Source organism: Aythya fuligula, chromosome Z, assembly GCF_009819795.1.
Source record: "Aythya fuligula isolate bAytFul2 chromosome Z, bAytFul2.pri, whole genome shotgun sequence".
Taxonomy (NCBI): Eukaryota; Metazoa; Chordata; class Aves; order Anseriformes; family Anatidae; genus Aythya; species Aythya fuligula.
In genome coordinates this window covers 32,109,716-33,263,148 of record NC_045593.1, presented here as the reverse complement: position 1 = coordinate 33,263,148, position 1,153,433 = coordinate 32,109,716, and the positions used below count along the sequence as shown (strand labels likewise).

The 1,153,433-nt window shown below is 36.9% G+C and overlaps 1 protein-coding gene and 1 long non-coding RNA gene across 45 annotated transcripts in view; both read left to right on the top strand.

Moving 5' to 3' along the window:
• The first annotated feature begins 208,850 nt into the window (after positions 1-208,850).
• LOC116501055 lies at positions 208,851-858,516 on the top strand. Of its 2 annotated transcripts, XR_004254363.1 has the most exons (9): positions 208,851-208,918; positions 209,235-209,342; positions 483,849-483,921; positions 539,493-539,600; positions 609,181-609,224; positions 711,825-711,873; positions 755,616-755,697; positions 760,194-760,229; positions 858,466-858,516. It is a non-coding gene; the product is annotated as an uncharacterized LOC116501055 (long non-coding RNA). The 2 variants fall into 2 exon arrangements; XR_004254362.1 differs by lacking the exon at positions 755,616-755,697.
• Positions 858,517-1,109,524: 251,008 nt separating this feature from the next.
• The window catches only part of PTPRD (protein tyrosine phosphatase receptor type D), a 408,570-nt gene continuing 364,661 nt past the window's right edge, over positions 1,109,525-1,153,433 (top strand). For all 43 annotated transcript variants that reach the window (XM_032206666.1, XM_032206669.1, XM_032206656.1 and 40 more), the window contains exon 1: positions 1,109,525-1,109,544. The gene's annotated coding sequence lies outside the window, so the exon portion shown is untranslated. The remainder of the gene's footprint in view (positions 1,109,545-1,153,433) is intronic.

Here is a 1,153,433-nt window from a genome sequence, read left to right as displayed (position 1 = left end):
GATCAAGTCCTTCAACCTTCAAGTCCCATCAAGTCCTTGGTAGCATTCAAGGTATTTGTGCACAAGGCAAATTCTCCTAGATGCTGGGTAACACTCACACCCTGCTGTGAGAGGCAAGCTGTATGGTCACCTATAGCTGTAGAGAGTAGTGGGAACCCTGACATTGCTATCACACAAAGAAGGGAACAGCAAAGAGAGAGACTTACAGGCCTCATTTCCCCAGACAGTCTTTTCTTGGTACAGTGCAATCATACATCGCATCCCCTGGGAATCTTTGGTCCACCCCAATGGGAAAGGCACTATTTGGGCCATCGGTTCTCCCAAGGCACAAGCATAGCCATTGCTATGGTTGAGACTCTGGACAGTATATTTGACCCACTCTATCCAGGCATTCACATCTCCATACCCTGTTTCAATCTCAAATGTTTGAACTGCCTCATTTCAAAGAGGGCCTCCTGTTTTCTGTCCTGTTTTCTCATTGAGTTTCTCCCTTTCTCTGATGGCAGTAGAGGATTGTTTCCATACAGCTATTCTCAATCTAGCTGTTGGGTTTCTCCCAGTTATTTGTTCTCTCTGCTTAATTGTTGGGCATTTAAATCTCCACAAGCTAACACCTCACAAGCATCAAACATGATGGATTGTGGTACATAACCCTCTGTCACAGTCACACATATTTTAGACGGGGTATCCTGTCTTCCTATTATCTGGTCATGCTTTTTCCAAGTTGCCAACTGACCCAGGCCTTCTCTAAGGCCTACGATTACTAGAAACAAAATTAACAGTTGAATTTACCCTGTCATTATTTTTAATCTGTAGGTTTCCAAATAATTATTAATACACAGAATAAGAAATATATACTACTAGAAAACAAAACAAAAAAAAAAAAAAAAAAAAAAAATGGGAGCACTTCAATTTGCTATAGGCCAGTCCTTTCTCTCACTTGCAAGTCACACTCATTAGTTACCTGTGAAAATAAAAGGTTAGTTTACAACAATAAGCTTTTATCCCTCTCAGAGTCCACTATATGATTTTTCTATTCGTTTTCAACTTCCAACAAGTCTTCTGTAGGAACAGCTTCCCAGATACTAGGGTTGACAGATGCCTTCACTCAAGTATAGTGAGTCCAACCTTTTTCCACAGTTCTTACATCTGTTTCAGTGGTTACTAATGGTCCTTCCCATTCAGGCCGGAGTTGATTCTTTCCTGGTATGAATCAGGACCCAATTTCCTGGGTGATGGCGGTGAATGGGGAATTCCCAAGGTAGGGTTTGAACCAACAGCCCACAGATCCTGAGAGATGACAAAGAGGACAACCTCAGAATACAGTTCTTAAGAAAACTCTCTTGTTTTGAATTGTGGTATCTCATCTTTTCTGCCCAGATAGCAGAAGCATCTTGGTGCTGTTTGAACCTGTAGGAGTAAGCATTTTACCCAAAGAAACTGGGTTTCTAACACTAATTTAGTTAATTACTTCTTTAATGTCTGGTTCATTCACTCCACCTTACCAGAAGAGGAAGGGTGCCAGGAGGTGTGAAAATCCCTCTCAATCTCTAAGGTCTGCTTTAACCCTTGTAAAGCTTACACCCATCTAGTCACATGGTCAATTAGGACGACTCAGTAAAGTCTACCTGTATACTTTGAAAAAGTCAAATCCCTGGATCCTGTCCCCCTCTAGGTGGATTACAGATGACCTTTTTACATATAGTACATCCTCGTCATATTTGCTTCACTAAAGTGTATATTCCTACACAGACATACTTTCTTAGCACAACATCACACATTGCTTGCACCTCCCAATGACTCTTGATGTAAAACAACTAATATTTGCCTCTTTTCCTGTTTTCCAACTTGAATTGTATGAAATAAAATTCCTTTAAGAGTCAACATTTAAAATCCTCCTGGAAAATTTATATAATTATGTAAGAGGTACGAGTATTCTGAAAAGTTGCAATTCTTTTATTGGGGAAAGAATTAAAAATAATGAACAAATTTAATTCCTATTATGACATTTCATCTACTAGATGTCATCTGTTAATTTTCCTTGACAGCAGCAAGTTCTGCCTGTACTTAGAGTTACTGTTGTTCTTTTACTCACTGATCATTATTTTTGTATGATCTGCCATTTATTTCCCTTGATATTTTTTTTCTGTATATATTTTTATATATCTTAAATATATTTTTCTTTATATATATATGTATATATAGCTATATATATATATAGCTTTCTTCAGAATAAATATAGCATGATAACACTGTTGCTTCATTAGAGGTGCATAAGGGTTCTAATATTCCCTGCATTTTTATGTTCTTGGGCTGTACATAAAAAACAATTCTATTACAAGCAGATTGTGTAGACCCAGAACCTTATTTTGTCTACAGTCCATTGTTGAACAAGATGCTATGTTGTAATATATGCAAATATTTGATGGAAACATGATTTTTAAAATATTGTTTCTTTCAATTTTGATAACTATGAGTGATACCTGATGCCTGATTATTGAAAGATTTATAACAAAACATGCAAAAAATGTTGATATTAACTGTGTCTGGCATAACATCCCAATGAGTCTCTAAAGTAATTTTTAAAAGTGTAATCTAATTAAAAAACTCAGTACGTACAGAGTAATGCAGGAGGTTGTCCACGATATTTTGGCATTCCTCTCCTCTGAGAACATTACCAGTATGAACATTACCATTACAGTAGGGAGATATAATTATGAGAAACATTTTATCATATTTTTGAAGGCTTTTGTCTAACATATGATTTTTTTGGTTTGTTTGTTTAAGGAAATCTTATAAGTATTCAGTAAATATGGTAACTTTACTATGTTTGTAAAGAATAAAAATTCACAGACCATAAGAACAGCAAGAATTATCTAGTTTTGCTAATGTATATATATGTCTAAAGAGATAAAAATAAAAATCAGCAGAAAAAGAAAAAAAAAAGCAATTCCTTCCTTTCTTCCTTCCTTCCTTCCTTCCTTCCTTCCTTCCTTCCTTCCTTCCTTCCTTCCTTCCTTCCTTCCTCCCTCCCTCCCTCCCTCCCTCTTTCTCTCTTTCTTTCTCTCTCTCTCTCTCTCTCTCTTTTCCCCTCTTTCTCTCTTTCTCTCTTTCCTTCTTAATACTGCAAGATATAGTTATTCAGGATTCAAGTTTATGTTGCATCAGGGGACCCTGAGCATGGCCACAGTTCATTTTGCACTGCAAAAATTTCAGATCTAAATTCAAATATATATCTAAGCATTCTCATGCACCTTTGGATTTTCATTTAACGTACTGTGTTTGTAGGACAATAGATGTTAGATTGCCACCTTTTCTAAGTTTCTCTTATATGTAGTATATTAGCAACACCCTTAGTAAGACTCAAGGGAGAATTTTCTTCCAATAACTTTAAACATACTGGTTTTCATCAAGTTTTGGCTAAATTTTTAGTACAGTCTTAATACAGGTTTGCAATCACTAGATATCACTGGATAATCACTAGATATCACTAGATAATCACTAAAGGTATTGCAGTTGATCGTGTTTATGAGTACTTAGGGGCTTTTAAGTATGCTTATTATTAAGAGATTATTTAGCTGACATGTATGCACACTGATGAAATTTTACTAAATATAGGGTAAAATTTTTATGCAGAATATTTTGCACAATAATTTTAGTATTCACATCCTTACTGAGAATGTTATGTATGCTACTGTTATATTGATTATGCCATAATTAATTTGTTTTATATAAAGAAAGACTTTTAAAGAGATTTTTTTTTCCTGTATTTCTTGAAAATATAAAAGATATTTGTTATAAATCACATCGTTTCAACTTTTAAGTTACAGATTTTCCACATATTTGAATAAAATCTTTTACAGTCATTTGTGTCATTTTACTATGGTTATATATTCAGAAACACTCATTAGTCAGAAGAGCCAGACCAAGCTTTACAAACTCACTTAAAGCATATCTGTAAAGCAACCACACCATTCAAGTTACAATCTCAAGCTAATTGGGACTTGAAAGGAGAATCTGACCTGAATGGAACTAGCAATAGTGTGGAATATTTATAAAATAAATTATAAAGTAGGCTTTTAAATTTACCAACATGCTGACTAAATCAGAAAAAGGAAATTGGAACACAAAACTGATCATTAATATTCATGAACTGAAACTAGATTTTACTACTTAAAAAGGGAAACAATCAAGGAACTGAAAAGAGAGACAACTGTAGAATTTCTTTAACTTTCCCTATTGGAGTTCAGACTATAATGACTGAGTTGGAAAAGGACTTAATAACAGAATGCAAGAGCTAGCATTTTGAATGTAACAAATTCAACGTGCAAATATAATTACGGAATACCTTATACATCTTTCTTTCTCTCTTTTTTTTTTTTTTTTTCTTCCTTTTTTTCTTTTTCTTTTTTTCTTTTTTTCTTTGTTTCTTTCTTGATTAATATTAGTTGAAAAGTTGTATGGACAATGACGTTTTGAAAATAATATTTTCTAATATATTTGATTAAATAGTAAAAAAACTTTTAACATCTAACATTAATACATGATTAAGGCTACTAAATACAACCTCAAAATGATAAAATTTTGTAATAATTTGCTTTTTAATATATTTTCAGGAGTTAATTCTTAAAGTGAACACTATGCATCACTTGATGGAATTCTGTTCCAGATAAAACTGTCCAGCTGTAAGAAGTTCAAGAAATTTGAAATATCTTGTCTGATTTTTATTTTGTTTTGTTTTGTTTTGCTTGCTCCCCATGCTGGATCTGTAACACTCTCTGGTCACACTCACAATTGCAGTATTACGTTGTCATTAACAGGGGCCAAAGGCCCCTCTGTTTGTTAGGAGAGAGAGCCTTTTCTTAAAGCTCAGTGCAACTACGAACCTGTCCTACCAGCTGCAGCAATCTCAGTTCCACCATTCCACTCCCCTTTCCCTCTGGCAGGCACCCCCTTCCCCTCTGTGGAGTTTGATTATATGTAGGCAAATGTACTACAATGTTCTCTAAATAAGAGTGGCAAAGCAAGTGCAGCTGAATTGTCTAGAGAAAGGACAGTATTCTCCTGTAGAAGCTGACAGCCCGTGGCTTGGACAGCAGCACTCCTTGCTAGGTAAAAAAATGTCTGGACAGCTGGGCCAAGAGAATGGTGGTGACTGGAGTGAAGTCTAGCTGGTGACCTGTCAGCAGTGGTGTACCCCAGGGGCCAGATACCAGGAGTCCTGCTCCTGGGAGCACAAGAGCCCTTTATTCTCATATGTAATAAATCAAGCAGGGAAGGTAGGAAAACATCATGGTTGAATAAGGATCTACTGGTCAAACTTAGGCAAAAGAAGTAACTCCACAGACAGTGGAAATGGGGCCATTTGTCCTGGGAAGGATACAGAATATTGTCTGGATGTTCAGGGATGGGATGAGGAAAGCCAAGGCACTGATGGAACTAAAATTGGTGAGGGATGCAAAGAATAACAGGAAGGGGTTCTACAGGTACATTGGCCAGAAAAGAAATACTAGGGAGAGTACAGCACCTCTGACAAATGAAGACGGAGAACAAATGACAGATGTGGAGAAAGCAGAGGTATTCAACAACTTCTTTGCCTCAATCTTCACTAGCAGTCAGGCTTCCCACATATCTCATGACTCCAAACCTTCAGGTGGGGGCTGTGGGAGCAGAGTCCCTCCCACTGTAAACAAAAAGCAACTGTTGAAACTTAACAACTACAAGTCTCTGGTCCCTAACCACATGCATACCAGTGTCCTGATGAAATTGGCTGATGTAGTCACCAAAATGTTCTCCGTGATATTTGAAAAATAATGGCAGTCATGCAGTGTCCCCAGTGACTGGAAAAAGGGAAACATCAATCCCATTTTTAAAAAGGGTAAAAAAAAAAAGAAGATATGGGGAACTACAGACTGATAAACCTCACCTTTTTGCCTGGCAAGATCCTGGAATGGATCCTCCTGGAGGCAATGCTAATGCATACACAGGACAAGGATGTGATCCAGGACAGCCAGCATGGCTTGACCAAGGGTAAATCATGCCTAACCAATCTGGTGGCCTTTATGATGGAGAGTCAAAAAGGGAAGACTGATTGATGTCATCTACTTGGACTTTGACACAGTCCCACATGACATCCTAATCTCTAAATTATATAATAAGATGTAATATTTAAGAAAGTATCTAAGAAAGATATGGATTTGAAGGGTGGACTAATCATTCATGGATAAGGAATTGGCTTGATGGCCACAGAAAGAGAGTAGTGTTCAAGGTGGAGGCCAGCGACAAGTGGTGTACCTCTTGGGACTGTCTTGGGACTGGTGTTTTTCAATATCTTCATCAATTACTTAGGTGATAGGATTGATTGCACTCTCAGCACGTTTACAGATAACAACAAGCTGAGTGGTACAGGGTTGATACCGAAGAAGGAAGAGATGTCATTCAAAGAGAGCTGGGCAGGCTGGAAAAGTGGGCCAACATGAACCTCATGAGGTTCAACAAGTCCAGGTGCAAGGTACTGCAGCTTGGACACAAGATTAATATACAGGAGTGCAGACTGGGAGAAGAACTCATTGAGAGCAGCTCTGCAGAGAAGGACTTGGGGGTTCAGGTGGATGAAAGGCTCAACGTTAGAGAGCAGTGCAGGCTTGCAGCCCAGAAGGCCAACTGCATTCTGGGCTGCATCAACAGAGGTGTGACTAGCAGTTTGAGGGAGGTGATTGTCCCCCTCTACTCTGTCCTTGTGAGGCCCCAGTTGTAGTACTGCATCCAGGTTTGGGGCCCAGAGAAAGTCTAAAGGAGGGCTACAAAGATGATCAGAGGGCTGGAGCTCCTATGAAGAAAGTCTGAGAGAGCTGGGGCTGTTCAGCCTGGAGAAGAGAAGGCTCCAGGGAGACCTCATTGCAGCCTTTCAGTACTTAAAGGAGTCTTAAAAAAAGATGGAGAAGGACTCTTTTTTCAGGTATATAATGACAGAACAAGGGGGAATAGTCTTGAATTAAAAGAGGAAACACTTATACTAGATATTAGGAAGAAATTCTTCACTGTAAGGTTAGTGAGACAATGGAACTGGTTGCCTAGAGAAGCTGTGAATGCCCCATCCCTGGATGTGTTCAAGGCTAGGCTGGATGGAGCCTTTGCCAACCTGATCTAGTGGGTGGCATCCCTTTCTCTATGGCAGGGGTGTTGGAAATAAAAAATTTTTAAGGTCTCTTCCAACCTGAGCCATTCTATGATTCTATGAAATCCAAAAGTCTGGGCAGAAAGAGAACAACTATGAAAGTACTTCTGTGTTTAGTTCCACTGTATAGACTGTTGAATATATAATGACCGACAGGCAGAAAAGTTATTAAAAAAAAAAAAAAAAAGATACACCTTATGAAATCAGAATTTTAAATTGTCAGAACCAAAACAAGCACACAATAATGGAAATAAGTACATGATACCAGTGATCTAACTAGAAAATAAATTTTTTCAGTACTGAGTGTGACATCAAGAACAGCTGGCATAATGAGTGATCTGATCTCCAGCCTTCTGACATGTTTTGCTAACCACATGGCAAATGTGAATGACCACAGATATTCAACATGAACAGATCTGTGCAGTACCGGAAGCTGTTAACTGCAATCCAGAACACTTGATACCTTGGTTAAAGGATAAGGAAATCTAAGGAACGATGGAATCTGTGACCATGAAATAAAGCTGAAATATATATATATATATATGTATATATATATACATATATACATGTATATATATATATATATAAAAGGACATGAGCTACTGAAATAGTATATTCCTACTGACTGCATATAACAGCAAATGGTTGAAACCGATGTTTTTGATGTAAAATAAAATTATAACCCATTAAAACCCACAAATGCTAGGAATAATCTTCTAAAAGACATGGGTGTGGCTTTGTGATGGAAGTCTATTCACCTCTTACATATAAAGTTAGTGACAGGCTATTTAGAAAGTTGTTAAGCAAAATGAGGTACTATAAAACAACACTTCTGCAATGGCTGGATTGCAAGGAAGTTATTCCTCTCTGTTAGATGAGATGTTAGTTCAGAGAGCAAAGAAGGATTTTGTTTCAAAGAGAACCGAAAATAATCACTATAGATTATCGTACCATAGAATCATAGAAAATCAAAGTTGGAAGTTACCCACTAGGATAATCAAGTCCAACTCTTGGCTCCACACAGAAGCACCTAAAATCAAACCACATGTCTAAGAGAATTGTCCAAATGCTTCTTAAACTTGGTACCATGACCAGCTCCCCAGGGAGCCTGTTTCAGTGCCCAAATACCCTCTCAGTGAGAATATTTCCCTAATATACAATCTGAAACTCCTCTGGTACAGCTTCATGCCATTCCTTCAGGTCCTACCAGTGGTCACCAGAGAGAAGACACAGGCTTCCCACAGGCAGCAGCTCTTCAAGAACTACTCTAATTATGGGTCTGTACCATGGAGTCCATCCATCAGGAGCAAACTTCTGCAACCTGGGTTCCCCGCGGGCAGCAATTCCCACCAGATCCTATGTGGGCTCCTCTAAAATGGGCTGCAGCTCCTGTTCCTGGGTGGCTCTCCACAGGCTGCAGCCTCCTCCAGGCCACATCCACCTGCTCCACCTTGAGCTCCTCCATGAACTACACAGCACTGAGATCTTCTCTGCTGTGGGACCCATGGGCTGCAGGGGGACAGCCTGCTCCACCAGGGGCCTCTCCACAGACCTCAGGGGAACATCAGGTCTGGTGCTTGGAGCACCTCCTCCCCCTCCTTTTTCACTGACCTTGGTGTCTGCAAGGCTGTTTCCAACTCCTTACTCTCCCAGGTGATGTGATACAGCAGTTATTTTCCCTTTCTTAGGTATGCTTTCACTGAGTTGCAAACAAAATCACTTATAGGTTGCAGCCCCTCTGCTACCAAAACCTTGCCACGTAAACCCAATACAAACAGTCTAAGTTACAATGGAAGATCCATCAAACTTAACCGATCAAATTTATTTATCATGGCCTAAGGGTCATAATAGAAATGAAGCAGACAAAAGAGGCACAATGACAGAGAGAGAGACAAAAGAGTGAGAATACATCCAAACAGATAGGAGCAAGGCCAGGACCAAAAGCCACCTTGGGCTACAGTCATTAACAGTCCTTATACAGATAAATCAGGATAAATAAAAGCAGAACAAGACAGAGGGCATAGACAATGTTGCCCAAGAAAATAAAGTAAGGGAAAAAAAAAAAAAAAAAAAAAAAAAAAAAAAAAGAGGTTTCTTCTTTGCACCAGCAACAACATAAACAATAAAGATCTTAGCAGTTAAAAAAAAAATAGTTTCCAGAACAAAGTATTTATTTTTATTATTTCCAACTATGTTGGTCTGTAAAATGATAAAATCATGGATGATTTAGGTTGGAAAAGACCTCTTAAGATCATTAAGTCCAGCAGTTTACCTAGCACTGCCAAGTCTACCATTAAACCGTGTCCCTAAACACCACATCTACATGTCTTTTAAACACTTTCATGTATGGTTACTTAACCACTTCCCTGGGAAGTCTGTTCCAATCCTCCACAACACTTTCAGTGAAGAAACTTTTGCTAATATCCAACTTACACCTCCCCTGGTGCAACTTGAGGACATTGTCCTATCACATATTGCTTCAGAGAAGAGACTGACTCCCACCTCACCACAGCCTCCTCTGAGGTAGTTCTAGAGAGCTATAAGGTCTCCCCGGAGAGACTAGCTTTTCTATAGGCTAAACAACCCCAGTTCCCTCAACTGCTCCTGTTAAAACCTGTTCTCTGGACCCTTCACCAGCTTCATTGTTCTTCTTTGGACATGTTCCAGCACCTTGATGTCTTGTAGGGAGGAGCTGTACTTTTCACATCTCTGATATTGGAAAGATCTATCATAAATTACTACAGGATTCCAGCTGAACTTTGGCTTTAAAGGGAAACAAAGATGTCCAAGATAACTACAGGGTGGTGAACCTCACCTTGATCCCTGGGTGAGTGAAGGAACAACCAATACTGGAAAGTATTTCTAGGCTCAAGAAGGGAAAACAAAACAAAACAAAACAAACAAACAAAAAGTAATCGAATCAAAAATAATCAAATCAAAGAGTAGTCAGCATAGATTCACTAAGAGGAAGTTCCAACCTGATAACCTTCTATGATGAAATGACTGGCTGAAGGAAGAGTAGAGAATATTGTTTACTACGTCTTCATTAAGGCTTTGATGCTGTCTCCCATAACATCCTCATAGAGAAGATAACGAAGTATGGGCTAAATGAGCAGACTTGCAGTCTTAAATGGGGGAAAACAAGGAAACCCTGAAGAAAATGGGGAGACTGATAACCTTGTGTAGTCTTAAACTCAGAAAATAAGGGAACCTAAAAGAAAACAGGGAGACTGGTAGCCTTGAGCTAGCAGAAGCAAAGGAAAGAAGGAGAAAAATTAAAATAAACAAACAAACAAATAAATAAATAAATAAAAAGGAGAAAAACAGCTGTAGGAAGATTCCAGACTGACTTATAGTAACCTCTTGCTCATTAAGGGTCATTAACATATCTAAAACCTCACACATAAAAGTGCTAATGTATGCTAATGTGGGATTTGATGGACACAAATTGAAACATGGGAGGATATGTCTTAACATAAGGAAAAGATTTTTCGGAGTGTGGGGGTTTAACACTGATAGACAGCTATGCTCCACCATGCCACTGTCTCAGTCCCCCTTCTCAAAAGAACAGGGGGAGAAAATACGTACTCTTAGAGATTACTCAGGAATACATGAGGTCCTATGTGTGCATAATTTTCCATTGTCTTTGTCAATGATCTTTTTCTTAGGAAGGTGTCCCATCTGCTGGGCTTCCTTGCCCTCCAGTTACTGAGTGTTGGACCCAGTACCCCAGCATCAGAACAAACAGGTGAGAATGTGCTCAACTTGTTGATGGCTGATTTTTTTCTCATACTTTCCAGCTCACTCAGGGATAGCTATTGAGGTTTTTATGACTCATTATGATTTCTGTCTCTTCGCCTTGTTCCTCTGATGGCTCTACTGCAGAGCAACCTGTCTCTTCTAATTATTCCTTCTGGTACCTCCCAGGAGAAGCTTCTTTTTCCCTCACTAAGCACACTGACTTCTGTTTCTTGTTTGCTCTTGACTATAGTGGTAACCAATACTATCAAGGGTTAGATTTCTGGTTTAGACACAGTGTCTATTGAAGTAATTGAATTAGCCACACTCTCTGTTATTTTGTTGCCAGATCCGGAGACCTCTTGTCATTGAGGGTGCTGAATATTGTTGACTCCCTTTCAGTAGGTACAGACCAGGCCCAGGACAATACAGCAAGCTGTAACGCTGTAACTCTATGGCATTCCTGCATCCAGGGCATCCAGGGTATACTTCTTTCAATCATTCTATCTTTTTTTTTTTTTTTTTTTTTTTTTTTTTTTTTTTAAGATTCTGCGCTTGTTCAGGGTTGAAGTTCAAAACCAACATAGCAGACAGCCATGACAGGTACCTGTTCATATCTTCCTATACACCTTGCTACCCATCACCAAGCTACCTTTGGTTGCACTCCTGGGTGATACCCTTAACTAACAGCTTAACCTAAGAAAAAGCTAGAAACGCATTCTGCAGACCTAACAATAGGAGTGTATTGGTTACCAAAGGATGTTCAAGATACTCAAAAGCTATTGTAACTAGAACACAGGGAAAGGAGGAAGAAGTACCATTCCTTATATTATCCACCAATTGGCTTCCAGAGGAGGAAGGGAGAAAGTCAACAGTCATCAGGAGATGGCTCCCAAAGTAAAGAAATGATAGCAATGTGGGATCTGAGTATCACATTAGGCTCAAGACCAGTGCTTTACAGCACATCGAACTGAAAGAGTCAAGCATAGGTATTAACAAACTCTCAAATTTGAAATAAAAGAACATAATATAGATCACATAAATCAGGATCACATAAAACAGGATCACATAGAGCAATATTATGACCAAATCAGTCAACATTGCAACAAGCAAGTTAAATAAATATAATAATTGAAAGTTTCCTTCAAATTTTTGTGGTGGTTTTACCTTGCTAGGCAACTGAAGTCCACCACAATCTCTCTCTCACTCCTGTGTGTATCCAGGAGGTGGACTCAAACCTTGTGGGTCCCTTTCAGTTCAGTATATTACATGACTCTATGATTCTGTGAATATTCTTTCTGTTAGTTTAGGTCAGCTACCTTGGCAATGTCCCCTCCCCTCACAGCTTATTGGTCTCTGAGGGAATAGCAGGTCTGGAGAGATATTTTTATGCTGTGCCAGCAATAGCCAAAACATTGGTGTGATATCAGCACCATTCTAGTGACAAGTACAAAGTAAAGCACTGCATGGGATGCTGTGGGCAAAGTGAACTCCGTAACAGCTGGACCTTGTGCAGAGGATGACTGAACTTGCCACAGAGGTTGTAGAATCTCCATTCTTGGAGATATTCAAATGCTGTTTAAACAAGGCCCTGGACAACTAGCTCCAGATGGCCCTACTTAAGGTGGAGGCTTGGATAGGACTTCAGAGTTGCTTTCCAACCTTGACCATTCTGGGATTAATCCCAAGGTTCAAAGAAGGTGTATTAAACTTGATTAGCTTGTAGTATCTAATAAAGAATTTCACTGGAAAAAAAATATAAATATATTATTAGACTCAATAACAGGCCAGAGTAGGCTGACAGTAGAGGTCATGCCCCATCTCTCAGGATACATATTTTGAAGTTCTATTATCACAAATTAACACAAAATTGAAATATATATATATATAAGAAGTACTTTTAAAAGAAAAGAGAAGGTGGAAAAACAAACAACCACAATAAAAACTTGTTACAGAGAAAGTGTGACAATTTACATTGGAGTTGAAGAGACAGAAAGAGAATTCAGAGGAGATGTCTTTGGAGATGGCCTTGAAAAATGACTCCATAATCTGAATGCTAGCTTCAATTACATTTCTAGAAGATTTGACTTTATTAAAGAGCTTTGGTTTGGAAACATGAAGTCACTTCCTTTTTATTACTCAGGCAAGGTACTATAAACAAGCTGGGCTGTAGACAGTTGTAGCACAGTGGGAAGTCATTAAATGTGGCAAGTCCAATATATGACACCTGGCAGTCCTGAGATTGCCCACTGCCTTTTTCATACAGAATAAGAGATAAGAGAAAATCCACACAAGTGCCTAACATACAGTCTTCAGGAAAAACACAGCAAAAAGGATACTAAGCTATCTATTTGTGTTAATCAGAAGAGTATTTGTCACTACAATTGCTCTTAATAATAACAAATTATTATAATCATGTTTGTATAAATAGTTATTAATTTGGGGAAAACCATTTGAAAGTTAGTAGTCAGTTAACAGTCAGTAGTCTATATGGTTGTTTTACTTAACAGTTCAGAAGGGTGTGCAAAATGTTTTTTTTGTTTGTTTGTTTGTTTGTTTGTTTTTGTTTTTGTTTTTTCCAAATGTAAACAGCTCTGGGAGGTGGGGGGGTGGGGAGAGATGTGGGGCGGAGGGGGGTGTGTCAGTCTTTACATACATTGAAATATCTTGGTTCATAACTACTTTTTTTTTTTTTCCCAAATTAATGAAGTAACATAATTTAAATTTCACATTAGAAATAACCAAAAGACATAAATTAAAATCAGTAATACACTTATTTGATCTGTTGTCTAAATGTAAACAATGGCAAGAAAGAGCTCCTGATGGAGAGAGTACTCCTCTCTACTCAAAAGATAGACAACTAATTTTCTTATAGAAAATTGCTTTCAAACTTATCAATTTGAACCAAAAACTCACAAAACATTAACATTACCAGATTTGTCAATAATCTGACTATTCTTTTAATACTGACTGGATGTTTTTTTTTACATTTTACAAGCACTTTGTAGTACCAGTACTGCTGAGGTTAAACAGAATCACACAGAGTCACAGAATTTCTAGGTTGGAAGAGACCTCAAGATCATCGAGTCCAACCTCTGACCTAACGCTTGAAGTCCTCACTAAACCATATCCCTAAGCTCTCTCACAACTTCAGCCGATTCCCCCTCGTCCTGTCACTAGGCACATGGGAGAACAGACCAACCCCCACCTCGCTACAGCCTCCTTTAAGGTATCTGTAGAGAGCAATAAGGTTGCCCCTGAGCCTCCTTTTCTCCAGGCTGAACAAGCCCAGCTCCCTCAGCTGCTCCTCGTAGGACTTGTTCTCCAGGCCCCTCACCAGCTTCGTTGCCCTTCTCTGGACTCATTCGAGCACCTCGATGTCCTTCTTGTAGCAAGGGGCCCAAAACTGAACACAGTACTCGAGGTGCGGCCTCACCAGAGCTGAGTACAGGGGGATGATCACCTCCCTAGCCCTGCTGGCCACATTGCTTCTTATGCAAGCCAGGATGCTGTTGGCCTTCCTGGCCACCTGAGCACACTGCTGGCTCATATTCAGCCGACTGTCAACCATCACTCCCAGGTCCTTCTCTGCCTGGCAGCTTTCCAACCACTCATCTCCCAGCCTGTAGCTCTGCTTGGGGTTATTGCGCCCCAGGTGCAGGACCCGGCACTTGGCAGAGGTGTTTTGATTTATAGGAATCTTAGGACTCTGCTTAACTACAATTGTTTCAGTCACGTAAGAAAGGAAGAGGTCTTAAATGTACATCAGTTTCATCATTTTTTTTGAAATAGCCTCCTGGGCAGAATACAGAGACACGAGATATTCTCTCTAAATAAGGAAGTGTTATTTATTTATTTATTTATTTATTTATTTATTTTTATTGGTCTCAGATGCATTATTAAACACCCTATGAATTGTCTTGGTAGATGGACATTGCTCATTAAAATTCCAGAATGCTGATATGTTCTTCTGTTCACAGAACTGCTTGCTCTATTTTATTTTATTTTATTTTATTTTATTTTATTTTATTTTATTTTATTTTATTTTATTTTATTTTATTTTATTTTATTTTATTTTATTTTATTTTATTTTATTTTATTTTATTTTTAGTTACTCTTTCATATGAACACAGGCTTCCCTTGAGATTTCTACAATGATATTTTTTTTCTTTTTTTTTCAGAAAACTCAAATTTAATTCAAAAAATCATTGTTATGCCTTTGCAGTTCATACCATGTTGCATATGTTATTATTAAATTGCATTGGTTAGCAAGGTAGCTGTTAACAGAGTCATATTTTTTTTTTCCTGAACTTTTTTGTATATTTTTCAAGTACTCATTAAATTATATCTGTGTGTTTTATAATACCATTTTGCTCTTGATTGAGGGTGATTGCTAAAAGCTACTATCACAAATTCTAACATGAGTTACTCCTAACAGGAGTTGGACTCAATTATCCTTATGGGTCCCTTCCAAATCAGGATATTCTATGAGTTCTCATGTGTATTACATACAAAACATTTTTACCGTTGATTGACTATATTTCTAACTTATTCACTACTTTCTGTCTGTGAGCAGTGTCTAACTTATTACTGAACTTCACCTTCTGACTGTTTGGTTTCATCAGTATTGTTTAGAAAGTGTTTTTATATACCATTTCTTTGAAATAAAACAAATTGTCATCCAGTTCTTTTTATCCACTATTGATTTGACATGTACAAAAACTTTTGATGTATCATACCTGAGAAAGACCAGGAAAAACAGCTTTGGGTTTCCCAGATGCCAAGAGTAAGAAGATGATTTTGGGAAGGAAGCTAGTCACCAACGAGGAACAATGAATATGATTCTACCAAATAAGCCGGAGGTTACCAAATTTTAAGAGGCTGAAGGGATTCATCTGAGAGGGCTGACAGAGTGGTAATGTGATTTCAAGACTGCTATGGCTTACAGGTTATAATGATTGTAAGAGGTATCTGACAGCTGGAAAAAAACTAATACAACAAGTATTCTCATCTGACCATGAGAGCAAAAGGACAGTCTGCTTCACTTTTCTCCTAAAAAATATATATGGATAATGATATTTTTCTAAATACATCGGATACATGAAGTTAAAAAGGAACGTTAGCACTATTAATTGAATTAAACTATTTAATTAAACCGAAATAAACTGAATTATTGAATTACAATCATACTAATTAACATGGCTGCCTTCTGTTCTTAAACAATCAAGTTTGTTAGCAAAACTTAGGATATAATATACATTTATCAATGCTCAGGCATTGGAACAGGTTGCCAAGGGAGATAGTGGAGTCAATGTTCATAGAGGTGTTTAAGGAAAGGTTCAAAGTGGTGCTTAGGGACACAATTTAGTAGGTGATATTGGTAGTGTGAGAAACAAAGTTGTGTTTTTGCAATAGAAGACGTTTTTGCAGTGGAAAATTCCATTAACCTTGCATATTCAATAGTGATTGTGCAGGCGTGACAGTAGCATAGCACTGGGGAGTATGTCAAGAGGAAGGTGTTACTGTCCCAAAATGGGGATAGCTAAGAAAATCAGGATGAATAGTGCAAGATTAGTAAAAACAAAAATCATGGGCCTTCTAGTAATGAGAGAAGAAGAAAAAAAAAAATAAAAAAGAGAGAGAGAGAAATTAACTATTGGTCAAATAAAATTGTATAATATGGTAAAGTAATAAGCATTGAGTAGTTTGTGAACCTGTAGTACTCTGCCAATGAGGAAACAGGAGGAATTAAATGTAAGGTAAAAGGGAATATAAGGTTATGATATACTTTTGTTGGGCACTTCTGCTAACAGGATGCCTGCCATTGCAATTGTGAATAAAATAGCTTCACAGAAGATCCTGTCTGAAAAAAAAAAAAAAAAAATTGCTGAGATTTTTCTCACAGCAGTAGTATGGTTGGACCAGATGACCTTGGAGGTCTTTTCCAAGTTTAAGGATTCTACAATACTCTTTCCCACAGCATTCAATTTTGGAAGTGAAAGAGGTATGGCCTAGCTTGAGGCACTCTCAGTTGAACTGAAATCTGTGTGGACCCCTGAACTGAAAGAGAAGTAATCAGTGGCTTCAAAGTTAATAAAGCATAAAGTAGACTGACTATCACTAGGAGGATTGCAGTCAAAAAATTTCAGGAAGTTATATTCTTCCTGTATGCAGCATGGTCTCACATGGAATACTTTACCCAGTTGCATACCCCACACAATGCTAAAGGAGAACTTTAAATAAAAAAGAGGATTCAGTAGAAGCTACTAAGGTCATTTGACTTCAAAAGAAATTTTCAATAAGGTGGACTAGTTTAACCTGTTGAAGAAAATAATGAGATGCTCCATCTCATGCATGAGATGCTCCATCAAGGCATCTGCAGCCCCAAAACTTCCAAGTAATTGAGAGAATGTTATAAAGATAATGTATCAGAACTGGTTTTTGTTAGTGGCAGGTGGTACAAAAAGTAATCACACCCCCCCCCCTCAAAAAAAAAAAAAAAATCATGAAGAGAATAATGCAGCACTGGAAGTTATTACCAAAAACGGTGTGCAAACCCTGTCCTTGGCAGCTTTCAGGGCAAAGACATGAACTGAGGTTGTCAATAGGCCTTCCCCACATCCTTAGTTGGACTAGACAATTTCAAAAGATCCTTTGCATCACAAATGCCTATGGTTCTTCTTGTAAAAGGTGTATGCCTGACACCTCAATAACATTAACACTCCTAAGCAAAGAGCTGGGACTAGCACAAAGATTCTCCAGTAAAATTTTGTGACTACTTTGTCCAAATCTTTAGTTCTGTAACATTTTTCTGTAATATATTATGCCATTCAGCATAATAACATGAGTAGTCATAGATGAATGCACTGCTTGTTCATTATATTAAGTAAGAATACAGCTGCCTGCTGCTAGACTGATTTCTTTCTTTGTTTTCCATGACTGATTAACTGGAGTTATATATGGATAAAAATATTATATTCCTCTATTTTAATTTCCTCTTCTGTCAAAGACTCATCCAATGAAAAATATTTACCACATGCAAATAGATAAATTAATGAGTAATAATAATAATAATTGATTGACAGTATTATGCAAAGATATTTGTATAGGCAGCAAGGAATGAAAGGGTCTTTAAATAGAGCTCTCCTTCATTGGCTTCTTGGTATTTGTTCAATAGATCAGTGAATCTATAAAAATACCATCCACTATATCAGGTTTAACTCAGCCTAAGACTGAATAGAAGAACATATTTTAGAATATAATAGAAGAAGTATATTTTGCTGTTGAGGTAAACATTACTAAAAGAGACCAGAACTAGGGTGCCTGGTTCTCTGCTGTCCTTTGTCTTCCTAGAAAAGCTAACTTGTAACATTGATCCTTCAAGACTTCATTTTCTTTGAAATTACCAGAATTACTGGTTAATGTAAATAGTCTATAAATTCTTATTTTTAAGTAAATGTATAGCAAATGAACTGCAAAGAATGGAGTATGGGAATTGTGGCTTAGCAATTTCAATTCACTTACTGGGGTCCTGCTGTCCACAAGAGTCCTGGACCACCTTAACTTGTTTCTATAATAAATATACTGACATCTTTTCATTATTAGATCAAAAGAGTAGGGCATTACATTTTTGTTCTGATTTAACCCAGCTGGCAGCTAAGCACCACACAGCCATTCACTCACCCTCCCCCCTCCCTCTCTGCGATGAGGGAGAGAATCAGAAAAAAAGAATAATACACAATGCAACTGCCCGCTGACCGATTCCCAGCTTATCCTCAAGCAGCTAGTCCCCACAACCCAGCCAGCCACCCCATATTAATTGTTCAGCATGATGTCAGATGGTATGGAATACCCCTTTGGCCAGTTTGGGTCAGCTGTCCTGGGTCTGTCTCAAACAGACTCCAGGTCTGACAAAGCGAGAAGCCATGGTCTCTGCATCTGTTAAGGCCTCTTCAGTCATGGTTACTGATGTGGCTACACAGACAGAGGTCTTGGGGTAACACACAACCCTGGAAGTCCTGGGCTGTAGAGTGTGCCCAAGTTTTCTGTCAGTGTCTGCAGCAGCAGTGGGTATGCCTGTGAGATGTGTGCCCGGGTTGTACTCAACGTGGTGGCAGAGCTTTGGGAGGAAGTGAGTAGGCTGAGGAGCATCAGGAAGTCAGAGAGGGAAATTGACTGGTGGAAGTATACTCTATCATCTCTGAGATAGACTTACAAGCTAGCCACTGCACAAGAAACAAAGGCTCTCCTATCCCACCAGGCAGTAGGAGGGGACCTAGGACAAGGGGGAGAATGGAAGCAGGTTTCTGCTTGGGGTGGTAGGCAAGCCCTCTCCCTGCCTACCTCACTGTTCCTGATACCCTTACACAATAGGTATGCATCTCTAGGACTTGACAGTCAAGCAAATGACAATGTAGATAAAAGCCCATCCCAGCTGGAAGGGGCGCCTATGGCAAGGCAACCTACCCCCTGCATCACTACATCTTCTATCAAGAAAGAAAGAAGGGTTATCACCATAGGGGACAATCTTCTGAAATTAGCCCAATTTGCCATCCATACCCAACCCACAGGGAAGTCTGTTGCCTCCTTGGGGCTCAGGTAACAGACATTGCCAGAAAAGTCACTCGCCTAGTATGTCCCTCTGACTACTACCTATTACAGTTTTTTCAAGCTGATAATGACTAAGTAGCAAGGAGAAGTCCAAGAGCAATCAAAAGAGAAATTAGGGCTTTGATGTGACTGGTTAAAGTATCAGGAGCACAGGTCATGTGTCTGTGTCAGAAGAACATGTCTGTTCTTCTAGTAGGAGGGATCAATAGTAAAAGGCAGACTCAGTTCATCAATATATTGCTCTGAGACTGGTGTCACTAACAAAACTTTGGGTATGTTGATCACATGAAGGTCTATGTGACACCAGGCCTGCTGGCACCAGATGGGATGCACCTGTCTCAGAGGGGTGAAAGAATTTTTGCCCAGGATTTAGCAGGGCTGATCAATAGGGCTTTAAAAAAAACAGACCTGCCAGTTATAAGCTATGGGATGGCCTGCCAGAAACAGAGGCAGTGGTTGCTACTGAGATCCTTCGGTCTGCTCCATGAGGTGCTGCATACAATGAAGTACCTTTAAAGTACTTCTATACCAGTGCATGCAGAATGAGAAATAAACCAGAGGAGCTAGAAATCTTGGCCAAGTCCCAGAGATACAACATCATCAGCGTAACAAAACCTGGTAAGATGAGTCCTGTGACGGGTGTGTTGCAATAGATGGTTACAGGTTCTTCAAGAGGGACAAGCAGGGCAGGTAAGGTGGTCAGATGGTGCTGTATGTAAAGGAGGGGCTGGAGGGCTGGACTGTGTTGAGCTTGCAGTTGGCAATGGCAAAGTTGAGAGCCTCTGGGTAAGGATTTAGGGAGAAACAAAAAAGGGGATGTCATTGTGGGAATCTATTAAAGACCACCTGAACAGGATGATGACTCCAATGAATTATTCTTTGAGGAACAAAGAGCTACCTCAAGATCAACTGCCCTTGTCCTCATGGGGGACTTCAACTTGCCAGACATTAACCGGGAATATCACACAGCTGATACAAGAAGGTCCAGGAGGACCTAGATGATAATTTCTTGGTGCAGGTGCTAAGGAAGACAACTAGGAAAGCTCCTCCTTTGATCTTTTGCTGGAGAACAAAGAGGGTCTTGTGAGGAATGTGGCAATTGGTGGTCTTGGTCATAGTGACCATAAAGTGGTTGAGTTTAAAATTTCTGGTGACAGGAAGAAAACTGCCACCAAAACTTCAACCCTGGATATAGGAACAGACTACCGGTTGCTCAGAGAACAATAAGTAAGTAAGGTCCTCTGGGAAACTGCTTTTGAAGGCATCAGCATTCATCAGTGCTGGTCAGTCTTTACACACTGCCTCCTGAAAGCACAGGATCGGGCAATTCCAAAATATTGGAAGTCAAGCAAGTGGGGCAGAAGGTTGGCTTTACTGACCATGGATCTTCTTCTGGAGCTTAGGCACAAAAAGAAAGTGTATGGTTGTTGTATGTATGTTGTTGTTTGTTTTGTTTTGTTTTGTTTTGTTTTTTAATATGTGAATAGAAAAAGGAGGACTAGAGAAAACATAGGTCCACTACTTGATGGGGGTGGTCACCTCACAAAAGAAGGAGATAGGCAAAGCAGAGATGTTTAATGCCTTATCTGCTACAGTCTTCAACACTGATGATGGGCTTCAAGAGCCCAGGTGCCCTGAGCTGGAGGACGATAATGGTAGGAATTATAAACTCCCAGCCAAACCTGAATGTGTGTAGGATTTGCTGCTCCACCTAGATTCATACAAGCCCATGGATCTGGGTGGGATTCAACCTAGGGTGCTCTGAGAGCTGGCTGAAGTCATTGAGGGATCTCTCTCAATTATTTTTCAACAGTCTTGGAGACTGTCAACAATCTGGAGAGGTCCCAGTAGACTGGAAGCTGGGAAATGTTGAGTCAATTTTCAAGAAGGGTAAGGAAGAAGACCCTGGTAACTATAGGTCTGTCAGTCTCACATCAGTGCCTGGAAAAAGATGGAGAAGATGATCTTTGAAGTTGCTGAAGTGCACCTGGGGGACAATGCTGTCAATGGTCCCAGCCAACATGGGTTCACAAGGGGTAGTTCCTGTTTAATAAATTTAATTTTCTTTTATGTTAAGATCACCCATCTAGTCAATCAAGGGAAACAAGTTGATGGAATCTTTTTGGATCTTAGTAAAGATTTCAACACAGTTTCTCATAGGACCCTACTGGACAAAATGTTCAGCATACAGCTAGACAAAAACACCATACAAGGGGTGAATTGGCTGACTGGTAGAGCTTAAAGGTTTATCGCAAATGGTGTTACATCAAGCTTTCATATGGTCATTAGCTGGGTCCTCCAGGGCTTCATTTTAGGGCCAGATCTCTTCAGCGTTTTCATAAGTGATTTGGATGTAGGACTAGAAGGTGTTTTGAGCAAATTTGCTGATGACACCAAACTTGGGGGAGTTGTGGACTCGCATGAGGGTGGAAAGGCTTTGCAGAGACATCTGTACAGATTGGAGAGCTAGGCAATCACCAGTCACATGAAGTTTAACAAGAGCAAACGCCAGGTCCTGCATCTGGAATGGGGCAACCCTGACTATACTTACAGACTGGGGGACAAGATGCTGGAGAGAAGCTCCACAGAGATGGATCTGGGGGTTGTGGTTGATAGCAAGTTGAATATGAGCCAGCAGTGTGCCTGGCAACCAGGAGGGCCAACCATATCCTGGGGTGCATCAAGCATGGCATTGCTAGTTGGTCAAGGGAAGTGATTGTCCTGGTCTAATCTGCCCTGATGAGGCCTCACCTCGACTTGAGTACTGTGTGCAGTTTTGGGCACCAGAGTACAAAAATGATGTGGAACTATTTGAAAGTGTCCATAGGAGGGCTATGAAGATAGTGAAGAGCCTAGAGGGGAAAACAAATAAGGAGTGGCTGAGGTCTCTTGGCCTATTTAGCCTGGAAAAAAAGGTGGTTGAGGGGAGACCTCATTGCAGTCTACAGCTTCCTCATGAGGGGAAGTGGAGGGGCAGGCACCGATCTATTCTCTTTAGTAACTAGTGATAGGACCCAAGGGAATAGAGTCCAGCTGTGACAGTGGAGGAATCAGTCTGAATGTCAGGAAAAATTTCTTCACCAAGAATGTGGTCGCACACTGGAACAGGCTCCCTAGGGAAAGTTATGGCACCAAGCCTGTCTGAATTTAAGAAGCATTTGGACTATGGTCATATGGTCTGTATTTTTGGATAGACTTCTTTGGAGGGGTGAGTTGTACTCTATGTTCCTTGTGGGTCCCTTTCAACTCATAATATCATATGATTTTATGATTCTACTAGAAGGAAAATTAACTCTATCCTAGCTGAAAGCAGGACAATTTTTAGATTAAAGGAGGAGGGAACTACATGTAGTTGTGTATGCAATATCAAAATTGATTGGAGTATACATATTCATTCCAATCAAATATCATTCTCTTTTTCAGAAATTGAGACAAGAAGTGGAAAACAACAACAAAAACACTAAATAAAAAAGAAAGTAGACAGAGGACCCAGTATTAATACAGCTTGTGAAATGTGGCTTAAAGTATAGCCTTTATAGCTAGTTGATTGGAATAAGTGAAATATAAATTTTATAACTAGAATGACTTTTGGAAATGTGCATTTAATATTAGGAACACTTTTCAAGAGAAAAAAAAATGTTTTACTCATATTACATTGTAAAACAACTGCATGATTATATTATTTCATGTTGAAATATATATGATTCATCCTTATGAAATTCCACTTACTGTTAAAAAAATAATAAGATCCTAGTTTTTACTTCTTAAGGCTGATGGAACAGTTTTTTGAACAGATTGAGTCTATGAATTGCTTTCTTTTGCGTAACATGATACAAAGTCAGTTGAAGGCAGATAACCTTACTCATGCTCATTACTATTATCACAGGCTCATCACATCACATAAACTCTTCATTAGTAATCAACAAGAAACAAATCTCTGTGATCAGTCAGTGTTGATAGAAGTTAATCAGTTTTTGTATATTCAAAAGCTATACTTTCTCAGCCTTTAGGGCATGATCTCAAAGTAATCACTTACATGAGATCATACTGAGGGAAGCAAAGACATTGTAAAATGTCTGTCTTGATTTTCGTTGGCTACTGTAGATCACAGTTAAAATGAGATTGCTATATTAGTCCCTAGAAGGAATACTCACGTAATCACATAACTCCAAGAAGAGATGTTATTTGTAGAGTGTTTTTTATTAAAAAACAAACAAACAAACAAACAAAAACAACAAAAACTTACTTTGGAGATCTACCTGACAAACCTGTAAAATCAGAGGTGGTGGGAGGAAGAAAGAATTTATGATTCTATGATTTTATTCTATGATTCTATGATCTGTAAATTCTGACATGAGTTTTTATTAAAGTTTCCTTCCTTCTTCCCTTTCCCTTTCCCTTTCCCTTTCCCTTTCCCTTTCCCTTTCCCTTTCCCTTTCCCTTTCCCTTTCCCTTTCCCTTTCCCTTTCCCTTTCCCTTTCCCTTTCCCTTTCCCTTTCCCTTTCCCTTTCCCTTTCCCTTCCCTTTCCCTTCCCTTTCCCTTTCCTTTTCCCTTTCCATTTCACTTCCTTTTATTTTTTTAAGAAACAATTAACAAAATAACAACCAATAGGAGCATTTTGTTACACAACATTTTGGTCTGTAGTGTTCCAACCAAAAGAGATAACAGTAAAATGCTGCATTCCACGGGGGAGGGAGGAGAGGGAATGTGGAGGGCAGGAACAAGATATGCATGTGGGCAGGTCTGTGATGGCACCCACCTTTATATAAAGATAAGGCAGTTGCTAATGAATATAATTTGCCCATAGAAGAATGAAAGAAAAAACAGAATCCACACAAAATTAATAACTTTACTGGATTTCTGGGTATAACTTGGCAGACTTCAAAACCAAAATTTAAAATTTCTGTGACAAAGTGACACACTTGGTGGATGAGGGAAAGGCTGTGGAAGTGGTCTACCTTGACTTCAGCAAGGCTTTTGACTCCGTTTCCCACAGCATTCTCCTCAAGAAACTGGATGCTCTTGGCTTGGACTGGCGCACGTTTCGTTGGGTTAGAAACTGGCTGGATAGCTGGACCCAAAGAGTTGTGGTAAATGGAGCCAAATCCAGTTGGAGGCCGGTTACTAGTGGCGTTCCCCAGGGCTCGGTGCTGGGGCCGGTCCTCTTTAATATCTTCATCAATGATCTGGATGAGGGCATTGAGTGCACCCTCAGTAAATTTGCAGATGACATCAAGCTAGGTGCGTGTGTCGATCTGCTTGAGGGTAGGAAAGCTCTGCAGGAGGATCTGGATAGGCTGTACCGATGGGCTGAGGTCAACTGCATGAAGTTCAACAAGGCCAAGTGCCGGATCCTCCACCTGGGGTGCAATAACCCCAAGCAGAGCTACAGGCTGGGAGAGGAGTGGTTGGAAAGCTGCCAGGCAGAGAAGGACCTGGGAGTGATGGTTGACAGTTGGCTGAACATGAGCCAGCAGTGTGCTCAGGTGGCCAAGAAGGCCAACGGCATCCTGGCTTGCATAAGAAACAGTGTGGCCAGCAGGGCTAGAGAAGTGATCATCCCCCTGTACTCGGCTCTGGTGAGGCCGCACCTCGAGTACTGTGTTCAGTTTTGGGCCCCTTGCTACAAGAAAGACATTGAGGTACTTGAATGAGTCCAGAGAAGGGCAACAAAGCTGGTGAGGGGCCTGGAGAAGTCCTATGAGGAGCGGCTGAGGGAGCTGGGCTTGTTCAGCCTGGAGAAAAGGAGGCTCAGGGGCGACCTTATCTCTCTCTACAGGTACCTTAAAGGAGGCTGTAGCGAGGTGGGGGTTGGTCTGTTCTCCCACGTGCCTGGTGACAGAACAAGGGAGAATGGGCTAAAGTTGCACTAGGGGAGTTTTAGGTTGGATGTTAGGAAGAACTTCTTTACCGAAAGTGTTGTTAGACATTGGAACACGCTGCCCAGGGAAGTGGTGGAGTCACCATCCCTGGAAGTCTTTAAAAGACGTTTAGATGTAGAGCTTAGGGATATGGTTTAGTGGGGACTGTTAGTGTTAGGTCAGAGGTTGGACTCGATGATCTTGAGGTCTCTTCCAACCTAGAAATTCTGTGATTCTGTGATTCTGTGATTCTGTGAAGCAAAACAAAACTAATAAATTATAGTTCTAAGTTTCTTTGAAGGCTTATACTGTCATTTTGCATATGACTAACTATCTAGAACAACCTTGAAAGACATGTAAAGCAGAGACAGGAAGGAATCTCTTTTCTCAAGAAAGAGAGAAATATTCCCTCTATGGACAAACTTGGAACATTTCAGGGAAAAAAAAAAAAAAAAAAAAAAAAGCAGAGCATAAATTACAGAACCCCAGGGGCAGGTCCAACTTGCAGCCAAAACCAAGTTTTGCTGCTTTACGCTGTTGTCTAGTTTCTAATTGTACAGTGAAAATCATTTATAACTAGAAAGCTCCCACAACAACATGGCAAAGGCACGGGGGCTGCAACGTAATATTAGAGAACATTTACCCTGCAGGCGATCACTAGTAACTCAGGAAGATAATAACTGCTCAGCTACTATGAAATAATTTACTCATAAAAGAATCTTCATTAAAATAACATTAAGGAGTATTTTCAATGTGGCATGCAGGGACTTATCTGTGTGATTCCTTTTAACATTAATGGGAATTGTGTGGCTAAACCCACACACACTGCAATGAAAATCTGCATTTATGGTTTTAACCAAAATCCATAAAAGGAAGCAAATTCATGTGAAGGTTTCATTTTGTTGTGTCCTGTTGGTGCTAATAATACAGTATATAAGATTAGCACATAACAATTATAACATCTGTAATAAACATGTTGCTGTACCTAAGCTCCTAATAAAGGAAGATAAGAAAAGAAGGAAAGGGTTACCTCTGTGGTAAAACAGTGACTAAAATACATATGAAGAACAAATGTGAGTCAAAAATTATAATTTTGCAGTCTGAATTGTTCATATGCAACATGAATCTTTTGGTGAACTATGAAATAATTATATTGTGCATTCTGGGGACATTGAAAATATCAGTAGCAGGAGAAACTGGGACATTTATTGGAAAAGTCCTCCTGATGAAACAGATATTAGAAATGCCATACTTTAATTAGAATTTTCATGTAAGCCTTGGAGACAATCTAGAAGCTGACTCAAAAACAATGGGATCCAGGGCAAGGCCAGTTTGTTTTTATTCTTTTCAGTTATGCTACCCTAGACTGGTATAAAAGACCACTAATTGGGCCTTTGTGATATTGACTTCTCATCATGAACCTAGAAAATAATTTGGTTAAAGAAAAAAACATATTTGCAGTGACAACAAAGAAAAAGCTATATCTGAAGTTCATTCGGACCAATAATGTATGGATTGGCAAACAGAGTCTTAAAGGAAGTCTTAAAATCTGTCCTATAAAGACAGATTTTAATCCATTTTAGTTGGTAACTGTTACTTTTGTCTTTATTTATTTATTTATTTTACTTCTATGCGATAAATTTATTATCTATTTATATTTTACCTTATATTTTTCCTTTTTTTTTTTTTTTAATTTTGTTTTTCTTAACAGAAGTATGCTGTTTTTGGTGGTTTGTGATTTTATGTTTGTTTTTGAGTTGAGTTGATATGGGAAAGATTGTGTTGAAGTTTAAAATTTTCAATAGATGGCAAGTATTTTAAACAAGAACGTCCTAAGACAGTATTTGAATGCCAGTATTCATATCATATGAAGAATATCCTCAATTAGAGTTACTGGAATTAGAAAACATGAAAAAGATAAAGCAAAAGATTTTCAATTATATAGACATTTGCAAGAACCTCTCTATTACCAAACGCAATAAAATGAAAAGGAAGCTTTTGCATATAAAGCTTTTACTGTAACTTTTATTTTTTGAAAGAGTGTTACGAGAGCTTAACTTTTAAATGATTGACACAATGAGCATTCCATTTTAATTGGCACTTCTGTGATTTATGGTTTGTCATGTCAGGAACAGCCCACTAGGCCATTTGTAAGTGAATAGCAGGCTACTGTACATCTGACAATACTTGAGACTTCTATTGAAGGCCCCTATTAAGAAGAGACACCTTCTAAAAGAGTTCATATCACCATTTGATCTCACTACTGAATTAGACTAAATTGTATCCTTCCCTCCTAAGAAGAAATATAATACCTGACATCCCAGTAGTCTTTGCCTCTGTCACAGTGACATGTTTTCCTGTTCTGCAAGTTCATGAACAATAAGATGTCTGTTTCTAAACAAAGAAGACCAGGAAGCTTCATCCCATTGAGCTATTGTCTTGATCATCTCATCATCTCGTCTCATCTCGTCTCGTCTCGTCTCGTCTCGTCTCGTCTCGTCTCATCTCATCTCATCTCATCTCATATCTCATCATCACTTCCATTCTAATCAGAACAGTCTCCTCAGTCTTTACCAGTACAATAGCACCTGAGGCAAATAAGGATCCATATTAAACCCTGGATTTAGTGTTTCTTGGTATCAAGGTTTAAAAATGCATTAAGTGTCCCTACTGACACCACCATGGCTCTCCTACAGAATTGTTTCCTTCTAAAAACTGTTTGGTCAGACCCTGAGGAGGCAATAACTAAGCCGCATAAACCATTGTTCCAACCCCAAACACCTTTTTGCAAATAGTGCTCAGTTTACTGTCCTGCATTCAGGTGCTAAAGACTAGTGATTGAATAGAAACTGAATGACACAATTTTAAAGAACTGCTTTGTTCAAAATCTTTTTGATCTTCGTCAGGTTGCACTAATTCAGGATTTTTTTTTTTCTTTCTAATTTTATAAAAGTTATTAATCTTGAAACATTGTGATATGTGTTGTCTTACCTTAATATATATATACCTTAATATATATACACCTTAATCAACTTATATATATATATATATGTCTGTGTGTGTATATATATAGAGAGAGAGATCTGGCCCAAATGATATTTTTCAATTCCTTTATTGCATGTTGCATGTTTTATTTACATCAACTGCTGTTAGTCTGTGTGCCATATGTCTTTCTCAACAGCTAGATACGCAGATGTGCTGTTGCTGCATAAGTGTTAGAAAATAGCTTAACCCCTCCTATTTTCTAAGAATCCTAATAATAATAATAATAATACCTTGAAATGTATCAATATCTAATATTTATTTTAATTTGTTTCAAGTTTATTTTAGGTTTTTCATTTTCTGAAAGCTGTTTATATTTATTTTATTTTATTTTATTTTATTTTATTTTATTTTATTTTATTTTATTTTATTTTATTTTATTTTATTTTATAGTACAAAACAGCTAAGGATAAAATTCTCACAAAAAAAAATGAAAAAATAAATATCACATACTTAGAAATTACATAAACTGCAAACTGATTGAATACCAGGAAGAAAACCTAAAACTACCTAAATAGAGCTGAGGTTATTGGCTATGATGTGGGGAATTTCAGGGTTATTTTCTTTATGCTAGCTTCATTTTAGTACCAGTAAACTATTCTGTCAAGAACCAGAGTTTTAAGCAAAAGTAAACACCACAAGGGGATACTTGCCAAAGAAGTTAGTATAACCATGTTTTAGAATAGATGAAGTCTACTGTGGTTCTTTCCAAAATGATTTCTTATCTCTGTGTATAGATGTGTATATATACATGTATCATATTTACACAGATTAAATTAATGTAGATTTATCACAAATAACTGGTCAATAATTATATAAGAGGATCAGGGAAAACTCTTGCATCTCTAACTGTACATGTGTACACTTTAGTAGAAGCATATGCATGGCTATATAGGTGCTATATAAAGTCTCTGTCATTCCCAGTTTCCAAACCTAATTGCAGCAAAGCAGACATAAACCTCCTAAATCAAAAGGTATATATTTAAATTAAATGTTTAAAATTGTAAATAACTACAAAATATTTACAATCCTAGAGAGTCTGACATTTACTATTTGCATTGTGTAAGTGAACAAGATGGAAATTGACACTTGCTTAATAAATATTTCTAACCTACCTTGTCAAAAGTAATATTAGTATTTCTTTCATGACAATTATTTTAACTATATTTGTATTTGTGAAAAAAAAAATGAAATTGTTTACAGGTGTTTTCATCTTTAGTCATGAGCTTAAGATTGGGGGGGAGGGGGAAGAGGGGATTTAGATACATACAAAGGCACACTTGTATACAACTACATATAATATGTATGCAAATGTACCACTTGAAGTTTCACATTGATTGGGTTAGATAATCTTAAAACTAAGTTTATGGTCCAGTGATTATTGTTTGGTATTTGACAATGTATTGGTATTTGTCAAAGCAATATCATAATATAGGCATTCTGATCTGTATGTACCACTGTCAGCTGTAATTGTGGTGTATTGTTCCCCTCCTTTCATTTAGAAAATTGAGATGAAACAAGTAGTGCTGAGAAGGTGACGAATAGACACCTAGTATCTTAAGCCTGAATTAAGTGTTATATTTATTATTTTAGAAAATTTGATTGCATATTGCCTCAGTTCCTGAAGTCTGTACAGTGGACAAAATATACATATATACATATATATATATATATATATATATTTTATAATGTGTTCATCTGCTCAATTCCTTGTTGACTTTCAGCTCAACATGATTTCCTTTCCATTCTCGCAACAATTTGATTTGCCAGCTTTCTCTTTTTCTTATCTTTCTCAGCAAATTAATATGAACCTGACAAAAGAACACATTAAAAAAAAAATAAAATAAAATAAAAAAAAAAGCTCAGGACAACTAACTTTTATTTATTTATTTATTTATGTTTTTTGTCTGTTTATTTGTTTTCCAGGAAATATAAACAAATCTCAGGAAACCTCCATACTCTAAAAAATTGTAATTCCCAAGCAGTTACACTGGTAAGCTCTCATACGTAAGCCAGTGATTTCACAGTGAAAAACTGTATATATTAATATTATTCTTGCTTATTTTCATTAATACAATGTATATATAATATAAATTCCTTCAAATATCTCTTTCTTTGTAAACTTTCAGTTTCTTACTTAAATGAAAGCATAATTTGCCACTGTAAGAATTTCTGATATACATCACTTGGATCTCAAGGACCAAATCTTGTCTCTGTTGTTCTGTACAAAGATGAGATATCAAATATTCTAATGAGCACAGACAGAGGAGAAGGTTAGAAAGAGTGGGAAATATTTTGAAGAAATTATATGGACATGAACAGAAATACATGTACATGTAAGGTGAAGATTAGAAGAGTAAAGTAAAAGCTATACTGAAGAAATAAGTTTCTAATAAGCAGATGCCCATTAAGAAATCTGAGGGAATTGATGAGAAATGCACAGGAAGAAGAGAAAAATAAAATACATGGGAAAGCACAATGTAACAATAATAAGAAGTGAATTACTTGACAGGTAAAAAGCAAGACTATCTGCAGTTGAAGGTGACACAGCTAATTCTAGCAGATAACAATTTATCACATTTTCATATCTTTTGAAGGTTTGCTCCTTATGCATGTTCTAAATTATGATTGCAAGAAGCTATAAACTTAGTATTGAAGGCAATAGAGCATGGAAATACCATGGCACTATTTGGGAAGAAACACAGGATAATGTATATCTACTTTTTCCTATTATTCTGTGTTATATATTGAGAGCATGCATCTCTTGTGATATTAACTCTCTCTTTTTTTTTTTCTCCTTTTTTTTTTTTCTTTTATCATTATTTATTAATTTGTTCATTTATTCCTGAAAAAGTATGAATCAGTTTCAGTACGCAGTTACTGAAAACAATGAAAGCACCCTAGTCATCATTAATATCATTGAAAGTACAGAACAACCTAAGGATTATTAACACTGCACCTGATGAGATATATAGATTCAAAAACATAATCACAACAACAAAGCTTGTACATTAGTAACTTCAGACTGTGACTTTGAAAGCTTACCTTACTCTTAAGCATTGTCTGCTTACCTTTATGCACAATTTCTAAAATATTTGGAAAACAAATAGAACAACAACTGTATGGCGGTAGAGAGAAAATGGGATAGCAATCATATTGGCAATCACATAGTCAAGGCTTGGTTTCTTTAGAAACTGGGACAGCTTTCTGTTGCAAAATTGCATCTTGGAATTTGGGATTTTTTTTGAGTAGACCTTGAACTTCATAGTCTCTGAAGTTGAAGGGTTATGTTTCTAGGGACATTTCTACATTATAATTTAAGGAAAATGCACACCTATAATATAACTCTAAAGAAGAGATAGAACAAATTTGTCACATGTAATTTGCTAGAAATACCTTTATGTGCATACCTATGCTGCTAGATGCATTTTATCTTAGTATTTCAGAATAGTATTTTACAGAGAGATGACTTCATTGCTACTGTGGAAGACATGTATTTGGAAAGAAAATGGATAGAAAATTACAGCTCAGCAGTTGCTGCAAATCAACAGTGCACTGATACTGTCTGCAATAATGGATATTCCAGGAGTACTTTATGTACCTCTAAAAATGAAGTTGTGTGATAAGTAAATGGACATAGATTATTATGGCCTTTGTCACTATTTAATACTACTCAAGATTTCAATTTTACCTCAATAAATAAATAAAAAAATGATGAAGGAAATGGAATCCTCAAACTTCAGCATGTGAATTCAGAGAATCAAAGAATTGTAGGGTTTGGAAGGGACCTTGAGAGATCATTGGGTCCAATCCCCCGGTCAAAGCAGATTCCTCAGAGCAGGCTGCCCAGGTAGGCATCCAGACGGGCCTTAAAAATCTCCAGAGGAGGAAACTCCACAACATCCTTGAGCAGCTTGTTCTAGTGCTCCGTCACCCTCACTGTGAAGAAGATCTTTCGCATGTTGGTGTGGAACTTCCTGCGATCCATTTTGTGGCCATTGCCCCTTGTCCCATCCCCACAAACCACTGAAAAGAGCTTGGCAAAATCCCTCTGTCTCCCACACTTTGTGTATATTTGTAAACATTAGATTAAGATAAATATATATCATATTATTTTATTATATAATGAAGATATTATATTATTATTAAAATAAGATATAATAATATATTATTAATTAATTATATTAATTTATTATATATATAATAATATAATATTATTATATATATATAATAATATAATATTATTATTAATTATATTAATTTATTAATATTATTTTATTGTTATTAAGATAAAGATATTTGTAAACATTAATAAGATCCCCTCTCAGTCTTCTTTTCTCCAGGCTGAACAGACCCAGGTCTTTCAGCCTTTCCTCATAAGGAGGATGCTCCAGGCACCATGTCATCTTTGTGGCCCTCTTCTGGACTCTTTCCACAAAAGCCCTGTCTTTTTTTGTACCAGGGAGCCCAGAACTGGACACAGTATTCCAGGTGAGGCCTGACCAGGGCAGAGTAGAGGGGCAGGATCACCTCCCTTAATCTGCTGGCCATGCTCCTTTTAATGCACCCCAGGATCCCATTAGCCCTCTTGACCACCAGGGCATACTGCTGGCTCATGGTCAACCTGTCATCAACCAGGACCCCCAGGTCCTTCTCCTCAGAGCTCCTCTCCAGCAGGTCATCTCCCAGCCTGTACTGATACATGCTTTTGTTCCTTCCCAGGTGCAGGACTCTACACTTGCTCTTATTAAACCTCATCTGATTTCTTGTCGCCCATCTCTCCAACCTGTCCAGGTCTCGCTGAATGGCAGCACAGCCTTCTGGCATGTCAGCCACTCCTCCTGGCTTTGTGTCATTATTGTATTTACTGAGGGTGGACACTATTCCCTCATCAAGGTCGTTGATGAAGATGTTGAACAAGACTGGACCCAGCACAAACTCCTGAGGAACACCGCTAGTCACAGGTCTCCAGACAGACTCTGCACTGCCAATCACCACCCTCTGAGCTTGGCCAGTCAGCCAGTTCTCAACCCACCTTACTGTCCACTCCTCTATCCCACACTTTCTCAGCTTTGCTAGTAGGATGTCATAGGAGACAGTATTGAAAGCCTTGCTAAAGTCAAGGTAGATGACATCCACTGCTCTCCCCACCATCCACCCAGCTGGTGATGCCATCATAGAACGCAACAAGGTTGGTTGAACACGACTTGCCCTTGGTGAATCCATGCTGACTACTCCTCATAACATTCTTCTCTTCCAATTGCTTGGAGATGGCATCCAGAACAAGGTGTTCCAACACTTTTCCAGGGACAGAGGTGAGACTGACTGGCCTGTGGTTCCCCAGATTCTCCTTGCCCTTCTTGAAGACCGAAGTGACATTGGCTGTCCTCCTATCTTCAGGCACCTCTCCTGTTCTCCAGGACCTTTCAAAGATGATAGATATCTGTTCGGTGATCACCTTTGTGAACTCCCTTAGCACACATGGATGCATCCCATTGGGACCCATGGATTTGTGTATGTTGAGCCCTCTCAGACACTCCCGAACCACTCCCTTGTCAACAAGGGGGGAGATCTCCATTTCCAAGATTCTTTCTCCTCCTTCCAGGGGTGAGGAGTCCTGGGAGGTACTGAAGAATGAAGCAAAGAAAGCATTCAGTATCTCTGCCCTCTCAGCATCTTCTGCTATCAGGACACCCCCCTCGTTCAGGAAGGGACCCACATTATCCCTACTCTTCCTTTTACTGTTTACATACTTAAAAAACAAAACAAAACAAAAACTTCTTATTATCTTTTATCTCTTTTGCAAGCCTCATCAATAGGTGGGCTTTAGCCTTCCTTGCCGCATCCCTGCAGGCCCTTACAATACTTCTATACTCTTCCCAACAGGACAAGCCCTTTTTCCACATTTCATAAAACTTCCTCTTTGTTTTGATCTTATTGATCTTCTTATCTTCTTATCAATTCTGCCTGCTTGGTGATACTGCTATGAAGTAAATTTGAAAATCAAAAAATAAATTAAAAAGAAAAAAAGAAAGAAGAAGGAAATATATAGGTATATCAGATATGTTAATGGATGAATATACCATTTATTTATTTTTTTTTACATGTTGCCTTGTCCCTTTGGAACCTCAGAAATGAGGTAAAAATCTCCAACCTCTTAAAAGAGATCTATTTATTTTCTTTTCCTTATCCAGATAAAGCACAAATTCCATAAAATCTGAAGTAAATACCCATTTTGACCCATAAGAACAAAACAGAAAATAATGATCAGCACATTTATGTACTGTTTATTATTATTATTATTTTATTTTATTTTATTTTATTTTATTTTATTTTATTTTATTTTATTTTATTTTATTTTATTTTATTTTTAACACTGAATAAATTCTGCTTTTAATCACAAAAGCATGCTATTGCCCTTTGATCAAACTAAGCAGATTAATTCAAGTACTCACGTGTGATGGCACAGAAGCTATTACTGAATTACCATTCTGAAATTATGGGATCTAGAAATATAACAAAATAAATTTCTGCCGGCTTACATTTATAATAGAAACAAAATTGGTCTTGAGATAAATAACAAATAGTGCCAATATATTTTTTCTGAAACCAACAGACAAACAAATAATAATAATAAAAATGATATTTTCCTCAGAAACATACACTTAAGAGAAACCAAGAGAAAATAAATTTATTTTTAAACTATTATTATTATTATCATTCTGTGCCATAACTATCAATTTAGGAGACCAAAATAATGTAAAATCATCATATGCAAAGCGATACAGTTATTGGATTGTAGAAAAAACATGGAAAAACAAAATTATTTATTAATTTTCCTACCATAATTGTCTCCCTGAAGCAAAAGAATATCACAAGAAACCACTATTATAATCACATTTACAAAAGTAAATCCAAATCAAAATAATATTTAATTTGTTCAGGATTGAATACAAAGTCAAAAAAAAAAAATGTCTCCCCTGGGAATTCTCTGTTGCCACTATTAATTAAAAAATATGGTATGTGCAACCACTGGAGAAGTAAAGAAGAAAAACATGTTTCTGTTGTCCACTTGAAAGAAAAAATATATAAATATAAATATATATATATTTTATATATATATATATTTATATATTTTTTTGGAACAGGTATACATATGAAAGTTTATTTAAAAAACACTTCAGAGGTGGTCAAGAATTAGAAAACATTTTTATTGTGGTCAACAGCTCTATGTGGAGGTGGAGGATACTGTGTAGTAGCGTCCTTCTGTGGTCTGTCCTGGGACTGGCACTGTTTCATTATTTTATCATTCACATTGACAGTGGGATCAAGTGCAACCTCAGCAAGTTTGCAAAGGACATCAAGCTGAGTGGTGCAGTTGATACAACAGTAGTAAGGGATGTCATCCAAAGGGACCTGGACGAGCTAGAAATTTTGGCCCATGTGAACCTCATGAGGTTCAACAAGGCCAAGTGCAAGGTGCTGCACTTGGGTTAAAGCAATCCCAGACACGAGTACAGACTGGGAAAAGAACTCATTGAGAGCAGCCCTGTGGAGAAAGACTTGGGGGTTCTGGTAGACAAAAAGTTTGACAGGGTCCAGAAGTGCATGCTTGCAGCCCAGAAGGCCAACTGCATCCTGAGCTGCATGAAGAGAGGAGTGTCCAGCAGTTGGAGGGAGGTGATTGTCCCTCTCTACTGTGCTCTTGTGAGGCTCCGCTGTATGGAGTGTTGTATCCAGGTCTGAAGCCCCCAGCACAAGGGAGATGTGGCCCTATTAGAGGGCCACAAAGATAATCAAAGAACTGGAGCACCTCTCCTATGGGGAAAGGCTGAGACAGCTGAGGATGTTCAGCCTGGAGAAGAGAAGGCTCTGGGGAGACCTTATTGTGGTCTTTTAAAAGGGTTTTATAAAAAAAAGATGCTAAACAACTTTTTACATGGGCAGATAGTGACAGGCCAAGGAAATGGTTTTAAACTAAAATAGGGGAGATTTTGATTAGATGTTAGCAGGAAATTCTTCACTCAGAGGGTAATGAGGCCCTGTAATGTGTTGCCCAGAGAAGTTGTGGATGCCTGTGGATGCCCCGGAAGGGTTTAATGACAGGTTAGATGGGGCCCTGAGCAACCTGATCTAGTGGGTGGCATCCCTGCCTATGGCAGTGGGATGGGAACTAGATGATTTTTAAGGTCCCTTCCAATTCAAGACTTTTAATGTTTCTGATGATATTCCTGACATAAAACCTTGTTATTTCTTAATGTATTTGCATAGTATCTGGTAGGAAAAAATACTACAGAGTGTAGCATTTTATAAAAAACAGGACAATCATAAAACACACTTTTTCTGATTTGACAGCAACCCTATCCTTTAGTATCTGAGTAGAAATGATGAAGCCTTTTAAACATATTTGTCAATTAGAACCTCTATTGCTTTGTTTAGGTTCCAGCTATGTACAAGGCACACTGGATGTTAATAATCAGTGGTTCCTTCACAACCTAGAAAATATTTGAAACATAGTACATTACCCAGTCTATTTATTTATTTAGTTAGTTAGTTATTCTTTTTTTCCATAGGTGTAGAACCACACTCTTGGTGAAAAACCTTTTCCTGATATCCACCCCAAACCTTCCCTGTCACAGCTTCATACTGTCCCCTTGGGTCCTATTGCTAGTCACCAGAGATAAAAGATCAGCTCCTGCCCCTCTGCTCCACCTTGTGAGGAAGCTGTATGCCACCATGAGGTCTGCCTTCAGTCTCTTCTTCTCTAGGATGAACAAACCAAGTGACTTCAGATGCTCCTCATACATCTTACCTTCTAGACCCTTCACCATCTTTTTAGTCTTCCTTTGGATAGTCTAATATTTTTATGTCCTTTTATGTCCTGCAGTGCCTCAAGATGCACAGGATACTTGAGGTAAGACCCATGAGGGCACCATGAGTAGAGCAGGAGTAGAGCAGGACAGTCACTTCCCTCAACTGGCCAGCAATGTTGTGTTTGATGCTCCCCAGAATGACTGTCCCTTTTGGCTGCTAGGGCACACTGTTGATTCATATTCAATTGCCTTCAATCAGATCCTTATCCGTGGTGCTGCTCTCCAGCTTCTTGTCTCCCAGTCCGTATGTACACCGACGGTTGCCCTTTGCCAGTTGTGGAATCCAACACTTGCTCTTGTTAAATTGCACATTCTTGGTGATTGCCCATCTGTCTAATTTGTCAAGATCTCTCTGCAAGTCCTCTCTATCTCAACAGAGTAAACCACTACTCCAAAGTTATTGTCACACACATACTCAGAACACCTTCTAGTCTTACATTCAAGTTACTTATGAAAACACTGAGGAGAACTGGCCCTAAAATGGAGTCTTGTAGTATCCCACCACTGACTGGCTGCCAGCCTGATGTAATCTATTTACTACAACCCTTTGAGCCCAAGTTATCATCCAGTGGTTCACCGATCATATTTTGTATTCATCTACTGATGTGCTGTCCATTTTGTCCAGAAAGGTACTGCAGGACAGTATTGAAAGCTTGATGTAAATCTAGAAAGATATCATCAACTTGTTTACCTTGGTCAACTAGGTGGGTGACCTTGTCATAAAAGTAAATTAATTTTTTCAGGCAGGACTTCCCCTCTTGAGCCCATGTTGGCTGTGACCAATGACAGTATTGTCTTTCAGGTGTTTTTCAATAACTCCCAGAATAATCTTCTACCATAAACTAATGAAAGACTGACAGGCCTGCAAATACTGGGGTCTTCTTTCTTGTCTTTCTTGAAAACTGGGGCATAAGGACTATGGGGTTTCCATAGCCCATCATCATTGTTGAAGACAGGTGCAAGGAAGGAATTAAATGTCTTTGCTTTTTCTGTGTTCCTGTTTGTGAAGAGGTCCCTCATCAAATAATGGACCAGTGTTTGTTCTGGTCCTCTTTTTGCTGTTATTGTGTTAAAAACAAACAAACAAACAAACAAAAACAACAACAAAAAAAAAAACACACCACCACCATCAACAAAATGTTTTTTATTGTCCTCAACAGTAATGGCCAGATCTAACTTTTACTGAACCTTTGCCACATGAATTTTCTCCCCACAATGGTGAACAGCATACTTTACCCATCATGACTGACCTCACTTCCAGTGGCCATAAATTTTATTTTCCTACTGAAGCTCTAGATGAAGATCCCTACACAGTGGAGCTGACTTTCTGACATTGACTCCTGACATTTTGGAATTGCCTGTTGCTGTGCTCTTAAGAGGTGGTACTTAAAAAATCACCAACATGGATGGACCTCAATGCCTTCAAAAGTAGTTGCCCAAGGTGCTTTACTATCTTGTACTATCCTGAGCAGCCTGAAGTCTCCTTTCCCCAAGTCCTTGTTGAAGTTTTATGTTAGCTTTCCTCTTATTACCAAAAATTTTAAACACAACTACTTCATGGTCAATATGGTCATGGCAGCCACTAAGTGCCACTCCCCCTGTGAAACATTCTCTGTTCACAAGCAACAAGCCTATGAGAGCACCTTTCGAAGTCATCTCCCTTAGTACCTGAACCAAGAAGTTAACATCAAGGCAGTTTAGCAATATTCTGTACCTATTTATATCTGCTGTGTAGTATTCTCATTTTCTATCTGGCAAGTTGAAGTCACCTACAAGAACAAAGGCAGCTGATCTGGAGGTATTTCTCAGTTCCTTAACAAATAATTCATTCATGTTATCATCCTGGCTGGGTGGTCTATAGTAGATTACCACAATGACATCTGCTTTATTTTCTTGTCCCTTGATCCTTATCCAGAGGCTCTCAACCATGTAACCACCAACTGCAAGCTCTGTACAGCCCAGCCCTTCCATCACATACAGTGTCACGCCCCTACTCTCCCTCTCCTGCCCTGCCTGCCCCTTCTGAAGAGCCTGTAACCATCCACCATAACACACTAGCCACAGACTCTTCCCATCAGGTTTCACTTATGCCAATGATTCCAGAGCTCTGGGACTGAGCTAAAGCTTTTAGTTCCTGTTGCTTGTTTCTCATGCTGAATGTGATGGTGTAGAAACATTTCAGATGTGTTTAATTGCATCCCTAGTACCTCATACATAAGGCTAAAGAATTTTACTAGCATGCATTCTTTCAGATTTTGGTTTGCCGTGCCATAGCTTACCACCACTGGACCTGTTTTCATCCCTTTCCCCTTTCAAATCTAATTTAAAACTCTGTTAATCAACACTGCTATCCCCTGTGCAAAAATCCTTTCCCCACCTCTGAGAAAGGTACAACCCATAAGGCATCAGTAGTCCTGATGTTGTGTAGACTGTCCCATGATTGAGAAAACACAAATTGTGCTGGTTTTCTGTCACTTCTACCATTTTGTAAAGGATTTTTCAATAAATGTGATAGTTTGATGACATTTTTAGTTTATTTTTCTACCAGTTTCAACAGCAAAAACATGGCATATCTCTTCTATCATTTTGAAAACCTGTTCTGTTAAAAGTGTTGTAGGTTAATGAGCTTTTTATATTTACATTTAAATTCCTTCCATATAAGTTAGATACAACATCTCCATCAAGAAATAAATGTGAGGTATATGGTAGGTTGTATCCATTTTTAATTGTTATAAACTGCAATTTTCTTCTGCTTTGTACAGCAAGATTGCTTCTCTTGAGTCTCATTTGGAAAAATTCTCTTACTCTCTCTTTTCTATGGACCTACAGAGGCATCTGTCTCTTTTGGAAGGCTGTAATACTTGTTTATGAGCAAGCAAAACTTTTGTTTCTTCTCCTAGATGGAAGCAATATCACCAAGGTAGTATGTATGTCAGCTAGTTATCTTCTGAAGAAACTTTAAAATGTTTTATTGTGCTGTGTACACTGGTTCCAGAAACATAATTTGATTTACATAAACATTGTCAGTTACAGTAATTGAAATATTTTTATGACAGCGTCAAGAATTCATAGCATTAGAACTTCTCTGTTTTACAGAATCATAGAATCTATGATCAACCACAGAAACTGGGTTGGAAGAGACCTTAAAGGTCATCTAATTCCAAGCCCTCTGCCATGGGCAGTGATGCCACCCACTAGGTCAGGTTGGCCAGGGCCTCATTCAGCCTGGTCTTTAACACCTCCAGGGATGGAACAGGGATGGAGCTTCTCTGGGAAACCTGCTCTAATTCCTCATCACCCTCTGAGTGAAAAAATAAATAAATAAATAAAGTCTTCTGAATATCTAAAAAAGCTACCATCTTTTACTTTGCAGCCATCACTCTTGTCCTTTCACCATACTCCCTGAAAAAGAGACCCTCTCCAACTTTTGGTAGTGGTAAGCTGCTGTAGGGTCTCTACAAAGCCCTCTCTTCTGCAGCCTGAGCAACCCTAACTCTCTCAGCCTATCTTCACAGAAGAACTTTATAATGTTACAAACAGTACTTTCAAACTTAATGTATGTGAGCATGAAAAAGTCTTCACTTTAATTAGCTGCAGAGTCACATAATTTGCAAAAGAACTAGAGCTGCCTTTTTCTTTAATTTTCATATATCTGTACACTTTATCTACAAATCATGTTTCCATTGAAAACTGAGATGAGCTGATGTTCAGTTCTGTGATGGTTATGCAGATTAACTAAAATTTTCAGTTGATTGGATTTATTGGTCAACACTGTGATCCTATGATCAAATAAAATATCATTATTAAAACTAACAAGTGACAGAGACAAGTTTCCTGAGAAGGCTGCACAGCAAGTAAATGAAGATTCTCTAGTGACTCCTAAAAGAAATCCATCAGAGTCTTTTTAGCCCAAATTATTTGTTGATTATACATGAGACCCCTAATAATATTCTCCTTGCCTTGAGAAAAAGCTTTTTTATTACCATTCATGGAAATTCTTTTGCTAAGTAAATACATCTTCAATTGCATTACTAAATTAAAGATATTAATGAACTCCCATCTATTTATCTCATCCTTGTGCCACTGCTGTACACCCTATGAATAAATATTTGAAAACCAACAAACAAAAAAATCTCCAGCCCTACCCTCCACCCCCAAAGACCTAATATAGCTACAAGCGAAGTACTCACTTTTATACATTGTTTTTATACTCTAAAATCAGGAATAAGATAAATAAGATAAACACACGGATAAATAACTGTTGTATATCAGTGCAAATCTAAAACAAGTATATGTATTTATATATGTATATATATATATTTAATATATGTATTTAACTTATCTTTTCAAACTTATGTAAATCTTTTAAATGTTTTGTTCCCTTTCCCCAGCAGGGCACTTGGAGAGATCTGTTGTTGTTTTTTTTTGTTTATTTGTTTGTTTGTTTGTTTTTCATATAACCATCATCTCCTTTGAAAACATGATTTTATTATTAGTGTCATTATTTAAACAATTCATTCATTCGTTTAAGAAGTGAAAACAGTATCAGTTATGAGTGTTTCGTAACAATAAAGGATAGAGGAAAAACATCTTTCTGGACATTTTGTTCTCAGTCTTTCCAAAAGTTCACACAGAAAAATGAAAATTTTAGCCAGACTAATGAAGCATAAGATGAGACTTACTGCCCTCCATAGATGTATCTATTTGGGTGATATGGTGAGGGAAAGAAAGTAATGCAAGTGGTTTCAGACACTTCCCTGGCAATAAGGCTATCTAGCTGATTCAGGCTAAGCAGACTAGGAGATATGCTGCTGAGCTGGGATCCTGCTCTTTTATGAATTGTCAGGACACTGATTCCTTTACAATCTTTGCTATGGTACCATCTTTGTTGCCTGGTCCAATTATATAGCAGATGGTAGAGACTGGTGGTCTCTTTGTTTTCCTAATAATTCTCACAAAGAGAGTAAGAATGTTCAAATACACAAAACAAATCCATTAACAAAGTGACAAGAAACAGCGTAGACTGGGTTAACAGAAAGAATGAAAGAATTTCACCAGGTTTCTTCTACGGGACATCAACTACTTATTTAGTACAAAGAAGTGGATTTATGTGACAACTTGACTAGCCTGAAGATAATAAGAATATTTTTAGAATGCACATGTGATGAGAAAATTCGGTACATGCAGAACTAATGTTAACAAAAGTACTGAAAGTGCATAACAATGTTGCTCTTACAGTAGGAATAAAAATAATTTGATTAAGATTGAGAAATAAGGTACAAGAAGAGCATGATTCATTTTGATAGAGATTGATTTCACTTAGATTTGCTAAGTATGGGTAATTGGGTGGGTGTTGTGAATAATATTAGAAGATGTGAATAATAAGGGCATGGGTTAAAGATGTAATTTTAATGAATAGAAGAAGATTGAATTTTAATGACTAGAAGAAACTGAATAGAATTCAGGAGGAAAAATATACTCTTGTAGCTTTCTCTTTTATTCTCTCTTTTAAACTTAGTATCCTGGATATGAAGGTGAAATTTAAAATAAATACATGTATATTCTCAGTAACTTGATTGAGTAAGTCTGAGATAAATTTTGATCATTACTTGATTGAGTAAATTTTGAGTAAATGGAGATAAAAAGGAAATCTATGCTTCAGCATCTGCATCATACTAGATGTCAGCTAAAAGATCGGAAAAACAAATGCCTACTTTTGATAAGAGCTACTACTAAAATAAATTTTCGTGACTCGTATTCTGTTCAAATATAAAGATTTAACATGTATGACATATCAGAGAATGACCTACCCTGCAATTGTCAAGATTTCACAGAAGAGAAGTTCAATCTAGCAAAATATTCTCATATGATTTTGATTCAGTAACTGTAATGTAGAAGAAAAGAAACTGTTAAAAACAAAAACAAGAAACAACCACCACTACCACTAACAACAACAACAAATACCAACAAATATATACATTTTGCATGGTCTTAACGTTCCTTTCTCATTTTCAATATCACTAATATTTGCCTTTGTATATATTCATACATTTGAGGATAAAAATGGAATAGTTTGTGGAAAAAAAAAAAAAAAAAAAAAAAAAAAGGACAATCACCAGCAACAATCTAACTTTTTCTGCAGGTAACATGTCATTTAATAACTTCATAAATCATCAGTGACATATGTATTTATCTAGATGTAACACACAGACATGCAGTGATACATGTTATCTTCATTAGTGCCACATGCTAAATTTCACCAGTCAGTGATAATTAAATGCCATTGTTTCTGCAATACACTCACACCTGACCACAGGTCATCTATGAAGCTGAAAAATAAATAATGTCAAAACATCTATTTAGAGAAATTGTTTGCAAGTACAACACATATTTTTTTAATTGCCACCAGACTTAATAAAAAAATAATTATGAAGTTGATACACAGAAATTAAATACAGTGTGTAAATCTTTTCTAACTGTAAAATTCTATTTTTATTTTTCAAAATTATGTCTAACAATTCTTTTGCAATGGACATTAATTTCTTACAGAGGTATCTTTTACTTGGTCTGCATGTCCATCTCTTGTCAAAAATGCAGATACCTATAAAAGGCGGGATCATATCCATGCTGTATAGCTAACACAGGTTTTGAGAAAACATTATTATGATCCTGCACATTTTATGGGAATTGCTGTTTAACCATTTGAATTTAGTAATTTAAACATTCACCAACTAGTTGGAACAGATCAGATTAATTTTTGTCTTAAATTTGTTTCTTAGAAGGTGAAAATAATTTTGTTTGACTTCTCACGTATTGTAATGTAGCATTAACTCTTTCTCATGTGTTCACCAGACTCAAGAAATGATATGCAGGCACCTTTGAACTAATATAGGTTGCTGGAGCTCCTTCACATAAAAATGACATTAGAACTCCTCTTACGGTATTATCAATATGGTTAAAGCTGAAGCTGGTAAGCATCTTCAGCATAAGGGGATTTGTCACCATGATTGGAGTAAATTACATTTCACAGAATCACAGAGTTGTCTAGGGTGGAAGAGACCTCAAGATCATCTAGTCCAGCCTCTGACCTAACACTAACAAGTCCTCCACTAAACCATATCACTAAGTTCAACATCTAAGAGTCTTTTAAAGATCTGCAGGGATGGTGACTCCACCACTTCCCTGAGCAGCCCATTCCAATGCCTCACAACCCTCTCAGTAAAGAAATTCTTCCTAATATCCAAATTAAAACACCCCTGGTGCAACTTTAGCCCATTCCCCCTCATAGTGTCACCAGGCACATGGGAGAACAGATCAACTTCCACCTCGCTACAGCCTCCTTTAATGTGCTTATAGAGAACGATAAGGTCACCCTTTTCTCCAGGCTGAACAATCCCAGCTCTCTCAGCCACTCCTCATAAGACCCCTCACCAGCTTTGTTGCCCTTCTCTGGACTCACTTGAGCACCTCGATGTCCTTCTTGTAGTGAGGGCCCCCCTTGTTAGTGCCCCCCCACCCCTTTTTAAAAAAAAAATCATATGTATTTGAGATATTAAAATGTATGAGCAGATTTTCATATGCTGTGCCTCACTGAAAAGGAGTTACCTTTCCATTTTGCGTTAAAAAATCCTGATTCAATTTCTCATATTGTGGTATATAAAATTACTAGCCTACATGTAAACATGCAAATGTAAATATCTGTAGTATAGGATTAATATTTCAAAAATCGTTCAATGTAAAAATCTTAATCATAATTTTTTAAAGAGATTCAGACTTTCTAGGGAGAAAAAAAAAAAAAAAGCACAAAACACACACACACACACACACACACACTTATAAAATATTTCCATAGTTAGAACTCTATTATATAAAAAGAACAAAGTGAATCGAAGGATCTCTTTTCTTTGCTTATCTAGATGATGAAATATTTCATGTTGCCCAAATATTAAGAGTTATGCAAGACGTGACTCCACAGCAATAATGTATTAAGTATGTCTGGTAAGGTTTTGGTAGTGGGGATTTGCAGGGGTGGTCTTTGTGAGAAGAGTCCAGAAGCTTACCTATTTCAGACAAAAGCCATCTACAACAGAGACCTACTGCTGGCCAGAGTTGAGCCAATGAATGAGACTGAGAGTACTCTTACAGAGGCACTCTCAGTCTCATTCTTAAGAAAGGGAAAAAACTGCTGTACAACACCAGCTGGGAGAAGGGAATGAGAAACAACCCTGCAGACAGTGAAGAAGGAGTGGGAGTCAGACACTGGAGCAGAAATTCTCCTGTGGCCTCTGGAAAAGCCCATAGTGGAGCAGGCTGTCCTTCTGTGTATCATAGTGGAACAGATTTCCATACTTCAGCCTGTGGAGGAGCCCAAAGTGAAGCAGGTGGATGTGACCTGAAGTAGGATGCAGCCTGTGGAGAGACTCCCCTGGAGCAGGCTTTGGGCCGGAGCTTCAGCCTGTGGAGAGGAGCCCACACAGGAGCAGCCCCCATTCACTGTTCCCCTGCACCTCTCAGAGGGAGGACATAGAAGAAGGTGGTTTGGGGGGAGGGGAAGGAAGGTGTTTTTAGTTTGCTTTTGGTTTCTCACTGTTCTAATCTGCTAGTGATATGTAATAAATTATATTAATCAACACATGCTGAGTCTGTTTTGCCAGTGATGATAATTGCTGAGCAACCTCTCTGTCATTATCTAACTCTTGAGCTCTTTCCATTGTATTTTCTCCCTCTTTAGGGAGAGGAAAAAGGGGAGTGAGAAAGCAGTTGTGGTGGAGCTGAGCTGCATAGCAGGGTAAAAACACCATAAAGCTACATTTAAATACTCCGAAAATTCTGATGTTCAAATATAATGATACTATCTTGACTTTTACAGTCTACTTTCTTCCTTTTGAAGAATGACTTTTCCTGGTACTTCGTGAATTTTAGGCTAGGCTCTACAATTCATTCCTTCTGGACAAAGGAAGTTGCCAATGAAGGATCAATTGCATCCTAATACAGAAGCCTGACTCTTTAGAATGACAGCAAATACTTTAAGTTCATATTCCACGACAGCAATAGGTCTTTTGTGCCCTACCAAATACATTGGTAAATTCCAGTGCATTTTAGTTCAAAATTTTAATTTGAAAATGAGTACTTTACTTGCATCCATATTATTCTTGGTATTTGTGTTGGGTCTGTTTGGGATGGAGTCACCTTTCCCTGCAGCAGTCCACACAGTGTTGTGTAGACTCTGCACTCGTAGCTGGAACAGCATTGATATCACTCAAGTGTTGTGTCTATTGCTGCATAGTGCTGGCACAGCATCAGGACTCCTTCCAAGCCCCCAGGAGCCAGCAGGCTAGGGGTGCGCAAGTGATGGGGAGGGGACATCACCTGGCCAGCTGACCTAAACCAACCAAAGGAATATTCCATAACACCTAATGTCACACTCAGCAATAAAAAGGGGGGCTCTCGTGGGGGAGGGTGTTGTCCTCCTGAATAACCATTACACATTTTGAGGCCCTGCTTCCCAGGATGTGGCCAAACATCGCTCGTTGATGGGAAGTAGAGAATATTTTTTTTTCCCTTCTCTCTGTGGTTCTACGCAACCTTATTGTTTCTTTTGTTTCTTTTTTTTTTTTTTTTTTTTTTTTTTTTTTTTTTTTTTTTTTATCCCCATTCTCTTTTCCTTTAATTAAACCTTTCTCATCTCAAACCTCAAGCTCTTTGTGTTCCATTTTCTCCCCCTTCCTCTTTTAGGAGAGGGGGAGTGAGAGAGTGGTTGTGGTGGAGCTCAGCTGCCCACCCGAGTAAAACCACCACGGTATTATAAAATTTCATTACTATGGATCATAATAGAATATTTATGGTTGGCAAAGACCTCCAAGATTGTCCAGTCATCCCTCTACCACAAATATCGCCCACTAAACAATGTTCCTAAGTACCACATCCAACCTTTCCTTAAACACCTTCAGTGATGGTGACTCTATCACTTACCTGGGCAAATCATTCCAATACCTAACTGTTCTTACTGAGATGAAGTTTCTCCTAATTTCCAAACTGAACCTCCATTTGTGAAACTTGAGACCATTCCCTCTAGTCCTATTGCTAGTTATCTGTGAGACTGACCCCCAGTTCTCCAAATCTTTGTTCAAAGTAGTCGTAGAGAGCAATAAGGTCTCCCCTGAGCCTCCTCTTCTTCAGACTACACAAACCCATTTCTCTAAGCTGCTTCTCATAAGACTTGTATTCCAGGCCCTTCACCGGCTTTGTAGCCCATCACTGGACATGTTCCAGGACGTCAATGCCCTTCTTGCAGTGAAGAGTCCAAAATTGAACAAAGTACTCACCTGAGCTGAGTAAAGGGAGACAATCACCTCCATGGTACTGCTGGCTAAACTATTCCTGATACAGGACAGGATATCAATACCCTTCTTCGCCAGCAAGGCACACTGCCACCTCATGTTCAGGCAACCATTGACTAAAATCCCCCAGGTAATTTTAGTCTGCACAGCTTCCCAGCCACTCTACCCTGAGCCTCTAGTGTTGCATGGAGTCCCTTTTGATCACTCTTGGACTTCTCCTTGCTACCTCATCATTATCAGCCTGAAAGACCAGTAGCAGGTAGTAGTCAGGGGGCTGTACCAGGCGCTTAACTGTCTTAGCAAAGTCTCTCACCCAAGCACTGGGGAGGCAACAGACTTCCGGATGGGGTGGGTCTGGTCAGCATATTGGGCCCTCTCTCCCTTTCAAAAGGGAGTCCTCCATGAAAATAACCCTTCTTTCTTTTTTTGACAGAAGATGTAGTGATGTGGGGGGTTGATTGCCTTGCCTTAGGCACCCTCTCCAACTGGGACAGGCTTTTGTCTACATCGTTGTTCTGACTGTCATGTTCTAGACCCTCATACCTGTTATATAAAGGTAGATGTGAAGGTGAGGTGGGTAGGAACAGGGCTTGCCTACCACCCCAAACAGGAACCTGCTTCCACTCCCCCCCTTGGCCTAGGTCTCCTCCTACTGCCTGGTGGGATGAGGGAACTTTTATTTTCTGCATAGCAGGAGACACTTGTCCTGTGGCAGGCTCACGAGTCTGTCTCAGAGAGGGTAGAGTACACCTCCACCAGTCAATTTCCTTCACTGACTCCTTGATACTCCTCAGCTTACTCTCTTCCACACAAAGGTCCACCACCAGGATGAGCAATTATTCAAGCTGGGCACACCTTCCACAGGCATACCCCTCACTCCTGCTGTCGGATACCACCAGAAGACTCAGGTACACCCTGCAGCCCAACATCGGAATGGTGGTGTGTTTCCCCAACCACTCCGTCTCAGTAGCCACATCAGTGACCGTGGCTGAAGACACTGCAAGATATGTAGAGCCTGTGGTTTTCTGCCTGGTTGTTACAACAGCCATGTTCCTCACAAGCAGGTTACAAGTACTGATGGGAAAGACCGCTGCAAAAGAAGGTCGAGGGGCCCTCCCTGCTCTCCCTGCCTGCACAAACTGCTGTACAAGCTGCCGCGTCCCACCCTTCTGATGCACCATGCCTTGTTTGCCTGTACTGTTCACCATGCTCCTAGTCCCTTGTGCTCTCTAGGGGCTACTTTTGAACAGCTGGGTAGGAGGCACTGCTGGTTCTGCCTGTGCCTTGTCAGCCCCACTCTGGAGGGCTGACGGGTCCTGGCAGCTCCCTCAGCTGCTTCAAGTTGCCTTGATGCCGAAAAAAAAGCCCTGCCTGTCTCGATCTCCTGCTCCATTGCAGAAGCATCTGCCCTGGAGCCAATCGCCTCGGCAAGTGGCTGCAAAATGGTCGTGGCACCTGGTTTCAGTGGCTTGCTGCTCACATTGCTGGCTTTGCCTGCGCCTCGTCAGCCTCTCTCACGAGGGCTGCCGGGTCCTGGCAGTTTCTTCGGCTGCTTTGAGTGCCACAAAAAGAAACAACCCTGCCTGCCTCAATCCCCCGCTCTGCTGTAGAATGCGTCTGCCCTGGAGATGCTCACCTTGGCAGAGCTGAGTAAAGGGAGACAATCTCCTCCCTGGTCCTGCTGGCTACACTATTCCTGACACAGGACAGGATACCATTGGCCTTCTTGGCCAGCAAGTCATACTGCCAGCTGATGTTCGGAGAAGCATTGACCAACATAAAATCATAGAATCATAGAATACCCTGAGTTGGAAAGGACCCATAAGGGTCATTGAGTCCAACTCCTGGCACCACAAAGGTCTACCCCAAAATTCAGTTAGACCATATGTCTAAGCACATAGTCCAAACACTTCTTAAACTCTGACAGGGTTGGTGCCATGACTACTTCCCTGGGTAGCCTGTTGCAGTGCATGACAACACTCTCAGTGAATAATCTCTTCCTGATATCCAGCCTGACTCTCCCCAGTCACAGCTTAACTCCATTCCCTTGGGTCCTATCACTGGTGACTAAAGAGAATAGATTGGCGCCTGCCTCTCCACTCCTCCTTGTGAGGAAATTGTAGACTGCAGTGAGGTCTCCCCTCAGACTTATATCCTTTTCCTCTGCACAACATTCCAGTCACTCTGCCCCAAGCCTATAACACTGAATGGGGTTACATGTAAAAAATGTAAATTAAACAGTGATAGTGTATTGCAGTAGTAAAACAGTTTTACATTTTCAGTTATTTTTACTGCTTTCCAGTAAAGTCTAGATTCTTCCATCAGGAAGAAAAACGTCAGTTAGAAGGAAGGTATGAATGGTATCAACTGTACTTGAGAAACGAAAATCTGGGTGAAAAATGCATTTTTTTCTTGAGCATCTCGTGTCATTTAGAGTGGTCATACAAACCTTCTTTATTTTATTTTTTTTCTTTTCCTTCTCTTTTTCTTTTATTTTCTCTTTCCTCTACCCATCTTCTCCCCACCCTTCCCTACATTATAAATAAATAAATAAACTAAAATATCTCCCTTCTAAATCTTTAATTAATAATATCTAAACATATATATATATCCCACTTGCCTCCATTTGCAACTTTAAAATGCTGATTTGGTATCTAGAGTTCTGCTTCTCTTCTTGTCCAAATGCATCTTTCTAGAGCTGAACAAGTCAGTGTTTCTTTCCTATGTAAACTACATAAAAAGGATCATAAAATGGGAGGTAATTTTCACCAAGGCAAACCACATCTACAGTTAAAAGAAAGATTCCTGGGTTTAAGTCTTTCCTATACTTAATATTTAAATATTTCATGTGTCCTAATCATTGCAAAAATGCTAGAAGTGTTGGAAGTAAAAATTGCAAGAAAAATCCTATGGATGTCTAGTTAATTTTGTGGTATTATTCTTTCTGTGAAGTGGAAGTGATCATTCTCTACTACAAAGCATAATTAAAAAGTCTGAATCCAGTAATTATTGTAAGAGAATCAGATATTATGAAAAAAGATTAAAAAGGAAATTACATTTTTTTTCTAGAAAATTTCTATTGCATTTAATCTTTATTTATATATGTATTTATTTATTTATGGAATTTTTATTTCCTTTAAACACAAAACCTCCTTCTCTTGTGGGAGAATAACCTAAGTAAATGTGTTCCCAAGGAAAGTTAGTGCTACTAATATGTTGTAGATAATTTACATTAATTGATTGCTTGGAGGTGCAGGGCAAATCATTTCATTTAAAATATGATGCATGGTCCTAAAAGATAGTTCTGTCAGATCAATAGTTCCCTAGGTAGGGTAATTATCTTCCACTGCTAATTGTCTTTAAGTTTTTCACTGACCCCAACAAAAGGCAAACTGTCAGTCTGAATATGCCTAACTCACTGGAAAGCCTTATTGCTGTTTACAAAGCTTCTGTGAAGTGACATCTGCTGCAGATCAGATAAATATCTGCACTGACTGATAAAATATTTTAAACCAAAAATTTGATATTATATCAGTGTATGTTACACTTGAGTCCTACACTATGTGTAGCACTTTACACTAGAAAATGTACAAATATAAATTTGAGTGCTTTCAAGGAAAGATAAACTAAATTACGGGCTGAAAGAATACTCCACTACAAAGAAAAAAAAGTAGCAAATGTTCAGGTCACTGTGTGCATGTCTTGGTTTTGTTGGTTATTGTTTATGTCCAGGTGGCAGCTGTTAACCTTGGTCACCTGGGCACACTGCCACCTCATGTTCAGGCAAGCGTTGACCAGATATTTTTGGTCTGCACAGCTTCCCAGCCACTCTACCCTGAGCCTCTAGTGTTGCATGGGTTTGTTGTGGCCAAAGTGCAGGACCCAGAAGTTAGCCATGTTGAACCTCATCCTGTTGGCCTCTGCCCATCAACCTAAGCTGTCCAGGTCCCTCTGTAGGGCCTTCCTACCCTACAACAGACCAACACTTCTCCCCAGCTTGGTATCGTCTGCAAACTTACTGCATGTGCACTCAATTCCCTCATCCAAGTCATCGATAAAGATATTTCAGAGAATATTTCAGAACACCAACCCCTGGGGAACACCACCGGTGACTGGTCACCAGCTGGATTTCAATCCATTCAGCAACGCTCTTTGGGTCCAGCCATCCAGGTTATTTTTAACCCAGCAAAGACTGTACCTGTCCAAGCAATGGGCTGCCAGCTTCTTCCAGAAGAATACTGTGGGAGACGGTGTCACAGGTTTTGTTGAAGTCTAGGTAGACTACGTCAACAACCTTTCCCTCATCTACCAGGCAGTTTACCCAGTCATGGAAGGAGATGAGGTTGAACAGGCAGGACTTGCCTTTCATGAGCCCTTTCTGTCTGGGCTTGATCTCCTGGTGGCCTAGCACATGTTGTGTCGTTGCACTGAAGATAATATAGAAGATCTGTTCTATACTCTTTCCTAGCACTGAAGTCAGGCTAACAGGCCTGTAGTTCCCCAGATCCTCCTTAAGACCCTTCTTATAGAAGGGCATCACACCAGCAAGTCTCCGGTCATCCAGGACCTCTCCAGATGACCATGACCACTGATAGGTAATGGAAAGTGGCTTGGGAATCACATCTGCCAACTATTTCTATGCCCTCAGGTGGATCCCATCTGACCCCATGGACTTCAGAGAAACACAGAATCACAGAATTGTAGGGGTTGGAAGGGACCTCGAGAGATCATTGGGTCCAATACCCTGCCAAAGAAGGTTCCATAGAGCAGGCTGCCCAGGTAGGCATCAAGATGGGCCTTGAATATCTCCAGAGAAGAAGACTCCACTATCTCCTTGGGCAGGCTGTTCCAGTGCTCCATTACCCTCACTGTGAAGTTCTTTCTCATGTTGATGCGGAACGTCCTGTGGTCCGTTTTGTGGCCATTACCGCTTGTCCTGTCCCCACAAACAACTGAAAAATCCCTTTGTCTCCGACACTTAAGACACTTGTAAACATTAATAAGATCCCCTCTCAGTCTTCTTTTCTCCAGGCTGAACAGACCCAGGTCTCTTTCTTCAGAGGGAAGATACTCCAGGCCCCATATCATCTTTGTGGCCCTCTTCTGGACTCTTTCCACAAAAGCCCTGTCTTTTTTTGTACCAGGGAGCCCAGAACTGGACACTGTATTCCAGGCGAGGCCTGACCAGGGCAGAGTAGAGGGGCAGGATCACCTCCCTTAATCTGCTGGCCATGCTCCTTTTAATGCACCCCAGGATCCCATTAGCCCTCTTGGCCACCAGGGCACATTGCTGGCTCATGGTCAACCTGTCATCAACCAGGACCCCCAGGTCCTTCTCCTCAGAGCTCCTCTCCAGCAGGTCATCTCCCAGCCTGTACTGATACATGCTTTTGTTCCTTCCCAGGTGCAGGACTCTACACTTGCTCTTATTAAACCTCATCTGATTTCTTGTCGCCCATCTCTCCAGCCTGTCCAGGTCTTGCTGAATGGCAGCACAGCCTTCTGGCGTGTCAGCCACTCCTCCTGGCTTTGTGTCATTATTGTATTTACTGAGGGTGGACACTATTCCCTCATCAAGGTCGTCGATGAAGATGTTGAACAAGACCGGACCCAGCACAAACCCCTGGGGAACACCGCTAGTCACAGGTCTCCAGCCAGACTGCACTCCCAATCACCACCCTCTGAGCTCGGCCAGTCAGCCAGTTCTCAACATACCTAATGTTCACTCCTCTATCCCACACTTTCTCAGCTTTGCTAGTAGGATGTCATGGGAGACAGTATCGAAAGCTTTGCTAAAGTCAAGGTAGATGACATCCACTGCTCTCCCCACCATCTATGCAGATGGTGATGCTGGCATAGAACGCTGAGTACCCCAAAGATATCTGGTCTGACTATTAAGACAGATGTAAAGAAGGTATTGAGAATCTCAGCCTTTTCCTTATTCACAAGAGTCATTTACCCTCCTGTGTCTGGTAAAGGATGGAGATTCTCCTTGGCAGCCCTCCTCTTACTGTTAATATGTTTGTAACAACAATTTTTTTTTATCCTTTACCATAGTGGCCAGGTTGAACTCATGTTGGGCTTTAGCCTTTCTGTCTTTTTCCCTGCTTATGCTAGCAATTTCATTGTACTCTCTCCAAGTTGTCTGCCCCTTCTTCCACTGGACACAAACTGTTTCTCTCCCAGAGACTCAACAGAAGTGTCCTATTCAGCTACTCAGGTCCTCTTCCCCACTGGCTTATCTTATGGCACACGTGGACAGCCTGCTCCTGCACCTTTAAGAATTCCTTACTGAGGTGTGTCCAGCCTTTCTGGACCCCTCTGCCCTTCAGGACTGACTCCCAAGGGACCCTCCCTATTAGTGTCCTGAACAATTCAAAATCTGCCCTCTGGAATTCCAAGGCAGTAGTTTTCCTGACCCCATCTCCTGAATTCACCAAGAACAGAGAATTCTACCTTTTAGTAGTCACTCTGCTCAAGATAGATTCTGACCACCACACTCCTCCCACTGCTTCTTCTCTGTTCACAAACATCAAGTCTAGTGGAGCAAATCCTTGGAAGGCTCACTAACCAGCTAGGTTAGTAAGCTGTCTTCCACACACTCCATTAACCTCTTAGTCTGCTTCCTCATGGCTGTGTTGTATTTCCAACATATATCCGGGAAGTTGAAGTCCCCCATGAGAGCAAGCACTGGTGATTGAGCAGCTTCTGGCAGCTGCTTATAGAATGCCTTATTAGTCTCTTTGTCCTGGTTTAGCAGTCTACTGGGATGTCTGCATTGTTGGCCACCTGACACTTCTGCACAGGGATTCTACTTTATCATTCCCAGCCATGAACTCAACAACACTGAAATACTCTCTAATATAGAGAGCCACACCACCACCTTTCTTATAGACATCCATTTATGCATAAGCAAAGACTTAAGGTTGAGGAGATTATTATTTATTTTATTTTATTTTATTTTATTTTATTTTATTTTATTTTATTTTATTTTATTTTATTTTATTTTATTTTAATTTTATTTTATTTTATTTTATTTTATTTTGTCTCATGAAAACAATTAAGAATAAGGGCAAATTCCTAAGAAATTGATGAAACTGTAAACCATGATATTTTCCATTCTTTAAAAAGAAATTACTTTCCCCACATAAGAATGTCTAATTTTGGTGGATAGAGTTAAATTACTGAAGGATTCTGATATCATAAGTCATCTCATAAGACCTATAGCAGTTAATGAAAATAACTGCCTAGGTAAAAGAATTTGTTAAAATCTCTTGTACTAATGTAGGATTTGATGTAAATAGTAATCCCAAAATCTCCATATACAATTAGACATTCATTTGATTCTGTGCAGTGTTTGAGGCAATAATTATAAGAGAATCATAACATAGAACATGGAATTATAGAATGGTTTGGGCTGGAAGGAACCTTAAAGATCATCTAGTTCCAACCCCCTTGCAAAAGGCACGCATGCCACCTGCTAGATCAAGTTGGCCAAGGCCCCATACAGCCTGGCCTTGAACACCTCCATGAATGGAGCATTCACAGCTTCTCTTGGCAACCTGTTCCAGTGCCTCACTTAACTTACAGTGAAGAATTTCTTCCTAATATCTAGTATAAGTTTATCCTCTTTTTATTCAAGACTATTCCCCCTTGTCCTGTAATTATCTACCTGAGAAAAGTATCCTTCTCTATCTTTTTTATAAAGTATTTAAGTATTGAAATGCTGCAATGAGGTTTTCCTGGAGCCTTCTCTTCAGGCTGAACATCCCCAGCTCTCTCAGTCTTTCTTCATAGGGAAGGTGCTCCAGCCCTCTGATGATCTTTGTGACCCAATAGGTCAGGTTGCTCGGGGCCCCATCTAACCTGTCATTAAACCCTTCCGGGGCATCCACAGGCATCCACAACTTCTCTGGGCAACACATTACAGGGCCTCATTACCCTCTGAGTGAAGAATTTCCTGCTAATATCTAATCAAAATCTCCCCTATTTTAGTTTAAAACCATTTCCTTGGCCTGTCACTATCTGCCCATGTAAAAAGTTGTTTAGCATCTTTTTTTATAAAACCCTTTCAAAAGACCACAATGAGGTCTCCCCAGAGCCTTCTCTTCTCCAGGCTGAACATCCTCAGCTGTCTCAGCCTTTCCCCATAGGAGAGGTGCTCCAGTTCTTTGATTATCTTTGTGGCCCTCTAATAGGGCCACATCTCCCTTGTGCTGGGGGCTTCAGACCTGGATACAACACTCCATACAGCGGAGCCTCACAAGAGCACAGTAGAGAGGGACAATCACCTCCCTCCAACTGCTGGACACTCCTCTCTTCATGCAGCTCAGGATGCAGTTGGCCTTCTGGGCTGCAAGCATGCACTTCTGGACCCTGTCAAACTTTTTGTCTACCAGAACCCCCAAGTCTTTCTCCACAGGGCTGCTCTCAATGAGTTCTTTTCCCAGTCTGTACTCGTGTCTGGGATTGCTTTAACCCAAGTGCAGCACCTTGCACTTGGCCTTGTTGAACCTCATGAGGTTCACATGGGCCAAAATTTCTAGCTCGTCCAGGTCCCTTTGGATGACATCCCTTACTACTGTTGTATCAACTGCACCACTCAGCTTGATGTCCTTTGCAAACTTGCTGAGGTTGCACTTGATCCCACTGTCAATGTGAATGATAAAATAATGAAACAGTGCCAGTCCCAGGACAGACCACAGAAGGACGCTACTACACAGTATCCTCCACCTCCACATAGAGCTGTTGACCACAATAAAAATGTTTTCTAATTCTTGACCACCTCTGAAGTGTTTTTTAAATAAACTTTCATATGTATACCTGTTCCAAAATAAATAAATAAATAAATATACATATATATATAATATATATATAATAATATAATATAATATAATATAGTATAGTATAGTATAGTATAGTATATTATTATATAATATTATATACTCATATATAATATATATATATATAATATATATATATTTTTTTTCTTTCAAGTGGACAACAGAAACATGTTTTTCTTCTTTACTTCTCCAGTGGTTGCACATACCATATTTTTTAATTAATAGTGGCAACAGAGAATTCCCAGGGGAGACTTTTTTTTTTTTTTTTTTGTATTCAATCCTGAATAAATTAAATATTATTTTGATTTGGATTTACTTTGGTAAATGTGAATATAATGGAATATAATGTGAATATAATGTCAATATAAATTTGCCCTTGTACTCTTCCCAGGCCACAGGACCCTGCTTCCTCTGCCTGTTCATTTCCTTCTTATACCTCAGTTTCACCATCAGGTACCCTGTCAGCTATGCTGGTTTCCTGCCCTCTCTGCTTGACTTCTTACACATGGGTAAGGATGTAAGAATTAAATAAAAATCCAATTCTGTTGAAATGGGCTTATTTTCAGAATGTTCTAGTGATCTGAAGGACCATCTGTAAGATGCTGCAAAGCTAAGCTTCTTTACTCTTACCTGCGGTGGTCTGTCACACCAAAAGTGTCAGTTTAGGTTATAATTATATGTCTTTTTATATATCTTCTTTCTCTACTCATATTTTCTGTGTTAACTATAGGATATTCAGTCTTTGTAAAGTGTGAAATTTGAACATATGATGGTGTGTAGTGGGTTTACGTGGCAAGGTTTTGGTAGCAGGGAGCCATAGGGGTGGTTTCTGTGAGAAAGATCTAGAAGCTGCCCCATGTTTGGGAAGGGCCCCATTGTTTTCCAGATCCGAGCCAATAAGCGATGTTGTTTTGCGCCTCTGTGAGAGCATATTTAAGACAGGGAAAAAACGCTGCACCACACAGCAGCCGGGAGAGTCAAGGGAGTGGGAGAACAGCCTTGCACCAAGGTCAGTGTAGAAGGAGGGGGAGAGGTGCTCCAGGCGCCGGAGCAGAAGTCCCCTGCGGCCTGTGGTGAGGACCATGGTGAAGCAGGATGTCCCCCTGCAGCCCATGGAGTACCACGGTGGAGCAGGGTTCCACGCTGCAGCCCGTGGAGGAGACCACGGTGGAGCAGGTGGCCCTGCACCGACGGAGGCTGCCGCCTGTGGAAGACCCCTGCCGGAGCAGATTCCGGGCCGGACCTGTAGCCCGTGGAGAGGAGCCCACGCAGGAGCAGGTGATCTGGCAGGAGCTGCTGCCCGTAGGGGAGCCAGGTTGGAGCAGTTTTCTCCTGAGGGATGGACCCCGTGGTACGGACCCATATCTGGAGCAGTTCTGGAAGAGCTGCTGCCTGTGGGAAGCCCACGCCGGATCAGTTCATCAAGGACTGCATCCCGTGGGTGGGACCCCACAGCACAGGGGACGAGAGTGACCGAGAAGGAGCGGCAGAGAAGAAGTGCTGTAGACTGACCATAACCCCCATTCCCCGTTCCCCTGCGCCGCTCGGGGGGAGGAGGTGGAAAAGGGTGGATGGGGGGGGAAGGTGCTTTTGGTTTTTTTTTTTTTTTCCTTTGTTTTCTCACTTCTCTCGCTTGTTAGTTGTAGGCAATAAATCTTACTATCTCCTTATGCCGAGTCTGTTTTGCCCGTTACAATAATTATTGCGTGTTTTTCTCGTCCTTATCTCAATCCTTGAGCCCTTTTCACATATTTTCTCCCCATTCCTCTTTGAGGAGGGGGAGTGAGAGAGCGGCTGTGGTGGAGCTCGGCTGCCCACTCGAGCAGAACCACGACAGTCCTTTTTGGCGCCCAACGTGGGGCTCAAGGAATTTGAGATAAGATGATAGTTAGTAGAAGTAACGGGCAAAAATATGTGCAGGATGATTGTTAGGAATGTACAAGTTGTGAAGAATTAAGAAAGCAGTAACTGTGATATGTTAGTGTGGTGAAGGGACGAGGGGTGGTGTGTGTGTAAAATGTCCACCTTGTCGGTGCTGTGATGATGTTATGTTTATTTTGGTGTGGTGAATTCTTTTTCGTTTTGATTTAAGTGAATTTCGTGAAGGTTGTTGTGATAATTGTAAAGTAAGAGTATGTTGTGAGTAGTCTTAAATATGCTTTTAACAGAGGCGAGGGGTGGAATGTAGTGGGTTTACGTGGCAAGGTTTTGGTAGCAGGGAGCCATAGGGGTGGTTTCTGTGAGAAAGATCTAGAAGCTGCCCCATGTTTGGGAAGGGCCCCATTGTTTTCCAGATCCGAGCCAATAAGCGATGTTGTTTTGCGCCTCTGTGAGAGCATATTTAAGACAGGGAAAAAACGCTGCACCACACAGCAGCCGGGAGAGTCAAGGGAGTGGGAGAACAGCCTTGCACCAAGGTCAGTGTAGAAGGAGGGGGAGAGGTGCTCCAGGCGCCGGAGCAGAAGTCCCCTGCGGCCTGTGGTGAGGACCATGGTGAAGCAGGATGTCCCCCTGCAGCCCATGGAGTACCACGGTGGAGCAGGGTTCCACGCTGCAGCCCGTGGAGGAGACCACGGTGGAGCAGGTGGCCCTGCACCGACGGAGGCTGCCGCCTGTGGAAGACCCCTGCCGGAGCAGATTCCGGGCCGGACCTGTAGCCCGTGGAGAGGAGCCCACGCAGGAGCAGGTGATCTGGCAGGAGCTGCTGCCCGTAGGGGAGCCAGGTTGGAGCAGTTTTCTCCTGAGGGATGGACCCCGTGGTACGGACCCATATCTGGAGCAGTTCTGGAAGAGCTGCTGCCTGTGGGAAGCCCACGCCGGATCAGTTCATCAAGGACTGCATCCCGTGGGTGGGACCCCACAGCACAGGGGACGAGAGTGACCGAGAAGGAGCGGCAGAGAAGAAGTGCTGTAGACTGACCATAACCCCCATTCCCCGTTCCCCTGCGCCGCTCGGGGGGAGGAGGTGGAAAAGGGTGGATGGGGGGGGAAGGTGCTTTTGGTTTTTTTTTTTTTTCCTTTGTTTTCTCACTTCTCTCGCTTGTTAGTTGTAGGCAATAAATCTTACTATCTCCTTATGCCGAGTCTGTTTTGCCCGTTACAATAATTATTGCGTGTTTTTCTCGTCCTTATCTCAATCCTTGAGCCCTTTTCACATATTTTCTCCCCATTCCTCTTTGAGGAGGGGGAGTGAGAGAGCGGCTGTGGTGGAGCTCGGCTGCCCACTCGAGCAGAACCACGACATGGTGATAGAGTTTTTGTGGAAATATTCAAAACTTACAGAGCAAGCTCATCAATAACAATCTTTTTGGCTATTTCACTGTGACCTTATCACCTCTTGTCTGTGAGTAGTGTATGTTTAGATGTTTTGTATGAAGACATTCATTTTCTTTTTTTGTGTGTGTAAAAGATGACATTAAACTATTTCTACACATTCCTACACATTTGTTTCCAAAAGGTTGGAGGGAGTATTTGCTACTTTTTGAAACTCTCCAGGAAAATTAAAAATTGATTATAAACCTCCGATTATAAACTTCATTCCCCTGCACCACTCGGGGGGAGGAGGTGGAAGAGGGTGGATGGGGGGGGAGAAGGTGCTTTTGGTTTCTTTCCTTTGTTTCTCATTTTTCTAGCTTGTTAGTAATAACCAATAAATCTTACTGTCTCCTTATGCCGAGTCTGTTTTTCCCATTACAATAATTACTATGTGCTTTTCTCGTCCTTATCTCAACCTTTGAGACCTTTTCACATATTTTCTCCCCATTCCTCTTCGAGGAGGGGGAGTGAGAGAGCGGCTGTGGTGGAGCTCGGCTGCCCACTTGAGCGGAACCATGACAAATATACTTTAGTCAAAAGTTGAAACAATATTACTGTCTTTTCAACCCAGTACCATACTGAGCTCAACAATATGTAAATAGCATCTTTTAGAATTTCTGTGAGGCTGCACAGATATTCAATTACAGATGAATACAGATGCATAGTGTCTCCTTTTTTTTTTTTTTTTTTTTTTTTTCTTCAAGCAGGAAAACATTTTATAGGTATACTGCTTTTATGATTATTTAGATGCTCAAGTATTAGTTGCTACGGATGCACATATAGTTTTAATCTAAGGGAGAACTTGCTTAAACAGGATCTGTTCAGTGAAAAATTTAGCTGTCTTGTACTTGCAGAAAGTTTTGTTAGTTTCCAGAGCTAATGATCAGAAAAAGGTTTGGTAGATTGGTATTGTATTTAAGAAGGACCTTCAAGGTCTTTGTCCATTGCATTCCATTAGATAGCCCTTGTGTCACTTTTTGACATGTTTCTCTGAACAGCTGCTACATCACAGGCTCATTCTGTGGCTGGACTCTTTCTGTTTTTAAGGAGCTTTTTCCTACATCCCATCACAACTGTTCTGATTAGCCTAAAATGAGTCCATTAACAACCAGAGGTAGTGGATGAATATGAATTTGGTTTCATTGCACAGATGTTTGTGATGCCATCATTTCTAAACTGATCAAATAAACTGGTAAATGATCAATTTACTCCAGGATGCTAGAATTACAACAGGAATGTTATCTGTGAAGCACTATTTTTTGGAATCTTTATTACAGTATATGTGATGGACATTATCTCTTTTTGTTTCCGGAAATCATTGCCTTAAAAATAAAGTGCCTTAAATTTTTATGTCTGAACCAGCTATAAGAACTCCTAAAACTCACTACTACTCCTAAGGTGTTTTCAAAGGTGGTATTTAGAAAGACATGAATGGAACATGTAAACATAACCTTCTGAAATATTAGATGTTCAGATTATTTTAAGATAGCTATTAAGATAGCTTATTTAAGTGTATTTTTTTTCTGCAGAAAAATAGAAAGAAAAAAAAAGTCTTAGGAAAAAAAAATCTGCAGATGAAATATATATATATATATATATATATATATATTGCATTCTTTGTGTCCTGTATCCTGTTTGTAGTGGACAGTGCACAGAAGAGATGATCAGCTGAACCTCTTACAGGTTTGCCATATAGCTCCATTTAAGCCTCCCACTGAAAGAAAAAAAAAAAAAAAATCTAAAATGATTGGACCTATGTTACATTTCCCTGGCCAGGCTGATTGAGAGGGGTTTAAACTAGGATCGATCAGCAAGGGAGAATACAATTAGGAAGACTAAGGTTATGTCAAGGGATATTGCAGCACTGCCTGAAGGAGACAAGGTTAACGAGAGCATCTATGCTGCTCCAGGGAGTGCCTGAGGAATGAAGAGCACATCTGAAATGCTTGTATACTAATGCACACAGAATAGAGAACAAAGGGAACAAACTGGAAGCTCTGATCCTTCCCCAGAATTATGAGATCATTGGTATTAGTGAGACTTGGTGAGACTAGTTTCACAAGTGGAATGCTGGGATGGAGGGCTATCAGATGTTCAGAAGGGATAGGTAGCTCGACACAAGGCAAAGATTAAATAATACAGCCATCGCTGTTGTGGATGATGTGGTAGAGAGCCTCTGGATGAGGATTAAGGGGATGGATAAAAATGCAGATGTTGTTGTGGGTGTTTATTAATGATTGCACACCTAAGACAATGGCACAGATAAACTATTCTATAGGCAATTGGTGGAAATCTCTGGATTACTGATGTGATGCGTAAGGCTGTGAAATTCCTAAAGCAAGCTAAAGATAACTTCCGGTCACAGATACTAAGTGAGCCAATGAGGAAAACAGCCCTCCTCAATGTGTCGTTTGAGAACAGGAAGACCTTGTGGAAGAGGTGATGGTAGTTAGATATCTTGGTCACACTGATGATGTAGACAAAACTGAGTGATGATGTACAAAAAAATGAGAGATGAAGTACAAAAAAGTTGAGTACAAAATTTTTGATGTAAGGATGAGAAGGTCAGCAGAGTTGTCACCATGGACTTTAAGTGAGCAAACTTTAAGCTTTTCAGGAAGTTAGTTAGCAGTGTACCCTGCTTTAAAGGAGTTGTCTTGGGTTTACATGTCAAGAGTGTGGTAGTAGGGGGACTGCAGGGGTGGCCTCTGTGAAAAGAATCCAGAAGCTGCCCCAGAGTGGACAGTAGACTGAGTGGCCAGATAGCTGCTTAGCAGAAAGGGATTTGGGGGTTCTGGTTGACAGCAGATGACATGATTCAGCTGCGTGCCCTGGAAGACAAACAGGCAAACTGCATTCAGTGATGCATTAATCACAGCATAGCCAATCAATAAAAAGAGATGACTCTCCTGCTATATTTAGCACTGTTTTAGCCTCACCTTGAATATTGGGTACAGCTCTGGCCTCCACATTATAAAAAGGATGTTAAGACTTTTGAAAGCATTCAGAATAGGGCACAAAGCATAAAAAGGCTGGAAGGCATGTCTTATGAGGAGAGGCTGAAGGCACTGGGGTTGTCTGGTCTGGAGAAAAGAAGGCTCAGAAGCAACCTCATTGGTCTCTACAACTTTATGAAGAAGGAAGTGGAGAGGGAGGTGCTGTTTTTTCTCCCTGATAACCGATGACAGGATGCATGGGAATGGTATAAAGTTTGGCCAGAGGGTGTTCAGACAAGATATTAAAAAAATAAAATAAAATAAAAAATGCCACTCATAATGCATTAGAAGGTGAATCTGTTAAGATGGATGCACCCACCAAAAAGAAAGTAATTAATCAATGTAAAGTCTGAGTCAAAGAAAATCTAACACTAATTGATAAAAAGCTTCTGGAAAGTCTATTTTTACCCTGTTGGTATTTGTGGAAGGTAGAGAGAAGACTGAACTTACAAGGAATTTAGGTAAACAAAAAGGGCCTTGAGTGTTCAGTAGCACCAACTTTGAAAGCATGAGATCATTTTCAATCATTTTGGCTTCAACATTTCTAGAGATATTGGCTTACCGTATGTGCACAGATCTATTTTAATATAGGTAGCTATTATTTGTAGAAATAGACCTTAAACAAGAAACATAAGTGTTATGTTGTCTGAATTGCCTATTGCAATAAAAATATGTTGGGTCTTTTTTGGATGAAAAAAATAAAAATAAATAAATAAATGTTATAAGTATGTATTTGCAGAATGATGTGAAGTAGACTAAGCATTTATAAGGCTAAGCTATGCATGAGTTTCAGAAGTCACCTGTTTCTGACAGTATTTTCTCTCTCCAGATAGTTTTTTGTCACTTTTTCTTCTATAATATGCCTGCAGTAGCTATTATTCAGTGAATTCGTATAGTCATAAGACTCATAATTATATGTGAGGCAACTTTATACCTCATAGTTGGTCATTTTGGAAATTAAGCCCTTTATAAATTGCTACTATGAAAAGCAGATCTTTTTAAGTTGTTAAACCTTAGTACTGCATTTATTTATTTACTTGCTTTCTTAGAGGAAGTGGATGAGGCCTTCCTTCTACAGGCAGCTGCGAGTTGCCTCATGTTCACAGGCCCTGGTACTTATGGGGGACTTTAAGCACTCTCGTATTTTCTGGGAAGACAACACAGCTCAGAACAAACAGAACAGGAGGTTACTGCAGAACATTGCAGATAACTTATTGACACAGGTGGTAGATGAGCCAACAGGGAGAGGGGTACTGCAGGACCTGGTGCTAATAAACAGAGATGGTCTAATTGGATATGTGAAGGTGGAGGGCAGTCTCAGCCGCAGTGATCACAAGATGTTGGAATTCAAGATCCCAAGAGGAGGAAGCAGGGCAAAAAGCAGGACCGCAACCCTGAATTTCAAGACAGCTATCTTTGACCTCTTCAGGGACCTAACTGGAGGAATCCCCTGGGCCAGGACCTTGGAGGGAAAGGGGGCCGAGGAGAGTTGACACCACTTCCACATTCAAGCACCACTTCCTCCAAGCTCACAATCGGTGCATCCCTACAAGAAAAAAGTCAAGCAAGGGGGGGGCAAGAAACCTGCATGGATAGGCAAGGAGCTCTTGGGAAAATTTAAACAGAAGAGGAAAGCATACATGATGTGGAAGAAGGGACAGATCACTTGGGTGGAATATAGTGGCATTGACAGAGAATGCAGGTATGCAATGAGGAAGGGCAAGACCCGGCTAGAAATAAATTGACCCCCTGCTCAAGCAGGATCTCCTAGAGCATGTTACACAGGATTGCATCTAGGCAATATTTTTTTAATATCTCTAAAGAAGGAGACTCCACAACCTCTCTGGGCAGCCTGTTCCAGTGCTCTGTCACCCAAACCATAAAGAAGGTCTTCCTCATACGGTGATGAAACCTCCTGTGGTTCAACTTATACCTATTACCCCTTGTTCTATCACTGGCCACCACTGAGAAGAGTTTGGCACCATCCTCTTTACATTGTCCTCTAGGGTGTCTGTAGAGGTTGATAAGATCTCAATCTCAATATCTCAGTTTCCTCTTCTCTAGGCTAAACAGGCCCAGCTCTCTTAGTCTTTCCTCATAGGACAGATGCTCCAATCCCTGAATCATCTTTGTGGCTCTACGTTGGACCCTCTCTAGGAGTTCTGTGTCCCTTTTGTACTGGGGAGCCCAGAACTGGACACAATATTCTGGGTGTGGCCTCCCCAGTGCTGAGTAGGGGGGGAGAATCACCTTTCTCAACCTGCTAGCTACCCTCCTCCTGATGCAGGCTAGGATCCCATTGGTCTTCTTGGCCACACAGACACACTGTGGGCTCATGGCTAAATTGTTGCCCACCACAATCCCCAGGTTCTTCTCCACAGGGCTTCTCTCCAGCAGGTCAGCCCACAGCCTGTACTGGTGCCTGTGGTTGTTCCTCCCCAGGTGCAGGACCCTGCACTTGCCCTCGTTGAACCTCATGACGTTCCTCTCTGCCCATGTCTCCAGCCTGTCTAGGTCCCTCTGAATGGCCACCCAGGCCTCTGGTATATCAGACACCCCACCAATCTTTGTGTCATTCGCTAACTTGCTGAGGGTGAATTCTGTCCCTTCTTCCAGGTCATTGACAAATAGGTTGGATAACCCTGGAACCAGTATTGGCCCTTGGGAGACACCAATATCCACAGCCTTCCAACTAGCATCAGCGCCATTGAGCACAACTCTCTTTGCTTTTCCACCCAGAGTGTTCTTGATCCACTGTGGTGGTTTTACCATGCTACGCAGCTAAACACCACAACCGCTCTCTCACTCCCCCTCTTTAGATGAGGAAGGGGAGAAGTAAAGCAAAGAACAACTCACGGGTTGAGATAAGGATAATTTAATTAAAGGGAAATAATAATAATAATTAAATAAAGATTATTATGAACTAAACAATTTAACTAAAGGGAAATAAAAAGGGAAAGGGGAAAAGGGAGGGGGAAAGGGAAAATAAAAAGAAGGGAGGAAAACAAACAAAATAAATGAAGGCTATGTGGAAGTGCAGAGGAAAGAAATTACTCTCTACTTACCACAAATGAGCGATGATTGACCACGTCCTTGAAGCGGGGCCTCAATGCATGTAGCCGGTGTTCGGGAGGAGGACCGACGTTTTCACAATGAGAGCCCACCCCTCATCTCTTCTTCCTGTTTCCACCTTTTATTGCGAGTGTGACATCACATGGTATGGAATATCCCTTTGGTTCGTTTAGGTCAGCTGCCCTAGTGATGTTTCTCTTCTCACTTTTTTGCCCACCTCCTAGCAGGGTTAGAGAGAGGCCCGATGCTGTGCCAGCACTACTCAGCAGTAGAAAAAACACTGGTGTGATAACACTGTTGTTCCAGCTACAAGTGCAGAGTACAGCACTGTATGGGCTGCTGCCGGGAAAGTTAACATTCCAGACAGACCCAGTACATCCATGCCACTCTCCACTCATATATCCCATTCTTGTGGAGCTTGCCTAGGAGGATGTTATGGGAGGCAGTGTCAAAAGCCTTGCTGAAGTCAAGTTAGACAACATCCACGACTCTCTCCTCATCCATCCAGACAGTCATCTCATCATAGAAGGCTATCAGGTTGGTTAAACACAATTTCCCCTTGAATCTGTGTTGTATGCTCCCACTCACCTTCTTTTCCTCTGTGTTCTTAGAGATGGCCTCAGAGATGGCTCTTTAAGATTTCAGATGCTATTGAGAAACGTTGCAGTTCACCTGGTATGTGTATATATACAAATATAGTAAATATATATGTGTATATATATATAATATATACATTTATATTAATTATATATGTGTGTATATAGACCCAAATGTTTTAAAACTACACTGGAAGGAGAAGAGAGTATGAAGAAATGTTTTATAGACATCCTAATTTTGAAATAATTGATTTTTAATGCAGCTACAGGTAATAGAGAATCCAGGTCATCATAATTTACAGTAAAAAGTGTAATTGGCAAATATTAACAGTAAAGCACTATTACATCAAATTTCTCTAATCAGAACTTATCTATTTCTGAATTAGTGTTTAAGTAATCACTTTAAGAAAAGTCATTGTATTCTTTGAGGAAGTGCTTTAATTTCTAATTATATTTCATAATCTAAGTAAATAAAAAACTGCTGCCAAGTCTTCCGATATAAATCCTGAACAGTCTCATGTGTTTTCATTATTGGTACTAAAGACAGTAGGGGAAGATATTTTAAAAAATTATTTATTTATTTATTTATTTATTTTTACACAGCAAAGGCATGTAGATGAAGTCAACATAAAACGACTTTCAGAAAAAGTAATATTTTAGAGGATTGTTACAGCTTAATTATTCTTGACAATTCACAGCTGATCCTTATAAAAATTAAAATAAAAATATTTTAAGGAAAAAATTCAGATTCAAGAACTTAACATTTCTATCTAAACAGCCCTACAAGCTGATGGTGTTTATTTCTTTGGTCCAAAAGGTCATTATTTATTCATTATTTGTTTGAAAGAACTATAACACCTGAGAGCAAATCTAGAAAGAAAATACAAATAAATGAATTAATTAAAGGATACAAACAATATATAATCATAAAGAGAAAGACAACCTTAATAAGTTTTGAAGACTTTTTTTTACAGGTTAATTTTTAGATGTATATCTTTTGACTGGTTGTTTTAAATTCTTCTTAGTGTAAACAAGCAGAACACAGATTATGTCTGTAAGGAACTAGTTGCGAACATCTGCACTGGGTTTTAGTGGCAAGGGCTTGGTAGTGCAGGGGCTGCAGGTTTGACGTCTGTGAGAAGAGTCCATATTAGATAAGGGCCAATTTCAGCCGGCTCCTAAATGGACACACTACTGCTCAGAGACAAGCTAAAAAGTGATGCTATTTGCACCTCTGTGAGAGCAGATTTAAGAAATGAACAAACAAACAACAAAAAAATGCTACACAACAACTAGAAGAGTGAGGAGTGTGAAAGAGCCTTGCAGACACCAAGGTCAGTAAAAATGGCAAAGAGGACAAGGTGCTCCAGGCACCAGAGCTGAAGTTTCCTTATGTCTTGTGGTAAGGCATGTGGTGGAGTAGCTTGTCCCTGTGCATCCCATGGTGTACCACAGTGGAGCAGGTTTCAACACTGCAGCCTGTGGAGGAATCCACAGTGCAACAGGTAGATGTGGCCTAAAGGAGGTTGCAGCCCATAGAGAGATCCCACAGGAGCAAACACCAGGCTAGAGCTGCAGCTTGTGCACCCATGAAGGAATAGGTAACTTGGCAGGAGATGCTGCCTGTGGGGGACCCAGGTTGGAGCAGTTTTCTCGTGACAGGTGGACCCTGTGGTACAGACCTAAAATTGGAGCAGTTCTTGAAGAGCTATTGCCTGTGGGAAGCCTACACAGGATCAGTTTGGGAAGGACAGCACTCTGTGGGAGGGACCCCACATGGAGCAGGGACAGAGAATGATCATGAATGAGCAGTGGAGACGAAGCATTAGGGACTGACCACAGCCCCTGTTCCCCATTCCCTAGTTCCACTCAGTTCCCCTATGCCCCATTCCCCTTTGCCACTTGGTACCACTGTGGTTGTGGGGGAGCTTGGCTGCCCAAATGTGTAAAACTACCACAATAAGACGCATCCAAGGGTCTTGAGGGAAATGGAAGATGAATTTGCTAAGCCACTATCCATCATATTTGTGATATTGTACCAGTTTGGTGAAGTTCCTTTTAACTAGAAAATGGAAATCTAACCTTCATGTTTAAAAAAAAAAGATCCAGGGAAATATAGGCCAGTGAGTTTCACCTCTGTCCCCAGCAAGATCATGGAGCAGGCACACAGAAAACAATCAGTGACAACTTACATGGCTTCAGTATGGGAAAATCTTGGAACATATTTGCCCCCTATAATGGGGTTGCAGCACTGGTGGTTAAGGAAAGAGAAATTGTTGTCATCTATCTGGACTTATGTAAAGTATTTGACACTATCCCACATGTCATCCTTGTCAATATTTTAGAAGGGAGGGATGCTATCCAAAAGGACCTTGACAGTCTTGAGAGGCCCATGTGAACCTCGTGAAGCTCAAGCCGGTCCTGTATCTGGAGCAGGGCAATCCCAAGCACAAATACAGGCTGGCTTGAGAGCAGACCTGAGGAGGTTTCGACTGATAAGAAATTCAGAATGTTCTGGCAACGTGCGCTTGCATCCCAGAAGGTCAAATATATCCTCAACTGTATCAAAAGAAGGGTGACCATCAGGATAGGGCAAGTGATTCTTCTCTTCTACTTCACTCTTATGAAAATCCACCTAGAGTACTGCATTCAGCTCTGGGGTCCCCAGCATAAGAACAACACTGACCTATTAGAATGAGTCTAGAGGAGGTCCATGAGGATGATCAGAGGGTTAGAACACTTCCCCTATGAAAAAAGGCTGAGGAAGTTGGGGTTGTTCAGCCTGGAGAAGAGAAGGCTCCATGAAGACATTATAGGAGCCTTCCAATACCTAAAGGAGGCCTACAGGAATGCTGGGGAGGGACCCTTTATCAGAGTGTGTAGTGATAGAACGAGGGGTAATTTCTTTAAACTAAGAGATATTAGATTTAGATTAGGAAGAAATTGTTTACTCAGAGGGTGGTGAAGCACTGGAACAGGTTGCCCAGAGAAGTTATGGATGCCCCATTCCTGAAGTGTTTAAGGCCAGATTGAATGGGTCTTTGAGCAACCTGATCTAGTGGAATGTGCCCCTGCACATGTCAGGGGGGATGGTTGTTAGCTTGCTCTGCACCCTCTTCTCTGCCCTAAGAATATTGAACACCACCAATTCATGGCCACTGCAGAATTAGCAAAAATTAATTTTGTTAATTATTATTGGGTTATATCCATTCACTTGTATCCTAACATTTATTCAAAAACAATGAGTTCACAGCACATCAATGTCAGAAATTGGCATCTACATATTGTTGAAGTACATCTATAAATATATTGATTTTACCCTTAAAGTTTGGTTCACCAGATCAGAGAAAATAACAGAAATAATTTCATAACTTCTCTACATTTTCCTCACTAATATTGAATGACAAAAAAAAAAAAAAAAAAAAAAAAAAAAAAAAAAAAAAGATAAGGTTTTTAACACACACATACACACAAAACAAAACAAAAACAAACAAACAAAAAACACACTATGTTCCCCTAACCCCTCATAAATTCTCTGTGACTTGGTAGTGCTGAAAGAAATGTGAATTGAAACATAATTCTTTGGGTTCCTTCTCTGGTTTTGGGTCTCAGCTAGATTCAATAGATCTTTGATACAAGGAAAGACTACAATTAGTACTTCAAGTAACAAAAGAATAGGCAAAATATTTGATAGCTTTCTTATTTCCTGGGTTGGTTTGCTTTGATTTTTTGCTATAGGCATGAATTATATCTCACTACTGAGAAAGTGCTGTCTTACTGTCACTCCAAGTCTGTATAGCTACTGCATTATTCCTCAGAGTTTTCTTACAAGACATTTAAATGATGTATGTAAAGGAAATTACTGATGTGGCTTCAAATCTAAGACAGATAGAACACAAGGAATAAGTCACAAAGGTTATAATGCAAGAAGATGGAGCAATTGGCCATATTGGACTTGTCTTCCAGACAAATAAGCTGATTCATAGTCCTTTGGAAGTCTATGGAAAGTAAATTAACTTTCCATAGTCTTAGCAGTTATATTTTTTGATGAACAAACTGAAAAATTTTTGATGTTCTTGTTAGACTCAGTAGAAGTGTCATCAGTTTTTCAGGGATGAAGCATATGAAATTTAGGAAGGTAAAATGACTTATCTACTACCTTTATCTTTGTCTATGATATACTGTTAGGGAGTGGTAGAGTCTCTGTTGGATGACATCTTCTCTGACCTTCATCTAACTGCAATACTGCTGAAGTCAGTGTTCATGGGGCAAAAGGTTCTTCTAAACTTAAATGCTACAATAAATCACATAGAAATAGACATAGTAAACCATATCTGCGGTTCATTAAATCCATTATCTTGTCTCAGTGGCCTGCAATAGTGGTTTCAGAGGAGTAGCAGCAATGTATACCATTTATTTCTCTGAAGCGCAGGCTGTAAAAGCTGGCTTTTATTCTGTCTTCCCAAAAGTATTCTCCCTGGCATTTCAAGAGGCTGAATAAAATGCTTGGCACAAGGACAAGATCTGTAAAATTTCATTGGATTTTATTCTTACTTTGCAATTAAGGTATAATTAAGATGCTTTGGGTCAAATGCTTTTCAGAGCTGACGATACATAATGTTCTTTCTTTCTTTAATTTTTATTATTACTAGAATTTTGGAACAGATGAGAAAATTAAATCTTATGACTCAAGTAGAATACTGAGAGATAAACTCCCGCTTTTGGATGCACCAAAGATTTTTAAGACAACTTTAAGCACAGTATCGTTTCAGTTGTGTCTGAAGGGTAGTTTAAGTCAAATTCCCATTCCTTTTAGAAAATATATTTAAAAAAAAATCAGAAATATGTCTTTTAATCTGTGAAAGAAATGTTCTTGAGAAAAATATTCTCTCTTGAGAAGAGACTTTTTTTTTTTTTTTTTTTTTTCTGAAAAAGACTATGAAAAGAATTACTATTCAAGTTTCGGCTGACTTTGAGCTGCTCAGGACACTGGTTGGTAGAGTCACTTGGGAGGCGTTTCTGAAGGGCAGAGGAGTCCAGGAAGGCTGGGCGCTCTTCAAGAGGGAAATCTTAATGGCGCAGGAACGGTCTGTCCCCACGTGCCCAAAGACGAGCCGGTGGGGAAGAAGACCGGCCTGGCTCAACAGAGAGTTGCAGCTTGAGCTTAGGAGAAAAAATAGGGTTTATAATCTTTGGAAAAGTGGGCAGGCCTCTAGGGAGGACTATAAGGATGTTGCGAGGCTGTGCAGGGAGAAAATTAGAAAGGCCAAAGCTCATCTGGAGCTCAATCTGGCTACTGCTGTTAAAGATAACAAAAAATGTTTTTATACATACATCAACACAAAAAGGAAGACTAAGGAGAATCTCCATCCTTTACTGGATGCGGGGGGAAACTTAGTTACAAAAGATGAGGAAAAGGCAGAGGTGCTTAATGCCTTCTTCGCCTCAGTCTTTAGCGGCAATAACAGTTGTTCTCTGGATACCCAGTACCCTGAGCTGGTGGAAGGCAATGGAGAGCAGGATGTGGCTCTCACTATCCATGAAGAACTGGTTGGTGACCGGGTACGGCACTTGGATGTGCACAAGTCGATGGGGCCAGATGGGATCCACCCAAGGGTACTGAGAGAACTGGCAGAGTAGCTGGCCAAGCCGCTTTTCATCATTTATCAACAGTCCTGGCTATCGGGGGAGGTCCCAGTTGACTGGTGGCTAGCAAACGTGACGCCCATCTACAAGAAGGGCCGGAGGGCAGACCCGGGAGACTACAGGCCTGTCAGTTTGACCTCAGTGCCAGGGAAGCTCATGGAGCAGATTATCTTGAGAGTCATCATGCGGCACTTGCAGGAGAAGCAGGCGATCAGGCACAGTCAGCATGGGTTTATGAAAGGCAGGTCCTGCTTGACAAACCTGATCTCCTTCTATGACAAAGTGGCGCACTTGGCGGATGAGGGCAAGGCTGTGGATGTGGTCTACCTTGACTTCAGCAAGGCTTTTGACACTGTCTCCCACAGCATTCTCCTCAAGAAACTGGATGCTCATGGCTTGGACTGGTGCACGCTTCGTTGGGTTAGAAACTGGCTGGATAGCTGGGCCCAAAGAGTCATGGTAACTGGAGTGAAGTCCAGTTGGAGGCCAGTCACTAGTGGCGTTCCCCAGGGCTCGGTGCTGGAGTCAGTCCTCTTTAATATCTTCATCGATGACTTGGATGACGGCATCGAGTGCACCCTCAGTAAGTTTGCAGATGACATCAAGCTAGGTGTGTGTGTCGATCTGCTTGAGGGTAGGAAGGCTCTGCAGGAGGATCTGGATAGGCTGCACCGATGGGCTGAGGTCAACTGTATGAAGTTCAACAAGGCCAAGTGCTGGGTCCTGCACCTGGGGCGCAATAACCCCAAGCAGAGCTACAGGCTGGGAGATGAGTGGTTGGAGAGCTGCCTGGTGGAGAAGGACCTGGGAGTGATGGTGGATAGTCAGCTGAATATGAGCCAGCAGTGTGCTCAGGTGGCCAAGAAGGCCAAAAGCATCCTGGCTTGTATCAGGAACAGTGTGACCAGCAGGGCTAGGGAGGTGATCGTCCCCCTGTACTCGGCTCTGGTGAGGCCGCACCTTGAGTACTGTGTTCAGTTTTGGGCCCCTTGCTACAGGAAGGGCATCGAGGTACTTGAGCAGGTCCAGAGAAGAGCAACAAAGCTGGTGAGGGGCCTGGAGAACAAGTCCTACGAGGAGCAGCTGACGGAGCTGGGCTTGTTCAGCCTGGAGAAGAGGAGGCTCAGGGGCGACCTTATCGCTCTCTACAGGTACCTCAAAGAAGGCTGTATCGAGGTGGGGGTTGGTCTGTTCTCCCATGTGCCTGGTGACAGGATGAGGGGGAATGGGCTTAAGTTGCGCCAGGGGAGTTTTAGGTTGGATGTTAGGAAGAACTTCTTTTCCGAAAGGGTTGTTAGACATTGGAACAGGCTGCCCAGGGAAGTGGTGGAGTCACCATCCCTGGAAGTCTTTAAAAGATGTTTAGATGTAAAGCTCAGGGATATGGTTTAGTGGGGACTGTTAGTGTTAGGTCAGAGGTTGGACTCGATGATCTTGAGGTCTCTTCCAACCTAGAAATTCTGTGATTCTGTGATTATTTTGATAATGAAAGTGAGCCTGTGTGGATAGCCAGACCCAAAAGAGTCATAGTGAATGGAATTCAGTGTATTTGGTAGCATGTCACCAGTGGAATTCCCCAGGGCTCAGTATTGGGACCAGTTATGCTTAAAATTTATAAGTCATCTGGATGAAGGGGTACAGTGCACCTTCAGTAAGACTTCACTATGTAACAAGTCGGGCAGGACTCTTGATGTGTTTGTGGGTAGGAAGGCTTTTCAGAGGCACCTGGATAGGCTATGTTGATGTCTAACCTCATGGCATTCATCAAGGGTAAGTTCTGGGTCCTGAACTTGGGTCATTAAAACTCAGCATGGCCATATAAGCTTGTGGCCTATGGGTGCTGATTGACAGCCAACTGAATATAAGCCAGCAGTATGACCAGGTGACCAAGAAGGCCATTGCCATCCTGGCCTGCATCAGAAATGGCATAGCCAGCAGGACAAGGGAAGTGATTGTCCCTTTGTTCATGGCACTGGTGAGATGGTGCCTCATATACAGTGTTCAGTTTTGGTGGTCCTCACTACAAGAAATATACTGAGTTGCTAGAATATATTCAGAGAAAAAAAAAAGCGTTTAGTCTGGTGAAGGGACTAGAAAACAAGACATGACAAGTGGCTGAGGGAACTCTGGTTGCTTAATCTGTAGTAGAGGAGGATAAAGAAAGACCTGTTTGGTCTCTAGAACTACTCAGAAGTGGATTGCAATGAGGAGGGTATCAGTGTCCTTTCTCAGGTGACAAGTGATAGAAATGATAGCAAGGAAACAGTCTGAAGTTGTGCCAGGGGAGGATTTGATTGGACATTATGAAAAATTTCTTCACGGAGACGGTGGTTAAACATTGTAACAGGCTGCCCAGGGAAATGGTGGAGTTCTTGGAGGTATTTAAGAGATGTGAGGATGTGGCACAAAAGGACCTTATTTAATGATGGGATTTGGTAGGTCAGGGTGATAGTTGGACTTAGTGATCTTGAAGGGCTTTTCCAACCTTGATTATTCTGATTCTATTTAATAACAATGGAGTTCAGGAAGCCAGAAATAGATTTTGGATGTGAAAGCATTCAAAAGGCTGAAAGTAGCTAGGGAATGGAAGAAAAATAAATAAGTTTTGTTCTGACGTTTCAAGTTGGCCTGTCATTCTCACTTCTTATACTTCTATTATTCAGAGTATAACAGAACTGAAGTTTTTCTGTTCAATAACACAGTACGATATTGTGACAACAGAGAGTGAACTACTTTGCTAGCAATTGCACAAAGAATGATCTGGAACCTAAATCATGAGGTTTTACAGCGTTTATTGATATTTATTTATTTATTTATTTATTTATTTGTTGAATTGAATATGTATTTTCTATTTCCACTGCAGCTTTATTGGTAAATTGGAGAGAACTAACTAAAGGCTGGGTAGTGCATTTGTTGGACTCATGGTCTAATTTTTGTAGAAAACTAATACTCATGTATTTGTCCCTTCTGTTTCTTTCAGAAGGGACAACTCTGAATGTGAGGAACTGGAACACTGGTTGTAAGCATCTTACTTCCATGTAATGTGTTGCTGTCAGCAACTTGCCTAAGTGTCTTCATTTTATTCTGTACAGATCACTACTGACTGCTTTTAAGACTCATTGTCTAGTTCCAGCTATTATCAGTTTTCTTTATCTCTAGTATCCCATATTGCTTTCACTGGTAAAATGCAGTCATTTAGAATGATGATAGATAATTCATACTTTAACAACAAACAGTGACAAATATTTACTGGAGTTGTTTTGTCTGTTTGCTTTTGTTAGGTTTTGTGATTTTCTAATTCTTTCTGCAAAAGAAACAGACAATTGAACTGTGAGCCATGCATGTAAGTAAGAGTCATTCAGGCAGTGGGTTTCATCCCTGTTCACTGCACTGTCCTGGTTTCAGTTAGAACAGAATTAATTTTCTTCCTAGTAGCTGGTGGAATGCTGTGTTTTGGCTTAGGATGAGAAGAGTGCTGATAACACCTCGATGTTTTAATTGTTGCAGAGCAGTGCTTATACTAAACCAAGGACATCTCAGCTTCTTGCTCTGTCCTGCCAACAGGCAGGCTGGGGGTGCAGTAAGAGCTGGGAGGGGACAGACCCAGGACAGTTGACCCAAACTAGCCAAAGGGGTATTCCATACCATCTGACGTCATGCTAAACAATATATAGGGGTGGCTAGCCGGGGGAGGGGGCCGGACTGCTCGGGGTTAGGCTGGGCATCGGTCAGCGGGTGGCGAGCAATTGCATTGTGCATCACTTGTTTGTTAGTAGTATTATCATCATTGTATTATTATTATTAATATTATTATTATTGTTATTATTATTTTCCTGTCTTATTAAACTGTCTTTATCTCAACTCACGGGCTTCACTTTCCATTTCTCTCCCCTGTCCCAGAGAGGGAGGGGGGAGGGTGAGCGAACGGCTGCGTGGTGTTTAGCTGCTGGCCGGGTTAAACCACAACATGCACCAATACTCTATTTTTTTTTCCTTTTTTTTTTTTTTTTTTTGATGGGCATTAAACTGGAAAAATTATCCAATGCTAATTCCATTTTAGGTAACAAAATATTTGGTCACCCTTGGACCCACCAGCATTTTTATAGTATCATCAAGTCTTCTTAAGGTGACCAAATAAGTTCTGTTTACATGGGAAGACTGAGATAATTTTTTTCCATTATTTTTTGTTTTGTTTCATTTTTCCACATGCAAAAATAAATTAGACAGATGAGATTATTTTTACTTGAATTGTTCTACAATTCTTGATTGATTTTAAGAGATAGATTTAAACTCTGGTGTCCTATTATGTCTTGGAGAAATGATATGTTGGAGTACATATTCCTCAAAAGAAGGAATAGGAAAGAAGAAGTCAAACCATCAATTGTACAAATTATTGGTAATTTTTTTAAAGCGATCAGTAAATTGTTAAAGATACAGTGATAGATACTTTATAGAAACTGAGTTGTCTTGTTAAAGGTGCGTGTTAAAAAGCTGAACTCTTTCACATTGCTTTTAAGAGACATAACCAAAGAGCCTCCATGCTAACAACGCATTTCAGCTGTTAAACTAAACTACATAAGACCTACACATAAAGAGTTCACTCTACACTATGACATACGTTCAAGTGGCCAGGTCCCTCAGTCATAAAAAATCAATGTATGAATAGGTGTTTGCCTTAAATAATATTCTCAATCTCTGCTTAAAATAGAGCAGTGGTATTTTCAAATAAGTAAATAAATAAATATTTACTTAAAAACTCAGCAAAAGCTGTCATCTAAAAAGGCAGTTCTTAGTTTTTCTAGATGTTGCATCTAGACAAGGACAGCAGAAATGGCAATGGTGAACTTGGAAAATAAATAAATAAATAAATAAATAAATAAATAAATAAATAAATAAATTGAAATAGCTAAATAAATAGCTAATAAATAAATTGAATAGCTAGAACAGCAGTGTTATCACACCAGTGTTTTTTCTACTGCTGAGTAGTGCTGGCACAGCATCGGGCCTCTCTCTAACCCTGCTAGGAGGTGGGCAAAAAAGTGAGAAGAGAAACATCACTAGGGCAGCTGACCTAAACGAACCAAAGGGATATTCCATACCATGTGATGTCACACTCGCAATAAAAGGTGGAAACAGGAAGAAGAGATGAGGGGTGGGCTCTCATTGTGAAAACGTCGGTCCTCCTCCCGAACACCGGCTACATGCATTGAGGCCCCGCTTCAAGGACGTGGTCAATCATCGCTCATTTGTGGTAAGTAGAGAGTAATTTCTTTCCTCTGCACTTCCACATAGCCTTCATTTATTTTGTTTGTTTTCCTCCCTTCTTTTTATTTTCCCTTTCCCCCTCCCTTTTCCCCTTTCCCTTTTTATTTCCCTTTAGTTAAATTGTTTAGTTCATAATAATCTTTATTTAATTATTATTATTATTTCCCTTTAATTAAATTATCCTTATCTCAACCCGTGAGTTGTTCTTTGCTTTACTTCTCCCCTTCCTCATCTAAAGAGGGGGAGTGAGAGAGCGGTTGTGGTGTTTAGCTGCGTAGCATGGTAAAACCACCACAGTGGATCAAGAACACTCTGGGTGGAAAAGCAAAGAGAGTTGTGCTCAATGGCGCTGATGCTAGTTGGAAGGCTGTGGATATTGGTGTCTCCCAAGGGCCAATACTGGTTCCAGGGTTATCCAACCTATTTGTCAATGACCTGGAAGAAGGGACAGAATTCACCCTCAGCAAGTTAGCGAATGACACAAAGATTGGTGGGGTGTCTGATATACCAGAGGCCTGGGTGGCCATTCAGAGGGACCTAGACAGGCTGGAGACATGGGCAGAGAGGAACGTCATGAGGTTCAACGAGGGCAAGTGCAGGGTCCTGCACCTGGGGAGGAACAACCACAGGCACCAGTACAGGCTGTGGGCTGACCTGCTGGAGAGAAGCCCTGTGGAGAAGAACCTGGGGATTGTGGTGGGCAACAATTTAGCCATGAGCCCACAGTGTGTCTGTGTGGCCAAGAAGACCAATGGGATCCTAGCCTGCATCAGGAGGAGGGTAGCTAGCAGGTTGAGAAAGGTGATTCTCCCCCCCTACTCAGCACTGGGGAGGCCACACCCAGAATATTGTGTCCAGTTCTGGGCTCCCCAGTACAAAAGGGACACAGAACTCCTAGAGAGGGTCCAACGTAGAGCCACAAAGATGATTCAGGGATTGGAGCATCTGTCCTATGAGGAAAGACTAAGAGAGCTGGGCCTGTTTAGCCTAGAGAAGAGGAAACTGAGATATTGAGATTGAGATCTTATCAACCTCTACAGACACCCTAGAGGACAATGTAAAGAGGATGGTGCCAAACTCTTCTCAGTGGTGGCCAGTGATAGAACAAGGGGTAATAGGTATAAGTTGAACCACAGGAGGTTTCATCACCGTATGAGGAAGACCTTCTTTATGGTTTGGGTGACAGAGCACTGGAACAGGCTGCCCAGAGAGGTTGTGGAGTCTCCTTCTTTAGAGATATTAAAAAAATATTGCCTAGATGCAATCCTGTGTAACATGCTCTAGGAGATCCTGCTTGAGCAGGGGGTCAATTTATTTCTAGCCGGGTCTTGCCCTTCCTCATTGCATACCTGCATTCTCTGTCAATGCCACTATATTCCACCCAAGTGATCTGTCCCTTCTTCCACATCATGTATGCTTTCCTCTTCTGTTTAAATTTTCCCAAGAGCTCCTTGCCTATCCATGCAGGTTTCTTGCCCCCCCCTTGCTTGACTTTTTTCTTGTAGGGATGCACCGATTGTGAGCTTGGAGGAAGTGGTGCTTGAATGTGGAAGTGGTGTCAACTCTCCTCGGCCCCCTTTCCCTCCAAGGTCCTGGCCCAGGGGATTCCTCCAGTTAGGTCCCTGAAGAGGTCAAAGATAGCTGTCTTGAAATTCAGGGTTGCGGTCCTGCTTTTTGCCCTGCTTCCTCCTCTTGGGATCTTGAATTCCAACATCTTGTGATCACTGCGGCTGAGACTGCCCTCCACCTTCACATATCCAATTAGACCATCTCTGTTTATTAGCACCAGGTCCTGCAGTACCCCTCTCCCTGTTGGCTTATGGGAGGGGAACCAAGTCGAGGCGAGGCGAGGCAAGGTTATATTCCTTTCTTAGAATAGTTAACTATTCAAAGTCTCATGAGTTCTGCAGTTACTTAAAAATATTACTACATATAGACTCAGGAATGGAATGAGAATCTTTCAATCTTCACAATGTGCTGGAAGAGTACATTGAATCCACAAATTCCATTAAACTAATGTTTCAATCTCTTTAATTTAATGAATTCTTATCTATATTTTAAATTGCAATTTCTGGCACAAACTAAATTGTAAATATCTGTCAAGTATAAAAGTGATTGACCTAAATTCTCAATTCTTGTGTCATTTGCTGTTTCTTCACAACCTTGAAAACTAAAATATAAGATGAAATAGAATATTCAAAGGGTTAGTAAAAATACTCCTGAGAATTTAATGTCTTTAATTTACAGACTGGAAGTAAAGAAGTGTTTGATGCTTATTAGTTTGCATAAAAGAAGACAGAAATGACTGTGTAGGCAAAGCAAAAGGCAGCACTCTACAGTATTTAGTATGTAATAAGATTTAAGAAGGAGTTAAATGAAGTGTCTACAGAAACACAATTTTGAAATAAAAACAAAACAAAAGAACAGAAGAACAAAATAACAAAACAAAACAAAAGAAGACAACATCTAGACTCTTCAGTACTCTGCTTTTTACAAATATATCCCTGCAATAAGCAGACACAATTTTTCAAGACTTGCAGAAATTAACAAAACTTCTAAACCCTGTCTATAAATACTTTTGAACTTAATTTACTTTTGTGAGAAACGAATATTTTTTCTCAAATATTTTTGAGATCAGTCAAATTCATCACATTTAATCTACATATATACAACTAGCATTACAGTGCACGCTCCTTCTTGCGAGGTTATTAATAAATTTAATACCATTCGATACTGTAATACTATTTTTGCAAACTTATCTCCTTTTTCTTGCATACAGAGTGTTATTTTCTAGTTCTTCAGTCATAGCTGAGATATTTACAATACTTTTTTTTTTTTTTTTTTTTTTTTTAATTCACTCACGCCTTACCAAGGTAAAAACCACCTTGCAAAACTGTGAAGTTCTAGAGGATTTTACTAGGGGATTATCTGGAGTCTACTTAATTCTGCATGTGATCTCAAGGGGGCTTTGGCTTTGTGGGTCTTTGATAATAGTTACATTTAGAATTATTGCCCCCAGGGCGTAAACTCCCTTCCATCCTATGGGCAACACCTTCCTGGTTTTATTGCTACATAGCCAGTATTGAGGACAGGCCATCTGATTACAGGATTTTCATGTTGTATTTGGTATGCATTTTTTATATTAACATTCCTGTAGCTACCACATTTGGTACAGTATGGATTATTCCCTACTTCATGAATAATATTTCCACACCCAGGGTCAGTACTATTGCCCCCTGAGTTTCTATCAACATTGTTTAAAAGGCACCTTTGATAGCACAGTACCGTGGTGTTAGATGTTTGAAATCTGGGTTATAGATATATCTCTTTATACATAGTGACTAATCATGCATCACCAGTTAGTAAGAAGTTTTCCAGGTTTCAGAATAACACTCTTAAGCATAAGACATTTTTTGTATTTAAGCAAGCCACTCCTCTTCAATCTGCTGAAGCTGTTTAATCTTATTCCAAGAAGAGAAATTAAGAGTCTCAGCTTTATACATGATATTATTGATTCTAGTACAGTAATCCTTTTTAATGTTCTGGTCTTTGTTACTACTATACAGAAAGTAAGCGACATCTAGTTACAGAATTATCTGAAGTATTCTAATAGTGTATACTACTTGTGGGCTCAATTTTTAACTTCTATTACATTCACTGTGTGTAAGTTAAAGCACTCACGAAGGGTTTAAGGGAAAGTATTTTATCTTAATAGTTTGATGCAAATAACGTTTTGAAGATAAATGTAATTTTTTGAAGGCCTACTACTCATAGCTTTTTCTTTTACATACTTTCTACAAACTCAGATCAGTTTTTTTGTGACTATTAAGAGCAAGGCTGACTTAAATGTTTATAGACTTGTAGTTATACAAGCAATCAAGTTTCTAAAAGACAAGAGAAATTGGTATATTCCTAGTAAAAAAAAAAAAAAAAAAAAAAGTAAAAAGATGGGACAGATGAGAAATAAGTTGATTCAACATCTCATGAATATTATTTCCACTGTCAGGACACTGCTATTCTGCTAAAAAAGTCCCCAAACAATCTTCAGGAACAAATTTCATTCTCATTCTGTACAACATCCTTGGGATTGTGCTTGCCAAGGCAGCAGTGAGTCCAAACTCCATGTTTCACAAACAAACAAACCACACACAAAACAAACAAACAAACAAATGACATATATAATAAGAACAAACATACTGTAATTAATGGTGGCATTATGATACTTTTATGGATCAACTGTGTGATAAGAGATCTTTGTCTGGTAGGCTGTAGAGAACAGCTGCACAACTTTCTTTCCAAGGACTTCTACCTCTGCTTTAAACTATTCTTTGCTAAAGAATATGTAAAATAAACAAATAAATAAATAAATAAATAAATAAAATTATAATTAAAAAAAAAAAAGAAAAGAAAAGCAAAACACACACACACACAAAAAACAACTCTGGTGATAAATATTGTAGTAAATAGGAAGTAAAAGACATTGAAATTAGTGGTGGACTTCGTGGTTTAGTAGTGGATTTGGCAGTGCTAGGTTCATAATTGGACTAAATAATCTTATAGGTGTTTTCCAACCTAAATGATTCTATGATAATTTGATTATATACAAGATTTTGTTTGTTTCCAAATGAAGTTCTTGGTGAAATATTTACTGAAAGTATTAGATCAGTATCTTGAAAGGGACAAAGCTGAAAAATTGTGTTCTTTATATTAATTATCCTTCTTTTCAACAGGGAAAAACAGACTTAATTTTTTATCTAATAGACAAAATAGAAGGGAATCTACGTTAGGGGGCTGACATTAAGGTTAGTGAAAACACCAATTAGAAGAATATGCTTGTTAAGATAGATTAGCTATGTTTGCTAATTATTTAAAAAAAGGGGGGGGGGGGGGGGGGGAGGTGCAGGGAGGGAGAATATAAGCATGTACAGTCTGACTTCCTTTAAACTAACGCTCAATAATCAGTATATCTAGTTTTTCAATCTATGTGCATGGTGCTAAAGATATATAAACATATATATATATCTTTTATATATATATATATCTTTATATATATATATATATAAAGATATATAAGATATAAAGATATATAAAGATATAAAAGATATATAAGATATAAAGATATATATCTTTATATATATACATATATATATATATAAAGATATATAAGGGTAGGTAGAAGGAGAGTGTCTTTCTTTAGCAGTGTCAAGTCAAAGACCTTTCCCAGTGCAGCAAAGGGTGTAAGAAAGGCAGGAAGTGATAGTAACCAAGTCTGGACTGTAGTCATTTAAAGGGCGGGGTGGGGGGCATGTGGGAATGTGTTAATATTTGCTCAATCAGATGTTTGACTGATTGTAGCTGATATGCCACTTCCAGGAAGATCAACATGGACTTTGTAGCTGATGATACATGCCCAGCTTTGCTAGCAGTTGCATAGGCAAAGGAGAAAGTAGCAGACATTCCCTAGCCTAGGCAGAAACGCCTGATCCCCAGGAACTGGGCTGGGCCCCAGTGTCTAGGCAGGAGTGGTCCTGGGCAGGGGCAGCTGAAGAAGGTGGCTTCACTCTGTGCTCTTTACCTCACTTAAAAATATAGCTACTATTGATGATTTCTGCCAGATATTACACTCGAACTTTTTTTTTTTTAAAGAAGTAAAACAGAAATGGGAGATATTTTCCAAAGAGGTCAAATACTGTCTAGTTGTCTTACAAGTACAAAAAATGATTGTTCGGGTGTTGTGTCTCATTCAGTTTTCACTCAATGTTGTAGGGATGGTCTGCTATAGGCCCTGTATGCTGTGTAGTCCTATGATAACAGAACTGTTCATACTGTGTTTGCACTATTGAAATTGCTTTCCTGTTTATTGCTATAGTTTACTTTTGATACCTAATGAAAGAGGCACATTTATTATTCTCTTGTGATAGAGACATTGAACTGAAACATTCTGCTTTAATTGCACAGACATGAGTAGTTACTGTTCATGCTGGAACTAAAATGACTCTCCTCATCAAGGCCAAATGCTTTGTGGGGAAGTTTTTCATAAATAATTGAAATGCAAACAACTGTAATAGTAACTAATGGGAATTAAGGGATATAGGCTTGCAAACACAACAGTATGTTTTGCAGTGCTAGCAATACCCACAGTAAGGTATCCACAGTAAGGTTATGGAATAATAATAATATTGTACAATGTTTTTCTTTTTGTTCCCCCCCCCCATCCCCCCCCCCCGTGCCTCCTTTTTTGATGTCTTCTCTCAAAGTATAAGCCTGGTTTTGTTAGTCCTAAAAGATCCAAAAGGATATTTTATATCTTCGACTTCCAGGAGAGACAGAAGTAATTAAAAAATAGAGATTTAAAAAGCAAGAGTTAAGTAAGCAGACTTTGCTACAGACATTTTGAGAGCTATTATAACAGACCACTCTCTTGGGATTTAATAAAAGCTAGAAATGTACCTCTTCATTTCTGTGAGATTACTTCAGAAGTTCGAGACTTGCTATTTCCAAAAAAAGGCTTATGAAATAGTATATCCATCTTTTCTGAGTTCTACAATCAGCTTATTGATAGGTCATCACTGAAGTAGTAGAATAATAATAATTAAAATAATAAAAACAAAATAGATGTATGTTATAAGCTACCTTATATTATACAACTATATCTCATGATACCAAAGACAAGAAAGGATATGATACATAAGCTGAAACAAAAGAAACAAATAGGGAAAGAAAAAAAAAATAAAATCTTCTTTCTTCTGTTCTTATACAGTACTGAGAATAATTTAGATAGTCAGAAGTAGAAGAAGCATCTGTTTCCCTAAAAGAAGGAAGTTCTCATGTATGAATTAAATATACACTTTGTATCTAATTACTTTTCAGACAGTGGATGCATGCAAATACCTTTAAAAAATACAAAATTGCATTGAAGTACTTTATGTAGTAAAATAAGCTTATTCTAGTTTTTGTTTTCATTGTAAGCTCAGACAAAGAGTTAATTTCATTTTAAATGTAGGCTTGAGGGTTTTGTTTGTTTGTTTTCTTAATTTTGTAAACAGTTTTTGTTTTGTTTTGTTTTGTTTTATTTCTGGAGTAGTAAGCTTGTATAAGCATGTTTTGCTTGGATCATTTTTGTATCCTAGTCTTTTTTAGAGAGAATCTCTTTCCTGTGTCTAGTTTTGAATTTAATATTTGGCCAACCGTTTTTCAAATGGTGGTCTGCCATTCTGAACGCCTCACATACAACTATCGGTATTACAGGTCCTGATCTATGTTTTGTGTTGCATTTAAGGACAGGATAACTGCATTTACTGTTTCACTCAGAACCTTCTTTGGTCAACAGGAAATAAAATACATACACAGAACCAAGGGCATACTGTTAAGCATATTAATGTTTCGACAGCACAATAGTGCAAAATATCTAAGTAAAGCAGAAAAATATTATTAATAGCACAGTTAAAATTGTCACTCTGAAATTTCACACTTTCTGCTTTTTCTCTCTAGTGCTGGTGTCACCTTTCCAACAACTCTCCAAGTCCTGAGACTGAATATTTAGCTTTACTCAAGAAGGACAGGAGAATCAGGATAGAGGGAAAATAAGTTTCCAGCCTCCTGAGATCTTCACTGCGAGAATTATGATGTGCATTCTTATGTGGTTACTCTCAGTCTCAGCCTGAAAAATGTTTATTTTCATTTCCATGGCACAGTCTGCTTCTTTCTCATTGCTTCCCATCTGAAGCCTGAAAACTGCACAATCACCTCCTGCACATTTGTCCAGATATAGGACTCATAGAGCTGTAGCTCTAACATGTTCAGCAACACTAATGTGGCCAGAAGATACCAAACAAGACAAAAGCCAAGACCCAGTCAGATCCTGAGACCCTGCACTGCCTGGTCAATACATAACCTGTTGTCTTTTACTAGTTACATTAAAATCATATATATTGTGGTACACTATATTGCCATTAACTGATTACACTCTGTGACTATCACAGACATTGTGTCAATCTCACAGCTGTCATATAGTCCAGGCAGTATAGCAGTAAGCAGAGGCAGAACTACTAGATCTGAAAGGGATCTGTAAGATATTGAATTTGTCATGTTTATTTTAACATTTTATACTTAAAATTTCATGTGTAAATGTAATACAGATGCTCTTTCCATTTACTGTTGTATGCCACTTGTTTGACACTGGAGGCCAAGTGAAGGAAAAGATAGAGTAACCAAATCCATAGTGCTTATTTCTTTTACAGTTGAAGCTAGGAAAACCTAGAATAATCAAAACAAATCTCACTGCTTTCTTCCAGCTAACAGCTAGAAGTATATATCTGAATTAGTATAAATCTGCATTTAAGTAAATATATATATATATATATTATCCATATTGAATTTCTTTAAGTTCATGTATCTTTTATCTCTGGAAGAGTACTTTGTACAAGAGTACATTTTCTATATTTTCTACATGCATCAAGCAGAAATCTTTGGCTTTACTGTGAAATGGAAGCTAAGAAGTCATCTATGTCTATCTCTATTGTACACTTATAGCGTATATTCAAACTTCCATATCAGCTTTGCTGCCTGTGGTTATGTGTGTGTGTTGTTGAGAAAAGGACAGTGCTCCATCAAAGCAAGATTGCTTAATTGTTGAGGATCATGTTCTCTAAAAAACAGAGCTTGAAAAAGAACCCTAGGGAAACATTAAAGCTTAATGTTTCATTGACTAAAATTTGAGTAGACTACATGCTGTTACTTAACTGTAATAAATAAATAAATAAATAAATAAATAAACTATGAATTCAGATGCCCCAAACATGTGTCTTATTTCCCCTCAGTAACAGGGAAATTCAATTCTACCACATGTGAAATTAATGCAGACACACACATCAACGTTGGGGTGTGGGGTCCAAAACTATGCAGTATCCAAATGTGGTCTAATGACCCTATAACCTTAATCACACCTCCCCAGGTTAACAACCAGATGTAAGTCTGACCACAGCTAAGTTCATTGCCCTGAGGTCCCAGGGCAATTCCCCAGAGCTGCTTCCCAGCCCTACCAGTGCCAGCATGCATCCATCAATACAGGGCTCTTGACCTTGTCCCTGCAAAATTTCATGGTGTCTCATGGCCTCTTCCTCCTGTCCAGTTCTTGCACTTAGTGCACATCTCAGTCAAGAGGTTGTTTTTATCTATCTTCTATACTTTCTTGAGCTGGCGTCTGTTATTTTTGCTTCCCTAAAATAAGTTGATGGTTTCCTTTGGGTCTAATAATTCATTGTAAATCTATTAATGGGATGAACAATTTGACACCACTAAAGATAAAAGGCTGATGCAACATGTTTCCTTATTCATTTACTGCAGGTAAATAATGGTACTTCTCCATTGCAGAGGTCCTATCAGTACTTTTATGGGTGTAATAACATCACCAAATTAGATAGATATTTTTCAGATACTTCTGTAGATTAGGGTTGAAAAGGGTTGTCCTTTTTCTCTTGTTCATCTATCTGGAACAAAAAATCACCTGAATCCTGTGGTTACCTAGAATATTTCCTCCCTCCGTGAGCATGTTCTTGTGTGCTGCTGCCAGGAGAGAAAATATGAGGCTAATAAAGCTATCAATACTTTCTAACAAAAGATATTCAAGACACAGACTTTCCAAAGGGCAGATAAAAACTAGACCACAGTAATAATCATAGCACTTAAGGCCTGCTCAATTTTTTATTATTGCTTTTACTTTGTACCCGCTGTGTTCATACTGTGCAGCTTTGAGAACACATTAGCTCCAAGCATTGGAATAACCAACAGCCAGGTTAACACATTCCAGTTTCCAGCAACCAGTGCTCAGTAGACAGTAGTAATAATCTACAGCTGCCAAGAAGGAGTAAGAGAAGAAAACTTTTTCTCTGTGACTGGGAAATCAACAAACATCTCTATTATATGCTTAATGGAAATTATCACTGTCCAATCTTAACCGTCTTTGTAAAGATTTTTTCCTCTGATCTACAAAATTATTATTATTATTATTTTTTTTTGGTATGTTTATCCAACTCACCTGCAAATGATTGCCCTGCTCAAGGTGTGTTGTATATTCTGTAGTTGTTCTTATAAGCCTGTTTGTGACTCTAACATGTCACCTAATTATGTATTATAAATTAGTTTGCTCTTCTATCAGTAAGTCAAGGTGCAGCAGCAGCAGTTCTGTGGAGTCAGACTCTCTCCACATGGAGCTGAAAAGGGCTTCTCTCTCTTTTTCCACTTCTGTAATTGCAGACACAGAGGACAATGGATGTCAATGTTTTTTGTTGTGTATTTGTTTGTTTTCTGTTATTCTGCTGTTCAGTACATGATTCCAGAGAGGGGGATTTGGGGGGGGGGGGGGGGGGGGGGGGGAGAGGGGAGGGGGGATGGCAGCACTGGGGGAAGTTTAACATTTTATTACTATATTTTGAGTTAAGTATTATCACTATTTAATGCACTGCTGCAAAGGGAAACAGAAATATTGCAAAGTCCATAAACTCATAGCTTTCTGGTAGAGGATTATAAATAATTTTTAAATTAACTCATGAGATGATTAATTAGACAGAGATGGACATAAATTCATGTGCATTATTATAGCAAGGAGAAATATGACTCACTAATACAGATGATCAATTTAATCACTGTAATTTTTTTATTATTATTATTTTCCACCTTATGGTAGAAAAAGATATAATATACAACTCATATTCCTATACCCAGTGTCATCAGGTTCAGCAGCAGTCACTTGGCCTCTAGGCACTTGTTAAAGCAAGCCAAATGAAGACAGAGGTCAAGGCCAACACACCCATGTGAGAGTTTTGTGTGTTTTTTGTTGTTGCAGGTATTTTTTTCTTTGTTCTTTAATGTTCTGCTTTTAAAATGCATGCCAATGATCCCAATCCTGTACATAGATAAATGTATAATAACATCTAAATTATTTTCACCTGCCTTTTCCACATACAGAATGTTGTTAATATTTCCTATAAATAAATAAATAAAATAATAAATAAAATTCTGGGATATAGCAGAAAATCAGCTTTCAGTGTATTTGTCAACAGGTTTGGAATTCTTTTATTAAAGCAAGGTCTAATGAGTATTCTTTTAATGTAGCTTTCAATGAGCTTGAGGTAGAGGTGTTACAAATTAGACAGATTTTTCTTCAAATTCTAAACAATTAACTCGATGAAATTACAAGGACAAGAGAGAAACAATTATTTACATGTCTGTGTTCAGGAAAACAATGTGAGAAAGCCCATTTTAAGTTAACAGATTCTCTGATATTACTGAGGGTAATTATTTCTAATCAATGCAGATTCAGTGTGGTTATGGTAAAGTAGCAAATATTCTGGTCTATGTCTGAGAGCTGTTGCTGGAATTTTTACCTCAATTGTAAAAGAGATATCCTTGTACTTCTTCAGTTCAAGTCACGGTTGCTTTCAGCTGCTGCACTGAACTTTGATGGAAAAAAAAAATAATCTTTTTACTTGTACACTGAAGAAATTTAAGTTAAAGTGCACAACAAACAATGACTGTTAAACTCCACAATGTCTCTAAAAATACATTTAATTATGAATCAAGTTTCTGATTTTCTCAGCTAGATTTGTCTCATCTTAAATCTTGGTAATTTTTTTTTTTTGAGCAAGTCTTGCAGTGGATGAATACCCTATGCATGTTGCAATTGTTGGCAACATTAGACAATCATTGTCTAAAATTTTTTTGTACTGTAGAAATATGTCTATTTTTTCCCATTTCATAGCTCTTTCAGTATAAACCAAAGTGATTTCAGATACTTATTCAAGCTTACCCAGTGCTCCTATTAGTACAAGTTATAATTTACAGTATTATCTTTTTACTTTGTGATAGTTGTCTACAAAATAAATAAATAAAAAGGACACAAACATACCAAAATACCTCAGGTGCCTAGATCATTTATCAGCTAAATATTTTCATCTGTATTTGCCAGTGGGTATGGTTGAAATTTGCTGTAAGCTGTAGAGCAGTAATAAGCTGTAGTTGTGGCATACTGTGCCAACACTTGAGATATAAGAGAGATGTTGCTGATAACCACACTAGCCAAAAGGAATTTATGATGCTTAAACCTACCAGGATCTTATGACCTGATCCTAATGTTATTCAAATTACTACACACATGATTATTTCTTTGTGGTTTTGGTCAAACAATCTCAAAACACTTTAAAATTAAATAATGTAAATAGATGATCTTGCTGTACTTGTATGTACAAAGGTTGCCTAAGAAAAACAAAACATTGGTTGTAAGACAAGTGGGAATAAGAGGTTAAAACTGCAACATGAAACTTTCAGATAATACATCACCGAAGTATAGAGAGGAAAAAAAAAATATATATATATATATATATATATATATATATATATATATATATAAAAATACATATATATTGTATAATATATATATTATATATATGTACATATATATATAATTCAAGACCACTTCTGAAGCAGGGTAAGCAGTAACTTTCATCTTGTAAAATCTGCCTCTCCTAACCCTTGAAGTTGTTAAGTTCTCATAATGACTGAAGGTCAATCACAATTTAGTGTACCTTAGCTTGCTTGCATTTCCGTTTTCCCTTTCCTTTCCCTTTCTCTCCCCCTCTGCCCTCCCCTTTTCTCACCCCCCCAGCTTCAGGCTATCCTGTATTTCAAACTCACTCTCTTTCAATTTCTCCCAATAAGTGGTTTATAACCACTGAAGATGAAATATAAAATGTTGGAAAAGGAAAAAAATTGAGAAAACTGTCATTGAAATGAGCTCTTGTTTCTTCTTTCTAGAATAATGAGCTACTCTGTTCTTTCTTGTAAGATCATGTATTTTAATAAAGTAGACTGTACTTTAATGATATTGTTAAAATCACTTACATGCTTTGCATCATAAAATGAAAACAACTAGTGCATGAAGAGTGCTAGACCTGCTTTAGTGCCCATATATGTCTGTATATATCTGTCAAAAATGAATTTCAAATCATATCTGCTAATCAGCCAGCTGTGCACAGTTAGAAAGGGGGCATTTAAACTGGTTGAAAGAGAGAAAATGTCACTATGCCTTCCTGCTTGCTTCACTGATAATTTTTCTGTTGTCAGTTTTCTAAGAGCGAGATGTATCCAACACATTTGAGAAATATGTGTAACTTCTTCCTTATCTTTGAATGAGGAGCACAGAGCTCATTGAGGATAAGTGTCAATATTTCAGCAGGAGGCTTTGGGAATAACACAAAAACTTTTAGTACCAGAGTCATTGCCTTCCAATATTTAATTTTATTGCCCTGAACTTTGCTAACCTAGTTCATGCAGTTCTCCCTTTTTCTGCATTATATTTACTTCCTGTTTTCAATATTTTTGTGCGTAAATGTTAAACAATCTCCAACCCACCAGTAGTTATAATGTTAAGCCATTAGGTCATGCAAATATTAATCATACTCTTCCAAAAAAAAGACCCAAATCTCACAGTAACTGAAGATCTCTTATTAAGAGTCTGTGGTCTTTACATTGCTTAATACAATACGTATTCTAGAGGGTAAAATATGTTAGTTGTCTTAGCTTACCAAGAGCAAGGCTGACTGGAGCAACGTCTATCTTCTCTGACAATATTACGTTTGCCCTGTTAACCTAACTTTCATGATGTTCTGATGGTATCATCTGGTCTGAATTTTAATTTCGCTGTGTTAAACTTTAAACTTGCCTTTGCCTTTCAAGACTCTAGTTTGGCTCGCAGTCTTAGGACTGTGATCTGTTATGAAATTTCCCCTTTTGTGTTCTATTAGTTCTCATTGCTTAGCCATCCTTCTCAGCCAATTCTTAGTATACTCACTGGCCAAGGATGTATCATTAGTAGTCAAAAATGGAGATGGAATAACTTCTGAATTTGAGGACAACTCACCTATTTCACTCACAGAATCACAGAGTTGTAGGAGTTGGAAGGAACCTCAAAAGATCATTGGGTCCAATGCCTACGCCAAAGCATGGGGGGTTGTTCCCTAGACGTGCTCCCTAGAGCACTTTGCACAGGTAGGCGTCCAGATGGGCCTTGAATATCTCCAGAAAAGGAAACTCCACAACCTCCCTGGACAACCTGTTCCAGTGCTCCATCACCCTCACTGTGAAGAAGTTCTCTGACATTGGTGCAAAACTTCCTGTGATCCATTTTATGGGCAGTGCCCCTGCTCCATCACCCTCACTGTGAAGAAGTTCTCTGACATTGGTGCAAAACTTCCTGTGATCCATTTTATGGGCAGTGCCCCTTGTCCTGTCCCCACAAACCGATGAAAAGAGCTTGAACATATCCCCTTGTCTCCCACACTTCAGATATTTATAAACATTGATAAGATTCCCTCTCAGTCTTCTTTCTCAAGGCTGAACAGACCCAGGTCTTTCAGCCTTTCGTCAGAGGGAAGATGCTCCAGGCCCCATATCATCTTTGTTGCCCTCCACTGGACTCTTTCCAGGAGATCCCTGTCTTTTTTGTACCGGGGAGCCCAGAGCTGAACACAGTACTCCAGGTGAGGCCTGACCAGGGCAGAGTAGAGGGGGAAGATCACCTCCCTTGACCTGCTGGCCATGTTCCTTTTGATGCATCCCAGGATCCCATTGATCTTCTTGGCCACCAGGGCACACTGTTGGCTCATGGCCAACCTGTTGTCCACCAAAACTCCCAGGTCCTTCTCCGCAGAGCTCCTCTACAGGAGGTCACACCCCAGCCTGTTACATGCAGTTATTCTTTCCCAGGTGCAAGACTATTCAATTCCACCAAAAATAAATAAATAAATAAATAAATAAATAATGCAGCTCCTGTTATGCATATCAATTGTAAGATGTTAATAAATGCAGCAAATTAATTTGCTTACTCTAGATGGTAAGAATGTTTGCTATAAGATAGAATATGTCATATGCATTATAAAAGGACACATTGTGTCTGAATTAGGAGTACTAGCTAGCAATGACTCATGAAGTTAAAATAGAGACCCATTGCACCCATAAAAGTAAAAATTCCATGAAGCAGATTTTACTGTTGCCATGCTTTTAACACAATTTTAAGCACACTAATGTAGCATGACAGTATAAGCATTATGGTACCCAAAGGCCCTATAAAAATTGCATTTCCACTGCTATTAACAGGCTATAGGCATTATATTAACTGTATACTATGTTAATTGTACAGGCAGTGAGTCATGCCCTTTCAGGCTTGTTATCGTCTTATTCTGAGAAATTTCTAGGTGCAGAAGCTTGATATGACTGACATACAATTGATTAAGGTGGGAAATTTATTGGCAAAGGCCTTGAAATTATGGGTAGGTGTTGAAAATAGATGACCACAGACAATTTATTCTTGCACAAAAAGAATAGTTACAGAAACTGGAAAAAGACTTCTTTTTTATTATTTATTAATTTATTTATTTTCTTCAAAGAAAACAACCAGCAGCAAACCCTGGAAGAAAACAAAACAAAACAAAACAACAACAACAAAAACAAACAAACAAAGAAAAACAACAACAACAACAGCAAGAGAGTAAGACACCTGCTGCAGTCTTTGAAAATAACACTGCCTAGGCAGTGCTGCCTAGGCATATCTTGCAGCATATGGTCACCTCAGTCAGTTTTGACATCTAAGACCATAAATGACTATACTTATAAGCAGACTAGACAGCCTCAGTAATGTGATACTGCGTACCAGTCAGTGGATGTAGAATACAATCATTAAAGAGTAATTGCTACAGTGATACTGATAATGTGTAAATACTCTTGGTATCAAATATGTTTTTAATGTGTTAGTTCAGTAAAGTTCACTTTTAGAGCTTAAAGCTAACCTGTTTTATCAGTCTTCTAAATGCTTCAACCAAAGTAATGTCTAATTTCCTCACTTTTATACATATGTGTATAGGTAGTTATACAGACATATCAGTAAAAACATGCCTTTTGACACTGTATTTTGGACTCCTCCTAACCTCTGGGACTCTTTGTCATGCAATACAAACATTCCCCCATTGCATGGAAACATTTTGTTTTATTTATTTATTTATTTTTCTCTTAGAAGTAAATGTGTCTGATGTGTAGTACGTAAAAGACAGAGATGAAGAACAGTCGATTCTAGGAAAATATGAGGATCGTGAAAAATAAATTGATAAAGGAATCAATTTTCAAATAATATAACTAATACTAGCTTCTAAACCCCAAAACTTAAGTTGTACAGTATTACCATGTTTCTTCGTTCACAGTTATTCTACACTTCAGTGAAGGACTGAAGTTTAGAAAAAGAAATATATATATATATATAAAAAAAAAAGACAACTTTTTTGTGTGGCACATGATTATTGTTATCCACTAAGAACATGAAGTCAGAGAACATGGATAGGTAGGAAAAATCACTGGTTGATTCATGGACATTTATTCATTGTTCAAGGTTAGATCAAACATCACCCATATCTATAGGGAAGATATTTGTTTAGATATATGAGCGCAGTGATAAAATTTTTACTGATTTTAAATTAATAAGTCCACATGTATACCGCAGAAGAAAAGCAATACTCAATAGTGATTTTTTTTTTTTTTTTTCAGAATTCGTTTTGCTGAGACTCTGATCTGTTACATACATGACAGCCCTTTTATTGCAGGACAATAGAATTTACAGCTACATATACTATTGGTATAGAATTGGCTTATGAGGAGGTGTTGATCTCTTCATAGAATCACAGAATGTTAGGAATTGGAAGGGACCTTGAAAGATCATCTAGTCCAATTCCACAAAATCACTTTTCTCTGGTATCCAGGGATAGGACCTGAGGGAAAAGCATGAAAATTCATCAGGGGAAGTTCAGGTTGGGTATTAGGAAAAGGTTCTTCACTAAGAGGGTTGTTGGGAGCCAGAGAAGGCTCTCCTGGGAATGTCACCATGTCATGAAGTTCAAAAAGCATTTGGACAATGCTCTCAAATATATGGATTGATTTATGTGTGGTCCTGTGTGAAGCCAGAAGTTGGACATGATGATCCTTGTAGGAATATCCCTTTCAATGCAGGATATACTATTATTTTCTGAAAATAGTAATGTGACTTCAACAATGATGTAAGACATTTTCAGTGCCTACCTCCACAGCTTAATAACCTAAGAATTTACTATCAACTTCTCTAGATAATAGCCCATAATATTATTGTTGAAGTCAGGAGGGGTGTCAGTAAAACTGCCAGAGGGCAGACTTTGAATTGTTCAAAGTCTGAATTTAATTTGAATTGTCCACTGGTAGGGAGGGTCCTTTGGGATTCAGTCCGGAAGGGCAGAAGGGTCCAGGAAGGCTGGGTGCTCCTCCAGACGCGAGTCTTAAAGGTGCAGGAGCAGGCTATCCCTATGTGCCATAAAATGAATGGATGGGGAAGAGGACCAATGTAGCTGAACAGGGGACTTTTGCTGAGTGTCTAGGAGAAAAAAGAGAGTTTATGTCCAGTGGAAGAAGGAGCAGACAGCTCGGGAGAGTGCATGGAAGTTGCCAGAATATGCAGATGAGAGAACTTCTCTTATGCTGATATCTATTCCCAATTAGAATTAGAAGTCTGTTATTCTCTTGTGACTATAAACCATTGAGCATTTAAGAATGTAGAGACATTCAAAGACATATTTATCTCTCTTAGGATTTATGTGATTATCTTTGAATATCCTAACACACATAAGGTATATTTTATCCTATGACTTCATAATTCAAAGCTAGCAAGAGCATGAGAAATAAATAAATAAATAAATAAAGTCCAGTAATTGCTGTAAGAAAAATGTCCAGTTTTCAAATTATGTGTTGAAACTAAATGCCAAACATAAAGTCAGAGGAAATTAATTTTCTCAAAACAATGAACCACCTGTCTTTTCCAAATCATTAACACATATCTGTCTGATTTTTCTGGTTATGGCATTTTAAAACAAGGAAGCTATAACAATGTTTGTCACAGAGTAGAACATAATTTTCAATAGTATGAACATATTTGAATGATCCTGGTTTGTTTTGTTGGATTTAAAACCAAAAATTAACCGCTCAGGAAACAAACAAACAAGCAAAACACTTTAACACACTTTTCAAATAATATATCAATGTCACATTTTAAAATCAATATAATTAGGTATCTAAATAATTTTGCATTATTTTTATTTGTAGATTTTTTGGGTGTATTTTTCATAAAGATATTTTAAAAATAGATCTGTGAAAGGATCCCTCACGCACACAACCAAGTCCTTTTACTTTGTGTTCATACACAATTGGAACCATAGTGATGAAAAAAAGAGAAAGATAAGCAGGAAAAAACATTACCACAATGTGAGGATTTTCGTGGGATCAGAGCTGAAATGTATAGAGCATATATCTATTTAATCTATGTTAATTAATGTTATTTACGGTCTATACTTTCCAAGCCCAAATTCAGTTTTTGAATGAATTCACTTTTGTGTAAGTTTCCTTTATAGAATAGAGAGCCAAGTTTTGCAAGTCCTCTTCTACTTCCTTTTCTATATAGCTGTCAATATAGTAAACTGGTATTTTAAATAACTATTGCTATTAGGTATTTTTAAAATAGGATCATATTCAAAAAGTAGTAAAAGAAGTTAGTACAAAGGAAATAGTAAAAAGAAAATAAGATTTATCTCTTGATCTGCAAAATGGTTGACCAGCAGAATTTGTTAAAGCTTCATCATTCAGGACTTCAGGAATTTTAAAGCTGGTCTAGGGAAAATTGCAGAGTAAATATGTTTGGGAATATTCCTTCTCTATCAGACAGATTAAATGGTTAATTAAAATTGTTCTATAATGTTTATTATTATTATTATTATTATTATTTTAATTAAAACTCTCTCCTTTTGGTTATTTTTTACAGCTGTTAACAACTAATTCAAAGTGATTGCAAATCCTTAACATTACATTGTTAAGGATTAACACACCACAACTACACTACATCATATGATGGGTGAATAATTAGCTTAGGGCTCAAAGGGTTGTGATAAATGGAGTTACATCAGGCTTTCAGAGGGTATCCAGTGGGGTCCCCCAGGGCTCTATTTTAGGGTCAGTTCTTTTCAATGTTTTCATTTTTGCTGCAAAGTCTTACAATTTCTTATGATTTGGTAAAAGATCAAAATCAATCTTGAAGTCACTATTTCTGTGTCCATTGCATGTATTAGGATTTTCTCAACTTCAGATTTCTTCTGGAAGACGTGGACATGCTGGGTTTGGGTGCAAGTGAATAGCAGTTCTGAGATCAATCCCTTGAATTTTGCAATAAAACAGCTATAAAACAATGTAAAGGAAATATGGATTCATATTTCCTCTATAATGAATATCAAGGTTTAATTTTGTACGGATTTTGATTAGCTGCCTGGTGTTTGCATGTAAATGGAATTTGGTACAGTAGAGTTAATAAATTTTACTGCTATGTAAGAATAAATCTAGAAAAATATATTTCACTTCAGTTGGTCCTATATGGAGGGAAGAAAGCATTGATGTTATCACAGGATTCAACATACTATGGTCTGTATATCCATATAAGTTTGGAAAAAAAAAAAAAAAAAAAAAAGAAAAGTGTATCTGCCTCTTGAACTGTGTGAATGATCATGGAGTTGGTCTCTACATTTTTTATGCCCTTCTTCTATCTCCCCTCTATACCCAATTTCTGTCTACTTGATACTCAATCCAGTGGATCAACTAGGATTTTCAATTGTCTCTCTCTGAGGCGATTGGCTCTGGGGCAGACATGTTCTGCAGCAGATCGGGGGATCAAGGTGGGCAGGGCTTTATTTCCTGCATCAAAGCCACTTGAAGCAGCTGAGGGAGCTGCCAGGACCCAGCAGCCCCCACAAGGGAGGCTGAGGAGGCATGTGCAGATCCAGCAGCACCCCCTCTCCAGCCGTATAAAGGCAGCTCTTAGGGAGCATGAGCAACCAGGAGCACAGTGAACAGGATGGGCAAACAGCATGTGGTGCATCAGTCAGGGTGTGGTGTGACAGTGAGGGCATGGTGCAGCAGTTCAAGCTAGCAGGGCAAGCAGGGAGGGAGCCCTCACCACTCTTTTCCAACAGTCTTTACCTACAGTGGTTGTAACCTGCTCGTGAAGAGCACAGCCATGGTATCCACTAGGCAGGAAAACATGGCCTCTGCATCTCTTGCAGACTCTCCAGCCACAATTACTGATGTGGCTACCCAGACATAGGTCTCAGGGAAACATGGTTGCACAGGTCTTGAGCTGCAGGGTGTGCCCAAGTCTTCTGTCAGTGTCTGACGGCATCAGCAGTGGGTATGCCTGTGGGATGTGTCCCCAAGGTGAAGAATTGCTCAGCCTGGTGGTGGACCTTCGTGAGGTAGGCTGAGGAGTATCAGGGAGTCAGAGAGGGAAATTCACAGATGGAAGCATACCCTCTCTACCCACCCTGAGGCACACTCATGAGCCAACCACAACACAAGAAACAAAGGTTCCCCTATACCACCAGGCAGCCGCTACACAAGAGACAAAAGCTCCCCCATCCCACAAGGCAGTAGGAGGGAACCTAGGACAAGGGCAGGAATGGAAGCAGGTTTCTGATTGGGGTGGTAGGCAAGCCACCTGCCACCCTGCCAATCTCACCTTCCTATGTACCCTTATATAACAGGTATGAGGCTCTAGAACATTACAGTCAAAACAATGATGTAGACAAAAGCCCATCCCAGTTGGAAGGTGTGCCTATGGAAAGGCAACCTACCCCTCACACCACTAAATCTTCTACCAAGAAAGAAAGAAGGGTTATCGTTATGGTGGACTCCCTTCTGAAAGGGAAAGAGTCTGCTGCTTCCCTGGGGCTCAGGTAAAAGACATTGCCAGGAAAGTCACTTGTCTGGTACAGCCTTCTGACTACTGTCCATTACTGTTATTTTCAAATTGGTAATGATGAAGAAGCAAGGAGAAGTCCAAGGGCAATCAAAAGGAACTTTAGATCTTTGAGGCAAACAGTTAAAGTATCAGGGGCACAGACTGTGTTTGCCTCTGTCCTTCCAGTAGGAGGGACGAACAGTGACAGGCAGACTTGGCTATCAATATGTGGCTTTGAGACTGGTACCACTGACAGAACTTTGGGTTTGTTGATCACGGGAAGGTTTATGTGACACCAGACCTGCTGGCACCAGATGGGATGCACCTGTCTCAGAGGGGTGAAAGGATTTTTGCCCAGGATTTAGCAGGGCTGATAGATAGGGCTTTAAACTAAAGTTGAAGGAGCAAAGGGATAAAACCAGCCCACCAGTGATAAGCTAAGGGATGGTGCACTGGAATCAGAGGGATTGTGTGTTAGTGAGGTCCTTCGGTCTGCTCCACAAGGTGTTGCATATAATGAGGTGCATTTGAAGTACTTCTATACCAATACACACAGCATGAGAAATAAACTAGAGGAGCTAGAAATCTTGACCCAGTCCTAGAGCTACGACATCATTGGCATAAGCAAAACCTAGTAGGATGAGTCCTATGACTGGTGTGTTGCAATAGATGGTTACAGGCTCCTTAAGAGGGATAGGCAGGGCAGGCGAGCAGTGGGGTGGCGATGTATGTGAAGGAGGGGCTGGACTGGATGGACCTTGCAGTTGGTTATGACAAAGTTGAGAGCCTCTGGGTAAGGATTAAGGGATGAACAAATAAAGGGGTTGTCATTGTGGCAGTCTGTTACAGACCACCTGGCCAGGATGATGACACTGATGAATTATTCTTTGAGGAATGAAGAGATATCTCAAAATCAACTGCCCCTGTCCTTATGGGGGACTTCAACTTGCCAGATGTCAGCTGGGATTACCACGCAACTGACACGAGCAGGTCTGAGAGGTTCCAAACCATCTTGATGATAACTTCTTGGTGCAGGTGCTAAGGAAGACAACTAGGTAAGGTGCCCTCGTAAAACTGTTTCTGGAGAACAAAGAGGGTCTTGTGGGGGATGTGGCAATTGGTGGCCATCTTGGTCATAGTGACCATGAAGCAGTTGAGTTTAAAATTTTTGGTGACAGTAAGAAATTTGCTACCAAAACTTCAGCCCTGGATATGGGGAGAACAGACTTCAGGCTGCCCAGAGAACTTGTTAGTAAGATCCCCTGGGAAACTGCTTTTGAAGGCATCGGCATTCATCAGTGCTGGTCAGTCTTTAAGCACTGCCTTCTAAAAGCACAGGATCAGGAAATTTCAAAATATCAGAAGTAAAGCAGGCAGGGTAGAAGTCCAGTTTGACTGATGAGGGATCTTCTTCTGGGCCTTAGGCATAAAAAGAAAGTGTATGCTTGCTAGGAGCAAGGTCAGGCAACGTAGAAGGAGCACAGGGATGCTGTTCACATTTGTAGGGAGAAAATTCACATGGTCAAAGCCAAATAGAGTTGAAGCTAGCCAGGTCTGTGGAAGACAATAAAAAATATTTTTATTTTTATTTTTAAAAGAGATGAATAGAAAAATGAGTATCAGAGAAAATATAGGTCCACTACTTGATAGGGACGGTCACCTCACAAACAAGGACATAGGCAAAGCAGAGACGTTTAATGCCATCTTTGCCTCTGTCTTCAATGCCGATGATGAGCTTCAGGACTCAGGGTGCCCTGGGATGGATGACCATGACAATGGAAATGATAAACTCCCAGCTGACCCTGAATGTGTGTAGGATTTGCTGCTCCACCTAGATGCATGCAAGTCCATAGGTCCCGATGGGATTCATCCCAGGGTGCTTAGAGAGCCAGCTGATGTCATTGCAGGATCTCTCTCAATTATTTTTCAAAGGTCTTGGAAATCTGGAGCGGCCTCAGTAGACTGGAAGCTGGCAAATGGTGTGCCAATTTTCAAGAAAGGCAAGAAAGGATACCCTGGTAACTACAGGCCTGTCAGTCTCACGTCAGTGCCTGGTAAAATCTTGGAGAAGATTATCCTTGAAGTTACTGAAACACAGCTAGAAAACAATGCAGTCTTTGGTCCCAGCCAACATGGGTTCACAAGGGGTAGGTTCTGTTTAACTAACATGATTTATTTTTATGATAAGATCACCCGAGAGGGTGGTCGCACACCAGAACAGACTCCCCAGGGCCGTAGTCATGGCATCAAGCCTGTCAGAGTTCAAGAAGCGTTTGGACTGTGCTCTCAGTCATATGGTCTGAATTTTTGGGTAGACCTGTGTGGTGCCAGGAGTTGGACTTGATGATCCTTGGGGGTCCCTTCTAACTCAGGATATTCTACAATTCTATGATTCTATGATTATTTCACTGACCAGTAAGAACGCATGTGTATTCATCACTAAGAAGATGCAATTAAGAATGTAATGCAATCTTAAGAGACAGAGTCCTTGTTTTCTAAATGAAACTGTTATATTTTCACCTGTTTCTTAATAGTTACAATGACATTTCTCATCAAGGAACTTCCAAGAAAATATTTCTATGCAACTTAACTTTAGTGCACTTCAGACTATTCAGCATTTTCTATGGAGCAAGAGGAGAGGTATTTTCTGGGAATTGGATGATTACCCTGGATCTCCTAAGCACTATTTTAGCACAGGAGGTGGTTGTGAATAAACGTGTTTGAGGAGGAAGAGGAGTAATTAAGTCCTAGTAGCATAAATGGCATTTTATTCTCTACCATATATTTTAACAACTGATACAACAAACTGCATAATTAATCTTTACTAACACCTACAGATATAGAGTACAGAACCAATGTATCTATTGGCCAGATATCTATGAACCAATGTATCTATTGGCCAGGGCACCTTTCCTATCTATTTCCTCATAAGGGGAAAACAATTCTATTTAAACCCAAGAGCTACCTGGGGTTTTCAATGGCAGACTCCTTACTTTGTGCTTCTGGCAAAGCCTTGAGTTACTGTTTGGAGAGGGAGGAAAGTAGTCAGTATTGGCTCTATTGGCAAACAACAGATTGCCAGAGAAGTCATTCTTCATCAGTATATAGGATTCTGTGGATGTCCTGGTTTCAGCTAGGATAGAGTTAATTTTCCTCCTAGTAGCTCGTAGACATGCAAGTTCTTCCTTGTAGGGATACCTTTCCTTCACAGCTGACAGGAGACACCTCCAGAGGCTATAAGGTGATGCTCCATCTCCAATTGCTTTGTCAATGCTTGCATCTCTAGCAAGGGATCCTAGCCATCTGGCTTCCCTGCCCTCTAATTCCAGACAATTGGCTCCAGGTGACAAGCTGCTCACCTATACAGCGACCAAAATCTTTTCACACATCTTGTAGCCCACGCTGGTATAGGTTTCAGGTAGTTAGTGTTGTTTTTTCACTATCTTCATTTTCATCATCCTGTTTCTCTGATAGCCCAGTCTCATCTTCTCCACACCTAGCAGGATTTTCTCTGCGTTCTAAACAACCTGACTCTCTGTACCATCTTTTCACCTTGTATACAGGGGCAACTTGCACTGCTACAGATCATTTCTCTGACCCAGACACAGGGCCTGCCACAGGAGTTGAAACAACTGCTGGGACTGTCACAGGAGCTAGGATGACTGCTGGGTCCATCATAGGGATTGGAACAACCTCAGGGCCTGTCACAGGAGATGGAACCATCACTGGGCCTGCCACAGGAGCTGGAATGACCACTGGGCCCGTTACAGGGGTTGGAGTAGCTGCAGGAGCTGGAGTGGTTGCAGGGTTTGGAGTGGCCATCGGTCCTATCACAGGACTTGGAGTGGCCGCAGGGTTTGTCACAAGGTTTATAGCAACATCGATTGCAGCTCGATAGGCATAGGCGAGACCCCAGCATGCTGCAGTGATTTGTGTCTCTTTGGAATTGTCAGAGAAATTATGCCCCTTTTTCAAGCATTCTACCAGTTTTTTAGGATTTTGCAGTTGTTCAAGGGTGAATTTCCAAAACACTGGAGGTGCCCACTGCTCTAGAAACCACCTATATTCTCCAACACTGTGAACAAGTAGGAAAAAATATCTCCCCCTGTCCCCTCCACAAATTGGCTCCCTGAAGAAAAAAGGCAATAGGTGTAACTGCTAATAGTTTCTGAGATACAGTTTCCAAAGTATAGAGTCACCAACAGTGCTGAATACAAATACCAGGTTAGTCTCATGACCAGCAATTTCATCATATCATAAGCCAGTGTTAAACAGCACAGTACCATAATGATCTTAAACCAGGGTCCAGAAATGATAAACAGCATGACAGGGAGCACATACAGTAAGTAATGTGCTATATAACTTAATTTAGGAAACAGGCACTGCAGACCTGAGATTAAAGCAATCAACATTGTGACTAGCAATTATTAAGCAGGTCTAATATACCGATTTTAGTTTAACACACTCTGGTCAGATCTGTCATTATCTCAACCCTTCAAGCCCCATGTTGGGCACCAATAGGACTATTGCGGTTTAACCCAGCTGGCAGCTAAGCACCACATAGCCATTTGTTCACCCTTCCCCCTCCCTCTCTGGGATGGGGGAGAGAAACAGGAAAGTGAAGCCTGTGAGCTGAGATAGAGACAGTTTATTAAGACAGAAAAATAACAATAACAATAACAATAACAATAACAATAACAATAACAATAACAATAATAATGTGTATGAAACAAGTGATGCACAATGTAATTGCTCACCACCAGCTGACCGATGCCCAGCCTATCCCCAAGCAGCCAATCCCCCCCCCCCCCCCCCGTCCAACTAGCCATCCCATTTTTAACATGATGTCAGATGGTATGGAATGCACCTTTGGCCAGTTTGGGTCAGCTGTCCTAGGTCTGTCCCCTCCCAGCTCCTGCTGCACTCTAGCCTGCCCTCTGGCAGGACAGAGTGAGAAGCTGAAAAGTCCCTGGTTTAGTGTAAGCACTACTCTGCAACAATTAGATCAGCATGTTATCAACACTATTCTCATCCTAATCCAAAACGTAGCACCCTACCAGCTACTGGGAAGAAAATTAACTCTATCCTATCTGAAACCAGGACAGTGGGTCATGCATCTGACTGCCTCTAGAGTAGGATCTGTTAGGTTATCAGCAATGCATATTTTTCTAACAGTGTCTCCCCTACATGCCTTTTTAACATTCTGGAGGCCACAGTAATTTATTCTCTAATACTTATAAAAGAAATAAGGCAAAGTCAAACATGCCAGCTGGATCTGCCGGGATTAAGTATGTCTGCAGTGCTTTGTCTTGCTGACCCAAGAAATAACTGGAGGGCAAAAGAAAGAAAACGTCCTTTCTCGTTCTTTGTAGATCTACAGTAAGGTTACTGTGGACTGTGAAGAGGAAATGAAAAAAAGTATAAAGTCTGACTTTGTCATTTAGGTGTGGATGTGACTAGAGGGCATGAAGCTGCAAATACCATCCCTGTCTATAGCTGAAAGAGAAGTACAAAATACTTACATCACAAAATCCCAAAGGAAGAAAATTTTAGGCCCTTGATGTTGTAAAAAACTGCCTTAGCTTTTATTTTAATAGAGACCTAGTTCATTTGCTTTTCTTTTATTTATGAAATGACATTTGTCTACCCCTCTCTATATAGTGGCTACTTTGCAAGAAAGTATGCTGCTCCACTGTATGTTTATTAGAAATGCTTCCACTTTTTCTGTCTTAATGGTCACAATTCATTTTTTACTGGTGAAATTCCAGTCCACAGTATGCCTGCATGGCTGTTCTTCAGTTGTCTTTTCAAGAAAGGAGAAACGACGATTGAGGCCAAAAAAAAAACAAACAAACAAACAAAAAAAAAAAAACAACAAACAAACAAACAAACAAAAAGCAGAAAAAGGTAAAACAGTCTAGATGTAATTATGAGTAACCTTGCAATACTGAATGAAGTGGCATGCTATACAGAATAAATATCCAGATATCCAGACATATTTCGGTTACTGATACAATAAAGGGAAAAAATACTTGTAAGGGGGAGAAAGCTAAGTAAAATACAATAAAGAGGTGATGGTACTAGTATCACTATGTAACTGCCAATGCTCTGATACAAGTATTGAGGCAGAAATTTGATTCACACATGAACGGACATTGTGTTTTAGGCCAATTAAATGACAAAAAATTGAATAAATGTATGTTCTGTGTGCTATAAAACCAAATACTTGAGCACCAGGCAGCTAGGTGAAAATAATGAGGAGTACAAAATTGTTAATGGGCATACATGATTCCTTTTCCTTCCTTCCTTCCTTCCTTCCACCCTTTCACCCTTCCACCCTTCAACCCTTCCACCCTTCCACCCTTCTACCCTTCCACCCTTCCTTCCCCTTTTCTTTTCTTTTCTTTTCTTTTCTTTTCTTTTCTTTTCTTTTCTTTTCTTTTCTTTTCTTTTCTTTTCTTTTCTTTTCTTTTCTTTTCTTTTCTTTTCTTTTCTTTTCTTTTCTTTTCTTTTCTTTTCTCTTCTCTTCTCTTCTCTTCTCTTCTCTTCTCTTCTCTTCTCTTCTCTTCTCTTCTCTTCTCTTCTCTTCTCTTCTCTTCTCTTCTCTTCTCTTCTCTTCTCTTCTCTTCTCTTCTCTTCTCTTCTCTTCCCTTCCCTTCCCTTCCCTTCCCTTCCCTTCCCTTCCCTTCCCTTCCCTTCCCTTCCCTTCCCTTCCCTTCCCTTCCCTTCCCTTCCCTTCCCTTCCCTTCCCTTCCCTTCCCTTCCCTTCCCTTCCCTTCCCTTCCCTTCCCTTCCCTTCCCTTCCCTTCCCTTCCCTTCCCTTCCCTTCCCTTCCCTTCCCTTCCCTTCCCTTCCCTTCCCTTCCCTTCCCTTCCCTTCCCTTCCCTTCCCTTCCCTTCCCTTCCCTTCCCTTCCTTTCCCTTCCTTTCCTTTCCTTTCCTTTCCTTTCCTTTCCTTTCCTTTCCTCCCTTCCCTTCCCTTCCCTTCCCTTCCCTTCCCTTCCCTTCCCTTCCCTTCCCTTCCCTTCCCTTCCCTTCCCTTCCCTTCCCTTCCCTTCCCTTCCCTTCCCTTCCCTTCCCTTCCCTTCCCTTCCCTTCCCTTCCCTTCCCTTCCCTTCCCTTCCCTTCCCTTCCCAATTCAAAGCAAATAATAGTAGAATGTTGTGACAGATCAATCTAATGATACTTATTTCTATTAGAAATAGCTTGAAAATCTGGGATCTCAGGCCTGGTTGTTCTTTTTTATTCATTTGAAAGAAATGCATATTAATCATGCCTAAATTAAATTAAGTATCTCAGAACCTAGTTAGTGTTATCAAATGATAGTTAGGTCATTTACAAATTCCGAAAGACAGTTTTTGAAAAATTCTTTACTTACAGCCTTTGTCTCTGTGAAATAGAAAAGCAGTGAATTTTGTTTTTACTATCCCACTATATCTCCTCTAACAAAGGAAAATAACTGAGAATCAAAATCTTTCTGAAGAACTGAGATTCTTCATCTTTCACCCTGAAGGTGTCCTTAGTTTCTTTAAGTTCTTTATTGTTAAGATGCATGCAATTATGTATATTTTTGATCATGTCTATGCTGCTTGGGATTCTTACTACATTCACTGAGCCTTCTATTGTTTCTATCCATAAATTTTTCTGTTAGTCTTTATTAAATCCAAAGTAAAACCTGAGAGGCATTCTTTCTGAGGGCTATGTTTGTTGCACATTCCTGGAAACTGACTCTGTGTATAATGGTGATAGAAATTATCTATTTTTAGGACAGTATACTTATTCACAGAATCACAGAATCACAGAATCACAGAATTTCTAGGTGGGAAGAGACCTCAAGGTCATCGAGTCCAACCTCTGACCTAATGCTAACAGTCCCCACTAAATCATTTCCCTAAGCTCTACATCTAAACGTCTTTTAAAGACCTCCAGGGATGGTGACTCCACCACTTCCCTGGGCAGCCTGTTCCAGTGCCTCACAACCCTTTCAGTGAAGAAGTTCTTCCTAACATCTAACCTAAAACTCCCCTGGCTCAACTTAAGCCCATTCCCCCTCGTCCTGTCACCAAGCACGTGGGAGAACAGGCCAACCCCCACCTCGCTACAGCTCAAAAAATTCAAAAAAATTCAAAAAAATTCAAAATCTATCATAAATGATATTAATTTTACAAAGGACTTTTCAGATATGTCACATCAGTTTCATCCTTTCTTCTCTGAGCTATACAACAGAGGAATCAACAAGCTAAATTGCTCTACAAGAGCAGCTAAAACTGTACCCCACATTTTATGCTGACTACCCAGAGTCTGGTGCAATGTTCTGGAGGCAATAACCCATTCCTAAGAATACATCTAGCTAATGGTAATTAGCAGTTTACCAATGTCATGGAATGTTCTGTTTTGTATGCTTTATATTCATATATATAACCATATCTATCCAGTGGAAAACTAAAATATCCACTATACATTTTCCCAGTCTTGCAAAGATTTTGCCTGTCACGCAAAGATTTTCCCTGTCACTCTCTATAGCAGATCTTTTCCTTCTAAATTGTTCTGTATTCTCCCATAAAGTTAGTACCTAGGGAGCAAGACTTTGCTCTGAATACCATCTTAATACAAACAAAGTTCCTAAAAAAATAAAATTACAGTCTCAATTTGAGACATGATGCAAAAGACATTTATGACAAGATAACTGGGGAAACTGCACCTGGTGTCTTCCCTGCTTCTGTACTGGTTGTTTCAAAGTGCTTGGAGCAAAAGTTCAGGTTAGCCCTATGAAAAGATATAGCTGTGACAGCCACATGTTGAAGTAGACTACCTGGGAGTTCATGGAAGCACTTATTAGGATTGTACTGGTGAATTGAATAGGGCTCAAGAGTGCTGCCTCGCACTGTTCAACCTCTCTCTGGTAAGAGCTTAATTATCCCAGCCAGAGATGATTTGTCTCTGAGGCACATAAATATAAGCTTTGAAGATCAAAAAATGATTGTATTTATTTATTTATTTATTTATTATTTTTTACTATTCCCCAACTTGTCTGGATTGCAGCGAACTACATCAGCTGTCAGTTTATTTTCAAATCTGTTTTGTAGGGTACACTTCCAATGTCTTTTTCATTTTAGACTCTTGCATGCTGTCTGAAACTATTGCTCTACATTGCTCTACTTCCAATATATACATATAAATTTAAGACATAATGTTTACAGTAAATTTACTTTTTTTTTTTTTATATATTTTTTCTGCTTTCTTTAGTTCCTATTATCCAACTTGTTTAAGTATGTAAACAAAATTATAAATAACTCCCTACAAGAACATGCTTCTTGATCTTTGACATGTATCATAACTATTTTCTGTCAATGAAAAGGAAACATCGGTCAGTTTTTCTGTTGTTTTGTTGGATTACCCACATTTATGAAGAAAATAGGAACTCCTAATAGCATAGCACTCCACAATTGAATTGTACTTGCCATTAGAGCAACAGGAAAAAGCATCAGGCTTTTTTTCCAGTTGAATGAATATAAACTCTTGCATTTCTTTTAGTTTTTAATATTCTCCTTTAATATATTCTCCATTTTGAAATTTAAACACAATTTGAAATTGCTTAACGTTTTGGCATTTAACAGAAATAGAGAGAATGATATATCAAGTGTTCTAATTCTGACCTTGTAGGTTACACAATAAAACTTTTTATTGTGTATTCATATCTCACTAATTAAAACAAAACAAAACAAAACAGAACAGAACAGAACAACACAATACAATACAATACAATATAATACAATAGTGTTTCTTCTACCTACCTACCTAATTACCTACCTACTTGCCTACATATTTATATCTAGGGTTCATATATAGCTGCTGGAATAGAGAGAATGGGGGATGGAAGGTAACATTGTTGCTTCTGAAAATTCAAGAACTTGAGCGTAAGAGGTGAGGGAGAAAAAGAAAGAATATTGGTTAACTTGTATTATAATTTACTTTCCTCAATTGACTTAGAAAATCTGAGGAATTATCTGTAATTGATTTATCTTAATTCTTATTCATTTCATTGGAAAAAGGAAAATAAAATATTGCTTGGTGTAATTTTGGTTTCAAATAATATTATTTATTTTGCACAATCTTCTTAAATCTGAAATGAAAGATTACTCAAGCATTTAATACAATTATTTTAAGAAAATAATTATATTGTGGTGATGATTATCATGAGATCAGGAGGCTGATCCATTCAGGACAAATAAATGTAGACCCTCTTCTGCCCTGTAAAAGAGGACTTCATTATGCAGCCTGAGGTTAGGATCAGAGACCTATGACCCTGGTATATACAACTGAACTCATAGAGTTCACAGATCCATATCCATAATTTAATACGTGGTTGAAAGCAGAAAATATATCCTCACATTCTCTCCAGAGTTGAAGGCTACAGTCTTTACTCCATGCAGAACATGGAGTCTGAAGAGTGAATTCTGCTGTGTCTTCAGAAATTCATAGAACACGTTGCTAGGCAAAATAAACAAACAAACAAACAAACAAACAACAACAAAAAGTAATTTTTTTTTTTTTTTTTTTTGAGAGAGAGAGAGAGATAAAGTTTTATCTATGTTTCTAATTTTATTAATAGCACACTGCCTAAGACGACATGCTAATTTTTGGCCTGAATTCACATATTGAGTTTTTGCAACTGAAGTTATACTATTACACTCTGTGCAAAAATTAAGATTTCTATGCAATTATAAGTTCAGAAATGAGGGAACAGATAGCTGGCTTGTATATAATTTTAATATCAAATACTTATCAAAATGACTTGTTAGATGAACAGAAGACTGTTCTGTAATCTCCAACAGCAGTTTTGAATTTCTTCTGTTATTAAGCATTATCTAAGACCATTATTTTCAAACCTGAAGAAACAGTAAAGCTGTCTCAGTTTCAAAAATGTTGATACACTTAAAGCAGTATACAGATATTTGAAATATACAAACTAACAAAAAGAGACAAATAAACTAAAAAAAAAAAAAAAAAAAAAAACATAAAGAGAAAGTTTGCTAGAGCAAAAGAGACAGAGAATGTGCATTTCACACTAAGGTAGCAGAAGATGTCAGAAAGAATGTAATGTATCTTATCAGTGTAACATCACTTACTCTGTGTAACATCAAAGCAGAAGGCTAACTTTATTGAAAAACTTTCCTATTTTAACCATTAGGTTAGTGAAATAGGTTAATGAAATATAATCTCCAAAATGGCTTTAATCTCATATGAAACCACAATGCCAAACTGTTTACATTCAAATAACTGGTAATAACAAAGGTTACAAAGGTTTTCTAGTATTTCTGACTACTCTTCTAAATGGAAATATGTGAAAATTAATGGGAGGAAGAACAAAACAAAACAAAACAAAAAACAAAACAAAACAAAACATAAAATTAATGTTTATAACATGTGGGCTGATTTTTCAAAAGCTCTTAGAGAAGCACTATAAAAGTAGATGTGAAAAACTGATGTTCTCAGCTTTAACAGAAATACTAATATAAGAAAGAGTCTTATTGAAATATTGACAGGTCTTATTTATTTTTTATTTATTTGACCAAAACACAGCCTTGGCATTCCATACTATATTAAAGATTCTACTAAATCTGTTCTCCTATCAGTTCAAATCTGTTTGATGAATGTACTTCTCTATCTTAAGTACTTTTGAAAACTGCATTCAAATATGGTGATACATAAATATTACATGTAAAAAGAAACTCAAAATTTTTGTAGACCTTCTCTTAACTTGTGTGACCAAAAACGCCATTCTTCTGATATCTGATTATGGTCAAGTTCAAATGCAAGGTAGCCCAGGCATTTAGTTTCTTTGGAAATCTTAAAAACACTGTATTTTTAAAGCAAGAAATTATCCCTAGATGTTGAGGATTTTTTTTTTTTTTTTGAGAGATGTTGAGGGTTTTTTTTTTTGAGAAAAACAGCCCTGCAGGCACCAAGGTCAGTGAAGAAGGAGGGGGAGAGGTGCTCCAGGCACCGGAACAGGAGTCCCCTGTGGCCTGTGGTGAGGACCATGGTGAAGCAGGTTGTCCCCCCTGCAGCTCATGGTGGAGCAGGGTTCCTCGCTGCAGCTTGTGGAGGTGACCACAGTGGAGCAGGTTGACCTGCACTGATGAAGGCTGCCGCTTGTGGAAGACCCCTGATGGAGCAGATTCTGGGCCGGATCTGTAGGCGGACCTGGGGAGGATGCCATGGAGGAGCAGGTGACCTAGCAGGAGCTGCTGCCCATGAGGGACCCAGGTTGAAGCAGTTTGCTCCAGAGGGATGGACCCTGTGGTATGGACCTATATCTGGAGCAGTTCTTGAAGAGCTGCTGCCTGTGGGAAGCCCACACTGGATCAGTTCAGCAAGAACTGCATCCCATGGGAGAGACCCCATAGCAAAGGGGACAAGAGTGACCGAAAAGGAAAGGCAGAAAAGCGCTATATACTGACCATAACCTCCATTCCCCTGTTCCCGTGTGCCGCTCGGGGGAAGGAGGTGGAAGAGAGCGGATGGGGGGGAAGGTGCTTTTGGTTTCTTTCCTTTGTTTCTTACTTCTCTAGCTTGTTAGTAATAACCAATAAGTCTTACTGTCTCCCCATGCTGAGTCTGTTTTGCTTGTCATGATAATTATGGCGCGATCTCCCTGTCCTTATCTCAAACCTTGAGCCCTTTTCATCATATTTTTTGCTCATTCCTCTTTGAGGAGGTGAAGTGAGAGAGTGTTTGTGCTGGAGCTTGGCTGCCCTCCCAAGTAAAACCAGCAAATTTTTACACTAGAACAGTCACCATGTTGAGCAGCATGATTAGCTCTGCTGTAATGCTACACCACAGATAAAGCAACTAGGTACTCTGCTTTGTACCACTGTTGACTGAAAGGATGAAGACACTGGATATTCTGGAAAATGTTGTAGATTGGTGACTAAGGTGTTCTCCAAAGTGAGAGAAAAGTACTGACTCTAAATCTCTTACATGTAGTATCAATTATCTTTACCAATGACTAATTGTGGTCAATGGTTTATGTCTGGGTGGAGGCTGGTCACAAGTGGTGTCTCCCAGGGTTCAGTCTTGGGACCAGCCTGGGGCCCCAGCCTGCAGGCCCCCAGCACAAGAAGGATGTGGAGCTGTTGGTTGGAACATGTCCAGAGGAGGACCACTAAGATGATCAGAGGGATGGAGAACCTCTCTTATCTTCATCGAAGGTTGAGGGAAGTGGGCTTGTTTAGCCTGGAGAAGAAAAGGCTCCGGGGATACCTTATTGTGGCCTTCCAATACTTGAAGGGACAGTAAAAACAGGAGGGAGAACACCTGTTTACATGTGTTGATAGAGATAGGACAAGGGGGAATGGTTTTAAACTAAGACAGGGGAGATTTAGGTTAGATATTAGAAGGAAGTTTTTTACTCAGAGGGTGGTGAGGCAATGGAACAAGTTGTCCTGAGAGGCTGTGGATATTCCATCCCTGGAGGCATTCAAGGCCTGTCCTGGATTTCTCTTTTCTATGAGTGTAAAAATATATATATAAAAAAAATCATCTGGATTCTCTTGAACATGGTTCTTACACTCTTCCATCAAGTGTTGAAAAAGACCTTGGTTGTTCACATTGTCTTTTTATCAGCTTCATCAGTCAGAGTATTTTGAAAGCACTCATACGTGTTGTCTTTAACATAGATAGCCTGATGGGTATGATTTGATCCAGTTACACCACATATCCATTTCTTTCTTGATTTGTTGTTCATGTCTGGTCTATAATAAGTTTTGTAGTCTGTCTCTTTGCCATCCCTGTTTTTTTTTTGTGTGTGTTTTTTGTTTGTTTGTTTGTTTGTTTGTTTTGTTTGTTTGTTTGTTTTTGTTTGTTTTTAAGTGGTGTGTGTGGTTTTGTACTTCTCATTCTGCTCACATATATTTTTTCCCCTTTGGTAAAGACTTCCTCTCTTTCCACTGGATCTCTCTGAAGAGAGATTAAACACAGTTATCATGCTAGATGGCTACATAGTTAATTGTTTCTTTGCTGCTGTCCACCAACAATTCTGTCCACAAGCAATTCAAGATGTTTCTTATAACAAATTTTCAGTTAATAGAGGTTACACATATTTCACAAGACGTATTTCTCAGTGGTTTATAAATACTCTTCCAGAATATAGTAGTTCACCTAAAGAGACCTAGAAAACTCTGTACAATATGTATCTCATATGAGAAATATGCAAAATTAAAAAAAAATATATATATATGTATATATAAGTAGATCCTATTGAATGCTTGAATACCTGTTTCTTCCTTCTCCTGTACATGTACAAAGCTATATTCTGGTTTGATTTAAGTGTTTCCTGAATGGTGATTTGGGCATGAATTTTAAATGCAGTAATGCTAGCACTTATTTAATAGCTGTATCTGGCACCTAATCCTTTATCAACAATAAATTACATTCTGATAAACTTGCTGCTAAACAAGCAGTTACTGTGCTGTTAAAATCCAATTAAACATACATCACATTTGATGAATATAATTAGAACAACTGTACAGCTGGGGTAAATGAGGGTAAATGGATTTTGACACTGCAATTAGAAAAAAAATGTCAGTGGAATGCTAAAATAAGAAAAAATATATAATATTAATGGAACACATCTGTTTATGTAAAGAGTTGTTCTTTATCATACTTTTTATACATTTTTTTCATAACTGTCCAACAGAACTAAATATATATTCCACCACATGTTATGCTGAGGTTACACTTTTCATCCATATCAGTAAAAGGAAGAGGTATAAAAAAGAGAAAAAAAAAAAAAAAAAAAAAAAAGAGAGAGAGAAATTTAAAAAAAAAAAAAAAAGGAAAAAAAGGAAAAAAAATGAAAGAAGGAAATAAAACAAAATTAAAGAAATAAAGTGGAAAAAAATAAGAAAGAACAACAACAACAACAAAAATGAACAGGAAAAAAAAATGTCTTGTTTCAGGACAGATTTAGCAAGCACAAAAAAGAATTGGCTGAATTCATTTGTACAGGACAGAAATATCCCTTGTTCACTTAACCTAAAATAAAGCCATAGACACCAAGATTTATGATTGTATTGTATTGTATTGTATTGTATTTATTTTTATTTATTTTTATTTTTTTTCGCATGAAGGGATGAGATATGATCTGAGGAACTTTTGCACTAAGACTTGTCAGTTGTGCTATTCCCTTTCCTGGAACTTGAATATTTTTGGAAAAGAAGAGAAAATTTTACCACAAAATAGAATACGTCCCTTGAAAAAGCATCACGGAGATGTCCAATTGAATTGAAACCTACCTTCGTCTAACCTATGTTTTAGAAGCTCATAGTCTTATGGTTAAATGGACCGTAACCATGAAATCATAGAATATCCCAAACTGGAAGGAACCAACAAGGATCATCAAGTCCAAATCTTGAGTCCCCAAAGGACCACACAAAAAAAACAGGCCATGTATCCAAACCCTTCCAGAAATCCATCAGGCTTGGTACCAGGACCACTGCCAGGAGCCTGTTCCAGTGTCCGACCACCCTTTTGATGAAGAACCTTTTCCTGATATCCATCCTGAACTGCCTCTGTTGCAGCTTCAAGACATTCCCTCAAGTCCTATTACTGGTTACCAAAGAGAAGGGATCAGTGCCTGCCCCTCTGCTCCCCCTCATGAGGAAGCTGCAATGAGGTCTCTTTTCAGTCTCCTCTTTTCCAGGCTGAACAGTCCAAATGACTTCAGCTTCTCCTCTTCCCCTCTAGACCCTTTAGCATCACCATTACCCTTCTTTGGACACTCTAACTCTCCTTATACTATGGTGCTCAAAACTGCACACAGTACTCAAGGTGAGGCCACAACAGTGAAGAGTAGCACAGGACAATCACTTCCCCTGACTGGCTAGCAATGCCAGTCTTGACAGTCTGGCCGTACCCCATAATACGGTTGCCATTCCTGGACATCCCAACCATTGCTGGTTTATGTTCAGCTTGTTAATGATCAAAAACCCCCAGATCCCCTTCTGTAGGGCTGATCTCCAGCTTCTCTTTCCCCAGGCTGTATGTATGACCAGGGTTGCCCCTTCATAGGTGCAGAATCTGATATTTTTTCTTGTTAAAACTCATAATGTTGGTGATTGCCTAACTCTCTAATTTCTCCAGATCTCCCTGCAAGGCATCACCACCCTTGAATCACAAAACACAGAATGGCTGAAATTGGAAGGAACCTCTGAAGATCACAAAGTCCAACCCCCTGCCAAGCAAGATCGCCTAGAGCACATTTCACAGGATAGCATCCAGGCCATGTCTCCAGATAAGGAGATCCACAGCCTCTCTGGGCAACCTGTTCCAGTACACTGTCATCCTCACAGTAAAGAAATGCTGTCTCATATTCTGCTGGAACTCCCTGTGTTTGAGCTTGTGCCTGTGTAGTGGGTTTAAGTGGCAAGATTTTGGTAGCAGGGGGCCATAGGGGTGGTTTCTGTGAGAAAGATCTAGAAGCTGCCCCATGTTTGGGAAGGGCCCCATTGTTTTCCAGAGCTGAGCCAATAAGCGATGTTGTTTTGCGCCCCTGTGAGAGCATATTTAAGACAGGGAAAAAATGCTGCACCACACAGCAGCTGGGAGAGTGAGAGGAGTGAGAAAAACAACCTTGCAGGTGCCAAGGTCAGTGAAGAAGGAGGGGGAGAGGTGCTCCAGGCGCCGGAGCAGAAGTCCCCTGAGGCCTGTGGTGAGGACCATGGTGAAGCAAGATGTCCCCCTGCAGCCCATGGAATACCACGGTGGAGCAGGTGGCCCTGCACCAATGGAGGCTGCCGCCTGTGGAAGACCCCTGCCGGAGCAGATTCCAGGCCGGACCTGTAGCCCGTGGAGAGGAGACCACGCAGGAGCAGGTGACCTGGCAGGAGCTGCTGCCCGTGGGGGAGCCAGGTTGGAGTAGTTTGCTCCTGAGGGATGGACCCCGTGGTACAGACCCATATCTGGAGCAGTTCTGGAAGAGCTGCTGCCTGTGGGAAGCCCACATCAGATCAGTTCATCAAGGACTGTATCCCATGGGTGGGACCGCACAGCACAGGGAACGAGAGTGACTGAGAAGGAGCAGCAGAGAAGAAGTGCTGTATACTGACCATAACCCCACTTCCCCAGTTCCCCTGCGCCGCTCGGAGGGAGGAGGTGGAAGAGGGTGGATGGGGGGGGGGGAGGTGCTTTTGGTTTCTTTCCTTTGTTTCTCACTTCTCTAGCTTGTTAGTAATGAGCAACAAATCTTACTATCTCCTTATGCTGAGTCTGTTTTGCCCGTTACAATAATTATTGCCTGCTTTTCTCGTCCTTATCTCAACCTTTGAGCCCTTTTCACATATTTTCTCCCCATTCCTCTTTGAGGAGGGGGAGTGAGAGAGCGGCTGTGGTGGAGCTCGGCTGCCCACTCAAGCAGAACCACGACAGCCTGTTGCCTCTCATCCTGTAGCTGGGCACAACTGAAAAGAGATTGGCTCTGTTCTCTTGACGCTCTCCCTTCAGATACTTATATGTATTGATGAGTTCTCCCCTCAGTCTTCTCTTTTCCAAGCTAAACAGGATCAGTTCTCTCAGCATCTCACAGTTGCTCCACTCTTCTTATCATCTTCATAGCTCTCCTCTGGACTCACTCCAGTAGCTCTATGCAGTGGTAGCTCTATGAATAGAGGGGGAGAATCACCTCCCATGACCATATAGCAACACTCTTCCTAATGCTCTCCAGGATACCATTGGCCTTCTTGGCCACGAGGGCACATTGATGACTCATAGTCAGCCTGCTGTCCACCAGGACTCTATCTCCACAGAGCTGCTCTCCAGCAGGTCATCCCCCAGTCTGTTCTGGTGCTTGGGGTTATTCCTCCCTAGCAGCAGGACTCTTCACTTGACATTGCTGAACTTCATGAGATTTCTCTCAGCCCAAACTTCTAGCCTCTAGAGGTCCCTCTGAATGGCAGCACAGCCCTCTGGGAGGGGTATCAACCACTCTTCTGAGCTTTGTGTAATCAGCAAACTTGCTGAGGATACATTCTGATCCTTTGTCCAGGTCACTTGTAAATAAAAGTTGAACACTGGAGCCAGTACTGACCCCTGGGAAACACTGCCACTTACAGGCCTGCAACTACACCCTACATCACTAAGCACAACCTTCGGAGTTCTACCCATCCAGCCAATTATCAATCCACTTCACTGTCTGCTCAGAGGAGTCAACTCCACCCAATTTAGTATCATCCAAAAACTTGCTCAAAAAACCTTCAAGTCCTTCTTCCAGATTTTTTATGAAAACATTGAAGAGGACTGGCCCTAAAATGGAGCCCTGGGGAACCCTACTACTGAGAAGTTGCCAGCCTGGTGTAAACCCATTTAAAATAACATTCTGAGCCCATCCTGTCAGACAATTGTTCACCCTTATTATTATGCTTTCATCCAACTGTACTCCATGTGTTTTGTCTAGAAGGATGTTGTGAGAGACAGTATTGAAAGCTTTACTGAAATCCAGAAAGATTACATCAATTGGCTTTCTTTTGTCTTTTCTTTTTAGCTGGGTGACCTTACTGTAGAAGGAAATTAGGTTTGTTAGACATTGCCTTCCCATAATGAAGCCATGTTGGCTTTAACCAATGTCATTGTCCTTCAGGTATTCAGGCACTGAAGTAGGACAAATAGGTCTGCAATTCCCATCAGGCCCCATTGACTTGTATGCATCCAGGTGGAACAGAAAATTCCACACAAGTTCAGGATTAACTGGGATTTTACTGTTCCTTCAGTCACAGTCCTCCAGCTCAGGGCAGATAGGGTCCCAGAGACAGTCATTGGTGTTGAAGACAGAGGTGAAAAATGCATTAAACTTCTCTGCTTTGTCTATGTCCCTTTTTTAGGTGACCATGCTCATCAAATTTCAGACCAATGTTTACTCTCCTCCTTTTCCTGTTAACATACTTAAAATAGCTTTTTTTTACTGTTGTACAGCTTTAACTCTTATTGAGCCTCATCCACATGAATTGTCTCCCTAAAAATGCAAGCATTTGTAGCAAATGCAAGTCTGTAGTCTTCCCATGACATCTGACCTTGTTTCCAACAGTTAAACACTTAATTTTTCTACCTAAACTCTTGAAGATTCCTGCTCAGACAAGAGGGCCTTCTCCCCCATCCTGTCTAAATTCCAACAATTTGGAATTGTTGGAATTGGGAAAGAGATTCTCAATATTTATGAATGAATTTAACATGATTTGATTGTAATAGTGTGTGTATATATACATTTCTTTATTTATTTTTGTCCAATATGACACAAATACAAACGGTATGTTAAGCATCAATGTGATTGAGAAGTCATGTTCTATTAAGTAAGAATTCACTGCCCTTCAACCAGGAAAGTGATCATCCCCCAGTACTCTGCTCTGGTGTTCAGTTTTGGGCCCCTCACTTCAAGGAAAATATCAAGGCCCTGGAGCATGTCCAGAGAAGGGCTACAAAACTGGTGAGGGGTCTGGAATACAAGTCTTATCAGGAGTGCCTGAGGGAATTGTGGTTGTCTAGTCTGCAGAAGAGGAGGCTCCAGGGAGACATTATTACTCTTTACGGCTACTTGAAAGGAAGTTGTTGGGAGCTAGTGGTCAGCCTCTTCTCACAGGTAAGTAGTGAAAGGTATAGAGGGAATGGCCTCAAGTTGCGCCAGGGGAGGTTTAGGTTGGAAATTAGGAGAAGTATCTTCTCAGAAGGAGTAGTCAGGCACTGGAACAGGTTTCCCAGGGAAGTGATGGAGTCACTGGCCCTGGGGGTGTTTAAGGAAAGGTTGGATATGATGCTTAGGGACATGGTTTAGTGGGTGATATTGGTGGGTAGGGGAATGGTTGGACTGGATGATCTTGGAGATCTTTTCCAACTGTAGTAATTCTATGATTCTATAATTCTATGTATTTCATATTCATATATATAAAGACATAAAATTATTATAGTGTCCAAAGGAAGGTTATGAAGATGATGAAGGGTCTGAAGTACAAGACATATGAGAAGTGGCCGAAGTCACTTGGATTGTTCAGAAGAGTAGATTGAGGGGAGACCTCATGGTGGCTTCATAGATTAAGTTTACTTATGTAGATTTGCTTTCTGCTTTTGCATCTACTACTTCAAACTTGCTGATGTACCTTATATATGAAACCTAACAATGCTTAGAGACTTTTTGTTTGGCTTGAAAACATTGATTCATTTATTTGCCCTTATAGAAAATAGCTTTCTGGCCTTCTTTGCAAAATGTAGTTGTAAAAGGAGATAACCATACTCATGGTTTACTGGAAAGAAATATATTTAAGCCAGCCTTTTCCTATTGAGATTTACATAAACTGTCCATGCCGTCTGCTCTGAAGTCCATTTAGATATACACTTATTAATTAAGAACTAATACAAAAGTGGGGAGAGGGAGAGAGAGGAGAGAGGGAGAAAAAGAGAAAGAGAGGGAGAGAAAGAGAGAACCTGTTTGGATGGACCATGCTATTAAATGTATAAGTATTTGTGTACCCAGGATGATGAATTTTTAAGCTTTTATTGGCAAATCCATCATAAATTAATGAAACACAATTATATTAAATGTAGAATATTAATCAAACTTTCACTGTCAAGAGAAGGTACAAACTCTCACCTTTCAAACAGAGGGGTATTCTCTTCATAGAGAGTGAGAAATAAGACAAAAAATACAACAGATAAAGGGGTTAAGTTTCAGGGTTCAAGTTCATTACCTAACTTTGAGGACCTTGGAAGAGGAAAGACAAGCTCCAAGCCAGGTGATTCAGCCTTTCTGGTTGATTACTGGCATCAAAATAGGACCCAGCTTTTCCAGCTGCCTTTCTGAATGCTAGGAGATGATTTTGTCTCACTGTTAGTTCACAGGCTGGGTAGTGATTCAAAGATCAAAGCCGAAATTCCTTTAAATGGTATATTCTTTATTGCAGTGCTGGATGCACGGGGGATCTCTCCACCTATCATGCATACCCAAAGCGGAAAGCAGTCTTGAATTTATACAATCAATCTGTCAATATTCTACAAGCGCCTATACATATTCATCACCTATCCCCGCCTTCCCTCGCTTCTCATGCTAATCAGCTCTTTAGCGCCTTGCGCCTGTGTAAAGCCTCCCAAGAATTGTGGGCAAGGGTCTTCGGGACATGGGCAGTGGTCTTTGGGAGGAAGACCCTGAGTCTTCCTCACAGTGTACTTTTCACCTTTGGTCAGGATTCTGCTAAGTTGGCACATTTCTTAATTGCAAGTGCTGGCTGTTGCTAATTCTTCCGTTTATTGTATCTTTATCATGAATTCCAATGTCCAGTTTCGAGATTTATAGTCCTTACATTTGTTTCTCTGTCCATCTGCCTCTTCCCTATCATGAGTTCCAGAGTCTTGTTTTGAGATATACAGTCCTTGTCTGGGGATTGTCCTTGCCTCCCAAATGTCTATTACCCTTGCCTCCCCAACGTCTCCTTAATCAGTAGGGTTCAAAGTATTAGTTATTATCCAGTGATAGGTATCCAGCTATCCACTACTGACACTGAGTTGTTGGCAGAACTCTGTCCATTTCCCTAAATAACGGTCTTGGAGGGAAATAAACCCTTAACTATGCATATGTATGTTTGTTGGGGGGGAGGGAGGGGGGGAAGGGGAGAGAGAGAGAGAGGACTAAATCTGTCTCTGTACATTTAACCTTTGTAAAATTAGACAGCAGTGGGGTCTTAAAAAACCTGACAGCATCTTTCAGCATCTCTCAAACAGATTATTAAGGGTGAAATAACTATCTAGGCAGTATGATTTATTGATGTGCAATAAACCATATGAGTTAATAAAATTTTGTCCTAATTAAACAATCTTACTCATGTCCTGTCTTCCTTTTTGCATGGCCATTATGATTCACACCTCTTCAATTTCTCACTTTAAATAAATATAATATAATATAATATAATATAATATAATATAATATAATATAATATAATATAATATAATATATATATTTGCATGATACATTTTGTTTGAAAACTTTCCAAGAACTATGAATCCACGAGGAATGAGGAACTTCCTATGTAGAATAGGATTATAACTATTTAAACACATTTTTGGAACACTGGTACATAAGCCAGTCTTAAATAAATAAATTTAAACCTGAGTGTGCAGGAGCAACTTATATGAACAGGATGCAATTTGGGCCTGCTTAACTCAGAAAAGAGAAAACTTAGGGGAGACCTCATTAAAGCATATAAATATCTGAGGGGAGGGTATCAAGAAGATGGAGCCAGTCTCTTTTCAGTTGTACCTAGCGACAGGATGAGAAGCAAAGGGAACATAGTGAATCACAGGATGTTCTGGAAAAATATGAGAAAGCACTTCTTTACTGTGGGGGTGACAGGGCACTGGAACAGATAGCTCGGAGAGGCAGTGGAGTCTCCTTCCGTGTAAATATTCAAAACATGCCTGGATGCTACCCTGCGCAACATGCCTTAGGTGATCCTGTTTAGCAGATGGTTTGGGCTAGATGATCTTTAGAGGTCCCTTCCAATCCTGGCCATTTTATGATTCTGTCAACTAAATTGGATTTTTTAAAGATCTAGCCTTTCTTAGTCTTCTGAGAAAACCCAGTGGATTTTTAATGATCACAAGGCCTGTAGGCCTTTGTTTGTTTAGCTTTTCAGAGGATTACAGGAATATTTTTATACCTTTCACATCTGATACAAGTGGTGGGCAGGAAATGCCTATTCTATTTCTCCTCCAACCTATATTATGGCACTTACATGGTTCTCAGATTTATGTTTATATGTAGACTAGGAAATTTAATGTATTTTTCAATAAACATTCCAGATTTAACAGTTTTCTTTCCAACTTTATTCAGAATTTTCAAATCAAGATAAATGTAAATATATAAAACAAATGTAATATAAATGTAAATATGTTAAAAAAAAAAAATCATTTTTCTTTCCTAAAATAGTTAAGAGTGGTTGTGAAGATACTGCAGAATTAATATGTAATAACATATGTAATATATGTAGCATATAGCTACAATAGCTATAATAGCATATAATAATAAATAGCTATATAATATAATAACAAATAGCATATAATAGCATATAATAACAATTAGCAAATAGCTATAATAGCATATGTAAAATATGTAATATGTAATTCATACAGAATTGAAAAATACTTGGAATAATTTTTATGGATATCACAGAAACAATGTGGCACTGAAAATGTATAAACCCACAGCCAGAGAACACTGATTGTATTAAACATTGCTAAAAGAAATGTATTTTATTTCAGGCTCAGGAAGTGCTGTTTATAAAGCTGTGAGAGATGAACGTTCTCCATAGACTGCTTTTTCATGTGGAATATGGGAGAATCTTTCTCTTCCTGACTGGCTTGGGCAAACTGAACTCCAGCCTTTCCAGCATTTTCTAAATTCTCTAGCTTACCAGTGTTTTTTTTCATACTTTTTTCCATTCTTTTCACCTCAACAATAGTGTATGATTTGTACAGAGGAATGGATTATTTACTAAGAAATTTTGCACTGAGTTTTGACTTACATGCCTTAAAAATGATGTTTGTTTTAAGAGTTTGTGTAGCAGCTGAGGGAAAAAGAAGAAAAAGAAAACAACAACAACAAATAACATTAGTCATCAAAATCTTTTGAATTCACCTGAGGTGATTCAGAAAGAAAATATAATAGTTTGGGCTGTCAAAGGGAGAGTATTCTGTTGACCTCACTGATCTTTGTTCTGGTTAGTTTGGATATCATATCTCATGCAGGTATGCTACTACTGCCAGTGAAGTTTAGGAAAATATGACTAGTACTATGAGTATACTTAGATCTTTGTTTCAAAGCCATATCAATAATTATTTTTAAATATCTATCCTCCACTTTTTTATCCTCAGTTTACTGGCTTGGTAGTTACATTTTCATTAATCAAAATGCCATTTTAGAGTATCTTGAAGTTTTTCTTTACCTTCTTCATTTGATAGGAACTTAGACTCTGCAACATTAGAACAGAGCAGCAGTGTACCTGGCCTATTTTGTCTCAAAAAGCAGTTCTGTCTGGTTACATATAAGTTGTACATTATGAAAATGCAGAAGGTAAAAATTGAAGAAAATGTGATCTGCAGAGTTTCTTATTTCCTCACATTCATTAAAAGCAGGTACATGTCTCAGAGGGTGCTTTTTTACAAATGCAATTTCTTTTCCAAGTCTTAAAATAGGTAATCATTTTTTTATGCCATTCATTCTAGACTAACTGCTATCTAACTTCACATCCACTTCAAAACAAACAAATGGTAAGTAGATTTAAATCTACCTGAACATAATTCTAATGAAAATGTTTTTATTGTTACAATATTAAAATATTATATATTATTCTGTTAGAGAAAAAGTATGTGCATTGCATCTATAAATATTTATCTTTTAACAACTATTACATTTATCAGAAGTCATAGGTCACAAGTCAGAAGTGTTTAGTCAACTTCACAACACTACATAAGGAAGGTAGAATATCTATAGATGAGTGAATTCAAATATTTTAAGTCTCTGTGGCCTAGATACTGTAGTATATCTACAGGCAAATTGTGAGTTGGTATTTCAACATCAATATAGACTTAAAAATTTCATGCACAAACACACACACACATGAATACCATACATACATTTGAAATTAATATATTTTTATGTATTATTATATTTCTAAATAAAGTTACCTTTTAAGCTCAAAAGAAATTTGAAAATATATTTCCTTAAATCATATCTTAATAAAATATTGGTGGTATTTATGTCAGCATAAATACTCTTGCCTTCAGCTCTTCTTGATGAAATTGTGTAGCCGACATAAATCCTGTCCAAGAGATGTTGGCACACTATTGAATATATTTCATAGAAATGCCGAACATATTCACTAGGGTTCTTTGAAATAAGGTATTGGAACTAACTGGGGGACTTGTAGAAAGCATAGTAACTTTTTGGCATTACTTAGACCATTTGTTATACTTTAAAAACAATAAATGATTGAGTTGCTCTTGTCATAGTTTGGACTAGAATACAGTTAACTTTATTTGTAGAGGCTAATGAAGTCCAGAAGTCCCTGAACACCTACATGCCAATGGGAAGTTGTAATTGAATTCCTTGGTTTACTTTGTGTGAGTGGCTTTTTCCTTGTGTAGTAAACTTCATCTCAACCCATGAATTCTTACACTTTTTTTTTTTTCTGATTCTCTTCCCCATCCCACTGGGGGAGAACGAGTGAGTGGCTGTGTGGGGCTGAGCTGCTTTCTGGGTTAAACTGCAATTATAGTTGGTGTTGCATAGACCACTTGTTTTGTTGTTTTTTTGTGTTTTTTTTTTTTTTTTTTTTTTTTTTTTTACAGAACACATACGAATGTTTTTTTCTCTAACAAAATAGTTTAATACACACTTTTAAAATGATCTGGTCTTTACACAATTGGAAAGAAGCCTAAAAGCCTGGGACACACACTTTTTTAAACCCTTTCCCCTTCTTTATCAGTTCATTCAGATCTTTATTTCATTTGTTGTAGTTCTCTGACAGAGAGACCAATTGATCAGTCTGTATTTTCTTGCTTTAGTTATTCACCGGCATGTCTATAACTAGTAAATGGGATGGAAAATATATTAATTTGTTACTTAATTACAACGTATATCTAATGTAATTGTAAACGTGTAAAATCACAGGTGTGTGAGCATGCCATATACATGATTTATGTATTCATATATACACATTCAGGAAGCAGTGATTTAAAGTACTAAAATTCTTAGTAAAAGTACTAAATGAAATGTAGATAGTCTTACACTATTTAGAACATATGGAAAAAAGTGGAAAAACATCCAATATTTTATTCATATATTAAAATTGTTATAATATTTCAAAATCTTATTAGAAACATATGCACCTGGACACCCTCATCAATAACTGAAAGAGACATGTCAGACATATCACATGTTCAAAAACATAACTTAATATTTAAAAATAAGAATTATAAAATATAATAAAAATTATTATTATATTATTATATATTATATATTATATATATAAAATAAAATAAAATTTGATTTAAAAAAAGGAAGAATGAAAAATAAAATAATAAGATTTTCCCCTAGTATTACAAGCCAATGCAGAGCTCATTACAATCAATATCAAGCAATCGCATCTCATTTTCTGTCAGTCAGCATGTTAAATCCTTTGATGGATAACTAAGAAAATAATCAATACCTGAATGTGAGTGATTTCATACGCTTTTCTCTTGTTGCTGCCATTGTCTAGTAACACAAAATGTAACAAATAAAAGCAAAACAAAACAAAACAAAACAAAACAAAACAAAAGATTATGAAAATGTGAGGACTGATATTATTAAAATATTGGGCAAATAACAGCAATTTCTCTATGTTCACTAAACAAAAAGTTGCAGTACAATTGGCATCTACTTTTCCATACTTCATAGTGAATTATTTCTATGAATATTACTGTTGGTAATTAAATTACATTTCAATTGGAGACAAACTGCAGATAAGTGTATCGATAGGTTTCCCTGCCCCATCTCAGTAGGGTTCAAACATTTAATTCTTTTCTGAGATCCATTTTTTCACAATATTTAGTATTTTAATTTTCAATTGCCTTCTGACTCAAGCATCTTTATTGCTTCACTGTAGTAATGATGTTCCAGTCTGGAGATGAAGGCACAACACTGGTCCAGAGTGGGTTATTAACAGTCTTGTCATCTCTATAAATCCTCTCATTTGCTAGAATTTCACCTAAGCTTTAAAGGTTACATTCTGTCAGTGACTGAGGTGTAGGATCTGTGGATAATAACATTTTCTAAGCATAATTATTGTATCCAAATAGAGAAATAAAATGTTTGATATGATCAGAAATAAATTTAACAAAGGAGATTATTTTCCAATTACTGAACAATATAAATTCAGTATTCTTTGTGGTCATTGGATCGCGTGTGGGTAATATCTAAACAATAATGCTCTGAAAAAGATCCAGGCAGAAGCTAAGAATTGCAGAGATCAAAATCTGTTTTAGCTATGTTTTTTTGTTTGTTTGTTTTATTTTTGTGAATCTAGTGAAGAAGTGTATTTAAGCACAAAATAAACAGCAGGCAAATTCTGCTCAGATCTATTACCACTCCTAGAATCTTGTGTATGCCTAGATAACAATAACCTTTGCTGTATCCCTACATGTGTTCCTTCTGCCTGGTGGCTACAAAAATGCCAACAATCTGTCTGTGAATTGTTGGCTGTAAAACCTACACTGAGCCTCCTGTGTTTCACAGGAGTATATGAAAGAATAGGCAGCTGGGCCAGCAGCAACAGCTGTGTTCTCAAATTCTCATCCAACAGCATACTAACAAAATAAGTTTCCAGAAATCTGTCTCATGATATCTGGAAATGACTTATATCTGTGGATGTAGTGGCACCTGTACTCCTAGAAGACCAATGTGATCTCTGGGGAAGTTTATCACAAATTTATTTAATACAGAAAAATTGTTCATAAATTAACCTAAATCTGAGACTGAGGACAAAGTGAGGTCTCACAATAAGAAAATATGTTTACCATTTTCTATGTCTCTGATTGGTGTCCTAACCCATGATGGCATTTAAGAGTCTAAGTAGTATTTAAGTAGTTTTGCAAGCTACTCATTATCTTAGACTCATCTGATGTCACTAGGCAACTGGAGAAGATTTTTGGTGCCCCAAAATATATTATGGATACAAGTCCATTATGCATATATATACAATATATACGTTATATATTATGGATACAAGTCCAATAACTGAGTCCCTGTTTCTGCTGTCTTCATCTATTATCTGTGAGGAGCCCTTACTGATATTCAAGCAAAATACTTTTCTTCATCTTTGTGAAGTCTTCAGAATAAATAACATTACTTCATGATTTCTTTCATGGCCAGCTTACTCTTAAGAAGACCTTTGGATGACTGTACCGTATTCTGCCAGTGGAAGTCTGGTTGAATCAGGTCTAAGCTGTTCTGTGGTATTATAAAATTAGAAACGGTTATAAGAAAAAAAAATTGCTTACTTGTTTACATTTCCTTCATAGTCAATACTATTTTTTCATTTGTTCTTGTCCTTTGGTATATTTTCAAACTCTTCCAAATGCAGGAGACTAGAATACTGATTAATAAAAAGAAACATAGAGAAAATGAGGTGTATCCAAGTAGAAATTATTGTTTCCATTCTTTATTCTTTATTCAGATTAAAAAATCTTTAGTGTAACATAACTTTCCTTTTCCCTTGCCTAACTTTCAATATTTAAAGACCTAAAGCTAATCTAAGCAATATCATAACCTACACACTTGTAAGTGGCCAAATGTACAAAATAAGTAAGAACTTGAACAAAATTGGATCTGCAGCTTTTAACCCCATGTTTTGCTATTTTTAAGCACTGTTTTTGCAGCTCTTTTTGTAGATGAGAGTTTTCAAACTTTCAAATTTTAATTTGCAGTATATAGTTTATGTATGCCATCATTTTTTCCCCACTTTCTTACTCTGTCAGGAAGCCTGTAAATGCCACCCTCTTCATCTACATACTTTTATTTATTTCAAAACAAACTCCTGGAATAAATTAGAACTTCCAAACAAGAAAGTTGCTGAAGTGTCTCTGACATTGTCATTCCAGAGCAAATAGTTTAGCCATAATGCAGTATGCAAGGGAATAACAGTGGTTTTGAGACTCAAATCTAGACCGCCTTGTAGACATTATTTCATTCTGGGTCAGAATCCTCCAAGTTGCGATGTAAATTTAGTCTTGAAAAATCTCTTTCGGAGCTTATGGTTCAAGCCTCCCTCAGGTAGCACTGAACCCAGTCAGCTTCCTTCTTTTATTTATTTATTTGTTTGTTTATTTTTTGCTTGTTTGTTTTCATGTTGGAATTTTAAAGACTATGTGGGAGGGAGCTTTTGCCATTTTTATTAACATGATGTGTCTTGGAGTTGACAAGGAAGTATTTTGTTTGATTCTTTTCCAGGACTGCCTTCCTTGAAAGCAGAGTCAAGATGAAAAAAAATGTAAAAATGAAAACAATGGGGACACTGAATCTCAGAGAGAGATTGAAGATAGCTTATTCTTTTTGTTTCCATACATGTTTAAAACTTTATTCCTAAAGATAGGAATGACAGAATATCTGTGTTGATCTGGAGTCAGGCTAAGTTCTTAAGAAATACAGAATGCAATTTTTTGTCTTTTGATTTAGGAGTTACAAGAACTCCATTGTTTTAAGAATGGCATACTAACAGATGATGTTACGACATCTAACAATATCAGGGATCTCACCACCTGAAAGAAAAAGAGAAATAAAGCTTTGTTCAAGGTGGCATAAAGTTTATATGGTCTTTTCTACTTGTCTATGGTTTCTTTATTATTGTTGTTATTGTTGTTGTTATTATTATTATGCTTTTAAGGAAAGTTTTCACTTCTGCTGTTTAACCTCTGGCTCAGCTAAGAAGGAGAATGATCTGTAGGTGTCAGGTACTGACAACATTGAGACACACTGGGACAAGGGAAAGTCTGCATAAAGGGAGCAAACAGTGCTTAAGCAGTCATGGAAATATTGTGTAACTTCTCAATGGAAGGATTTCCAATTTTTTGCTCATAAAGTTAGTTTGCTGTAGAAATACGTATGCTATGAAACTTTCCTCTCCCCTATAACTTAAGGCAATCTTTCAATGAAAAATGGTTTGTATTTATTGGTAATCCTTGTTTTCAGTGGTAACTTTGATGATCTTTTAATCAATTAACAAGTTTTCAGGCTAAACCACACAAAACCAGACATTGCTTTGATGCCTGTTTCTAAATGAGCTGTTGAATGTGATGTAGTATGTGGTGATGTAGTATGGGACTGAGAAAAGTCTCAGACTGCAACAATATGCAAATATACTTTGCATTGTACAAGAATTCTTAAGTAATATTTTAAACATGATAGAGTAAATTTGTATTATTTCATCTAGCAGTAGCAAGTTGAGAAGTTTATGAACACATATTAATAACATTTTTTTTTTCAAGTTAATTTTCACATCACATCTTTTTCTTCCTGTTCATCCTGTTTATCACTTGTCACATGACTTCCTTGATCATGCTAACTTTAATCAAGGAGGGAGTTGGACTAGATCTGAAAGATTTTTCGGTATATTTTAAGAACACCTTATTTTCAGGAGATTTTTATCTCCTGGTCTTGGTGTATTATGAATAAACATTTTAATTACAAAACTGAGTAGAGTAAGTACTAAGAGTACTCACTAGAGTGAGTACTAAGATATTACTGAAAGAATATCTTAGCTTGCTCTCTTTCTTACTAAATCAAAATCACATCCATCAAGATTGCAAGGCATCACATTTTATAAGTTAACCCCATGTAGTAGGGGTCAGCAGACTTTCATTTTGCCAACGATTCTGACCCTATTCTTTTTATAACCTCTTGTGAATTACTTAGTACCTGTTGTATTATGTCTGTTTCCACGTTTTTTTGTTGTTGTTGTTGTTTTTGTTTGCTTTTTTTTTTTGTGCTAAGTAGTCCACTTAGAATAAAATTATTGTGAGTTGTTCTATTATAAATGCAATAACATACACAAGCAAAGCAGAGTGAATTTTCAGTTCAATTACAGTGAGCTGGAGGCATAACTTATATTATTTATTGAGACTGTGCATCACATGATCATGAGTCAACCAATGTTGACAAAAATGCTTGACAAATAAATCCATAATAGAAATTGTTTTTAAAATGCTTTTATTTACAAAACAGTTAACATAAGAAGGGTACTACAGTATGTAAAGGAGAATGAACTGTTAAATTCCTTTTTCTGCACAAGAATGTTAATAGGAAGCTTGGATGTCTAGAATAAAGAGCTTGATTATATACAGACAGAGCTTTGAATATATTCTCTAGAGTATATTTTCTTGATGGCATATTTTTGTTGCATTCTGTAAAGCTTATTTTTAAACCTTTTTCTTATTTAATAGTAGAAGTATAGAAAGCAAGGGTTATAGATAATAATACTTGACTCTACATTTTATGATAGCAGAACAAAATGCAAAACAAAACTGTGTGCTTGCAGAAGTATAGCATGTTCCATAATATACTTCTCCTCATTGATGGGAGGTCATATTACCATTTGGATCAATACTCCACGATCGATTAGTGTGAAATGTCTATACAACTCTTTTAACAAAAGGAGGAAGTACAGTGTATAAAAAGCACATCAATATGCTTTCTCAGAAGCTGAAGCCATTTTTTTATTATTATTATTTTTCAACATGTTTATTTCATCCACCCTTTTTAAATGGAATATATGACTGATTTTTTTTTTCTTTCTTCTCCTTCTCCCAGTAATATCACAAATAAACGAAATAGAACTTGAATGCCAAACGCATTTATAATTACTCAGGGGAGGAAAATGTGCATGTGAATGCACAATAAAAAACTGGTTTGAGATTAAGAGGTTTACTGCTATCTGTGTTTAAATATTTTCTCCAAAAACATGATTATTTTTCAATAAAATATTCCTCATAATTCTGATTTTTTTTTATTAATCGTGAATATTTCAAAATAATTTCAAAATATTTCCAGTGATTATTAGATACTTTTTTTTTAATTTATTTATTCTGGTTTTTCATAGAGTTACATTTTACATGGTAGTCATTTATTTGAGAAATTTTATTTTAACAGTTAAATAATATTCAATTATATATCAACTTCTGAGCAGTTTCTTTATGCTGTAAAATCTGGTCTAGATTCCCTCTAAAAAAATAACATAGTAAAGAATATAAAAAATGAATATAATCATTAGGGAGACTCTACAGCCCTGTATTCCTGCTTGGTATATTTATAATTTTCTAGGAAGGAAGAAAATCCTGAAAAGATATGTGTTTTTCATTCAAGAAATAAGGGTGACAGTCTCATGGAGCATGTGGACTTGTCTGCTGATGACAAATCTGTCTCTGTACCAAACAGCATTTGGAGCTTCCAGTTGATTTAGACCTTCCAGGCTGACTGACAATATAGCAATGTACTTTTCTGTGGGCAAGCAATTTGCAGTTGGATTCCTGAGTGTAAATACCTTCATACTCCATAACTTTGTATTCATAGACAGATGCTGTAAGTAAATTCTCATCATGGTTTGCTTGCTTGGAGCTAGTTTCATGAGCAATGGTGCACTAAACATGTTCCAGACAGCTAGGTTTTCTTTCATGTGAACAATATTTTGCATAAACTGTAAATTTCTTTGACTTCAGTAACAACAGAGAACGGTTGGTCAAAATTCACTAATGGTAATTATTTGTAATTCAAACATAATTAATTTTCATATTGACCATGAAACAGTCAAGTTTAAAAATTTGCATGATAGCATGAAAATTGCCATCAAAACTTCAACCCTGGTTTTGGGGAAGACGGAATACAGCCAGCTGAGGTAACTAGCTAGTGAGGTCCCCAGTTAAACTGCTTTTACAGGCTTTGGAGTCCATCAGTGCTGGTCGGTTTTCAATTACTGCCTCGTAAAAGCACAGATACAAGCAAATGCAAAATGTCAGAAGTCAAGCAGGCGGACCAGAAGGCTGGCTTGCCTGACCAGGGATCTAATTCAATAACCTAGGCAGAAAAAATTAAAAAAAAGAATTATTTAACTTCGGTAAAAACAGAGAACTGTTGGTCAAAGTTCACTAATGGTTATTATTAATGGTTATTTGTAATTCCATAATTAATTTATATTTGCATAAATTTTCATTGACACAAATATTTTTATTTGAAATTAATAAAGTACAGTTGCTACAAGAGGCTACCATTCAAAATCTAACTAGAATCTGAGAAAAAATATAAAGGGTTTTATATTTGATTACAATTATTCACATTGAAATATCAAAGAATTGTAGAATATCCTGAGTTGGAAAGGACCCGCGAGGAACATCAGGTCCAGCTCCTGGCTCCACATAGGACCTCACAATAATCAGACCGTATAACAGACAGCATTGCTGAAATATTTATTGAACTCTGACAAGCTTGCTGCCATGATCACTTCCCTGGGGAGCCTGTTCCGATGCCTGATTAACTGAATGTTCTCTCAATGAAATACTGTTTTATAATAACCAGTCTGAACCTCCCATCACAATTCCATACCGTTCCCTCAGTTCCTGTAGATGTCACCAGACAGAATAGATCAGCACCTGCCCTTTCGCTCTGCTGGCAAGGAAGCTGCAGGTTGCCATGAGGTCTTCCCCTCAATCTCACAGAATCACAGAGAATTTCTAGGTTGGAAGAGACATCAAGATCATCGAGTCCAACCTCTGACCTAACGCTAACAGTCCCCACTAAACCATATCCCTAAGCTTTACATCTAAACGTCTTTTAAAGACTTCCAGGGATGGTGACTCCACCACTTCCCTGGGCAGCCTGTTCCAATGTCTAACAACCCTTTCGGTAAAGAAGTTCTTCCTAACATCTAACCTAAAACTCCCCTGGCGCAACTTAAGCCCATTTCCCCTCATCCTGTCACCAGGAATGTGGAAGAATAGAACAACCCCCACCTCGCTACGGCCTCCTTTAAGGTATCTGTAAAGAGCAATAAGGTCACCCATGAGCCTCCTTTTCTCCAGGCTGAACAAGCCCAGCTCCCTCAGCTGCTTCTCGTAGGACTTGTTCTCCAGGCCCCTCACCAGCTTTGTCACCCTTCTCTGGACTCGCTCAAGCACCTCGATGTCCTTCTTGTAGCGAGAGGCCCAAAACTGAACACAGTACTCGAGGTGCAGCCTCACCAGAGCCGAGTACAGGGGGACGATCACCTCCCTAGCCCTGCTGGTCACACTATTTCTTATGCAAGCCAGGATGCTGTTGGCCTTCTTGGCCACCTGAGCACACTGCTGGCTCATATTCAGCCGACTATCAACCATCACTCCCAGGTCCTTCTCTGCCTGGCAGCTCTCCAACCACTCATCTCCCAGCCTGTAGCTCTGCTTGGGGTTATTGCACCCCAGGTGGAGGACCCGGCACTTGGCCTTGTTGAACTTCATGCAGTTGACTTCAGCCCATCGGTACAGCCTATCCAGATCCTCCTGCAGAGCTTTCCTACCCTCAAGCAGATCGACACACGCACCTAGCTTGGTGTCATCTGTAAACTTACTGAGGGTGCACTCAATGCCCTCATCCAGATCATTGATGAAGATATTAAAGAGGACCGGCCCCAGCACCGAGCCCTGGGGAACGCCACTAGTGACTGGCCTCCAACTGGACTTGGCTGCATTCACCACGGCTCTTTGGGCCCAGCTATCCAGCCAGTTTGTAACCCAGCGAAGCGTGAGCCAGTCCAAGTCAAGAGCAGCCAGTTTCTTGAGGAGAATGCTGTGGGAGACGGTGTCAAAAGCCTTGCTGAAGTCAAGGTAGACCACATCCACAGCCTTTCCCTCATCCACCCAGCACGTCACTTTGTCATAGAAGGAGATCAGGTTCGTCAAGCAGGATCTGCATTTCATAAACCCGTGCTGACTACTCTTCTATAAACCAAACAACTCAAGTGACTTCAGCCACTTCTCATATGCCTTGCACTTCAGACCCTTCATCATCTTCATAACCTTCCTTTAGACACTCTCTAATAGTTATATGTCTTTTTATATTAATATAAAATACACAGAATTATAGAATCATAGAATTACTACAGTTGGAAAAGACCTCCAAGATCATCCAGTCCAACCCACCAATATCACCCACTAAACCATGTCCCTAAGCATCATATCCAACCTTTCCTTAAACACCCCCAGGGCCAGTGACTCCATCACTTCCCTGGGAAACCTGTTCCAGTGCCTGACTACTCCTTCTGAGAAGATACTTCTCCTAATTTCCAACCTAAACCTCCCCTGGCGCAACTTGAGGCCATTCCCTCTATACCTTTCACTACTTACCTGTGAGAAGAGGCTGACCACTAGCTCCCAACAACTTCCTTTCAAGTAGCCGTAAAGAGTAATAATGTCTCCCTGGAGCCTCCTCTTCTGCAGACTAGACAACCACAATTCCCTCAGGCACTCCTGATAAGACTTGTATTCCAGACCCCTCACCAGTTTTGTAGCCCTTCTCTGGACATGCTCCAGGGCCTTGATGTTTTCCTTGAAGCGAGGGGCCCAGAACTCAACACGGTACTCGAGGTGTGGCCTCACCAGAGCAGAGTACAGGGAGCTGATCACCTCCCTGGTCCTGCTGGTTATATTATTCCTGATACAAGCCAGGATGCCGTTGGCCTTCTTGGCCACCTGTGCACACTGCCGGCTCATGTTCAGGCAAGCATCGACCAACATCCAAAAATCCTGAAAAGAACAAAAAGGAAATGATCATTTTTCTAGAAAGTTTCTATTGCACTTTATTTATTTATTTATTTATCCCTTTAAACACAAAACCTCCTTCTCTTGTGGGAGAATAAACTAAGTAAATGTGTTCCCAAGGAAAGTTGTGCTACTAATATATTGCAGATAGTTTACATTAATTGATTGCTTGGAGGTGCAGGGCAAAACATTTCATTTTAAATATGATGCATGGTCCTAAAAGATAGGACTGTCAGATCAATAATTCCCTAGGTAAGGTAATTATCTTTCACTGCTAATTGCCTTTAAGTTTCTCATTGACCCATACAAAAGGCAAACTGTCAGTCTGAATATGTTGCCTAACTCACTACAACACCTTATTGCTGCTTACAAAGCTTCTATAAAGTGATACCTGTTGTAGAGCAAATAAATATTTGCATGGACTTCTAAAATATTTTAAACCAAAAATTTGATATTATATCAGTGTATGATACACTTGAGGCCATATGTGTGTAGGACTTTACTAGAAAATGTACAGATATAAATTTCAGTGCTTTGAAGGCACTGGCAAGATAAACTAAATTACGGGCTGAAAGATACTCCACTCCAAAGAAAAAAAGTAGCACATGGTCAGGTCACTGGGTGCATGTCACCAATCATAACTAAGATATGCTTGACTAGAGTCACTCAACTTCCACCTAAAAGGTAGAAAATAACATAAATTGGCCTAAGAGAGAGGAGATGCTGGGGAAGATACCATAGTTAGGGAAGATACCACTGTCAGGGGAGATACAATCCCCAGGGAATACACCATCCCAAGGACCTCCTGACCCCTGGGATCAGTGGATGGGCTGAGCCTCTTTTCCTCCCCTCCCGCCATTGGGATGCCTTTGGGTGAGATTTGACCACTTGATTATACCGTGTGTCTCTGTGGAAACTTAAAAATCTCTATAGAGACTTTGTGCCTTTTAACATGTTAATTCTCAGGCTGCACACCTGTGTCACCTGTGTATTTCATGCATGCTAGCTTGCTTTTGCAGACAATAAGTATCGCCGGCAATCCAAAGAACCTGTGTACCTGTTGCTGTAATAAATTGCACTTGAATGCATTATTCCTAGCCGTGATAGTTCTCATTAAACGCGACTAGAGTAAGGGTGGTTATATGTTATTGGTTAATCCATGACTGTGGTAGTTCAGTGCTCTGAATCCAACCAGACCCCTAACGGTTAATGCGTTATTGGTGAATCCCACTTGACCCATAACGGTTAATCGGCTACACCCCTTAACATGACACCTTAAAATAAACAAGCAAAGTTCAAAATATCTGGTGCCACAGATATTAAAAAATAAAATAATAAAATAAAATAAAATAAAATAAAATAAAATAAAATAAAATAAAATAAAATAAAATAAAATAAAATAAAATAAAATAAAATAAAATAAAATCACAGAATCACAGAATTTCTAGGTGGGAAGAGACCTCAAGATCCAACCTCTGACCTAACGCTAACAGTCCCCACTAAACCATATCCCTAAGCTTTACATCTAAACGTCTTTTAAAGACTTCCAGGGATGGTGACTCCACCACTTCCCTGGGCAGCCTGTTCCAATGTCTAACAACCCTTTCGGTAAAGAAGTTCTTCCTAACATCCAGCCTAAAACTCCCCTGGCGCAACTTAAGCCCATTCCCCCTCATCCTGTCACCAGGCACGTGGGAGAACAGATCAACCCCCACTTCACTACAGCCTCCTTTAAGGTACCTATAGAGAGCGATAAGGTTGTCCCTGAGCCTCCTTTTCTCCAGGCTGAACAAGCCCAGCTCCCTCAGCCGCTCCTCGTAGGACTTGTTCTCCAGGCCCCTCACCAGCTTCGTCACCCTTCTCTGGACCCGGATATAATAATAATAATAATAATAATAATAATAATTATTATTATTATTATTATTATTATTATTATTATTATTATTATTATTATTATTATTATTGTTGTTGTTGTTGTTGTTATAATAATATATTAATATAATATAATATAATATAATGTAATATAATATAATAATATATAATAATATAATATAATAATAATAATATATAATATATAAAATATATAAAATATATATAATATATTTATATATATATAAATATAAAAATATTATAACAAAATATGTTAACAATAACAATAACAATAATAATTTCTAATCTGCAGATACAAGTATTAATTTTATTGTACAAAATATTATATCTCAAGCTAATTTGAAACACCATTTAAGAAAGCAAAAACAAGCAAGTATTTGTTATCTTCTACCTGTAAATTAAATACACTAGTCTACAAAGCCTATGTTAACCTTTGAAGGTACTAGCATATTTTTTCACAAATTTATGAATATTTAAAGAATATTTAAGAATTTTAATTTTTCTCATTTGTGTGGTTCAGAATATGTAATAGGAGCATTTTTCTCTCTATTTTTTTCTCTTTACCCATTTTTTCTTACTGATTTTATTATAAATCTTTGGGTAATTATAGTATTATTCATTTGTATGAACACTAAAATTTTACTGAAGTTAAACATAACCATGAAGAAATCCTGTACACTGGGGGAAACATTGGGGAAGATATAATTATGTTATATGTTAGCCAGCGTAAGTATAATTACGCTGGCTAAGTCAAAGTCACTAGTGCAAAATTTGTAAGAATTGCTTTGTTTTAGAATGTTTGTTTGTTTTTAGTAGATCTTTCCAGAAAACTCTAGTTTAGCACTAATGTATATTTCTAATACAATGTCTATGAAGTGTAAGATATGAGATTTAGGTTCTGTATTTTACAGTTTTATTTTGATGAAATTAGTAATCAGATTACTTGGTCTCATTGCTGTGACTCTCACCATCCTATAAGCACATAACATGGTACAAAGCTTTTTAAACTTAACATTAAGTAGCCACAGAACAAGCAATTATATCACTGGGTACCAGGTTCTACTAATGCAGAAATATTTTAACTCTTTGTTCTTTGTTGTTTCTACCAAGTACATAGGAAAGAAGAAAACATATTTTCAAATTGGAAAATAGTTTTCAAATTAGTCTGGAAGATAATTAGTTTATTATCATTAGGTACAATGTATTTTAACTTTGTAAAATTTAAAACAATAATACCAAAACACAGAATTCTAAATAAATGAGGGTATAAATAGGGTTTCTCAAATAAAAACACAGCTTGTCGTCAGCTTTTCTTCTTTATTTCAAACACGATCACATATTTATAGTGATTTTAATCCATTTCTGCTGTCCAAAAGTTTATTTTGTCATTATATTTATACCTTCAGTACAATTAACAATACAATGTATGGATAAAACCAGAAATGTCAACATAGAAAATGAGATATCTGTGATTAATCTTAATAATAAGAATGTATTCTACAAATATTTTCATAGGAAAGAAAAAAAGATCTTGGAAGGTTTTAATACATTAATCAATAAAGAAGGACCATATGAACATATACATGTTACCTACATTGCTGGTCTTTGATTATCATAGTCTAATGCTCAGAAAATATTTTCACAAAACTCTGTACAAAAAGAACAACAGTTTACAAATATTCACTTTCTCAACAATCCCAAAATAAAGCTGGTTACCTACATTCATTATGTATTTGTTGGACTGCATCTTTTTCAGTTTGAAGGACTAAAAAACCCACTTTCAACACAAAGCCAAAAGCTGGTTGTTACCCAAAAAGGAATTGTAACAGATTTATAATTTAAGAATTATCATTTTCCCAGATGTGCTACTTAAAGAAGATAAACATGATTCTACAACAACAACAACAACAAGCTATAGCTGCTAAACATAAACTTGCTAGTTATTATAACATTATCTACATTCACTCTGTTACTCTCCATGTGATCCTGTTGTTTGTTAGTGGCATTGTTTTGAGGGAAGGGGTGTTAGAATGACTTTGAAAATAAGGGGTTGCTCCAAGTCACACAAGGCTCTTCTTGTGGTATTTTTAACATGATCACAACCCAATTTTTCTATACATATCAAGGTTTACTTATACTGGCTAGTAAAATATATACGATGTCACACAATTATGTACGTAGCTTGGATATAAAATAGTTTTCTTAACAGTTGAAAAAGTTAAAACAGAGTTCAAGTTCAAATAACATCTCATGAGTCATGAGGCCTGTATGTTAAAAAGGCTCAAATCTTGTGGCTTGTTATTACTAATGATGACACAAATATTTAGAGGCTAAAACATTAAAATATAATCAGGAGGTTTATGCTAGGTGCTACCAGTAGTGGTGGTTTCTAAAGTAGTGAACAGGAGGAAGAAATTTTCCTATGGAGTGAGATTTGGAACTTCAATCAATTTCCTAAAAAATTAACTGAAACAATCTCAATATTGCTAACTGTCTACCTTCTTGCAAAACACCATAGAAACATTACAGTCCATTCTGCCTAACTCTTGTTTATGGGGAGGGGAGGGAAGGGGAGGGAGAAGAAGAAAAAAAAGAAAAAAATAGAAAAGAGGAAAATTTTGAACTATCAGCAAGTAATTGTAAGACAATTGGAAATGCATAACAGACACCAAGAATTACTTAAAAGCAATCACTCAGATACTGCATCACAAGGTTCATAGGCAAGAAAGAGAAATATGAACTCAATAAAATAACTCTGAAATGTTTTTCTATAATAAGGTTTTGAAGAAGAACTGTAATTAATGGTTTTATATCAAAGGAAATTTTATCTGCCATGTGTGTAAAAATAGATATTTTCAAGAGCAGCCTGAAAAGAGAAAAATACAATTCCAAAATGTGCAGATAGCATTAAGCAGTAAAAGATTTCAAGTATGTTAAAATTTGAAATGATGGTGGAAAATGAGTAAGTTACAAAATACTGAATGAAATTCAGCAAGAATTAAAGGGATTTGAAATACACAGGCATAATCAACTCCATAAATAGAGGGTGGGAAACAATCCCTGTACTGATATTTCATGAAAAAAGGATTTGTAATCTGTAGTTTAACTTTGGTTCATTCAGTAACTGGACTAGTGCACTCCTACATGGTTGTACTTGATCTGTATGTGGCTTGTATCAAAGTCTCAGAGATGTCGCTTGTAGCGGTGTTACCAATACTTTGGCATGGAAAATAACATAGGAAAACAGGATTAAGTAGTTTGATGTTTTTCACTGGAGTATTTCAGCTTCCACCATTCTTATATTGAATTATCTGCACTATTCCGGTATCCCATCAAGATAATAAGATAATCTAGCACACCTAAGTGTGCTAGATTCCAGGAATATAAGGAAAATCAGACCAGTAGCTCTAGAAAAGAAGAGATAAAACATTTGTGTTAGTGTAAAGAAATACTGTGAAAAGCTTTTCAGAAAACTACACTGTAGAATAATATCAGAGGTATGTTATCTTTAAATATGTTATATTTACTGTGTTCAGTTTTGGGCCTCTCGCTACAAGAAGGACATCGAGGTGCTTGAGCGGGTCCAGAGAAGGGTGACGAAGCTGGTGAGGGGCCTGGAGAACAAGTCCTACGAGGAGCAGCTGAGGGAGCTGGGCTTGTTCAGCCTGGAGAAGAGGAGGCTCAGGGGCGACCTTATTGCTCTTTTTTGAAATCCTAGATAAGGAGGCAAGAGGTAATATTCTGAATTAGTTTTTCTGAAATATTCTGAATTAGTTCTTCTCTTTAAGTTTCAGTCTTAGAATTCTGCATGGAAAAAAAATTAGTAGCATCCTCACTCTTGTGTGGATTTTGACTTCAAAAATAAAACTTTTTTGTTGTTGTTGTTGTTTTTGGCCATAATTTCAATAATTTTGATAAACATTACAATTTTTTTAAAAAAAAATTTAATCTTACTGAAATTTCCAGATAGCAGTTTTGGTAATTACAAACTGCATATATCAATAGATTGTTCTCTCATATCTGTGGAGGAGCAGAGGAGCTTTAATAAGAATAAAAGTACTTTGGACAGAAAATCACAGGGGTACTTGACTTTTGTCAGTATTAGTAGAAACTTCTTTTTTTGTGAACCTAATTCATCCACAGATATTCTGAAGAAATGTCTAAAAGAAAAACAAGCAACAAAATATATATAATAATTCAAAAAAAAAAAATTCTTGATTTGAAAAATTACAAGCAAAGTTAACAGAAAGAATGAATTAACAGATCTATTTTTTTAACAGTGTATCATAGACAAATCCTTATTTAATCTGTTATGTTTTTGATGTCACTGTCCTCATAAATCAAAGGACTTGTGTGTAATGTCTATTGTACCAGGAAATGTGTCCTCCCATTGTTTCAGACAGGCTAAAATGTAACTACAATACTTAATATTATTTCAGAGTTCCTGGGAGCACTTTCTTTCTGTAATAATAAATAAATAAATAAATAGATAGATAAAACAGACAAAATGAATGAAAATTACCTTGTTTCTTTGAATAAGTGAGGAATGTTGTGTGCAAACATTAACTTAATGGTTGGCATAAGTCTTTCTTAGCTGTAGTAAGGCCTATAGTAGTCTGCTCATAATCTGAGTATCTGTCTTTTACAGAATCTAGTGCTCAGTACCCACTATGCTAACACCTGTGTCAGCTAAGACTTCTTTTGGAAGGTGATTTAAAGATCTGGTTGTAGTGGTGCTGTGGTGGTTTTACCGTGCTGGGCAGCTAAACCCCACAACCGCTCTCTCACTCCCCCTCCTTTAGATGAGGAGGGGGAGAAGTAAAGCAAAGAACAACTCACGGGTTGAGATAAGGATAATTTAATTAAAGGGAAATAATTATAATAATTAAATAAAGGCTACCATGAACTAAACAATTTAACTAAGGGGAAGTAAAAGGGAAAAGGGGAAAAAGGGACGAAAACAAACAAACAAAATAAATGAAAGCTATATGGAAGTGCAGAGGAAAGAAATTACTCTCTACTTCCCACAAATGAGCGATGATTGACCACGTCCTTGAAGCAAGGCCTCAACGCACGCAGCCGGTGTTCGAGAGGAGGACCGACGCCTTCTCAACGAGAGCCCACCCCTCCCCTCTTCTTCCTGTTTCCACCTTTTATTGCTGAGTGTGACACCACATGGTATGGAATATCCCTTTGATTGGTTTAGGTCAGCTGCCCTAGTGATGTTTCTCTTCTCACTTTTTTGCCCACCCCCTAGGAGGGTTAGAGAAAGGCCCAATGCTGTGCCACTGCTGCTCAGCAGTAGACACAACACTGGTGTGATAACACTGCTGTTCCAGCTACAAGTACAGAGTATGGCACTGAATGGGCTGCTGCCGGGAAAGTTAACATTCCAGCCAGACCCAGTACAGGTGCATAGTTCTAAGTTGTACACATAAATTTCTGCAAATGTCTTGTGTGGACTGGTAATGAAAGTAGGTAATACAATGTGATTTATTTTTTAATTTGGATCAGGCTAGTTTTTTGTTTTTTGTTTTTAGCATTTCCATAAATCTGTTTTTGTTTATTTGTTTGTTTGTTGGTTTGAAAAAGTTTTCAGCTACTACATACAACATGTAAAAATATATATATATTTAAGTCTTTATTTAATAAACAGAGAACCTTTCCTCTGCATCACTGGTTTAAAGTTTTAGTTCCATTTCTTTTTCAGGAAATCATATTTTATCGTTTTTGTTGTTTTGTTTTGTTTTGTTTTATATCTTCAAAATTTTAATTTCATATATAATTTTCACATTATAGAACCTGAACTCACAAGTCTGTAAGAACAGCATTATTATCTCTCCTGTGTCTTGTCACAGGATTAAATATCATAAATAAATAAATAATTATTTACTGTTTTTGTTGTTGTTGTTGTTTTACTTGTTTTTACTTATTTTTACTTGTTTCCTGGGAAAAGGACGATGGAAAAAATTGACTGCTCTGTATAGTCAGCATGAAATGGGTACAAATAATTCAGGTGACCACCACCACCATATGTGTCATACGTTTACTTCGTAGATGTCATTCACTAGAAGTTGGACTGACAAAAGAGATACTTAGATGAGCTTATGTGCTCATCTTTAGTATTCATTAAGCATTCTTAAGTGCTTTATACCCAGAAGAGTCTGAAATTTTTTCCCAAGTAACTGTAAATTCTTTTATTTTTTCAGCCTCGCTATTATTTTCTTCATATTTTGTCTTTCCAACATATCTACGTAGATAAGCATTTCTATTTAGATTTTATCACTTTAGTACATCAGGTGTATATATGTGTATGTCAAATCCAAAACTCTAATTGTATCCTCAGGTCTTGTAACACATTTTCTTCTTTATCCCAGCTGCCGGTTATTCCTCTCAATTAATGCAGTATATCTCTATTACTTTCCATTTCTCTTCTCTCTTGTTTTCTTCCAAAACTGTTTCTTACTTTTGGAACAAGTTTCTACCTTGCAAACTAGGAAATTAACAGTTCATTTAAACTGTCCTTCTACTTCTCATCTTTACAGTCTTTCCATTAATATGTCAGTTAAAGCTCCACAGTAGTTACCTTGTAGTTGTAAAAGTGTTGCTTTACTATTTGAGAATCTCATTGCAGAAGCATGTCCTTTTTAGATGGAAACACTCAGAATGCCTACTATATGCTGGGAAGTAGAAACCAGTTCACTTTTCTGGCAAAGGAAGCCAAAACAATGATCAAGTTATACACTATTTCTCTGTATTGACATTGTAAAATCTTTTAGAAAAAGTGAAGAAGAAAACAATAACTATTTTTTCTACAAAAAAAATAAAATGAGTTATTTAAAATTTTTATGCCTATTTGCTTGTTGTTCTAAACTCTTTCACAATTTTTATTTTTATTTTATTTTTAAATTCTGATTTTAAGATGAAAATATTTAAGGCAGTTTCTTCTCCTTCACCCTTCTCTTTAATCATAAAATAGCAAGGAAGTTTCTGGATGAGTTGATAGAATATAAATGATTTATTAAAAATCAGAAACATGCACGACATCATTCAAGAAGCACTGTTTGAGAATCTATATAATTTAGTGCAATGTGATCACCTGCATATAAATTATTCCTTAAAGATCAAGTGGAGACAGAACGAAGGGGGATAGCTACTTTGAACAGCATTTAATATGAGAAATTAATTAGAAAGACACAACAAAATCTATTTTGTCTATGGTCCATGAAACCATGATTATAGAAATTATCTGTAGATGTATGATACCTTTTTACCAGCTTCTGTCTATGTTGCCTTTGAGAACATTTTGAATAAATAAATAAATAAATAAATAAATAAATAAATAAATATTCCTTTTTAACAGCTGATGAAACACAATTAAGTGATTCTACTTGGATTTTGAATCAATAAAGTCATTTAAATCCTGGATTTCTCTGAGACAGAAAATAACAGTCAACTTGAAGTCATTGGGAATACTTCAACCCTTAAAGATACGCTGAGGTGTCTTCCTATCTAATGATCTTGAATTGTGGTCTTTCAATGTTAGAGGACAAATCTTTGAATTTCTGCTACAGAAAGTCTAACTTTCTATCAGACCCTTGGCTGATATTGTATTTATATAAAAACCTAACTGTGATAGTCATGTAATATAAGTATTGTTACATTTGAAAATCATTTAAATAATATAGAGATTAAATAATAATAATAATAAAATAAAGCTCATTTATAAAATATTTCTTATGTTTAAAGAAATGGTATGTTCATTTCCTATGTTTTCTTATGTTTTCATTTCTTAAAATGTTACATATCTTATTTATAACTAAATCATGCATGTTAAGGTTGCAAAAAAAATTGCTCAAAAATTTACATTTTCATTACAAAAATAGAGTTGATAAACTTGTGGAAGCTCTAAATGCAACGTCTAAACTATTTGAATTTATACTACTTTAGCTTTAAAGAAGCATAAAACTTCTAAATGTTCATGTTAAAATCAATCAATCAATCTGATTTAGTTTCACTTCATACTAAATATTCCATTTGATTATAATCATTTTGACCAGTGAAGCAGTTTTTGTAATAGTTTTGTGTAGAAGAAAATCTTATGAACTCTTGTATTTAAGACTTTGACACTTTCTTCTGCATCTTGCATAATTTGATTTTAGATTGGCAACATTATTTTAAACAGAGCCCAACATAACACAATGACTTTAAGCTAAAATTACCATTGCAGAGTTAATTACTGCTCATCCTGGCTAGTGTGTTACTTGTACTTAGGACATATATAGCCAACAGATTTAAATGCTAAATTTTAAGTTAAAAGTTAAAATCTTGAAACAGTCTCTAGGCTGGGGAGTTTTATGCTATGACTGGGTGAAGTCCTGAACAGCCTGCTTTGAGACCATGCTGAGCCACTATACCTGCTCTGTGCAGAGGTTGGAACCAGAGACTTCCCCAGGCCCCACCAGCCTGCATCATGTAATCTCATTATATTTGCATTATTTTTGCATCTATATAGTACTGATGGAGTATATACATATGTATATGTATATATGTGTGTGTGTGTGGTATATGAAATATATATGTATATATATTCCATCAGATGTTAAATATATATATATATATGTATACACATACAAACACACACACACATATATTTAAATTACATTTTGTGTAATCTATTGTTGTGGATTTATCTGGCAGGGCAGCTGAACTCCACCACAACTGCTCTCTGAATGCCCTCCCCTGAAGGAAACGGGAAGAAAATACTATGAAAAGGACTTAAGGGTTGAGATAAGGACAGGGATATCACTCAACAGTTATCATCATGGGCAAAACAGACTCAGCATAGGAAGATTAATATAATTTATTGTATATTACTAGAATAGTGAGAAATGAATGCCATGAGGTTAGACATCAACATAGCCTATCCAGGTGCCTCTGAAAAGCCTTCCTACCCACAAACACATCAAGAGTCCTGCCCGACTTGTTATATAGTGAAGTCTTACTGAAGGTGGACTGTATCCCTTCATCCAGATGACTTATAAATTTTAAGCATAACTGGTCCCAATACTGAGCCCTGGGGAATTCCACTGGTGACATGCTACCAGATACACTGAATTCCATTCACTATGACTCTTTTGGGTCTGGCTATCCACACAGGCTCACTTTCATTATCAAAATAATCACAGAATCACAGAATTTCTAGGTGGGAAGAGACATCAAGATCATCGAGTCCAACCTCTGACCTAATGCTAACAGTCCCCACTAAACCATATCCCTAAGCTCTACATCTAAACGTCTTTTAAAGACTTCCAGGGATGGTGACTCCACCACTTCCCTGGGCAGCCTATTCCAATGTCTAACAACCCTTTCGGAAAAGAAGTTCTTCCTAACATCTAACCTAAAACTCCCCTGGCGCAACTTAAGCCCATTCCCCCTCATCCTGTCACCAGGCATGTGGGAGAACAGACCAACCCCCACCTCGCTACAGCCTCCTTTGAGATACCTGTAGAGAGCAATAAGGTCGTCCCTGAGCCTCCTTTTCTCCAGGCTGAACAAGCCCGGCTCCCTCAGCTGCTCTTCGTAGGACTAGTTCTCCAGGCCCCTCACCAGCTTCGTTGCCCTTCTCTGGACTCGTTCGAGTACCTCGATGTCCTTCTTGTAGCGAGAGGCCCAAAACTGAACACAGTACTCGAGGTGCGGCCTCACCAGAGCCGAGTACAGGGGGACGATCACCTCCCTAGCCCTGCTGGTCACACTATTTCTTATGCAAGCCAGGATGCTTTTGGCCTTCTTGGCCACCTGAGCACACTGCTGGCTCATATTCAGCCGACTATCAACCATCACTCCCAGGTCCTTCTCTGCCTGGCAGCTCTCCAACCACTCATCTCCCAGCCTGTAGCTCTGCTTGGGATTATTGCACCCCAGGTGGAGGACCCGGCACTTGGCCTTGTTGAACTTCATGCAGTTGACCTCAGCCCATCGGTACAGCCTATCCAGATCCTCCTGCAGAGCTTTCCTACCCTCAAGCAGATCGACACACGCACCTAGCTTGGTGTCATCTGCAAACTTACTGAGGGTGCACTCAATGCCCTCATCCAGATCATCGATGAAGATATTAAAGAGGACCGGCCCCAGCACCGAGCCCTGGGGGACGCCACTAGTGACTGGCCTCCAACTGGACTTCACTCCAGTTACCACGACTCTGGCCTCCAACTGGACTTCACTCCATTTACCATGACTCTTTGGGCCCAGCTATCCAGCCAGTTTCTAACCCAACAAAGCGTGCGCCAGTCCAAGTCAAGAGCAGCCAGTTTCTTGAGGAGAATGCTGTGGGAGACGGTGTCAAAAGCCTTGCTGAAGTCAAGGTAGACCACATCCACAGTCTTTCCCTCATCCGCCAAGTGCGCCACTTTGTCATAGAAGGAGATCAGGTTTGTCAAGCAGGACCTGCCTTTCATAAACCCATGCTGACTGTGCCTGATCGCCTGCTTGCCCTGCAAGTGCCGCATGATGACTCTCAAGATAATCTGCTCCATGAGCTTCCCTGGCACTGAGGTCAAACTGACAGGCCTGTAGTCTCCCGGGTCAGTCCTCCAGCCTTTCTTGTAGATGGGCGTCATGTTTGCTAGCCGCCAGTCAACTGGGACCTCCCCCGATAGGCAGGACTGTTGATAAATGATGGTAAGCGGCTTGGCCAGCTCCTCTGCCAGTTCTCTCAATACCCTTGGGGTCCATCCATCAGGAGCAAACTGCTCCAACATGGGACCCTCACAGGTGGCAGCTCCCACCAGATCACCTTGTCCTGCCTGGGCTTAGGCTTAGGCTCCTGCCTGGGGCCTGCTCAGGGGAGGCCTGTCCATGGGCTACAGCCTCCTTCAAACCACATTCACCATGGGCTCCTGTGGTGGTTTTACTGTGCTGGGCAGCTAAACCCCACAACCGCTCTCTCACTCCCCCTCCTTTAGATGAGGAGGGGGAGAAGTAAAGCAAAGAACAACTCACGGGTTGAGATAAGGATAATTTAATTAAAGGGAAATAATTATAATAATTAAATAAAGATTACCATGAACTAAACAATTTAACTAAGGGGAAATAAAAAGGGAAAGGGGAAAAGAGAGGGGAAAAGGAAAAATAAAAAAGAAGGGAGGAAAACAAACAAACAAAATAAATGAAAGCTATATGGAAGTGCAGAGGAAAGAAATTACTCTCTACTTCCCACAAATGAGCGATGATTGACCACGTCCTTGAAGCAAGGCCTCAATGCATGTAGCCGGTGTTCAAGAGGAGGACCGACGTTTCCCAATGAGAGCCCACCCCTCCCCTCTTCTTCCTGTTTCCACCTTTTATTGCTGAGTGTGACATCACATGGTATGGAATATCCCTTTGATTGGTTTAGGTCAGCTGCCCTAGTGATGTTTCTCTTCTCACTTTTTTGCCCACCCCCTAGGAGGGTTAGAGAAAGGCCCAATGCTGTGCCACTGCTGCTCAGCAGTAGACACAACACTGGTGTGATAACACTGCTGTTCCAGCTACAAGTACAGAGTACGGCACTGAATGGGCTGCTGCCGGGAAAGTTAACATTCCAGCCAGACCCAGTACAGCTCCTCCATGGGCTGCAGTAGGGAAATCTGCTCCACTGTGGTACCCATGAGCTGTAGGGAGATGGCCTGCTCCACCAGGGGCCTCTCCACAGGCCACAGTGGAACTTCTGTTCTGGCACCTGGAGTATATCCTGTCCTCTTTCTGTACTAACTTTGGTGTCTGCAGGGCTGCTTCTCACTCCTTTGTCTCCCAGCTGCTGTTCTGAAACAGTTTTTTCCATTTCTTAAATTTGCTCTCACAAAGGCACAACCAGTATCATTCATGGTTGCAGCTCTGGTCAGCAGTGGGTCCCTTTTGGAGGTGGCTAGAGCTGTTTCTGATCTGACATGGGGCAGCTTCAGGACTCACAGACTGCAGCCCCCCTGCTTTGAAAACTTGCCATAGAAACCCAATACATCCATACTCCAGTATATAAATAATTTATATAAAACATACAAACAAAGAAACAGAAAAAATATTATGTAAAAATAACTGCATTTAGGCAAATAGGTAAAAAGTAGGCTTGTCTGGAGAAAGGCTTCTTTCCAGGCAGAATTTAAAAGTTTAAGGAGTAGGCAGTGGTCTTTTTTCACTTGAATAAAATCAGCTACCAGTAAGTATAATAAAGAGAATGAAATACAAATACAGCTTTCTTTGGTTTTGTTTTGATTTGATTTGTTGTCATTGCTTTGTTTTGTTTTTCATTCTGTGTTCATTTTTCCTTTCTGCTGCCATCATTAGTGAAAAAAAGTGAAAAAAATAATCAACTTTCAATGTACTTTGTGTATCCTCTGACTGCAGTAAAATGCAAGTGCCTAAAAGTGTTCTTTTCTTTCAATACAAGCTTCTGACTCGGGTCATCTTTCCATTCTTGAAAGCGTCTGCTGCCCTTTCACAATTATTTCCCAGCTTCATCAGCCTCTACATTGCTGTATGCATATTATTTTGTCAATCCTTCATTTGCTTTAAGCTTAGCTTTAAGATCAATGAACTTATTTGCCAGTTTGACAGGACCATCAGTTGTCTGAGTAATTAATTAATCCTTTTTTTTTTTTTTTTTTTAGCTCAAGCCCAACAGATCTTATTGAATTTAATTGCCAATCGATCAAAGAGCAAATTCCTCCTGAAATTAAAATCTTGTTCTGCTAAGAGAATCAAGGCTTTAGCTGTTTATTTAGGTTGCTTTTGTGTCTGACTGACAATTTTTAAACTTGAAATCTAGGTATTCATTTTTTGCAATCTTAATTTTTTTATTTTTTTAAACACTTTTCAAATTGAAACATTCCAGTCTAGCACTAACAAATTAAATTGTATGTAACAGAGAAAACATCTTAGAGACTGCTCTGCTGCTGGACTTAGAAACCATTCTGTAGGGAAAAAAAAAAAAAAAAAAAAGTACTGATATAAAGTAGGAAAGGAAAAGGACACAAATCTTAACACTAGTGTTAATTCACTGGTTGCAGTCATCAATATTACAATCAAGAAATAAAAGGTTAGTATACATACATTATAATACTTTAAGTAATACTGAAGAAACTAGATGTTACTAATTTATCATGAGGTTTACAGATGAAATTAACAATTTGGTCATCTGTAAAACTTTCTGAACACTTCTAAGCTGGCAGCCATTCTCTCTATCATTTTCTTACTTTCATGTGTGCTATGGTGCTAGGCCCACCTGAAAATGACATTGTGGAAGCATTGTTGTGGAGAGGATTCAATCATTTGGAGACAAATATCCGGAAAAAAAAAAAAAAAAAAAAAAAGAAAAAAGAAGAAAAAAAAGTGTAGTTACTGGAGATGTTAGGGAAAATCCAACTCTAGATTCATAGTCCGTACCAAATAAGGTTGCATTGATTTCAGTGTTCACGCCACTCCTGTTAACTCATTGACTTCAGTTGGAGTTTTGCTTCAGTAGGGATTTTATGATCAGATACTTCATTTGGACAAAATGGATCCATTTTTCAAATTGTCGCTGTGTGCTTGGGAAGGTCAAAGCTGTGTTTTATGTAGGCCAAAGTAAAGACTTAGGATGTGAGAAGGAAAGTGAAGATGAAAACAGTGAGGCAAGGCAAGGCAGATTTAGAGGAAAATTTCTAATGGGTATTTGCAAACAGAATTGTGTCTTATAATTTATAAATGTCATCTTTGGTTTCAGAGAGGAGAGTTATTCAAAGGTAACTTCTTTTCCAAATATCAAATTTAAGTCTTAATCCTGATAATATTTAAGTTTATGTTAAATATATAAATATGTAATTCAATATTTGCAATATTAAGGAGCAAGTAATTTCCATTAATTCTGTTTTTACAAATGTCAAAATTTTATTAGCTGAAAATAATTTTCTATAAGTTTGCAAATGAAAATTTTAATTTTAATAATTTAAGTATAGCACAGTTCTTGGCTTGTAAGAACAGCTTTTAAACAAAGAAAAATTAGATGTCCATCTGCTGTGCTGGTCACTTATGAGAAATAAAATACGATGAAAATAAATAAATAAATAAATAAATAAAAAGAAGAGATTCAGACTTTTTTTTTTTTTTTTTTTCAGTAAGATTTTGAACCACTCATCTAACTGTTTTAAACAGCGGGTTATGTTTAATGTCATAAAAAGTTTTTATTAATTTAAAGCATCTAAAAATTAAAATGATGAAATACTTTTCTGAAGTAGATTTTGATTGGACAATTCAGAAAACCGTAAATGCAATGTCTTTCTGAACACTTCAAACCAAAATTTCAACGAGTGACCCTTGAGCCTAACTGAAGCCAACCTGACAAGCAAACAAGCTGTCTGATCTGTTTTAGCAAGTTTGAGAACAAAAGTATCAAATGTCATAATTCAATATGTCAACATGTCATACATTTAAATTTTTATATTGCAACAAGTATATTTCAATTCTCTAGTATTTTTAAGTCCTCTATGAGAAAAAAAAAAAAAAAAAAAAAAAAAAAAAAGATATATATATATAAGTACAGAAAAAAAATAATAATAAAAAAATACAAAAAGCCCTCTATGTTTGGTCCATTTACAAGTTTCAATATTCTAATTTAACATGTATTAAAAATAATTAAATGAGTAAGAATACTGTTGGATAGGTTTATTACAATGTTCAGCTTGACTGGTTCATTTGAATGAGCTCTCTGGTATTAACATGCCCTTGACATCGGTAAAGAGCTAAAACAAGTCATATCTGTATGCTGGTCAATCAACTACAATTAGTTGTCAGGTCTGTGAATTAAAAAAAAATAAAAAAACCTCACACAAAAGAGTTATTGTTATTGTTTCATACATTTTGTTTCATACATATTGTTTCATGTGTTATTGTTTCATACATTTATTGTTTGCATTATTTTAGTTTATTATCTCATCTGCTGTGTTGGGTCTGTCTGAGCTGGAGTCATCTTTTCCCTGCAGCAGCCCACACAGTGCTGTGCTCTGCACTCGTAGTTGGAACAGCACTGATATCACTCAAGTGTTGTGTCTATTGCTGCATAGTGCTGGCACAGCATCAGGACTCCTTCCAAGCCCCCAGGAGCCAGCAGGCTGGGGGTGGGCAAGTGATGGGGAGGGGACATTGCCAGGGCAGCTGACCTAAACCAACCAAAGGGCTATTTCATAACACCTGATGTCACACTCAGCAATAAAAAGGGGGGCTCTCGTGGGGGAGGGAGCTGTTCCTCCTGAACAATCACTACACGTTTTGAGGCCCTGCTTCCCAGGATGTGTAAACCTGAGTAAAAGCACCACATCTGCCTATTGCATTATTTATTTATGTATTTATTTATTTATTTATTTATTTATTTTTACAGAATGTGAAGTAGTCCTACTTCACATTATGAGTATGGAGAGAATATACCCAATGAAAGCCTCATTTTTTTAATAACATGCTTCTTTCATTTCCTTGACTTTAATATGATTTTAATGAATCCTTATCAGCTTTGAACATTTAACAATAATCTGCTTTGTGATAACTCTGTAAAACAAAACAAAACAAAAATCTTATAAAGCTCAAACCCCACAAACCTATATGTTTCTTAATAATATTTTGTCCATTAAAAATGATATATTTTACTATTTTTATCCTCTGCTTAATCACTGTGATGAAATTAAAATTTTGTGTTTACTAGCTGTGATTTACTTAGTGTGGTTTGACTTATGACATTGTAAATTTGTTTAGTTAATGGAATATTTTAATTTACTGTGCATGATAGAAGACAGTGTAAAATTACTCTGAATAACTGTATTATATTATAGTACTTTTCAGCACTAGCCAAACGATGAAATCAGAAGAAAATTAGTTGTGTAAGCATTTTTTTCAGGTACCTGTATCTTAGCAGACTGAAGATCTTATATCACATACACTAGTAATTATGTTTTATGTTGTAAGTTAACACATTCTTCTTCTTATCCTCCTATAATCTTCCAATGCACAGTCTCAGTTACACAGATTTCTATGAACTATTCATAATAATTCACAGTATTTAGATTTAGTAAATATATGTGTCTTTACAGGACTGATGTCCTTAGTACACTAACTTTGAAAGTCTGATTCAGACAAACTAGGTGATATAAAGTGGTTTAAACAAAATATGTTGTGAAATAAAAATCTGGGTTTGTTGCCTGAAAAGCAGCAAGTATACAGCAGAGCAAGTATACTAACAGACTGGGTATTAGAAAGGTGGGGGCACCTTGTTCTGTTGGCTATTATTTGCTGTATTTATATAGCATCATGCTAAAGAAATCAGAGAACGGGTATTCTCACAATAATAGTAACAGTAACTTCTTTAAAATACTGAAACAATGAGTCCTCCAAATCAAACTGTCCTTTAAAACCCTGTCTGTTTCAAAGTCAGTTCTGTTCCAGTTAATTCAAGTGAAAAGAAAATACCATATTACAAATCAGTGTGAATATTAAATTTCAGTTTGTCAGGTTCTTTTATTATTCAATATTTCAAAATATTTAATCAAATATTTTATTTTACATGTATATATATACATGTAATATATTATATATAATATTCATTTATAAACATTAAATTCAAATAGATGATACATAAATATTTGTACTATATTAATATTTCATCTCCTGGAAATTAATAGTATATCATATCCATAATATTAGTATTTGTTCTGAGAGGCAGTTTTTAATAATTTCTTTGAGTAAAATAGAATTTAGAAAAGTAAAAGTAATTCACACCATATACCAGAAGAAATTAACTAAAATATTCTGAATTAATAGTAATACAATACACTTCTATAGTGACTGCCAAAGAAACTTTAATTCCCACCTTAGATTCTTGAGATCATAGCTAACAAACTTGATACAGTAACTGTTGTAAATAGACTTCCTTAAAGTTTGATATTTTTTCACTATTGGTTTGGAGTTATTTCTCTACAGATTTGGATATACCCAGAATAATATGCATTCCTCTCTCGAAAATTAAGTTCATATTTTGCCTTCTCATTATGAATATTTTTAGGTCTTATGTACTTCCCATTAGTATGCAGTGAACAGGAGAATACAGAATTGCTGCCCTAAACTTTTATGATAAAACCCTCTTCTGTTTTTTTGTTTGTTTGTTTTAATTCCTACTGGTAGACTTGCATAATATATTGGCATTGTTAATTTATTAATATTGACTAGTTAGCAGAGCTGTTCCTAGGCAAGCTGCACTGAAAAATTCCATAAGTTATTTGTTGTTTAAAATAATTTAGTTATATAATTATATATGTTGGTTTTCTAGTTAGAAACAGCAGAAAATATCTCAACTATGTAACAACTAAATTATTGTGGAATCATTAAATTTGAATGATAACAACAACAACAACAACAACAACAATAATAATAATAAAATTCTTATTCTTAGTAGCCCATCCATCTATTGTTTCTGTGAGCTGTGATTGTGAAAAAGGCATATAAACCTCTTGGTACTTACTAAGGTGAGGTTTAATTCTGATTTAAGAGAGGAAGTGAATGGAAGCTATACATTGTTGTCATTTTGTCCCCACAATTTATTTATTTTGCTGATTGATTTGGAAACAAAAGTGTATTAAGAAGTCCTAAGTTTAACTCTTGGAATTCTGAAAAAGGATATGAAAATTAACTTATATTTTCTGGGAAGGGTACTGCAAAGGTAATTTAAAGTAATCAGTTTGGAATGGTGGATAAACTGGCAAAGGCTAGAACTCTCTTTAGTCTTTCCACACTTAATTACCAGGAATGGCAGGAACATATAGTAGCCAAGTGTATTTTGTTGCTTAAATACAGGATCAAGAAAATAGAGATCTTAAATGATCTTTTCTTGCTTTGTTATTGTGACTGTAATGGCAATGTAAAGGTCACTGAAGTAATTAGAAAAGGTTGTTCTCAGTGAAAAGTGTTTTCTGTCAGTTTGATTGTGTATTTACCTACTTCCTTTTTTTTTTTTTTTTTTTTTCTTCCTCTTTTGCCCAGACAGGCAATCAAATCACTCTCTTTACTTCTTTACTTCAATAAAATCTAGTGTAGTTTTTCTTTTCCTTTTATTATTTTGCATAGCACATGTAGAATATTTCCAGCTTTAGAATTTTCCAAGTTCTTTGTGCTTCTAAAGAAGTACAAAATAGCCAGTACCTCTCCTTTACACAGTAGCTAACCTCATCTCAAAAGCACAATTTCTAAGGCAGTTCAGAAAATAAAATAAATTTAGCTTTTTTTTTTTTTTTTTTTTTTTCCCAACACATTTTTATTTTGCTTCTCTGTGAAAGTGGATAGTCACAGTCATATTCTGATTACCTCATCTACCCAATTTTAATCCAACTCATGGTGACTGTCAAATATCATGTCATCCTTCATATTCTTTCTCTTTTCCAAGAAATAAAATTCTCTAACTATGAGGTGGTCTGCTAAAATTTTTTCAAACATCCTATCTGGAGACCTCCAGGTGAGAATGCATACACTTCCCACATAAGGGAAAAATTTAAAGTTAGCAGCTGGGTAAGAATACATTGCTTAAGACTTTTTTTTTAATGGTTTAAGTGTTTCAAGACTAACACTAAATATATGTAGCATATTAGAATATCATGGAGTGATGTTAATAGTGAAGAAAAGTAATTTTATTGCAGACTAAAAAGCAACTTAGCCTTTGCCATTCTATTCAATGTCTTACAAAAGATTTATAGAGTACTGGTTAAACTTTCTGTTAAAACTTTGTCAAAAAAAAAAAAAAAAAAAAAAAATCATTCCTAAACAGAGAATTGTTCTTTAGTTTTAGATAGTGATTTCACATCTGTAATGGTGATATTCCATATGCAGTGGTAGACACCAGGGATGTGCATAGAAATGAATAACAGACTTCAGAAAGTGCCTTGATAGATGAGTTCAAAATGTCACTTGAATAACATTTATTATCCTAGTGGCACAGAACTGAATATATCTGAATACAGGGGATACTGTAGCTTCAGCTACTTTCTAGCAATGGACATATTCCTGCTTGTTACTGAGCAATTTCTGAGGGGAGGGGAGAGGAGGGCAGGGCAGGGCAGGCAAGGCAAGGCAAGGCAAGGGACTTTTACAATAATGCCAGCTGACATGTGGTGCCTGCATCAATGCCGCTATTGATATCTATGGATTTAGGATCAGGACTTTTATTACGGTGAGTGTCAGTGTAATTCAGTATCAGTTCATATTTCACAGATGGAAGAAGGCTTATGTTTTATAAATTTGCTTGTTCCTAAGAAACAAATCATAATTACTTGTTTCTGGATCTAGAGACTAAACTCAGTCTTGTCTTTGTGGTTCCCAGAGAATACTGACATTTCTTACTTTTCCCAGGGTTAGGCTAACACTAATTAAAGTGTCTCACTGTACTTTTATCTCCCAGTCTTGTTCTTTTGTGGATATTATGCCTGTTTTAATATAATGAAAATTAATAAATTTGAAATGTCAGAACACAGAAAGTAACAATGTGCCAGTATCCTTGGACATGTACAGAAGATTCTAAAACACAGGAAAGAGATTTAATTTGTGAAGATTTTTTGATTATTTACATTTTACAGCATCTTCACCATGACATGGTATCAGAGAACTAATAATATCCTTTCTTAACAGCTGAGTGGTTACTAATCATCTACATAGATTACACAATACCACTTTTGGTAATATGAACAATCATGAATTTAGTTACTTTAATCAGATGCTTCGTCTCTTTGTAACATGTAAAATGAAAGAGAGAGAGGGAAAAAAATAAATAGTATGAGAGAGAAGCAGAGAAAAAAGAAAAAAGAAAAAAAAAAAAAAAAAAAGCTCATTAGCACCGCCTTGAAGGTGAAGGGAATGCAAACAACCGGGGTAAATCTGTTTGGCCACATCCTTTTTCTTCCCTTCTTCCCTTCTTCCCTGATGATGGATGATGATGGATGTGAGACAGTTTGGGTCAATGTGAGATTCAAAGTGCTATGATATGCATTACTTCAAAGCACAAACGTGGAAAGCAGAAGTGTGAAGGGTGCAATCTTTAGCATATCAGTTTTAGAAGTGTGTTTTACAAGTGTATGAATGCATTGTGATACCAGTTCAATTGCTCAAACTTCCATAAAGGCTCAAAGACTAGCAGGGTCTGTGCTTATGCCAAGTGTACAAATATTGTTAGGCTTTCTACTCCTATCAAAGTATTCTTTCTCTAACTATATATGGAGACTAGTGCATAAAACTTTAAGCTTTTAAAGTACTTTAGCTGGTTCAAGAAATAAGTATGTCTTGATTCTTTATTCAAAGTGGCAGAAAATGGGGAATGGCTTTTTCGTATCTGATTCTGCAGCAACTAATTTTGTAAGAAATCCAGTATCACATTTTCAGATTAAATGGAAGTGTACAGCTGCATCTGTTTCCTTTGAATAATATGATTAATGGTGAGTGATATATTTTTTTCCTAGTTCAAACCATATATTATATTTGTAACAGCAAATAAGCTAAAACTTCTTATTTTTTTTTCCTCTCTTTGCCCTATCATATCCCAGATAAACTATTTTCCGTTTCCCTTCTCTTTATTTTTTGTCTCTGTAGATTTTCTCTTTCTTCAACTTGTCAGCAATCAGAGTCTTTGATCAAAGTACTCATTTTATAATGAACACCCTACCCCATCACTAAGATGTATCTAAAAGAAAGCTATAGCTAGAACATAACAGTGAAATCACGCCACAAGGAAAAGTTAATAGTAGAGTTTATGAGAGATAAACTGCATAATTTTTTGATCTTTAGTTAAATAATCTTTTGATCCAAGACAATAAATCTATCATTAAAATAAATAAATAAATAAATAGATAGATAGATAGATAGATAGATAGATAGATAGATAGAGAAATTGTGTTTTGTTAGGTATTTAAGAGAGAATCAATGAAGTAGAATGTTGTAATTGGTTAATGGTTTCATAGTCCTAGATAAATATCAGAGGAATGCAAAAGAGTTATTTTGTAAAAGATGAAAAAAATGAGTTAATTCAGGAAAAGATAGAAATATTAAAAAAAAAAAAAAAAAAAAAAAAGATTATTTAACTCAATATTAAACTAAAAATACTATTTGTGTTAATATGAAGCAATCCAAATTTAAAACTGATGCTTGGTTCCCTGCTCTTCGTTCTCTGGCATGATTAAAACATATGCATGTTTTTAGAGTTGTTTTCCATGGCCTAGTAAATGTCATGTAAAATGTCATGTAAATATCATACACAAAAATTTACGTGTAATAGAAAAAGACTACGTCTTAACTAGTTTTGGTATGGTATGTTTTAAGTGAACATAAAAGGAAGGCGATATTGCTTATAAATTTATAACATAAGCATATAACATACATTCTTATACATGTAGGTAATTCATATAATTTTTAAATAGGCTGTGATATACTTGTACATTAATTTTGGGCAGACCCGGGAAACTACAGGCCTGTCAGTTTGACCTCAGTGCCAGGGAAGCTCATGGAGCAGATCCTCCTGAGAGTCATCACGCAACACTTGCAGGGCAAGCAGGCGATCAGGCCCAGTCAGCATGGGTTTATGAAAGGCAGGTCCTGCTTGACGAACCTGATCTCCTTCTATGACAAAGTGACGTGCTGGGTGGATGAGGGAAAGGCTGTGGATGTGGTCTACCTTGACTTCAGCAAGGCTTTTGACACCGTCTCCCACAGCATTCTCCTCAAGAAACTGGCTGCTCTTGACTTGGACTGGCGCACGCTTCGTTGGGTTAGAAACTGGCTGGATAGACGGGCCCAAAGAGTTGTGGTGAATGGAGCCAAGTCCAGTTGGAGGCCAGTCACTAGTGGCGTCCCCCAGGGCTCGGTGCTGGGGCCGATCCTCTTTAATATCTTCATCGAAGATCTGGACGAGGGCATTGAGTGCACCCTCAGTAAGTTTGCAGATGACACCAAGTTAGGTGCGTGTGTTGATCTGCTTGAGGGTAGGAAAGCTCTGCAGGAGGATCTGGATAGGCTGTACCGATGGGCTGAGGTCAACTGCATGAAGTTCAACAAGGCCAAGTGCCGGGTCCTCCACCTGGGGTGCAATAACCCCAAGCAGAGCTACAGGCTGGGAGAGGAGTGGTTGGAGAGCTGCCAGGAAGAGAAGGACCTGAGAGTGATGGTGGATAGTCGGCTGAATATGAGCCAGCAGTGTGCTCAGGTGGCCAAGAAGGCCAACAGCATCCTGGCTTGTATCAGGAACAGTGTGACCAGCAGGACTAGGGAGGTGATCGTCCCCCTGTACTCAGCTCTGGTGAGGCCGCACCTCGAGTACTGTGTTCAGTTTTGGGCCCCTTGCTATAAGAAGGACATTGATTTGCTTGAGCGAGTCCAGAGAAGGGCGACGAAGCTGGTGAGGGGCCTGGAGAACAAGTCCTACGAGGAGCGGCTGAGGGAGCTGGGCTTGTTCAGCCTGGAGAAGAGGAGGCTCAGGGTCGACCTTATCGCTCTCTATAGGTACCTCAAGGGAGGCTGTAGCGAGGTGGGGGTTGGTTTGTTCTCCCACATGCCTGGTGACAGGACGAGGGGGAATGGGCTTAAGTTGAGCCAGGGGAGTTTTAGGTTAGATGTTGGGAAGAACTTCTTTTCCGAAAGGGTTGTGAGGCATTGGAACAGGCTGCCCAGGGAAGAGGTGGAGTCACCATCCCTGGAAGTCTTCAAAAGACGTTTAGATGTAGAGCTTAGGGATATGGTTTAGTGGGGACTGCTAGTGTTAGGTCAGAGGTTGGACTCGATGATCTTGTCTCTTCCCACCTAGAAATTCTGTGATTCTGTGATTCTGTGATTCTGTTAGTTGTACATATTTACTGAACAAAACAGTGTCTGAAACTTTGTAAATACAGCTGATCTCCTAAACCTTTGAGTTTATGGGGATGATGAACTATTTTCTTCTTTCTCAACAGTGGTAGTTTTATGTCTTTTTCAAGTAGAACCAACAAGCTGTCATGGCATATTTTCATCTTCAAGTCACATACTTACCAGGAACAAACTACAAGACCCTCAAATTGCATTTATTTTGAAGAAGCAAGACAAACATAATCTGCCTATCAAAGTAATTGTACAATCAAGTGTTCCAACTACTGAAAATTCAACTCAAGCACAATTTGTGTTGACTACATTTAAACAGGAAGAGCAGTGATAAAAACAGAAATAACAATTACCCACAGATTTAAATACACCTGACTCCGAACTACATGCTGTAATGTAGATTTTGCTACAGTGACAAAAATGCCTGAACTGTGAACATGTGCTTCCAATTTTTTTATTCACCTGAAAGTTTTTATATTAGCACAACAAATTGCATTTATATGTTGTGTATATGCAGCAAGTACAGTTCAGAAATAATGTATAACTTCTGAGGACATGTTATGCAAAGAATTTTTTCTAGCTTTTACTTTTAGTGAATTCTGTTTCCATTCTTTAGGTTTATGACTCTAAGACAATAATTTCTGAATTGTTTCAGTGAGAATGTTTTTCAAATATTACAATTAAATATTTCCCTCTTATCCCTTCGTTATTCTTTTTCACTTAAATTTATGCAATTAAGTTTGATTATTTATAATTCCATCAATATGATTACAGTGAATGTAATTTAAAAATAAGAAATTATTGAGGAACAACAGGATTATGATTTTTTGTTGTTGTTGTTGTTAAAGTAAATTCAAATATAAACAGAATTTTTTGCTAAGATGCAGCTGATTTTTTTTATTTTTTTTTAGGATTCTTTCTTGTTTTGTACCAGTCAATTTTATGGCTACTTGCAGAAGAAAATAAAGAACAAATCCTTTCATTGTTAATATTTAACTTAACATGAACTGGAATTCTGCACTTCATGAAGAAGACTTCAAATAAGGAGATACATGTATATAGGGAGGGGAATATCTTTCATGAAACATCTCTGCAACTACATGAAATTTTGGGTCCAGTTATCTCTCCACTAACCTATTTACACAGCTCAGTAACTTTTGTTAGTTACTGTTTAAAAGAAGTTGCTGTCAGCACTCAGCAGAAGCCCCACGGCCCTGAGAAGAACGAAGGGGATGCAGATTGAGTCCATGCCCTGAAATAAAGAGCAAGGATGTAACCAGAAAGAACACCTTCTTTCTGCTTGAGTAAGCACTCTGACAGTTACCTCTTAAAAGACTGCCCTGAAATAATTTTGTAAAAATTATTGACGTTAAAATTTTATTTTTATAACTCTAGCACTATTTGCTAAATTGTAAATAATTTCTAGTGTGTGGATTAATAAGTAACATGAAGTAAAACATCCAGTAGAAAACATAATTACTTGATTGTCAAATGGAGTAAGAGTTTTCCCTGCAGTGAAATCTCTACCACTGTAATTAGGTTATGTCATAATTTATCCTGAAGGGAATATTAAAAACATGAGACCAGACAGTTCCATCCACTGTATTTTTCTATTTATAGTTTAGTGCTAAATTGCTGCCTTCGTGATGCAGCAAAGACATCAATAACAGAATAACAGCTCTTCTGTTGCTCAATTAAGTTTGCTACATGGATATTAATGTAAATATGGATCTTGTAAGAGAATTCTGTTGACTAATCATTTGTACTAAAATAGAAATTATATGAATGATGATTTCATAAATAAATAAATAAATAAATAAATAAATACAACATACAAATGGGGGGAAAAATAGCAATAACCATATCTGCATAGGATATGCATATGCCTGAATGTATTGATTTTTTTTTATTATTATTATTATTTTTTTTTAGTTCACTATGTAGCGCTAAAAAACGAACCTTAAAACAAACACATACTAACTGCTGGTTTATAGTTTGACGTGATATAAAGAATTACCTACCACCTATCAGCCCAATTTTCAAAATGAGACATAAAATTATTCATTTCGATCTTACCACATATTTGTGTTCATGTTTATATATCAAAAAATGTTATTCACCTATGTGAATACTGTTTGGTTTTCCATGTGTATTTGATAAATAGGGAAACTGAATGCTTTTATGCCTTGTGTAAAATTGTGCTGCATTTCTTTTTCCCTAGAAAACCAGATTGTATTGCTAAGTGAATCACTTAATGGAGAAAAAGCAACAGAAGGAAATGGATTTGCAAAGTCTTCAGTGAGCTGGATGAATCTTAAAATGCTTGACATGTATAAAATGGGAAACATCACTAGCTTCATTTTCTCCCTGAAGTAAAGGTAAAAATTAGAGAGGCATCTGGTTCAAGATCTGATCTTTCCTTTAGAAATGAGTTTACTTTGTAAAGCAAATTATAAAATCCTTTAGGCATAAGATGAAGTCTTGTGATTTGTGCTATAACTGCAAAAATTGAATGAAATTTCTGATTAATGGATTGACATCAAGCAACCTGTCATGCTAAAAATATGTATCACACTATTATTAATTATGTTTCTCCTATCATTAACTTGCTTCTCAATTCTGTTCCTGCTGAAAAATAAATAATAAAATAAAATAAAATAAAATAAAATAAAATAAAATAAAATAAAATAAAATAAAATAAAATAAAATAAATAAATAAAATAAAATAAAATAAAATAAAATAAAATAAAATAAAAAGCTGGCTTTGCATGATTGTCAAATTCATCAAGTGAGAAGATTTCAGTTGCATTATATCCCAGTTAATAGAATTTGTTTCACTGAAGTGCAACTTCTATAAATACCTAACATCTACTATAAAACTGATGATTTTTTTATTAATTTATTACAAAGAAAGACTAATACAGACAGTTGCTTATTTTTAATTATCTACCAAAGTGTGAACTGATTGTAAGATACTGTATGAAACAGCAACTTTTTAATTGTGTCTAACAAAATAATGCTATTCATTACAAAAAAAAAAAAAAAAAAAGAGGGGGGCTGGAATTTCCATTTTTTATTTAGTTAAGACAACATGATTGATGTCATCTTTTTGGTGAAGAGCTCCAAGGAATTTTTCCTTGTCATGGATAAGCAAAAAGTCAGTTTTATACGTTGTTCAACAAGACAGCCTCTTTGCTACCACAATGCCCTGTAAAACATCAGTTCACTTCTGACTCAGTGGAATGTCAACAGCAATGCTCTTAGACATTTTGATGGAAGCTTCATATTTGAAGCTCTAACGTATTTCAAGTCTACTCAGTGTAGACTTGAGGGGTTTGCTGACTTGAGTTGACACAACGATAAGACAAAATTTATGAAAGGTCATACAGGTTTTGATACTTCAGGCAATATTGCTTTGCAGAACTTTGGAGGAAATCATTTTTGCGAATCTAGAGTATGAAAACACCAAAGAAAGACAATATTTAATGATGCCATTGACTGTGTTATCAAGAACGCTACAGCCATCACATTCATCCTGAAGGTCTTGTTGGCATGGAACAGTAATTCTAAATCAGAATTGTTTCCTGAGGCAGAAGACCCAGGCATAGGCACTGTCAGTATCTTGAACAGATGTAACAGTGCTACTCTTAAAGCTATCCTGAGACTTTACTAAATGCTGTTGCTATTGAAAGTTACAGACATATTTTTGGTTTCTGTCATCAGAAATAAGAAGCAAAGTTTCTTCTGCATCTTAAATGTTAGTGTATGTCTAATAACTGTTTCCAGAAACTCAGCATCTGGCATACATGGAATTATGCATACATGCCTCTGTGTGTACAAGTGCACTTGTTTATTGATGGATTCTATTATAAAAAGTGCTAAAATTTTCTATAATCTGTCTCCAGGTGCTGGGGTCATATGGACATGGTTTAGTGATGGAACTTGGTAATCCAGGTTGAAGGATAGACTTAAGATCTTAGAGGTCTTTCCCAACCTAAATGATTCTAAGAGTCACTATAGCTCAATTAAGTGAGTGAAAAATATACACCTGAAAATATGTTTGTTAATTAGTGATCTTTTCCCTTCTTCCCTTTCTTAAAAGAGCATCAGTGCTTTGCACTAGCTACTATGTTGACCATTTGATGGATTAATCTCTGTTTCTCCCTTACTAATGTGTACCAGCCAGCATCCAAAGATGTCAAGACTGTTCTGGGACTATGAGAACAGAGACTCAGTCTCTGTGTCCTACCAGGACTCTGTTTCACTTCTACTAACAAGGATGACAATTAAGAATAATTGTGAAAGTGGCTTTTCTTTAACATATATTTCTAACTTCAACCAGCAGGAGTATTGGCTTTATTATTATTTTATTATTGTTATTATTATTATCATTACTATTATTATTATTATTTTAAGGTTTCATTTATTTTTATTTATTTGTTTATTTATTCTATATGTCACTATGTGTGGCACCTTTACTAAAATACTTTCAGTCATAATCTGTTAAAGCAAGATAAGAGACATTAACCTAGTAGTGATAGAAGACTGCATTGTGTTTCTGTGTTTGTGTGTTGTGTCAGTTTACCATACGTTTTTCACCCATTAGTGAATTAAATGTGATGAAAGCAACTGAATGTGATGAAATCCTCCAAGTTACTGTTACAATAAAAAAAAAAAAAAATAAAATAAAATAAAATAAAATAAAATAAAATAAAATAAAATAAAATAAAATAAAATAAAATAAAATAAAATAAAATAAAATAAAATAAAATAAAATAAAATAAAATAAATAATATTTCAGGTTTACCATCTTGTGAGAGATCCTGTGTTTACACTGGTTAATGGTCATCTCTTATGTTTCAAATATATGTTTAATTTGATATTTTTTTCCCTTGATGAGCAAAATCTTTTGGTGCATTTGCATGTTAGAGAAAAATCTGGCCAGATGATATAAAACATTAATTTTCCTTAGTTTATTCTTCTCCAGATTAGTGTGCTGACAACTACAGTTATCAGCTAAATTGCTAAAATTGTCTATAAAGATTCCATAGGGCTATGGATAAGTGGAATAATATTCTTAATTCCTTTCTATTAATTCTGAATGAAATAAGATGGAACCTTATAAATATGACACTTTTTTTTTTTTTTTTATCACTAAATTTGCAAGATCATATTTGTATTGACTGAACTTTCAAAATAATTTATTTTCCAAGGTTTTACACTGCCATTTGCTTTTCCATATTCATACTGCAGTAAGAATGTGTTCATTTGGCTTATTCTCTGCAGTCTCTGAGTAGATAAGTGCATACTGGTTGTTTCTTCTGCTGTGGTACGTGGTCTGCCATCCAAACTGTGTTGTTAAAGAGTGTTTTTCTCTGTTATAACATTTTTCCTTTATTCCTTGATTGATACAGATATTATCATGTTTTCATTTGAAATATTTTCTGAACAAATATTTAAAATTATCACATTAGCTGAAGATATTTAATAAGTGAAAATAACATCAAAAATATTTTTTTCTGTATGAATATACAAATATGCTAAAAAGGTATGCTGAGCAGAACTTGATTTAGATACCCAAGTTAAATATGAAACATACCAAGCTAATAAAAGTAAATGTAGAAGACAAGACTAATGAGACAAAGATAAAGGACAAAATGTTTTGCAGCATTCAAGGAATGAGAGGAATTAATTATAAGTGCCAAATCACAGTAAGATTCTTTTTGCTCAGTGGCAGGGAAAAAAAAATAAATAAATCTGAGCTGCTGAAATGTGACTTCAGGTCCTCTTTTGACTTCGCTTTCCCGAAAAGAAGTATTTTTCTCTTAGCTGAGCGGATCTCAGAAGAAGTTGCAAAATAAATCATCTCTAAGAAACCAATTTTCTTTGACTTGTATTCACATACTTGTGTCTACAATTCTGTGATTCTCACTCTTCAGAAATATGTTGTACTTTCAGGAATCATAAAATGTAGTCACAGAATTGTTTGGGTTGGCAGAGACATTAAAGATCGTCTAGTTCTAACCTCCTTGGTATGGGCAGGAATTCCTTCCATTACAACAGTTTACTAAAAGCCATACCAGGTTTGCACAGTTCCAGGAATAGGGTATCCACAATTTCTCTGAGCAACCTGTTCCAATGTCTCACTACCCTCATAGCAAAGAACTTCTCATAATATTTAATTTAAATCTACCCTCTTTCAGTTTAAAGATGTTACACCTTGTCATATCACCACAAGCCCTGATAAAGAGTCCCTCCCCATCTATCCTGTAGGCCCCCCGCTAGGTAATGGAATGTCACTATAAGGTTTCCCCAGAACCTTCTCTTCTCTAGGCTGAACAACCCCAACTCTCCCAGCTTGTCTTCATATGAGAGGTGCTGCAGCATTCTGATCATCTCTGTGACCATCCTCTGGACCATAACATGCTTACGTCTTTCTTAGGCTGCAGGCCCTAGAGTTGAAGTCAGTACTCTTGGTGGGATCTCTTGGGGAATGGAGTAGATCTGACTTTCTAGTTATACTTGGTTATACTTATACTAAGGTTACACACCTTAGTATAGTTGCCGGGATGATCTGCTCCATGATCTTGATGGGCACAGAGGTGATATTAACTGGCCTGTAGTTCCCTGGATATTCTTCTTTTCCCTTTTTTTCAGTCAGTGGGAAGTGCACCAGACTGCCACGACTTTTCAAATGTCATAGTGTATTAGTAATTTCATCTGCCAGTTCTCTCAGGACCATCAGGTGCATCTTCTCAGATCCCATTGATTTGTGCACTTAGGTTGGCCTTAGATGGCCAATGACCACCATGGGTGATCAGTTTTTCCCTTTCTTGCTTTCTAAAAATCTAACTTGATATGTGAACAGTGCAATAGAAATAATAGATTCCCAGCTTCACCAGATGTTGGGATCAGAAAGTTTTGTATCTGCTAGAGTTTATGCTTGCTTATCAACATGTGTGCTTCAGTGCAGTGAAGGTGAAAGTGAAGAAAATAGTTGTCAAGAACAATAAAAATATTTTCACTCTTGGGAGACATAAATCAACACCACAAGCCAGCATACAATTATATTGCAGCTGCTGATGACCTCCCTGACATGCTATGCCATAAAAATCCCATCAGTGTTTGTCTGTACTATTTGTGCCTTGCTTCACCCTTGACCTTTGAAGAAGATCTGTAGTCCCAGACAGAGTCTCACTGAAGGGTCTCAGGTAGGCAGAGCAGCACATTGTAATGCTTTACATTGCTGTGTCTGCAGATGAGAAATCCCTGCAGGAAAGGAATTTTATAAAAGTGTACTTCCTGGGGAAATAAAAAGTATTTTATCCCAGGAAAACTTGACTGTGTAATACATTTTCTATAACAGTGTTGTGCTTTAATGATGTCTGTGTGCTAAAAAAAAAAAAAAAAAAAAAAAAAAGTGTCCCAAATTACTATTCAACAGACTAAGTACAGCCACTATACTCATTTGTGGTATATTTCATTTATACATGTACACTATTGTACTGGTCATAAATACATGCAATAATAGTAGTAACAGTACTTTTGTCTGCACAGTTTAGAAAGAGTAAAAGCATCATGTAAAGATTCAGAAAACTACTAGATTCAGAAGATTCAGTAGGACTACTAGAGTAATTCAAGATCTAGAAAGATAATGAGAAATATCAGTTCAGACAATGAAGAGATCAGTACACTAAGATAATATTAAGAGAAACTAAGGCAGCCTGCTACTATTTGTGCACAGATTTGAAGTAGTTTTCTGAAAGTAGATGACACTTTCACCTTTAAGAAAGCAGTCTGACCAGACTATATACTGATTTTCTTATCATATATAACATTTGGACTCCTTTTAGGTCTCCCACTGTTGAGATGACAGGGCATTTTGCCATACCACTTTGATCCTTTCCTACTCATTATTCTCTTAGATCATGGATCAGACCTTGAAATACAGAGGCTCTGTACTACTGCTACTAGTCTTTTCAATACCTGACAGCTGGTGTTTCCAACTTACAGCCTTTTGCCTTGAACTTCCTACTTTTCAGAAGTCTCTCTCAGAGAAGAGATCTTCCTCGATCTACTTCTTGATGTCCATGCCTGTGCATATGTATACTTTCCAATGCTATACAGAATCTTACGTATTTAAACCTATGTAGCAGTAAGGGTCATTCCATTTGCTAATATTCATTCTACCTTTACCTTACAACTCTGTAGCTTCTGTATCAAGCTGCTGTGACAGTTTTTTCCAGAGTTTCTGCACATTTCTTTTCCTGAGTTATTCGCATGCAGTTTTTCTCATGCCTTGCATCTGCAAACCCCAATTCTCTTATTGTGTTGGATTCTCATGCAAAGTAAGTGTCAGTCTTGTGAGAATCACCCCTTTTTTCTTACCGGTTCCAACCCATTATTTTGTAGGATTTAGTTTATATTAGAGAGATATTTAGTGAATAACAAGATCACAGTCATTTAGATATGCTAGAAGCAGTACACAATAATAAGTACACAAGAGAGCTTAGCAAACAATCAGAACATAATGTTCATAAATGATTAAGCATACTCTAGTCCACATTAATATAATCACAGCAGGAACAACCCAATTGAGTGAGCCTCAGTGAAAATCATATATTTCTAGGAAAAGTGTAGTAAAAGCCAATATCATCCTAACCTTCATCTTCACCATCAGCTGTGCTGGACAGAATACACAGGGAACATCAATTATTTTCCTGATGGTCATTGGAAACTATTCCTTTCCTTTATTTTTCTATCTTTTTATTTTCCCTAAAAGTAGCTTTCAGACTCTATATTAATGTATGCCATCAATCACAAGGCTTCAGAACTCATTCGGTGTCTGAGGACACTCCTTCTAGAAACAGTAGATGTAGAAACTATGGATGTAATCAGCAATTTGTGAGAGAGAAGAGTAAGAGAAAACATGAGAGAAAGAACCATGAAAACACCGAGGTCAGTGAAGGAAGGGAAAGACATGCTCCAGGCAATGGAGCTTCATTTTGCAGTCTGCGGAGAGGGCCATGGTCAGGTACTACTGGAGTACCATATTGGAGGAAGTATCCAGCAGGTGGGTATGCCCTAAAGGAAGCTGCAGCCCATGAAAAGCCCATGTAGGATGAGGACACCCACACTGGAACAGTTCATGAAGAACTGTTGATCATCAAAAAGACCCATCTGACTGAATCACAGTATCAGAGAATGGTTGAGGTTAGAAGGGACCTCTAGAGATCATCTAGTCCAACCCTGCTGGTCAAAAAGGGTCACCTATAACATGTTACACAGGATTGCATCTAAGTAGGTTTTGAATATCTCCAATGAAAGAAGACTCTACAGGCTCTTTGGCAACCTGTTTCAGTGTTCTGTCACGCAAACCATGAAGTTCTTCCTTATATGGCGATGAAACCTTCTGTCATTTAATTTATATCCATTACCACTTGTCCTATCACTGGCCACCACTGAGAAGAGTTTTGCCCCATCCTCCTTATGTTGTCCTCTCAGGCATCTGTAAAGGTTGATAAGATCCCTTCTCAATCTCCTCTTCTCTAGGCTAAACAGACCCAGCCCACTTAGTCTTTCATCATAGGACAGATGCTCCAATCCCTGAATCATCTTCGTGGTTCTAAGCTGGACCCTCTCTAGGAGTTCTATGTCCCTTTTGTACTGTGGAGTCCAGAACAGGACACAATATTCTAGGTGTGGTGTCGTGGTTTAACCCGGCCGGCAGCTAAACACGACGCAGCCGTTCGCTCACCCTCCCCCCTCCCTCTCTGGGACGGGGGAGAGAAATGGAAAGTGAAGCCCGTGAGTTGAGATAAAGACAGTTTAATAAGACATGAAAATAATAATAACAAAATAATAATAACAGTAATAATAATAATAATAATAATAATAATAATACAATGGTGATAATAGGAAAGTAATAATAATATGTACAAACAAGTGATGCACAATGCAATTGCTCACCACCCGCTGACCGATGCCCAGCCTAACCCTGAGCAGTCCGGCCCCCTCCCCCCGGCTAGCCACCCCTATATATTGTTTAGCCTGACGTCAGATGGTATGGAATACCCCTTTGGCTAGTTTGGGTCACCTGTCCTGGGTCTGTCCCCTCCCAGCTCTTACTGCACCCCCAGCCTGCCTATTGGCAGGACAGAGCGAAAGGCTGAGATGTCCTTGGCTTGGTATAAGCACTGCTCTGCAACAATTAAAACATCGGGGTGTTATCAGCACTCTTCTCATCCTAAGCCAAAACACAGCATTCCACCAGCTACTAGGAAGAGAATTAATTCTGTTCTAACTGAAACCAGGACATGTGGCCTCCCCAGAGCTGAGTAGAGGAGGATCACCTTTCTCAACCTGCTGTCCACACGCCTCCTGCTGCAGGCTAAGATCCCATTAGCCTTCTTGGCCACGCGGATACACTGCAGGCTTATGGTTAACTTGTTGCCCACCATGGCCCCCAAGTCCCTCTCTGCAGAGCTGCTCTCCATCAGGTCAGCCCCCAGCCTGTACTGGTGCCTGGGATTGTTCCTCCCCTGGTGCAGGACCCTGCACTTGCCCTTGTTGAACCTCATGACGTTCCTCTCTGCCCACCTCTCCAGCCCGTCCAGCTCCCTCTAAATGGCTGCACAGGCCTCTGGTGTGTCAGCCACTCTGTCAATCTTTGCATCATACACAAACTTCTTGAGTGTGCATTCTGTCCCTTCCTCCAGGTTGTTGATGAATAAGCTGGACCCAGTTCTGACCCCAGGGGTACACCACTAGCCACAGGCTTTCAGCTAGACTTGGCACTGTTGAGCAAAACTCTCTGAGCTCTGCCATCCAGCTAGTTCTCATTCCACCCCACTGTCCACTCATGTATCTCATTCTTCTGGAGCTCGCCCAGGAAGATGTTATGGGAAACAGTGTCAAAAGTCTTGCTGAAGTCAAGTTAGACAACATCCACTGCTCTCCTCTCATTCAGCCAGCCAGTTATCTCATCACAGAAAGCCATCAGGTTGGTTAAATGTGACTTCCCCTTAATGAATCTGTGCTGACTGCTCCTGCTCACCTTCTTTTCCTCCACGTGCTTAGAGGTGGCCTCAAGGATGAGCTGTTCACCTTCTCTTAGATGGTGGTGAGTCTGACTGGCCTGCAGTTCCCTGGATCTTCCTTCTTGCCCTTTTTGAAGACTGGAGCAGTATTGTGTTTCTTCCAGTCCTCGGGCAGCTCTTCTGTTCTCCAAGACCTTGCAAAAATGATAGAGAAGCTTAGCAATAACGCATGCCAGTTCCCTCAGGACTCTTGGTTGCATCCCATCAGGGCCCATAGATTTGTGAGTGTCTAGCTTGCCTAAATAGCCTCTAAATCAATCCTCTTCAGCCAATGGAAAGTCTTTCTCTCTCCAGGATTTCTCTCATTTCTGGGCTTGGCAGTGCATGGGGGCTAGCCTTAGCAGTGAAGACTGAAGCAAAGGAGGCATTCAGTAATTCTGCCTTCTCTGTATCCACTATCACCAAAACACCCACTTCAGTTAGCAGCACACCCACATATTCCTTAGTATTAATTTTGCTTCTGATGGATCTGAAGAATCCCTTCTAGTTATCCTTAAAGTACCTTGCCAAATTTAATTCTAACCATGGCCTTGTCCTTCCTCATTGCATCCCTGCATTCTCTGACTCTTTCTATATTCCACCCAAGTGGTCTGTTCCTTCTTCCACATCATGTACGTTTTCTTCTTCTGTTTAAGTTTTCCCAAGAGCTGCTTGCCCATACACGCAGGTCTCCTGCCCCCGTTGTTTTTCTTCTTTCTTGTAGGGATGCATTGATTGTGAGCTTGGAGATAGTATTGCTTGAATATTAGCCAGCTCTCCTGGGCCTCCTTTCCCTCTAGGGTCTTGGCCCAGGGTATTCCTCCAATTAGGTTCCTGAAGAGATCAAAGTTAGCTGTCTTGAAAATCCAGGGTTGTGGTCCTACTTTTTGCCCTGCTTCCTCCTTGCAGGATCTTGAACTCCAACATCTTATAATTACTGCAGTGAAGACTGCCTTCAACCTTCATGTTGACCATCTCTGTTAGTATCAGGTCCAGCAGCACCCCTCTCCTTGTTAGCTCCTCTACCTACCACCTGTGTCAAGAAGTTATCCACAAAGTTCTGCAGTAACATCCTGTTCTATTTCACAGAATCACAGAATTGTCTAGGTTGGAAGAGACCTCAAGATCATCAAGTCCAACCTCTGACCTAACACTAACAAGTCCTCCACTAAACCATATCACTAAACTCTATATCTAAACGTCATTTAAAGACCTCCAGGGATGGTGACTCCACCACTTCCCTAGGAAGCCCATTCCAATGCCTAACAACCAATTAGAACCAATTATTACAACCCAGAACCTATTTGTTCTGAGCTGTGTTGTCTTTCCAGAAAATATTGGAGTGCTTAAAGTTCCCTATAAGAAACAGAGCCTGTGAATGTGAGGCAACTTGCAGCTGCCTGTAGAAGGCCTCATCTACTTACTCTTCCAGATCCAGTGTCCTGTAGTAAACAACCACCACAATGTTACCCCTGTTGGCCTGCCCTTTAATTCTCACTCATAGGCTTTTGACTTGCACTTCATCTTTTCCTAGACAGATCTCCATACATTCAAGTTGCTCACCCATGTAAAGGGTAACTCTACCACCTCACCCTTCTGGCCTGTTCTTCTTAAAAAGCTCAAAGCCATCCATGACCCCATTCCAGTCATGAGAGTTGTCCCACCATGTTTCAGTAATTGCAATGAGATCATAGCCCTGTAATTGCATGCACAACTCCAGTTCCTCTTGTTTATTTCCCATGCTGCTTGTGTTTACATAAAGTTGGGCATTTGAGTTGGGCTCCCAGTGCCTCTGCCCTTCTAGATGGGGCAACTGTAACTTGTCCATGTGGGCATACAGTATGTCTCCTGTTGAGCTCTGTTCCCTCTCTAGGCTCTGGACATCCTTTGCCAGCTCTATTGTTCTAATGTCAGCTGGGGTGAGTGGGATGACATGTCATCCCATACGTTATTGCTAGCATCCCTGATCATATATATATCCCTCCCTGATCAAATCTAGTTTAAAGACCAATCAATGAACCCTGCCAGCTCATGACCAAGGACCCCATATTCCTGTCTTGGGAAAGAAGAATCCCATCAGGTGCCAGCAAGCCTGGTGCCATGTAAGGGTTCCTGTCACCAAAGAACCCAACATTTTGGCAACGACACCAGCCATGGAGTCACATGTTAATGGACCTCGTTCTTCTGTTCCTGTTGCTGTCAATACTAGGGAGAATAGAGAAGATGACTTGAGCACCCAAGTTCCTGATCATCCAATCCAATTTTCTGAAGTCTCTTTTGATAGCTCTTGGGCTACGAGTTGCCACTTCTACTCCTCCCAGATGTAGTATCAACAATGGATAATAGTCTGAGGGTTGAACCAAGCTGGGATGTCTTCTGTTGATGTGCTTAACCTAGGCCCCAGGAAAGCAGCAGACTTCCCTTTGAGGAGCGTCCCTTCTACATATTGGACCCTTTGTTCCCCCTACTGTGGAATCAGCCACAACTAAAACCTACCTTTTCTTACTCTTGCTCGTGGTCATGATACAGGGGGATGACTTTTCCAACCTTGGCACTAACTCATATGGAGAGGGATAGTTGCCTTCTCCATCCATCAATTGCCTTTCAGTCTACAGGGCTGCATACTTGTTGCTCAGGGCTACCTGATAGGGTGAGATGGGTGAAAGCAGATTTCACCTGCAACCTCAAGCCTGGACTTGTTTCCATTTTTTCACATCCTTGCATCTTCTGCCTTGTGTCTTCTGGGGGATGGATACTGCATCCCCTTCTCATTGGGGAATTTCTGGTGCCTGTTCTTGTTTCAGACAGACCAGAGCTTGGCACCACAAGTCCAACTCCCTCTCTGAATTCCAGATGTTCCTCAGTTTTACACCTCTTCTCGTAGCTCAGCCACCATGCTGAGCAAATGGAAGCAGGTGAAAGCTCCTGCTCATATCTCATGCAGTTGCTCTCTCTGCAGCTGCCCAAAGGTTGTGTGAAGCTTTGGCACTCCGTGCAGCCTGACCACAGTCCCCATTTCCCATTCTACTGAATAATTTGGAGGGATGATGTAGAAGAGTTGGGAGCAAAATAGTAGATACAGAGAAAAAAAAAAAAAAAAGTGTTGTGGGGAAGGTGTTTTTAGTTTTCTCCTTCTCATAGTTTTCTCTTTTCACTGTTCTACTCTATTTTTAATTGGCAAAAATTCCTTTGATGTTCCCCAATTTAAGTCTTTTTTGCTTGTGATGGTAATAGGTAGGTGATTTTCCTGCCTTTATTTCAACACTTCAATAAACTTTTTCCCATTATTTTTTCTCCTGTCCTGTTGAGAGAGTGGGGAAAAATAAAAATAATAATAAAAAAAGTAATAATGGGTGTCCGTCTGCCAGCCAGCTAAGTTAATGTCCCTAAGTAATATATTTGAAAAATATATTTACCTTGTCAACAGTAGCAGTAATACCCATGCAAGCAAACCTCAATGACCAGCTATTCAGCATGAGAACTTTATGCATGCTGCATATTTATTCTTAAATCTTTCAGAAGTCACATTTTTAATCCCAGAAGTAGTAATGTTGGAAAGGTCGGTAACAGGGTTTCAACTTGCAAATTTCAAAGGCAGTCTTCTGCTTTGTACTTGGTGAATATCTCATGTTAATCATCTGATATAAGATGACTGTATGAAGAGCTCTGCATGGGTTTATTAGAATTTTTCCTTTCCAGTGTTAAAACTCTCAGCTCATGTTCATCTTCCCAACAAGTACAACACAGTGTTATGCTATCAGTTCCCATTCTTTTTTTGTGAACAAAGAGACAGTCAGTAATAGCATGTATGTGGTAAAGCACTTAAAAATCTTGTTCTGGACTGTTTCCGTACATACTGCCTATGTGTATGTTTCAGACAAACCAAACATGGCCCAGTGTGAGTACAAAGTACCTTCACATGGATGGAGCATCTAGGATCTCCGATGTAGGAAAGATGCATCTTCCTACCAACAGCCTGCAATCAAAAAGACTGACGCCCTCTAGTTTGTAATATGTTGATTGTTCTGTTTGAGAGGATGGCTTGGCAGCAGGACGTATGTTATACACCACCGCCTTATACTAGCACAAAATTATTGTTGTGTGATTAGAGAATTTATATCTTGAAGTGGATCACATACAATTTACTGGATCTGAACATTCAGAAAGTCTACTGCATTGGCATTACTAATCCTTAGATCAAGGTTTAAAGTTTCAGGTTCTGAAGGTTCCTCAAATCAAGATTCTGTACTCATTTCCAGATCAAATTATAGCTCTTCTTCCTAAACTAAGAAAATGAATACCATTTCTAAATATATAGAACATTATTCTTTAAATATATTATCCACTACGCTAATTATGTGTCAGATTATCTATGATTAGATAAACTATGATTTATCTATGATTAGATAAACCTGTTTATCCAGGTTTTAAACATCTTTACAATAAGGAATAATCAGAGGATAAATAAATATATCTAGGCAATAACAACTAAGCATACTGTGTACATTATCAGTTAAATAGCTAGGAAACTAGTTAGTAGGACCTGAATAAGGTAGTTAAGTAGTATAGAAAGATTCTGTGTGTGTGCGCATTAAAGGGAAGAAAACTACATCTCCATTACCACTTCCTGAAATAACTGAATGTACAGAATTAAAAACCAGACTGACATAGAAAAGAAAAGGTGGCATTTATATGCAAAATTATGTCCCTATAAAAATGCAGTATAGGCAACTAAGTAGAAGAAATGCCATTTTCCAGAGAAAAAGAATTGATCAGTAGTATTTTTTTAAAGAAAAAGGAAAAAATAAAGTGAAATATTTATTCAATATTACAGTTATTTTATCAAAAGAAGATGACAGTTTATTTGAAAACATTCTATGCTGACATTTGAATTAAAAAAGATTTATATGTGAAAACTTAGACATTCATTCCCTAAATCTTAGGAAGTAGTAATTTTATTTTATATAGAAAAACCTCCTTACATTCCACTTATTTCACAAGCCATTTTTTTTTCAATCCATGTAGAGTTGTAACAATTTCTGTACTTATAAGATTTCTTTCTCTCCTCAATTTTAAAGCTCAGTACACCAGAAAGCATTCCTTCTTCCATCATTATCCTCTACCTCTCTTGACTATTCCAATTTCTTCACAACATCTTTGTTGCTTTGGTGAATCCTATCAGTAATTCACACTTTTTAATTTTTATCAGATCTTTATCAGATCTCAAAATGTACTGCTTCCAGTCATTTATTTGCAAATTTATTATCTATTGAAATGAAATTGAGTGATTTTTTTTTATTTATTTATTTTTTCTGAGGGTGGTGAAAACTTGTGTTTTTGTTGTGGGTGGTTGGTTTTCTTGTTCTTGTTCTTGTTCTTGTTCTTGTTCTTGTTCTTGTTCTTGTTCTTGTTCTTGTTCTTGTTCTTGTTCTTGTTCTTGTTCTTGTTCTTGTTCTTGTTCTTGTTCTCCTTGTTCTCCTTGTTCTCCTTGTTGTTGTTGTTGTTGTTGTTGTTGTTGTTGTTGTTGTTGTTGTTGTTGTTGTTGTTGTTCTTCTTCTTCTTCTTCTTCTTCTTCTTCTTCTTCTTCTTCTTCTTCTTCTTCTTCTTCTTCTTCTCCTTCTCCTTCTTCTCCTTCTTCTTTTGTATGTGTACATGTGTGTTTTGTTATTGTTTGGTTGGTTTTTCTTTTCTATGCCATTCAAGCAGTTTTACATCCTTAATTTTCCTTGTTAGGATATGAGTGGGATATACATGTACATGTACATTTTATCATCAGTCCTATTCTATGTTCAAAAGAACTAACACTTTTTAAGCATTAGCTATCAATGGCACAAATAACCCTTTAAAATCCATAGCAGTACTTGACAAGTGATCCCATTTGATAAAATGTTATATATTTAAAGTAATCATAATTATTAATAATAATAATAATAATAATAATAATCAATATTACTCTACCTTTCTTTATATGAATCCCCAAAAATAGAGAGTAATTAGATATGTCCGATATCCAATTGGGCAGATAAGGATTTGATGTGTGGATCATTCAGTGGACAAGGAAATGCCTTGAATGTCACACCCACAGAGTGGTGGTCAATGGCTCTGTGTCCAGGTGGAGGTTGGTGACAAGTGGCAAGACCCAAACAGGTCTGTCCCAAACAAGTCTGTCCCAGGACGGGTGCTGTTTAATATTGCATCCAGGTGGGTTTTGAATATCTACACAGAAGGAGACTTCACAACCTTTCTGGGCAACCTGTTCCAGTGCTCTGTCACCCTCACAATAAAGAAGTGCACCATCATACTGAGATGGAACCTCCTGTGCTTCAGTTTCTGCCCATTGCCTCTTGTCCTGTCACTAGGCACAATTGAAAAGAGACTGGCTCAATCCTCTCAACACCCTCCCCTCATATATGTATATACATTAATGAGGCCTTCTCTTTTCCTGAATCTGGCCCAGTTGTTTCAGCCTGTCTTCATACGACAGGTGCTCCAGTACTCTAATCATCTCCATAGTCCTCTTAACTTGCTCCAGTAGTTCAATGTCCTTCTTGTACCAAATTATCATACTACATACTGAATATTACGAGGGACATATTGGTCACTTTACTGTAAATTGTCGTCCTCCAAACCTTATTTGCTATTCAATCTCCACCTTCAGAATAGTTGCTAAAAGTTGCAAATAATGCATTAGGGAATGCATTAGGGAATACACCAAAGTCTGTTTGTCACCTTACATATTCAAGGTCTCCTCTTTGTTCCTCTAAAAAAACAGCTTATATCTTGAAAACTTTCCTACAATTTATTACTAAGTATCTGCAAGCTTCCTAAAAACAAAACAAAACACATTAAAACAACAACAACAACAACAACAACAAAACACAACCCTGTTTGTCCTAGAGTTTAATTGAAAGGCAGGATCAAAACCAAAGCATCATATATCAGCTTTATGTTTCTGTATATTTCCAATATTTTATTATATCAAAGGCAGGGGAAACAAACAAACAAACAACACTCTAGCATGTGCTCATGACTCTTAAAACTTAAGGTGATGAGATATTACTGGATGGAGATGTTGAGAGGGTGTTGACAAATCTCTGAAATTTTACTTTTTACGTTTAACTTTTCTTCTTTCTGGAGCGGAATGTCTAGAATGATGGGGAGAAGTATGGTGATTTCACGCTTGTGAAGAACATTAGCAAAAATGGTATTTCCACTCTGTTCTTCTATCAGTGTCAGTAACACAACCCCTTGACTCCCTGGTTTGTTCAGAAAAGCAGTCTAAATTGTTTATATATAAAATTGTACCTTTACAGGAGCATGTATGGGCATGTATGGGGATGAAGGGGCATCTATGCCCATAACATAGATTCTCCCTTCTCCAAACTTCTGTTCTAAAATAAACAGCACACAGTGTCAAATTGACAGGGTTTTAAGGAGCTCAGACTTTATTGGTTTTTAGCTCCACTGGTTGAAATTCATGGATCCTGACTTAACATGTGTAGGCAAGTCTAGAAGGATAATTATCTGTTTCTGTCTTCTGTTACTCAGATTTGTATGAGCTAATAACAATCTGCCCTTATAACAAATACAGATGTTAAATGAATATTGCCGTAAATGAGTGCTATTTTTAAAAATATCATCCAGATAGAAGAAAAAACAATACAACTAAAACCAATGATATTCACAAGAACATTCACTCCTTACTCACTGATCATTTAAGCTTAAATATAAATAATTTGATTTAATACTTCTTGTCATGTTGGATGCATAGAAAAATGGAATGAGGTAGTTTCCTCTTGCCTTACAAGAACATAAAATTCACAGACAAGTTATGTGATTAATCAGGGATTGTATTTCCTGTAGTTGTTTGAAACTCACACAAATGTCTTACTGCATATATGAGTGAAATACGGATGGTATTTACCTATTATTAAGCCTTGTCAATGGTATGTTTTTATCAGCTTATGTCTAAACATACCTCTATGCAAAATCTACTACTGATCATTTTCTTGTATATTCTTATTTTATTTCATGTACATTTCATTGCTGAAAGTCAAATAAAACCAGTGACTTACTATGGTGTTCATTTTTGAAAACTGGTGGCCTCATGTCTCTAATAATTGCCTGGAAGTTCCTTGTTTTTCTGCCTCCCAGGAAACAGCTTTTTGGAACTGCTGTGCTGAGTTCTATTACAAGAGAATCTGAAGTCAGTAATTAATTGTTTTCCACTTATAGATAAAGATTTTTTTTTCCTTATGTTAAAATGCAAAACAGATTAAAAAATCAGATTTGATGATTCCAGTTCCATAGGCAATATCACACATTATGTAAAGTGTCTTCTTCATCCAATATATAAACACATATGTAATTTTTTATACATGTATGAACATGCAGAGATTTCAGTGTTATAGCAAAGCGTTGCAGATATTTTATATTCCTTACTTCATATTTCTGTTTTTCTTGATTTAAATACAAAACCAAGAAACCATTTTATTATAATCAAGAACTATTTTAAAAGAAAATACAGCTCAAGATTATTAAAGGAACAGCCCTGATGCAGCAAAACAACTAAGGAAGAGTTTCACTTTGAACTGGTGGTTACATTTTGCTTAGTACAGATTCTTAACTCAAGTGCTTATTGAATATGTACCAAAGACAAAGGTCATCCTACTATTTACATCCATCTGTAAATAAAATTTGGGTACATATTTTCTTTTACTTATGACTATTTATTGAAGTCAGGTATTGCAGAGTGTGGCAACACTACTTTGCAAAGTTCGTTTTTGATAACTTCTTGAGAGTTACAGGAAGAGACATAGCATGATCATTGTAATTTAAATTCAAGGGCTCACCTGGAATGGTGGATAGAAAGAAAAAAAAAAAAAAAAAAAAAAAAAAAAAGGGGGGGGGGGGGGGCTAGAAATTAGATAGAAGGCAGAAGAAAGCAGAAGTATGGAACAATATCCTCAAAATGGATAAGAGAAACATCATTAAGTTAATTGAAGTGGATGACATTAAATAGATTTTTTTAAACATATACCTATAAAGAAATTGAAAACAAACAAGCAAACAAACAACAAAACAAACAAAGAAACACACAAAACAAAAAACTCCTGAATAGCATAAGAAATCTAGCTTCCTGAGTAAACAAGTCAAGCACACAATCAAGCTTCACTTTCCTGAAAATTAGTTTGTTAATTCTTTTGAATGCACCACTTGGACTTGTCCTATAAACAGCCTGCCAGAAAAAGATATTGCACCTCTGGTACCAACAGTAACACAAAAGCAGAAGAGAAAGAGTAGTGTGAAGTAGTAAACACAACAAGCCTCTGACCTCCATTAAATTTATTCAAGGTATTGGGAGCAGGCACAATTCACTAACAGATTATTAATTTGATTGTCTTTTAGTTGTGATCATAAGAACTAACATAGCATAAGTTTATAGGCTCAAATGACTTATTTGACTAAAACCAGATATAACCTCATGACAGCCGTATTCCTCTGGCAAATCTGGTGTGTATTCACTTTAATTAATAAATCCAATTAAAACACTGTATGGTGCTCTGTTTAAGGACCAAATGTTGACAGTCAGATTGAAGAACACATTTCAACACATTGGGGATAACTCCTTATCCCTAATCTAAATTCCATCTCTTTTAGTTTAAAACCACTTCCCTTTGTCCCATCATTATCTGCTTGTGTCAAGATTTTCATTTACCAGAACCTGCAAGTCTGCTGGGCTGCTCTCAATGAGTACTTCTCCCAGTCTGGACTCATGTCCAGGATTGCTCCATCACAGCTGCAACACCTTGCACTTAGGCTTGTCAAACCTCATGAGGCTCTCATGGGCCCAGTTCTCAAGCTTGTCCAGGTCATTTTGGGTAACATCCCTTCCTTCCATTTTATTAACTGAACCACACATCTTGGTGTCATATGCTAACTGGCTAAGGGTGCATTCAATCCCATGTTATCTACGTTATTAATAAAGATATTAAACAGTACCGGTCCCAGGACAGACCCCTAAGGTCTTGTCACCACTTGTCACCAGCCTGCACCTGGACATAATCATTGACCACCACTCTGTGGGTGTGACATTCAAGGCATTTCCTTTTCCACTGAATGATCCACCCATCAAATCCTTATCTGTCCAAGTTGGAGACCAGAATGTCATGTGCAACTGTGTCAAAGGCCTTACAGAAACCCAAGGATATGGCGTTGTACAGCCATCCCTTGTCAACTGATGTAGTTCCTAAGACACACCTGTCTTCTGGAATAAAATATTCTTTGCAGTAGTTGATTATCATAACTCTTTATGAAAGAACAGCAAACCAAAAAGCTTCAAAGCTTCAGAGGAAGATCTATGCTATCAAATGCATTTTAAGGTATAGAAAAGAAGAAATAGGAAATAAAAAGCAATTTAAAAAAAAAAAAAAAAAAAAGGAGATTGAGAGAAGGAAGGCTATTGCAAAGGAGGTGGTTTAGCTGTAGGCAACTGTCTGAAAATGAGCTTGGCAGCCTTTGTTCTATGGTAATGTTCTGATCTGGTGTCTTTCAAAAACATACTACCAGGAGTTTTTTAACTAGGGGAAGCAACATAGGGGACAGTGAATAATTTTTTACTTACAGAAAAAAAAAAAAAAAAAAAACTTTTTCTCTGCAATGTTACATAATTATTTGTTTATTTTTATTACATTATAATGAAATTATATTTCATTATAATATCAATATACAAGACATAGGATTTTGTTTTTGTTGTTGTTTTGTTGTCTTCTCTTTTTTGTTTTGTTTGTTTGTATAATTTGCTCTTCATTTCTAGTTACTATCCTATTTTTCCAATTATTATTATTATTATTATTATTATTATTATTATTAATTTGTTATTGTTATTATTATAGCATACTGGTTTGTGTTTAAACATTTTTTTCTTTTAATCACTTTCAATATTTCTGATGGAGTTGAAGCTTAAAAGTTGTAAATTAGGAACAGGAAAGTTGCAAAAAATGGAAGAAAACTGTTTGAACTTCTGATATATTTATTTTATTCAGTGATAAAAAATAAAAGTTTGTTGTTTGTTTGTTTGTTTTTTTAATGAGAATGGATTTTTTAGGTTTTGTTATTTTAATTAAAAAAAAAATAAAAGATTAGGAGATTTTTAACAGAACTTCTTCAAAAATATGCAAAAAAAAAAAAATCTTCAAAAATATGTTACTACATTCCATTTTTATATTTGTAATTTGGTATAATGACAGTATTATACTTCCAGTTCATTTTTCTGCCCATAATATTATTTAAAAATTCTTATTTTTCTTACCTGAAAATAAACATAAGTTCTGATATTGTTAAGCTCTCCCAAAGGAGAAGACAACAGAATGATAGAGTTTATTTGTTTTTCTATAGTCTTTTCTCCTTGTTTTTGTTTAAATATTTTTATTTTTATTTTATTTTATTTTATTTTGTTTTGTTTTGTTTTGTTTTGTTATTTTATTTTATTTTATTAATTTTACTTAATTTTACTTTATAATTGTGGTGAAACTTCTAAACACTTAGTCCTTTTTAATTGGAAATTTAATTATCTGTCTGGTTGTGTTTTCTGTTTTTTTTTTGTTTGTTTGTTTGTTTCAATCTTAGTGGAAATGTTATGCAATACTTTGTCTACTCTTAGAATTATAGCTGAAATGACATTTTACATAGTCTTTTGTTTTAATGGAAAAGGACATGAAGATTATCAAAACACACACAAGTGGTTTCATTCAACTCCTCCTGAGATATAGAATATTATAATACATCATTTAATCTGTTAATGCTGCATTTAACGAAACCTTTCTATGGAGGGGAAGTTAATATAAATATTATTAAATAATAATGATGATGATGATGATGATGATGATCATAATAATAATAATAATAACAACAACAACAACAACAACAACAACAATAGTTTTTGTCCTTTTATATTAATTACCTTCACTTATGGAAGCATAAAAAAGAAACAAGGTAATGGAAGAATGGCTTTGCTCTGACTAAAGTAATTATGTGAGCAGTAAAGATACACATGAATTGCTGCAAAATTCTGAGCAGACCTTCTCAACTATTTCTGGAAAGACTGATTTCCCTAGTTTCTGGGAAATGTTGATCAGGACAAATTGTACCTGAGAACTTCAGGACACTTCCAAAATTAAAACTGGAAAATATATCCATAAAATTAAATTACTCTGAACTAGAAGAAAAAGAGGATCTACAAAGAAATGTGTTAGCATTGGCCAAACTAAAATCATTAATCAATTCACTTAGTTATCTTTATTTATGTTTTATTATTTTATGTGTGTATATTATAAACATTATTAAAGAATGCAAAGTGAATACTTTGAGAGACAATACTGCAGAAGTCCATTTCAAACAAATAAGAAATAAATGGCAACATGACATGGCTGATAGCAATCTTTACCAATGAACATATTTAATGCTTATCAGGTTACAGATGTTTAAGTGCATTCTGCTATCATAAAAATCAATCGTATCAATAATGAGTTATCATAAAATATTTTACTAGTTTATATTTCTTTATTGTGCTTTATTAAAATAACTTGTTAATTGTAGTAGTTCTTGGTTAAGAATTGTGTATCTGGTGACCTGGTGTTGGGATTTGGGTTTTGTTTGTTAGTTTGTATATAATTTGATATACCAAAGCATCACAATTTGTATACCATTTAAAGCTTCTAGATGCATTATGGTAATCCCTGTCAGCACTTTTCAATAATGTCCTGTAAATATACCACATGTAGAAAATTCAGTAATTACATCCTCTTATCCATGTAACCCCTAATGTGGCTGTACTGATAAGAGATAATCTCACATTGGAATAGCTAATTGTAAAATCATTATGATCAAAAAAGACATTTAGGTGTCTTGCATTATAGTGTTGAATCCCACAATTTTCAAATGATGAACATAAGTTTTTTATTTTAATGAAGGTCGTCCTGTGTCAGAACTCCTACTGAACACCACACTTCTTTTTTTTCTTCTTTTTTTTTTTTTCTTCCATTTTCCAAGCTGTTACACTGAACCTTTCTTGAACAGGTATTTTCCTAATATTGAAGTCTATTCTTATTACTAAAGTGTTTCATTAGCTATTATATTTGCATAAATGATGCTCTGTTGTGTTTCTTTACCTTTTCCTGACACTATGAGAGCTGTTCATAATGTTTTAAAGCCTATTAAACATAAGGACCTGTATGTACTGCAAAAACTAACATAGTAAGGGGTTGTTTTACAAGAATACTAGAATTTATAATCTCTTTTATTTTTCCCCAACAGAGGTTGTTTTGAATCACATATTGTATGAAATATTTTGTTAATTTTAGAATAATGTAATTTTATTGGTCACTAATAACAAGTTTTTATGGCTTTATTCAGCTTCTTTTACCATCATGGCTTCCAGCAAAGTAACTATATGATTATTTTATTTAAACTCAAAATTTTGCTCCTGAAGAGACAGCACAGATGGTTGTTACTGGTTTTGGTATCTTCTGTTACATCAGTTTGGAAATATCTAGATCAGAGGACAAAGAGAACTTGGAAATCTAAAGTATCTTTTGCATTTACTCAGCTTTAACTACTTTTATCTATTTTTATCTACTTTTTTCTATCTTTTGTATCTACTTTTATTATTAAGGAAGACTACAGCTCCTCTGAAGTTTTGGAACTCTTTTAGGGAACCCTTATAGCTAGTGTTACTTATGTAATGGCATTTTCCAATTTGCCCATTTCTTGTCAAATGATGTTCTGGCATCATGATGGTCTGGCCTGTGGTCCTCTAATAAAGATAAAATATTTCAGCTGTATTTATTATTTGTGGATATTGAAAAAGGCTATGTGCACCTTTGGGTACAGTTGAAGGCAGGCAAAAACACTTCTTACTTGGTTCACAGTGGCATTACCTTTGTTTATTATTTGTTTGGGCCTGCAGTGTCTCAGGGATCAACACAAGTGCTATGTACACAATATGTTTCTTAATATTCCCAAGGAAACAAATGAACTATGAAAGTCTCAGTCTTAAAATAGCAAAGTAAACAAGCAAAAAGACAATACCCAGGAGCAACTAAAAGAAGATAGCATCTGAATTGAAAAGGCTGTAATGTTATACTGTATGATAAAAAATATATACATACATATATACATATATATATGTGCCTCATATTGATGATATTGATGTCTGCAAGACACTGATGAATTTCAGTGCATTGTCAACATTATTTCAGATGGCTTCCACAACTTTAATACTTTAAGAGTAGTAGTGCTTTAACTAAGGTATGGCTAGCAAAGCAACTACATGCTAGTTGCTATGTTAGTTGTATTCAGTATTTTTTGTAGTTCTTAATTGTTTTTATTTTATTTTAATTACAAAATTATTTTAATTATTTTTAATAAAAAAGAGTATTTATTCATTTAAATAAATAGAATAGACGATTGGCATAATTAACTGCAAAAACATCTGAAAGAGGCTTTGGAAATGGCTAAGAAAAGAGTAAGCAGGGGAAATCTACACACAGTTACCTAATTTTAATGGCTTATCCATAGCAATATTTTTTTACTCTGAAATAGTAATTTCCTTTTTATCTTTAGAAAAAAAAGAAAAAAAAAAAAGACAATAATCTAAGTAGGCTGTACATTTTATATAAAATTTGTTCACTTTCTTAGCATTTAAGACAGAAAATAGAGGTGTGTTAACATAACAGTTCAGTCCTTAATACTGCTGGTCGTCAGGTGATTTCTATTGGGGCAAGGAGGGTAGATGACCAAGCTGTTCTGTAGTTAGATATCTTATATCTTCTGTGACAGATGGCACTAACTATTCTTGGAAACAAGATGCTAAACTAAAAAGAATTTGGATCAGTTCCAGGAAAAGTGGTTCATACATATTGTAATTTCATATTGATAATAATAGGCCCAGGTTAACATGAAAATTTTATGCAGTTAGCTCAGTTAGCTATGTTTTAAGGCAATAGCCTTAAAACATTTATAATGTTCTTTCATCTAGCACAAGCTTGACCGAAACTAAATGAAAAAAACATCTGTATATATACATTATGGGTGACCTGTTCGGTGATAAACTGGAGCTGATTGATACAGTGGTGCACTAAGGGTTAAGAAAGAAGGTTACTCAAGGGCATAGAGTGGTAAGCAGGCGGAATAAGCGGCAGTGGGAACCAATACAAAGAAGTTGCTAGGCTGTAACGGGCCTATAGAGGGCTACGCGTGATCCAAAAGGAATGCACCAGTCAGAAGTCTGTAAGCACGGATTCTAGCCACGTGCAGCCAGGTGTAGCTGGGTTAGAAGCTATGTAATATCTGGATTGGAACAACGAAAGGTCTCCAGTTCTCGACTATCCTGAGTCCATGTCCTCATTCCCTTCAATGTTTTTAAGATTTGAGTACTAAGGCTATAATCTCTTTCTGTTTGTCAACAATGAAGAATTAAGAACTCATCTTACATACTGCAATCAGAAAATGTAATGGCATTAATTATTACAATATTATTATAGAATTTCAAAAATCATGATATCATGATCAGAGTACCTAGCAAGGTTTTTTTTTTTGTTTGTTTGTTTGTTTTTGTTGTTGTTGTTGTTTTTAAAAAACTTTCAAGGAAGATAGCATTTGATTGATGAAGTAAACATTCAAGTATACAGCTACTGAGAAGGTGAGGTGATGGCATGTGAAAATGATGGTCAAGGAGGATCTGTTCTTTGTCAGTCAGTACCTGTATTGGTTCAGTTTTTCCATGGCTGTTTCCACCACAGATATAATCAGATATTTACTTCAGTGGAACAAAGCACAAAACAAAATACACCTATCTGTTCCAAAAAGATTATAAGGGCATTAAAAGAGTCCCTGATGATTGAGGACATCCTTTACTATGGGACCATGTGGTCACATTTGTTACAACTAAAACTGTGATGTCATTAAGATAATTTGCATCCTATCACTAGGAAAAGACAAAGCTAATAGAAATGTGTACAAAAATTGTGATTTTATTCTTTCCCATGTTGTAACCCAGTCATGCTCAAGCTCACTAGGGAAGGATGTAAAGATGCCTATTTTGAATGCAAAATTTACCAGACTTGGTATCTCTCATTTATTATATTCTCTCCAAATCAAGTTACAGTGATAAATATGGCTATTTAGGGTGTCTCTTTGGCAGGCTGTACTTTGATTAGGCAATTCATATTTAATATGCCCCAAAAGATATTCTCCATGAACAGTTAGCAGTTAGGTTCACAAGTGTACTATGAATACTATATGGTATTGAGTAGAAACAGAGAGTGAGATCAGCTATCATTAATGCCCCTTAATAAATGACCATACCCTCTACCAACAATATATAGCCATCAGTATACAGGGGAAAGGATGTTGTAGACTCAGGAAAGAATGGAGTCATTTTACTTCACAAAAATAAGATTTATCAAGATCTTCATTAAAATGTAGTTTGCATAAAACAACATCCACTGGAAGTCTATGGAATAGACAAAGTAAGATGGATGCTGATTGTACTGGAAACCATGTGAGACAAGTGGTCTGAAGTTATGCATGAATGCACACATCTCTAATTGAATGGCCTGTGTTAGTTACATTTTTTTTTTTCTAACTGCCTCAGAACGAACAATGCAACTTACAAAACTTTATACACTACCTATTTTTTTCTGGATTTCATCCAAAATTTCAGCTTTTAATGGTAAATATTTGATTTCTAACTTATTTTGTTGGCTTTTATTATAAGCTAGAAGTTTTCCTTCAGGATGCTTTATTATCTGTGCCCACACCATATACAGTCAGAATGGAACATATAGGCCACAAAATAAATAAATAAATAAATAAATAAATAAATAAATAAATAAATAAATAAAATAAAATCTGAAATTGCCAATATTGATATTTGTCCTTGAAATTTTAGTAACTCAAAAACATTATTTTATCAAAACTAATAGAATCAAAGAGTGCATTTTATACAATTTTATTTGGAAAATATCAGTTGCCTTTGAATGTTATAGGACAAATAAAAATGTGGGGAATAAAATTTACCAAAACGAATGTACAGGGATTCGTTTTATGGATGAATCAGGCTTTTCCTTATGCATTAAATCCCTATGAATATATAACCAGTTATTGAAATGTATTAAATGTATTATACAAGCTGTACTGCCAGACTGCACTGAGGACACAGGAAGTAGATTTAAGGTTTTACAACACTGTACATCCTAAACCAACTCCACCTGGTGTAAACATTTAGAACACTCTCTCAGATAATAGAAAATTACTATACTGTATCTCCTTTATTTTTTGCAGAACATTTTTGGTACTTATGTAATACTGTTAGTATTATTAGTAGTAGTATTTAGTATTATTATTAGTAGTATTAGTATGATCAAGGATTATTACTATTATCACAAACTAACCAGTGAGCTGGTCATTTTCATTATGTGTACACCAGCTGCAACCAGTTCCTATCATTCATACACTGTTTCTACTCACATTTCACAGTCACTTGCATATCATATTATCTACAATGAAAAGAAAGATCAGTTGAAATTACTAAGGCCCTCATGACCTGATTTTACATTATCCTAATTGTCTCATTCATGAATGGGACTTGTGATATCCACAAAGCATTTTTGGCAACAAGCAGATTTTCATATCAAACAGTAGAACTATTACAAACAGTAGTTTTCAGCAGCATCTTTTCTGCATAGAATCATAGGGTCATTGAATAGTTTGGGTTGGAAGCAACCTCACAGAGCATCTAGTTCCAACCCTTCTGCTATAGGCAGGGATAACACCCACTAGAACAGGCTGCTCAGAGCCTCATCCATCATGGTCTTGAACACCTCCAGGGATGGGTCATTTCAAGTAACATCCCTTTCTTCTGTTGTATCAACTGAACCACTCAGCTTGGTGTCATATGCTAACTGGCTGGGGGTGCACTCGATCCTACTGTCTATATTATTGATAAAGATATTAAACAGTACTGGTCCCAGGACAGACCCCTGAGGTACACCACTCATCAACAGAAACATCTTTGGAAATATAAAGCTGACATATGATGCTTTGGTTTTGATCCTGCCTTTCCATTAAATACTAGGACAAACAGGGTTGTGTTTTGTTGTTGTTGTTGTTTTAATTTGTTTTGTTTTGATTTTAGGAAGCTTGCAGATATTTAGGAATAAATTGTGGGAAAGTTTTCAAGCTATAAGCTGGTTTATTAGAGGAACAAAGAGGAGACCTTGAATATGTAAGGTGACAAACAGACTTTGGTGTATTCCCTAATGCATTATTTGCAACTTTTAGCAACTTTTTCGCCCTAGCCATGTGTATTGTTTGCTATTATCACAACATATTCTGAAGGTGGAGATTGAATAGCAAATAAGACTTGGAGGATGATAATTTACAGTAAGGTCCCTCATAATATGTCTCTCGTAGTATGATAATTCAGTACATAATATGATAATTTAGTACAAGAAGAACATAGAACTGCTGGAGCAAGTTCAGAGGAGGACTATGGAGATGATTAGAGGGCTGGAGTACCTGTCGTATGAGGACAGGCTGAAACAACTGGGCCTGTTTAACTTGGAAAAGAGACCAACCTGATCCATGGCAGGGAGTTTGGGGTTGGTTCTTTTCAACCCAAACCATTCTATGATTCTGTGATTTTGCTGCCACCAAAACTTGAGCTGTGTCTGTGAATTTAGCATTATCTCTTCAAGACCCAATTCCTGGAGTAATGAGTATAAGGAGCAGTTGAGGGAGCTGGGTTTGTTTGGTCTGGAGGAAAGAAGACTCAGAGGAGACTTTATTGTACTTTACAGTTACCTTAACGGAGGATGTAGCAAGGTGGGAATTAGGCTCTTCTCCCAGGCACCAAGGGTAAGACAACAGAAAATGGCCTCAAGTTGCACCAGGGGAGGTTTAGGTTGGATATTAAGAGAAATTTCTTTACTGAAAGGTTTGTGCAGCACTGGAATAGGCTACTCAGGGAAGTGGTTAAGTCACCATCCTGGAAGTCTTCAAGAAACCTGTAGATGTAGAACTTAGTAACACGGTTTAGTGGTGCACTGGTAGTACTAGGTTAAAGATTGGACTAGATTATCTTGGAGGTCTTTTCTAACTTGAATGATTCTAAGACTGAGGGGAGACCTCATTAATGTATATAAATATTTGAGGGGAGGGTGTTGAGAGGATTGAGCCAGTCTCTTTTCAGTTGCGCCTAGCGATAGGACAAGAGGCAGTGGGCACAAACTGAAGCACAGGAGGTTCCATCTCAATATGGAACAATTGGGGCAATTCTTTACTGTGAGGGTGACAGAGCACTGGAACAGGTTACCCAGAAAGGTAGTGGAGTCTCCTTCTGTGAAGATATTCAAAACCCACTTGGATGCCATTCTGCACAATGTGCTCTAGGTGATCCTGCTCGGCCAGGAATTTGGACTAGATGATCTTCAAAGGTCCCTTCCTACCTAGTCCATTTCATGATTCAGTGATTCTGTGATAATAAAAACGTTCATTTCCAAATAAGAGTATGTCATATATTAGTTTTTTGTTACTTAGAAAAAATGGTGTTGCATTTGTCTTCCACAAATTGCTGAAACATCAAACTATCTCATTCAGAATACTATGATATCTCATGATTATAATATGTTGTGATTATGAATTTATGGTTAAGTATTGTCTGCAATTCTGGCACAGCATGACAGATAGTAGTGTGATTAATGATTATTCTACAGGAATTAGTTTTGAAGAGATAGTAAGGTGTTTATTGTCTAACAGCAAAATGGCAGAAACAAGCAACTGAGCACCGGTCTTTGGATCTCCTTTGTATCCACCTCCTGTTTTCTTAATGTGTATCTGGCTCTGGTTCGTCAAAGGAAAAAGGAAAGCTGTTAAATAAAGTTGACAGGAGATAAGAAAAAACAAAAAAAGGAAAGGAAAGGAAAGGAAAGGAAAGGAAAGGAAAGGAAAGGAAAGGAAAGGAAAGGAAAGGAAAGGAAAGGAAAGGAAAGGAAAGGAAAGGAAAGGAAAGGAAAGGAAAGGAAAGGAAAGGAAAGGAAAGGAAAGGAAAGGAAAGGAAAGGAAAGGAAAGGAAAGGAAAGGAAAGGAAAGGAAAGGAAAGGAAAGGAAAGGAAAGGAAAGGAAAGGAAAGGAAAGGAAAGGAAATATTCCAGAGAGAATGACCTCCTTGGAAAAACTTGGTTCATTTTCTCTTCTAATAATGTGTGTCTCAGTTAGCCTGTTGGAGACCTCTCAATGGTATTGTAAATTGGCATAGCTTTAGAGTCAGAAATTAGTCCTTTATCCATAGCCAGTGAACAGTCTGTGTATTAATGCATTTTTCATAATATTCACCAAGCTCTATGGTCCCAGTGTTCATTTTCCAATATTTCAAAATCAAGTGAAAAAAAAAAAAAAAAAAAATCTTGTGAAATTTCCATCTGATTCACAACAAGAAAGACAGACACCTTCTTAGCAGTAAATAGCATAATAACTACCACCACGTAGTCTTATTTCTCGGTATTTTTTCCATATGGAATACTCAAACTTTTTACCCTAAAATTCAGACTACACCATGACATTTTTTATTAGGTCCCAGAATAATCATATATTTCACTCCCACTTTGGCCTTTGATGCAGGTGTCTTCCAACAGAATCATGCCATCGTTGATCAATTTGGGAAGACTCGTGAGTGAAGAAGACAGAAATTTCACAGGATCAGGACCTAGCCTGTAGCACTCACTCCCACAGATACTGAAAATCCCCACATGCTTGGCATTTTTCAGAACTAAATATAAAACATGTTTTATGTATTTTTTCCTTTATTTTATCTTTTCACTGAGAGATATTTTCAGAAGATATGCATAGAGCCTTTCTCTCTACCATAAAAATGTGGTAGATGCATACCAACATCTTCTTCTCTGCACCAACATATGTAAATAAATAAATATATAAATAAAAATAAAAAGCTGTATCTGTTACAACATAAGGATAGAAGAAAAGAACAAGGCTGTCTGCTCTTTCTTCTAGTTTTAAATACTCCAGGGGCACTTTTATTTGATGTTGATAAACCTGTATGTGTATATAGATAGTTAATTCATTAGTCCTATGAGGGAGTCACAGGAAAATAAAAGTTAATATACAATTGACTAATAGGCTTATTGCCTCTGGTGATAAGCTATGGAAATTGTATCATGAGATCTATGGAAACAGATCACAGATTCTAGTAACTGACACTTCATATTTTGTAAGTTTATCCCTATATATTTCAAATGTTAATCAGAATTATAAATCTCTCTACATTTGGGTGAGGTTGGGCTTCATCTCTTTTACAGTAACCTAGTATTATATTTTAAACTTACAGAATTAAAGTGACTAATATCAGCATGAGTTGAAATAGTAAAATTACATGTTAATTGTAAATTCATTAAAACTGACACTTGCTCTGATGTGTGACTGCATGAACACTGTGGTGGTGAAGTACTAGCAGTGCTTTTTTGACGCTGCATATATAATTAGAAAAAAATTGCTACCTCCTGTCAGGGTTTTGTATCTAACTGTAGGGTATGTTTTCCAAGTCATTTGTTAATCTGACGGTGCTTTATTGATCAAACCAATAACAAGTAGTATGCCGAAATTCAGGAAAATTATATTGGTTGTTATATTTATTGTTAAATGTATAACATAGAAAATCAAATGGGAAATACTGTACTTTAAATGCACAGATTTGGGATAAATTCAGAGGACTGACTTGGTGAACATGTCTAGATGCTTATATTTTTAGGTTTGACTTCTGGAGGGTTATGGTACCTATCAAGTAAATCTTTCTGAAAAGAGATCATTTGCCTCAGATGGAAATAGACAATACGTAATGAGCTTTTATATATATATATATATATATATATATATATATATATATATATATATAATATAATATAATATATATATATATAATATAATATATATATATATTTATATATATAAACTAACATTCAGAGGAATGCATAACAGTTTAAATATATCTGGGTTATAATGCATGCCAGGGAGATTTCTACAATTTTAGAACCTTAAGAGACCATATGTGGGGGCAGGCAGTGGGAGGAATGCAAAATTTGTGGGTTTAAAAAAATAACAACAGAAAACCTGTGGTGAAGTTCTAAAAAAAAGATTATGTCAATTTGTGATTCATTGCCAAATGCAACTAGAGATTCATAGCACTGATTAAATCAAACATTTTAATTAAAATATGTTTTTGTTTTAGTCCATGTAAGTTGTGGGAAGCCAGACAAATGTGTTTGTCTAAACTGCCTAATAATTTTAATATTTGAGGAATGAGGATATGTGCTGAGAAAAGAAGAAGGAAAGTTTTGTAAAATTGTCACAGAACCAGAAATAATGAAAGCAGAGTTGTCTTTCTCTGTCATGCACTCAGCTTTGACTTTGAATGACTAAGTGAAATATTTTAGATGCACTTGGTTGATCTCAGTGTTTTTAAAATCGAACTTTAGGATCCTATCATTCTCCCTGTATCAAGTCTGTACCCAACAATTTTGCAGCCAGAGTGGTAGGAAGAATGGATATATCAGGCTACCCAGTTTTTAGCTCATACAAGGTTTACTGTGGGCTGTGTTCAATAGAAATTCCAGAGTCAAAGGGAATGCAGTTAGAGAAGCGCCTTTAATGGGAAAACCAGGAGCAAACATGTGCAATAACTTTCTGTAAGATTGAGTGCACTCTCAGCAAGTTTGCAGGTAACATCAAACTGGTGCAGTTGATAAAACAGAAGGAAGGAATGCCATCCAAAGGGACCTGGACAATCTAGAAAAGTGGGCCAACATGAACATCATGAGGTTCAACAAGCCTAAGTGCAAGGTGCTGCTACCAGGTTGGGGCAATTCCAGACAGGAGTCCAGGCTGGGAGAAGAACTCACTGAGACCGGCCTGCAGAGAAGGACTTGGGGGTGCAGGTGGATGAAAAGCTTTGCGTGAGCCAGCAGTGCATGCCTGCAGCCCAGATGGCCAACTGCATCCTAGGATGCATGAGGAGAGGAGTGGCCAGCAGTTGGAGGGAGGTGATTGTCCCCCTCTGCTGTGCCCTTGTGAGGCCCCAGTTGGGGTGCTGGAGTGCTCCATCCAGTCCCCAGCACGGGAAAGATGTGAACCTGTTAGAGTGGATTCAGAAGAGGGCCAAAATGTTGATGGGAGGATTAGAGTAACTCTCCTATGAAGAAAGGCTGAGAGAGCTGAGGATGTTCAGCCAGGAGAAGAGAAAGCTCTGGGTAAATCTCATTTCAGACTTTCAGTACTTGAAGTACCTAAAAACAATGCAGAGTGACTTTTTACACAAGCGGATAATGGTGGGACAAGGGGAAATGGTTTTAAACTGAAGAGATTTAGGGAAGCTTTAGCTTAGAGATAAGGATGAAATTCTCCACTCAGAGGGTGGTGAGGCCCTGGAACAGGTAGTTCAGAGAAGTTGTGGATGCCCCATCCCTGGAGGTGTTCAAGACCAGGTTAGAGGAGACCCTGGGCAACCTGATCTAGTGGGTGGCATCCCTGCCCACAGCAAGGGGTCGGCACTAGATGATCTTTAAGGTCCCTTCCAACCAGGGTAGGATAGGATAGGACAGGACAGGACAGGACAGGACAGGACAGGACAGGACAGGACAGGACAGGACAGGACAGGATAGGATAGGATAGGATAGGATAGGATAGGATAGGATAGGATAGGATAGGATAGGATAGGATAGGATGCAGTCACGAAAGCAAGCCTGTTGGAGTTTAAGAAACATATGAACTACGCTGTCAGCCATATGGTCTGAATTTTTGGGTAGCTCTGTGTGGAGTCAGGAGTTGGACTTGTGGGTCCTTGTTGGTCCCTTCCAACTCAGGATATTCTATGAATATATGATATAGTACAGTATGATATTGCAGCCAAAACCTTAATTCCTTCTCTCAACATAACTGACTGCAGTCCCCATTCCCTGTACCCCTGCGCCACTCAGGGGAAAGATGTAGAACAGAGTGGAGGGTGGGTAAAGTGTTTTTAGTTTGATTTTAGTTTCTCACTGTTCTAGTCTGCTAGTGATAGGTCACTACATTCAGTGTTCTGCCTGTGACGGTAACTGCTGAGTGATCTCATTATTATCTCAGCCCCTGAGCCCTTTTCACTCTGAGCCCTTTTCACTGTATTTTCTCCCTATTTTCTTTGAGAAGGGGGAGTGAGCGAATGGTTGCGATGGCATTCAGCTGCCCAGATAGATAAAACACCATGACGTTGTACTCAAAATGGTCATTTACCAACTACCATAAACTACAATCTTTTGACATGTGGAGACCTAGTATATTGACAAAATGAAAAACATATATATATTTCTCAGAACTTCCTTGATTACTCAGGACACTTAATTTAATTAAATAAACAAGTAAAACATTGGCATATATATTATTATATCCCATAGATAACATGGAAATAAGATAGTAACATCAATAACATAAGTAACAGAGAAAGCTCTAAGTCTGTTCTAAATATAGCAAAAAGTAAAAGCATGCTTGTTGTAGTCCAGTATTGTAATAGCCTTTTAAACAGATTAATAGTATATAAAGCTTTTTATATTAATATTGAAATTTTCTTACCACAATTTAAACAAAAATGAAAATGAATGGTTGAAGTTTGAATTACTCTTTGATAATTTTGTTTTGCTTTCTTTTTGCCTTTCTTTCTCATTATTAAAATATAACAAACTGTATTTATTTATTTATTTAAAGTAGAAAACAAAGTCTCTGAAACACCTGTTCAGACATTCAAAAGAATAATCATGCAAAGAGGTTAGAGTAGAAGAGACAAAAAGATGATCAGATTAGTAAATGATACTTTTGTTTTTTAATAAAGATTCCATTATGCTTTCTACCCAAGTCTGTGTTGGACAATCTACAGAGCTTGACATCATAATTAGAAAATTGAAGAAACAAACAAAAATATTTGCACAAGGAATGACTACTACTTCACATATGTTGTTATTCCAGGGGTGTAGACGGTGGCAGCTGTTGTAGCGAAATATCAGATCTGCATTGCTCGTTCACATTCACCGAAGAAAATACTCACTTCTTTGTGTCTGTGGGACCTTCAAAGACCTAGAAGGGTGACTACCTACATTCTTGTTTGTAAGAATCAAATCAAATCAAATCAAATCAAATCAAATCAAGTAATAAAATAAAATAAAATAAAATAAAATAAAATAAAATAAAATAAAATAAAATAAAATAAAATAAAATAAAATAAAATAAAATAAAGCAAACCAGAGTGCAATCATCTTGAAGCACCTAAGGGCAGAATTTAAAAGGCTTGCAGCCTAAAAGGAAGGAGAGTGTTAGGAGTGTTCTGATGAAGAACATTTCTGATGGAGGTAGATCTCAGCAGAGGCAGGAACAGAGGTAAGCAGGCCCCAAGCAAAATGAAATGTTCTTCATATGAGACAAACTGTTGATGTCCCTGCTGTAAATAAGAGTTTTATTTCCATTGTTGATAAAGTAGAACTGTTTTGTCATTGTTGTTTTGGTTGTTTGCTTGCTTGCTCACTTTTGGATGTTTATTTGCTTGGTTTGGTTTGGCTAGAAATAAGAGGGTATGTAGGATGTTTGGGGGCAGAAGGTATATGGCACTCATTTTGATTGGTAGGAACACAATAAGCCTACAGGGATTTATGTTGTATTTGAAAAATGTGAAGCAGATGAATATAGGTACTTCATAAAGTCTGAACTCTATGTAGTCTAGGTTTTCAGACAAGAGTACAATAAGACTGATCTGCCACTTCTGAAACAAGTGGAAAATTCCATGGGCCTCTGAAATGTGACCATGCTTTTAAAAGAAACTGCATATGAAAGGCTCTTGTTCATTACATGTTTACTTAATGTATGTTTAGATTAACTGCTTTATTGTTTCTGAGACATTTCTGTACACTTGTTCTTAGCTTCTAAGTAGCACAACAAGACTCCAGCTGTTTCGGTTACCAGTATCACAAAATCACAGAATCATCTAGGTTGGAAGAGACCTCCAAGATCACTGAGTCTAACCTCTGACCTAATACTAACAAGTCCTCCACTAAACCATATCACTAAGCTCTACATCTAAATGTCTTTTAAAGACCTCCAGGGATGGTGACTCAACCGTTTCCCTGGGCAGCCTATTCTAATGCCTAACAACCCTTTCAGTAAAGAAGTTCTCCCTAATATCCAACCTTGACACAACGTTAGCCCATTCCCCTTCATCCTGTCACCAGGCACTTAAGGTCACCCCTGGGCCTCCTTTTCTCCAGGCTGAACAAGCCCAGCTCCCTCAACTGCTCCTCGTAAGACTTGTTCTCCAGACCCCTCATCAGCTTCATTTCCCTTCTCTGGACTCGCTCAAGCACCTTCATGTTCTTCTTGTAGCGAGGGGCCCAAAACTGAACACAGTACTCAAGGTGTGGACTCATCAGAGCTGAGTACAGGGAGACAATCACTTCCCTAGACCTGCTGACCACATTGTTTCTTATGCATGCCAGGATGCTGTTGGCCTTCTTGGCCACCTGAGCACACTACTGGCTCATATTCAGCCCATTGGTCCAGCCTATCCAGATCCTCCTGCAGAGCCTCGAGCAGATCGACACATGTACCTAACTTGGTGTCATCTGCAAACTTACTGAGGGTGCACTCGATCCCCTCATCCAGATGATCGATAAAGATATTAAAGAGGACTGGCCCCAGCACCGAGCCCTGGAGGACACCACTAGTGACCAGTCGGCAGCTGGATTTGACTCCATTCACCACGACTCTTTGGGCCCAGCTATCCAGACAGTTTTTAACCCAACAAAGCGTACTCCAATCCAGGCCATGAGCAGCCAGTTTCTTGCAGACAATGTTGTGGGGAATAATGTCAAAAGCCTTGCTGAAGTTAAGGTAGACCATATCCACAGCCTTTCCCATGTCCACCCAGCGTGTCACTTTCTCATAGAAAGAGATCAGGTTCATCAAGAAGGACCTGCCTTTCATAAACCCATGCTGACTGGACCTGATCACTTGGTGGCCCTGCAAGTGCTTCATGATGACACTCAAAATAATCTACTCCATGAGCTTCCCTGGCACTGAGGTCAAACTAAAAGGCCTATAGTTTCCCGGTTCAACCTTCTGGCCCTTCTTGTAAACATGTAAACATATACAGGAGGTCTTTGACTTATGAGAATATGGCTTTGTGACAAATGTCCCTTTGAAAAGGGGGAGAGAGTTTTCTCTTTTTCATACCAATCTGAGATGGAGGTTTTCAATTCATTCTACACAACAGAAGTGAATATTAAGAAACAGGAAATTCTTATTGGTGGGTAGTTTGAGTGAAGATTCCTGTCTGAATAGAGATTGGAAGGCAATGATATTCTCCATTTGAAAGATCCCAAGAAACTTTTTTATATGGTAGTAACATTAAAAGAGCAGCGTGAACGTTGAGACTCTTGAGACACTCAAAAGTTCTCAAATTCTATTAAGATGAAAGCACCCTTAGAAATCGAAAAGCTAGACATGGGAGTGGTGCAGGGAATAACATTTCTGTTAACCGTAAGAGGACATATTAGAAAATGTCCAAACCCTGTGAATAAAATGTGGCCATATCAGACAAGTTGTGCAGTAGCATCTTTATCTGTTAAGTTTTTTCCTTTCTGAAAGTTCAAATACAACTGATGTGTCGTAAATAAAACTTGGATTTTTAAGAATAGAAACTTTAAAAAGTTGACCTACTGATTTTGATTTTGCAATTCCCTTGGCTTTAAGTCAAATTAATTTCTCAGAATTAAGTCAAAATTAAATGCATTTCCATGCACCCAAGTTCTTTCTTTCCTCTTTTTCTTCTGTTTGACATAACATTTTTGGTTAAAGTGAAGTCCATAAAAATCATAGAAATGCAAGCTGGCAGGGTCGTAGAGAGATCCCCAGTCCCTTCCTCTGTCCAGAGCATGCTTAGGCAATGGGTCACACCAGGTCCACCCAGTCATGTGCCCACTGTCACTTCCTCTAGGAAGTGTAGATGCTGTCAATACTTCAGGTTCCAGGAAATAACCCTGAAATACATATCCTGTTACAAGCCTGCAGCTTCCTCTGAGGCCAAGAGGACTCCATCATTTCCCTGATGACAAAAGTCATGCTTTGGCTGTACTTCCCCAGACTGTTTTTTTGTCCTTTTAAGAAGATGGGTATAAATCATGCCTTTCTCCAGTTCTGCTTCCATTTTCTGTATCGTCCTTTTCTACATTGAAGCTCTGGCATGAATTTCCTGTTTAGGAAACCAATTAATCCATCTATTTATTTTATTTTTATTTTTTTTTTCCTGAGATGGACCAGAACAATGAGCTTTCCTGACCTCTTTTGACTTTCAGAGTCTTCCCTGCTACCTCTTATGCCAGTTCCCTGAATAAGTTGAAGTTTGATCTAAAAGCATATTGGGCCGCTCCAGAACTGGATTCTGTATATCTCTGTTTTGTGTCCAGTACATTTAAGACTACCATTAGTTGTCATATATCCAACCAGTTCTTCTGTGGTAGTAAATCTACCTGTGAGCAGATCCAGCTGTGTGTCACCCTTGGTTGCCCCATCCAGCACTTGTATCACCATCCAGAAATCTTCTTAATTGCTTGTGTTTCTAATATATGGTTGTGCTTATTATATTTTTCTGACAAGAAAACTTCCAGTCAGTACAAAGAACATCCAAAAAAGGAGACACAGTCATACTCATTGGATTTTTAATTATTTGTTATTTGTGAACATACTAAAAACAAACAAACAAACAAAACAAAACAAACAAACCTTACCTTTTTTTTTTTTTTTTTTTTTTTTTTTTTTTTTAATGGGCTTAATCTACCCTTAGCCCTTTACTAGGGCTTAATCTACCTCATAAATTTCATTTACTGCATCTAAAGAACAAAGCTTCTAGCACCTAATTATGATGTGTTTTAAGGACCAGTGGTACTATTTTTAAGTCCTGGTTAAATGCTTCACAGAATCGAAGCAAGATTTTTAGTATCAATTTTGAAATTAAGGTTATGGAATGGAATATCAGTTGGTATTCCTGTGTAGTCATCCTTCTGTTCTGTTCACCTGTTTGCTTTCCACTGTGAGAACAGATTTTGGAACTTAAACTAAATCTGATAGCAAAGACAGATGTTCTTAATTAAGGTTAGACAGTTCTCAAGAAGCAGTTGCAAGCATAAATAAGGGAACAGAAGATATATGTAATGTGATTTTCCAAACTAATTGGAAAGCCAAAAGTTAGAATATATATTATCAACGCAAGATACCATGCGGACTTTATTGATATATGAAGCTAAATCCTTTCAATGAGAAATGTATAGGAAGGTGAATGTGACAAAGGTGAATGAAATTACTGGCATTCCAAAAGGTCTGGAGTTCAGTGCTATCAAATTGCTTGAAATTATTAGAGAAACAACTCCTTGCAAATATTTTGTATCACATCATACATTCTTTAGTCAAACTCACCTAACAGCCCCAGTGAGAAGTGAATGCAGGAAAATACATTTACTCTCGTTGCTCTATAAGACTTTAAGTTAATTGGTTAATTGTCAATTGAGAGATATCAAACAAACAAACAAAAAGAAACAAAATAATACAAAACAAATGAAAACAAAAACAAACAAAACAAAATAAAAAACAACAATGAAAAAAACACAAACCTAACCAAACAAAAAAATACACACACGAAAAAAAAAAACAACCAAACCAACCAACCAAAACAAAACAATAAAAAAATGCAAAGCAAATAAACCAAGAAATAAATAAAAGAATAAATAAAATAATTAAAAAACCACACACACACACACAAAAAAAAAAAAAAAAAAAACAGGAACAGCCTGAAAGAAGAGAACACACAAGTCCAAAATACATGGACTTGATTCCTGAATTAGACTGGCATAATTGGTAAAAAAAATTAAGAAGATTCACAGATTTGTGAGGTTTTTGTTATCTACAGAACAACTGCCTGCAAGACACAACCATGGTAACTACTTAATTTCCATTTGTCATTATTCAGGGGAACTAACAGCTTGTCTGTGAACTGCAGTTGAAAATTCACCTTCTCTGAAAGGTAAATCCACTGATTTTCTATGTACTTCAGCAAAGTGCAAAACACTTCTAATTTGTAATAGAATATTTTATTTAACTGGATGATCTGCCTAACCAGATGACCTTTAAGGTCCCTTCCGACCCAAACCTTGCTATGATTATTTCTCTAGTTTGAGCTACAGAAATAAATTGTTATGTTTACATATTTCACAAATGCCGGTGGACAGTATCTGAGGTAATCTTTTTCTTTTCACTTTAGTTGAGTTGGAATGTACAGATGTCATGGGCCTAGGTAGTCCCAGTGCCAGCCTGAGAGGGGTAAAGAGTCTTGTTTTGGCCAAACCAGATGGGCATAATTCTTCTGGGGCTGTGCCAAGTGTCCTGTTACTTATCTGAGGCACTAGAAAGAACCTGAGCTGAATTTTTTAATGGTAAACTAAATAATGGATCATAACGGGAAAAGGTATTACCCTGTGAAGATAGTTTACATAACCAATTAAAGGAAACAGCTCCTTGGTTACCACATATTTAGCAGTTTATTAAGGGTGCTTAAGACTCAACTCCTAGGACTCTATGATTAACAGTGCTAAAAATAAATAAATAAATAAATAAATAAATAAATAAATAAATAAATAAGAAAATAAATAAATTTCACAGAATCACAGAATTGAAGGGGTTGGACCTTGAAAGATCATTGGGTCCAACCCCCTTGCCAAAGCATGTTCCTTAGAGCAGGCTGCCCAGGTAGGCGTCCAGATGGGCCTTAAATATCTCCAGAGAAGGAGACTCCACAACCTTCCTGGGCAGCCTGTTCCAGTGCTCCATCACAATTTGATTTATTTTAATAACGTTAGTTATCTAGAGTTAGAGTGGTTTTATTTGTTGCTGGTTCCTTGTAATTCAAACATGCTAGTCATTATTTTTTAAGCAGCCATTTTACTGTACTTCACTCATGATACAGTTTAAGGAAAAAAAATCTTACTTCAGTACCTGGTGTGCTGAAGTTTAGACTACAATACAAAGGGAGTTTCATGTGGTAGTACTCTGATTCTAAGCAGAAGAACATAAAATTGTGCTAAATCTGGTTTAGGACCAGAAGGTATGAAGATAGCATAGAAGAAATCATAATTAGGTACTTAAAACACAAAAGCAAACATTGCTTTTATTATATTTTAAAAATTAGGCCTTCAAGCTTAGAATCTGGTGTTTTATTTGCAGTCTAGCGGTCTCATTGCATGTGTGAATTTTGCCGTGTGATGGTGTGGAGCTGGTTATTCTCAATTATATGTTGAACAGTACTAGAACATACACTTATTAGACACTTAATCTTCTTTCTCAAGAGATTTACTAAGATATGTTCAAGTGTTTTAACCTGAGAAAACATGGAAAGCATTAAATACTTCCACAATTTATAGTTCTAATCACATTTTCTAGTTCAAGGGGGGCTTTTATCCCTAGCAGTCATGTATGGAAGTCTCACTGTGCTAGGCATTATGCATAGGCTAACATTCACAAATGATGCTCTACCTAGATAAGACCATCTGAAAGACTCTATCCAGGGAAGGATTTTCCAGTGTCAAATGCAAGCACAACTTTAGTGAGAATGAGAGCAGAAAACGGATTTTACCCTTTGTGCTTAATGTTTCCACTAAACCCCTATTATTTTCAGCTTCAGTTTGCTCTTACAGTTCAAATACTTTGCCACAGAGGAATCAAATTTATGTATGATTCATTTGGAGACTGAAAGACATTCTGGAATTTCTGGATAGTACTATATTCTAAATCCAACAATGGAAAGATGAAAACAAAATATTACATCTTGGTTTATCAAAGTTACTTGAAATACATGTAATATGGAATCCATCCTGTAATAATATATTTTCTTACGATGTATCAGATGAATAATAAATTCTGTCGAGCTCCTGTGTATGGTTTTAGATGATATGGACTAATCAGTGTGTCTTGTCAATGACATGTAATGTCAATAAGCTTTCTGGGATGTTGACATGGCTTATGCATCAGATTCTTGTTCATGCATCCACGGTTGCACACTGGAAGTGGGAAGAGTTCTTTCTTTACAGCTGTACAGATTCCAGCTTTTTCTATTTTGGCAGTTAAGTTTTATCAGTCTATAGTATTAAAAATGCATAATATTTCATTTTGACCAATCAAGTAAAATATTGCCATGGGTAAGTGAACTATTTCCAGATTTTGAATTTTACCTTTTGGAAGCGTATTCATATTTGAGATTATACTTACAGAGATAATTGTTGATAGGGAAATTTAGTGGGGAACATTGCACAAAATAAATAATTAAATAAATAATTCTTCTGAAATGCTTAATGAGTTTTAAATTTAAAGTGTTTTAAAAATATTTTTTTCTTTGGCAGATCATTATTGTATTTTTCCTATAAAACTTTGAAGCCACTCTATTGAGTATTCAAAGGCTGCACCACATCTTAAAATATTGCTTTCACAGGCAATATTTTCCCAACAGCAGTGTCACTTTAGATTTAATTTTGTTCATCCATAGGCTTTAATGTTGCTTCACTGTCATTATACTTGCCAACACCAGTACTGGCACTATATAGCTGTGCAAAACTGTATCACTTACCTAGTGTCATAGCAAATTGCTGGAAATACTGATCATTCAGATCCAGGCTGTGTAATTCATCTCATCTATCCTCTCTAAAATAAAGTTTCACTTTGACCCAAATTTCCCTTCATTGCTGATAGATCTGGTATTGCAAATCATAGACTTCTAGACTGCTGAATCATTAAAATGGGTTTGTAGGAAGGTGATTTCCATAAACAAGAAGTGGCTGTTACTTTCGTCTGAGGGTACATGCACTATTTTTTCTTCTCTTTTCCTTCTTTCTTCATCTTTCTTTTTCTTTCCCCTGTCCGTTCCCCTCCCCCCACCTCCCACCGCTATCTCTTTTTGTCTCTCGATTTTTCTTGGTCATGTGCATAAATATGTATTCTACACGTCATATTGTTATAGTTACAATTACTTATTTTATTGATAGATCCAGTTTTAGAATAAATGTGAGATAATTCCTATTCATAGTTAGTTGTGTATATATTCATTAAAGATTTCATAGAGGATTTTATACATTTTGTATGGAAATGTTGTAAGTTTCTTTTAATCTATGAGTTATTTAAGGGAAGAATAGACTTTGATCAACTCCTGCTCAGCACCACAGAAAATTTTCTTCTCCACAAATTAAGTTGTGACTCCAAGAGCATTGTAACTTTTGCATTACTTTTCATGTTAAGTACTCCATTATGTAAATAATTTAATAGATATTCTATTGTATTAAATGGAAGAGATACTGAGAATACTATTAGATATACTGGGGTAGAGTACATACTGGGTAGGCTGGGGTAGAGTTTTCAGTGCAAGTTGAAACTCCAATTTTAAGCGTTATATACAGCTTGTACCTGAAATCTGCTACAATTTCAGAGTAGTGTCCTATCTGGAGATATCTAAATATTTCTGTAATGAAAAGTATAATGAAAGTTAGAGCATAATAAACAGTTCTGCCTCCAATTATAGTTGCAAAGGACTATAAAAAGCACTAAAGTGAAGATAAATCTTAATTTAAATAGGCTATTGAAACCTAATTGAATCTTCGGAAAAAAATAAATAAATAAATAAAATTTGCTTTTCCCTTTCATTCTATCATGTTTTTTAAAAAAGAAATGTATAGAATGTATTATCAGTGATTCAGTGAAAGATAACTTTCTTTCTTTCTTTCTTTTTCTCTTTCTTTCTTTCTTTCTTTCTTTCTTTCTTTCTTTCTTTCTTTCTTTCTTTCTTTCTTTCTTTCTTTCTTTCTCTCTTTCTCTCTTTCTCTCTTTCTCTCTTTCTCTCTTTCTCTCTTTCTCTCTTTCTCTTTTCTCTCTCTTTCTCTTTCTTTCTCTCTTTCTCTCTCTCTTTCCTTTCTCTTTTTTCCTCCTTAGCTGAAATTAAGCAAGTGGTTAGCTGGAGCTAAGTATACTCAGTGAAATTACACTGAAGTGTTTTGTTCTTTAGCTAATGTTTGTTGCTCTAGTGAGATAAACAAGGAACATCAGTTCTATGAATTAAAAGAAGTGCATAAATAGTGGTTTAGGGACAGGGACACAAGGAGAAACAGCTTTTAGACTCTGAACTAGGCTCTACAGTTTAAATGCTCCAGATTTCCAGCTGATGTTGTTAAAAGTAAGTGCAATTCTTCCATATAGCATGAGACTGTTAACACATAAAAGGTCAGAATATTTAAAAAAAAAAAAGAGTATTCAGTCATATTCAGTCATAGAGGGAAAAATATTTTCTGAATAATGGGGACCCAAAGACCCATTTAGCATCTTGATTAAAAGGAAAAAAAAAAAAAAAAAAAAAAAAAAGAGACAGTAAAGAACAGCTTGTACATCTTATAGTGTACTATTTTTATAAACTCTTTTTATTTAACAGAAACACTACCAAATGCAAGTAGCATTATTAACATTTGTAAAGTACATACACTTGGAGACATGGTTGTATATTTATAATAGAGTGTAGTTATTATAATAAATATGAACCTCAAAAAAATGGTATTTTTTTTTCTTATCACAATATCCAATCATATTCTCTGATCTATAGTCCTTCGCCTAAGAAAATGCCATTATGACTTGTGGGACTTCCAACTCTTGCATGTGTGTCTACTCCTTTTTATACAAGGGAACTCACAATCAAAATGAAAGGGTATTTCAACAAGGGTATTTAGGGATCTTGGAATCCAAAGACAGGAAACACCTCAATGAAATTTCTCTTATTTTCTAGGGAAACAAATTAAGGCATATGCTTGCAATTCTGTCTTAACTTTTCCCATTCCATGAGGATTTCATATATGTGTAGGGTACAGACACAAGCTTCTATTGAAAAATGGTCAGTTGTGTTTTGAATACAGGGAGAAGAAAAATACATATAGGCTTTTCTCTAGTATCTTTAACCTGTCTGCCTTAAAATATGGTCATTGGGGAAGAATATTATTAATACTGGTACTGTGTAATTGTGCATTTGAATGTTTTCCATCCTCTTTTATAATAAAGAGTTTAGCTCTGACAAGTATGAATAAGGAAGGTACAGCTACAGGGAGCTGTACCTGATAGAGCTGCATCACATAGATTAATGATGCTAAGATATCACAGTTTCAGAGCTGCATGTAGGCACTTTTTTTTTTTTTTTTTTTTTTTTTTTTTTTTTTTTTTTTAACTGGAGTTGCAGGAATTGTCCTTTTTAAATTCCATCTGTTTGCAGATTTCTGGGTCATCTTCTCAGTTCCTTGCAGGATGGTATACTCTGTCCTAGAAAAACTACTTAAGAGTAGTTTCACAAAAGATACCTTTGAGTGTTATTCCACATGTATCTTCTGTTCTTCTTTCATGAGCTTTATTTTGGGATTGGATGCTTTGACCTCTGTATGTTCACTGTGGTTATTTATATGCCTCATACTAAAGGAGAGATGTCTACATCTCTCCTTTGGAGATGTTCCACAAAAAAAAAAAAAAAAAAAAAAAAAAAAAAAAAAAAAAAGAGAGAAATGAAGTTGGTTAAAAAAAAAAAAAAAGTCTATGAGCCCACAAAGACCTAAAGATGTAAGTAAAATAAGATGTCATTTTGCATGCAAAAATTGTCTTTTGCAATTTTCTTATTTTTTTCTTTTCCTTTGTACTACCTTCATTGTCACTATTTTTAAAATATCCAACCTCAGTGTCACTCTTCACTATTACCTTAGGAAAAAGAAATAGATTATGTCCAAAAACAAGTGCTGGTGGTGTATAAAACAGAATATTTACTACTTTACCTAAAAAAAGTTGACAGAGAAATCACCTTTCAGTAGGTCCAAACAGAAGGTCTATTGGTTGTGTATAGGTACAGTACTGGTTCTAAGTTTAGCTCATTATTTTTTTCACATGACAGGTCTTTCTGATAAGATCTATCACACATTGAAGCTTGGAGATTGATTGACTGATTGATTATGTACTGAAAGGATATATTTTTTATTTTAAAGTTATTGTTTAGAACATTTTATTTTTCTCATTTACTTTGTGATTTTTCATCCCCATGGATTTTTTCAGAGTTCCTCTCACACAAACACATTGATAACAATTTATAACGTTGAATATAATCCAGTTTTCACAAAGTTAGAACAGCACAGTGTAATGCTGGGGATACAGGATAGGTGCTTCATTCAGTCTGCACATAAATAATGGTGAAGTGATCTCTGAATTTACTTATTGCATTAAATTTTGGTATTTGTGAAAGGTAATATATATATATCAATATATAAACTGCAGAATTTATTCCTGTGAAGAAATTTGCAATGAAATGTAGGAATAAGACATGAATTAATGTCCTGAAAAATCTAAGTAAAAAAAAAAAAAAAAAAAGAGAGAGAGAGACTGAAGATCAAAGGAACATAGGAATGAAAGATATGTAATTTCAATTTGATGTGAAGTGTTAAATGTTGGAAAACAGTTGAATATTCTACTGCGTTTGACGTTGTTTTACTATAAAGATAAAATCAGAAATTTTACATTAATAAAGAAGACATTAGTGATGCTATATTTAGTTATAAATTAAAGCAACACACAAGCTATCTGTCAAAGGGGAAAACACCCTTGGGATAAAATATTTCTCTCTCACTGTGTTGCATTGTGTCTTAATAAAGGTGTGTTCTACAATAGATACAATCTTCACTCACGCCCTTTTTTATTTTATATCTTCTCTCCTTTCTTTTTTTTTTTTTAGATTTTTTTTTCTTGGGGGTGGGGAGGGAAATTTTCCTTTTGTATTATTCAGTTTGTTTTTCTGAATACTTAATCTCCAAATTCAAAACAGGTCAAATTTAGCTGTGCCAAATCTTAAAGACAAACCGGCAATGCTCAATGCCGGGTGTATCAGGAGCTCTCCACCGCCTATATTTAAGGGTAATGCTTTAGTTAGTAGGCTAAATCCCGGAGCTAAAACTACGTGCGAGCTGACCACGCTGTCTCGTTTACTAGGGGCAGTTCCTACGTAGCCTCTTTTCGGGGCGGAGGCAGGGTGCTCCCCCTGACCTGCTGCCGTGCGGCGCCGGCGGGGCGAGCCCGGACAGCTGCGGCCGAGGCTGTGGAGACCCCCGGCCGCCCCGCGTCGTCCACCGCGCTGTGGGGGCTGCGCTCTCTGCTGCGGGCGGGCGGAGCCCTCCGCTGAACACCCGGGAGGGAGATTTCTTCTGGCAGCCGCAGGGGCCTCTGGCTGCGCTGAGCGTCTGCAGAGCCTTAGGCCCGTGAGGTGCCTCTCTGGGTTCTGGTGCTGGAACCTTGGCATGAGGAGGAGGTTACGGCTCAGTGGTGGCAGAGGAGCAGGGTGCCAGCAAGCTGGAACTGTGCAGCTAACGGCTAGGAAACGCTTATCACAGGAAGAATCACCTTGATTCAAAACATCCCACTGGGAAAGGAAAAAAATAGCGTCTCTTAAAAAATAGAAATCAATAGGAGGTAACCGGCAAAGTTGTATTTTAATGCAGATGAAGTAAAAAGTAAAAAGAAAACAAAGAGGAAAAAAATGCAACCAGCTCCCTTCCTCCACACCCCCACCCTCTCCCCCGCTCAAAAAAAAAACCAAAAAAAGACCCTTTTCTAGTCTTTCATAAACGGTTTAAGGTCTGTGAAGAACATTTGCGCATCGTTGTGGGGAGGCAAATGATTGCAAATGTTCCTCTTGGAAGACAGTATTGACCAGCGTTAGAAATACCTTCGTAAATTAAATCTCGATGGGATCTATTTCTGGAAAAAAAATCTTAATTATAAATAGCGCACACAAAAATTGTATTTTAAACAGAAAGAAAATCCCCACCCCCACCGCTCCAAGACAGTACTGTTATCAGTGGAACTGAAATCTTACATCGAACACCCCAGCATTTTGCTGTAGCGAAGGGGGTTGGGGGATTCAGACGCTTCTCATTGCTGGCAGATACTTTGAGGGCAAAGTAAAAGTGCCCCCCGGGAGCAGTGCTGTGCTGCTGCTGCCGCCGCCGACGTCTCTGAGATGCTACAGTATCAGGCAGAGAAGGAAAGAAATGAGTTTGGAGTAGATGTACACGCCGGAGCAGCAGTAAAAAGATATAAGATATCGACACGCTCAGCTGCATCTTGTTAAAAGCTTCCTGCGGGTTGGCAGAATGAAATCTTTATTTAAAATACACAAAACTATCGTCAAGGGAAGAACGGAACGGAAAACACTAAAAGGGCCAAACGCAATGCTTAACCCACCGATATAGGCAAGAGGAGGAGAAGCGATGAGATTGGTTTGGTGTGAAAGGGTGTGTGTGTGCGTCTGTGTGTTTGTGTGTGTCTGTCTCTGTGTGTACACTCCTTGCAGTCCAGCCACAGAAGCCACCCGGGGATTCAGTGTCTCCACTCAGCTTTAGAGAGAGACTCTCTTTGATGAGGATGATGATAGTTGCTCTGGCAGGGGAAAGGGACTTATGAATACCAGAAGGGTAATTTGTGCTCACACTTGCGTGTGATAGGAAAACGTGCTTCACCACCACATCCACAGCAGGGATCTCTTAAGTGGTGGTAATATTATTATTTTATTATTGTCAGCCAGTGGCTTTAAAGGTGCATTATTTTAATGCATTATTAATTGTTTTCCCTGGGAGAGGGGGAAGGTGGGGATAGGGTTTATTATTATTAATAGCGAGGAGCTCGCTCCTTTCGCACACGCCGGGGAGCGCGGTGGGAGGAGGCGGCGCCGGGAGGAGGCGGTGGCGGAGCGCACACAGCGCCCGGGCTCTCTCCGTGGCCGCGGCGCGTACATGCGGGGCCCGGCACAGCCCCTACTGCTCACTCCCCGTACCTTCCGCTCGTTCCCCTACCCGGACTCGTGCCCGTGCCGCCGGGCGGAAAGTTCCGCGGGCAGCCGCCCGGCGCAGCACCGCGACACCTCCCCAGCCCCATCTCCGCGCGGGCGGTGGGGTTCCGCGGCCGCCAAAGTTGCGGCAGGGCCGGGGGCGGCCGTGGCCGCCAGCCATCAAGTGGCTCGTTAAGGAAATGCAGGTGAGCGGGCGGAGCGGCAGGGGGCTGCGCAAGGCGCGGCGCGGCGCGCGCCTCCCGGCCCGGCCCGGCCCGGCCCAGCCCTCTCAGTCCCCCCCGCACCGCTGCAGCCGGCGGCGCCGGGCGCGGATCTGGGGCCGCTGCCGCGCCCCCGGAGGTAGCCGCTCCACCGTCCCCCGCCCCGCCCGCACCCTCCTCCTCCTTCCTCCCCACCCCTCCTCGCTCCCTCTCTCCTCCCTCTTTCCTCTTTTTCTCTCTCTCGCCCTCTCTCTTTGCCGGCCTCATCGGAGAGAGTTGCAGGTATCTTCCCTATCCCCCCTTCGCCAGCCCCCCAAGCAAATTTTAGGGCGCGGAACCCTCGGGAGGTCTTAAAACAACAACAATAACAACAACAAACAAACAAACAAAACAACCTAGCAACAACAAAAACAACAAAAATCAACCAAATCAAAACACCACTGGTAGGAAAAACAAACAAAAATTTTTTTGGAAGTATGACTCTTTTGCAGGAGTCTGCTCGGAAAGCAGGGATATCCCCAAGAAACGAGCGGCACCGGCGCTGGACCCCACCAAAACAGAAGTGCCTGATGTGGCATGTGCTTCTCTTTCTTTGCAGTTCCTTCTGGGCCCGTGTGGACTAAGGGCACAATCCATCGTCTGACTGTCAGGAGGGGAAAGCGGAGACTCCTTCAGGTTTCCAAAGAGGTCCGAGTGGACAGCATTAGTAAGTAAATGCTCCATGCTTGGTTTCTGTCCCTCTGTTCTCCCACTCTTCAACCCTTTTCTTAGCTTATACACATGGAAGCATGCACACACACACACACTTACATGTGTGTGTATATATATGTGTGTTTTATGCTTTTAAATATTTCTGTTCTGGTCAGAGAGGAACTTGTCTACAACTTGAACTGTTTCCAGTAGGAAACGTGCATAAAGTGGTTTGGTCATCTTTTATGAAGAAAAAATTAAAATAAAAAATTAAAATAAAAATAAATTGAAGGTGATGGGTTGTGTCAAGAAACTGAGTATGTTGTATATTGTGCTACCTTAGTCTGAGTGTAGGGATGTGGTAGGTTATAGACAAAACCTAAACAAAGGGATACATCCTCAGGAGGTGTCTAAAGCACTGTGTGACCTGCTAAGTAATGCCAGGTGACAGGGCATTTGGTATAAGATAAAATGTGAGAAGACTATAAATACTGTGTTCTTTCAGGTGTAAGCATTATTTTATTTTTTAGCCCAGATATCTGAAGTTAGCTTGTTTTGTGAAGTTTTATATACATAGAATGTATCTTTCTTTTCCTTCTTTTCCGTCTTTTCCTTCTTTTCCTTCTTTTCCTTCTTTTCCTTCTTTTCCTTCTTTTCCTTCTTTTCCTTCTTTTCCTTCTTTTCCTTCTTTTCCTTCTTTTCCTTCTTCTAATGAGGATTACAGTTCCAGGAAACAGAACTGCTTTCTAGGTGCTTTTACGGGACATATCTGCAAGTACTGATGGTGCTTTTTTGATGTATGACCAAAAAGAAAAAAAAAAAAAGAAAAAAAGAAAAAAAAACAACAAAGGGTAAACTCATTTGAAAGGGACTCGAGAATGGTAGGACTGAGCTGAGCAGTAGAGCTGACAGAAGGTACAAAGATCAAATAGAGGTATGTCATGAAATGTCTACTGTTAGGTGTTATTTAGCACTAAATATATCTTCATCTGGGGAGCAGAACTTTTCTAGGTATTATTTCTCTTGGGACAGTGGTCCCATTATTGATATTTGTGGCATCTCTTGCAGGAAACAGCAAGTATTTGTAGTTGGGTGTTAACTGTTTCCTAGGTAAAGAAAATAAGGAAGAGAAGTATGTCAATGAAAATATTTGTTCATGTTTGCTAGTACCTACATAAAACCTTTGTGTTATGTCAGTAAAAATATAGTTGAGTCAGTTTTTACTTTATTTTTTTTTTGAATGTACCAGAAGGAATCAATAACATTTCAGCATTTTTTTTCCCTCTATTTCTGCCAAATGGACTTAGATTTGAATTCTTCATGTGTTATTGTATCTATTGTAGGGACAATATGAATTTCAATAAAAGAAACTTATCTCTTTACAAATTCTTGGCAAATTTGTGTTATTTTACAGTACAGTTGAATAATATATGGGGTACTTTAATTACAAATCTAATATCTAATGCATTATAATTTTACTTTTAACCTAGTCTGTCATTAGAAGAAGTTAAACATGTGTTTAAAAACACATTTTATTAAACATCTCAAAGTGAAATTAATGCTGCATTTTCAGGTATAAATCAAAATCAATCACAGATAGTTTATTAGAGTCAAATTAAATGCCTTTCTTTGTGAAATAAAGAAATTTGTTTATGTTACAGTAGTGAAACTAACTGGACAAATTTTATGTAGGAAATTAAAGTGACATAAGCAGTTATAACTAAAACCAGCAGCAGCAGCAGGATAGCATTCAGAGTTGCTTTAAGGTTGTTTTTATAACTTAAAGCTAGGAATAATTACCAAGCGTAGGCTACAAGTTCTAAGGTGGTGAATCAGGATGACTTTTGTATTGCATCACAGTACTCTTTGGGTAATTTATAGTAACATTTATGAAAAAAAAAAAACAACCTCATGACATTAGCTTAGTAAGGAATTCTATCATTATTATTTTAGAGCTATGAATTTATCATTCAGCTAAAAGCATTTTTTTTAAAATTATTATTATTATTTTTTTAAGGTAACAATTTGGCACGGCTCATTGCTGTGTTGTACTCCTTGTGGGCAAAGCATTAAAATAATATATCCAGATAAATTGCATGAACTGTTTTGAGACAGTATACAGAGAAGTTTATCAGCTTGCTTTGTGTTCCACTAGCTGGTCTTCATATGCAGCATGTGATGCTGAGTGCCTAATAAAGTGTCTATTTTTACAATATTGTTGAAAAAAATATATTTGTCTAATTGGATATGGACTACATTTTTTATTTATGTTGAATCAGAACATGGCTTTATTATTTTGGAGCACACTCTATTATTTGTTTTCTGAATTTTCTGTAAATTTAGGATATCACCTGGCAGTACTTCAGTATCTGTACAAAAAAATGATTTGACGTATATTCCGCTTTTGCTGTAATTATTCCTTGCTATGGTGGGAAATGATCTGAGTCAAATCCTGGCAGTTAAGTTTGATACACATTATATTTGATCATATATTTATGTAGGATCTTGATCATAATTGCTGGTATAGAAAAGTGTCAAATCAGGTCAGTCTGATTTAGAAGAAATGACAGAAGACTTCAGGAAAGACCTCTTGCTGTGAGGACAGTTATATCTTATAGCTGATAGAATAAAGTTGCATATGCAGCAGTAGTGTGTTTTTGCAATAGTTCTTGTTATTCACATCAGACTGAATGATGAAATGTATAAGCAATCTGCAGGGAATGTATGATTAATTCTTCTCATATGTGCTTATTGTAGGAATTCATACAAGGAAACTTCAACATATCTGCATTACTTTACAGCTGATAAAGTCATTGTCTGTTTTTAGTATTAATCACATAGTGTACAAGTGTGCTACTAAATTTTATGATGTTAAACTGTGATGGAAAAAAGTAGTAAATTCTTAATTTCTTGTCATATATAGCCTTATTGAAGAAACTGACCAATACACAAGAAAGCATGATGCTTGACAGCAAAAAAAAAAAAAAAATATTTTGAAGTGATGGATATGGTTCAAATCATACATAGACATCTTAATTAGCTTGGTTTGTATGTCTTTATTTTATGAAGTTATGAAGCATTAATAGCTTTTATGTGTATGGATGCTAGTACTTGAAACTACAGGTTTAAAATACTGTAACAAGTTGGGGATACTAAGATGTCATTGGCTTAACTGGAAAACAGGTTAGTTCAACATTTAGGAAAAGCTATTGATACTTTTCATCGGTACAAATTTTTCTTAGAGTCCAATTGGTTTAGTATCATTTTGAAGACATAAGCAACACAATCTTATTGACAACAAATATAAATTTAACAGTGGCATTTATGCAGAGGATCTCTAATTTAGGACTGAGTTGTGGTATCTGTATTCAATAAAAGCAGACTTTTTTTTTTTTTTTTTCACCTCATTGATAGACACAAGTATTTTCGGTAAACCAGCTGCAGAGAAGGAAACAAGCAGGGCACTTAAAATAAAAAATAAATAATAATAATAATAATAAAAGTCTATGGTAATATTTTCAATTCAAAATATGAAAATACTTGTTGTATATAAGTTCTGATATTTTTACCACACTTACTTTAGAAGTTCATTAGTACTAGAAGTTTCTTAAGGAGTTTTTATGTGTTTTACCTTCTTCTAGAATTTACACCTCACTGATTTGTGTATGTAGTCTTAATAGAAAACAATAAAATGTATAACTGGTTTTATACTATCGTGATAACAGAATGATGACCCTGTTGGTCACAAGGGGTGCACGTTACCCACATTTTTTTTTTTTTGCATCATATTTGATTGCTGTGAAAAATACTTAATAGCAAACAGATGGATTTAAAATTTTGATAGGAAATTATCAATGGACATGGATAAATTATTTTTTAAACAGAAATTAAATGATCATCCTAATAATAAAGATTAAGAGAAGGAAGTGTGCATGTTAGATTAGGCAAAATGAATGCATAATAGAAAGGCTTTCTTAGCAGTCTTAGATGCCTCGTTTTCAGTTTTTCTCTTTTAGTAGCTTCTCTAATAAGTTTCAGTATAAAACAGTAACAGAAAAACTAGCAATAAATAGAAACTTGCTGAGAAATTAAGACTTGTACGGTCAGTATGAGGATTGAATTCTACATCTTTTTTCATCTGTTGTCAATATTTGCAGATATAGTCTTATTTCGCATGTTTCTATTGTACTACATAATATTAACTGAAAACAATTGTGCAAGAAATCTTATTTTGTGCATTCTTTTCCTTTACTGTCCACTTTGTTACTCCTTTTGAAAACTAGATTTTTTGTCAATGCATAAGCTTACACTGTAATCGAATAAGATTTTAACTGAGTGGAAACTACAGAATCTGGCTTATAAAATTGGTTTTACAAAATTTCTGTCAACAGACAGAAAAGATGTGTAAAATTTATCAAAATAATAATATGTTTGAATTTTTTTCTGAATACAGGCATGCATTTAAATACTTTTAAAATTGTTTAAAAGACTTGCTGGATTATGCACTTACATTGTGCTGAAATGTAAAATTAATGTTTAAGAAATATATTTGGAATATGTGTATAAGAAATGTACAAGGATTTTGTCATGTTTGTTTGCAATATGAAAAGGCCCATTTTATAAGAATACTGTGTGAGATTTATTCCAGCTGTAAGTGGCATGAGCTCATGTACTTTTGAGTTGAAAGAAAGATTCATATTATAGTTCTTTTTTCTCTAAGCACTGAGTCTAGAAAAGCGTTCTCTACAGCAGTTACTCCAATACTTAATTCTCCTCTTGATGTGAAAATCTGGATGCATGTTTTATCTGTATTCTGTATGTTTCATGAAGGCCTTTCATAAAGTAAAGTGGACATTTTGGTGCATACAGTACATTGTACTCTGTTCCTGATTTTAAAAAATGGTTACTATATATGATGGCCATCCAGAAATTACTATTCCTCCAAGATGAGGCTCCTTATTTGGTTTTAGATTAGCTTTCTCATTTACAAAACATTTCAAACACTTCCCAGCAGTATAATGTTAAATGCTTATGCTTTTTGTTCACAGCGTAAAGATGTGTTGGAGAGGAAACTGTTTCAGCAATGGTTATTGCCTAGTCTGTAAATATGATGACTTGTGGTTTAATGGGACGTGGGATTATTTAGCTGTCCTGGTTATTACTGAAACTGTGTGAGTAAGGTAAACTCATATTTCCAAAGTGCCCAAGAAACCTCCTGGCTGGTGAGCTTCTTAAGGTGACAGAACAATTGCTTTATGATGATTGATTTAAGGTGAGCAAACTGAATAAAGGTCCTCTGGTGGCAGCAAGTTGGAAGTGTACACCAGTCTTTTGGGAGCTGTAATTCTGGTTACTGCAGCAGAAGTAACAGCATAAGAACAATTGCATATACTCTAGCCTGGAAGGTAAGTAATTTTTAGACTCATGCAGTAGTTTAACAGTCAGTGTGGGAGTGTGTCAGCCAAAGTAACTTTGCTTTAGCTTTGATGCATTCTCTTTCTCATACACTCTTAAAATGTATCCTTCCTTGTGTTACAAGACATACAGTCTCTGCAGGTCCTGTACTACATAGGACATCTTCTAAAGTAGTAAAGAAAATCATGTTCTCCCCTGTATTCTCTACTCTCATCTCCTTTAGCCCACAGTGGTTTTCTTCTGTCTTCAGCAAAGAAGAAGCTCTCCACATTATAGCTGGATCTAACATACCATAATAATTTCAAATCTAAAAATTTATAATGTTCAAAAAAGAGTTATATAAGGACATTTATACATTTTTTAAAATCCACTCTAAAACATTACTTCATACTAACCTTAAATTCTGTTTCTGTATTCAACTTCTGATGAAGTACAACATACTATCAATACTTGCACATAAGTGTAAGGGAGAGCAACAATGAGTGGCCATAAAATTTCTGGCAATAACAAAACAATGTATCTGAATTGCTGTCCATTTGGGTAGAAGGACATAAAGCTATCTGTCATACCAAGTTTCACCTTTCTTAAAAATGACAGAAGAAGTCATGTGTTGACTCAGTCTTAAAAGATTTTCTTTACCACTGAAAGGAAGGTGCTGTGATATGGTGTTAGGAAAAGCTAAATGATAACTTCTGTTCTCAATGGAAGGGGTTCAAAGAAGAGAATCCACAGGAACTGTCCATGTCTACATGAGTTGCTTTCCTTTTCTTACTGTAACTGTGAGGTTGCCAGAGGGCATCCTCAGGCCTCTTAAGAGAGACAGAAAACAATAAGGAACACCGTCTTCATAGAAATCATTATAGTATAATGAAATTACAGTTGATATTTTTCTTCATCTAGATTTTCCCATGAAGGAAAGTAAGGAAGTATTTTTATTTTTATTTTTATTTTTATTTTTATTTTTATTTTTATTTTTATTTTTATTTTTATTTTTATTTTTATTTTTATTTTTATTTTTATTTTTATTTTTATTTTTATTTTTATTTTTATTTTTATTTTTATTTTTCTGCTAGTTATTGTGGATTTTGACCATAACAGGAAAATGTTACCATGCATTTGAAAAAGTACAAACCAACTCTTTAAATGTCAGTGTAGATAGGATGTTAGAGTTCATACTAAAGAATTCAAACTAGAAGCATGATTTGAGATCTGTAAAATTCCTGTAGTAGGAACAATGTGCTGGGAGGGGCTTAATCAACATTAAACCATTATTAATGAAGTGTTCTACAAGTGCTAGTAGAAATAATTGATGAATATACACGTATTTATATAGACATCAAATTCCTTTAGAGGAAATTTAATTAGCTTTTTTATTATTTTTTTTAACAGATAAATAATGTAAGTTAATTTCTAATAATATACTACACTCAGCCTGTAACATGATTTGTATTCCCATTGTATATACTCATCATGAAAAGTTGTTTAATTGCAAGTATTCCTTCACAAAAGGAAGTCTGCCCAGCAAAACATACCAGTTAGTTCAAATTTAACTTTGGTAGAATTGGGCCAACGTTATTAATATACCAATTGGAGTACTTTTGGACAAATCAAAACAACATAAAATGTGCTCTTTGGATAATTTATTGACCTCTGCAATTTTAAGCACAATTGTTCTTTGAACTTGGTCATTCTTCATATAAATAAAAATACATAATAATGGCTCTTTCACACAAATTACAATTTTCCATTTTTTTATGAATGCTAGGCTTGAAAAGCTGCACAAATACCACAAATACATTGGCCTTTTTTAAGATTTAGAAGTTTTGAAGTGGGCCATATTTGACTCTTTCTCTTGGTGAAAAGGTGTCCTGTGAAACTAAGATCATCTCAAAAGGCTGGAGATTGTTTTGTCAAATACCTCAGCTAGGAAACATACAATTGACTGCAGAGCTTCAACAAAAGGCACATAGGTCACCAAGCATGGGTAATCAAATACTGTTAGTCATTCTCCTTTTAGTCATGCTGTGGTCTTCTGCAAATTTTATATATTTATTGAGATTTTTGTCAGCAGTATATAATAGGTGTTATTTGGAAGAAAAGAGAAATAATTTGGAAGTAGGGCCAAATTGTTTTCTTCTAATAGACCTTTATAGTATGTTTTCAATTAGTTATTTTAATGAAATTGCAAGAAATGCAAAGATCATGTTACCTACACGATGCCATTGAATGGAATGAAGTGGTAATTAAGTGTTTTTTTTCTTTTTTTTTTTTTTTCTTTTTTTTTTTTTCTGTGCAATTTATATTAAAAACAAGTATAGAATAAGATCATTCAACATGGATCAGATTTCAAATTTTATGGTATTCTGCCAACTGAATAAGAATGCAATACTTCCCTTATTTCACATTCTCTTTGCTTTGAACTGTAAATTCTGTTTTCTGTTCTAGGTTTGTTATAGAACTGTGAAATTTACATCAGGCACAACAGTAGCAACTTGCACTGTGTGCTGCACCCATTTTTCCATGTCAGCTGTAGATTTTCACAGGTTTCTATGGGTGTGGAAAGGAAGTCTCTAGATAAATTGATTGAATTATAAACTCATTGTTATTGACTGTAAATTAGGAAGTATCCAAATTTGTGCTCAGGATCACCTTTGTTCCTTATCATGGAAGCCAGCCCTTCTCATCTCCGCTAGGTTCCTCATGTTCCCTGCTTTCATAGCCTTTTTTTTTTTTTCAGAAGTCTGGAATATAGATTAAGTATTTTGAAATCAGCATATATCTGGGCTTTCTGTTCCTTCTCACATTTTATGAGGATATTTTTTCCGTAGATAAGTACCTGTGGGACTTTTAAGTAGGGTGTGATAGACTTCTTACCCTTTTTCTAGAACTGCTGATATTGAGATAGTTTTCCAGGTTATGCAAATAGCAGATGTTTCCTAATGTGGGGTGAGGCATGAAGAATTAACTGATACCTACATAGGTGTTTCATAAAACCAAGAACGGACAAAATCACACATGAATTGTTCATATCCATATTTCAATGTTTTATCTAGAACTTTGTCATTCCTATTTTCCCTTTCTGAAGAAAAGGATTATTTTTTTTTATGTGTCTTGATAATAATACTTGAATTTAATAGAGCTGCTCACTTTATCAACATATTTGTTTAACTATCAGCATAATCTGATTAATTATATATTGGAGACTTTCTGGTAATCTTATCACAGTGTGCTCATGCATAAATGCACCTGTATGTGCATCTGAAGTGACATTATCCTTGCTTTCATATTCCAAAAATAGCTTGTTTTTGGTTTTTTTTTTTTTTTTGCTTGTTTTATTCCATTTTTCATAGGTTATACAGAGATTAATGGAGCCCAAAAGCTTATGCTACTAACTCAAGCCACAGAATCAACTTGTGTGTTTTCCTGGTGGTGCCCCTGAGCCAAGGTACCACAACACTGCAAAACTTAAAAACAGTTGAGTAATGCTTTTTATTATTATTGTTATTTGCTGCTTTAATAGGTCATCTTTTTCTATTTCTTGGAAAGGAAAGATGGAATTAGGGATCTGTATAATATAGTTATGCTGAGGTGAAGTGTGTTTTCTGTTTCTGTATTATTGACATCTTGACCATTATGCAACCAATAAAGATTACTGGCAATAATGTTTTCTTCTGAGGTCAGGGATATTGATTTTGGACTGTAAGCAGAGTTGATGTGATAAATCTTATGGTAAAGGTACTGTTTGGATATAATTTTTGACATAATTAGCTTTAGACAAAAAGTTTACATACATGAATATGCACTTGCTGTAGTTATTTGGATATAATGTTTATTAAAAGATCATTGCAAAAGACTTTGTAAGTGTTCTGCTTCATAAAGGGTATTGGGATAGGATAGATGAGAGACTACTCTTACAGATGGATCACAGAATTTCTAGGTTGGAAGAGACCTCAAGATCATTGAGTCCAACCTCTGACCTAACACTAACAGTCCCCACTAAACCATATCCCTAAGCTCTACATCTAAACGTCTTTTAAAGACTTCCAGGGATGGTGACTCCACCTCTTCCCTGGGCAGCCTGTTCCAGTGTCTAACAACCCTTTCGGTAAAGAAGTTCTTCCTAAGATCCAACCTAAAACCTGGTGCAACTTAAGCCCATTCCCCCTCGTCCTGTCACCAGGCACATGGGAGAACAGACCAACCCCCACCTCTCTACAGCCTCCTTTAAGGTATCTGTAGAGAGCGATAAGGTCACCCCTGAGCCTCCTTTTCTCCAGGCTGAACAAGCCCAGCTCCCTCAGCCGCTCCTCGTAGGACTTGTTCTCCAGGCCCCTCACCAGCTTCGTGCCCTTCTCTGGACCCACTCAAGCACCTCGATGTCCTTCTTGTAGCGAGGGGCCCAAAACTGAACACAGTACTCAAGGTGCGGCCTCACGAGATCCGAGTACAGGGGGACGATCACCTCCCTAGTCCTGCTGGTCACACTGTTTCTTATGCAAGCCAGGATGCTGTTGGCCTTCTTGGCCACCTGAGCACACTGCTGGCTCATATTCAGCTGACTATCAACCATCACTCCCAGGTCCTTCTCTGCCTGGCAGCTCTCCAACCACTCCTCTCCCAGCCTGTAGCTCTGCTTGGGGTTATTGCATCCCAGGTGGAGGACCCGGCACTTGGCCTTGTCCAACTTCATGCAGTTGACCTCAGCCCATAAGTGCAGCCTATCCAGATCCTCCAGATGGAGATCTCTATTAGTATTCTTGGTAACATAGCTACCAAGGTTTTAGCGTGGAGGGGGAATAGATCCAGTTTATGAGCCAGAAACAATGTCCATAAACAGAAGATGAAATGGTCTTCAAAAGTTATTGTAATAACTACAAAGAATAGAGCAATTTAATAAGCAGAAAAAAAAAAGAAAAAGAAAAAAAAAAAAGGATCCAAGAAAACCTTAATCTATATATTTTTATCTGATTTTATTATATATAATATATAATATATATATATAGAGAGAGAGAGGTCATATACGTATATAACCTCAAGCAATATTCTATCCCAGTAGGATATCCTAGCTCATGCAAACTTTAACATCTGTTATGGTGTTTCTCTGGCTTTCCACATTTTCTTAGCTTATGGAAAAATAAATAAATAAATAAATAAATAAATAAATAAAGCAAAGTTGTGATTTTTAATACATGTCTAAAAGTTGTACAGTAACATAATATATTGTCATTTATGCCTGCATCATATGAAAACTGTGATTCAGATGAAAGTTGAGAGATAGTAAAGAGGATGTCTAATAATTATGATAATAATAATGATAGTGATGTCTTGTGATGTCTTGAGAGCAAAACCAGATTGTTAACTTGAAAGAACATTGATTTTCTCTTGCCCTGTACATCAAGAGTCATTGTAGGAACAGGATGAACAATTCAATGCTTTATTATTATTATTATTATTATTATTATTATTATTATTATTATTATTATTATTATTATTATTATTATTATTATTATTATTATTATTATTATTATTATTATTATTAAGGTGTGTTTTAGTGGTGTTTAGAATGAACCAAGTTGAGAAAGCTACTTCTCAGAAGAATGTTCACAGTGATTTCCAGTGGCAGTAACTTTTCTCCTTATCTGTTTTCTCCTATCTGCTAAATCTCACTATCAACTAAAAATACATTTTTCACCATCAGTTCTCACATAAGCAGATATGGTAATTTCCAAAGAGTTACTATGTGGTCATTGTTAAAATAATGTTAACAATGAACTGAGAATATTTAATCTTCTAAGTGTCTGAGCAGGAGGTGCTGGATACAGCATGAGTTCTGCTTCTTATTTCATGGTGCAATGTGAGCTTTTATTGGTTTTATTTGTTAGTACGTATGAGAACATCTAGTGATTATCATGTCTGCTGTATTTATATTGAATATTCATATTGGACATTTTAAGTTACTGTACTGGGTCCAGCTGAGATGGAGTTAACTTACCCTGCAACAGCCCATATGCACTTGTAGCTAGAACAGCACTGGTATCACACCGGTGTTATGTCTGCTTCTAAGCAATATTGGCACCACATCAGGACTCTCTCTAACTCTCCCAGAGTCAGCAGGCTGGGGGTGGGCAAAAAGTGAACATCACCAGGGCAGCTGACCTAAACCAAACAAATTCTATAAATTCTATACCATATAATGTCACACTCAGCAATAAAAGGTGGAAAAAGGAAAAAGAGAGAGGGGTGAGCTCTTGTGAAAATGTCTGTCCTGCTGAACAACAGCTACATGAGTTTAGACCCTGCTTCAAGGACGTGGTTGAGCATCGCTCATTAGTGGGAAGCAGAGAGTAATTTCTTTCCTCTGCACTTCCACACATCCTTTTCTTTTTTTTTTTTTTTTTTTTTTTTTCCCCAACTTTCCCCTTTCCCTTTTTTCCCTTTATTTAAATTGTGTAATTAATAATAACTTTTTATTAATAACTATTTTTCCATTTAATTAAATTATCCTTATCTCAACCTGTGAGTTATTTCTTCCCCTCCTCTTCTGAGCAGGGGGAGTGAGAGTGAATGTGGTGGAGTTCAGCTGCCTAGCAAGGTAAAACCATCACAGTTATTGCAAAGTATAGTAACACCTTAATTTTCTTCTACAATACTGTATTTCTTAGTACCTTTTGAATGTCTTTGTCAGTTACAGATAGCAATAATTCCTGTTGGCATTTATTTATATGCTTTCTTAAGGTAGAAAACAGTGCAGTTGTGAATTCAATGATATTGTATTAAGAAATCAGTCTTAATAATGCTAGCTAGCATACAACAATATTTTGCTGGTTTAAAAAAAGGTGAATATCTGAGTTAGTTCTGTAACAGAAGGTATTATAACTTTTTCTTATATGAGCAGCAAATGCGTTGAGGACAGAAAGAAGTACAGCTGTACTGCTTGCATACTACTTGGCTTAAAATGAGAAAGGAGGGCTAAATGCCCTCTACACTTTGCAAGAAATTTATGTGTAAATAGTTGGTCCATCACACAGGTCCATCCCTTTTTGCAACCCATCTTTATAAGACAAAAACTCTGTAAGTTTCCCTTGTGAGAAAGTAGGAAGAGAAACTATATCTGATTTAAAAATCTGTATCCATTTCCTCTTCAAGAGATCACTGTCTGGTCATGTGTCAAGTTTGTGCCCTCTTCCAAGGTGACATTTCCGGTGGAATCATTTTCTGAATGAAATGAGTCTGAGATCTGTCTGAGAATATTGGTCTTTTCCCTCTGGAAGGTTTGAAATATGATGACCATTTTATGAAATCAGTCTCTAGTCACTAAGTTAGGCTTTGTTTTTCTAAGAACTTGTACCTATCCTGGTCAGTTTGTTTATCTTTCTATTGATTGCAGTTGGTAATGAGAAGTTCATAGAGTTTTCTTCTCTTGAACTTTGTCCTTTGATTCACAGTTTGAGAAGAGTCAACAAGTTAAAGAACTAGGTGCTGGGAGTCAAGGGCATTATTTTTCTATAGCCTGTGTTTAAAATGAACATAACTCTCTTTCCCTCAATATCCTTATTCAGAGTTTTTTTTTTTACATTTTTTTTCCCCATTTGTAAAACTAATTTCTGTTTACACATCTGCCTATTAATATGCCTAAATAGAAGATAGTATATAAGTGTAAGTTTGATTTTTATGCAAATGAAGGAGTGAGAAGTAGTAAAATCAGAAAACAAGGTGTTTAAACAGTTCTATAGGTGTATATTCCTTTTATATTAAATTCCTTTACAGGCAAGGAAAAAATCCCATCTTTCAAATGTGACAGATGTGTTCACACATTAATGGAACAGGAGCTGAAGTGTTAATTGGATTATATTTCCCCAAACTCCAAAATGCATCTCTTTTAAGCCCACAGTGCTTTACTTGTTCACAAAGGAATGACTATGCATTTTCAGTTCTAAATGAAAAAAAATAGGTATGGTGGTAGTGATTGGGCATCTTTATGAAGCAAACATACCTGCTGTAGAATGGTGTGGAACTGCTAAGCTGTTAAACTACATCTGACAAGCATCATTTTGTGCTTCCCATCAGTAAAGATTTCACAGTGAAAGCAGTGGAGAGGAACCTGGAGAAAAGGACATTCTCTCCATCTGCTCTGGATGAAGCATCCAGTTTTTGTCTCACAGTATTTCCAGGAGTGCTTGCCCCCTAATCTTGCAGATTTTGTGATGCATAGTAAACTCATAAACTTACAAACATGAATGTTGATGTGGTATTCCAGTAGTTACAAGCAATTTTTATCCACAAAACTTAATTGAAAAAGAAAGTTAGTCTCATACACACCATGAGTAACTTAATGGAAAAGTAACAGAATACTTTTCCCCAAGATATTATATTGGAGTGTTACTTCAACTATGTGTCAATTTCAGATAAACCCTTGTACAGTGAAATATAAGTGTCCTTGCTGCCCACTCTCAGGGCAGTGTTTGAAAACTATGGTGTCATCGCTAGAGTGTTAGAACAGAGGAAATTTCTGTAATTCCAGTGATGCGTGTTCTAAACTGGACAATTATTTTAACTATTCTAAATTATTTTAAGTACTAATCATTTTAATTTTATGTTCTTGTTGTGTTTCTTAGTTATCTTTTGCTTGGAGAAGAATAACTTTTTTTTTTTTTTTTAATATATATGCTTTCTAGAAAAGAGTGACACATAGTACATTTGTTTTGTTGTTGTTGTTTTCTTTTTTTTTTTCTTTTCTACGTAATAATTGGAACGATTTCAATAAGTGTTGTGAACTAGCAGTATTGACTAATTTCTTTGTGTTATATTAACCATGTGGTTGCTGATGATATATAAAATAAGTAAAAGCACTATGCAGGTCATAAGTCACTATTGCGCATGCAAATATGAAAATTACAAAATACTAACACCCATGTTAATCATAAGAAGTCTGGGATGAGATAGCATTGTTAATGCATTTCTAGCAAGAATGTGTTTTTTTCATGGGCTTGTTTTACACAAGTTCATCATCAGCTAGAAAATATAAACTGTCTGTCAAAGTTAACACAGTTTGAGTGAGTGGTTTTCTCTTTATCACAAAAGTGTATGATGCATGTTTCAAAGCAAGTTAGAAAAAAAATTAATAGAAAAATATATTACCTATTGCAAGAAATAGAAATTCAAAATATATTAAAAGTAGTATTTATTTATTTATTTTTAGTGATGGTGATAGATATGTTGTAAATTGCAGACTCTTTTGTTTGTTAGCAACAGCTTGGATTACTCTAAATCCTGTTGCTTGGCTCACTAATACAGACTTAGTTATTTAACTAAGTTGTATCAGGAAGAAGGGCTTTTCATGTTGTGGAATTAAGCAAAAATAAGCAAAAATACGCAAAAGCTTTCTGTAGATATGTACTCTTACATATCGAATTAATAATAAGAATTATGAATGTTTATTCATAATTATGTGGAGTTCTATCTTTGACTTGTAGTGCTGTAGGACATATGATAGTCCATACCTGCAGTACAGTGCAATAATATGGTATCTTTATGTGATGTCTTGAATATTGAAAATTTAATATTTTTTATGTATTGATATATTTTTGGTTTATGATGGAAAATCATAATCAAATCATAATCATAAAACTGACGTACTTTTATAAACATTTATAAAACATTTATAAAATGTTTATAAACATAATGTTTTATAAACATAACTTACATTTAAAGTTATCTGAAAAATAAGAAAAATATTTTAATGTAAAATATTTTGATCCGTAAATACTTGTTTCAGCTACCAGAGTTCCATATGGGTATCTTAAGACATATCCTTTGTTCTCAAAGGTTTGCATGTGTATTCAGCAGCAAAATTGAATTAGCGCAAGATTTACTGTAGCTCAAAAACCAAAGATCCCATTTTTCTTGTTTAGGAACTATGTTATCCATGCACCTGGAAATTTGTAACTATTATGAAACTGCGATAAAATATTTTATTTATTTATTTATTTTAGTTATGTATATTGTCTGAAATTTTTCAGAAGTACAGAGCAAGGAAACTGTGAACTGGACAAAAATGGAAACAGGATCTATAAAGAAGCTTTCACATATTCTGTCCAGACTGCATTCAAGTATTTTTGTTTTGGTACTAAATACAGTGCTGCATTAAAATAATCCGAACTCTTAAATACCATACTAGGGGAGAATCAAAAAACTAATGAAGCAATGAGTAATAGTGAATAATAATGAATACCTACATGGATACTTTTAGGTTTGGATCTTTATCTAATCCATTCATTGCTTTCAGGGAAGAGCAGGAGAAAATACAGAAATGGGAAAAATCTATTCTTTTAAAATAAGAAAATAAGAATGTAAAGGCATAAAAACTTAGTGTAAGTATTAGTGGAATATGCATCTGAAGTGGCTTATTGGCAAAGGAACTGGATTTTAAATGTGCTAATATATGTGTTAAATCATTCCCTTCTGCTTGCAAAGTCACCAAGGAGGATTAACAGCAAATTATAGAAACTACTACTGAAAGGGAATAAAGTCTTCCTTAGGCAGACTGTTTCATCAGCTCAGTTTTAGGATGGCCATAAAAAGAGGATAACCTTAATTTTGGAAATTGCTACCAGAGCCTCTTACAGTATTTGAACAAGTTCCTCTTACAAACTTAATTTCTGTGACACGTAACTGACTTAAAAACTGGTTTTCTAGTCCCAGTTTCCTGCCCAGAAATATGACTTGTGGAGAAAAGTAACATTTTTTTCAGGTATACTGGTAGGTAGGAATATTTTTTGTCAGTTTTTGTAGTTCCTGAATATCTGTCATAAAGCACTCCAGCCATTCTTCAAATGGAGAGACAGCATGAAAGCAGCATGATCTGAGAAGACTCGGTTTTTTACTCTGGAGAAATGAGAACCAAGTCCCTGAAGCTGCTGATGAAAAGCCTTGAATGTTTCTGTTAGATTACAGAAAATACACTAGCAACGGTTTCAGAGACTAAGATATTACTTAGGTTAACATAGATTAAATGTCTTTAAACGCCACTTTTTTTTTTTTTAACACAACATTTTAATGGAAACATTTATTCATTATTTATTGGTGAATAATTGTTGCATGGTCATGGGCCACTGTCAGAGCAAATCAGTTGATTTGCAATTCTGTTTAAAATACAAACCCTTTTTAGATTGCTAGTCCATCCTGTAGGACACCAAAGTACTGGTAAGAATATTGCAGATGTGGAAGTCAAGCATCATTCAAGATACATTATTTATTTAGTAAGATTCTAAACAGGAGTTTTAGCTCTTCTGTGTCTCAGGTTATTATGACTATGAAACCTTCAAATGCAAGACCATCTTATAATAAAACTCCAAGTTCAAGCTCCAATCACATGCAGTTTCTGAGGAAAAGTACCTGAAACTCAAGAACTGCAGAACTCAAAAACTAAAAAAAAAAAAACCTGCAGAACTCAAAACAACAGCTTTAAAGATAAATATTGTACTTTTTCTTTTATTTATTTATTTTTCCCCTCTGTGAATAAGGTAGTATTTAGCTTTTGTTGTTGCTGATACTTTGTTCCATTACCTCTCTTTCTGTGATGGGTATTTATGTACATGTGAGTTGCCTGTTTTCAACATCTGTCAAAATGCCTTGTTTAAGAAAAAGGTTTTATTGATCTTGGAAGAATCTTTGACATATTCAAAGTATTAAACTTTTACCTATTAATTTATCGTTAGCAGTGTAAGTTAGGTTTGCTCCTAGTATAAGAGAGATTCTGTACTGTAATTAAAGTGTTAAGATTTTAGTTTCAGATGAAGTTCCTATGCTAATTTTCAAGTATACATTTTGAATATATGACGAGAACTGTAGAACATGATTAGATCAGTATTTTTTTCCTCCGAAGAGGCTGACATATGGTGCATTATAAATGATGAAAAACAGTATTATTTAAGTAATTAAGCCAAGCTGTTCTGAGACATTGAAAGAGAAATCTATGTTTTTTGTTTTTTTTTTTTTTTTTCTTGACAATGTAGAAGTAAAATATATTTTTACTATAAATATATTTACCTCTTGAAGTGCAAATGGGAAAGTAAGCAAGCAGGTTGCTTCTGTGTTGGTGATGCCAAAAGTGTTCTTCAAAATAGTGTTTATCTTTCAGTATATGGTCACTAAACTATTTAATTCCAAACCTACTGGTACTTGCCAAGACTTGAGTTGGTGGAGCATTTCTGATGCTTTGTTAAATGAAAAAATGTGTCAGCGGTGTGATTTTCTAGTGTCTTCTTGGTGGAATAATTTGAATGGTCAGGCTCAGAGCTATTTACTCAACTTATACTGTTAATGAACTTCAACTGGGCATCAAATGGATTGAGAAAAATTTATATATAATTTAATATATATATATATTTAATATATATAATATAAATAGTTTATAATAATTATTCATTAAGTTTTAAAATATTCTCTGATTTTGCTTATATTTAAAGCTGTCGATACAGCCAAAAAAGAGAAAAAAAAATAAATATAAAGGAAGTAACGCAATGCACAGTATTACTGATAACAATTGTTTGTAAAATAATTTATTTTATTTTATTTTTTTGAAGTGGGGGGGGAAGAGGGAAGTAGGTAACACAAACTCACTGGAAGAAAATAGTGCTTTGTTTTGTGTTGTGTTTCATTTTGTTTGAAGAGAGTGAGTCTGGTTTTCAGGAGCAGAATTTAACTACTAAAATAAGAGCCAAAAAATAATGTTGTTAATGCACTTCAGTTGAAAATGACATCTGAGATCACTTTTGACTTAATGACCCTCAGCTATGGTATTGATTTTTGGTCAAAGTGCTGAGAATAAAAGACTTGCAACTTTAGAGTTCCTTATGGTATGTTCGTGCTACTCCTTTCATCAAAAGGAATACCATCATATGTAACAAACTATGTTTTGTTATTTTCAGTTATAAAGTATTCTTCTAAAGTGAAGACTTAAATGGAATGTCTCTATGTGCCATGGATATGGATTATTCTTGAAGAGCATTTTGGGATTTATTTTATGCATTTACTCAGGTGTATGTAGAAATCTAGAAAAAAAAATAAAAATGTGTTTGCTAGCAGAAGATAAATTGTTAAACTAAGTTAAAAAGAGTAAGAGGGGAAAAAAAAAAAAAAAAAAAAAGCAAAACACATATCTGCACTATAAAGAAGTAGTTATCTGCACTATAAAAAAAGAATGAATCAAAAGAATGAGATTTACCAAAAAGAGAAGTGAATCCTGAAGTTGTGCACTTGTATACATGTATATGGGAGAGCAGTTACACATATGCAAACAGGCTACTGCCACTGCTTTCAGCTGCTTATAGTGACAGACCCCTTCAGGTATGTAATCAGTTCATATTCTTGTTGGTTTACAAAGAGAATCAGTGAAATACATTTTGATGATGTACAAAGTACATTTTATTATGTAAATATTTTCTCATCTATATTGCTATCTCCCATGCTTTTCACCTGGCACAGAAGAATTCAGGTCCTTAGGAACTAAGAAAGGATTCTGTGATCTGTATGATGACAACTCTTTATGAGTAGTGGAACAGAAGATCAAAGATTTACAAACACTATATATAAAGTATATATGAAACCTCTTGTTGCCTGTAACTTCTGTTGCTTGAATACTATACTTTATATCCCAAAATACAGATTTCCAAAAAAGTAAACAGTTCGATTATGCAAACAAGGTATGAATGACTTGGTAAGCAAACCCATATGTGCCTGAGGTAGAGCCCACTGCCTTAAATTCTGGAGGTTTGTAAGAGGAAGCTTGGTAATATGAAGATACATGTAAAGATGTACCACTAACAGGCTTCATTTTTTATCTGTTCCTCCTGACATGAAAAAGAACATACTCAGAGTGAAGCAAAATGTCATCAAATCTTCATATAAAGTTAATTATTGGGTAAGAAAGGCAGCAAGCAAGTGGCCACTTGTGTTGGCCAGTGAAGAAGAAACTGCCCAAGACTTTTAGTTTTTCCATTCTTTATAGGTAAAAATTTTAATTTAAATTGACTATTTTGCTCTTATTCATAGTACTCATTTTTTGTAGTATTTGTTTTTTGTTTGTTTGTTTGTTTTATTTTTTCCTCATTAAAAATATTTCTTAAGCTGTTAAATTTGGTGTGCTAAATATCATTCTTATTCTTACACAAAGATATAAGGATTTTCATTTGTTTACTTTTCATATTTATTCCAAGCTCTCACCTATAAAATCAGACTAATTACTTTTTCTGGAATGATTAAGTGTGATATTTTATTTTATTTTATTTTATTTTATTTTATTTTATTTTATTTTATTTTATTTTATTTTATTTTTTACTTTTGTGATTAAAAGTTCATACAATATTCAAAGAAGAGCATAACAGATGAATTTGCAACACAACTTATCTGTAGCCTGGAATTCTGAGGGTTTTTAAATTATTTTTTGATCTGTCTCTGACATATTTAATGTCAGATATTCAGCATCTCCCTCCCTCTTATCTTGTTACCTTGCTTATTTTGTTACAAATCTGTTCATAAAGTGATCATGTTTATGATTTTTTTCTTTTCAGTTTTTATTGCTTAACATTAGTTAGCATTAAAAGTTTCTACTTGTCAACCTAGATACAGAGAAAATCATAATTCATTTAAACTTGACTTATTTCTTGTTAAGTATGCAGTTGTCCCTGAATTTTATATTACAAAATATATATATGCACATATATATATATATCTACATGTATATATATACACACACACATATGTATAAATCCAGGTTATTTACAATAATAATAATGATAATAAAAACAGTGGAATACAGATGACCCTAGTAAAAGTCCATTAGATATTTCTGTTTTCAGCATTTTTATGTGTGATTACAGCAATTATTTATTGTCTTAAACATTTTAAAGCACTTAAAGAAATAGTATTACACTTCTGTATATGAATATAGCAGAATTCTAATTCTGATTTTTGAATGATAGACACATCCAATACAATCAGCTTTTCTTTTAAGACACTGATTTTATTGTCTCTGAAATTAGTTAACTTAATTAAAGGTGTATTTTAAAAAATATTTTATTGACTTAAAATTTAAGGTCAGTTTGCATAGATAGAATCACCTTTAAAATTTTCAGTGCTTTTTGTTTTTCTTTTGAATATTCCTTCATATGGTGTAGCTATCAGATGGTTGTCAGATGGCTTCAGAGGATAGATTGAATGTATATATCCTTTTGTGTACATAGCTTTATTAGCTGCTTTGCAATTCTTCTATACTGCAGTATACTTTAACACAAATATTTATATAGTATTAGTATTATTAATGCTTATAATACTATTAATACTTATAATTCATAAATAGTACTTTAATACACATAATACTCTACTATAGTATAATAGTACTATAATAAAAATAGTACTTTGATAACTATTATTGTTTGTCCACTACAATGCACATACAATGGGCGCATTGTATGTCCATAATAGTTTCTATTACTTAGTAGTGATTACTTAGTAATAGTTGCTATTACATAGTAGTGATACGTATCTCTCCATGTCCTGAACTGTAAATTAGACTAGGTTTATCTGAACATTTGAAATTCTATAGCATCAGATTAGATATTTACCATATAAACATCCTGTGCTCTTCAAACTATAATTCTCTCTTGCAACAGAACATTTTGTAAAAACTGTTAAGATTACATGATGTAATCATGTAATGTTTACATGATGTTTATAGCTATTAGAATGTTTTGCTGTATAAGGCAGATTCATGTTGTATGTTTTGCTCTGTAGCATTTGTCTTTACAGGCACGTAAGAATAACCTTTCAATAAATGCATTCTTTACTTCCGTATTTTAATTCAGTTCCGTGGCAGCTAATCTTTTCTTTTTTTTTTTTTTTTTTGCTTTTTTTTTTTTCTTTTGTTCCCTCAACTTCTTATTTTGAAAAGAAATGTTGTACGTAACCACCTTGTGCATCCCAGAAACGTGTTTACTAGCGCAATTTCTTGATCAGACTGTATCATGCCTGCCCTTAACTGTGCTATATGCACAGAATGAGGTTGATCTCTCTCCTGAAGTTTAAGGATTGTACTCTGCCATGTGATCTCCACTGAGATGAACATATTTAAACAATGTCAAATCTCAAACTCGTTTCTTATTGCCAGCATTATGACAAAACTGAGAGACCCCAGACTGATTATTTATTTGTATTCTTACCCCAGACTATCTATTTATATTTATTTATTTACATTGGTATTGACAGGTTTCAAAAGAACAGAAAATACTGAAAATTAAAGGGTCTGACTGACCACCTCAGTCTGGCCTTTGGTTACAGCGAGTGTGGATGTTCTGAGATAATCTCTCATGTGAGAAGAGCTAACTTCCTGGATACTGATGGGAGAATTGAGGAAGCAAGAGTGTTGCTCTGTAACTGCTTTGTTTTAGTGTTACTGCTAGTGGTGAGACTGTGTTGACAGGTATTCTTCCCTTGTGTTAGGAGTTAATGCTCTGATTTGCTTATGTCTTACAAGCCAGATTCAGGAGGAGGCGAGAAGATTGACATTCCCTACTATCTCAGGATGCCTGTTATTATCATAAAGTCTGTTCTACACCTAAATCTCATCGGGGCAGAAATATAAAAAATGATTTGAGCTGAATTTAAAGTGCTGTTTTATAGATAGAGGGTTGATTTATACATCTGAAAAGATACTAATAAGCAAAGGTTGATTATACACTTCACCCCACCCCTATCCCCAGTCATGTAGTGGGTTGCCTACTATTTAGAAAGAGACTAATGGTCCAGTAGCTTTAGAAATAAAGAGTCTGGAATGTCAGCATCAGCTTCTCTGGTAGAGCAGGTGTATTGATGTACAGTTCTACCTTGCAGCAGAGATAATGCTGGCTAAAGAAAAAGAATCCACAGATCATGGAAGCATGCAAAATCCATCTTCTGAATTATTGTACCAGACATATTTCCATAGTATTTGAACCCTAAAGAACCTAATCTTGATGAATATTTTCTATAATAAAGTCGTACTCATATCTATCTCTCTCTTACAAACAAAACTTGTCAGTCCAATGAAGTATAAGGAAATTGTATTATGCCTATTCTTAATATGTTCACTATCCTATGTTCGGTCTAATTTTGATATCACATTTACCGTAACTGTATGATAACTACTTGTGTTTAAAATCATAGTCACAAAGTACAGAATTTAAAATGTTATATGAAACTCTTATTTAGGCTCACCTTATTTATAATCTTAATTAGGTTCTTCTATTTTTATGGCAGGAAAAAGTGGGTAGTACCAACAAGTACAGAAGTTCAGTTAAGATTCAGTTTATTACAAAAGTGTTTTAGCTCACTTGATGGAATTTTTATTCCAGATGCAACATATTTCAGGCATTGGAATAGGCTGCTAAGGGTAGTGCTGGAGCCCTCATTCCTAGAAGCATTTAAGAGATGCGTGGAGATGGCACCAATGGACGTGGTCTAGTGAATGGACTCAGGAGGTCAGGTTGATGTTTAGACTTGAAGATCTTAAAGGTCTTTTTCAACCTAGATGAACTGATGATTCATCAGTATAATCAATTTATGATTACATATAATTAATGTTGGTCAAGAATTTATGATGAAAACTGTGTATTCTTAGAAAAGCATGTTTGTGCTATGAAAAAAACAAAACAAAACAAAACAAAAAAAAAACCTGCTTTCTATATGAAAATGATTTAGAAAAACTTCTCAAGGGGAAAGAAAAAAATAAAACCAGTAACAGACTGAGTTTGTAATGTTGCTTAGGTGCTTTGTGGGAATTTTAGTGGGTTCCTATTTTTCTGTAATGTCTATGTTCTTCAGCATAGTTTACTGTCCAGGATTCAGAAAAAGTCAGATGTGCCTCTGTAGAACCTAAATGACATGACTGGATGTGCGATCTCCCTGCTTTTCCAGCCTACTATGAGTTTGTAGAAAAGATGGAGGAAGATACCGATCAAACTACTGTTTCCTAAGAAAAACAGACATTAGTTTTTAAATTTGTTTAACCTAATAATGTAATGTAAATTGGTACTTTTATTTATTTTATTTTTTTTTAAAAAGGTACTTTTTTATTTTTATTTTTTCCTCTATATGTATGTTTAACTATATATTTCATCCTTGACAAAGTGAAATAAGTAAGTTAATTTCTTGTAGCCATGGATGACAGGGACTCTTTCAAAACCTCTGCTGTACTGGCTCCAGTACTGCCTTTATGTTGCCTAGTCTATCATATTATGAATTTTCAGACATGATTTCTATAGCTTTGGTGATGATGCAGTTGTTTTGAAAGAAAGAGTCAACCTACAAATTTTCCTTTCCCAGGGAACGTGTCGTATTCTTTTGATGTATTCTTTGCCCACAATAAGGAAAAAACATGACAAACTTGAAGTATTTGGGGTAATGAGGATAAGATGTCAGCCTTCAGTGAATGTAATGTAGCCTGTAAGACAGAAACTGTTAGGCTTTTTTTTTTTTTTCTTTCAGTTACATTGTTTTTATGTGGTTCATTAATTTTTAAGCACAATATTCATCTCCAGATTTAGAAAGCATATTTTGATTTTTAGAAATTAACAGTAGGGAAGAGCTTTGGAGAAAACTGAATCGTGTATTGCCATTAAGAAACTGACTACAGAAACTGTCTTCAGGCCGTCAGATGGATGGTGATATGACATAGACTTTTTCAACAACTGTCCATCAGAAAGACAGATGGAAGATTCTTAAAAAAAATAAGAATAAATCCTCTAGAACTCAGAGTTACTATTGCTAAATCATTCACATCCCTTTTTCTAAACACTAAAAATTCTTATGAGATATCATTAGACTGTTACAACTTATAACAGAAAAATCAATGCAGTAAGAAAATTAAATTTTACTGAGAGCCTTTGGGCAAAATGCAATGTGAAAATGCATTTTAGCTTCCCTTGTGGTTCAGAGGAAAAGGGAGAAATGGAATCTAGGTTAGCTGTCAGTGCACAACAGTTTTTAGAAGCAAGCAAAACAGCCTGTGAACTAAACTCTTTCTTAATGTATTTTTTTTCCCTGATTACTTAATAATGTGCAAATAACCACCTTAATCTGATAATTTGAAAGGTCAGAAGTCTCTTCTACCCATTTTAAAAAACAGTCTTTGGTCAATATCGATGAGTAGATTCATCTTCCCAGGAAAAGGGTTTAACAGAAGGAAAACTGATTCATCTGCTAAGGTATACAGCAATGACATCTGAACCCCTGGAGAGACAGTGAGAGTGAGAGTAGCTAAAGTGGAATAAGGCGATTGTGGTGTAATCAAAAAGAAGTCGATCAAAGCTGCCAACAAGCTCTTGTGGAGAAGTGACATATATACTACATTTGGTGTACTTTGTAATCACTGTAAGTGGTCACTGTCTCTTGCTGGCAGACAGATATGGAAGGCACAAACTGACACACGTGGCAATTACAGATTAAAAAAATATTTAAAAAAAATCCTCAAAGTTTGTGCTTTGAGTTTTTGTTTGTTTGTTTGTTTGTTTTTAAAGTAAGAGAAACATCTTAATTATTTTCTGTTTCATGAAATAAGTGATTTATAGAGAATTCATAGATTGAAAAAATCTGTAGCAATCAGATTCAGAACTGGAATACAGTGGTGGTCTTCTCTGTCAACTTCATTCAAATTCAAAGTATGATATAAATATATATATATATATAATATTTAGAATTGATAAATCATCATTCATAACTTACGCACATGATTAAGATTAACCTATTGTAGGAAGATCCTTGCAAGCTAGGACTAAGTATTGTTCAACAGCTAGTTTACATTTCCTCTACTTCTCTTGCCTACTAGATTGTAACTAAATGGTCTGTAAGATAATTTACACACACTTGCACGTACCTATTATTTGTATATGAAATAAATGTGTGCATGTATTTATATAACATGTGAGCACATGTATTTGCAAAATATATATCTCACATACATATGCACACAAATCATAGAATACTTTTATCTCCTTTGCATAGATTTCTGATGGTTAAATAGAGACGAGTTGTTTTACTTTGGCAAACCCTAATATAAACTTACATAAATCTATTTTTGAACAGATATTTGACAAATTTGGAAAGAAAAAAAAATATTACTTGTAGCTTAAAACAATGCATTTCTTTGAAATACAAAAATTAGAAAGCTCATGATTGGACTTTTGTAGACTTAAAAGAATTCTTTCTAATTCTGATAGTTGATAGGATCTCTTGTTTTTAACTTTTAAGGAGTCATTTTGTTGACTTTCTACTTTAAATTTAATATTTGGAGCTGTTACTTTTCAGTCTGGAAGTAGAGATCCAAATGTGTTTTTGCGTGTCTGTGATAGCTAAGATCTTTTGTCATTTTCAGCATGTATTGGGGTAGTCTCCCTAATTCATTTTGCGTAGTTCATCAAAGAAAACTAATAGTTAGCAACGTTGAAACTGTAGCTGAGTCATCTTTTATACTGCATATTAAAGTCCAAATCTGCCAAAAAAAATCAAGGCTCCAAGGAATAGATCTATTTGTAAAGCAATACGCCATCTACACAGATATCTCAATTCCTTGTAAGGGAAATATTTTGCGTTGGTGGTCCACAGATTCAGTGCAAGCCCGGGTATGACAGGAAAACTGGGCAGATAACCTCATCAGAAAGAGGAAATTGTGTAATGGAAATAAAAGGGAATGGTACTGAATGGTCACTTTTGACAAATGTGATGGGAGTTTAATTTGTGCTTGCTTTGTATCAATGCATGCAGAATAGATTTTAATTTTTATTTTTCTCACAGGCAGAGATGTTACTTTTATTATCAATAAGAAATTATCTATCTAAATCACCTTCCTTCAGAAGAAGAAATATGCATTTGAGAAACTTTCTTTGTGAATTTCTTTCACATAGAAAGATGGATAATTTTCTTCCAAATATTAATTTTATGTCCCACTCCAGTTATTTTCTCATGGTGAATCTTGTGACATATGTGTTGATGAAGGAGACAAATAGTTAAGGGAAATAGATAAGGGAAATAGATGAGAGAAACATATACCAGCCTTCATCTACTGCACAGATTTTATCTGGCTAACATATGTCTTTTATTAAAAAGAAAACCAAAACCTCTTTGTAAACAATACTCTTTTTGTTGTTATTATTTTTATTTATTTATTTATTTTTTTACCTCATAAACAACGTAATGGAAATGTCTATTCACAAGCATATTCCACACATTTACAATTTTCTGTTTCTTCTCATTTAAGCGAAGGTGAGAAAGGGTATGCAGCTGAAGGTTGGCTGGTTCTGCACTCCCACAGAAGCTGATGTGCTCTTGAGCTCTGGAGCAGATTTGTGAGGAGCAAAGGCAAAGTCCATTATGGGTTTCTTCTATTTGCTACTCAGACTGATTTACTAAACCAGTGACCTCATTTTTGCATGGGTGGCAATAGCTTTGAACCTGAACTTACTATTGTAATGCTAATCACTATTAATAATTGTGATAGCTGTACAAATAGACAAAGGTGAACGTTAGGCAATGATAGTTACTTGCTATTCCCTCCCCAGTCGTCTATCAGTTAATGTACTTATTTAGAATATTCATATAGTACATAATTTAGATGTTGTTATTATATTTATTACAATAATAGTGGAAATATTATTAGGTAAAAACTGAGTACTTTGCTTGACAATGTGAAGTTCTTTGACTTCAGTGTGAGTTGAGTATGCTTTAGAGAAACGTAAATTTGAGAATTTGGGATGATTGAATGTCACTACTGAACTACAATTTATATGGGAAAAAAAGACAGTAATTCAAGCATTCAGCTGTTGATGTGATATCAAACATTTGGATATACTAATTTCAGTAGGGACCCTCTTAGATGCAACATCAAGATAGTGGTCAAAGAGGTGTCAGTTTAGGACCACGCTCTGAGACGAAGCATCTGAATTCTATATGCAAGCCAAGAGGTCAGCCAGAGGTTACCTAAATACCTGTTTTGATATTCTTGATACAGAGCATTGTGTTTGAATGTAAATACCTAAAAATGTTAAGAAGAGTATCTGTTGAGCTCTCACTAGTAAGAAGCAAACAAATAATTACTGCAAAAAGTAACTATGCTGGGACAGATTCGTTAACCATGGGTAATTAGTATTTTCTTTTGAAGGTTCTACATTGTTGAATCTAGATTTTTATACTGACATAATGCTGTATCTCAGATATGTAATATTAGCTGAAATATCTAGTGAGACAGTGAAATATCAGTGAAAAAATCAGTACAAAACACATAGTTAATGTGTGTTATATATTTATTGTAGATCTTCAGATTTGTAGTGTGTTGTACTTTCATATTACTAGGTTGTTGCTTTTGGGGTTTGCATGTGTTTGCAGCAAAACAGTGAGATGCATTTTAGCATCTGCATTTAGTATCTCAGAACAGCAGTCATTGGCATACATCAGTTATGTTCACAATATGTGCCCTGAGTCTTTTTACTTCTGTGCCATACTTCAGCATTAATTTGACAATGAGCATTGCAAAGCTGTTGGGATATAATGGTAAAATTCCATACCTGAAACTTTTACATAGATGAGACAAAAATCGAGTCCTTATTTGTCTTTTACATCTCTTGTCAGTAAAATGACAATTGACCTAATGAACACCGTGGACTAAATCTTTTAAAACCGTAAAGAAATTTACATTGTTTCCAGTGACAAAATTATTAGGTCTTGGATCATTAGTGGAAATGGCTATGTACAAAAGAAGAGTATTAGCACAAATAAAAATGTGTGACTTTAAAATGTGAAAAAGCATGGTGTAGGTAATGCAACTGAAATAGTTCAATAACATGCATGAACTAGTTGCTTCGTTCTGAAAATATGCTTTAATTTGTAGATATTAAGACTTTTCGTGTATGTAATATTGCTTTACTTTTCTTGATTTTTAGTTGTTTTTTTTTCCTTGCGTGTACACAACACACTATTAAGACCTAAGTGCATTTATTTTCATCAAGGATTAACTGTCTTAGGTCTATATCTAATGTGTTATAATTTTTAATTTTCATTTAATTCATATTTATAAAATGTGTGCTAAAAATAACTCATAGTTCTGCTTCAAAATGAAATACAGACAACAAGGATTCTTTGATCTTGAAACATCAATTTATGCCACTTTTCTGTCAGTTTATTACTAGTTGATTAGATATTTAAAAATATTATATGTATTTTGGTAAATTATTTCTTAATTGCTTCAGTAATGCATTAAATATTGCTTCTATGTAAATGTAAGCAACAAAGTGCTGGTACTCTTTCTTCCTAGAATACTTACTTGAAGCAGAGGAGTTTAAGAAGAAATTAGATGGCAACCATGAAGTCCAAGCTTTACCTACTTATAAGCTGTTCATAGGAGATAACTTTATAAATACAATCTGATTGTATGGATTTTGATGGAATTCTCAGTCTGTTGTCCCTGGATTTGTGCACTTTGCAGGCACAATGTATGTAGAAATATGTCAGAATGTAAACCTAGTTTTTGAAAACAAACAAAAAACATTCTAAATTGTGACCAGAATGCATACAGTATAACAGAATCTCAGTGCATGCTATGCATTAGGTATAATAACTATTATACCTAATATTAATAACTATATAATAATATAATAATAACTATTATACCTAACTATATGCATTAGGCATAATGTCTGTCTATCCCATGTGTCAAAATGGTTGATGTGACTTTAGGGAATCTAGGATAATAGGAAATGGCCTCAAGTTATGCTGGGAGAGTGTTTAAGTTGGATATTAGGAGAAATTTCTTCATTGAAAGGGTTGTGAGGCATAGGAACAGGCTGATCGGAGAAGCAGTCAAATCACCATCCCGAGAGGTGTCCAAAAGACATGTAGATGCAGTGCTTAGGAACTTAGTAGTGCTTGGTTAGTGGTTGGACTTGATGATCTTAGTGTTCTTTTCTAATCTAAACATTCCTATGATTCTATTAATCCAACATCTGTTGTAAGCGAATATTGAGATGTAGATTTTGAATGCTTGCTGATATCACTAAATACTGGCTTGTCCTAGAGTAAGCTTAAATACCTAATTTATTATTATCATTTTTTTCTTTGATCTACAGATCTGACTAGGGAAAATCAGATGTCCTGTCCTGTCTACTAAATTCTCATTACACCATCCCTCTGATCCTTCTCCACCCCTATCCTCTTCCCCCCCTCCCAAAAAAAAAAAAAAAAAATCGAGTAATTTTCAAACTTTATATGGTATAAATAGTGCTGTCCAGTGGCAGCACATAACTTTCAGTTATCTTTGTTTTTATCTTATGTCACCAGTTTTCAGTTGAGTTTCCAGGTTTTCTTTAGACTTACAGGGAGGAAAAGAAAGTGCGCGCGTGTGTGTGTGGGAGGGGGAGGGAGGAATACAAGCTTAAATTTTGAGAGAAAAGTGGAAGCTTAGAAAGTTTTCATTCAGTGACTTGTCATGAGAACAGGGTATTTCACTATGACTATTGGTTGTAATGTCCAAAAGTTTTCAGTAAAGTGGTAGCTTCTACAGCATAGGTCAAAAATAAAGGTAGTCTGATGGTGTAGTGATATTTCTTCAAATATTTCCTTAGGTTTATAATGTAGTTTTCTATTTGTCAATGTAAAGCAAACAAAATCTTCTCCACTTGTCATACCATTTTTTTTCTCCTTAAAGCTCCTAAAAATCTGGGCTTTTTGAGCAGCTATCAAATATGAATGCAAAAGGTTCATTATCATACAGATGAGAAGGATGATACATCCATGAAACAAGTGCTTCATACATCAGTCAATTCTCTAAGACATAAAAATGTCTGGGTAGAATATCAGCAATTCTGTGAAAGAACCAGAAAGAGAAACTGGGCTCTTTTCTGCATTTCCTTCCCCAGATCCACAAAATAACTATATTATATGTGAAAATAAGAACCACTAGCACCATGAAACTATGTAAAGCTATATGAAAGACATATTTTGAGTGAACAGTGTGTGTAGCAATTTTACAGGCCAGAGTGTTACTGCAGAAGATTTTGGAAGTTTGGTTAAGCTCTTGGAGAAGGTTGGTCTCATGAGATCAATTTGTTTTTATTTTTTATTTTTACATTTGAAATTATTTAGCTTTGAAGATCATGGAATCAGAATGGCTTGTGTTGGAGGGAATCTTAAAGATCATCTAATTCTTCCCCTCCCCCCATCAGGGCAGGGACACCTTTCACTGGATCAGGTTGCTCAAAGCTCCATCAATCCAACCTGGCCTTGAACACTTCCAGGAATGATGTGTCCACAATTTCTCTGGGCAATCTGTTCCAGTGCTTCCCAACCCTCTGACTGAAGAATTTATTTGTGGCCTTTCTCTGGACTCATTCTAATACATCTGTGTTCTTCTTGTGCTGGGGACCCCAGAGCTGAACACAGTATTCCAGGTGGGGTCTCAGGAGAGCGGAATACAGACAAAGAATCACCTCCCTTGAGCTGCTGGCTCTTTTTCTGCAGCCGACATATGGTTGGCTTTCTTGGCTGCAAGTGTACACTGCCAGATCGTATTGGGCTTCTTGCCAACCAACACCCCCTGGTTCTTTTAATCAGGGCTGCTTTCAATCCATTCTCTGCCTAGCCTGTTTGTGTGCTTGGGATTGCCCCAGACCAGATCTGTGAGCTTTCACTTGGCCTTGTTGAACTTCTTGAGGTTTGCACAGTCTCTCCTCTGAAGCCTGCCAAGGTCCCTCTAAATGTCACCAGGTAAATTCTTCCTCAAAGAGTTTTGAAATCAGTACCATTACAATCCTTAAAGTGATCGGGAATTAGAGCAAATTTTATAATAGTTACAATATTTTATATGATTTAAGATTTTTTTTTCCAATCTAATTTCCATCTTTCTTTCTCTCTTCAAAAAATCTCCCTATTAACACATTCAAAACAAACAAACAAACAACTCAGGCACAGAAAATTGATTTTATGTCTCTTTTTATTTGTATTTATACAAATAAAGGAATCTCTGCTGTGTAGACATAGAAAAAATAATCATATTAAAACATCTTTTTTTTTTTTTTGTGCAATTAATTCATTGTGAGACTCAGTAAAATTAAGTTTCTTACTTATACAGATCTTACAAATGTTTTTAATGTCTTTGCTCTTTATTTGTAATTGGTGGGCATTTTGTATTCCAAAAAAAAATAGTAATCAAGATTATGCGTTTCTGACAAACATAAGCTTTAATTAATATTACTGATAAAGTTTTATTAAAGTCATACTTCTCAAAGTCAAACACATTGTAAAGATCATTAGAATACATAATTTTCCATAGCTGGATGGTCCTACAGTGCAACAGTCTTTGATGGTTTTTGATGAAGTAGTTTACAAATTATTATTTTTTTTTTCCACCCAGTAATAAAAATACAATGTGCTTTGTGTACTTTATTGAATTGTTGTTTTGTTTTGTTGTTTTGTTTTGTGTGTGTTTCTCACTGAGAAATGAACATCTGCCAAGATCTTCTATTTGAATATTAAGTTGAAAGTGAAATTGAAAGACTTGTGAGCTTATTGCAAAAGATTTCTATACTCAGATATTCAGTCACTTTATATAGAATAAAAATCAGCAGTGTATACCTTGTTTGGATTTCTATTACAAAGGGTAAGTGCATATATAAGCTAACATAATATTTTTTTAAGACAATTAGAATTTTGTAATGATCAAACTAACATCAGAATGAGGACTTAGTAAATAAATCAATATCTTAAAGTTATCAACCTACCAAATTAATAAACAAAATAATCTAATGAAGCTATGAGGTTAACTCTAAAACAGATTGTTTCTTGTTAGTCTTGTCTTCAATAAAGGTAGAAAGTCGACTCCCTTTAGAGCTAAATCTGTAGCTTATGCTGTAAAGCAAATAACCTAGTGAAGAACAAATTGCCAAAGCCTCCATTGGATACAACAGATTGCTAAATTGCTGCCTTTAGTATACATTCTTTATTCTGGAGAGAAATACCATCTTCTAGATAATGATTTGTATCTGATTTATCTGCAGAAATTTTTGAAACCGGTCAGATAAATTACACTTTTGAAACATACATGTATGTGTTTCCAACTAAAACAAGGCTACATAGACTAGTTATAATTATAGTTCTATAGACTATTGTTAGATGATATGAATCCTATTCTTCAGTGTGCATTTTGATCTTGATTCTTTTACCAAGACTCTTTTTTTTTTTTTTTTTTTTTTCCAATTTTTAACATGAAGGGATTAACCAAAGATGATGTTGTAAGAGAACAAACAGGAAGTGAAACTGTGGAAAGATGAGACAGCTGGGACAACAAATTATAGAATCATAGAATCATTAAGGTTGGAAAAGACCTCCAAGATCATCTGGTCCAACCATCACCCTACTACTCTCACCCACTAAACCATGTTCTTAAGTACCACGTCTAACTTTTCCTTAAACACCACCAGGGATGGTGACACCACCTCTTCCCTGGGCAACCTGTTCCAATATCTGACTACTGTTTCTGAGAAGAAATGTCTTCTATTTCCAACCTGAACCTCCCCTGGAGCAATTTGAGGCCATTCCCTCTAGTTCTATCATTATTTACCCGTGAGAAGAGGCCAACTCCCAGATCCCCATACCTTCCTTCCAGGTAGTTGTAGAGAGCAATAAGGTCTCCTCTGAGCCTCTTCTCCAGACTAAACAACCGCAGTTCCCTCAGCCGCTCCTCATAGGACTTGTGTTCCAGGCCCTTCACAAGCTTTGTAGCCCTTCTCTGGACAGCCCCTTCCAGGGCTTCAATGCCCTTCTTGTAATGAGCTGCCCAAAACTGAACACAGTATTCAAGGTGCGACCTCACCTGAGCAGAGCAGAGGGGAACAATCACTTCCCTGATCCTGCTGGCTGCACTATTCCTGATATGAGCCAGCACGCTCTTGACCTTTTTGGCCAGTTTTGGGCATACTGCAAGCTCTTGTTCAGGTGAGCATCAATCAGCAGCCTCAGATCCTTTTCTTCTGCACAGCTTTCAAGCCACATTGCCCCAGACCTGTAGTGCTGCATGGGGTTGTTGTGGCCAAAGTGCAGGACCTGGCACTTAGCCATGTGGAACCTCATCCCATTGGCCTCTGCCCATTGACCCATCCTGTCCAGGTCTCTTTGCCAGGCCTTCCCACCCTCCGGCAGATCAACACTTCTCTCCAGCTTGGTGTTGTCCGCAAACTTACTGAAGGTGTACTCAATTCCCTCATCCAAATCACCAATAAAGACAGTAAAGAGGATGGGACTTAACACAGACCCCTGAGGAACACCACTGATGATCAGTCACCAGCTGGATTTCACTTCATTCACCACCACTCTCTGAGCTCAACTGTGTAGCTAATTTTTAACCCAACAAAGAGTGTCCCTGTCCAAGTCATGGGCTGCCAGCTTCTCCAGGAGAATTCTGTGTGAGATCATGTCAAAAGGCCTTGCTGAAATCTAGGCAGACTAGGTCAACAGTCTTTCCCTAATCCACCACGTAGGTCACCTGGTCATGGAAGATGAGATTGGTCAGGCAGGACTTGCCTTTCATGAACCCATGCTGACTGGGCCTGATTCCGTATATGTTGTGTGATTTCATTCAGGATGATCTTTTCCATCACCTTTCCTGACACAGAGGTCAGGCTGACAGATCTGTAGTTCCCCAAGTCTTCCTAATGACCCTTCTCATAGAAGGGCGTCACAGTAACCAGTTGTCTGGGACCTCCCTGGCTAACTGTGGCTGCTGATAGATGATGGAAAGCAGCCCAGCAATCACATCTACTATCTCCCTCGGCACCCTCGGGTGGATCCCATTTGGCCCCAGGGACTTGTGACAGTCCAGGTGGAGCAGCAGGTCTCTGTTTCCACATGAACTGGGGGTGCGGTTCTTCTGCTTCCCATCCCAGACTTCCAGGTCGGGAGGCTGAGTACTCTGAGGGTAAGTGGTCTGACTAGTAAAGACAGATGTAAAGAAGGCATTAAGAACCTCAGCCTTTTCCTTATCCTTTTTAATCACAAGAAAGTACCTACAGGCTTGCTCTTCCCAAAGTCAGAGCCTTGAAATCTTAATAAATAAATAAATAAATAAAATGCTTCAAGAGAGTAGCAAAGACTGCTTTGTCAGCACACAGACAAGAGTTTACAAACTTAGATAAGGACCTCTAAAACCAAATGAAAGATTATTCAACAAGACATGATTTTTCTAAACAAAGATTATGTTTTCTGGGCTAAGATATGTTTCCATAATTTCTTAAAAAATATTGAGATGCAGGTAAAGAATAACATGTTGAGAGTTCTCTTGGTTAGTTCCCACTTGGCTATGGCTTCCTTAGGGCACGGGGTGGGATAACAGGTGTTGGTCCATGGTGCTTTTATTCACAGCCTTGTTAAACCTCCTTATGAAGACTGCTTTTCTTTTGATGATTTATGGGTCTTGGACACTCTCAAGAAAGATTTCAGAGGCAGTAGTGTAGGACATTCAAGAATGTTGTGACCTAAAGCTGGGAACTTGTAGCTTGGAGATGAAGACTGAGAGAACACTGTAGGGGAGCACTGTAGGGGAGTCTTGCAGGTGACAGAATTAACATCGTAGGACAGAAAGTGACTGTGTCTGTGTGCTCCTTAGCAAGGGAAACTTACCCATAAGGACCTAAGGGGCATGAGTAAATTACACATGGACCTTTCATTTCTTTGTTCTCTTAGCCAATCACTTTAAGATTTTGTTGTTGTTTGCTTTTGTTTTTAATATGAATAGATAAGTATTCTACTTTACATTCTAAATAAAATCTATTTTAGTTTAAGATTCTTTTTATTTCTCATTTGGCTCATTTTAGGGGAATTATAAGGCTATCTGCTTCAAAATTCTGGCCAGCTTGCAGTCCTGCTACTCATTGGAATGTTGCCACTTCAGAACAGGAAAAACATAGGAAAAATAAACTTCCATTGGTGTAAAGGAATCATGCATCAAAAAGAGCTGTGATTCATATGAAATTAATTTATCTTTATACATGACATGTTTGCATTCAGATACCATGCCTAAACAGGATCATATCTGTTTACAAGTTGTCCAATAGGACAGTGGCACTTATTTCAATAAGAGAAAAACAGTATGAACTGGACATGCAGTTGTATTGGGCAACTTGTTACCGAGTGGACTGGGCAAATTTTATACAAGGACATAAAACACAGGAGAAAAAAAAAAAAAAAAAAAAAAAGCATATTCTCAATGATGGTATCTTGGAGCAAATGCCTGCAAAGGCCCCACAGGAAACAACACAACCTTCACAACCTTTGACTTTGACTCAATAATTGTGTGGAATTCAGAATCTCATAATAGAAATATTTCTCTAAGTAAAAACAGCAATAGGAAGTTGATGTGTCCAAAATAGCAAGGTAAAAGAAATATATTGAAACTAATATTGCAAACATTAATAAAATAAATCAGATTAAACAATAAAGGTATCTGAGGAGCTACTAAATACAAGAATCAAAGCTTGTAGTTCATATTGTAAGACTGTGGTATGGATTTTAAAGTAGTAGTTAGGAAGAATATTGCGAATAAAATGATTTTTCATTGTACTAGTATTCATTGTTAGAGAAATTATGAAAACTTCCAGACTGGAATACTTTTTCAGGGTCTGGAGTGGGAAAATATTCAGTACAAGCCTGGTAATAGTGATGAGGTTGTCATGGTACAAACATACCTAACACATATGTTGTGTTATGATAGCAATAATGATGTTTTAGCATAAATATAGTATAAACATAGGTTTATTCTACTAGGATAGGATAGTATTCACCTAAGAATTCTAACTCAATGTTGAAACAACTGATTTACTAACAATGGCATGTAAAACATCCCTGGTACTTAAGAAACATGAGACAGGAAGTGTGTTGACAGAAGGATGTTCCAGATGTTCCAGACATACGGATCTGTAGGTCTGATGTCTCTCCTGGGCAAAGGACTGAAAGTTATTGTGAAAGATCCAATTAGTGGACGTGGGATAAATGTAATCTGTCTGAAAAGAGACAGTAAGCTCGCTTTAAAGTGAAGTCTCACTTTAAATTTCTTTTGAGTGCTTCGAAGGAGTTAAAGAATATATAAATAAATTGGTGTAGACTACCTGGATTCCCAAAAGGACTTTTTAAGGAATCTCAACATACATGGAGTAAAAAAGAAAGTCCTGGTATGGATAAATAATTGATGGCATAAAAGACAATTTCTTGCAATGTGAGAAATTACCACAGCAGTTCTGCAGATTCTGGTATCTTTTATCATATTCATTCATGAAGTCTCCAGGAGATTCACCTAGTGAGGTGAGAAAGTTCACTGACAGTACAAAGCTGTTGCATGTAAAAAGGTAAGGGGTGACTGAAGAATAATAGAAGAACCTTACAAAACTGAGTGACTGAGCAATATTAGGGCAGGTGAAATTGAGTGCCGTCAAATATGTACTGGTGCATAACACCAATGATACAATTTCACAAATTAAATGGTGGGTTCAGTGCTCATCATTATTATACAGAAAGAGTTGACATAGATACTTCATGGAGAAAACATGACAGCAGTCAAAGAAGAAAGTGACATATTAGAAAGGATTAGAAAAGTAACAAAGAGCACAACAGAAAATATAATTATACTACTGCAATAAATCCAAGTTTTTTCACAGCTTGAAAATTATGCGAGGAGTTCCAGTTGTCTGTATCCCCTGCTCAACTCCCCCCACCACCTCTAAGAAATAAGTAAAGAAAGAAAGATTCCATGAAAAAAACACAACATGGATAATCAAAATGTATGGACTACAGCTAGTATTTTAGGTACATCTGAAGGTACAAAGACTAATTAGCTTAGAAAATACATAACTAAAAGAGATGCAATGAAGTGTGCAGTGTTATGGATTGTTCACTGTTTCTTCAATTACAAGTAGTGTTTATCACATGCAAAGTGTGTGTAAAATGGTGTAAATCAAAAGGCTGTAATTTTTCATGCAAAGGGTAATAAATTTCAGGAGGTCTGCACATTGTGCAAATCTGATGTGCACTTTGATACTGCGAGTAGCAAATTTTAGATATATTCAAAGGCACACACTGAAGAATTTAGAGAAGAGATTAAACAGATTTTACTGCATAATTCACATTCCACTCAGCAAATCCTATGAACTAAAAGTATTTGGAAACTGGAAGAGCATTATGAGATACCATCAGAAATATCCTATTGTACTGTGTCTGGCTGGGATGTTAACTTTCCTTGCAGCAGCCCATACTGTGCACTGCACTTGTAGCTAGAACAACACTGGTATCACACCAGTGTTGTGTCTGCTGCTGAGCAATACTGGCACTGCATCACGACTCTCTCTAACCCTCCCAGAGTCAGCAGGCTGGGGGTGGACAAAAAGTGAGAAAGGAACATCACCAGGGCAGCCGACTTAAACCAACCAAAGGGATATTCCATACCATGTGATGTCACACTCAGCAATATAAGGTGGAAGAAGGAAGAAGAGGGGAGGGGTGGGCTCTCGTTGTGAAAAAGTCTGTCCTCCCAAACAATGGCTACGTATCTTGAGGCCTTGCTTCAAGAACATGGTCAAGCATCATTCATCTGTGGGAAGTAATTTCTTTCCTCTGCACTTCCATACATCCTTTTTTTTTTTTTGTTTTGTTTTGTTTTGTTTTGTTTCTTTTCTTCTTCCTCTCCTTTTCCCCTTTCTTTTTTCTCCCTTTATTTAAATTATTTAATTAATAATATTTTTTCCTTATTAATTATTTTTCCCTTTAATTAAATTATCCTTATCTCAATCCATGAGTTGTTCTTTCCTTTACTTCTTCCCCTCCTCTTCTGAGGAGGCGGAGTGAGAGAGAGAGTGGTTGCGGTAGAGTTCAGCTGCCTAGCAAGGTAAAACCACCACAGCTATTCTTATTCTTTATGAGGGAGGAGATTTATGTCCATTGCTGGAATATGGGTACTGTGTTAACTGCATGCTTCCAACTCAGTCTGATTGAATATTGCTGTTCTTGCAAACTGAACGGAGTGCTGTATTCTGAAGAAGCTACTCTGATACTCTGATACTCTGAATGATCTTGAATTTATAATCCCATTACAGTTTTCAAGATGAAACAACTATGCATTACAAATGTTTGGAACTTTAACTAAAAACAAATGTGGAATTGCAGGCTACATTCCTAAGATCCTGTCTGAGTGAATGGAGATCAGAACTGTTCACAGTTTTTGATGCAAAAAAATCTTACTAGTTACCTGAAGATTTTACAGAAGCAAAACAATTATTTATTTATTTATTTATTTATTTATTTATTTTCTTTTACCTGGCACTGTAGTAGAGAAGTTGGTTTTCCTCTACTTTTTCTCATAGTTACATCTGCTATCCTGGAGACCAGAGACAGAAGGCATGGGTGAAAATGTGGCTTTATGCCATATTAGGATTCTTGCCACAGAGGCTGCTTTAGGATTAGCTTTGCATCTTTCTGACTGTTATATGCTAGAAATAGATATCTGTCTTTAATTGCTGATAGTTATGATACAATACAGTTGCCAGTTAAGTTGCAGCTTATATACAAAGAAAACAAATAATGCTATGACTGACAGTGATTTTAAGAATTCATACATCTTATTCACTTTTTTGCTTCTTCATCTCTGTGAATTATTTTCTAGCTCATATTCTGATGAGATTCTATATAATGGATTTATCTTTGAATTTTCCAGAAATATCTCATTAACCATTTAATTGAATTCTTGACCTTCCAATTGACATTCTAATTGATGTTTCCTTTCACTGCACCTGTTCAACAATTCATTTTCATGTGCCTATTATATTGTAACAGGTTGTCTTATCTATGGCTATATATATTTTATTAGTACATATGGTACTTGGCATTTTAAATCAACTGTGTGTTCATTTCTGAATCACTTTTTCTCCTTATTCAGTCTACTATTCTGAACTGGAAGGAGAAAGATTAAAAAGTTAAAGCATGATTCTTTCTTTCTTTCTCTGTCTCTTCCTTCCTTTCTCTTCCTTCCTTCCTTTCTCTTCCTTCCTTCCTTCCTTCCTTCCTTCCTTCCTTCCTTCCTTCCTTCCTTCCTTCCTTCCTTCCTTCCTTCCTTCCTTCCTTCCTTCCTTCCTTCCTTCCTTCCTTCCTTCCTTCCTTCCTTCCTTTGCCAATGACTAGCATTGCTTGAATGCTTTAATAATTCTGAATGCAAGTTTTACAAGCCTTATTTATATAGATTGTTATGTTTACTATAACAATCTTGTATCATACGGTATGCTGACCAGACATGTGTACATTTGAAGTTTTTTTTTTGTTGTTTGTTTGTTTGTTTGTTTGTTTTGTTTTGTTTTGTTTTCCTCATATCCTTAAAGTGTGTCAGATATGCCTGCACAGGAAAGAGAGTAAAACTGGAAATTAGAGATCAACAAGAGCAGATACTACTCTGTGACAGAAGAGCATGATATTTCCTTGAGGATCATACTGAATTACTCTTTTCATTTAAACTCTTTTGAAAATTTTCACCAACAATTTAGGCTGTCTTCTACTTCAACACTGCAAGCTAACAATAATGTTCATAAATAAATCCTGCTTTCTTTTTAATTGTTGGGTATAAATGACCAGGTAATATTCTTATGAAGAAACAGGAATAACACTAAAACCAACACATGGATGATTCTTAATTTTTAGTTTGTGATTATAGAAAAGTTTTGATAACTTGATCAGAGATGATGAGGAAAAATGTTTCCTAGTGAAAAAGTAAGGCAGAGTGGTAGCATTTTCCCTTTCTTCTCTGGTTACATTTTTTTCCTTCTATTACTGCATATAATTTTATTCAAAATCTGACTGATGTGTATGATTGTTACCAAGGGAAAGTATCTTGATTAACAGGAGCTCATGGTAAATTTGAAAATATATTTCCCCCATAGATAGAAGCATCTTAATAGCTTCAAGAATATAAAATAGCTTGATTCAGGTCGTAGGAAAGAAAGAGATCTTAACCAGTAGGAATTATTCCAGATGACTGGAAGAAATGAGAGAATTTATTTCATTTTGCCTTCCTTTGTTCTTGATACTTAGTAGTTAAAAGTCAGTCTTCAGAAGTAACAGGTACAACTTCATTTCATTTTATTCTTTTCCGACTGATGTAAAAGTTGTGAATTCACAGTTGGGGGTCATCTGAGCAACACTGACAGTGAGTTTTGAGACTCATTGTGATAAATATCATTTGCATCATTCCATCGTGCTGTTTTGCCTTCTTCCACCATGCAGATATCAATAATAATAATAATAATAATAATAATAATAATAATAATAATAATAATAATATAAAAATTAATGCAGGCTGCCAATAGGTACTGGAAGGCCACTCTAAGGTCTTCCCAGAGCCTTCTCTTCTTCAGACTGAATATCCTCAAATCCCTAAGCCTGTCTTCATATGAGAGGTGCTCCAGCCCTCCATCTTTGTGGCTCTCTTCTGGACTCACTCTAAGAGGTTGGGGACCCCAGAGCTGAATGTAGTACTCCAGGTGGATTGCTGCAATCTGCAGAATAATCTTCCACACATTCTTAGAAGAATTTCTTTGCGTTAATTCTGGCTCCTGTAGTGGATTTAGTGAATAGTAATTCACTAGTGAATAGAACAATCTTCTTTTTTTTTTTTTTTTTTTTGCTTTCTGTCTAGAAGAATCTAATACAATTCTTCACCTCCATTAACACTCATTGAAATGTACCTACAAGGAGATGGAGGGTGTTTGTAATAATTTCCAGATTTTTTTATTATTTTTTTTTCTACTCTCTGTTTAGTATATGACATAAGTGAGCTTTTTTGTCTTTCAATATAGTCTTTGTAGGGAAATGTCTTTCTGGTTTCAAGATAATCTGCCCTCTTTTAATTGTACAACTAGAAAAATACCTTCCATTAAGGCATAATATGAGATCTTCTATCTGAAATTGGGAAATTCAACATCATAGTCTTGTATGGTGAATTTCTGGGAGTAAAAAGTGCTCATAGTTCACTTTTTAATGTGGTATTCTGCTGGCAGAATAATGTTATATCTACATATATGTATGTATATATGTTCAATAAATCTCTTTATCTCAGTATATTTTCCCTTCAGCTGTATTACAATTCTCAGATGGTGAAATGCTTTTTACCTTTTGATCGGAAGAGATATAAGTTATGGCATCATCAACCAAAATGTGCTTTTTAAGTAGGATATTCCAGAAAAACTTAACTGACTTTAAATTACAAGTGAGAAATTTATAAAATGCCTCGTGGTATATTTTTGCAATTATGTATTTTTCTATTTTGCTTTTGGAAAGATTTTCATTTCTCTTGTCTCATTCATATCAGTGTCATTTTGCTTTGTTTTTGTTTTTGTTCTTAGGCAGTTAGAAACGTATGGCAAAAATATAAAAGTACATTTCTTTTGCAGACCCTACAGTGAGACATTTACAGAGTCTGCTTGTGGTTGCTAAATAGCACAGAAACCATATGGCAGGCAGATATACACTATGGACAATGTGAAATAAATTCTTCCACCAATTACACTACAGTAAATCCATAGAAACTGATGTTCCTCTTTGATTTCATCGACATCCTTTCTGCAGACAGGTATGCTACAGATAGTTTTTTGTTTACTATAAGGATTACATACAATCAGAAAGGATGCATATATAATTTCCACCCTATATTATTTTATTTTGTTCCGCTGTGGAAAGTTAGAGGGGGCAGAACTGTTATGACTGCAGTTACTAGGGCAGTTTACATTGACTTCAGTGAGCTCATAGTTGGAAATTTTACCCTTCAGAAAGTCAATGTTTTTATATTGTACTCCTGTCTATTCTAGTGACAGTCACTGTCTAGCAAAACAGCATTTTAATATACAGTAAACTTCTTTTTACTGAAAAAACAAACCCCAAACCTTGAGATTTATGTGGTTTCCTTTCCTTTAAATCATTACATAGCAATTAAAGTGAAGCAATGACTGGGGAGTAAGTAGAAAAGTGTATTTCATATCCTTTCAGTAAACTAATAAAAAATTTATGCCATTTTATAATACAGTATAAGCTGATGCAGGGTTACAAAGGGACTGGAAGTAAGATGTTATTCTTAGTACAAAGCATCTGTGTTTGTAAAGCAAATTTTGTCATTATATCAGCAAATATATTTTACACTACTTTATGTATATCAGAAGTATTATATGCTAGTTATTCAATATTAAAAAGCATCAGAGCAGACTTGAGTTTTGACTTGGTATTATGAAGAGGATAATTTATGAATTAATAACTCCTTAAAAAAAATAAAATAAATCACAGACACAAGGATCTTCTAGAAAAAGATATATCTTTCCATTTTTGAAAGTTAATAGTATTTTAGATCTCTTTAGCACATACAACTGATAATGACCTCAAAAATATTTTTAAAATGTAATTCTTTCTTAATGCTGTTTTTGTTTATTTGTTTGTTTGTTTGTTTAGGATAGATGTTCTTCTAAAATTTCTATAAAATATTTTTTATCCTTTAACATGACACTGTATTACATTCCACCAAAACATTATTTATTTGTTTGTTTGTTTGTTTATTTATTTAAAGCTTCTGGTCATATTTCAAATAAGTTTAGTGAGTTTTGAATCTAACATTATTTGGATTAATTAGAGAGGCTGTGGACAACCTAATCTAGTGGGTGGCATCTCTGCCATGCCAGGGGGATTAGAATAAAATGATCTTTAAGGTCCCTTCCAACTCAAGACATTCTGCGATTCTTTAAAACAATACTTCTGGTGTTTAAGGTTCTCTTAGCTCAATTTTCACTCTAAAATTTTGTGCCTGTTTCTGCAAATTGTAGTGGTATATACTGCTTCCTACAACTCTACCAACAGTATACAAATTGTTTCATATCTTGTTTGCATTCTTCACCAACTAATAGATTTGTTGAATGTGTGCGGGCCAAGGAAATTCAAGAATTTGTAATTAAACTAGTTAAAATATTAATAGCCTAATGAAAAACAGAACAATAACAACAACAACAACATTATTTTTTCTCCAGGCACATTCATATTGATACATTCTTTTCAGACTATCTAGTTACTACAGTTAAGTCACATTAATGGTATAAGTGCAAGTAATATCAACAATCAAACAAATAAAAACTTTGTAGTATCTCACCATGTCCTGGGCATCATGCTCATTTCTTCACTGTTCCTAGGTCCTAAGGTCAATGATTTCAATTTTGGGATACAAAGAGTATACTCAGAACTGGCAGCATGACACGTCCTTGACTGGAATAAGTGTGATACAACTTAGTTAGGGGTTTCTTCCTACTATTAGGTCCTCTTGGGATCATTTTTTACATGTTTGGTAGTGTAGTCTATTAACTTACTCTTTATTCATTGGTTTGCCATTCTGTATTACATCTTGCATTTGCAATACATGAATGATTGTTGTGTTGTATGTTTTTGTTAAGTTCAATAATTTCTTTTGTGGTCTTTGTTACCTGTAAAACTTCTATTCAGCTGCCAAGGTTGCAATCATTTTACACGTGTTAATAGACCTTTTTTTGAGTCACTTATAGCATGGTTCCTCCAGTACCATTATCAAAGCCTCTGCTATCAGCCCATGCCTGCACTCTTCTGTATTGCATTTTTATTTCAGGGTGATATATAGTTCATCATACACATAACACTGCTTGTTATTACTATCTATTACTTAGAGATATAAAAACAATGAGTTGCACAGTACAGCTGTACAAAACTCCCCAAAATCTAAACCAATTTATTTAATAGTTATTTAGTCATTAGACAATTGCTGTTAAATATAAATCAAGGCTCAGACCAGTCCAAAACACCAAAATAAATTCACACAAAGCCTTATAAATCCTGAGGCTTGTGTTTTTATAAAGCCTGTGGACTTTGTGGCAGCAAAGGCAAGAACAATCTTAACTGGATTCTACGTCTACACATATCTGATGCACATGAATCACACATAAAAATATCCTATAATACTAACTGCTAAAATAGAGGGAAAAAATATATGCAATATATAAAAATGTATATATACTCACCTATCATTCACATTACTGTAATAGTGCTGCCTTCTGTCTACAGGCATACATAGAAGTATCGTTATAGACAGACAAATAGTGAAAATAGCAGGTCAGTGTCAGAAATAGAGAACCAAGATATCACTGAATCTCTCAGCTTCCAAATACATGTATATATCAAGTTTACAAAATCTTAATAGTCTATATCACTGTTTATTTGTATTTTATTTTTTTTTAAACTAGTATCACTAATTGTCCTTTCAGAGTTTGACATTTTATTATCAGGGCATTTCCACACTCACTGCTAATTTAATGGTGCAATAGTACCAGTGTCTATGGTTCTGCTTGCACATCTGTTGATTCAATTCTCTGTAATTTTATTTCATGATAAACAGATTAGCAAATTATGCAGCCAACATATTCACATTTTTTCAATGGCAGTATTTTCCCCATTGTGAAGCTTTCAAAACTGAGTTATACTTTGGAGGAAGGAGAATAACAATAACAATAACAATAACAATAACAATAACAATAATAATAATAATACTTCTCTTTCCTTCTGCCATCAACTTTAGTCAATGAGTATCTTGTTACATTCTTATTATTACTATCATTTTCACAGAATTTCACAGAATTTTCTAGGTTGGAAGAGACCTCAAGGTCATCGAGTCCAACCTCCAACCTAACGCTAACAGCCCTCCACTAAACCATATCCCTAAGCTCTACATCTAAGCGTCTTTTGAAGATTTCCAGGGATAAATAATAAATAATTTTCAGTGATTGTTAGCTTTCTAGATTTGGTTGCACTTTATTTTTCATGAGTATAAACAATTTACAGCAGTTCCATAGAACAAAACAAGCTTTCCCATATAGTTCTGCCAAAGCAGTGACCTGCAAAACCCTTGCTCTTTCATTCATTGGCCTCTCTGAAGTAGAAGCTGCCAATCAGCCAAACTGTGCAGTGTTTTTGTGGTGTGAAAAAGGATCTATTAAATGCTGGTGGGAGACTACCCAATTGATTACATTTCAATTGCAAACAAAGTAAATGAACTAAATATAAATCTAGGTTTTCAAGAATAGAAATCTAACTCAGTGACATTTTGCTTACATTTAATGAATTAACTATTCTTGTTAACTGTTTTGATTTAAAAAAAAAAAAAAAAGTATATGTATATGTATTATGATCAATGGAAATTGAAGGAGAAAGAAAAATGGTAAGAGATCCTTTCTGCCCCCCCCCCCCAAAAAAAAAAAAAAAAAAAAAAAAAAAACAACAAACAACAACAGGGAAGGGAAGGGAAGGGAAGGGAAGGGAAGGGAAGGGAAGGGAAGGGAAGGGAAGGGAAGGGAAGGGAAGGGAAGGGAAGGGAAGGGAAGGGAAGGGAAGGGAAGGGAAGGGAAGGGAAGGGAAGGGAAGGGAAGGGAAGGGAAGGGAAGGGGCAAGTAGAGCGTAGGACTTCCCAAGTCATTAATATTTGTATGGAAACTCTTTTGTTACTGTTCCCTGTACTCCTTTTTGTGTAATACTCCTTCATGGATGTTTATTCTGTATATGTGAATTTTCACATTGAACTACAATAACAAGTATATATGGTGCCTGGTGGGTTGCAAAGGAAAATGGTTGGGATGGATATGCAGTGTTTTTCTGTTGATTTTTCCTAGATTTTGTGAAGTCTTCTCATGTTTTGAGGGACAGAAAATATGGATTTAGTCTGTACTTTACAGTTACGTATGCATCACTTGCAGAAAAAACAACATTTGTATCTGTATCAAGGTAGTGTTCTGTCTAGAGTTTTCTTTTTTCTTTTTTTCTTTTTTTTTTTTTCCTCTGTCTCTCTTTATTTTTTTATTTTTATTTATTTTTTTTACTTTCTTACCGCTTTGTTGTCAAGAGATTCATGCCTACTTTTTTTTCTCAGGAACTAGACTCATATTGGTTTCAAGGTAAATTACTTCCCTATCCTATTTTCCCATACTGCCTCTGAATAATCATATGTTTCCAAGAAAGTTGTCTTGCAAATTAAGCATTTTATTTAATCCCTATCCCCCTCACCTCCCATATGTTCAGAGAACAGCAGCTGGTGCCAGGCCAGACTGTCCTCAGTCACAGCCAGGACATCCTCTCCTTCCACTGAATTGCAAACAGCAATGAAAAACATGCTTTGTGAGTCATTATCGATTGTGTGAGGTGGCTGGTCAGCAGAAAAACAACTGGCCAGGTTGCATCATTTTTCACAGCTTCTAATTTTTGAAGACATTTTTGCTTTAATGATGAGAAGCTGCACAGCATAAAAAAAGCAAATAGGAGACTCCAGCACTTCTGTATATGCCTCAGACTGAGGAACGACTTCCAAGTGGTATTTGCCCTTGAAGTTGAATCATTAACACCTTTTTTTAATCTAATATTTTTAGATATTTTAGGAGCCACTGACCAATGGAAAGAGAAACACCTGAGTTTTAGGTTTTCTTTCTGGAAAGGGTACAGGATAGTGACAGATTATGAAAATGGAGAATATATTGCTTCAAGAAATGCAGAAAAGCCTATATTCTGCTATACCTGCAGTATATGTTGCTGCAGACATTGTCTGGTGTGGATGCATTACTTGGCATTAAATCAAAGTGTTGCTTTGTTAGCAGTAATTTGTACAAGTCCATCTGTGTTCCTGTTGCCAATGGGGCTGATTCTTGTTCTTATTTTAGCCTTCTTCTGCTGAAGAGTTCTATCCAGATCTGTGGGCATTACTGCTACGTCAACTTTGAAGACTGTTTACTGATATTGAGGTCAACACTGACCAAGCAGAAAATGAGAGAGCTGAATGTCTTGTTATTACTAGGAAAACCTTTTCTAGGATATCATTCAACTTTTCTCATTAGATTTAGACTTACTTAGGCAGAAAGGTAAAACAAAAAACAAAACCAAACACTCAAGTGTGGCTGTGCCATTAAGTGATTGTTAATTAAAAATATAGAATTAATGTGAATACAGGGGATATACATGTAATATGATCAGGGGAAAATATTCCTTGTTTTTAAATGAATGAAAGCTGTGACTTGATTTATGGTGCAGTTCTCTAAAATGTGGATTTTGTCACATAGTGTATTCCTCAGTGTTAGTGTTAATAAGAATGCATATGTCTAATAAGGAAGATAGACTCGCTCATAATTTAAAGATCATACTAACTTTGTGTTTTATGTTGGCCAGGGCCACATACTGCAATCATCCTTTTTTTTTTTTTTTTTTTTTTTTTCCATTTATTTATATTTATATTAAAATTTAATTTCAGCTATATGCTTGGCTGGTAAAACTACCAAAACTACCAATGAAAATAATATGGAATGAAAATTTGCTTTATTTGGGGGCTTAATTTATATTTCTTACTTTATTTCTTACTTTTTTCATTTGGGAGCTTTTTTTTAATTATTATTATTATTTATTTATTTTATTTTATTTTTTAATCCATGAAATACTTTTGGAATATCTCATAAAATTTATGAGATCATTTTTGTGTGCATTATCCTCACATGAAAGGTGGATTGATTGATTCATTGATTTTCCTTAGCTTTTAAGTGTCCTTAGCTTTTTAAGTATTTTAATAGTCATACACCTTGTTGCATTTTATACTATATTTTACCTCATTATCTTTGTTGTCAGCATTAAATCGAGGAAGACTTTATTCTTCCTGGACAGTCAGCACAAGTTCATTCAATATGATCAATATATAAAGTTTTCTTTCTGATGTTATTGAATAGTTAAAGCTCCTGTTCAGCCTCAGTGAGATTTGAAGTTACACATTGTTTGCAAGGAGTCATTCATATCAAAAGCTACCTACAAGTAAATCCCTTCAAAGATGTCATTTTATGCTTGATAATATGAAAAAAAAAAAAAAAAAAGACCATGTGGTTAGCTTGTAAAAGCTGATCTCATGTTCTCTGGTGAAAACAAACAAAAAAAACAAACAAACAACAACAACAAAAAAACATAAACGATCCATCCAATCCAAGTTTGTGTAGAACCCTTTCCAAGTTCATACTGAAGATGAGAACATCATTTGCTCTTATTCAGAAAGGCCAATGTTTCAGACTCAGAGAGGCAAAGATTTCAGAAATAGGCACAAACGTGAGAAGTTTGGGGCAAATATGTGGAAATATTAAGACTACAAATGTTTTTTCAGCCTAATCCCTCACTAAAAAATCATATTCCCTTGGAAGCAAAGCTCAAATAAACCCTTAGCTACAGCTTTGAAAGGATGCAAACAGCTTTTCCAACAAAGTATGTAGTAAGAAGGAAGTAATATTATTGAAAAATATTGTAAAATATTTAAACAGAGGCTTTCCAGAAGAAAGCTGGAGTGACTGTCTACCTAGGAGTCAAGGTTTAAAGTTTCAATGTAGTCATGAAAGAAACATTATACAGATTTGAATCTTACCTTACATTCTTTTGAATATATTGCTTTGGAAGCCAGACTTAAGTTTAACCGTAGTCTTAGATCTCTGTTCTTATCTCATATTTTCTCTTCGTATAAAATCAAGACAATAAAAAAAAAAAAATCTACCCTTTATCCTTTTCAGCTCTTGAAAAACTTTTTTTTTTTTTTTTTTTTTTGTTATGGTAGTACAGATACATTTTTGTTTGCCTATTAGTAACACAAATTATGTTACTATTATTAAATTGAACACATGCAGTTTGAACAACAAGATATAAATAAATGGGAAATACTAGAATAGGATATTACAATAGCTAGATTTGATTTTTTCTAATAAACTAGCCATATTGTATATTTTCTTTGTACAAATGTGAAAATTAGCATTTAATATAGATTTTTCTGTGAAGAAATTCAAGAATTATCAAGGTGAAATGAAGAGAAACTAATATACTACTTGATTCCTCTTCATTCTTTGCTCTTGCTGATGTGTAGACTGAAATCCAACATTAAAGCAGCAATCTGCAGTAGAGTGGATGAATTTGTGATAAATTGCCCCTGGAGGTTTATAAAACATGTTCTCCATAAAATCAGCCACAGTATGTTTCTCCACATTAGTCAGTTTCTGACATTCAGGCTGCTGATGCTTCTAGGCCAGTACTGGTATCTGCCATCCCAGAGCTGTAAACAACTCTTTGTTTATAGCAGCAGCACTCATACATCCATTTCAAGGTTTTACAGCAATAAAAGGCTGACTGCCTACATAAACTGGAGTGGGCTGCAATGTTGTTATTTTGTTTATTGCTTTTTTACTGCAGTGGTCAAATAGTCCCTCTGAGGCTAGACACTGGTACTCTGCCATCTGTATAGTCAGTGTTAGACAACTTGTGTCAATTAAACCACTATGACAAATATTTATAATGAGCATGCTAATTAAATAAAATGTTGCTGTATTAAATTGTTGAGGAAATGTGGAAGATTAATAGCAAATTAAGAAGAACTTGTCAATTGTCTTTTAATGGGTAATGACAGCAGCCCCTAGAGAGGTTTTCATTATAATAATGATTCTTCATTTCTTTAATCTACACTGTACTCACATTATTTTATTATATCAAGAAAATAAAAGTTTTTTAGGAAGGACAGATTTTTGATTTGTCTACATGATATTAAGAGGTGTCAATTTAGAACAGAACTGTACAATTTTAATATTTTTTCCACCAATGCATTTTCACACAATTCAGTATTGCATTCTCAGCTCTTCCTCCTCTCTTGATAAGCTCTTAAATTTGTTTGGTTAAAAAATTCACACTGGATTATTTTATTTTTCTTGAAGTTGACCTCTGAAACATCCTAATTTTATTTCATGTAAAACCAAATAATCAAGGCACAAAATCTACAATTTAAACAATGGTGATGCAGATATACCCCAAATCTAAAAACCCGTTGTGATTTCTTATCCATAAACTCTAACCAGTTCAGTATGCTTTACATTCTTGCCTTATTATGTCAAAATTTTGAATGAATTTTCCAAAATTAATATTTCTTATTTTGCTGATGATGTTTCAAGTCACTTAGCATTGTTCAATTAAAACAAAACAAAACAAAACAAACCTCTGTGCTTAATTTAATTTAAATTGTGCCAGGTTCGTGCTGACAAAACAGTGAATCACATAGGAAACAGTGAATCACCTGGAAATATATGCATTTTTCATTGATCAGTTCAGAATTTTTATTTAACTTCAGTAGGAAGTGTCTAGCAACATACGTATCACTGTTAAAGGTAAAAGTGGAGAAAATGGAGAATGGTATTATCTTTTGCCCATTACTTAAGTAGCTGCATTAAAAAAAAAATAATAAAATATATATATATTATATATATATTATATTATATATATATATAATATTATATATATATATTTATATATATAAGTAGGATTGCTTTCTATTGTCTAGCTCTACGTGTATATATATATATATATATATATATATATCAAAGCTTGACATAGGCTGTTTTTCCAATAACCGTAGTTTTATTTTAGGCAAAGTAATGATTGGGACATCGCATGGATTAATCCTGACTGTTTTTGATAACATGGTGTTAAACTCAAAGCTCCTTTACAAGCGCTTTCTGGTAAAAAGGCAAAAGACTTACTGCTTTGAACTTAACTTTAATGAAAAGCTCTCACAAAACCTGAACTTTTGTCAAGTACATGAAAGGTGTTGCTTAATAAAAATCTTTAGGGAGCACACCCAAGAATTTTAATCTGCTATGAAAACAGTGTAGACTGAAGAAATGTGTTCTTCTTTTCCAAGAGAAGAATTCTGATTTTTTAATTATTTTTTTTTAAGTGTAGATAAAAGTAATGGAGTAAAGTAATTGTACTTTTTGGTAGTTAGAATTAAATGGGTTATCCTTTTTGTTTGTTTGTTTAATGAAATTGTATAAGAGGCATAAAAAAGTGATAAATATTTCCTATTAACAGTATTAGCTAACGTCTACAAATAAAAGATAATTAAGCATTAAACTTTTTTTTATGAAAACAAAACAAAACAAAACAAAACAAAACAAAAAGATTTGTCTCTTTACAGATGGTACTGTATCTCCCCCTAGATAACCTGAGATAAAATTAAATAACATAAAATGATAAAATCCAGTGATAAAGTCCTCCCAGAACACACCTAAAAAACGGAAGAGGGGCATGATATTTGTAATGAAGTAGATGTTGATTATTTAGATTAATGAAGATGGCTTGAACACCTCCTAAAGAGGTGTTTTTTCATTTCATTTTGCTGTCAGTGATATTAGGCATATATAGGCAATTGACAAGGAAAACTATGGTCATGTAGTGGAGGCACTGGATGGGAAAATATATTTCATAAAAATGTCTGAGTAATGTGATGTAAGTTATTTACCTCAGGTATGCAAACATTACCTCCCACTAAAATCAGACACTTGAATCTGTGGTGTTAGATTGTTTGTGCTGCTAGACTTTGGGGATGGTGAAGAAAGCTTCAGTCTAGCATACCATACATGTATGTTATATGTCTTACTATAAGACATCATTCTTAATTTTTACACAATACAAATATATACTCAAATGTTTTTTGAGCTTCAGACAAAAAAAAAAAAAAAAAAAATGAAGTAGGATTGCTTTCTATTGTCTAGCTCTACCAATAACTTTCTCAAATCAACACATTTTGCAACTGTTTCTTTATCTACTCATTGGTGATAATTTGGATTTATCAACATCTGTGTACTTACTCCCCCCAAAGCCTGTCATAACATATACCCTAGAGGGAAAGTAGGAGCTGACTGTGTTGTCTCCGCTGTCAGCTCATAGAATGTCTATGGTAATGGAAAACAAAACCCAAAACAAGAACAAAAATATATATTACATTTATACATCCTAGTCATGTAAGACATAGTCATGTAGTCATGTAAGTTATTGTACTTGGAACAACTGAAGCACCTGTCCTTGATGATTGAAAAATGGTATTTCATTTTAAATTCTAGCATTTTGCTATCTTATTTTCCTGTCAATATTTAGTATGTATTTAGAAGCATGATAGAAAGGTCTTGCAAGAGCCCTTTTATGATGACATTCAGAAGTCAGTCAAAGTTCTGCCCCAGTACAGTCATCCCCAACTTATGTTTAAAAACAGACAAAAACAGAAAAGAAATTAACAAAACAAAACAGAACTTTTTAAAATAGTGTCATCAGATGATCTTTCTACATACAGATTATAATAGATATGGATAAAAAATGTGTGTATATGGGTGCATGAAAAATTGTGTGCATGAACAAAAATCTGTTTACCTGAGAGAAAAAATAAATAAATAAATAAATAAAAAATTAAAAAGCCTTCTATATCATTAAATATGTTTCTTAGTAATTCTGTCTTTCCTGGGTTTAAAGATTCTGTAGTTATTCTGATATAACCCTTATATCAAAGAGTTAAGGTCTTTTTTGTCAGGAGGATGGATGACTTCATTATGACTGCAGTGCATGACTGAGAAAAAGAAGGGTTGAAGTGGGAACAGTCACAGAATTGCTGAGCTAGGAGGCTAAGTGTTGCTTGGGACAGCTGATTTGTCACTGATAACTAATATATCATAGCAAACAGTAAATAAATACACTTTCTGAAAATTCCAGGCAGAAGAGGTCTTAATGAAGTAAGTCCAGTTATTAGCATACAGTGGTAAATTGTTTCATGATCCCTGAGAAACTGCAGGATTAGTTTAATGCTTGGTTGTAATGCCCATCAGTTCAGTGGGGAGTACAAGCCTACAGTATAGTGTGTAATGCTAACGATACTGATTCTACCTAGTCAGTAGTCATACTGATTCTACCATTCGGTAACAATTTTTTTTGTTGTTGTTGTTTTTTACCTTTCAGCAAGATTTTAATGAACTTTCTTCGTTAGATTTCATTATTTATTTATGATACATAAAGCAGGTGTTTGTCACTAGGGGGGGCTAGTGACAAACTATATGGACTATATATATATATATGGACTTAATGCATCAAAACTATTTTTAAAGTGCAGTTTCAGTTTTTGTCCACAGAAACTACTAGACTGTAGATGTGTGACATTTTAGTCAGTTGCTTTTTTATCATGTATTTTTTATTTACAACTGTTAACTCTCTATTTAAATAGTCTGTCTTGGCCTACAATATGCAGCTTTTTGTTTTCCCAAATGATTCTTCTATACCTCTTCTATTGTCTGCAATCTTTCCATCCTGAGTGAAGCAAATATAAAACACTACTATTCTGATTTGGCAGGGCATTAATTTATTCAGCAGGTATTCAGCTCATCACAATGGAAAATTAGATTATGTTATCACCTAAGATTCTCTTTAACTTGAACTCAGATGACGTTGTATATTTCTTCTGAATACTGGCAGAACTAGCTGATCTTCTGTAGCTTATAAACTCTTTGAATTCTTTGAATTTGAATCTCTTTGAGTCTCTTTGAATTTAAATAGCATCAGGCTGAAAGGTGGAAAATTTCTTTATCAATTCTTTATAAAGTTTTTTGTTTTTCCATTATTGTGTTTAAACATGCAAAAATACTGGCTCTCATAGAAAGCCATTAAATCATCCATTTTGAAGATACATGATAATAAATAATTTAATTTAATTATTTCATTTATTCATGCATAATCATTCATACACGCATTGTGACATGCGTAATGTCATTGAATGATTCAATTAGCTGCAATGCAGTATAAATTATGCAGTATATGTATGTGCAAATAATTTTATTGGTATTTATAGGTAAATGTATGTATCTTTAAAATGGAATTGAAACAATAGGATTAAATATATATAGGATCACAGGTGTATTTGATCATGACCTATAGTTAGAACTATAGTTAGATTGATGTAGATGTTAGAACTTATATACAATAATAATATACAGTGCTTTATTCTGAATTTTTTCTTTGACTGTAATCTTCATGGTATGGTTTATAGCAAAAATAGTAGATGATCACAGATGATGTAGGGACTAGCTACCTTAACATATCCATCATAGCAACTATTTCTAAGTTGATTGAGTAGTAAGTTCCTACTATTATACGCTTCTTTTTGACTCAAAAAGTATAATCTCTTATATTATTGAAATTTTATTTTTAATAATGTAATAGAAGTTTTGAAAGCTTGACCTTTTTCCAATTAACAAAAGCAAACATACAAACAAAAAGTCTCTTCTGTCATCTATGTGTGTAAACAGGTACCATAACTAACTCTCTTTTCCTTTAGCAGGTAGGAAGGTTGTCCACTGGATGTTTTGTTAGAACTGAGCTGGTACCAAAGGTCTATGAGATGGCCTGTCAGGGACCAGAGTTCTCCTGGTTTTTCATTTAGCAATTTGCAATCTATTTTCATACAATACCTTACACAGTAAATAAAATGCTTAAAAGTGTACACATAGAAAATAACATGGAAGACAATCATATAATAATCTAAGATGGAAGGAACCTCAACAAGTCATCTAGCCCAAAGCAGCTCTTCCAGTTAGGCTGGGTTGTTTGGTAAACTTTTGAGTATTTCCAAGCATGGGAACCTCACAATCTCTTTGGGCAGCCTGTCACAGTCTTCACCATTATCACAATGAAAAATATACGTCTCTAATCTGTTCTGTTGTTGTTGTTGCTGCTGTTCATAGTGGTGATTCTGTTTGTTTATTTAATTTCAGTCTGTGATTGTTTCCTGTCACCCTCTGTGAACCTCAGAGAAGGGGCTGCCTCCATGTTTTCTTTTCTGTCAGATAACTCTAGACAACATTAAGGTCCCTGACAGACATCCTTTCCTAGACTGAACATACACAGCTAGTGCAGTGACTCCTCACAATCTGGGCTCCAACTCCTTACCTTACTGGTGTGACTTGCATGGGAGTCCATACTGGTGTGAGTTCCATGGAGGCCATTAAAGTAACTGGTTATTAAAGTAACAGTGTCTGTCCCATTCAGAACAGTCCCAGGGTTGGCTTAGTACTCAGGTGCATCTCATGGATCCCACACCTGGACCTACTGCCTGCATCCTTGCTCGTGTAGTCTAGGATATGGCAGGTGCTGCTTTGCTCCTTGGTGACACTGCTGCCTCATGACCAATCTGATATCCCCAGGGTCCCTTTTCTATAGAGCTTATCTTTGTTGCTGCCCAGGCTGTATTGTTTCATTGATAGTGTTTCAGCTCTTAAAATATATATATATATATAAAACAAACAAACAAACAAACAAACAAACAAAAAAACATATTTCAGAATAGTTTGTACAAAGGTTGGAGTCAAAGGAAGGTGTTTTTTATTATTATTGTTCTTTTTTTATTATTTTTTTATTTTATTCTTACATGCTGCACTTATGGAAAAATGGAAACACTATCCAGTTTTGTGTGAATTATCAATAACTTTGGTCAGTGAATAAACATTTGAATTGCTAAGGAAAAAATATTTTAGAATGCACATTATATACTGGCTTCAACACTTTCATAAGCAAAAGAAAAAAAAAAGAAACAAACAGAAACAGTGCAGACTATTCAAAAATAAGATATCGTTTGGAATTTCACATCAATTAATTGCATATTATTATTCCCTCTGTACATTCTGTTACTATTTCTTTTCTTTCTCTGTTGCAGTACAAACAAAAAGAAAAACCACCACCTGTATCATCAAAACAACAACCCCTCCCTCCCCCCGTACAGACAAAAAAAAAAAAAAAAAAAATAAAAAGATAACCAAACCTTTCTGGTATCTAGTTTAGAAGAGTCTACAGCAGATTTCTGTTCACTTTAAGAGAACTAGATAGAGATCACATGACAGCAGATCCATTTTTTTGTTTTGTTTTGTTTTGTTTTCCTTCCCTACAGGTGATATGTGAGTCTCGGCATGCAAATAGAGAACAAGGAATTAAAGCTGGCCAGTGACAGGGAATCAATTTATTTTTTTTCATAAATGCACAAAATTCTGAGCAAGCTCATGGAGATTTATGTTTATTTGGTTGTTGTTGTTGTTTTTTTTTTTAATCTAAACATTTAATTTAGATACTGCATTTTGAACATGGAAGCCTTTTGTGTGTACCCCAAAAAGCAATAAACATGTTATTTTAAGAGTGGAAAGGACCTGTATCTGGAAAATATGGCTTTTCAACTTGTCAGGCCTTCTTTTAATAAATTATTAATAAACTTTAGTTTTTATATAATATATATAAAACTAAAAATATATAATATATATAAAATAATATATATATATATAATAAACTTTTATATAATATATATAATAAACTTTTAGTTTTGCTAGACTTCAGCAAATGGCTGGGAAAATTACTTAATTATAGAAGAAATGTTCTACTGTCTCTCCAGAGTGCCAGAAAAGATCTGTGCACTATGTGCAATATGTATCATTTAATAAAATATCTGTGCCTATTGCCTATTCACAAGCACGTAGCAGAGGGATACACACTGGTTTTCTAATGGCACCTTGATTTGGCGTCATTCTCTGTCACAAACCAGAGGAAAATGTAAAGTCAATTAAATTTTAAGTCATTTTTGTCATGTGACAGTTGGCTGCCTGGTTAAGGATTTTTTTATTTTATTTTTTTATTATTATTTTTGGTGTACTTTGAAGAACAGATTTTTACAAGTGATTTTTTTTTTTCATTTTTCCCCTTATAAAAATAGTTGTTACAAATATAATCATTATTTATATTTCACTCATTTTGTTCCCTGCTAAACACTTGCAGATATGATCATAACTACATGTGAGACATACTTTTTAGTTTATGTTTTACAAGTTTCAATGGTTATGTTATTATAGGAACTGAGCAGTCCAGTATGTGGTATCTCAAATATCTTGTTTCAATAGGATGTATTATCAGAATGTCTGAATAATACCATGCTGGCTTAGCTAATTTTCAGGTACCCCATTTCTACCTTTTTTTTTTTTCCATTTTTTTGTTTGTTTGTTTTGTGTTGACACTGTTTACAGAGTAAAATAATTTTATCTTTGATCCTTGCTTGTGTAGCAAATTATGTGAAATTTGAACACACCATTGAAAGCCATTACATGTATTAGTTTGAATCTTTGTACAGTCAGCGTTGTCTGAAAAAAAAAAAAAACAACATATTTTGTAGATTTATTGAATGGACTATTCTTGTATTCTTAAGTAGTCAACCAGTCTTACATGCCTACAAAAATTCAAAACAATTTTTTGTAAGTAATCTAAAGTTGCATATGGATAAAGAAATGCATAGCTAAAGAAATGCTTCTTTATTATTACACAATAATAATAATAACAATAACAATAAAAAGATACAAAAAAAAAAAAAAAACACAACTTGCTAACCTCTAAAAACACCAAATATTTGCTATTACAAATTGTGTAGACACTCCAAAAGTGTATGTTTTTGTATGCAGCCAGGCAAGTGATTTTCTTCCGTTCCATCAGAAGCTTTTCTTTGTATCAGCCTTTTTTTTTTCTTTTCTTTTTTTTCTTTTCTTTTTTTTTTTTTCTTTTACTCGTTCAGTTATTCAATGCTTTTATTACCCAGCTGTCATATCTTAGCTGGCTGTCATATCTTTAATGTGAAAATTGAAAACTCTAGTGAACTGTGTAAGTTCTGTATTTGGGCATCTGTGTTTGTGTATTATTGTGTGCATTTGCACTGTACATGGTGATTTCATGATAGCTAGATTTTTAGGGTTTGTTAGATATTTAAAATTTCAGTTACAGGCATCTTCATGAGCAAAAAAACAATCACTTTTTTATAACTGAGAAAAAATAAAATAAAAAAAAATAATAAATAAACAGATGAATGATAATAAGCATAAAGAAAATGCAAGATTTTTATTTTTATTGTTTTTATTTTTAATTCTTGTTTCCTCCTGGTTTACAATGTTCTGCCGTGAAAAAGTAATATGCCTTCTTGCTTCACCAGTCATGTAGCTGCACTTTGTCAGAAGTAAATTCAAAGCTAATTCTTCTTGTGTATTATTTTTTATTTAAACTCTACATCAATGATGAATAATCATTGAATAATTTTGCTAGCTGAGCAGACTTCTGAATAAGCAATGTTGACTTTTATACTTTAATAGAATAGATCGCATATTGGATTATACTACATAACTTTTTTTTTTCTGCATAAAAAATAGAAAAGGAAAAAAAATAGATTTCCATGCTTATATGCATTTTAGCTTTGTTTTTGTTTTATTTGTAATGGTATAGTTTTTCATATTAGAAAGATCAGACATGGAGAAATGTTATATTAATCAGCACCAAAGAAGATGAAATTAAACTCCTATAGGTTTATAGGAAACACCTATAGGTTAATTACAGCAGTGCAATGAAACTCACATGGGTAGCCTAAATTATGAATTATACGTGCAGTAAGGGAACACACTTACTACATTTCCAATAACTGAGGTCATGCGAATGTTATAAATAATTCTTTAATGTGCAGCTATTATTAAAATAAATTTTATTAGTAATAAAAGAATATTAACTAATGGATATAGGAAATTATCTGGGCTATAGAGTGTTTGCTGATTTTAGTATATGTTAATGCTGTGTTACTTTGTGCAGACTTCAGTGTTAAGTCAGGGAAAATAGGGAGTGAACCACCAGACAGTATAGATTATGAGCAAACTCAGAAAAGATATTTGGTGAAACTTCTTTTAACTTCTATGACTTTCATATCATATCAGTCGGGAAAAAAAAAAATGTGTAAGCAACTGTAGGTAATTTTAATTGTCAGAGGTGGAAGGTGCTGGAGCTTAAAGACAACAAGCACAGCAGGGAAGTTGAACCCTGAAAGTTTCATATTCGTGTTCTCTTTCTGTACTCTGTGGATTTATATCTCAAGCTGTCACATGGAAATCCCCACCTTGCTCGGACTCCTCTCTTGGAGGGTAGGTTTGCAGGGTGTCAGTATGTCAGTGGCCTTCCCCCTGACAGTGCACCTCCTGTCTTTCTCTCACTTATAAGTTTCTTATATTTCAATTGTCCAGGTGGACAGCATGCTGTGACTCTGTAACTGATTTCATAGTATCTCTATTCTTGGTGGTGACTATGAGCAGGTCCTGATCTGCCACAAGGTTTTTCTAAAGAGCTTGTAACAGGGCACTGCCTTTGACTTTTAATGAATAAAAATGTATATTAATATCTGAGCTGCGTCCTTCTTAAACATATTACATTTTAATGCTAGCAAATGCTCCTTAATTTCCCCAGTAAAAACAGCATGTTTTCACCTTAATTTTCTTTTTCTTTACGGTATCAGTGAGAATAATCCTAGTGAATTAAAGTTAGCCAGGAATAGATGTTTGTTTTGTAGTTCACCTGTGATTATATTGGGATAGTGATCTGGTATTACAAATACAAATATATATTGATCTCTGATGTTACAAAAAGAGGAAAATATCTTTTCAATTTCATGTCTACTCAGGGACTGGGTACTTGTTTGAGTACATTTCATGTAGACATGTGTACGTGAAATGTATACAATTAATATGTATGTGTTTTATGATTTAATTTGCTAATGCACTTTTCTAGATACAAAGTTAGAAACACGTGAGATAGGAAGATTTATTTTATTTATTTATTTATTATTATTATTTTTTATTAATTCTCTGCACAGCTTCTCTAGAAAAATTAAAGACAAGTACTTGCATTAATGGTTTGTTTTTCACAGAGTAAATAATGCTCAGAGTTAAATATTCCATCAGGCAGACGGTACATTGAAAATATACATTGAAAAGAAATATTAGAGGGTGATTATACAGCATTGTTCAGATGTTCAGAATTAAAACCACTCTTGTTGCTTCAGTTATCTTGCATAACTGACTCAATTACAGAATCACAGAATCATCTAGGTTAGAAAAGACATCCAAGATCACCTAGTCCAACCTCTAACCTAACACAAACAAGTCCTCACTATACCATATCACTAAGCTCTACACCTAAACGTCTTTTAAAGACCTCCATGGATGGTGACTCTACCACTTCCCTGGGCAGCCCATTCCGATGCCTAACAACCCTTTCGGTAAAGAAGTTCTTCCTAGTATCCAGCCTAAACCTCCCCTTGTGCAACTTTAGCCCGTTCCCCCTCATCCTGTCACCAGGCACATGGGAGAATAGACCAATCCCCACCTAACTGCAGCCTCCTTTAAGGTATCTGTAGAGAGCGATAAAGTCGCCCCTGAGCCTCCTCTTCTCCAGGCTGAACAACCCCAGTTCCCTCAGCTTCTCCTCAAAAGATTTGTTCTCCAGACCTCATTACCAACTTCGTTGCCCTTCTCTGAACTTGCTTGAGCACCTCGATGTCCTTGTAGTGAGGGGCCCAAAACTGAACACAGTACTCAAGGTGTTGCCTCACCAGAGCCGAGTACAGGGGGACGATCACTTTCCTAGTCCTTCTGGCCACACTGCTTCTGATACAAGCCAGAATGCAGTTGGAAATCTCGGCCACATGAGCACACTGCTGGCTCATATTCAGCCGACTATCAACCAATAGTCCTAGGTCCTTTTCTGCCAGTCAGCTTTCCAATCACTCATCTCCCAGCCTGTAGCTCTGCTTGGGGTTGTTGTGTCCCACATGCAGGACCTGGCACTTGGCCTTGTTGAACTTCATAAAATTGACCTCAGCCCATCTGCTCTGCCTATCCAGATCCTACCGCAGAGCCTTCCTACCCTCGAGCAGATCGGCACACGCACCTAACTTGGTGTCATCTGCAAACTTATTGACAGTGCACTCGATCCCTTCATTCAGATCATCGATGAAGATATTAAAGAGGACAGGCCCCAGTGCTGAGCCGTGGGGAACACCACTAGTGACCGGCCTCTAGGTGGATTTGACTTCATTCACCACAACTCACCACAACCCCACAAAGTGTATGCCAGTCCAGTTTCTTGAGGAGAATGTTGTGGGGAACAGAATCAAAGGCCTTACTGAAGTCAAGGTAGACCACATCCACAGCCTTTCCCTCATCCACCCAGCATGTCACTTTCTCATAGAAGAAGATCAGGTTCATCACGCAGGAACTGCCTTTCATAAACCCACGCTGAGTGGGCCTGATTGCCTGGTTGCCCTGCAAGTGCCGTGTGATGACATTCAAGATAATCTGCTCCATGAATTTCCCTGGCACTGAGGTCAAACTGACAGGCCTATAGTTCCCTGGCCCTTCTTGTAGATGGGCATCACATTTGCTAGCCGCCAGTCAACTGGGACCTCCCCCGATAGCCAGGATAAATGATGGTAAGTGGCTTGGCCAGCTCCTCTGCCAGTTCTCTCAGTACCCTCAGGTAGATCCCTTCCAGCCCCATCGACTTGCGTACATCTAAGTGCTGTAGCAGGTCGCCAAGCATTTCCTCGTGGATTATGAGGGCCACATTCTGCTCCCCATCCCCTTCCACCAGCTCAGGGTGCTGTGTATCCAGAGAGCAACTGGTTTTGCTGCTAATGACTGAGGCAAAGAAGGCATTAAGCACCTCAGCCTTTTCCTCATCTCTTGTAATTACGTTTCCCCCCGCATACAGTAAAGAATGGAGATTCTCCTTAGTCCTCCTTTTTGTGCTGATGTATTTATAAAAACATTTTTTGTTGTCTTTGGCGGCAGTAGCCAGTTCGAACTCCAGATGAGCTTTGGCCTTTCTAATTTTGTGTCTGCACTGCCTCACAATATCCTTATAGTCCTCCTGTGTAGCCCACCCTCTTTTCCAAAGAAAACATTCTTTTTTTTTTCTCCTAAGCTCAAGCCACAATTCTCTGTTCAGCCAGGCTGGTCTTCTTCCCTGCTGGCTTGTCTTTGGGCATGTGGGGACAGACCACTCCTGCACCATTAAGATTTCCTTCTTGAAGAGTGCCCAGCATTCCTGGGCTCTTCTGCCCTTCAGAACCACCTCCCAAGGAACTCTACCAGCCAGTGTCCTGAGCAGCTCAAGGTCAGCCCTACAGAAGTCCAAGACTGGGGTATTAATGATCCCCCTCCTGACTTCACCAAGAATGGAGAACTCTACCATTTCATGGTCACTCTGCCTAAGACAGTTTCCAACCACCTCCCCTGGTAGGCTCATTAACTAGCTCTATCAGGAAGCTATCTTCCATGCTCTCCAGAAACCTCCTAGACTGTTTCCTCTGGGCTGTGTTGTGCTTCCAGGATATATCTGGGCAGTTGAAGTCCCCCACAAGAACAAGTGCTGATGATTTCACAACTTTTGTCAGCTGCCTGTAGAACTCCTCATCAGTCTTCTCATCCTGGTTCAGCGGCCTATAACAGACCCCCACCAGGATGGTTGCCTTGTTGGCCTTCCTGCTGATCCTAACCCATAGGGACTCAATCTTATCATTCCCAGCCTCAAGTTCCATGACATCAAAACTCTCTCTGATATAGAGAGCCACACCACCACCCCTTCTGTGCTGCCTGACCCTTCTGAAGAGCCTATAGCCAGACATTGCAGCACTCCAGTCATGAGAGTGGTCCCACCATGTTTCCGTGATGGTAACCAAGTCATAGCCTGCCTGCTGCACGATGGCTTCCAGCTCCCCTTGTTTGTTACCCATGCTGTGTGCATTAGGGTAGATGCACTTCAGCTGAGCTGTTGCCTGCTCCTCTGGCCTAGCCATAGTTCCCCCTGGCACAGCTCTAACAAGCCTTTTTTCAACCCTGTCCCCCTTCTTACTTAGTTTAAAGCCCTCTCAGTGAGCCCTGCCAGCTCCTAGGCTAGAGTCCATTAACTCCTTAACTTCGTAACTGAACTTCTGTCTTTTTTTATTGAATTACTTGGCTTGGAACAGAAGTTAAAACTATCTTCAACATTTTTTTTTTTTTTAATTAAAGGCAGCTTTCTCATCGTTGTGAAAATATTAATTTACAATACTATTTGATAGCCAGGTATGTGCACTTTAAATAATAATATTTCATTATTTTTTTCTTACATTGCCTTGGACAATTTTAGTTTTTAATTATCCACAATCCCCTGTGACATAACCATTTTTTCTGCATATTTGATTATAAAATATTTAGAGACAATTTCTAAGGTATTTCTTATAATTTTGAGTGTAAATTGTAAAGGTATTATCCACTTGGGGTTCAACCTTCAAGGAAATGTTCGCAGAATAAAATTAATCCTAATATCATAATACATATTTTAAAGTACTTAAGTGTTCTGTCTGTTTAGAAGGATTTAGTCAGTTGATTCTAGGGCAGAAAGTGGAGTGATGATACATTATCAATGATTCAGTGAATACAAGAAGATAACTTTCTTTCTTCCTTTCTTCCTTTCTTCCTTCCTTTCTTCCTTTCTTCCTTTCTTTCTTTCTTTCTTTCTTTCTTTCTTTCTTTCTTTCTTTCTTTCTTTCTTTCTTTCTTTCTTTCTTTCTTTTCTTTCTTCCTTTCTTCCTTTCTTCCTTTCTTTCTTCCTTTCTTCCTTCCTTCCTTTCTTTCTTTCTTTCTTTCTCTCTTTCTTTCTTTCTTTCTTTCTTTCTTTCTTTCTTTCTTTCTTTCTTTCTTTCTTTCTTTCTTTCTTTCTTTCTTTCTTTCTTTCTTTCTTTCTTTCTTTCTTTCTTTTCTTTCTTTCCCTCTTTCCCTCTGTCTTTCTCTCTTTCTCTCTTTCTCTCTTTCTCTCCATCTTCCTTCCTTCCTTCCTTCCTTCCTTCCTTCCTTCCTTCCTTCCTTCCTTCCTTCCTTCCTTCCTTCCTTCCTTCCTTCCTTCCTTCCTTCCTTCCTTCCTTCCTTCCATCCTCTCTCTCTTTCTTTCTCTACCCACCTACCCACCTATCCATCTATCCATCTACCCTTCATCTATCCATCTACCCATCTATCCATCTATCTGTCTATCTATTTTTTGAGATGGAATCCACTATGGAATGCAGGAAGAGCAGGTAAGAAAGAAGGGGAAGGAGAATTTTTTAGAATCATAGAATGGCTTGGGCTGAAAGGGACCTCAAAAATCATCTAGTTCTAACCTCCTGCCATAGGCATGGATGCCATCTGCACTTGAACACCTCCAGGGATGGGGCATCCACAACCTTTCTGGGCAATCTATTGCAGTTCCACACCACCCTCTGATTGAAAAGGGGAAGATCCTAAGCAATTTCTGGCATCTTCTCTCAGAATAGACCCTTCTGTGCACCAGACAATTTTTTCCTTTGATATGATCAGTTTGATTTACTGGATGGCCCTGACAGGTGTTCTAAAGGAATGCTGCTTGTGTCCTCCAGAGATAAGAGACTGAAACTGCACTTTTTCAAATAGCAGATGTGAGGGCTAGAAGAAAGCACCCTGGCACTGAGGTCAGTATGGGGCTCATTGCTTGCAGATCCACACACAGCTATGCTGTGCCTTACTGGTCTTTTTAAAATAGCCTGAAGTTTTCTGAAATGCTTATAACAAAAAAAAGGGAAATACAAAGTAACTAACAACTGTTAGTTACTTACAGTAACTCTGTTCAGAAGACAGAGAAAGGTCATATATATATATATACATATATTTAATTTCTGAACCTTCTTTTTTATGTACTTTATTTTTTTATTTTTATTTTTTCTCCTTCTCCCTTGGGAAGAAAGGAAAATTATTTTTGTTTTGCAAAGTTTTGATTATAGGTGTTTTAAATAACTATCTCTGTAAAAGCAAAACTTAAGTCATACCTTGATTTGGTTTTAACACTCCTTGTGGAATATATTTCTAAATATGTAAGAAGAGTTTATGATCTCTCATTATATCGAACAGATTATGTAAATATATTGAAAGCAAGTTGGAAGCATAAATCACAGATGTCGGTTTGATGGAAAGTTTGTAACCAGAAAAATCTACAGCTCCCAAATCCCAATGTGTTAATTATAAGGCAGCATCTGGTGTACAAATTTATGCCTAGCTAAGAAATGTTCAGACTAAAATAGAGTATGCTTGAGTGGGCTTAGTGTCTAAAGCCTGCAGTCATCATACGGAAACTTAAAATCATGTGACCACTCAGTGTCTGTGATTTAAACTGTCTGCAGCTAGAAAAGTGATGCAAGCTGAAAGAGAAGGTGGATAAAGACATCTGAGAAAGCTAGCTGAGCTACACATACACCAGGAACAAGTTTTATTTCCCCTTCAAATAGGATATTCACATGAAGGCTGGATAGAAAAATTCAGAAACTCATTGCCTTAATAGCATGTCATCTCTATGACCTTTAATTCTAACATAGTACACGTTTTTCATGGTTTTTGCATTAGAAGGATAAACAGCAGATCCAGTCACATCTACTAGATGCCATGTGGTTACAGAAGACTATAGGGAATGAAAGAGAAACACTATAACACATTTTATGAACAATGCATTAGTACTGGAAAATGAATTAATACAGAGTTAACTAATTTCTTTGTCAAAATTTAAGGAGGGATCCTGTGCATAAAAACAAACAAACAAAACAACCGAGCTTGGTTAAATCTTAGTCATTTACACATTTGAAACTGAAATATCCTCAGTTGAAATTGTGTCCAGTACTAAGTTCTGTCTAGAGTGAATGAGGATTCCCATGACGTAATGAAGTCCCATCTTTAACCCATCAGAAAAACTGTTTGGAAGATGCTAGTAACTACGGAGAAAGAGATTACTGGAATTCCTTTCCCTGGACCCAAATTTTACAACCTCAGACTATCTGTATCACCTATATGACAGAAATCACCATAAGTAAAAGGCCTTGCTTTGAAATTCTGGCATATCATTTATCCTGTACATTTTCAGATGTATATAAACTCAGTTTCCTCGTATAAACTCAAAATTTCTTGCTGGTTGACAATCAAGAAAAAATAATACCCTGTAATATTGACATCAAGTGACTATAAAGTATCACAGAATTACAGAATGTTAGGGACTGGAAAGGACCTTAAAATATCACCTAGTCCAATCCCCCTGCCAGAGCAAGAACACCTAGATCAGGTCACACAGGAATTCATCCAGGCAGGTTTTGAATGTCTCCAGAGAAGGAGACTCCACAACTTCCCTGAGCAGCCTGTTCCAGTGTTCTGTTGCCCTCACTGTGAGAAAGTCTCATATTTAAGCAGAACCTCCAATGTTCCAGCTTGCACCCATTGCCCCTTACCCTATTTAGATGTCATTAGATGTCACTGAGGAGAGCCTGGCTCCATAAATATATACAATATTATATAAAGAGAGTGTTGGTCCTTATAACTTCCTATTTTGGGTACTTGATTTTGTCCTTGGATTGAAAATTATAAGTGTCGGTGCAAATCTTTACCCTTGAAATCATGTAACGTAACAGTTAAACAAAACAAAAACAAAACAACAAAAACAAAAACAAAATAAAACAAATAAACAACAACAACAACAAAGAAGCAACAACACTGCAGAACAGAATCAGAGGGTCAAATTAACTTGAATTTGCTTAACCAAACAAGCTTATTTTGATTTTATAGTTTTCTCATCACTAAGATTGTGACACATGTTCAAATACATCCATGTGTAGAAACCACTGGAATGCTATATAAACTGTGTATATGTATATCTAGTGATGCAGAGCTACCAGTCTTTCAAAGAAGTATTTGCTAATCTTTTTCATGCAGCTTGGGAAACTGAAGTATCTCAGTTATAAGGAAGGAGTCCAGTTTCTGTTCTCAGCACTGCCTTTGACAGAAAGTCTCTGATGCCTGCATTCCTGTACTTTGACTGTTTGGAAGCACAGCTAGTTTACTGGTGATTATGGAAAAAAAAATAATTTTGGTCTCAAGTTAGAAGTATTCTGCATTCCTGAGAGATTGAGCATGGATATTCAAAGGAGAATGGAGAACATTACATGCTCTAACATGTCTTCTTCTCCAGGATATTACAGTGCAAAAGTTTCAGAATGCTTCTATAATACTGATATAAGTTAAGTTCCCTGAAGAAATATGAATCAAGAATTTTGGCTTTTCAGCTGCAGCTCTGGGTAAGAATGGTTACCTTTACAGACTTAGTTTATAGTAAGTTTGGAGTAGGCTGTATATCTATAATATATCTACTGAATACAGAAGTGGAAAAATATCCAAGACGTTATTTAGAAAAATATAAAAATTGATTTCCTTGAATACTAATAACTTTTTTTTTTTTTTTTTTTTTTTCACCAATGCTAGTGGCAATTCTCAAGGTATTCTAAAAGTATTCTAAAAGCAGATGAATATCCTGCCAGCTCTTTCCTTAAATGCTTGGCTCTACTTACAGATGTTGAGGTGTTAGCTATTATTCTAAGAGAACCAAGTATCCAGAGAGGGTATTTCCAGTATATGATTTTCTGAAAATGAATTTTAGGTGAAATCTTTAGCTGAAAATTAAATTTTCAAAATCATAAATAAATGGGTTTATTTCCACTTGACAGCTGGTTTACTTTTCTTTGCCTGTGGTGATTTTATCAGGTTTTATGAGAGTGTTATGTTATTCAACAAACAGTAAGTGTTGTCCCTTTCCACAACAGTGCTTGAAGAAATACACAGAAGAATGAAGGAGGGGCTGTTGTATCTGAGTTTAGCGTAAAGAAAGACAAACATCAGTAGACTAAACAAGTGATCATTGTGTGTACTGTCTGACATAGTACATTCCTAATGCACTTCGTTTAACCAGGAAGATGTATACATGGATTTAGCTTTGCACAGGCAGTTATTTTTTGTTGCTTAAACATAAGTAAATAAGTCATTGCAGATGACCTGATGACCCAGGATTGTTCTCAGATCTGTAGCATCTAGCATGGGAATACATAACTACTCGTACAACTCAGTCCCACCCACATGATCAGATGGTTGGTGGTTAGAGCTCCAACTAATACAAGACATACTTAGTTACTTAAGGCAAATGTGTCATTTTGATGTATTTTTCCTTAGTGTTATGGAGCTAATTTTTATGTGCTGGTTAATGGAAAATGGTGCAAAGATTATGATATGCTGATGAGAACAATCATGTTTGTCTTTAGACAACACTGTTAGTCCTGAAACATTAAACAGGCAGTTCAGAAAATAATTAAATAAATTTAAACAAGTCTGCTTGCAATATCTTAATTTGGCCTGCTTATTTGTGTACACTATGCTGTCATTAAATTGTCTAATGATATATATATTTATTTATTTATTTATTTACTTATGTATTTATTTATTTATTTACAGTAAGATCCTGCCTCATTTGAGCCATGGAATTGCCAGTGTTTGATTAATAAGCAGTTATTTGATTATTATTTTTTTTTCTCTCTTTGAAAGAGTGCACCCCCTGCTGTATTTTTTGTGTGACTGTATCATCCTGTTCTGAAGACAGATTTTTTTTTCCGTTACTTAATAGATGGTCATTGGTGTTCTTGTGTAAAGGAAGTAGAACCTGGAAATCTTTTTAATGAGGTTATGGGCTTTTTTTTTTTTTTTTATTACAAAATATTGAATCAAAAGGTACTTGCCAGAACATTTTAGAACTGATGAAAGGTTTTGATGAGAAAGTTAGAGCACTAACACAATGTTACAGCATGACCATGTAGCAGAGATGGAGGTAACAAGCTGGACATTTGAGAAGTGTTCTGCATATAATCAGATAATACTAATATGAAGCACATCTTCAGGAAATCACTAAATATATATCACTAAATATTAAAAACACTAAATAAAATGAAAGAAGAAGAATTGTGTCATGAGCTAAATAAAGACATATGTTAATGACCTGAATTAACTGAGTGCTGTTCCCCTGTTGAGAAAGGTATTTTCAATGAGTAACAGGAACGTTGTTGAACGTTTATGAAAAACAAGAACAGTTACATAATGAGATTTTTTTTTTTTTCTTTCCTTTGAAAATGAAATCACTCTTTTGTCCCTCTTACTGGGAACCTAACTCTTCTAAAAATTACTTCAGGAATTTCAAGTTTACAGCTTTACTGTTTGTTTTGAACCATTACACTTTTTATTTTTCTATTCTTTTTTGTTGTTGTTTGTTTGTTTTTTAATTTTTCAACTAATATCCTGCCTTTCATTTTGGACAATAGAATTGTGTTAATATGTTTCTTTTATTCTGAATACTTCACATTTTTTACAGAAGCTATTTCAATTGTACTTTGAGCTGTGCATACTACTTGATTGGGTAGTTCTGACCCTGATGAAGCTATTCGCCCCTCAGTTATAACAAATACATGAAACAAACATGAATTCATATTCTGCAAAACTGAGATGTCCTGAAGTATGTTACAAATGAGATGATTCTAACTTCACTAACAAAACATTAAAAAGTGTTTTATTATTTATTATTATTATTATTATTATTATTATTATTATTATTATTATTATTATTATTATCATCATCATCATCATCATCATTATTATTATTATTACTTTTGTGTGTGTGTGTGTGTGTGGTTGCTGTTAGTGGTAGTAATTTTATTATCCAAATTCAAAAGGATCTTGAAAGATACTTGCCTTTATAAATTACAAGATGTTTGGGTTTTGGTCATACAGAAAGGACAACATTCAAACTTCCATACCTGGTCAACCCAATGAAAGCCCTCAAACTGTCAGTCTTGTTTCTTTACCCTCTTATGCTTCCATCATCATTTTTTGTTGTGAATCCCAGAGTATTACTATTGTTTTTATCATGCATTGTTTTATCTTAACATCCTAATTCCTTCTCACTGAGGACTGAGATATTTTGGTATCTGACTTTCAGTTAAAACAGAATCCAACCTGAGAAAGACCAAAAGGAAAATCCAGGCCTTTACTGGCATTTCTAAGGAACATCTTTTCTTTACACCCAGCTTTTCACCATCTGTAGCTCTTTCCTGACCTAAATGGTAATACTATAAGAAGTCTTCTGATAGAGAACATTTTTTTCCTTTTAATTTTCTATGTTACATGTAACTTTTAATCTGCAGAATATCCCTGCTTGGCAGTCTCAGTTTTGAAGCCCAGTTCTACTTATTTGTTTCCTGTACAGAAACATTTCACTTCATGATGTACCTTTGTCACCACTTTCACCTTTTAGATATCAATCGCGCTCTCTTTGAGAAGAATGTGATGTAGATAGAGCATAGTTTCAGAAGTATGTATAACATAACTTCTGTAGGGTATATATTTTGTTAGTCTTCATTCCCTAATAGCTCTTACCACATCTTGTTTGATTTGTGTTGTTGATCACTACTGAGCAATGAGCTGATACTTTTACTGAAACCCTACAGAGACTCAGAAGTTTACAAATGTCTATGTGTGTAATTCTGCATTTATGTTTTTATGTTTGTTGAATTTCATTTCCTGTTTTTTGTTTGTTTGTTTGTTTTTTGTTTGTTTGTTTGTTTGTTTTTTATCTGATGGTAATTTAAGACTCTTCTGCAACTTGCCTCATCTTCAGTACTCTATCTACAACTATTACTTCCTCAGTGAACTATTCACTCCTTTTCATGAATAATTTGCAAAATTAATAAAGAGAACAGTACCAACACAGTCATTAATGGCAACAGTTTAAAATTATATTTTTTTCCTAATTTACGTCTCCTGGTCCTTAACTGGTAATTATGTAAGGCACTTCCACTTTATTCTGTGACAACTTACTTTCTCCAAGACTTCCTACTTATACACTTAATTAAATACTTCTCACAAAGCCAAATAGGAAATGCTGACTGGATATCTCTCTTGTTTACATGTTTACTGACCCTTTAAGAGAAGTTTATTAAAGTTGTAAGGCATGCATCTCTTGTACAGAAAGAGTAGTAGTTTATTCCTCTTTTTATCATATATAACTTCAACAGAGTGTTCAAAACTGTAACTTTCAGTAAAACTGGATTATTTATTTATTTTTTTCAGTCTGTTGAGAATACATTTGTAGTTGTCATTTTTATATTCAAAACACTGTTTTCTGGAGAGATATCTGATACGTTATTTAATTATAGTAACAGCTTTCCAAAGGTGTTCATTTTACACTCAATGGTAAATTGGATTCCTGATAACAATTAAGAATTCATCTTCTTCACACACATCAGAAAATCATTTAAATGTTCTGCATCATTTTACAATAATGGTGTAATTGACTTATAAGAAATAGAAAACCTACCTCATTTATTTTAAACATAACTTCTTGTAGACTGATTTGTGTTATTTCTGTATTATTTGTTTTCCTTTTTATAATTTATTGTGGAAATGTACAATAATGATTATATTATACTTATGCTAAATATGATTTGTGTAAAGCTTCAATTGTAACTTCTTTTATTATTGTTATTGTTATTGTTATTGTTATTATGAATTGACAGGTTGAATAGGGCAACCCTTCTTTTAGTCTGCCTGAAAGACACTCTTCAAATTTATGCTTTCTTTCTCATTACAGAATCCTAATATAAACATTTCACAGCTCAAAGTGTGGAAAAAATCATTAAACTAGCTGTCTAATAAGAAATGTGTAAAAAATATAATTAAACTAATAGAAGTCTGGCTTAATTATTCACGAATATATTAAAGCACATGTAGTACAAGTGCTTGCAATCTGTTCTTCCACAGAATATATTTTGCATTTCTTTAAGATAAGATTTCTTTTTTTTTTTTTCTTTTTTCTTTTTTTTTTTCTTTTCTTTTCTTTTTTTTTTTTTGTTTTTTTTTGTTTTTTTTTTTTTTTTTTTTTTAAGATTTCTTTAAGATTTGATACACAGCCATATGAATATGCTCATAGAAATAGCGACATTAAGCATTATAATTTGCACATGGCATGTTCAGATGAAAACTTCAACTGCATGAATGCACTGATGTTGCACTGTGGGTAACACTTGTTTTCCTGACATTATATGTGGAAATCTTTTGTGTCTCTTGCTAAAATCAATGCTTTTCAAAGCAAGACAGAACTGTTCAGGACTCATGATGTGATACAGGAACTCTCATTCACTGGTGGAAAATCTAAGTTTAGTTTATATTAAGAATAGCTCATTTTGAACCAACAAATTGTGCCATTCAACCATTCTACTGAATTATCTGTCAGCAAGATACGACTTATGTGTTCTGTTATCAAGAAGTTGTGTATTAAAAATAATATAATTTATTTCCTAGAATCATTAATCATTAAAGTTGGAAAAGACCTAGAAGATCATCTGGTCCAACCATCCACCTACCACCAATATCACCCACAAAACCAAGTCCCTAAGTACCACATCCAAACTTTCCTTAAACACCCCTAGGGACTCCACCACTTTTCTGGGTGACCCGTTCCAACTCCTAACTACTCTTTCTGACAATAAATTAGGAAATTTCCAACTGGAACTACCCCTGGAACAATTTGAGGCCATACCCTCCTGTCCTAAATCTGGATCCCTCATTTTTCTTTTTGCTATTGAAGTACAAAAATTATTTGGGAACCTGTTGTTCTTTTTGGTATCAAAATACCAAAGAGAACAGATCATATGCTCCTATTCCCAATTAAACTACAGTTGAAGAACATTAATGAGTTGTTATTCAGAAATTTCTACTGCAAATGCCAATGTGATTTTTTAAAAATATTATTTTTTTACATTTATATTGTATTAAATAATATATATATATTAAATAATATATATATATATATTATATATATATAAAATATATATATGTATATATATACATATATATATTACATATATATATATACATATATACATATTTATATATACATATATATTATATATTATATATATTATTATATATATTATATATATATTATATACATATATAATATAATACATATATATAATGAAGTATATATATAATATTTATATAAAATTATAACATAACATTTATATTAAAAAATATTTAAATTATTTACAGTTGGTATATTTTCTTCCACCTCTGACTGAAATCTGAAGTGGTCCATCCAAAAAAAAAAAAAAATCATTGTTTCAGAAAACACTTGCCTTTTAGGAAAAATATGAAAGATTACTTATTAATGTAAGAGCTTCATGGAGTAGTCCAGGTTATAGTTTATGAGGAGCAAAAGTGAGCTGCTCTGTCTCTCTAGTGGTAGAATATTGCCTTTTTGTTAATTCTTGTCAGGTGAAAGGTTGACTCGTAGGGTTTTTGCCACTCTTACTGAAATTGAGCCTATGAAGGAAGCAGTCTGAGAAGCTGCTTTTCAGAAAGGCTTTTCTGTATGTTCTGTTTGTTTGCTTTTGCAGTAAGTGAGAGTATTCTGGCAGAAGAATCAGTGTTTTTCTGTGTTGTTGCTGGTTTTGTGTGTGTGTGTGTTTGTTTTTTTTAAATACCATTTGCGAGATTTGAAACAAAGTAGAACAAAACCAATTACAAATAATTTATTCTCCTGTTTATGAAAATTTATTTCCATGCAATAAGTGCTAAATCATAGAACATAAGTCCACAACAATAAAAAAGTTGTATTTTTAAATTATATTTTATAACTGAGATGTCTTACAGTAATCATTAATACTACGAATTAGTATGCATTACATATGATCTCAAGTATACTTCATAAATGCCAGGGAAAGAACAGATTAAAATCATTAACTACATCATGTAGATTATAAAAATAGGATCACAGTTATGGGAGAGGGTAAATCTTTCTTAAATTTCATATTTTTAATTGACTGCTTCTGTAGTTAATTAAACATTTAGTGTGGGTTTTGGTTACAGTCTTAGTGGAAAATATTTTGAGCATATTTCTTTCATATGAACATTTTTAGCCTTAGAATGAGATCAGTCCTGGCAGTAGATTGTATTGGAGTTGACCATTTAATATTCAAGACATAAATTTCTATTAAACATCTTACAATTATTTACTGAAATTTTTATTCTCTTGAACATCAGATGACATAATCAATTCAAGTCATCATCTGTTACCTCCTGCTTACTCCAATATTTCATTTTAGAACAAGATTTATTTTTTATTATATTTATTTATTTATTTATTTTTCACAGATCATACTATCTTGGTTGAAGGCTACATTTCCAAAAGAACATAAATATTGTAAGGATATCTTGAGGCTAAACCATACATTTCTTTCTCAACTTTATCTTGAAGATGTACCTATATATACATATATATATAGTATACAATATATACAATATGCAACTGTAACCTGGAGAGATTTCTACTTTGCAGATTGGTGAATATGTTAGCTAGTTTTCACATATTACTTCTTCAAATGCAGGAAAATATTGAGGTTCTCGCATTTCCATAGGCCTGAAAATGTTCCGCTTCTCATTTTAAAATTGATAATAATTTTTCTTATAAAACACTGACAGCATCATAAGGAATATTATATCAATAATACCTCTTATGAAATTTTCCTTTATCCAACATTTCTTACAAAACAAAAACAAAAACAAAAACTTTCTTCTGGAATCATAATCTTTTCATTTGGAGAATAAATGTTATGTTATTCCATTTTTTCATTGTAGGTAGGAAAATTAGATTAACAGACTAAGATTTGCTACTTCAGATTACAAACAGCATTGTGACTACAACAGTGACCAAATTATTATATTGTCACTATAGTTCAGAGAACTTAGAAAGCTTCTTGCATTAGTTCGAAGTGCCTAGTTTGTTTCAAAAGACTTAATGCTACCACACGTGAGAATTCATGCTTTTATTATTATTATTATTATTATTATTATTATTATTATTATTATTATTATTATTATTATTATTATTATTATTATTATTATTATTATTATTATTATTATTATTATTTATTCACAGAAATCAAGTTATATGTATACTTTTTTTTTGAGAAACATAACCAAATTAAAAGTCACTGGATGATGAAATATATGTATATTAAAAACAAAACAAACCAAAAACTTAATAATATATATATATATATTATTTATTTAATTGCCTAATGCGTGGCATCAATAAGTTCCATTAACTGCAGATGAAATGAAATAGTTGATCCCTATTCAAAGGGACCACACATTGCAAGAGTGAAGATCTTATAAATAATTAAAATCTACTTGAACTTTCTCTGCCTGTGACTGTACTTAATTCATAAGCTGTTTGCAGAAGTGCTGGTTTAATACTACAATATAAAAAGTTCACTGTTGACAACATTTTGACAACAAAAGTTGTCAAATACATTTTTGACAAGTGTACATTTTCTTGCATAATGTAAGCTTCTGTAAGCTTCCGTAAGCTTCAAAGTGAGAACTAAGTTCAGAACTTTGATTTTTCCAAGTTTTGTGAGTTCCCAAGAAGCTTGTCTTTTCATTAGAAGGTTTTGTTTGTTTGTTTGTTTTTCCTGAGCAAATGCAACTGTTTAAATTGGATGATATTATTCCATTGGCTAAACAAGTGAGTTAATCATTCTTGTCTTTTGTGATGTCAAAAAAAACTTTATTTAGTAGTATATAGCCCTTCTTTCACTGCTTAAATGGAACTTTGAAACCATCACTTTTCACTGTTTTTTTTTTTTTTTTTTTTTTTTTTAATTATTATTAATTTAAACGTGTCCATATTAGAGTGTTGAAAATCATCATAAATTGATTGGTCTTTCCAGACCTTTAAGTTTCCAGGGTAGTGGTATAATATCGCTAAGAGCAATTTTTTTAAATAGTCTGCTATCCAAAGTTTGAGCCATACATTGCATCTTTAAGGTATAAGACAGCTATTACTGTAGACAGCTTTGGAAATTTATGGGCTTCTTGTGAAAGAAAAATACAGTAGCTGCAGACCTTAGACAGGTAGTATTACAGGCTTGTATATATTCTACCCTTTATTTCTCAGGCACTCATCTTGTTTGGGAAGAAAATAGTCCTGTCATTGCTTGAAATTAGATATACTCATCTAAGAAAAGTGTTTCCTCTCTCAGTGATGGCATTCCTGTATTCTTGTCCTCTGGCATCATCCGTGATATATGTACAGCTTTGTGGCTTCAAAAGTTATCTTCATCTACTGTGAATAAATCCTACTAAAATGATATAGTTTTCCAATGATCATTTCTGCATTGATGGTTTGATTTTAAAACAGCTGACTTCTTTTAAAAAGAGAATGTTCCCACTAGGAGAAGTGGCATTCTGGGTAGATTAATTAGTTTTTGAAATCTGAAATTTCTAAGACGTTACAACTCAGTAAATCACTAACATAACCTCTGTGAGATTTAGATTAACTAAAGCCTAAAACATGTCTCCAAGTCATACATTTTTTGAAATATAGTGAGGTTGGACTTAGAGATCACAAAACCAAATGGGACCCCAGAAGAACCACTAGTCTATGCATAAGCAAAGCATAATTGATTGTTTTAGTTTAAGGTGCACTTTGCAAATCGTTCTGGTAGTTATTCGTAACTGGGGAAGCTTATCCAATGTTTCCCATTCTCAAAACTTAAGGTGAAAAGGAACCTGAGAAATATATAAAGTGATCCTTTCCTCTTTGCTTTATTCTGGAGTGAAAGAAACCATAAGGGTTATTCGCCTTTGGTACTCCAAGAGAAGCAGAGACAGATACGCTGTTTTCCCTTTCTGGCTTCCCCTAATCATGTTTAAAAGACACGATTAAGGGTAACTTTGCCATTGGTTTCTCTCACCCATATGGAGAAGGCATGATACTGCTTTTTCTAAACGTGGAGATGAATCATAGGAAAAAGAGGAAAAAAAAAAAAAAAAAGCATCTATTTTCTATCTGATGATGGAGCGGTTTGTATGTATTCTAGAAATGAGTAGTTTGCAGCCTAGAGAAGGCGATATGTGAAAATTTAACTGAACATTCCTTCATGTAAGGAAGGAAGGAGAATTTATTTGAAAGATCTTGAAGTCTAGCAATATTCTCTGAAGACAGAGATAACTGGAGCATGGAACCAGTAGAAAAAGAGTATTATGCACAATGATTAAGCTTATTCTGAATAATAACTACTTGTAAATCTCACATAACTGATTAATACTTCTTTTCCATATTAGCAGTGTTGTGAGAAGAATGTTCCTGCTTGCATGTAATCTCTATAAGAGATCATTCTCATCTCTGAGACTGATTTATTTATCAGGCTGTTATTTACGGGGAGGGAGTTTGTGTGCATACTTGGATCTGCATTATGTTTTAATATTGCTGCTTTGGTTAGTGGATACTGCAGAATGTTAGGGAAAAACAAAACAAAACAAAACAAAACAAACAAACAAACAACAACAACAACAAAAGTGCCATGAACACTGAAGTTTTAGCCAAACACTCTTATTTTGAGTTTTTAAGCCTACAAACTACAATAAAAGTACGGTATTTCTTCTTATTTTATGACAGAGGAATGAGGATATTCAGTAGTTGTCAGTGTCTGAATTAATAACAATCTAAATATTCCAGATAGACAAAGTGTTAGCATCTACAGGCAGAATTTGCTTACAGATAGGTTTACTTTTCTTATCAAGGTAAAACGTGATATAAACAGGAATTGAACTTATGATCCATGCATCTCAGTTTAACTCTTCAGGCACAAGACCATCCATCAGTATCATTTAATTTATGATTTCAGAAAACTAATATTGGTCTTGATATTCTATGACTTCTGTACTCAATGCAACCTAAAGGTTCTGAAAAGGGGAGCTCCTTTCCGTGCTTTGATACCTTTGATACATTTGGTATACACTCTCAGTATCTTTATTTATGCTTTTAAATATCATATGACAGTCTCAGTACTTTATATGTTGTGTTTTAGTAGGAAAACTAAACAGTAGGAAGATTATGTGAAAGTCTGAAGAAATATTATTATTTAGGGAGTCATAAGCAAGGGAGGGAGGATAGCAAATATTTTACAGATATATAAAACAGATTTTCATTCTTAATAACAGTTGAACTTCTGCTTTTTAGAAATTAATCTCATACTACAAATAATAGACTAGTACAAGAAGAGTACTTTAGCAACCGATATAGCAGATTTCTTGAAATAAGCATTATATAATATCCATAGAAAAATTTTTCTGCATACTGTACTTATCTGAACAGTCAAAAACCTGTACAATACTAGACAGTTGTTTTCTGCTGGTGAGAAGTTTGCAGGCAGGGAGGGAGAGTAGAAAATAACCTTGGTTTGAATGTTGTTTAAGATTAAATTATTCTCAATAAACTGCACCTTCATTTTCATGCTTTATTCTTAGGAGATAGAAAATTGCTAAGCATATTAAGCGTGGTTCAGACACAACATCATTTGCAAAATGATGTTCGGTGCAGATATCTCATTTATCTGTTTTGTGAAACACTATATGTAACGACAGGGCTCTGGTTTTAAGTGTACTAAAACAGAGATAACAGACTTATGTAATGTGAAAACTGTATATGGCAAAAGTATTTTTCCTACTGAGTAAAATGATGGGTTCATATAATGGCTTTTGGTAGTCTGTAGTGCTGGTAGCTTCTATTGTCCACTTAGAATTATGACCTATTAAAAGCCTTATGGTTTTAGTTTATCAAATGATATATAAATGTTTTGCAAATATAGTACAATAGTCTTAGTTGTGATATTGCCATTTTGATCATTAGGGAATATTTATACAATTTATACAAGGGAATACCTACATACAATTTTGTGTGTGTATGTTCTTTCTTCTTGGGTTGATTGACTTACACATTAGACTTTACTGCAGAAGTCCATTTGAAAGTTGAAAGATTTAAGGAAAATATGAGAGTAATCAACCGTGTTTTATATTGAAGAACACGGACTGAACTTGTTGCTTAATGACAGGTAGTCTGGGGTGAGACTTTTATAAAAGTACCCAAATTCCATTGAAAATCAGTGATGTTTTAATGCCTAACTGTTTAAGGCTTCTTTAAAAATCAGAGCTATTTTACACATCAACAATCCACCATAAAAGTTTATTATATCCTACTCCTACTTGACATAAATTTCATTAAGTACATGTTATTGATCAGCATTTTTCTGATGGATCATATTTTCTTACAATGTTACTCATTAACAAAATTACTGTAACAGTTTAGTTTTGATGCATTTTTATGGACCTGAAATGTTTTTTGACATTTGAAATTGTTTAAATGAAGTGAGAATGCTATGAATGAATGTTAACTTTTTAATTCAGTACTGGAGTTTGAAAACTCAGTTTAAGATACTGAAATCAAAATGAAAAGTTTTTATTAATCATTAAAACAAAACATTATTTTTGCCTGAATATTTATTTTAATTTGTATCAGTTTATATCTTTAGCCTTTGACAAGTTTGTAGATGTGATTCTTCTTTATCAATATACATAAATTTAGAAATCACTTTGCTTACTCAATAGCCTTCCTGTTTCTGCCTTACATCTGTTACAGCTCTATTAGAGAAGATTTAAAGAGACTAAAACATACAACCAAACAAAACACCTAGAATAGATTAGTACTTTGGAACACTAATGAGGTGTTCACTGGTGTTCATGAAAAATTATTGAATATTAATTCCTGCTATCGAGTTGAACAGTGAAGAACTTGTTATATACAGCAACATAGTTGTCTCTCAAAAATATACAACATTTACTAGCAGTGGACATACAAAAAACTCCATGTTTAACAGGTGAATTAATAATTTTAAGAAAAGCAAATTTAACATGCATTTTAACAAAATGGTTTTCAAATGTTGTAAGAACAAACAAGCAACCTGTAGTTATTTTTTAAAATACAAATAATTATCTAAGTGAATTATGTTTCAAGACCTATTGTGAATTCTGAAATCTCAGTGTGGGCTTGTAGGGAGTTAGCAGATTAAATTTTCCTATGGTACTACATGACTGGATCCTGGCTTAATTGAAAGCTGTTTCTGAATTTTCCTTATTTTCTATGAGAATGAAAGGAAACAGATTGGATAATTTGTTAGGAGCACCATGTGAGATTGAAACAAATTGCAGACACTTAGAATAACATGAGAGTTTCAAAGCCTGTTTGGGTTCAATGTAGGGCCAGAAAGATGATGAAGGGACTGGAACAGCTCTTCTATAAGGAAAGACTGTGACTGTTCAGCTTAGAGAAGAAGAGGTTCAGGGGGATCTCATCATACTCACCCTGAGAGAGTGCAAAGAAAAAAAGACAGGCATTTTTCAGTGATTCCCAATGCAAGAAGCAAATGCAAAGTGGAACACAGAAGGTTCCCTCTGAATGTCAGCTAGCACTTACCAAGCAGATGACACTTACTGGCACAGATTTCCAACAGAGGTTGTGGAGTCTCCCTCCTCATTGATCTTCAGAAGACATCAGAAGCCAGAAGACATCAGAAGCTGGTCCTGGCCTACCAGCTCTAGGTGGCCTTGCTTGAGCAGGGGGATTGGACCAGATGACACCTAGAGGTCCCACCAGCCTCAGCTGTTCGGTGATTCTCTGAGTTTTACTTATGGGCTTACGTGTAATACTTTCTCATTTTTCTTTATAATACAAACATGCCTTTGAATTAATGCAACTAGGAAATAAAGTTGCTGTATTAGGCAAGAACTTACCAGGTGAAACTGCTTTAGGATGCTGTTTTTGACTTTTATAAGAGTTATATATGCTCATGTAGGTAATAAAGTGAGTTCGTAGTGAAATGTTCATGTTGAAGTGATGTATTGTTAGAATCGAGTTACATACGCCAAAGAATTAATGAAACCTTCCACTTATTTTTTCTACCATGTGGAACTATCTGATAAGGTAATGTCTGATGATAAATTGAGTTTATGGTGAACTGCTAGATTCAATCTTTGGCTGTAAATCTTCAAAGCTTGCTTTTTTCAGCAGAGAAGCTAAAGTCACTGCAGTGTACACAAACTGTCAGTTGAATCAAATTCATCCTGACAAGGATAGTATCTCTTGTAAAATCTTCCTGAAGTGGGGTCACAAACAGTTCATAATAAAAAAGCTGAATGGAAAATTTTCTCCTGCAAAACATAAATTTTGTTTCAAATATGTGTCACAAACTCTTGCTATTCTTAATTTTTTTTTTTAATTTTCTCCTGTAAGACCATTTGTAACAATATTACTAAATAAAATACAATATTAACTATTTTCTGAGGGAGAAATTGTCTGGTGTCCTTTCACTCTCATTCCTTCAGTAGTCTTTAGTGTTTAACCTCTCTTGCAGCCTCATGAGTTCTTGATAAGGATATAAATTAAAACAGCAACCAATAATTTGAACTTCCACAATTATGGGTTTATAGTCTTACAACATATACCCATGTATGTATTGTAAGCAAGTATCCGTCAAATTTACTTCTCTTATTGTTGTCCCATTCACATTCTGATTTAGGGATTGAGTGTTGTTCCACACTGAAACCTAGTGCTGAATCTGTAGGCAAGCTTCTTAATAAAGGAGTGACAACTACAGAATTTAGCTATAAATGGGTAGTTACTGCACAGAATCACAGAATGTGAGAGATTGGAGGGGACCTTGGAAGATCATCTAGCCCAATCCCCCTGCCAGAGCAGGAACACTTAAGTCAGATCACACAGGAATGCATTCAGGCAGGTTTTGAATGTCTCCAGAGAAAGAGACTCCACAACTTCCCTGAGCAGCCTGTTCCAGTGTTCCATCACCCTTACCATAAATATATATATATATATATATATATATATATATAAATTTATTCTCACATTTAAGTAGAACTTCATATGTTCCAGCTTACACCCATTGCCCCTTGTCCAATCACTAAATGTCACTGAGAAGAGCCTGGCTCTGTCCTGACACTCACCTTTTACATGTCTATAAATATTAATAGGGTCACCCCTCAGTCTCCTCTTCTTCAAGCTAAGGAGGTCCAGCTCCCTCAACCTTTCCTCATAAAGAGGAAACCACTCACAGTCTTCCTCTTAACTCTTCTTAACTCTGTGCTGGACTCTCTCAAGCAGTTCCCTGTCTTTCTTGAACTGGGGGACTAAGAACTGGACATAATAGATGTGGTCTCACCACAGCAGAGTTGACGAGGAGGAGAACATCTCTCAACCTACTAACCACACCCCTTCTGGTACACCCCAGGATGCCATTGGCCCTCCTGGCCAGAAGATCACAGTGCTGGTTCATGGTCATCCTGCTGCCCACCACGACCCCGAGGTCCCTTTCCCTTACATTGATCTCCAGCAGGGCAGTCCCCAACTTATACTGGTGTCTGGAGCTGTGCTTGCCCAGAAGCTGGACTCTACACTTGCCCTCATTATATTTTATTAAATATATCCCTTCCCAACTTTCCAGCCTGTCTAGGTCTCACTGGATGTCAACACAGCCTTCTGGCATGTGAGCCATTCCTCCCAGTTTTGTGTACTCAGCAAATTTGCTAACAGTGCACTTTATTCCCTCATCCAAATCATTGATGAATATGTTGAACAATATGGTTGTCATACCCATCCATTACAATTTTCTTTACTAAAGAACTAAAATATGACACTTTTTTTTTTTTTTTTTTTTTTTTTCAGGTGATTATACAGATTCATTTTTGTTATAGTTACTTATAGTTTGTTTTGGTTTTGTTTTTAATGAGTCAAGTTACATGTACATGCACGTGTATATGTACAGCAAGGTATATTTTGCCTAAAGTTTTTATGTTTGTTTGTGTGTTTGGTTTTCATTACTGACATGCTTCATTCCTTACTATATACAGATGCATAATAAAGAACGCACAATTAATATCAGCAAAGTAATATCTCCTTCATAAATGCATTAGTAAATTAATGTTTTGTATTTTTAATTTAAAGGGGATTTTTTTTTTTTTAATTTAGAAATGTTTGAAAATAAAGAAGAAACAATCTCTTCTGTGACTTGCATTTCAGAAGTGTAAAAACAAAACAAAACAAAAAATAATAGTATGTGAAGTATATGTTCAATATAATTGGATATATTCTTAAGTATTTTTGCAGTCGTAGAATACTACAGTTTTCTTAGAACTTTAGTTGCCTGAAACTTATAATTTCAGTGTAAGGCAGAATACTTTATAATAACTGTGGAGACAGTAAATGCATAAGGTACAGCATAGGATTGATTGTACTCTCAGACATAGAGATCAACCATAATCTAGAATTTATTTATTTATTTACTTTATGCTTAGCAAACACTGAGAGTCCTATTTGCTCAAGTAGTCCAATTTAACAGAAATCTGTGGTGAACTTTGTAGAGAGGCTCAGGCAAAGGAGCCTGCTTCTGTGGTGCTGGTGTTGTATTCATTTATACAAATTTTACTTTCTATCCTTAAAAAAGTATTCTCAGTTTTGCTAGTTAATATGACATAAGAAAAATATTATGAAGTTAATTCCTTGCAATTATTCCAAGGACACATATTGTTAACAAATTAAGAACTCCTTATTTTTTCATTTACACTTTCAAGCATTAAAATTTCTCTGGATTTATACACGTTTGGAAGATGGAATAATACAATAATGTCCATACGAAATAAAGCTGCCACTAAATGTGGCTTATATTCTGTCAGTGGAATGCATTTTATCATCTGTGACTCAGAAATTCTTGTAGCAGGAAAAAAAGTATTTTTGCTTATTTGTTCCTGTTTTTGTATATAGTTGCAAAACTTGGTGTTATTTGTTATCACCAGAAGTGAATCAGATGATACACTTTATATGTTCATTGGTATATTGATATAACTTCTGCAGTCCAGAAACCAAATAACAGGCATTAATTCTTACTAACACATACAATATGAATGGCTTTTTGGAGCTTTCTTTCAGAGGTTGGAAGAACAAGAAGAAAGCCAACTGATTTGTTTAAGGTACTGATACTCAGGCTTCTTCATGGACATCCTGTCTAGTTCTATCTCAGTTAAGACAGAGTCTAAGAACAAGCAACAACAACAAAAACAACAACAAAGCAACAACAACAACAGTAATAATAAATAAAAAGACATAACTGTAACTCACTGAGGAAAGATTCATGAGTTCAGAAGTTCAGTGTTAAATAACTTCTTCCTTTATTATCAGCTCCATAAGCCTGTTGTAAGTGTTTATGCACCTAAAGGAAATGATAAGTTAGGTACTTGTCGAGGTACCAGTAAGATTATTTAGGAATTGGATATTTTCTTCTTGTTAGAACAGGTTAGGAATGCCACTTAAAAATGCTAATGTAGGTATGTAGGTTTTGTTTCATTTTTGTTTTCTCAGAGTGCCTAGCTGTGACAACACTGAACATGTCTGTGCTTAACTTCCTTTCTTGGATGTGTTTCTTGGATGTGGGCAGCTCCACAGTGCTAATAAAATAAAGGAGCTCTGTCAAGGTCTGATAGGGTTATAACGTCTATGTGACTCAGTACAAAACCATACAGCAATACATGCCTGGGTCCCAAATGCAGTATAGCTGCAGTTGAGAAGTAATAGCCATGACTAATTCAATCAAGCTTAGAGCTGCACTGAGCCAGTTCACAGCTTCCAGTACAAAAGCTAGGTTGGACAAAGCAAGCTTGAATGTAGCTGCACCACAGTTGTGACAATGGTCATATCAGTGTTGCTTTATCTCAAAGGAGTGCATCAAAATTAATTTGTTCAGGATTGGAAAGTGCCAACCACCATCGAAACCAACAGTATAAAAATGATTTACATGAGCACAGGTGAGTACTCTGGAGAGTTAACAGTTCAGTACCTGAGAAATGTAGAGGTTTGATGGATGCCAACAGAAAGTAAATGAGCACTTATTCTATATTTGTATTGACCATGATAGAATTGTACCTTGTGTTAATAGGCACTGTCTCATAGCAAGGTGTATTAATCTCAGCATGGTGTCATCGTAACAGTCATATTACTTCTAGAGAAATAAGTTATGCTAAGCAAATTCTGTATGCAAGCAGAACAAGTTTGTGTATATATGAAAATACTGTGTAGACATATAATTTGCAGCAAAAAATCCAGTATTTTATAGAATTGATATTACTGTATGTGAAGACCTTGGCCCAGACAAAAGACCAAAAGGTTTATATGTAAATTATAAACCTATTTTGTAACAATTTTTACTAGCATATCTGTTTTTGAGTGGGCAAAGACACCAAAGCCTACATTCTGCTGATTCCTCCAGTCTTACTTTTCATTCTTATAGCAAAATTACTTACAGAATATTTTCTCGTAGTAAATACACCATATTTCTATTTTTCCTTAGATGTGTAAATATAAATTATCAGGTGTATCTTGTACTGTATTTGAAGTTTGAAATTTGAAATTTTGAGTAAGAACCCTAGATAACTGATGTTCTGATTTAAAAATAAAGTGGTTTTCCCTTCCTTAGTGCACATCTAAAATAGTGATAAAAACAAAGTGCCCAACACAGTCTATTTTAAAAATGAAGTTAACCTTTTAAGAATATTTTTTTTGTGTGTGTGTTACCTTTTCTCAGTTGCTCAACTGTTGCTCTATTTCTAGTCCACTCTTTTCAGATAAAACTGTATTTCTCTTGCTTTTTTTGGTGGGAAAAATTGCTCAAGATAATGTAACACTCTTGAAGCAGGGACACCGTTGTGGCTAAAGCTTAGTGATACTACCAGTCTAGGTAGTTTTATTAAGTCTGTAATCTATCATAGTTTTGGAACTAGAATTAATATTTTCTACACTCATCTTTAGTGTATATTAGAATCACAAAACAAATAAAAATAAAAATAATCAAGTAATCTCTGGGTAAGGATCAAGGGACGAACGAATAAAGGGGATGTCGTTGTGGGAGTCTATTACAGACCGCCTGGCCAGGATGATAGCGCCGATAAATTATTCTTTACAGAACTAAGAGAGGCCTCGAGATTAACTCCCCTTGTCCTTATGGGGGACTTCAACTTGCCGGACATTAACTGGGAGTGCCATACGGCTGACACGAGCAAGTCCAGGAGGTTCATGAAGCACCTAGATGATAACTTCTTGGTGCAGGTGCTAACGGAGCCAACTAGGAAAGGTGCCCTCCTAGACCTGTTGCTAGAAAACAGAGAGGGTCTGGTGGGAGATGGGGTGATTGGTGGCCGCCTCGGTCAGAGCGACCATGAAGTGGTTGAGTTCAAAATCTATGGTGACAGAAGGAAAAGTGCCACCAAAACCTTATCCCTAGATATGGGGAAAGCGGACTTCAGGCTGCTCAGGGAACTAGTCAGTAAGGTCCCCTGGGAAACTGCTCTTGAAGGCCTCGATGTCCACCAGTGCTGGTCACTCTTTAAGCGATGCCTCCTAGAAGCACAAGATCAGGCAATTCCAAAATATCGCAAGTCAGGCAGGCGGGGCAGGAGGCCGGCGTGGCTGACCAGGAATGTTCTAATGGAGATTAGGCGGAAACAGAGAGTGTTTCGCTACTGGAAGGAGGGCCAGGCGTCATGGAAAGAATACAGGGATGCTGTTCGTGTTTGTAGGGAGAAAGTTCGAGTGGCCAAAGCACAGCTAGAGTTGAAGCTGGCTGTGTCTGTGAGAGAAAATAAAAAGGGTTTTTTTAGATATGTAAATGGAAAAAGGAGAACTAAAGAATACATAGGGCCGCTCCTTGATAGGGAAGGTCTCCTCACAGACGATGACGTAGGCAAAGCAGAGACGCTTAACGCCTTCTTTGCCTCTGTCTTCAATGCCGATGATGGGCTTCGGGACCCAGGGTGCCCTGAGCAGGAGGACCGGGACGGTGGGGATGACAAACTCCCAACTGACCCTGAACGTGTGCGGGATTTGCTACTCCACCTGGATCCCTACAAGTCCATGGGTCCGGATGGGATTCATCCCTGGGTGCTGAAAGAGCTGGCGGATGTCATCGCGGAACCTCTCTCAATTATTTTTCAACGATCCTGGGAATTTGGAGAGGTCCCGGTAGACTGGAAGCTGGCAAATGTTGTGCCAATTTTCAAGAAGGGTCAGAAAGAAGACCCTAGCAATTACAGGCCTGTCAGTCTCACGTCAGTGCCTGGTAAAATCATGGAGAAGTTGGTTCTCGAACTTATTGAGGCGCACCTGGGGGACAAAGCAGTCATGGGTCCCAGCCAGCATGGGTTTGTGAAGGGTAGGTCCTGCCTAACTAACCTGATTTCCTTTTATGATAAGATCACCCGTATGGTGGACCAAGGGAAACCAGCTGATGTGATTTTTTTGGACTTCAGCAAGGCTTTTGACACGGTTTCCCATAGGATCCTACTGGACAAAATGTCCACCATACAGCTAAATAAAAACATCATACGATGGGTGAGCAATTGGCTAACGGGCAGGGCCCAAAGGGTTATGGTAAATGGAGCTGCGTCAGGCTGGCGGGCGGTCACCAGTGGGGTCCCTCAAGGCTCCATTTTAGGGCCGGTACTTTTCAATATTTTTATTAACGATCTGGATGTAGGAATAGAGGGTATTTTGAGCAAGTTTGCTGATGACACCAAACTTGGAGGAGTTGTGGACTCGAATGAGGGTGGAAAGGCCTTGCAGAGGGATCTGGACAGGTTGGAGAGCTGGGCGATCACCAACCGCATGAAGTTCAATAAGAGCAAGTGCCGGGTCCTGCACCTGGGACGGGGAAACCCTGGCTGCACGTACAGACTGGGCGATGAGACGCTGGAGAGCAGCCTAGAAGAGAGGGATCTGGGGGTCGTGGTAGACAACAAGTTGAATATGAGCCAGCAGTGTGCCCTGGCAGCCAGGAGGGCCAATCGTATCCTGGGGTGCATCAAGCACGGCATCGCTAGTAGGTCAAGGGAGGTGATTGTCCCGCTCTACTCTGCGCTGGTGCGGCCTCACCTCGAGTACTGTGTGCAGTTCTGGGCACCACAGTATAAAAAGGACATGAAACTGTTGGAAAGTGTCCAGAGGAGGGCTACGAAGATGGTGAAAGGCCTTGAGGGGAAGATGTACAAGGAACGGCTGAGATCACTGGGCCTGTTCAGCCTGGAGAAGAGGAGGCTGAGGGGAGACCTCATCACAGTCTACAACTTCCTCGTAAGGGGTTGTCAAGAGGCAGGAGACCTTTTCTCCATTAACACTAGTGACAGGACCCGCGGGAACGGGGTTAAGCTGAGGCAGGGGAAATTTAGGCTGGACGTCAGGAGGGGGTTCTTCACAGAGAGGGTGGTTGCACACTGGAACAGGCTCCCCAGGGAAGTGGTCACTGCACCGAGCCTGTCTGAATTAAAGAAGAGATTGGACTGTGAACTTAGGCACATGGTCTGAACTTTTGGGTAGACCTGTGCGGTGTCAAGAGTTGGACTTGATGATCCTTAAGGGTCCCTTCCAACTCAGGATATTCTATGATTCTATGAAGTAAGCTTAACTAGTCATAAATACATTGGAAAATATATTCCAGTTCTGATTAATATATATTTAAAATATAAAATATTAAAAAAAGTCTTTCTTACTTCTTCTTAAGATATTAAATGAATGTCTGAATATAAACAAATTTGCATGCTCTTTAATACTCACTTACTGGAATGGTTCAGAAATACTTCAATTTATTTGGAAAAAAAAAAAAAAAAAAAAAAAACCACTTTACTACTTCTTTGTCTTACTTTAATTTTTAGAGAATTCCTATGAAAATAAGATGATAAAAATATCTCCAATATATACATTAAAAACAAACAAACAAACAAACACACAACCATTATTTATTCTAATAACAGTTATTTAGATATTATTAAATAGTTTTGAAAATTTTGAAATTTTCAATAATTATGTACATAAAATTGTATAAACCAAAAAATATTAAACACTGTTCTAAATTACAAATAAAAGAACAAATGTATCTAGTAGCATTTAATCTCCCTGGAATGTGAGTAAATCTCACATTCCCACAGCATCAGTTTCTAAGAAGGTTTTTGTCCTCTAGTCACTTCCTTTGCAGGACAATCAAATAAGATGCCAAAGGAAAGAGGAAGTGTTTAAAATTCAAGAAAACATATTTCATTATATCTACCAGTTGTATGAGATCAGAATATGCCTCAAATGCTTGCGTTATGTATAAGAAGTATGGGCTGATACAAATTTTATAAAAATTGTGTTATTATTCCCATTTCACACTCATCTGCAGTTTTTATTAAGTTGAAATGTATCCTAAATTTAGGTATTTCCTGATGATGGAAGTAGCAAAGTAAAATCTTTTTCTGAAGCTCTGTGGGTAATGCTTGGTTAAGAAGCATACGTAGAAATGTTTTCCCTCAATTTCTTTCTCCTCTGATGTTAAGGATTTTGTGCAATCTTTTTAAAATCATATGTAATTAACCTAGATCGAGTTTTGTTTTGTTTTGTTTTGTTTTTCCCCAAATAAAAATAAAGATTCCCTGTTCCCAAGCCCCACCCCTGCAGTGTATTACCTCTACACAAATAGAGCTACTGTTTCTCTTGTAAGTAAACATAGGGGTGCGTGGTTATTAATGGGAAGAACCTGCAACAGAAAGCAAAAGAATTTTCCCGTTTACCTTCTTTGTAAGTAGCCCACTGAGACAAGATGCTGAAGCAAAGGGTAACAAAAAAAGGTCTGTGTTTGTACTGCAGAAGGCATATAACCACTTGGAAGCTACACCAGTTGACATAAATTAGGAAATCTATCAAACTACTGTATCATGGCTGAGACAGCTTCATATTAAATGGCTTGGCTTCATCCTGTTCTGCTCGTTTTGACAAAATGTAGATGTTGCCAAGAGTCATTTTGTTCATTAACATTCTTTTTAGTTTACATACAGTAGTTTAGATGAAGCTACCTACACACTGTCTTCAGTACTTGAAAATAAATAAATATAAAATGTAAGAAAGAAAATATAATACTGAAGATTTTTTATTGAAAACAAGGTAAAATTCTTCAGGGACAATTGTAGTGATAAGAAATAATTCAGACTATCTTCAGGGAAATTAGTCAAAGTAGCAGTTAGCCATATCCTATTCATAAGCATTTCAAAGAAGATAATCATGAGGACAGGAAATTAATTTTTAGATGGAACATTTAAAGATCAATTGTAACAATCACAGAAAATCATCTAAAGCTCTAGAGAGAACATTCATTCCTCGTTATTTTTAATTAGAGATAATCAACTAATATAGTATTTAATTAGTCTAGAGATCCTTTGTATTTTCTGTCCATAAACGAGACACAAATGAGAAAGTATAAAATATTTTTTGCATATTATATAAAATGCAGCATATCTGCAATCTAGCTGGATATGTTTAGCTGTGAACATGTTACTATTAGACTTTATTTTAGTCTGTGATATGAATATCCTTTGGCCAGAATTATGATAGGTATAAATAAATAAACAAACTTTTTTTTTTTTTTTTGGGGGGGGGGGGGTGAGGGTGGGGCTTGAACAAAAGCTCTTAAATGGAATATGAAGGCCACTTTTTTTTAATTGTCCAAAACATATTTTGGGAGAAGCAAAATTCAGATCTACAGTAAGTGCGGTCCTTAGACAAAATTTACCCATGTGTACATGTATGTTTGTAGGGCAATAAAAAGTGGTCAGTGTTTGTACTGCAGAAGGCATATGATTACTTAGAAGCTACACCAATTAATACACCAGTTATGACATATATCAGATACTTATAGATGTTATAGTTATAACTGTGATTTCTGAAGTCTCGTCCGTCTGAAGACGTTGAACTGCCAGGATTCGCAAGCACATCCTGAACAAGAAAATTAAGTACTCAAAGGGCTTTGCAGTGAATCCCTATGTTTTAATGAACTGGAGCTATAAATAATTGTAATGCTCAAAAATATGGTCTTGTGCTTGATAATTCCAAATGGTGTTATCAGTGAGTCATTATCATTGCCTTGCTTGGGATTGACTGTGCAAGGTCTTCAGCATAGTGTCACATAACAAAACTTTAAAGCAGCTGCTCAGCCACATAACAACTTAAAAGAATAAAGTCTTAAGTTACGTTTTCCCTTTCTATTTTAAAAGATCAGCAACAACTGTGGTTTGTTTCTGTTTTGGCAAAAAATGTAGCATGCAAAATGTAGCATGCAAAATGTACTTACCTTTCTTGAACATTCAACATTTTTATTATTTCCAGCCTAAGACTAAAGGGACGAAGGAACATGGAAAAAATGAAATCACTGTGAAGAATGTATTTGTTTCTGCTTTAAAAAAAAAAAATAATATTTTTTTAAAAAAATGAAGAGTTAGAAAAAAATATATTTCTTGAGTTGCAGGAAATTAGGAAATTGACTTGGTTCTCTTTGATATTTATCTCTTTCTTTGAATAGACTTTACTGTTACTAAGAACTTAAAAAAAATACTTATTTTTTCATAGTCTTTTATTCCCATTGACTATACACATTAAATTAAGATTTTATTCAGAGAAAGAACAGTATTGATGAATGGACATAAAGCACGGCTTTTCAAATGGCTCAAAAATTCTGATTTTTTTCTCTGACCTTGAGTACGTCCCTTATTAGGTCTCCATTTTCCAATCAGTAATAGGGATATATATGTATACATACAGGCTTAGAAGCAGCAAAAGGAAGAATAGAGGAGAAGCCTAGAGAAAAATGTCATGGAAAATACCTCCACCTCTGTCTTCTCCATTGAGAACTGTTTTTAGTGATTCCAGATGCCTAAGACCAATGGAAATCGTGGAAAAAAGGCTTACCCTTTGTGCAGGAACATCCAGACTGTGAACATTTGTATAAACTGGACAAATAAAAGTTGCTGGTGCTGGACAGGATGAACCCACAAGGACTGAGAGAGCTGAGCAGTGTCATTGCAGACACTCTCTGTTATCTTTGAAAGGATGTGATGGTTGCAGGGTCATGAAGACTGGAAGAAGGGAAAATGCTATTTTGAAGAAGGAAAGGAGTGAGAATCTGGAGAACCAAAGACCCATCAATTTCACTTCAATTCCTGGGAAGGCCGTGCGGCAAATTCTCCTGGAAAGCATCCTGAGGCCAACATACTGAGGGCAAGTAGGCACCTGACAGTCTTCTGTGATGAGATGACTGACTGTTTCAGTAGATGAAAGAGTAGTGGATGTTTATCTTGACTTTAGCAAGACTTTTAACAATGTCTTTCATAACGTTCTCATTGACAAGCTGATGAAGTACAGGCTTTACAAGTGAGTTGGACAGTAAACTGGCTGAATGGCCAATTCCAGAGGGTTGTCATGAGTAGAACAAGGTCCAGCTGGAGGACAGTCACTACTGGTGTACCCCAAAGGTCAGTAGCAGGTTCAATACTATTGAGCATCTTCATTATTGACCAGGACTGTAGGTCAGAGTGCACCTTCAGGAAATCTGCAGGACATACCAACCTGAGTTAATATAACAAATGTGTATGTTGCCATTCAGTGTGACCTCGATGATCTGGAGAAAAGGGCTGACAGTAACCTCATGATGTTCAAGAACAATAAGTGCCACATCCACCGTGTGAGAGTGAGAAACCCTACAAGCCACCATAGGCTGAATGTAAAGGCAGCTTTACAGAAGAAAAAAAAAACAAACAAAAACAAACAAACAAACAAACAAAAACTCTGGATCCTGGTAGGCATGAGGTTAACTGTGAGTCAACAGTATATTCTTTCAACAAAGCAAGCAAACAGCCTTCTGAGTTTCATTAGGTAGAACATCACTGCAAGAGGTTTGAACAGGTGATATTTCCCCTCGGATCAGGCCTGATGAGACACAGTGAAGTGCTGGGTCAGCACCGGACTCTCCAGTAGATGAGAGACATTGACATCTTGGAATGAGTTTAGGGACAGGACACAAAAATGATTAATGGTCTGGAGCATCTGTGGTATGGATAGAGGCTGAGAAAGCTGGGACTGTTTTGCCCGGAGGACAGAAGGCTCAGAGAGATCTTGTCTATGTGCATAAATACCTGATAAGGTGCTGTAAAGAAGATAGAGCCAAACACTTCTAGTGGTACCCAGTAACAAGGCTGGAGGCAAAGGGCACAAAATGAAATACAGGCAGTTCTGCTTGTAAGGACAAGGGGGAGGAGGAAGGGGATGGGTGAGGGGAGATGCTGGGAGGGGAACACACCTTCTTTGCAGTAAGGGTGGTCAAATACAGGAACATCTTCCACAGAAAGGTTAAGAAATATTGATCACTGGAGTTATTCTAACCCACCTGGCCAACTTGTTTTATCTAACCCTGCTTTGCACCAAGGTGGGACTATGTGATCTCTAGAGCTGCAGGCCAGCCACAGACAAACAGAATCATAGAATCATAGAATGCTTCAAATTGGAAGGGATCTTAAAGATCATCTAACTCCAACACCCCAGCCATAAACAGGGATGCCACCAAGAAGATCAGATTGGCCAAGGCCTCATCCAGCCTAGCCTGGAACACTTCCAGGGATAGGGAATCCACAGCTTCTCTCAAGAACCTGTTCCTGTGCCTCCTAATGTCTAATATAAACCTATCCTCTCTTAGTTTAAGACCATTCCCCATTGTTCTATCGTTATCTATTGAAGTAAAGAGTCCTTCTCCATCCTTTTTTTAAGACCCTTTTAAGTACTGAAAGATCGCAATGAGGTCTCCCCAGAGCCTTCTTTTAAAGCTGAACATCCCCAGCTTTCTCAGCCTTTCCTAATACAAGAGATGTTCCAGCCCTCTGATCATCTTTATGGCCCTCCTCTGGACTCACTCTATCAGGTCCACATATTTCTTGTGCTGGAGGCCCCAGACCTGGATTCAGTACTCCAGGTGAGGCCTCACAAGGGCATAGTAGAGGAGGACAATCATCTCCTCTGACCTGCTGATCATACTTCTGTTGATGCAGCCCAGGATGTGTTTGGCCTTCTGAGCCACAATTGCACACTGCTGGCTCATGTTGAGTGTTTTGTCCACCAGGACCCTCAAGCCTCTCTCCTCAGGACTGCTTTCAATGAGTTTTTCTCCCAGTACTCTGTACTCATGTAGTTTTTCTGTACTCATGTGTGGGATTACCCTGACCGAGGTGCAGCACCTTGCACTTGAACTTCATGTGGACCCACTTCTCCAGACTGTCCAGATCCTTTTGAATGACATCTCTTCCTTCTTTGGTATCAATTACACTACTCAGCTTGTTGTCATCTGTAAATTTGCTGAGGGTGCACTCAATCCCACCATCCATGTCATTGATGAAGATAATGAAAAGCACCTGTCCCAGAACAGGTCCCTAAAACACCACACGTCACTGGCCTGCACCTGGACATAGAACCATTGACCACTACTCACTGGGTCCATCCATCAAGCCAATTTCTTATCCACTGGATGGTCCACCCTTCAAATCCCTATGTGTCCAATTTAGATATTAGAATGTCATGGAATCATAGCATCATAGAAACACAAGTTTGGAAAGGACCTAAAAGATCATCTAGTCTTACCACCCTCCTATCACTAATACTATTAAATCATATCTTGTAGCACCTCCTCCAGGCTCTTCTTGAACAATGCCAGGGACAGTGGCACCACCACCTCCCTGGGCAGGCCATTCCAGTGCCTGACCACTCTTAGAGAGAAAAAGTTTTTCCTGATCTCTAATTTAAATATCCCCAGGTGCAACTTGTGGCCATTTTCTTGAGTCCTATCATTAGTTATCTGGGAGAAGAGGCTGACCCCCTCCTCATCACAGCCTCCCTCCAGGAAGTTGTAGAGTGCAATGAAGTCTCACTGGAGCCTCTTCTTCTCTAGACTAGACAATCACAGCTCCCTCGGCCACTCCTCATAAGACTTGTGCTCCAGACTCCTCACCCATTTTGTTGTCCTTCTCTGGATACCTTCCAGGGCCTCGGTGCCCTTCTTGTAGTGAGGTGTCCAAAACTGAACACAGTATTCAAGGTGCAGCCTCACCAGAGCTCACCGGAGAACAGGGGAATGATCACCTCCCTGCTCCTTCTGGCTACACTATTTATAACACAGGCCAGTATGTCATTGGCCTTCTTGGCCACCTGGGCACATTGTTGGCTTGTGTTCAGACAAGGATCCATCAACACTCCCAGGTCCTGTTTCTCTTAACAGGTTTCCATTGCATGGGGTTATTGTGGCCAAAGTTCAGGACCTAGTACCTGGCCTTGTTGAACCTCATCCCATTCACCTCAGCCCAGTAATCCAGCCTATCCAGATCCACCTGAAGGGCACCCTACCCTCAAGTAGATCGACAGTATCTCCCAATTTGGTGTCATCTGCAAACTTACAGATGGTACACTCAATTCCCTTATCCAAATCAACAATAAAGATATTAAACAAGATAGGCCCCAGTACTGACCACTTGTAATGGGACAACGCTTGTAACGGGACACCAGCTGGACTTAACTCCATTAATCACTATCAACTGGGCACAGCCCTCCAGCCAGTTCTTTACCCAGAGAAGAGCATACTTGTCCAGGCCACAGGCGTGTCATGTGGGACCATGCTAAAAGCCTTACAGAAGTCCAAGTAGATGACATCAGCTGGTCTTCCATTATCAACTGATGCAGTCACTCTATCACAGAAGGCCACCAAATTGGTTAGGCATGATTTGCACTTGGTGAAGCCATGATGGCTGTCTCAGATCACTTGTTCTGCCTTAGCCTTGCCTACAGGAGAATTTGTTCCATGATCTTGCCAGGCAGAGAGGTGAGGCCCATCAGACTGTAGTTCCCTGTGTCTTTCTTTCTACCCTTTTTTAAAAATGAGAATGATGTTTCCCTTTTTCCAGTCACCAGGGTCTATGCCTGACAGCCACGTTTTTTCAAATATGATGGAAAGTTGACTTGGTTACTACATTAGTCAATTCCCTTAGGGTTGTGGGATGCATGTCATCAGGCCCCATAGACTTGTAGTTGTTAAATTGTGTCAAGAGGTCCCAGACGTGCTCTTCACTTACAATGGGAGGGACTCCGCTCCCCCAGCCCCTGCCTAGAGTTCTGGGGTCTCAAGAGATATGGGAAGCCTGACCACCAGCGAAGACCGAGGCAAAGTATTTGTTAAGTACCTCTGACTTCTCCACATCTTCTGTTATCAGTTTTCTGTCTTTATTTGTCAGAGGCAATATGCTCTCCTTAGTCTTTCCTTTGCAGCTAATGTACCTGATGAACCCCCTTTTGTTATCCTTTGCATCCCTCATCAAGCTTAGTTCTGTTAGTTCTTTGGCTTTCCTGATCCCATCCCTGCAGCATTTCTGTACTCTTCTGAGGGCACATGGCCCTGTTTCCACTCTCCTGCATTTCCTTCTTTTGCCCAAGTTTGACCAGCAGGTCCTTGTTCAGCCATTCCTGTTTTCTACCTCCCCTGATTGATTGTGGTTAGGTAATTTATCTCCATAAAATGTGAAATGCCTATCATAGAGAAGGCAAACACAAGATGTAAAAATTCCTAAACCTAGAAGGACTGGTTTTCCAGTGAAACACATTAGGCCTAAATTAGAAGAGAGATTTGATGACATATGTTTTAGGTTTTCATTATTTAATGATTATACAGGATTCTGAAAATACAAATTCTAATTATATACTGTCTGTTTCTGAATATAAGTTTGTACTCTTGTCATAATGCTTCATCAGGTTAACGACTTGAAGGCTTGCAAGCATACCATTATGCTCTTTTCACATACGGTATAATAAAAGCTGCATAAAATGGATAGATAATGCACTATATTCTACTTTGTTTCATAATGTAAGAAAAAAAGCAACTCTATTACTTAATCATCCCTCTTTCTCCTCTCATGATATCATTGATGAATGCCTTAAACTACATGAATAAGTAAAATTATATATTCAGAGTGTAAATGTTTTAAAACTCAAAAAAAAAAAAAAAAAAAAAAATGTATCTAGGATAACTTAATTGAGTCCTGAAGATATGTGGAAAATGAAAGCTGCTCCTGGCAAATTAATAGTAACTCTGAATAATGAAATACCAAAAAGAGGAAAGTGTTGTTATAATTGGAAATAAATGAATGTAAGCTACATTAAAACAGTTATTCTTAGTTTTGTGTAATATTTCTTTTTCAGAACACTGTGCCATGATGCTGTGTTTTTATTGTATTTTTCTAATGAAAGAGTGATTTTGTGCCTATTAATTCAAAGAATATATATATGTATATTTTAACATTAAGACAGCAACTATACAAAAATAATACTTTAAAGATCTAGTTAAAATTACACATTGTCTACCACCAGCCTCCATCTTTTCTCTTACTGAGCTTTTGCTTATGTTTTGATATTGAGCACAGAACTATGTGTATACTATATGTGTGTAGACACAGAACTATATGAACTAATAATAAAGGTCTTTTAAAACTATGATTTTTTTCTTAAATACATTAACAGTGTATACTATACACTATACAGAAAATAAAACTAGCAAATTTTGTTTTGCCAACACTATTAAATAATTTATTAAGATAGTATAAATTATGTTCATCCAGGACAATAAATCATTCACAGGACTTTTAATAGTCAAATGAGAAAAATACAATTTTGAATGGCCTAAACTGCTGATTACGAAGATTTAAAAAAATAACAGGCATGACTAATATTCTGAAAGAAAATGTAATAGAATGTTCTCTTTACTGATTTCAGTGAAGTTAATACTATAATATGTATGGGTGCATTTACTAATATTTTTTTTGTAAATAAGTCTGTCCAGTATTTCTGAAAATATAATTATACATTAATAATTATACATGTATATCTATTACACATTCTGAAAGAATTAATCATAGATCAAGTGGCTATGCTAAAAACATTTTTACAATGCAGAAAGGGCCAAGCTGAAATGTCTTTTTCTTTCTGTAATAGTGATTGGCATAGTACACATTTAAAATGTTTAATGTTTAATTCATGATTTGTTTTTGAATTGAGTTAATTAATTGAGGCATTTCAAAGAGTGATCTGCCAAAAATATTTACAAATACGAATCTCTACTTCAAGCAGATCTTTTGTCATCTTTGCTTGCCTTGCCTTGCCTTGCCTTGCCTTGCCTTGCCTTGCCTTGCCTTGCCTTGCCTTCCCTTCCCTTCCCTTTTTAATTTTTTCTTGTTTCATTTTGTTTCGTTTCATTTCATTTTCTTTCCGTTTCTTTTTCATTTTCTTTTTAATATTTCTTTTTCTGGCAAGAAAGCTGACTGTTATTCAAAAATGGAGGATTTATCCATATTGTACTGTTAGCACTAGGCTCCTTCCTCCCATAGCGGCATTACCGTTTTTGAAATTCTGCTTTCTCTTCAACTTTCTAAAGATTTACATTAAAAGAGGATTAGGAAAAAAAAAAAAAAAAAAAAAAAAAAAGCTTGTAATGTCTACTGATGTCACCTTAAAATCTCTGTCCAGAGTATATAACAGATATATATAACAGAGAGCAGTAAAAGAGAAAGGAGAAGGTTTTCTTCTCTTTCATAGATCCAGAGAACCACAGAATGTAACTCTGAAGGTCATCTCAGTCAACCCTCCTGATCAAGTAAGGCTACCAAGGTCACATTGCTCAGGACCACATATATGAGGTGGGCTTGATCTCTCTGGGCAAGCTGTTCCAGTGTTCTGTCACCCTTACCGTAAAAAAAAAAAAAAAAAAAAAAAAAAAAATGTTTCCTGATACATTGGCCATCAATGAAAATGGGCTGCAGCCCATGGAGATAACCCACATACCCCACAGGAGCAGATTCCAGGCCAGATCTACAGTCAGTGGAGAGCAGCCCATGGTGGAGCAGTTGATCTGGTGGAAGCTGCCATCCATGGGGATGTAGTACATGCTGGAGTAGTCTATTCTTGAAGGATGGACCTGGTAATACAGTTTTTGAAGAACTTTAGCCCATGGGAAGTCCACATAGGATCAGTGTGGGAAGGGGATTCCATTCCATTACATTCCATGGGAGGAATGCCAGGCTAGAGTGAAGGAAGAGAGAGAGGATGAAGGAGTGACAAAAGGTGAGGGCTGCAACCTCCTGTTTCCTGTTTCCTTGCACCTCCAGGGAGGGAGGATTGGGGGGAGAGGGAAGAAGGTATTTTTGGTTTGCATTTAGTTTCTCCCTACAATAGTCTGCTAGTAATAGGCAAAAAAAAAAATATTTATCTCCCTAGACGGAGTCGACTTTGCCCATGGTGGTAACTGGTGAGCCATCTTCCTGGCTTTATGTCAACCCCTGAGCCCTTTTCCATTGTATTTTCTGCCCCCTCTTCCTTTGACGAGTAGGAGTGAGAGATAAGTTGTGATGGAGTTTAGCTGTCCGTGAAGGTAGAAACACTTCTGTTTTTAATTGAAAAATTTCCATTGATTAGAAGATTCATGGGATTAATAGGACTTTTAATAAGGTAATAGAGAAATGTGATAATTACATCATGAATGTTTAAACATTTTTTGTCTATGCTTACACATCTGTTCACATAGGAAAAAAATACTCTCTACCACCCCCCCCCCAAAAACAACAACAACAACAACAACAAAAACTTAAAACAATATAGAATGATAGAAAAAGTGCAATAGTGACAACAAAAGAATTGCACTTCCCACAAACCACCACCCGTTAGGCAAAGTCTGTTTCTTCATCATCTTCTTTATCATCATACTCTGAAAGTAAACAGATCTGCATCATTATATAGTAAAGGTGACAAGAAAGACTTAAAAAAAAAAAAAAAAAAAGAACCCTGTGACAGGACAAAGCTATCACTTGTAACTGGGAAAGTTCATTTGGGATCACACCATCATGTGACGTAAGAAAATGGGAACATTTGACTACATGAAGTAATTAAGCAGCTATGAGAGACAATTCCCATATTTTGAGACCAAAATATTTTGAATTATGTTGTTTTGTTATATTCACTTTTAACTGTACTGATTATGAACAACCTAGCAAAAAAAATAATATATATATATATGCAGAAAAAAAGGTGAAAAACACCATCTGCTCTTTTTTTTTCTATTATAACATTTTAATAACATTTCTGCAGACTATTTTCATTTATTATTATTATTATTATTGCTTAATTTTAGCCAAATAACAGCAAGCTTTCAGTTCGTTCACTAACATATTTATTTCATCTCTATGTGCACAATACGCAAAGTACAGTTGTAATGAAATCTCTGAAATTAAATGGAAAATTAATTTCTTTTTATTATAATGTGCTTGCTAACTATGACATATTAGTAATTGCTAATCCTTATTTACTTTACTCATATTGTATTTGGCTTCATCTTTCTAGAATTTGAATTTCAGCAACATCTATCTCTCAACGAATGTTTTGAACATGAAAAGAAAATGTTGTTTGACTCACTGAGGAACATCTTCACAGAAATATTGTCCATTCCACTACAGTTACAGTTTTCTGTTGTATTTCAGGAAATATATCAGGAAATGATCTGACTTGAGCATACTAGATATTATATTATTATATTAAAGCATGATGTGAAGCCCCTTTGAAATGTCTAGCTAGTGCATCTGAGAACTCTGGTATCTGTTACACAATTACAGCAAGAGAAAAATAAGGTAGTAAATTCATAAATAAAAGAAACAGAAAATAGACTATAAAGTGAGATAAAACAGCTATTCATCTGGTCTAAATATCAATAAGCACCATATTGAAAACTCCATTAGGGGTAGTGCAGAGCTTTCACTGAAGAAAGAACTGTCTTCACAGAGGTGGAAAGGTGTTAACACAAGAGCTGAAGATAAATTGGACACTCTTTTCATTACTTTATGCTAATGAGAAACATTTCTCACATCCAATAATGAAAATCTCATAAAGCTTTCAATCTAGATGGTAAAGAAAGTAATGGCAAGAAGGCACAGTTGTGGGGAGAAAAATAAATTAAATTGATAGATAAATAAATAAATAAATATTAGTCTGTTACTTCCTTTATGCTAGAATTAGGTTTTTGTCTGTTTTCTGAGAGACAAGGATGAAAGGCTACTACACAGTCTCTTTTACCCCAAGATTTTAGTGGCATTTCCCAGGGCTCCATTTTAGGGACAGTTTTCTTCATTGAGAATACAAATTTTCTGGATGCATGACTAAAATGTACACTAAGTTTGTAGATGTTACTTAACTAGGAGGAGCTGTTAACAACCTCGAGGGTAGAGAGGGCTTGCAGAGGGATGCTGACAGACTAGAGGGTTGGGCAATCATCAATTATATGAAGACCAAAAACATCAAGTGCTGGATTCTGTGCCTACAATGAAATAATCCTGGATGTATATACTGACTGACAAGAATCTGAATGACAAGATTAAAAGCAGATCCACAGAAAGATATCTGTGGATTCTGCTCAATGGCAAGCTAAATATGGGTCAATGGAGTGCCCTGGTTGTCAAAGAGTCCAACTGTATCCTGCTGTTCATTAAGCAGAATATACAAGGTCCTTTTTGTAAGGAGGACAAAGGAACTAAAGGCCTGCCATCTTGACCTTGGTGCCTGGAAAGGTGATGGAACAAGTCATCTTGAATGCAACCTCATAACATATGCAGGACAACAGGAGGATCAGGCCCAGTCTTCCTGGGTTCATGAAAGACAAGTCCTGCCTGACCAACCTCATCTCCTTCCATGACTGGGTGACCTGCATGGTGGATGAGGGAAAGGCTGATGACATAGTCTACCTAGACTTTAATAAGGCCTTTTGGCATGACCTCCCACAGTATTCTCCTGGAAGAACTGGCAGCCCACAACTTGGACAGGTACACTCTTGGCTTGGTTAAAACCTGTCTGGACAGCCAGGGCCAGAGAGTAGTGGTGAACAGAATGAAATCCATCTGGCAACTTGTCAGGAGTGGTGTTCCCCAGGAGTCAGTGTTGGGGTCCATCCTCTTTAATAGCTTTATTGATGATTTAGATGAGGGAACTGAGTGCTGCCTTAGTAAGTTTGCAGATGACACTAAACTGGGGGGAAGTGTCGATCTGCTGAATGGTAGAACGGTCCTGCAGAGTGACCTGGACAGGATGGGTCAATGTACAGAGGCCTAAGTTCAACAAGGCTAAGTGCTGGGTTCTGTACTTTTACCATAACAACCCCATGCAATGCTACAGGCTAGGGACAGAGAGGCTTGAAAGCTGTGCAGAGGAAAAAGATCTGGGGGTGCTGATTAATGATCTGAACATGAGCCAGCAGTGTGCCCAGGTGGCAAAGAAAGCCAATGGCTTGTATCAGGAATAGCATAGCCAGCAGGAGCAGGGAGGTGATTGTCCCCATGTACTCTTCTCTGTTGAGGCTGCACCTCAAGTACTGTGTTCAGTTTTGGATTCCTCAGTGCAAGAAGGACATAGAGGCCCTGGAACACGTCCAGAGAAGGGCTACAAAGCTGGTGAAGGGTCTGGAACACAGGTCCTATAAGGAGCAGTTGAGGTTGTTTTTTCTGGAGAAGAGGAGGCTCAAGGGAGACCTTATTGCTCTCTAGAACCACCTGAAAGGAAGTTGTGAGGAGCTGGGGGTCAGCCCCTTGCAGACAACTAGCAATAGGACTAGAGGGAATGACCTCAAGTTTGGCCAGGGGAAGTTTAGGTTAGAAATAGGAGACATTTCTTCTCAGAAAGAGTAGTCAGGCTTTGGAACGGGTCGTCCATGGAGGTGGTGGGGTCACTGTCCCTGTTCAAGGAAAGATTGGACCTAGTGCTTGGGGACATGATTTAGTGGGTGATATTGATGCTAGGGGAATGGTTGGACCAGATGATCATGGAGGTCTTTTCCAACTTTAATGATTCTATGATCCTTTAGCTAGCTGGTCAAGGAAAATGATTGTCCCTCCCTACTCCGTGTTGGTGTGGCTTCACCTCAAGTACTGTGTACAGTTTTGTTTGCCACAGTATAAGAAGGATGCAAAACTATTAGAGTGTCTGAAGAAGAGCCACAAACATGATGCAAGTCTTAGAGGGCACAACATATAAGGAGCATCTGAGTCCAGTTGATTTGCTCAGCTTAGAGAAGTCTGAGGGTTGACCTCATCTTGGTCTACAGCTTCATCATGAGAGGAAAGGGGATGGGCACTGGTGATCTTTTCTCTCTGGTGACGAGTGATAGAATTCAAGGAAATGGCATGATGCTGTAACAGAGGAGGTTCAGACTGAATATTAGGAAAAGATTTTTCACCATCAGATACTAGAACAGGGTCCCTAGGGAAGTGGTCAGGTCACCAAGCCAGCCAGAGTTCAATAAATGGAAAACGTTCTCAGAGATATGGTTTAATTTTTAGGTAGTCTGGTGTGGACCCAAAAGTTGGACTCAATGATCTTTTGGGTCCCTTCCATCTGGGGATATTCTATGATTTTCTTATGAAATTGCATAGTAAATATCTGAGGAAAACAAGTTTCTGAAGTGGTTAATTGACATGGTAATAAAGCAATGCACAAATAACTCCTTTTAGAAGCATCTTGACTATTAATATGCTATTTCTTTTAACAAAAACTGTAGTCTTTGTTACAATTACAAATCCACTGGTATATTGTGCTCTTCTACTGACATTTTTAAAACTGCTGAAAAATAATGTGTGGATGCCAATAACTGGTCCAGTGAGGTCATATTGAGAGTTAAAACAGTATATAAGAATGTGGTTTGATTAAAGACATTTGTCCTTCTATTTTGCCTTAGAGTAAGGAACGTACTGTCTGAAGCAGAGGAAAACTTGAGTGTAAATATTCAGATAGGACTGCCTAGGTAGGATGAACAGTCGTAAATTGTTCTGATTACTGAATGATGACCAAATGTTTATATGGATGAAATTGTTGGAAAGTAGATTTCTAATTGCAGTTAAGTTTTAATATCCAGTATTCTATTACTTTATTTATTATTTTTATTTTTTATTTTATTTTATTTTATTTTATTTTATTTTATTTTATTTTATTTTATTTTATTTTATTTTATTTTATTTTATTTTATTTTATTTTGTTTTGTTTTGTTTTGTTTTGTTTTGTTTTATTTTATTTTATTTTATTTTATTTTATTTTATTTTATTTTATGGATGAGCTTGTGGTGGTTCCTGATAACTGCAAGAACATTAATGTGATAGCTACCTTCAGGAACAAGAAGATCGATCCATGGAACTACAGACCATTCAGTCTCACCTTAGGCACTGAGAATAGTATGAGGCACATCCTCCTGAAAAACATTTCTAAACACATCAAGAACAAGCAGGTGAATTGGAAACTGCTTAGAGGACTTTACCAAGGGCTAGTCATGCCTAACAAAATTAATTGTCTTCTGGACGATGTGACTGGTTTAGCTGTTAAAGGGAAAGGAGCTGGATGCCGTTTACATACAAAGCCTTTGGCATGGTTTCTCATAGTCCTCTTGTAGGTAAATTCATTAATTCTAGAAAGGATAGTGGAGTATAAATATTTTTCAACACTTTAATTAACCACTGGAATGACAGAAGGTAGTGTAATGCTCTGCAGATTTGTGTTTAACCTCAAATTTGTTATCAACACCAGACTGGGATGTCCTTCAAAATGCTGGAAGGTAACAATACATACACATTTAGAGGGACTTGGACAAGCTGGAAGAACAGTCCAACAGTATCCTTATGAAGTTTAACAAAGAGAAATGCCAAGCATTTCAGACTGCATTTCAGACAGCATTTTAGACAGCATTTCAGACCACTACAGTCTGGAGGCTTGGTCTTGTGGTTTAACCCAGCCAGCAGCTAAGCACCAAACAGCTGTTTTCTCACCTCCACCCTTTTCTCTTTAGGATGGGGAGGAGAATCAGAAAAAAATGAAGCCTGTCGGTTGAGATAACCTGTAGGTTAAGATAAGCTGTGGGTTAAGACAGTTTATTAGGACAGAAAACAAAGGAAATTATTATTATTATTATTATTGCCGATTATAATAATAATTATAATTATTATTGTTAATTATAATAATAATAATAAAACAAGTGATGCACAGTGCAATTGCTCACCACCCGCTGACCAGTGCCCAGCCTATCCCCAAGCAGCCGGTCTCCCTACCCCGGCCAACCACCCCATATTAATTGTTCAGTATAACATCAAATGCTATGGAATACCTCTTTGGCCATTTTGTGTCAGCTGTCTCAGTTTTGTCCCCTCCCAGCTCCTGCTGCACCCTCAGCTTGTCCTGTTAGCAGGACAGAGAGAAGCTGAAAAGTCCTTGGCTTAGAGTTAGCACTACTCTGCAATAACTAAAACATCAGTAACATACTAGATACTAGGAGGAAAACTAACTCTGTTCTAGCTGAAACCAGAACACTTGGAAAGCAGCTTAGTAGAAAAGATACTATGGGTCCTGGTGAACAACTAGTTGAGTATGAGACATCATTGTATTCTTGCAGCAAAGAAGTCTGTTACCTCCTGGCCTGCTTTAGCAATGGTGAAGCCAGCAGGCTCAAAAAAGTGATCTTGCCCTTTTATACATCCCCTTGGTATGTGTAAGACTGTAACATGGTGTGGTGTCCATTACTAGGCTCCCCAATACAAAAAACATATGGATATACTTAAATAGCTACAGTGAAGTGTTATGAACATAATCAAGGAGCTGAGGCAAGTGGTACAAAGGCCGAAGAAACTGAGTTTCTGGGGAAGAAAGGATTTTAGGAAGATCCTACTGTGGTTTTCAGATGAACCATGGGAAGGTTTAGATAAGATGCAGCCAGATTCTTACATGTATTCAGCAAAAGGCCAAGTACAATGGTCACAACCAGGAAATATAACCAGGAAAGTTCATAGAATACTTTGAGTGGGAAGGGACCTTAAAGATCATCTAGTTCCAAACCTCTTTCCAGGGGCAGGGACAGCTTCCACTAGACCAGCTTGATTAAAGCCCTGTCCAACCTGGCTTTAAATACTTCCAGGGAAGGGGCACCTACAGCTTCTCTGGGAAACCTGTTCTGGTGCCTTACCACCCCCTGAGTAAAGAATTTCTTCTTCCTTACTTCTAATCTAAATCTACTACCATATATATCTATTTAATAGATAACTCTCTATATATCATATATCTAATCTAAATTTATCAGTTTACAGACAATACTCCATGTCCTACCCCTACACTCTTTGATGAAGAATGTCACCACATCTTTCTTGTAGTCCCCCTGTGTGTACTGGAAGACTGTTATAAGGTCTCCCAGGAACCTTTTCTCCTCCAGTCTGTACAACCCCAACTCTCTTAGCCCGTTTTCATAGGAGAGCTGTTCCAGACCTCTGATTATCCTCATGGTCCTCCTCTAGACTCATTCTAATTGGTCCATGTCCTTCTTATGCTGGAGGAACCAAAGCTGAATGCAGGACTCAAGTACTCACAAGAGGAGGATAGAGAGGGAGAATCACCTATCTCAACCTGCTGATCATGCTTCTTTTGATACAGCCCAGGGTACAGTTGGCTTCCTGGGCTGCAAGCACACTTTGCCAGCTCATGTCAAATTTTTCATCAAGCAACACCCACAAATCCTTCTCCTGAGAGCTGCTCTCAATCCATTCTCCACCCAGTCTGTATTTGTGTTCGCGACTGTCCTGACCCAGATGCAAGACCTTGTACTTGGCCTTGTTGAACTTCATGAGCTCTGCACAGATCTACCTCTCAAACCTGTCTAGAGCCCTCTGGATGGCATCCCTTCCATCTAGTATGTCAACCACATCACACAAGTCGGTGTTATTGGCAAACTTGCTGAGGGTGCACTCAATCCCAATGTCCATGTCACCAACCATGTTAAACAGTGCCAGTCTTGATACTGATCCCTCAGAAATGCTACTCATCACTTATTTCCACTTGGACAATGAGTCATTGACCACAACACTTTGAGTGCAACTATCCACCCAATTCCTTACCCACTGAGTAGTCCATCCATCAAATCCTTGTATCTCCAATCTAGTGACAAGGATATAATGGAGGACAGTGTCGAATGCTTTAGATGATGTCATTCACTCTTCTCCTATCCACCAATGCTGTAACTCCAAAGCGGAATGCCACCAGATAGATCAAGCACAACCTGCCCTTAGTGTAGACGTGTTGGTTGTCACCAATCACCTCCTTATTTTCCATGTGCCTTGGCAAAGTTTCCAGGAGGTTCTGTTTCATAATCTTGATGAGCACAGAGGTGAGACTGACTGGTCTGTAGTTCCCAAGGTCTTCTTTTTTTCCCTTTTTAAAAATGAGGACTATGTTTCCCAGTAAGTGGGAATTTCATCACACTGCCATGACTTCTCAAATATGATGGACAGTGGTTTAGTAACTTAATCCAGTGGTTTCCTCAGGACCCATGGATGTATCTCATCAAGTCCCATGGATTTGTGCACCTTTAAGTTCCTTAGCTGGTCTGAAACCTGATCTTCTCCTGTACTGCATGGTTCATTGTTCTTCCAGGCCCTGCATTTGCCTTCTGTGACTTGGGCTATGTGGCTAGATTTCTTGTCAGTGAAGAGGCAAAAAAGTCGTTGAGTACCTCAGCCTTCTCCGTATCCCAGGCTATCAAGTCTCCTGCTTCCTCCCAGAGAGGGTCCACAATTTCCTTAGACTTCCTTTTTATCATTGATGAAGCCTTTCTTGTTGTCCTTGATGTCAGATTTACTGGCCAGATTTACTTCTAACAGAGCTTTAGCTTGCCTGATTTGATTCCTGGCTGCTTGGATAATGTTTCTGTATTCCTTCAAGGTTATCTGTCATTTCTTCCATCCTCTGTAGGCCTACTTTTTGTGTTTGAGTTTGGCCAGAAACTCCTTGCTCATTCATGCAGGCCTCCTTGTGTTTTTGCCTGACTTCCTCTTTGTTGGGATGTATCACTCCTGATCATGGATAAGGTGATCCTTGAATATTCACGATTTTCTTGTGCCCCTCTTCCCTCCTGGGCTTATCCTACAGTGCAAGCAGATCCCAGAAAAGGCCGAAGACTATTCTCTTAAAGTTCAGGGTAGTAAGCTTGCTGTGCTCCCTCCTCATTTCCTTAAGGATCCTAATCTGGACCATTTCACGGTCACCGCAGCCAAGGCTGCCCTTAAGTTTCACATTAGGCCCTCCAACGCTTCCTTGTTGGTGAGAATAAGGCCCAGCATAGCACTTCTCTTCACTGACTTATCTATTACTTGGAGAAGGAGGTTATCATCAATGCATTCCAAGAACCTCCTGGATTGCCTATGTCTTGCTGTTCTGTCCTTCCAACAGATAGTTGTTGAAGTCTCCCATGAGGACCAGGAGTTGTGAACATGAGGTTACTTCTATCTGTCTATAGAAGGCCTCATCTGCTTGGTCTTCCTGGTTAGGTGGCCTGTAGCATACTCCCTGCTATAATGTCACCTACCTCAATCCTCTCTTTAACCCTGACTCATAAACACCCTGTCAGCTTCTTACCCATCCCTAAGCCCTCCAGCTACTCACTGACATAGAGGATGACATCCCCTCCTTCTATCCCCTGCTTGTCTTCTTAAAGAGCCTGTATCCTTCTATTCCAACAACCCAGTTATGGGAGCTATTCCACCACACCTACATAATGCCAGTGAGAGCATTATTTAGTAGGAGTTCTGACTAGGAAAAGGGGGAATAAGTAAATAAGTAAATAAATAAATAAATAAATTGTACTGGCCAAACACAGGAACTGAGAGAGGTTGTATAATATTAATCTTTGTGGGAGATACAGGAATATCTACTTACTATTTAGCTGGACAGAATCTGAGCTACCTGGTCTTCCTTCCTGGACTGTCTTACAGTTCTTTGAATTTATCACTTAAAGACTATAGGAAAAAAAATATGTATAGGAAAAAAAGTGTATAGAAAAAAAAAATCGTCAAGATTTCATTCCTTAATACAGATCTGTAAGTTTTAGAAATCTACTGTTTTCCTTTAGTTATGGACAAGAAAAAATAAGATTTTTTTATGTTTCAAGAGTCTCACAAAGTATTTTCTAGTGAATGACTTATATGTCATTTTTATTTTCTGATTCGAAATCCCCCATCACTTATTTAACTGTGTTAATTTAGTCAACTGTATTAACTATAACAAGGAAAGTAAAAATGAACTACATAGAATATTTTCAAGAAGATATACTGGATCCCAATCTTAGTCAACTATCTTATATTTAATATGTTAAAAAAAGATGGAGCGATTGATCTTAACTAGATTGATTAATATAGTTTTGGGGATCCCAGAATAATCAAGTTAAATACAGTTCAAATATAATTATGGAACTGGAAACAAGGATATTTATGTTATTCTACCAGTGCTTTCAAAATCTCTGAACTGTCTCTAAAAAATTATAATACTGTTTAATAATTATGGCCACAGCTAAGTGGCCATATTTTTTTTTCATAAAAATGAAAAAAAATATAATTTTGTATCCACTGATACCCAGGAAGAAACACACTCTTATGCTCTTAGGCAAACTGGTATTGTGGTTCTTGCAAAAATAAGGAACAATCACTTCTTTTTATTTTACTTTTATTTTACTTTATATATATATATGTATATATGTTAATTAATGAGTAAACAGAAATATTTGATTTATAAAATTGAACTTTTTATTCAGAATTTTTGGTAAAAACTACTTTTGTCATGTCAGCTATCGTTGACCTAATATGATATAGATACTATTTTCTTTTCAAATAAGTAAAGTGCCCATGATATTTGGTCATGTAGAGCTTTAAACAAAAAGCTTTTATACCACAGAGAATACTGAAAATACAGAAGTTGATTAAAAAAAAAAAAAAATTTTTAATGATGTACATCTCATTGTTATAATTTAAATGTTCCAATTAATATAAAATTAACTAATCCAATTTTTTTTTAACCCTCTGAGAACGTATATTTTTGCAAGACTATTGTATCTCTTTCTTAATATAACTCACTTTAAAAATAAGAAAACAAGTATTCACAAAGAAATATTAGGAAATAGCATCTAAGACATATACATATATATACAGCAAAGTGTGGAGAACTGGTGATGAATATGTCTCATTTCATGGACCTAACTTGTTGTATTATTCTATATTTAAAATACTAGTAAAATATTCTGCACAAGCTTTTTTTTTTTTTTTTTTTTCTTTTTCTTTTTTTTTCCTTTTTCTTTTTCTCTTCTGTTCATGATTTTTCAAAGGATCTGTTCATCACATGTTGAACTCCAATATCAATATTCAGGACTCACGCTTTGACCCTTGCATTTTACATGTAGACTTTTAAAAAGAATTCTTAGCATTTTATTGTCGTTGTTTAAGCAGTCTCAAAACAGTTGTCAGGAATTATCTTAGATAATGGACTATGTGTTTTATATTTCAACAGATTTTTTAGGAAAAACAATCATATATGCTTTTGTATATAAACTTAGGCTTTGCAAATGAGGACTTGAACCCTTTAAAGAAGATCCAGTTCATTTTATGCAATGTTTCACAGCAGTAATTTTCAGTAAACCTTCTGATTTCATGAATGGGATTTACGGTCTCAGAGGAGGATCATGAAGCTGACTTTAAGTTCTTGAATATGCTCAATGTGCTCAACTGTAATTATCAAGTCTGCATGGATGACCAACCAAGTTTCTCTACTCGTTGTTAGGGAAGTTCTCACTCGAGTTATGTGTTGGAAAGAAAGAAGACAAAAAAGATGACAGACTGTCAGCAGCCCTAGTGCTGAGCCCAGGGGAGTTATTTCTATCTAGCATTCTCAGAGATTAGTCTAAGAAGAACTAAAAATGTATGTCCAAGCATGTAGAAATCAATTGCATATGATTTATTTGGCATTTTATTGAGAAGATTGCTACCAAGCAGCTCTAGGTAGAAGGGTGAAGGAGTAACCTTGTAACTCAGAGTGAAACATGACCTTGAGAAATTATGAGGTACAGTACTTGTCTGGGATTTCTTGGGGGCCAGGAAAGAAGCTGGGAAATTTGATGCATATCTTAATGATGTGACTCTTTATAGTGATGTTTACAAATCATGGAAGAAGAGAAACAACTGCTAAAACTGGAGTTTTTTAGTGAGGTACCAGCTAAGGATGAAAGTGAGATGTCATGATGCCAGCTCATGAGATGTTGGCGAGATACCCCTGACTTATCCATTCACAAGGTATAACACTGTAGTTTCTAGGGGGGGAAAAAAAAAAAAAAAAAAAAAAGTACATTTTTATATTTACAAACTGTTTTGTGAAATTCTAATATTTTATGTTCTGTGGAATTATTTATTTAGTAAAACAGTAAAATTATATATATATATGTATAATTAGGATGTTTAATGTCTCTGGCTCTCTTTTTGCTTCTTTTTTCATAAATTGTTTTAACAGAAACTTTATGTGGTGCAGAGAGAGTCTGTAAGTTTTCCAAAGGATTTCATGTATATCTTCAAAATGCTAAGCTCACTGAATTCATTTTCTGCCTGCTGGATGAAAAAACATTCTTTTTATGGATTCCCATTTGTCTAATAATCCTGTGCTACAATCTGCTGCATTTTTATACAGAAGAATAGGATCTGGTCAAAGATTAGTTTTGAGAAGAAAAAAAAAACACACACACACACACATATGCATATATGTTTATATATATACATACATATAAATATATATATATATATATACACACACATACACCAAAGAAGTTTTCTAATTTACAAGTGTAAGTAAAGGTCCTTGTCTCTACCAAAACAACATCAAACCAAGCTGCCTTCATCTGAACTCACTAATTTACCTTAAGTAGTAAACAGACAACAAGTCCATTCAGTTTGGAAGAAGATTGCACATTCATGTATTTCCCAGTCTGCTTATTCTTTGTAGCCGATTCAGACAGATGATTAATGACACTGTACCAAGTTTTAGACAGTAACTACATTGGCCTTTAATAACATTATTTTGCTTATGAATCTTACAAAAGTGGTTCTTTTTCAAAGTTCTCAATATCAGATTTTTAATTTCATCAGACAGGTGTCTTCTGCTGTCACCGAAATTCACCTGAATGTGATAAAATGTCTTGGTGCAATTAGCATTAAGGTAGCTGATACTTACTTCAGGAAGTCTTAAATACTCTTATAGAGCAAGTTTTATCAGTAAAATGTTGTCCTAACAATTGTCTCTGTGAGCTCTTTTATAGAAGACATGGGAGTGTGTGATCTAAAACATTTATATTGTTTAAATATTTGTCTTATTTCTTCATTCAAAGTTGCACAGTAATTATTAAACAAATGTCTCTTCCTAAAATTAAATAAATAAATAAATAAATGAAATCAAAATCAAGATCAAGCCACACTGCCAGCCAAACTGTTGCATATTAAATGAAGGGTCTTCTAGTATTGTTATTTACAATAATAGCATCAAAAGGTAATATTGTCAACTGCCCAGTTCAAAAGTGCCTAAAAAACACATCCATTTTATAAGGTGCCATATCTTTCACCTGAATTTCTTTTTACAATATGGCATTGAATTTTCATGACAAAGCACTTGAATTTCTTTCCAGTCAGTAATCAAGAACCATTTATGAAAAAATACTTTCTTGCTGCCATACCTTGGACTACCTTTTTTGAAAAAGATATGGGCTGTGAGCAAGGGAACAGTGCATGACTTCTTCTTTACTGTATTGGACAAAGTATACAATATAACTTCAGAACTAATAAGAAGTCATTAAATTTATAAAACTATAGATGGAAGAAACAAGGGTGAGGAAAACATTCTTGGTTATTTTTATGATCACATATACCCAATGAACTCTTTACTTGACATGACTCTTGGACATGAACTCTTTACTTATTCCAGGTGCAAATTGAAAGCACTAAATGTCATGTGCAGTTTTGATCAAAGTACGTGTAAGATTCTTGTTCACTTCTAAATGTGACATAAGGCTTTCTATATACAGTTAATTTTTTTATTTATTTTATTTTTATTTTTTTTTTCTAGTAGTTTGTAAGCAATAATACTTAATTTTGAATTTTATTTCCAAAACCACATTTTTATTTTTGTTTTTATTTTTTTATTTTAGTTATTTTTTTTTCTCAGCAATGTTATGTAAAATGGCCTAAATGAAGAACAGCTTTTTAAAATTACTAGAACTGGTGTGAATTTGTTACCACATCAAAATAATTTCTCTGACAGCCTATGAAATTATGTTTATAGAAAAATGTACTGCAATTACTGTTCACTCTTTTGGCACAAAGCACATCTGCAGAAAGCTTAGTTAGGGGATAATCAAGGAAAAAAATAATAAATGCAACCAGTCAAAATCAATTGCAAGTAATGTACACAGTGGTTTAACTTGAGTTTATAAGCTTATGTTGTCATTTGAAATTTGTTAATATTTGAGTATAGCCTAAACTGGCTTGACAGAAAAGTTGTAACTGCCACCTTTAGGCACACTTGAGATAGGCATTTTGAGACAAATCTACTTTGTTTAATACAACAAACTACACTGGAATGTAATACATATTGTCAATATCTTTCAATTACCAAAACAGATGCTATACAGAAAATACTGTGTGTTATCTGCCCCAAAGGACAAAATAATTTCTTAAACACTCTTTTCCCTTAGTGACATTGCAGTTCAATCCATGTTGTCATGTGATTATTTTATTTATTTATTTATTTTTATTTTTGAAGTTGTACTCTTCAACTTTCTCCAAGACATCTCTTAGGTGATATGTAAATGTCTCTTTGAAGATCAGCTAATGATGATAATCCTAATACAGAAGTTGAATAAATTTACTGTTCGATACATGCCTCTAAATAGAAAAGGCCACATCTGAGCCGTTGGAGGAGGATATAGCAAAATCGTGTACTGTTGTGCATTTCCTATATTTATTTGTAGACGTGAAGAAAGGTAATAACTGTAGATCAAAGTCTGCAGTTGTATGAAGCATGCCAGTATAAATATTTTCATTTCAAAAAAAAATAAAATACTTTCAGTAAGGAAAACAATGCTTATTTATTTATTTATTTATTTTTTTCAACGAACAAAACCATTTAAATGATTTTAAATGACAAAAGTCATTTAAAGAGGAAGAGATACAAATACATCAAATCAGAAGCCACTGAAATGACTTGTATAATCTACTTCTATTTATCATACTAATCTCTTTATATAATATACAAATTATACATATATTAATATAATTTTTATATTTTTAATATATGATAGTATATAAATCTCATAATATGACTGGAACATCCCTTTCAATTTCTCCTCTTCAAGCAGTTGTACAGAGCCTGAAGTTGCCTTTTCTCCAAACTAGACAACCCGAGAGTCTTCAGCCTCTCAGATTTTGCTCAGATTATTTGGATTTGACTTTGAAGAATGGGTTTTGAAATAAATTTTATAGAAGGCAAGGCAAGGCAAGGCAAGGCAAGGCAAGGCAAGGCAAGGCAAGGCAAGGCAAGGCAAGGCAAGGCAAGGCAAGGAAAGGAAAGGAAAGGAAAGGAAAGGAAAGGAAAGGAAAGGAAAGGAAAGGAAAGGAAAGGAAAGGAAAGGAAAGGAAAGGAAAGGAAAGGAAAGGAAAGGAAAGGAAAGGAAAGGAAAGGAAAAAAAATGAGAGGAGAGGAGAGGAGAGGAGAGGAGAGGAGAGGAGAGGAGAGGAGAGGAGAGGAGAGGAGAGGAGAGGAGAGGAGAGGAGAGGAGAGGAGAGGAGAGTAGAGGAGAGGAGAGGAGAGGAGAGGAGAGGAGAGGAGAGGAGAGGAGAGGAGAGGAGAGGAGAGGAGAGGAGAGGAGAGGAGAGGAGAGAAGAGAAGAGAAGAGAAGAGAAGAGAAGAGAAGAGAAGAGAAGAGAAGAGAAGAGAAGAGAAGAGAAGAGAAGAGAAGAGAAGAGAAGAGAAGAGAAGAGAAGAGAAGAGAAGAGAAGAGAAGAGAAGAGAAGAGAAGAGAAGAGAAGAGAAGAGAAGAGAAGAGAAGAGAAGAGAAGAGAAGAGAAGAGAAGAGAAGAGAAGAGAAGAGAAGAGAGAAGAGAAGAGAAGAGAAGAGAAGAGAAGAGAAGAGAAGAGAAGAGAAGAGAAGAGAAGAGAAGAGAAGAGAAGAGAAGAGAAGAGAAGAGAAGAGAAGAGAAGAGAAGAGAAGAGAAGAGAAGAGAAAAGTTGATTTTATGAGAAAATCCTCATATTCAATTTAGTGTGTTACATTAATAGTAAAAATTACCTTACAACTTAGTTCCAGTAGAAAGTCTTTTTTAGTTATACTAGGAGCAAACCCAGTCATTACCCATAGATCAAATACTTTTTTCTAAAAAGTCTTTTAATACATTAAGAAACCAGATTAAGTTCCACTGCTTATGCACTTCTTAGTTCTCTCATTACGACAGAATTGATCAAACAATGCACAATTATAAATAACTGCAAATTTGTCCCTGTTTAATGCAACTAAAAAAAAATATATTTAAACTTCATGAGATCAAGATCTTCATCTGACCTTTTGAGATGTCACAATAACATTTTTGTAGTATATTACTGTAATTTTTTATATTATTATATTATATACTATAATATATATTGTAATATAGTGTAACATATATTTAATATATTTTATAATATATATATATATTATACTGTAAAAGTATATTTTATTTTGAAGATGTTCTAGATTATTTCAGAGAATGCACTATGTAGAAAGGCAGGATTACATTTTCTCCTCTCCTCGCCCCTCACTACAAGAAGGACATCAAGGTGCTTGAGCAAGTCCAGAGAAGGACAATAAAGCTGGTGAGGGGTCTGGAGAACAAGTCCAATGAGGAGCGGCTGAGGGAGCTGGGCTTGTTTAGTCCAGAGGAGGCTCAGGGGTGATCTTATCGCTCTCTAAAGGTACCTTAAAGGAAGCTTAAAAGTGGGGGTTGGTCTATTCTCCCACGTGCCTGGTGACAGGATGAGGGGGAATGGGCTAAAGTTGCGCCAGGGGAGGATTAGGTTGGATATTAGTGTGGTGGTTCCGCACGAGTAGGCAGCTGAGCTCCACCACAGCTGCTCTCTCACTCCCCCTCCTCAAAGAGGAATGAAATGATGAAAAGGACCTAAAGGTTGAGACAAGGACAACAAGTTCATGCAGTAATTATTGTAATGGGCAAAACAGACTTGGCATAAGGAGATAGTAAGATTTATTGCTTATTACTAACAAGCTAGAAAAGTGAGAAACAAAGGAAAGAAACCAAAAGCACCTTCCCCCCCATCCACCCTCTTCCACCTCCTCACCCAGAGCGGCACAGGGGAACGGGAGAATGGGGTTATGGTCTACAGTGCTTCTTCTCTGCCACTCCTTCTCGGTCACTCTCATCCCCTGTGCTGTGGGGTCCCTCCCACGGGATGCAGTCCTTGATGAACTGATCCAGCGTGGGCTTCCCACAGGCAGCAGCTCTTCCAGAACTGCTCCAGATATGGGTCTGTACCACGGGGTCCATCCCTCAGGAGCAAACTGCTCCAACCTGGCTCCCCTATGGGCAGCAGCTCCTGCCAGGTCACCTGCTCCTGCGTGGTCTCCTCTCCACGGGCTACAGGTCTGGCTTGGAATCTGCTCCGGCAGGGTCTTCCACAGGCAGCAGCCTCCATCGGTGCAGGTCCACCTGCTCCAGCATGGTCTCCTCCACAGGCTGCAGCATGAAACCCTGCTCCACCGTGGTACTCCATGGGCTGCAAGGGGACAGCCTGCTTCACCATGGTCCTCACCACAGGCCGCAGGGGACTTCTTCTCCGGTGCCTGGAGCACCTCTCCCCCTCCTTCTTCACTGACCTTGGTGCCTGCAAGGCTGTTCCTCACTCCTCTCACTCTCCCAGCTGCTGTGTGGTGCAGCATTTTTTTCCCTGTCTTAAATATGCTCTCACAGAGGCACAAAACAACATTGCTTGTTGGCTTGGCTCTGATCAGCAGTGGGGCCCTTACCAAACATTGGGCAGCTTCTAGATCCTTCTCACAGAAACCACCCTTATGGCCCCTTGCTACCAAAACCTTGCCACATAAACCCACTACAATTAGAAAAAAAAATCTTTACTGAAAGTTTTGTTAAGCATTGGAATGGGCTGCCCAGGGAAGTGGTGAAGTCATCATCCATAGAGGTCTTTAAAAAACAGTTAGATGTAGCGCTAAGGGGTATGATTTAGAGGGGGACTTGTTAGTGTTAGGTCAGAGGCTGGACTTGGTGATCTTGGAGGTCTCTTCCAACGTGAATGATTCTGTGTTCCTTTATTTAATGTAGGAGGAAAAACAAAACAAAACAAAACAAAACATATTTGATTCTCTCTTGAACTGCACTGTGAGATATATGTGAACTTTTTCATTAGATGTTGTTTAGAATGTTTCAGGTAGTCTTTATACCAACTGCCAGATAAAAAAGAAAGAGAGAATAATGAATGAACTCCAACCATGTGCCAGTGTTGCAATATTTTGATAACAAATCCTACTAAAACATATTTTTCTTTATTTGTGAAATATTCCTATGGGTTTGCTTTGACCAAACAAATTTCTTCTAGTGCATTTCTGGATAACATATTTTCACACAATTAAATGATTTTATTTATTTGCAACAAAAAAAACAGTTGTATAACTAAAAGCTTAATTTTAAACTACATATCTTAGATATGTATAAAAGATAGCTATATATATATGACATGTATATGATATGTACATATATGATATGTACATATATTATATGTACATATATATGTATAAAAGATATATGATATTTGTATAAGTGAAATGTAAGATACATACTTATCTTCAGTCTTCACTTCTAAGACCAGCCCGCAACAATCCCAGATCCGAGAGACAAGAGGAGAAGTCTAGAGAAAGACAGGCTTTCTCTTTGTCAGAGGATGAGGTTAGAGATTATTTAGGGGAGGCTGACACAAATCCATGGACCCTGATGGGATACACCCAGGAGTGCTGAGGGAGTTGGTGGATGTTATTGATTGTTCACTCTCCATCATATCTGAAATGTTGTGGAGAACTAGAGAAGTGCCTGAGGTCTGGAAGAAAGACCATGTCCCCCCAAACTTCAAAAAGGGCAAGAAGGAGGACCTAGAAAACTACAGGCCAGTCACCTTCACCTCCATCCCTGAAGAGGTGATTGAATCAATCATCCTGGAGGTTATCTCCAAGCACATGGAGGAAAATAAGGGGATCAAGAGAGTCAGATTCACCAAGGGAAAATCATTCTTGACCAAGCTGATAGCCTTCTACGACTTCTACACTGGGTGGAGTTGAAAAAATGTATTTGTCTTTTCTTAGATGGGCAAAACCATATTTCAATGACTGCATTAGGTTTAGTGCTTTGTTAAATAGTGTTTTAGTGTCTCTGCAAATATGTGCCAAGAAAATACATCAGAAAAATTTTACCAGAGTGATTATCAGTGGATTTTTCATGTCTTGCTCACAAACTTTTATCAAATAAAAAGTTAAAACTAAAAGAAGTAAAAAAATAAATAGAAGTTAAAACTAGTAAAAACTAAAACTTTTTCCTTATAAATCAAATATTCATTAATTACTTTATTAATTGAGAATTTTGTGTAGAAAGTATGGAAACCATAATCTCACAATAAAATTCTGTAATGCCTTTTAACTGCAGCAAAATTCTGGTGGAGGGAAGATGAAAACACTATTTATTACTAAAACATTCTGATTTATTGGAGTATAAATGGAAATAACATATATTCTATAAATAACATAGATATTCTATAACACGAAGATAGAAGAGTAATGCTTTTAAGAAAGAATCTTCTGGAATCCACAGTTAGCAAAGTTAGTAAGGTTAGTAATGTAATTGTACTAGGATTCCAGATTGAAGATGTATTTCCTTCTTTTTTAAATTTGTTTACCATCATTTGAAAGTCTATTTAGATTTCATTGCCTTTAGGAAATAACATTCCTAGTTCTAATACAGGGTAACAATTGTAAAAATTTTGTTGAAAATGTAAGCCAATTTCATTTTATTTGTTCTTGCAGGAATAGAACTGGCTAGGGGTTTTGAAGGACGATGAAGTACTTAGCAATTTGTGGTCTTTTTTCTTCTATAATACACAAAATCCGTTCCTTCAGGCTTTCCTAAGAGACTAAGTATTCTGAACCTCTTGTCACTCAACTCTGCTCCATTAACTTATAAATGCTGTTTAAAAAAAAAAAATAATAATAATAATGATAATCTTATATTTATTTATTTATTTATTTATTTTCATTTCTTCTTGCTACGTATCGTGATTCGTATTCTTGTTTTTATTTACTGTGGGATTTTAGTGGGATTAAGACCTTTCCTTCAGTATATTAAGGTCCTGTACTCAAACCTCCATGCTCAGTGTCTTCTGAATTTTTGATTAAAATTACGAACTTGGTAGAAGTGAACAAAATATTGCATGTTACATTCCAGTTAGTCTTTCAGCTTTCATGGGGAATCATCCTATCTGTTTGTAAAATAATTGGCATGTGGAACCATGCTTAAAGCCTTCCTGAAGTTGAACTATATGACTTGAAGTGTAGATTTTTTATGTGTTTATTTTCTGGTTATGTGATTGGCCAGGTAACCTATCAAGAAGATAAATCTGATGCCATCAGTTCTTGTATATCACATTGTTATCCTTGAAATATTAATAGTAATCCTGTTTTTTTAATAGTTGGATTTAATATCTTTCTGAATATTAAAGTCATCCTTTTAGGCCTAAAATTCTTAGTTGCTAAGATTTTTTTTTTTTTTTTAATTTAAAAAATAAGATTTTTTTATTTTTTTTTTTTATTTAATGTTTATTAAAAATAAATAAATAGAGATTGCTTTATTCTTCTATTTTCTTTGCCCTGGTTAATATTCAGTTTTGTACCTGGTCATAGGCAAGATTTACTTGTACATCACAGACAATACCCCATATAAAACCAGGAGAGACTAATTAAACAGGCAGAATATTTGTCAAACAAAGAAGAGGAATATGCATATACACTTTGAGCACTTTCTTTTCTACAAGTCCTGGAAATTGTATAATTTACTGCTCTCTTCAGAGGAACAGACCTCAGGTCATTACAGGTTCCATAAAAATGTATATGAATTGGGATGCCCCTTCAGACTTTCAAAAGGACATGACATTAGCTATAGCTAATCTCTCAGTTATTTAACACCTTTATGTGTTAAACAGGATAACTGTTTAATAGGATGAGGTAGTCAGGAAAATCTGTCCATGACACTTGACCTGAATTGCACCACATTTCTCTGAAAGTCTTTGTTGCTGTTTTCTATATGTTGACATTAAACCCTGAGGAAAGAGCACACTGAGGGAACAAAGATGCCAGGAGAATTTTTGAAGAATTTGCATGTACAGGCAGACCCAGAATTCAATATGATCTTCATACCAAGGAAGGGCAAAATTATCCCATATGAAATAAAACACAGGAGTATTTTATTATTATTATTATTTTCTTCAAAAAGCAGAGAATGAAGGAAACAATGAAATCCGAAGGATGGAATTGTTTAGATTGCATTATAGTTTACTGGATGTCCTGGAGAGACTGAACTTTAAGCCTATGGGCTTCAGAGAAGTGTTTTTATTTTATTTTATTTTATTTTATTTTATTTTATTTTATTTTATTTTATTTTATTTTATTTTATTTTATTTTATTTTATTTTATTTTATTTTATTTATTGTATTGGTTTGTATTGGTTTGTTTTTGTTTTGTTTTGTAAGTTGGTTTTATCAGTGTCTGCGATATGCCAAACATTGTTAACATATTTATATGCATGACGTTGCATGTTTAAAAGACTATCCTACTAATGGTAGTAAGCTGCCAGTGAAGTAACCATTCTAGCATGCTAATGAATTTTGAAAAAGATAGTGTCTGTAAATTTATCAGGTGCATAGCTCACATGAAACAGCTGTTAACATTCTAAAATACTTAGTTTCATGTTTCTCTAAGGTATACCCATTAGATACCCCATAGGTATACCCCATAGATACCCATTCAAAAACTACTAATTTTTAGAACAGATTTTTTTTCCTTCATACAAATTTTTGGGTAGCAAATAACTGTATGTATGTAAATAATGTGGTATGGGACAGTTCTTGCTTGCCTGTCCCTACCACTGAAGAAAACATAGTAAATCAAATTTACTATGGATTTTCCATCTTCAAAACAAAAATTAGGAATTACTTTCATCATATTTTTCTCATCTTTGCATCTGTCAACTTGCTGATGAAAGAAACATGGTAATTAGAGTAACCTAATAACTAATAACTAGGTAACTAATTATTAGCATTGTTGATTTCCAGGTACTAAAGAAAAAACATCATCAAATTGTTTTGGATTAAGCTTATATTCAAACCTGAAAATAAAATAAAATAAAATAAAATAAAATAAAATAAAATAAAATAAAATAAAATAAAATAAAATAAAATAAAATAAAATAAAATAAAATAATAAAATAAAATAAAATAAAATAAAATAAAATAAAATAAAATAAAATAAAATAAAATAAAATAAAATAAAATAAAATAAAATAAAAATAATCTGTTACTAAAAAAAAAAAAAAGTAATGCAGTGGGAAACTGGCATCATCCAGACATATCTCTGAATAGACATAGAGCAGTAGCAAACCAAAACTTCAAATTAATGGAGCAATTACTTAAAGGTCCTATTACTTACAAGGTCCTATTTGTATGGCTTCAGGTAGACTCTCCACTATTAAGTCCAATGTTGATATAAATCTTTTGAAGCATTTCTCTAATGTGAAAAGGAAAAAGTGTGAAAACAGAAAGGAAGAAAGCAAAATTGTTCAAAATTTCTTTGAATTTCCTAAGCAAGATTAAAACAGACTTATGATCATATATCAATTAAACAGTTCTGCTAGCTGTTTAATTCAGCTGTGTAAACCTTTCATTTCAACCAATGCTTTAGGTTTATTTTTATTAATGAATATTACACTACCATATTTACTTATTGCTTGTAGAAAGACAAATCTTTTTTGAGCTGGACTGAAGATATGTTAGATTAACGAAGGTCTGTCTGACAGGTTAATGAAGATGTCAGAAAGTCTGACTATGTTGAATTTCATACAATAAAGAGCATACACAGATGATGAATTAAACAAAGTAAATGTAAAGCACATGCAAAATGTTGTTTTCAAATAAAACAAGTATATGGCCTGATATATAAAAAATGGAAACAAAAACAGAATAGCTATTTGAAACTTCTTGAAAAAAGAGAAATGTCCAAGATCTTAATATCTTGAGTTCAATAAACAGCATTTTCCTGTTCCTGAACACAGGCTGCATAAATTACTAGGGTTTCTCTGGCATTCATATCTTGCCCCTTCTCTGCGTATTCAACACGGGACTGGTAATTTGCAAATTATTTTTCTGTATTTCCTCACGGTATCTCTATAGTGAGTTACAATATATTAAATAGTGGATTAACTGTGTGGTTATCCAATTATAATAATTAAAGGCTTAAATAACACTTAGAAAGAATAAATAGAATGAATAGCTGAAAATAGCAGTTCCTGTTCACATTATTATTTTATTTTGTTTTGTTAAGCATCCAGCATATATCAGTATTTTTCCTATCCTGATATTTTCTTACTTTCTATATCCCGATGTTAATTGTTTAAACAATAATTTTAAAAAACATCTTGTTGTATAATTGGATGAAGATTTTTATTTATGTACTTTATATGTACTATATCTATTAGGTACTGTATCTTACTATTTATGTAAGATATATATAAATTATTTAATTAAATTTTTAAATTATAAGAATTAAGTACTAGGAAGATCAAATACATGTCTAGGTCATTCAAATAAACCATCCAGAATCCCAACAAAAATGTTAATTCTTCATTCCCTGCTGAACCAATAGAGATTTTACTTTCTTGGAATGAGCAAAACAGCAGGCTGCAACCATGTCTGTTGATACATGAAAAACGGAGAAGCTACAAAATGTGGGAACAGATTTTTAAATTTTAATAGGTGGCTAAACAAAGTATAGAGAATTATAATTTGACTAATGCATTGACTAATGGGCATTAAATATCTGTCCTTTGGCTAATGCAGTATAAGGTACTAAGTAGTAGTAGAAAAAGAACTTTTACAACTGCGTTCTCTCTTGGTAGAGAGACCATCAGGATGTACCCAGCAAGCAGGAAATGAACTAGATATTCTGGGTGTTTGTATTGTTCCACATGGTCCAACATCCTGTTCTGCAAATTGGAGAGAGATGGATTTAAGATGGATGAATAAGGAGTTGGCTTGAAGACTGCACCCAGACAGTGGTGGCCAATGGCTCTATGTCCAGATGGAGGATGTTGATGAGCAGTGTCCCTCAGGGGTCCATCTTGGAATTGGTACTGTATTTATCTTCATCAATGACAGACAGTAGGTTTGAGTGCTCCCTCAGAAAGTTTGCAGAGCTCTATGCTGATTCATGCAGTTGATACAACAGAAGGAAGGGAGGTTCCAATGGAAACTGGACAATCTAGAAAAGCAGGCCCATATGAACCACATGAGATTCAACAAGCCTAAGTGCAAGGTGTTGCACATAGGTCAGGACAACCCCTGACATGAGTCCAGACTGGGAGTAGAACTACTCACTGAAAGCAGCCCTGCAGAGGACTTCTGGGTTCTGGTGGATGAAGAGCTTGTCACGAACAAGCAGTATATGCTTGCAGCCCAGAATCACAGAATCACAGAATCACAGAATTGTCTAGGTTGAAAGAGACCTCACGATCATCGAGTCCAACCTCTGACCTAACACTAACAAGTCTTCCACTAAACCATATCGCTAAGTTTAACATCTAATTGTCTTTTAAAGATCTCCAGGGGTGGTGACTCCACCACTTCCCTGGGCAGCCCATTCCAATGCCTAAAAACCCTCTCAGTAAAGAAGCTCTTACTTATATCCAACCTAAAACTGGAAGGCCAAGGGTATCCTTTGCTTCAACAGAGGAGCATCCAGCAGGTTGAGGGAGGTGAACGTCCTGCTTTACTCTGCCCTTATGAGACCCCTCTTGGAGTACTACATCCAGGTTTGAGGCCACCAGCACAAGAAGGATGTGGATCTGTTAGAACAGGTCCAGAGGAGCAAAGATGATCAGAGATGATCAGAGGACTGGAGAACCTCTCCTAGGAAGACAGGCTGAGAAAGCTGGGAGTGTTTAGCCTAGAGACAAGAAGGCTCTGGACATAACAGATTTGCAATAACTCATAACAGCTTTTCAATACTTAAAGGATTTTTTATTATTATTATTTTTTTTTTGTTTTTAGGATGGAGTGCAACTTTTTTCTCAGGTAGATAATGATAATTATCCAACTACAATAATGACAAGGGGGAAAGGTTTTAAACTGAAAGAAGGGAAATATCAACTAGATATTACTAGGCAATTCTTTACTCAGAGGGTGGTGATGCTCTGGAACAGGTTGCCCAAAGAAACTGTGGATGCCTCATCCCTGGATGTGTTCAAGAACAGATTGTATGAGGCCTGGGGCAACCTTAGCCCCAGGGAGGCACCCCTGCCCATGGCAGATGTTTGGTGATCTTGAAAGTCCCTTCCAATACAAGCCATTCTATGGAATGTGTCGTTCTTCAGAAATAGTTTTATGGTTTTAAGACAGTACACGCTAGCTAGAAGACAACAATATCTATATATTCTTCTGCATGCCCAGTATGCAGTAGTAAAATTCTATCTTCTCTTACCCTAATGACCTATATTTTTATTGTTGTTATCCTATTTTATTGTTGTTATCTTAGTTCCAGTAATAATTTCAAGAGTTTTTGTTTGTTTTTAAAATAATAAACCTGATTTAAAATTTTACCAATATTGTGATGCATAGAAATAACATAATTTCAGTTCTGACAATTGAAATGACTAGATATACAAGAACTCCACTGCAAATCTTGTTTTCTCATCATAATTATATTTTTTCTTAAATTCATTCATTTAGTTTTATTAGTTTCATTAGTTATGTATGTCCTAGTGTTTTTTTTTTTATTTATTTTTTTATTTTTTTTAATAGTCTTTCTAATCCTACAAGCACAAAGATAAATATAGAGTAAATTTAATTGTAATATTTTCTGAGATTTCAGAAACTAATCTTATTATAATCTGAATCAGAGTTGGAAAGTACAAACTGAAGGCATCTTGAACGAGGTATTTATGTAGGTAAATAAAGAAAGGTAAAAATCTGCATGAGTGAAATTTGACAAAGGATACCGTATGAGAATAAACTGATGATTGAACAGCCTTTTTTTTTTTTTTTTCCCTTGCTTTTTTGTTTTTTTGAAATGGTAAAAGGAATAACACTTTGTGCAAGTTAATGAGAAATTCCTACTATTTCCAAAAGCCATGGAAGAAACTATTGTGAGACCATGTCCATGAAAAAGCCTGTGCCTCAATAAGAATTTTGCTATTAAACAATAATTGATTAAAGTAGAATCAACTATTGAAATAATTGTTAGGAAAAGGTTCTTCACTGAGAGAGTGGTCAAGTGGTGGGGTGGTTGGTTGTTGGCCACTGGAACAGGCTCCCCAGGGAAGTGTTCATGGCACCAAGCCTGGTGGAGTTCAAGAAGCGTTAGTATATGTTTTAAATTTCAGGTCATCCTGTGAAGAACTAGGAATTCATAGAAGCACAGAACAATAGAATGGCTCAGGTTGGAAGGGACTTTAAAGATCATCTAGTTCCAACCCTCCTGACATGAGTAAGGATGCCCAGGACCTCATCCAACCTGGTCTTGAAAACCTCCAGTTTGGATGAGTTGGATGTGGTGATCCTTGTGGGTCGCTTCCAACTTGGGATATTCAATGATTATATTATTATATAACATAATATTAATTATCCATATTTCTACTTATGTCATTGATTTGTTGAAAATTTTAGGTGTTTGAAAACACGCCTAGTTCCAAGTACATCCCCAAAAAAACAAAAATTGATCATTTTTAGTCAAATGTTGTTTACATTTTTAGTCAATGTACTGAGAATATTGTTTATTATTTAACAGCACTTACTCTACCACTTAACCTGGAAGATGATAAGGCAATACCAGAAGCTTAGTACTGTTTATTTGTTGTTGTTGTTCTGTTTGTTTATTTGTTTGTTTGTTTGTTTTTGAGCATGTAGTTGGGGTAAAATGAAGAGAAAACATGTTCTGAGTAAAAATTAAGCTAACTGTGGAGTAGGAGGTGAAAGAGTTGCCATGTTTTAAGAGAGCTAAAGAGAAAATTCGATTGAATTGGGCTCAGTTATATCACAGTCTAGGGCATGATAACAATATTGACATTATAAGCTTTATAAGTGTACTGAGCACACTAAGTTTTGATGAAATGCCAGTATCTCCCTTGTGTGCACTGAACTTGCTAAACAGCAGCATTTATGCAAGTAAATTACACAATTAATTTATGTTAAAAAATGTTTAATTGCTCTAAAAAAATCGACTTCAGTATAGTATACCCAAGTATTTTAAATTATAAAACAGAGATTTGAGAGATTTCTTTGACTCCAGATAGGATGAAATATAATATTTTATTTTTATTTTATTTTGGCAACAAGATTTTTAAAAATAACTTGGTTAATAAAACAGAAAAATTTTCAGTGCCAGTATTCTGAGGTTATGACAGATGAAAAACATTAAATACTTTTATAATTATGTGTATTTTTTTGAAAAACAAAACAAAACAAAACATAGTTCAGCAAGTTTTGTTTAACTGTGTAAATTTAAGGTGTTATAAGGACCACTTAATGTTATTGGAAGCTTCAACTCTATGTTCCAGGCATATACTTTAGTATTTTCAGTAATTTGTAATCTATTTCATTCTTTGGAATTTAAAATCTGATAAAATTCATAGCTATGCTGATGTTAAATGAATCAGCCAACTACAGTTACCTCTCCTTCTCCCTTTTTGTTGCTCTTAGTTTACAATAACTAACAATTATAGTGATTTTATATATTTTTTTATCTTAAGACTATAAATTTGAACTTTATTCTCATTGTTATTGTAGAAATATATGACAAAAAATAGAACTAATTTATCGATATTTAAATTCTCATAGTCTATATACACTTATGCCATATGTGTCCTTATTATTTAATAATAAGACTAAGATTACAGGTCTGTAGTTCGTATTTGACAACATACCAGAATAGGAAAGGTGAATTTAATGACATCAATGGAGTTGGGTAATCCATGAGAAAGAGGTCTGAAAAATAAAGGTTTTTTAGTTTTGATGTTGAGCTCCACAATGACACGTGTGATCAATTGAAAAAAAAGACTGCAGTCTCTTGAGCAGATGACCTGTGCTTTTCCCAACTTTAGCACATTTCATGAGCTAGGCGAACTGTGGGTGTTTTGTTGTCATTGTTGCTGCTTTGTATTTGTGAGTGTGTTTTTTCAGAGTGTGAGAGAAATATATAAATGGAGGACATATAATCTATTGTAAATTTGTTATACATTTCTTATACATTTGTCAGCAAAGAAGCATGTATACTGACTGGCTACTCATGCAGTGCCCTGCCTTCATTATATACAGATGCTCATAGTAAGAGTGCAGTAAAGAGTCACAGTCTGTATTGTAAAGGACAGGACGTAAAAATCACTTAATATATATTTATCTCATAATGCATTTAGTATTTAGGTCTTTGCCATTCTCAACATATTATTAATGTTCACATAAGTTTTTTGGCCTTATTTAAAATGATTAATACAAAATGTAAAACTCACTAAGCCTTGGATCACATATTTGATGAGCTTCTCTGCCTGTTGGATTATATATGAGAAAATCAAATATCACGTGCATAAAACATCGAAGACATTAAAAATGATAGATTTAGATTATATATTTGGTAAAAAGTCATTTACTCAGAGAGTGGTTAGTCACTGGCACAGGTTGCCCAGAGAAGCTGTGGGTTCCTTCCCAGGAAGTGTTTAAGGCCAGTTTGGATGGGACTTTCAGCAGTCTGGAGTTTTTTGTATGATATCTGTGTGTTCGAAATTTACATACTGTGAGTTTATCCACATTTTAACCCTGGGTTTTATTTACATTTAAATGTAATTATCTTGCTAACATGGTAATATGATTTCAAAGTTAAGTGATTCTCCTTTATATATATATTAATTTTTTTTTTTAGAAAGTATTAAGCTTTTATCAGGGATTTTTCAAAAGATGGTTTTCAGGTCATTTCTCCTTCCTTTTTTTTCAAATGATGCTCCAAGATGTCCAGTTTGTGCAGCTTTCTGTCCTATTTTTCGCTGCTCATGTCATCCTCTACCTTTGGAGACTTGTGTTATCTCCTATTATATCCAAAGCTATCCTAAATTTTTGGAAATGTTCCTGGCCTTTTGTGGATCATGGCTTTTGTTCAGGATTCTTTTTCTACATACAGAGCCAAGAATGTTCAAATACAGAAAATGATGTAGAAATGTGCAATGGAGTAGACTGAATATACATTTGACAGCAACATGTTTCTAATACAAAATATAAGGGATACAAATATTTTTATAAGCTCCAAATACAAGAAAACTTACATCATATTATTATTATTTTTTTTTATGTGTGTATTTTAGCCTGCTCATATAGTCTACCTAGACTTCAATAAGGCTTTTGACACAGTCTCCTACACTATTCTCCTGGAGAAGCTTGCAGCCCATGGCTTGGACAGGTACACTCTTTGATGGATTAAAAAGAGGCTGGATGACTGGGCCCAGAGAGTAGTGGTGAATGGAGTGAAATCCCACTAAAGACCAGTCAACAGTGATGTTCCCCAGGGGTCAGTGCTGGGTCCCACCCTCTTTAATATCTTTCTTGATGATTTGGATAAAGGCACCTTCAGGAAGTTTGCAGACAACACCAGGTTGGGGAGGAAGCATCAATCTGCTGCAGGGCAGAAAAGCCCTGCAGAGGGAGCTGGACAGGACGGGTCGATGGGCAGAGGCCAATGGGATGAGGTTCAACATGGCTAAGTGCTGGGTCTTGTACTTTGGCCACAACAACCCCATGCAGCGCTACAGGCTTGGGACAGAGTGGCTTGAAAGCTGTGCAGAGGAAAAGGATCTGGGGATGCTGTCTGATGCTCACCTGAACATGAGCCAGCAGTGTGCCCAGGTGGCCAAGAAGGCCAGTTGCATCCTGGCTTGTATCAGGAATAGTGTAGCCAGTGGGAGGTGACCACCCTCTTTTACCTCAATGTCCTTTTTGTAGTGAGGGACCCAAAACTTAAGAGTACTTGAGCTGTAGCCTCACAAGAGCTGAGTACAGATGGACAATCACTTCCCTAGTCCAGCTGGCCATACTTTTCTGATTTAAGCCAGGATGCTCCTTGCCTTCTTGGCCACCTGAGCACCCTGCTGGCTCATGTTCAACCAGCTAACTACCAATACCCCCATGTCCCTTTTCGATGAGCAATTTTCCAGCCACTTTTTCCCCAGCCTGTAGGGTTACATGGGTTTGTTGTGCCTTAACAGCCACTTTTCCCCCTGTACTCGGCTCTGGTGAGGCCGCATCTCGAGTACTGTGTTCAGTTTTGGGCCCCTCACTACAAAAAGGACATCGAGGTGCTCAAGCGAGTCCAAAGAAGGGCAACGAAGCTGGTGAGGGGTCTGGAGACCCCTCCTACAAGGGGTCCTATGAGGAGTAGCTGTGGGAGCTGGGCTTGTTCAGCCTGTAGAAAAGGAGGCTCAGGGGCGACCTTATTGCTCTCTACAGGTACTTTAAAAGAGGCTGTAGCGATGTGGGGGTTGGTCTGTTCTCCCACGTGCCTGGTGACAGGACGAGGGGGAATGGGCTAAAGTTGCACCAGGGGAGTTTTAGGTTGGATGTTAGGAAGAACTTCTTTACCAAAAGGGTTGTTAGACGTTGGAACAGGCTGCCCAGGGAAGTGGGGGAGTCACTATCCCTGGAAGTCTTTAAAAGACATTTAGATGTAGAGCTAAGGGATATGGTTTAGTGGGGACTGTTAGTGTTAGGTCAGAGGTTGGACTCAATGATCTTGAGGTCTCTTCCAACCTAGAAATTCTGTGATTCTGTGATTCTGTGATTAAGGGCAGAACCTCACACTTAGCCATGTTGAACCTTCTACCTACTTCAGTGCCATAGAAAGAACTATCTGCTTGGAAACCTCTGCTATGAAGCCAATATTCCTTCTTGCCTGTAAGCACTCTTCTGTTCAGGGCATTCTTTGGCCACAGAATAAGGATGTACACTGAGGAAAATTGATCCAAATAAGATGGATCAAGAAGAGAGAACTAATAAGAGTCAAAATAAATAAATAAATAATAAAAAAATAAGCTCACCTTGAAGGAACTGAAATATGCAAATAAATAGGCTGCCTCGATTTCTCTAAAATGGACTTTCTTTCTCTTCTGGGACAGAAAAAATGTTTTTAGTTATTCTGTGGAAATCCTTCTATGAATCATATTATTTACACTGTTTATACAATATCAGAGCTATTAAGCTTGTGTCACTGCCTCCACTAGACCTTATTCAGTAGATTTTTTTGTTTGATTGTTTCATTTTTGTCTCCAGCTTCTATTGCTCTACAAATGAATCGTTTCTGGATGCAACATACTTGACTGCATAGCAAACCATATGTATGAGATAATTACATGATCCACTATTACAGGAACTCACATCATTCCTTGATTCCCATGTTCCTTGTACAGGCATATGGAACCCAAATGGTTAATATTCTGTATAAGATATTAATTTAATTTGGTCCAGAAACTTTCCTTAAGCAAACTCCAAATATCATTGAAAAAGACACTTAAATAATAATAATGGCCTTGGATATATTTCAAGGTAAAGATGACCATGGCAGAGAATGAATAATGTTTCCTGACACCAATAATTCTACCTTTTAAGAACTTATTCATACTTACTGTGAAAGTAAATGATTTACAGTCAGACTGTCACAACATTTGCAGATTTCATTTTTATCTCCATTCCTTTTGAATATTGCATAGGTATCTTTGGACCTAACAGAACATTTAATCATTTTGTTCAATAAACATTTTGTGATAGCTTTATGAAGCTGCATGTAGATATGACTGAATTTTTATATAACTTGACAGTAAATGTATTGAAATAAAATTTATCTGTAATGCAAACACCAGGTTAAACAGCAAGTGCCTCAAACAACCAGTTGAGGAAGTTCATATTCTGCTGTAACATTTCATGTAACTACCAAAGCTGTGAAGATTTTATTTATCAATAATAAATAAACTCATATTTCATATTTGATAAAATTTAGTACTCTCTTAATCCACAGCAGCACAAATCCTTAACTTAAGTAGTATACCAAATAACAGTGTAAACCACCAAATTTTGTTTTGATCATTGTTTAGCAGATGAAGTCTCCTTTCAGCTCTAAAAGGAGATAATATGTAGTAACATATGTACTACACTGAAATAAAGTAGTTAAATTTTCTTTCATATAGAAAAGCCGTCTTAGGGATACAGATCAAATATACCCCTTTGATAGGAAAAATATATATATTCAGTAAATTAAAATAAATAAATAAATAAATAAATAAATTTTAATTGTGTTTTTCTCCTTCTCCTGATTAAAATACTCCATCAATACTTACTTTAACTCTTTTACTCTTTGAACATATTATTTGTGAGCACTAAAAAAAGTGTACACTAATGTATGGAAAAGCTCAAGTCTCAACCTGCTTTTCTACAGGAATCCATGTATTGTCATTCAAATATTTTGAGAAGAAAGAAATCCACATCCAATGCATTTGTTTTTCAGGTCAAGATGTAAAATAGATTTATATTCTCATCTGTAATCAGTGACTATTCAAGAAGGCTGGTTACAAAAGCATTTTAGTTTCTTATGAGACTTAGCATACAAAACATAACAGCAGTTATATTCACGATATTATAATTCCACTGGTTAATTATATTTCTAAAAAAATAGTTGAAAAAGACCAGTATTAAAAATACCATTCTTGGGCTCAGTGTGTCTGATGCTGTTGTAATAGTTTAATTATAAACAAACAAACAAACAAACAACAACAACAACAAAAAAAAACCACTGCACTTACAATTTTAGTTAAGCAAATATAGAATTTCATTTATCATGTCAGAAAACATGTTTGCCAAAGCAATGAATTAGTTATCTGGGAGAATACAGAACAAGAGCATTAAGTTCTTATAAGTTTAATCAGTGAGATAAAATTCAGAAAAATGGGTAAGTAAGCTACAGTGAAGCATTATTACACAATTGCCTTTTTATTTATCTATCTATCTATTTATTTATTTATTTTAAGTATTAAAAAAGAATGGTTGCATTCAAACATTTATTGCTTTCTTTGCTTCTGTCTGTGGTGGATCCTGGGATTCCTGAGTTAGAGGTACTGTAACTGTAGTAATGATAAACTCCCAACCAACTGAAGCTGTGGGGGGTTTGCTGCTCAAGATGGATAAATATACATCTATGGAGTTCAATGGAATTCATCCCAGACTACTCAGGGAGAACTGTTTGATGTCATTGTGATGCTTCTCTCAATTATTTTTCAACAGTCTTGGGAATCTGGAGGTGTCACAGCTGACTAGAAGCTGGTAAATGTTGTCCCAGTTGTCAAGAAGGGAAAGAAAAGACCATGGCAATTACAGGTCTGTCAGTCTCACTTCAGTGCCTGGTAAAATTAAGGAGAAGATTATTCTGGAAGTTACTGAAATATACCTGACGAACAGTGTGGTCATTGGCCACAGCCAACATGAGTTCACAAGGGGAATATTCCCTTAACAGAAATTAACAAACTTAATTTACTTTTATGACAAGGTTAGCTGGTTGACAAAGGGAAGACAGTTGTTGTAATCTGTTCAACACTATTTGTCACAGCATCCTTCTGGAAAAAAAGTCCAGCATACAGCTAGATAAATACATACTACAATTGGCTGATGGCTTGGGCTCAAACAGTTGTAGTAAAAAGGATTAAGTCAGGATGGTGGCCAGGTGCTAGTGGGATTTTGCAAGGCTCTATTTTAGGGATAGTTCACTTTAATATTTTCACAAATGACTTGGATGCAGGACCTGAATGTGTACTGTTTGAGGATGACAATAAAGTGGAAGGAGCTGTTGATTCCCTAGAGTGTGACTTTGCAGAGATATCTTGACAAATTAGAGAGCTGGAAAATCATCAACAGTATGAAGTTTAGCAAGAGCAAGTGCCAGATTCTGCACCTGGGATGGAACAGCCCTGCATATAGGTACAGACCTGGGGACAAACAGCTGAAGAGCAACTCCACAGAAAGAGATTTTTAGGGTTTGCTCAATGTCACATTGAATAGGAGTCAACAGTGTGCACTGGCAGCCAGGACAGATAGCTGCCCTTGGTGCATCAATCACAGAATTGTTAGTTGATTGAGGGAAGTGATTGTCCCACTCCACTCTGCTGGTGTAGCCTTATTTCAAGTGCTATATGCTGTTTTAGAAACCACAATATGAGAAAGATATAAAACTATTAAAGAGTAACCAAATAAAGCTATAAAGATGGGGAAGCGCCTAGATGGAAAGATGTATGAGAAGCAGTTGAGGTCACTTGGTTTGCTCAGCCTAGAGAAGAGGAGACTGAGGGTAAAGCTCATTGTGGCCTACAGCTTCCTCACGCAGAGGAGCATTGGGTCAGAGATTGATCTTTTCTTTCTGGTGAACAATGATAGGACCCAAAGGAATGTCATGAAAATACAACAGGGAAGGTTCAGACTGGATGGCAAGAAAAGGTTCTTCACTGAGAGAGTGTTTGGGTACTGGAACAGGTTCCCCTGGGATGTGGTCACAGCACCAAGCCTGCCTGGAGTTCAAGAAGCATTTGGACAATGCTCTCAGTGGTCTAATTTTTGGGTGGTCCTGCATGGAATCAGGGAGTAGGCTGCCCAGGGAAGTGGTTGAGTCACCATCCCTGGAGGTCTTTAAAAGATGTTTAGATTTAGAACTTAGTGGTATGGTTTAGTGGAGGACCTGCTAGTGTTAAGTCAGAGGTTGGACAAGGTGATCTTGGAGGTCTCTTCCAACCTAGATGATTCTGTGATTCTGTGATTTTTTGTGTGCCTTCCAACTCAAGTTATTCTATGATTCCATGATTCTATGATTCATAAAATAGGATATCACTCTTGCCAATCAGATAGTATATTGAACCCATAGCTGTAGAAGTCCCTTATGTTCTTCTATCAGCTCCATGTTCTGATCTTCTTAAATCCATACTCTCCTTGTCTTCCATTTCTGAAAACTTTTTCCTTCCCCAAGTCCTCAGCCCTCTCCATGATAAAGCTGTTTTTGCCTTTTCCCTCATTAGCTGGTGAAATTAAAAGGGTAACAGCTTATTCTTACAACTTTTACTGAAAATTTTGCCTTGGTTCAGGTGGCCAAGGATCATCATAGTATACAAAGGATATTAGGCTGGAGGTTTCAGGTATGTAGCAATTTCACTGACTTTTGGTTTCATTTCATAGCAAAAAAAATAAAATAAAATAAAATAAATACACACTGATAGAATTATATTGCCTTTAAAGTATGAAAGCAGTATGCGTTCAGTGGAATATCTATTTGAACGTGATACTATCAGAGAAAGCCTAAATTATTGAAGAGGGAAGGTTGAGAAGGTTTATTTCAAATCAGTAACAATTTTGGAAGGCAGCAGGGGAAACAATGAATTTCCAACTTCACTGATGATATATAACAAAGTCCATAATACAAACACAGACAGGAAACCTTACCAGACTTACATGCTTGCTAAGGCAGAAATATAGCCTGGAAATAATTTCCTTGTAAGTTTACAGAGTCTGACAAAACTGCCAATAGAGTAAGGAAAGGGAGGTTTATAAGAGAATGTTTGGTAAAATGGATATGTATTTGTACAAGTAAAAAGAGATAGCCTTGCTGAAGAGATCATTTATTTTAAAGTAGAAACAGTTCTGAATTGTCAATTTACCTGGCTTGTCCAGCTAACTGGCAATGAGAAAGCTGCTGCATATACATGTAAGTATCAATAAGGAGAAAAGTGCTTCTGATCACACACCTTCCTCTCTGGATCATACAGTTTTCCAACTCTTATACAGCCATTACAGGGCAGGTAATTTCTGTCACATTTATTATCTTTTTCATGTGTTTTAATGGCTCTCCTGAAACAGGAATAGCGGTGTCTGGAGGACACTGGGGGACTTAAGTCATTAGTAGCTGAAAAGTACTATCACATCTGCTAATGGAAAATTAGCATGGAAATACGAAGTGTTGTTATAATGGGAAACGCATTACTGTCATCACACTTAAGAGCCTTTTTGCATGTGTACAATTTTGAAAACTGGTCCATTGTGTCTACTAGTGAACTGCTGTTTAAGATTCAACAAAAAAGGCAGAGCAAAATCTATGTAAGGTTTATAAGTCATAAAATGTAGTTATAAAACTGAAGACAAATATTCAGTAGAACTTTATCACAGCTTCTAAGTATTTTATTTAATTTCATACTGCATTACAATTTTCTAATTGAACTTAAGTGTCATATACACAATCACTTATTTTTACAGCCACACAAAATAATAATTTACTGCCACTCCTGTGGCAGTAAATATTTGCATTTTTATGAGTCAACATTTCAGGGAGGAGGACAGTCAATTTCACAGCCAAGTTTTAGGAGTTTTATTTTGACAGCAACAACAACTAAATTCATTTCCTCAGTAAGGGAGAAAAACTAAAAAGAAGAAGGAAAAAAAAAAAATTGCTTGAAAAAAGAATCATAATACACATGTGGCACTTACACAGGGAAGGGAAAGGTAACACAAAGGTTACACAAATAAGGGAAAGGTCTAAAAAAAAAAAAGTTATTTTGTTTGTTTGTTTGTTTGTTTGTTTGTTTGTTTGTTTTAAAGAGTCTTCAAGAAAGAAAGTTACCCAAAAAGTCAAGACGCACAGTGATCACCATGGTGTAATTTGGACCCAAATGCAACATTTTAATTAACTTGAAACTGAAGTTGTAATTAAAAGTTTAAATATTTTTTCTTCTACTCAGAACCAGTGCTTTGTACTCAAAATGTGCTGGAAATTAGTTACTGAAATTTTCTTTTTATAAAAATACAACAATCTGAAAACCCCAAATAATTTTCAACTCAGTTTATTATTTGTTTTAATTAACACATTGGAATGATTTATGTTCACACAGTACTTAAGCTAATACATAGTTAATATCTGTGGACACTTAACTGTATCTTACATTTATCACTAGCACAGATGGTTTATAGCTGAAGATCTAAAAATCATTTTGCTTAAATGTTATTTCCTAGGCAGTTCAGACTAACCCAGTGTATCAATTCTTCTCAAAATATTTCTCAGTGCACTGTGTATTGCTCATCCCATTATGTGCATGTTTCTTCTGAAGATTCAGATTCTTTCTGAAGCAGTTTGAAATTCACTATTCTAACCATCACCGAGTGCACTGAAGTAAGCTGCAGAAGAATTATGAATGACCACTATTGGTATTTCCATATGTTGCAAATAATTGCTTTTCTGGACAAAAGTATCTATGTTCATTTACTGAAGGATTACTCAGTGATTTACCAACTATTTTACATTAAACAGGACTTATATGAAACTCTTGCATTTTTGTTTGACTTAGCAACAGAAGAAGACATTAATTAAAAACGTTCATTGCAAATGTATTTTAAATTTGCTACTCGTCTCAAAAAAAGGAAACAACAACAAAAGAACAACAAGTGACAACAAAAATAACTGGCAAAAAAACAGTCCACTGGCAAGTACTTACAAGGAAAACAAAGCAACAGAAAAAGAGGAAAATGTTAGAAAACTTCTCTCTGGCATCTTTCATGGAAAAATCCTGGTATATTTTATTGTCAGAATCTGTTTTCCTCCAGGATATATATTTATGCAAGATTTTATTCTCACGTTTTATTTTCAGCTCTTTAATTGTTTCACTCTGACAATTCAGAAACTAATTAATCTTTAAACTTTTTTTTTTTTTTTTTTTTTTTTTTTTTTTTTTTTTCCAGTCAAGTGGTTATCTTAATCCTTTTGTTATGATTGTTCAAGGAAACATTGTATGTTGTGCTTAGGGACATGGTTTAGTGGGTGACATTGGTAGTAGGCTGATGGTTGGTCCAGATGATCTTGGAGGTCTTTTCCAACCTTAACAATTCTATGATTCTATAATGTAGTGGTTGCAAGACATCTTATTCTTTCTTTTTTTTTTTTTTTTTTCTTTTTTTTTTTTTTTTTTGAAAGCATAGAAAACAATTTGTCATAACCATACAACATTTATGTCAAATGTATTTGAGTGCTTCACATTTTCTTATGTTATGTACTGATTTAGTGTGTAAACTTCTTTGATAAAACAATGCCAACAAAAATGCACATAAAGTACTACCTAAAGTAGCTACCTAAAGTAGCATAGGGCAGCATGTGAACAGAATTATTTTTAAGACAGATAAACAGCTCATACTCAGCATGAGCTACTGTCATATTAAGCAATAGGCACTCCAGGCAGATCAGAGGACTATATTATCCTGTACACATGGCTTAGCCTTGTTAATTTATTAATCAGCCACCTCTAAAACATGTATTCTTTATTTAAAGTATTATGCTTAAACATTAAATCTTTCTATACTATTAGAATCTGGAAAAATAGTTGTATACTTCTCACCAATTTCTCAGGTCCACAGAATCTCTCCATAAGGATTGGCATTGAAAATCTGGAACACCAGAAAGATTAATTTACACTGCATATGATTCTGGGGTTAAAAAGACAAACAAGATTTCAATAAACCTACCATGAAAAGACAAGGCCTTTTAACTAACTGAGGTGGAATGCACAGCTCATTTGCACAGGACAGTCAGCAGCTTCCAGTGAAGCTGCATATGAAGGCAAAGCATGGCTAAGTAACTGTATCTCTATAAACTACATGTTTGGAGTAAGTTTATTTCCACCTATAATGTCGTGAAAACGAGTTGCATTTAAAACCCAGCCTTCAATGCAACACTAGAATCCGTCTTAAAGTGTCAAGCACAATAGCTAGAAATAAGAATTTTAACTTCCAGATTCTCAGGTAAAATTATAAAATGAAAACCTCTTCTTTAAAAAGTCATTACATTTCTATAAAGAGTATACTTTCAGACAGTACAAGAACTTCAGTTTAAAAACATTAAGAGAAAAAATCAAAGGTGAGTGAAGCCCCTGTTGTTAAATTACTATACTGCATATAATTCCACTGTTTAAATAGTCTGTTTTGTTGCTGTTGTTGTTTGTTTGTTTGTTTGTTTGTTTTATATATATATATATAAATCATATTACCACTTATTTGAATACATTCTGGTTTTAGCTATGCTTGAAGACACTGACCAGCACCAGGTGAATGTCTATTTAAAACATATTAACAAAAGCAATTTATTAGGACTGAAACTGAGAATAAAAACCAGTGTGTTTAGATTGTTTGGACAGACAGAAAAATAATACATATTTCTCTGAGTACATCAAGTAAATCTTAGAACAGAAATCACAGAGGAATGCTGTAGAGAAAGGATTGTGTACTGAACTGGCCTGCTAATAATAGCCATTTCAATTCAGACATAATAGTCAAAAGCAGACATTGTAAATGAAAGGAAATTATTTGGAGAAGAGCCATTAAGCTAAAAATAATAATAATTAAAGTTCCGCACTTTAAATATAATATTTTGCTGATCACCACACGAAAGCTGCCAGACCTCTGTGGAATTACAAGCAGGCTCAAAATTCATTTGTCTAGACGTTCAGATTGAACAGATTGGTAAGAATGCTCTGAGTGAGTAGATACAGGATTTCTGGGGGCTATAAATCTCTCATTATCTTTCAGAGAACTGTGCTATTCTAAAGAATATAAATGTCATCTATCCATTAATTTCATCTTTTGGTTATTATTATTATTATTATTATTTTCAGAAAGCAATTGTCTGCAACCACACCTGTTTCTAATACCTCTGTTGGAGTCTTGCTCTTTTAGAGAAGGGCAGGTATGATGACTCATTTTGAAAATATATATATTTTTTCCAGCCCTTCTACTAAGATAGTGAAATATTAATCTACTTACAATATTGAATAGCCAAAAAGAAAATTTTGAAAGACTGCAAATTAAGTTCAGGTATATTTATATTCTGGAATACATGCAAGCAAACTAAACAGTGACCAGCTGTGACTCCACTAAAAATGAAGAATTGATAAAGATGCTCTCAGACATCCTTTTCCACTTTTTGCACAATGAAGCTAACATAGCCTTGGAATGATTCAGTATGAGTGGCGATATGATTTGTAAAAGTAAACTGTATTTTAAAAATTTGAATTCTTAATTATTTTTTTTTTTGTCCACATATATATATATATTTGGACATATATATATATATGGACAAATATATATAAATATTTGAACAAAAATATATATAACATATATATATATATAACATTTATATACATGTTATATCTATATATAATATATATATATATATATATGTTACTTTAATCACACTTGCACTGCTATGTTCTGAACACAACGGAATAACAGCAGGTATTACTGCACATGAACCACATTCTGAAATTCTATTTCTTTGGTATCTAAGTAAACGTGTATCTATTTGACAGTACTTTTAAAATTAATATCAGAGTCTGCAGATTTTATAGACCTAATAATTATTTCTGTTAGATCAGAAATAGTGGTCTCAGGAAGTAACCAACCAAAACAAAAAACCTTCAAAGTAGTTGAAATCAAGCATAAACATAATGCACATTCATGGAAAACTGCCAGTGATGGACATCACTGAATAGAATTCTCTTGGAAAATTAAAAATACTAATAATAGTTGAATCTAGACAAAGTTCAAAGTTTTTCCAAGATTTTCATTCCAAAGGGAACTTTTCCTGAAAATAGGACTTTACCTGATATGTTGTACTACTATCTATGTGCTTATGAGCAAATGACCCTAATGAGAAACGTTTTGAAACCATGTTTCTACCCAAGGAAGTCTGAAAGTATATCAATGATCCAGAAACTGGACTGGAAAGACCCCTAAAGGGAGCTGAAAAGAACATGCACACCTATGTTTTCTGTTAGTTCCATCAACCTAAATGTAGGCCTGATTAGCCCATTTTAAGAGTATGTGTGTGTGTGTGTAAGTGCAAGAATAGTCTTGTGGTTAATTCTAAAATTTTCAGTCTGCAACTTTACATTTCAGAGTGGTGATTTATACTACTTGTCATGTATCACACTACTTAAAAAAAAAAAAAAAAAAAATTGTTAGCTTTTAACAAAACGTTATGTGTTACTGAAAGTACAACTGAAATGTATACTATATATTTCTCATTATATAAGGATAATAACTCAGGAATGTTTGCTTATCATAGTGGCCTTATATATGATATAAATTTCATATATTTGAACAGAAGAATGTCTTAGCAAAGGCAGATAAATATTTTCTGATTCAGAATTTAATGCTCAGACAATTAATCTATATCCTAAATATGAAAGTACTGTTCTTTTTCCTGTTTACAAACTGACATTTAACATGAATGTTGACACAGAAGTGCTTTCCATCTCCATAAATTTATCAAAATTGCTAGTTTTTGGCTGTCTGGTCACAGCAAATGGTTGTACAATTAAGTAAGGTACCATCAGTGCAACTTAATTTCTGAAGTCTCTTGGCTCCCATCTACTACCTCCCTGGAAAGAACATATCTTAATGAGTCTCCCATCCTTCTCTGACTTTTATTTATTTATTTATTCATTCATTTGTTTGTTTGTTTGTTTATTTATGTACAACTCTTAACTCTTCAACAAGTCTGTTGACTTACCCTGATCATGACTTGTGGAGATAGATTCTTATAACAATTAAGCATTTTAGTAGTCAGTGTTCTACATTGCTGAAATTATGTTATTTATGACTTGAAACTGGAGGACTAGGTTATAACTTTACACCTGAAGAACACAAATTAAAAGCACATATAATTAAGATATGAACCATAGATAATGGTTCATACGTAGTGCATACGCAAAAGCATATACATGTATAATTAAGATACGAATGAAATGATAATACAAGACAGGTAGAGTTTTAATGTTTGCCTACTAAATGACCCTTTTACCTCTGTGCCTGCCTTTCTTACATGTTTAAACAATTGTACCTTATTTACACTAACCCAATCAACCCAGCTTTCCCACTGGGATTTAAATAGGATTTTTTATTTTTATTTTTTCTGAATTCATGGTTAGCAAAGTTGTCATAATTCCAGCACTTTTTGCCTCAAACATATTTCCACCTTCTGGAATATTGCATATTTAGCTTTATGTTTTCAGAAATATAATGGGAACATGTTAATAGAAGAAACTGTTCTCCTGATAGATTCAGTGGATCTATTTCATTGTAATTTTATTCAGAATCTATGAGGGATTAATTAAAGTATAAAGCACAGGGGCAGCAGGCTCTTTGTTGCATTACAGATAACATTTCATTTTCTAAATGCTGCCTTATACAGTGTTACATGCAGTTGCAAAAATCCATCCCCAGAATATTTATGAAAATACATGTGCATTTCACTTGGACCAAGTCAGTGTTTTACATCAGTTTCCTGACATAATAGTGTCTCAGCTATTCAGCTAGAGTGAGGTATATATTATTCTATGACAGCACTAAAAGGTTTTTCTATATATTCTTCAGTTATAGCGTAATCTGTTGGTGTCCCAAAAGTGTAGGAATTGTCTGTAATATGATCTGTGCAGGTGTGCATATGTTATATCAAAGTCAGCATTTTGTGGGGACTGTGGGTGTGGACTGGGTCAGTTTCAGAAAAGGGATATTACCCACAGAAAGGTTTTTGTTTTGTTTTGTTTTGTTTTGTTTTGTTTTGTTTTGTTTTTGACTGTGACTTAACTTGTACTGTGGTATTCTTAAAGGATTTGGAAATGGAGGGGTGGAAAGAAAGGAGAGGAAATGGAAGAGGGGAGAGAAACTATTCAGGCATGCTGGTAACACAAACAAATAGTAAGCAAAATTGAAACCATTAGGAAGATTAACAAAATCATATAATCACAGAACAGCTTGGGTTGGAAGGGACATCAAAGATCACATAGTTCCAACCCCTCTGCCATGGGTAGGGACTGCTACTAGACCCCATTGCTCAAAGGCCCATCCAACCTGGTCTTGAACACCTCCAGAGATGGGGCATCCACAATCTCTCTGGACAACGTGTTCCAGTGTCTCTAAGTGAAGAATTTCCTCCTAACTTCTAATTTAAATCTCCCCTCTTTCAGTTTAAAACCATTCCCCTCATCCTATCATTACCTACCCAGGTAATGAGTCCTTCTCCATTACTTTTACAAGACCCCTTTAAGTACTGAAACGCTGCAATAAGGTCTCTCCAGAGCCTTCTCTTCTCCAGGCTGAACACTGAACATGCCCAGCTCTCTCAACCTTTCTTCACACAATAGGTGCTCCAGCCCCTTGATCATCTTTGTGGTCCTCCTCTGGACCCAGCTGAATGGATCCACATCCTTCTTGTGCTGGGGGTTCCAGACCTGGACACAGCACTCCAAGTAGGGCCTCATGATTGCAGAGTAGAGGGGGACAATCACTTCCCTTGACCTGCTGGTCACTCCTCTTTCGATGCAACCCAGGATACAGTTAGCCTTCTGGGCTGCAGTTGCACATTGCTGGCTCATGTCAAGCTTTTGATCCTTCAGAACCTGCAAGTCTTTCTCCACAGTAATGTTGTCAATGAATTCTTCAGCCAGTCTGTACTCATGTCCAGGATTTCCCCAGCCCAGGTGCAGTACCTTGCACTTAGACTTGTAGAACATCATGAGGTTCACATGGGCCCATTTCTCAAGCTTGTCCCTTTGGATGGCATTCCTTCCTTCTATTGTATCAACTGCACCACTCAGCTTGGTGACATTTCAGACATTGTACAAGTAATGGAATGATAAAATCGTAAGTGAAATTCAGCCAGTACGCACACATGAGAAATGTGTATTGAGAAAAGACAATGCAAGTATACACACAGACATGGATTTTATATATATAATAACACAATGATGATTTAAATAATAGTTTCTGAAAGTGTATACAGGATTTGGTGATGGCATAACAAATGGAAAGCAATTTTGTAGCATTCTGAATATTTTGTATAGTTATGTTACTCCCCACTATTGAACAAAATACAACAGGATAGAAAAGGTCACAACTGTAATCAGAGATACAAAACAAATTCTAAGCAGAGATTCTTTGTCACAGCAGTCATACAAAATTCCATTAGAGGTTTCTGCTACTGTTGAAAAAAAAAAAAAAAAAAAAAAAAAAAAAAAGTACTGGGAAATACAAAAGTGTGAGTAACAAAGGGAAAGTAAAAAGAGACTAATCATGGAATATTCTTTGTTACCAAGAACTGAATGGTACTCAATACAATTATGAAACATTAAATCAGGATAGCAACAAAGAGAATGAAGTATCTATTCTGTACTATGTGTAATGCAACTATCTTTGCCTTAAGATACTGAAAAAGTGTTAAAGAATTTAGGTAAAGACTAGGTAGGTGTAGGCAGTGCAACAGCTATTAAATATGATTATGTGGATGGAACTGATGGAGTCCTTACATTCCTGGAACAGTACCGTTCTGTACTCACATCATTTCTTGTGCCTTTTTAAGTAAACATCTTATATTTGAACCAGTGAAAGACAGGTTCTTAGGCAAAATGTACCTGAGACCTATTGAGGAATGTCCATTTTCATGTTCACTATTATTTGACCCTACATGGAACAAACAAGTAAATGCAGTTGACTTGAAATAGGAAGAGGGAAGAATCTGATGCAAGCCTTAGACAAACCTGTGTGCTCCTATTACCTAGACAATGTGAAAGGTGAGGTATTAATCTAATCAAAATGAGGATTCTTGGACTTTTACATTACCTTATGTTTGCCAGGAGAAAAGAAGAAAAAAAAAAATCTTACTGTCATGTGTTTAAAAACTCCTAACAGAGACAACTCCTGCTGTGCTCGTCATCTAGAAATAGAACAGAATAACTGCTGTGGTTTTTTTTTTTTTTTGATTTTATACTATTCATAAGTTTCCCCAAGGCAACTTACAAGGGTCTAATTTTATTTTTAGAAATATTTAAACAAACCAATTGAGTAGCAGTAAGCAGGTAGCATTGTCATTTTTTACTTAAATTATCTTCAATTTCTTCCTTGAAGCACAAAATAAAATAATAATAATTAAAAAATAAAAATAAAAATAAAAATAAAAATGCTGTCCAAGATACAGCACACTAAGGACAAAAAAAAAAAAAAAAAAAAAAAAAAAAAAAAACCATAATGATTCTATGCTGTATAATTTTTTTGCTTGCAGCTATTGTTCTATTTCCTGCTGACACTGCATTTTAAATGCTGTAATGATACAATTGTTCTTGAAAACTGCAGAGAAACAGACACCACAAACACTTAATTGGTACCTCTGATGAAGCTGAATACACATCTTGAACTTTATTAGTTGTTGAAAAATGAGTTAGATGGATTTGCTGCTATTAGGTTGTATCAAATATTCAGTAGCTGGCAGGATCTCATTCGTGATTGCTTAATTAATGTTTGTAATGTACCAGTCTCTTATCAAGTATCCTTCATACTTATTGTACTAGTAACTGTATCTCCCAATTTTGTATGCATTGATGAATACCCACTTTAGGGATTCTGCACAATTTTATGTCAAGTTTACTTGCAGGTTCACTACCTTTCAAAATTTATCACAGCAAAATATGCCTTTGTTTTCAAAGTCCTTTTCTTCTCTCAGCCAGTTTTGTATTTTCTTGGCTGTTTCGTACCTCATGAAAATGGATATATAATCACCTATTGCAACTGTGCAACATCTATGCTTGTTGCCACTTTTCCAAGTTGTTTTTTTTTTTTTTTTAATAAATTCAATGAAAATAATTCCATTTGCATTATCGCATGATGTTATCATCCCAGTCATCTGCTGTATAGTATAGATTTATACGTAACCAAAAAAGTGTACTCCTTTGCATTCCCCTAGAAGCTTTACTGAAAAGTAAAGTTTAAGAACTTCTTCACTGAAAGGGTTGTGAGACACTGGAACAGGCTGCCCAGGGAAGTGGTGGAGTCACCATCCCTGGAAGTCTTCAAAAGACGTTTAGATGTAGAGCTTAGGGAAATGGTTTAGTGGGGACTGTTAGCGTTGGGTCAGAGTTTGGACTCGATGATCTTGAGATCTCTTCCAACCTAGAAAATTCTGTGATTCTGTGATTCTGTGTAAAATAAATGCATGTAGTTACTTAATACTTTTCAGCTTAGTCTGTAAAATCAAAGATACTCTTCCCTTTATTTCCACTCTGTGTCCTCTGTTACACGTATATTATGCATCTTTTCTACAACATTTAATCAATTCTTCCTCTCATCTTTCTGTACTCCCACCACTTCCAACCCATTTCTCCCACACCTGATAAGCTTCCCAATCATAAAACACTGACCTTTTCTTTATTTTTTTCTTTTTTTTTTTTTTTTTAGACAAGTATTGGAAGTTTCCATACGTTGGTTAAAGAGTTGCCAGTATAAAAATAAATAAATAAATAAATTTCCATTAGGAGATAACAGAGAAATGAAGCTGTGCAAATGTCGTACTTCTACCTTGAAAGGGTCTTTCTTCATATAAAGCATAAAGGAATATATAACATGCAGATGAATTTTGTAATATTTCAGAAAGACAGAGTGACATTCCTGCAGTGACATTCCCCCATTAGAAAACTGCCTAAAGAGGCAAGTAGGATTGTTATATCACCCAAAAAATAGCTGTTTTACATAGTTTGAAAATGTATACTTTTGAATACCTTCTAATCTTTCTATCACCAGCAAAAGATGACAGAAGAATCTTTTCTTCTGAGACTTTATTCAAATGAAACATTTGAATTTGAACATTATATTTGGCAAATATAATTGCAAAAATTGTGTATGTAAGAAAGCACAAATCTAAATCTGACATATTAAATGGAATCATGGAATTTGGATATTCACATTTTCTGCCAAGGGGTGCATTTTTAAGGAATCATTGTTTGTGAGTTTTGGGTTGAAAATATATCTATTTTCAAAAGCAAAGATCTCCTTTCTCCACTGTATAAATCAAAATTTCCTAGCAGAATCAGGCAAAACGAGAAGACAGATTCCCTATATTAATATAAAGAAATTAGGAAAAAATATATCCAAAGACATATCAGAATTCATGTTTTTTTCATGTATTACTTCAGTGGAGTTTATTTTGTTTCTGACTTGATTAATAGATTTATTTTGGAAAGGGCATTTATAATGTTAGAAAGAGTACCTGATTTTAAAAATAGGTTTTGGTATTTCACTAATGTAATCTTCAACATCAAAGAGAAGGCCCTTATTTAAATAAAATTATGTATCTCATAAATATAGAGCTGTTTATATACACAAACATTTATACATATATGTACATATGGACATTTATATATATATATGTACATAAATACAAAAAAAATCTCACAAGAGATAAACCTATCTAGTTACTGAAAGAAGAAAAAAAATAATATTTTATGAAGACTTGAAGTGTTAGCAGTGTGAAAACTCAACACAGAAGTAAAAAAAAATGGGTGTTTTAACTGGTTAGAAAATTTGATGCTGAGTTTGCTAACACTAACACCAGATAATATTAAATCTTATTACCTAACCTACAATAGAACACAGACAGTGCTTTAATTATCATTTTCAGTACTGAAAAAATAGTCTAGTTCATCAGATCAACATCATTCTCCTTATTGAAATTATCTTGTGTGTTTAAATCTCATGCAATACACTAGAACAATACAATATTGTGATACAGACGCAAAAGAAATCTTATATAACACCGAATATATTTTTTCATTCTTCTGAGGAGCTATATTTCATTTGTCTCCTAATAAGTTTATACAACATCTTTCAAAGAAAGTTCAAATTTTACATCACCTGTAGAGACACAACAGCTAAAAATATGTATGTAAAACAAATATATTTTGCAATGAAAATTAAATACTGAAATATACAACATCTAACACTATGAAAATGCTGCAGTAATTGACTTCTACCTTAACTATGTTTAAATATGAAATTTCAGATATATATTATTGATCTGGGAAAGAGTATTTGGAAAGCTTCCTGGTGGAAAGGGCCCAGGGAGTATCGGTTGGTAGCTGGCTGAATATGAACCAGCAGGGTGTTCAGATGTCCAAGAAGGCCAACAGCATCCTGGTTTGTGTCAGTAATATTATAACTAGCAGAATTAGGGAGATGATTGTCGGTACTCCAATTGTCATTTACCCCAAATGGGGGTGGACCTCCTGCTCTGTTGCTGTTGGGCAGAGGGAGGGGACCTAGGAGTTGAGGAGGAATGGAAGCAGGTCCCTGCTCAACATCACAAGCGATGCCCTCCCCCACCGGTCCCACCTTCCCAGGTGCCTTTACGCAACAGGTTTGAGGCCCTGGAGATTGAGAGACCAGTAGCTGAGGATGATGTAGAAAGTCTACCCAGGAGGATGCCTAGGGCGAGGAAGCTGACTCCATGCCTCAGGACTGCCTCCACCAAGACAGAAAGAAGGTTGATTGTTGTGGGCCACTCCTTTCTTACGGGAATAGAGAGACAGATTTGTCAGCCTGACCCTATGCGTAGGGAAGTCTGCTGCTTCCCTGGGGCCAGGGTCAGGGACATTGCCAGAAAGCTTCCCAACCTGGTTCGTCCCTCTGACTATTATCCTCTTTTAATAGTGCAGGCTGGCAGTTATGACATTGAAGAGAGAAGCCTGAAGACAATCAAACAAGACTTTAGGGAACTGGGACAGTTAGTGGATGAGGCAGGTGGTGTTTTCATCCATCCCTACAGTGGCAGGGAAGGGTAAAGAGAGGACACGGAGAGCCCACCTGATAAACATGTGGCTCAGAGGCTGGTTGCAACACAGAAATTTTGTGTTTTTTTTGACCACGGGGCACTTTACTCAACACATGGCCTAATGGCTGCACACGGGTCCCTAACTCTAAGGGGAAAATAAGGAGCTGGCGGGGCTCATTGAGAGGGCTTTAAACTAGGTAAGAAGGGGGACAGGGCTGAAACAAGGCTTGTTAGAGCTGGAAGCCATCATGCGGCAGGCAGGCTACGACTTGGTTGCCATCACGGAAATGTGGTGGGACCACTCTCATGACTGGCGTGCTGCAATGACTGGCTACAAGCTCTTCAGAAGGGACAGGCAGCACAGAAGGGGTGGTGGTGTGGCTCTCTATATCAGAGAGAGTTTTGATGTCGTGGAACTTGAGGCTGGGAATGATAAGATTGAGTCCCTATGGGTTAGGATCAGTGGGAAGGCCAACAGGGGAAGCATCCTGGTGGGGGTCTGTTATAGGCCACTGAACCAGGATGAGGAGACTGATGAGGAGTTCTACAGGCAGCTGACAAAAGTTGCGAAATCATCAGCACTTGTTCTTTGGAGGACTTCAACTTCCCAGATATATCCTGGAAGCACAACACAGCCCAGAGAAAGCAGTCTAGGAGGTTTCTGGAAAGCGTGAAAGATAGTTTCCTGACATAGCTGGTTAGTGAGCCTACCAGGGGAGGTGCCCCGCTAGACCTTCTGCTCGCACACAGAGAAAGACTGGTTGGAGATGAGGCGGTTGGAAACTGTCTTGGGCAGAGCAACCATGAATTGGTAGATTTCTCTGTTCTTGGAGAAGCCAGGAAGGTGACCAGTAAAACCACTGTATTGGACTTCCAGAGGGTGACTTTGAACTGTTCAGGACACTGGTTGGTAGAGTCCCTTGGGAGGTGGTTCTGAAGGGCAGAGGAGTCCAGGAAGGCTGGGCGCTCTTCAAGAAGGAAATCTTAATGGTGCAGGAGAAGTCTGTCCCCACGTGCCCAAAGACGAGCTGGCAGGGAAGAAGACCAGCCTGGCTAAACACAGAATTGAGCTTAGGAGAAAAAAGAGGGTGTATACTCTTTGGAAAAGAGGGCGGTCCACTCGGGAGTACTATAAGGATATTGTGAGGCAGTGCAGGGACAAAATTAGAAAGGCCAAAGCTCATCTGGAGCTCAATCTGGCTACTGCTGTTAAAGACAACAAAAAATGTTTTTACAAATACATCAGTGCAAAATGGAGGACTAAGGAGAATCTCCATCCTTTAGTGGATGCGGGGGGGAACTTAGTTACAAAAGATGAGGAAAAGGTGGAGGTGCTTAATGCCTTCTTTGCCTCAGTTGTTAGCGGCAAAACCAGTTGCTCTCTGGATACTCATTACCCTGAACTGGTGGAAGGGGATGAAGAGCAGAATGTGGCCCTCACTATCCATGGTTGGCAACCTGCTACAGCACTTGGATGTATGCAAGTCGATGGGGCCAGATGGGATCCACCCAAGGGTACTGAGAGAACTGGCACAGGAGCTGGCTAAAATGCTTATCATCATTTATCAACAGTCCTGGCTATCGGGGGAGGTCCCAGTTGACTGGCAGCTAGCAAACGTGACGCCCACCTACAAGAAGGGCTGGAGAGTAGACCTGGGAAACTATAGGCCTATCAGTTTGACCTCAGTGCCAGGGAAACTCATGGAGCAAACTGTCTTGAGTGTTATCACGTGGCACTTACAGGGCAAGCAGGTGATCAGGCCCAGTCAGCACGAGTTTATGAAAGGCAGGTCCTGCTTGACAAACCTGATCTCCTTCTATGACAAAGTGACACGCTTGGTGGATGAGGGAAAGGCTGTGGATGTGGTCTACCTTGACTTCAGCAAGGCTTTTGACACCGTGTACCACAGCATTCTCCTCAAGAAACTGGCTGCTTGTGGCTTGGACTGGCGCACGCTTCGTTGGGTTAAAAACTGGCTGGATAGAAGGGCCCAAAGAGTTTTGGTGAATGGAGTCAAATCCAGTTGGAGGCTGGTCGCTAGTGGCATTCCTCAGGGCTAGGTACTGGGGCTGTTCCTCTTTAATATCTTTATCGATGACGTGGACGGGGATTGAGTGCACCCTCAGTAAGTTCGCAGATGACACCAAGTTAGGTGCATGTGTCGATCTGCTTGAGGGTAGGAAGGCTCTGCAGGAGGATCTGGATAGGCTGGACCGATGGGCTAAATATGAGCCAGTAGTGTGCTCAGGCGGCCAAGAAGGCCAACAGTATCCTGGCTTGTATCAGAAGGCATGTGGCCAGCAGGACTAGGGAAGTGATTGTCCCCCTGAACTGGGTTCTGGTGAGGCCGCACCTTGAGTACTGTGTTCAGTTTTGGGCCCCTCGCTACAAGAAGGACATCGAGGTCCTCAAGCGAGTCCAGAGAAGGGTGATAAAGATGGTGAGGGGTCTGGAGAACAAGTCCAACGAGGAGCGGCTGAGGGAGCTGGGCTTGTTCAGCCTGGAGAAAAGGAGGCTCAGGGGCTACCTTATCGCTCTTTATAAGTACATTAAAGGAGTCTGTAGTGAGGTGGGGGTTGATCTATTCTCCCACGTGCCTGGTGACAGGACGAGGGGGAATGGGCTAAAGTTGCACCAGGGGAGTTTTAGGTTGAATATTAGGAATAACTTCTTTACTGAGAGGGTTGTGAGACATTAGAATGGGCTGCCCAGGGAAGTGGTGGAGTCACCATCCCTGGAAGTCTTTAAAAGACGTTTAGATGTAGAGCTTAGGGATATGGTTTAGTGGGGACTGCTAGCGTTAGGTCAGAGGTTGGACTTGATGATCTTGAGGTCTCTTCCAACCTAGATAATTCTGTGATTCTGTGATACTCAGCTCTGTTGAGGCTGCACCTCAATCATTGTGTTCAGTTTTGGGACCCTCACTACAAGAAGGACGTTCAGGTGCTGGAGTATACCCAAAGAAGGGGAAGAAAGCTGGTGAAGGGTTTAGGGAACAAGTCTTATGAGGATTAGCTGATTTTTTTACATTTCCACTAAAAATTATATAAAGAATAAAAGAATATATAAGACAATCAATGAAACACTGAACAATTTTTATTTTAATATATTTTCCCAGATGAGGAAAAAATCTGTTTTCTTAAATATTTCCAATTGTATTTCCCGTATTCATGGCATATCTAGTCATAAGGATAGGAGATTCTCTAAATCCTAAGAAGCATTTAAAAGATAATGAATCCATTTAAGCTGCAGTATGAGGAACAGGAGAGGATTTATAGCCTTCCAGAAATTAGAACAACATACCTAGAGAAGGCTGAGGTATTCAACAAGTTGTTTTTCTCACTTTTCACTGACAGTCAAGCTTCCCATGTATATCTAGTCCCTGAAATTACAGGCAAGAGTAGGGGGAACAAAATTCCTCCCACTGAAAGCGAAGAGCAGGTTTGTAGGCCACATGATGAAACTGAACGCAAGGTACAATAAGTGTATGGGGCCTAGTGACATGAAACCCAGTGTCCAGAGGGAACTGACTAATGCGGCTGCCAAGCCACTTTCTATCGTATCCGAAAAGTCACAGAAGTCAGGCAAAGTCCCTGGTGACTGCAAAAAGGGAACCATAACTCTCACTTTTAGAAAATGTGGAAAGGAAGACCAGGGGAACTACAGGCCAATGAGATTCACCTCTGGGAAGATCATGGAACTGGTCCTCCTGGATGTCGTGTTAAGACACATGCAAGACAGGGAGGTGATCTAAGTCACAGCAGATCTTCACCAAGGCCATAGTATGCCAGACCAACCGGGTGACTTTCTATGACAGAATAACTTCTAGAGTGAACAAGGGAAGACTGACCAATGTCATCTACCTGGATTTCTGTAAGGTCTTTGACATGGTTCCACACAACATTCTGATCTCTGAATTAGAGAGATATGGATTAGAAGGAAGGCATATATGGTGGATTAGGAATTGTCTGGAAAGATGCAGCCAGAGATTTGTGGTCAAGAACTCTATGTCCTGGTGGAGGATGTTGACAAGCAGTGTCCCTCACGGGTCCATCTTGGAACTGGTACTGTTTAATTTCTTTATCAATGACATAGAAGTGCGATCGAGTGCACCCTCAGAATGTTTGCAGGTGATACCAAACTGAGTCGTGCAGTTGATACAACAGAAGGAAGGGATGCCATCCAAAGGGACCTGAACAAGATAGAAAAGTGGGACGATGTGAATCTCATGAGATTCAACAAGTGCTCTTTCTGGGTCATGGCAATCCCACACATGAGTCCAGGCTGGGAGAAGAACTCGCTGAGAGCAGCCCTGCAGAGAAGGTCTCGGGTCTTCTGGTGGACAAAAAGCTCAACGTGAGCCAGCAGTGTGTGATTGCAGCCCAGAAGGCCAACTGCATCCTGGGCTGCTTCAACAGAGTAGCGACCAGCAGGTGGAGGGAGCTGATTGTCCGCCTCTGCTCTATCCTTCTGAGGCCCCACTTGGAGTACTGCATCCAGGTCTAGGGACCACAGTACAAGAAAGATGTGGGCTATGATGATGATCAGAGGGCTGGAGCACCTCTCCTATGAAGAAAAGGCTGAGAGAGCTGGCAATATTCAGCTTGGCAGAGTGAAGGTCCTGGGGAGATGTTGCTGCAACCTTCCCGTATTTAACGGGGGCTTATAAAGAAGGTGGAGAGTGACTTTTTACACAGGCAGACAATGATAGGACAAGGGGGAACTGAAAGAGGAGAGATTTAGATTAGATGTTAGGAGCAAATTCTTTACTCAGAGGGTGGTGAGGCACTGGAACAGGTTGCACAGAGAAGCCCCATCTCTGAAGGTGTTGAAGGTCAGTTTGGATGGGACGCTGGGCAACCTGGTCAAGTGGGTGGCATCTGTGCCCATGGCAGGGGAGTTGGAATTACATGATCTTTTAAAGTTCCTTCCAACCAAAATCTTTCTATGATTCTGCGATTATGTCTTTTGAAATGGTTTACTAAATTAGTTCATTATTAACATTACAAAAAATTACAAATTACGTAAAATTACAATTTGGCATTCTTATATTTTTAGGTCCCATTATTGTTAGATTTGTATTGTTGGTGAAAAAGAGAGGGGAGAGAAGACTACTGCAAAAATGAGATCATTGTCCCATAGTCCATCTTACATTTTGCTTTAGGAAATCTAGTAAATAAAAGGTAATTATCTTTAAGGAAAAGGAGAATGTAACAACATGTCACTTTGCTTTAGATTGAAAATCCTGGATGCTTGCCTAAACATCAGTTTTTCTGTATGCAGGTTGTTTTGCGTGTTTACTTTTGCATGAAAAGAGACTTTTCAGTAAAATTTAGGGGAAGGATAATGCCTTTAATTTTATTCATATGTATATACATGTATTATTCAGACTAATGTCTTTCCTTTACAGTTTGCTACTAGATTTTATAGAACAGATTTGTTTTCGGTATTTGACAACAACAGATTTAGTTTTTTTGGTTATGTTATGTTTTGTTGTGCTTTGCTTTGTTGTGTTTTATCATTAATCCAGACTGGGCGATGAGTAGATAGAGAGAAGCCTTGTGGAGAAGGACCTGGGGATGTATTTAGATGAGAAACTAAACATGAGTCAGCAATGTGCTTTTGCAGTGCAGAAAGACAAACATACCCTGGGTGGCACCAAAAGAAATGTAGCTAAAAGGTCCAGGTAGAGAGGTGATTCTCATCTACTACTCTCTTGAGACACCACCTGGAGTACTGTGTTGAGTTCTGTGGCCCCCAACATAAGGAAGACATGGAGCTGTTAAAGTAGGTCTGTAAGAGGGTCATGGAGTAGGTCAGAGGGCTGGAGCACTTTCCCTGTGGAGACAGTCTGAGGGAATTGGTTATTTAGCCTGAAGAAGAAAAGGCTCCAGGGAGATCTTAGAGCAGCCGTACAGTACTTAAAGTAGGCCTACAGGACCTACACGGGGAATGGACTTATAAGTGAATAAGTGTGGACTTATTAGTGAATAAGGGAATTGTGGTGAGACAAGGGATAATGTTTTAAGCTAAAAGAAGGTAGATTTAGATGAGATATTTGGAAAAAAAATCTTTATTCCTATGGGAGGCACTAGAACAGGTTGCGTAGAGAAGCTGTGGATGCCCCATCCCTGGAAGTTTTCAAGGCCAGGTCCTTGAGTAAGCTGGGTTGTCCCTGCCAATGGTGGTGTGTGTGTGTATGTGGGGGGAATCAGGTGATCTTTAAGGTCCCTTCCAACCCAAAACATTTATGATTCTATGATTCCCTAACCAAGAAAAGTTATACAGTCATTTTTCATTTTTACATTCTTTCACTTTTTTTTTTTTTCTCCTTTTAACCAAATTTTAATTGAAGACCATGGCAAATTGACATGAAATAGCAAATAAATATCATATGATCATATACTATTGAAATAAAATTGATGTCAGAAAGAAAGTAAAGTAAGAATGAGAAAACACACTTGTATATTTCTGGATTTTTTTTTTCCAAGTGTTGATCTTATAACTAGTAAAATGTATGTCAAACTACCACAGAAGTCAAAGTTGTCTTAGGCGAGTCTAGGGTGCAGACACATATGTGGCTGGTTCAAGACAGATTATCACACTTTTAATATCACATTACCACACTAAGTAGGGAAGAACATAAAAGGAAGAACATAAAAAGGAAAAGAAAATAAATGCTTAATACAATATAAAGAGTTCTTTCTCGCTTTGAGAGGCTCTTGCAGACAGAGAGGGCCCTACTATCAATGTTATTAGAATTTTTGCCTAAAAGACTTTAAATGACTTTTTTTTTTTTTTTTTTTTTTTTTTTTTGTCTGAAGCAAGCTTGAATGATATCAAAGAAGAAGATCAAATTAATATAATGGCCAAATATGGGGAAAAGGACAAAGAATTCTTCTGATAAGGTTAAAAATATATGGAATTTAGCTGCAATGTTAATTATTTTCAATATTTTCCTGTTGGCAAAATCTATTTTAAAGTCTCATCACTGATGGTGTGGGAATCCTGTCATTTTATTCATTTGACACTTGACAAAATGTTTAGATAGAAAATATAGGGAAAAAATGTTTAGAAGAAAGGGGATATAGAAATCTAATAAGTCTTTCTATTTTTATTCTGTGATAGACCACAGTCATCTTATGAAAATCCAGGCCAAGATATTTAAATACTATATTTCTTTACTGTAAAATTTAGTTCATTAATCATATTAAGAGGTAAAAAAATAAAAAAAATAAAAGGACACTGTTTTTCTATCTGAATTGTCTTGAAATTATCACTGTGGTTTTCATCTATTGCTGAACATTGTCATTAAGATTTAAGGGAGTTTGGTTTTCCTCTGACAGCTGCAGTCATTTCAACACACAATGTCATGAAAGAACAGCCCAAAGAAAATATAAAAAGCCAAGCTTGTTGCATACGTATGGCTTATGAATAGCTGAATCTAAATTTTGTCAATTTGTGAAGTCTTAAAATACAATTGAGATTACATCAGAGTTTCTCTTCAACCATTTTATGTAAAGAGAAATATATGATAAATTAAACACTCTTTAAGAAACTTAATCTCTCTACTCCCCCTTTAAAGCTATTTTTTTCATAGTGTCTTACATTTTAGCTGCAGTTTATAGTAACTGAGCCATGATACCTAATTCCTGTAAAATGTGTCAAATAATAATGCTGTTCACTAACTTGCTCTGACAAAGATCCTGGTATTGATATGAACCAGTGGATACATCTGTGTCTGTTTGAATGCAGTAGTTTGGATCAGCATCTATTAGATGCTGAGATAATTAAACATACATTTTTTTGACCATGTAATAAATAAATAAATAAAATTATTTTTTATGATTTGTAAGGAAGAAAGCTCCTTCCTAGATTAAAAATTTTCAGCAAATAAAAATCAATCACTGTTTCCTTTTTAACTTTTGATATTTGAATTTTGCTGTAGCTAAGCACTATTATTTAGAATGTAGTTGTATTTTTCTAATTTTTCTCAAATGCTGTTATATATAAAATTATTTTCTGCACTCTGTGTTGAAGTATTTGCATTGGTCTTATAAATGTGAAAAGTCTTGCAGGTTATTGAGTTGTAATACTGTCCAATCCACATAGACTGTAATAATAAATAACAAAAAAAAACGTATCTCTCTATTTTGTTTGTGCCAATTCAGTTAGGAGACAAATGAAAAAATACAAATTAAAAAGAAATATGAAAAGTCACCAGACAAAAATAGCATATGGAAATCATCTGCAACTCAAGAATATTTCTCTGTTAAATATCAGTGCCTAGAGCTTACATCCCACAGTAAGACCTGGACATATGTGGAAGTTAAATATGTTGGTTTCTAGCCCAAAGACTTCATATTGATTTTCAGTGAGAGGCAGAAATTTCACTTAAGGAAGTCAGCATTCATTTATAGGGCTTTTGAACTTGATCCAGTCATGGTTAAAAAGGCTTGCATTTTCAAGCCAAAGTTTTTGGCTTGGTCCCTCACCCTTGACTCTTTCTTTACCTCTATGAATTGATGAATGAAATGGTAAAGACTAATAGGGCTTTATTTCCAGAATTTTTTCTCTCCCTTTCTACATAAAATCAGTGGAGGCCGTATCTCGCTGGAACCTGATTTTATTCTTTAATTTGCACTTAACTCTAGCTATAACCTGCGACGTCACTGTAATCTTATAAGACAGTGCTAAACTTAGCATTATAGAAATAACTTTGCTTAGCTGAAACTGTAATGGAAATGAGACATCCATAAACTCATTTAATCCAAAAGCAACTTTCCAATGCCTTACATGCAGCTGGTCAAATCCAGATTGTTGTATCCCTTAATTACAATAGAAGGTAGAGAAGTCAGGAAAACTGAAAATGAAAATGCACAGTCACAAAAAATATGCAAGGTGGGGACACTGAAGACAGAGCTAATCAACTTGTTCGGTCTCTCTCAGCACAAATAAATAAATAAATAAATAAATAAATAAATAAAATAAAAAGAGCATGTCTCCTCTGTTGCAATTGGACTTTTATACACTTCCCTCTCTCAGATCCTCGGTCCCTAATTTATTCTTTCCATGTAGAAAAGGGGACTCTGATGTTACTTGCCATCTATCATTGCAGTATCATTGCAATTAATATCACTGCAATAAGAACTTAGTTTGACATCTGGAGATGTCAAACCTTCCCTTCCCTTCCCTTCCCTTCCCTTCCCTTCCCTTCCCTTCCCTTCCCTTCCCTTCCCTTCCCTTCCCTTCCCTTCCCTTCCCTTCCCTTCCCTTCCCTTCCCTTCCCTTCCCTTCCCTTCCCTTCCCTTCCCTTCCCTTCCCTTCCCTTCCCTTCCCTTCCCTTCCCTTCCCTTCCCTTCCCTTCCCTTCCCTTCCCTTCCCTTCCCTTCCCTTCCCACCCAGCCTTTCCTCTCCTTTTTTTCTTTCATTTTTTTTTCTTTTCTTTCTTTCTTTCTTTCTTTCTTTCTTTCTTTCTTTCTTTCTTTCTTTCTTTCTTTCTTTCTTTCTTTCTTTCTTTCTTTCTTTCTTTCTTTCTTTCTTTCTTTCTTTCTTTCTTTCTTTCTTTCTTTCTTTCTTTCTTTCTTTCTTTCTTTCTTTCTTTCTTTCTTTCTTTCTTTCTTTCTTTCTTTCATTTTTTTTTCCCCAGATCTGTAAAATTAACCATTACTTCCAATGGCTGCTCTGTTTACACTTGAGAAAATTGGTTTTCTCTAGTTTTGTGTCTTTATAATCCAGACAAATGTTTTTCCTATTCAGGGTCTAAAGAACTGGAACAGCCAAGGCAATAAATATGAAAAGTAAAGATTTCTGCTGAGGAATTGCTGTAGAACAGCTACCCTGTAATATTTCAGTTCCTAAGTTTACATAAAGAGTTTTATTTTTAGCTTACAGATAACATTTCATATGTAAACAGCAATCATAATAATTTGTAGCCTGATTGCCTTTGGTCAACTTTATGCAGATTTTAGGTATCTTTTGTATGCAATATTTACAGATGTAATCTTTCCTCTATCAAATCAATGACTCAGCACTGGCGGATTTCCATAAAATCTTTATAGCATGTCAATATTTCTCTCTCAAAAAATGTATACAGTTGTTAAATAATATATATGTATATATATTTTTTTTTTTTTTGAGTATCATCTTGAGTAGGAAGCTTTGTCTGTGCTCCCTTGAAGAAGTACGGGCATAGAGTTCCTTTCTAGAATAAAATACAGTTTGCATCCTGCACTGATCTCTGTTTCTGAATTCAGTTATGATTGACATATAAACAATAAAAATTCTAGTTAAAACTTTCTGAGCATTATTCCTGAACAGTTATTGCAGACTTTTAGAACAGCCTTTTTCCTCATCATTTTTTATTTTTGATTTTTTTTCTTTTTATTATTTTTTTACTTCACTTAGTCATCAAACTTGTGTCAACACATGAATTTTACTTTTTTGGGGGGGAAAAATAAGTGTTGTTCCCTCCCCCCCCCAAAAAAAAACAACAGTAAAATCACAGAATTTTCACAGAATTTCTAAGTTGGAAGAGACCTCAAGATCATCAAGTCCAAACTCTGACCTAACACTAACAGTCCCCACTAAACCATATCCCTAAGCTCTACATCTAAACATCTTTTAAAGACTTCCAGAGATGGTGACTCCACCACTTCCCTGGGCAGCATGTTCCAATGTCTCACAACCCTTTCGGTAAAGAAGTTCTTCCTAACATCCAACCTAAAACTCCCCTGGTGCAACTTTAGCCCATTCCCCCTCGTCCTGTCACCAGGCACATGGGAGAATAGATCAACCCCCGCCTCGCTACAGCCTCCTTTAAGGTATCTGTAGAGAGCAATAAGGTCGCCCCTGAGCCTCCTTTTCTCCAGGCTGAACAAGCCCAGCTCCCTCAGCTGCTCCTGGTTGGACTCCATTAACCACGACTCTTTGGGCCTGGCTATCCAGCCAGTTTTTAACCCAACAAAGTGTGCGCCAGTCCAAGACACGAGCAGCCAGTTTCTTGAGGAGAATGCTGTGGTACACGGTGTCAAAAGCCTTGCTGAAGTCAAGGTAGACCACAACCACAGCCTTTCCCTCATCTACCAAGCGTGTCACTTGGTCATAGAAGGAGATCAGGTTTGTCAAGCAGGACCTGCCTTTCACAAACTCATGCTGACTGGGCCCGATCGCCTGCTTGCCCTGTAAGTGCCACGTGATGACTCTCAAGATAATCTCCATGAGTTTCTCTGGCACTGAGGTCAAACTGATAGGCCTATAGTTCCCTGGGTCAGTCCTCCATCCCTTCTTGTAGATGGGCGTCACGTTTGCTAGCCACCAGTCAACTGGGACCTCCCCCAATAGCCAGGACTGTTGATAAATGATGATAAGCATTTTAGCCAGCTCCTGTGCCAGTTCTCTCAGTATCCTCGGGTGGATTCCATCTGGCCCCGTCAACTAGCATACATCCAAGTACCGTAGCAGGTCACCAACCATTTCTTCGTGGATAGTGAGGGCCACATTCTGCTCCTCATCCCCTTCCACCAGTTCAGGGTACTGGCTTTACAGCTCAGGCTGTACATAAACAAATAAACAAATACTTATTTCCACAGAACAGAAATATATCTGATTTGAGTATACTTATATAATTTGTTGTTTAGACAATGTAGAGAAGTTATATTTCACACAGATGAGTATGCAGAAGTAGAAGAATTCATGTTTATATTTACATGATTTAATGCTATCCTAGCTGTCAAATGTAAACTGCTTTCTGTTTTCTAAAGATACAGCTTATTTCTAAAGATGTTTATACTCTAAAGAGTATATTTAGGTAACAAGTGTTGAGAATTACTCTTTTTTCTCCTGTTCTTGTAAAATTACTTGCTAAATAGTACCTGTTAGTTGAAACACTCTTGGTAGTTTTAATATGCCAGCAGATAAGAAAAGTATCATCAGCGATTAATTCCTGCAAATGTTACAGGAATTAAGTATATAAACTTGAAGGGGAAGAAAAAAACACAGATTTTTAGTTGTTGAAATTGGAATAACTTGAAGGAGATGCTGAGAGGGCAAAAGCAGATTCCCAAAGACAACTGTCTATAAATAGAAGATGACCTTATTTTTACTTATTTTGTAGTTAGTTTATCAGGTACATAGAAATCGCTAAAAAATTCACTTCCTATATTGCACATTAAGAATATTCTTCCTAAAACTATGTTTGCTGGGTTGGGAGGTGTGGGGGTTTTGGGGCAAGAATCCTGTTTGAATGCATAGAACCCAGCCTGTTAGCTTGTTCCTTTTGACTTCGGTATTGTGAATTTTTTATTTTTTTATTTTTTTTTTAATAAAAATACACCAAAAAAAAAACCTAACCAACTGAACAACAACAATAATAAAAACTTGCTTTCATTTATTTGTTTGAAAGTGTATATATGAAAAAAAAAAAAAAAAAGATAAAAAAAAAAAGTTATTTTATCTTTATCTGAAAATATACTAACATTATCCAGTCAATTTAAAGTGTATGATAGATTTTTCCCAATGAATTTAAGGCAAAGTAATGGACCATGTCTCATGTAAGTGAATTTAATTCTTCAATTTTCATACGTTACATCAGAAGAAAAAATAGTTAACCCAACTGCACTACACAGTCTACTACATTCACTGCCAAAAATAACAGCAAACTAAATACGCGTATTGAGATTGATTGCATTCTTTTTAAAAATCTGTTTTAAAATACAACCTCAGGAATTGTATTTGCCTCAATTTACAATTTTAACTCAGCTAAATATATTCAGAACTAAAAGTACATCATATTGTTCCCATTCTGTATTTAATTGAAATGTAGTGGAGTGCATTCTATTTCAACTTTACAAATATGTTATCTCAGACTATTTTTTTGTTTGTTTGTTTTAGATGAATATGTTCATATTTCCAAGAACAATAGAACCAATACTATGAAAAAGGCAAACGATTAATTTATCTGAGTAATTAAATGCAAACCCATTAAATTTAGTCATATTTGTAGGATATAAAATTTAGATAGATTTTTTTATTATTATTGTTTATGTCAGATAGCTATGGTGATGACAGGAAGAAAAGATTTGTAAATGTTATGTGTTTCAATAATGAACTAGCTTAATTCATTATTCTTTATATACACCAGGTCTTCTCTGTAAGGTGTGAAATTGACTCTGCTCAAGGGGCAGTTGTCTCACATGTTCAGCACTTAATTACCATAAAGGTACTATTAAAGTAGTTTAATGGATGTATCTGACCTTACAGAGTGAGACATATTTCACCTGAGAGAGCTATTACTATGTTAGACTTAAGGAGCTTTTTATCATTCCTTGAGACTCTTTTATGCAATTTTTTTTGTAGAAAGAAATCTAACACATTCAGGCTGCTCTTCCATTCTCCATTATCCCTGGTAAATCTCAAGGTATTCCCATTTCAATCACATGCAACAGCAAAAATTTAGATTTATACAGTGTTAATTTACTACAGGTTCATGAGCTGTGGTGGAATGAGAAGTGAAGAGACTTATAGCACCATCTCCACAGATGATCTTTGCAGTGGTCTGTTTAGTGAACACCAGCACAATAACACATGTGACCAAGATAAATTTGGGTCAATCCTTAGAGGTCTTTTCCAACCTAAATGATTCTGTGATTCCTCCAAGCTGCCTATAGCCTCCTGCAATCCTCTACCACCTTGTATGATCTCAGAAATGTGAAAGGTTACTTCAGTTATGGCTGATGTAAGATTGGGAACCAGAAAATATTACAGTATGTTTCTGAGGTGGCGGTAACAACGAGTGTGTGCTTGTTGGGAAATCAGGTTTCATTAATTCCTCTATTCAGAGAAATAATGCATGTCTAGGCACTGCTGATTATTCTTTTGTTTTAGGTATTTTCTAACAATTTATTCAAAAAATACGTACTTTTATTGATCTTTATCCAAATTGATTATTCAAAATTTACTAGGAAAAAAAAATCAGAACCCCAAATTAGCCAATGAATGGGGATGCAATGAACAGTATGCCATGGCATATCTCTTTTACAGTCATGTATGCAGGCATTCTCATAACTGGAGTAATAACCTGAGATTAAAGCCTTTATTTACTGGTTTTAGACAGGGCTTTTCTACTAAATCTTTACATGTGTTTGCAATTATGACAACAACTTTTTTTCTCTTTCTTTTGAAATTAATTCTTTGCAATTAACTGAAATATGGATAATAAAATTACCAAACTGTTAAATACATTATGGTAAGCAATAAGTATTAAATTATTTATGTTAAGAGACAGAACATCTCATCTGAAGCAAAGGAAACTGTGTTAGTAATTTATTTGTGTTTGTTTCACCTATCATAGCTGATTTAGGTTTAACTAAGGCAACCAGAGATTGCCTTATCTGAACAAATTTTAATACCAATTTTGTGTTTGTTTATTAATTCTAAGATTCTGCACATGCAGACAAACAAGGACTTATGGCTTTCATTTATGTTGATTATTTTCAACAGTTTAAACTATCCTCTACATTACCTGTTGTTTCTGACTCCTCATTTTTTAAAATAACCCTGGGATATGCTTACCTATTTGAAATACATATGGATGAATAATATCCATGTAGCTTGTACACAAAGGCTTTTACAATCTCATGTGAACATATATTAGAAAGTGATACAATACTTACTATTCTTTTCCTACAGAAAGACTTTGAGTAATTTGGTATACAGTGATTACAGATTTTTTATTTTATTTTATTTTATTTTATTTTATTTTATTTTATTTTATTTTATTTATTTATTTTTTTTCTTGGCTAGTCTTTATATATAATTTTGAATAGCGAGAGTATGTTCAGATAAATATTAATATGCTGGGAAATTTTCTACACTTAAGGTACATATTTGGGGCAAAATATTGAAAAAGGGAATTGTTTTGTTAGCTCATTTGGGACTGAAAAATCTCTTTAACACTTCTTGTAACACAAGTTAACACATCTGAAACCTTGTCAACTGGTTGCACTGCAACCAAGTGAGAACTAACACAACGGAGCTAAGTCCTTTGGAAAACAGTGCTTATTTTTCTCCTGAAGAAGATACTGAACAGCCCGTTTCTAAAAGAACCTGCATAATGGCTGGGCATTTAATAAGATTCAGATCTCTGAGTTTCTTTCCTTATTATTCTGATGGAGAAGGAGAGGCAGAAAACAAATAAACAAGCAAACAATAAAAAATAAAAAGCAAACAAACGAAGAAACAAAAAACATACACTTCATTGCAGAAGCCTTGACATGCAAGCAGATACCTGGGGACATAGTATATAATACCTGGGGACATAGTAATAATGCTTACCTGTAGTCAGCTAAGTGCATGCCTGAATTTGAAATCTGTAAAAGGGAGGATAATATTACCATATGAGCTATAACACAAATAGCTATGAGATTTCAGCTGTCATCAGAAGACAAACAAATGTTTTGCTCTGATTTATGCTGCTTTCTCTTTTGATTGATTTAGTGTCATCAGATGTGTTGTACTTTGTCTGATAAAACATATTTTTCTATACTGTAAAATGAAGGCATTCATTGTCTTTACCTACCCTAGACAACAAAATTTAACCAATTAAGGTTAACTAATAACAGAGCAATGAGTCTATCTCATTGTGCAGTCATGGAATAATGCAGTCATTGCATGATGATATGTATATTATGTACTTTCAACAGATAACTTTTCTCCACGTTTTAAAGAAAAACGTACATATAACAATAGAATAGCCATTTAAGTCCTTTCCCTGGAAGTCACTAGAAGTGTATATTTTCTTTGCCCAAAGCAAGAGCAACCACAGACCTGTAAGGATACATGACAAGACTCAGTGACAATTGTTTTGCTTGTTTGTTTTGAATTTTTACTTGTTTGTCTAAGAGTAAAAATGTAATACTTAGCCATATAATTTTTATCTACTGCTTTTCAATCAAAGTTTGTATTCCTCTGGAGTCAATCACTATTTAATTTATTTCTGTGTCTTTCAGCAGGTGCATTTGCTAAGCATAGTTCAAATTCTTTATTCTTACTCTCCAAACTTATGCAGAAATATTCAGAAATATTCTATTCCTACTGGCTTATCTTATGAACTGCATATATCTTAAGAGTCAAAGAAAAGGAATTATAGGTTAGATATTTCATATGCTCATTTTCTTCAGTAGATGGTAAAATAAAGTATTTTTCACTAAAATTGTGAATTGTGGGTAGTATAGAATACAAGGGACACTGCTATGTTATACTATGTTATAAACATTTATATTTTATGTATTTTACTTAGTTTTAGCATTTTGTGAGGTTTACTTTTTTTTTTTTCTTTTTTTTTTTTTTTTTTTAACTCTAGAATTACTACTTCTTTAAGCTGGAAAAGCAACATTACTCTTGCACTTAACAGATGGTTTACAAATGTCTTAGCAATATAAAAAGCAATTAGCCTTAAGGATTCTTTCTGTGAGAAGTATTTGAACATATTTTATCCCTCTACCACCTTCTACTACTTATGTTGGAATTAAGATTTATATTTAAAAGTTTCTCAAGAGATTTTTTTCATACTAGCATGTTCTAAAATTACAGATATGGTATGATTTTTACAATGAATGACTTTTATTTATTTTTGTCTAAAGAGAGTAACAGTCAGAAAAACAGTATAAAATGAGAAGATATGAGTAAATAAATAGTCTGGTTATACTTACTGTACAATTTCTATCTTTAATCTGAATTATTACAGAAGGTTTCACAGGAAGAAAAATCTTGACCTGTCTTTTCTATGAGTTTTCTTTCACTGTGAAGATAATTTTTTTAGTCTTCAAAATATCCCTGGGATTAGAGTCATTATCTGTGTATTTCTGTCTCATTCAAATCTTTTCTACATTTTCTGTTATTTTAACTCACTTGGAATATGTCTATCCTTGTGTTTATTATTATTATTATTATTATTATTATTATTATTATTATTATTATTATTATATGCAAACTTTTGTCTGCCATCTTTGTTTCATTGAGCAGTTCTAGTTTACATTGGTAAGATTGTATGATCCTTCCTATTTCTTATAGATAGGCTAAAGGTTTGTGAGATTTAAATATTATGGAAAGTCATCCCTGTCAAGTGTTTGAATCACTTTTTCACTTGTAATAAAAAAAAAAAAAAAAAAAAAAAAAAAAAGTTCACACTAAAAACTCAATTATCTTGCCATTATTATCTTAGAAAACAGATTTCCAGGAGTGTTTTTACAGTGTTTTACTACATCTTTCTGTGAAAATAAATAAATAAATAAAATCTTATTTGAAATAAAACTAAATATATTATACATATATATAACTTTATTGCTTTTTAGCAACTAATTTATGAACAACCAATCCAGAACAAGTGTAATTCAACCTAGTGATTCAGTGGCAGAAACACCAGTCTTGTTCTGTTGAACCTTTCTTTCATTTATTAAGCAGAAAAAGAAGCAGGGAAGACTGAATGTCGGGGCTATGTGTGTGCATGAAAGGACATGGAGTTCATAATAATCTAGTAAGTAAAAAATAATAATGTTGGAGACAAACTTAAGTTTGTCACTTGAATGGATTGGGGATTAGAATTCCCTATAATCCAAATTATCTCAGCATCAACAAATGAGATGTTCTAGAGCTTAAAAGTGACTGAGACTATCGTTTTAATCTCTGTGCTCTTGATGAATTTCCCTTGTTATTTTAGGAGAGCTATAGTTTGTTTGTTTGTTTGTTTTGTTTGTTTGTTTGTTTGGCATCAAAATCATTGAGAAATCATCATTAAAGCTCAAATAGCAGCAGCGAGCCATTTCATAATACAACATTATTTTCAAAGTGCTCAACACTGCAATCTCAGCATTCTTTCAGGAAATTTATTATGTAACATGTACAACATATATAACAATTTATCCTGGCTACAACTTTTTTGTTCTTTGTTGTTGTTCATTTTTGTGCAATTGAAACTAAGGAAAATATAGATGCATTTAGTTTTCTTTCACAGAAATATTGGTCAGTGGAGTAAGTAGCTACAGATATACTGATTTTGCCTTCTAGATAATTGCACATCTGATCAGTGTTTACTAATGAACTAATGGTTATGGGAGAAGAATTTTAATAACTATCATTTTAAGACTCTTAATTTTTTTTCTCTTACCAAGAAAGAGAGCTTGCTTGTCTTCATCCCTCTTACTGTTCTGTATATTTATATATTGCTGATTATTTAACATTCATCCATGGTTGTTAAGGTTCAGAAGAAAACACAAATTCCAGTCTATCACTTCTGTTTTCTTAATTTTTGTTCTAGAATTTCCACTTACACTCAAAGCCTACATATCTTTGTGATCTCAGATGTAGATGGACTATATATTAACTTAACTACATTTTGAAATAAAATCTGGTCAGAGTATATGTATGTGTATTTTTCTATTAATTCATACTGTTTCCTGCTTGTCCTTCAAAGCCTTTTAAAACAGGTGTTCATTTTATTGCTTCCTGAAAACAATTATGATGGGATATAGTTGTGAGCAAATATCATCATATGTGTATTTATTATTTAATAATTTGTTATTTTTGATGCTATAAGGTTCATGTCTGAACACAGATGAGACCTAGGAAAAGGATATAGATATTTTTCCACTTTGTCAAATGTTCTTCATTTCCGAAATTGCTTGACTAAAAGGGAGAAAACATTAAAAAAAAACAAAACAAAAAAAAAAAACACAAACAAACAAATAAAATAATAGTTAAGATTTAACTAAGAAAGGCAGACAAAGGTCCTAAGCATTTTTAATTTCCAAGGCCTTAGTAGTTACAAAATTATATATTTATTTAATTTCAATGTTTTAATTTTCATATTTCAAGGACATTTAATTCTGATGTTGAACATAAAATCATATATAAGTTATATATTTTCTCTGGGGATATTCAAGGCCTGCTTGGATACTTATCTAGGCAATCTGCTCTAGGAAACTTGCTTTTCAGGCAAGGGACCCAAAGAGCTCTTTAGGTCCCTTCCAACCTTTACAAACCTTCCTTCCTTTCTTCCTGCCTTCCTTTCTTCCTGCCTTCCTTCCTTCCCCCCCTTCTTCTTTTTTCCTCCTTCCCTTCTTCCTTCTTCCCCAAACAAAAAGGTTCTTATTTGTTTGTTTGATATTTATTTTAGCAGGAAAAACAGAAAAGAAGACAGAGGAGAGAAACATCAACTATGAGCTATTCCCTCATAGCTCATAGCTCATAGCTCATTTCCTGTACTTTTTTATGACAGTTTTGACACAAGATTGAGGCAAACTGAATCGCCTTGCACAGTTTCTTAACAGGAAGAAAACAATTAGTAAAAAATATTCATGAGATATGTAAGAGGTGAAACCAATAACAGTGAAACAGATAAACAGATTGATCATCAGAAATATAGAATTATGGCCAACAGGGTCCAAAATGAGTATTCCCTTCTGTATGTGAAGTTGGTTGAAAGACTGTCTCAGTGAAAAGATCCTATTGGGTAATAATTCCCATTCAAAATATTTCTTCTTGAAATTAAAGTTAGACTCTATTTTTATTTTTATTTTTATTTTTATTTTTATTTTTATTTTTATTTTTATTTTTATTTTTATTTTTATTTTTATTTTTATTTTTATTTTTATTTTTATTTTTATTTTTATTTATTTTATTTTATTTTTTTCATGTATTAATTTTAAGAATTACCCTGTGTTAACTCAGTGGAGAGAAGGAGATGAAAAGCACATAACCTGGGTTACTCAGTTATCACAGGAGTAGAGGAGTAGACAAGGAATGAAAGGTTTCTCAGGCTTAGAGATGTTACTCGTGCTTTCTCCTGGATGCTGAGATGCAAATTCAACTTTATTTTTATCTTATCTTATCTTATCTTATCTTATCTTATCTTATCTTATCTTATCTTATCTATTTTTTTAACAGAAAATTGACCATATGAAACTTTGACCATATGAAAATTAAGGAAAAACATTTTCTGATGCTCTGACCTAGTTATTTATGTTGTAAAATTCTTATCTGTCTGCAAACCTTCACAAGGTTGGGATCGGGCCAACTTTACATAAAATAAAGTATCACAGGAAAACAAGAAATGTTAAAGATCAATACAATGAGAACTTCACAAACACTTTTAAATTACAATACTGTTATCTGTTGAATGTTCTATACTTGCATTTTTTTTCCCAAAATAAAAGATGTGGCACGTAATATGATATTTGCATTTACTATTAAAATACATCTTTATAGTAACCTACATAACATAATAAAAAGAGAGCAAATTGTATTAAAAAGTAGATTAAAAATAATACATCTTTCTGTTTTATCTTGCCTTCTACCTTAACTGTAACTTCTTATAGTGATTCAAATTTGTGGTTAAATGGGAAAGATCATTTTAAAAGTTAAAAGGATATCAGAATTGTGAACAATTAAATACAAGTAATTAACACTAATTAACCCACTGAATGCATATAACTAATTTTGCAGTCATGTTTTCATAAAATCATTACAAAGCTACTTTGAAATTCTCAGGAAGAATTATCCTCTTAGTCTTGAGGATTATCTGAAGCAACAACTCTATTGATGAACATAGTATCTTCACATGAAGGAAAGTGTATGCAATTCATGAACTTTTTGTATATCACAATAGCATAAGGGTATTCCTACATAGATTGTGTCAAAATGATTTATATGTTCTTTTTAGAAGGATTCCATATTAGAATTTAAATTAATGTCTCCTTGATTGTGGTCTCTATCAAGTCTATCTGGAATAGATATAAAGAGGAAACTCTATACTAAAGAGAGTGAGTCTTTTGACCACATCTTTATTTGTTACCACATGTTACTGCCAAGAAGAAGTAATTGTGAATTACTTATCTAGTGTTTCTATTTTATCCCCAAACTTTATCTAAGGACATGATTTTTTGCTATGCTCATCCTTCATACATTGCCTATCAATACAGAACAGGCAGGGCAAAGTTAACAAATGGGAGCCAGTTCAGAACACTTCGGGATACCTGTCATAGCTGTATGGGGAGGTGCATAAGTATTTACACAGTTCTCCTTTCCTCTGATGATAGTTTGGGGGGGTGGGGGGGGGGGTGGGGGGGAGACATTAGATTACGGAAGAAGCAAGTTGAAATGGTGAGTTCAGAGGCAAGGGATTTATGTGTGGAGCATTATGCAGCTACTTCTTTCTCCGGTTGTGGATAGAAATCTTCTGTTTCAATGGGAAGATAAACAATAACATAATTTGAAGAAGAGACCAGAGTAATTTGTGTTGCTCTATATAATCTGGATCAATTGAACCTTGTATTTTGGTTGTTTTATTGTGTGTTTTCGTTTGGTTTATTGTTAACAGATTTGCAGATTTATTTATTTATTTATTTAATTTTTTGGGAGGGAGAGGGAGGAAATAAAGAAAGAGTGAAGAAATGTTGGTTCTCAGAGTACTGTAGGAAATATAGAAAAGTGAATGTGTAATGAAATAAGGAAGACAGAAATGTCTAAGGCAAAACTCAACTACAGCATCATCCTTACTGTCATTGTTAAGAAAAGATAAACAAAGTTTCTTCTTTGGTTTACATGTCTGCTTTTGGTAAATATAGTTGGAGGATCCTAGCTGAACTTTTTAAACTAAACTATGTAACACAGAAGAAGGGAAAGGACGTAACTTCACAGAAACATTGCAGAAAAGTAAAAGAAACAGGATCTAATGAGAGTTCTAGAATGCCTTTTTGTCTCCTGAAATAACAAGTCGAGGAAAAGAATGGTTTTAATAATGATAATAATGATTAAAAAAAAAAAAAAAAAAAGACAACCAACAAACAAAACAATCAAAACAAAAAAATAAACAAACCAACAAATCATCCACACCAAAGCAAATGATCTAGAGTTAAGGGACCTATGTGAAAATTAGAATCCTTGTTCTTTTCAATGTGAAAGAATATTAGACCATCACTTAAAAAAAAAAAAAAAAAAAAAAAAAAAAAAAGTGATAATCTTTTATAATCTGTATCCTGTCTAGTACAAATATTGCTGCTGTTCTGAGTTTACTTCTAGTCTGGAAAACCAATTAAAAACAGCTGCTCTGTAATTTCTAATCTGTAATGAGGAGTTCTCCTAATATTATTAGAGGGGATTTCCTTCTTCTCCCCTCATATGTAAACATTTTGTTATGTGCAACATAGGGTCTCCTCTCACTCTGACCTTTGAGTGCAGCTCCAATAAAGCTAAAAGCAATTCCCATAATAGAGTAGAAGAAAATATACCACATCTCTGATCCATCTACTAAGTTGATAGACTAACTCTTCCCAAAATATTTAAAACCTGTAGATTTAAAATGATGAAATATGTTGATATCTTTGATTTTAAGGTTATTTTTTTAATGTAGGTCAGTTACACTCAGTTTTGCTGTTGTTGTTGTTGTTTCAGTACTCTTTCCAGTTTTGAAAAGTTCTTCAAAAGCTTTTCTCAAATGTGTCTTGCAATCTAGACAATAGTAAATTCTCACCATATCCTATCCTGTTTTTTTTTCTATTTGTTGGGAAGACCAAACTCACAAGATGGGAGGCAGTGGGTAATGAAATTTTAAGGTGTGGCAGCTTAATGTATAATAAGCATTTTTTTCTTTGCATTTGATTTTGGAATGAGACAAAAGGTGTCTTCATTTGTTTGTTTAATCTGTAAACTCATAAATATTCCGTGGAAAATAAATTTTGTTTAGTAACCCAGAAATTGTGTGACAAAATGAAAACATGAAATACTTTCTTAAAAATCTTAATCTTCAGAGAATCATAGAATGGCTTAAGTTAAGGGTAAAGACCATCTAGTTCCAACCCCCCTACAATTGTCAGGGTTGCCACCCCCTAGATGAGGTTTTCCAGATCCTTGTCCAACATGGTCTTCAACATATCTTTAATCTTGTGTCTCTTTAATATCTATATTTTTCACTTAGAAAGCAAAAAATACTCTACAAACTCTCTTTGTAGAGTGAACTCTACAAACACTGTGAACTCTACAAACTCTCTTCCTGAATTTTGCCTGTCTTTCAGCAGAAGTACTGTGTAAATGAACTGACAAGTTTGATGCAGATCCACAGGTTAGCATATTAAATAAATAAATAAATATATTGAATGAAGGGAGAATATTAACCACTGGGAACTGTTTGCCTAGTTTGTGTGCTGCTAATCCTGTCACCCTTTCTCTGAAACAGATTGCCTGTACAATAAGTCCTTTCAATACTGACATAAAACAAGACCCAAATAAATAAACTGAGATAATTTCATGCAAAATTTATGCTAATAAATCATTCATGTCCTTTTGTTGTCCTGTATAAATAAAGTAGACACCATGGGAAGAAAATTTCAGCCATTTTGTAGAAAAAGTTCTAGTGAAAATAGAAAATATTTTTTTCTGCCTTACATTTCTCTTGTTTCTGACTGACCAGGTTTTAATTTTGTTAAAGGGGAAAAAAATATGAATATGGTTAATTGAAAATACTAATGAGCCCATTGCTCAGAATTAAAGGCATTTAAGTGATTTTCATGTTTTGATTCCTTAATGTTTCCTTACTTCCTCCTTCTGCTCCAATAAGATCTGTGTATTTACATAGAAACACAGAATCATAGAAACACATGTTTGGAAAGGATCGAAAAGATCATCTAGTCCAACCATCCTCCTATCACCAATAAGCTACTAAAGCTACTAAATCATATCTCATAGCACTTTGTCCAGGAGCTTCCTGAACATGGCGAGGGATGGTGACTCCACCACCTCCTTGGGTAGGCTGTTCCAGTGCCTGACCACACTTTGAGAGAAGGAGTTTTTTCCTGTTGTACAGTCTAAATCTCCCCAGGCACAACTTTTGGCCATTTGCTTGAGTCCTATCATTAGTTATCTGAGAGGAGAGGCCATTCAGGAAGTTATAGAGTGCAATGAGGTCTTCCCTGAGCCTCCTCTTCTCCAGACTATTACCTAGAGTAATATGTAATGTTCCAACCTTTCTTTATCAAATCAGAATAATAATAGCAATTACTGCAAATTTTGTATTTCTACTGAGTTACCTCATTAATATATATCTTTTTTTCTTTCATGAATATTGGCAGTAGGCAATATGATCAGTTGGAGCTTAAGTATTTAAGATTCCACATTGATTATTTTATTGCTTGCTAGTAATGATGTTTGTACATTCAAAACTTCAAAAATAAGCATTTAAACTCAGTTAATGGAGTGAGCTAAAACAATGGTTGTAGATAAAGTGACATGGTGCAGCAACTTGTTGTCCCAAACACTGAAATGTGTAAATCATACATTTGTGAGTAAATGTTTATGGGATTTTCTATGTTATTAGTTCTAAAGAACATCATTAAACAGTAATGAACTACTTCTGACTGAAAGACAAACTTTGGAGTATTGCTACAAGACCATTTCTTCCATTGCAATAGAAATACTTATTTTATATTACTTTATTTATATTGATAATATTTACTTTTTATTGCAAATATAATTATCCAAATAAACATGCACTACAAGTCAGCTATTCATTTTTCCCGGCTACATTCAGCTTTAGAAGAATATGAGAATATGAAAAAAGTTCAACCAAAAAACCAACCAACCAACCACCAATAACAACAACAAAAACAGCTAACCAACTAAACAAAAAATGATCTGATCCATTGCTTGTTAAATAGAATTAGACACACTCCATGAATAATGCTTCATGGAAAGACAGGAAAGACTACCTTTAATCAAAAAGTAATATAATATAAATTTGTAATATAATCACTATTACAGCATATGGAGAGTTCTTTACTCAAGGTTCTGTGACCTCCGTATTGAAAAAACAAGACTTTTACAGATAAAATTATCATTACATTCCTAAAATGAGTACAGGGACAAAGAAATAATGAAAGTTAGAGCATCCATGACCTTTTTTGGTACTGTCTTTGTTATGGTTTCCTAAATACAAATTTTGTAGCAGGCGATAATTACATCTGATTATAAATCCAATGATAAATACCTTCAGAGGCTGTTAAAATATATTTTGGTTTTATTGCTGTAATTGCTGAGAGATAAGCAATTCCATTCTCGCTAGACCCAATCTTGATTCAAATAATAAATTGAAAATAATTTGTTCTACTGGTTACCCAGATAAAAGGTAAACAAATTTTAGAACATTTATAAATATTTATAATATGTTTAGAAATGCTTTAGATGATTCCTAAGAAGTTAGACAAATTCAAATAATGTCTATGCTGCAGACTTCCACTGTACTTCTATATAAATGCATATTTAAAATGATGGGGTCCACGTTTTAAGACATGGTTACTGAGTAGTTCTCTTCCAAAAGGCATTCTCAGTTACAGTGCCCGGAAAACAAAGAATTTGTCCTCGCTTGACTAGAATCTTTATCTTATGTATCAATTCTACTGTCCAAAACCTAAAGAAACCTTCTCTATTACTAATATTGCCAGAAAATCTTTTACAGAACATCATGTTATACTTTTTCTGTGAACAATTTGTGGGTTAGATACATATGTTAACACAAATATTCAAGGGATTCAAGGACTTCAAGGGATTTTTAGAACAGATTACCAAGAATCTTTAGTAAAAAATCATGATAAAGTTTGAACACATCCTTCCCTTCCCTTCCCTTCCCTTCCCTTCCCTTCCCTTCCCTTCCCTTCCCTTCCCTTCCCTTCCCTTCCCTTCCCTTCCCTTCCCTTCCCTTCCCTTCCCTTCCCTTCCCTTCCCTTCCCTTCCCTTCCCTTCCCTTCCCTTCCCTTCCCTTCCCTTCCCTTCCCTTCCCTTCCCTTCCCTTCCCTTCCCTTCCCTTCCCTTCCCTTCCCTTCCCTTCCCTTCCCTGATTTGTCTGAAGTAACTTTCATAAATACAAAGTGTCTAATTTGCTCTATTGTTTTCCCACTGATCTAACTTAAGTTATAGGATACTGGACTTCTTAACACTAGGGAAAAAAAAAAAAAAAAAAAAAAAAAAGTGTACAAATCAAGATCCATAGCTCTTCCCTCAAAATGCCTACCTAATATCTATTCCACCACATTTTACATAGTCTGTAATAGCATAATACTGAAATATCAAGCTGCTTTTGCATAGTTATATGCCCTGTCTTGAAAATGTTTTTGTCACCCCATTAATATCATTCAGTTTTTGCATCCTGAAACAACTGTAGTCCATAAAGAAGCCTCAGGAAACAATTTGTTAATTAAACAAATAGTTTAATTATTTTCCACTTACAGATTTTAAAAATAAAACATATTCTTGTGAAGGAATCTGTGCTCAGATACTATGGGTCCCAAACTGAACAAGATAGGCAAAAAGTATACTTTGTCTTAGTCTAAAACACCTTTCATAGTAGTCCTGAGACTAATGAAGAAAACTCATTGGTCCAAAGCAACTATTATTTGTAATAGCATTTTTTTTCATCAATTTCAAAATGAATATTCTTTTAGAAAAAGAGAAGCAAAACAGTGATTTTAAAGATAATATTTTTTTTTTTAGAATCTCCCTACAAAATCTATGATTTTAACCTAAAAAGTGCAAACTTTTAAAATGTTTTTATTGACTTGAATCTGTTGTGATTAATTGAATTTATCATCTCAAGATTTCTTTCACTTCTGTCAAAGGCAACATTAGATTTACAAAATTAATAAATTTTATCCTACCCTATATTCTTTCCTGCACCTGTTCATCCTATGTCTTACTCATTTTTTTCCCCAAAAAGCCTCTTTATTTTTTGTTTAAAATAACTTTTTCTCCAGAATGAGCAATGTCTTCTTTTGAGTGTCAATTTCACAATTGCCTTGACATTGTAGGAGTGTCTTTCCATGGTATCAAGTGGCAGATTTTTTTTTTTTTTAATGTGTTCTATGTTAGAAACAAAATCTTTTGAAGACTGACATGGAGTCAGGGTATGGAAAACAGATCCAGAAGTTGGCAGCAATGAGATTTGAAATATGATAGGCAATAAACACTTAATTTGCAAGTTAGAAAGTTGTATTCCTTCTTTTCCATGATTCTTATCAGTAAGAATTTATTTACTTGACTATTTCTTATTTTAATATTGAATTATTTTATGGGCCTTTCAATACTTAAAGGGCTCTTATAAAAGTGATGGAGATGGACTCTTTACTTGGGTAGATAATGATGGTCTTAAACTAAAAGAAATTTAAGATCTAAGATGTAGACATGAAATTAGGAAGAAACCCTTCACTGTACACATAGTGATGCACTGGAATAGGTTGCCCAGAGAAGTTGTGGGTATCCGATCACTGGAAGTGTTCAAGGCCAGGCTGAATAGGGCCTTGGCCAACCTGATCTAGTGGATGGTATCCCTGCCTATGGCAAAGGGGAGGGGGAGGGAGGCGGGAGGGCAGGAAGGTGGGGAGGTAGATGATATTTAAGATCCCTTCCAACTGAGTCGTTCTATGATTCTATAATTATCTCTCACCTCCTTTTTATGTTCAAATAAGTGTTCTGGTGAAAAAAAAAAAAACAATAAAAAAAAAAAACAATAAAAATATATTTAAAACATATTTAACTCATTATCAGAAACTTCTGACTTCCAAAGTCACTATAAATAATTTATTTCAACAGTTAGCAATGCACGCTACACAAATATTTAAAAGTAAATTGAAATAACCATAGCATTGCATATTGCTAAATAGACTTTCTTAACTGCTATTATTTTATGGAAGTAACAATATCAGTTATGTTTTCCAAATGAAACTCTCAGGTAATATTTTATTTACTTACTTACTTTTTTTTTTTTTCTTCTTTCTTTATTGTTCAATGTTGATTGCAGATGGTAAACTGATATAGCAGGGAAAATAAGCATCTATCTTCCTTTTTATTTAGTTTTATTTATTTTTATTTTTATTTTTATTTTTATTTTTATTTTTGTTTTTGTTTTTATTTTTATTTTATATACAACCCTTCTAACTACAGTAAGATGATTTGGTTCTTAGATTCTATATTCAGAGTGACTAGGAAAACTGAAATGAGATGTGCTTCACTGCTGAAACACGTTATTTGTCTGCTTGGTGTTAGCCACTTAACGATATAGTCAATATAGTCAGCTTAAATATAGGAAAGATGGTCAAGGCCCACATGGTATAAGTATCTTGTTGATGACCAATCTGTTGTAACTATTACAATCACAGTATTTTACAGAATCACAGTATGGTTCAGGTTGGAAGGGACCTCCAATGTTAAAATGACTGCAGCTGTCAGAGGAAAACCAAGCTCCCTTAAATCTTAATGACAATGTTCAGCAATAGATGAAAACCACAGTGATAATTTCAAGACAATTCAGATAGAAAAACAGTGTCCTTTTATTTTTTTTATTTTTTTACCTCTTAATATGATTAATGAACTAAATTTTACAGTAAAGAAATATAGTATTTAAATATCTTGGCCTGGATTTTCATAAGATGACTGTGGTCTATCACAGAATAAAAATAGAAAGACTTATTAGATTTCTATATCCCCTTTCTTCTAAACATTTTTTCCCTATATTTTCTATCTAAACATTTTGTCAAGTGTCAAATGAATAAAATGACAGGATTCCCACACCATCAGTGATGAGACTTTAAAATAGATTTTGCCAACAGGAAAATATTGAAAATAATTAACATTGCAGCTAAATTCCATATATTTTTAACCTTATCAGAAGAATTCTTTGTCCTTTTCCCCATATTTGGCCATTATATTAATTTGATCTTCTTCTTTGATATCATTCAAGCTTGCTTCAGACAAAAAAAAAAAAAAAAAAAAAAAAAAAATTAATTTAAAGTCTTTTAGGCAAAAATTCTAATAACATTGATAGTAGGGCCCTCTCTGTCTGCAAGAGCCTCTCAAAGCGAGAAAGAACTCTTTATATTGTATTAAGCATTTATTTTCTTTTCCTTTTTATGTTCTTCCTTTTATGTTCTTCCCTACTTAGTGTGGTAATGTGATATTAAAAGTGTGATAATCTGTCTTGAACCAGCCACATATGTGTCTGCACCCTAGACTCGCCTAAGACAACTTTGACTTCTGTGGTAGTTTGACATACATTTTACTAGTTATAAGATCAACACTTGGAAAAAAAAAATCCAGAAATATACAAGTGTGTTTTCTCATTCTTACTTTACTTTCTTTCTGACATCAATTTTATTTCAATAGTATATGATCATATGATATTTATTTGCTATTTCATGTCAATTTGCCATGGTCTTCAATTAAAATTTGGTTAAAAGGAGAAAAAAAAAAAAAAGTGAAAGAATGTAAAAATGAAAAATGACTGTATAACTTTTCTTGGTTAGGGAATCATAGAATCATAAATGTTTTGGGTTGGAAGGGACCTTAAAGATCACCTGATTCCCCCCACATACACACACACACCACCATTGGCAGGGACAACCCAGCTTACTCAAGGACCTGGCCTTGAAACTTCCAGGGATGGGGCATCCACAGCTTCTCTACGCAACCTGTTCTAGTGCCTCCCATAGGAATAAAGATTTTTTTTCCAAATATCTCATCTAAATCTACCTTCTTTTAGCTTAAAACATTATCCCTTGTCTCACCACAATTCCCTTATTCACTAATAAGTCCACACTTATTCACTTATAAGTCCATTCCCCGTGTAGGTCCTGTAGGCCTACTTTAAGTACTGTACGGCTGCTCTAAGATCTCCCTGGAGCCTTTTCTTCTTCAGGCTAAATAACCAATTCCCTCAGACTGTCTCCACAGGGAAAGTGCTCCAGCCCTCTGACCTACTCCATGACCCTCTTACAGACCTACTTTAACAGCTCCATGTCTTCCTTATGTTGGGGGCCACAGAACTCAACACAGTACTCCAGGTGGTGTCTCAAGAGAGTAGTAGATGAGAATCACCTCTCTACCTGGACCTTTTAGCTACATTTCTTTTGGTGCCACCCAGGGTATGTTTGTCTTTCTGCACTGCAAAAGCACATTGCTGACTCATGTTTAGTTTCTCATCTAAATACATCCCCAGGTCCTTCTCCACAAGGCTTCTCTCTATCTACTCATCGCCCAGTCTGGATTAATGATAAAACACAACAAAGCAAAGCACAACAAAACATAACATAACCAAAAAAACTAAATCTGTTGTTGTCAAATACCGAAAACAAATCTGTTCTATAAAATCTAGTAGCAAACTGTAAAGGAAAGACATTAGTCTGAATAATACATGTATATACATATGAATAAAATTAAAGGCATTATCCTTCCCTAAATTTTACTGAAAGTCTCTTTTCATGCAAAAGTAAACACGCAAAACAACCTGCATACAGAAAAACTGATGTTTAGGCAAGCATCCAGGATTTTCAATCTAAAGCAAAGTGACATGTTGTTACATTCTCCTTTTCCTTAAAGATAATTACCTTTTATTTACTAGATTTCCTAAAGCAAAATGTAAGATGGACTATGGGACAATGATCTCATTTTTGCAGTAGTCTTCTCTCCCCTCTCTTTTTCACCAACAATACAAATCTAACAATAATGGGACCTAAAAATATAAGAATGCCAAATTGTAATTTTACGTAATTTGTAATTTTTTGTAATGTTAATAATGAACTAATTTAGTAAACCATTTCAAAAGACATAATCGCAGAATCATAGAAAGATTTTGGTTGGAAGGAACTTTAAAAGATCATGTAATTCCAACTCCCCTGCCATGGGCACAGATGCACCCACTTGACCAGGTTGCCCAGCGTCCCATCCAAACTGACCTTCAACACCTTCAGAGATGGGGCTTCTCTGTGCAACCTGTTCCAGTGCCTCACCACCCTCTGAGTAAAGAATTTGCTCCTAACATCTAATCTAAATCTCTCCTCTTTCAGTTCCCCCTTGTCCTATCATTGTCTGCCTGTGTAAAAAGTCACTCTCCACCTTCTTTATAAGCCCCCGTTAAATACGGGAAGGTTGCAGCAACATCTCCCAGGACCTTCACTCTGCCAAGCTGAATATTGCCAGCTCTCTCAGCCTTTTCTTCATAGGAGAGGTGCTCCAGCCCTCTGATCATCATCATAGCCCACATCTTTCTTGTACTGTGGTCCCTAGACCTGGATGCAGTACTCCAAGTGGGGCCTCAGAAGGATAGAGCAGAGGCGGACAATCAGCTCCCTCCACCTGCTGGTCGCTACTCTGTTGAAGCAGCCCAGGATGCAGTTGGCCTTCTGGGCTGCAATCACACACTGCTGGCTCACGTTGAGCTTTTTGTCCACCAGAAGACCCGAGGACCTTCTCTGCAGGGCTGCTCTCAGCGAGTTCTTCTCCCAGCCTGGACTCATGTGTGGGATTGCCATGACCCAGAAAGAGCACTTGTTGAATCTCATGAGATTCACATCGTCCCACTTTTCTATCTTGTTCATGGTCCCTTTGGATGGCATCCCTTCCTTCTGTTGTATCAACTGCACGACTCAGTTTGGTATCACCTGCAAACATTCTGAGGGTGCACTCGATCGCACTTCTATGTCATTGATAAAGAAATTAAACAGTACCAGTTCCAAGATGGACCCGTGAGGGACACTGCTTGTCAACATCCTCCACCAGGACATAGAGTTCTTGACCACAAATCTCTGGCTGCATCTTTCCAGACAATTCCTAATCCACCATATATGCCTTCCTTCTAATCATATCTCTCTAATTCAGAGATCAGAATGTTGTGTGGAACCATGTCAAAGACCTTACAGAAATCCAGGTAGATGACATTGGTCAGTCTTCCCTTGTTCACTCTAGAAGTTATTCTGTCATAGAAAGTCACCCGGTTGGTCTGGCATACTATGGCCTTGGTGAAGATCTGCTGTGACTTAGATCACCTCCCTGTCTTGCATGTGTCTTAACACGACATCCAGGAGGACCAGTTCCATGATCTTCCCAGAGGTGAATCTCATTGGCCTGTAGTTCCCCTGGTCTTCCTTTCCACATTTTCTAAAAGTGAGAGTTATGGTTCCCTTTTTGCAGTCACCAGGGACTTTGCCTGACTTCTGTGACTTTTCGGATACGATAGAAAGTGGCTTGGCAGCCGCATTAGTCAGTTCCCTCTGGACACTGGGTTTCATGTCACTAGGCCCCATACACTTATTGTACCTTGCGTTCAGTTTCATCATGTGGCCTACAAACCTGCTCTTCGCTTTCAGTGGGAGGAATTTTGTTCCCCCTACTCTTGCCTGTAATTTCAGGGACTAGATATACATGGGAAGCTTGACTGTCAGTGAAAAGTGAGAAAAACAACTTGTTGAATACCTCAGCCTTCTCTAGGTATGTTGTTCTAATTTCTGGAAGGCTATAAATCCTCTCCTGTTCCTCATACTGCAGCTTAAATGGATTCATTATCTTTTAAATGCTTCTTAGGATTTAGAGAATCTCCTATCCTTATGACTAGATATGCCATGAATACGGGAAATACAATTGGAAATATTTAAGAAAACAGATTTTTTCCTCATCTGGGAAAATATATTAAAATAAAAATTGTTCAGTGTTTCATTGATTGTCTTATATATTCTTTTATTCTTTATATAATTTTTAGTGGAAATGTAAAAAAATCAGCTAATCCTCATAAGACTTGTTCCCTAAACCCTTCACCAGCTTTCTTCCCCTTCTTTGGGTATACTCCAGCACCTGAACGTCCTTCTTGTAGTGAGGGTCCCAAAACTGAACACAATGATTGAGGTGCAGCCTCAACAGAGCTGAGTATCACAGAATCACAGAATTATCTAGGTTGGAAGAGACCTCAAGATCATCAAGTCCAACCTCTGACCTAACGCTAGCAGTCCCCACTAAACCATATCCCTAAGCTCTACATCTAAACGTCTTTTAAAGACTTCAGGGATGGTGACTCACCACTTCCCTGGGCAGCCATTCTAATGTCTCACAACCCTCTCAGTAAAGAAGTTATTCCTAATATTCAACCTAAAACTCCCCTGGTGCAACTTTAGCCCATTCCCCCTCGTCCTGTCACCAGGCACGTGGGAGAATAGATCAACCCCCACCTCACTACAGACTCCTTTAATGTACTTATAAAGAGCGATAAGGTAGCCCCTGAGCCTCCTTTTCTCCAGGCTGAACAAGCCCAGCTCCCTCAGCCGCTCCTCGTTGGACTTGTTCTCCAGAACCCCTCACCATCTTTATCACCCTTCTCTGGACTCGCTTGAGGACCTCGATGTCCTTCTTGTAGCGAGGGGCCCAAAACTGAACACAGTACTCAAGGTGCGGCCTCACCAGAACCCAGTTCAGGGGGACAATCACTTCCCTAGTCCTGCTGGCCACATGCCTTCTGATACAAGCCAGGATACTGTTGGCCTTCTTGGCCGCCCTGAGCACACTACTGGCTCATATTTAGCCCATCGGTCCAGCCTATCCAGATCCTCCTGCAGAGCCTTCCTACCCTCAAGCAGATCGACACATGCACCTAACTTGGTGTCATCTGCGAACTTACTGAGGGTGCACTCAATCCCCGTCCACGTCATCGATAAAGATATTAAAGAGGAACAGCCCCAGTACCTAGCCCTGAGGAATGCCACTAGCGACCAGCCTCCAACTGGATTTGACTCCATTCACCAAAACTCTTTGGGCCCTTCTATCCAGCCAGTTTTTAACCCAACGAAGCGGTGCGCCAGTCCAAGCCACAAGCAGCCAGTTTCTTGAGGAGAATGCTGTGGTACACGGTGTCAAAAGCCTTGCTGAAGTCAAGGTAGACCACATCCACAGCCTTTCCCTCATCCACCAAGCGTGTCACTTTGTCATAGAAGGAGATCAGGTTTGTCAAGCAGGACCTGCCTTTCATAAACTCGTGCTGACTGGGCCTGATCACCTGCTTGCCCTGTAAGTGCCACGTGATAACACTCAAGACAGTTTGCTCCATGAGTTTCCCTGGCACTGAGGTCAACTGATAGGCCTATAGTTTCCCAGGTCTACTCTCCAGCCCTTCTTGTAGGTGGGCGTCACGTTTGCTAGCTGCCAGTCAACTGGGACCTCCCCCGATAGCCAGGACTGTTGATAAATGATGATAAGCATTTTAGCCAGCTCCTGTGCCAGTTCTCTCAGTACCCTTGGGTGGATCCCATCTGGCACCATCGACTTGCATACATCCAAGTGCTGTAGCAGGTTGCCAACCATGGATAGTGAGGGCCACATTCTGCTCTTCATCCCTTCCACCAGTTCAGGGTAATGAGTATCCAGAGAGCAACTGGTTTTGCCGCTAACAACTGAGGCAAAGAAGGCATTAAGCACCTCCACCTTTTCCTCATCTTTTGTAACTAAGTTCCCCCCCGCATCCACTAAAGGATGGAGATTCTCCTTAGTCCTCCATTTTGCACTGATGTATTTGTAAAAACATTTTTTGTTGTCTTTAACAGCAGTAGCCAGATTGAGCTCCAGATGAGCTTTGGCCTTTCTAATTTTGTCCCTGCACTGCCTCACAATATCCTTATAGTACTCCCGAGTGGACGCCCTCTTTTCCAAAGAGTATACACCCTCTTTTTTCTCCTAAGCTCAATTCTGTGTTTAGCCAGGCTGGTCTTCTTCCCTGCCAGCTCGTCTTTGGGCACGTGGGGACAGACTTCTCCTGCACCATTAAGATTTCCTTCTTGAAGAGCGCCCAGGCCTTCCTGGACTCCTCTGCCCTTCAGAACCACCTCCCAAGGGACTCTACCAACCAGTGTCCTGAACAGTTCAAAGTCACCCTCTGGAAGTCCAATACAGTGGTTTTACTGGTCACCTTCCTGGCTTCTCCAAGAACAGAGAAATCTACCAATTCATGGTTGCTCTGCCCAAGACAGTTTCCAACCGCCTCATCTCCAACCAGTCTTTCTCTGTGTGCGAGCAGAAGGTCTAGCGGGGCACCTCCCTGGTAGGCTCACTAACCAGCTATGTCAGGAAACTATCTTTCACGCTTTCCAGAAACCTCCTAGACTGCTTTCTCTGGGCTGTGTTGTGCTTCCAGGATATATCTGGGAAGTTGAAGTCCTCCAAAGAACAAGTGCTGATGATTTCGCAACTTTTGTCAGCTGCCTGTAGAACTCCTCATCAGTCTCCTCATCCTGGTTCAGTGGCCTATAACAGACCCCCACCAGGATGCTTCCCCTGTTGGCCTTCCCACTGATCCTAACCCATAGGGACTCAATCTTATCATTCCCAGCCTCAAGTTCCACGACATCAAAACTCTCTCTGATATAGAGAGCCACACCACCACCCCTTCTGTGCTGCCTGTCCCTTCTGAAGAGCTTGTAGCCAGTCATTGCAGCACGCCAGTCATGAGAGTGGTCCCACCACATTTCCGTGATGGCAACCAAGTCGTAGCCTGCCTGCCGCATGATGGCTTCCAGCTCTAACAAGCCTTGTTTCAGCCCTGTCCCCCTTCTTACCTAGTTTAAAGCCCTCTCAATGAGCCCTGCCAGCTCCTGGCCTAGGATCCATTTTCCCCTTAGAGTTAGGGACCTGTGTGCAGCCATTAGGCCATGTGCTGAGTAAAGTGCCCCATGGTCAAAAAAAAAAAAAACAAAATTTCTGTGTTGCAACCAGCCTCTTAGCCACATGTTTATCAGGTGAGCTTTCCATGTCTGCGTTCAGTTTCATCATGTGGCTTACAAACCTGGTCTTCGCTTTCAGTGGGAGGAATTTTTTTCCCCCCACTCCTGCCTGTAATTTCAGGGACTAGACATATATTGGAAGCCTGATTCTCAGTGAAAACTGAGGAAAACGACATGTTGATTACCTCAGACTTCTCTAGGGCTGTTTTTACCTGTTCTACCTTCTCTTTTATCAGAGGGAATACACTGTTCTTGGCCTTTTGTTTCTGAGCAATGTATTTATAGAATCCCTCCTTGTTATTCTTTACATCCCTTACCATCCTCAGTTCTATCCATGCCTTGTTTTTCCTGATCCAAACTCTGCACATCAAGACAGCAAATATGTTCTTTTCCTAGGCCACACATGCTTTGATCACTGGGATGCATCACTAATTACCTACCTAAACTTTGTTCCACTAGTCACCACCCTCAGAGCCTTTCTGTTCAGCCAGTTTTTGGTCCATCTCATGGTCTGCTCACCCAGCCTATAGCACAACAGCTTCTCTATAAGGACATTATGGAAGACAGGATCAAAAGCCTTACTAAAGTCATGATATATGACATCAACTTCTCTGCCCTCATCTACCAGCCCTTTTGTTTCATCATAGAATTTTATCACATTGGTCAAGCATTCCTTTTGTTAAATCTATGGTAACAACTCTTATCAGTTTTCTAGTCCATTATAAGCCTGTAAATGATTTCCAGGATTAGTTGTTCTAACACCTTCCCAGGTTCAAGATGAGCTCTTAGTTTCCTGTGTTCTTCCTTTGGAAGATAGGAGTGTCATTTGGTTTTCTCCAGTCTTGAGGTATCTCTCACAATCACCATGATTAGAGTGGTCTCGCAGTTATATGTTTGTATCCCATCTATGCCCATGGACTTATGAATATCTATTATGCTCAAGAATTCCTAACATGACCCTTTTCTGCTTATACAAACCTTCCTTGCTCCAGGCTTTCACCTAGTGTCCAAGGTGTGATAAAGACTGAGGCAAAGAATTCATTCAGTACATCTGCCTTTTTCATATCCCATGCCAGTAGCAAAACTACGTTTTCTATAGTTGACCTTTTCTGCAGACATACTTATAGAAATCTTGCCCTTGACATCCTTTCCCAGATTCAAGTCCATGGGAACTTTGGATTTTCTAACAGTGTCTACATTTTCCTGGATGGTGTCACTATATTCCTCTTGTGTTACCTGTACCCTTTTTACACCTTCTGTATATTCCCTTTATATGTCTTAGTTTTGCTAAAAACTCTCTGCTCAATCAGGTGTGCCTGCCCCTTGCCCTTTCCCCCACCCCCCACCCCAAAGGTATCTTTCCTAAGATCACAGGAGGTGATCCTTGAACATCTTCCTTTTTTCCTGGACCCATCTTCCATCCAAGCCCTTATCCCACAGGACTGTTTCAAGCAGTTTCCCAAGGGAGGTCAAGCTATTCTTTCTGAAGTCCAGGGCTGCAATCTTGTTATGATTACATGTATTCTTTCAAAAGGTTAATTGGCAAAATAGTATTTGTAAACAAACTGCATAGAGGTAATCCAGCAAGATCCAAAACCAATTATGTAACTCTAGGTATGGCTTCTTGAGGTGTTTTAGTAGTGGACATGGAATAGTGAACTGGAAGGCTTATTTTTGCAACACTCGCTCCTTTGAAAAGAATACTCACTTGTGAAAAGAATCTTTCTATAGATATGAAGGAAAATATTTGAAAATTCTGTGATAATAAATCAAGTTATGTGCAACTTGAGTTCATTGTTTCCTTATGAAAACTTTTCCTTTGATTTAATGGATGTTCTATTTAAACTGTGCCTGATTTGATGATGGAATTTCAACTATTCAACTATTTCAAAATCTGGAAAATATGGAGATATAGATAGTTCTTTGGCAAAGGAGAAAACAAACAAACAAACAAACAAACAAAAAAAAAAAAACACTAAAGTGTTTGATTCTATTCACTTGCTCAGAATAGGAACTCTTTCTTTTTTTTTTATTCTTTTTTTTTCCTCACAAAAAGACATGTTTTCTTTCTATTTCAGTGACAAACATTGGTCAAGCATTGCATCAAGTTGCAGAGAGTCTCGCATTATTCTTGTTAGTGTAAAGTCACAAAGAAAATAAATCTTGACAAAGTAAGCATAAGTTTTATAACAATTTCTGTCACTATCATCAATAAAGTGTTTTTGTTTTGTTTGTTTGATTGTTTATTTACTAAGAATAATACTGCCTTCGAGAAAAGTCAGCCATATTGCATGAAGGAAGAATCTTAATGTAATGAATATGTTCTTTTGGAGACAAGACACATGGACAGATTTTCTGGGTTTTGTCTTAAAGAGTAAGAGGATCAAGTAAACTGATTTGGATTTATAAACAAAATTTTCAGTTCAGTCCAATTCACCAAATGATTAAATGACCTCATACAATTCTTTACATTTTATTTGCAGTTTTCTTGTACTAAGACTGTGACTATAACATTATAAATGTTTGGGTATGAAGAAAAAAAAATGATAACAGTGTGGACAGCAATTATCATAACAAATAGTATATTATTTTGTTGTACTGCTAGAGAGCTGGTTACTTTAGTTTAGGCCCAATTGTAATATTAGTCATCTAGGCTGACTTACATGATACCTCTCAAATCAAAGAACAGCTGTTTAGGGTCGTTTGTGTGCTTTCGTTGCAAATATGTTAAGTTCTGTTTTATATTTTTTTTCATGCTGAAAGTTGATGCTCATATCTACCTCTACTACTACAATTAATTTCAACTATTTCTTGATATTATATATTTTCCAGTTATAGAATGCAGACATTTTATTAGAGCTGAGGTTTTCCATGCTGGAAATGGATGGAATTTTTCAGAGTTGAAGTTTCTCATTTTCTCACATTTTCTAAATCAAAAGAATTGGAAAAGAACTTAGCTGCCCTACTAATGTTTTTCTAAATTCTTAGTTATTCAGATCTTAGTTAACCTAAATTCTTAGGTTATCCAACAAAATCTTGAACACCATCTTGAACACTGCTGCAGATAGATATGCCACAAATTTATATTTTACTTGAATTGCCCACATTCAACATTTGCCCATAACCTCATCCTATCTTTGTGCACCTTGAAGAATCTCTCTTTTATCTGCATACCTCATCAGGCAAACAATTAATTGTTGTAGACACCATTAAAACCCTATAAAACCAGTGTTGTTCCTTCCCAGGGCTTTGCTGCCACTGTAACCAGCCTGGTTTCCCCAGGACAATTTCCATAGAGATGCTCCTGTCCAGTGCCCCAGAGTTTGCAATTGAACTTCCTGAGCTCCAGGAATTTTCTATTGGTTCTTATGTCCAAACAGTCTGGATCTCTCTGACTAACAGCCTTGCCCTCTAACATATGGATTTCCAAATTTCATATTGTTGACATGCTTGCTGACAGTGCATCATATCCCATTATCCAGGTCATCAATAAGTAGTATTGGTGCCGGTACAGAATCATGAGGGATTCCTCAGAACCCTGAGAGACCAGCCAATTTTCTTCCTGCTTTATGGTCCACTTTGCTCCACCCCTTATCTCATCAATTTGTTGAAATGGAGGCTGTAGGAGAGGGAAATCAAGGAATACAACATCCACTGCCCTCTCATAGTGCCACTCACATCACCAGTCACAATCAAATTGGTCAGTAAGGTTTTGTCCTTGATAAACCCCACCTAGCTTCTACCAGTCAACTTCTTGTCTTTCATGTGCTCAGAAAGGACTTGAAGAATTATTTGATCCATCTCACTTCCAAGCACCAAGATGGGACTAACATGTTTTTCTTTCTCTGTATCCTCCTTCCCACTCTTTTTGGAGATGAGTGAAGCTTCCTTTTTCCCAGTCATATGGAATTTACCTGATTGTTGTGACCTTTCAGAGATGATATAGGGTTATACATCTCCTTCAACATCCTTGGATGTATCCTCTCATTTCATTCCTCTCATTCTGCAGGTACTGCTTCACCCCCAAATAGAGGCTCAGGTAGCTGTCAGGTCTGAGGGTCGTTGACCTTACTAACAAAAAACAAAGAAGAAGAAAAAAAAAGGCCAAGTTTTTTGCCATGCTGAGCAGTAAATCAGAGCTTCCTGTAGACTTCTGCTTAGTACAAATGTAATAACAGAAACTGTCCTTGTTGCCCTTCACCTTCTGTGCTTCTTTTGGTTCCAGCTGAGCCTTGGCTCTATTTAACTTCATTCCTACAAGCAAAGGCAATATACTCCATCCAAAGAGCCTGTAATGAGGGATCTCTTTGTGAATTTATGTAGGCTTTTTGTCACATTTTTTTTGGCTTTTGGCATATCGGAAAGAACTATTCTTGCATTCTGATGAGTCATAAGAAGGTAAACCAGATCTTCCCAGGTTCTTTAGCAGTCTTCTGATTGATTCCTGGCCAGGGCAAAAATCTTCTCTTTGTAAGGGCTGTAATGATATAGTTTTTTCTTGCTCACTCCCTTCAGAATCCTACACTCTGCATTGCGGTGGTCACTGTGGTCCAGACTCACCTTGCTTGTGAACAACAGGCCCAGCCAGAACCTCGTTGTCTGTTCATGGATCCTATACATCAATCAGTTGCTTCCAGTATGTTCCAAAAATCTCTTGGACTGCTTGTTCTTTGGTGTATTGCCCTTTGAACGGGTATCAACATTCATACATATTTTTCATATACAGAAAAGTCTGTCTGATGTAGGACTAGCCTGTAAACATATAAAAATATAAAACATATAAATATATAAAATTAAAACTCTTATATTTTTACTGTTGTTGTTTTTGCTTTATTTTATTGTATTTTATTGTTTTATTTTATTTTATTTTATTTTATTTTATTTTATTTTATTTTATTTTATTTTATTTTATTTTATTTTATTTTATTTTATTTTATTTTATAATTCATTTAGTGCTAGGGTAAGAAATTTACAACTTTATAACCTGAAAATCATGAGCCATTTCAGTCATGAGCCATTTCTCATACTATCAATCTTAGCTGTAAATGACAAGTTTGATTTTGTGAATAACAGTTTAAATTTATGACCTCTCTACTTTGGTAGTTTTTCATTCCAAACTGACTAACCTCCAGTTAAAGTAAAACAAACAAACAAACAAACAAATTGTGTTTTAAAATAATATTTAATATTTTATAATTTCTAATATTAAAAGTTATTAGCATCATAACAGTAAAAATATCCACAAAAACTGTATGGAAACAACATAGTTAATATGCAGTAAAATGTGTTTAGCAATTTAGACAGCTAGGCCAGACTTCTAAAAAATTCATTGAACTTTTCAAATACATAAAATAAAGTACAAACTACTATTAATTCACAACCTTCATTAAGAAAAACACAATTCAAGCTAGAAAAGAAATCTAATAGAAAAAAATGTAATTGCAGAATGTGAAAATATGTGAAGAATAAGTATACTAAATTATTATTTTTTATCATACAGGGATAACACAACACTATTCTAAGAAAAAAAATAAATTCTACTTTTAAATATAATTATATATATATATATATATAACACAGTATTTACATACTGTCTAAGTTTATTATTAATATATGTATCTTAGAGGTAAAATTTCACAGAATATTTGAGGTAGTAGTAGGGAACAAAGAGTGCAGCATTTTCAAATATATCTGTTTCTGAAAATCAATCTTTTTGTGCCTATATGCTGTATTGAAAAACATCTTCAGTTCCTTAAGCACTTAAGACTTAGAAAAATCAATTCAGTTTTTAGTTCATAATTTATTAACGCAAGCTATTGGCTTTTGTCTTCTTAGAATCTCAAAACTAGGCATACAGAAAATCTTTTAGCACTTGTGCCTAAGTACAAGTGAAACTGTGCTAAACTTGATACTCCAGTTACAGATTTCATAGCCGTTCTTTGTCTCAAAATGTCGGCTTGAATAATACAGAGTAGAAGTGAAATAAACCGTACTATGTTTGAATCATTTATATACCTGAACTTTATATACTTGACTTGAAGTCACTAATTTAAGAATCTGAAAAATGCTAAAGGTCCAAGTGAACTGTAAAGATCTGGAAAGATCCATGTTTAACCAAATTATGACATTTGTTATGTCCTTCTCTCCTTCAGAAGTTTATTCCCATGCTGAGTAACATGCTGAGTAGCATTTGTTCTTAAACCTTAAGAACAAATCAATAATGTTTTTTCTTCTTATAAAAGTGAATTATGAATATTATGCAACAGTTTTATCTTAAAATAGTTGTAATTATCTTGTCAAGATTTATTTATTTATTTGTGAGTGTTGATAACGAAACCTTTGCATTTTGTTATTATTTATGTAGTTTAACAGTTTTCTTTCTGAAATTTTTAAATAATGACACAATATGCTGGACTATAATAGTTGCCACTAGATATAGCAGATGATCACATGAAAGACTGATTAATTTTCAAATTAGGAAAAAATAAAGTAAATAACAGGGGATATTGTCCTGGTTTTCTGAGGGGTACAGGTGAGGTGAGAGAGAGTTAATGGCTTTTTTTGTTGAGGTGAGTTAATGGCTTTTTCTGCACCTCAATGAGAAAGGGAACAAATCATTTGTAAAATAGCTGTTTCATTAAGACATTATACTAGGAGGAATATAGACATCATGTAAGTCATAAATGTCTTCAGATGTTGAGTGCTCCCTTTTCTTGTAAACAGAATAAGTGAATATCTCAAAGATAGTAAATATAGCTGCATATATTTTACATAAAATGATTATCAGACTGAAGTAAAAATAGTAGTGTTTAAAGAGGGTATACACTCCTAAATTAATATCACTGATATATAGCCATGTGGATCAACTTTATCCCATCTTTGAATAATATGCAAATAAAAGACTAAATGTTTCTAATATTTTATCCGTACTAATTTCACATATTGTTTTTATTTTCTAGTATAAAGCACATTCTTTACTCTAGTGGTTACAGAACATCACGATGGAATACTCACTATAGTAGTGCACATGAACAGTTTTGAATCTATTTTCTGGGATTTCACAGTTTACCAGTCTGTCTTACACAGAATCACAGAATCACAGAATTTCTAGGTTGGAAGAGACCTCAAGATCATCGAGTCCAACCTCTGACCTAACGCTAGCAGTCCCCACTAAACCATATCCCTAAGCTCTACATCTAAACATCTTTTAAAGACTTCCAGGGATGGTGACTCCACCACTTCCCTGGGCAGCCTGTTCCAATGCCTCACAATCCTTTCAGTAAAGAAGTTCTTCCTAACATCTAACCTAAAACTCCCCTGGCTCAACTTAAGCCCATTCCCCCTCGTCCTGTCACCAGGCACGTGGGAGAACAGACCAACCCCCACCTCGCTACAGCCTCCCTTGAGGCACCTATAGAGTGTGATAAGGTCGCCCCTGAGCCTCCTTTTCTCCAGGCTGAACAAGCCCAGCTCCCTCAGCCGCTCCTCGTAGGACTTGTTCTCCAGGCCCCTCACCAGCTTTGTCGCCCTTCTCTGCACCCGCTCAAGCACCTCGATGTCCTTCTTGTAGCGAGGGGCCCAAAACTGAACACAGTACTCGTAGGTTACCAACCAATTCTTTCTCATAGAATGTGGGGCACAGAATGACACTAGTTATTTGTATGACTGGTTCTTAAACTTTCCTATAGTGCATCAGAGGAAGGTTTGAAAGCAGAAGGTTTATATTGGTTTGTGAGCAGAATCTCAAATTCTAGCAGTCTCAATCTACAACAAGAATGAAAATAGGACAAATATCATATAAAAATAGTAATCAAAACATAATAGGAATAAATGATCTTTCATAGGTTTTGTCAGAAGTTTATTTTGTTTTAGTTCTGTAGTCTTGGATATGACCCATTGAGTGATATTAATCTCTTTGCTTCATTTCTATCATCAGTAAGATGTTTCAGATAATAATTGAAAATCTATCTATATTAGTTAGCGAAGCATTGCTATTCACATTGAAATAATACATTAAAAGATGTAATATCTGTGCTAAATATTGTTTCTTTTTTATCATGTTTGTCTTCATGGTCAGTTCAGTCATATTTTCCAATCTAATAAATCATCAAGTCATTGGCTACCTCTTCTACCAGTAACTAGAAAGAGGGACAAGAGGGAATGGCCTCAGGTTGTAGGAGGGGAGCTGGATATTAGGAAATATCCTAATTAGGGAGTTGGATATTAGGAAAAAGTTCTCAGCAAGAGTAGTCACTCATTGAAATGGGTTTTCCAGGTGGAGTCACTATCCCTGGGGGTGTTTAAGGAAAGGTTAGTTGTGGTACTTAGGGACATGGTTTAGGGCGATATTAGTGGTAGCTGGACAGTTGGACTAGATTATTTTAGAGCTTTTTCTTTTTTTTTTCCAACCTTAATGATTCTATGATTCTGTGATTCAGTTCCAGCCATCAGTCTAATGCTACCAATTCCACCACTAAACCATGTCCCTAAACCCACATCCACACAACTCTTAAATACCTCTAGGAATAGGGACTGCATCACCTGCCTGGACAGCCTATTCCAATGAACCACTGTTTAGAAATTCTTCCATATGTCTATTCTAAATGTCTCTTTGTAAAACGAGTCCATTTCCTTACATATCATTTAACCTGACACCTGAGAAAACACCCACTTTGTTACAGTCTACTTTCAAGGAGTTGTAGAGAGAAATGAGGTCTCCCTTCAGCCTCATTTTCTTCAGACTAAACAACTCCAGTTTCCTCAGCCACTTCTCATGTGTCTTGTTTTCTAGTGCTTTCACCAGCTCTTCTCTTTATGTATTCCAGCAACTCAATAACTTTCTTGTAGCAAGGGGCCCAAAGCAGAATAATATTTGAAGTATAATTTCAACAGTGCCAAGTATAAAGGGATATAAATAATGACAATATGAAAACTAAATATGAAATTAATAAATACAAAAGACTCTGGTATTATAAAATATTTTTCCTCAGAATTCAACTTTTTTTTTTTTTTTCTATTAATTTAAATCAGTTTCAGAGAAACTAACACTTTTGTAACTTTTTTTTTTTTTTTTTTTTTTTTTTTTAGGGCAAAATATATTTTTTTCAGATTGTATTTCAGATTGTTTTTCAGTCCTGCATTTCTGAAGTATTCAACCAAGCTTATTTGTGGATCATCTGATTAAAACTGATTAAAACTTGCCAGATCAGTAATGGATCCATCAGTAATGGATCAATGAAAAACAATAAAAGTTGACAATCTGCAAAGGGGTCTTGTACTTTATGTTTATTTTATTTTATTATTTTATTTTATTTTTAGGTATGTACATATGAGAACTACTCTTTTTTTTTTTTTTTTTTTTAATGTTACTGTTAACTTCTAGACTAACTGACCTCTTAAACACATATGGTAGGGCATACACAAGATAATTGTTATGGATTACATAATTACATAATTTTACATATAAAAGAACTTTAAAGATTGGTCCTCTTTGTTATCTCTGTGTTTCTTTGTGAATATAATTCTTAAGTCCTTCACATTTTTCATACTCCATGTCATTAATAAATAAATATATATATATATTCATCTTTTTATGAGTACGGATAGTTCTATCATCATCCTTCTGCACTTTACTGATCAGGTGCTGTCCATCATTTTCCAGTAGAGGGATGAAAAGCAGAATATGAACATACAATTTATTTTAACTAATTAACTGAAGCAGGTCTTGAATAAATACCCAAAGCTGGGGAAAAATAAATAAATACATTTAAAAGAGCCTAACTCACTGTACAAAAAAGTTTCTCAAAAATGCAATAGTGAGTACAAACACTTCTTTGTGTATTTGACCAGGTAATATTAAATTTATTAAATTACATATAATTATATACATATAATTATATGAATTAACGTATAATTACATAAATTAAATATTAATTACAGAAGGCTATGGGTTGAAAAAATAAAACTTTTGTGATATTATTCTTAGCTCACACAAAAATTTCTGAATGTGTTTTGTATCCACAAAATCCATATGAGCAGAGAGATTATATACTGGTGTGTGCTAAAATGTGGAGACATCAAAACAATCTATTTTTTTGTTCTTGTTTACTAACAAATGATATGTATTTTTTTTCTTGTTTCTTCTGGAATTCTTCAACCACAAAAGTAACAGTTAGTACATAGAATTAAAATAATAATAGTAATAATAATAAAATACAGGGTTGAAAGGCTTGAAATTGTGTTAGAACATTCAGATCTTGCATTAGATCTCACAAATGAGAATCCTAGTCCACCTTTGTTTTACTGCAGTTATTAATGTAACATATTCCATATTTTGCCATGAACATCTTTATCATACCATTTTTAGCTATTTAATCAATTTATTTCACCACTTCAAATAACAGTACTTGTTATTACCTCCATACCTGACCTAGAAATCAGTGTTGTATGAAAGAAGTATGAAGGAAGTTCAATGTAGCTAGAGAGAATATTTAATCAGGTTCTGTTTAGAAATAGCTATTTAAAATATTCATTGCTGAAATGTAAAGCTCAGCTGATTTTTTTATTCTTTTAATTAAACAAAAACTAATAGACACACCATAGCATAAGTGCTTGCTACAGACAGTGTCTGAAATAAAACCTATTATTTAAGTTACAATGAGCACAAGCAAGTATTCTAAAATGGCACACCTCAAATATTATGCCATTACTTTTTTTTTTTTTTCATTAAGGATTAAGTATCACATCATATTACTGCCTGTAATATATTTATGTAACTATATAAAATTAAAATTTTAGAAGAAAATATTAATTACAACAACATGCTACAAAAAATATAGCAATGTATTTTGTTATCCTTAGCAAACAAAGTAAATACGTGATGACTTTCAAATGCTTATCCAAATAGTGAGCATGTCTCTTGAATATCCCTGGGGATGGGAGCTTCACCATTTCCTCAGGGCAGCTTCTTCCAATGTTTGGCCACACTTTCCATGAAGAAAATCTTCCTAAAATCTGATCCAAACCTCCCCTGGTGGTTTGAGACTGTTTCCTCATGGAGTCATAGAGACCAGTTTTAGCTGTGTGAGATTAATCTTTCTAGGTCTTTTCTGCTCTACATAGAGATGCAGAACTCGGCTCCAGGTCATCCTAGTAGCTGGGGTACCTGCTTTGTCAACCTCTAGAAAACCTTGTCTCTCATCTGTCTACCAACAGTAGCAGAGAATAGCCTTACAGTTCTTTTCAAACAGATAACCTTTCTGAATATCCTCAGTGGGAGCACAAGTTAAGACAAGCTCTCTTTGAACATGGGTAATGAACTCTTCCTGTCTCCGGTGTAAATTAGAATGACTGAAGTCTTTGCTGAAATGATCAAGCTAATGAACTGTCAGGGAAACCACTATTCCTGTCCTTCATCCCTTCTCATGTGAACACACATTTCTCATAATAAATAAATAAATAAGACATAGTTTACAGTTTTATGTAAATGTAGGCCAATACAATCTGAAACAGTTGGGGGAATGGGCTAAAGTTGTGCCAGGGGAGTTTTAGGTTGTATATTAGGAAGAACTTCTTTACCGAAAGGGTTGTGAGACATTGGAATGGGCTGCCCAGGGAAGTGGTGGAGTCACCATCCCTGGAGGTCTTTAAAAGACGTTTAGATGTAGAGCTTAGTGATATGGTTTAGTGGAGGACTTGTTAGTATTAGGTCAGAGGTTGGACTCGATGATCTTGAGGTCTCTTCCAACCTAGAAATTCTGTGATTCTGTGATAAAGATAGCTACCAAAATTTTATATTGACAATCTAACAGATAAACTTCCATAAACTAGATAACTGTATTTCATTTCATAACAGTAGAACTTCAGAATACTTAACCAAGATATTAGTTAGTACTTCTTTACATTGGAGTGGTCTTACTGGTAAATACTTACTCATTTTCATAACAATTAATTTACTCTTTCCCTTTATCTCTTTTGAGAAATGTGATGTATTTCCTTTCAAATGTTGACCTCCCCAGGACTGAAGAAGTATAAAGTAATTCAGCTTTTTTGTTAGGATTAGAAAGAAGAAAATAATTTTATAATTCTTGTATTTTACATTATTAAGTTGGCCACTGACATTAGGATCCCTGAAAGAGTTATGTTGCCAAGTTACTCAGAACCATTAATTTTCTTTCAGTTTTTTGTTGAGTGGAAAATGTGTAGAACAGAAGACTGAGACACCAAATTTTTAATGAGATTTTAACGTCCACATCCTCAAATTTTCATCATTACCATAAAAACAACAAAAGCCAAATAGGTGCAGATGGAAGAAAATGAAGAAATGCACATTACGTTGACAGAATCAAGTTCTATCATACAAAAATACATATGTGTATGTATGTGTATATGTAAATGTGTGTGTACACATCTGTATATGCTTTTGTGTATATATATCTATATACGTATATCAGTTATTAGATTAGAAGTTGTTGTGAAGAAAGTGGTTAAAAGACAGTCTGGTTTCAAATCAGTTTCAATCATTATCAATACACATAGAAAGCAATTAACAGGGTTATTTTAAACTAGTTGTGCTTATATAATTCCACAGAGGCAATGTAGTTCAGCTTATAGAGAAGGCTATGGTCTTTGAGGGTTCTTAGCCATAAATAGTAATGGAGAGGAGGCTTGAGAGCTATTCACAATAAATAAATAAATAAATAATAATAACAAAAAAATAAAGAAAATGAAAATGAAAATGAAAATGAAAATAAGAATAAGAATAAGAATAAAAAATAAAAATAAGAATAAAAAAATAAAAATAAGAATAAAAAATAAAAATAAAAATGAAAAATAAAAAAATAAAAATAAAAATAAAAATTTAAAAATAAAATCTTACTTATCTCTTTGTGGATGTTTTATGCCACCCCACTCCTGAGTTTGTATCCAGAGTTAGGAAGAACATCTTACTGGATATTCTTAGAGACCATACTCTTAAACTTACAAATTGATATTTTTTCCTGTTTTACTTATATATATATTTTATACAAAATTGAGATTACTGAACTGCAAAGATTAAAACTGTGCCATCTCAGAATATGCAAAAACTTAATGGCAAGGAGATGGCAAAACCAGATTTCACTTCAGTGTGACATCATCCTGAAAATTTTGAACCCAGTTTCACTCCACATATCTATTGAAGATATATGTACTAACTGAGGACTTATTTTCTTTCAAGATTTTCTATGATTCATTAATATGGTTAATAAAATATGTTTAATAAAACATGGAAATAAAATCATTTACCTGTTTTCTATTTAACTTAGAAAACTTCAGTCTCAGTTTCCATACAATAAAATATTAGGCAAAATACTGGGATTGATTCAGAGCAGTCAGCCTCAAAGATGGTGGACTTTAAAGGAATAGGTTATAATAGTGAAGGAAGATAACTAAATCTAGGTCTGTTATATACAAAATGGATGTATATCAAGTAATAAGCTAGAAAATGGACTACCCCCATACTTCTTACCAAGTGTACTCCTATACTTAATGAAACTTGTTCAACCCATTTGGTCTGAATTCACAAATATAATTTCAGAATAAGTGAAAATGCATGTTTCAAGGTCTGTTAATTGACTTTTTACTTAGAAAATATTAGTCATTTCTACTTAATATGCACTATACTTAGTTTTAAGGATTAAATAATAATTACTGACCAAAAGTCTATGCACATTTTGAAGCCTCTACTAATCAAAATGATTACTTAATTGGAATTTTTAGTTTCTTTCAAGAGTGGTAGTTAAGCAAATTCCATTGTGCATGTAAAATGGAATTCAAGCTCATCTAGTTAAATGACCAAACCCAATAACATTACACAAAGCAAGCTTAATGAGCCATTTAGAATTTCAGAAAAAAAAAAAAAAAATAAGAAGAAGAAGAAGAAGAAAACTAAGCAACTGAGCTAAGTAGGTAATTAGGTAAATTAGGTAATTCTCCATTGTATTATGATATTTATGTACTTCTATTAAAAGTTTTCTTATTTAATAAAGTATTTTGTGTTACTACTAATTGCAGAAATAATTTTTAGAAGTAATTCAATCTAGTTTTACCCTTCTCTACAGTTTTAATTGCAATTAATGGAAATATTTACATACAATAAACCAACTTGATGAAGAATATTTAGTGTCTGAAACACTTTAGTAAAAAGTGTCAATGGATATCTTATAGCATACTGACTTTACTGAAATAACCAGATTATTATAGGAATAGTATTTAAAAATATTCTATATGCACTTTGTGCACCTGCTTGTGACAATACATAACATCTTTTCCTGTAATGGTGAAGTATTCTTGAGTTGTTGTTGTTGTTGTTTCTTTGATGTTGTTTCTCCTCTCCTCTCCTCTCCTCTCCTCTCCTCTCCTCTCCTCTCCTCTCCTCTCCTCTCCTCTCCTCTCCTCTCCTCTCCTCTCCTCTCCTCTCCTCTCCTCTCCTCTCCTCTCCTCTCCTCTCCTCTCCTCTCCTCTCCTCTCCTCTCCTCTCCTCTCCTCTCCTCTCCTCTCCTCTCCTCTCCTCTCCTCTCCTCTCCTCTCCTCTCCTCTCCTCTCCTCTCCTCTCCTCTCCTCTTTTTCCCCTTCCCCTTCCCCTTCCCCTTCCCCTTCCCCTTCCCCTTCCCCTTCCCCTTCCCCTTCCCCTTCCCCTTCCCCTACCCCTTCCCCTTTACCTGTCCCTTTCCCTTTACCTGTCCCTTTCCCTTCTCCTCTCCTCAAGTCTCCTCAAGTCTCCACTCTTCGAGTCTCCTCTCAAGTCTCCTTGAGTCTCCTAGAGTCTCCTCCTTCCTGCCCTGCCCTTGCCCTTGCCCTTGCCCTTGCCCTTGCCCTTGCCCTTGCCCTTCCTTTCTGTAGTCCCTTATGTTCTGTCTTCACTTCCTTTAAATCTCAGTATGCTTCACCAAAGTGCAGATTCATTTCATGGTGGAGGAAAATAGAAAATGAACCAACTGAAGCTGATGAAGATGTTTTCTTTTTTTTTCATAATTTTTGTTTTCACCTCATCTAAATTGTAAAATGCCCACCTCTACTGTGGTCATTTTGTGAAGACAGGGAGCTCAAGTGTCCTTCAAACTTAAGACTGTGTTGGTGATCATGTTGTCATATTGTGTGAATGCAAGTTCATAAATTTCTTAGTTATTCAGTGCCTGCAAAATAACAATTGACATAATGTACCTGGAATGTCTATAAATCCTTTAATTTTTCTTTTTTCTTCTCTCACCTGGATGTGTGATTGAAATGTGAAAGACATAAAACTTTGTCAAGCTTTAGCAATAATGAATTCTTAGTTCTCACTATCATTTTCATTTGACACCTTTTCTGACACTTGGAGTATTTGCTCAATAATATGAAAATGGATGGGTGGGGGAAAAAAGCTGTCTCTAGTCTCCACAGCTGATGCAATGTGCCACTGAGCCTCGCCATCACCTGCCTACTCTTAATTAAAAAGCATCTGTTTCATTCTTGTATTTACACAAGGTACAAAATAAAATGGCTTAGTTTTTTTTTTTTTTTTTTTTTTTTTTTTTTTCCATTTATGACATGGTATTTCCCATACTTCAAAAAATACTATTGCAAATATGAAAAATACAAATATGTTGAAATCTAGAGCTCTGTTGGTTGAAGATATTAAATAACTGGTTTCATGTTTGGAATATAAAGATATATTGCCCTTGTACATGGACAGTTCTAGTGTTATGGAGAGTATTTCATGATATTGTACCAGAACAATATATATATATATTGTGCATATATATATATATATACGTATATACATGTATATACGTATATATATATATATATGCATTTGATACCTTGCCACGTAAACCCACTACATACCTGAAAAATTATTCTGTCATAAATTATAACATTTTAAAAGCTAACTTATTTATCTTCCAAAACAAGGAATAGGGATATCTGGTTATTGACGTATATAATGGCTAGTTACTACTGAGGCTCTATTTATGCATATATCTATGTCTACATTTGTGGATACAAGCAAAGGTTATTAATAGTATGACATTTTTCAGGGAAAATAGTGAGTAACTAGTTCCTCACCCTATAATTTTGGTGATTATACAGATACATGAGGAGGCCTTTATTTCTTTCTTATCAGTATGTTCTAGCTTTATTCCATGGTTGCCTGTTTTATACCCTATAGGTTTTGTACACGCATATAATGTTTTTCAGCACAAGTTCAATCTTGACAGATCTCTGTCTTTATTTTATGTTAGTGTTGCCAAGAATAATGCTGTTAACAAAAAATTTGTACAGCATTTCTATTGATTTAGGTTCTATTTTCATTTTTGTTTCACACACACACATCTGGAAGTACAAAATTTGTGATTTTATGATTTTTCTAGTAATAGACTGGGTTATTACCTGACCATTAATCCTTAACTAATTAAAGATGTAACATATACTTCTAAAATATTTTTTAATATTGTTGAAGGCTTATGAAGGGTTATTATTAGTTTCCCACAGAACTCTGTTTTCTGATCTTTCATATTTCATACTTTAATCACCAGATAAATTGTATAATATTACTTCTCTAGGAGTATGCTTTGTGTCATTTCTAGGGTTATTTTTCAGCAATTCACATTGATTCGCTAAGTATCAAATGCAGTCCTATGACCACATCACATATATGAGAATAATGATTTGCATGGTATACATTACAAGAAGTGTGGTTGGGGAACACTGAGTTGGGAAGCAAAAAGTTCATTTTTGTCTTACTTCAAAAAAATAAATTGAGTTTGCATGTAGGTTTTAAATTTGGATACTGTGGTGTAGGAAATAAAATATGGGGAAGGAAAGAGGAGAAGTATGTCTTGGGAAATGGGTCCACATGAAACTCATGAGGTTCAACAACGTCAAATGCAGTGTGATGTATTTGGGTCAGGGCAATCCCAGGCATAAATCCATACTGGGAGAAGAATTCATTGAGACAAATCCTGTGGGGAGGGTTCTGGTCTATAAAAAGCTTGACGTGAGCCAGCAGTGTACCACTGTAGTCCAGAAGTCCAACTGTATCATGGGTTATGTTGACAGAAGTGTGGCCAGAAGGTCAATGGAGGTTATAATGGGTCCAGAAGCCACAAAGATTAGCAGAGAGCTGGAGTATCTCTCCTGTGAAGAAAGACTGAGACAGCTGGGGATGTTAAGCCTGGAGAAGAGAAGGCACTGGGGAGTCTGTATTGTAGCCTTTCAGTACTTAAAGGGTGCTCATAAAAAAAGAGGTAGAGTGACCTTTTACTTTGGCAGATAGGACAAAAGGGAATAATTTTAAACTAAAAGAGGGGAGATTTAGATTAGAGATTAGGAGGAAAATATTTACTCAGAGGGTGATGAAGCATTGGAACAGGTTGCCCAGAGGAACCTGTGGATGTCCCATTTCTGGAAGTATTTGAGGACAGGTTGGATGGAGACCTGATCTAATGGAAAGCATCCCTGTCCATGAAAAGGGGGCTGGTACTACATAATCTTGAAGGTCCTTTCCAGCCCAAGACATTCTATGATTCTATGATGCTGTGGTTTAATTTCTTCTTCTTCTTCTTCTTCTTCTTCTTCTTCTTCTTCTTCTTCTTCTTCTTCTTCTTCTTCTTCTTCTTCTTCTTCTTTCTTCTTCTTCTTAAAAAAAAAAAAAAAAAAAGGCAACATTGTATCTGTGTTTAAGAATGTCCGTCACGTAAATGAGTTTTTGAGCACTGTATGATTTCTCAGTAGAATGATGGTGGAATGTAACAATTTTTCCTTTTACATTTCCTGTATAATTATTTTGCAGATCTGTTACTAGTTTAAAATAGCTGTTGTGCACAGGCTTCTTGCCAACTTCCATGCAACAAGCTGAGGATTTTTGGCATTAGCCAACTGCATCATTGCTATGGGAAAAATAAATAAATAAATAAACAAACAAGCAAACAAATAAATAAATAATCCATAGGGGAAAGAGTGGTAAACCAAACCAAAACAAAACAAAATACTTCTACAAGGACCGCCTCTCCATTCTATAAGAACAAGAACTAAACAACTAAACTAGTCAGTTACAATGATTGTTCTTGCTACATTTATAAAGGAATATTTTGGAATACTATATTTGATGTAAATAGGCTTTTTGTTCTGTCTGAAATGAAAAGATAGTAAAAAGCTTCTATAGACGTTAACAATTCCCTAAATTTTGTAACAATGTGAGAGAAGAAAATTAAGTTCTTAATTTACATCCCTTCTGATACCTGAGCATGTCTTACAAAATATCCAGCAAACTGCAACAACCACACTGAGTTTCCAAGATGTAAAATTCAATACTGCTATGTATGTACTCTTAGGAAACATTGTAAATCGTAAGTTCACAGAAAGTTCAAAATAATTTATAGTGGGACAACTCTAAGTACCAAAGTATATGATATGACTATGAAAACCCATATCGAATTGTATTCAAGAAAACTCTCAGACTGATGCTATCCTGATCAAACACATACTGACTGGCATTGCCTGAGTAGTAATGATCCAAGATAGGAATTGTCATAAAGATGCTAGAGGGAGAAAAAAAAATAACACTTTTTTACCTGTTTTTGTTTTCATCAGGGGCTGCTGTTGAGATGAAACAGTTGTTGCTAATTACAATGGAGCCCAATTTATATTATCTTTGAGTACATAAAGCAGGTGCTGTATGTCATGCTTGGAAAGGAGGTCAAGATTTCACTAACATGTTTTTCTGAAATGCTGGAAACTGATTCTGATTTGTTTTTATGTTAACCACAATTTCCTTATAAATAAAATGAAAAAAAAAAAAAAAAAAAAAAAAAAAAAAAAAAAGAGCGGCTATTTTCCCTATTAGGGCCTTTGCACAACTATGAAAAACTCCATAGTAAGTTAAATATATATAATAAAAAGAAATGCTAAAGTACATAGGTGGAGAGGCCTTGCAGAGAGATCTGGACAGATTGGAGAGCTGGGCAATCACCAACAGCATGAAGTTTAACAAGAGCAAGTGCTGGGTCCAACACCTGGGAAGGGGCAACCCTGGTCCCTTGTACACACTGGGGGATGAGATATGTACACACTGGGGGATGAGACACTGGAGAGCAGTCCTGCACAGAAGCATCTTGGGGTTTTGTTTTATAACAAGCTGAATATGAGCCAACAGTGTGCCCTGCCAGCAAGGAGGGTCATGCCTCATTTATCCTGAGGTACATGAAGCATTGCTAGTCGGTCGAGGGAAGTGATTGTCCTGCTCTACTCTGCCACGTCAAGGTGCAGCCTCACCTTGAGTACTGTATGCAGTTCTGGGTACTACAGTACAAAAAAGACGTGAAACAAGAGTGTCCAGAGAAGGGCTACAGAGAGGGTGAAGGGTGCAGAGGGGAAGACATACGTGGAGCAGCTGAGGTCACTTGGTCTGTTCAGCTGGGAAAAGAAGAGGCTGAGGGGAGACCACATCGTGGTCTACAGCTTCCTCACGAGGCGGAGCAGAGGGGCATGCACTGACCTGGTCACTGTTTAGTGACCAGTGAGGGACCCACTGGAATGGTGTCAAGCTGTGACAGGGGAGGTTCAGGCTGGATATCATGAAAATGTCCTTCACCAAGAGGGGTGGTTGCACACTGAAAAGGACTCCTCGGGGGTGTAGCCATGACACCAAGCCTGTTGGAGTTTAAGCATTCTTAGTTTAAGGCTGTGTTCTTAGTCATATGGTCTGAATTTTTGGGTAGACCTGTGTGGAGCTGGGAGTTGAAATCAATGATCCTTGTGGGTCTCTTACAACTTGGGTTATTCTATGATTCTATGATCCTATAACTTTCTGTCAAATTAGTAACTTACGTTAAAAAAGCATCAGTTGCAGGAATCCATTTCTTAATATTAAACAAAGTTTCCATGTCCTAATAAGTAAGCCAGATATAAAATTAACTGAGCCACAAGTTATGTTTATGTTGCTATGTAAGCATACTTTTTGAGTGGTATGGATTTTACTTTTAATTTGGAAGCTAAGATGACATAATGAGGAAACAAATTTTATCAAGGTTTTGAAATTATATTTTTCTGACACCTAACTCTTTTTGTCATCACTGTTCTAAAGTAACAGTTTGTGGTATACAGACTTATTTCAAGTGATTTTAATGATTAAAAGAACAGACATTTATTGATATTTCAGAGAGAGTGCCAGATATACCAATATCTGTTGGTTAAGATTACAAAAAGAAGGACTTTAAAAATCATGCTTGCATACAAATACTCTGTCTGTTGGTATGTACCATATGACCTAAATTTTTTAATGTAATCATGTAGCAATCATGTAGCATGTTAGCTATTGAACTGTACTACATCAACCAATTTTCATTGTCCCATGTAGCTCAAGTCTCTCAGGATTGTTTGCTTGTTTGTTTTTATTCTTCTGCCTCTGTTTTTCAATCAGACTTCATTTACACATCTTAGAAAATACAAATATATATTACATTCTGCTACCAACTTGTCTTCCTTGATACACAGCAGTGTCTCCCCCTTTTACAATCATATTTATTTATTTATTTATTTATTCCAAATCATAATTACTTGAAAGTAGGAAAACTTCACTAACCAGATTAATCAGCTTTATATTTTATTCCATATCTCGGCTAGCAAGAATGGTCAACTATAAGGGAGTGGACTTATAGTGATTCTTTTACTGATTCTTTTAAAAAATATATTTAATGTTTTGGTTTGTTTGTTTGTTTTTGTTTTGTTTTTTGTTTGTTTGTCTTTTTAAATTTGAATTGAGACCATAGACATGAGGATGAATCAGTTTGCTAAAGGATGGTTAGTGGTTTATTGGGAAAAAGAAAAACAAAACAAACAAACAAACAAAAAACACACAACAAACAAACAAACAAACAAAACATAGTGTCCAGAGTGTATAAAGTTTGATTGATTACTTCAGGATCCCCATTACTTATGGGGGATAATGATATTATTTTAAGATAACTATTTCAGAATAGGGACTTTAAAATGATTGTTGACGTTTTTGTTTTTCACAACTAAAGGTTTTTTAGTAATGGAATAGTGCTCATTTTGCCTGACTATAAGTTAAAGAATTTTTATGTTAGAATCTTATCTAGATTCCAGTATCTGCAAAGCTACTTCTTGATAGATTTTTTGAGATACTAGAGTTATCTAGTATCTCAGATACTAGAGGCATCAGCTACTCTCGGCTTTCAAATTATCTTATTTTTATTTATTTATTTTTTAATGAATGATCTTCATTTAACATCTTGCTATGAAGAAGTTGTGTGGCAAGTGAATGAAAGGGGTTGAAGTAGAGAAAAGCATTAAGTGTGACTAGCTGAAGATATTTGTATACATAAATAAATATACATATATAGAAATATATGTATTATATATGTATTGTTATTATAATGATTACAAAAGTGCAATGCAATGTAATATAATGATATGCCTCTCAATATTAACTTAGCCTAAGAATCATAGTGGTTTGAAAAGACCTCCAAGATCATCTGGTCCAACCATCGCCCTACCACCAATTTCTCCTAATAAACCATGTCCCTAAAAACTACGTTCAACCTTTCCTTAAGCATCCCCAGGGATGGTGGCTCCACCACTTCCCTGAGCAACCCATTCCAATGTCTGACTACTCTTTCTGAGAAGAAACATCTCCTAATTTCCAAGCTAAACCTCCCCTGGCACAGGCCTCTAGTCCTATCACTAGTTACCTGTGAGAAGAAGCTGAACCCAAGCTCCTCACAATTTCCTTTAGGTAGTTGTAGAGAGAGCCTCCTCTTCTCCAGACTAAAGAATCCCAGTTCTCTCAGCTGCTTCTCATAAGAATTGTGTTCCAGGCAACTCCATCAACTTTATATCCCTTCTCTAGACATGTCCCAGGGTTTCAATGTCTTTCTTACAATGAGCTGCCCAAAACTGAAGACAGTACTCAAGGTGTGGCCTCACCAGAGCAGAGTACAGGGGAATGATCACCTTCTTGATCCTGATGGCTACACTATTCCTGATGTCAAGCCAGGATGTCAAGAAAGCAACCTGGACACACTGGTGGCTCATGCTCAGGTGAGCATCAGTCAGGACCCCCAGATCCTTTTCCTCTGCACAGCTTTCAAGCCACTCTGTCCCAAGCCTGCAGTGCTGAATGGGGTTGTTGTGGCCAAAGTACAGGACCCAGCACTTAGCCAAGCTGAACCTCATCCCACTGGCCTCTACCCTTTCACCCATCCTATCCAGGTCCCTCTACAGGGCCTTCCTATCCTCTGGCAGATTAACATTTTTCTCCAGCTTGTTGACATCTGCAAACTTACTGACAGTGTACTCAATTTGCTCATCCTAATAATCAAAAAAGATATTAAAGAGGATCGTCTCAAGCACTGACCCCTGTGAAACACCACTTATGATCTGTCACCAGCTGGATTTCATTCCATTCACCACTACTCTCTAGGCCAGCTGTCCAGTCAGTTTTTAATACAGCAGAATGTACCTGTATAAGACATAGGCTATCAGCTCCTCCAGGAGAATACTGTGGGAGACCCTGTGAAAAGCCTTGCTGAAGTCTAGTAGTCAGTAGCTGAAGTCTAGAAGTCAGTAGCTGAAGTCTAGAAGTCAGTAGCCTTTCCTTCATCCACAAGGTGGGTCACCCAGCCAGAGGAAATGAGGTTGATTGGGTCTGAACCCATGGTTGTCCTGTATATGTTGCATGACTCTACTCAAGATGACTTGTTCCATCACCTTTCCTAGCACTGAGGTCAGGCTGACAGTCCTGTAGTTCCCCGGCTCCTCCTTATGACTGTTCTTATAGATGGGCATCACATTAGAATATCTCCAGTCGTCTGGGACCTCCACAGATGACTGTGAGTACTGATAGGTGATGGAAAGCAGCCCAGCAATCTAATTTGCCAAATCCGTCAGCACTCTTGTGGGGATCCCATCTGGCCCCATGGACTTCTGACAGTCCAGGTGGATCAGCAGGTCTCTAACTGTTTCCACCTAAACTGTGAGGGGTTTCTTCTACTTCCTGTCCCAGACCCCAGACTTCCAGGTTGTTAGGCTGAGTACTCCGAGGATAAGTAGTCTGGCTAGTAAAGACAGATGCAAAGAAGGCATTAAGAACCTCAGCCTTTTCCTTGTCCTCAGGAGTCATCTTCCTCCCTTCATCCAGTAAATTATGGAGATTCTCCTTGGCCCTCCTCTTGCAAATAGTATATTTATTAAACATTTCTTGTTATCCTTAACCATAGTGGCCAGGTTGAGCTCATACTGGGCTTTGGCCTTCCTATTTTTTTTCTCTGCATATGCTATTAACTGCCTTGTACTCTCCCTTAGTTGTCTGCCCCTTTCATAAACTCTCTTCTTCTCCTGGACACTCAGCAAAAGTTCCCTGTTCAGCCATGCCGGCCTACTTCCCCACCAGCTCATCTTACGGCACACAGGGACAGCCTGCTCCTGTGCCTTTAAGACTTCCTTCTTAAGGAGCGTCCCACCTTCCTGGACCCCTCTGCACTTCTGGACTGACTCCCAAGGTATTTTCCCCATAAGTGTCCTGAAACATTCAAAGTTTGCCCTCAAGAGGTCCAAGGTTTTACTGACCCCTCTTGTGACCAAGTATATAGAACTCTACCATGAAATGGTGACTCCGCCCAAGACAACTCCCCACCACCACATCTCCCACCAGTCCTCTGTTTGTGAGCTCTGTTAGGCTCAATAACCAGCTGAGTCAGGAAGCTGTCTTCCACACACTCCAGGAACCTTCTAGACTGGTTCCTCAGGGCTGTATTGTAAAGCATATTCAATACAGGGCTGTATTGAAAGCATATTGATATATGCTTTCCAGCATATATCCAGGAAGTTAAAGTACCCCATGAGGACAAGCACTGGCAATTGTGTGACTTCCTCCAGCTGCTTATAGAATGCTTCATCCACCTCTTCATCCTGGTTTGGTGGTCTGTAACAGACCCCTACCAAGATAACCACCTTGTTGGACAACTCCTTGATCCTTATCTACAGGAACTCTACTTCATCATTCCCGGCCCCAAGCTCAACAATGTCAAAACACTCTCTAATACAGAGAGACACCCCACCCCCCACCCCCATTTAGTTGCCTGCCCCTTCTGAAGAGCTTGTAGACAGCCATTGCATCATTCCAGCTACTTCAATGACAGCAACTAGGTCATGGTTTGCCTGCCTCACAATGGCTTCCAGCTCCTCCTCTTTGTTGACCATCCTGTGTGCACTGGTGAAGATGCTCTTCAGTTGCACCACTGTCATCTCCCTCACCCCTGACATTTCTCCCCCAGGCTCATCTCTATCGAACTTCATTTCATCCCTGTCCCCCTTCATACCTAGTTTAAAGTCCTCTCAGTGAGCCCTTCCTTGATTATTTGCCTCAGAAATGCAACAGCTTCACAAACCTAGTTCTTCTTCCTCTGCAAATACAGCTCAATAATTTTCTCTCTGAGATGTTTTCCATTTGCTTGGTAGAGAACAGTCTACACTCAGGTCAGTGGCTTACTCTGGTATGAGGAATCCTGTGGTATGCAAGAAAAGCAGAAAATCATCAGTGTGCTTGCTGTGTCTTTCACATTTCACAGGTTGCTAAAGAATACTCCCTGATATTTTTCTTAGCGGAACAGTTGAGAGTTGGTGTTTACGTCCTTAAGTTATAACACAAGACAAGAGTCTGAGAAGCTTTCTATGAAGCAGTTCACGTTATTTAGAGAATTCAATATTCACTCTCTTTATCAGTGCCCAGTTGGAGAGAAATGTTATGTAGCTCTTCAGTTTGCACTAATTACTAATTTGTATTAATAGCTGTTGTCATTGCAGCTAGGGTTTGATTTGTATGTGGCTCCAAGTTAGTCTTTACTAGTCATCATTTCCAAGTTCCCAATGCAACAGCACTTAAAGATGTTGCTCGAACAAGTGAGTAAAAGCAGATCAGGTGTAACTATTACATTCCAGTCCTTATAATTAAGGAATAAAATAATGAATATCTCTTCACAGACCTGTAAAAACTTGTTTTTTAGGAGTTGCCAAAATTGGCAGCCCAATAGAGGAGAAAGGCTGCTCCAGTGGTCCCAGACCTAAGGAGTATCCAGGCTAAACATGTAGGCCATAGACAGATGAAGAACCACACAGTGTATGTACATGTACATGTATATATGCAAACATACAGCCAGTCTCTCAGATCAACACTGATGAAAACAGCATGCAAAACAAAACAAAACAAAACAAAACAAAAAAAAACAGGCAACACCAGCAACACCAGCAGTTATTTTGTTCCTCTCTCAGACTGGTCACTATGAGAAACCATTAGTGGAAAATATATAGACACAAAAATAAATATACAAAAGTATATATAGGTTGATCCCTATCCATGGCAAAAGCCTGGCACTCAGGCCAGAGAGGTCAATAAATAAATAAATAAATAATCCCCAAAGCTGATTTAAGGTGAAGTTTTGTTTGTTCTGCAGCCTGTTTGTCTGAATTTCCTGTGTCCCATTTTACATGTTTTTTTTTTTGTTGTTTTGTTTTGTTTTGTTTTTGTTTTGTTTTGTTTTTGTTTTTGTTTTTGTTTTTGTTTTTGTTTTTATTCATCTTTCTAATCTCTCTAGTGGTATCCTGCCACCACTCTCAACTCACCACAATGCTTATAAAGCTAACAACTTGCGCATCAGTTGTTGTTTGGATTCCTTCTAAACCAAGTTTTCAGACAACCATTGCACTTCAATCTGCTGAAGTTCTGTTGCTGCAACTCTGTCTCTGAGGTACCATCAACCTGAAATACCTACAAATATCATTTTTAACCAGTCACTATAGTTTTGTTTGTTTGTCTGTTTGTTCGTTTCTTACAATTACAATCCTCTTCTCTTCTCTTCTCTTCTCTTCTCTTCTCTTCTCTTCTCTTCTCTTCTCTTCTCTTCTCTTCTCTTCTCTTCTCTTCTCTTCTCTTCTCTTCTCTTCTCTTCTCTTCTCTTCTCTTCTCTTCTCTTCTCTTCTCTTCTCTTCTCTTCTCTTCTCTTCTCTTCTCTTCTCTTCTCTTCTCTTCTCTTCTCTTCTCTTCTCTTCTCTTCTCTTCTCTTCTCTTCTCTTCTCTTCTCTTCTCTTCCCCAAGAATTAAAAACCCTCTGACAAAATTTTCTAGCCTTCTGAATTTTAAATCACCATCCTCTTCAGGTTTAAAATTAATAGAGAGAAAAGGAATAAATATCTCGCTGACAGCAGTCAAATAAACAGGAATTGTTGGACCTTAAAGATACATGTATATTTAAATAATATATCAGAATCACCATAGAATTAATATGTTCTTATTCAATTTGATAAAAACAGCCATGAATTTACATTTCATAGTAATTTAACCTAATTTAAATATTGTTCCTATTCATTCCATTACAAAATGTACATTTGTCACCTTCTTAAAGAAATAAATTTGTGTAACTCTTTTAGATAGCATATTGAAAATACAGTGTTTGTAGAAAAACCTTAGATAATTTTGAATTCCCGTTATAAGAGACTCTTAGTTTCCTTCATTTTGTTTAATAATTCAGAACTAAGAGTACATGTGATTTGTTAAAAAAATAAATTACATTTAAAAAATAATGTTCCAAATAGTATAATATTCCTTAATTTGATGTTATACACTAGCTGATAGCTGTAACTGAAATCCTAGACACAATTACAATTAAATACTCTGTTCTATTTTATTGACAGTGTGCTTTTTTCGTCTTTTTTTTTTTTTTTTTTTTTTAATTAATTATATACACACACACACACACATAAACACACAATGGTGTTATTTCTCTTGATCATCTGTAACATTATGTGCCCATGACCTGGAAATTCAATTGTCATTGTCAAACATGAACAAACTCGCACATATTCAAGTTGAATCCTGCTAATTGATTTAAGAGATTGCAGCTTGCTAACCTCTGACTTTGATATATAGTCATCTGATTTTTTGTGTTAGATACACAGAACTTCAGCTTCAATGACCATAACAGAAACCCAAATGAAAAATTGCAATCCTCAAAGGTCATACTCAGCTTCAAATGAGATTTGCCTTTTTCTAAAGGCCAAAGTACCTGAGACTGCATGGAGTCCATTAATTTCCTAGATGTTTCATGCTAAGCATTGCGTAAATGTTCCTGAACAACATTAAATCTATATTTGCATGGACATTTTCTCTGTATGCAAAATCCCATCAAGACTGTCAAAGTAAGTATTTCCTTGTCTGTTCCACTCCTAGAGTTTACTCTGCCACCTGCTTTCAGGTAGTGTAATTTAAACCTGCATAGAATTTGTGTGTGAACAGTACTATTGCAAGATCCAGTATTTTCACGATTGATGTATTGACCTGGAAGAAGTAGAGTCAGGCTATTTATTTATTTATTTATTTATTTATTTATTTATTTATTTATTTATTTATTTTGCTCTAGGGAGTTTGACATTGTACTAGAAAAGTGTTCAGTTTGACATTGTACTAGAAAAGCGTTCTAGTTGCAATAGGTGGATCAATTGCATGGATATTCAAAAGACTACTGAAACCCATGTCATTTAGTTGCAGCTGGTGCTATGACAATTTTCAAATGGCTAACCTAGCCTCATATAAAGACTTATAAGAAAGACATTTGTGATGTATCCTGGAAAAAGTCTTTAAAAAGCTTATGTCCACTGCAATATCTGTTCAGTAGTTCTGGGAATCTATTGCATGTGAGAGAAAAACCCAGTAGCCTCATGTCATCCGAATGTGAAAGAAGAGCATCCCTTTTGGAAGAGTCATATAAACTTCACCCCATCACCTATTATGAAATTTATTACTATTTCTCATTTCCCTTGTCCTGTCTTGTTTTCTTGCTTTTAGAATAATACCAATATGTGTGAATTTTAGTTTACATGGCTAATGTAAACTAAAGGGATAACTATTTAATTAAGGGATAACTAAGGGATAATTATTTAATTACATTAATTAAAGTCTTCATAAAATCTCATCCCATATGAAACCTACCACTTTTCCAGAAAACAAATTTGTCTGATAAATAAGTCCTTAATATATTATAGCAAAGTTTATTTTCTGAAAGACAAATGATCTCATATTTAAAGACATCACATTTCTACAGTATAATTAATGACCTAGCAGTTCAGTAGTTCTTGTAAGTGTTTTTATAGCACTTGGTGATTTTGAAAAAAATGTTATTTATGGACTAAAAATCTGCTTTTCTGGAGCAATAATAATATCACAAAATAAATAAATAAAAACTGGTACGTGTTAGTATTAACTTGGTTTACCAGCATAATCTGTTAGATGATAGATGTTCTGTATAGTGATAACTTTGAATTTCATATATCATAGAGTTTACTTCCTGTTAAACCAAATTACAAGTGTTATCAGATATTTTATGTGCTTCCTTAGATGTTTTTTTTGACATTTTATTAAAATTTTATGAAGAATCAAAAGAGGATAAAACAATTGGAGCTCAGGAACAACCTTAAACAAGAGCTGCAATCTTTATTGCAGCATTCTTTATCTTGTTTATTTTCTTTATTCTGTAAGAATAGCTGACGATCACTGCTAAGTTTCACTACAAGTGTCAAAATCTCTATGTGTATGAAAACTAAAATAAAATATTTTTTGTTGTTGTTATTTCAAATAAATAAAAATATTCATTAAAATGCTATAATTGTGCAGTGTACAATGAAGCACAAATACAGTAACCAGCTGATTTTAACACAGATGATTTTTTCCTGAAGTTCAGTTATAAAGCAGAGAAACAAGGAAAAAGAATTTTGTGATAACCTCATTACTCCTCATGAAAAATGTTCCTCTTTCAAGAAACAACCTAGCTAAATTCCTTAGATGATGAGAGCTTTCAGATGACAAATTTTCTAACTGTATATATCTTGTAGTATAAAATCTAACTTAAATCTCTTCAGAAATGTTATCTCTGCTTATTTTTATCTCAAATTCTCAGTTTGTTTGTTTGTTTGCTTATATATTTATTTATTTTACACCAATCAGATTCTGCAATTTTCTTTTTAATATTTTACCTATGTAATCACACAAGTTCTTATTACACAAGTATTCATTCTTTTTTTTTTTCTCAAAGAATTTAAAATTAAAAATGTCACTACAGAATGCAGTTTAATTTAAATTTTATTTCAAAGTAATTATTAATATTTTTATATGATTATAGATTAAAAAAAAAAAAAAGTTTTGCAATCACATTGGTAAATAACCATAAAAACATTTACATATATATATATGTGCACACAAGTGCACATACATGTACGTAAACCTGGTTAAACTTTGTTTTTATGGAAAATATCATAGAATCATTCAGTTTAGAAAAGACCTCTTAAGATCATCCAGTCTATACTCTAACTTAGTACTGACAAAGCGTGATACTAAGCATGCTACTAAGTACTATTTACATGTTTCTTGAAGACCTCCAGGGACTCAACCATTTCCCTGGGCAGCCTATTCCAATGTTGCACAATGCTTTCAGCAACATTTCTCCTAAAAAGGAACATAAACTTCCCCTGGTACAACCTGAAGCCATTTCCCTTCAAGTGGGAAAATATTTTTGGAAATATTTGGAATATTCTTTTGAAAAAGAGCCAAGCCCCACCTCACTACAACTTCCGTTAAGGTCTGTCCTGAAACTTCTTTTTTCAAGCCAAATAACCCCAGCTGCCTCAGCCACTCGCATAAGTGTTGTACTCCAGAACTTTCAAACTTACTATCTTTTTAAAAGTTAGTCTTTCCTAACTTTTAAAATTCTGATATGAGATTGAATTTTTCTTATTGACACCAATGTCTTCTGCTAAGAAGTTCACAGACTTTTAGGCAATGCATGGACAATGTAAATTGCATTTAGTATTTAAGCCTATGGAAAAAAAAATATATATATTTACTTAATATATAACATATTATATAAAAATATATTATTATATAAAAATTATATTTATTATAATTTTTATATATAAAATATATATTTTTATGTATATATATATATATATATTCAACTTGCTTTATTAAGCTGTTTTATCAGAAGAGGTCAGGAGAAAATTCTGTAAAGTATTCCTGAAATTTTCTATACATAAAGGTAGTTTATTTTACCATTTGAACCAGTGATGTGATTAGTTAGGCTAATAGTCATTCTATTAATTAAGCCCGTGCTCTACAGCTCAGATGGGTTCCACCCATGCTCTTTAAACAAAAGCAAGCAAACAAAATCCCAAAGAAAACACCCTAATATTTATCTGAGTTATTATTAACTGAATGTGTAGACTTGTATTATTTTTTTCCAAGATTAATATTATTGATGCATCCATAGAAAAGACAGTAATTTTCTCAACGGTAGACAGCAAAATTTCAATGTAAACATGCTCATTTTTATTTCTATGTATTTATAAAGTGTTATATAAACAAAATTTTCCTGATTATCTTGTTTTATACCTAAGGCATAAAAAATAATAAAATAAAATAAAATAAAATAAAATAAAATAAAATAAAATAAAATAAAATAAAATAAAATAAAATAAAATAAAATAAAATAAAATAAAATAAAATAAAATAAAAATGCTATGCAATCCAGATTGATTTTTTTCCTTGATAGACTTTCCATCATGTTATGATAGCTATAGTTTGTGGAATTACGAATGGCCAAGAAACAGGAATTTACAGCAGACATCAAAGAAACGACTTAAAATTTAAAAAAAAATAATAATAATAATAATAATAAAAAAAAACTGTACAATGAGCTGAAAAGCTTAGATGTTTTCCTATGCATGGGTTAAAAACAAACAAACAAACAAACAAAACTATCCTATCTCATCTAACTCTTTTCTCAGAGATTAATATTCTAATATTACATTTCAGAAATGTAGTCTCAATAGTTGAAGTTCTCTCTAGTCTCCTCAATTACATTGAATCTTTTGTATCTCAGTAACACTACATACATTTTTAATTGTGACTTCATGCTGCTTCTGAAATACACAAAAAAAAGACTCGAAATACCAAAGCAGTCAAGACTTTTGACTATTGTAGCACTCTTGTAAAGATGAGAAGGTAGCTAAAGTTACGTGAAGAAGTGTGATTAAAATCATATGAGTTCTCTAATGTGATAAACTGGAAAAACAAACAAAAAAAAATCTACAAAGCAAGTGAAGAGTTGTGTGTGTGTGTGTGTGATCTAAGATTGTGAACAGTGAAATAGTATATTCTCCATGCCTTTAATTTTACTTAATAATATTCCAGAAGTATGTTCAGTCATTTAGTATCCCACCTAATCACATTTAATATCCCAGAATATAAGTTAAGTAGAAAAATTAAAAGAGGTACATTTTAGGAAAAAGAAAGAAAATTAGAAAACTCCTATTAAGTACATCACCTAACTTGATATTAATTATAGTGTTGCTCCCCAATTAGTTGGCTACAGCTTCCTTAATTCACTGATCATGCATTCTGATCACTACAGGATTTATAGGATTTGTGTCAACGTGTAAGAACATTGCACTAAACTTTATTAAACACTTCTAAAGATTTGAACCCTTTAAACTTTTTTTATATTTTCAAACTTTTTTATCTTTTCAAACAATTGTTAGCTTGATGGATTTTTTTGCTTGTCTGAGTTACACACCAACTTATTGTTAATAATCCGTTCCTTTAGAATTTTTTTTTTTTTTCATTAACTTTTGATGTTTAATTTAGAAGGTTAAAAGGCTACTTTTGCCATAAAATTTATAAATATATAAAGCAAATCTCAAATCTTGCTCCACTGTATAGGAGCATATATTTAAACATATATATATGTTTGCAGAATGTATATTTGTATTTTTTGCATCTCTATAGGTATAAATATAATGCAAATATTCAGTATTTAGCCTCAGCTGTTCTAGACTGGAAAATGTCACAAGAAACAGTTGAAGCTACTGCTGTAGATTTCCTCTAGCTACTTCTCCCCTACATTCCCAGTACTTGCCTGCTGTTGCTAATAGCATTAACAACAAAACAAGGTTTACATATGAAAAACTTGCTGCACTGAAACTGGGGCAGCAATGGGATCAAATAAGAAAACATGTGTGAAGACCACTTCTTTCAGTGGGGTCTTGGGCTTTCCAAAAGGGGTTTAAACTAACTGTGAAACCACAAGACTTGGAAGAGAACAACAAAAAAAAATTTCTTACTGGAAGACATGTCATTAAACTAATATTTCTCTCACTTATTTTCTTCAAAGAATAATCAAAGTTTAATGTTAATGTTTTCATCAATAAGAGAAAATATTCAATATAACTGCAGTTAGCAAGAAGTTTATTTTGCTAGAAATAATTGGAAAAATAACTGTGTGTAGTTTAGTCTTATGAGTACTTTTGGCAGATTTTGTAGTCAGCATAAAACAACATTATAAAGTTGTCTTAAAAATAATATACTTTTATGCTTTCCATTACTGTGTGGATTTTTTTTTTATTTTTTAATTTTTTTTTAATTCATGCATTTATTTACATTTCAACTCTGAATGAAGTTCCTTGCAGAGACTTATCTGTCCATGGTTCTATAACTCTGCTAGGCTTCACTACCTCCTGCCATTGCAGGTATCAACAAGTATTTTATTCAGCTGTGCTCAAATGAAAACAGAAAATGTACAGCAAATTAACACTAAACATGTTAATTAATTAAGGCAGGGAAAGCATTTCTTTCAGTATCAGCACCAAATTAAACACCTTAACTTTCCCTGCATTCTTTTGCTCTTAATCTGAAAGAATTATGATTTGTTGTTTGATTCAACATGCAGTTCAACAAAGAGCACACCAGAGAGGTTACTACTACAGTAACAAAGTTGTTAACATGCAGAGAAATGTAGTAAAGGCAAAAGACAAGAAAACAATATATTTATTGGTAAATATGTAGTAAATAATAAATCTGTGTCATGTGAAAGAATATTATGCCTAAAACTAGTAGTCTGTTTCATTTTGGTATAAACGTTATTTTATAGAAGTTATAGTCAAGTGTTTGATGAAAAGCTTGCAATAAATATATCTCTGTACTGCTTCAGTGTGTGTACGATCTTAAGTATAGTTTAGAACTTTTAGTGAAAAGAGAACAAATATCAAAGATCAAGTCTTTTATTTTCTCTTTTTCAAGTATCTCTCCTTCTTAGAATGTATCGTAGTTAAAGCAGAGACATCCTGGAAGCTAACATGGTGATCATTACATCTTATATTTAAAATATATTAAAACAAGAACATTGTTCAATGATAGTATTGTTATCTTCCTGTATAATCAGTGTTATAAAAGAACCCAGTCATATAATTAAGCTTGTGTAATGCATTACCTTGCTCATGTAATGAACACTGGATTTGCTGTATGGGCATCTTCTATTACATATGTTATGGATGAAGACTGGTGAATCTATATAAAGTTTACCCTCCAAAGTTTAAGTCAGAACATGAATACTTAATTGAAAGCGGATACTTTTATTTTTGTTATAAAAGTATTTTTTTTTTGTTATAAAAGTTTTTTTGTTTGTTTGTTATAAAAGTATTCATCAGAGAGACATTCAGTAGTAATTATTATTTAGCTCTAGCTTTTCCAGCATTAAGGCTTTATATGCTTCTGCTTATAAAGCAGAACACAACATTAGGATGGACATTCATGTTTTCATCTACAGTAAATGGAAAAAAAAATAGTAATCAAATGCACTGCAGGTAAAATGCAAATAGAATAACTGGTGGGTAGGCCACAATAGTCTTTTACTATTGTGGTCAACTAGATGTAAATTGAAGAGCATGTGATAGTACCAATAACAATCATAATATACATAGAGTACTTTATTCTGCCATCTTTTCCAAACACTACATTAAACCTGACACTGGGTAGTGAGAAAAATCTTCCCAAATCTAAACATTTATTTAAAATCAAATTTTGTTTTGATGTTAAGATTTTTGGAACAAACAAATGATACCATATATTCCCTCTGGGCAGGGTGGGAGGAAGTTTCTCCATCTAAATATAATAAATATCCTAATGAAATTTTCTTTGACAAGTCAAATTTTCTTTCTCTGAGTTTTGTACATAAACTGCATTTCACAGCCAGGATTAAAAAGCAATCCACCTGCTTAAAAATATCTCTTCTTGCAGAGGTTGCACTTGGAAATTTTCCTGTCAGTGTCTGTAGTAAACATCTGGTTCTCTTAACTCTTTCAGCATCTTTTTCCAATTTGCTTTCTTTATGTGTATGCCAAAGTAACAGTATTCTCTTGGCTCTTTAAAGGAGACAAAGGTTTTGTAGAAATGGGAATAAGAGACTAAGCAGCTGAGTATACAACAGAAAGGAACTTTAATCTGCACCCACTTTCTACACCAAGAGGAACCTCCTTGCTCAGAGAAAATGAATGACAGTGTTTATTATCTGGACTACGCATACTCAGAGCAAGCAGTTCTAGATCAGAAAAGTCCATCCTTTACCTGTCTTCAGGTATTCTATCTGTTGGTAGCATATTTCCTCTGTCTAATGGAAACATGTAGAATACTTATCTTTTCACTTTTTCCTTTTTTTTTTTTTATTTATTTTTTTTTTTATTTTTTCCAAAAGAGTAAGTCTTGTGAATTTCTATTAAGAAGTTCATAAACTTTTGCTTAAAGTATTTACGCAATTTTACATTTTTCGCAAGATTTTGATATCACTGGAGCAAAACCCAATAAGGTTTCATTTAGCATTCTTTGTGAATTCTTATACATAGAAGCAGCAAACACATGGATAAAAACAGAACAATTGTAGCAAGACAGATTTTTATTTTGTTATTTTTAATTGTAATTTTTAAAGCTCTCTCAAACATGCATTTCTTAATGAATTCTTCATTTTTATCTATCTGTTACTAAAGATGGTTGAACTCCACATTTCTATTTCGGGTTATTTCTGCTTTACAATATATAATTTTGGGGATATGATGTAATGGAGTATTAAGTTTGACATAATTGGTGTATATATCTTAAGAATATTGGATTTGAGGAATCTCATCTATTAAAGTGTGGTGTATTTATAAAATCCAAAAACATAAATGTAACGATTTTCCCTTACGTAGATTGAAATTGAAGAGAGGACAGAATTGCTTGTTCAATTAGATATATTCTGTGTAGGTCAGAAGTTCTCTGAACCCATATCTTTACATATAAATAGATATATTTAAAGGAAAAATAAACTGGACTCAAATAAGAGTTGGTTTTTTTTTTTTTTTTTTTTTTTTTTTGCATGAAATAATAAAGAAGGAGCATGAAGGATGGATTAAAAATATTTGGAAGGCCAAAATTTTTAGGCCATGTGAACCACTTGGAAAGAAAAAGAAAATCAAATGGATATTTAATATCCATAAGAAGTATGCTCAGAAGATATCCCGGTACCCCATCCATCAATTACAGTACTTATCAAAAAAAAGATATATGGAGGAGATAACGGGAGCTAACCTGCATAAAGAAATTACTTGTAAAATTTAGAAAAGCTGTCATCATTTGATCAAATCAAGATAATTTTCAGGCTTAAATGTTCATATGGGAGTACATCATGGTAAGACAAGTATTATAGACAACATGAGAAGTCTGTTAACAGTCTCCTTGAAAAGTCTTCTTCCAGTCTTCTATCCCCTTCTACTAGGATAAACCATACTTTCTGGTGAAGTGCCACACCTCTTAGTAAATGTTATTGAGAAAATGGTACTTTATTGCCTCTTGTTTTTCCTTCTCAGCAGCAACTGAGAAAGCAACTGAGCAGAAAATAGCTGATGGATGATACAATGACTCTGCAGTTTGGCATTCAGTGGGAAGAAGGGTGTTGATAATGATGATGTCTAGTAAATCTACTTTAAAATACTAAATGCACACATGACCATAGCTTCAGTAATTCAGGAAAAAGCTAAGTATTTTAGTGTTGACTTAATTGGTATCAGTGTCAGATCTATTTTAGTGTTGACTTAATTGGTATCAGTGTCAGATCTAGCCTCAGAAGCAGCAGTCCTAATTTTTAATTTTTTATTATTATTATTATTATTTACTCTGAGGAAAACCTAGACAATATGTACATATAATCTTCATGTTTTTTGTTTTTTTTTTTTTTAAATTATTTTTTTAAATATTTTTAAAGTTTTTTTTTTCTTTTTTTCCAAAATTTCTGAATTTGTAAGTTATCTGTCATAAAGAATTGGCTTCTTTTAAGATCATTAGTGAGATAATTTACAGAGCTTAATAAGTATTTAAAATTTTATTTAAATTTGTCATAAAAAACACTCAAGTAAATAACCAAAATAAATTATGCAGCATAAATTAAATGTCAAAAATTCATCCAAGCTTAGCCATTAAAATGACACTGATGCATCTATATACATACACATGCAGACATTATTGATGTCATGCATACTTATGTTTCTTGATGTTGATAAACTTGTGTAAATCTTTTCCAAAGTTCTTGCTGTTACCCAACTGGTACCACTTAATAAAAGTGGTGTGATTCTTTTCCAAAGTTATTTCTATTTACCTAACAAGAAGAACTAAATAAATATTATTGTGTCATTTGGTGCCACTTTTTAATTATTATTATTAGTAGTAGTAGTAAAATATATCTGTCTAGCTTACTACAATTCCCTGTGTAACTTAAAATAAACATCATTCACTGCGGTATTTCAGAAAAATCTTTGATTATGGTAGACCTTGAACAACCACTAGGATACAGAAAATCAAATGTCGGGCTGCTCTCACATGAAGTGGAAGCAGGAACCTATCTCAGTGATGACTAGGTCATTAGTGACTAAACTACCTCACATTCTTAATGTGAGTTGGTTCTCTTTCTTTGGCTACACTAGTACCATTAAAATTTGCTTCAACATTGATGATGGGCTCTAGGATTCCAGGTGCCCTGTGTCGAAGGAGTGTCTTTGCAGGAGCAATAATCTCCCAGGTAACTCCAAGCTTCTGGAGGATTTGCTGCTTCCAGTAGATGCATCTATAGGGCACAATGGGATTTATCCCCTGGCTGATGTCATTGTGAGACTTCTTTAAGGTATTTTTCAGCAGTTTGGGGAATCTGGAGAGGTCCCAGCTGATTGGAAGCTAGCAAAAGCAATAAAGTTGTCCTGGTTTTCAAGAAGGGCCAGAGAGACCTGTCAGTCTCACTTCAGAGCTTGGTAGAAATTTGGAGATTATTGTGGGAGTCATTGAAAAACACACAAAAGACAACACAGTCACTGGTCATAGCCAACACAGGTTTAAAGGGGAAAAGTCCTGTTTAACAAACTTAATTCTCTTTTATGACAAAGGTACCATCTGACTGACAAAAGGAGCCAGTTGATGTAATCTTTTTTAATTTCAGCAAAGCATTCAATGCGGTTTCTCACAGTATCCTTCTGGAGAAAATGTCCAGCATACAGCTAGACAAATACATAATACGATGGGTGAACAATCGACTGATGTGTCAGGCTTAAGTTTTATAGTAAATGGGGTTAAGTCAGACTGGTGGTCACTAGAGGGGTTCCTTAAGGCTCCATTTCAGGGCTCTTTAGTGTTTTCATAAATGACTTGGATACAGGACTTGAAGGTGTACTAAGTTTTCAGATGACAATCAGTTGGGAACAGCTGTTGACTCCCTTGACTCCCTTAAGTGTAGAGACACCTTGCAGAGATATATTGAAAAAGTATGTCAATACTGAGGGCAGGGCAGTCACCAACATTATGAAATTTAACAAAAGCGAGTGCTGGATTTTTCAGTTTGGACAGGGCAACCCTGGATATATGTACTGACTGAGGAATGAGAGACCTCATGGAAAGGGCTCTGGAGTTTCCAGTTGATGACAAATTAAATATGAGTCAATAGTGTGCCCTGGCAGCCAAATAGCCAATTGTATCTTGGGGTGATGAAGTACAGAATTGCTAGCATTTGAGTGAGGTGATATTGCCACTCCACTCCAAAGTAAAGTCATGAAAATGGGTCAGAGAAGTTTTGGGTTGGATATCAGGAAAAGGTTCTTCACCAAGAGGGTTTGGACACTGGAACTTTCTCCCCAAGGCAGTGGTCATGGCACCAAACCAGCTGGATTTCAAGAAATGTTTGCATAACACTCTCAGATATATGGTTTGATTGTTGTGTGGTCTTTTGTGAAGCTAGGAGTTGGACTTGATGATCCTTGTATGTCAATTCCAACTCAGGATATTCTATGATTTTACGATTTCTTAGTTCATATTTTGCTGTACTATGTAGTGTATAATTAAAGAGCACAACTGCACAGCAAAGAAGAAAGGTATTTTACAGTTTTATTTTACAGTTTTAACTGTAACTCTGACCCACACAGTCTTTTGGATGAAGGTGGAAATCACATGACAACTTGGCCATGTAAGAATGAGAATGGTCACATAGGAGAATCTCCTGAAATTCTTTAATTTCCAGAGACAGTTCATGTGTCAGCAACTTGGATGAAGGCCTTTAGTTGCCACCCACTGCCTATAGGACAACATATTTTGTGCATCAATTCTTTACAACAGTTGAAATGGGAATGATTTTCACTGCACAAGTGTTCCCTCAAAATGCCACAAAGAAATCTCAATAATAACTACCATACTTTATCCAAAAATACATTATTATTAAGTTAATAATCTACAATCTGGGTAAATTTACTATAAGGGAGAGGCAAGAATGCCTGCTATAGAAAGGAAGGCAAGCCATGAAGGAAGACAGCTGGTGACTTCAGGACAATACCTGTAGGGATAAGGGTAGAATCCCACTACATTCACACAAGTAAAACAGAGCAGGACTGGTGGCAGTTGTAAAGATATCAGTGGTTGCCAGTCAAGTCTATAATGATGGACCAAGTCCAAAGTCAAGTTTTGAAGGCAAGTCAGTATACAGATCCACAGGGCTTATGGTCAGGCATATCTGTAATGTAGTTCAGGCAAAGCCCAAGGATGTGGGGATGAGCTTCAAGGTAAGCCCCAAGTGATGAAAAAGTGTGAAAGCACTTCACAGCTTTCACACATAGCAGTTTCCCAGCAGACAGTTCACAGTACTGTGCTGTATCAGAAGTGGCATTGAGCATAGGCAGATAAACTCCAGAAAAAGGGTATGACAGTTGGCTGTCATGCTCCAAGAGTCCTTAAAATCAAGAAGTATAAACCTCTTTCTGGGACTTTAAAGTGAATTATCCTGTTAGAATTAAACAGGACTCAGGCAAAAAGAAGTATTTAATTTAGCTAGCTAAATAAATGTTATTTTAAAATGTATATTTCTTACCCAAGGCCTCACATTTCATTGGGTGTTTTCAACAATTTTAAATGTATCCTCTTTCTAATGGAAAATTTATGAAGAGGGCTTGTAAATGTACAGTAAATATAAAGCACATAAGATCAAGAAGATGTTGAAAAATAGGCAAGCAAAAGTAAAAATATCATCTAAAATTTGCTTGCAATGAATATTTGATTAATACAGTCACTAGTAAAATGTCTATTTATAACTTCCAAATAAGATTTTACTGCTTTTTGTTGTTGTTGTTGTTATTCTTTCTAATCATAGATAAAAATATTAAATTTAAAATGCACCCAAGGTGCTTCTTTCTAATCACTAAATCATTTTAGCAAAATCTGTTGGTAGAAACAGAGGTATCAGAATCTTGAGCTCCTTAGATGTGCTTGTTATTTTTATCCACAGTTGACGTGTTTGGGAAGAAGAGCAATTTTGTTTACTCCCAGGTGGTTTAAATTTGATTTAAACTCACAGCTAAGTTTAAGCTGATGAATAGCTTTTTATTGAACATGAATAAATTGAGAAATTCAGATTAGTCAGCCACTTTTTCTTCATAATTTAAATTCCAGAGAAAATGCATTTAGCAAAAATAGAACACAAAGTTATTCTACAGAACACATAAACTCAAAAGTTGATTAATTGTACCTGGTGCATACCTGAATTAATAACATCATTAATGAATTTAATGCTGTTTTAGGTCTTTTCAATATTAGTATTTATATGAAAAAGAATTTATGAAAAACAAAGGGAGAACAATGGCCATTAAAGATAAAAAGAAGTGAATGTATGATCCGACCAACATACAGACCAATACAGAGAGACATTCATGCTAGTAAAAACATAAGGCAGCTTTTGTACATAGGCTGAATATACTGTAACAAAACTTTTATCTATATATAAAAGCAGAGAAATATCAACTAGCTGGTCTTTTGAGAATAATATAATGTTGAGCATCTTGCCAGCATTCAATACAGAATTCAACACAAATTCAGAATTTGAAACCTTTTCTCACATGAGAGAAGGTAATCCTAACCATCCCTTCTGAAGTCAAGTGGCATTATATGAATATAAGAAAATCAGAATCTGTCTTTTCACTGATAAGACAAAAGCATGATTGAAGAGTTTCAGTTATGTCTTTTTTTTCCCTGTTAAAATATTAATTATTTTTCTATTTATGCAGGAAAAAAAAAAAAAAAAAAAAAGTTTTAATATGAATTTTATGCATGTTTATTTTTATATAAATATGTTTGTGCTTTTGTGGAAAATGCTTTTAGAACAAATAATATGTGTTACATATTTTACATACTTTTTTTTTTTTTTTTTTTCCTGTTGAAGCACCTAGATAGCAGATAGCAGTGGCAGTTTCTTATAAGAATGACAAAATGTGTGAGTACTGTTGAAACAAGGAAAAGGGGAAACTGGAAACATTTTAGCTTAATGATATAGAAATTTCAGATAATATCAACAGCTTAGTGGACAGTCTTTCATAAGAAGAATTCCCTAAATAATTGTTTAAATAAACTTTTAAACATTGAGTAACTTATCTATAGTTTTCTATTATTGATTATTGTTATAGTTATTTAGTTTTATTTATATTTTATTTTTTATTTTATTTATAGTTTATTTTCTATTATATGTTATTATTACAGTTATCTATTATTATTATAGTTAACTATTATTATTATTATGTATTAATAAATAGTTATACATTTTGTGCTATCATAAACGTTTTTGTCATATCTTCATTTTACATGTATTTCCCACAACTTAGATCTTTAAAAGAGATGAAAAACATCCGAAAAAAAAATATATACATGTATAAAAAATCATAGGAGTTTTTTAAACCCTGGAAATAACTGCAGCCTTCTAACAAATAACACCATGTGTTGTCTGTTTATTTAATATATATATATAAATTCAAGTGGTTTCTTATTATTTGGTAAAATATTATTTAAAAATAACACTTGGGTTTATACATATATTTAGGAAACATCTTTCAATATCCGAGTGTAGATCTAAGCAGTATAATAGGCAAAATTTCATTTACAAGGATTACATTCAAATTAACTTTTTAAAATCTTTAGTACAATAGTCTGAATTTAAAGTAATTCACACATCAGATTGAAAGAGGGGAAGTTTTCATACCTTCAGACTGGTTCTAAACTTGAAGGTGAGTTACTTACCTCAAAAAACCTCTAAGAGCACTTGCTTTACCTTCTCTGTTTTCTTATAAACAGAGTGGGACTTTTATTTGGAAAGAACTCACAGAATCATGGAATCATAGAATCATAGGATGGTTTGGATTGGAAAGGACCTTAAAAATCATCTAGTTCCAAACCCCATGCCATGCACAGGGATAGTTTCTATTAGACCTTGTTGCCCAAAGTTGTGTCCAACCTGGCACTGAACACTTCCAGGCAGTTGACATCCCCAGCTTCTGTGGTCAACCTGTTCCCTGTTCTAGTACCACACTTGTCTAAAAATCTTGTAAAGATTTTTTTTTTTCTTTCTTTCCAAATGTAAATCTAAATCCACCATCTTTTAGCTTAAAAGAGTTACTCCTTGTCCTGTCAGTACTCTCCCTGATGAAGAAACCCTCCCCATCTGTATCTGTAGGCCCCCTTTATCGGGGGAGGTCCCAGATGACTGGCGGCTAGCAAACGTGATGCCCATCTACAAGAAGGGCCGGAGGGCAGACCTGGGAAACTACAGGCCTGTCAGTTTGACCTCAGTACCAGGGAAGCTCATGGAGCAGATACTCTTGAGAGTCATCATGGAGCACTTGCAGGGCAAGCAGGCAATCAGGCCCAGTCAGCATGGGTTTATGAAAGGCAGATCCTGCTTGATGAACCTGATCTCCTTCTCTGACAAAGTGACGTGCTGGGTGGATGAGGGTAAGGCTGTGGATGTGTGACTTCAGCAAGGCTTTTGACACCGTGTACCACAGCATTCTCCTCAAGAAACTGGCTGCTCTTGACTTGGACTGGCGCACGCTTTGTTGGGTTAGAAACTGGCTGGATAGCCAGGCCCAAAGAGTCATGGTAAATGGAGTCAAATCCAGTTGGAGGCCAGTCACTAGTGGCGTTCCCCAGGGCTCGGTGCTGGGGCCGGTCCTCTTTAATATCTTCATCGATGATCTGGACGAGGGCATTGAGTGCACCCTCAGTAAGTTCGCAGATGACACCAAGCTAGGTGCGTGTGTTGATCTGCTTGAGGGTAGGAAGGCTCTGCAGGAGGATCTGGATAGGCCACACCGATGGGCTGAGGTCAACTGCATGAAGTTTAACAAGACCAAGTGCCGGGTCCTGCACCTGGGGTGCAATAACCCCAAGCAGAGCTACAGGCTGGGAGAGGAGTGGTTGGAAAGCTGCCAGGCAGAGAAGGACCTGGGAGTGATGGTGGATAGTCGGCTGAATATGAGCCAGCAGTGTGCTCAGGTGGCCAAGAAGGCCAACAGCATCCTATCTTGCATAAGAAGCAGTGTGACCAGCAGGGCTAGGGAAGTGATTGTCCCCCTGTACTCAGCTCTCGTGAGGCCGCACCTTGAGTACTGTGTTCAGTTTTGGGCCCCTTGCTATAAGAAGGACATTGAGGTGCTTGAGCGGGTGCAGAGAAGGGCGACGAATCTGGTGAGGGGCCTGGAGAACAAGTCCTACGAGGAGCGGCTGAGGGAGCTGGGCTTGTTCAGCCTGGAGAAAAGGAGGCTCAGGGGCTACCTTATCACTCTTTATAAGTACATTAAAGGAGTCTGTAGTGAGGTGGGGGTTGATCTATTCTCCCACGTTCCTGGTGACAGGACGAGGGGGAATGGGCTAAAGTTGAGCCAGGGGAGTTCTAGGTTGGATGTTAGAAAGAACTTCTTTACCGAAAGGGTTGTTAGACATTGGAACAGGCTGCCCAGGGAAGTGGTGGAGTCACCATCTCTGGAAGTCTTTAAAAGACATTTAGATATAGAGCTTAGGGATATGGTTAGTGGGGACTGTTAGTGTTAGGTCAGAGGTTGGACTCGATGATCTTGAGGTCTCTTCCAACCTAGAAATTCTGTGTGATTTAGATACTGGAAAGCCACTATAAGGTCTCCCTGGAACCATGTCTTTTCTAGGCTATGTAAACCCAACTTTCTCAGTCTTTCTTTGTAGGAGAGGTGCTCCAGCCCTCTGATGAAGTCTGTCACCTTCCTCTGTCTCTGTCTTTCTTATGCTGGGTGCCCCAGAACTGAACACAGTACTCCAGGTAGGGTCTCACAAGAACAGAGTTGAGGGGAAGAATCACCTCCATTTACCTGCTAGCTACACTTATTTTGAGGTAGCTCAGAGCATGGTTGTCTTTCTGAGATGCAAGCACAGAATATCAGGTCATGCTGAGCTTTTTGTCCACTGGTGATCCCAAGTCCTTTTTTGCATAGCTGCTCTTTATCCTATTCTAGCTTGGGATTGTCCTAGCCCAGGTGAAAGACGTTGCACTTGGACATGTTGAGCCACATGCTACTTTCTTGAGAACAATAAGCCTTCTCAACATGCATGAAATATATGTGTGGGGCATTATTTGATGGATGATAGTATGGTAATGTTCTTTAGAAATTACCCTTCTCAATTAAAATACAAAATTGACAAGAGGTATGATTATTCTAGAGTTTTACAAACGTTTTGAAACAAGTTTAGTTTAATTTATTGTTTACCAATAAATATAAGCAAATTGGTGCAGTAATATTGTTTACTAGGTGTCTAATTAAGGTTTCAGTTCAAAAAAGTGGCTAAAATTTAAATAAACAGGTAGACCAAACACTTCTTAATATTTATGTGTTCCTAGATACACAAAATTGACATTTCAATTTGCTTACCTTAGAATCATAGAATTATTTAGGTTGGAAAAGACCTCTTAAGATCATCTAGTCCAACTTTTGTCCTCGCACTGTCAAGTCCACCATTAAACCATGTCACTAAGCTCCACATCTAATATGTTTTTTGAAGACCTCAAAGGATGGTGACTTGGAACTTCCCTGGGCAGCCTGTTCCTATACTTCACTGTCCTTTCAGTGAAGAATTTTTTTATTTTATTATTTTTTTCCCAATATCCATCCTAAACCTCCCCTCGCCCAACTTAAGGCCATATTCTCTTGTCTTAGTGCTTGGGAGAAAAGGCTGATCTCCACCTTGCTATAGTATCCTTTAATGAAATTGTAGAGCATGATATGGCATCCGTTAAGCCTCCTTTTCTCAGATAGGAAAAAGAATCACAAATACATGATAAGTAAAATTTTGTACTGAGAAATAAAATAGTGCCGTATTTGAACCTCTGCCCATCTCCAAGCAAGGGTAAATAGTAAGTAGAATATATTATACAACTGTATATACATCTACTACTAAAAATGAATGATAGAAACCCTGAGAGTAGTGAGCATAGTTTTATGCCAAATACATTTTAAGAGCAGATCATTATGATGACAAAGATATCTAAAACTGTAGTGTATACAGCAATAATGTTGCATTAAAATAGAAAGAAATTATCGATACGCTATAAATATGGCATAATGAACACATACCAAGTGGAGATGATGCAGAAACTTCTTTTCATAGAGACAGTATAGCAGTGTAGTATCTTGTAGCATTAGAAAGAGGTTTTATGTAAGCTGATATTTCTGAAAAATTTATTCAATTTCAAATGTTTTTAAATTTCTGTTGGTAGATATTTGAGACAATGAAATATAAATGCATGTGATATAATAAGTAAAGGTACACATATGATTTATACTCAAAGTAAATTAGTTAATTATAGTAAGTTACATTAATTAAATGTACACCTGAGTGATATATTAAATAGTTCAATTATACCCACATTTTTAATTTTTTCTTATTCTTTAGTTTATGAAATAAAGAATTATTCTGTGCTGATTTATTTTCCAGCACACCACTAGCATAATTCCCAATTTACTTAATATCTATCTTCTTTAGTACCATTAAAATTTTTCTATTATTATTTTTAATTTGTGGTTATGAATCACAGTCACAGATTGTTTTGGCTTAAGTCAATATTTCAGTATGTTAAAATTATTTAAATCCTTGGTGTGGGAATAGAGATATAGGAGGAGATATAGAAAAGAGTAATTTTCTGGTCACACCACTTAAACAAGATATCTGTGCAAGAATGTTTTGTGATTCTGTGTCTTAAAGGAAATTTATTCCATAGATTCCATATAATTGGAGACAAAATGGCATTCTTGGTCAACTGGCATGATTACTATAAATGGTTACAACCAGTAACCATGTACCAAACAGTACATGAATAATAACAACACATACACAAAGCAGTATATCCTGCTTATAAAGGACAGATGGTAGTAGTGACGTAAACATATTATTTCACTTTATTAATTCACATTTCTAGGTCTGTCTGCTGTGGTCCTTTGTCACAGATTATACTTCAGTCATATGAGAGAAGCATCAGTATATTTACTGATATAATGGAGTGATATAACAAAGCTTAATTGTAAATAAAACAGCAAATTAACAAGATTTGAGATAGCAAATACACTCTATGATTTCCTGCATAGAAGCCAGGGTAAGTCAGACATGTCAGAGAAACCCTCCTGTTGAGTCATTAGATTCAAAGTGGATTCCCTTGCTTTATGAACTCCTTGAACCAAAGATGTAAGAAGCCTAAGTGTGCCTGAATCCACTCCTAGTGCCAGACTTGGTATATGGTTTATGTTAGTTAAGACAGTATATTGTATGTGCACAATCAATCTAAGATATAATCTCAGTAAAGCTTACAAAATTTAGGAAGCTATTAATCACTTACCAAGGATCTGTTGTGGCAAGGAATCTCTCACAAGTAGTGTGAGATCTCTGCAGCAGGAATGACCTTGAGAAGCATCCCTACTCAAGGGTAGATCCTGTCATGCATCTAGCTGTCATAAAGAAGATTTCAAAGGGCTCGAACTGCTCATTAATTATGTGGCAAGATGATTCACTAATACTCATATCTTTGTCTTTTTTGTTGTCGGTGGTGGTGGTTGTGTTATTTTTTAGTTGTTTTTTTTTTTTTTTTTTTGTGTTTTTGGTTTATTTGTTTGTTTTGCTTGTTTTTGTGTATGCTGTATTGTTCCTCAGCTTGTGCTGATATTTGGTTGTTATCTACATTAACAAGGCCTTGAGTGTAGCCATTACACTGATCTTACTGACCTTAGTTACACTACATTACACTACACTAATCTTAAGTGCAATGGCCAGTGTTCAAGAAAGACAACCAGACGAAAGGTGAAATGGAGGGGGAACATACTATCACATCCTAACAGCCTTGGATTTTGAAGGTATTCTCCATTGTATAAGCTAATAGCAATGATTCAATTGTAGCTTTGTATTGCCGCTGTTAAGCAGTTTCCTTCTGTAAAATATGCTAACAAAGTACACACATTTTTAGTACTTCTGAATATAAATTAGTTGTATCATTCGAGATTTTTCACACAATCTGAGTAAGATTCTCAGAAATAATAAATGAGGTAGATACATTTGAACAATGCATATAAGTACCTTAAGCTTTGACTGAGGTGGACAACAGATTTTTTTATTTTTTTATTTTTTTTTACTTTTTTGTTCTCAAGGAATAATTTTTCATAAGTCCATCAGCAATTTGCCTTCAATAGCTGTTGTCCCTAAGGACACATTCATCTTCTTCCCTTTCCATTTGTCTCTAGATTTCCTAATAACTTTAACAAATTTTTCACTAGTACTTAAACCTGCAAAGCATTCTGGAATGATACCTCAGCTATTTGGGGAAAGTTGAGTGTGGAAATAATGAGGCTTGTACAGTATTAGGATCATTCTTTGTTTGAATAAGATTTCACAAAATGAACAGATGTTAACAGAATTGAATGACTGTTTCCAATTGTATTAATGTTGGTATTGTTAGTTTCATCATGAAAATTAAGACATTTTAGGTTTATTTTCAGTCTTCTAAGACTTCTGATATTCTCCTCTGATTTCAGAGAAACATTTATTTTTCCCTGTACTTAGATTCTATCTCCCATATCTCATCCCACATATAAGAAGGACATCTGCTGAAAAAGCTTGATTTAGGCGAATACTGTCTTCCTGATACAAAACTTTTCCTCTAATATTTAGAGTCTTTTTCTGTTGCAGGAAGAATGGCCGAAAACGCAACAGACACTAGTACGTTCAAATCATGCTCCATTTTATTACCCGAATAGCCTGACTTTTATAGTGAACTTAACAGGGGCAGATAGCGTCTCAGACAAGATTATTGGTCAAAAGCAAACAACTGCATGAAAACAACCCCACCTGCAAGAAAACAACCCCCTTGTGATTAGAAGTCACGAAGACCTTATCCTTGAAGCCAGCTGCTAGCAACAATATTTTTCTAAATTTCTCAATTGGGCAATGTGGGAACACTGTCATGGGAACTTCTCATAGTTGTCCTGGTAGCTTGGTTTGCTCAGCTGCAGCAAGCCATGGGATCTTTGCTGTTTCAAAAATCCCTCAACATTTTTTCTTTATTCTCCAGATGGTTTTAGCAGTTCTTCCCTGCTGCCTAGGGAATCCAGGTCTGCTATGTTGATTACCAGGTTAAAATAATAACTAGATAAGGTCTGGTTATATAGGATCAAAATATTGTCTTGATTTTTATGTATTGGGTGAGGACAAAATTGTTAAAAGGTGGCTTTGATCTGTTGACCTTGACCATAAATACCATTACTACTAACTTGACTGATATTCATAAAGAAAAAAAATATTTGATGGAAAATATGATAAAGATTAAAAAACACATCAAAGAGTGGCTAAGCACTGGAATGGGTTGCCCAGGGAGATGGTAGAGGCACCATCCCTGGAAGTGTTTAAAAAAAGTACTTAAGGACATGATTTAACAGGTAATATTAGTAGGACTACATGATCCAGGAGGTCTTTTCTAACCTTAATGATTCTATGATTCTATGATTTAATCTATTGAGATCTAAGAATCTGGCATTGGTTGCTTGGTTCACATAAAACTGCTATTCAAAGCTGTCTTTTTTCTGATCTGTGTTTCTGAACTCTATACTTTTTTTTTTTTTTTTTTTTTTTTTTTCCTGTGTTTTGCTTTATGATAAACCTACTGAATTTTACAACAATGCATGGCATGAAAATTTCTCCACAAAACACAGGTAATATAAATAATTTTATTGGTATCGTGATCAAATAGTACACAACCATACTTCCTTTAAGATGAGTGTATTTAGAGTGTATTTATCATCTTGTTTATTTCCATGTCTACTTTTAAAACCATATACTCTATTTCATAAAGCAGACATCAACAGTCTCCCACTCCTGCTGAAATTAGTTGTATGGGAGTTGATACGTTTGTACAAGGAAGACAGTTTATCCCCATTTTACATAAAAGATAAAAAGAAAGTAAAGTAAGGTATTTTTCTCATTAGGAAAACAGGAAAGTCAGGAAAAGCAAAGGGCAAGATTTTTAAAGATGCTTACTAAGGTTCAATACATATCTTCTACTAAAATTTCACAGAAAATTTTGAAAATTTTAGCCTAGGTATTTATTTTTCAACTTACAGATGGTTTTAGTTATTTATAAAAGACCTGTCATATTATCCATTCCTTAATAATCTGTTTTTAGTGGCTCACAAACCAAACAACAGCTTTTCAGTTGCATTGGTGTTCTTTTGGCACATGCCAAAATCATTGCATAGTCATTTATTTATGTGAGCCACTCTATTTTTTTTATTTTTATTTTTTTCTGACTGCCCAAGTTAGGCCAATAAACAGTTTTGCTAGCAAATTGCATTGATAAACTGGACTGACAGGAATTTAAGAATCAAAAGAATAGAGAGGTATGTTGCCTAATTCTATACGTTGATTCACTCTTCAGCTGGATTTCTACTAACCTAGTTCCTTACATAAAGTAGAGGCTGTATATATAATTTTTAGTAGTTTGTGGTGTTCCAGGATCACTCTAATCTATTAGTGTTTGCATGTGTGTGGTGGTTTTAGTCAGCTGGTCAGCTGAGCTCCACCACAACCACTCTCTCGCTCTCCCTCCTCAAAGGAAAAAGAGGAGAAAATGCAATGAAAATGGTTCAAGGGTTGAGATAAGGGCAGGGAGATCACTCAACAATTATTGTCACAGGCAAAACAGATTAATCATAGGAAGATTAATAAAATTTACTACCTATTACTAACAAGCTAAAGTCAGAAGTAAATAAATAAATAATTAATAATGACTGGGGAGTGGGGGGAGAGGGAACACTTTCCCTGCCATCCAACCTCTTCCACCTCCTTCCCCCAAGCAGTGCAGGGGAATGGAGGAATAGAGGAATAGTGGCTGTGGTCAGTACCTAACACTTTGTCTCCTCCGCTCCTTCTCAATCACCCTCTTCCCCTGCTCCAGCGTGGGGTCCCTCCCACAGGATTCTATCCTTCCTGAACTGATCCTGCATGGGCTTCCTACAAGCAGAAGCCCTTCAAGAACTACTCCAGTTTGGCTCCATACCATAGGGTCTATCCATCAGAAGCAAACTGCTCCAACATGGGACCCCCATGGGAAGCATGCTTCTGCATGGGTTCTTCTCTAGGGGCCACAGGTCCAGCACTGAGTCTGCTCCGGCAGGAGCTCTTCACAGGCCACAGCCTTCTTCAGGGCAGGTCCACCTGCTCCACCGTGGGCTCCTCCACAGGCTGCAGCATGGAGATCTGCTCTGCTGTGGCACCCATGGGCTGCACGGAGACAGTCTTCTCCACCAGGGGCCTCTCCATAGGCCAAAGAGGAACTTCAGCGCGAGCACCTGGAGCACCTCCTCCCTCTCTTTCTTCACTGACCTTGCTGTCTGCAAGGCTTTTTCTCACTCCTCACTCTCCCAGCTGCTGTTGCCCTGCAGGTGTTTTGTTGTTGTTGTTGTTGTTGTTATTTTTTTCCAACTCTTATATATGCTCTCACAGAGGTGCAAAAAATAAGTTTTATTGGCTTGGCTCTGGCCAGTGACATGTCCCTTTGGAGCTGGCTAAAACTGGCTCTTATCTAACACAGAGCAGCTTCTGGATCCTTCTCTCAGAGGCCAGTCCTGTAGCCCCCAGCTACCAAAACCTTGCCATGTAAACTCAATATTCCAGAACCTTCAGCACCCACTCTTTTCCTCTACAGAACAGAGCTTTTTAGCCTTCACTACTCAGTAATGTAGATGCTGTCTCAGCATCTGCTGTTAGTATCTAATTAAGCTACAGTTACACTCGTGGAATCACAGAATCATTCAGGTTGCAAATGACCTCTAAGGTCTTCTACTCTAATGTTTAACCTAGTAATGACAAGTCCACCACTAAAGCTTGCTACCAAGTTTCACATCTACATCTTTCTTGAAGACCTCCAGGAATGATGACTCAAGCACTTACCTGAGCAGCCTTTTCCAATGCCAATCAACTCTTTCAGTAAAGAAGTTTATCTTAATATCCAACCTAAACCTCCCCTGATACAACTTGAAGACATTTTCCTTTAACTTATCACTTAGTGCTTGGGAGAAAAGCCTAGTCCTCACCTTGCACATTCTCCTTTGACCATGTTGAACAACAGAGGTCATTCAAAACTTTGTTTTCTCAGTTTATTTTTAGAAAGTAAGGGAAAATATACAAGGTTAGGAGTGTTAGCTCATTTAATTGTTGTACTTACAGTAATTTGCTAATTTTTAATACCTGATTTCTTTGAAGATTTTTCTGCAAAGGGTAGAGAAAGAAAACTTATGGAAAGGATAAGTGAAAAAGAAGCAAAGAAAGCTATCACGGGGTAAAGAACAAAGAAAGAATAATAAAAGGAATTAAGTTTGTTTGTTTGTTTGTTTGTTTTCCTAAAAGCATCTATAGTTGTTTGCATCCTATTTCATTGCCCATAAAGTGCATTTCACATTTAAACAAAACAAACAAACAAACAAAAAACCAAAAGTTTTCCTGATAGAATTTGAATTTTCCTGATAGAAGTTGAATTTGAATTGTGAGAGATATCTGGTGTAAGTCTGGAATATTACTTTCTTATTCTGGTTCATTCAGACAAAGAAAGGTAAAGGTATAACACAATGAAGGACATGCATAAATCTCACAAATGAACTGCTTAAGTTCATCTTGCAAGGAACGTACTCGAAGGTTCATTTTCTTCTTCAATATATCAGTCTGACTTTAAAACAGTTTTACAGAAGCGCAGTCCTATTCATTAATATTTTAAGTAGAATGATATTCCATTGTTTTATTTCAGACTTGTTTTTCACATTTGCCCACTTAGGGTGTTTTTTGTTTGTTTGTTTTGGTTTTGGTTTTGTTGTCATTGTCATTGTTGTTTTATTTCTAGTTAAAATATATTATTACAGTACTAATTCTGATACACTGTCTTCCAAAGTTCTTGCATCCTTATTCTGCTTCCGTTTCTTATACTTTATGAAGTTTAATACTGCACTGAAGATCTGACTTACCCTCTTTGCTGGAGCAGTGTGCTGCTGACTCATGTTCAGCAGTCCACCAGGAACCTTAGGTCTTTTTCAGCAAGATGGCTTCCTAGACACACAGACCCTAGCCAATTCTATCTCTTTAGTTGTGTCATCCCAAATGCAGGACCTTTCTCTTCTCTTTGTTAAAGTTTAATAAGTCTTTTTTTGCCCACTCTTCCAGTCTGTGAGGTCTGTTTGTAGGACGGCTCTCTGTATTAACCACTCAGTTTGCTGAAAACCATCTGAAAACTCGGTAAGTGTGCTTTCAGTCCCATTGTTCTGTCCATCTTATGAAGATGCATGATTTTTTTTTTACCATCAAGCTTTGAGCCAACAGGCTACCCTCCCTATTTAGGAGGGACTCTTTGTCAGGGAGTGTAGTAATAGGACAAGGAGTAATGGCTTTCAACTAGAAGAGCATGGTTGTAGATAAGATATTCAGAAGAAATTCTTTACAATGAGGGTAGTAGAGTGCTGAAAGAGATTTCTCAGAGAAGTTGTGGATGACCCATCTCTGGAAATGTTTAAGGCCAGTTTGGATAGGGCTTTGAGCAACATGATCTAGGGGAAGGTGTCCCTGTCAATGAGGTTGGAATTGTACAATCTTTGAGGTCTCTTCCAATCCAAACCATTCAAAGATTCTTGGACCTTGCAGACCATATGTCCAATCTCTATCTTTCCATTTTGTCTAGGAAAAGGATGTAGGGAACAGCAGGGAACAATATCCACTTTATTCCTATGTAGACAGAGAGTTATTTTATAGTGAGTCAGGTGTTTTAAAGTGATCGGGTGAGTCAGCATGATTTGTCTTCAGTAATACTGTATGGCCTAATCAGCTACTTCATTTGGTTTCTAATAGTTTTCAGGAAAACTCATTCTATTACTTTCTTGGAGAATGAAGTAAAACTAATGGTCCTGAAGTTTCCTGGATTCTCTTTTGGGTCCTCCTTGTGGATGGGTGTATCTCAACACCTGGGGTAGATTGCATCTGAGCCCATAGAGTTGTTAAATGCTACTTACATCTAAGTTTTGCATTAATTTCTGAGAAATTCTTCAACACCTGAATTGAAGGTTGTCACCTAGTTTTGAGATACTTTTGATGACCTCTTCTTCCATTCCATAACCATTTGTGTGTGGACTATCCTTAACCGCAGTTGCATTACTCTGATTACAGTGATTAGAATACTAGATTGTAACCCACACATACTGCTATTTAAAAAGCTTTATTCACTTTATTCAATAGCTTGACTGTACAGGTTAGACTTGGGAATACTATTTCCAGGAAGACCTCAATAATGTTAAGTTGTTTAATGTATGATTGAAACTATCACTGAAAGATTAGCATGCTCATGTCATATTAAGGGATGTAACCATTATGGGTCCAGTCGGATTCAGGTTACTAAACAATCACAGTAACAGATTCACCAACAACATAGCACACCCTTACTCTAGTTGAGTTCGATGAGAACTATCATGGCTAGGAACAGTTCAATTAAGTGCAATTTATTACAGCAACAGGTACACAGGTTCTTTGGATTGCTGGCGATAAATTCACTGTCTGCAAAAGCAAGCTAGCTTGCATGAAATACACAGGTACACAGCCTGGCTATTGAAGCATTAAAAGGCACAAAGACTCTAGAGTTTTCTAAGTTTCCACAGAGACACCTCGTGTAAGCAAGTGTTCAAATCTTACCCCATGGCATCCCAATGGGTGGGGAAGAAAGGCTCAGCCCATTAACTAATCCCAGAAGTCAGAAGGTATCATTTGTGATGGTATCTTCCCTGACATCCCCTCTCTCTTAAACCAATTTATATTATTTTCTATCTTTTAGGTGGACCTTGAGTGACTCTAGTCAAGCATGTCCTAGTTATGATTGGTAAAAGTTTTCTCATTTTTGTTTAAAGGTATAGACTTTAAGAAATTCAGAGTATGTGCTCAGTGAGGGGTAGTTGCATTTTGGAGGCAGGTAACTTTTGGGATGGAGGTGCGTTTTAGTATTATAATGATATTATAATGAGCAAAAGTTCACTAGAGTGCAGCATTTTGTCAAAAACATGATAGGTCGTTGGCATGTAGGGTAGCATGTGTGAAGCTTGTTGGTCTCGGTGTGCACAAGAACAATTGAGTCCCCATCTTGCCACAGACCCTAGCCATGGTGTCTCTACCCCACTCTACACTCCATACTGTTCCTTAGAGTCAGCACACCAAGTTCCCTAGTGCAATAGCATCTAAGGCTGGAAGCCTAGGGAACATTCAGGTAATGCAGCTACGCTTCACCCTGAAAGCTTCTTCAGTACTGTACATTTTCTTTAAAATGTGAACATTAGTTTGATTTTCCTAGTTACTTTAGGCAATTACTACTGCTTGATGAAGATATATACATATCTTCATAAATAATACAGCTTGATGAAGATATACTCCTCAGTACAGTATTTTGCCATAACAAATAATGTGTATGTGTGCAACGTCTCAGAAAGCACATCTTAATGTTATAACACAGAGAAACATCACCATGTTTCTTTTATTTATCATGTATTCTTAACTAACTGACACATACATGTATATAAAGCCTTTCTGAGGAGCCCATTTGAAAAGCTCATTCCTGAGATTTACAAGAGGATAAACTGCTTCTAACCTTAATTTTTATACAATATGCTCTTGAGACTGCTATATAAAAAAAAAAAAAAAAAAAAAAAAAGCAAGGAAAAAAAAGCACTGATAACATAGTTTGACCTAAGCCATGTCCTTGCCACAAGCCAAAAGACAGTCTGTGAATGATCAGACTTTGAAGTTTTATCCAGTGAACCATGCTTCTAGACAGATGGAAACAAAAGTCAGCTCCTATTTTTTATAAAGCAATGTGGATAAAAGTTTCTTTCTTGCTTTAAAATAAAATGTAAGCAGAAGGTGTTTAAAATAGACTGAGAAAAGTGCAGATAGTAGGTCAGTACTTGTTTCTTTGAATATATATATACATTTTTTTCCTTCATTATCGAGCAGCTTAAGCCAGTTCTAGTTTTAAAAAATAAATACTCAGCACTTATATATGGAAATTGCAGTCCTGTTCATTTTATTTCTCTAAGTAATGTCATTAAATCAATGGTTGTAGTCATATAAGGTAAGCACAGTGTGCTCCTTTGTGTCTCTTTTAAAACAGATGCACATTTATCAGAGAAAGTCATTATTAAAATGTGATGCTTGAGAGATAAATCAGCACTGTTTTTAAAGGTTAGATCAGTTATACAGGTCTTCAAAGCTTGTGCATTTTTGTCATAGTTAATAGTTATTCTCAATAAGATTTTTTTTTCTGCTTTTAATGCATATTTTAATGTTGGGTCTGATTTTATAGTTCCTGGTATCACTTCCCCCCCGCAAAAAAAAAAAAAAAAGAAAAAAAAAAAGAAGAGTTCACAAGAATAGCAGTGGAGTGTCCTGGAAAATTTTTAGGTTTCCCGGATTTCTTCTACATGAGAATTTGTTTTTTGGGGGGGAAACCAAATTGGGAAGAGAACATGACTCACTCTTACATTGCTTAACAGAGCTAATGCTACCCCTAAAAGCCAGCCAGAATATTTTTAAATTATTTTTTATTGAAACTCATTTAAATTACACAGAAGAAAAAAAAAAAAAAAAAAGGCAATGAAGTCAAGTCTCTGATAATGCCTAATGATTAGCAAAATCTAAAGGTAGATCCTTATTCTGCCTGATGCAGTGTGACTACCTATAAAGCACTCATTTCTAATCAGTCAAAGCAGGAACTTATGGTTTCTATTATAAAGATAGTGACCCCATTTTTAAAATGTAAGATGTGTTTTTTTTTTATTTATATGTTTATATATAATTACCTCTTGTACATATGAACAAAGATGTAGCATTTTCATCAAACTGTTCTACTGAATTTTACCTTCTGTCCCTTCACATCTCTCCAAGTGGACTAGAGAGACATTTAACAATAATTCCTTTCTGAATATGCTTTTTAAAATGGTACCAAATACCGAGATTAAAAAAATATATATTTTCTGCAAACCAATGGCTACTATGATTGAAATCATTCAATTTTTGACCTGTTTGAAATAAACAAATAAATTATGAAAGAAAGATGCAACAAAATCATATGGCTTTGACACCAAAAAAACACCAGCCAGCCAGCCAGGCTGGCAGCAAGGTTTGTTGGTTTGTTTGCTTTGTTTTGGTTTGGTTTTGATATTAGTCCACAGATGTTATGCAACTTGATTACTAAAATGTATATTTGAACTGAAGTTTTATTTTTGAAACAGATATAGATTAGATTATTACCAACATATATAATTATAGCACCAAACAAAAATTTTATTATGACTTTGTTCTATATGTTTAAGGATACAGTAATGGAATCAATAGAATCTGGCTATTATGAGAGTAAGTCAAATCATGTTTCCCTGTAATAGATGTCTAAATGTTTACATACAAAAGTAACTGGAACAAAACAGGTTAGGCCTGCAATGAAACTTTTGGGTTGTAGATCTAGTTCCTTAGAATCAAAAATAACCTCAAAATATCATCACTCAGAAAATGATTGTGTCATCCTAACACAAAGCTGAATTTTGGATTATGCTTCTTTCTACCAGAAAGTTGCTCCAGACTTTTTGTTTTCTTTTAGATGGTTTTTATTTCTAGGCAAAATGTATTAATGTAAATATTCTTGTTCTTATGCTAACAAGTTGTTAATGCTATTGTTTAAATGGCTTTTTTTTTAATCAGTTTAATATTTACTTCCACTTCACCCATTCTCTCTAGTCCTCCGTAATCCCTCCCCTATACTTAGAGAAAAATGAGGTAAGATTTTATATATATTTTTTAAAATGATCAAAGTTAAAAGACTTTTCATCATTCTCTTTTGATTTCTTAATTTTTAAAATCATGTGCATTTAAATTTTGTAGTTTTTTTTCTCCTAGATTTATTATCTAGGTAGGGAAATTAGTGGCTAACATCCCTGTCCAACTGTGTCCAGTTCTGGGATCCCCAGTACAAGAGGGACAGAGCTACTGGAGCAAGTCCAGAAGAGGGTGTTTTAGTTTAATCTAGCCGGCAGCTAAGCACCACACAGCCATTCACTCACCCTCCCCCTTCCCTCTCTGGGATGAGGGAAATAAATGGGAAAATGAAGCCTGTGGGTTGAGAAAAAGACAGTTTATTAAGACAGGAAAATTAGTAATAGTAATAGTAATAGTAATATAGTAATAGTAATAGTAATAGTAATAGTAATAGTAATAGTAATAATGTGTACAAAAAAGTGATGCACAATGCATCACTCACCACCCGCTGACCGATGCCCAGCCTATCCCTGAGCATCTGGTCTCCCCACCCCAGCTAGCCACCCCTGTATATTGTTTAACAGGCCCCCATATGGTATGAAATACCCCTTTGGCCAGTTTGGGTCAACTGTCTCCCAACTCCTGCTGCACCCCCAGCCTGCCCCCTGGCAGGACAGAGAGAGAAGCTGAAAAGTCCTTGGCTTAGTGTAAACACTGCTCTGTGACAATTAAAACGTCAGTGTGTTATCAACACTCTTTTGGTCCTAATCCAAAACATAGCACCCTACCAGCTACTAAGAGGAAAATTAACTCTATCCTAGCTGAAACGAGGACAGAGGGCTATGAAGATGATGAGAGGACTGGAGCACCTGTCATAAAAGGACAGACTGTGCCTGTTCAGCCTAGAAAAGAGAAGACTGAGGGGAGACCTCATCAGTGTGTATAAATGTCTGAGGGGAGGGTGTCAAGAAGATGGAGACAGTCTCTTTTCAGTTGTGCCAGCAAGAGGACGAGAGGAAACAGGCACAAACTGAAGCACAGCTGGTTCTGGCTCAATATGAGGGGGCACTTTTTTACAATAAGGGTGACAAAACACTGGAACAGGTTGCCCAGAGAGGTTGTGGAATCTCCTTCTGTGGTGGTATTCAAAACCCTCCTGGATGCTGTCCTGTGCAACATGATGTAGGTGATCTTGTTCAGCAGGGAGGTTGGACACAATGATCTTTTGAGGTCCCTTCCAAACTCGGCCATTCTGTGTGTCTGTCTGTGTATGTGGATGCCTGTTTACATGCTAAATAAAGCAGGTAACAATGTGCTCAGAAATGTTATTAGCACTTTCTGTTATGAAGTGTGGCAGTATCTGAATATAAACCTTTCACTGCATTTAGCACTGAAGTGAATATAGAACTAAAGCACAGAATCTTAACAGCCTGACAGTTCTTTGTAATGAAAAATAAATCAGAAATGCTAATTCCCCTTCAAGTGAAGAAATTGATGATTATGAATTCATATTAAAAAAAAATAATAATAATAATAAAAAATGTGACACTTTTCATGGAAGTGTAACTGGCTTGAAAGCTTTCACTGCTGCTTGTCAAAACATTTTTTAAATTCTCAAGCCTTGGAAATTATCTTGCTGTCATCACAGCAGTCTGCTTCTCTAAGACCCATTATTTTAAATTTTTACTGCAGCACCTGTTGAGAAATCAAGCTATGCAAAGTCTTGCTTTACATACACCAAACATGATTAGAGATTTTTGTTATAATGACAAGAATGACAAATATCAGAAACTGAAAATTAGATTCAGGTATCCTGGAAAATTCAAAGTAGACAAAAGTCAGATTTTCTCTGAGTAGATTTGCTTCTGATTTTATATAGTAAACTTTTATGGCTGAAATGAAGCAGAATCTGATGTTCTAATAAACAATAATAATAATTTAAAAACTACAACAACAAAAACCAAAAAGAACAAAATAACATTAAGGAGGATACTTATTAAGTCACATGCTCTAGTTTGTGGTGCAAGTATCAATTCAGGGGTTATTGTCGCAGTTCAATGATAGGTCTGACATATTTTTCTAGCTTTTTCAGAGCTGTGTGGATATCTTCCTGCCTGCAAGGTTCTGAGATGCAGAGGATTATTAGCTTGGACTCCACATTGGGATGTGCAGGCTCTCAGTGTTTGCATTGCACTATACATGAAATACTAAGTTGTAGCTGAACTAATAAACCTCATCAGTCCAGAAGTTTTCATGAACTGAATCAGTTACACAGCACAGTTACTCTACAGTACATATAACTTGACAGCAGATATCTGGAATTAAATAGTCCTTCTTCATTTTATATGCCATTTATTGTGTCATATACCATATGTTATGTAATAAATGGCTCAGTCTTCAAAATAGGACTATAATCAAAGTTTACAATGTATTAAAGGAATAGAGGTAAGCAAACAGCTCTGGGTGTGCCGGGAGTCTCTGCTCCACCAAGACGCACACCAGTTACATCAAGCATCTAATTTTTATGCTCCTAGGCTGATACATATTCATTACTACTTCTAAAAAAAAAAAAACAGGGTTATTATAATTAGTTTCTGGAATCCAAACCCTCCTACTGGAGCATGCGTATCAGTCTCCGGTGGTCCCTCCGGGGGTCTCTGGGGGTCTCTTGTGCTGAAGGCTCATAGTCTTCCTCCCTCTTGTCCTTCTCCTTTGTCCAACTTGGCTGTATGTCAGAGACTTGTGCAACGTCCCCTGCAAGCTTTGTCTTTTAGTTGTTCTTCAGCTCTCCCCGTCTCTTTAATCTCCTGGCCAGACATCAGAGACTTGCATAGTGTCCCATGCAATAGTTAGCAGTTATTCTGAAACTCCACAGGTATCAGAGACTTCAAGGAAAAGTCTACAAATACATTTCCCTTCAAGCTCTCTATTGACATGAAATGATAAAACATTCCTTTGCAAGATACAAGAATTATATACATTAACCACTCTGGTTTTTTTAGACTTGTGGTTATACAAGGGTATGTAAGACGGAAGGTCACATTCATCATACCATGCAGCCCTAGCATTGTTCCATACTGACATAAATCAGATGAACATATCTCACAGTTACATAGCAAACTTTAATTTGTAAATGGTAACTTAGGCTGGGAAAGTTCTATTCTTTAGAAGGGAAGGTTTGTTCCCTGACAAGTGAAAAATCTCATCATCTAGCATAAGCTAGTTTTTACATAATTCTAATTTTAAATAAATTTGTTTTTCAGTCTTTCTGCTACTCACTTGTTTAAATTCTAGAAAGATTCTGAACTAGTTACTGCAGCAATATAGCAGTAAAACACAAATATTGAACTGTGGTATAGGTCTCTTCCTTGGAGATCAAGTACTCTTTTTGCTAAAGATGATAAATAAATAAATAAATGAATGAATAAAAATATATGGCACAACATAGCCTGCTTCATGTGAAATTAACTACTGTGAAAAAAAAAAAAAAAGACTTTTTTATAACAGCTCCTTTTCATATGAAATACTTAAATTTGACAAAAGTATGTTTGAGATAAGTTTTATTCCACTTCATCTGTCCCTCTAATTCAGCCTACATAATATTAGACAGTCATGTTTTAACAATTTCAGTCCACAATCACAGCTTACTTTGCAAAAAAAAATGAGAAATGTTGGCAGGTAAAAATACTACTTTTGTGATGCAAGCAGATAACAATCTTTCTTTCTGCAGTTTAGAAGACTCTGACCTATACCTCATAAACAAAACTTAATCTGCCTAAGTGGAAGTTTTGCTGATGTAAGGACTGTAGGTCACTTGTAGCTTCTATCCAGAGCCTAGCCTTCAGTGCTGGTGTATAAGAAAAACTAATGCATGTTTTCCACAGAAACTCTTCATGAGACAAAAGTAATTAGGAATAAAATGTTTATTACTCAAAAAAAAACATTGTTCTCTGACTCATGGGAATCAGATAAAAGTTAATGTTAAGAAACAAAACAAAACAAAACAAAGAACTTTCTTAGTAACAAGGAAAATCCACTGGAACATAAACTGGAACTATTACATATTGACTTTGCTTGGTAAATATTTGAACCACTGTTGCAGTAAAAAAGTAGATCTTTAAGATTTACATTGGGGTTAAATCCTTTATAGAATTTCCATTCTTTCTGAACGTGAAATATGAACAGAATGAGAAATTTTAAAGTGATTTGGAATTAATGATAAACAAATTACTTTTATAATGCAAAATCCAAGTTAAATTTTGTTTATTTCAAAAGAATTTTACTTGACCAAATTGATGAACTTCTACAATAAATTAAAAAGTTTTGGCAGATGAGGAGAAAGCAGTAAATATTGTCTACTTGCACTTCAGTATGGATTTTGACACTCTCACATTAGATCTTTATAGGAAAGCTGTTGATATATGGGCTGAATGGGCAGTCAGTGAGGTTGATTAAAACTGGCTTAACAGGGTGCACAGGATAGTGATGAGTGGCACAAAGTTTAGTTGGAGTCCAGTAACTAGAGGTGTACTCCACAGTCCAATTTTGAGTCCAGTCCTGTTTAATATCTTCATTAATGATCAGGATCACAGCACAGAGTGTACTCTCAGCAAGTTTGCAGATGGCTCAAAACTGTGGGGAGTGGCTGACATTCCAGAGTGTTATGCTACCACCCAGAGGGACCTCAGTAGGCTGAAGAAATGGACTGACAGCAACCTTATCTAGTTTATGGTGTGCAAGGTCCAGCATATAGTCAGAAACAACCCCAGTGACAAATACATGCCAGGAGTCTCCCAGAAGGAGAACAGGTTTGAAGGAAAGAGTCGAGTGAATGAGCATGAAGGTGGTGAAGGCATTGGAGCTTCTCTCATGTGCGAAAAAGCTGAGAGAGCTGGGACTGCTTATCCTAGAGAAGAGAAGGTGTGTCCTATCGATATATAGAGATACTAGAAGGGAGGGTGCAAAGAAGATGGAGCCATGCTCTTTTCAGTGGCACCCAGTGACAGTACAAGAGGCAATGGGCACAAACTGAAACACTGGAGGTTCTATCTGAACATCAAGAAACACTTTTTCACTGTGAGAATGATAGAGTACTTTCACAGGCTGGCCAAAAGACTTGTGGAATCTCCCTTCTTGAACGTCTTTGAAAGCTTGCATGGCTAGAGTGCTTAAGTGGGGACTTACGGTCTCTTAAGGAAAGACAGTACAGGAAGACAAGGAGGTGGAGTTGCCATTTATGTGAGAGAGCAACTGAAGGGCATCACCCTTCTTTGGGAAGGATAATGAGCCATCTGAGATCTTGTGGGTAAGAATAAAAGAACTATGGTTAAAACTGTAGAGGGTGTCTAGACTATCTGATCAGCAGGAACAAGTAGATGAGGTCTTCCAAAGACAAATAACAGGAGCTTCATGTTTGGATACTCCAGTCCTCATGGGGCACTTCAGCTACTCCGGTACTGGAGAGACAGCACAACAGTCTAGGAGGTTCCTGGAAATATTCAATGGCAACATCCTGACCCATCTGATAGAGAAGCACTGGCTGCAGTGTCCATGAGATGACGATGTTTGGGATCCCGAGAGCCAGAAGCAGCGCAAAAAGAAAGGTCACAACTCTGGACTTCAAGAGAGAAATCTGTGGCCTCTTCAAGGCTTTGCCTGAAAAAAAAAATAATTCCATGGGATAAGATCGTGGAGGAAAGAATAGTCCAAGAAAGATGTTTGATATTCAAGGATCACATCCTCAAAGCTCAAGAACAGTCTATACCAACAGAAAGTTAGGAAAATATGCCAGAATACTTGCATGGATGAACAGGGGCAAATTCTTGGCAAAACTCAGACCTTAAAAGGGAGTATACAGAAGGTGGAAATAGGTAACAACAAGGTTGTCTTTCAACAACACCAGATGCTGCACATCGGTGGAAATATCCGAAGTAAGGAATGCATAAAACTGGTAGAACTTATTCATATGGCCTGAATTTTTGAGTAGACCTGTGTGGTGACAGAAGTTGGACTCAATGATTGATCCCTATGGGTCCATTCTAACCCAGAATATTCTATGATTCTATGAAAACTTCACCAAAATAGATATTCATGTCCATTAGCCCTTATGAGATGCATCCACAAGTGCTGATGGAAATGCATAATGTCTAATGTCATTGCAAAACTACTCCCAATAGTCCTTGAACATTTATGGTTACTGTGAAAAATACCACAAGACTGAAAGAAGGAAAATCTTCAAAAGGGGCAGGGAGGAGGACCCAGGGAACTACAGGATAGTCAGTCACCACATTAAATCTCAGGGAATTGAAGGAGCAGCAAATTCTGGAAACCATTTCTAAGCACATGAAGGACAAGAAAATAATCAGGATCAGTCAGCATGAATTCACCAAGAGGAAGCTGTGCATGATCAGCTTGAAAAATGTCCACGATGAAATAATAGCCTTGGTAGATGAGAGGAAAGTATATTGTCTGCCTATAGTAAGCACTGTAGTAAGTGCTTTGAAGCTGTCTCCCTTGGCATCCTCGTAGAGAAGTGGTCGCAGTAGGAGCTGGATGAGCAGATAGTGATTTGGATTGAAAACTAGCTGATCAGACAGGCTCAGAGGGTGATGGTGAGTAGAACAATCTACATGGAGGATAGTAATTTGTAGACATAACACAATATGATATATATATATGTATTTCATAATGTGATCAAGGGAAATTTCTAGTGACACTTCAATGAAGTCAGAATTTCAAATGAAAACCTAGCCATCATGTGAACCTGTAAAACTGTATACCATAATGTTGTTTCCATCTCTTTATTTAGATTAATTGTTCTTGAGAAATTTTGCTCACTTGTTGAACATAAAAAAAACATAGTTTGAACATACTTATTGTTTTCTACCTGTACATATTTTGCTGGAAGAATTTAAGAGACTAATCTTTTGTGCAAATGATGAAGGATCAAATTGTATTAAGTGATATGGAGTCATAGCACATTCTACAGTTAACAGTGCATCTGAGTTTTTATGTTATCTAATTTCTACATAAATTCCTCTTATGCAGCTAAAAACATAGACTAATTATAGTGGGGATTATTATTATAAAAATTATAGAAATACTCTAAGAGAAAAGTTGTTTAAGTATTAAATGAATATTGGGTGAATATAAATAGAATATATTTTGCATATCTGTTACAGTTTCTGTAGGAACCATAGGAATAGCGAGTGCTGTGGTTTAAACTAACATGCCACCTGTATTAACTACAGTGTGTGTAGTCTGAATTATAAATTGTAGCAGTAGATTATTCTCTTGTGTAATCACAAAAAACTTTGGGGGTGGAAGGGAGGGAAAGGGAAGAAAGGGGAAGTGTGGACACAGACATCCACTCAAAACCCAGAAAATTAAGCAAATATATCTTCACCTGGTGAAAATGTGTTTAGGCTTTTTAAGCAATGAATTGGTCAGCAGGATCTTTGTATTAGTTCAGCAGCAAAGCAAGGTTTTCAACACTTACAGACTTGAATCTCTTCCTTTGCTTGCTAAGGAGGAGTGAACAGTTTGGGTTGTTTAAGCTCAGGAAACATTTGATGTTCAGATAACATAAGAATAGGAAATAAACAGCAATAAAATTTTCAAAAGCAACCACATTCCATTGATGCCCTTAAAAGAGTAATTATCTCATTTGAAAATTCTTCTATGGGAATATGTAACTATGGATGTACAGAGGCTTTACTGAAGCTTTCTGGCCCACATGTTCCTACTTCCACTACAAAAATAGTAGTGGGGTATGAACAATATAGGTGTAATTCATGACTAGTTGCACAAGTGAGCAAAAGCAAAAAAGGTCTGTTTGCTCAAATGAATATAGTCAAGCCGAGAGAATGTATAATTCTATCTACTTTTAATAATCAAAATGGTGTCCAAAATCTTTGAAAATAATGGATAAGAATCACTTTATGATCTCAAACTAAACCGTCAAATGATCTCAGAAAATTGATGAAAATGTTGGAAATTGGTCTCATATCCCTTTTTAACAAACTGTGTAGTGAAGGCACTAATATTTCCACAATAACTGTAGGAATAAAATAATGGTTCAATGATATATGAATAATTAATGTTTTGACATTAATTATTGGGAAAAATTCAGCAAAAATCCAAGCAGATCTTAAAAACCTTAGGAAGGGCAATGAAGTTTTAGGTTGTCAGGATAATATCCTAATAGTATCACAAAAGCAGATACAGAATATCTGACATACCTGTCAAATGCAAATATTTGGGCATTTTAGTCGCTGTTGTAGTAAATTTGATGTAACGGTAAATTTATTTTTATGTCATCCTTTAGATATTTATCTAAAAACTGCTGACAGTATTAAAATGCTAAAAAGTTTTCAGAATAAATGAAAAGAGTCCATTATAAGTCTGTATGGCTGGAAATATTTACCATTTTCTGTTGGGGCCTGCTAACATCATCCAGTGTTCTGGAAATTCTGAAAACATTAGGATTTAACAAACACTAAATTCTGGTGTATTGTCTATTTGAAAGAGATCTTATAATTTATTTGGCAGCCCAGGGGTTAAAATTTCACACAGATGATACAGCTTCCAATTTCCAGTCCTTGAATTTATTTGTAAACTCTGGCATAAACCTTGACAAGACACCGTGGAAATATAAAATAGGGTCTCTTTTCTTGTTATACTTTTAAACTTTCTCTAGACCCACAGATGGGATTTATTTATTTATTTCATGTGATACTTTTATTTTATTTTATTTTATTTTATTTTATTTTATTTTATTTTATTTTATTTTATTTTATTTTATTTTATTTTATTTTATTATTTTATTTTATTTTATTTTATTTTATTTTATTTTATTTTATTTTATTTATTTCATTTATTTAATTTCATTTTAATGGAGTGAAGTATAAAAAGATAAAGAAATAATGATCCAGATTTATAAACTGTTAACCCTTTTATAGGTTGCAAAATGTGACCAAAAAAAAAAAAAAAAGCAAATCAATCAACACTTCTGTATATACTCTGGAAGACAAGAATCATTTAAGTCATGTACATTGCCCTTGTGTGCTAAAGATGTGCAAAAAATATCACACAAGTGTAGATTCTCAATGTTGTTAATTTGGTCTTGTTGTTTTAGTCTCCTGTGAAGTTCTGTACACCAATTTAAGAACATTCAACAACATCCTAAGAACAGCAACTAGTTCTGCCTGTAAAATCTTCTCTCAGCTGTCCATGATATTTCAAGAACATTGCATGTTTCATTAATAATTTCTTGTTTTAAACTGTGTTTAAAATGTGTTCAAATGTGTTTATTTTGCATTGAAAAGAATCATAAATCTTGAATGAAGAAGAATCTTGATCTCCTTTCTCTGATATTCATGATATTTTGCAATATCATGTAAGTTTTGATTGCTTTTCCTCTAAGTGGACCTATCTTTAGGATGAATCCCAATTGTCTTTCTAAAACAAACAAACAAACAAACAAACAAACAAACAAACAAAAACTTGAATAAATAATTGTTATAACACTAAATCCTTATATGCACATCTTCCAGTCAGTTTCAGTGAGGGTTTTGCTTGAAGGAAGGCTTAATTACTCTTTGGTTAGTAGAAACTTCACAGGGATAAATGCTAGATCCTAAATAATCAAAGATTTTGGCTTCAATTTTGATGTAATCTCACATATATATATATATGTATATATATATGTACATGTATATATGTGTGTATATATGAATTATATATATATGTGAGTTATATATTTAAGTTACATGATAATTCTGCCTCAGTATATCTTATATGTCACCAAATCACAGGGTTGTAGGGCTTGCAAGGAACCTCAAAAGATCATCAGGTCCACCCCCTCCTGCCAAAGCAGGTTCCTTAGAGCAGGCTGCCAAGGTAGGCATCCAGACGGGCCCTGAATATCTCCAGGGAAAGAGATTCCAAAACCTCCCTGGGCAGCCTGTTCCAGTGCTCCATCACCCTCACAGTGAAGAAGTTCTTTCACATGTTGGTGTGGAACTTCCTGTGATCTATCTTGTGACCATTACTCCTTGTCCTGTCCCCTCAAACTGCTGAAAAGAGGTTGGCAAAATCCCTCTGTCTCCCACACCTCAGGTATTTATACACATTGATGAGATCCCCTCTCAGTCGTCTTTTCTCCAGGCTGAACAGACCCAGGTCTCTCAGCCTTTCTTCATAGGGAAGATGTTCCAGGCCCCATATCATCTTTGTTGCCCTCTGCTGGACTCTTTCCAGGAGATCCCTGTCTTTTTTGTATCAGGGAGCCCAGAACTGGACACAGTACTCCAGGTGAGGCCTGACCAGGGCAGAGTAGAGGGGGAAGATCACCTCCCTTGACCTGCTGGCCTCACTCCTTTTAATGCACACCAGGATCCCATTGGCCCTCTTGCTGGCTCATGGTCATATTTTTCACTCTATTATTTAGAACTTATAAAGCAGAGGACTTATTCTTTAGATTGAATGTTTGAATTTATAAAACACTGTATTCCTGTTATTTTTATTTTCTATTTTATTTTATTTATTTAGCTTGCATTCTGTTCTCATCAGAGTTTTAATGGATATTATTGATTTTGTTAACTCTATTGAATGGAAAATGACCATAACATGACAAGATTAGTGTTTTTGTTTGTTTGTTTGTTTGTTGTTTTTCTTCATTTTTTATACAGATAATCACTACTGATATTAAAAATAACAAATCAAGTAAAGTAATTATCATGGCTTGAATTTGTATTTGAAGTTGTGTTTGAATTTACTGGAAAAATATTTCAGGATGTTCCCATATGGGACAAAGGAGTGATTTTGTAAAAGTGAAGTACAGGTAGTAGACAGTATAACTGATATAGGAAAATAAAGATAACTATAAGTTAATATTTAGATAAGAATTATGGAGTTTGTGATGTAGAAGTAATACGGTGTTCCCTGATGTATGGGAAACAGACCATCACTGACAGTAAAGAAAAGTGATTAAGTTCTCTCATTATAACACAAGGATTGATTTACATTCTTTACATTCTTTCCGGGGGAAAAAAAAAAAAAAAAAAAAAAAAAAAAAAAAAAAAAAGTAATAGTAAAGTTTGATTAAGATATCCACAGTAAGACTTTGATATCATGTCTGTAATATAAACCATTCAGTACACCCTGACAGTAAAGCTCAGTATAATGAGCTTTATGAATAAGGGTAGAGCCACTACAAGTGGAAGTACTGTACTTTTCTATTCTGTATTCAACAGACCACATCTGGATATTGCATTCAGATATGTTCCTCAAATATAGTAAAAACAAAGACAAACAAGTGGGTCCAGGGTAAGCTACTGAAGTGGTTGGACTGGAGCCCTTGCCCTGAGGAGAGGTTTCAGGACTGAGACCAGTTCAGTCACAAGAAAAACACCCAACAGCAGCCCCAGCACAGACAGAGCCAGGCTCTGCACACAGGTGTGTGGTGGGAGGCAGCAAACAAGCTGAGACATGAGAGGTGAATTAGAGATGAAAAGAAGCCTTTTCCCCACATGGGCAAGCTAGCTGTGCAAGAGGGTGCTCAGAGATGTGCCTTTTCCATCCTTGGAACTTTTAATAACCTATCTGGACAAATCCCTGAACAACCTAGTCTGAATTCAGTGACAACCCTGTTATGAAGAGGAGATAGGGCTAGAGACCTCCCTGGGTCCCTTCCAATCAAAACTCTTTTATCATTCTTCAGCTGCTGACTAGTAGAATAAATGATCATGGCTGTTTGCTTTATTTCATTATCCACCCTCCCCCCACTCCCTCTTTCAAGCAAATGTAGCAAATGATTTTATATTAGGCACTCTTTGGCTACGATATACACACTGGACATCCTCTCTATTGACAAAGTAATCTTTACAGATATGTTTCCAGGTCTTGTGTATTCTGAGGAAATCAAATATATTAGTAAGAAAAAGTGATCATTTTTCACTACATCCTGATTAAAAGAAAGAAAGAAAGAAAGAAAAAAAAAAAGAAAAAAGAAAAAAGAAAAAAAAAAAAAAGCCTGAACAAATGGATAAAAATCAAACAAGAAGTGGAAAACTAATTTGTATTACAGGAGATTTAGAATTTATAAGCCACCAGACTCTAATTCTCTAATTCTGTTAATGCTACCAAGTCATCAACATTCAATGCTGTATCAGGTCTACAATGTGCACACAGCTATACTAGAAAAGCACACTAATGATAAAGGAAGAAATTAATCTTGATCTGGCCTGTAGGGACACAATCCTCAGCAGAGTTAAAATGCCAGAAATGCAAGGTCATGTCCTGTCTGCTGAGGACCTAACTTAGTTGATTTTTTATTTAAGCTCTGCAGAAAAATGAAAACAATGATTCTCTGATTAAAAACAAACAAACAAACAAATAGAAATCTACAGCACGGAACACTGTAAAATTGTAATGTAACATAATTTATTATGCAGCATAGAGATGAAATAATAAACAAGATGTAGGCATTGTACTACTGCCAATTGCACAACTGCTGGTTTGCACCTGTTCCAGGCTGGATGGGTAGTGGTTTCACTACAAACACACAGACACAGTTTGAAGGATGCATTTTCTACATCTATCTATCTACCTATCTTTTTTTTTTTTTTTTTTTCCATTTGCTGAACGACTGCAATGTTTTTCTATACAGTACTGCTGAGACTGATCCAAGAGTACTGTATGCTGTGCTCATTTGCTCATTTTTGTAATCCTCGGTAAAAGATGACTATGGATTTGCTGAAGCATGGTCAAATGTGCAGAGACAAGGAACAAATAATATAATAATATTATATAATATGCAAAAAAATACATTTTCTAAAAATAAAATAAAATATAGAATGTCATAAAAAATGTAGCTTTGTTGAAAATAATTTAAATGAACAGAAAAAGAGCAGGTAGAATTCTGAGGAAAATATTCTATAATAGTAGAGTGTTTTGTGCGTTGTAATTTCACATTGGGTTTCATATTGTCCTGATATACATACCTCTCCACTTGGCAGTGGTGAGACAGCACCTCAAATATTATTTTTTGGCACCTCACTAAATATATTTATATATATATGTTATAAAAATATTAGTTTTGTTGAAGCTGATTTAAATGAATAGGAAAAGAACACATAGAATTCTGAGTAAAAATATGCTAAAATAGCAGAGGGTTTTGCATTTTGTAATTTCATATTTGGTTTTCATATTCTTATTATTTATATCCCCCTGGATATAAACTTGGCACTAGTGAGACTACACCTCAAATATTATGCTCAGTTTTGGGTCCCTCACTACAAGAAATTTATTGAGTTTCAATAATGCACTCAGAGAAGAATAACAAAGCTGGTAAATGAAGAAGAAAAAAAGACATAAGGAGCTGATGAGTGAACTGTAGCTGCTTTGGTCTTGAGAAAAGTAGGCTGATGGGGAGACCTCATTGCTCTTTACAACTACTGGAATGCCGGTTTTAGTGAGGAGGGTTTTGGTCTCTTTTCTCAGGTGACATGTAACAGAACACAATGAAATAACCTCAAGTTGTGCCAGGGAATATTTAGATTGGACATTAGAAAGAATTTCTTCATGTAGAGGATAGTCAAAGAATGAGCTGTTCAGGGAAGTGATCTATCTATCTCTGGAGATATGGACATGGCATAATGGCACATGGTTTAGTGATGGGATCGTTGATGATCTTGTTGACTTGATGTTCTTGAAGGTCTTTTCCAACCTGGATGACTCTATGATTTTATGACACAAAAGTCTCTAAGCTCTAAATCTCCAATGAAGCTCTTCAATCTCCAAAGACTGGTCTTTCTAGCTCCTGACAACAGAATTACACCAATCCCCCCATATCCCAGTGCCTTTGGGAAACCTTCCTAACAACAAGGTCCAGAAGTCAAAGGCTGGAATCTTGGTTTTAGCTAAATGCATAGGAGTTTTGCTTCTTGACTTGTAGGCACATGTTCTGTCTCCATTTCTGGAGATCACCAATTGGACTTAACTGGAATTTTCCATCAATTTTCTCTTACTGTGGTTCTTCCTGTAGATTTTATCTTTCCTTAATTTAATTGTAGTTGCTATTTTAAACAGATTATGTTTTATGTTATGTTACATTAAAATGTATGTGGTATAATATTTGTTTGAGAAATCTTGTAAAATCTGCTAATTTATAGAGATATATGCCTCTCACACTGCTCTAGTTCTAGTTCTAGTTCTAGTAACTAGAAGTCTATATTCTACCTTAATTATGGTAACAACACAAGGAAAGGGAGTTTCTTTTCCTGGAAAGGGAGTTTCAGTGGGGACTGAGTAAGGAATACCATAACTAGTGACACAAGTTCATTCCTGTGCCCCCAGATATTTGTTTTTATTTATTTTTTAATTATTTTTTTCTCCTGTTCCTTGCTCTTGACATATTGGGAAGGACATGCAACTAATTTTGAATATACTAAGAAAAAAAAAAAAATAAAAATAAAAAAAAAATAAAAATAAAAATAAAAATTAAAATTAAAAATTAAAAAAAAAAAGCAAAAAAAAAAAAAAAAACCACTTCACTTACTTCACTTTAACAATTAGCTATTAAGAACTAGAATTTAGGAGCAGGACATTTCCAGGCAAGGCATACCTATGATAAATTTGATCTAGAAAGAACAGTTTAGTAGTGACAAAAGGTCACTACTAAAAGGTCTAGATACCTAGAGAAAAAAACAAACAAACAAACAAACAAACAACAACAAAAAAAAAACAGGTTAATAATAAAGAGGTTAATAATAAACAGGTCAGTGTTGGAGTTAAAAAAAAAAAAAAAAAAAAGTAATACACAAAAGCATCAACTACTTACATAGCATGGTACCTGATAATAGAAAAACCTGGATAGTATCAGGTCACCTGCTTACTTTACTGTATTATGGATTTAATTATTCATCATTGCACTGTCATGAGCATTGGAGGTCAAAAACCATAATGTGTTTAAAGTGCTTTTACTATTATTGTCTTTTCTGATAAAATACAATGTAAATTCCTTAAGTCCCTGCCTCTGTCTATGCACTGGCAGAACAGCCCTAGACAGGTGAGACCTGACCAGAGTCATGCAGCACAGCTTACTGGCTGGTTTACTGGCCCTCTTAATATGCTTTTTGTTTTAAAATGTTTTGATAGCTGAAAAGTGCAATGGAAATGTAACATACTTTATCTTCATTCAAGGAATATTAGCAAATGCCTGTCAGTCTCTTTTTTACAGATACATAATTCAGGAAACTCATTTGTTACACTGGAGAAAAAAAAAAATATAAATAAAATAAAATAAAATAAAATAAAATAAAATAAAATAAAATAAAATAAAATAAAATAAAATAAAATAAAATAAAATAAAATAAAATAAAATAAAATAATAAAATGTTGCACTATGTATATATCCATATCTCTATCTTACAATTCATATAATTATTACCACAGACAATGTTCAAGCTGACTTTACGTAAATTTTAACCTTCTTCACAGACATATATCATAAAATGAAGAGTATTTTCTTAAATTAATGAATTTAATTCTACTACCTCAGATGACACACATAATTGTCAGATGACTTAGAATGTGAACAGCATATAGCAAACCTGAAACTAGTAAAATCTTCAGTAAAATCTGCCTGTTTTTTTATATTTAGTATGCAATAGTTTATTTTTTGTAAAATAAATGACTTAGGAGTATCGTTCTGTAATTTTGTTTTAGTGAGGATTACACAGACAGTCAAGACAGGCAAAACTGGTGTTCTTATAACCAGTACTTACTTTGTTCCAATACAATGTTGTAGGTCCTGATCTCATACAGAATTAGAAGCCTTATGCACTCATTTACTTCAGAGGAAATTGAGAGGTCCAAGACCTCAGTGTACTGAGCCCATGGAAATCTAGTAACTTCATATCTTACAAGTTTCCCAGTCAATTAAAGGTTTCTTTAAACTAGTGTTTAAGCCTTTTAAAAAGGGTGGCTGTTTCTATAACTTACAAATTTGACAAAATCAAATTAAACAGATTCCTTTGTGAATAAGAATTCAGTTCCTGGACTTCTTACCACCACTTTTTTTTTTCAGAATCCCAAAGTATACATATTTCTATAAGCCAATCAACATGTACACATGAAAATGAAGGTAATAAGCCTTTTTCTTCAGGACAAACTTCACTTATGTAAATCTATTTCTATTTTTAACTCCCATAGAATGCAGGCACCTGGCCTCCTCTCTATATAGCTAAAAAGTTTTTCTGCTAACTTTTTACCCTGTTTTATGTCTGTTCCAGTGGTGGAGCTACAACATGTTTATTTCTTGTCACACATGCCTATAAGCTTTGAAAAAAATAGAAATTACACTAACTAAATTATAGCAAAATGTATTCAAAACAGTGCCATATCCATCAACAAATATTTAATATTTAATATTTTTATTTAGTAAATAAATATGCTCCAAGCTTGTAATACCACATTTGTGTTTAGATTAATATGTTGGGATTTAGGTTCAGAAATACAATTTATTTCAGTAGAATTTGGAGGGAGAAAGAACTGTGAATGCTGCTTTGCAAACTTGGGAGCTGAGCCCTCCACAAGGGTATGACTGGAGTATGTATGACTTCAAAGTAGGTAGAGAAGATTTCCAGCATGACACATCTAAAGTTAATGGAAGCCATGTAGCTAAATCTCCTTATACATTAACATTTCTCCTTGATGTCATGGATTGGAAATGGAATATACTTAGACAGTGGGAAGACCTGCCATAAAATTGATAGAGGGCAACAGATAGATTGGGTGTTGTGCTTTTGACTGCATGAATATCAATCAAAATCTCAATACTTTGAACTTTTTTTTTTTTTTTTTTTTTAATAAATAAACTTGAAATTCACTTCTGTGAATGGCAACCATTATTATGATATCATGTAGAATTAAGTACATAGTAGTAATATTGCAAAATCCATAGATCAATCAATTTTAGATTTTTCTTTGAATTGAAATGTGCTTCCTATACATGTAGCATGTAAATAGAGCTCCTAAACAGTTGACAGTATCCGAGTCATACACAAGATCAGATTGCACAGACATACTCAAAATCACATTGCTACTATACAATGATTAGCCACTTCTCTGGCTACATTCAGCAACATATGGATAATAAAACTTCAATGGAATCAAATTGTCCATAGACATTTAAAACTGAATTACCTGCCTTCATAAATATTTCATCTGTTCATTATCTGCAAAATGTTTCAGATTGGTTGCCTGTATTTTGAGTACTAGAAACAAGACTCCAAGCAGTATTTTGGGAAAAAAATAAATAAATACATAAATATGAGAACTCTACAGTGTATAAATTTTAACTATATAGTCTAGGTTTATAGACTTACATAATATCTTTCTACGACACGTTAATCAAAATGTTAACATAATAGAAAAATCTAATTGACCTGCTGAGTTAGCATGAATCTGATCAGTACTTGTATTTCTTGGGATTACTGTCTTAAAGGTTATATTTACTTTTGATTCTTTTAAAAATAAAATTAAAGCATAAATAAAATATTTCTTTAACTATTGATAGTTATATTCTCCATAGGATAAGGTAGTTTACAGAGGAAATGGAAATGGTTATAGAGTATTGTGGACATAAAATCCATTTATCAAGAAATGATTATCTCCTGACTGAGTAGGGGAGATAGTAACAGGAAACAACTGCAATCTATCTCTTCTGTGAAGTGACTCACTAGTAACCATAAGTAAGTAAGGATTTTGTAAGTAAGGATTTACATGGTAGAATTTAAAAGTCATGTTTTTAAATAGGAAGATATTTACTCCAGTTTTATGACTTTTTAATGTTGCCTTATTTGTAACAGAAATTATGAAAATTCCTATGGCAAAAATAATAGTAATAATAAGATGAAATGAAATGAAATGAAATGAAAGAGAAGAGAAGAGAAGAGAAGAGAAGAGAAGAGAAGAGAAGAGAAGAGAAGAGAAGAGAAGAGAAGAGAAGAGAAGAGAAGAGAAAAGAAAAGAAAAGAAAAGAAAAGAAAAGAAAAGAAAAGAAAAGAAAAGAAAAGAAAAGAAAAGAAAAGAAAAGAAAAGAAAAAAAGAAAAAAAGAAAAGAAAAAGAAAAAAAGAAAGATCAGAGACAAAAGTTAAATTAACATCTCCTCAGATATTTCTATAGTCTTCACTATAGTCCCCGTTTTATACCTGTTTTTAAATTGTGACAAGAAAAAATCTGAAGTTTTTGAAAAGGTAATAAGAAAATTTCTCTTAGCTATAAATCACCTCTATATGGGTATCGGTTGTGTTTTTACCTCCTTGATGAGATTGCTCCTCTCTCAGAGAGGTAAAAGAATTTTTGCTCGGGAGTTAGTGGGGCTGATTCATAGGGATTTAAACTAGAGTTGAAGGGGTAAAGGGATAAAACCAGGCATGCTGGTGATAAGCTAAGGGATGGTTTGCTAGAATCAAAGGGACTGTGTGCCCTTGGTCTGCTCCAGAAGGTGCTGCGTGCAGGCAGGCGCATTTGAAGTGCTTCTACACAAACGCACGCAATATAAGGAATAAAATGGATGAGCTAGAAGCTTTGTCCCAGTCCCAGAGTTATGACATCATCAGCATAAGTGAAACCTGGTGGGATGAGTCTTGTGGCTGTTGTGTTGCAATAGATGGTTACAGGCTCTTCAGGACGGACAGGCAGGATAGGTGAGGTGGGGAGCGGGAGAGGCTGTGACAGTGTAAGTGAAGCAGGGGCTGGACTGTGTGGAACTTCAAGTTGGCGATGGCAACATTGAGAGCCTCTGGGTAAACAAGGGACAAACAAATAAAGGGGATGTTGTTGGGGGACTCTACATGTATTACAGACCACCCAGCCAGGACGACAATGACAATGAATTATTCTTTGCAGAACTAAGAGATGTATCGAGAACAACTGCCCTCGTCCTTATGGGGGACTTCAACTTGCCAGAAGTCAACTACGATCACCACACAGCTGATATGAGCAAGTCCTGGAGGTTCATGAAGCACCTAGATGATAACTTCTTGGTGCAGGTGCTAAGACTGCCAACTAGGAAAGTTGCCCTCCTAGATCTGTTGCTGGAGAACAGAGAGGGCCTTGTGGGGTACATGGGAATTGGTGGCCATCTTGGCCATAGTGACCATAAAGTGGTTGAGTTTTTTATGGTTACAGAAGGAAAACTGCCACCAAAACTTCAGCCCTGAATATAGGAAAAGCAGACTTCAGGCTGCTCAGGGAACTAGTCAGCAAGGTCCCCTGGGAAATGGTTTTGGAGGCATCAGTGCTGGTCAGTCTTTAAGCATTGCCTCCTAAAAGCATAGTATCAGGCAGTTCCAAAATATCGGAAGTCAAGCAGGTGGGGCAGAAGCCCAGCTTGGCTTACCAGGGATCTTCTACTAGATCTTAGGTGAAAAAAGAAAATGTACATCTGCTGGAAGCAGGGTCAGGCAACATGGAAGGAATACAGGGACACTGTTTGTGTTTGTAGGGAGAAATTTGTAGGGAGACAATGTTGGGAGAAAATTTGTAGGCCAAAGGCCAAGTAGGGTTGAAGCTGGCCAAGTCTGTGGGAGACAATAAAATGTTTTTTTTTTTTTTTTTTTTTTTTTTTTTTTTTTCAGATATGTGAACAGAAAAAGGAGGATCAAAGAAAACATAGGTCCGCTGTGGCCTAATGACCACATGAACACTAGGGTTCGTTTAGGATTAGTAACTGCTACTTCTTTATTGAAGAAGCATGGAAGAGAGGAGGCTGAGGGGAGACCTCATAGCAGTCTACAGCTTCCTCAGAGTGGTTGGCACCAACCTATTATCTTTAATCGCCAGTGACACGACCCACAGGAATGGTGTCAAGCTGAGGCAGGGAAGGTTTAGGCTAGACTTCAGGAAGAGGTTCTTCACCAAGAGGGTGGTTGCACACTGGAACAGGCTCCCCAGGGAAGTAGTCACTGCACCAAGCCTGTCAGAATTCAAGAAGCATTTGGACTGTGCACTGAGTCACAGGGTCTAAAACTTTTGATAAACCTGTGTGGTGCCAGGAGTTGGACTCAATCATCCTTATGTGTCCCTTCCAGCTCGGGATGTTCTATGATTCAATGAGACTGATCCTATTAAAATGTCATAGGCATATCCTTTATGAACATTTTTCTTTTCTCTGTCCCTGAAAATATCTGTTTTATTGTGAATATTTACTTACAAATAGCATTAACATCCTTTTTAAGCTTTAGCATAATCCTTAACCATAATCATTAAATAAAGAGAAAGGCAACTTAAATGTGGATTACACATAATGTTCAGAAACAAATTAGTAGTTCCATTAATGTCTGAACAGTATCTCTCTCTCTCTCTTTTTTTTTTTTTTTCCTACATTGACTTCTATAGTTAATGTAATATTCCCGTTGCATATTTTAATTTTTAGAGACCAACTCCTAAAAGCTTAAATATTTCATACTTCAGTTAGACTAATCTATTTTTTATTTCTGGTAAAAAGATAAAAGCAGAACTAAAACATAATCACTTTGACTATGGTACCGTTGCTAATTCAAGATTGTCACGATATACCAGATCCAGGAAAAAGCTAAAAATTAATTCAGAATATATATTCAAAATATATAGCAGGTATTATTCCATACTGCAGAACATCCTTATAAAAATGCACTATATTTTTGATTGTCTACAATATAGATTTCTTATACAACAGCACAGACTAGTGGCTTCAGCAAGTTAGAAACTTTTGTTCCATTAGTAATGAAAGACAGCTAAAAACAAACTGTAGAGAAAATCAGATTGTAAGCAGAAAGAAAGTACTTGCAGTGGCCCATTTTATAAAATACTGCTTCCATAATGTTAAGAAGGAAGGTACTCTAAATGTGTTGTATAGAAGTGTATCTCACAGGGAAACAGGTCATGAGAGTAAAAACTCTCATGAGTTTAGGAGGGTTATTTATTCACAGAAAAACACATCCAGCTTATTAACAGGTAGTATTGTTATTTAATCATATTTTTATGAATTCATGCATAACTTCTGAGAAGTCTGAGCACTTTTCAGAATAGAATTGACACAGTAACTAATTAAAACATGTTATATTACAACGTAGGATCAGGTGACAATGCTATAGTAGACTGAATCTGTCTAGTTTATATATATTTTTTTAAAAGCCACTTAAACAGAACAGCTTTACCCAGATTAATTCTGTGAGTTTCTTGATCTTGAAAAAGTCTGTCACAGATTCATTACAGTGTAAAATAAAATTGTAGAAAATCTGTTAATCACTTGACATTTCTAGACAAAAAGTTTGTATAAGATTTTTCTATGACATCTGACATTTAATCTCTTCTTACATCTTCTAGAATTCAGAAAAATATATTTATAAATAAAGTTAACAGCATATCCTGAAGGTAGGACTTTTAAACATAAACATTACACACCAATTTACCTCAAACAAACAAACAAACAAAACAAAACTGTAAATGCTGGACTTTCTGGAAACTAGGTCATGAAGAGAGAAAACATATTGCTCTCACTCAACAGAATAAATTAAGTAAAAGGAAGTGGGGGGATGTCTCTTTTAGTGTACATATAAAAAGAAATCTCCCAGCACATCTCATATGTGTCACTCAGTATAAAACTGTTGGTAGCAGGGTGAGGAATGCTGAACTTGAAGACAAAGTTAGTGCTCCATAAATAAGCAGTGAGATATTGACATTTCAGCATGATTAATTTAAAAACTGCTTTAAAAACTGCAGTTTAGAAACAGTCAGCACAATGAGATTGAAAAGACATGAAATTTAAATCCCCAGTCCTGTGGAAAATAAATGTTTTACCATATACATTGAATTATGATATAATGGGAAGAAAGTTTTCTTGGTATAGCAAATATTCCAGGCATGATAGCCTTAAATCAATCTATCATTTTCCTATGTAGTCACCACACCCCTCTCAACACATTTCTTAACTGCATATTCTATTTTTCCTTCTTTATGTATCCAGCCCTCAGACCACCTGTTTAGCCTGTCTCAGTATTTCCAAGTGGTACAACTGGCTTGATGAACTGGTTCAAGGGACTTCATCTTAGATGATCCCGTTTGCACTCTATCCTTCATTGCAATTTCTTTCCCAGTTCATTAATTTCTAAGCAAATTAAAATGGGTTAATAACATAATGAATATAATAAATGAGGTATAACAATAGGTCATAATGAATGACATAATGAATATAATGATTATGACAAGATCTGCTGGACTCAAGACATCAGAGGACTAACCACAACATTTTCTTTTTCTTGATAGAATATATTTGCCTATATGTATTCCATTGTACACTTGCAAACGCATAACAATGAGTACGGATATACACATCATGGTCCAATCTGAACTATTCAGCAGCTTATTTCATAGAATGGCTTATATAGGAAGGGACCTTTAAGATCATCCCTCTGCCATGGGCAGGGATGTCACCCACTGTATCAGGTTGCCCAGGGCCTCATCCAACCTGGTCCTGAACACCTCTAGGGGTGGAGGGATGGATAAGTTGTCTGTCCTAAGATCTTCAGCACGTTGATATAAAATTGACATTTAAAATCCATGAGCTGGGAAAGTGTAATGGAAACTATAATGAAAGCTGTTGCCTGGATTTGGGACGATACATAGCTGAAACAGAACAGAGAATGAAGACAGAAAAGATCTTGAAAAATATCCAACACAAAATTAGTTACATTATCACTGACTCTACATTCAGAGTCAACATGACTTCCCTGAGCTAACTACAAAATTGTACTTTATGACCTAAACAGGTCTCCCAGTAGTGAAGTATGATTTTTGAAGTATGACGGTTTAAACTGTCAACTATTACATAAAAAAATGGGTATTTTCTGAGGTCTATCCACTATCTATCTATAATATTTATCAGAGAGTTACAGCTAGTATTCGTTTTCTCTCTCTCTCTCTATATATATATATATATATACATTTTTTTCCCCCTAAAATAACGTTCTTACATCTTTTCATGAATGAAACTACTATTGAAATTTATACTACCAATTGAAGAGGTCTTTAGTTTCTCCTTTTTATTGTATCATCAGTTTAATTACCCATTCCTCATTCAAACATTCTACTGTAAGGAGATTTAGGCTTATATTGTCATAGATTTTGTACTCTTTATAGAGTACATTTATATTAGAATAATGACCATTTAGATACTTAAAGAGATGTAATGCACCTAAATTTCAGCAATGGAAAGAATCTTAATCTTTTATTATTATTACTATTATTATTATTATTATTGTTGTTGTTGTTGTTGTTGTTGTTGTTGTTGTTGTTGTTGTTGTTGTTATATAATGACAATATATTTAACTCATAGAACACTTATTTGCAGTTGAATCGGGAAAGAGATTCCTATCCAGCAGATGGCAGTAACTCTCCACCTGCCCAATTATGACTACAATTTCTAACCACCCTAAACAGAAACTCTTGTCATCTATCTGTCTGTCTATTTATCTACCTATCTATCTATCTAGATATCTATCTAGATATCTGTTTATTTAGATATTCTATCTATCTATCTAGATATCTGTTTATTTAGATATCTAGATAGATAGATGATCTGTATATATTTTTTATTTTTTTATTTTCTTTTTTTTTTTTTTTTTTTTTACTAATAATTCAGACGAAGAAAAATGGAGTTCCACTTTTTGATCTGACTGCACTTTCCTGCTGAAGTTACCTGTAATTGCATCATTCTTGCGGTAAATTTGTCAGTCCTAGCTATCCTCTTTACTTTACACATTTGTAGTATGAGTGGTATTACACAGGATACATGCAGTCGCTGTAGAGTACAATGTTGCTCAGACATTCTTCCCTGGTCAAAATAAATAAAGAAATAAATAAAATATTAAAAAAAAAAAACAAAAACAAAAACAAAAACAAAAACAAAAACAAAAACAAAACAAACAGTATCTTTTGTTTAATGGACATGGATAATTTGAGTATTTAGAGAGAATCCAATTAAGTTAAAGGTATGCTACAGTTTTCTATTAATAAAGGACTGAATTTATTTTAAAACTAGCATATAGTGACTTCTTTTTCTCTCCTGCAGAGAAACTAGTGCAACTACTGAGATAGCAATTGCCTGTGGCTCTATCCTACAGCTTATTCAGCTATGCAATGGCTTAACTTCATCAAGCAAATAATCCCTCTGCAGTAGAACTTGTTTAACTATACTTTAATACATGAATAAACCTTTTTAGGATCCAGACTGCAATTAAATTATTGTTGTACATAGTAAGCATGATTGATTGAAAATACTGTTGTGGTTTAACCCAGCCAGCAGCTAAACATCACACAGCTGTTCACTCACCCTTCCCCCTCCCTCTCTGGGATGGGGGAGAGAAATGGGAAAGTGAAGCCTGTGAGTTGAGATAAAGACAGTTTATTAAGACAATACGAACAAGAACAAGAACAAGAACAAGAACAAGAACAAGAACAAGAACAAGAACAAGAACAAGAACAAGAACGTGTATGAAACAAGTGATGCACAATGCAATTGCTCACCACCCGCTGACCAATGCCCAGCCTAACCCTGAGCAGTCCAGCCCTCCTCCCCCCGACTAGCCACACCCTTTGTTTATTGTGATGTCAGATCATGGAATACCCTCTTTGGCTAGTTTGGGTCAGCTGTTCTGGGTCTGTCTCCTCCCAGCTCTTGTTGCACCCACCAGCCTGCCCATTGCCAGGACAGAGTGAGAAGCTGAGATGTCCTTGGCTTGGTGTAAGCACTGCTCTGCAACAATTAAAACATCAGGGTGTTATCAGCACTCTTCTCATCTTAAGCCAAAACATAGCATTCTACCAGCTACTAGGAAGAAAATTAACTCTGTCCTAACTGAAACCAGGACAAAATACATATATAAGAAACGGGATTAAAACTGCCACTGCCACTATTTTTTGTCTCATTTGATATTTGTTATAAAAGAAGTCTCAACTCAATCTGAATTTAGTAATATTTATAAAATAAAAGTAAACAGCACTGGCTGTGCGGGAAGTCTGTGCTCTACCAATACGCACACAAGAACATCAAACATTCTAAATATACAGAACATTGCTTTTTTATACTAAACATGAGTATGCCTATACATGTGTACAATCAGAAAAGGTAACAAACAATCCTTTAAGTTCCATGAATTAACAGTCTCCATTTTTCTTGATTACAAACACCAGAGAATTCCAGGGCTAGTTGTGGGAACAATATGTCTTGCTTTAAGTTGTTAAGCAACTCGGTCTTCGGGCTTTATGTATTCTAATCTTCCTGGATCGAAGAAAAACATAAAGAAACAAAAAAGAATCAGTAAGTCCACACAGAAGCACAGAGAGAAGGAAAAAAAAAAATATTCTCTACTTCCCATCAATGAGCGATGTTTGGCCATGTCCTGGGAAGCAGGGCCTCAAAACATGTAGCGGTTGTTCAGGAGGAACAGCCCCCTCCCCCACGAGAGCCCCCCTTTTTATTGCTGAGTGTGACATCAGGTGTTATAGAATATTCCTTTGGCTGGTTTAGGTCAGCTGCACTGGCGATGTCCCCTCCCGATCACTTGCCCACCCCCAGCCTGCTGGCTCCTGGGGGCTTGGAAGGAGTCCTGATGCTGTGCCAGCACTATGCAGAAATAGACACAACACTGGAATAGTATCAGTGCTGTTCCAGCATTGAGTGCAGAGTACAGCACTGTGTGGGCTGCTGCAGGGAAAGGTGACTCCACTCCAGACAGACCCAACACATCTTCCTACAGCCTGGGGCTCAGGAGGCTGCCTTGAGAGAGGGGCCACACCTCTCACAGATGTCCCATGCAGGTCAGGCCCCACCCTGTGATGCACAGCCCCCAGCAGGACCAGCTGCATGGGGCAGTGGTGGCTAGGCCCCGTCTCACAGCAGCAGCAGCAGCCGAAGGTGAAAAGTTCTGCAGCCAGGCCCAGGTAGACCAGGGTGGTTCTGGGTCAGGGGCTTAGGGGCCTTGACACCTTGGGTGGATCCTGGCTACTACTGCTTTCCTCTTAGGCCCTGACTCTTGCAGCCAGACAGAGGTGAGTATTTCCAGGTCCAGCTTCCTCTGTTAATCAAACACAATCAGCTTTACACACTCAGAGGTATGCAGGAGCAAATCTGGCCATGGGGAGGACAGTCATGTTTGTGGTTCCATTCTACTCTAATAAAACTGCTTCAGGATCAAGGTTTTAAACATTTTGCTCTTATTCTGATTAAAAGCAGATACTGGTGCACCAAACTAGCTCTGTCATGCTAAAGATACTATTTTGTTCATACTCTATCAAAAGGCTGTTCAGGAAGGTAGATCATTTATTTATTTATTTTAACCGGATATGTCCATGAGGAACTACTGTTTCCAGAAGAAGAACAATTTTTATATTCATTTAGGAGTTCTGCTGTCAGTTTTACTGTTTAGGTTTGATACAGCATAGAATAATAGAAAATCAGCAAACTTTGTCAAATACAAGGTAAAAATGTTCTGATGTCATTCTAATAGGTGAAAAAGGGTTAAATACATTTTCACTTTATCTGTCTACAGGGGCTTGTTTACTAGAGCTTAAATCGCTACAAAACAGTTGCCTGAAACACCTCTATTTTGCTTCCTGTGCTACTACATTCCCACAGGGGCAATGCCATGTTTCTTAATATTATTCTTTGTCGTACTGCCTCTAAATAGGAATACTACTGAGAGTGACTTTACTGGAAGAGAAACACTGGTTTGCTTGATTGTAAAGTCATTCCTGGAAAGCTTGTGCCATAAGAGAGATACTGTGTGCAGTCTGTTGGTGAAAATGAGAACAAGCAAGTGCCAATTCTTAGTAGGCTGTCCCCACATTTGAAGTGAAACTACAATTCTTACCTTCAGGATTTGCTAGCTGTTTTGTGGATTGATACAGAGGTGATTTTGTATCACCTGGAATAGTGGGTTGAAAGTGGGATCAAGAGAATATTCAGAAAAACATTTAAATACAAAATATCATTTACACTTATAAAACACGTTATATATAATAAATAAACAAATAAATAGATAAAGCTAAACCAAACTGTTTTTGTATCCTTCTTGCGTATCTACATTATGATCTCTTTTCTCACCATCTGTAGAAAGGGTGAGAGGTTACTGCTATGAACTTGTCTGCTTAGACCATTTTTTTTTCCCATGGTTTATCAAACATTTTTGCAGAGCTTTGCATTCTTCTTCTCTTGAGGAGAGAGAATGAACTAAATTAGGCCTCAGACTAAATTTTTGTTAAAATTCCTGATTTTGATACAATTATCCATATTTTCATAATATTATTAGTGGGATAGATAACTTTCCCTCCTCTTGGAGGTTACTCTTTAGAGGCAAAGCAATTGGTTAGATAAGGAATATTGCACTAAAAACTTGTTTGAGCAATAGTCTTTTTTTTTTTTTTTTTTTTTTTTTTTTTTAACATAGTCTTTATATTGCAGCTTACTTTGGAATTCATCTTCCTATACCGATATGTCTTGAGAATGATAATCAGATGTTGTTGATGGTGAACATAGTGTCATATTATTACATGACATATTATAAAGTTGTTATAGTGTCATATTATTACATGACATATTATAAAGTTGTTATTATCTTTTAACCTTTTTTAGAAAAATGACAGATGTTTTGAGCATCAAATGTTCCCTGCCTTCTGAGCCCTCTCTTCTTTCTTGCTGCATTGTGCAAATGTACTAAATAGGGAACAAAATCAAACCAAACCAAAAAAGTATATCCTAGTGTTTCAGGTTAACCTGGTAGGCAGCTAAACACCACACAGCTGTTCACTCACTCCACTCACTCACCCTCAATGGGATTGGTATAGAATCAAAAAAAAAAAAAAAAAGCAAGAATTCATGGTTAATGTATTAAGATGAGGATATTATTAATAATAATAATATTTTAAACAGTTAAGTGATATACAATTCAATCGCTTATCGCCAACTGACCAATGCCCATCCTACCCTCAAGCAATGGCAGCTCCCCTAACCAACTCCATTTTTATTGCTCAGCATAATGTTATGTGTTATGGATTATTTCATTGCTCAGTTTACCCTAGTTCTGTTCCTTCCTTCTTGTTCACCCCCAGCTTACTCACAGGCAGGGAAGTATAAGAAGTCAAAAGTTCTTGGCTTAGTGTAAGCAGTGCTCAGCTGTTCAACAATTAATACATTAGTGTTATCAACATTATTTTCATCCTAAATGCAAAGCACAACACCATTCTATCTACTGTGGAGAAAATTAACACTATCCCAGCCAAAAAGAGGATATCTAGTCACATAAATAAATAAATAAATAAATAAATAATAAAAATAAATATGAAGTGCTTCTTTTGCTTTTCTTGTTCTAGTGAAAGGGAAAGGGACATCAGGCTTTTATTAGAACCTGAAGAAAATTAGAGCTTTCTTTTTTAAGTATCAGTACTGAGGTCTCTAGACTCATTCACGGCCTGTCAGAGTAGTGACAGTGAAAGGACAAAGCACATGGAAGGAGGACATACTATTTTTCTCTCTGATAACTTCTAATTTAGGCATAACATCATACCTAAGGCATGAAACCTTAAAATAAGTGTTATTTCTCATTATTGCTATATGATAGTTATTATGAAGACAAAGGGACAACCACAGGAAAATTAACCTTAGTGAAGTCAAGTGAAATGAATAATGTTCAAATATTCATACTGATTCACAAAGTTTCACAATATTCTTCAATGAATATAAAATGTGGCATTCCAGTGACATAGCATAAGACTGTCATCTTCATTTGTCAGTGACAAGCCAAAGAAAGGTTGTGCCTGTAGTCACAAAAAAAGTCTAGCAGAAAGGTAGCACACAGTCTGTCTCCAAAATCCACTGGCAGCCATTAGTCATGGTCCATGTCTTCTCTCTCTAGTGTTCTAGTGTGTAACACTGTGTGATGCTGACTTAAAAACAAGCCTGTGAGATTTGTCAGTTTGACCTCAGTGCCAGGGAAGCTCATGGAGCAGATCCTTCTGAGAGTCATCAGGCAGCACTTGCAGGGCAAGCAGGCGATCAGGCCCAGTCAGCATGGGTTTATGAAAGGCAGGTCCTGCTTGACGAACCTGATCTCCTTCTATGACAAAGTGACGCGCTGGGTGGATGAGGGAAAGGCTGTGGATGTGGTCGACCTTGACTTCAGCAAGGCTTCTGACACCGTCTCCCACAGCATTCTACTCAAGAAACTGGCTGCCCTAGGCTTGGACTGGCGCACGCTTCCTTGGGTTAGAAACTGGCTGGATAGCCGGGCCCAAAGAGTTGTGGTAAATGGAGTCAAGTCCAGTTGGAGGCCAGTCACTAGTGGCATCCCCCAGGGCTCGGTGCTGGGGCTGGTCCTCTTTAATATCTTCATCGATGATCTGGACGAGGGCATTGAGTGCACCCTCAGTAAGTTTGCAGATGACACCAAGCTATGCGCATGTGTCGATCTGCTTGAGGGTAGGAAAGCTCTGCAGGAGGATCTGGATAGGCTGCACTGATGGGCTGAGGTCAACTGCATGAAGTTTAACAAGACCAAGTGCCGGGTCCTGCACCTGGGGCGCAATAACCCCAAGCAGAGCTATAGGCTGGGAGAGGAATGGTTGGAGATCTGCCAGGCAGAGAAGGACCTGGGAGTGATGGTGGATAGTCGGCTGAATATGAGCCAGCAGTGTGCTCAGGTGGCCAAGAAGGCCAACGGCATCCTGGCTTGTATTAGGAACAGTGTGACCAGCAGGGCTAGGGAGGTGATCGTCCCCCTGTACTCAGCTCTGGTGAGGCCGCACCTCGAGTACTGTGTTCAGTTTTGGGCCCCTCGCTACAAGAAGGACATCGAGGTGCTTGAGCGGGTGCAGAGAAGGGCGACGAATCTGGTGAGGGGCCTGGAGAACAAGTCCTACGAGGAGCGGCTGAGGGAGCTGGGCTTGTTCAGCCTGGAGAAGAGGAGGCTCAGGGGCAACCTTATCGCTCTCTATAGGTACCTCAAGGGAGGCTGTAGCGAGGTGGGGGTTGGTCTGTTCACCCACGTGCCTGGTGACAGGACGAGGGGGAATGGGCTTAAGTTGAGCCAGGGGAGTTTTAGGTTGGATGTTAGGAAGAACTTCTTTACTGAAAGGGTTGTGAGGCACTGGAACAGGCTGCCCAGGGAAGTGGTGGAGTCACCATCCCTGGAAGTCTTCAAAAGACGTTTAGATGTAGAACTTAGGGATATGGTTTAGTGGGGACTGCTAGCGTTAGGTCAGAGGTTGGACTCAATGATCTTGAGGTCTCTTCCAACCTGGAAATTCTGTGATTTGCTTTCATATATTGTAAACTTAGATGCAGTAAAAAGAAATATTGTAGAGGCACAAGAGCTTTTTGGGGAGAAGGAGCATTTAAAAATAAAACTTTTTTTTTTTTTCCCCATGAAGCATGGACTGCCAATCATCTTTTTTGGGGGGGGGGGATGTTGCAATATTATCTTCTTGGTATTTATAGCTTTTCAGTCCAACATTCTTTTTCTTGTAAGTTTGGTTATTTTTTTTTTGTCTGTTTTTTTTTTTTTTTTTTTTTTTTTTTTAATGAACAATGGTCATGTATTAAATAATGGAGTTTTCTTCTATTTCTGCAAGTTTGGAAAACAAAATAGACTTTCCAGAGCTCCCTTACAATGTTCAGATGTGCTGTTGGTCTTTATGTTGATATTTTTTTGCTTTTGTTGACTCATGATTTAGACTCATAGGTAGGCCAATATACTTTGATAGTACTGGAATGACAACTGAATGAGGTTTAACACTGAAAATATTAAAGGAAATCAAGTAATAATGGAAGAAAGCCATACAAGGATAGGTAAAAAAAAAATAGTACCTGAGAAAAATAAATAAATAAATAAATAAATAAATAAATTATACCCAAGACAATAGGGAATATTTCCCTAAATAAGGAATAAAGTTAGTCTTGTAAAAGTTAGTAAAAACGTTAATCTTAGTAAAGTTAGTCTTGTAAAAGAAAAAAGAGGAAGGAAGGAAGGAAGGAAGGAAGGAAGGAAGGAAGGAAGGAAGGAAGGAAGGAAGGAAGGAAGGAAGGAAGGAAGGGAGGGAGGGAGGGAGGGAGGGAGGGAGGGAGGGAGGGAGGGAGAACAAAAAGGGAAATTATTTGAACATGAAAATTTTTCAGTAGTGGTGAACTGAGCAAGTTGATAATTTTCAAATGATCATGATGCAAACCTGTGTACTTGGAGTAATCAAGTTTAGTATGAATACTTAACACAAATACTTTGTTTAAAGTAACAAGAGGTACTGATATAAGAATGATTTATTTTATATCTCTGTGTGTTTATGAAAAGGGGCAATAAGGTGTTTTCTGAGTCCATATTGCATTGTTAGGACTATTATGTGACTATCAACTAAACAACCTAGGCAAAAAAAAAAAAAAAAAAAAAAAGTATAAAAGAAACGTTTATAGTCACCTTAATAAATCTCTGTCATATGCACAGCAATGCTATATTATGAAGAACTACACATTCAAAGTAGTAATTTCTACGCTGTCATTCAGCCTCCAGCACTGACAAGATATATCCTTCATTATTTGCATATTTTTATTCATTCCATTTCAAATGTGACTGGAAAACATAGCTGACATTGAAATATTCCTACCTTCAAAATGACTGACTCATTCCATTGTCATATACAACTGCGTTTCACCAAATCTGAAGTCATTGCAAAATCACCTTAAATAAATGCTCCAGATACAGTGATAAATTCTCTTGCAGTTCATAATTCTTTACAGTTCTTTACCTACAGAAAAAAAATATATATATAAAAATAAATAAAAAGTAAAATAAATAAAAAATAAGTCTACAAACACAGACATTAATTCAGAATAATGAGATCTTCCTCAATAAGTGAGAGAGAGTAACACACAGGATCAACACTTCTGTACATTTTGGCATCTTTTGAGATGAAGTTCACACCTTTCCAGTTTACTTATTCCACCTCCAATAGTAAAGAAGACTATAAGAGTTTTGAGTGGTTTATTAAAATATTATAACAAGAAAGTAGGAGAAGGAATCTTTCAAAAATGAAATATCTGTAACATTCAAGACAGACATTGATTTTTTTTTTTTTTTTTTTTTTTTCAAATTTGGTTTCAGTTTTGGCTTTTGGTGTACTGTGTTCTGGTCACCTAAGGTCAGGAAGGTATCTTTACTGATTCAATGCGGCACTTGGCACCACTCTGGAATTGTGAGATATATTTAGAACCATAGGGTAAGACTGAAGTAAGCTTTAGAATATGCATTTTTTTTTTGATATCATCATTCATATTCCTAAATATAATCATACTACAAATACATTGAAAGTCTTTGTCACTTTGTCACTTAGTGCTTTGCCCTTAAACTTTCTAGTAACAAACAAACAGGCAAACAAACAAAATGAAAGGAATTAAAAGAGAAAAAGAAAGGGAATAAAAGAAGAAAAAAAAATGCTATTAGAAAAGTAGCTACTTTTAACTCAGTTCATCCTATCCTGAAGAACATTTCAGAACTTCATTCCTCTTGGAAATACTTAATTTTTTACTAGTAAAATTAAAATTAATTGCAATGTTAGTAATTAACAGCCTAATTTCTGGTAACTGCAAATTTATAAATCAGAATTATTGAGAATTATGAACAATGTTGTTAGACGGTGATTCAATAAAATACACTTTGACAAAAAAAAAAAAAGTCTTCAGAGATAAAATGCAGATATTCTTACCTCAACATACTAAAAGCAAAATTGAATTTTTTTAATTTAAAATGAAAAATTATGTATATTTCAAAGTGTATAATGGAAATTAATGATTTGTTTAACAGAATTTTTATTTATTTTTTTTTATTTAATTGAATTTTGTAAATGAACCTGTTATTCCTGTGCAAAATAAAAATGGTATAAACATAAATTTATTATCAGGAACTTTTATATGAATAGATGCATGTTGCCAAGGTGATTTGTTGTTTTTTGTTTGTTTGTTTGTTTTATACCAAAACATTTTTACAATTATAATTCCAGGAAGGGAATATTTTTATTTAAGATATAGAAAAAAAAAAAGTTTTAATTTTTCTTACTTTTAGATAAAATTAGTGTAACTAAGCATGGGTCTTGGATTTATATATATATATATATTATTTTCTTTTTTTCCAAATTATGGTTCACTAGGAAAAAAAAAAAAAAGTAGCCAACTTTTAAGAAAAAATGCATAATAAATATGATTAATACACAAACACACACAAAAATCTTTTAATTGTTAAATAAGAAAAAGAAAGAGAAATTAAATTTTAAGTGATAATTTTGAAGGAAATTACAATTATTCAATTGCCTGAGTATGTTATAGTTTTAACCTGCGGTTTGACATTCAAATGATTAGATCACATTTTGAAGTAATTATGTTACCTCTTTAATAACATTTAAAAGTTGCTAAAAGGTTTCAGATTTCAAGAAGATGAAACTGTTTCTGTTTATCTGGTGATACCGGATTGAAAAATCAATGAATTAATCAAGTTAGACTTAAGACTGTGAAGAAGGGGGACCTCAGATGTCAGTGTGGAGGCAACAGACACAAGGAGACCATACTGTCAGCTTTATTAAATCCTGGATCTTGTTATAGAAATTAATATATTTTTTTTCTGCTTTCAAACTATCTTGTACTTCAAACCATCTTGAACATCATAGAATGTTTCAAAACCAGGTTAAATGAGACCCTGGCCAACTTGATCTAGTGGGTGACATCCCTGCCTATGGCAGGGGGTTTGGAACTAGATGGTCTTTAAAGTCCTTTCCAACCCTATGATTCCATGATTCTATGATTCTGTGATTCTATGATTCTACTTGCACAGAAAGATTGTATGATTCTGTCTGCATAGAATGTATGTAATGTGAAAGAGAAGCGGGGTGGGATGGGGGATTGTAAGTTTTGTTTGACTTTCTCTTTGATTTGTTCCCTGACATAGAAATGTGATGTGCCTTGTGTAGATTTCTTAAAACCTGCAAATTATTTCTTTACTAGCCCTAGTACTTTTGATTCCAGTGACACAGTCATGAGAGCAAACACATAACACAGTATCTATAATATCTAGTTATTTTGTCTTTATTATTATCTTATTGCAATTCTATATACACGTCTAAAATCATAATCTAAAGAAAAAAATATATTTGAATTTAGATTTGTTTTGGTGTATTCTGAGGATACATGAGAGCAAGAAATTCTTGTTTGCTAGCAATTATTTTGGAGCAGTAGCTGGAAATACAACTCTTGCAGGCATCTCCAAGTTTCTACTTTCACCTCCTTACACTCTATATAGTGGAAAATAGACCTTATTATTGTGTTATCAAGATCACTTAACAAAAGAGGCTTTGCACTGTCAGAAGCTTCCCAGTCCATATTCCTTTTCAGTGTTCTTATATTTCAATTGGATCAATTGGTATCACTACAGATATGCAAATTATACTTTATATATATATATATATATATATATATTTTTTTTTTTCCCAGGGAAAACTTGAAGAGTCTTACACTTTTCATCCTCCAGTCATTGATTTTTCTGTGTGGACACTGTGGTGAGGTGGTAAGTTGATTTAGATATTTTTTTTATCAGTTAAAATGTCATTTCAGATTTAATTGGTAAAATACTATCCTTTTAGAGTTTACTGTGTCTGTGTAACAAAACTTGAGAATTGTCTTCCTTGTTTTCTTGGAAAACCCCAAAATTTTAAGGCTACAATTAACTTGTTGTGTAGGAACTCTGAGTTGTATCAGATTTAATCTATATTTACAATTTCACCTTTATATCATATAAACAGCACACGTTCAAATGTACTCAGTGCCTACTTTCCAGAAATCCTAAGCCTCTGTATGTCTGGAAATCGGGTGATAACTGTAATTATTTACATAGAGCTTGCATCCCTCAGCAATCTTTGATACTGACTTTTATCTTCATAGGTTTCACCCCACCCCATCCCCTACCCCTCACTACCACCACTATAGTATAACAACTGGATAAAGGCTTTTCTTTTCCTGAATACAAGAAAAACAAATAGATCTAAGAGGTGACTGTGTTCCCTGACTGAGTAAATGTTATGTTTATATATAAACATATATATGTATAAATATATGTTTATAAATATTTCATATTTATTAAAATTATTTTATTATGTTTATATAATTTATGAATTTATGAGCTCAGCTGATCTTGGCAACAAACTAATAACATGTACAACAGTCTAATTTATATAAATTTTTTAGGGGCAAGTGTGCTTTCTAAAAGAGATTTTTAAATTTTTTTTACTTTTAGACTCTTAGCAAAAATAACAGGAGCGATTGTGGTGGCCACGTTTCTATATGTTAGAACAATTCTGAGTAATGAGCAGCCCAGTAGTCACTGGACTAGTCATTGTTTAACTCACAATTCAGATAATCAAGACTGTTGTTTTCTGGTTTTATGTATTATAATTATTTTTTCCTGTTCTCCAGATGTTTAACCATCCTTAATATTTCATACTCATTTTATTTTGCTACAGACTCAGAGCTAATGTTACTACTGGAGCTTGAGTACTAAAAAAATACATATCTTGATCTTTCAGTGAGATGTCATATGGCTTTTGTTGAGACAAACACTTTTTTTTTTTTTTTTTAACGTGTATATATCCATTCATTAATAAAACCAGAATGAGAGTTTTACAACTTCAGTTGTACATCCTTATTATGTGAAAACAAAAATTGGCATTATATGGAGTGCATCAGTTACAGAGCTAAGATGCTAAAATGTAGCATGAATTCTTATTCTTTACTTCTTTTATGTTCTCATTATTTTATGTTCTCATAATTTAAAAAAATAAACACACTAAATCATATGTGATATTAAAATATAAAGATCACCCAGTCCTGAGTATGTTATTGTGTTAGTCTTCTGAATGGCTTCTGATTGTGATACCGATTGAGATATAATGTCATCTACTACATTTTTATCTGAAAACAAAAGTGATTTCCCACAAGCAGTGTCTATTTATTTGAGTGATTATTAACAATAAAATTCCATTTAAATATTGAAAGATAAAATTGAAAGATTTTTTTCTTCCCTTGGAAAAATCAGTAGCAGATTAAAGTATGATATAATCATGCCATCTGGTCATCCTCTAATTTACTTAGATAAAATATAAATTACTTTAATTGAAAGTAATAGGATTATCCCCTCTTTACTCCTACTATAAAATTCTAAATAATTTCCATGCAGTAATGTATTTTGCCCAAATTAAAAAAGCATGTTCTTAAATCCTGTTCACATTCTTAAACTAAAATATAAACTTGGCCTTTTCAACAAGTGTTTATTTGATTAAATGTGAAGTTAAAATTATTATTTACATTTCACACTTATCCCTGTTATTTCACACTTATCCCCAAGAGACAGCTGCTATTTTCTTTTGAGACAGTAAATCTTGAATAAAGGTATTTTCTTATAATTTCCTGTCTCTTTATCATTCACAAGAAATTTATTTGAATTAATCAATTATAATAAAAAGAGAATGGGAAGAAAATACTACAAATAAATAAATGCATGACTCCAACTTATACCAAAGTTTTTATTATTTTAGCTTTGTTTTATAATTCACTTTTATAATTCCTAATTTAATGTTAGATATACAGTGAAATACAATTTTCAATATCCATATATTGTCTATTTCAAATGTTATGGAAAAAAATCATTCTGAATTAAGCAAACTTCATATCCTGCAGATCTCCTGCATGTGTAAACTTAAATGAACATAAATTTTAATGATAATTGAGGTACTTCTAAAGGGAGAAAATATATCGTCATGATTTAAAATAAATGTCTTGTAGTTTATTAAAAATTTGGAAAGTGTACATATAAGCAAATAAGATGCAATATTTTATCTTTGTTGATCATAGGGTTAAAGAATAATATTTGTAAGGTTATTTTGATAAAAATTATATTATTAGTAATAATACGTGAGTATTAAATTAATGTATTAAAATTCTAGCACTGGCAGTTTTATAGCATAGCAATCCAAAATTACAGCTTTAACCTCTATGCCATATTTCTGAAGCCAGTCTAGATTGGTTGAGTTTGAACATTAACTTGACAGCTATTTAGTTCTCTGAAATGTGTTGGTGGAGTGAGTTCAAATGCTGAAGATAAAGAACCAGATTACAAAACAATTATGTCTTATGACAATGATTCACATCTTGCACATTGACCCTTCACAGGGTCAATGCCCAGATGTCTGTAGAGTCAACTGTACCTCAAATTAAAAATAGGTCTTGTGGATCAAAATTGTACATTGTGGAAAAAAATAATCATCATTCCCCACACAGCTGGCAGTACTTTAATTGTGGTTAAAAAAATCCATTTCATTTAGCCTTTATATCAGCACAAATGTCACTTTACCACTTAATTAAGTGGAGAAATTATGGAGAAAAAGAACTAAGGGGTAAGGGAAGATCAACTGACACCATCTACTTGGACTTGTGAAAAGCATTTGACACTGTCCTGCATGATATCCTTGCCTCTAGATTGGAGAGACATGGATTTGATGGATGGACCACTTAGTGGGTAAGGAACTTGCTGGATTCCTTTTGCACTGAAAGTGTTGCAGTCATCGGCTCCGTGTCCAGTAATAAGTGGTGTTCCTCAGGGGTCAGTACTGGGACTGGCTCTGTTTAAAGTCTATGTTGGTGACATGGAAAATGTGCATCCTCAGCAAATTTACCAATGATTTGTCTGTTTTTCATGCTTCTGTCATGAAGCTCTGCCTAAGGAAATAACACAATATAGAGTATTTATGTTATGTTTTTTGTTATATTTATAGGCAACATACATTATTTGATGTAAAATTTCTGATGTTTTCTCTAAATGACATAAAACTTGCTGCAATTTCTGCTAATTCAGAGGTGTATTTCAAAGAAACAGTGTGTATTACTACTTTTCCACTGACTTTTCCTTTGAATTATTTTGAGTACTTTTCCCTTTGAGTTATTGTAGGTGAATTTGTTCTACTCCCTCTCTTTCTTCACTTGCTTAAATATTTATCTGAGATAGTAATAATAATTATAAAATGTAAGTAAGCAGCTGATAGCATACATATTTTTGTTGCTGACAAATTCAATTAAAGACATTACTAGCTAAACCAATTAAATAACAGGTAGCTCAGAAAAGGTCAGATCTGAATTATTGTTTCCCATAATAATTTCCCAAGTCATTAAGTTCATAAAAATCTTTTGAAACTGAAGCTCATAAAAATAAATTATGCCTTGGTAGTTTGTGGGTATTCTAGAGTGTAAAGCTGTGTGACTCCCATGCATAATGTTCCTGCTAATATTGTCCAGGCTGAAACAAAACTATAAATAGTATCTAGGTATTTTCATTATAAATGACTATTTTCAGGACTAGATCTAGTATGGAAGGTTTCCCTAATCTCCCTGTCACTTCCCCCCCAAACATAACATTTTCCCTTCTGTTTTTATTTTGAACTCTTTTGGAGTGTTTATGAATGAAACAACAGCAGTCTTAATATACAATAACAAATAAAATCACTGAAATAAAGCCAGTAGCTTTTGAAACTCAGTAATTCAAAAGAGAGTCTAGAGAGTTCTATTTCCACAATTGTATTGTGAGTTCAAATTTTATCATTAAGAAAAATGCAAATGCTTGGGGGGAAGGGGGAGGTCTTGAGATTAAGATAGGATGAAACTGTAATTTAAACATTTAGTTACTCTTTGATCAAACCTATTAAAAGCAACTAACCTAAGCCTAAACTAACCAGCCACAGAATTCCACAACTATGTAAGTGGGAAATTTCATAGAATCATAGAATCATAGAATATCCTGAGTTGGAAGGGACCTTTAAGGATCATCAAGTCCAACTCTTGACACCGCACAGGTCTACCCAAAAGTTCAGACCATGTGACTAAGTGCACAGTCCAATCTCTTCTTAAATTCAGACAGGCTCGGTGCAGTGACCACTTCCCTGGGGAGCCTGTTCCAGTGTGCAACCACCCTCTCTGTGAAGAACCCCCTCCTGATGTCAAGCCTAAATTTCCCCTGCCTCAGCTTAACCCCGTTCCTGCGGGTCCTGTCACTGGTGTTAATGGAGAAAAGGTCTCCTGCCTCTCGACACCCCCTTACGAGGAAGTTGTAGACTGTGATGAGGTCTCCCCTCAGCCTCCTCTTCTCCAGGCTGAACAGGCCCAGTGACCTCAGCCGTTCTTCGTACGTCTTCCCCTCCAGGCCTTTCACCATCTTCGTAGCCCTCCTCTGGACACTCTCCAACAGTTTCATGTCCTTTTTATACTGTGGTGCCCAGACCTGCACACAGTACTCGAGGTGAGGCCGCACCAGCGCAGAGTAGAGCGGGACAATCACCTCCCTTGACCTACTAGCGATGCCGTGCTTGATGCACCCCAGGACACGGTTGGCCCTCCTGGCTGCCAGGGCACACTGCTGGCTCATATTCAACTTGCTGTCTACCACGACCCCCAGATCCCTCTCTTCTAGGCTGCTCTCCAGCATCTCATAGCCCAGTCTGTACGTGCAGCCAGGGTTTCCCCATCCCAGGTGCAGGACCCGGCACTTGCTCTTATTGAACTTCATGCGGTTGGTGATCGCCCAGCTCTCCAACCTATCCAGATCCCTCTGCAAGGCCTTTCCACCCTCATTTGAGTCCACAACTCCTCCAAGTTTGGTGTCATCAGCAAACTTGCTCAAAATACCTTCTATTCCTACATCCAGATCGTTAATAAAAATATTGAAAAGTACCGGCCCTAAAATGGAGCCTTGAGGGACCCCACTGGTGACCGCCTGCCAGCCTGACGCAGCCCCATTTACCCTAACCCTTTGAGCCCTGCCTGTTAGCCAATTGCCAATTTAATGTAAACACTTTGTTGTTGTTTTTTTTTGTTTGTTTGTTTGTTTTAAAAAGTATTTTAATGCACAATGCTGATTCAGAGAGAGTAAAGCTTTTCTTCATGAAAATTAAGAAAATCATTTTCTTCTGAAGAAAAGCAAGCACAAGAAAAATAAATAGTGTAAACTAGGAGAAACAGATGCGCATCCAGGGATTATAAGACAGAACGACTGGGAACCAGGTGGTCATTCCTCTGCAGTTAAAATGTCTTCCGTTACCTCACTGTCTTGCACATGGAGAAATTAAACATTTGTCTGTTAAAATATCTGAAGGAAAATTTATATCCACTGAAGCTTAAAAAAATTACTTCACATTATTTTTTTTCCCCCCAAGTCTTTTCTACAAGAAAAGAAAGAAAAAGAGAATGCTTTGTAACCACCAGGTGTTGACAAAACAATTTTCACCTCCCCTGCTTCCACACAAATGTGGAAATATCTGATGTATAATTACTCCAGAACAGTAATTAAGCTCACATTAACCAAAACAACTTCACAGTCCACTACAAATGCTCATTAAGGTGAAGAAAGGTGTAACTCTGCCTTTTTCAATTCAAGCTGTTTTAAAAGAGACATGGGATACTATTTTGCTTATCCTATGGGATAAGCACAGCTTCCTTTATAAAAGCTAAATTTTAGTAGAAGAAAAATGCTGCCTACTACATCTTTCATTATTCATATTTTTTTGTTGTTGTTGTTGTTTAACTGTAACATATTTGATGAATAGGTTTCTGAGAGGGACTAAAAGTTCCTGACACATTCAAAGTATGATATAATTAAATAATATATTTAATTTAATTGTATTTAATAAATCTCTCTGAGAGAGATCTCAGAACTTGATTTGGAATATGTGATATTCTTTCCTTCATGTTAATCTTTATTGCTGGGTAGATCTTCAAGGCTGAAAATATCAGTCACTGTTGTCACAGACACTTATGATTTTTGTCTGACGTTACGTTCATTAATATAGGTATGTTTTTTTTGAATTACATTATTGAATGTATTTAAAGGTTAAGTAAACAGTAGAGTGTTAAAACATATGAGTTTATTTGGTATATACAAGTTTATTAGTTGAAGTATATCCTTTTGAAGATTGATTTTACTTAAACTGATAAGCAAATTTATTTTTTCTTCCTGAAATTTGTTCAATACAACTTTAAAGAAAACTTCATCTGGTTTCAGTGGAAATGGATGGTGACATCTGTCAATAAAGTATTAAATAAATATTTTCTCCAGTCCTCAATGTGGAAAAAAAATGTGGTTGATATGAATGTAATTTATTACAACACAAAAATTAAAGAATAACTAATGATAGTTATTATATATGTTGACATTTTCAAGGAAAAGAGACTTGAAATCATTAACTAGCAAAGAAATAAATATAAGTGGTAAAGACTAAAAGTGACTAAGACTAAGTATCGTTCTTATATATGTTGGTGACCACAGTTTGAAATTGCCTTTCAGCTTTAAATAAAGGAATAAATAAATTGAAAGCAAGAAAACTAATTAACAGTTATAAATCTTTATGCTACACACCTTCATACTGTCCAAGGAAACAGAACTTCGGGATTAAGTTTATAGTTATAGAAAATATTTAGATATTTAGAGTGACAGTGATTAAAACTATTGCTTTTCTGGGTTCCTTGAACTAATTTTTTTGCCAGGGTTAAGATCTGAGTACCTGGATTATTTACACATTTCTCAGCATCTAGCAATACACCAGCAACTCATTAAGAATGATAGTTTCATTAAGAATGATGTTAGTTTCAGCTAATCTGCATAGGTTGGGAGACAGTGAACAAATGTCAAGTATGCATTTGCAGAACTACTGTCACCTTCAAAGGAAATATAGCTACTGGTGAAAAGGAAAAAGGTATGAAAATGGTGCTTTTATTTGTTTAAAACAGAAACATCCTTGTAAGAGTGTTGCATATGATTAGTTCAGGCAGATGTTGTACCTCATAAATGTAGCTGAGTGCTCTAAAATTCAGAAATAACCCAGGGACTTCACCATTGATAGAATTAACTGTGCCTCAAATACAAAGAGATAGCTACTAAAATGGATGTTTTTCAGTATGAACCATGCATTTGTAGAGGAATACAATGAATGATGAAGTTCTTAGAATATCTTTTAGCTTGCTAGTGAGCATGTTCATGAACTGATGCATCCTTCAGTGTTTTACAAATTAAGTTGTAACATGCTAGAATTGTTTCAAGACAGAAATAATGCTAGAACAACCACAAAGAAATTAGTTACACTGCCATGAGATAATTCATTGACACAAAATGGAGACAAGGAATTTCAAGTCTTTCTAGATGAACTGAGATTGTAAGGATGTGAATTATGTGCATCTTTCAAAATCTGTGATTTATTTTTCCTGCTAAGAACACACTGGAAATTTAAAACAATTGCATTAATATTGTATCTTCCTCTTAAGTGCCTATCCACTAACTGAAATGAAATAATTCATTTTGCTTCCTTTCTTAATTCACATTTCTGCAGATCTCTCTTTACATATAACAGTTTTTAATGTATGCAAGTGATCGTTGTGTTTTTCTACTGGTAAGATGCTTTGATACTGCTTTGAAAGTGTTTGAACAGTTTGTTAAGAGTGTTGTGCTGAGCTAGTGAAATCAATAGTCTTCACTGGTTGAAATTAGTGTTTGTACTGGTAATGTATTACTTTGATAGGAAAAAATCTGAGGGCAATGGAATTATTTTCTGTAGTTTGTAGTTTGTCGCTCATAGAGGAATATGTTGTTCACCACGGTCTTTCTTGGACCATTCTTTCTTTCGTGATTTTATCCTATGGGATTTTTTTAAGGAAAGCCTTGAAGAGGCCAAAGCTTGCTCTCTTGAAGTTCAGATTTGTTACCTTTATTTCTTCTCTGCTCCTTCCTCTCAGGATCCTGAACTCTGTCATCTGAAGGTCATTGCAGCCAGAACTGCCTTTGGCTATCATATCCCCCCCAAATCCTTTGTGAGTACAAGGTCCAGCAGAGCATTCTCCTCAATGATTTCTTATCACTTGGGTCAAGACATTGTTACTGATGCTTTCCAGGAAGCTTCTGGATTGTTTACGCTTTGTTGTGTTGTCTCTCCAGCATTGCAATAGCTGAAGTGCCCTGAAGTGCCTAGTAGGTCATAGAAACATGAAGCTCTTAGCTGTCTGTAGAAGACCTCATATACTTGTTCCTCCTGATCAGGTGGTCTAGAGTGGACACACACCATTATCTTACCCATAGTGATCTGTTCTTTATTTCTTACCTGTTTTGTTGATTATATTTTATATTTTATTTGTATGACTCCAGGCTCTTTGTTTTTCAACCCTGATCAGCCCTTGTAGGGCTGCTGGTAACTCCCTCACATATTGCTCCTAGTATAAATCTCTTTTTATCAGATCAGTAACCCTCCTGGCAGAGATACCTTTGCCGCAATAAGGAGGTGGATCCCATCTCTCTAAAGCAGATGTTGACCCTCAGACAGAGTCCCATGGTTAGAGAAACCAAAACCCATTTGCTGACACCAGCTATGCAAGCAGTTGCCAACATGTAGTATCACTACCCATCCTCTTAGAAAATTTCCCTTTACTAGGAGACTGAAGATTATAGCAGTCCAATGTCCCTGACTATCATGCTCAGAGCTCTGTAGTCACTTTTGATACCACTTCTGACAACATTATTGTTGTCCACATGGAAGAACATAAAGGGATCTTAGAGAATAAAACAAGATTAGGCAGTTTCTCCTCAAGAAAATTCCAGATCTGAGATCCCATCAAACATCTAAATTCCCTGGAAAACAGGTCAGTTAAGTGTCTCCACCCTCTACAGCAGGAAGCTACCAACTGCTATTCTCCTTAATGCTCCTCCTTAATAGGTCACATCAGTCTGTTCACATGCTTCACTTGAAACCACACCCAGCTCCTATTTAGCTTTCACAACTGTGAAGATTACTGAGTAAATTCACTGTGTGAAATATCTTGAGAAGACTTTTAGGTCTTTCATAGTCAATATCAGATAAGAGTTTTTGAAAGATTGATAATGATCACAACAGAATTTTCTAATAATTTAGGGAGAGAAACTGGGACACCTTACAAATTAAGATTAAAAATTAAGAAAAAAAAAACAAACAAACAAAAAAACCTGCTCAAAAATAAATCTCTTTACCAGGAAGATCCCAAATGATAAGATGGCATGAGAGAAGCTAATATACAGGGAAGGGGGAAGAGAGAGGCAGATGTCATATTTACATTAGTAGTGAAAAGAAATTGAATGATACTGACTCACGGAAAGCTGACTCCACAATCAGTAAGATTGTAAAATAGGTATGTTTATTCAGTGCTGGGCAGCACGGGGTAATTCCACCAAAGTCGTGCGCCTCTAACACGGCAACTTGCTTTGGTTACATGCAGTAAAGAGTTACATATGCATGAAGTTTCCCAATACACCTATACATATGCATAACCTGTCCCCACTTAGTATTAAAATTAGCTACAAGAAGTCATTTCCATAAATTCCTCTTGGCTGTGCTTGCGCGGTGCTTTGTGGTGGTGGGCGCTGAGGTTTGTGGGGATGAAGTAAGATGTCTTCATCAGGGTTGAACTTTTCACCTCATCTCTTTGCCATGCTCTCTGAGGCCTTGGTCACAACCTGGGCCATAAAGTTGTTTTGATCTGGATCTTGGGGTCTAAGGGGCTCCTGTTATCTTGAGGCCTTGCATGTTTGACATTCTTTATCTTTTCACTTTGTGAACTGTCCTCCTTATCTCAGACCCCTTGGTTAAAGTCTGAACCATGAGGTTGTTTTGATCTGGTTCTCGGGGTCCAAGAGGCTCCTGTTATCTGGAGGTCTAAGCGCAGCACAAGCATAGTACATTGCAAATGTAGCACATATTCATTCTTAATCAATCTCTTTCTAATTTCTAATTCCATGTTTCAATACTTTTGCATTTCTCAACATGTAAAGTTTCATGAACATTCCTAGTATCTTATTCCCTTCTGCTGCTTATCAGTGTTATAAATGAAGATACAAGTCAATCTGAATTTAGTAATATTCATAAAAGGCAAGTAAACAACGTTGGGTGTGCGGGAAGTCTACGCTCTACCAACACGCACACACGAACATCAAACTTTCTAAATATACAGAACATTACTTTTACATATTAAACCCAAGTATGCCTATACATGTGTACAATCAGAAAAGGTGTAAATTGAAACAGAAACATGGCAAAATTTTCCGAATTCTGGCAAGTGTTTAACAAACCACCCTTTAAGTCTATTACTATTAATGTCCATGACTGAGGGAGCATAGTTGGAGATGGTAATCCTGGTTGAAGTGATCCCATATCTTCCATGACTTCATTAATTTTTCTCAGATCATATAACAGTCTCCATTTTCCATTCTTTTTCTTGATTACAAACACCAGAGAGTTCCAGGGCTAGTCATGGGAACAATATGTCTTGCTTTAAGTTGTTAAGCAAGTCAGCCTTCGGGCCTTATGTATCCTATTCTTCCCGGATCGAAGGGAAACATTTCCATCCCCTTTTAGGCCCCCAATAGGGCCTGGGTCAAAAGGAACATTCGGGTCACCAGGGGGCATAACAGCCAGCAATGGCAGTAGTGGCAGGGGAGACAATGGTGTAGCAGAAGGATCGGGAGACAACCCCGCAGCTCCCTCACTGTCTGGCAAACCACATGTTTCTGACTGTGGTCCCACACAGCTCTTTAAGGCCTCAGAGATTGCTCACCAGGTGCTGAGCAATCCCACTGCCACCTTGTTGTTTTTAGTTGCAGAGTCCCACACCTTGACCTCAATTTGGTCCCATATTGAAGGATCATAAACTGACTGTTAATAAAGAGAATAAGCTGTAAGGTTACCAGAACAGTCTTTGTTTCTAAGGACATTTCTAAGGTCCCCATAACGCGCAATTGCTTAGCAGTGCGGGGCAGTTGTGTGTGCTGGTCTGCTCTCAGATTGAGCTTCTTTCCAGCTCCACTGTGCCATTTCCAGCAACTTTCTATATGAACTTCTGTGAGTGGTTTGCTGAGTTTGGCTGAACCTGTCTTCATGAGACAATCAATGTGCCTGTTCCTGTCCTGGTCTCTGTTCTGCTAGCCTGTCCCTATTCATTCCTTTTTTGTACTTCTTTATTGATGACATAACTTCATTGTATCATGTTGCCTTTTCATCTTGAGGACAGGCGCCCCTCTTTCACCTTTCGCCCCACAGCAGTCCTTTTCAAAACAACTTTTCATTGGTCAAACAACTTTACCCGGCAACAGCAAACAGCCAGCAACTTCCATGCCTTAACGTCTGGAGAAAAAGCAGTCCAAGATGGCATGGAGTCTCCTGACTCACCCTTCTTTGTTCCCTCTAAACTCCTTACATTCTTGATGGCCTCATGGTTAAGAGTGTGATGTTATCTCCAACCATGGGACTTGTCGACCCCTATGGCCACACTCCCACATCTCCCCCTTCTTTATTAATATCAACCATCTTCTTAACATGAATTATTACTACATATATCACAAATCTTCCCATAGAGTCCCCTTCACTTCTGCAACTTTTAATTGTTACATCCTAAGAACCATCTCCATTGTGGCATCTGGACAAATCCATTCATCTGAATGGGTTTATTGTGATATAAAACTGATTAAATAGGATGCCAAAGGAGAATGAAGTCAGAAAAAATATATATATATTGTATTGATATTTACCTAATGTCATGCCATTAAAGTTACCAATAAACACCATTAAGAAAAGGTAGACTTTTTAGTAGCTGACTAGTTGAGCTTTTATGTATGCTTTAGCTAATATATAAAAATCTAACTAATGTATAAAAATCAACATAATAATCAATATCAAACTCAAAGTTCCCCGTAAGAAGGCTATTTTATTTTATTTGTTTTATAATGAAAATTTGTAAGGAAAATGCCTCAAAATCCTTCTGATTAAAAGTATCCAGTGTAATATAAATATGACTCTGTATAACTGGAGAAAAATATTTGTTTTACAAAACCAAATTCAAAGTTGTCATTTTGTCCAATTAGTTTCATTATTAATGTTTTCAGATACTAGACAAGAAAATAGTAAGGTCCTGAATGACCCTCATCATTCACAGACCATGAATTGTCTCTGGAAGTAGAGGATACTAGAGACGATTGTTTATTGAGAATTAAAAGTGACAGCAGGAGGACAGTTGATGTCAATAAGTCAACTATGCCAAGTTAGTTGTCTTCAGCATACTGTGAAATTATTCCTTTGAATTACACAGTGATGCAGACTATGCATATTACTATCAGGAATGAGCAGAAGGCATTGTTTAAATTTCTCTTGGCTAATCTGCATTTTAAAAAATGGATTATGATGCTACTATGGTTCTAAATACCATCCTACTTCTTTACTGAATCTTATTTTTGCACATCTCTTTAACAGTTACCATGATTTCATTTCATATACACAAAAACCGATAACAACTAATTTCTTTTTTTCATGTAATTAGGAGAGGAGACATAAAAGAGGAAGCAAAAATTATCAAACATTAGGGATGGTAAGAACTAATGGATCTGCAGTTTCATAAATCCAGGAGCACTCACTTCAGAACATGTACCAACAATTTTTATAGCTCAAGTATAGAGATGCAGCTTGCATTATAGAAGATGGAGTTCTTCATATTAACATTCCAAAATTTTGATTGGTAAAGATTATTTGATGCCTATAACTATTCTGTCTGAAATGGCTGCAGGTTTTGTTGACACTATAATAAAAGATAAGGGAGATATTTTTTCTTCTTCTCCAACTCCCTAAACATCTTGATGCTATGTACCAGCTAGTGTCATAGCCTTCTGCAACATTAGTTTCTTTAAAATAAAATAAAATAAAATAAAATAAAATAAAATAAAATAAAATAAAATAAAATAAAATAAAATAAAATAAAATAAAATAAAATAAAATAAAATAAACAATACATTTGGGCAAAAGCTTACCTTGAGAAACACCATGTTGCTGCAAGCACAGTGAAACATAGTGTTGCAGCAAGCAAGGCTAAGAAGTAGCTGTATTAAAACAACTAAAAACTTATTCTGAACTTTTTATTCTTATGTTTTAATTTCCTACAGGAAAGGAAGATATCTGAATGAGAGAACACGTGTTCCGTTCTGTGCAGGATAAAAAACGTAGTTGTTCCTCTTGTATCTCCAATCAGACTAGGTTCTCACACAAATCAGTTTTACAGTATAAATAGGAATCAGAGAAAACTCATATATCACCAGTCTTTGTATATCATTTACAATTGTAATTATATTTGTAAATATTTGAGTTGCAGTAAAATTAATAGATAAAATAGATAAAAGTTTCCTCTGCTCAAATCAATAAAATCAATAAAACTGTCTTTAAATTCCTGTACATGAAAAATTACCCTACAACATCATGGGTAAGAGTACACTGGATTAATATTTTAATATTTTCTTAAGAGTGAAACATCTCATTCACATATGAGATGTTGACCACAACAATGGCCCAGTGTTCCTAAGGAGTATTAGTTTTAATATTAAATTGTATGAAACAAGAATACCAGAAAACAACATACAAATACGTGTTTCCCTGCCCATGACAAGGGGATCAGAATTACATTGTCTTCAGGATTCCTTCCAACCCAAACCATTTTATGATTCTATAATTCTATGAAAACATTTTATATTATTTTTGAGATACAATCTACATACAAAGGGATAAAACACAGCAGCTGAACTCATTGTGTACATCCTAGTCTAGTAAGTAACATCATGTAAAAGATTGGAAAGTGGATTTTCATAACATCTCAGAATAAGTAATACAAGAGATTGTGAAATCTTGTAATTTTATATTTTATAGGTTATTTTCATTTAATACAGTTGAACATCACCTAGAATGCTGTTTATAGTTTCCTTTCTATCATATTATATTATATTATATTATATTATATTATATTATATTATATTATATTATATTATATTATATATTTTATTATTCTATTAATCATTTATTAGATTTCTTAAATTATTGCTTGTGAGGATATTTTTCAAGGCTATCAGTAAGCTACTTCAAAAATATATACTGATCTTTTTCAAGTGCTTCATAGAAGTGTATATTTTATTACATTAGTTGGTGTCTATTTTTGAGAAACGTGTATTTGGCTGCAGATGCTTAAATTGCAATGAATTAAGAAAGATTATTCAAGTGAACAATAGTGTTATCAATATCATTAAATTTTACTGTACAGAAAAACATTTTTACAGAAATGTTGTAAGTAAGAAAAGAAAAAAAAAGTGTATGATAACTTTAAAGATTACATATAACAGGTTTTAACTATCTTGTTCTATGACTACCATTTGTACATAATGAAGTCACTGTTTTAAGTAGATAGCATGCCTACCTCAAGGACAAGTACTCAAACATATATGGAATACTTGCGCTTAATCAGAAAGACTTTCAAGACAGCTATAAACTAACTTCATCATTTCTATGGAAAATTGAAAATAAATTAGTCTTCTGTAGCTTGGACCTTCCTGTGAAGGTGGGGATTCTTTATACTTAAACCCACACTCAGGTAAAATATCCCTGAGATATTCAACACTTTCTATTAAAGTGAGAAAACCCACATTCCTCCTAAAGCTCTGTGTATTTCTTTTTTTCCCACCTTTTTCCTTTTTCTCTTTTTACTTAAGAAATACAGAAAATAAGCTCAAAATACAAAAGCTAATTTGCCAAAATGTCAGATACTGGCATGTAGCCATTTGTATATCAACAACAGTGGCTAGACTTGATAAAAAAAAAGAATGTATCTGCTGCTTTCTATCTTAGTCAAATTATATGCTTTTGGGAGATAAATTAATGTTTTGAATTCTTAACTACTTGGTAGAAGTGACCTGTTTTATTAAATATTTTGATGATTAATATTATAATAATTAAAAATATTATAATTAAAAATATATATTATATTATTATATAACATATTATATATGTTGTATAATATATACAATACATATTATATTAATATAATACTCTATATGACATATAATATAATATATTTTATTATATTAGTATGATATGATATGATATGATATGATATGATATGATATGATATGATATGATATATGTATATATATGTGTGTGTGTGTGTGTGTGTGTGTATGTATAAAGAACAAGTGATGCACAACGCAATTGCCAGACAGTCCCTGAGCTGTGGTTGTCCCCCCTAAGCCAACCTTCACAGTTGGTTTTCTGCATGATATCATATGTAATGGCCAGTTTAGGTCAGCTGTCCTTGCTGTGTCCCTTCCTAGCTTCTTGCTAGCTTCTTCTTCCTAGCCGTCTTCCCAGTCTCTTCACTGGCATGGCAGAAGCTGAAATGTCCTTCTCTTAATGTAAACACAGTTCTGCAACAACTAAAACATCAGTGTATTATCAGCATTATTTTTCTCCTAAATCGAAAACACAGTACACTATGTTATGAGTACACAGTACACAGTACACTATGAAGAACTACCCAGATGAAACCTGGACAAAAGATAACACTGAAGGTATCAGTATGTGAAATTCCTTTGTGATTAACAAAGAACATGATTTTAAACTTCAAATGTTTAAAATCTTTAAAACCATTTTGACTTGCTTTCATGATAAATATTTACCAGTCAAATCATATGAGATTGGAAACTGAAGAGAAAAAAGTCTTCCTTTGTATTAGTGAATTCTTCTTACCTCAACATCTGTTGAATGCAACCTGTGAAAATTTGCAGAAACTTTGTACTTTTTTTTTTTTTTTTTTTTTTTTAAATTATTGGATGGTGTCAGCTGCAGATTATACTTGTTCATAAGTTACATGGATATTTTACAGTGTCTCTGGTTGTGTCTTCTGATAGTGATCAAAGAGATGAAATGTGATCAGGAAAAAAAAAAAAAAAAGGGAATTTGTGTTGTCTCATTTGCCTGAGAGTTATGGATCCTCACAAAGATTTTGGAGAATAAGTATCTTAACATCTTTTGGAAACTCAGGTGTTGGTAATTAAAGGTCAATTTTCAGTGACACAGAAGACAAACATCAAACTCTGAATGTAAATATATCTAATGAAAATCGTTCTTGTAATAGAATTATTAACATTGCAGAATTGGCATGCAACGGTTATAAAACATTCTGTACAGATCTCAGGCATCTACTCATGACTCTTGTAAAAAGAAGAGATCACTTTCATGTCTAAACTACAAATGACAAAAACGTACTACATTTAATTTAAACCTAAACTCGATTTTCCTAATTTTAAGTGATATAATTCTGAAAAAAAAAAAAAAAAAAAAAAAAAAAAAAAACACTTCTTTTTGTGGAACTAAGAGATGCCTTGAGACCAACTGCCCTTGTCCTTATGGGGGACTTCAACTTGCCAGAAGTCAACTAGGATCACCACACGGCTGATACGAGCAAGTCCAGGAGGTTCATAAAGCACCTCGATGTCCTTTATGTGTGCACATGGTGCACATGCTAAGGGTGCCAACTGGGAAAGGTGCCCTCCTAGATCTGTTGCTGGAAAACAGAGAGGGTCTTGTGGGGGACATGGCAATTGGTGGCCGTCTTGGCCATGGTGACCATGAAGTGGCTGAATTTAAAATTTTAGGTGACAGAAGGAAAACTGCCACCAAAACTTCATCCTTGAATACAGGGAAAGCAGACTTCAGGCTGCTCAGGGAACTAGTCAGCAAGGTCCTCTGGGAAACTGCTTTTGAAGGCATTGGTGTCCATCAGTGCTGGTCAGTCTTTAAGCACTGCCTCCTAAAAGCACAGGATCAGACAATTCCAAAATATCGGAAGTCAAGCAGGCAGGGTAGAAGGCTAGCCTGGCTGGCCAGGGATCTTCTACTAGATCTTAGGTGAAAAAAGAAAATGTACATCTGCTGGAAGCAGGGTCAGGCAACATGGAAGGAATACAGGGACACTGTTCATGTTTGTAGGGAGAAAATTTGTGTGGCCAAAGCTGAACTAGAGTTGAAGCTGGCCAAGTCTGTGGGAGACAATAAAAAAGTTTTTTTTAGGTACATGAATAAAAAATGGAGAACCAAAGAAAACATAGGTCTGCTACTTGATGGGGAAGGTTACCTCACAGACAAGGATATAGGCAAAGTAGAGACGTTTAATGTCACCTTTGCCTCTGTGTTCAACACTGATGATGGGCTTTGGGACCCAGGGTGCCCTGAGCTGGAGGACCATGACTGTGGGAATGATAAAGTCCCAACTGACCCTGAACGTTTGTGGAATTTGCCACTCCACCTGGATCCATAGAAGTCCATGGGTCTGGATGGGATTCATCCCAGGGTGCTTAAACAGCTTGCTAATGTCATCGCGGGACCTCTCTCAATTATTTTTCAATGATCTTGGGAATCTGGAGAGGCCCCAGTAGACTGTAAGCTGGCAAATGTACCAATTTTCAAGAAGGGCAAGAAAGAAGACCCTAGCAATTAGAGACCTGTCAGTCTCACGTCAGAGCCTGGTAAAATTATGGAGAAAAGAAAATGGAGAGTCCTTCAAGTTACTGAAGTGCACCTAGGGCACAATGTAGTCATTGGTCCCAGCCAACATGCATTCACGAGGGGTAGGTCCTGCCTAACAAATTTGATTTCCTTTTATGACAAGATCACCCATCTAGTCGACCAAGTGAAACCAGCTGATGTGATTTTTTTGGGCTTCAGCAAGGCTTTTGACACGGTTTCCCATAGGATCCTACTGGACAAAATGTCCAGCATACAGCTAAGCAAAAACATCACACAATGCATGAGCAATTGGTTGATGGGCAGGGCTCAAAGGATTGTGGTAAATGGGGCCACATTTGGCTGGCAGATCATCACTAGTGGGGACCCCCAAGACTCCATTTTAGGGCCAGTCCTCTTCAATGTTTTTATAAATGGTTTGGATGTAGGACTAGAAGGTGTTTTGAGTAAATTTGCCAATGACACCAAACTTGGAGGAGTTGTAGACTCTGCTGAGGGTAGAAAGGCCTTGCAGAGAGATCTGGACAGACTGGAGACCTGGGCAATCACCAACTGCATGAAGTTTAACAAGAGCAAGTGCTGGGTCCTGCACCTGGGACGGGGCAACCCTGGCTATACATACAGATTGGGCAATGAGATGCTGGAGATCATCGCTGCAGAGAGAGTTCTGGGGGTTGTGGTTTACAGCAAGTTGAATATGAGCCAGCAATGTGCCCTGGCAGCCAGGAGGGCCAACCATATTCTGGGATGCATCAAGCATTGCATAGCTAGTAGGTCAAGGGAAGAGATTGTCCCGCACTACTCTGCACTAGTGCAGCCTCTTCTCGAGTGCTGTGTGCAGTTCTGGGCACCACAGTACAAAAAGGACATTAAACTGTTGGAGAGTGTCCAGAGGAGGGTGACGAAGATGGTGAAGGGACTAGAGGGGAAGATGTACAAGGAGTGGCTGAGGTCACTGGGCCTGTTCAGCCTGGAAGAGAGGAGGCCTCATCACGGTCTACAGCTTCCTCACGGGGGGGAATGAAGGGGCAGGTGCCGACCTCTTCTCCTTAATCACCAGGGATAGGACTTGCGGGAATGATGTCAAGCTGAGGCAGGGGAGATTTAGGCTAGACATCAGGAAGAAGTTCTTCACCGAGAGAGTGGTTGCACACTGGAACAGGCTTCCCAGGGAAGTAGTCACTGCACCAAGCCTGTCGGACTTCAAGAAGCATTTGGACTATGCACTTAGTCACATGGTCTAAAATTTTGGGTAGACCTGTGTGGTGCCAGGAGTTGGACTCAGTGATCCTTATGGATCCCTTCCAACTTGGGGTATTCTATGATTCTATGAATATTGAGCTCTATGATTGCCTTAAAGAATTTTGTAGCATGTTGAGGGTCAGTGTTTTCTCTCAAGCAACAGGTAATAGGAAAAGAGGGTGGGGAGGTTTGCACCAGGGGAGGTTTAGACTGGATATTAGAAAAAATTCTTCACTGAAAGGGTTGTGAGACAGGCTGTCCAGGGAAGCAACTGAGTCACCATTCCTGGAGATATTCAAAAGATATGAATTTATGGTGATTAGAGACATGGTTTAGTGGTAGGCTCAGCAGTGCTAGGTTAACAGTTGGACTTGGTGATCTTAACAGTCTTTTCCAAACAAAAGGATACTCTGAAAAAAAAAAAAAAAAAAGTAAATGAAAAATATTTTTTATCTCAGGACCTGGACATGTCCAGTAGAGTTAAAGTTAGCTGGGTTAAACTTTACATTTTGGCTACACAAGTTTTGGTCCATACTATCTCTTTCTCATACTAGATTACCGTTATATGTTGAGGGATGTGAAACGTGCAAAGGATACTGTATTATCTTCTCCTGTATGTGTCTATGAAAAGTTCAGGTGGGACCTGAAGCTTATAAGTGAGTAACAAAAATGACATAGTAGTTTCCCTAGCTTCTCCGGCCACATTGCTACTGCATTTCTCTGTTTTACAGCGGTGAATGACAAAGCAACTACAACACATTCTATTTCCTCTGTACCAGAGAACATCCCAGATGAGGTATTTGGTAACGTTGGACTTTTTGTAAAGGAAAATATCTTCTGAAAGCGCATAAGTAAAGTTGATAGAGAGTGAAAGAGGAAAATATTAACTGAAGGGAAGAAATCTTAATGACTGAGTTTTCTTTCACAAAATGTCAGCTGAATGATAGATGTTGTTTTGACTCAGGATTATAACATTATGTCTCTTACTGATGAGAAAAATGTCTTATTATTTGAAATACAAGTGAAACCAGTCTTCACACTTTAGCACACATTTCAATTTATACTTTAGCAACTGTTACTTACTATTTTAGGCTTTCTTCAACTACCTTCTCTTGTTTGTGTGCCAGTAAAACATCTAAACCTTTGTAGATTTTTCTTTGCTGTTAAATTGCTGATCACAGCACTAATAGTACCTTTTTGATTCTAATATGACTGTCTTCAAAGTCACTGTACTACTGAAAAATTGGGGGGGGGGGGGGTCGGAAGGAGAGTGGAGGAGATCTTTTTATATTCTACACAGAATTTTCCCTTTAACTTTCTTTTTTTCAAAACAATTACAAGACTAGACTGAAGAAAACTATACAGTAATACCTAGGTAAAATACCGAAGTTCTGGTGTATGGCAGATGAAAGGGTTTGTTTTAGACAATTGTGCTTTTGTCATTTTAAAAAGGAACGCCTACATTCAATTCACTACAAGAAATATGCATATCAAAATTCTTTGTAAAAAGCAAGGCATTATAAAAAAATCTTATCAGGAAGATCTCACTCCTTATGTTACATTCAAAATAACAATGAGACATTAATCCATATTCTCCATTATATACAGCTTCTGTAAAAATCTGAGTTTTGGGAGTTTCACCAAAATACAAACATGAATTCACCAGTCCTTCCATGTCTCTATTTGTACACTGAGAGTATTATTTAGAACACAGTGAGTGGATTTGTCCCAGGACTCCTGTGAAGACTTTATTGGCTTGCCCCCTCTTCCCACCCCCCAACCCCCCACCCCCCGCAGATAAATAAATAAATAAATAAATGAATAATAATCATGTATGAAAAGCCAATGATTTGTTGGCTCTGCTCCCATTTATCAGTTTCAGACTTTTGGCTAAACTCCCTGACTAACATGAAGCTTAGGCATTGTGCTTTCCCCATCTGGAACACAGGCCACACAGATGATCAAAGACAGAACAGCTTAACATAATTACAGGAAACACTGAAAAATAACATAGCTGTCTCCAAGGACTCTTTAACAAGGGAAGCATACAGATAAGTGTTTTTTTTTGTTTTTTTTTTTTTGTTTGTTTGTTTGTTTGTTTGTTTGTTTTTGTATAGTCTGTACTCTGCATCTTCCTTGCTAATCTAATATTTTGGCATGATGACAAATAATTTCAGAGATTATTATTATTATTATTATTACTACTATTACTATTACTATTACTGTTACTGTTACTGTTATTATTATTTAACAGACTGGCTTGAAAAATAAATAAATAAATAAATAAATAAAAATAAAATAAAAAATAAAAATAAAAATAAAAATAAAAATAAATAAAAATGGCTTGAAGCTGTGACGGGGTGGTTCAGGCTGGACATCAGGAAAAAGTTGTTCACAGAGACATTGGTCAGGCACTTGAACAGAATCCCCAGAGAAGTGGACACAAGACTGAGCCTGCCAGAGTTCAAGAAGTGTTTAGACAATGTTCTCAGACACATGCTCAGATTTTTTGAGTGGTCCTTTGGGGATCCAGGAGTTGGACTTTATGTTCTTTGTGGGTCTCTTCCAATTCAGGATATTCTATGATTTTGTGATTCTTTGATTCTATGATTCACTTCCTTTTTGTCTCATAGCTCTTTCTTAGTCACTCCTCAATTGCTCAGTTTTTATTTCTGTTGGATTCATATCCCAGTCCCTTCTGAAAACTTTCTTCTTCTAACAGCTTTACTGGTATGTGGTGGTTTTACTCAAGTGGGCAGCCGAGCTCCACCGCAATCGCTCTCTCACTCCAACTCTCCTCAAAGAGGAAGGGGGAGAAAATACAACACAGAGAACTCGAGGTTTGAGATGAGAAAGGTTTAATTAAAGGGAAAGGGAATGGGGAGGAAAAAAAGAAACAAAAGAAACAATAAGTCCGTGTGGAAGCACAGAGAGAGGGAAAAAAAAAATTATTCTCTATTTCCCATCAATGAGCAATGTTCAGCCACATCCTGGGAAGCAGGGCCTCAAAACACGTAGTGGTTGTTCAGGAGGAACAGCCCCCTCCCCCACGAGAGCCCCCCTTTTTATTGCTGAGTGTGACATCAGGTGTTAAGGAATATCCCTTTGGTTGGTTTAGGTCAGCTGCCCCGGCAATGTCCCCTTCCGATCACTTGCGCACCCCCAGCCTGCTGGCTCTTGGGGGCTCAGAAGGAGTCCTGATGCTGTTCCAGCACTACACAGCAATAGACCCAACACTGGAGTGATATCAGTACTGTTCCAGCTACGAGTGCAGAGCACAGCACTGTGTAGGCTGCTGCAGGGAAAGGTGACTCCATTCCAGACAGACCCAACACAGAGAGGCCTGAAGGTAATGCCACTGAACTGTGTGGCAGCTGTATCCAAGTTTTACATTTTCCTATAAAGTTCTAAGGGCTTATAATCTGAAAAGTCTGGGTTATAGTAGACAGATTTCACTATAATGTGAAATATGTTCTGTGTGCCCATTGTGTTAGGGGAAAAAAAATAATGTTGAGAGTGAGAAATAAGATTTTTTTTTAATCAACTGGAGAATTTTATTTTTACTATTTAGTTCCCTTGCAGACCACAGAAGAGAAGCAATATATTAAAACCTTATTACATATGAAACTGACTCATTTAAAAAATCAATCTAAACTGATTTGAAACAGTAAAGCACATCATAATTCTAAGAAAATACTCTTAATGTGAGTAGCAATAATTTTTCATAGATTACAATAGCTCTCCATGAAGATGAGATATCACAGTTCAAGTAATAGATAATCATGGTTTGAGTATGTAAAGTGGAATGATAACTGTGAAATGAAGTACCACACAAGATCTATAAATGCATGAATGTGAGGAAATTTGTACCCAGAGGAAAACTCCTTACTTTGAAACCATGTATTTTATTACAGTGAGCCCCAAATCCAAATCACTAGTGCAGTTTTGATCTAAATTTGTCCTTTATAACTCAAGAGAGCCCACCTAGATAAAGCTATTCATCTTACCAGTCCATGCTGCATAATGTCAATGGCCTTCTCAGGTATACAGCAAGCTTATGGTAACTACAGGTAAAATATGAGTCTTCTAAACTGTTCTGTATTTACAAAATAAATAAATAAATAAAACAATCTTCTTCCAGGATTAGAATTCATCATTTACTAAGATGGTTTTCATCCACAGCTAACTGATTTAGGGGCCAAGATAAATTTATTTCCATACAGAGGTCTATTGTCATATTTGTTATAATACATTAATATAATAATAAATATATGTATATAATAATCAATATATTATAATACTGTCTCGTTGAATTTTCTCAGCTGCTTCTGTTTTTCCTTCTGGCTTATTAATCACGTACCTATTTGAAATAAAAATATCATTTCACTAACACAGAAAGTATTCTTTCCTCAATGACTTATAGCTTACGAACTCATATAATGGTAGCATTCCCCAAAAGGTTTAGGAATAAATACCAGCTGTGCCTCCTAAGAGAGTCGTGGATATACTTGAGGCTAAAAAATTTAGCAAAATCTATTTGTGTTGCTTTTGTATTATTTTTATTTTTGGAAGAACAAGTGTTAACAGCCATTATTACTAAATCTTATACTTGTTCATGCATCAGTTTTGTATATCACTAGCAGTGATAAATTCTTCTTACATGTTTTCTAAAGTATCAGCCTCTTCAGGCTTCTAAGACATTTTATCTTTGACTGCCCTTTAATAATTGTTAAAAATGTTGCTTGTGGAAAAATAATAATCTCATAATGCAAGTGTTTCATTACATCTGTCTTGCTGTCATTTACATTTTTCTGCAGTTGCACAAAGCAACTACTCAGTTACTAACTTATTCCAAGGCTGTAATGCTTTAGACTTACACTTATCTATGGTCAGTCTTTTCCAAACTGTAGCATTGTTTTCCAGAATGTAAGATGACCTTTGATTTCTGATCCTTTACATCATAAAATCAAAGAGTGGTTTGGGTTGTAAGGTATCATTAAGGATCACCTAGTTCCAATGCCCCTGCCATGGGCAGGGATACCTTCCAGTAGACCAGGTTGCTCAAAGCCCCATCCAGCTTGGCCATGAACACTTCCAGGGATGGGGCATCCACAGCTTCTCTGGACAGCCTGTCCCAGTGCCTCACCAACCTCATTGTAAAGAATTTCTTCCTTATATCTATTTTAAGTCTTCCCTCTTTCATTTTAAAGCTATTATACTGTCACCATGGTTCCTAATAAAGTGTCCCTCTAGAGCTGTCCTGTAGGCCTCCTATAGGTATGGAAGGTTGCTATAAGGTCTCTCTGGAGTCTTCTCTTCTACAAGGCTGAACAATACCAACTCTCTCAGCCAATTTATGTAGGTGAGGTGTTCCAGCCCTTTGATGGACTCATGGCCCTTTCATGGCCCTCCTCTGGACTCACTCCAAAAGGCCAATGACCTTCTTATGTTGGGGAAGTCAGAGCTGAACACAGGATTCTGGGTGGGATCTCAAGAGAGTGGAGTAGAGGGGGAGTATCACTTCCCTTAGCTTGCTGACCATGCTTCTTTTGATGCAGCCCAGGATACCATTGGCTTTCCAGGCTTCAAGTTCACATTGTGAGCTCATGTTGAGTTTCTCATCAATCAACACACCCAAGCCCTTCTTCTCAGGGTGGCTCTCAATTCATTCTCTATCCAGAAATGATGTATTTATTCTTGGAATTGTCCCAGCCCAGATGCAGGACCTTGTACTTGGACTTGTTGAACCTCATGAGGTTTGCACAGGCCCACCACTCAAGTCTGTCCTGGTCCCTCTGGGGACCATCCTTTCCCTCCAGCATGTTGACCTCATTACACAGCTTGGTGAGATTGACTGGCCTGTACTTCCTCAGGTCTTTTTTTCCAGCTTTTAAAAATGGGGGTTATGTTTCCCTTTATCGAGTCAGTGAAGACTTCACTGGACTGCCACAATGTCTCAAATATTCTGGATATTGGCATAAAATCTTCATCCACCAGTTCTCTCAGGACCCTCTGATATACCTCACCCAGTCCTATAGACCTTTGCACCTTCACATTCCTTACATGGTCTCAAAACTGACCTTTTTCTACAGTATTTGGTTCATCATTCTCATTCCTGCTTTTTGATTCTGTAACTTGAGTGGTATGTCTAGAGCATCTGCAAATGAACACCAAAGCAGAAAATCAGTTGAGTACCTATGTTTCATTCATTGGGAAGGTACGGTTCTTTTTATCTTCCTTTTTTTTGGAATATATTTGAAGAAAACCTTCTTGTTATTTTTCATGTCTCTAGCCAATCCCAGCTGTGCCTTGGTTTTCCTGATCCCTTCCCTGCACTTCCAGGACATATTCCTATGGTATTCCCGGGAAGCTTATCCGTACCTCTACTGTCTATTCATTTTGACTTTGTTCTGTATTTTGGCTATGTCTTGACTTAGCCAAGCTTGTCTCCTGCCTCCCCAGCATGACTTGTGCATTGGGATTGAGAGCTCTTGTACCCTAAGGAAAATGTCTTTAAATGTCTCCCAGTTCTCATTTGCTCCTTTATCTATGAGGGCAGTTTTTCAAGGAATTCCATGCACTAGTGCCCTAAGTGGCCATAAAATGTTTTTTTTTGTTTTGTCTTGTTTTGTTTTTCCTGTGGTTTAGGGTCTTGATTTTACTTTTTACCTGTCCTATATCCCTCAAGATTGACAATTCTACCAGAGAATGATCACTGCAGCCCAGGCTACCTCCAATTTGACCTCTCCAATAATATCTTCAGAATTAACAATTAACATGCCTAGCAACAAATCTCCTCTTGTTGAGGTCTGTACCACATGTACTAGGAAGCTATCCTCAAAAAATCCAGTAGTTTGCTGGACTATTTATTTTTTGCTGTTGCATTTTTCTGGGTAGTTGACATCTGGGTAGTTGAAGCCCTTAGCATGATCAGGGTGTGTGAGCATGATGCTTCCTGTGGTTGAAGAAAGAAATCATCAACATACTCTCCTTGATTGGGTGGCCTCTCAGAGACACCACCAACAAAGTTTCCTTTACTGTGTTATTGGCTTGGTCTCTAATTTTTATGCATAATCTCTCAACCTGCTCATTGCAGTTCTTCAAAGATAAGTCTGTAAAATCGATTTATTATTATTATTATTATTATTATTATTATTATTATTATTATTATTATTATTTGCTTTCCCAAGGATTGAGAACTCCATTTTCTCATGATTATTGGGCCCAAGAAAACTCTCTTGGGCCCAATAATCATGAGAAAAATGTGATGGTTGGAGAACCATCACATCACCCACAAGACCTTTCCTGTTAACAAACAACTGGGACACCTTCCCTAGTCCATTCCTTCACCTCCTGTATCAGAACATTATTCTCCACATATTCCATGAATATCCTACCGTTTCTTCTCCACCGTATTGTATTTCCAGCAGACATCTGGAAAGTTGAAGTCTCCCATGTGAATGAGCACTAACAATTGCAACACTTTTCCTAGCTGCTTATAGTATATTTCATCTGCTTCTTCATGTTGATTGAGTACTCTACATAATATACTCCTATAATAATATCTCCCTTTTTGCCATTTCCTTGGACTCAGAGGCATTCATCACCATAATTAAGCATGTAGTCAAGACCTTCCCAAACATAGGTGGCAATCTTACATCTTTTTCTCCCCTGCCTCTCTCTTCTGAAGAGACAAAGTCATGAGGCTTCATGAACCCATGTAGGCTATGTATGACTACTGTTTTGTTCCTTAGCTGCATTTCAATATCCTCAGTTATCTCCCTAACTTTAACTCCATGACTAAAAATTATCTTCATAACCTTTTCAGGGAATGAGTTAAACTAAGAGATCTGCAGTTTCCAGGGTCTTCTCTCATGCCCATTTTTGTAGATGGGTATAACATTTGTTATCTTCCAGTTGGTAGGAGTCTTCCCAAACACTCTACACCTTTGGTAAATTGTAGATAGTTGGTCTACAACCGTAACATCCTCTTAAATCCCACAGTTCTTTGAGATGAATCCCATCAGGCTTCAGAGATTTATGAACGTTCAGTTGATACAACTGGTCCTTTACAATTTCAGTGATCATGAATTGAAAGCCACTGCTTTCCCAGTCATAGCCCTGCAAATCTGCCCACCAGTTCTGAGGACTGCAGCCCAAAATCTGTCATTACTGTTATAGACTGGAGCAAAACTCAGGCAGGTAATGAAGAGAATGGTTTTTAACTAAAAGAGGAGAGAACTGGTTTAGATGATTTGAGAAAATTCTTCACTCAGAGGACTGTAAGGCACTGGAACAGGTTGTCCAAAGAAATTATGGATGCCCCAGCTCTGGAGGTGTTCTAGACCAGTTTGGATGAGGCCCCAGGCAACCTGATCCAGGGGATCCATGGCAGGGGGATTGGAACTAGAAGATCTTTATGGTCCCTTCCAACCCAAGCCAATCTATGATTCTATGAAAAAAAAAAAAAAAAAAATTAAAAAAATAAATGAAATGCCTCTGCTTGTTCCTCATCCTTGCTTTTTAAGTGACCTGATTACTGCTGGGATAAAGCTAGTTTTCTTCCTAGAAGCTAGTATATTTGGATGTAGGATGATAATAATGCTGACAACATGCTGACCTTTTAGTTGTTGCAGAGAATTGCTAACACTAAGCCAAGAACTTTTCATCTTCTCATGCTACCCTGCAAAGTGAGAAGGCTGGGGGTGCACAAAAAGCTGGGAGGGACCAGGACAGCTGAGACAAACTGGCCAAAGAGATATTTCATACCACAGGGCATCATGCTGAAGAGTAAAACAGAGGGACTGCTGCTTGGGGTCTAGCTAGGCATCAGTCAATGAGTGGTGAGCAATTGTATTGTGCATCCCTTGCTTTGTATATTTATTATTGTTGTCGTTGTTGTTGTTATCATTATTATCATTATTATTACCTTCCTTTTCTGTCCTATCTCAATACATGATTTTTTACCATTTTCTTCCAATTCTCTCCTACATCCCACTGGCAGGGGCAAGGAGGATGTGGGGAAAAAACATCTGTGTGGTTTGCCTGCTGGGTTAAACCACAACATTGAAAGTGGAAATGAAAGTACTGAAAGTACGGATATACAAGCTATGTTAGTTGGTAGTGTTGTTTGTTTGTATTTTTTTTTTCTTCATTTAATACTTTTGTTTATTTGATTGATTGTTTGTTTGTTTTCTAGATCAATCATTTTAGTGCCAGGATTCTGGAAAGTCTAAGTGAGATTCCGAAAATATAACCAGTGTGATTAGGTTTAGGAAGTCCTGGCTAAGCCTGTTTTACATTTCAATGGTACTAGCCTGTAGGTACATTGTAGGGTTGTGACAACTGTTTTATAATAGTGAGAAGAAGGAAAATGTATGGTAATCCTGGTTTATGATGAAAATTTAAGCAAATCTTTTATTTGTCAAGTATAAAGTGCTTTGAGACTAAAATGCCAAGGAATATTTGATTCTACATAGTTTTATGTAGTGAAGAAGATTTGAAGTGTAGTTAACAAGCAGAATTGCATTTGAATTGCTTTAGGAAAATCAGTTTTTATCTCTTTATTGCTTGTAATTTAATGTGTTCAGAAGTAAAACAATTTAAACCATAATGTTCAACACAGAAGACTGAGTTTTTATTGTGTAAGATATAGGTTTTACACATTGTATGAAAGCGTAGGGTAAGCGCATTCTAAAATCTGATTTGCTGCAATATAGTGCAGGTTCCTTTGCTGAAAATCTAAGTTTAGTCATAATACTGAACTTTTTGCTTTATGAAGAACTATCTACAAGACCTAAGTGTCACCTTCAAGGACATTACAACTTCATACTGTATGTATGCTCAAAATCTGTATTAAGGAAATAGGGGAAAGAAAATTACACGTTATTGATATATGTGCTACCTAAATTGCTGAGCATATAATTTTATAAGAGAGATATGTTTATATTAATATAAGGAAGCCAATCTCAATATTTCTCCATGCATATGGGGAGTTAGAGAATGCCTGAAGCATGTGGATATAGTTCACTAGCTCATTACAGAAACACAGTTTGTGAACTGAAGAGAACAGTAAATTCACTGAACCAAATTGGCTAGATGAATAGTGAGTGGTTGACAAAGCGTTCAGCAGTACTAGTAACATTTTTAAATGAATATTATTCTTGCATAATCACTTTACTCTGACATTCAGTAAGGTTTGTCTTTAAGATTATCTCAGCATTTCATAGAATCATAAAGTCATTAAGGTTGAAGAGACCTCCAAGATCATCTGGTCTAACCATCACCCTACTAACAATAACATCTCCTAATTTCTAATCTAAACCTCTCCTGGCACAACTTGAAGCCATTCCCTCTAGTCCTATCACTAGTTACCTGTAAGAAGAGGCTGACCCCCAGCTCCCTATGACTTTCTTTCAGATAGTTGTAGAGAGCAATAAGGTCTTCCCTGAGCCTCATCTAATCCAGACTAAACACCACCAGTTCCCTCAATTGCTCCTCACAGGATTTGTGTTCTAGACCATTCACCAGCTTCGTAGCCTTTCTCTGGACATGTTCCAGGACCTCATTGTCTTTCTTGTATTGAGGGGCCCAAAGCTGATCACAATACTCAATGTTCAGCCTCACCAGAGCTGAGTATAGAGGAAAAGTCATCTCCATGGTTCTGCTGGTTACACTGTTCCTGACACAAGCCAGGATCCCGTTGGCCTTCTTGACCACCTGAGCATAGTGCCAGCTCATGTTCAGGCGAGCATCAATTAGCACCCCTAGATCTTTCTCCTCTACACAGCTTTCAAGGCACTCTGTCCCAAGCCTGTAGTTCTGCATGGTGTTGTTGTGGCCAAAGTGCAGGACCCAGCACTTAGCCATGTTGAACCTCATCCCATTGGCTTCTGCCTATCAACCTGTCCTGTCCAGATCCCTCTGCAGGGCCGTCCTACCCTTTGGCAGATTGACACTTCCCCCCAGTTTGGTGTCATCTGCAAACTTACTGAGGGTACACTCAATTCCCTCATCCAAATTATCAATAAAGACAGTAAAGAGGATGGGCCCCAGCACTGACCCCTGGGGAGCACCACTGGTGACCTTTCACCCTGTTCACTACCACTCTCTGGGCCCAGCTGTCCAGCCAGTATGTTTTCAAAAGTACTGTAGCTGAATTTCACTTAAAATTTGCAGATCAATCCATAGTGCCAAGTAGTGCAGAAACTTAGTCGAGCTTCAGTTAAAAAGGTATTTTAGCACACTTGACAGAATTTTCATTCCAGATAAGACATATTTCAAGCACAGGAAAGGGCTGCTGAGGGAAGTGGAGGAGTCCCCATCCCTGCAGGTATTTAAGATGTGTATATGGTGATAAGGGACATGGTTTAATGATGGAGCTTGGTAGGTCAGATTGATTGTTAGACAAGGTGATCTTGAAGGCCTTTTCCAACCTAGATGAACTGATGATTCCATGATTCTGTATCATTAACATTGGTCAAACATTTACAATGAAAAGCTCACAAAATTCAAACACATTATTTGCATGGTAACAAAGAAACCAAAATGCATATATTAAAATAGTTAAGAAATTTTAAAGCCTAATGAATGCTTTCGTCAGATCCCAAAGCCCAGTAAATATTATTTTCACTGTCATTGGTTGCCAGAAAGTTTTACATCAACATGACAGAGCAGAATCTTAGCACCTGTCTGGACTTTCCTTGACCCAGGCTGATTTTATCTTTCCTTAACAAATATCTAGAGATCAAGTGATAATTTCCAAATGTTAGAGCTGCAGCTTTCCATTTCAGTTGGAAAATATCCAGAATTCTGGTTATCTAAAGTGTTAATGTTAAACTGATCTACCAAATTTGAGATAATATTGTCTATAGACTGTTTGGGTGTGAGTATCACATGCATGTTTTTTGAAACTAAACAGGAGCATTCTTACATAGAAAAAAAAAATAAAAAAAAATACGAGAATTCAAAAGGCAGTTTTCCTGAGAAGATGTATGAGGAGTGTCTGAGGTCTCTTGGTTTGTTAAGTCTACAGAACAGGAGACTGAGGCATCATGGCAATATATAGCTTCCTGTCGTGGTTTAACCCGGCCGGCAGCTAAACACCACGCAGCCGTTCGCTCACCCTCCCCCCTCCCTCTCTGGGACAGGGGAGAGAGATGGAAAGTGAAGCCCGTGAATTAAGATAAAGACAGTTTAATAAGACAAAATAATAATAATAATAATAATAATAATAATAATAATAATAATAATAATAATAATAATAATACAATGATGATAATAGTACTACTAATAATAATGTGTACAAACAAGTGATGCACAATGCAGTTGCTCACCACCCGCTGACCGATGCCCAGCCTAACCCCGAGCAGCCTGGCACATGGCATCAGATGGTATGGAATACCCCTTTGGCTAGTTTAGGTCACCTGTCCTGGGTCTGTCCCCTCCCAGCTCTTACTGCACCCCCAGCCTGCCTGTTGGCAGGACAGAGCAAGAAGCTGAGATGTCCTTGGCTTGGTATAAGCACTGCTCTGCAACAATTAAAACATTGAGGTGTTATCAGCACTCTTCTCATCTTAAGCCAAAACACAGCATTCTACCAGCTACTAGGAAGAAAATTAACTCTGTTCTAACTGAAACCAGGACACTTCCTCATGAGTTAGGGGGAGGTTTCTGCTCTCTGGTGATAGTGATAGGCCCTGTGTAAGCATCATGAAGCTTTGTCAGGGAAGATTCAGGCTGAATATTAGGAAAAAGGTGTGAGGGCATTGTGAGGTCATTTGGGCCCCAGAATAGGCTCCCCAGGGAAGTGATCTTAGCAACAAACCTGTCAAGAACAAGTTTGATGAGTTCAAGAACAGTTTGGACAATGTTCTTGGATTTTTCTCTAGTTTTTCGGTGGTCCTGTATGAAGCCAGGAGCTGGATTCCATAATCCTTGTGGGTCTCTTCCAGCTCAGAATCTTCTAGGTTTCTAGTATGCTATAATTTGATTCTTTGAATACTTTGATTCATGTACATAAGTACATATAGGGAAATTCGTAATATATCTGTATTTATTGTCATATTCAGTAGCAGAAAAGGTAGAAAACATTGAGACTCTTTTAAACAGAAAACCTGTGTTGCACAGGAAATTTGGAGGGGTGATTGAATAATTCAATTTTTAAATCCAATCTGAAGTTGTATACATTCCGTATCTTTCAAGAGAGGGAAAATTTGCTTTCAAAATTTGAAATCAAAATGGAGGTTGGCAGTACCTTAGTCTTCTCCTTCAGCTGGGTTTGCAAGCTTCTAGGAAAATCTAAGAAACCTCACTATATCCAAGGCTTTTCTGGTAATCAGGCCCTGTAAACTGGAATACCCAGAGTTCCTTGTTCTAATTGCCTCCATCCAAAAGTGACTAGGCAAACTATGTGTCACCCAATGCAAGTAATTTCTGCAAAGTGGAATAGTGGACTGTAAGACACAGGGTTCTCTTTCAACCTAAATTATTTGTGACTCTGTGATAGAAAAACATTAAAAGCAACATTCTATTTTGTCTGGGAATTCCTTGCCAGCTTTCCTTGCCTTATGTCAACTGATAATACATACCGATGTATCTGAGGACAATTTGTTCAGCTACTGCATACATTTTTATATTTCTTATCTTTTTTGTCTGTCCTCTCACTTTCAAAGATCCATTATTTCTGTAGCTACCTTACCTACTGTTTCCTTTGTAGATGTCACTGCTTTTAAACTGAAGCTGGCCTTAGATTTAAGGGCTATGATTACTGAAGAAATTGCTGTATTTGCTTTTTTTTTTTTTTTTTTTTTTTTTTTTACACCCTCAAAAGTAATTATGAGCTATTTAATTACTGATATGGTTATAATAAAAAGTAGTACTATAATGAAGTAAAATGATGTGTTATTATATTAGCTACACAAATAGTTTGCAATATTTTCAGTGATTTTCTTGCCATGTACATTAATTTTCATATGTCTCCATGTTTAAAATAGGAGTGATTTAAGATCTGCAGCATACATGAATGCTGATTATTCATTCGGGCATGAGGTTTAAGGATGAAAGACAGATTTTATTCTGAAAATAGAATCAAGACAGCCTTAAAGTGCAAGATCGCTAAAGATTAGGTTCTCTATCTTAAAAATAGAAGTGACAAAGATGTATTCTAGATGAGTATATTTCTCATATGTATAAGCACACAACAAAAAGGAGATGGTAGCTGTTTAACTTTGAAGGCAAAATGGCAATAGCAGTCCAGTTATTGAGCACCTATTTTTAGACAACTATCACATTAGAATTAGAAATAACTGTTCTAGCCAGGAAATAGTTACATATTGCCAGAGTATTGCAACTTAGTATCAGATGATAACACAACTCTTTCAAAGATACCATTCACTCTAGAAAATTTTAGAAATTCTATATATGCTTTTAGTAGATATAGCACTGTCTTGGTTCACTTGGACTTTGAAATCTTCTCATTTCTGTGGTGGTTTTACTCGGGTGGGCAGCCAAGCTCCACTGCAACCACTCTCTCACTCCTCATCCTCAAAGGGAAAGAGGGAGAAAATATGATGCAAATGGCTCAAGATTTGAGACAAGGACAGGGAGATTGCTCAACAATTATCATGACAGGCAAAACAGACCGAGGGTAGGGAGATAGTAACATTTGTTGCCTATTGCTAACAAGGTAGAGAAGTGAGAAGCAAAGGAATGAAACCAAAAACACCTTTCCTCCATCCACCCTCTTCAACCTCCTCTCCCCGAGCAGCACAGGGGAATGGGGAAATGGGGATTGCAGTCAGTCTATAGCATTTTTTCTCTGCCACTCCTTCAAAGTCACTCTCTTCCCCTGCTCCAATGTGGGGTCCCTCCCATGGGATTCAGTCCTTCCCAAACTGATCCAGCATGGGCTTCCCACAGGCAGCAGCTCTTCAAGAACTGCTCCAAATATGGGTCTTTAACACAGGGTCCATCCATCAGGAGCAAACTGCTCCAACCTGAGTCCCCCATGGGTAGCAGGTCCTGCCAGGTTTCTTGCTCCTGTGTGGGTTCCTCTCCACAACCTACAGATCCAGTCCAGAGTCTGCTCCAGCAGGTCTTCTTCACAAGCTACAGCTTCCTTGAGGCCACATCCACCTGCTGCACTGTTGTCTCCTCCACGGGCTACAGCATGGAAACCTTTTAGCCATGGTACACCATGAGCTGCAGAGGGACTACCTGCTTCACTGTGGTCCTCTTCACAGGCCACAGGGGAACCTGACCTCCAGTGCCTGGAGCACCTTCTCCCCCTCCTTCTTCACGGACCTTGGAGTCTGCAGCACTGTTTCTCTCTCCTAGTTCCCCCAGCTGCTATAGAGCAGCAGGTTTTGTTTGTTTGTTTGTTTTTCCTTCCTTAAACATGCTTTCACAGAGGTGCAAATGACATGCGCAGGCCATGGAGGCGATGCCTCATTTTTTGCCCATGATGGGGATCACTTATTGGCTCAACTCTGGCCAGCAGCAGGCCCCTTATCTAACATGGGGCAGCTTCTGGATTTTTCTCTCTGAATCTGTCCCTATGGCTCCCTGTTACCAAAACTTTGCCATGTAAACCCACCCACTACAATCTCTGATTCTCCATTTTCATCATCACCTTTCAAGACTAGTGGGGAAAACAAAATTTAATGCATTGACATTTTTATGTTCTTAGCGCTTGCATCTATATATTAAACTAGTACTAGTAACAAAATCAAATTTCATGCTTCAGAGCTTTAGTTAGTCATCAGCAAAATGAAGGAATACATTGTATTCATGAGCAATAAATTATAAATATTTTCTCTCTTCTTCCTCAGAAGAATCTGAGGCTAGCTGCAACTATAGACTGGAAGGAATTATACAAAGATATTTCCTAAATACTTCTTTAATATACATGCTGACATGTTCGAGGTCAATCTGATCACCAGATTTCTATTCAAATAGAAAATTTTCCCTGTTTAATCTGCTGGGGTGTTTGGAAGGTTTTTGCTAACTTCTTAGTTTCTTAAGTGCCATAAAAGAACAATGATTTTTTTAGCTCTCCATTTTAAGGTGAGAATAAATATGAAACTTCCTATTTTTTGACAAGAAGTATCAGAACTTCTTAGTTTGAATTCTCTGAGTGTATTTCACATAAAAAAAAAAAAAAAAAAAAAAATACTACTACAATTAAAAATGTGGAGTGTAAGAGTCTTTGCAAACCTAATTTGATGTTGCAACCTAGTCAAGGAGAAATGTCATTACCTAATGGGCTGAAAGAAAGGAAAGCCATCAACTTTTATACAACATACTCCAAAAGGCTGGCAGTTACAATTGATCAGCCTTGGCAAGCTATCAGACTCCCTCCCAGCTGCTTCTTCATTCCTTCTCAACAGGACAGGGAGAGAAAATAAGACAAAAAAAAGGTTGCAGATCAAGAGAAAGACAGGGAGTTCACTTACCAATTAGTGTCATGGGGGGGGGAAAAAAAAAAAAAAAAAAATTGACTTGGTTGACTTGGGACAACTAATTTAATTTATAGATAGTAAAAATAGATTTGAAAAGTGAGAAACAGAGATGAAAATTAAGACAGCTTCCTCCACCTCACCCCTTTTTCCCAGGCTCAACTTTACTCTTTCACTCACAGTTTTTCTAATTCCTCCCCACCCTAAGTGGCTCAGGGACCATGGGGAATGTGGTCACTCCATAACTTTCTTCCTCTCCCTCCTTACATTCTCACCTTGCTCAAGGGGTGATCCTCTCCACAGGCTGCAATCAAACAAAAACTGCTCCAGCAGGCCCTCTACATGAGCTGCGGCTTACTTCAGGATATATCCACCTGCTCTGGTGTGGGGTCCTTCACAGGTTGCAAAGTAGATATATGCTCTGATGCAGTCCCCCGTGAACTACAGGGGGAAATACCTGCTCCCATGACTGGAGAGACTCCTTCTGCTCCCTCTCTGACCATGGTGTTTCTTCATTGTTTTCACTCTTTTTGTCCTTCCTTCTCTGCCTATCTGACATTTTTTTCCTTTGTCTTAATACTTTCTCACAGAGTTGTCACCAACTCGGCTGAAAGGTTCAGCTGTGTCCTCAGTGGCTGATCTGAGCCTGTGGAAACTTGACTTCTGCTGAGCACTGTAGATATTGTGGTGGATCATGTGTCAGTGTGTATATGCACTTGTATTATTTGTATTGTATTGTATTTGTATTATATGCACTTGTATTATTTGTTGTTATTGTAATTTAAAGAGCATTTGTGAGAGGTTGTTTATTATTTTTATTTATTATTGACTTTTTATTTTCAGTTAACTACATGAGAGTTTGAATTAACAAGGGCTCACATAATGCTTTGCTGTAAGCATCATTATGGTAATTAGCCAAGTATTACATCACAGCATAGCAAAATTACCATACACAATGTGTGTAGAACTCATCAAAAGTATTGGAAGCTGCAAACTGATCCTTGTGTTCCAGCTCTAAGAATAATGGCTGCAAATTGTTTGATAATGTGGAAAGATAAAGCTAGCCCTTGCAGCAGGCTGGGTTATAGGTTTTCCTGGTCTCTTCATGTGACACAATTAGGATCCCCTCATGCAAGAATCATGGGCACATGAGCAATGACAGACACATGTTTCTGGTATGGTAAATGAGAGCTGGAGAACACAGTGACTAATTCACCCTAATAAAAACAATGCTAAATCATGAATGACAAAGCAAAGCCTTAATTTTATTTTCAGTTTTTAATATTGAAACACATTTATGGTAAACTCCACCCTCCAGACCTCAAAATTATTTTATTATTAAAGCCTCTGAAAATCCTATTGGAGTTAAGAGTTATGCAATGGCTCAAAACTTAAGTTTTGTTAGACTAATGGTGTAACTGATCTAAAATTCAGAGGGCATGAAAACTAGTTTAAGTCTCTCATATATTTATGAGTTTGTGTTTGAATTTGGTCTCTAACTTAAATTTAGCCCCAGGAGTTCCACACTTCACCTTACAAATTTCCATTTGGTTTGAGTCTTTTAACTTTATTTCTTTTAGAGTAAATGTAAGGAGTTATTTAATGGTTGTTTATAAGTATTCAGCAATTAATGGAAATCTTTAGTTCAATATAAAATGACCAAAATAAAGCCTATGGAATCATTTCATATGTATAGACAATTTCCCTAGGAACCTCCTGCAATCATGGTGAGTGAAGGATTTAATGATGTGGTTTCACAATGATGGCTAGCAAAACTCCACCATTCCAGTTTCTTACTCCCCCTTCTCTAAGGAACAGAAGGAGAAAATAAGATGAGAATGTTCTCAGGGGCTGAGATAAGGATGGGGAGATGACTCACCAATTACCATCACAGGAAAACCAGACTTAATGAAGGGAGATTAATGCAATTTATTGCTTATTACTAACAGACTAGATTAGTGGGTGCACTATGTTTGTCTGGGATGCAGCTTATGTAGTGTTGTGCTCTCCACTTGCAACTAGAACAGCCTCAATATTACTCCAATGTTTTGCCTGTGCCTATGAAATGTTGGTACAGTCTTAAGACTCAAAACCACCACCAAGCCATTAGGCTGGGGGTGGGCTGGAGGTGCGGAGGGGACATCCCTAGGACAGCTGACCTAAACCAACCAAAGTTGTTCATTGACTCATCTTTGGCCAGAGTTGTGTCCCTTTTTAAGCTGTCTGGAACTAGCTCCTACCTAACAAGTCGACTTCTGGGCTCTTCTCACAGAGGCTACTTGTGCAGCACCTCCCATACCAAAACCTTGCCATGGTGGAGTCTAGTCTAGAGAAAAAGAAGGCTGAGACCCCTTACGTTATTGCTCTCTGCAGCTTCCCAAGAAGGGGAAATGTATATTTACCCTGGTCCTGATGGCAACACATGTAGGAATGGCACAAAGATATACCATAGGAGGTTCAGACTGGAATCCATTCTGTTCTGTTCTGTTCTGTTCTGTTCTGTTCTGTTCTGTTCTGTTCTGTTCTGTTCTGTTCTACTCTATTCTATCCTATTTTACCCTATTCTACCCTATTCTACCCTATTCTACTCTATTCTACCCTATTCTGCCCTATTCTACCCTATTCTACCCTATTCTACTCTATTCTACCCTATTCTACCCTATTCTACCCTATTCTACTCTATTCTACTCTATTCTATTCTAAATCACTCCTGACTTCTACCTACTCCTCCCCATGTAGCAGAAAGGCATGGAAAATGGAGGTTGCACTCAGGTCACAATTCTTCATTTCTACTATTCCTTCCTCCACACAATTTTCCCGCTACAACACATGGTGGTTTCACTTTGCAGGGCAGCTGAACTCCACCATATATGTTCTCTCACTCACCCTCCTCAAATAAGATGGAGAGAAGAAAATACGCTAGAAAGAGAGAAAAATAATAAAATAAAATAAAATAAAATAAAATAAAATAAAATAAAATAAAATAAAATAAAATAAAATAAAATAAAATAAAATAAAATAAAATAAAATAAGGCTCATGGTCTGAGATAAGGATGAATTAATTAAAGGAAAAAGGAAGTGGGAGAAAAAAAAAAAAAGAAATAAGAAAGAATAAAAAAAAAATAAACAAACAAAAAAAGCAAAGGCCACACAGAAGCACAGAGAGAGAAAAATAAATCTATACATCCCACTAACAAGCGATGTTTGGCTGTGTCCTAGGAAGTAGGGTCAAAATATGTGTAGTGGTTGTTTAGGAGGACAGATGTCTTCACAACAAGAGCGCCCGCCTCCTTCCCTTTCCCACCTTTGTTTACTGAGTGTGGCATCTCATGATACGGAATATCCCTTTGGTCGGTTTAGGTCAGCTGCCCTGGTGACATCCCCTACCCACCTCTTGCCTACCCCCAGCCTACTGGCCCTTGGTGGGAGGAGAGAGAGGTTGTATGGAGTCTTGATACTGTGTCAGTATTGCTCAGCAATAGACGAAACATTGGTGTGGTACTAGTGCTGTTCTAGCTACACGTGCAAAGCATGGGACACTGCAGGGAAAGTTAACTCCATCCCAGACAGACCCAGTACACCTTCCCATGGGATATAATCCTTCTTGAACTGCTTCAATATGAGTCCTTCCAACAGCCCGCTGTTCTTCAAGAACCCAGTGTGGGTCCTTTCCAGTGTGGGCTCTCCATAGGCTGCAGCTTTCTTCACGGTGCATCCACCTGCTGTGGTGTGGGCTCAAACATGAACTTCCATGTGGATACCTCTTCTACGTAGTTGCTCTATGGGCTGAAGGGGGACAACTTCCTTCACCATAATCTTTGTCACAGCCTGCAGGGGAATCTCTGCTTGGTACTTAGAGCACCTTCTTCACCTCCTTTGCTGATCTGGGCATCTGCAGGGCAGTTTCTTTCACAATTTTCTCAATTACTTCTCTTACAACCCCTGTGCAGCATTTTCTACCCTTTCTTAAATATGTCATCATAGAGCTGCCACCCACTTGCCTGATGGGATTAGCTGTGCCCTGTGGTGGGTCTGTTTTGTGTACAGCTGTAACTGTCTCTGTCCAATGTGGGGACAGCCACTATTCTCACAAACTCCTGAAGCCCACCTGCTAGCAACAATTTGCCACATAAACACAATATAATTCATGTTACAGATTTTTTATTTTTAATTAATTTATTTTTTTTACCAGTTTATGGATGGAAGAGAGTTTCTTCAGTGCAAATTTTTGACCACATTTATATTGTAAAATTGAATACATCTACCACCCACTAAAATAAAAATAAACAAACAAAGCAAAATAAACAAGCAATCACACTGAAGTCAAATTTAAATTATATGTGTTATATCCAAATTAAAGTTATTCTAACAAGTTTTAAAGAAATCAAATGTATTATGCCAATGGGACTTTATACTATAAAGCAGGATGACAAAATGTTGTAGGTATAACCATTTTTGAATTATTGTGAGAAAAATATTGAAAAACATAATTATTGTCTTTCTAAAGTACTAGTTAATTAGAATTTTGATCAGTAAACAAGCTACTAAAATTTGGGAAGGGACAGAGAAGGATGAAGTTGTGCTTGGAATCATTTTTACAGTTCCTACAAGTGCCTTAGAAGAGAGTTTTACTTTTATTTTTACATAAGAAAGCTATTTTTCATGCAGAATGTGGGTTTCCTAGTCACTTTAAGCTCTGAAGAAAAGGATTGATGCATTTATTAACTTCTTGCAGCTTGTGAAGATGTGTGAGATTTACTCTGTCCATATTGTTTGGTGGCAAAATCATCTTTTTGTCAAGTTTCTTCCTATCTCAAGCATGACATTTCTTGTGGTTTGAAATCTTGATTAAAAGCTATTGCAGTTCATGGAAACCTTCCAGTTATATCAAGAAAAGTTGGAGAACTTGCTTTGAGAGGTCAGTAAAACAGGCAGCAAGACACACAGCTTAGATCTTTCAGGGCAGGGGGAGACTTACAATGTCATACTCTGTTGAGGACCTGATACAGGAAATTGCTTATGATCTTTGATCACTCCAGGAACTTTGTTATTCCTTCCAGAAATACAAAAGAGGAAATAATATGTGACTTTCTGCTGATAAATATAAACCTTTATAAACTGACAATGACTGGTAATAAAAAAAGTAACAGAAATGGCTGGCATGGATTTCCCAAATTTTGTAATGCAAATAGCTTATGCTGGTGCAACCAGTAAAAATTCTGAAATACATATTATATATAAAGATAGAAGATAAGTGAAGTTTATGTCTGTGAAGCTTTTTTTTTTTTTTTTTTAATATTTTTCTTACTTCTGTAATTTTTCAGTGCCATGCGTTTGGTGTAGTTGTGACATTATTGATTATAACTTGAAAACTTAATCTAGACAAGCTTCAAGAAATAAAAAAGTTTTGTTTAAGAATAAATATATATGTCTAGAAATATATATATATCTGTCTATAGGAAATATATATATGTATAAATATATTTGTCTATAGGAAATAAGTCAAAGACAAATATTTTGATACTTTAATTAAAGAGAGAAATTACATTCTTATCTACATTTAAAGTGTAAGATGCATTGCTATTGAGAAAGAAGAAAGTCTTTAAGAATGATGCTTTCAGGTAACTTAATCCATGACGTATTCACATTATTTTATTAACTTGAGATTTTTTGCCTATCTGTAATAAAAGAGGACACAAACAAGAGCTGTGATCAGATAAATATATCTGGAGATCACAATCACAGATAAAAGATGCAGAATAAATGAAGTCTTAGAGAAGCTATATAATAGTAAATAGAGATGAGTCTTACAGGCTAGATGGATGAAGTGACATGGGTAAAAAAAATGGTTAAACATCTGGGCCCAAAAGGTAGTAGCCAGCAGTGCAAAGTCTGGTTGGAGGCCAGTAATTAGTGTTGTATCTCAACGGTCTATACTGGATTTACTGGAGTTCTATTTAAAATCTTCATTAATGATTGGGATGAATGGGCTGAGTGAACCCACAACAAGCTTGTAAAACAAAATTGACACAAAATTAAAATATGTGGTGGATAAAGCAGAGGGTTGTCCTGCTACCTAGAAGGGCCTTCATGAGCTAGAAAAATGTCCTGAAAGAAATCTTTTGAAGTTCAACAAAGGAAAATGCAAAGTCCTGAATCCTGGAAGGTGGGACAACTCCCATTAATACATGTTGGGAGCTACCAGCTGGAAAGCTGCTTCGCAGAAAAGTACCTCCAAGTCCTGCTGGATATCAAGTTAAACATGAGTCAGCAGCCCTTGCAGAAAGGAAGAATGGTATGCTGGTCTGCATTAGGAATAGCACTGGAGCAAATCTAGGGAGGTGATCCTTTACCTCTGCTCAGCATTGGTGACGCCATGCCCAGAGTGCTGTGTCCTGTTCTGGTCCCCCAGTGCAAGACAGACATGGCTAATTAAGATAGTCTAACAAAGGCCACTAAAATGATTAAGGGACTGGAGCTTCTCTCTTGTGAGGAAAGGCTGTGAGAGCTGGGATTGTTCAGCCTGGAAAAGAAAAGGGTCAGAGGGGATATCTCTGATAAATACCTGAAGGGAAGATACAAAAAGGATGGAGCCAGGCTCTTTATAGTGGTGCCCAGGACAGGGCTGGAACACAGAACACAGAAGATTCCTTATGAATATCAGGAAACACTTTTGTACTGTGTGAGTAATGGAACCAGTTGCTCAGAGAGATTGTGGGGTCTTGCTCCTTGGAGATCTTCAAAAGCTGCCTGAACACGGTCCTGGGAAAACAGCTGCATGTGGTCTTGCTTGAGCAGGGGTGTTGGACCAGGTCTCTTCTAACCTCAGAAAGTTTTCTGAACTTAGTATTATTAACAGCATTTACAGAATCTGAAAAAGAAACATATATATTTATATATTATGTCATATAAAATATCATGTCATATCCTTACTTTTTTTTTTTTTTTAATTTAATTTATACTTTTGAAATTCATCCACTACTGGTGAACAAAAACAAATAAAAAAATACTGGGCATGAGTCAGAAACATGCTCTTACAGCCCAGAAAGTAAACTGAATCCTTGGCTGCATCAAAAGTAGCGTGGCCAGCACGTTCAAGGTGGTGATTCTCCTCCTCCACTCCACTCTTGTGGGATGCCATCTGGAGCACTGCATTCAGCTCTGGGGCCTCCGACATAAGAAAGACATGGATCTGTTAGAGTGGATCCAGAGGAGGGCCAGAAAGATCAGAGGGCTAGAGCATCTCTCCAGTGAAGATAGTCTGAGGGAGCTGGGGTTGTTTAGCCTAGAGAAAAGAAAGCTCCAGGGAGACCTTAAAGAACAGGTAGACCTTCCAGTATTTAATGGGGGCTTACAAGGGAGCAACACTTTATCAGTGAGTGTTAACAATTTTAAATCAAAAGAATTTATGTTTAGATTAGACATTCAGAAGAAATTATTTACTCAGAGGATGGTAAGGCACTGGAACAGGTTGTCCAGAGAAGTTGTGGATGCCCTGGAAGTGTTCAAGGCCAGGTTGGATGGGGCCTTGAGCAAGTTGGTCTAGTGCATCGTGTCCCTGTCCATGGCATGAGGATAGGAACTAAATGATGAATGTCCCTTCCAACCCCAAACCAGTATAAGACCAGTAGTTAAGATTTTATGATTATAAGAACTTGGGCAGTATTTTCCCATTTTTCCATTTTCAAAAATCACAAATGTCATGCAAACATTCATTAGTTGGAAATGATCACTAATGTATTATTTCTGTGATTACTCATGCAGGATTTAAGGTACTCTCTTTTTATTTTAATTTTTCAAACAAGCTGTAATATCAGTGTCTCATGTGATATCTAGCATAACTGAATGTTTCCTTCCATTCTTTTGACATGAACAAGGACTTTTGTGCTAGGACCTCTTCATTATTTTTCTTTTCCACTTTTATTAGCAGATATAATGACAAATATTTATTCTTCTTGAAAGTGCTTCTTTTAGTATCTAATTTCTCTCTTTGTGCAGCAGCATCATAAGTCTAAACTTAATACATTTAAATTAGTAGTGGCCAGAAGCATGTATGTAAATGTCAATGCTGAATCTTAACTGTTTTCTGCTATAGAGTGGTGTGGTGGTTTTACTGTGCTGGGCAGCTAAACCCCACAACCGCTCTCTCACTCCCCCTCCTTTAGATGAGGAGGGGGAGAAGTAAAGCAAAGAACAACTCACGGGTTGAGATAAGGATAATTTAATTAAAGGGAAATAATAATAATAATTAAATAAAGACTACCATGAACTAAACAATTTAACTCAGGGGAAATAAAAAGGGAAAGGGGAAAAGGGAAAAATAAAAAGAAGGGAGGAAAACAAACAAACAAAAGAAATGAAGGCTATATGGAAGTGCAGAGGAAAGAAATTACTCTCTACTTCCCACAAATGAGCGATGATTGACCACGTCCTTGAAGCAAGGCCTCAACGCACGCAGCCGGTGTTCGAGAGGAGGACCGACGTTTCCCAATGAGAGCCCACCCCTCCCCTCTTCTTCCTGTTTCCACCTTTTATTGCTGAGTGTGACATCACATGGTATGGAATATCCCTTTGATTGGTTTAGGTCAGCTGCCCTAGTGATGTTTCTCTCCTCACTTTTTTGCCCACCCCCTAGGAGGGTTAGAGAAAGGCCCAATGCTGTGCCACTGCTGCTCAGCAGTAGACACAACACTGGTGTGATAACACTGCTGTTCCAGCTACAAGCACTGTATGGGCTGCTGCCGGGAAAGATAACATTCCAGCCAGACCCAGTACAAGTGGCACCTGGCTATCTGGACACTTCACTAAGAAAATATAAATACATTAGCTCTCCTGGCAGGGAATCTTAGCATATGTAACAACATAGAGAAACAATAGTACACTGTGTTCCTGTAGTGGTTAACAGACGTAGTAGGTAGACCAAAGCTTCCTACTTATGTGCTGCTTTCATTTAGGAGCAGAAGTGATGTTACCTTTTATTCCCAACTGATAAAAAATAAAAAGTATGGGCAAAAATAACTTCAGACAAAATGTATCCCTGTCAGAAAACAGAAAAACAAGTTGCTGGTCTGATTGGCAAGATGGTGCTGAGAGTATTCATACTTGCTGAAGTTGAAATGTTACTTGCTTCATTGGAATAGAAAATGTGCACCTATATTTATTTAGTTATTTATTTAATGTTTGCTTATTTATTTATTCATGCAGAAAAGTCTAAGAATGTAAGAACATCTTAGGGTGTTGTTGCCACAAAAGTTTGTTTTTCAATTTAATTTAGGAGTAATAAAAAAATAAAATTAAAAAAAATAATAATAAAAAGATATTTCTGCCCATTAGCATCAGATGATGATTCAGTACTCACATTCTCACACTACTCACAATACTTACAGGTCATTGTCACAGTTATGGAAATGTCACATGTACTCTTCTGCCATGGGAAATTCCAGGCTAGAGCTGTTGCAAAACACAACATTATTTTTTGTTTGTTTGTTTGTTTTTTGAGTTGATTTCTACTATGTTTCTTTCATGTTTGCTTTTTCATGTTTGTTTGTTTGTTTTCCTATCCTGTTACGTTCAAAGAGTTTATGGTTTTGAAGCTGTTCAGAGAGATTCAATTTTATCCTCCACTTTCCACCTACTTGCCTTTCCCATCTAAAAGTATCAGGGTGACATCATTAGATCAGACTACTCTCCTACTTGTAAAGATGTCAGGTTACTGAAGAAGTCTTCATTTTTTTATTTATTTATTTTTTATTTTTTTTAATACTATCTGTCAAAATTAATGAAATACTATATCAACTAGAAACAAGTTCCAGTTCAGTTCTGTTCCATGTTCGAGGCTATCTATGTTCAAAACATTAGCCCTATTGCATTAAATTTACTTGCCTTTTAAGGGTATTTCTACATGTGCATAACTTTCATTAAAGATTATGCTGATGGAAAGAGTAGAAAAAAAGTGTCTGAGGGAGTGAATTTACTGATCATATCAGTATGTATTTGCAAAGTGTCCAAGTAATGCTGTAGACTTTGCATTGAATTGCCTTATGTCTAAGGTGAAGAGACTGGTTTTTTGATGGCTGAATTAGAACAGAGTAGAAGAAGCTTTCAACTGTCAGAAGATAACTTCATATTAGTTTTATAGGCTTATTTTGGCTTTTTATAATGTATTAACAAATTCATTGACCAGCTATAGAATGGAACAAGTGTTATTGAAATTTTATGGGTTTGATTTTGCTTTTTAATTACTCATGGAATATTTAGTTTTTCTCTATATTCACATTATATTCAAATTTGGACTGCAAAAATTGAACTCATATATAAACTTGATATATTATCAATCTCAAATTCTTTTCTTTAGTATACCAGTACCTATTTGCTTATTCCCAAGGAGAAAATTACCATTTGGGTAAACAGTTACATGTATTTATTTTAGTAACATGACTTCAACAGATACACACTCTGTGGTAAGATCAAGTTAAATTTTGAACTTGAAATAGGAATTCAGGCTTTGTTATTTTGCTTAATAATTCATGCATAGAATGTTTTCTCTGAATTGTAATAATTATTCTTCATACAAAACTATTTTGCTAAGTGTTCATGCTGCAGCTTTATGAGAAGAAAGAACACAGTGATGAAAATTACAATGCCAGTTAAAAATAACATATATAGAGAGAGAGAAAATTGGTTTAATCCAATAATCCATGGGCTACAGGTCTGGCCCAAGGCCTGCTCTGATGGGGGTCCTCCACAGCCTCCTTCAGGTCATATCCACTTGATCCACCATGGTCTCCTCCATGGGCTGCAGAGTGGAACCCTGCTCTACCATGGTACTCCATAGGCTGTGGGGAGACAGCCTGCTTCACCACGGTCCTCTCCACAGGTCACAGGAGACTTCTGCTCCCACATCTGGAGCGCCCCTCCCCCTCCTTCTTCACTGACCTTGGCACCTGCAGGGCTGTTTCTCACTCCTCTGTTTTTCACTCTCTCTCTCTCCCAGCTGCTGTTCCTCAGCATTTTTTTTTTTTTTTTCTCTGTCTTAAATATTCTCTCACAGACGCACAAACAACAGCACTTATTGTATTGGCCTGGCTCTGGCCAGTGGTGTGGCCCTTATCTAACATGGGGGAACTTCTGGATTCTTCTCACAGAAGCCACCCCTATGCTCCCACAACCCCTATGCCTCCCCCCACTAACAAATCCTTGTCACATAAACCCACTACACCTGTACAGCAAGGAATGTTGGTGTACAAAGATCTGTGTCGTGGTTTAACCCGGCTGGCAGCTAAACACCACGCAGCCGTTCGCTCACCCTCCCCCCTCCCTCTCTGGGACGGGGGAGAGAAATGGAAAGTGAAGCCCGTGAGTTGAGATAAAGACAGTTTAATAAGACAGGAAAATAATAATAATAATAATAAAAATAATAATAATAATAATAATAATAATAATAATAATAATAATAATAATACAATGATGATAATAGTACTACTAATAATAATATGTACAAACAAGTGATGCACAATGCAATTGCTCACCACCCGCTGACCGATGCCCAGCTTAACCCCGAGCAGTCTGGCCCCCTCCCCCCGGCAAGCCACCCCTATATATTGTTTAGCATGACGTCAGATGGTATGGAATACCCCTTTGGCTAGTTCGGGTCACCTGTCCTGGGTCTGTCCCCTCCCAGCTCTTACTGCACCCCCAGCCTGCCTGTTGGCAGGACAGAGCGAAAGTCTGAGGTGTCCTTGGCTTGGTATAAGCACTGCTCTGCAACAATTAAAACATCGGGGTGTTATCAGCACTCTTCTCATCCTAAGCCAAAACACAGCATTCCACCAGCTACTAGGAAGAAAATTAATTCTGTTCTAACTGAAACCAGGACATCTATCCACCCCTTATTCCATACCATTTATGTCATGCTCAGGTTACACTCTTTTCCATACATTCTAATTAGTCACCTATAGTAGTCATGGTAGTGGTAACATACAGTATTATATAGCAATTAACATGGTACAATTCAGTTCATGGGCTATTCTCACCCAGTATTAAATCTCCTTGAGGTACACACCGGACCTCTCCGTTCTTTTGCATCACCCACCAAGTGTATCCAGGTCCCTGAGCGAAAACAATTCCACGAATGGGTTTGCCTTTTCCTGAGGCAGGAGTAGCCCAGACTGTTTTACCCAGCATATTTTTTACATGCACTACAGGAACTTTATCCCCATCTACAGTACGTAACAGGTTTGATTGGGCAGGTCCAGCTCGGTTGGCAGATCCCCTAGTATTGACTAGCCAGGTGGCCTTTGCCAAATGCGTATCCCAGTTTTTGAATGTCCCAGCGCCCATTGCTTTCAATGTAGTCTTTAACAGTCCATTGTATCGTTCAACTTTCCCGGAGGCTGGTGCATGATAGGGGATGTGATACACCCACTCAATACCATGTTCTTTGGCCCAAGCGTCTATAAGGTTGTTTCGGAAATGAGTTCCATTGTCTGACTCTATTCTTTCTGGGGTACCATGTCGCCATAGGACTTGCTTTTCAAGGCCCAGGATAGTGTTCCGGGCGGTGGCATGAGGCACAGGGTATGTTTCCAGCCATCCGGTGGTTGCTTCCACCATTGTAAGTACGTGGCGCTTGCCATTGCGAGTTTGAGGGAGTGTGATGTAATCAATCTGCCAGGCCTCTCCATATTTATATTTCAGCCATCGTCCTCCATACCAAAGAGGCTTTGACCGTTTGGCTTGCTTGATTGCAGCACATGTTTCACAGTCATGAATAACCTGTGCTATAGCGTCCATGGTCAGGTCCACCCCTCGATCACGAGCCCATCTGTATGTTGCATCTCTACCTTGATGGCCTGAGGTGTCATGGGCCCATCGGGCTATAAATAATTCACCTTTATGCTGCCAATCCAGATCCACCTGAGCTACTTCAATCTTAGCAGCCTGATCCACCTGCTGGTTGTTCTGATGTTCTTCAGTAGCCCGATTCTTGGGCACATGAGCATCTACGTGACGTACTTTCACAGCCAGGTTCTCTACCTGAGCAGCAATATTTTGCCACAATGCAGCAGCCCAGATGGGTTTGCCCCTACGCTGCCAGTTGTTTTGCTTCCATTGCTGTAACCATCCCCACAGGGCATTTGCTACCATCCATGAATCGGTGTAGAGATAGAGAACTGGCCATTTTTCTCGTTCAGCAATGTCTAAAGCCAGCTGAATGGCCTTCACTTCTGCAAACTGACTCGATTCACCTTCTCCCTCAGCAGCTTCTGCAACTCGTCGTGTAGGACTCCATACAGCAGCCTTCCATCTTCGATGCTTCCCCACAATACGACAGGACCCATCAGTGAACAGGGCATATTTCTTTTCATTTTCTGGTAACTGGTTGTACAGTGGGGCTTCTTCAGCACGACCCACCTCCTCCTCTGATGATATCCCAAAGTATTTACCTTCTGGCCAGTCCATAATCACTTCCAATATTCCTGGGCGACTGGGGTTTCCTATTCGAGCCCGCTGAGTAATTAGTGCAATCCACTTGCTCCATGTAGCATCAGTTGCATGATGCGTAGAAGAGACCCTTCCCTTGAACATCCAGCCTAGTACCGGCAATCGGGGTGCTAGGAGGAGCTGCGCTTCAGTACCGACCACCTCTGAAGCAGATCGAACTCCTTCATATGCTGCCAGTATCTCCTTTTCAGTTGGAGTATAGCGGGCCTCAGATCCTCTGTATCCCCGGCTCCAAAACCCCAGGGGCCGACCTCGAGTTTCCCCAGGTTCTTTCTGCCAGAGGCTCCAGGTGGGGCCATTCTCCCCGGCTGCAGTGTAGAGCACATTCTTTACATCTGGTCCTGTTCGAACTGGCCCAAGGGCTACTGCATGGACTATTTCCTGCTTAATTTGTTCAAAGGCTTGTCGTTGTTCAGGGCCCCATTCAAATTCATTCTTCTTACGGGTTACTTGGTAGAGCGGGTTTACAATCAGACTGTAATTTGGGATGTGCATTCTCCAAAACCCCACAACACCTAGGAAAGTCTGTGTTTCTTTTTTGTTAGTTGGTGGAGACATAGCTGTTATTTTGTTGATCACATCCATTGGGATTTGACGACGTCCATCTTGCCATTTTATTCCTAAAAACTGGATCTCTCGTGCAGGTCCTTTGACTTTATTTTGTTTTATGGCAAAACCGGCCTTCAGAAGGATTTGGACTATTTTCTTCCCTTTCTCGAAAACTTCCTCTGCTGTGTCACCCCACACAATAATGTCATCGATGTACTGCAGGTGTTCAGGAGCTTCCCCCTGCTCCAGTGCAGACTGGATCAGCCCATGGCAAATGGTAGGGCTGTGTTTCCACCCCTGGGGCAGTCGATTCCAAGTATATTGGACTCCCCTCCAAGTGAAAGCAAACTGTGGCCTGCACTCTGCTGCTAGAGGGATGGAGAAAAATGCATTAGCGATATCAATTGTGGCGTACCACTTGGCTGCCTTCGATTCAAGTTCGTACTGAAGTTCCAGCATGTCCGGCACTGCAGCACTCAGTGGTGGCGTCACTTCGTTCAGGCCACGATAGTCCACTGTTAGTCTCCACTCGCCATTAGACTTTCGCACTGGCCATATGGGACTATTGAAAGGTGAATGAGTCTTGCTGATCACTCCTTGGCTCTCCAATTGACGAATTAGCTTATGGATGCGAATCAGGGAGTCCCGGTTAGTGCGATATTGCCGCCGGTGCACAGTTGTGGTAGCGATTGGCACTTGCTGTTCTTCGATCCTCAGCAACCCCACAACAGAGGGGTCCTCTGAGAGACCAGGCAAGGTAGATAATTGTTTAATGCCCTCTGTCTCTAAGGCAGCTATACCAAAAGCCCACCGGAACCCTTTTGGGTCCTTGCAATATCCTCTTCTGAGATAGTCTATGCCAAGGATACATGGAGCATCCGGGCCAGTCACAATACGGTGCTTTTCCCACTCATTCCCAGTCAGACTCACTTCAGCCTCCAATACAGTCAACTGCTGAGATCCCCCTGTCACTCCACAAATATAGATGGGCTCTGGTCCTTTATAGCTCGATGGCATTATAGTGCATTGTGCACCGGTGTCTACTAAAGCCTTATACTTCTGTGCGTCTGATGTGCCAGGCCATCGAATCCACACAGTCCAATAAACTCGATTATCCCTTTCCTCCCCCTGGCTGGAGGCAGGGCCTCCCTAATCCTGGTCGGAATCTTCTTCGTTTCTGTGTTTGAAGGACTGTCTGCTGGAAGTTGGAGCAGCAAACTTTTCAGAGAATCCCTTCTTCCTGATTGTTTTCTTTTGCAACTCACGTACCCGTGCCTCTAGGGTCGCAGTAGATTTTCCATCCCATTTTCTCATGTCCTCTCCATGGTCTCGTAAGTAAAACCACAGGGTAGCACGGGGTGAGTACCCACCATATCGTCTTCCTTGTGTGGATGAACGACTACCCCTGATAGCTGAGACACTGCTCTGTACAGGTACGGAGGAGAATAATCTCTCTTCAAGTTGGTGAACCTTTTCAGAAAGTTTCTCCACAGTGTTCTCTTTTGGTCGGTGGACACTGGTTGGTTCAGGTGGGGATGAAGATAGATTCTCTTTAAGTTGGTGGAACTCTTCAGAAAGTTTCTCCACAGCTGAGACGCAGGCCTGTAAGGAAGAGGAGAGACTTTCTTCGTACTGCCGGAGTTGTTTAGCCACTTCATCCACTGTGGGTTCCTCATCCTCTTTCCAGGCCATTATTGCCAATGAGCTGGCATATGATGATGGTGCACTCCGTACAAACTTCCGCCACATGGGTCGCGTACACCTGACTTCATCTGGATCTTTGGATGTTTGTCTGAGGTCTGGATCCTCATAAATCACTTCCCGTACGGCTAATTCCCTCAGATACTGGATTCCCTTCTCCATAGTGGTCCACTTGCCTGGTAGACATAAAAGTTCTTCCTTGAAGGGATACCTTTCCCTCACAGCTGAGAGGAGACGCCTCCAGAGGCTGTGAGATTGTGCTCCATCTGCAATTGCTTTGTCAATGCCTGCATCTCTAGCAAGGGATCCCAGTCGCTTGGCTTCCCTGCCATCTAATTCCACACAATTGGCTCCAGTGTCCCAGCATCGGAGAAGCCAGGTGACAAGCTGCTCACCTATACAGCGACCAAAATCTTTTCGCACATCTCGTAACTCACGCTCGTTTAGGCTTCGGGTAGTTACTGTTGATTTTTCGGCATCCTCATCTTCCTCCTCCTGAACCCTTGATGGCCCAGCGTCGTCGTCGTCTCCGTCGTCTCTATACCTAGATTTGGCAGAAGATTCTCTGCGTTCTAAACGACCTGAATCTCTATACCATTTTTTCACCTTCTCTACAGGGGCAGCTTGCACTGCTACTGCTCGTTTCTCTGACCTTGTTACAGGGTCTGCCACAGAGGTTGGAATACCCTCCGCAGGGTCAACTTGCACTGCTACAGCTCGTTTCTCTGACCTTGTTATAGGGTCTGCCACAGAGGTTGGAATACCCTCTGCAGGGTCAACTTGCACTGCTACAGCTCGTTTCTCTGACCCAGCTACAGGAGCTGGAGCGGCTGCAGGAGCTGAAGCAGCTGCAGGAACCGGAGCTGGAGCAGCTGCAGGAGCTAGAACTGGTGCGGGTGCAGGAGTTTGAACTGGAGCAGCTGCAGGAACCGGAGCTGGAGCAGCTGCAGGAGCTGGAACTGGAGCGGCTGCAGGAGCTTGAACTGGAGCGGCTGCAGGAACCGGAGCTGGAGCGGCTGCAGGAGCTGGAACTGGAGTGGCTGCAGGAACTGGAGCTGGAGCGGCTGCAGGAACCGGAGCTGGAGCGGCTGCAGGAGCTGGAACTGGAGCAGCTGCAGGAGCTGGGACTGGAGCAGCTGCAGGAACCAGAGCTGGAGCGGCTGCAGGAACTGGAGCTGGAGCGGCTGCAGGAACTGGGACTGGGGCGGCTTCAGGAGCTGGGACTGGGGCGGCTTCAGGAGCTGGGACTGGGGCGGCTGCAGGAGCTGGGACTGGAGCGGCTGCAGGAGCTGGGACTGGAGCGGCTGCAGAGTCCACCGTAGGGGTCACAGTGGCCGTTGGATCTGTCATGGGACTTGGAGTGGCCGCAGGGTCTGTCACTAAGTTGATAGCAGTATCCATGGCAGCTCGATAGGCATGAGCCAGGCCCCAGCATGTTACAATGATTTGTGTTACTTTGGAACTTCCCGAATCGCGACACCTTTTATTCAAGCATTCTGCCAGTTTTTGAGGATTTTGCACTTGTTCAGGGGTGAATTTCCAAAACACTGGGGGTGCCAACTGCTCTAGATGCCTGCCCATATCCTCCCATACTCCCTGCCACCCACAACTATACTGCCTCCGGGCAGATCTCCGGATGAGCTTCCTAAGTAGTTGTTTAACTTTAAGCAGAACCTGAAGCGCATTCAGGAGGCAGAACAACAGGACTATGCTGGTCTGAGTATCCCAAGGATATTCAATATCTTGGAGAGCTATTGTAATAAACTCGGAGGATAAGAGGGTGGTGAAGGAGGAAGGGAGAGTGATCAAGGAGGATACAGGGGTGGTGAAGGAGAAAGGGAGAGTGATCAAGTAAGAAAAATTATCTTCCCCTTTCCCCTCCACAGATTGACTCCCTAATGAAAAAAGGCAACAGATACAATTGCTAATAGTTTCCAAAATACAGTTTCCAAAGTATAGAATCGAAGATGTTACTGAGTACAAATACCAGGTTAGAGTCATGGCTAGATATTTCATCATCTCATAAGCCACTGATACAACACACAGTACCATAATGGTCTGAAACCAGGGCCCGGAGAGGATAAACAACATGACAGAGAGCACATACGGAAAATAACGTGCTATAATACTCAATTTGGAAAACAGGCGCAGCACAGTTGAGATTAAAGCAATCAGCATTATGACAAGTGACTATTAAGCAGGTCTTATACTTATACCAATTTTAGTTTAACACACTCTGGTCAGATCTGTCGTTATCTCAACCTTTCGTGCCCCACGTTGGGCGCCAAAAAGACTGTCGTGGTTTAACCCGGCTGGCAGCTAAACACCACGCAGCCGTTCGCTCACCCTCCCCCCTCCCTCTCTGGGACGGGGGAGAGAAATGGAAAGTGAAGCCCGTGAGTTGAGATAAAGACAGTTTAATAAGACAGGAAAATAATAATAATAATAATAATAATAATAATAATAATAATAATAATAATAATAATAATAATAATAATAATAATAATAATAATAATAATACAATGATGATAATAGTACTACTAATAATAATATGTACAAACAAGTGATGCACAATGCAATTGCTCACCACCCGCTGACCGATGCCCAGCTTAACCCCGAGCAGTCTGGCCCCCTCCCCCCGGCAAGCCACCCCTATATATTGTTTAGCATGACGTCAGATGGTATGGAATACCCCTTTGGCTAGTTCGGGTCACCTGTCCTGGGTCTGTCCCCTCCCAGCTCTTACTGCACCCCCAGCCTGCCTGTTGGCAGGACAGAGCGAAAGTCTGAGGTGTCCTTGGCTTGGTATAAGCACTGCTCTGCAACAATTAAAACATCGGGGTGTTATCAGCACTCTTCTCATCCTAAGCCAAAACACAGCATTCCACCAGCTACTAGGAAGAAAATTAATTCTGTTCTAACTGAAACCAGGACAATCTGAAACTTTTATAAACTATCTGTGATTTTTGGAACATTGCTACCCTGTTCCTGGTGATAGCATAGCATACAATCTCAATATAAAGTTGTTTTAAGGTAGAGAGTTTGTGAAAATTTATGCTCTACATAGAAAACTGCAAACTGTGTTGTTAAACCCCTGAGAGCTGTAATATGATGATGTTTTCAGTTTGTTTGGCTTTTTTTTTTTTTTTTTTTAATTTGAGCTATAGCTATATCACATCACCTAGATAGGATTGTATATATACAATAATATATACTATTATAATATATACTATTATATACTATTGTTTATAAATATGTATTTGTATTGAAGATATAATGAAAGACAGTTATTTTCCATCGGTGTTTTTCCACACGTTTGTCTACATATATCTCTCTGTCTTTTCTAATATGCATAAGAAACTGTGTAGAAGCTGTAAAATTTTCTATATGTAACTGGAATAAATATTTAATAAATATTTTTATTTTGTCTTTCATTGTAAATTGTTTGTCTTTCATTGGTAATTGTACTAACTTTTATTAGGATGCCTGAGAAATTGTGTGGCTTTCGCAGCTCTTATGTAACCCACTGGCCATTTACTCAGTTTACACTCAGTAAATGAGTTGGCTTTTTCTTCTTGTCCTTGTGCTTGCAAATAGCTTGCACAAGGACCTGTTCCTATATTTTTCCTGTAGACTAGAGTGATACTGACTAGTCTGTTACTTTTTGAATCTTCCTTTTCCCCCTTTTCTGTAGATGGATATATACATAAATATATTTTCAGTTATCTGTGACTTTCCTTTTATGCCTTTTTAGAGGTGACAGCAGCTGAGAAGTGGGACATTTTATCATTACCCTTCTGTTTTAAAAATAGTTTCTCAAAATTTTGAAGACCATATTCCAATGTAAGGTGAAGAAAATGGAAACGATTGTATTCATCTAAATAAATGTTAAACTTTGTTGTTTGTGTACACTTAAATAACTGTTCTCTGAAACACTTATTTTTTCTACTGCTTGATATTCTTAGTTGACTGTCTTCAGTACCAGCACTTATAAATGTATACCTTATGTAAATAAATATTTTATTTAAATTTAACAGTTACAAATGAATGAAACAGAAAAATATATATATATAAGAAGTTCAAAATAACATATTCTTTGCAACATTTGTTTATATACATATTACATTACACATTCAAGGAGAAAATAAGAATGTAATTCTGTGATGCACCTCTAATAAGACAGGCAAAGTAATGTCTTACTGCACTTGGAAGACTATAAAAATACACAACCTAACTGACCCAATATTTTGTTCCAGGTGTGACAAAAGGCACTTGCTTTCCTGCCCATTTAAAGTGTAGACATTGAATTTGATGGACAGAATGTTGGCACCCACTGCGGAAGAGCTGAACAGCCTCAACACCAAGTAAGTGAGGTCTTACAAATTTGGAGGTTCATTTCAGATGAGTTTTATGAAGCTTGCTAATTTCTGACAACAAACAAAAAATTTAAATGCAGTTTATAAGGCACTGTATAACAATTTGGTTTCTGATGCTGGGAAATTCAATTTCTCATTTAAACATGTCTTAAAATCAGAATGTAATTGCGTCTTTTTAGAATATAGTTTTCCAAACTTAGTGACATTACATTCTAAGGTGTCATCCTTTCTACACAAATAAAAGCATCCACTGAAAACAATGTCTTTATATTATAAAAAACAAACAAACAACAAAAAAAAAACACCAGCTTTTATATTATAAAATTATCTCCTTTTATATTATAAAAATTAATGTAGAAAAAAATGTAACATGAGCATACATACATATATTCAGTGATTAAGAAAATAAACAGTAATCTGTTTAATGTGGAAAACAAACTGGTAGGGGAAAAAAAAAAAAAAAAAAAAAAAAGGAACATTATTTGTGCACTAATTAAGTGGTTATTCCTTTCTATTGCATTTTTGATGGAATAAAACATAGGAGACAACTATGTTTCTTTCATAGGAGACAACAAGATTCTTTGGACAAAGAATTGATTGTCCAAAGACGGTTTATGAGGGAGTCCCACAAATTTTCCTTTACATGGTAGGAGCTAAGGTGATCAGTGTTAAACTGCAAAGTAAAAGAACTATGCCCACACAGAAATGATTTATGATAAGAAATTCTTAGTATAAATATATCATAACATATATGGAGGGAACCATGTTAAAACATACTTCTTATCCTTGTAATGTCAGGGTTTTATTATTTTATTATTGATTAATTCTAGTATCTCAGTTAAACTTGGAATATTTTTATTTCCCCTGGTATTCTTCCCTGGCAAATGTCAACAAATAATACTTTTCTATAACAAGTGTGAGCTCACAGAGAAGATAAAGGCAAGATGGTTTTCAGTTTGCCAGATCTGCTTTTTAACAGACAGTATAACACAGTATACTTTCTCCGTGAGTCTATTGTCCTCTTTGAACAACAATTAAGAAACCTGGATTATATTACCCTGGGAAAAACAGAAATGGGAGAGAGTGTGTTGTGGTTTAACCCGGATGGCAGCTAAACACCACACAGCTGTTTGCTCACCCTCCCCTCTCCCTCTCTGGGATGGGGGAGAGAAATGGGAAAGTGAAGCCTGTGAGTTGAGATAAAGACAGTTTATTAAGACAGAAAAATAATAATAACAATAATAATAATAACAATAATTATGATAATAATACAAAGAAGAATAATGTGTATGAAACAAGTGATGCACAATGCAATTGCTCACCACCTGCTGACCAATGCCCAGCCTAACCCTGAGCAGTCTGGCCCTCCCACCCTGGCTAGCCACTCCTATATATTGTTTAGCATGATGTCAGATAGCGTGGAATACCCTTTGGCTAGTTTGGGTCAGCTATTTTGTGTCTGTACCCTCCCAGCTCTTGCTGCACCCCCAGCCTGCCCGCTGGCAGGACAGAGTGAGAAGCTGAAAAGTTCTTGGTTTGGTGTAAGCACTGCTCTGCAACAATTAAAACATCAGGGTGTTATCAGCACTCTTCTCATCCTAATCCAAAACATAGCATTCTACCAGCTACTAGGAAGAAAATTAACTCTTTCCTAACTGAAACCAGGACAGAGTGGGAGAGGATGAAAGAGAGAGAGGTTGTGAGTATATCAATAAAAGTTAATAGGGAGAAGTAATATATGATACTGAAAAAAAAAAAAAAAAAAAAAAAAAAAATCTCTGAAAACATTCTAGTGTGACAGCAAAATAAATTCTTATCTCGAATTATTACAGTATTTGCAAAATATTTGCAAGAGACTTTAAAATAAATAAATAAATAAAGGCATAGAAGGAAAAGAAACTTAATGTATTATATTTTTTATTCAAACTATGTATAAAATTTATGTGAGCAGTTCTTTTTCATTTGAGGATGTGAAACTATTGGAGAGTGTCCAGGGAAGGGCTACAAAGATGGTAAAGGGCTTAGAGGGGAAGACATAAAAGGATCAGCTGAGGTCACTTGGTCTCTTCAGCCTGGAAAAAGAGAAGGCTGAGGGGAGACCTCACTGCGGTCTACAGTATCCTCATGAAGGGGAGCAGAGGGGCAGGCACCCATCTATTCTGTCTGGTGACCAACAATAGGACCCAAGGGAATGGAGTCAAGCTGTGACGGGGGATATCAGGAAAAAGTTCTTCACTGAGAGGGTTGTTGTGCACTGGAACAAGCTCCCCAGGGATGTAGTCACTGCACCAATCCTGTTGGAGATCAAGAAGTATTTGGACATATACAGTCTATACAGTCTCTATACAGTCTGTATTTTTGGGTAGACCTGTATAGTGCCAGGAGTTGGACTCGATGATCCTTTTTGGTCCTTTCCAACTTGTGATATTCTATTATTCTATGATTCTATGAAACCTTGAACTAGGAAGTTTACTTTATATGAGTGCTTGACATCTGATTTACAAAGTGTTTTAGAAGAGTAAGAGCATTCCTTTAGCAATTTGGTGATTGACAGTCGTATTTAGGAAACCTCTAAAAATTATAAGTAGCTTATTCGCTCCACATCTCTTCTATTCTTTGAAAGCCATAAGTAGACGTTAGTCTAGAGGAAGTTTATTGCTGATTACAGATAGTGATGAAGTCCATGTATGCTTTAAACTCATGTTACTAAAAACAAACAAATTAAAATAAATAAATAAATAAATAAACACCACCCTCTCAGTCTAATAATGAAGGGGAGTTCTTTGTTATTATCAAATAGCTGGTGAGAAGAAACAACTAATATACAAGATTTCATTTACCTTAGACAAACTGTGGCATTTTAAATACAGCATGAGTAACTATAAAGTTTCTGTGTAATGATGAGAATATACCTTAAGCCTTACCAAATTTTGTCAAATTATGGAGACCTAGACTATCATCTAGGTCTCTTCAGGACTGACAGACTTGCTTAATATGTAGATTTTCTAATTGCCTATGCGTTAGTTTTGTTTCCACAGTTGCTGTTGAATAGAATAGATTTTAATGTTAGAAGTGAAATGAAGGATGCAATCATTTTCTTCAGTTTTCTGGCAGTCTGAAGATTTTTGGAGGGTAATCATAAATTGCTAACCCTGGAAATGCTTGCTACTAGCAAGGGTTAATGGAGAAATACTTATTTTTCTAAATCATGTTCTTATTGACTATTTAATGTAGAATCATGGAGATATTTTATAGTCGTTTAATAAATATTTTCCTGTTATGAGGTCAGACAAAGAAATCAAGAGTTGTAAATGTCATGGCAAAAATAATAAAAAAATAAAAAAATAAAAAAATAAAAAAATAAATCTGTCTGATGATGTGCAAGGTGAAATTAGCACCAGTAGTTCTGTACCAGCATATTCAATTTTGCTGGATGTTTCTGCAATTCTGTTTACAGCATCATGTTAAAATTCTTTGTCTTAGAAGCTCATCTCAGTATCAAAGAAGCTGGTTAAGATAGCAGCAATTTTAAGGTTTCTCTCAACAGTGCTGAATTTTATATAATGTGATAAGCTAAAGAAATATTCCAGTAAAATGAAATGATCAGAAATTTAGACTAGAATGTGGACATATTACACGTTATTCCAGACTGCAGCTAAGTGCACACTAGATTCATCTTCAGATTGGTACATATTCAGCATATACTTTTCAAATAGTTTCACAAACTTCCCTGTCACGTCATGAAAGATTTTTATGGAAACCAAACATATAAAAACAACAAAACAAACAAATAAACAACAGCAAAAACAAAATCGTCAAGCTGTCTTACAAAATTTCTAAGGACTTGAGACTCAATTTTGCAATACAAAAAAACACCAGATGAACATTGAGCAAACTAGGTTACATATTTCACAAGTATTTCCAAATGCAAAAGTGAAAGCAGAAGATTATTTTAGATCTAAAATAAATACTTGCAATCTTAACAACTACAAACAAATCCCAGTAAAATAAATGGTATGATTCCATTTCTCATTGCATTAACAGACATGACTTTTACTGTTTATTTTACAGCAGTTAAAAATACCCTGGCACAAGGATGCTTTTGTGAAGGTGTCTTTCTAGGCCATATTCTAGGCCAGAGTTGTATAGATAAAATGCAAAGGAAAGGATTTGTTATGTATTCATTTTCCATTTGAGAACCAAGCCACAGAAAAGTGAGCATTTGACACCAGAACTCTGTCGTTAAACCAAAAATTGAACCTATTCATCTTGACATCTGTGGTAATCAGGTTTAATTTCTAAGCAAGGTTAAGGATTTGAGTCTGGATGAGATTCTCACTAGGTTTTAGAAGACCCGTTGGATGAGAACTTCTATTCTTTCCCAGGAAAGCATCATGATTATCAACTGATTATCCCTGATTTTAATACATCCTGAAGGTCAAGGTTAGCATTTTGCAGCTTTCCTGAAGTCCTCTATGAGGTCAAAATTTGTCAGAGTAGAATTAGTTATGATTTGTCTTTTAATTTTATGATATCTCATAATGTTTCCATTTGTGTGTGTAAAGAGCAGTGACTGACTTTGGAGACGGTCTGAACCTACAGTTGTCTTAGACACAGGAAGCAAGAAAAAATTTTTCACTGATAACTTTTATTTTGATTGATTAAACTTGTAAACCAGGGCACAAAGGAAGCTTGACCTGTCTGCCTCCTGGTTCTGTAGCCCTTGAATAGGCAAGCAGTGAGTATAACTCCAATAGGAGTTATTGCCAATATTTGGAGTTGTGATTTGGAGTTGTTATTTACATGATATTTTCTCCAGGGTCAGAAGTTTTGTTTCCTGAATGATGAAAATCCTGTCTGAATCTCTTAAATTAAGGTCTTTTAATATATTAAAATGGAGGCTTGACAGCATTTTACATTTTAAGAATCTTCTAAATAATAATGTGCTTATGTAAATAACATTCTTAAAAGTATTTTAAACCAGAACACCTAAAAAGGTAGAATTTTAAGTAGTTTTGCATGTGAACTTTAAGTAACTTTGCAAGTGAAGACTTTGCTGTTGTTTAATATGTGTATTAATATAACTATAATGTAACTATATATAATGTAACTATATATAACTATACTGTAAGTGTGCTAAACATACAAACTACTTAATAAATTAAATAATCTAAAAGCAGAATAAATTGCAATAATATGTGAATATAATATTCTTTTCTAATATATCAGTACTACTACCAAACATGTAGGAGCCTGAGAACACCTATTTTCTTAAGTTCTGTGGACTGGAACTCTCCCCTTATGAAACTGTAAAACTGAGATGCAGAAAGTGCGATCACCCAAATTCCCAAATCCCAGGTTAGGGTCCTGATAACAAGATTAAGATGGCCTTCCTTTGTGAAGGTACTACAGAAAAAAAAAAAAAAAAAAAAAAAAATAGGCCAAGATTTTTACTTTCAATTTCATATACATGATTTTCTGTTAAATAGAATGTAAAATATATTTTTAAAACTTTGGAAATAATTTATTGAAATTGCAACCTTTTCTCTTTTTTTTGTTTTGTTTGTTTTTTTTGTCCTATGGTATAGACATCAGAATGTTAACATGTATCTGTATTTTATGTGATACACCTTACAACAGGATTATTTGAGGAATTTGTCATTTATTTTGTCAGGCAATAATATCCCTGATTGATTTCTACTTTTCTATGAATTTGGGCAAAACTCTTTATGTGTTCACAGCTATGTCAATCTCAGAAGAATGTTGTGTATTTTTTCCTTGCATGAAAAACTATCTAAACTAACTGTAATGGAACACCCTATCTTGAAATTGTCTGCTCAATTTAAAAGTGGTGATATTATGAGCATAACTCCTAATTTGAAACAATACGCAGTACATAGACAACAACAATATAATTTGTTATTTAACTATTTAATATGATTTAATATATTTAACTAGGAAAGTAGGCAGCTAAGAACCACACAGCTGCTAGCTCACTACCACCACCCTTAGTGGGATGAGAAAAACAGTTGAAGAAAAAAAGTACATGCAAAATCCTGTGTGTTGAGATAACAACAGGACATAGGATAGGACATAGATTTATTATTATTTTTATTATTATTATTATTATTATTATTATTATTATTATTATTATTATTATTATTATTATTATTATTATTCAAAACAAGTGATGCAGAATGCAATTTCTCACCAGTTGAGACTTATGCCTATCCTGTTCCCAAGCAGCAGCTATGTCCTCCTACCCTGCCCCCACCAATCCCCCTGCCCAGCTCCTCCCAGTTTTACTCTTAAGCATGATGCCCTATGGTATGGAATATCCCTTTGGACAGTTTGACTCAGCTGTTATGAGAGGCTAAAATGTCCTTGGTTCTGTAAGCTTGGTTCTGTCAGCTGGAACATGAAGCAAGTGCTAATGTAATCTTATTCTGGTTTTAGGATTGTGGCCTAGAATTTATTTTCTACATGTAATTATATATATAAATAAATATATAAATATATATATATATATGTATATATATATTTCTCTATGTATGTGCTGTTTCGGTTTCCGTTTTCTAAAATACTGATTTCAGCTGAATTTTACCTACCAAACTTGAGCTGTTATTCAGGTTGGCACTTATTAACACAAAGCGTTTGTCTAGAGTTAAAATTAAAGTTTCAGTTAAAACAATTCAGTCATTGCCCACCTGGGCAAATGGTTGTAAAAAAAACGTATTGTTTTGCCCATGATTTTCATTTATTCATTTATTTATTTATTTTTAAATTACATTTTTCCTAAAGATAAGCTATTGCTTTTCCTGCTGGAAAATGGAGTGGTGTTTTACAAGGCCATGGTTTGGTGTTGCTCCATTCCTATCAAAAGCTGCCAGATTTAACAAAATGTTTAGCCTGTGAAAATTTCTGTTTATATGCTGTCAGTAAGAAACTTCTTAGAGTTGCCATCTGCATGGAGAATACACCAGTATCTAACTTCAACTACATCATCTGGCTATGCAGTCTTTATGGCAGTGTGCTAATGTGACTGATTGTACAGTTAAAATCTTGCTATGGGTGAAAAAGTCACACATCTTATTTGTAAAGACAATAAATTATTGTTAGTATAATTAGCATTTAAAAATAATTTATTTAATGTTAAAATTAATGTAGCTTAATGTAATGAGATTTAAAAATATTTACAGTCTAAACAAAATATTATTATTAATCCAGACTTATTTATTTCACAAAAGTAAATAATAAAAAATAGTGTTAGAGGTTTTCATAATAATAATACAGATAAAACTGTTACACATGTTCTCCTAGTACTTACCCCTGAACTCTTTCATTGCTCTTGTAGGTTCTATGATTGGTGACTTTGGTTTGGGGTTGGGAGAAGGTAGTGATATCAATTAGCATCCTGACTGTTTTGCTGGGATGAATCTGTTGAGGTAGAAGGTTTCTTCCCACTCACTCTAGAATTTATATGACAGCAATTTTCCTTTTGCTAAAACTCTTTAAACATTGCAATTTCTTCATTGGCATTACATCTAAATTAACTGTACAGTGTGTTATTCATATGTCAAGTATGTGTCTTTTATGCTTTTTTTTTTTTTTTTTTTTTTTTTTTTTTTAATGCTCTCTGTTTTTGCCCAGCTCATAAGTCTGTATTTATTTAGCAGAATTTTGGTGGTTTGTTTGTAATTGTAGGTCTCCAGTATCAGGCTAAGCCTCTTTTCTTATGTCCTGCCTGTGCTTCTTTATACTCCATCATTTGCCCACATTTCCAAGACCTCTGCTTTTTTATCTGTCCTGTAGTTGCCTTCACTAAATCATTATATTAGAGCCACAGTCAATTTGATACAGAATAACTTTGTTCTACTAATTATATGAAGTTAAATGCATATGCTATTTATATACACAATACACAAAAGGTGAGGAGGGGAGGGAGTTAAAAAAAAAAAAAAAAAAAAAAAACGAAAACAGGAATAGGCATATGGACATTTGCAGAAATGATGTTACATCTGTGCAGGTTAAATGTAGTCTCAGGCAGGTTAATGGTTGCATGGTTGCTCGTGCTCACCTGCAGCTGCCTTTGTACAGCAGGGAGATGGCTCCTGGTTCCACCCACACCTCATCAGCTGCCCTCGAGAGCTGCTGGGTCCTGACAGTTCCCTCAGCTGCCTGCAGTGTCCCCTGCCCGCCATCATCCTCCTCTGCACTGGAGCTGATCATCTCAGCAAACAACTGTAAAACAGTGGCTATTCCTGACTTAAATAGCCCACCACTTCTGGCTCCACCCACACCTAGTCAGCTGCCCTCCTGGGGGCTGCCGGGTCCAAATGGCTCTTTCGGCTGCCTCGAGTGGCCCTGATGCAGGATAAAAACCCTGCCTGCTCCACAGCGGAACAGATTTCCAAGCTGCAGCCCATGGACTAGCCCATGCTGCAGCAGGTGGGTGTGACCCGAAGGAGGCTGTGGCCCATGGAAAACCCCTGCCAGAGCAGACTCCAGGCCAGACCTGTAGGCCATGGAGAGAAGCCCATGCAGAAGCAGGTGACCTGGAAGGAGCTGTTGTTCATGGGGGACTCAGTTTGGAGCAGTGTGCACCTGATGGATGGAGCCCGTGGTACGGACCCATATTTGGAGCAGTTCTTGAAGAGCTGCTGCCTGTGGAAAGCCCACTCAGGATCAGTTTGGGAAAGATGGCATTTGAGTTTCTCAATGCTCTAGCTTGTTAGTAATAGGTAATAAATGACATTAATCCTTTCTGAGAGTTGAGTCTGTTTTGCCCATGATGACAATTGTCAAGTGATCTCCCTGTCCTGAGCCTTTGAGCCCTTTTCATTGTATTTTCTCCCCCTTTCCCTTGGAAGAGGGGAAGTGAGAGAGTGGTTGTGGTAGAGCTCAGCTGCCCAGCTGACTAAAACCGCTACACGCAGTTAACATAAATCAAACATTGGACCAGAACTCTCTCTCTGTTTTAGATCAGTCTTAAAAAGTCCCAAGCCATTGTAGTTTGATTTGTACGTATTTTTAAAAAGCAATTTAAATTGACTTACTGTTCTCTAATATATCATTAGCATTCAAATATTGCCAGTCAGAGTGGCAAGCAGCCTACATACACACAAACACATCATTGCTTACTGTGGCAAAAACCACATTTAAACATTCACTGCTTCAAAGCATATTAGCAGCAGATATAACACCTGATCTCTATTCTTAAAACATTTGCAATGGTTGTGAAAAGCTCAGCAATTTTACAAGAGGGCAAATAATGTGCCTGTTTTGTTTTGTTTGTGTTTTAAGGTCTTTTCTGATGATCCTGGCCTAATGAGTTTCAGGCCTCCGCAATGAAACTCAGTATTTTAGGACAGACTGTCTCAGTGTTAACCTATTCCTATTTGATGCAAATTAAACTTTTAGTTTGTGGTGGATATGGTTATGTTTTTTATACTGATATACAGGTATTTTTTTCAAATTCCAGGTGTTGGGACTCAGGTTGTCCAGTAAAGGGGAGACTGAGAGATGATGTAATAGATGCATGGCAGTGTTCAAAGTTTGGTTACAAAGACAGTGGAACCAAAATCTGTGAATGACTACAGTTTTCTCTCTTCACTTCAGCTGCTGTGTTCTGCTTCTCAGGGGTGCAAACAACACGTGGTCTGGACCTTCTGTGCTTGGATGTTCAGTGTAGACTGTATGTGCTAAGTAGGTCTAATCAGATGGCAAAAATATTTCTCTCCTGTCTGACTAGAAAGGTTATCCACTGTTAGCTAGAAAGAGAGCATCGGTTGACACAAAATGAGTCATGAATTAATTAAGATTCAATGATTCTCTGGAAACTTGAAAATCATTACTTTAAATGTGAAGTTCCTTTTTTATTTATTTTTATTTTTATTTCTTTATTAGATTTTTTTAGTTGAGAACAGCCAGTAAAAGTTATTCTTCCTTTAGAAAAGGATTGAACTTAGAATTGGAGAAGTAACCAACTGCAAATAATATATGGGAATGTTCCCAGTTTATTTGTCTTCTTTTTACAGTGGTTAGTATAACTCTTTGTAAAAAGCTGAATAATCAGCAAATCCAGAAAACTGGTGATTTTCCTGTGATAATGGGCAACAAGGTCATGATGGATGGGTATTATGATGCAGTGTTATGACATTTCTGGAGGACTTATTTAGACAAATGGGATACCACTTGGTGAGAAATCATGGCTGCTATATTAATATTACCGAATGTACTGTGAAGGTGTGCTCTTCCCTCACACCAACCTGGCCTTTCACCTAAACCCCTGCTCAAACATAAGTCAGGATCATGCTCAAGAGATAACTGCAGGTGGCAGTTGTGATAAATGCGTCCAGTTGTGATGGCTGCAATCATCTCAATGTGGATTCAGATGGAAACAGATAATACACAATAGCGAAAGGTCTAGCTGATCAATTTGCTCACCTGACCACAGAGCTGGTCAATGTCCAACTCAAGACAAATTTGGAAGAAACTAACAGTGGTTGGTATGTAAATATGACTATGAGACAATAGATTATCTTACACCATAAATAAGGAGTAGCCCAAGAGCCCACTAAGCTCATACAGCAGGCTTTATGACAGGATATCCTACTGAGTAGGTATGCACCTCAAGGGTACACCCGCTGCACAGATTCCTTACTCTTTGTGAGAGATTCTTTGCCACGGCAGATTCTTAGTAAGTGATTAATAGAGTACTAAGCTTTGTAAGTTTAAACTTCACTAAGTTTAGATTTCACTAAGAGTGTATCTTAGATTGATTATGCACATTTCCCTCCCCCTCCCAAACTCTTAGCTAAGTAATCTAAATCATTTTGTGCACATACAATGCTATAGACATAAACCATTGACCAAGTCTGGAACTAGGTGTGGATTCTGCTGCACCACAGGAGATCTTTACCTCTTTGATTCAAGGAGTTTAGAAAGCAGTCAACAGTTTAACACAAAACTTGTGAAGAAGAAAAAAAAAAAAAAAAAAAAGGAAATGCTGTAGCTGGTACAACCAGTAGCAGAGAGCACCAAGTATGGAAGATACAAAAAATATATATTCTTCTTGTTTTACTTTAGGACTTAGTCCTGTGCAATGAGAAAGTACTCTGGAAGCTGTGTGGAAGTGTGGCCATGGGGGTCAACAAGCCCCATGGTTGGCGATAACATCAGACTCTTAACGATGAGGCCAGCAGGAATGTAAAGTGTTTAGAAGGAACAAACAAGAGTGATTCAGGAGATGCCTTGCCACCTCAGACTGCATGTTCTCCAGTCATTAAGACATGGAAGTCGCTGGGTGTTTGAGGTTGCTGGGCAAAGTTGTTTGACCAATGAATAGTTAGTGGAAAAGTACTGCTGTAGAGCGAATGGTATAAGAAGGGAGCCTGTCCTCAATACAAAAAAGTTGAAGTTATGCCCTCTGCCTCTGCCTGGCAGAGAAGGACCTGGGAGTATTGGTGGATAGTCGGCTGAATATGAGCCAGCAGTGAGCTCAGGTGGCCAAGAAGGCCAACAGCATTCTGGCTTGTATAAGAAGCAGTGTGGCCAGCAGGACTAGGGAAGTGATTGTCCCCCTGTACTGGGCTCCGGTGAGGCTGCAGCTCGTGTACTGTGTTCAGTTTTGGGCCCCTCACTACAAGAAGGACATTGAGGTGCTCAAGCGAGTGCAGAGAAGGGTGATGAAGCTGGTGAGGGGTCTGGAGAACAGGTCTTATGAGGAGTGGCTGAGGGAGCTGGGCTTGTTCAGCCTGGAGAAAAAGAGGCTCAGGGATGACCTTATTTTTCTTTATAAGTACATTAAAGGAGTCTGTAGCGAGGTGGAGGTTGGTCTATTCTCCCATGTGCCTGGTGACAGGATGATGGGGAATGGGCTAAAGTTGTGCCAGGGGTGTTTTAGGTTGTATATTAGGAAGAACTTCTTTACTGAGAGAGTTGTTGGACACTGGAACAGGCTGCCCAGGGAAGTGGTGGAGTCACCATCCCTGGAGGTCATTAAAAGACGTTTAGATGTTGAACTTAGCGATATGGTTTACTGGAGGACTCATTAGTGTCAGGTCAGAGGTTGGACTCAATGATCTTGAGGTCTCTTCCAACCAAGACAATTCTGTGATTCTGTGAAATTATAGATTCTTAAAGAAACCTGGTGTCCATGTGGTCATTACGCCACAGATATGTATTATACCAAGGAAATAGCCAGTTTGCAATTGAAAATTACTGTTTTCTAGAAGGATGTTCTAAAATATGTCTAAGCTTCCAGAACCAGATGTCCAGCTACCTCTTATTCTTGGTTTTCAGCATTCAAAAGGCAAAATTTTTTTTATCACTATTTTTTTTACCTCTATTTTTTTAACCTCTATTACTCACAGTAAATGCAGCTCTCCAGTAAGAATTTTTATGAGAGTTGATGAGAACCTTTGTAGAAGGAGGCACTTATCAGTATGAGAAAGGATAGGCAGGTTCTGTTCTTTAATGTTCAGAAGCATGTGATTTTTTGTTTATTTATTTATTTATTTCTAAGCTTCCTTGCCCATGGGTAGTGGGGCAAGTAGCCACCCCATTAAACAGCAAAGAAAGGTCTTTTATTTAAGAACTAAAGTTCTGTCTATTGAACAATTTTAGGCCTCTTACGTACCTCATGAGGAGTCTTTTTCTCACATTGCTCAAATTGCTAGGTTTTTTTTTTTTTTTGCCCTTTCCTTCCCTTTGTTCTAACTTATTTTTACAGGTAACTTTGTATTAAAAATGTAAGTTAGTTTCAGAAGACATTCAAGGTGAGTAATGTCACTTCAACATCATAGTGCAAAGATCAGAAGTGATCTTTATAGGATTTACTTATTTATCTGTTGATCTGAATAATTAAAATGAGTGAAAAATATACCCACAAATGCAATAGTTCATAAACTAGTGACTAATTTATTGATTACTGCTGCTTTGAAATATTACTACAATTTGTGCTGACACTGACAAGTAACATGATTTAGGGACAACACTTTTCTAATTAATATTGTAATGCATAGCTTTATTTAAAAATCATATTATTATGTAAAACTTATTAAATAGGCAATAGAGTTCCTATCACTAGTGTCCAGATATTTATGTTATAGAAATTCACAGTTATTAAAATATTTATAAAATGAGGGTTGAGAAAAACACTTTTGAAAAGCAGTTAATAATGAACAGGCATCAAGGGAGTCATTATAATGGCAAAGTGCTTTGCAACTCCAATAACTTCACTGGTGCAGAAGCAGACCATCAAATTTAATTAAAAGCAGTCAAAAATAAACTGAAAAATTGAACTGTAAAAGCCTATCAGCAGCTGAAGGCAAAGAGAAAGAGAGAAGGGAAAACCTTGAAAGTAGTAATGAATTGATATGATTTACTGACTACAACTTGTGATTCACTCTGTCAGACTTTAGTATCAGTTAAATTAGATTAATAGAACAATCACTGATTTCCTACCTTAAATCTTTATGCACAGTCCCTCTATTATGGGTTTGTGTGATAAATGAAAATCTGACTTCAAATTTTAATTAATTTCCTTATTTGCTTATTTCTTTTAAATAACACTGATGTACACTTACTGGACACAAGCAGAGAATTAAATACAATTTAGAGACAGAAATAAACATTTTTAATAACCTTTTTTTTTTTTTTTTCTTTATATTTGATTTTTTTTCCTATCTCTTGCAGAAAGGTTTAATATTTTACCCAACAAGGGTGGATATCACCTGAAATGTGAAATATTGATTTCTCCATCTGCCACTAGAGGTTCCTATTGTGAAATAAAAGATAAGGAGGCTAATTTGTAATGCAGTAAGGCTGGCAAATTTATTGCTGCTTTATATACTCAGATTAATGTGGATATATGCAAACTGTACCACAAGGACAAAACCAATTTACCCTAGATCATTTTATTTTTTTTTATAATAATGTGTTTTAATGAAGCTAAAGCTTCCCTGCTGTGACCTTATTATGTTTTCCAGCATCAGTGGGAAACAGATTATGTTGAATCATAACAAAGTTCATGAAACAGCAGGAATTTTGAGGCAGAAGATCAATTATATTTCAGTGGTCAACACTATAATAGAAAAGGCAAAATCTGAAGAAGAATCTGTGCACATTCTGGAAAATAAAGCACTCAGAAAAACAAACAAACAAACAAACAAACAATATTTGGGTCAATCATCATCACAATGTATCCTTTGTATAGCACTTACTAGAAAGACAAGTTTCCGAAGGTGGAAATTCCCATTCTAACACAAGTTTTAGGAGGATCAGTTGAACAAGATTGAACACTCTAATACACATTTTAGAAAGACTGATAAAACAAAGTGATGTAAATAACAACCATGATGTTGAGGCATTGAAAACAATTACAATTCATTTAATTTCAAATCGATAAAGTGAATCTGAATGGTCAAATCCTGGTGCAAATAGTTTCCATTGCTAAAAGATTTTCAAAATCAAGTAGGTACTTTTTTAAAAAAGAAAAATGTTAGCAAATGTATAAACTTGTACTTACAAATGTATAAACGTATAAAAACAAGTTTAAAATAATGGAGTTCTGCTTTCTAATGACAAAACTGTTGAAACATTTATAATTCACAAAACTTTCCCCTCCCCTCCCCTCCCCTCCCCTCCCCTCCCCTCCCCTCCCCTCCCCTCCCCTCCCCTCCCCTCCCCTCCCCTCCCCTCCCCTTTCTCATGCTCTCCTCTCCCATCCCCCCTTCACCCTCCTGTCCTCCTTCTCCTTCTCCTTCTCCTTCTCCTTCTCCTTCTCTTTCTTCTCCTTCTCTTTCTTCTCCTTCTCTTTCTTCTCCTTCTCCTTCTCCTTCTCCTTCTCCTTCTCCTTCTCCTTCTCCTTCTCCTTCTCCTTCTCCTTCTCCTTCTCCTTCTCCTTCTCCTTCTCCTTCTCCTTCTCCTTCTCCTTCTCCTTCTCCTTCTCCTTCTCCTTCTCCTTCTCCCTTTTTAATTTTCTTTGAATAAAAGTTTCTTTTTCTGCATAAATTTAAAATTATGGTTAGATCTATTTTTTTTCCCTTGATTCTCTGTAGTGTAAACCTGTGTCCAAAACTGCATATAATCAATCAAATGTAGATACAACTTGTAAAGGACATACTAACTATATCTGCCAGCTTTATTACCAGTGGGGTGCTGCCTCTAACACAATTAAATTCAATATTAGCTAACATTCTTTAATCAAAACAGTTTTTAAGTAACTTACCAGCCACTGCAGTTCAATTCTTTCTTTGATCTTCTGCTTAATCAATGGAACTTCCACTGTGCTACCTCAACGTTAACTAAGTTCGGATCTGCTTTTTCAAAGTTATTTAATTAAAAGATATGACCATGTCTAAGATGTATCATTTTAATGGGATTTTTTTTTGACATTTTCCCACTGAGATATCATTTTTCACTTTAACTTACTGAAGTATCATCAGGCAAAAAAAAAAAAAAAATGTATATATATATATATATATATATATATATACACTTATATATGCATATATACGTGTTCCAGCACTTCCAAATGAGTTTTAAAGTGTCTGGGGAAGAAATGGTCCTTTAATGCCACCTATATGCATATTTTAGGACATTTAAACCTAGTTCAGTATTGCAATAATAAGAATATGGACTGTATAGGAAATGCAACATTAGAACTGTTCATTGGTTTGGAAACCAAATCTGCTGTGTCTGTAATGAAACAGAAAAATCCCAAGTGAAATATTTGGATAATAAATTTCAGGTAGAAAATCTGAATTTGTTACAAACTGAGAAGTTCCACAACCTGTACATTGTCTGGCAAACAAATATAAATACTACGTGAATCTTAACTCCTCTTTTCTCTTTTTGAAAGACTGCTACTCTACAGTCTCTTAACCTCTTTGTATACCATGGCTGTCAATTCTGTCCCAAGGAAAGTCATGAAACTTCTATTCTCAATTTCAATAGTAGTCAGGCATTAGAGTGGGTTGCCCAGGAAGTTCACCATCTCTGGGGGTGTTTAAGGAAAGGTTGGACCTGGTGTTTAGGGACATGGTTTAGTGGGTGATAATGGTGGTAGGGAGATGGTTAGAGCAGATGATCTTGAAGGTCTTTTCCAACCTTAATGATTCCATTATTCTATATGTGCAAGAGAAAGAAAGGCTTCCAGATATAAGTTATGGTTGCTGTGGTTTGTGCTTGTTTGTTTGTTTGTTTTTGTTTTGTTTTATTTTGTTTTTTTCCTTCTTCTTTAAAAAATATCTGCAGTGGGAAACAAATATTTATATCATATGAAAATATTTATTTTAAAATAAAGTTTTAAAACAAAAAGCCACATAAGACCATTCAAAACTCATTCTCTCTTCAGATCTACTTGTTTACATATAGAGTATTTATTTTTAGTCATTTCCTTACAAATAGTGGAATATTTTGAAAATAACACACTTTTCCCTTGGGCTGCCTTCAATCTTCTGTGTTACTAAGAGTCCTGATTGAATATATAAGCCCCAGAATATTTGGGACAATTCTTTATTCCTATCTGCAAGAGACAGCTGATTTCCTGAGATTTTTATTTTTTTTTTTCCTCTTAAAAATGTAAATAATAACAATAAGTCGATATCCCTCATAGTTGCATGGCATGGAATGAAACTAAGTCCAAAGGCAGAACAGTCAAAATCTCTCTCTGCCCCCCTTGCCCCACTCCCCCATTTTTTTATATGGTATTATCTATTTATGCTATATTATCACTGAAGATCTGATTTATGACATCATAGCAGATTATATTTGAAATTATTATCACTGTGATTTTGGAGTTCCTCTTCAGTTTGTGGTACAGTTCTGGTAATCTGCAATCACACCTTTAATTTTTCCTTTCTAGAATCTGTTTTCCTTGTACTGATCAATACATTGTGTGTGCTTTCTGTCTGCTCTGCTGCTGCTGAATCCTCTAACAAAGAAATACGTCATGATCTGTAAGCTTATAACTATGTGACAAAGACTTTTTTTTATTAAAACTGAAAAAAAAAAAAAAAAAGAAACTGTAAATTATTAAAATTCGATCCCTGGCATAGAATTTTTGAACCTGATGATAACCAAGTTGATTCTAAGCAGTTCTGACTTTACAGCCACTGTCTAATCCATGCTCCTTCTTGATAAGATATGCATGACACATAAATTAACAAATAAATACAAAATCATGTCCATGATTTTTCCATTGAAGTGTCTTTTGTTCTGTAAAAGTTATATTACTGTAAATACTGTTAAATACATTTTCACTTAAATATGAAGTATCAGATTTTCAAATGAAGAATCATTCTGTTTATATCGAGGTAGTTGGACTGTCAAACAACATATAGCTTTGAATTCTAATTCAAAGCCTACATATATCACAATTAATTTCCTTTATCATATTGTTTCATTAGTTTTGTTTGCCACATCAAAGATGCATACCTGAAGTCTCAGGTCATTTGTCTAGACCCCTCCCTCTCTTTATTAACACTATTCTAAAACTTAAAAAGCATCATGTGATTTTATTTTATGTGTTGAAATAATCAGTGTATGCTAGCTCAATAAAGTTGACTATGTATCACCAAATGTACAGATGCAGAGAACAGGGTGTATTATAATTTTTATCCAGAATATTAAAAATCATTCAATTTTAATTTTATTAGGATTATTAGATGTTAATTCCATAGGAAATAATGAATCTGACAAAAGGTTTATATAGGAAAAAAATATTTTTTTCTTTATACAAAATATTATAAAAATAAATTACAACATTTTTTAATGTATTTTCATTTAGCTGGAATTGAATTGCTTCACTTTCTTCAAAGATACTGAATATGACTTAGAAGTTTCAGAAAGGATGTAAAAGCAAACCCTTGAATTTCTGGGAAAAACAACAACAACCACAACAAAAATGTATTTAATAAAATCATTAGAATGGAAATTATTAGAATTATTTTGATACATGTGCACACAGCATGGAAATTAAAAAGCTTCTCATTTACACTTTTAAAATGCCTGTTTTAAATGCCTAAAGTCTATTTAAATTTTTATAACATTTCTTGTTTTATAGAAAAGTATAAAATATACCTAAGAATTATTTATGCTTAAAAATTATTTATCCTTTTCCAGGGAGGAATAATAATTTCCTATGTGTATGTTCTTACTCTGTTCCGGGTCCAAAATTGCGCAAGGTACTAGCCTCAGTGTGAACAAGAGGTGACTTCAAGTTTATGAAGACTGGGATTGGAGAAAGTCATCTCCAAGTCTGAGGCAGTAAATTCTTAAAAATACTTCTAAGAATAATTGTGGTATGTTTGCTCAGTAGACTTATTTTCAGTTCCTGATGCAGAAGTCCTTGATTTTTATGTATATATCTATATAAATACCATGTATTTTATATACTCAATTATATATATTATATATACATGTATATATATAAAATATGTCGTATTTATTAATATAACTATATTAATATAATATAATATATAATACATAATACATTATATAATATAATATAATATGATAAAATTTAATATAGTAATACATTAATATTATTTAATATTATATTAACATTTATTAATATGTTAATATATACAATTATATAATGACTAACTAACTAACTAATTAAATATTATATGTATGCACATTGTCTCCCCACTCTTGAAATGTCCTTTTAACAAGCACATATTTGTTATTTGAATGGTTGGAATACTTGCTATTGGTGAAGTTATTCAAAGTTTTGAATAACTTGTAGTATTTGTTAAAACAAAACCAGGTATCAGATTAATTAGGCTTAATTTTATATCAATATTTTTATGACAATTAGATACACTATGTAAAGTATATTAGAGAAAGAATACACAGATATTGAGACATTATGATGAGAATGCAGAATTGTTTTTTTTGTTGTTGTTGTTGTGTTTTTTTTTTTTTTTACTTCCTAGAAGGTAACTGTGGGTGTAGTTACATAGGTAAGGGTGAAGGGTAATATGGAAGTGTAGGAGAGTAGGAGAATATGGAATAGTAGGAGACTATTTGGAAAAAAAAAAAAAAGAAAAAATGTTCTTTTCAGGTATCTCACATGTTCCCACATTCAGTAACATTTGTCTTTGAGAAAATATACAGAGGAAATGAGGTTCAAGACTGAAAAATGAAACTACTTTCAGGCTTTTAAAAAGAGTAGCAAAAGAACTATAGGCTTGCAACTCTAACTTCAGGTTTCAGAAAAACAATGGGACAGATAACAAAATAAATTGTACTTATGCACCTGGGGGAATACAAGTAGAAGGAAAACAGTGAACTTGAATTTATTCTAAACATATAATGTCAAACCAATTCAATTTCCTCCTAGAGCACACTAACCTTTTAGAAAAAAAAAAAAAAAAATCATAACTGTACTGTAGTAAGACATTTTTCCTGCATGAGGACAAATTAGGAACAGCTGTTATCTAGGTGAACGATTCATAACAATGTTAAATTTTTGGGGGGTAACCTTGCTGAAAAAATAGCTATTATAGATGTATTGTCAAAACAGACATCAAGTATTCACTGTGAGGTGGGCATAGATCAAATAATCCTCTAAATTCCTTATGCAGAAAAAAAAAAAAAAAAAAAAAAGCAGAAAAGTTATGCAGAAAAAAAAAAAATAAATCACCATGCTAGAAGAGTTTCAGGAGGATTGAATTAGGGATTAAAGTAATGTTGGAAATATTGGGCTTAGTCTATATAATGTACTTCAACATAAACACATTTTAAAAAAATACACTTAGGAATAAAAAAGTTCCATCAGTACACAATAAGGAAGAACTATCTTGATAGATGAAGTAAGACAAGCTCTGGAAACAGAATTCCAGGGAAAAGGTGAGCCATAGAAAGATCTAGAGAGACATAGGAAAATATTTTGAAAGTCCAGAAAGCAGTCAGTGAGAACAGATTGAAAAAAAAAAAAAAAAAATACACTAATTTTTCTTGCCAGTGGAGGCTAGGAGAAGTACCATAATTTAATGTGGAATTTAGGCAAGAGTTTTTCAACAGTGAATATAGACTGTGTAGGTTGTAGAATCTCCATAACATAAGACTGTAAGAAATTATTTTAATAGCATGGATTATATCATTATTAGTGTTCTAGAGCAAAGAATATCTTAAGGACTTCATTCCATACTTGTTTTTTATTTTTGGTCATATAACACGTGTCAAAATGTCCTAATTATTATTTGTTATTTTTCTGATGGAGAACCAAGCACCTTTTTTTTTTTTTTTTTCATTCCTTTTGAAAGAAAAACACTTTGAAGTGCTAAAGCAATTATACAAAATAGTAATATTATCAAATAATATACTTCTTATAAATAATTCAAGTTTTTTTTTTTTTTTTAACTCATCAGACAAACAGGTTTTGATTTTTGCACAGGACTTTACGATTGTCATTTAAGTAGTGTCACTATATGATATTTGCATGCATAATATATTAAAAGATAATGCATTTTGAGCGAGCAGGTCATGAAATGTATTTAATTTAATGCTAGACTACTTTCTGCAGCAGTTGTCATTTATTAATATACCATCCCTAAATAAATGTGCATACATTTGCAGGAGTAAAAAAAAAATCTTTACAATTTTTTGGTTGCTAAATTAGAAAGAATACTTATCTTTCAAAACTACACATTCCTCCTTAAAATCCATTAATCAGCATGTTAGCCATCCGTAGCAGAATTTTATGAAAAACACCATGCTAACCACACATTTGACAGACATGCTTCTTCAGGTAGAAATCTGTCTCCCTTGTTTAATTTATGATGGGCAAAGTACATGCATCAGCAATCAAAAACTATTAAAGTCTGTAAAAGCAGAAGCTGAACTTTGCATCTGGATCTGCTGTTTATTTCTGAAAGAAGGCTGAAGAGTAAAATTATCATTCTCAGGGGGCAGGCTGTAGAAAATGTCAGAACAACCTTTTCTTAATAGTTCAATACTGTGTTGACTGTGTAGCTTACAGGATAGTAATTTGCCTGAGACTGGTTTTAGTTCCTGTCATGGAGATTGACCATTGATATAGGCAAGTTTCTCTATCTGTTAAATAGGGTTAACAATGTTATTATGTATTTATTTATTTATTTTTACAGATGCAATGAATCCATGCTTTCATTTTAACATTTAGTAGTCTAGAAGTAAATATAATACCGATCACTGGAATTGTATTGTCAATTATGTTATATTACCAGTTCAGGATTAATGATATCTGTTTAATTTTTTGGGCTGTCAGAGAAGCTACGCTGTATCTTCGGAAATGATATGACATTTTAAAAGTGTTTTATCTTATCATGAAAAAGTTTGCAGTAATTTCTATATTCAATTTACTATTGGTCCACTTGCATGTATAATATGATTTGTATATATCAATATGCCCAAAATTCAGTGTCTTCTGCTTTCACTGCTATTCATCTCAAAGCTCTTCCTAGAACTAATATTTTGTATCAGAATTGGAGAATGGTTGGATTTTTAAAACCAAGCTGTATGTGAAATGTCTTTCATCAGATAGCACAGTGCCTAGAACACTGGAATAACAATCTATCTAATGTAAAATGATCATGTGATTCGTCCATATTATTAGACAAAAACATGGGGCAACGTGCCAGGAAACAAAAGTCTTGAGATGTTCATAATTTATATTAAGAAAGCAAGAAGAATGGTATGATTCTATGGGCAACTGAAAGATTTAGAATTTTACTTTTCTTTATTTTTGCATTATTTTCCTGTACTACAGGAAAGAAATCATTCTCAGTGTAAAATTTTTGCTTTCACTATTTTGCTGTGTCAAACCACATTACTGACTTTAGTTACTTTTACTTTTTTTTTTTTTACTTTTACTTACATTTCTTTTCTGACTACAATGCAATAGTTAATTCACACACAAAAAAATAGAATCATAGAATGGTTTGGGTTAGAAGGGGCCTTAAAGGTCATGTAATTCCATCCCCTCTGCCATGGGCAGACATAGGTAGACATACTTTCCACTAAACCAGGCTGCTCAAAGCCCCATCCAAGCTGACCCTGAACAATTTTGAACACTTCCAGGGATGGGGCATCTCCAACTTATCTAAGCACCCTGTTCCATTGTTTTTGTTTGTTTGGTTGGTTTCGTTTGTTGGTTGGCTGGTTTGGTTTTCAGGAGTGTTAAAGAAGTAAAATTACAGGAAATTAAGCTTAAAACAGGCATTCTGCAGTAGACTAAGGAGTGACAAGCTGAACATTCAATATCTTGCAAGCTTAGAATAGCTTAATTCTTCTTTAGCAACTTCATGTGGACCATATGAGTAATTGACTGCTTATTTTAACAGAAATATTGGGAGGCATCAGTCCTGAATTTAAATGTTATCTCAGGTAGCTTGGGCAGCTTGGTGAGAAAGGTAGGATGCAAATGATCTTTCCTTTGACCCTATTCAAAGAAAAGCTGTCTAGGACAGCAAATATCCTTTGCTGTCGTGGGTGGAAAAGTGAGTCACTCAATGTGCTCTAGGCTCTATTCGAAAACAGTCTACCAAAATTAAAATGTCTTCAGTCTTCTGTTTGACTGCTGTGTATGTGGTTAGTAAGGAAATCTCTGTGGTAAGGTATGTATATCAGGCAGAGACAGACTGGTGGAATGTATCTGAAAGGCATGAAAATGGAATTGTGGAAACCCAGAACTAAGATGATCCAAGTTAAACACCAGTTTCCTGTACTAATACAATACTTCATTTTCTTGTGCTAACTTCATAAAGAATAAATAGTAGAAATGTCAACAAACAAATTAAAATTAGAATTTTAGTATAGAAACTATTTTATGAGATATTTTAAAGATATTTTCATACAGATCATCGATTCTGTAATTGCAAATAATACATTGAACTTGAAGAATGGGGCTTATTAGGCTGTGTAGAAATTATCCAATATTTTATTTTATTTTATTTTATTTTATTTTATTTTATTTTATTTTATTTTATTTTATTTTATTTTATTTTCCTGTTAATTCATGGCTAACTCATAATGTTCCTATAATACAGGGAATGCAGAACCACTCAGAGATGTCATGAGATAAAGTGATGTGTAAACCTTCAAAATAAGAAACTTCTGTGGTCCTTAGAATTTTCTGAATTTTGGCTGTCCACAATTGCAGATGGTCTGTTGAGAAAAATAACCAGATGGTGGCCTTTAAGATAATGGTGTAATACTCAAAACTTTGCAAGCACTGGTGCTAAACTGCTCTCTGAGTCTTTTCTTGTCCTACATCCAGAGAGAAAGAGTGAACATTTATTCCTTAAACTATAAAATAGTTTCCTCAAAGGAAAAATATCTGCTAGGTAATAATGCCTCAATGTTCAATGCTTGTTAGTAAAGAATTTCTTCTGAATATCTACTCTAAATCTCCCCTTTTTTAGATTATAACCATTATTCCCTTTGCTACAGTCCCTGATAAAATCACAGAATCACAGAATCACAGATTTTCTAGGTTGGAAGAGACCTCAAGATCATCGAGTCCAACCTCTGACCTAACACTAACAGTCCCCACTAAACCATATCCCTAAGTTCTACATCTAAACGTCTTTTAAAGACTTCCAGGGATGGTGACTCCACCACTTCCCTGGGCAGCCTGTTCCAGTGTCTAACAACCATTTCAGTAAAGAAGTTCTTCCTAAGATCCAGCCTAAAACTCCCCTGGTGCAACTTTAGCCCATTCCCCATCATCCTGTCACCAGGCACGTGGGAGAACAGACCAACCCCCACCTCGCTACAGCCTCCTTTGAGGTACCTGTAGAGAGCGATAAGGTCGCCCCTGAGCCTCCTTTTCTCCAGGCTGAACAAGCCCAGCTCCCTCAGCCGCTCCTTGTAGGATTTGTTCTCCAGGCCCCTCACCAGCTTCGTCACCCTTCTCTGCACCCGCTCAAGCACCTCGATGTCCTTCTTGTAGCGAGGGGCCCAAAACTGAACACAGTACTCACCAGAGCTGAGTACAGGGGGACGATCACCTCCCTAACCCTGCTGGTCACACTGTTTCTTATGCAAGCCAGGATGCCGTTGGCCTTCTTGGCCACCTGAGCACACTGCTGGCTCATATTCAGCCGACTATCCACCATCACTCCCAGGTCCTTCTCTGCTTGGCAGCTCTCCAACCACTCATCTCCCAGCCTGTAGGTCTGCTTGGTGTTATTGCGCCCCAGGTGCAGGACCCGGCACTTGGCCTTGTTGAACTTCATGCAGTTGACCTCAGCCCATCGGTGCAACCTATCCAGATCCTCCTGCAGAGCCTTCCTACCCTCAAGCAGATCGACACACGCACCTAGCTTGGTGTCATCTACAAACTTACTGAGGGTGCACTCAATGCCCTCGTCTAGATCATCGTTAAAGATAAAGGAACGCCACTAGTGACTGGCCTCCAACTGGACTAGACTCCATTTACCACAACTCTTTGGGCCCAGCTATCCAGCCAGTTTCTAACCCAACGAAGTATGCACCAGTCCAAGCCAAGTGCAGCCAGTTTCTTGAGGAGAATGCTGTGGGAAATGGTGTCAAAAGCCTTTCTGAAGTCAAGGTAGACCACATCCACAGCCTTTCCCTCATCCACCCAGCGCTTCACTTTGTCATAGAAGGAGATCAGGTTTGTCAAGCAGGACCTGCCTTTCATAAACCCATGTTGACTGGGCCTGATCATCTGCTTGCCCTGCAAGTGCTGCGTGATGACTCTCAAGAGGATCTGCTCCATGAGCTTCCCTGGCAGTGAGGTCAAACTGACAGGCCTGTAGTTTCCCGGGTCAGTCCTCCAGCCCTTCTTATAGATGGGCGTCACATTTGCTAGCCGCCAGTCAACTGGGACCTCCCCCAATAGCCAGGACTGTTGATAAATGATGGTAAATGGCTTGGCCAGCTCCTCTGCAGGTTCTCTCAGTACCCTTGGGTGGATCCCATCCAGCCCCATCGACTTGTGCACATCCAAGTGCCATAGCAGGTCACCAACCAGTTCTTCATGGATAGTGAGGGCCACATCCTACTCCCCATCCCCTTCCACCAGCTCAGGGTACTGGGTATCCAGAGAACAACCGGTATTGCCGCTGAAGACTGAGGCGAAGAAGGCATTAAGCACCTCCACCTTTTCCTCATCTCTTGTAACCAAGTTTCCCCCTACATCCAGTAAAGGATGGAGATTCTCCTTAGTCTTCCTTTTTGTGTTGATGTATTTATAAAAACATTTTTTGTTATCTTTAACAACAGTAGCCAGATTGAGCTCCAGATGAGCTTTGGCCTTTCTAATTTTGTCCCTGCACAGCCTCACAACATCCTTATAGTCCTCCCAAGTGGCCTGCCCACTTTTCCAAAGATTATAAACCCTCTTTTTTCTCCTAAGCTCAAGCCACAATTCTGTGTTCAGCCAGGCTGGTCTTCTTCCCCTCCTGTCTGAACAACCCCAACTCTCACAGCCTGTCTTCATAGAGAAAGTGCGAATCTGTTTAAGTGTATAGTTTAATTTTGTGAAAGGAAGAGAGAAAACAATCTGAAAGAAAACAAAAGATTGGCCAAACTTAAACATTAGGAAGCACCTCTTCTGAAAGAATAAAAAATAAAATTAAATGAATAAATAAATAAATAAATAAATAAACACTTACTGTGAGGGTGGTCAAGCACTGCAACAGGCTTCCTAGTGAGGTGGTGGATGCCCCACGCCTGTCAGCGCTCAAGAGGAATTTGGATAATGTCCTCAATAATATACTTTAACTTTTGATTAGCCCTAAAGTGGTCAGACAGTTCAATGATGATATTTATAAGCCCCTTCCAACTGAATTATTCTAATTCTAATTCTAACTCTAATTCTAATTCTAATTGTTAGATTTTTAACACATTAAAGTTCTGGATTAGTGTCTTAATCATGACAGATGTAGAGCTAATGGAAAACACCAGATTTGGCAGATGTGTGGGGATATTTAGTTTTTACATCAGCACTGATAAAGAAGCTAGAATTAATCAATGTATTGTCTGCTTGTCTGCTTAACTGCCCTTATTTTCTACAATATGAGAAAAAGATTGTCTTTTGTCTTAAAATTCTTTTTTTTTTTCTTTTCTATGTTCTAATATGTTTGTTATTGAATGTTTTTGAAGAATATTCATATATACAGTTACAAAATAACATTTTTCATTATTTATTTCCAGGGAGATGACCACAATTTGCTCACAATTGTTACTACAACTTGTTTTGCTGCAATTTTAAAACATAGGGAATATCAATGTACAAAGCAGCACCATAATGAATACAGTACATATGTCATTCTGTAATAGAAAACAGAAGAACAAGCATGACCAAATACCATCTCTGTTTTTGGATAATGTTTTTTTTCACTGATTACATAAAATATCATAAGGCATCAGACAGTGCTATGAAGTTTGATATGGACCATTGGGGTCTGCATTTTTATTTCTGCCAGTGAAAATCAAGGGGTAACACTAATTCTGTTTTTAACTGTTCAAAGTTGTGACTGCTCACAATTAAATTTGGAAATCAGATACTAGTTAGATGTGAATGTGTTATTAGTGATTAAATTCAGATACTAGAAATAAACCACATCATGAAAACTGTATAAATAAATAAATAAATAAAAATATATTTCCAATCACTACTTAATTTTGCCAGTTTTTAGGGCTTTATTTATAATAAATAAATAAATAAATAAATAAATAAAAATAATAATAAAAAAATCCTGTCATAGTAGAATGGATCAGAAATTAATTTCCAACTGACCTTAGCTGCTCTGCGTCTTCCCCTCTAGGGAAGTTTTCCCTTCAGTCTTCCCCTCTAGTCCCTTCACCCTTTTTGTAGCCCTTCTGTGGATACTCTCCAATGTTTCACATCCATTTTGTACTGTCTTTTTCACTGTCTCTGAAATTAAAACAAATATTCAAGACAATAATAATGAATTTTAATTTTTTGATAGCTAGATTGTAGTATTCTTGGATTTTTTTTTTTTTCTGGGATGCTGTCTTTATTCTAGTCAGATTCTACAGAGTCAAACACCACTATTTTATCAATTATTTATATTACACTTTCCCATTACACTTTCCCTCCTTCTTCCCTTCCCCTTTCCCCTCCCCTTCCTTCTCCCCCTTTATGTGTAAATATCTCACACAGTATTTAAAATATAATGGACTGAGACAAGGCTTCCTCACTAGTACTTGAATTATTCCACTTAATTTTATGTTACAACTTCTGCTAGATTTTCTTCAATTCCAGCCAACTTTAATCACTTACTGTCCAGAGAGCTCTGTATTGAAAGATGCAAAATATTAAAAAAGAAGATCTATGCCATGTCATGTTATGTCATGTTTCTCGTGTTCATTGAGGACTGATCTAGCAGGCATTTAGGGTAACAATGTGTATTTCTAGCTTCTTGTAACTAGTATTCACAAAGGATTCTTTGCTAAACTAGGATTCTCTATTCCTCATGTATCACCTGTGATTTCATTGGTAATGCTACATATGCAAAGGAAAAGATGTTTAAATTCCCATTGCACAAGCCAGTCCAGCACTAGGTTTCTTTAGCACAGGCAAGAAGGAAGACAAATTCAGAGTACAAAATCAAAGTTTAAGTTATACATTGTCTCAATATATAAATGACTGATCTTTATATTTTAAAAACAGCATCTTTTCAACACACAGGATATTTTTTGTAGGTGGACTTGTTTTATAAAAGAAAAAGCCAACATGATCTGTGTCTTTCCTGGAACTTTTAAATTTTATCATTTTATCATTTTGAGCATTTTATCATTTTGATTGATATATTTACACAATTTTCACAAGAAAAAAATGAATCCATATTACTGTTCTTCTGTAACTGATAAAATGGTATCATGCCACTGTAAAAATCCAACAACTCTTTACTGAAGTTACAGCACTTTAAATGTTATAAAATGTTATTAGGCATTATATATATATTTTGAAAACCCTAAAGAAACAGACATGATAATTATTAAATCCACAATGTGTTCATCCAAACATTATTTGCAAAAATAGATTTTGTCTACAACAGTAGAAATTCTGTGTTTAGATGACAGTAGAATAGGATTAAAACACACTGTAGGTTTCTAAATGTTTCTGGAGACACAGCTGTGTACTGGAACCAGTAAAACAACAGAAGATGAGATTCCACAGATCAAGTTCAAATAATTGGTGGTTTCTAGAATCTTTCAACAAAATCAGATAAGTAGCCCAAATACTAGTATGACATGCCAAAGAGAAAAAATGTTCATATCAAAGGTCATAGAGTCATCAGTATAGTGAGCTGTCTTGCTTAATTGATTCACAGAAACACTTACATGCATGGCTGCTTTTAATAGCTGTTTAAGCACTAAATAGCAGCTGATTAAAATGATACCCAGCCACAGAAATGGATTGCAGTAATAGCCCCTGTTCATATGTGGATGAAATAATGTCTGTCATAAGAGCATACCCCTAAGAGTTGTGTAAATGACACCTTTCTGTTAGGGATTTAAAATGAGGAAATACCTACAAACACTTAGCAATGCAAATTTATTGTTTTATTTATTATTATACTATTTTGGAAGATATTGATGAAGCACTGCAGTTGAAAGAGAGGGGTTTTATGCCAGTCATGGCATTGTTTCTACCTGCAGTATACCTTTTCTTTATAACTCTAGTTTTTGTTTGTTTGTTTGTTTTGTTTTGTTCTTGCTGTTTGGTTGTTTGGTTATTTTTTTATTGCATAACCTTGGTACCTTAGACATCTTAGTCAGGAGGACACTGAAATGTGCAGTCCACAATGACTGAAGAAGCTTAGTATATTTACGTATTGGTGCCCACCAGTGAGCTTGACAGTACATTTTGCACTCATCTTTTCCATTTCAAAACTGACATCTTTTCATTTGGAAAAGACTGCAGAAGAGAGGAAAGCACTGTGAAGTTTATTTTTACCTTTGTAGGCTAACTTATTACTGTGAAAAGTAGATAACCTGTTTATAAATATGTATGAAAATTCATGAATGTTTTATATGGTTTCCATACTTCAAAAAGCATTGAAGAGAATCACTGATACTCACTGCTTGCAGGTACTTGCCATGTGTTAACAGTGATCAGAGGTTTCCCACAACTTTCGGAACAATATAAGTTTTACATACTGAAGGTAACATCCTCCATTTGCTTGGTTACACGGTTGTTTGACTGCTTCTTTATGGAGACGTTTGTCCCTGATATCTAGCACACTCACTTCCACTAGGGACATTTGTGGATACTCTCAGAGAATTTCTGAGTTTCTGCTTTAAAGTACCTTCTGATGAGGTAGTTTGTCATACATGTTAAAATTATTTTCAGGTGAAATAAAGTCACTTCTGTGAGTACATTAATTTTACATTTATGTGTTTATTTTAGAGATCAGAGAGAATTTTTCATATTTGCAAGCAGGCATTACACATTTAAAACATTAAGTCAAATGAGCTTTTTTTTTTTTTTTTTTTTCTTTTTTTTTTTTTTTTTCTCCTGAGGAATAAAAATATAAAACAAAACAAAGCAAAACAATGGAAACATTATTAAATGCCATGAACGTCAGCCTCTTTGTTGATATTTCTTGTCTCCTGAATTATGCACTGAAATATAAACAGTGATTACCTGAACATTATGAAATGCCTTTATGAGTATTTGTGCCTTAAGTTTTTTTTTTATCAAGGTAAACATGGCTTATACTTTATGGAGCTAAACATCAGTCCTTGTTACACTGTACATTCACAGAAACCTTGTGTAAACTCTACAGTTGATGGTGAGAGGAAAGAGTCTGTTCTTTCAGCCAATTGGTAAATTTAAGCTTGAAGTTTCTTTCTTTCTTTCTTTCTTTCTTTCTTTCTTTCTTTCTTTCTTTCTTTCTTTCTTTCTTTCTTTCTTTCTTTCTTTCTTTCTTTCTCTCTTTCTTTCTCTCTTTCTTTCTCTCTTTCTCTCTTTCTCTCTTTCTCTCTTTCTCTCTTTCTCTCTTTCTCTCTTTCTCTCTTTCTTTCTCTCTTTCTTTCTTTCTTTCTCTCTCTCTCTCTTTCTCTCTTTCTCTCTTTTCTTTCTCTCTTTCTTTCTCTCTTTTCTTTCTCTCTTTCTTTCTCTCTTTTCTTTCTCTCTTTCTTTCTCTCTTTCTTTCTCTCTTTCTTTTCCTTCCTTCCTTCCTTCCTTCCTTCCTTCCTTCCTTCCTTCCTTCCTTCCTTCCTTCCTTCCTTCCTTCCTTCCTTCCTTCCTTCCTTCCTTCCTTCCTTCCTTCCTTCATTTTCTCTTCCATTTATCTTCCTTTTCTCTTCCTTTTCTTTCCTGTTAATATTCCTATCAAAGAGTTCTGGGAAAAAAAGAAAAAAAAAAAAAGGAAAATAAAACAAAACAAAGAAAGAAACAACAAAAAAATCAAAACAACTAAATTTGCCTTTGTTTCTCATTATTTAATTTTAGAAATCTGTGAATAGTAACTCCAGAGATTCTTGTATTTGATTATTTTCTGTAATATACTTATCTTCTATTTTCACATCTCTTTTCTTTTAAATACATAATGCTTATGGGAGAAATATATTAGGCGTGGCAATAAATTTAAAATCTTTAAAGATATTTATATATTTATTTTCCCCCTAAAACTTGTTTTGAAAGTACAATATTCACTCTAATGTCAAATGAAATGCAACAATCCCATATCTATCTCCCTGGTGAAGATGTGTTGTTGGTTTAAAAAGTATTTTCACATCAGGTGTGCATTGTTATATGATCACATTTACTTCAATAATTGTTGAAAGCTTAAAATAGAATTTTAGAGATCCTATTGGGAATTTCATTAATGTGCCTCAGCACATGCTAAATCTTATTGATATCAATCATATTTTCCAAGATCAACTATGATCTTGAAGTTTCGGTTTTAGCACTCCACAAAATTATTGTTCCATATTTATTTATTTATTTATTTTTGTAAGGTGGTAAGCCTTGCTTTACTTTTATGAACTGAGAATTCAATAAGCACTTTCAAGTGCATAGCACTCACAGTAAAATACCTGTAATAAACAAACAAACAAACAAACAAACAAACAAATAAATGGGAGTGTTTTCCATACTATTAGTGGGAGAATTAGGATGAAATAAGGTGCCAGAAGGTAGTTCAGTAATGTTGAACTACCAGTGGTAAAAAATGTAACTATTTACTCTTTTTCTTTCACCTGGTCAGTTTCTATAAACTTAAATGGTTTGCTTGGCCTCAGCTATTTCAAATAACATCTCTATCCCTTGTTTTCACCTGGTGGGAAGGTTAGAATGGCAGAAAAAATAAAGAAAACACTAAGAATATGCATAAATGAAGTTCTTCATTTTCTTTGATTGAAATTATTTTCTTTTAAAACTGTGATGGTTTTACTTGGGTGGGTGACTGAGCTCCACCACAACCACTCTCTCATTCCCCTTTCTCAATGAGAAATGGGGAGAAAATATGATGAAAAGAGCTTAAGGGTTAAGATAAGGAAGGGTAAATCACTCAACAATTATCATGACGGGCAAAAGAGACTCAGCAAAGGGAGATAGTGAGATTTATTGCCTTTTACTAACAAGCTAGAGTGAGAAACAAAGGAAAGAAACCAAATGCACCTTTCCCCCTTCTGCCCTCTTCCACCTCCTCACCCCATGTGGTGCAGGGGAATGGGGTAACAGTGGTTATGGTCAGTCTATAGCGCTTCTTCTCCACTGCTCCTTCTCGGTCACTCATTCCCTGTGCTGTGGGGTCCCTCCCATGGGATACAGACCTTGCCAAACTGACCTGGTGTGGGCTTTCCACAGGCAGCATCTTTTTAAGAACTGATCCAGATATGGGTCCGTACCACAGGGTCCATCCCTCAGGAGCAAACTGCTCCAATCTGGGTCCCCATGGGCAGTTTGCACCTGCCAGGTCAACTGTTCCTGCGTGGTGTCCTCTCCAAAGGCTACAGGTCCAGCCCAGAATCTGCTTCAGCAGGAGTCTTCCACAAGCCGCAGCCTCCATCAGTGCACCACCACTACCTGCTCCACCGTGGTCTCCTCCATGGGCTGCAGCATGGAAATCTACTCCACTGTGGTACACTATGGGCTGCAGGGGGACAGCTTGCTTCACCATGGTCCTCACCAAAGGCCGCAGGGGACTTCTGCTCCAGTGCCTGGTGCACCCCTCTCCCTCCATCTTCACTGACCTTGACACCTGCAGGGCTGTTTCTCACTCCTCTCACTCTTCCAGCTGCTGGGTGGTGCAGCTTTTTTTTTTTTTTCCCTGTCTTAAATATACTCTCACCAAGGTGCAAACATCACTTGGCTTCACTTGGCTCTGGTCAGCAGTGGGGCCCTTACCTAACACGGGGCAGCTTCTAGATTCTTCTCGCAGAAGCCACCCCTATGGCCCCCTGCTACCAAAACCTTACCACATAATACCACTGCACCCCCCAAAACTTCAATTTGTGGCCATTTCTTTACAATGATTTGGATGTAGGACTATAAGGTGTTTTGAGTAAATTTACTGATGATACTAAACTGGGAGGAGTTATTGACTCTGTTCAGGGTGGAAAGGCCTTACAAATAGATCCAGACAGATCTAGATAGATTGGAGAGATAAACAATCACCAACCACATGAAGTTTAGCAGCAAATACTGGGTTCTGTACTTGGGAAGGGTCAACCATGGCTATACATACAGACTGGGGGACAAGACGCTGGAGAGCAGCCCTGCAGAGAGGGATTTTGGGATTTTGATTGATATCGAGTTGAATATGAGCCAGCAGTGTGCCCTGGCAGCCAGGACGTCCAACCATATCAAGCATCAGGCATTGCTAGTTGGTCGAGGGAAGTAACTGTCCTGATCTACTCTGCACTGATGCAGCCTGACCTCAAGTAATGTACCTAGTTTTGGGCACCATAGTACAATAAGGACATGAAACTATTGGAGAGTGTCTAAAGAAGGGCTACAAAGAGGGTGAAGGGACTAGAGGACAGACATAGCGGCTGAGGTCAGTTGGCCTGTTCAGCCTGGAAAAGAGGAGGCTGAGGGGAGACCTCATTGCAGTCTACAGCTTCCTCACGAGGGGAAGCAGAGGGGCAGGCACCAACCTATTCTCTTTAGTGACCAGTGATAGGACCCAAGGGTCAAGAGTCAAGCTGCAACAGAGGAGGTTCAAGTTGGGTATCAGGAAAAGGTTCTTCACCGAGAAGGTGCTCGCACACTGGAACCGGCTCCCCATGGATGTAGTCATGGCACCAAGCCTCCTGGAGTTTAAGAAGTGTTTGGACTATGCTCTTAGTCATATGGTCTGAATTTTTGGGTAGACCTGTGTGGAGCCAGGAGCTGGATTTGATGATCTTTACTGGTCCCTTCCAACTCAGGATATTCTGTGATTCTATAACTTCATACTTATAAAATAATGGGCTAGGAAGCTTGCTCAGAATGTTTCAGTTCTACCTTTGTGTCAATTAGACTGTTCAGCAGGAAAGAAACTGTAGGAATTAGTGAAAACAACATCTAATTTGCATACAAATATACTAAAATTATCTTTTTTCTTTATCAGGTAGAAGTATTGTCACTTCTCAAGTTATTTATTTCTGTATAGTGTGTTCTTCATGAAAACCATTTTCTAATTGTTAAAAGAAAGCTATATTACAAGAAACAAAGAGATGATATTCAGATGGTATTCCATCTGCCAACTGGTCTTTGCACATTTATTCACTATCTGTAATGGCATTTCTTAACACATTTTCACAGAGGGGAACAGATTTATAATTTTCTTTGATTTTGGTATCATGTGAAATGAAAGTGAAATACAATAAAATATATTTACTTGCAGATATAAGAAGCAACATTTGCTGTCACTAGGTATACTGAATTCTACATTGAGAGAGAAAATAAATTGACTTGAGAAACTAGGTAATGCGCTTTACCAGGAATAGTCCCAGTGACCAGGAACAGTCAGAGTATTTAGTATATGGAAGGTGATAAAGCATTTGTGGTTATAAACTCCCACAAGGTAAGCAAGCTAGTAATTTTTCCTCTATTTTTTGTCCTCTTGATTTCATATCACTGGAAACAGTTAAGTATCTTCCAGGCAAAGGCATTAGATCCTGAGGGGGTAATTCTTCCACATAGTAAAAAATTCAGTAGTTGTGCCTCTGCTCCTTAGGATCTATCCTAAATTTTTGCATCCATCACTTATTGCCAGCTATGCCAGGAGCGCTGAGTATCTTCAACAGCAGAGAAATGGCTGTTGGGCAGTAAGGTGAGTTGAGAACTTGCTGACTGGCTGAGCTCAGAGGGTGGCGATTGGCAGTGCAGAGTCCATCTGGAGATCTGTGACTAACTGTGTTCCCCAGGGGTTGGTGCTGGGTCCGGTCTTGTTCAACGTGTTCATTGATGAACTTGATGATGCAATAGTGTCCGCCCTCAGCAAGTACAGTGATGATACAAAGCTGGGAGGAGTGGCTGACATGCCAGAAGGCTGTGCTGCCATTCAGCGAGACCTGGACGGGCTGGAGAGACGGGCAGGAAGAAACCAAATGAGATTTAATGAGAGCAAGTGTAGAGTCCTGCACCTGGGAAGGAACAACCGCATATGTCAGTACAGGCTGGAGACGAGCTCTGTGAAGAAGGACTTGAGGGTCCTGGTGGATGACAGGTTGTCCATGAGCCAGCAGTGTGCCATTGTGGCCAAGGCCAATGGGATCCTTGTATGCATAACAAGAAGTGTGGCCAGCAGGTCAAGGGAGGTGATCCTCCCCCTCTACTCTGCTCTGGTCATGCCTCACCTGGAGTACTGTGTCCAGTTTTGGGCTCCCTGGTACAAAAAAAAAGACAGGCATCTCTTGGAAAGAGTCCAGCAGAGGGCCACAAAGATGATATGGAGCCTGGAGCATCTTCTTTATGAGGATAAGCTGAGAGACCTGGGTCTGTTCAGCCTTGAGAAAAGAAAGCGGAGAGGGGACCTTATTAATGTTTGCAAATATCTTAAGTGTTGGAGGCAGAGGGATTCAGCCAACCTCTTTTCAGTGGTCTGTGGGGACAGGATTAGGGGCAATGGCCACAAAATGGATCACAGGAAGTTCCACACCAACATGTGAAAGAAATTCTTCAGGGTGAGCGTGATGGAGCACTAGAACAGGCTGCCCAAGGTTGTTGTGGAGTCTCCTTCTCTGGAGTTATTCAAGGCCCATCTGGATGCCTACCTGTGCAACCTGCTCTAGGGAATGTGTTTTGGCAGGGGGGTTGGACCTGATGATCTCTTGAGGTCCTTTCCAACCCCTACAATTCTGTGATTCTGTGGCACTGTGATGGCCATAGGGAAAAGTTTGTGTGAAAAGGCAAAAGTGAAGACCTGAAGACCTACAAGACTGCTTTTGAGCACCACCAAGACAACCAAAGGTCTTTCCCTTGTGCAGAATAGAGAAACATTCAGTAACAAGTACCTTAAAGCCAGGAAGATATTTAATCCCTCATTCACAGATGTCTCAGTTAAAAAGAGACTTTCAGTATCCTGGATTACAGACATTCCTGACCATAATCCTTAATCTGAAACTATGACTGAAGCAGTCAGGGTTTCTATATAGTGTGGTAGCATCTTTGGTCCTCAGGAGTGATATATTCCTATTTTGGAAGTCAGAGTTCATAAACTTTTCCACAAAAAAAACTTTATCTTAAAGTTTTAAATCTTTCCAATCTGCTAGAATGTATCCCAATTAGAGCAATGATCTCTACACACTAGTCCTGGGGCTGATCTTTTTGTCTGACATCTCAAAGCCTGACTGGAGAAGGGCTGCACAAAATTTAGATAAACCTTTGTCCAAGGAGGTGGGCTTGAAAGGACATCTCTCTAAGACTGATCATTACTTCTCAGTCCATTTTTATCATGTCAGATGAGACAAGCTAGTAATTATGCTTGATTAACATCAAGGCTATGATTGTTATAGATAAGAATGGCTTATAAATTCACCTTGCAAAATAAATGTCATAGAAAAACTTTATTTAAAAATAATTATATACATATATATATATACATATTTTTATTATTTTTTTTCTATTTAAGAAATAACATGTTACAAAAATACCACACTTGGTAAAGAAGTATTAAAAGATATTTTTTTTAACTACATCTGCTGTTGATACCTTATTTATGATAGTTTCTTTTGTTCTTACTATAACGTTAAGTTGATTTTTCACAGAAGTTGGAATAACTATATGTAGTATGTCAGCAAGAAATATTCATTTCATATGATCACTTACTCCCTGTGGCTTCCTTTATTTCTTAGTAATTGCAATGATTGTTTGAAAAGATAGTACAGCAGTACTGAAAGAACATCATGTGTAATCCATATCAAATGGTGATTAAAAATGTTTTGCCCTCACTGCTGCAACAGATTAGTTTTGAAGAGATGCATCAATTCATAGAAACTGATAATGCGATTCAACACTCTATTATGTCGAATCTCTGAAAAATGCTGAACTCATCTGCTGAAAAATGCTGAATTTGCACTTCCTATTGACTTTAATTTGTCTGAGAATATGTTCTGGAATCTCAAGTTTTAAATAATTTATTAGTTCATCATTTCATATGTTAGTCTAGTACCCAACTGTGCTTGACCAGATATATCAGATGTCATTTATACTTAGTATAATTTATATTTTTGCTAACCTCTGCATAGTTAGTTTTCTAACTCCTATAGTTATATTACGTATAGTTGCAACAATTTCTCATGCCATGCAATGTTTACACAATTTTTTGTATTTAGAACACTTATAGCATAAAGTACATTGGTGCTTAAAGATGATATAAACATTTATCAGGTCATCTGCATTTCACAGCTTCATAGATACACAAGGTTGGAAAGGACCTACTAGATCATCTAGTCCAACCGTCTACTATCACCAATACTACCTATTAAGCTATTAAATCATATCTCAATTTAAGTAGCATAAGCTATACAAGCAGAAGAATTATGGTTATTCCTACTAATGTGACATTATTTCAATTGTCTGGGTGAGAATTCACTGTCTTGGTGGAAAGACAATATTCCAGTCATTTGCAAGGTTTGAGTTAAAGTATTATATGGTAAGAGGGATCTCACATACCCTAAGTCATTAACAGATATTTAAGAATATAATATTTTTCTCCCCATTCCCTAGATTTAAAATGAAGTCATTTAGCCAGCTGGTCTGCAGGTCAGCAGTTTTGTCCTTTATGCATCTGGTCAATCATTACTTGCATTTAGTCTTGAACACTTCTAACAGCAGACCTGATGTAGCAAAGTGATTGGCATTGCCTCTATAATTAATATTTTCTGAATTTCTGAGGTTTCTAAGCCCATGATGAGTTCTAAAGTGATACACCTATGTTTCACTTTATGTACAACCCTTTTGTTGTCTGGTCTCTCTTTGATTTATTCAGATAGTAAATGCCATAGTTAATGACTGTAAAATGATGTTGATGTCTAAAATAGTGGCAGCAATTGTATTTGAAGGTGTTTGTAATTGGCACTCAATAAAACTAAAAATAAGTGAAAGAAAAAGATAAACTCATTAAAGAACTTCGGTTTAATCAAAACTTAATAAACTTTGTAAATAATTACACCATTTCTTGCTCCAAAGATTGTACAAGTTGACTTTGCTACTTCTATATACAACTATTCTTATAGAAAATTCTGAACTTAAAAATTTTCAGTAGTTCTACAGTATCTATTAGTTTCTATAGTTTCTAAGAGTGGAGTGGAGTGGAGTGCAGTGGAGTGGAGTGGAGTGGAGTGGAGTGGAGTGGCGAGGCAAGAAGGCAAGGCAAGGCAAGGCAAGGCAAGGCAAGGCAAGGCAAGGCAAGGCAAGGCAAGGCAAGGCAAGGCAAGGCAAGGCAAGGCAAGGCAAGGCAAGGCAAGGAAAGGAAAGGAAAGGAAAGGAAAGGAAAGGAAAGGAAAGGAAAGGAAAGGAAAGGAAAGGAAAGGAAAGGAAAGGAAAGGAAAGGAAAGGAAAGAAAACCTAAGAGATGTAAAAGGGAAAATTTATGCTCAGCTGGAGGGGAGTAAGAATTAAGACATACCTCTTATACTTTCCATGAAGCTGGTCAATATTGGACATGATATTAATGATTTTGATAAAATTCCTCAGATTGTTATGTATGTGTTTGCTGGTTTTTGATCAAAGACTATTTTACGGACTATTTTCTGACCTTTCTGTTACAGACTTTTTAGACGTCTTTCCGTAATATTTATCTAAAATGTTATAAATAGGACCATTTCACATTCCTTGTTCAAAAGGTCTTTTTCCTCAACTGGTGTTACAGTCTGTACTAAGATGATGAAGGGTCTAGAGAGCAAGACAAATGAAGAGCAGCTGAGGTCCCTTGGGTTTGCTCAGTCTGGAGCTGAGGAGGCTGAGGGGAGGCCTCATGGCAGCCTACAGCTTCCTCACGGAGGGAACAGAGGGGCAGCTGCTGATCTGTGCTCTCGTGTGATGGCGAAAGGACCTGAGGGAACAGCATGGAGCTCCAACTGAGGAGATTCAGGCTGGATGTTAGGAAAATATTCTTCACTGAAAGGGTGACTGGGCACTGAAACAGGCTCTCCAGGGAAATGGTCATGGCACCAAGCCTTCTGGAGTTCAAGAAGCATTTGGAAAATGCTCTCAGATATGCGGTCTGATTTTTGGGTGATCCTTTGTGGAGCCAGAAGTTAGACTGAATGTTCCTTGTGGATGCTTGTGAAGTGGGCCATTAGCTGGATGAAGGGAAGCCACAGAGTTGTGATCAATGGGATGGAGTCTATTTGGATGTCTGTATCTACTGGAGTCACTCAAGGGTCAGTACTGGGACCAATATTATTTAAGATATACATTAAAGACTTGGTTGAGGGAATAGAGTGCACTGACAGCAAGTTTGCTGATGACACTGAACTGGGAGGAGAGGCAGATGCACCGAAAGGCTATGCTAACATCCAGTGAGACCTAGATAGGCTGAAGAGTTGTGCAGGGAGAAATTTAATGAAATACAATAAGGGCAAGTGTAGAGTCCTGCATCTGGGCAAGAACAACTCCAGGTACCAATATAAGTTGGGGACTGGCTTACTCGAGAGCAATGCAGGGGAAAGGAACCTGAGGGTTCCTGGTGGACAGCAGGATGACCATTATCCAGAACTGTGCCCTTGTGGCCAAGAAGGCCAATGGCATCTTGGGGTGTATCAAAAGGGGTGTAGTTAGTAGGTCAAGAGAAGTTCTCCTCCTCCTCTACTCTGCCCTGGTGAGACTGCATCTGGAATATTGCATCCAGTTCTGGCCCCCTCACTTCAAGAAGGACTGGGAACTGCTTGAGAGAGTCCAGTGCAGAGCCAAGAGGATGATTAAGGGAGTGGATGAGGGAGCTGAGTCTCTTTAGCTTGGAGAAGACTGAGGGGTGACCTTATTAATGTTTATAAATATGTAAAGGGCAACTTTTAGGAGGATGGAACCAGGCTCTTCTCAGTGACATCTAATGATTGGACAAGAGGCAATGGGTGCAAGCCGGAGCATAGGAGTTGCCAATTAAATTTGAGAAGAAACTTTTTCATGGTGAGGGTGACAGAACACTGGAACAGGCTGCCCAGGGGGGTTGTGGAGTCTCCTTCTCTGGAGACACTCAAAACCCACCTGGATGCATTCCTGAATGAGCTGATCTAGGTGTTCCTTCTCCAGCAGGAGGATTGGACTATATGATCTTTCAAGATCCCTTCCAATCCCTAACATTCGGTGATTCTGATATTCTGTGTAGCAAGCAAGCCACCTATTAAAAAAGTAAAACTTGTTAATTAATCTGATTGTTTCTGATGCAGAACTTTAGCATAACCATTAAAGGTTTTTTTTTTTGCTACAGGATCCCTTTTGTTTTTGTGAGTCACATCATACTAATGACTCAGTTTTACCACAGGATATCTAAAAATATTTTTGATTATTTTTATGTTTAAAATTATATTTTTCATTTTATGAATATTTTTAATATTCTAAATATTTTATATTTTCTATATATTTAAGAATATTTCATATTCTTGCCATTTGCAAAATAATTCCATGGTGAACAAGACATGTCTGAGGACAAATTTAGGTGTTTTGGTTGGTTGGTTGTGTTTTTTGTTTGTTTGTTTTTTGTTTTTTTAGGTTTTTGATAGAAATATTAATTCAAATGTATTTATTTATTTATTTATTTTTATTGTAATTTAGTCCAAACTAGACATTAGAGACTTCGTCTCTACTCTTAGGAGATAGTAACAGTTAACTTGATCAAATGTGTCATAATAAACCATTTGTAGTACTCTCAGAAAAACTCAAAGCAAATTATGTAAGTTCCCCTATGGCACTAAAGAGCATTTTGCATGGTTGAAATACTGCAGATGGTGCTCAAGAAGGGGAAAAATATCAAATACACTGTATAATTTTGCAAATTAAAAAGAATGCATGTTGATTATGTTTGTTTGGTTGGCTGATCTTTTCTTTTCGCATGTTTGGACCAACAGCAACAAAGCTGTATTAAATGCTCCCCTTTCTGTAAAATCTTTAAAAATGTGATTTATTAAGTGAGTACAAAAAAAGGAAAATGAGATTACTCACCATCTTTACAGATCAAAAAATATTTGAAACAAAATGGTGCAAATTCCAATATAAATTCTAATAAAAATTCTGATGTATTTTTATACTGTCATAGAATCCAAATAAACTGAATAGAATTCAGCTCAACTCTATTACGGTGAATTAATCTTGGTCAGGAGCAAGTACTGATCTATCTTTACTAAGGCTGTCCTGTATAACTGTACTTTATGGTAGTATAACACAGTATAAATTTCCAGTATACTGTTACAGACACAAACCTCTGGACTCTCTATGTATTGGCCAAAAATATTAGAATCTTATTTATCTCATTAATAGTAAGTTACCTTCTCTACCAGGATCAAGAAGTCTCCTACAAACAGAAATTGCTATTTAGTTTGTAAGATACCCAATGTGCGATGTTTAATTAACATGAGCATTACAAAGTGTCACCTTTGTAATGAAGAAAAGGTGAAGAAAACAAATGAAGAAAACAAAAATGAAGAAAACAAAAATGTCCTCATAAAATTAATAGTGGAATATTACACTGTGGAATTTGTGAAGCAGTGCTATTGATGTAACAAATACTTGCAATAATATGGTACTAGCTGATTAACACAACCAATGTATAAATTACTGATTCTTACAAAAAAAATAATAAATCTTTAAAAAGACTTGTTTTCTAAGTACCTATACGATGACTGCTACTCTGAGAGCCCTTTAGGAATTTCATATAACTAATAGATTAAGGGTTAAAAACACCTGCGTAATTTAGTAGAGTATTAACTATGAGACAGAGTTACAGTTAATGGGAAACACTATTCCTTTATCCTTCTGCAGAAAATGTAAAACTATATATTTTTTAAGATATGGTCTACAAAAAGGCTTTGAGTTTACCCCTCCGAGAACATCACATGATTCTGCATTAGACACAGTGGAGAGAGCTACATTTCACATTAGTCTCAGATAAGCCTGTGGCTTTGTAAATTTTTCATATAGTTTATTATAAATGCTTAATAGCCTCTAGATAAGCCTTGACTTAACTTATTTGGCTGTTTTTGTTTTTGTTTTGTTTTGTTTTGTTTTGTTTTAAATTATTTACCATGTTTTTATATAACACCAGTAATTTTATTTTATTTTTTCTAGTATATAGAAACATTATCAGCTAAAATCACCAGAAACAAAATATTACTAATGTTTGTTTTATTGGAAGATATGTTGTAGAAAATGGGAACTGTGCCTAAAACTCTTTTTTGTAGTGCTGTTTTTGTTTCTCTATTATCCTTTGTCTGTTAAAAATAGGGGTATATGCCCTTTTTATAAACTTAAGCAATTTATTTTTAAGAGACTCTCCAGACAGAGAGAATATTTCCAAATATTCTTTGAAGGAGAACAAGTGTGAAAATTAACAGAAAGGACAGATAAATATTGGATTAAATAATGAGGTAAATATATTTATCCTAATATGACAGAGTACTACAAACTTCCTGTAGCAGAAAAAACAAGTAATTTTATTTCACATAGCAATTTTTATGTAAAGTGCAAATTTGTTTGGGGGAGATTGTGCCACTGCAAACTACTTATGTACTCAACCTCAAAAAAGGATTCATGTATGAATTCAGAGTACAAATCCACGTTTGTCCCTTTGCACTACTTCTCTAAAGTAGCAAGAAAATAGAGTACAAGTCCAGTAAGCAATATCAACAAGTCCTCCTAGAAAATGTTATTCTAGTAAAGCCACAGCTGAAAAAAAAAAAAATTGGTTGAAACTATAAAAGTGCAGATTGTTCCCAGCAGCTAGTCCTGTCAGCAGTTGTTTTTGGACAAATAAATTATGGTGACCCTTTAAAGTAGGTAACTATCACAGTCTGTCAAACATTGTCTGTCTTGCTGCATTCTTTCCAACTTGTTTTTTTCTTCAAGATGTCAGCTTGAAATTAACTCTTCATTTTCAAAGCTATAATATTCAATATACCTGCAACTCAGCCGAACATCCTTTCCACACTTGAAGGTAGTTGGGCTTTAGGTAAAGAAGGATCAATTTTTTACTAGCTGCCTGGAGGCTGAACAATGACTGAGGATTCCAGTTGACTTTGCAAGTCTTGAAGCATTTAGTATATCCTCATTAGCACAGTAACCATTATATTGCTAACTCCTTGTTGTCCAGTCCTGGGATATTTATGCCCGTATGAGGAACCAAATAGATAAATTACATGTTTTTCGTATTTGCTTGTTTGTTTGTTTTCTGGAAAATATAAACATACATTGTCATGTAACTCACAGATGTAAAAGGTTGTTATATTTAAATACCTCAAATTTATGAAAGTAAAGATGAAAATCTGGTGCAGCATTAATTGAAACTTCTTCTTTTGGAATACTATAATTTTTTCTTATGTATATTCTGTGTTTATCTTTTAAAGTATGGAAGTATGGCAGTGTCTAGTTGATTAGAATTATAGATAATGTTATAACCTTATGGAATTTCTGATCACACAAAACTTATTCTGTTTATATACATTTATTTATTTTTATTTTTCCCAAATAGTTCATGAGATGATGCAAATGGGAAAAAATAACAGATTATGAAATCAATCTTTGTGTTATTGTATAAATTTTGTGTTATTGTATATATTGCATAAAGACCCGTTGTCATAATATTGTACTTAGTGAAAATATGAGATTTTTTTTCTGCTAGAGGTTATCTGTATTGTGGACAAATAATGACAGTAGTGTGATTAACATTGCAAAGAATCCTGTTTTTTGTTGTTGTTGTTGCTGTTATTGTTTGTTTGTTTTTTGTTTGTTTCTTTTATCACCTGCCTTAGATCTCATAAAACACAGCATTTTTCTGCATAGGAGCTTAACAGTTGCTAACAGAGGTGTCTCATTTCAGCTGTCCTTTGCATTATGTAGACATACGCAAGAGCTCAGGATGTAAGCAGGTGCATTTATAGTGTGTTTCTTTTCTAGGAAGTATGAGGTAAAACAGGTCTAGCAGAACCCTTTATGAGTTACAGAGGACAAGTTTTGGTTTCAGCCAATGAGGGCATCTCTGAGTCAGTTTTGTTTGAGGCCCTGACCAAGGTTACTTTTCATAGTTGACACCTTGTACAGTGTACAAACAAATCATAGAGTAACAGTTACCTACCTCAGATTCAGAAGGAAGAAAAACAAACAAGCAAACAAATCAACCAACCAACCAACCAAACAACAACAACAACAACAACAAAAAACACACAACAACAACAACAACAAAAAACTTTACAGTTTGACCTTCACAAGGCACAAATGTTCTAACCAAATTTTAGAATGCAAAACTTAACTGTGAAGAAAGAAAGGGAACAAACAGTGTGACAAGTATCTGTTTAGCTGTGCTTTAAAAAGGGAGGCTCTTTCATAATCTACTTTCTTACAGAAACGGTGATTTGGTTATAAAATTTTATTTTCATACTAACACTAACACAGTGAATGAACTTTGAAATAAATTAATTGCTTACTTATGCATTTTTCTATTATTTTTCATTGTAGAACTAGCCTGAAGGATAACAAAATTTTAGTTTACCTAAAGGGCATTCATTAAATTTAATAGTATACATTTTTTCTGACAGCTGGTAATTTTCTTATGTGCAGCTTCCATATTAAGTCTTTAAACATAATAGATACAAACTAAGAACCTTTGGTACAAGGGTCTTTTTTTCCTTTTTGGTTGTCTGAGTTGCAGAAAAATGATTCAAGGAAGAGATTGCTGTATCTAGTGACACTTCATTTTCAGTGCTATTTTTGCTTGCACTTCTGAGATTTGGTTTACACAAATGTGCTCATCCATGCAGATACCATGACTTTTTTCCAATATGGAGATGTACTTTTAGTGAACCACTATTGACTCTTATATCGAATATATCAACATTCAATATTTTATATTGAAAATATCAATTGAATATATTCAATAAATGTATAATTCATTGAATTGAACACACCATCATTTAACTTACCTCATTTGCATACATGAAGCTTCACTTATTTGTCTAGCAAGGAATTCAGAGAAGTGACTTTTACTGATATCTGTTTCATGGAAGAAGCAAATACAGTAAAATAAAAGTAACCTACATGAGTCCAATAAATGGAGTTACAGAAACCTACAACACTGGTTAATGCAACCAAACTGAAAAGGGCAGGATTGTTCCAACAAACAGAAGTGAACAAAACTTTTCAGTATTTAAGATTGTGCAAGCTACTTTCATATAACGCATGTAATTTCTTCTATACATATGTATACATATTTGGTCTAGATAATGTTACTAAAAATGTGGGGTTTATTTATTTGTTTGTTCATTTCTTTCTTCCTTTTTCAGAGGTCCAATTGAAATTGAGCTGTTGGAAAAATTGAAACTGGGAAAGTACATGTATATCTAAATATTTAATAGTCTAATCATGAAATCAATTGTTACTGTTTTAATAGGTTACTACTCAGAATAGAATGCCACCTTGAAACTATACTTTTGATGTTAAAATCAGAAAGGTTGGGAAACACTTTTGTGGCAAGTGATTCTTTTCCCCCCAGTGTTTCAATGCACTGAAGGGAAGCCAGACCAAAATTTTCACAGGTTTTGTGTGGGTCACCTGCCCTCTTTCCGTTCTTGATTATACCCTAACTTCCGTGTTGATGCACTAAGGACCTGGAGGTGTTTTACTGTAAGGGAAATTATGAATGCATTTCTACATACCTTAATAAAATCCTGCTCTGCCTTTTACATCGAATATTCCAATATAGTAAATAGTTTTTGTCTTTAAATCTCTGTGCATTTGTTCTCCATTTATAAAATATGAAGGGCAGCAATAGTTAAACGTATTGCAATTTTGAGAAAAATGAATTAATTCTTGATGAAGAGTTAATGTGATATGAAAGCATTACTGAAAAGCACAGCAAAATATTAATCATTTTCACCTTGCTCCTGAATTTGAGTGTGACACAGAGATTAAAGAGGTCTGTATACTGAGCACTAAATACAAAATAAATTGTTAATATCCTCTTGCTCAACGTACACAAATGTTTTGACTCTTGAAATAAGCACATTCCATAAGAAACAATAAACTATTATGTGCAACCACAGCGCAACATATATTTTGTGTCATGGAGAACAACTGCAAATAGCAATTATAGTAATTTGAGGCAAGTTTGCATAGTCCATTAAAAATGAGCTGAGTTTACTTGGAGCACATGTAAAACAAGTTTATTTTCATCACAGAATGCTTTCTACCAGTTCTTATTTATAGTTTTAGTTCATCTACTGATTTTTCTTCCAGTGTATGCAATCGGGTGCCTCATACGAACATGAAAGTTGAACACTGAAATTACCACTTCGGTGGAATTCAACACAAAAAGACAGTCTGATTAATTTCATTGCTTCCTCTTTAGAAGGAAATAGTTGTGCTACAACTGTGTTTCTAATATTATGCAAACAAAGCAGTAATAGTAGTTATCTGCAAAATAAAAACACAGTAGATTATTCAGTGCTACTAAAGGGTTATGCTTTGCACATATTTTAGACAATTCTGTGGTAGAAAATAGGTTAACATTCACTTTTAGAAAAACCATTTGATTTAAGCATTCCAGACTTAATCCATGTGAATGAATTTTCCAACTCCATGCAATTTAACATGCAATTTAAATTTAAATTTAAACAATTTAAATTCTCTTAGATGGGTTCCATCTATTGTATCAATCAGATTGAGGAGGGACATAAGAATTATCTTGTTGCCAGGGCAATTTTCTCTCAGAGAGACTGTTTTGTCTGGTACAGACTTGCTTGCAGGCTGTTTTTTCCTTGTTTTCTTGCTTAGTAGTATTATTGAATTGACTGTTTCATAAACAATGACATCTCTTATTTTATTACTATAATCAACTGCTGTTTAATCCTTGTTTGTTTGTTTATTGTTTTTAATAGCCACGAGGAGAAAAGCCTTTTTACTACTGGTATTTTTTTCTGCATCCTCATATACTTTGGACTACATCTGGATGAATACTGAAAGGAAAAAAAATATACCACAAGTCAATAGTCAATTCAAAATATTTTATCCTTTCTAATTCACTTGTACACTATTACAGCAAAGACACTTGCTGGAATGGATGCCTCCATAAGAGTATAAGTTAGGTAAATATTGGAGAACATTGACTGCCAGTAGATTTCAAATGGTTGTGAAAAATCTCATATGATGCCTGATACAAAGGTGTGCATCAACATAAACAGTAAGATGAAGTCACTAAGTTCAATTATCAAACAGCTTTGATTCTCTGAGAATATGGATTCTGATTGTTATGATATTTTTAATTATATTGCTGTAGCACATGAAGGGCATTTCAATGTTCTTGAATTATATTTTCAAAGCCTGTTATCAACATTTTTTTTCCAAATGATAATAATAACAGCTACACAATAATTGAAATGAATAAACAATGATTAAGTACATTTTTAAATCAAAACTGTCAAATACTATACTTTTTTTTTTTTTTAATTATTATTATTATTTACGTATTTGTTTTAAAAATAATCACCTTGTTCAGTCCCTGCTACTGCCATTGTTCAGTTCTTGCTCTTCCAGAAAGGACCTTCTTTTCCCCACGGAACTTGTCTGACAGAATTTACTCAGATTTAAAGAACAAAAATATTGGATAACTAGGCTGATGATTTTTTTTACTGAGGGATAACCTGATATGAATATTCGTGTATATTATAAAAGTAACTTGTTAAAGCATGTATAATGGTTTGACTTTGGTAAAATATGTTAAACCATGGTTTCACTTTGGTAAACATGTTAAACTATGTATAATGGTTTGACTTTGACAGGCATGTGCTTTTGTATCGGGTTTACATGGCAATGTTTTGGCAGCAGAGGGCTGCAGGGGTGGCTTCTGTGAGAAAACTCCAGAAGCTGACCCAGGTTAGATAAGAGCCAGTTTCAGCTGGCTCCAAAGGGACCCGCAGCAGTCCAGAACTGACTCAGTGAAGGCTGGTGGTTGGGTCTCTGTGAGAGCTGATTTAAGAAAGGGAAAAAAACTGTTGTGCATCAGCAGCACCTGGGAGAGCAAGGAGTGAGAAACTGCCTTGCAGACACCAAGGTCAGTGCAGGAGGGGGAGGAAGTTCTCCAGGCACCAGAACTCAAGTTAACTTGTGGCTGGTGGGGAAGCCGATGGTGGAGCAGGTTGACCCACTACAGGCCGTGGTGTGCCATGGTGGAGCAGATGGATCTCCATGGGCAGTGTGGACTGCAGCTTGTGGAGAAGAACACACAGGAGCAGGTGGATGTGGCCTGAAGCCCATGGCCTGAAGCCCATGGACAGCCCCTGCAGAAGCAGGCCCCAGACCAAAGCTGCAGCCCATGAAGAGGAGCCTACACAGGAACATGGAATCTGGAGTGAACTGCTGCCCCTGGAGGTCCCATGTGGGAGCAGTTTGCTCCTGATGGATGGACCCATATTGGATCAGTTGTTGAAGAGCTGCTACTTGTAGGAAGCCCACATAGGATCGGTTTTGGAAGGATGGCATCCTGTGGAACAGACGCCACGTGGAGCAGGGGAAGAGAGTGACCATGAGGGAGCAATGGAGATGAAGCATTAGGGACTAAATGCTGCTGCCCAGTTCCCATTCCCCTGAGCTGCCCGTGGGCAGGAGGTAGAAGAGAGTGGATGGAGGGAAGGCGTTTTTAGTGTGTTTTGTTATTACTGTTTCTCAGTGTTGTACTTTGTTAGTAACAGGTAATATATTTAATTAATCTCCCTATGCTGAGTCTATTTGCCCATGACAGTAATTATGCAGTGATCTCCTTGTCCTTAACCCTTGAGCCCTTTTCATCATATTTGCTCCCTCTTTCCCTTAGAGGAAGGGGAGTGAGAGAGTGATTATGGTGGAGCTCAGCTACCCAGAACATCAAAACCACCACAGCTTCAGATCTAATTGTTTAAGTAAGTAGTGATAATCTTATGTCAAGACACTTTGCACACAGTTGGGAAAACTACATATTACTACAGAGTACATTGGATGACCTTTATCTTTGCATTTAACTTCACTACAATATTTTTCTGTTTCACACATGCACGTGTTAAGTGCATGCCACAATTTCATTTCTCTCTGCTACACAGATGCACCAGGAAGAAAACAAAACAAAACAAAACAAAACAAAACAAAAACATATGCATATATATATATATATTAATCTATTTTTAATAGATTTGGCCTTTATTATTTTTGTGACTTAAACAACATCAGGAAAGCAGATGTTGATTAAAGACTTTCATATCTTCACATCGTTGTAAAAATTGTAAAAATTAGATTATCTGTTGAATGCTCACCCAATGTTAATTATCCTGTGTGTACTGCCTTGTACTCTGTTTTTTACAATTTGAGTGACAAAGTCAGACAGGGAACAATATTTCAGTTATTAAATTGAAGGCTAGTGTGTTTCTTGGGGTAAAAGGGGGGAAGTATGGAGGGGAAGGGTTAAAGTTAAATTCTTCACTTACACACTGGAAAACATATGCATAAGCCGCAAGACACAAGCTCGGTCTGTTTCTACTTTTAAAATATAGATTGGCCATAAGGTGGCAGTGTGGCAATTATTTTAAAATAAAGTGGTGGTGGTGGTGGTGGTGCTTGGGGGAATGAACTCCTATGTTGATTTCCAAGGTGTAAGAACAGCAACGCAGCAACAGATTCAGCTTTTAGTAGTTAGGGTCGTGGTTTTTTGTTTGTTTGTGTTTTGTTTTGTTTTGTTTTGTTTGTGTGTGTGTGTGTGTTTCTGTTTTTGGAGGTGGTGGTTGGTTGGTTGGGTTTGAGTATATATCTAAAATAAGTTATAAATTCACAAACCCCCTCCATCTGCTCCACTTCTCCTGTATCCATAGGAACATAGAACCATGAAGATCATATATTTCCTTAAAGATCATATAGTTTCAACCCCACTGCTATGGGCAGGGACACCTTCCACTAGACCAGCTTGCTCAAAAGCCCCATACAATCTGGCCATAAACACTTAAAGGGATGGGGCATCCACAGCTTTTCTGGGCAATGTCTTCCAGAGCCCTAAGAGTGACAAATTTCCACCTAGCATCTAACCAAAATCCCCCCTCTTTCAGTTTAAAATTATTCCCCCTTGTCCTGTCATTGTCTGTCCAACCAAAATTCACTTCCTTTTTGTAAGTCCCCTTAAGTATTGAAAGGCCACAATGAGGTCGCCCCAGAGCCTTCTCTCCTTCAGGCTGACCCCAGCTCTCTGATAGTCACTGGCTTTTCTATTTTAAGTAAAACTGTTATGTTTAAAACCTAGTTTCAGTCCCAGATTTGCGGTGAATTTTTTTGCTTTTAAATCAGTTTTTTGCCCAACTGATTTTAACACAAAGCTACAAAAATAAAATATAAATAAATAAATAAATAAAAAAAAATAAAAATAAAAATAAAAATAAAAATAAAAATAAAAATAAAAATAAAAATAAAAATAAAAATAAAAATAAAAATAAAAATAAAAATAAAAATAAAAATAAAAATAAAAATAAAAACAACCTACATTCATGCTGGCATTAGTATTAAGTACTTAAGGACGTTTCTATGCATTTATGGGAGCTTGCAGATTAGCATTTGTATTTCACAAAAGTGCTAAAGTTAATATACTTTTTTGCAATAATTTATTTTCATTGACATCTAAAAGTACGTATATAGTAATATATCCATTTGCAAAAAACAGTAATTTCACAGTTCCCTTAAAAAAAAAGAGCAAGCAAGCAAACAAATGATTATGTATGTGCAAGAGCAAAAGTTGCTAAAAGTGCATTTTGCCAAGGCTTTACAGATATTGCCTAAAACTCCAACTCTTAGATGTATCAATGACAATTTTAAATCTTTCTGACAATTATTAGATTATGTCTGACAATATTTCTTTGTTCTACTCTTAAAATGCTAAGCTCAGCATATCATGAAATATTTAGTTATCAGTAAAACACCCAGCAAACAAAAAGAACTGAAAAAAATCCACTAAAATCAGATTAAAACATATAACATACAAGCATGAAAGCTGCCCTTTTGGTCACATAGGATTAGAACTGATCAGAAATAAATTCCACTGAAAGTGAAGAGGAATATAATCCACTAGCATTAGTGTTGCATAAACTAATCAATCCTTTAGTCATCCAAATTAAATTCTTAAAAGCAGATGAGTGTTAGGTTTGCATTAGCTTTTTGTCACTTCATAAAATCAATTCCCTCTTGAATCCTACAAACTACAAGTGAAAACTTGTGGCACCTTAGCAGGCTACTCTCCCTGAAGACATAGGTTCTGGAAGTACAAGTCCCCAGCCATAACTATCCTACATCCCGTTCGCTTCTGACAGCTTTGGAGATCTTTTGGGCTTAATCTCTTGGGAATTCAACTTTAAATGCTCAGTTCTCTATTTGTGCACTTCTGTGCACTTTCTTGATGTTCTCTTCACCAAAGTCAGTGAAGTCTAAAAGGAAACAGTGTTGAGAAATATATTCTTTCCTTCCCCGTACTTACACACAAGCACAACAGCAAACAGTACAGGACTTATTTTCTAGCACTGTATCTTTTGGCAGCAGACATTCTGGGAAAAGGGGAATGATAATAGATAGCAGCCTTTCAAACACTTTGTTGTCCTTCCTTTGTACTTCTATAGTAAAGAAGAAAGATGAAAACCCGTACTGAATAATTTAGTTATCTGTTAACAAACCTAGTTTGTGTTCATCTACCAAAATGCAGTATTTATTATTTATTTTTATAAGCTTCTTATATTACCCATGTTCTTCAGTCCTTAGTGCCTCACTGTACTTCATGGCATGGCAAAGTTAAAACTTTTGCAGGCTATTCAGTTCTCAGTTGTTAATCTATTTGCTATTTGTTGTGTCTCCTCATTGCTCCTAAGTCCTAGTTCTGCAACACACATTTTTCAGGAACTATCAGCAACCCTTCACTTTCAAATATATATGAGTTATAAATTTCTATTGCCCACTTAAATTCTTCATGACACCACCAGACATGAAACAATTTTTGAAATGTCAGCAATAGATGCCTCCCTACTCCCCAAAATTATCATACCATTCCCAGTACTGTGAGAATAATATTTTACTAGGAGTCTCCTCATTTTAAACCCAAGGGCATTCAAGAAAAGAGTCTTAAAGTATACACATTTTTGTCTAAGTCAACCTTTAAGCAGCCTTCTGAGTTGCTGATTCATAATTGTATTTACTGGGCCCTAGTTTCTGCAGCATTGCTGAGGATGGGGTACCTCTCCCATGAAAGAGATTGTCATGATTTCTTGTGACAGAACTGTAAGTTCTTTATTTATGGTCCAAAGAGTGGGGAAAAAAAAAAAAAAAAAAAAGCTGCAAGGAAAAAAAAGAAAAAAAAAGAAAGCTGCCTTAATAGCAGATACAGAGGCTGTTGTGCAGTACTTACTGAAACTGTATCATGTTTATGCAAAATATGTTAAATATCCTTCCTGTCAAAAATCTGAAGATTATATGAATCTTATTAGCACAGCATTCATCTAGCTCTTCACATTACTAACGTGCTAGTGAGAGTTCTCAGCCTCAATAAATTTGCTGCAACAGATATTCCAAAGCTTTAGATTTTTAAAATTGTTTTGATACTTTTTTTTTTTTTTTTTTTAATGTGCTGAAAGGGTGTGTATGTATAAAACACTAGAAAACACATTCTCTTGTTTTGTTTAAATGTGCTCTGTTTGAAACACTTGTTTTTTAATAGAAAATACCTTTTTGGCATCTCAGTAATTCCCAAGTCCACCAGGGAGTTTGGGGTAGATAGGAAGCAAGAGAATGCTGAAGGAAAAAAAAAAATAAAAATGAATGGCTGTTTTCAGTAGACTTTTTACACCACATATTAAGTGCTTTTTCTTTTCTTTTCTTTTCTTTTCTTTTCTTTTCTTTTCTTTTCTTTTCTTTTCTTTTCTTTTCTTTTCTTTTCTTTTCTTTTCTTTTCTTTTCTTTTCTTTTCTTTTCTTTTCTCTTCTTTTCTTTTCTCTTCTTTTCTTTTCTTGTCCTCTCCTCTCCTCTCCTCTCCTCTCCTCTCCTCTCCTCTCCTCTCCTCTCCTCTCCTCTCCTCTCCTCTCCTCTCCTCTCCTCTCCTCTCCTCTCCTCTCCTCTCCTCTCCTCTCCTCTCCTCTCCTCTCCTCTCCTCTCCTCTCCTCTCCTCTCCTCTCCTCTCCTCTCCTCTCCTCTCCTCTCCTCTCCTCTCCTCTCCTCTCCTCTCCTCTCCTCTCCTCTCCTCTCCTCTCCTCTCCTCTCCTCTCCTCTCCTCTCCTCTCCTCTCCTCTCCTCTCCTCTCCTCTCCTCTCCTCTCCTCTCCTCTCCTCTCCTCTCCTCTCCTCTCCTCTCCTCTCCTCTCCTCTCCTCTCCTCTCCTCTCCTCTCCTCTCCTCTCCTCTCCTCTCCTCTCCTCTCCTCTCCTCTCCTCTCCTCTCCTCTCCTCTCCTCTCCTCTCCTCTCCTCTCCTCTCCTCTCCTCTCCTCTCCTCTCCTCTCCTCTCTTCTCTTCTCTTCTCTTCTCTTCTCTTCTCTTCTCTTCTCTTCTCTTCTCTTCTCTTCTCTTCTCTTCTCTTCTCTTCTCTTCTCTTCTCTTCTCTTCTCTTCTCTTCTCTTCTCTTCTCTTCTCTTCTCTTCTCTTCTCTTCTCTTCTCTTCTCTTCTCTTCTCTTCTCTTCTCTTCTCTTCTCTTCTCTTCTCTTCTCTTCTCTTCTCTTCTCTTCTCTTCTCTTCTCTTCTCTTTCTGAGCCTAGTGTGGGTACAATTACATAGCTACATCAAATACAACAAGCCTTCTATATTTTAGGTATAATTTTTATGTGCCAAGGTTCTGGATTGTGATGTTATGAATTACATGTATTCTCCATGATCTGCTCCTAGAAGAAACATGAGTTAATAAACACTGTAAATAGTAAATTTATTTGTGGTTCTGTTAGAAAAACTTATCTATACTTTTCAGCCCCAAACTCATACTGCATACAGTCTCTACACTTGTCTATCTTTCTATTTTATGTTATTTTTTCATTTGTTAATTTTTCATCATTATGTTAATTTTTCATTTAACACTATGGGACATTTTCTGTCATCTATACTGCATGTAGAGCCTTGGCATGAATTTAAATATTACAGATGGGAAGCTAAAAAGTTATATTAGGAAAATACTTAATGCTCAGGTTTTTATATTCTAATCTTTGTCTCTAATTGCCAATTGTTGGCATCAGACTATTTAGCTAGATGTGCTGCTGGTCTGACAAGATATGGCTTGTCTCATTTTGGCTGAAGGCCAAAGAATATACAGTTTCTTTGAATAATAGTAAGAAAAAAAACTTTTCTGGATATGTCCTGTTTCTGCTTTACTACAGTTTAATAGGTAGTACAGTAAACAACACTTTCTTAGCTCTGCCCAGGTTTGTACATTTGTGGTACTATTGTTTCCATCACTGAGAGATTAATTTAAAATAAATTATGATATGATATGATATATGATATGATATGATATATGATATGATTAACATAATATAATATAATATAATATAATATAATATAATATAATATAATATAATATAATATAATATAATATAATATAATATAATCCCACCTTGAGATTCTATAGAAAGATCCTTTTTTTTTATAAGATTAAAATGAAATTAAATGAAATTAATTGAAATTAAATTCACACAGCTTACTTAGCTGTGTGAATCCACATATTTATGAACGTCTACAGACCACAACCAACCTACAAGGGAAATAAAGAAGACTTGTTTATAGGCAGTGTTTATTTAGAAATAATTATATTTATTTATAATAATATTTATGTATAAATATTATATATCTAATTATACAGAAAGATAAGATAGCATCTATTATTAAATCCATTGAATTTTAAATCTGAACTCCCAAGCACTGGTGTGTGAGAAGAAGAATTATGTTCACATGTGTCGGTGTTCAAACGCTATTTGGGTATTTCCAGCAGTTAAGAAGGCAGAGTGCTATCTGAAAATGGAAACTACAGATTGATTTTGGACTTGCACTAGTTGAACTGAGGTCTGTAACTATCCCAAATGAAATGATATCAGCAACAACAACAAAAAGACTGTTTTACACTGAGATAAGATAGAAGAGTGTTTGGAAGTTTTAATTTCATAAAGCTATCTTGTTTTCTCTAAGTATGTAAAATATACCCACAGAACATTTAAAAGTTGTGTTTTAAAAACAGAAACAGCATCCTCCAGTCAACTGCCTTCTCTCAGGACTTCATTTCTACAGCAAACAGAACCACCTATGATAGATTACTATATCCTTGTCAGCAGAAACTGTTGATTTTCAGGAGAAAACAAACAAATAAACAAAAAGTTTTACACTGAGATAAGATAGAATGTAGACAGTTGACTGGAGGGTGCTGCTTGTGTTCCTTGAAAATGGATAGTTACAGTTTCTGTGTAAGGAGTCTTACTACTGCTATCAGTTAAAACTTGTGTTGCTGTTTTCTTAAAGGTCAGCTTCGGCATTTCTAATGTCACTGTGTAGGTCTGCTCTGATGGCAGTAGAACTATCAGTTTTTGCTGTTACTCCTTGCTGACTCTAAACATCTTCAAATTCAGGCTTTCTCAGAAAAGTCTCTTCTGATGGAGACTCATTTTCCTTTTTGTTTATCTGTGTTTTGCCTGGCCAAGTAATGCTACTGTTACATTCATTACTTTCTAGCTCCTTGTCACTATGAACATCAATTGTAATCAGAACTGGAGTACTGATTTACTTATGTTATGTTTCTGGTGTTTCTCCTTATGTTTTTTTTGTTTTGTGATGCCTTGTTATGTCCATCATTTTTCATTCGTAGAATGTCTCTACACTTAGATTCCTAGCCTTTTTTTTTTTTTTTTTTTCCCTCTTATTCTTTTTCTTACTAATTGTCTGAAAGGCTATCTTCATTTTTGTAGCAGTTACTGAATTTTGCTTGTTTTCTTGAAATCTCTCCTTTCTCTAGAACAGTGGTCGCCTTGGTTGCGTTCTCCAAACTGGGAGCTTTGTAATTCCTTTTTCCACCAGGCTTTTTGCTTTCTCTTGTATCAGTCACTCCGTGACATATTGTTTGGTCACCTATTTGATCTGCACCTTTCATAACAGCAATAGGGTCTTTCATGGAGTCACCTGCACCTATGCAGATCTAGCATTTCAGATTGTATGGACTAATTAGTCATTCTGGACTAATGGCTTGCCTTGAATAGTGACCACGAGTCCTCCTCCTCATGAGTATTCATAGACATCTTTGACCATGTTTTGACTATAAAAAGCAGAACATTCCAGATATCTACAATTGTTTCTCATATAATAATGATCATTGTATCTTCTTCTTGTTCTTGTTTTGCCGTGGACCTTGCTACATGGTTATGATCTGCTTACATCTCTGCAGATAGTACTGTCATGACTGAGGAAGCTTTTCTGGCTTTCTTTGAGACATGCCAGAGTCATGAGTTCTTGACTTTCTCTTGTTTCCTTTGCTCCTATGTTTGCTACTATCTATGTTTCTTGATTGTGTCCTCAAAAGTTGGCCTTTACCAACCTTACTGCTCTGTCAGGGTCTGATGGACATTACTGATACGACTTTGCTATAAATAGGATTGTAGACTCCTGGACAACATTTCATTAAAAGGGGAGCCCATTATGTCCCTTCCTGAAGAGGTGTCCAGATCCTGTGGACATGTATCTTTCACTTTACATTTGTTCTTCTTATTATCTCTCTTCAGAGCTGCGGGAAACAAGTGATTTGTATAACTATCTATATTTTCCCATGAGGGACTGTAACAAGCCATTCCTGCTTGGTTTGCTGTCACTACAACTGTGAAACTGGATTGGCTGCTGTTTCTTCACATCTTCCCTTTTCTCCTCCCTGACTGACTCCTCAGTGTCCAAAGACTGCTTCACTGGTTCTCATGTCCATTCAAATAATGGCTTAACATACACCATAATAATATATTTGTTCAAAGAATCACTGATTTTTGAATCGGAATTAGTTTGTGAGAGTTTGCTGTTCAGTTCTCTTTGCAGCAGAGTTCTTATAGGAATTTCTGAAACCTCTTCAGAAGAAGCTGTGCCTGCACGGACTCTTCTAAAAGGAACATGATGGACCTGTAATCATACAAGAGGGCCTGATCAGTACTGGTTACAGATGAACTGTGATTTGGTCCTTGAGAATTGTCCTCAAATGGAGATGTTGTACTAACTGATGAGTCTGAAAATCTCAATTTGTCATGCAAAGTTGCAGGAGAATCATATTTAACATACTGATCATATGCCTTTGAGTTAAAAGGAGATTGGGTAGGACTGATAAATTCAGCTGAAGTGTGTTGTTCTTTTGTTAAGGTGGTATGGTAACTAAATATCCAGTCATTAGATCTGGCAGTAGAGACATTTTCTGAAGGGCTGGGCATGTACTCCTTACAGTTAAATACAGCACAGATTCAATGGAAAATAGAACAGAAAGGACTTCCACTTCCAGGACATGCATTCTGCTTTTGTTTTTTACTCCTGGACACAACAGAACAGAAGCTATGAAAGTAGCTTCTATATGTCCCATATAGATGGGGCATTCAGAGTCAGGAAATACATTTGTTAGCACTGTCTGTTGCAGCTTCCTTATGGTAGCTTTGGGTTATTGTTATCCACTGCAAAGTCATTAGGTGCTAAATCATGTTCTACAAACGAAGCAGCAAGCCCAGCAGAAGATTGTAATTATCCACAGAAGCATGGGCAAAAAATGTGCCATTCAGACACAGAAATGGATTCACAGGCACAGATACATGTAGATAGATTGTAGACAGATACACTGGCACATACGCAAGCATGCATAAAAGTACACAAGTGTGAAAAAAAAAAAAAGTACAGGCTTGTGCAATAGCTCAACAAGTGCATCCAAAAGAGTATATTCTGTACAGTGTGCAATCCATCCTGAAAACAATTTTGTGTGAAGACTACTGTAAATGCAGAGGGATGGAAGGATTCATATGAGGAGTAACTTTCTCAGAAAAAGTCAGGCTGATGCAGATCAGCCTTCAGAGTTGAATGTTTTAGAACTAGGTAATAATAACACAAAAAAAAAAAAACACAATAACAGCAATTTTTATAAAAGCAAAGGCTGAGCAACAACCATTTAAACTTTAAAATAGATATTTGAAAATATGTGGGAAGTGTAAAGATATCCCCACACATAAATAGAGGAACAGAAAACAGCAACTAAGCTAAGATTTGAATTGAAATGTTGTGCATACAACACTTTGACAACCAAAGGTTGATATTCCTGATTCCTATTTTTCTAAACAGTCATAGAAATCCAATTCTCTCATTCCTTCATACACGAAGAAGATAATACATTGTAGAAAAATGGTTTGTCAAGCCTTTATCCTAGTATCTTATTAACTTTTTTTTTTACTATACACTGTTTTTTTTTTTTACTATACACTGTTTCTATCTATCTGTGACATGATTTTTCTAGTTTTATCTAGTTGTTGTTTGTTATTATTATTTTATTTTTTAAATAACATAATAACTATATTTTATTATACCAACTCTAAATTAACTTGTTAATTTACTTTATAAAGCCAATATTTACACCATTACTACAATTTGGAAATGTTATTTTGGACAGTAGCTTTTATATGAACAAGGGTTTATCATCTTTCAGGAATTTACCATAGGTCCTGCAATGAAGTCATAAGAAAGCTTAAGCTTTCATTCCTAGTAAAACTGCTTGTATTGTTGTTAGGATATAATGATTTGAGAACATTTTCTTCTGATAAAATGAAGACAATAAACCCCACAAACATTAATTTATTTAAATAAATAAAAATATTTTTTTTAAAAGTAAGTCTTTATTTATGTATACATTACTAATTAAAGTATGTAATTTAATTAATAATATTTATTAATTCTAGATATAAAGACCAACTGGAAACACAGTTAAATAGGTGAATATTTTCAAATTTAATTACCACTCACTTTTTTTTTATTTTTTATTTTTTACCAAATGAGGGAGTTTGTCAAATTTTTTAAAAAACATTTAATTTGTAACAAAACATTGTTTTTTAAATATACATTATTTTAAAATTAAAGCTCTACTTGTTCTTGTTCTTTTTCTTCTTCTTCTTCTTCTTCTTCTTCTTCTTCTTCTTCTTCTTCTTCTTCTTCTTCTTCTTCTTCTTCTTCTTCTTTTTCTTCTTCTCCTTGTACTTTAATAATCTTTCCTGTCAAAATCATTTTTTTTATTATTAAAAAGTAGTGTGGTTTTTTTTGTTTGTTTGTTTTTGTTTTGTTTTCAAACTGAATGTAAATGAATTCTTTAAAATTTCAATTCTTTTTTTCAGACCATTTTTGGATAACTCTTCACCTCTATTAGTTGGCTTTTTGACAGTCTTTCTGATCCAATATTCATGCAAATTATATTGTCATTTTTGGGGCTTTCCTACAGTTATCACTCAGCTCTAGCCTAGATTTGCAGGTTTTATTATTATTATTATTGTTGTTGTTGTTATTATTACCACTAATGGATTTGCAGCTAACCTATGGTTCCAGTCATGGTCAGTTGCCTTCGGTATCACCGATGTATGCATTGTGCTGATAAGTACTGTGGTTCATTTTCCTCTCGGGTAAGCACGGTTAAAAAACTGAGAGAAGGAAAGAGAAAGAGAGAATGAGAAAGAGAGAAGCCCTCAGATTAATAATTACCATAGCCTGAGACAGGAATGGCAAAACACACTTGGTTGCTTTCTAACCTTAGTACGGTGTAATGAAATATGGCTGCTTCAGGACAAAAAATATGATAGCTTTTGTAGTTTTAATATTACTTCACTGAAATCCGCAAAATGGCATTTCATTCAGCATTGCCAGTGTGATAATGTTTTAATTAAAGGGCAAATCTTTCTCAAGTTATGGATTCTTTACCACATCAAAAGGATTGTCCCTAATATTTGCAGTGTCATCATTTCATATTACATTTTAATTTGTTAATTCATCTGTGTGAACTGAGTACCCTAATATGTAAAGAATCATTTGTCATGATTCAGGGGTCTAACAAAGCATGTTTAAAGGTAAAGAGATTAGTAAAAAGAAATAGAATATTTCAACCTTATGGAACATATTATGAAATAAAATTTGTATGCAAGAATACCCATATCACATAGGATACAGAAGAGACTGGTGTTTTTTTTTGTTTTGTTTTGTATGCATTTTTCTGTATCACATACACTTTTGTATTTTTCTTGGTAAGAAAAGAAAAAAAAAATACAAAATTTAATTCATCTATAAAGATATTTTAATTCAGAGATAGTGGTTAGCATTGTATGACAAGTAAAGCTTTTGTGATTTTATTACATGGTGATCCTGAAGATCCAAGGTAGTCATGGTGAAAAGGATAAACTCAGAAATTCTGTATATTCAGCTACTCCACAAAATATCTGCAGGTTTATATAGTTTCTATCATTAGTATCCCATAATTCCTTTCTCTAGAGCTAAGAAGGAAAATAAACAAAGTAGAAAGAGTGGCACCTTGATATGTAGCTAATTAAAATTAAAAATAGGTGTGAATATAGATAGTCACGCTTCTATTTGAAAAATAATCACACCTGTTCTTCCCTTATATTGCTACAAAACTTGCATAGGTACCTCAAAATCCGTCTTGTTAGGATTTTCTGTATTATAACAATTTGCTACATCATGACATTGGTAGTAGGGTGACAGTTGGACCAGATCTTTTGAAGGTTTTTTCCAACCTTAACGATTCTATGATCCTATATCATAGATATAGATAGCATATATCTCTATTTGCTGACATCTTAAATAACTCATGGTTACTTTTATGGCTTGTTCCTCTGCAGATACTTTTAGAGTGTATACTGAGTGCTTGAGAAACAACAGTATTCTAGAAATATTCTTTCCATGGTTGTCCAAGCACAGAAATCTTGGAATGAATATTGATCATTAGTGTTTGATTTTTATTGCAAGAACTGGAGTCTTGCTCAATCTTTTACCACTTGGCATTTAATATCCCCACATTGTATGAGTTTTCAGTGGTAGAATATGAAAGTTGAATACTGAAATCTGAGTCTCTGAGTTCTTGCCTTAGTTTCCCCATATATCAGTTTGGAGAGCTAAGCAAAAAAATTCAAAATCAAACAAGAAAACAAAACCACCACTCTACTAAGAAAATACAAGTAGCTGGACTGTAAGTAATGATAAGTATAAAGGTACTTTTTATATAGAGAAATATTTTTATATCTTTTATATATCTTCCCAGCTCATACAGACCAGTATCTTCTTCAGCCTTGAACTCTGAACTCTCATTAAAATTCTTGAGGCCTTTCACCTGATCATTCTTTCATACCAACATGACACACTTCCCTCCCACTCCACCTACAAATATATAGACAATATTCAAATATTCACTCATATGATAATGTTGTCCTTTTCTTCTTTATTTTATTTTATTTTATTTTATTTTATTTTATTTTATTTTATTTTATTTTATTTTATTTTATTTTATTTTATTTTATTTTATTTTATTTTATTTTATTTTTTATTTGTTATAGGGGCTCTTTCAGTACCTGGGCAAAAGTAGAAGATGTTGATGGCTGTGGACTGAGGGTACTCTCAGCCTTCCCTACACAAAATGTTTTATTTTGCATAGAATACTAAATAAATAAATAAATTATAGGAACAAGAAAAAGAATGGTGAAGTGATTATCATCATCTGGTCTACGGGTTATTTTGTTAGAAACAAATCATGATTTTCAGGACTTCTCTGTATTCTTATACAGGATGCTTGACTTTTTATTCTTAACTCTATCTGAACTTTTTCCGAGCAATCCTACCTTCACACGGCATCTAATTTTTCCTGTTGCAGATTGCAGCTTAAAAGTCACAATGCAGCTAATTGAAGGCTCATCTCATTAAATACTGAAATACAAGCATCTCCCAAGTGAAATGTGGCAGCTGTTAAACAGTGAACAGCAATACTGCACGAGAGCTCAGGACAGTGAAAAAGAACACTGTATCTAATCATAATTGCAGGAGAAGTGTTGGTAGACAGAATGCAATTACCCAAACTGGAAAAAGTCCAAAATACTAGGGTTGACATACATGCTCTTTCCTCTACTATTAGTGCTGGAAGAGGGGAAAAATGAGACTGGTATTGCACTACATTAATGTGTAAATCATCAGATTTTGTTAATATGCAAAACATTTAACTCCCCTTTTTTTTTTTTTAAAAAAAAAAAAAAAAAAAAAAAAAGAAGTCCTTTTTGGAAGACATTATAGGATTAGGAAAAATAGTGAACTAATCAGGAAGTATCAACAACTTTCTTCCTTCAGCAGAGTTGTTCTTTTGTATCTTGTGTTCTGCAAAAGCCTTGAAGAAATGGGCCCTTCGAACTCAAAGCCAATGTTCTAAGTCAGAAATAAAACATCTCTTAAAAAGTGGTTTTACTGCCTGAGGTTGTAACTTGAAAAGCAAGTAGCAGTAGGAAAGCATTCTTCTCCTTGCAGCATCATGCTGCTACATGGTGGTACTGGGTGTTTTCATATATACCATTTTTACCCTCATTGATATCCATACTGCCACTTACAAGTTTGCTAAAGCAAGCATTTTTTTTGGTCTGTTCTTTACTGCATGCTTTTTCAAGTAAAAAGTTTATTAACAGGTTTTCTTTCATAATTCAGTAACATGAAAAAATATTTATTTCTTCTACAAAGGGTCCCACCCTGTCCTTCATATATGCTGTGCCAAACAATCTGAACTTTCTAACCCATAAATATTAATGCTTTTCCAGACAAATTCAGGTTCAGAAAAAGCATCCTTTGAAAGTCATCACCATCCATCTACAATTCTGAAGGAAGAATAGCATTTGTAGTCAAGAGATGGGTGTACTGGGTCTGGCTGGAATGTTAACTTTCTGGGCAGCAGCCCATACAGTGCTGTACTCTGCACTTGTAGCTGGAACAGCAGTGTTATCACACCAGTGTTGTGTCTACTGCTGAGCAGCAGTGGCACAGCATTGGGCCTTTCTCTAACCCTCCTAGGGGGTGGGCAAAAAAGTGAGGAGAGAAACATCACTAGGGCAGCTGACCTAAACCAATCAAAGGGATATTCCATACCATGTGATGTCACACTCAGCAATAAAAGGTGGAAACAGGAAGAAGAGGGGAGGGGTGGGCTCTTGTTGAGAAGACGTGGGTCCTCCTCTCGAACACCGGCTGCGTGCGTTGAGGCCTTGCTTCAAGGACGTGGTCAGTCATCGCTCATTTGTGGGAAGTAGAGAGTAATTTCTTTCCTCTGCACTTCCATATAGCTTTCATTTATTTTGTTTGTTTGTTTTCCTCCCTTTTTTCCCCTTTCTCTTTTATTTCCCCTTAGTTAAATTGTTTAGTTCATGGTAGTCTTTATTTAATTATTATAATTATTTCCCTTTAATTAAATTATCCTTATCTCAACCCGTGAGTTGTTCTTTGCTTTACTTCTCCCCCTCCTCATCTAAAGGAGGGGGAGTGAGAGAGCGGTTGTGGGGTTTAGCTGCCCAGCACGGTAAAACCACCACAATGGGGCAGAAAATTCCATTTCTTTTCGACAGCTGAGACATGCTGCTTTTCAGATACTTCCTTAGAAGGAAATTACACTAAAACTAGAAACATAAAAGTGCATAGGGGAAAGCTTTTTAATGTGCTGTACATTGTGAAGAGTGTTACAAATAAAGTGTATGAACTAGTTAATATCAAGTTATTTGGGGTTATTGATGGAACAGTAGATTTAGATAAGCTACATTATACACACACACACTCAAAAAAAAACCACACTTTTACAAAAAAAAAAAGTGTTTACAGTTATGAAGATTTTTGACAGCTGATTTGATAGCTATTTCAATAAAGCTGATAGGCTGCAGAGAGACAGAAAACCTAAACACTTAAGACTGTCTGGAAAAAGGGACAGATGAGAGGACGATGAAAGTAAAGGCTTTTTTTTCTGAGAGAACACAATGGTGTGCCTAATGGAAACATATGACATACTTGTGGTATTTCTAAATAATTTCTAGATGTTAGGTACGGTCCAGTATTCACTGGGGTCAGTTTCCAGAAAAACTGAAACAGAGGCAGACACGAGGCAGAAATATGAGGCAGAAACAGAGGCTCAACACCTGGGGTATCTTAACAGTATTCCTATACTGAAATTTAGGATGTTGTGTGGTTCTTCTCTGAGACAGGTGGTGATATGAAATCAAGTCTTGAAAACAGGTGTGCCTGAGGTGATCTTGGGAAGGTGGCTGAGTCACTGTAACACAAGTCATCAATAAGTTTACCATGGTGAAGGACACAGGACAAATCACACAATCACACAGTTTGGATTTGTTTAGTGGATGTACAATTCTCTCTGGGTGTGTTGTGTGTGTCTTTGATGGGAAGACTAGAGCTCTTAAGACTACAGGTTCATGTAAAGGATAAACAAAATAAAGCTACTGCAGAAGAAAAACAAACAAACAAACAAACCCCAAACAACAAATGCATAGATACGATACCTATACAAATGTGTCTGTATTAGTTTTCTGTTTTATAAGTCTTGCACAGACATTTATCTGGTTAAAATTAAACAGGAATAAAAGACAAATGTTCCATCCATGTAACGGTACTGTGGTGTAATATGTTAATATCAGTGTTTCAGGCTGATACTATGGTACAATTACTGTTTTATCACTCACAGGTCCAATCCAGCTGCCAAACTAATACAGGCCAGTTACACAGATTCTGACCCCCTACTTCAGTCACAGGTTCTGATGCTCTTTTATGAACTAATATGAATCATCTAAGCATAATTCTGACACCACTGCCAGTGCACATTAATATAATTACTTTCTTTGGTGGTAACACAGTCATGATTTTGAGAGACTAATATTAAGATATGTTTTTAATATAATGATGTGTATATGGTGAAGAACTACCATATTCATTATAAGTATAACGGTAATGAATTATTGCATGTTATATATAGGAGCAAAATGGTACATTTTGCTTTAAAGTAACTGTTCTGGATTTAAACTAATTGCTGTTGCTTAAATTGTATGCCTTTTTATAGTTAAGAAAGTCTTCATAATCTGTACCACGAGTAAACAAACTCAGTGATTTGTGTCCAGTCCTCATGCCTCAGTGGGCTGTTTCTCCTCTGGACCACTTAACTTTGAGGCTTACATGAGGCTGAAATAACAAAACAGTATTACATTTCTGAAAAATTATACTAACAAAAGTAGTGAATGAAAACACTAGTAACATTCTTATGGACCCGACAAAAATGTGAAATGTTAGAATTAGACGATGAACAACTGTTAAGTATTTCTGAGGCAGAAGACAAAGAAGTAAAACATTCCTTCAAGTTAAAAGAGTTATAGCTCTTACTAATTTCAAGACTATTAGAAAACATGAAACTGAATGCAGGATACTGAATGCAGCTTATGTTGCTTTGTTTATTTTCTCCTAGAGAATATTCACTTGTGGCTAAGTGAGTCTTAGGCTTTTTCTTATTCTTTTAGGTAAGATATGATACTGACAAGCCTTCTCAATGTTTTGATCTTTTTATGGGAGTAAAAATGGAAAACACACAGTATTTTATAAACTTATAATAAAACTTTATTACGTTTGTTTTGTGCTGAACTTCTGATAGAAAACTGAAGATAAAAAAAAAAAAAAGACTGAATTTTAAATATTTATATTAAAAAAATAAGTACTTAGGAGAGAAAGACAATGCAACTCTTTTTTTTTTTTTTTTTTTTTTTTTTTTTTTTTTTTTTTTAATATATATTACCAGAGATCTACTAATTGAAAATTATTATTTAGTATGAATAGGATTTTGGAGATACGTTGATATGTTGTGACTACAAGAGACTCATTCGTCAATCTGATTCAAAGCCCAGCTCGACAGTATTTAAGTAATCAAATTCTGATGGCCTGTGTATTGGGTTACACAAGAAAAGTCACTTAGACAGATTCGAGATTAAGTGAGGATTTCAGGATGAAATTCAGCATTTCAGTAGAGCATTTTGCATGCATCTTTCTCTCTTTCTCTTTTTTTTTTTTTTTTTTTTTTTGTTTTTTTGTTTTGTTTTTGTTTTTCTTATCCTTTTTCTTATTCCTTTTTTTTTTTTTTTTCCTAGTGTGAATTAATAATGTATTTATGCACCCATGCTTTGCAAAAAGGTTTTCTGATTTTCTTTTAACGCTTTTCTATTTATTTTCATTATGTAGGTGTTTATAACCTGTGTGTATAAGCTGTGTATTTATGTCTTTTTACCATTTTTTTTTTTGTCTCATTCCCTGCTAGTAGAATGATTTTGGTACACAAAATAATTTTACTTCAGTTTACTGACCCTACTTTGAATCTTGTTGTTTTTCCTTTTTGTGCATTTGACTGTAATTGACAAGCTTTTTGCAATGGTATTCCCTAGTTAACTGGCCTTTGTGAATAAGATCCTTGAAGGCAATCAAAAAACTAAAATACCATATTTTCTTAGCTTGTAATTCCTAATAAATCAGTATTGGACAAATATGCTTATGTTAAAGTCTAAACACTTTAAGCCTTTTGACAGTAATCGAGTCTATTTTCAAGAGTGGTTTAATTTTGATAGAGATTCTTTCCATGTCATTACCATTTGCCTCAGACAGTGAATATTTCATAATACTGACTGCTACTGCACAGTTGGCACAAGTAAATATGCAACAGTCAAATCTAGTTTAAAGGCCTCCAGCTGCAACTTTATTAAGAAATACCATTCCATAAATGAAGTTAATGTTTAGTCAATGGCTTTACATCCATGGTGTCAACATTCATACACTCATCATCAGAACTGCAATAGCATAAGTATCCCATTAGTGCAAGTCCCTAAAGAAGGATCAGATGCTCTTGATTAAGATGTCTCCATAATAAATCTGAGAATATCTGCTGATGTCCTTAACATATCTGCTTAACATATCTGCTGATGTCCTTATCTAGGCATGGAATCACATTTTTAATTTTGAAGTATGAGATAAAATGCACCAAATACAAAGTAGGTCTCTCAGTTGTTGTCAATAAAGAATTGTTTTTCTTAAATGATCAACAGAACCTCAAATCATAGCTTTGACTTCTGTTTATTTTTGTTTGTTTGTTTGTTCTGTTTTGTTTCAGTTCGTGACACTAACTGAAATAACTGGTTAGTTCCTGAAACTATTTATTTCTGTAATTCTTGTAAACTTTAACCCCTTGAGTAATCCATTATTTGTTTACAAGTCTAGGAAAATGGACAGAAAGACAGTGGAGGTAGGACTATTATTGAAAGCCAATTACTAACTTATTTGAAAGGACTGTTTTCCAATATTTCTGATCGTAAATGATAAATGAACATAATAAAAAAATTGGTATTCAAGACTGCATGCTTGGTGTATATTTAAAATCCTACCAAAGGTAAAGCTCCTAATAGAACTGACCTCCCTGCTTCTGAGATGTTATGACTGGTCTGAGACTTCACGTCCCACTGCCCTGCTGTGACACCTGCACTCTTCTGCAACACAGTTGGAGGAGTCATGGGGTACACTGTTGCCGTTCACAATAAGTCTCCCTCCAGCCCTGATGGAGTATTAGTATTAAAAAACAGCCAGCCAGCCAGGCTGGCAACAGTCTTGTGGCGTTTATTTGTTTGTTTGTTTTGTTTTTCTTTGGTTGATTTTTGTTTGGATGGTTCTGTGTATGTTCCTATTTTTCATTTGTTTGCCTTTTTTTTTTTTTTTTGTGGCAAAGGGACTAAAATTTTCAATAACTGTTTATGTCAACAGGCCCACGTATATAGTAGTAATAAGCAGTGTCGTCATCCGTATCATGAATTGGCTATATGTTATTTCTGATGGAACTCTTGACTGAAATTTTTACTCTTATTCAACTTTTATTTGCTTTCTGAACACTTGCCAGTATTTCCAATAATACATTTGAAAAATCTTGATCCCAGATCAGTACCAAATATTCATTATTTACATGGCCAAATTGCTTAAATTTCTTCCTCTCCTCCTCCCTCTCCCCCCTTCCCCCCTCCCCCCCCCCCAATAAATAAATAAATAAATACATAAAGAAATAAATCCTTCCTGGAATCAATCAATTTTCCCCTGTTTGGACATTTAAGATTAAACATTTCTAACAACCGCACAGTTAAAATGAAATCTTTATGCTACTGGTATGGTAGATTTCAGCTTCCAAATAATATTTCTAATTTATTTTATGCCTTGCAGACCCATAATTTCAAACTTAAGATTTTATGAGTAGAAGCATTTAGAACATTTAAGTGAATATTGCATATAGATAGGTTTCACGTTAGTTGTGCTTAAACACCTGTACCAACAGGAAGGAGTCTCAGGAAGTTCCCAAGCTTTTGAACATTTATACCTCCTGAATTCATGAAGATCTTAAGATGTGTAAATTAGTGATCATAATATAAATATAATATGTGGCCAAACCACTTGTGAATAAAGTGCCCATTCTCAAGTCTGGTTAAAATTTCATCCTTCTGAACTATTGCGGTCCTGAAATGGAATGTTAAAATTATACACAAAAAATACGTGTTATTGCAATACCATTAAGAACTCAGATGTAGGAACACTGATGTTGATGTTAATAGACTACCTTCTAATTCTTATTACTTGAGTCCAACTTAAAACTAAGATAAATAAAATAAAATAAAATAAAATAAAATAAAATAAAATAAAATAAAATAAAATAAAATAAAATAAAATAAAGAGGCAACATATAATTTCATAGAATGTCTTATGCAAACACTGCATTTTAATGTTTAAAATGTTTTAAGTGTTTAAAATGTTTTAAGTGTTTAAAGGTTACATTATATTCTTTTTATTTGAGTTAGTCTTTAAATGTTATTAAAATCTGTAAATCAATGCATACATACATAATGATTAAAGAATTACAAAGATATACATTTTGAAAGGGAGACCAATAGTACACTGAATTGTGAATCATTTTAAACTTTCACATATGACCACATAAACATTAAATTAATGCAAATTATAATTAAAATATTAAAAATAAAAAGAAAATTTAGTTACATCAGCTTCAGATACAATTAGGAAATAAAGACTTACAAAGGTGAATTTCCACATTTTTTTCACTATTTTTTCCTTTCTGTTTTTTATAGATACTGCAATGTTTGAGTATTAATTCTGACTATTCCTTGTTATAAGTTGCCCCCTTAATTAATTTTCAGAGAGCATTGCATTAATAATAGAAAGGAATTTATTGAGTAAGCAACAGCAAGCAAAACAGTGCTGGGCGGCCGGGGAGTCTCGGCTCCGCCAACGGCACGCACCTCACCCCCGCCAGGGTCCCTTTTTATATCTTGGTAATTCTGGGATTACGCAGCACATCCTGGTGTATTCTGCGACTGCACGCACTGTTGCTAGGGGGTCATCTCTGTCCCTCTGGTGGTCGTGAAGATGAAGGCCGTAGTCTTCCTCCGCATTGTGGCTCAACTTCTTTCTTTATTTGGTCATGTTGGCCCAGCGTGAGACAGGAAGGCAAGATGTTGATACACTAGTTTAACAACTTATCAGAAGATGGTTACATGAACTTTGCAGCAGTGGTTTTTTAACAAAAGAGGCAACTGAGATGCAGAAGGAGAGAAGGGGAGGGGGTTCTCTATTTTGTTACATTAAGCAAAAGAATTTTCATAGTGTCTAGCAAAGCATTATACAGCTCCTTACTTCAGCAGGGAGTTTTCACAACTCCCGTTCCTCAAACAGAACTCCTTGTTTTTATAATACAAAAGACAATGAACAAACATTTATTGTGTATTACATTCCTAACAACAAATAGAAACCTCTGTATGCATAAAAACCTAGTGTTTGACAATTCCTCTAACTGCCACTAATATCAAACAATATTTTTTCTTATTTTAGATCTCTGTCCTGAGATACAGCAACAGGATGTGCCTTGGAGAAGAGTAAGGGTTTTTTTATTACTATTATTACTATAATGATACTTTGTATGTATTTTCTTGTTTTTTTTTTTTTTTTTTTTAAATGTCTCCATTATCCATGAATTTTAAAAATAGTAAACCTCTGCCAATGAGTGCTATTTACTATGTCCCACAATGTTTATTCAGGCTTCACATTGATTTCAGCAGGAGCTTTGCCTAATTAAAATCATTTTCAGTGTGTATAAATATCAATACTAATTTTTTAGTAAGTTAATATCAAATATTTAAGCATCTATATTTTTCATGACCTCCTAAAATTGTATAAAGGGGAAAATATCCTGGGTGGTTTTGTTGAAAAGTAACTTTCCTCTAGAAAAATATCCCCAAAGGAGATGAACTCCTCTCACAAACAAACAAACAAACAAAGTGGCTTTTTCTTGATGTATATCTTTCATATTTAAAGGTCATATGGAAAAGTGTTTGTATTTTTAGCTTACTTGTTAATCGCTTATTACTATTATTATTTTCCACAAGAAGTGTCTCCCTTCTCTATTATTTGGAAATGTTTTGTTTGTTTGTTTACTTGCTTGCTCGCTTTAACTGTAGAAAAGGACATAAAGATAATACACAATTCATGTCACTCTTTCAAATATCATAATTAATGATCTTTGAAACTGAAGTATTTTTCTTGTTTACCTTTTGTATGGTTTTCCCAATATTGGGAAAAATCTCAGTAAAAAGCATGGTCAGAATCAAATCACCCAATGTCATAGCCTGGGCAGATATGAACATGCTAGTATCTGTTAAATAGACGCAGGCTAGAAGCAAAGTGATATGTCAGGTAGGTCAGGTATGTTAAGAAGTTGTCATGGCATTGGTAGGGAAATACATCATTACTGTAATGTATATAATACTGATTTCCAAGAGTTATGTTATGTTTTATGTTATGTTATGTTATGTTATGTTATGTTATGTTATGTTATGTTATGTTATGTTAAAATGCTGGCTGCTAATCCTTATTTTTGTGTGTTAAAGATACCACAAAATGTGTTTTTATAGGAAAAGTAAAGTTACTATAACCCTCCAGTTGTAAAATGAGCATGAGCATGCTTGGAATTTTACTGTTGGTGTTATGAATTTAGGACTTGGATTTTAGACCAAAGACTAACTCCAGTACTAAAAGAAACAAGTTCTCCAGCTAGGAGAATGAATTTTGTTTTACTATACAGCAAAGGATGCAATGGGTCAAAGGTATGAGCAATACTGGGAGTAGATCATCTGTGTCTGGCTCCTGAGAGAATCTTTAATTTTTCCTTTCCGCAAACATAAAAGCAATCTCCTACAGACACTGAAATCACTTGAGGTATATCTTCAATTTCATTTCAGTTGTCACAGTTCCTTTCCATTCGACAGAGTGGTATTAATTTTTGCCACCTCACTGCTTGAACATAAAACTTTATTACCTCAATTAATGAGTTTCATTTTCCCTTTCCTTTGATGTGTTTTGTGAGAATACACTATCCTTCCAGTCAAATTTGCAGTGCACTCTAAGAATCATTTGACATAAACCCTTAAGCTTTGAAGCTATGCTGCCTTCAGACCTAGTGAGAAATTGGTATTTTACTTGTTTCACAAATGTATTTTTGTTCTGAAGATATTTACTATTCACAATCATATCCTGATAATGCCTCAAGATATTTTCAGTAGACAAGAAGAGATTAAGTTCTAATGGGAGGAAGGAAGCCAAAAAGGGAAAATGAAGTTTTCTTTCTTTTAAGTTATTACATTGCAGACATGAGATCATTCATAAAAAAATCTGAACAAAACATTTAGAAATCAGAAAGATAAACCTAAATGAAGACCTGTTCAGACACAAGACTCTATGGATGCAGTTTACTTTAAACTGTTGCAAGTAACAACTAAAAGACATTTCTGGCAATGTAAGCGGAAAAAGGGAAAGTGAACAGGAAAATGTGTTATTTTGATTCAAATATCAAAGTACAGTAGTATGCTTATGCATACATAAATTGCAGTAAATTGTACTAAAATTGTACTAATTTGCATTCTTTTAACAATGACAAGTTATAAAGATATAAGCTTTAATCCCAATGGCAGTGCAAATCAGAAAACAAAAGATGAATAATAGAATCATAGAATATCCCGAGTTGGAGGGGACCCCTAAGGATAATCAAGTCCAACTCCTGAAATAATTCTGAATACACACATCATACTAATGATAATGAAAAACTCTAACATAGTAGCCTATAAATTATTATTATTTTTTTCTTAGCTTCTCTCATTTTGCAATAGGTTGTGAGTTGTGAAATGTGTTGGTTGGACTTTGACGGGAGTGTGACAGGGACTGCAAATGTACACCCATAACAGCGCTTCCAGTAACAGTCTTATTTCGTCAAAATGTTCCACTGTGCCCAGAGCACTGGATACAAATATCTCCAGAAGTAGTGATCACAAAAATAGTATCTGTGTTTATATTTGAACAAAACCTGCTGCTACTGCTACAGTCTCATACTCCATACAATAAAAATAAATAAATAAATAAATAAATAATAAAATAAAATAAAAAGTCCAGTATTTTGCAGATTATTATTTCTAACCAGCTGAGATGTCATTAGAATAAACATGCTGTTATACAAAATTCAGATTACAAAGTAAAGCTATTATGTCAACAATAGACATCTGATAATGTTTCTGACATTGTCGTTCACTTGGTTAATCCTAGACTGCACTTATGGAGTGAAAAAAAAAATTAACAAAATAAATGTTTTTTAAGTAAACTCTTAAAAAAGGTTTAACTTTGACAAAATGCCTAAAAGAACAGGTTTAGATTATCAGAAAATAAAACACCAAACTTTCTTTCAAAATAAAAACTCTGTATTTTTCCAGATAAATTAAAACTGAGATACCAAAATTTAATCGATAAAATAATTCTGTTCTGTCCTGCCAAATGGCTGACATTTAACACCTGCTTTGAATATTTACTTTATCAATCAGAAAAATATGAAACTCCATGAAATCTCCATTAATATATAATAAATTTCATTAACATATTTTATATACCTTTGAAAATTTTCTAAGAAATGGAGTCTGGAAACAGCTACTTTCTTCATTTAAAAAGGATTTTATCTATAAAGTACTTTATATATAATATATTATATATATATATTATATATATATAGTATATATAAAGTATTTTAAAATATTTCAGTCCTGTAGACTGTAGACACTGAACAGTTTCCAATAATTGCTCTATTCAAAGGCCCTTGTTATAATGATAAAATAGGTTCCTTCTTATAACCCAGTCCTATAAAATATTGGGGTTAAAAATGCCTTTAAAATGTTGTGTATTTAAAAGGATATAAAATGGTTTTCAGTTCTACTTTGTTTTGATATAATCACGTATGTTACCATTGCTCAAAGTCAACTAGACATCTGAAAAATATTAGACTAGAAAAAAATCTTCACCTTTCTATTTCTTTCCCTCTGAGGAGCCATCAGAAGTGTTCTGGTGCAAGGTAGAATAATTACATCTATTATTGCAAATAAAGGATTATTATGGAATAGCCTAGTTAAAGAAATAAAATGAATATTTAATATATATATATTATATACAATATATATATATGTATGAGTATATATATAAACTACATTATATAATGTAAAACGTATTGTGAAGATGGTTGCTCTTTCTTTATGAACACTGCCTGTTACAAAGAAACAGAATAAAAAATGTTCTGTGTGGTTAAACTTCAGATCAGTGCATTAAATAGACCATATATTTAAAAATAAAGTTTTAGGAAATCTTGGAAAGTAAATGAGAGGAGAAAATGAGTGAAGGAATGGATGAAAGTAATACACTTGAAGGGAATCTATTACATAAAGGATTTTTGTTTGTTTTATTTTAAAATTGTTTATACAGAAACAAAACCAAAATTTTTACAAGTCCCTAAATGTTCACACTTTTATTTTGACATAAAAAAAAAAATTTTTTTTTTTTTGAATGAACCATTGTAAACAAATCTGCATGGCTTTTTAGTTTTGAAAAGAATCTATTTTAATTAACTAAACAATACAACATCAGTTACGTCATCACGCATCAGCATCTGTATCTCAAAATGAACTAAAAAAAAAATAAAAATGCTTTTTATGCTTTGAAGTGTTTTTATATATTACCTACATCTTGTCAGTGATACGCATGTATTGACATCATCATATTCATATTATATCCAGAAAAAAATCATTCAGTCTCTACTTCAACTGTTCAGTTCTTAACTGAGGTCCAGATAGTGTGCTTTTTGAGCAAATGGCTTCTTTGGGGCTCTTGAGTTAAAGATATTTTTTAGTTTTGTCTCTCTGCACACAGCAGAAAGCTTTCTATTATTTTGGTAAGATGATTAAAAATACATATATATTATATTTGAATGCTCCTTAAATAAACAGACTTTTTATTTACTACAGTGGAAGGGAAGGGAAGGGAAGGGAAGGGAAGGGAAGGGAAGGGAAGGGAAGGGAAGGGAAGGGAAGGGAAGGGAAGGGAAGGGAAGGGAAGGGAAGGGAAGGGAAGGGAAGGGAAGGGAAGGGAAGGGAAGGGAAGGGAAGGGAAGGGAAGGGAAGGGAAGGGAAGGGAAGGGAAGGGAAGGGAAGGGAAGGGAAGGGTAATATGAAATTAAGTAACAACTAAAATGGGAAAAAAATGTAAATGTCAATAACAGAATTCAGGTTGACACGATATCTGATGTTTTTGGAACCAGGATGTTATATTGCTTATTTTCAGAACTGAAAAACCTATATTTTCTTAGTATTTAAAATGAAAGTTTTGAGATGATTTTTCCCCCATCCCATACAGTTTGATATAACAATTACAGGGGAAGACCAAAGAGAAGATCTTCACAAAATCAAAAATCTGGACAGAAATGTGTCCAATTTTGTTGTTGTTGTTAACTTTTTAATTTAGGCATGCTTGGTAAATGAAACTCACGTGGTTTCAGCAAGGCTTTTGTATGTTTTCCTCTGAATCATAGGTTAGAAGTTTAGTCCCATAAATCTACACTCTACTAAAGTTCCCACCTGTATCTTTTTTCCCCTGGAGCCCTGTGGGTGTTTGTGGTTCATGGATTGCCAGTCAAGTCCTGACTGTTTCTGCTAAAACCATAGTTTTCTCAATTTCAAGAGTTGCTGACAAAGAAACTCTGTGGTGCAGCTCAGATAAAAAATAAACAGGTTATGTGCAGTTGCATAATTCCCCATTGCAGGGGGGAAGGGGAAGGAGGCAGGGAGGCAGAGGAATTTTCACCTTTTTTCACCTCTGAAAAAAGGTGAAAAATGAGATTGGAAAACATCAGAAATATGAGAAGGACTCCAAATATATGTCAAAATCTGGACTGTTAGGTATTCAATCACAGGCTGGCAAAATTCCATAAATGCCTATTGCATTCACAAATTTTGGTTACCTGGGAACTTTTCCATCAAAATTTGTGGAAAACTAATTTTCGAGAAAATTAACACAGTGTCTTAAGGTAGTTTATATAGCTTTTTGGCTTACAATTAAATTCTTTCTTATACATATATGTTTTCAGAGTGAATAAGAGATGTTTAATCAACACTTAGATACATTTTTCATATATTGCTCATTGTGAAATGTGCAATCTAGCTATACTTTCTTTATTGTTGTGTCAAAAATATAGTATGACCAAGACTTCTAAAAACTCATGAATGCACTGCCAGTTAGAAAGTGGACAGCTTCCCTAAGTGGCACCTTTAAACAAAACAAAACTTGTTTGTTTTTTTTTTTTTTTGTCAGGAGACAAAACAAAAGCTGATCAGCTTGTTGAGGTGATAGGCTCCGGGGCAGATGCGTTCTGCAGTGGAGCGAAGGATCCTAAAGGTAGGGCTAATTTTTCCAGCATCGAGCCCACTCGAGGGAGCCGCCAGGACCTGACAGCCCTCGCGAGGGTGTTGAACGAGGCGTGAATGAGGCATAGGTGTAGCCAGCAGCTCCCCTCCCCGGCAAAAAAAAAAAAAAAAAAAAAAAAAAAAAAAAAAAAAAAAATAAAATAAAATAAAATAAAATAAAATAAAGTAAAATAAAGTAAAATAAAATAAAATAAAGTAAAATAAAATAAAATAAAATAAAATAAAATAAAATAAAATAAAATAAAATAGCTGCCACTAGGGAGCGCGGTGATCAGGATGGGCAAACAGGGCTTGGCGCATCAGAATGGAGTGGCATGACAGTTCACACAGGCAGGGCAAGCAGGAAGGGCAGAGTATTCCCTCCCACCCATACAAACACCTCCTCTAGTGGTGGTCTCTAGCACTAGCTCAGCTGCAATTGTCTCCACCATGTGCAGTGCTCTCTCTAGGAAGTCTGTACACACACACAGACTGACTGCCCGCTTAAAACTACAGCAGTTCAGGTCTCCAGATGCAGGGAGTGTCTGAGCCTGTTGCTACCACCTGTGGGGGGCAAAGAGACAAATTGCATGAGGTGAGAGCAGTTGGACGACCTGGTCTGCCTCATGGCAGAACTCAAGGAAGAGGTCGAGAGGTTGAGGGATATCAGGGAGTGTGAGCGGGAGATAGACTTGTAGAGCAACTCCCTGTGCGGCCTGAAGCACAGGTACCAGGGTGAGAAACCCCAAATGGAGGTGGACCCCCTGCCCTGTTGCTGTCAGGCAGAGGGAGGGGACCTAGGAGTTGAGGAGGAATGGAAACAGGTCCCTGCTCGACATTGCAGGTGATGCCCCCCCCACTGGCCCCACCTTCCCAGGTGCTCTTACGCAACAGGTTTGAGGCCCTGGAGATTGAGAGATGGGTAGCTGAGGAAGAGGTAGAAAGTCTATCCAGAAGGATGCCTAGGGCGAGGAAGCTGACTCCACGCCTCAGGACTGCCTCCATCAAGAAAGAAAGAAGGGTTATTGTTGTGAGCGACTCCCTTCTCAGGGGAACAGAGGGCCCTATTTGTCGGCCTGACCCTACCCCTAGGGAAGTCTGCTGCCTCCCTGGGGCCAGGGTCAGGGACGTTGCCAGGAGACTTCCCAACCTCGTTCGCCCCTCTGACTATTATCCTCTTTTGATAGTCCAGGCAGGTAGTGATGACATTGAAGAGAGAAGCATGAAGATGATCAAAAGGAACTTTAGGGAACTGGGACGGTTAGTGGATGAGGCAGGAGTACAGGTGGTGTTTTTGTCCATCCCTACGGTGGCAGGGAGGGGTACAGAGAGGACATGAAAAGCTCACCTGATAAACCTGTGGCTCAGAGGCTGGTTGCAACACAGAATTTATTTTTTTTTTTGACCATGGGGCGCTTTACTCAACACCTGGATTGATGGTTGCAGACAGGTCCCTATCTCTAAGGGGAAAATGGATCCTAGCCCAGGAGCTGGTGGGGAGCTCCTGAGAGGGCTTTAAACTAGGTAAGAAGGGGAACGGAGCTGAAAGAATGTTTGTTAGGGCTGTGCCAGGGGAAACAATGGCAAGGCTGGGAGAGAAGGCAATGGCCCAACTGAAGTGCATCTACACTAATACACACAGCATGGGCAACAAACAGGAGGAGCTGGAAGCCATCATGCAGCAGGCAGGCTACGACTTGGTTGCCATCACGGAAACGTAGTGGGACCACTTTCATGAATGGAGTGATGCAATGACTGGCTATAGGCTCTTCAGAAGGGACAGGCAGCATGGAAGGGGTGGTGGTGTGGCTCCCTATATCAGAGAGAGTTTTGATGTCATGGAACTTGAGGCTGGGAATGATAAGATTGAGTCCCTTTGGGTTAGGATCAGTGGGAAGGCCAACAAGGCTAGTGATCTGGTCGGGGTCTGTTATAGGCCACTAAACCAGGATGAGGAGACTGATGAGGAGTTCTACAGGCAGCTGACAGAAGTTGCGAAATCTTCAGCGCTTGTTCTTGTGAGGGACTTCAACTTCCCAGATATATCCTGGAAGCACAACACAGCCCAGAGAAAGCAGTCTAGGAGGTTTCTGGAGAGCGTGGAAGATAGCTTCCAGATGCAGCTGGTTAGTGAACCTACCAGGGGAGGTGTCCCGCTAGGCCTTCTGTTCACAAACAGAGAAGGACTGGTGGGAGATGTGGTGGCTGGAAACTGTTTTGGGCAGAGTGACCATGAAATGGTATATTTCTCTATTCTTGGAGAAGCCAGGAAGGGGACCAGTAAAACCACTGTATTGGACTTCTGGAGGGCTGACTTTGAACTGTTCAGGACACTGGTTGGTAGAGTCCCTTGGCAGGCAGTTCTGAAGGGCAAAGGAAGGCTGGGCACTCTTAAAGAAGGAAATCTTAATGGTTGAGGAGCGGTCTGTCACCATGTGCCCCAAGACGAGCCAGTGTGGGAAAAGACCAGCCTGGCTGAACAGAGAATTGTGGCTTGAGCTTAGGAGAAAAAAGAGGGTTTATAATCTTTGGAAAAGAAGGTAAGCCACTTGGGAGGACTATAAGGATATTACGAGGCAGTGCAGGGACAAAATTAGAAAGGCCAAAGGTCATCTGGAGCTCAATCTGGCTACCGCTGTTAAAGACAACAAAAAATGTTTTTACACATACATCAGTGCAAAATGGAGGACTAAGGAGAATCTCCATCCTTTAATGGATGCGGGGGGGAACTTAGTTAAAAAAGATGAGGAAAAGGCGGAGGTGCTTAATGCCTTCTTTGCCTCAGTCTTTAGCAGCAAAACTGGTTGCTCTCTGGATACACAGTACCCTGAACTGGTGTAAGGAGAAGGGGAGCAGAATGTGGCCCTCACAATCTATGAGGAAATGGCTGCTACAGCACTTGGATGTATGCAAGTCGATGGGGCCGGATGGGATCCACCCGAGGATACTGAGAGAACTGGCAGAGGAGCTGGCCAAGTCACTATCCATCATTTATCAGCAGTCCTGGCTATTGGGGGAGGTTCCAGTCAACTGGCGCCTTGCAAACATGACGCCTATCTACAACAAGTGTGGGAGGGTAGACCCAGAAAACTATAGATCTGTCAGTTTGACGTCAGTGCCAGGGAAACTCATGGAGAAGATTATCTTGAGAGTCATCACGCGACACTTGCAGGGCAACCACGTGATCAGGCCCAGTTAGCACAGGTTTATGAAAGGCAGGTCCTGCTTGACAAACCCGATCTCCTTCTATGACAAAGTGACACGCTTGGTGGACGAGGGACAGGCTGTGGATGTGGTCGACCTTGACTTCAGCAAGGCTTTTGACACCGTCTCCCACAGCATTCTCCTCAAGAAACTGGCTGCTCTTGGCTTGGACCAGCGTACGCTTCGTTGGATTAGAAACTGGCTGGATAGCCGGGCCCAAAGAGTCGTAGTGAATGGAGTCAAATCTAGTTGAAGGCCGGTCACTAGCACCACAGAGCTCGGTACTGCGGCCAGTCCTCTTTAATATCTTTATCGATGATCTGGATGAGGGGATCGAGTGCACCCTCAGTATGTTTGCAGATGACACCAAGTTATGTGTGTGTGTCAATCTGCTCGAGGGCAGAAAGGCTCTGCAGGAGGATCTGGATAGGCTGCACCAATTGGCTGAGGCCAACTGTATGAAGTTCAACAAGGCCAAGTGCCGGGTCCTGCACCTGAGGCACAACAACCTCAAGCAGAGCTGGGAGAGGAGTGGTTGGAAAGCTGCCTGGTGGAGAAGGGGCTGGGAGTATCGGTGGATACTCGGCTGAATATGAGCCAGCAGTGTGCTCAGGTGGCCAAGAAGGCCAACAGCATCCTGGCTTGCATAAGAAGTAGTGTAGCCAGCAGGACTAAGAAAGTGATTTTGCCCCTTTATTCAGCTTTGGAGAGGCCATACCTTGAGTACTGTATTCAGTTTTGGGCCCCTCACTACAAGAAGGAAATCAATGTGCTCAAGTGAGTCCAGAGAAGTGCGATGAAGCTGGTGACGGGTCTGGGAAGCAAGTCTTATGAGGAGCAGCTGAGGGAGCTGGGTTTGTTCAGCCTGGAGAAAAAGAAGCTCAGGGATGACCTTATTGTTCTTCATAAGTACATTAAAGGAGTCTGTAGTGAGGTGGGGGTTGGTCTATTCTCCCATGTGCCTGGTGACAGGATGAGGGGGAATGGGCTAAAGTTGCTCCAGGGGTATTTTAGGTTGTATATTAGGAAGAACATCTTTACTGAGAGGGTAGTTAGGTATTGGAATGGGCTGCCCAGGGAAGTGGCTGAGTCACCATCCCTGGAGGTCTTTAGAAGAAGTTTAGATGTAGAGCTTAGTGATATGGTTTAGTGGAGGACTTGTTAGTGTTAGGTCAGAGGTCGGACTCGATGATCTTGAGGTCTCTTCCAACCTAGACAATTCTGTGTTATTTTTTTGTGTGTGATTCTATGTGAAAACAAAACAAAGCAAAACAAAACAGCAACAACAACAATGAAAAGGTTACTAGAAAGAAAGATAACTTACTATTTAAGAATTTTATATGTAGTCCAGATTTTTTTTTTTAATCCTTCATAAATGTAATATTACATTTCAAAGACTTCCTTGGAGTTAATTTTTTGTCAGTGAAGACTGTAGTCTCCTTTGCCTCCGACTCCCCCAGAAAAACTGTCTTCTTAGGGACCTGTGCTTTGAAAGAAATGAAGAGTTAATAATAATGCCAAACTGAACAACAAAAAACTTATTCATTGGCTTGCTAGTACATGAATTTATAAAAACAAATGAATGCATTTTTAAAGCAAATACATTTTTCACCTCACATGTGCAATACTTTGTACTTAATGTCAAATTTCTACTCAGCGTGTTTGAAACATGGTTTGTCAATCAGGCTATGCTAGCATAATGATGCATCATGACTTTCCTGCATTTTAGAGGGTTATACAAATACCCAGCTCCCCCAGAAGAAATTGAAATTTTCTTAAGACATAAAAGTCTTGTCTTTTATGACAAGGTGGAGATCTTTGTGGAGAGAAAGAGTGAACAAAGGAGAGAAATAGTGAACAAAAAAAACATGAAAAGGTAAATATTTTAACTTTTCTTTTATTATAAACTATCATTTTTATCCCTAGGATTTACTTTAGAAAAGCAGGAACTCCTAATTGGAATTGTTTATGCTCTGAAATCGAATTTTAAGGACTAATTTAAGAAAACTTTATAAAACCCTAATTCTGAAGTTCCCTCCATACTACCAAAGCCATAAAATGAAAGCAGGTACCGTGCCATTTTACTATTTTTATGTTCCACATAATCTTACCAAACTTTGAAGAAATAAATGTAGGAGAGAGCCTCAGAGCTCACTAGGAAATATAGATATAAGAGATGAGGCAATGGTATGTGCACAGTCAAATCTCTTCCTTACAGATACTGATAATGAAATGGGCATTCTGCTTTAACTTGGGTCTATGTTTTTCTTTAACTCAAACAGAAAAAAATGACTATTTCTGATGCAAATAGAAAATGTAAATTTCTCCTGGGATATTTTCATCCTATTTTATCTGTTCAACATTGGACAGGAGCAAAAGTGACTTGAATAGAATTTAATCCATATTATGTTTCTTCCTTATTCCTGTGGTGCTTGATAAGGGAATTCAGAGAGGAGGAGAATGTGTAACACTTACTAGAAAATGAACTCTTTCTGGTCATTTTCCTACATGCGGTATTATTTATGTTAACCACTCATCTTCTACATGAAAATTTTCCACATGCATTTTGAAAGGGTAATTTTACAGGATCTGGAACATTTCTCTTATCTGTCATAACAGAAATATTTTCAAAGGATACTGTGTAATTAAGCATAAACTCCTCTGCCTGAGAAGCAATCCTAAATCACACTGTGCCTACTGTGCTTTTTCAGGTGTTTCTCTGACTGCTTTAGAATGTTTCTGGGCACTTAGAACAAAGATTTCACTGATTGGTCTGCATTTGCCTTATTTTCATTTTTCTTTCTCTTTCTCTTTCTCTTTCTCTTTCTCTTTCTCTTTCTCTTTCTCTTTCTCTTTCTCTTTCTCTTTCTCTTTCTCTTTCTCTTTCTCTTTCTCCTTTCCTCTTCCTCTTCCTCTTCCTCTTCCTCTTCCTCTTCCTCTTCCTCTTCCTCTTCCTCTTCCTCTTCCTCTTCCTCTTCCTCTTCCTCTTCCTCTCTTTTATTTTATTAGTGTTTCTAGGCCACAGTCCTTTTTTTCTGCTTCTTTCAACTGGATGTATTTCCAAGTGAAATTTAAAGAAATCTGAAGAACAGCAATTTATTTGATAAGTGGGCTAAAGAAAGTATAATTTAGAGCAGACTAGATTAATTTATGATTTTCTCTTATGGCTACATATAGAAAGGCCTGCTGAATGACGCTATTTTTTGTCATTCGATACAAAACTGATCAGTGAAATAATACCATCAGAGAACAGTACTAGATTTAATGTTTGTTTTTTTTTGTTTTGACATATTTTATTTGTTTTAGTTCTGAAGAATCCTTAATTCCTTTTTTTTTTTTTTTTAATTTATTTTTTATTTATTTTGATTGGGTATCCCTGTCCCCCTCCATAAATAAATAAATAATGTTAATACTTCTTAGGTGTACTAACCTATTCTTAGTGTAGTGCTATATTTTCATTTCCTGCTTTGACCAACCTAGGTATTTCATACTTTTCTTCCCCTTTGGATGCCTTTTTAGGATTTTTTTTTTTTTTCCCTTACTACTCAGGCTACAGTTTTTGTTATTACTTTTTCACAATAGTTCCAAATTTGCAATTCTTCAGGACTGTATTCATTCTATAATCATAGACAGGATCCAAAGTATTCCAGTCTGGCTGCAAAGACTCCCCCACTTGCTTTTTTTTTTTTTTTTTTTTTTGAGAATTAAAATATTGGGCAGAAGTATGGATGTAAAGTATTTACAAAAAAGTGTGGTAGATAAATTCAACTTTTCAGAAGTTTTAAAATTATAACAATCTGTCATTGTTATCACCTGATCATTATTCATTGTGATAATCAGCTGAAGTTACTTTACCCTTTACTATTAATTGAAGAAAAAAAAATGAAAAAATGGTCAAATAAATAAATCAACAGCAAAGAAGGGACAGAATGGATAAGAAAAACAAACACTCCTGCATGGACCATTTACTGTAAGTGGTGTGAAGTTGTTTTGAATTATGCAAGGCTGAATCTGTTGCAGGGTACTGAACATGAAAATTTCCTTAATGACTCAAAAGCCCAAGAGCTAAAACATTAGATATCCCAGAGCAGTGAAGAAAATCTTTTGGTTGACATAAAATATATTTCTTCAAACAGCCAGAATATAAAAAAAAAGAAAAAATCATAGAATAACAATGTACAAGATATGTGAATATTTCTGGAGATTAAGAGTGTTAGAAGTAACATTACATTACATAGCATTTTGTCCCTTGTTTGATAATGGATCTAATGATAACCATACAGAAGAATTAAATGTCAGAGAATATAACACACTGAACATTTTCCACAGAAGACACATATTTGCATTAAATGTGAAATATCAGAAAAAGGGCTCATCATGCAGAGTTAATTTTTTACTGTTGAGTTTTTCGATGGATAGAACATTGGATAAAAAATATTTATCTGAGCTATTTGCAATTATCCAAGCCAATACACAGTTTTTTAGGGGAAAAAAAAAAAAATAATAAAAAAATCTTTTGATAGTTTCACAATAAAACATTTTGAATTATAAATATTTTTCAAAGGAAATAGGTGACAAATTGTATCTGTATTTGCATAGTTTATACGACAAAGATTAAGATCTAAAAAATATTTTCTTTTATTTAAATGAACATTTAGACTGTTCGGTGTTTGTATGTGATTATCAGAAGTTAATGAAGATTTTTTTTGCTATAAAAGTTAAAAACATGTTCAGAGAAGTAGCCCAGGCATCTTTTGGAATATCTAGGATAGACAGTAAGATCTGTATGCAAGTTTGGCCTTAAAAGGTATATGTGTAATTCTTAAAAATCATGTTAATCTACAATATTTTCTCTACTTTCTTTCTAAGCTTTCTGATTTTTTGTTCATACATAGAATGTCTTAGGTTGAGAGGGACCTTAAAAACCACCTAGTTTCAACCCCGCTGCCATGGGCAGGGATGCCATATACTGATCAGATTGCTAGGGCCCCAGTCAGCCAAGGCCTTGAACACTTCCAGGGATGGGGCATCCATAGCTTCTCTGGGCAACCTGTTCTAGTGCCTTACCACACTCTGAGTAAGAATTTCCTCCTAATATCTATTGAAATCTTCCCTCTTTTAGTTTAAAAACTCTTTTTTCCATGTCCTATCAGTATCTGCCCATGTCTCTCTCCGTCTTTTGTTATAAACCCAATTTAAATATTGAAAATCTGCAATGAGGTTACCCTAGAGCTAAACATCCCCAACTCTTAGCTTTTGTCTGGGATTGCTCCAACCCAGCTGCAGGATCTCCCACATGGATTTATTGAACCTCACTAGGTTCACATGGGCCCACTTCTCAAGCTTGTCCGGGTCCCTTTGGATGGCTTCTCTTCCTTCTGTTGTATCAATTGCATGACTCAGCTTGGTGTCATCTGCAAACATTCTGAGGGAGCACTCAATCCCACTGTTTATGTCACTGATGAAGATATTAAACAGTACTGGTCCCAAGACAGAATACTGAGGAACACCGCTCATCATTGGCCTACATCTCAACATAGAATTCTTGACCAGAACTCTCAGGGTGTGGCCATCTAGCCAATTCCTTATACACCAAAGAGTCCACCCTTCAAATCCATATCTATCCAATTCAGAAATCAGGATGTTATATGGGACCATGTCAAAAGCCTTATAGAATTTCAGGTAAACAACGTTGTTCAGTCTTCCCTTGTCAACTGCCGCAGTTACTACATCATAGAAGGTCTCCAGATTGGTCAGGCATAATTTCCCCTTGAAGCCTGGCTGGATGTCTCAGATCGCCTCCCTGCCTTGTATGTGCCTTGTCGTTGTTTCCAGGAGAACCTGTTCCATGATCTTCCCAGGCACAGAGGTGAGGCTCACCGGTTTATAGTTCTCCGGGTCCTCCTTTATACCCTTTTTTAAAATGGCTGTGATGTTTCCCTTTTCCAGTTACCAAAGACTTTGTCTGACTGCCATGACTTTTCAAATATGGTGGAGAGAGGCTTGACAACTACATCAGCCAGTTCCTCAGGAACCTGCGATACATATCATTGGGTCTCATAGACTTGTACCTGACTTGTACCTGTTCAGTTTCAGCAGGTGGTCTTGGATTCATCATCTTAATTTCACCAAATTTAGTGTTTTGTCAATATGCTGATGTACCTACTGCTTAATGATGTTCCTTAAATTATATGCTGTGAACACTAAAACAATCAGAATCAGTTGTTCTCACAGCAAATATATAATACATATGGAGTTTTGTTAATATTTCAAACAATACTCAGTAGTTTGGAGATGACACACTGGATTTCACTCCACACTAATCCATTTAGAATCTCTATTTCTCTTAGGCTGTATAGATATTACAATGTTTATATCCTGCTAAATAATGTCACATTTTTCCCTTAATTTTTGAACTCATGTTTTGAAGCAGAAATCACTCTTTTTTATTCACCAGTGCTTTTATTGTTTTGTGCTCATATAGAACGAGCTACTGTAGTGCAGCTATACCCATTCTAGATCTAAAGGTTGTAGTGTGGCTACCAGAACAAGATAAAGGAAACATAATCTCCCTGTGTGTATGATTGTCAGATGTACTTTCAATGTTCACCTTGATTTAGAATCATAGAACCACAGAATCATTAGGGTTGGAAAAAACCTCCAAGATCATCTGGTCCAACCATCACTCTGTTACTATTGTCACCCATTAAACTACCTCCCTAAGCACAACATCCAACCTATCCTTAAACACCCCCAGGGATGGTGGCTCCATCACAACCCTGTGCAACCCGTTCCAATGTCTGACTACAATTTCAGAGAAGAAATGTCTCCTAATTTTCAACCTGAGCCTCCCCTGGCACAACTTGAGCCCATTCCCTCTAGTTCTATCACTAGTTATCTGTGAGAAGAGGCCAATCTCTAGCTCCTCACAACTTCCTTTCAGGTAGTTGTAGAGAGCAATAAGGTCTCCCCTGAGCCTCCTCTTCAGACTTAAACAACCACTGTGCCCTCAGCCGCTCCTCGTAGGACTTGTGCTCAAGGCCCTTCACCAGCTTTGTAGCCTTTCTCTGGATGTGTTCCAGGACATCGATGTCCTTCTTGTAATGAGGGGCCCAAAACTGAATATAATACTCAAGGTGCGGCCTCACCAGAGCAGAATACAAGAGGACAATCACCTCCCTGGTCTTGCTGTCTACACTATTCCCGATACAAGCCAGGATGCCTTTGGCCTTCTTAGCCACCTGGGCACACTGCTGGCTCATGGTCAGGTGAGTATCGATCAGCACCCCCAGATCCTTTTCCTCTTCACAGCTTTCCAAGCACTCTGCCCCAAGCCTGTAGCACTGCATGGGGTTGTTGTGGCCAAAGAGGAGGACGCAGCACTTAGCCATATTGAACCTCATCTTATTGGCCTCTGCCAATCAACCCATTCTGTCCAGGTGCCTCTGCAGATCAGCACTTCCCCCCAGTCTGGTGTCATCCACGAACTTACTGAGGATGCACTCAATTCCCTCATCCAAATCATAAGTAAAGATATTAAAGAAGATGGGCCCCAACACCGACCCCTGGCGAACACCACTGGTGATGTAGGATAATAAATAACAACTATCTGCTGTGCTTGTACCTTCAAAACTGTGATTCACCGATTCTTAGACTCTTTGATATACTTTTCCTTTTTGGATTAGAGTGTTATATGATGATATTCTATGCTAGGAATGATAGCGAAAAAGTCATTGTGATACTCAGATTCAAGACATAACCTCCCCAGTTTTCCACTTCACTCTTACCATCAACACCAGTGATCCAGTTGCTTTTTTGCAGTCTGTAATGATCTGTCTTTAAAGAATCATAGAATATCTTGAGTTGGAAGGGACACACAAGGATCAATGAGTCCTAGTCCTGACAGAATTGTCCAAATGTTTCTTGAACTTCAGCAGGCTTGGTGTCATAACCACTTCCCTGGGGAGTCTGCTTCAGTGCCCAGCCACCCCTCTTGGTGAAGAACCTTTCCTTTCTATCCTGAGCCTCCCCTGTCACAGCTTCAAGCCATTTTCTAGGGTCCCAAAACTCAAACCATGCCTTCCAAAAGAAATCTTGCAGTTTTGGTTTTGTTGTTTTGTTGTTGTTTGTTTTTTCCTTTGGTGGGTTTCTTGTGCCTGGGGCCCAGAGATGAACACAATGCTCTAGGTGGGGTCTCACAAGAGAAGAGTAGAGAGGGAAAACCACCTCCCTTGACCTGCTGGTCATGCTTCTTTTGATGAAAATACTCCTACAGTTCACACGTAACACCTGCTGTTCAGGGCAGGGGAAGATCTGAAAGTGAGAAAATTCACTTTTTCTGAATAGTATCATTTGTGTGATCCTGTTTCCCAGATTGTTCAACAACAGTTGCATCAACACAGTAGAGGGGCCATTTACCATGCCATAGAGGCAAGAACATTTAAAACATTTTTATGTCCAGCAAGAGTGCTGGTGTAACCATGTCCTAGGAGAGCATAACCTAATGCATTAACTCAATAGATTACAATCAGTTGCAAGCAGTCCAGACACCAAATACATAACTCTGTTCACACTAATAACTGAAGATGGTATGATTAGAGGAATAATACAGTAGAATGCTAGTGAAAAGGTCAAGAATGTGTGGATTAAATGAAGATGAAATGTATCACTGTCACTCAAGGGTTGGGCTAATTTTATTTTTTCATCATTATCAAGATCTTAGTCAAAGTCATACATATTCCCTCACTTCAGAGCTTCAATCTCTGCCACCTGCTACTTCTGTGCTTCAAAACCCTCTGAATTTTCTCTTTACAGAAATATGGAATGTTCTTCTTTTGTTCTATTCTGAAAAGAAGTGTAGATCTATAACACAATACTTAATCACATACTGAGGATCCCAATTCTGTCCTTGGAGTAAAAAAATTCTTTTAGATTTCCAGTGGAGTGAAATAGAATTTTTGTTGCATTTTGACCCGTTTCACACATCCCTATTTACAGGTCTAGCTGGAGAGAGGATTTGAGATTCAGTTCTGTCACAACAGGATTATAGTGATATTTCTGTACTGTCAATTCTTAACTTACAGTACATATAGTTCAGAATAACAGCTATTGTGTTTGTGTTGCGATTTAACTGTCAATGTTTATTTCTGATATTCTGCATTGGTGGATTCTAAACTAACAAATTGAAATAAACACACTTAATTTGGGAGGGTCCAGATATGAAATCTAAATTCATCAAGAATGGATGTAACACTCCATGGGACACATCTACATAGCATAAAGCAGGGCAAAGACCTAAAAGATTGCATAGTTTGGCATTTCTTACTTATTATCATGCAAATTTTAACTAGATTAATGAAATAAATACCAACATTCACTAGTAACATTTTTGATACTTTTCACAACCTGATTTTTTTTGTGTATTGATTTATAGTATCATAAAATAGTTTGTCTCTTTTGTGTCTGCTGTGATTTAACTTCCATGTCAAACATAGGAATATTCTACAGCTCACATCAAGAAGGAATTAATAAGTTGAGGTTTGAGATTTTTAACAATTTTTGCTGAATTCATTTTACATGGAATCTAGATTGTAACATCTGTTGCTGTTATAGTGAGGCCATCCTTTTGTCTCAGAATATTTTTCTAAGTATAATTAATTAATTTTCATAGCTATCTGCTCCTTATCACTATCTAACTTTTGCACAAAGCTTAAAATTAATATGTTTGTTGAAGACATTATTTTCATAGAAGTACACAGTGACAGGGGTATAAAAATTCAGAATGAATGAGAGTAGTTTTTTGTTTTTTTTTTCCATTCTGTCCTCATAAAGCTGTGATTTGTGACCTCTATGACAACTGAAGATTTATCTGCATAACAATAAAATAATAATAATAATAATAATAATAATAATAATGAAAAAACAACAGAACTTTTATTTTAACAGATTGTTGCCCTTATCATTAGTATTAGTTTATTATTATTTTATTTTATTTTATTTTATTTTATTTTATTTTATTTTATTTTATTTTATTTTATTTTATTTTATTTTATTTGTTTGATTTGTTGGTTTTGGGGGTGGAGGGGTATGTGTGTGTGTGTGTGTGTCTCCCAGAATATATATGCTCTCCTGTGGGAGTGTTACAGATGACAACACCAAACAGTTCATATGTTCTTATCACTTTTTTATAAATGAAATGTCTGATAATCCAAAATGAATGGTTTATCTTTATAAGAGTAATTGTTTACCTCCACTGCAAGGTAAACAGGCTTGTTCTTCCAGTCATCCACTAGATTTTCTGTTACCTGTGAAGCCAAAAGCTTGTTTAATAATTGTCCTTATTTTCTGTGCAACTAAAAGTGAAATTTTGCCACTGCATCTGATTGTTGTTCTGACACTTATATTGAACATATAACAATAATGTATAGAGCAATATAAAATGCATTGTTATCTTGATTTTTATGTAAATACACAGATGTTTAAATATTACTTTGTAAGTACTTGTGTATGAGTAAAATAACAATATAGATTAATAACAATATAGAATAAAATTAAAATTTCCCTCTATATAGAAAAATAAATCTATTCTATATAAACAATATAAATAACAATTTCTATATATTTATATTAATGTCTTTCTATATAGATATAATTATATATTTGTATACACATACAATCAACAAAATAGGTATCTACTTTTTTCAATCCCCAATAAAGATTTTACTAATGTAGATAGCTCTAAAATTATACCATGTTCTGTCAAATATATTTGAAATATCATTCCATTTTGCTATAATTTATTAATTAAACTTAACAATATTATCATTATTAGGTTGTTGGCACAGATTATCTGCACTCTGCCCTGGTTACCAGGTGGCACTGAAGTGCAGCCTTCCAGAAATAAGATCGAGGAAACTCTTTTCATGGACTCATAAAATCAGAGAATCATTTATATTGGAAAAGGCTCTTAAGATAATCATGGCCAACCACTGGCCTAACACTACCAAATACACCACTAAACCATGTCCTTAAGCATTACTTCTACATGTATCTTAAACACCTCCAGGGATGGCATCTCTACCACTTCCCAAGGCCAACAGCATCCTGGCTTGCATAAGAAACAGTGTGGCCAGCAGGACTAGGGAAGTGATTTTTCATTTTTCCCCTGTACTTGGCTCTGGTGAGTCTGTACCTCAAGTGCTGCGTTCGGTTTTGGGCCCCTTGCTACAAGAAGGACATCGAGGTGCTCGAGCGAGTCCAGAGAATGGCAACAAAGCTAGTGACGGGTCTGGAGAACAAGTTGTATGAGGAGCGGCTGAGGAAGCTGGGATTGTTCAGCCTGGAGAAGAGGAAGCTCAGGGACAACTTTATCACACTCTATAGATACCTTAAAGGAAGCTGTAGCATGGTGGGGTTGGTCTATTCTCCCATGTGCCTGGTGACAGGATGAGGGGGAATGGGCTAAAGTTGGAAAGAACCTACAAAAACCACCAGTCTTACTGCCTTCGGGGATAACCAAGTCAAAGCATGATACCCATTAAGGGTATTATCCAAATGTCTATCGAACACTGACAAGCATGGGGAATCAAACACAAATCTGGGAAGCCTGTTCAAGTGTTTGACCACCCTCATGGTTAAGAAATCTTGTTTTAATCTCACCTGGAGCAACTTTGTGCAATTCCTGTGTGTCCTGTTATGGTTACTAAGGCTATTTATTCCATTCTTCTAACGTAGTATCTATTTTTATAAGATTACCTTTTCTAGATCATTAAAATATATTTTTTGACATTTAGTTAGTGTTTTTAGTGTTTGATAAAGAGTTGACATAGAGCACATGGCTTTATTTTTCTTTTTATTTTAATAAAGTTGTTCCACAATTGTTACCCAAGTTGGGTATAAGACATTTCAAGGAATCTCATCACCTTGCTATTTAGATTTGTGCTGATGATATTTGTTACGTATATACATGAAAAGTGTGTATGTACATTTTGTGATAAATTCCAGTGATATGTAGCTAGGCTAAAAGCTGCCATGTTTTGGGCTTCTGAATATTGGCAAAACTATGAGATCTTGGAGCATTAGTAATAAACACTGTCATTATACCTCCTTATGAACTATTTTTTCCTATTTGCTACTGAAAGTGCAATTTATTTTACTTCAGTATAAGAAGAAACTGCAAAATAAAATCCAAATTCTAAAGCATACTTTAATATGAGAAAACATTCACTTTATGTCCTAAATGGAAGAACATAGTCACAGAAGTAGTTTGTTAGAACATTATCCACTTTCTGAGAAATAGTCATAATGAATTGTAAACATTTGATCTATTAATTAGAGAGGAAACAAAAATTCACCCATTGTTTTTAGTATTATGCAGACTTTCTTGTATTCTCTGTAAGTTGTACCACAACTGAAACTTTTTATGTCTTCTACTCCAATATAAGAATAGAATGTTTTTATTTTGATATTATTGTTTTTACTCATGTTTTTTTTTTTTTTTTTTTTTTTTTCAGTTATTAGTCATGTTTATCTAGCAAATGGAGAAAAAAATAGTCTTTTAAAATTGTTTTACTCAAATTTATAGTTGGTTACTTCAGCAGAGCAAAACAGTACTGTGAAAAACATTAAAATTGTCAGTATTATGAACTAAAATTGTCAACTAGAAGGTCTCAGTGTAGACTTCTGACTTCTTAGCATTGCCACTGAAACCAAAAGGAATGTGTCAATTTGTCAATTTCAGTGAAAAAAAAAAATAAAAAAAAAAAGTATACTTTAAGATTTTGTATTTTTTTAACAGTTTTTATAAACTTTTTTTTTTCATAGTTAAAGAACTGATTTAGTGTTTTGTTTTGTTGTTTTGTTGTTGTTGTTGTTGTTTGTTTGTTTTAAAGTTGTCTTCAGGTTTGTTTTTCTTTTTTAAGAATTAGGAATTTTATTACTTTATCCCTTTGTCACTTTGAAGTTCCTTTCCTTTTTACTGTTTACTTAGAAAATAAAAAATGGAAACACTCTCAGCCTGTAAAAGACAACTTTTTCCAACATTTAGAAATTGTGAATGAGAAGAAAATTCTAAAACTACCCTCTCAATCCATGTTTATTAATTTTCATAAAATCTCTCTAATTTCTCCCATTTCTAGGGTAATTATTTATTTTATACTGCTTTATTTTTATTTTTATTTTTTATTTTTTTAACTAGGTTATTTCATTTCTGAGTTTTTTTACCAGCTTTAGGCCAGCACCAGACCTAAAGGAAGTGCACTCAATACTCATTGTGTTTAATTCCTTCAAGAAACTTTGATCACATGTGCCACCACCAATTTCATAAAGAACAAGAAGCATTTCTAAATTTATTGTCCTCATACTCAGCACTAATTGATTCCACACTAAATCCTCTGATAGTGTTTAAATAACACATGGTTATACAGCATTTGTCACAAATAACAATTTGAGTTATTTATTGTATTTAATTACTGATCACACAAAATTTCCTGGCTAGAAGTGTGCATACAATTTTATACAACTTCTTTATACAGAGAGGTCTTCTGCTTTGCTTTCTTCATTTTAAAAACACAACAGCAAGTCTATTTTTTATTTTATTTTATTTTATAAAATTATTCTTACAAACTTTAAAAGAAAATTTTTTGCTGGAATAGAGAATTTGGTTTATGTTAGTGAATTTTCAGCCATTCTATTTTACTGGAAAGACTATTTTAAGCATGTAAATTTTGCAAATCAAATGAAAATTTAAGTCTTGAAGGAATAATTGATCTGTTATGTACATAGCAAAATGACATGACCATAGTCAATGCAAAATCTCATGAATTTATTCTAAGAAAATCTATTTGAAATTGTCATTTTGACTATCTAAAGGTCGGAAATTAATAGTTGTATTATGGCATATTTATAATAATACTCACTAGAGCTCTCTCTTCAAATTTTTCAATATCAGTACTAACAGTTAAGCCAAAGTCAAACAGTGGAAAAGCAATAGTAATACCTTTACTTCTTTGAAAGTTATTTAAATTTCACCTTGTGCGAAGCCGAAACAAATGATTTGCTATATAACCCAAATACTCTTATTTTTCCCTATTTTTAAAGCCATGAAATGTTAAATGTGTTACTTAATAAAACAGAAGCAAGGATTTGTATTTGTATTAAGATAAATTACCTACGTGAAATGAAAATGAATATCATAAATCAAAATAGCTCATTACAACTTCCTTGTTTTACAGTACTTTATCAAGTTTTCTTTATATTTTTTTGCTGTTCCGTATCAAGCTTATATCAAGCTTATATCACTTATTCTTTTATTTAATCACTAAATTTTTGGTGTATGTTGCTCAATTTTGCATAAGTTAAAGAACTACTTCTAAATTCATTTGTTTTCTTGTCTCAGACAAAGGCATTCTCTATAACCTCTAGTTAGCATGTTGTCCCCAGATAAATAAATAATTAAAATATCTGCTTGTAATAAATGACTGAGTCCCAAATAGGATTGCAATTAACGTTTACAATTTATTAAAAGAATAGAGGCAAGGAAATAGCGCTGGGTGCGCCGGGAGTCTCAGCTCCACCAAGACACACACCTGTTACATCAGGCAACTGTTTTTTATGCTCCTAGGCTAACATATATTCATCACTACTTCTAGAAAAGGCAGGGTTGTTATAATTAGTTTCCCGGGATCTGAACCCTCACACTGGCACATGTGTATAAGTCTCCGGTGATCCCTCAGAGATTGCTCATGCTGAAGGTTTGTAGTCTTCCTCCCAGGCTTTGTCCCTCAGTTGTCCTTCAGCTTCCCCTCTCTCCTCATGTGGTAGTCTCTAGGCTGGATGTCAGAGACTTGCACAGCGTCCTGTACAATAGTCAGCAGTTGTTTTGACACCCTTTTGTTCTCTTATCTCTTAGACGGGAGTCTCAAGGTTTGTCCTTCAAATCCTCTATTGACACAAATTGCTGGACCGTTCCTTTGCAAGATACAAGAAATATATACATTAACCACTCTGTTTTTCTTAGATTTGTTGTTATACAAGCAGAGTAAGACAGAAGGTCACATTTCATCATGTGGCCCTAGAATTGCTTCATATTGACATGAATCAGATGAACATATTTCACATGCTTAATTTTATAACCATTCTTAAATAAGAAAAACAAACAAATACACAAGCAAACAAACATAGGTGACATTTTTTTTTTTTTTTTTAATTTCCCAGGAAAAGATAGGTGGAAGAGGCTTGATAAACTCTGGGAAAATATTAATATTGCTACTGGTTGCAGAGATATTCCATGATGGACTATTATGGCCTTGTTTTAGGATCTTTTAGTACATTACTTTGCCTGGCAAGATATTAGCTCTAGATTCTTAGTTTTACTTCTTTACATAATTTTGCTCAGGCAACTGTCTAAACACTTGCAGGATTCTTTAAGGAAGAATAGGAGATTCTAACTCACTAAGTCAGTGTAAATATTTCTCCTTCTGTTCCTGCTCATTGGTTTCTATATTCACACCTGTTTGCTTCTCCCTTAGTTGTTCTAGCAGAGGCTTGTGTAGGATTGTGCTGTAAACAAGCAATCAAAGAATGCAGTTCTTCCTTTTTTTAAACCTCTCTTACCTTTATGTTATGGGGTCAGCTGTGAAGCCTTGTACTTCAAATAGTACAATAGTACAATATAGTACAATAGTACTAATAGTACAATAGTACTGTACTTTCAGTGCTATTCAGAAGGTTAGCGCCATTTCAGAGGAGCAAGAGTCTGTTAAACTGGCTTATCATTTGAAGAAAAATTATCTTTCGTATCTACACCCCTAGTAACTCTTAATCTCTGACAATGCTAACCTTTAAAGAGAAGTAATCATGGACTTGATTATCCACAATTGCATCTGAGGCAGTCATTTATGTTAAAAAGTAGGTGCAAAAAGCTACACTTATGGTCTGATAGCATTATATACCTCAGTTTTCTCAGGGTTAAGTGGCTGTGTGAGGTGTAGTTGTAATAGAGAATCAAACATATTGTGCTACTATGTGTTATACAAACCACAACACTCAGGTTGCATTGCCTTCCATCTTTCTGTTTTCTGTATTAAATTTTGTCACCTTGTTCTTCTGATTGTTTTCTAAAGAAAGCTATTATTAGTATGGTATAAGTAAGCAATCAGTTACTGAACAACATTACATGTATTGATGACACTATCTCTAAATTATTAATACTAAAATAAATTCTAGTATTGAGAATTAATATGCAAGAATATGTTTCTTTTTCTAAACTAACCCCAATATTTTTGTCTTCAGTTTAAAGCATGAACATTCAAATCTTGGCTCCTCTGATCAGTTCCCCTCATAATTAAATTAATTTTGATAAAAAATAGGCAATTATATATTTTCAAATTCAGCTGAATATTAATTAATTGATGACTGTTCAGCACTAAAGAGTGGGCAACTTACACTGAAGAAGCTGTTATAAAATATTACCTGTCACATGCAATTCTATGAATGTTTACTGAGCAGTACTTGAGTACAGCTGAGTACATAAGATGGATTTCCAGCTCTTTACAACTGCTCTCTGTAGCATAAAAATAAATGTTTAAGGTGATTCATGTGAGAAAAAGAAAGAGTAGTGATAGAACACTGCTATTTAGAAATCTCTCTCTGCCCTGCCCCCCTTTGCCATCATGGCTCTTATTTACAGATCCCATCTAATGACTATGATTTTGAAGTGCCTCCATTGAAAAGCTTTTGATCAACATACATGTAAAGCAAGTGACATGGAATGAATTTCTAGTAAATGAAATATTAATGCAGCAAACCTAAAACAATATATATGCTGGTGCAATTTTGCTGTTGGCTTGACTGTATTGACTGTTTTTATATCTGTGGTTTATTGCTGAAACATGGATCAGTACTTGCCATCCTTTGATAAAAGATAGGTTCTGCTCATGTAGGGTGAGAAACTAATCTCATTAGAGGCAATAATTTGGCATTATGCAGCTTTTGAATGAGTAACTGAAAGAAACAGCTGATCCTGTGAATCTAAAATAGAGGACTATTTAGACTAACACTTTGAAGACTGGAATGCAATTGTAGAGTATGAGTATTTTTGCTGCAGTCATATCCCACTTCTTGGGGAGGGCAAAGAAGCTAAAGGTTATTAAAAATTTTGTCAGTGGTTTACTTACTTTTTTTTTTTTTTTTTTTCTCCCAAGAATACTGAAGTTTTCATGTATTTAAATCTTTGTTGAGCTTAAATAATATAAGAAGATTATTAAAACTGTTTAATCATCATCAAGAATTTTCTGAATTTCTTTCACTTCTTTCAGGAACAGGTCCTAGTCACCCTGGCTAATAATCTCATAGCAGTGTGCTGGTCAATGACTATTATAAAATAATGTTGCCATACACTCTTGCTGAGTGAAAATATATATGCACATATTTACTGAATATTACATTTTCAGTGTTTTATTTCAGAGAACTTCTAAAGGATAGTGATTCATAGTATCCTGCCAGTTTTCTTATATGTAACAGAAGTTTTCAGTTCTATCATTCTTAGAAAGGATAAGAGAGAAGATAAATCATTAATGAGAGATGTAACAGCAGTGGTCTGTGGGCTGGCATATCCTCTCTCTTTCTCTGAACTGCTGTAAAACACTTAGATATCAATGAGACTGGAACACAAAAATTAGGCATGATAATAATTATGAAAATACTATCCAATTATGACTATCTTATCTTCTCTACCCTCGAAAGAATAAATGTGCCACTAAAAGGCCCCCAGGACCAAGTCATTTTCAGCTTTTATTTTATATATATATATATATATAAATATATATATAGTATATATATATAAGTATATAAATATATATATAGTATATAGTGTATATCATAGAATCATAGAGTATCCTGAGTTGGAAGGGACCCTTAAGGATCATCAAGTCCAACTCTTGACACCGCACAGGTCTACCCAAAAGTTCAGACCATGTGACTAAGTGCACAGTCCAATCTCTTCTTAAATTCAGACAGGCTCGGTGCAGTGACCACTTCCCTGGGGAGCCTGTTCCAGTGTGCAACCACCCTCTCTGTGAAGAACCCCCTCCTGATGTCAAGCCTAAATTTCCCCTGCCTCAGCTTAACCCCGTTCCCGCGGGTCCTGTCACTGGTGTTAATGGAGAAAAGGTCTCCTGCCTCTCGACACCCCCTTACGAGGAAGTTGTAGACTGTGATGAGGTCTCCCCTCAGCCTCCTCTTCTCCAGGCTGAACAGGCCCAGTGACCTCAGCCGTTCTTCGTACGTCTTCCCCTCCAGGCCTTTCACCATCTTCGTAGCCCTCCTCTGGACACTCTCCAACAGTTTCATGTCCTTTTTATACTGTGGTGCCCAGACCTGCACACAGTACTCGAGGTGAGGCCGCACCAGCGCAGAGTAGAGCGGGACAATCACCTCCCTTGACCTACTAGCGATGCCGTGCTTGATGCACCCCAGGACACGGTTGGCCCTCCTGGCTGCCAGGGCACACTGCTGGCTCATATTCAACTTGCCGTCTACCACGACCCCCAGATCCCTCTCTTCTGGGCTGCTCTCCAGCGTCTCATCGCCCAGTCTGTACATGCAGCCAGGGTTTCCCCGTCCCAGGTGCAGGACCCGGCACTTGCTCTTATTGAACTTCATGCGGTTGGTGATCGCCCAGCTCTCCAACCTATCCAGATCTCTCTGCAAGGCCTTTCCACCCTCATTCGAGTCCACAACTCCTCCAAGTTTGGTGTCATCAGCAAACTTGCTCAAAATACCTTCTATTCCTACAACCAGATCGTTAATAAAAATATTGAAAAGTACCGGCCCTAAAATGGAGCCTTGAGGGACCCCACTCATGACCGCCTGCCAGCCTGACGCAGCCCCATTTACCATAACCCTTTGGGCTCTGCCCGTTAGCCAATTGCTCACCCATCGTATGATGTTTTTATTTAGCTGTATGGTGGACATTTTGTCCAGTAGGATCCTATGGGAAACCGTGTCAAAAGCCTTGCTGAAGCCCAAAAAAATCACATCAGCTGGTTTCCCTTGGTCCACCATATGGGTGATCTTATCATAAAAGGAAATCAGGTTAGTTAGGCAGGACCTACCCTTCACAAACCCATGCTGGCTGGGACCAATGACTGCTTTGTCCCCCAGGTGCGCCTCAATAAGTTCGAGAACCATCTTCTCCATGATTTTACCAGGCACTGACATGAGACTGACAGGCCTGTAATTGCTAGGGTCTTCTTTCTGACCCTTCTTGAAAATGGGCACAACATTTGCCAGCTTCCAGTCTACCAGGACCTCTCCAAATTCCCAGGATCATTGAAAAATAATTGAGTATATAAGTATATATACTATACATATTTATATATATAGTATATATATATATATATAGTGTGTATATATATATATATATGTATATATTGCTAGGGAATATAGAGATATTTGAGAAATTCCTTCAATATATTGTTTAAGTAAAATATCTGACAAAAATAATTATTATTTTAACATAATGGTGAACTGATGTTTAATAAATAAGAGATTCTGAGTCACATCACTAATTGTTCTTCCATGATAGGAATAACATTTAGGTTAAAGAGATAGACAACATGTTTGTTCCTCTGTCTCTCTAGCTTTGTCCTTTTCTATGTTTCTCTCCATGTCACTGTAGGATTCTTGAAGCTATATAAAAGGTCAGAAAAGGTCTCTTTTTTTCCTCTTTTGTGTTAATGTGGTAGTATTTGTAGCTTCCTCTTCTGATTCTTTCTTAAGATTATTTTATATTTTATCATAGCATTGAGTATTGATATTTGTTGAAACTATTTTGGAAAGTGGACTGCATCAATTTATTTCACTCAAATTTACATATATAGGTCTTAATTTTATTAATGTAATATGCTTCTTTGAAACTATTGGAAGTTTTAGAGATTATTATATGCAAAAATCTTTGCAGGAGTGGGAACTCAGGCTGTACTTTTTTGAAGGAATAACCTTGAGGGATGCATAGCTGTTAAATTTCAACATCATCCAATGCCGTTTGTCTCCTCAGAACAGAAAACTGCAACCTAAGATTAAATGAGCAGCTGGTAGAGAGTTTCTGATTTTATCATGTTCCTTTTTTTTTGGACAGACTAATTGTTCTGATTTATGGTTATCACCTGTATTTCATGGGTGCTTGCTTCCAGCTCTAATTAATGGATAATTTGTAAGTGCTGCACCTTTAATTGTTCCCTGGATTTAAAAGAGTAGAGAAAACATAGCTGTTAGCAAATAGGGGCCTTTGCTTAGCTGACTTCTTCTTCTTCTTCTTCTTCTTCTTCTTCTTCTTCTTCTTCTTCTTCTTCTTCTTCTTCTTCTTCTTCTTCTTCTTCTTCTTCTTCCTCTTCTTCTTCTTCTTCCTCTTCTTCTTCTTCTTCCTCTTCTTCTTCCTCTTCTTCTTCTTCTTCCATTTCTGTGTGTTAGAAATGGTAAATTATAATTGTAAATTATAATTGTTATATTGTTTTATTTTTTATTTATTTATTTTTCTTTTTCTATAATATGGAACTTTACACCATCTATCAAATAGGAATACTATGCAGTAATGATGGCTAGGATTAAAATTATAGAAAAGTCATCTTTAATGTAAAAAAAAAAAAGTTACTTCAAAACTTTCTAGTATAAGGTTGTTTGACATTTATAACATTTAATTGACAGACATAATAGATATTTTACATCATTTGATTTTTTGCTCTTGGTTGCCATATAACAACAGCACAGTATTAATAATCCCTTAGTAACTCTCTTTGACTAATAAATTCTTGTCAGAGATGCATAAAATTTTGGTCTGAAGTTTTAAAAAAGCAGAAAATGTATCACTTTATTTTTTATGCTATATGAGTGACTGTGGACAATAAAATAGCTATGTTATTTTTATAGAAGCTCTTCTGGTGTTGTGTTTTTTTTTCTAGCTGGGCAGCTGGAATCCACAACAGCTCTCACTCCCCTCCTCAAAGGGAAAGGTGGAGAAAATATGATGAAAAGGGCTCGTGTGTTGAGATAAGGACAGGGAGGTCACTTGACAATTATTATCATGGGCAAAACAGATCCAACACAGGGAGATTAATGTGATTTATTACCTGTTACTAAGAAGCTAGAACAGTGAGAACCTCAAACTAAAACCAAATTCTGCCCCATCCACCCTCTTCTACGTCCTCCCCCCTCAGTGGCACAGGGGAACAGGGAACGGGGGTTGTGGTGAGTTCATAACACTTTGTTTCCACCACTCCTTCATGGTCACTCTCTTCTGCTCCAATGTGGGGTCCTTCCCATGTGATAAAGTTCTTCCTGAACTGATGCTGTGTGGGTTTCCCACAGGCAGCACCTCTTCAAGAACTGCTCCAACTATGAGCCTGTACCACAGAGTCCATCTGTCAGGACCAAACAACTGCAACATGGGACCTACATGGGCAGCAGCTCCAACAGCTCCTGGAGTCTGTTCTAGCAAGGGCTCTTCACAGGCTGCAGCCTCTCCACCTGCTCTACCTTGAGCTCCTCCACAAACTGCAGTGTGGAGATCTGTTCAGCCATGAGCCACATGGGCTACAATGAAACAGCCTGCTCCACCATGGGCCCATGGGCTGCAGGGTGACAGTCTGCTCCACCATGAACCACTCCACAGGCAGCAGGAGAACTCCAGGTGCTGGAGCAACTTCTCCCCTTCTTTCTTCACTGACCTTGACACCCGCAGGACTGTTTCTCACTCCACATTCTCCCAGCTGCTGTTGTACAGTGTTTTTGTTTGTTTGTTTGTTTTTGATTTGTTTGTTTTTCCCCTTTCTTAAATCTGCAGTCACAGAGGTGCAAACAACCTCTCATTATCTCAGCTCTGCCCAGCAGCAGGTCTCTTTTGTAGCTGGATGAAACTGGCCCTTATCTTACATGGGCAACTTCTGGACTCCTCCCAGAGGCCACCCCATTATCCCCCTGCTACCAAAACCTTGCCATGTAAACATCTAGTCGTGTTACAGATATTGAAGATAGAATGGATAAAAACAGAATATAGATTATAAAAATCAATGTTTTTACAAGAGTAACCATAATGCACAAATATGAGGTAACGAAATGATTGTTTGTTTGTTTGTTTTTAATATAAAATTAAATTTTATAGTACATAAAAGAGAATGTATAAGATGTAAGAGGTTACAGGTTGTGTTGAAATGACAGAGAGAAAAATTGAACGGATACTGAAGTGTTTATTAATAGAAGTCACCCAAACTTCATTTACATTTACAAGAGAAATCAAGGAAAATTGAATTCAGTCAAAGTAGCATTCATGTAGATAATGTGTTATTGAAACTGTTGTTAGAACTGCAACTAGAAAAGTTTTGAAGACTTGCTGATATGTTTTGTATTATTTGAATTTAGAGAATAATATTAATGAATCAATTTAAAAATAAATAAATATATGTATACATACATTCTACCTTTGGCCATTCATAAGCCATTCCTGTCAGAATACTCCCTTCTTCTTCACTTTACCCATTCCCTTCTCCCTTTCCCTTTTCTATTCACCTTTCTTTTTGTCCTGATTTTGGCTAGGATAGAGTTAATTTTCCTCCTAGTAGCTGGTAGGGTGCTGTATTTGGGATTTAGAATGAGAATAATGTTGACACCATGATGATGTTTTAATTGTCACAGAGCATTGCTTATACTAAGCCAAGGACTTTTCAGCTGCTCATACTGTCCTGCCAGCGGGCAGGCTAGGGGTGCAGCAGGAGCTGGGAGGGGACAGAACTAGGACAACTGAACCAAACTGGTCAAAGGGATATTCGATACCATATGATGTCATGCTGAACAATTAATATGGGGTGGCTGGCTGGGGTGGGGGGAAACCAGCTGTTTGGGGATAGGCTGGTCAGCAGGTGGGGAGTGATGCATTGTGCATCACTTGTTTTGTACACACTACTATTATTAGCAGTACTATTATCATTATTATTATTGATTTCCTTTCTTGTCTGTCCTGAAATAATTTGTCTTAATCTCAACCCACAAGCTTAATTTTTTTCTGATTCTCTTCCCCAGAGAGGGAGGGTGGAGGGTGAGAGAATGGCTGTGTGGTGCTTAGCTGCCATCCAGGTTAAACCACAACACCTTTTTGCTTCCCTCTACATGCCAGGTATCATTTTTCAGGGGAGCAAATTCTGAACTCTACTAGAACTGTTCACGTAACAGTTAAAATGATCATTAAGGTCTCAGATTGTTAAATCCTCACTTCTAATCTGTCTACATTTTTATAGGGCTGTTCATATTTTTACTCTGAGACAAATTAAGTGCAACAAATGGCAATCAATCCATCACATGACCATGTACATGTTGCTCCATTATCAGTGGAATAATAGTAATTAAGGAAGACTTACATCTTCCTTAATACATCTCTTGAATACCTCCAGGGATGGGAATCCAGCACTTCTTATAGTAGCCAGTTCCAATGCTTAAACACATTTTTCATGAAGAAATTCTTCCTAATATACAATATGAACCTCACCTGACACAACTTGAAGCTGTTTCCTCTTGTGCTAAAGAAAGTTTTCCTAAATACTTGAGCAAGTCAAGCATTTAAGAAAAAATAAATAAATAGATAAATACATAGTCTCCAATACACACACACATACCAAAACAGACCTTATTTAAGTCAAGTTCCTACTAAATTGTATACACTCAGTTCATGTGCTGCATTAGTGAGTTTGGCCTTTGCTAATGGAAATGAGTGAAAAACAGGTTTATAGAGGTCTGTTATGTTCCCATTAACCTAAAAAGCATAGACACTTTCTGTCACTTAAACGTTCACATTCTGGACATGGCTGCATTAAAAAGTCAACCACTTCTGCCCTTTCTAACACATATCATTAGAATCAAAGGAAATGACTAAAAAGCTGTGCATCTTGCTGACCAGGCTTAGCTTGTATCCATGGGAAACATGTCTTTATGGTTATGAATATTCATGCTTTAAAATGGTAGTCTTTGTGTACAGTTGTTCTTCTTTACCCCCTGGTTCCTTTTTGTTTTTCAACATGTTTGATATTTCATAATTGTATCCTGTCAGTAAACAAACATGGACTCAGCCCTCTGATCAAGTCTGCATTAAGGTTCTCCAACCTATAACTCTTGCAAGCAAAAAAGTTGTGACCTCAAATTAATTAGACGGTGCCTTAAAAAGAATAGTAATCAAAGGCATACATGAAGAGGATCCCTAGAAACACTTAGAGATGCTGAAGGATGTTTTTACTTTGTGTCTCTGTATGGTTTCAATAATAATAATAATTATTTTTTTAAAACCTAATTTTTCCAAGTATGTGTATAAGGTTAGCTAGCAAATACACTATTAAGACAACAGATTTCATGTTTGTGAATATAACAAAGTCTGAAAGTTGAGGGTATAAAATTCTACTCTACTTTTAATGGTTTTCTTTTTCAGTTGCTTTGTTTGTTTTTTCATTCAAACCAGACCAAATAGTCTCTCACACCAGATAGTCTCTTTTACTGTTTGGTGTATAAGTTCTAGAGACAACACCTGCATGTCAATCACATACTTGCAAATTTTTTGGTGGAAAGGATACAATTGCATGACACTGATCAGGCCAATATGTTGATCCTGGAGTTCCAAGCATTACCTCAAGCTTACCCAAGCTTTCCTTTTTGAAAATCAAAAAATCTTAGGATCATCATTATATCAAAAGATACAATGCAGCATTTTGAAATACTATACTAGAGAAAATAGCACATGAAGAAACTAATTCATCAATATGGTCTGTTTTCTCTTTGGACTATGGGTGATCTTTCCCTCCAGTTTTGAATCTTCACAGCACTGCTACATTCGAGAAGAGTATATTGTAGAAACTTCACAGTATGGACTTGCAGGACTGTAGAACTGCTGAAATAAGTTATAGAATTAAGTAATAGTATTAAATACTGTATGGCATTAAAAACAGAGTACAATTGTTTTCTATAAAAATGATAAAGAAAATGCTGAAAAAAAAGATCAGATTAATTGATGTGTAAAATTTAAATTAATTTGGACTTTATTGAAACCACATGTGTGAAACATTAAGTAATAAATACTCTGTACTACGTACAGAGAAGGAGATGAGAGGTCAACATTTAGTCTGAAGGTTTTATTTAGCCTCTTTTGAATAGCATAAATTGAGAATAAACCAACCAGTTAAAAGGAGATAAAAGTTTTTAAAGAGATGGGAATCATGACCTAAGTGCTCCGTGTACCTTGTTAGTTTCTTTTTCTAGATGATTGTTGAAATACTCTTGCTCTGCCAGCAGTTGGCTTCAGATGACAGTTGCATTAAAATGCATGCTAAATTCATATTATAACACTTTGCTGTTATGCAGGTGCTATTGAGAAAGGTCTGCAAATTACAAATTTGGCAGTTTAAAGAGACTGTCAAGCTTGTCATTTGTGAGGAAAAGAAAATGTGCAATTATCAGGAACAAAGTTCAAGGTGATGTCTTTTCTAAAGTGCAGAATGATAATAATAGCAAATAAGCAAGAATATCAGCAACCTTCACCTGAAAATTATAAACCTTGTTGCAATATCTTACAGTACTGCTAACCACCCCTGACTGTCCCTCTGCTGACTGTCCTGTGTTGATTATTTTCAATGCTAATGTCAATACTGCTAAAAGAAGCCAACACTCATTGTAATTAACTGTTGACTCAAACATGACATTCAGCCTCCTGTTTTTAAGGTTACTTTCTTTTGAAAAAGGGTAACATGGAAAATAACTGTTTCTTTGAGGAAGTTACAAATATAAAGGGAAGAAGAATTAAAGGCTCACTACTTCATAAGGTGATTTCCTCTCAGATGAAGCTATTAAAAATTGTGGTGGTTTTACTATGCTGGGCAGCTAAACCCCACAACCGCTCTCTCACTCCCCCTCCTTTAGATGAGGAGGACGAGAAGTAAAGCAAAGAACAACTCACAGGTTGAGGTAAGGATAATTTAATTAAAGGGAAATAATAATAACAATTAAATAAAGACTACCATGAACTAAACAATTTAACTAAGGGGAAATAAAAAAGGGAAAGGGGAAAAGGGAGGGGAAAAGGGAAGAATAAAAAGAAGGGAGGAAAACAAAAAAACAAAATAAATGAAGGTTATATGGAAGTGCAGAGGAAAGAAATTACTCTCTACTTCCCACAAATGAGCGATGATTGACCACGTCCTTGAAGCAAGACCTCAACGCACGCAGCCGGTGTTCGAGAGGAGGACCGACGTTTTCCCAACAAGAGCCCACCCCTCCCCTCTTCTTCCTGTTTCCACCTTTTATTGCTGAGTGTGACATCACATGGTATGGAATATCCCTTTGATTGGTTTAGGTCAGCTGCCCTAGTGATGTTTCTCTCCTCACTTTTTTGCCCACCCCCTAGGAGGGTTAGAGAAAGGCCCAATGCTGTGCCACTGCTGCTCAGCAGTAGACACAACACTGGTGTGATAACACTGCTGTTCCAGCTACAAGTACAGAGTACGGCACTGTATGGGCTGCTGCCCAGAAAGTTAACATTCCAGCCAGACCCAGTACAAAAATACAACAGAGGAGCACTGTTTTCTAGGTAGCCATTGTTAGAGTTTCCTGATATGTGCTGAACAGAGTTTATCAGTGGAGTTTTTGCTGTCTTGTAATTTCAATTTTGAGGATCTTGTTTACATTTTTTTCCTTTTTTTTTTTTTTTTTTTTTTTTTTAATTTATCAACAGTGTTTAAATAGAATGAACAGAAAATGCAAAACAAACCAAAACTTCTTTCTTTATCCAACATAACAGCAATATTTTCACCTGCTAACTGGTTTAACTTTACTTTGTAACTACAAAAAAGAAGTGATAAGCTCATATATAGAATCACACAGAAGCCCAGACTGGAAGAGATCTTTAAAGATACTAAAGAAAAGAAATACTAGATTATCTAGCACACTGTACAGCTGTATCTTCAAAACTTCCACAGATGATGATTCTACCACTTCTGTGGGAAGTTGGTGCTTATCTTGCTGTTAAAACTTTATTTCTCAAATAAAGTGGAAACCTCTCCTGGAGCACAAAAGTTCAGATACTCAAAAAGAAGACTATGCAGAAGCGTATTTTTGATTTCATACAAAATTCAGTCAGATATCAGTTTCTCTCTCTTTTATTTATTTATTTATTTATTTTTAACCTAAACTTTAATGTAGAACAAAGACATTTCAATTCTCACCAGATAACAGTACACAAATTAAGAACTTTTTTTTTTTTCTTTTTTTTCTTTTTTTTTTTTTTTTTCTGGTAAAATATAAAAGCTCCTCTGCTTAATTAAAACTGATAAAACAGGTAGAAGCTATACTTTAAAGCAGCAGAATTTTACAGACATCTACTTTGATTCTGAATTTTTCATAAGATTAAAGGCTGAATTCACATAATTAAATTGAGCTTGTACTCCTTTCCACTGCTGCCTCCATTTCATTCTCACTAAAAGTATACACACAGTATATTAACATATATATTAGATTCTTCTGTTTGAAAATACAACCATATACAACCATTATATTTGTCTGCCTTCTGAGAAACTGAACAGTTCCCATACAAGTCAATAGATTTTGCAGGAGCTCATAATTAACAAGGATTTGGTAGTTTGATGTTTGTTAGTACACATGGATGCATACATATTTCCATACATATTTTTATGTTTGTAAGTATGTACGTTTGTGCATACAAGTATATATGTACATATATGTATGTGTGTATATATGTATATACGTATGTGTGCAGCACACACAGAATAGGTTGATCTGATAAAGTCATTGAACCTCATGAGTAATTAGAAGTCTAGTTCAGGTTTCAGGCATAGTGTCTCAAAATTACATGGAATTTTTGACTAAAGACATCTGGGCTTTAGAGCTTGCTGAAAGTATAAAAAATAAATCACAGCTGCATGTGTCCCTTGCTTCTTCTCGAGCAACTCCTTCCACATTTTTATTACTATTATTATCATTGTTGATGTTATTATTACCGTTATCATTATTCATTAATAATTACATACCGTGACAATTTGTGGGTAGCACAGCAATGAACAAGATGTGCTCACAGGCTACAGTTTCCTTAGTAAATTATTCATTTGTATGGAAACTTTCTGCAAAGATAAGGAGCTCTGATTTTTGATCCTAATGTTAGGAATCTTTGTCTTGCTTTACAAAGAAAAAACAATACTTCTGACTCAAAGAGGTCTTAATCTGAGAATTTCAACTTCATGATTAGTAATTTTTGTTATAATTCAACTCAAGTAAGCTCAACTAATAGTCAAGGTAATATCAGTTCTGATGACTGTAATGAAATAAATTTCAAAACAGAAATTTCTTAAATTTCTGCAGTGAAACCTGACTTATTTCTGAACTGATTTTTGCAACTGATATTTAAAAGATTACAAAAGTCATGTGATGCCAATAGATGTTTGAGAAGTTAAATCTTAAAAAAAAAAAAAAAAAGTAAACTGAAAAAAAGCCCTTATATGTAATACAACATAGTTTAAGGCAAAGAAAGATTTATATTCTTTTTGTAGTACACAATTCAGTTAAAGTAAATTGTATGACTATAAACAAAAGTTAATGCACAAGCTAAAGAAGAATGGAATTTTTTAAACTGTGCCTCTTCAATTTGTATTTTTCACAAGAAGAAAAATGCTCGTCAAGTTTTGAAAGAAACTATCGCATACAACTATAACTGTCAACAAAACATTTGGGAAAAATGCTTGTAATAAAAGCCTCAATTCATCAGAATCATTCACTTTAAGAGGTAGATATTGCATGTAATAAAGACATAGGAAATTGAAGAACAGATCTCATGGAGATCTACAATATTTCTTAAATATTGCTTAATAATATATTATCCTTGTACTGAAAAGAAAGGCACTACAGAGAAGGAAAATTTGCATGAAGGAATACAAACATAGCTTGACAATGTAAAAAAAAAAAAAAAAAAAAAAAAAAAAGTTTGATATAAAGATCTTAAATTTAATCTAGTTCTAATACTCAAAATTATTTTAACTGCAGTATCTTGAAATAATTTATTAATTAATGTTATTTACTGTAGTCTAACACATGAAGATATAAGGATAGAGAAGAAAATACAATTAATTTCTAGAAACTTGGTGAAGTGATATAATGACATGATATAATGCCAGGTTAAACCTGGTAGGAAGTTAAGCACCATGTAACCACTCACTCACCCACCCCCCCTCCAGCAGGATGTGGGAGAGAATTGGAAAGACAAAATGTCAGAAAACATGCATTGAGAAAAGACAGTTTACTAGGTAAATTAAAAGCTGCTTGTGCAAGCAAAGCAAAACAAGAAATTGATTCAATACTTCCCTTAACCCATACTTCCAACATTTGTCCGCTTCCAGGAAAGCAGGGCTCATCAAGTGTAATGGTTTCTTGGGAAAACAAATGCTATCATTTCAAAAGACTCCCCTTCCTCCTTCTTTCCCCCAGAAAGAATCGTAGTATATTCCAAGCCCAAAGGGTCCCACAAGCATTATCAAGTCCAATTCCTGGCTCCACACTGGACTCACTAAAAATTAAACTATATGTCTGAGAGTGTTTTCCAAATACTCATTGAAATCTGTAGGTCATGGCAGGTTTGGCGCAGTGATCATTTCCCTGGGGAGCCTCTCAGTGAAGAACCTTTTCCTAACATCCAGCATGAATCTTGTTCATGTTTTTATGATAATGAATAAAATGCCGTATTGGAATTGTTGAAAGTCCATGGATTTCATTAGTTAAAACCACGGATTTCATTATCTAACACCAATGAATCTTTTGGATCAGATCTTTAGTATTGCTTGGGAGAAAAAAAGATGATATATAAATATGAATTTATCTATCTATATATATGTATATATATCCATGTAGTGCTTTTACTAGAGTGGGCAGCCGAGCTTCATCACAGCCGCTCTCTCACTCCCCCTCCTCAAAGGGAAAGCGAGAGAAGATATGAGGCAAAGGGGTCATGGGTTTAGATAAGGGCTGGAGATCACTCAGTAATTATCATAATGGGCAAAACAGACTCAGAGTAGGGAGGTTACTAAAAAGTATTGACTTTTACTAACAAGCTAGAGAAGTGAGAAACAAAAGAAAGAAACCAAAAACACCTTCTCGCCATCCACCCTCTTCCACCTCCTCTACCTGAGTGGTGCAGGGGAATGGAAGAGTGGGTGTCAGTCTATAGCACATTGTCTCTGCCGCTCCTTCACAGTCATTCTCTTCCCTGCTGCAATGCGGGCCCCTCCCATGGGATGCCATCCTTCCTGAATTGAACCTGTGTGGGCTTCCCACAGGCAGCAGCTCTTCAAGAACTACTCCAAATATGAGTCCTTACAATGGGCTCCATCCATTAGGAGCACACTGCTCCAGCCTGGGTCACCCATAGGCATCAGCTTCTGCCAGTTTACTACTGGCTTCTGCGTGGTGCCCTCTCCATGGGCGACAACTCTGACCTACAATCTGCTCTGGTGGATGTTCCCCATAGGCCACAGCATTCTTCAGGGCAGATCTATCTGCTCCACTTTGGGGTCCTCCATGGGTTGCAGCATGGCAACCTGCTCCACTGTGGTACACCATGGGCTGCAAGGGAACAACCTACTTCAACCTACTCCTCAGGTCGCAGGGGAACACAGGCGTCATGGCCCTCTCCAGAGGCTACCTCCTTCCCCTGCTTCTTCACTGACCTTCATGTCTGCAGGACTGTTTCTCACTCCTCACTCTTCCAGCTGCTGTTATGCCATAGTTGCTGTTGTTGTTGTTGTTTGTTTGTTTGTTTGTTTTAAAAATTTATTTATTTATTTATTTATTTATTTAATTTTAAATCTGCTCTCACAGAGGTACAAACATCACTTATTGGCTTGGCTCCAGCCAGCGGCAGGCCCATTATCTTACACAGGGCAGCTTCTGGATTCTTCTGACTGAGGCCATTACTACGGCCCACTGCTACCATAACCTTGTGATGTAAACCCACAACAGTCCATGAAGAATATATATCGCAAGCTGATTTATTTAATTTTGTAGAATGCCAAGATAACAGACTTTCCAGCATTTTTACTTAAAAAGTAATTCTATTGAAGGACTAGCTGTATGCATAAAATTGAAGATTTTCTCAAAATAAAATAAAAATAAAAATCCCTGTCTTTATATGAGACAAGGGTCTGTCAGTGTCTGTTAATTCCCATTATTTTACTAGCTTCCCTGGCTTAAAATCTATCCAAAGACTGGACAGAGTTTGTATTGTATATAACTAAATATTGTATTGTATGTAAATATTGTGCTAAGTGTATTGACTTTTACCAAACAATAACTTCAGATTCAAGAACCAAATTTGAAGTTAACATGTTGTATTTCAGAAATGACCATATGACTTGCAAATTCTGTACACCATATTATTGAGAAATCTATGTCTGCATTAATGGTTTCATCTCTGTTGCTTTATTGATTGCCTAAATGACTATTCATTTCTGCTTTAGTAGATTTTGTGCTAGAAGAAAATTCAGTTTCAAACTGAAACAAATTTGCAAACAAGCTAGCATTTTTCATGACTTACGAAATATATTGCTACATCATGTTAAAGTACATTCTGCAGGAAATGCCTTTTGTACATGTTCAGGAACACTGAGAGAATACATATTTCTCAATGAATTCTAGAACACAGAGTTACTAGAATTTGCATTCAGGTATCTGTGAAATACAGATGATATTTATAGGTGACAGAACAAAAAGGACAGCGAACCTATATGCAGTAAAATTGCATATAGTAAATATAATAAACAATTGCCTAAAGAACAGCCTACATGCTAGCTTCCCTGTGTGTAAAAAAGATAATTCTGCTTAGTTTTGTTGTTGTTGTTGTTGTTTGTTATGTTTATTGTTTTAGTCTGGTTGTTTTCTGTTCATTTGGATATATATATATATATATATATATTCCTGCTAAAAAAAAATGTATCAAGTATATCCAGTTTTATTTCTGAGGGTGGAGGGAGTGGTCATAATTAAATAAATGCACAAAAGAAAAAAAAAAAAAAAAAAAGGATGAGATGTAGCTCAAATTGATAAGTTAATGTGTGTGTAAATTGATGTTTTTGTTGTTTATTAGTTTTTGTTTTGTTTTTTAAGTTTTCTTCAGGTAGTGGTTATGCTTTTTAAAATGTGGTACTTCATGATACCGGGCTGATCACTGATCAGATTTATTATCATTTCTGAGAGAGATATAATGGCAGACCTTAAAATTTAAGTTACTAGTATACTTGCAGGATACTCAAGGATCCAGGATACTCTCTCTATATATCTCTTGGTATCTATATAGATACCAAGTACTTTTTGGCTATTTAGTAAAACTTTCTTTGAGAACCTCAGTTATTTCATATAACTTGCTGAACAAATTATTCTTGACTTACACTTTCCATTTTGAGATATTAGCTCTTCAAAAACTTCAGTTATACGTAGGTTTTAGTAGTTTTCTACTTGACCTTATTAAATACATTCGGGATATCCTTGGTTTCTGTCAAACTGAGTGAGAATAGATCAGATTTATCATCTAATCAGATTTGAAATATTGTTAGTTTCTTTTAGAGGAAATAAGTCTTAGGCAAATGGCCTCAGAAATTATAGATTTATTTTACTGACAGCTACAACAGATTCTGCGTATTTCCTTCACACTGAAGGTCTTTGTAACAAATATTCCTGTTCACATATTAGAGATATTTAAGAAATCAGATTCTTCTATGGCATAGAAAATATGTTAGTGCCATAAACACCTTGGAATAAGATCACCATGATTTTTTCCTGAATGAATGTGTATTTTATCTGTATGGGAAAGTGTGTTTTTGTCTGCTAGAATGTTATAAAAAAAAAAAATCATAAATATGCTACTTGTGAAACCACAAAATTTGAACTTTCTACGTTGATTTTTATTCTATGATCCACAATTTTTCATAACATATTCACATAAATAGTCTTTCACAGAATTCCAGCCTCATCTATAACAATGAACAGACAACAGAAAATAATAAAAAAAAAAATGTATTCTGTTTCATTTGTACTGAATGACTTGGAACAAGGCTAATGGGCTGTAGTCTTCACTCTACTGCATATTTTGCATTTAATACTATGCACAACTATGTGTTTGTATTCAAGGTCCACTGCTGCATACTTTTTCCAAAGGAGAGATGTTAACTCTCTGCTGCTGTTGTACCAGTGATATGTAACAATGGTCAACTCAGAACAACTTCTGAGTGAAAAGTGTGGACCCGCTATTGTCACTGATGTAGAAAAATACTGCTTTGCAGTTGTTAACTGTTTGATTTTTTTTTTTTAATAAAATAAAATAAAATATGAATTTACTTTAATGATGAATGTTAAAAATTCAACTAGACATTACAGAAATTCTCCATTAAATAATAAACTGTTACTAAAATTTTATATTTTTGAAGTTACAACTATATAGCTTAGGTTTTCACTAAATTCCCAAACATCTAGATAAAGTCAGTAGTAGTGAAACTGTTAATTTCTTTCAATATGTTACTTTTAGAAGAGTAGTAATAGTTGAGATATAGAAATCCAGAGGACTAAGTAATTATTTATATTAGAATAATAAACTAGTCCTAGTAATAATCACGTAGACAATGATAATAATTAGAGTGTGGACCAAAAAAAAATCTATTTCTTTTCTGATTTTTAATCTGTTAAGACTACAAGATCCTTTCAAAGGGAAAGATCCTTTCTGCTTTATCCATAACACTGTGTGTAATCCTAGCTATGCCTTATGAATACATTTTTTCTTTTACTGATCATTCTGTTTCCCGTAAAATAAATTGCCTGAAGTTTAATGAAAATATTCAATAAAGTGAATATTTCTGAATTTCTGAAGTGAAATGCCAGAGAGAAAGCTCTGTTTGGTTTAAATGGATGTCATAAATCCTTTTTTCTTTGTAGGAACTTTTTTTTTTTTTTTTTTCAAATAAACATGTAGTTTTCTCCTGAAATGTACTTTGAATTTCAGAGCAGTTCAGTGGGGCATCTTGTATGTATAAATTCCTCAGTCAGTTAAGACATGACAGATTTCTATTAATTTTATGACAATTGTTGTGTAGGAAAATGCACACTATTTTTTTGTTTGCTTGACTTTTTTTTTTTTCTTTTTGATTTTGTTGTTGCTGTTGTTTGGTTGGCTCGTTTGGTTTGTCTGTTTGGTTGATTGGTTGGTTTTGTTTAAAATAATAATAATATAAAAATACATTGAATTATATTTAAGTGCTAAGGTATTATGACTGATTGATAACCATTAACACTAGGGTTTGCCAGTGATAATCAGTGAATCACAAAATTACAGCTTTGCCTCTAATATTTTGCTTTCAAGGAACCTATAACACTGTTTTACAAAAGATAAATAAATAGATAATAAATAGGTAATTAAAGACAAATAAAAGAAATAGTGTAAATTAATCCACTTCAATTTCTATCACTTAATTATTATTCAACAATGACCAATGATTTTTTTTTTTTTTATCAGAAAGCATATATTTCCTTAAATAACTCTTTTTTTTTTTTTTTTTTTTTTTTTTTTTGAGAGTAGAATCATAATTTTCTAGTTAATCTTATTTTATTTTGTGGGGGAATTGTTTCAAATCAAATTGTTTCCATAAGAAAACATCTGCTAAAATTACAAATATGCCAGTGATCAGGTCTGCCTATCATCAAGGAAAATATAGAAGGAAGAGCATAAATGTCTTTACCACAAATAAAGACAGCATCCCACTGCCTTTAGTGAATTGCTTTGAAATTTACGTTTCATTCCAATTTGGATTTATTTATTAAATTCAAATCAAAACATATATATTTGTTTTTGAAATGGATTTTCAAATCCTTGACTTTCCCTCAGTTTCTATATTTTTAGACTGCACCAAAATTTTTAGAGTTATTTTATTAATGTGTTGATGCTAAGAAGTAAATCATTGTACTGAGGTGTAATTGCAGACTAGTTAATTAAAAAATGAATAAATAAAATAAAATAAAATAAATATTATTCTTATTCATTTATTATTCAATTATTATTATTATTATTATTATTATTATTATTAATAATAATAATAATAATAATAATAAAACACATATTTCAATCTACACTTCCCATTTTTGTTTAAGTTTTATACAGAGGCAAGAAGGCATGCCTGAACTATTGCTGTTGGTTCACAGTTCTAATTTAATATAGAGTAATGAACAAACACCATGATGAATTTTGCTTATCAGGATGAAACACCGTGGATACAGGTTTAATTTTCAGATGCAAGCAGATGTAAAGGAACAAAAACTGTGAAAATTGTTTTCATATTAAAGTACGTAACTATTCTTACTTTAAAAACTATCTAATTATCAATTGCATATTTAAGTTAAGGTTTTTGTTAGCTGAAAAAAATAATTCTAATCAAAAAATAAGAATGGAAAGAGTCATTTCAAAATGATCTACCCACCTATGTACATAACAGTATACATAAAAGTAATCAGTTATAGCGTAGCCTGCAGTTGCATAACATCTGTTCCTTTGTGTCAGTGAAATATTGGGACACCAGTACGTCCAGTACGTTATTTTCTAGTGAAATGTTTTATACAAGACAATGACCTTGAGAGATTTAAATTTAGTGTATCTAATGTGTTTTCATCATATTCTAAGTGAAGACTCTAGCTGATTAAAAAAAAAAAAAAAAAGTTTGTATATATCAATTAACACCAGTCAAATAACCCTCCTATTCAAAATGCCAATAGATTTCATGGCAATTAAAAAGATTGTAAAATGCAGTATAATTTTTATCTCTTTAACAGTTAATAAGTAATGTCCCATCAAAACTAACACAGACAGTAGTCTAAAGGAAGGAAACAATAGAAGAATAAAATCACTACCAAGGTAAAAATAACAGATTTTGAAGTGCAGGCACCAGTGAGGAAACTTTGATTTGGTAAGGATGAGGTAATAATCTAGCAGAATATAAAGACTGTTTTGCTATTTTTTAAATGAAACTTCTAGGGATTTATTTTAGCAATTATATTATTCAATATTAATAATATTAAATATAACATCGCTTTCTGGAATTCTTATATATCATTCTTATAGGTATTTTTTCCTCTTCTTGGATACCAAAATTATGTAGTATTATTTAATAGAACACTTTATACAGTAGCAAAATAAACAGTCATGTGCTTTTGTAACTTTTGTTATGCAATATCTGAATAACTTACTGAATTCAAGGTACTGTGAACATTGATAGGTGATCTGTAATCTCCTTAAAAGCTTGCAGTGAGATCACTGACTCAGAGATTCCTTCTGGGAAACATGATTTGCTTGTGTTCACTGCTGAACTTCTATGAAGTTAAAAAGAATTCCTTATCCCAAAGGGCAGACAATTTTCTTGTACGGGTGGCAAGGGATGGGAAAGCCCAAAATAATTTCTAAGAGACATACAATGAAAGGAGAACAGATCTCATATAGCTGTCACCATGGGTAAGTCACCCTGATTTTTCATGCTCTCTTTTTGTCCATTTTAAACAAGCCACAGGTGGAAAAAAAAATAAAAGGAAGATAGAATTTGGTAAAATATGCTGCCATAGTCATGTATCATTAGATTGGATTAATACAGATCATTTTTATTATTATTGTATTCTTTTTTTCTTGTTATGCTACCTCCTACTTACATGTATTTGGATTACTTTCACTAGAGTTACATGTGCAGTTGTTTTGCTCCATTGTCCCTGAGATGTACAATTAAAAGTGTCTTTAAAGTAGGTTACGGTTAATTTCTAAGTGTAATCTGGTATCTTAGCTTCTTATTATTTTTATTAAAAATAATTAAATGCCCAATTAATCTCCCAAGTATTATCACTTCCAGAAACCAGTGGGAGAAGAGAGAGAGAAAAAACAAACACTATTCTATATGTACATACATAGAACTGAGAAAAATGTGGGAAAACATACAAACAAACAAACAAACAAAACAGTTACTGAAAAAAAAAAAAAAGTTACTACTTTTGAAATGCATGTTTTGAAGAAAAAAATGAAGATTTTGAACAACAACAACAACAACAAAAACTGTTTCTAAACAGCAACGGTGAAGATAAGAATATATTTTTTCTTATGAGTTATAATTCCATATCTTGCACTGGGAAATATCATAGAATAATAGAATGCTTGGGGTTGGAAGGGACCTTAAAGATCATCTAATTCCAACCCCACTGTCATGTGCAGGAATACATTCCACCAGACCAGATCAAAGCAATCCAACCTGGCCTTGAACAGCTCCAGGGATAGGGCATCCACAACTTCTCTGGGTACCATGTTCCAGTGCATCACCACCCTCACAGTAAATAATTTCTTCTATTACAAAAAAATGTATGATGAAATAAATTGGGAAACCAAAAGTGTAATGACTTTTATTCTGAAGGTGATAGCTGTTGCAGGTCTTCCAGCTCAAAGTTGGAAACTCTCAAACATCAAAATTAACATGGTTATAATGTACTAAATTTCTATCCGATAGGCATTTTCTATATTGTGCCCGTGTTAATTAAAATAATGTGGTGTTTTCCAGATTTGGATGATATATTTTGAGAGGAATTTCCAGGGATTACTCTGAAAAATTACAGGATACAGAAACAAAGTAAAAAAATAATATATGGAATAATTGTGATTAATATACATATATATATGTATATATATATAATTACTTTATAGAGAATAGGGATAAAAATGTGATTGTTATATTTAGCTGGGCAGCTGAGCACCACCACAATCTCTCTCTCACTCCCCTCCTTAAAGGGAAAGAAGGAGAAAATATGATGAAAAGAGCTCAAAGGTTGAGATAAGGACAAGGAGCTCACTCAACAATTATCATCATGGTGAAAACAGACTTGGCACAGGGACATTAATGAAATTTATTACAAACTGTAATTTATTGAAAGTTATTGAAATTTATTCAATTTTATTAATTTGTAATCCTGCTGATTTCATTGGAATTTTACAAGACTAAAATCCAAGGTAGGTAATCAAAAGTGAAATAAGAATTTATTTCCTCAAAGGATGTGAGCAGTAAAAAAGAAAAATAAAATTTTAATAAAAATAATAACAGGAAGTCATTCATACTCCTCAGCTATGAAGAAAGAACTAACCTGTAGTAGCTTTGGACATCAAATTAAGTTTATTTGCATGATGTCTCTTCATTTCTTTTTAAACTAAGTATGCTCTGAGTTCTCTTAAAACATTCAGCTGAATTGATAACACTGATAATAACAAAGTATCTTTTAAAGACTGCATAGGTTTTGCAGCTGGAGTCCTCTGTGAATAGGTTAGAATACTACAACCACATCAAACTGTGAAAAACCTCTTTCCCCATTCTCTTTTCACTTCTTCATGCAGTTGTGGTCAATGGAAGTTTTAAATATTGTGATCATTGATCCTCTGTAATAACAAATGAACAAACCAATGGAAGTATTCAAGATAAAGGGAAAAAAATATGAGATGATAAGAGCTCAAATCAAAATATCTGCATATGGATAGAAAGGACAGCATATATCTTGAATCATAGTCATGGTCTGAATATGTAGAACACGTAAAAAACAACAGGCATAATACAAAGGCATAATGCTGGTAGTCACAACGACTGAGAAAACGAGATATGTTCAGAGCTTAAATATAGAAAAGAAGTCAAAATGCTTTCGTTAACTATGCTGAACCTGGTGTGAAGATAATTATCTTTGCCTAGGAGATTTAATGAGGACCCAGCTAGGCTTGCAATAGAGTAATAAAGTCATTAAAATTGTGTGTCGAAAATATCTGGATTGTAGTTATAATGGAGAAAAAGATAATCTTACTAAGTTTGGAGCGCACTTTGGGACTGCTGTAGATAGAAAAAATGAAGAGAATTCTCTGAGGAAAGAAAGATTTACAAAGTAGAAATTAGTCAAGAGTTATGGAAGAAAAGTAAAAGTACTGGCTACTTTGATGGTGTTAGTCAAAGATCATAGAATTATAGAATGGTTGGAAGGGCCCTTAAAAATCATTTAACTCCAACCACCATGCATTCTGTCTCTGAGATTTGCATGCAAAACTGTTAAAAGAAATTATCAGTGATTATTGGAAAATGTTATCACATGATGCCAGTGATTGGAAAAGGAAACATAATGGAAAAAGAGGTAGTAGATGGAAAAGGAAATGGTGTTCAAGGATGGACATTTTTTAGTATGAATGCCTCAGAAAGTCTGGCTTCATATTCTCTTAAACTTCTTTCGTTAGGTTACTGAGATCCCCCAGAAACTATTTCTGGCAGACAAACTCAAACAGCATGTACCCAGACACTCATCTTCAGATGTACAGTCCAGTATGTCAACACCTGTTCCATACAGGGAAGCCCCAGCTTGGACATTGCAGTCAGGTGCATCTCACAGGTCCTTAGACAATGGGACAGCAGGACCAGACCTGTTGGTGACACCCTTGCTTGTGTAGCCATGAAAACATGGAGTTTTCTTTGCTGCCTGTGGTCACTGCTGCCTCATGGCCAAGCTGGTGTCCTGGAACCCAAGGACTTTTTTTCAGAGCTGCTCTCAGCCAGTCTGTCCCAACTTGTCTTATTGCAGAACTTCAGCCGCCTAGGAGCCAGACATTGTGTTTGCTTTTGGTGAACTTCCTGGGGTTCCCGTTTGGCTGCTTTCCCAGCCTGTACACTTATATGCCTCTGAATACCTTGTCCTCCAGTGTAATTACTATTCCTTTCAGTATGGTGTCTTCTTTACACTTGCCGAGAGTGCCCTGTGTTCCTTTGGGTTACATCATTCATAAAGATGTTTGACTCCAGTATTGACTTCTGAAGTCACTAGTAATCATATTTTGTATGGCTCTTCATACCATCATGAACTTAGTGGTTTAGCAGATTTTCTACCAACATTGTAATCCACTTATCCAGCACATAACTCACCTATCTGACTATAAGAATTCTTTGGAAGTCCATATCAAAGACATTTCTAAAGTCAAGGCAAACAATATCCAGCATTTTACATTGCCCCCGAGACAGTCACCTTATTATAGATGGCAGACAGGTTTCTCAGACATGGTTTGCTACAAGTTACTTACCAGCAACAATCCATTTTAGCCAAACAGTATTGAGTTTATTGCATTTTGGCACTGATATAGAAAGAAAGTATATGAACTATATGATCACCAGGAAATCAGGAAGAGCTTGAGAAAATAAACTTATCAGCAGGATTTATATATATCTCTGAGTAGGTCAAGTGATGTTTTGGAAAACTGAAAAGTATAAATACACAGGAGAAAAATACAGATTAAACACTCATTCAGATTAGACTGTGGTCTTAAGAAAAGGTATTTGAGCCTTTTTTTTTTTTTTTTCTGAAAGAATGCTTTCTTCTGAAGAATGTTTTCTTCAATCAGGACTTCATAAAAGAAATAAGTTATGTTAGTCTTTTTCCCTGTTTAGGTAATTTACACCATTACTAAATGCAATAATAAATATTACAGCTATTATAGATAGCATTTTTGTGTAGGTGTTTAAGGTGATTCATCAGCTCAATGGCTGAACTGTTACTCTTCTCTAATTATATGAATGTAATGTTCATAAAGACTGTTATATTTAACAGTAGCAGAGGATCTAGATGTAGATATCCATCTCATGTCAAAGAAAAACATATTTAAATATAATCTTTTATCCTAATCTGTTACCCTTTTGTAATTTTACATGGAAGAAAATGAATAATCATTAGCAATAATAAGCATCCTTCATAACTGTGAGTTTGAAAATGCATAAATACTCCATTGCATTATGAAATCTCAGCTGTGATTATGAAGTATAACAAAGACAGATGTGCAGAATTAGTTCATCATAAAATTTAATTAATTGTAGTTGAGATAGTAATTCAATAAGTATTCTGGTTTTGTGTTTTTCCTTTGCTTGAGGAAAATGAAAAGCTGCACACATAAGTACAGAGCTATTTTTATATACTTAAGTAGTTTTCAAATCTGACCTCAATAATGACTCTTATAAACAACATAAAACCAAGACTGATATTATGATTTTTTTTTTATTATTATTATTTTTATGGTAATATTATATGCATCATGAAGAAATGTAGAATATCCCTGCAAAGATTACACAAACTATTTTTAAAAATTGTTTAGAACCAAAGGACAGATCAGAATAAATTAACTATATTCTTAGTTTTAGGCTTTAGAAACCTTCTGTAACCCAGAACTTGGAAGTGAGTTACCTAACTTTCCTTCCTGCATGATGTATGACGAAAGGTCAAAATCTCCCACAAACAGCTTCCATTTGGTACATTGTTCAGGAAGACAGTGATATTCAGAATTTCATCAGAAGATTCCTAGAACTAGAGAAAAGAATCACAGAAGTACAGAACCACATAATGGTTGAGGTTAGAAGGGGCATCTGGAGGTCATCTGGTCCAACCTCAAGCAGAAACACCTAGAGCCATTTGCCCAGGCAGCTTTTGAAGATCTCAAAGAAGGGAGACTATACAACCTCTCTAGTCAACATGTTCCAGTACTCCAATACTCACACAGTAGTCTTTCCTGTTTAGGGGGAAGCTCTTGTGTTCTAGTTTGTGCCCATTGTCTCTTGCCCTGGTACTTGACACCACTGAAAATAATATGGCTCCACCCTCTTTGCATCCTCCTTTAGGGTATTCATACACATTTAGAAGATCCTCCCTGAGCCTCCTATTCTCCAAGAGGAACAATTCCAGGTCTCTCAGCCTCTCCTCATAAAAGAGGTGCTGTAGTGGCCCTCCACTGGACTCTTTTCAGTATGTCCATGTCTTTCTTGTACTGGGGGTTCAGAACTAGGCACAGTACTACAGGTGAAGCTTCACCCATGCTGAGTAGAGAGAAAGAATCACCTGTTTTGATGTGTTCATGATACTTGGACTTATGCAGCCAAGAATACCATTAGCCTTCTTAGCAGAAAGGACACATTGCTGACTCATGTTCAGCTTGGTGTCAACAAGGACTCCTAGGTATTTTTCTGAAAATTGACCTGCTTTCTAGTTGCTCACAGTATCTACCAGTGCTTGGGGCTGTTCCTACCCAGGTCCAGGACTCTGCACTTCTCATTTTTGAGCTACATGACATTTTTGTAAGCCCACATCTTCAGCCTGTCAACGTCCCTCTGGATGACTGCAGCGCCCTCTGGTGAGTCACTGTAGTGGGTTTACATGGCAAGGATTTGGTAGCAGGGGGCCATAGTAGTGGATCTACTCTGAGTCTGTTTTGCCCGTTACGGTAATTGTTGAGTGATCTCCCTACCCTTATCTCAACCCTTGAGCACTCTGCATTGTATTTTCTCCCCATTTTCCTTTGAGGAGAGGGAGTGAGACAGTGGTTGTGGTGGAGCTCAGCTACCCACATGAATGGAACCACCACAGTCATTCATTCCCCCCAGTTTTGTGTCATCTGCAAATTTACTAAGGGTGAGTCCCATCACCCAGTTCGTTAAGATGTTAAACAGGATTGACCCTTGTGGTACTCCACTTGTTACTGGCCTCAAACTAGACATTGCACCACTGACCACTACCCTCTGAGTCCATCTGTCCATCTTTTCAGCTAGATTTTGCTCCACCTCAACGTCTGCCCATTCAGCTCATACCTCAACAGCCTCTCTGTGAGGGTCTTTCAGTGGAGAAAGGATTCCAAACATTTAACACTAAGGCTTGAAATTGAAACAGATACTTATCTTTTCAAATGTTACTTGTCTATAGCAAGAGATCTGAAGCTTCGTTTGTCATCTCATATCCCCAGAGTCCACTAAAATGAGAGCAGCTTGAACTTGCCTGCCAAAGAATCATGACACTACAGAAATCTATGAAGTTGTCACTTCAAACTTTCAACAGTTATTATTGTCCCTTTCTCTGGATCAGATCTATGCTTGAATTATAAATTGATTACAACACAGGAGAGATGAGAATTAATTTGGTTGATCATAAATATTTATTGCTCCTTTAGAATTTTTGTTTTATACAAAATTTCATAATGGATGTTGCAGATATGACTTAAAATCAAATTGACATATGGAGGTGAGCTTGCTGGTCTACGTGTAGAAATGAGAAGGAGGCACTCAGAGACAAAATGAAGAGAAATACTTGGCATTTCTTGTTTAAATTCTTAGTGGAAAAAAATAAGAAAGTTGGACCACATATTTCATGGATTTTTTTTAATCCTTCTAATAAAACAGAGGAGGAGAAAAATGAATTAAAAACTAACAAACAAACAAAACTATTTGCAGCTGTAATTCTTTCACCTTTCCAGTCCAAAACACACTGAGTGAGAAATGGACTTACATGAGAAATGGACTTTTATTTTGGTACAGGAACAGAAAAATAATTAGTAGAATCATAGAATATCCAAAGTTGGAAGGAGTTGGATACTCACAAGGATCAGCGAGTTCAACTCCTCGCTCCACACAGGTCTCCCTAAAAATTCAGACCATATGACTAAGAGCATAGTCCAAACACTTCTTAAACTCCAACAATCTTGGTGCCATGACTACATCCCTGGGGAGCCAGTTCCAGTGTGTGATCACCTTCGGTGAAGAACCTTTTCCTGATACCCAACTTGAACCTCCTCTGTTGCAGCTTGACTTCATTCCCTTGGGTCCTATCAGTGGTTACCAAAGAGAATACATGGGCACCTGCCCCTCTGCTCCCCCTTGTGAGGAAGCTGTAGATGACAATGAGGTCAGCCTCATTGTCTCAGCCTCAGCCTCCTCTTTTCCAGGCTGAACAGAGCAAGTGACCGCAGCCACTCCTCATACGTCTTCCCCTCTATGCCCTTCACCATCTTTGTAGCCCTTCTCTGGACACTCTCCAGTAGTTCCATGTCCTTTTTGTACCGTGGTGCCTAGAACTGCACACAGAACAGAGGTGAGGCTGCACCAGTGCAGAGTAGAGCAGGACAATCATTTCCCTTGACCAACCAGCAATGCCATACTTGATGCACAGGATCACTGTTGGCTCATATTCAACTTGCTATCAACCAAAACCCCCAGCTCCCTCTCTGTGGGGCTGCTCCCCAGTTTCTGGTCCTCCAGTCAGCTAGGGTTGCCCTGTCCAGGTGCAGGATCTGGCACCTGGTGTCAAACTTTATGCAGTTGGCTCTCCAATCTGTCCAGATCTCTCTGCAAGGCCTTTTCACCCCGAACAGGTTCAACAACTCCTCCCAGTTTACTGTCATCCGCAATCTTACTCAAAATACCTTCTAATCCTACATCTCAATCATTTATCAAAACATTGAAAAGAACTGGCCCTAAATTGGAGTGTTGAGGGACTCCACTGGTGACTGTCTGCCAGCCTGATACAACCCCATTTACCATAACCCTTTGAGCTCTACCCATCAGCCAATTTTTCACCCATTGTATTATGCTTTTTTTTTTTTTTTTTTTTTCTAGTGGTATACTGGACATTTTGTCCAGTAGAATTCTGTGAGAATCTGTATTGAAAGCTTTACTGAAATCCAAAAAGTTTACATCAGCTGGCTTCCCTTGATCAAGCAGATGGGTGATCTTATAACAGGAAATTAATTTATTAAACAGGACCTATCCCTTGTGAACACATGTTGGCTATCACCTATGACTGCACCTATGAATCTCACCCAGGTGAGCTTCAATAACTCCCAGGATAATCTTCTCCATAATCTTACCAGGCACTGACATGGGATTGACAGGCCTGTAGTTACCAGGGTCTTCTTTCTTGCCCTTCTTGAAAATTGGCACAACATTTGCCATATTTCAGTTAACTGGGACCACTCCAGATTCCTGAGACCATTGAAAAGTAATTGAGAGAGGTCCCGCAATGACGTCAGCCAGCTCTCTGAGCACTGTGGGAAGAATCCCATCTGGACCCATGAACTTGTATGAATGTGGAGCAGCAAATCACACACATATTCAGAGTTGGCTGGTAGTTTATCATTCTCACCATTGCGGTTCTAGTAAAGAAGAACAACAAAAAATTAAAATCACCTCCAAAATCAAAATCACCTACATGATTCTATGATTTGTTTTGTTATTTTTATTTGACAGGTCTCACATTCCCTGTCGCTGGGTTTGCTGAGCTTTTGACAACCTCAGATTCTCGGTCCTTCAAAATATTTAAAACCCAGCAGTGAGTATACCTGCTGTAGTTGGTCTTGACTGAGGAGGGGTGTCCCCAGACATAACTACCAGCATCAGCTCTTCTATTCTAATTAAGTTTCTCTTGTAGGAAATATTTAATTAACTATATATTTTCAGATTAAAAAATTTAAAAAATTTAAAAATGAGACTGATCTGACACACTTCAAATCATTTTTTTTTTATTTAGTTTTATTTTTGTTTAAAACTGTGGCAATGACCTGACATGAAGTAAACTTTAAAGATTTCAGTTAAAATGAAGTTAGCATCTTTCTCTAAATCATTTAAATCAGAAATCTTTTTTTTTTTGTGACAAATAATTCACAAACATATTACATGATGCAATTTTTTTTTTTTTTTTTCTGAAAATCGATAAGTTAGGACAAAACTTTCACAGAACAGATTATTTTAGCTTTTTGAGAGTTAACATTGATTTCCCTATCTAATGGTTGGCAAGGGGGCATATTCTAGACATATTCTTCATTTTAATTCAATTGTTAATTTATCTTTGTTTTATCGCAGGTGAGAAATTCATTTTGTCTGCTGTCATGTAACCTCATGACTTTAGTCATACTCAAATCTGTACATTCTGAGTATCCCTGAGATTACTGAAGTATTAATTTTCTCAGTTAATAAGACTATAACATAGCTAAATGCTATTTTCATATTGCGATATGTAGTAAATAGAGTAAATAAAGCTGGCTTGCTGTATTAAAAGCTACAATCTGGGGTAACTTGATATTGACAACTGATATTCAATATGTATTCAAAGTTGAATTGTAACTGTATCTTTTTACAAGGTTACTATACGTCATTAATAAAACAAAATATTTAACTTTATTACTATGAACCTATCCATTTTCTTTGGAGAAATGAAGCTGGAAGACAAAAATCAGACTGCTACAAAAAGTATTTATGTTAAAGTGTTTTTTTAAGGAGACTCGTATATTTCTTTCTCTGGGTTAACTGTCAAACAAGTTGTTCTAAGATTTTAACTTGTTTTGAAAGAGACAATTGAGATATTACCGAAACAAGATATATGGATCATGTATACGTAATATTTTTAAAGTATGAATAAATGTTCTTAACAATCATTGTGTCATCACTTCCAATCTGCCTGACCCCAATTACCATTACCTCTGTCAGCTATTTATATCATGAAATCTCAATGGACCACTTTTTTTTCCTAAGTGGACCACAGTTTTCCCAAGTAATTGTATAATGCAAAAGTAGTAAAAACTCTGTGCAATCACACTTCATATAAGAGGTAATGGACATAATAACTTTTTTTTTTTTTCATTAATTACTTTTGAAATATCTTTGTCTTCATCTTGAAAGATGACACACAAATTTGTTAATGGTTGTTTTGCCACCAGTGGAGCTGCAGCTTTGAGAGATTTGATCAGTTAAACTGAATGCTGTGACAAGAGGATATTCAAAAAATAGCTTATCAGAAAAGTTTGCCATTCCTGTGATTCAAATAATCCAAAATAAATAAATAAATAAATAAATAAATAAATAAATAAATAAATAAATAAAATTCTTTATCATGAGTTCTTTTAGAGTTAAGGAATAGGCAAGGGTTTGATAAAACAAGGAACCAGAGTACTGGGTGCTTGTGCATGATGTCACGTTGGTAGATGTAGCTTTCATAGGGGCTGTCCTCAGGGTCATATTCTCTCTGTGCTGCTGAAGGGAGGAGAAAAAGACTTCTAGGGGTGAATAAGGACAGAAGTCTCCTTTAGTCCCTTGACTGCAGGAGTGTACCTTGGGGTGAATTATGCCTGTCAGTATTCTGCACCTCCATTTTTTTTTTAAACAAGAGTATTGTTAGTTGTTAGCTATGAGGCAGAGAGGGAAAGCAACTTTCCAGATAATGTGCAATAATTTCAGTTTTGGGGGTGGGATTCACTCTTACCCTGTTTTACCAGTATTGGCTTGTATAGGTATACCTTTATTGAAAAGGTACCTTTTCAACACAGAAATTGTCTAATCTTCCTTAAACCCTTTTAAATTTTTTGTCACACTGATATTTTCATGAATGAGTTGTGAAACACAGTATTTTATAGAAATATAACGTGAAATCCTTATTTGTGTACTCTCATATAGTAATTAAAAAATTAGTCCTTAACTAGTGAGGTGAAAGTTTCCAAATATTACAGGAAATCTTTTGAAACAGAGTTTGTAACACGTAATAACAGGTAATTTTCCCTAATTATATTCAATAACTAAAGTAGTACCTTTAAAATAAATATTGAATACTGAGACCAGAGAATTAGGAAGAGGTGAAAGAATGAAAGGAATCATTTGAAAATCAAGTCTTTGTAATATACAAATATGCTGGTAAAATTAATGACTTTTGACACAATTAAAAAAGAACACTTCTAGCACTGTTTACACAAAGATAACAGTAATTTTTGGAATACTGAAGAATATGATTATTAAGCAACTAGAAAACATACTAGCTTAAAATGTTTATTAAAAATATGAATAATAGGAGTATTTCATGCTTCATTTTGAATCTTAACAGGACATCATAGAAAACAATTGAAATGTAGAGTGAATCACATACTTGGGTAAAGCTACTGTGAAATAATTAAAAATGGTTTACCAAGACTTCTGTGCTCTTCACGGTGGAAGAAGTACTTTATTTTTTTTCCAAAGATTTTTTTTTTTGAAATTAGTAACTGCATTTGAGGAAATAGACTGTTTTTCTACTTGTACAATGAGACAGCAGGTTAGAGGGAGAAGCTGTGTTCTGAATTTAATATTACTTGGAAACCATACACTTTGTTTACTCATGAGGTTAATATATATGCATATATACATAAACATTTACATATATATATATATATAAAACCTATGCTATACCTTATAACACCAAATAAAGTATTATCTCTGAGAATTTTTGCACTGAATGTGAACACAACAATAAAGCTACCAATCTAATTCAGGGATTAAAATTCTGTTTTTAATTTAGCATGTAGTAAATTCAGACTAAGCAAATGTTCTACTTAAATAATTTTCTAAGGTACAGTCCGCATATGTTAAACTGTGTTCAGCAATGTAATTATAGGAACTTGACACCAGGAGTTTTAATTCTCTGCAGAGTAATAATTTTGAACTGTAAATATTAATAACCTGTATTTATTGAAGTGTCATCACAATCTCTGCTCCAAAGCTCATTATTTCAATGTGAGTGATTTCAGTGATAGCTCTTTTTTGCCCATCAGGGTACATTCCTCCAGAGGTTTCCTGAAATGGCCACCAGGCAGTAGTAACAACAAATTATAGAGATTTTACCTTTGCAGGGATCAGAGTTGTGGTTTGCTCCCTCTTTCTCTTCACTAGTTCCTCCCAGAGGCCATCTGAAAGAGGACAGTGGAGTTTTGGAGGAATGAGGAAGTGGAAACGCTCAGGATTGACCCACCTGGACAGCTTATTATTTAATGTAACAGAGAACTAGTGAATACAAAGTAAATCCTTGTTTGGAAGAGACTAGTGCCCATCACAGAAGAATCCTAAATTTAAATTCACAGAATCACAGAATGGTTGAGGTTGGAAGGGACCACCAGAGATCATCTAGTCCAACCCCCCAGCAGGGTCATCTAGTGCATGTTATGCAGGATCTAATCAAGGTGGATTTTGAATATCTCCAAAGAAGGATATCCTACAACCTCTGTGGGCACTGTTCCAGTGCTCTGTCACCTGAACTGTAAAGAAGTTCTTCCTCTTATTGCGATGAAACCTCCTGTGGTTCAATTTATACCCATCGTTGTTCCATCACTGGCCACCACTGAGAAGAGTTTTGCACCATCCTCCATACATTATTCCCTCAGGTATTAGTAGAGATTGATAAGATCCCCTCTCAATCTCCTCTTCTCAAGGCTAAACAGGCCCAGCTTGCTTAGTCTTTCCTCATAGGACAGATGCTCCAATCCCTTACTCATCTTTGTAGCTATACGCTGGACCTTCTCTAGAAGTTCTACCTCCCTCTTGTACTGGGGAGTCCAGAACAGGACACTATATTCTGGGTGTGGCCTCACCAGAGCTGAGTAGAGGGGGAGGATCACCTCTCCTGAACTGCTGTCCACACTCCTCCTGATACAGTCTAGGTGGCCTCACCTCAAGTACTGTGTGCAGTTCTGGGCACCACAGTACAAAAAGGACATGAAACTACTGGAGAGTGTCCAGAGAAGGGCTACAAAGATGGTGAAGGGCATAGAGGGGAAGACGTATGAGGAGCGGCTGTGGTCACTTGCTCTGTTCAGCCTGGAAAAGAGGAGGCTGAGGCTGAGACAATGAGGCTGACCTCATTGTCATCTACAGCTTCCTCACAAGGGGGAGCAGAGGGGCAGGTGCCCATGTATTCTCTTTGGTAACCACTGATAAGACCCAAGAGAATGGAGTCAAGCTGCAACAGAGGAGGTTCAAGTTGGGTATCAGGAAAAGGTTCTTCACTGAGAGGGTGATTACGCACTTGAACAGGCTCCCCAAGGATGTAGTCCTGGCACCAAGCCTGTTGGAGTTTAAGAAGCATTGGTCTTCTTGGTCACAAGGGCACACTGCAAGCCCATGGTTAACTTATTGCCCACCATGACCCTCAGGTTCCTCTCCTCAGAGCTGCTCTCCAGCAGGTCAGCCCCCAGCCTGTACTGGTGCCTGGGGTTGTTCCTCCCTCTGTGCAGGACCCTGCACAGAGGTTCCTCTCTGCCCAACTTTCAGGCCTGTCAAGGTCCTTTTGAATGGCATCACAGGCCTCTGGTATGTCAGCCACTCCTCCAAGCTTTGTATTGTAAATTCAAGAGGCAGGAAAATAGTTCTTATCATACAGTAAACTGAGACTGCGTGGCCCACCACAAAATTTTACTCTAAAGTGTTTTAATGAAGTTCAACTCTTTCTTTAGAACGGAAAACAAAAAGAAAACAAAACAGTCTCATTCGCCTGTTCTGTTTTGATTTTATTTGTGAACTTGTTCATGACTGTCAAGACTGATTAGTCTCAGAATGCTTTCTAAACACCTCTTCTTTGCAATTTCCTGTTCAAATCCTTGCATACTCCTTTTCTAGCTTGCTCATCTTAAATCAAATGAATGTTGCTCAAAAAGTACTGAGAAAGATTTTGGTAACCAAGTATCTCCACATAATTCACTGTGTCTTCACAGGACTTTTCTGGAAATTCAATAAGACAATGTCTCTCTTATACACTTAAGGGTTAAAAGATCTTCAATCCTTCCTTGCCTAGTGTAAAGGAAGGTTTCTGGGAACTAAATGGTCCTTTTGCAAAGAAGGAAAGATTCAAGCCTACCCTGTCACTTAGAAAACTAATTACACCATTACATGCTGCAATTACAATTAAAGATTTTCAGCTGATGAAAGGTATGTTCAGTGCATTCTCATTATCTTATATTTCCTTGCCAACACTCAGGAGTACCATGATTTTGATATAACAAAAACAACTCAAAAAAATTTACTTTCTCAGTAACATCATCAGACTAACTTAGGGATCTCACTGGAACTCTTTTCTTTTTTTATATAATAACCATGTTACCTGAAGGAGTAATATCCATCCCTTCCACTGAAGGTATTTTGTTTATATTCATTAAAACAAACAAACAAACAAACAACAACAACAACAACAAAACATGTTGTCAAGCATTCTTTATAATGTTACCTTTATTATTCTAGTTATCAACTTTTAGGATTCAGCTTAGTTTGCTTTCTTGGATTCAATCCAATTGGTTTCTCTAAGTTTTACTTAGTTCCAAGAAATTGACAGAAGCCCTTTTGTTCTGAGAGCTAAATCATGAAAAATAAGGGTAGTAATTTCATATGTGATAAATACAAATATTTTCCATGACCCACTATAAATAAATAAATAAATAAATAGAAATTAATACCAACCTAGTAAAAAGAAACAACAACAAACAAGCAACAACAACAAAGACCCTCCATACCACCCCGGGTGTGTATCTGTCAATTTTACAATTAACCATGGACAAGCATCTGAAGTCAGAGAATAAGTAAAAATATAACTACAACAACAACAAAAATAATCATGAAATAAGTGTTTGTGGAGACCATTTATTTCTATTTAGAAGTTGGTTCTATTTCTATAGTAATATTTACTATTTTTTTTTATTTACAAGTAATTTTAAGAAAACAATATATTTATCATACCACATGTTGAATATTCCAGATCTTATCATATGATTAAATGGCACAGAAGAAAAAAGTGTTCTACAAAAAAAAAATAATAATAATAATAATAATAAAAAAGATATATTTCATGGTGTAATATTGTTAGTCATAAAAATTAAAAATAGTTTCTGAAAGGAAGAAACTGCCTGCTTGAATACCTGATATTTAATTTTGTTTTTACTATTGTTAGGAAACGAACTCAGCTTTAATAAATATTAAATCTAGTTTCTATTCACATTTTAAATTTTATAATATTCCATCCAATTCCTGCTCCAGATAGCAAACATGCATATGCAAAAGAAGTTTCTCTGATATTATCATTCTTAATTTGTGGTTTCACAATCATTTCCATAGCAACAGAATGATGATATAAAAACTGCATTGTTGCTTCTGGCTTAAGTAGGAGCAGCTGAGATATGAATCAAGACCTGATTTTCAAAGACAACACAGAGAAAAAAAAGATGTAAAATTTTAATATTCAGATTATGATTAAACCCACCTGGTTTCCTTTTACCCCAATGTCAAAATTTCTTAAGTTGGTAATTAAAATATTATAACTCAGTCAAGGAAATATTTGTTGAATTGATGGCAGGTGAAATAAACCTTTTTTACATCATATGAATATGAAAATGAAACTAAATTTCACTTATTAATAAAGATGCAAAATCCCAGTATCGGATATATCAGTGCAGCCAAATATTGCATTTACCACTCAACTGGATGGAAGCATGGCTGCTGCAGAAACGTTATCCAGGATACTTTTCTGAGCAGAAGCTTTCAGTAGGTTTGTTAAAGTCCAAGGTAATTATGCTACAAAATGAAAATGTAACAAGGACAATTTTTTGGGGGGTAGCTTACCTGCTTACCTTTTTTTTTTTTTTTTTTTTTTTTTTTTAACGTTCAGTTATCTCTCACTGGCTTAGACTCTTTTCTGGTCATATATTTTCCACTCATGTGCCTGTGAAGGGACTATGCCACCTTCTCACTAATCCTGAACTATATACTATACATGAACTGTGTTAACACATTTACAAAATGAATTTTCCTCTCCTTAATATGTGTTTACCAGGATAGGATAGTATGGGATAGGATAGTTCAGTTGGAAGGGACCTACAAAGATCATCTAGTCCATAGGCTTAACCAAAAGTCAAAGCATATTAAGGGTATTATCCAAATGCCTCTCAAACATTGACAGGCAGAGAATTAATCACCTCCCTAGGAACTTTGTTCCGGTGTTTGACCACCCTCAGAGTAAAAATCAAAAATCTCAGTATCCAACCTGAACTTCCCCTGGCACAGCTTTCCCTCTCTTTCCCTCCTGTTCCCTCCCATTCTATCATTATTTGCCAGGGAGAAGAGATCAGTGCCTCCCTCTCCACTTCCTCTCCACAGGAAGTTGTAGACAGCCAGGAGGCCACCTCTTAGCCTTCTCTTCTCCAGACTAGACAAACCAAGTGTACTTAGCCTCTCCTCATAAGACTAAGCCCTTTAATAAGACTTCCAGCCCTTTTATCTTCCCTGTTACACTTTCAAGTACCTTAATATGCTTTTTATATGGTGAGTCTCAGAACTGCACACAATGTTCAACGTGAGTCTGCACCAGCAATAAATATAGCAGGAGAATCACCTCTTTTGACTGGCTGGTTTAATGCTCAAAATGTGTTTTGCCATCTTGTCTGCCAGGGCACACTGCTGGCTTGTGTTGAGCCTGCTCTCAACCAGCACCTGCAGATCCCTTTTGCTGAGCTGCTCTCCAGCCACTCATCTCCCAGACTGTACCGATGTCCAATATTAGTCCATCCCAGGTGTAGAAAACAGCATTTCCCTTTGTTGAATTTCATGTTATTGATGATTGGCCCATTGGGGCAGTCCATCCAATTGCTCCATCCAATCTATCTAGATCCCTCTGCAAGGCATCTCATCCATTTAGTGTCAACAGTAGCTTGCAGTTCAGTGTCATCAGCATACTTGCTAAGAATGCAATCTACTCCTGCATCCACATCACTAATAACATGTTGAACAGAACTGACTCTGGAATTGAAGCCTGGGGAACACTACTAGTGACCAGCCACCAGCCAGATATAGTTCCATTCACTGTTGTCCTGGTTTCAGTTAGGACAGAGTTAATTTTATTCCTAGTAGCTGATAGAATGCTATGTTTTGGATTAGGATGAGAAGAGTGCTGATAACATGCTGATGTTTTAATTGTTGCAGAGCAGTGCTTTCACCAAGACAAGGACATATCAGCTTCTCACTCTGTCCTGCCAATGGGCAGGCTGGGGGTGCAGCAAGAGCTGGGAGGGGACAGACCCAGGACAGCTGACCCAAACTAGCCAAAGGGGTATTCCATGCAATTTGACATCATGCTAAACAATATATAGGGGTGGCTAGCTGAGGTGGGAGGGCTGGACTACTCGCGGTTAGGCTGGGCATCGGTCAGTGGGTGGTGAGCAATTGCATTGTGCATCACTTGTTTCGTACACATTATTATTCTTAGTACTATTGTCATCATTATTGTTATTATTATTATTGTTATTATTATTTTTCTGTCTTAATAAACTCTCTCTATCTCAACTCACAGGCTTCACTTTCCCGTTTCTCTCCCCCATCCCAGAGAGGGAGAGGGGAGGGTGAGCAAACAGCTGTGTGGCGTTTAGCTGCCATCTGAGTTAAACCACAACAACTATTACTGTTCACTTAAACTGAGGAAATTAAGGAAACTGAAGAAAACAGGGAGACTGGTAGCCTTGAGCTAGCAGAAGAAAGGGAGATAAGGAATTAAATGTAAAAAAAAAAAGAAGGAGAAAAACATCTTAAGAAAATTCCAGGCTGAACTTTGGTAACCGTTTGCTCATTAAGGAAGAAGAATAGACTGCCAAATCTTGCCCCAAAGTTCTAACTACTGCAGCACTTTAATGAAATATAATCCATTCCATTTTCCCAGCCAAATTTTCAGAAATTTGATCCTCTCATTGAGCAAGATGTGGTAGAGATGGTTGTTAGTAAGAGAAAGTGCCAGATAAGAGATTTCCTCTGAAACCATGAATAATGTATCTAATGAAAAAAAAAAAAAAAAAAAAAAAAAAAAAAGACAGCTACCCTTATTTCAATTATTTTCCTGTGCTTGAGATGATTTCCTCATCTTAATCCTCAGTATGCTTTCATTTCCCAGACAGTTTGTCTTTGTTGTTGTTGTTGTTACACTGAGACAGGGTCAAACCACATGGAAGGCAGGGGGATAAAGTGGCATCTTGTACATAAATGTCAAGAAGATATTATCTAGGATAAGACAGAAAAAGAGGGAGGAATGTAATGTGTGACAGAAAAGTTGTGTGATAAGAGGCAAACAGTGCTTGAAAAAAAGGCAAGAAGTGGAGAACATTAACACCAGATTATTAATTTTGTTTTGTTAATTTCATTGCTCTGTGCAACACTGAGATTACTTCAGTATATGTCATATGCAATCACAAACTTGATGCGCACTGAGTATCAGAACCATATTTCTTCTGCATTAACAAGAACGGATGATAAAGAACATCTAGATCAAAGAATGTAAAGTTTATACTATCTGCAGATGAACATAATATATTGTATAAAATTAAAGATGTGCAAAACAATATTAATATAAATGCAAATTGTAATTTGGTTCTTTTTATAGCGATTGTGAACTGGCATAATAATTCACCAAAATTATAATTTGTATCACATGGCATTTTCGAGATCACACTAGGAGACCTAAAACCATAATGACTGTACTGCTGAACTAATTCAATAGGAATGCTGAAGATAAACCAAGTGTTATGAGATATGGTAATTATTTCCTTATACTTCCTTAAATGCTGATATTCAAGATAGTATATGCATTCATCAATCACTACAAAAATAATGTTTCAGGTATATGGGATATACAAAATGGCACTACAATCATCATTGTGAAAGCCAACAAACAAACAAACAAAAAAGATATCCTTTTTATTTTCTGAGTGCTAGCAACAAGGCCAAACAGGGTGTGGTACATCAGTCAGGGTGTGGCAGTTCACCTGGGAGGCCATACAGGGTGGCCACCTCTTTGAAGGAGGTCCATTCCACTGGTTGAGTGGGATATTAAAGTACACATAACCCAGCAATGAGGTTCTGTGACCAGATGGCACTGTTCTGAGATCAGATGACACTGTCATCTGATCTGGCAGAGAAGGACCTGGGAGTGATGGTTGACAGTCGGCTGAATATGAGCCAGCAGTGTGCTCAGGTGGCCAAGAAGGCCAACGGCATCCTGGCTTGTATTAGGAACAGCGTGACCAGCAGGGCTAGGGAGGTGATCATCCCCCTGTACTCAGCTCTGGTGAGGCCGCACCTCGAGTACTGTGTTCAGTTTTGGGCCCCTCGCTACAAGAAGGACATCGAGGTGCTTGAGTGGGTGCAGAGAAGGGCGACGAAGCTGGTGAGGGGCCTGGAGAACAAGTCCTACGAGGAGCGGCTGAGGGAGCTGGGCTTGTTCAGCCTGGAGAAGAGGAGGCTCAGGGGTGACCTTATCGCTCTTTTTAGGTACCTCAAGGGAGGCTGTAGCGAGGTGGGGGTTGGCCTGTTCTCCCACGTGCCTGGTGACAGGACGAGGGGGAATGGGTTTAAGTTGAGCCAGGGGAGTTTTAGGTTAGATGTTAGGAAGAACTTCTTCACTGAAAGGGTTGTGAGGCACTGGAACAGGCTGCCCAGGGAAGTGGTGGAGTCACCATCCCTGGAAGTCTTCAAAAGACGTTTAGATGTAGAGCTTAGGGATATGGTTTAGTGGAGGGCTGTTAGCGTTAGGTTGGAGGTTGGACTCGATGACCTTGAGGTCTCTTCCAACCTAGGAAATTCTGTGATTCTGTGATTCTGTTCTTCACAGGTCAAGGGCACTCATTCAAGCCAGCCCTCAAGACAGAATGGTGGGTACTCATTTGAAAGCAAAGCCGAAAGGTCTGTCTGGGGTGTCTCCACCATCTACCCCAGCAGAGGACAATGCCTCCACCCAGATGGAGCTGCTGAAAGGAGAGACTGTAATGCAGACCTCAGACTTCAGGAACTGCTTATATCTTCCTTCTGGGGCACATGGCATGTAAAAGCTGTGCCCAGGTGGAGGACTTCCTGAAACCACTGGCTGAGCTACAGGAGGCAAAGAGGAGGCTACGTAATATCAGGGAGACTGAGGCTGAGTTAGATAGCTGGTTCCACGTGCTGTCTGCAGGAAACCCACAGCCCATGGCCAAGCAGTCAAAAATTCCCTCACTGGCACATGCAGAGGGAGGGAGGACAATAACACAGAAGAATAGAAACTTTTGACAGCAAGGACCGTCAGAAAGAGACTTCCCCTGAAGCCTGAGGTGCCCTTGCAGAACCTCTTCATCTCTCTACAGACTGAAGAGGAAGGACCTGTTGCACACGGAGTGACACTGGAGCTGAGTAAGGCAGTCTGATCTGTTCCCCATATAACATCAAGCGCCACTAAGAAATGGTGATGGGTGATAGCAGTAAGCAATTGTCATGAATTAAATTTTTACACGGATATGATGTATCAGCAATTTAATATTTACTACTTCCTTTATGGTAAATCACGAAATAGATTGTATGATTTTTTTTTTTCTTTATTATCAGTTAACCTTGTTAAGCTTGTTTAACACAACAGTTCAGTAGTGTTTACTAGAATCAAAAAAGTGACTTGTTGAAGATTTGTAAATTGCAAGGTTCACGCACAAGACTTATGTCAAGGTATTAGTGGTTTCTATATAGCAAGGGATGAGGGATTTCTGGACAGCAAGGGATGAGGAATTTCTGTACAACAAGGTATTGAGAATTTGTAAACTGAGTTGTGCACTCAAGAACTTTTCCTCTTTTTGTGAATTACTCATCCTCCTAAGCTTCAGCGTATTCAGTGGACAATCAGTGAACCTTTAGAAGTTGGGCCTCTAGTGAATTACTCAATTTTCTCTACATTAGCATATGTAGTGGATGATTGTTGAACCTCACGGAGTCTTACCCTGAGAGGCAACCCACCTCAGGGGGACATCCTGGGCTACAGTCCTCTGTGGTCCTGGAGAGCTCAAAGGGGCTCTTTGCTTAGGACCAGTATTTATAGAATTACAAGATGATTGGCTTTAGTCAGTATTTCTCCATCCTAGTCACAACTCAGGTTGGATAATTCTTGTACTACCCACCAGCTGTACAATTGCAGTACCTTCCAGGTTATACAGTTCTGGTATCCAGGTATCAGGAGTTCCAGATACAGTTAGAGAGTGCCTAATCATCCCAACTCACTGCACTTGCAACAATGGCAAGAATATAATGTTACTTTATCCTGAGATCGCAGAGTAGCCTGGTGAGGGGGTGCTAGTTCAGCTCACTATTATCTACTGTTGTTTTATTTTTATTTTTTGTGGGCACAAGTGATATAGCCAGGAGCAGCCTGAGGAGTATCAAGAAGGATTACAGAGCCCTTGAAGCAATGGTAAGGGAATCTGGAGAGAAGGTTGCTTTTTCATCAGTCATCTCAGACGAAGGGATAGGTTTTGAAAGGGTCAATTGAATCTGTGAAATCAACAAATGGTTACAGAACTGGTGCCATATCCAGGGGTTCAGCTTCTTAGACCATGGGACTCACTTTGAGAAACCTAGACTGATGGGGGCTGTTGGGGTCCATCTGTCAGTGGAGGGGAAGGGCATCTTCTGTAACAGGCTTGCCAAGAAGGTGAAGAGGGCTTCATACTAAGAAAGGTTTGGGAAGAGAAGAGGTACAGAGACCATCCAGGCAGCAAAATAAGGTTGAAGTGGGGATACCTCCATCAAGTGCATGCAGTTGATGAAGTGACTACAGAACATGAGTAAGGAGTGTCTTGCACTCCTCCTGGGTTATTGACAAGCGTGAACACCTCTCTGAAGTGCCTGAACAGCAATGCACATAGCATGGAAAACAGACAGGAAGAATTAGAGATCTGTGTGCAATTGCAGGGCTTTGATCTTATTGCAATTACAGAAACATAGTGGGATAGCTTGCATGACTGGAATGTTGTCACAGGCGGATACATGCTCTTTAGGGAAGACAGGCCAGAAAGATGAGGTGGTGGCATTGCTTTTTGTGTGAAAGAGCAACTGGTATATATGGAGCTCTGTCTTGAGGTGGATGATGACCAAGTTAAGAATTTATGGGTAAGACCAAAAGGTCTGGCTAATGTGCATGACTCTGTTGTGGGTGTTTACTGTGGGCCACCTGACCAGGAAGAAGAAGATGATGATATTTTCTACAGCTGAAAGTAGCCTCACAATCACAGACCCTGTTTGTCATGGGGGTACTTCAACCATGCTGACTTCTGTTGCAAAAAATACACAGCTAGGCACAAACAGTCCAGAAGGTTCATGCAGAGCATTGATGGAAACTTTTTGATGTAGGTAGTGCTGCTGGATCTTGTACTAAAAACAAGTACTGATTGCAGATTTGAAGGTTGGGGATGTCATCTCTAAGCATGTGGGGGATTTCACCAAAGTGAAATCTTGCTTAACCAATCTGATAGAATTCTCCACCTAGGAGGCAATAACCCCATGCACCAGTACAGACTGGGGGTTGACCTCCTGGAAAGCAGCTCTGTGGAGAAGGACCTGGAGGACAACATGCTAACCATGAGCCTGTAATGTGCCCTTATGGCTAAGAAGGCCAATAGTAAGGATTATCCTCCTACTCTATCAAGCCCTGGTGAGGCCACATCTGGAGTACTGTGTACAGCTCTAGGCTTCCCAGTACAGGAGAAACATGGAGAAAAATTATTTACTGTGAGGGTGATAGAGCATTGGAACAGGTTGCCCAGAGAGGTTGTGGAGTCTCCTTCTCTAGAGATATTCAAAACTTGCCTGGATGTGATCCTGTGCAACCTTCTCTAGGTGACCTTGCTTGGCAGGGGTGCTGGACTGGATGATCTCCAGAGGTCTTTCTCAACCTCAACTATTCCATGACTCTGTGATTCTGTGAAATCCTTTCATATATCCTTTCATATATTACCATGCTTGTATTAATTCAGCCACACACAGAAGAAAACCATATTAAAGTACTTCAGGTGCTTCACAATGCAAAATTAGACCCAATCTGTCAGTTCCTGTTGAGTGTTTATTGCAGCACCTATTGTTCATGAAATTAGCCACAGTTAAATTGACTGAGGGTATGATAGTGAGTTTCATTCTGGATGGGGATGGGGAAGAAAGATGTGGAAAGCCAATATCTTTTTACATAGAAGGTAATTGATCTGTGGAGGGAAATAAAGAATATAACTTTTTTTTTTTTTTTCTTTCTCCTAAGACCTAGACCTAAGACAGAGAACAAAGGATGGTGTTGCAATGAGTTGGTGGTATTGCTGCTGAATAACAGATATATATGTAAGAGGCTAATGCAGAAAAAAATATTTTTCAGGTATTCCTACAGTCCAAGAATGGACTGTAAAGGGTACTTTATTCATGTGGAGTTTGATAAGATACTTATGGCAATGAACTCATTGTATGATGTATGGACAACTGAAGCATATGTCTATAAATTGTCTCATTGGACTATTCCAAGAAAATATTTTACCTTGCATATATTTCTAGTATCCCATTTTAACTTCAGCCCAACTTCTTGTTTTGTGCCTATTTATTTTCATAGGTTTTTCATTCTTCATGGTAAGACTATATATGCTTTAAAGTTTCTATTATAAAATGTACTTTATAGCTGTTCAAAACCCTATAATACATCCCCAGCTGGTGCTATGCATTTCCTGTTTTGGATTTTAAGAGGCTTGAAAGTATATTATGTATACAAATTAACAAGACTGAAAACAACAATTCTGTATCTTGGATCAGGTTTCTTTGTAGCTGTCCTAAATTATCTGAAACTGTTGTGAATGGCTTCATTACATAATCCTAATTTATGCAGAATGGTGTTGTTCTCAATAATTCCCCACATTGAGAATCATATTGAATGTAAAGATTTAGAAGGTGAGGACTACTGTCCATATAGGAGGCAATAATAAGCTGAAAAACTATCAATGTGTATTTTTTATGTTTTAATCAACCTACATTTAAAAATACTAGAAGCAGTTCACTGGATGATGGAATATTTTTAATTATAGCTCTACCAATAGATAGTTTTACATCGCAAGTCATGAATAATTAATCTTTTTAACAGATTATGCCAAGAACAAGGACCAAAATATGTTGATAGACACAACATTTTTTTATGTTGTTCTCACTAATGTAACAGATATTAATGTGTTCCTGTAGTCAAACCCTTTTTAATAGGAACTGATTTATAACAACTTCAGTACTCCCTTTCATCAACAGACAAACTGTTCAGATACATTTGTAAAATTTCTGGATTTTAATTTTTTAAGTTTCTTTGGAGTAACTCTAATGTAGTATTGCTAAAATGACAAAAACATGAAGCCTGCCACAGTGCAGCTGTGTCTTGGTTATTAAGGTACAGGTTGAATTACTTTTGTCCGGAAAGCTCAAGTAATTCAGATGTTTACATTCCACTGAACTGAAAGCAATTGGGTGTTACCACTTTTTATTCACTTTGATAAGTTTCAAATTTTTTGAAATAATTTATTTCAAAATTTCAAAAAAATATGAATTCATTTCTGCTTATACTCTCGTGTCCAAGAAATCTCTCATTTCTGTCATGCTTGCTGAGGTCACTATATTTCTAATTTTTGTCTGAGAAAGCAGAGTTTGGAGTTTAAACATTGGTTCAATATCTTTAATGTGTTCTGTATGTTTTTTCAGCATAATTTTAATATGACAGAATCAAGTTGACATTACTTCATTCCTTATATACAGGGATGTTGTTTGAGTTAATTAATTGAACAATATATTATACAAATAGTTGAAGCACAGTCAGTTTTCTGTAGGAGAAGCTTGATTAAAGAAATAGCAATGAAAGAGAAACCTTATGGTGACACTCTGTGAGATACAAAGCCAGAGCCTTAATTCTTCTATTACCCATAGTGACATGTTCTTTCCCCCTATTTTCACTATTTTATAGGAGGTGGGACAGGTATAGGGATAGAGAATTAAAAGATTAAGAGACCATGTGACTGTTGTTGCTAATGAGCTGTGAATGATACCAAGCTGTTAATGTACATTTTGCCAGGAAAGGGTCCTCAAGGGACAAGACGAATGAATTTTGGAGCCACCCCAGATCAGACCTGTGTTGCTGTGAAGTCAGAATTTTTGCTTGAGTACTAAGTCATCCCTTGGTCCAAATACTTATATCCTCTTGCACTAAAAGGACTGCTGCCCTTCCTGAATACTATGTTCATGCATGAGTATCTAAGGGTATTGTCATATTGGTCTTTACTGAGACTACTGAAAACTCTGGATATTCCATGCTCCACCTATGCCTCCTTCAGCCCCTTGTTGAAGACCTCCACAGATATTGACTCAATCACTTCCCTGGGTAGCATATTCCAATGCCTCACAGCCCTTTCACTAAAGGAATTTCTCCTAATATCCAACCTAAACCTTCCCTGGTGCAACTTGAGGCCATTTCCCCTCGTCTTATCACTTGCTGCTTCAGAGAAAAACCTGAACCCCATCTCACTACAACTTCCTTTAAGGTAATTGTAAAGTACAATAAGGTCTCCCCTGAGCCGTCTTTTCTCCAAGTTCTCCAAAATTTTTCATTAGAGTTGTCTTCATAAAACATGAAATCTGTGTAAGATTTTTGTTGGTGGTGGTGGTGATGTTTTTTCATTGAGAACTTTGATTATTATTTTACTTGGTTTATTTCTCTGAGCTGTTTTTACCAGGGAAGTTCAGCATCACTTCATAAATATGAACAAATGAACTAAGAGTTATGTTAGTTATATTTTTTCTAGCTGAGAAGATTTATCAAGTAAGTTATAATGCAAGTTTTTTCCTTGTATTAAAATAGCTAGCGTTGGTTGTGTTTGTATTGACATGTTTAAGTATCTTGTAATTAAGCCATATTTAATCTATTTTAAATATTTTTAGCTCTGGTTGACATACAAAATATTTCTCTCCCAACTACTGACATGTTTTTTATATGTCAAAGATCATATCATATCAAAAAGCAACTTAGCATGAATTTTATTCTTTTTTATTGATTCCCGTATAAGAGGAGAACAACATATATTAATCCATAGACACATCAGTAACAACTGGTGGAGTGGTGATGCACTGGAACAGGTTGCCCAAAGTTGTGAATGCCTTATCCCTGGAAGTAAATATTTAAGGCTAGGTTAGATGGGGCTTTGAGCAGGCAGGTGTCCTTATGGATGGTGTCCTTAACCATGGAATTAGGGGTGGAATTACATGATCTTTAAGGTCCCTTCCAACCCAACTCATTCCATGATTCCACAATTCTTTGATTTTCTGAAGTTGTTTTAGCAAGTTGGAGAGAAGGAAGCATTCAACAGAGAGGCAAGACAAAGAAAAGGACAGATGAGTGGACAGAAGATAGAATCATAGAATTATTAAGGTTGGAAAAGACCTCCAGGATCATTTGGTCTAACCATCCCCCTACCTCCAATGTCACCCACTAAACCATGTTCCGGAGTACCGCATCCATCCTTTCCTAAACATTCCTAGGGACAGTGACTCCACCAACACCTTGGGCAACCTGTTCCAATGCCTGACTACTCTTCCTGAGGGAAAAAAGAAAAAAAAATAAATCCTAATTTCCAAACGGAACCTCTCCTGGCACAACTTGACACCAATCCCTCTTGTCCTGTCGCTAGTTATCTGCAAGAAGAGGCTACACTCAGCTCCCCACAATTTCCTTTCAGGTAGCTGTAGAGAGCAATAACATCTCCCTGGAGCCTACTCTTCTCCATACTAAACAGTTCTAGTTCCCTCAGCTGTTCCCCATAGGACTTGTGTTCCAGGCCCTTCACCAGCTTTGTAGCCTTTCTCTGGACAAACTCCAGGCACTCAGTGTCTTTCTTGTAGTGAGCAGACTGAAACTGAACACAGCACTCAGGGTACAGCCTCAACAGAGCAGAGTACAGGGACACAATCACTTCCCTAGTCCTGCTGGCCACCTCTAGTTGGCATTCTTGGCCACCTGAGCACGCTGCCAGCTCATGTTCAGGCAAGCATTGACCAACAATGCTAGATTCTTTCCTTCTGCACAGCTTTCTAGCCACCCTCCCCCAAGCTTGTAGGGGTCAAAGAGCTGGACCCAGCACTTAGCCATGTTGAACCTCATCCCATTGGACTCTGACCATGGGATTCAACCTGTCCAGGTCCTTCTGCAGATCCTGATGTTGAGTTTCTCCCTCAAACTTTCAACACCTAAAACAGCAGTTCTACTATAAATAAATAAATAAAAAGTATACTAAAAAATAAATTTACATATGTATATAGCATAATGAATGTATAATGTCTCTTCATAGGAGCTCCCTGCTGCTGAGACATTTTGACTGGTAATGCATTTGAGCTTTCATGTCTCAGTGCCCTTCTGTGATGCCTGCACAGTTTTGCAGCACAGCTGGAGTCACAGTGCAAACTGCTGCTATTCATAATACATGTCCTTTCAACCCTGATGGAGTAGTAATATTAAACACCAGCCAGCCAGGGAGGGTGGCAAAAAATGTTGTAACTTTTTTTATTTGGTTGAACATAGAAGTGCTGCAATACTAACAGGCCAACTCCCAGTCTTATCCCTGCTCTGAGCATGGTTCCAAAGAGTGTTTATCAATATAGGTGCTTTTATAAATATATAAATGAAATAGAAACTTCAGTCAACTACACAGAGATGAAATCATAACATTTAATCTAATCCATGATACTAATTGCAGCTGTAATCATTATGAAGGAAAATGTGTATCCTTCTTAGATTACATAGTATGGGAGATGCAAGACAAAGCAAGGCAAGGTAAGAAATGGAAAAAGGAGAAAGGAAAAGGAGAAAAATGGGAAAAAGGGAAAAAAATAAGAAAAAAAAAAAAAAAGGAAAATTGGGAAAAAAATAAAAAAGGAAAAAAAATCTGCTTTCTCCTAGAGACATTTAATTAGATTATCTGACAACATACTGTTCAAGCTACACCTTTAGTATGATTTCATAAATGTTATTTTATTCACAACAATGAATGTGAAAGCAAAAATTTAAACTCTGAAACTTTTCTTTAGGTTTTAGATTGCAGATCATCTCTGACAGCATGTTCTTTGCAAACTATGCTGTTTTATTATAACATATTATCTTTTCTTATCCATTGTTTTGCAGAGTTAGGGAAGTATTTCCACTTATACATGTTTTGTAGATATTAGCATTGGAAAAGTTAAGGCCTGATCACCTTATTTCAGAAACCCGAACCTCAGAATATGAGAAGCTGACTTTTCAGAACAGTGCAAGTGCAAGAGCACTTTAATATCTCAACCAATGAAGTATTCATCTGCAAAATTTATTATAAAAATGATTACAGCAAGCAGTTTCTCTAAAACTTACGTCTAACTAATATGTTTCTTGATAATCAAACCAAATTTCCTTGATAAAGACAAACAAACAAAAAGAAGTCTGTGTCATCTATCTACTTCAGTCCTTCTAAAAACTGATCTAGATTAGGCTTGTGACTTTTTTTCCTTATATTGTTTGGAAACAGAAGTACTGAGGCACTAACAAACAAATTCCTTTTTTACCCCTGATATCAGAGTAGTTTCAGAGTTCTAAAGATTATTGTTTATCAGTAACACCGTACACATAAAGTGCCAAATATGCACTTTATATAAAAATATATATGAGATATGTATGAGATATATACAGGTCTAAATCTTCAACACACAAAGACATACTCTGAAATTTCTATTTCATTTCATGGTATACATAACTTCTTGTGACAAATGTCTTCTCTCCCTGAGGCCACACCTTCAGTACTGTGTTCAGTTTTGGGTCCCTCACTACACGAAAGACATTGAGGCCCTGAAGCATACCCAGAGATCACAGAATCATTGAGTCATCTAGGTTGGAAGAAACCTCCAAGATTACCTAGTCCAACCCCTGACCTAACACTGACAAGTCCTCCACTAAACCATATCACTAAACTCTACATCAAAACATCCTTTAAAGACCTCTACGAATAGTGATTCAGCCACTTCCCTGGGCAGCCCATTCCAATACCTAACAACCCTCTCAGTAAAGAAGTTCTTCCTAATACACAACCTAAAATACCCCTGGTGCAACTTTAGCCCATTCCCCCTCGTCCTGTCACCAGGCACATGGGAGAATAGACCAACCCCCACCTCACTACAGACTCCTTTAATGTACTTATGAAGAACAATAAGGTCATCCCTGAGCCTCTTTTTCTCCAGGCTGAACAAACTCAGCTCCCTCAGCCGCTCCTCCTAAGACCTGTTCCCCAGACCCGTCACCAGCTTCATCACCCTTCTCTGGACTCACTTGAGCACATTGATGTCCTTCTTGTAGCAAGAGGCCCAAAACTGAACACAGTACTCGAGGTATGGCCTCACCAGAGCCAAGTACAGGGGGACAATCACTTTCCTAGTCCTGTCCATAGAGTTTCCTAGTCCATACAGGTGGCTTTAACCCATTGGTGCAGCCTATCCAGATCCTCCTGCAGAGCCTTCCTGCCCTCGAGCAGATTGACACATGCACATAACTTGGTGTTATCTGCGAACTTACTGAGCGTGCACTCGATCCCTTCATCCAGATCATCGATAAAGATATTAAAGAGGACTGGCCCCACTACCGAGCCCTGGGGAGCTAGTGACTGGCCTTGAGACACTTGTCTAAAAGGCTTTTGAAGTCTCATTTTAATGATGCCCTCAAGAGAAAAAAAGTGTTCAAAAAATAACTAACTAAAATAAAAATTGCTATTGAGAAAACTCTTGGCAATACACACAGAATTTTCATCATGTCATGACAAGCTACTCTGACCTGTCAATAGTGTCTACAGTATGAAAAATTACATCACTTCTAAGACACTCTTCACTTTACACTTAAATTCTGTTAAAACTACAGAACTACAGTATATCATGCACTTTACTCTTGCCTGTCCATATTTTGACAAGTATCTTGCTATAGAATTCTGTATTTTTTACATTTCTTGTTCACCAGTGATGTCATAGCCGATATTCTTCGATTTCCACACATAGAACTATGAACTTCCATATTATTCTACCTGAATTTTTAAGAATAATCAAGATAAAGATCAGAAGCCTTGTTTTGTCAATATTGGCATATTTTTATGCTGTGGTTCCATTTATCTGTGTTAGTCAAGCTTACTGATCAACGAAATCAGGTGACAATCCCAGTCATCCCCTAAATATCTTCAATAATTATCTACCTTGTTGGGGACCATATGAGAATATTGACTCAGTTTTATAAAATGTAACATCTTGTTACAAAAATAAAATTATATATAATATATGTATATATTAGTATTAGCATATATATGTATATATTAGTAATAAGAATTTGTATGCTCATAGCTTGCAACATTTAGCCATAGACTAGGAATTCATTGCATTCAGGACAAAAGAAAATGAGCATCTCTGCCCCCAAAATGTTTAATTCTAGTTGGCTAAAAGACTTTTGAATATCTGAAAACGAGCCTGTTGGTATATCTTAGGCAAAGAAGGATACATTTACAATATTACAGCAAGCTGACATGTAGATTATCAGTTGTCTTTAGTGGGAGGATCTATGGAAAAAAAACTTTCAAAATAGTCAACCTTTGGTTAAACTATTTGGTTACATTAATAATGTCCAGACTGCCAGCTGACAGTCATTTTACAAAATAAAATGTATTTTTTTATAGTCTTGAAACTCCTTGCTGACTTGACTTCCTGGCGACTAATGCATTCCACATCACTCAGTGACTTTCATCAAGTGTTAATTTTCAGTTATATTTGTCCTAGAGTATATTTGAACCACTGATCCACTAACATCTGCATACTATTATCAATCCCTTAAGCTCTCTAGTCCTTTGGCACTATTTAGCTCTAAAAAGAAAATTAAAAAGTTATTAAAATGTAGCTAGTATCAGCACAGACTCTTAGTCTTTTTGAAATGTTTTTCAAAAGAAATAATTGCACAATAGCCATTAAATATGATGTATAAGAAGTATTTATTATCAACCAAAACCAAAACCAAAACTGGTATTTTTAAGAAGCAAGAAATATATTACTTGTTTAGCTCTACATTTTAACGGGCAGAAAAAAATACTTTTTTCCCAATGTATGGACTATCATCACCACATTTGGAGGGCACATAAAAAAAAAAAAAAAAAAAAAAAAAAAAGTCTACTCTACTCAGGTCATTTGTAGAAAATGATTGACTCAAATAGTTATTTATTTTAATTTTATATCTTATTACTTATAATATTACCGTACTCTTTAGGATTTAATTTTCTGCCCTGCCACTCCCCACATTGACTGTGGATTAGCCAAGGAACAGCGCTGTTTGGAATACCTGCAGATAAATTAAAGGTTACAAGATATTCTGTAAATTAAACATTTAGGCTTAGCTCAAAGACAATGAGTACTTAAGGGAAGGAAATAACAGATCTTCCATATCCTTTTCAGAAATTGTCCTAAAATTGTCACCTAAAAATTATCAACTAGTCTTCTCTTTCTTTACAATCTGTAGGTGGTGAATCATCACCTGGTGATAACTGTGTTTCTCTGCTAGCACAATTAGGAGAAAACTATGGCTGTAGTGATCACATTATCTGTAATGTAATTCCATTCTCTGTCATGTTTGAGTCAAGGAGGCTGGGGAAGATCTCCAAACCCTACAAGGATGCAAATGAGAGCAAAATGCAAGCTCAAAAGGAACAAACACAGAAACCACAATGAGGGGTCTGCTTCACTTCAATGCCAAGGAAAATCACACAGTCCTCTGGAAGAACATGTCTGGATTCAAGAGAAGTACCATGATCACTTCCCTGGGCAGCCTGTGCCACAGTCCAACCACCCTTTCAGTGAAGAACCTCTTCCAAATATCCAACGTGAACCTCCCCTGATGCAGCTTCATGCTGTTCCTTCAAGTCCTATCACTGTTCATCAGAGAGATGTACCTCCCCATTCACTCGTCCTCATGAGGAAGTTGTTGACCATGATGAGGTCACCACTCAACCTTATCTTCTCTAAGATGAATAAAATTACTTCAGCTTCTCCTCATAAATCTTGCCCTCTAGACCCTTGACCATCTTGTTGCCCTCCTTTGGACACTCTTTAGTATTTTCATAACCTTATTATATTGTGGTGCCCAAAACTGCAAACAGTACTAGAAGTGAGGCCACACACAGTATGTAGTGAAGGACACTCACTTTCTTTGACTCCTTAACATTGCTGTGCTTGATGCACCCCAGGATACAATTATCTATTTTGGCTGTCAGAGCACACTGTTTTCTCATATTCATCTTGCTGTTGATGATGGCAAAACTCCTAAATCCCTTTCTGCAGGGCTGATCTCAATCCTCTAATATCCAAGTCAGTTTGTGTATGACTACCCCATCCCAGGTGCAGAATCCAGCACTTGCTCTTGGTAAACTTCATATGGTTGGTGGCCAACCCTCTTATTTGTCAAGATATCTCTGAAAGGCTGCTCTACACTCAAGGGAGTCAACAGCTCCTCCTAATTTAGTATTATCCACAAACTTACTTATTGTGCATTCAAGTCCTGTGCCCAGATCATTTATAAAAACACTGAAGATAACCAGCCATAAAATTGAGTCCTGGGAGACCCCATTAGTGATTGGCTGTCTGCCTGATGTATCCGCATTCATTATAACTCTTTAAGCCCAACCCTATCTATCAAGTCACACTACCTTGTGTACAAACTATATCCCTTCTCTTTTTATCCTTCCTTGTACACCTCTGAGAACAATTTGGCCTTCAGGTATCCACAGATATCAATAGGTCAAAGGGATTAAGGCTGTCTCTTCCCAGGCTGAATAGACCCATCAGCTTCTCTGATATTTTGTGCCTCAGCCACCAATAATCCTTGTGGTCTTCACTGGGATTTGCTCCAATATGAGTGTCTGTCATGTATGTAGAAGCTGGCTGGGCACAGCACTCCAGGTACAACTCTCGGGCCCTGGATAGTGGGCAAGTGTTCTCTAGAGCTGCTGGATGCCCATTTGCTTGAGGAACCCAAGATATAGGGGCTTCTTTGTTTGTCCAGCACAGTGCTGTTTTGTATCCAAGCTAGTGTCCCCTGGGCAATGACTTTTTTTTTTTTTTTTTGGAGGGGGAGGAGTTGGAGGGAAGGAAGGGAGGGTGCAGCATGGAGGACTGTTCTCAGGCTGTCAGCCCCAACCTGTCCCGCTACATCCCAGAGGCTGGATTTTCTGCTCACTTGATGAACTTCTTGAGATTTCTCTCTGCCCAATTCTCCAGCCTGTTTAGGTCCCTCTGAATAGGTGAATCAATGAAAATCTCCCGTGCATTTACAGTTCCTCTCAGTCTGCATTCAAAAATTTACTGATAGTGCATTATGTCTCCTCATCCAAGTAACTGATGGAGATGTAATAAATGGCTCAGTCTTCAAAATAGGACTATAATCAAAGTTTACAATTTATTAAAGGAATAGAGGTAAGCAAACAGCACTGGGTGCGCCAGGAGTCTGCTCCACCAAGACACACACCAGTTAAATCAAGTAGTTGATTTTTACGCTCCTAGGCTAATACATATTCATTACTACTTCTAAAAAAAACAGGGTTATTATAATTAGTTTCCAGAATCCAAACCCTCCTACTGGAGCATGCGTATCAGTCTCTGGTGGTCCCTCCGGGGGATTCTGGGGGTCTCTCGTGCTGAAGGCTCATAGTCTTCCTCCCTCTTGTCCTTCTCCTTTGTCCAACTTGGCTGTATGTCAGAGACTTGTGTAAGCTTTGTCTTTTAGTTGTTCTTCAGCTCTCCCCGTCTCCTTAATCTCCTGGCCAGATATCAGAGACTTGCATAGTGTCCCATGCAATAGTCATAATAGTTAGCAGTTATTCTGAACCCCCCCCAGATATCAGAGACTTAAAGGAAAAGTCTACAAATACATTTCCCTTCAAGCTCTCTATTGACACGAAATGCTAAAACATTCCTTTGCAAAACACAAGAATTATATACATTAACCACTCTGTTTTTCTTGGACTTGTGGCTATACAAGGGTATGTAAGACAGAAGGTCACATTCATCATACCATGCGGCCCTAGCATTGTTCCATACTGACACAAATCAGATGAACATATCTCACAAAGACATGGTGCCAGGAGTTGGACTCGATGATCCTTGTGGGTCCCTTCCAACTTGGGATATTCTATGATTCTATGATTCTATGATATTAATCAGTATTTGTTCTGATCAATCAATCAAACCCTGAGATACAACACTTCTAACTGGCCCCCTGCTGGACTCATCACAATTCTTTTGGCCTGGCTATCCAGCCAATTTTCCAAACATCTTATTGTCCACTTATGTAGTCTATATTTCACCTATATGATTATCACCTATAATATTCATATTATCATATCACCTATATGATTATATATGAATATCATGGGAATCTTGACAAATTTAGTATCTAGAATATCCACTGGTTTCCCCTTAACCACAGATCAAGTCATTTTATTATAAAAGGAATTTTTGCATGATAAATCTAAATTGCTTTTTCCTCAGTCATCTTGTTGTCCTCTGAGTGGCCGGAAATAGCTTCTACAAAGATATGTTCCATAACCTTTCATACCCTATGGTGAATTGGACTGGCTTGTTCCCTAATTTAAGCTTAATGGAACATCAACATAGATGCACTTAATTTATACCCCTGTATTACCTGACCAGTGAGACTAAATGAAGAAAAGCATTCAATTTATGTACTTCTTAAGTGAAGCTTAGGCATCTTATTTTCAAATTGTCTGATCTTGCTCCTACTAGGCAAAATCCCCAAGGTTTAATTCAGTAAGACAGCAAACATGAGAAAGCTATGACACTGAGCAGAAAGATTTGAATAAACTTTAATTAAGCAGTCAAGCTTTCAGAAAAGTTGATAGTATTTAGTAAGGGGAAAAAAAAAAAAAAAGAATTTTTGTAATCTCCATCTATCTGTTTGTACTATTGCTGATAGTATGTATTATTCTTAAATGTTTTTTCCTTGATAATGTTTACAGTCAAAACAAGAAAATCTGAGATTTCTATGCCAGAAATCATTCCCTTTCACATTAGTAGTTTCAGTTCCCAGAGTATACCCTGTGCCCTCTGCTTATTCCAGACTAGCATCTGCATGCAATTCAAGAATTTTGTTTTAATCTCTAAAGTCACCCATATGTTTATAGCAATCTTTTAGAGAGATCATTTGTCTCTTTTCAACCTCATGCAAAAGCCATTCACTTCAGGAACACTAAAACTATCAGTCCTCAGAATGAAATATAGCATAGAGAACAAAAAAGCATTCTTTGACATTTTTTTCAGGATTGTCAAATGCCTGAGAAAGAGATACCATATTTAGTCTAATCATCTGCTTTGTGCTCCTTGTGCAGAAACTTGAATGAAATAACCCAAAGTGTTAATTCTCTAGGCATCAGAGGAGAAATCATAAAATATGAAAATAATAATAGTAATCAATAATAATAATAATAATAATAATAATAATAATAATAATAATAATAATAATAATAATAATAATAATAATAATAATAATAAGTTAGCTTATTCGTCCCCCAAAATATTGTAATTGTTTCTTAGCAATTGTAGACTTTTTTTTTTTTTCTTTTAAACACTAAGATAATACATATGCATAAAGAAAACCATCAAGGAAGTCTATGATTCATGAATCAATAAGGCTATTATATTGTTTGAGCATTTATTAAAAGCTACCAAAAGTTTTGGGCTAAACTGTGCAACACAAAGCTTGAAAATAACAAAAATGGAAGGAGAAAATGCTTCTTAAAACAACCAAACAACAACAACAACAAACTAATCAAACAAACAAAAAAATACAAATGTCTGGGTCAGTTGCTTAACAGTATACATTTTGCAATCCCTTTACCTTTCTGATTTTTAGGTTGTGAGCTGCTGATGAGAGACCTGTAGCCAAGGACTAGAGGAAACTGATTCTCACAGCAGACATGTGCTGGGAAAGCTAAAAAAGAATTATGGAGGTATTTCAGTTGTCCTAGTCTGCTGTTTTGCAGCATGAGGAAGTCTATTAAACAAATGTTTTTCTTTACAGGTTCAACATGGTTCTAAACACTAAAAAGAAATTAACGTACTTAAAATATTTGTCACTATCTTATGAGAGTTGTTTACTTGAAAAATATTTTCCTACTTTCGTCCAGTTGCCTTGCCAACAGATTCAAGTGTAAGAAAGGCTTAAATCCCAAAATACTTATTCCCTTCCCCTGTTAACAGTCATTTTAGATCAATACAATTATCATATAGAGTTCAGAGCTAGAGCTGTGAAATGACAGGCAAGTTATCAGAGTGAAATATTTCTGAGGAGTGAAATATTTCTTATTTATAATGAGGTGTAATTTTCTCAAAGCATGGTGTCCATCCTCAAATCAAAACAAAAATATAAGGACACTCCAACATATATATACAAGAAATAAAGTAAAACCTGGAGACCCAAAGAAGACCTAAACAAGATGTTTCTAGAGTTCTTAATTTCCATATATATCATCTAGGAGTAGCACATTAAACATTAATATTGGGCTACCTTTGTTTTAGTATCACTACCAAGCTGATGGTGAGAGATATTTTTCTCTTGCTGAACTATTGTGAGGGAGATAAACTTTCAAGATTACAGCATCCAGCTCTCTAAGAAATGTTCCATTCCTGTCCCGTTCTTTCAGGATTACTTAAATAAACAGCATAGGCTTTGCCAGGTTCTCAAGAGGCTGATTTCAGTTTCTGACAATGCTACTGTGGAAAACATAATTTCAGTTTCTCTGTATTACAACTGCCTTTGCATGTTAAAAACACATATACTTCATAGAGCAGCATCATAAAATTTTTTGTTTGTTTGTATGTTTTTAATATATTTAGATAATGAGAACTTTTTTAATCAATTAATCTCTCAAATAAAGATAATAAATTAAAAAACAAACAAACAAAAAAAATATGCAAGATTCACAACACTTCTGCTATTTGTTTGGATTTGTTCCCAGAACAAATATGTACTCTTTTGGATAATTCTGCTCCCTTCTGGCCCCAGAAATATGGAGATAAAAAATGTGTTCATGCATTTAATTTTGCTTTACAGGATGGAGTATTATAAATTCAAAGATTGTTAAATTAATGAGGTTGGCAAATTCTGCTTACAAAAGGTCATATTTTTATTTATTTCTTGTTTTATGTTAAAATACTCTTACATGTTACTGACTATACAACAGAAGTTTCAGCAAACCTAAAAGGTGCTATTACTGGAGTATAATTGCTTTATCTATCTGTTTTAATTATAGAATGCTGTAAAATCCAAGACTGGATTTTCATACTTTTCTACTAAGACAACCACTTACGTGAAAACAAATTTGTATTCGAGTCTCTCTTTTAGTAGTGTATTCACTTATAAAACTTATACTTTTCATACCCGATAACTAAGATATTTATTAATCTATTAGCCTGTCCTGGGTCTGTCTTCTCAGCTCTTGCTGCACCCCCAGCCTGCCCGTTGGCAGGACAGAGCAAGAAGCTGAGATGTCCTTGGCTTAGCATAAGCACTGCTCTGCAACAATTAAAACATCGGGGTGTTACCAACACTCTTTTCATCCTAAGCCAAAAAATAGCATTCTACCAGCTACTAGGAAGAAAATTAACTCTGTTCTAACTGAAACCAGGACATAGCCATTAGAACAGAATAGTACAGTTTGAGATATGACAGAAATTTTACATATACACCATCAGGTATTTAGCCTTCCTGAATTTACACTAATGTTATTGTCCCAGATGTGCAGTCTAAAATCTAAACCAAATAGAGTGCATAATAAACTCACAAATCTGAAATGCCATATCCAAATAGACTTCCACACCTTCTGTTTTGAGATGTTCCCTATCTTTTCTTAAAACTTGAGATCTTTACTGTCTGCATGACCTGGACTATGGGACAGAGTACATATTCAGCAAGTTTGCAGAGGATGGGGTTATGGTATGAATGATGAGTGAATAACCCAGATGTGTGTTTTGGAATTCAGAGGGACTTGGACAGGCTGTAGAAATGGGCCAAGAGCAAATTAACAGAAGTTAAACAACAGACAATGCCAAGTTCTGCCCCAGGAAAAAATTAAGCCCATGTACCAGCACAGCCTGGAAACTAAGCAGCTGAGAAGCAGCTTTACAGAGGACCTTTGTAAAGACTTCCCACACTTCTGCCCATCTTCGAGTCATCTGCAAACTTACTGAGGGTGCCCTTGATCCCCTTGTCCAGGCTATTGCTAAAGATATTAAGGAGAACTGGCCCCAGTACTGAGCCCTGGAGGACAACACTAGTCGCCAGCCTAAAACTCAGTTCTATTCACCACACCTCTTTGCGTCCTGCCACCCATCCATTTTTTTTTTTAACCAAGCAAAGTGCATGCCTGTCCAATGCAAGAGCAGTCAATTTATCCAAAAGAATGCTGTAGGAAGCGGTGTCAAAACCTTTAATGAAGCCTAGGTAGACAACATCCACAGTCTTTCTGTCAGCCACTAAGGGAATCACCTTGACATAGACACAGATCAAGCACAACGTTCCTTTTTTATAGCTGCAGAGTCAGTTAAGAAGAGTGGACCAGTGTCTATTAAGTGGTGTCCTGTCACAGGAAAATGTACAATGGTCACAAGTTAAAACACATTGAAATTCTGTCTAAACACAAGAAAACAGCAATTTTTCAATGAGGATGATTTTACAATAATGCTATTGTCCTAAATATCTGATAAAATATCTAAATCAAATTGAGTAAATAATAATCATATGAATCTCAAATACAATATCTAAACAGATTTTCATCTCTTTCATCTTTAAATGGTCAATAACTTTGCCCAAAATTTAAGAAAACGAGGGGAGAGAATAAAACATAAAAAAAAAAAAAGTAGAGATTTTCTGCACAAAGCAATGAGAATTGATAATTGGATCATATGGATTACATATGAGGAAAAGGATAAGTGAGAAAAATAAGAATATTAATAATATTAATAAGAATATTTGGACAACAAATCACAGAGCAAATTGATTAGTATGCTACAAAATGTGCCACAATGGTCACTTGGGAACAGTCTCATTTCTGCACCACAGACAACAGAAAAAAAAAAAAAAAATGTATAAAGTAGGAAACTTCACCAAGACCACTGACAAGCCTAAAACATTTTCTGAGCAAGACTACTGACCTAGAGCTGAGAAGCTCTGCTTACCTCTTCTTTAGTACGTCTATCTTCTTAATAACCGTGAAATAGCTATGTTTTTCTTGAAATTGTCAAGAACTAGGTCAGAAGCAACACAATATCCATGAACTGCATTTTTTTGTTTGTTTGTTTGTTTGTTTGTTTGTTTTTTGTCATATCATTAACAGCGGATGATGCTCCATGCCTGAAACACACATGGACATATTACTACACATATTTACCTGTATATTTTCATGATGTCACAGAATAAATCAGAAAAGGTTTACAATCTTTTTATGGGCTTATTATATCTAGGTGATCATCTGAGTTAACCACAGATAGTAAGCCTTGATATTATATTAGACAGTATAATATTATAAAATGTATCAGTCTTTTCATAGTGGAAGACTTGATTGCATAAAAATGAGACTAACTCAGAGTTGTAAAGGAAAGGCATAATGATTATAAATTGTTCCAACTAAAAACGTTATTAATTATTCACATTTACTAATAATATTATGGGCAGAGGGGCTGCATTCAAATATTGGATGCATTCTTTTCTATCTGACTTCTTTCTTGATAGAAAACATATCGAATATTTTTATTCTATTTTAATTGTGAGGTAGTATTGCTGATATTGGAAAATGATATAAAACACTGTGAAAACAGAGCATTTAATAGAGTTGCTCACTAACACCCTTCAGAATTCTTATTCAGAAAATGGTTAACACACACAACGGAATAGCTGCCTAAAAGGGAAATACATAGCTGACAACATTGACATTTGTCTGGGTAGAAGCATCTACTTTAATAGTTCCATCCATTATGTCATTTATTATGCACGACTGCAATGCAAGAGTATTTTCTGGACTGTTAAGCAATTTATTGTATTGTATTGTATTGTATTCTTTCTCTTAGAATGAATCTTTCACACAGAATGATAACTGGCCATCAGTAATGGACATCATTCTATAATGCATCATTTAAACACGTTTTGTCAGTTAGAAACATACACTGCAAGAAAATCAAAATATCCATTTTGATATAATTTTGTCATCTCCCACAATGCAGCTGCTTGACTATGCTTCCTTTTGACATTTCTATAAAGAGAAGAAGGAAGAATTTAAAATAAAATAAAATAAAATAAAATAAAATAAAATAAAATAAAATAAAATAAAATAAAATAAAATAAAATAAAATAAAATAAAATAAAATGATTTATCTATATCTGTTTAAGAACACGTTGGTCTCCTTTTAGCAAACATATATATTTTTTAATATTTAAATAATACTAATAATATGATTATTAAAAAAAAAAAAAAAAAACAACACACACACTCACACCTCATAATGTTTGATTTTAAATGATAACAAGTAGATAATCTGTTGATAATCTCTAATCTTTCACAGATGTGTATTTGCATGCAAATATTGTTGCTCTAAATTTTTACAAGTAAACCTCAAGTGACAAGTATTGGCCATTTGCCGAGGCAATCGGCTCCAGGGCAGACGTGTTCTGCAGCAGAGCAGAGGATTGGGCCAGGCAGGACTAATTTTTCCGGCATCGAGCCTACTTGAGGGAGCCGCCAGGACCCAGGAGCCCTTGTGAGGGAGGCTGACAAGGTGTAGGCGGAGCCAGCAGCGTCCCTCCCCGGCCGTTCAAAAGCTGCCCCTAGGGAGCACAAGCAACCAGGAGCAAGGCGAACAGGGCGGACAAACAGGGCGTGGCACGTCAGAAGGGAGTGGCACGGCAGTTAGCGCGGCAGTTCACGCAGGCAGGGGGAGCAGGAAGGGCAGAGCGCTCTCCCCCACCCACAGAAACACTTCCTGTAATGACAGCCTCCCGTTAGCTAGGCTGCAATGGTCTCCACCAGGTACAGTGTGCTCTCCAGAAAGACGGTACACACCCAGACCGACTGCCCGTTCAAAAATGCAGCAGTTCAGGTCACCAGATGCGGGGAGTGTCTGAGCCTGTTGCTGCCATCGGCGGGAGGCAGAGAAACTGCGTGCGTGAGGTGCGAGCAGGTGGATGACCTGGTCTGCATGGTGGCGGAGCTCAAGGAGGAGGTGGAGAGGTTGAGGTGAGTGTGAGCAGGAGATAGACTGGTGGAGCAACTCCCTGGAGGGCCTCAAGGAGAGGTATCGAGGTGAAACACCCCAAATGGGGGTGAAACCCCTGCCCTGTCGCCGTCGGGCAGAGGGAGGGGATCTGGGAGTTGAGGAGGAATGGAGACAGGTCCTTGCTCGACATCGCAGGCAATGCCCTCCCCTTCTGGCCCTGCCTTCCCAGGTGCCCTTATGCAACAGGTTTGAGGCCCTGCAGATTGAGAGGCCGATGGGTGAGGAAGAGGTAGCAAGTGTACCCAGGAGGATGCCTAGGGCAAGAAAGTCAACTCCATGCCTCAGGACTGACTCCACCAAGAAAGAAAGAAGGGTTATTGTTGTGGGAGACTCTCTTCTCAGGGAAACAGAGGGCCCTATTTGTCGGCGTGACCCTACGCGTAGGGAAGTCTGCTGCCTCCCTGGGGCCAGGGTCAGAGACATTGCCAGAAAGCTTCCCAACCTCGTTCGCCCCTCTGACTATTATCCCCTTTTGATAGTCCAGGCTGGCAGTGATGACATTGAAGAGAGAAGCCTGAAGGCTATCAAATGGGACTTTAGGGGGCTGGGGCAATTAGTGGAGGGAGCGGGAGTACAGGTGGCGTTTTCGTCTATCCCTACGGTGGCAGGGAGAGGTACTGACAGGACATGAAAAGCCCACCTGATAAACACATGGCTCAGAGGCTGGTGCCAGCACAGAAATCTTTTTTTTTTTGACCATGGGGTGCTTTACTTGGCACCCAGCCTGATGGCCGCAGACGGGTCTCTATCTCTAAGGGGAAAATGGATCCTGGGCCAGGAGCTGGTGGGGAGCTCCTGAGAGGGCTTTAAACTAGGTAAGATGGGGGATGGGGCTGAAACAAGGCTTGTTAGAGCTGTGCCGGGGGAACAATGGCAAGGCAGGGGATAAGGCAATGGCCCACCTGAAGAGCATCTACACTAATGCGTGCAGCATAGGTAACAAACAGGAGGAACTGGAAGCCATCATGCAGCAGGCAGGTTATGAATTGGTTGCCATCACAGAGACGTGGTGGGACCACTCTCATGACTGGAGTGCTGCAATGACTGGCTATAAGCTCTTCAGAAGGGACAGGCAGCATGTAAGGGGTGGTGGTGTGTCTCTCTATATTAGAGAATCTTTCGATGTTGTGGAACTCAAGGCTGGGAATGACAAGGTTGAGTCCCTAAGGGTTAGGATCAGCGGGAAGGCCAACAAAGCAAGCATCCTGGTCGGGGTCTGTTATAGACCACCAAACCAGGACAAGGAGACAGATGAGGATTTCCACAGGCAGCTGACAGAAGCTACGAAATCATCGGCACTTGTTCTCATGGGGGACTTCAACTTCCCTGACATATCCTGGAAGCACAACACAGCCCTGAGAAAGCAGTCTAGGAGGTTTCTGGAGAGCGTGGAAGATAGCTTCCAGATGCAGCTGTTTAGTGAACCTACCAGGGGAGGTGCCCTACTAGACGTTCTGTTCACAAACAGAGAAGGATTGGTGGGAGATGTAGTTGTCGGAAGCTGTCTTGGGCAGAGTGACCATGAAATGGTAGAGTTCTCTATTCTTGGCGAGGTCAGGAAGGGGACCAGTAAAACCGCTGTATTGGAATTCCGAGGGTTGACTTTGAGCTGCTCAGGACACTGGTTGGCAGAGTCGCTTGGGAGGCAGTTCTGAAGGGCAGAGGGGTCCAGGAAGGCTGGGCGCTCTTCAAGAGGGAAATCTTAATGGCGCAGGAACGGTCTGTCCCCACGTGCCCAAAGACGAGCCAGCGTGGAAGAAGACCGGCCTGGCTGAACAGAGAGTTGCAGATTGAGTTTAGGAGAAAAAAGAGGGTTTATAATCTTTGGAAAAAAAGGGTGGGCCACTGAGGAGGACTATGAGGATATTACGAGGCTGTGCAGGGACAAAATTAGAAATGCCAAAGCTCATCTGGAGCTCAATCTGGCTACTGCCGTTAAAGACAACAAAAAATCTTTTTACAAATACATCAATGCAAAACGGAGGACTAAGGAGAATCTCCATCCTTTACTGGATGCGGGGGGAAACCTTGTTACAAAAGAAGAGGAAAAGGCGGAGGTGCTTAATTCCTTCTTTGCCTCAGTCTTTAGCAGCAAAACTGGTTGTTCTCTGGATACCCAGTACCCTGAGCTGGTGGAAGGGGATGGGGAGCAGAATGTGGCCCTCACAATCTATGAGGAAATGGTTGGTGACCTGGTACGGCACTTGGATGTGCACAAGTCGATGGGGCCAGATGGGATCCACCCAAGGGTACTGAGAGAACTGGCAGAAGTGCTGGCGAAACTGCTTACCATCATTTATCAGCAGTCCTGGCTATCGAGGGAGGTCCCAGTTGACTAGTGGCTAGCAAACGTGACGCCCATCTACAAGAAGGGCCATAGGGCAGACCCGGGGAACTATAGGCCTGTCAGTTTGACCTCACTGCCAGGGAAGCTCATGGAGCAGATTATCTTGAGAGTCATCACGCGACACTTGCAGGGCAACCACGTGATCAGGCCCAGTCAGTACGGGTTTATGAAAGGCAGGTCCTGCTTGACGAACCCGATCTCCTTCTATGACAAAGTGACACGCTTGGACGATGAGGGAAAGGCTGTGGATGTGGTCTACCTTGACTTCAGAAAGGCTTTTGACACCATTTCCCACAGCATTCTCCTCAAGAAACTGGCTGCTCACAGCTTGGACTGGTGTACACTTTGTTGGGTTAGAAACTGGCTGGATAGCCAGGCCCAAAGAGTCATTGTGAATGGAATCAAATCCATTTGGAGGCCAGTCACTAGTGGCGTTCCCCAGGGCTCAGCACTGGGGCCGGTCCTCTTTAATATCTTCATCGATGATCTGGATGAGGGGCATCGAGTGCACGCTCAGTAAGTTCACAGATGACACCAAGTTAGGTGTGTGTGTTGATCTGCTTGAGGGTAGGAAGGCTCTGCAGGAGGATCTGGATAGGCTGCACCGATGGGCTGAGGTCAACTGCATGAAGTTCAACAAGGCCAAGTGCCAGGTCCTCCACCTGGGGTGCAATAACCCCAAGCTGAGCTACAGACTGGGATAGGAGTGGTTGGAAAGCTGCCTGGTGGAGAAGGGCCTGGGAGTATTGGTTGATAGTCGGCTGAATATGAGGCAGCAGTATGCTCAGGTGGCCAAGAAGGCCAACGGCATCCTGGCTTGTATCAGAAGTAGTGTCGCCAGCAGGATTAGGAAAGTGATCGTCCCCCTGTACTCAGCTCTGGTGAGGCCACACCTCGAGTACTGTGTTCAGTTTTGGGCCCCTCACTACAAAAAGGACATCGAGGTGCTCAAGAGAGTCCAGAGAAGGGCAACAAAGCTGGTGAGTGGTCTGGAGAACAAGTCTTATGAGGAGCGGCTGAGGGAGCTGAGTTTGTTCAGCCTGGAGAAAAAGAGGCTCAGGGATGACCTTATTGCTCTTTATAAGTACATTAAAGGAGGCTGTAGTGAGGTGGGGTTTGATCTGTTCTCCCACGTGCCTGGTGACAGGACGAGGGGGAATGGGCTAAAGTTGCACCAGGGGAATTTTAGGTTGTATATTAGGAAGAACTTCTTTACCGAAAGGGTTGTTAGGCATTGGAACAGGCTGCCCGGGGAAGTGGTGGAGTCACCATCCCTGGAGGTCTTTAAAAGACGTTTAGATGTAGAGTTTAGGGATATAGTTTAGTGGAGGACTGTTAGTGTTGGGTCGGAGGTTGGACTCGATAATCTTGAGGTCTCTTCCAACCTAGACAATTCTGTGATTCTGTGATATGATATAATCCATTGACTTCCTGGGATTTTATTGTTGTTGTTGTTTTAATGATTGATTGACTGATTGATTTCAGTTTTGTTTTTGTTCTTATATCTGAAGAAGCTGACAAAATGGAAACTAACAGTAATGCTAGAGTGTTATGTGATTAGCTATTTGGATTAGCCTATTTCTATGTTTCTTTTATGTGTGTATAGACTATGCAAAGAGTAAAGACATAATCTCTTTTACCACCTGATTCTTTCCATAGCAGAAAAACTACATAAACTTAATATTAGTTTATAATGTGTTTTCCCACTTCTGCATGTAATGTTTTGATAATTAAAAGCACAGTTATATGGAAATAGTTGAGTATGATACATAGTACTACATACTGTGTTTATGTGAATTTATCTTTATAAAGACCCTCAGAGAGATCAGCACATTTGCATGTGATGAATTTGTAATGCATATCAGTTCTGAAGAAGAGTTAAAGTGTTAATTCATCATGTGTTTCAAAAATAGCTGTGCAGGCTGTAAAGGGGAATATGCCACATCTTCTTCTATTTCCTTTCATCTCAACTGAAAGCATAGAGTGATCATAAGACTGCAGGGACCTTACTTCTCTTGGAAACAATTGAAAGGGCATACACATGTGGCAGACTGCCATTATTACTGCACAGCTGTATTTACAGGTTTCTATTTGCTGGAAGACAAAGAATCAGAGGGACAGCTGAACCACTGGTGGTGAAGTACATCCCCTATTGTGGATGGTAAACTAGTAAATTCATTCATGTCCTAATCACACATCATTTGATCAACGAAGCTTAAATGGTAGCTTACTGGATGGTTGCATGTCTAACTTCAAAGCTATTCTTCACCTGTAGCTATATAAATCATCAAGGAGCACTTGATGGTTTATGATGGAGCTCTTCATGTCTGCTCTCAATGTATTCAGTAAATCCTAATGAATTTATATTCCCATAAGAAAAATAGCTTTAAAGAACTCATGAGTGGAGCCTAACATTTCCTAAACATTTTTGACATGTAAATAATTTCACTGCACCTGGTTGTATTTATTTATATATTTTTTAAATTTGAATGTGTTTTTTAACGTGCTGGATTATTTTTTCCCAAAGTCTTACTCACACGATCTTTCTAAGAGTTTGACATGTGGAAAAATGAAAATAATAGGTTAAGACATTTGACATTCATTATCTTTATACGCATATGATATTACTAAGAAATATTTGGGAATATTTAAGCCTAAACTGAAAACTTTTACTTCTCTTACTAAAAATGCTAAAATGGATACCCATTTCAGTTAGCTGTAGTTATCACAGACAAAATATCTGTTACCAGAGAAAATGTACTATAATTATGAAAGTGAGAGTTCTGCATATAAGTTCTTTAACTCTCCATAATTGAAGCTCAATGAACAATGAATTCATAACTTCAGCATTTAAGGTTTGATTGTGGACCTTAAGCCTAGTTTGCAGCATTTAAATTTACATTTATGAAGTTCGAAATGATTTTTTTTTTTAAGGCTATTATATATACATTCAAAATATTCCCAGATTTCATTGCTTGGGTCCACAGTGGATGAATTTAGAAGAATTTCAGAAAATTCTTTTTTTTTCAAAGTATCGAAGAAAATAACTGTCAGAAGCAAATGCAAATGATAGAATCATTAAGGTCGGTCCAACCATTCCCCTACCGCCAATATTATCCACTAAACCATGTCCATACATCCAACCTTTCCTTAAACATCTCCAGGGATGATAACTCCACTACCTTCCTACGCAACCCAGGAAAAACCCTGGGCAAAGCCCTGGGTTTCCCCCTGAAACGGACAAAGCCCTGCAGCAGGACAGGTCAGGAATGACTGGCTGGAAGCAGCACAAAAGACCTCAGGGCCCCAGGGACAACAGGCTGACCACAAGGCATCAGTGTCCCTGGGCAGTAAAAAAGCCCCCACTACATCCTTAGCTTACAAGCAAGGAAGCAGACAGAATTTCCACTGAGGCAACCTGCCCAGGCACTATCAACCTGTATGCTGTTCCCAGCCTAAGTGTCTCATGTACAGGACAGACACTGTACTGAAGCAAGCAAGTCCCATGGAGGCCACTGAGGTGATCGGGAGCTGTAACCTGGTCTGTTCAGCCTCGGGAAGAACAGCATTGATCGGAGAGACTTATTGATGTACACAGATACCTGGTGGGTTGATAAAGGGAAGACAGAGCCAGATGCTGCTCAACATTTCACAGTGAAAGTATATTAATAATCATATCAAATCAAATAAATAAAAGTGTAATATAAGAAATATCAGCCAGATATTAGGGAAAACAAAATAAATCAACAACAACAAAACAAACAAACACAATGTGGAAAAAGGGCCTGTCCTCTTTGGATGAGTATAGGAGTGTTATCAGGGCCTGCAGGGATGTGGTGAGGAAGGCTAAAGCCCACCTGGAGGTGAAGCTTGCGAAAGAGATAACGGATAATAAGTTTGTTTGTTTGTTTGTTAAAGTATGTAAACAGTAAAAGAAAGACTAGGGATAATGTGGGTCCTTGCTGAATAAGGGAGGTGTTCTGATAAAGGGAGATGCTGGGAAAGTGGAAATACTGAATTCCTTCTTTGCTTCAGTCTTTACTTCAAAGACTCCCCCCACCTCCCCCTCTGTGAAGTTTTAAATTTGCTTAAAATAAATAAATATATAAATACACTGAAGTTGTGATAACTAATCTGTTTTACGTGCTTTATGTATCTGGCTATTCCGTCAGATGTTTGGCTTTTAAGATTATTGAATTTATGTGGTAGAATGTCTTAAAAAAAAAAAAAAAGCATCATATAAACTGAAAGCTTAGATCAAATGTTCAAATGTTTAAATTGTCCATTTTTATTTTTGAGAATTTAATTGATTTTATGGCTCAGTGGATAGAGACATACTGATGCATAAATAACTTGTGCTATATGATGATGGTGCTGATAACAGTTTGATCTTTTATCTGAAATAGACTATTCTGTAGTTTCAAAGCTGCCTTTCCTCTAATAACCTACCATTAGGTGCTAGCATGATAATAACCTCTAGTAACCTTCAGATGATGTTTTGTGGCATTCATCTACAAGTACCAATAACTAGCTTCCTTCTGGTTCATAAAACACTTGGATTCAGTTCTTCCATTAGGAAGTCTCAGCAGTTTTTCTCAAATACAATTTTAAAAATTGCACTACTGGTGATTTGTTCACCAATAAAATTATGTTCTACACTTTTTTATCAGAGAAAACTCCCCTCAGTGGTTTCATTTAAAGTTTTTATGAATTGTTTAATCACAATTTATGTCCAGTCCTTGTAAACATAATTATCTTTTTATACAGACTGTTTATTATTAAATGAGTAATTTCAATATCTGTATGTTACCTTGCTGGTAATATAACTGAATATCCAGCACTTGCAAACAAAACAAATACTGTCTAAATACAGTTCGACTTCAGCCCTTTCATGTGCAAAACCTGTCTCTTATGATTTCAAATTGTTAGGAAGAATTTCTCATTTTAATAAATCTTGAATCAAACATGGAAGATGCTATACTAAACCAACATAAACCACTCTGACTTGAAAATGATGTAACATACTTGCAGAAGGTTTCACAGTACATTAGCTTAAATTTGTTCTTTTTTTTTTTTAAATATATATATATATCAATATCATGAGCATAAATTTATAAAGAAAATAACATTAAGATATAATTGTATGTTTAAATTATAACCTGTACTCCAATACCGATGAGTTTATTCTTAACCTATGGTAAATTTTTTTAGAGATAACCATTTATGAGGGTGTGTGTAATTGAAGTGGCAAGCTGTCTGCAACTTTTATTTTAAAAATAAAAATATTGTGCTGAAAGCAAATATTAACATTGATGTAGCTTGAGGAAAATTAAAAGTGTTTATAAGTTTATAACTGGTGTCAATTAGGGGAGAAGAATTTATTTTACTGAAAAGTTTCATACCTTTTTCTCTTGAAGTGATTCTTTTAATGTATTGCTAAAGCATTATTATTTACACACACACACACAAAAAACATAAATATGATGTAATTACATTTGTATTGGGAGGGGGCAGGGTTGCCATTACATCCCTTTAAATGCATCAGTAAAATGTGAATTTGATGTAGCCTTTAGCTGAATTATTAATTTCAGTTAGCAATAAATCATTATTAATAATTTCAGTTGGAGGTCCTACAGGGGTATGTTTTGGTCTTGTTATTTTGCCGTGCTTACAAAAAAAAACAAACAAAAAAAAAACAAGCAAACAAACAAAAAAATACACATTTTAATGACAAAGAAACCAAAAGCTAGGCAGAATTCTAAATGCCTCAAAAGACAGGATTAAGCTAATAAGAATTTATAAATTAATAATTTTTAAAAGTCTTTGCAAACTATAGAGCTCACCCAAAATCAATAGTGTTTAATAGAAATGCAAGAAGACCACAAAATGCATGGGCACAAAACAAAAACTTCTGCGTAGACTGCAAAAACACAAAAATTGAACACAGCCTAATAACAGTTCCAGTACAGTAGAAAAAAAAAAAAAAAAAAAAAGCAAACAAACAAAAACCACCCCATAATAAACTGCACAGTACTGCCTCTATCTATCCATATTTCACCTCTTTTAAGGACCTCTTTAAGCATACAATAATTTCTTTCCATACCATGCTCTGTGTACCTCAGCTTGCTCCTAGTAGCCATTTATAACATACCTGAGAGGAAAGTGAGGTTTTGTGCTAATAAATTATCAGTACACAGCCTAGGGTGTGTATGTAGGTATTAAAACTACTAGAGAGAAGGTAGAGAGCATTTGTTCTCAAGTCCATATGCAGCCTTCCAGTCCACATACAGACAAGAAAATATGAAAGGAATGCTGCAAACAAAAGACACCTTTTAATAGAAATAATTTGGTAATAGCATTCTATAAAATATAGAGTCTATGGGAAGTCCAGAGGGAAGACTAAACTGCAGTGTTTTGGCAACAAAACTGGATATTCTGCTAAAGTTAATACTCAGAAGACCAGGAAAAAGAGGTATTGTATACAAGAGTAGATTACCTGCCAAGGAGTTTATGTACATTATTATGAAGATAATCTCCATAAAATAAATGAATTGGATAACCTTTTGAATTTGTGGGATTTGAAATACATATATAAAGCTGCATTTTCAGTAGAGCAGAATATTCCCTCATGAGATTAAGAAAATGAGATTATGAAATTTACATTTTTTCTTATTCCTTCAGAGGGCATTTTGCATTTCAAGAAAATTGAACAGATTTATAAAATTTTTCATTCAGCAGTATTTTTGTTGTTGGAAAAGTAGTGCAATATTCTAAGTCTGTGGATCTAAAATACATTTGGAAATGAACAGGAACTGTGTTTTTCAAGTGAAGGCAACACAGTTAATAGGTAAAATGATGGAGAAGTCCTAAACAAAAGGTACTGTTACTGTAGGCTGTACTTAAATTTGTTTCTAGTTATAGAAGAACAATGTGTCATCCTTCCATCATATTCTTTCTCCAAAATATGATTTTTTTAAAGGGAACAGAGAGTGAGATGGATTTTGTCTTACCCATACATATTTTTGAATAAACAAAAATTTAATAAAATTGTGTTAAAAAATTAATTCTACTGGGATGAAATATCAAAAAAAAAAAAAATCCTATCTCAGTTATAGCCTGTTTGCTTAAATTACACTCTCATTTTGTTGTGGATATTTCAGGATACTATTTGATCATTCATACTTTGCATGAGAATGAAGGAAGGTTTTGGACATTTTTTCCTGGAACTGAATTCAACTGTCAATGAGTAAACAAACATCTGTTCATGGATGCAACCTTTTCACAAATAAATGGCAATGAAAGGAAGGTAAAACGATAACAAACAATGTTAGAAAACTGTGCTCCTAATGGATTTTGTTTCTCTGGATGATGGTCATAAGAATAGTAAGGCTTGTTCTCAATGCCTTGCAAAATATTACAAGTATTTTAAAGTCAAAGTCTAAAAAAGCATTAACAGAATCCTAGTATCTCTCACTTGTCTTTTCTACCCTCTTGAAAGAAAGGCGCTGTAGTCCAATACTGAGTCACCACATAGTAGTTTTTACCTCTTGTAAGTTTATATTGTGCCTTTAAATAACAGCTGTTATAAAGGAGTTTGAAAAAACAATAGTCTGCTTAGCTAATGATTATTCTTATCAATGATTTTTGATTAAGTGATAAAATCAACAAAATAAAGGATTGTTACTTGAAAACACATTCCTGCTTGTTTTGTAAAATTGTGACGACTACAGGTAATGGAAGTCTTGCAAAAGATTTAAAGAAATTCAGGGAAAAGAATCCTTTAAAAAAATTGCTAAGACAAAATTAGTAATTAGCTAAAAATGTAACTGTTGCTGAGTTGTCACACCCTGACATCTGTGAGTATAATCTTAGAGAATAAATCACTTTTTACTTAAATGAAAACCAAATTATTTTCAGGAAATACAGTTCCTGTTCTCTCTAAAGTATTTATAATTTGCTTCCAACACAATAAGTGAACTGGTTTATCAACATTTTATTTTTATACACATAGAAATAATCCTTAGTAAAAAATAAAATAAAATAGAAAATCTTTTGCTATTTACCTCTTAATGCATATGAGAAATATTAATTGAAACTACCAAAACTTGAGTTAAAAAAGCTGAAATATCTTAAGACCCTTTTATGAAGCAGGAATGTTTATGAAAAGAAAAAAAGATTGGGACGTTCCCTTATCAATATTTCAGTTCACAATGCAGGATGTGATGTTCATGTTTGATGTTTGTTATTTACTACTTTCAATTTACTGATTTACTTAGATGTTTTCTAGGCAAGGATTAGAGTGGTGTCCACTCTCCACAGACCTGTAGATTAAGAAACTTGGGTTTATTTGTAGCACCATTCAAAGATCATTCACTGGCTAATTTTGGAACATCTTTTAAGAGCCATGATAAGAAGACATAAAAAAGAAGACATAAAAGGCATGCAGATGAAGTTCAGACTGTGGAGTTACTTAATGTGGTATGTTACAAATAGAGAGTATTTGGGGATTCAGGTTTAATGACTGTTTTGAGATTTTTGATATTTAACTGGTATATCTGACAATCTGTAAATGCACCATTCAGCATATATAACTGTGCATATATAACTATAACTAAATTAGGTTAAAATAGAAAAATAACAAGAAAAATTATAGTAAGGTTCACCATATGAGATTTACTAGGTCCACTTAGCTTCACATTTACAGTTTCATTATCTGTTTAATTTTTATTTTTTTTCTTACATGTCAAAATATGACGGTTTGCCTGAAGAGATACCAGGCATGATATGTTTTCTAATCCCAAATGATTTCTTTTGCTTCAGTGCTTTCAGTTCAGTACCGATAAGCAAAACATTCTACTTTACAACTGGAGTATTTTTCAAAATTTTAGATTTTTGTTGTTGTTGTTGTTTTATTTTCCTTTTCAAACATATTTTGCTGCTTATAGAAATGTAAATTAGTAATTAATTTAAAAATAATTAAAAAAAAAATCCAGCATTCAAAACAGATGTTGCAAAAGTACTTTTTAATGCCATCAGCAATTAAAAGAAAAAAAAAAAAAGAACACAGACACTGAAAAATAAGATTTACATTTGAAGATATGCATGTCACGTGCTATGATGCCCAATTGAAGCAGTTTGCATAGCTACAATATCTACAGTATTTATAATCTTCCATTCATCCTAGTTGTGCTTTCAGACTGTGTCTTATTAAAACAAACCATCTTTAATCATTTGTTAATTTATTAATCCTAATAAAAAATGACAAGAACTGGGAAAAGATCCTACAAATGTGAACATAAGAATTAGTTAGCCAGAATATATAAATTGTTCATTCTATTTGACACTCTGTTTCTAAAAGCAACAATAACACACGGAATGGGAAGAAGGAACTTATTTTAACCTAGATACAGAATCATAGAATCATAGAATATCCTGAGTTGGAAGGGACCTTCAAGGATCATCAAGTCCAACTCTTGACACCGCACAGGTCTACCCAAAAGTTCAGACCATGTGACTAAGTGCACAGTCCAATCTCTTCTTAAATTCAGACAGGCTCGGTGCAGTGACCACTTCCCTGGGGAGCCTGTTCCAGTGTGCAACCACCCTCTCTGTGAAGAACCCCCTCCTGATGTCAAGCCTAAATTTCCCCTGCCTCAGCTTAACCCCGTTCCCGCGGGTCCTGTCACTGGTGTTAATGGAGAAAAGGTCTCCTGCCTCTCGACACCCCCTTACGAGGAAGTTGTAGACTGTGATGAGGTCTCCCCTCAGCCTCCTAATCTCCAGGCTGAACAGGCCCAGTGACCTCAGCCGTTCTTCGTACGTCTTCCCCTCCAGGCCTTTCACCATCTTCGTAGCCCTCCTCTGGACACTCTCCAACAGTTTCATGTCCTTTTTATACTGTGGTGCCCAGACCTGCACACAGTACTCGAGGTGAGGCCGCACCAGCGCAGAGTAGAGCGGGACAATCACCTCCCTTGACCTACTAGCGATGCCTACTAGCAATACCGGGTTAAGTATTTTACTTTATTATTATTATTCTTGTTTCTAAATAGAATTCCATCATAGAAGCAAAAAGAAAGCATCATTTGAAAATCTGGTTTGCTTTTTGTTATACAATGGAGTACTTTGTTTCTGAGAGACAATCGTGCAGTTATCGAACTGTCGTGCTTCCTTATCTGATAACCTTTATTGGTGTATTGTTGCATGGTAGTTTCATCTGCATTCACATATATAGCTTACTAAGCAGAACTTCCTTTTCCTATTAGTCATGAATTTCATAATGTTTAATATATTATTTTTACTTCCATTTGCTATGTTTCATTACAATTTGTAATTAAACTCTTCAACTATTTCAGTGGAAACTTAGCTACTTTTATTTCATTACTTGTTTTAAAAAAATATATATAAATTTCATCTGTCATGCAAATCACACTTTCTACTGAGATAAAATTGTCTTGGTATCATAATTCAAATTAAACATCTTTTTGTAAAATATCAAAATGATGTTTTTGTTAGTTTTTATTTATATGGTTAGTTTTTATTTATATTTTATATTTTTATTTATTTATATTTATTTTAGGGTTAAAATTGCACCAAAATATTTAGTATTTTTTCTCCATATATTCTTATTAGTGGTCATTATTTGTGTCCTCACTGCTTGTGAGGACAGTCTCAATATAATAGGATGTCTTAAACAATCTTAAAGATTACAGAGATATACATACTTCCTCCAAAACATTCAGATTATCAATATAGCATTTAATCTTCTTTTCTGTATTAATTACTTAAAAATAGCTTAAAAGTAGTATTATATTCCTGCAGATTTTTTTAATATATACACATCCTGTTCTATTACTCAATCAGACATATTTAGATTTTGTGTATCTTCTAGTATTTCTTTGCAAGATCTTAAATTTTAATCATTAATCTTCATTAATGTTGTACTGGAAAGAGGAAAAATGTGTATAGAGATAAAGGTGCTAATTTGCTGCAGGAAAATCAATTTTTGATTTTTTTTCTTATTAAGCTAATGGAGCCTCAAGCCTTATTAATGGAATAACCATGGTTATAGTATTGATAAATTTTAAAAATCTTAGCAATTACAAAGAAATGCATCCAGTTTCATGAAATGAAATTTAATTCAATGATGAATTATTTGTATTTGATGTTTATAAAGGAGACATGTTGTAGTAATCTGTTTTATTACTCTATATAGAATAAATTACATTTTTGCATCCCCAGATTTTCAAACTTCCACCTCAGATTCTCTTTTGCTTTTACTCCAATGCACTTTCATCAATTGTCATAGACCACTGACTCCGTTCAGACATTAAATTTATATTTCTTATTACTTTGATTATTTTGATTTCTTTCTTAGAACTATTATGAGTTGCCCCCTTAATTAATTTTCAGAGAGCATTGTATTAATCATAGAAAGGAATTTACTGAGTAAGCAAACAGCAAGCAAAACAGTGCTGGGTGGCCGGGGAGTCTCAGCTCCGCCAACGGCATGCACCTCACCCCTGCCAGGGTCCCTTTTTATATCTTGGTAATTCCGGGATTATGCAGCACATCCTGGTATATTCTGCGACTGCGCGCACTGTTGCTAGGGGGTCGTCTCTGTCCCTCTGGTGGTCATGAAGATGAAGGCCGTAGTCTTCCTCGGTGTTGTGGTTCAACTTCTTTTTTTATTTGGTCATGATGGCCCAGCGTGAGACAGGAAGGCAGTATGTTGATACACTAGTTTAGCAACTAATCAGGAGATGTTTACATGAGCTTTGCAGCAGTGTCTTTGAACAAAAGAGGCAACTGAGATGCAGAAGGAGAGAAGGGGAGGGGGGGGTCTCTTTTTTGTTACATTAAACAAAAGAATTTTCATAATGTCTAGCCAAGCATTATACAGCTCCTTACTTCAGCAGGGAGCTTTCGCAACTCCCGCTCCTCAAACAGGACTCCTTGTTTTTATAATACAAAAGACAATGAACAAACATTTATGGTGTATTACAAGAACCACATTCTTATAATGCAGTCTAAAATTCTCTCTCTGTTTATCATCTGAGCACTGAAGTAATTTATTTTTTAAAGGAGCTATTTGTGTTCAAATAAACTTATCAAATGATAGTTTAAACTGCTCTGGTTTACCGTCTGAACCCATTGTATCCAGATCCATGGAGCTCATTGGTTTCCACAGAAATTCACAAATTCTCAGCTGTTAGAGAGCGTTTAAATTTTTCTCAGTGTGTGTGGGGAGAAGGGGTAGAAAGTGGTCCGGGAGAAGGGCTGTGCACAATATACCCTTGAAAGTTTAGCCTTTTGTTGTGCTGCTTTCTAATGTTTAACATGCTTCATCAAATAATCTGTGGTGGCTTTACTCAGGTGGGCAGCTGAGTTCCACAACAACCACTCTCTCACTCCCCTCTTCAAAGGGAAAGGGGGAGAAAACACAGTGAAAAGGGCTCAAAGACAGGGAGATCATGCAACAATTACTGTCACAGGCAAAACAGAGTCAGCATAGGGAGATTAGAGAAATATATTACCTATTACTAACAAGCTAGAGCAGTGAGAGACAAAGAACTACAAAAACACCTTCCACAATCCACCCTCTTCCACCTCCTACCCTTGAGCAGCGTAGGGAAACCTCTGCTCCAACAGGTGTTCTCCACATGCTGCAGCCTCCTTCAGCCTAGATCTACCTACTCCACTGTGGGCTCCTCCACAGGCTGTAGCACGGAGATCTGCTCCACTGTGGGACCAATGGGCCGCAAGGTCACAGCCTCCTCCACAGGCTGCAGGGGAACTTCAGATTTGGCACCTGGAGCACCTCCTTCCCCTCTGTCTTAATTCACCATGGTGCATACAGGGCTCTTGTTACAGGTCATCACTCTCCCAGATGCTGTTGTGCAATAGTTTTTGTTTGTTTGTTTGTTTGTTTTCCCCTTTCTTAAATCTGCTCTCACAGAGACTCAAACAACATTGCTTGTTTGCTCAGCTTTGGACAGTGGAGGGTCCCTTTAAGCTGGCTTGAACTGGCCCTTATCTAACGTGGGGCAGCTTCTGGATTCTTCACACAGAGGCCACCCCTACAGTACCCTACTACCAAAACCTTGCCATGTAAACCCAATACACATCCAAAGTGTACCATGTAATGTTTTAACTCATTGATTTCTCTGTAGTATATGTGTATGTTAATTAGCATTGAATTATAATTTCCCGTTTTGCTGTATATCTATTGTCCAACCATTCATTGCCAGTGATGATAGATAGCTTTTGTTTTGTATTTCTTAGATCTCAGGATAGAATATTTTTGATCCAGTTCCAAATCCGCAAGCTCAGGGTGAGTAATTCTTTTTGATATTTCCTTTTGCTGAATTTGGATATTTATGTGAAGAACTGCATTCTAGAACGTTTCCTGGATCATGAAATATATAAATATACACATATACAGGCAGATGTATGATAATGTCAGCTGGTAATATCAGCCATTAATTCATGTCTCACTACCACCACCATGAGAATGTGAGGATTTATTTATTTTTTTTTCCATTCTGAGTAACTAGAAAAGAAATTTGTTCTTTTTGTTGTTGTTGTCATTGTTGATATGGTTTTTGTTTGTTTGTTTGCTTGTTTTTAGTGTAGTTTAACTGAAGATATTGTGATATAACTGAACATCAGTGCTGTGTTTGTGTAACTTAACTACATTGTATTTTGGGAGTATTAATAATATAGTCATCAAAGACAAGAGCTGACATAATTTCAGAGTGAAAGAGATAGCATGAGCCAAAAGGTAACGACTTTTAAAAAGGACAGAATTTCTCCAGATATAAATGGCATTTTTTATATTAAATCTGTTGAAAGAAACCATACTTTTGGAATGAATAGGGGATGGAAATGGTAAGAAGTAAAACTTTATTTATAATCACATGTTGTGTTTTATCAAAATGGTTTTCCCATAGCAAAAGTTTAATGTGACTATGTTGAGAAATGCAATGAAAGATGGATGACTGTTAGAAGGAAAGCTAGAATTATTGGAAAGATGTGCTTGTTGTAGTTAAATTATTTCTCTTTTCCATACACAAAGACTTTTGGGAAAATGTATGTTTAATGTGATGTCATTTGAATGAAGTATGTTGACTTTTAATATGTTGCTAAAATGAGTTTAAAAGTAATGTCATGAGGCTATTAAGATCAACAAGCTTGAACCAAAACTTTCTCATGTGTTTTAATCTTTTTTCATAATATTAAACAGAATAAATTGAGCGCTTGCTCTGTAACAAGCGACAATAATGTTAACATGTACTTGAGATCAAACTCATGAGGAAAACTGATTTGTATAATGTATAGCTGTCATGCTCTACATACATGCGCAGCAAACAACACTCCTAGACAGTGGAAACTTAAACCTAGGAGAACAGATCTCTCAGCTTTGTTTTATGATTCCACTGACTGTGTGAATGTAGTAGTTCAAAAAACAACATAGCAGAAATAATTATATGTTTCACTGTGTCGTTATTTTTTTGATTAGTTATAAACTTTAAGCTTTAAGGCAGGTTTTCATTTCAGAAGCTTATTGTGCAAGCCTAAAATTTAAAATTTGGTAATATCAATTTTAAAGATTCCCAGAAAATATTTTTGTCCTCAATATTTGGGCAGGTCCAGTGGGCTTTGATTCCATCCAATCTCTTCCATTTTTTCCTTAAGATTATTTCTTGCTTTTTTAATTGTTTTCTTTGAGGAGTGGAGTTGAGTATTGCCAACTCACAGCCTGTACATCACATCTGTCTTCCTGCAGTCTTCCCTGCCAGATCTGGAGATGATACTGAGGTGTCTATTGTAGTCTATAATCTAGTTTTAAATTTCAAATCCCTGAAATCTAGTCTTTTTCTAGATGCTCGAGTCTACAGGCACTCAGCACTTTACGGATTCCTGTAAAGGTCCTCTATTCAGAGAAATTCTGTAGGAGTATGCAAACTAATATTGTCAAAAGTCCTATCTGTACAAATATCTGCCTCTTTAAGTTTCTTAATGTCTAGTGGTCGAGGAAGCATTAACAATGTTTAAAAACATCACACATTAGGGAAATCTCACTACAATATTATGTTACTTAACATAGACTTCCTGGCAATCTACCTCTGCCTTATTTTTTTTAACAACTGCTATATGAAATATATATATAAGTATGTATGTATCATGTATAATAAAACTTTGCTTTTGAAGAAAGATGTATGCAAGACCAATAATAGTTCATAGTCTGAGAAGTTAGTATTTCAAAGGTAGCTTAAACCATACTTTGTGCTTGCGAATATGAGACATAAACATAACATGGATAACCATATTAGCTAATTAATAATTATCATAAAACTATGGTAAAATATGTTTTTGTGTAAGGAGAAAAAATACAAATTAAACATAACAAAAATAAACACCAATTATGGGGAAAATCCAGCTGAAAATTAGTTCTAACCAATTTTTATGTTGGCTCACTTAAGTTTAGTATACTTGGAGCAATTAAAAGATACAGCTGCTAAGACTCTGCTATGGAAAGGTACTCATTTCCAATAACAAAATCTTTCCAAGCTGTTCAAAGTAGAAAGATAAATACTTCCTTGCATAAACTGACCATGTTCAAATTATATAAATTAGACATGGGATTCTCCCTGGTGGTCTTTTTAAACTGTAGTTATTGCTTTTCTTTTTTTTTTTTTTTTTTTTTTGTTATTTTTTCCTCATACTGTTTTATTGTTTTATTGTTTTATTTGCCTGCATCTTTTTTCTTTTATTCTTTTTTTTCTTTACATATATGTGATGAAGATAACCAGACCAGACCTAGAATAGCCTGTTACTCAAGTTTTGAAGAATTCTTGTGAAACTTGGATCAGGGATGAAGTCCAGTCCTGTAGAGAAAGCAGTATTTTCTCCAGATAGAATTTTAAGCAGACTTGTGACATATTTGATTTAGTTATTTATATAATACTTGAAAATAAAACAAACAAACAAATAATATGGAGAAATGTAAGTATCAGTGTCACCATTAAAATACCAGTACAGACTTTGCACACCTTGCTATGTTAAAAAAAAAAAAAAAAAAAAAAGCAACAAACAAGAAATTAAATTGTGTGTTTAAAATAAAACATACAAAGACAAACAAAAACAAGCAAAAACAATAAATTGGAACCAGCAGGTGAAAATAAATCTATAAGACTGAATTTACCTAGCTTTATGTCATTCATGTCTGCGCCTCCCTCGATATTCAATATTTATTTATTTCCGTAGAAAATAAATTGCCATTCCCATTTCTTCTTCTCCCTCTCTCTCTCTCTTTTTTTTTCTAATAATCTCTTTCTAATTCAGATCTAGATTTATTTTTAACTTTATTCAGACTTTTATGTATGTAAAGTCACCATGTTCCTTGACCAAATTCCTCAAGAAATATCAGTCAGCCAGTCAAACAAGCAATGTTACAGATAATTGTTAAATGTGCAAGGGGAGGAAACTAAAAAATCTGTTTCTTGCTCATATTGAGGATGAATAGAGATGAGTCTGCCAAAGGCAGTGGATAACCATAGCAGTTTTGAAGAATTTGTCTTTATGCTAAGAAAATTAAAGTATTTTGGTCCAGAGTTGTCTTTCTCAAGTTTTCAATAATCTTATGTCAGTGAAAGGAATATCAAGGAAAATATTTGTCATACCATGTAAGTTTTTCATTTTCAACTTGTGAGCCTTTTGACTATTAGCTTGACACTTAAGAAATTAATTTTTCCTTGTTATTGATCAGTAGAGTGGTCAAGAATTTATTGTCTCAGAAATTTAATAAGCTATACTTTTGTTATAGAATAAAATCATCTAATCTAGAAACAGATAAAAAAAAAAAAAAAAAAAAAAAAAAAAAATAATTCTAGAGATTGAATTTTCAGGAAATTCCTTTAGATGCTGTTCCACAAACAACCATGTGTAAGATTATAAATAATGGCTATATGTTCAATGACAAAACCTTACCACATACAACACTGTATTTGGAAATCTTTACTGCTGATCATTAATTTATATATGAATAGATAGACAAAACCACAAACTTATATGGTACACATTTTAAAAAATACATTAAGCCTTGTGAATTCTCTCTATATTTGATCCTGTTCAGTCCTTAAGTGTGAGCATTATTTTCTTAGATAGACATACTTATCCTATATATTTACATATTTCCAATGAGACAGGCAATATTTTCTTAAAAGCCCTGTGAAAGTGCATAGCTAGTGAAAGTCCTTGAAAAGTGAATTTCACGCATGGTATTTGTAACAATATAGAAAAAACAAACACAGCAATTTAATACTCTTACAGCAAGTTAATACTCTTAGTAGTGATTTACCAGTAAGTGAAACAATATGACTAAAAACTTTGCAGCTTATGCCACAATACAAATAAAAGGTTGGATGTAGGACAAGAATGAGGTGTGTTATTTTTCTAAGGTTGTTTTGCTTTTCTGATATTGACAAAAAAATAAAAGTTATTTATACTGAAACATATTCTATCTTTCTGAACAATTAAGAAGTATCAACTAAAAAATATTACATTTGAAGCACAGTATATTCCATAAACATTTTTTGATCAAGGAATAAAAGTAATAAAATAATAATCGAATAACCGACTTGCATAAAATTTCAAATGAAAAAAAAAAAAAAAAAAAAAAAGCTTTTATGCTGAAGACTAGTTTTCTAGTGTATGTTCTCTGAAAATATTGATTAAAAATCTCTATGATGGTAACAGATCAATATAAGAACAATATTACAAAATCCTGATAATATTTTGCCTTTTGTACCTCTAAGAATGTCATTCTATCTCTTGTTAGTAAGATTATTTCCGAATTTAAAATGAGATTTAAAAGAAAAGGCAGCTTGGATCTAATTTTCAGGTGGATAGTGCTAAACTTACAGTGGGATTTACGTTTAAATCTCTTTTTATAGAAGTTAGAGACCCATATTAAGATTTTCAGGATTTAACAGGAAGGTTATATTTTGCTACATAAAAGGTATTTCGATAGTTCTCAGCAACCAGTAATTGCACCTTAAAATTTGCTCTCAGATCTTGTGTGGAACAAGAGACTATATTGTAGTGCTGTAAATTCAGAGAAGATATGTATTTATTATAAACTAAATGAAGTCAATCAAGAAATAATTATGATGTAATACTGCCACATATGCAACTGGATAAATTGATTCAAAATGTAATGCTGTTTAAACTACTAAATGGGTGACATGCATGTCTTTTCTGACACACAAAAATCAGGCACACTGGAGGCTACATTACCAAAGGATTAGCAATTGCTCTTAGACTGATTTCCTTACCTATCTTTGATCTTCTTTGAATAACCCTGTCCATCCCACCAAACACAATTATTATTGGTTACTGTCAGGCTACAAGAAAAGAGGGGAAATTATTTGAATCTATTATCTTACACTCAAAGACTATGTCAGTATCTGCTTATCATAAGTTCAATTATTCACATTGACAAAGGATGTGGAATTGGAAATGTAAATTATAAGTTATAGGTAAAATTATTTCTTTCATCCAATCTCAAATATTACTGAATATCTGAAACATAGATGATTTAAAATGCAACATAGCAATTTTTTTTTTTCCATTTGCTTATGCAGAGATCTGCTAACCCTCTGAATAGAAAAAAATTTCCCCAGGACAAAAATATATTGTACTACCATATTGGAATGCTGCAAGAAAACAATAACTCATATAGTTTCACTTTACTCATGATAAGATTGATAAATCAGGGATAAATTTGAGGACTTTTTAATTGGTCTTTTCTATATATTATGTATATTTATATATATAATGTAATGATAGATGTAAACTCTTTCAGTTTTTAAAGATCTGAGAATTATTCTTCAGGTATCTTTTCCCAAAAGCTAGTAGAAAATACTGCGATTGATGTCAGTGACCTGTAAATGAACTCCTATTTATATGTATGTGTATGTATCTATGCAGTTCTAGTGGGCTTGATGCTACACAGAAGTCCTTGTCAGACAGCTCCATGTACTATACCTTCTTACATACCTTCTTACCTATTACATACCTTACATACCTTATACCTATTGTTTAATGTAAATTATTTTCAGTGGACTTATAAGGACATAAAAACAAATGAGTGAGACATTATTCTGTACAACTCACCTGCAAAAAGGGAGGGGAAGTAAGAATTTGCCTAATAAAATCTAAAAAGCTTTATAAATCATATAGAATCATTGACTATCCTCAGTTGGAAGGGACACACAAGGATCATTGAGTCCAACTCCTGGCTCCACACAGGTCCACCTGTTCAGGCCGTATGACTGAACACAGCCCAAACACTTCTTAAACTCTGACAGGCTTGGTGTGGTGCTGTGACTACATCCCTGGGGAGCCTGTTCCAGTGTGCACCCTATTGACGAAGAACCTCTTCCTGATATCCAACCTGAACCTCCCCTGTCACAGCTTGACTCTATTCCCGCGGGTCCTATTACTTGTCATTAAGGATCAGGATGTGCTCCTCCACTCCCCTTCATGAGGAAGCTGTAGACTATGATGAGGTGTCCCTCAGCCTCCTTTTTTCCAGGCTGAACAGAGAAAGTGACCTCAGCTGCTCCTCATATATCTTCTCCTCTAGGCCCTTCACCCTCTTTGTAGCCCTTCTCTGGTTACTCTCCAATAGTTTCACATCCTTTTTGTACTGTGGTGCCCAGAACTGCACACAGTACTCAAGGTGAGGCTGCACCAGTGCAGAGTAGATTAGGACAATCACTTCCTCGACCGACTAGCAATGCTGTGTTTGATGTACCCCAGCATACGGTTGGCCATCCTGGCTGCCAGGGCACACTGTTGGCTCATATTCAACTTGCTATCAACAACAACTCCCAGATCCCTCTCTGCAACACTGCTCTCCAGCATCTCATTGCCCAGTCTGTACGTATAGCCAGGGTTGCTGCGTCGCAGGTGCAGGACCTGGCACTTACTCATGTTCAACTTCATGCAGTTGGTGATTGCCCAGCTCTCCAATCTGTCCAGATCTTTTTGCAGTACCTTTCCACCCTAGCAGAGTCAACAACTCCTACAAGTTTAGTGTCATCAGCAAATTTGCTCAAAACACTTTCTACTCCTACATCCGAATTGTTTATAATAACATTGAACAGAACTGGCCCTAAAATGGAGCCTTGCGGGACTCCACTAGTCAGCCTGACATGGCCCCATTTACCACAACCTTTTGAGCCCTACCCATCAGCCAATTGTTTACCCATCATGTGATGTTTTTGTTTAGCTGTATGCTGTGTCCATTAGGATTGTATGGGAAACTGAAAAATAAATACCTACACAGCATGAAATTTATTGCTGAAGACATTGGAAATGAGAATTAAACAGCTTCTTGATTTCTCATTAAAAAAAGTTGTCATTATTTCACATTCAGCTTGGATGAAGATCAAATAGTTACCTTAATCATTAGTGAAAGTGTTGTTAAAGCACAAGTTTGTCAGAGATTTGTTGATTTAAAATTAATGTAGAAAACATAAAATAAAAAATACACTTGTATTTAGACTGTTAATGGTTATTGGACATATGCTTCATGGGGTAAAATCTTCATCCAGCTTCTGCTCATGAAAGAAGCAAACTTTGAAAAACAGCATTCATGTTAAAAAGTATCACCTGAGTAGGCAACGCGCTGACCTGTGAAGAGACCAGCTTAAATTTGTGATACTATGAGTTTGGTGAAATAGCAGAAAAAACACCACCGCCACCATATGCCCGCTCCTCCCCTTCCTTTCTCCATTTTATATGCAGTTATGGTTGCTTTTCAAAATTTGTTTTGAGAGGTATAAGAAAATATGTCACTAACATTCTCTTGGGAATTCATGGAATTAATTCTAGTCCATTAACAAGATAAAATATTCCCATCTTCCTTCATGGAAATTTTTTGTGTGTGTATATGTGTGTGCTATGTGGAAGAGGTTTTTTTGTTTGTTTGTTTTTTCTTTTTTTTTGTTTCTCCCTGTGTTTTTGTGCATAGCAAAAAGCTGCATAGAAATTAAACAGAAAAATTACATAGGCTAAAACAAAATTCTGTCCAGTCTATTTAGGACTGAGTGCAAAAATATACGATTCACTTCATAAACAAAGACAAGGAAAAAGATGTAGACTTTCAAAGAGGTGTAAACACATTCATTTATATAACTTGCCAATGAGTCCAGTAAACTCTGATATTCCAGTAAACTCTGATAGAATTTTTATTGGGGAGAAAATCACTTATATGTATTGTGTAAATAAATATACAACTAAATGCAATGCAAGTCTAATTCTATAAGCATCTGAGGGATGTCTCACAATTGATAGCCCTTGTTCTTGTGGGGGACTTTACCTTACTAGATTGTCTGCTGGAAATACAGCAGAAAATAAACAGTCTAGGAACTTTCTGGAATGTGTGGAAGATAAGTTTCTGACACAGCTGGAGAGTGACACAACTAGGGAAGGCACCCCACTGAACCTTTTGTTGTGAACAGGGAAGGATTTGTTGATTGTGTGAAGGTTGCAGGCTGTCTGTGATCGTAGTGATCATGAATTAATAGAGCTTTTGATTCTTGGAAATGTAAAGAGGGGGTTAGCAGAACTGCCACCTTGGACTTCTGGAGGGCAGACTTTGGCCTATTTAGGAGACTAGTTGACAGAGTCCCTTGGGAGGCAGTCCTGAAAGGCAAAGGAGTCCTGGAAGGCTGGATATTCTTCAAGAAAGCAATCCTAATGGCACAGGAGCAGGCTGTCCCCATGTGTCTAAAGTTGAACTGTCAGGAAAGAAGATCAGCTTGGCTGGACAAAAAGCTTTGGCTAGAGCTCAGGAAGAAAAAGAATGTTTACAGCCTATGGAATAAGGTGCAGGCCACTCAGGAGGACTACAGAGATATCATGAAGCTGTGCAGGGAGATAATTAGAAGGGCCAAAGCACAACTAGAACTCAATTTGGCTACTGCTGCTAAGGACAATAATATATATATATATATATATATATATATATATATATTATTGTTGTATATATATATATATATTATTGTTGTATATATATATATATATATATACATAAATAAGAAAAGGACGATTAAGGAGAATCTACAGGCTTTATAAGATGTGGGGGAAAACACAATCACAAGGGATGAGGAAAAGGCTGAGATACTTAATGCCTATTACCTAATTTTTTAGTAGTAAGCCTAGTTGTTCTCTGAGTACTAAGCCACCTGAGCTGTTAGATAGGGACGAAGAGCAGAATGAAGCCCTCATAATCCAAGATGAAATGATTAGTGACCTGCTACACCACTTAGATGTACACATGTATATATGGCCAAATGGAATCTACCAAAGGGTAACAAAGGAGCTGGCAGAAGTGCTTACAAAGCTGCTTTCTGCCATTTATCAGCCATCAAAACTATTAGGGAAAGTCCCAGTTGACTGGCAACTAGCAAGTGTGATGCCCATCTACAAAAAAAGACCAGAAGAAGGATCCAGGAAACCACAGGCCAGCCAGTCAGACTTTGGTACTCCTAAGAGCTATGGAGCAGATTGTCTATAGTGCAATTAGACAGTATGTACAGGACAACCAAGTGATCTGGCCCGTGCGGCATGAGTTTACAAAAGGTATATCATGCTTGACTAACTTGATCTGTGTCTATGTCAAGGTGATTCCCTTAGTGGCTGACAGAAAGACTGTGGATGTTGTCTACCTAGGCTTCAGTAAAGATTGTGACACCGCTTCCTACAGCATTCTTTTGGATAAATTGACATGCCTTGGACAGGCATGCACTTTGCTTGGTAAAAAAAAACAGATGGGTGGCAGGACCCAAAGAGGTGTGGTGAATAGAACTGAGTTTTAGGCTGGTGACTAGTGTTGTCCTCCAGGGCTCAGTACTGGGGCCAGTTCTCCTTAATATCTTTAGCAATAGCCTGGACAAGGGGATCAAGGGCACCCTCAGTAAGTTTGCAGATGACTCGAAGATGGGCAGGAGTGTTAATCTGCTTGACAGTGGGAAGTCTTTGCAAAGGGATCTGGATAAACTGGAGCAATAGGCCAAGGCCAACTGCATGAAGTTCAGCAAGGCTAAGTGCCAGGTCCTACACTTGGGGCACAACAACTCCAAGCAGCACCACAGGATGGGGGAAGAGTGTCTGGAAAGCTGCCCAGTGGAAAGAGACCTGGGAATATGGGTTGATAGCTGGCTGAACATGAGCCAGCAGGGTGCTCAGGTAGCCAAGACGGCCAAAAGCATCCTGGCTAATATCAGAAATAGTGTGGCCAACAGGACTAGGGAAGTGATTGTCTCCTTATACTCAACTCTGGTGAGGTTGCACCTCAAATATGCTGTGTTTGGTTTTGGGTCCCTCACTACAAGAGAGACATTGAGGTGCTGGAGCATGTCCAAAGAAGGGCAACAAAGTTGGTGAAGAGTCTGGAGACAAGTCTTAATGAGGAGTGTCTGAGGGAACTGAGGTTATTTAGCCTTCAGAAAAAAAGGCTGAGGGGAAACCTTATTACTCTCTACAACTACCTTGGAAGAGGTTGTAGCAGGGTAGGGGTCAGTTTCTTCTCTCAAGCAACAAATGAAAGGACAAGAGGACATGACCTCAAGCTGCACCAGGGAAGTTTTAGATTGGATATTAGGAAAGACTTCTTCACTGAAAAGGTTGTGAGGCATTGGAAGAGGCTGCCCTGGGAAGCAGTTGAGTCACCATCCCTGAAGGTATTCAAAAGACGTATAGAAGTGGTGCTTACAGACATGGTTTCATTGTGGATTTGGCAGTGCTAAGTTGATGATCGGACTAGATGATCTTAGAGGTCTTCTCTAACCTAAAGGATTCTATGATTCTCTGAGATCCCCCTGAGGTTTCTCTTCTTTAGGTTCTCTCAGCTCTCTGAGTCTCTCCTCATATGACAGATGCTAAAGTCTCTTTGTCCCTTCACTGGGCTAACTCCAGTACGTCCATCTCTTGAAGTGGGTTGCTCAACAGATGTGCTGTGTTTTTGTGACCATTGCCTATTTTCCTGTGACAGGGCACCACTGAACACAGCCTGTTCCACTCTTCTTAACTGACTTTCTTCACTCTTTCCTCTCTGACTTGAGGATGGACATGGTTTTGTTGTAGGTCTGGCAGAGCTAACTTAATAATTGGACTTTATCATCCTAGAGGTCTTTTCCAAGCTATCCATTCTATGATTCTAATAATAGTAATAATAATAATAGTAATAATAATAATAAATTCCACTTAAAAATAATCAGTTATTTTAATAAACAAGTTAAAAGCACCATGTAACAATGTAAAATCTAGAACTCTTAGGTCAAAAATCCATGCGGCTAAGCATGAATTTTTTGCTGGTGGTTTAAGTAAGTTTTCTTCTAAAATAGCCTCCAGCTTCAGTCTGTCAGACTGTCAGTTCCATCGAGCTCACTGTGCTACATTGAAGTAGAAAAGTGAAAAAAGAGAAAAGAGAAATCTGGAACCATTGAAACTGTTATAGTTTTAGACGTTATTATATAAAATGAGTAACTAAAATATTATTTACTAAATTAATAAAATAAGCTGAATACTAAAAAGACTGAGTAAAAATTCTTATGTTTTGTTATGTATCAACTTCTTTATATTCAACATATTTTAGGGAATTCTAAAACAACATTGTAGCTCTAAACCAAATTCATTTTTTTTTTTTTACATGTAATTTCAAAATTGAACTAAACTGAAAGGAAAATATATCACATGCTAGAACAGGTAGACATGTGAAATGGAAGTTATATTATTACCATAGTCTTAGCAATTTCATCAAGTACAAACTGTTTTTTTGTTGTTGTTGTTTGTTTGTTTGTTTGTTTCCATCTCCTTCCAGTTCAGGTATGTTCATATATTGGTAAATTACGTAGGGTTTGCCTTACAAGATATCTGAATGCACAGACTCCATAGGAGTATGCAACTTCTAAGATAATTTTATCTTTGTCTTAATTTTTCTTCCCTCTACAATATCAAATTCATGTACTTTATGTACTATTACTTATCCTTTTGACTGATGATAAACCTATTGATCTTTATCAAGGTTTGTATCTGAACTAAAACTTGTTATTTTTTAGACTATAGGTGTACTTGGAGGTCAAGATTAGTCTTCTGTTAAATCATTTAATTGATAATGAGGAATTAGGTGGGGGGGGGGGGAAAGTAACTTGTAATGGTAGAAAAAATCTTTAAAGCATATTTAGGTCTGCAAAAGTCTTTCAATAGAATATAGGTAATTCTTTAGGTGATAAAAGAGATTTCATTACGTAGCTGAGCAGAATTCAAGCCTTTTCCCTTCCCTTCCCTTCCCTTCCCTTCCCTTCCCTTCCCTTCCCTTCCCTTCCCTTCCCTTCCCTTCCCTTCCCTTCCCTTCCCTTCCCTTCCCTTCCCTTCCCTTCCCTTCCCTTCCCTTCCCTTCCCTTCCCTTCCCTTCCCTTCCCTTCCCTTCCCTTCCCTTCCCTTCCCTTCCCTTCCCTTCCCTTCCCTTCCCTTTCTTTTCCTTTCTCCTTCTTATCCTTCCCCTTCCCCTTCCCCCTCCCCTTCCCCTTCTGAGTACAATCTGTATTGCTGTTTTGATGTAATGATACTCTAGTTTTTACTGTTGACAAGGAAATAATGCCATAGAAGTGCCCAAATACTTGGATATGGAAAATGAATTTAAACATGCATATTTAATGTGTACAGAAGACCATAAAATATCCATGGAATAGATTTGATGTGGATCTTCTCTAGCCTTTGTGACCTATGTTATCAGTCAGGTAAATTGAAAAAAAAAAAAATGTAATGAAAAAAGTTGTTTTTCCTTCTTCCCATTTCCCTTGTATTTGCACTCTGAAAGTGGGGCATTTTAAACCTGAGGAAACATTCACTGGTATGATGCATTCCAACACAAGGTGCTTGTTTCTGAAAGGATTTTGGAGCCTGCAGCTTGACTCTTGCTCACCCACAACATCAATGAAGTTGATCCACATCAGTGTGTACACATCTCAAAATCTTCTTTTTAGTGAGTTCCTTTACCTCCAGCAGAATTGTCCACTTCTTGTTATATTTAAATAGACACAAGGCTCATTTTCCTTTCTAATTTCCTTTTGCTACTACCAAATAGTGGTAAACAAGGAAATAAACAAGCAAGCAAAGAAACAAAAGAAAAAATGTAGATAATGTTTGTGAAAAATATAGTTTGAAGTGTTTCTCTGGCACTTTCAGGTGATCATGTGACAAACAACCAACAACCACTCTTGTCCACATTGTAACCCTAAAACTATGTTATGTTCCTATTTCTGTTACAGCAACTTTTTACTGTCCTCCTTTGGGGCAGGTGAACCTGTTCTCTCAAATGCAAAACAAAGCCCAAGAAATTCTTTATGTAAAAATATATCAGACCATTATGAACATGTGCCATGCAACCTCTATGTTCCTTTCTAACCAAAGCAATCCTTTACTAATTAGTAAAGGAAATAGAGCAAATACTGGTAATGAATAACACTGAATTATGTTCTTGCTTCAGTGGTTGAGTCTGTTATGATTGATTATTATTGCTCTCAGGAAGCTCTCTTTCACTATGGAAGGTGTTACAGTGATGGGTCCCAAGAAGTACCTTACTAGATGGAGTAGAAACTACTCCCCCACTTTGTTTTATCTCAGCAAACCTATTAAAATAGAAAATAAATGCTCAAAATGCAACATAGGAGCACAAGACTCAGAATCGTAGAATCATTCTGGCCAGAAAAGATCTCTAAGATTACCTAGTCCAACCTTTACCCTAATACTAAAGTCTACCACTAAACCATGCTGCTAAGTTCTAAATCTACATGTTTCTTGAAGACCTCCTGTTATGGTGACTTAACTACTTCCCTGGACAACCTACTCCAATGCCATGCAACCCTTTCAGTAAAGGAGTTTCTCCTACATTAAATCACTAAAGGAATGACACTACAACTTTGTATGGACCAAACTTGGTAATACATTAAATACATATTTAAGACACAATTCACTCTTGAGGCAACACGGTGACCTACATCTCATTAAGTACAGATCTAATTCTGTCATAACTGATGTTCCACAGGACTGTAGTTATTAATCTGTGCAGAAGGATGACAAGGTTTGTCATGCTGCCTTGTGCACAAAGCATGTTGGGTAAAAATGGCTATGCACAGGTTAAAAGACAGTAAAACAACCTATTCAGCCCGATAACAAACGGGAAATTCAGAAATTGCTTTTTTCAGAGACCATGAGGACTCTGCTGATGGCTTCAGTTGTGAGGGACCTTAAAGATCATCTCGTACCAACCCCCCTGCCATTTCAGGGATGCCACCCACCAGCTCAGGTTGCCCAGGGCCTCATCCACCCTGGTGTTGAACACCTTCAGGGATGGGGCATCCACAACCTCTCTGAGCAACCTCTTCCAGTGCCTCACCACCCTTTGAATAAAGAATTTCCTCCTAACATCTAATCTAAATCTCCTTTCTTGTAGTTTAAAACCATTCCTTCTTGTCGCTTCACTACTTGCCTGTGTACAAATTGCACTCTATCTTTTTCATAAGCCCCCTTTAGGTTGAAATGAGATGTCTCCAGAACATTCTTGTCTCCAGACTGAACATCCCCAACTCTCTCAGCCTTTCTTCGTAGTAGAGGTGCTCCAGCTCTCTGATCATCCTTTGCCCCTCCTCTGGCCCTTCTCTAACAGGTCTATGTCCTTGTTCTTGGGGCCCCAGATCTGGAGCAAGTACTCTAAGTGGGACCTATCAAGGGCAGAGTAGAAGGGGACAATAGCCTTCTTCGACCTGCTGGCCATGCCCCTATTGTTGCAGCCCAGGATGCCATTTGGTCTTCGAGACTGCAAGCACACATTGCTGGCTCATTCTGAGCTTTTCATCTACTGGAACCCCCAAGTCCTTCTCTGCAGGGCTGCTCTCAATGAGTTCTTCTTCCAGTCTGTACTCATGTCTGGGATTGCCATGATCCAGGTGCAACACCTTGTGCATGGACTTGTTGATACTTGTGAGGTTCATGTGGGCTTGCCTCTCAAGTTTGTCCAGGTCCCTTTGGATGGCATCCCTTCCTTCTGTTGTATCAACTGCACAGCCTGGTGTCACCTGCAAACTTACCAAGGCTGCACTTGATCCCCTTGTCTATGCCACTGATAAAGTTATTAAACAGCACCGGTACCAAGACAGTCCCCTAAGGGACACCACTCATCACTGGCCTGCACCTGGACAAGAGACATTGACCACAACTCTCTGGGTGCAGCCATCAAGTCATCCATTGGATGGTCCACCCTTCAAATCTGTATGTCTCCAATTTGGAGATCAGGATATCATGTGAGACTGTGTCAAAGGCTTTACAGAAGTCCAGGTAGATTACATTACTCAGTCTTCTCTAGATGTAGCTTTCCATGATGCAGCCACCATTGTAGAAAGCCAACAGATTGGTCAGGCACAATTTGCCCTTGGTGAAGCCATTCTGGCTGTCTTGGATCACCATTTTGTCCTGCATGTGCCTTGACATTGCTTCCAGGAGGATCTGTTCCATGATCTTGTCAGGCACAGAGGTAAGGCTTACCAGTCCGTAGTTCCCAGGGTCCCCCTTTGTACCTTTTTTAATAATGGGAGTGATGTTTCCCTTTTTCCAGTCACCAGGGTCTTTGCCTGACTGCCATGACTTTTCAAATATAGTGGAGAGTAGCTTGATGACTACATCATCCAATTCCCTCAGGGTCCTGGGATACACGTCATTGAGCCCCATAGACTTGTACCTTCTTCAATTTCATCAGGTGGTCTTGAACATCTTCTTCACTTACAGTGGGAAGGTGTTTACTCTCCCAGGCCTCAACTAGAGGTTCAGTGTTTCAAGAGATGTAGGAAGCCTGACTGCCAGTGAAGACTGAAGTAAAATAGTCCTCTCAGTAGTCCCAGTTCATTCAATAATCTGCTGTTCCTTGTATATATTTAATCCTGAAAAGCAAATATTTAAGTAGGGTTCTATTTCCCTGTATTCCTGTTATTTATTCTAAATATGCAGTGAAATAACACCATTAACAAAAGGACTGTGCCTCATTTGTTCATATATTTCAAGTTACGTGTGTGTGTCCCTGCTGACTCATGGCACTGGACAGGTACTATGATGCATGTACCAGATTCTGAGGGATTCCATTAAATAGAAAATTCCTAATGCAGTTAGGCAGCATTATTTATATGTCTGTGTTTTTTGTTTGTTTGTTTGTTTTTCTTTCCTCCTCCCTTGTGTTTTTCAGTGGCTTTTCTACTCAGTGCTGCTGTATATTAGTGTTAATTTCCATAGGTATTTTTTACAAGTCATTTCTTCTCAACAGACATTTTTTTCCCTTGTAATTCATGTTCTTGCAGTACTTTACCAAAGACTGCAAGTTTGTTTATGTAAGTAAAGATTAAGTAAAGACACTAAGTGTATGTAATTGCTAGTCTACAGTCAAGATTGCTCCGAATTCTCAGCTGCCAGATAAACTAATGCATTGGAGACTGGAACACTGTGATAGCTATAGAAGAATCACAGAATTGTGGTGGTTGTAAGGGGCCTCACGAGATTATCGGGTCCAAACCCCCTGCCAAAGCAGGTTCCCTAGAGCAGGTTGCACAGGGAGGCATCCAGACGGGCCTTGAATATCTCTAGAGTAGGAGACTCCACAACAACCCTGGGCAGCCTGTTCTAGTGCTCCATCACACTCACACTGAAGAATTTCTTTCACATGTTGGTGTGGAACTTGCTGTGCTCCATTTTGTGGCCATGGCCCCTTGTCCTATCCCCACAAACTGAAAAGAGGTTGGCCAAATCCCTCTGTCTCCCACAGTTAAGATACTTGTAAACATTAATAAGATCCCCTCTCAATCTTCTCTTCTCAATGCTGAACAGACCCAAGTCTCTCAATCTTTTCTGATAGGGAAGATGCTCCAGGCCCCATATCATCTTTGTGGCCCTCCGCCGGACTCTTTCCAAGAGCTGCCTGTCTTTTTTTTTTTTTTGTACCGGGGAGCCCAGAACCAGACACAATACTCCAGGTGAGTCCTGACCAGGGCAGAGTAGAGGGGGAGGATCACCTCCCTTGACCTGCTGGCCACACTCCTTTTTATGCATGCCAAGATCCCATTGGCCTTCTTGGCCACAACGGCACACTGCTGGCTCATGGTCAACCTGTTGTCCACCAGGACCCCCAGGTCCTTCTTCACAGAACTCGTCTCCAGCAGCTCATCCCCAAGGCTGTACTGATATTTGCAGTTGTTCCTTCCCAGGTGCAGGACTCTACACTTGCTCTTGTTAAACCTCATTTGGTTACTTCCCACATAGCTGTCCAGCCTGTCCAGGTCTTGCTGACAGGCAGCACAGCCTTCTGGTGTGTAGGCCACTCCTCCCAGCTTTGTATCATCAGCGTACTTACTGAGGGCAGACACTATTGTCTCATCAAAGTGGTTGATAAAGATGTTGAACAAAACCTGACCCAGCACTGACCCCTGGGGAACACCGCTTGTCACAGGTCTCCAGCTGGACACTGTGCTGCTGATCGCCACCCTCTGAGCTCGCCCAGTCAGCCAGTTCTCTACCCACCTTACTGTCCACTCATGTATCCCAAACTTTGTCAGCTTTGCTAGCAGGATTTCGAGAGAGACAGTTTCAAAAGCCTTGCTAAAGTCAAGGTAAATGACATCCACTGCTCTCCCCCCCATCTACCCAGCTGGTGATGCCATCATGAAAAGCAATGGTTAAACATGATTTCTCCTTGGTGAATCCATGCTGACTACTCCTCATAACCTTCTTCTCTTCCAATTGCTTGGAAATGGCATCCAGAATAAGACAAATATGGCTAGAATCTGAGACTAACTCGCCACAGCCAGACTTAGCTTTGCAGATCTGGAGCAAAGGTGAAGCAAGAGAGGTATAAAATAATGGTAAGTATGTTGAAGAGCTGACAACTGGTGCCACCAAGAGGATGGTACTATTTTAACTCCATACCAACAGAGTGAATGAGAGTTTGTACCAAGTGGAAATAGATTGCTCCTGCAGAAGTAGGAAGAGGAAGGCAGGCACAGAGTATTCAGAAAAACTTGCTGTAATTTGAAATCTGATAAAGACTATGTATGACAGGGGTGAGGGCATATTTCAGCCACTATAATTGATTTGTTGAATAAAAACAAATAAACAAAAGTGAAAGATTTTGTACACTCTTATGTGAGGCAAAAACTAGTCATATGTGCATACATTGATGTGAGAAGTGCTGAGAAGTGAGAAGTGCATAGTCCTGGACCTAGGAAAGAACAAGTCCGGTACCTATAGATGCTGGCACCAACCAGCTGAAATGCAGCTCTAAAGAAGAGGACTTAGGAGTCCAAGTAGGAACCAAGTTGAACATGAGTCAGCAATGTGCCCTTGCTGCTAAGTAGACTAATGGTATTCTTCGTTGCATTAGGCCAAATATAGCCAGAAAGTTAAAAGGTGATCCTTTCCCTTTACTCAGCACTGGTGAAGCCACACATGGAGTATACTGTGCCCAGATAACCTAGATAAGCAGAGGTCCCTTCCAACCTTAACCATTCTGTGAATTTGTAAATCTGTATGTGTATAGTGGTTTTGAACTGGGGAAAGCCTAGTCTTATTAAAATAAGGATGATTAAAGGCATATTATGTTAAAAAATGCAACCATTTGTTTTAAGTATCTATCTCTTTTTTTTTTTTTTCAGTGTGATCTAATATTTAATTATATTTAATTTGCTTCTTGTGAAGAAAAACAACAGATACCCAAAGGTATTCAGATCTGATCACTTTAGTCACTGTTTTGATGAAAGACAGTTCCAGCCTTCATAAAAACAATAGTTCATAGAATTACCTTCACTATGATATAAACTATACAGTTTAAAATGCATACTACTATCTATCTATCTGTCTATCTATCTATCTATCTATCTATCTATCTATCTATTTTGTTCTGCATTTCTGAACAGCAATCTTGCAAAGTATTTCTGAATACTGTAGGAGGGTAAATACATGTTTTAACGTAGTGATGCTTTATTGGCCAGTTATTACTGCATATATATATATTAGTTAGATATATATTATTATATATCTATAATCTATATAATAATATCTATATCTATATAATAATATAGATATTATATATTATTAGTTAGATATATATTAGATTTTTCACAGAAGGTTTAGTGAGTTATTCTTGTGCTAATATGAACAATGCAAAATAATACTATCTGTCCTTTATCCTGTGAAATGAGAATAGACAGACCATCTGAATTAGCTCTTTAAATCTGATCAAATGTTCCAGATGTTCTACTGTGAACACTACAGTTTGCCTGTGATCCATGTCAAAAATGCAGCTGTCAACACCAAAGCACACCTGCCACCAGTTTGCTCTCAGAAAATTATTTTTCAATTTTATTTGGAAATGTAATAAATTGCAAGAACAAAGCTTTGGTCTCATGTTGAAACCTATGTCACATTCCAAATTCACAATGGGTAAATAAACAGGTTTAAGGAAGTTTATATCAAAATAACCTTAAGCCTGGTAAGTCATATTCTAAAAAGTTCTGCTTCTAAATAATATTGTAGATATCTTTAGAGTGTTGTTCAGTGAAACAACACAAGCTATTAAAAACCATACAGTTCACCTATGGGCTTTTGAGACCATGTGTGTAGAGTGTGTACTTGAGAAAGGAATATGAGTTTAAACACCTTCAGGCAAATAATTTTCCACTTTGCTACAAGAAAGAGAAAAGCACAGGACATTATCATTTAATTTAGGATGGGTATGTGTGTTGGATTTGGAATAAAGGTAGACCGACATTCTAAAGGAAGTTGCATTTATATATGCCAAAATACATTCAACAACTAGTCTGTATACTTTCTAGATATTCTTTCACTATCTGTCTCAAATAGAAACCATGGCTTCTGATGCAAGGCTTTCATCTAATCCCCTCTATAGGGGGATTATATGATCTCTAAACCATGCAACTTTTTAATCTAATATTATTTTATTTTTTAACTGAGAAAGAGCTGAGGTGTTGCACATTTCATGCAGAATCACAAGTTATAAGACTTGAACTGTATTCTTCCAAATGAATGATTAGACCTTTATCTGCTGTGCCACCTTGCTGGAGGCTTAATGGTTTTGAACCGCAGTTGTCAGTTATATAAGGCTGCACAATCAACCACTACCAAATGCTTTTATCACCTCAAGTAAAAAAAAAAAAAATAAAAAAAAAAATTGATATTATCATTCTTTTTTGCCTTCTAATTTTTGCAACATTTTTTTTCATATATGAAGTGGCTTTTAAACATATGTAATAAATGTGCATTTCAGATTGTTTTTCTAAAACACTTCTTTGTAATTAGATGAGATCTCAAAAGGCCTTAGTCCATTTCAAGGCTTCTTTTGATTAGGTGTTTATTATTTCACCCATCAGATTTTCTCCTTCCTGCTTTCTACTGACTTACCACAGAGATTTTGAACTCTGTAAATGAGATTCCCTATGCTTGCATGTGAACAGTACACACTGAAATTGTACTAGCTGGCAGAACTCTGTAAATAATTTTTGAATTCCAAAATTTACAGACAGTTTACTGATGTTCCCTTTAATATATTAAACAATCCTGTGTTTTTACTATACACAGAACACCTGTTAATTGGTTGACCTTTTTTACTGGAGAATGTAATCAAAGTTTGGAATTTTACAAGAAGCAGAATTTTTATTTTCACATTAATGAAATTTGATCATTTACAGAATCACACAAAATCACAGAATCACCTAATGGCACCTAATGGTTGGCTATTAGAGGAAAGGCAGCTTTGAAACCACAGAGTGGTCTGTTTTCAGATAAAAATCAAACTGTTATCAGCACCATCATCATATAGTACAAGTTATTTATGCATCAGTATGTCTCTATCCACTGAGCCATAAAATCAATTAAATTCTCAAAAAATAAAAATGTTTTAAACGTTTGATCTAAGCTTCAGTTTATATGCTGATTTTTTATTTTTTTTAGACTTTTTTAAGACATTCTACCACTTAATTTCAATAATCTTTAAAGCCAAACATCAGCTGGAATAACAAGATAAATAATAATAATAATAGTAATAATAATAATAATAAAATCCCACACTTTCTCAGCTTTGCTAGCAGGATGTCGTGGGAGACAGTTTCATTCAAAAGCCTTGCTAAAGTCAAGGTAGATGACATCCACTGCTCTCCCCCCCACCTACCCAGCTGGTGATGCCATCATACGAGGCTACGAGGTTGGTTGAGCATGATTTCCCTTTGGTGAATCCATGCTGACTACTCCTCATAACATTCTTCTCTTCCAATTGCTTGGAAATGGCATCCAGAACAAGCTGTTCTAACACCTTTCCAGGGACAGAAGTGAAAAAGTTCTCACAATAATAAATTTATACCTTAATACACTGTTTCTAAATCTGGGTAAGACATTGGAATGATTAATAAAGAAGTAAAATAAATGATAAATCAATGGTTAATTGCAAAAATCTATTCACAAGATATCGTTCCTTAAGTCTTCAGCTATTATTAGAATCTTCTCTTTTCTCTTTCATTAATTGCACATGATGTTACATACCAATATAATAAGAAATTGAATGGCAAAGAGAATTGTGTAGAAAAAGGAAGGAAGGAAGGAAGGAAGGAAGGAAGGAAGGAAGGAAGGAAGGAAGGAAGGAAGGAAGGAAGGAAGGAAGGAAGGAAGGAAGGGAGGAAGGAAGGAAGGAAGGAAGGAAGGAAGGCAGGAAGGAAGGAAGGAAGGAAGGAAGGAAGGAAGGAAGGAAGGAAGGAAGGAAGGAAGGAAGGAAAGAAGGAAGGAAGGAAGGAAGGAAGGAAGGAAGGAAGGAAGGAAGGAAGGAAAGAAGGGAGGGAGGGAGGGAGGGAGGAAGGAAGGAAGGAAGGAAGGAAGGAAGGAAGGAAGGAAGGAAGGAAGGAGGGAAGAAAGAAAGGAAGGAAGGAAGGAAGGAAGGAAGGAAGGAAGGAAGGAAGGAGGGAAGGAAGGAAGGAAGGAAGGAAGGAAGGAAGGAAGGAAGGAAGGAAGGAAGGAAGGAAGGAAGGAAGGAAGGGAGGGAGGGAGGGAGATAAAGAGAGAGAGAAAGAGAGACGGAGAGAGAGAGAGAGAAAATAAGAAAGAAAGAAAGAAAGAAAGAAAGAAAGAAAGAAAGAAAGAAAGAAAGAAAGAAAGAAAGAAAGAAAGAAAGAAAGAAAGAAAGAAAGAAAGAAAGAAAAAGAAAGAAAGAAAAAGAAAGAAAGAAAGAAAGAAAAAAAGAAAGAAAGAAAGAAAGAAAGAAAGAAAGAAAGAAAGAAAGAAAGAAAGAAAGAAAGAAAGAAAGAGAGAGAGAGAAAGAGAGAGAAAGAGAGAAAGGAAGAAAGAAACTGAGATTTTGTTTTCATACCAGTTTGAAGGATCACTCATTTATACATTTAGACCATTAAGGCCTTGCTGTTATGTTTAAAAATGACACTTCCCTCCCTCCCTCCCTCCCTCCCTCTCTCGCTCTTCCTCCTTCCTTCCTTCCTTCCTTCCTTCCTTCCTTCCTTCCTTCCTTCCTTCCTTCCTTCCTTCCTTCCTTCCTTCCTTCCTTCCTTCCTTCCTTCCTTCCTTCCTTCCTTCAAGTCTAATAAAGTCTAATTTCAAATGACATTTGTACATTCTCTCCTTCTCCCAATATACTGTGCAGATAAGGATAGCTTATAAGCTAAAATACCTTTTCTTATGTCCTATTTCATCTCCTATAAAATTATCAGACAGATATAACTGAATTATCTATTGTTAATCCAATGGTTTAAAAATATTTTTTCCTTAGTTTATTCTGTTACTTATGCATGGATATGTGTTTAAATACATTATAGTTCATAAATATATAATAAACACCTCAGCCACCCTTAAATAGTGCTGAATAAAGATCTACTATTTTTCTGAGGGAATTGAGGAATAATAATTTATAGCTTGGAAAATAAAATAAAATAAAATAAAATAAAATAAAATAAAATAAAATAAAATAAAATAAAATAAAATAAAATAAAATAAAATAAAATAAAATAAAATAAAATAAAATAAAATAAAATAAAATAAAAAAGAGAAAGAGTAGAATCAAGGAGAAATAACTCTATAAAACACATTCTGTGAAGGTTTTACATATGTCCATGGTTCCTCTCTGACATAATCCTAAGCAAAGAACATTATATTATGTCATATAACTAAGATAAATTCATTTCCAGAGAAGAGATTAAAACTGATTTAACAAAACTGGAACAGTTTATAATGCTGTTGTGGTTTAACCTGGTCGGCAGCTAAACACCACACAGCTGTTTGCTCACCCTCCCCTTTCCCTCTCTGGGATGGGGGAGAGAAATGGGAAAGTGAAGCCTGTGAGTTGAGATAAAGACAGTTTATTAAGACAGAAGAAGAATAGTAACAATAATAGTAATAACAATAATGATGATAACAGTACTACCAATAATGTGTACGGAACAAGTGATGCACAATGCAATTGCTCACCACCCACTGACCGATGCTCAGCCTAACCTCGAGCAGTCCAGCCCTCCCACCCCAGCTAGCCACACCTATATATTGTTTAGCATGATGTCAAATTGCATGGAATACCCCTTTGGCTAGTTTGGGTCAGCTGTCCTGGGTCTGTCCCCTCCCAGCTCTTGCTGCAACCCCAGCCTGCCCATTGGCAGGACAGAGTGAGAGGCTGATATGTCCTTGTCTTGGTGTAAGCACTGCTCTGCAACAATTGAAGAAGAGATTGGACTGTGCACTTAGTCACATGGTCTGAGCTTTTGGGTAGACCTGTGCAGTGTCAAGAGTTGGACTTGATGATCCTTAAGGGTCCCTTCCAACTCAGGATGTTCTATGATTCTATGATTCTATGATAATTAAAACAGCAGCATGTTATCAGCACTCTTCTCATCCTAATCCAAAACACAACATTCTACCAGCTAGTAGGAAGAAAATTAATGCTGTCCTAACTGAAACCAGGACATCTATCCACCCTATTCCATACCATTAAGTCATGCTAAGGTTACACTCTTTCCCATACATTCTAATTAATCACCATTTTCGTCTAGGGTATATAGTAATCATGGTAGTGATGACATGCAGTATTATATAATAATTAACATGACACAATTCAACTCATGGGCTATTCTCACCCAGTATAAAACCCCTTGAGGTACACACTGGACCTCTCCTTTCTTTTACATTACCCACAAAGCGCATCCAGGTCTCTGAGCAAAAGCAATTCCATGAATGGGTTTGCCTTTTCCTGAGGCAGGAGTAGCCCAGACTGTTTTACCCAGCATATTTCCTAAATGCAATACAGGAACTTTATCCCCATCTACAGTACGTAACAGGTTTGATTGGGCAGGTCCAGCTCGGTTGGCAGATCCCCTAGTATAGACTAACCAGGTGGCCTTTGCCAAATACATATCCCAATTTTTGAATGTCCCAGCGCCCATTGCTTTTAATGTAGTCTTTAACAGTCCATTGCATCGTTCAACTTTCCCAGAGGCTGGTGCATGATAGGGGACACCCATTCAATACCATACTCTTTGGCCCAAGTGTCTATAAGGTTGTTTCAGAAATGAGTCCCGTTGTCTGACTCAATTCTTTCTGGGGTGTCATGTCGCCATAGGACTTACTTTTCAAGGCCCAGGGTAGTGTTCCGGGCGGTGGCATGAGGCACAGGATATGTTTCCAGCCATCCAGTGGTTGCTTCCACCATTGTAAGTACGTGGCGCTTGCCATTGCGAGTTTGAGGGAGTGTGATGTAATCAATCTGCCAGGCCTCTCCGTATTTATATTTTAGCTATTGTCCTCCATACCAAAGAGGCTTTGACTGTTTGGCTTGCTTGATTGCAGCACACGTTTCACAGTCATGTATAACCTGTGCTATAGCATCCATGGTCAGGTCCACCCCTTGATCACGAGCCCATCTGTATGTTGCATCTCTACCTTGATGGCCTGAGGTGTCTTGGGCCCATTGGGCTATAAATAATTCACCTTTATGCTGCCAATCCAGGTCTACCTGAGCTACTTCAACCTTAGCAGCCTGATCCACCTGCTGGTTGTTTTGATGTTCTTCAGTAGCCCGATTCTTGGGCACATGAGCATCTACTTGGCATACCTTTACAACCAGGTTCTCTACCGGAGAACCTGGTTGCCACAATGTAACAGCCCAGATGGGTTTGCCCCTACGCTGCCAGTTGTTTTGCTTCCATTGCTGTAACCATCCCCACAGGGCATTTGCTACCATCCATGAATCAGTGTAGAGATAGAGAACTGGCCACTTTTCTCATTCAGCCAGCTGAATGGCCTTCATTTCTGCAAACTGACTCGATTCACCTTCTCCATCAGCAGCTTCTGCAACTCATCACGTAGGACTCCATACAGTATCACAGAATCACACAGAATCACAGAATTTCTAGGTTGGAAGAGACCTCAAGATCATTGAGTCCAACCTCTGACCTAACGCTAGCAGTCCCCACTAAACCATATCCCTAAGCTCCACATCTAAACGTCTTTTGAAGACTTCCAGGGATAGTGACTCCACCACTTCCCTGGGCAGCCTGTTCCAATGCCTCACAACCCTTTCAGTAAAGAAGTTCTTCCTAACATCTAACCTAAAACTCCCCTGGCTCAACTTAAGCCCATTCCCCCTCGTCCTGTCACCAGGCACATGGTAGAACAGACCAACCCCCACCTCGCTACAGCCTCCCTTGAGGTACCTATAGAGAGCAATAAGGTCGCCCCTGAGCCTCCTCTTCTCCAGGCTGAACAAGCCCAGCTCCTTCAGCCGCTCCTCGTAGGACTTGTTCTCCAGGCCCCTCACCAGCTTTGTCGCCCTTCTCTGCACCCGCTCAAGCACCTCAATGTCCTTCTTGTAGCGAGGGGCCCAAAACTGAACACAGTACTCGAGGTGCGGCCTCACCAGAGCTGAGTACAGGGGGACGATCACCTCCCTAGCCCTGCTGGTCACACTGTTCCTGATACAAGCCAGGATGCTGTTGGCCTTCTTGGCCACCTGAGCACACTGCTGGCTCATATTCAGCCGACTATCCACCATCACTCCCAGGTCCTTCTCTGCCTGGCAGCTCTCCAACCATTCCTCTCCCAGCCTGTAGCTCTGCTTGGGGTTATTGCGCCCCAGGTGCAGGACCCGGCACTTGGCCTTGTTGAACTTCATGCAGTTGACCTCAGCCCATCGGTGCAGCCTATCCAGATCCTCCTGCAGAGCTTTCCTACCCTCAAGCAGATTGACACACGCACCTAACTTGGTGTCATCTGCAAACTTACTGAGGGTGCACTCGATGCCCTCATCCAGATCATCGATGAAGATATTAAAGAGGACCGGCCCCAGCACCGAGCCCTGGGGGACGCCACTAGTGACTGGCCTCCAACTGGACTTGACTCCATTCACCACGACTCTTTGGGCCCGGCTATCCAGCCTTCCATCTCCAATGCTTCCCCACAATACGACAGGACCCATCAGTGAACAGGGCATATTTCTTCTCATTCTCTGGTAACTGGTTGTACAGTGGGGCTTCTTCAGCATGGACCACCTCCTCTTCTGATGATATCCCAAAGTATTTGCCTTCTGGCCAGTCCATAATCACTTCCAAGTTTCCTGGGCGACTGGGGTTTCCTATTGAAGCCCGCTGAGTAATCAGTGCAACCCACTTTCTCCATGTAGCATCAGTTGCATGATGTGTAGAGGGGACCCTTCCTTTGAACATCCAGCCTAGTACCGGCAGTTGGGGTGCTAGGAGGATCTGCGCTTCAGTACCGACCACGTCTGAAGCAGATTAAACTCCTTCATATGCTGCCAATATCTCCTTTTCAGTTGGAGTGTAGTGGGCTTCAGATCTCTGTATCCCCAACTCTAAAACCCCAGGGGTCAACCTCGAGTTTCCCCAGGTTCTTTCTGCCAGAGGCTCCAGGTTGGACCATTCTCCCCAGCTGCAGTGTAGAGTACATTCTTTACATCTGGTCCATTTCGGACTGGCCCAAGGGCTACTGCATGAACTATTTCCTGCTTAATTTGTTCAAAGGCTTTGTTGTCGTTGCTCAGGGCCCCATTCAAACTCATTCTTCTTACAGAATTAACTCTGTCCTAACTGACACCAGGACAACCTCTTTTCAGGTTGCTCTTCTTCTTCTTACGGGTTACTTGGTAGAGCGGGTTTACAATCAGACTGTAATTTGGAATGTGCATTCTCCAAAACCCCATGACATCTGGGAAAGTTTGTGTTTCTTTTTTGCTAGTTGGTAGAGACATAGCTGTTATTTTGTTGATCACATCCATTGGGATTTGACGGCATCCATCTTGCCATTTTATTCCTAAAAACTGGATCTCTTGTGCATGTCCTTTGATTTTGTTTTGTTTTATGGCAAAACTGGCCTTCAGAAGGATTTGGACTATTTTCTTCCCTTTCTCAAAAACTTCCTCTGCTGTGTCACCCCACACAATAATGTCATCGATGTACTGCAGGTGTTCAGGAGCTTCCCCCTGCTCCAGAGCAGACTGGATCAGCCCATGGCAAATGGTAGGGCTGTGTTTCCACCCCTGGGGCAGCTGATTCCGAGTATGTTGGACTCACCTCCAAGTGAAAGCAAACTGTGGCCTGCACTCTGCTGCTAGAGGGATGGAGAAAAATGCATTAGCGATATCAATTGTGGCATATCACTTGGCTGCCTTCGGTTCCAGGTAGTACTGGAGTTCCAACATGTCTGGCACTGCAGCACTCAGTGCTGGCCATGATAGTCCACTGTTATTCAGGCCATGATAGTCCACTGTCACTCTCCACTCACCATTAGACTTTAGAACCCTTTTGAGTCCTTGAAATATCCTCTTCTAAGATAGTCTATGCCAAGGATACATGGAGCATCTGGGCCAGTCACAATACAGTGCTTTTACCACTCGTTCCCAGTCAGACTCACTTCAGCCTCCAAAACAGTTAGCTGCTGAGATCCCCCTGCCAAGTAAGTATTCTGCTTCGGAGGATAAGAGGGTGGTGAAGGAGAAAGGGAGAGTGAACAAGCAAGAAAAAATATCTTCCCCTTTCCCTTCCACAGATTGCCCCCCCCCCCCCCATTCTACCGGCTACTAGGAAGAAAATTTACTCTGTCCTAACTGAAACCAGGACAAATGCTAACCACAGAATGTGACATTTGCCCCAAAGAGTCATTTGCCCCAGATAAAATTTGCCCCAAGACTATAGCTAAATGAAAATACTGTTCAGAAAGTGGCAGTCTCTACCCAGTTCTATATATAAAAAATATATGTCTGAAAAGTTGGGTCAAAGTAATTCATTAATTAAACTTGTATTGTGTCACTAAGGCTGATGACTTCACATATCCAAACAGAATTTTAAGAAAGGAGAAAATATAATATTTGGATTAGCATTAAATATTAGAAAAATAGTTCTAAATAATTCATGAATTACTAATTACTGTAATTTTATTTCTGTATTTTATTTAACTAAGAATGTTTTCACATGGAAAGTATGTCCAGTGTGTTCAATATGTTATTATAATTTCGTGAGCTTGAGATATTTAGCATTAGGTAAACATCTATTAAGAACATATATATATCTTTCACCAGATTCTTTTTATGTTCTTCTAAATAATAAATACTGTAAGAATTGTTTTGTTAAGTAGGAAATACTGATACTAAATAACAATGCGTAACCATAAACTTCAAACTTTTTTTTTTTTTCTGCTTTATAAACATTTCAAAATTACCCTCTGGTCTTAGCCACTGTTAATTTTAAACTTATATTTATCTACACAATTTTGTTAAGATATAAGCCATATGTTTTATTTTTAATTGGTCCAAGTCTTGATTAGGCAAGTAGTGACAGGCTGATTGCTTACTCATGTGATTACATAGAAGACAGTATTTTGATATTTACCCAATCCACTGAAAAATGTGTTGAAGGAAACCAAGGGAAGCAGAAGGTGCTTAGAAGAAGAAGAAGAAGAAGAAGAAGGAGGAGAAGGAGAAGAAGAAGAAGAAGAAGAAGAAGAAGAAGAAGAAGAAGAAGAAGAAGAAGAAGAAGAAGAAGAAGAAGAAGAAGAAGAACAACAACAACAACAACAACAACAACAACAACAACAACAACAACAACAACAACAAGAAGTCAGTCTTCATCCTTTCTAGCTGTCCAAGAGATAAATTGCCAGAAATCTTGCTGTCTGCCTAAAGCAAAATGTTTTTTCCAAAAACATTAACAGGTTTAAGTGGATATTACTGTGAATGTTCTCTAAAGCAACAATATCATCTTTTTATCCTCTGTTATACTTCTTTTCCAAATAACAAACTAAAAATGCTGTAGGTTAATTTATTGGGATACCAGTAGAAGTGAAAGAAATATTTAGAAGCATTAATTGATTATTTGCCACTGTGTCCTTACAAACCTACTGAAATTGTTGTTATTACTGATTTGTCCTAAACTTTTCAGTTCTTCAGTTAATAATTGTAGATCTGAATATTAATTTAACATAAAATAAAGGATTTTTTTGCCATTATAAGCATATTAATTACTATGTACCTTACTTCATAGAATTCCCATTTTATTAGCAAACCAGTCAGTTTCCTACAGCTTCCAGAAAGTGCTAGTATATCCTGTACAATTTCTACTTGACAAACACCTGACACTTAACAGTGTGAAAAATACTCTCCTCTGTTCCCTAGCTCTTCATCTCCTTCCTGCCTTGACTGCTACCAAAAAAAGGCAATGTCATACACTGTGTTGTTGTTGTTGTTTTTTCCAGATACAAGTTTTAATAGAAAACAAGAGTATTTGGTGTGAACATAGCTTCAGCAGATTAGCAGTTAAATTAGAAAAGGCTTTTCATTTAAGTTCCAGTGTTGGTATGTCACTGTGCCCTGTCACTTTGAAAAGTGGTAGTACTTTGTTATCAGCATGGAGTGCAGGCAGCCTCCTGATGTAGGGGTAGATTAAAATAAACTGCCAGGGTGATGAAGGCACCATGCACATTTCATCTCCCTGAACAAGGAGATGTGGAGGGGCAGTGCTGACAGACCACTCTGTTCAGACAAACATGTTGATCACCTCCAAGCCCTGTTTTTTCTTTTTTTTTTTTATTATTATTATTTTTTATCACAGTTCATCACAGTTCAGCTCTAAGAATATAAAGGGATTCAGAGTAGCATTTCTCATTAATAAACAATTCATTGTATGTTTGCTTCATCCCTTTGCTATCATCCCTTTTGGCAGGAAAAAGCTTTGTGGGATTAGTCATTGTTGGGAGTTCAGAATGCATAGGAGTTACAAGATTTGAGGGATGTTCATATCATATATCCAGGTTTTAGATGCAAAGTGGGTATGAGAAAGTAATTCTCAGCTTCCACAATTAAGAATTAGTATAATTCTTTAATATTTGAAGTCATGTTATATATAGTTCCCTCCTGTACTGCTGTGGATTTGATTACTTTTTATCTTCTGTTGCTCCCCATCATGAATGTCTTTTTGGACCTGCCACAGCAATCTTAATATCACCTATTTCCTATATTTTCTGTCTAATCTTCTCAGGCCCTGACTTTTTTTTTTTTTTTTTAAACAAAAATTAAAATAATAATGATAATAAAAAATAATGTGTTCTCTACTCAGTATGATATAGGGAAGACATCCTGTCATTTTCTAGTTTTCTTGACAGCCAAAACTGAGGCATATGGGAAGTAACTAATTTTATAGCCACACAGCAATTTGATTGCTGACATGGGTGCTGCCTCCATAGTCATTTGCTGTAGCTTACTGGCCTATGCTGACTCTCTTTGCATAAAATAGTTTTCATTCTATTTTTATAGGTTTCAAATAAGTGCATATTTACTTGGGACGTAATAAGCAGGATGGATCCATTTTTCTCTTGTCTTTATAGACATTTTTAAAATCAAGCAAAAACATCAATTAAGGTTTAAATGATTAAAATATTTTATTGAATCTATTCAATTTATTTCATACGCTTTGCCGTTGCAACCTAATATTAATTAAAAAACTGACTAATCCAGCAAATCTGGGATAAAATAATGTGGAATACCAATTAATTTATTCTAGACAACATGTCTACAATTATTAGTAATCATACATATAACTGCCACAAATCTTATACCAATAACAAACATTTGTGTTTACTTTACATGGCACTGAGGTTGATTTCTCATTCTCTGATAAAATCTTTGAGGTTCCCTGTCATACAAAAATAGCATTAGGTTGAAATAAATCCTCAGATGGACAGGCTGTCTTTCAAGATGTCGTGGTTTAACCCGGCTGGCAGCTAAACACCACGCAGCCGTTCGCTCACCCTCCCCCCTCCCTCTCTGGGACGGGGGAGAGAAATGGAAAGTGAAGCCCGTGAGTTGAGATAAAGACAGTTTAATAAGACAGGAAAATAATAATAACAAAATAATAATAACAATAATAACAATAATGTTACAATGGTGATAATAGGAAAGTAATAATAATATGTACAAACAAGTGATGCACAATGCAATTGCTCACCACCCGCTGACCGATGCCCAGCTTAACCCCGAGCAGTCCGGCCCCCTTCCCCCGGCTAGCCACCCCTATATATTGTTTAGCATGACGTCAGATGGTATGGAATACCCCTTTGGCTAGTTTGGGTCACCTGTCCTGGGTCCGTCCCCTCCCAGCTCTTACTGCACCCCCAGCCTGCCTGTTGGCAGGACAGAGCAAAAGGCTGAGATGTCCTTGGCTTGGTATAAGCACTGCTCTGCAACAATTAAAACATCGGGGTGTTATCAGCACTCTTCTCATCCTAAGCCAAAACACAGCATTCCACCAGCTACTAGGAAGAAAATTAATTCTGTTCTAACTGAAACCAGGACACAAGAAGAAAGAGATCCTAAGAAATCCTAGGACTGGGAAAGCTCACTTTTGAATTTACATTAGAGTTAATGGATTATTGGATAGGCCTGAACTCACAGTATTTGGACTACAGAGGTTTTGTTTCTATGTCAATGTAAACATGCAAGTTTTAATATATTTATTATTTTATATGTTATCTATTTCCTTTGATGGTGGTGTATTATTGAGAAGCAATTTCTGTTAGAAAATCTAATTTTCTAGATAGTGATTAAATAATCCTAACACTGCTTTAAGTATAAATGCAAAAATGTATTTTGCATTTTGCTTGATGAAAGACTTTACAGAAAAGTTGAGGTTGGAAGGGGCCTCTGGTGGTCATCTGGTCCAACAGCCTGTTTAAACATGGACACCTAGAATCACTTGATTTGACCATGTCCAGATCGCTTTTGAATATCTCAAAGAAGGGAGACTCCACAACCTCTCTGGACAACCTCTTCCAATGATCCATCCATTACAGAGTAAAAAAGTGTTTCCTGATACTCTTAGGGAACCTCAAGTGTTTCAGTTTGTGCCCATTTCCTCTTGTCCTGGAACTAAGCGTCACTGAAAACGGCCTGGTTCCATATCGTCTTTGCACACTTCCTTCATGATTTACATATGTTGATGAGATTCTTCTCATCAGCAGAGAGTCTTCTTTTCTCTAGGCTGAACACTCCCATCTTTCTCAGCCTTTCCTCACAGGAGAGATGCTTCAGTCCCCTTACTCTTTTAATGGCTCTTCACAGGACTTTTTTTAGTGTGTTTATTTTTTTTTTGTACAAGAGAGCCCAGAACTGCACACAGTATTTAGGTGCAGACTTAACCAAACTGAACAGATGGGAAGGATCACCTCCTTCATGTGGCTTGCAGTGTTTTGGCTAATGCAGCCAAAACCATTACCCTTCTTTGATGCTAGGGCACACTGTTGATTCATGTTCAACTCGATGTTCACCAGCACCTCCATGTCCTTTTCTACCAGGTTGCTTTCCAGCTGTGTGGTCCCCTGCATGTACTGGTGCTTGGGGTTGTTCCTCCACAGATGCAGTACCTTGCAGTTCTTGTTGAACCTCATGAAGTTCCTGTCAGCCCATTTATTCACTCGGGATGGCAGCATGACCCTTTCATGGATCAACCTTTCTGTCATCCAACCAAAATTTCATTCATCCCACCTGGACTTTTTCAAAGCAGATAGACAAAAACATAAAACAGCTCATATTGTCAATGAATGCACTAAGATAATGGCATTAACACTACAAAAGGTTTACAAGTAAATAAAAGCTAAAATGAATTGAGTTGGATGTGACAAGTTGCATTGAATTAAATCTTGTTTTAAAAAATATATATATATATTTTCTATCTGAAGGTCATTGAATACACTGTTAGTCACTCAGAACACTCAAAGTAGCTATTAGATGAAAAGTGAAATGCTAATACTGCAGTGTTACAATACACTGAAAAATAGAATAAAGCAGCGTGGGAAGATTAGCAGGAAATATACATCTGCAGCAGAACAGAAGTAATTGGAATCCTTGTTTGTTTGCATTCTTACTAATTGAATAGGGGATTATAAATGGATGCAGGGGCTGTAATTGAAATGTTCTTGCATGCTTGGAGCTAGTGGAAGAAGGAATAGACAAAAAACCAATAGTTTGTTTCTATGGGTGATATGAATTTTTTGCCATTTTCCTTACATTTTAAATGCCTTTTCTTATGCTAAACATTTCTGTACAATCTGTTTTGCAACATTTTCAGAATTAGAGTTGAAGTAGTTTCCGCCTTTGACATGAACAACATATAAAATATTAAATGTTTATCTAACAGAATTTCTGAGTTATCCATCTGTTTCTGGTTAAAATTATTATTATTATTGCTATTATTAATCTCATTAATGTTAATGCTAATAATAATAATACTAAAATTGTGTGTTTATGTAGTTTACCTCAGTTTCCTGAGTGTGTATGGGCATTATACAGTTTAGTAAAAGAGAATTAATTAGGTGTCAGGGGGGAAGACTACATAATTGCCTTGTTCTTGTTATTTACTCTGGGTATATGAAGCTACCTAGAAAAAACATAGAGCGGTTGAGGTTGGTTGGGATGTCTGGACATTGCCTAGTCCAACCTCTTGCAGAGTCAGCTACAGCAGATTGCTCCTAGCTGTGTCCAGACAGATTCAAATGTTTCCAAGGATGGAAGATTCACGGTCTCACTGGACATATCATATAATGGCCTGGGTTGAAAAGGACCATCTAGTTTCAACGCCCCTGCTCTGGACAGGGTTGCCAACCACTAGAGCAGGCTGACCAGAGCTGCATCTAGCCTGGTGTTGAATGCCTCCAGGAATGGGACATCCACAGCCTCCTTGGGCAACCTGTTCCAGTGCCTTAGCACCCTCTGAGTGAAAAGCTTTCTCCTAATTTCCAACCTAAATCTCTCTTGTCCTAGTTTAAAATAATTCTCCCTTGTCCTATCACTACCAACTTACATAAACAGGTGTTCCCCCTCCTGTTTATACTATCCCTTCAAGTAATGGAAGGTCACAATGAGGTCTCCCTGGAGCCTTCTCTTCTCCAAGCCAAACAAGCCCAGTTCCCTTAACCTTTCTGCATAGAAGAGGTGCTCTAGCTTTCTGATCATCCTAGTGGCCCTCCTCTGGACCTGTTCCAAGAGCTCCACATCCTTCTTGTGCTGGAGGCCCCAGGCCTACACATGCAGTATTCCAGGTGGGGTCTCACAAGAGCAGAGTAGAGGGGGACAATCACCTCCCTCTCCGGCCGGTCAACTCTTTTTTAATGCAGAGTAGGATATAATTGGCCTTCCAGGCTGAAAGTACACACTGCCAGCTCATGTCTAGCTTCTCGTCTATCAGGACCCTCAAGTCCTTCTCCACAGGGCTGCTCTCAAGTTCTTCTTCTCCCAGTCTATATAAATACCTGGGATTGCACCAGCCCAAATGCGACACCTTGCACTCGGCCTTGTTGAACTTCATTAGGTTCTCATGGACCCACTTCTCCAGCCTGTCCAGGTTCCTCTGGATGGTATCTCTTCCCTCTACTGTTTCGACTGCACTGTCCAGCTTGGTGTCATTACATTAAAATAAATAAATAAATAAATAAATACATTCTCTCTTATACTTAACCAGAATCATAGAATGGTTTAGGTTGGAAGGGACCATAAAGTTCACCAGGATCCAACTCCTCTGTTATGGGCAAGGACACCTTCCCCTAGACCGACTTGCTCAAAGCCCCATCCAACCTCCAGGGATGGGGCATTCACAATTTCTCTGGGCAACTTGTTCCAGTGCCTCACCACCCTCTGAGTAAATAATTTCTTCCGAATACTTAATCTAAATCTACCCTCTTTTAGCTTAAAGACGTTTCTCCTTGTCCCATCACTACATTTTTTTTTAACAAACAGTTCCTTCTCATCTTTCCTGTAGGCCACCTTTATGTACTGGAAGTCTGCTATAAGGTCTACCTGGAGCTTTCCCTTCTCTGATATGAACAACCCCTTCAGAAGACAGCAACTAAATTTCTTCTGTTTCAACCCCTCTATTTCACTTCCCGTCCATTGCCTCTTGACCTGTCACTGGACACCATTAGAAGTGGCTCCATTTTTTTTAATACCGCTATCAAATCTTTATGAACATGAGTAAGTTGCCCCATTAGACTTCTGTAGGCTAAACACTGCCAACTCTAAGCCTCTTCTCACATAACAGATAGCTCAGTCCTTTCATCATATTTGTGTGCCTTAACTGGATTTGCTCTAGTATGTTCATGGTTCTCTTTTCCTGGGGAGCCCAGAATTGAACCCAACACCCAGATGTGTCTCACCAGGACTAAGCAGAGAGGAAGGATAACTTCCATCTACTGATCTAGTGACAGTGCTCTTTGTAATTCAGTCCAGGACACTGTTGTTCTCCTTTTTCCAAAGGGTGTATTGTTGACTCATTAATAGGTGTGGAACAGGGCCCCCAGGGCCTTTTTCGTTAAGCTGCTTTCCAGCCATCTGGACAGCAGGTGCATGCATTTATTCCTTCCAAAAGGCAGGGTTTAACATTTTCTTTTGTTGAACATAATGAGGTTCCTGCAGTGCAGAGAAACAGGGAGTAGGTGTTTTGGTCAGTCCATAATACTCTGTCTCTTCTAATCCTTCATCCTCACTTTCTTCCCCTGCTCCAGGGTGGCATCCAAGAGATGCAGTCCTTTCCAAGGGATGCAGTCCCAAGGGATGCAGTCCTTCCCAAACTGATCCAACATGGGCTTCCCACAGGTTACAGTTCTTCAAGAACTGCTGCAATATAGGTCTGTACTACAGAGTCAAACTTTCAGGAATGAACCCCACAGGCAGTAGCTCCTGCCAGACCACCTGCTATACCATGGACACCTCTCCATGAGTTGCAGTTCTGGCCTCAAGTCTGTTCCTGCATGAGCTCTCCATGAGCTAAAGCTTTCTTTTGGCCACATCCACCTGCTCAACCATGGGTTCCTCCACAGACTCCAGTGTGGATATCTGTTCTGCCATGGTACAGCATGGGCTGCAGGGGACGGCCTGCTGTGCGATGGTCCTCTCCATGGACCACATGGAAATTTCTGCTCAGGTGCCTGCAGCGCCTCCTTCCCCTCCTTCTTCATTGACCTTGGTATCTGCAGAGTCATTTTCTCTATATATTTTCTTATTTCTTCCTTTAAGCTACTGTGCAGCAGGTTTTCCCTTTCTGAAATCTGCTCCCACAGAAGCACAACCAGCATCACTCATTGACTCAGTTTCAACAAGCAGCAGGTCCCTTTTTGAGCTGACTGGATGTCGTGGTTTAACCTGGCCGGCAGCTAAACACCACGCAACCGTTCGCTCACCCTCCCTCCTCCTTCTCTGGGACGGGGGAGAGAAATGGAAAGTGAAGCCCGTGAGTTGAGATAAAGACAGTTTAATAAGACAGGAAAATAATAATAACAAAATAATAATAACAATAATAACAATAATAATAATACAATTATGATAATAGTACTACCACTAATATTGTGTACAAACAAGTGATGCACAATGCAATTGCTCACCTCCCGCTGACTGATGCTCAGCCTAACCCCGAGCAGTCCGGCGCCCCTCCCCCAGCTAGCCACCCCTATATATTGTTTAGCATGATGTCAGATGGTATGGAATACCCCTTTGGCTAGTTTGGGTCACCTGTCCTGGGTCTGTCCCCTCCCAGCTCTTACTGCACCCCCAGCCTGCCTGTTGGCAGGACACAGCAAGAAGCTGAGATGTCCTTGGCTTGGTATAAGCACTGCTCTGCAACAATTAAAACATCGAGGTATTATCAGCACTCTTCTCATCCTAAGCCAAAACATAGCATTCTACCACCTAGTAGGAAGAAAATTAACTCTGTTCTAACTGAAACCACGACACTGGAACTGGCTCTTATCTAACTTGGGGCAGCTTCTGGACTCCTCTCACACAGTCCACTCCTGTACCCCAACCCCCCGCTACCAAAACCTTGCCAATACACCTTCACACAGGGTGCTGAAAACAGAGTCAGATTCCATTAATCTGAATGTCGTAATATAAATGAAAAATACATTGAATCCACTTGTTCTATTTTCTAAAATAAAATAAAATAAATAAATAAATAAATAATTATGTTGACTAGAACTATTCTCCTCTCAAAAGGTCCTAAGGCAAATTCATGAAATGAAAAACTGTTTATAACAATTTCTTCATCCTTCTTGTAAAATTGCAGGCAACTATTTATATGATTTGTAATGAGGAATCCTTTATAACAATAAAAATACTTTACACTGTCAGTAGAAGACCTGATATTTAAAGTCATTCAATATCAGTTGGGCTACCTGCAGAGAAAGAAATTGTTCTCTCTGAGCTCATATGGCAAACCCAGCTCATTAAGGTCACATAAATCATTTGACTAATCTTAAGAAGAAAAATTCTAATAAAATTATAGAATCCTAAAAACCTATAGATTGGAAGAGACATCTGGAGTTCATTTAAACCAACTGTCTCTTGAAATTAGAGCCTTAGATTAAGTTAAACCAATCTATCAAAACACATTGTGAAAATTTCCAGTGAAGGGATTTTTCTTCTCTGTGCAACCTATTCCAATACTTAATTGCTTTTCCAATAAAGTTTGATTATTATTGATTATTATTGTTATTATTATTATTATTATTATTATTATTATATTTTATTTTATTCTCAATTAACTCGTTTCCTCTATTTTGTGAAGAAAGTGTCTTAGATTCACACAATGGCTTGGGTTGGAAGAGACCTTAAAGATCATTTAAGATCATCTGACTCCAACGCCCCTGCCATAAGCAGGGTTGCCACCCACTAGATCAGGTTGGCCAAGGTTCCATCCAGCTTGGGTGGAACACCTCTTAACAACCTGTTCCAGAGCCTCACTACCCTTACAGTGAAGAATTTCCTCATAATGTCCGATCTAAATCTATCCTTTTTTAGTTTAAGACCATTCTGCCTTGTGCAATCATTATATACCAGAGTAAAGAGTCCTTTTCCTTTTTATGAGACCCTTCTCAGTATCAATAGGCCACAATGAGGTCTTCTTGGAGCCTTCTCTTTTCCAGGCTGAACATTGCCAGCTCTCTCACCCTTTCTTCATAAGTGAGGTGTTCCAGCCCTCTGATCATCTTTGTAGCTGTCCTCTGGACTCACTCTAATAGGTCCATATCTTTCCTTTGCTGCAGGCGCCAAACATAAATGCAGTACTCCCTAAGGAAGAGCAGAGGGGGACCATCACCTCCCTCAGCCTGCTGGTCACACCTCTTTTGATGCAGCCCAGGACCCAGGCCTTCTGGGTTGCAAGTGCATACTGCTGACTCATGCTGAGCCTTTCGTCCACCAGAACTCCTAAGTGTCTCTCCACAAGGCTGCTCTCAATGAATTCTTCTCCCAGTCTGTACTCACATTTGGAATTGCCCCGGCCCAGGTGCAGCACCTTGCACTTTTTGAACCTCATTAGTTTTACATGGACCCAATTCTCCAGCCTGTCCAGGTCCCTTTGAATGACATCTCTTCCTGCTTTGGTATCAACCTCACCACTCAGCTTGGTGTCATCAGCAAACTAGCTGAGATTGTAGTCAATCCCACTGTCTATGTCATTGATAAAGATATTTAAAAGCACCAGTCCCAAGACAGGACTGGGGTACACTGCTCATCACTGGCCTGCACCTGAACATAGAACCACTGACCACTACTCACTAGGTGTAGCCATCGAGCCAATTCCTTATCCAGTGGATGATTCACCTTTCAAATCCATATCTTTCCAATTTAGAGATTAGGATGTCTTATGGGATTGTTTCAAAAGCCTTACAGAAATACAAGTAGGTGACGTCAGTTAGTCTTCCCTTGTTAACTAATGCAGTCACTCCACCACAGAAGGTCACCAGATTGGTCAGATGTGATTTGCCCTTGCTGAAACCATGTTGGCTGTCTTGGATCACTTCTTTGTCCTGCATGTACCTTAGCCTTGCCTCCAGTAGAATTTGTTCCATGACCTTGCCAGGCACAGAGGTGAGGCCCACCAGGCTGTAGTTTCCTGGGTCTTTCTTTCTTTCCTTTTAAAAAATTTGAGTGATGTTTCCCTTTTTCCAGTCACTGGGGTCTTTGCCTGACTGTCATGATTTTTCAAATATGACAGAGTTGACTTGGTGACTATATTAACCAATTCCCTCAGGGTTCTGGGAGGCATGTCATCAGGCCCCATAGACATGTAGTTGTTAAACTGCATCAGGAGGTCCTGAACTTGCTCTTTGTACCTTCATTTCTTCTGTAACTACTTTCTAGGTACTAGATAATTTCAGTTAGTCTTACATCAAGGCATTTTATTCTCCAGTCTGAACAAACCATATGTCTTCAGATGTGAAGTTCTCCAACTCTTTAAGCACCTTGGTGGATGCTGGACTCAGATATTTCAATGTCTCAGCCGAACTATAGGACCAAAACTGGGTACAATATTGCAGCTGTGCTCTAATCAATAATTAATTGACTGGAGTATTGGTCATACTAGGGCCTGTAGTGACAGGACAAGGGGCAACAATTTTAAACAGAAAGCAGTAAATTTAGTCTGGATAAAAAGAAATCATTTCTTCTTTTTTTTTTTTTTTTTTTTTTTTTTTTCTACATTGATTGTAATGAGACACTGATCCAGTGTCCATAGAAGCTGTGGATGCAACATCAGTGGAAGTGTTCAAAGTCAGGTTCGACTGGGCCTTTTTCACCTATTGAAAAAATGACCCTGCCCATGGAAGTGATTTTAAGGGACCCTTCCAATGCAATGCATTCAATTATTCTTTATTAAAAGGCTGAGAGAGTGGAAGTATTCAGCCTGGATGAGAGAAATCACTGGGGAGATCATATCTATATGTATAAAAACCTGATGGGAGTGTATGAAGAAGATGGAGCCAGACTCCATTTCTGTAAAAAATAATAAACTTAAAATTCCATCTGAACATAAGAAATATATATATATACACATCATATATTATATAAATATACATATAATATATATATTATATTACATTATATTACATTACATTACATTATATTATATTATAATATTATAATTATAATTTATTAATTATATATAAAATATATATTATTAAATATACTATATATTATATTATATGTATATATGTTACAAATAAATTGTATACATTTTATTTATATAATATATATTTAATAATATAATATAATATATAAGTATAAATTACATATATAAATATATATAATGTATACAATACATTATATATATACACATATATATATAATATATTTTTATATATATACATATTTTTTTTTCGTGCAAAGATTGTCAAAAACTGGAAGAGAGGTTGTGGAATTTCCATTCTTAGAAATATTCAAACCTGTCTGGACATAGTCATGAAAAAACTGTTATAGCTAATCTTCTATGCAGAGAGTTAGACTAGATCTCCAGACATGCCATCCAACTCTATCCATTCTTTGATTCTTTGAATTGTTTAACAAAGTGGCATAATTATGTTCCTTATTCTGCCCTCTGCAATCTTGTTAATGCAGCCCAGGAAACAGTTTCCTTTTCTGACTATAGTACTGCACTGTGGATTCATACTCAGATCATTTTACACAAGAGCACCTAGAAATGGTATGAGCAGCCTACGGTAAAATATTTAATGTTACCTTTAACATACATTTTGAACATTAGTTGTTAATACAGATTTAGTGAGTCCAGAAGTGTACTGGAAACTTGTCACTAGCAATAGAAAGCAGTCTTCCAAGTCCTCTGAGATAATGACGATAAGCTTTCTCTAAACATGATTTTTCTCCAAACCATTTTTTGGCTTCTTTCACATGGAATTTGCTGTTTTATTATTGTAAACATTCATCCTAGTCCTGCAGTTACCTGCTGAATCCTGTACACAGTAAAAAAGATGTTGCCCTGCAACTAGGAATAAATTTCTGGGGTTTGACATTCCCTGCTCATAGTCATGAAATCATAGAATGGTTTGAGTTTGAAGAGATGATAAAGATCACCAGGATTCCCCTGTCATGGGCAGGGACACCTTCCCCTAGACGGACTTGCTCAAAGCCCCATCCAGCCTTGTCTTAAACACTTGCAGGGATGGGGCATTCACAATTTCTCTGGGCAACCTGTTCCATTGCCTCACCACCCTCTGAGTAAATAATTTCTTCACAGTATTTAATCTAAAGTTTAAAGCCATTTATTGTCCTACTTAAAACCAACCTTGTCCTATCATTACACTCCCTGATAAAGAGTCTATCCCCAGCTTTCCTGTAGGCCACTTTAGGTACTGGAAGGCTGTAATAAATTCTCCTCAGAGTCTTTTCTTCTCCAGGCTGAACAACCCCAACTCCTTCAGCCTATCTTCATAGGAGAGGTGTTCCAGCCCTTTCACAGTGCTGTTAACCAAGCAAACAATTGGAGTACTAAGGAATAATAGTATCAAACCAGTTTCCCTAGAAGTCCAAAGGGCTATGTATATTTAAAAACAATAATCGACTGTCTGTCATGACCATACACAAATTAATGGAATGCGTTTGGCATGCACAGAAAGTTAAGTTGTTTGCTTCAAAACTTATTCTCTTTAAAAGAATATTCATGACATAAATAGGTCCTAGAATAGCTGTCTCATTTTATGGACATATACACAATATTGTTCGCTACAGGATCCTAAGGCATAATGATTTATAATTTACATTATCACAGACTGAATAAGCAACTAAGATCTGTCAAATTATACTGTTGTATTTAATATGGATGCACAGCCAATTCTCTCTGCAAGAAATGAATTGTAATTTCATGCTGTAAGATTTCACAATACAGAGAAGTGATCATTAAATTTCCATTTTTAAAAGCAACAATGTAAGAAGAATACAATCGAATCTACAGTTATTTATCATCTCAAATATCCTAGACTGTGTCGACAACCTTAAAAAGCATGTTTTTAAGGGGTGTATAGCAATTCTACAAAATACTTAGTAGAATTACTACAAAAAAAAAAAAAAAAAAAAAAAAAAAAAAAAAAAAAAAAAAAAAAGAGTCCTAAAGTGATAATCATCTATTAAAATTTCACTTGTACATCATAGTACATAGTATATTGTCCTATATACTTTTCTAAGCTCCAGTTTTTGTTCTAAAATTCACTATGCTTTGAAATATATTGTCTTCAGAATCCAATTATTTTAATTTTTAGGTAAGTAAATCTGAAAATTTGCACTTGACTCTATTCAATAAACAGTTCAAAAACTTATAGTGCCCTGAACAATCAAATTCATTGAACACTATGATATCATTTTTAAATTTAGCAGAATTGTTTCCTAGATGAGTAATTGTAGAGGTTCTTCTTTTACAGAAAGTTGCTGTGTATGTAAGCTAATATGGGTATTGGGCAAGCATTCATTATTCTTTTTTTATTTGGATTTCTGCTTTGGTGTGACTGGATTTTGTCGTATTTTCTCATTTTTTTCTGTTAAGAAATGTATTTCTTTAAATTTGCCATTAAATTTCTCATTTACTTCTACAGTACTCAACACCTATATAACAATTTTTTTTTAATGATTAAGATCACTAAGAAAGAAAAAACACTAGTAAGACTACTTTTACTGCTGAAAACAAAGCAGAAGATTATCAGTGCTTTAGACAGAAACCAGTACTGACTTGTGAAATAGATTACCTAAAAGCAAATGTATTAGAAACTGTATCTTGTACAGTAAACCTGTAATACTCCTTGTGTATGTAAGCAGCTTTATTAGAGGATTATAGCATTCCTATCATAAAATACTTGATATTACTGTCAATATGTTATTCAAAATCAAGCACAAATAAAGGATGATTCATCTCAGGTTTTTGTTTGTTTGTTTGTTTTGTTTTTAATATAGATTTCATTAGTAAACAGTACTTTGGTCTACAGAACTTAAACAAATATGTTTTTGTTTCCTTTTTTGTTTTTAAATGAAAGCTTTTTTTCTTATTCCCTGAGTTGAAGGCCTCTAAATACTTAGCAACCAAATCACTCAGTGTAATTACACAGGCCATTTATACTTATTTGTGAATAGTGAACATATATATATATATGTGTGTGTGTGTATATATATATATATAATGTAGTTGTGTATACATTAAAATTTAGATCAATCATAAAGTAATATAAAGTAATTATAAAGATCAATATAAAGTAATATATATATATATAAAAAAATAATAACATTAGATATCAGTTTATTTTTATTTTTCTCCAAACTTGCCAACAAAAACAAGTCTATCTTCTTTATAAAACAACACTAGTCAACATCTTGGGAGTCATCTAGCAGTAAAAGTTTCAAAAGCGGCTATTTAATTAGTTACTAAAATTATTGCAAATATATTTTTGATTAATGAAGTTTAAAGTCTTCTCTATGTTAAAATTACATTGCTGATGTGATGAACTGTTAGGTTTATCCATTCATAATTTTCCTGAATAAAATACTTATATTGTTCCTAATCAGATATCCACTCATTTAACAATGAAATACACTTTAAACATGTTTGAAAGAATTCAGCATGAGGGTGCATTGTTTTCTTTTTATAGCAGGTGAAATTGAGAGAGAGATTTATGCATATTCCCCACCCAGTCCAATGTACTGCTTAAATGAAAATTAGCCTGAACTTTTGTGAGTATCCAAGGATTCTGAAGGTAAAAATGCTATTGTGTAAATCAACAAGGTTGCCTTGATTACTTTGAAAATCCAAATATTTTTTGTGCTGTATTGGTACTGTCAATTTTAGGATGTTTATGTGATTTTATAAAAATAAATGTAGAATCATAGAATCATAGCATCATAGAATCATTAAGGTTGGAAAAGACTTCCCAGGTCATCTGGTCCAACCATCCCCCTACCACCAGTACCTAAGCACCAGGTCCAACCTTTCTTTAAACACCTTCAGGGACAATGACACAATCACCTCCCTGGGCAACCCGTTCCAATGACTGACAACTCTTTCTGAAAAGAAATGTCTCCTAATTTCCAACCTGAACCTCCCCTGGAGCAACTTGAGGTCATTCCTTCTAGTCCTGTCACTAGTTATCTGCGAGAAGAGGCTTACACCCAGCTTCCCACAACTTCTAGTTATAGAGAGCAATAAGGTCTCCCCAGAGCCTCCTCTTCTGTAGACAAAACAAAACTAGTTCCCTCAGCCGCTCCTCATAAGACTTGTGTTTCAGACCCTTCACCAGCTTTGTAGCCCATCTCTGAACACAGTCCAAGGCCTCTCATAGTGAGGGGCCCAAAGCTCATTACTTGAGCACCACATTACTTGAGGTGCAGACTCACCAGAGCCAAGTACAGGAGGTCGATTACCACCCTAGTCCTGCTGTCTACACTATTCCTGACACAAGCCAGGATGCCGTTGGCCTTCTTGGCCACCTGGGCACATTGCTGGCTCATGTTCAGGTGAGCATCAACTAACACTCCCAGATCTTTTTCCTCTGAACAACTTTCCAGCCACTCTGCCTGTAGTGTTGCATATGAGGTTGTTGTGCCCCAAGTGCATGATCAGGCACTATTGTTCTGCAGTATTTTCTGATATTTCTTTTAGTCTTATTTGTTAGTTTGATTTTATTTTTACTTTTTATTTTTACTTTTTTTTTTTGGTTTTATCCTTATTTATTTATTTATTTAACAAATAAAAATATTATTTATTTAACAAAGGCCTCACAAGGGCAGAGCAAAGGGGAAAAATCACCTCTGTCACCCTGATGGCCACTCCTCTTTTGATACAGCCAAAGATGCAACTGGCCTTTTGGGGTGCAAGCACAGACTAACCTGATCCCTGACTGTACAATTTCTCTGTATTCCTCCTAAGTTACCTGTCCTTGATGCATATCATACAGTCAAATTTTTTTGAATGTTGTTTGCATGACATCTTTGTTCTTTATCACTATTGAAAATCCACTTTAATTTATTTCTACTCAGCATGTTTTCTGATTGCAATTATCTCTTTATTCTTATCTTTCACTACAAATCTTAATGGCCGTTGTGATTAGGATTCTGTTGCTTATTGATTATGTTGATATGTGCATTGTAAATTATTTACGTACTTAAATTAATTTTATTTGAAGGGTTGAATCAGATGTTGTGGAGTTGTGATTTCCTACAGGCTGTTCAATGAAGTGTCACTTACTTAAGGCTTTTTCTTTCCAGAAGCCTTCTTTTTTCTTTGCCAGTATGTTCCTGTACAGTTCTGCATGAGAAAATCACTTTCATAACTAATACAAACATACATTGTGAGATTTACGGTTCATTCTCTCCCTGTTGGATATGTACTGTACTTTGTTACCAAAGTCATTGAAAATCTTTTTGGCTTTGGCTGTATGCATACATTTTACATGCATTCAGATACTTATTCAGAGTAGTACATCACAATTGTCTGTGATGTATGTGTGCGCACATGAAAGTGACATATATCAACTAACAATTTATAAGTATTCTTGAAATCTTTCCACAAAGTAGCATTTAAGACAAGCATCATCTATGAAGACCTGTAAAGGTCACTGATAAGTCAGGTTGATGGCTAACCTTGATGTTCTTTAAAGTATTTTCCAACCTAAATGATTCTGTGATTTTATATAGAGCTTTTCATTTCTCCTTGTATAGTCACACTTTATTTTTTGTCCTGTTTTCTAAAGGACAGAGAAACTCTCTGTTTAGTCAAAGCAATCCAACACCATACAAAGGTGTGCAAGGACAGTAAATCTTTCAAGATCTTTGTGTTTGCATTGATGGTAGTCCTTTGTCCTGCCTCAGATAAGTGTCTTTTCATAGGTGAGGAATAAGACATTGAAATAGTCTATTGAAAAATCATAATTATATCATAATCATAACTCCGCAAACCCTGTTTTTATTTTGACTCCTGGTACTGTGGTAAGATTTATTTCTTGCATTCTCTCCTTGTGTTTTTGTCCTCTTACTTAAAACTGGCCATTCTAATAATTATGCTAATGGTATTGTTAAACTGAAATTGAAATTGCCTGGAAAGGAGACAATGACTACATCTTTATTTATTTATATAATGTCATTTACTAAATATGAAGCACTTTTGATTTGTATTTTCCAGTGAACATTCTAGAGAATAGTATTCTTTACTTGGCATTGCTAGCTGGTCAAGGGAAATGATTGTCCAGCTCTACTCTGCGCTGGTGTTGCCTTACCTCAAGTACTGTGTGCAGTTCTGAGCACCACAGTATAAAAAGGACATAAAACTGTTGGAGAGTGACCAGAGAAGGGCTACAAAGAGGGTGAAGGGCCCAGAGTGGCCCTTACGTATGAGGAGCAGCTGAGGTCACTTGGCCTGTTCAGCCTGGAAAAGAGGAGGCTGAGGGGAGACCTTATCTCAATCTACAGCTTCCTTACAAGGGGGAGCGGAGGGGAAGGTGCCAGTCTATTCTCTTTTTTTATCCAGTGATAGGACCCACGGGAATGGTGTCATACTGAGGCAGGGGAGGTTTAGGCTAGCCATCAGGAAGAGGTTCTTCCTGAGAGGGTTGTCTCACACTGGAACAGGCTCCCCAGGGAAGTAGTCACTGCACCAAGCCTATTGGAGTTAAAGAAGCATTTGGACTGTGCACTTAGTCACATGGTCTGAATATTTGGGTATACCTGTGTGGTTCCAGGAGTTGGACTTGAACCCTTATGGATCCCTTCCAAGTCGGAATATTCTATGATTTTATGATTCTATTTCCATAGTCTAACTCGTTAACCTGCAAAATTTCTAGTATTTTCTTTGCACATCAGTAGTATATTCTGCAAACCACAATATCTTTTAGGAGATATTTCCTTTGGTCTCATGCAGGGAGGTGAAAGTACAAATGCAGGATCACATATATTAATTTTATTGTACTAAGACAGATCCTTGCACTTTTATACTTATAAGTAGTCGTCATACACTTTGTTTTATGAGTGTGAGTTCCTTGCTGTTTTTATACATTTTACTCTTGAAAAGGCTTTAGCCATTCTCTGTATTGCTACTTAATGGGAAATAAATAAGGAATATAGTGCCTTGTTGTTTTAGATTATGGTTATGGTATAGATTATTTAGATTATGGGTTATAACCATATAGGTTAATGTCCTGCATAGGAAATACACGATCACTGATTTGAGCTCATAATTTGTCTTGCTGTAGGCAATTCAATTTCCTTCAGTAAAGAGAAGCATTTTATCACTGATGCTACAATTTCAGGTTCAAGAAAGTTTTTTTGTGTGTGTGTGTGTATTTTTTGTTTGTTTATTTTTGTTTTTGGTGGTGGTGGTGGTAGTTGTTTTGTTTTCATAATACAGGTATTTGTCTTTGTCTTTGTTAAATTAGAAAGGGGAAATTAAACAGTGTAGCCCTCTGAAAAGTACTGACATGAAAACATAGTTTTGAATGCTATATTTACTAGTCTTGTCTTCATATTTGCTCAAAGTTTGGAAAGTTTAATTTCTTACACATAGAATGAACTTGCATATCATTTGATCCAGAAAAAAAATAATAATCTGGAAACATTACAATAAGCCCACTTTATGAAAGATGAAAGCAGAATGTGAGGTTTTTGTGGTAGGGAAATTGTTTTTTCCTTATTTTTTGAGATCTTCATTTCTGTTTTCCTGCTGTTCCCCCCGAATCCAGTGCGAAGAGGTTTTCAGTTTGTAATTAAGAATGGAAGAATGGTCTAGGTGAAAGAAATAATGAAAAAATATAATAATCTCTATAGATATGAAACCTTGTTGTCACTTATGTTTTTTTGGGAAATTATTATTATTTTTTTTTTTCCATTTAAGATAGGGAATACTCAAGACATTGACTTCATACAGTAGTCATTTCAAAGGTATCACAAAACAAAAAACAAAGCAGTCAGACTGCTAAAACATTCACCAACTCCCAGAGAGAGAGGCTGTTGACTGCCAAATTAAAAATCTTGGATAACTGGCTGACTTTGACAATATGCATGTAACATCAACGTATTATTTACTATATATACTTTGTGAATGTTTTTTATTTTATTTTTTTCAAAACATGAATGTATTTTTACACTGTCAGAAAACAGATAAAGTCTAAAAAATATATTTTGCATATATATATGTACTCAATAACTAATTTTGCAGATTTTTTTATTTTCTTACATTGCAGGTTCTGTTGGTCTGCAAGTAAGCTGGGGCATACAAGGTATTTTTATTTTATTTTTTTATTTTTTGCTATGACAGCAGTATTGATTATAAATGTTAAATGAAACTTTTTTTTTTTTTTTAGTTTGTTTGGTTGTTTGTTTTCATTATAATATCCAAGGTTTTGTAAAATTATATCACAGAATCACATCTTCATAAGCTTGATTGTGACAGGATATATTTGTTTTAGAGGCTGATCTCTGAATGAAAAAATAGTAGCATTTAAGATTAATCTTGTATTATTTATAGTCTGTGATTTAACTGTATTCAGTCCAGCTCTTCCACAAGGGTGATCTCTAGGAAGTTTTAAATGTAAGGAAAAGAGAATATGTGCCTATGTGTTTTTTTTGGTCACACATTGTGTGCTGCACTAGACTAGCAGGTCCTGGTAATGATGAAATGTTGGAGCTGAGAATGGGTAGGATATCACAGATTTGCTAATAATAATAATAATAATAATAATAATAATAATAATAATAATAATAATAATATAGAGATAGCAACCCTCTAATAGCCAAGCAGCTGAATTTCATCAGCAGAATCTTTTTTCTGTAAGTATGGAAGAGCAATTTTTTTGCTTGTGTATTGTTTCTTATCTCCTTACCCCTGCCTGTGCCTCAGAGATATTAGCAAACTCATATAACTCCAATCAGCCACAAAACATGCAACTATTATATTTGGAATTAAAAAGAGTTTGAAAGATGATCTTTTGCTACTTGCATATTGGAATCTCAGAGACAGTCTTAAAGGGCTTACACAAAGATATGCACAGCAGTTTGTACTGCCATAGGATTCTTAAGTCATGTACTAATGTTCCATTTTATTTTGAGACTGTAATGGACATGTCATGTTCCAATTTATTTTGAGACTGTAATTACTGTAGAATATGGATCAGCTATAGCATTCATATGTCTGAAAAGCATGTTTCAACAGCTCTTACAAAGGCATTCAGTCTACAGAGGGTCTACCCTTTACAGCTGCCCAAAACCATATGTAGCTTCTAGTACCAATATCACCAGAATTACCTAACTGAAATGGAAAAAGCAATAAATGGAGGAAGCCTCTGAGAGCAATAAATATGAAGGAAAAAATACAAAGATTGTCTGTGTTGACATGATACTTAATTCAAATGGCATTCAAAATAAAATTTTAAATTTTTATAATGATATATTTAGTTTTAACATTTAGTCTTTTGCCTTTATTTATCAGTCTAGGTGATTTATATTGACAAATTGGAAATCTCTGAACTTGAGGTATGGCAGAAGACTTGGTGACAGGCTGACTTGTTTCAACCTGTTGAAGAAATATTTTCCCATTGTTTTCCACCCAAAAGCAACAAAAGAAGAAACTAATATCCAAAGAGCCAGAATAATAATTGTTATTAACATACAGTACTCTCCTAGATATTTATTTCTGAAGTACAACTTCTGGTTTGGATGAATCCATTTTCATTGTAGTTTATTAGCAAAAAATAATTATTCATTGGGTCTAGTGTTTACAAAATGTAATTCATCATCCTTTTATCTTTTAATATGAGACAATAATGCCAAATTAAAGAAACAAAATGTCCATTGTTTTTAGTTGGAAAATGTCTACATTTTACATCATATTAACTTTTCCATGAAACAACAGTGTTCAATGTTCTGCTCTGACTACCACGTACATCCGATCTGCCTTCATCTCATATCAGAGAACTGGTGTCTCACACTCTGGCAGCTGTGTTTTTAAACACAATTTTAGAAATATGATGGCCCACTAAAGTCAATAGGAGATTTGCCTTTTACTTCAGAGAAGCCAAGATTTTATACCTTCTGTTTGCTGTGTTGGTACTTTGGTTGCACCTGTGCTAAGCAAATAGAAAGCTGAAGAGAGTAGATTCCTTCTATTCATCCTTCTTTCACAGGAAATAATTTTCAGAACATCAAAAATATTTAGTCTGAAATTGAACTGTTCAAGTCCTAATGTTTTCATAACTGTCAAATTAAAGTGAATTATTTTAAGACAGGAAAAATTATACTAGTATGCCATCTTTCATTATCACTACATCTGCTACTGAGGACGGCATGTAACGACAAGGAAGGCTAGTTATTCTAGTCATCTTCCTTCCAGTTTTCTCAAATTACTACAATGGTACTTAGATTTAATAATCAGATTCATACTATGCTAGTGTGAAGGTGTCATTTACAACAAAAAGCAAAAAAAATAAAAAATAGTGGTGAACACATACAGTTTAGTAACATGCATCAGGACGCCTTTTACCTGTAGAAGTTATATTGATGCAGTTCTGGTTTTTAGTTTAATGATACATCCCTACATCATATGAGCTTTTTAGCCTTATAGGTGTCATGCTCCTACTGAATGATGTTCTGCTTCTTTGCTATCCCATCTTCACTCAAAATTCACTGTTTCTTTGCAAGAACATTGTAAAAGTTTGTGTGTACATTCATTATGTAAGCCACACTTTGCATAAAATGCAAGGACGTCATGGAGAGGCTGAGTGACCTCTGAGGAGGACCTCATGAGAAGCTGAGTATAGTAGAAAAACAGACTTTCTCAAGTTGTGATTTGACAATAGAGAGGGTGGCTTTCAAGTCATCTAGCATTATTAATAACTCTATATTGTAATTGTAATGTCACAAGGGCACTATGCTTTTCATAAGAAATTATTAGTAACAGCTAATGAGAAACCTAAAGTAGTGAAATGATTAAAAACACCTGTGATCATAAATTAAAACAAAAAAATCATTTTTAATTAATAAAAAAAATAAAATAATATATAAAATATAATATATACAATGTATATAATACATATATAAAAAGATAAAATATATAAAAATATATAATAAAAATAAATTAAAAAAATAGTAAGAATTAAAATGGCCTGCCTCAACTGACTTTCTATGCTGTCATGTAGCGTGCACAATTTCCATTGTAATGAAGTATTTATGCCATTTGTGTTAGCCTTAGATAATGTGTTCCCCTAAGGTGTATTTTTTTTTATCATCATCTATTTTACTGTATGAATGTTGACATTGTGGGTGATTGGAGATGTGCAATAATCCTTGGTTCCTGCAAACAGTTGCTCTCTTCCCCCTTGGTACATAGGTATTTTACGTATTTATAGCTCTGCCACAAAGTCACAAATTGAATACGTTAGATGTCAGTATATTCAAGCTTTTTTTTTTTTTTTTTTTTTTAAAAAAAAAAAAAAAAAGACTTAGTAGATGAATTGATAGCAAAAAGGGATAATATGAAAGTTTTATCTCATGCAATACATTCACTCATAAACCTCAATTCTATTTACCAAATATATTTTTCAACTGCAAATAAATGTTGTGGGTTCTCTTTCAGTAAAAAAAAAAAAAGAATATTTTCAAAAGCTAATGTTTTTACGATGCATATATATATATATAAAGATGTTATTAAAATCGTACTTCCTTTTCTTTTATTCAACACTTTGTTCCTTAGCCTTGAGCCTTCAAACCAGTTAAAGTTGTCATGTTGTTCAATGCTGAAGAGGTAACCAAAGGAAAAAACCCTCCACAAAGACACATTGTCTTCTAGTACAGTTGAATGAAATACATGGAATTCACGTAATAAGGAATTCTCACATAACTTTCAGAATCACAGAATCACAGAATCACAGAATTGTATAGATTAGAAGAGACCTCACAATCATCGAGTCCAACCTCTGACCTGACACTAACAAGTCCTCCACTAAACCATATCACTAAGTTCAACATCTAAACATCTTTTAAAGACCTGCAAGGATGGTGACTCAACTACTTCCCTGGGCAGCCAATTCCAATGCCTCACAACCCTTTCAGTAAAGAAGTTCTTCCTAATATCCAACCTAAAACTCCCCTAGCACAACTTTAGCCCATTCCCCCTCATCCTGTCACCAGGCACATGGCAGAATAGACCAATCCCTACCTTGTTACAGCCTCCTTTAATGTACTTATAAAGAGCGATAAAGTCACCCCTGAGCCTCCTCTTCTCCAGGTTGAACTAACCCAGCTTCCTCAGCCACCCCTTGTAAGACTTGTTCTCCAGACTCCTCACCAGCCTGGTCGCCCTTCTCTGGACTCGTTTGAGCACCTCGATGTGCTTGTAGTGAGGGGCCCAAAACTGAACACAGTACTCGAGGTGCGGCCTCACCAGAGCTGAGTATAGGGGCAAAATCACTTTCCTAGTCCTGCTGGCCACACTGCTTCTGATACAAGCCAGGATGCTCTTGGCCTTCTTGGCCACCTGAGCACACTGCTGGCTCATATTCAGTCAACTATCCACCAATACTCCCAGGTTCTTCTCTGCCTGGCAGCTTTCTAACCATTCCTCTCCCAGCCTGTAGCTCTGCTTGGGGTTGTTGTGCCCCAGGCGCAGGACCCGGCACTTGGCCTTGTTGAACTTCATACAGTTGGCTTTAACCCATCAGTCCAGCCTATCCAGATCCTCCTGCAGAGCCTTCCTACCCTTGAGAAGATCAACACATGCACCTAACTTGGTGTCATCTGCAAACTTACTGAGGGTGCACTTGATCCCCTCATCTGGATCATCGATAAAGATATTAAAGAGGACTGGCCCCAGTGCCGAGCCCTGGGGAACGCCACTAGTGACCGGCCTCCAACTGGATTTGACTCCTTTCACCACAACTCTTTGGGCCCGGCTATCCAGCTGGGCCCATTCCAATTGCCTCACAACCCTTTCAGTAAAGAAGTTCTTCCTAACATCCAACCTAAATCTCCCCTTGCGCAACTTAAGCCCATTCCCCCTCATCCTGTCACCAGGCACATGGGAGAACAGACCAACCCCCACCTCGCTACAGCCTCCTTTAAGATACCTGTAGAGAGTGATAAGGCCTGAGCCTCCTCTTCTCCAGGCTGAATAAGCCCAGCTCCCTCAGCCGCTCCTCGTAGGACTTGTTCTCCAAACTCCTCACCAGCTTGGTTGCCCTTCTCTGGACTTGAACTGTCTGTAGATGTGTTGAGACATTTGGGGGAAGTGTCAAATGAAAAAGTCTACATTTTAATAGTTCATTTCTCAGCATTGTGTCGGTCTGCTCAGCTTGTAGTAACTTTTTAGTAACTTTAAAGTTTTGCTTAGAGATTTCTATTTCACTTTTTCTTCCTTTTTTTGTTAAATAAAGATGAAGATGTACAAGTGATAATATTTTATAAGAAGGATTTCTGACCAAAATATGTTTCACTTTATGCTATGTTTTCTTTTAAAAATCATTTTCCATTAACCTTTCTTCTTCTTTTTACAAATGTCAAGTAGCTCTATAAGAAAATGTTACAACTTCCAAATACCATACTTTTATAAGTCTGCAAACTCCATCTTACTGCAAAAGAACCTTATTTAATTAGTAATCTCTTTCTGAGATGGAAATCATTTATTTGAAATTGGTATTTAATACAGTAAAATATGATGATAAATGGGAGTTAACAGAACATTGACTTCTAAAAGTTGAATTGCATCTAAAAACGATACACGATACATAATCACAAAAGAAAAGGCACAACTGATGACCAATCCTTTGTCTTCTTCAATTAAAAAAATAAATAAATAATAAAAGAATACAGAGAATAAAGAATACTTTATAAATTGATTCAGAAAAGTCGAAATAACACACACCTCTCTTACCATTATTAAAAATTTTCAAAATAATGTAATGATGATAGCACAGATGAATTATACTGATTCTTAATAATGCCGTTTAAGAGGCACTTTATCTTTGATGAGAATATTTGTATCACTCAAATTCAGAACTTTTTGTCTAAAGCGTGGTGCTAAATCTCAAGATTAGATAAATGCCAAACGTCGGTTTTTGTTCATATCTGGAAAAGTCACAAAAGGGCAACAACTGAGACCTAGCAAGAGCAAAATGAAGAATCTAAATGTGTAAAAAGAAAGAGAAAGTGTGACTAATGGCTACAAAACAAATCAGAACTTGATATTACCTAATTCCATAGTAAACAAGTTTTCATTAAGTTTCTAAGTCATGTGGCAAAAAATAGGAACATAATGAAGGAAAGTTTTGATGACTAATTAGAATGGGTGAAAATGTCTGTATATTAGAGGATTATACACTAGAGAAAAAAAAAAAAAAAAAAGAAAAAGTAAAATAGAAGACAATCTGGTTTCATCAGAAAAATGGTGCATCTTTTTCAGACATAAATGTTAGACATCTAGTGTAATTTGGATTTTAGACTTTTATTTAAAGAGATCCAAGTTTCTACTTCCTTCAAATTGTTATTTCCCTAATTTCTCAAAGTGTGCCCTTTTGAAATCAGTCTACCTACTTCTTGTTTTTTTCCATCATTTTAATAAATCTGATCCAAGATTATTTCCTATTTCCAGCTCTCCTATGATTTCCTTTCATTGCTTAATAAACCAAGGTTAAAATATGTTTATACTTACTGAAATCTCTCTTGTATTTATCCATAACCTAGCAAAATATTTAAGCATATTCAAATCTTCAAACATGAGTGATCTCATTGACCTTAATGAACCAAAAGTGCTTGATGCATTTGCTAATGCTTTCTGAATACACATATGCTTACTGTTTCACTTAATCTGGACAGTAATTTGGTTTGGCTTCATGTGACGGAGAGGATCAAACAAATGCCACAGACATCTATTTTAAAAGTTTTTCAGAACATTAAAAAATAAATGTTTTTGTTGTTCTTTCATGTCTTACTAGTGTTCAAAAAAGTAAAAATAAACTTTCTATCTTATATACTAATGACTATTGAGAAATTGTCCGTTTACTTTCATAAATAAGTAGCATTTTCATAAAAAATCTCCCTCATTTCTTCAACTGATTTCACTGCAGTTAGGTTCTGCTAATTTCATTGTAGCTGAGGTCCCTCAAAAGGTAAGATTTAGTACTTTGCATTAGTTAATACTTAAAGTTTATGAATATGACATGCATTGAGATATGTTTTTGGCCACCTGTCAACTTTAACATCAGAAAAACAAGTATTATCCATGCCTTTAAAAGATTTCCTTACCTTGATCAATTCATCTCAACAGGATTGACTTGTAGACTTTTGGGCAAAATTTCTCTGGAAAATATGATAAATTCTACAGAAAACTTGTCTAAAAGATGCTCACATAGAATAAACCATCCAAAATAATTTCTTAAGTGTTGCTCCTGTCATTAATCCTTACAACTTAGATTGTTACTTTATTTTGCACTACTGTAAAAGAAGCTGGATGCATTCATGAATCCCATGTGAGCAACCTGATAATTTGGATTTAATCATACCTTATGTGTACTAATTGAGGGCTAATGTGTAATATAAGTCCTTTGAGCAGAAGTGAATTAGATTCAGTGATGTTGGAGATCTCTTATAGTTTAATGGTCTACTGTTATGGTATTAGTATTAATATAGCCTTGTTTTACTCCACATACAACATTAATTCATCTAGAAACATAACATTCTTTCTAGGTGCAGCTATTCAGTAAAGGAAGGGAAATGAAATTTACTGGAAGAGTTTATTTAACATTTTACACTGAGTACAAGTATATATAAATGGCAATTGTTTTCCAGAGGTCTGTTTTTGACCTTCTATAATCTTTTTTTTTTTTTTTTTTTTTTTTAATTAAATGGTAATTACATTGCTTGCATAAATCTCTAAGTCAGCAGGTTAATTTTCCAACTTTCTTTTATATCAACAGAAAAAAAAATAATGAAAGGGTCTTACATGACGTCACTCAACACACTGAAAGATATGATGGTTCTCTGAATCTCTCTGGGAATTATTCACTCTTCACCAGTCTCACTGAACTCTCTGATGACATCTGCATTTTTTGACCATTCTTCCCTCTTCCTTCTTTCCTGCATTCATCCCAGGCGTCCAAAAATTATCAAGTTGTTTGTGTACCTATTGCAACAGTGAATATTCAAATATTTATAATTTCATTCTGGGAGATGCTATTTCTCTCTCATCCCTTTTCGAATTAATGATGCTGTTTTAGATCTTCTCTCTTATGTGTCTCTTCGCTGAATTTTGAGTGATCATTTTTTTGCTTATTACCCTGTAGATAGTTTTCTTAACTCTGATTTCTTATTTCTTATTTCTTATTTCACCTTCCATTATAGGAGACCTCTGAGGTCTCTTCCAGGACATCCCATCTTTCATATGGGGAGTATATACAAGACTTGCCAAGTGATATGCTCTTTTATCTTTTATTCTAATTTAGTTTACCATTCTGCCTTATCATGTCAAATCTAAGAGGTGAAAGCTTCACATTGTTCCTCTTCTGTTTCTGTTCTATTCTGTTTCTGAGTTCTCTAATAAATTAACCTTTTGTTGTTGTTGTTGTTGTCCTCAGTGCAAAACCTTAATTCTTGTTTTAGTTGTTTCTTCTCTTTGGTATTAAAGGGTGCTTTCTCTGTCCTTACCCTGTCTTGTCTCCATCCCCTTACCTTAAACTAAGAAAATTACACTAGTATTTTCTCCCTCACAGCACAGCATAAATATCTTTTTCTTCAACAGAGCCTTCCTCCTTCTGATGCTTTTGAATTGTTGCTGAGCTAAGGGCTGTTTTTTTTGTCCCCTTATGTTGATCATGTTTACTTTTTCTTATTGTGCTGTTCCAATTAATGGGACCAATCAGACTAATCACAACCTTGTTTTCTTTGAAGAAACTTCTGACTTCCTTGGAGCTTTGTGGCTGTAGAATCCCTGTATTCTTTGGCACTTATGTTTCATAATACGTATCTGATCTCTTTTCTTTGCCATTTGTTTCAGGAGACACAGCTCAATGTTTTGGCTTATACTTAGGGATGATTTTTGATGTTACATTAAACATAAAATGTCCCTCAAAAAACATTTTAGGATACTTAGACACAAGTTATATTGAATACAGCCACAGCATTTTGATTTTGAATAACAGGCACACCTGTGAGTAATTCAGAAAATGATACGCCATATTTTGTATTGAAAGAGAAAAAATGTTTAACAATTGCATTTCCTACTCTTGTTCTGATAACTACTGTTGCCAACAACAATGTTGAAATTGCATTTGCTGTCTGTGACATTAACAGTTGTTGTCCAGTAGCTAGGAGATAAAATACCTAGCAGCAGATGGAACTGGATCAAAAGCAAAACTGTGAAGTGCCACACAACAGGGAGAATCTACTTCAGATTTGTCTCAAGAAGAAAAGGAAACAGAGAAAGTTCAAACGTAGAAATCATTTATCTGTGTCTAGTCTTAAGAGGGAAGGAATAAGTACTTGCTTCATTAACAGTCTCAAAAAATATGATATTGTTGGTTCTGTTAAGTAATATTCTGTCCACATTCTATATATTTATTTATTTTTATTTCAAGAATAGCATGAGAGTTACTGACATATCTTTCCTTCTAACTGATGTAAATGAGAGCCGTTTAAAAATAAATATTCGTGTGGCCTTCCATCTACCTTTTTTTTCAATTTCACAGAATCAATCACAGAATTGAAGAGGTTGGAAGGGACCTTGAAAGATCATTGGTTCCAACCCCCCCTGCCAAAGCAGATTCCTTTGAGCAGGCTGCCATTCCATGTACAGTAGTTCAGTCACTTCCTGTGATACAGAATTCATTTTCCAGCTATGTATTTAGCATTTCTTAGTGGTAACTATAGCTAGAAGGATTTTAATGACTTTAATTGCCAGCAGTTTAACTTATAGTCTTGTCTAGTAATTCATATTGATTAAATGTGAATATACATTGCCTGGACAGGCTGTGAATCCACTTCTGACAAGAAAATATTCATCTACATTGAAATAAATAAATCACACTATACATACCTTCATGATAAATCTTTCCTTTCAAATATGCACCAACACACAATCAAACAAGAACTTCTATGTACCGGCTGGATAGCCGGGCCCAAAGAGTTGTGGTGAAAGGAGTCAAATCCAGTTGGAGGCCGGTCACTAGTGGCGTTCCCCAGGGCTCGGCACTGGGGCCGGTCCTCTTTAATATCTTTATCGATGATCCAGATGAGGGGATCAAGTGCACCCTCAGTAAGTTTGCAGATGACACCAAGTTAGGTGCATGTGTTGATCTTCTCAAGGGTAGGAAGGCTCTGCAGGAGGATCTGGATAGGCTGGACTGATGGGTTAAAGCCAACTGTATGAAGTTCAACAAGGCCAAGTGCCGGGTCCTGCGCCTGGGGCACAACAACCCCAAGCAGAGCTACAGGCTGGGAGAGGAATGGTTAGAAAGCTGCCAGGCAGAGAAGAACCTGGGAGTACTGGTGGATAGTTGACTGAATATGAGCCAGCAGTGTGCTCAGGTGGCCAAGAAGGCCAAGAGCATCCTGGCTTGTATCAGAAGCAGTGTGGCCAGCAGGACTAGGAAAGTGATTTTGCCCCTGTACTCAGCTCTGGTGAGGCCGCACCTCGAGTACTGTGTTCAGTTTTGGGCCCCTCACTACAAGCACATCGAGGTGCTCAAACGAGTCCAGAGAAGGGCGACCAGGCTGGTGAGGAGTCTGGAGAACAAGTCTTACAAGGGGTGGCTGAGGAAGCTGGGTTAGTTCAACCTGGAGAAGAGGAGGCTCAGGGGTGACTTTATCGCTCTTTATAAGTACATTAAAGGAGGCTGTAACAAGGTAGGGATTGGTCTATTCTGCCATGTGCCTGGTGACAGGATGAGGGGGAATGGGCTAAAGTTGTGCTAGGGGAGTTTTAGGTTGGATATTAGGAAGAACTTCTTTACTGAAAGGGTTGTGAGGCATTGGAATTGGCTGCCCAGGGAAGTAGTTGAGTCACCATCCTTGCAGGTCTTTAAAAGATGTTTAGATGTTGAACTTAGTGATGTGGTTTAGTGGAGGACTTGTTAGTGTTAGGTCAGAGGTTGGACTCGATGATTGTGAGGTCTCTCCTAATCTATACAATTCTGTGATTCTGTGTGGGAACTTGAACTGAGTCACATGTTAGATTAAATAGAGTTATTAGGTTAAATACAGTTAATTAGATTAAATAGAGTTACTTGCAATGGATTCAAGCAGGTTTTTACAAATACTATACAAATATACATTAAACTAGTTTTTTGTTTGTTTGATTGATTGATTGATTGATTTTAATGGAGATTAAGATTCTTATCCATCAATATCTACATACTATTTCCATACTGCCATATATGATGGCAGTAATTAGTACACCTGTGGGAGGTGCGCCTGGGTGGAAGAACTGCTCAGTTTCATGGCAGAACTTAGGGAGAACTGTTTAGCTTAGTGGCAGAGCTTTGGGTTGTTGTGGGTAGGTTGAGAAGAATCAGGGAGTGTGACACAGAGGTTGACTTGTGGAATTGTACTGTACCATTCCTGAGACTGGAGTGTTGGGCAGTCATAACATGATACAAAGGATCCCCTTCCTTCTCTTCACCAGGCAGAAGATAGCGACTGTCCTGGTTTCAGTTAGCACAGAATTAATTTTCTTCCTAGTAGCTGGTGGAATGCTGTGTTTTGGCTTAGAATGAGAAGAGTGCTGATAACACCCCGATGCTTTAATTGTTGCAGAGCAGTGCTTATACTAAGCCAAGGACATCTCAGCCTTTGCTCTGTCCTGCCAACGGGCAGGCTGGGGGGTGCAGTAAGAGCTGGGAGGGGACAGACCCAGGACAGGTGACCCAAACTAGCCAAAGGGGTATTCCATACCATCTGACGTCATGCTAAACAATATATAGGGGTGGCTAGCCGGGGGGAGGGGGCCGGACTGCTCGGGGTTAGGCTGGGCATCGGTCAGCGGGTGGTGAGCAATTGCATTGTGCATCACTTGTTTGTACATACTATTATTACTTTCGTATTATCACCATTGTATCATCATTATTATTATTGTTATTATTATTTTTGTTATTTTTTTTTTCCTGTCTTATTAAACTGTCTTTATCTCAACTCACGGGCTTCACTTTCCATTTCTCTCCCCCGTCCCAGAGAGGGAGGGGGGAGGGTGAGCGAACGGCTGCGTGGTGTTTAGCTGCCGGTCGGGTTAAACCACGACAGCGACTTAAGAGAATAGGGGGGAATGGAAACAGGTTTCTGCTTAGGGTAGCAGGTCAATCCCCTCCCTTTTTACCTCAACTTCCCAGGTGCCCTTACACAATATGTATGAGGCTCTGAAACTTGAAGTTTCACTCAAACAGTGATGTCAGTGATGGTCCATCTAGGTTGGAGGGGTTGGCTAGTGCAAGTCAGCCTAAACCCTCTATTATGACCACCTCCTTTGTGAAAATAATAATAATTATTATTAATAATAATAATAATAAAAGATGGGTTATTGTCACAAGTGACATACTTCTGAGGGGAACAGAGGCTCCAATATGCTCACTAGACCCACCTCAGGGAAGTCTGCAGCCTCCCTAAAGGGTAAAAGACATTACTAGAAAAATTCCCAGCCTGGCTTGGCCAGGCTGGGATGATTATCTATTATGTAATTATTATTATTATTATTATTTATTTATTTTGTGTGTAGGCTGTGATGAAATCACAATGAGAAGTCCAAGGGCAATCAAAAGAGAATTCAGAGGCTTGGGGTGATTGGTTAAAGAATCAGGAGCACAAGTACTGTTTTCTTTTATCCTTCCAGCTGAAGGGAATTATAATGGAGGAACAGACACAGCTTATCTATACATGATTCCAAGGCTGATGTCACGGGCAATATTTTTGGGTTTTGATCACTGGATGGTGTATATGACACCAGGCCTGATGCCATCTGATGGGATGTTTCCCTCAGAGAGGGAAAAGGATTTTTGCTCACAAATTAGCACGGCTGATCAAGAGAGCTTCAAACTGTATTTGAAGGGAGTAAGGGTATTACACTCGCCAGTGATGAGCTATGGGATGACATACTAAAGTTTGAGGGAGAGTGTGCTAGCAAAGTCCTTCAGTCTGCTCCACAGTATGCTCGGCATAAAGAAGCACATTTGAAACATTTCTGCAGTAATGCATAAGCATGAGGAATAAGCAAAAGGAGCTAGAAACTTTGGATAGGTTCCAGAGCTACAATATCACTGGCATAATTGAGACTTGATACGAAGAGTGCTGTGATTAGTGCGCTGTGGTGGATAGTTCTAAGTTCTTCAGAAGTGATGCGCAGGGTGAGCGCTATATATAATGGAGTGGTTGGCTTTTTTTATGGAGCTTACAGTTGGCAGTGACATGGTTGAGAGCCTTTGTATAAGGATTAAGACAAAAACAAAGCAGATATCATTGTGGGAGTCTACAACAGAATCATCTACTACAGAATCAAATCATAGAATTGTTTAGGTTGTAAAAGGCCCTTAAGATAATCAAGTCCAACCATCAACCTAACACTACCGAGTCCTCCACTAAACCATGTCCCTAATCACCATATCCAGATGCTCCAAATACCCCCAGGGATGGTGACTACCATTTTCCTGAGCTGCCTGTTCCATAGCTAATGAGTTGAGGAAAGTGATTGTCCCACCCTATTCTGGGCTGTTGTGGCCTTACCTCAAGTGCTGCATGTAGTTTTGGGCACCACAATATAAGGACAGAAAACTATTAGAGAACATCCAAAGAAGGCCAACAAAGATGGTGAAGGGTCTAGAGTGGAAGATGTATGATAACTAGCTGATGTTTGTTCAGTTTAGAGACTGAATGATAACCTCATTGCACTTTACAACTTCCTCACAAGGGGGACAGAAAGGACAGATGCTGATCTCTCTGGTGACTGGTGACAGGACAGCATGAAGCTGCGTCAGGGGAGGCTCAGGTCAGATATTCTTTACTGACAGGGTAGTCAGCACTGGAACAGGCTTTTCAGGGAAGCAATCATGGCACCAGCTGCCTGAACAACAGGTGTCAACTTAGCTTCAACTGCCAAGTTCAAGGAGCATTAGGATAATGCTCTCAGATGTAACATTTAATTTTTAGGTAGTCCATGTATAGAGAGGAGTTGGGCATGATAATCCATGTGAGTCCCTCCCAACTCATAATATTCTCTGTTTCTAAAACAGTTAAAGATCATCTAGTCCAGCCTGCCTGACAGGAGCAGGGATACCTTATATTAGATCAGGTTGCCCAAAGTACTATTCAACTTATCTTTGAACATTTCTAAGGATGGGGTATCCACAATCTCTTCAGGCAACATGTTTCAGTGTGCCTGGAAAACAAACAAACAAACAAATAACAACAAAAATGTTTCTAATATGCAATTTAAATTTAACTTTTTTTTTTTTTTTTTTTTTTTTCCTCTTCAATTTGAAGCCTTTACCCCTTGTCTTATCACTACAAGCCTTGGTAAAAAGTCTTTCACTGTCTTTCTTATATGCATCTTAAGTATTGAATGGCCTCCCCATAGTCTAAGCTAAACAGACCCTTTTCCCATTTTCTCTCAGCCACTCTTTACAGAAGAGGAACTCCGGCCCTCAGATCCCTTTTGTGGCCTTCCTTTGGACTTGCTCTAATAAATCTGTCTTTCATATACTGGGGATCCTACAGCTGGGCACAGTACTCCAGGATGGGTAGAGAGGGAGAACTGACCCTTGACCTTCCAGCAACATTTCTATTTATGCAGCCCATCATATCATAGAATCATAGAATCATAGAATATCCTGAGTTGGAAGGGACCCTTAAGGATCATCAAGTCCAACTCTTGACACCGCACAGGTCTACCCAAAAGTTCAGACCATGTGACTAAGTGCACAGTCCAATCTCTTCTTAAATTCAGACAGGCTCGGTGCAGTGACCACTTCCCTGGGGAGCCTGTTCCAGTGTGCAACCACCCTCTCTGTGAAGAACCCCCTCCTGATGTCAAGCCTAAATTTCCCCTGCCTCAGCTTAACCCCGTTCCCGCGGGTCCTGTCACTGGTGTTAATGGAGAAAAGGTCTCCTGCCTCTCGACACCCCCTTACGAGGAAGTTGTAGACTGTGATGAGGTCTCCCCTCAGCCTCCTCTTCTCCAGGCTGAACAGGCCCAGTGACCTCAGCCGTTCTTCGTACGTCTTCCCCTCCAGGCCTTTCACCATCTTCGTAGCCCTCCTCTGGACACTCTCCAACAGTTTCATGTCCTTTTTATACTGTGGTGCCCAGACCTGCACACAGTACTCGAGGTGAGGCCGCACCAGCGCAGAGTAGAGCGGGACAATCACCTCCCTTGACCTACTAGCGATGCCGTGCTTGATGCACCCCAGGACACGGTTGGCCCTCCTGGCTGCCAGGGCACACTGCTGGCTCATATTCAACTTGCCGTCTACCACGACCCCCAGATCCCTCTCTTCTGGGCTGCTCTCCAGCGTCTCATCGCCCAGTCTGTACATGCAGCCAGGGTTTCCCCGTCCCAGGTGCAGGACCCGGCACTTGCTCTTATTGAACTTCATGCGGTTGGTGATCGCCCAGCTCTCCAACCTATCCAGATCTCTCTGCAAGGCCTTTCCACCCTCATTCGAGTCCACAACTCCTCCAAGTTTGGTGTCATCAGCAAACTTGCTCAAAATACCTTCTATTCCTACAACCAGATCGTTAATAAAAATATTGAAAAGTACCGGCCCTAAAATGGAGCCTTGAGGGACCCCACTCATGACCGCCTGCCAGCCTGACGCAGCCCCATTTACCATAACCCTTTGGGCTCTGCCCGTTAGCCAATTGCTCACCCATCGTATGATGTTTTTATTTAGCTGTATGGTGGACATTTTGTCCATTAGGATCCTATGGGAAACCGTGTCAAAAGCCTTGCTGAAGCCCAAAAAAATCACATCAGCTGGTTTCCCTTGGTCCACCATATGGGTGATCTTATCATAAAAGGAAATCAGGTTAGTTAGGCAGGACCTACCCTTCACAAACCCATGCTGGCTGGGACCAATGACTGCTTTGTCCCCCAGGTGCGCCTCAATAAGTTCGAGAACCATCTTCTCCATGATTTTACCAGGCACTGACATGAGACTGACAGGCCTGTAATTGCTAGGGTCTTCTTTCTGACCCTTCTTGAAAATGGGCACAACATTCCAGTCTACCAGGACCTCTCCAAATTCCCAGGATCATTGAAAAATAATTGAGAGAGGTTCCGTGATGACATCCGCCAGCTCTTTCAGCACCCGAGGATGAATCCCATCCAGACCCATGGACTTGTAGGGATCCAGGTGGAGTAGCAAATCCCGCACACGTTCAGGGTCGGTTGGGAGTTTGTCATCCCCACCGTCCCGGTCCTCCAGCTCAGGGCACCCTGGGTCCCGAAGCCCATCATCGGCATTGAAGACAGAGGCAAAGAAGGCGTTAAGCGTCTCTGCTTTGCCTATGTCATTGTCTGTGAGGACACCTTCCCTATCAAGGAGCAGCCCTATGTATTCTTTAGTTCTCCTTTTTCCATTCACATATCTAAAAAAAACCTTTTTATTTTCTCTCACAGACACAGCCAGCTTCAACTCTAGGTGTGCTTTGGCCACACAAATTTTCTCCCTACAAACACGAACAGCATCCCTGTATTCTTTCCATGACACCTGGCCCTCCTTCCAGTAGCGAAACACTCTCTGTTTCCACCTAATCTCCATTAGAATGTTCCTGGTCAGCCACGCCGGCCTCCTGCCCCGCCTGCCTGACTTGCGATATTTAGGAATTGCCTGATCTTGTGCTTCTAGGAGGCATTGCTTAAAGAATGACCAGCACTGGTGGACATCAAGGCCTTCAAGAGCAGTTTCCCAGGGGACTTTGCTGACTAGATCCCTGAGCAGCCTGAAGTCTGCTTTCCCCATATCCAGGGCTGAAGTTTTGGTGGCAGTTTTCCTTCTGTTGCCATAAATGCTAAACTCTACCACTTCATGGTCACTATGACCGAGATGGCTGCCAATTGCAATGTCTCCCACAAGACTCTCTCTGTTCTCCAGCAACAGATCCAGGAGGGCACCTTTCCTAGTTGGGTCCCTTAGCACCTGCACCAAGAAGTTATCATCTAGGTGCTTCATGAACCTCCTGGACTTGCTCGTGTCAGCCATGTGGCACTCCCAGTTAACGTCTGGCAAGTTGAAGTCCCCCATGAGGACAAGGGGAGTTAATCTCGAGGCCTCTCTTAGTTCTGTAAAGAATAATTTATCGGCGTTTTCGTCCTGGCCAGGCGGTCTGTAATAGACTCCCACAACGACATCCCCTTTATTCGTTCGTCCCTTGATCCTTACCCAGAGGCTCTCAACTTTGCCATTGCTGACCTGAAGTTCCACACAGTCCAGCCCCTGCTTCACATACATCGCCACAGAGCGACGATGGGCCCCCCGCTCACCCTGCCCGCGCGAACTGCCGCGCAAACTGCCGCGCCACACCCTTCGACGCACCACGCCCTGTTTGCCCGTCCTGTTCGCCGCGCTCCTGGTCGCTCGCACTCCCTAGGGGCAACTTTTAAACAGCCTGGGAGGGGGCGCTGCTGGCTCCACCCGCACCTCGTCAGCCTCCCTCGCAAGGACCGCCGGGTCCCGGTGGCTCCCCCGAGTGGCCTCGATGCCGGACAAAAAGCCCTGCCCACCTCGGTCCCGATCGCCTCAGCAAAAAAATGTTTTGCCTTCTGGGCTGCAAGCTCATGCTGTCAGGTCATGTCCAATTTTCAACCACCAGTATTCCCAAGTTCTTCTCAACAAAGTTGCTCTCAGTGAAATCAGTGTCCAGCCTGTACCAGCACTGGGGATTGATCTGACCCAAGTGAAAGACTTTGTCCTTGCACTTGTCCTTGTTACACTTCATGAGGTTCACCTGGACCTGTCTTCCAGCCTGCCCAGATCTCTCTGGTCCTTCATGAGCCTCCTTGGCCTCCCTATGTTTCAACATGACTTCTGGCAGGATCTGCTGTATAATCTTGGTGGGGACTGAAGGAAGAGTATCTGGTCAATAGTTATCGGGATCTTTGTTTTTACCTGTCTCAAAAATAGGTGTGATATTTCTTCTAATTCTTCTATTTTTAGAACATAGAATAGAATAGAATAGAATAGAATACTATTCTATATTATATATATTTATATATATAATTTTCTTATTCTATATTCTATAAAGAATATTATTCTATATTCTATTCTATTCTATTCTATTAATTCTATTAATTCTATTCTATTCTATTCTATTCTATTCTATTCTATTCTATTCTATTCTATTCTATTCTATTCCCTATATAATAGAATATATTCTAAATAGAATAGGATAGAATAGAATAGAATAGAATAGAATAGAATAGAATAGAATAGAATAGAATAGAATAGAATAGAATAGAATAGAATAGAATTCTATTTCTTCTAAGTCACTGGGGACTTGACCTACTTGCCATGACTTCTCAAATATGATGGAGAGAAGTACCCTGGAATGCACTTCATCAGGTCCTGTGAACTTGTGTACTTCCAGAGTCCTCAGATGGTCTCAGATATAACTATGGCAGCAAGTTGCATTTCAGACTCTGTATTTGGATTTTCTTTCACTTTAGATTTGTAATGTATTTATTTTCATTGTCTGATTCATGACAGGAAAAAAAATAAAATTAAAATATAATAATAATGCGTCCCTGCAAAGAGGGATAGGCCAGCTTTGCTATAGACCTAATGTGAATCTCCAAATGGATATTTCCTGACCGAACATTTCATACAGAATTCTTTGGAATTCTGAGAACACAACATACATGTTCTGCAATATATACACTAGATACAAGTAGTAAATCAAGAGCTTAAAATCTTATGTTAAGAATAGAACTAAAATGATTGTGTTATTATGCCACTGCACAATAATTTGTATTATCTCTGCTGTTCTGGTCAGTTGCTATACATCAAAGACTAAAGAAAATTACAGTGAAATATGAAGCAGACCGAAACCAGATAAGAAAATCACTTATGATTGGAGTAAGAAGGAGAGTGAAAAGGGGACAATTTGTTGCTGAAATTAGCTATATTAAGATAAACCTTGACATATTAATTATATTAAAAACACTTTGTACAGAAAAAAGTTATAGTCTGATAGTATTTGAGGAAAAGGGATGTTATCTATAAAACCAGTGATTAGAGATTCAGATGAACACTTTCACAGAATCACAGAATCACAGAATTGTATAGATTGGAAGAGAACTCAAGATCATAAAGTCCAACCTCTGACCTAACACTAACAAGTCCTCCACTAAACCACATCACTAAGTTCAACATCTAAACATCTTTTAAAGACCTGCAAGGATGGTGACTCAACTACTTCCCTGGGCAGCCAATTCCAATGCCTCACAACCCTTTCAGTAAAGAAGTTCTTCCTAATATCCAACCTAAAACTCCCCTAGCACAACTTAAGCCCATTCCCCCTCATCCTGTCACCAGGCACATGGCAGAATAGACCAATCCCTACCTTGTTACAGCCTCCTTTAATGTACTTATAAAGAGCGATAAAGTCACCCCTGAGCCTCCTCTTCTCCAGGCTGAACTAACCCAGCTCCCTCAGCCACCCCTTGTAAGACTTGTTCTCCAGACTCCTCACCAGCCTGGTCGCCCTTCTCTGGACTCGTTTGAGCACCTCGATGTGCTTGTAGTGAGGGGCCCAAAACTGAACACAGTACTCGAGGTGCGGCCTCACCAGAGCTGAGTACAGGGGCAAAATCACTTTCCTAGTCCTGCTGGCCACACTGCTTCTGATACAAGCCAGGATGCTCTTGGCCTTCTTGGCCACCTGAGCACACTGCTGGCTCATATTCAGTCAACTATCCACCAGTACTCCCAGGTTCTTCTCTGCCTGGCAGCTTTCTAACCATTCCTCTCCCAGCCTGTAGCTCTGCTTGGGGTTGTTGTGCCCCAGGCGCAGGACCCGGCACTTGGCCTTGTTGAACTTCATACAGTTGGCTTTAACCCATCAGTCCAGCCTATCCAGATCCTCCTGCAGAGCCTTCCTACCCTTGAGAAGATCAACACATGCACCTAACTTGGTGTCATCTGCAAACTTACTGAGGGTGCACTTGATCCCCTCATCCGGATCATCGATAAAGATATTAAAGAGGACCGGCCCCAGTGCCGAGCCCTGGGGAATGCCACTAGTGACCGGCCTCCAACTGGATTTGACTCCATTCACCACAATTCTTTGGGCCCGGCTATCTAGTCAGTTTTTAACCCAATGAAGCATACACCAGTCCAAGCCACGAGCAGCCAGTTTCTTGAGGAGAATGTTGTGTGAAACAGTGTCAAAAGCGTTAAGACAGAGCCTTTCAGACAAATTGAAAGCCCGTAATGAGTACCATATTTTAAATTAATTGTTTCCAGAAATCCTGTAGATTATTGAATGTTTTTATAACTAGCTCAGAAGGAAGATAGGAATATATGTATATATAAGCAAAGGAAATGACAGATGTGAAATTCTATTGAAACACTATGTTAGAATAGCAATAACTGTTAGCTAACAGCCTAACAGGTTGAATATTCCTGGGTTAGTAGAAGTCATTTAAGCCTGTTTTACACTGATTGCATTTGAAAGCAACATAAATCTCTAGATGTTCTGGGATGTTTGAGACCACATAAAACTGATGATTTGTAGTTGAAGGCAGACTAGTTATAAATTTTATGTAGCCAGCATTTTGGAACGTCTCAGAATGTCAGTATGATCCAACTTATCCTGCATAATATAGTACCTACTTCAAAATATGTCACTTTTTAGGTGGTAAAAATACTTCACTGTATATGGAACTGTTAAAAAATTATATCTTGTGACAAATATGAGATATGCTTACTGAATAAAGGCAGTTTCTGTCAGATAATCCTATAATCCTTCCATAATCCCAGTTTTAAAAACTAATGTTGCAGTTAGACTTTTTACTCTGCTTCATCGGTCAGTTTTATTTTTAAATAGGTGATCAAAATTCTATTAAAATTTTAAATATTATCACACATAGTTGAAATGGGTTCATGAAGGGAAAATGCTATTTTACTAATTAGCAATATTTCTATTATATAGTCGCTCAGTGGAAGGAAAGGAAACGGCACAAGGGAAAGGCACGAGAGAAAAAGGGATAATTCCCTTAATAATTCCATCCGCTATACCGAGAAAATAGAAAAATATGGCATATGATATGTCTTTATAAACTACACTGATATTATACTAATACACATAATTGAATCTGCATATAATTTTTCTAGTCTTTGTAGTCTGTATACGCAATGTGCAGCCAAGAAAAATAAACTTCAGTGCTTTAGCATTTTGTACTGCTATCATTCTTTACAGTTTATAAACAATTGCAATAAAATAATCTAACAAATTTACAAATAAAATCATCATAATTTAATAAAGTTATCTAAGATACAGAGCACCTTAAGAACAATGTAGAGCAATAGTTCAGCAATAACCAAAACAAAGAGAAAAAAAAAAAGAAAACCGGCCAAAAAAGCAAACAATAATGGCAAACAAGGGAAAGAAGGAAGGACAAGAGAAAGAGGGAAGGGAAAGGGGAAAAGAGAAGGGGAAGGGGAAAAGAGAAGAGGAAGAGAAAGGGGAAGAGAGAAGGGGATGGGGAAGGGGAAGGGGAAGGGGAAGGGGAAGGGGAAGGGGAAGGGGAAGGGGAAGGGGAAGGGGAAGGGGAAGGGGAAGGGGAAGGGGAAGGGGAAGGGGAAGGGGAAGGGGAAGGGCCTAAAAATCATCAAGTCCAATTTCCAGACAACTTCAGGGCTATCCAAAAATTAAAGCGTATTATTGAGGGCATTGTCCAAATGTGTCTTGAACACTGACTAGCATGGGGCATTGATCACCTTTCCAGGAAGCTTGTTCCAGTGTTTGATGGTCCTCACAGTAAATAATTTTTTCCTACTGTCTAGTCTGAACCTCCCATGGTGCAGCTTTGTGCCTTTCCCACGTATTCTGTCATTGGTTTCTAGAGGCAAGAAACTCTCTGGCTCCTCTCCTAGGAAGTTGCAGGAAGAAATGAGGCCACTTCTTACCTTTCTTTTCTCCAGACTGGACAACCCAGGTGTCCTCAGCCTCTCCTCATAGAACATCCCGTCCACCCCTTTTATCAGCTTTGTTACCCTCCTCTGCTGCATGCAATATGCAAGGTGAGGCCACATCAATGCTAAATATAGCGGGACAGTCATCTCTTTTGACCATCTCTCTATGCTGTATAGCATAGGTATCAGATGTAATATTTCAGGATATTAGTAAAGCCTTTGATACTTTCACTTACAGTTTCCTTCTGAGCAAATTATCCAACTGTGAGATGAACAGGTGCATGCTACACTAGTTGATGAACTGGATCAACAATAGAGTTCAAAGAGTTGCAGTAAATGAGGTTACATCTGGCTGGAGGATGGAGACTGGCAGTGTTCCCCAATTCTAAGGCTGGTTGTGTTCAACATATTTATTAATGACCTGGATGCAGGAGCGGATGCATCCTTAGAAAGTTTCCTGATGATATTAAACTGAGAGGTGCTGTTGACTGTCTGGAGGAACAAGAGGCCTTACAGAGGAATCTAGATAGACTGGAGCATTCGCCAAATAGTCAGTGACATGAAGTTTAACATGGGTAAATTATCAGGTTCTGCACCTGGGGTAGAGTAATACTAGACACAGGTACAGACTGGGAGGTGAGTAGACAGAGAGCAGCTTAGCAGAAAGGGATCTGGAGTTACTGGTTGACAGCAGGTTCAACATGAATCAGCAGTGTGTTCTGGAAGCCAAGTGGTCAAAAAACATTTTGGGATGCGTTAAACACAGCATAGCCAGATGGTCAAAAGAGCTGATTCTCCTACTATATCTAGTGCTGGTGCAGTCTCACGTTCAATATTGTGTGCAGTTCTGGGCTCCGTAATATAAAAAGGGTATTAAAATACAGAAAAGTATTCAGCAGAGGATAGCAAAGCTGGTAAATGGATTGGAGGGGATGTCTTATGAGGAGAGGCTGAGGATATTTGGATTGTCTTATCTTAAGAAAAGAAGGCTAAGAGGTAGCTCTTAGCCTTCATTGCTCCCTACAACTTCCTGAGCAGAAGTGGAGAAGGAGGCACCAATCTCTTCTCCCTGGTAACTAATGTTAAAACGTGAGGGAATGGCACAAAGCTGCACTGAGGAAGGTTCAGAATGAATAATAGGAAAATATTTAGAGTGAACTCAGTCAAACACTGGAACAGGCTTCTTAGGTGATTGATGCCCAATGCCCATAGTGTTCAAGAGGTATTTGGACAATGCCTTCATTAATATGCTTTAACTTTGCTTAGCCCTGAAATTTTCAGGCAGTTGAACTTCATCTTTTTAGATTCCTTCTAACTAAATTATTCTTTTATTCTAATTCTAAAGCTTACAAATAAATAAACCCATTGCATAGATTTCCTTTTCTTTTTCTTTTTCTTTTTCTTTTTCTTTTTCTTTTTCTTTTTCTTTTTCTTTTTCTTTTTCTTTTTCTTTTTCTTTTTCTTTTTCTTTTTCTTTTTCTTTTTCTTTTTCTTTTTCTTTTTCTTTTTCTCTTTTTCTTTTTCTTTTTCTTTTTCTTTTTTTCTTTTTCTTTTTCTTTTTCTTTCTCTTTTTCTTTCTCTTTTTCTTTTTCTTTCTCTTTTTCTTTTTCTTTCTCTTTTTCTTTTTCTTTCTCTTTTTCTTTTTCTTTTTCTTTTTCTTTTTCTTTTTCTTTTTCTTTTTCTTTTTCTTTTTCTTTTTCTTTTCTTTTTCTTTTTCTTTTTCTTTTCTTTTCTTTTTCTTTTTCTTTCTCTTTTTCTTTTTCTTTCTCTTTTTCTTTTTCTTTCTCTTTTTCTTTTTCTTTTTCTTTTTCTTTTTCTTTTTCTTTTTCTTTTTCTTTTTCTTTTTCTTTTTCTTTTTCTTTTTCTTTTTCTTTTTCTTTTTCTTTTTCTTTTTCTTTTTCTTTTTCTTTTTCTTTTTCTTTCTCTTTTTCTTTTTCTCTTTTTCTTTTTCTTTCTTTTTCTTTTTCTTTTTCTTTTTCTTTTTCTTTTTCTTTTTCTTTTTCTTTTTCTTTTTCTTTTTCTTTTTCTTTTTCTTTTTCTTTTTCTTTTTCTTTTTCTTTTTCTTTTTCTTTTTCTTTCTTTTTCTTTTCCTTTTCCTTTTCCTTTTCCTTTTCCTTTTCCTTTTCCTTTTCCTTTTCCTTTTCCTTTTCCTTTTCCTTTTCCTTTTCCTTTTCCTTTTCCTTTTCCTTTTCCTTTTCCTCTTACATTAGGAAATGCTTGTTCACTCAAATAAACTATATTTTATCTTTGAAATATTTGAGTTTTTGAAATATCAGCTAGTGAATATAAGTATTGTGTAGTTTCAAAGATAGTGATACATAAATTGTGTGTTTTTATGAATGTCAATCAGCAAAAGAAATTCAAACATCAACCCAAATTTGTAACAATAAAATTCTTAAGATATATCCTCAAATCTATTAGTATCCTATACAATTATTTGTTTAATATATTGAATACAGAAATCATATATAGAGTTGAAATAACATTTTAAACTATTAAGCAACATTCTCTTTGGTGTTAGTTAACAATGAATCCTGCCTTCCCATCAAATTCAAAGATAGTACAAGTATTGCCAACTTTGTCAAACAGTGGACCAGAGTGGATAGAATTACACAGAAATTTGAGTGAAACATAACTGTGAAAGACAATTTAGAATAGTTTTATGTAAATAAAATGCATATCAATTTTCTGACTTTTACAGACATAATTTGACCTAAGGTTCTTGGCAGAGACTCTGGGGATAAAAGTTCAATTTCTGGATTTTCTAGAACATCTGCACCTATGAACATATAAGGCTGAGTCTTAACCTTATGCTGGAGTAAATCTGGGGAAATTACTCCTGGGCTGGAAGAAAAGGAAGTGTCTTTATTTGTTTGTTCATCTGTGTTTGTTATATTTTGTTTTGTTTTGTTTTATTACCGGATTGAAATTAAACCAGTAGCAGCTGTCTAAAATTTCTGAAAGTGTCTGAGGACTTTCAGAGGAAGAATATCCAGGATTAAAAGGCAAGCAATGCACACAGATGTTTTGTCACAGTTTTAGTTATGTTTAATACATTCTGGAATGTGTATTATGTAAAATTAATCCTCCAAATTTAAGAAAAGTCAGTTTTCTTTTAAAAACTGAATTGGTCACTGGTGCAGTAAGTGTATATTCATCTGCCCTAAATAGCACTTAGTTGAATACTCATGTCTTTTAATAACAGTATTCAAAAAGAACCACTGATTTTGTGTTGGCTGAGAGTGAAAGACACTTGCAGTATAAATTACAAAAATGTGAGCCAATTTCACTTACATATGTGTTTAGTGAGAACTCTGCTCTGAGACTAGAAAGAGCTATATAGCTCTGTGTTGAAAAATAAACCCCTGTGCATCAAAAGCCAATCAGACAAAAACAAGCCGACATTTTATATTTTCATCATCAAATTCTTTGCTTCATCTGCCCTTATGTAAAATTTCATTAATATCATCTCATCACATTTGATTATTCTGAAGATCTATTAGTAAAGAACAAAGATCTTATGAGAAAAACACCACAGAAAAGTCAATAGGATGGTTAATATTTCTGTCTTCATAACAAAACTTAAATAATGTTTAATAAGCAAGGCCACTGATTAATAATTAGTAATACTGAATATTATTTTTCTTAAGCTCAAATGATAATAGTTGCAAACACACAGAAAATATTTAAAGCATACAATTACTTTCTTATGTTTTTAGAGAAATACACAAGCCTCTGAATAGCTACATCTTTATCTTTTTCTCCAATTACATAATTAATTTAAGGAATAGTATTGTATTTTATTTCCTGGAAAGCTTACTGCAAAGTAGAAACCTGTTAGCAATCTCAGTCTACACCCTCCTTAAATGTTGATTTCCTGACTTTGCAAGTGATTTATGTAGTGTGTTTCTGCATGCAATTTTTCTATGAATTATTCCTATGAAAAGGGTAGCATGTTATAAAAGACATGTACACTTCCTTACGAACTAATAATGTACACAAATATCTCTATAGACATACTTCCATCATACCAAGAGTTCATACAGATGCCACTGTCAAAATCTTGGAATTTTAGGAACAGTTTGAAATGGTTACTTTTCAAGGACTCTTTTTTTTGTTTGTTTCTTTGTTTGTTTTGTGTTGTTTTGTTTTTATTTTTGTTTGTTTGTTTGCTTGTTGTTTGTTTGTTTGTTTCTCCTATCTGTGCAAAAATTCCATTCCCCATTCATGCATGCTTCACATACAAGTGCATAATAGGATTGAAATCTTTGGTATTTGCTCTTAAATGAAAATGAGAACTTAGCTCTCAGCATTATAAGTGTTTCTGTTTATCAGTGAGACAAAAAGCAACTGTACTTCATTTTGCAGCTTTTTGTTTTATTGATATAGCTTGATAAAAGCTCTTGCCTCATACTTTATGTAGAGTAAAATTGTATAGCTCCATAAAACACAAGGATTTATAAAACACAAATTTATCTGTAATGATGTAAGGGTACAAAATGATTCTATTTACAAATTATAGAAAGTGTGTTGTCAACCAACAAAATGCTAACATGATTGTTTATAAGTGTTTTTGGAGCATTACCTGTAGTAAAGAGAGTTTATATGGAAAGTATTTAGAAAAAGAGTTCTGCAATTATTTCTGTTTTAGGGAACTGAACTAACAGACAGACTTGCATCAAACCTGTTTACTTATCAATAGAGCTGTGGGGAAATTATACTTTGGAACAGTTTAAGAACAAAAGAGGTAAAGTGTATGAGATGCTACCTTTTCAACTAGGGGGATTTCTAAAAAAAGAAATTTCTGTAGCTTATCAGAAAGACAAGAGATTAATACAAGAAATAATGAGTTGAATTCTTTGGTGGTATATTCTTAGCTCAGACAAGATGATTTAAAAAGTTCCTTAGGGCTGAAAACTCTGAACCATTTCTCTGTTACACAGTGCTTTGGTTTTGGTGTATGCTTCAGAATCTGGTAGTTCTGTACAGATCAAACTATTAAACTTCTTCATTCACATACTCATGAATCTCCTGATACAACCTTGTAATACAAGTGAAGAGCAACAGAAAAATACTGAGGATATTTTCAGCAAAACTTTATACTTTCACGAGTATGTATCCTGAATACTGTTAAAATGCCCAATGAACTGAAACAAGATTTATTATTATTATTATTATTATTATTATTATTATTATTATTATTATTATTATTATTATTATTATTATTATTATTACTATTAATTATTAATCATGTATAATAATAACAATAATAATTATTATATTTTATTATAGCAGTCTGCACTTATGTTACCTAATTCAGGGCTTGTAGAACATATGGAAGGTCTGACACCATATTATGGAAACAATTCTGATAATATCAGGTTCATTAAATGGTATACATTGGACTTCAGAGGTTTTTTTCCCAACATAGCCATATCACTTTCTCTGTGCCAGAGTGAACCTCAGAGTGGCAGACACCATTCAGGCCTTAAAAATCACATATTTTGGCACCTATAAAAGCTTTACTTCTGGGCTACCAAAGAGTCTAACCCAACTTCCTAAAAATAAATATCCTATTAATGTATTCCACAGGTACACAGAAACCATAGACAGTATAAAGACAAAATGAAGTTCCAATTTACATGCTTACTGTTAACTAAGCTCTATCTTTTCCACAAAGCTTGACTAGCCCCATGTATGAGTACCTCACTACTTGCTTTAGGAGAGGAAAATGGTTTCTTACTGGGTGGGTTTGCTTTTTTGGCTGTCAAGGGACAGCAATTGCAGGCACAGGTCTGCAAAGCAGCATGATCTAGGAGCAGCAGCAAGGTATGCAGGGCAGAGTCTCTATGGAACTGGCCAAGCTGAGCAGGTCCATAGCAGTGCCTGGTCACCATGATGTCTGGGTGTGTCCAGGAGTGACAGGGCAGGTCCAAGACCCAGTCTGGAGACCACCAGCTGGGGACAAGGCTGGGCAAAGGCACAGCTGCAATGGACAACCTCCCTTCAGCTGGCAGCCAAGGACAGAAGACTTCAATTGAAAACAATTCCCAGGCAAAGCCCCAGAGCAACTTCTTGATTTTTTTCAAATACCTCTTTTCAAGGCCAGACACCTGTGTTATTATTTAAGCTGGCCCTGAGCCCAGGCAAGCAAACCCCAGTGTCAGGGGAAAATGCACTCAGTGCCCTGACACTTGAGTTAGTATCTATCAGCACTTTTTTTTCTGGACAGTCGTTGCCAGTGCTTTCAAAGTCCCTCTGCTCCTTAGGCCATCATCTCATTACATTCAAAGTCTTGGAATGTGGAGATTGGAATACAATGTATGTTACAAGACAACCACTTCTTGTCAGTAAAGATAACAGTAGCTGAAACCAATTTTTAACAGTCAATTTAAAACAAACAAATACCACCACCACCAAAAACACCACAGTTATTACTTGTCTGGTTACAAAATACCAGCAGTTTTCTTATAAATCTATTGTTAACATTTTGTTGTTCATATGTTATTCAAGTTATCATAGAAAAGTGTCATTAATATTACAATTTAAATTGCTTCATAAGCAGCTTTCCTAGTTTATTTCCTCTCTTCCTCTGGGTTCTAATGTCAAGAGTACCAATTTTACTAAAAAGAGGCTAGGAGAGGTGTTGGCAGGGTTATGACAAGTAGTCGTCTTGAGGATTGTTTCATGATTGAGTCATTATCTCCTCACCATGAGGATTAAAAGCTAGTTCACCATAGGGAGTTGGGGACAGAGTGTGGAACAGGGTGAGGAGGCTCTGCTTTCTCAGACTTTGATGTGGTTGGATTTATATTTAGGATTCGTGTAATCTACTGTCTCTCTCTCACTAGTTCCAAGCCACTGTGGTCATAAGCAGCCATTGCTGGTTACACGGGGATTCCCTGGGGACTTGGTGTGCATTTATGTAAAGTAACAGAGGTGTTTGCTTGCATAACTAAACAATTTATTTTCTAATAAGCCCCTTCTTTCAGCAAGAACATCTAATATTAGTCAGTCATTTTAAGATGAGTTTTACATATTTTAGGTGCACTGAAGCTTCAATTTTATTGTTGATATTGATCTTTATTTTATGAATTAAAAGTTCTTTTATGTAATGTATGTAATAAAAGTTATTTTATTTTATGAATTAAAAAATTATAGTGAGAAATAAAATTGCAACTAGATTCCAGCTGGTATCATCATTAAAAGCACCATTTATTTCAGTACACCAAAAAAATATATAAAAAAAAATAAAAAAAGTAAATGCATATTGAGTATATCTAAACTTTGCATTCAAAATAACACAAATTATACTCCTATCACATAAGAGTTTAAACTTAATCAGAGTCCCTGACTGAAATTTTAGTCCTTGTGTTTTGAGATGTTTTGAAGGATAGAGCCCTTTTGGTTTCTTTGCACTTCATTTTATTTATTTGCATTTCAACAGTTATATTTTTTTTGCTTTTAGATTGAAAAATAAATGTTAGGCTTTCTCTTTATGCCAGTATAGAAACATAGAATGTCCTGAGTTGTAAGGGACCCACAAGGATTACCAAATCCAACTCCTGACTCTACATGGGACCACCCAAAAATCAATCCATATGTCTGAGAGCATTGTCCAAACACCTCTTGAACTCTGGCAGGTTTGCTTCCAAGAGCACTTCACTGGGGAATCTGTTCTATTGCCCAACCATGTTCTCAGTGAAGATTCTTTTCCTAATATCCACTTCGAACTTCCCCTATCACAGCTTCATGACATTCCCTCAGGTCCCATTGCTGGTCACTGGAAAGATGAGATCAACATCCCATCTGCTTCCCCTCATGAGGAAGCTTTAGGCCACACTGAGTGTCCTGTCAGTCTCCTTTCAGCTTAGGCTGAACAAACCAAATGACTTCAGCTACTCCTATGTCTTGTCCTCTAGATCCTTCACCATCTTTGTATCATTCCTTTGGACACTCTATAATAGTTTTATGACTTCCTTATATTGTGGTGTCCCAAACTTCATACAGTACTCAAGGTGAGGCCACTCCAGCACAGAACAAAGCAGGACAGTCACTTCCTTTGGCAATTCAAGCACCAATCCTGTGCTTGAAGCACTCCAGGATACATTTTTCCCTGTTGACTGCCAGGTCACACTGTTAGCTTTTCTATAATTTTACTGAAATTAGGCACTGAAGTGAGACTTACAGGCTGTTAATTACTATGGTCTTCTTGCCCTTCTTGAAAATTGGAACAATGCTTGCCAGCTTCCAGTTGTCTTGTACCTCTCCAGATTCCTGAGACTGTTGAGAGGTTTCATGATGACATCAGCCATCTCTCTGAGTACCCTGGGATGAATTCCATTGGGCCTCATAGACTTATACACATCCAGCTGGAGCAGCAGGTGTCCTCAGTAATTTGGGGTCGACAGGGAGTTTATCATTTCCACAATGACATTCCTCTGACTTAGGGCATCTGAGGTCCAGAGCCCATCACTGTTGAAGACAGAGGTGAAGAAGGCATCACTGCTTTGTCTACATCCCTATTTGTGAAGTTAACATCCTCAACAGACCAACATTTTCTCCAGTATTCCTTTTGCTGTTTACATCAAAAACAAGCAAACAATTGAACAAACAAAACCACAACCAAACAACCAAAAACAAAAACAACAATAACCCTTTTTATTGTCCCCCACAACACTGGTCACCTTCAACTCTAATTGAGCTTTGGCCACATGCATTTTCTCCCTACAACAGCAAAAAGCATCTCTGTAGTCCTCCCATGTTGCCCAACCTTGCTTCCAAAGGCCATAAAAATTTCTGCCTAAGCTCTGCAAGAAGATCCCTGCTCAGCCAAGCTGACTTTCTGCCCTAACTGCTTGACTTCCAACATTTTTGAATTGACTGTTCCTGTGTTGTTAAGAGGTGATACTTCCACAGTATCTGAATACATCCAGCACTGATGGACACCAATGTCTTCAAAAGGAGTTTCCCAGGACACCTTGCTAACTAGTTCCACGAGCAGCCTGAAGTATGTCACTAGTATGCAGTCCCTCAAATTTTGGCATACTATCCCATAGCTTATCACAGGCAAGCCTGGTGTTATCCCTTTCCCCCTTCAAATCTAGTTGAAAGCTCTATAGATCAGCCCTGCTAACACCTGTACAAAATACCTTTATCTATATGAGACAGGTTCATTCCATCAGGTACCAGCAGGCCTGCAGTTGTATAGACCATCCCATGATAAAGAAACCCGAAAACCTACTGGTGATACCAGCCTTGGAGCTATGTATTGATCAGCTGGTTATGCCTTTTCCTTCCATTATTGTTCCCTGTTACTGAAGGAATAGAGAAAGCCCCTACCTGTGCCCCTGATCCTTTAAACAGTTGCCCCAAGGCCCTTTTGATTGTCCTAGGACTTGTCTTTCCTACTTCATTGCTGCTGACATGAAAAATAAATAATGGATAACAATCATTCCAGGTGGTGATTTTTCTAGTAATGTCTCTTACATGGGCCTCAGGGAGGCAGCAGGCTTTCCTACTGTTTGGGGCTGGTCAGCATATCACTCCTTTTGTTCCCCTTAGAATGGAATCACCTATGACAACAGCCGTTCTTTTTTTTTTGTGTGATGGAAGTGGTCATGATGAAGAGGGTAGGCTGCTTTCGTAGAATCATAGAATGGTTCAGGTTGGAAAGGACCTTAAAGTTCATCTAGTTCCAATGCACCTGCCATAGGCAGGGATGCCACCTACTAGATCAGGTTGCTCAGGGCCTCATCCAACCTGGTGTTGAACACTTCCAGGGATTGGGCATCCACAACCTCTCTGGGCATCTTGCTCCAGTGCCTCACCACTCTTTGAATAAAGAATTTCCTCCTAATCTTAAATCGAAATCTCCCCTCTTTTAGTTTAAAACCATTCCCCCTTGTCCCATCATTATTTGATTGAGCAAAAAGTCACTCTCCATCTTTTTCATAAGTCCTCTTTAAGTACTGAAAAGCCCCATGAGATCACCCTGGAGCCTTCTCCTCTGTAGGCTGAACAGCCTGAGCTCTCTTAGTCTTTCTTCACAGAAGAGGTGCTCCAGCCTGCCGATCATCTTTGTAGCCCTCCTCTGGACCATTCTAATGAATCAACATCCTTTTTGTGCTGGGAGCCCCAAACCTGCATGCAGTACTCCAATTTGGGCCTCACAAGGAGAGCAGAGGGGAAAATCACTTGTCTTGACTTGCTGGCCACTCCTCTTTTGATGCAGCCCAGGATTCAGCTGGCCTTCTGGGCTGCAAGCACACACTGCTGGCTCATGTTGAGCCTTTCATCCACCAGAACCCCCAAGTCCTTCTCTGCAGGGCTGCTCTCAATGAGTTCTCCTCCCAGTCTGTACTCATGTCTGGGATTGTCCTGGCCCAGGTGCAGCACCTTGTGCTTGTACCTGTTGAACTTCATGAGGTTCATGTGGGCTTGCTTCTCAAGCTTTCACAGGTCCCTTTGGATGGCTTTCCTTCCTTCTGTGGTACTGACTGCACCACTCAGCCTGATGTCACCTGCAAACTTACTGAGGTTGCACTTGATCCCATTGTCTATGCCATTGATAAAGTTATTAAACAGGACCAGTACCAAGACAGACCCCTGAGGGACACCATTAATCACTGGCCTACACCTGGATATAAAGCCATTGACCACCACTCCCTGTATGTGACCTTCAATCCAACTCCTTATCCACTGAATGGTCCACCCATCAAATCCATATCTCTCTAATCTGGAGATCAGGATGTCATCTGGAACAGCATCAAAGACCCTACAATACTCGATGTAGATGACATTGTTTGGTCTTTCCCAGTCACCTGATGTAGCCAATCCATTGTAGAAGGCCACCACATTGGTCAGGCACAATTTGCCCTTGGTGATGCCATGCTGGCTGTCTTAGATCACTTCTTTGTCTCGCATATACCCTGTCATTGCTTCCAGGAGGATCTTTTCTATGATCTTGCCAGGCACGGAGGTGAGGGTCACCAATCTGTAGTTCACCCGGTCCTTCTTTCTACCCTTTTTTAAAAGGGTCATAATATTACATTTTTTCCAGTCTCCAGGAACTTTGCCTGACTGCCAGGACTTTTCAAATATGATGTAGAGAGGCTTGGCAACTACATTAGTCAATTCAAATAGCTTCAAATTTTCCCTTCGGAAGTTCAGGGACCTTTGTTCTTTGTTGTACTTTGTTCTTTGCCAGGACTGTATTCCTCGAGATCACAAACTCAGCCAGGGCATGTTCACCGCAGCCCAGTCTGCCTCCCGTCTTAATCTCTTTAATGAGTTCATCCATGTTGGTTATCACCAGGTCCAGTAACGCTTCACCTCTGGTTGGTTTGTGTAATACCTGGAACAGGAAGTTATCCTCAACACACTTTAGGAATCTCCTGAATTGCTTACAGCCTGCTGTGTAGCTTTCCCAGCAGACATCTGGGAGGCTGAAGTCCCCCACCAGGTTGAGAGTGTGTGAGCGTGATACTTCTTGTAGTTGAAGCAATAATGTGTCATCCACAGGCTTCTCTTGGTCAGGCAGCTTGTAGTAGCCCCCAGCCACAAGTTTTTCTTTACTGATGTGGTCCTTAACTTTCACCCACAAGCCATCAACCTGTCCATAGCTGTTTCCCAGAGGTATCTCTTTGCAACCTTCCCTAATGTAAAGGGCAACACCTCCTCCCTTTCCCTATCTATCTCTTCTGAAGTGTTTGTAGCCCTCTATTCTAGTGTTCCAGTTATGTGATCTGCCCCACTATGTTTCCAAGATAGCAATCAGGTCATATTTATCTAATTGCACCAAGATTTCCAACTCCTCCTGTTGAAGTTGTATCAAATGTTTCCCACACTGCTTGCACTGTTGTAGAGGCACTTCAGCTGGGCTATTGGTTGCACCACATTTCCAAAACCTTTCCTGATTGCACTGGGACAGGTCACAAGTATTTTCTTGACTTTACTTAGAGTGATTTGACCTAGTCAGTCCCTCCAGCCTGGATAGACCTTCATCCACATCACTGTTTGCCTGTCCATCAAGTTCCACAGCTTCATTCCTGTTGTGTAGGAGCACTTTGAAAGGTGAGGTAGGGAAGAAAGAGGGTTCACCTGCCACTACAAGCAGAAACCTGCTTCCAGTTCCTACCGTCTCTGAGGTCCCCTCCTTCCACATGGTGGTGAAAGGGCAGGGGCATCCTTTGTTTCTTATGTTGTGGCTGGCTGACACATCTATCTTAGGGATGATAGGGTATGATTACACCAGTCGATCTCGTTCTTTGACTCCCTGATGCTCCTCAGCCTGCCTACCTCCTCCCAAAGCTCTGTCACCAGGCTGAGAAGTTCTACCTGGGCATACCTCCCACACACGTACTCACTGCTACCATCAGACACTGACCGAAAACTTGGGCATACCCTGCAACCTGAAACCTGGATGACCACACATTCACACATTCACTTGGAAGCTCTGTTTGGGTAACAGTATTGCTTTTTTTTTTTTTTTTTTTTTCCTTTTCTGTTCTTTACACAATTACTCTGTGTAGTTCTGCTGCTTTGGGGAGAAGTGTGAGTTTTCAACAGAAAACAACTACTAGGTGGAGAAAAATTATTGGTCCTATTCCTGTGCCTTATGAAAAGCTCCAGCAATTTTTGCCACCATGCCAATGACTCCAAAACTATAGCTTCTGCTTGTGCTGTGAGGGAAAGAAATGTGCTCTGGAAGGAGCTAAAATGAGACAGAGGAGGAGATTCTTCAGGCCTCATGTACTCCTTCCAATAAAGCTCCTTAGAACTAGTAGGAAGAGGCAGATGTATATGATTTCCACCAGAAATTTGCTTGGCTTAACCAGGCTCCCTCAGGATCTCAGGATGGGTCTCAGGATCACTTTTATATAATTTATATATTTATATATTATATAAATATTATATATATTATTTAAATTATTTAAATATTATATATTATTATATATATTATTATAATAAATAAATATATAATATTATATATTATTTATTTATATTTATATAATATATAATTATAATTATATAATTATAATTATATTATTATAATTATAATATATATAATATATATATAATATTATAATTATATTATAATTATAATATAATTATAATATTATATATTATGATATATATATTATAATTATATATATTATAATATATATATATTATAATTATAATATATATATATATTATTTATATATATATATTATATACATTTATATATATATATAAATTATATTTAACTTAGTCATAAACTTTTATTTCTATTTTTTACTCTACTGAGAAGTTTGGAATGTTGTTTGGAATGATGTTCCATAGCTGTAAAATTATAGCAAATTTATGTTTTCCATATATGTTGAAGAATGTCACTACTGTGAGCACTTTGAGTTTTTCAGGCACTTTCCTTTTTTACTTTTTTTTTTTTTTGTGATCCTATTTGCAACTATTGAACATGTGTGTTTTACATGGATCTCTTCTTTTCTATTTCTTTTCTGTTTTAAGATACATTTAAATACTCTATGCTCTACAGTAATGACATGATAAGTGAGTAGACACATTGATAATAGCCAGAGAGGTCATTTTTCAGGAAAAAGTCTGACATTCTAAAATTGGTTGTTTCTTTGACTTCTCAGTAAATAAATAAATAAATTAATTAAATTCCAAGCAGCACAATGAAAAAGTTTAAAAGATTAACATCTATGAAGTGTCTGGTTATCCATTTTTCCATTAACAGTAGCACATTCTGTTATTGCAGTTTTTGATTTACTGCATCAAATAGGCTTTGAAAAATATAATAGAACTTCTTTAATTAAATACCCTAAACTTAAATTCAAGGATAAATAATAATCCATCAGCAATTTCTTTCTCTAACAGGACCCAGGAGAACTTGACAGTTTTAATCACTTCAGTCATTTACACCTTCATTTTCAGCTTTGTTTCAGCTGAGCCATTTAGTGGGGTTTATCTAAATTACAATATATTTTTTTGTTTGTTTGTTTGTTTTGTTTTGTTTTTATCATTCTTCCTAGCTGTAACACAGAAACTAATTCCAGGTGCAAAATGGAGTATCTCTGGAGCACAGACATCAGAAGCGTAGTGCATTAGAATGAAAAGTTACATGTCACTGACTGATATTTGTCTCCATAATGAGCTAAGGCATTCAGGAAGTGTGCCTCTAGTAAAATTAGGAATGAACAGCAGCAGCACAGCAGAATTTTAAACATATTACAGAACATTTATTTTCCTTATTTCACAAGAAACTGTGGAGTACAAAAATTGTTTCACTAAAGTGTTTGAGTTACATCACACCATTCATATAGGTGCATGGAAGCTCAAGGGAACTACTCATGTAGTTCCTTAAGATTTTTATTAATGCTGCTCTAGTTTCTTTTACAAATCCTCAGGATAAAATAACTTGTAATTGTGTTTTCAGATTCTACCCTTGGTACATTACTGAGATATTTTAAAATATATTCTTTACATGAAATAAAGGGATATGACCTTGCATTTGACTTCTTAAATGCATTTCACCAGTATAGCTGCCTCAAAAGAATGACAATCGAGCTAAAAACAAGACTGCAACTTCTCATCCACCAGTTAATTTGCACAATGCATATGCATATTGCAAGTTGTTGAGTGGTGGAAGTTGAAGTGAATACAAACTTTACTAAGCATACGTTGTGAAAGTGAATGCCCTTCTAGACAACATCCTAGGGATGGATGTGATGCACTCAGAAAGGAAAAGAGAGAAAAAGGGGAAGGACCTACAGTACTCCAGTCTGTGTAATACCACATAAACAAGTAAGAAGATCTAAGCAGTACACCACTACTATGGTAGTCTATGACTACCCTCCTTTGAGATTCCTTTCCCTCATTATATTCACCTCTTCTAGAAAACAAGAATGAGCAATGAGTATGCCATGTTGGTCTCCACAGATGCTAGCATTTTACCATAGTACTTTGTATGTTGTATGACCATTTTTCTGTCCTGAAACAATATAAATAATATATTAATTATACATAATATTTAACTTGAAGCATTTTAAAATTCATTTTTCTCTTCGATAGCATATGAGTCAAGCATATGGGTCATATATGTCCACTGTGAGTGGACAAATAAGTGTTCTTTTTACCAATATATTGAAGCTACTGTAATTATTTCCACTTTGCGCCAAAGCTTACCAGCCCAGATGTAATATTTTATTTTATTTTATTTTATTTTATTTTATTTTATTTTATTTTATTTTATTTTATTTTATTTTATTTTATTTTATTTTATTTTATTTTATTTTATTTTATTTTATTTATTTTATTTTATTATTTTATTTTATTTTATTTTATTTTATTTTATTCTATTCTATTCTATTCTATTCTATTCTATTCTATTCTATTCTATTCTATTTTGTGTCAATTTGTCATTCAGCCTTCTGTTATATGCTTTGTGAGAATATGGTAAGGCTTGTAACACTCCATTCTCCAAGACAGGTATTTGTGAAAGTCTTTCTTCTGTCCTGGCAAGTTAACATTGCAAGAGATGCTACATATTTAAACTGAAAGAGGGTAGATTTATATTATACATTAGGAAGAAAATCTATTCTTGGAGAGTGGTGAGGTATAGGAAAAGGTTGCCCAGAGAAGCTGTGGATGCTGTGTTGAAAGCACAACCTAGAAGTGTTGAAGGCTAGATTGGAAGGAGCTTTGAATATTCTGATCTAATGTAAGGTGTCCTTACCCATGGCACAGGTCTTGGAATTATATGGTCTTTGATTCTATGATTCTATATTATAATATTTATTTTTTTTTCACTGTCATTGTGTTCAATAAAAACTGAAGATGATAGGACAGAATTTTTTTTTTTTTTTTTAATCAAGTTTCATTAAAAAGGATTTTCTGGGAGGGCACATGCTCTGTACTGAACTGAGGTTTACACCTTTACATTGATATATGCATTCACTAATTCTTGTTTGAAGTAAATACCAAGTACTGTGTATACATTGAACAGAACAGAAAGTAAGTTACTTTATTCTCTCCCCCAACCCCCACCAAAAAAAAAAAAAAATACAGAGAGAAAAACACAAATCATGACCAGTCTGTTTCTAGTGCTACAGTAGTATAAAGCAGAAATAATTACATAAAATCAATGATAGCAAAGGCCAACTACTTCAGATACTCAGGACACTATTGCTCAATTTTATTCCATGATTAAAAAGTATTTATTAAAATACTTTAGGAAACACAAGAACTGCAATATGCAAGCCATCATGTACTACATGGTGAAATGCAGGAGTAGGTATATTTTTCTAACACTTAAATATTTAGTATGATCATTAAATTTTATATTGCACATATGAATAGATTTCTAGCCAAGCTTATGCATGCATGCCATAGAAATTTCAGCACATGTCCCTCATATTGTTTTGGAGAATCTGCCTCTCATTGGCTTCAAATTAGGAAAAAAACAGCATAAACATGGATACTGCATCTAATTCAATTCAGCTTAAAAAAAAAAAAAAAAAAAAAAAAAAAAAAAAAAAGAGAGAGAGAGAGAGAGATGCAAATATCCTGCTGATTTTATACAACTAACTACTTCCCTCATTGGAACATGTTTTGAAATCTTCCATTAATGCATTTTCAGATGGCTTTTCTATTCATAATATAGTCCTTAGAATTTCAGAATTCTTAAAAAATGCTTGAAAGATGAATGCAGATTTACATATAAGACAGTTCAGCAGATTTAGAATCTCTGAGTTGGCAATGTATTTGTGTTTGATTCAACAACAAAGGATGATTTAAAGCTATGGTAATTAAAAGCACATCTTTTATGAATGTTATTTTGTAACAAATTCCACTCAGGAAGTTCTAAGACTAAGAGTCTTCAGTTTCACAGCTCTCAAGAATTCTGTGGGTTTCAGTTAGGTTTCCTTGTCTCCAACAAATGTATAAAAGCTTGTCCCTCCTGCCTGTTCCTTTCAGCAGCCAAGTCCCTCAGTGGCTGCTGGAAAGAAGCCGAGCATGTTTTCTTCCTGGCAAACAATCCTTTTTTTTATACTCCAATATACAACACAAACCAAAGCCACTTCCATTCATAGTCCTATAAGTTTCATAACACCCTGAGGCTGAAATAGGTGCTGTGAGAGCTAGTTGCACCTGTATATCCAGAGAGATTACAATTTGTTAAGTACGTAATGTATTTTCTATAGTCAAAAATCAGTTCTCTCCCAGTGCACAGAACAAAGCAGGAAATACTGAGCGACACACAGAGAGCATTGATGACATTCTGGCAGGAATGACTCTTCCCTTTTTCATGACTTCTAGAACCAAAATCTAAGGCTTTTAAAAACAGCACTGTGTCTAAGAGATGGAGACCATCAGGGTACTCGGGTAATTTTGACATAGTACATATATGTACTATGTACATATATGTTTCAGGTTCTTAAATTGCATTGATTTAAATATATTTATAGGAAGTTACTTAATAGTTAGCTATTGTCATTAACATACTGGATTTGATTTTCAGATTTGATTTTCTGTTTATGTTGTGGCTTTTGCATTTTTTTTTTTTTTTTCCTGATAGCTCTCTTTCCCATCAAACATGCCTATCTTGAGTTTTGGTGCTCAGAAATACAGTTGAGAGGTTGAGAAAGCAAGCCTTTGGCTTGGATTTCGTAATGATTGCTAACAATCAAGTTGAAAATTGAACTTGGTCTATGCGATTTTGGTTTTACTGTTTTAATTATGACACTACGTGAAATATGAAAGATCAAGTTATATTTACCCTCTGAAATTTATTTAAGATCCATTTTTCTTTTATTTACTAGAGCATGTGGGAATATACTTGTGCATAAAACCTAAAAATTAAAACCCAAAAATGCACTTAATATTTTTAAACATTAGGCTGAGCTGTGAGATTTCACTTTGATGATTTGTATTTATTTATTTATTTTATTTTTAAGATATCTTTCAGTAGAAGAAAAGATCTATAGAGAGACCTATGGAATATACTGGGGGAAAAGACCAATCAGCATATTTTTCAAATTGTACTATTCATTTCAAAATCAATATAAACTCTCCTAACTAAGAGAGTGCACACTATATCAAAATGACAAGAAAGTCTTCATTGGCATAAGAAGTATACATGTTTTTTAAGACCGCTGTTTCATGATTACATTACTATTTATACAGGATTAGCAGATTGTAGTTATTATCACCATTGCTGTTATTATTGTTATTGTTATTATTTTTCCTTCTCCATATGTAACAGTATTGAGCAAATGCTTCTCCCATCTCAGATTGACTGCCCTGGTCAAAAAAGAGCCATATATGTATCTCTCGGTATTCTAACATGAACATTAATTTCCACTTTAATGAGAGGTGGCTGCACTGAATATGCAAAACTATAAAATGACAACTTCTTTCCAGCTAATGTTAGTTACTTCAAAACATTCTTCCAACTCCTCTAAGATTTTCAAATGACATTTAGTGTCCCCCATAGCTTTTCTCTAGTTCATTCCAAAGTCTGGTAAGTTTGGTTTAGACAGATAGGATTTATTCCTATGTTTAGCTCCCTATTTAAATGCAATTTAATTCCCATATTAATATTCAGTGGCACTTTTCACTTGGAAAGGAAAAAAAAAAAAAGAAAAAAGAGACAAAAGAGAGAGAGGAAGAGAGAAAGACAGAAAGAAGGAAAGGGAGAGAGAGAGAGAGAAAGAAAGAAAGAGGAAGGAAGGAAGGAAGGAAGGAAGGAAGGAAGGAAGGAAGGAAGGAAGGAAGGAAGGAAGGAAGGAAGGAAGGAAGGAAGGAAGGAAGGAAGGAAGGAAGGAAGGAAGGAAGGAAGGAAGGAAGGAAGGAAAGAACAAACGAATGAACAAATGAACTAAAGAATGAAAGAACGAAAGAAAGAATGAATGAAAGAACGAAAGAACGAAAGAAAGAAAAAGTAAGCAGCCAGTGATCACATTTATATAGTCTGTTTAGTGATTTAGGGCCCAATTTCTACCTTTCAGGAGAAATCACAGTCTATTTACTTATCATGTGTGGTACAAAATACCTTACACTAAAATACAATTATTGGTACACCAGTAATGTTTCCTACTTTCAAGAAGGAAAAGAAGACTGAAAACTAAACAAATACTACATATTGTAATAAAACATATGATTATTTGTTTGTTTGTTTTTATAGTATTTCAGCTTTCCATCCATTACATGTCCTCATGAGCTATTATCTAACTTTCCTTTGCACCTGTTAGGATAAGAACATCTTACCTTTAAGTAAAACCTGAAATCTCAAAAATTCATTGTAAGCAAATATGAGAAAAAAAAATCATCCAACATAGGAGACTGACAAAACACAAAACACTTGACAGTAATTCTCTGAAAGAATCATACAGACAGATGCTCATCCTTTTACATGTATTATAAACCCAGATGTGCCAGTACTTCTCCAGTTCATGCTGGAGAAGTATAGTATGGCTTCCAAACTTCAACCCTGACTTCTGGAAAGGAGATTTCATCCTCCACCTGATAGCTTTGGTCACGTTTAGTGTTTTGAAGCAACGATTTGACGCACTGTGACAAGAAGGAGGACATGCTAAGGACAAACTACTTCTTGAAGCCTCATGGAACTGAGCAATCCATCAGGAAAACTGCAATTGTTTTTTTAGAGAAATAGCTAGAAGATGAACCAAAAGTGACACTTGAACTGAATGAAGTTACTGGGCTGTACTCTGTAAGCATTATGATACACTTGATGTTCCAACAAAATCTGTGGTCTCTGATATGAATGAAGAAAGGGGTGAACTTCGCTTTTAACTCCAGAATATTCCTCCAAAATATTCCTTTCCTCTATTCAAGATCCTCATGCCATATGCATACAAAGGCAATTTTTTACTAATATTCTCCTAGACATTGGGAACTGATGATTGGCTATGGTGCTACACTTGTGTACATCTATAAAAGACTTGGGCAAAAACAAGGAATAAAAAAAATGTGGGTATTTCTCATTAATGTACACAATTAAGTCACTCCTGCTTCTTAATAGAAGAAAAGGCAAAATAAACAAGATATGACATACAAATGTATTTAATCAAATATACAGGTTCTGTCTTTTAAACTAAGGCTGTCCCAAGAATGCATCAAATTTTCTCTTGAATTTGTAAACTTAATTATTTTGCATGGTAGGTAGCTGGACAATGATTAAAAGACAGAAAAAGGCTAAATCTCTTCATATAATTTGCTTGTTACACTATTTCTCAAAATATAAGATTTTTTTTATTACATTAAGATTTGAAATCTATAGTTAGTTAACTCCTTCTTTCTCCGACTCTCAGTGTAGTTTACTTAGGCCAATAAAATTAAAGTTTTGATCAGTGTAAGAAAATTGTTGGGTTTTACATGAATATGGTGTTGTCATGGAAAACTGAGATTGATTTTTACATAATCGAAAATTATAGATTGATTCAGTGCGTCAATACCAATCTGAATTCACAAAGGAACAGACTTCAAGATTAAAGTTAGCAATTTTATTAAACAATTAACACTGTAAGTATATCCCCTATCAAGACTTTTTAAAGACAGGAAGGTATATGTTTTCTTTTAGAACTGTTAGATGAAGAAACAAGTAGAAAGCAATAACCCTTCTGATAATTGCCTACATTTCAAATTCATCTCTAATCAAAAAAATATAAATAAAACTTAAAATTTTCATTGGAACTGGAAACAATATTCATTCATAATGTTTTTACCAAAGTCATATCATACTAAGATGTCAAAAATTGACAAATAATTTAAATATTTTTTTATTTATGAATAAGTGAAAATTATTGGTTCATTGCAGTTCACAGTAGCCAAACACCAGAGATGCAAAAAACTGTAAAATAACTGTAATTGTTTCATATTCTAGCTGAAATTAGAAAGATTGTACTCAAAAATAAGATTTAATATAAGTAAGTATTTGCAAATTAGGCTCATCTTACAGTTGTTTTACTTTATATTCTAGTGTTTTCATTTTTAAAAAGTAATCACTATTTTCAAGAATCTATCTTGTTCTTTGTTTGTAATTGATCAGTGGTGGAGCTGACAGATACAGTCCAACTATAATGAATAATGACTTCCATATCACACATGAATTTCCTTGTATAGAGTGCCTACCTGTTTTTGAAAGGATACAATCCTTAATCAGAGTCCTAGTGTTATGCTTAGTTGATTTTATATATATATATATATATATATATATATACATGTATTGTGAGGTAGACTCTTTTTCATAAATTCTCCATTATACAGCCTCCTGGTCACACTCAGCCCTTCAATAAGGCAATGGGCACTGCAGGAGGAGTTTTAGTCAAGACACAGCAATCTCTTTGCTATTCCTTTCCTGTCGCTGGATTGTTGGGCTCAGACATGAGTCCTTCACCAACCTTAATCTCTTCAGGGGAACACCTGATCTTTCAGGAGCCACTTCCTTCTCCTGTTACATTGGAAGGCTCTCCATTGCTTCTCACCTGTTTTTTTCACTCTCTCTCTTTTTCTCTCTTTCTGGTATTTTTGGTGTTGGTGATTATTTATTTATTTATTTATTTGGTCTTTGTTTTTTCAATATATTTTCACAGAAGCATTTATGACTAGTGGGCTCAGCTGTTCCTTGCAGAGGGGCTGTTGGATCTAGCTGGGACTGGCTCTGTCCAGCTTGGGGCAGCCCCAGGCTCTGCCCACAGAGGCCAAACCACCCCTGCACTCCACTGCAGTCAACTGTTTCCGTCAAAGACAATTTAGCTTTAATTTCTTTTTTTTTTTTTTTTTTTAATATTCAAAGCTTCTTGGAAAATAAAACACAATACAAGCTGCTTTTTAAATCTATTTAAATGCTCTATTTTAAAATAAAGTCTATTTTATCCTAAATACTCTATCAAATTCTAAAGAACAGATACAGATAATCTTTCTAGATTCTTTGGGCAGTGTAAGGCACAAGGAGAGGAAAGAACATTGTAAACTTAAAGTACATTGTAAGAACAAATGACCTGAATAGATTGTGGAGGTTAAAAAAAAAAAAAAAAAAAAAAAAAAAAAAAAAGAGAGAGACAGCAGAAATGCTAGAAATTTCAAAAATTAAATCAAAATTTAATTTTAAGGCAATACTTAATGAGCACATGGAAGAGACAATATAATGTGGCCTGTCTGCCATACCAAGGAGTGTGCAGGAGTGTGCATGGTAATACCACTGCTGCTTTCCAAACATCTGTAGGCAGTCTTCTTTTTTTTGTTTAAGTACATATTTAATCTTATTTATTTATTTATTTATTTATTTTACTCTCCTGCAATACTTTGCTTCAGAAACAGGTCTGATTAAGAGATCTGTTTTTGTGCTTATCATTATTATGATTAAAAAAAAAAAATCAATCTATATAAATGTCTTTTTTTTTTTTCAAAGTAAATCAGTAGTTCAGAGCAGTTGTACCGCTGTGCTGCTTTTTAGCTGTACGGCTATTGCCATTTTTCAGAACTTGCCCAAACTAGACATGAGAGCAAAAGCAGAAAACTGACTAATGCACTGATGACATTTATAGAACTTGACTAATAATTTTTCCAATCTAAAATTATATTTAGTTAATTTCAAACTAGTGTCTCCAGTTTTGTTTACAATTTAAAATATGTCCAAGTTTTGTTCCTTTGTTCTTGTGAAAGTAAGATATAGAGTTTTAAGCATGAATTCTAATCATGTATATGTGCACAGCTTATTTAATCAAGAAAGTACTCATCTATATTTGCTCCTACTACTGGAATATCACAGAATCACAGAATCATCTAGGTTGGAAGGGACTTCCAAGATCACCTAGTCCATCCTTTGACCTAACACTAATAAGTCCTTCACTAAATGATGTCACTAAGCTCTACATTTAAACGTCTTTTAAAGATCTCCAGGGATGGTGACTCAACCACTTCCCTGGGCAGCCCATTCCAATACCTAACAACCCTCTTGGTAAAGAAGTTTTTTCCTAATAACCGACTTAAAACTCCCCTGGCTCAACTTTAGCCCATTCCCCCTTGACCTGTCACCAGGCAGAATGGGAGAATAGACCAACCCCCACCTCGCTACAGCCTCCTTGAAGGTACCTGTAGAGAGTGATAAGGTTGCCCTTGAGCCTCCTCTTCTCCAGGCTGAACAAGCCCAGCTCCCTCAGCCGCTCCTCATAGGACTTGTTCTCCAGACCCGTCACCAGCTTTGTTGCCCTTCTCTGGACTCGCTCAAGCACCTCGATGTCCTTCTTGTAGTGAGAAGCCCAAAATTGAACACAGTACTCGAGGTGCGGCCTCACCAGAGCTGAGTACAGGGGCAAAATCACTTTCCTAGTCCTGCTGGCCACATTGTTTCTGATACAAGCCAGGATGCTGTTGGCCTTGTTGGCCACCTCAGCACACTACTGCCTCATATGCAGCTGACTATCAACCAATACTCCCAGGTCCTTCTCTTCCAGGCAGCTTTCCAACCACTCCTCTCCCAGCCTGTATCTCTGCTTGGGGTTGTTGTGCCCCAGGCGCAGGACCTGGCACTTGGCCTTGTTGAACTTCATACAGTTGGCTTTAACCCATCAGTCCAGCCTATCCAAATCCTCTTGCAGTGCCTTCCTACCCTCAAGAAGATCAACACACACACCTAACTTTGGGTCATCTGCAAACTTACTTGATCCCCTCATCCGGATCATCAATAAAGATATTAAAGAGAACTGGCTCTAGTACTGAGCCCTGGGGGATACCACTAGTGACTAGCCTCCAATTGGATTTAACTCCATTCACTACAACTCTTTGGGCCAGTCCAAGCCGCGAGCAGCCAGTTTCTTGAGAAGAATGCTGTGAGAAATGGTGTTAAAAGCCTTACTGAAGTCAAGGTAGACCACATCCACATTCTTTCCCTCATCCACTAGGCATATCTACGGAAAGGTTTTCTCTATCTACAGAAAGGTTTACTGGTCACAGGTGCAGATTAAATTAGTTTCACAGAATTATTTTTATGTATATTTTCCAGTTTCACCTTCAGATTCAGAAATCTGAAGGAAAGTTCAGATTAAGAACTGAGAATCAGAGGAGCTAAGAATCATATACAACTTGATAATGTGATAAAGTAGTGGCAAGATTTTTCCAAGTTAGACTATGGGTCATACTTTACTATCTGAATATATGGCCTTTTTTTGTTTAAAATTAATAAAATAAATAAATAAAATTATATTAAATATAATATAATGTAAAATAAAATAAATGAAATTAATAGACCCTCAACATTCTTCAAGATGATAGTCTGATTTTTCACTTCTAAAAAATCTCATGTTTAACATTCTTATGTGTACTTTTCCTCTTTTGGTACTTTATTTTCCCGTTTACAGTCTGTAAGGTATATACTATTGATGTATAGATAGAATGCACACTTCTGTGTATTGATTTGTGCCAATGGCCACTGTTTCAGAAGAATTCTTCATTTGTCTGAGAAACTGACTATTTCTTTTACACTTTTACTATTTCTTAAATTTAAGTGAAGAAACTCATTGAACCTTGTTATTATTTCCGATATGATATCTAATCTCATGAAGTTATTTGCCAGCAGCTTGTTAGATATATAGCAGAGTTATACATGTAGGGTAGACAAGATGAGTGTAAAGAAGGGGAAAACAACTATATTTGTAGTTTAACAGCAGCCTTGTTTTATTTTGATGGGAATTCAGAAGGTGTGATTTTCTCCTCCTCTCTAATAGGACTCCTGCTGGACAAATTGTAAATGAGGTTTATTCCTCAATCAGCATGCTGTCAGGGAATTTCTCCAAGCAGCAGTGAAGCCTTTCGAAGACATTTTTTATTTTCAAACTCTGAGTAAATTTACAATAGCCTGTCTCTGAATAACCTCATAAGCTGTCAGTCACGTTTCATTCTTTCCCTACCCAGTGTGATGAGGCTGTCTAAACATGTAGAATAGACATACACAACATGCTGCCTTACAATTTATTAATGAAAAGGAAGAAGTTTGCAGTGTTATCCATGGAAAACTTGTCTTTTATACATCTAATATATTATGACAATATCTTTCTTACAGAACTATAAAATCCTGTCAACACAGAAGAAGAATAATTGTATTTTTCGTTTAAAATATATATAAGCAACTGGGTTCCTACCAGGTACAAATTTGGAGTTTTAATACGAATATCATAAAAATGTGATAATGTATTATTTCAGCTCACCAAAAAGCCCTTCCCTTCCCTTCCCTTCCCTTCCCTTCCCTTCCCTTCCCTTCCCTTCCCTTCCCTTCCCTTCCCTTCCCTTCCCTTCCCTTCCCTTCCCTTCCCTTCCCTTCCCTTCCCTTCCCTTCCCTTCCCTTCCCTTCCCTTCCCTTCCCTTCCCGTCCCTTCCCTTCCCTTCCCTTCCCTTCCCTTCCCTTCCCTTCCCTTCCCTTCCCTTCCCTTCCCTTCCCTCAGACAGAGATGAGGTTATAATACATTTTCAACAAGGCCTGCCAAGTGAATAATTCTGAGACAAGTTTTCCCAACAGAGGTTGTATCTTTTGTAATATCAACGTACAAACTTTGATTTATTTATTTATTTTTTTTTTTCCTGATCATTCACTCCCGTATTTGTATCTGATATATAAGGATGTAATTTATTGCCAAAGATCTTGTGATAACAGTTGAGTTTGAAACAAGAACTGCTTGAGGAGAAGAAAATAGATTTAAAGAATTGAGAATTAGTAACATCATCAATCTTATATTTCAGAGGCTGATCCCAGAAGTTATTGCTTCTGGTCCATTTGGTGACTGGGTGAAAAGTAATTCTAGTGTTCTGTAAAATCAGGATATTTGTGGGTTCTGTCCATGAGGATTGTGAATATTACTCCAATGGCTTGTTTCTGTTCTTCCTTAAGAACAGAGATTAAGAAATCAGATCTTCAGAGAAAAAAGTGAGTATTTCTGCTTTGTTTAATAACTTGGTATTTTATCCTCTGACTTTAAATTAAATCTATCTCACAATTATTTTTTTGTCTTCAACTTCTCCCACAGTTGGTGTTTACTGCATTGGATTCACTCTGATGAATACTTTTTAGAGTCCAGACATATTAATAACTTTCTTGCTGTTATTAATTTTTGCATTTGTTTCCCTTTATGTTGCTTCATCCTAGATGAGTTTTGCTAAGTCTGCCTCTGAAATTTGACAGTAGGCCTTAAGTAAAATATCTTTCATCATATAGTTCCTTACACTGGAAATTTTAATTGTTAAATGGCAGTTGTTGGAGCAGTTGGAGTGATTTCTTAACAGAATGTTATTTCCTGGGAATAGGAAGTGCCTACATATCTTAAACGTGCAAGTAGCTGCAAGATTGCAATAATTGTTCAGAATGAAGTAATTAGAGTTCTTTTTGCCATATCTGAGAATAACATTAAAGGGTAGAACAAGCATATGAACAGCATAATGGGCAGCATGCTTTGTGTTCTTACACAGAGTATACATGCCTTAGTCCATTTTCTGCTGTTTCCATACATACATATATTTTTTTTCACTGTAGAGATTCTCCAATAACATATTACCATCCTGTACCAGGACTCTTGTGCAGTAGTCAGCCTACTACTTGGAATACAAATGCTCAGGGGAAGAGACTTTGAGATTTGTTCTACTCTTTCAATTCCTTTTCAATCTGACTAACCTTCAGGCAGTTGGCAGGTGATATTAGACAGAGCAGATCTCAAGCCACTTCATCTTCCACTTGACAAGTAGACCACTTCACATCAATCTTGTGGTTCAGTACATTCAAAGGAATTTTACGGTGTTCTTCTGTCCTGAAGCTCCTTGATCTACATGATTGGTATCATGCCCTGTACATGAATGACTGTATTGAAGACAGGCTTCCTCCTATTTCAATTTTATTGTAATTTTAGTCATAAAATGTCACAACCTTTGTGTTCTATGCATCTGTATCCATTTGACTACATTTCTAGTTAAGATTTCCTATTGTAATATGAAACCACTTTAAAGCTATTTCATTACGGCCATGATTAAGTGAAATTATAAATATTCAGCTGTTCCATTGCACTGTACATTGTCGCGGTACCGTAGAGTCACTTTGAATATCTACAACAACAATGATCAGGAAAATGAGATCTGAACATACACCTAGAACATAAGTGTTTTCTAAAATGCTGCCGTATTTATTGATATCAGAACATAGATTTATTTTAAATTCTGCAATAGAACATGAAACTATAATACTTCAACTAAAGTAGTTCAGTGTTAGTACACTTGGTAGTGAAATGTGTGCATTCAGAATAAAAATGGAACTTTTAGTGTAAGTATTTTAAGTGGTAACTACTTAAGTGGTTACTGCACTTAGCCTGTGCAGTAACAGAAAGCTAATCTTTACGGATTTTTATGGCTGCAGTGTTAAATTTTGCAGATATTAAATATATATTATGCTGCAGTTGCTCATTCAATAAAGCATAATATCCTATCTATTCAATGTAGAATTGGCTATCAAATCATTTTGGGCATAAAAAACATTGAAACAATAGATTTCTCTGAAGGCTATTATTGTTATGTCAAATAGAAACACCAGGAACAATTAATTTTATTTTATTTTATTTTATTTTATTTTATTTTATTTTATTTTATTTTATTTTATTTTATTTTATTTTATTTTTTTATTTTATTTTATTTTATTTTTTATTTTTATATATTTTTATTTTTGTATTTATATATAAAGTATATGAGAATCTATCTTGAAATTTTATTTAATTTTAAATGATAGTATTCAATGTCTCACAAAACAAAAGTTTAATGCAGTTAAACTTATATATTTGAGACTTTCCACAAAAGTTTAATGCAGTTAAACTTATATATTTGGGACTGAAATACTTGTCCATACATGCATTTTAATTGTTAGAACTAATTTAACATTTATATAAAACATTCCAGAAGAAAAAAAATAATTAATTAATTATTATTTATATAAATTTATATAATTTATATATTATAAATAATTATTTATATAATTATATAATTAATATAAAACAATTATCTCTAAATTAAAGAAGATAAATAAAACTAGAGAGTAAAGAGGATATGCATGTTTCCACTTATTTTCATAAATTTTCATAGAATTATCTAGAATTTATAGAATAATGAATTCTCCCTAGATGGGAAATTGGTTTTCTAAACATTCTCAGTTGTGTATTTGTTATTCAGAAAGACAGTCTGATCTTTGCAAGAAGAGCAGAGGATCGTAATAATAAACCATAATGTTGAAAGATGTTTTTAAGGCTATTCACAGAAGCCATCTGTCTCCCCATTTGTTTAAATTACAATGAGGTACTGACCTCTGAAGATGTACTAGACTTGTCAAAGTAAGCACCAAACTTATTGTGTCACCAGTCAAGATATGCAAATTACAGTGCTGTAGGTTTTTATGTTGGCAGCATTGTACTGATGTTACTGAAGTGTCTCTGTGTGTACATGGCAGTAATCTGAGCTGTATCTGCAGCTGATGACATCTCGTATTTCAACTCCTTTGTGTATTAGCTGCCAACCCAGTTCCTTCACACTTATACCTACTTGCAAATGACCTTATTCATGAAAAAAAAAATAATTATTATTATTATAAGAAAAATATTTGATGAATTCTGTGATTGCAGGGATATATGACTGTGGATGAAACTGAGATTGTCACTTTTAGATATTTTAGTACTTTTTCAGAGCATAGAAGGTCTTATTTCAGGTGGAAAACTACCATCTAGTGCACTAATAAGAATACAGTATCCATGAAAAGCGGTGTAAATTGAATTTGGCCTATCTCTGCTACAAGAAACTGGCTAAATACATGTGAGAGTTTGAAATATTGAAATAAGCAAAATTTCAGAGACAAGGATATTTTCTCTGAGAGATATACTAAGATTAATTAAAATTAACATCAAAATAAGGTAGATCTGTCAGTTGATCACTTTTTCTATCATAAACTCATGGAAGCAAGTCATGCTATGTTTCCAAAATGAAAACTCAAAAAGCTCAAAAGAATAAGAAAAGTAAAAGTTTTTATTATTATTATTTTATTCCTTAGGTGTAAAGCATTACTTTTAAGCAGCATAATTTAATGGCACAGAATGTAGTTAAAAAAAAAAAAAAAATTTGAAAAAAAAAAAATGAAAAAAATAAAGTGGGAGTTGAACTAGAATTATAACTTATTTTGAAAACACTGTTATATTCTTTAAGTTATAAAATGTTTTTAAATCATTTGATCTAAAAATAACTTTCACATAAACTATATTTTTAAGAGACTAATTTTTATCTTAGGACAAGTTTCTTACTTTGCTTTGTCTAACTTTGAAAGCTGATAGGATGACCACTCATTGTTTCATTAAATGTTTCACAAGTATTGTTAAAGATCTTGAAAATAAGTTTATAGATACTCACTGGTTATCTGCCTGACAGCTAAATTTTCTTTTTTTTGATGGATCTAAACATTTGTCCTTTTCTTATAGTTCCAATATAATGACGGACAAAAATGATTCATTCTCAGATAATCAAATATGATCCACCGTCATATTTTTACACATCCCTGAGTCTTTTCTTCCCCATATTTGTTGACAGCCAACTGCTGTCCTCACTCTAGGGAGCCTGCCTGGTTTGCACTACCAGTTGGTATTTTCTGCTGATACCTTGATGCCTTATGCCCATGTTTTAATCCTCAGTAGTTCCAATTTATTCAAGACATTAATATGGCACAGACTACAAGTAACAGGAAATGATCCCATCTTATTCTAATTCCACTGTTGTGAAAAAGTGAAAACAGCATTTCTTATTATTTCAACTCTAAGATTTTAGATTGTTTTGCAAATTGTTAAACTAACATTGCAATCAATGCTCTGTCTTTTCCAGTCAGTGTACCTGAGACCTTACAGTAAATCTTTCCTAGCCTTCAGCAAACTTGATGATAGTGCTGTTTGTAGTCTATTAAGCAGTTCAGGGAACAAACATTCTTCTGTCCAGAATTTCATAGTAATATTAATATTTGTTTCTTTCTGTGTGATTTTCAACACTGTGACTTCTTTGTCTCCAACACCACTTTGTTATTACTGTGTCTGGTAATGATGGATAAAATAATTGTCTGCTGAGATTTGATTTATTCTTACAGATTTACATCTTGTTCTGTGTTGTCATAGTCATTTCCCCCCAAAAAAATTTTGTTTCCATATGGAATTTTGACATGACAAATTGCCTCAAATACATATGTTTGTAAAATGGTACTCTATAATTTTGTAATTTTTTTTTTTCAGAAGCATTGTAATCCAAAATATATCATTCCTCTAGTAAGCATATAGAATACAGCTTTTATCAAGTAAATTTTTCTCATAAATTTTATTGACACTTTTGTACAGCATATGAAACCTCATCATTTGGAAAATGTCTATCCTACCAAGTCAATCCTAAACTTGAACTTGACTATTATTAACCAAGTCTTCATCAAGACACCTCAATAGTCAAATGAATGCTTTGCTGACAAATGATCCACTCTATAGTCTTTTTTTTTTTTTTTTTTTTTTTTTTTTTTCTTAAGAGAGTTACATCTCAGTTCTCTAGTAAATGGATCCAGTTAGCTGAAAGAGTGCATTCCAATATCCATCATATCCGGGAAGTCATGGCAGTCTGGTGAAGTTCCTACCGACTAGATGAGGGGAAGCATGCATTCTTAAAAAGGGGGAAAAAAAGAAGACCCAGGGAACTACTGGCCATTTGGTCTCACCTCTGTGCCGGGCAAGATCACGGAGCAGATCCTCAGGGAAATTATGCTAACACACGTGGAAGATGAGGAGGTGATAGATGACAGCTAACATTTCCCCCAGCTAAGGGCAGGTTGCTCCTGACAAGTCTGGTGGCCTTCTACCAGCTGTCACAGTGATGGAAATAGAGGGATGTGGGTAATATGCGGGTATGGGAATAGCAACTGACATCATCTGCTTGGACTCATGCAAAACATTTGACACAGTCCTACATGATATCCTTGTCTCTAAATTGGAGAAATGTGGATTTGATGGACCACTTGGTGGGTAAGAAATTGGCTGGATGGTTGCACTCAAAGAGTTACAGTTAGTTGTTCAGTGTTGAAGTGGAGATCAGTGATGAGTAGTGTTCCTCATGGTTAGTATTGGGACTGGCATTGTTTCACATCTTTGTAGGCAACATGGATGATGACAAGCTGTGCGAGGTGATTGACATGCTGGAGGGAAGGTATGCCATTCAGAGAGACCTCAACAGGTTTAAGAGGTGGGCCTGTGCAAAACTCATGAGGTTCAACAAGGCCAAGTGCACAGTCCTGCATCTGGGCTCGGTCAATCCCAAGCACAAATAAAAGCTGAGTGCAGAATGGATTGAAAGAAGCACTGAGGAGAAGGTCTTGGGGGTATTGGTTTATGAGAAGCTCAACATTAGCCAGAAATGTGCACTTTCGTCCCAGAAAGCCAACCATATCCTGGGTTGCATCAAAGGAAATGGGTTCAGAAGGTAGCAGGAGGTGATTCTCCCCCTCTGCTCTGCTCTCATGAGACCTCAGCTGGAGTACTGTGCTTAGCTCTGGGAACCCCGAGCACAAGAAGGACACGGATGTATAGAATGAGTCCAGAGGAGCACCATAAAGGTGACCAAAGGGGCTGGAACACCTCTCATTTATGGCTGAGGGGGTTGTTCTTTTTTCAGCCTGGAGAACAAAAAGCTATGGACAGGCCACATTGCAGCCTTCCAGTAGCTAAAGGGGGCTTACAAAAAAGCTGGAGAGGGACTCTTTATCAGGAGTTTCAGCAATAGGACAAGAAATCCTAAATTTTAAAATAAAAGAAGGGAGATTTACATTAGACATTTGGAAGAAATTCTTTACTCAGAGGGTGATGAGACACTGAAACAGATTGCCCAGAGACATTGTGGATGCCCCATCCCTAGAAGTCTTTAAGGCTAGGTTAGATGGGGCTTTGAACTATGTCACTAGTGGGAGGTGTTCCTGCCCATGGCAGAGGGGTTGGAATTAGATGATCTTTAAGGTCTTTACCTACCCAAATAATACTATGATTCTATGAATCTTCTATATCTGTATTAGGATCACCGTAGACTGATAGTCCATACAGGCAATGTAATTTGACATCTCATCATCCACCCTATATTTGCTGAAGATTTTTATATTATTTTCTGCAAAATATGATCCACAAGAATAGTACAGTACATCCTCTATATGCTGCCAGTCCTAATGATCTTTAGGCTGGAAGTTCAGTACTATGACTTCAATGGAATTAAATGACCATTTTAAACTTAATGAAGACTTTGTGAAGCACAATGTTTTCTTCATCCAGTACTGCCCTCTTAAGGACAATGTATGACACTAGTTTATTCACTTATTCATTTACTTTCTGGAATTATTTTTTGAGTAATATAATGCCTCCCATCCTGGGTTATCATGTGATATAAATGCTATGTTGGACCCCATATTCTTGGCATTAATTTTACTTTGTCTCTGAGAAGACAGAACTGTTTTGTTTTGTTTTATCATTGAATATTACTAATTAAGTGGCAATAACTACTTGTGGCAATAAGTACTTTTCATATCCTGGAAGACTAGTGAGAAATCTGAGAACACCTCAGTACATGTATTGTCCAGTACAGAACCTATTGAGAGCTCTTCAAGAGTATATGAATGTATCTGGTGAGGCCACGTTATTGCTCTTGGGCAAGATAGTCTCAAGATCAATGAATGTTAAAGAAATCTTATTAGAGCTAGATACATCCTTTAAGCAACAAGTTCAGAAAAAAAATATTGATTAATGTTTCCCCGACAGAGTAGCCTCATACAATGTTTTCTTCCATGTACAAATGCCATGATTGAACCCTCGACTAAATACCATCTGTATTTTAAGAAGCATATAATAAATACTTCCTTGTATATGTGTCAGATCTGTTTTTGTTCTGCATTTGGGTTTGTCTAAATGAGTGAGAATTAAATAAATAACCACTTAAGTAAAATGCACTGTAAAATACATGAACTGTTTCAAAAGTATATACATATGTGTGTATATACATGTGTGTGTACAGACAGCTTTCTTCTCAGAATTAAAAAATAAATTGAATTGATAAAGTTTTTTTTCTTTCTAAATTCTGGATTTAGAAATTTCTCTAAAGAGACCTTCCACCATGATGCGTGCTTGGTTTGCTACAAGTATTCACAGTTGTGTTTGCTTGTTCATTTTTTTAGTGCCCATCGCTACTGGACCTGTGTCTATTCTGCAGATTTTTCTATAACCAAAAAATAAATAAATATTGACCTAAGCAAGTTCTGTACCTAATTCTATTTTTCATTTGTATTTATGCAACCGAATATGAATACAATGAATATTGTAATTTTGGGGCTGAATTTTATCTGCAGAATTATGATACTGTTGATAGTCCCATTAAAAACAAAGTTTTACATTTCTGGGCCGACTTTGTCTTGAATGTTGTGAGTAAAACCTGCCTGGAAGTTTGCAACACCAATTTTATGCAATAATTTATTGAATTATTTTATAAACATGATGTGATTAAAGTACAAACATTAAATACATTCATGTGTACACACATCTGGCTTATTCATAGTAACCTGAAATTTCATGTTCCTCAATGTCTTGAACCAGCAGATGGCTTAAATATTAAGTTTCAAAGCCAAAGTTTTGTTTTATCCAAAGCCTCCAGAAATATATGAATTGCCTTCTGAAAAACTGTCCTTGCAGAAGTCAGTGTTAGCTATTCAGGTTATAGAATCACATTAATAATTTGAAAGAATACCCTACTTTCAAACCAAACTAGAGTGTGCCTATTTTGTCTTCATAAATGTCAGTGTTCTATTCTACACTTATGACCTGGAATATATTTTTAACCATTTGCTGGGAGCTTTCTTGTCTCAGAATTCTCAAGTAAGCAAGAATAATGCCACAAATCGTGCAAAGAGGCCTGTATAAATCTGCGTCAGATCTATATTCATCTCAGTTAAGATAACCTCCTATTCTCCCCAAGCATAAACTAAAGTTCAGTGGGAAACTAATTATAGTTGTTTAATGACTCCAAATGGAGTTTTCTATGAATTTATGAGGAAATACTCTTATTCTATTAGTCATAGCAATAATGTAACCTCTTGAGACACAACACATTTGTTAAGAGATTGGGTCATTATCCTGACATAGTAGAAACATAAGTTGTGATAGCAACTAGACAAAAAGCATTCTCTTACCTAAATAGTCAAAAATCATGCAGAGAGAATTTACAAAAACAAACAAACAAACAACAAAACAAAACAAAACAAAATTGGGAAATCTCTTCAGTTCTTCAGATTTTGTGAAATGTAAGAAGGGTAACCTCAGTTTCTGCATATATATGTACTTATATATATGTATATATATGAAGAAAACATATATGTATATATATCTGTATACGTATATATGAAGAAAACAAAAGAAAGCATTTATTTATTTATTTATTTTTTATTATCATTCTCCCTTTTTTTTTCTTTTTTTTTTTAAGGTAGAAGCACAATACTAGCTTACTAGCTTCTACCTAAGTTAGTTGGTGGCTTTATTTGTTGTTAATTTGCTTGTTTCCTTTCCATACTTTTCTGAGAACCACATGTAGGGAAATTGCCATTAAAAAAAAAAAGGCTGAAATAAGTGTTATTTTTAAGGTATTCTGTCTGTAAGAGAGAAATTGTCTGTACAGTTTGAAAGAATTTATTAGTAGAGAAGCACAGTGTGGACCTTAGCATTTTGCTATTTTGCTTTTTTATACAGCGGTTTTACATAGTGTTGCTTCTGTTTAAACATAGCGTTGCTTCTGTTTATGATAACATTTTACCTTTTTTTTTTCTTTTTTTCTTTTTTTTTTTTTTTGTTTCTAATTTGCTGCGTCTTTGTTTGCTATTTTAAGTAATCTTGAATTACTACATTTGACTAATATTAAAATATTAGAGGTGGCATCACTAAACCTTAAATCCATTTACTGGGGAGAAAATAAAATGTTTGATAGTAGTTTAAAATTAAAACTTAGATTTCAGAAGAAATCAAATTCCTGTCTCTAGCTGTATCTACGGTAAGCTAGTATCTCAGAATCTTAGTTTTCCCTTATATGAATTGAAGATACTTGTTTCCTAAACCAAAGACATTGTCTATTTAACATCTTGTTTCTAGCTTCTAAATTGACATAGCAGGTTTATTAATTTAAGTTCTACTTTCTTATTGACATTCATGGGGATTTGGGAGTTAAACACAACAGAGTTATGGCAAGTTGCAAACAAAACTGATGTCTTTCCATGCGGCATCCTTTCTCCTGACCCAAAGTCAATCAATCAATTGATCGATAAATGACCAACTGTAATGATAGAAATTACTTTTGAGAAAAGTGATTTCAATATCACTGAGTATACGAATAAGGCATGCTGCCACTGAACTGCCTGGAGACAGAGATGTGGGGTATCAAAAGCAAATAACCATAATAACATGCATTAATGTTTCTCCAGTACAAGAGGAAGCCTGAAATACATATCTTTTGAGGAAAATGTTTGTCTCAAAACTAATATAAATGTTCATAAAGTAGTTTTGTGTAGCTGAGTACTGGAATTCAAAGAGAGGTGTAGTTTCAAATCTTCATCAAGAACCACTTTTACAAAAACGGAAAATTAATTCATGTGTACCATTGAGTCAATTTCTGTTTAGTATAAGGAGTGTCCTTTCCATATCTTTGTAAGAGAAAATGAAAATGAAAAATCTAGCTAATAGGAATAGCCCAAAGGCACATTTAAACTAATGCATCCTAAATGAAATCTTAACCTTCAACCTTCATTTTCAAAAAGCATACTCTCTAATTAGATAGTGCTCTTTTCATGAATGTGAAAAGTGTAATGCTGATTAGCTTATATATCACTGAGGGAAATTTTGCTACTACAAGGTCAATATCTGTTGACTTAGAAACCAGAAGGCATAATTCAGCATTTGAAATCATAACTGCTTCTAGTAGGGTTAATTAAAAAGTAATGCATAATTTCCTGAAAACGTATAACAGATACAAGCACAATGAAGGCTGATGATTTGTTTTCTCACTTTCTGATACGGATTCTTTTGTCCAACCCACATGCACATGGCATGCAGGTTAATAGAGGAGTAAGCACAAACTTGGACAAAATGAAATTTGATTTTTTTTTTCTGTGTTGATTCATCTTTTTACTGTGAGTTTTTTGTACTAGGATGAAATTAAGAAATAAAAATCATAATGACATTAATGATTGTACTCTGACCTCAAAAGGTGCTGGTTTAATCAGGAACTGTGAATGTGATTTCATGCACAAGACTTTGTCAGTATGTTCTTATTTCTCCCACTCTACAATGTTAAAATTTAGCAAAAAACAAAAACCAAAACCCTCCTCCCCACCCCCCCCCCCCCCCTCCATACACAGAAACCAATTATCTCTTTTGGAATTTAACTCTAATAAGCACTTCAGTGGTGTAACCAGGAAGGTTACTATGATCCTCTTTCTTAAATTTTACTTTATAACTTGTGAATAGTTCTATTTTGACTGAATGCAAGCCTAAAGAAATATGTCTTAACTAAAACAATCCTTATATCATGTCCTCTTTTTAATTTGATACAACAGTCCTGAAGAGGTTAATACTTATAATAAACTACTAAAAGCACAGATATGATAAGCACTTGAAGAAATATTAATACAAAATATAACAGTACTATAGAATGGAAATTATTATTATTAGTTCAGACAACCATAAAGTTACAAGAAATAAAGACGTTGAATAGTAACATGAGCATTTTCTTCACTCTTGTTATAAAAACTTAGGAGACTTTATTAGAATTTAGCCTAACTTAGACTCAGTTACATATATTTCCCCTTACATAAAAGGCATGTATATATTTTTGTTTCACCAAATTATCATATTATCTGGGAAAAAAATAAAATAAAATAAAATAAAAATAAAAATAAAAATAAAAAAATACATTTAAGTTTACCCAATGGCTTAGAATATTTTTCAGATTATTAAATGTATATATATATAATAATAAAATGAAATAAATAAAAAAAGCTATTAGTCAAAAAAAAAAAAAAAGCTACTAGTCAAAACAAAACAAAACACAAAAATACCACATCTACACTACATGACACTAATTTTTTGTCTTGGTAGGAGCTGGCTCATGTTGTATTGCCTCTTGCTGGACTTTTCCATTTCCTCAAATCGCCTTTCAGCGATAGCATCATCTGATGTCAGACAGTAAAATTTTCTTGTATAGCATATGCCATGCTACTTCATCTAGTTAAAAATTTTCAGTATGTTTTCACAATTTACATAAATAGCTATAAATACTCTTCATAGCGCTTTGCAGTGAAGCCACTTTTGTTTGTTTGTTTGATACTTTGTTTCTGTTGGAGATAGACATTTGATTCAAACATAGGCCTAACAAATTAAGCACAAGTCAAGTTATTTTTCAATCTCATTAGTCTCATAGTCACTACTGTAAAATTTCAGTTGATTTAAAAATCAACTAAATCACAAAAGTCAACTGTGAAAAATCACAGAATCATAGAATCATTAAGGTTGAAAGGGACTTTCAATGACTTCTTGAGGTCATCTTGTCTGACCACCCTGCTCAAGCAGGAACACTCAGACGCACGTGCCCAGGACCATGTCCTGATGGCTTTTGAAAATCTCCAGGGGAGGAAGACTCAGCAAACTTGTTCAAGTGCTCTGTCACCAACATAATAAAGTGCTTCCTGTTGTTCAGAGGGAGCCTCTTGTTTTTGCATACTTTGTTAGTTAATGTGGGATGGGAAGTTCATCAAGTGAGTTTGATATATATTATCTTATCTACATGTTTCTGACTAAAAAATATGAATGTGATGTAAGCATGAGATTAATTTGGCCATAGCTTCTGAAAATTACATAAGCCAGTGTCAATCCAAACACAAATTAGAAAGTTTAATCCACCTGTTAGCGTTAGAATTAAGAGTAAAATTGAGCAAACAAGCTAAGCCTGGAAATCGTCAACCGATGAATCAATCTTCATACTGGAGTTCATAAGATGTTGTAGGCTGGCATGGTTGATAATGAAAAAAATGATGATGTAAGATGTAAACCATGTTTTAAGAGCCCCGATGAATGGGAGGTAACAACGCCTTTTTTTTTTTTTTTTTTTTTTTTAACCAGGTTGAAGAGCTTAGCACAGGTTGTTTCTACTCTGCCTCTGTTCCTTAACCATGTAACATACCTCTGACATCCTCATATGTAGAGTTCAATTGTAGGGAAAGCAACTCCTGAAGAAAGTTTCTTCAGTTCTCCCATCATGCAATCTCTTAATGCAGTTTAGCTTCCTATTAATCAAAAATGTGTTCTAGATAGATGTTATAGGATGCCCATGTACTTTTATGTATGGTTCCCTTATTCCTTATTTAAGTTCTGACTTTTTCTACACCTTTAAGAAAGAAAAACTTTTTATCATGAAGACAACAATAACAACAAAAGCAAATAAACCAAATTTTAAGAGGCAATTTGAAATCTATGTTAGTTGAAAATAACAAAATACCTGATGAGATGTAAAGAAATGTTATGAACAGTACATCCATACTAGGCTTCACATATGTTTAACATAGGGGACTTCTGTCCTGCCCACCAGGCTACAAAATCTTATTTGGAGTTTGGCTGAAAAACATAAAAGCCACCTGAGCAAATCTCCAAAGGTTATAAAATTTTTTTTAAAGTTTTCTGAATGTCTATGCATAAGAGTGAGCCCCAGCCCCTTGACAAATTAACTGCAGTTTTCATTGACAGCTATGTGGCAGAGAACAGTTTTCTTTGCAGTCCTGGTAAATCCTTACCTCTAGAATCCAGTGTTAGCAGTTTGTTTCCTACCTATTTCATTCAGCCTTGCAGCATACAGATATTGTCCTACTTCTTACTTTGTTGTTGTTGTTGTTGTTGTTTGCTTGCTTGCTTGCTTGATTTGTTTTGTTTTGTTGCTTGGTTGATTTTTTTTGCCTTTTTTTTTTTTTAATCATCTGAGTTTTTTCATAGCTGACAGATGACAGAAAATTTCTGTTTCTAAGTTTTGGCCTATCTGTAAGTGAATACTCAATTTTGAGAAGATTGTGTTTACTGTATTTTTTTTTTTCATGGGTACATATGGGAAATATAAAATATCAACTGAAAGAAAAATCAAACTTTTTGCACACTTTTAAAACAATTATAAACATTTTCCATAAACTTATGAAAAATGTGAAATCAGGATTTTCATTAAAAAAAAATAACCAAAAAAAAAAAAAAAAAAAAAAAAAGAATTTGACTAGTCACTTGGTCATATTTGAATAATGACATTGCATAATACCGAAAAATTTTAGTAAAGCACTTCCTTTTACTTCTAAAGGAATAAAAGTACAAAACTTCATGAGGCTTCATGAGTATGAAAACTTCATGAGTATGTGAGCTCAAAAATAATGTAATTAAGAAGTTAACTTACCTTTTAATTCAGTTAGATATGTTTTAATATTTCTCTTTGTCAACCTCATATTACAAGACTGTTTTTCCTTTCCTTTCCTTTCCTTTCCTTTCCTTTCCTTTCCTTTCCTTTCCTTTCCTTTCCTTTCCTTTCCTTTCCTTTCCTTTCCTTTCCTTTCCTTTCCTTTCCTTTCCTTTCCTTTCCTTTCCTTTCCTTTCCTTTCCTTTCCTTTCCTTTCCTTTCCTTTCCTTTCCTTTCCTTTTCCTTTCTTTCCTTTTCTTTCTTGTTTTATAGCTAATTTTTGGTGTTGTATAATAATAAAATTAATTCCAATGATTCTATTTATTCATTTATATTACACATAAAAGCATTACCGTAATCTACTGATTTTAAATAGATTAAGATTAAAGTCAAGACTTTTATGAAAAATAAACATTCAAGTAAAATTAAGTCATATATTTCTAAGTGGAAAAGCATTTCCCAGGCATAATACATGAGAAGAGAAGAGAAGAGAAGAGAAGAGAAGAGAAGAGAAGAGAAGAGAAGAGAAGAGAAGAGAAGAGAAGAGAAGAGAAGAGAAGAGAAGAGAAGAGAAGAGAAGAGAAGAGAAGAGAAGAGAAGAGAAGAGAAGAGAAGAGAAGAGAAGAGAAGAGAAGAGAAACTGAAACAAAACCAAATCAAAACAACAACAACAAAACAAACACAGAAGTAGTCTTTCTTGCTTTACATTCATCAAAGAAGATATATTTTGTAGTATCATAAGAATATGATTTAAAAAAATCATTCTACAGCCTTGGGAAATAATGTAATGAATATTTTCCTTAAATATTGTCTGTTTCACTCTCCTTTTTACTGTAAAGCTGTTACATAGAAATGCATAATTTTAGGGACAGTTAAAAAAGATGACAAAAAATCAGTAGTCAGAAAGCATAAGTATTATTTTATGTTATGTGTATACAAAATAGCTTGTTTGTAGCCAAGGAGAAAAATCATGATAAACTTCTGGTAATGTTATGAAAACATTAAAAAAATAATAATAATCTAATCTTGAGTATTTATTTTATTTTATTTTATTTTATTTTATTTTATTTTATTTTATTTTATTTTATTTTATTTTATTTTATTTTATTTTATTTTTACATAATGCATGAAATCACAGGAGCAGATACTAGGAAACACATGGTTACTTCTTTCATATTTTTTCCATAATCAAATGAAAACTCAAAGCCACAAATTTTGACACTAAATAATTCATAGTTCCAAAAGTACTGAAGTATTGCAGGACAAACAGCATGGATTTTCATATAAACAATTTGTTTATAGTATAAAGACACTTCCCAGCATTGTGGAAACAGACTAACACTTTGTTATGACAAATATTAAATTTTAATTAATTAAATATTAAATTTATTCTATATCTCTGTGTTGCCTTAATAGATAAGTAAAGGCTTAGAAAACACGGCTGAAAACAAACTAACTAAACACAGTTACAGCTACTTCTCCATTTTTTATTTACAGTATTTAATGACTCAGTTTCCTTTCGTATCTTCCGCTTTCTTGTTCTGATACTGGCATTACTGAGATGTATGTTTCAGAACATGTATAGTACATGGGTCTACCATGAAGCAAAGGCTCCCTAGAGGAACAGTTTCACCAAGAAATCTTTAGAAAATCAAATAAAAAATATACAAATTACCTTTGTTATTTGAGGTAAATAAAAAATGCAGTGTAAAAAATAAAAAAGAGAGATCTAAGTATATGTGATTAAGGTGATACCATTGCAGATATTGCAGACACTAATCAAAGCTGATTTCCTATTTTAGTGTAGAGGTAAGGATTTATATATTATTTTTTTTTTCTAATAAAGACAGTAGAAAATAAAATATCTACTTATTTTTCCATTGCATAAACTGTAATTAGCATTTTTATATGAGATATATAAGAAGCAGACATCACTAATTCATGTGATCTGCTAATCATGTTACAGGTTGGGCTAATGAGATTAGTGATTTATATATATATATATTTTTAATTATTATGGTAATACACTTCCAATGCTTCATACAATTCTCTTCTATTAATTAGTATGTGATTGCTTTAGTACAATTTATTTCTTCTCAAGTCCCGAGTTTATTATAAGTCATATAATTTATATATAATTTATATATATATAATTATAATATTATATGTATTATATATATATAATTTATATATAATAAATTATTTAATTTATTACATACTTTACTCATTATGATTTTTACTCTGATTTGGAATTTCATTTATCCTCTGAGTTCACAAAACTCTCCTAATTTTCTTGGGATTTCTTTCACTGAAGTGCATACCAAATAATTTATTAGTATTTCTGCTCAAATCCTGAGATTCAGTGATTCCTTTAATGTGCTATTTGGTCAAACAGTGGAATTGTCCTGAGGACTCACTACTATCATACTGTGGAGTCATGAGTCTGTATCAGCTCTTAAGTAAGTTATCTGCTTGCAAGATTGATGCCTCAAATGAAGGGAAACATAAGAGACATCGAGATTTCAGCAGTTTATTATTCAATGTAATATATTGCTGGCAAAAGGATCACTCCAGCTTTTGGACCTTGTGAAAGATTGAGGGCAAAACAAATGCATCAAACTTTCTTTTCACTCAGCAGGTGGTGCAGTGCACTGCAAATATTCAGGAAGGCCGCCCTAGGTTGTTTGTTTAAAGACAGTCAGTGTTGCAGGCGGGTTCGAAATAAATAAATAAATAAATAAATAAATAAATAAATAAATAAATAAATAAATAAATAAATAAATAAATAAATGACTCCTAAAGCAATAGTTCGAACATATTTCTTGGGAATTTGTTATTTATTGTTAATCTACTTTCATGCTCTACTCTTATGTTTCTTTCTGTCCTGAAAGTAATGTGAAGGAAAGCAAGGGATATTCTGTTGAATTCCCTGCCTACTAGGAAATCTCCTTTGAACAGGATCGTATGTTGTCGTCCTAGGACCAAATAAGAGGGATATTCATGCCCAAATCTGGAACAAGCCTTATGATTTTTAGATAACAGAGCAGCTGCACCAAAATAAATAAATAAAAAATTATAACAATAAAAATCTATGTCTGCAGACCTCTCAAGGGAAAGGGAAATTACACACTGTTCTCACAGAAATTCAGAAATAATTGTACATTTCTGATAGAAATGTTAAAAATAATGTACTGATAGTATCTCATAACACCAGGTTACCACTGTCTGTAGGAAAACTAAGACACTTTTTCAGTCAAGGTACAGAAAAGAAAAATAAAATTATTTTGGACAGGCAACCTACAAATTTAAATTTTTTATCATATTATAAACTCAGACCACAGCTTAATCCCATAATGTCATATGACAGAAGCCTTACGCTTCAGCAAAGGACTGAATCCTGACTCTCCAAGTGGAGCATAAATATAGCAATTTTTGTTAACTATGTGTGATACTGTTTATCATTCTGTCTTTGAGGTGGAAAAAAAAAATAAAACCAATGCTAACGTAAGATTCTTAGATGAATTTATAATGCCTTTTACTATGTTGTTATTAGACAGTAGCTCACCTTTTTTTATGTTGAATGCCTAAATATAAAATATATAATTAAAAATATGAAAGCTCTTACATAAAATTAAAACCTATTCTCTTCACATGCAATGGCTCAACTTTTCTAACAAAGCAAATTTCATGCGTGCAAATTAAAATACTTCACAGCTTAAAAATAACGTGAAATAATGGTTATTTATTTGCCATGCACATTCTTAGGGTTTAATCAAGCTTTTTTGTCTAACCTAATATTACTGATCTAACCAACAACTTAACTTTTTCAGAATGAAAAAGAAAAATAACCATAAAATTTATTCAAATTCTTTAAGAGCATGTAAGGATTAAAAATGTATAATTGGACTGATTACCTAGGACACAGTTCATCAGTTTCTCCACGTAGGAAAAAAGATTTTATTCTATAACAATAACATATGTCAACAAAATTATCTTCAGGATCAAAATCTGCCACATTGTTGCCTAACCGCATCATTGAATTTTCTCAAAGATCTTAGTGAAGACTAAAGAACCCAACTAATTGCTAGTCACATGCACACACTTTTCAGTTACCTACCACATATTGCGAAGACCACAGCAGTGCTGGTTTTGAAACTGAGATTCCCTGTGTTAACAAAGTACAAATATGTGTTCCATATTTGTACTGTGTATCCTAAGTCTATAATCTTAAGCACGTGTATTAGACACCTGAAGTTAGATGGGATGAATCCAGGCCTTTGATATTGCTAAGTAGGAACTGTTTAAGCATTAGACCTTTTCCCACAGCTCTTTAGTAATTTCTTTTCATTGCTTTTACCCTTCACCTTCCTCATCTTCTTAATAATCTGCCCTCATACTTTGAAAGCTCTGTTTTCCTTTCAGTCATATTTCTTCCTATCATGATTTCCAAAGGCATGGGAGACTCTTGAAAGATAAGAAAAGCATGATTTTTTATGTTTTATATTTTCTGAAAAATTATTTGTCAGTTTGTAAGAAAAGTTAGAACAGTCATAGAAGTGTGGAGTTTATTTTAGTAAAACTCAGAGAAAATAAAAAACAATTTCAACATTTGAACATCTTCATCATGTTGAACATCTTCAACATCTTCCACATTTGGAAGGTCTGTCTCAGTCTTGCCAGTGTTCTACTAACTTAAGTGCATTTGCACCGTTTTGTTCCTCTTGAACTGTTGAGGTCTTACTGTTTTAGCATTTCTGATAAGTGCCACACACTTTTGGACATTCTGTTATGGCTTCTTTTGTTTCTTCTACTGGAGCTGGAGTAAACTATAAGTGAGGCTATAGTTTATACATTATTAACAGTTTAAGATGCTTAAGAAGCATTACTATTTTTATTTTCTATTTTAATCTATGTTTATTATCCTGGGAGAAAAATTCTTATTAATATTAGCCAAAATTAGGATTCATCTGATTTTGCTTATAAAACAAGATTTTTATATCTGTTCTATCTATATCTTAAAACAGATATTTATATTTGTTTGCTGTTTGTATATGTCATTACCAATGCTTCTCTGCAAGAAGAAATACTGTCAAGAAAGCATGGATGTTGCTACATTCTAAGTCATTCTATTAAAAAATAAATAAATAAATAAATAAAAATCTAAAGACTTTTACAAAACGACTGGTTTGTGGAGTCTGTTGGATAACTGACACAAATTTAGGATCCAGAAATAAGTCCATCTAAATGTTTCTGTTTCTAAAAGTCCTCAAAAATTGTAACCATAACTCTCTATTATATAAGAAAACTAGTAACCTTCTCTTCTTCTAACATATATCCGAGTTTTGAAGTTGTATGAAGTTCCTTTTGACCAGCCTATTATTGGTAATGGAGTAGAATTTCTAATATGCTTTTGATCTACTTTTGGATACTCCATTAAAAACAAGATATTGTTTCTGAATTTATTAAGCTAAATTTAATTTACTACACCTTTTACCTGATTAACAGTTTGTTGAGATGTTAATGTATGGAGATGGGGAGCTTTGGTTTCAAAGCATTTTACAGACACTTATAAGCTTTTTTATTATTATTATTTTATTTTATTTTGAATACACTGCCAGTCCAATTCTTTTCCTGAATATGAAAATAAGACCAAACAAAAATAAGACCAAACAAAATAAGACTTATAAAAATAAAAACCAACAACTTGCAAAATTGGTGAAATAAGTCAACAAATTAAATTACAATTCCCTATAAAAACAGTGTGCAAAATCTGGGTCACTGAGTCATTAAGTCCTCTGCATATTTGTTTACAATACAGGGCTATCTGCCTGGCCAAAATCCCTTGTTCTCAATTCAATATAACTAGGACACATACATATAATGTAAAAAAAAAAAAAAAAAAAAACAAAAAAACAAGTATATTTCCTGTTTGATAATATTTTTTTGTCCTACTAATTTGATTTGGAATTCATTTATTTTCCCTCTATCTTTCTCCTCCAATTTCACACTCCTAATTTGGTCACTTCAGCCTTACCAAATCTTCCTGATGTTGTATTAGTCTACTGCAGTTTTTTCAGGTTGTCATTCATTTCTTTCCTACAATGAGTTAACTTCTTCTCTTCTTTACGTTTTCTTATCTCCACCTTTACTCTCATCACTTGTTCTATTTCTTTTTCTCTATTTATTCTACCCTTTCTTCAGCCTATATCTATGCAAACATTAAACTTTTTCTCTTTTGACTTCACCATTGAATGAAAGAAAGAAAAAGAAACATTTACTACACTTTTCTTTCTGATTCTCTTTTAAATATCTTCCACCTGTTTTCATATATCCTTGTAATGTTGTGCTCAACACTACAACGGCTAGCCTTGCCATTTCTTCATTAATTTAATCCATATATTGGCTGTAAAATAAAAGAACCACACTTCCTATACAAATATTGCATAGAAACGTGTAAAAATAAATATATATATATGTTTAGAAGTAACTGAGGTATACAGCTTTGTTCAATTATTTGTTTTCTTTTATTCCAAACTCATACCTGGTTTTCAGATCTTCACTCTATATGGAACACAAGATCTTCAGAGAGATCATAATTTCCATCTGCCTTTCAAGTGTGTATTAAGCTTTTGGCAGCCAAATGTTTATTGGTATGGTAATAATAGTCCATTGTATTTTTAAGAACCTTGACACATAATAGAAAATATATATTAAGGAACAGAAATAACAGCTGTAAATATTTCACTATTTTGAACTTTCATGAAGGGTAAAATTTTGCAGATCATAAAGAAGTGATTTTTCTATTAAATGGATAAAGAAAATATCACACCTTTGAAAAGACCAAATGAAAAAGTATTTTGCTATCAAAGTCTTCAGAATCAATTTGAATTAAAAGTTATACAATTATATACAGGAAAAGAAAAACAAAAACAAACAAAAAAAGACTTCATAATTATTAATCTGAAGCTAATGTACACAAAACTGCATTTTAAATGTAGATAATTGAAATCAAATATTTATTAGTGTTCATAACTTCAAGACCACTGTCGTCATTGTTCATTCAAAAGCTTACCACCTGGTCACACATTTTTCTAAAATGTGGTTAAATTAAACATTTTTAAGGAAGAAAAGTAAATATGTGGTCACATATCTGTCATACAAACATCACATCAATAAATTAGTGACCCAAAGAATAATTATTTAAGAATAAAAGATGATTAACTACATAACCCACATAGGTTTGCTGTCTGGGTACCTAATAATTCAGCTCAAGAAAAACTGTACTTATTTTTATTATGGTTTTATATGCACACATTTTTATTTTTGCTAAAGCTTTGACCAGCAACCCAGGAGGAAAGAAGTTTACGTCTCTCTTTCACACTTTACCTGTAAATACACAATAATGCTACAGCTCTACTTCATGCCAAGTGAGGTTGTGCAGTGAATCACAGCATCTCAAAATTTTATTCCCTTTCTTGGAAACAGCCATTGTACAGCAATTTGCAGTCATATACAGAATACTCTTGCTGAGATCTCATGATAGGTATAAAATTAACCCCAAGTCACGAGTGTGTGTTATATTAACTTCTCTAATTGTCTGCTTTCAGACTATGTATGTCTCTGATCTTGGTAAATCTAAGAAACAAAAGAGCTTCAGACTGATTACTTGGTTCAGTGACCTTCATGGAACATACAGTGTGAAAGAGAATGTTACTAGTTTAGTAGGAACTGCTCTTCCTTCTGAGTCAATATGGAACAATAGGCTCAGCAAGGGGTTATATGGGTGGAGTTCTGGAAATTAGATTATCCACTTTCTGTTTTCCAAATTTAAGTTTTGATGTTCATGTTCATCATTTTACTCAATTGTCGTCAGTATCGTGATTCTTTTTGCTTTCTGCATTAACTTAGTACCTAGATAAGAACTTAATAATTGCAGCCCTGAAAGCCAACCCTGCAGCCCAGAAAGCCAACCATATCCTGGGTTGCATCAAAAGAAGAGGGACTAGCAGGTAGCAGGAGATGATTCTCCCTCTCTGCTCTGCTCTCATGAGACCTCAGCTGGAGTACTGCATTCAGCTTTGGGAACCCCAGCACAAGAAGAACATGGACGTATTAGAATGAGTCCAGAGGAGGGCTCCAAAGATGATCAAGGGGCTGGAGAACCTCTTCTATGAAGAGAGGCTTGAGGGATTTGGGGTTGTTCAGTCTGGAGAAAAGAAGGCTATGAGACACCTCATTGCAGCCTTTCAGTACCTAAAGGAGGTTTACAAAAAAGCTGGAAAGGGACTCTTTATCAGGGATTGTAGTGATAGGACAAGGAATAAAAGTTTTAAATTGAAAGAAGTTATAATTAGATTAGATACAAGGAAGAAATTCTTTACTCAGAGAATGGTGAGGCATTGGAACAAGTTGCCCAGAGATGTGGATGCCCCATTCCTGGAAGTGCTTAAAACCTGGTTGTATGGGGCTTTGGGCAACCTCGTCTAGTGGAATGTGTCCCTGCCCATTGCAGAGGGGTTGGAATTAAATTATCTTTAAGGTCCATTTCGACCAAAACTCTTCTATGATTCTATGATTGTAATTGAAAATACATGTAAATCTACTTTTCTAATTAGCTCATTTATTTTCTCTATTTCACATTTAAATGATATTTAACAGAGATATTTTGATCTTCTAAACCAAACACTTCAACAATGAAAATTAAGTCATTTATTTTTCTTCAGTTATTTTAGAATACCCTAAAATTGTATGACAGGAAGGGACACATAAAAACTTTTTAATTCTCTCATATTTAGAGAGGCTTTAGAACTATAATCTTTGATGGAAACACTCCTGTATTTTGCATGGTGATCTCAAGTCTCAAGTGTGGGCACACTTACACAGTAGGTGTTGTGGAGTGTAGTCTCAGATCTCAAAAATGTAAAACAGTATATACTTTTACACCTGAAACTTTTTGAACTTCTGTTTCCACAGAATTCCACATCAGCACCAGCACCTCTAGCTCTTGAGATTAAAACACATTCCTTACAGAAAATTTTGTTTTGCTCTTGCAAAAGAAATATTGTTTATAAAAGTACTACATGTATTCAAAGAATTAAACTGTTTTGAGTATATAATATTAGAAAGAGAGAACCAATTCTTCCATGATCTTATAGGACTTATCAAAGTATGAATTATATAACATTACAAGTCTTATGAGGAGTGGCTGTGGGAACTGGGGTTATTTAGTCTGGAGAAGAGGAGGCTCAGGGGAGACCTTATTGCTCTCTACAACTACCTGAAAGGAAGGTGTGGGGAACTGGGGGTCAGCCTCTTCTTGCAGGTAACTAGTGATAGGACTAGAGGGAATGGCCTCAAGTTGTGCCAGGGGAGGTTCAGGTTGGAAATTAGGAGGAATTTCTTCTCAGAAAGAGTAATTAGGCTTTGGAGCGGGTTGCCCAGGGAGGTGGTGGAATCACAGTCCCTGAGGGTGTTTAAGAAAAGTTTGGACATGGTGCTCAGGAGTATGATTTAGAAAGTAATATTGGTGGAAGGGGGACAGTTGGATCAAATGGTCTTGGAAATCTTTTCCAACCTTAATGATTTTATGATTCTAACATGACAATTATTACACTTCCTTGAACAAAATTTTCACATCCCAAATATAGGAGGGAAAACCAAAAAAGTTCTCACTATATGTTTTAATCAGCCTTTTAAAAGATCTAGTTACCAAAGCTCAGCTCCTGTAGATCCCCCCTCCCTTCTCATCTTTTCAATGACTCTTCATCAACTATATATTTATCACTCTCTACTTTATTCAGAAGAGAATTCCAATATAAACGTAGCACATTTCAGTTAAACAACATTTCCACTGCTTAAATTATGGGAGGAACATATATACATCTTATATAGATAAACTGAGAATGAAATGAGTATCTGAATAGACTAAAAAGAAAACAACTTTCCGTGCCCTGGAAAAACTGCCACTTCAAAGGACAGAGTTAGATTAATTGCATGCTAACTACAATAGAAACAGAAAAAATAAGGAAGAGAAAAAGGTGAATCTGCTTTATAGAAGAAATTTTTCAAGATGTTTGAGTGCTAAAGATACGTATAATTTCATATATATATATATATATTTTTTTTTTTTTTCCATTTTCTTTCCTGTTTTTCTCATTAGGATTCCATTATCTACTTTTCTGTAACCCTTTCAGTTTCTACTACAGATATATTTGATTTTTTTTTTTATTGTGCTGTTTTCACTATCCTTGTATATTTTCCAATCATTGCAACCATCTTGAAAAATTCTACACATAATTAGTAAAATAAAAAATAAAATAAAATAAAATAAAATAAAATAAAATAAAATAAAATAAAATAAAATAAAATAAAATAAAATAAAATAAAATAAAATAAAATAAAATAATAATACTATGCTGTGAATAACAGAAGACTCTCAGGAAGTATCCAGGTAATTCTAATGTTTTGATGCCTTTTAATATATATATATATAATAAAACAAAAATTAAAATAAAAGAAAATGACATATAAATATGCACCTTAATACAGGAAAAGGGATTACCAAATTTAAAGTAGAGTTAACAAAGCTTTGTTTACTCAGTATACAAACAGAGCCAATTTAGGAATTGGGATTACAAATCCTGCATAGATGTCCTCTAACAAAGTCACTAAACATGGTCAATTTGTCTTTTTATGATATTTTGTCAAATTTTCATAAAACTAGCCATAATGGAGGACAGTTGTCACTTCAGAAATTTTCTTTTAACTTTGAAAACTAAGATTATCTGGTACATATATTCCAATGCTAAAAAGAACACGCATTGCACCCTTAAATATCTGTGGCTATATGTGACAATACTTTTCAGCTATTTTTATCTGTGTTCAAATACATACCAAAAATGAGATTTGATAACAGAGTTTTGCATTGATACATTGTTTAAGCATTGATAACATCATATTTACACATATTTCTTACCCAGCTTGTTGTTATTAAACAGGCATCATTACAACTGTTTTCTTCTGTTTTAGCACTCAGGGTATGAGAACAGTTGTATGATTCATTTGGTAAATATTGTCAGAAAAAGCTACCAACTTGAAATTCTCTGTGAATGAATTTCTAGTTTTATGTCTTGTTTAGAAGTATGTGGAACAGATAACTTTGAAAAAACTGTTCTCTTAAAGAATTAATTGTATATATATTGCAAATGAAAAAGTAGTAGCAAACTGTTCTAAGGCACATGAAAGCTATATGGCTCTCCAAAACAAATATGAATTCATTTGTATTCCTAGACAAGATCTGCTTGCAAGCAAATTGACCAAAGGTCACTGAAGTCAATTAGTTCCTGCCTGTGAAGTGACTTATTAAGTTTTTAGCTTAGCATTACTACTTCTTACCTTAATCAGTAATCTGTTTGGTAAAACATCTAAGATTTTTTTTCTCTTCTGCTTTTTTTGTATAGGTTTCTCATTTATTCATTCTTTTATGTTGTTCTCATTGCAATAGCTATTTTTTTTTTTTTTTTTTATTTTGAAGCTGTTGTTACTAAGCTGATTGTTGGTTATTAGTTTTACCTTACCAAAAGTATAACAAGCCTTGTCAGTTTCAATTCAATCCACCAAGTAGTAGCTCTTTCTCTGCATTTCCTGTGGCAACAGTACTCCTTAACAGAGTTTCCAGGTTTAGATAGGAGTTATTTCTTAGTCCTACAGTATAATTTATCTGCTTTCATACTGAGACTTTGTATTGCTAAGGACTTATAGCAGTTACCCCCTTACGGTAACCAATTTACACACAGTCAAGCCAATTCAAACACATTACTTTAAAACGATATAGAGCTTCCAATATTAATATTTTTTTTCCTCATTTATTTTTCAATATCATAAATAGTTTGCCCAAAACCAGCATTTATCTCTTTCCTGAATTTAAGTAATACTGAAATCTACATTTCCTATTGGATACATTCTTTCAGGAATAACAATAAAACTTCTCATGTTGCTTGCTACCGGAAGAGGGATCTCTTATGCTTACTCATGTGTTCCTTAGGCATGATAAACTTGTTTTTAATTCTTACTTTTACATAACTGAGAATACATGGTACATACACTCTTTTATTAGAATTGTAATCCATCACTGGAATTACACATAAAGATGTTAAACCATCTATTTCAATATACAAATGGACCAATTTTAATATACCAGTGACCAATGGACAGTTTTTCATAGACCATATATTTTGTACAAGAGCATGAACTATGTGAACCTTTTTCTTATTGACTATATAACACCACTCCTCGTGTGCCTCAGATTCTTCATGTGATTTTTTTTAAGGGCAGAATAACTGATGGAAGACTAGTGAAAAATGTAATCTATAGGTTAATATAGTATTACAGTATTTGCCTTAGTAACAATTATAATAATGAAGTGTGTTGAAATATAATATTTATTATAGATGATAAAAAAGGTATAAAATCAAACCAAACCAAATTAAAAACAAACAACAAAGTTTGAAACTGTCCTTTCTATTTTTTTTTTATTTGTTGCTGTATGAATCTGTAGATCTTGTGTATGACTCTTATTTACTCATTTCTTCTAACTACTCTCTTTTTAAAGACCTGAGATTGTTACTAGTTAATCTCTCTCTCTCTCTTTTTTTTTTCTACAGTAAAATTAATTCATTCTTTGCATTTCCATTCTTGAAGCCTTTGTTTACTCTTTGTTAAGCTGAAAACAAACTAATAAGAAAATGTAAGGAAAAAGTCTTTGCAAATTGGCAACAGAAATAAATCTAGATTTAAATAGAATGATTGCTTTGTTACCTCATTGAATGCAATTAATATTACTATGTTATACTCTGAAATTTCTTCAAAATGGAGAAAAAGTAGAGGAAAGGTCAAAGACTTCATTGGAAAGGGAACTTCAGAGCAATGATAGAAGATTATCTTATTATTCATTATATTTGGAACTTTGATTTGCTCATTGGTCTTTTCTATAATGTATAATTCTTATAATAAATCCTCTGCGTAATTTGGTAACATGATATCCAGATGAAGACTTAGGCCAACAAAGAAAGCAAACTAAGAGTTTTTTATTTGTAGATAAGCCACCAGGCAAAGAAGCTCAAGCTGGCATCTGACGTTTCCTATGAGTGTATTTATTTTTAATTTGGATATGCGTTTCAGATCTGAAGTTATGACTACCAACATTCTCCTTAATAAGATTATTTACAAAAGTCTAAAGTTATGCCATATTATAGATTCTCTTACTTTCATCAGTAAAAACTAATGACTTTTTGATGAAAAACTATCTGGCTCAGGTAAAATACAGTCCTTAAAGTTAAGGATTGATTTAGAACCAGCAGAACAAAGTCATGATTAAAGAAATGAGTTCATAAATTTCCATAAATACCTGAGGAGCAACCTCAAGGGATTTAGGGTACCCTCAGCAAGTTTGTGGATGACACCAAGCTGCATGGTGGTCAACATACTGGAGGAAAGAGATGCCTTCCAAAGGGTCTTTGACATTCTCAAGAAGTAGGTCCATGTGAACCTAATGAAATTCAAGGCCAAGTGCAAGGTCTTGCACCTGAGTTGGGGCAATCTGAAATATGAATGAATATAGTCTATAGACTAGAATGAGAGCAGCCCTGCAGAGAAGGATTTAGGGTTTCAGTTAATGATGGATGATTACATGATGATGATGGATGATACAACTCTTAGGTCATAAAAAAAAAAAAAAAAAAAACATATGGAAACTAACTCACTTTTAGTTTTCTGCTTCAGCACCAGCTTCTCCATAGAATGAGTCTTGCAAATGCTATTTGTCTCTACATTACCCAGTTTCTTACCTACTTATGGTTATTGTAGATAGTTGTCATCTAATAATCTAAGAACTAGGTGAGGAAGGCAAGAAAAACCTTCATGCACCCTATTATAACATGATTCATTTAAGGAAAATACACTTTTCCCTGTATACAAAGAAGAGTAATGTTTGTATTAAGTTTTACATTAGTACCTTAATACTACTAAAATGATTGCTCAACTTAAATGGTTATTGAACAATAAATAGAAGATAAAGACTTGTCTTTAATGTATCTCTTTTAAATTTAATAGCACTATAGTCCTACTTTGTAATAAAAACAGTTCAATTTCATTGCATGATGCTTATCTTAGTGTAAACTGCCTTTAATACAAATACAATGTAATATGCTGCAATTGATTCTGAAGGGCAATAACTGTTATCTTCTACAATAAATACCTGTAGCTTTCAAAATATGAAAAGTAACATTGTGATTAAGAATATTAAAACTAGACTAAGCTGTAAGTTCCTAGTTAAAAGTCTCAAAGTGATACAATGGCACTAAATTTTGTAAAGGTTTCATTGAATAAATTTTGAAAGTAAATAATTTTCTGACATAAGCTGCATGTGTTTTTGCAAGGGCATTCTGCCTTGTGATACAAGTTCATGGAGACATTCAAGAAGATACCACGTATGCTTCATGTTTTTAACTCACCTCCAGAGATTACAGTCACTCTTACAATGCTCAGGATTGACCTTAGACCACCTATTACTGGGTGCAACATGGATATTCAGAAAGTGTTATTAAAAGATTTGATGATCCTAAGCACTTGCTTCACACCATCTTTGACAGAAGTCTCCCAGCAAGCAACAAGACAGCAAGGGGACACTTAGTCCCCTCAGAGTGTAACCACTATCACCTGATGCTTCAAATTACTAATTGGAATGTTTGCAGAACATTGTGCTTACTTCCACACTGCTATCCATGCTTCAGTTCCTTACCCATTCCTTCAGTTATTATTCCCTGACAAGCCTAGCTTACAGTTCTTCTCACTACATTAGCAAAAGTAAAGTCATCAAAATGCAATCATGAACTTTTTTGTTACAATTTGTTAAATTGTAACCAACAGACACTAAAAAACTACAGACAGTTCATTTTGTCCTTTTAAGTAAGAAAAACTTAAGTACAAAACTTACAAGTATCTTTTGTTGTGAATCGAAAGTAACTTCTTTTAGAAAACTCTGAGGTCTAAAATCCTGTGTGTGATTGTTTCTGTATGATACTATAGGATCTTTATTCTTGTTGGTACAGTTGTAAAGTGATGCTTTGTTCCAGCTCAACTGTTTGCCAGACTTAAAATTTCAGATAGATTTTTGATTTTTTTTTTTTCCCCATTCTTTCTGTCTGTCTCAGGCTGTACACATAGGATATCTTTTCACGAGCATTTTTGTTCTTGATGACTGGAGGTTGAGACAGTTCAGGGAAGTTCAGACATTTTTAACAGTAAGAATTAAGGTAAATATGCTGGGGTTTTGTCTATTTATTTGTTTTTCTTTTTAAGGAAACAATAATAATATAAATATTGTATTCACAAACTTTATGTTTGACATAGCCAGGACATAAAATGACATCATGTCACGGTTAAAGAATTAAACCAATATGAAATGTTGGTTGATGACATTTGGCACCCTGTTTCATGTATAGAGTGGACTCATGATCTCCTTCATACCTGGAACAACAACAATGAAATAATAATAATAATAATAATAATTAATAATAATAATAATAATAATAATAATAATAATAATAATAATAATAATAATAATAATAATAAAGATATCTTAACAATAATATGCTAGGAATGAAGTGGGTAAGAGAAGTGCAATTATTTTCTTTTTAGGGTCCTGTTAACTAGAAATGATAGAAGAGAAAAAAAAAACAACCTCATTAGTTAAACATGACAACATGGCAACATAAATATTGCAGCCAAAGAACAGGTAAATACAAATGACTGGATATGAATGGACTGTTGGTGCTGGTGGGAAATATACCTAGAACTCTGGGCAAAAAAAGACTAGAACTCTTCTAGTCTTAGAGAAAGCACTGTACAGAAGTAATTTAAAAGGTGCTGGAAATTTAATAGGTGCTGGGAAAGTATTTATTGAAAGCAAGAGGCTCAAAGTGTCTACATTAGCTTTGGAAAATAAATTAAAAAAAAAAATAAATACAATGGTCTCTATAGAAATGGTTCAATGGTCTCTGTAGAAATATCGCTTTTGTTGGAAAATGGTGGTTGTTAGTACAAAAGTAAAAAGACATGTGTCTTCCATGGAAAACGCATAAGCTAGAAAACATGAAGGTTTCTGACCACAAGTAGTTTAAGAACAGCATTCTGCAGAAGTAATAACCCAATGGTTCATAAAATGAACAGTGATACTTTTCTGACAGGTCTTATATAGCACCTTTGACTGTAATAGCAGAGCCCTGTAATTCAGTGAGCTGAGAAATTCTTCTCAGTGTTATGGAGTACATGTATGGAATAGGAAAAGAGATAGGAGCTTTACTTAGGCAGAAGGAGAGAGAAAATAAAAGTTTAGAAGAGGATGAAGGTGGTGTGGGGACAAAAGTTAAAAATTGCAAAAGGCATCAGAAAGAGCCAATAGGAATGTGGGAAGTTTGGCAACATCAGAAAAATAAACAGAATACAAACAAACAAACAAACAAAAAACAACAACAAAAAAAACATGCCACTTTCAGCCCCTTTCCTTTTCAAAAAAAATTACTTTTTTACCCAGTAATCCCTAAAACTGAGGTACACTGTAGCCAAAACACACAAAAACAAAACAAAACAAAAATATGATAATTAGATAATAGAATTGTGGAATCATGGAATCATAGAATCTAAGAATCATAGAATTTGGTTTGGAAGGAACCTTAAAGATCATCTAATTACTATCCCTCTGCCATTGGCAGGGTCACCTTCCACTAGACAAAGTTGTCCAAAGCCCCATACAACCTGACCTTGAACACTCCCAGGGCAATGTCCCTGGGTAACCTGTTCCAATGCTTCACCACCCTCTGAGTAAATAATTTCTTCCTTATATTTACCTTAAATCTACCCTCTTTTAATTTAAAACTATTACTCCCAGTCCTATCACTACACTCCCTGGTGGAGTCGCTCTCCAGCTTTCCTGTAGGCCTGCTTTAGGTACTAGAAGGCTATAAGATTTCCCTGGAGCCTTCTCTTCTCCAGGCTGAACAAACAATCAGCCTGTCTTCATAGAAGAGGATCTCCAGACCCTTTGATCATCTTTGGAGTCCTCCTCTGGACTCATTCTAATACATTTGTGTCCTTGTGCTGGGGTTCCCAAAGCTGAATGCAGTACTCCAGGTGGGGCCTCATGAAAGCAGAGCAGGGGGGAGAATCACCTCCTGCTACCTGCTAGTCCCTCTTCTTTTGATGCAGCCCAGGATATGGTTGGCTTTCTGCTGCAAGCACAAATTGCTGGCTGATGTTGAGCTTCTCATCAACCAAGACCCCTAAGTCCTTCTCCTCAGGGCTGCTTTCAATCCATTCCCAGCCCAGCCTGTATTTGTGCTTGGAATTGCCCCAGCCCAGCCCTTGTGCTTGGCTTTGTTGAACCTCATGAAGTTTGCACCAGCCCATCTCTCAAGCCTGTTGAGGTCTCTCTGGATGACATCCCTTTCCTCCAGCATGACACAGCTTGGTGTCATCCACAAACTTGCTGAGGGTGCACTCAACTTCACTGTCCATGTCACCAGCAAAGATGTGGAACATTGCCAGTCTCAATACTGACCCCCAAGGAACATCACTTATCACTCATCTCCACCTGGACATTGACAGCAACTCTTTGAGTGTGACTATCCAGACAATTCCTTACCCACTGAGGTAAATCCATCAAATCCGTTTCTCCAATTAAGAGACAGGAATATAATGTGGGACACTGTTCAGTGCTTTGCATAAGTCCATGTAGATGATGTCAGTTGCTCTTCCCATATCCACCAATGCTGTAACCCTGTCACAGAAGGCCACTAGATTTTTCAGGCACAATCTGCCCTAAGTGTTGGTTGTCACCTATCACTTCTTTATTTTCTCTGTGCCTTAGCATAGTTTCCAGGATAATCTGCTCCACAATGTTGCCAGACACAAAGGTGCAACTGATTGACCTGCAGTTCCCCAGGTCTTCCTTTATTCCATTTTTAAAAATGGGATATATGTTTCCCCTTTTCCAGTTAGAGGGAACATCACCAGACTGCCATGACAAGCATAGTATTTGCTATTCATCCAAGAATGGACTGTATTACCCAGGAGAATATTCATCACATTTTTGGTTTCTCCTTCTCAATGTTAAAAAAAAAAAAAATACAGATTTGTAAGAACGAGTAGTGACATTTACAATAACGAAGTACCATTTTAGTATTTGAGTCATGATTTCTATTGTATTCTTTCCACAAATAATCCATTTGTGATAGAACTAGAGTAGAACTGGCAGATCATCTTCTTGGCTGAGAGTTCCCAAATTTAGTACAAGAAAAGATATTCTGTTGTCTATGTTCCCGTAACCTTTCATTAATTTAGACCTGAATAAAGCTTTTAGAATATAATATTTGCAACTGCCTTTGAGTAGCAACCTTAAACTATCCAAGACTGTAAATACCAGATTCTATACCTGAAAGGGGGAAACCCTGGTTCTGTGTATGGTCTGGAGTTAGATGTGATGATCCAACTTGTGGGTTCCTTCCAATTCAGGATATTCTATGATTCTATGATTCAATTATCTGTTCTACTCTGTACTCTGTGTTCATTTTTACATTGTTTTCTATTTAGGACTTTTTGTTTGTTTGTTTGTTTTTGTTTTGTTTTGAGTTTGTTTTGTTTTTCCCTCATCCCCCTTTTTTCCTCCAGTCAGATATGACATGTATCCCAGAAGATGCCAGTCTTAGACTCAATCCACCAGAATCTAATGAATTCTAAGTCATTTGTCTGTTTAAAATACCTTCTATAGAAGTGGATAGAAGTCACAAAGTTCAACTCAAAGGCTATGTTACCGTAAGTTCTTTTATTTATTTATTTATTTATTTTTATAAGAACAAAATATTTTTTGATTTTATATACATGTGATTTTGACTCCAGGTATTATTTGAGTTAATATGAAAAAAATATTATTATAGAATCATAGAATCATTAAGCTTGGAAAAGACCTCCAAAATCATATGGTCCAACCATCCCCCTGCCACCAGTATCTAAACTAAACCATGTCCCAAAGTACCACATCCAACCTTTCCTTAAACACTCCCAGGGACAGTAACTCCACCACAACCCTGGGCAACCCATTCCAATGCCTGACTGCTCTTTCTGAGAAGAAGTGTCGCCTGCTTTCTAACCTGAATCTCTCCTGGTGCTACTTGAAGCCATTCCCTCTTGTCCTACTACTAGTTACCTGTGAGAAGAGGTCCAACTCCTCACAACTTCCTTTCAGGTAGTTGTAGAGAGCAATAAGGTCTCCCTTGAGTCTTCTCTTCTCCAGACTAAAAAACTCCAGTTCCCCCAGCCACTCCTCCTAAGATTTATATTCCAGGCTCTTCACCAGCTCTGTAGTCCTTCTTTGGACACGCTCCAAGACTACAATGTCTTTCTTGTACTGAGGGGTTCAAAGCTGAACACAATACTCAAAGTGCGGCCTAACCAGAGCAGAATACAGGAGGATGATCATCTCACTAGTTACACTACTCCTGATAGAAGTCAGGATGCCATTTGCCTTCTTGGCTACCTAGACACACTGCTGGCTCATGTTCAGGTGAGGATCAACCAACACCACCAGATCCTTTTCCTCTGCACAGTTTTCAAGCCACTCTGCCCCCAGCCTGTAACATTGCATAGGGTTGTTGTGCTCCGTGTGCAGGATCCAACACCTACCGATGTTGAACCTCATACCATTGGCCTCTTTCCATTCATCCAACCTGTCCAGGTCTCTCTGCAGGGCTTTCCTACCCTCCAGCAGGTTGACACTTCCCCCCAGCTTGGCGTCATTTGCAAATTTACTGAGGGTACACTCAATTAATTCCCTTATCCATTTTTTTTCTGTTTTCCAGAATTAACTTGCTGTTCACATAATACTCCTTTGAACAACTACTAAGAGAATAAAAATTATGATTGTATTATTGAAAATGGGTTAAAACATGTAAGAAAACATGGTACTTGCTATAGAATCTCCTCCCTTTGTAGCCAGTAACAGTTAGTAATAGGTTGTGTAACAATTTTACTCCATGGAATTCTTTAAATTCATTAGTTCATCTTTTATTTGTATATTTTGTAATTGATATACAATAAGGTGTTTTCAATATGATAATAAGCACCACTGTACTTGTGTGTAATTAGGACTGACTTCTTAGACTGATAACTATATGAGATAATTTAATGAGATTTCCACACATTTCTGTTTTTCCTCAAGTCACTGCACTAATCTTAATTTTCAGCTGGTGTTTGTTGCTCTGCTAGGTATACCACTTTGTCTGGATTGGTTGCTTTTGTATTCACCCAGAAACTTCAAAGCTTGAGATGGGATTTTCAATTTCAGTGGAGCTTAACTCTACTATGTTTACACCATTATTAAAGACAGTTGGCTTATGCAAGAGTCAAGGACTTCTTAAATGAAATGCTATAGCCGTTGTTTTGTTTTTCCACAACAGAGGTAAGAGATCTATTGTTTCTGTGAGGCTCAGGAGGAGCTAGGAAGACTTTTTGTTTGTTTGTTTGTTTTGTTTTGTTTGTCTGTTTCTGTGCAGAACTGGTATGTTTTGCTTCTTTGAACTAATTTGCTTAGTACTGTCTTGCTTCAATGTAAGGCTCAACCACTCTGACTCTAATCATTCATTTAAACAGTGTTGATTTGATTTAGAGAAGGTCCATTTTTAAAGTTTATTTCTCAAGCAATTCAAGTTTAAAGATGATAGAGGCAAATAATACTGCAGCTTCTGAACAGCTTTTTCCAAGTTGAATTTTTAAAAACATATTCAAAGAATCGATGTGTATCTAAATGCATTACCTCTTGCAAAATGTTTATTGTACTCACAGGACAAAATTTTATTTCATTGATATGCTGGGGAGAAATTCAGTGAAAACATGGTTCTTATCTTGGAGTTCCAAAGGAAGGGTAGCTGTGCACTGAATTTATGACCAGCTGTACTGAAAAGTAATATGTTCATTTGTGGGTGGATGAAGTAATTAACTAATCAGTTCAAAAGTCCCGTTTTTCCAGACTTGAAAAAGATATTTTCCACTGAATATTAATGTGGTTTACAGGCTAGACTATAAAGTCTGGCTATTTGCTGGAAGTCTCAGAAAAAGAACATTTAATAGAATTTGCAAGACATTGTTCTCACATTGTAGCAATTGAGATAAAACCATGACTGATAGAAAGGTCATAATAGGGTTTTGTAACAGGAAGATCAGTGTAAAAGTTCCCACATGACCAAGTCATAAATGTATCAATAAAACTTTACCGGAAATAGGTCTATACATTACTGAATTCGATAAATGCTGACTTAAAACAGATTGAAAATTCATCATTTTATTGTAATGCTATAAATCTACCAGTTGTCTTATTAAAATTTAGGCTCCATTTAATATGAAGCAAGCCTAATACAAATGAATGCAAACAATACATAACAGTAACACAAAATGACTATATTGCATTGCATATTTTAGGCTTTAAACACATCTCAAAGTATTGTTATCAGGTACACACAGTTTCACCTTTAAAATCATCTTCAACAGAGATTGCTTTGTAGGCTGGAGGTATGATATCTTTTATCTGGTAGTGACTCTGCCCAAAACACAGATGTTATGACCATGACTAAAGTTTTAAAAACAATTCGAAAGCTGACTAATTCTCAGGACCTGGATTTGAAAGGTTTAGATCACGTCACTTAAATAACTGAACATAATTGTTAATGTCAGACTCCCATACCTCATCTCAATGCTTAGGTTTAAAAAGCTCCAGATGAACTTTGGGGAAAATAAATGAATGCCAGAATCTGACTAAATAACTCATTTATATTTATGATTTAAGATTTTAAATCTAAGACCCCAGAAGTGAAAAGCCAGTTGCATCATCTATTCTTCTAGCGCAATCTGTTCACATTTTGATTTACTGCAAATTGTTCAGCAGTTTATTTTATAGCATTTTTCATCAATACACTCCAAAGTAACCATTTTTTTAGTCTGTATATTCAATTCTCTGCAGGATGGTAGCTCCCTTTTCTATATTAATAATGGAAATGCAAACAAGAAAAGGTAGAGTCATTATTTTTGGTAAACATGCCTCTGTATTTGGAGTTTTGGGGGAGAGGTTTTGTTTGCTTTTTCCAATTAAATAAGACAAATATAGAGTATATTATAAAGAAGAATTAGCATAAACAAAGGCTGCTTTTTCCAAGAGTTGGGCAATTCCCCAAACATTTGGCAAACTATGTTTTCTCCTGACACTGATTTTGCAATACATTACCAGCCAAATTATGAAAATATTTTTAATGAATCAACATTTTAGATAAACACAAGCAAAGTCTTAACTTCATTAATTTGAAAGTGAATTCTGTTTTCCATTTACTTCTGATTACCATTGCAATGAAAAAAAAGTTTGTTCTAGAGTAAGGTTCTCAACAAAGTACTTATAAATCTAAGTCATATAGGCTGCATTATTATTATTATTATTTGATCTGTGATTGAATTTCTTCAACATACTGATAGACTTGTAAAAAAAAAAAAAAAAAGAAAAAAGAAAAAAGAAAAAAAAAATCTACCAGGATTTGTAGACAACAGAAAGGATGTGTTGATGATGTTTGATTACTATTAGGCACTGAAGACTAGACAACAACAGTTGATGAATGGTCCTGACAGTATATACATAACAGACCCTATTGTTTATTGTAATTGTGTTTATGTTCATTTTTTCCCCTTACTGAACACTTTTACTCATTCTTTCCAAGATTTTGACCTTCTGGGAATGTATTTTTCAAAATTAATTTGCCATTTGAATGTTTTTCCCTCTATGGTTTTATAGTTCTTCCACTAAATTCAGTTCCATGTTTTACATATTTACCTTCAGAAAACTTCACTAATCTGTTAACTAGCTATTGTTTCTTTTCAGCAACAGACCACTTTGGGAAGGAACTGAATCTCTGTTTAAGACATTTGTTATCTTGACTATATCAATCATTAAAATGACTTATCTAAAACTCATTTCTATTGTTCAAAGTTCTAGGTGCCTTTTTTTTCCTGTTTTCTTCACAGCCCTAAAAATTAAAAAATAGTAATTTTTATTAATACCTTTGATGCCTCCGTTGTTCTGAAATTAAAACATAGTAAGTGATACTAATTTATCATCAATTTAAGTTTTGGTTTGCTATCACTACACATTTCCAGAGTTCCCATAATGCCAAATAAAATGTATTTTATAATACAACACATAAATGCAGAGATAAAAATATTCTATAAGACTGTAATTTTATGAACTAGGAAAAACTTTTAGACCCTGTGGTTCCAAGCACCAATGATTTGTGCCTCAGTCCACAAATTATTTTTTTAATCACAACATCAGTTTTGTAAGGTTACATTTGGAGAGCTTTCTAGCCTTCAATCAATATCTTGTAGCTTCATAGCAGTGGGTACTTTTATAACTTAGAGTTTAACATTACAGCTAACAGAGTCAGCCTTTAGAGGCATCATTTTGTGCAGAAGTGGATACAGACACTCTGCAGTGGACAGGGTTTGTGTGCTTAGAAATGGTAGCGAATAAGCCATTGTGCAATCTCCAGGAGACCCCCAAGCAAAGCAAAAGTTTGTACCCAGCATGAGCTCACATGTACCCAACATGCAACTCCACAGACTGAAGACTGTGGTGGCCTGGGGGACCTTTCACATGGTTTTGTTACTTGAAGGGGATATGAGCTGGTCTGTTAACACGAGTAATGGAGCTTGGGAGGTCAGCAGACCATACAGCATATGGGATACCAAAAAGGAGATGGCCCTAATCTGGTTCAAGACCCTTCCTTGCAAAAGCCTGAACCTCCAGTAACACCAAGGAGAAATAGGCATGTTGGGCTAGGAAATGGAGATGGCCAGGCTGGTGAAATCTGAGAGGTTGTGAATTCTGACACCAGGAAGATAGATCCTGCTCTGATCTACAAAGCAGGTCTGAGGTCTCCACACAAGTAAGGGAAAGGAGTTCTACCAACTGAAGCCTCAAAGCTTCTTAGACCCACAGCAGCACCAGCAGAACAAGGCAAGAGATTGTGATGGGAGACTCCTGGAAGGATGGAGGCCTGTCTGCTGACACAACCTGCTGCCAGGAAAGATTTATTTCTTTATGAAGTCTTAGAATTTGGGCACCATGGTTAGTCTGACAGGTGTTGTCCATGCCTCAGACTGTTATCCCACTACTTTCTTCCATGTGGTCATCAGCAATATGACCAAGGAGTTTAGGATCTCACCAGAAGTGATCACATAGCTCTGGGGGATGAGAATGAAGGGCATGGGAACTAGTTATTTATCCCTGGTCTTGCTGGTGAATGGGAAGAGCTTGGGGAGGAGTGCATGGATCTTGAAAGCCAAAAAATGTTTGTGCAGTTGATGTCAGCAACAAAGTTTTAATTTTCATGTTCATGGGACCTTCTTTCAAAATTGACAACTGCTTAGAACTGAAGGGTCCACTTGATCAAGCAGGAAAGAAAAATATCTTTATAAACATGCTGGCCAGCCTCAAGAAGGGAACATTAAACTAGAAACAAGAAGGAAGGAGGAAAGTGGCAACAATCTCATGAGAAAGCAGAGAACCAGGTTGACAAGCAAAGCATGAGTGTTGATATAATCACAAAGGACTCTGCATTGTACTGCTGCAGTGCTGCCGTGGATGAATGCAGGCTGTTTAGGAAGGACAGACTGGGAAGATGAGGAGAGAGAACTGTCTTTCATGTTACAGAGCAGCAGAATTACAGCAGCAGGATTGCATGGAGTTTTGTGAGTGGCTGGGTGATGAGCCAGCCAACAGTCTATGGTTTGGGATTATGGGGAGACCAAAATTGGCAACACTGCTACAAAATGTTTTGATCAGGAAGAAAAAAATTGGTGATGCCTTCTTCAGACAACTGGAAGAAGCTTCACACTCTTAGACCCCTTTCTTCTTGGTGGAGTTGCCCCACTCCAATAATCCTGGAGGGTACAAGTAATTAGCACTTTTGTGCTAATTAACATCCTGATAATCATGATTGTTAACATCCTGATAACAATCCTGTGCCAATAACATCCTGATGCTGACTATAAAGGGACCAGCAAGGGGATGTGATCTACTGGACCCGCATAGAACTGGAAGAAAGCAAAGGTCACTCCTATATCCAAGAATAGCAAGAAAGCTACCTGAAGAACTACAGGTTAGTCAGCCTTACCTTGAAACCTGAGAGTTCATCTTGTTCTTTCAGAAAGTTGCTTACTTTTGTTGCATTTCAATTTTCACCTCTTTAAAGGTGAGACAATATGTTTTTAAATTCTTCTTTAACGTGTACAGTTCTAGCTGTTTATTACATATTTTTAAATCAGGTTCATAGGCTTGAACAGAAGGCATTGTAGAAGCAATAAACTACTATTCAATGAGTTTAACATCATCTTAAAAAATAATAATAATAAAAAGCCTGGAAAGTTAAAAGTACATATAAGCTGTATGATTTCATTTTCTTTCATTTGGTGGTAAATTCATCTGAATAGTACTTAACTAATGACAAAGTGATTCTGAGTTAATAGATTTTTGTTTCTTTGTTTTTCCCTGATGTTAACTACAAAGGATATACTAGGCACTTCTTAAATAATAAGATTTGTAAATGTCATGTAAAATAAATATCAGGAAATTGGGAATAACTAGAGTACCTGTATTAGCTCACTGCATCCACTGGATTGGGTCAGTTGCCCCCTGTTACAACTGACTGAAACATTTATATTGACTCACAGGTCAAGTACGTATTAAAATAATGATAAATCCATCACCATTCTCACCCTCATCCATAGAAGTACAGGAGCTCTGAAGTAATGACTGCCATTCAGTGACAGCTTAGTAGGCTTGTATCTTACATAATGAGAGAGAAAAGTTGGGTAGGTAATGAAAGCATTGTATATTTGAACACCTTATCAAAAAGACAGTAAGTCAGTTGACACAAATCAAGGTATGAATTCAAGAATTGTAGGTGGAATAATGTGCAGAGAGTCTATCAAAGTTCATTGCATTTGAAAGTCAAAAACAGGAATTCCTCTGTTAGTAAATTCAAAATGATCTCTGCTTCTCTTTATTTTTATCAACTATTTCCTTGCATGTGTGGACTTTTCCTTACATGTGTAAAGCTATGTGGTCTGACTGCATTTTATACATTGAAGTGAAATGATATTTTTAACTACATATGATATTTTTAGCTACATGTGTGAGAAACAATCTGCAGCCAATAACACAGGCTCAAGAGAGGATCTTAGTGAAGTAACATTTTTATTCACAATTGCAATGGCGGGCGTCCCGGAAGCAGGAGCACACAGCAAAAGTGTATCATTACCCTATATTCTCTACTACTTGACACTTAATTCCTCCCGTTTCCTCATTGGCTGAGTACTACAGCTTCACACACTACTTAACGTTTATTACTGTACCATCTATCCATTTATGTACAATTTTATTTGATCAACCATTAATTTTTCCTTTCTTTCTTTTTTTTTTTTTTTTTTCCCCCTCTTCTCTCATAACTAGTGGGCTCATGATTTTTGTTTGTTTGTTTTTACTGATTTTGCACTGCTTATCTTGTTTTTCTTAACTGTCCTCCTTATTTTGGGACATTGGAACCTTCCACTGTCCCCTTATCTGCTTAACTTACATGTTTATATCACCGTTATGCCTGCACAATCACTTCTGAATATGCAAGGTTAGTGGAATTTTCCACTGCAAAAATGATACTTTAATTCTCACACATGAACAGTTAATAGCTAGTAGTATCCCAATACCTTTGAATTACATCAGTTTTCTATATTTTTTTTCCTTTAAATTTTCTTTGAGAGAGGGTTCTTTTTTTCACATCTGCTTATGGATAATCACAGAATCACAGAATCACAGAATTTCTAGGTTGGAAGAGACCTCAAGATTATCGAGTCCAACCTTTGACTTAACACTAACAGTCCCCACTAAACCATATCCCTAAGCTCTACATCTAAACGTCTTTTAAAGACTTCCAGGGATGGTGACTCCACCACTTCCCTGGGCAGCCTATTCCAATGTCTAACAACCCTTTTGGTAAAGAAGTTCTTCCTAACATCCAACCTAAAACTCCCCTGGCTCAACTTAAGCCCATTAACCCTCGTCCTGTCACCAGGCACGTGGGAGAATAGACCAACCTCCACCTCGCTACAGCCTCCTTTAAGGTATCTGTAAAGAGCAATAAGGTCGCCCCTGAGCCTCTTTTTCTCCAGGCTGAACAAACCCAGCTCCCTCAGCTGCTCCTCATAGGACTTGTTCTCCAGGCCCCTCACCAGCTTCGTCGCCCTTCTCTGGACTCACTCGAACACCTCGATGTCCTTCTCGTAGCGAGGGGCCCAAAACTGAACACAGTACTATAGCTGTGGCCTCACCAGAGCCGAGTACAGGGGGATGATCACTTCCCTAGCCCTGCTGATCACACTGCTTCTTATGCAAGCCAGGATGCTGTTGGCCTTCTTGGCCACCTGAGCACACTGCTGGCTCATATTCAGCCGACTGTCAACCATCACTCCCTGGTTCTTCTCTGCCTGGCAGCTCTCCAACCACTCCTCTCTCAGCTTAGGGTTATCTCGCCCCAGGTGCAGGACCCGGCACTTGGCCTTATTGAACTTCATACAGTTGACCTCAGCCCATCGGTCCAGCCTACCCAGATCCTCCTGCAGAGTCTTCCTACCCTAACCGACTTCACTAGTAGTATATGGATTTGAGATTCTCCTAAGTCATTTAGATCTGTCACTCACCAAATCCTGCATTAGAGTTTGCTTTAAAAATCTGAGTATGTTTCTCTCTTGAATACAACTCCTGAAATGGAGAACCCACCCTTTACTGTCTCACACACTAGACCCTGAGAGTGAACTCTATCTTGATGTACTCTTGATGTACTATTTAAGAGACAGTCCAGAACAAATGTTTTCAGGACAGTACTATTATCTAAACACTCACTGAAGGGAACGAAATTCCACATGGCATAAGGAAGCTCAGTCCTTGGATTGCTCTTATTCTTGTTAGTGGATCCTGTTTTTTCCCTTACCAGAATAGGGAGTTTCCCTCCCTAGATGTCTCAAATTCATTTCAATTAAGAGGAGACTCTTAATTAAAGCAGTGAGGATTTAATGGTACCTACATATGAGGTTGAACTGGGTCCAAGGACCCTACTGAAAAGTTTTCCTGTGTTCTTTTATATACCATAGAACTTTTGTTTTGTCCACTATAGTCCAATCAGTTCTCAACAGATATATGTTATATTCCTTCAGATTGGCAGTTCTTTGTTGCAAGGCAGGATGTTTTGTATTAACTCCCAGGGCAGGCTATCTTCTGGCAGCACAATCTTCTTGATGAGCACAATCCCCAGACCCATCAGCACCACCTAGAACCCCACACACTGTTGCTCACTGCTGCTCAATCACCATTCCGTACCAGGTTCAGGTGATGCAGAACTCATGCTGTGGCCTAAGGCTTCACTAAATTTACTCTATTAATGTGAATTAATGGTTATCCAAATTCCCTACATAACAGTGGCTTTTTTCACTTTCATACTGTATGATCTGCCTTGTCTAGAAAAGCCTAACAATTCTGAAAACACAGGCAATTACTATAGTACTTCCTCTAGACAACATGACTTCCTCTAGATGAAGTGTTTTTTAAATCCCCAAACAGGGGAGAATTTCATGAGTAACAAACAAACACTGACATGTGTAACATGTCACACAACATGAGTAACAATCAAACTCTCTAATTTTCTTTATTTGCAAGACTTTCCTTTGGAAAGGAAGGAAAAAAAAAAAAAAAAAAAAAAAAAAAAAAAAGGAAAGGGCAAGTACAAGAGGAAAGGGGAACGGCAAGGAGGAAGGGGAGGGAAGGGGTTGGAAATGCTGGGATGCGGCAGGGAAGGCAAGGCAAAACAAGGCTGTTCTTAAGTGAAATTTGGTTAGATGAATCTGATTTTCTTCCGCATTTTGAATCACACAGTAATCTTTTTTATACCAAATTGTCTTTTTCAGTTTTGTACTTGAGAGATTTCATCTTTTTTTTTTTTTTTTTTTTTTTTTTTTTTTTTTTTGTCTAACATGGGGCACATACATGTTCTGGTAGGGTATAACTGCAAATACAAACATCTTTTTTCCTCTTGTCCTCTTGTATGACAAGTGTTCTTAAGATATCAGATAATAAAATGGCAACAGACTGTGGAGTAAGTTTGAGGGATTTTATTTTAACTACACAAACTGATTGCTGGTGTTATTAAGCCTGAGCAGAATGTGAACAATTAAAATTGGGAATATTACAGGGAAAAAAAGAAATGGAAAAAAAGGAAATGGAAAAGCCAAGTACATGTTGCAGACAAGGCAGAATATGGTTAATGATTAATCTACACATCTTTCATATTTTTGTTGACCTTTCATATTCTCCATCATAATGTCAAACATCTCCTTCATTGGACCAGCCAGTGAGAGTTATCCTGAGCTGATGTTGAGGCACTCCATTTGTGGGACTGAAACTCTGTACTTATTGCAGGATAACACGAGAAATATTTTTTACTCAAAGGCCTGAAAATAAAACTAAATATGTTTAGGGTATTTGGTCATCCATAAATTGGATAGTCCTTTGATGTCTGTGAGGTGGACATTGTTTAGGCTATCACATTAATGTCACAAGTTCCCGTGTATAATGTGCTTATGCAAGCCCACTATGCAAACACTGACTCGTGCTGTACCTGAGATAAGGAACATCTCTCCACACATGTGATCTAGAGATCTGAATCAAAACAAATCAAAACCAAAACAAAGCAGATCCTCCTGGAAATTATGTTAAGGCAAAGAGGTGATTGGTGATTTATCACTGATAAAAACGGTATCAGACTACATCAAAAATGTCCATATTTTTTTATAAGGCAACATAGACTAGGAGAAATGAAAATATCCAAGAATATGTTGTGTTAGAAAAAAAAAAAAAAAAAAAAGTAGTCCTTCTGGAAGTGGAAACTAGTTTTACTGGAGCACATTTTCAGAAGTTTGACTACATTTTATGTAAATTTATAGAAAAAGAAAATCAGTTAATCTCCATCATAAATTACAGAGATTAGATGCTAAAATTACAAGAGTTTCTAGAGGTTGCTTTTCTCTTACATTTTGAAAGGCTTTATTACAGATATGAGACTAAAAAAAAAATAAATACTAAAACATTTTATATTTGCCATGTTTATCATTAAAGCATCGAAATACATAAGTAAAACAAATAACTTTGCTCGAAACACTGGGAACACAAATAGGGTCTGCTCAGAGCTCTAACTCACTTTCAGAAGAAAACTAAAAATTTTTCTTATCACTGATTATACTTTGTTATTTTATTTTCTAAGGGGATCCTGTTTTTTTTGTTTGTTTTGTTTTGTTTTTGTTTTTGTTTTTTACTAACTGAAAAGATTGTGTGTTTATTTTTGTATTATTATTATTACTCTTTCTCTTTTGTTTAATCTAAACAAGCTTGCAAATTTGTCTTGATACTTAAAACACTGCTTTGAGAAACACAACTTGTTATATTTTCATGTCATCTACAGTATTTAAAAATAAATCAGTAAATAAAATCTAGGTGTGTAACTAAGACACAAATAAGATAAATATTTTAACAAAATTTAGAAAATGTACATATCTTGTAAAATTCAAATTTTAATGGCTTATCAATATATAAACGCTTTTCTATTGGAAGCATTATTTTGTCTTTTTTTTTTTTTTTTTTTTTTTTTTTTTAATATATGCCTATGATATTCCAAAAAATGTCTCCACATAGCTTCTCTGGTGGCTAAAAGGTCTGTCTCCAGCTTTAACATAAGTTAGAGGATAATAATCTTTTAAAAAGGTAATGACCTACATATTGTAATTCTGGCAGTTATCCAAACTTAGAAAATATTTATATATTCATAAAAATATAGATTTATGTATTTATAAATATATATTTGTATATTTATAAATATTAATATATTTATATATGTTAATATGAAATATATTTTGTATAATCATAGAATCATAGAATATCCTGAGTTGGAAGGGACCCTTAAGGATCATCAAGTCCAACTCTTGACACCGCACAGGTCTACCCAAAAGTTCAGACCATGTGCCTAAGTGCACAGTCCAGTCTCTTCTTAAATTCAGACAGGCTCGGTGCAGTGACCACTTCCCTGGGGAGCCTATTCCAGTATGCAACCACCCTCTCTGTGAAGAACCCCCTCCTGACGTCCAGCCTAAATTTCCCCTGCCTCAGCTTAATCCCATTCCCGCGGGTCCTGTCACTAGTGTTAATGGAGAAAAGGTCTCCAGACACCCCCTTACGAGGAAGTTGTAGACTGTGATGAGGTCTCCCCTCAGCCTCCTCTTCTCCAGGCTGAACAGGCCCAGTGACCTCAGCCGTTCCTCGTACGTCTTCCCCTCCAGGCCTTTCACCATCTTCGTAGCCCTCCTCTGGACACTTTCCAACAGTTTCATGTCCTTTTTATACTGTGGTGCCCAGAACTGCACACAGTACTCGAGGTGAGGCCGCACCAGTGCAGAGTAGAGCGGGACAATCACCTCCCTTGACCTACTAGCGATGCCGTGCTTGATGCACCCCAGGACACGATTGGCCCTCCTGGCTGCCAGGGCACACTGCTGGCTCATATTCAACTTGCTGTCTACCACAACTCCCAGATCCCTCTCTTCTAGGCTGCTCTCCAGCGTCTCATCACCCAGTCTGTACATGCAGCCAGGGTTTCCCCGTCCCAGGTGCAGGACCCGGCACTTGCTCTTATTGAACTTCATGCGGTTGGTGATCGCCCAGCTCTCCAACCTGTCCAGATCCCTCTGTAAGGCCTTTACACCCTCATTTGAGTCCACAACTCCTCCAAGTTTGGTGTCATGAATATATAATGAATATATACTATTTGTTAATACGTTTATATATAAATATAGTATTTATTAATATATATATAAATATATGTTATGCATTTATATTTTAATTATTAAAAGTTGGTTGATACTACAAAAACATTAGGATCCTATTTCCTTCTTTTTAGTCACTGATTATAGACGCTATCTTTATAACAAACAGGTCAGATTACACAAGAATTTATACTTAGTCAAATATTAGCCAAAATGAACCTCTCCACTAACTTTTATAGTTGATTATAAAAAGTAAACTAATAAAGCAAAAAAAAAGAAAGAGGAAAAAAAAAAAAAAAGAAAAAGGAAAGAAAGAAAGAAGAAAAACAAAACAAACAAACAAACAAACAAACAAATTAAAAGAAGGAAAAAGAAAGTGAAAAAGAAAAAGCAAGGAGAGATTATTAATTTTCAGTGGATTAACTCCAGTGGAAAAACTCCACTTGGAGTTTTCCTCATTCATTATTTTAAACTTCTCAACAATATTTTTTGATTTTCAACCTTATTTACTAATGTGAATAGTGTTTAAGTTTGTATTTATAATGTGATGAAGAAATAATAATTAGATATAAGTTGTAAAATAAATACTTTTTTTTCAGGGTGTAGTAGGGAAAAAACATTATTTTATTCTAAAGAAGTATTGCTTTGTTTAGAGTTCCAAATTGCCAATAATTTTATTGCAGTTTGTGTTGTAATGAAAAAGAATTAAGCTCAAAAAATATGTATGTATGTCCCATGAAGTCAGTATTACTAGCCAGGACAATTGGAATTGTGGCCAACAATATTTTCTGTAGAAAAAAATAGAATAACTAGTAGGCTGAAGTAAGGCTGACTATCATTTACTTCAAAAAAACTTGAACAAAACAATACAGTTCACCTAGTGTATAACCGTATAACTATAACCATTAAGCTGATATATTAACATCCGCCATCTGTTGTTTTATTTCTTCTGTCAGGATGTGTGACTAAGAGGGCCTGTTGCAGGAAAGATCAAGTTTTATGTTCTTACATACAATTTAAAACATATATGCATATGTTTTACATACGTCTATGCAATTTATGTATGTATATTTATATTTCTAATACTACATTCTAAAATATTTCTAATAATCTATTTCTAATACTATATTCTAGAATCTCTCAATGTATTGAAAGATTCCATGTATTCCATTACCTCCTTAATGCTTCCCATCCGAATTTAAAAAAAAAAAAAAAAAAAAAAAAAAAAAGTTTGATTTGAACTCACTACATTACCATACTGATTTGTCTCCTTGCATGAAGAGGATGAGTTGGGTAATAGAAAAGAATGAGTTGAGTAACAGATGAATCTCTTGATTGTTTCTCTGTATGTAAAGAGAAGTCACAACAGAGTTAATAAAATATTATCTCAAGGAACGTGTTTCCTATGTAGAGTTAGTACGGTTAAAAACATCCTCAGCAAAATTTCACTCGAATTGTGATGATGAAGTCACAAGAACAAGAACATGGTTACATAAAGTCATGAAAGCAAACTGATACCGTAAACACAGATTTAAATATAAGCACATGATCGTGGTGCAGAAACAGTAGCCCAAAAGTTTTTATGGCTCCTTAGTGAATCAAAGATTAACCAATATTTACTTATATTTTACATATTTACAAATTTACATTTACATTTACAAATGGAGTACAAAATACTCCATTAAACAGAGCAGATTGGATCACAAAAAGAGCAAGTATTGAACTGAAAATAGGCAGCAAAGATCAGATCATTCAAGGCCTCACAATCTAGAAAACTTAAAGCTGTATGTATTTTTAATCTTTAAAAAATGCTAATTACCCAAATCTTAATCTAATCTCATAGACAATAAAGCTCTGATGGTCCATATTCCAATAACAGAGCAAATAAAGTATTAAAATTGTTCCTTAAAGGCAAGTTTTCTTCTGAAGCTACTTCAGTAACTTAATGAACCAGAATAAAAGTTCTGTGACACTCCGTAATAATGGCACAACATAGGAGAAGAGATAGTCACCCTACCCTATGCAAGAGAAATATAAAGAAATAAACATTCACTTGAGATTAAGCTTGCTTTCTTCAGCTTTCCACCTGCAGTTTTCTGGCTGATCTGACTAAGCCTGAAGAATGGTCGTCTGCGAAATAAATAAAAAAAATAAAGAGTCTGTCTCAGGCTAAATCAAGATTAAAATATGTGCTGGAGTGAAAAAGGAAGGAGAGAAGAATCCTGAGTTGTTCAGAAGAGTTTTTTCACTCACGATAATCTGATATGTTTTCATCACAGGAAGATAAATAAATAAATAAATGAATGTGGCATTGGTTTACTTAGTATTTCTTTCAATTTATAATTTCTTATATGTAGCAATATATAGACAATAATTTTATATTCCTACTGTGGCTGGCATAAGACCAAGGTTTGTGTACAACTGAGCTACAAATCTTTTAAGTGTCACTGATCTCTCTGTAAAAAACTTCTTCACTATAGATCACCCTACCTTTCCGTCAAGCACTGTACTATTGACCTTAGTATTTTTTAGTTTATTTATTTTTAAAATCTTTAATACAGGATGCTATCTTAAAAAGATGATAAGATGATCTCATTCTTTGTTTGGTGGCAATTTCTCCTAAATTGTTTCTAACAGTGTTGTATTATGATCCAGATTTGTCATAAATTGTGATCTACCTAATGTGTGTACAATGTTCCACCAATAACTAATTTTGCAAAACTCACTGCAATACTGACACCAATGGATATGGATATCTAAAGTAAAATAAAATAAAATAAATGAAATAATGAGCTGACACATTTCAAAGTTAAAAAACAAACAAACAAACAAACAAACAAACAAATTCCTAAATCCTATCAACTGTAAACAGAAATAACTATAAATCCTACAATTATAATTTGAAAAAAAAAAATAGAATTGCACAGCAAAGAAAGTTGGTAAAAGATTAGTAAAGTCTGCAGGATTTTGCATCACTTATTTGCCCAGATATTCAGACACCTTCTCAGCCTTATGAAAAGGGTTTTTTAAAGAATATAGAATGCATTTCAGGAAAATAAATAAAATAAAATAAAATAAAATAAAATAAAATAAAATAAAATAAAATAAAATAAAATAAAATAAAATAAAATAAAATAAAATAAAATAAAATAAAATAAAGTCATATAAACGTATAAAATCCCAAACACTCAGTAAAATAAAGATGTTATTAGGTGAGGAAAAATAACATTGAGCCTAAACAATAATTTGAATAGAAGTGACAAGATTAAGCTTTAAAAATGAGAAGATTAACGGAGGTTCTATCAATAATATGAAATTCTAATTCCACAAACTTGCTCCTTTTCTTGAGTTTTTGATGATTTTTTTCTGACATTGTTACACCTCAACTTAAATTGAATCAGTGAATCATACAAAGGAAGAGGGTTTTTATTGGTCTCCTGCAGAGATGTTAACAGGAAAGATGGCAATCTTCACCTATTTTATTTAAATGTTAATATGAAGTGTTTTTCTGCAGAAGTCTGAACCTTCTGCACACTATTTTTGCAGGACGCTGTCTTACAGAAAATAAAATTACAATAATTTGTTGCAAACTACAGTCCAAAAATTGGATTTGAAGTTGTCAAGTATAAGCTGTTGCTTCACAAGAAAATTAAGTAAATAGAAATAATTGTTTATGTTTACAGTTACAAGATTACATGTGTTGTGGTTTTGCTTTTTGTTATTTTGCTGTGTAGAGGTTCCATCCAGTCATTTAATAACACCTGAAGTAATCTATAGCAAATTTGTCTTTTTTTTTTTTTAATTATTGTTATTATTTTATATATATTCTAAATCCCCCATAAAATGTGTTAAACCAGGCATTCCAGTTGCTAGTTTTCTGATCTGAAAACAAATATTAGAAATAAAAAGAGTTAAATAATACTTTTAGCCTCTACAAAACTAAAACCCCAGGAATACATGATAAAGTTGTCAAACTAAGTTCGAGGTTTTAAAGATGAAATTAGATATTGGTGTCCTGATATTTGTTAGAGTCCAATGACATCCAAATGGGGAGATTTAAATGCTAATTTGTATAACCATATTTTGTTCTGACCAAGACTTGTGCTTGCTTTACAACTTTTCCTCATTCCTCATTAGGAATTCTTTATGATTTTATTAAGTAGCTAAATATGAGAGAATAAGCTTTTTATGGCAATAGTATTTTATCTGCTAAATAGGCCAGGAAACTTAAGTAGGTAACCAAATTTAAATCCTTCTGAAAATCCCTTTAAATTGTTTGCAGCTTGTAGTAAATTATATTTCACCTCCACACATATTTTATTATTTTTTTTTTATGTTACATTTTCTCTTTCCTGACCATATATTCCAAGATATGAATAAATCTGAAGGCATGTAGTAGGTTAGAAGTATGTTTAGGCTAAAACTGTTATGTTGGTTTTTTTTTTTTTCCATTTATTTTTTCAACTACAAATCTGGTTTCACATTCTATTATTTTCTATTCATTATTTCCCTTTTCCTTTGTATATAGGATATATATATATATATATATACCTCAATTTGTATGTCCTGGTGTTACCAGGAATTTTTAAATAAATTATTAAAACTTTTTACAGATTGTGAAAGAAAATACAGAAAGGAGAAAAAAAAAAAAAAAAAGTATTTAATTTATTGTGTTGATATAAGGAAACTTTTTAGTTGATGAAATTTTCCTTGCTATCAAATTAACCACTTTGTTTTCAGTGAAGTATTTGCTAAAAAAATTCTTCCTCTCTGCTTTCTTCTGAGAAAATCCTTTTCTTTCTCTCTATTTTAACAGGAGTTGGAATTCACAAAGTTGAGGTAGGAAACTGATTTTATTGATTTAAGAAGCATACCCCATTAAGTAGCATATTTAAGATTGTTACTGTGATTCTTATGATTTGTGTCTGGTAGTCATTCCCTATAGTGGTTACAATGAAATTTTACAGTCTGTTTCTTGTCAGCAGTTTGTTTGATGGATAAAATATTAATGTAAAATCAACAATGTTTCTTAGTTTACAAATAATTCTGAAGTATAACATCATATTACAAGTATCTTTCAAGGCTGAATTTGCCTGTATGTTGTACTTGAGTATGATCTGGGTCCAAAGAAAACAGAAAGATTTTAAGGAAACATAGCTTCACTAGGCAGTAGAAAACAGTCATTTGTACTTGCAGACCTCTACAGTTTTCTTGAAGCCAAAGCAGAAAGAAGGTACTGTATACTAATGTTAGTATTGAATCTGTCTTATCTAGATGGATTTGCAACAAAACAGGGTTTATAAGGTTACACAAATTATAATTAGCATTTTGTGTTGTACTTATACCTCATTTCCACTCATTAACATTTATATTGTAGTGTTGAGAATCATAATTGTTTCAATGAAGTTTTCTGGAGAAAAAGATTAACTTTTTTAACATATCCTTTCAAAAATTATTTTTTAATTTCAATATTATGACAATAATTTTGGAGTGCTGTATTACAGTAATCTTACTCTATCAATAATTGCTCATTTAATATAACAGTAGAAAATATTCACAATATTTAACTTTAGCTGTAGAGCTTCATGTTGTCAGGATGTGTTTATGTCTTTGTAGGATAGTACAGTCTAAATTACCTTCTGCAATAGTCATAAGAAATAGGAAGAAAAATTCTATAGGACTGCATATCTGAAAAACTTCCATTTTGGCTAAACAGGACAGAATTTTTCAGGTCACTAAGTACATTCCCAAGTGAATCATTGTTTCTCCCCTCTCTTACTGCAAATTCAAAGTACAAACAAGAAGCAAGAAACGGTGCAGAAACTGGGATTTAACAGATAACAAGTCCTTTGCTCCTGGGCATAGGATGGTGGTGGTGATCTAACATTGGTCTGAAGCTGATTGATTATATCCACATCAGGTTTCTTGTCATTTCCATGGTATTAGTGATTTAAATGCAGGACTAATGGGAATTAAAGCAGAGTTCAAGGTAATCAGCCCTGAGAAATGAAGGACACAGGCAGAACTGTCTCACAGCAGATTAATACCAGCTTGTGATATACTGTGCCTTACCACAAGATGCAGAGTTTAAGATTCAGCAAACCAGATCATAAAATCATAGAATGGTTTTGGTTGGAAGAAACTTCAATGATCATCTACTTCCAAACCCCCTGCCATGGGCATGGACACCTTCCACTAGACCATGTTGCTCAAAGCTTCATCCAGTATGACCTTGAGCACTTCCAGGGGTGGGGCATCTGCAACTTCTCTAGGCACATCTTCTTCCCATTTGCATTGCACAGTGGACCAAGACATTTTGAAATTCTCCAAGTGACACAAAATTATTTCTCAGATACTGTTTATATGTACATTGGTCCCCTCTTGACTTTATATAAGATAATAGCATCAGAGATCTTTATGTGTAAAAATAGAAATTCTAACAGAAATCAAGCTGCATCTTAGTGTAGGTATTCCAAAATAAGAAAATTTGTCCCCCATTTTTCCAAGACAATTACAAATTGCCCCTAGTCATTATGAACAACAGCTGGTTATGTTTCTGATAAAAGTATTGGATTTAACTGTTGTTTCAGGATAGAGTAGGGTTATCTCATACACTACATTATGAAAATTAATGTTCCTACGTTTTATAGGATCAAGCCCTGTATTTGGGATAGAAGTTAATCCTTTTGAGATGATGAAACATTAACATAAAAAACATATACATATACATAATTATATATATATATGTATTTATTTTTATGTCATAAATTCCTTACTTTTAACCTTTTGAACACAAAAAAAGTCATTAACTGAATCAAATAGACTGTTTTTCCTTATTAATCCTGAAGATATTTTTTATGTTATCGTTCTAAAAGATGCATTTACAGACAGTCTGGGCAGGTGTGTGACTGAAAAAGGTCAAAGCAAAATACCAACATACTTAACAAATATATTTTTGCACTCTGTCACAAAAAAAAAAAAAAAAAAAAAAAAAAAAAAAAAAAAAAAACCTTTTGGTTGCATAGCAACTGTCTTTTTAATTACTACTTGCAATCTAGATTTTAATAATTTAATTAGTATTTTTCTTCATTAAATTGTTTCACCTAATAAATTTAATGAATCCAATTCTCTGCTTGTTTTTAAATTGTCCTATTTACCTCCTTTCATTGCCCTTCCAGCATGTTTGTCTATGTAGTATAGACTAAAATTCTCATTAATTTCATATCAGAAACCAAAACCAAAATTATTTAGCCTTATCCAAGAGGAAAAGATATAACATTTTATGTAGCCTTTGTACCTGAAGTCATTGGAGCTCAAGAAATCATTAGTGAAGTCAGTAGGGCTTCCTAATACTTCCACATTACAACTACAAGGAGAAATTTGCAGGACTGGAACTAAAAATAAGGTTTTCAAAGGCAGAATTCAAAGTGACATGAGACATTCAGACACTGGCCTAATTTTAGATATAGAGATTTCAGTGCTTAAAAAAAAAAAAAAAAAAAAAAAAAAAAAGTTTCCCTTAGGCTATTTAATCTTAGGTAACCAGAATTACTGTTGCTCATGAAAAACTTTGATCTATTGCTCTGTTGGTGAAAATTGTTGGTGAAAAGCCGAAGCATAACAAGAACCAAGTAATGTAGGAACAGCTATGTGAGAGGGAATCAGATGGTATCTGAAGAACTACAACCATAAAGAACTACAACCTGAAGAACTACAACCTTATTTACTATGAAAAGCTGCAGCCGCTCCATAGTGCTGGTAAAAACTGATAACTGTTATAAGAGAGCAGAAAACAGGAGTAGTAAGCAAGTTTGGTACACTAAGCTGGTGAAAATACACAGGGGTAGATTTTCACACAAACCTCTTCAAACTCTTCAAACTTCTCAAGCCTTCTGGATCTGAAGGAAGGCACTCCCTATGAATAGTTTGCAAATTCAAACTAGTTTGCTTAGCAGTTCTGTGGTCTATATGTTTTATAGTTATATAGTTTTATAGAGGCAGCAAGAAATTTTCACTCATTGGGATATCAGAGATATCTATGTGATATCAGTTAGAAACTGTCTTCCTTATCAATTATCATCTGTGAAAAACTTTATTTTTTATTGCTGTTAACAATTTTTATAAAACTTTATATTTCAATACCCTTTTAAGATTTGAAGAGATACACTTTCCTCTCATATTCCTCAAAATTGTTTGAAAAGAAAGTCAAATCTGCTTATTATAGGCTTAAATACCTGAGTATCTGAGACAGAACAAAGTATCAATCTGTTCTGATATATTTAGCCTACAAAATATTATTTAGTGAAACTGATAAAAATATTGTGTAATGGTTCCTGTTTCCAAAAGTAAAAATTTGTTCTCTAATAAATTCTGGGAGGAATAATTTGTATTGTAGTGCTTTCTGCCACTATTTTATATATCTAACATACTTTGTAATTATCTTTTCTGTAAAGTCTTTACCACATTCATATCTTCCCTTTCACCCATTCTGTCTTACATGTGCACTTCTTTATTTCTTACACATAAGGAATTTTGAGTTTATCAAGTTTAACAATTTGAGTAAATTGTTAAAACAAAACTAGCAAATAAGACAGCCTTAGTCATGTGTGTAAATGCTTGGATAGTTCACCTAAAAACAAAACAAAACAGAATTAATAAAGTACCTACCACTTTTTTTTTTTTTTTTTTTTTTTTTTTCCACTGATTGCACATGAATTCATGGATGATAATATTCAGGGTCATTAAAACAAAAATAAAAGAAATTAGATCCTTCCAAATAAGTGATACTTTAACATTTGGGCCCATAAAATAAAATAAACATTATAAAAAATTAAACCTATAAACATCAGAAAGATGGATAAGTTGGCACACCATTCTGAATATCTCTGTTTAATAATATGATATTTCATTTCCCACACAAAGAAAACAACCATTACCCAAAGCAGCCATTCGTAAACAGCCATTTTGAACAGATTGCATCCTTGTTGGTGGTATGATAATTGAAATAAGTTTACCCGTCTTTTATGAGTAGATACCAGACATATAAAATACCTATTAATCAACTCACTAGCTTTTTCAAACATCAGTTTCAATATCAACAGCTATAAAAGAATAAATGAAATAAGGGAGAAAATATCATAGAATTAATGAAATAACAGTATGCTGTGTTGCTTGCACTGAGGGAGCTAGAAGAGAAGGGGACCTAGTGATCAGTTCCTTGGGGTTTTGATTATGGCCATTGTTTTCACTATTTATATGTGTCTGCTTTTGGATCTCTTTAAAGTCTGCTTAGAAGCAACTTTATGGATAATAATCAAAAGAGTTACCTGACCATCAGTGTCTCATACATGTATTTATTTCTTTTCTCAATTTTCAATTACTCTATATTTATGCAATGGGCTAGAAAGGCACTACCTGCCTTTCTAGGAAACTTAAGTAAAGTAATTATTTCTTCACCACCTTGGATAGATTTATCATCATCATCATCATCACCATTATTATATTATACTAGGAACTGGGAATTTGGTACTATCAAAGAAAAGTGGATGAACTAATGATAGAGATGGAACAGTGGTGAATTCCATATTAATCCCTGGAATTTATGTGTTCAGTTTAACTTTGGTGTAGATTCAGATGAGGAAAATAAACCTCAATGGAAGTTTTGTTGACAAGATTGCAATACTCAGTTTTTTATGAGTCACTGCACTGTTTCTATCTACAAGCATTTCTTTTTATGTAGAAACTATACTTAGCTGGTGAAAGAAGTCGTAGTACAAGAATGGATCCATCAGCTGCAGTTACTTAGGTAACAGTGGCAGCTGCAAGAACTGCAAGGTATCTTGCTGGTCTCAGAAGATGCAGAAAACACTGACCTGCTGTCCTTTGCACATACAGTGTTTTTGCATTGCTTGAACAACTAAGACCAGTTTGGAAAAGGCAGTTCTATACAGAGATCAATTTACCTTTCGTTGTGCAGAAGGCAGAAAAGTCATGTGTTTTGCCACAGTGGTACAGCACAATAGAACTGGTTTTGCAAAGTGAGATAGCTAATACTCAAAGACCCCATGTATACTGAAAAGGGGCTGTCTTTAGGCTACCACCAGTCTAAATCTTACTTTAGGTGCATTCCTAGAGCATATCTTCATTTGTGTTTTTTTTTTTTTTCTACCTGATATGACCCTAATTCCACCACTCTCCTGAATGTGATATTTAAAAGCATTACTATAAAGCATCTAACAAATTTAAAGGTAGTTGAGAACTTACCAGGAGTTGCTTCTTACTAATTTTATTAGAAACCAATGGATTAATAACATATAATCTCTGGCATGCAAAAATGTGAATACATCTGCTTACCTGTCAAATACTGACGTTACTTAGAAAAAAATATTTTACACGTAACAGAAAACTTTGGAAAAAGCAGAAAACTATATTGTTGAATATACAAATTCCCAGCAGTCTATGGATACACTTGAGTTTTCATTATTTTCACAATACTATGAGCAAAAGGCAAACTATCTACAGAGTGGCCTAATACCTTGAATTCAGTGATGAAAGAGAGTGTACATTTGATTAAATACTTCTCTGATAAGTGATCACTGAAGGGGAAAAATATACCTACATGCAGCTAATTAATGAACCAAATTAAGGCATTAGGATTGGTCAAACACATCGAAGAAATGGGGATCGACTTTTGTTATACTTATTCAATGGTAATGAAGACTGGGTCTGTAGACTCCTGGCACTGAAAACACAAATCTGTTATCAAGGTCAAATCTGTTATCTGCCAGTCAGAAATGACATGGAGAGCTAGTAGCCTATCTTCACAGCCCCATCCAGAAAGTGTTTTTGTGTTGTTGTTGTTTTTTGTGTTGTTTTTTTCTTCCCCCTTAGTTCCTATACTTAAGTTAAACCAAGAGATGATATAGAGGAAAAAAATAAATGCTGAATCACATATAGTCAAGTTACACAGTTATTTGGAGCAAGCAGTGATTTAGGATCATGTTCAGGAGACAGAACAGATGACATAGACTCTAATAAAGTCAATGTAAAATCAAAACCTGTGTGCTCAAAATTCTCATGTATGTTTAGTCTCTAGTTTCTGTTATGACTACCCTTTAGTCGTAATACTAAGATCATTAAAGGGACACTTGCAAATGCTTTTGCATTTTGCATTCAATAGAAAATAAGACAAAATTTTCACATCTTATGAATGATAAATTTTCTTCATGCCCTTGATTTCCAGGATGTATAAATAAAGTTCCAAAGTCTAATAGATGTGGAGTATCCACCTTATATTATCAAGAATTTAATGAGATTTTTATCAAATATGTATGCTACTAACTTGGATATGCATTAGTGAACTGTGTATCTTTAAAGAGCAAGTATTTTTAGAATGTCTATTTTTCACCAAAAATTAAGAAACACAATCTTCATAATCTAGCTGTCAGTGAGGAATTTTTACTTTTTTTTTTTTTTTTTTTTCTTATTCAGAGTCACCCTGATAGAATCCACAGAAAAACAAAACAAAAACAAACAAACAAAGAAACAACTCCATATTGTGGTTGCTGGTATGTGCAAGTGCTGCTGAAATCAACAGGAAGAGAAAAATTATTAAATGTAGAAAGTATAGATTTTCTTTTGTCAGAAGAAAATCTTGCTTTTAACTTCTGTTGTATTTCTGCTGAGTCACAGCACGTGTTTGTAATATGCTGCTATTTAAATCAGTAATGTCTCTTTTTATCACATAAAATTTAGGATTCAGGGGAAGAAACAATTATTTTAATTCTTGGCTTTGGTGCCTGGAGAACAACTTTTAATATTAGAAATCTTTACAGTAATGTAATATTTCAAAGGTAGTAATATTAATCTTAATTATTTTCCTCTTCTCCCCAAAAAAATAAAGCAAGAATTAAAGAAATAATTTATTTTTAAAATAGAAATTTGTTAAACTATTTCATGATTTCTATAAACTATGGATGAGAGTTCTCCACATACTCCCTTTATGCTACTATGCTCTTCTGGAATATGCATACTCTCCCTCACTTTTAAATTCTCAGCACTTAGAACTTGAAGTCTACTGGTGTATTCCAGCAGATTAGAGTCTTTATATAAGTGTAAAAATAAATCAGTTCAGTGTTTTGATTAGAAAGATAAAGGGAAATTGTCATACATATAAATTTTATGCAATTCAGGTAAATATTACAAGTTATATATTTGCATGAAATGTGATAGGTATTGTATGTAGAGATAGAGACTTGAGTAAATTGGAAAAGTTCCAATACTTTGTACATATTTTCTTTGTCATGCTTTTCTTTAGTTTATGGAACAAAACCAAAGGATGAGGATGGCAAATTTGTTGAGTTAGGTGTTGCTGATTTTAGACATTTCTGATTATTAATGTGTTAAAAGAAGAGAAGCTGTACTAAATTTCTACATATATACTCAGCATTGCTCCCTGAGTAGATTCACATGAATGAGTATTTAAGCATGTATATACATTTTAGGGGGACATAATATTAATGACTATTCTTGTCAATGCAGGACTATGCATTTTACTGTGGTTTGCCCTATCATTTCCAAATATTCGTGTTGTATAACTACTTCTGGCAGGCTATCAGACAAGCAGAGCCCAACCCATTGAGCAGCTGAGGCAATCACTTGTGATACCCTGATCATAGAAAACCCTTCAAGTTGATGTGGTCAAGAGGGAAAATCCATGCTTTCATTTTTAGGGTCCTCAAGACCTAGGGTCATCGAGGGTCCTCAACAGATTCCTCATGTCCAATCTGCTTATTTGCTTTGCATCCCAGTTCCTTAGCTCCTTCCTGGTAGTTCCAGTATGAATTAGTAGGCAATTAAATACCAGTAGGAATTTACAAGCATAGAAATTTCAGAAGCACATGTTGGAAAAACACCTAGAATATAAGAGAAATAATATCTTGGGTAATAGAAGTCAGGAAAAGACTCATTACTAGCATTACTAGCATATCAAGTATTGTTTGAGTGATATCAAGTAATTTACTAACATCTGCATGTTTTCCCTCTACAATAAAATCACTTCTATTCCCTAAGTGACATTATTTTGGATCACAGATATTTGAGAGCCATAATTTTGGATGGCATGTGCAGCCATTGAAAAATATAATCCTTGCAATGAATTAAATGAAAAACTAACCAGAAAAACAGTAGATATTGCAAGGAAAATAGCTAGCTTGAAAGTATATCCTGGGGTTTCAGATGATGTCATAATCTGCTACAGCAAATTTAATAGTATTGTTGCCTGGAAGCTAAACCATTATACTATGTTTAATTTCACTAAGATGTAAATTACATGGTTCACTGTTGTATAGTACTGGCTACTGCCATTGCAGATTCTTGTTCGTGCAGCTGTCAGGAATTGTAATGTCTATAGGGATTTTGTTTAGCTGGAAGTCTTAAGCTTTTGTAGATCTTTTTTTTTTTTTTTTTTTTTTTTTTTTTTTTTTTAATTATTTTATCCCTCCCTTATTTGCCTTTCCTCCTTCTCATCTCTGCACTCATCTCTTTTCCAGCAATATTAACAGAATGGCAGGCTGACTCCTTGAAGCATATCAATAAATATTCAGTCCTTGAAGAAGACAAGAACAATATGACTTGAGTGACTTCTTTCCTGATATCACATTTGATTTTAGTGAGCCTTTAAGCCAAAAAGAAAATGCTCTTCTTATAGAAAAATAGCCATTTTGTGTGCTTATATTCCATCTTTTATGGTAACTGTCAGCATGAAATTTGAGGAGACATTCTGTCTCCTCAAGTAGCTTTTACCAGAATTATATGGATATAAACATTTCTCCCAAGTGAGTACATCAACACTTCTGTTATTATCCACATTTTCCATCTGAATTGCACAGGAGAGTGGCCTAACTGACCATATGTAAAACATAGCAGGTGTACATTTAAAGTAATAGACAATAATTTTCAATCATTGAAATCAAATGCAATAATTCACTGTTAGCATCTAGTGATAATCTTTAATATCAGTGATTTCTTATTACAAGTATTGTGGTACACGACAATGATAAAGCTATGGGAAGCTTATTGTTTTTCCTTCAGATGTCTGCTTGTTTAAAAATATCTTACTCTTACGCGTCTGTATATTTTTCTCTTTGCACTTGTCTGTGGGTTGATCTTGTGCCCATCTACACTGCTTGCCAATTATGTGCTTCTGACAACAAAATTGATTCTAGGCAGTTTTATGCATATATGGGAAATCGGTGGACAATTTAGATTAGCTTTTAACAGCAAGTATGGCTAATAAAGAAGCAATTCACAACAGAGGTGTACTCGGAATGACAGAAAATAAATCAGCAATAACTGGTGCCAGTTCTAAATCACACACAATTAGAAATAGTTATATCTTTATCTTGAAAACTTTAAAGCAAAGGCGAATGTTCAGATTACTCAGATTTACAGAAATGTGCTTGTTGTTGTCAGTTGGCTTTTTCATGTAGCAAAGTTATTGCCTATATTTTTGTTCTGGATGTATTTCTTTGCTTATTGTATTTGTGATCTACTGGCATGAATTCCTACCTTACCAGCACAGCTATGGTATATTAGGCATTCAGTGGCTGTGTGAGAGAAGGCGTGCATCTGTCAGTGCTTTGTAACTTTCTTGTGATTAATGGATATTTGAAAGCAGAATAAAGGTGCTGTGAATGAGAATACATAAATGAATAAATAAATAAATAAATAAATAAAATCTAAAAGCAGCCATAGGTTCTCTTTGAATTTCTCTGAATTTGTCTTTGAAATTGTATGAGAACATGCTATCCTTTAGTGGAGAAATTTAACTGTTTGTTGTTGTTGTTTTGTTGTTTTGTTTTGATTTGTTTTTTATTTGTTTTGTCATATATTTGAACAAAGGGAGTTTGGTGCTGTGTTTTGTGTTAAAGGATGTATTTAGACTATTTGCTGCTTGAAGCTTGGGTAATAGAAAAACTAAAGGTCTCATGACCTTCAGTGAGGTTTTACTAACAAAAACTGATCCGATTCCCTTCCTCCTCCCTTCACTTCACTAACTTGGGAATCTTAATCAGCCTACAGTGAAGAGAGTCCCATATGCAAACCTGCTCTATTTTTTTCCTTCTTTCTCCGTGAATCTTTGTTTTCTTAAGGTATAGAAAATTGTGTGAAAAGAGTATCATGGAAGGTATTTAATTTTGCACAGAGGGTACAGAAGGGAGGCCAGATCACTTTCAAATGACATTTGGTATACATACAAAATCACAGGTGAACAGAGCAACAAGGAATAATAAATTATTTTAGTTGTAATACTTGTGAGACACAAACTGGAAAAACACTATGGCCAAAGTTCTCTCCTTTGTGCCTGGCACATGTTACTCAGGTAGACTCTAATATTCTATACCAGGGCAGGTGGAGATTCAGCATGGCATTAGGAATGTGGCATCTATATTCCTCTTGAGAACGGAGGATTGGAAAGATGGAAACTTATCTACACGGGGAAACATAGTCTATATCTTTTATTTTTTATTTAACTACACCTTTTATTATTTATTTATTTGATATTTTGGGGGTGTAGAGCCTGAAGAGAAGGCTCTGGGGAAATGTCACTGTAAACTTAAAAGGAACTTATAAAAAAAGATAACTTTTTGCTCAGGCAGATAGTGACTGTACAAGAGGGAAAAAAGAGGGGAGATTTGGGTTATAAGTTAGGAGGAAATTCTTCATTTAGAGAGTGGTGAGGCACTGGAACAGGCTGCCCACAGAAGTTGTGGATGCCCCTTCCCTGGAGGTGTTCAAAACAAGGTTGGATGAGGTCCTGGGCAACCTGAGTGAGTAGCATTTCTGCCCATGGCAAAGGGGTTGTAATTAGATATCTTTAAGGTCCCTTCCAATCCAAGCTATTCTATGATTATATGATTCTATGATTTTAGTAATAAAATACAGTTTGCTTTAGAGTGCTCTGGGTGAAGTAAGCAACACTAACAGTTCCTGTAACACAGGAAACTTGACATATTAGAGAAACCATTTCCGTATTGTGAATAGATAGCAAACTCTCCTTCAAAATCTTTCTCTTCTCCCCGTCCCTCAGGGTTTTTGATTTGAAAGAGAAAATTTGCAAATTATGAAATGAAGAAAAGCTTTGCATCACGGAAATAGCAGATTTTCCTTTCTCTTATTGCAGAGCTTATTTATACATGGTTTTATATGTAGATGTGGTATCTTTGATTTTAAGTTTATCAGAATTGTATAAAATGTGATGATTTAGTGTTTCACGCTAAGAGAATATGCTATTCTAAAAATGAAATGGACAGATGAAAACGGGAAATGCTGGGGGAAAAAAAGGAAAACCTTTTTTTTTAAAAAAAATATATATATGTATATATATATATATATTTTTTTTCTTGTCCTTGAGAAATATTTGTTAAATAAGGCCTTTAAAAAAATAAAAATTAAAAAAGAATGTCCAATACAGGTACTATTTCTAGTTCCTTCTTACAAAATAAACAAAGAAATATGTGAGTTGGTGATGCTTCTGTTAATTGTAGAAAAGATAATACTGGATCTTCAGAGATTACTTAAAAGACAGATCATTTGTTTTGAAATTGGAGTTGTAGTTAACCTTGTTTTATATATATATATGTATATATAAATTTTACAAACAAAAATCATTATATGGGAAGCATATATTTTTTCCATTCCACTTGTACTTTTACCATACTTTTCTGAATACTCAGCTATATCTTTTTTTCAAAACTGTGATCAGAATCAGAATATAAATTTTAAAGGGATAAAAGTCTCAGAAGTGAGCAAGCATGACAGTGTAAGCCAGAAGCTCACATCCATGTCCTGTGATCTTCTGCTTAGAAATGAAAATCATGTGTACTATGCCTAAATTACAAACCCTTCTGGTTTCTATTTCTGAGTTGCAAGTTTGTGTTTTTTTTTTTTTTAATTATTATTTTTATTTTTTTTTATAGTTGCACTATAAATATTTTACTATAAAAAATGTACGTGATACTTAACACTACATTGTTTCCCAATTCAGCTTAATCAGTGGTTTAGTCTGAGAGGTGTTTCTTTTGTTTGTTTTGTTTGTTTTGTTTTGAGGCAAACTCTCCAAACTGTAACCTGATTCTGTATCAATATTACATTCCAACATATTGAGATATACATAAAATTCCAACATCAAAGTTACAGTTAAATAGTAAATTACAATAGTAAAACACTATTGATTTACTAAGTTGTTTACTGCATAGTTCTATATTTCAATAACAAGTACAGGAATACCATTTAGCTTCTTCTTTCAAAGGAGTTATATTTAGCTCTCAATATTAATCTGTGGAACTGTGGGTTTAACTTTGCCATTTATTATTATTATTATTATTATTATTATTATTATTATTATTATTATTATTCCTAAAATTCTTCCTTTCACATTCAAGGTACTTTGAATAGCTAGAATGTTGGGCTCAAACATTCTCAAATTTGTTATTTGGTAAATTGAATTCAAAGTGACTTCTTTATAAAAAGGATTTTGAAACCCACAAACTTTACAAACATAAGCCCCGTCACATCTTACGTTTCTGTTGACATGGTTAATTTGTACTCATCTTATTGAAATGTCTTGAACTTTGCACATTCTTTTAAGGATATTTAAATATCAATTTGCATTATGTCAATGTCTCGTTTGAACTTAATGTTTAATTCAATATCACATACTGCTACATAAATGTTTCCAAAAGTTGAGTAAAGCTACAGCTCTTTAGAAATTAATTCTGGGATGTTAGTATTTTTATCTTCATTTAATAATTTTCCTAGTATTATCAGTAGATTAATTCTATTTTTACTCAAATCAGATTGCTTTCTGTTTGTAAACACTTTTTTTATTCTTACAGAAAAGTTTCATGAAAATATCAGCTAGAAAAAAAATCTAACTTTGCTGCTGCAGAAAAATATCCCTACAAAACTTCATCATATCAAAAGTCTTATGTAATTACTCACAGGTAATCACAGGTAATTACTAAAAAATTATAAAAATGATCAATTTTTGCATTGTGTACCCTTAGGATAAGAAAATGTAGGAAAGAAAAATAACAGTTGCCAAAATATTGTTTTTAATTTTTATTTTGTAGCTAATGTAAATTGGAAAACCAAAAATATGAAAGAAGACTAATTATTTTTATAGGAAATTAAATAATTTATACTGTAATAAATTATTTCAGGTTCCCTTTTTTTTTTTTTAAAAAAAAAAAAAAGTATCAAAAAATGAAACATATTAGAAACAGATGTGACTCCTCTTTTTCTTGTTGCAATTCTTCCAAGTTTTTCTTTCCTTTCATTGTGGTGTGATTTGCCTAGTAAGCCGAAGTAGTAAAAAAGGAGCTGGGTGTTGGAGAAGAAGACTGAACAAGGTTTTTGTCTCACTATGTTGCTACTTTTGTTACTGAGTACTCTCAGTTTTCATGAGAACATCCAAAATGCCTTATTCAAACAGAAATATTCTCTGTCAAGAACAATACTTTGTCTCTGGTAGGGACATGCTTTCATACATTCCTTTCATACTTCCTTGTCATCTACACTCATATGATTATGGATGTTAAAAGATATGTCCCTGCCTGTTCTCTTTAGCATCGATTAGCAATTTGTCATAAATTTGTCTTATTCCTTTGGAAATCTGATAGTATTTACCTCAGCATCTTTTCTGTGGCAAAAAATACCTGATATTTGTTATGAACTGAAATAAATACATAAATAAAAAGTAAACCATCCATTTAAAATTGATCTCCTTCATTGATATTTTTCTCCTTTTTCAAAGTAATTGTAATATTTGTTAAATAACAGTTCTATATTTATGTTATGCTTCACCCTCTTGACTTTACAAACCTCCATCAAACCTAGACTCTGCCTTTTCCTCTCCAATGGAAAAAATTGTAGTCTTTGGTTTCTCTTTATTTAGCTCTGATCTCGCTCTCCTTTAGTACACTGTACCTCTTTTTTTTTTTTTTTTTTTTGACATGAGTTTATCTTAATGAAGGTTCAAAGAAGAGTGCTGCACAAAGCATTTACAATACAAGCATAACAAGATTTTGTATAATACCAGAATTAATTATTTCAGGGAGCGGTCAAGTGTTAATTCTAAAGTATCCCTACCAAGTTATAACTGCCATTCCAGATTCAGAATCATGTAAGCACAGTTTTAATTTTTCCTTAGAAAACTTATATGTATCTATAATGAATCTTGTCATCTTTTCATGCATTCACCTGTGATGTACTTGAGGACATTCTCACCAGAAATATTTGAACCAGAAGTATTTTGCTGCCCAACAAAGCTCAATTCCATTGACTCCCCAAAAAGTGGATGTCACCAGAAGAGATTGATCAAAACTATTGCTGTGGTGTAATGACCACACAGACACCAGGATATATTTAGGGATCAATAACTTCCACAGCTTTATTGAGCACAAGCTCTCTTCTTATACCATTAACTTATACCTTACAAGTGGTACTTTCCCACTACCTATTCATTGGTTAACAACTTTGCCCAGCAACAGCAAATATTTAGCAAATTCCATATTGTAACGGTTGGAGAACAAGCAGTTTGAGACAGCAAGGCATCTCATGAATCACCATTTCTTTGTTCCTTCTACCTTGTTTACATTCCTCATGGCTTCATACTCATGAGTCCAATGCTATCACCAACCCACCAACCACGGGGCTTGTCAACCCTCATGGCAATACTCCCACATTTTGTCACTACAAACACTTGGGGAGTGCCATGTGTCAGTTTTCTCCATCTTGAGCAGAGATGGAGAAAATAAATACTTCCTAAAATACTACCACTAAATACTTCTCTCAATCTGTAAAAGGGAACTTCTCTCCAATCTTTAAATAGTTATGTTTCTCTAGTAACGTCTGTTAGGGGACAAAAATCAAGGGCTTTTAAAATCCAAGTTATGACCACTGGGTTACCTTTGTCCACCACTTGCTTAACAACTTTGCAGAGGTCGAACAAGTGAGTGGGGTAGCCTTTCCCCTAGTAGAGTACATGTTAGCTCTTTAGCTCTTTCCCATATTTCCTATGCACTTTTTTTGTTGTTGTTTTAATTATAGACTTTTTGAAGGGATGAAATCAGACTCTTTTGTCTTTAGTTCCTGGGCTGCTCTCTACAGCTCTTTTGGCAGGTTCAAGTTACTTTGACAACCTAGTAGTCCTCTGACATTGTTAGTTTTGCACATGTAGGATGCACACCTTGGGTTCACAAATTTCACATTTGAGTTCCTTCTGGATTCGTAACGACCATCTGGTTCCAGTACCTAACTTCTCTATTTGTTCTAGTTCATATATAATTTCTCTATGCTTATGTTAAATTGATGCAGGTGACATAACTGTAACACAGAATGTGGAAAATATAGAAATCTTCCAACATTTTCAGTAATGATGGTGGGAGGAAATATCCATGGAGCTTCTTTTTATTACACTAGGTTTCTTGAGTTCCCTTTTTACACACATTTTATCAAATACTGTTACTGATTCCCTCCATTGCTTTCTTCTCCTCCGTATTTATTAACTCTTTGCTACCACCTTAAAAAATATTTTAAAGTTGTTATCTTTATGCTGTCCGTAAGACAGTATCATAGCACCATATTCAATAAGCCAACGTACTGCTGAACCAATAAATGAAGAAGTAAAATAATAAGCTAGACAAGCTATAAGTAAAATGAGAGAATTGGAAGAATCCAAAGTAATTTTAATTTAAGGAAATAGAAAGACTTTGATATTTGTGAGATCAGTGAAACACTAAGACTCTTGAGTTATTATCATATTATTATTAAAAGAACAATATGCATTTATTTATAGTCATGCTACTCAGCCAAAAAAGGTGAAGCATAAGGAATAACAAACCTTTTACACAGCTGAATATTGCACTAATTTTAGGACGGAATACTAAATAAACATTTATATTTTGACATACTGGTGGACAAAGATACAATTTAATTTCCTGAGGAAAAACTATTGTAAATTATTTTATTTATATGGAAACAGTTTAGAGTTCTCAGTAGAGCACTGTATAATATAACTCTGGTAAAGCTTTTTCTACAAAATTTTATAGCATAGTTCAGGTTCATCAAGGCCCTGTAAGTCATGAAAAACAACTGAACAAAACCCAAAAAATTACAAATTTAGGAATGAGGAATGTGACAAAGAATGACAGCATATTAATAAATAAATATTAAAAAAAAAAAAAAAAAGGAAGAAAAGAAAAGAAAAGAAAAGAAAAGAAAAGAAAAGAAAAGAAAAGAAAAGAAAAGAAAAGAAAAGAAAAGAAAAGAAAAGAAAAGAAAAGAAAAGAAAAGAAAAGAAAAGAAAAGAAAAGAGTAATTTATAAGTACATAAGATTAATAAAAGATTTAGAGTTTATTTCTAATTCATTGCATCACTTCAACCAATATGTAATGTATACATGTATGTTCCACTAATATGTACCTCTGTGACCATATTTTGTGCTAAATATCTCTGTAATGAAAATATTATGAACAAGACATGATTGTGTGACACTTTTTGATATCTTTCATTTTAAATGATTGTTGTTTAAAAGATGACTACTTCACCACTAAGAAAGAAAAAAGAAATAATCAAATATGAGTATATCACCATAGCTGTATGCAGACTTGACGTATATTTTTCACTGTTCTCTGTCCCTAAGGCTGATAAAACTACTAGAGATGGTGGGTAGTTTGTTACAGGGACTTTCCTCTTTCCTCTAATCTATGTCACATTTTGAATTCTCAAAAATATCATAATAACTGGAATCTTAACTTTAAGGATTTCAGACTTCTAAATATACAGATTATTCCTAGATATGGAGTCATTCTATCTGCATATTTCAGATCTGTGTAGTCTATGATATGCTATGGAAATAGGAAATTGTCATCTGCATTGATGCCAGTATTTTCAGAAATGGACTAAACACACATTTGAGGGCACAGTATCCATGAAAATTTTCTAAATATACGAATTACTGAAACTTCTGAACTATCTATATAGCCTTGCTTTATAGAAAGGTGTTTTTATCAAATAATGGGAGGCTTTAGAAGCTTCATTGCTAACTATTTTATCAGTTTCCATGACTGGAAAATAACAGTCTCAACCTCTGTCTCTTTTGTACACAGAAATGTCAAAAACATTCAATACTCTGAAGTGAAACGACGTCATTAAACCAAAAGCTGTTCTAGTACAATAGAAAATTTCTGTTGATTTCCAAGAAATTTAGGTCAATGAAGTAAGCTAACACTTGTAATAAAAACAGCAAGTACTTCAAAACTTGTGTATTACAAATCTTCCTTAAATGTGTAATCCTTATGTTAGACCAACTGGCTAGATAATGGTCTTTTGCCTTATTAGTTTATATGTAGACCATCAGCAATATTTTAGTTCTTTTGAAAATAACATGATTTCTCTTTTGAGAATAATAGAATGTTTTCTGACAACACATAAAGAAGTATAGGGTTTTTTCTTCTAATTTCAATTTCTCTTCAGCCTTTTTTTTTTCTTTTCTTTTTTCTTTTTTTTTTTTTTTTTCTGTAAACACTTGAGTCAATGTTCCTTATTGGTGTCAGTAACACTAATATACAGATATACAAATTTTCCACATCTATTATGATTAATTTCATGTAGGGGGCTGGACTTCATTAACTGTCCTAAAGCCTTGAAAATGCAGAGCAAATATCATCCAAAAGTCTTTTCTGTTATTATTATTTTAAGAAGTAAGGGATGGAGAAAGAAGAAGGAAAATATAGCTGCATTTTTAAAATAATCCTATGCTCCCTCCATCCCATTAATTCTTTAAATTATTTTCCCATTCATTTTTCCCATGACACATTCATCACTCTCAAAAAGCCAGAGTCCAAATGAACCAGATGTGCTGAATGTGCAAATAACTGAAAAATAGGTTTCCCTGGAAACCAGATGAAAGCTTTCAGAAGAGCTCCACCTCCTGCTCAGCTTGCTTTTTCCTTTTAGTGTTTCAGTAATAGCATATCAAGACACTTATACACAGATTGTCCCCTCCACTTACATAAGCAGGGGGTAACTACTTCAGGCAGGGTTCAGACAAGAGAGACTCCATTTCAGTGTTTTTCACTGTTTTATTCTATGTAAATTTGTAACTCTTCTATCTGCATATGGATTGAGTAGGATGGGAATTTTTGCAGATGGTGTCATACAACAGCTGCCTTTCACATTGTCCCCTGGCAAACGCATGGTTAACTGTGTATAATATCTACTAGAAGACCACTCCAATTAGCACTCATTTATTTGGAATCCCTTCCCCGGAACTTAATGTCAATGTTGCAGAGTATTTTGAAATTCAGATGGGAGATGAATGAGTACCCAGAAAATTCACCTAACATAATCTGTTAGCAGCTCTTTTCCCACAGATTTTATACAGTTTGCAGATTCCAGAGGTGCAGCCATAAAGGCAAGCCTCCTTTCTTTTTGACATCACCCTGCCTTTTTCTGTGGTTCTCAGCAATTCATGTGATTGAGGTGTCTTGGTGCCAAACACTTATAACTTCTAATACAGTACCTCTGGTACAATTAAATTGCTGGAACACTTTAGCATAACTTTGGCCTTCTGTGGTCCTTCACATAATACAAATGTGAGAGGAATAATAGAACCTCAGCAGACGTTCAATGTTAAGTAGCTCTGTAATCAAGATCACTTTCCCTTAATAGGATGATCTTTTCTGATCTCACAAACCTTTTCTTTTATAGACCAAGGGCCTTGTAGTTTACTGAGAGAAATGTTGCTGTAACAATAAAGTTCAGTATGAATTTTTATCACATTGTAACGCAATCATGACTTACCCTGAGAATGAACAGAGAAGACCCTTTGAGTTCCTGCTTTCATTCTTCATCTGATCAGAGAGAGGTGGAATAAATTACAGTGCTTCCACACAGACTAGAATACATTTCTGAAAGGAGAGCTAAGAGAAGGCTTATTAAAAACTTCAGTTGAAACAAATGCAGGGCAACAAATAAAAGAAGTATCTTGGCCTGTTAATGAGAAGCTGCTATCTGGATTAGCATGTATTTGCTGTATTTCTAATTAGTTTTCATTGTATTAACATGCTAATGTTAATATGATACATTACTTTTAGTTGTGCAGGCATAAAGCCAATTTTTAGGAAAATGGACTTCTAGAGAACAAAACTAAGGAAGCAATGAATAACTAATTTACAAAAACTACTCAGCCAAATTCTACAGCAGAAAGACAAGGTTTATAATCTTTTTTTTCAATATGGCCTTATAATTAAACAATGTATATACAACTAGCATTAGTAATAATCTCCTCTGAAAACTGGCATCTAGTTTTTATTCTGATCTTATTTCCAGTAGGAGTAAAGATTATACCTGACTGTAACCTCAGTAGAGTTGTGTTCTTTGAATAATAAGATACAGAATATCTGACAGAGCTTAGCATGAATGAAACATGGAGACCCCACTCCTTCCTTTTCTTCAAAAGTATAAAAGCATACAGAAATGTAATTTCTGATAAGTAAGTTCTGCTTCAGCAAAATGTAGAGTACCTAGTTTAGTTGACAGTAGTAACACTGGCTGTATTTAGTGAACATTGTTATTGATTCATGAATATTCCAAGGGGATAGATTAATCTTTTGTGAACTGTACACTCTGATGAAAGTGCTGTTTAATATGCTAAAGTACCAAATTCATCTTCTCCTTGTAGAAATGGACTTTCTATAACAAAACCTCTTTGTAATAGCAGTAAGGCATCTCTGTGGGGAATGTTTATCATGAAGTGTTTTCACTTGGAAATACTAGACATTTTGTCTTGTATTACACAACTCCGTAAGGATATAAGTGTATAGAAATATTCAATATCTCCCATTCAACTTTATAGCTTAACTATTACTTAGAACATTCTGTCTATACATTTGTGTAAGGTTAGATAAGCAATACATTTATTGAACTTGTAGTCTGTGATATATTCTTTACTGTGTTTTGCATCTTCTCTCAGTATTTCCAAAATGAGGCAGAGGGCTCACCACACGTATGGTAGACAGATAGAGATAGATTTCAGTACAGGTAGAGAAATTTTATCACAAGTGTCAAAAGAACTTCTACAGGGAAATCTTCCTCATATGAGGGAATAATCTCAGACCTCTCTGAGGTAGGCCAGTGCTCTGTGGACTGGACAGACTTGCTAAGCTGCTCACAGTACTCACTTAATACATTGTCATAGGGCATAGAAGATCTGTTCCTCAGTGTCGTCATATTTGATCCTCCCTGTCCCAAATGTATGAGGTTCTCAAGACTCATTGTTTAGCTGAATGTTACTGATATGAAACATCATCTTTATCTTGGTCCTGTGGCTAATTAATGCAGAAACTCTGTAAAAACAGCTGTGTTTTTTGCAAAAAAATAGTTTGTTCCACAAGCTAGAGAGGTTTGTGAGACCACAGGGCTGCAAGTTGCAGAATTCTTGCATAAAACTTGGATAACAGTTAAACACAGCTGAATGGAGAACATCCTGTTAATGCCATGATAAATGCAATTTGATACTATTTCTTTTATGCTAATTATATCCATAGTGTTATTAATCTACATAGCTTTATTAGTGAAATATTCTGTTAATCCACATAGTTTTATTAGTGAAATATCCATGAAGGATGCAAACATAAATTTGAATATTATTATGTGAAAATAATTGCGTAAGCAGGATAAAAATGAAGTCTTAAAAATGTTTCTAGTTTGCCAGATGGAAAATATAGAATCATAAAATCATTGAGGTTGGAAAAGACCTCTAAGATCATCAAGTCCAACAGTTAACCTAGCACTGCCAAATCTACCACTAAACCATGTTCCTAAGCACCTTATCTAGATGTCTTTTAAATAACTTCAAGGGTGATGACTAACCACTTCCCTGGGCTGCCTGTTCCAATGCTTCACAATCCTTTCAGTGAAGAAATGTTTCCTAATATCCAATCTAAACCTCCTCTGGTGCAACCTGAAGCCATATCCTTTTGTCCTTGATGCCCTTCTTGTAGTCGGGGGCCCAAAACTAAACACAGTATTTGAGATTCTCCAGATCCAAGTACAGGGAGACAAACACTTCCCTAGTCCTGCACTAGACCACACTATTTCTGATACAGTGGCGGGCCATTTAAATTGGGCATTGACGCCATTTTGCTACCACTTTCAGAGGCATCCAGCTCTGGGGCAGACACCTTGTGCAGTGGAGCAGGGGATCAGAACAGGCAGGGTTTTTTTGTTTTTTTTCCAGTATCAAGGCCACTCAAACCAGGTGAGGGAGCTGCCAGGACCCAGCAGCCCTCATGAAGGAGGCTGACAAGGCATAGGTGGAGCCAGCACCTCCCCCTCTAGGCTGACATTCAAAAGCATCCCCTAAGGAGCGCAAGCAACCAGGAACATGGTGACCAGGATGGGCAAACAGGGTGGGGCGCATCAGAAGGGCGGGGTGTGGCAGTTTGCACAGGCAGGGCATGCTCAGGTGGGGCATAGCATCCCTCCCTGCTCAGGAGAAGAGCTCGTCTATCAGCTGTCTGCCTGAAGCTAAACCGCCATGGTGTGCACTAGGCAGAAAGCTCTTTCTAGAAAGTCTGTGATGACCCAGACTGATTACCCACTGAAAAATGCAGCAGTTCAGGTCTCTGGATGCAGGGAGTGTCTGAGCCTGTTGCTGCCATCTGAGGGAGGCAGAGACACCATGTGTGTGAGATGCAGGCAGGTGGATGAACTGGTCCACCTGGTGGTGGAGCTCAAGGAGGAGGTGGAGAGGTTGAAGGCCATCAGGGAGAGTGAGCAGGAGATAGACTTGTGGAGCAACTCCCTGTCAGGCCTAGAAGGAGAGTTACTGGGCTGAAACACCCCAAATGGGGGTAGACCCCCTGCCCTGTAGCTGTCAGGCAGAGGGAGGGGACCTGGGAGTTGAGGAGGAATGGAGACAAGTCCCTGCTCGACCTCACAGGCAACTCTCCCCCCTACTGGCCCCACCTTCCCAGGTGCCCTTACACAACAGGTTTGAGGCCCTGGAGCTTGAGAGACCAGTGGGTAAGGATGAGGTAGCAGGTCTACCCAGGAGGATGGCTAAGGTGAGGAAGTCAACTCCACACCTCAAGACTGACACCACCAAGAAAGATAGAAGGGTAATTGTTCTAGGCGACTCCCTTCTCAGGCGGGAAAAGGATGAGGTTGAGGGTCTGGACAGTAGTCCAAACCCGGGAAGAAAACCTGCAAAGTGTGTCAAGATTGGAGGACGTATTGAGCATATGAATTGGGGCCAGGCGGAGCACTGAGTCACAACCAGTGCCACAAAAAAAGAACGGAGAGTCTTAGTGATTGGAGACTCCTTGCTGAGGGGCAGTGAGGCTCCTATTTGTCACCCAGATAACCTATCCAGAGAGGTGTGCTGTCTTCCTGGGGCATGTGTCAGAGATGTTAGGAAGGCTCTGCCACGGCTTATTAAACCAGAGGATTACTATCCTCTTGTTCTTGTTGTCATTCAGGTTGGATCCCAGGAAGCTGCAACTAGAAAAATGAGGAATATTAAAAAGGAATTTGCATCCCTGGGAATGTTGTTAAAGGGATCAGGTGCACAGGAAGTGTTCTCCTTTGTCCTCCTTCTGGGTGACCAGTACCCAGGAAGAAGAAGGAGAATGGGAAAGGTGAAGGACTGACTGAGGGGGTGGTGTCTGGACCAAGGATTTGGGTATTTTGATCTTGGGCAGCCCTTTTTGAAGCCAGGTATGTGGGCTCCTGACCGACTTCAACTCAGTAAGTGGGGCACAAGTATGTTGGGGAGAAAACTCTCTGGTCTAATTACCAAGGCTTTAAACTAGGTTTGATGGGGAAGGGAAGGGAAGGGAAGGGAAGGGAAGGGAAGGGAAGGGAAGGGAAGGGAAGGGAAGGGAAGGGAAGGGAAGGGAAGGGAAGGGAAGGGAAGGGAAGGGAAGGGAAGGGAAGGGAAGGGAAGGGAAGGGAAGGGAAGGGAAGGGAAGGGAAGGGAAGGGAAGGGAAGGGAAGGGAAGGGAAGGGAAGGGAAGGGAAGGGAAGGGAAGGGAAGGGAAGGGAAGGGAAGGGAAGGGAAGGGAAGGGAAGGGAAGGGAAGGGAAGGGAAGGGAAGGGAAGGGAGCTAAAAGTGACAGAGAAGGGCTCAGTGAAGTTGCCACTGTCACTGTTGAAGATAGTAGGGAAAAACTTCTGAGTTGTCCCATAGGATTGTCTGAGGGCTCCTCAGAGAAGGTAATGATTACAATACCCCATCCAGAATTTTCTTCTTCTTGCATGCCTCCAGGGTTACCTCTGTCTGCTGCTTCCCTACACTGCCTGTATACCAATGCACAGAGCATGGGAAATAAACAGGATGAGCTCGAGATCTGTGTTCAGTCACAGGGCCATGATCTCATTGCAATCAGAAAGACATGGTGGGACAACTCACACAACTGGAACGCTGTCATGGAGGGCTATGTCATTTTTAGGAAAGACAGGTGGGGAAGCGAGGGGTGGGGTTGTCTTTTATGTGAGGGAGCAATTAGAGTGTACCCAGCTCCACCTGGGGGAGGGTGATGGACAAGTGGAAAGCTTGTGGGTGAGAATTAACGGGTGGGCAAGTATGGGGGACAGAGTTATAGGGGTATATTACAAGTCATAAGATCAGGAGGAGGAGGTTGATGAGGCCTTCTACAAGCAGCTCGTTGTAGATTCACAATCACAGGTGCTAGTTCTTCTTATGAGTGACTTAAATTTTCTGCACATCTGTTGGGTAAGCAACTTGGCCAGGCACGCCCAGTCAAAACAGTTCCTACAATGGTAGCACTTGTTCTCATGGGGAACTTTAACTTCCTGGACACATGCTGGAAATATAGTACACCTTTGAGGAAGGAGTCTAGAAGGTTTCTGGAGCGCATGGAAGACAGCTTCCTCACTCGGTTAGTGAGCCTACCAGAGGGGGCACCCCACTAGACCTGCTGTTCACGAACAGAGAAGGACTTGGTGGGAGATGTGGTAGTTGGGATTTGTCTTGGGCAGAGTGATCATGAAATGATATAGTTAGTTCTCTATTCTTGGTGAAGTCAGGAGGGGGGTCAGTAAAATTGCTACCTTGGACTGCCAGTGGGCAGACTTTGAATTGTTGAGGACACTGGTAGGGAGGGTCCCTTGGGAGTCTGTACTGAAGAGCAGAAGGGTGCAGAAAGGCTGGATGCTCCTCAAGAAAGAAGTCTCAAGGGCTCAGGAGCAGGCTGTCCCTGTATACTCTAAGATGAGCCGGCAGGGAAGAACATCATGTCTGAATAGGCAAATTTGTTAATGAGAAAAAGAGATTCTATGTTCAGTGGAAGACAGGACAAGCAGCTTGGGGAAAGTACAAGGAAGTTGCCAGCATATGTAGAGAAAATTTGAGGAAGGCCAAAGCCCAGAATGACCTCAACCTGGCCACTCTGGTTAAGGATAAAAACAAAAAATATTTTTATCAATGTATTAACAGCAAAAGGAGGGCCAAAGAGAATCGCCATTCTTTATTGGATGCTGGATAGAACATGACTGCTGAAGGTAAGGAAAAGACTAAGGTTATTAATGCCTTCTTTACATCTGTCTTTACTAGCCAGACCTCTTATCCTTGGAGTACTCAGCCTCCTAGTGTGGAAGTCTGGAATAGGGAGCAGAAGAACATCCCACTAAACTCCCCAAATTCAGGCAATTCAGGTGGAAACGGCTAGAGACCTGCTGCTCCACCTGGACTGTCACAAGTCTATGGGGCCAGATGGGATCCACCCAAGAGTGCTGAGGAACTTGGCAAATGTGATTTCTGGGCCACTTTCCATCACCCATCAGTGATCATGGACCTCCAGAGAGGTCCCAGATGACTGGAGACTTGCTTATGTAACACCCATCTATAAGAACGGTCATAAGGAGGACCCAAAGAACTAAAGGCTTGTCAGACCTCAGTGCTGGGAAAGGTGATGGAACAGGTCATCTTGAATGCAATCACAAAGCATATGCGGAGCAACCTGGGGGGATCAGGACCGATCAGCACGGGTTCATGAAAGGCAAGTCCTGCCTGACCAACCTCATCTCCTATGACTGGGTGATGCGCCTGGTGGATGAGGGAAAGGCTGTTGATGTTGTCTACCTTGACTTCAGCAAGGCCTTTGACACGGTCTCCCATAGTATTCTTCAGGAGAAACTGGCAGCCTATGGCTTGGAAATGGACATTTTTTGCTGAGTTAAAAACTGTCTGGATGGCTGGGCCCAGACAGTGATGGCAAAAGGAAAGAAATCCAGCTGGTCAGTGCTGGGGCCCATCCTCTTTTGTATCTTTACTGATGATTGGGATGAGGGAACTGAGTGCACCCTCAGTAAGTTTGCAGACAACAGCAAGTTGGGGGGAAGTGTTGATAAGTGTTGATTTGCCGAAGGATAGAACGGCCCTGCAGAGGGACCTGGACAGGTTGGAGCAGAGGCCAAAGGGATGAGGTTCAACATTGTTAAGTGCCAGGTCCTGCACTTTGGACACAACAACCCCTTGCTGCGCTACTGGTTTGAGGGTGAGTGCCTGGAAAGATGTACAGAGGGAAAGAATCTTTAGCTGTTGGTTGACACTTGCCTGAATATGAGTCAGCAGTGTACCCAGGTGGCAAAGAAGCCCGTTGGCAATCTGTATTGTATGAGGAATAGTGTAACCAGCAGGACCAGGGAGGTGATCATCCCCTTGTACTCTGCTCTGGTGAGGCCACACTTCTCGCACTGTGTTCAGCTTTGGGCACTTCAGTACAAGAAGGACATCAAGGCCTTGGAACATGTCTAAAGAAGGACTACAAAGCTGGTGAAGGGCCTGGAACATAAATCTTATGAGAAGCAGCTGAAGGAACTGGGGTTGTTTAGTCTGGAGAAGAGGAGGCTCAGGGAATACCTTATTGCTCCATACAGGAGGGAAGGAAGTTGTGAGGGTGCTGGCCTCTTCCCCTAGAGAACTAGTGGTAGGACTAAAAGGAATGGCCTCAAGGTGCACCAGGAAAGGCTTAGGTTGGAAATTAGGAGACGTTTCTTCTCAGAAAGAGGAGGTAAACATAGGAATGGTTTGCTCAGGGAGGTGGTGGAGTCACCATCGCCGGGGGTGTTTAAGGAGAGGTTGGACCTGGTTTAGTGGGTGATCTTGGTGGTGGACAGATGGTTGGACCTGATGATCTTGAAGGTCTTTTCCAACCCTAATGATTCTATGATTCTATGATAACACTTTTTAATCACTGTATAATCTGTTTAGTTAATATCTGTGAATGAGGTGAATTTCTGCTAGTCTACAACACCATAACAATTCATCTCTTGTTTACATCTAGAATTTAAAATGAAAGATGAACAGATATACAAATCTGTGTTCTCCACATTTATGGTACATATCATGCCATGTCATGTCATGTCATCTTACGTCTAAGAATAGAATAGAATAGAATAGCTGGAAGGGACCTTCCAGCTTAGATGGAAGTTCAGCTGGAAGGGACCTTTAAAGATCGTGTATACCAACAGCCTCACCACTTCACGGATAACAAAAAGTCAGAGCACATTACTTAGGGTATTATCCAATGCCTCTTGAACACTGACAGGCATGGATTATCAACTACCTCATTAGGAAGCCTGGTCTAATGTTTGACAACCCTCACAGTAAATATTTTCCTGATATCTAGTCTGAACCTCCACAGGCACAGTTTTGTGCTGTTCCTGTGCATCCTGACATTGGTGACCAGGCAGAAGAGATCATCACTTCCTTCTCCATTTCCCCTTCTCAGAAAGCTGTAGAGACCAATGAGGTTGCCCCCTATCTTTCTTTTCTCCAGACTGGACAATCCAAGTGTCCTCAGCCTGTCCTCATGCTTTTTAGCCCTTTTAATAGCTTTGTTAAATAGCTTTGTTTTTAATAGCTCTCCTATGGATGCTTTTCAGCATCTTAATATTATTTTCATATTGTGGAGCTCAAAACTGCACACAATATTCAAGGTGAGGCTTTCACTAAAGTTTAGCCCAACTGGCAGCTAAGCATCACACAGACATTCACTCACTCTCCCCCCTCCCTCTTTGGGAGGGGAGGGACGATCAGGAAAAAATAAAGCCTGTGGGTTGAGATAGAGACAGCTTATTAGGGCATAAAATAAAATAAAATAAAATAAAATAAAATAAAATAAAATAAAATAAAATAAAATAAAATAAAATAAAATAAAATAAAATAAAATAAAATAAAATAAAATAAAATAAAATAAAATAAATAAAATAAAATAAAATAAAATAAAATAAAATAAAAATAATTATATTGATAATAGTACTACTACTAATAATGTGTACAAACAAGTGATGTACCGTGCAATTGCTCTCCATCCGCTGACTGATGCCCAGCCTAATCCAAAGCAGACGGTTCACCCACCCCTGCCAGCCATCCCTGTATATTGTTTAGCATGAAGCCACATGGTATAGAATACCACTTTGGCCAGTTTGGGTCAGCTGTCCTGGGTCTGTCCCCTCCTAGCTCCTGCTGCACCCCCAGCCTGCCCACTGGCAGGACCGAGCGAGAAGCTGAAATGTCCTTGGCTCAGTGTAAGCATTGCTTTGCAACAATTAAAACATCAGCCTGAGTTTGGACTAGGTGATCTAGAGGTTGGACTAGGTGGTCTTTGAGGTCTCTTCTAACCTAGAAGATTCTGTGGTTGTGTGATTCTGTGATGTTATCAGTACTCTTCTCATCCTAATCCAAAACGCAGCATCCTACCTCCTACTAGGAGTAAAATTAACTGTATCCTACCTGAAACCAGGACATAAAGATAGTAGTAGAATCGTCTCTTTTCACCTTCTGGCTATGCTGTGTTTAATGCACCCCAAAATTCAGTTTGCCCTTTTAGCTGCCAAGGCAGACTGCTGGCTCATATTGAACCTGCTGTTGACCAACACCCCTAGGTCCCTTTCTGTTAAGATACTCTTCAGCCACTTATGTTCTAGTCTGTATGTGTGTCCAGCATTACTCTGTTGCAGGCACAAAACCATCTGTATGAAAAGACTCCTCCTCTAATCTGAGTGACACCTTTTCACAAATGACTTCTTCACACAGTGCTTTAGAAAATGGAAACAACACACAAGTGGATCCTGAACTTGAAGGTGTCAATATTATTTCAGGAAGTGCTGCTTTCAGTACAGTTTTTCTGAGACAGTCACAATGAACAAAGGATGTTCATACCTATCCTATATATTCAGATTAAAAGTATCATATGCATATTTACTATCTTTATTTGCTGTATCTTTAGCACAGGCATCCACAATCACAAAATTAGTAAACATATTTGGATATGCTTATATTCATTTAGATTTACAAACTGACTAAAATCTATCAAAACATGATCTAAATTTTTAGGTCCAAACCCATTTCCTAAAAAACAACATTGAACTTTATCATATATATCCTTTACATGGTAACAGTCTGTGAAATTAGTGATGAGCCTAATTTTCTCCTCAGCCACTGAATATGCAACCAAATATAAATAGCCACTGCTACATGCTGGAGGGAAGGGATGACATCTAGAGGGACCTAGACAGGCTTGAGAGGTGAGCCCATATCAACCTCATTAAGTTCAATAAGACCAAGTGCAAGGCTCTGCACCTGGTTTGGAGCAATCCCCAAACACAAATGCAGGCTGGGGAGAGGATGGATTGAGACAGCCTGAGGAGAAGGACTTGCAGGTCTTGGTTGACAAGAAGCTCAACATAAACTAGCAATGTGTGCTTACAGTTCAGAAAGCCAACTATGTCCTATGGTGTACCAAAAGAAGTGTGGTAGGGGAAGGCAATTCTACCCCTCTACTCTGCTCTCATGAGACCCCACCTGGAGTACTGCATTCACCTCTGAGGGCCCCAGCATAAAAATTAGTTGAATCTATTAGAGCAAGTCCAGGGGAAGGCCATGAGGATGAGAGGGCTGGAACACCTCTCCTGTGAAGACAGTATGAGGGAGTTGAGGTTGTTTAGCCTGAAGAAGAGAAGGCTGTAGGGAGACTCTTCCAGTACCAAAAGGTACCACAAGAAAGCTGGTGAGGGACTCTTTATCAAGGAGTATAGTGACAGGACCAGGAGTAATTGCTTTAAACCAAAAAGGTTTAGGTTAGACATTGAGAAAACCAAATAAAAAATAAAAATCTTTACTGTGAGGGTGAGGAGGCACTAGAACAGGTTGCCCAAATAAGTTGTAGATACCACATCCCTGGAAGTGTTTAAGGCTAGGTTGTACAGGACTTTGGGCAACCTTACCTTTTGGGCAACCTATGGCAGGAAGGTGGAATAAGATGATCTTTAAGGTCTCTTCTGATCCAAACCATTTGATAATTCTATGGAAATATAATAGACTGAGGAAGAATTGTATTAGGACTTGCAAAGACTTTTGAGCAAAAGGTTGAGAGACATTCCAGAGAAGACTTGTAGTTAGGCATGAAGTCATCCTGAGCACTGGAATGTCACTGAGAGACAACAAGCTGCATTTGGATTGCATGAAGGCACTATTCCTACCCACAGATACTAGGTTTTGTTCTTGTGTTTGAGTATCTGAAATTTGCCAACAGAAAACACAATGTTACCATATTTATGTTCCCTCTCAGACTTAACTCCTAAGCTATTTAAACACTTTATCTGCTAAGGTTCTATACTTCTATGCTTTGAGTTTCGCTAACATGGCAACTACAAAAATTGAATTTGATTTTTGTGTGCTTGTGTAGGTATCTAAGCACCTTATGACCCTAGGAAATTGTGAGGCTCCACGAGGAGTGCTGCGTTCAGATCTGAGGCCCACAGTACAAGAAGGATTTGGATCTGTTAGAACTGGTCCAGAAGGAGGGCCACAAAGATGATCAGAGAGCTGGAGCACCTCTCCTATGAAGAAAGGCTCAGAGAGCTGAGGATGTTCAGCCTGGAAAATATATATAAATATAAAGGGATATATAAATATATAGGGATATATAAATATATAGGGATATATACCTATAAAAAGGATGGAGAGTGACTTTTTGCTCAGCCAGATAATGACAGGACAAGGGGGAAGGGTTTTAAACTAAAAGATGGGAGATTTAGATTAGATTTGAGGAGGAAAATCTTTACTTGGAGGGTGGCAAGGCACTAGAAAAAGTTGCCCAGAGAAGTTTTGTATGTCCCATCCCTGAAGGTGTTCAAGATGTGGTTGGATAAGGCCCTGAGCAACCTTATCTGATGGCTGGCATCCCTGCCCATGGCAGCGGGGTTGGAACTAGGTGATTTTCAAGGTACCTTCCAACCCAAGCCATTCTATGATGATTCTATTCTATGATGACCTGTGTTACAGCTACACTGAGGTTGCCTGCTAATATTGTTTCCAAATGATGAAATAATATGTTAATAAATATCCCAGGAATTCCTTCAGGAATTCTAAAAGTTTTGAGTCGGGTTATTAAGTGCATGTACAGTAACTTCTCACTGCTGTTTGCTCTCATTTGGGAAAAGCTTTTGTCATTATCTTTGTCATCCAGCAGCTGGGACCTCACAGCCTTGAAAATGTCCTCAGATTTGGAAAAGCTAGTCAACCATGTTGTACCTTAAAAGACTGCATGCTGGCATTGTGCATGTTTAATCAGATTTTATACACATCTGGGTTCTGCAATATAGCTTGTCTAAGGAAAGTATGTACTCTGTCACTTCCTATTGACAGGGAGATAACTAGAAACAGGACAAATCCAATAGATATCCATGTCCGAGCACTAGACTAAAGAAAAACAAATCCCTGCAGTATTAAAATTCCATTTTTTTTTTCTACTGATAATGCAATTTAAACCAGAAAGCTCATAAGTAAATATTATTATTTTCAGATAGATTATTTTTTGATATATTATCCTGGGGAAAAAAAAAATAAAAAAATCTATCTATATCTATCTATATCTAATCTATATCTGTATCATTTATATCATATCTATCTATCTATATCTAATCTATCTCTATCTCTATGTATAATCTATATCTATATATCTATCTCTATCTCTAATTTTTATTATATATATTATTATATATATTATTTTATGTATTTATATCATCTATATCTATCTCTATCTATATCATCATCTATATCTACATCTATATATCTATATATCTATATATCTATATAATCTATATCTAATCATCTATCACAGAATCACAGAATTAAAGGGGTTGGAAAAGACCTTGAAAGATCATCAGGTCCAGCCCCCCTGCCAAAGCAGGTTCCTTAGAGCAGGCTGCCCAGGTAGGCATCCAGATGGGCCTTGAATATCTACAGAGAAGGAGACTCCACAACCTCCCTGGGCAGCCTGTTCCAGTGCTCCGTCATCCTCACTGTGAAGAAATTCTTTCTCATATTGATGCAAAACTTCCTGTGCTCTGTCCTGTGACCATTGCCCCTTGTCCTGTCCCTGCAAACCACTGAAAAGAGGTTGGCCAAATCCCTCTGTCTCCCATAACTCAGGTATTTATACACATTGATGAGATCCCCTCTCAGTCTTCTTTTCTCCAGGCTGAACAGACCCAGGTCTCTCAGCCTTTCCTCATAAGGAAGATACTCCAGGCCCCATATCATCTTTGTGACCCTCCAGTGGACTCTTTCCAGGAGATCCCTGTCTTTTTTGTACCAGGGAGCCCAGAACTGGACACAGTACTCCAGGTGAGGCCTGACCAGAGTAGAGGGGGAAGATCACCTTCCTTGACCTGATGGCCACGCTCCTTTTAATGCACACCAGGATCCCATTGGCCCTCTTGGCCATGAGGGCACACTGCTGGCTCATGGTCAACCTGTCATCCACCAGGACCCCCAGGTCCTTCTCAGAGCTCCTCTCCAGCAGGTCGTTCCCCAGCCTGTACTGATACTTCAGGTTGTTCCTTCCCAGGTGCAGGACTCTACACTTGCTCTTGTTAAACCTCATTTGTTTTCTTCCTGCCCATCTCTCTAGCCTGTCCAGGTCTCGCCGAATGGCTGCACAGCCCTCTGGCGTGTCAGCGACTCCTCCCAGCTTTGTGTCATCAGCGTACCCAGCACCGACCCCTGCGGAACACCACTAGTCACAGGTCTCCAGCCAGACTCTGCGCCGCCGATCACCACCCTCTGAGCTCAGACAGTCAGCCAGTTCTCAACCCACCTTACTGTCCACTGATCTATCCCACACTTTCTCAGCTTTGCTATCAGGATGTCATGGGAGACAGTATCGAAAGCCTTGCTGAAGTCAAGGTAGATGACATCCACTGCTCTCCCCCCATCTACCCAGCTGGTGATGCCATCACAGAAGGCAACGAGGTTGGTCGAGCACGACTTCCCCTTGGTGAATCCATGCTGACTACTCCTCATAACCTTCTTCTCTTCCAGTTCCTTGGAGATGGCATCCAGAACAAGCTGTTCCAACACCTTTCCAGGGACAGAGGTGAGACTTACTCGCCTGTAGTTTCCCGGATCCTCCTTCTTGCCCGTCTTGAAGACCAGAGTGACATTGGCTATCCTCCAATCTTCAGGCACTTCTCCTGTTCTCCAGGACCTTTCAAAGATGATAGAGAGAGCTTTGGCAATCACCCCTGTCAACTCCCTTAGCACACGTGGATGCATCCCATCAGGACCCATGGATTTGTGTGCGTTGAGCCCACTCAGATGCTCCTGAACCACTCCCTTGTCAACAAGGGGGGAGATCTCCACTTCCCAGACTCTTTCTCCTCCCTCCAGGGGTGAGGAGTCCCGGGGCGGGGGGAGTCCTTGAAGCAAAGACTGAAGGAAAGAAAGCATTCAGTATCTCTGCCTTCTCAGCGTCTCCTGTTACCAGGACACGCCCCTCATTCAGCAAGGACCCACTTTATCCCTAGTCTTCCTTTTACCGTTTACATACTTAAAAAAAAAAACTTCTTATTATCTTTTATCTCTTTTGCAAGCCTCATCTCTAGGTGGGCTTTAACCTTCCTTGTCACATCCCTGCAGGCCCTGACAACACTCCCAAGACGACAGGCCCTTTTTCCACATTTCATAAACCTTCCTCTTCCTTTTGATCTTATTGATGAGCTCCTTGCTCATCCACGCAGGTTTTCTGCCCCCCTTCCCCAATTTCCTGCTCTTAGGGATGCATTGATCCTGAGCTTGGAAGTGCTGTTTAAACGTAGCCCAGCTCTCACATGCACCCTTGCCTTCTAGCAACCTAGCACATGAGATACTCCCAAGCAGGTCCAGGAAGAGGTCAAAATTGGCTCTCCAAAAGTCCAGGGTTGCAATCCTGCTTTTAGCCTTTCTTCTTCTTTTCTTCTTCTACCAAATTCCATCTTTAACTCCAGCATCTCATGGTCGTTGCATCCCAAGCTGCCCCCGACCTTCACATCCCTAACAAGCCCATCCCTGTTGGTAAGGACAAGGTCCAGGAGCACCCCCCTCCGCATCGGTTCCTCCACCACCTGCATCAGAAAAGTATCTTCAATGCATTGTAGGAACTGTTTTGACTGCACGTGTTATATATATCTGTCTATATATATCTTTAGGACGGTAACAGTATTCTCTCATTTCAACTTTTGTATTTTCTGCTTCAGTTAAAGAAATTTGACCAGGACATAATCCTTGATCTCTTCAGATCTTAGCATAATTAAGACTAGAAGAGACCTCAGTAGGTGTCCAGCTCAGCCCTTTCAGGCTCAGCCTTGGTTCAGAATAGGCCGATCAGGGCTTCACCCAGCCAGGTGCAAAACCCGCCAGGTCAGAAATGACTAAATCTTCTTGGGCCCAAACAATATGGTCAACCCTCCTGACAAAAAAAAAAAAAAAAAAAAAAAAAAAGCTTTTCTTCATCTCCGTCAGAGCCTGTTGTGTCCCAGCTCATGCCACTGCCTCGTCCTTACACCGTACCCCACTGTGCAAAACCCAGCAGCATCTCCTCAGAACCTGACTGTGTCTCCTCCCAGTCCTCCCCCCAGTGCTATGGAAGGAACTGGGTGTTCCTGAAGCCATCTCTTCTCTCCACTGAACCAGATGCAGTCCCACAGCCTCTCCTCCAGTACTTGCTAGAGCCCCTGCTCAGTGACTCCTGCTGATTTTACCCCAGTTTATAATTTTCCTGCACTGGAGACCCAAAACTAGTCACTGTGCCTACACAGTGGATACCTTGAAGCTAGAAAATTCCACACACACACTTTCACCTCAAAATCATAGAATCATTAGGGTTGGAAAAGACCTTCAAGATCATCAGGTCCAACCATCCGCCCACCACCAAGATCACCCACTAAACCAGGTCCAACCTCTCCTTAAACACCCCCGGCGATGGTGACTCCACCACCTCCCTGAGCAAACCATTCCTATGTTTACCTCCTCTTTCTGAGAAGAAACGTCTCCTAATTTTCAACCTAAGCCTTCCCTGGTGCACCTTGAGGCCATTCCTTTTAGTCCTACCACTAGTTCTCTAGGGGAAGAGGCCAGCACCCTCACAACTTCCTTCCCTCCTGTATGGAGCAATAAGGTATTCCCTGAGCCTCCTCTTCTCCAGACTAAACAACCCCAGTTCCTTCAGCTGCTTCTCATAAGATTTATGTTCCAGGCCCTTCACCAGCTTTGTAGTCCTTCTTTAGACATGTTCCAAGGCCTTGATGTCCTTCTTGTACTGAAGTGCCCAAAGCTGAACACAGTGCGAGAAGTGTGGCCTCACCAGAGCAGAGTACAAGGGGATGATCACCTCCCTGGTCCTGCTGGTTACACTATTCCTCATACAATACAGATTGCCAACGGGCTTCTTTGCCACCTGGGTACACTGCTGACTCATATTCAGGCAAGTGTCAACCAACAGCTAAAGATTCTTTCCCTCTGTACATCTTTCCAGGCACTCACCCTCAAACCAGTAGCGCAGCATGGGGTTGTTGTGTCCAAAGTGCAGGACCTGGCACTTAACAATGTTGAACCTCATCCCATTGGCCTCTGCTCCAACCTGTCCAGGTCCCTCTGCAGGGCCGTTCTATCCTTCGGCAAATCAACACTTATCAACACTTCCCCCCAACTTGCTGTTGTCTGCAAACTTACTGAGGGTGCACTCAGTTCCCTCATCCCAATCATCAGTAAAGATACAAAAGAGGATGGGCCCCAGCACTGACCAGCTGGATTTCTTTCCTTTTGCCATCACTGTCTGGGCCCAGCCATCCAGACAGTTTTTAACTCAGCAAAAAATGTCCATTTCCAAGCCATAGGCTGCCAGTTTCTCCTGAAGAATACTATGGGAGACCGTGTCAAAGGCCTTGCTGAAGTCAAGGTAGACAACATCAACAGCCTTTCCCTCATCCACCAGGCGCATCACCCAGTCATAGGAGATGAGGTTGGTCAGGCAGGACTTGCCTTTCATGAACCCGTGCTGATCGGTCCTGATCCCCCCAGGTTGCTCCGCATATGCTTTGTGATTGCATTCAAGATGACCTGTTCCATCACCTTTCCCAGCACTGAGGTCTGACAAGCCTTTAGTTCTTTGGGTCCTCCTTATGACCGTTCTTATAGATGGGTGTTACATAAGCAAGTCTCCAGTCATCTGGGACCTCTCTGGAGGTCCATGATCACTGATGGGTGATGGAAAGTGGCCCAGAAATCACATTTGCCAAGTTCCTCAGCACTCTTGGGTGGATCCCATCTGGCCCCATAGACTTGTGACAGTCCAGGTGGAGCAGCAGGTCTCTAGCCGTTTCCACCTGAATTGCCTGAATTTGGGGAGTTTAGTGGGATGTTCTTCTGCTCCCTATTCCAGACTTCCACACTGGGAGGCAGAGTACTAATACCACCTCCTTGTGCTCTGCCAGGCTGATATGATCCTCCACCTTCTTGCACGTCATGCAGGCAGTATCTCTGTCATCCTGTATTGGTAGGAAAAGTTGTGTTGGGTCTGTCTGAGCTGGAGTCACCTTTTCCCTGCAGCAGCCCACACAGTGCTGTACTCTGCACTCGTAGCTAGAACAGCACTGATATCACTCCAGTGTTGTGTCTTTTGCTGCGTAGTGCTGGCACAGCATCAGGACTCCTTCCAAGCCCCCAAGAGCCAGCAGGCTGGGGGTGGGCAAGTAATGGGGAGGGGACATTGCTGGGGCAGCTGACCTAAACCAACCAAAGGGATATTCCATAACACCTGATGTCACACTCAGCAATAAAAAGGGGGGACTCTCGTGGGGGAGGGGGGAGTCCTCCTGAACAACCGCTACGTGTTTTGAGGCCCTGCTTCCCAGGATGTGGCCGAACTTCGCTCGTTGATGGGAAGTAGGGAATAATTTTTTCCCTCTCTCTGTGCTTCCGTGCGGACTGATTGTTTCTTTTGTTTCTTTTTTTTTCCTCCCCATTCTCTTTCCCTTTAATTAAACCTTTCTCATCTCAAACCTCGAGTTCTCTGTGTTGTATTTTCTCCCCCTTCCTCTTTGAGGAGAGGGGGAGTGAGAGAGCGGTTGTGGTGGAGCTCGGCTGCCCACCTGAGTAAAACCACCACAACAGGCTCAGATGTTCCCTGCAACCAGAGGCCCGATCAGTCACATGATTTAGCAGGCAAGTTATAGTTCCACAGTACATTTTTCTTCAATATGGAAAGACAGTTCTTATATGCAAACTGATGTCTTATATTAAAAAAAAAAAAAAAAAAAAAAAAAAAAAAAAAAAAAAAAAGTGGCTATTTCTGAGATTGCTTCTATTTTGAAATGTCTTAAACTGAACTCCAAAATAAAGTCCAATAGTCCAATTGCTAACTAATGGCTACATGATTATGTCAACATAAAAGAACAGTATCAGTAGTTTTATGTCTTTTAAAAAGTATGAAAGGAAGAAGTCAAAGAATATGTTCTGAATGTAGAAATGGGAACACCAAAAGAGGAGGGTGGCAGATAGGCTTGTCATTGAAAAACAAAACAAAACAAAACAAAACAAACAAACAAACAAACAAACAACACATATGAGGCAAGTTCAGAGAAAATACGGCCTTGGAGAAGTGTGACCTTTACCACCTAACCTGCAGAAAGATTCTGATTCAGCAAGTCATTTAAATTAGTCCATCTTAAGTCAGCAAATGTAACCTGCAGAACATAGTAATTAAGACATATACATATATTTAGGAGCATGAAAATGGAAGAAAAATAGGCTGAGGAGTAGCACAATGAAAAGTAGAGCACAGAGACTGACAGAATTAGGTAACTGGTGAATGACAATGGCTTTTTTTTTTTGTTTTTCATTTCGTTTGGCTTGTGATTTACCTTCAGGAAAGTTTTTAAGAAGGTCTTTAAATTTTTGTTCTACAGAATAATATTGATTATCTATAGAAACAACTTTGAAAACAAGTACCATTATAAGAGAGGGATTCTGTTGTACTCTTAAGTCCTTTGAGTGACCCAATGCAATTAGACAGTTAAGAAAATTTAACACTTTCTGTGGGATTACTCGAACTACAAAGGGCTATATTTTCATGCTACTCTTTCTCTCTTCCACCAAAATGTCTTAAATATCTGCCAGTACTTGTTGGCTTCTAAAAATGAAATGGAATAAATTAAATGCATGGACTTTCTTTAAATAGAAACACAAAAAAATGTAATACTTGTGAGATCTCCATTGCTAGAAAAATGTTGATAAATTTTACAAAAAGAAACATATTTAATTTGAATATTTTGCTTTAGAAATAACAAAAATGAATAAAGATATATTAAAAAAAGAAGTGAAAGGTATTGTAAAAGATATGATTTAACACAAAATAAAACTTTATTGGACTTAGCTGACAACTTAAAGCAAGAGCTCTTCAAGAAATAAATGGTACCAAATAAGAAAAAATATTCATTTGATGATGACTTATCTAAATAGGGTGCTACTGAGCTAACTGAATTTAATTTTCAGTATATACATAGTATATATTTTCAGTATATACACATATGCATATATACACATATGCATATATACACATATATATGCATATATACACATATGCATTGGCTTACTGATAGCTTTATATACACATATGCATATATATGTGTATATATGCATATGTGTATATATATTTGTATATATGCATATGTGTATATAAAGCTATCAGTAAGCCAATCAATAATTCCATACAGGTTAGCTGCTGTGTAACAACTTTGAGCATTAATGTTCCCCATGAATATTAATCTCTAGTACTTGGGATCTCCCTACATTTTTAATAATTCAGGTAGCAGTTACTATGGTAAAATTATTGTTGTGTGAAATCACACCCTAGGTTTGAAACTGCTAACTTCATAGAAGGGAACATTCTGTAAATATCCCATAGGTCCTTATTTCTGAGAAAAACTTGAAGGAAGGTAGTTTCATAACTCAGTTAGAGGGATTTAAATCAATTCAAGTTCAGGAAATAGCAGTATATACAAGATAAAGTTTTACAGCTCACTCATCTGAGATTTAGAATAGGCAGCAAATAAAAAGGTATTTCTGTTCTTCACAGCATTGAGGCTTTGGAACAATGTTTTAAAACACATCTGGAAACAGTGCTCCTTTCTAGGCAAGCTAAAATAAGGAAATAATGGGGATATCATTAGAATAACATTCCTGGAAGATGCTACACTGTTATCAGGTCCACTAAGGTCCAGATACATGGAAGTGAAATGCAAAGGTTATTTCATATTAGACCTTAGTCAAAAAGGTCATTAATATGAATTTTGTCTTACTTCTGCATAGAAAGGACACTTAAAAGAACATTTATTTCTGAAACAAATGCTCACCCAAGAGAACAGGGCATACAATCTGACTTAGGATTCTTGCATTTAGTGTAAAGACCAAATAAAATACTGTAGTACAAACTTTAAAATTACAAATGTTTTCAGAAATAGGTGAAGTTCATAGTTAATAGAAGACAGAAATGAATTTGGAGTATTTTTCTGTATCTCTGGGGGTGGTAATTTAGTCTAATGGGAATTTAATAACTTATATTAAACACATTCCTAATCTGATGTTATGCTTATAGTAAATTAGAACTACTGAGATTATAAATCACTTTTTCAAAAGGGAAAAAAAAATCTTCAAGTCCACTGAAAACCTCTCTTAGCTGACAAACAGCAGGTAGAAAGAAGTCTTGTTCTCAATTGAGTTTCAATTTTTGTTTTCATGTTTTGTACATAAGTAAACACAGTTAATTGAGGCATATTGCCTCACTGTCTCTCACACTGCAGCTGTAAAAGCCAGATTACTGAATACAGTCATAGCCCTGAGCTAGGGGCAGTACAGTGCAGCACTGCTTCAGGAAAAAATTTAGACAATTTCTGGGAGGCATCTGTACAACTGCCTCTTGGAAAGGGGCAACAATCTTCCCCTAAACACTATAAAGCCATAAATACTTTTAATTCTTGTTTATTTTCACCACCTTTTTTATGCTAAAAAAGATTTTTGTAACAGCCTCACTATCAAGCTCCTGTCAATCGGTGGTAGTAAGATTTTAAGAAAGGTCACAGTCTGTCCTTACATGAATAAAAGACATTATTCTTAGCCTGAAAAGAGGTTGTCCTGGTTTCAGTTAGGACAGAGTTAATTCCGTAAGAAGAATGAGTTTGAATGGGGCCCTGAGCAACGACAAGTCTTTGAACAAATTAAGCAGGAAATAGTTCATGCAGTAGCCCTTGGGCCAGTCCGAACAGGACCAGATGTAAAGAATGTACTCTACACCACAGCTGGGGAGAATGGCCCCACCATTTCTGCCTCTGGCAGAAAGAACCTTGGGAAACTCGAGGTCTACAGACTTTTGCAGCCACCATCATCACTTCAAATAACAAATGTATAAAAATGTATAAAAATCAGAAGATGAGATGGGCTAGTATAGATGGTATTTAGTCTAGTTCACCGATCAGTGAAACAACTGTAAAGCCTGGATGATAATCCCAGGAATTTCTGTTTGACAGAATATCTGGTTGACAAAGTCCCATGGGAGATTGTTCTGAAAAGCAAAGTAGTCCAGAAAGAATGGATTTTCAAGAGTGAAAGCATAAAGATGAAAGAACAGGCCATTCCAATGAAATGAAGTTCAAACCAGTAGGTGAGAAGACCAACCTGGCTAATCAGGGAACTTCTTCTGGAATTCAGGAAGAAAACAAAACAAAAGCAAACAAACAAAGAAACAAACAATAATAATAATAATAATAATAATAATAATAATAATAATAATAATAATAATAATAATAATAATAATAATAATAATAATAAATAATAATAATAATAATAATAATTAAAAAAAAAAAAAAACAAAACACAGTTTAGGAACACTGGAAGAAGGAGCAGGTAACTCAGGAAGACTACTGTTGTCAAGTTGTGCAGGGAGAAAAGTGGAAAGTCCAAGGTCTAACTGGAACTCAGTTTGACTGGTGTAATAAAAGTCAGTAAAAATTCTTTTACAACTACATCAACAACAAAAGGAGGATTAAAGGAAAATCCCTAGCCTTTATTGGATGTTAGGGGAAATGTAGTGATGAAAGATTAAAATAAGGCTGAGGTACTTACTGTACTCTTTTTCTTAGTCTTTTTTAGTAAGGTTAATTGTTCTGAGGGTATCCAGCCCCCTGTGTTGGAAGATAGTGACAGAAAGTGAGAAGAAGCCCCTATAATTCAACAGGAAACTGAAAGTGAGCTCCCGCATGTTTAGAATATTCACAAGTCTACAGAACCAGACAGAATTCATCCAAGGGTACTGAAGAAGCTGGTGGAGGTATTCACCAAGTCTCCTTCAATAATTTACTAGCAGTCCTTGTTGACCATGGAGGTTCCAGTTGACTGGAGGTTACGGAATGTGGCACCCATTTGCAAGAATGGAAGGTCTTTGATAACCTTGGCAAGCTCTTGACTGCCATTACATGACACATATGGGAAAGTTGGCATAGGTTTATGAAAAGCAGGTCCTGCTTGACTAACCTAATCTGCTTCTATAGCAAGATAACGCCCCAGTGGATTGGGAAAAAAAAAAAAAAAGCATTTGATAACATCTCCAACAGTATTCTCCTGTAGAAACTGTCTGCTCTGTCTGCTTATGGCCTAAATAGGTGTAGAACAAGGGAGAAAAACTGGTTGGATGACCAGTCTGAAAGAATCAGAGTAAATGGATTTCAATCCAGTTGACAGTCGATCACAAGTGTCATTCCCCAAGGCTCAGTATCATGACCAGTTTAGTCTAACATTTTTATCAATAATCTAAATGAGAGGATTGAGTCTACCCCCAGAAAATTTTCAGATGACACCAAGTTAGGCAAGGCTGACAATCTGCTTGAGAGTAGAAAGGCTTTGCAGACTGATCTAGATAGGCTAGATCAATGGGCCACATTTGACTGTATGGTATTCAACAAGGCTAAGTGTCATGTGTTGCACTTTGGTCATAACAACTCGATGCAATGCTACAGGAAGTATGGCTGGAAAGCTGTCCTGCAAAAAAGAATCATAGATTCATAGAATGGTTAAGGTTGGAAGGGGCCTTAAAGAATTCCAACACCCCTGCCATAGGCAGGAATGCCACCCACTAGATCAGGTTGGCCACGGCCTCAGCCAGCCTGGCTTTGAACATCTCCAGGGATGGGGCATCCACAACTTCTGTTGGCAACCTGTTCCACTTCCTCACTACCCTTACACTGAAGAATTTCCTCCTAATGTCTAGTCTAAATCTATCTGCTTTTAGTTTAATACCATTCCCCCGTGTCCTATCATTATCTACTCAAGTAAAGAGTCTTTCTCCACCTTTTTTTTTTGAGATGCCTTTAAGTATTGAAAGGTTGCAATGAAGTCTCCCTGGAGCCTTCTCTTTGCCAGGCTGAACATCACCAGCTCCTCCTAGGAGAGGAGCTCCAACCTTCTGTCATCTTTGTAGCCCTCCTATGGACTCACTCTAACAGGTCCACATCTTTCTTGTGCTGGGGCCCCAAACACGGACCGAGTACTCCAGGTGGTGCCTCACGAGGACAGAGAAGAGAGGGACAATCACCTCCCTTCAGCTGCTGGTCACACCTCTTTTGATGCTGCTCAGGATGCAGTTGGCCTTCTGGGCTGCATGTGCACATTGCTGGCTCATGTCAAGTTTTTCATCCACCAGAACCCACATGTCTCTGTCCACAGGGCTGCTCTCATTGAGTTCTTCTCCTGGTGTGTACTCCTGTCTCAGCTTGCCTTGACCCAGGTGCAGCACCTTGAACTTGGACTTGTTGATCCTCATGTGGTTCACATGGGCCCACTCCTTCAGCCTGTCCTGTGGGAGTGTGGCCAAGGGGGTCGACAAACCCCATGGTTAGTGACAACATTGGACTCTTAACGATGAGGCTATGAGGAATGTAAAGAGTTTAGAAGGAATAAAGAAGGGTGATTCAGGAGATGCCTTGCTGTCTCAGACTGCTTGTTCTCCAGCTGTTAACACATGGAAGTTGCTGGGTGTCTGCTGTTGCCAGGAAAAGTTGTTGACCAATGAATAGTTAGTGGAAAAGTACTGCTGTGGAGTGAATGTTGTAAGAAAGGAGCCTGTCCTCAGTAAGGGCGTTGAAGTTATTTGTCATCAATAAAATAGAATTTTCTGATCCTAAAAGAACCCTGGTGTCTATATGATCATTATGCCACACTGTCTAGGTCCCTTTGAATGGCATCTCTTCCTTCTTTGGTATCAACTGCACCACTCAACTTGCTAAGGGTGCAATCAATCTCATTGTCTATATCACTGATAAAGAAATTGAAAAGCACCAGTCCTAAGACAGACCCCATGTCACTCATTACCAGTCTCCATCTGGACACAGAACCATTAACCACTAAAAAAAAAACACACTCTGGGTGTTGGTTAGCAGCCAGCAAAATATGTCAGTACTGTGCCCAGGAAGCCAAGAAGACCAAAGTCATCCTGACCTGAATCAAAAAAATTGTATTACCTTTGGAAGAAGGGTCATACCCTTCTTATGTTCTTTATATATATATATATTTTTTTTTATTTTATTTTTTATTTTTTTTGGTCTGTGGGAGATGGATGGTTGTAGAGGTACAACAGGTGGAGGACTGTATGTAGATGACTGTGTCCAATAAATGTTCTCCCCCTCACCCCATTAAAACTGTGTCAACACCTGTTGAGCCTGTAGACATCAGAACTTCTTATAAACTAAAAGATCGACTGTTGTTTCAACTGCTGTGCTGGAAACATCAATAGATACATATCAGTGTTAAATAGGAAGAAAATATTTTTTCCATAATACACATATTTCACATAGACTTCCTCTTTTTGTTTGTTTGTTGCTAATGTTCAATAATTATTATTATTTTATAATATAACTAGTCATCTTGCTGGTGACGTTTATTGAATTCTGTTCTCCTATTTCCTTATTGTGTGGGAAAATTGCATAAAATATTTGTGGAATTTACTATTTGAGATTGTGTTAGCAAAAGCAAGTAGAATTTTCTGTAGAGACGAGAGCCTTCAATCTCTAGCAGACGTCATGATTAAAATATAAAAGTTAAAAAGAAATAATGCAAGAATAAAAAGAAAGGAAAAAAAAAAAAACTGTACTCAAAGTGTGAAAAATGAAAGAGCCAACTAAGAGTGAACCAACTAAGGAAGGTGCCCTAGAGAAGGTGTCCTGCTTGTTGACAGAGAAGGACTTGTGGGTGATGTAAAGGTTGGAGGCCATCTTGGGCATAGCAATGACAAAATAATAAAGTATTCAGTTCTTGTAAAAGTAAAGATGAGGGTAGCAGAATTTCCACTGTAGACTTCTGGAGTGCAGACTTCAGCCTATTTAGAAGATTGGTTGACAGAGTCCCTTGAGAGGCAGTTCTGAAGGGTAAATGAGTGGACACTCTTCAATAAGGAAATCATAAAGGTACAGAATCAGGCTGTCCCAGTGTGCTGAAAGCTAGGCCAACAAAGAAGACTGGTTTGGCTGAACAGGCAGTTTTGGTTTATTACCTTTGGAAGAAGGGTCAGGCCACTCAGGAGCACTGATGTCATTAAGATGTACATTTACAACAAAACGAGGACTAAGGAGAATCTTAATCATTTCTTGTATGTGGGAGGAAGCACAGTTACAAAGAATAAGGAAAAGGTTGAGGTGCTTGATGCCTTTTTTGTCTCAGTCCTTAGCAGTACAACCGGTTGTTTTCATGGTACCCAGCACCTTAAGCTGTGAGATAGAGGCAGGGAGCAGAATAAAACCCCATAATTCAAGAGGAAATGGTTAGAAACCTGCTACACTATTTAGATGCACACAGGTCTATGGGGCCAGATGGGATCCACCCAAGGGTACCAAGGAAGCTGACAGAAGTGTTCACCAAGTGTTCCTGCCATTACTACTGAGTCCCGTCTATATGAGGAGATCACAGTTGACTGGAGACTAGAAATGTAACACCCAGAAGGGTTGGAAGGAGGACCAAGAGAACTACAGGCCTTTCAGTCTGACCTTGCAGCCAGGTAACTGTATGCAACAGATGGATCATCTTGAGCACCATTATGTGGTACACACAGGACAACAAGATGACCTTACACAGTCAGCCTGGGGCCGGGGTTTACGAAAAGCAGGTCCTGTTTGACTAACCTGGTATTCTTCTGTGACAAGATGAACTGCCCAGTGGATGAAGGAAAGGCTCTTACTTGAAGGAAGGTTGTAGTGAAGTGGGTGTTGGTCTCTTTTCTCAGGTGACAAGGATAGCACAAGAGGAAATGGCATGAAGTTGCACCAGAAGAGTTTTAGATTGGACAGTAGCAAGAATTTCTTTATGGGTGGTAAGGAATTGGAACAGGATTCACAGGTAATGGAGTCTCCATTCCTGGAGATATTTATGAGATGTGTTAACACTTCACTGAAGTGTTAGCTTTAGTGATAGGAGATGGTAGGTCAGGTTGCTGGCTGAACTTGATGATATTGAAAGTCTTTTCCAATGTGGATGATTCTATGACCCTAAGAATTTACTCATTCTCACTCTAATATATGAACATATTAATATGAGGTATTCACAAAATATCAGTGATTCACTTTTTTTGTCTTTTTGTTTCCATTCCTTTTCAATAATAATGGTCTTAAATAGTCTTTATTGCCTGAATTGAAAATGAAAATTTAGTAAGTGAAGGAGGAGATATATTCTCTAATGCATTGTTATTTTATTTTCTCTTGGGAAATTTTACTCACATCATTTTAGTGTTTTGCATTTGCAAGGATATAGTAGCCACACAAAATAAACAGGAGTAAGCATTTGTTGAGAGATTGCTATGACAACAATATATATATATATATATATATATATGCATATATATATATATATATATATATAAAATTATTTTTTTTTTGGTGGAGGGGAATACTTTTTAAATAATTATGTACATCTTAGTTCTGGAAGACTGAAAAGAACATCAAGGAAAACAATATGGAATGCACACACACTAGAAGGATTGGAGGCTGAAGGCAACTTGTGAAATTTGTCTATGATATGCATGTTTATGAAGAGATATAAAATTCCAGTTTAGAACTAAAAATACTAAAGAAAACTTCTGTTTCTTTTCCAAACTGTGTATGAGCTGAAAGGGTAAAACAGTGACCAGAATGCTTTCAGCATAAGGCCAAGTTCTAAAGCCATTTTCAACTTTACAGTTCAGTCTAATTTTTTTAAAGCTACATCTATGGAATAATTTTCAGGTAGTGCCAAAGGGCTGAGAAAAAAGGACACACTTATGTGCACTTTTTTTTTTAAAAAAAAAAAAAAAAAAAAACCACTTTATTTTGTCTTTCTGCAGGGTACAGGTAAGATTCTATGGTATAAATAATTCGTACGATAAAGAGTGTTGGGCAAATATATTGTGGACACCAGAATACAAAATCTAAAGATTCAGATGTATCTTAGTCTTGTGAATTGATGATGATGATGAAGATAAAATTTTTAGAGTGCCAGGATATCAGTGTCAGGATAGAGAAAAATGATTCAGAGAAGATACACCAAAGGGGCATTCACATTACTAGCAGCTCCTTTTCAGATTTAAAAGAATAAACTGAAAATGTTTTCTTCCCATGGAATTTTTGGGTATGATTGCAGTGTGTGCTTTTGCAGTGTATCTACATAGAAGGATTCTTAGGGCTCAACCTTCACTGAAACCGCTTATCCTCTTATAATTCTTACCTAAAGCTACTTTATAGATGATGAATGACAGCATGACAAACTAATATAAAATTATATATAAAAAAAGTATGTTTATCATTTACTGGAAAAACAGTGGTTGGAATTGGTAGTCACTGTGAACACTCATTTATAACATAACAGGATCTGGGGACACCCTGCTAAGGAGAACAGTTTTAGATATCTCCGTTATTTGCTGATGGACGTCATGCTTGCTCCAGCTGTCAGGAGCACAGCTGTTCTGTTTCCCTTTGAGTGATCAGTGCTGCTGATGCCCTCCAGCTAACATGTTCTTTGATAAGGTCCAATGGAGAGCTGCAAAAGAGCTGAACACTGGGCTTCTAACAGAAATCTAAAAACAAGTTTTGCAACAAATTGCATTTTCACTGCTGCCTGATGTAATCTAATTAGAATGGGCTGAATTTGTTCTAGTACAGTGACATGGAAGGAATCATAATAGATTTTTTTTTTCTTACAATTTTTAAAATAATTTTAAAATTAAAATTATTAATTATAATAATAAAAATATAATTTTAATATATAAATATATTAAACTACCTTCCCTTCCCTTCCCTTCCCTTCCCTTCCCTTCCCTTCCCTTCCCTTCCCTTCCCTTCCCTTCCCTTCCCTTCCCTTCCCTTCCCTTCCCTTCCCTTCCCTTCCCTTCCCTTCCCTTCCCTTCCCTTCCCTTCCCTTCCCTTCCCTTCCCCTCCCCCTCCCCCTTTCCCCCTTCTCCTTTCCCCCTTCCCCTTCCCCTCCTCCTTCCCCCCTTCCCCTTTCCCCCTTCCCCTTTCCGCCTTCTCCTTTCCCCCTTCCCCTTCCCCTCCTCCTTCCCCCCTTCCCCTTTCCCCCTTCCCTTTCCCTTTCCCTTTCCCTTTCCCTTTCCCTTTCCCTTTCCCTTTCCCTTTCCCTTTCCCTTTCCCTTTCCCTTTCCCTTTCCCTTTCCCTTTCCCTTTCCCTTTCCCTTTCCCTTTCCCTTTCTTTCTTTTTCTCTGTCTTTCTCCTTCTCTTTTCTCCTTATCCTTGTCCTTGTCCTTCTATTACTCTAATAATCCATTTTCATTTAGATATGTGATTTTTTTTTTCTGCACTGATTTAATTTAATCATTTTTTACTCTAAAGGATTCTTATTTAGCAGGTTAAATAAATACCTAAAATGAATGGTTTCTTCTTTAAGTCTCTTCATCAAAGTAACAGAAAAATGTCCTTTGAGGTTTCAAATGCACTTTTCAACTAAGGGTAACACCCATTTGATAAAAAATAATTTGAATTTTTCAGAGGGTTGTGTTTATATATCTATTTTCTGTCTGTCTATCTATCTATCTACCTACCTAACTACCTAATACTATTTCAGCTCACATAATATGATTTTGGACTGGGATTTAGGTCTCAAAAATATCTGGATTTCCCCTGGCTTCTGACTGTGATACTGAAGACCTATATTGGTTGCATCAGTCCCAGAAACTGCTGTCCAAAAAAACTAAGGGTTGACTGGAAAAGGAGGTAGCTACAGAAACACTGCAGAGTGTGGAATAGTTTCTTTTCCAAGGGGTCTGGTTAAGGAATGAATTCAATGTTCAAGACCTGATATATAATGTCACAGTGAATCTCTGAAGACTTGTTCTTTTTCTTGTGTGCTTACCTGCTTGCTTTCTTGTTCTCAAGCCTGAACTTTACTATATCCTGTGGAAATCATAGAATCACAGAATAATACAATGATTTAGTTTACAAGGGGAATCTGCTGTCTTCTCGAAGAATTTGCAGGGCCAGCATAGAGCAAGTTGCACAGATTACTTGTTAAGTCAAGTCATGACTACCTATAGGGATGGAAATTGCAGAGAAACTCTGGAAAACCTCTTCTAAAATCTGATTAATGTGATCAAGAAATTAAGCAGTGTTTGTTAAAACAAAACAAAAACTAGTTAGAGTTTCCTGTATGCCATTATGTGTCCACTGTTTCTTCTGTTCTCTTTGTACATTTCTCAGATGAGTTTGTCTAAATTCACTAGATATTCTCATTAGACAGGAACAAAGTCTGCCCTGACTGTCTTCTCTTCTTAAACCTGAACAAATCCCAGGGGATTGTCTACAAATTCTTTCTGTAGATTGAGGTGAGGTTAATTGAACCCTGGATCAAATTTTGTTGTTGTTGTTTGTTAGTTTATTTTGTTTTTAACATTTTTCTGTTACCTACTTCAACATTTGAAAGACATAGTTTCCATTGAGAATTACAGAATATTTTGAGATTCTAAAGAAAATATTACTTGTTTGCAGTAGTGAGTGGATAACAGAAAGACTGTGGATGTTGTCTAAGCTCTAGTAAAGCTTTTGATACTTTCCCACAGCATTCTCTTGAAAAAACTGGTTACTTATAGACAGTATGGATGTAGGTTTGTCTGGGCAGCTGTAGAAGCTGTGGTGAATTAATTCCAGTTGGTGGACAGTCACAAGTAATGTACCCCAGAGCTCACTATTGGGTCCAGTTCTCTTTAGTATCTTTATTAATTATCTGAATGAGGATAACAAGTCTACCCTTATTAAGTTTGCAGATGACATGACTGATGATCTACATGAGGGTAGGAAAAGTCTGCAAATGGACCTGGATAGGCTGGAAAGATGGGCTGAGGCCAAGTGTATGAGGTTCAACCAGGTTAAGTGTCAGGTCTTGTACTTTGATCAAAACAATCCGATGAAATGTTACAGGCTTGGGGAAGAGTGTCTGGAAAGCTATGCAGCAGTAAGGGACCTGGTGGTATTTACTGGTTGATATCCAGCTGATTATGAGCCAGAAGTACACTCAGGTGGCCAAGAAGGCCAAGAGCATCCTTGCTTATATCACAGAATCACAGAATTAAAGGGGTTGGAAAAGACCTTGAAAGATCATCAGGTCCAGCCCCCCTGCCAAAGCAGGTTCCTTAGAGCAGGCTGCCCAGGTAGGCATCCAGATGGGCCTTGAATATCTACAGAGAAGGAGACTCCACAACCTCCCTGGGCAGCCTGTTCCAGTGCTCCGTCATCCTCACTGTGAAGAAATTCTTTCTCATATTGATGCAAAACTTCCTGTGCTCTGTCCTGTGACCATTGCCCCTTGTCCTGTCCCTGCAAACCACTGAAAAGAGGTTGGCCAAATCCCTCTGTCTCCCATAACTCAGGTATTTATACACATTGATGAGATCCCCTCTCAGTCTTCTTTTCTCCAGGCTGAACAGACCCAGGTCTCTCAGCCTTTCCTCATAAGGAAGATACTCCAGGCCCCATATCATCTTTGTGACCCTCCAGTGGACTCTTTCCAGGAGATCCCTGTCTTTTTTGTACCAGGGAGCCCAGAACTGGACACAGTACTCCAGGTGAGGCCTGACCAGAGTAGAGGGGGAAGATCACCTTCCTTGACCTGATGGCCACGCTCCTTTTAATGCACACCAGGATCCCATTGGCCCTCTTGGCCATGAGGGCACACTGCTGGCTCATGGTCAACCTGTCATCCACCAGGACCCCCAGGTCCTTCTCAGAGCTCCTCTCCAGCAGGTCGTTCCCCAGCCTGTACTGATACTTCAGGTTGTTCCTTCCCAGGTGCAGGACTCTACACTTGCTCTTGTTAAACCTCATTTGTTTTCTTCCTGCCCATCTCTCTAGCCTGTCCAGGTCTCGCCGAATGGCTGCACAGCCCTCTGGCGTGTCAGCGACTCCTCCCAGCTTTGTGTCATCAGCGTACCCAGCACCGACCCCTGCGGAACACCACTAGTCACAGGTCTCCAGCCAGACTCTGCGCCGCCGATCACCACCCTCTGAGCTCAGACAGTCAGCCAGTTCTCAACCCACCTTACTGTCCACTGATCTATCCCACACTTTCTCAGCTTTGCTATCAGGATGTCATGGGAGACAGTATCGAAAGCCTTGCTGAAGTCAAGGTAGATGACATCCACTGCTCTCCCCCCATCTACCCAGCTGGTGATGCCATCACAGAAGGCAACGAGGTTGGTCGAGCACGACTTCCCCTTGGTGAATCCATGCTGACTACTCCTCATAACCTTCTTCTCTTCCAGTTCCTTGGAGATGGCATCCAGAACAAGCTGTTCCAACACCTTTCCAGGGACAGAGGTGAGACTTACTCGCCTGTAGTTTCCCGGATCCTCCTTCTTGCCCGTCTTGAAGACCAGAGTGACATTGGCTATCCTCCAATCTTCAGGCACTTCTCCTGTTCTCCAGGACCTTTCAAAGATGATAGAGAGAGCTTTGGCAATCACCCCTGTCAACTCCCTTAGCACACGTGGATGCATCCCATCAGGACCCATGGATTTGTGTGCGTTGAGCCCACTCAGATGCTCCTGAACCACTCCCTTGTCAACAAGGGGGGAGATCTCCACTTCCCAGACTCTTTCTCCTCCCTCCAGGGGTGAGGAGTCCCGGGGCGGGGGGAGTCCTTGAAGCAAAGACTGAAGGAAAGAAAGCATTCAGTATCTCTGCCTTCTCAGCGTCTCCTGTTACCAGGACACGCCCCTCATTCAGCAAGGACCCACTTTATCCCTAGTCTTCCTTTTACCGTTTACATACTTAAAAAAAAAAACTTCTTATTATCTTTTATCTCTTTTGCAAGCCTCATCTCTAGGTGGGCTTTAACCTTCCTTGTCACATCCCTGCAGGCCCTGACAACACTCCCAAGACGACAGGCCCTTTTTCCACATTTCATAAACCTTCCTCTTCCTTTTGATCTTATTGATGAGCTCCTTGCTCATCCACGCAGGTTTTCTGCCCCCCTTCCCCAATTTCCTGCTCTTAGGGATGCATTGATCCTGAGCTTGGAAGTGCTGTTTAAACGTAGCCCAGCTCTCACATGCACCCTTGCCTTCTAGCAACCTAGCCCATGAGATACTCCCAAGCAGGTCCAGGAAGAGGTCAAAATTGGCTCTCCAAAAGTCCAGGGTTGCAATCCTGCTTTTAGCCTTTCTTCTTCTTTTCTTCTTCTACCAAATTCCATCTTTAACTCCAGCATCTCATGGTCGTTGCATCCCAAGCTGCCCCCGACCTTCACATCCCTAACAAGCCCATCCCTGTTGGTAAGGACAAGGTCCAGGAGCACCCCCCTCCGCATCGGTTCCTCCACCACCTGCATCAGAAAAGTATCTTCAATGCATTGTAGGAACTGTTTTGACTGCACGTGTTATATATATCTGTCTATATATATCTTTAGGACGGTAACAGTATTCTCTCATTTCAACTTTTGTATTTTCTGCTTCAGTTAAAGAAATTTGACCAGGACATAATCCTTGATCTCTTCAGATCTTAGCATAATTAAGACTAGAAGAGACCTCAGTAGGTGTCCAGCTCAGCCCTTTCAGGCTCAGCCTTGGTTCAGAATAGGCCGATCAGGGCTTCACCCAGCCAGGTGCAAAACCCGCCAGGTCAGAAATGACTAAATCTTCTTGGGCCCAAACAATATGGTCAACCCTCCTGACAAAAAAAAAAAAAAAAAAAAAAAAAAAAAGCTTTTCTTCATCTCCGTCAGAGCCTGTTGTGTCCCAGCTCATGCCACTGCCTCGTCCTTACACCGTACCCCACTGTGCAAAACCCAGCAGCATCTCCTCAGAACCTGACTGTGTCTCCTCCCAGTCCTCCCCCCAGTGCTATGGAAGGAACTGGGTGTTCCTGAAGCCATCTCTTCTCTCCACTGAACCAGATGCAGTCCCACAGCCTCTCCTCCAGTACTTGCTAGAGCCCCTGCTCAGTGACTCCTGCTGATTTTACCCCAGTTTATAATTTTCCTGCACTGGAGACCCAAAACTAGTCACTGTGCCTACACAGTGGATACCTTGAAGCTAGAAAATTCCACACACACACTTTCACCTCAAAATCATAGAATCATTAGGGTTGGAAAAGACCTTCAAGATCATCAGGTCCAACCATCCGCCCACCACCAAGATCACCCACTAAACCAGGTCCAACCTCTCCTTAAACACCCCCGGCGATGGTGACTCCACCACCTCCCTGAGCAAACCATTCCTATGTTTACCTCCTCTTTCTGAGAAGAAACGTCTCCTAATTTTCAACCTAAGCCTTCCCTGGTGCACCTTGAGGCCATTCCTTTTAGTCCTACCACTAGTTCTCTAGGGGAAGAGGCCAGCACCCTCACAACTTCCTTCCCTCCTGTATGGAGCAATAAGGTATTCCCTGAGCCTCCTCTTCTCCAGACTAAACAACCCCAGTTCCTTCAGCTGCTTCTCATAAGATTTATGTTCCAGGCCCTTCACCAGCTTTGTAGTCCTTCTTTAGACATGTTCCAAGGCCTTGATGTCCTTCTTGTACTGAAGTGCCCAAAGCTGAACACAGTGCGAGAAGTGTGGCCTCACCAGAGCAGAGTACAAGGGGATGATCACCTCCCTGGTCCTGCTGGTTACACTATTCCTCATACAATACAGATTGCCAACGGGCTTCTTTGCCACCTGGGTACACTGCTGACTCATATTCAGGCAAGTGTCAACCAACAGCTAAAGATTCTTTCCCTCTGTACATCTTTCCAGGCACTCACCCTCAAACCAGTAGCGCAGCAAGGGGTTGTTGTGTCCAAAGTGCAGGACCTGGCACTTAACAATGTTGAACCTCATCCCTTTGGCCTCTGCTCCAACCTGTCCAGGTCCCTCTGCAGGGCCGTTCTATCCTTCGGCAAATCAACACTTATCAACACTTCCCCCCAACTTGCTGTTGTCTGCAAACTTACTGAGGGTGCACTCAGTTCCCTCATCCCAATCATCAGTAAAGATACAAAAGAGGATGGGCCCCAGCACTGACCAGCTGGATTTCTTTCCTTTTGCCATCACTGTCTGGGCCCAGCCATCCAGACAGTTTTTAACTCAGCAAAAAATGTCCATTTCCAAGCCATAGGCTGCCAGTTTCTCCTGAAGAATACTATGGGAGACCGTGTCAAAGGCCTTGCTGAAGTCAAGGTAGACAACATCAACAGCCTTTCCCTCATCCACCAGGCGCATCACCCAGTCATAGGAGATGAGGTTGGTCAGGCAGGACTTGCCTTTCATGAACCCGTGCTGATCGGTCCTGATCCCCCCAGGTTGCTCCGCATATGCTTTGTGATTGCATTCAAGATGACCTGTTCCATCACCTTTCCCAGCACTGAGGTCTGACAAGCCTTTAGTTCTTTGGGTCCTCCTTATGACCGTTCTTATAGATGGGTGTTACATAAGCAAGTCTCCAGTCATCTGGGACCTCTCTGGAGGTCCATGATCACTGATGGGTGATGGAAAGTGGCCCAGAAATCACATTTGCCAAGTTCCTCAGCACTCTTGGGTGGATCCCATCTGGCCCCATAGACTTGTGACAGTCCAGGTGGAGCAGCAGGTCTCTAGCCGTTTCCACCTGAATTGCCTGAATTTGGGGAGTTTAGTGGGATGTTCTTCTGCTCCCTATTCCAGACTTCCACACTAGGAGGCTGAGTACTCCAAGGATAAGAGGTCTGGCTAGTAAAGACAGATGTAAAGAAGGCATTAATAACCTTAGTCTTTTCCTTACCTTCAGCAGTCATGTTCTATCCAGCATCCAATAAAGAATGGCGATTCTCTTTGGCCCTCCTTTTGCTGTTAATACATTGATAAAAATATTTTTTGTTTTTATCCTTAACCAGAGTGGCCAGGTTGAGGTCATTCTGGGCTTTGGCCTTCCTCAAATTTTCTCTACATATGCTGGCAACTTCCTTGTACTTTCCCCAAGCTGCTTGTCCTGTCTTCCACTGAACATAGAATCTCTTTTTCTCATTAACAAATTTGCCTATTCAGACATGATGTTCTTCCCTGCCGGCTCATCTTAGAGTATACAGGGACAGCCTGCTCCTGAGCCCTTGAGACTTCTTTCTTGAGGAGCATCCAGCCTTTCTGCACCCTTCTGCTCTTCAGTACAGACTCCCAAGGGACCCTCCCTACCAGTGTCCTCAACAATTCAAAGTCTGCCCACTGGCAGTCCAAGGTAGCAATTTTACTGACCCCCCTCCTGACTTCACCAAGAATAGAGAACTAACTATATCATTTCATGATCACTCTGCCCAAGACAAATCCCAACTACCACATCTCCCACCAAGTCCTTCTCTGTTCGTGAACAGCAGGTCTAGTGGGGTGCCCCCTCTGGTAGGCTCACTAACCGAGTGAGAAAGCTGTCTTCCATGCGCTCCAGAAACCTTCTAGACTCCTTCCTCAAAGGTGTACTATATTTCCAGCATGTGTCCAGGAAGTTAAAGTTCCCCATGAGAACAAGTGCTACCAATTGCACAACTTCCACCAGCTGCTTGTAGAACACATCATCTGTTTCTTCATCCTTGGCAGTCTATAACAGACCCCTACCAAGATGGCTTTACTCAAACACTGGAAATTGCACACAAGGCCTTGTTCAGACAGGCAATGACTATGCTACTGGCTACACCCAAGGCGTTGCTCATGCAGACTACGACCAATGTACTAGTTACATGTAAAGTCTTGATAATACTGATAATGACAACAACATCAGCTCAAACTGGGTGCTCAAGAAACTGACAGATAGACATCTTGCTCAGCAGCCTAGGGCCAATGGATCATGTGCCAAAAAATAAAAATAAAAATATGACTATTAGTCATATGTCCCATAAATACTGATAAGTACAAGAGCAGTTTGAGTTTTTCTGTTTGACACCTGGCTGCATGACAGGATGTTTCTTTAGTAGGGATGTCTCTCAAGGTCATTTCTGAAGCAGAGGTACCTTACTCCACTCAAGAGAGTCCTTGATGCAACAGATTCTCACTAAGTGATTAATAATTTGTTATATTTTGTAAGCTTTGTTAAAGTTAGGTCTTAGTTAGACAAAATCATTGATAAAATCTGTGTCTAGGAGTGGATTCATACATACCTAAGTTCTTTACCTCTTTGTCTCAAGGAGTTTAGAATGCAAGTGGGTCCACTCTGAACCTTGTTACTCAATGGGAGGGTCTCCTGCAACAGCAGCTAGGTCCATGACCATCTCCGCAAAGCAGCTCTCCAACCCTTCTGAACCCAGCATGCCATTGCTTCAGGGCTGTGCTTTCTGGTAAAGGGCTCAGCCTCTGACTGATCTGAATTTCACAGGGTCTCAGTTGAACCTTTTCTTCTGCCTGTCCAAGTCCCACAGAAGTCAGCCTGGTCATCAGCTGTGTTGATTGGTCCCCCCATGGTGTTGTCATCAAACTTGATGCATATACCCTCCATCCTCTTTTCCAGATTACAGGAACGTTGAACAGGACAAGTCCCAGGATAGACCTTGCGGTACGTCAAACGTTACCAACTTCCAGGCAGAATACAACCCATCAGCCATGGCCCTCTGAGGCTGACAATCTAACCAGTGGTTTCCTGTTTTTGTTTGTTTGTTTGTTTGTTTGTTTGTTTTGTTTTGTTTTTTGGTTTGGTTTGGTTTTTGTTTTTGTTTTGGTTTTGTTTTGTTTGTTTGTTTTTGTGTTAATTTCAGATTGTAATATCGTAACATGGATATAACAATATTGTAGGAGACAGAGTCAAAAGCCTTGCTACAGTCAAGGTAAATGCCATCATTGGCCACAGGTCCAGTCATTTTGTCACTGGGGACAGTCAGTTTAGTCTGAAAAATCCACACTGACCCTTTCCAATCAAATTCTTTTTCAAGACTGTGTTCTCAGAAGACTTCCTTGTGATTTTCCTTCACACTGAAGTGAAGCTGACTCTACTCTGTGGTTTCTATATTTGATCCTTTTGAGCTTCATAGAAGGTGTGAGCAACATGTATATTATCACAGGGGTTGGGGATCTCCCCCAGTCTCCTTTACTTCTCAAAGATGACAAAGAGGTGCCTTGCCAAGGGCACCACTTCATTTGCAGCTCATCAGACTGAACGGCCTTGGCAAATTCTGTCAAGTAATCACCAGCTCAATTTCATCCACTGCTGGCCATTGAACACTTCTAATTAATCATTGAAGTTTGGGAGACCTCACTGGGGAAAATTCAGCAAATGAAGGAAAGAAGGCACAGAGTACCTCACCTGCCATGTTCTGCAGTAGGAACACATTTTTCATATTCAGTCATTTACAGCTAATGTGGAAGATCTTCTTTCCTTTGATGTGTCTCTTGCCAGTTCTGAAGCTCAATGGACTTTGTTTTACTTAAAACCAATGCTGCATGCCAGACTAGTTTTTCTAAACTCCTTTTTTGAAGCCTGTCCCTGATTCAGTATACTGCATGCTGTCTTTGTGCCTTTGACCTCAGTCAGGAATTATCTGTTTAGCCAACTTCCAGTAAGTTTGCTTGTCTCCCTGAGTGCCAAGAGCAGTTCTTGCACTTGGAGATGGTGTCCTTAAAGCTATGCCCAATTTCCTGAGTTCCTTTGCCTTTCAGTGTTGTCTGTTATGGATTCCCATCTGCTAAATACCTGAATAAGCCAAAATCTTCTCATATGAAGTCCTGCACTCTGCTGATCCCTTTCCTCACTCCACTCAACGTCTTTAACTATCTATAGAAATATAGAAAATATAATACCAATGATTGTCATTTTTCCAGCCTGTTCCTCTATGTGAAAGAATAGCAGCTGTTCATTAGCCCTGATTGACCCATAGTGTGTGTTCACAAACCTATGGCCAACACCCTCTGGAAATATTGACTGCTTGTATGCTGCTGTGTTACCATTTAAGCAGATGTCATGGAAGTTAAATAAGAATTCCATAAGAACCAAGGCTTGTAACTCACTCATTCAGAACAAGAGCTAGATTCTGCACCTAGGATGGAGCAACCCTGTATATTTAAATAGACTGAGGGATGAGGGCTGGAGAGCAGCCCTGCAGAAAGGAATTTGGGGGTTTTGGTCAACAGCAACTTGAATACGACTCAACAGTGCACTCTGGCAGCCAAAAGAGCCAACTATTTCCTGGGGTGCATCAGGCATAGTACTGCTAGCCAGTCAAGAGAATTGATTGCTCTGCTCAGCACTGGTGCAGCCTCGCCTTGAGTACTGTGTGCAGTTTTGGGCACCACAAGGTAAAAAGTACATAAAATTGTTAGAGATTGTCCAAAGGACTACGAGGATGGTGAAGGGTTTAGAAGGCAAGATGAAAAAGGAGCAACTGAAGTCACTTGATTTGTTCAGCCTAAGCTGAAGAGAAACAGTTTTCTCTTCAGGGGAAACCTCATCGTAGTCAACATCTTCCTTAAAGAGCAGTGAAGGGGGAGGTACTGATCTACTCTCCCTCGTGACCAGTGATAGGACCCAATGGAATGGCATGAAGCTGCAACAGGGGAGGTTCAGACTGGATATTAGGAGAAGATTCTTCACCAAGAGGAATGTTGGGTACAGGAACAGACTTCCCAAGGAAGTAATCACGACAGCAGTCATTTGGACTGTGACCTCAGATGTATGTTTTAATTGTTGGGTAGTCCTGTGTGGAACAAAGAGTTGGACTTGATGATCCTTGTGGGTGTGTACTGAGTATGCGTGCACTTGTTTAGCATACTCATGCTATGCGATGATTCTATGATTTCATCTCTCCATGTGTATGAAGAGCAATTTTGAAGCAGGACACACAAAATGAGGACTTTTTTTTTTTTCAATTTATTTTTTTTTCCCTGTCCATTGTATTTCTAAGAGTAGACTCAGGGGTAGAGGGCTGGCTGTTCACACCTGAACATTTAAGGGTGATGAGAAAATTTCAATTGGACTTAAATAACAAAACTCTGTTATGTGAAGTTTCCAAAAATCTACTGTGAGACTAGTCAGGGAACATGTTTTGTTCTCTTTGTGTTCAAATACAGATCACAAAGCTAGGACTCATCTCTATATTTGAATTAGGTAAAAAGTCCTTCTACCCACAGAGTAACCTCTTCCCAGGTTTTACTTGTCCATATTTGGTGTACAATTGGTGCAATTGAACAAAGAATAGACACAGTTCTTAGTGAAATCAGCAAGACCTAGAAGTATTCAGAACACTAAAAAGGAGGGTTCAGATTCCATTTTGAAAACATCTTTCAGTGTAATAGAAGAATAAAAAACATGAACTTTTCTCTTTTGTGTTTTCGAACATTCCTTTGGCGTGCCTTCATTCTGGATGAAGAGTGTATCTAATGAAGGTTTTTATGTGTATGTATATTTGGTTCATGGAGTTTTTTCACACTTAACTCTGAGTACAGTATGCAGAGAAGCTATCTTCCATTGAGAATGCGTACCTCTTTAGTAAGCTTCCCTTGCTATATTAAGGCTGGTTATATTCTATAAATATGTGTCTGAGAAATATGCCCAAAGGCAAAATTAAAACATTTCTGACTGTAGGGGTAAGGAAGCCTTCATGTTTTATGGATGATAATACAACATCTATATACTCCTGAAATCAAATAATTAAATACACTTTAAAAAAAAAAAAATAACACCACTTTAATAATGATGTCTTCTGGAAGCATAATAATAATGACTTCCCTAATCAATTAACCACTTCTAAAGTATTGTATTAGTGATTGTGGGTCATCTCATTAGGGATTAATTTTTTCTGCACAGAGCAGAGTAAAAATATGAAGTTACAGTAGCACAAGTAGCAAATCAGAAAATCAGCATTCAAAGTGTTTCAAAATCTATGCACCAAGAAATGAAGTCTCTATTAGCATAAATATGAATTTTGTTTCAATAAATGAAACTGTCAGACTAATAATGGCACGTAATATAGGGACTATTCACAGAATCAAAAAATGGTTCAGATTGGAATGGACATCTGAAAGTTACCTGGTCCAATGTCCCTGCTCAAAGACACCTAGAATAGATTTCCCTGAGACATCCAGACAGTTTTTGAAGATTTCCAAGGAGGAAGACTCCACATCCTCTCTGGGCAACCCATGACAATGCTCTGTCACGCACTTGTTAAAAGTGTTTCTTGATGTTTTCATGGAATCTTCTGTATTTCAGTTTGTGCCCATTGCTTCTTTTCCTGTCACTGAACACCATTGAACAGACATCTTGTTTGACCCCTTCCTTCAGGTATTTATAGATTTTGGTAAGATCTCCCATAAGATCTTCCCAGGCTGAATATTTCCAGCTCTCTCAGCCTTTCCTCACACTGCAGTGGGGAGAGATGTTCCAGTCTCTTCATCATCTTCATGGCCCTTTGTTAGACTTTCTGTAGTAGTTTCATGTCTCCCTTGTACTGTGAGGACCAGAACTGGACAGAGAAATCTAAGTGTGGCCTCACCAGTGCTCAGTAGAGGGAAGGATCACATCCTTCAACCTGCTGGTAATGCTTTGCCTAATGTAGTCCAGAATACCATTTGTCTTTGTGGTATGTCCATCTTGTCCAACAGGAACCCAAGGTCTTTCTGCCAAGCTGCTTTCCAGCAGGGGGGATGCCAGCATGTATTTATACATGGAGTTTTTTCTCACCAGATGCAAGACTATGCATTTCCATTTCTGAACTTCATGTTCAACAAGGCAAAGTTGTCATGTTTCAGAATTTTGTGGAATTTAGATAAACTTCAAGTAGCTGATTCTACAAGGTTTCTGTTGATCTGTTATTGATCACAAGCAGACACTGGATTGAAATCTTTGAAATTCAGCTTCTGCCCCTGTAAAATGTTTTTCATTGTTGTGGTTCTCTTTGGTGCATTATCATTTATGCATTAACCTTCTAAAATACTTAGAATTAATCATATTTATATGCAGTCTTAAAAAAAAAAAAAAGGTAAAAAAAAAATTATAATTCACTTGCAAAGTAGTTATTATACTTGTCACTCTCTGAAAAGATTCTTTTTTTTTTTTTTTTTTTTTTTAGTGAAGGACATTTGTATGTATTAGGTTCGTTGTCTTTATAGTACAAAGGAGTTAATATTAGTGAATGAAAACTGTCAACCGTAAAAACTGACTCATAACTACACAAATCTGACAACACAAATGTTACTATTTCTTATTTTAAGTAATTTCATTTGTCAGTCTCTACAATGAGAAATAGATGTATAAATACTTAAATATATTACTTTTGTTTTATTATGAAATGGTCACACTCTTTTGCTGTGGGGCTGTTATAATTCACCCTAAAGTTATTATTCATGTCAGGAATAAAGAAAAAAAATGGATCTATGTTTCATTATTCTTTGTTATAAAAAATGAATCATATATATATATATATATATATACATATATAACTGTCTTTAGACCATTTGAATACAGATTCATGAGTCACTAACTTGTTACTCAAATCCCTGTTGCCCGATATGATTTTGTATGTAGGTTGTACTCTTGGCTCAAGCAGTGGTAAACCAAGAGACTTTTTTCTTTTCTTTTTTTTTTTTTTTCAGCTTCTTTGTCAAGTGTTAATTGTAATTCATTTGAAAGATACTTCAAGTCAAATGCTAACCACATTGATTAAGATGATAAAGTCCTGGATGCAATGGGAGTAGAGCAGGTCTGGGTTGGAAGGAACCTGCAGAGCACTTCTGCAGGTGCCTAGAACAGCACTGGTTGAAGAAGGAACTGAAGGGATATGAGTGACAGGTGAGGAGGATAAGGAGATGGTCTGCCACTGTGTAGGTGTTCACAGAAATCCTTGGAGAAAGACAGTAGAGGTGATAAAATACCCTTCTAATACACCACCAATAAAGGTAGAGAATTTCATTTGTAAAACTTATCCACAGCCATCAAGAGGTGTTTTTTTTGTTTTTTTTTTTTTTTGTTTTTGTTTTTTTTTTTTTTTGTGAGTCTACTTTGGGACCTCCAGATTTCCATTGAATGTGTATTGTTATTTATGCCTTGTGGTTTCAGAAAAAAGTGAATCCTCTTGTATTTCAGTTACTGATTTATAGACATTTGCAAAGGAAAACAAAACAAAACAAAAAAATCTACTCTTTTGATATGTCTGTTCCTAGTTGTCTTAAAATACAACAAGAAATAGGGGCACCTGAGCATCATGTTTTCTGACAGAAAATCATTCGCAGAATCACAGAATCACAAAATCAGAGAACTGTCTAGGTTGGAAGAGACCTTCAAGATCACTTAATCCAACCTCTGACCTAACACAAACAAGTCCTCCACTAAACCATATCACTAAACTCTACATCAAAACATCCTTTAAAGACCTCCATGAATAGTGACTCAGCCACTTCCCTGGGCAACCTCTTCCAATGCCTCACAACAATCTCAGTAAAGAATTTCATCCTAATATCCAACCTAAAACACCCCTGGCACAACTTTAGCCCATTCCCCCTCGTCCTTTCACCAGGCACATGGGAGAACAGACCAACCTCCACCTCACTACAGCCTCCTTTAATGTACTTATAAAGAGCAATAAGGTCGCCCCTGAGCCTCCTTTTCTCCAGGCTGAATAATCCCAGCTCCCTCAGCCGCTCCTCGTAGGACTTGTTCTCCAGACCCGTCACCAGCTTCATCACCCTTCTCTGGACTCGCTCGAGCACCTCGATGTCCTTCTTGTAGCAAGGGGCCTAAAATTGAACACAGTACTATAGGTGCGGCCTCACCAGAGCCAAGTACAGGGGGACGATCACTTCCCTAGCCCTGCTGGCCACACTGCTTCTTATACAAGCCAGGATGCCATTAGCCTTCTTGGCCACATATTATATTAATTATCCACTCTATATTAAAGAGTGTTTTGATGTCGTGGAACTTGAGGCTGGGAACCATAAGGTTGAGTCCCTATGATTAGGATCAGTGGGAAGGCCAACAAGGGAAGCATCCTGGTGGGGGTCTGTTATAGACTGTCAAACTAGGATGAGGAGATGGATGAAGAGTTCTACAGGCAGCTGGCAGAAGTTGCGAAATCAATTCTGTGATTTTGTGATAGAGAGCCACCCTCCACCCCTTCCATGCTGCCTGTCCCTTCTGAAGAACCTATAGCCAGACATTGCGGCACTCCGGTCATGAGAGTAGTCCCACCATGTTTCTGTGATGGCAACCAAGTTGTAGCCTGCCTGCCACACAATGGCTTCCAGCTCCTCCTGTTTGTTGCCCATACTGCATGCATTAGTGTAGATGCACTTCAGTTGGGCCATAGTTGGGCCTTCTCTCCCAGCCTCGCCATTGTTACCCTTGACACAGCTCTAACAAGCCTTGTTTCAGCCCTGTCCCCCTTCTTACCTAGTTTAAAGCCCTCTCAATGAGCCCTGACAGCTCCTGGCCTAGGATCCATTTTTCTCTTAGAGATAGGGACCCATCTGCGCACATCAGGCCGGGTGCCGAGTAAAGCACCCCATGGTGAAAAAAAAAAAAAAAAAACAACAAAATTTCTATGTTGGCATCAACCTCTGAGCCACGTGTTTATCAAGTGGGTTTTCCATGTCCTCTCTGTACCCCTCCCTGCCACCGTAGGGATAGACAAAAACACCACCTGTACTCCTGCTCCGTCCACTAACTGTCCCAGTCCCCTAAAGTCCCATTTGATAGCCTTCAGGCTTCTCTCTTCAATGTCATTACTGCCAGCCTGGACTATTAAAAGAGGATAATAGTCAGAGGGGAGAACAAGGTTGGGAAGCTTTCTGGCAATGTCCCTGACCCTGACCCCAGGGAGGCAGCAAACTTCCCTACGGGTAGGGTCAGGCCGACAAATAGGGCCCTCTGTTCCTCTGAGAAGGGAGTCGCCCACAACAATCACCCTTCTTTCTGTCTTGGTGTATTGAAGTATTTTAAAGATAGAACCATTTCACAAACCTTTACACCCTTAACCAGACTCCACTTTCAAGCTTCCTAATTAATGAAATGCTAATCTATTGGTAATGAAAACTGGATGACCAATTAATTATTGACTATCTTTATTTTTTATCTGCTGTTCCTCGTCTCCTACCAGACTGTACATATGTATTTGTGCACCATCCCTTCTTGGAGAAATGCAAATATACATGGGATATTTTTTTATTTTTTTTTTTTCAAATCTAGACTTGTAACAACATCATTATCATGCTCATACACTGCCTTCCAGTTTAGATGTTATTTTGAGGGGGATATTTTATGTGACCTTGATGAAAATAGTGCTTTTAAATGTTATCCACTACTGAAAAAAAAAAAAAAAAAAAAAAAAAAAAAAGTCTCCAGTTAATTTACAGAAATTTGAAGTAGGACAAAGGTGAAGCAATATTTGTGGCTATGTATTATCAGTTATTTACATCTCACTAAAGGTTTGTCCCTCATTTGCTGTGGTTCAGACGCATGCCTTTAAGTATGAAGCCAAAACATGAGAATTGAAAATTCTGTTGACAGGTAAAAGTGAATCATCTTTTTTCATTCAAAGGAAAATAATCAAGCTCTTTTCAAGTAATATAAAATGTAAAATGATTGCCTTTTGGGGAGGAAGCAGGCTTATCAACATCTCTTCTATAGAAAATGATTTCCATTTTGTAGCTGGAGGAACATATGCTGCAGCTTATCTTGTTACTTGACTGCAGTTTCTGATATTTATTAACAGTAGATTTCCTGTAGATGATGATCTTTCCTGCTTCTCCACATCCAGCCAATCAATAATTTTCCTGAAAACTACATCTGCCCTTCTTTTTCATTCTCATTTCATTAAAGAAGATTATTTTATTATTGGTTTTCAAGAAGCGTTTGTAGTGAGTGGTACAGACCCAGTTCCATATATGATTTATAACAGTCTGCATCTGAGGCTCCACTCCCTCCCCCATCCAATATTTCCTTGGTCATTTTTATCAAAGCCCATGAGACTGAGTTTTTGTAGTCTTTGCAGCAAAATACAGAAAGGATGAATTATGTTTTGAAGAGAAAATTTAGTGTTCGTTAGACATGTACACATAAAAGAGACTAACTGTAAGATACAAAAATGTATACAATATATTCAAAAAGCCTGCTACAAAACTAGAGGCTAATTGCACCTTATCTATGAACCTGAATGCCCTGTGACTCTGGCAAAAATGAAGAGTCCTGTAAGTTGTTATTCCATAGCTAGGAATTATATCAATGATAATAAAAAATCATATTTTTTCACTTCTTGCTTCAGAGGTATCTGCTTGGTCTACTTGCAATTTTCACAGTCTTATATCACTCATTATTCTGCTTTTGATTTTGATGTATGTTTAGTCTTCTTTGTTTGTTTGTTTGTTTAAGTATATGTATATATATATATGTATATATATATATATATATATATATATATATGTATAATGCAGGAGCTGTATTATTAAAAAAAAAAAGAAAAAAAATAATTTAAAAAATTTGCCAGTAGCTTTAGATCTCAGACTATTTGCTGTCATGAGAATTGATTACTTGAAATACTTCTATTTTCTTGTTTTACTGTATTATTTACCTCTTCATGATTATGTTATAAAGTTACTGCTACATATTTGCCTTGATTGCCAAGATTGTTCTTGTCAAAATCCAGTTTGTACCAGTTTATCTGTAACACAAGTCTGTGAGGCAAGTGACACTCGTAAGTCACCTGTATTGTCACGCAACCATGTAACAAGCATGGAAAAATGCAGTGCAACATGGCTGCTATTCATTAGAACCAACAAATAGAAGAAGGAAAACAAACAAACAAACAAACAAACACTGACTTTAGTATTTGTAAAATTAAAACCATTCTGATTGAGATTGGAGTAGACGTCTTGAGTCCTAAAAGCAGAAAGCTTCCAGTTCAGCTAAGATGGAAAAGCCCTGTGACAGCAAATGTCCACAGGACAGAAGAGAGACCATGTGGACAGAATTCTATCTTCAATGTATTAGGCTCATATGGTACTGTGTAAGATACGGATTTTTCTGTCAAGTTCTGGAAAACTAGATTTGTATCTCACCTCTCACACAACCAGTGTGTCTGTTATCTCCAGAAGCTCTGTGTCCTTTCTGCTAGTGTCCCTAACCAGTTGCACAGGGGTGGTAGAAATAGCACAATTTCTCTCTGGAAAACAATAAACAGGAGACTGAATAACCAAAGATGAGCCTTTCAGGGAATGATCTGCCATTCTTTTCTCCCACAGACAAGAAAACTGCAGCTGTCCTAGCTCCATAAGGAATACAGATTTTCCAAGGCTGACCATCTCAGAGACTCAAAATTCTGTAACACAGGGGATAAAGCTGGCAGGAGTACAGTCAGCTTAACAGCCTTTGGCTACTTAAAAACAACTACTCATTGAAAACCTGACACACAGATTCACTCCTATGTGTGTGCATGGATGTGTATGGAAACTTTGGTTTCCCTCCAAAACATACACTCTTCTAGGTATGCCTTCCAGATATTTATCTGATATTACATTCTCTCTCCTGGCTTAGCAGAGTCAGGTGAAGAAACAGAGGGAAGGAAGCAGGCAAATGATATAGTAGAATGAATGGTTGTAGCAAGTAAGACATTTTGATCATATCAGCACAGGAATCCATGCTAGTGCAAAGCTTAAAAAGTAAAAACAAACAAACAAAAATAGGCTGTCATATATTTGTTTGTAATCAGTTCAAATGTTTAAGTCTAACAATGCAAAAATAGTTTTAAAAAAAGATAAGAAAAGCAATATTTTGCAGTCCATCATGCTAATAGCTCACTATTTATAATAATAACCAGGCTGAAATGAACTGTTTGATGAATCATATCAATTAAACATGTAATAAGTCAGCTCTTTGATCTTACGAACCTGTAAAAATTCTCAGTTCTCTAATTAAGATTTTGGTCATAAAATATGTATCATAAATATTTAGTAGTTTATAAATATTTCCTTAAATAAGTCATATAATTCTTACCCCATTATTGTGAGAGACTGTGTATTGACTTGTTATAATCTTACTTTTCAAAATAGCTATTGCAAGAACTTTCAACACAAATCAGTAACTGAATATCTATTTTTCCTGAGATATTGACGGTATAAGAAGAGGTATATGAAGAATAAAGTGGCCTATACAAGACTAACTTCAGCTCTTGCTGAAATCGTCTAAAAATCTGATAGTCTCTAGCATGAGGGACCTGGACAGGTTGGATCAATGAGCAGAGGCCAATGAGATGAGGTTCAACATTGCTAAGTGCCAGGTCCTGCACTTTGGACACAACAACCCCATGCTGCGCTACAAGTTTGAGGGTGAGTGCCTGGAAAGATGTACAAAGGGAAAGAATCTTTAGCTGTTGGTTGAAACTTGCCTGAATATGAGTCAGCAGTGTACCCAGGTGGCGAAGAATGCGAAATGCATCCTGGTTTAAATAGGTGATCATCCCCTTGTACTCTGCTGTGGTGAGGACACACCTTGAGTACTGTGTTCAGTTTTGGGTACTTCAGTACAAGTAGGACATCGAGACCTTGGAACATGTCCATAGAAGGACTACAAAGCTGATGAAAAGGCCTGGAACATAAATCTTATGAGGAGCAGCTGAGGGAATGGGGGTTGTTTAGTCTGGAGAAGAGGAGGCTCAGGGAATACCTTATTGCTCTTTACAACTACCCGGAAGGAAGTTGTGGGAAGCTGGAGGTCAACCTCTTCTCCCAGAGAACTAGTGGTAGGACTAAAAGGAATGGCTTCAAGCTGCACCAGGGAAGGCTTAGGTTGGAAATTAGGAGACATTTCTTCTCAGAAAGAGGAGGTAAACGTAGGAATAGTTTGCTCTGGGAGGTGGTGGTAGTGTTTCCTTAAACACCACCATCACTGTGGGTGTTCAAGGAAAGGTTGGACCTGGTTCTTAGAGACATGGTTTAGGGGGTAATATCGTTGTTAGGGAGATGGTTGGACCAGTTGATCTTAAAAGACTTTTCCAACCTTCATGATTCTATGGTTATTTCCTTATATTTCCATGCTTATAAAATATTTTCTGTATTTACTTTACTTACCATCAATTAGCAAATATTGGTAAGCTTATTAAGCTAAGGAATATGATCAATCCCTTAGAGAGTCTATTTAAACAAACTGCAGTCTATTTAAACAAACTGCAGTGATAGCTAAATAAAAGTTTACAACTGCCTTAAGAAATGGTGCAAAAATGGTGTAAGAACTACACAGATTTCAATCTAAACAAAATATTCCAGACATGAGTTCCTGATTCTTACTGATACTCTCAAATGTCTAATTTCATTTTCATTCATTCCACATATATTAAATATTTTATATTCTATATAAATCTAAAACTATACACATTTATAAATACAAATATATATTTATATTTTATTTATTTACATATCATGATACATAATATATATAATATATTATATATATATTATATTCATTATTTATTTATATATAATATAAATTAATGTGTATTAATAAAATCTATACGTACATATATAAAAATACATACAATATATAAATAATATATGATGTACATGTATAAATCATACATATATGATTTATATATTTATTAAATAGTATACATCTAATATATTATATTTATATATAGTATTTTAGCTTTAAATATTTTTTAATTTTAATATTTTTTAAATTTTTATATATTTTAATAACTCTTGAAGTGCTTGAATTTTAACAATCTTTAGCAATCAAAATAAATCTTGTCTGAACAGAAAACTTCACAGAAAGGAACAAGTGTGTAACACTATTCCATAGAAATACTAAAGTAGAGATATTCAAGCAGATTTAAATTCTGTTGCACTAACTTCAAAAAGAATGGGGAAAAGTAGCTGTTAAGACATAAGTGCCCAAGTACACGATAAAATAATTAAAAGAAATTATTTTTAAATTCCAAAAAAAAATATTATATTTTATGAACATTGTCTCTGTAAAACTGAGCAGTTACTACAGTCATTTTAATGTACATATATGAATATATATAATGAATAATGAATTTACATGAATAAAATGTATCGAAGAATCAAACATTAAAAAATATTTTTTGTTTTGTTTTGTTTTAAATGACAAAAGGTGTCAAATTAAGCTCTCAGGTTTTTGTTCAGTCTTAATGATTTGACTCCCAAGAAAAGTAACACATTTTGTGGTTTGGATTTCTAATAAATCAGAACTTTAACATTGCATGGACTTTTTCTCATTAGATGCATATAATTGCTGAATTACTTTATATTGAATTAAAAACAAATGCACTTTTTCTTTTAGCCAGTTATACAGTGGGAATAGTATTTAGTGGGAATAGTAGTTCTGTAGCATTTCATTTTTCTCAAACCACAACTTTTGTGTTGATTCTTGGCAGAAAATGAAGTGTAATAATCTATCCCACAAAATGTTTTTCTTTCTTGTTTGTTTCATTCCACATGGCCTAGGCCATTTGTTGGCATGGGTCTCCATGGCAAGACATGTTTCCATGTCTTTCCATATCATCCCTCCTCTCTCTGTTTAAGGATTTATATTCCATTTTGTAAGATCATCAAAAATACATTTGTGCTAAGTTTTCCTTTCAATAACCCGCTAGCAACAGCATGCATTTGTCTTTTTCAGTACAGCTAAATTACAGACAGCCAGTCAAGTTTTAAAAAAGCCCTAGTAGATATAGATTTAATCCCCTTTAGCTGAGGACTGTGTTAAACCCACTTCTTGACAAAGTGCTTGTGCCATTTCCCTCTTACATATAGCAGGGCATTATCAACTGCTTCATAATGGAGGAGTGAGAAAAAAGATGTGCACAGAAAGACAATGTAAGCACCTTATCTGTGGAGGAAGTTTCTGGCTCTGAACATATATGTCTAGTGTTTGTCTTTATCTAGGGAAGAGGTGATATTTTAAACCTGCCTTTTTTGTCATTGTCTTTTATAAGCTGTCTTACATATCCTCCATCCCACTCAATCCATCTGTTTCAAAAACTTCATTCTTCTAAATGCTCTTCACTCTTCACAGAGGAAATAAAATACTTAAATTTATTTTATTCTCTCTGGTATAAAAAAGTAAAATAAAATAAAATTCTTTGTTACTGCAATTCACTTAAAATAGAGATAAAACTGATTTGAACACATCGCAGATCTGGCAAACTGAAAGAAATGAGAATTAAAGAGTTAAATATTTTCAGCAAAGAAGCAGATGCCTATCGATCTCAAGTTTGATTGAATTTAGTTGCTGCTTTTATGAAATTTATTAGCCCTGGGCAGTAGTCTCAACTACATCCTTTATTATGACGGGTTTTGAACAATAAAACTATTGTTAATGGGTGAAAAAAAAAAAAGCAAGAGAGGATTCAGTATGTGTATTAAGGTATTTACAAGTGGTCTATTTTCTGTTAACCAACAATAAATAAAATATATAATGCATCAGTCATATCTTTGCACCCTGACCTGTTAAATTTTTATATGGTCCTTTTTGAACATTCTTTTCCTGCCCTCTCTCCATAAGCTAGGTACTTTACAGGCTAATGTGTCTGTATGTCACAACTTCTGCTATTAAACCTCCTTCTACTCTGAGGATGTAAGCTTTGTTTGTTGCCTCAGTTTGTCTAGCAAGCTTCAAGCTGGGTTCAATTTCCTAACAGATATTTAATGCCATTTCAGCTGCACCAAAATGTGTGAGCATGAATGTCATATGGCATAATGACTATTTGGGATCATATCCCTTCTTAGTATCATCTGGAGGGTAGAAAGTTAAAAAGATATCTATGTTTGGGCAAATGACTCCTGTGTAAAAAGGAGAACCTCTGAGATCCTGGTGGCCTGCTATGATCCTTGGGTCTTCCCAGTAGTTTCTACAGTGTTCTGGGAATCCTGGGCTTGCAGTTCACATCTCCTAGAATGTGAGACAGATATGAAAATGTCCTAATTCTAAAAATTATTAACACATTCTTAGTCATCTCTGTTAGACTACATACATGTATGTTTCCATTAGTTCTGTTTCCTTAGAAGCAGGAAAAGAAAACCTGTACAATGCTGCAGCACTGTGGAGGAAGGGTACAAATCAGAGGCATAGAGCAACAAGGCAGTGAAACCTTTGAACTTCACGGTGTCCCATAATATTTATTCCATGGTGTTTGTATTTTGCACACTGGTTATGGTCAAGATAACTGCTTTTAGAAATGAGTTCTTTGGCTTGCCTACATTTCTCTAAATGAACACATCCAAAGTCGTAAATGTTTGAAATTATATAGCTGTAAAACATAACAGTTTCCTTTATTTGTACCTATTTATTTATGGGTTTTATGAGTTTCAGTCATACTCTACTTTTTTTTTTTTTTGGGGGGGGGGGGGTGGGGGGGGTTGGAGATTTTCTTTCAATGAGAACTTTCTATGGCTTTTCTATGAGGTTAACTCTCAGCAAAATAATGTTTCTTTTTTGAAGAGACAATGGGAAAAAAATAGCAGTTCCCATTCATTTTATCAGTCCTGGATTAAGAACAAGCAATTGATTAAAATAAAATAAAATAAAATAAAATAAAATAAAATAAAATAAAATAAAATAAAATAAAATAAAATAAAATAAAATAAAATAAAATAAAATAAAATAACATTCCTCCCATAATTTTGAGTTTTACTGAAGAAAAAAAAAAAAAAAAATCATGTCCTGCTACGTATCAAAATACACAGAAATAGATAAATAAATTGAACAGAACAGACAAGTATCTCCACTGCGGAAAAGAGAAGGAGAAGGTTTTCTTTAAGCCCTTTACTTCATAGATTATTAGAATATTAGAAAGATATGCAGATGAAATGGTGAATATCTAAATAACCTTGTATTCTTTCTCAATTATAAAGTTGAAAAGCATACCTTTTCCCTCTCTTCTGTGTTAACTTTGAGGATACCTAATGTCCTTGAAAATTAGATTTTCACAGCATAAATATGTGTTTTGCAATTTTCACCAAACAACAGATTTGAGTCATGACCTGAACTTCCTTTTCTAATTTTCATTCTACTTTGAATCCATAAAACTGACTGAATTATTGTTCTAAAATAGTCTGACCCAGTTCCTTTTTTATTTCTCTTTCCTATCCTACACCAACCCACTTACTCTCCAGTTCCTCCAGCCATCCTATCCATTCAAAATTCAGAATCTTTAGTATTGTCTCCAGGTGGTAGAAGGCTGGATATAAAAAAGACTGTTTCTTGCTTCAGCATCTGGAATTAGACTACTGATAGCTGCACATTAAATATATTTTCGCATATTCTTTTTATCAGATAATCATTCAAAAATTTTAGTTTCCTCATCAGTCACTTAAACTGTAGAGCTGTTGTTGTCTTCACAAGAGATTAAGCTTTGGCCTTTAGCCAGAGAGTCTGAGCCAGCACTAATATAATTCACAACTGGAAGAAGACAATCAATTAATCAATACCATAATTTGGAACTGACCACAGCACTAACACTCATAGCTATTAGGTTTACTCACTGACACCGTTTAGGATTAATGAGGTAGCAAGAGCAGACAAACTAAAGATTCATTTAAAGACTTTTTTTTCTTCTCAGATCAAGTTGTCTGCTCTATTCTGTCATTTTGTTGTTGTTGTTGTTGTTGTTGTTTTCTTATCTTGGATGTCTTGATGAGAAATACTAATATAAACATAAAGTATTGAAATTACAAATTATTTTATCACTGATGGATTAGGAACCAGCTCCTTCATAGATCTTTTTGTTGGTTTGGAATAAGCTAATTCAATGCCAGACTCCATAAAGGCTCATAAGACATACACAAAACAAACAAATAAATATATAAATATTAATTCTGGAGAAGGATGACATTCCCTTTTTTCATGCACACTGGTTTGGCTTTTTTGTTGAAATACAGGTTAAAACTCATGCTTTCAGGGCTTTCTTCCCCCTATGTTCTCCCCAAATCCCCCCGTCAAACAAACAAACAATCAATCAACAACAACAAAATCCCACATTATATCTGATTTATCACAGAGCTACTAATACAGAGCATTTATGAAAAAGAAAAAAAAAAAAAAAAAAAAAAAAGTGACTGTCTCTCAAGCTAATGATTGAAATAACCTGTCTCTCAAGCATAGTTTTTGCAATTTCATAGATTGAAATAGCATAGTTTTTTTTTTGTTAGTTTTGCAGTAGACTAAACACTGTCCAAAAAAAAAAAAAAAACAACAAAAACACAGCAATTAGGTAAAGCAAAGACAAGGATAGGTCAAATTTAATTCTCCTGTCTCAATCCTGCAGAATTATAACATTCTATTATTCAGACTCTTTTACACTTCTGTCTGTCTTCATGAGAGTAACAAGTTAAGCAATGTGCTCATAATATATTCATTCACTCATATAGCTTTAGGAATGGTTTCTGAACAGTCTAGATATTGTAACTCCTTTCATCTGTATGTTTTGAGCTGAGCTTCCCAAGGCAACAATCTGAATGTGTTCTCTGTAATATATTTCTCATCCAATACTTCTTTAGAGTAAATAAAGAGCAGTGCTGTGGTATAATGAATGCAGATTGTAATTGCAGTGTTTTTTATATTTTGGGGGGATTGGGGGATTCAGATACTTACAAACATTTTCTTTTGATCAAAGAACAAGTAAATAATGAGATTTAATGAATCAAGGTTTTAATCTTTTATTGAGGATTTTTATAGGTATAGCCTTGTCTCCATTTAGAATAAGGGTACAGGATCAGCAGCATTTTGTATATGACAATGGAGTGAAGCCATCTCAGACCTTGGTGGCAGGTTAATGAAACCCATATAAACTCCAACTGAAAAAAAATTAGGCTGTTAACTCCTGGCTGGTTATCAGGCTTTCTAATTACACAGAAATTATTTGCCTTCCATTGTGCTGTTTGTGCAGTTGATTTTGCATCCACTCAAGTCTCAGTTCTAAGCTTTGAAGCAGAAGTCAGCACCCTCTCAGGAGAAGGCAAGAGTCTGGAAAATACTGCCCCAGTTAAAAGTAATTCCTTCCAGGGAAATTGAACCATAATTTTCAAATATTTGAGCTTGAGAATAGTCCCTGATGAAAACACTGCACAGTATCACAAGTATCGTCTACAAAACCTTTCTTTCTATGGACAGCTTAATGAATTTTGGAGTGCTACCATAATAGACCAAGAGAATTCGAAGAGTAAAAACATTGCCACATTCCCCTAGATAGCTACAGGACAATCAAGTTTTAAATTTCTACACTTTTATGCAGCCTCTTGGAACGAAAGAAGCAAAAATTTTCTTGGTGATTTCCCTGTAAAAGACATGGAATGGCTTCTATCTATCCTTTGATACATATAAAATTGATTTTTTAAGTGGATATTAATTTTTATATCAAACCGTGGTAGTGCTGCAGACAAACATTTTGCTTTCTGGTTTACATGACTTCCTGTGTATAGTTGGTTTCAGATGTAAGTAGAACAGTGCAGAGGATTTTTTAGGAAATGAATTAAATACTGTCAATTTCAGTAACCCCAAAATCCTACTTCATTCCATAAAATAAATAAATAATGATAATGATAGCTTATTAAAAAATAAGTTATATATATATATATATACATATTAGTTTTGTTTTTCTTTGTTTTTGTTTTGTTTTGTTTTTTGTTTTCCTACTAACTTCCCACCTCCAACATCAGGTCAACAATATTGAAGATTTTTTTTAAAAGAGAAGTGAGTAGAGAGTTTGTTGCTTTAGCTGTTGGTAGTTTTAAATGAAATTTTAAATTTTATTGTAATTACTCCTTTGCAAGACCTGGGTCATGAAGCAATAGCTGATACATCTTGGAACACATGAATCATTTCAGGAAAAGAGTGACAGCTGCAAAGATAAAAGCTTATCTTTCATTTTTCAAGGCTAGACTCTGAACTACATGCTTTTGCTTCTGGATATTTTTTATTTTATTTTATGGAATTTAATTGCTTTCTTAATCAAGAAAGTAATTTAAACCTGTTTTGTTTGGTACAAAACTGGGTACCAAAACCCCAAACACAAGCAGGAAAGAGAAAAGTAGGGAAATTTCCATTCCAGCACAAATTTTAACTAAAATTTACTAGTTAACTCATTCATAGTTCAGATGTTTGGATGGATAGATAGCAAATGTTTCTCTGTTTCTCTCTTTGCTCTCTGTCTCTATGTATTCATATGCTTATGTATGCATATATTTACACACACACATATATATCATATATACATAAATAACAGTCACACAGTAATTTTCATTACTGTGCTTATATGTTTTTCTGCTCTTTTTAATAGCTCACCCAGGGAAACAGCAGTATATATTTTTGTACAAATATGTGGCAACAGCAGCAGTACTTCTCTAACACAGATAAATTTGTCAACTCTTTTCTTCAGTGAGCACCAGCTGTGCTCTGAGACTGGGGAGAAACCCTATCGCAAGAGCCACCCTGATTCAGGTTGCAGTTGACACAAAACTGTTCTTTCGATGCTGTTCATCCCAAAAAATTTTGTAGCTCTTCATTGTCCTTTTTGTATAGTGAAAAACTGTGCTGCTCTCAAGGTTGGTCTCCTTTGATAACCAGCAATGGATGACTAGTGATTTTTTTATATACCAGGGCACCTGTCCTGGCCTTTCACAGTTTTCTCCTATACCTGTAATCTCTTAGGCTGTAATTTTATTCTAGGATAGTTCATTCTATACTGGATAACTACTTCATATTACTGTTTTTTAATCACAATGAATGTATATATACCAGAAATATTTTAACTATCTGTATTACACTACAAAGGTGCATAAAGCTGAAGTCTAGACAAATTTATGCTGTTAAATTTTAAGTGCCATGAAATATCAGAAATATTGTTAAGGCTTTACTATGAGAAAGCTACCAGAGCTAATTTTTCTCAAGCTTCAGTCTTCTAATTTAAACATTTTTACCACTAAAGGGAGCTCTTTTTATTTTGCATAACCTAATGTGTATTTACAAAGAAAAACTGTAGTTAATTTTAGTACAATTTATTGAAGAAGCGGCTCAACCATTCAGTCTACAGACAGAAACATCATATACATATACTGTGTAGTTCGGCACATACTAATCAGATTTCTTGATGAGATTTATAGTCTTATTTAAAAGTTTTTAAAGGTTTGTGTCTTAGTTACTGCTTTAATGCAGCTGACAATTCACTCTGAGTGGGAGAAAATGGTGTTCTAATAAATGGCTGTAATTGCCCTGACTACTATTAATTGGTAGAACAGTGGTGTGGTATTTTTTAACTTAGCATTTACTTCAGCAGTCAGTATGAAGACCCTATTGTTACCAGTAACAAGCAAAGAAAGAAAGAAAGAAAGAAACAAAAAACTCTGGAGGGGAAAAAGGTGCAACTTTGTAGGACAACCACTGACCAATTCCAGGTACACCTGACTAAAGCTTTCATTGGAAAATGGATTATAATTTCACATAACTCAGAAGGCCTAATATACAGTCTACCTCCTTTATTTTTTTTCAAAGATAGTGATAGCCATCAAAGATAGCCATCATTCCAGCAAAGTGGCAACATTCTTCTCTGTACAAACAGGGAGAAAAAGCAAACAAATAAACAACCACTAACCTTCTTATCTGTTTCTGTTGGTACTATACTGAATACAATCAGTCTGATTTTCCTTTTTCTTTTCAGAAAGCAGAATAGGGAAATCCTGTGGCTCAACTAGTATCTATCCTGCTGTCTCATGATCTTTTCCCTCTAAAAATTTTTGTCTTTCTGATAAATATATTACCTCAAAACCTGGGTAACTCAAAATAAAAGAAGTGGACAAAGATAGATGTAATGCAGGTAAAGTTCTTTATCCAGTAATCAGGTTAGACTCCATTAGAGCTACATAAATGTCAGGCTGGGAATGTGCATTCTGTATAATTTTAATTCAGTAATATATATTTTAAGTAAAACTCTTCTTCAGTTCTTATTTTCTTCTCAATTGTGAACAGCAAACATTTGGAAGTCCTAACTCTTGCACAATAAGTGTACTCAGCTTTCACACCAAATCTTATCTCCTGTCATCACAATTATCCTTTAAAGATTGTTAAAGACAAACAAAGTCGTGGTATTCCTCTCACTGCGCCTTAAATACTTACTAGATATGTATAGCATATTATTAAAATACATGTGTCCCATTTTTCTTTCTGATTTCAAAGGTTTTTTGTTGTTGTCGTCGTTGTTGTTTGTTTGCTTGTTTTGTTTTCATTAGAATTGCAGTAATGTATAAGGAAGGATTTGAAGGACATATATGCCATTTGTGAACCAATTCTACCTTCAGCTTAAGCTCTGATGACACCTCTCATTTCATCTTGGGAGGAGAAAAGCAAAAGGAGTTACACACCAAACTAAATGACATTATAAATGTAATTCAAAAACAATACTGTCATCAATACATGAACAGGAATAGACTCCAGTTCACTCACCTTCAACTATGCTGATGCAATAGGGCTAATTGGTATTGCTTTCTAAACATGAAGACAAGTTCAGAATGCAACTTGTCCTGATTCCTGGTTTCAGCTAGGATAGAGTTAATTTTCCTCCTAGTATCTAGTATGGTGCTGTGTTTTGGATTTAGGATGAGAATTATTTTGTTAACACACTGATGTTTTAATTGTTGCCAAGCAATGCTTACACTGAGCCAAGGACATTTCAGCTTCTCGCTCGGTCCTGCCAGTGGGCAGGCTGGGGGTGCAGCAGGAGCTAGGAGGGGACAGACCCAGGACAGCTGACCCAAACTGGCCAAAGTGGTATTCTATACCATGTGGCTTCATGCTAAACAATATACAGGGATGGCTGGCAGGGGTGGGTGAACTGTCTGCTTTGGATTAGGCTGGGCATCGGTCAGCGGATGGAGAGCAATTGCACGGTACATCACTTGTTTGTACACATTATTAGTAGTAGTACTATTATCAATATAATTATTTTTATTTTATTTTATTTTATTTTATTTTATTTTATTTTATTTTATTTTATTTTATTTTATTTTATTTTATTTTATTTTATTTTATTTTATTTTATTTTATTTTATTTTATTTTATTTTATGCCCTAATAAACTGTCTCTATCTCAACCCACAGGCTTTATTTTTTCCTGATCGTCTCTCCCCTCCCAAAGAGGGAGGGGGGAGAGTGAGTGAATGTCTGTGTGATGCTTAGCTGCCAGTTGGGCTAAACTTTAGTGAAAGCCTCACCTTGAATATTGTGTGCAGTTTTGAGCTCCACAATATGAAAATAATATTAAGATGCTGAAAAGCATCCATAGGAGAGCTATTAAAAACAAAGCTATTTAACAAAGCTATTAAAAGGGCTAAAAAGCATGAGGACAGGCTGAGGACACTTGGATTGTCCAGTCTGGAGAAAAGAAAGATAGGGGGCAACCTCATTGGTCTCTACAGCTTTCTGAGGAGGGGAAATGGAGAAGGAAGTGATGATCTCTTCTGCCTGGTCACCAATGTCAGGATGCACAGGAACAGCACAAAACTGTGCCTGTGGAGGTTCAGACTAGATATCAGGAAAATATTTACTGTGAGGGTTGTCAAACATTAGACCAGGCTTCCTAATGAGGTAGTTGATAATCCATGCCTGTCAGTGTTCAAGAGGCATTGGATAATACCCTAAGTAATGTGCTCTGACTTTTTGTTATCCGTGAAGTGGTAAGGCTGTTGGTATACACGATCTTTAAAGGTCCCTTCCAGCTGAACTTCCTTCTAAGCTGGAAGGTCCCTTCCAGCTATTCTATTCTATTCTATTCTTAGACGTAAGATGACATGACATGACATGGCATGACATGTACCATAAATGTGGAGAACACAGATTTGTATATCTGTTTATCTTTCATTTTAAATTCTAGATGTAAACAAGAGATGAATTGTTATGGTGTTGTAGACTAGCAGAAATTCACCTCATTCACAGATATTAACTAAACAGATATACAGTGATTAAAAAGTGTTATCATAGAATCATAGAATCATTAGGGTTGGAAAAAACCTTCAAGATCATCAGGTCCAACCATCCGCCCACCACCAAGATCACCCACTAAACCAGGTCCAACCTCTCCTTAAACACCCCCGGCGATGGTGACTCCACCACCTCCCTGAGCAAACCATTCCTACGTTTACCTCCTCTTTCTGAGAAGAAACGTCTCCTAATTTCCAACCTAAGCCTTCCCTGGTGCAGCTTGAAGCCATTCTAGTCCTTCCACTAGCCTTCTAGTCCTACCACTAGTTCTCTAGGGGAAGAGGCCAGCACCCTCACAACTTCCTTCCCTCCTGTATGGAGCAATAAGGTATTCCCTGAGCCTCCTCTTCTCCAGACTAAACAACCCCATGTGGTGGTTTTACTCAGGTGGGCAGCCGAGCTCCACCACAACCGCTCTCTCACTCCCCCTCTCCTCAAAGAGGAAGGGGGAGAAAATACAACACAGAGAACTCGAGGTTTGAGATAAGAAAGGTTTAATTAAAGGGAAAGGGAATGGGAGGAAAAAAAAAACAGAGACAAAAGAAGCAATCAGTCCGCGCGGAAGCACAGAGAGAGGAAAAATTATTCTCTACTTCCCATCAGCGAGCGGTGTTCGGCCACGTCCTGGGAAGCAGGGCCCCAAACGCGTAGTGGTTGTTCAGGAGGAACAGCCCCCTCCCCCACGAGAGCCCCCCCTTTTATTGCTGAGTGTGACATCAGGTGTTATGGAATATCCCTTTGGTTGGTTTAGGTCAGCTGCCCCAGCAATGTCCCCTCCCCATCACTTGCCCACCCCCAGCCTGCTGGCTCTTGGGGTCTTGGAAGGAGTCCTGATGCTGTGCCAGCACTATGCAGCAATAGACACAACACTGGAGTGATATCAGTGCTGTTCCAGCTACGAGTGCAGAGTACAGCACTGTGTAGGCTGCTGTAGGGAAAAGGTGACTCCAGCTCAGACAGACCCAACACACCCCAGTTCCTTCAGCTGCTTTTCATAAGATTTATGTTCCGGGCCTTTCACTGCATTTGTAGTCCTTCTTATTTTAATAATTATAAAAATTAATAGTTATTAATAATAATTATTACTATTAATATAAAAATAAACAAAATTATTATTATTGTTGTTATTATTATTTTCTTTTCTTTTCTGTCCTAATAAACTGCCTCTACCTGAATCCACAAGCTTCATTTTCTCTGATCCTCTCTCCCATCCCAGAGAGGGAGGAGAGAGGGTGAGTGAATGGCTGTGTGGTGCTTAGGTGCCAGCTGTGTTAAACCAAAACACAACCCTAGGACACCGTTCTGTCCAATAGGAAGTCATAGTTACCAAAGACACTGGTCAGTATACAAACGTTCTTTAAAATTACACCAACAGTCTTCAGCTGCTGTCAAGCTTTGGAATTAGTTCCATCAAAACAAGAATTTTACTGTAAACATATTTTTTCTTTCTGATTTATTTTATTTAATTAATTAATTTATTTATTTATTAAATTATGGCTATATAGTTAAGCTTCTGTGAAGAGCTTGGAGAAAATAATGTGATGTTGCAGCTGGCCCAACAGCTGCAGTATATGCTTATCTCTAGTATTTATGTATACATTTACTAGATACATATGTATCTAGTATTTATGTATACATTTTCAAACGTGTTTTGTAATATGTTATTCTCTGATTGTTTTAATACTTTATTAAAAAGGTATTAAAATACATTAGCTCTTTCAAATCCATTAATATAATGCATTGTCTTTTTCAAAATAAATATGGAGAATACTTAAAATAGATATTCGTTCTGTGACATGCTCAATTGTACCAGGAAAATAGTATAAGACAGACAGCTGAACAAGAACCTGAATATTTTAGGTAACTTTGTAATTAATTTTATGTTTTCATGTCTTTCTACTGTTGTTTTTCTTTAAAACAAACAAACAAACAAGCAAATAAACAACAACAACAAAAATACCACAAAACCACCAACAAAAACAAATTCTGTCTGGTTAGCAGTGAAAAATCTAAACTGCATACTCTTGTATGTATATCAAGAAAATTTCAAAAATGTTACATCCCAATAAAAATAACTACCAAAAGATTGTCCTCTCCCTCCTGTAAGGAATAAGATAAGATAAGATAAGATAAGATAAGATAAGATAAGATAAGATAAGATAAGATAAGATAAGATAAGATAAGATAAAAATTAATATTATGGTTATGAAGTTAAATTTTCTAAGAAAAGATTTAATACTAACAAGTTTGCTGCCAATTATTGCAATTTTGTTTAATACTTCGTAAATATACAGCTGTACAAATACAGTACCTTTCACGACTTGGGCTTCCTAAATCATCAAATCTTTTATTTAATTTTTTTCAATTACATAAAACTAATATTGATTTAGGAATCAAATTATTAAAACTGAACAGGGAATTAACCATCCTTTTCTGCTGTTGGAAAATGTGTGAGCTCTAACCTTAACCAAATTCTTGGCTGGAAAAACTTAGATATTAGGAGGTTTCATCAAAAGGAGTGAAGTTAAAGAAAGTTGCAGAAGAGATTTTACATAGAGATAATTCCATGAAGTCAGATTCTTTATCCTATTCTAGGTTTGGGGAGCTAGTAAGTCTTTTCCTAGAGACTGTAGCTACCTGGCCATGCTAAAATAACACAATGTTTTTCTCAAATACTAGGATAATACATTATAATTTCAAAGCTCTTCTAAGTTCTTTCAAAGTTCTTCTAGACTATTTTCTGATTCAGACATCCTTGGCAAAAAACAGATCATTTAGAGTAGGTCTGTTTTTTGATTTGATTGGTACTTAGAGCATATAGCTGAATAATAGTTCTGATATCAGTTATGGTGTTTCAAGAGGCATAACATAATCAAACAAAAAAATACAATAAAATAAAGCAAATTTATAGACATGGCCTATACAATGGCCTCTACTAAAAATAGTTCACTTGTATATACACTGCAGTACTTCCACTTGAAATATACTGTTGTAAATTCTGCATAACAGTAATAAAGATTAATCCTTGATGCTTTTAGAAAGTTATGAAGATTAAATAATTAATTGAATGCCAATAGCTGCCTACCCTAAATATATGTGCCTGTGAAATATCCAAACTCTGCTGTAGTGAGGACCCAGTCCTAATGAATTCTTAATCTCTTCAGTCCTGGTACTGCATTATTTCCACATTTCACTTAAATATTGAAGACTCAGGTATGGATGGATCTCCTACTTCTTCACACTATCATTTTTTATGAAAACCTTATGTGCCCTGGAAATATATAACAAATAAAAGAAAAGGGTATGTCAGTTCTCCCTTTCAACAACTGCATATTCAAGCACAACCATTAATGAGCTAAATTCTAGTTAAATTTATCTTTGGTGAAAGGCTCAAGAGAGTTACGTACAAAATAAAATAAAATAAAAATAAAATCTTTCTATGTGTTTCTAAGTAATATGTAGATGTAAAATATATGCGTACATACCTTTCATTGAATTTTCACAGAATCGTCTATGTTGGAAGAGACCCTCAAGATCACAGTCCAACCTCTGACCTAAAACTAACAAGTCCTCCACTAAACCATATCACTAAGCTCTACATCTAAACGTCTTTTAAAGAGTTCCAGGGATGGTGACTCCACCACTTCCCTGGGCAGCACATTCCAATGCCTAACAACCCCTTCAGTAAAGAAGTTCTTCCTAATATCCAACGTAAAACACCCCTCGCACAACTTTAGCCCATTCCCCCTTGTCCTGTCACCACGCACATGGGAGAATAGACCAACCCCCACCTCGCTACAGCCTCCTTTAAGGTATCTGTAGAGAGCAATAAGGTCACCCCTGAACCTCCTCTTCTCCAGGCTGAACAATCCCAGCTCCCTCAGCCTCTCCTCATAAGACTTGTTCTCCAGACTTGATTATACATAGGACAGCACACTGAGAGTTTACTGTAATTACTAAGAATGCCTTCAATGTTTTAATATAACAAACACTTAACTAGCCTATTTTTTTTCTTCTAAATAAATAAAATAATAAATCTCTCTATATTTTTTAATGGGCTTATAATAGTAGAATGTACCCGCTGAATATTATTCATGGTTTCCTTAATGAAATGAGTCTCCCTCCAGTGGATTTTTCCTTTTTCTTTCTCTCCTCATTTTAAACTAACAGCATAATGACACAACCATGGTGGAAGATGAAACTGTAAAACATTCCTGTTCAAAGGCTGCATCATTTACTACTGGGCAGCAAGTTTAGGAAAGGAGTAGTATGAGGAACTCTTGACTCTGCAAGTTCCAGAAGGTGCTCTAGAAATTTAGTTTAATTTTTAATGATGATGTTAACTTTTTATGTTATGGTATCTGTACAATGAAGAAATCAAAATCAAGACCTACTACATGTATACAGTAAGAATATTAAAATATGTTAAATCATATACAGTGTGAAAGGATTTCTCAATCTGCTATGGAAATTTCAAGGGATATTGATTTATAAAGGGAATAAACACCCAGATTGACATTAAAGGGAAAGGGATCCTTTTTCTGAAAAATTTGTTCTGACTTTACAGTCCTCCTATAAAAAGGAGGACTCTTGTGATTAAAAACAACTTCCTATTACTATCAGAAATTAATCAGGTAAACTCTGGATCTGATTAGATTAATTTAGGTACTTTTAGATTCACATATATCTTAAAACTGTGAAGCATGACAACAATGACCTTTGTTCAAATCAGTGTGTACTTTCCTGTACCTACAAAAACTTTCATGGTTCAAGAATGTTCTGATAGGTACAACACTAAAAACAGAAGAGCTCTCAGCTTTAAATGAGACACATTAATTTCATATTGTATGGTGATTTACCATTGCTAGGCAGCTCAGCACCACCATGCTGCTCCCCCTCCTCAGAAGGACAGGGGGAGCAAATAAGATGAAAAAAGTTTATGGGTTGAGACAGGGACAGGGAGATCCCTCACCATGGTCAAAACAGACTCAACATACCAAGATTTTTTTTTTTTTTTTTTTTTTTTTTTTTTTTTTTTTTTTTTTTTGCCTGTGGTTAACAAACTAGAGAAGCAAGAACTAAAAGCAAACTGAAGCCACCTTCCACTACCTCCTCCCCCCAGGTGGCCCTGGGGAATCAGGAATGAGGGTTGTGGTAAATTCATAACTTTTTTCTCTATTGTCACTTCATCTTCATTTTCTTCCTCTGCTTCAGCATGGGGTCCCTCCCATGGGATACCATCCTTCCCAAACTGACCCAACTTGGGTTTCCATGGACTGGAGTCCATGAACTGCTCCAACATTGGTCCTTACCACAGGTGCAGTCATTCAGGAGAGGAAGCTTGAGCATGGGTCCTCCCCAGGCAGCAGCTCCTGCCACACCTCCACTCCACTCACCACTGCAGCGTGGATATCTGGTCCATTGTGGGCTGCAGGAGGATAGGTTTGCTGAATTGCTGCAGGCGTGGACCCCCTCTTTCCCCTCCTAATTCACTAACCTTTGTGTCTGCAGGGTTGTTTCTTTCATGTATTTTCTCAGTCCTGTCCCCCACTTGCCATTGACCAGCAGTTTTTTGTTTGTTTGTTTGTTTGTTTTTCCCTTCCTTACTCTACTGTCACAGGGGCATAGCCAGTCTCACTCGTCAGCACAGCTTTGTGGGTCCCTTTTGGAACTGGTCATAACTATCTCTTATCTAACCTAATACATACCTAAGGGGGGGAGGGGGGAGGGGGAAAGAGTGCTGTTTTACTAAGAATCCCGTTTAAATTATATATATATATATATTTTAAGCAGGCTCTTTCATTGAAAAAAAAAAAAAAAAAAAAGAAAAAAAGCTCTCTAATATCACATTTTAGTGAAAAGAATAAAATACACTATTGTATTTATCTGCATCAGTCACCAGTTTTTTGGCAATACAAAAATTAACAGATGGAAGAATCTTTCACAAAAGGGCCCTCTAACCTGCTCAGTTGGATGCTGTTACTTAGAGCTGTTACTGTGAAAAAAAATCTCATATGTGTCTATGTAACTTTTTTCATTTCAGTGTCTAGTTGTCTTGTCTTGTCAATACTAAAAAGACAGCTCAATACTTGCACTTGCATATATCTTCTAAACAAAAATAAATAAATAAATAATAAAAAAAAAATGGTTAACTTTTACCAAAAGAAAAATAGCTAAAACTACTTAGTGTCCACTAATATTTGTAGCATTTTCATGGAAAGGTAATAGTATTTTTAGTATAAGAAAATATTTTATCCGGAAGTTCACTAGTGTTATTAAATAAAATCATTGAATGATATTAAATTTTTAATAAAAATATTAAAATCATTCATCAGCTTTAACTTTGGCTTCAAGAGTTAATTCCTTATCATTGTATTACAATGATGAATGTATAACAACTCCAAAACTTATTCAGTTTGTATGAGTATGTGACTTCTTGTGCAGAAATCACTCTTTATGTCTTAGAAATACATTGGGAAGTGTAGTCTAATTAAATTACTCTACAAACATATCATGTAGTAACATGATATAGTAACATATAGTAACTAAGTAACATATACTATAGTAACTAGTAACATATACTAGATACACAGGGCTTCCCCATACTACTGGATTTGAAGAGTAAATATGAGTGCAGGTATGTGGAAGCATGAGCATTTCTATGTCTATTCTTCCAGCATTAATGATATAAGGACAATCTGTAACGTGAATGTGTTAGTAAAAATGGTTGGCTTGAGCGGCACAAAGTCTTGAAAGAAAAGGAAAATTTCCTCATTAACTGGAAATATGTTTGTGAAATATGTTTTTTTGACTTATGAACTGTACATACAATGAAACAGAAAACAAGCAGTAGGTGTACTGAGTATATCAATTTACCTTTTAGATATCAGAGTGATGAGAGCTAATTTTATTTTTTATTTTTTTTTGGTAAAACATGAAAATTTTGTGTAAACTACTAATGAATCAGTAATATCACCACTGTTTGAAGACGTTTGGCTTTATTAGTAGTCACACCTCTTTTCACAAAGGCATTTTAGTGATCATTAGTTGCATTTTCTGAAATGTAATTTGCTTTGAGCTGCACATTTTCTGCATTATTAATATATGTTACATTCAATCTACTGCTCACCATTTCTGGTGTTGACAGAATTTCTTTGCTTTACTGCAATTGTATTTTTGAGGTGATAGATTCACTAGCATTGCAATTACAACCATGGAATTATATGAATAACTTTAAGATGTGATGAAATGATTTTCTTATGTTGCTTAATGACAATACTGTCTATGCAGTGTACTAAATTACTATTAAGGGATATTTTCAATCACTTCAATAAATCTCAAAATTATTTTCAAATATCACTTAATGCTTTCCTGTTGACATAACAAATGAACCATTTCAAATTTCATTGAAAGCTCTTTAGTATATGTCACCAGACTCTTTTGGAATAGTTTCAAAATGTGACAAATTGCAGTAAATCATTCTGAGACATCCCAGCACCACTTCTACAATTATAAAGTATTATGAGATGCTTTGTAAATCACTGTACATTACTTATCAACTCATGTTTTTGTCACATAGCAGAAACGACAGAAATAAAAATCTCAGTGAAACATTCCCTCTTCCATCATATCATTTTGTTTAACAGTTTCTCATGTTGACACGTTATGACTCCATAATGAGGAGAAGAGTTAGTTTCTAATGAATTTGTCAGAAATTTGGAATGAATTATGTGCTATGAGAGTTCTCATGGAAGAACTGACCACATTATTGTTGCCCACACAACAGTATTGGCAGTCTTCACGCACAAAACAGTTATGACCAAAGGGGTGGAAAATACTTTTCTAAATTATGCAGCAAGTGAAAACCCATTGGAAAGCATTTATAATTTCTAAATATAATTTAAAAATTACTCATATTTATATTTTTCACATCTGGACAACATATGCAATACAGACTGAGAAATACTTTTATCATCCTGATTTTTTTTTTTTTTTGAACTAGCTAATATTATATAACAACTTGCCACTGGATTCCAAGTATGACTTACAAGTATGCTCAATGCAAAAGATTAAATGATTTAGTATAAAGATGTGTGTAAAATATCTTGAAGCTAAATACCTAAAATAAGAAATACTATAAAGTATAATACATAGCAACCCTAGGATTTCCACTCATAGAATCATAGAATGGCTCAGGTTGGAATGGACCTTAAAGATCATCTAACTCTAAACCCCCACTCAAAGATAATACATGAGATTGACTAGTGATACACACTTTAAAATAAATAAACAAATAAATAAATAATAAATTCTGTGTCTATTTTTATTTTTTTCATCTGCCCACAATTTAATATACATGCTTGTTTTTTCTTGAACTAAAAGTCTGATTCAAAGGTTAAAACCAACCAAATCCTATCCATGTTACTGATATTGTCATTAACAATGTCATCGATGACAAAGTTAGTAAAGAACTAATTTAAAAAAAAATATTTTTGAAAATGTTGTGGCTATATTAGGTAGCAAATTTGGTTTCTTCCAGACTAGAAAGTATCTCTTCAGATAAGTGAACACTCGTAGATAAAGGAATTGGCAGAGAATTACACAATATTACACAATACAAATAGAAGCATATACACATATATCCATTTTCTGAACAGAGAAACCTGAGCGAATGGCAATACTAGAATTCAGTACTAAAATACTAGCAGAACTGAAATGGCAGGCACAGTATGTAGCTTGTATGCTAGACAAGCTTTATTGCACAGCTCTAAAGTGTATTTCATTTTTGACCTGTGAACCCTTTCTTTTCCACTCCCAAGACTCTCATGAGCACAGATTATCAGTCATGCAGAAATATATTCTGTTTTCATGATATAGACAAATGTTCACTGAAGATTAAATTAAGAACCAGACTCACTCCATGTGTGACCTAGTACAAATGTCAACACAAATTGCTAGTGGAAAAAGTCTGGAGCACTGAACAACCATGACATCTAGTTTCTTAAATTAATGTCCGGGTTTTTGTTTTTAAATTCATTTTCTCTTCTACTTTCTATTAGCAAGAGCAGAGAATTCTGCCAGTGTTTTCAACAGGAAATTTCAGAGGTAAGAAAGAGCGCACACACACACACACACACACACACAAAAAAAAAAAAAAAAAAAAGACATTTCTTTCTCTACACCTGGGAGCCACTCTTACCTCTTAGAGAAAAAAGAGGCCTTCCAGTTTGCTATTACAGACTTCTCACTAGTCCTTATGAATGGACCATTCTCTGGCATTTGTGACTTTGGAAATGAATATTTATTGAATTAAACTTCCAGCAAAAGTGTTTCTTTAGACTACAGGAAGAGGAATGTTTGCTCTCTACAAAATACATCATGCACTTTCTTTCAGAAATAATTTGTACTGTGAAAAACTACTGCAAGAGAAGGGGAGCCATCAGATCAATGGCTGATTTTAAATATCTTCTGGTAGCATAAATATGAGGGAATGGAGATAGAGTAGGCAAAAGGTCTTGTAGACCATCAAATTTTATTGAAAAAAAATGGAAAAGTGAGTGTTGTAAGCATTTTTGTTGTTCTTTTAAGTTGTTAAATAGTGAAAGCTCTGTGTTATCAGGTTCATTCCAACAATGACAGATTTCAGCATGGACCATGTACATGCATTTTACTCTAGTTCATTAGACATACTTGATGTCTATTTTTTGTTTATTAACATCGTTGTACCAGTTGTCTCTGGAAATCCCTTCTCCCGTCATTTTGTTCATACTATATTTGTAGTGATATCTCCCATGGATTCTTTTTGTTGTTTGTTGTTGTTTTGTTTTGTTTTGTTTCATTTTGGTTTTGTGGAGTTAGTTATCCTCAGATACTAGCCATTTGATAAAAAAGAAATAATAATTTCACTATTCTTTTATAAAGCAAGACCATATGATTTCTTCAAAGCAGTCAACATTTGTCAGCTTTTCATTCTCTCATACTCCTTTTAAGCTACACCTTATGTAGGTGTTCTGTGGGAAACGGGGACCCTTGCCAGGATTCCCTATTTAAGCTTAACTGAATTCACAAATTATTCCATTTATTTGCTAGTTAAACAAAGACCAATGAATACAATATGGATACAATAACAATGACCATAGGCTGAAATAATATAACTTGCCAGTTTTTGGAAGAAACATAAAAGAAAGATTATGTTTCAGGATTAGCTCTGTTTATTATCTTAAATTATTTTGGTGCAGAATTAAACAGACACTGGTGAAATTCACAACTAGAATGAGTGGTGAAGGTGAGTCAAGACAGAAAACAGACAAAAATGTCGGATTAGAAATGTGTATAAGAAAAGCAATAAAAATAAATTTTGTTCTGAGAAAGTGAACTATCTAAAGGCTCCCTTTCATTACAGAAAATGTCAGAAAATCATAAATGCTGAAAGAAAACCCAGAGAGCATCTAGCAAATATATATAGAGAGAGATATATATAGTGGAAAATGTGTTAGGTCTAGTTATCAGGAATAAATTTCCTAAGCTTTTTATCTAAGGAGAAAGCTAGCTGTTTGACATAAACAGCTGGTTAGTGAACCTACCAGGGGTGGTGCCCTGCTAGACCTTCTCTTCACAAACAGAGAAGGACTGGTGGAGGATGTGATTGTCGGGAGCTGTCTTGGGCAGAGTGACCACGCAATGGTGGAGTTCACCATTCTTGGCGAGGCCAGGAAGGGGACCAGTAAAACCGCTGTATTGGACTTTCGGAGGGCTGACTTTGAGCTGCTCAGGACACTGGTTGGTGGAGTCCCTTGGGAGGCGGTTCTGAAGGGCAGAGGGGTCCAGGAAGGCTGGGCGCTCTTCAAGAGGGAAATCTTAATGGCGCAGGAACGGTCTGTCCCCACGTGCCCAAAGACGAGCTGGCGGGGAAGAAGACCAACCTGGCTGAACAGAGAATTGTGGCTTGAGCTTAGGAGGAAAAAGAGGGTTTATAATCTTTGGAAAAGGGGGCAGGCCACTAGGGAGGACTTTAAGGATGTAGCGAGGCTGTGCAGGGACAAAATTAGAAAGGCCAGAGCTCATCTGGAGCTCAATCTGGCTACTGCCGTTAAAGATAACAAAAAACGTTTCTATAAATACATCAACACAAAAAGGAGGACTAAGGAGAATCTCCATCCTTTACTGGATGCGGGGGGAAACTTAGTTACAAGAGATGAGGAAAAGGTGGAGGTGCTCAATGCCTTCTTTGCCTCAGTCTTTAGCGGCAATACTGGATGTTCTCTGGATACTCAGTACCCTGAGCTGGTGGAAGGGGATGGGGAGCAGAATGTGGCCCTCATTATCCATGAAGAACTGGTTGGTGACCTGGTACGGCACTTAGATGTGCACAAGTCGATGGGGCTGGATGGGATCCACCCAAGGGTACTGAGGGAACTGGCAGAGGAGCTGGCCAAGTCACTATCCATCATTTATCAGCAGTCCTGGCTATCAGGGGAGGTCCTAGTTGACTGGCGGCTAGCAAACGTGACGCCCATCTATAAGAAGGGCCGGAGGGCAGACCCGGGAAACTACAGGTCTGTCAGTTTGACCTCAGTGCCAGGGAAGCTCATGGAGCAGATCCTCCTGAGAGTCATCATGCAGTACTTGCAGGGGAAGCAGGCAATCAGGCCCAGTCAGCATGGGTTTATGAAAGGCAGGTCCTGCTTGACGAACCTGATCTCCTTCTATGACAAAGTGATGCGCTGGGTGGATGAAGGAAAGGCTGTGTATGTGGTCTACCTTGACTTCAGCAAGGCTTTTGACACCGTCTCCCACAGCATTCTCCTCAAGAAACTGGCTGCTCTTGGCTTGGACTGGCACACGCTTCGTTGGGTTAGAAACTGGCTGGATAGCCGGGCCCAAAGAGTCGTGGTGAATGGAGTCAAGTCCAGCTGGAGGCCAGTGACTAGTGGCGTCCCCCAGGGCTCAGTGCTGGGGCCGGTCCTCTTTAATATCTTCATCAATGATCTGGACGAGGGCATCAAGTGCACCCTCAGTAAGTTCGCAGATGACACCAAGTTAGGTGCGTGTGTCGATCTGCTTGAGGGTAGGAAAGCTCTGCAGGAGGATCTGGATAGGCTGCAGCGATGGGCTGAGGTCAACTGCATGAAGTTCAACAAGGCCAAGTGCCGGGTCCTGCACCTGGGGTGCAATAACCCCAAGCAGAGCTACAGACTGGGAGAGGAATGGTTGGAGAGCTGCCTGGCAGAGAAGGACCTGGGAGTGATGGTGGATAGTCGGCTGAATATGAGCCAGCAGTGTGCTCAGGTGGCCAAGAAGGCCAACGGCGTCCTGGCTTGTATCAGGAACAGTGTGACCAGCAGGGCTAGGGAGGTGATCGTCCCCCTGTACTCAGCTCTGGTGAGGCCGCACCTCGAGTACTGTGTTCAGTTTTGGGCCCCTTGCTACAAGAAGAACACGGAGATGCTTGAGCGGGTTCAGAGAAGGGCGACAAAGCTGGTGAGGAGCCTGGAGAACAAGTCCTATGAGGAGCAGCTGAGGGAGCTGGGTTTGTTCAGCCTGGAGAATAGGAGGCCCAGGGGCGACCTTATCGCTCTCTATGGGTACCTCAAAGGAGGCTGTAGCGAGGTGGGGGTTGGCCTGTTCTCCCATGTGCCTGGTGACAGGACGAGGGTTAATGGGCTTAAGTTGAGCCAGGGGAGTTTTAGGTTAGATGTTAGGAAGAACTTCTTCACTGAAAGGATTGTGAGGCATTGGAACGGGCTGCCCAGGGAAGTGGTGGAGTCACCATCCCTGGAAGTCTTCAAAAGACGTTTAGATGTAGAGCTTAGGGAAATGTTTTAGTGGGGACTGTTAGTGTTAGGTCAGAGGTTGGACTCGATGATCTTGAGGTCTTTTCCAACCTAGAAAATTCTGTGATTCTGTGATTCTGTGATAACATATTGCAGTAGTTTTACCCTGCTGGGTAGCTGAACTCTACCACACTCCTCCTTCTCAAAGGAAAAGGGGGACAAAATATGATTGAAAGGGCTTAAGGGTTGAGATAAGGAGAAGGAGATCAGTCAACAATTATTGTTACAGGTAAAACAGATTCAGCATAGGGAGATTAATATAATTTATTGCCTATCACTAGCAGACTAGAACAATGAAAAAATAAAGCAAACTAAAAACAACTTTCACCCTCCATCTTCACCTTGAGTGGTGCAGGGAAACAAAGAATGGGGACTGTGGTCAGTCCCTAACTCTTTGTCTCTGCCAGTCCGTCAGGGTCACTCTCTGCCCCTGCTCCAGCATGGGGTCCCTCCAATGGTATGCTATCCTTCTTGAAGTGATCTTGTATGGGCTTCCCACAGACAGCGGCTCTTTGAGAATTGTTCAAATATGGGTCTGTACCATGTGGTCTATCCAACAGGAGGTCTATCCAGCACAGGTCCCACATAGGAGGCAGCTCCCACCTGATCACCTGCTCCTGAGTTTGCTCACAATGGAGAGGACTTCATTGGTTACAGGTCCTTCCCAGTACCTGCTCTTGCAGGGGCTCTCCATGGTCCACAGTCTCCTTCAAGCCAGATTCACCTGCTCTACCATGGGCTTCTCCATAGGCTGTTGCTCTGGTATCCCATGCGCTACAGGGGAACAGCCCATTCCACCAAGGTCCTCTTCATGGGCTGCAAGAGAACTTCTACTATGGTGCCCAGAGCACCTCATCCCCTTCCTTCTTTATTGGCCTTGTTGTGTGCAGGATTATTTCTCACTCCTCTCTCTCCCACCTGCTGTATCTCACAGAGAAACATCCAATATCACTCTTTGGCTCTGCTTTGGCCAGCAGCAGGTCCCTTTTGGAGCCAAATGCAGCTGGCTCTTATCTGACATGGATCAGCTTCTAGACACATCACAGAGGCCAGTGCTGAAGCTTCACCTGCTACCAAGCCCTTATCATGTAAACTCAATACACGTATCAAGGTTTTGTCTAGTCTGTGATATTCATGTCTAGTAGCAAAGGTGATATTCTTATGAGTATGATCTTCTGAGAGACTTGAAGTAGAAATGTGAAGTTTTTGCCCACTGGCATATTGCTTAGCTCAGAAAAGTTTGCACATGTGCAGAGCACTATTATGTAAGAGGTCAAAACTCTACTGAATTTTTGATTCATTTTAATAGACTACTTTTTTATTAGAGTCCTCAAAGTGCATGGAAAATTCCAAAAGGCGACAAGTCAAATGCTTTGAGTCTATTACCTATGCAAAATTAATTTTCAGATGACCTGATAGATTAAACCAAGTTGAATTAGTTAGGCTTAACTGACAATATTTCCCATTATAAGATCTTAGTCTCCCTCATTCTGTTAACAGTAACATATGGACTGCCCTGAATATTGTGTTCTTATCTTCTGCCTCATGTAGAATTATAACCAAACTACTTCTAACTAAACAAAAAGTATCCTTAAGCCAATATTCTTTTTTAACTGTTCTATAGCCACTACACAACAATTTGCTACAGATTCAGAAACATGGTTCTCATGTCCACTATTAATTCTGATAACACAGTGACAGAATTTGTCCAGCACATAAACCTTAAACAAGGTAAAATATATTGATACCCTGTGTATCTTAAACTTCTAGTGTCTGAATCTGTGCCTCAAATTAGAAATATTTGTACTCATATGTGTCTCATGACTGACAGGAAATTAATAAGAAAATTGTAGAAAATTATGAAAATTGTAAAAAATTGTAGAAAATTGTAGAAAATTATGAAAAATGTCAAACAAAACCTAAAGAAGTTAGGAATTAAAGTAGTTTAACAACTACATGTCTGTAAAATAAAGCTTAAAAATATAGAAAACATGCTTAGCTTACTATGAAGTCTTGGGTGTTTGTTTCAGATTTTATTTTTTTATTTACTTACGTATTCAGTGTTTATTTATGTATTTCCCTTATGTAATTGGATGGAATATTTAAAAAGTACCGAGGACTGCTAAGAGTTCAGTTCTTATAAAAATATTAAAGTAGAACAAGAGCACCTAATTCAGATATAGAATTATAGATTATAGATGTCATAAGTCATTTATGGTTTCATCCTTCTACCAATATGACAGAAACAAACAAACAAACAAACCAAACAACAACAAACAAACAGAGGAAAGAAATCTTCTTTTTTAGTTTAATATTACTCCTTTATATTGAGGAGTCAGTCTGATAGCCAAGAGATTTTGAATTTTTCATAGTTCTGCAGTTTGCTTCCAGAGTCACTGGGCAGAACCAACATGAAATGTAAGTGCTATTTGAGCTGATTTTATTGGTGTTTTTTTTGTTTGTTTGTTTTGTTTTGTTTTGTTTTGTTTTGTTTTTTTTTGTTTCTGTTTTCTGTGATCTTGGGATGTTTTTATTTTGCATATAGCTCCACATAGCTTTGAAAATTGGCCTTCTGTTTGCTTATGTGTGTGGCAGCGTCTGCTCAAGGTATATAGAGAAAGAGTAGTTAAATTTTGAGGTAGTAAGTAACTACTGAGCATGTGCCTTCACAACATTACACATAGAACATACCTATCTTCAATAAATGGATGGAAAATATTTTGTCATCTTATAAGTAATTTTCTGACTATAGATATTTGGAAAAAAAATGAAAGAGAAAGAGGAAAGGGAAAGAGAAAGAGGAAAAGAAAAGGGAAAGGGATAGGGATAGGGAAAGGGAAAGGGAAAGGGAAAGGGAAAGGGAAAGGGAAAGGGAAAGGGAAAGGGAAAGGGAAAGGGAAAGGGAAAGGGAAAGGGAAAGGGAAAGGGAAAGGGAAAGGGAAAGGGAAAGGGAAGGGGAAAGGGAAAGGGAAAGGGAAAGGGAAAGGGAAAGGGAAAGGGAAAGGGAAAGGGAAAGGGAAAGGGAAAGGGAAAGGGAAAGGGAAAGGGAAAGGGAAAGGGAAAGGGAAAGGGAAAGGGAAAGGGAAAGGGAAAGGGAAAGGGAAAGGGAAAGGGAAAGGGAAAGGGAAAGGGAAGGGGAAAGGGAAAGGGAAAGGGAAAGGGAAAGGGAAAAGGAAGGGGAAAGGGAAAGGGAAAGGGAAAGGGAAAGGGAAAGGGAAAGGGAAAGGGAAAGGGAAAGGGAAAGGGAAAGGGAAAGGGAAAGGGAAAGGGAAAGGGAAAGGGAAAAGGAGAAAACGAAAACGAAAACGAAAAAGAAAAAGAAAAAGAAAAAGAAAGAAAAAGAAAAAGCTACTATTCCATATTTTCTTCTCATTACAATGTTGTTTTAATCAAATATTAAAAATGTATCTACAAGGCAAAACATTTGCAACAGTGGTGCCATTGTCTCTTTCTGCAACATGAGCATTGACTTTTTGCCACAGCCAATTATGTAAAATACAGCACTGGATGAAGTAGTGAAAACTGAAAATGTGCCTCCAGGCATTAAAACATCAGGGGATTAATACTAATGTTTCATTTACATGATAGAAAGGAAACGTTATGTTGCTCAACTTCACAGAGAAGGATGGAGAAAGAAATCTATTTTCCTTGCATACATTAAGAAAAAATAAAGCAAATCTTTTGGGGGTTCTCAAAACACGGGAGTTAGTAAAAATACAGGAGTTAGTAAAATTGATCAGGTTAAGTTCTAGGGGCCATACTACCTACAAACAAACAAAAAACTTTCTGCTTGAGTTCTTTTTTCTTCCTTTCCAGATTTTGTAAAACACTCTGTAATGTAATCAGTCATAATATATCATTTTATCACCTCACATAACAGAAGATAGAGAGCTAGACAAGATCCAGACTTTGTTTTAGGGAGTTTTAAACAGGTTAAAACACGCACACACACACACACAAAACAAAAACAAAACAAAACAAAACATAAAAAAAAAAAAAGCAAACTCTATTGTAACATACCTATCAAAAATAAATAAATAAATAAAAATCTTCACTAGCTTATTCCTGAAGGGACTGGAAGGCAGACTGACTTGCCTTTTTAGTTAATGTTCTTTGCTCTTGCAATGTCTTTTTTTTTGATGTGACAGTCAGATTATGGTCTCTAGTACAGCATTACAATAATACTGAGTATTCAGTTTAGCCATTAAATCAAAAAAAAATGCATAGTTAATCATGCTTTTCTGCCTTTACTAGGGTGTGAATTTCTGGTTTTATTATGCCCAAAGACCACAGACTACACAAAAGGAGTCCATTTATTGGTTTAGTTCTTTTTGTTCCAGATAAAACAAAAAAATGTAAATTAATCACAGGGAATAAACACTATCACTGTAGTCTCAGTTATTGAACTGATATAATTCTATATCATAAAGATAGTGAAGTTTTAAATTCCTATTCATTCACTGTTGCTTATGCCACCCTCTCAAAATCTTGAAAAAAAGAATCTGCCACCTCATCCAAGCCTGACAATATTTTCCTTTTCTATTTGGCAATATATTATTTTCTTTGCCTTTTTTAATGTCCTAAAATCGACACTGATGTTTTATTTGACAACAATGATCACTTCTATTTCCTGGTACACAGAAAGACTTATTATACTAAAATATTTCTGATCAACAACTTGACAGATAGTTATATAAAATAGACTACATGAACAAAAAGATGTATTTTATTATTTGTCAGCTAATGCTCAGGGTGGGGAGGGCAGGAGGGGGAGAGAGAGAGACAGAGAGAACACTTCATTGTTTCTGTGAGCCCATAAAAAAATAACTTTTACAAACATTTTCATCTTGAAGTACTTCTAAAATAATATGGCTAGAAAAGTAGTTGAGAGAAATAACTTTCTGTGCTAAATGCAATGAGTTTGCCATATCTCTCACTTCAGCAAACATTTACAGACCATTTAAGTGAACAAATTTATTGTAGCCTACACATGTGTTTAAGGACAAAATATTTGGTAGGCATCTATAGGATCCAATCTTCAATCAGAAAACTAAGAAATAGTTTTCTACTTTAACATTATTTTATTAGTATTCTAAAGTGAAAAAGAACATCTAGGGAGTGTGGTAGTAATCCTGATTTTAAAGGATCATCTTTCTCCCTTGACAGGAGAAGGGAGAGGGAGGTTAGAATTTAAATTCTGCTGTACATGAAGCTGTGATCTTACATTTTGTTAAGTACAAAGAAAAAGGCACTGAGGCATTCAAAACCAAACATTTCAGTAATTAAACTGGAGATTCAGGATTCTTCTTCCATTTTGAAGCTGTTTGGTTTTTATTAATACAGAAGGATTTAATACATCATGAAGATTAACTTCATATGAGAAACTGATAAAACTCAGTGGTTTTTTTAAGCTTTAAAATATCTTACCACGAGTCTGTGCAATAAAATATCAGAAAAATTTCTAATAGTACATATTGAAAAAGTATATTCTTAAACTGAGATGGGATTGTTAAAATTATCTAGATCAGTTAGGTTTGAAAAGGTCAATTTTCGTTATCAAATTATTTTCCTATTTTCTTCACAGCCATTTACCATAGACTTTCAATAGGTCCTAGTTTACTCGTGACACAGATCTTGCAAATATGTATGATACCTCAAAGCTTAAACACTGTATTTTCAAAGATTTATACACATAATTTCTAGACATACAAACATGAATGTTTTTTGTTTGTTTTATACTGTAAACGTTTTGTAAAAGACACTAGATTTCAGAAACCCTCAAATTCCACTGTATATTTAATATATGAATTTTATGAAATTTAAAGTAGTTTTTTGATTTTCAGTTCTCTTTTTCATCTTACTGATACACTGTGAAACAGGCAAATTTAGCAACCCATACAAAGCATGTTATTGTTTGTGGTCTTGAATTCTTTCCTTTCTGTACAAAGGTACGTGCACAAATCACTGAGAAATATCCAATAAAATTAATCAACAAGCATGTAAAAAGAACAACAACAAAACACAAGAGTAATCTAATGTAGACACTTTTTGAGAGTTAATAAGTATATTAAAAGGAAACATGCTAAACAGCTGCAAATATAACCCAGAAAAGAAAGACCTGGATGTAGAACATTTTACCCTGTGTTTCACAGAACCAAAATGCTCATTACTATTCTGACTACTTCTCTGAATCTATTCATTGACATCAGCCGTGATCAATTTGTAAGAGATCATCCTGTGAAGTCAAGGGAAAGAGACTTCTTAAAAAGAAGTTCTATCCCCATGAGTTTCTTCACAACTGAAAGAACTCAGAAATGAACAGATCATAGAATGGTAATTCTGATTCCTTTTTGAGTGTTTGTGTTCTGCTTTGGTATTAAAATGAAACATTCTAGAAGCTTGGTTATTGTGCTCTTGTGGTGTCTAGACTGATGGTATTTGATATGTGACAGCTACACCAATTTTCTGTTTTGACCATTGTCACAGGTTTTGTTTGTTTGTTTGTGTTTGGACACTGTACATGGCCACTGCCTGAAGCTGTCTTGTAATTTGACTGAGGTTTTATGATAGAAACCTGAGAAGACCAAATAATACCATAAGTAGTAATTATATCACATATAGAATATAGGCAGTAGTCCTCATCCCTGAGGCTGTGTTCATATTCTTACACAGACATTTTCTTAGTTGTACAACAACTAAACAATGTGTTGTTTCACATTTGAAATTAACTCACTCTTTTTGTGTCTTCAATGTCCATGTTAAAATATAGAGATTGTCATGAATTATTTTTGTAACCTTAAGACAGTATCTCATTTTAGTATTTAGAAAAATGAAGGAACACACACACACACAAAAAAAAAAAAAAAAAAAAAAAAAAAAAGATTGTAAGCAAAATCTACAATAAATGCTAATTTGTTGCTGGAGTTCATGAGCTTCTTGCTAGGTTTATTTTCTGCCTAACAAAACAAACAAACAAACAAAAAAGTCAGGAGAAAATGCTAAGAAACAGAAAGATTTTACAAACACAGAAACATCTTTTTTATCTTTTCTTTTTTTTTTTTTTTTTTTTAAGCTGTTTTTCTTCCTCTTTTCTGCCTTGCTAAACCAGCAGGTTCCCATCCAAGCACGTTTTAAGTCACAGACTAGTCAAGTCAAGGGTAACCCAGAAATCTTTTTGCTTAGGCAAGGTCAGTGACTTCAAATTCTACAGAATAGAACACATTAAAAAAAAAAAAAAAAAAGTAATTAACAAGGATGACTATGTAACATTTAAATATTGACAACAAGTTAATAGTCAGACCAGCTGCTGTGGCTCTATCACACACTTAAAGAGAACTGTATTCACAGAATCACAGAATGTTAGGTATTGGAAGGGACCCTGAAAGATCATCTAGTCCAATCCCTCTGCCAGAGCAGGAACTCCTAAATCATGTCACACAGAAACTCATCCAGGTGGATTTTGAAAGTCTCCAGGGAAGGAGACTACATAATTCTCCTGGACAGCCTGTTCTGTCACCCTCACAGTAAAAAAAAAAAAAAAAAGTTTTGTCTCATATTTAAGCAGAACCTCCTATGTTCCAGCTTGCACCCATTGTCTCTTGTCCTATCATTGAATGTCACCAAGAAGAGCCTGGTTCCATCCTCCCGACACTTGCCCTTTACATATTTATAAACATTAATATGGTCACCCCTCAGTCTCCTCCAAGCTAAAGAGACCCAGCTCCCTCAGCCTTTCCTCATAACGAAATTCCTACCATCTCCAAGCATCACTATTGGGAACTGAGCTCCATTTTTCCTTTCATCTTTCCTTTCCTTTCATCAAAGATTTCCCTAGACATTAGAATGTCTCATGACAAAACTCTAATTTTGTAATTTTGTCGCTACCCTGAACATTCACCCATGGAAGGTAGCCCCGGAAAGGACATGATGAAACTTTTTCAACCTACCTCTTGCCACTGGCTCTGGCCTCATATAGACAACAGAGATCTACGTTCTTGATTGTCTCATCTTTCCAAGGAAAGGGCAAAAAAATAACAAGAGCTCACAATTATTGAAATAGATCATCTTTTGCTCCTACTAGAATTGCAATCAATATATAGTGATTAATGAAACTGCAATCCTTTGTGGGAGACATGGGACAATAGAAAATAAATTTTAAAATATATGCAAAACTACATGAGGGATAAGAAGCATATTCTGCACAGAGAAACAAAAACATGATAGTTTTGTTTTTGGTGGTGGTGTGTTTTTGTTTTTGTTTTTGTTTTGTGTGTGTGTTTTGTTGTTTTTTTTTTCTTAAACAGCATTATTTGGAAAATATATTAAAATGTTTCAAAGAGTTCTAGGGTTTTTCACCTCCCACTTTAATTTAAAGTGTCTGAAAGGGGACTTGGATGCATGTGAATCCACATGTCAAAGCGTCTCATGCTAGCTGTACTTTGTTGCATTAAAAATCTCACTTGGAACATTCTTACATTTAAGTTCAAATGGGAAAAGTCTTGTTGAGTAAGATAGGAAGAGCAAAATATAATACTTAGAATTAAAAATGCACATAGTGCTTTTCCCACTCTGACATCAGAACATTTAACAAAGTTGTCATATAAAGTTGTCATATAGATATGAACAGACATTTCTTTTACTGTACACTTTTATGCATTAATGTTTTGAAGAGAAGAGAAGAGAAGAGAAGAGAAGAGAAGAAGAGAAGAGAAGAGAAGAGAAGAGAAGAGAAGAGAAGAGAAGAGAAGAGAAGAGAAGAGAAGAGAAGAGAAGAGAAGAGAAGAGAAGAGAAGAGAAGAGAAGAGAAGAGAAGAGAAGAGAAGAGAAGAGAAGAGAAGAGAAGAGAAGAGAAGAGAAGAGAAGAGAAGAGAAGAGAAGAGAAGAGAAGAGAAGAGAAGAGAAGAGAGCTCATGCTGTACTTGCATGAGCTAATGTTGTTTTGCAAAAAAATGTTATTTATAAATGTTCCATGCATTTCTGCTTACGAGGAATGAACTCTTTACATGACATAAGCCTTGATAATCACAGGCATTAACTACATAAGCAGCGATATAATCTGGAAAAAAAAATATACTAAGAATTATTTTTTCAACAAAGGAAAAGTAGCTATGAAGTAGTTACAGAGGTGCAACCTACAGCAAGTAATATAGACGAGGGAAAGAATCTAAGAGAACAAGATTTTTTTGGAATCATCCTGATGCTTCACTGGTAGGCTCTTTTAGGCAGAATTTATAAAATCCATTGTATATAAAGACGTGAAATTCTTTGAAATACATATTTCTCTATAAGTAAATTTAAGACAGTTGTTTCACAACCTGAACATCTCAAACAGTTACAAAAGCATAAATTTCGTAAATCACTGCTTTATAAAAGTTATGGTTAAGTGATTGCCATCCAGAAGAATCTCTTTTTAACACAGAAATTGTTTTGACCTTAAATGATTACCATCAATGTTTCCTAGATTTCTCTCTCTCTCTTTCTTTTTTTTTTTTTTTTTTCTTTTCACAGTAGCATCTATGGCCATTCAGGAATGCAATATCAGTTCAGAGAGGTTATTGCAAGCCAGATTTTTTAAAAAAGTTAAGGGGTATTTAAAGTTTTAATCTAATGTGTGCAAGGTTAGATTTTTTGGTACAAATCACTTTCAGAATTTCTAAAGTGCATTTGCAGCAAGAAAGCAAGAAAGCAGAAGGAAGGAAGGAAGGAAGGAAGGAAGGAAGGAAGGAAGGAAGGAAGGAAGGAAGGAAGGAAGGAAGGAAGGAAGGAAGGAAGAAAGGAAGGAAGGAAGGAAGGAAGGAAGGAAGGAAGGAAGGAAGGAAGGAAGGAAGGAAGGAAGGAAGGAAGGAAGGAAGGAAGGAAGGAAGGAAGGAAGGAAGGAAGGAAGGAAGGAAGGAAGGAAGGAACTTTCCCCTTTTGTGTTTACATTTTCAAACTCTCTGCATCAAATTATGGCATCTGAAATTTTTACAGATTAAGTTGAATTAGGACCTCTTATTTAAAATAGCAAAGGAATGTGTTAACTCTCACAGTAGTGGGCTATGAGGCAGTGTATGACGATTATTAGAACTTGCAGTATTAATACTTTAATATTCTTAGGTAGCAGCTAAGATAATAGAAGATAATGATTTACATTCATTGTAGTAACTGATGCCTTCAAGTGTACAATCTCATGAACAAAAACATCATTTGTCTCTTGCCCTCATGAAAACACATGCATCTAGATAGATTTAAAGCATTTAAAAGCACTTCCAGGATTTTTGTTTCTTCATTTTCTGTTAAATTTACTAAATTAATCTTTTCAAATATAATTTCCCCTAAATCGTTTTTTTTTTGTTTTGTTTTGTTTTGTTTTGTTTTTTTCTTTATTCAATAGCATAAAGCCTTTGTATATCAGCTTTATCAGCTTTTAAGCTTGTGTTGTTGAATTAATTGCATGAAGGTTCTGGCCCAGTAACATAAATAGCACATACAGAATTTAAGAGAGAGAGAGAGAGAGAGAAGAGAGAGAGAGAGAGAGAGAGAGAATTAGTACAATTATTACACTTCCAGCTAAGACCACCTTCTAATAAAAATATGTTGCTATATTATCAGTGAAGGCAAATTTATTGTCTTTGTACATTTGGGGAAAAAAAAAATGACTAGGGTCAAAAAAATCATAGAATCCTTTATGCTGGAAAAGACACATAAGATCATCAAGTTCAACCATCATCTAGTACTGCCAAGTCCACCACTAAACCATGTCCCTGTGTGCCACATCCAAACATCTCTTAAATAACTCCAGGAATAGTGACATGAAATTCTTCCTGATACCCAATTCTCCCTGATACCCACTCCCTTGGTGCAACATGAGGACATTTCCTTGCATTATAGCACTTGTCTCATGACAAAGGAGACCAACATCCATCTAGAAATAACCTCCTATCAGGTAGTTGCAGAGAGTGATAAGGTATTTTCTCAGCCTCCTGTTCTACAGACTAAACAACACCAGTTTCCTCAGCTGCTTCTTACAGAACTTGTGTTCCAGACCCTTCACCAGCTTTGTACCTCTGAATATATTTCAGCAGCTCAATATCTTTCTTGGGGTGAGTGGCACAAAACTGAACAGACTACATGAGGTATAGACTCACCAGTGCCAAATAGAAAGGAAAAATCGCTTCCCTAGTCCTGCTGTCTTCATTACTTCTGATGCAGACCAGGATGGATGCCATTGACCTCCTTGGCCTCGAGGGCACAATGCTGGCTCATGTTGTGCAGGCTGTTAACCACCATCCACAGGTCCTTTTTTCAGGGCTATTTTCTAGCCACTCTTCCCCAAGCTTATAGTGCTTCATGAGGTTTTTATGACCCAAGTGCAGCACCTGGCATTTAACCTTGTTAAATATCATGTGATTGGATGTGGCCTATCAATCTAGCCTATCCAGATCCCTCTACAAATCCTTCCTGCCCTTAAGCAGATCAAAAGTCTCACACAACTTAGTGTTATCTGCAGATTTACACTGAATCTGCAGAATTCAGAAGTTCAAGAATCAAATGCAGGTACACTTGATTCTTTCATCAAGATCATTGATAAAAGTATTAAATCTTAATCATTAAATCATTGATAAACGTATTAAATCTTAAAAGTATTAAATTTTATCATTGATAAAAAGTATTTATCATTGATAAAAGTATTAAACAAAACTGTCCCCAACCCCAAACCCTGAGGAAAACCACTTGTAACCAGTCACCAACCAGATTTAACTCAATTCACAATAATTCTTTTCTGTCCAGAATTCCAGACAGTTTTTTACACAGTGAACTGTACATCCATTCAGTCCATGAGCAGCCAGTTTCTCCAGGAGAACATTGTGGGAAACATTATTGAATGGCTTGCTAAAGTCCAGGTGAAAAACATCCCCAGTCCTTGCAATATCCATTAAGTAGGTCATTTTATCATAGAAGGAGATCAGAGTAGTCAAGCAAGACCTGCCTTTCATAAACCCAGGCTGGCTGGGTCTCATCATCCAGTTGTCCCATATGTCCCATGTGATGGCAGTCCAAATGATTTGTTCCATGGCACCAACATCAGAATGATAGGCCTGCAGCTCCCTGGATCTTCCTTCCTGCCTTTTTTGCAAATGTGTCACATTTGCTATCCTCTGGACAACTGGAACCTTCTTGGTTAGTCAGGACTGCTGACAAATTATGAATGTGGCTTGGTGACCACTTCTGTCAGTTCTGTTAGTACTCTTGCTGGATCCCATCTAGATCCATAGATTTTTGTATGTTCATGTGGTATAGGAGTTCACTAAACATTTCTTCTTGGATTATAAGGGCTTCTTTCTGCTGCCTGTCTCTGTCTTCCAGCTCTGGCTGGGTATCCCAAAATGTCTTAGTACCAAGGACTGAGGCAAAAGTATCTCAGACTTTTTCTCATCTCACATCACTATATTTTGCCCACATCCAATAAGGGACAGAGACTCTTCTTAGTCATCATTTTGTTATTTATGTATTTATAAAAACACTTTTTATTGTCTTTCACTGCAGTGGCCAAGTTAAGTTCCAGCTGGGCTTTAGCATTTCTAATTTCTTCATAAATGACCTCACATTTTTGTAGTCCCCCTGAACTGTCTGTATGCCTGTTCTTCCAAAGGTCATCAGCATTCTTTTTCTTCCTGAGTTTCACAAGACACTCTGTTCAGTCAGGCTGGTCATGCTGTTTGTTCATCTTTCGGCACACAGGGACAGCCTGCTCCTGTGCCTTCAAGATTTCATTCCTGCATGTCCAGCCTTACTGGAATCTTTTGCCTTTTAGCACTTACTCCCAAGGGACTCTCAACAAAGTTCCTAACTAAGCCAAAAATTGTCCTCCAAAAATCCAAAGCAGCAGTTCTGATGACTGCCCTCCTTGCTTCCTCAAAGACTGAGAACTTCATTATCTCATGATTGCTATGCCTAAGGGGGCCTCTGACCATCAAATCCCACAAGACCTTCCCTTTTAACAAACAACATGTCAAACGGGGCACCTTCCCTAGTCAGTTCCCTCACTATGCATGTCAGAATCTTGTCTTCAGAACATTCCACAAATCTCCTACTCTGTATCTTTCTGCTATATTATATTTCCAGTAGACATCTGGGAAGATGAAATCTTCCATGAGAACAAGCTGAAGTAATCACAACACTTCTCCTAGCTGCTTGTAGAATAATTCATTCACTTCTAAAACTTGGTTGGGTAGTCAGTAACATGCTCCAAATGCAGTATCTCTCTTACTGGCCTTACTCAGAGTAACTCAACTCTTTCATTACTATAACTAAAATTATGTTATTTATATGGAATCTATTTTTATGTATGATCTAACTGCACTGTATCCAAGGTTAAATATAATAGCTTAGAATTTTATTAAAAAAAAAAAAAAAAAAAAAAAAAAAAAAAGATATAATAAAGATCTCTCTCTCTTTCTCTGTCTTATTTTTTTTCCTTCTCCCTTACCAGTGAATACCGCACAGTAACAGAAAACATTTCTGGCAATTCATAACCTTCCTTAGTTTTGAAAGTTGAAATTGTACTTTTCCTCACCATTGTACTTTTCCTTAAAAAAAAAAATAAATAAATAAATAATAAAAAAATGGAAATATAAGTAACATTATGTAATTACCCTATGGCCAATATTTGCAGTGTAGCACAGATTTGCGATGCAAGTAAGTTTCTATCTTGCTCTGTTATCTAAGTAAGGCTGATGTCCAACTAAATCTACCAATAGCCAACACAGCTTCAAAGTAAGGAAAACAATAATACAAACATTACCTAATATTGTTTGTTGTTGTGTTTTTTTTTTTGTTCGTTTGTTTCTAGACTACAGAATCCTAAAAGCTATGTTATAGACAAATAGATGGATCCTGTTTACACTAAAATTTTGCTAATTGAGTCTACATTGTTTTACTTTTCTCTTTAATAAAATAATTTTATCACTTTTACCATTTGCTATGTAGATTTGAAGCACATCCATTTTATCAGTCTGTACTATAATGAATATCACGAGAAAAAAATAAAGCACTATGCTAATTGAAAAGTACATTATTATAGTCACGTTTCCTATGTAGTTTAATCATGAACAAATTAACATATCAACAAATATTAGCATACTGGGAAATGGCACTGGTTATGATTGTTAAATGCACAATAAGATTCTCCACATTATAGCTCAGATAAAGATAAAGCAAGTACTCTTGCTGAAATTTTGGGTTGTTATAGAATTTCATTTACCTCTTGTAATCTTGATCTTATATTTTCTGATTTGAAATGATGAGGTCCAGACATAATTATACTAAAATGGAAAAAATCTCTAAGAAAAAGAGTTAAAAATTGAAATGTGTTTAGGAAATCCATAGTGATTAAGCATATGTGAGATATAACCCACATGAGTTACCTGAAATGATAGGAGAGAAATAGAAACACTGATGATTTTTCATTTACATTGTCATAAAAATATATTTTTAAAAATCTATGTTAAAATGATCAAAAAAGGTTCTATATGAGGCTGGTTTTTGAGAGCAAGTTATGTTAGTTTATACTGCTAATAGCTAGATAGAGATTTCAGTGTTTCTTGGGTGCCCTAAGCATTCTGTGCTGAACTGCGGGATTGAACTTGAATATATCCTCCGTGGAATACAGATGAACCATGACACACTAATATAAGCAAAAGGGATGTATTTAATAATAAATCCTCCTGACTTTTGAAGGCAGCTCTTCCTAAATTTAATATTTTTCAAAACACTAATATGTATTAAATCTGAAAACAACCACTTGCATGCATAGTCTTATATACACATATACCTTTATGCACATATTTTAAATGATAAAAAAGTGTCTTTAATTTTCATCTCCAAAGAATGCTTTTCATATCTCTCTCTTTTATATTTTACCTACAATGCACAAGAACTTCACAAGAAAATTGTGCACCACAGACCTGATAAAATTTAGTTCTCTAAATAAAATTCCAACTTAAAGGAGAGCTATCCACATTGAAAGAACTGTACTTAATAATCAAGCCTTGACTTGACTAGAACATTTAATGTCTTTAAAGTAAAATGCCATTTAAAAAATGTGAAATACTAAAAATCACAGAATCGTGGAATTGTAGGGTTTGGAAGGAACCTCAGGAGATCATTGGGTCCAACCCCCCTGCCAAAGCAGGTTCCCCAGAGCAGGTTGTTCAGGTAGGTGTCCAGATAGGAAAATCATCAGGTTGGGTTTCATTAGTTTTGTGTCTTTGTCTAAATAACAGTTGTCAATACTCTGTAGTTCTTCAGTGAGCAGGAAATCTTTATGCTGACAGAGCAAGACTACATCTTTACCATTGTTCAAGAATCTCGTTAATAAATGGAACATGAGAGAACAAAAAACTAGGAATCTCTTACCAAAAAGGTTTTGGTTACTTTTCCCAAAGTGTACAAAGCTATTACAGGGTTACAAAGCTATTTACAGGGTTAATTCTGCTCTATGTTAATGGAGAAATACCTGCCTAAGTAATCTGTGCATGGGCTAAACAAACAAATAAGCTAACCTACTAACAAAAACACACATCCAACACCTGGGATGTAAATAGCCGGCTAGGATAGAAACAAAAAGTAGAAGACTATTGGAGTATGCATGATCTGTAATTTTTTATTTTTTTTTGGTCTGTCTTCTTTAACTTCTGTGAGGAAGAGTTAAATGGGAACTGGAAAAGGCTAATTCTTATGATACGTATTTCAGATACAGAATATTATAACAAGTATAAATGCATTATCTGTTTTAGCAAAATACAGACGATAATAGCTTTTGGGCTCCTGTACGTTATTTCTAGCAGACAAAAATAATGTCTACCTTTTGGTTGCATTAAGCAGTCTTTCAACACCAAAGATTTTGCAGTCCTTATCTGCAGTTTTCTTGCCTATTAAGTATGAATTAAGTGACCACATCGAGATCTGTAGAAAATCATTAATAAGGACTAAGACAGCTTTGTCTTCCCTTGTTTCAGACAGTGAAAAAGCAAAGACAACAAATGATGTTCAAGAACAAATTTTCTTATTAGATCAATCAACAATCAGTCAAATTCATTTTTCATCTTTGGACATTCTACTGTATAATGAAAAGCTTAATGTGTTTATATTTATTTTAATTTTTATGGCACAGACAATGTATAAAATATGTTTATTTACAAAAGCTTTCTCTTTCACTAGAATAATATCTACAGTTGAACATAAAATTGACTGGGAAGAATATCAGAATCAGCGCAATGAAAAAAGGGAGGAGGAAGGACCATGAGAGATTGATCTAGGGAGCCAATATTAAAGGTCCTAGAGAAATTTGTTTCTTTAGTGAAAGCCCTAGATACTAGCTGCATAAAGTTATATGGGAACAGGTTCTTTTGACACTGTTTCATACAAACTTCCTGCTGACCCCCACACCTCCCAAACAATCCAATACAATCTTCATGGATATCATCAACAGCAACACTAAAAACAAAAGTACTAATGGAATTCACTTAAATGTGGAATTTACTAGAAGTAATAATAATGGAATATATCTAAGCACTGACATCAGAAGGCAAAAAGAAAAGAGCTTCCAGCAATAACTAAATCTTCAAAAGTTTGATAAATATATTTTTAATTTTATTTGATGACGCTTCAGAGCACTACTCATAACTGTCTGAAGTTTTATATTGCCAGGTCTTGCTCCCAAAGAAGTTGGAACAAATGTTCCTATTGATTTGAGTTTGCCCTAAGCAGTCTATAGTTAAATAACCACACCAGAATACAAAGCTGTTTGGGAATGTCTTGAAGTGACTTGAAAGGTATTGGCTTCCTGTAGGATAAACAGCAAATCCACAGCAGCAAAACAAAAATTTAGACCTTCTAATACTAATAATAGTACCTTCTAATTCTAATAATAGTATAAAGTATTACAGAGACTCCAGTATATACTCCAGATTTATAGAAATCAGTCAACTTCAGTTTGTAGGGGCTAAAATGAAAATTACTAAATCTAAGTTACATGTTTTAGAGGCATACTCATTTATAAGGCTCCAGAATATCAGCAGCATTATCAGACTTGTTGTTGTTACCACTGTATAAGCAAAGTTCATTTTTATTTACATGTTCCCACATGCTTAAATAAAAGTAAAGCACTATTAACTAAAAGTAAAGCACTATTCAGAATATAAGTATCAGTCTAGAAAGAAGTCAGATATTTAAAAAAAAATAAATTTGGCTCTTTTTTTTTTTTAATTTTAATGTGTAAAGTTGACAGTTACACAGTCAAATCTTCATTTAATTTTAAAAAAATGACAGTTTCTGTAGTTTGAAATATCAGTTACACTTAGACGGGTGTAGTCTAAGGTAAAAAAAAAAGAAAAGAGGGGGATACATTTTATTTGAAAATCCATACTTTTAAAATGCTTTTTGATCATAGGTGCACTCATTCTATGTATTTTTGTTGCTTAGAGGTCCAGGGCCATTTTTTTTTTTTTCCCCAGATATTCCACCTAACAAATAAAAAAACTCTTTATTGCAAGGAAAACAGGAGATCTTACAATATGATTATTATTATTAACTTTGTGAGAAAGCTAATTAGTGAGACAGAATCTACATCAATAAAATGTTGACTTTCTATAAGCTTTTTTAAGTCTTAGGACTACATATTATATTTTCAGAACAAGATAATTACCATACTTTAACAGTACCTTGCAAAAAATATTCACATATAGTCTGTATAAGATTTAATAATTTTAATGTCTAATTAAATCAAAATTCCAACTGAGACATATTTATGTTTTTAAAAAAATAATTTTAATTCTTTCTTAGTTTCTTATCCCACTATAGAAAAATATTTCTAAGGTACTGAAGAAAGAATTATTGTCTAGAACACACAAAACTTAGCCACAATCTTTTAAAAAATGCATTTAATCTATCTACTGAGCAACAACAAACATCTTTGTCTTTTTTGTGGGTAATGTGGTGTGCCTTTTTTAAAAGCCCTCGGTAATCAGCATGTTAGGGGTACGCTTCTGCATGCACGTATTTAAATATATTTCTAGCACAAGTTTTGAAAATTGTTACAGATCATCATTTCAGATTTAAACTGAACTAGGTATAGTAATTATGGAAGAACACTTCAGCTCTTAAACCTTTTACTCTTCTTATGTCTGTAGAAAAAATATGCCAAACAAGTATGCTGCATATGGGTCCTAGTGCACTCATTCCACTTATACAAGAAAGAATGACTGGATTACCTGTCTATAAAAGTTCATGAAATATTCCCTTTAGATCTACAAAATTCAAAAGTTAGGGGATTCTATTTTGATAGCTTACTCTTATCTGTGAATTCCTGATTTTGCTGCATAAAATTCACATTTTGTGGGTTTAGTACACAACAGTATAGGGTATCAATGAAACAGGCAGCAGATCTTTGTTGTCAGTAATAAAAATATGATCAAAACACTGATAGAATAGAAAAAGAAGCTGTAATTAGGATACAGAGGGACATGAAGAACATATATATATATATATATATACATATATATATACGTATATTTTAATATATCCCTGAAATAAGAAGCATTAGTGATCATCTTTTGACTACTCCACTATTAAGTACCCTTCAGAATCTGTTTCTGAGAGTGTTATTAGAAATTCCAATATTAACTGAATTTATTCATTGGGACTTTTTTTTTTTTTTTTTTTTTTTTTTTGACAGAGTAATTAAATATTTCACAATTTAACTGATGAAGAAGTCGTCTGTTTTTGCATTTTTCACCTTCCACAGTTCCATCTAAATCCCCTTGAATATTTTGCATGAGGGTTCAGATTGTTATCAGTAGCCAGTTGCTCTAGTCATGACACAAGGGAGTGGGACTTATTTAACTATTGAGCCAGGTGATGAACCTGCAGTTTTCCTGCAAGGCTCATAAACTTTGCATGAGCTGTGACTTGCAAACAGTGAACAGACAAAGGAACAAAAAGAGTTGCTAGAGCAAGAGCAGATCCAGGAACACTGCTGGTAACCTCAGCAGCAGAGAGGGTGGGATTCAGCAGGGTTGACATGGGGCACTCCCTGGGGAGCCCTATGTAATGACTTGAAGACAAGTCTCTCCTCTTCTACTGTCCACTTCCAAAGCAGCTTCTGGGAGATCCTCCTACAAAAGTAGTGGCTACAGGACACGAGTGGCAACAGTTTGGGTTTTCGTCTTCATTCAGTGACTGCTGGATGGCAAGGCCCCAGTGATCCACAGCTGTAAACTGAGAGTATATTCCAAACTAAGTGTGTTAGGGCCACAATACTGTATTCAGCCCTTTTGGAAGTATATTTTACATGGTTAGCGGGTTAGATGTTAGCTGATAATTGACTGCTACAATTGAAAAAGAGTTTTAGTTTTAGTGTTTGAGACATATACACATGCAGTATAATTCAATTTTACATTAAAAAAATAAAAAATAAATTAAAAAAAAAAAAAATCTTCTAACTTCCCTAAAGAATCTCTGTGGCGTATCATTAAAAAAAAAAGGAAAAGTATTAATGTTCTGTCATTTTGTATCTGTAACGGACCAATACTAATATCAGTCTACTGCCCTTAATTTCACTGACATTCAGTGAGAACTAAAATATTGCACTCTTTTCAAGATTGTTCCCATTGTAGACAATTATCATAGCCTAGGTATATAGAATTTATGGAATATGACTCTCTGTACAACTTAAAGAGTACTACAAACCTCAGCTCTTGGTCATAATGTGTTTCAACATCAGTGAGCTTTATTGATTTCAGCATGGAACCTCAAAATAGTAAATGCTTGAAAAACTTTAGTTTATATTTTCATTTGCTGTGTCTTGAATTTAGAAGTTGTGTTGCAGAAAATCTGATTAGGTAATAGCGGAAACACACGTAATATGACCTGTCAGACTGTTTAAAGTCAACAAAGATAAAAGTGATACATTTCCAGGAATAACTACCATTTACTAGTAGTTACTACCATAACTACCACTGCCATGGGGAAACTGGTAGTCTAAACAGAACCTGCAAGTAAACAGAAAGCTGTATAAAAATAAGATATTAGATGAACAAAAGAAACTCATAAAGATAAGATAGTGTAGGCAGCCCTCTAGCAAGTGCAATATTCAACATTTCTCATGTCAAAAAAGATCAATGTCGGTTATGTAGCAGGTGGCTATGTACCAATGTTGACTTTTCAGAAAGGTAGTCAGGAGGAATCTGAATTTCAGTTAGAATTAAGGGCCAGAGGAAACAAATAGGGCAGGAGGGATCGTGGGGCATGAGGTAATACAGAGCAAAATGAGGAGCAGGATTTAAACCACAGGACTTATATCTGGTACAACAATGTACCTTATTCCTTACTTTATTTCACTAAAGGTGAAATAACATTCTTATGGTCTTTTCTTCTATCACATCTATCACATATATCACTATCTATCTATCACTATCACTTCTATCACATATATTGTTTGAAAGCAAAAAGAAAACATCATATGAAAGTTGAGCTCTTTTACTTTTTGATATTTGATTTTGGTAATAAATAGTGTTATTTATAATTAAAAAATGGACCAAAGTATGGAAAAGATAAGTCCAAAATATTAATAGCAGACCTACCATGACTTTTATTAAATACAGCCGTATAAAAAGATCAGTGGAAGGACATTCTTATTACTTCAATATCCAGGTTGCTTTCCAGTATCAAAACAGCCAAAGTATATAAAAAGTATATAAAGCATATATAAAGTATATAAATCTGGCATGTGCATACTTGTCTCCATAGCAATGGATTGTATGATTTCTGTTTTATGCTATTTGATATACCTTGGTTCATCAAATTACAACAAAATATTTATATTCCCATATAGGAGCATGAACAGCCATACTCCAATTAGTATGCTTAAATTAAAAATAAGTACACTTTTAGCTATGTTACGTATGGGTTTGGAGGCAAATATGAAAGTTCAGTATCAAGAAGAATGTTCTGTGATTTTGCTTTCGCTCTGGAAAGAGCATTTTGTAAATGTTACTGAGCCTCTTCCCTTGTGTAAACATATTGATTGCATGTGTGTAGCTCTTTATCTCTTTAGTAAATAAATCTCATGTAATGGAGAAATAAGAAATGCAAAAGACCATCGGAGCATTATTGATCAATTCTTCTTAATCTGGCAGTGAGTTGCACAGCATACATATTTGTTTCAGTGTTTATATTGCCCTAGTCCAATACCTCTGAAAACATATTCAAGGGAACATTTTTCTTTTTTTTTTTTTTTTTTTTTTTTAAATATGTCTGTATGGAATTTGAATTATAAATGAATGAGCTGGTGATTTTGTTTGTTTGTTCATTTGTTTATTTTTTCAAGGTATGTGTTTTTCACTTTCATGTTTTTAAAGCCTTACAAAAAATACCCTCAACTATAAAGTGGTTTAATAGTAGCTTGAGATCAAATGAAAAATGAATACTATATCTAGTCATTCATTTGTTCTGGGAAGAAATGTGACTAAGTTAGTATTAGATGACCATATGATTAGATGATTTAGCTTAAAGACAATCCAGCTTCTCTATTTGCTGGAGGACCACAGAGAAAAGAATGCACATCCCCCTTATTTTTTAACCAGAAGCCTTAGCTCCCTAGGTGACAAGTATGTTTAAAACAACATTATTGATACTAGCTTCCTATTAAACACCACATAAGACTGTGACAGTGTTCAATATATGTATATAGGAAAAGTTTCAGGTTGATTCAGTTTATGCTGATACTTTCCTTATTCATCATCTGTCTGGTATGACTCTTGTTATGCAATAAGCCAACCTGCATTCTTGAAACATTGTGGTAATATCTTTGCAACAGAAGATACAATAGAGATACGGTGGGACTTTGTCATCCCAGCACAGAACAAGAATCGTGTCCTAAATTGTCAGTGATTTGTGCCAGGATAACTATTTTAATGTCTGGATAATTCAATACATTATGCCTTAACTTTTCCTGGAAAAATGGCCCACTTACACATATTTACCACAAATTTATGATCTTTAAGAATAAGGAACAATTACAATTGTAACTCAATCATAATAAGCAAAATTGGTATAGATACATTAGCTCTGGAAAGCTCACTTTCCTGAGCTAGTCTGAAAAGTTAAACCAGTAATCTACTAAATGCTTTCTATGTATCTGTCTCTTTCTGTGTATTTAATCCTCTCTCCCTGATCATTATGCAAAATGTCTTGTTTTATGTCATAGGAAATTCTGATTTTGCCTGTTGATATTCTTTTATGATGTTGTGAAAGCCATAAAAAAACTTATCTGTAACAGACAGATAAAGCAGAAAAATTCAATAATCAAAGACTGAAATCTAACACAATTGTATTTTTATTTTACCATTAGAAATTGCTAAGAGTTATACTTCCTTTCAGTCACAGTCTCTCTATTGTAACCTAATGCAAACTAAAAGATCATGAAAATACAGCATTTTCACTTTTATATGTAGAAGTTGTTCTCAAATGGATTCTTTCTAAGGACAGGAAGGTAATCTGAAACGAGCTAGAAAGAAGTTGTAAAAGATTGGAAGAACAGGCTTTCTTCCACTTAGCTTTTGATATTAGTATCTCCCATTTGTTTTATGGTGAGGAAACTTCAATACATTGTTTTCTCCGCCCCCCTTACCCCTTCCCCCCCCCCCCATAAGGAGAGCATGAGGACTTTAATACTACTAGAACACAGGTTTCAGAGCAGTAATACTTCATGTGGCTTTTCATTCTTATTTGACAATGATACTCACAAAATATACCTTTGTGAGTAACACTTGCCAACATGAGAAGAATTTCAGGATTTTCAGCCCTAATGGTCTCATCATAGAATCATAAAATATCCCGAGTTGGAAGGGACCCGTAAGGATCATCAAGTCCAACTCCTGGCACTGCACAGGTCTATCCAAAAGTTTAGACCATGTGACTAAGTGCACAGACCAATTGCTTTTAAAATTCAGACAGGCTTGGTGCAGTGACTACTTCCCTGGGGAGCCTGTTCCAGCATTCAACCAACGTATCGGTGAAGAACCTCTTCCTGATGTCCATCTTAAACTTCCCTTGCCTCTGCTTAACACCATTCCCAGGGGTCCTATCATTGGTGTTTACAGAGAATAAGTCACCTGCCTCTCCACTCCCCATTGTGAGGAAGTTGTAGACTGCGATGAGGTCCCCCTCAGCCTCCTCTTCTCCAGGCTGAACAGGCCCAGTGACCTCAGCTGCTCCTCATAGGTCTTCCCCTCTAGGCCCTGCACCATCTTCGTAGCTCTCCTCTGGACACTCTCCAACAGTTTCATGCCTTTTTTGTACTGTGGTGCCCAGAACTGCACACAGTACTTGAGGTGAGGCAGCACCAGTGCACAGTAGAGAGGGACAATCACCTCCCTCAACCAACTAGCAATGCTGTGCTTGACGCACCCCAGCATACGGTTGGCCCTTCTGACTGCCTGGGCACACTCATATTCAATTTGCTGTCAACCACAACCCCTCTCTGCAGCACTGCTCTCCTGTGTCTCGTCGCCCAGTCTGTACGTACAGCCAGGGTTGCCCCATCCCAGCTGCATGAGCCAGCACTTGCACTCGTTAAACTTCATGTGGTTGGTGATTGCCCAGCTCTCCAATCTGTCCAGGTCTCTCTGCAAGGCCTTTCTCTCAACAGAGTCCACAACTCCTCCAAGTTTAGTGTCATCAGCAAATTTGCTCAAAACATCTTTGAGTCCTACATCCAAATCATTTATAAAAACATTGAAGAGGACTGGCCCTAAAATGGAGCCTTGAGGGACCCCCCTAGTGACCATCTGCCAGCCTGATGTAGCCCCATTTACCATAAACTTTTGAGCCCTTCCCATCAGCCAATTGTTCACCCATCATATGATTTTTTTTGTTGTTTTTTTTTTTTTCAGCTGTATGCTGGACATTTTGTCCATTAGGATCCTATGGGAAACTGTGTCAAAAGCCTTGCTGAAATCCAAAAAGATCACATCAGCTGGTTTCCCTTGATCGACTAAACGGGTGATCTTGTCATAAAAGGAAATCAAATTTGTTATGCGGGATCTACCCCTCATGAACCCATGTTGGCTGGAACCAATGACTGCATTGTCCCCCAGGTGTGATTCAATAACTTCAAGAATCATCTCCATAAATTTACCAGGCACTGACATGAGACTGACAGGCCTGTAATTGCTAGGTTCTTCTTCCTCACCCTTCTTGAAAATTGGCACAACATTTGCCAGCTTCCAAACTACAGGGACCTCTCCAGATTCCCAAGATCATTGAAAAATAATTGAGAGAGGTTCTGCGATGACGTCCGCCAGCTCTTTCAGCACCCTGGGATGAATCCCATCCGGACCCATGGACTTGTAGGGATCCAGATGGAGCAGCAAATCCCGCACACATTCAGGGTCTGTTGGGAGTTTGTCATTGCCACCATCATGGTCCTCCAGCTCAGGGCACCCTGCGTCCCAAAGCCAATCATCAGTGTTGAAGACAGAGGCAAAGAAGGCATTGAATGTCTCTGCTTTGCTTATGTCATTGTTTGTGAGGAGACCTTCCCCATCAAGTAGCAGACCTATGTTTTCTTTGGTTTTCCTTTTTCTGTTCACATATAAGCTGGTGTGCCCTGCTTCAGGAACTTCTCGAGCAGGTGGCTGGGCTGCAGCAAGAAATCGGCAGCCTGTGGGAGTCTCTGAGGGTGACAGATAAGAGGGGTCTCCCTACCCCTACTGTTGCTCAGCAGCCCTCTCCTATGTCCCGACAAGGGGTAGAGGCTGCCCCCATTGAACACATGCGGAACAGAGGGCCAGACTGTCCACAAGAGACAAGGGGCTGGACCCTTGTCTTGGCTCGGAGCAGAAAGAGACGTCTGCCCCCGACACCCACAGTGCCACCTACCCCCACAGTGTCCCTGGAAAATAGATTTGAGACTCTCAGGGAGGTTGCGGAAGAGGCTGAGGGCCTGGACAGTATTCCAAACTCAGGTAGCAACCCCAAGAAGAGAGTCAAGTTTAGGGGAAGTGCAGAACGTAAGGATCAGGGCCAGATAGAGCACCGCATTGTAACCAGTGCCACAAAAAAAAAGAGCGGAGAGTCCTGGTGACGGGGGACTCCTTGCTGAGGGGCACTGAGGCTCCCATTTGTCACCCCAATAACCTATCCAGAGAGGTGTGCTGTCTTCCTGGGGCATGTGTCAGAGATGTTAGGAAGGCTCTGCCACAACTCATTAAACCAGAGGACTACTATCCTCTTGTAATCATTCAGGTTGGATCCCAGGAAGCTGCTATTAGAAAAATTAAGAATATTAAAAAGGACTTTGCATCCCTAGAGAGGATGTTGAGGGGATTGGGGGTGCAGGTAGTGTTCTCTTCTGTCCTCCCACTGGGTCACTGGGATACAGATAGAAGGAGCAGAACAGGACAGGTAAATAACTGGCTGAGGGGGTGGTGTCTGGACCAGGGATTTGGGTGTTTTGATCTTGGGCCGTCCTTTGAGAGGCCGGGTATGTGGGCTATAGACAGACATCAACCGAGCAAGTGGGGCGCAAGTGTGTTGGGGAGTAAGCTCTCTGGTCTAATTACCAGGGTTTTAAACTAGGTTTGATGGGGAAAAGGAGGGGAGCTAAAGGTGACAGAGAAGGGCTGGGGAAAGTTGTCACTGCTGTCACTGTTGAAGACAGGGAAAAACTTCTGAGCTCTCCCATAGGATTGTCTGAGGGCTCCTCAGAGAAGGTAGCATTCCCGATCCCCTGTCCAGTATCTTCTTCTTGCATCCCCCCAGGGGTAACTGCAACTGCTGCTTCCCTAAAGTGCCTGTATACCAATGCACAGAGATGGGAAATAAACAGGATGAGCTCGAGATCTGTGTTCCGTCACAGGGCCACGATCTCGTTGCGATCACTGAGACGTGGTGGGACAGCTTGCATGACTGGAACGCAGTCATGGAGGGCTATGTCCTTTTTAGGAAAGACAGGCTGGGGAAGTGAGGGGGTGGGGTTGCCCTTTATGTGAGGGAACAATTAGTGTACCCAGCTCCAGCTGGGGGAGGGTGAAGGACAAGTGGAGAGCTTGTGGGTAAGAATTAAGGGGTGGGCTGATATGGGAGACACAATGGTAGGGGTCTACTACAGGTCTCCAGATCAGGAGGAGGAAGTCGATGAGGCCTTCTACAAGCGGCTGCTAGTAGCCTCACGATCACGAGTGCTGGTCCTCATGGGGGACTTCAATGACCCAGACATCTGCTGGGTAAGCAACTCGGCCAGGCACGAGCAGCCCAAATGGTTCCTACAATGCGTTGAGGACAATTTTCTGACACAGGTGGTGGAAGAGCCGACGAGGCGTGGGGTGCTCCTGGACCTCATTCTTGCCAACAGGGTAAGAACATCCCCTGTTAGGGATGTGAAGGTTGGGGGCAGCTTGGGATGCAGCGACCATGAGATGGTGGAGTTCCAGATGGAACTAGGCAAAGGAAGTAAGGCTAAAAGCAGCATTGCTACCCTGGACTTCTGAAGAGCCAACTTCGAACTCTTCCAGGACCTGCTTGGGAGTAGCTCATGGGATAGGTTGCTAGAAGGCAAGGGTGTTTCTGAGAGCTGGGCTACATTTAAGCAGTACTTCTTCCATGCTCAGGATCGGTGCATCCTGAGGAATAGGAAATCAGGGAAGGGGGGCAGGAAACCTGCATGGATGAGCAAGGAGCTCATCAATAAGATCAAAAGGAAGAGAATGGTCTATGAAATGTGGAAAAAGGGCCTGTCCATTTGGCAGGAGTACAGATGTGTTGTCAGGGCCTGCAGGGACACGACGAGGAAGGCTAAAGCCCACCTAGAGATGAGGCTTACAAAAGAGATAAAGGATAATAAGAAGGGTTTTTTCAAGTATGTAAACAGCAAGAGGAAGACTAGAGATAATGTAGGTCCCTTGCTGAATGAGGGGGTGTCCTGGTCACGGGAGACGCTGAGAAGGTGCAGATGCTGAATGCTTTCTTTGGTTCAGTCTTTGCCTAAAGGACATTCCCCCAGGACTCCTTGCCCCTGGCAATAGGATAAAGGGTCTGGGAAATGGAGTCCGTCCCCCCCCCCCCGGTGGACATGGGAGTGGTTCAGGAGAGTGTGAGTGGACTCAATGCACACAAATCCATGGGTCCCAATGGGAAGCATCTGTGTGTGCTAAGGGAGTTGGCAGATGTGATCGCCGAATCACTGTCTATCATCTTTGAAAGGTCCTGGAGAACGGGTGAGGTGCCTGAAGATTAGAGGATAGCCAACGTCATTCCGGTCTTCAAGAAGGGCAGGAAGGAGGATCTGGGAAACTACAGGCGAGTAAGTCTCACCTCTGTCCCTGGAAAGGTATTGGAGCAGCTTGTTCTGGATGCCATCTCAAAGCAATTGGAAGAGAAGAAGGTTTTGAGGAGTAGTCAGCATGGATTCACCAAGGGGAAGTCGTGCTCGACCAACCTCGTTGCCTTCTACGATGGCATCACCAGCTGGGTAGATGGGGGGAGAGCAGTGGATGTCATCTACCTTGACTTCAGCAAGGCTTTCGATACTGTCTCCCATGACATCCTGATAACAAAGCTGAGAAAGTGTAGGATAGATCAGTGGACAGTAAGGTGGGTTGAGAACTGGCTGACTGGCCGAGCTCAGAGGGTGGTGATTGGCGGCGCAGAGTCCGTCTGGAGGCCTGTGACTAGCGGTGTTCCCCAGGGGTCAGTGCTGGGTCAGGTCCTGTTCAACATCTTCATCGACGACCTTGATGAGGGAATAGTGTCTGCCCTCAGCAAGTACGCTGATGACACAAAGCTGGGAGGAGTGGCTGACACGCCAGAAGGCCATTCAGTGAGACCTGGACCGGCTGGAGAGATGGGCACGAAGAAACCAAATGAAGTTTAATAAGAGCAAGTGGAGAGTCCTGCACCTGGAAAGGAACAACCCGAAGTATCAGTACAGGCTGGGGAACGACCTGATGGAGAGGAGCTCTGAGGAGAAGGACCTGGGGGTCACCAACAGGTTGACCATGAGCCAGCACTGTGCCCTCATAGCCAAGAGGGCTAATGGGATCCTGGTGTACATTAAAAGGAGCATGGCCATCAGGTCAAGGGAGGTGATCCTGCCCCTCTACTCTGCCCTGGTCAGGCCTCACCTGGAGTAGTGTGTCCAGTTCTGGGCTCCCTGGTACAGGAAAGACAGGGATCTTCTAGAAAGAGTCCAGCGGAGGGCCACAAAGATGATACGGGGCCTGGAGCATCTTCCTTATGAGGAAAGGCTGAGAGACCTGGGTCTGTACAGCCTGGAGAAAAGAAGACTGAGAGGGGATCTCCTCAGTGTATATAAATATCTGAGGGGTGGGGGACAGAAGGATGTAGCCAACCTCTTCTCAGTGGTTTGTGGGGATAGGACAAAGGGCAATGGCTGCAAGTTAGAACACAGGAAGTTCTGCACTGACATGCGAAAGAACTTCTTCACGGTGAGGGTGATGGAGCACTGGAACAGGCTGCCTAGGGAGGTTGTGCAGTCTCCTTCACTGGAGATATTCAAGGCCCGTCTGGACGCCTACCTGGGCAGCCTGCTCTGAGGAACCTGCTTTGGCAGGGGGGTTGGACCCGATGAGCTTTCGAGGTCCCTTCCAACCCCTACAGTTCTGTGATTCTGTGATATCTAAAGAAAACTTTTTTTATTGTCTCCCACAGACATGGCCTAGTTGGGCTTTGGCCACACAAATTTTCTCCCTACAAACATCAACAGCATCCCTGTATTCCTTCCTCGTTGCCTGACCCTCCTTCCAGCAGCTGTACACTTTCTTTTTTCACCTAAGCTCCAGTATAAGATCCCTGGTCAGCCAGTCTGGCCTTCTGCCCACCTGCCTGACTTACAATATTTTGGAATTGCTTGATCTTGTGCTTTTAGGAGGCAGTGCTTAAAGACTGACTAGCACTGATGGACACCAATGCCCTCAAAACCAGTTTCCCAGGGGACCTTGCTGACTAGTTCCCTGAGCAGCCTGAAGTCTGCTTTCCCCATATCCAGGGCTGAAGTTTTGGTGGCAGTTTTCCTTCTGTCACCATAAATTCTAAACTCAACCACTTTATGGTCACTATGACAGAGACAGCCGCCAATTGCCACATCTCCCACAAGACCCTCTCTTTTCTCCAGCAACAGATCTAGGAGGGCACCTTTCCTAGTTCGCTCCCTTAGCACCTGCACCAAGAAGTTATCATCTAGGTGCTTTATGAACCTCCTGGACTTGCTCATGTCAGCCATGTGGTGATCCCAGTTGACGTCTGGCAAGTTGAAGTCCCCCATAAGGACAAGGGGCGTTGATCTCGAGACACCTCTTAGTTCTGCAAGGAATAATTCATTGGCATTGTCATCTTGGTTAGGTGGTCTGTAAGAGACTCCCACAGTGACATCCCCTTTATTTGTTCATCCCTTAATCCTTACCCAGAGGCTCTCAACTTTGCCATCACCAACTTGAAGTTCCACACAGTCCAGCCCTTGCTTCACATACATTGCCATCCTGCCACCTCTCCTACCCTGCCTGTCCCTCCTGAAGAGCCTGTAACCATCTCTTGCAGCACACTAGCCACGGGACTCATCCCACCAGGTTTCACTTATGCCAATGATGTTGTTGCTGTGGGACTGGGCCAAGATTTCTAGCTCATCCATTTTATTCCTCATGCTGTGTGCGTTTGCGTAGAAGCACTTCAAACGTGCCTCCCTACACACAGCACCTTGTGAAGCCAACCAAAGGACCCCACTGGCACACAGTCCCTGTGATTCTAGTGCACCACCCTTTAGTTCATCACCGGTGTGCCTGGCTTTATCCCCTCCCACCTTTGACTAGCTTAAAGCCCTATCTATCAGTCCTGTCAACTCCTGATCAAAAATCCTTACCCCTCTCTGAGAGAGGCACATCCCATCTGGTGACAGCAGGCCCAGTGTCACATAAACCTTCCCAGGATTGAAAAACCCAAAGTTCTGCCAGTTGCACCAGTCTCAAAGCCACGTGTTAATGTGATGAACCCGCTTGTCAGCATTGATCCCCCCTATCGGAAGGACAGAGACAAACACAACCTGTGCTCTTGATCCTTTAAGTAGTTGCCCTAAAGTCCCTTTTGATCACTCTTGGACTTCTCGTTGCTACCTCGTCATTACCAGCCTGAAAGACCAGTAGCAGGTAGTAGTCGGTGTGCTGTACCATGCACTTAACTTTCTCAGAGAAGTCTCTCACCTGAGCCCCAGAGAGGCAACAGACTTCCCTGTGGGTTGGGTCCGGTCAGCATATTGGGCCCTCTGTCCCTTTCAAAAGGGAGTCCTCCATGACAATACCCCTTCTTTCTTTTTTGGCAGATGATGTAGCAATGAGGGGGGTAGGTTGCCCTGTCTTAGGCACCCTCTCCAACTGGGACAGGCTTGCATCTGCTTCATTGTTCTGTCGTGTTCTAGACCCTCATACCTGTTATATAAGGGTAGAGGGAAGGTGATTTTTTATTTTTTTTTTCTGTTTTCTTTTTATCTATTTCTTTTAATTAAATCATCCCTTGTTGGAAGTTGGAATTACTGAAGTCTGATTCTTGCTTGCTTTACATGTAGTACAGTTGCAGATGTCCTATGCAGAAGCACTGGAATACTTGTCATGGTGCTTGTACATGTTCTGAATTGGCATAAACTTTGGCAAGAAGGCTGTTCTGCAACATGCCAAATAAAACATATTAACCTTCAGATGTTATCATTATACATGTTAAAAAAACAAATAAACATACAAAAAATCTTACATCCTTTCTCACCAACAGACATGGATATGATTAAATATCATTATACAGTAGTGCAAAATACATTTTATTTTTCTCTTCAGGCTATTTTTGACCTTTTATTTGTGAACAATTTTTACAGGGTTCTTTTTTTAGTAAATGCTGGGTACATTAGATTTTTCTGAGTTCTGTTCAAACAGAGATCAGAAATCCATAAATGGGAAAGAAAATATATATAAAGCATGACCCTCATCCTAGCTACAAACACCCCTAAGAAGTTGTCTCAAGATAAAAGAGAAAATGGTGCTTTTAATGCAAGATATAATTTAACTGAAGGTATGAATGCAAGTGGGGAGATTTCTTCGGTTTATGTATGCATATCTTGAACAGGTAAATTTACAAGATGTGGTTCCATACCAGACAGAAATCTCAGACTTTCTGAATAGATTCTGATTGAAGGTGAAACAGAAGATAATATAAAATTCTTTAGAAGATATACATCCAGTGGTGGTTTTACGAACAAATTCAAATAGAAAAAAAAAAAAAAAAAAAAAAAAAAAAAAGTCTTATTCCCACATGTAGCTATCTCAATGTTTGAGAACTTAGAACTTATAAGTTACAGTGCTGACACTGAGAAAAGCAACTAGATTCTGCCTATCAGCCTAAGATAAAGAATGTGCTGGGAAAGAATTCACCATTCCAAAATGGGAAATCAATGTCTGCTTTTCAGTAAGGGATGTTAATATTTGATCTCATAACCTGTCAGGAAAAGAAACAGAGGAAATAAGCTTAGGACTGCCTCCTGAGGATTTCTTGACAAAATATGGCATATGATAATTCTGAGATCTGGCTACAGACCATAACCCCTTGAAAGGTCCAGGCAGCATTTCAATCTCCAGAGCAGCCCACTGACCTGGCAGAGAGTTCTGTATTGAAATTCTTAGATAGACCTTGCAGAATGTCTTATTTTGGAAAATCTGTTCTCTGTTTCATTTTGAGAACCATCATTGTTTCAAGTAGTTCACTCATTATGTCAGGGGAATTTAGCCAGGAAGTTTAGTTAATCTGATCCCTTTAGGGAAGAGTAATGGAATGTATCTTATCCCTTGAAACACTATATCAAATATATAGCCTATGAAACCTACTAAAATGAAATAGCCAGCCTGGAAAGACTTCTTGTTAAACTTGAAAAGCATGCAATGCTTTATATATATGTATATATACACACATGTATATGTATATGTATATGTATATGTATATGTATATGTATATACATGTATATATGTATATACATATATATACATACATATATATGTGTATATAATCTTTAACAAATAGAGATGGAGGCATGAAATCAGAATATACTGTATTCGAGACCCTCAACCACTTTCTATTTTAATGTGATGCACCATTTTTTCTCCTTGTTGTATTTTCCTAAAAAGAAAAAGTGTACAGTATTACAGAACTTAGGTTCTTACTTACTCCCAGCTCCTCCCCCACAACAGCTTTATTAATGCACACACAGGAAAATTAGAGTGTAACTTCTGTTCTGCAGATAATACAGGAAAACACTTCCTCCAACTGAGTTCTATTAACATCAATCCTAACATCTCTTTACTGCCCCTGGTATTATTGTCCATCTTTAGTGACTTTGTAAATTCCTTGCCATATAGTGTCATAGATATCTAGTGTCTTCAACTTCCTTTCCTGGATTTCATGGAAAATAGGCAGATGTGCTTTTGTATAGCCACTAGCAAAAGCTTTCTGCTTTCAGGAATATCATCTGCCTTACATTATTTCTCCCTAGGCCTTTTCCAATGCTAGAGACATCATAGCACCTGGGGAGCTGTTATCTTTTCCACATTACTGCCAGGGAACAACAAGATCAGACACAGAGTTACAAAGGAATTTGTGAAAGTGAGCTGGGAGCAGTGGTGGTTCACGCAGGGCAAAACCACCCTGCAGCTGCCAAGAGAAAGGCAGGTCTATGGCAGTGCCAGGGGTCACCAGGAGCCCAGCAACCACAAGGTGTTAAAAAAGTGACAAGGCACATCCTACCTGAGAAGTCAAGCCTTCAAGTCAACATCCAGGTCCTGACAATCATTGCCAAGGATCTTATCTGAATGGTACTTGTTCTAGACTTTGCTACTGGCTTTAGCTATTATATATTTGGCTAGGAACTTACTCTGCATCTTGAGTCAGCTCAAAAAAAAATAATAAAGTTGAAGCAAGAACATTTTCACTGCTATGGGCATGAGGGAGTTTAACTCCTTGTTTTATGCCATCTGAATTAGTTCTTTCTATATGTGTATATGTGTTAACCTAATGAAAATATTCTGTTTAAAAGAAAATTTCATTCAACAATTCAAAAAAATATATATATTTGACAGCTACAGGAGATCTTTAAATGAACATAAGAAAGCAAGCATAAGAAGCGTTCAAAATAAACAAAACAAAATCAAAATTGGTCTGATTGAAGAAAGGTTAAAGATATAGTTTGCTGAGCTCTTCAATGACCCGTAGGATTTCAGTCTTTCTAGTATTAGACACTAAAGACATTTGTTTAGAGTGTTTTAGAATGATGTCTTGCTTTTATTCTGTGTATTCCACTTCCCTAATTTTAAAAATACATTTTGTACTGCTGGGGAAGCCCAAATTTACTTACTAATATTCCTTTCCATGTTTCTTATTTTATTTATAGAAGATGGTAGCAAAATCACTTGAGTTGGAAACAATTATTTCTTACTGTATTTTTTTTCTGGACACCTATCTAGTTTTCTGAACTTTGGATTTTCTGAATACTTTTCAACCTTATTTCTGAACTTTTCTGAAGTTTTTCGGTCTCAAACTCATTTGTGTCAAAACACAAGATTTAGATAAGACTACTGTGATTTAAGACTACAATATTGGCATCTTCTGACAGTGAAATCTGGTCATCTTAAAATATGGGAATTTGTACTAGCAGAAAAATGACAACAACAAACTAAGAAAAAAAATCTAAGTTTCAATTTGTTTTCCACTGCCTCAAAAGGAACAATTAAAAAAAAAAAAAAAAAGTCCTCTGAGAAAATTAAGAAATTTGAATTCTCTGATATTCTCCTTTGGTAGCGATCAGTAAGAAACTATTAGGATGGACTAGAGTTACGTCTACATAGAATGATCAGGTTCAATGTTTCTAAAATACGTACTCCTGTAATTAAGCTCTCTATACAAGTTTCTAGAGTTTCTAAATTTTATTTGTGTTTAGCAAATCTGGGTCCAGTTTATTTTAATTTAGATTTTATTTTATTCTCTGGAGTAGAATGAACCTTTCACATGAGAAGCTAGAAGACCATCAAGAAGTTTCTCAAACAGGCTACATGACATACCTGCAGTCATTAGCTCCAGAGTACTGTCAGCTATCTATGTTGAGGCAAAGCAAGTCAAGGCAAAATTAAGCAAAAAGCGGAAGCAGTCCAAATCGGTTCTCATAGCATGTCTTTACATTTTCTCCTGTATTTCAGCAGACTTGGGTGCTTCCCCGTGATGTTAGGCATTGTTTTTTCACATTTTGAGAAAGTGCTTATCAAGACAAGATTAAAAATCTGGAGAGGACAGGAGAGTGAGTCCTGGAAGGCCAGAAAAGTGAAAGAACTTTCCAGGGCAGCTCTTGAGGGAAGGAAAATGGAACAATATTTGATGATTATGTCTTTTTTTTTTTTTTTCCTTTGTAAATTTGACTGCTTTGTAAATAATGGTCTTGATCCTCTTTTTTTATATAAGCTTTTTTTTGTAAAAGGGTTCTTAAGTTAATTAAATTAACAGACAAAGAGTTATAGTTGTGCTTGTTACCTTCTTAGCCCTTTTCTAGAAGTTAGAAGGAGAAAAAAAAAATAAAATAGAACTCCTACACAATCCCTCCTAAGATATGTGGCATTATGCACTGGGGTGTATTTTTTTTGTGATAAGCAGAGTTCTTCTGTTACCTTTTGGCCTAAAGTACATAGCGCATGAATAGTAGTTTCTACAGAAAGAAATACTAACCAGAAGTTATAATCTTCTGCTGTCCCATGCCAACACAAATTGTACACTTTCATAATACCGTGGAAATGAATGCATATCACTGTTACAACTACACATGTTACCAAGGGTAAATTTCCAAGACACCTGTTTGAACCCGGTGTTCCTTAGTACCCCTTGCTTTTTCCCATGAATTATAGTGCCAGAAATGAAAAGCTGTAGAGTTGTAGTCATATTTTGGAGCAGATGGTCAAACCCACTGCTGTGTCCAAGTAGGCTGGTGGGCATAGTTATCTGATGTGTTTAGAGATATGATAGCAAGCCAAGCATCTCTGTTTACTCACTACCTAGGGATGCACTCTCAAGTAAAAAGAGATCCCCCCACTCTGTGTAGACACTTTGCCAGGTTTAGAAACATTTTCTGAATGCTTGCTGAATTGCATCTGTTCCTAGAAATAATACTGTATTATAGTCTCATTTTCATGGCTACTTTTTTAAGTGCCTTTCTATAAAGATGGCAAATGTAAATAGGTAAGCTCTGCAGGAGTACCATCCTGTATTTTACAAACTTCACAGGTTTTGCCTAGGAAGACACACTGTAACCCTTGTTCCATGACATAACTGACATCTGCTTGCTAGCCAGATGACCCAATTAATTCTAAAGGTGATTCCTGGTAAGGAAGAGGAAGCTGCCAATGGTAGTTTGATGAACTTATCCAATTGGGTATTCCCATTTTCAGTCTAACATAAAGACAAAATAAAATTTTATTTTCTAAAAAATGGTTCATTATTTTTTACAGTGTTTTCCACTCTCATATAAATGCTACCATCGCCAGATCCAATTAAATCATACTAGAAAAGCAGTGAGTTTGATCTCTACTTGTGGATGTCAGAGTAACTTGTAATTAGATGGATGTTTGTTTTCCTTTTTCATGGATATGATTGCTTATTTCATTTACCCAATTGAAAATCACTAACCTTCAATACTGTCTCGTTATTTTATACTTTTTTATTTGATATTACTTGATATATGATACTTGGGTATTTGCCACTTATAAGAATGATAGAGAAGTCTGAGTGACTTCTAGCTAGCTAACTCTCTGAATGGTATTTTGTTAATTATCTGTAATATTTGCAATATATGTTATAATATAAATATGCATATATGTGTAATTTTTATTATCATTATAATTAGAGTAGAAATGTTATCTATATGTAAATAAGCATGTGTGGTCTTAGCTGCTTCAGGTGATTTAACAGTATCAATGGTATTATCACCGCAGCATAAATACATTATTTGAGCTTTACTATGAGTTAAAAGGTACTATGTAAAATTCTACTGTAATTCATGCCATTAGCTAAATATAAGCACTTCCATGTGTTCTACAAATGGGATAAGAAAATAATATGTAGATCTAAAATAGATTTGAGTTAGGTTTGGATATATAGAACCCGGATGCTGAAAACTCCATTAGTGATTCATCACCTAGTGGAAAAACCTCTAACATTTTCACAATGATGCCTATCCTCTTTCCCAAATTCATGGAGCAGGAAAACATGGAATTTATAACATGATAAAAGTATTATAACATTTGCGTTTTGGAAGAAGAAATTAAAACCACATTTCAAGCTAAAAACATTACTTAAGTCTCTGGCTGTATACAGTAGAGTGTTAGAAAACTGTACTAGAAAAGATGGATTTAAAGCTTCAGCATTATAAGCTTCATGCAACATGAGGAGGATAGTCATGTATGTTTCCTATAACAGTTAAATCTAGCTCTCAAGAGAGGCTTTCTGAATGTTTAGAGGAACATTAGCAATTTCTGATACCATCTGTAGCACAGTATTTTTCATGGAAATCTCTATCTCTTTTCTCCAAGGGGATATAAAACCAGTAGCACAAAAACATGCAGCTGTAGGTTTATTAGGGACAGGTAAAATGATTTGTGATGTCAAAACCTGCGTAATTTTACTTGCAAATAGAAGTTCAGTGGACTTCTTGATATTTAATCAAGCCTTACTTCTGGACTTCAGTTTGTTCCTTCTTGTAGTCAAAACTCTTAATATGCAAAAACCTTGTGTTAGAGCATAATCAATGTATCAGAGATGCTTTGCCTGTTCATCTGGATTTCTCTAGGAAAATCAGAAAGTGCACAATGTGCTTATTAACAGGAAAGGGATATTTTCTGTTTGTTGGTTTTCCTTCTTTCATGTAAAAATAAATAAGTAAATACACAAGGAAATATTCCATTTCCGTTTGTTTATATCAATTTTCCAAGGGCTAAAATATTTTTTGTTTTTTTTTTTTTTTGAATAATTTCCGTTATCACAATACCTTGAAACTCCTGAAATATCTGAATTTAGAAGAATGGCAAAAACTACTTCATGAGGTTCCTGGTAGCTTAAAATGCATTTGTATTTGAACGCAGGCAGTTTGCTGATTGACTGTAGAAATTTAGAAATGAGAAATCTTGTTATGAGTAACTTTGTCCTGAGCAGTAGATACTTTGCATTCAGGAAAAAAAAATAATTAATTAACTAGTTAATTAACTAATATTTTTAAATTAAAAAATAAAAATAAGATAAAAATAAGCTTGCATTAAAAAGAACTGGCCTTCTACATACACAAATTTTGAAAAAAAAAAAAAAAAAAAGTGTACAGCTTTTTCAAAGAAATAAAGGACAGCAGTAACAAATGCCTGCATGTGTTTGTGAGACAAAAAAGAAAATTATCAAGAAAAATTATTAGGATTAAATGTCAAAATGTTGGTGATCTCCTTCAACTACAGAATTTTTGAAAATGACTGGTTTATATGAAAGTGCAATTGCCCATGAGCACATTAATTGATCAAGGGAAACCAGCTGATGTGATCTTTTTGGATTTCAGTAAAGGTTTTGACACAGTTTCCCATAGGATCCTAATGGACAAAATGAAAACAAGACATCATATGATGGGTGAGCAATTGGCTGATGGGAAGGGCTCAAAAGTTTATGGTAAATGGGGCTACATCAGGCTGGCGGACGGTTGCTAGGGGGGTCCCTCAAGGCTCCATTTTAGGGCCAGTCCTCTTCAATGTTTTTATAAATGATTTGGATGTAAGACTCAAAGATGTTTTGAGCAAATTTGCTGATGACACTAAACTTGGAGGAGTTGTGGACTCTGTTGAGAGAAAGGCCTTGCAGAGAGATCTGGACAGACTGGAGAGCTGGGCAATCACCAACCACATGAAGTTTAACAAGTGCAAGTGCTGGCTCATGCACCTGGGATGGGGCAACCCTGGCTATATGTACAGACTGGGCGATGAGACACGGGAGAGCAGTGCTGCAGAGAGGGGTTGTGGTTGACAGCAAGTATGCGGTGGCAGTCAGAAGGGCCAACCATATCCTGGGCTTTATCAAGCATGGCATTGCTAATCAGTCAAGGGAAGTCATTGTCCCACTCTACTGTGCACTGGTGCTGCCTCACCTCAAGTACTGTGTGCAGTTCTGGGCACCACAGTACAAAAAGGGCATGAAACTGTTGGAGAGTGTCCAGAGGAGAGCTACAAAGATGGTGCAGGGCCTAGAGGGGAAGACCTATGAGGAGCAGCTGAGGTCACTGGGCCTGTTCAGCCTGGAGAAGAGGAGGCTGAGGGGGGCCTAATCGCAGTCTACCGCTGCCTTGTTAGGGGGAGTCAAAGGGAAGGCACCAATCTATTCTCTTTAGTCACTAGTGATAGAACCTGGAGGAATAGTGTCAGGATGAGGTAGGGTAGGATTAGACTAGATATCAGTGAGAGGTTCTTCACTGAGAGGGTTGTCTCACACTGGAACAGGCTCCCCAGGGAAGTAGTCACTGCACCAAGCCTGTTGGAGTTTAAGAAGCATTCGGACTGTGCACTTAGTCACATGGTCTGAATATTTGGATAGACCTGTGTGGTGCCAGGAGTTGGATTTGATGATCCTTATGAGTCCCTTCCCACTCGGGATATTCTCTGATTCTATAATTTTCAATCAACAGACAAAGTTAAGGATTCTGAGGTTTACAGATGGATTTATTGGGCTAGTAGGAAAAAAAAAAAAAAATTAGTAATAATTCTACAATAAAGATTTGCACCCCCTAGTAGCTAAGAATTCACTTTTACTCTCTGGGTTATTTTTTGAATGAAACAGCTACATCTCAAAGTTAGAATTCCTGCACTAGATCTTTGTGTTGGCAAAATTACATTTAAAATTATTGCTGCTATAAAATAGTCAAGTACACTTTCACCCCTCACCAAATGTTACCTTACCAGACAGGTTTTGATAAAAGACTATGCAATTTCTCCTTTAAACCGTAAGGAAGTAAATACTTATATTACCCAGCTCCAGGAATGTTGTAGTAGATGACTATTAATACTTACAAAATAAGGCACTACAGCAATAGAAATAATTGTGGTATTGAAATGCAAATACATAGGCACTGTGCACATTTATTTATTATGATAGTGTCAGTTCCATTCTTAAAATTTAGTGGATATTTGCATATCATAATAAAATGCGTCAGTAAATGACATGTAAAGCAAAACTTTTATTCAGATTCATGTGTGTTTTTTGATTAGTATAAATAGCTATCTGCAGGAAGGTATTTATATAAGAAGTAATTTTATTTTATGAGACAAAAATTGTCTCTAATTAGATTTAGCAATGAGTCAAAAATGTCATTCATTAAGTTAGAATTTCCAAATTCAGTAATTACTTCAGGTCATTTCACAGAAATAAACGATTGATTTATCCAAATTATTCAAACAGGATTTCTTTGTTTCCTAGATCTGATGTGGCAACTTGGTACCATTCTTGTAGACAATAAGTAAAGAAATAAATTACTTTTCTTTGTTTATTTTACTTCACTCTAATTTAACTGAATGAAGTGTGAAGAGTTTGTCTAAAAGAGCAGTGGAGTAACTCCAGGAAACTATTGGTTTTGGAGCGGAAAAAAAAAAAGCTTAGGATGCTTAGGACAGCGGAAAGTTTTTACAAAAACGTAAACTAACTTGAAATTCTGAAAAATTCATTCTAGAAAAGCAGTTTCAAAGACTTCCGTTACTTTCAAACTCAGGTGTTATTCTTTGCCTAAGTAACAACATTCACAAATTTTAGTTGAATATGGGTGTTATCTTCATAAATATGTGAGAGGAATTTCAGTAGTGCAGGAACCCTCACAGTAACTTATAAGGTCCTGTTAGCTCAGCCCATCAGCTGAGCTCAAAATGTGTTATTTTGTATTTCCAATGTTTGGGCCTTGAATTTCACAAAGATTCACTTCTGTGACACAAACATGAGGTATATGCATTAAGAGCATTAAGAGATAAACCCTAGGAAGATAGTAGCTCTATGATCTTCTATGGCATAAGAATTTCTAGATAAAATACAGAAAATATTGAGTGAGTGTTTTTCACTTTAAAAAATAATCACTCTGGCAATAATTTTAGATCCACCATCTCATGCCAATTACAAACATGAAGAGAGAAAATAATTTTTTGTTGTTACCTTACCATCATATTGCTAGATGTTCATCATTGCCACGGTCTCTCTCATATAAAAAGTGTTCTTTGAAAATTGTGTGCTTTAAAACTTTCGTCTCTTTGTTCCTGCAAGTTGTCAGCTTGTGTCCTGAACTGTGCATTGTAAGATCTTCCTCATTCTAATTTTGCATTTTCTCATTCTGGCACCCAAATGTAGATAATTTTTTTTTGCAACCTTGTTCTTTCTTCAGAAACATTTACAATTGGTCTTTCATCATTTACTCTTCTATCATAAAGTTATTACAGAATCACAGAATTTCTCGGTTGGAAGAGACCTCAAGATCATCGAGTCCAACCTCTGACCTAACGCTAACAGTCCTCCACTAAACCATATACCTAAGCTCTACATCTAAACGTCTTTTAAAGACTTCCAGAGATGGTGACTCCACCACTTCCCTGGGCAGCGTGTTCCAATGTCTAACAAACCTCCTAGTAAAGAAGTTCTTCCTAACATCCAACCTAAAACTCCCCTGGCACAACTTAAGCTCATTCCCCCTCGTCCTGTCCCCAGGCACGTGGGAGAATAGACCAACTACCACCTCAGTACAGCCTCCTTTAAGGTATCTGTAGAGAGCGATAAGGTCACCCTGAGCCTCCTATTCTCCAGGCTGAATAAGCCCAGCTCCCTCAGCCGCTCCTCATAGGACTTGTTCTCCAGGCCCCTCACCAGCTTCATTGCCCTTCTCTGGACTCGCTCAAGCACCTCGATGTTCTTCTTGTAGCGAGGAGCCCAAAACTGAACACAGTACTCGAGGTGCGGCCTCACCAGAGCTGAGTACAGGGGGACGATCACCTCCCTAGCCCTGCTGGTCACACTGTTCCTGATACAAGCCAGGACGCCGTTGGCCTTCTTGGCCACCTGAGCACACTGCTGGCTCATATTCAGCCGACTATCCACCATCACTCCCAGGTCCTTCTCTGCCAGGCAGCTCTCCAACCATTCCTCTCCCAGTCTGTAGCTCTGCTTGGGGTTATTGCGCCCCAGGTGCAGGACCCGGCACTTGGCCTTGTTGAACTTCATGCAGTTGACCTCAGCCCATCGCTGCAGCCTATCCAGATCCTCCTGCAGAGCTTTCCTACCCTCAAGCAGATCGACACACGCACCTAGCTTGGTGTCATCTGCAAACTTACTGAGGGTGCACTCAATCCCCTATCCAGATCATTGATGAAGATATTAAAGAGGACCAGCCCCAGCACCGAGCCCTGGGGGACGCCACTAGTCACTGGCCTCCAACTGGACTTGACTCCATTCACCACAACTCTTTGGGCCCGACTATCCAGCCAGTTTCTAACCCAACGAAGCGTATGCCAGTCCAAGCCATGAGCAGCCAGTTTCTTGAGGAGAATGCTGTGGGAGACGGTGTCAAAAGCCTTGCTGAAGTCAAGGTAGACCACATCCACAGTCTTTCCCTCATCCACCCAGCGTGTCACTTTGTCATAGAAGGAGATCAGGTTCGTCAAGCAGGACCTGCCTTTCATAAACCCATGCTGACTGGGCCTGATCGCCTGCTTGCCCTGCAAGTGCTGTGTGATGACTCTCAAAAGGATCTGCTCCATGAGCTTCCCTGGCACTGAGGTCAAACTGACAGGCCTGTATTTTCCCGGGTCTGCCCTCCAGCCATTCTTGTAGATGGGCGTCACGTTTGCTAGCCGCCAGTCAACTGGGACCTCCCCCAATAGCCAGGACTGTTGATAAATGATGGTAAGCAGCTTGGCCAGCTCCTCTGCCAGTTCTCTCAGTACCCTTGGGTGGATCCCGTCCGGCCCCATCGACTTGTGCACATCCAAGTGCCGTACCAGGTCACCAACCAGTTCTTCATGGATAGTGAGGGCCACATTCTGCTCCCCATCCCCTTCCACCAGCTCAGGGTACTGGGTATCCAGATAACAACCAGTATCGCTGCTAAAGACTGAGGCGAAGAAGGCATTAAGCACCTCCACCTTTTCCTCATCTCTTGTAACTAAGTTTCCCCCCACATCCAGTAAAGGACGGAGATTCTCCTTAGTCCTCCTTTCTGTGTTGATGTATAAAAACATTTTTTGTTATCTTTAACGGCAGTAGCCAGATTGAGCTCCAGATGAGCTCTGGCCTTTCTAATTTTGTCCCTGCACAGCCTCGCAACATCATTATAGTCCTCCCTAGTGGCCCGCCCACTTTTCCAAAGATTATAAACCCTCTTTTTTCTCCTAAGCTCAAGCCACAATTCTCTGTTCAGCCAGGCTGGTCTTCTTCCCTGCCAGCTCGTCTTTGGGCACATGGGGACAGACCGTTCCTGCACCATTAAGATTTCCCTCTTGAAGAGCGCCCAGCCTTCCTGGACTCCTCTGCCTTTCAGAACTGCCTCCCAAGGGACTCTACCAACCAATGTCCTCAGCAGCACAAAGTCAGCCAATACAGCGGTTTTACTGGTCCCCTTCTGGCTTCTCCAAGAATAGAGAACTCCACCATTTCGTGGTCACTCTGCCCAAGACAGCTCCCAACAATCACATCCTTCACCAGTCCTTCTCTGTTTGTGAAGAGAAGGTCTAGCGGGGCGCCACCCCTTGTAGGCTCACTAACCAGCTGCGTCAGGAAGCTATCTTCCACGCTCTCCAGACACCTCCTAGACTGCTTTCTCTGGGCTGTGTTGTGCTTCCAGGATATGTCAGAGAAGTTGAAGTCCCCCACAAGAACAAGCGCTGAGGATTTCGCAACTTCTGTCAGCTGCCTGTAGAACTCTTCATCCGTCTCCTCATCCTGGTTTGGTGGTCTATAACAGACCCCGACCAGGACGCTAGCCTTGTTGTCCCTGCCGATCCTAACCCAAAGGGACTCGACCTTGTCATTCATTAAATGTCATTAATCCTTTTCTAACATGGGGTAGCTTCTGTAGTCTTCTCACAGAGGCCACCCCTGTAGCTCCCTGCTACCAAAACCTTGCCATGTAAACCCAGTACAAGCCCTCCAGGTACAATTGTTAATTTCAGGGATTAATGACAAAAACAAAGTTTTTTACACAATCATTTCTGTATGTAAGTGAAAAATAGGGCTTTATTTCAATCAACTAATCATCCAGCTTTAGATTTAACATTACAGGCTTCCTAAAAGTTTTACTTATAACATGGGCCATGCAAGTTTACACTGCATATTATTATTATTATTATTATTTAATCTTACATTTAAAGGAGGACAGACGTCTGTAATACACTGTAGAAAATGCTATTGTTACTTAACTTCCCTTTGATGCAAAGAGATTGTATTTTGTATTTGCTTTTTGGTCTTCCTGAATTTGGATACAGTATTAATGAAATAAGCACACAAAATAACTTGAAATGTTTAAAACTCCTGTGCTTACAATGACAGCTGAAAGCTTACTTATTTTAAGAAAATAAAAGATGATTTGGGGAAAATAAAATAAAATAAAATAATAAAATAAAATAAAATAAAATAAAATAAAATAAAATAAAATAAAATAAAATAAAATAAAATAAAATAAAATAAAATAAAATAAAATATACAGTAAGAACAGTAAGAAGGGACTTAGCTATTTACCACAATTACCATATTACCATACCTCTGGAGAGGAGTAGAGAGCAAATGAACACCATCCCTGTATCCAGAGAGGGCTTCCTGCTGCAAGATGATCTTTAAAAGAATAATCTTGATTTAGGTTCTCTGACAAGTTGGTATGTCCGAATTGCAAAAATTGCCTTTTCAACTGTTGTGTAAATTTGATTAATCAACTAAAGCAAAGGGAGGAACTAGCAAATTTAGGAATAAATAAATAAATAAATACATAAATAAATAAAATACTGAAAGCCATTTTGATCAGCTGAAATTTCAAAATGGGATGATATGAAATATATTGCTAATTCCTCGAGGCTTTTACTGAAAAATCATTACCAAAAACAAACAAACAAACAAACCAACAAAGAAAAACCACTCTGCTAAATGAGGATTCTACTTATAATATAAAAACACTTAATGGCAAAAATTTAGGAAGAAAACATTTTGAAACAGCCTATGAATAATAAAACAGGTATATTAGAGAAATTTAGAGGGATGGAGTGGGATCTGACATCTTAAGTATAGCACTCTTATTTTGTATGTATCTTCTGTGACATGAAATGGTTCGGTAGAATCCAGAGAGTTTTTAATTAAAAGAGAGAGATGTAAGAGTTGTTTAATAAACAACAGTGAAGGTTTACTCTGCCTGATTATATATACTTGCATACTTGCTAAAGTATGTACATCAGCTAAATATAGATAACTATAGCAGTATGCCTGTATATACTGCATATAAATATCTATTCAGTTGCTGTTCCTGCTGCTACACTAAACACAAAATTGTATATTGGCCTTTATTGTTTCCCCTATGGGCATATCATTATCTGGGCCCCGCAGCCTGGTGTCATCTGCAGACTTGATGCACATGCACTCTATCCTTTCGTCCAGGTCACAGCCAGATGGTCCAGGTCCATATGTTACTCAAATCTACATAATGACCCATGATAGTCTGAGACTGGCCAGACAGACAGTTCTTTCTCGAGCCAGTGTTCACAACTGAGACTGTAGCATTTTAACTTGGATTCTACAAGCATATGGTGGCAGTCAGTATTGAAGGCCTTGTTACAATTTAGGAAAACTGTTCTCTCCTTGTCCACAAATCCAGTCTTTATCACAGAAGGCAGTCAGGTTGATCAAGAACAATTCACACTTGGTAAATCCATGTTGATTGTTTCCACTTTCTCCCTTAAGTGTCTGTAAATAACATCCAGTAACACTATATATATATATAATTTTCAGTTTACAATCTATTTATTACTAGATCTTAATTCTCTCTGTTTTAGAGTTGTTTTCTTTTATTTATATATATATATATATTTTTTTTTTTTTCATAAACTTGCATCTGAACAGGAAAAATGGCTGACAAGGCATGGGTGGAGCCAGAAGCAGCAGCGGCAGGCCATTTAAATCAGATGTTGCTGCCATTTTACAGTCACTCGCCAAGGCTATTGGCTCTGGGGTAGATGAGCAGCAGCAGAGCAGGGGATCAAGGCAGGTAGGGTTTTTTTCGTGCATGGGGACCACTCAAGGCAGCCAAGGGAGCCTCCTACACCCAGCAGCCCCCACAAGGGCAGCTGACAAGGTGTGGACAGAGCCAGAAGCAGTGGGCCATTTAAATCAGGTATAGCTGCCATTTTACAGTCACTGAGATGATTAGCTCCAGGACAGAGGAGGGCTGAGGTTGGTAGGGGTTTTCCTGCATTGAGAATACTCAAGGAAGCTGAGGGATCTGCCAGTACCCAGCAACCCTTGCAAGGGCAGCTGATGAGGCGTGAGCGGGGCCAGAAGCCATACCCCTGCTGTACAAAGACAGCCCCTCAAGAGCACGAACCACTAGGAGCATGGTGACCAAGGCTATGATCTCTCTGCAATCACAGAGATATGGTGGGATACCTTGCATGACTAGAATGCTGTCATGGAAGGCTACATGCTTTTTAGAAGACCAGCCAGGAAGGAGAGGTGGTGAAGTTGCTCTTTATTTGAGAGAGCAACTGGAATGCATGGAGCTCTGTCCAGGGGAAGGGCAAGTTGAGAGCTTATGGGTAAGGATTAAAGGGCAGGCTACCATGGTTGACACTGTTGTGGGTGTTTGCTACAGGCCACATGATCAGGAAGAGGGGGTAGATGAAGCCTTCTTCAGCCAGCTCCAAGTAACCTGTCAGTCAAAAGCTCTGGTTCTCATGGGGGACTTCAACCACCCTGATGTCTGCTGGGAAGGCCACACAGCTAGGCACAAATAGTCCAGGAGGTTCCTGAAGTGTATTGATGACAACTTTTTTTCCCAGGTGGTAGAGAAGACAAAAAAGAGGGATGTGCTGCTGGACCTTATACTAATGAATGAGGAAGGACTAATTGGAGATGTGAGAGTCAGGTACAGTCATGACTGTAGTGACCGTGATATGGTGGAGTTCAGGATCTTGTGAGGAGGAAGCTGGGCAAAAAGTAGGATTGCGACCCTGGACTTGAGGAGAGCAGACTTTGTCCTCTTCAAGGATTTACTTGGAAGAATTCCATGGGTTAGGGCTCTAGAAGGAAGGGGGGTCCAAGACAGCTTGTCAGTATCAAGTGTCACTTCCTCCAAGCTCAAGATCGGTACATCCCCATGAGCAGGAAAGCAAACAAGGGGGGATGGAGACCTGCAAGGATGAGCAGGGAGCTCCTGGCAAAACTCAGACAGAAGAAGGAAGTTTACAGCATGTGGAAAAAGGGACAGACCACTTGGGAGAATATAGGGACACTGTTAGAGTATGCAGGGATGTGACAAAGAAGGCCAAGATCCAATTGGAATTAAATCTGGCAAGGGACGTCAAGGAGAAAAAGAAGGGCTTCTTCAAATACATCAATAGAGAAAGGAAGAATGGGGAAAAACGGTATTAAGAAGGCAGAGTTGCTGAATGCCTATTTTGCTTCAGTATTTACTGCTAAGATCAGGCCTCAGGAATCTCAGACCCTGAAGAAAAGGGAGGAAGTCCATAGAAAGGCAGATTTTCCCTTGGTCGAAGAAGCTAAGCAAACTTGACATCCACAAATCCATGGCCCCTGATGGAAGGCACCCATGGGTGTTGAGGGAGCTGGCCGATGTTATTGCTAGGCCACTCTCCATCATGTTTGAGAGGTTGTGGATATCAGGAGAGGTGCTTGAGGAGAGAGACAATATCACACCAATCTTCAAAAAGCGCAAGAAGGAGGACCCAGGCAACTACAGTCCAGTCAGCCTCACCTCCATATCTGGAAAGGTATCAGAACAGCTCATCCTGGAGGTCATCTCCTAGCATGTGGAGGATAAAAAAGTGATCAGGAGTAGTCAGCAGAGGTTCACCTAGGGGAAATCACATTTGACCAATCTGATATCCTTCTATGATAAGATGCCTAGCTGGGTAGATGAGGGCAGACCGGTCAGTGTGGTCTACCTTGACTTCATCAAGGCTTTAGACACTGTCTCCCATAACATCTTCATAAACACACTCAGAAAGTACAGCCTAGAAGAGTGGATGGTGAGGTATATTAGCAGTTGTCTGGATGACAGAGCTCAGAGAGGTGTGCTTAGTGGTGCAGAATCTAGTCGAAGGCTTGTAGTTAGTGGTGTCCCACAGGTGTGAGTACTGAGTCCAGTGTTCAACTTTTTCATCAATGACCTGGACGATGGAATGGAGTGCTCTCTCAGCAAGTTTGCTTAAGACGCAAAGCTCAGAGGAATGGCTGCTACCATTCAGAGAGACCTCGACAAGCTGGAGGGTTGGACAGAGAGAAACCTCATGAAGTTCAACAAGGGCTAGTATAATAGACTATACTACATCTCAAGACTACCAGACCAGTCTGTCTATGCAGTCTGTTTTAACTTTTATAGAAAAATGTTATATCTTTCACCCTTCAAAATTAGACTAATACATGGGGCAGTACATGTTGATTTTGACTACCTGGATGAACCCATGTAGATTTACTCATAGGCCAGAGACTGATTGACTGACTAAACTGTGCTAAACTACCTTTTGTCATCCCATCACCCTAGTTTTGTCAATAATTAAATAAGACAGGGATATAGGTGTTTGTTTTATTACTGACTCTTTCTTCCCATTTTCTTTTATTTAATAATAGTGATGATTTTGATCAGCACATTCTAAAGATACACTGAAATTATTTACAAATAGTAATGTGTGTCCACAATAATAAATATATATTTTTTCCCACACAACTGTTAAAATTATTCATAGCAGGAGATTATTACAGGTGTTTTATCATCTTCCTTTATCTGTTAGGATATATGGTACTGTTCTTCAGCAGACTCCTGAATTCACTGTAATATTGCTATTCAGAGCTCTTATTTTACAATGCTCATGTTAGTACAATAAACAACCACACCCACTAGTCAGTGCAGTGATCAGTACACTTAATTTCAGCTATGTTTCCTATTCTCTTACATATCATAAAGGCATAATGTATAGTGGCAGACAGATAAAGACAGAGGAACACAGAAGGAAAGTTATATTTAAGTTTGTTCATTTCCTGATGATAAGCTGCAACACTAATAAATTTAATCTAGCACTTCTTCTTACTCCTTAGTAACCCAAATGTTCTCTACAAACAAACACAGAAGGGCTGTGTTGTCCTTCCTAACCCTTTTTGTCTTTGTAAATATTATTTCTGAGAATAAGAGAAGTAGCTAGGCAGTCACCATTGATCACCATATATTGAAAAATAAAAACAGCAATCAGGTCCCCAGACTGCAGAGGTTACTAGAATTTCAATGTGTTACCTGGAGCAGTCCAGTTTACTGGAACTAAGCAGCATTATAAAATAAACATTTCTTTTTGGACATGTGTAACTATGTAAGTCTTAAAAAGAAGTAAAAACATCCTCCTAGCAATGCAAGTTTGGATTTTCTAGGCTCACTCACACGATCACATATCATTTATGATCTTTGCTCTGACATCATTTGTTTCTGAGAAAAACAGTGAAAAAATTTGGATCTGTCTTCTCTCGCAAAAGGCTACTTTTCAAGCCCAATAGCAAATCTAATGTATGTCTTTGGTTTTGATATATAGCTGCAGGTAAAGAGAAAACACTGTGTGTATCCAGGTTTCACTTCCTATACCTAAAAAGAGGCCAGCATTGGTTCTTCACTCCAGGTGCAAGACAGCCATTGTTGAAATACCCTAACAGGGCCACCACTTTCAGGAGTATGACTTTGAGTACCAAGCTGTGTTACATGTGAACATCCTTCCCAGTGCACCTCTATAAAAAACAGCTTCCTCTGCCACACTCAGGAGGCAGTGCATACAGGGAGCTATCAAAATCTATACATATAGTTACTCAGTGTTAGTTATGTATGCACTAATAGTTTTCTGCTAGAACATTTTAAATATTTCCATTGTGGGTTTTGAAAATATAAACATTTTATAATTTGTAAAAATATGAAAGGCACATGCATATGCATAGGGTCTTATGTGATTCCCATTAAAAATGAGGACATTTTTGATGGATGCAATCTGGCAGAATATATTCCAATAATTAATTTATGTTCATCGCAGTTGGTTTTGTTTTTTTGTTTTTGTTTTTCTTTTGTTTTGTTTTTTTCAAATCTCAGCATGACCTCTGTTTCATGCATAGCAAAACAACCAAAAATGGATTTGTTTACAGACTGAGTACACTAGGAGTATTATCTTTCCACAGGAAACCTATCTAGTCAAAGTTGGCTTGTACATTGATTGATTGAAACCATTGTGATTTATTTTACTTGAGTCAAAAACTGACTCGAATATTTCATCACAGTCACAAGGATTTTTTGTTGTTGTTTTCACAGCTTTCTGAACAACTACTTTTTTTTTTTTTTTTTTTTTTTTCATCCATCACATAAATAAGATTGTTTCTAGGACCCAACAGCTGGCACTTACTGGCTGAAAGAATGAACAGGAAGACAGTGTGTTCACAGGATTACAGAACAAGCTGAGAGGGAGAATTTATGCAGAGTTTTGTGAGCTTAGTGAGGCAGAAAATAGATTGGGGTACAGAGAAGAAATAATGTGTCAATCAAATCTAAGCATACAGACATAAGCTTCCACAACACAAGAGCAGTCAAGTGCTTTCTTAGCTTTTGTAACTTGAATGGTTACTTCTAAATTTGGGTAGAACATGCAGATGTTTTCTAGAGATCATACTCTTAAGTTTTTACAAGTTTCAAGGCCTGGCAAAAGCAAGTACAAAGCTGCCTTGGAAGGGGTAAGACATGGCAGAATGGCTTCAAATAAGGGTCCCGAGGAAGGGAAAAACTTCCCTGCAGCTATATACTGTAACCTGGCCAATGTGTTCCCATTTGTAAACTTTTTTTTTCTTTAAATTTGTAGTTTTGTCTCAATGTAACTGATTTTTCTGTTGCGTAATACATTTTATTCAACAAAAATAAGCAAAAATGTATATATACTGGTAGTGTATTGCAACAGTCTTTGTCAAATCAGTATACTGCAATTGTTCTTCAAGCCTGCCTGAGTGGATATTTCTGTGTAATGGTTGCTACTGGTCTCCTTTTTTCTATTTAATTTATAAATAAGGAACACCTACCTGAAACGTCTAAGACTGACAATATTTTCAAAGCAAGATTATACTACAAATCATTATTGGCAATACCATGCAAATTGCAAGAAAAGCATCAGGATGCAATTTAACTAGCAGCTAAGAAATAATAGTTGTTCCATATGTGACACACAGCATTTAAAGAAACTGTTTATTTGCATCCAAAGTGCCTATTTCATTATTTTACTTGATGTATATCCTTAGTTGCTTTTGACATAAAGGTATTCAAATTTCATAATATTAAAGAAGAAAGAACAGTTCGAAAGAATCCATTTCAAAGGTAAAGGGGCAAAGATCATCTATCTTTGCTAGTCTGAACTGCATGTGGGGCTATCAGCTGACTTCAGTTATATTCCTCAGTAATGATAAGTTCTGTTGAATGCCTGATTGAGATTTATGTTCTCTGGAACACAATGTTCATTTAATAGTGCTATCATTATTAAGTCAGGTACTTTATTGATATTTTTATGGGTTAGTGCTTGTGTGCAGAGTAAGCAAAGTCACTTCACCGTTATGTGGTGGATAAGAAATAATAGATCATCCAATTTTCCAAGACATGTTTCTCCTATCTCGTAACAGCACACTTCTATCAACATATTTAGATATTTGTGGCAGGTTAATACAGGCCATTTTCACCTGGCAACAGCATCAGTCCTTAGCAACAGTATGCATATATTCACACCACTGATGCCATTTTCAGTGTCTAGTCACACTAAGCCAAAATGGAAGGTCAGACTATACAAACCTTTGGACAATATATGTCAGGAATTTTCAGATGTTATTTCATCTTAGCAACAGTTTCATTTATTTCCTTAGTAATTCTGAATACAAGCTCAGCTTTGCTTTTTTTTTTTTTTTTTTTTCCCAGTTCAAAATTACCTCTTGGGAACAACTAAAGGGATTCCCTTGTGAACCTTAATGAAATTCAATGTTTTGTTTAAGATAAATGGCAGAATTCAATATTACATAGCATTGCTTTAGATATATGCAGTATGTTATGGCTTAAGAGTTATGAAAATTAAGATGGTAAAGCTGTATTTTAGTGTTATTCTTCTACTTGTTTACACATACTTGTAAACAGCTACTATTCCAGAAAATTTTATTAGTATTCTACACATACAGAAATCACTGATTTCAACCATCAAGTTTTTTGCATCCTTCCTGTGTAACATTTTATATCATTTGATAACAAAATCATAAGTATTTATCAGAGGAAAACTTTAAAGAGGATATCCCATGTCCTTGAAAAGAGTAAGAAGGCTGTTACTATTTGCTGATGTTCATAGGTATCCCATCTATTTACCTATTGGTACAGAATCATCAGAGAAAACAGTATGTAAACAAGTCTTTTATGATGAACATTACATTTGATTGTGGTTAGATTTCAACAATCACAGAATCACAAAATGACAGAATTGTAGGGGTTGGAAGGGACCTTGAAAGATCATTGGGTCCAGCCCCCCTGCTAAAACAGGTTCACTAGAGCAGGTTGCCCAGGTAGGTGTCCAGATGGGCCTTGAATATCTCCAGAGAAGGAGACTCCACAACCTCCCTAGGCAGCCTGTTCCAGTGCTCCATCACCCTCACCATGACGATGTTCTTTCACATGTTGGTGCAGAAGTTGCTGTGCTCTATCCTGTGACCATTGCCCCTTGTCCTGTCCCTGCAAACCACTGAAAAGAGCTTGGCCAAATCCCGCTCTCTCCCACACTTAAAGTATTTATACACATTGATGAGATCCCCTCTCAGTCTTCTTTTCTCCAGGCTGAACAGACTCAGTCTCTCAGCCTTTCTTCACAGGGAAAGTGCTCCAGGCCCCATATCAGCTTTGTGGCCCTCCGCTGGACTAAAATAACAGTATTTACATAGTGTGGCAGATACTCGTCTTGTGATAGATAGTTAACTAGCTGTGATTTTCCAGTGTATTAGCGTCTGGTATACTTTCCACTTTTCTAGCAGTATCTGATTATATTGAAATTATTTGTTTTCTCTCTCTCTCTCTTTTTTTTTTTTAATGTAAAAATGTAAAGAGGCTTCTGGATTCATTTGATTATTTTTAATATGATACTATGTTGTATTTTTTTGAGAGAGTAATTCACATTCTGTTAAAATATATTTGTATATACCCTAAAATTCAAGTGTGAAAATGAAAAAAGTGAGTAAAAATCAATATGGAAGATCAGAAGGTTTGTTAATTCCATTTGTGTCTTCTGATTTTTTCCTGTTTTCATATTCTACTGTAATAACAAACCATATACATGTATTATATATGAACTGTGGGCTTTTTTCACTTTCCAGTACTGAATTCTGCTTGCAGCCTTGTGGTGGTTTTACGCAGGGGAGCAGCTGAGTTTCACCATGGCCACTCTTTCATTTCCCCTCCTCAAGGAGGAAGGGGGAAAAAATACAACAATAAATGATTGTTGTATTATAAAATTGAATTTTATAAATAAAAATTATTTAATTAAATATGATTTAATTAAAAATGATTTAATTAAAGGGAAAAGAGAGAGGGGGAAAAATAAAAAAAAAAAAAAAAAAAAGAAAAAGAAAAAAAAAGGAAAAATAAAAATAAAAAAAGGAAAGAAAGGAAAGAAGGGAAGGGAAGGGAAGGGAAGGGAAGGGAAGGGAAGGGAAGGGAAGGGAAGGGAAGGGAAGGGAAGGGAAGGGAAGGGAAGGGAAGGGAAGGGAAGGGAAGGGAAGGGAAGGGAAGGGAAGGGAAGGGAAGGGAAGGGAAGGGAAGGGAAGGGAAGGGAAGGGAAGGGAAGGGAAGGGAAGGGAAGGGAAGGGAAGGGAAGGGAAGGGAAGGGAAGGGGTATTTTACAGAGAATGGGAGAAAATTAATGAAAGCACTCAACTATTCCAAATTAATATTTTTTAAATAGTAGTTGCCATGAGAGAGGAGGAGAGTATTGAAATATGGGGTGAAGAGAGAAAGACTTGAATGTTAAAGAGAATATGTTACATCATTTTTACTGGAAGAACTTCATATGAAGTAAACATCCAAAGGGCAAATTCTGACAACCTCTTCAGTAGCAGAGGTCTAGAAGAAGAGTTGAATGAGTTTTTTGAGATTATTCTGACAAGTGGAACAAAAAATTCTGACAGAGCTAAGAGAAAATTCTTCATTTATATTAATTACATTTTATGTCCTATGTACAATAAATTTGTTCCCACTGTTTCAACATATTTTATTTATGCAAAGACAGCATATTTAATTTACTTTTCTTTAAAAAGTAAATTGTTTCCACCTTTCAGTAGAACTATTTTTGTACATACATTTGTATTATTGATTTTTATATTTTTAGAAATGTGTATCCTAAAGTGGAGCTCAGTGACAATTTTTTGCCCAGTATGTGTGACGCTGAACAGTTACTGAAGGAGCTGAACCATGTTCAGTTTATGTCTTTTTTACCATCCAAGTGGAGCATCACTTTGACTATTCACATGTCCAAAAATATTCGATCATCTTACTATTTCCAAAATCTAGTTTCCAGATTTTGGAAAGCATTTTGGGGGTCACCTATCCTTTTTCTCTCTCTAGGAACTTACTGATGAAAGAAAAAGCTAGAGTAATAAAGAGTGTGTGAGGTTTTTGTTTATTTGTAGCTTGGTTTTTGTTTGTTTGCTTGTTTATTTTATCCTTAAATTAGAACTACTTTTACTGCACATTTTGCTAAAGCATCTGGAAGCATGTGGTGAGGATGGTAACTGCAATGAAATTAGCCACCATATTAACATATCCTGAATATGTTTTTTATAATATTTTTATATACATAATAATTTATTTTGAATTTTTGTTTATAAAGTTATATAAATATTTAAATATATTATATAAATATTCAGGCTTGTTGACTCTTCCTTTTTATAAACAGACCAAAAAAAAAAAAAAAAAGATATTTGCATGGCTGTAAAGCTTTTGATACTGTTTCTCATAGTATCCTTCTAGACAAAGTGTCCAGCATACAGCTAGACAGAAACATAATGTGATGAGTAAACAATTGGCTAATGGATCAGGTTTATAGTGTTCTCTTCAATGTTTTTATAAATTACTTGGACGTAGGACTAGAAGCTGTTTTGAGTAAGTTTGCATATGATAGTAAATTGGGAAGAGATGTTGACTCTGTCGAGGTTAGAGAGGCCTTGCAGAGAAATCTTGACATATTAGAGAGCTGGGCAAACACCAGCAATTTGAAATTTAACAACAACTGTCAGTTTCTGCACCTGGCAAGGGCTACCCTGGCTATAGGTACAGATGGGTGACAAGAGGCTGGAGAGCAGCCCTGCAGAAAATATGTGGGTTTTGGTCAACAGCATGGTAATTATGAGTCAGCTGTGTGCTCTGTCAGCCAGGAGTGCCAACTGTACCCTCTAGAGGATCTAGAGGTCAAGACATATGAGCAGTGGCTGAGGTCACTTGGATTGTTCAGCCTAGGGAAGAGGAAACTGAGAGGAGGCCTCATGGTGGCATGCAGCTTCTTCACGAGGGAACTGGAGGGGAAGGCACTGATCTCTGCTATATGGTGACCAACAGTAGGACCTGAAGGAACAACATAGAGCTGCTATAGGGGAAGTTCAGAATGGATATTAAATGGATAAAGGTATGGATAACCCACTGAGATATGGATAAATGGATAACCCACTGAGAGGGTTGTTGGGCACTGGAAAAGTATCCTTACAAAAGTAGTCACAGCACCAAGCCTGCCCAAGTTCAAGAAGTGTTTGGAGAGTGCTGTTAGACATATTGTCTGATTTTTGGTTGCTCCTGTGTGGAACCAGGAGTTGGATGCAATGATCCTTGTGGGTCCCTTCCAGACTGGGATATTCTATAATTCTATGATTCTATATTGAATAAAAATAAAAGATAAAGATTATAAAGACAAAGAAAGATAAAGATAAGATAAAGATAAGATAAAGATGAATAAAAATAGTATAAGAAAACTGGTGACATATATCATAATAAAATCTAAATATCAGGTTCTGAATATCAGGAATATTGTTCACTTAGATGAATACAGTAAATACAGTAAAAATACAAAAGTAATACAGACACATAAAATCAGATTGTCTTCAGGATCCATGAACCTGCGATAGTTCCAGAGCCAGATTAAACTGAGCAAACACTGAAGGTATTTTGCTGAGCTTGGTCTGGCATGGCAGCTCGAAGCAAAAATGAGACTGCAAGGAACAAATCAGAAAAACAACAAAACCAAAATGTGTTGATGAACACAGCATCTCCTCTTGGACCCTGGGGCATTTGCTGCAAAGAGAACAGATGCTTGGATTTGCTCCTCTTGATTACCTTCATTCCATTTTTCTGTTTGGTGCCACAGTTCCATAAAATAAATGAAAATTGGTGTTAGCCATATCTCTTCTGTTCATTCTTCTTCTTTGGCCGGCAATGTAGGCAGAATATGGGAAAAGGCAGCATGTTGTGTGTAGGATGTGCATATAACTGTTTCCCAGCTATGGGCAAGGTTCCAGCCTGAGGTCCAGCAGAACACAACCTCACCCCCACTCCTGTACAATGGGAGAGTGAAAACAGTCAGGATAGGCAGAAAGATGTGCCTGTTCTGTGTTGGACCTAAACCTGCAAGTACTTTAGGCCTTCTGTAAGAATAAAAGTTTTTCTTTTCCACTTCTCAGAACAGACTTTTCATGTTCATTGACCAGGTTTTCATAGCATAGCTTTAATTTTTAGAGTTTAAAATATATTGGTGCTTACTAAGGAAAACTGTAAATGTTTGCTTGTTTCTTTGTAAAATGCATTAAGCAGAGTTGTTTAACCATAGAATTTCATTATTCAGAGTTCCAGAAACAGCATAACAATAAACATTACTTCTCTATACTGAATTTTTTTTAAAGATTGACTGGGAAAAACATAAAAGTTTGGGTAGATATTCGAGGATAATCTTATGCTGCAGAAAATAAAATCAATCAAAGGTTTCTAGCCAGCACAAGTACTTGCCTTTGCTGTTTTTTTCTTTGTTTGTTTGTTGTTTGTTTTTGTTTGTTTGTTTGTTTGTTTTTTCCCTTCTCTCTGTTTATCCAAAAATTATGGTGAATATTTGTGTAGCTGTCATTCAATTAAATGAACAAAATAATATTGATTTTAAAATCTTGAACTGTTCAGAACATGAGTGTATACTGAAGAACTTCTGCCACCATGTCTTGAGCATGATGCATGTATGTATGATGATGTATGTATGCTTTGTCACTGCTAGATCATTTGGAAGCAAATATGCCTGCTTAGTAGAAAATGGCTGCACCTTTTAAGAGCATTTCCTCCTTCAGGGCTGCCTCCAAAACTCTTGGAAGGAGTCCCTGTAATATTTTTGACTATATTTGCTGAATATTGGAGTGGGGTCTTTATTCTACAAGTGTTTTTTTGTTTGCATTTTCTCAATTTGAAATTGAAAATATTTATTGATTCCATACAAGTACCAAGCACTGTACAAAATACTTTCTAAACATCAAGTGTATGGAAAGTATTTCTCTTTCTACAAACTATTACACTCAATACCCAGTTCTGGACACTGAATAAGAATTTATATTTTCAAAGGCATAATTTGAAGTATATATACTTTATATACTATACATATATATTCATTTATTCACATATATTTACTGTTACACAGATTGAAAACAGAAGGCATGTTTTCCTGTAAATTGTAACAACTCTTTACTGCTAGGGATTGAATATTCAATACAAAGGATATTCTCCTCATTTGGATTCCAAATCAGAAAACAAAAATGAATTTTACTTGTGATATTTTTTCATTTAAATTTTCTAAATTTTATAATACAAAAATATATTACACATTTAATAAAGTTTCATTTTGTCCTACTTTTTTTTCCCCCCTTAGGTGAGGAATTTGGTGGACAGCAGATAAATCTACAAAGATTCAAAGTAAGATTTCACATGTTCTCTATTGTAGTGTTTCTTGTTACAGATATTTATTTTTTCTGAAGAACTATGACTTGTTTTGGGTTGGCTTTCTATACAAAAACTACCAACTTCCTCATATTTGATCATATTTAGTATATCTTGAAAGTGTATCCTTGTTGAAATTCAGAGATGTTCATCTAGTTGGGAAGCAGAACATAATGTTTGGATTAGTAGGCTTTTTAATAAAATCTTGTACATATGCCCTGAGGGGAAGGAGTGAGATCATAGTTTAGATTTTGCAGCCTTGGCATAAAATAAAGTCTTATTCTCACAATGTAACTGTTAAGATGTGGTATATATTACACAGAAATGTAGGGAATAAGCTGTGTGAGTAACAGCAACACCAAAGTGTACTGAGCACTTCTAGTTGCTCTGTTTTTCATGATACCTCACATTAGCTTTTGTACAATGAATAATAATCATCTGTAAAGGAAAAGTAAGACTGGAAAGCAGTTATTAATTCATATAAGAAAGTGTTCTACAAGCTACAGCTGTATGAGAAAACACATCAAACCTTTTTCAATCTGTGTTGCATAAGGTAAATTGACCATCAGGCACATGTGATATGGCTCTTTTTGATGAGTAAGGCAGTGTATCGATTAACCTGGCTAGGAAACAAATCAGTCCTTAATGAGAAAACATTATATGGCTAGTAAAGCATCACAGAAAATTTTATGTGTCTACAGACAGTTTGGCAACTTATATAAGGTTCTATACAAACTATAATCTATAATATATGTATGATGATTCAGAGAACATTTGAGGTTGCTAATCATATTATAAAACAACTACATTGTTTCTGTATTTAAAGGTAGTCCTCAGGTTTCACACATTATGTTTAACACATTGTTATCAGAGCTGAAGAAAGAGAGAGTGAAAAGTAATATCACATAGGTTTCTGGACATATTAAGCTATTTAAAGAGGTTTAACTGCTGCATTAATTTTTGAGAATGATAGAAGAATCATAAGATTATTGATGGAATGGACAATAAATTGCCAGGTGAATTGTAGCATGCAATAAATGTGAAGCGATGCTCCCTGAGAAAAACAGTCCTAATATCACAAGAACTTACAATTTTGATGTTGATAATTACCATTCAAATTTAGATTTGAGATTTACCTCAAAAGTGAATACCACAGCAATTGCTAAGATGAGGAGCAGGATGAAAAGGATGATCAAAACAATAAGACAGTTCTGGTAAGGTAAATGACTACATACTTAACATTCTTCAATCTAGAAAAGAGATGAACTGAGGAAAGCCCAGATCGAGGTCTATAAAATCATGTTTGACTTGAAGAAAATCAGAAAGGAGCAATCATTCATTTTTTCTTCCAGTACAAAAACTCAAGTCCAAAAACTGAAATCAGATGTGCAAGGTTTAAAATAAATACAGCTTATAGGGAAGCTGTGAAACTGCTTGCAAAAAGTTAATGGAGAGTTCATATTTTCCATAGTCACAAGGGAAAGCCAGAAAAAAATGAGGAAGGAAAAAAAAATAAAAATCCATAGATCAGGAAATATATTGATACTTCCTCTGGCTTGAGAAACTCCCTAATGTGCAATTGTGTAGATCCATGTCCAGAGGTAGTATCACTGAATATTTGTGCTGTTCTTACATTTGCCAAAATTTCAATTTTTAGCCCCATCCAAAAGGGGATCTTTTATTACAATGGTCTGTGGTCTTTCTTGCCCTTATGATAAAACTTATAGAATATGCTGTCTATTTGAAAGTAATGCACAGAAATATAGCTAGTGAGTTAAATAACTTACCATATCCATACTTAATACATGTCTTTCTAGCTTCTTTGTTTTTATGTAACTTTATATTAAGTCACTGTACCACTTTGGCTGAGATAGAGTCAATTTTCTTTAAACTAGCTCATATTGTTCTGTGTTCTGGACTTGTGGTGAAACATTGCTGGTAACACAATGTTTTAGTTGCTTCTGAGCAGTGCTTGCAGAGTCAAAGTCTTCTCTACTTTCCACTCTCCTCCAGTGAGGAGGCTGGGGCTTCACAAGAAGCTGAGAGGGGTCACAGTCAGGTCAGCTGAGCCCCTTTGACAAAAAGGATATCCTGTACCATATGACAACATGCTCAGAAATAAAAAACTGGGAGGAAAAAAGGAGAAGAGAGGAACATTTAGAATTACGACATTTGTCTTCCCAAGTGATAGCTATACATGATGAAGCACAGCTTTCCTGGAAATAGTTAAACATCTGCCTGCCAAATGAGAAGTTGTAAATGAATTCCTTGTTTTCATTTAGCTTGCACGCACAGCTTTTGTTTTACCTAGTAAACTGTCTTTATCTCAACCCACGAGTTCTCACACTGTTATCCTTCTGATTCTCTCCCTGAGCCCACTGTGTGGGTAGTGAGTAAGCAGCCAAGGGTTAACCCATGACACTGACTCTTACTCTCATGTTACATTGCAGTTGCAAAAACAGAAACAGCCCAGAGCAAGCTTGCTGCTTAGTATTAAGTTCCAGAATAGAGGCAACTATTCTTATCCATAACAAAATTTATTATTTTTTTCTCTAACATTTTATTTTCTCCTCAGGCACTACTCACTGAGATGTGTGCACACAATAATAAATAGATAAACTGTTAGAGATTAGAAGTAAAACTTAACCACACCAAATAAGAATGGTTGTTGCAATTCTAGGAATGAAATGGAATTTTTGAAGATGACAGTGATAGAGCAATAGAAATAAGCCACTTAGCTGAGATATCCTTTTGTGATTCAAATTTAGTTTATTATTTAACTTTTGAACAGAGAGACCATTCTTTAGCCTTCTCTTTAATAATCATGTTTGGTTTTATAGGGAGAATCTTTCTTTCTTTGTTTATTTTTTTGTGGAAAGAAATGACTTAAAAGTGCAATATGAAAACACTAGACAAAATAAGAGTCATTAATCTTACAATCGCTCTTCACAACCAAGATAATCTTCTCTCTTGATTTCTATTCTTATTTTCCATATTGGCACTAGCTAGATAAGTTCCTGTTCTTTCTAATTTGAGTTAGTCATCACTGTACTGTTGGGCAGGGTCTGTCTGAGGCCTCTGTTTATATGCAAGTAGTGTCAACCTTGATTAATTCAAGGTGTTATTTTAAATTTTCCCCTCCATCTCTCTCTTCCCCTGCTTCTGTCTTTTTATGTTTCAAGTCGGAAAGAAACAATAGACACAAACACTGGAAGATGGTGTCCAGAGCTAATTGACTAGCATATTTAAAGTGGGTTGTGGTTGCTTAGAAACACTTATAGCCTTTAACAGAAACCTGGTTATTAAGTAGTCTGCTGCGCAATGTAGGACAACATGTTTTTTACTGGAGAAAGAATCACAGTGAAAGATGGTCTGTGGCATAATATTAAAGAGAACCGTATTTACAAACAACATTGTATTTTGTAAGCCCAATTAAACAACATTACTGAACAAATTTTAAACAATGCTTATGCCAGTACAGTAAACTAAAATTCAGTGTCCTGATGACTATGGGCCAACATTCTATTTATTCTCTCAGACCCTCTGTTCCTTCCAGTAGTAGTTATTTCTTCTCTGTGGCTGATCTTGAGAGCATGCAATTTACTTATTATAGAAAAGTGCGTATTATGTAAGATTATGGAGATAAAAGGACACTGAGATTTTTAAAATGCAGCAGCCTTTGATTTTAAGACAGCCTTATGACAAAAGTCTTACAGAGGTAACAATCAAAGTCTAAATTTTGTAGTGGATAGGGCAAGTAATATGTCCTACAAAGATACTGATATTTTCCATAGAGGTGGTTTATTCAAAGCAGCTAAAATAAACCAGCTGCCTTTATTTGTTGAAATCACATTCTCTAATTATGTATTTTCGAAAAAAATATAAGTAACACCTATGTCATATGTTTTCTGGAATCCTTCATGACAGAAAAGTCTCTGCTCATCTCCAGGATTTTTCTCAAGAAAAAATTTAAATCAGATGAACATTATAGGAAGTCTGGCCTGTACATGAATTAGCAAGGACAGTGATTTTAATAGGGACATTTTTACTGGACAAGTTATTCTAAATTATTAATATAATTAATTACCAAAATTTTAATTGTTCCAGAGCAAATGAATAGCTATTAGTATGCAATGGAGATAGGTGGGCTGGGAGGGTGGTGGTGGGGTAGAAGGAGTGAGGGGAAGACAAATAGCATAAATAATGAATAAATCACAAGCTTCAGTAATACTCAAAACAGGTTTTTCTTCTAGCATTCTTAATTATCTGTCATGAGAAGACATTATAAATGATGAAAAGCATTCAATAATGTACAGATCAAGACTAAAGTTCCCTGATTATTTCTTGAGTTAAGTTTCTGTAGAAATAGCTTTCTAAGCCCTAGGGGCTTTTGATGTAAACTTCTCTCTAGCACCACAAATTGGAACTGAGTGTGTAACAGGAATAGGAAGAATATTTAACCATAAAATGAGTGATAATAACTTCACATAGAACTCCACCATATGCATATAATGCTGTTGCACACAAAATAAATAACTGAAAAAAAAAAAAAAAGAAATTGAAAACACCATCCAAATTCCCTACCAATCTAAATCATTACTTGTTGTCATACTATAATCAGAATATTCAGGAACAATAGTATTATTTGAGACTAGTACATAATAAGCATATATTAATAGTAAGAAAATATTAATAGAATAAACAACTAAGTCATGTTGATCTTATTTCTTCTATATTAAATTCTTTTTATTTTATAATTTAATGGAAGGCCATTAAATGAAACTGTTATTGGAAAAGACAGGAACTCTGTTTGGGAAAAATGCAGTTAAAAACATATTGCATCTCTGGATAGCAATAAAGGAAATGGACATGACTTATTCAACCTCAACGAGTCATACTCCCTTTTTGGTTTGAAAAACCTTTATTTTTGGGAAAAGGTTAAGGGTTGTAGTAAGATAACCTTCTGGGACATAAACCTGTCATGAGATATTTCGCAAAATAAAATCAGACTTAACATTTGTTATTATGTACTTTATTATTTTCACATCAAGAACTCAATTAGCCAAGTTCATAGGTGTTATTTCTTATGTCTATTAAATAAGTTATTAGGCTCCCTCAATTACAGCACTGAGATCATAAACACCTGTCAGTTTGCATAGGAAGAAAACTCTTTGTATATTTTTTATAATTTTATGTAATAGTTTTTTGGAGTTGTAAAATGTCAGGTTTATTTTGTTGTTGATTTCTTTAGAAGGGTGGTATATTTGACAATGACCCAAAAATCTGTGGGATGATAAACAATGACTGTGTTCCACTCAAAGAATTTTTTTGTTCTAATTCTACAGGAGGAGAGCAAATCAGTTATTTTCAGTGATTTACAAATTCCAAGAAATTGGATGATTGGATGAAGACAGCCCAAATAAGCTAAATAAATAAATAAATAAATAAATAAATAAATAAATAATAAAAAATAAAAAATAAAAAAATAAAAAGTATTATTCCCAGAAAGCTGGGAAAGTTGGGGCACAGTAACTTTCCCATGTCAATAAAAAAAACCTGTGTTTACTTTCTGTGAATGTTTTAATCCTATTCTAACTACAATAATAATAATAATAATAATTAAAAAATTAAAATATCTATGTGAATTACCTTCATAAATAAAGAATTCTGATATTTTTTAACTGGATAAAAATACTAAAGTAGATCCAGAGACATATTAAATGTATTAAATGGCTACCATCTGACTATTTACTCCATTTGAGGACTCCATAGGTTCCAGTGGCTCTGAATTAAATTGACATGTTACCACGTTATCTTTGTCTTTACAGTACAGCAAAACAGCTGAAGCTGTGAATCTAAACATGTTTGGAAATGATTCTATGACAGCTTTAGTAAACCCATCGTTAATGGGGTTTCTCTCTCTCTCTTTTTTTTTTTTTTTTTTGATGGATTAAACATGTGAGGACTAAAAACAAATTATCGTCTAGACTCCAGCAATTAATGTTGTGAGTCCTGCTCTCTTGTTGTGGGCACTGTATATTTTAATAGCATGTTTAAATTTTAAGATTATTGTTTCCATTGGTTGGCTGCTGCTATTGGACTATGCATTTATCCCGCTGTAATCACAGACATTAGTTCAGTTGACTTCTTCACAGCAATCAAACTGATTATTACTAGTCTGCTTAATAATATATTTTAATGCTGATTTTTAGTGTTTATTCATGTAGATATCTATTCTTCTTGTAACCATTTTGTTCCAGATTTGTATGAAAAAGCATGTTCAATGAAGCAACTGTGATTCAAGAGTAGAGCATCACTAAGGATGTCTTTATAACCATTAAACAGTGTCTTTTTTCATGTAGGAAAGAAGGGTTATCATCCCGATAATGTAAAAACTACCAACAAGAGAGGAAGACTTATTCACTTTTTTTAAGGCCTTGTATTTGTTCTGGATAAAAAAGGCATGGCACCTCTTTAACTGAAGAAGGTAGGAATTGATGTTTGATCATAAATAGAGTGTATTCTTCTGAAGCAGTATAAACATGAAAAGGCTAATGAGTTGCTCATACAGATCAACTCAAGTGTTTTCAGAAGAAGGAGGGGTACATTTATGGCATTAGAAGGCCTTGCAAAGTCTCCAGTTAGAGTGCTACACAATTTTCATTGCAAGATAAATTATGTGATTTTTTTTTTTTCTATCGGGCACTGTCTAATTTCTACTGAAACAGTTTCACATCTAGAATTGATCTAGAATTTCTTCCTTTTATCTAACCTAGATCTACCCCCTACCTTAGTTTAAAGCCACTAATCTATCCTACTTTATCATTACTCAAGTCCTAAATACATTCCCTGATAAAGAGTCCCTCTCCAGCTTTTTGAAGCCCCCTCTAGGTATTGAAAGGCTGCTGTAAGTTTTCCCTGGAGCCTTCTCTTCTCCAGACTGAACAACTAAAAGTCTCTCAGACACAGAAGAAGTGCTCCAGCCCCCTATCATCTTTGTGGCCCTCCTCTGAACTTGTTATAGTACTTCCATGCACTTCTTTTGGTGGGGATCCCAGAGCTGAACACAGAACTCCAGGTAGGGTCTCACAAGAGCAAAGAGTAGCACAGGAGAGCCAGTTCCCATTACCTGCTGGTCATGCCGCTTTTGATGCAGCCTAGGATACAGCTAGCTCTCTGGGCTGTGAGCACAAATTACCAGCTCATTTCAAGCTTCTTATCAACCAACATGCCCAGGTCCTTCTAATCAGTGGTGCTTTCAATCTAATTGGGATTGACCTGGCCCAGATGCAGGACCTTGCACTTGGCCTTGTTGAATATCATGAGCTTCACACAGGCCCACCTCTCAAGCTTGCCCAGGTTCCTCTGGATGTCATTGCTTCCCTCCTCCAATGTATCGACTGCACCACACAGCTTGGTGTCATCAGCAAACTTGCTGAGGGTGCACTCCATTTCAATGTCCATGTTAACAACAAAGATGTTAAACACTGCTAGTCCCAGTACTGACCCCTGAAGAACACCACATTTTACTGATCTCCATTTGGATATTGAGCCATTAACTGAAACTTTTTGTTTCCAAAAAAACTTTTCAATTTCCAAACTGTTTTGTTTCCAAAAAATCCAGCCAATTCATTACCCATCAAGTGGATCATCTATCAGATCCATGTCTCTCCAATTCAGAAACAATGGCATCATGAGGGACAGTGTCAAATGCTTTACATAAGTTTAAGTAGGTGATGTCAGCCACTCTTTCCCTATCCACTGATGCTATAATGCCATCATAGATAGCCACCAGATTTCAAGATAGTATTTGTCAAGTCTTATTTCTGACTCCCATTATGATTTTACATTTCAGCTAAAGGCTTTCTACTTGCAGGAAAGTGAATGTTCGTGGAAAACAAAGGAGTAATTCCCTGTTACGATTAGAAGAAAGAGGGTCACCTATTTGTGAATACAAATATATACATTTCCTGAAAAAAGTCAGTATTAGGATTAGGAATGAGAGAGTCTTATAGGTTTAATGTAATCATCATGCACACAGAATTTGGACTACATAAGGACCCCAATCTACAGTGGTGTTACACTATAAATTATTCATGTCTTCCTGTCATATGGAATACTTCCTGTTCTCTCACCCTTTTTATAGATGCTATTTTGTTAGAAAGACTGTCTTGAAGTTTAAAAAAATAATACTGTATTGTTTTAATTATTCATTAAAATACTGATTAAAAGTATGTCTGAGAGCAATGCTTATCTAATTTATAATTATACACATAAGTGATAAACTCAGTGGATTAAGCTTTCAGTGGATTCAGCTTTTTTTTTCTTTTTTTTTGGCGGGGGCGGGCGGGGGGAGGTGGCAGGCAGGGGGGGATGGAGTAGTTTGAATCCAGCCTGGATCTTAAGTAGGTTTTCTGTAAAGGTCTTTCATAAAAGAAACGTTCAATATTTGCAAGTGGTTTTCCTCATATCTCACATTATTTTAAAACAATTAACAATTAGAAATGTATATAACTGCTAAACAAACTCAGTTCTTAATAAATGTAACTTTGGGAAAAGGCTTCAAGAAAACAATCTCAAAGAATTTCTTTATGTTGAATGACACACCTTTGTCATGGGTTTTCCACCTCTTATGAGTACATTGTTTTAGACAAAAACATATAAGATGATGATAAAAATAGTCCTTTGAACTTAATTATGGTAGCTCAACATTAGATATCTGCCAGTGTCAGAACGAATGAACAGAAGTCTTGAATGTGAGTGTTTCTGGTTATAAAACACACATATTTCTTGAAAGAGGTGAAGTCAATCATCAAATAAATGGACAACTATTTCACAACGAAAATGAAAAAGAAGTAGGAATGTGTTCGTTGTACAGTGAATCACAGTGCCAGAGATGTTTGCACTGAGGCATCCATCAGAAAATACACGGCCCACGGTGCAGAGATGTACGGGTGGACTTGTTTCGCTCTGAGAAGAGAATAGCATCTTCATGCAGTGATGCCCCTGAGCTATTAAGCTCTGAAAAGTTCCAGGGCTTGTTAGTTTACAGATAGTGCCTTCCTAGCACAGACATACTGCTTCTAGATGAGAATAGGCTTCTCTGTAGCTTTCATGTTTCATAGTGCTGCTATGAACACGTTAGGATGAGTGAAGTGGTTGCAGGTGTCTTGATTGCTACAGTCATGATCTCACAGGAGAAGACTCCTTGTAATAGTGTTTAACAAATTCTATACTACAGCAGAAATGATATCCCAGCATTGCATTAAAATGATTATTGGCATTTGGTACTGATACCAAATTAAATGAGCACTGAATTCGAAATACACATAAATAATGTATAACTAGTTTTCAAGCTATTATTTTTTTTTCTACATGCACAACCAGATAAATAGTTCATACAACTAGTTGGAAATTAAGATTTGCATGCAATTCACTTATTCGTGTATATGCAGATGACTATTACTGTCTAAAAATAGATATTAAAAAATTATAATTTCACTAAAAATTAAAAAAAATCATAATAACGATTTTTATGTGTTTTTATTAATTTTTTTAGTTCTGAAAATATCTGTTTTGTCTCATAACTGAGCTAGAGAGCAATTTCATCTTCTAAAGAAAATCTGTGTTGTTTTTTTTCTTTCATATTTAGCAGTAGCTACTCTTAGTTTTAATACATATATATTCCAAATTAGAATATGGCAATATACTATTTATACCTGCAAGTATATACCATTTTATTTTCATGATATTTTAATGAAGTTTAATAAATATATAATCAGGTTAAATGTAAAAATAAATAAAAATAAAAATAAAAATAAAAATAATAAAAATAAAAATAAAAATAAAAATAAAAATAAAAATAAAAATAAAAATAAAAATAAAAATAAAAATAAAAATAAATCTCGATAGTTTTATTTCCTAAAACAACTGTTGCAAGAAATTCTGTTTCAAATAATATTCTTAAAAGTTATTCTTACTCAAGTAGTGCATTGGGAAATACCTGAAAACAGGAAATAAAGACGTCCTGTTGGGTTCCTGAAGGTAAACTCTCTTCCTTGAAAACATTTTTATTTCCCAAATAATTATGTAATTAACAGATATCTACATTCAGTACAGTAAATGGAAAGAAGCATAATTTTTTACTTTAGAAATGGAGACTGGTTTTATGGTTAAATGGTTTTTACTTTAAGGAGTGGCTTCTTGTGTCAGATCTCCACTGAGTGGGTGGAGAGAGGAGGAGGAGAAGGAAAAAAGTATAGTTTTATACGTCTTCCACTGCAATCCTCTATACAGCTGATGGGAACTACCATCTAGGTTTTCAGTACTGTTATTTATCTGTAGACCACTCTGGTATCTATTCTTCCAATGATCCCTGTGGGGTTCTGAAAGTAATAAGAAGCTTGCAGTCTATGTTCGCTGTCTATCAAATATGTACGTGTATACAGATTGTGAGCTTTTTACTTTTTTTTTTTTTTCTTTACACAGGGAATAGTTACAGATGCTTTGGTGGTGGTGGTGGTAGTGGTTCTTCCTAATCTTTTCTGAAAGTCTGGTTCAAAATCAATACTAAGGAAAAAATGTGCTTCGTACTGGATACACACATTTAATTTTAGGTATGAACTTTAGCTCCACTCAGTAGCTGGCCTTTAAAGGGCAAGATAAATACCCATACGTGAAAAATGATGCATTTGTATTCTTTTTAAACAAACAGAATTACGTGTTTTTAAACTCGAAGGTCATCTCTCTTGCAGTCTTTCAACTGTTCTACCCATGGTTCTATCAAAAAAAGAGAGTTATATCCCATTATTTACTTTTTTCTAGATCCAGTAAATTTCTGAACTAGTAGTTACGTCATTAAGAGCATATGAATTGTGCTGTTTAATTTTCCTGCAATTGCCAATGTAAAAAACTTAGAGAAGAAATGATTATATGTTGACTGAAAATGAAGTTAATGTTCTATAAATGGTTGGAGAAGATATTTTGTTTAAACATTTTTATTTATTTTTTTTTTACCTTGTGGATAACATTTATTTTTTCTCACAAATTGGATTTTATAATCCTTTCAAGACAGAAAAAATAATACAACAAATTCATTAGAATCAGAGCTTATTCCAAGTATGGTCTTCTTGTACTCATTGAGTCGTTCCCATGTGTTCTAAAACCTATCACATTTTTCTATATCTTTTTCATAACCCTAGTATATCCATTAAGACTGGAGAATTCTTTACTGAAACAAAACACAAAGAATGTGTCCCAGACTCTGAAAGACTTCCATTGTCTAAATAAAGAGAGGGAACAGAAATGACCATACTAGGTCCCCATAGCATAGCTATTCTGGTCTGAGGTCTTCTGTTCCAGACTTCAATAATGTGTAAACTCCCTGGAGAAAGTTTAGGAAAAAGAACATAAGGTTTTATAATTGCATTATTCAAAGGAAAACTTCAGTGTTTGAATCACATAATCATTAGGATTGGAAAAGACTTCCAAGACCATCTGGTCCAACATCCCCCTACCACTGATATCACCCACTAAACCATGTCCCTAAGCACCACACACAATCTTTCCTTAAACAGCACCAGGGACGGTGACTCTACCACTTCCCTAGGCAACTCGTTCCAATACCTGACTACTATTTCTGAGAAGGAATGTCTCCTAATTTCCAGCCTGAAACTTTGTTTTCTTTCTGCTAAGGTTTGGAAAGGAAAAGAGGATGTGCAACACAGAATTTAAACACTTTTTTGCTAATCCAGCTTCCTTAAACAGGTGAAAATGGTTAAAATACTTTTTCAGCAGAAGAGTGGTCTAACTTTGGTCCTGTATTTGTATCAGTCAATATGTACACTGTACACAAATAATACTATTGAGTAATACTTTTTTTTTATTTTTATTATTTTTTTATTATTTTTTTTAGTGGGGAAAGCACAAAACAACTAAAAACAATAACAGCTAAGAAATATTAATATTAATGCTTTATGTTAATACTGATGTTTGTAGAAAACATTTCCATTGTAGCTTTGTTAATCTCAAATTAACTTTTTAATGAGGGATGAAAGAAAGGGCAGAATTTATCTCCGGTGTGTTTGCTTAGCCTCCTGAATTTGTTGTTTACACATATTACAATATGATAATACAGAGAGATTAATGGTTCTTTTTTTCCTACTAGTAAATATTATTAAAATACATCTGAGGATAAACTCTGTAGGTTTAGGAGTGGAAGAAAAATATATGCTATTTCCTGATGCTAATAACACTGTTGGAACACTTCTTCTTCCACAAGACCCAAATTATTTACCATAAAAAGAAAGGAAGGAAGGAAGGAAGGAAGCAAGCAAGCAAGCAAGCAAGCAAGCTGGAATAAACTACTAATCAGAGGTACAGAGGTACATTTTCAACAATACTTTGAAGTTTAGACATCATACATATTCTTCTTTAGTTATTATTGTCATAATAAGCGGATAAAGATTAAAAAAATAAAATAAAATAACAACAACAAAAACACCACAAACCTAAAATAGTGTTCACCATGAAATTATGTCATTTCTTACTATCCATTATTGTTTGTAAGAACAATAGTTCATTTCTTTTTGGAATTTATATCAGTATATACAAATCATATATAGAATATCATTCCTAATTGAATGTTTGTTATTTTCATTACTTGTACTCAATGATTCTGAATTATTTTGTTGTATTGGAAGACAACTAGAGAAACTGAAATAGAGCTCGGAAGTCTGAGCACATTTCTGTCCCGGTGCTGCTCTTTATAGGTATCTGTTTAAAATCTATTTCAGACCATTGTCCTTCTCAGTCTATATTGTTACAGGTTTACAGGCATTCCCTGAAAGTTTCAGAGACTTGGCACCCATGGCACCTTCATGTCAATTGTACTACTATACTGAATACAAGTGATCACACAGTACAAAAGCACCATTAAAATAAACAGTAAGATGAGTTTGAATTAAGAGGAGACAAAATTGAACTTGGGGTAAAAATGTGGTGTTTTAGATTGATTATTAAAATCCATTCTCAACACTGCACATTTTCTATTCTAAAATTATGTGTTGGTGGTGTTTTACTCAACAGCTTGTGGTGGTTTTACTCGGGTGGGCGGCTGAGCTCCACCACAACCACTCTCTCACTCCCCCTCCTCAAAGATGAACAGGAAATAAACATGATGAGAAGAGCTCAAGGGTTGATAATAAGGATGAGGAGATGGCACAGTAATTATCATGACAGGCCAAACAGACTCAGCATAGGGAGATGGTAAGATTTATTACCTATTGCTAACAAGCTATAGAAGCGAGAAACAAAGGAAAGAAACCAAAAGTGCCTTCCCTCCCATTCACCCTCTTCTACCTCCTCCTCCCAAGTGGCACAGGGGAATGGGGGAATGGGGGTTATGGTCAGTCTATAGGACTTCTTCTCCATCACTCTCATCCCCTGTGCTGTGGGGTCTCTCCCACAGGATGCAGTCCTTCCTGAACTGATCCAGCATGGACTTCCCACAGGCAGCAGCTCTTCAAGAATTACTCTAGATATGGGTCTGTACCATGGGGTCCATCCCTCAGGAGAAAACTGCTCTAACCTTGGTCCCCCGTGGGCAGCAGCTCCTGCCAGGTCACCTGCTCCTGCATGGTCTACTCTCCACGGGTTACAGGACTGGCCCAGAATCTGCTCTGGCAGGGGTCATCCACAGGCTGCAGCCTCCATCAGTGCAGGTCCACCTGCTCCACTGTGGTCTCCTCCACAGGCTGCAGCATGATAACCCTGCTCCACTGTGGTACTCCATGGGCTGCAGGGGGATAGCCTGCTTCATCATGATCCTCATCACAGGCCGCAGGTGACTTCTGCTCGGGCACCTGGAGCACCTCTCCCCCTCCTTCTTCACTGACCTTGGTGCCTGCAAGGCTGTTCCTCACTGCTCTCACTCTCCCAGCTGCTGTGTGGCGCAGTGTGGGTTTTTTTGTTTGTTTGTTTGTTTGTTTGTTTGTTTTCCTGTCTTAAATATGTTCTCACAGAGGTGCAAACAACTTCACTTATTGGCTTGGCTTTGGTCAGCAGTGGGGCCCTTACCTAACATGGGGCAGCTGCTAGATTCTTCTCACCCCTATGGCCCTCTGCTACCAAAACCTTGCCACGTAAACCCACTACACAGCTCCAGCTTGGCATTTTGTTATCAAAAAGAAGGGCAAAGAAGAGAGAGCAGTGCTCACCTCACACAGTAATGTTTGTTTAGTTGAACACAGAGACTTACAAATAAACATACACTATCATAGACTCATAGGCTCATAGACTCATAGAATGCTTTGCAGTGGAAGGGACCTTAAAGATTATCCTGTTCCAACCACCCTGCAATGAGCAGGGACACATTCCACTAGACCAAGTTGCTCAAAGCCCCATCCAACCTGGCTTTGAACACTTCAAGGACATCTACAGCTTCTCCAGACAACCTATACTTGTGTTTCACCATTGTCAGAGTGGAGAATTTCTTCCTAATATCTAATCTAAATTTACCCTCTTTTAAAGCCATTATCCCTTGTCCTATTGCTATAATTCCTGATAAAGAGTCCCTCTCCAGCTATCTTGTAGGCCTCCTTTAGATACTGAAATGTCACAAAGTCTTTTTTTTTTTTTTTTTTTTTTTAATTGGTTGGAAACAGAAGATCTGAGGTACTAACAGGCCAACTCCTGTTCTTACCCTTGCCATCAGAGTTGTTCCAAAGAGTGTTTATCAATATGGTGATAGGCATATTGACTTGATATAGGCTATATATAAATATATCTCCCAAGCTGGTCCAGGTCCCTCTGGATGACATCCCTTCTCTCTAGTGTGTTGACTGCAGCACCCAGCTGGGTGTCATCAACTTCCTGAAGGTGCACTCAATCTCATTTTCGATGTCACCAACAAAGATATTAAATGGTTGTTGTCCTAATACCAACACCTGAGGAAAACTACATATTACCGATCTCCACTAGGACCTTGAGCATTCTTTGAGCATGACAATCCATAATTCCTTACTCACCAAGTGATCCATCCATCATAATCATGTTTGTCTAATTCAGAAATAAGGATATAATGTTGTCAAATGTTATGTCAAATGCTTTCCACAGGTCCTGGTAGATAATGTCAGTTACTCTTCCCCTGTTCACCAACACTGTAACCCCCTTGTTGAAAGCTACCAGATTTGTTAGGAATGACCTGCCCTTAGTGTAGCCAAGCTGGCTGTCACCAATCACCGCTTTATTTTCCATGTACTTTAGCATTACGTCAAGTTTGGAAATTACCAACAATGTTATTTTTGTTTCTTCATTTTTTTTAATTCCTTTGTTGTTGTTGTTTATTTGTTTGTTTTTCAGGAACCTGCAGCCATCTAATATTCATTTGTTAATTGCTTAATCTCCCTAAGAGCTTTCTTGTTGCAGCTTCAATTTGCCAAAACGATTGGTGACCCAGGACCTATTTCAAATCTTTTCTGTAGGTTTTTACCATGCAATGGGCTTCTGTTTGCCATTGAAGCATCAAACTAGCACTCGTCCTGTTGTTCAAGCAAACAGAATAATTGTCCCATTTTACACTCCAGAAAGCAGAATTTAATTTGAAGCAACATTTCTTCAGTTCTAGATTCTTGTGGATGAAGGAGTTGTGCATGATATACTAATAGCCATAAAATTACCATGGAAGAATTTCTGTGATGCAATGTTAATGAATATTGATGTGAATTCACTTAACATGCTTAATTTAGTCATAAAACTTCTCACTAATGACTAAAGCTGCACAACTATGTCTGTTCACAGCATATTTTTTTTTTTTTTTTAACGAATAAATAACTATACTTTTGTCTCTGAAGACTTTATAGAATACTAGTTTCTGACTCATTTAAATTTTCTGTCTTCAGGGTGTAACTACTTACTATGTGGAAATTAACCTCTAAGGAACAAAAGATATGCTGGACAAAGATCTCTAATTTTTCAAAACATTAATTTTAAATTAAACTAGTTTTCTTTGTAAGATTGCTATGGGTTTGTCATCAACAAGATAACATGGAGCTTTCATAGACTTTTGTGTGCATTACAAAAATCTCTTACTTAAGAAAGGACTAATTATCAGCTAATAAACTGTATTAAGTCAGATATATCACTAAGTGAATTACAATATAATCAGATTTGCATTTTGTTTACAAAAAAAAAAAAAAAAGTTTTTTATTCCATCTCACTTTCTCCATATTTTTCAAATATCAAATATATCTTAATTAATGTAACGATGTGTTAAAAGGTACCCTTCCCACCTTTCTTTTTCTCTGCAAATTAAATACTTACAAAATATATTTTCAAATGTATCTCCCCTACCTGTGAGTCCATCTTAAGAGATTACACCAGGACTTAATTTCCAAACTACCGCAGAGCCCCAACACAGTGATAACATATGTTGTGATTGTGATTGTGGTTCATATACATGGCTCTTGCATGCACATTTTAATTAGTGCTCTAGAGGATGAATAAAAGAGTTAATAATGAAATAGCAAACAAGTCATGCAAGTAATGCTCTGATCTATATAATAATGAGTATAGCATCTGGCAGACAGTGCAAATGGCACTAGAAATAAAAATATTTTGGCTTTCTTATTGCTTCTTATGCAGAACAAGACATCAATTCAAAATGAATTCTTTTGTGCTTTAACACAAAAGAATTTTGTGCTTAATTCTTTTGTGTTTATGTGCCTACATACATGGCTATAAATGTATGCATGACATGTATGTATGCACATATTTTACATGTGACATTGTTTCTTCAGTAAACTTATTTACTAGAAAATCCTTTACTTTGCATAATGAAATATGCATCACCCTTTTATCCCCTACAAAACTGTGTTACCTTGAATTTTAGCTCAGAATAAATTTCTTATACATAAATATTTTTGCTGTTTTATATCATCACTCCTCCACAGTGTACCCTTCTGAAATACCTTCCTTCTATTAAATTCTCCTTTGGAAAAAAAAAAATAATAATAATAATAATTTTAACTTATGGCTTACAAATCATATTTATTATTGTAATCTTTATGTGTAATTAAATAGTAGAAGTGATTCAAGAACTATCTGGCAAAATTCAACACACCAAAACAAAATAGGTGCAATGTTACAATACCAGCTAAACTTACAATGCTACAAATTCTTCTGCATTAAATAATAATAATAATAATAGTAATAATAATAATAATAATAGTAATAATAATAATAATGGAAAAAAAAAAAAAAAAAAAAAAAAAAAGGTATTATGTACTTGGTGATAAAATAGATAAATAATAACATTCTGTCCTAATGCAAGATAAGCTGGACAATGGGAAGATCAAAGGATCAAAGAGACAGCAATAAAACCTTTTTCCCCTCTAGCACTGCTTGGACTACCAAAACAAGAACAGCTTTAAACAAGTGATTTGATTTAATGAAGTAAGGCTGTGGATCTGTTGCAGTTGATAGTGTGCTTAATTATTTGTTAGTGGGAAGTATTGAATCATCTGAAGATACTGCTGCTTCAAATAGAGGATGTTCTGTGATTGTTTGCGTAAATGTTATAATACACACAGAGAGAATATGGACAACAAACAAGCTGTTAAAAATAAAGATAATTTAATACTCCATATCTTAACTAGCAGAAGTGCTGCTATTGGTAACAATTATTTAATATTTTATTAGAAGCATATTTTAATATGTACATACTGACAAGAACAATATTTAAAAAAAATACAAGATTTCCCTGTTTGTAATATAAAATGATGTTTCTAAATTAAGTAAAGTAGTTTATAGACTGAATATTAAAAGTGAAAAGCAAGAACTGAGAAAAGATGTGGTTAAGTGTCAGCTGAGCAATGGGTTTGTATATGTCAGAGACTTCAGCACTTTCACCAAAATATTAAAAGAACAGAAGTGTTTGACTTTGTCCACCAATTATATTCTCAAAATCCCATTTTTTTTCTGTCTTAATTCTACTTAAAACTTTAAGTCCATGGAAAAAGAAATTAACATAAATTAACAGATTGAAAACTCTCCACATACACACACCAATAAATAAATAAATACATATATACATAAATAAAATGCTAAAGAATAAGCAGAAAGTAACTTTGGCAGTTCAAATTTGAACAGACCAAAATCCTGAAATTTGTGCCATGTGTTTAGAGGATGATTTCCTTGCAGTACCACAGATGACTGTCTCACAAGAATAATCTGTTCTTTGTACTTTCTTCTCATTCTCTGTCATTCCCACATGTTTAATTGCCAGGTAGCATATTGACAATCTGAAGTCTTAGTCTTGCTTTAATCTACTTTATTAGAGCAAGTGCTGTGTAGTTAGTAACTTCTCTAATTCTAGCCTGGTCATCTCATTTGCTTTCATCTTCCTCACCACTTACACATTCACTGGATTGGGCATTCTCTTGCCTCTTTCCAAAAAGTGTCTGTAAGCCTAGGATTCTTCATATTCCCCAGAGGATGCAAATTCTGTTTGACTTTTGTTAAAAGATGTGAGAAAAGCATGATCATTGTGGGAAGGCAAAGCTAACTGCAGTATCACATGTGTAAGGTGTGCACCCATGTGATCTTATGAAAGGCCTTGAATCCCCACAGATTAAACATAGTTAAAGGACAGTAATTAAAAAGACAATTTTAGAACTAAGGCAAACACAATTTGCAGTATTGTATTTAATTCTATCTGACCAGCTCAAGAACTTGAGAAACCCTTTCATCTGAGGTGAATTTCCTTTTCAACAGCAGCAGCAAAAGTGTACTAGACAAGCAGCCCTAGAAGATCGCCACCACAGGATTCCAGAGATACTTCTTATTATACACATTTCTGCAGTCCTGTTTGACCTCTCTGTTACTTTCAAGGGAGAAGCTGGACAAGGATTTTGCCTGACTCACAAATCCGACAGAAATTTGATTTTTTTATTATTTTTTTTCTTGGTTCTTTGCTTTCTTCATGTGTTTCTTACTCAAAATCTCTAGACATTATGGCATGGCATGGACAACATGTAAATAATGACTTCCTCCTCCTCCTAACAAAATTCTTCAATTCCTCCTTTTCCTTTGCCTGTCAGCAAAGCTGTCTAAAAAGAAACTGTTTGACCCTTGCTAGTGATTTCTTCCTTCCTAAGCAATTGCTTTCTCCATCACATCCTTGCCCACTATGCAGAAAAGTACTATGCAGTCCATTTTTCTTCCTGAGCAACACAGCCACAAGATTAGGAAAGCATGCATAAATGCCATGGTTGTTATATAAAAGAACACTGCAAGAGTAACCAGGTAGAGAATTTTATCAACAGATTGATTTCATTCTTTTGCTGCACCCTCCACAAACTACCTCAATAAGCAACAAGTGCAAACAATATGATAGCATTAAAATAGAGAAAGAATAAAGACATTAATCTCACAGGTTTATTTTAAAATTGTAAGTATTTTCATTTAGGTCTGAAACTCTAATGGAAAGATGCAGGACTCAGGCAAAATGTGGACTGTCTTGAACAATAAAGGGAGTGAGGGAAGGTTTGCCAAAATGGAATAAAGCAATTCTTGAGGTGTTACACTGCCAGATTCCCAGGCATCACAATACAGAGTGTTGCTTTGGGTTCATCTGTGCAGTCTGATATACTGCAGAGTATCCCAGTACTGTGGCACAGAGCTCACACTGTAAACACCATTTTGATTTTCCTTAGCCTTTCATTTTATATCAATTGATTCACCAAGACCAGCTTAATGTCTGTCCCCACACAATGCCTTTCATTCTTGAAGATGTCAGTGCAAAGAATTATGGAGACCTCTTTTCTCTCTGCATATAAGTCTGTTTTTCTATTTTTCAGATAATGTGCAGGATCCACTTGGTAAATAGAAGTCAGGAAATGCAGTTTGGTCTTAAAGCTCTTTTAAGCAACATATTAAAGCTCTTTTAAGCAACAAGAAGAATCATCCCCTGTTTTGCAGCTGCTGTGGTAGTTGCTGAAGCACACCTGGCTCATGAAGTCAAAGCTTCATGAGCCAAAGCATCATGCTCAGCATTTGGATTCATCACCTGTGCCATTAAGGGGTAGGAGAGACTCACAAGCATTCCCAGAAACATGAATGTGCTGTTGCCTTTACATATCAATGATACATGAAAAGTACTATGCAGTCTGGCAGACCACTTGAACAAGACAACAATAGTGATAAAATTTCCATGTTACTCCTTAGCTTACAGGACATGAGATAGATCCTTTCCCTTGTTCCAGAACTCAGATGGATCGGGAAGATGGGGGACATGCAACAAATAAGAATCACAGAATCATAGAATTGTTAAGGTTGAAATAGACCTTAAAGATCATCTGGTCCAACCATCATCCTACTCCTTATGTCACCCATTAAACCATATCCCTAAGTGCAATGTTGAACCTTTCCTTATACATCCTGAGGGACAGTGAAGCCACCACTTCCCTGGGCAACCCATTCCAATGCCTGAATACTCTTTCCAAGAATAAATGTCTCCTAATTTCCAACCTAAACCTCCCTGCAACTTGAGAGGCCATTCCCTCTAGTCCTATCACTAGTTACCGGTGAGAAGAAGCTGACCCCCAGCTCCCTACAACTTCATTTCACGTAGTTGTAGAGAGCAACGAGGTCTCCCCTGAGCCTCCTCTTCTCCAGACTAAGCAACCCTAGTTCCCTCAACAGCTTCTCCTAAGACTTGAGTTCCAGGCCCTTCACTAGCTTCATAACCCTTCTCTGGATATGCTTCATGGCCTCGATGTCCTTCCTGTAGTGATGGGCCCAAAACAAACTGAACACAGTACTCAAGCTGCAGCCTCACCAGAGCAGAGTACAGAGGAACGATGACTTCCCTGGTCCTGCTGGCTACACTATTCCTGATAACAAGCCAGAATGCCATTGGCCTTCCTGGCCACCTGGGCACTTTCCAGCTCATGTTTAGGTGAGCATCAATCAGCACCCTCAGATCCTTTTCCTCTGCACAGCTTTTGAGCCCCGTTGCCCCAAACCTCTGCATGGTGCTGTTGTGGCCAAAGTGCAGGACCTGGCACTTAGCCATATTGAACCTTAACCCATTGGCATCTGCCCATCGACCCATCCTGTCCAGGTCCCTCTGCAGGGCCTTCCTACCCTCCAGCAGATCGACACTTCTCCCCAGCTTGGTGTCGTCTACAAATTTACTGAGAGTGCACTCAATTCCCTCATTCAAATCATCAATCAAGACATCAAAGAGGATGGGCCCTCTGACCCCTGGGGAATACCACTGTTGATCTGTTGTCAGCTGGATATCACTCCATTCACCACTGTTCTCTGGGGCTGGCTGTACAGCCAGCTTTTAACCCAGCAGAGAGTATACCTGTCCAAACTGTGGGCTGCCAGCTTCTCCAGGAGAATACTGTGAGACACCATGTCAAAGGCCTTGTTGAAGCCTAGGCAAACTATGTCAGCATCCTTTCACCAGGTGGGTCACCTTGTCATAGAAGGAGATGAGGTTCACCAGGCAAGGACCTATCTTTCATGAACCCATGCTGCCTGGGCCTGACCCCCCATTTGTCTCACATGTGCTGTGTGATTGCATTCAAGATGATCTGTTCCATCACCTTTCCAGGCACCAAGGTCAGACTGACAGACCTGTAGTTCCCCAGGTCCTCCAGCTGGGCATCCCTGCCATATTTACAATCATTCTGACTTAATGAACTCTGAGCTAAGTCAGTGTGGACCTGAAGGTTGCCAACTCAGGTAATTTTACTGCCTTCCCACTTTGTACTCCATACTCAGTAGACTATACTGCTGTCTAACTAATTAGAAATGTGAGTAAATTCATGAACCCAGACTTGTATCTAAAGGAGCCAGTCGCTTAACAGCTACAGCTATGATTCTGCTAGGCAGTATGACTGTGAATTTTCTGCTTTCTGTGTTTGTTTTCAACAGGGAAAAAATAATATTAGGAAACATTCTGCAATTTGAAATAGGAAAGAAAAACACTAAAAATAAAGTTCTATTTAAAAATTAAAAAAAAAAAAAAAAAAAAACAATTATTAATTTATTAATAATAAATATTAATTTATTATTAAAAATAAATTCTACAATAATAGAGGGCAGTCGGTAAAATAACCTATTACAAACTCTCTTTTTCCTCTGTGAGAGTTTTTTGTCTTATCTGTATCCATTATCCAGGAATCACTTATTAACAGTACATAACCAACTTATAAAGGAAACTAAAATACAGAGTGGAAATACAATTTTATAAAAGAAGAGTCTGAGATGAAGTGACTCTATGGAACTGTGGCTGCAGTAAGACTCAAGAAAACACAGAATTGTGGTACAGGAATTTTCAACTCTAAGACTGTGTTCTGTGTTCTTCTGTGACTTAGTGTCACGAATTAGCATAGAGTTTGAATGTATGGTTAGATTAAACCCATTCCCACCCTAAATTGCACTTTAGTATTCTGTTGGTGCAGTTAATTAAGTTTGTTTGAAATTAATGAGTCTCTCTTTCAAATATTATTGAACAGAGAGTATGCTGAAGTCTGTTTTTCAAGGCATTTTCTGTATTTTTATTTCTATCTAAATTAAGGTGAATGATCTAAACTGAAGTCTACAGTAGTGAATATTCAGGTCTCCAAAGAATTAATTAATATGTTCCAGGTGAACATTTTCTTCACTTCTATTTTTCTCTATCCTAAAGGCAACAAGCTAACCTAAACAGATTAAATTTGCTCTGTACACTTAATTGGGATTTTCAGAAATTATTAAATATGATCCTGGACAACCTACTGTCACTTCAATCACCTTGACTTTTGAAAATATTCTTCTTTCCCCAGCACCAGAGCCTGACAAATGTAACACTTTTTAGTGGAGCCCCAACTTATTACATTATAGTGAGATGACCAATTCCAACATTTGATTCAAACAACAAAATTATGTATGAGAGAGATGTACTTTATAAAATAAATCACATCAATTTAAGGCCCCAGAAAACTTAGATTTCACAGTAGCATGCCCTCAAAACAAAGTAAAGACAACATTTGCAGAGGTAAAAGCTTAACAATTCTTCAGCTGTTACAGGAAACTGCTGAGCATGTGGGAATTGAGTCCGTATATAAATAATACATACTCTGAAACTCTGCCTTAACATCAGAAAAAAATGCAACTTAAATTAAAAGAATCGTGTAATTTCATGTTAAGGAAGACATGCCTTAGCTCACATTGCTATGAACAGAAGGGTTACTTAAGGACAATCTTTACTGTGTGTTTTCAAGTGTTTGGGGCCTTTTTTTTACTTTTTTTTTTTTTTTTTTCAAGTCTCTCAGATACTTCATGGTTTTTAAACATAGTTTAAAGTATTTAATTTCCTTGGTGGTTTCCTTAAAGTAAATCTTTCATGGAAGGCTCTTCAATTATTGTATTATTTATCTGAAGCTAGTCTCCCAAGCTGGTCTTTTGGATACATATGCAACTAGGAATATTCTGTTTTTTCAAACCAGGCTTTATTAAATCATAATTCATTTCTCCTGAATAGTCAGGTATCTTGAACAAATCATCCTGTATATTAAAAAAAATAAGAGCTGTACTATTGATAAAAAGGCAGGTATCAGGTAATTTTGTGAAAAATAATATTACTAGTCATTTGAAGAAAAAAAAACAAACAAAACAAAAACAACAACAACAAAAGCAACAACAACAAACAGTTTTTATCCTTAAAGAGCACAGTTGCTTAGAAAGTTATTGAGTTGTTTTATATAAAATATGTATTTTAAATCCATTCTTTTAAGCAGGTCGTGATCATTTTCCCAAAATATCATCAGAATCAAATCTTGCAATAGCATGGATTTCTGCTTAGGTAGATTTCATTTCTGAAACCAAATAGTCATTTTGCACTTAAGAGTATCCTGCTTTCTGAGAATTAAAAGCCTAAAAACTAAAAGCACACTATATATGTCTCGTGTCATGTAAATATGTCACTTAAAGAGAGAAAGATGCGTAAAGTATTAATTTATTACCATTTATTAGTTTATTAGTGTTTTGTTTTGTTTTGTTTGTTTTTGTCTGACAGGAGTAGCAGTCTACTTGCCCCAGTTCTCTGAATAAACATTCTCTTGGCTTCTTTTCTTTATACATAATTATATTTGACATTAAGTGTATAACTTTCCCTGTGAAAATGAACTCCACACTACAGCAGTCTGAGAAGACAGTACAATACAAAAGTGATTAACACTTTAGGGGAAAATGCAAACATATAAAGAATTTGTTTGCCAGACGTTTAAAATATTGTATTACAGTTTTGTTTTTCTCCTGTTAGACTGAGGGCTCCTTCCTGATTATGAAGTTTCCCATTCTTTTTTTTATTATTTTTTTTTTTTGCTTAATTATTTTCAATACAAATAAACTCCAGCAACTGTAGTGCTTCATGCATAGTTATTTTCTTATATTTTTCAATGTGACTGTTTGTTTCTTTTTTTTTTTTTTTCCTACATCCTAGATATTCTTTTCTCTTTGTATGCATTTTCTGTCACTCTTCTCATTAACCATCTAAGGATCATCTCTTCATATCTATTCTAAAAAGCCAGAGAAGAAAGAAAGAGGAAAATTAGTACCTGTACTGTTAGTAAAGATTATCATTCTACAAAATGCAAAGAGGAGAAACTGAGGTTGCAACTTTAATTTCAGCAACTTTGCAATATTTTGTAATGTTATTTAAAGGTAAGGTTAGGTTCCAGCATAGGGTTTTTTACTACTTAAAAGCAAGTATTTAAAGCAGCATGCTAAATGAAGTCATATTGGCAAGATGGGATTTTGAAGAGCTTCATCACAGATCTTTCCCAACTGATGCTTACAGTTGAGAAACTGATGATAAAAGATGTTGGTGACTTTCCTTAATATCCTACTGGACAGCACCAGTAATGGCAGACAATGGAAGCCGCACACAGGTACTGCAGAATCCTGAGGCAAAATAGAGAGGCATTTCTACCCTAGAAAAATAAATAATTAAATAAATAAATAATAAAAGTAAAATGAGACTCATAAATCTGGAAGAGTTTGATAGTTAAAGAAAGGTGAAAGAGTTTGATAGTTAAAATTAGTATTTTTGTTCTTCACACTTTCTGTCATTTTTTCCTTTCAATCTGACCATTTCTTGGTTTTAATTCATTCTGCTCTCTAAAATTTCTTTTTCTGGCCCTCTCTTCTGCTCCCATCTTGCATTTAAACACTTCTTCATAACCACTCATCCCAGTTACCCTTCTTTCACAAACAAGTTTCAGTCCTAATTACGCCTTTTGGTTTATCTCCACCACTCTCACCGCTTTCAGGTCTTATTTCTCTACTTCTCCCCCTGTACATCCTGCATATCGGCAAAAGTACATTTTGAGGTGTAGTGAGGCAGCTTTGTGCATTTCATTCTGATACTCAGGACTTCAGCAACAGAAAGCAAGCCTGCCCATACAGACTTGGACTTCAGATGCCATATTTGCAGAATTTGATTACCAAGTTCTAAATGTCAGTAGTGATCATGAGTGAATACAGATTTTTCATATCATTATAGTTTAGCCAACTTACTTATTTTTCCACAGGAACAGACAAAGAGATTTTCTTAACACCAACATATTCCCTGTCCAATTTTTGACTTTTGATCAAAAACACATGCAAAGTAATGGCTATCAAGTGAAGGCAGTGTTTTTGTTGTTGTTTCTTTTTCTTTAACACAGAGGTGAAAGTATGTTTATCTTACATAGCACTTTACAACTTTTTCCATGAAAGACAGGAAATTCTCTCCTGTGAATAACAAAAAGCTTGCCTGATTTTTTTTTAAAGACACAGTAAAACAATCCAGCAATGGGATATCTTACAGTTATATAGTTGTAGGCCAAAACTGTTAAAATTCTAACAGCTTCCAGCCTTGAACAGTAAGTAAAAATTTGTAAAAAATGTGCCCACAACCTTCCCATCCTTTGCAGACAGATTCATTGTGTTTATCTATTTATCACTATACTTAACATCGGTACAGCTTCACCTTGAATATTTCATGTAGTTCTGGTCTCCCAGTGAAAAAGGTGAGAAAGAGAGAAAGAAAGAGAGAAAGAGAGAGAGAAAGAGAAGAAAGAAAGAGAAGAAAGAGAGAAAGAGAAGAAAGAAAGGGAAGAAAGAGAGAAAGAGAAAGAAAGAAAGAAAGAAAGAAAGAAAGAAAGAAAGAAAGAAAGAAAGAAAGAAAGAAAGAAAGAAAGAAAGAAAGAAAGAAAGAAAGAAAGAAAGAAAGAAAGAAAGAAAGAGAGAAAGAAAGAAAGAAAGAAAGAAAGAGAAAGAAAGAAAAAGAAAAAGAAAAAGAAAAAGAGAGAGAAAGAAAGAAGGAATGAAAGAAGGAATGAAAGAGGGAGAGGAGAGGAGAGGAGAGGAGAGGAGAGGAGAGGAGAGGAGAGGAGAGGAGAGGAGAGGAGAGGAGAGGAGAGGAGAGGAGAGGAGAGGAGAGGAGAGGAGAGGAGAGGAGAGGAGAGGAGAGGAGAGGAGAGGAGAGGAGAGGAGAGGAGAGGAGAGGAGAGGAGAGGAGAGGAGAGGAGAGGAGAGGAGAGGAGAGGAGAGGAGAGGAGAGGAGAGGAGAGGAGAGGAGAGGAGAGGAGAGGAGAGGAGAGGAGAGGAGAGGAGAGGAGAGGAGAGGAGAGGAGAGGAGAGGAGAGGAGAGGAGAGGAAAGGAAAGGAAAGGAAAGGAAAGGAAAGGAGAGGAAAGGAAAGGAGAGGAAAGGAAAGGAAAGGAAAGGAAAGGAAAGGAAAGGAAAGGAAAGGAAAGGAAAGGAAAGGAAAGGAAAGGAAAGGAAAGGAAAGGAAAGGAAAGGAAAGGAAAGGAAAGGAAAGGAAAGGAAAGGAAAGGAAAGGAAAGGAAAGGAAAGGAAAGGAAAGGAAAGGAAAGGAAAGGAAAGGAAAGGAAAGGAAAGGAAAGGAAAGGAAAGGAAAGGAAAGGAAAGGAAAGGAAAGGAAAGGAAAGGAAAGGAAAGGAAAGGAAAGGAAAGGAAAGGAGGCATAAATCAAAGCTAGAACTCAGACTTCAATGAGATACTCCAAAGCTGAAAAGACCATGTCTTTTCAGGGTAGGAATCAAACACAGTCACATTTGAAATTCTTTTCTTCAATATGTTGATTTCTGACACAATAAGATTGTGTCCGAAGTCTATAGTCTATAGTCTATATGTCTATAGTTTAACGTGGAAAATGGTGTCTTGACCAATCCATTACCATGAAGAATGTAAGAATATGAGATTAAGGTCTTTTTCTCATGCTCAACTACCATGCTTCACCAGTTCCAGGTCATTTTGGGCATGCTGCTTAGTCCTGCTGAAGAAGACATTATAAAAAATGGATAAGAGTCTTTGGAGAAACATTGGCATTTATGATCATGTTTTGTAGTCTTATTTGACTTTATGAGTTTTTTTCATCTTTGTCTACCTCACTCTGAGGGTAGTAAGTGAATTTCTATTATAAATTCTTAAACAGTTTTTAAACCTGTACTAAAGAAAAGAAATATTGTCATTAATTATATAATTATTAATAATTTAGATATTTTGACATGTCTGTTGCAACAGTGTTGTATTTCAGCTGCAAAACACAGTAAAATTTGTATTATACATCACCAGTATGATATTGCCAGTGAGCATAGTTACTTCAATATGAAATTAATCTGCATTTATGTTATTTTCCATGACATAATAAGAGTAAAAAGCCAAACTGATTAGAATATTTTTTTAGAATAATGCATTAGTTATGTAAAAATAAATGTTTGCATTTTCAAATGTTCATATAAATACTTCTTAATGCAGTTTTAGAAAAGGACTGGGACATGATGCACCACCTTTACTAAAGGGGATGGATAAGAGAAAAAATAAAGATGAGATTCACCAGAGCTTTTCCGACCTCATGTAGCTTCCTTCTTTCCCTGTAGGTCTGTAATTCCATGCTATTCCATGCTGTTATAGAGAAATCTTAAATATAAAAAATACTGAGGCACTCTTTTGTTATTTATATGTGTGATGTATATATGATTTATTTTCTTCACCCTACAATACAAAATTTTAAAGTAAGATTGTGGAGATTGTTTCAGAACTACATGGTAAACAACATACTTTAAATTAAAAATTTCTTGCACTATTTTCTAAATAAAAGCACGATGCTGCATCAATTCATGGGCTTGAAAAATATGTGTAGACATGTTTTAATAACACTAAAGTTAACTGTGCAAGTAGGTATTTGTAAGCTTGGAGCTTAAGCAAATGCAAGTCATTCTTATGTTAAATTAAAATGTTAAGACAGATATTTAAATACACAGAATTCTTATGTTGAAATGAATTCTTATGTTCTGTATTCTTAACAGAAATATGATGATGCTTCAAAGATTGTGGTGAAGAGAAAGTAGGAACACACAATGAAGATAGGGGTAAAAAAAAATAATATATATATATATTTTTTTCCACTTCATCTGTCACATAACAGCTGTGATCTTGCTATGCTATAGCATGCTGATTTTTTTTCCTTCTTGATTATTTATGTCATTAATAAGCATAGAAGCAGAATTTTTAATGATTTTTCTTGTATCTGTCTATTAATATGTTTCATAATATAGTGAGCTTTTAAAGCTACAGTATTTTGGTGGTACAGTATCAAAAGAAAATGTTTGAATTCTACCTTTATTTGGTTGTGATCTAATTTTCATTAAGGGAAACCTACTTTTGTCATCTGGCATTTGTTTTAATTGATTACTGCTTGGTTCATCTTTTTTAACTTTCTACAGAAATGCTCATTGTGACATAGCAACATTGCCCAGCCTTTCTTTTTAGGTATACCATAGATTTTTTTCTAATAGTATGGAAGGATGTATGTTCCAACATTCCCCTGCCTCATTAACATACCTGTTGTGTATTGGTTGTTCAGAATGTTTGCTGAAGGCTCCAGAAAACACGGGCCTTACATAATTTACACAGACATCTCCTGGTTTGATTCTCAAGAAGAAAAAATAAAAAACAAACAAAAACAAACAAAACAAAACAAAACAAAAACCAACAAAATCAATAACAAACAAATAAACAAAGGGCAGTTTGAGAGCTGGCTTGCATGGAGAGAAAAAATGCAATCTGTTCTTAGCTGCCCTTCTAGACACACTCAAGAGAAGTAAGGGAACAGATTAATTGCTGTGGTAGTGGCATCTCTTGATGCCACCTCTTGATGCCAGCAAGTTGATACAAATTTCCTGGTGAGTGGAAAAGGATTTAGGTGGCACTTCTGTATAATGCATGATCACTAAGCCCGGTATGACAATAGATGAACTGAAATGACACTCGAGTAAGCAGTGAACATAAATGATTCAGCTATTTCTCATTAGACCTTTGAGGAAAAAGGAAGGAAACCCGGCAGGATCAATAGTATCAGCATGCCACAGATCACCCAGAATAACACCAGAAAGGTGGAGCATCCTTTAATACACTACAGCACTAAACTTTCTTGAGAGGTGTTTCACACACAGCTTCTCATGTGGAGGTTTTTGAAGGTCATGTGCTTCTATTCTTCCCCGTCACATTATACATAAGCCCATCTAATAACAAGCAATGGTGTAGTCTGTCATTCTTTGTAGCATTTTCTTGCTACAAAGAGTAGCAAGAAAATGCTTTGCCACCAGGGACGTTTTGGTCTCATGTTAGATGTCTGGACCTGGCTCATCAGCACATTGTTGAAGGTGACCAGGTGTTCATGTATATCTTACCTAGGCACACACTGGTTGTATTACAGTGCAGGTGTGATGGTATTCAAAAAGGCTGTGGAACAACAACAAAAGTTAGTAGCTAGAAGTGCGCTGCAAACATATATCACTGTGCCTGTTGCAGTACAAACATGAACTAATATAAGATAAAAGTAAAACAAGCCACTAAATTCCACAGTTCTGGAAGGAACCACTCTTCTTTTAGGATGCTAATTGAACACAATTGTTTTTCAAAAGTGTTTCACTGGTTTATGCATAGAACATTTAAGTTTCATGAGCTGTAGATTCAGTGACATACAAGTTTATAGCAAGAAGCCTTAAGCAGAGTAACAGTGCCACCAAATACTACTACAAGTGGTATCGCTCATAGCGATAGAACAGTTTTACCACACTAGGCAGCTAAACACTACAACTGCTGTCTCACTCCCTCCTCCTTAGATGAGGGGAAGAAGTAAAGTAAAGAACAACTCATGGGTTGAGATAAGGATAATTTAATTAAAGGAAAAAAATAATAATAATTATTAATAATTATTAAGGAAAGATTATTATTAACCAAACAATTTAAGTAAAGGGAAAAAAAAAAAAAAGGAAAAGGGAAAAGGGAAAAGGGAGGGGGGAAGGAAAAAAAAAATTAAAAAATATAAAGGCTATGTGGAAGTATATATGAAAGAAATTACTCTTTACGTCCCACAAATGAGCAATGCTTGACCACGTCCTTGAAGCAGGGTCTCAATGCACATAGCCAGTGTTCAGGAGGAGGACTAACGTTTTCACAACAAGAGCCCACCCCTCCCCTCTTATTCCTGTTTCCACCTTTTATTGCTGAGTGTGACATCACATAGTATGGAATATCCCTTTGGTTGGTTTAGGTCAGCTGCCCTGGTTTCTCTTCTCACTTTTTTACCCACCCCCTAGGAGGTTTAGAGAGAGTCCTGATGCTGTGCCAGCACTGCTCAGCAGCAGACACAACACTGGTGTGATACCACTGCTGTTCTGGCTACAAGTGCAGAGTACAGCACCGTATAGGCTGCTGCAGAGAAAGTTAACATCCCAGCCAGACCCAGTACAAGCAAAGAGGCCATGAGACACCTTAGAGCAGAAAAAGAAAAGGCTGGTTGGCAATGGAAATAAAGTGATCATAGATTTGTTTTACATTTTGATTTACAACTCTGGAAAATTCAAGTAATTTTCAGTTTTAATATACATTTTTCCACAACTGAAATATACTGAAAATTCATCCTTCAAAGGACTTACAGGTTTATGTAACTATGTGAGTAATTTTATCAAAATATGTTTAAGTAATATTGATAACACTTCTGAGTAATGTTGGGGTGCCCATATGTGTAGAGAATATGATGATAGAGCATGGACATATAATATGTATAGTTAAAGTATAGATGCTGAAAATCAGACTTCTTTTGTGGCATAAAAACATGTTGTTATTATTACACAAAGTTTCAAAGAGGTAGAAATATTGATATTTTAATAAAAATTGTGAAGATTTCTATGTTGTCCCAGTATTGCTATCAAAATTTTTCTAACATATTCATAACCCAGATATTATCTTTTTCTTTTATATGCCAGACTATCATAACATTGCTGTTTAATTGCCTCTTTATTCTAAGGTGCTTTATAAGAGCATTTCAAATATATTTGAATAAAATAATAAAATTAATACACAAAAAATATTCTTCTGCTACTGTCAATTCTGCATATCCTGTGTTGACAGAGAGCGTGGAAATGTTGCACTGCAGCAAACAAAGGCCAAACTAGATTACCAAACTTGTTTTCTAAAGAAACCAATCATTTTCAGTTTCTTCTCAGGCTCTGAAGTCCATAGAAAAGGACTCCTGAGCTAATAATTATTAAAACATTAAATCATCAAATGACCATCTTATACCTGAAAGGGAAAAGAAAGAGAATTTAAAAAAAAAAAAAAAAAAAAAAAAAAAAAAGGAATGCATTTAGTGTATCATTCCTGAAACTACTTATTCATGTAAAATACATGAGTCCCATCAGCAAATTCTTTTCAGAGATCTGAAGTGTAGAACTCATTCCAAAAATGTTTCAACGTATCTTTTTTTTTTTTTTAAAGTTGTTTTGACATGTGCATGTGATAGATGATTTTATTATCATTGATAAGAAATATACTTTTTAAAATCAAACAAAATCAAAAGGAACAGTCATGTTACAGGTTGCTGTCAAGGAAGAGGAATAAGAGCTCAATGTACCAGCTCACTAGGTGCATTCTGTATGGTAGTTCTTCAAGTGTTGCATGGAACAAAATAGACTGTCTTTCCATAGTTTTCCTACAGTTACTTTTCGTGATTTATTACTAATACTTTAATTGTAAGCAGAGAGTCAAAACATTAAAAATAATATTTTATGGTCTGAACAAGTTTAGAAACAGGAATAGTAAATATATAGCACTGGAAACATACCACTGAAATTTTGACCCCTTGTAGTATACTGAGGCATACTAATACTGCATATACTACATGTTCCAGTAAAAACTATGGACTTGGTAGTGTGGGCTGCTGCAGGGAAAAGGTGAATCCAGCTCAGGCAGACCCAACACAAATATGTATTGAGAGACATTCAAATATTAAATAGTGTAATTGAATCCATTTACTAGCAGCCTTTTACTTCTTTCACTGACATAGAAGTCATGCAATCACTAGTCCTTGCTCTTGTGGGGGACTTTAGCCTACCAGATGTCTGCTGGAAATACAGCATAGCAGAGGGAATACAGTCTAAGAGGCTTCTGGAGTGTGTGGAAGATAACTTTCTAACACAGCTGGTGAGTGAATCAACAAGGGGAGGCACCTCACTGGAGCTCAGTCTGGCTACTGCTGTAAAAGGCACTAAAAATATTTTTATAAATACTTAAAAAAAAAATAATAATAATAATAAGGACTAAGAAGAACCTCCATCCTTTATTGGATGTGGGAATAAGCAAAGTGACAAAGAGATGAGAAAAATGTTGAGGTATTTAATTCCTTCTTTGCATCAGTCTTTAGCAGCAAGAGCAGCTGTTCTCCAGGTGCCCAGCCCCCTGGGCTGGTAGTTGGGGACAAGGAGCAGAATGAAGCCCTCATAATCCACAATGAAATGGTCAGCAACCTGCTACCCCACTTAGATGTAAACAAGTTGATGGGACCAGATGGGATCTACCCAAGGGTATCAAGGGAGCTGGAAGAAATGCTCACCAAGCCGCTTTCCACAATTTATCAGCAGTTCTGGCTATCAGGAGAGGTTCCCATTGATCAGTGGCTAGCAAATGTGACTCCTATTTATAAGAAGGGCTGAAAGAAGGGTCTACAGACCTTTCAGTCTAACTTCAGTGCCAGGGAATCTCGTGGAGCAAATTATCTTGAGTGCCATCACACAGCACATACAAGGCAACCAGGTGATCAGTCAGCATGGCTTTATGAAAGGCAGGTCCTGCTTGACAAAACTGATCTTCTTCTACAGCCGGGGGATGTACTCAGTGGATGAGGGAACGGCTGTGCATGTGGTCTACCTAAACTTAAATAAAGCTTCAGACGCTGTTTCCCACAGCATTCTCCTAAAGAATCTGGCTGCCCAAGGTCTGGATGGGTATATGCTTTGCTGGGTTGAAAACTGACTAGGTGGCTGTCTGGGTCCAAAGAGTTGTGGTGAATTGAATTAAATCCATCTGGAGGCCAGTCACTAGTGCCAGGGCTCAGTGCTGGAGCCAGTTCTCTTCAATACAATAATTCAATTCAATAAATGATCTGGACAAGGGGATCGAGTGCACCCTCAGTAAATTCACAGATGACAAGTTAGGTGCAAGTGTTGATCTGCTTGAGTGTAGGAGGCTTCTGCAAAGGGATCTGAATGAGCTGGATTGATGGGCTGAGGCCAGCTGTATGAAATTTAACAAAGATTAAGCGCTGGGTCCTGTGCTTGGATCATGACAATCCCATAAAATGCTATAGGCTGGGGGAAGAGAGGCTAGAAAGCTGCCCAGTGGGAAGATGCCTGGGTATTGGTAAATAGCAAGCTGAATGTGAGCCAGCAGTATCCCCAGGTGGCCAAGAAAGTCAAGAGCATCCTGGCTGGTATCAGAAATCGTGTGGCCAGAAGGACTAGGGAAGTGATTGTCCCTCTGTACTCAGCTCTGGTGAGGTCACACCTTGAGTACTGTGTTCAGTTTTGGACCCCTCACTGTAGTAAGAACATCAAGGTGCTAGAGCATGTCTGAAGAAGGGCAGCAAAGCTGGTGATGGGTCTAGAGAATAAGTTTTATGAGGAGATGCCAAGGGAGTTGGGCTTGTTTACCCTGGAGTAAAGGAAGCTGAGGGGAGACCTTATCGTGCTCTACACTTAACCTTTAAGAAGGTTATAGAGAGGTGGGTATCAGTCTTTTCTCCCAAACACTAGGTGATAGGACAAGAGGGAATGTCCTCAATTTGTACCAGGGGAGGTTTAAGTTGGATATTAGGAAAGTTTTTTTCCACTGAAACTATTGTGAAGTATTGGAACAGGCTGCCCAGGGAAGCAGTTGAGACACTGTCTCTGGAGGTCTTCAGAATAGATGTATTGCTTAATGACATGGTTTAATGGTGGACCTGACAGTATTAGTTTATTGGTTTGACTAGATGATCTTAGAGGTCTTTTCCAACCTAAGTGATTCTATAATAAGCTCAGGGATGGAGCAGCAACTTTCGTGTGTTGCTATATAAATATAATATATGATATGATATATATATTTATATATTATATTATATATCATATATAAAATTAAAATTCTATTAAAATATCATTAAAATACATCATTGTACAGATATACTATGTGAGATCACCTTTTACTGGAAACTATTAATACAGTCTGAAGCAGTCCTCACCATACTACTGGTCAAAGTAATACTTGACATGTTTGGTGTTTCTATGATACCACAGTAACCATATCACCGAAACTATTCAGGTTTAGAAAAAGATGGAGAGGAAGAAAAAGAGACAGAGAGGAAATTAAAACTGGGGGTAGCAGGCAATATGATGTGGTTTATAATGCAGACATACAATCTCTTGATGGTATGAAGAACAGACATTAACATCCAGGAGGACAACAGGGAATAGAAACTTCTCATACTGGATTTGTTTTAGTAAAAGTATGTAAAAACTTGCAAAGTGTAGATATTTTCTTTTTAATAAAGAAAAAAAATTAATTCAGTGACTAAAATATTTGATGTTAATGAATGTTAATGCTATACATGTTTTTTTTATTATCTGTAGAGACTTAAAAAAAATGGGAAAAAATCATGGTGTTTTACTTTATTTTTCTTTTATCTTTTATCTCAGAATTTCTTTTAACTTCTGAAATAGAAGAGCTTAATTTTGTTCTAAACTACATCTAATTCATCCCAATAATTCTTTTTTTCAACTAACGATAAACCTAAAAAATATCGTTACATATACCTCAACACTTTTGGACATTGATTTAGAATTTGGGTAAACATTTCAGAAATTATCTATGCAGGTAACCTCATATGTAATGTCGAAGAGAAAGGAATCTAAGCATGAAACCAGAAACTTCCCAGATTTAAAATTTCAACTACAGGCCTTTACAATTGAAAATTGTCTTGTTTAAGGAAGGATATGCAAGAGAAACCTATGAATTATGAATATATTCATAATTATGAACATAATTGTAAGACTAAATCTTTTGCATGATTTAAGCACATATTTAAAATGATTGTCTTTATTAAGACATTTTTTATTTTTTTTTAATCTCTAGGATTAACTGTATTGATAGTATCTGATCTGTTATTGCTGGTTAGAGTTTTTGGATGGACTCAAGAGATTCAGAAAGATAGCGTTACTTTCAAAATATATTTGTGCACTATGGAAGCTAAAGAAATTACATATGCTGTCGTCATCACAATCTGTAAGCACTTGCAAGACACCTGACCTAGGTTTAAGCACGAACAAGTCTTTGAACAATGCACATACTGTATCATCCAGTTTAGCTCTTCCAAGCCAACTCCTCATGTTACTGTTTGGGCATGCTGTGAGGCCTCCACTTAATTCTCTTCTGGTTGTGACACCATATTGTTTTTTTCACTCTATCTCTTGTAATTTAGTATGCCATTCTCTCTCCTGAAAAGGTTCTCTGTCCTACATGTAACTTGCTGTCATGGTAAGGTTGCCATGTACCTGAGGTTTGTCTGAAGTTTTCTGTGATATCTACCCCTAAGCTCTATCCTTCAGTCTTCAGTGTAGACCAATAAGCCTTCATATGTTACCAAAATATTCCTAAGTGCATTTTGAAAATTGAAAATGCAAAATGTTACTGTTTTTTTTTTTCTTTTTTTCTTTTTTCTTTTTCTTTTCCTTTTCTGATGTACTTGTCTGTTGCTGTATCTGTCTGAATGGAGCTATGTCATCTTCATAAACTCTGTTGGCTTTCTGCTAATACATGCCAGGGCTGAGCTCTGAAGATGTGGTTTATGCAACGGTTGGTTTGAAAACAAAGAGGGGATGATCCTTGCTGCCAGCTACACTTGAAATATTTAATTCTAATTCTCCATATTTGCTGATTTTATCATATTAAAAAAAGTTAATCTCAATTAGCTTTATGTTCCATGACAAGGCAAATTGCAAGACTGGGAGACAGATAGTGTTTGTTAAATGACATCTAGACTAGAAGTACAGCACCTCGCTTTCCTCACAGTTGTATTGTTTCAAAGTGTTAAGGGATTTAGTATATGTACTGTAGTAAGAGAATTACTGATTATAATCAGTACTATGGTGTCTAAAAGGTTTCACTGATATATTGTACATCAAATAACATCATACAATTTGATTCTCTTCACCAGAAACTTAACAGATAATTTATGTCTTAAATGGTAAACATCTGTGCAATTCACACCCTCTTCAGAACTACATTTGCCCACCTATATTCAAGCATTCCTACTGCAACCTGATTAGGAACCAAAAAACATAATGCATGCAGTTTGCAATTTCCATGTGAATAAGGACTGTCCAAAAACAATGCAGCTGTGAATCTGAGAACAGAACAAAATTAAAGACATTGCAGAAATTGTCAAAAGGGAAAAAAAAAATTGCAACAAGATTTACTGTGTGATCAGAATACATTATGATTATTGATTTGGGCAAATAAGAAAAAAGAAAACAATTAGAAAAAGTGGTAAAAGACTGGTAGGTTAAGCAAAGTATAAAGACAGGCTAGGAATGTCTTTAAGCTCTTTTGGCTTAACAATATCCAGAAGATGTAATTTCTGAAATAATGTATTTTATTAAAAACAGTTGGGAAAAAAAAATATGGGCACATACTTCCACCACAATAATTTGTGTGGAATAGAGTCCATCTGAGTTCCCAAAAGTCTGCTGTTTCAGTTACCACTGAAACAGACAGCTAACACTGTTAAAAGCTTGCCCAATAAGAAATCTGATATCCCTTGAAGTCTAGCTTTGTCAAGACAAATTAAAATACTGAAGGCATTACAATGAAGGGTACTTTCTTATATTCCTTGAAAATGCTAGGACAGATTGAATGTAGGCAATATTTGTATTTATCCGCATAAAAAAGAAGGTACGAAAAACTGTAAACTACAGGTCTGTCTGCCTTCTTCAATTTTTTATTTATTTATTTTTTAAATTTTGTTCTCTTTAAACCAAAAATTAATTCTTAAATTCCCCTGTGCAAAAAAAAATTATATATATATATATATATATAAAGAAATCAGTCAGCTTAGTAAGAACACAAAGTCACACACTTATCAATGGACAATGGATGCAGGGCACTATCAGAAGTATGTCTCATGATTAAAAATGTTTCTGGAGTGCTCTTTGGCTCCAAAAGTAGTTTAAACACACAGCACTATAACTAAATTTCATCACTAATACTTCTCAGAAAGTGCACACAAATCAAATGATAACAGAAGTGCACCCATTTATAAACCAGCATTTTTATTTTTTATTTTATTTTATTTTATTTTATTTTATTTTATTTTATTTTATTTTATTTTATTTTATTTTATTTTATTTTATTTTATTTTTATTTATTTATTTTCTGAAAACAACTGGGACTTGCAAGTTAATTCTCAACATGAGAATTCAGTTAAAAAAAAAAAAAAAGAAAGAGAGTAAATTAAAGAGGAATTACTCTATCAATACTAACAGACTTATAATTGAATTTTAGGTAATGTTGTAGTTTTAACTTTAGAATGTCACTTTTTGATAGCTCATGTCTAATATTTCCACAAAGTCCTCAACTGAAAAAACCTGTGATTGAATGTTAAGGATATGTTATAAATGAAGATACAACTCAATCTGAATTTAGTAATATTTATAAACGGCAAGTAAACAGCACTGGGTGTGCAGGGAGTCTATGCTCTACCAACATGCAAACAACTGTCAAACTTTCTAAATGTATAGAACATTGCTTTAACATATTCATAAGAAACTTGAGTACGCCTATATACATGTACAATCAGAAAAGGTATCAATTGAAACATAAACATGCAAAGTTTTCTGAATTCTGGCAAGTGTTTAACAAACAATGCTTAAAGCCTATTACTATTAATGTCCATGACTGGGGGAGCATAGTTGGAGTTGATAATCCTGGTTGAAGTGCTCCCATATTTTTCATTACTGCATTAATTTTTCTCAGATCATATAACAGTCTCCATTTTCCATTCCTTTTCTTGATTGCAAACACTGGAGAATTCCAGGGCTAGTTGTGGGAACAATATGTCTCACTGTAAGTTGTTAAGCAACTCAGTCTTCAGGCCCTATGTATCCTATTCCTCCTGGATTGAAGTGATAGCCTGAAGGGATAGCCTGAGGCTACTGGGGGGGGGATGGGAGGGGAGGAGGGGGATCAAAGGGATCGAAAGGGGGGGGGGAATCGAAAGGCAAGTCCTGCTTGACAAAGGGATCAAAGGGATAATCTGAAAGCTATCAAACGGGACTTTAGGGGAGTGGGACAGTTAGTGGATGGAGCAGGAGTACAGGTGGTGATTTCTTCTATCCCTATGGTGGCAGGGAGGGGTAGAGAGGACATGGAAATCCCACCTGATGAACACGTGGCTCAGAGGCTGGTGCCAATACAGAAATTTTGTTTTTTTTTTACAATAGGGCGCTTTACTTGGCACCGGGCCTGATGGCTGCAGATGGGTCCCTGTCTCTAAGGGGAAAATGTATCCTAGGCCAGGAGCTGGCAGGGCTCATTGAGAGGGCTTTAAACTAGGCAAGAAGGGGGACAGGGCTGAAACAAGGCTTGTTAGAGCTGTGCCAGGGGGGACAATGGCAAGTACAAGGGAGAAGGTAATGGCCCGACTGAAGTGCATCTACACTAATGCACGCAGCATGGGTAACAAACGGGAGGAGCTGGAAGCCATTGTGCGGCAGGCAGGCTACGACTTGGTTGCCATCACGGAAACGTAGTAGGACCACTCTCATGACTGGAGTGCTGCAATGACTGGCTATAGGCTCTTCAGAAGGGACAGGCTGCATGGAAGGGGTGGAGGGTGGCTCTCTATATTAAAGAGTGTTTTGATGTCATGGAACTTGAGGCTGGGAATGGTAAGGTTGAGTCCCTTTGGGTTAGGATCAGCAGGAAGGCCAACAAGACAAGCATCCTGGTGGGGGTCTGTTATAGACCACCAAACCAGGATGAGGAGACGGATGAGGAATTCTACAAGCAGCTGACAGAAGTTGCAAAATCATCAGCACTTGTTCTCATGGGGGACTTCAACTTCCCAGACACATCCTGGAAGAACAACACAGCCCAGACAAAGCAGTCTAGGTGGTTTCTTAAGAGCATGGAAGATAGCTTCCTCATGCAGCTGGTTAGTGAGCCTACCAGGGGAGGTGCCCTGCTAGACCTTCCGTTCACAAACAGAGAAGGATTGGTGGGATATGTGGTGGCTGGAAGCTGTCTTGGTCAGAGTGACCATGAAATGGTAGAGTTCTCTATTCTTGGCGAGGTCAGGAAGGGGACCAGTAAGACTGCTGTATTGGACTTCCGGAGGGCTGACTTTGAACTGTTCAGGACACTGGTTGGCAGAGTCCCTTGGGAGGCAGTTCTGAAGGGCAGAGGAGTCCAGGAAGGTTGGGCACTCTTCAAGAAGGAAATCTTAATGGCTGAGGAGCAGTCTGTCAGATGAGCCGGTGTGGAAGAAGACCGGCCTGGTTGAACAGAGAATTGTAGAATGAGCTTAGGAGAAAAAAAGAGGGAAAAGAGGGTGGGCCACTCAGGAAGACTATGAGGATGTTGTGAGGCTGTGCAGGGACAAAATTACAAAGGCCAAAGGTCATCTGGAGCTCAATCTGGCTACTGCCGTTAAAGACAAAAAAAATGTTTTTACAAATACATCAACGCAAAATGGAGGACTAAGGAGAATCTCCATCCTTCAGTGGATGAGGGGGGAAACTTAGTTACAAATAATGAGGAAAAGGCTGAGGTGCTTAATGTCTTCTTTGCCTCAGTCTTTAGTGGCAAGAGCAGTTGTTCTCTGAATACCAAGTACCCTGAGCTGGTGGAAGGGGATGGGGAGCAGAGTGTGTCCTTCACTATTCCTGAGGAAATGGTTGGCGAACTGCACTTGGATGTACGCAAGTCGATGGGGCCAGATGGGATCCACCTGAGGATACTGAGAGAACTGGCGGAGGAGCTGACCAAGCTGCTTTCCATCATTTATCAACAGTCCTGGCTATCAGGGAAGGTCCCAGTCGACTAGCGGCTAGCAAACATGACGCCCATGTACAAGAAGGGCCGGGGGGTAGACCCAGGGAACTATAGGCCTGTCAGTTTGACCTCAGTGCCAGGGAAGCTCATGGAGCAGATTATCTTGAGTGTCATCACACGGCACTTGCAGGGTAACCACGTGATCAGGCCAAGTCAGCATGGGTTTATGAAAGGCAGGTCCCACTGGATGAACCTGATCTTCTTATATGACTAAGTAACGCACCTAGTGGATGAGGGAAAGGCTGTGGATGTGGTCTACCTTGACTTCAGTAAAGCTTCTGACAGTGTTTCCCACAACATTCTCCTCAAGAACCTGGCTGCTCATGGCTTGGACTGGCATACACTTTGTTGGGTTAAAAACTGGCTGGATAGCCGGGCCCAAAGAGTTGTGGTGAATGGAATCAAATCCAGTTGGAGGCCAGTCACTAGTGGCATTCCCCAGGGCTCGGTAGTGGGGCCAGTCCTCTTTAGTATCTTTATCGATGATCTGGGGATTGAGTGCACCCTCAGTAAGTTTGCAGATGACACCAAGCTAGGTGCGTGTGTCAATCTGCTCGAGGGTAGGAAGGCTCAGCAGGAGGATCTGGATAGGCTGGAATGATGACCTGAAGCCAACTGTATGAAGTTCAACAAGGCCAAGTGCGAGGTCCTGCACCTGGGGCACAACAACCCCAAGCAGAGCTACAGGCTGGGAGAGGAGTGGTTAGAGAGCTGCCTGGCAGAGAAGGACCTGGGAGTATTGATTTATAGTCAGCTGAATATGAGGCAGCAGTGTGCTCAGCTGACCAAGACGGCCAACAGCATCCTGGATTGTATAGAAAGCAGTGTGACCAGCAGGTTTAGGGAAGTGATTGTCCCCCTATACTCGGCTCTGGTGAGGCTGCACCTTGAGTACTGTGTTCAGTTTTGGGCCCCTCACTACAAGAAGGACATCAAGGTGCTCGAGTGAGAAGGGGTCCAGAGAAGCACAACGAAGCTGGTGAGGGGTCTGGAGAACAAGTCTTATGAGGCGCGGCTGAGGGAGCTGGGTCTGTTCAGCCTGGAGAAGAGGAGGCTCAGGGCGACCTTATCGCTCTCTATAAGTACATTAAAGGAGGCTGTACCGAAGTGATGGTTGGTCTATTCTCCCACATGCATGGTGACAGGACAAGGGGGAATGGGCTAAAGTTGCACCAGGGGCATTTTAGGTTGGATATTAGGAAGAACTTCTTTACTAAGAGGGTTGTTATGTATTGGAATGGGCTGCCCAGGGAAGTGGTGGAGTCACCATCCCTGGAGGTCTTTAAAAGACGTTTAGATGTTGAACTTAGTGATATAGTTTAGTGGAGGACTTGTTAGTGTTAGGTCAGAGGTTGGACTTAATGATCTTGAGGTCTCTTCCAACCTAGACAGTTCTGTGACTCTTATTCTGAAACAGATCTGGCTCCTTTTCAGGGCCTATAGGGCCTGGATCAAAAGGAACATTCAGGTCACCAGGGGGCATAACAGCAAAGGCCTGGGATGGTGGTAGTTTTGATGGGGCGATGATATAGCAGAAGGATCGGTGGACGGTGGATGAGCCCGCAACTCCCTCACTATCTGGCAAACCACACATTTCTGATTGCTCTTTAAGGCCTTAGATATTGCTCGCCAGGTGCTGAGCAATCCCACCGCATCCTTGTCGTTTTTAGTTGCAGAGTCCCACACCTTGACCTCACTTTGGTCCCATATTTCAGGATCATAAACTGTCTGTTAATAAAGGGAATAAGCTGTAAAGTTACCAGGACAGTCTTTTTTTCTAAGGACATATTATTGCCCATAATGCGCAACCGCTTACCAGCAAGGGGCAGTTGTGTCCACAGGTCCGCTTCTCTCAGCTTGAGCTTTTTTCCAGCTCCAGTGTGCCATTTCCAGCAACTTTCTATATGAGCTTCTTAGAGCAGTTTGCTGAGTTTGGCCAAACCTATCTTCATGACGTGATCAATGTTCCTGTTCTTGTCCTAGTCCCTGTTCTGCTAGCCTGACCCTATTCATTCCTTTTTTCTACTTTATTGATGAAAAGCCAATGGGATGAAAAAGCTGAGAAGTGGTTAGCTGACAAGTTGGCAAAATACAAGCAGTTTTATTTTAATTAAATTGTATTTATCATTTGTTATTCAAATTACACTGCACTAAGCCTTAGACAGGTGTTTTATTCAGGAACATTGGAACTTCTATGGTTATAATACTTTATATTGTGCATATGCATTTAGCATGTGAGAAAGATGTACTACTAGGTTGCTACACCTTATACTGAGTTGTTGTTGCTGTTTTATGTAGCAAGTCATGCTATAAAACTTCTTATCAGATGTTCATTCTCCATGTAAAGCTTCAATATCCTGTTTTACGTTGTAGGAATCTTATGAAATTGTATTTCCTACAAAATACATCACCACAACAGCAATTTTTCTGAAGCCCAGTAAGATTTAGTGTCTGACATTTTAAGGATGAAACAGTATAGAAAAAAAATATATATAAATTAATTAATGCTGGTATTTTATCACACTCCTTTTTTTTTTCATAATGAAGAAGCCATTCATCTGCTGTCAGTTTTCAGCTGAGTTTTGTTTATTTGTAAAGTGTTGATGACTCTCTATATAATGTTTTGATAGCAAAAGAGGAGAGTTGTTATAAATAAGAAATAAATAGGTATTTCTATATGTATCTTTAAAAGACACAAATGATTTCTAGTCCAATTTGCAATCTTGGCCTAGAAATTAACTTTCCACCCTAATTAATCTTTTTTTTTTTTTTTTTTTTTTTTTTTTTTAATAAAAGGCTCGGGGTGAGTAATTTGCAGCAAAACACTTACAGGTATGTTATAAATGAAGTCTCAATTCAATCTGAATTTAGGAATATTTATAAAAGGAATATTTATAAAAGGTATAAAGGCAAGTAAACACTGGGTGTGTGGAGAGTCTATGTTCCACCAACATGCACACACAAACATCAAACATTAACATTGCTTTTACATACTAAACCCGAGTACACCTATACGTATGTACAATCAGAAAAGGTAACAAACAATCCTTTAAGTTCCATGACTTAACAGTCTCCATTCCTTTTGAACAATATGTCTCGCTTTAAGTTGTCAAGCAACTCGGCCTTCGGGCCTTATGTATCCTAATCTTCCCAGATCGAAGAAAAGCATATTCATCTCCTTTTCAAGGGCAATACGGCCTGGGTCAAGAGGCACGTCCAAGTCACCAGGTGTAACAGCCTTTGATGGCTGTAGCAGCAGAGGGGCTGATGTCCCTCACTGTCTAGCAAACCACACGTTTCTGACTGTGGTCCCACATGGCTCTTTAAGGCCTCAGAGAGTGCTCACCAGGTGCTGAGCAATCCTGCCGCAACCTTGTCATTTTTAGTTGCAGAGTCCCACACCTTGACCTCACTTTGGTCCCATATTTCAGGATCATAAACTGTCTGTTAATAAAGGGAATAAGCTGTAAAGTTACCAGGACAGTCTTTTTTTCTAAGGACATATTATTACCCATAATGCGCAACTGCTTACCAGCGAGAGGCAGTTGTTTGCGCGGATCCGCTTCTCTCAGCTTGAGCTTCTTTCCAGTTCCAGTGCGCCCATTTCCAGCGACTTTCTGTATGAGCTTCTTTGAGCAGTTTGCAAAGTTTGGTTGAACCTATCTTCATGAGAAGATCGAAGTGCCTGTTCCCGTTCTGGTCTCCATTCTGCCTGCCAGTCCCTATTTATTCCTTTTTCCTTCTTTCTTATTGCTGACATAGCTTCATTATATAGTGTTGCTTTTTTTTTTCTCTTGAGGACAGGCTCCTCTCTTATACCCTTCTCCCCACAGCAGTTCTTTTCAAAACAACTTTTCATTGGTCAAACAACATTGCATATAACAGCAACAGCAAACACCCAGAAACTTCCATGCCTTAATGGCTGGAGAACAAGAAACCAGGTGGAGAACAAGAAACCCGAGACTGCTTGGAGTCTCCTGAATCAACCTTCTTTGTTCCATCTAAACTCTTTTCCATTCCTGGTGTACTCATTGTTAAAAGTCTAGTCTTATCATCAACCATGGGGCTTTCCAACCCCCATGGCTACACTCCCACATCTCCCCCTTCTTTATTAATATCAACCATTTTCTCGACACGGATTACCACTTCATATATAACAGGTACCACTGAAATGAAAACACAGAATACCACGATAGTTTTCCACATGAAAACATAGGTAGAAGTCACTGTTATAAATGAAGATACAACTCAATCTTAATTTAATAATATTTATAAAAGACAAGTTAACAGCGCTGGGTGCACAGGGAGTCTATGCTCTACCAACACTCACAACCACCCGTCAAACTTTCTAAATATAAATGGAACATTGTTTTACATATTCATAAGAAATCCGAGTATACATATACATATGTATAACCTATTCCTACTTCGTATTATAATTCTCTTGGTGGTGGTCATTGGGGGTCGTGGGGATGAAGGCTCACGGTTCCCCCCCCATCACCACTAGCAACCTTTTGTTCCTGGACCTTGTCCAGACTGCAGGGGTGGCTTCAACTGCCTCCCTTTTCTTCTGCAGATGCTCTGCCCTCCACAAGGTTCATGAAAGCAACAAAACATGATTGACACCAACCCACACGAGGCCGTCTTTTCCAGTATTTCATTAATTCTTGATACCACTCTAATAATATGATTATCATATAACATTAAACAACAAATTTTAATAGTTCCAACCAGCAAGCCCCTCAGCAACTTCCATGCCTTAACAGCTGGAGAGCAAGCAATCTGAGAGGGCAAAGTGGCAAGACATCACCATAATCACCCTTCTTTGTTCCCTCTAAACTCTTTATATTCCAGATAGCCTCAACCTTAAGTGTCCGATCTTATCACCAACCGTGGTGTTTGTTGACCCCCATGGCCATACAGTGTAACACTGACAATTTCAGAATCCTAATATTACCTTCAGACATATTTAGAAATATATTATTATCCACTGCATTACTTTAAAAATACTTCAGTAACATGAAAACAAAAACAACCTCTAAGTATTGTAAAATAACTTCATTTGCCTGGAAAGATTTCTATACTAACATGAAACAAATGAATTCTAGGAAATTATAAGAATTTCAAAAGTTTTTAAGATGAACCGGATTGTTTAATAGATAAGTTTTTGAGCTGATTTCAACATTTTGCCAAGAGTTCATGATGACAAGATTACTATATTGTCTTTTGCTGCAAGATGTGTTTTGCACTTTTTTTCCTCTTCCAAGTCTAACATATTTTCTTAAAAGATGATGAGCAGTATTAATTAAACAGAATCCTTGCAGAGTTTAAAGTTAATATGCAATCAGTGAAATTTATTTTGTTTTGATATCATTTGCTGAATATGAATAAAACATGTTCTGTTTTTACTGCTTTGCTACCATATTTCCATGTAAGAAATCTCATGCAAACTGTCCTGGAGAACTGAGAGCCCATATCAGTTTTTTGTCTGTTTGTTTGTTTGTTTGTTTCCCTTTATAAGAAAATGCTCTGTAAAAAGAAATGTCTACATTGGTGAGAAAAGCATGCCTACATACATCTACATGAATTCATAGAGTACTAGTAAACAGTCTTTAGGAACGTAATTTTGAGACATAGCTTGTTTTAACCATCACAAAATAAATAAATAAATAAATAAATAAATAAACCTTTCAGCTGAGAGAACTGTTGATATGTTTTAGAAAAAGCAGCAATTCCAAATAGTTTTTGTTTGCTTATATCAACAAGATGGTTTGTAAGGTTTAACAAATAAACAACACAGAAAACAAGCACTGACTAATCTAGCTTTTTCACTTTTAGGCAGATTAATAAATGAAAAATTTTCTGAAGTATGTGCCTAGACATAAACTTCTTTTTACTCATGGAGACTGGTGTGGATGCTTTGCATTTACAATGAATATTTACAAGATCAATGTCCATATTTCAGAATTAACATTTCATTAAATTTCTAATACCTTCAAAAGTGAGCCAGCTAGAGAAAAAGTAGTGCAGAAGTCCTCCTACTGGCTTATGCTGTTTTTTCCACAGTTAAAGCACTTTGTGAATTCTTCTTCCCAGACAGGATTATCTAGATTTAAGAGGGAGCACAGATAAGGCACTCAGGAAAACCAATCAGGGTCTGTGGTGACACTGTTTGTCACTTTCTTTTCTCTTTTCTTCCTTACATGCTACATCATGACAAGCTAGAATTTAAGCCACTTATGGCCAACTTTCATATATTCCAGGGAACTCTTTATGATACTTTAACATGGTGAAAATATATTGGTTCAAAAGGAAGCTGCATTCTTATGGACTGAAAATCATGAACTAGGAAACAAACAAAGAAACAAAACAGTGAACTTTGCCACACAAGACTGAAGTCATTCCACATTTTCAAATTATTCAAATGTGTCTATTCAAATAGAATTTTAGACAGGAGGGGACAACAATCACCAAGAAAACCTTTTCAAATATCTTATCGACTTAAATAACAGCACTGCAAATCTTGTCTTAATAAAACCTCATATGAGACTGTGTAGTGCTGTGTGAGTGCCTGTAAGCATCAGCCCCTCTCACAGCTGACCTTTAGACTGTGCAAGCTGCCTGCTGCTCACCACTACAAAACAACTTGTTCTTCAACTCAGACTCCAATTCAGGAGATCTGCTTCAGAACCCCACTAATTCAGACCCCTACTTCTGTCTCTGATAAGCAGCTAAACAGACACATTGCTGCTTTTTTTTAATCTACTTCCAGACCAGAGCGCACTCTGCTAGTTTTAGTGAAGAGTGTTCTGTTCATATCTGTGTTTATATTTGTCTACAAAAGGTTAAACGGAAAGGTTTAATACAGAGGAGATAATTGTTACTCCATGACACTTGAGCATAAGAAGTATTTTCTTGCACCCTGATTGTAGGCAAAAAATGCAGTCTTGACTTCAAGGAGAAAATGATCACAAAGGAAACCTTTAGAAGACTTTGGAATATTTTGGAAAAAAAAAAAAAAATCTACTTTTTCTTCCTTTTGAATTCAAACAATAATCTGTAACTCTAATGTAAACTTGTAGTATTATATTTTTCATTTTCCTTGCTCTTCTGCTTACCTCTATTCCCTACATAGTTGACAAATCAATTCAAGCAGATCTTAAAATGGTCCTGTAGAGACAGTCATCATCCAAGACTAAAGATCATTGCTAAATTAGTTTATTTTCCTGCTTTATTTACTTATGTAAAGATAATGTGTGCTCTGTGCACATGTGCATTTGTGTGTGAAGACAAGAGGCTTACTGTTTTTATGAGTTTTTTAGAAGACTACAGAGTGAAGTATTTTCTAATTCTACCTCCACGTTTACAGTTATGCCACATGAGTGATGTTTATTTCAATATTTATGGTATGAGATTACTCATAACATTTATCTTCATCACTTACACAGAGTGAATATAATGTACTGCTTAGAAATTTCTTCAGTGTCATTCCTGAAACTGAAAAAAAAATATGAGTACAGCCAAAGCTACCATTTTGCTATAGATACACACAAACACTGTAAATTCCCAACCTACAAATCTCTTGAAATTTCATAATTCTCACTAAACAGTCCATTTTTCTTTGTTGGTTGGTTGATTTAGAGAAACCTGTTCAAAATTATACTTATAACAATAATAAATATTTGTAAATCCTAAATTCTTTGAGTTATACAATTTAATGCTTTATTTTCTTTATTTGTTCTTTGTAATTATTTGCATAAAGTTCATCCTGAAAGTATAAACACCAGCAGCTATTGATAACGATTTACCCACATACTTTTTTTCTTTTTTATTTCTCTATAGCTCTTATTTCTTTTTCAAATATCTCTAATCGATGGAGAAGTCTTTCTATTTCCTTTTATGTTCAGAGGTCACTATGTTCTTGACACTGCCATCTATCATTGTGTGAATGTCTTCATATTTGTTCTTTGGTCAGATGGCCCAATCTTGAAGAGTAATAGTGACAAAAAGTCTAGGTATGACTTTTGTTCAGATCAGTTTCACTACAGCAAGGCCACTACAGAGACACAGAAAACTTGAGCACAGTCAAGGATAAATGCAGATAAAGGAAATTTATCTGTTCCTTCCTACATGAGCATACCTATTTCTTATCTATCCCACACAAGCAATGTTTCCCACATTGTAATTTATCACAGTTCCTCCATTTAAAACCATGCACATATTATATTGCAAAACCATGAATAAACTGTAAAAAGAACAAAAGAGGAAATATATATTTTTTTTTTTTTGCTTTGATGAAGAATAAACATATTGCTGAAATCATATCTTCCATACATCTTGAGAATATGCAAGGAACAAGTCTTGACTCCCTGGAGCAGAGCTTCCACTCAACTATTTCCTGGAACAGTATTTATTTAGATTATGCTTTTAACAACATAAGACTTAAGCACATTTAAACTTAAGACTGAGAGATCATTTAGAAATTCTTAAAATTGAATTTATCCTTTGAAGCTGTTTTGAAAATAGGCAAAAAAGATCTCAGAAAGGCATCCAAATCCTGTAATTATCTTCTTTCAAAATTCATTTGCCTTTAGGATTTTCTTAACACACCTTACAAGAATTATGTATACTGCCATTGCATATCAAGTAATAAATTATTGTTACTATCATGGTGAATTAATGAACTGGACTGCCTGGATTTAAATCTCTATTAATTACCACAAAATGATTATGTAAAACACTGTAAATATTAGGTATTTTCTCGGTATTATTATAATTCATTTTAAGTGAATAAACTTCTGCTATCATGAGCAAATAAAACCCTCAAATAATACTCTAAGATTTATTAATAAAGGAGACGAGGGGACTTACAAACATAAAATATGTTTCTGAGACTTACAAGCTAGGTTTAAAATTATATAGAAAGATATAAAATCAGAAAAGCACCAGAAATAGTTGCAGGAATACAAAGATTTCTATACCAAAAGGACACAGAAATTAAGCAGTACTGAATGAATTTCTGAAGAAGCTCTGCTGAGATATTCTTCATTTTTAAAAATCCCATGTGTATGCTCTAAAGAAAAAAAAAAAAAAAAAAAGCAATATAATTGTGTGTGAGCAATATATTTCTTTTGCTCAGAATATTAACACACAAAATAAGATTGAAAGGATAGCAAATTAAATTAGAAAGGATAAGATTTTCAACTGTTGAAATATCTATGCATATGTATCTATCATATCTCTATATAGCTCAGTATCTAACTAAAATCATAAAAACAATATCTAATACATCTATCATGCAGAGAGAAAGTATAATATTTTTATTTATTTATTTATTTTAAGGTAAAGGTATTATTTAGATCTGTTTCTAAAACCAGATACTTTTGTGAAGAATAAGTCTTCTTTGAATTAAACGATTTATACATGCGTTTCTATGCAATGTCGATTCTTATTCTCAAACATAAACCAACCATTTTAAAGTTTTAGAACAAAATTAACTTTGAGACAGTTTTTCTCAATTATTCCCATCTAATTTTATATATCTCTTTTGAAATATGTTTTTATAGTATACTTAAGATCCAGAATACAGCATTTCATGGATAACTGTTTTGAATAGCTGTGTTCATTTATGACTAGTTCTCATTTTTCGTATGTTAAAAAAAAAAACTGTTGTACTACAGTCCTGTGTACCATTATTTTACAATACAATCTAAAGTACAAAACACAAATTAAAACTGGAACAAAATATAAGAAATTCCATTTCATATTATATGGAGATTCCTTGGTGCTGCAATAAATTATTCATTCATATACAGAAGAGACGACTGAAATTACATACTAACCTTATGTCCACAAATGAGCAAATCATTGAATAGTGCAAGATTTAGATCTTAATTCTTTTTAATCTTTTTAATTTTGCCAAACTGTTTGAATCATCTGATATATTAATACACTATTTCTGTTTAAAATTATAAAAAAATAACTGTAGAATCACAAAACTGGAGACACATTCTCTGCAAACACTCGACAGGTGTCTGAAGAGTCTTAAGGATTATCTTTCTGTTCAGTTAGTTCTCAGCAGCTACTATTAAGTTCCTGAAAGATGGTATAAAGAATCTTGAATTCCACAAGACATTTCTCTTCAAACCTTTTGCACATCTTGTAGTACTGCAGAAAATTAGCCCTGCTGCTACTCCATTAGGAACAAGTAGGCAACATGCTAAGAAAAGTACATGAATTTCAAATCAACCTGAGTATGACAAGGTTTTGCATGTTTCTTGTTACTGCAGTCTGCTGGTAAATCTCATAATCTTGAAAAAGACTGAGTTAATTGCTACTTCCTCTACAGTGTGCAAATGGATAGTTAGAGTCCATCCTAAAGTGGACCAAGAGAAGAAAGTCCTAATGCAGAACTGTCTAGTCCATACAGACATCCATAATCTTAAGTACCAGAACTGTTGTAAACTTTAGTAGTTCTAAGATGAGATTTTGTACACACAGATATAGTGAATATGGATAACAACTTTCAGAAGGAATATATTTCCTTTGGTGAAAAATACAGATTTCTAAACATCAAAATGCTTTGTCCATTAGAAAGTTTAACAAAATAGCTCATGTCAGAAACATGAAAAATTGATAAGTGTTTTGAATTAAATACTGAAAATAATATTTTGGTTTTAAATTTTCATTGTCATTCTAAGTCATTATGTTTGAAATGTAGCAAATTATATCATACCAAATAAAGCCTTTTTGATTTCATAGGAGAATAATTTAAAATTCACATTGCTCTGGCTGAATTCCTCTTTTCTGAATTACCAAAGAACCAACAAATCAGTTATTTGTTCAGCTCTATAATTGTGCTGTATATAATAATTTTCCTGAAATGTCTTGCATCCTACAAATATCTCCCTGCAGAGTTTGATTAATTCTAAAATGGGAAATGCTTGTGATACCCTGAAAGATAAAGCTTTTACAATGCTGAATAAAAGAAAAGTCAAGGTGTATCTGTTATTTTAATATATAGGAAAGCTCATTCAATTTTTATTCATCCTGAATCCCAGATAAGATATGCAGGATCACTGGTGATTATAGATGCTGTTTCCTGTTATTAGCATTGAAGAAAACAACCACATGAATACCTCATGACAATTCTTTTTAACATATTCCTAAGCACCAGATCCAACCTCTTCTTAAACATCCCCAGGGACAGTGACTCCAACATTTCCTCGAGCAGTCTGTTCCAAAACATAACTGCTCTTTATGAGAAGAAATGTCTCCTAATTACCAACCTGAACCTCCCCTGGTGCAACCTGAGGCAATTCCCTCTAGTCCAATCAATGGTTACCTGCAAGAAAAACTAACCCCCAGCTCCCTACACCTTCCTTCCAGGCAGTTGTAGAGAGCAATGATGTCTCCCCTGAGCCTCCTCTTCTCCAGACTAAACAAACCCAGTTCCCTCAACAGCTTCTCATAAGACTTGTGTTCCAGGCCCTTCACCAGCTTCTCTGCACACGCTCCATGGACTTGATGTCCTTCTTGTAATGAGGGGCCCCAAACTGAACACAGTACTCAAGGTGCAGCCTCACAGAGAAGAATACAGGGGGACAATCACCTCTCTGTTCCCACTGGCTATACTATTCCTGGTAAAAGCCAGGAGGCCATTGGCCTTCCTGGCCACCTGGGCACACTGCCAGCTCACGTTCACATGAGCATCAATCAACACTTTCAGATCCTTTTCCTCTGCACAGCTTTCCAGCCCTGCTGCCCTGAGCCTGTAGTGTTGCATGGTGTTGCTGTGCCTAAAGTGCAGGACCTGGCACTTAGCCATGTTGAACCTTATCCCATTGGCATATGCCCATCAACCCAACCTGTCCAGGTCCCTCTGCAGGGCCTTCCTACCCTCCAGCAGATCGACACTTCTCCCCAGCTTGGTGTCATCTGCAAACTTACTGAGTGTGTGCTTAATTCCCTCATCCAAATCATCAACTCATTTGAACTCATTTTCTTAACTGCTTGTAATTTGAACTGTACAGGACGTTAATTTTCTCAGTTCTCCTATTCTCTTCACACCTGTGGATCTTCCAAGTGCATCTAGACATCTCCCATGGGATCATACATAAGTGGACAGGAGCCATCTGCCCAAAAATCTTGGAAGCATAAAATCATAGAGTGGCTCAGGTTGGAAGGATCCTTAAAGATCACCTAATTTCAGTATCTCCTGCCATGGGCAGGGCTGCCACCCACTAGATCAGGTAGCTCAGGGCCTCATCCAACTTGGTGTTGAACACCTCCAGCATACACAACATCTCTGGAAAACCCATACCAGTGCTTCACCACCCTCTGAGCGAAGAATTTCTTCCTAATCAAAAACTCACCTCTCTTAATTGAAAACCATTCCCTCTTGTCCAGTCATTATTTGACTGAGCAAAAAGTTGTTCTCCATCTTTTTGTAAGCCCCTGTTAGGTACTGAAAAGTTGCAATAAGGTTATCCCAAAGTGTTATCTTCTCCGTGATGAACATCTCCAGATCTCTCAGCCTGTACAGAGGTGTTCCAGCCTTCTGATGATCTTCATGGCCCTCTTCTGGACCTACTCTAACAGATTCATATCTTTCTTGTGCTGGTGGCCCCAGACTTAGACCTGGATGTGGTACTCGAAGTGAGGCCTCACAAGGGTCAAGTAAACTACCAGGGAGTCCAGCTGTCCATATAAGATACTTTGCAAATGAATTTGGGGGGGGAAGGAGGGAGGAAATTTGAAGAGGAAAGTAAGAACAAGCAAAATGATTTCTCCCACCTACAACTTGTTTATTATACCTTTTTGTGTTTGTTTGCTTGTAGGCTGTTGTTGGTGTTTGTTGTTATTATTTTTATTGTTATTATTATTATTATTTTGGTCAAGAATGTATCAAAGTTAAATATCACAGGATATATCTAAGTTAAATATCACTGCAAATACCACAACACAACAGTAACTGCAGTGATATCTGTGTTCTGTCTGCACTGGACAGAGGATTTTTAATTTCATACATCATTTACAACCTACTGCAGTGATTCCACACAGTTAGTATATCTCCTTATCACAAGAAGAAAGAGTCTGCTGACATTTTACCCCTGATTCCAGGCTCTTCAGTTTTAGATTTCTTATTAGCACTTTGGGTTGCAATCCAGTGCTGAGACTTGAGAAAGGCTCTGAGTCATTCAAATGAGATATCAAAAGGAGCACCCTTTAGATCACTCCCAGTGGTTGCTAAAAAAGAAAAGAAACGGAAAAAAAAAAAAAAAAAATCAACCAAATTTCATTATCTTCTTAGAAGTGAAATATATTTGTCTCTGTCCCTGAAAAGCATGTGTTCTTTGTCTATAACTTTATTTGTTACTATTTATATTATTTATACTATACATTTAAAAGTACATATTTTTATTAATGCTGACCTAAATTTAGTCAAGTACCTTTCTAAAACAAGGCATGATTTATCATCTGTCTGTGAAAAGAAGGTTTCATTAAACAAGTGAGCTGTATTCAAGCATATTTGGATAGAAGTATGTGCAATGGAAATAAGTAATATGGAAATACTTTTTTCAGTAAAACGATGAATGTTAATTATTTATTTTCACCTCCAAAATGACAGATTGCATGCTTGTATATGAGCTCTGCTACATGTGGTAAATTCACTAGCAAAATGTTTTTTACACCTATTTCATATTTTATGCCCTATCTTTCTGCTCTGTAATCATTCAGTAAGTCGGTTTGGAAAATATTCCCAAAATACACAGCAACTGTAAAACTAGCTTTCGGAGAAATTGTTCAAGTGCTGTACAGGAGGAAATGCAAAAGGCTGGAAATAAGAGTGTGAGAGTTACTTCGAGAGATAATCTTGAGGGACAGTGTGGGAGGGAAGTTTTATGAATCTTATGATGCTAAACTTGCATGTAAGGAGTGTAGAAACCACAATATGTTGTTTTCTCTGGCCCACTAATGAAAGAAAAAAATTTTGAAGGGACTGCAGAGCTATGGCCCAACATAATAAGAGAGCACAGACAGAGAATTTACAATTGAGTTTGTTTGTTTTCATTTTTTCCTTCATTTGTTTATTTATTTCTGTTTTAGACTTTCATTACTTGAAGCAGAATATTGGTAGAAAACTAAAGTACCAAGAAAAATTTAGGCACAGATTTTAGGACATCAAATAAGATCTTTAAGTAATGTTAGCTATACTTGCAATTTAAGTTTTATTTTAGAAGTGGTTAGAACTAGCATTATAGTTATGTTCCAGTTAACATCCACTGGTCACATGAGAATAGGCAAGATTTTAAAAGCATTAAAAATCAAGTACTAGAGCTTTTACAGCTCAAGTAGTTTTCTAAGATGAGTGACAGTGCATGAAATAGGATTGACAAAATGTAAATCATCAGTGTGTTGTCTTACAATAATAATGTTGCAGGGTAGACCTGTGGGTAGATGACATAGTGTAAAATGTTTTCCAGCAAAACAAATAGTGATGACACTGAAACCTACTGCTTTTCTTAAAAAAAAAAAAAAAAAAAAAAAAAAAAAAAAAAAAGCAACAACAAACTATGCTATAGTTTTATACTTTTATATTTAAAAGAAAAAATAATGTTCTGGAGCAAATTCTACAATTCATGTAGATATTGGACATAAAAGGCAAAACCATTTAACTCTAACATTACAAAGGTCCTCCAGCATGCAATAGCAACACTGCCCTCCAGTGTCCCCTCAGTTTGGTGAGGTCTACAGACTTCCTCAGATCCTATCACCCTGGTCAAAGACATTGGAGTACTTTCTCTAACACCAGTCCCAGGGAAGTGCAACCAGTAATCAGCCACCAGTTGGACTTTGTACCATTGATGGCAAGGATTTGATGGCAGTGGACCAACCACTTTTCTGTCTACCATGTCACCCGCTTGTTTAATGTGGATCGTAATAATTTGACAGTAGGGATACTAGGGAATGTCATGTTGAATGTAAAGTCAAGGTGAACAACATCCAGTGGTCTCCCCTTATCCATTGGACTGGTCATATAATAATGGAAAGCTATTAGTTTGGTCAGGTAAAACCACACTGGCTGTTTCCAGTCACTTCTTTGTCCTTTAAGTGCCTGGGAATGGCTCAAGAAAGACTTGCTCTTTCACCTTCCCTGAGACTGAGGTAAGGCTGACAGGCCTACTTGCTCTCTTTGAGGGCAATGTTTGCCTTTCCAAACTATCAGAAACTGCTCCAATCACCATTATCTTTCAAAAATGGTAGAAAGCAATCTTTCAGTGACTTGTCAGCAACCTCTACATTATCTGTCCCATGTCCAAGTAGGTTTGTTAAGTACTCCCTACTCTATTTTATTCTGCTGCAGGTATAATGCTTCATTCTCACAGATTCCTTCACTAGGCCCAGGGAATCAAGGAATTAGATATCAGACCTTATCTCCAAAAATGGTGCAGAACAAGCACCAAGAACCTCAGCTTTTTTCCCCTTTTTTTTTTTTTTTTTTTTTGTCACAAGGTTCAGTTCTCCACTGAGCATTCTCCCCACCTTTTTCTCATCTTTCAATCTCAAGATACATCATCACTCCCACTAGTTTCAATTACAGATGAGCTTTGACATTCCCATTTCCATCCAGGAATGTCAAATAGTATGCCAAATAGTATTTCTACACATCACTGCAATATCTACACTTTTATAAAGAAAATATACCTCTTATTTTGCAGCATCATTTGATCAAGCTAACAATGCTAAAACCCTGAGAAGTATTCCATGTAAGCAGAGAAGTTGGCAGTCATGTTCTATGTAGGATAAGGTAGGATACATAGGATAGGTCCTGCAGAATGTCCAGAGGAGATCTATGAATCTGGTGAAGGGTGTGGAACGTAAGTCCTATGAAGAGTGACTGAGGGAACTGGGGTTGTTTAGTCTGGAGAAGAGGAAGCTCAGGGAAGACCTTATGGCTCTCTACAACTACCTCAAAAGAAGCTGATCTGGAGAGCTGACGGTTAACCTCTTCTCACAGATGACAGGTGAAGAAGGAATGGGCTCTTATTGCTCTAGGGGAAGTTCAGGTTGGAATTGGGGACGCATTTCTTCTCAGAAAGAGTAGGTAGGTATTGTAAATGGTTTCCCAGGGAAGTGTTGGAGTCATTGTCCCTAAGGGTGCTCAAGGAGAGGTTGAATCTGGTGCTTAGGGACACAGTTTAGTGGGTAATAGTGGTGTTAGGGAGATAATAATTCCAGATGATGATTTTGAAGGTCTTTTCCAACCTTAATGATTCTGTGATTCTATCATTCGCTATGTATTACCAGTTAAAGAAGATATCCATATTTAGATACACGGACAGTGGTAAGGCACTGGAACAGGTTCCCCAGAGAAGCTGTGGATGTCCATCCCTGGAAGTGTTCAAGGCCAGGTTGGATGGGGAGCAACCATTGTTTTTTTCTGAGGACACATGACACTGTCACTATAGATATGATCCATAATCAGACTTATATGACTTATATTCTTTTGAAATTTCATATCTGAGTACACAGTCCCACAGGTATTAAAATCAATTAACAATATTAAAATCAATATTAAATCCTAATTTTAACTGCCATATGTTTGGCTTTTATGTTTTTGTATGTAATGTGTTTACAAGATGATTTAAAATACCATGACCCTTCCTTAATGTTTTGGAATTTGTTTGTTTTCTGTGTCTGTGATTCTGAAATTATTGAACCAGAGAAAAATACCAGCTATAAAGTTATTAAAAATCTCAATATACCTTGTGTTTTATTGTCTCAGGAAAACATACTGAAAACATATCAAAGCACAGCTCAAAGTGATGTTTCTGTAAGAAGGGTATGCAGACACCTTCAATGACAGTACAGCAATGTTTTTTTTTATTTGTTTGTTTTCCCCATCTAGATAACAAAAACTGTTTAGTTTGCAGTTTTCAAAAGCCTTTTAAATCTGGGAAAAAGCAAATATTGTCGAAGAAGACAACTTGTGAGTTAAACTGCAAATATTCCACATTGTATATGTGAGAAACTAAGAATCTCAGCTGAGAAAGCACAGCTGGGGTCTTCCCAGAACTTCAGTTAGAGAGGAAATCCAACATTCAGCTTAGAAAGAGAGAACCCAGGCTAGTAAAGCAGAAATGACCAGAAGCAAAAACTGCTTCACAGGATAAAGGAACACATAAGCACTGAAAAGTATGCACAAAGTACGAAAAAGAACATCGGTAATGAAAGACAAGAGATCATGTCAGGACAGGGCACACTGTGGGGTCTTTGTGGTGCTGTCTTTGGAGGAAGCTCAAAGCAATGCACAGCCTCTGGAAGGTTACACAGTCAAATTTACATTAAAGATCTAGTGCCTGTGCCTGTATGGCACCATTTCGTTAGGAATTATCACGGTGTTGGGATAGCTTGTTCCATTGTATTTTGTCTGCTAGTGTTTATTTCTGTCTTTGCTTTGATTCTTTCTATTGCTCACAGTTTATGGAAGAATATTGAGTTGTAGTTAATAAGGGACAAAATGTATGTTGGGACAACAAGAGGACAGAAGATTAACAGAGTACAAATTCAAAATGCAGGATGTGGATGGTTATTAAAACAGGTAATATTTAGCTGGACTCACTATGGCATTTAATGATCATTCTACTGCATTAGAATATGCACTGCAGTTAGGTAAAATGAATTGCCCTAAATGTCTCTTCTTATTCTTCTTATTATAATAAAGTGTCCAACATCATTTTCTTGCAAGGCACATTCCAAACAATTATTTTAATAATTCAGTTTTTGAAATCAGTGTAGAGAAATAAATGATCAGAAACACTGTCCAATATTAAGTGAAAAACAAATAAATACTAAAGATACAAAGAAAAAAAAAAGTGTAAAAAGATATTATAATATTGACCCATCTATCCACAGAAAAAGCAGCATCTGGAAATTCACACCAATGCTGTTCTTTGGAAGCATATAAGCCCCCATTCCTTCCTACAAATCCAGACAATATGTGATTTGCTGTTGATGGCAAGAAATGTTGGTGTCAAAATTATTTATTCCTCTACCTTTTTCTCTTTTACTGTTTACTGTTTTATATATATGTATATATATATATATATATAATTTTCCTTCTAAGCTTCTGTATGGTTTGTGGGGTAGGCGACAAAAACAAAACAAAACAAAACAAAACAAAAAACAAACAAACAAACAAACAAACAAACAAACAAACAAACAAAAAAAAAAAAAACAGTTAATTTTGAGGAGTGTAGGAGTGTGTATTCTTCTTTAGTGACTGGGTAGTCCTGAGCAACCAATCAGAACTACAGCTCAGCCAGAACTAACCGTGAATAATGAATTCCTTGCAGAACTACTTAATGATTATCTCCATCATAAAAAGAGAGAAGCTTGTCAGGAATTCACATAATTTTGCAGTCTGTATTAGATTAAATAAAATTTAATATGTTGTTTAAAATTGTTTTTATCCTAACACACTAAATCAGGAATTAAAGCAAAACAAACAAATAAAACAACAACAAAAAACACACTATCTTTTAATTTCTAATAGTTATTTCTTCTACAAAAAAAAATAAAAAAATAAATAAAATAAAATAAAATAAAATAAAATAAAATAAAATAAAATAAAATAAAATAAAATAAAATAAAATAAAATAAAATAAAGTAAAATAAAATAAAGTAAAATAAAATAAAATTATATTACAGAGAAATGGTTAATTTAAAAATTCTAAGTAGTGATTTAGGTAACATGCAGCTACAACGAAGTTATGTGGAAGCATTTTGCTGATATTAAATTACAAACATTTCTATTCTCAGATTCTAAAGTCCTGACAATATTTTTCCTATATTACAGAACTTAATCATCAAACAATACAGTACAATACCTTTTAATTTGATTAAGATTTTTTAATTGATCAATATTTCTGTAATCCAATGGTTATATACAGGCTTCTAAAATGTCAGCAGTAGTCTTTTCCCTCTATGTTCCACCCATTTTTAAGAATTTTGTCCCAGGAGAAATATACATTTCAATTAAACCTTCATAATCATCTTCTTTGATATCAAAAAAAAGAAGACACAGAGTATTTTCGTTTATAGTTTTAGCGCAAATTCCTAGAAGGTAGTAGAAAACCTGTAAAGCCTTAGACCTCACATATTTTGAATGAAAAGTTTTTAGTTTCATTTAATTTATTTTCTTTCCTTCCTTCCTTCCTTCCTTCCTTCCTTCCTTCCTTCCTTCCTTCCTTCCTTCCTTCCTTCCTTCCTTCCTTCCTTAGTTTGGCTTCAATGTTAACACACCTTTAGTTTGGGCTAGTTTTTATTTTGTTTTCTTCTCTTTTACCTTAGTTTACTTTTGTTTTGTTTCATCTTAGTTTCTGTTCTTTATTTTATTTTTATGATAATATCACCACTCTCTTCTCATCAGTTCCTCATCCCCAGACCACAAAAAATAATATGCAATGCTAACATGTGACAGTCTTCATCTTACGTAGTTCTCCTTGTGTATCCATGTATATCCTGGAAAACAGATCAGATTAACATCTCACCAATTCTGTATAGTGTTTCCTAAGAAATACTGTTCTTTTATACTGTGGAACTAAAAACCTTATTCAGCCAATCATTTTGCAGTTGAAAGATTGCTCTTCTTTTATTGATGATCTGGATGAGGGGATCAAGTGAACCCTCAGTAAGTTTGCAGATGACACCAAGCTAGGTGCGTGTGTCAATCTGCTCGAGGGTAGGAAGGCTCAGCAGGAGGATCTGGATAGACTGGAATGACGACCTGAAGCCAACTGTATGAAGTTCAACAAGGCCAAGTGCGAGGTCCTGCACCTGGGGCACAACAACCCCAAGCAGAGCTACAGGCTGGGAGAGGAGTGGTTAGAAAGCTGCCTGGCAGAGAAGGACCTGGGAGTATTGATTTATAGTCAGCTGAATATGAGGCAGCAGTGTGCTCAGCTGACCAAGACGGCCAACAGCATCCTGGCTTGTATAGAAAGCAGTGTGACCAGTAGGTTTAGGGAAGTGATTGTCCCCCTGTACTCGGCTCTGGTGAGGCTGCACCTTGAGTACTGTGTTCAGTTTTGGGCCCCTCACTACAAGAAGGACATCAAGGTGCTCGAGTGAGAAGGGGTCCAGAGAAGCACAACGAAGCTGGTGAGGAGTCTGAAGAACAAGTCTTATGAGGAGCAGCTGAGGGAGTTGGGTTTGTTCAGCCTGGAGAAGAGGTGGTTCAAGGGCGACCTTAACGCACTTTCCAGGTACCTTATCGTAGGCTGTAGCGAGGAGGGGGTTGGTCTATTCTCCCACGTGCGTGGTGACAGGACAAGGGGGAATGGGTTAAAGTTGTGCCAGGGGAGGTTTAGGTTGGATATTGGAAGAACTTCTTTACCAGGAGGGTTGTTAGGCATTGGAATAGGCTGCCCAGGGAAGTGGTTGAGTCACCTCCCCTGGAGGTCTTTAAAAGAAATTTAGATGTTGAACTTCATGTTATGGTTTAGTGGAGGACTTGTTATTGTGAGGTCAGAGGTTGGACTTAATGATCTTGAGGTCTCTTCCAACCTAGATGATTCTGTGATTCTGTGATTCTTTCCTATTGCTTGGATTCTTAGCCACAATGGAAGGGCAGAGAATTCCCTTTTCTGATATTTAGGAAGGTTTTCTAAGTGGAAACTTGTTTTGGATAACCTCTGGCTGAAAACTCTGATCTTTTTAATTCCCTTTCAGATCTTACCTGTTCAATGTATTTATATGTTTATTTATTGGTACCATCACAACATAATATGTGGCCTAATGTCTTTCTCTAGACAGTATAGGAGGTCATACTTAGTGCTCATCATCTCTTTACATGTTACTTCCCAGTATATGGTCATGTTATTACTGGAAGTATAAAGAATTACATTGGAAACAACTGGCTATAACCAAATCAAAATACAATGCACACAGGTGCAAGCACAGTACCTCATAAATGTGAAACCATTCATAGATTTGAGTTGCTAGGTCAGATGAGAGAGAAATTAAATTGGAATCATAGAATCATAGAATATCCTGAGTTGGAAGGGACCAATAAGGATCAAGTCCAACTCCTGGCACTGCACAGGTCTATCCAAAAGTTTAGACCATGTGACTAAGTGCACAGACCAATTGCTTTTAAAATTCAGACAGGCTTGGTGCATTGACTACTTCCCTGAGGAGCCTGTTCCAGCATTCAACCAACGTATCGGTGAAGAACCTCTTCCTGATGTACATCTTAAACTTCCCTTGCCTCTGCTTAACACCATTCCCGGGGGTCCTATCATTGGTGTTTACAGAGAATAAGTCACCTGCCTCTCCACTGCCCATGGTGAGGAAGTTGTAGACTGCGATGAGGTCCCCCCTCAGCCTCCTCTTCTCCAGGCTGAACAGGCCCAGTGACCTCAGCTGCTCCTCATAGGTCTTCCCCTCTAGGCCCTTCACCATCTTTGTAGCTCTCCTCTGGACACTCTCCAACAGTTTCATGTCCTTTTTGTACTGTGGTGCCCAGAACTGCACACAGTACTTGAGGTGAGGCAGCACCAGTGCACAGTAGAGAGGGACAATCACCTCCCTCAACCAACTAGCAATGCTGTGCTTGACGCACCCCAGCATACAGTTGGCCCTCCTGACTGCCTGGGCACACTCATATTCAATTTGTTGTCAACCACAACCCCCTCTGCAGCACTGCTCTCCTGTGTCTCGTCGCCCAGTCTGTACGTATAGCCAGGGTTGCCCCATCCCAGCTGCATGAGCCGGCACTTGCACTTGTTAAACTTCATGTGGTTGGTGATTGCCCAGCTCTCCAATCTGTCCAGGTCTCTCTGCAAGACCTTTCTCTCAACAGAGTCCACAACTCCTCCAAGTTTAGTGTCATCAGCAAATTTGCTCAAAACATCTTTGAGTCCTACATCCAAATCATTTATAAAAACATTGAAGAGGACTGGCTCAAAAATGGAGCCTTGAGGGACCCCCCTAGCAACCGTCCGCCAGCCTGATGTAGCCCCATTTACCACAACCCTTTGAGCCCTGCCCATCAGCCAATTGCTCACCTATTGCAAGATGTTTTTGTTAAGTTGTATGCTGGACATTTTGTCAAGTAGTATCCTATGGGAAACCATGTCAAAAGCCTTGCTGAAGTCCAAAAAGATGACATCAGCTAGTTTCCTTTGATTGACTAAACAGGTGATCTTGTCATAAAAGGAAATCAAATTGTTAGGCAGGAACTTCTTGATATTAAAGATTTACTTCCTCAGAGTTTTATAAGTATTATGTTAGGTGCAAACATTCAGCTCTTTGCATTGACTGTTGAGGTCTAACAAAAGCTCCGTAATATCAGCAAATAATATATATATATATAATTTTAAGATTTAATCATTCCAAGTTTGGATGCTTCTAAGCAATCACTATGGCCCAAGCTCTTTCAATGCAGCAAAAAAAAAAAAAAAAAAGATCAGATAAACTTAGCTGATTTGAAAATGTATAAAGGATATTAATAAACTTAAATAACAGCATACTGTAAGAATCTGCAGTGTTGTCAGAAGTCTTCATAAAACTGAAGTTTGTCATAAGATGGATTTCTTTCTTGATAGGCTTATACAGTGCAAATATATTTACGAATAATGAGTGGGAAAAAAATGTATGTTGTCTCTGCCTGTCACATTGCACTGTAAAAACTCTTCAGTGATGTTCAAAGAAATGACTACTGCTGTACTGTTAAGGTCATTGAAACCTGAGGTAATGGTTACATAAAGTATAATCATTTAATATTACATGGCCTACATGGTTATGGAGAATGGTTATTCAGGGATATGTCTGAGATCTCACATATGTTAGAGATATTTTACTTTATTTATCTACCCTTAGCTATATTTTGTGGTTAATACTGATGTGTTCTCTTCGTAGTAACTGCACTTTCGAGAACACTTAATAATGGTCCTTTTGTTCTTATGCCTCACTACTTTTGATCTGTGCTTTTTTTGCTCCTTAAAACAGGAGAGGAAATAGAGTAGAGGAGCATTTTTCCTTAAAAAACTCAGTAGAATCTGCTGCATGGCAATCATGAGGTGAAGATGCTGCTTAAAATGGCCCATCACTTCCTTCATCTTCTAAGTAACATAAAGCCACAGAGTGAATAAATAAATAAATAAATAAATAAATAAATAAATAAATAAATAAATAAATAAATAAAAGGATGGAGTAAAACACCATCAGTGATAACAGATAAAAAAAAAAAAAAAAAAAAAAAAAAAAAAAAAAAAAGGAAAATGTGGGTTTTGTCACAATATTAAATCATAATTTTCTGCAGAAGCTGAGGAGAAAGTAGACACTTGTTTTGCAGACCATTGAATTCAGGGAATGAGAATATAAAGGTGAGGTACTTGCATCTTTCTATGTCTCTAAAACATCTTTTGCTTCATTGAAATAACAAAATGAAAAAAAAAAAATAATAAAAATAAAAAGCTGTATTTTTTTAAGCCTCTAAAATATATATTGGAATTGCAAGACAATCTGGGGATCAACCCAGTCAGCATGGGTTCATGAAAGGCAAGTCATGTCTGGTCAACTTCATCTACTTCTATGACAAAGTGACCCACCTGGTGGATAAGGGAAAGGCTACTGACATAGTTTAACTAGACTTCAACAAGGCCTTTGACATGGTCTCTCACGGTATTCTGGAGAACTGGCAGCTGATGGCTTGGACGGGTACAGTCTTTGCTGGGTTAAAAACTGTATGGATGGTTGGGCCCAGAGAGTGGTGGTAAACAGAGTGAAATCCAGATGGTGACTGGTCACCAGTGGTATTCCCCAAAAATCGGTGTTGGGGTCTGTCCATTTCAATATCTTTATTGATGACTTGGATAAGGGAATTGAGTGAACCCTCAGGAATTTTGCAGACGACACGAAGCTGGGGAGAAGTGTCGATCTGCTGGAGGGTAGGAAGGCCCTGCAGAGGGACCTGGACAGATTGGGTTGGTGGGCATAGGCCAATGGGATGAGGTTCAATATGGCTAAGTGCTAGGTCCTGCACTTTAGGCACAGCAACACCATGCAACACTACAGGCTCAGGGCAGCAGGGCTGGAAAGCTGTGCAGAGGAAAAGGATCTGAAAGTGTTGATTGATGCTCATGTGAACGTGAGCTGGCAGTGTGCCCAGGTGGCCAGGAAGGCCAATGGCCTCCTGGCTTTTACCAGGAATAGTATAGCCAGTGGGAACAGAGAGGTGATTGTCCCCCTGTATTCTGCTCTTGTGAGGCTGCACCTTGAGTACTGTGTTCAGTTTGGGGCCCCTCATTACAAGAAGGACACCAAGTCCATGGAGCGTGTCCAGAGAAGGGCTATGAAGCTGGTGAGGGTCCTGGAATACAAGTCTTATGACGATCAGCTGAAGGAACTGGGTTTGTTTAGTCTGGAGAAGAGGAGGCTCAGGGGAGACCTTATGGCTCTCTACAGCTACCTGGGAGGAAGGTGTGGGGAGCTAGGTGTCAGTCTCTTCTCACAGATAACTAGTGATAGGACTGGAGGAAATGACCTCAAGTTGTCAGTTTGAAATTAGGAGAAATTTATTCTCAGAAATAGCAGTTAGGTATTGGAACAGATTGCCCATGGAAGTGCTGGAGTCACTGTCCCAGAAGGTGTTTAAGGAGAGGTTGAATCTGGTGCTTAGGGATACGGTTTAGCGGGTGATAGTGGTGTTCGGGGGATAATTCCACCAGATGATCTTGAAGGTCTTTTCCGACCTTAATGATTCTATGATTTTATGATTCTCTATGTCTTACGAATTTAAGAAGATATCCATATTTGAATACATTTTCTCTGAGCCCAAATAAGGATCAAAGTATGCCAGATGTATCTAAGTCCCTAGAGTGTTTGTGGTGCTTTCTACTTCATTACTGAGACTGACAAAAGAGAAACTGAGAAACTTTCCATGAGAAATGTAACCTGTATCTTACGCCATTAATCTTACTCCTACATTTTGTTGTAGGGAACTGAAACAAATGTAAGTCTTTGATTATTTTTAAGTATATTTTCCTCACTCTGTCCTTACCTAAACTTCATTTACAGACAGCTGTATCCAAGGATGATTATATGGATTTAATCCAATGAAATTAACAAGGACTGTTTTACTCTGCTAATAATGTTTTGTGTTGGCTGGCAGTATTGGTTTGCTTGTTTTAACTCAGCTTTCATTCAGAGCAAAAATTAGGTATTCTGTGATTGTCTTTCTCACATTTGTGCTCTGAGTCTTGTGTTATCATAAAGCTATTATACTACCTGTGTTGAGTAGGAGAAATCAGAATAATTCACAGATTTTTTTTAAATAGTGTTTTTTAACATTAAAAAAAAAAGAAAAAAAAAAAAAGACAAATTTACTTATGTTACAGAGTTTCCTCTCATGGTGAAAGTTTATACCTTAGGATAGATAAAATAAGGAGTAGTAGCCTATGATACCTGGAAAAAAAAAAAAAAAAAAAAAAAAAAAAAAAAAAAAAAAAAGGCATTGCTGAAGGATTTAATGTTTTTAACAATGACACTAAAATTGTGGATGTAAAAGGTTCCAGATATAATTTTATCTGGTATAAGTTTAGTTGGTGTTTTTCTGTAAGTAAAGAGAAACAGGAAAGTGCTTGTGATGTCTAATGTGACAATTCTTCAAAACAAGATTAAGGAAAGATGTTATTTCTTCCTAACTCTGTAAGAGAGGGATAGGAAATGTATTCACAGGATGACTGCAGCAAGTTGCAAATGATATATGAAATGAGAAACCCTGCTAATAGCACAGAGGAAAAATCTACAGTTTGTATTGTGTAGTGGCTGTGGCACTGTGCACTGTTTGTTGTAGCATTGAACTTGATCAGACTGATCACAGATTTACAGAATTTAAAAAAAAAAAAAAAAAAAAAAAGTAAAACATATTCAGTAAGTTTTTCATTTTCTTATTTTGCCCTTCCTTTTTCCTAAAGCAATTGTTATCTTTTGGTGGATCATTATATCACTATTAGCAAAATAATCTACCTGTCAACAGGAAAGTGAAATCTTCTTAGATAACACTGTTTTTCTTTTCAAGTCAGTAGCAGCAATCACTTTATTTAAGAATAATAAGGAATCAGTGTACTGTCTAAAAAGGAAAAAAACAGAGAGATCATCTATTGTTAAGATGATCTAAATGTTTTTAAGGAATTATGATGAGTAGATAGGGGAATGGGATTATGAAATTTTCAAATAGAAACATGTGCTAGGTAAAGGTTTATTTTCTCATTTTCTCCCTTAATTTTGAAATAATTAAAATTATTTCCTGGAATATCCTTTGACATTAGTGACTAGAATTTAAAGATGTGGTATTAGACAATATTACTGTGTGTCACAAAGTCTAATGTAGATAACAATGGACTCTAAAGGGTATACTTCAACTTTACTCTTGCAGAGTAAGTCTACACCATGTATGCTGGGTAAAAAGCTTCTAAAAGTCACAGAGATAGCTGATAAAGTGTTTCTGCAATGCAGTGGATGAAGAAGAAGATAACCAATGCTTTCATCAAAGATGAATCAAGCCCTGAAAAACAATTGGATTGTTTCAAAAATCATTAAGTTCATTAAAATAACAGATTATGTTTTTTATTATTTTATTATTTATTATGTTATCTTGTTAATCATGTTCTGGTGTGCACTGGGTTCAAATTCATAACTTTTTTCAGCCAGACAGGTTTTAAACAGGGGTCTGATTTTTTTTTTTTTTTTCATGAATGACTTAATAAGGTAGACAAGTCTTTCAAGAAATTATGAACACTATGCATTAAAAAATAAAAATAAAATCTTTTTTACCAGGAATACGAAGGAAAGTGAAGATAAGTCAAAAGTTCAAAGGCTAAGATGCTTAATTAAAGTACATTAAACCTCTGTTTTGATGTTCTCATCAGTCCTTGAATAAGATTTAAGATATAGCCCTATAAAATTGCTTTACACAAGATCTGATAGACTTTAATTATGAATATTCATAGCTTTAGCTGATTTTGCTGAGTGTTCCCACACAGAGAGTTTGAAGACACACACACGTATAGCTAGCTGTTCATCATGGCTACTGTAGATTTCCTAAATATGCATGACATCTAAATTACAACCTCTGGTTTTAAACTGTGAAAGGGTTTATTTACTTCTTGGAAGTCTGAATGGTCCTTTTAAGTCTATAATCAAAAATTTTGTTACATTAGAAATGAGTACTAGGAGATGGAAAAATACCAGTGTGAATGGACAAATACATTTTACTTTTTTTTTTTGATTTTTTTTTTGTATAGCCCCCACTCCTCTGCAATTTCTGTTTTCCCTTTCCCAAGTAATTGTTTCTACCCAGTATTTGCCAAAGGCAGTCAATTTTTACATATTTAGCAATTACATAAAGCCATGGCAGGTTTCATTTGTTTTTATTCTCAAAAGCTGTTTACAACGGTATTCACTCAGAGGGTGGTGAGATACTGGAACAGATTGCCCAGAGAGGTGGTAGACGTCCCCTCCCTGGAGGTGTTCAACAGAAGGTTAGATGAGGCCCTGAGCAACATGACCTAGTGTATGGCATCCCTGCCTATGGCAGGGGTGTTGAAACTAGATGATCATTGAGGTCCCTTCCAACCTGAGCCATTCTGTGATTCTATGATTCTGTAATTCTATGATTCTATGTGATAAGTATTTAACTGAAACTTAAAACAAACAATCATTTTGAATAATGATAAGTACTATTAAAAATGTTACTATTTTAAATGTCCATCAATGGGAATCTAAATCTAAATAAACGATGGCATGCTATTGTTGTCACTCTAAAATTTTATAACAATTGTCATTTTGTCACTATTCTTTGGCATAACCAAGAGTTAAGAGAGAAGGAGAGAAAGGTCATTCTTCATTATACTTTTATGACCTTTCTTCATTAGCCTACACTGGAAACTATGAGTTTTCATTGTCACTTCCAGTTCCAAAGCAGAGTCAAAAAGTTTTTGCCATAACTGCTAGTCTACAAGAATCTTGTGTATAATGTAGCCAATACAGTAATTGAAAACTAGATATATGTTCAGTAGTGATATCCAGGAATCTCACAAAGTGATCAGTATATTCTCAATACTATCAGGTATATTGACCTACATTGATATATAATGATACATAAAACATTTATTTCTCATATTAAAGAATCACAGAATTGTCTAAGTTGGAAGAGACCTCAAGATCATCGAGTCCAACCTCGGACCTAACGCTAACAAGTCCTCCACTAAACCATACCAATAAGTTCAACATCTAAACATCTTTTAAAGTCCTCCAGGGATGGTGACTCCACCACTTCTCTGGGCAGCCCATTCCAATACATAACAACCCTCTTAGTAAAGAAGTTCTTCCTAATATCCAACCTAAAACTCCCCTAGTGCAACTTTAGTCCATTCCCCCTTGTCCTGTCACCACGCACGTGGGAGTATAAACCAACCATCACTTCGGTACAGCCTCCTTTAATGTACTTATAGAGAGCGATAAGGTCGCCCTGAGCCTCCTCTTCTCCAGGCTGAACAAACCCAGCTCCCTCAGCTGCTCCTCGTAAGACTTGTTCTCCAGACTTCTCACCAGCTTCGTTGCCCTTCTCTGGACTCGCTCGAGCACCTCAATGTCCTTCTTGTAGCGAGGGGCCCAAAACTGAACACAGTACTCAAGGTGCAGCCTCACCAGAGCCGAGTACAGGGGGACAATCACTTCCCTAAACCTGCTGGTCACACTGCTTTCTATACAAGCCAGGATGCTGTTGGCCTTCTTGGCCACTTGAGCATACTGCTAGCTCATATTCAGCCGACTATCAACCAATACTCCCAGGTCCTTCTCTGCCAGGCAGCTTTCTAACCACTCCTCTCCCAGCCTGTAGCTCTGCTTGGGGTTGTTGTGCCCCAGGTGCAGGACCCCGCACTTGGCCTTGTTGAACTTCATACAGTTGGCTTCAGGTCATCATTCCAGCCTATCCAGATCCTCCTGCTGAGCCTTCCTACCCTCGAGCAGATTGACACACGCGCCTAGCTTGGTGTCATCTGCAAACTTACTGAGGGTGCACTCAATCCCCAGATCATCGATAAAGATACTAAAGAGGACTGGCCCCACTACCGAGCCCTGGGGAATGCCACTAGTGACTGGCCTCCAACTGGATTTGATTCCATTCACCACAACTCTTTGGGCCCGGCTATCCAGCCAGTTTTTAACCCAACAAAGTGTATGCCAGTCCAAGCCATGAGCAGCCAGGTTCTTGAGGAGAATGTTGTGGGAAACACTGTCAGAAGCTTTACTGAAGTCAAGGTAGACCACATCCACAGCCTTTCCCTCATCCACTAGGTGCGTTACTTAGTCATATAAGAAGATCAGGTTCATCCAGTGGGACCTGCCTTTCATAAACCCATGCTGACTTGGCCTGATCACGTGGTTACCCTGCAAGTGCCGTGTGATGACACTCAAGATAATCTGCTCCATGAGCTTCCCTGGCACTGAGGTCAAACTGACAGGCCTATAGTTCCCTGGGTCTACCCCCCGGCCCTTCTTGTACATGGGCGTCATGTTTGCTAGCTGCTAGCCGACTGGGACCTTCCCTGATAGCCAGGAATGTTGATAAATGACGGCAGCTTGGTCAGTTCCTCCGCCAGTTCTCTCAGTATCCTCAGGTGGATCCTATCTGGCCCCATCGACTTGCGTACATCTAAGTGCTGTAGCAGTTCGCCAACCATTTCCTCAGGAATAGTGAGGGACACATTCTGCTCCCCATCCCCTTCCACCAGCTCAGGGTACTGGGCATCCAATATTTGAATTTTCTGCTTACATATGAAGCACAGTTATTAGGGACAAAAGCATATTTTGTGAAAAATGATTCCTCAAGTCGCTGAGTGTCTTTTCTTTTTAAAAATACAGACACACTGTACTTTTTAGAAAAGTCCTCAGCAGCTAACCTCTGTTTGTTTCCCAGTGTATTTCATGACAGGAATCTTCTTGAATTACTTATTTATCTTTTTTTTTTGTGTGTGTGTGTGTGTTTTTTTTCTATTTCTTTCTTTGTCTAAATGATATTCTCTCCTTTTGAAGATTGTTGTTATAAAACCTAAATATTTTCCCAAAAAAAAGTCATTCTGAAAAATATTTGTCTAATACTGTCATGCAAGTCCTCCTTCCTTTGTCAGTTACTCTGGAATGTGTAGTTCATAATAAAGTAAATCATATCACATTTTTTTCAGTATTGTTATTTTGAAAGTAAACTAAATTCCTCAAGCACTTAAGTTCTTCAGGGTTTCCATTAGTGTATTTTTTTTAAGATGTTTAGAACAATGTGATTTACTTTCTTTTCAGTGAAAGTAGTTCAAATATTTTTTCAGGTAAATTTTCATTATCTTATAAATGGTTCTAGGTTATGCTTGATTCTGATCTTCAATTTCATTTTTTCATCTGTCCATCTTAAGCATTTCCTAAAGCATTTCTAAATACTAGTACCTTCCCATACACTTAAAAACATACATTTAGTAAGAATAATAAAATATTATTTTCAGCAATGTGGATGTTATTAGTGACAAGTAAGTTACATGTGATAGCAGAAAAGTACCTTGGTGGGGATTATTTGAGAAGCACCCAGAGAATGAAATATGATTTGCTGATCCCACTAAAAGTCTTTTAATTGGTGCAATGTGAGAGTAAGTGATTGGAACTTGTTTGTCTTTAGCATGAAATGTAAGGGAAATTTAATTCTAATTTCAATATTACATGAATCTATAATGAAATAACAATGATAGGCTACTGAATGTGAAAAAATGCCAATATACATGCATTCCAACATTTAATTTTCATTCAATTTTAGAGGCATTCAATCATCACCTTCGTTGTAGAATTTTAGTACATAAATGTGGAAAACACAGCATAAAATAATTGTTTTGTGAGAGATCAAATATGATTATGATGTCTCTAATTCTTGTGGCTTCCCAAAACATTTTCACAATAATTCTAAACAATTGTACAATTGTACAATATATGTCACTGTCAGGGAATACGAGGTATATCATCATGACAATGGCATTAGTTCTCTGCCTCCTCTGTCTTTTGCACATTAATCCCTCAGCTGCTGAACTACTCTCAGAGCATTTCCAAAAGTATATTTTTTTTCATGTTAAATGACTTCTTGGGAAACATTACATATGTTACATTACATTATATATTACATATATACATTATTTACACCTAAAGTTCCTCTTTTCACCATCTAAAAAAAAAATAAATATATAGCTAATTCTTATTAATTCTGCAGGTAGACAGACAAGCTTTCCTACAGGTTTAAGTATCTTAATACCTTCCAAAGAAAAGATGTATAAAAAACATGCACTGTTTTTGTTGTTGTTGTTGTTTTTTGTTTGTTTTTGTCTTGTTTTGTTTTTAGGAAATAATTCTTACTAGGGTCGGAAATGTAGCATCAGGTTGCATAAATGAAGTTTGGAACTCACTGAGACTTCTGTAAATCACCACAAGGCTTTGCAGAAAGCTTGGCTAATAGTAAAGGAGTATTGTAGATAATCACAATGCAGAGTGTTAGAAACAAAAATTATGAAATGTATGGCATAGTATACTTCTGCCATTGCTGCTAAGAAGGATAATGGTATTTTTGGCTGCATTATGCCTTTGGCTGCAACTATTGCCAGAAAGTCAAGGGAGGTGATCTTTCCCCTCTATCCAGCATTTGTGAGGCTGCACCTGGATTTTGGTGTCCAGTTCTTGGCGTCCCAGTACAATAGAGGCATGGCGATAGTGGAGACCAGTGGAGGGCCACCAAGAGGATCCAGTGACTGGAATACCTTTTCTATGAGGAGAGGATGACAGAGCTGGAACTGTTCAGGGCAGACAAGAGGAAGCTCGGGAGGATCTCATCAATATGTATAAATACCTGAAGGGAGTGTGCAATAAAGACAGAGCCAGGCTCTTTTCAGTGGTGTCCAGCGTCAGGACAAAAGGTGCTTTGCAAAAGGCACAAATTGGAACGGAATAGGTTCTGTCTAGACATCAGGAAGCACTTTGGTACTGTGTGGGGGAGGGAGCACTGTAACAGGTTGCCCAGAGAAATTATGGAGTATCTCTCCTTGGAATCCTCAAAAGCTGCCTTGACATGGTCCTGGACAACTTGTTCTCAGTGGTTCTGCTTGAATTGGACCAAATGACATCCAGATGTCCCTTCTGACCAGCCTTACCCATTCTCCCATTCTGTGAGTCTGTGATTCAATGAGAGGCCCAAGGTAAATTGACAAGATATTTTAAGATACTTCCCTGGAAAAAAAAAAAAAAAAAAAACAGTAGGACTAAGAAAACTTGTTTTGTTCAGAGAGTCTAAAGACCTTATCCTATGTAGTTTAAAAAGAGAAAACTAAAATCTGGGTTGCCTATAGTTCATAAGTATATATAAGTGGCAATTTCTGACAGAGTTTTCTGGCAAATTCCTCTGTATTAAAGCCTAAAAAAGGCAATTTGGAAAGAGAAACAACAGACACATTTTAAGGAGCATGGATAGTCATATATTAAAATGAGTTCTGTAAGAATACAATGTATTCCTCCATCCTGCAGATCTATAAATCAAGATCAGATGGTTTTCTACAAGACATAATTCTGCTAAGGCAGGTCTAAGGCTTGAGACAGGACCAGGAGAGAAAAATGTACGTAAATGTTGTATATTCTCACAGTAGGTGAGAAAAGATTTTAAAAATGACCTTCTTCTGAAGTTCACTCAGGTTAATAACCTGATAAATCTTTTGTGAATAAGCAATATGAGTCGGTAGCAGGTGTGCTAAAGTGATATCTTTAAATTTTTAAGTCTCTTCCAGTGTATATTCAAAATCTGTTTTTGTAACTTTCAAAAAATATGCCATAGACATGTTAAATATAAAATTGTCAATAGAAGTTTCAGGCAGACATGTAGAGGAAGTGAAGGGAATGTGTTTCATGAAAATTTATACAAAAATTTAGGTTTTAGAAGTGTTATTTCAAAACTAAATACAGATATTTCTGTGGTATTTTTCCCTCCTCTCTCTTTCCATCACCCCCTCCTTCCTTCTAATTTATTTCCTTGATTAATTTTTAAAGACATGTTTCTACCTTAGGAGCATATGCCAACAAATGTATACATGTGTAATCTAAATGTTGACATTTAAGTTTGTCCATTTAAGTATTAAAGCAAAAAAAAAAAAAAAAAAAAAAAAAAATCCCAAGAATTTTTGTGTCTTGGAGTTGCTGAGGCCTACTGTTTGGGATTGATGAACTCTGTGAGCACTGAGCAGTTTTCACTTACCTAGATCAGTCCCAGATGACATCCATCTCTCCAAATTGGAGAGAGATAGATTTGATATGTGGACCAATCAGTGGATAAGAAATCGGCTTGAAGGTCACGCTCAAAGAGAGGTGATCAACTGCTCTATGTCCAGGTGGAGGACGGTGATGAATGGTCTGTCCTGGGATTGGTACATTTTAATATCTTTATCAACGTACATAGATAATGGGATCGAGTGCACCCTCAGCAAGTTTGCAGACAACACAAAACTGGGTGGTGTAGTTGATACAACAGAAGGAAGGGATGCCATCCAAAGGGACCAGGACAAGCGTGAGAAGTGGGTGCATGAGAACCTAATGAGGTTCAACAAGTCCAAAGTGCTGCACGTGGGTCAGGGCAATCCCAGACATGAGTACAAACTGTGAGAAGAACTAACTGAGAACAGCTCTGCAGAGAAGGTCTTGGGGGTCCTGGTGGACAAAAAGCCCAACGTGAACCAGCAGTGCACACTTGCAGCCCAGAGGCCAGCTGCATCCTGGGATGCATCAAAAGAGATATGACCAACACGAGGCCAAAGGAGGTGATTGTGCCCCTCTGCTCTGCTCTTCTGAGGCCCCATTTGGAGTACAGTGTGCAGGTTTAGGGCTCCCAGCACAAGTAGGATTTAGATCAGTTAGAGCAGGTCCAGAGATTCATCAAGATGATGATAAGAGGGCTGGAGCACCTGAAGACTGGTGAGAAGACTGCCTGGGGATGTTTAGCTTGGAGAAGAGAAATCTTCACAGCGAGAAATACCTCACTGTGTCCTTTCAATACCTAAAGGGGGCTAACAGAAAATATAGTGTGCCTTTTTACTTGAGCAGATAATGATAGGACGAGGGGGAATGGTTTTAAACTAAAAGATCAAAGATTTTGCTTAGAGGTTAGGAGAAAATTCTTCACTCTGAGGGTGGTGAGGGCCTGGAACAGGTTGCCCAGAGAGAATTTCTATGTCCTATCCCTGGAGGTCTTCAAGACCACGTTGGTTGAAGCTCTGGGCAGACTGGTCTAGTGGGTAGCATCCCTGTCCATGGCAGTGGGGATTGAAATTAGATGGTCTTTAAAGTCCCTTCCAACCTCAGCCATTCTATGATTCTATGATTCCTTGCCTGTTAATTTTACTTTAAATGTGTTGTAACTGTCTTTGCTGAAGTTCAAGTACAACTTCAACATAATTTTATCAGTGTTGGGATTTTCCTGAACTAGTTCAGCTTTGCTGTTATGTACTCCATCTGTTGCAACATCTGATATTTCTGACCCTTTATTTCATATGTAGTCCCAGTTTACATTTCAAATAGAATTCATGTCATTTGTAAATGAGAGAGATTCATATTGACTGGCTGAGAAGTTTTGACTTTGAATTCATTGAACTCAGATGCTTCTCTCTGACTTTTACCTATAAATGCCTGTTTTATAAGACAAGATAATGTGTAGTCAGCAGAATAATGTGCTGCACACCACTTCAGATCTTAGTTATGCTTTTCCTAGTGTTCTATTCTAAGTTGAAACAAAACTGATTACATCTTGTTTAGCTGTCTCACAACATCTTCAGGAAGTCATAACTCTTTCAGGAAGTTTATCATTATGACCTGGTTCTGGCATCACTTGGTTAAAAAAAAATAAATAAATAAACAAAAAGCCATACGTCATAGAAGTCTTCTTTTCTTGTGTAACCTGTTCCAAGAGTCTTTTTATCCTTCCTCTTTCAACACCAGTAAAATGTTTGTAACTGCATAGTCTGGTTATTAAATTCTGAGGCACAGTGTGATATCTCATTAGTCAGTGACAGAGCCATTTTAAACTCAGCAAGTGCCTACTAAAGTTCTAAACTACTATTTTTGATCCATTTCCCCCTAAAATAGACTTCAAGAAACCATGAGTAAAATGTGGATGTTTATAAGCTGTAACTACTTATAAAATAGCTCATTAAACTGGTTTATCCCTTTAAAGGAAGTAACCGATACAGTCTTTGCTGGGTTAAAAACTGGCTGGATGGCCAGGCCCAGAGAGTGGTGGTGAGTGGAGTGAAATCCAGCTGGAAACCAGTCACCAATGGTGTTCCCCAGAGGTCAGTGTTGGGGCTCAACCTCTTTAATATCTTTATTGATGATTTGGATGAAAGAATTGAGTGAACTCTCAGTAAGTCTGCAGATGACACCAAATTGGGGGAAACTGTCGATCTGCTGGACAGTAGAAAGGCCCTGCAGGGGGACCTGGACAGGTTGGGTTGATGGGCAGAGGTCAATGAGATAAGGTTCAACATGGCTGCGTGCCAGGTCCTGCACTTTAGGCACAAAAACACCATTGTACACTACAAGCTTGGAGCAGGTTTGTTCAAAAGCTGTGCAGAGGATCTTGGCTTGTTGGCCAATGCTCACCTGAACATGAGCCAGCAGTGAGCCTAGGTGGCAAATAAGGCCAAGGGCATCCTGGCTTTGATGAGGAATAGTATAGCCAGCAGGACCAAGGAGGTGATTGTCCCCCTGTATTCTGCTCTTGTGAGGCTGCACCTCAAGTACTCTGTTCAACTTTGGGTCCCTCACTACAAGAAGGATATCAAGGCCATGGAGTGTGTCCAGAGAAGGACTACGAAGCTGGTGAAGGGCCTGGAACACAAGTCCTTTGAGGAGTGGTTGAGGGAAATGGGGTTGTTTAGTCTGGAGAAGAGGAGGCTCAGGGAAGACCTTATGGCTCTCTACAACTAGAAGTTTTGGGGAGCTGCAGTTCTGTCTCTTCTCACAGATAACTAGTGATAGAACTAGAGGGAATGGCCTCAAGTTGCACCAGGGGAGGTTCAGGTTGGAAATTAGAAGACATTTCTTCTCAGAAAGAGTAGTTAGGTATTGGAACAGATTGCCCATGGAAGTGCTGGAGTCACTGTCCCTGGGGGTTTTTAAGGAGAGGTTAGACCTGGTGCTCAGGGACACGGTTTAGTGAGTGATAGTGGTGTTAGGGGGATAATTGCACGAGATTATCTTGAAGGTCTTTTCCAACCTTTATGATTCTGTGATTCAGTATCTGTTTTAAATGTGTTGCATGTAAAATGTGGTCAATGTATTTAACAATATCTGTTCATTTTAATTTACCAAATCAAAACTTAAACAAATACTACTCAAAATCATCCCAATTATCAATCCAACAGCATTTCAGATAGGAGGACAGAATAAACAGAGGATATGCAGGAGAAAATGTCAGGATGTTTAGTTTAGATTTTGAGTTTAAAAAATTTAAAACCACTTCAGTTGCTTTTATGGAAGGTATGTCAGACTAAACTACAGGGGGCAGCAAATATTTACTGGCTAGTCAATATACAAATTAATCCGGATTCCCTTAGGATACTTTGGTGTATTTTATCTTTCAGATTTCTGAAATTATTTCTCAAGACTAGTTCCTAATTAAACTATTACATTTAGAAACAAATAAATGTATATATATATTTGTATATATATATATAAATGTGGTTTAGACATGTCTTTAAGCAATTAAAGAGGTCTCCATTCTGTATTTTGTTTTCCAAGCCCTTTTTGTCTCCAACATCTAGGCACTTTTACTTAATTATTTTAATTATTGTGTTGGAATCTGTTATAAAAATTACTTTTTCCCTTTTAATTAGGTCTGTATCCCCCAAATTTTAAATAATATACTATCTTATTCTAGTATATCTTCTTCGCAGATGACATATTCGCAGATGACACCAAGTTAGTTGTGCATGTGTCAATCTGCTCGAGGGTAGGAAGGCTCGGCAGGATGAACTGGATAGGCTAGACTGATGGGCTGAGGTCAACTGTATGAAGTTCAACAAAGCCAAGTGCGGGGTCCTGCACCTGGGGCACAACAACCCCAAGCAGAGCTACAGGCTGGGAGAGGAGTGGTTAGAGAGCTGCCTGGCAGAGAAGGACCTGGGAGTATTGATTTATAGTTGGCTGAATATAAGGCAGCAGTATGCTCAGGTGGTCAAGAAGGCCAAAAGCTTCCTGGCTTGTATAGAAAGCAGTGTGACCAGCAGGTTTAGGGAAGTGATTGTCCCCCTGTACTCGGCTCTGGTGAGGCTGCACCTTGAGTACTGTGTTCAGTTTTGGGCCCCTCACTACAAGAAGGACATTGAGGTGCTCGAGCGAGTCCAGAGAAGGGCAACGAAGCTGGTGAGGAGTCTGGAGAACAAGTCTTACGAGGAGAGGCTGAGGGAGTTGGGTTTGTTCAGCCTGGAGAAGACTAGGCTCGGGGGTGACCTTATCACTCTCTCCAGGTACCTTAAAGGAGGCTGTACCGAAGTGATGGTTGGTTTATACTCCCATGTGCCTGGTGACAGGACAAGGGGGAATGGACTAAAGTTGCACTAGGGGAGTTTTAGGTTGGATATTAGGAAGAACTTCTTTACTAAGAGGGTTGTTATGTATTGGAATGGGCTGCCCAGAGAAGTGGTGGAGTCACCATCCCTGGAGGTCTTTAAAAGATGTTTAGATGTTGAACTTATCGGTATGGTTTAGTGGAGAGCTAGTTAGTGTTAGGTCCGAGGTTGGACTCGATGATCTTGAGGTCTCTTCCAACCTAGACAATAATGTGATTCTGTGATTCTTTGAGTATACACGTTCATAAGGGGAAATATAAAGTCATGTCCAGAATGTCTCTTATTCACACAAGATTCCTTAAATGTGCTTTTCTACTGAGGCTTGTTTACTTTACATGGATGATAAATTTAGTATGAGCTTTCTTGTTTGAAAATAAATGTAAGACTGAAATTCAGACTACTCTGACTCTATTTCAAGAAAAAATGAACATAATAAATGCAGTAAGAGACAGATAGTTTGTTTTGATACTTTGTGGTTCTACTATGTGTGCACTCAGTGATCGTTGTAAACATCAAAAAGCACATTACATTGATTTTTTGTGTGTGTATGACAATTCTTACACTTAGAAATCTTGATAATCACTGTATGAAATATGTATGTGAAATGATAATCACTATATATATATATAACCTACAATTCAAAATGACCTAAATATATTCTAAAACATCTCATCTTGCATTTCCCATTAACACAATTGTAGTTTGAAAAACTACAAATTGTATCTGCGTGTTAACTTACCAGACACTTTCATACTTATCAGATGAAATCCATGTAAATATAGCTATTTTTAGAGTTATTCAGAGATTTTTAAACCAGTGAAGTATCTTGTCAATGTAATGATTTACCACAGAATTCTAATGAGACCTTAGAGCATATACACACAGATATATGCTAGATGTAAACATATAAAAATATATAAAACAATATAAACACATGCATACACACATTTTAATGGAGTTGTTTAGAATGTTCATAACATAATTTTCCCTTGAACAGTACTGGGGTAGACTCTGTGGTATATAACAGTGTAGCAGTAAGTAGGTGGTAATAAAAGAATAGTGTGTCAGAGATGATCTGTCCTTGGACAAAGACTCTATCAAAAGACAATGTGGAAGAATAAAAATAAATAAATAAATAAATAAATAAATAAATAAATAAATAAATAAATAAAAGATTCTCTTTATTAGTTTGAGCTTGTCAAAGTTTCATGTCATGGAAGAAATTTCCTCCCACTTGGAATAAAAACTGTTCCACTTCAGAAAAATGCACAGAACCAAATGATACTTGAACTGATCTGAGAAACCAGATTGTGTTCACATTTAGAAAGTCCATTTTTGCTCAATTTTTAGAAACTTCCTCACTATTTTTTGTCCATTTTTATCCTTATCATTTACTCATAATGCCTTGGGCAGATGTTGTCCATCCACAGAGCACAGATAACAAAATGGACATGACCTCTTAGTTGTGAAATTTTATTGGTATCGGAACAGGTGAAAGAAATGCAACATCTGAAACACAGAGTCCATTATGTTCAGATATATGGGCACAATTTCTGTTGGGTGGGGAAGGGACCTTAAATATCATCAGTTTTCAACCCCCCCCCGCCATAGGTAGGGATGATACCCACTAGATCAGGTTGCTCAGGGCCTCAGCTAACCTGGTCTTGAAGACCTCCAAGGATAGGACATAGAAATTCTCTTGGGGCAACCTGTTCCAGGCCCTCACCACCCTCAGAGTGAAGAATTTTCTCCTAACCTCTAAGCAAAATCTTTGATCTTTTAGTTTAAAACCATTCCCCCTCGTCCTATCATTATCTGCTCAAGTAAAAAGGCACACTATATTTTCTGTTAGCCCCCTTTAGGTATTGAAAGGACACAGTGAGGTATTTCTCGCTGTGAAGATTTCTCTTCTCCAAGCTAAACATCCCCAGGCAGTCTTCTCACCAGTCTTCAGGTGCTCCAGCCCTCTTATCATCATCTTGATGAATCTCTGGACCTGCTCTAACTGATCTAAATCCTACTTGTGCTGGGAGCCCTAAACCTGCACACTGTACTCCAAATGGGGCCTCAGAAGAGCAGAGCAGAGGGGCACAATCACCTCCTTTGGCCTCGTGTTGGTCATATCTCTTTTGATGCATCCCAGGATGCAGCTGGCCTCTGGGCTGCAAGTGTGCACTGCTGGTTCACGTTGGGCTTTTTGTCCACCAGGACCCCCAAGACCTTCTCTGCAGAGCTGTTCTCAGTTAGTTCTTCTCACAGTTTGTACTCATGTCTGGGATTGCCCTGACCCACGTGCAGCACTTTGGACTTGTTGAACCTCATTAGGTTCTCATGCACCCACTTCTCACGCTTGTCCTGGTCCCTTTGGATGGCATCCCTTCCTTCTGTTGTATCAACTACACCACCCAGTTTTGTGTTGTCTGCAAACTTGCTGAGGGTGCACTCGATCCCATTATCTATGTACGTTGATAAAGATATTAAAATGTACCAATCCCAGGACAGACCATTCATCACCGTCCTCCACCTGGACATAGAGCAGTTGATCACCTCTCTTTGAGCGTGACCTTCAAGCCGATTTCTTATCCACTGATTGGTCCACATATCAAATCTATCTCTCTCCAATTTGGAGAGATGGATGTTGTGTGGAACGCTTTGGAAGTCCTTAAAGAAATCCAGGTAGATGACATTGGTTGTTCTTCCCTTGTCAGCTGGAGTCACTCCATTACGGAAGGCCACCAGGCTGGTCATGTAAATTTTATTGTTATTTAGACAGATGGAAGTAATGCAGTATCTGAAACATACAGTGTTTTTAGGTATATGGGCACAAATTAGTTAAGTTAAAAGTTTAAAGTTAAAAGGTTTAGTTAAGTTAAAAGATTTTAGTTCAGAAGGTAAAAGTAACAAGATGACTTCATGCTTGTCTTGTTAATGGGTTTTTCTTTCTCCTTTTTGATGTTTGTTTGCTTGTTTTTAATTTTAATATTATTATTTATTCATGTTTCCCTTTTGTTTTGCTTTATTTATGAGTTATTTTACTAACTTTTTTTTTTTTTTTCTGCACTGATGAGGGAACTAGTTGAGTGACATTCTCACAATACTGCAAGGCAATAAGTTCTGTTATTTACAAAACAAACAAACAAAAAAACAACACAAACAAACAAACAAAAAAGTAAGGTAGTCTTTCCAGTTAAAGTCTCTTAAGTGATCACATAATTATTTATTCAAGATTATTTTAAAATTGCATACAATAAAAAGTAAAAAAAAAAAAAAAAAAAGTCTTCCTTTCACTTCAGGTAGTTTGAAGAAAAGGTTATTAAATATAATGTAATTTTTTAAAAGCTTATTCTTAAGTCAAGAATTTTAGAGTTCTAAACTTTTTTCCTGTTCTTGAAACTGATCTTTCTATTATAATAAATAAATACAGGGAATATCTATTTCATTATGTATGTACAGCTAGCAATGTGTAATATAACAAAAAAACTTCTGGTGGGTAATTCTTCATAATAAAATGGAAATGATTTTAACTTTCATTTCATTTAAAGAATGGAAGACCTTTGCAGCTGTATTTATTTATTTACTTATTTATTTTTCCCTGGATAGTAAGAAAGATCCTATAGTTTGAAATAAGTTAAAAGTGATTTGTAAATACAACATTTTTTATGACAAAAAAATGTTTGGAGAAGATTAAACCTAAAAATACACCATTAAAGTATGAATGGAAAAATAACTTTCCATTCAGGCATAACTTTCTTTTGCAACAAAGATTTTGTTAGACATGGTAGACATATGGTAGACATGGTAGACATACATGTATATCTACCTATGGATAAGGAAGACGTACTTTTAATTTTCTTTACTGTACAAAAATCACAAGAAAGAAAACTTTTTAAACCCACAAATATTCCAAGTCCACAAATATTCCAGTTCTTGGAATTTTGGTCCATGTGGTGGACCATGCTGTTTTTAAGACTGTAAATTCTTAGTGCTTCTTTTGACTACAGCTGGATTTAGGAAGGAACATAAACTTTGAGTGCATGCAGCATTTCAGGATAATTTTAAAGAGCAGAAATAAAAACCTGACTTATATCTAAGAAACATATTTCAAAAAAACTTTGTATCATGTTATTTTATGATCACATATAACTGTAATTTAGAACATATAAAAGAAATTAAAAAGCTACTACACAGTACAGTTTGTTTATTTAATAAAAATGTAATTAATATAGCTCCAAATATGTGTGGCAGTCAGTGATGACTGCAAATTAAATAAGAATTTTGTACATTATTTATTGTAATACAAGCTTGCATTTCAAATATTGCCATGAATTTTAAAGTTGCTTGCAAGAATAAATGGGAAAACTTTTCCTCTGTATATTAAACTTTGGAAAATGGGTGGATGCAGATGAACCAATTTTCCCAACATGAAAAAACCGACCATTCATTCCCACTTATGATTTATTTTATGTCTTTTTTCTGTTTTTTTTTTTTTTTTTCCTTTTTTTTTTCTTTTTCATTATCATTTCATTAATCTTATTATATATTTAAACTATTGTAAAGTTTACTTGTTTTGAATTTTAATATGGTCATAATTTCCATTGGTGTGGAATTTGGCTGCTCTGTCTACTCATTTAGCTCTTTAAATGAAGGCTGTCTTTTAATTTGTATTAACAGTTCTTACCTGGTTACCCCCATGTGCAATCAAAGCTGTTTTCAAGTTGCTCAACCTTGCTGCTATGAAGCGTACAAACCATACAGCTGTGATTTCTTTGCTGATATACTGCTAGGATGAAGCTAGCACATGCAAGAATCACACTTCAATTTGTTTTGTAGGCATATCTTAAAATACTGACAAAACTATAGAAAAACTGGATGTCATATCTATACTGGCACACCAACTAGCTATAACAAACTTAACTACACAAAATTACAAGATGTTCCCTGCTCTTGGTTTACAGACTGTCCAGGAGAGTCAGTTCTGACCCTGGGTTTCCACCTCAACATATCTTAAGTTTTTCTGTTTCAATTCTGCCAATCTGATGGTATTTCACAGAAATCTGGATGGCCTTAAACTGATGATTCTGGTCCTTGCTTGATACTGCTACTTATTCCAGCCTGAAAGAGAATTCTTTCTTGTTACTGATATCCCAGTCAGCAGTTGTTGCTGGTTTACAGATAAATGTTACAATATGGCTGATGTTACTTAAATACATTCCACTACATAACTCCAAAGACGACAGTAATCCACACTTTGAAGGAAAATAAATAAATAAATAAATAAATGGGAAAAAAAAAAATAGATTCTCAAAACGGTTATTTGACGTAGTTGTCAACATACTTCCTCAGGATGACTGGAGTCTGATTAGGTCCTTCACACAGACACCTGTTTCTTGAACAAAGAGAGTAAATGTCAACACTAAATAGCTGTGCTGCAGGATGATCAGCACCATGGTTTCTGTTCAAGGCTATGAAGGATATTATGCTTTCTCCTTCTTCTTTCTCCTAAGACCTGTGAAAAGATCTGTGACCCATGAATATCTCTTTTTCTTATAGTGTAATCTTTCTTTTCCCTGTCTTGTTATACAAGTATTGTTTTCTTTGGTTAGAGAGACAGAACCTGAATAAATTCCACCCTCATTCCCCAGTTTCAATCTTAAGAAAAAAATCCACATGGAACTTTCCTACCATTAAGTTATTGTTTTGCAATTAAAGCAACCAACTTGTTTTCCTTCCCTGTAATCAAGGTCAAAAGACAGTTATCTATAGAGGCATATACTTTTGTGATGACCCTGTGTTAACTATATTTTTGGAAATAAGAGAATTGCACAAAATAAAATTCCTTGTTCAAGAAGAGATGAACAAATAATAACCCCAAGTTTCCTTTGTATCAGTCTCTACAGCTAGTCAAACAATAAATGTCAGAGTCCAGACTTTGTCAGGGCAGCTTTTATTCTGTCAGTTTTCTTCTGCTGCCCTCAGTAGCCATTGTGCTGCCAGAGGTGCCTCTGGTAGCACAATGGCTCTCTTTCTTCAAGCAAAAGACATCACTGGAGAAAAATCATCCAGACACCAAAGAACTGCAGTCATCCTGGCATGCAACACCTTTACTTTTCTACAAAAGGGTGTTGCAGAGTCTCACACTTCTTACTCTTCTCTGATTTATCTGTAGTGGATTTTTATTGTCTTGAAGTAGTTATTTCACATATTATTTATGGAATAATTATGGAAAATATAAAGTTACCTGTACATCTAGAAAAGCCATGTTAGGTACGGTAAAAACATTTAGCAACTAAACATTGTAGGTAAAGGTATGTGGACAGTAGTTCTTTATGTAGTTCTGCAGTATATTAAAAATTTCTACAAATTTTCACATATTTTCAGAAAGAGTTGATTTGGAAGGAGTTCTGTCTTATTGCTAGGTGTCACAAAATTGGCACTACTCACATCAGAATACTACCTTACAGAATAAATCCAATCTTGAAAATAAGTAGTATATTGCCCACAGTCACTTTAAAAGAACAGCTCCCCTGGACTTACTTGAAAACTTACTACTGTATGAATAGACTATTGCAGTAGAATATGGTTGTTCAGCTTATTTTGAGTTTGTAGTTATTCTATGTGAGTTGCATAAGTATTTTCAATTTTCAGAATTTATTTGTTTCAGAATTTCTTTACAATATTATCCAATCTTGACTTCCAAGCCTTCAGGTAAATTTGCTTCCTGATGTATTTGTAAACAGTGACTGTAGAATGGGCACAAAGACATACAAATAAACTATGTTCAAAATCTAAATGATTTTTTGTTCTTAGCCTGCTGTTTCTATCATGAAGCAGTCAGTAGTGATTGCATAGGAATTTAAACTCACTGTTCCTGTACTATCTTTAGGGAACCTCTACTTGTCAGAGAATCACAGAATGTATGAGGTTGGAAGAGACCTCTGGAGGTTAGCTTAACTAATCACATGCTCAAACAGTTATCTAGAACTCAAGCAGAGTCACCTATATCATAATGTTCCTTAGAATACTTCTATGTCAATGGAGAAGCCAAATTTCTGGGGTGCACTTAAGATTCTAAGAAGAACTGAAATGTTCTGTTTCTGGAAGCTTTGACATACGAAAATATCTGACTTTTCTTGATGCAATTCAGATAGATTCATTGTTACAAAATCTGCATTATTAATTTTCATGCTTTTCAACTACATAGTGTAGATCTGTGCCAACAAATAGGAAAACAAAAGGTGCAATAGAATGCTATTGTTTAGACTACTCAGTAGTAGTACTACAGACATTTATTGACAACTTTAGCTGAAACAGTAAGTATTGTACTACTAAGATTTTGCTCAATAAGAATAATATTATTAAAAATATTAACTGGAACTTGCACACACATTGCACTATATCATTATAAGATATTAATATGAGAGAGAATCTAGAAAATGGATGTCTACTGATTACCTCAGGTAGAAAGGAAAAACAAAAGTGTAAAGGTGACTAACTGTGGAAGTTTCAGATCTATGCCTCATTTCTGAAGCATTCTACATTAATAAATCTGTTTGAATAATAACTGTAAATATTACTGCTAGATGTTACCAGATGGCTTTACAGGTAAACTAAATCATGAAATACACTAGAATGTAGAACTGTTATCAATTAAGAATTTGCATAGTTATGAGTGCTGGAGGCCAGACCCTTAATCCACCCCCTCCAACTCATTTCTAATGCATAACAACAAGCTGTGTGGTGTGTTTGACATGTTGAAGGGAAGAGATGCCGGCCAGACGGACTTTGACAGGCTTGACAGGTAGGCCTGTGCAAACATCAAAAAAACAGCAAGGTCCTGCATCTGGGGCAGGGCAATCCCAAACACAAGTACAGGCTGGGCAGAAAATTCATTGGGAGAAGCCTTAAAGAGAAGAACCTGTCGGTTCTGTCTTATGATGAGGTCAACATGAGATGTCAGTGTACACTTGCAACCCAGAAAGCCGGTCATATCCTGGGCTGCATCAAATGAAACATAATGAGCACGTCAAGGGAGGTGATTCTTCTCTACTCCACTCTTGTTAGACTCAACCTGAAGTACTGCATTCAGCTGTGGGGTCCCCAACATAGCAAGGACAAGAAGCTGTTGGAGTGAGACCAGAGGCGGGCCATGAGGATAATCAGAGGGCTGGAACACGTCTCCTATGAAGACAGGCTGAGGGAGTTGGTGTTGTTCAACATGGAGAAGAGAAAGCTCCAGGGAGACCATCCAGTACTTAAAGGGGTCTACAGGAAAGCTGAAGAGGGACTATTTATTGGGGAGTGTAGTGATACGACAAAGGGTAATGAATTTAAAATAGAAGAGGGGAAAGTTAGATTACATGTTAGGAAGAAATTCTGTACAACAAGAGCAGTAAGGTGCTGGAACAGGTTGCCCAGAGAAGCTGTGGATGCCCCACCCTGGGGAGTGTTCAAGGCCAGGTTGGATGGGGCTTTGAGCAACCTGGTCTAGTGGAATGTGCCCCTCCTCCTGGCATGATGGTTTGAACTAGATGATCTTTAAGATCGCTGACAACTCAAATCATTCTATGATTCTCTAAAATAATAACACAAAAGTAACTTCTGTTTTAGATTCTGAAAACATTAAAAATTTAGGTTATATTCTTCAAAGAGGTTTGTTTGAAAACATAGTCAGAACCTTCCCTCAAATAGAAGCTGTTAACCCTTAATCATTTCATTTACTTTAGACACATATGAGATAATTAAGAGAGTTAAAGAAGGTAAATTAGTGCCATTAAGATACTCCACCTCACTTCCATTCAAGAACTTCTTCAAGGATTTGAGGTGATTCTGTAAATCAGAAGAGGCCTATGCTCAGTTTCAAGATTCTTATAGGGCAAGAATATCTAAAAAGCTTTGAGAACGTATCAGTGTTGAAGTCTTAAAGATATTTCTTGTTTCCTCATGTGATGTCACACAATACTTACTCTCATAATTGCACAGTGGTATGGTTCACATAATGACAAAGTTGCTCATAAATGTCTTAAATAACCAACTTAGTATTCAAGTTATATATTAGATCATTATAGCATAACATATATAAAAACATATTATAAGTAATATATAATATATTGTCCTGTCCTGTTTTTGACTAGGGTAAAGTTAATTGTCCCCTTAGTAGCTGCTATGGTGCTGTGTTTTGGATTTAGGATGAACATAATGTTGATAACACACTGTTTTAATTGTCACAGAGCAATGCTAACTCTAAGATGAGGACTTTCCAGCTTCTTGCTCTGTCCTACCAGTGGGCAGGTTGAAGGTGCAGCAAGAGCTTGGAGGGGACAGACCTAAGACAGCTGACCCGAACTGGCCAAAGTTCCATACCACCTGATGTCATGCAGAATAATTATATGGGGTGGCTGGCCAGGGTGGGGGGACAAGATCCTTGGGGATAGTCTGGGCATCAGTCAGTGGGTGGTGAGCAATTGCACTGTGTATCACTTTTGTACATGTTATTTATTATTATCATTATCATTACTATTACTATTACTACTACTACTACTACTACTACTATTAGTGGAATGAGGGGTGGAAACTCCTAAGGTTATAGGACTGAGCTTTGAGGTACATCTCCTAGTATTTCTTTAAATGCTTTCCACTTGGTAACAGCAGTTTGTCAGAATGTCTTTGGAATATTTTAATCTCTTATGTTGACATATATTTGTCATAGGGCCTTTAAAATATTTTCAGCAGACCAGACAAGCCTTTAGAGGGAAATGTAACTACACTTTTTATTTCTCTGCTCCTGCAAATGCTTATCCAAATGCATCATTGAAAAAAAAAAAAAAAAAAAAAGACTCACCTCACTGAATGCAGTGCAAATGCTAAAAGTATGCTTAGAGTTATGCTGTGTACAGGCAATTGGTGTGAGCCTTTGTCTATATAACCTATTTGATATTTATTGCATAGATAATTGATATAATACTAAATACAAAAATTGCATAGAGAGGTACAAGAGTGTATGCTCAGCTCTTTATTTAAGTATATATTTTTGCTAACTACACAAATAATATTGTAGCTTAAAATGTCAGCTCTCAAGAGCCCTCTCTTAACATTAGTGGAAGCTTTCTGTCTTGCAGTTCCCCTTGCAAATGAATTTCTCCAAGCAGTAAATAAAGAAAAGCATAGGTCATTGATACAGACCAGCCTGAATCATTACGTAAACTAGGCACAGACAAATGTGTGTTTAAAGATAAATCAAATACAAGGTGAAAAAAAAAAGTAAAGCATCCTCACAAGTCAGACAAATTTGTCTAACAACACTGAAAAATACATAGCAGGATCATAGACAAGTTTTCTTACTCAGTGACTTACTGAGTCATACAATTGTAGTAAAGGCAAACAATATTTGAAATTTCCCTTTGTGGCAATAGTTCTACTTATTATCTTGGTGCAGGTGCTAATGGTGCCAACTAGGAAAGGAGCCCTCCTAGACCTGTTGCTAGAAAACAGAGAGGGTCTGGTGGGAGATGTGGTGATTGGTGGCCGCCTTGGTCATAGCGACCATGAAGTGGTTGAGTTCAAAATTTACGGTGACAGAAGGAGAAGTGCCACCAAAACCTCATCCCTAGATATGGGGAAAGTGGACTTCAGGCTGCTCAGGGAACTAGTCAGCAAGGTCCCCTGGGAAACTGCTCTTGAAGGCCTTGATGTCCACCAGTGCTGGTCATTCTTTAAGCGATGCCTCCTAGAAGCACAAGATCAGGCAATTCCTAAATAACGCAAGTGAGGCAGGCGGGGCAGGAGGCTGGCGTGGCTGACCAGGAACGTTCTAATGGAGATTAGGTGGAAACAGAGAGTGTTTCGCTACTGGAAGGAGGGCCAGGTGTCATGGAAAGAATACAGGGATGCTGTTCGTGTTTGTAGGGAGAAAATTCATGTGGCCAAAGCACACCTAGAGTTGAAGCTGGCTGTGTCTGTGAGAGAAAATAAAAAGGGTTTTTTTAGATATGTGAATGGAAAAAGGAGAACTAAAGAATACATAGGGCTGCTCCTTGATAGGGAAGGTGTCCTCACAGACAATGACATAGGCAAAGCAGAGACGCTTAACGCCTTCTTTGCCTCTGTCTTCAATGCTGATGATGGGCTTCGGGACCCAGGGTGCCCTGAGCTGGAGGGCCGGGACGGTGGGGATGACAAACTCCCAACCGACCCTGAACGTGTGCGGGATTTGCTACTCCACCTGGATCCCTACAAGTCCATGGGTCCAGATGGGATTCATCCCTGGGTGCTGAAAGAGCTGGCGGACGTCATCGCAGAACCTCTCTCAATTATTTTTCAACGATCCTGGGAATTTGGAGAGGTCCCGGTAGACTGAAAGATGGCAAATGTTGTGCCGATTTTCAAGAAGGGTCAGAAAGAAGACCCTAGCAATTACAGGCCTGTCAGTCTCACGTCAGTGCCTGGTAAAATCATGGAGAAGATGGTTCTCGAACTTATTGAGGCACAACTGGGAGACAAAGCAGTCATTGGTCCCAGCCAGCATGGGTTTGTGAAGGGTAGGTCCTGCCTAACTAACCTGATTTCCTTTTATGATAAGATCACCCGTATGGTGGACCAAGGGAAACCAGCTGATGTGATTTTTTTGGGCTTCAGCAAGGTTTTTGACCTGGTTTCCCATAGGATCCTACTGGACAAAATGTCCACCGTACAGCTAAATAAAAACATCATACGATGGGTGAGCAATTGGCTAACGGGCAGGGCCCAAAGGGTTATGGTAAATGGGGCTGCATCAGGCTGGTGGGCGGTCACCAGTGGGGTCCCTCAAGGCTCCATTTTAGGGCCGGTACTTTTCAATATTTTTATTAACGATCTGGATGTAGGAATAGAAGGTATTTTGAGCAAGTTTGCTGATGACACCAAACTTGGAGGAGTTGTGGACTCGAATGAGGGTGGAAAGGCCTTGCAGAGGGATCTGGATAGGTTGGAGAGCTGGGCGATCACCAACCGCATGAAGTTCAATAAGAGCAAGTGCCGGGTCCTGCACCTGGGATGGGGAAACCCTGGCTGCACGTACAGACTGGGCGATGAGATGCTGGAGAGCAGCCTAGAAGAGAGGGATCTAGGGCTCGTGGTAGACAGCAAGCTGAATATGAGCCAGCAGTGTGCCCTGGCAGCCAGGAGGGCCAACCGTGTCCTGGGGTGCATCAAGCACGGCATCGCTAGTAGGTCAAGGGAGGTGATTGTCTCGCTCTACTCTGTGCTGGTGCGGCCTCACCTCGAGTACTGTGTGCAGTTCTGGGCACCACAGTATAAAAAGGACATGAAACTGTTGGAGAGTGTCCAGAGGAGAACTACGAAGATGGTGAAAGGCCTTGAGGGGAAGACGTACGAAGAACGGCTGAGGTCACTGGGCCTGTTCAGCCTGGAGAAGAGGAGGCTGAGGGGAGACCTCATCACAGTCTACAACTTCCTCGTAAGGGGGTGTCGAGAGGCAGGAGACCTTTTCTCCATTAACACCAGTGACAGGACCCGCGGGAACGGGATTAAGCTGAGGCAGGGGAAATTTAGGCTTGACATCAGGAGGGGGTTCTTCACAGAGAGGGTGGTTGCACACTGGATCAGGCTCCCCAGGGAAGTGGTCACTGCACCGAGCCTGTCTGAATTTAAGAAGAGATTGGACTGTGCACTTAGGCACATGGTCTGAACTTTTGGGTAGACCTGTGCGGTGTCAAGAGTTGGACTTGATGATCCTTAAGGGTCCCTTCCAACTCAGGATATTCTATGATTCTATGATTCTATGATCTCTGATCTATTTATTGTGATCAGAAACAGATAAGATAAATGTACACAAGCTGATGGGGCTTCTTAGGGATTTCTTGGATGAGGCTTCTTGGGGCTTTCTATGATGTTGATGGGGCTTTCTTGAATGTACGAAAGTCAATGGGGCCAGATAGGATCCACCTGAGGTTACTGAGAGAACTGGCGGAGGAGCTGACCAAGCTGCTTTCCATTATTTATCAACAGTCCTGGCTATCAGGGAAGGTCCCAGTCGGCTAGCGGCTAGCAAACGTGACACCCATCTACAGGAAGGGCCAGAGGGAAGACCCGGGGAACTATAGGCCTGTCAGTTTGACCTCAGTGCCAGGGAAGCTCATGGAGCAGATTATCTTGAGTGTCATCACACGGCACTTGCAGGGTAACCACGTGATCAGGCCAAGTCAGCATGGGTTTATGAAAGGCAGGTCCCACTGGATGAACCTGATCTTCTTATATGACTAAGTAACGCACCTAGTGGATGAGGGAAAGGCTGTGGATGTGGTCTACCTTGACTTCAGTAAAGCTTCTGACAGTGTTTCCCACAACATTCTCCTCAAGAACCTGGCTGCTCATGGCTTGGACTGGCATACACTTTGTTGGGTTAAAAACTGGCTGGATAGCCGGGCCCAAAGAGTTGTGGTGAATGGAATCAAATCCAGTTGGAGGCCAGTCACTAGTGGCATTCCCCAGGGCTCGGTAGTGGGGCCAGTCCTCTTTAGTATCTTTATCGATGATCTGGGGATTGAGTGCACCCTCAGTAAGTTTGCAGATGACACCAAGCTAGGTGCGTGTGTCAATCTGCTCGAGGGTAGGAAGGCTCGGCAGGAGGATCTGGATAGGCTGCACCGATGGGCTGAGGTCAACTGTATGAAGTTCAACAAGGCCAAGTGCGGGGTCCTGCACCTGGGGCACAACAACCCCAAGCAGAGCTACAGGCTGGGAGAGGAGTGGTTAGAGAGCTGCCTGGCAGAGAAGGACCTGGGAGTATTGGTTGATAGTCGGCTGAATATGAGGCAGCAGTATGCTCAGGTGGCCAAGACGGCCAACAGCATCCTGGCTTGTATAGAAAGCAGTGTGACCAGCAGGTTTAGGGAAGTGATTGTCCCCCTGTACTCGGCTCTGGTGAGGCCGCACCTTGAGTACTGTGTTCAGTTTTGGGCCCCTCGCTACCAGAAGGATATCGAGGTGCTCGAGCAAGAAGGGGTCCAGAGAAGGGCAACGAAGCTGGTGAGGATTCTGAAGAACAAGTCTTACGAGGATTGGCTGAGGGAGTTGGGTTTGTTCAGCCTGGAGAAGACTAGGCTCAGGGGTGACCTTATCGCTCTCTCCAGGTACCTTAAAGGAGGCTGTACCGAAGTGATGGTTGGTCTATTCTCCCATGTGCCTGGTGACAGGACAAGGGGTAAGGGGTTAAAGTTGTGCCAGGGGAGGTTTAGGTTGGATATTAGGAAGAACTTCTTTACCAGGAGGGTTGTTAGGCATTGGAATGGGCTGCCCAGGAGAGTGGTGGAGTCACCATCCCTGGAGGTCTTTAAAAGATGTTTAGATGTTGAACTTATCAATATGGTTTAGTGGAGGACTTGTTAGTGTTAGGTCCGAGGTTGGACTCAATGATCTTGAGGTCTCTCCCAACCTAGACAATTCTGTGATTCTGTGAACCTTATTTTCCTTCTCCTGAAATTCTTGAAGAAAAATATCTTCTAAATATTAGGTATATGGGATCTCCTTCTGAGACCAGTATCTCCTTGTAGCACCAAAATGAGTTGGATCTAGATCGGGAGGTTTGAGACAACACATAGCAAACAACCATTTAGCCACTGAATGCCATACCAAGGAGAAATATGCAGAGGCAGATTTTGTGTTCAGAATTGCTCCCTTCCTCAGTACCTCCCACTTCTGAATGATATTTTGTTTTCTACAGCATCGTCAGTGTGCTGAGCGATAGTGTGCTGACCTGTTTATGACGTCAAAAAAAAAAAAAAAAAAAAAAAAAAAAAAGCTTAGGTAAACTTACCTCCTTTCCCCCATTAAGCATATAAGCACAATTGTACTTCTGCGATGAAATTTGGAAGGATTCAGGAGGCGGTAAGGATGATGGCAGAGCTGTTTTGGTGAATAGAGAATGAGGTAAATCTGGAGGTGTGAAAATGGAAAGGTAAACCAGAGTCTTGGAATAGAACAGAAAATATGGAATTTGAGAAAGGAAATATCTAAGAAGGATAAGAAAGCATAGTCATTTGACAAAGAGAAAGGATATATTAGAGTATATAAGAAGTAGGTAATTCTTGAAAGACATTGTATGTCAGTGTTTGTAAGAGAATGAAAAGAGACTGGTGACTTCACCAGGAGAAAAGAAAGCTATCTGAAAATTGTTGATGAACCAAAGATGAGTTTGTGGGCCCAAACCAAGAGGAGGGAAGTGAAAGTAAGTGAAAGTAAATTGGAAGAGGGAAACATGCCCTTTTTTTTTTTTTTTTTTTTGTCTATTTTTTGATCATAACTGCATTTTGAAAATCCAGAATTTATCTGAGATTAAAAACAAGTATCATGTTTCTAGCACTCCATAAACACTGTAGTTGAAATTTATTACACCATTTGTGTCATTTATGCCAGGGTAAAAGGAATTTTTGCTATTTTAGTGGGGGAACCATCCAAGAAAATACCAGCAAATTCTTAGGTTGTGTGTTTGATTTTTACCAGTTCATGTTTGTGCTAGGTCAGGACAATATATAAAAAGATTACATGAAGCTCATTGAACTATATTTGCATCCAAAAAATGAACAAAAAAACCAAAACAAAACAAAACAAAAAAAAATCCACTGAAGTTTACCATGTAGGAATTGTCATCGTTAGAACTTTAAAAAGTTATTTCCTTTGTTGAAAAATAAGTGTTCTTATTTTAAATATGTGACTAACGTTATTTTTCTCACAGGGATAATTTAATGTGGAAAAGTGCACTTCAACACTAAAAAACAAAGGACTTGGCACCTTAGCTTGCTAATAATTTGGATTCAATACAACAGATTTAATCTTCCCATTCCTTTTTCATGAATAACTTCTTTGGCTAAAATATAGATTACTTTTGTTATCCTAATTTCTGTTTTAATTGAATTGTTGAGAATGAGAATGATTACAGAATGTTGTGTGGTGAGCAGATTAGTTTGGATAATGTGGTTTTAACACCTCTTGTTCTGCTCAAAATATAGTCTTCCTTAAAAGGATGTGATAGTTCATAACTTGTATGCTACATTCTGTAACAGAGTAAATGTTCAGTGGGCATGCATTCAATGATTAATGGATGGGATAGAATAAAACATAAACTGAAATAATATAACGGTGTTATATACAGAGTTGTTATAAGTAAAACATACTTCTGTTTCATTGAAATTCAGTTTATGGAGGTCAGTCCTAGTCGTACTGTAGAAATGTTCTTTTTGATATCAAAATGTATAGAATTCACAATGTTTTATGTTTTAGGTTGAAAATAAGATGAACATATTGCTCATAAAGAATGTTGGATTAATAGCACTTATAGTAAATAAAGACCTCAGGATGTTTTGTCTAGATTGACCTGCTAAAAACCTTAGAGCTATTTCTGGAGGAAACATGTTTAGAAATGAGAAAATAATTTAATTTTCTATGAAGTCCTTGACAGAGTGGAGTGGAGTGGAGTGGAGTGGAGTGGAGTGGAGTGGAGTGGAGTGGAGTGGAGTGGAGTGGAGTGGAGTGGAGTGGAGTGGAGTGGAATAGAGTAGAGTAGAGTAGAGTAGAGTAGAGTAGAGTAGAGTAGAGTAGAGTAGAGTAGAGTAGAGTGGAATGGAATGGAATGGAATGGAATGGAATGGAATGGAATGGAATGGAATGGAATGGAATGGAATGGAATGGAATGGAATGGAATAGTTGTGTGCAATGCCAGGACAAGAGGCAATGGGCACAAACTGGAACATAAGAGGTTCTATCCAAACATCAGGAAGCCCCTCTTTAAGTGTGGGTGATGGAGCACTGTCACAGGTTGCTCAGAGAAGTTGTGGAGTCTCCTACCTGAAAGGAAGTTGTGAAAGCTGGGCCTCTTTTTGCAGGTAACCAGTGATAAGACTAGAGGGAATGGCCTCAAGTTGTGCCCGGGGACGTTCAGGTTGGAAATTAGGAGACATTTCTTCTCAGAAAGAGTAGTCAGGCATTGGAACATGTTGCCCAGGGAGGTGGTGGAGTCACCATCCTTGGGGGTGTTTAAGGAAAGGTTGGACATGATGCTTAGGGCAACCTGGTCTTGAATCTGCTGGAGCAGAGGTGTTGGATGAGATGACATCCAGATGTCCCTTCCAACCAGCCTCAAGCATCCTGCAATTCTGTGGTTCTTTTAGTCTGTTACTTGAACATAATTATCAAATCAGACACCATTTTTGCAATGTAGACATTTGACCACTAACAGCTGGGCTGAAACTCTTCCTAGTCAAACACTGCTAATCAAATCAATTTTATTTACATATATATATATATATATATATATATATGTATGTATATATGTATATATTTGTTTTAGGAAATGCCTCCTCTGAAGTTAATGGGAGTTTTGTTGGGGGAAAAACTGACTTAAACTGAACCTGTGAATTGATCAGGTTCACCAGAAAAAGTTTGAACTTAGCTGTCTTGAGGTAGATTCAAACCCAAGACAGTGCATAAGAGGGAATATGTCAGAAAAAAAATATCTTGTTTTGGTACTAGAAATTTAGCATATTGTTGTTGAAATATTAATAGGCCCACAGCAATAATGACTTTAAAATATTAATTGTAAGTAACTGTATGAAGAGACGTGCTGAGAATAATTTTCTTTTACATTCTTCTTTCAAGTTCTCTCATTCTTTTAACATTCCATAATGCAGCACTGCTCCTATGATAGGCTGTGTCTTGCACTTTCCTTCCAGTGCTACGACTCTTGATTTACTAGAGGAAAGGAGTTAACATGAGAAGAATGAAGAAACACTCCTTCTCTCAGATGACTGGGCAGACTAATTCCACAACAATCTTAAATTCAAGAAGCAAAAGGACCAGGGTTGGGAAATAAACAAAGACTGCTCCTACTCCTCCTTCTACCCCCTGCTCTGCTGCCAGACAGCACAGCATTGCTGTATATGATGGTGTGATCTGAATCTCTTTAATATTTAGCAAGAGGGAATGTTCAGGTTTATGAGGCTTCCATCTTGTTGCTAGTTTTTGAGACAGTCTGTTTTCTACAAGGTATTTTTCCAAAACTTTTAAATAAAAGAGGCTACTTAAACTAAATAGTGTCTCCTTAGGAAGTAGAAGTCAGTAGTCAAATAAAAGATAAACAAAATCTTTTAATTGTGTGAATCAGTTATTGAATTACAATCTTCCTCTTATTCCTGAGTTTTAAAATATGTGAATTCAATCACTTACTGAACACCAAGTGGTGTTCTGAACACCACGACTTCTGATCTATGGGTACAAAATGGTGCATTTTATTTCCATAGATCATGAAAGCAAACATAAAATAATCAAACATTAATTAATGTATGGTACCTCTGATCATTGTAAAAGGCGTGAACTGGCAAGCTGTCTTTTTTTTTAATTTTTTTTTCCTTTAATTATTTTTATTGAATCTAATTTTCCTCTTTTGGTATTAGAAAATATTCATGATATTGTAGTCATAGTTTTCTGTTGCTGTCATTAAAATGTACAGGTACCTTCTTCCCATGAAGGCTGCTTTTTGAAACCAGAAGGAAACAAAGAAAAGAAAAAATCCATCTACTGTACTGTATTCAAAGTGGAAACAAATCTTGACACAGACCTTCTGCACCTGTGTGCATACATTCATTATACACATATGCATGAATTTTTAAGAAAAATAGCACCAGATTGTGTTCTGTATTCTGAGTATAATCTTTTTAAACTGTTAGCAGAGTTCTCACTACATCTGAGATACCCTAAATACTCTAGAAGTAGAAGACAAAGCTGTCTCCGCTATCTACAAATCTTATTTACAGCTTTCCCTACATATGCTGCTGTTTATTTTCAGTTTGTGGCACATACTCTACTGCACTCTGATAAAGCTGATCCTGCTTCATCATCTCCAAGTCCCTACAGATTTTCATGTACTCTTTGATTAATTTCTAGTTTTCTATCCCTTTTGGTCCATTATTATTATTATTATTGAAGCACAAAGCTTCCTTTGTACTTGTGTGCTGCATCCCCTAGTTGCACCACCCTTTTCAGACTCCCCTCACTGCTAACTTCATGGCATGGGTCTGTAGCAACTGGCAGCGACCAGCAGAATGAAGAGTCTGGGACCAGTGTACAAACCAACTTGATGGCTAGCCATCCTGACTGGGTAAGGATCTGACTTTTAACTGCCTCCCTTTTGGGATGATGGGGCAGTAAAGTGGATCTTTTCTGCTAGCAAACCCCAGTTTCCACAGAAGAAAATTCTGAACAGGATTTTAAACCTGTAAGGTATAAGACAAGAATCCTTCTCTGAAATGGAGATAAAAGATGCTGGCACATACAGAAGTTGTTTGGAATGCCAGACAGATCATGCAAATACATAAAGCCTCATCTCATTAAGGCAGCAGGAAAATAGTGAGCGTGGCAAAAATTATCATAAAAAAATTTAAACTAAAACCACTTTCTTCTCCCTACCTCTGTCTCAAACTATGTTATGTGAATCACAAATGTTTACAAGATAAAGACAAGTACTAAGAATGTCTGCTGAGGTATTAAATCAGCATTTTAAACGTGTTTATTCAAATAGTATTAGCTGAATATTTTTTTTCATATATACAACATGTGTTTAGTTGTCCAGTACTGTTAAACTATCCTTAATAATAGGAGCTCCCCATGACTCTGGCCAGAAAATTCTCTCTGATGAGAATTTTCAAATATGAGTGTGGCAACTCAGGAATGTTTCTTGTAGTTGTTTTGTAAGCCATGCATCAATACAGTTTTGTGACAAATCATCCGTTAGAATTCAGCCTACAGCTTGTCATATATAAATCATAAATAACTGTAATAATGCATGGAGTGAAAAAATGGAAGAGGCAATTAGAGAGCATCCTTTCTGGTTGTGTACTCCCTTCATTTCTTGATCTTGCAGTGTAGTAAACTGATGTCCATTGCTTCCAGTTGCTAATGGAATTTCCTACTGTGCTAAGGAGCTTAGTGGGATGCCTTTTACCAGGGTACAAGCAATAATCCAACGCAGAAAAGCCAAGAGGAAAATAGTACTGCACACTATTAATAGAGTACTATTTAATATGTGAATAGCATGAGACTGAGACATGAGGCAATACAGATGGTCCTCTAACTGTACTGGAAAAATTATGGCAGCTATCACTCAGAGTATGGTCTGAGATAGGTATCCGGATAAAACCTCACTTTTGTTCTATACTTTATAAAAAACTTGCACTGCCGGTACACAGCCTCAGTGAGGATTATGAAAGTAGCTGATGAACAGGGAAAACATGATTTACACAACTGACCTTGAATGATAAGTCAAAAATGTATCTTTCATAAAAACTCTGAGGGAGCTGGGCAGTGACGGTGGGACGGTGTTCAGCATACAGCTAGATAAAAACATCATATGATAGGTGAACAATTGGTTGATGGGTATGCCTCAAAATGGGATTACATCACGCTGGCGGCCAGTCACTAGTAGGGTCCCCCAGGGCTACATTTTAGGGGCAGTTCTTTTCAATGTTTTCGGAAACGATTTGGATGTAGGACTAGAAGGTGTTTTGAGCAAATTTGCTGAAGATGCTAAACTGGGAGGAGTTGTTGGCTCTGTTCAGGGTGAAAAGGTCTTGCAGAGAGATCTGGACAGATTGGAGAGCTAGGCAATCACCAACCACATGAAGTTTAACAAGAGCAGGTGCTAGGTCCTGCACCTGGGATGGGGCAACCCTGGCTATACATACAGACTGGGGGACCAGAAGCTGGGGAGCAGCCCCACAGAGAGGGATCTGGGGGTTTTGTCTGATAGCAAGTTGAATATGAGCCAGTACTGTGTCCTGGCAGCCAGGAGGGCCAACCGTATCCTGGGGTGGATCAAGCACGGTGTTGCTAGTTGGTCAAGGAAGGTGATTGTCCCACTCTACTCTGCATTGGTGCAGCCTCGAGTACTGTGTGCAGCTCTGGGCACCACAGTACAAAAAGGACATGAAACTGTAGGAGAGTGTCAAGACAAGGGCTACAAAGATAGTGATGGGCCATGAGGGGAAGAGATATGAGGAGCAGCTGAGGTCACTTGGTCTGTTCAACCTGGAAAAGAGGAAGCTGTGGGGAGACCTCATCGCAGTCTACAGCTTCCTCATGAGGGGGAGCAGAGAGGCAAGCATCGATCTATTCTCTTTAGTGACCAGTGACAGGACCAGCAGGAATGGTGTCAAGCTGTGACAGGGAAGGTTCAGATTGGATATCAGGAAGAGGTTCTTCACCAAAACAGTGGTCGCACACTGGAACAGGCTCCGCAGGGATATAGCCACGGCATCAAGCCTGTTGGAGTTTAACAAGAGTTTAGACTATGCTCTTAGTCATACGATCTGAATTTTTTGTGTAGACTTGCATGGGTGGACTTGTGTGGGGTCTGGAGTTGGACTCAATGATCCTCGATGATCCCTTCCAACTCAGGATATTCTATAAATCTATGGAGCATGTGATACTCAATTTCAAGTGACATATAAAACCCTTTGTCCTTCCAACTTAAATAAGCAAATAAATAAATGATTCATATCTTTCAAATCTAATTTAATTACCACTTCTGTGGTAATTAAACACAGATTGTTCAGTGTTTTACAGAAAACACTTTGAAGTTGATAAAATGTGTAAATGTTTTTCCAGTTCAGCACTGTACTAACCTTAGAGTAACATACAGATGCAATCTTGGCAAAAATAGACCACTAGTGTAGAACACTGTCTTTGAAATTTTCACATATTTTGGAAAAAAACATCTACTTTATTGAGTAGTTTATAATGGATGAATTATGCTTCTTCATGTGCTATTTCCTCTGATAACAAATAAGGAACATTATAGCTGTGCTACCAAACCACATATATATATGTATGTATGTGTACAACTGCACTACAATCTTAAGTTTATACTGATGTTAACAAGTGATGATATACACTTAAACAAGAGTAAATACACCATATTTTTTTTTTTTTTGTTTTTCTCTTCACAATCTCAGTTTCATTTCTTCTGTTTATTATTATTTAGCATCAGTAGAAAACCTGGACATCTTATATATCAAATTTATTGCATCTGTTTTTAACATCAACATAAAATGAAATCCATTCATTCCTGATCCAAACTGTGATGCTAGCTGAACAGAAGGAAGAGCTACACAACCTGCTTATGGCTTAAGGATAATAGAAAGTTAAATGTAGTCCCCAAACTCACATCCATACTGTGATACCACAAGAAAAATATAAAATGCATTGGTTTATTGCTCCATTCTTCAATGTCACGCAAGGATCACAGCATGAAGAGCATTAAAACAGCTAAGTATACTGATAAAAACTGTTGGGATATTACATTAAAACCTGAAATACCTATTTAGTGTGGCCATTTCAAAGCACATACAGCCTGGCAGTCAGTTGAGTCCAGGGAGGAAAAGTGAGGATTTAATTTTTGATTTCTTTAACCACATTTATTTCAATAAACTAGCATTTTTATTTTTGTTATTTTACAGTTTTGGTGCTGTTTGTCGAAAACAGCATTTTATTGAACAGTTCTTTCTGACAAGATAAAAAGCCATCCATCCAGCTTCACGTTTACTTTTTCATACAAAGTGATTTTTATACAGTCATTTGGCATTTTGAAAGATACTATTTCAAAAGGACTAATACTCCCTTAAGTGTAAGATTATTCGGGTGACCATTGTTCATGGTGTAACTGGCAGTGTCAAAAGAACACAGTGATTTATCAAATAGGGAGAGAGCAAAGTTTATCTTCAATTTTGTCAAAAACAGACTTCATGTTGGCAGCCCTACCTTACAGCAGATGTAAAATAGCATGATATGAAAGAAAGTGTCCAAATCCCTCTCCTCTGCAGAAACGTAGCTATGATCTGCAACAAACTTTGCTGGATCACCATAGCTGGAATCATAATTTCTCCACAGCTGGACTGAGAAGTCTGGTTGCAGTAAATACGTGTGAAGTTCCAGATGGGAACCACCAGCCTCGCAAAACCTGCACCCACCTGCCATTTCTTGCAGGTGGTCGTCTGCCTGCTGACTTGTGAGGCATCCATCCTGATAGGCTCTTGCCGCCACACTGGCTGACCAGCACTTTCACCAAGCACATCCTGACACCTCACTCCCCTTCTGCGCAGAAGGAACCATGGCACGGAGGGAATGTGCTCTGGGCTTCTGAAGATGCCTACGTGCCAACAGTGAGTTTTTTTCCCAAAAGACTTCTCATCGAAATCCTGTTTCCACCCGTGCTCTGTGTGTGCTGTTCCCTCTTTACAGGGGAGTGATGGGACAGGGTAAGGAAAGCAAGGACTTCTTTTCAGCTCCACGGCGCCTCCAAGCCGGGCAGGAAATATGATCCTTCCTCAGAGAGAAAACCGGGAGCCGCCGCGCGCACCCGTGGCCGCACGAGCAAACACAGCACTGCCACAACCCCCTCGACGCCTCTCCTCGATCCGGCAATCCCCAGCCTTCCCCCGGCTGGGCCTAAATCGGGACAAGAAGTCGAGAGCGCTCCACCCCAAGTTTGGTGGTGGGTAGCACCACCAAGCCCCTCCGCCCGGCCCCGACCCCGCTAACCCTCCGCTACGCCCTGGCGCCCCCGGGAGGGAGGCGCCCCCCGACCCGCTGCGGGGTGACGTCACACTCCCCCCCCCGCGTGTGCGTGTTCGGCGCGGGGGCGCGCGTGCCCCCAGCCCGCGGGCACGGGTGGGCGATGCCTGTATCCCCGCTCCGTCCCCGGGAGCTCGGCAGCAATCCCTTTCTAGCGCTCGGGGCCGTGCAGATCCTGTGATCCACACAGGCTAAGAGGATTAAAAACGAGCAGCAACAAACAAACAAACACAAAAATCCCCCCATTCGCCCCCCCAAACACGCACAAAACACAGAGAGTCACCGTCTCCAGCAGCGTATTCGCCGCCCTGCTCGCCCCCTTGCTCCCCCGGAGGGGAGAGGAGCAGGCAGGGAGTGTTGGTGCCGGGCCGCTCGGGCAAGGTTTCCGGGGATTTCTACCCGCCGCGCGCCCTCTCCCCTCGCTTTTGTTTGCGCCGCACTTTTTTTTTTTTTTTTTTTTTTTTTCCCCCCGGGGTGTGGGGGGCTGCAGAGTGGGGGGAGCCCGGGTGGGCGACCTCGCTGCTATTTGTAGCCAGAACCTGCTGAAAGAGAGACGAAGGAAGAAAGAAAGGAAGGGAAAAAAAAAAAAAAAAAAAGCGAAGGGGGAAGGAAGAAGAAGAGAGAGGGAGGAGGAGGAGGAGAAGAAGGAGGAGGAGGGGAAACAGAGCAGCGGCTCGGGAACAGAGAGCGCGCCCGGGAGCAGCAGCAGAAGCCACTGCCGCGGCAGGAAGGAGAAGAACACGAAGAAGAAGAAGGAAAGAAGAGCAGAGCGGAGGAGAGGGGGCGCTGGAAGGAGGAGGCAGGCGGGGACGCGGCTCTGCTGGATGCTGGATTTTCGGACTCTGGTTGACTCTCTCTCGCTCCCCGGCACCGGAGTGTGAGAGACACACACCCGCGCCCGCCAGCAGCGGCCGGGGGCCCCGCTCGTAGCTGCTGCTGCCGCTGCTGCTGCGGGGCTTGGATTAAATTGGCCGCCTCGAAGCCGAGAGTGAGCAGCGGGAGGAGGTGGCGGCGGCGGCGGAGAGCGGGCAGGCGGCGGCAGTGGCTGCTGCTGGGACCGGGGAAGCCAGCATGACCAGGTAACTGCCCCGCCGCCGACCCATTTTCCCCCGCCGCCGCTCCGTCTTTACCGCCTCTTTCGGCCCGCTCGTGAGCGCGCATAGAATTTGTGTGTGGTGTGTGAGTGTGTGAGCGTGTGAGCGCGCGTGCGTGACCGCGCGCGTGTGTGCAGCCCGGTACAGGAGTGCCTCGCACACAAGTCTTCCCCCCGACCGCCCCGGGGCTCCCACCCGGCGGTTGCAAGCCCTCTCCTCCCCTCTTCTCCCCAGCGGGTCTCAGCCCGGCAGCGCGGCCTGCTCGGGCAGCGGGGGGAGAGTTGCGGTGAGCGGGCGGGGGCCGGCTGCGTGCGGGCGAGCGATGGATCGGAGCCTACGTTTGCAGGAATCCGCTTGCGGGGGGCGGTTGGCAGCGGGGAGGGGGCCGTTGGTGTGGCCGGGGGGGGCAGCGCGGCTGGGGTCTGTCGCTGGAGCGGGGTGCGTGGGGCGAGCGGCCCTTAGGGACCACCGGACCGAGGAGGGCTCTCTCCCCATCCTCTTCCTCCCCATCCTCCTTCTCTGCCTCGGCGGAGCGGGGAGGCACGGGGATGCGAAGCTTTTCACAGGTTGGGCTTTTAGTTTCTTTGTTTACTCTCCCACAACCAGTTAAATGAGAGCACATCGGGTTGAAACTCAGTTTTCTGAGCGCTTGATGAAGGGGCTCGCGGATTTGTTGAGCAAACTTACCAGCTCCCTCTGTGAGGGCTTCTGCTGCGAGCAAGCACTTCTCACTCCTTTCACCAGGCTCTCCCTGACAGGCGAATAAAAATAGTAGTTTTCTTTCATTGAAATACGTATTTTACGTATTTTCTACCTCCTCTCTCCCTCACAGAAGTATGTTATTTCCTTTTTAAGCTGTTTCCACTTTTCCTTGCATGTATGGCTTTTGAATGCCTGCTCCTCCTTGGTACTTCTTCAGTCTGCTGTCATGCGTATTTTATCCTCTTGCTGGGCCTTTGTATGGTTATAGCCTGGCAGAGGGATGACAGTTCCTTTGCAGGGCTTATCATATTTGCATTCTCAGTCTTGACATACGTGAAGGGGTCAGTTTATTTACACGGACCAGTTACTTTTTTTTATTTACATGCTCCTTCACTTGTAGCCTGAGACCGTGCTGTATTTGAAACAAGTCTGTAGATACTGCTTTGCTTTGGAGTTTCCTGTTTGCAGGGATGACTGTTTTTCGTGAAGATTAAATTTTCTTAAACTTATAATTAACATGGGAAGTCACGATTATCATCTTAGACTTTCAGAAATTGCTTCCAACATACCTTTTGATCAGGCACAAGCAACTTCTGTAATTGGGACGTTCATTGTAAATTTTGATACAGATGGCAGAATGCATGTGTAAGATGTTTTTTACATTCTTTGGTATCTCTTAGTGCTTTTTAATGCTATAATGGTTAGTACTTTCTAATCTTGGTATAAAATTGTATAGTAAATGATATCATTTGCTGCTGGGTTGGAAGCACACAAAGCTCCTAAATTTCTTGTTACTGAACAGAGCAACTCTGAAGAAAAAAAAGATTCTTCTCTTTCCTGAATACAATCACATGTCATTGCATTTTCCTTTAGATGGCCATTTTTTGATAGGTACTTTAATTTCAGTTGCATGCGATCTGTCTCTTTCTTTCTTTCTTTCTTTCTTTCTTTGTCTTTCTTTATTGTATGAAATAAGCAGACTGGTCAGTTTAATATATCTAGCAGTCAAATTTTACTCAGTCAAAATTGCAGAACACTGTAAATGTACTGGCATGGGATTTTCAAGGAACTGAGTGTTACGTCGAAAGGAAGAGGGATTTAATGAGAGACTTTTTACAGGAGTAGCTTTCCAATTTTAGTTTTGTCACTTATAATATGGCAGGGTATATTTAGATTTCTCTCAATGCAGAAGTGATATATAGCTTTTCTATATCCACTTTAAGCACTGAAAGCTTTACCTAAGTAGAAGACTTCTACTCGAAGAAGGCACTAAGAAATTCATTATGGTTTGTGTATGCTATAGCAAGCGATCAAGAATGGTGTGGAGGGGGGAAAGAGTATCTCAGTATTCCTAGATTTCAGGAATAGGTCCTAGAATTTGCTTTTAGATTAATCAGTCATGCTACCTTTAAAATGAGTGCTAAAGAATAATATTAATTAGGCATTCTGTTGTGACTGTTATGTAAGTCAATAGCAGCATTGTCAGCAAACTAAATAGGAGGTAGTAAGTCAGTGTTTAGTGCTCAAGATGGTTTGCAAAAAGCAGACTTGGGGGTTGTACAAAAGAATGAAATACCTGCTGTTTTAAATCTAGTCAGTGATTCAGCTTTCTTTTTTTTTTTTTTTTTTTTTTTTTTCTTTTTTTTAGATTGCCCTTTCTTTCTACATTTGAATAAAGCAGATAAAATTTGAATAAAACTGCACAAGCCAAAGAGTAGGAATCCCTCTTCATCCTCTGCTGTGTGTGCTAAGCCACTAGGGGCCTGTATAAACTGCTCTCATATAGCAGACACCAGTACATGGCATATTCTAACACTTCCACCAGACATTTTTTCCACAGATACCTAGCATCAAAAGCAAAGTTGCTGGTTATTTGTGCCTTACTAACAAGTGCTGTTATTCAGGAGAGGCATGCAATTTGTTTATTTTGGGGGGATTTTTGCCCTCCGTCACCCACACCCTAGTCCTGTATGGTGTCCAACATAGTTCCTTCCTCCTTACCCTCCTAACAGTTATGGCAGCTGGGGAAGACTGTCAACTCGGAAGGTGCAAAATTTGGGCAAAGTCAGATTTGCATTTCATATTTTCTGTAAGCTGAGAAAATTAGATTTGTTGCCTTTGTGTTTCTATTAGATTAGTAATGGTAGTGTTCAATGCAACTGTAGGGTTAAAAGATAAACCAAACAGGATTACTTTAAGGCAGGAGTAGACACAGATTGATGGTGTATATAAACTAGCTTTATAGGCGTTATGCAAGTTTACAAGTGTGGAGGCTCCAAGGCTGGAGGGTAGTCAGCATTTGTGGGACCTGAGCTGGAGATGCGCTATACATTTTTGAGTGTCAGTCTCAGAAATTTAAAATCGACCAACCATAGCATTCCTGATAGACATTAAGCAATAAGGTCAAGTATACTTACACTGTTCCATTGTTGATTTTCAGTTTTTCAAACTGACAGGGCAGACAATTTGTAAAAGAGCACAGCTGAAACATTTGCATATTGGATTTCCTTCAAAATGAACTTCCGTTACTAAGCTCCTTGAAAATTATCATTTAAAAGGATTTTCTAGCTGAATCAGTATAAAGTCATACAATCAAAATGTAGTCTCCCTATGGTATGTTAATTTTTTAATAAGCTATCACTAAAGCAGCATAGTTTTATATATCATGCGATGTTGGGACAGTTACAGCAAGAGGCTTTTTGTCTTACTGCCGACAACAGTTTTACAAATATTGACTGAGTTTAATTTTCTGAAATGTGTGTGTGCACTTATGTAAAATCATGCTGAAATGTAATGAAATACACTTCAAAGGTCTTCTGAACTGATAAACATCTGGTCAAGACTGTAAGTTTTACTGAGTGTCAGTAAACCAAGGCGGTGTCTCCGAAATGCAGAGGATTTTCATTTCATTTGCATTTTGGATATCAAGGGAACTAATACGGTATAGATCCACGAGTCATGATGTTTTACTTCATCGTAAGATCATAGTAATTTTTTAACCTTTTATTTTTTAGTAAATTGGGAAAAATATATAGATACCAGCTGTTCAAGTCAGATACATAATGCCATCAGTATCTTAATAGGAGCTTGCTTAGTTTGTAATTCTGTGTAATAAGAGTTGGCATGGAATGGTCAACGTACAATACTTTTATGAAAAATCTAAATTTTACATACTCTGTGAGTTGTTTACTTTATTTGTTTAATCCTTGTTTTCTTTGCAAAAGGCCTTAAATGAAGCTAATTAATGAATATATGCTGGCAATTTGGCAGCCTAAAGCAAAAATCCATATTCAAAAATATTCCTATATTATCAGTGATTTCACAAATAGGAGCAAAGAGGAAGAGCTATTTCTCTTGGTGATCAACTACACCGAGAGCTCCAGTACAAGTGAAGAAATCTGATGATATAGAAAAGGATTGTACGAGAGTGCTTTGCCTGTAAATTCCATTCCAACGAGCTTCACTTCACTTGTTTAAGCCGCAGTGCATTGATAGAACCATATGTCTACCATTGCACAATTTCAGCTTGCATTCCATAAGCTCAGATGGCTTTTGGTTGGTGGTTGATAATATGTGTTAAAACATTGCATGTTTGTATCTTCCTTTAGGAAATGGATACCTGAAATGCAGAGAATGTAGATACAAAATACTAAACTTAGTTCGTTTGCAAATAATTTGGTTAAATTTAATAAATTACTATGTAAATTCTGAAAGCATTGCTACTTAAAAGGTAATTATTATTCATTCAGGTTCTCTAAATTTATTCATAGAAGTGACTATTCACACTGTTTATCAGCTTATTTTTAAATGTATCAGTAGCTATACATAGTCTGTACTTTCCTAAGAGAAGATTTACAGCTTCAAATGTCTTGTGCTTACATGCCGTGAAGTCCTTCTCCATAAGCTTAGTTGCACAGTAGTCCCCCAATACCCCCCAAAAAAACAAACAAACAACAAAAAAAAAAAGTGGTGGTAGGGATTGATTTTGCAGTGGAGTTCCAAAATGTAAAAAAATAACGTTTTGCAAAAGTCAGCTCCTGTGTTTATACCTGTGTATGTGATATCTTCCTTCCTGAAAAATTCCTTCTTGTCAGCCAAATGAAAGTAATGGAATTTTAGGCACTTTGATATATTATACCACAGGACATGCCATAACATAGTATTGTGCCTTGCGCTGTACTTCTTTACAGTTAAACACAATGATGTTATTTGAGTTTTCCAATAATCTTCTAATTAGAAGAATCACTGCATCGGTATATAAATTAATTTGTTGCTTGTACACAATCAAAATGGATGTTCTGGTTAGAGCCCGCCGAACTGCTCACAGATTGTTGCAGTCAGATAATACGTACTTCTTCTCCAAGTGGTGTGTTAGATGTGGTAATGCAAGTGTGTTGCTCTTTTACAGTTTTAGTGTTCTGGAAATTTCATATCTGTAAGTCAGAGTTCAGTAAGCAATGTGTAAAATCTGACTTTTTAAATCTGACCTCTCCTCTCCTCTCCTCTCCTCTCCTCTCCTCTCCTCTCCTCTCCTCTCCTCTCCTCTCCTCTCCTCTCCTCTCCTCTCCTCTCCTCTCCTCTCCTCTCCTCTCCTCTCCTCTCCTCTCCTCGCCCTCGCCCTCGCCCTCTAGTAATTTTTGCATTTAAGGAAGAGGAGAAGTGCATGCTTGATAAAAGTGAAGCAAATATGCTTTATTAAAACTAAGGAACAATGCTTTTTATTTTCCTAAAACAAAACAAAACAAAACATAAATTTGATCTTACTAACATTCACAAAAGTATGTGGGTACTATACATAGATACTTCTATACTCTCTACCTTCCTTTTTTCTCCCTTATTCCACAAGAAGAATGGGTTAATGAGACAGGGTTAATGTTTATCATGATTTCTAGCATAGGTACAGAGATATGATTATTTTATCTGTGTTCATCTGCGTAATTTAACTTCTGTGAAACACACATAATTTTCATATATATATATGAATATATATTATTCATATAGTATTCAACATATAGTATTCAACAGTAATATATATATATATACACATATCACTGTTCATAAAGAAAGGAATTTTCTTCCTATCTAGAATTTACTGTAAACAGGGGTGTGTGTTTTTTTTTTTTTTTTTTTTTTTTAAAAAAGCAGTTTGTAAATGTAGAAGCAGAAATTTCCTTTCTAGGTTTTCTATGTTGTAAATATATCTGCATCATTTCTTTAGCTCCTATACCATACTAGTTTTTATTTATTTATTTTTAACATGTGTAGTGTGTATGAATTCGGCTGTTTTTTATTAATAAGCAAACATATATTTTGTGTGCAAGAAGAATTAAATTTTAAAAGCATCTCTCATCACTGCTTATTTTGTCTGCTTATGTGTAGATAAAAATCATTAGTTTAGTGTGAAGTACATGCAGTGAGAGGTTTCTAAAACACTATTCTGAAAGTAGGACAGGAAGTTACATTTATTTATTTATTTATTTTTGTTTGGGATGACAGTGTGTCTTAGAAAGCTGCTTAACTGCTGCCCAGTGCAGCTGTCCTTCCCTGAAAGATTAGGTTTCAGGAGCAATGATGGATGTTGAATGCCTGTAGCCAGTTGTGGGGTTTGCTCTGAGGTCAGTGGTACTGATAGGAATTTACTGTCTTATATCTCTACACCAACATAACCGGTAGCATTTCTCAAGAAAAAAAAAAAAACAAAAACAAAACCCCCCAAAAACAGGCATATTCGCTGCTGAGCTAATATTGCAGTACAGTTCAGAAAGTGATTTGCATTAGTAAGAAAGAATCAGTGTATTTTTGAACAATAAGAATAGTTTTAGGCTTGAGAATGCTTTCTTGTTTGACAAAAACACACAAATAGCAATAAAAAGTAAACACAATGTGACTCTATTTAGAACTTCATGCATTCTGTTTTAATCTTCATTAAGAAATTTGGAATTTACACAGTTGATTTATTACTTCTATTGTTTCAGATATGCTTAGAGTTTTTAACAGCTTACCCAGCACGCATGTATCCTCCTTTTTCATCTAAAAATAGGGTGTGTGTTTTTGTGGAACAAAATACTAGTTGTTTCCAGCAAATGTAACCAAGGCAGAACTGATATTCATCGGTGGTGAAAGCACAGGCATGGTATGTAGTGTTATTTTGTTTAGCTTGGATATCACAATATATATGTATATTGCTGATAAGGAGGATAGTTTGGATAGCTCTGACCTAGGCTTTTAGAAATGTTTGTTAAGACACTGTTTTATGTATTGCCTATCTTTCTCCAAACTGCTGCTGGAGTTTGTACGTGAGTTATGGTGTTACAATTAACTTTTACAAAATTAATGTTGGTAAAGAAAGGTGCACAACAATACATGCTGTTTTATTGTTATGCTTGCAAGCCTTTTTTGAATTGTTTGTATTAATTTCTGTCTTAATGATATAGGTGGATTTTTCTGCAAGGCTTTAGAACAGCTGTCCTAATAGGCTCAAAGCCATCAGTGGCTGTTGAGAAAGATTTTCTTTGACGGTTGCATTGTGTGCATCAAACCCATTGTGCCTGTGTTTAAATGACAGCAGCTTTAATTCAGGTAATCTTAGCAGTGGTAAATTCAAATACAGAGAAGAAAGCTTAATAAAACATCTGTTGTATTGGTTTATACCATCTCATAAATTAGGAAAAAAGAAGAATTTTGATGAGGAGGAATATGTATCCAGCAAGAATCACTTTTGAACAGTTACGCATTGAGGAAATGGAATTTTGCCAAATGCCAATGCTTTTTACTTACGGGCAGCATGCCATCAACTTTATTTGGAAAACTGTTACTGCTTAAATAATAAATATTCACTATTTACCAATTTATTTTACTATAAATAACAGATGGGTTCTTTGATATATATTTTTTTCTTTCATTTTTAGCCAATTTTGCAAAGAACGAGAGTTTCTCAAATTAAGATTATGTGCATCAATTATCTATTCTTGATTAACATAAGTTTCCAAACAGCAAAATCGTTTTGCTCACCTTACTTTTGGAGATTTGGGTATTTTTGGATGTTGTTTTTGTTTAATGTGAGGAGTGTTGAGTTTTTCTTTTACAACTGGCATGTGAAAGAAAATAAAAAAGCATTAAGCTAAATAAACATTTGTTTTAGCTGGCGTTTGTGATACTCTAATGCATTTTTTTTGTTAAAGAGAACTGCCTATTGTAGTTGTTGCTGAGTAAAATCTGCAGAATTTACACCTGTTTCCCGTTTAACATTTTCAAAAGCTGCCTTAAATGGTCACAGCATATCGACTAAATAAAAATGTTAATTTAAATACATTACAGACAGCAGGTAATGAAGAGTACATTGTACCTTGTAATGCTAACAGGTGATAGTGAGTGCCTACAGGATTCCTACCTTTGTAAGAATCCTAACATTCTGTGGATTTCATTTTGCGTGTTTACAGTAACTCATTTAAAAATGGGGTGTTCAAACTTTTGCAGTAGTACTTTAGTTAGTTTGGAGATTTCTAGACAGTTTGGGTCTAAAGGAGAAAATGTATATACATAAAAAGAAATGTTTATTCTCAATCTTGTTGGCGGCATTTGATGGAACAGGTACATGTCCTTCATTAATGTAATCCCTAAAAGGACATTTACTAGGACTTGTATCCCTGCCTGATTTATTCATAGGATTGCTTTATTAATCTAGTGCACAAGGGTAATCTTATTCCAAAGGTATTAGAACACATGAAAATACCTGCTGGGCTTTTTGGAGATGAGGATTTCTCTATCTTTGAGCAAGTCTAATGTATAATATCAGAATGCCTTTTTCCTTTCTAGGGGGAACTGCATTACTTGTGAAAGATGCAATGGCCTTAAAACTGTGTTATTTCATCTTTGCTAATCTCTGCAGCAGTCTGAGGTGGAAGAGGGTAGGAGGAGGGATTAATAAAGAAATTAAAAGAGATTGTGAGTTATATGGAAAAGGAGGGTATGATGGGATTTTCCCTTGTGAATTGAATGAGTTGCTGGAAGTGCTTTTACATTGACCAGTACTTTGCATTCTTTTAATAGATTAATTCTTAAACAGTGTTGTTGGGAGGTGTGCTGCCTTCTTATCTCTTTTGTTGTCATTTTTGTAAGAATGTGAGTAGATTGTCATTTTGATGTAAAATTTGTGCTTTTCTGGGTTAAATTCATAGTAGAGGTGCCATTCAGAAAATTAGGTGGAGGTATTTTCAGCAGCTTGTATCAGTGGTTCCTGTTGCTCAGATAATGATGTTAATACCTATTTCATAGTATGAAAGAACACCTGAGGATGCTGAGGAGCTCTGGGGTATGAGGAAACATGAATTCACCCACTTGAAAAAGCAGAGTGAATTTTGCAACCTCATAAGTTTCCCACTACAGCAAAATAACCCATTTGATTACAGTGACTGGGGATGCCCTTCTCTTCCTTTTCTTTCCCCAAGTTTTTCTCTATCATGTCTTTTTCACTGATGGGAGCATTTCAGCTGATGATCCTTCCTCCATGTGAAAAATGACAGTTAGTAAATCAAGGAGAAGTACTTGGTGACTTGCCATCTTTGTGTGCTCCTGAAGAAATACTGATACCTACTTCATTTCAACTCTTCCATACTGTAAATCGCTTCTGAATCAGTCCTTTGGTATCTTTCAAAGGTAACTCTCTATTGTGGATTTGTTTCTCATTGTTAGATCACAGATAATATTGTGAACTCGCAAAAACTAGGTTGTCCTTATTTTAGAATTTCACTTAAATTAGCAATATTAGAGCTCTATACGTTCTAGACATCCCCCTCAAAGCTATTTTCCTTAGGATCTCAGAGGTTTCACTTACGTTCTTTTTGTATCTTCTATGCTTGTCCTTTTTGCATTGACTTCCATCTTGTTTGACTAAGTACAGATAATTATAAATTAATCTCTCAGTGTAGACTTTTGTAGCTATTAACATGCATCAGACATCATATATATACTTGTACACCTCCTTCATTGAGGTATTTGAAAACTCTTGTGTCTCTAATGTTTTAAAAAATTTTCTTTTATGTGTATTCTTTTATGTCTTGGATAAGATACAGTATCGCCCTTTGGTTCTCTGTCAAATCTGTGCTTTCTCAACCACTTCCTACTTTTCACATCAGAAGGCTCTCCACAGTAAAAGAGGGAACACAACAGGAGAAATAAACCTGCTTGATATAACGGTTTCTCTTGGCTTCCTATATCTGGAAGACTCCAGTGTGACAACAAATAAATACCTCTCTCCAGTGCCATTTTTGTGTTTAAGTCTCTAGATGCAGAAATGGCAGATTTAAATTTAGCTGTGCATGCTGGTTCTCTTCTGTCCAGGTAATGCTTTCCAAGTCTTCATACTATTCAGATGAATTCAATTTCTTAACATCTACTTCGGTCTGAGAGAGTTTTACTGAGACACATCCTGATCATTTATTCTCATAGACAACCGACCATATAAAAGAGCTCCAAGTTCACGTTCCTGTTAGAAGCATCTGGAGTTTAACATCCCAAGCTTTCAAGCTTCCTCTTAAATGTCAGATTCTCCAAGCAAAACCAATGCTGGGTAATTTTGAGGGGGAGAATTCTGTGTTATTTTTTTTTTTTTTTAAACATTAGATTTCATTAATAGACACTATTTGTTAGATATTGGTGCACTCCCTGTGTATTTCTTAGTATGCTATACTACTTCTCTGTTTTTAACATGTTTGAGAATTTTAAGGCAGGTCTTCACTGTACTTCCTTCACCAGTGTAGTTATTATTCCACCTACTGAGTTTCTGAGTTTTTATTAGTGGTTAACAATGGCTGTTTTTCTTTACTTTTGCCTATACACATACAGCAAAAAGCAGGATTTTTCCTAGCTTTTGTATTTGCGAGTTGTATCTTTGCTGGTGTAGGGTAGCTGCTTCAGCTGAAGCTACTGTTTTATTACTGGATTTTTTGATGTTGGTTGCAGTTTCACTTAATTAGTAATTTGGATATTGCCTCATGGCAGCATTCAGGGATGAACTAAAAGTTTTAACTGCTAGAGAAAAATTAGAGGAGTACCACATCCTTGATTGTACATTTTAATTGTGAATTTGGTTGCCCTTTGCTAATGGCTGAAGTTACTTACTGAAGTTGTGTAGCTTGTCTGAGTCTATGCAGAATCTGAAGCTTTTTCAGCATTAGTTTCTTGACTATTTGGACATTACTTTCAATGCATGAACATTTTCAGCGTCCTGTTCTTACAAAGATCAGTTTTCAGAAATGTTTCTCACAGAGACTTTGTGCTTAAGAACGTGTAGCAAATGTTACCAAGTTTTGTGTGTATTCTGTTTCTAAATAGTGCAAATACTTAGCAGATTAACATTTTGATTTTTCTGTTCTTAGTTTTCTCATAAACTTTTTCCTTTTTCTGCCTTCAAACTAGATGAAAGGAGTAACGTTCAGATTTTATTGTCCTTGTAATCTTCCTCTGTTTTGATATTTTGCTGATGTTCTTTCTATTTTTATGAGATTAAGAGAAAGACAGGAGGTCCATCTCAAATAATTCTTCCTTACAATGTTCCCTTGAAGATACTAGAATACTCCTTAGAAAACCTGAAGCTTTCCTTTGAAGTAACATGAATACATCTTTTAGGTTCAGCAATTCCCTTTCAGATTTTGACTGTGAAAATAGTAAGACTATTTTCTGATGTTTCTTAACCGACAGTATAGGTAAAGCTTATCCTCAAAATACTGTGGCTTTCTTATAACTTCATCTGAACTATATCTTCTCTGGATATTTTACTAAATTGTAAGGTGTGTTTACATTAAAATTTGTAGCTGTGTGAGGGCTTGGTATGTGACTGATAATGAAATAAGTAATAATTAAACTAGCATCAGTGGAGTGAGCTGATGTTTATTTGCTTCAGTGACAATCTAGAACTGCTTCATGTTCTCAGATGGGTAAAATCTTAGATCTGAGGTGGAATATACAATATTTAATCAGTCAGTTTTCATAGATATCTGTATACCTATATCTTTATAGCGTGTCTAGGCATGGGACTGAAGGAGTATAAAATACATTTTGCATTACTATTTTTTACTTGAGCTACCAAAAGTGGTTTTAGATCTGCCTTTTTAAGATGACTCAAAGGTATGAAGAAATTGTACATTTATGCATCACGAATTCACTGTCCAGACAGAGATTACATAGATGTGCAGAATGATGAAAAATAGTCCAGTCAGCTGTACTTTGCAAAACTCCCATAACTATTTGCTTCTTTATACCTGAGAGAATCCTTACGTGATTCACAGCTCTGAATTTATCCCTGTTTTGTGTCACTGCCTAAAACAGTATGAATGATACAGGAAAAAAAAATCTGATTGTAAAACACTGATTTCCACTTTTCCCTGTTATCCTTCACAAAGTACCTGGAAATTTAACTTAAAAAAAAAAGTTCTTCATAGACATATAGCTAAAAATAACTATAGGTGTTGAGAGTCATGTAATCACATCCCCTGAATAACTTTAAAAATAGGGAACATTCCTGTCTGCTGTTAATGTTAAGCACACCAAATCAGACAGGAAATTTAAATGGCTTTTAAAAGTATTTAGAAGATAGTTTTCTGTTGTAGATTAATGAAGGACTATTTTTAAATGAGCTTCATTATGGAAGGACAGTCCTTGTGTATAAGGACTCTTCGGTAATAAGAACAGTTTGCTGTATGTAGCTCACTTTATTCATGCAAATACTCCCACAGTATCAAATGGATTTAATTGCACATGAGGTTGTCAGGAGCTGGTTCTTCCTGCCATCCTATATGGGAAAAATGTATATGAAAACATATATATGAAAACGTAAGCAAGGACAGAAAAGATAAAGCAAATTAATACTTGAATTGAAAATAAATAAATGAAAAATGATTAATTTAAGACTGAATTCAGCAGAGAAGTTAGGGTCAGAAATACCTGTTAACCACATAGGTAACTTAACCACTATGTAACATCATTGAAATCTATACATCTGTCTGTGGGTTTAAAAATAAGCATGCGCTTGGTTTAAAAACAAAGTATGCAATAAACTGTTCTTTGAATTTATACGTTGTGGAGGGGGATTAAAAAAAAAAAAGAAATTCTCTGCTTTACTCAGTCTTTTTTACCTGTTTCTTCAGAATGTTCAATATTACTAGCACAGCTGACTCAAGAAATGGGAGTTTACTACTTTGCTGCATTTATGGGAAGAATGGAAGTAATACACTATGTTTTCTATTTCGTTTTTTTCCAGTTAACATTCTGAACAAGCAAAAACAAACATCTCCAAACTGCTGAAATATGAAATAAATGCAGACTATATTTCCTTTTGCACACATTGTGGAACACTTGCATTTGGCAACAGAAAAAGTATTAATAAATAAGAGGTTAATAATAAGAAGGAATCTGGTCTATATGCATAATGATTTCAGTGCAAGAACATGCATTCTTATAATCTGACATGATGGAGGAAAAGTGTTACAGACACAACTGTGTCAAAAGTTTCTGGCTTTATCCAAACCATAATGGAGGGCTGAAATGCTGAGGCCAGTCAAGCCAAGAGGTTCATCTCACTGGTTGATGCTCACAAGATAATTTAGTGAATACCTGTTTTGTTATCCATATCTGTAGACCAGATATGTGTAAAGTTTCAGAGCTAAGTGGTAGGATAAACACAACTTTTTTTGAGTTTATTGTAATCACTTTTTGGCTGGTATTTCATTGTCACACTTACTCATTTTCAAAATGAATATAACAAAATACTGGACTAGACTGTTAAAGGTGAAATTCTTGTGAGGGAAAAATAAAAGTTCTTAAGAGAAGATAATCTTTTTACTCACAGTGATTTCCCTCTTGCAGGAATTGCAGAACAGTATTATAATAGGTTATGTAGAGGATGAAGGGATCAGTAGAAGACAGTTCCTACTGAATAACTGAGGAAGTAGCAATTAATCCTTTTCATTGGTCCTGTGATATCGCTTATTGCTTTATAGTTTTTCATCTGTTCCAAAATCTCTATTTATGCCTTGTGGTTGTTCACAACTGTGATGAATTGGACATGGATAAATAATTTAGATAAAATATTTCAGCAACTTTTGTTTGCCCTTCAAAAAATCGCTTTGCAAGTACTGAAAAAAGTGGTCAAATTAATGTTTAGTGTATGTCAGTGGAATCAAAAGTGGGTGGTAATTGACATTTCATTGTAAATTAAGAAATGTAAGTAATTCACTTTCTGTGGCTTTGAGTCTGTCATTGTTACGTATCAATGTAACACTCTTTATTAAAAAAAAAAAAAAGAGCTTTAGGTCCTCAGTTCTTCAGCTTTAGTGTTACCTTCTTTTAGAGTTTCTAGCTTTTTTCCTCAAAAAAGCTTTTATTCTTCTTATGATGCGGCACTTCTGTGATCTCTATTCTTTTCCTTTAAGGTGAATGCCTTTTCTATTTTATTATTAAGGTGGATGAGTCCTTCCTTCCGAAGGACTTAGGAAGTCTTATCTGTTCTTCAGAAAAGATGTAAAAGTATGAAGTTTTCTCTAGGTAGTTGGAAGAGTCATTTTAAATTGGTGCCATTGTAACAGCTAGTGTTGCTGAGGTGGGCTGATACATGTATAGCATAGGTTTGCTTTTTAGTTTTATTTATTTAATTTAATTGAGTGACACAAACCATACGAGGATAAAGTTTTCCAATTTCCTGTTTGTCTCTATTTCAGTGCAGTCTTCCACCCCCTACATAGTTGTATGGAATTCAGCACATGGGAATTTACCTGTAAAGGAATAAGCATATTCTAAAACAAATTAAACAGATTACTTACTGCATAATTGGCAAAAACTAGTAATTGATAAGTCACAGAAAGGATTACTATATGAATTATACAAATCAAATAAAGGTAGATGCAGGAGAGTATTGCTTGGGATTGTAACACAAGATTTTGCTCCCTTTTTATTTTGAATAAAAGTTGTCTTAACAATAATGTGACTTATTTTATAGGGCAGAGAATCTGTTATTTACAGAGCCTTGATTATTCTATTTTTTACATATTAATTTTTTAAAGCAGTAGTTTTCATAGCTAGTACATGCTGGTATTTTCTACCACCAGTATAACTGAAGTAATTTTATTATCACCAGTATAACTGAAGTAATTTTATTATGTGCAGTTGAAACACTTGATCAGAAGATCATCCTACAACCCTGGAAGAAAGTACTAATTAGGAACCCTAATTCTAGATAGTATTTACTTTTGCTAAAAAATTAAAACTGAAACAGAAGTATAAATTAAAATCTCGAACAGAACAGAATCTGTTTTGTTGACATCAGTTGGAATTGGAATATGGTAGTATACAGTGCATTGCATTCAAACTAATATGGTCTTCTTATGGTGTTCTAATTTCACCATAAACTTCATCAAGAACAGCCTTCTGCTAAAATATACTTTTGTGGGATGCAAATATTTTTTGTTGATTTTTTTGTCGTTGTTCTGTATACTTTATAGCCTTTAGATTGTACAGACTGTTATTCCTAAAAATATTTTACTGTCACCTACAATCAACTTTCTTTTCATCTTGTACTTCATTGCTTGTTTTACCAGTAATCTTCACACTGTCAATTGCTAATTGTGTAAAGAACATGATAGTTTCAGCTGCCATTGGCCTTGTGTTTGACATCTTCTTTGTTGTTCTGCTTTTATGACTTTGAAAATATGCTGTTCCCTGCAGTCAGATTTTGGCAGGGTCTAGAAGGATTTTTCTCAAAGCAGTTCTGTGTTCAGGTAAATTAAAGTCACTCTAAGAGCTTTGGGGATTACTGGATCAATGAACATCATTTTACATAACATTTTCATTGCTGGATACTGAAATATATTCAGGAGTTGTCTTACAAGGTGCCAGCAGGACTTTAAGTATGAGTATGTTTTGTTTTGCTTTGTTTTTAATTTTTATTCTCTAACTGCTGTTTGTATTCAGTGCACATTATAGCTTTCTGAAGACTGAAAATGCTTTTCATTATTGCCTTTTATCTGTCATGCTGTTTGAATGATTTTACTGGACACTAGTAAAGTAGGAAATTGATACAAGTAAATTACAACTTGTATCTATTCCTGGCTGTCAAAAAAGCACTAAAAGAAAAATAGAATATGGCTCCTGTAAAACACAGTTATTTAGAAAGCAATTTTTGCCAAATTAGTATATGTAAATTGTCTTTTCTTTGTAACTTTCTCTGTAGGATTGAAATGTTTACAATTGCAGTTGACTCATAAAAATAACGTAGAACGGAGCCACATAGATTCATATTTTTAAATTGATAAGTATTTTTCCCTGGGAAGTGAAAAGCATCATGATTACTATGAACAGATGGAAATCTTTTCTTTCTTTTTAGTCCTGAGGACTCATGCATGCGTACAAATATACACACAGACAAATGCACACACATAAATCATGAGAATTTCTTATTGCTTGGGAGGTATTGTATTAGATTTTGATGCTGTGTCTCAGCACCACATCCCAGAAAAAAAAAATGAAGTTTTAAAAGTTATTTTTATTAATATTTTTATTTAATTTATGAAACTCTGACATTACTTCAAGTGCTTTTCAAATACGTTCTCATTTAGATTCACCAGGTTAGACAGTCTACTTTTAGATCAAAAGTTAGATTGCTCCACTTTTCTGACCATTAGGTGACGTATGATGCATTTTTCTTCTCCCATACCTCCTTTCTCCACTGCTTTCCACACAAGTTTTAATACCAGCACTGTAGTTGTTCAGTATTTTTCATTTTGATGCTTTCAGTGTATGTATTTTCTGTGATAGCTGTGGGCCCACACTGTAACGTACAGAGTTCTTTGCATCAGAATGAATGAACTTGGTCCTCGCTAGCCGTATGTCCAGAAGTTTTGTCTAAATTTGATTTAGAAGTCTTTGCTGGAGGGGCACAGAATTGCCTAATTCTTTAGAAGAGCCAACCTTTGTGAGAAACCGCAACTAATTGATAATGTTAGGTTTTGCCAGCACATAATGTTTGTATGATCTTGTGTAAGAGAAGAGATAATAAGGAAAGTGTTTTACTAGTGTTACTAACCCTTTCTGCACATGAACTGGCACTTTTACTATGCACAAGATAGATTTTCAGTAGATAATCTAGATTCAAAAACTTTAAATAATTACATACAGAAATCTATTAAAACAAATTTTGAGCACCCATGAGCACAGGGTAGGAATTCTGAGAATACTTTTCATGCAGGAAGAGGCAGTTAAGACCAAACCTCGACATTTCTTAATATAAGAATTATATATAAGATATATAAGATATAGATATATATATTATATCTATATATAAGAATTATATAATATTATTATATTGTATTCTTCCATATAAATGATTTAGTTTAGGGGCATTTATCTTGGTAAACAGTTTTTAAAAAGTTTTCTAAAACAGTTTTTAAAAAGTTTTTTAACAATTTTTTTAAAGCTCTTTATTTTATTAAGTGATCCAGTGTTGGAGCAGCAGTCGGTAGACTGTGGCTCTTAAGTCTCTTTTGTTCAATTTGGACTGAACAGTTTTGGTGCTTAAATTACCTGTTGGAAGTTACAGGATTTAAAACTGGAATTCATAATGAAGCACTAAGAGTTTTAAACAGAAATGTTCCCCGACTAATGAGACACCTCAGATTTTTTTAATTTCTCAGTGAAGATTTCCCCTTCTCTGAATTACATCACTGGTGGGATAGACTTCTGCAGCTTTGTTTTACATTTGTTTCCCTTTCTTTCATTTTCGGACTTTTTGTATATGGAGTTACATGGAGTTGCATATACTTTTTTTTTTTTTTTTAAGTGCTTAAATGTTTCCATCATAAAAAATCATTGTCTCAGTAGAAAACAGGTATGTCTGTGACACAGACACAGCTTTGTATTTATAAAAAAGTAAAATATTTATTTGCATTTTAGAGTGTAATCGTACAAAAATTTGAAACACCTGGAATAAAGCTACTCAGGACTGGGTTGCTCCTTCACTACTTTTTTTTTCTTTCTTGTTTTGATTAACATTTTTCAGAATGCATGATGAATGGATAAAGTAATTATCATGCCTAATGATAATTCGAGTTTACTCCTTTTATGTTCACCCTAGTTCAATTTTGATGAGGAATGGATACAGAATGTACAAAAAAATCCTGAAAAGATAAATACTTTTGTCTTTTCAAATTGCATGGGATGTCTGAAATTTAATTTCTCACCTCCGATTGTGTTTTTAGTAGTTAGAGTGAGCATATGCTGCTTTACTGTACAATTAAGCGTCAGTTATTGTATGATTATGAAAAGCAGAACTTGTTTGGGTATAATTATTATACGTGGCAGGTAGATCTGAAATGAACCAGGTATAGCACAGTTACAGCTGGACATTGGTGTTCAAAAATACAGGCTTTGTAAGCCTGACCTATCTTTAGTTCTTTCTGGGAGACTTCTGCTAATGTTCCTTAGCTTGTTTAATACAGAAACATTTTCACTGAGAACTCTTGAAAGTTGAGATAAGTTCGAACTAGAATATTACTGTGAATTTTCTTATGCTTACCTGAATTAAATTCTTATATCTGTTGAGCTTTACAGCCTGATTTACAGTTTATGTATATTTTTTAAAATTTATTTTTCAATTGACAATAAGGCTAGTTTTATGAGGAATATATTTGCACCTGTACTATTTTAATAACAACCTATTCAACTGGCATTATTTGAATACACTACATCATAATTCAGATGATGTTTTGGATCTGAAATCTTTGAATAAATATTTTAATGTACAAAGTAGCACTGAATAAGTAAACTTGAAATTACTAGGTAATCTGTTTCCAGTGTTTGACTTACCATCCTCCCATTGCTGATCTAGGACAATGTGTACTTCATATTTCAAATACCTTTCATTTTAATTAATATTTTGAATGTTTTCTCTGTTTTTAGTGGTAGAATAAATGTAACTTCTCACACACAGGATGTTCTGACCATCCCCAAACCATGTTTAATTTAACTGCTGAGTGTGCAATGTAAGAAGGCATCTGTTTTCATGAGGCATGCTGTTTGTGCTTTCTTTTCTCCTGTTACTTTAATGAACATTAAATTAATTAGAAGAAGTGAAAAAGATTGCTCTAAATACATAAGAAGAAGTGCAGCAATCATGGGTAGCCTTCTTTTAAGCACTATAATGAAGCATGAATTGCAATTTTAGCATACTTTCACATGCAATCTGATAGATTTGATAGATAGGAAGGGATATTTCAGGGTTCTACTACTTAAAAAGTAAGATGTACTGCAGATTCTGTGGTAAATGATGACGAGTATTTTCACATATTTATTGACTGGGGTAGTTTTATTCTGCTCTGAAGGAGTATTTTCTACTCGTTTCAGAAGCATTATTTCCTGTACATGTTCTGTGACTGACCTCTCTGCTGCCAGGGCCAAACAGGTATAATACTGTTTCCTGTAAAGTTATGCTGTGAAGATCTGTCCATTTAAAATCTGACAGAGACTATCAGCGTATCTTCCGTAGTTGATAAAAAACACCACCAAATCTTCAGTGGCCTGTCCTGGTTACAGATGACTTTGATCTAGAGACCTACATAGTAAAGCCCCCGTATCTTATAAACATTACTAAAACATCTTGTTCTTGTACAAAATTTGCAATAAATTAGAGAGGAAATTACAGTTTAAATGTGATTTAAAGAAAGTTAAGTGGGTGACTGAGACAAGCTGTAGCAGCAAGAGGGCTGCATGTCAGTGATAAATCACAGCCTTGGGAAAAAGAAACCTAAAATTGTATAAAGGGTGAGAAACAGTAGATGAAAGGATTACCTAGGGATGCTATTGTAGTAGGGAAGGAAGAGCTGATGATCCATGATGAGCCTTAAAGAAAGGCACTTTAATGTTAACTCTGTAGAAGGGATGTTTTGAGTATTTCTAAGTTCTGTTTGAGATGAAGACCTCCTATATGCTCTGCTAGAAAGTGAAAAGATTAGTTTGTTCGGAAACTTAATGGCCAAGAAGCTAAAACCTTGGAGCTGGCCACACAGTCTCATTTTTGTCCTTTGTGCATTTGGTTTACAGACTAACTGAAGGAAGGAGGTCCTCTGGAAAATTACGTGATCCAGCATCTGATGTCTGTATCATGATTCTACCTGTATCCAGCTCTATTTAGTTTTTATATGCATGAAAATTGAGCAAAGTATAGCTTTAACGTAGTTTCATCTGATGTATGACTTCGGGGAAAAAGGGCATCATCAGCATGATTTCCTGACAAGAACTGCTGTTGGCAAGCTTGCAACACCCTTAGTATAAGCTTCTGCAGTTAAAATTTTTGGACTACATTTGGTAGCTGGTAGTAGGGGAGCACTTGCCATCTCACTGTGAGAATGGGTTTGTATGTTCCATAGGTGAGATCCAGAAGAGTTTGAGAAGGGCTTATTCTGATTTATTTTAGTCCAAGGCATTAGGAGTGCTCTTTTCTGTGTAAAACGTCCAGGAAAAAAAAAAATCAAAACAAAAAATAACCCACAGCACATAGTGTTAAAGCCAGAATTGAAATGCTGCTCTTCAAGGACAGTTTGAAGGAAAAAGCTTTCCTGTTGCCTTCAGTTGTCTTACTAAGGAATTCCCATGATAACTTATGTGGCTTTTGTCATTCAGCATTCCAGAAATACACAGAGTGCTTGGGCTTTTTTGGCCTGGTGCTGTAACGTTCCTAAGCTTTGTATGAAGGTACTGACAACAGTTCAGATCTCTGCTGCACTGAAGGGAAGTCTCATGAGGCATAGAAGAGATGTTCTTTTTTAGAAATGTCGGTGGAACTTGTTGGTTTTACTCTGAAAAGTTGCAAGTGTCAGTCATGATGTAAGGTTTTAGATACTCTGCAATTGGCGCAACTTGATAGTAAATGCAAATGTTGCATTTTTTTTTTATTATTCTTAAATACTATCCTCAATTGAGATTAAAGTTATATTAGAGTATTATTACATCGTCTGCATTGTGTAGTGTAATTTTGTCTTACTGCTCTAAGTATGGTGACCTTTTTCAACCAAACTAATTTCAGAAATTAAATTTGTTCAACTAAGTTTCACTGCAAGTTTGGCATCAACCATAGTCTATAAACTCTGTATAACTCCCAGCTAACTGAAGAATGCTCTGTTTTCATCATGACAATGCATACTGTGTCATGCCTAGATTAATTGTTAGCTCTGTAATTATTTTAATGGAAGTATTGTACTTGCATATTTGAAGCAAATTGAAACAAGGAGTTAAGGACATAGTAAAATGAATTGTAACAGAAATGCTTTGAAACACGGTGTAGTAGAACTGAAAATCAGACAGAAAATACAGGGCATCACCTTGATACTGACCTTTTCTTCTGAGGAGGGGATACATCTCTCTGTACCATATTCTACGTAGACATAACAAATGGATATTTCATATAGTTGCTGTGCTATGGGGATGGTCATATTTTTTGCTAGACAAACTAAAAAGGCTAGAATTCAATTCAGCTTTGTGAACTGTTAGGTTTATTGCTCTGGAAAACATACCTTTTCAGTTTTAAATTACAAAAGCTTTTACATTCATGTTCAACAGTCTGACTTTTTTTGAATGTACTTCTCAGCAAATGTTGTTTTTACACTTTTAGGACACATTCTGAATCCCAGTGATTATTATTATTATTATTTTTTTATATATTGAGATGTAAGAAATAGAACGAAAAATCTCTCGCATGTTCTTCCAGTAACACTTTAAAGACTTTTGCTTAGCTATGTTTATTCTGTCTTTTTCTTTTGTGTTTTTACACTGTTGTTTTTCAGCTTAACTGTAATTTTAAATGATCTTTGTTGTTGATTGTGGCAATCACTCACTGCAGCAAAAAACTTTTGTTGTTTTAGGAGACCTGACATCTTTGCAGTCCACTGTGCCTCTGTCACAGAGTGGATCCATAACCGAACAATCCATCGTTTTGTTTTGTTCTTTCGTTTTAATGAAACTGCTGTCTAAACTTATGAAGAGCACAAAATGGATTTAATGTACTATTATTATTGCTATTATTACTAACATCATAATTGCTGATTAAACATGCCTAAGGTTATTGTAATCGACATTATAGGAATGTATAAATTTGTAAAAAGCTCCTATTCCATGCAATTTTATGCCTATTATTTTAAGTGGATTTCATTCTGATTCAGTTAGATTTTCCCTAATTGAACTAGTTTAACATGGCATTCTCAATGAAATATATTAAGCGGATACTTCTAAAGATGAATATAGTGAGAATGTTTCATGGGTAGATAAATATATTACCTGTTAATTGTTTGGGCTGTTGGAATACAAATAATTATAATTTCTTTGCTGTTATTTGTGAAGAGGTCGTGTAGGTGAAGATGCTTAATCTTTTAAAATCTAAAATAATAAATATTGTTAACCTTCAGGTTATTATGCTTCATAATTGTAAACTGCATTTGAAAAAAACAATCTAGGTAACTAGTTTCTTCTGTGCTGCATGCACTTGTCTTAACAAGTAATGTCAAACTACTGGTCGCGGAGGTGAAAATGAAATTATACAGAATTTCCTTGGAGAAATTCTGAACACCCATGATTATAGGGCTTTACGGGGAATGAAAATGAATCTTAGTAGTAATCAAAATAAAAATACCTAACTGTATGACAAAGTTCTTCACAAAATTGTATGCTAATATTTTTTTACTCAATTTTTTTTAAGGCTGTGACTACTTTATAGGAATATTTCCAATACGATTACTGGATGCATATCCCAAAGATGGGAAAAGTTTACTCGAAAGTTATGAGAGAAACTTTCACATCTTTACCAATGCTATCAGTATTTTCTTTAAACAGCAGTATTTTGTTTTGTTTGATAACAAAACAAACAAACAAAACAATCACAGTTGCATTGTCTTACTTGCAGAGGCAAATAAGAGAGTGCTTACCAAGCAAAAAACTGATCTGAAAAGTTGTATTGATTTTTGCAGTTGCTGAAGCAGCAGCAGTGTGGTCTGTGAGGCTTTCCTTAGGATTCTTGTGTTTTACACCTTTTGATTTTTGCTGTAGGCTTAAATTTTATTGCAGAGATCCCAATCCTGTAACCGTAGTTGCTTTATTTTTAATGACTCTGCCTTAAGTTACTTTGTTATGCAAGAATTCTTAGATTTTTCCTCTTACTGTTGGCTGGATCTCTTTCCAATACCTGTGTAGTGATTTCAGCTACGTAACTGTCTCGATTTGAAGGGCATCATTTTACTTGAATTGTCAGCCATTTTAAAAAGATTTGGTGAGAATCAGGCCTGCTGTTAGGGAGTACTGTTGCTGCATTTTTCTCGATATACTGCAGACATTTTTAACTTACTAAATGCTTTTTTGTGTCAGTCTCAATGACCATGATATTGCAAAGTCTGAAGCATTTTTATTGAAAGAAAAAAAAAAAGAAACAACTATATTCACATAGGTATGAAAAGCAGCTGTCTTCTGCATATCAAAGATTGGCTGGCTATGGGCAAACCAGTGTTTGCCCATAGTAACGTTGTTCAAAGAATAACATAGAATTGACATTGCCAATGTGACGTTATTCATAGAAGATAATTCAAGATAAGGGAGGCACATGTACTGTACACTTGTGGACAATTTTCTTCTTTCAGTGCTTCAGTTCTTCCATCTGTAGAGTGGAGATATGATTTAAATGGAGGTACCTCTGAAGTAGATGAGATCTGCAGATTTAAATTGTTGGAGAACTGGATAACACATAGCATTTATTTATTTTTTTATTTATTTTTAACAGTAATTGCTGGAGTTCTGCCAAGTGTCTGAGGTTTTGCCTTCTTAGACGTAAGAACACCCCCAGAAAAGTTCTTATATTAATATAATACAAGTAACTGGATATTATTTTGTATGCAAAAGACATAAATAAAAAGAGAGGAGGGTGCAAGGCCATTCCTAGCTCCACTCCTAGTTTTGTTACCAGACATTTATCATTTAACATTTTAATCATCCTTTAGAATTACTAGTATTTTTTCAGGACCACATTGGTTAATAACTGTAATGTTTGGATACTCCACAGAGAATCAATAAAGAATATGCAAAACATGCTAGCATAGATGTAATAAAAATTGTTTCCTAAAGATTGTAAAAACGCATGGAAAGAGCTTGAGTGTATTTCATATTTCAGGAAGTTTTGTAACAACTTGGTTGCAACTGTATTCATGATCCTGTCTTCAGCTCAGGTTCACAATGTAGTATAAGCATACTGGTAACAGTATGTAATGCAATCCTTTCGAGGCTAGTATGCATGAGGCATGGGTAATGCCCACATTTTATGGAAGCCGTGAACTTCTCAGTGTTCTTCTCTTAGTAATTAATTTGACTCTGCATACATGATGTATTTGTTAACAACAAAGTTTTCATCAGTTCCCAATCTGAAGCTTCAAATAAGGAACTATTTGAACTAAATTCTACGCTGTGGTGGGTAGCAATATGACTTACAAAGTCACTGTATTTCCTTATTTAAGTGTTTAGTACTTAAAACAGTGTGGACTTGCAACATTAGAGTATGTCCCATAAGCAATGCTACTTGGCAAAGGGTATGTGATTTAAATATCATAGAATCATAGAGTCATTAACGTTGGAAAAGACTCCAAGATCATTTGGTCCAGCCAAAATATGTCACATGGGTAGTAAATAACACCTGCAAAAAAAACTTTTATATGTGATATCCATATAGCAGAATATTGTAGAAGTGTGTGATATTTACCATGGATCTTCAATCAGATCCCGTAACAATTGTTTTTTTCCTCCAAAACTTACTTTAATAATCATCCATGCCACTGAGCAGCCTCAAACTACTGACATTTCAGCTAACAGTAAAAGCATACACTAAAATAGTAGGCATGTTTTTGCTTATTATAGATTGTTTGAATTGTCTGTCAGATATATGTAAATATTTTTGATTGACATTAGAATGCATTGCTGAGGGGGAAGAGAAAAGATTCAGAGTTACACAATTGAAGATGGAATGCAGTTATGCAGAGAATATTCAGCCTTCATATAATATTATACCTTTTGATATCATAATACTATTGTGTGGTTTTTGTTTATTTTTCCGTTTGTTTGCTTTATTATTTTTTTTATTTCATGCAAAATCCTGTTGTTTCCTATTCTCTGGAATTCTGAGGCACTTCAATGGCCATTTCTGTAGGACCTATAGGAGGATTTATGGTGTCATTCTATTTTTTTCCAAGGTGATACTGTACCCCTGAGATTTGCTGTTGTTAGCAGAATTTCAAGGAAATTTTTACTGCCTCCCTAGAACATCTATATATGCATATGCATTTATATGAAGATTCTCATTGATTCATTCTAGTTATTTTTTAAGATACTGTAATTATATGACAGAGTCCTTGGACAGAAATGAGTAAGTGTGGACTGAGTGGAATCCAGCGATACAGCCACCTTTTTTTTTTTTTTTTTTTGTTCTCTCCTCTGCGGGGTTACTTTAAAAACATAATGCCATAAGATCTCCTTTGTCACTGCATTTTGAGAATGACTGTGATAGTCTGAATGTTTTAAATAGTTCTAGGCTTCTGAGTGATGCCTGAAAAAAACTGCTTAAGGCTTCATAATGTGGTTTCACATACGAGCAGCCTCTTTATAATTAGTTATACTTGGTCTTTCATCGCAGTAATTTCATTTGCCTTATACATAAATGAAGTTTTAATATAATGGATGAGAGATAAAATTTAAAATATGCTTTTATTTCAGATTTTTTCAGATGATCTTGAAGGTCTTTTACAACCTTAATGATTTTATTATTTCCTGGAGAACATACATGCTTAAGAAATTGACAAAATATGAAGAAAACATAGATGTTTTACAGCAAAGAAAATAAAGTATTTTTTGTTAGAGTTTCTTGTCAGTGGTGTCCACTGACAGTAGATGAAGCAACGGTCAAAAGGTGAAACACAGAAGATTCCTTCTGAACATTAGGAAATACATTGTACTGTAAAGGTGATGCAGTAGCAGCAGCATGGGTTGCCCAGAGAAGTTGCAGAGTCTCCATCCTTGGAGATCTTCAGAAGCTTTCTGGACATAGTCCTGTGCAAGCTGCCCAGGTGGCCCTTCTTGGGCAGGTGTGTCGGACCAGATGAGCTCCAGAGGTTTCTTCTAACCTCAGCCATGATTCTGGAATTCTGTAATTAATTAGTGAGGTCAGTTAACATTTTGAAATAAATTGTCTTAATAAATTCTATTTCAAAATCTTTTGTAAGAAATCTGTTATGAAGTAGTTTGCATATGACCATTGCTAGGCATTAGTTGGTGACATATTTCTTTCCAATTTTGGAATCACAAATGACATTTTTTTTCATTCTGAAATAATTCTTAGGTTCCTTGGAAATCTCATTGATTTCAGTTGCATTAATTCTGAGTAACCTCTTTAAACTGTTATTTTTCATTAAAAAAAATGACTATCAGCTGTTTTCATCTGTTTAAAGAATTTTGACTTTTACAAGAAGCTTTAGAAATAACAAAAAAAAAATTTTGTTGTCTTACAGCAATTTGAGTTTCTTACGGTTCTTTTGAATCATGCTTATTAGATATTTTCTGTACGTTCCTTAAAATATTCACACTTTTACTCTGTTCAAGACATGCATGTTTATGGCATTTTCAATCAGTTCTTCACAATCAGCCTTGCATTATCAGTCATTGGATCAGCTAATATGAAATAATTTTCCCTTTCCTTTTATTTCTTCTGTGGCTTAACACCAAAAAATGAGAGAGATCTCAGATGAAAACATTTTCAAGTCCTTATATTCTTCTCAGAAGCGCTTGAGTTACTTCACACTCTAGTTTTAAGGTTGCAGCCAATGGCATATTTGTTTTTGGATTAACTTGAGAAACAAAATATTTGTGATCTAGCTGAGATTTGAAAGTCATTTGTAACGTCGGCATCTTGTCATTTATTTCATTCAGTAGAATACATGGCATTGCTTTCAAGCATTTTGGTTGAGAAGGTGTCTTGGATAATGGAGTTTGCTAGAAGAGCCTTATGTACTCAAAAGCACTCACCGTTGGTACAGAATCTCAGCTCAGAGAAGAGAGAAATGGGGTTATATTTATCATTTTTATAACAGTATAAGTCTTACAGAAAGTTGATTTATCGTGAGGAAAAATGATAATAGCTTTTGGCATAGAAATAATGTATATTGTAATCAAGATAGTTTCTTTACCTTCTCAGCTCTTTTTGCTATAGAAAACTCATAGATGTTTAATGTTTCCACACCGTTTATAGTAACTCTTTCAATTTTGATTAAATATTTCTTTTCAGTTGCTTTTTGTACAAACCCTTTTATATACAAAGACCTTATGAACACAATTTCTCTTTTTGTTCCTTTGAGTCAGCAGTGCTTTTGCTGAAGTGTCCATGCTCACAATTCACTCAGAGTCTCACTGCCAGTAAAAAAGTCCAATTGTGTTTGAAATGCATTATTATAGTTAATCTACTTGCATTTTTATTTTAATTTTATTTTATTCTCTGAAGAAGAGAGATGTAAGCAGTATTTGCATTACAATGGAGATGTATACTTACATTGATCTTTTGTGATACTTGAACACACTTCATTTGTAGCATTTGTAACCTACCTGCTGAGAACTCATGAATGTTCTTATACCTACATTGTCATATTCAGCCAAATGGGATGTCAAGCCCATCATTTCCTAAATGTTAGTTCACTTCCTTTACTTTTTTTTTTTTTTTTTTTTTTTGTATTAAAAAATAGTCACTTCCACCTTGAGTTATTTCTTTGATCTTTCAAGGAAAAACACTTCAATAAACACTGATTGAAAAGATACGACATTTTACAGTGGTAGTTTTCTTAATTTCCAAAGAATACACAGTGTTTTCTTTCTCTAGCTTTCTCTCTTTCTGATGCATCTGGGTTGCATCAAGCAAGGCATTGCTAGTTGGCCGAGGGAAGTGACTGTCCTGCTCTACTCTGTGCTGGTGCGGCCTCACCTCGAGTACGCAGTTTTGGGCACCACAATACAAAAAGGACATGAAACTGTTGGAGAGTGTCCAGAGAAGGTCTACAAAGACAGTGAAGGGCCTAGAGGGGAAGATGTGTAAGAAGTGGCTGAATTCACTTGGCCTGTTCAGCCTGCAAAAGAGGAGGCTCTTCGCAGTCTATAGCTTCCTCACAAGGGGAAGCAGAGGGGCAGGTGCTGATCTGTTCTCTCTGGTGACCAATGATAGGACCCAAAGGAAAGGAGTCAAGCTGTGCCAGGGGAGGTTCAGGATGGATGTCAGGAAGAGGTTCACTGAGAGATTGGTCGTGCACTGGAACAGGCTCCCCAAGGATGCAGTCATGGCACCAAGCCTTTCAGAGTTTAAGAAGCATTTGGACTGTGCACTTACTCATGGTCTGTATTTTTGGGTAGAGCTGTGTGGTGCTAGAAGATGGAATCGATGATCCTTGTGGGTCCCTTCCAACTTGGGATATTCTATGATTCTTGGTATCCTTTTGCTCTCCTCTCACTCTCCTCTAGTTCTCTCTTTTTTTTTTTTTTTTTTTTCCTGTGAAATTTTATTGCACTTAATAAGTATGGTGGGTTGACCCATTCCAGCAGCTAAGCACCCAGTGGTGTTTCTCTTTCTCCCCTGCCCCTCCAGTTTTGGGAAGAGTATAGGATGGTCAATGTAAAGACAGTTTAGTAACTGAAGGAAAGAGGAAGGAAAACAAACAAACAACAACACCAAAACAAAAGAAGCACACACACAGGAGTGATGTAAAGGTGGTGAGTGGCACTCATCACCTCTCCCAAGTAGACCTGTGCACAGACAGCCTCTGAGCAATGGCTATCTTCCCCAGAATAACCTCCCCTCAATTTTTATTGCTGAGCATGACATTATATGACATGGAATATCCTTCAGTCAGTTAATCAGTTCAGATCAGCTGTTTTGGCTGTGTTGCCTCTCAGCTTCCTGGCTACCCCAGCCTAATCACTACAGGGCAGAGTGACAAAATAAAAAGTTGACCCTGTGCAAGTATGGCGCAGGAATAGCTAAAACATCATTGTTATCAACATTGTTTAAGTTACAGATCCAAAATGTAGCACCATATGGTCTTCTATGAAGAAAAATAACTAATTTTCTCCATCACATGCAGGCCCAGTGCAATATGAATGACACTAACCTTGTATGGAGACATGATTTTTGTAGAGAAGGAGTTCTCAAATTTAAAACAATCGTCCAAAGGTGTTGACAAACATTTTGTTGTGATGGGGATTCATATTCTTAATGCTAGTTGGAATTCTGGCTTGCGTTGGTATTGCCTGTTGTTTTTTGCCTTGCATTGCATTGTTTTTCCCTGAAGTTAGAAGGTTGAGGGAAAAAAGATACTTTTAAGGAAGAGAGAGAAACTGAAATGGCCTAATTTGACCATTGAAGCAACGGTTGTTTTATCATTGACACGTTTAGACGTAAACTTTACTCTGACTGCAGAAACATAACATGATTCTTCTGTGTTGCAAAAGATTTAAAAAAAAAAAAAAAAAAAAAAGGAACTTCCCAGCAAATGGGAACATAGTTCAGTAAAATAAACATAGTTTCTGACATAGTGTGCTAAAAGAAATATAGCCTCTAAGATCCAAGGCAGTTGTTCAAATTTTGGGGTTGCATATATGACATGTGTATATAACACTTTAAGCAAAAGGCTGTTTCAAAAATGTATTCTATTGTAGTCTGATGTATGCAGATTTGTATGATTGTTTATACAGCAGACAGTTCCTGATGGGAAAGCTCTAGGAGGAAGAGAAGTTATCTCTAAACTTTACTTTTTCAGTTCATTCTCCCTCTCAGATATCAGAATTTTAGCATAGCACTTCCAGATGTATTTTTGCCTGAAAAGGACAAACAAAAAGAAGTGTTAACAGGTGTAGAGTGCAAACTTTAGTGCTGATATTAACAACAAAGAAATGAGTGAACAAACTTGTAGCCACCTGCTACTTTGTCCATGTAAATGTCAGCTATAGCTTAGGGCAGTTAAATGAGATTATTAGGTGTGTAAGCTGAACAAGTAACTTAAATGTTAGCTGCTATACCCAGACCTGTTACAGAAGTCCGTTGTAACACAAGATTTGAGATTTTGGAAGAATTGTACAATTAAATAAAAAGATTCAGGCAGTCAGATAGCAGGTTTTGCCACTTTGAACAAAAATTATCTAACCCAATCCATAAGGAAAAGGGTCCCCAAATAAAAGCTTCTCTGACTTGTTTCAGAAGGCATAAAAACTTTGTAAAGGTTTCACTGAAAACATTTGTGAAAACGCTTTATTACAGTACTGTAAGTAGTGATAAAAATACTACATTTTAGGGCTTTCACAGGGATAAAAGCTTATTCCAGAGTCACTGTTTTTTATGTCATCATTAGAGATAACTTTTCCAAAAATATCACAGGAGTCAGTCCGTTTAGGTCTTATGCATTATCATTTGAATATGAGTAGAAAAACAAATAGTATGCTTCAGGTAGGAATATTTTTGATGTATTAAAAGAAATATGGCTTAGTTTTCAAAGGTTGATGAGCATAGTTTTAAAGCACATAATTTTAAAAGGGAACAAAATGAATGATAGACCAGAGAAATAACATTCCGTCTAATTTTGTTGTGCACTATGAATGTCTTCCACCTGAAGGAGTAACTTAATTGATTAATTCTGATTCTGTGGGTCATGGAGGCCTGATGTCTTGGAGGATTTTACTGCAAGTGGTTAAGGAACATAAAACTAAAGCCCTAGAGAGAACACAGTCCCCAGAATTTTTAGATTCATTTCACTCATTAGGAAGAAGACTTATTGGGACAGTGTTTTCCTGTATAGTCCAGCATAGCTGCATAGATGACCATTAAGAACACAGTTCACGTGGATATTTTGCTGACAGATCAAACCATTTGCAATCTGGAAAGAATAAAAAATCCAAGCCATAAATAATTGCTGTCGACACAGATTTGAAAGCAAAACAGCTGATGCTCTTCCTATCTACCACTCATGTATACAGAGTCATCAGATGATACTGCAATTTCATGAAAGTGTTCCTTTGCACTAAAAGGTTGCTCTTTGCATAGTTATGCTTATTTGAAACACTCAAACTTAATACATTTTGAACGTGGCTTCTCAGCATTTTTAAAATTATTGACAACATTTACAGGTACTGGCTGATAATCTAGAGAACACTTTTAAGCATCTATTCCAAACAACAGCCAAAGGGTTCCTGTGTCTCAGAGACAATTAGATGTTCTCTTTAGAAACAGTGATCTACAGTTACTCTTCAGTCTTTTCCTCTCAGCAGTTTCATGTCTTATATGCTGAGTGCTTCTTAAATCTCTTCTGAGAAATAAACATGAGCTGTGTCATTTGTCTTAAAGATACTGAATTATAAATTGTAATGACAAACTGTTCTTAAGATACAACATAGAAGTTTTGCTGGGAAAAGCTCCTCTCCACTGCTTTTCTGTTGTACTTTTTGTTAGTAGCAGGAGATTTGAAGAAAGGTACAAGGAAAAAAATGAGTATTTGTCATACCACTGAGTTTAGTCCAGGGCTAGGTGAATTTAATTGATACAACAATTTCTGTCTCCTCTGGGTGTACAGAACATCACCAAAATCTGCACATATTTCTGCATCATTCTTTGGAACAGAAGGGTTGACCAAATTGGAAACAGCAAAGGATAAACTTTTGAGTCAGTCTACAATTTGAAAACATCAGTTAACCTGCCATTAGCAGAATGAGAAAGGACTTACTGACAAGGTGACATTTATTTTTTGAACGGGAAGTGTTCTGCTAGTTTTCCGGGAACAATCTAGTCTGCTAGTTGGAGTTAGGGAAAAGAAGAAGGTGCTGTGGGCTGTTGTGGTTTAACCTAGCCGGCATCTAAACACCACGCAGTTGTTCACTCACCCTCCTCCTCCCTCTCTGGGATGGGGGAGAGAAATGAGAAAGTGAAGCCTGTGAGTTGAGATAAAGACAGTTTATTAAGACAGGAAAATAATAATAACAATAATAATAATAACAATAATGATGATAATAGTACTACTACTAATAATGTGTACAAAACAAGTGATGCACAATGCAATTGCTCACCACATGCTTACTGATGCCCAGCCTAACCCCGAGCAGTCCGGCTCCCCTCCCCCCACTAGCCACCCCTATATATTGTTTAGCATGACGTCAGGTGGTATGGAATACCCCTTCGGCTAGTTGGGGTCAGCTGTCCTGGGTCTGTCTCCTCCCTGTTCTTGCTGCACTCCTAGCCTGCCAGTTGGCAGGACAGAGCAAGAAGCTGAAACGTCCTTGGCTTGGTGTGAGCGCTGCTCTGCAACAATTAAAACATCAGGGTGTAATCAGCACTCTTCTCATCCTAATCCAAAACATAGCATTCTACCAGCTACTAGGAAGAAAATTAACTCTGTCCTAACTGAAACCAGGACAGGGCGTGTTGAGTAAATAACTGGAGAGTGCTCCAAGTAGTCCAGCTATTGGTAGAATTTATTTGGAAGTAAGAATTATCCTGAGTATCTGTGGTTAGATGTTTAATCAATGAGGAAGAATAACAGAATATGAACTCTTAATTTGTACATAATTATGTGAAATTTTGGACAAAGGGCCCTTCCACTGCTCCTTACACCCTATTTGTAAATTACCATGTTATTTAGAATACATTTTCAACTGTAAAAAGTTGAATTCAAAACCCTCATCTATTTTATTTTCTGACCATCCTGGAATGTGTAAACGAAGTGCTCTGACCTGTAGGGATGACTGAGACTCAAGTTGTCAGTTTCTGATGTGTAGAGCTGAAGTCCATCTATAAAAAGGGCAGGAAGGAGGGATGATCCAGGGAATTAGAGGCCTGTCAGTCTGACCTCAGTACCTCCCTGAGGTACTTCCTCAGGTACTTCCTCAGGGAAGGTCGTGGAGCAGATCATCTTGAGTGCCACCATGTGCAGAGAAGAGTAACAAAGCTGGTGAAGGGACTAGAAAACAAAACTTATGATGAATGGCTGAGGAAACTGGAGCTGTTTAGTCTGTAAAATAGTCTGTTTGTTCAGCCTGGAGAAGAGGAGGCTCAGGGGCGACCTTATCGCTCTCTATAGGTACCTCAAAGGAGGCTGTAGTGAGGTGGGGTTTGGTCTGTTCTCCCACGTGCCTGGTGACAGGACGAGGGGGAATGGGCTTAAATTGAGCCAGGGGAGTTTTAGGTTAGATGTTAGGAAGAACTTCTTTACCGAAAGGGTTGTTAGGCATTGGAACAGACTGCCCAGGGAAGTGGTTGAGTCACCATCCCTGGAAGTCTTCAAAAGACGTTTAGATGTAGAGCTTAGGGATATGGTTTAGTGGGGACTGTTAGCATTAGGTCAGAGGTTGGACTCGATGATCTTGAGGTCTCTTCCAGCCTAGAAATTCTGTGATTCTGTGATTCTGTAAAAAAGGAGGCTGAAAGGGAGATCTCATCACTCTCTGTAACAACCTGAAAGCACATTGCAGCAAGGAGGGTGTTGTTCACTTTTCTGAGTTGACAAGGGTGGAAGGAAAGGGCCTTAAGTTGCAATAGGGGAGGCTTAGATTGGATACCAAGAAGAATTTATTCACTGAAAGAAGAAACCAACCTTTACAGTGGTTGGAACAGCCTACCTAGAGAGACAGTGGAGTTGCCATCCCTAGAGACTTAAGGAATGTGTGGACTTGGCAAGATGTGGTTTAGCAGTGGACTTGTGCTAGATGGATGGTTGGACTTGATGATCTTAAAGGATTTTTCCAGCCTACATGATTCTGAGATTCTGTGATGTTTTGCTATAAAATGCAGAATCTGAGGTATACCTTGCCAACAGGAGAAGGAGACATGACCACAGGATTGCTTTCTCAGGCTTTTGAGGATTTTGGAGCTATGATAATAAAAAATATGTTTGGAATTCTAGATATGCTTCACGTCAACCTTATCAGTAGAATTAGTTGGTTCAGCTTTCTTATAATTTAGAGCTTAAACAGGACATCTGATAACCTGTTTCAAATTCAGAAACAGACAACTGTAATTTAAGGATTTCAAGTCTAAACATGGAAATCACTGCAAACCATCCACAGTGTCTTTACTACTTCTTGAATACAGACTTGATGAAGAAGAGCAACACATTATCAAATCTACATTTGTAATTTCTTTATAACTGATGAACCTGGGTTTTCTGATGTTCCATGAAAACAAGGAAAATTTTCTGAAACTAAATATACCCTGACTTTTAAATATTTTAAATGATCCAAAACATTCTTTTTATTAATATTGGTGGACAGTAGAGAAACTTCCCACTTATTTATTTATTTAGTGACATTTCAGAAATGAAATACAAAGACTGAATCAGTCATTTTAGAAGCTTTTCAGAAAAAAACACCAGTACAGAATGAACCTTTACCTACTTGGAGCAGGGCATTCATTTTGTGTGTGTGGGAGAAGCCACTTCATGTTTTTGGTTTAAGAACATGCACACATAAAAAAACAAACCAAACCAAAACAAACAAACGAACAAAAAACTTTTGTGTCTCAAAATAAATGACATTAAGTTAGCAATCAACAGAAAACTTAGGATATTCCTAAAATCTCCTTTTCCACATGCTCCTCATGGTGACAACTATCAAAACTTTTTGGACTAGGAGAAAGAAGTTGAAGTGAAATCCTGAAGTGTGTTTGCATATTATACAAAAGTAGTTTGTTCTTTAAGAGACTTGAATTGGATATTTCCATAGTACATTTTCAGTCAAACTAAAACTATGTAACTATGTGGGATTAGTAGATTAAAGGAAGTGCAGCTAAAAGGAAGCTTCATGTAAGCTAAAGGAATGTTCAAGTCTGTCCTTCACAAACCATCTCCTGTTAAGTGCACTAGTTTGTGTTATCAACTTGAAATCCACAATTTAGTATTTAGTTCTGCATGAGTTTTAATAATCCTCCAAGAATACCATGGGCAGAAAACTCATCTTTCTTATTAAATACTGAGATCCACATTATGCTGTCCGTAATATCTGTTGTGCACTAAGTGGGATGTTACGGGAAATTTGATGTGACGTAATTTGGAAATGCATATCTCCATTTGGATTTTCCTTAAGTGCTCTTTTAATTTTTGTAGTAGTAGTAGTTCCTGCTAGCTTTTTGCAGAATCAGTACTTAAGAGATACGATGGGGCAGATGTTAACTTTCTCAGTAGGTGTATGTTTTTATCTAATGTATTTTCTTGAGAATACTACTCTAAAGGAATAAAGTTTGCAAAGTTGAAGTGATGTGATGTAACCTTGCCTTAATGGTTGGGATGAGGAAACAAATGTACGGCTTGTGACCCAATGAATTTGGGACAACATACTGCATAAATTGTACTCTTTTTTCATTACATGATAATGTGAAAAAGTAACTATAGCAGTGGGCAGTAAACCCTTTGAAAAACTGAATTACACCTCAAAAACTGTGTATTTAGGATGCAAGATAAGATACATTTGTTTGTAAACCATTTCCTTCTTTTACCTGTCTTAATAGCTTAATGACTGGTGTGTTAATTTAGAGTTCTACTTTCTATATGAGTTTGCTAACAGAAGTTGACATAAAAGCCTTTGTGAAGAGGCTAGATTGGTTCTGTTACTATAGCAACATAGCTGAATAGAAGAATTATTTCCTTTAGGAACCTTCCCTAAAAGCTGTTTTCTACCCTAAAACGATATCTTTAGATTGCCATCCCTTGTGAGAGGTGAACAAAGATCACATCAAGGGTCAACTTTGTTCCTTGTGTTTATAGATTATCCTCTGCAATCAAAAAACTGCATTGCTCTTCTTTTTCTTTCTGGTGCTGAACCAATTCCATTCTCCACTAAACACTGATGATAGAAAACTCAGCAAGACCTTTATTTTTTGAAACATAACAAATAAACTAGAACTAGACCCACTATTGTACTGTATTAAAAGTGTCTCCAGCAGCTGCTTTGGGTTCCTGATTTTTCTGTTCAGTTGTATTTGCATTTGTAAATAATTTACTTTACACCATGTTATTGTCATGGAAAATCTGAAATATTAAATGCAAAGTTGAGTGGTTCAGTTCAGTGCTCTGATTAAGAGAGAGATCTTGTTTAGTATTCTTGATCTTTGAAAACCCTTGGGCTCAGCATACAAATATCCTGTGTTAAGGAATGACTGTCAGCTCCATTAATAATGCAGTTTTGAGCAGTACAGATATATTAAATTACCTAAGTACCATGTTAGGGAACTTTACAGTCAAATAGTCAAATACAGTCAATCCATTACATTGGATTACATATAAACAAAGTAGTAAAGCTTACTAATGGTAACTGGTAATGATGAATGTGTATGCAATGTCTCATATTTACTCTCCCTGTATGTTTTAAAATCCTCTGACAAAACATCATCCTTACAGAAAAGATAATATCTGTTAATAATAAACAGTGTGTATTTGTGAAACAAAGTACTTATCTTCTGATAATAAATGGTAATAAATATTTCCTGAGAAAGATTTTCTCATAGGAAAAGTACTTCAAAAGTTTCCTTCCTCTGCATAATGATAGGAATGCCTTTGTCATTTTTGGTCAGCTTTCTTAAATTAATCTAAAAAACTTGCTCTTTGTGTCTGATATCTTTTGAACCAGTTAGCCATTAGTGCTGCAAGTCATAGAGATACTTAGGTTTTGTGTGAGCAGAGGAAAGAAACCAATATTTGTGCCCTGCTCAGGAAGACAGCAGACGATCCACAAGGAAACTTTTTACAGCATGGGAAAAGGATGGGAATTCTGTTTTTCTAATTTATGTTCCTTTTAGAACTACTGGTTTATTTGCTTGAGGGGAATATGGGGTTGTTTTGTTAAAATAAACTTTATTTATTTATTTATTTATTAAGTAACTTTTATTTGAAACCTTATATGCTTAGTCAAAAGATTTTAAATTGGCATTCACTTGCCAAAGTTGTCACGATACTATTCCTAAAGAGAAACATCTCCTTTTAGAGATGTTTTATAGAAATCATAGTGATAAAGAGTAAGATAAAAGTTCTGATACCTAAAACATATTTTTTTTGTACACTATGCATTATGGTTTTCATGAGAAAATTCCTTAGTTCAAAAATAGGCCTAGAGCAATTTGTAAAATTAATAAAAAAGGCTAATAAATCACAGAATTACAAAGTGGTTCAAGTTGGGAGGGACCTCTGAAGATCAGCTAGTCCAACCACCCTGCCAAGCAGGATCATGGAGATCCTACACATTTCTCTGGACAGCATCCACATGGGTTTTGAGTATCTTCAGAGAAGGAGACTCCACAGCCTCTCTGAGCAACCTGTTCCAGTGCTCTATCACCCTTACAATAAGGAAGTGCCTCCTCATATTCAGATGGAACTTCCTGTACTTCAGTTTGTGCCCATTGCCTCTCGTTCTGTCACTGGGCACAACAGAAAGAAGACTAGCTCCATCCTCTCAGCACACCTCAGATATTTTTACACATTGATAAGATCTCTCTTTTGTCTCTTCTCCAAGCTAATAAGGCCCAGCTCTCTCAGCCTCTGTTCATGTGACAAATGCTCCAGTCCCCTGATTATATTCGTAGTCCTCCTCTAGACTCGTTCAAGTAGCTCCATGTCCCTCTTGTACTGGGGAGCCCAGAACTGGACACAATACTCCAGGTGTGGCCTCACCAGGGCTGAATAGAGTGGGAGGATCACCTCCTTGACCTGCTGGCAACACTCTTCTGAATGCATCCCAGAATACTTTTGGCCTTCTTGGCCACAACGGCACGTTGCTGGCTCATGATCAGCCTGCTGTCCACCCAGACTCCCAGGTCTCTCTCTGCAGAGCTGCTCCCCAGCAGGTCACCCCCCAGCCTGTACTGGTGCTTGGGGTTATTCCTTCCTAGGTGCAGGACCCTATGTGCACTTGTCTTTGTTGAACTTCTTGAGGTTCCTTGTGACCCATCTCTCCATCTTGTCAAGGTCCCTCTGAAGAAGGACTGTGAAGCCTGTGGTGGTATCACTGTCTCTGTACAGATAGTTGAAATAAAATCTTGAAAGAATCAATACTCGTTTTAGTAGAACTAAATGTTAGCAAGACATTGAAGAAGATCCATGATCTCTCAAAAAGGCTAGTAAACATATAAAAGAGCTAGTGGTATTTATTTTATATAAAAGAAAGAGCTTGTTAAAGAGGTATGTGTACAAACCTGCATATATACCCATTGAGCATGATGATTTTGTAGGAATTCAGTACATCTTCCTCCTTGGTTCCCTCCTTCATTCCTGTTCTCCCAGAACCTTTTACATTTGTCAAGAAATTTTTGCAAGCTTTTGCAGTACCTAAGCTTTGTTATTTTCCCTCTTTTTTTTTTTTTTTTCTCCAGGATATCTTGTTATTTTGCACATTGCCCTTGCACCTGTATTACCATGCAGCATAAGACTGTTTTACTGTAGTTATAAATAATATGTTTATTAACAGTTTGGTACCTGTCCTGGTTTCAGTTAGCACAGAATTAATTTTCTTCCTAGTAGCTGGTGGAATGCTGTGTTTTGGCTTAGAATGAGAAGAGTGCTGATAACACCCCGATGCTTTAATTGTTGCAGAGCAGTGCTTATACTAAGCCAAGGACATCTCAGCCTTTGCTCTGTCCTGCCAACGGGCAGGCTGGGGGGTGCAGTAAGAGCTGGGAGGGGACAGACCCAGGACAGGTGACCCAAACTAGCCAAAGGGGTATTCCATACCATCTGACGTCATGCTAAACAATATATAGGGGTGGCTAGCCGGGGGGAGGGGGCCGGACTGCTCGGGGTTAGGCTGGGCATCGGTCAGCGGGTGGTGAGCAATTGCATTGTGCATCACTTGTTTGTACATACTATTATTACTTTCGTATTATCACCATTGTATCATCATTATTATTATTGTTATTATTATTTTTGTTATTTTTTTTTTCCTGTCTTATTAAACTGTCTTTATCTCAACTCACGGGCTTCACTTTCCATTTCTCTCCCCCGTCCCAGAGAGGGAGGGGGGGAGGGTGAGCGAACGGCTGCGTGGTGTTTAGCTGCCGGTCGGGTTAAACCACGACAGTACCCTACCTGATACTGTAAAGACCTGAATAGCCACATTTCAATGCCTGGTTACTTAAAAAAACTAATAAATAAATAAATAAAATCTTGTAAAGAGAAGCATTTGCTGTAGAATTCCTGAAATCATAGATAATTTATGTATACGACTCCATCTTACTCACCATAGAGAAAGTGTTTTCACTGTACTCCATTCCTGTCATCTTTTCCTCTGTCATGTCTGTAGCAGCAATTAAAAATGCATACTTTCACCAGAAAATTTATGGTGGTGTACTTAAATGGAAAATAACTACGCAGAAAGAAAAGTCTCGGAGCACTTGTTAGTCAGATCATTATACAAATAACCTTTCAGCAATAAACACCTACTGTGTGGCAGAAAGACATATGTTTATCATATTCAATTGGGCAACACTTGGAGTGCAGAGAATGATTAAACTTGGTCGACACTGTCTTACCATACACCTGTCATTGCAGCACTGATAGCAGGTGATAGTTCTACAAGTGCATGTCAAATCTCTGCTTATCTGTTTTGACATCTGTTGATGGAAGCTCTCTTTCTATTTCAGCTGGACAATAACCTTGATATTCCTTGTGAACAGTAAAGGCCCACAACTGTTGTTTTAAGAAATAAGCTTTAGCTTATGCTTTACACCTGTCATAACAAATTAGCAGATAGCAACTGATAACAAAACAAACATTGGCACATCTGAAATAGATCCTCTTACAACATCAGATCTTTTAGTTGTTCTGCTCACTGACGGCATCCTTCTGTCTGGTTGAATTTCATGTATGTAAAAGAACAATCTACTAGAATTTATTCGGTAATAATTATGATGTTCCTTTCACACCCACCTTCATTTCTAATTCTGCCATCTTGTTCCCATTAAAAATAAATAAAAAAGCAAAAACAAACAAACAATCAAAAACCAACCCGATGTAAAAATACTTTTTCATTAAGTAGAAGTGAGTTTATAAAGCAGTTGTAGGGAAAAAAAAATGTTTTCAAACATAACAAGCTTCCTTTTCTTTAAAACAGACAGACCAGCTCCTTTAGGAGCAGTGTTACACCAACCTGCGATATAAAATGGAAAATACTTCCTTTTGCTCCAGTCTCCTTTATTGACAATAATACATAAATTGCCAATAGCAAAAATATACTTGGATATAAATCAGCATGGAAGCATCTTGTTTTTCATGTGAAAAAACAGCACATTTCTAAGCCCAAACTGCACGCCAACAGCAAGTCGTTACTCTGCTTTTATGCTAGTATGATATTGTACATCTCTTGTTATGTCATCATGGAAAAGTTAGTATAAATGAATGCACTTATGTGATAACTCTTTGATGATTTTGACGAAGTGACTTACACAGTTTTTTGTTGATACCAGTTGACAAGCCATTTGTTTGAAATAAACTTATGTATAGAAGAAAATAGGACTGGCGCAGTAGTAAAACAGATTCTTCCTTTTCCTACCTAAAGTAGCCTCGATTTGAATACAGTTGGAAAAATTAAAGCCTGTAGAATATGCAAAGCTGTTTCTCTAGCATCCGTAAGATCAAATAGTGAGTTTACAAGTGCCATAATCCAAAAAAACCCTTCGTTCAGGACAGCCTCAAGTTCATTTACAATTTCCAAATGTAATTACTCCTTGAGAACATAGTAGTGCTTTCCAAATGGTAGTGTAATTCTTTCCTAATTTGTGGTTGCATTGTTTGTTTGATTATAGTGATTATGATGTTCGTTAGTAGCAACTAGTTAGGTGCTGTGGTTCATATCATCAAACAAACAGCAGTGTAAATGTTCAGAGAAAAAAAGTAATTTTTGAAAAATGCCTTTAGTTTTAGCAGATATTCTTTTATCAAAAATGTTTTTTATCATTTTAGTTGCATCTTGAATTTGTGGCAAAATTAGGGTTGTATCTCTGTAGAGTCTCTCTGAAAGTACAGTTACTCTACAGATGTAGAGAAATTTAGTGTAAAATAAAAACAATTACTTTAAGTTTTTAATTGAATACTTTGATAATTTTAAATTTAAATGTAGTTTAAGCCATGTTTTCCATTAGCATTCCATGTACTTTTTTACAAAATAACTGCTATAAAAAGACATTATGCTGAAAAAAGAAGTTTGAAGTTACTGATCACAGAAGATTGTTTTTTTTTTACTAGCCAGTAATTTCTAATCCTTAAAATGGGTTGCTTTGTGTAAAACCAAACTTTTCACAGTTTTTGAAAAAAATAGGTTACTTTTACATCTCACATAAAATTCAAGATACCAAATCTGTGAGTCAAAATAATGGATTTAAAATACTTGATGTTAGGAGGGGGAGAGCCTCTGATCTAAATTGCAAGTCATATCCTGATGCTAGCTATGCCATATATTATCTTAATTCTTTCTGGAGGTTTACTAAGAAAAATAATAATATATTTTTTATTATTTAAGCCCATTTTATGGTATTTTTTAATTTTAACATTCTAAGAGTTGTATTTGCATTATGAAAATGTTTTCATATTTCATAGTGAAACTTACTGTTCCTTTCAACTACCATGTGAAAACAATAAATATTATTAACAAAAGACAGAAGATACATAAAATAGCTAAACTTGACATTGGTTAATGGGAGGAAAAAAGCAAAAAAGCTTTACAACTCTTTAAAAAGAAATACATGTATGAAAAGACTGAGGCTTTCCTATGTTTCCCTAATCCTTGTTTACAGAGCACATTATGCATTTCTTACATTCTCCATTATTTTGTCCTCTTACAAAACTTTCAGTACATTAATAAGTTGTTTTTGTGTCAGTTTCAGTTTAACTAGAATAAACGGGTTGCTTTTGGCATTCTGATTCCATGATGTTGATGGAAAGCTGCCTACTAATTCAAACAGGCTTTAGCCAGGCAGAGAAGGACCTGGGAGTGATGGTGGATAGTCAGCTGAATATGAGCCAGCAGTGTGCTCAGGTGGCCAAGAAGGCCAACAGCATCCTGGCTTGTATCAGGAACAGTGTGACCAGCAGAGCTAGGGAGGTGATCGTCCCCCTGTACTCAGCTCTGGTGAGGCCGCATCTCGAGTACTGTGTTCAGTTTTGGGCCCCTCGCTACAAGAAGGACATTGAGGTGCTTGAGCAGGTGCAGAGAAGGGCGACGAAGCTGGTGAGGGGCCTGGAGAACAAGTCCTACGAGGAGCGGCTGAGGGAGCTGGGCTTGTTCAGCCTGGAGAAGAGGAGGCTCAGGGGCGACCTTATCGCTCTCTATAGGTACCTCAAGGGAGGCTGTAGCGAGGTGGGGGTTGGTCTGTTCTCCCACGTGCCTGGTGACAGGACGAGGGGGAATGGGCTTAAGTTGCGCCAGGGGAGTTTTAGGTTAGATGTTAGGAAGAACTTCTTTACTGAAAGGGTTGTGAGGCATTGGAACAGGCTGCCCAGGGAAGTGGTTGAGTCACCATCCCTGGAAGTCTTCAAAAGATGTTTAGATGTAGAGCTTAGGGATATGGTTTAGTGGGGACTGTTAGCATTAGGTCAGAGGTTGGACTCGATGATCTTGAGGTCTCTTCCAACCTAGAAATTCTGTGATTCTGTGATTCTGTGAAATGAAGGAGCTGTTTTAGCTTATAACCCCATAGGTGTGCAGAAATAGAAAAGAATGATACATTGTTGCTTCCAAGTACCACAGTACCTATGAGAAGTGAACATGGAAATTTCAGAAAAAAATCAAAAATCAAAAAATCTTAAAAAACCTTTGAAGCTTGTTTTATCAAATAGTGACATTAGTGTAAGCATTTTTATGATTGTCTTCTCTGATTGGGTGTCCAAATGCAAGAGCTAAATGGCTTTTTTGAGTACTGTATCTAGATTTTTAGATATATCAGGACAGACCCTTCTGTAAATCAAAAGCACACAACCTGATAACACAACAGATAAAAAAGAGAAAAATATTGAAATGATGACTAAATGAAGAAGCATTTGTGGGGACCTTGCAGAGCAAACAAAAAGGACAGATTCTCACTTCCAACCCTTGCTCTTTCTCCAAAACTGTAAGGCTTTGCTTGATCAACCAACAAACTTAACTGGTATACTCCCAGTTCTAACACCAGGCTAAAGTTTCATATTAGCAGTAATCTACCAATCCCCAACATTTTACAGCAGCCTTGACTTGACCCCACTCGTATCCTTCTTGTCTGCATTTCGTTTTCCTTTGTCGCTTATGATCTGGTAGGAAAATCAAATACTGAGACTTTTAGTATGCAACTTTACTGCTAACAGACTACTATTAGCCTGGAATTGTCACAAAATACAAGCTGTGTTCACTTTTCTGACTGATCCTTATCCTAGAGCATTAGACTTCACTGTATTCAGCAGGGAACATAACATTAGGATTAACAGAAGCCATACATTAGGCAGATCAAAATATGTACTGTTCTTCTTTTTCTGCACCACTTTTTTTTTTTTTTTTTTTTTTTAATTTCCTTTTTCCCCCAAGCTAGTGAGTTCTACTGGATTCAGCAGCAAATGAGACTTCAGGCCTGTAACCTGACTGCAGACCAAACCCTACCCGTGAGAGGTCTGAACATGAATGTTTCACCTAAAGTGTACTTTTTCAGCACACTTTGTTGATCAGCAAATACAACTGTTTAGGCCCTGATGTTCCAGAACCTGATCCAGACCCAGCTGGCTTCCTCAGTTCCTGTTGTGTAAAACAAGAATAATGTGATTGCCTGTGTCATTGGAGTACATTATTACTTGTGAATCAGTACTGTGTGGTAGCATTAAGTACTTATGAGGAAATTAGTGATTCAGTTACACAGGAAAGAGTTTGAGTGGCGTGTAGTAAATAAAGCATAAATTCTTGTTATATAAATACAGTTGTAACATGAAATCTGTAATAGCTGCTCATTCCATCAGTATAATCACTGTTCTGTATAGATTGAATTAGGCATCATGGGGGTCATAGTTAATGTAATTAGGGAATGTGTATTAACGCATATGCCTCAGAACTGAATTAAGAGCCCATTATGATATGCCTTTAATTTGGCCTCCTTTTCTGAGCTT